At 50.3% G+C, this 1,070,798-nt stretch overlaps 295 protein-coding genes and 6 non-coding genes across 301 annotated transcripts; 141 read left to right on the top strand and 160 right to left on the bottom strand.

The window, feature by feature from the left end:
• Positions 1–2,258: 2,258 nt before the first annotated feature.
• BCR38DRAFT_311829 (uncharacterized protein) lies at positions 2,259–2,642 on the top strand (the record flags this gene model as incomplete). The annotated part of the gene is made up of 2 exons (XM_040854662.1): positions 2,259–2,396; positions 2,475–2,642. Coding segments are annotated over 2 exons (306 nt in total), but the record flags the coding sequence as incomplete, so codon positions are not given.
• Positions 2,643–7,986: 5,344 nt separating this feature from the next.
• Positions 7,987–9,980, bottom strand: BCR38DRAFT_57541 (major facilitator superfamily domain-containing protein). The gene is made up of 3 exons (XM_040865488.1): positions 9,443–9,980; positions 9,110–9,356; positions 7,987–9,052 (listed from the first exon to the last, which is right to left on the bottom strand). Exons 1-3 carry the CDS (start codon positions 9,765–9,767, stop codon positions 8,065–8,067), a joined length of 1,560 nt encoding a protein of 519 aa, XP_040712032.1. The 5' UTR covers positions 9,768–9,980; the 3' UTR covers positions 7,987–8,064.
• A 2,386-nt stretch (positions 9,981–12,366) lies between these two features.
• Positions 12,367–14,061, bottom strand: BCR38DRAFT_488484 (uncharacterized protein; the record flags this gene model as incomplete). Its single annotated transcript, XM_040864277.1, has 3 exons — positions 12,367–12,934; positions 13,040–13,307; positions 14,055–14,061. 3 exons carry the CDS (start codon positions 14,059–14,061, stop codon positions 12,367–12,369), a joined length of 843 nt encoding a protein of 280 aa, XP_040712033.1.
• A 398-nt stretch (positions 14,062–14,459) lies between these two features.
• BCR38DRAFT_351318 (DNA replication licensing factor mcm3) lies at positions 14,460–17,250 on the bottom strand (the record flags this gene model as incomplete). Its single annotated transcript, XM_040856632.1, has 3 exons — positions 14,460–14,493; positions 14,554–17,134; positions 17,190–17,250. 3 exons carry the CDS (start codon positions 17,248–17,250, stop codon positions 14,460–14,462), a joined length of 2,676 nt encoding a protein of 891 aa, XP_040712034.1.
• A 667-nt stretch (positions 17,251–17,917) lies between these two features.
• BCR38DRAFT_460193 (Sec7 domain-containing protein) lies at positions 17,918–23,081 on the bottom strand (the record flags this gene model as incomplete). Its single annotated transcript, XM_040862383.1, has 8 exons — positions 17,918–18,190; positions 18,249–18,631; positions 18,683–18,789; positions 18,844–19,238; positions 19,293–19,641; positions 19,691–19,980; positions 20,029–22,547; positions 22,607–23,081. The coding sequence occupies 8 exons, from the start codon at positions 23,079–23,081 to the stop codon at positions 17,918–17,920; spliced, it is 4,791 nt and encodes a 1,596-aa protein (XP_040712035.1).
• A 1,131-nt stretch (positions 23,082–24,212) lies between these two features.
• On the bottom strand, positions 24,213–25,977 carry BCR38DRAFT_460194 (Anp1-domain-containing protein; the record flags this gene model as incomplete). Its single annotated transcript, XM_040862384.1, has 5 exons — positions 24,213–24,557; positions 24,609–24,704; positions 24,758–25,077; positions 25,134–25,816; positions 25,901–25,977. The coding sequence occupies 5 exons, from the start codon at positions 25,975–25,977 to the stop codon at positions 24,213–24,215; spliced, it is 1,521 nt and encodes a 506-aa protein (XP_040712036.1).
• A 554-nt stretch (positions 25,978–26,531) lies between these two features.
• BCR38DRAFT_444583 (uncharacterized protein) lies at positions 26,532–28,372 on the bottom strand. Its single transcript, XM_040860948.1, has 2 exons — positions 27,439–28,372; positions 26,532–27,383 (listed from the first exon to the last, which is right to left on the bottom strand). Exons 1-2 carry the CDS (start codon positions 28,124–28,126, stop codon positions 27,022–27,024), a joined length of 1,050 nt encoding a protein of 349 aa, XP_040712037.1. The 5' UTR covers positions 28,127–28,372; the 3' UTR covers positions 26,532–27,021.
• A 5,211-nt stretch (positions 28,373–33,583) lies between these two features.
• Positions 33,584–34,254, top strand: BCR38DRAFT_488489 (uncharacterized protein; the record flags this gene model as incomplete). The annotated part of the gene is made up of 2 exons (XM_040864278.1): positions 33,584–33,627; positions 33,687–34,254. The coding sequence occupies 2 exons, from the start codon at positions 33,584–33,586 to the stop codon at positions 34,252–34,254; spliced, it is 612 nt and encodes a 203-aa protein (XP_040712038.1).
• Positions 34,255–45,432: 11,178 nt separating this feature from the next.
• On the top strand, positions 45,433–47,199 carry BCR38DRAFT_488493 (uncharacterized protein; the record flags this gene model as incomplete). Its single annotated transcript, XM_040864279.1, has 4 exons — positions 45,433–45,625; positions 45,691–46,433; positions 46,485–46,791; positions 46,850–47,199. 4 exons carry the CDS (start codon positions 45,433–45,435, stop codon positions 47,197–47,199), a joined length of 1,593 nt encoding a protein of 530 aa, XP_040712039.1.
• Positions 47,200–51,607: 4,408 nt separating this feature from the next.
• BCR38DRAFT_351035 (fungal-specific transcription factor domain-containing protein) lies at positions 51,608–54,023 on the top strand (the record flags this gene model as incomplete). Its single annotated transcript, XM_040856619.1, has 3 exons — positions 51,608–51,656; positions 51,717–51,840; positions 51,893–54,023. The coding sequence occupies 3 exons, from the start codon at positions 51,608–51,610 to the stop codon at positions 54,021–54,023; spliced, it is 2,304 nt and encodes a 767-aa protein (XP_040712040.1).
• A 232-nt stretch (positions 54,024–54,255) lies between these two features.
• Positions 54,256–55,071, top strand: BCR38DRAFT_444608 (uncharacterized protein). Its single transcript, XM_040860949.1, has 2 exons — positions 54,256–54,414; positions 54,469–55,071. Exon 2 carries the CDS (start codon positions 54,728–54,730, stop codon positions 55,034–55,036), a length of 309 nt encoding a protein of 102 aa, XP_040712041.1. The 5' UTR covers positions 54,256–54,414; positions 54,469–54,727; the 3' UTR covers positions 55,037–55,071.
• Positions 55,072–62,201: 7,130 nt separating this feature from the next.
• On the top strand, positions 62,202–62,759 carry BCR38DRAFT_412485 (uncharacterized protein; the record flags this gene model as incomplete). Its single annotated transcript, XM_040858699.1, has 1 exon — positions 62,202–62,759. One exon carries the CDS (start codon positions 62,202–62,204, stop codon positions 62,757–62,759), a length of 558 nt encoding a protein of 185 aa, XP_040712042.1.
• A 1,083-nt stretch (positions 62,760–63,842) lies between these two features.
• On the top strand, positions 63,843–64,645 carry BCR38DRAFT_303365 (uncharacterized protein; the record flags this gene model as incomplete). Its single annotated transcript, XM_040854579.1, has 4 exons — positions 63,843–63,919; positions 63,985–64,230; positions 64,287–64,408; positions 64,461–64,645. Coding segments are annotated over 4 exons (630 nt in total), but the record flags the coding sequence as incomplete, so codon positions are not given.
• A 5,739-nt stretch (positions 64,646–70,384) lies between these two features.
• Positions 70,385–72,475, top strand: BCR38DRAFT_350823 (GDA1/CD39 family protein; the record flags this gene model as incomplete). Its single annotated transcript, XM_040856601.1, has 1 exon — positions 70,385–72,475. One exon carries the CDS (start codon positions 70,385–70,387, stop codon positions 72,473–72,475), a length of 2,091 nt encoding a protein of 696 aa, XP_040712044.1.
• Positions 72,476–73,080: 605 nt separating this feature from the next.
• Positions 73,081–73,716, bottom strand: BCR38DRAFT_488499 (uncharacterized protein; the record flags this gene model as incomplete). Its single annotated transcript, XM_040864280.1, has 1 exon — positions 73,081–73,716. One exon carries the CDS (start codon positions 73,714–73,716, stop codon positions 73,081–73,083), a length of 636 nt encoding a protein of 211 aa, XP_040712045.1.
• Positions 73,717–74,377: 661 nt separating this feature from the next.
• On the top strand, positions 74,378–75,443 carry BCR38DRAFT_460201 (NUDIX hydrolase domain-like protein; the record flags this gene model as incomplete). The annotated part of the gene is made up of 2 exons (XM_040862385.1): positions 74,378–74,421; positions 74,483–75,443. 2 exons carry the CDS (start codon positions 74,378–74,380, stop codon positions 75,441–75,443), a joined length of 1,005 nt encoding a protein of 334 aa, XP_040712046.1.
• A 248-nt stretch (positions 75,444–75,691) lies between these two features.
• BCR38DRAFT_350803 (DNA-directed RNA polymerases I) lies at positions 75,692–76,233 on the bottom strand (the record flags this gene model as incomplete). The annotated part of the gene is made up of 2 exons (XM_040856597.1): positions 75,692–75,797; positions 75,896–76,233. 2 exons carry the CDS (start codon positions 76,231–76,233, stop codon positions 75,692–75,694), a joined length of 444 nt encoding a protein of 147 aa, XP_040712047.1.
• An 805-nt stretch (positions 76,234–77,038) lies between these two features.
• BCR38DRAFT_412491 (Elongator complex protein 4) lies at positions 77,039–78,260 on the top strand (the record flags this gene model as incomplete). The annotated part of the gene is made up of 2 exons (XM_040858700.1): positions 77,039–77,474; positions 77,527–78,260. The coding sequence occupies 2 exons, from the start codon at positions 77,039–77,041 to the stop codon at positions 78,258–78,260; spliced, it is 1,170 nt and encodes a 389-aa protein (XP_040712048.1).
• Positions 78,261–78,405: 145 nt separating this feature from the next.
• BCR38DRAFT_444625 (uncharacterized protein) lies at positions 78,406–79,643 on the top strand. The gene has a single exon (XM_040860950.1). The coding sequence runs from the start codon at positions 78,629–78,631 to the stop codon at positions 79,598–79,600; it is 972 nt and encodes a 323-aa protein (XP_040712049.1). The 5' UTR covers positions 78,406–78,628; the 3' UTR covers positions 79,601–79,643.
• On the bottom strand, positions 79,644–83,379 carry BCR38DRAFT_444626 (uncharacterized protein). Its single transcript, XM_040860951.1, has one exon. It carries the CDS (start codon positions 82,898–82,900, stop codon positions 79,982–79,984), a length of 2,919 nt encoding a protein of 972 aa, XP_040712050.1. The 5' UTR covers positions 82,901–83,379; the 3' UTR covers positions 79,644–79,981.
• A 619-nt stretch (positions 83,380–83,998) lies between these two features.
• Positions 83,999–84,888, bottom strand: BCR38DRAFT_311763 (exoribonuclease; the record flags this gene model as incomplete). The annotated part of the gene is made up of 2 exons (XM_040854661.1): positions 83,999–84,714; positions 84,774–84,888. Coding segments are annotated over 2 exons (831 nt in total), but the record flags the coding sequence as incomplete, so codon positions are not given.
• A 1,414-nt stretch (positions 84,889–86,302) lies between these two features.
• On the bottom strand, positions 86,303–87,320 carry BCR38DRAFT_460206 (uncharacterized protein; the record flags this gene model as incomplete). The annotated part of the gene is made up of 4 exons (XM_040862386.1): positions 86,303–86,444; positions 86,493–86,548; positions 86,599–86,908; positions 87,016–87,320. 4 exons carry the CDS (start codon positions 87,318–87,320, stop codon positions 86,303–86,305), a joined length of 813 nt encoding a protein of 270 aa, XP_040712052.1.
• An 822-nt stretch (positions 87,321–88,142) lies between these two features.
• On the top strand, positions 88,143–88,228 carry BCR38DRAFT_t290. Its single transcript has one exon. It is a non-coding gene; the product is annotated as a tRNA-Gln (tRNA).
• A 7,567-nt stretch (positions 88,229–95,795) lies between these two features.
• Positions 95,796–97,148, top strand: BCR38DRAFT_460207 (uncharacterized protein; the record flags this gene model as incomplete). Its single annotated transcript, XM_040862387.1, has 3 exons — positions 95,796–95,903; positions 96,000–96,198; positions 96,229–97,148. The coding sequence occupies 3 exons, from the start codon at positions 95,796–95,798 to the stop codon at positions 97,146–97,148; spliced, it is 1,227 nt and encodes a 408-aa protein (XP_040712053.1).
• Positions 97,149–103,093: 5,945 nt separating this feature from the next.
• On the top strand, positions 103,094–104,796 carry BCR38DRAFT_412497 (amino acid/polyamine transporter I; the record flags this gene model as incomplete). Its single annotated transcript, XM_040858701.1, has 3 exons — positions 103,094–103,380; positions 103,445–104,483; positions 104,542–104,796. 3 exons carry the CDS (start codon positions 103,094–103,096, stop codon positions 104,794–104,796), a joined length of 1,581 nt encoding a protein of 526 aa, XP_040712054.1.
• Positions 104,797–107,084: 2,288 nt separating this feature from the next.
• On the top strand, positions 107,085–108,326 carry BCR38DRAFT_57949 (uncharacterized protein). Its single transcript, XM_040865490.1, has 3 exons — positions 107,085–107,336; positions 107,417–107,730; positions 107,807–108,326. Exons 1-3 carry the CDS (start codon positions 107,311–107,313, stop codon positions 108,202–108,204), a joined length of 738 nt encoding a protein of 245 aa, XP_040712055.1. The 5' UTR covers positions 107,085–107,310; the 3' UTR covers positions 108,205–108,326.
• A 9,128-nt stretch (positions 108,327–117,454) lies between these two features.
• Positions 117,455–119,950, bottom strand: BCR38DRAFT_351372 (uncharacterized protein; the record flags this gene model as incomplete). Its single annotated transcript, XM_040856635.1, has 2 exons — positions 117,455–119,704; positions 119,759–119,950. 2 exons carry the CDS (start codon positions 119,948–119,950, stop codon positions 117,455–117,457), a joined length of 2,442 nt encoding a protein of 813 aa, XP_040712056.1.
• A 469-nt stretch (positions 119,951–120,419) lies between these two features.
• Positions 120,420–122,118, top strand: BCR38DRAFT_398600 (ATP synthase subunit D-domain-containing protein). Its single transcript, XM_040857694.1, has 6 exons — positions 120,420–120,674; positions 120,739–120,851; positions 120,916–120,926; positions 120,980–121,364; positions 121,413–121,453; positions 121,506–122,118. The coding sequence occupies exons 1-6, from the start codon at positions 120,660–120,662 to the stop codon at positions 121,721–121,723; spliced, it is 783 nt and encodes a 260-aa protein (XP_040712057.1). The 5' UTR covers positions 120,420–120,659; the 3' UTR covers positions 121,724–122,118.
• A 1,059-nt stretch (positions 122,119–123,177) lies between these two features.
• Positions 123,178–124,683, bottom strand: BCR38DRAFT_58040 (uncharacterized protein). The gene is made up of 3 exons (XM_040865491.1): positions 124,327–124,683; positions 124,029–124,235; positions 123,178–123,855 (listed from the first exon to the last, which is right to left on the bottom strand). The coding sequence occupies exons 1-3, from the start codon at positions 124,340–124,342 to the stop codon at positions 123,635–123,637; spliced, it is 444 nt and encodes a 147-aa protein (XP_040712058.1). The 5' UTR covers positions 124,343–124,683; the 3' UTR covers positions 123,178–123,634.
• A 2,521-nt stretch (positions 124,684–127,204) lies between these two features.
• On the bottom strand, positions 127,205–128,067 carry BCR38DRAFT_460212 (uncharacterized protein; the record flags this gene model as incomplete). The annotated part of the gene is made up of 3 exons (XM_040862388.1): positions 127,205–127,350; positions 127,403–127,894; positions 127,959–128,067. 3 exons carry the CDS (start codon positions 128,065–128,067, stop codon positions 127,205–127,207), a joined length of 747 nt encoding a protein of 248 aa, XP_040712059.1.
• Positions 128,068–130,413: 2,346 nt separating this feature from the next.
• Positions 130,414–132,038, top strand: BCR38DRAFT_488520 (uncharacterized protein; the record flags this gene model as incomplete). The annotated part of the gene is made up of 2 exons (XM_040864281.1): positions 130,414–131,173; positions 131,233–132,038. The coding sequence occupies 2 exons, from the start codon at positions 130,414–130,416 to the stop codon at positions 132,036–132,038; spliced, it is 1,566 nt and encodes a 521-aa protein (XP_040712060.1).
• Positions 132,039–134,179: 2,141 nt separating this feature from the next.
• Positions 134,180–134,860, bottom strand: BCR38DRAFT_444669 (uncharacterized protein). The gene is made up of 2 exons (XM_040860952.1): positions 134,686–134,860; positions 134,180–134,605 (listed from the first exon to the last, which is right to left on the bottom strand). Exons 1-2 carry the CDS (start codon positions 134,695–134,697, stop codon positions 134,372–134,374), a joined length of 246 nt encoding a protein of 81 aa, XP_040712061.1. The 5' UTR covers positions 134,698–134,860; the 3' UTR covers positions 134,180–134,371.
• On the bottom strand, positions 134,861–137,174 carry BCR38DRAFT_444670 (uncharacterized protein). The gene has a single exon (XM_040860953.1). The coding sequence runs from the start codon at positions 136,710–136,712 to the stop codon at positions 135,147–135,149; it is 1,566 nt and encodes a 521-aa protein (XP_040712062.1). The 5' UTR covers positions 136,713–137,174; the 3' UTR covers positions 134,861–135,146.
• Positions 137,175–137,562: 388 nt separating this feature from the next.
• Positions 137,563–137,665, top strand: BCR38DRAFT_t291. Its single transcript has one exon. It is a non-coding gene; the product is annotated as a tRNA-Thr (tRNA).
• A 747-nt stretch (positions 137,666–138,412) lies between these two features.
• On the top strand, positions 138,413–139,480 carry BCR38DRAFT_444672 (uncharacterized protein). The gene is made up of 3 exons (XM_040860954.1): positions 138,413–138,864; positions 138,923–139,260; positions 139,463–139,480. Exons 1-2 carry the CDS (start codon positions 138,653–138,655, stop codon positions 139,047–139,049), a joined length of 339 nt encoding a protein of 112 aa, XP_040712063.1. The 5' UTR covers positions 138,413–138,652; the 3' UTR covers positions 139,050–139,260; positions 139,463–139,480.
• Positions 139,481–139,513: 33 nt separating this feature from the next.
• BCR38DRAFT_351477 (aldo/keto reductase) lies at positions 139,514–140,631 on the bottom strand (the record flags this gene model as incomplete). Its single annotated transcript, XM_040856643.1, has 3 exons — positions 139,514–140,313; positions 140,364–140,430; positions 140,479–140,631. The coding sequence occupies 3 exons, from the start codon at positions 140,629–140,631 to the stop codon at positions 139,514–139,516; spliced, it is 1,020 nt and encodes a 339-aa protein (XP_040712064.1).
• An 857-nt stretch (positions 140,632–141,488) lies between these two features.
• Positions 141,489–143,296, bottom strand: BCR38DRAFT_498149 (permease for cytosine/purines, uracil, thiamine, allantoin-domain-containing protein). Its single transcript, XM_040864781.1, has 4 exons — positions 143,020–143,296; positions 142,709–142,963; positions 142,270–142,646; positions 141,489–142,009 (listed from the first exon to the last, which is right to left on the bottom strand). Exons 2-4 carry the CDS (start codon positions 142,794–142,796, stop codon positions 141,761–141,763), a joined length of 714 nt encoding a protein of 237 aa, XP_040712065.1. The 5' UTR covers positions 142,797–142,963; positions 143,020–143,296; the 3' UTR covers positions 141,489–141,760.
• Positions 143,297–143,734: 438 nt separating this feature from the next.
• BCR38DRAFT_488524 (uncharacterized protein) lies at positions 143,735–144,846 on the top strand (the record flags this gene model as incomplete). Its single annotated transcript, XM_040864282.1, has 2 exons — positions 143,735–144,082; positions 144,142–144,846. 2 exons carry the CDS (start codon positions 143,735–143,737, stop codon positions 144,844–144,846), a joined length of 1,053 nt encoding a protein of 350 aa, XP_040712066.1.
• Positions 144,847–145,404: 558 nt separating this feature from the next.
• On the bottom strand, positions 145,405–145,905 carry BCR38DRAFT_488525 (uncharacterized protein; the record flags this gene model as incomplete). Its single annotated transcript, XM_040864283.1, has 1 exon — positions 145,405–145,905. One exon carries the CDS (start codon positions 145,903–145,905, stop codon positions 145,405–145,407), a length of 501 nt encoding a protein of 166 aa, XP_040712067.1.
• Positions 145,906–147,358: 1,453 nt separating this feature from the next.
• BCR38DRAFT_412509 (tryptophan RNA-binding attenuator protein-like domain-containing protein) lies at positions 147,359–148,766 on the top strand (the record flags this gene model as incomplete). The annotated part of the gene is made up of 4 exons (XM_040858702.1): positions 147,359–147,374; positions 147,424–147,450; positions 147,506–148,638; positions 148,722–148,766. 4 exons carry the CDS (start codon positions 147,359–147,361, stop codon positions 148,764–148,766), a joined length of 1,221 nt encoding a protein of 406 aa, XP_040712068.1.
• Positions 148,767–149,444: 678 nt separating this feature from the next.
• On the bottom strand, positions 149,445–152,353 carry BCR38DRAFT_412510 (mediator of RNA polymerase II transcription subunit 1-domain-containing protein; the record flags this gene model as incomplete). The annotated part of the gene is made up of 4 exons (XM_040858703.1): positions 149,445–151,609; positions 151,843–151,990; positions 152,084–152,103; positions 152,158–152,353. The coding sequence occupies 4 exons, from the start codon at positions 152,351–152,353 to the stop codon at positions 149,445–149,447; spliced, it is 2,529 nt and encodes an 842-aa protein (XP_040712069.1).
• A 1,883-nt stretch (positions 152,354–154,236) lies between these two features.
• BCR38DRAFT_444683 (uncharacterized protein) lies at positions 154,237–155,112 on the top strand. The gene has a single exon (XM_040860955.1). It carries the CDS (start codon positions 154,253–154,255, stop codon positions 154,838–154,840), a length of 588 nt encoding a protein of 195 aa, XP_040712070.1. The 5' UTR covers positions 154,237–154,252; the 3' UTR covers positions 154,841–155,112.
• Positions 155,113–157,984: 2,872 nt separating this feature from the next.
• On the top strand, positions 157,985–158,983 carry BCR38DRAFT_412512 (RmlC-like cupin domain-containing protein; the record flags this gene model as incomplete). Its single annotated transcript, XM_040858704.1, has 4 exons — positions 157,985–158,200; positions 158,231–158,459; positions 158,513–158,572; positions 158,712–158,983. The coding sequence occupies 4 exons, from the start codon at positions 157,985–157,987 to the stop codon at positions 158,981–158,983; spliced, it is 777 nt and encodes a 258-aa protein (XP_040712071.1).
• Positions 158,984–162,842: 3,859 nt separating this feature from the next.
• Positions 162,843–166,509, top strand: BCR38DRAFT_351277 (uncharacterized protein; the record flags this gene model as incomplete). Its single annotated transcript, XM_040856630.1, has 3 exons — positions 162,843–164,772; positions 165,064–165,704; positions 165,766–166,509. The coding sequence occupies 3 exons, from the start codon at positions 162,843–162,845 to the stop codon at positions 166,507–166,509; spliced, it is 3,315 nt and encodes a 1,104-aa protein (XP_040712072.1).
• A 2,064-nt stretch (positions 166,510–168,573) lies between these two features.
• BCR38DRAFT_350804 (uncharacterized protein) lies at positions 168,574–170,089 on the bottom strand (the record flags this gene model as incomplete). Its single annotated transcript, XM_040856598.1, has 3 exons — positions 168,574–168,891; positions 168,963–169,314; positions 169,368–170,089. 3 exons carry the CDS (start codon positions 170,087–170,089, stop codon positions 168,574–168,576), a joined length of 1,392 nt encoding a protein of 463 aa, XP_040712073.1.
• Positions 170,090–170,999: 910 nt separating this feature from the next.
• On the bottom strand, positions 171,000–171,570 carry BCR38DRAFT_412515 (uncharacterized protein; the record flags this gene model as incomplete). The annotated part of the gene is made up of 2 exons (XM_040858705.1): positions 171,000–171,191; positions 171,307–171,570. 2 exons carry the CDS (start codon positions 171,568–171,570, stop codon positions 171,000–171,002), a joined length of 456 nt encoding a protein of 151 aa, XP_040712074.1.
• Positions 171,571–173,656: 2,086 nt separating this feature from the next.
• On the top strand, positions 173,657–175,970 carry BCR38DRAFT_58439 (uncharacterized protein). Its single transcript, XM_040865493.1, has 4 exons — positions 173,657–174,142; positions 174,200–174,874; positions 174,932–174,988; positions 175,064–175,970. The coding sequence occupies exons 1-4, from the start codon at positions 173,768–173,770 to the stop codon at positions 175,670–175,672; spliced, it is 1,716 nt and encodes a 571-aa protein (XP_040712075.1). The 5' UTR covers positions 173,657–173,767; the 3' UTR covers positions 175,673–175,970.
• Positions 175,971–182,183: 6,213 nt separating this feature from the next.
• On the bottom strand, positions 182,184–184,190 carry BCR38DRAFT_58470 (uncharacterized protein). The gene has a single exon (XM_040865494.1). It carries the CDS (start codon positions 184,042–184,044, stop codon positions 182,533–182,535), a length of 1,512 nt encoding a protein of 503 aa, XP_040712076.1. The 5' UTR covers positions 184,045–184,190; the 3' UTR covers positions 182,184–182,532.
• An 899-nt stretch (positions 184,191–185,089) lies between these two features.
• On the bottom strand, positions 185,090–185,566 carry BCR38DRAFT_308462 (uncharacterized protein; the record flags this gene model as incomplete). Its single annotated transcript, XM_040854633.1, has 1 exon — positions 185,090–185,566. A coding segment is annotated over one exon (477 nt), but the record flags the coding sequence as incomplete, so codon positions are not given.
• Positions 185,567–188,401: 2,835 nt separating this feature from the next.
• Positions 188,402–189,652, bottom strand: BCR38DRAFT_412519 (uncharacterized protein; the record flags this gene model as incomplete). The annotated part of the gene is made up of 1 exon (XM_040858706.1): positions 188,402–189,652. The coding sequence occupies one exon, from the start codon at positions 189,650–189,652 to the stop codon at positions 188,402–188,404; it is 1,251 nt and encodes a 416-aa protein (XP_040712078.1).
• A 2,389-nt stretch (positions 189,653–192,041) lies between these two features.
• BCR38DRAFT_412520 (uncharacterized protein) lies at positions 192,042–195,346 on the top strand (the record flags this gene model as incomplete). Its single annotated transcript, XM_040858707.1, has 7 exons — positions 192,042–192,576; positions 192,630–193,092; positions 193,186–193,320; positions 193,458–194,018; positions 194,393–194,469; positions 194,550–194,639; positions 194,766–195,346. 7 exons carry the CDS (start codon positions 192,042–192,044, stop codon positions 195,344–195,346), a joined length of 2,442 nt encoding a protein of 813 aa, XP_040712079.1.
• Positions 195,347–195,528: 182 nt separating this feature from the next.
• Positions 195,529–196,464, bottom strand: BCR38DRAFT_444723 (uncharacterized protein). The gene is made up of 2 exons (XM_040860956.1): positions 195,994–196,464; positions 195,529–195,912 (listed from the first exon to the last, which is right to left on the bottom strand). Exons 1-2 carry the CDS (start codon positions 196,260–196,262, stop codon positions 195,699–195,701), a joined length of 483 nt encoding a protein of 160 aa, XP_040712080.1. The 5' UTR covers positions 196,263–196,464; the 3' UTR covers positions 195,529–195,698.
• Positions 196,465–198,803: 2,339 nt separating this feature from the next.
• Positions 198,804–199,584, top strand: BCR38DRAFT_488538 (actin cortical patch SUR7/pH-response regulator pali; the record flags this gene model as incomplete). Its single annotated transcript, XM_040864284.1, has 2 exons — positions 198,804–199,003; positions 199,074–199,584. The coding sequence occupies 2 exons, from the start codon at positions 198,804–198,806 to the stop codon at positions 199,582–199,584; spliced, it is 711 nt and encodes a 236-aa protein (XP_040712081.1).
• A 929-nt stretch (positions 199,585–200,513) lies between these two features.
• On the bottom strand, positions 200,514–203,778 carry BCR38DRAFT_488539 (FACT complex subunit spt-16; the record flags this gene model as incomplete). Its single annotated transcript, XM_040864285.1, has 4 exons — positions 200,514–201,622; positions 201,676–203,403; positions 203,462–203,546; positions 203,602–203,778. 4 exons carry the CDS (start codon positions 203,776–203,778, stop codon positions 200,514–200,516), a joined length of 3,099 nt encoding a protein of 1,032 aa, XP_040712082.1.
• A 1,888-nt stretch (positions 203,779–205,666) lies between these two features.
• BCR38DRAFT_350752 (NAD-P-binding protein) lies at positions 205,667–206,539 on the top strand (the record flags this gene model as incomplete). The annotated part of the gene is made up of 1 exon (XM_040856595.1): positions 205,667–206,539. The coding sequence occupies one exon, from the start codon at positions 205,667–205,669 to the stop codon at positions 206,537–206,539; it is 873 nt and encodes a 290-aa protein (XP_040712083.1).
• A 115-nt stretch (positions 206,540–206,654) lies between these two features.
• BCR38DRAFT_58631 (S-2-hydroxy-acid oxidase) lies at positions 206,655–208,226 on the bottom strand. The gene is made up of 2 exons (XM_040865495.1): positions 208,171–208,226; positions 206,655–208,099 (listed from the first exon to the last, which is right to left on the bottom strand). Exon 2 carries the CDS (start codon positions 207,916–207,918, stop codon positions 206,770–206,772), a length of 1,149 nt encoding a protein of 382 aa, XP_040712084.1. The 5' UTR covers positions 207,919–208,099; positions 208,171–208,226; the 3' UTR covers positions 206,655–206,769.
• A 6,794-nt stretch (positions 208,227–215,020) lies between these two features.
• Positions 215,021–219,096, top strand: BCR38DRAFT_58656 (uncharacterized protein). Its single transcript, XM_040865496.1, has 2 exons — positions 215,021–218,115; positions 218,169–219,096. The coding sequence occupies exons 1-2, from the start codon at positions 215,384–215,386 to the stop codon at positions 218,977–218,979; spliced, it is 3,543 nt and encodes a 1,180-aa protein (XP_040712085.1). The 5' UTR covers positions 215,021–215,383; the 3' UTR covers positions 218,980–219,096.
• Positions 219,097–221,352: 2,256 nt separating this feature from the next.
• On the bottom strand, positions 221,353–222,002 carry BCR38DRAFT_460229 (AhpD-like protein; the record flags this gene model as incomplete). Its single annotated transcript, XM_040862389.1, has 2 exons — positions 221,353–221,393; positions 221,459–222,002. The coding sequence occupies 2 exons, from the start codon at positions 222,000–222,002 to the stop codon at positions 221,353–221,355; spliced, it is 585 nt and encodes a 194-aa protein (XP_040712086.1).
• Positions 222,003–223,351: 1,349 nt separating this feature from the next.
• On the bottom strand, positions 223,352–224,005 carry BCR38DRAFT_307268 (uncharacterized protein; the record flags this gene model as incomplete). The annotated part of the gene is made up of 1 exon (XM_040854626.1): positions 223,352–224,005. A coding segment is annotated over one exon (654 nt), but the record flags the coding sequence as incomplete, so codon positions are not given.
• Positions 224,006–224,742: 737 nt separating this feature from the next.
• On the top strand, positions 224,743–225,914 carry BCR38DRAFT_444740 (Serine/threonine-protein kinase BUD32). The gene has a single exon (XM_040860957.1). The coding sequence runs from the start codon at positions 225,021–225,023 to the stop codon at positions 225,882–225,884; it is 864 nt and encodes a 287-aa protein (XP_040712088.1). The 5' UTR covers positions 224,743–225,020; the 3' UTR covers positions 225,885–225,914.
• Positions 225,915–226,044: 130 nt separating this feature from the next.
• On the bottom strand, positions 226,045–227,066 carry BCR38DRAFT_460232 (glutamate-cysteine ligase modifier subunit; the record flags this gene model as incomplete). The annotated part of the gene is made up of 2 exons (XM_040862390.1): positions 226,045–226,987; positions 227,041–227,066. The coding sequence occupies 2 exons, from the start codon at positions 227,064–227,066 to the stop codon at positions 226,045–226,047; spliced, it is 969 nt and encodes a 322-aa protein (XP_040712089.1).
• A 1,324-nt stretch (positions 227,067–228,390) lies between these two features.
• BCR38DRAFT_351084 (AP complex, mu/sigma subunit) lies at positions 228,391–229,062 on the top strand (the record flags this gene model as incomplete). Its single annotated transcript, XM_040856621.1, has 4 exons — positions 228,391–228,426; positions 228,485–228,602; positions 228,667–228,941; positions 229,033–229,062. Coding segments are annotated over 4 exons (459 nt in total), but the record flags the coding sequence as incomplete, so codon positions are not given.
• Positions 229,063–230,142: 1,080 nt separating this feature from the next.
• Positions 230,143–231,782, top strand: BCR38DRAFT_58745 (Maf1 regulator-domain-containing protein). Its single transcript, XM_040865497.1, has 2 exons — positions 230,143–230,316; positions 230,407–231,782. Exons 1-2 carry the CDS (start codon positions 230,311–230,313, stop codon positions 231,499–231,501), a joined length of 1,101 nt encoding a protein of 366 aa, XP_040712091.1. The 5' UTR covers positions 230,143–230,310; the 3' UTR covers positions 231,502–231,782.
• A 258-nt stretch (positions 231,783–232,040) lies between these two features.
• On the bottom strand, positions 232,041–233,126 carry BCR38DRAFT_444747 (AAA domain-containing protein). Its single transcript, XM_040860958.1, has one exon. It carries the CDS (start codon positions 232,944–232,946, stop codon positions 232,251–232,253), a length of 696 nt encoding a protein of 231 aa, XP_040712092.1. The 5' UTR covers positions 232,947–233,126; the 3' UTR covers positions 232,041–232,250.
• A 1,448-nt stretch (positions 233,127–234,574) lies between these two features.
• BCR38DRAFT_488550 (uncharacterized protein) lies at positions 234,575–235,020 on the top strand (the record flags this gene model as incomplete). Its single annotated transcript, XM_040864286.1, has 2 exons — positions 234,575–234,779; positions 234,857–235,020. 2 exons carry the CDS (start codon positions 234,575–234,577, stop codon positions 235,018–235,020), a joined length of 369 nt encoding a protein of 122 aa, XP_040712093.1.
• A 236-nt stretch (positions 235,021–235,256) lies between these two features.
• Positions 235,257–238,368, bottom strand: BCR38DRAFT_58785 (uncharacterized protein). Its single transcript, XM_040865498.1, has 3 exons — positions 237,666–238,368; positions 237,253–237,606; positions 235,257–237,104 (listed from the first exon to the last, which is right to left on the bottom strand). The coding sequence occupies exons 1-3, from the start codon at positions 238,231–238,233 to the stop codon at positions 235,291–235,293; spliced, it is 2,736 nt and encodes a 911-aa protein (XP_040712094.1). The 5' UTR covers positions 238,234–238,368; the 3' UTR covers positions 235,257–235,290.
• Positions 238,369–239,503: 1,135 nt separating this feature from the next.
• On the top strand, positions 239,504–241,572 carry BCR38DRAFT_477162 (Alpha/Beta hydrolase protein; the record flags this gene model as incomplete). The annotated part of the gene is made up of 5 exons (XM_040863064.1): positions 239,504–240,074; positions 240,137–240,644; positions 240,689–240,836; positions 240,896–241,235; positions 241,548–241,572. The coding sequence occupies exons 1-5, from the start codon at positions 239,590–239,592 to the stop codon at positions 241,570–241,572; spliced, it is 1,506 nt and encodes a 501-aa protein (XP_040712095.1). The 5' UTR covers positions 239,504–239,589.
• A 1,017-nt stretch (positions 241,573–242,589) lies between these two features.
• Positions 242,590–243,604, bottom strand: BCR38DRAFT_412536 (Gas2, regulated by Bmp1 MAP kinase cascade; the record flags this gene model as incomplete). The annotated part of the gene is made up of 4 exons (XM_040858708.1): positions 242,590–242,775; positions 242,825–243,076; positions 243,128–243,318; positions 243,370–243,604. The coding sequence occupies 4 exons, from the start codon at positions 243,602–243,604 to the stop codon at positions 242,590–242,592; spliced, it is 864 nt and encodes a 287-aa protein (XP_040712096.1).
• Positions 243,605–249,531: 5,927 nt separating this feature from the next.
• Positions 249,532–251,767, top strand: BCR38DRAFT_488555 (uncharacterized protein; the record flags this gene model as incomplete). Its single annotated transcript, XM_040864287.1, has 7 exons — positions 249,532–249,819; positions 249,934–250,079; positions 250,269–250,461; positions 250,512–250,559; positions 250,614–251,146; positions 251,204–251,612; positions 251,681–251,767. 7 exons carry the CDS (start codon positions 249,532–249,534, stop codon positions 251,765–251,767), a joined length of 1,704 nt encoding a protein of 567 aa, XP_040712097.1.
• Positions 251,768–256,492: 4,725 nt separating this feature from the next.
• BCR38DRAFT_350767 (uncharacterized protein) lies at positions 256,493–257,496 on the top strand (the record flags this gene model as incomplete). Its single annotated transcript, XM_040856596.1, has 3 exons — positions 256,493–256,577; positions 256,626–257,273; positions 257,336–257,496. 3 exons carry the CDS (start codon positions 256,493–256,495, stop codon positions 257,494–257,496), a joined length of 894 nt encoding a protein of 297 aa, XP_040712098.1.
• Positions 257,497–263,255: 5,759 nt separating this feature from the next.
• On the bottom strand, positions 263,256–264,382 carry BCR38DRAFT_444774 (uncharacterized protein). Its single transcript, XM_040860959.1, has 3 exons — positions 264,183–264,382; positions 263,498–264,115; positions 263,256–263,431 (listed from the first exon to the last, which is right to left on the bottom strand). The coding sequence occupies exons 1-3, from the start codon at positions 264,327–264,329 to the stop codon at positions 263,324–263,326; spliced, it is 873 nt and encodes a 290-aa protein (XP_040712099.1). The 5' UTR covers positions 264,330–264,382; the 3' UTR covers positions 263,256–263,323.
• A 140-nt stretch (positions 264,383–264,522) lies between these two features.
• On the top strand, positions 264,523–265,763 carry BCR38DRAFT_398678 (HAD-like domain-containing protein). The gene is made up of 2 exons (XM_040857696.1): positions 264,523–264,671; positions 264,723–265,763. The coding sequence occupies exons 1-2, from the start codon at positions 264,655–264,657 to the stop codon at positions 265,645–265,647; spliced, it is 942 nt and encodes a 313-aa protein (XP_040712100.1). The 5' UTR covers positions 264,523–264,654; the 3' UTR covers positions 265,648–265,763.
• Positions 265,764–267,591: 1,828 nt separating this feature from the next.
• BCR38DRAFT_58865 (uncharacterized protein) lies at positions 267,592–270,279 on the bottom strand. Its single transcript, XM_040865500.1, has 3 exons — positions 269,758–270,279; positions 268,320–269,682; positions 267,592–268,261 (listed from the first exon to the last, which is right to left on the bottom strand). Exons 1-3 carry the CDS (start codon positions 269,969–269,971, stop codon positions 267,640–267,642), a joined length of 2,199 nt encoding a protein of 732 aa, XP_040712101.1. The 5' UTR covers positions 269,972–270,279; the 3' UTR covers positions 267,592–267,639.
• A 3,076-nt stretch (positions 270,280–273,355) lies between these two features.
• Positions 273,356–275,276, top strand: BCR38DRAFT_444783 (WD40-repeat-containing domain protein). The gene is made up of 3 exons (XM_040860960.1): positions 273,356–273,811; positions 273,877–274,111; positions 274,167–275,276. Exons 1-3 carry the CDS (start codon positions 273,555–273,557, stop codon positions 275,013–275,015), a joined length of 1,341 nt encoding a protein of 446 aa, XP_040712102.1. The 5' UTR covers positions 273,356–273,554; the 3' UTR covers positions 275,016–275,276.
• Positions 275,277–275,985: 709 nt separating this feature from the next.
• On the bottom strand, positions 275,986–278,109 carry BCR38DRAFT_412543 (Cupredoxin; the record flags this gene model as incomplete). Its single annotated transcript, XM_040858709.1, has 5 exons — positions 275,986–276,008; positions 276,075–276,215; positions 276,287–277,708; positions 277,759–278,028; positions 278,079–278,109. The coding sequence occupies 5 exons, from the start codon at positions 278,107–278,109 to the stop codon at positions 275,986–275,988; spliced, it is 1,887 nt and encodes a 628-aa protein (XP_040712103.1).
• Positions 278,110–279,875: 1,766 nt separating this feature from the next.
• On the bottom strand, positions 279,876–280,865 carry BCR38DRAFT_412544 (uncharacterized protein; the record flags this gene model as incomplete). Its single annotated transcript, XM_040858710.1, has 1 exon — positions 279,876–280,865. The coding sequence occupies one exon, from the start codon at positions 280,863–280,865 to the stop codon at positions 279,876–279,878; it is 990 nt and encodes a 329-aa protein (XP_040712104.1).
• Positions 280,866–282,002: 1,137 nt separating this feature from the next.
• BCR38DRAFT_412545 (uncharacterized protein) lies at positions 282,003–282,644 on the top strand (the record flags this gene model as incomplete). Its single annotated transcript, XM_040858711.1, has 1 exon — positions 282,003–282,644. One exon carries the CDS (start codon positions 282,003–282,005, stop codon positions 282,642–282,644), a length of 642 nt encoding a protein of 213 aa, XP_040712105.1.
• A 10,014-nt stretch (positions 282,645–292,658) lies between these two features.
• BCR38DRAFT_350856 (uncharacterized protein) lies at positions 292,659–293,321 on the top strand (the record flags this gene model as incomplete). Its single annotated transcript, XM_040856604.1, has 2 exons — positions 292,659–292,829; positions 292,884–293,321. Coding segments are annotated over 2 exons (609 nt in total), but the record flags the coding sequence as incomplete, so codon positions are not given.
• Positions 293,322–293,515: 194 nt separating this feature from the next.
• On the top strand, positions 293,516–293,909 carry BCR38DRAFT_58913 (uncharacterized protein). Its single transcript, XM_040865501.1, has one exon. It carries the CDS (start codon positions 293,584–293,586, stop codon positions 293,800–293,802), a length of 219 nt encoding a protein of 72 aa, XP_040712107.1. The 5' UTR covers positions 293,516–293,583; the 3' UTR covers positions 293,803–293,909.
• Positions 293,910–294,096: 187 nt separating this feature from the next.
• On the top strand, positions 294,097–295,171 carry BCR38DRAFT_444806 (uncharacterized protein). The gene is made up of 2 exons (XM_040860961.1): positions 294,097–294,642; positions 294,727–295,171. The coding sequence occupies exons 1-2, from the start codon at positions 294,332–294,334 to the stop codon at positions 295,064–295,066; spliced, it is 651 nt and encodes a 216-aa protein (XP_040712108.1). The 5' UTR covers positions 294,097–294,331; the 3' UTR covers positions 295,067–295,171.
• On the bottom strand, positions 295,172–297,474 carry BCR38DRAFT_526858 (uncharacterized protein). The gene is made up of 5 exons (XM_040865370.1): positions 297,353–297,474; positions 297,257–297,273; positions 296,561–297,193; positions 296,375–296,509; positions 295,172–296,324 (listed from the first exon to the last, which is right to left on the bottom strand). The coding sequence occupies exons 1-5, from the start codon at positions 297,390–297,392 to the stop codon at positions 295,308–295,310; spliced, it is 1,842 nt and encodes a 613-aa protein (XP_040712109.1). The 5' UTR covers positions 297,393–297,474; the 3' UTR covers positions 295,172–295,307.
• A 3,592-nt stretch (positions 297,475–301,066) lies between these two features.
• On the bottom strand, positions 301,067–301,969 carry BCR38DRAFT_398690 (uncharacterized protein). The gene is made up of 3 exons (XM_040857697.1): positions 301,730–301,969; positions 301,518–301,678; positions 301,067–301,456 (listed from the first exon to the last, which is right to left on the bottom strand). The coding sequence occupies exons 1-3, from the start codon at positions 301,826–301,828 to the stop codon at positions 301,315–301,317; spliced, it is 402 nt and encodes a 133-aa protein (XP_040712110.1). The 5' UTR covers positions 301,829–301,969; the 3' UTR covers positions 301,067–301,314.
• Positions 301,970–308,849: 6,880 nt separating this feature from the next.
• On the bottom strand, positions 308,850–309,263 carry BCR38DRAFT_444835 (uncharacterized protein). Its single transcript, XM_040860962.1, has one exon. It carries the CDS (start codon positions 309,238–309,240, stop codon positions 309,046–309,048), a length of 195 nt encoding a protein of 64 aa, XP_040712111.1. The 5' UTR covers positions 309,241–309,263; the 3' UTR covers positions 308,850–309,045.
• An 11,149-nt stretch (positions 309,264–320,412) lies between these two features.
• Positions 320,413–321,481, bottom strand: BCR38DRAFT_488569 (retinol dehydrogenase 12; the record flags this gene model as incomplete). Its single annotated transcript, XM_040864288.1, has 2 exons — positions 320,413–320,524; positions 320,580–321,481. The coding sequence occupies 2 exons, from the start codon at positions 321,479–321,481 to the stop codon at positions 320,413–320,415; spliced, it is 1,014 nt and encodes a 337-aa protein (XP_040712112.1).
• A 237-nt stretch (positions 321,482–321,718) lies between these two features.
• On the top strand, positions 321,719–322,775 carry BCR38DRAFT_477173 (uncharacterized protein). The gene has a single exon (XM_040863065.1). It carries the CDS (start codon positions 321,982–321,984, stop codon positions 322,495–322,497), a length of 516 nt encoding a protein of 171 aa, XP_040712113.1. The 5' UTR covers positions 321,719–321,981; the 3' UTR covers positions 322,498–322,775.
• Positions 322,776–322,877: 102 nt separating this feature from the next.
• Positions 322,878–325,363, bottom strand: BCR38DRAFT_375636 (cytochrome P450). Its single transcript, XM_040857337.1, has 6 exons — positions 324,774–325,363; positions 324,475–324,717; positions 324,383–324,418; positions 324,149–324,307; positions 323,721–324,094; positions 322,878–323,623 (listed from the first exon to the last, which is right to left on the bottom strand). The coding sequence occupies exons 1-6, from the start codon at positions 325,137–325,139 to the stop codon at positions 323,164–323,166; spliced, it is 1,638 nt and encodes a 545-aa protein (XP_040712114.1). The 5' UTR covers positions 325,140–325,363; the 3' UTR covers positions 322,878–323,163.
• A 775-nt stretch (positions 325,364–326,138) lies between these two features.
• On the top strand, positions 326,139–327,283 carry BCR38DRAFT_460248 (uncharacterized protein; the record flags this gene model as incomplete). The annotated part of the gene is made up of 4 exons (XM_040862391.1): positions 326,139–326,239; positions 326,331–326,485; positions 326,543–326,640; positions 326,681–327,283. 4 exons carry the CDS (start codon positions 326,139–326,141, stop codon positions 327,281–327,283), a joined length of 957 nt encoding a protein of 318 aa, XP_040712115.1.
• A 967-nt stretch (positions 327,284–328,250) lies between these two features.
• BCR38DRAFT_444849 (uncharacterized protein) lies at positions 328,251–329,098 on the bottom strand. Its single transcript, XM_040860963.1, has 2 exons — positions 328,662–329,098; positions 328,251–328,583 (listed from the first exon to the last, which is right to left on the bottom strand). The coding sequence occupies exons 1-2, from the start codon at positions 328,727–328,729 to the stop codon at positions 328,493–328,495; spliced, it is 159 nt and encodes a 52-aa protein (XP_040712116.1). The 5' UTR covers positions 328,730–329,098; the 3' UTR covers positions 328,251–328,492.
• Positions 329,099–329,412: 314 nt separating this feature from the next.
• BCR38DRAFT_526865 (uncharacterized protein) lies at positions 329,413–330,229 on the bottom strand (the record flags this gene model as incomplete). The annotated part of the gene is made up of 2 exons (XM_040865371.1): positions 329,413–329,929; positions 329,983–330,229. The coding sequence occupies 2 exons, from the start codon at positions 330,227–330,229 to the stop codon at positions 329,457–329,459; spliced, it is 720 nt and encodes a 239-aa protein (XP_040712117.1). The 3' UTR covers positions 329,413–329,456.
• Positions 330,230–331,207: 978 nt separating this feature from the next.
• On the bottom strand, positions 331,208–332,730 carry BCR38DRAFT_412555 (uncharacterized protein; the record flags this gene model as incomplete). Its single annotated transcript, XM_040858712.1, has 2 exons — positions 331,208–332,458; positions 332,506–332,730. 2 exons carry the CDS (start codon positions 332,728–332,730, stop codon positions 331,208–331,210), a joined length of 1,476 nt encoding a protein of 491 aa, XP_040712118.1.
• Positions 332,731–333,473: 743 nt separating this feature from the next.
• Positions 333,474–336,058, bottom strand: BCR38DRAFT_460251 (acyltransferase-domain-containing protein; the record flags this gene model as incomplete). The annotated part of the gene is made up of 3 exons (XM_040862392.1): positions 333,474–333,935; positions 333,993–335,467; positions 335,518–336,058. The coding sequence occupies 3 exons, from the start codon at positions 336,056–336,058 to the stop codon at positions 333,474–333,476; spliced, it is 2,478 nt and encodes an 825-aa protein (XP_040712119.1).
• Positions 336,059–336,550: 492 nt separating this feature from the next.
• BCR38DRAFT_59061 (ribonuclease P protein subunit p29) lies at positions 336,551–337,562 on the top strand. Its single transcript, XM_040865502.1, has one exon. It carries the CDS (start codon positions 336,677–336,679, stop codon positions 337,379–337,381), a length of 705 nt encoding a protein of 234 aa, XP_040712120.1. The 5' UTR covers positions 336,551–336,676; the 3' UTR covers positions 337,382–337,562.
• A 3,913-nt stretch (positions 337,563–341,475) lies between these two features.
• BCR38DRAFT_412558 (uncharacterized protein) lies at positions 341,476–342,381 on the bottom strand (the record flags this gene model as incomplete). The annotated part of the gene is made up of 1 exon (XM_040858713.1): positions 341,476–342,381. The coding sequence occupies one exon, from the start codon at positions 342,379–342,381 to the stop codon at positions 341,476–341,478; it is 906 nt and encodes a 301-aa protein (XP_040712121.1).
• A 596-nt stretch (positions 342,382–342,977) lies between these two features.
• On the bottom strand, positions 342,978–344,296 carry BCR38DRAFT_488578 (uncharacterized protein; the record flags this gene model as incomplete). Its single annotated transcript, XM_040864289.1, has 2 exons — positions 342,978–344,144; positions 344,231–344,296. The coding sequence occupies 2 exons, from the start codon at positions 344,294–344,296 to the stop codon at positions 342,978–342,980; spliced, it is 1,233 nt and encodes a 410-aa protein (XP_040712122.1).
• Positions 344,297–344,507: 211 nt separating this feature from the next.
• Positions 344,508–345,718, bottom strand: BCR38DRAFT_59088 (uncharacterized protein). Its single transcript, XM_040865503.1, has 2 exons — positions 344,712–345,718; positions 344,508–344,527 (listed from the first exon to the last, which is right to left on the bottom strand). The coding sequence occupies exon 1, from the start codon at positions 345,451–345,453 to the stop codon at positions 344,959–344,961; it is 495 nt and encodes a 164-aa protein (XP_040712123.1). The 5' UTR covers positions 345,454–345,718; the 3' UTR covers positions 344,508–344,527; positions 344,712–344,958.
• A 532-nt stretch (positions 345,719–346,250) lies between these two features.
• Positions 346,251–349,122, top strand: BCR38DRAFT_444864 (uncharacterized protein). Its single transcript, XM_040860964.1, has one exon. The coding sequence runs from the start codon at positions 346,651–346,653 to the stop codon at positions 348,961–348,963; it is 2,313 nt and encodes a 770-aa protein (XP_040712124.1). The 5' UTR covers positions 346,251–346,650; the 3' UTR covers positions 348,964–349,122.
• A 737-nt stretch (positions 349,123–349,859) lies between these two features.
• BCR38DRAFT_412562 (uncharacterized protein) lies at positions 349,860–352,387 on the bottom strand (the record flags this gene model as incomplete). Its single annotated transcript, XM_040858714.1, has 4 exons — positions 349,860–351,411; positions 351,612–351,764; positions 352,016–352,256; positions 352,315–352,387. 4 exons carry the CDS (start codon positions 352,385–352,387, stop codon positions 349,860–349,862), a joined length of 2,019 nt encoding a protein of 672 aa, XP_040712125.1.
• A 1,307-nt stretch (positions 352,388–353,694) lies between these two features.
• Positions 353,695–354,717, top strand: BCR38DRAFT_59156 (uncharacterized protein). The gene has a single exon (XM_040865505.1). It carries the CDS (start codon positions 353,817–353,819, stop codon positions 354,504–354,506), a length of 690 nt encoding a protein of 229 aa, XP_040712126.1. The 5' UTR covers positions 353,695–353,816; the 3' UTR covers positions 354,507–354,717.
• BCR38DRAFT_59134 (uncharacterized protein) lies at positions 354,718–355,451 on the bottom strand. Its single transcript, XM_040865504.1, has one exon. The coding sequence runs from the start codon at positions 355,286–355,288 to the stop codon at positions 354,929–354,931; it is 360 nt and encodes a 119-aa protein (XP_040712127.1). The 5' UTR covers positions 355,289–355,451; the 3' UTR covers positions 354,718–354,928.
• Positions 355,452–356,565: 1,114 nt separating this feature from the next.
• Positions 356,566–356,973, bottom strand: BCR38DRAFT_412564 (uncharacterized protein; the record flags this gene model as incomplete). The annotated part of the gene is made up of 1 exon (XM_040858715.1): positions 356,566–356,973. One exon carries the CDS (start codon positions 356,971–356,973, stop codon positions 356,566–356,568), a length of 408 nt encoding a protein of 135 aa, XP_040712128.1.
• Positions 356,974–359,781: 2,808 nt separating this feature from the next.
• Positions 359,782–360,201, bottom strand: BCR38DRAFT_498288 (uncharacterized protein; the record flags this gene model as incomplete). Its single annotated transcript, XM_040864782.1, has 2 exons — positions 359,782–359,906; positions 359,982–360,201. Coding segments are annotated over 2 exons (345 nt in total), but the record flags the coding sequence as incomplete, so codon positions are not given.
• A 1,387-nt stretch (positions 360,202–361,588) lies between these two features.
• Positions 361,589–362,483, bottom strand: BCR38DRAFT_412565 (uncharacterized protein; the record flags this gene model as incomplete). Its single annotated transcript, XM_040858716.1, has 3 exons — positions 361,589–361,791; positions 362,001–362,189; positions 362,288–362,483. 3 exons carry the CDS (start codon positions 362,481–362,483, stop codon positions 361,589–361,591), a joined length of 588 nt encoding a protein of 195 aa, XP_040712130.1.
• A 1,405-nt stretch (positions 362,484–363,888) lies between these two features.
• On the bottom strand, positions 363,889–364,840 carry BCR38DRAFT_444876 (uncharacterized protein). Its single transcript, XM_040860965.1, has one exon. It carries the CDS (start codon positions 364,732–364,734, stop codon positions 364,288–364,290), a length of 447 nt encoding a protein of 148 aa, XP_040712131.1. The 5' UTR covers positions 364,735–364,840; the 3' UTR covers positions 363,889–364,287.
• Positions 364,841–367,663: 2,823 nt separating this feature from the next.
• Positions 367,664–367,766, bottom strand: BCR38DRAFT_t296. Its single transcript has one exon. It is a non-coding gene; the product is annotated as a tRNA-Thr (tRNA).
• Positions 367,767–368,995: 1,229 nt separating this feature from the next.
• Positions 368,996–370,583, bottom strand: BCR38DRAFT_350874 (kinase-like domain-containing protein; the record flags this gene model as incomplete). Its single annotated transcript, XM_040856608.1, has 3 exons — positions 368,996–369,985; positions 370,037–370,327; positions 370,455–370,583. 3 exons carry the CDS (start codon positions 370,581–370,583, stop codon positions 368,996–368,998), a joined length of 1,410 nt encoding a protein of 469 aa, XP_040712132.1.
• Positions 370,584–374,388: 3,805 nt separating this feature from the next.
• BCR38DRAFT_59232 (uncharacterized protein) lies at positions 374,389–375,581 on the top strand. The gene is made up of 2 exons (XM_040865506.1): positions 374,389–375,066; positions 375,117–375,581. The coding sequence occupies exons 1-2, from the start codon at positions 374,717–374,719 to the stop codon at positions 375,412–375,414; spliced, it is 648 nt and encodes a 215-aa protein (XP_040712133.1). The 5' UTR covers positions 374,389–374,716; the 3' UTR covers positions 375,415–375,581.
• An 804-nt stretch (positions 375,582–376,385) lies between these two features.
• Positions 376,386–376,488, top strand: BCR38DRAFT_t292. Its single transcript has one exon. It is a non-coding gene; the product is annotated as a tRNA-Thr (tRNA).
• Positions 376,489–379,170: 2,682 nt separating this feature from the next.
• On the bottom strand, positions 379,171–379,996 carry BCR38DRAFT_350836 (emp24/gp25L/p24 family/GOLD; the record flags this gene model as incomplete). The annotated part of the gene is made up of 3 exons (XM_040856602.1): positions 379,171–379,320; positions 379,386–379,691; positions 379,793–379,996. The coding sequence occupies 3 exons, from the start codon at positions 379,994–379,996 to the stop codon at positions 379,171–379,173; spliced, it is 660 nt and encodes a 219-aa protein (XP_040712134.1).
• Positions 379,997–380,734: 738 nt separating this feature from the next.
• On the top strand, positions 380,735–382,530 carry BCR38DRAFT_444892 (uncharacterized protein). The gene has a single exon (XM_040860966.1). The coding sequence runs from the start codon at positions 380,789–380,791 to the stop codon at positions 382,478–382,480; it is 1,692 nt and encodes a 563-aa protein (XP_040712135.1). The 5' UTR covers positions 380,735–380,788; the 3' UTR covers positions 382,481–382,530.
• A 934-nt stretch (positions 382,531–383,464) lies between these two features.
• On the bottom strand, positions 383,465–385,470 carry BCR38DRAFT_488588 (fungal-specific transcription factor domain-containing protein; the record flags this gene model as incomplete). The annotated part of the gene is made up of 3 exons (XM_040864290.1): positions 383,465–383,509; positions 383,570–383,924; positions 383,978–385,470. 3 exons carry the CDS (start codon positions 385,468–385,470, stop codon positions 383,465–383,467), a joined length of 1,893 nt encoding a protein of 630 aa, XP_040712136.1.
• A 335-nt stretch (positions 385,471–385,805) lies between these two features.
• On the bottom strand, positions 385,806–386,462 carry BCR38DRAFT_444899 (uncharacterized protein). Its single transcript, XM_040860967.1, has 2 exons — positions 386,082–386,462; positions 385,806–386,034 (listed from the first exon to the last, which is right to left on the bottom strand). Exons 1-2 carry the CDS (start codon positions 386,211–386,213, stop codon positions 385,813–385,815), a joined length of 354 nt encoding a protein of 117 aa, XP_040712137.1. The 5' UTR covers positions 386,214–386,462; the 3' UTR covers positions 385,806–385,812.
• Positions 386,463–387,763: 1,301 nt separating this feature from the next.
• BCR38DRAFT_59325 (uncharacterized protein) lies at positions 387,764–390,306 on the bottom strand. Its single transcript, XM_040865507.1, has 2 exons — positions 389,347–390,306; positions 387,764–389,289 (listed from the first exon to the last, which is right to left on the bottom strand). The coding sequence occupies exons 1-2, from the start codon at positions 390,131–390,133 to the stop codon at positions 388,016–388,018; spliced, it is 2,061 nt and encodes a 686-aa protein (XP_040712138.1). The 5' UTR covers positions 390,134–390,306; the 3' UTR covers positions 387,764–388,015.
• Positions 390,307–400,750: 10,444 nt separating this feature from the next.
• BCR38DRAFT_351128 (uncharacterized protein) lies at positions 400,751–402,814 on the bottom strand (the record flags this gene model as incomplete). The annotated part of the gene is made up of 1 exon (XM_040856622.1): positions 400,751–402,814. The coding sequence occupies one exon, from the start codon at positions 402,812–402,814 to the stop codon at positions 400,751–400,753; it is 2,064 nt and encodes a 687-aa protein (XP_040712139.1).
• Positions 402,815–403,692: 878 nt separating this feature from the next.
• On the top strand, positions 403,693–404,886 carry BCR38DRAFT_444914 (cwf18 pre-mRNA splicing factor-domain-containing protein). Its single transcript, XM_040860968.1, has 2 exons — positions 403,693–404,548; positions 404,599–404,886. Exon 1 carries the CDS (start codon positions 403,822–403,824, stop codon positions 404,434–404,436), a length of 615 nt encoding a protein of 204 aa, XP_040712140.1. The 5' UTR covers positions 403,693–403,821; the 3' UTR covers positions 404,437–404,548; positions 404,599–404,886.
• Positions 404,887–414,453: 9,567 nt separating this feature from the next.
• Positions 414,454–415,946, top strand: BCR38DRAFT_351183 (glycoside hydrolase; the record flags this gene model as incomplete). Its single annotated transcript, XM_040856626.1, has 3 exons — positions 414,454–414,627; positions 414,701–415,264; positions 415,365–415,946. Coding segments are annotated over 3 exons (1,320 nt in total), but the record flags the coding sequence as incomplete, so codon positions are not given.
• Positions 415,947–422,398: 6,452 nt separating this feature from the next.
• BCR38DRAFT_59418 (zinc knuckle-domain-containing protein) lies at positions 422,399–423,564 on the bottom strand. Its single transcript, XM_040865508.1, has 3 exons — positions 423,408–423,564; positions 423,213–423,348; positions 422,399–423,162 (listed from the first exon to the last, which is right to left on the bottom strand). The coding sequence occupies exons 1-3, from the start codon at positions 423,472–423,474 to the stop codon at positions 422,490–422,492; spliced, it is 876 nt and encodes a 291-aa protein (XP_040712142.1). The 5' UTR covers positions 423,475–423,564; the 3' UTR covers positions 422,399–422,489.
• Positions 423,565–424,810: 1,246 nt separating this feature from the next.
• On the top strand, positions 424,811–427,631 carry BCR38DRAFT_488595 (uncharacterized protein; the record flags this gene model as incomplete). Its single annotated transcript, XM_040864291.1, has 6 exons — positions 424,811–424,861; positions 424,930–425,810; positions 425,876–426,208; positions 426,263–426,351; positions 426,403–426,728; positions 426,786–427,631. 6 exons carry the CDS (start codon positions 424,811–424,813, stop codon positions 427,629–427,631), a joined length of 2,526 nt encoding a protein of 841 aa, XP_040712143.1.
• A 1,275-nt stretch (positions 427,632–428,906) lies between these two features.
• On the bottom strand, positions 428,907–430,114 carry BCR38DRAFT_488596 (uncharacterized protein; the record flags this gene model as incomplete). The annotated part of the gene is made up of 2 exons (XM_040864292.1): positions 428,907–429,908; positions 430,007–430,114. 2 exons carry the CDS (start codon positions 430,112–430,114, stop codon positions 428,907–428,909), a joined length of 1,110 nt encoding a protein of 369 aa, XP_040712144.1.
• Positions 430,115–430,503: 389 nt separating this feature from the next.
• On the top strand, positions 430,504–432,695 carry BCR38DRAFT_488597 (putative nucleolus protein required for cell viability; the record flags this gene model as incomplete). Its single annotated transcript, XM_040864293.1, has 2 exons — positions 430,504–430,640; positions 430,703–432,695. The coding sequence occupies 2 exons, from the start codon at positions 430,504–430,506 to the stop codon at positions 432,693–432,695; spliced, it is 2,130 nt and encodes a 709-aa protein (XP_040712145.1).
• A 136-nt stretch (positions 432,696–432,831) lies between these two features.
• On the bottom strand, positions 432,832–433,720 carry BCR38DRAFT_488598 (ribosomal protein L17; the record flags this gene model as incomplete). The annotated part of the gene is made up of 2 exons (XM_040864294.1): positions 432,832–433,335; positions 433,505–433,720. 2 exons carry the CDS (start codon positions 433,718–433,720, stop codon positions 432,832–432,834), a joined length of 720 nt encoding a protein of 239 aa, XP_040712146.1.
• Positions 433,721–435,504: 1,784 nt separating this feature from the next.
• Positions 435,505–436,109, bottom strand: BCR38DRAFT_412581 (uncharacterized protein; the record flags this gene model as incomplete). Its single annotated transcript, XM_040858717.1, has 3 exons — positions 435,505–435,629; positions 435,724–435,797; positions 435,844–436,109. The coding sequence occupies 3 exons, from the start codon at positions 436,107–436,109 to the stop codon at positions 435,505–435,507; spliced, it is 465 nt and encodes a 154-aa protein (XP_040712147.1).
• Positions 436,110–438,771: 2,662 nt separating this feature from the next.
• On the top strand, positions 438,772–440,175 carry BCR38DRAFT_444946 (uncharacterized protein). The gene is made up of 3 exons (XM_040860969.1): positions 438,772–439,186; positions 439,237–439,439; positions 440,099–440,175. Exons 1-3 carry the CDS (start codon positions 438,869–438,871, stop codon positions 440,100–440,102), a joined length of 525 nt encoding a protein of 174 aa, XP_040712148.1. The 5' UTR covers positions 438,772–438,868; the 3' UTR covers positions 440,103–440,175.
• A 679-nt stretch (positions 440,176–440,854) lies between these two features.
• On the top strand, positions 440,855–441,763 carry BCR38DRAFT_351245 (uncharacterized protein; the record flags this gene model as incomplete). Its single annotated transcript, XM_040856628.1, has 2 exons — positions 440,855–440,875; positions 440,945–441,763. The coding sequence occupies 2 exons, from the start codon at positions 440,855–440,857 to the stop codon at positions 441,761–441,763; spliced, it is 840 nt and encodes a 279-aa protein (XP_040712149.1).
• Positions 441,764–447,112: 5,349 nt separating this feature from the next.
• On the bottom strand, positions 447,113–447,454 carry BCR38DRAFT_327253 (uncharacterized protein; the record flags this gene model as incomplete). Its single annotated transcript, XM_040854824.1, has 1 exon — positions 447,113–447,454. A coding segment is annotated over one exon (342 nt), but the record flags the coding sequence as incomplete, so codon positions are not given.
• Positions 447,455–450,645: 3,191 nt separating this feature from the next.
• BCR38DRAFT_350979 (ORMDL family-domain-containing protein) lies at positions 450,646–451,464 on the top strand (the record flags this gene model as incomplete). The annotated part of the gene is made up of 3 exons (XM_040856614.1): positions 450,646–450,784; positions 450,986–451,344; positions 451,411–451,464. 3 exons carry the CDS (start codon positions 450,646–450,648, stop codon positions 451,462–451,464), a joined length of 552 nt encoding a protein of 183 aa, XP_040712151.1.
• Positions 451,465–452,324: 860 nt separating this feature from the next.
• Positions 452,325–454,010, top strand: BCR38DRAFT_526892 (uncharacterized protein; the record flags this gene model as incomplete). The annotated part of the gene is made up of 1 exon (XM_040865373.1): positions 452,325–454,010. One exon carries the CDS (start codon positions 452,325–452,327, stop codon positions 453,639–453,641), a length of 1,317 nt encoding a protein of 438 aa, XP_040712152.1. The 3' UTR covers positions 453,642–454,010.
• Positions 454,011–454,474: 464 nt separating this feature from the next.
• On the top strand, positions 454,475–456,443 carry BCR38DRAFT_498334 (uncharacterized protein; the record flags this gene model as incomplete). The annotated part of the gene is made up of 4 exons (XM_040864783.1): positions 454,475–455,177; positions 455,481–455,549; positions 455,716–455,726; positions 455,783–456,443. The coding sequence occupies exons 1-4, from the start codon at positions 454,908–454,910 to the stop codon at positions 456,441–456,443; spliced, it is 1,011 nt and encodes a 336-aa protein (XP_040712153.1). The 5' UTR covers positions 454,475–454,907.
• Positions 456,444–462,620: 6,177 nt separating this feature from the next.
• Positions 462,621–466,628, top strand: BCR38DRAFT_350863 (uncharacterized protein; the record flags this gene model as incomplete). The annotated part of the gene is made up of 2 exons (XM_040856606.1): positions 462,621–465,146; positions 465,270–466,628. The coding sequence occupies 2 exons, from the start codon at positions 462,621–462,623 to the stop codon at positions 466,626–466,628; spliced, it is 3,885 nt and encodes a 1,294-aa protein (XP_040712154.1).
• A 1,297-nt stretch (positions 466,629–467,925) lies between these two features.
• Positions 467,926–468,214, top strand: BCR38DRAFT_444965 (uncharacterized protein). The gene has a single exon (XM_040860970.1). The coding sequence runs from the start codon at positions 467,933–467,935 to the stop codon at positions 468,092–468,094; it is 162 nt and encodes a 53-aa protein (XP_040712155.1). The 5' UTR covers positions 467,926–467,932; the 3' UTR covers positions 468,095–468,214.
• A 3,260-nt stretch (positions 468,215–471,474) lies between these two features.
• On the bottom strand, positions 471,475–473,091 carry BCR38DRAFT_59707 (uncharacterized protein). Its single transcript, XM_040865510.1, has 4 exons — positions 472,738–473,091; positions 472,520–472,681; positions 472,180–472,465; positions 471,475–472,115 (listed from the first exon to the last, which is right to left on the bottom strand). The coding sequence occupies exons 1-4, from the start codon at positions 473,050–473,052 to the stop codon at positions 471,643–471,645; spliced, it is 1,236 nt and encodes a 411-aa protein (XP_040712156.1). The 5' UTR covers positions 473,053–473,091; the 3' UTR covers positions 471,475–471,642.
• A 1,355-nt stretch (positions 473,092–474,446) lies between these two features.
• On the top strand, positions 474,447–476,225 carry BCR38DRAFT_460271 (vitamin H transporter 1/biotin symporter vht1; the record flags this gene model as incomplete). Its single annotated transcript, XM_040862393.1, has 4 exons — positions 474,447–474,600; positions 474,662–474,947; positions 474,998–475,589; positions 475,641–476,225. 4 exons carry the CDS (start codon positions 474,447–474,449, stop codon positions 476,223–476,225), a joined length of 1,617 nt encoding a protein of 538 aa, XP_040712157.1.
• Positions 476,226–477,954: 1,729 nt separating this feature from the next.
• BCR38DRAFT_444968 (uncharacterized protein) lies at positions 477,955–478,762 on the top strand. The gene is made up of 2 exons (XM_040860971.1): positions 477,955–478,575; positions 478,628–478,762. Exon 1 carries the CDS (start codon positions 478,129–478,131, stop codon positions 478,534–478,536), a length of 408 nt encoding a protein of 135 aa, XP_040712158.1. The 5' UTR covers positions 477,955–478,128; the 3' UTR covers positions 478,537–478,575; positions 478,628–478,762.
• On the bottom strand, positions 478,604–482,364 carry BCR38DRAFT_59736 (phosphatidylserine decarboxylase-domain-containing protein). Its single transcript, XM_040865511.1, has 4 exons — positions 481,966–482,364; positions 481,859–481,903; positions 479,543–481,796; positions 478,604–479,491 (listed from the first exon to the last, which is right to left on the bottom strand). The coding sequence occupies exons 1-4, from the start codon at positions 482,122–482,124 to the stop codon at positions 478,671–478,673; spliced, it is 3,279 nt and encodes a 1,092-aa protein (XP_040712159.1). The 5' UTR covers positions 482,125–482,364; the 3' UTR covers positions 478,604–478,670.
• Positions 482,365–484,022: 1,658 nt separating this feature from the next.
• Positions 484,023–485,929, bottom strand: BCR38DRAFT_498350 (HAD-like domain-containing protein; the record flags this gene model as incomplete). The annotated part of the gene is made up of 3 exons (XM_040864784.1): positions 485,671–485,929; positions 484,972–485,025; positions 484,023–484,918 (listed from the first exon to the last, which is right to left on the bottom strand). Exons 1-3 carry the CDS (start codon positions 485,789–485,791, stop codon positions 484,023–484,025), a joined length of 1,071 nt encoding a protein of 356 aa, XP_040712160.1. The 5' UTR covers positions 485,792–485,929.
• Positions 485,930–487,088: 1,159 nt separating this feature from the next.
• Positions 487,089–488,164, bottom strand: BCR38DRAFT_488609 (coatomer epsilon subunit; the record flags this gene model as incomplete). The annotated part of the gene is made up of 4 exons (XM_040864295.1): positions 487,089–487,197; positions 487,272–487,510; positions 487,565–487,707; positions 487,771–488,164. The coding sequence occupies 4 exons, from the start codon at positions 488,162–488,164 to the stop codon at positions 487,089–487,091; spliced, it is 885 nt and encodes a 294-aa protein (XP_040712161.1).
• Positions 488,165–489,436: 1,272 nt separating this feature from the next.
• BCR38DRAFT_444976 (uncharacterized protein) lies at positions 489,437–490,068 on the top strand. Its single transcript, XM_040860972.1, has one exon. The coding sequence runs from the start codon at positions 489,445–489,447 to the stop codon at positions 489,988–489,990; it is 546 nt and encodes a 181-aa protein (XP_040712162.1). The 5' UTR covers positions 489,437–489,444; the 3' UTR covers positions 489,991–490,068.
• A 1,801-nt stretch (positions 490,069–491,869) lies between these two features.
• Positions 491,870–493,006, top strand: BCR38DRAFT_488612 (kinase-like domain-containing protein; the record flags this gene model as incomplete). The annotated part of the gene is made up of 1 exon (XM_040864296.1): positions 491,870–493,006. One exon carries the CDS (start codon positions 491,870–491,872, stop codon positions 493,004–493,006), a length of 1,137 nt encoding a protein of 378 aa, XP_040712163.1.
• A 749-nt stretch (positions 493,007–493,755) lies between these two features.
• On the bottom strand, positions 493,756–496,062 carry BCR38DRAFT_412597 (uncharacterized protein; the record flags this gene model as incomplete). The annotated part of the gene is made up of 1 exon (XM_040858718.1): positions 493,756–496,062. The coding sequence occupies one exon, from the start codon at positions 496,060–496,062 to the stop codon at positions 493,756–493,758; it is 2,307 nt and encodes a 768-aa protein (XP_040712164.1).
• Positions 496,063–497,290: 1,228 nt separating this feature from the next.
• On the bottom strand, positions 497,291–498,370 carry BCR38DRAFT_488614 (uncharacterized protein; the record flags this gene model as incomplete). The annotated part of the gene is made up of 3 exons (XM_040864297.1): positions 497,291–497,611; positions 497,967–498,082; positions 498,139–498,370. The coding sequence occupies 3 exons, from the start codon at positions 498,368–498,370 to the stop codon at positions 497,291–497,293; spliced, it is 669 nt and encodes a 222-aa protein (XP_040712165.1).
• A 3,167-nt stretch (positions 498,371–501,537) lies between these two features.
• On the top strand, positions 501,538–502,425 carry BCR38DRAFT_488615 (SGNH hydrolase-type esterase domain-containing protein; the record flags this gene model as incomplete). The annotated part of the gene is made up of 2 exons (XM_040864298.1): positions 501,538–501,604; positions 501,656–502,425. 2 exons carry the CDS (start codon positions 501,538–501,540, stop codon positions 502,423–502,425), a joined length of 837 nt encoding a protein of 278 aa, XP_040712166.1.
• A 2,925-nt stretch (positions 502,426–505,350) lies between these two features.
• Positions 505,351–507,820, bottom strand: BCR38DRAFT_460276 (peptide N-acetyl-beta-D-glucosaminyl asparaginase amidase A-domain-containing protein; the record flags this gene model as incomplete). The annotated part of the gene is made up of 6 exons (XM_040862394.1): positions 505,351–505,497; positions 505,543–506,897; positions 506,943–507,084; positions 507,185–507,297; positions 507,361–507,594; positions 507,679–507,820. 6 exons carry the CDS (start codon positions 507,818–507,820, stop codon positions 505,351–505,353), a joined length of 2,133 nt encoding a protein of 710 aa, XP_040712167.1.
• Positions 507,821–508,743: 923 nt separating this feature from the next.
• On the bottom strand, positions 508,744–509,040 carry BCR38DRAFT_350895 (uncharacterized protein; the record flags this gene model as incomplete). Its single annotated transcript, XM_040856610.1, has 1 exon — positions 508,744–509,040. The coding sequence occupies one exon, from the start codon at positions 509,038–509,040 to the stop codon at positions 508,744–508,746; it is 297 nt and encodes a 98-aa protein (XP_040712168.1).
• A 3,607-nt stretch (positions 509,041–512,647) lies between these two features.
• On the bottom strand, positions 512,648–513,394 carry BCR38DRAFT_351286 (uncharacterized protein; the record flags this gene model as incomplete). The annotated part of the gene is made up of 3 exons (XM_040856631.1): positions 512,648–512,805; positions 512,859–513,053; positions 513,106–513,394. 3 exons carry the CDS (start codon positions 513,392–513,394, stop codon positions 512,648–512,650), a joined length of 642 nt encoding a protein of 213 aa, XP_040712169.1.
• Positions 513,395–516,932: 3,538 nt separating this feature from the next.
• On the top strand, positions 516,933–517,506 carry BCR38DRAFT_412601 (marvel domain-containing protein; the record flags this gene model as incomplete). Its single annotated transcript, XM_040858719.1, has 2 exons — positions 516,933–517,241; positions 517,309–517,506. 2 exons carry the CDS (start codon positions 516,933–516,935, stop codon positions 517,504–517,506), a joined length of 507 nt encoding a protein of 168 aa, XP_040712170.1.
• A 2,216-nt stretch (positions 517,507–519,722) lies between these two features.
• On the bottom strand, positions 519,723–520,500 carry BCR38DRAFT_488620 (ubiquinone biosynthesis protein CAT5; the record flags this gene model as incomplete). The annotated part of the gene is made up of 2 exons (XM_040864299.1): positions 519,723–520,256; positions 520,312–520,500. The coding sequence occupies 2 exons, from the start codon at positions 520,498–520,500 to the stop codon at positions 519,723–519,725; spliced, it is 723 nt and encodes a 240-aa protein (XP_040712171.1).
• A 596-nt stretch (positions 520,501–521,096) lies between these two features.
• Positions 521,097–523,311, top strand: BCR38DRAFT_59954 (uncharacterized protein). Its single transcript, XM_040865512.1, has 4 exons — positions 521,097–521,253; positions 521,459–522,228; positions 522,288–522,427; positions 522,486–523,311. The coding sequence occupies exons 2-4, from the start codon at positions 521,499–521,501 to the stop codon at positions 523,257–523,259; spliced, it is 1,644 nt and encodes a 547-aa protein (XP_040712172.1). The 5' UTR covers positions 521,097–521,253; positions 521,459–521,498; the 3' UTR covers positions 523,260–523,311.
• Positions 523,312–526,404: 3,093 nt separating this feature from the next.
• Positions 526,405–527,916, bottom strand: BCR38DRAFT_460282 (MATE efflux family protein; the record flags this gene model as incomplete). The annotated part of the gene is made up of 1 exon (XM_040862395.1): positions 526,405–527,916. One exon carries the CDS (start codon positions 527,914–527,916, stop codon positions 526,405–526,407), a length of 1,512 nt encoding a protein of 503 aa, XP_040712173.1.
• A 2,009-nt stretch (positions 527,917–529,925) lies between these two features.
• Positions 529,926–530,078, top strand: BCR38DRAFT_311666 (uncharacterized protein; the record flags this gene model as incomplete). Its single annotated transcript, XM_040854659.1, has 1 exon — positions 529,926–530,078. A coding segment is annotated over one exon (153 nt), but the record flags the coding sequence as incomplete, so codon positions are not given.
• Positions 530,079–532,820: 2,742 nt separating this feature from the next.
• BCR38DRAFT_375734 (beta-lactamase) lies at positions 532,821–534,627 on the top strand. The gene is made up of 3 exons (XM_040857338.1): positions 532,821–533,198; positions 533,255–534,219; positions 534,274–534,627. The coding sequence occupies exons 1-3, from the start codon at positions 533,114–533,116 to the stop codon at positions 534,409–534,411; spliced, it is 1,188 nt and encodes a 395-aa protein (XP_040712175.1). The 5' UTR covers positions 532,821–533,113; the 3' UTR covers positions 534,412–534,627.
• A 553-nt stretch (positions 534,628–535,180) lies between these two features.
• On the bottom strand, positions 535,181–537,510 carry BCR38DRAFT_60043 (uncharacterized protein). The gene is made up of 3 exons (XM_040865513.1): positions 537,115–537,510; positions 536,055–537,064; positions 535,181–535,999 (listed from the first exon to the last, which is right to left on the bottom strand). Exons 1-3 carry the CDS (start codon positions 537,303–537,305, stop codon positions 535,245–535,247), a joined length of 1,956 nt encoding a protein of 651 aa, XP_040712176.1. The 5' UTR covers positions 537,306–537,510; the 3' UTR covers positions 535,181–535,244.
• Positions 537,511–540,823: 3,313 nt separating this feature from the next.
• BCR38DRAFT_445020 (uncharacterized protein) lies at positions 540,824–541,621 on the top strand. Its single transcript, XM_040860973.1, has one exon. The coding sequence runs from the start codon at positions 540,936–540,938 to the stop codon at positions 541,548–541,550; it is 615 nt and encodes a 204-aa protein (XP_040712177.1). The 5' UTR covers positions 540,824–540,935; the 3' UTR covers positions 541,551–541,621.
• A 3,665-nt stretch (positions 541,622–545,286) lies between these two features.
• Positions 545,287–546,497, bottom strand: BCR38DRAFT_477222 (uncharacterized protein; the record flags this gene model as incomplete). Its single annotated transcript, XM_040863066.1, has 2 exons — positions 545,287–545,572; positions 545,769–546,497. The coding sequence occupies 2 exons, from the start codon at positions 546,495–546,497 to the stop codon at positions 545,435–545,437; spliced, it is 867 nt and encodes a 288-aa protein (XP_040712178.1). The 3' UTR covers positions 545,287–545,434.
• An 857-nt stretch (positions 546,498–547,354) lies between these two features.
• Positions 547,355–550,018, top strand: BCR38DRAFT_445023 (uncharacterized protein). The gene has a single exon (XM_040860974.1). The coding sequence runs from the start codon at positions 547,459–547,461 to the stop codon at positions 549,691–549,693; it is 2,235 nt and encodes a 744-aa protein (XP_040712179.1). The 5' UTR covers positions 547,355–547,458; the 3' UTR covers positions 549,694–550,018.
• A 590-nt stretch (positions 550,019–550,608) lies between these two features.
• On the top strand, positions 550,609–551,046 carry BCR38DRAFT_60080 (uncharacterized protein). Its single transcript, XM_040865514.1, has one exon. It carries the CDS (start codon positions 550,691–550,693, stop codon positions 550,958–550,960), a length of 270 nt encoding a protein of 89 aa, XP_040712180.1. The 5' UTR covers positions 550,609–550,690; the 3' UTR covers positions 550,961–551,046.
• A 2,423-nt stretch (positions 551,047–553,469) lies between these two features.
• BCR38DRAFT_445027 (phosphatidylethanolamine-binding protein) lies at positions 553,470–554,542 on the top strand. Its single transcript, XM_040860975.1, has 2 exons — positions 553,470–553,959; positions 554,021–554,542. The coding sequence occupies exons 1-2, from the start codon at positions 553,794–553,796 to the stop codon at positions 554,356–554,358; spliced, it is 504 nt and encodes a 167-aa protein (XP_040712181.1). The 5' UTR covers positions 553,470–553,793; the 3' UTR covers positions 554,359–554,542.
• A 3,087-nt stretch (positions 554,543–557,629) lies between these two features.
• BCR38DRAFT_445030 (Afadin and alpha-actinin-binding-domain-containing protein) lies at positions 557,630–560,961 on the top strand. The gene is made up of 2 exons (XM_040860976.1): positions 557,630–558,283; positions 558,357–560,961. Exons 1-2 carry the CDS (start codon positions 558,101–558,103, stop codon positions 560,670–560,672), a joined length of 2,499 nt encoding a protein of 832 aa, XP_040712182.1. The 5' UTR covers positions 557,630–558,100; the 3' UTR covers positions 560,673–560,961.
• A 299-nt stretch (positions 560,962–561,260) lies between these two features.
• BCR38DRAFT_445032 (uncharacterized protein) lies at positions 561,261–564,263 on the bottom strand. Its single transcript, XM_040860977.1, has 4 exons — positions 563,715–564,263; positions 563,268–563,654; positions 563,098–563,216; positions 561,261–563,038 (listed from the first exon to the last, which is right to left on the bottom strand). The coding sequence occupies exons 1-4, from the start codon at positions 563,808–563,810 to the stop codon at positions 561,556–561,558; spliced, it is 2,085 nt and encodes a 694-aa protein (XP_040712183.1). The 5' UTR covers positions 563,811–564,263; the 3' UTR covers positions 561,261–561,555.
• A 2,721-nt stretch (positions 564,264–566,984) lies between these two features.
• BCR38DRAFT_60121 (uncharacterized protein) lies at positions 566,985–567,702 on the bottom strand. The gene has a single exon (XM_040865515.1). It carries the CDS (start codon positions 567,492–567,494, stop codon positions 567,096–567,098), a length of 399 nt encoding a protein of 132 aa, XP_040712184.1. The 5' UTR covers positions 567,495–567,702; the 3' UTR covers positions 566,985–567,095.
• Positions 567,703–567,930: 228 nt separating this feature from the next.
• Positions 567,931–568,176, bottom strand: BCR38DRAFT_350894 (uncharacterized protein; the record flags this gene model as incomplete). Its single annotated transcript, XM_040856609.1, has 1 exon — positions 567,931–568,176. One exon carries the CDS (start codon positions 568,174–568,176, stop codon positions 567,931–567,933), a length of 246 nt encoding a protein of 81 aa, XP_040712185.1.
• A 5,421-nt stretch (positions 568,177–573,597) lies between these two features.
• BCR38DRAFT_398814 (uncharacterized protein) lies at positions 573,598–574,262 on the top strand. Its single transcript, XM_040857698.1, has one exon. It carries the CDS (start codon positions 573,695–573,697, stop codon positions 573,893–573,895), a length of 201 nt encoding a protein of 66 aa, XP_040712186.1. The 5' UTR covers positions 573,598–573,694; the 3' UTR covers positions 573,896–574,262.
• A 1,315-nt stretch (positions 574,263–575,577) lies between these two features.
• On the bottom strand, positions 575,578–579,805 carry BCR38DRAFT_460287 (uncharacterized protein; the record flags this gene model as incomplete). The annotated part of the gene is made up of 2 exons (XM_040862396.1): positions 575,578–576,687; positions 576,743–579,805. The coding sequence occupies 2 exons, from the start codon at positions 579,803–579,805 to the stop codon at positions 575,578–575,580; spliced, it is 4,173 nt and encodes a 1,390-aa protein (XP_040712187.1).
• Positions 579,806–582,833: 3,028 nt separating this feature from the next.
• Positions 582,834–583,238, bottom strand: BCR38DRAFT_351323 (uncharacterized protein; the record flags this gene model as incomplete). Its single annotated transcript, XM_040856633.1, has 2 exons — positions 582,834–583,015; positions 583,130–583,238. The coding sequence occupies 2 exons, from the start codon at positions 583,236–583,238 to the stop codon at positions 582,834–582,836; spliced, it is 291 nt and encodes a 96-aa protein (XP_040712188.1).
• A 226-nt stretch (positions 583,239–583,464) lies between these two features.
• Positions 583,465–585,821, bottom strand: BCR38DRAFT_445050 (U3 small nucleolar ribonucleoprotein complex, subunit Mpp10). The gene has a single exon (XM_040860978.1). It carries the CDS (start codon positions 585,758–585,760, stop codon positions 583,553–583,555), a length of 2,208 nt encoding a protein of 735 aa, XP_040712189.1. The 5' UTR covers positions 585,761–585,821; the 3' UTR covers positions 583,465–583,552.
• A 270-nt stretch (positions 585,822–586,091) lies between these two features.
• Positions 586,092–590,060, top strand: BCR38DRAFT_460290 (Adaptor complexes medium subunit family-domain-containing protein; the record flags this gene model as incomplete). Its single annotated transcript, XM_040862397.1, has 4 exons — positions 586,092–586,138; positions 586,198–587,732; positions 588,728–588,886; positions 588,967–590,060. The coding sequence occupies 4 exons, from the start codon at positions 586,092–586,094 to the stop codon at positions 590,058–590,060; spliced, it is 2,835 nt and encodes a 944-aa protein (XP_040712190.1).
• A 391-nt stretch (positions 590,061–590,451) lies between these two features.
• Positions 590,452–591,101, top strand: BCR38DRAFT_351466 (Sedlin; the record flags this gene model as incomplete). Its single annotated transcript, XM_040856642.1, has 2 exons — positions 590,452–590,502; positions 590,562–591,101. The coding sequence occupies 2 exons, from the start codon at positions 590,452–590,454 to the stop codon at positions 591,099–591,101; spliced, it is 591 nt and encodes a 196-aa protein (XP_040712191.1).
• BCR38DRAFT_526921 (AFG1-like ATPase-domain-containing protein) lies at positions 590,886–593,730 on the bottom strand. Its single transcript, XM_040865374.1, has one exon. The coding sequence runs from the start codon at positions 593,325–593,327 to the stop codon at positions 591,303–591,305; it is 2,025 nt and encodes a 674-aa protein (XP_040712192.1). The 5' UTR covers positions 593,328–593,730; the 3' UTR covers positions 590,886–591,302.
• Positions 593,731–593,877: 147 nt separating this feature from the next.
• On the top strand, positions 593,878–598,957 carry BCR38DRAFT_375769 (Nup133 N terminal like-domain-containing protein). Its single transcript, XM_040857339.1, has 4 exons — positions 593,878–594,505; positions 594,578–594,647; positions 594,699–598,088; positions 598,146–598,957. Exons 1-4 carry the CDS (start codon positions 594,173–594,175, stop codon positions 598,478–598,480), a joined length of 4,128 nt encoding a protein of 1,375 aa, XP_040712193.1. The 5' UTR covers positions 593,878–594,172; the 3' UTR covers positions 598,481–598,957.
• An 874-nt stretch (positions 598,958–599,831) lies between these two features.
• Positions 599,832–601,585, bottom strand: BCR38DRAFT_412621 (myo-inositol-1-phosphate synthase; the record flags this gene model as incomplete). Its single annotated transcript, XM_040858720.1, has 3 exons — positions 599,832–600,132; positions 600,203–600,805; positions 600,858–601,585. 3 exons carry the CDS (start codon positions 601,583–601,585, stop codon positions 599,832–599,834), a joined length of 1,632 nt encoding a protein of 543 aa, XP_040712194.1.
• Positions 601,586–601,822: 237 nt separating this feature from the next.
• On the bottom strand, positions 601,823–602,607 carry BCR38DRAFT_60229 (uncharacterized protein). Its single transcript, XM_040865516.1, has one exon. It carries the CDS (start codon positions 602,473–602,475, stop codon positions 602,065–602,067), a length of 411 nt encoding a protein of 136 aa, XP_040712195.1. The 5' UTR covers positions 602,476–602,607; the 3' UTR covers positions 601,823–602,064.
• Positions 602,608–605,565: 2,958 nt separating this feature from the next.
• BCR38DRAFT_460295 (uncharacterized protein) lies at positions 605,566–607,737 on the top strand (the record flags this gene model as incomplete). Its single annotated transcript, XM_040862398.1, has 3 exons — positions 605,566–605,689; positions 605,746–605,859; positions 605,918–607,737. The coding sequence occupies 3 exons, from the start codon at positions 605,566–605,568 to the stop codon at positions 607,735–607,737; spliced, it is 2,058 nt and encodes a 685-aa protein (XP_040712196.1).
• Positions 607,738–610,813: 3,076 nt separating this feature from the next.
• BCR38DRAFT_351067 (uncharacterized protein) lies at positions 610,814–613,032 on the top strand (the record flags this gene model as incomplete). The annotated part of the gene is made up of 2 exons (XM_040856620.1): positions 610,814–611,100; positions 611,166–613,032. The coding sequence occupies 2 exons, from the start codon at positions 610,814–610,816 to the stop codon at positions 613,030–613,032; spliced, it is 2,154 nt and encodes a 717-aa protein (XP_040712197.1).
• Positions 613,033–613,087: 55 nt separating this feature from the next.
• On the bottom strand, positions 613,088–613,732 carry BCR38DRAFT_60275 (uncharacterized protein). The gene has a single exon (XM_040865517.1). It carries the CDS (start codon positions 613,466–613,468, stop codon positions 613,142–613,144), a length of 327 nt encoding a protein of 108 aa, XP_040712198.1. The 5' UTR covers positions 613,469–613,732; the 3' UTR covers positions 613,088–613,141.
• An 836-nt stretch (positions 613,733–614,568) lies between these two features.
• BCR38DRAFT_488642 (DUF895 domain protein) lies at positions 614,569–616,580 on the top strand (the record flags this gene model as incomplete). Its single annotated transcript, XM_040864301.1, has 9 exons — positions 614,569–614,608; positions 614,693–614,783; positions 614,857–614,947; positions 615,015–615,147; positions 615,203–615,445; positions 615,517–615,631; positions 615,701–615,726; positions 615,785–616,102; positions 616,171–616,580. The coding sequence occupies 9 exons, from the start codon at positions 614,569–614,571 to the stop codon at positions 616,578–616,580; spliced, it is 1,467 nt and encodes a 488-aa protein (XP_040712199.1).
• Positions 616,581–619,459: 2,879 nt separating this feature from the next.
• On the bottom strand, positions 619,460–620,317 carry BCR38DRAFT_412625 (uncharacterized protein; the record flags this gene model as incomplete). Its single annotated transcript, XM_040858721.1, has 1 exon — positions 619,460–620,317. The coding sequence occupies one exon, from the start codon at positions 620,315–620,317 to the stop codon at positions 619,460–619,462; it is 858 nt and encodes a 285-aa protein (XP_040712200.1).
• A 661-nt stretch (positions 620,318–620,978) lies between these two features.
• Positions 620,979–622,237, bottom strand: BCR38DRAFT_445069 (uncharacterized protein). Its single transcript, XM_040860979.1, has 2 exons — positions 621,543–622,237; positions 620,979–621,489 (listed from the first exon to the last, which is right to left on the bottom strand). Exons 1-2 carry the CDS (start codon positions 622,175–622,177, stop codon positions 621,108–621,110), a joined length of 1,017 nt encoding a protein of 338 aa, XP_040712201.1. The 5' UTR covers positions 622,178–622,237; the 3' UTR covers positions 620,979–621,107.
• Positions 622,238–623,753: 1,516 nt separating this feature from the next.
• On the bottom strand, positions 623,754–627,723 carry BCR38DRAFT_498377 (pentatricopeptide repeat domain-containing protein; the record flags this gene model as incomplete). The annotated part of the gene is made up of 2 exons (XM_040864785.1): positions 623,754–627,100; positions 627,137–627,723. The coding sequence occupies 2 exons, from the start codon at positions 627,721–627,723 to the stop codon at positions 624,163–624,165; spliced, it is 3,525 nt and encodes a 1,174-aa protein (XP_040712202.1). The 3' UTR covers positions 623,754–624,162.
• Positions 627,724–631,489: 3,766 nt separating this feature from the next.
• On the bottom strand, positions 631,490–632,629 carry BCR38DRAFT_488646 (uncharacterized protein; the record flags this gene model as incomplete). The annotated part of the gene is made up of 1 exon (XM_040864302.1): positions 631,490–632,629. The coding sequence occupies one exon, from the start codon at positions 632,627–632,629 to the stop codon at positions 631,490–631,492; it is 1,140 nt and encodes a 379-aa protein (XP_040712203.1).
• A 214-nt stretch (positions 632,630–632,843) lies between these two features.
• On the top strand, positions 632,844–634,851 carry BCR38DRAFT_477243 (DNA polymerase subunit Cdc27). The gene is made up of 5 exons (XM_040863067.1): positions 632,844–633,193; positions 633,244–633,299; positions 633,353–633,558; positions 633,612–634,424; positions 634,479–634,851. The coding sequence occupies exons 1-5, from the start codon at positions 633,140–633,142 to the stop codon at positions 634,646–634,648; spliced, it is 1,299 nt and encodes a 432-aa protein (XP_040712204.1). The 5' UTR covers positions 632,844–633,139; the 3' UTR covers positions 634,649–634,851.
• A 372-nt stretch (positions 634,852–635,223) lies between these two features.
• Positions 635,224–636,987, top strand: BCR38DRAFT_445076 (Snf7-domain-containing protein). Its single transcript, XM_040860980.1, has 2 exons — positions 635,224–635,483; positions 635,536–636,987. The coding sequence occupies exons 1-2, from the start codon at positions 635,434–635,436 to the stop codon at positions 636,929–636,931; spliced, it is 1,446 nt and encodes a 481-aa protein (XP_040712205.1). The 5' UTR covers positions 635,224–635,433; the 3' UTR covers positions 636,932–636,987.
• Positions 636,988–639,511: 2,524 nt separating this feature from the next.
• BCR38DRAFT_445078 (P-loop containing nucleoside triphosphate hydrolase protein) lies at positions 639,512–642,083 on the bottom strand. The gene has a single exon (XM_040860981.1). The coding sequence runs from the start codon at positions 642,026–642,028 to the stop codon at positions 639,641–639,643; it is 2,388 nt and encodes a 795-aa protein (XP_040712206.1). The 5' UTR covers positions 642,029–642,083; the 3' UTR covers positions 639,512–639,640.
• A 636-nt stretch (positions 642,084–642,719) lies between these two features.
• Positions 642,720–645,062, top strand: BCR38DRAFT_412632 (ER-golgi trafficking TRAPP I complex 85 kDa subunit-domain-containing protein; the record flags this gene model as incomplete). The annotated part of the gene is made up of 1 exon (XM_040858722.1): positions 642,720–645,062. The coding sequence occupies one exon, from the start codon at positions 642,720–642,722 to the stop codon at positions 645,060–645,062; it is 2,343 nt and encodes a 780-aa protein (XP_040712207.1).
• Positions 645,063–647,643: 2,581 nt separating this feature from the next.
• BCR38DRAFT_445082 (uncharacterized protein) lies at positions 647,644–648,421 on the top strand. Its single transcript, XM_040860982.1, has one exon. The coding sequence runs from the start codon at positions 647,660–647,662 to the stop codon at positions 647,990–647,992; it is 333 nt and encodes a 110-aa protein (XP_040712208.1). The 5' UTR covers positions 647,644–647,659; the 3' UTR covers positions 647,993–648,421.
• A 445-nt stretch (positions 648,422–648,866) lies between these two features.
• BCR38DRAFT_445083 (polysaccharide deacetylase) lies at positions 648,867–650,172 on the top strand. Its single transcript, XM_040860983.1, has one exon. It carries the CDS (start codon positions 648,917–648,919, stop codon positions 649,970–649,972), a length of 1,056 nt encoding a protein of 351 aa, XP_040712209.1. The 5' UTR covers positions 648,867–648,916; the 3' UTR covers positions 649,973–650,172.
• A 363-nt stretch (positions 650,173–650,535) lies between these two features.
• On the top strand, positions 650,536–651,730 carry BCR38DRAFT_375804 (catalase-like domain-containing protein). Its single transcript, XM_040857340.1, has 2 exons — positions 650,536–650,746; positions 650,805–651,730. Exons 1-2 carry the CDS (start codon positions 650,650–650,652, stop codon positions 651,632–651,634), a joined length of 927 nt encoding a protein of 308 aa, XP_040712210.1. The 5' UTR covers positions 650,536–650,649; the 3' UTR covers positions 651,635–651,730.
• A 676-nt stretch (positions 651,731–652,406) lies between these two features.
• Positions 652,407–653,720, bottom strand: BCR38DRAFT_477249 (uncharacterized protein; the record flags this gene model as incomplete). The annotated part of the gene is made up of 1 exon (XM_040863068.1): positions 652,407–653,720. The coding sequence occupies exon 1, from the start codon at positions 653,700–653,702 to the stop codon at positions 652,407–652,409; it is 1,296 nt and encodes a 431-aa protein (XP_040712211.1). The 5' UTR covers positions 653,703–653,720.
• Positions 653,721–653,865: 145 nt separating this feature from the next.
• Positions 653,866–656,187, bottom strand: BCR38DRAFT_445086 (aldehyde dehydrogenase). The gene is made up of 2 exons (XM_040860984.1): positions 655,806–656,187; positions 653,866–655,746 (listed from the first exon to the last, which is right to left on the bottom strand). Exons 1-2 carry the CDS (start codon positions 656,093–656,095, stop codon positions 654,366–654,368), a joined length of 1,671 nt encoding a protein of 556 aa, XP_040712212.1. The 5' UTR covers positions 656,096–656,187; the 3' UTR covers positions 653,866–654,365.
• Positions 656,188–659,637: 3,450 nt separating this feature from the next.
• Positions 659,638–660,893, top strand: BCR38DRAFT_460309 (uncharacterized protein; the record flags this gene model as incomplete). The annotated part of the gene is made up of 4 exons (XM_040862399.1): positions 659,638–659,659; positions 659,715–659,800; positions 659,892–660,043; positions 660,116–660,893. 4 exons carry the CDS (start codon positions 659,638–659,640, stop codon positions 660,891–660,893), a joined length of 1,038 nt encoding a protein of 345 aa, XP_040712213.1.
• A 1,562-nt stretch (positions 660,894–662,455) lies between these two features.
• On the bottom strand, positions 662,456–664,183 carry BCR38DRAFT_468262 (polygalacturonase; the record flags this gene model as incomplete). The annotated part of the gene is made up of 5 exons (XM_040862770.1): positions 662,456–663,048; positions 663,126–663,210; positions 663,268–663,397; positions 663,450–663,872; positions 663,932–664,183. The coding sequence occupies 5 exons, from the start codon at positions 664,181–664,183 to the stop codon at positions 662,790–662,792; spliced, it is 1,149 nt and encodes a 382-aa protein (XP_040712214.1). The 3' UTR covers positions 662,456–662,789.
• Positions 664,184–669,637: 5,454 nt separating this feature from the next.
• On the top strand, positions 669,638–674,148 carry BCR38DRAFT_445097 (uncharacterized protein). Its single transcript, XM_040860985.1, has 3 exons — positions 669,638–670,147; positions 670,295–673,362; positions 673,421–674,148. Exons 1-3 carry the CDS (start codon positions 669,791–669,793, stop codon positions 673,962–673,964), a joined length of 3,969 nt encoding a protein of 1,322 aa, XP_040712215.1. The 5' UTR covers positions 669,638–669,790; the 3' UTR covers positions 673,965–674,148.
• Positions 674,149–674,205: 57 nt separating this feature from the next.
• On the top strand, positions 674,206–676,429 carry BCR38DRAFT_445099 (uncharacterized protein). The gene is made up of 4 exons (XM_040860986.1): positions 674,206–674,758; positions 674,810–674,827; positions 674,924–675,206; positions 675,410–676,429. Exons 1-4 carry the CDS (start codon positions 674,581–674,583, stop codon positions 676,323–676,325), a joined length of 1,395 nt encoding a protein of 464 aa, XP_040712216.1. The 5' UTR covers positions 674,206–674,580; the 3' UTR covers positions 676,326–676,429.
• A 1,135-nt stretch (positions 676,430–677,564) lies between these two features.
• On the bottom strand, positions 677,565–679,123 carry BCR38DRAFT_412641 (pyridoxal phosphate-dependent transferase; the record flags this gene model as incomplete). Its single annotated transcript, XM_040858723.1, has 2 exons — positions 677,565–678,925; positions 678,982–679,123. 2 exons carry the CDS (start codon positions 679,121–679,123, stop codon positions 677,565–677,567), a joined length of 1,503 nt encoding a protein of 500 aa, XP_040712217.1.
• An 8,670-nt stretch (positions 679,124–687,793) lies between these two features.
• Positions 687,794–689,195, top strand: BCR38DRAFT_303745 (uncharacterized protein; the record flags this gene model as incomplete). Its single annotated transcript, XM_040854587.1, has 2 exons — positions 687,794–688,111; positions 688,182–689,195. Coding segments are annotated over 2 exons (1,332 nt in total), but the record flags the coding sequence as incomplete, so codon positions are not given.
• Positions 689,196–690,505: 1,310 nt separating this feature from the next.
• On the top strand, positions 690,506–691,219 carry BCR38DRAFT_488663 (uncharacterized protein; the record flags this gene model as incomplete). Its single annotated transcript, XM_040864303.1, has 1 exon — positions 690,506–691,219. One exon carries the CDS (start codon positions 690,506–690,508, stop codon positions 691,217–691,219), a length of 714 nt encoding a protein of 237 aa, XP_040712219.1.
• Positions 691,220–692,863: 1,644 nt separating this feature from the next.
• On the bottom strand, positions 692,864–693,184 carry BCR38DRAFT_488664 (uncharacterized protein; the record flags this gene model as incomplete). The annotated part of the gene is made up of 1 exon (XM_040864304.1): positions 692,864–693,184. One exon carries the CDS (start codon positions 693,182–693,184, stop codon positions 692,864–692,866), a length of 321 nt encoding a protein of 106 aa, XP_040712220.1.
• A 669-nt stretch (positions 693,185–693,853) lies between these two features.
• Positions 693,854–696,288, top strand: BCR38DRAFT_488665 (glycoside hydrolase superfamily; the record flags this gene model as incomplete). Its single annotated transcript, XM_040864305.1, has 2 exons — positions 693,854–695,637; positions 696,027–696,288. 2 exons carry the CDS (start codon positions 693,854–693,856, stop codon positions 696,286–696,288), a joined length of 2,046 nt encoding a protein of 681 aa, XP_040712221.1.
• On the top strand, positions 695,974–696,773 carry BCR38DRAFT_445128 (uncharacterized protein). Its single transcript, XM_040860987.1, has one exon. It carries the CDS (start codon positions 696,424–696,426, stop codon positions 696,625–696,627), a length of 204 nt encoding a protein of 67 aa, XP_040712222.1. The 5' UTR covers positions 695,974–696,423; the 3' UTR covers positions 696,628–696,773.
• Positions 696,774–698,911: 2,138 nt separating this feature from the next.
• BCR38DRAFT_350843 (amino acid permease/ SLC12A domain-containing protein) lies at positions 698,912–700,580 on the bottom strand (the record flags this gene model as incomplete). Its single annotated transcript, XM_040856603.1, has 2 exons — positions 698,912–700,391; positions 700,450–700,580. The coding sequence occupies 2 exons, from the start codon at positions 700,578–700,580 to the stop codon at positions 698,912–698,914; spliced, it is 1,611 nt and encodes a 536-aa protein (XP_040712223.1).
• A 2,800-nt stretch (positions 700,581–703,380) lies between these two features.
• BCR38DRAFT_350866 (beta-glucosidase 1) lies at positions 703,381–705,673 on the bottom strand (the record flags this gene model as incomplete). Its single annotated transcript, XM_040856607.1, has 3 exons — positions 703,381–703,787; positions 703,850–704,426; positions 704,492–705,673. 3 exons carry the CDS (start codon positions 705,671–705,673, stop codon positions 703,381–703,383), a joined length of 2,166 nt encoding a protein of 721 aa, XP_040712224.1.
• Positions 705,674–707,599: 1,926 nt separating this feature from the next.
• BCR38DRAFT_t295 lies at positions 707,600–707,702 on the bottom strand. Its single transcript has one exon. It is a non-coding gene; the product is annotated as a tRNA-Thr (tRNA).
• A 2,723-nt stretch (positions 707,703–710,425) lies between these two features.
• Positions 710,426–711,964, top strand: BCR38DRAFT_445132 (Mss4-like protein). The gene has a single exon (XM_040860988.1). It carries the CDS (start codon positions 710,866–710,868, stop codon positions 711,919–711,921), a length of 1,056 nt encoding a protein of 351 aa, XP_040712225.1. The 5' UTR covers positions 710,426–710,865; the 3' UTR covers positions 711,922–711,964.
• On the bottom strand, positions 711,965–713,169 carry BCR38DRAFT_445136 (uncharacterized protein). Its single transcript, XM_040860989.1, has 6 exons — positions 712,925–713,169; positions 712,849–712,865; positions 712,603–712,677; positions 712,361–712,546; positions 712,117–712,303; positions 711,965–712,059 (listed from the first exon to the last, which is right to left on the bottom strand). The coding sequence occupies exons 1-6, from the start codon at positions 713,031–713,033 to the stop codon at positions 711,995–711,997; spliced, it is 639 nt and encodes a 212-aa protein (XP_040712226.1). The 5' UTR covers positions 713,034–713,169; the 3' UTR covers positions 711,965–711,994.
• Positions 713,170–713,881: 712 nt separating this feature from the next.
• BCR38DRAFT_412650 (uncharacterized protein) lies at positions 713,882–714,469 on the bottom strand (the record flags this gene model as incomplete). The annotated part of the gene is made up of 1 exon (XM_040858724.1): positions 713,882–714,469. The coding sequence occupies one exon, from the start codon at positions 714,467–714,469 to the stop codon at positions 713,882–713,884; it is 588 nt and encodes a 195-aa protein (XP_040712227.1).
• Positions 714,470–717,694: 3,225 nt separating this feature from the next.
• BCR38DRAFT_398905 (putative MFS quinate transporter) lies at positions 717,695–720,335 on the bottom strand. The gene is made up of 4 exons (XM_040857699.1): positions 719,562–720,335; positions 719,418–719,499; positions 718,073–719,254; positions 717,695–717,999 (listed from the first exon to the last, which is right to left on the bottom strand). The coding sequence occupies exons 1-4, from the start codon at positions 719,834–719,836 to the stop codon at positions 717,871–717,873; spliced, it is 1,668 nt and encodes a 555-aa protein (XP_040712228.1). The 5' UTR covers positions 719,837–720,335; the 3' UTR covers positions 717,695–717,870.
• Positions 720,336–726,616: 6,281 nt separating this feature from the next.
• BCR38DRAFT_488672 (uncharacterized protein) lies at positions 726,617–727,534 on the bottom strand (the record flags this gene model as incomplete). The annotated part of the gene is made up of 1 exon (XM_040864306.1): positions 726,617–727,534. One exon carries the CDS (start codon positions 727,532–727,534, stop codon positions 726,617–726,619), a length of 918 nt encoding a protein of 305 aa, XP_040712229.1.
• Positions 727,535–728,150: 616 nt separating this feature from the next.
• BCR38DRAFT_351401 (uncharacterized protein) lies at positions 728,151–728,906 on the bottom strand (the record flags this gene model as incomplete). Its single annotated transcript, XM_040856639.1, has 2 exons — positions 728,151–728,443; positions 728,507–728,906. 2 exons carry the CDS (start codon positions 728,904–728,906, stop codon positions 728,151–728,153), a joined length of 693 nt encoding a protein of 230 aa, XP_040712230.1.
• Positions 728,907–734,461: 5,555 nt separating this feature from the next.
• On the bottom strand, positions 734,462–738,433 carry BCR38DRAFT_445163 (glycosyltransferase family 2 protein). The gene is made up of 3 exons (XM_040860990.1): positions 738,032–738,433; positions 735,942–737,626; positions 734,462–735,886 (listed from the first exon to the last, which is right to left on the bottom strand). Exons 1-3 carry the CDS (start codon positions 738,175–738,177, stop codon positions 734,706–734,708), a joined length of 3,012 nt encoding a protein of 1,003 aa, XP_040712231.1. The 5' UTR covers positions 738,178–738,433; the 3' UTR covers positions 734,462–734,705.
• Positions 738,434–748,471: 10,038 nt separating this feature from the next.
• BCR38DRAFT_350912 (uncharacterized protein) lies at positions 748,472–749,024 on the bottom strand (the record flags this gene model as incomplete). Its single annotated transcript, XM_040856611.1, has 2 exons — positions 748,472–748,917; positions 748,973–749,024. Coding segments are annotated over 2 exons (498 nt in total), but the record flags the coding sequence as incomplete, so codon positions are not given.
• A 780-nt stretch (positions 749,025–749,804) lies between these two features.
• BCR38DRAFT_460326 (major facilitator superfamily transporter) lies at positions 749,805–751,642 on the bottom strand (the record flags this gene model as incomplete). Its single annotated transcript, XM_040862400.1, has 4 exons — positions 749,805–750,584; positions 750,635–751,070; positions 751,142–751,455; positions 751,511–751,642. 4 exons carry the CDS (start codon positions 751,640–751,642, stop codon positions 749,805–749,807), a joined length of 1,662 nt encoding a protein of 553 aa, XP_040712233.1.
• A 7,772-nt stretch (positions 751,643–759,414) lies between these two features.
• Positions 759,415–761,332, top strand: BCR38DRAFT_351025 (multicopper oxidase; the record flags this gene model as incomplete). The annotated part of the gene is made up of 5 exons (XM_040856618.1): positions 759,415–759,524; positions 759,591–759,816; positions 759,877–759,930; positions 759,987–760,957; positions 761,086–761,332. 5 exons carry the CDS (start codon positions 759,415–759,417, stop codon positions 761,330–761,332), a joined length of 1,608 nt encoding a protein of 535 aa, XP_040712234.1.
• A 503-nt stretch (positions 761,333–761,835) lies between these two features.
• BCR38DRAFT_412660 (glycolipid transfer protein domain-containing protein) lies at positions 761,836–762,517 on the bottom strand (the record flags this gene model as incomplete). The annotated part of the gene is made up of 2 exons (XM_040858725.1): positions 761,836–762,127; positions 762,201–762,517. The coding sequence occupies 2 exons, from the start codon at positions 762,515–762,517 to the stop codon at positions 761,836–761,838; spliced, it is 609 nt and encodes a 202-aa protein (XP_040712235.1).
• A 2,096-nt stretch (positions 762,518–764,613) lies between these two features.
• On the top strand, positions 764,614–767,536 carry BCR38DRAFT_488681 (uncharacterized protein; the record flags this gene model as incomplete). The annotated part of the gene is made up of 5 exons (XM_040864307.1): positions 764,614–764,751; positions 764,884–765,010; positions 765,078–765,089; positions 765,239–767,272; positions 767,322–767,536. The coding sequence occupies 5 exons, from the start codon at positions 764,614–764,616 to the stop codon at positions 767,534–767,536; spliced, it is 2,526 nt and encodes an 841-aa protein (XP_040712236.1).
• A 470-nt stretch (positions 767,537–768,006) lies between these two features.
• Positions 768,007–770,150, top strand: BCR38DRAFT_526961 (uncharacterized protein; the record flags this gene model as incomplete). The annotated part of the gene is made up of 6 exons (XM_040865375.1): positions 768,007–768,256; positions 768,307–768,368; positions 768,473–768,623; positions 768,675–769,102; positions 769,193–769,672; positions 769,785–770,150. Exons 1-6 carry the CDS (start codon positions 768,175–768,177, stop codon positions 770,148–770,150), a joined length of 1,569 nt encoding a protein of 522 aa, XP_040712237.1. The 5' UTR covers positions 768,007–768,174.
• Positions 770,151–770,208: 58 nt separating this feature from the next.
• Positions 770,209–773,148, bottom strand: BCR38DRAFT_350913 (SacI homology domain-containing protein; the record flags this gene model as incomplete). The annotated part of the gene is made up of 1 exon (XM_040856612.1): positions 770,209–773,148. One exon carries the CDS (start codon positions 773,146–773,148, stop codon positions 770,209–770,211), a length of 2,940 nt encoding a protein of 979 aa, XP_040712238.1.
• A 3,466-nt stretch (positions 773,149–776,614) lies between these two features.
• Positions 776,615–777,290, bottom strand: BCR38DRAFT_488684 (uncharacterized protein; the record flags this gene model as incomplete). Its single annotated transcript, XM_040864308.1, has 3 exons — positions 776,615–776,687; positions 776,744–777,105; positions 777,162–777,290. 3 exons carry the CDS (start codon positions 777,288–777,290, stop codon positions 776,615–776,617), a joined length of 564 nt encoding a protein of 187 aa, XP_040712239.1.
• Positions 777,291–777,558: 268 nt separating this feature from the next.
• Positions 777,559–781,001, top strand: BCR38DRAFT_445183 (adaptin N terminal region-domain-containing protein). Its single transcript, XM_040860991.1, has 5 exons — positions 777,559–778,098; positions 778,466–778,650; positions 778,731–778,806; positions 778,870–779,234; positions 779,286–781,001. Exons 1-5 carry the CDS (start codon positions 778,054–778,056, stop codon positions 780,790–780,792), a joined length of 2,178 nt encoding a protein of 725 aa, XP_040712240.1. The 5' UTR covers positions 777,559–778,053; the 3' UTR covers positions 780,793–781,001.
• A 47-nt stretch (positions 781,002–781,048) lies between these two features.
• Positions 781,049–782,673, bottom strand: BCR38DRAFT_498435 (uncharacterized protein). Its single transcript, XM_040864786.1, has one exon. The coding sequence runs from the start codon at positions 782,494–782,496 to the stop codon at positions 781,228–781,230; it is 1,269 nt and encodes a 422-aa protein (XP_040712241.1). The 5' UTR covers positions 782,497–782,673; the 3' UTR covers positions 781,049–781,227.
• Positions 782,674–785,663: 2,990 nt separating this feature from the next.
• Positions 785,664–786,750, top strand: BCR38DRAFT_351360 (uncharacterized protein; the record flags this gene model as incomplete). Its single annotated transcript, XM_040856634.1, has 2 exons — positions 785,664–786,074; positions 786,124–786,750. 2 exons carry the CDS (start codon positions 785,664–785,666, stop codon positions 786,748–786,750), a joined length of 1,038 nt encoding a protein of 345 aa, XP_040712242.1.
• Positions 786,751–788,774: 2,024 nt separating this feature from the next.
• BCR38DRAFT_445187 (pyridoxine biosynthesis protein) lies at positions 788,775–790,422 on the bottom strand. The gene has a single exon (XM_040860992.1). The coding sequence runs from the start codon at positions 790,044–790,046 to the stop codon at positions 789,096–789,098; it is 951 nt and encodes a 316-aa protein (XP_040712243.1). The 5' UTR covers positions 790,047–790,422; the 3' UTR covers positions 788,775–789,095.
• A 203-nt stretch (positions 790,423–790,625) lies between these two features.
• BCR38DRAFT_412669 (class I glutamine amidotransferase-like protein) lies at positions 790,626–791,487 on the top strand (the record flags this gene model as incomplete). Its single annotated transcript, XM_040858726.1, has 2 exons — positions 790,626–790,855; positions 790,914–791,487. The coding sequence occupies 2 exons, from the start codon at positions 790,626–790,628 to the stop codon at positions 791,485–791,487; spliced, it is 804 nt and encodes a 267-aa protein (XP_040712244.1).
• Positions 791,488–791,776: 289 nt separating this feature from the next.
• Positions 791,777–793,468, top strand: BCR38DRAFT_61083 (polysaccharide deacetylase family protein). The gene is made up of 7 exons (XM_040865519.1): positions 791,777–792,106; positions 792,167–792,246; positions 792,306–792,461; positions 792,514–792,913; positions 792,968–793,093; positions 793,142–793,196; positions 793,245–793,468. The coding sequence occupies exons 1-7, from the start codon at positions 792,066–792,068 to the stop codon at positions 793,290–793,292; spliced, it is 906 nt and encodes a 301-aa protein (XP_040712245.1). The 5' UTR covers positions 791,777–792,065; the 3' UTR covers positions 793,293–793,468.
• On the bottom strand, positions 793,243–795,584 carry BCR38DRAFT_61066 (amidase signature domain-containing protein). The gene is made up of 7 exons (XM_040865518.1): positions 795,400–795,584; positions 795,319–795,340; positions 795,241–795,248; positions 794,928–795,192; positions 794,682–794,876; positions 794,266–794,625; positions 793,243–794,207 (listed from the first exon to the last, which is right to left on the bottom strand). Exons 1-7 carry the CDS (start codon positions 795,489–795,491, stop codon positions 793,668–793,670), a joined length of 1,482 nt encoding a protein of 493 aa, XP_040712246.1. The 5' UTR covers positions 795,492–795,584; the 3' UTR covers positions 793,243–793,667.
• Positions 795,585–796,465: 881 nt separating this feature from the next.
• On the top strand, positions 796,466–798,531 carry BCR38DRAFT_351395 (FAD binding domain-containing protein; the record flags this gene model as incomplete). The annotated part of the gene is made up of 4 exons (XM_040856638.1): positions 796,466–796,581; positions 796,647–797,098; positions 797,148–798,179; positions 798,236–798,531. The coding sequence occupies 4 exons, from the start codon at positions 796,466–796,468 to the stop codon at positions 798,529–798,531; spliced, it is 1,896 nt and encodes a 631-aa protein (XP_040712247.1).
• Positions 798,532–800,395: 1,864 nt separating this feature from the next.
• BCR38DRAFT_375879 (fungal-specific transcription factor domain-containing protein) lies at positions 800,396–803,633 on the bottom strand. The gene is made up of 4 exons (XM_040857341.1): positions 803,203–803,633; positions 801,946–803,151; positions 801,707–801,890; positions 800,396–801,637 (listed from the first exon to the last, which is right to left on the bottom strand). Exons 1-4 carry the CDS (start codon positions 803,387–803,389, stop codon positions 800,563–800,565), a joined length of 2,652 nt encoding a protein of 883 aa, XP_040712248.1. The 5' UTR covers positions 803,390–803,633; the 3' UTR covers positions 800,396–800,562.
• A 160-nt stretch (positions 803,634–803,793) lies between these two features.
• On the top strand, positions 803,794–805,735 carry BCR38DRAFT_375884 (uncharacterized protein). The gene is made up of 2 exons (XM_040857342.1): positions 803,794–804,181; positions 804,233–805,735. The coding sequence occupies exons 1-2, from the start codon at positions 804,116–804,118 to the stop codon at positions 805,568–805,570; spliced, it is 1,404 nt and encodes a 467-aa protein (XP_040712249.1). The 5' UTR covers positions 803,794–804,115; the 3' UTR covers positions 805,571–805,735.
• BCR38DRAFT_445199 (12-oxophytodienoate reductase 1) lies at positions 805,715–807,518 on the bottom strand. The gene is made up of 4 exons (XM_040860993.1): positions 807,130–807,518; positions 806,580–807,048; positions 806,241–806,514; positions 805,715–806,189 (listed from the first exon to the last, which is right to left on the bottom strand). The coding sequence occupies exons 1-4, from the start codon at positions 807,226–807,228 to the stop codon at positions 805,835–805,837; spliced, it is 1,197 nt and encodes a 398-aa protein (XP_040712250.1). The 5' UTR covers positions 807,229–807,518; the 3' UTR covers positions 805,715–805,834.
• A 592-nt stretch (positions 807,519–808,110) lies between these two features.
• Positions 808,111–812,846, top strand: BCR38DRAFT_350807 (molybdopterin binding aldehyde oxidase/xanthine dehydrogenase; the record flags this gene model as incomplete). Its single annotated transcript, XM_040856599.1, has 8 exons — positions 808,111–808,535; positions 808,598–808,742; positions 808,793–809,287; positions 809,341–810,100; positions 810,160–811,246; positions 811,297–812,213; positions 812,299–812,454; positions 812,518–812,846. The coding sequence occupies 8 exons, from the start codon at positions 808,111–808,113 to the stop codon at positions 812,844–812,846; spliced, it is 4,314 nt and encodes a 1,437-aa protein (XP_040712251.1).
• Positions 812,847–813,230: 384 nt separating this feature from the next.
• BCR38DRAFT_445202 (uncharacterized protein) lies at positions 813,231–815,265 on the bottom strand. The gene is made up of 2 exons (XM_040860994.1): positions 815,066–815,265; positions 813,231–814,876 (listed from the first exon to the last, which is right to left on the bottom strand). Exons 1-2 carry the CDS (start codon positions 815,134–815,136, stop codon positions 813,514–813,516), a joined length of 1,434 nt encoding a protein of 477 aa, XP_040712252.1. The 5' UTR covers positions 815,137–815,265; the 3' UTR covers positions 813,231–813,513.
• A 290-nt stretch (positions 815,266–815,555) lies between these two features.
• On the top strand, positions 815,556–816,648 carry BCR38DRAFT_460344 (Fip1 motif-domain-containing protein; the record flags this gene model as incomplete). The annotated part of the gene is made up of 3 exons (XM_040862401.1): positions 815,556–815,729; positions 815,827–816,088; positions 816,155–816,648. 3 exons carry the CDS (start codon positions 815,556–815,558, stop codon positions 816,646–816,648), a joined length of 930 nt encoding a protein of 309 aa, XP_040712253.1.
• A 1,136-nt stretch (positions 816,649–817,784) lies between these two features.
• Positions 817,785–818,327, top strand: BCR38DRAFT_488698 (L-Aspartase-like protein; the record flags this gene model as incomplete). Its single annotated transcript, XM_040864309.1, has 1 exon — positions 817,785–818,327. The coding sequence occupies one exon, from the start codon at positions 817,785–817,787 to the stop codon at positions 818,325–818,327; it is 543 nt and encodes a 180-aa protein (XP_040712254.1).
• A 9,816-nt stretch (positions 818,328–828,143) lies between these two features.
• BCR38DRAFT_351451 (uncharacterized protein) lies at positions 828,144–829,244 on the bottom strand (the record flags this gene model as incomplete). Its single annotated transcript, XM_040856641.1, has 1 exon — positions 828,144–829,244. The coding sequence occupies one exon, from the start codon at positions 829,242–829,244 to the stop codon at positions 828,144–828,146; it is 1,101 nt and encodes a 366-aa protein (XP_040712255.1).
• Positions 829,245–830,223: 979 nt separating this feature from the next.
• On the top strand, positions 830,224–831,388 carry BCR38DRAFT_460346 (XAP5, circadian clock regulator-domain-containing protein; the record flags this gene model as incomplete). The annotated part of the gene is made up of 2 exons (XM_040862402.1): positions 830,224–830,955; positions 831,047–831,388. 2 exons carry the CDS (start codon positions 830,224–830,226, stop codon positions 831,386–831,388), a joined length of 1,074 nt encoding a protein of 357 aa, XP_040712256.1.
• Positions 831,389–831,666: 278 nt separating this feature from the next.
• BCR38DRAFT_488702 (uncharacterized protein) lies at positions 831,667–832,204 on the bottom strand (the record flags this gene model as incomplete). The annotated part of the gene is made up of 2 exons (XM_040864310.1): positions 831,667–831,745; positions 831,816–832,204. 2 exons carry the CDS (start codon positions 832,202–832,204, stop codon positions 831,667–831,669), a joined length of 468 nt encoding a protein of 155 aa, XP_040712257.1.
• A 404-nt stretch (positions 832,205–832,608) lies between these two features.
• On the bottom strand, positions 832,609–835,816 carry BCR38DRAFT_498470 (uncharacterized protein; the record flags this gene model as incomplete). Its single annotated transcript, XM_040864787.1, has 5 exons — positions 832,609–834,456; positions 834,519–834,602; positions 834,663–834,809; positions 834,861–835,651; positions 835,699–835,816. 5 exons carry the CDS (start codon positions 835,814–835,816, stop codon positions 832,999–833,001), a joined length of 2,598 nt encoding a protein of 865 aa, XP_040712258.1. The 3' UTR covers positions 832,609–832,998.
• A 5,343-nt stretch (positions 835,817–841,159) lies between these two features.
• BCR38DRAFT_412683 (uncharacterized protein) lies at positions 841,160–842,221 on the bottom strand (the record flags this gene model as incomplete). The annotated part of the gene is made up of 3 exons (XM_040858727.1): positions 841,160–841,750; positions 841,805–841,986; positions 842,032–842,221. The coding sequence occupies 3 exons, from the start codon at positions 842,219–842,221 to the stop codon at positions 841,160–841,162; spliced, it is 963 nt and encodes a 320-aa protein (XP_040712259.1).
• A 1,148-nt stretch (positions 842,222–843,369) lies between these two features.
• Positions 843,370–845,367, top strand: BCR38DRAFT_488705 (uncharacterized protein; the record flags this gene model as incomplete). The annotated part of the gene is made up of 5 exons (XM_040864311.1): positions 843,370–843,492; positions 843,680–843,862; positions 843,913–844,255; positions 844,309–845,260; positions 845,322–845,367. The coding sequence occupies 5 exons, from the start codon at positions 843,370–843,372 to the stop codon at positions 845,365–845,367; spliced, it is 1,647 nt and encodes a 548-aa protein (XP_040712260.1).
• A 2,089-nt stretch (positions 845,368–847,456) lies between these two features.
• BCR38DRAFT_445238 (uncharacterized protein) lies at positions 847,457–847,761 on the bottom strand (the record flags this gene model as incomplete). The annotated part of the gene is made up of 1 exon (XM_040860995.1): positions 847,457–847,761. Exon 1 carries the CDS (start codon positions 847,673–847,675, stop codon positions 847,460–847,462), a length of 216 nt encoding a protein of 71 aa, XP_040712261.1. The 5' UTR covers positions 847,676–847,761.
• A 441-nt stretch (positions 847,762–848,202) lies between these two features.
• Positions 848,203–851,048, top strand: BCR38DRAFT_498474 (uncharacterized protein; the record flags this gene model as incomplete). The annotated part of the gene is made up of 3 exons (XM_040864788.1): positions 848,203–848,270; positions 848,337–848,862; positions 848,919–851,048. The coding sequence occupies 3 exons, from the start codon at positions 848,203–848,205 to the stop codon at positions 850,644–850,646; spliced, it is 2,322 nt and encodes a 773-aa protein (XP_040712262.1). The 3' UTR covers positions 850,647–851,048.
• A 550-nt stretch (positions 851,049–851,598) lies between these two features.
• BCR38DRAFT_412686 (uncharacterized protein) lies at positions 851,599–852,109 on the top strand (the record flags this gene model as incomplete). Its single annotated transcript, XM_040858728.1, has 2 exons — positions 851,599–852,040; positions 852,087–852,109. 2 exons carry the CDS (start codon positions 851,599–851,601, stop codon positions 852,107–852,109), a joined length of 465 nt encoding a protein of 154 aa, XP_040712263.1.
• An 8,948-nt stretch (positions 852,110–861,057) lies between these two features.
• On the top strand, positions 861,058–861,982 carry BCR38DRAFT_398975 (hydrophobic surface binding protein A-domain-containing protein; the record flags this gene model as incomplete). The annotated part of the gene is made up of 2 exons (XM_040857700.1): positions 861,058–861,149; positions 861,252–861,982. The coding sequence occupies exon 2, from the start codon at positions 861,257–861,259 to the stop codon at positions 861,980–861,982; it is 726 nt and encodes a 241-aa protein (XP_040712264.1). The 5' UTR covers positions 861,058–861,149; positions 861,252–861,256.
• Positions 861,983–864,150: 2,168 nt separating this feature from the next.
• Positions 864,151–865,507, top strand: BCR38DRAFT_477294 (uncharacterized protein). Its single transcript, XM_040863069.1, has 2 exons — positions 864,151–864,261; positions 864,314–865,507. The coding sequence occupies exons 1-2, from the start codon at positions 864,187–864,189 to the stop codon at positions 865,412–865,414; spliced, it is 1,176 nt and encodes a 391-aa protein (XP_040712265.1). The 5' UTR covers positions 864,151–864,186; the 3' UTR covers positions 865,415–865,507.
• Positions 865,508–871,510: 6,003 nt separating this feature from the next.
• BCR38DRAFT_460351 (ubiquitin-related domain-containing protein) lies at positions 871,511–872,472 on the top strand (the record flags this gene model as incomplete). The annotated part of the gene is made up of 3 exons (XM_040862403.1): positions 871,511–871,664; positions 871,866–872,249; positions 872,330–872,472. 3 exons carry the CDS (start codon positions 871,511–871,513, stop codon positions 872,470–872,472), a joined length of 681 nt encoding a protein of 226 aa, XP_040712266.1.
• Positions 872,473–872,963: 491 nt separating this feature from the next.
• Positions 872,964–873,907, bottom strand: BCR38DRAFT_445252 (proteasome maturation factor UMP1). Its single transcript, XM_040860996.1, has 2 exons — positions 873,674–873,907; positions 872,964–873,611 (listed from the first exon to the last, which is right to left on the bottom strand). Exons 1-2 carry the CDS (start codon positions 873,674–873,676, stop codon positions 873,171–873,173), a joined length of 444 nt encoding a protein of 147 aa, XP_040712267.1. The 5' UTR covers positions 873,677–873,907; the 3' UTR covers positions 872,964–873,170.
• A 102-nt stretch (positions 873,908–874,009) lies between these two features.
• Positions 874,010–876,282, top strand: BCR38DRAFT_445253 (ABC transporter). The gene has a single exon (XM_040860997.1). It carries the CDS (start codon positions 874,134–874,136, stop codon positions 876,114–876,116), a length of 1,983 nt encoding a protein of 660 aa, XP_040712268.1. The 5' UTR covers positions 874,010–874,133; the 3' UTR covers positions 876,117–876,282.
• A 465-nt stretch (positions 876,283–876,747) lies between these two features.
• On the bottom strand, positions 876,748–878,879 carry BCR38DRAFT_412691 (uncharacterized protein; the record flags this gene model as incomplete). The annotated part of the gene is made up of 2 exons (XM_040858729.1): positions 876,748–876,764; positions 876,821–878,879. The coding sequence occupies 2 exons, from the start codon at positions 878,877–878,879 to the stop codon at positions 876,748–876,750; spliced, it is 2,076 nt and encodes a 691-aa protein (XP_040712269.1).
• A 741-nt stretch (positions 878,880–879,620) lies between these two features.
• BCR38DRAFT_351270 (ribosome biogenesis protein Nop53/GLTSCR2) lies at positions 879,621–880,992 on the bottom strand (the record flags this gene model as incomplete). Its single annotated transcript, XM_040856629.1, has 2 exons — positions 879,621–880,779; positions 880,841–880,992. The coding sequence occupies 2 exons, from the start codon at positions 880,990–880,992 to the stop codon at positions 879,621–879,623; spliced, it is 1,311 nt and encodes a 436-aa protein (XP_040712270.1).
• An 820-nt stretch (positions 880,993–881,812) lies between these two features.
• BCR38DRAFT_460356 (ras family protein) lies at positions 881,813–882,768 on the top strand (the record flags this gene model as incomplete). The annotated part of the gene is made up of 6 exons (XM_040862404.1): positions 881,813–881,862; positions 881,924–881,949; positions 882,021–882,109; positions 882,182–882,311; positions 882,376–882,654; positions 882,713–882,768. 6 exons carry the CDS (start codon positions 881,813–881,815, stop codon positions 882,766–882,768), a joined length of 630 nt encoding a protein of 209 aa, XP_040712271.1.
• Positions 882,769–883,212: 444 nt separating this feature from the next.
• BCR38DRAFT_460358 (ribose 5-phosphate isomerase A) lies at positions 883,213–884,141 on the bottom strand (the record flags this gene model as incomplete). The annotated part of the gene is made up of 2 exons (XM_040862405.1): positions 883,213–883,640; positions 883,706–884,141. 2 exons carry the CDS (start codon positions 884,139–884,141, stop codon positions 883,213–883,215), a joined length of 864 nt encoding a protein of 287 aa, XP_040712272.1.
• Positions 884,142–889,831: 5,690 nt separating this feature from the next.
• On the bottom strand, positions 889,832–892,207 carry BCR38DRAFT_468304 (amino acid/polyamine transporter I). The gene is made up of 7 exons (XM_040862771.1): positions 891,618–892,207; positions 891,516–891,564; positions 891,309–891,458; positions 890,940–891,256; positions 890,806–890,879; positions 890,002–890,750; positions 889,832–889,928 (listed from the first exon to the last, which is right to left on the bottom strand). The coding sequence occupies exons 1-7, from the start codon at positions 891,804–891,806 to the stop codon at positions 889,885–889,887; spliced, it is 1,572 nt and encodes a 523-aa protein (XP_040712273.1). The 5' UTR covers positions 891,807–892,207; the 3' UTR covers positions 889,832–889,884.
• A 318-nt stretch (positions 892,208–892,525) lies between these two features.
• Positions 892,526–893,158, top strand: BCR38DRAFT_445265 (RmlC-like cupin domain-containing protein). The gene has a single exon (XM_040860998.1). It carries the CDS (start codon positions 892,650–892,652, stop codon positions 893,073–893,075), a length of 426 nt encoding a protein of 141 aa, XP_040712274.1. The 5' UTR covers positions 892,526–892,649; the 3' UTR covers positions 893,076–893,158.
• A 455-nt stretch (positions 893,159–893,613) lies between these two features.
• On the bottom strand, positions 893,614–894,858 carry BCR38DRAFT_351017 (uncharacterized protein; the record flags this gene model as incomplete). Its single annotated transcript, XM_040856617.1, has 1 exon — positions 893,614–894,858. The coding sequence occupies one exon, from the start codon at positions 894,856–894,858 to the stop codon at positions 893,614–893,616; it is 1,245 nt and encodes a 414-aa protein (XP_040712275.1).
• Positions 894,859–895,617: 759 nt separating this feature from the next.
• Positions 895,618–898,088, top strand: BCR38DRAFT_526992 (fungal-specific transcription factor domain-containing protein; the record flags this gene model as incomplete). The annotated part of the gene is made up of 2 exons (XM_040865376.1): positions 895,618–895,749; positions 895,809–898,088. The coding sequence occupies 2 exons, from the start codon at positions 895,618–895,620 to the stop codon at positions 897,819–897,821; spliced, it is 2,145 nt and encodes a 714-aa protein (XP_040712276.1). The 3' UTR covers positions 897,822–898,088.
• A 1,185-nt stretch (positions 898,089–899,273) lies between these two features.
• On the bottom strand, positions 899,274–899,828 carry BCR38DRAFT_445268 (uncharacterized protein; the record flags this gene model as incomplete). The annotated part of the gene is made up of 3 exons (XM_040860999.1): positions 899,274–899,528; positions 899,572–899,667; positions 899,757–899,828. Coding segments are annotated over 3 exons (375 nt in total), but the record flags the coding sequence as incomplete, so codon positions are not given.
• A 1,976-nt stretch (positions 899,829–901,804) lies between these two features.
• On the top strand, positions 901,805–903,766 carry BCR38DRAFT_460363 (peptidase family M20/M25/M40; the record flags this gene model as incomplete). The annotated part of the gene is made up of 2 exons (XM_040862406.1): positions 901,805–901,911; positions 902,188–903,766. The coding sequence occupies 2 exons, from the start codon at positions 901,805–901,807 to the stop codon at positions 903,764–903,766; spliced, it is 1,686 nt and encodes a 561-aa protein (XP_040712278.1).
• Positions 903,767–905,454: 1,688 nt separating this feature from the next.
• Positions 905,455–906,524, bottom strand: BCR38DRAFT_445271 (uncharacterized protein). Its single transcript, XM_040861000.1, has one exon. The coding sequence runs from the start codon at positions 906,301–906,303 to the stop codon at positions 905,701–905,703; it is 603 nt and encodes a 200-aa protein (XP_040712279.1). The 5' UTR covers positions 906,304–906,524; the 3' UTR covers positions 905,455–905,700.
• A 687-nt stretch (positions 906,525–907,211) lies between these two features.
• On the bottom strand, positions 907,212–909,325 carry BCR38DRAFT_351538 (polysaccharide lyase family 4 protein; the record flags this gene model as incomplete). Its single annotated transcript, XM_040856644.1, has 2 exons — positions 907,212–907,428; positions 907,485–909,325. 2 exons carry the CDS (start codon positions 909,323–909,325, stop codon positions 907,212–907,214), a joined length of 2,058 nt encoding a protein of 685 aa, XP_040712280.1.
• A 1,401-nt stretch (positions 909,326–910,726) lies between these two features.
• On the bottom strand, positions 910,727–912,001 carry BCR38DRAFT_488725 (uncharacterized protein; the record flags this gene model as incomplete). Its single annotated transcript, XM_040864312.1, has 1 exon — positions 910,727–912,001. One exon carries the CDS (start codon positions 911,999–912,001, stop codon positions 910,727–910,729), a length of 1,275 nt encoding a protein of 424 aa, XP_040712281.1.
• Positions 912,002–914,479: 2,478 nt separating this feature from the next.
• Positions 914,480–916,172, top strand: BCR38DRAFT_351006 (general substrate transporter; the record flags this gene model as incomplete). The annotated part of the gene is made up of 3 exons (XM_040856616.1): positions 914,480–914,684; positions 914,746–915,733; positions 915,785–916,172. 3 exons carry the CDS (start codon positions 914,480–914,482, stop codon positions 916,170–916,172), a joined length of 1,581 nt encoding a protein of 526 aa, XP_040712282.1.
• A 991-nt stretch (positions 916,173–917,163) lies between these two features.
• On the bottom strand, positions 917,164–917,897 carry BCR38DRAFT_412704 (uncharacterized protein; the record flags this gene model as incomplete). Its single annotated transcript, XM_040858730.1, has 2 exons — positions 917,164–917,583; positions 917,646–917,897. 2 exons carry the CDS (start codon positions 917,895–917,897, stop codon positions 917,164–917,166), a joined length of 672 nt encoding a protein of 223 aa, XP_040712283.1.
• A 5,329-nt stretch (positions 917,898–923,226) lies between these two features.
• Positions 923,227–924,845, bottom strand: BCR38DRAFT_498531 (uncharacterized protein; the record flags this gene model as incomplete). The annotated part of the gene is made up of 5 exons (XM_040864789.1): positions 923,227–923,910; positions 923,964–924,031; positions 924,090–924,478; positions 924,533–924,637; positions 924,702–924,845. The coding sequence occupies 5 exons, from the start codon at positions 924,843–924,845 to the stop codon at positions 923,420–923,422; spliced, it is 1,197 nt and encodes a 398-aa protein (XP_040712284.1). The 3' UTR covers positions 923,227–923,419.
• Positions 924,846–925,719: 874 nt separating this feature from the next.
• BCR38DRAFT_445286 (RNA exonuclease 4) lies at positions 925,720–927,158 on the bottom strand. The gene has a single exon (XM_040861001.1). It carries the CDS (start codon positions 927,044–927,046, stop codon positions 926,048–926,050), a length of 999 nt encoding a protein of 332 aa, XP_040712285.1. The 5' UTR covers positions 927,047–927,158; the 3' UTR covers positions 925,720–926,047.
• A 3,161-nt stretch (positions 927,159–930,319) lies between these two features.
• Positions 930,320–932,472, bottom strand: BCR38DRAFT_445293 (major facilitator superfamily transporter). The gene is made up of 3 exons (XM_040861002.1): positions 932,260–932,472; positions 932,125–932,180; positions 930,320–932,060 (listed from the first exon to the last, which is right to left on the bottom strand). The coding sequence occupies exons 1-3, from the start codon at positions 932,392–932,394 to the stop codon at positions 930,743–930,745; spliced, it is 1,509 nt and encodes a 502-aa protein (XP_040712286.1). The 5' UTR covers positions 932,395–932,472; the 3' UTR covers positions 930,320–930,742.
• Positions 932,473–937,672: 5,200 nt separating this feature from the next.
• BCR38DRAFT_412708 (major facilitator superfamily domain-containing protein) lies at positions 937,673–939,443 on the top strand (the record flags this gene model as incomplete). The annotated part of the gene is made up of 5 exons (XM_040858731.1): positions 937,673–937,741; positions 937,807–938,587; positions 938,639–938,686; positions 938,744–938,882; positions 938,939–939,443. The coding sequence occupies 5 exons, from the start codon at positions 937,673–937,675 to the stop codon at positions 939,441–939,443; spliced, it is 1,542 nt and encodes a 513-aa protein (XP_040712287.1).
• A 2,159-nt stretch (positions 939,444–941,602) lies between these two features.
• On the top strand, positions 941,603–941,674 carry BCR38DRAFT_t293. The gene has a single exon. It is a non-coding gene; the product is annotated as a tRNA-Trp (tRNA).
• Positions 941,675–941,992: 318 nt separating this feature from the next.
• BCR38DRAFT_445306 (uridine kinase) lies at positions 941,993–944,608 on the bottom strand. Its single transcript, XM_040861003.1, has 11 exons — positions 944,088–944,608; positions 943,960–944,037; positions 943,850–943,899; positions 943,625–943,769; positions 943,524–943,566; positions 943,382–943,467; positions 943,299–943,326; positions 943,159–943,200; positions 942,878–943,109; positions 942,077–942,789; positions 941,993–942,022 (listed from the first exon to the last, which is right to left on the bottom strand). The coding sequence occupies exons 1-10, from the start codon at positions 944,289–944,291 to the stop codon at positions 942,306–942,308; spliced, it is 1,392 nt and encodes a 463-aa protein (XP_040712288.1). The 5' UTR covers positions 944,292–944,608; the 3' UTR covers positions 941,993–942,022; positions 942,077–942,305.
• A 144-nt stretch (positions 944,609–944,752) lies between these two features.
• On the top strand, positions 944,753–946,670 carry BCR38DRAFT_445310 (CTLH/CRA C-terminal to lish motif domain-containing protein). Its single transcript, XM_040861004.1, has 4 exons — positions 944,753–944,983; positions 945,046–945,122; positions 945,329–945,524; positions 945,715–946,670. Exons 1-4 carry the CDS (start codon positions 944,900–944,902, stop codon positions 946,186–946,188), a joined length of 831 nt encoding a protein of 276 aa, XP_040712289.1. The 5' UTR covers positions 944,753–944,899; the 3' UTR covers positions 946,189–946,670.
• Positions 946,671–947,612, bottom strand: BCR38DRAFT_445313 (ETC complex I subunit conserved region-domain-containing protein). Its single transcript, XM_040861005.1, has 3 exons — positions 947,314–947,612; positions 947,144–947,254; positions 946,671–947,085 (listed from the first exon to the last, which is right to left on the bottom strand). The coding sequence occupies exons 1-3, from the start codon at positions 947,520–947,522 to the stop codon at positions 946,776–946,778; spliced, it is 630 nt and encodes a 209-aa protein (XP_040712290.1). The 5' UTR covers positions 947,523–947,612; the 3' UTR covers positions 946,671–946,775.
• Positions 947,613–947,947: 335 nt separating this feature from the next.
• BCR38DRAFT_488735 (mitochondrial F1-F0 ATP synthase subunit F of fungi-domain-containing protein) lies at positions 947,948–948,594 on the top strand (the record flags this gene model as incomplete). Its single annotated transcript, XM_040864313.1, has 5 exons — positions 947,948–947,995; positions 948,057–948,071; positions 948,222–948,375; positions 948,447–948,512; positions 948,569–948,594. 5 exons carry the CDS (start codon positions 947,948–947,950, stop codon positions 948,592–948,594), a joined length of 309 nt encoding a protein of 102 aa, XP_040712291.1.
• A 2,025-nt stretch (positions 948,595–950,619) lies between these two features.
• BCR38DRAFT_412713 (uncharacterized protein) lies at positions 950,620–954,569 on the bottom strand (the record flags this gene model as incomplete). Its single annotated transcript, XM_040858732.1, has 3 exons — positions 950,620–953,900; positions 953,977–954,418; positions 954,510–954,569. 3 exons carry the CDS (start codon positions 954,567–954,569, stop codon positions 950,620–950,622), a joined length of 3,783 nt encoding a protein of 1,260 aa, XP_040712292.1.
• Positions 954,570–956,981: 2,412 nt separating this feature from the next.
• On the bottom strand, positions 956,982–960,310 carry BCR38DRAFT_375969 (MCM2/3/5 family protein). Its single transcript, XM_040857343.1, has 3 exons — positions 959,917–960,310; positions 957,383–959,855; positions 956,982–957,324 (listed from the first exon to the last, which is right to left on the bottom strand). Exons 1-3 carry the CDS (start codon positions 960,186–960,188, stop codon positions 957,196–957,198), a joined length of 2,874 nt encoding a protein of 957 aa, XP_040712293.1. The 5' UTR covers positions 960,189–960,310; the 3' UTR covers positions 956,982–957,195.
• A 536-nt stretch (positions 960,311–960,846) lies between these two features.
• BCR38DRAFT_412715 (uncharacterized protein) lies at positions 960,847–963,573 on the bottom strand (the record flags this gene model as incomplete). Its single annotated transcript, XM_040858733.1, has 1 exon — positions 960,847–963,573. One exon carries the CDS (start codon positions 963,571–963,573, stop codon positions 960,847–960,849), a length of 2,727 nt encoding a protein of 908 aa, XP_040712294.1.
• An 11,264-nt stretch (positions 963,574–974,837) lies between these two features.
• BCR38DRAFT_399037 (polyamine transporter 3) lies at positions 974,838–976,863 on the bottom strand. Its single transcript, XM_040857701.1, has 4 exons — positions 976,417–976,863; positions 975,909–976,365; positions 975,272–975,850; positions 974,838–975,200 (listed from the first exon to the last, which is right to left on the bottom strand). The coding sequence occupies exons 1-4, from the start codon at positions 976,716–976,718 to the stop codon at positions 974,952–974,954; spliced, it is 1,587 nt and encodes a 528-aa protein (XP_040712295.1). The 5' UTR covers positions 976,719–976,863; the 3' UTR covers positions 974,838–974,951.
• A 2,177-nt stretch (positions 976,864–979,040) lies between these two features.
• Positions 979,041–980,643, bottom strand: BCR38DRAFT_460379 (cyclopropane-fatty-acyl-phospholipid synthase; the record flags this gene model as incomplete). Its single annotated transcript, XM_040862407.1, has 4 exons — positions 979,041–979,151; positions 979,220–979,475; positions 979,530–980,194; positions 980,248–980,643. 4 exons carry the CDS (start codon positions 980,641–980,643, stop codon positions 979,041–979,043), a joined length of 1,428 nt encoding a protein of 475 aa, XP_040712296.1.
• Positions 980,644–982,251: 1,608 nt separating this feature from the next.
• Positions 982,252–983,205, top strand: BCR38DRAFT_477320 (ribonuclease H2 non-catalytic subunit-domain-containing protein). The gene is made up of 3 exons (XM_040863071.1): positions 982,252–982,478; positions 982,533–982,828; positions 982,879–983,205. Exons 1-3 carry the CDS (start codon positions 982,340–982,342, stop codon positions 982,936–982,938), a joined length of 495 nt encoding a protein of 164 aa, XP_040712297.1. The 5' UTR covers positions 982,252–982,339; the 3' UTR covers positions 982,939–983,205.
• A 232-nt stretch (positions 983,206–983,437) lies between these two features.
• On the top strand, positions 983,438–984,928 carry BCR38DRAFT_351215 (acyl-CoA N-acyltransferase; the record flags this gene model as incomplete). Its single annotated transcript, XM_040856627.1, has 1 exon — positions 983,438–984,928. The coding sequence occupies one exon, from the start codon at positions 983,438–983,440 to the stop codon at positions 984,926–984,928; it is 1,491 nt and encodes a 496-aa protein (XP_040712298.1).
• A 2,816-nt stretch (positions 984,929–987,744) lies between these two features.
• On the bottom strand, positions 987,745–992,688 carry BCR38DRAFT_445344 (uncharacterized protein). The gene is made up of 10 exons (XM_040861006.1): positions 992,447–992,688; positions 992,084–992,343; positions 990,913–992,001; positions 990,218–990,848; positions 990,059–990,166; positions 989,660–989,997; positions 989,538–989,598; positions 988,740–989,476; positions 988,296–988,646; positions 987,745–988,231 (listed from the first exon to the last, which is right to left on the bottom strand). Exons 1-10 carry the CDS (start codon positions 992,596–992,598, stop codon positions 988,053–988,055), a joined length of 3,906 nt encoding a protein of 1,301 aa, XP_040712299.1. The 5' UTR covers positions 992,599–992,688; the 3' UTR covers positions 987,745–988,052.
• A 1,165-nt stretch (positions 992,689–993,853) lies between these two features.
• Positions 993,854–995,869, bottom strand: BCR38DRAFT_445346 (uncharacterized protein). Its single transcript, XM_040861007.1, has 2 exons — positions 995,657–995,869; positions 993,854–995,602 (listed from the first exon to the last, which is right to left on the bottom strand). The coding sequence occupies exons 1-2, from the start codon at positions 995,746–995,748 to the stop codon at positions 993,928–993,930; spliced, it is 1,767 nt and encodes a 588-aa protein (XP_040712300.1). The 5' UTR covers positions 995,749–995,869; the 3' UTR covers positions 993,854–993,927.
• A 684-nt stretch (positions 995,870–996,553) lies between these two features.
• On the top strand, positions 996,554–998,035 carry BCR38DRAFT_488744 (pyridoxal phosphate-dependent transferase; the record flags this gene model as incomplete). Its single annotated transcript, XM_040864314.1, has 1 exon — positions 996,554–998,035. The coding sequence occupies one exon, from the start codon at positions 996,554–996,556 to the stop codon at positions 998,033–998,035; it is 1,482 nt and encodes a 493-aa protein (XP_040712301.1).
• A 390-nt stretch (positions 998,036–998,425) lies between these two features.
• BCR38DRAFT_326985 (uncharacterized protein) lies at positions 998,426–1,001,574 on the bottom strand (the record flags this gene model as incomplete). The annotated part of the gene is made up of 3 exons (XM_040854819.1): positions 998,426–1,000,692; positions 1,000,746–1,000,938; positions 1,000,999–1,001,574. Coding segments are annotated over 3 exons (3,036 nt in total), but the record flags the coding sequence as incomplete, so codon positions are not given.
• A 153-nt stretch (positions 1,001,575–1,001,727) lies between these two features.
• BCR38DRAFT_62222 (uncharacterized protein) lies at positions 1,001,728–1,002,634 on the top strand. The gene has a single exon (XM_040865522.1). The coding sequence runs from the start codon at positions 1,001,874–1,001,876 to the stop codon at positions 1,002,327–1,002,329; it is 456 nt and encodes a 151-aa protein (XP_040712303.1). The 5' UTR covers positions 1,001,728–1,001,873; the 3' UTR covers positions 1,002,330–1,002,634.
• Positions 1,002,635–1,008,992: 6,358 nt separating this feature from the next.
• Positions 1,008,993–1,011,143, bottom strand: BCR38DRAFT_498577 (uncharacterized protein; the record flags this gene model as incomplete). Its single annotated transcript, XM_040864790.1, has 6 exons — positions 1,008,993–1,009,328; positions 1,009,382–1,009,564; positions 1,009,620–1,010,546; positions 1,010,598–1,010,718; positions 1,010,775–1,010,931; positions 1,010,998–1,011,143. The coding sequence occupies 6 exons, from the start codon at positions 1,011,141–1,011,143 to the stop codon at positions 1,009,237–1,009,239; spliced, it is 1,626 nt and encodes a 541-aa protein (XP_040712304.1). The 3' UTR covers positions 1,008,993–1,009,236.
• A 907-nt stretch (positions 1,011,144–1,012,050) lies between these two features.
• BCR38DRAFT_350985 (pantoate-beta-alanine ligase-like protein) lies at positions 1,012,051–1,013,163 on the top strand (the record flags this gene model as incomplete). Its single annotated transcript, XM_040856615.1, has 1 exon — positions 1,012,051–1,013,163. The coding sequence occupies one exon, from the start codon at positions 1,012,051–1,012,053 to the stop codon at positions 1,013,161–1,013,163; it is 1,113 nt and encodes a 370-aa protein (XP_040712305.1).
• Positions 1,013,164–1,015,790: 2,627 nt separating this feature from the next.
• On the top strand, positions 1,015,791–1,017,439 carry BCR38DRAFT_488748 (uncharacterized protein; the record flags this gene model as incomplete). Its single annotated transcript, XM_040864315.1, has 3 exons — positions 1,015,791–1,015,951; positions 1,016,011–1,016,160; positions 1,016,212–1,017,439. The coding sequence occupies 3 exons, from the start codon at positions 1,015,791–1,015,793 to the stop codon at positions 1,017,437–1,017,439; spliced, it is 1,539 nt and encodes a 512-aa protein (XP_040712306.1).
• Positions 1,017,440–1,017,819: 380 nt separating this feature from the next.
• BCR38DRAFT_399067 (phosphomevalonate kinase) lies at positions 1,017,820–1,019,578 on the top strand (the record flags this gene model as incomplete). Its single annotated transcript, XM_040857702.1, has 2 exons — positions 1,017,820–1,018,288; positions 1,018,495–1,019,578. The coding sequence occupies exons 1-2, from the start codon at positions 1,018,020–1,018,022 to the stop codon at positions 1,019,576–1,019,578; spliced, it is 1,353 nt and encodes a 450-aa protein (XP_040712307.1). The 5' UTR covers positions 1,017,820–1,018,019.
• Positions 1,019,579–1,020,317: 739 nt separating this feature from the next.
• On the bottom strand, positions 1,020,318–1,020,939 carry BCR38DRAFT_412728 (uncharacterized protein; the record flags this gene model as incomplete). Its single annotated transcript, XM_040858734.1, has 3 exons — positions 1,020,318–1,020,564; positions 1,020,653–1,020,711; positions 1,020,847–1,020,939. The coding sequence occupies 3 exons, from the start codon at positions 1,020,937–1,020,939 to the stop codon at positions 1,020,318–1,020,320; spliced, it is 399 nt and encodes a 132-aa protein (XP_040712308.1).
• Positions 1,020,940–1,022,888: 1,949 nt separating this feature from the next.
• Positions 1,022,889–1,024,487, bottom strand: BCR38DRAFT_350814 (Aldehyde/histidinol dehydrogenase; the record flags this gene model as incomplete). Its single annotated transcript, XM_040856600.1, has 3 exons — positions 1,022,889–1,023,002; positions 1,023,138–1,024,022; positions 1,024,083–1,024,487. The coding sequence occupies 3 exons, from the start codon at positions 1,024,485–1,024,487 to the stop codon at positions 1,022,889–1,022,891; spliced, it is 1,404 nt and encodes a 467-aa protein (XP_040712309.1).
• A 295-nt stretch (positions 1,024,488–1,024,782) lies between these two features.
• Positions 1,024,783–1,026,021, top strand: BCR38DRAFT_445362 (uncharacterized protein). The gene has a single exon (XM_040861008.1). The coding sequence runs from the start codon at positions 1,024,888–1,024,890 to the stop codon at positions 1,025,824–1,025,826; it is 939 nt and encodes a 312-aa protein (XP_040712310.1). The 5' UTR covers positions 1,024,783–1,024,887; the 3' UTR covers positions 1,025,827–1,026,021.
• Positions 1,026,022–1,028,096: 2,075 nt separating this feature from the next.
• BCR38DRAFT_376010 (nonsense-mediated mRNA decay protein 3) lies at positions 1,028,097–1,030,186 on the bottom strand. Its single transcript, XM_040857344.1, has 2 exons — positions 1,030,003–1,030,186; positions 1,028,097–1,029,937 (listed from the first exon to the last, which is right to left on the bottom strand). The coding sequence occupies exons 1-2, from the start codon at positions 1,030,068–1,030,070 to the stop codon at positions 1,028,467–1,028,469; spliced, it is 1,539 nt and encodes a 512-aa protein (XP_040712311.1). The 5' UTR covers positions 1,030,071–1,030,186; the 3' UTR covers positions 1,028,097–1,028,466.
• A 5,065-nt stretch (positions 1,030,187–1,035,251) lies between these two features.
• On the top strand, positions 1,035,252–1,037,425 carry BCR38DRAFT_399079 (histidine phosphatase superfamily). Its single transcript, XM_040857703.1, has 2 exons — positions 1,035,252–1,035,492; positions 1,035,555–1,037,425. The coding sequence occupies exons 1-2, from the start codon at positions 1,035,423–1,035,425 to the stop codon at positions 1,036,976–1,036,978; spliced, it is 1,494 nt and encodes a 497-aa protein (XP_040712312.1). The 5' UTR covers positions 1,035,252–1,035,422; the 3' UTR covers positions 1,036,979–1,037,425.
• A 1,171-nt stretch (positions 1,037,426–1,038,596) lies between these two features.
• Positions 1,038,597–1,039,349, top strand: BCR38DRAFT_488756 (uncharacterized protein; the record flags this gene model as incomplete). The annotated part of the gene is made up of 1 exon (XM_040864316.1): positions 1,038,597–1,039,349. One exon carries the CDS (start codon positions 1,038,597–1,038,599, stop codon positions 1,039,347–1,039,349), a length of 753 nt encoding a protein of 250 aa, XP_040712313.1.
• A 2,287-nt stretch (positions 1,039,350–1,041,636) lies between these two features.
• On the top strand, positions 1,041,637–1,042,990 carry BCR38DRAFT_412735 (uncharacterized protein; the record flags this gene model as incomplete). The annotated part of the gene is made up of 4 exons (XM_040858735.1): positions 1,041,637–1,042,176; positions 1,042,245–1,042,357; positions 1,042,408–1,042,730; positions 1,042,968–1,042,990. 4 exons carry the CDS (start codon positions 1,041,637–1,041,639, stop codon positions 1,042,988–1,042,990), a joined length of 999 nt encoding a protein of 332 aa, XP_040712314.1.
• Positions 1,042,991–1,043,761: 771 nt separating this feature from the next.
• Positions 1,043,762–1,043,986, bottom strand: BCR38DRAFT_350860 (uncharacterized protein; the record flags this gene model as incomplete). Its single annotated transcript, XM_040856605.1, has 1 exon — positions 1,043,762–1,043,986. A coding segment is annotated over one exon (225 nt), but the record flags the coding sequence as incomplete, so codon positions are not given.
• Positions 1,043,987–1,045,674: 1,688 nt separating this feature from the next.
• On the top strand, positions 1,045,675–1,046,859 carry BCR38DRAFT_488758 (uncharacterized protein; the record flags this gene model as incomplete). The annotated part of the gene is made up of 2 exons (XM_040864317.1): positions 1,045,675–1,045,830; positions 1,045,885–1,046,859. 2 exons carry the CDS (start codon positions 1,045,675–1,045,677, stop codon positions 1,046,857–1,046,859), a joined length of 1,131 nt encoding a protein of 376 aa, XP_040712316.1.
• On the bottom strand, positions 1,046,731–1,048,428 carry BCR38DRAFT_62477 (uncharacterized protein). The gene is made up of 3 exons (XM_040865523.1): positions 1,047,942–1,048,428; positions 1,047,833–1,047,878; positions 1,046,731–1,047,778 (listed from the first exon to the last, which is right to left on the bottom strand). Exons 1-3 carry the CDS (start codon positions 1,048,129–1,048,131, stop codon positions 1,046,884–1,046,886), a joined length of 1,131 nt encoding a protein of 376 aa, XP_040712317.1. The 5' UTR covers positions 1,048,132–1,048,428; the 3' UTR covers positions 1,046,731–1,046,883.
• A 1,428-nt stretch (positions 1,048,429–1,049,856) lies between these two features.
• On the bottom strand, positions 1,049,857–1,052,492 carry BCR38DRAFT_445386 (major facilitator superfamily domain-containing protein). Its single transcript, XM_040861009.1, has 2 exons — positions 1,050,237–1,052,492; positions 1,049,857–1,050,182 (listed from the first exon to the last, which is right to left on the bottom strand). Exons 1-2 carry the CDS (start codon positions 1,052,077–1,052,079, stop codon positions 1,050,139–1,050,141), a joined length of 1,887 nt encoding a protein of 628 aa, XP_040712318.1. The 5' UTR covers positions 1,052,080–1,052,492; the 3' UTR covers positions 1,049,857–1,050,138.
• Positions 1,052,493–1,052,603: 111 nt separating this feature from the next.
• BCR38DRAFT_399092 (snare-complex protein syntaxin-18 N-terminus-domain-containing protein) lies at positions 1,052,604–1,054,320 on the top strand. Its single transcript, XM_040857704.1, has 2 exons — positions 1,052,604–1,053,535; positions 1,053,592–1,054,320. Exons 1-2 carry the CDS (start codon positions 1,052,724–1,052,726, stop codon positions 1,053,830–1,053,832), a joined length of 1,053 nt encoding a protein of 350 aa, XP_040712319.1. The 5' UTR covers positions 1,052,604–1,052,723; the 3' UTR covers positions 1,053,833–1,054,320.
• Positions 1,054,321–1,054,345: 25 nt separating this feature from the next.
• BCR38DRAFT_445389 (aspartate aminotransferase) lies at positions 1,054,346–1,056,384 on the top strand. Its single transcript, XM_040861010.1, has 3 exons — positions 1,054,346–1,054,900; positions 1,054,955–1,055,014; positions 1,055,128–1,056,384. Exons 1-3 carry the CDS (start codon positions 1,054,718–1,054,720, stop codon positions 1,056,205–1,056,207), a joined length of 1,323 nt encoding a protein of 440 aa, XP_040712320.1. The 5' UTR covers positions 1,054,346–1,054,717; the 3' UTR covers positions 1,056,208–1,056,384.
• Positions 1,056,385–1,057,312: 928 nt separating this feature from the next.
• On the top strand, positions 1,057,313–1,057,628 carry BCR38DRAFT_488763 (uncharacterized protein; the record flags this gene model as incomplete). Its single annotated transcript, XM_040864318.1, has 2 exons — positions 1,057,313–1,057,329; positions 1,057,418–1,057,628. 2 exons carry the CDS (start codon positions 1,057,313–1,057,315, stop codon positions 1,057,626–1,057,628), a joined length of 228 nt encoding a protein of 75 aa, XP_040712321.1.
• Positions 1,057,629–1,065,175: 7,547 nt separating this feature from the next.
• On the bottom strand, positions 1,065,176–1,065,661 carry BCR38DRAFT_412741 (uncharacterized protein; the record flags this gene model as incomplete). Its single annotated transcript, XM_040858736.1, has 1 exon — positions 1,065,176–1,065,661. One exon carries the CDS (start codon positions 1,065,659–1,065,661, stop codon positions 1,065,176–1,065,178), a length of 486 nt encoding a protein of 161 aa, XP_040712322.1.
• An 809-nt stretch (positions 1,065,662–1,066,470) lies between these two features.
• On the bottom strand, positions 1,066,471–1,068,115 carry BCR38DRAFT_351409 (major facilitator superfamily transporter; the record flags this gene model as incomplete). The annotated part of the gene is made up of 2 exons (XM_040856640.1): positions 1,066,471–1,067,757; positions 1,067,807–1,068,115. 2 exons carry the CDS (start codon positions 1,068,113–1,068,115, stop codon positions 1,066,471–1,066,473), a joined length of 1,596 nt encoding a protein of 531 aa, XP_040712323.1.
• A 684-nt stretch (positions 1,068,116–1,068,799) lies between these two features.
• On the top strand, positions 1,068,800–1,069,552 carry BCR38DRAFT_351148 (transporter BOS1; the record flags this gene model as incomplete). The annotated part of the gene is made up of 1 exon (XM_040856624.1): positions 1,068,800–1,069,552. One exon carries the CDS (start codon positions 1,068,800–1,068,802, stop codon positions 1,069,550–1,069,552), a length of 753 nt encoding a protein of 250 aa, XP_040712324.1.
• Positions 1,069,553–1,069,782: 230 nt separating this feature from the next.
• On the bottom strand, positions 1,069,783–1,070,792 carry BCR38DRAFT_460399 (thiamine pyrophosphokinase; the record flags this gene model as incomplete). Its single annotated transcript, XM_040862408.1, has 3 exons — positions 1,069,783–1,070,427; positions 1,070,479–1,070,582; positions 1,070,636–1,070,792. 3 exons carry the CDS (start codon positions 1,070,790–1,070,792, stop codon positions 1,069,783–1,069,785), a joined length of 906 nt encoding a protein of 301 aa, XP_040712325.1.
• Between the last annotated feature and the right edge of the window lie 6 nt (positions 1,070,793–1,070,798).

Here is a 1,070,798-nt window from a genome sequence, read left to right on the forward strand (position 1 = left end):
CTAAAAGCAAAGTCAAAAACATGACATGGCACCAATTCAATGGTGTGGCTGCTTACGTGAAGCTAGTTGGGCGCCGGTCAATCTCTACGGCGCACTTACACAGCATAGTAAGTGATGTCTGTAGAGACTCTCTAGTACCCACTCACCCAACCCGGGCTGGCGTTTGTTGTCCAACTCAAAGTGTCCTTGGGGATTTCGAACTGCAGCTTGCATCGTCGAGGGTTCAAACTACGAATGAGAAGGACTCGTCGACGACTCGTCGGAGTTTACAGCCGAGTGGCGTTGGCATGTGCTCTCGTGCACCCAAAACGCTTCGGCCGATACAAATAAGTGTCCAGAACCTCCAATCTTGGGGAGGGATGGGGGGCTGCAAAAACCGGCGGCGATCGTGCAAGATCTTGGCAGTGGCTCTTTGCCATGTGCGCGGGTCAACGGCTGCTGCACACACTTTGTGGCTAGATTCCTAGGCCACATACGGGGTTTATATTGAGTTTATTTTTCGGTGTTGCTGCCACAGGAAAATAATCCTGTGCAGCTAGACCGACCTGCTGTTATGCTTGGTGCAATACATAATAACAAACCCCAGATGGTTTGTAAGTCCGCGGGGTAAGACTACCCCGAGATAAGAGGACCTGTTACCGCGATGCATCGTCTCTCAAGCGCAGGATCCCCGATAATGCATGAAGTATTTGTTTAGGAACACTTTCTCCTTTTGAATAAAACGGATCCATCCTTCTCTTGCTTGTGGGGATCCAACCAGCATGACCGGTATTCTTCCAGGACCGTTCGTCTGACACCCACACCGTCTTCCATAACCTGAAATCTTGGCGCATCCCAAGATTGGCTTGCGTGCTTACCTACGCCAGTACAGATGCTTTCAAACGTATCATGACGCCGAGTAGACAACTCGGCGTGCCCAAGCGATGGCGGGTGTGAAGGATTCCGGATCCCGAATTATAGCGTCGCCTCATCAGCATCTCTATCTTCTCAAATACCGAGGTCTGCGATGAAAAGCGGACCAGAATCGGAAATATGACGTTGAACGAAGAAACCGATCGAAGAGGACGGTCATCATGTTGTGGGAATAGATCATTGGCCTACCCAATACTCCCTTGATACCGGAGGCGCACTCGGGACCCTACGAAGAGGCCCCGTCGATGCAAATAAGAAATCTGGTTGCTACCTTGTAGGAAACTCCGATGCCTATGCCGACCACCAACCTACAGAGAGACAAGGACCCTGCCAAAAAAAAAAAAAAAACCACACCCGCCATGCCGCGCCCACCCCGCGATAGACCGCCGCTGGCTTGTCAGCTGTGGGAACAATGCCACGCCAAGTATTCTAATTCTAGTGAGGAGTCTACACGCCGTAATGGACAAAGTGGCCTTGCTAATTTGGTAAGTCAGTGCTTCAGCATCTAATGCGGGTAGTGGGTGATGAGGCTGGATGCTGGGTACTGGTAAGCGAGCGAGCGAGGCCCTTCCTGGATACCTACCGCCTCCTCCCGATCCAAAGTCAATGTCAAAATGTCGAATAGTCGATCCCTGTCAGCTGGAAACCTGAGCCACGATTCTGCATGTGGTCAGTCACCCCGTAAAAGCACGACGGGGTTGTTTAGGATGGTGGGCAAGGGTCTATGCGCTGGGACAGGTACTTGCAGATACTTCGCTGCAAGACGAACAGACGTCTCGGCACTAAGAAGGATGCCCATTGCCTGCTAGATTTAGGTACTGCCAAGCAAGGGTCCCCGTCCATGCAACTGTGAGAGAGCAGCATACCAGAAAAGCTTAGTTTCCCATTGGGTCCTCCAACATGCGCATATGAATAGATATAATCTCAAGCTGGTCCTTCTCTTCACCTCTCTGCCCTGCGGAAGAAGGGGAGAGCAAACAACCCGGATTCCGAAATATGTATTTGCCACTTAATCTTCTTGAACTAAAATAAATTTACCTGAATCACATTGAAGGCTCTCCCCGTCACGGTATAAGCACTCAAACCCTTGGTTGGGGGCTTGTCCTGAAAGCGCAACAATACTTGAACCAAGCGTTCGACCTCGCAAGGCTGCAATGGAGGATTTCAACGTCCTTCTTGACCTGCCCTCTCCTTCCAACTCCAACTCATGCATGTACCAAGACCCAGAACCATATCTCGAGTCTCCATCAACTTCAGCATCTACAAGTCCAATGGATTCACCGGTATGCATGTCAACACACGGCATGTGGGGTCACTGTCTGACCAAAGACAAACAGTACGACCTCTACTCGCACGGCGTATACGCCAGCCCGGAGCACACAGACGGCTCTGCAGAGGCTGCCTCGCAACAAGGGCAAGCAAAGCCGGCCGTGAAGCGAAAACGCGAGAACCGGTATAAGAATGCGCCGCCATCAGTCCTATCTGTGAGTATTTGCGTCTCATTGAACTCGACGGGCAACCGAAGGCTCTTGGGTTAACATTCCACTAACACGACTTCGCAGCGTCGCCGAGCTCAGAACCGCGCCTCGCAACGAGCATATCGCGAGCGCAAGGACCAACGCATTAAGGACCTCGAGATGCTGCTCAGCGAAGCACAGCAGAAGAACGACGTTTTGAGCCAGGCGTACACGCAGCTTCAGGCCGAGTACCTCAAGTTGAAGAGCGAGCAGGAGACGACGGTGCACTTCCAGCAGGCTGGGCTGAGTTTTGACCCCACCATTGGTACCACCACCGGTGATATGGATCATTTGTTCCAGATGTACCACGACACGTCAGGGTACGGTATGTGATAGCGTCTGAGGTGGACCGGCGGGATCGAAGACCCTCGACAGGCTGCCCGCAGTTGCTCCCTCCCAAGGAGGTGGACGGTCACGTTGAGAAGGCTTGCCTAATAAAGCGAAGCGATACACGGGCGTCTGCGAATAGGGAATAATAGGGATTGCAGACTAGAAGAATGGTGGATAGGCAACATGTCTGGTGGTTATTGGGCGAATTGAATGTGGCATCCTTGTAGTTCTGCACTTGGGCTTGGGATCGGACTCGCAGCAGCTTGCTGCCATCTTGTTGGGTATGGATATATATCCGCGACTATGCCGTTGCGGCTCGGTTGGCCGAGTCGCCAACGACCTTCTCCGCAGTGGGATACTAGAAAATCAAAAGCCTGACCTCATGAATATTCCACAGTCGATGGGAACTGGCAATCATGGCTTCCAACCTGCACGTCTCGTCTTGTCTCTGTATGCACTGCAGAAGCGTGCGGCCACCACACGTAACGTTTGATGGCAGAGTAGCCTGGACATAAAGGACTGAGGACGAAACCGAGCGACGCAATGAAACGGTCTACAAACCGCCTGGCCATTGCGTGATTGTAGTGACCGTCAGCAAAGCAGCGCCATTCCAGTTCAAGGTCACCCACCAAACGTGAAGCTGCTAACTGCTGGGATGCGGGCAGGGCTTAACTCCGATGGAATCGGGCAAGCTCGCAAGCGGCTGAGGGGCGAGGACATGGTCACGGCACCGCCGAAATTGTCGTGTGTCTCGGTGTCGTGTATCTCGGTATCATGTCATCTTCCTGATTAATCGCACGTTACCAAAGCATGGCAAAGCAGCGCAATCCCCGCCATAGCAGAATCCATCGTCGAATATGCAGGTGCTTCCAAATCATGCGTTATAATATTAGACGGGGCTGAAGGGCGAGACGTTCCAGGATTGATACGTTGCTAATTCAGCAAACAATTCGTTGAGAGTATCGGTAGCGCCAAAGTCAATCGTGACCGAGTCCGTTCAGAACGTTAGGAAGACTCATACAGGTTTCCAACGTAGCAGACCAGACTGAGTTTGCGACATGGTTGCTCCTGTTCGGGTGAAGGCTGATGGCCTGTGGCTTCCCTAGTGTCTCTCATCCGCTCGCTACCTGACTCTGACGACTCCAACGTTGTCAAGTCGCCTGCCTTATTCCCATGGTGGTTAAACAATGGCGGAAGTTGGGGTTAGACTGGTTCGGAAGTTCCGACAGCAGAAAAGGCTCTCTGTCGGTCTCGCTGAGTTCGCTGAGCACGAGCTATCCATTTTCTTGGCTGACGATTTCAAAGACGTTTTAGCGACGTCCGACGCCAAGACTCGTCCCAACTGCCATCAATTGCCATGTGTGGCAAACCACTCTTTGCCATCAGCAAACGACAATTCCCATGTTGCCATTCTCGAGCGACTTGACGATACTTGTGGTAGTTGCGATGCCAAGGCTCCGTCGGTTGTCTGCTGCCGTTCCCACGGGCTTGTCATAGCACCACAGCCACACCTTCCAGCTTCGTGGTCTACTCAAGCCCAGGCCTCTATTATTCATCACGGTTCATTTGATGTTTGATCTGACATCGATCTAGCTCAGCTCTTGTTTCTGATATTTCCCCGTGGGGTGATGCGGCCACCAAGCAAGTCGTCTTGATCCGGTGAGCCGAACCGCTACCCTCGCCACCTTCCCAAGACTTCTGGACCCTCGAGCTTTGCTTTGTGAGGCCTCGCAAGGTTGCCTGTCGCCAAGCATATTCACTTATTTCAAGCCAAGTCTCTGGCAACATCTCGGCCATGCATGATATTCTGGATTTGGTTTGCAGTTGCCCACTCCGGACTCTCAGGAGCCCAGCATCTCCTGCTTGAATACCCACCCACCCAAGCATGCTACCTTCATAACTGGAGGAACCAGGATTAGCGGGATCTAAGGAACACAGCTAGCACTGTCTGCAACCAATTTGAAAACACACCAGTTGCGTGGCCGGTCCAGACCATTTGGAGCACGTGTGAGCGGACGACTACCATGGGCCTGACAACTTTGCCCTGTTCATCCGAACAAGCTCATATATGCGACCACCGGTCCCTCAGGATACGAAAAATCCCAAATACCCTCACATCTTCATTCTTGGGTTGCCTCCTTTCACAAATCGCGACCGAGATCGTCGCCATCGCATTCGGGTCCTGCGTTCGTTTCGGTTGCTGCGAGTAGACGTCTTTAAACTTGGCTTTGTTGCTTCAATTCTTTGTATGTCATTGGAATCCTAATTGAGTCTGACTACTTGGCGGGCGCCTCTGTGAAACGGTAAACACGCGACCAAGCAGCCACCTCCACCATTGACGGCTTGGTACAGCCTCGGCGAAGCTGGGCAGGCACCTTTGCCTAGGGGCCTTCAAACCTTTCTCCTCCAGCGTTTCCAAATCGCCCATTTTAGATACACTTCTACTTCTGTCTCCGGGTTCACGGTATCATGAGAGCCTTTTCGGACGCTTCAGCTTCCTCACACCAGACACAAGCTGGGGCCGACCAAGATAATAGGGGCGGGCTACTCTACACCTTGTCCGCCTACTCCGCTTACATCATCTAATATATCAATCACTCTGCTGCTCACAGACTTATGGTCTTAGTCATCCGCGTTCTTGATACCTTTGACTTGAGGTATACAGCTCGTCGTATTTCAGACTGCTGCGCAGTGAAGTAGTAATATAGTGGCGACTGCGAGATCTCGCCATGTTTCAAGTCTGGCTAGCAAATTGCAGACTTCGGCTCGCCGTAGTTGGCGCGGACCATCCTGAGGAGAACCATACTCGGCAGCTCTCCGGGATGACTCAGCCCGTGATCTTTCAGAACACTTGCACATGGAACCAATCCACCCATCTTGGATTCGTTTCATGGCCGTCTTCTCGAGATTATCACCCACTCTCACAGGGCGATCGCTTGGGCCTGTTCATAGTCTCTTCTTTGCGAGCGATCACTTCTCTCGGTCAACGTGAGACAGTACACACTGCCTCAAAGCAAGAGCTGTGATCCTCAGACCTCTGAGTCTGCAACGGCTGTATTGGACCGGGACCTGCTAGGTACCGAGGTTTTTGTGAGTACCTGAGGTCAGCCATCTTATGTGGTGTGCTCTTCGGGAAACCTGGTGAACGCATCCCTACTGGAGGGATGTGTTGATGCCGACACCAAGTGGGGGCTCGACTATGTGATATGTTGCTATTCCTCTAACGGCGAAGATTGCGTGGTATGTTGGATGCCTTGCACCAACACCGGCGTCTCAGACTGCCACGAACGCAAAAGTTGGCACCAAAGGTGTCGGTCAAATTCCACGCTAAATCACCGCGGGCTCGAGGGTAGCCATGGAACCGAAAGGGGTCATCGATGAAGACGTATGCACAGAGCAACAAAATAATGGGAAATTGGGGTCATGTGGGGACTTAAGCTTCCGTCAAACAGATACGGTACGCACTATCCGACCTCGACCGAGATGACATACCGGCTATGTCAGTCGGAAGCACTCTCGAGCTACACCGGAGATATGAACTTGAAGCCTCTATCTCACTCTACTGACAGCCAGCCGCCTCCGCAAATCCCCCATGACGTCCTCCAATTATTGCTTGGGACGAAAATCTAAATATTCCCATGTCTGTCTGTCGCGGTCGTTTCCTTCCGCATTCTGGCAGTAGAAGGTTTACCCGCGTCTGTACATCCGTTAAACATACGAGGCGCAGCATGCGATTGGCGGCGATTCCGTCAGCGTATATACAAGTCGCTATTTCTAGGCTAGGCGAGTGTGTTTCACCACCTGTCAGTCTGCCATCTTGGGCTGTCCGTTCGTGCGGACTAGTTCGAACTTACGGATACAGCAGTAGTAGCACCTAGTCTAGCAAATGGCTAGGAAATGAGGCCCATGCAAACTGTACGTAGGGTGGTCCAATCACGGTGAAGCGTTAACAAGAACCAAGGCATCGAGAACAAAATTTCTTGTAAGCCAAGGATATTTGTATGTTCTGTTGCGGTAGCCGTGTGTTCTTCTCGGTCGCTTTTGATCGTGGGAGACGGTAGAACAAGCAGCAATTTGATTTCTACATCCCTAATTACAAATCAGATCAAGGCCATGCTCGAAGCCCGGCCCCGTTCTACCTCGCATAGGGTGTAGCGGGGAGACATCTGGTTTTGCCCCACAGCGCGGGTTCTTACTCAGCCCCTCCCGTTGCTCACAAGCAGTTATGCCGACCCAGATTTTCGGGACGAGGCTCAACCGTGGGTTAGGCCATCTTCATCCTGGACTTGGGAAGTTGGGCTAGAGCACGTGTATTTGTGTCAACATGATTGAAGCGCACGTGACGAAGACACTGTTGAGCGCAGAGCGGCCTGGGTTCCATATGGGGACCAAAAGGTTGAGTTCAAGAAACACTCCTTATTTCGACTGCTGGCTATTCGACGTGGGAGGCCGAAAGACGCATTGTTGGAACGGAACAGGTCGTGTCGAATGAAACTGTAGACTCAGGGACCTGGGGGGAATGGCCTGTACCATGCCCTTCCTTTTCCGAGTCCTGAAAACTTCTAATCAATGGGAATTCGGAGGCATTGCTACGGAAAGTTCAAGGAACGATTTGTGCGGCCCGACTTCTGGGACGGCGGAGTTCTTTTTAATGGCAAGTGAAGGCCGTAGATGCTAAATTGAAGGAATCCAACCATGGGTCCTCGTGGCCTGGACTTCACTTCATCAGCTACCCTGCTTACGAAGTGAGTCTCAGGAAAATTATCGCAGGTGTCAGAATACAGTCACTTTGATATATGAAAAAAGGAGCCTCGAGTGCAGGTTCCTAACCTTTCCCAGTTTCAAGCTGATGTCTTCATGGTCGGTTAATCCCAGAGACGACGAGATGGTATACACTCTTGGTACTTCATTGAAACACTGGAGAAAGATGGATGCATATTCATAAACACCGTGGCAACTGTTCGATTTCACATCGTACGCTACCTACCAAAGATCTTCCAGTATCACATTCTGTGTCTACGGTAACCGATTACAGGCAAAAGCTAGCCTGTACTTCCACAAGGCGTCCTCCGGGTCGCATGCCTTTGCTTGCCATTCAGCCAAAAGACGAACGACTCACTGCGTTCAGTGTTTGTTAGACACTTGAAATTACTTCGAATGAAAGGAGGGGAGGAGTTTTAGTGGTTATATCACAGCATGTGTATTCCAGAACAGTGCATTGCACCAGGCAAAGATCAAATACAATACACGCTTGGTCTTTGACCAACCCACACCATACGCCGGCCTCTCCTTGTCAAGCTTTTGCTCAGCCTACGCATATATAGCGTTCCCCTCCATCACGCACGGCTCTGTCAGACAGACGACTAACCGGGTCTTCTTCCAAGCTCGACATTTCTACGTCCCCATTTTCCTTTAGGGGCTCCGGTCGCGCAATCCAGAGACACATAGCCACAATGACGAACAAGGCACCCGCGACGTAAAAGGGTAAGCCGAGCCATGGTCCTCCGCCGTTCCGCAGGCCGGTGCTGTACAGCCCGCCCATAGACAAACCCACGACGAGGAACCCAGTCTGCTCCAGGATAGACAGTAGACCAAAGAATCTCCCGAGATGTTCCTTCTCGACCATCTGTGCCAGCATCGAGCGTGCCAATCCTGGTACAGGCGATCCAGTGCTGAATATGAAGCTTCCAACGATGGCGCCGCTCAGTGCCGGCGAAGCTGCGATGATAAACATGCCGACGACCAGGGGTAATGAAGAGAATTTGACTAGCGTGTAGTCTCTTCTGAACGGTGATATTCTCTGCCAGAAGTAGGATATGAGGGGCACGCAGATGATGAGAACGGCAACTGTGGTTGCAGCTCGGACGGCAACGAGGGTCGTCGACTCTAGGAATGTCTCCGTGTATCGGTACGGTATCATGAGCGTTAGTGTTGTTAGGGCTGTGGTGGCCAAAGGAAGGGTGGAGGCTGCAGCGGGGACAAGCAGGGCAATATTTTGGTTTTGCATGCAGGAAGCGGCCGTTTTGCTCGACCTTAAAACGTCTCGTAACATGGACTTCATATCGTTCTTTTTGACGGGTTGGGATGACTGTCTCAAAGTCGAGTTGTTATTCGAGTGCTGCATGTGGAGAGTCTCGGGAAGAACAAATGCCATAAAGAGGCCGGCTGTCACTAAGCCGAGCCCAAGATAAAGGGGCGGCCATGGCGTGGTGGCCATCATGGCTCGTGCCGTCACAGATCCAACGATCTCAGCGATCAGAACACTGCAGATGACGATCTGAAAGTAGGTGGTCCTGGTTATTCTATAATCAGTCGCTACAAGCTTGGAAGCGGGTACAGAAAGTGTTTACCGCCATTTCTCGTGCGAAATGTCTGATATCATGGTGAATACCATAGCTTCGGAAATACTGATTCCACCACCGATGAGAACGGCCAAACCTGCCGACGATATGGTCTCTATGGGAACCCGAGGGGCGCTCTTCGCGATCCCCAGGGACCATACCTGAGAAAGGAGCAAGCCGAAGATACTAAGGAGAAAGACCTTCTTCCGTCCCCAGCTGTCGGACAAGGTACCGTATAGCAGTGCTGTCAAGATGGCTAGACCCCGTTAGCAAATGTGCCCAGCAGACAGTTCAGGACGTTGTTTGTTTGTTTGTTTTAGAACCTCATGTGGGATCACCTACCAGAAACAGCGGTAACAGCGAGGGAAACCATGGATATAGTGTTTAACCGGTTGAAGACTCGTTCATCGTCGCATTCTTGCGGCGACAATAACGCCGGGTCAGCATTGCCGTAGTAGCGACTGCAAATGTAGCCCTGGACGGCGACCTGAGATGGGATATCGCTGACGGTCAAGCCATACTGGACCAGGAAAACGATGATTGCAAGCGTTGCGACCACCAGTGGCGGAATCCAGTGCTGTCTTCTTGGCCTCTGCGAGGAGTAGACGGGCTCGCTTGGGTGCAGTAGTCGCGGTACTTTACGAAAGGGCTGCATCGAGATAGACATTCTTGAGTAAGCAAAGAAAAGGGAAGCGACAAAAACGGGTCAAAATAATCGCAGCATGGGTTGCGCGTTTTGGATGACCAGGTTGATGGCGAAGAAGTCATCAGCCTTTTCTGAACCGGATTTTGCAGTAACTTTGATATTTGGACCTCATGCATCATTGGAAACTTCCGGATGCCTCAAACTTCACTCAGTCGGAGTCGTCAAGACATGAGGAAAATTTGCGTGTCACAAAACCATCAGTGAACGATACCGCGCAAACAACAATAACATAGACAACATGCCATGGTGGTCATTTGCTGACGAGCATGTCAGTTGCGAAAATTGCCAAAACTAAAAAAATTTGAGTCTGATGGACTTTGATGACTCTCTTGGAGTGAGTATACGCGCAGACACCATGGCTTCGTATTGAAGATAGAGGCCGTTTCAATGCCTGGGTTATGTTTGTTGGATGGTGAATGTTCAACTGTTGGTGAGGAAGTTCGCGTTTTTTTTTTCGTTTTTTCTTTTGGAAACCTGCGGGCAGGCGCGCTGGCCATCACGCTGAGATGCAGAAGCCCATTGCCTGCAAAACCCAAATCCCCTGTAACATCCCTTCTGTTTGAGAATACATCCAGTCATCCACATTCTCCCACAGGACCTGCTTCTATCTGCAGTCATCGTCTTGTCATGATTTGGTCTCGAGTGCCGGGAGACATGTCGAGTCGCATCGACTTTGGCATCTGAAGACAAGCGGGCAGACGATTGCCAATTCAACACTGAGACCAAACACCATTCGATGCAATATTTCCCGACTGCAGATCGTAGATGAGGCACAAAATATTCCACTAATTTGATACGACAATGCGATGGGCGAAGCGATGCAATATCCACCCAAGCTCGGCGCAGTCTAGGTGCGCGTCGTAGGAGTATATACAACTAACAAGCTTCCAAATGATGTTCGACATGACTGCCGGATTGGACAGAGGAAACGTGCGAGAACCCCAGCATCGCTTGAGATTGTGGAGTCGTGCATTAAGGCGCTGATCTTTGACGCTGGATGGCCTATGCAGATCTGTTCTAGGCCTGAAGGAGGTCCAACGTCTCGGACCTCACCTCTAGCCTTCGGTTTACTTACAGATTCATGGTTTTCGAAACCCGCAGCGGTCATGGCTCCCGCATGCAGCCATCGCAATAAGACACGCTGATGATCTCACCATCCTCAAAAAGTATTCACCATTCGAATGGAGCGCGAGCGACCCTTCGTTGACCGAGAAGTAAGAAGGAAAATCGCCGTGTGTCAGTCAATGCTGGCCCATTGGACCATCAGCTTTATGATCCCAAGCCGCCAGGGTTCAGGGTAGGGTTCAACCTGCAGGGACGGGTGTGAACTATTGGAACCATTCATCGCTCAGCTTACCCTAGCAACAGCAATGTCGAGCCCCTGCTCCTTCGACAACGTCCTGGCCGGAATACTGGACCCTGGTCAAAATCATCCCATCCATAGCACCCATATCAACGGTGCCTAGCTCAACTTGACCCGTCAAGCGCCCTCGAAGGCGTTGACCAATCCATGTGGTATTCTTATGAACATGATGCCAGAAAACCGTGATTTACGCATTGAAGATTTTGCTACGTCGCTAACGGCAGATGTGAACTTCGGGGTCTTAATCCAGTCTGGGTCTTGCATAACACCATCACAAGGGATCCAAACCCCTGTTGAAAGGTCAAGAACATATTTGCATGTGTCAAACGAATACACCTAATACTCTCCTGCAATAAGTGGACGAACATCAGAGCAATACGCCAAGTTGAACTGCTACGGATTGACCAGCTGCCCCTTTCCCGATTCTCAAGTATATCTGGATAGACCTGAAATATTGTTTACTTCAGTAGGGAGTTTTTCCACATAACTACGAAGATATATCCATAATGGTCCTAATAGATCAGTGCTGATGAAACTATACCTCCGAACGTCACAGCGTCGGTGTCATGATGTAATTTTCAGACCCAATCCTCATCGTCCCGTCAAAACGACTTCCAATGCTTGTATTCGTAGCAGGAAATGGTCTTCGCGTTAGTTGTGCTTTATAGTCTAGCTGTGTCAATTTCTGACCTGTAGATTGGCTTCACGACAATCTTGGGCTGCTGAGAAGATTCCCAGCGTCTCTGCATATGGCCAACGGTGGTTGCGAATAGAAGAAATATTGCGGCGAAACAGCAGAGTGTGGCCGCCAGGGATATTATGATATTGGTTCTGCTGGAGATAGGCATATTCATTTTGTGCAAGCTATCGGGCGTAATATATGATAGTATATATGTTCAAAGATTGGGGGAAATAGTGGTAGAAAAGTGTTTGAAATACCTAGCTTTCAGTTTGTGATTGAATAACCATATCACGGCTGTAGGTGGATCCTCCTATTTGCCGTAGTGACAGGCAGAATATGGATATCATGATTGACTTGAGACGATTCATACATTTACAACTTCTCGAAACTGACGTTAAGACCACCTTCGAGGATTACTATTGTATAGTTACTATTAAAACGCCAAACAGATTATAAACAACCCTGGGCATAACATCACATTAAAGGCTTAATATCTAATAACAAACCCTTATAACTTACAATATGGCAACAGCCAAAACACCCACAACACCAGCAGCCATCTCCAGGCGCCTCCCCACTTTCTCTGCAGCCGCAGAAACGATCTGCGTCCCCGTCGTCTTGCTCGGCACCACCCCCGTCCCATACGCCGTAGTTGCCGCCGCCGTAGTCTGCTGATAAGTCACAGTCGCACCATAAGAAGCAGAATAAGTAAACGAAGCCACTGGGCCAAGCGTGCTACCGAGCGTAATGCAAGTCGTGCCAGTAGGAATAACCGTGGTTATCACCTGGCCCACAGCGCAAGATGACAACGCAGCGCAGGCGGTAATGGTGTACGCCTTGGTGCTGTAGAAGATGGAGATGGAAGTAAATGGGTAAGGAGGAGAAGGGTGGGTGCTGGGCTTCGAGGAAGAGACGGGACAGACCGTCGTGGTGACGGGGATGATTTCTGTTGTGCTGTAGGGGGTTGAGGTGGGGGGGGGGAGGGGGCAGTTGGGCACGGTTGAGGTACAGGAGGTGACAGTGTAGATTGTGGCGGAGTAGATGATGCTGGTAGTGTATTCGGTGGTGGTGGTGGTGATGCTGCTATATGAGGAATCGGCATAGCTGCTTGAGGGCACATATGGGGAAGATGATGGGTAGCCGGTGCTAGTAGGATAACCCGACGAAGTGCTGGTAGGATACTCTTACGAGATGCTATTGATGGAATAGCTACTACCCGTGCTCTGTGGCGTGATCCCAGGGTACGAGCTGGAAGTCTCGACAGGGGAAGAGCTGAAGCTCAAGGTCAATGCAGTCTGCGTGTATGTGTAAGTGATACATGACCAAGCCGATGAGGCAGCAGCGATGTTGTTTTCACAGTTGGCGTAGTCGGTGTGGATGGCCACGTAATCAGTCGTGGTGCTGGCTAGGAAACCGAGGCAGAATCCTGGGGATTCGTCCTGGAAGCACTCGTCGACTAGGTTACGGTAGCAGTTGTCCTGCTCGCAGTCGGGGTATGTCTTGAGTGTATAAAGTTGCAGTAAGTGAGTGTAGGTGGTTTGCTATAACGAACGACTGACAAGTGGAGCATGAGGCAATGAAATGAGTGAATAGGCCGATCTTACGATGTAGAACCACTTCTTAATTGGAGTCAGGAGTAGCGAAACCTGGAGTGATTATGTATTCGCTCATGTATCCTACTCACATACCACTTACACACAACTTCCAGTCACGCGTAGCAAACCATCCCAGTACTCACCTTTCCCACAACCCCTCAACCACCATTCGAAACGGCAACAATAAACAGGGGTTGACCCAAGTACTGCAAATCGGCATGCAGTAGTACATCACGAGCATCGCACGATACTGGTCTGCCCTATGAGAGCAGATGTCCAGGATATTTGACCATTCCTGGTAGTAAGCACCAACATTCGGCGCTTCTCGACCATCTCATGCTGGGGACACCGACATCTATGGTTGGCTTACTTGGGTGTATTCACTTTTAGACTTAAGCTTGAATTCCCTAGCTACCTATTTCAGTTATCCGTAATTTCACCCTAGTTGCTACGAACCCCGGATTTTCTCGTGCTTGCGTAGGAACTAACCGATTTTCCTAAGAATGCGATTGATAGATGCGAGCACCCCTGTAGCCTTCACATAACTCTTTCGAGGACTTTTTCTTCTAACCGGGTCACTAACCTCTAGAGGGCCATCCCCGCCTTACCGCGCATGAAATGATGGGTTGACGGGTTTGATTGGACTTTTTGGTTAAACGCAGACTGGTGGTGGGGGTTCTCCTAGAATGACTTTTCAAGGGGCATGAAAATGAGACAAGCCGAGGCAAGCTGGGCAACTTGATTTGGAGCGAAAGCATTGGGCAATTCTTGATTTGACATAATCCCTCCTTGTTGGTCGTTCTCATAGACAGAAACCTGCCCAGGCTTGAGAACCGAGGCTGGACTCGACAAAATACATATTGATCATCTCATTATCTCGTATCATGGATCATTGCATACTCATCTGAGCGACCACAAAACTGATGAACAAACCATCACAGAAAATCTCTGCCAGGACGCCTTTGCGCAATAAGCCGTAATAACATAACACAATACTCTATCCCATTTCCTCGTTAGATCTTGTAAACGAGGTCTCCATCCGTGTACCTGCAAAAACGTTAGCTTCCCATTTCCCCCAATGTCAACGGGATCAGTAGCAGTACGCACATAATCTGGTTCGCTTCGTCCATCTTCTTCAGAGCCTTCAGAGCTTCCTCCCGGCTAAAAACCCCCCCACTCCTACTACCCAGGCGCCCATTCACCGCCTCGATCACCTGACTCACGTTCGCCGAGTCAGCATCGAACAAGTCCGTGTTAAGGAGCTGTCCGAGCGCTGTGCGGAACGTGGTCAGTCTCGCCGGCGTGATGGGACCATCGATGCTGAGAGCAGCTGTATCAGACGCAAGATCTGCGTCCTCTTGTGTAGTATCCTCTTGAGACTCCAACTGCGATGCTGGCACAGACGACGCGAAGGAAGTCTGTGATTGCGAAGGTTCCACTACGCTCGAAGTAGCAGCGGCACTGCGAGTGGGTCGTCGGGGCGTGGCGTCGTAATTGTCTTCCTCCTCCTCCTCCTCTGCCTCAGCTGGGGGTGGTGTTGTACCCTTTTGACCATTTCTTCCATTAGGCGCACCCCGGCGCCCGTTGGCTTGACTCCGGGCACTCGCACGAGCAGACCGAGAAGCGCTGGCGCGGCCAGTCGAGGTTCTCGATGTTCCATCGCCGTCATCGTCATCGTCCGAGCTCTCACCGCTAGACGAGTCAGATTCGACGACCTTTGTTCTCCTTCGCTTCTTCCTTGAGTCGTCTTCCACGAGCTCTTTGAATAAGGCGAATCGCAGAATACCCTCGGCTGCCGACGCATCCCGCTCATCGACTCGATTTGAAAGACGAGCCTTGGCATGCGCGGTAGCTAGGCGGATCAGAGTTTCGAGCGTACGGACAGTAAGAGGGGATGTTCGCCTCTGGTTGCCCTCCATTTCATCATTGCGAAGACCGACGTAGATGTCGGCAATCCGGTCGGATGCGGCTTGAGTAAGAACGGGCTTCACTCTCTGCTTGGCATACTGAATGTACTTCTTCATGAACGGAATGCTGAGCACCTCGTGGCGCTTATTGGCTCCGCGGCCGGTGGTGACGGTAACACCTGCGTGAAGCATTGAATCGAACTTCTCGAAGACCTCAGTTGGCCCCTGAATGTCGTTCTGGCTTTGCAGAGCAACTCCCAAAGCCTGCGCGCCATTCTCACGGACCGGGGCGCCTTCGTCAGTGCCAGGTTGGCGGTATCGGTGCATGCGTAAAACGTGCTCTGAGATTTGTCGATCCCGCGTGTCCTCAATATCATCTGTGACGACAAACAGAAGATCGAAACGGGACAACAACGAGTCAGGCAATGCGATGTTCTTGTGGGGGTCCTTGTGTGTGTCATATTGGCCGAAAATGGGGTTGGCAGCAGCAATGACACTGCAACGAGCATTCAGTGAAGTATGAATACCGGCTTTGGCAATGGTGACGGTCTGCTGTTCCATGACCTCGTGAATCGCGACTCTATCAATGTCTGACATCTTGTCGAACTCATCAATGCACACAACACCTCGATCTGCCATAACCATAGCACCGGCTTCCAGTCTCCTTTCGCCTGTTTCCTTATCCGAGGTGACTGCTGCTGTCAAACCGACACCTGAAGAGCCTCGACCTGTGGTGGCAATGGCTAACGGGGCAGTGTTGAGCACGAAGCGCAGAAGCTGGGATTTTGCCGTCGAGGGATCACCAACCATTAGAATGTTGATGTCTCCCCTCAAATGTGTGCCATTCTCCAGATTCTTCTCCATACCCCCAAGGAGCATGAGCAAGATGGCCTTCTTGATATAGTCATGTCCGTAGATACTGGGTGCTAGAGACTGAGACAAGAGCTCAAAAAGATTTTTTTTCTTTGCGATCTTGTTGATATTTCGGATGTCGAGATCGGTGATTATCGCGGATGCCACGCCACCACCTGACTTGGACGAGAGGAGAACAATGTTGTTTGCTAGGATGACTGTCTTGAATAAGGCACTGTTGTTGTTGGTATTTCGGTTGCCGAGCGTTCTGAAAATACCCACGAGCTGGACTCTGTCACCGGGCTTGACCTTGTCGACAAGATCGTCATCAAGGATGACATCGACGCCACGAGGAAGTTGACCGGCGGGGGCCCGTTCGGGCATTTCCTGGATGGAAATGGTTTGGTGATCTCGGTAGGTGCAAAATCCGTACTCGGTGATGATGGGGTTGCCCTCATCGTCCTCTTGGGGGTAAACGCTAGACGTTGTTGTGCCATTGGTCATGGTCTGGTCCCGATATTCTCGGAAGTGGAATATGTTTTTCTTCTCGTTGTAGTGCACACTCTTGACGACCTTGGGTCTGATCAAGGAAGTTCTCGTCACAATGCCTTCAATGGAAACCATGTTATTGAGGTGATGAGACGACAAAGTCCTCGGATTGCAAGCGTGCAGACCGAAACTACCCGCCCATGCGCAGTAATACAGGACTTCGTTGTCTGTCTGATCGACCCGTGCCTGTTTTATGGTCTTGACGATCTCCTTAAGGGCATGGTTGAAGGCGAGTGTGTGTTCGAAGGGGTCGAGGAGGAGGCCTTCTGCCAGCTCCGGGCTGTGATCGCGCACATGGTCGAGGTTTACAACCAGCCGGCGTTGGTTCTTTTGAAGCATCAAGATAATGTCTGGTCGGTAGCTTCGAGCATGTTGGTCGTCTGCATCTCGGATCAGTATTTCCTCCACAAGTGCTCAAAGTTGGAAGCAACCTACGGGGATCAAGAAACTCCTCCGCCAGGCGAACGCGCTCTTTCGTAGCTTCATTCTGAAGCATAAGGTAGTCCATGATGCCTGGGCTTGTGTTGTCCTGGTTCTATTGCGGGCGTGACGGGCAATGGGAGGAGGATTTGTCGCAATAGATCATGAAGGGGTAGGGATAATGGAGCGTAGATGCGGGTCAGGAGAACCTTGGAAGCGCGACACGTCTTGACAATTTTTAGAAGGAGAGCGCGTCCGACGCGACCACGCTAATGCAGCCACTTTACCATATTTGAGCCAATGAGATGCACCGATACTTGAGTACGGAGTACGTACAATGTACCGTACTTCGAACCTGTAATTATTAGCAACTTGCACGAATACCAGTAGTTGCTCCCCAAACCACACAAAATGATAGCTGCTCTACACCTCCAAGTTCTAGGTTAGGTTGACCCCGTGGTAAATAGTGTCAGATTAAGAGGTTTCACCATTACTATTTTTCCTAAAAATAGTCCATAGCACTCGATATCTGCAAATGCAACTATTTCTAAACCCCGCTCTATTTCGGACTGACGCTCTAATCAGTTCGTACTATACAACAGAAATCTAATGTTCAAGCGGGCCGAACACCTTGATTAAACCCTGTGTTTCTCTTTCTCTTTCTCTGTGTGAGGGATGCGTCAATGCGGTTTCGAGTCTCGGCCTCCAGATTCGTTCTCAAGCAAGCATTGGGCTCGTATCCATCATGCCGGTGCGACCTTCTCAGGGTCCTTCTCAGACGCTTCCTGGGGCCCTTCTAGCGTACTAAGTCGTTCAACCGGCGGTCCCTCTTTTGTATTGGCCTCTGGCGTATCCAGTGCCAGCTCATTTCTGAGATCAGGTAGAAATCTATCGATTCGTTTCCACGTTTCCACCCATAACTTCTCGTGTGTTGGGTCACTGCTAGGTGCTACTAGAAGTCCCGTGCTCGACATGAAGAGCAGGACATTCTTCAAGTTTTCTGGCACTGCTTCCTCCTGCTTTGAGTCAGTAAATTTATAACAGAAGGGTTCTCGGGACACGGTGTAAGCTTACCAAACTGTCGCCTTGGCCGCTGTTCATCAATCGGTCCATGATATCAATGATTTTCAACCAAAGATCGAGCATGCCCTCCCACTTAGACAGGTCGAGCAAGTACTGAAGGAAGACCTTGCACAACAACGATGCAGTTTGCACCCTTGTTTCACTCATTCCATCCCGGTCCGAGGAGAACACCTCAGGCTTGAGCAGCTTCAAGATGAGTGGAAACAGGACTTCGCCAAAGATAGCAGTCCACTCTTCGTGGTCGCTGCATGTCAGCTCCGGAGATAGTAATGACCGTTGTAGTGAAGAGAAAGCCAAGTGGCGCACTTCGCGACAGGGATTTGTACATTGCGTTGTGAGTGCTTGGAAGATGGGTAGCCAGTATGCAGACCACGCTGTCAAGTTGTCAGCACGTGAGTACCCTTGATACGACCATTTCAACTTGCCTTCGTTGCTCTCTAAGTGAGACTGTTTCATGAGATGGGGGATCCGAGAAGTCATGCTGTAAATGATGTTTACAGCTTTGACGCCTCTTGAGACGATGGCATTTTCACTGCGATTTGAACATTAACCACTGTTTCCAAGTTATGCAGCGGGGATTTCATACCTTGGTGTCTCCTTCTTAGGTGGCCGGGCACTGCGTGGCCGCCTGGCGCCTGGTTTAGTCTTCTGCTCCGCTGCACCGACCTTAGCGGCCGTGGCAAACTCGTTCAGCAGTAATATCGCTGCTTCATAGTTATCAGCTATAATAGCCGACGGAGTTCCCGACACGCCGCCCTCGAGGATTTCAAAGACAACCGGTGACGACTCTGCGTTGCCAGCAAGTGTTCGCAACAGAACCCAGAAGTCCGGCGACGTCATAATCTCGCTTCGAAGGGGTCCGGGTTGATTAATGCATACTTTGAGACCCTGGAGAACTAGTTGCGATGTTCTCGTCAGTGTATCCTTGGGGAAACTAGATATCGTGTGCAATAATACTGGCGCCCGTACGAAATCATGTTCCTGCTCAGCCGTATTAGAGGACGCCTCCGATGCGCGACAGAAATCACTACTCACATAGCTAGCCTTGAGAATGTTGAACTGGTAAAACGAAGCCCTGGATACGAGAATGGGATGGTATCGACTGGAGTCACGCAGAACAGCTTGGAGTGCTTCAGTAACCACTTTACCGAGAAGATCAACCGTTTCGCTATCCCTCAGCGCCAAAATTGTGCAGAATTCGAGGATGTAGACTACAGAAGGGTCGTATGCGGGCTTCTTGGCTATCTGTTTGGACACGGTAGTTGGGGAAGAGGGTATGTCCTCAGGTTTCACGGTTATAACGGGCACCGTCGAGATGTCATCTTCTGGAAGTTGGTCTAGTAGAGCTTCCACGAGGTGTTGCAGGGAGCTGGCGGGGAGGTTGCTGCCAATTGATAAGCATGGGTTTCCAACGTTTAACGAGGGCATCTTACGTTAAATTGGCAAAAACGTCGCCCATATGACATGCGTTCACACAGTCTACAGTGCTCAGAGTGCTTTCAACTTCCTCGGTGGAAGGCTCCGGCGGGTCGTCAGCAGCGTAGCTAGATATGTAAGATGACAATGCGGAGAACAAGCCAGTGTCGGTAGTCTTAGCTGCTCTGTCAATGACCTGCGAAGGAGTGTGAAGGGGTATCGTGGGAAGGTCAAGGCTGCCAGCATCACTGGCAAAGAATGGCGGGATAAGCGAGTTGACGAAGAGGTTTAGCCATATGCGTATGATCTATGCTCATATTAGTGCAGCTTAAAACGAAGCGTTCGAAAAACTTACATGTTGCCAGCCATCACGTATGACCCCCTCACTTCCGGTTACGACGCGAAATAGAACGAGAGTTGCAAGTTGAGCCTTGAAGTCCCTGCCAAGCTTAACGGCAAGTTCACTAACCATGACACTGGTACCGTCGTCAGACACCTTCATCTCCGTATTCAGAGAGGTATTGGACGTGCTGTCTGTAGCCAATGTCGTCATGTAGCTGAGGCAGTAGATGATACGATCAAGCGCTTCGGTAATGCCATACTTAGAGGCTATTTGCGCGCATTGATCAAATCCAGAGACCACACGAGCGAAGACTGCGTCGTCCGTCGCTGACATGAAAACGTATGACAGGGTGGAAACTATTGGTCTCCACGTCGTCGCAAACATATCTGCGTCATAGATGTTGGTGTTGCAGAGAACCAACGGATCGGTCGACTCCACCTTCAAGAGCAATTCTTTCCAAGCGTAATCGAACGCATGCTTATTGTTGTGTTCGTCTGGAAGGATGATCTCGTTCGTCTTGATGGACTCAAAGATTGCTTGAAGATACTCTGGGGCAAAATCTTCCCCGGCATTGACGCCGCGAAGGTTTCGCGCAAAGTCTGGCATGGCCATGCGCTTCGAAGCCATGAGGGTAGGGTTGTGCTGGTCCGTGTTCAGCATAATGATCGCATATGTCAAGACGAAGACGGCATCTTCGCTTGCAACATCTTGTGGAACATCGCTAGAGATGTACTTCTTCGCAAAGGTCGTCACTATCCGCTCGATGAGTGCCGACTCTCCGGGAAGCCGGAAACTTTCCAAGAGCAATCGAAGCGCCTCGTCCACACGCTTCCCAGAAAATTCGAAGAGGTTGATGAACTCGGTGAGAAGCTCGTCATTACCTCTCTTCGAGAGGTATTCGCCGAGCACCTTTTTGGACACTCTGCTGGAGGAACCCTTGAGAAATCTTGCCACAGATACAGGATCTTTCACATCCTTTATGATGCCTTGGGATTGCAGGTAGACCAGCCCCTTTTCCGGTTTCTCGTTGAACTTGCTCGTGCCCTTGATGATATGCCTCTTCCGCCGCCTCTGCTCTCTCAGTCGTTCCTGGTCGGGGTACCCTTCCACGGCTGGTTCGTCGTCTAGCCGGTCAGCTATGAACTGGATGTGACCCAGCAAAGCATCCAAGCAGAGAGGCGGGACGCTGGTTGTGCTCCAGGTGGCAGAGTCAGGCAAGGCGTTCCTAGACAGAAGACCGATCATGTCTTCACACATGTCCATCCGGTTCGTATCGCAGTCGTAGTTTACAAATAGTTCGACCATAAAACCAGGCATCCGGGCCAATGCCCCCACACTTTCTACCATGGCCTGGCGAGCGTCAGGCTTCCGAGCCCCGCCCTCCATGCCTAGTTTCTGGCGATCCTTGACGGGCACGGGGGTTGATCTCCCACTGCTTGATTGGGACGGTGGAGGCTTGACTAGCTTTGGGGCTTGCGGGATGCCATCATAGAGGGATGGGTCAATACCAGGTTCCCGTGGTATTTCGATAGGTGGGTGTAAGCATGCTACTAGATAGGACAAGAACAACTCCTGCTGTAGCTTCAGGACCCCTCGACATGTCTCTACCAGCGTACCGGCCACAATCAGGGATTCTTGCAGAATAGCCATGTTGTCTGACCTGACAAGCTGGAACAAAAAGCGGCATAACTTGTCTTCGGCGATATTTGCTAATGCTGGATGCCTGGCAATCGAAGGTCCTGCAACTTCCAGGGCCACATGAATGATGCGCAGCGCCATGACTCTCATGGTGTCGCCTTGCGTCCTGTCATGCGGATCTAAGAGATCCACAAGGACTCGGAACAACTCCTTCATTGACGGGAGAGAGTATGGCTTGATGTCCAGCTCATCCGTCTCAGTGTCCAAACTTTCCTCGGTAGATTTACTAACCTTGTCCGAACTCGAAGAGGGCCGCGGTTCGCTCATGGGATCGCTCACTGGCGCATCAGAAGATGCTATGACATGGTGTCCATTCGTCGCAGGTACCATCTTAACAGCGTCCATGTCACCGTTGGTCTGCTCGTCAAGTGCCGCAATATCGTCACCAGCCTGGACTTCCAAATGCTTCAGGTGCTCAAAGATGATCTGACACATCTTGACCATTGCCGATTCTGCGGTTCGTCTGAGAAGCTCGGATAGTCTCGACTGACAGCACATGGTCAAGCCGCACTCCATCATCTCGCACACACTCTCGTCACTTAGCAGTGCGCCCCCAGGGCCAGACAGCATATCCTCCATCAACTGCAAGATCATTAGCAGAACGACCTCATCTTGCGCCGAATCACTCGCTTCGAATCTGCAATGTGTTATCGCTGTCGAGAGAGATTGCATGGCGAGAGGAAACCGTGGCGAGTCGGGGCTGAAGAAGCCGTAGGAAAGGAACTTCTTGATTGCCTTTAGCGCCTGGGTAGTGATGGGCGCTGAGGTCGATGAGGCTTGAACGACTTGGAGGAATGGATTAAGTAAAGCTGGAGCGTCAAACTCGTGGATATCTAAGACAAGTCCTGTCAGTATGCGCGATGCTGTCACCGCAGCTGAAGACAAGACGGACCTTTGCAAGTAGACAGCTCGTGTCGAAGTCGCCCAAACCCTGCCATCAAAGGATTATCTTGCATGCTCTTCCCCTTCTTGCCGCGCAATCCCCAACGATTTGCGACGCCAATATCTTGAGCAACGTCGCCACCGACATTTGTGCTGGACCCTCGACTACCCGGCCTCAGCAAAGGACTTGGGGGGCCCAGCTGGACTGGGTTCGGATTTCCGCCCAGAATCGAAGACACGGACGAACCTGCCCACCGGGCATGCTTGCGCATAGCAGAAGTGACGGATATGCATTCTGATATAACCAAAGAGACGGGATCGACGGCGACAGCCACATGGCGGCTTCGGTACTGCGCGCTTGGTGCTTGGCTTATGTTGATGACCATGTTTGTGTTGATAGCTGGCCGCGAGGGTAATTCGGAGGTCACTGGCTCGGTCGCAAGCGGTGCTGCCACTAACTGGTCGGTTTGCGCATCTCGACTCATTCTCGATCTTGCGTTCGTGGCTCCAGGTACCGTGTCTTTGTACTTGTGAAAGCTGGCACGAGCTAACGGGATTATTAAAGCTCTCGTTCAGTTGGGCGGGCGAAATTGAGATTAGATAATGACAATAGCCCTGGCGCCGGAGAGTTGAGCCACTGCTCCAAAGAGGACAACTGGTGAAAAGGGGATGAGGCCCTAAAGTGGTAACTTGAGATATTGATGAACTCGTGAAGCTACGCTTTGGACAGCTGGTTAGACCACTTTACCCCATGGTGTCGCTGTAGCTTAGAAATTCAATGCATTGCATCACACGTGATGGGCTGACGGGCGCTCCAAGTCTTAGGAGGTCTCGTGCTTGGCGTTTTTCCGAAAGACGCCATTTTCCAGCTTCAAGGGTGGCATTATTTGACGTTGCAAAAGTCCAACTCGGTACTTGTTTAGTGAACATTAGAGAATCAATTGACTTTTTGAACTTGGATTCAATTTCGGATCACTCCATGTTTATGTGACTGTTAAAAGTTTACGAGTATACAGCGGATATTTGTGGATTGCTGCAAGGTAGGTGCGTTAAGTTGAAGAGTCATAGAGTGCAACTGGTTATTATTGTTGTGGACTATGATAGTGTATGTGTAGGTGTGTATACCAAGTCTATCTAGAGGGAAATTGGGCGTTTACTTGAGGATACTTTTATTAATACCAAATTCGTGGCTTTTCTTCATCTTTAACAGGATACTTTTCTTCTGTTTTCGGGGGAAATCCTTTATTATCCTATAATGACAACTCCTCCAGTCTCGAGAACTGCGAAAATGACTGCAAAAACTGCTATGTACAATCCAGCGGCAGCCGTTGCCTTACTTGTAATCCCATGCATCGTGCCCGGTTCTTCAACGCTACCATAAACTCCGATACCATGATCTGTTCCCAGCCACACTGTTATACACGGAACTTTTGGCTTTGCTTCAATGTTGCTTTTGTCTTTCCCTTCATGCTAAACACCAAAATGGCCAATGCCTAGTAATGACAACCGCAGACAGGGATCCGATAACCCCTAAAACATGCCGGGCCATTGACAACTGGTATGTTGCCTTGAAATGACGAAAGATATGAAAGGGGAAGAAGAGGCCATCATCGTCCTCAACTTTCCACCTTCTTTGCCTGGTCTTTGGCCGGTTTTTCAGACACCTTGTCTGAATCGTCCTTGGATTTCGATTTCGACTCTGTGTTCGAATCGTCCTCGGCGCCTTCTCCCGTGGTCTTCTTGTCCTCGGAGGTAGATCCCTTTTTGGCATCAGCTTTCGCTTCTTTCTTGGTGTCTTGCTTGCCCTCCTTCTTCGGCTCTTGTTTGGCAAGGTTCTGTATCTCCGTCTTGTCCTTCTCCCACTGGCTACTAGCGTCACTAAATTGCTCCTTGATCTTCTTCTCCTTTTCGGTTTTCTGCTTTTCTTCTTGCTCCTTTGCTTTACGTTCTTGTTCCATTTCCTGAATTCAAAGTCAGCTGCGATATAACTCTTGTGTAAAATAAATGCGTACCTCCATATGTTTTATATCGTCCACACTTGGCTCATACAAATGCCAGATCGTGTAATGGGGAAGCCCAACAACGGAATATTGCATCCGCTTTGCCATCTGTGATACGTTGTTAGCCTCCTGTTTCCTGTGGCGGGAAGGGATGAGACTACCTTTCCAAATCCTTCAGTCTCTGCATGCTTTTCAAAGCTGAAGGCGGGAAAATGAACGCCAGATCTAAACACCTTTGCCTTCGCAAGGATACTCACACCGCCAACACCGTCAATCTCCATTTCCATGTCCGGGTCGCCGTAAGGGTCCCGAAGATAGGCCAGGTGGGGGCGCCAAGTAGCATACTCGGCATAGCCTTCCACAATCACAGCATCCTCATCAAGGGTGTCAGCCAACGCGAGGGCTGTCTCGGACTCCTGCCATGAATTAAGGTCGTAAGGTTGTTCGCCGCCGAGCCAATCAGGTAAAGGTCGCCAGACATCTGGTATCACGTTAACGATGTCTTCGACATGGCTAAATGAGTGTTATGGGACTTACTGGGCACAATGACATCCTTGTTATGACGCATCAAATCCTCCAAAATGGTGAACGGGGCCGTTTCCACGTCGACATCTCGCCAGTATACCCAAGAATGGTAAGGCCGTAAAGCGGCACTTAGCAGCCAGTTTCTGGCTTGGGCCATCAACTTCCTCCTACTAGCCTGGGCCGCAAATCCATGGCGACTTTCGACATCCTGCTCGACCTTTTGACCAAAGTCTTTTTCAATGATGGAGATTTCTCCGTACGGTTGCTTCGGGTCTTCGTCGGCCTGCAGCGCCTCCAGCCTGTCTACCAGCACTTCAAGTGTTCGGTCTTTGGAATCGGACACAAGAAAGGCCAAATCGATAAGATGGTGGGGATACGTAAAGTTGTGAAGATGTGAGAACATCATGGCTAAATGAGGCTCGGCATCTCTTAGCGGCACGCACAGTAGAATGCGCTCTTCCCTCTCCCACCCGCGTGCAGTCCCTTGCACGTTTGAGAGATCATAGTATCGGACCGTATCCATCACGACATCATTGTTCGCACTGACGAGCCCCAGCGAGAATATTGACACAATTGTATTTGATCCGGGCCACACAAACAAACCGAACAGGATTGCCAAGGTCGCAAAGATTCCGAGGCGTATCAGCAGTTTCCGTCTTCGGCGCGTAGCTGGTGTGGAGGCACGAGGCTGGAATCTAGTCATTGAAGTGTGATGTGTTAGCCAGTGGACACTATAGATGGCAATGACCTGTGCGAGCTTGACGGGGCTGGGGCCTAACCTGTGCGGCGAGATCTCAAAGGTTTTGGCTCGAGGGTAGCCATTCGCATAGGCCCCCGAGTGATGCCGGGACATCATCCTGGAACCGGTCGAAGATGCATATGATGGCAACATTCAATTGGGTGTCGGCACACAGCCGACAAAGGATCGTGGATAACTAAGTTGGCGAGAGGTTCCTTGCTTGGTGATAGGGACACGGTCAAGTTGAATGGGCGTGCTACGAAATCATGGATGACTGGAGTAATCATGCAGATTGTGAAGTTGAATGGAAACAGGTCGAAGAGGCCAGGCCTTTGATAGCTGCGTCGTGTCGTTGGTAAAGCGTTGTTGTTGCACAACCTGCAAATGAGATAGGTGTCGCTTCGAATAGCCTTCAATCACAATTTCTTGGAAGACCCTGTCTGAAAGGTTAAGGGTGCTCACCTCACTTTCGACCGGGGTGCCTTACCTGCAGAAAGCCAGATGACAGGGGAGCCAGAGCTGTGGAAGTTCCCCCCAGCCTGTGAACTTTTCTGGGACCCACTCGTATCTCTAGTGCACGAGCCATAGTTATCTTACCAACTGTACGACATAGGGCCCTTCTAGGTACTTACCTAACTTCGTACCTTTGTTGTTGTTCTATCATGACCACTAACCTGCAAAGAAGGATAGGCGAACGTCTTCAACAACAGAAACCTTGAAGGTATTCAACGAATTTGGTCTACAACAGTTTAAACACAGTCGATATCTTTGGTTGTTTACTCATAGATTCTCGTCGTCACTTAAGTCTATCTGTCACCAGCAACTGGCAGGCAAGTCCTACCAATGCTTGATTTCAAACCAGCCATAGGATATTCCTGAATCCCAGACCAGGACAACTCAAAACTTGGAAGTACTAGAACCTGGCATAGCAAACATGAACTTCTCGCAATGTACCAAGAACACAACACCACGAGATACCCGTGACTGCGTCGTTCCAGCATGGACAGGCTTCTTAATCAACTTGATCCATTGCTACTCGATCCTTATTTTCATCCTGGGGCTCAATGCTCCAACAGCCCAAAGCACAATCTTCAAGGATGACCAATCAGAAATCTTGAGAGTTAGCTTCCTGAGTTTTGGTTAATGGTCACTAGATGTCTTTCATGTCGGCGATTTTACAATTTTCCTCCTCTCCTTCTCCTCCCTAACATGCCCGCTTAGGATTTCCTGTACGGAAGGTCGGTTTCGACTCCATGTCCCCAAACTCAAAACGATGGCGACACCAGCAACAACCGCGCAAACGCGCATATCCTCACTGAAGGCATCAGAATAGGCCTTCCTGATTGAGTCGAGCTGGATCTGGCTGAAGTCGTCGGGATGGCTCTCAAGTGAGGCTAGCTGGTCGGGGTTCACGATGCCTCTAAGTTGGGTTCGGAGCGTCACCCCTAGAATGGCGGCAGAAGCTGCGATACCGATTGATCCCCCGAGTATCCGAACCTGGGCGATGATACCTTGCGATGGAGCTAGCGTGACTGTTAGCAATTTCGCCTGTGGACTGTTCATTCTATTCTGGCTCACCGTGGTCTCGAATGGAGGCCTTCAGATTCGCAACCATGGTACATCCTGCGGCAGACATGCCAAAACCAAAACCAACAAAGACAAGAAAGCCAAGCCCTTTTGCTTCGACATTGATAGAACTTGATAAGGTGGATAGGAGCCCACACCCTAGCGTTACGAAGCAGCTGGAAGCCGCAAGGGTCTCGAAGACTCGGTCTTTCTTGCCATTAATAACGCCAGCAACGACGGACCCTGTTGCACTTGCGCCAAGCATGGGAAGCAGCATGACGCCTGCCAGCAGAGCGCCTTTCCCGTTGACAATCTGGACTCGGAGAGGAAACGCGTACACAAGCATTATGAAGGGAAACCCGAGGAATATCGTGTTCACGACCGTTGCGCCGTATACGTGATTGCGCATGAGCCGCATTGGGAATCCGGCCGCGATTCGATCACCCCAGCGGCGGTCCGCCCAGATCTCCCATACGATCAAGCCTACCCAGCCAAGGACGCCAGCAATCAAGGGAGCAAGAAACCTAGCCTGTTTCCAAACGTCCGTTGAAGCACCGCCAGCATTCTGGAACGCGAATACCACAAGAACTGACGACACTACGAGCAGTGCTGAGCCTAGATAATCAAGTTCTCTCCAAGTCCTGCGTTCAAGGTCGGGCAGATATTCGGCTTTCGGCCAGGTCAAGTAAAAGAGTACCATGGAAACGGCACCGATGGGACCACTGCACACCACCGTCAGAGCGACCTAGCGCAGAGGTTTCCAAACAGACGTACTTAATCCAGAATATCCATCTCCAAGTCGAATAATGGGTGAGGACGCCTCCTAGTATTGGACCAAGAACCCCACCGATTGCTATTACTAGGCCGACCACGCTCCCCAAGAACTGCTTCAGTCTGTCAGGACTGACTTCCGGGAAAATGATCATTGTGATGGAGTAAAGGCCTGCTTTCGTCAGTGTTCCGATGTCATACTGCCTAGAGCCGGGGGGGGATCGCTGGTGTCGTTACCTGAGCCCCCGAGTCCCTGGAACGCCCGGCATGCGATCAACTGGTCCAAATTTCGAGCAAAGCCGCATCCGATAGAAAAGCCGAAAAAGATGACGAAGGCCGCGATGAAGGCGTCTCGTCGACCAATGATGTCCGAAATACGAGCGAAAAGAACGGCGCAACCGAGGTAGGACAAGGTGTAGCTCAGCGCCACCCAGTTTACTCTCGCCAAGTCGTCGAATTCGGTTCCTATCGAAACTAGACTCGTCGCTACTATAGATGAGTCGATAAATGACAAAAACAATCCAAGACAGAGGCTTGATTCTTCAGTCAGACAGGAATATTCATGCTGGGGACTATGCTTACCCGAGAGCTAGAAGCCAAAATCGCAGAGGTGGCAGTTCTGGCCTTGGAATATCATCTTCAGCATTTGAGGAACTCGAGCCCACGGCAGTGTCCTCGGGTCTCTTCTCCGTCTCGACACCTGCTGTTGACGATATCTCCGCCATGAATTTATGTTATGTCATTCAAGTTTGTCTAAGTGGAGGATACGTGGGGATTAAGCCACAAAAGAGACGAGGTTACGCAGCTGTTCGATCCGTGATGCGATGTCTAACACAAGATGTCAACAGTTACACCGCGATATATATGTCGATACCTATACAACCCGACTCTCCTGGAGCCGCATGCGAGCAGACTAATCATAAAGACTGAGCTCCGCTACAGTCGGACCACGTTGCAGCTGGAGACACATGGTTGTTCCATCGTCAAGATCCGTCAGCACAAGGTCCGGCCTAGACCACTAAGATGCGCGCAAGCCCGGTAGATGCAATGGATAGGTGCCAAGACTGCTGTCAGCATCTCAAATCGTCAAGGCCTTCCCCCGTCTAATCTCTTCTCATTTCAGCGAAAGCCATGGACATGGCCCAAACATCCGACGATTACGTTGCGGGCAGACCTGTAATCGGCAAGGCTTGCAGGTGCAGACGCCCTTCGGTTGGTGCTCCCTCTACCCTATGCGAGGACGCTCGCATTCGCTTGACACATTCCGTCTAAAACGGCCCCACCTCGTAGACAAAGACTCGGACGCCTGTCTCGACCGGCCGTAAGAATTTTGAGGCAAATGGGCCCCAAAATTATGTTTCAGCCAGACACATGAATACTCATTGAGATGCAGCCGGCCGTTACCGTGCGACCCCCTTGTTGCAAAAGCGCCTAATGAGGTTTTGCCTGTGCAATTTTGGCTAGAAAGGGATCACAGACGAGATCGAGTTGGTAGGACTGCAGCTCCACTAGTTCGTTCACCCGAGCCCCTGACGGCTCCGGGGGAAGTCACCGAGGCTTCAAGGCAACGCATCCAATGCGGGAAGTTTCTTGGCGGCACTCAACTGATCTTTTTATGGTCGTCGCGGCATGGTTCGCAATGCGCATGCAATTTCGCTACTACCTTGGGACGGGCATATCGTACCATATAGTGTGGACAATTGCAAACGTCCTCACACTCGATGAACCTATTAAACATGACATGATACCGCTTGGGACAAGGCCGATCACCGGTTGTCGGGCAGCAATCACCGCGGATATAATCACATCGCCCTCCCTCTTCTCCTAGCGCTCGTTTGGTTACCGAACTGCCACTGTCCATCTGCGATGTGGAGTCTCTGGTACTCAACCTACTGCCGATGAGCTCGTTTCCTGGTCATCTGTCTATCATTGGCATTGATGGAAACCCAAGTGGTCAAACACTGCGTCGCTCTGTGCAAACGACACCGGTTCAGCGACCACGATGTTCACAATCCAATGAGAAATGACACGGAGGTCCCTGAGTTGTCGATGATCAACGAATGGAATCTCGGTTAGTTACATTTCCATATTTTACAGGTGAGTGGTTGGCCAACTTGCTGTGTCTTCAGCGGCGGGCACTCGACCGAAAGTAGCAGCGGTGAACTCCATATAACACGCCGGCACCGCTCTATCTCGGGTCGATGCGGGAATGAGATGCCTTCCCCGAAGAATCTTGTGGCGTCGATCCACAATACTGCGGTTCGGTGGCCGCTGTCCATGCAAACCGAACAAACCTCCCGTTGTTCCAAACTTGTGCACGTCACGGTTGACCACACAACGCAGTCAATTATTTACATATCCACTTGGGTTGGTGACGAGTCGCGGGTTCGAATCCCGCAGCTGACACACAAGGGGGTTTAGTCAACCCTTACGGCGCGCTGCCCACCTTGTTGACTTCGCCTACCTAGCGATAATAGGGAGATTGGTGCAGTTTAGGATTACGAGCATCCTAGCCAGTCGACCGTCAAGCACTACGTCGGCGGAATATAACTCGACAGCCGGTCCAGAATTCGAATCGTTAATCCGACCCCTTATCGGACCTCGCCTATCCGATAACGCTCGTCGGCGAACCCGTCCCCTCACGATAGAAGGCGCGCAGCACGCCCCCTCGCCGCGATTCTTGCGAGCGTCTAGACCACGTTACGGTCTATCCACTTGAGCGTATGGTTGAGATGTATACGCTCGACGAGAACCCCAATTAGCAGATACTACGACTTGTCGCGACAAAAAAAATAGTCGAGCATCTTCTGCACATCAGCAGCATCCCACCCCTGAGGACGAATTTAAGTGCCACATTACCACGCTTATCGGTAGTTCAGGCAGGGGTTGTAGCACAGACTTAGGGAGGGACAGGAGGTTTAGTAGTCGTTTGGCTACAAGTTTACCTGTATAACCGCCCGACGCGGCTTAAGGGCCCGCTATATCATCTATAGCCCCTTAAGGGAGTACTTGTAGAGGTACCGAGGGTTAACACCTACGGCGTATTTAATATTAATATTATTATTTATTTACATATAAATCATGCTTTTCTCCGGAAGTAAACGATGACAAGGAAATACTGGTTCCCATGAGGTTCCCATGAGGTTCCCATGAAAAGACTAACCAGCGAATTGGTTCATGATTGCCCAGTGTGGCCATCGAAACCGGTCAGTTCATGCAGAAATCCCTCCTTCGAGCGGTTCGCTCTGTGCCCTACCCTACCGCTTTTCATTTCTGATTCATTGCAGCAATACCTATGAGCTGTTACTCCGCTTGCTATACCCTATATTCGTGGATCTCCATGCCACCCTGCAGCCAACTTACATACTTGCGTCTATGATTAGGCAGAACCTAGCACAAGACCTTCCGACTATCAGAGGCAGCTACTCCTTTTCTACGTGAGCGAGCATATCGACGGCCATGAAACAAGTCGTTTTCTGGGACTAAACAGGATCCTTCTACAGTCCCATCTGGGTTTCCTTTTGGTAATTCGAACTTTTGCCGGTCGAACTGGCCAGTTCTAACAGATGCACGCGCCCAGGCGAGCGCACACTCAAATTTCTTCTACATTCCTTCTTGATTGTCAGCAAGTTCTGAACTAATGCATTTGATGCATATGAACAGAAGGCTGGATTATTCTTGGAGGCCTTCTGTGTTCCTGCGTGCCAATTGCCCGAGGAAGTCCTTGGGAAACCGCCGAGAAGAAGCCACCGTCAGACGCACGCTGTTTTATTGGACCCCAAAATATGTGGCCCGACGAAGTTTGAGTAGGAAAGAGACTAAGATGATGCGAAATTCTTTTTTTGCTCCTCTATGGTCCAGGTTGCACACGCAAACTCTGCCAGGCTTAGTTGGAGATTTGCAGGTTTTGGGGGCCAAATCTAGCCAATGACGAGGAGCTGGGAACCTGCAGCAACTGCAGGGACTGCCTTTAGCAACAGCTGCCGGCAACTCCGATCATTTGTTTTCCTCACCGAGACTTCCTTTCTTCACCCCTTCCTTGCAGTCTGCGAAGTCACAGATGACTAATTGACTACAGAAACATACAATGGCTGTTCGCTATCAAATGGTCATATCGGACGATTCGTGCCTCGCTCTAAGTTTCAGACCTATTACAACCCGTGCTTGCGGCTGATAACGGGAAAGGGACATGCCATAAGCACTACCGGTTGGTTATGAAGGGTCAACATGTCGGTTGCTGCCACCGCTGGTCCTGTGTGTACTACCTCGCAGCCTGTTCGCCTTGAAAACTTCATCAGCTTGCGCCAATGAGGCGTCGGCCGGCCTCTAAGGTCTCAGTCCTTGTTTCTAAGGCATCTTCGAATCCCTCATCATATTATTATGGATTGTCATTTTCGAGCACCAAGTGTATTCGTGGTCTGCCGCAGGCACAGCCTCGATCCTTTTCTACAGGTACGTGAGGGCTGATTAGTGCGCCCCCCCCTCCGGGCGGCTAGTCAGACACATCTTGCAGAAGCAGCCACTCCGTAGGCACACCTCGTTATACTCGCGTTGGCCTCTACCTGGGGGCCAAGGAGACATCCTCGGCATGATGATGCATTTCGACTCGCCGAGGACCCTTCTTTTACATATGGACGATATAGCACGAGTGGAAAGATGGAGATGAATCTACAGAACATGGGTTTGTTTTGGGGGCTAGTTCCCTCGGACTGGGGCAATGCGCCGGGCTGTGGAGGCCACAAGACGTTGGATTCCTAGTTGAATATGGTTCGCAGACATGAACACCAAGAAACTTCTGTTTACGGTAGTGCGTTCCACATGAACCCGTACCCACGTGTCACTGAGAAGGTGGCATTGGCAATGACAATTATGTGTTGTCCCCGCGGTGGGTTCATGTCAAGTTGCAATTACGGCGGCCCTCTCTGATATTCGGGGCCATATATTTACGTCAGGATCACATAGATTTCGGTAGCCGGTCTATAAATCATGCTTTCCCCGAACTCTCATAAGGCACCCAGTTTTATCTTCTCCCTGGATGGCATACTCAACATTGCTCTCTTTTCTTTCAATTCCTGTATTACTCTTCTCTGCAGGCGCACTTCTAGATCTCAGTTCTATGTTTCAGTGACACCACAATCTTCAGACCAGAACTTGAGCCACCACAGCTACCGCCAATCTCCATACTAGTTGTTTATCATTATTCGAAGCTGGTTGATGGGTTGATCCCAAGCACCGCCACGTTCGATTGTCACCTGGATATTATCTATCTTTAAGGGCTTAATGCAAGCCTCCTGTGACATTAGTGCCCTTCTTCACATCATTCTGTTTCATATCACTTGCACTTTTCCAAAGCTACCCAGGTCACACGAAGATAATGGATTCAGTCATGTCAGCATCTGGGTGGGCGACCTGGGGTTCCCACCAATCTGAGTAAGCATCCTATTTGTCCCCCTTGACCTCGGGATTTGATGGACTGACATTTTTCACAGCCAACAATCCTTTCCCCACGATGACAGAAATGACATCGATAATTCCTCAGGACATCTCTCGGGTCTGGCACCTGAGAGTTACAACCCCATTCTCTACGTTTCCGGCTTCGAGCCGGGTGACGGCAGTCAACAGCCAGCCTCTGGTCAATACCACCAGCCTTGCACGCACCAACAGGGCCCCCAATGGTGTTTCACGCACTCAGAGTCTCATTTATACTCGCACATGCCTCAACCCAACAACTCCTACGGTATATCGACTCCTGGTGAGACCCAGCAAGGGGCGGGCTCCCCTCCTGGTATCAACATGGACGAAAGAGGATTGCAGTCGCTGCCGCCGTCTGTCGATCGGTATATACAGGATTCCCAACAGCATGAGTTGGTTGCTTGTTCTATGGTCTCGCGGCACGTCCGCAAGAGCGAGAAGCGGCATAGGACGAGCGCTCAACGCCGGGTGGAAGAGGCGGATTTGGGTGTATATGGCAGACACCATTCTCTGGACCTCCGCCTCAGTTTGCAGGACTTCACTTCGAACCTCGAGTCACAGCGGGTTTCATCACGTCGAATTTGATGGTCTTACTTCGCTTCTTCTTGTTTTGCACTGGCGCGGGTCGCTGGCTGTTCAATATTTAATTATGAACGATATTTGGTTGTTTCAACGTGTATAATATATGTCGGGTTACATTGGGTTACATTGGATTACAGGAGGAGACGCCAAAATAGACTGGACATTCAGGAGATGAAGCTGGGTTCGGTTTGATGTGGATGCGGAACTTGGTACAAGAGAAACAGGAAGTGAGCAGAGGTGTGGAAGGCTAGACTGGATCCTGAGCTCCCTTGGGGTGAAATTGTCTTCTTCTAATGTATTACTAGATATCTTCTCTTTCTCTTCCTCAATGTATTACTAAACATCTCGAGTATCAAAATAATAGAACATGATGCTCATCTTGCCATAATGACCGCAATGTGGGCTGCTCGTGTTCGAGGGCATATAACAAAGTGGCTACCAGAGTACCGACTTCTCAGTGGCCTACGATTGTATGATACAATACCAGCTATCCTAGCCCTTAGAAGCTTAGATCGGTCAGATTCATCTATGTACTTGATCTGTGTTATCTTTGTTTCCGTAGATAATCGGACGTGTTATAGCATGGATACGAAGCACTGCATTCATATCACAGGGGAGTGATTGTTATTGAGATGAGCTCGAGCTCGGGATTCCCCTATTACCATTTATTGTTCACAGAGCTCTATGATAGCCCAATTGAAGTTGTTATAATCCACTAGCAAACGTTTCTTATCTAAATCTACTTTAAGGTTCATAGTATGAAGTAATATTCATATGCGATACTTGACTTTGCTAGGAAAGCGATGCGTAGCGAAATACGTGGGCAGCATGACATCATAACATTACTTAAAGAATCTCTCATCTTGGGGGGAACTAGAGGCATGGTTGGTTCTTATATAGTCGTGGCAGACGAAAGTAAGAGCACCGTGTACTTCATGTATAGCCAACTCTTGAAACAACCCATTATTAACAACAAACATTATTTTGAGGTTTGCCCAGAAAAGCTCCCGCGGGTTCTATTTAGTTGGTCAATGAGACTAGTTGGGGATGCGAGAAGACATCAATATGCCCTTATTGGCTTGTACGGAGCATATATATTTCTGGTCTAGATATCAGTCGGGACTTTCTTATAAATCAGAAGATGATACGTCCAATAAAGCCAAAAGGTTCTCAAGCTATTGCCCATCTCCGAATGCTAATAGAGCGAAATCTCTGTCAGTATCCTCACAGACCTACTAGTCTTAAAGATAGAGGCTATAGTCATAGTAGTAATGTAACGAATCGTTGGTTCTAACAAACCCGTTGGCGGGCCAGAAAGCCCGCGAAAGATGTTAATAGGAAACCGGAGAAAAATTAGCTAAAGGGTCTGTCACGAGGGAGGACCAAACCTCTAGGCCAATATACCAGAAGATCTTGAATGTCAGTGCATTACTAACATTTGGTCCGGCTGACCGCTATATACAGCACGCTGTGGCACTATCATCGCCGAGTACTATGATAATTACAACCCCTTCTAAGACACTCGGCCTCCAGAATCTATCGAAGATTTGGCACCTACTTTTGATGTTATCCGATTAAATCCTCGCTAGGACTATACGAGCATCCTGGACCCGTCTGGGCGATCCGGGCTCACGGGAACAACCCAAACTTCCAGTACAGGTACATGGTATCAGTCATTAAGACTTCTAACTACAGCCAGCATACACACATAGCAGACCAACGGTTATGTGTGTATACCCTGCAGTTGTCAGCATACCGCAGGAGGTAGTTACCGCTGTCGCGCACGGTCACCTACTAGGCCATATTTCTCGCATGTCCCCGGGCCAATTTGTTTCGCATATAGCTCATCACAACCACGATTCGAACCCTGTTGTATACGTGGACCGAGGGCCGACACCCGCACAACGTGATCCACTGACACAATTGTCACAAGGGAGGAACAAGCCCCTAGGGAAATAGACCAAAGGATCTTGAATATCAGTGGATCACTGACAGTTGGTCCGGATGACAGCTATATACAGTACTCTGTGACCCTACCATCGCCCGGTACTATGACAAGTATGTATTGCCTAATACATTTTACCTCGAGGTATCAACAGCTTTTACCAGAGATTGACGGTTGAATAAAGAATATAAACTAGGAAATATAACGTTATTTCTTATACTTTATTTCCGACTGTTAGGGAGACTAGGAGTAACTATCACCTATTACTATACTAGCGACTAACCGAAGGACTTGATTTGTAACTATATTAAGTCTTTTCACACTATAAGTTATATAATATAAAACTCATCAAGGCTAACATGTTCCCAAGAATAGAGCGTAATATTCCTAACATAGAGAGTGTAACAACAGATACAGATTTGGGAGAGGCCAGGCACAATCATCAATTCCTAAGGCCAGTAGTAATTAGATACAAAGAAGTAAACTTGCTCCGCCAAGTTTCTACGGTGTCTTGAGCAGACATGGTTTCGCCCGCCTATCCGGGGTAACCCCACGTCGAGTCCCTATTGTTGTCATACCCTGACTGTGACACTTTTATTCCGTATGAGGTCGAACTATTCCTAAATCTTCTTAGAACCTTCGTATAAGGCCCTGTAGTAGTCTTATAGACGATTCGAGCGCATCCAGAGCTCTAGCCACCGTTATACGAAGTTTAAAGCCTAGTACTTACTGAAGCGTCTCGCGCTACGTGTCACAAGGGAGGACCAAGCCCCTAGGCCAATAGACCAAAAGATCTAGAATGCCAGTGGATCACTGACACTTGGTCCCATTAACTGCTATGTACAGCACTCTATGGCTCTGTAATCGCCAGTGCTGTGACACTACGCTCCGTAAGTAGGAGATTAACTGTCACGGGGCTAGGGCCGTGCACCGCATGTATATTGGTACTGCATGAGCTGGCTGATGTTCCATTCTTCGTGCTACAACAATAAACTACTGGTACCCCCATACACGATCCTGACAGTTTGTAGCACCAAAACACTCGCGCACAACATAATCTCGACGATTTGTTGTTCGACTCCTACGACTTCGATTGTACAGGAAGACGATTTACGATACGACGGGACGGGCAACGCAATACTACAAAGCACCGAACGACGACGACGACGACAACGACGACATTAATAAAACCATGGACACGGGCGGCAACCCTGTCACCTTGGACGGCGTGCTCCTTACTGAGTACCCGGCCACTCATGACGTATTTGCAACAACGCGGCAAACGCCGAGCTATTTCAGATCCTCACGGAGGTCTACTATAGCACCAAGCAACCCGAGGTGCGCTCCAAGTTAGTCACCCTCTTATTTTCCTTCCTTGAGAATGGCATTTCCCACAGCAATTTCCTCTCCAGCGAGGTGGCAATGCACAAAGCGCGTGCCGACAATCTCCAAACGAACTTCAACAAACTGACAGCTCAGTTCATGGAGGCGTCCGCTGAGGCCAGTGCCGCCAGAGCTGCCAGACCAGCAGGCCCTGGTAAGAAGAAGGCCCAGGACCACATTGAGAAGTTCAGCGGAGATCAGGACGTCCAGAGCGGCGAACGACAGCGTGCCTTCCGAGCATGGAAGAATAGTCTGATCTACCAGTTAGACGAGGACACCGATGACTACCCTACGGAAGAATCAAAAATCAAGTACACGGCCTCCCGAACCAATGGATCTGCGGCTGATATGGTGTCTGGAATCCCTCTCGCTGTTGCCGACCGAATCCCTTTCCACCAGTGGCAGTGGCAGTCTCTCGACGATATGCTGAAAGCTCTCGGCGCGATATATGACGTCACCAATCCCGTCAAAGACGCTGAAGACGCTTTGAGTACTCTCCGTATGGGAGGACTCTCTTGGCCCGAATTTTACGGAAAGTTCTGCCAGTACCACGCTCTTCTCAAGTACGACAATTCAAGCAAGGTTACTCAACTCTCCCACAAGGTTAGTGATGACCTCGCAAACGCTGTCGCGCTGCAAGTCTCTACACCCGCCCCTGATGACGTTACTGCCTGGGTACATCTGTATTCTACCCTCTTCGATAATCAGCAGCGCCTCAAGACTCGTAACGCTGGCGGCAACGACAGAGAAGGCAATAGAGGGAACACGTAGAACCAAACTCCAAAAGACCCCGACGCTATGGAAATCGACAAGATCAACAGCATCATTCAGAAGGCCGGCGGACGCGGCATAAACCGCAAAATGTATAACTACCGCAAGAACAACAGCCTCTGCCATGGCTGCGGCGACAGAACCCATTACTGGCGCAGCTGTCCTCTTCGAGGCTACGACGGTAACCAGCAGAGGGGCCGCGGTCGAGGCCAGGGAAGAGGCAGAGGCGAATATGGTGGATGGAACGCCTATAACGCTTACAATAACGGAGGCTTCAACGGAGGCGGCTGGGGTCCTTGGCAAGGTGGCACCAATGTGAATCGGGGTGATCGTGGCGGCGGCCACCGAAACCGCGGAGCCCATTCTGGCGCCAGTGCTGGAGGAGGTTTCACAGTCAACCATATGGACTTCAGTTTCGGACCCGTTGCCTTCAACCCCTACACAGGCCAGCGAATCGGAGGAGAGCAGGACCGCCCGGAAGAAAGCAGCGGCATCGAGGAAGCGGGAAACGAGTAGCTTCTGCTCAATGCCGCGAGCAGAAGCATAAATGTCCTTCTTCACATGAAATAGCTAAGCCATTACACTTGACACAGATGGGAGAAAAAAGCCTCTCATTACTCTCTTTGATACACGTAGGTTTTCGGCGACAACTTACTACATCAATGATAGACTCTGGATGTTCTAGCAAAGCTTTCAGTGACTTAGAACATGCGCAACGGATGGGACTTGACTTGATCCCTCTTGAAAAACCACGACAGCTCTTGATGGCCGACGACTCTTCGAGCTCATCAGGTCACGTTACACACAAAGTCCAGGTTTGGCTGTAAATTGGCACCCACATCGAGCCCTTGGAGATGTTCGTCACTAAACTCAACGTCGACGTCATCCTCGGCCTCCCCTGGCTTCAATATCATAACCCAACCATTGACTGGCAGACGAACACAGTTTTCTTTGATAAAACCGCTTGCGTGCTTGAATGCCTTTACCGACGCGAGACCACGGCCGTCCAAGGAGTCGTCGTTAACCGCTCCCCACCGCCGGCAGTTGACGAGACTACTTACTGTAAAAGGGCTGCTGACCGAGTCTCCGACGACCAGCAACAATTAATCCGCGAGCCCCTCGCCATAGGCGACGCTTACGAAGGGGACCCGGAGTTCATTGACGATGAATACGATATACCGATTACAGGGGGGCCCGCAGCGGCAGGGTTTAGACATATTCCAGATGCGTGGGCTGTACGTCTTACGGGAGGGCCACCCCTACGTAAGGGCGGCCATCGGCAACCACGGAAAATACGCTTCAAACAGTTAGACAAACCACCGCCCATCGAGTTATCTAGCGGGGGTGACAGCTCTCTTCAGCTCAGAATACTGCAAGCCACCTCAATGGCTACGTTCTGCCGGCAGAAAGGAGTGACAGCACACTGGACCACGCTACAGGATCTCCTCCGAAACAGTGACACGCCAGATATCAATTGGAACGACATCCCAGACGACTTATGCCGTGACGTCCTCCAGGGCAACATCACACCTACCGAGGCCAAAGAACGCCTACCATCAGAATTGCACGAGTTCGCCGACGATTACCTCGACCAAATCGTGCTAAATCGAATCACGCAGAATGATACCGACCGGTTTATCGAAAAACAGAACAAGACTCCATATACACTCGACCAGCTCAAGCAACGGATACCGCATCAATACCACCACCAGGTTGACGCCTTCTTGAAACAGAAGGCAGACGAACTGCCACCACACAGGGCGTCCGATACGAAGATTCATCTTAAAGAGGGAACGACCCCACCGTACCATAAGTCTAGACCGTTTAGTGCCGATGAGAACAAAGTCATCAAGGCCTGGCTAGACGAGCAGCTAGACAAGGGCTTCATACGACGATCTACATCCTCTGGAGCGGCACCGATCCTCCTGGCAAGGAAACCCGGTGGCGGAGTGCGTATTTGCCAGGACTACCGTGGCCTCAATGAGATCACAATCCGCAATCGCTTCCCATTGCCACTGGTACACGACACGCTCGATCGTATACGGCAAGCTAAGTGGTTTACAAAGTTGGATGTTGTTGCGGCATTCAACAAAATACGCATTGCCGAAGGAGACGAATGTAAAACAGCGTTTATTACACGTTACGGGTTGTTCGAGTGCCTGGTAACGCCCTTCGGATTGTGTAACGATCCCGCTTATTTCCAAGATTACATTAATCAATCCCTTCATGATATTCTCGATCAATACTGCTCCGCGTACCTCGACGACGTTCTTATCTTCTCTGAGTCTTTGAACGAACACGTCAAGCAAGTTGATGAAGTTATCAAGAGGCTTTCCGAAGCAGGCCTCCAACTTGATATTGATAAATGCGAATTTCACGTTCAGAAGACCAAGTACCTAGGGTTAATCATCGGCGCCGACGGCATCTCAATGGACCCTGACAAGGTCCGCACCGTGCTCGAATGGCGATCCCCTGATACGGTAGAGCGTGGCCGGCTCAAAGAATTGCAAAGATTTCTAGGCTTCGCTAACTACTACCGCCGATTCATCAAGGGATACTCGAAGATCGCTAGACCCCTGACATCCCTTACGGCGGCCAAGGACTGGTGCTGGACTCCTGAGTGCCAAACAGCCTTTACCAGCCTCAAACACGCCTTTACCGTTGCGCCAGTCCTAGCATATTTCGACCCATCTCGGAAGAGCATACTGGAAACAGATGCTTCTGATTGGGCTTCGGGGGGCATATTATCTCAGATCGGCGACGATGGACAGGTGCGCCCAGTGGCATACTATTCCTCGAAGCATACTGCTCAAGAATGTAACTACGAAATTTACGACAAAGAACTTCTCGCCATCATCAAGTGTCTGGAAGAGTGGCGCCCTGAGCTTCAAGGATCGACACACTTCGACATATTTACCGATCACAAGAACTTACAATACTTCATGACAACGAAACAGCTAAACCAACGACAAGCGCGATGGGCGGAGTTTCTGGCACAATTCAATTTCACCATCGTTTACCGATCAGGGGCTCGCTCCGAGAAACCAGACGCATTGAGTCGCATGCCGGGAACCACCCCAGACTCTGCTGACGACCAACGCCTTGATTATAGAAAGCAGCAACTGCTACCAGATGCTAAGCTGGAGCAGGGCGTCAAGTTCCACTTAACTGCCCTCGATTGCATCGAATCTGATGACGAACGTATCGACGAGCTGCGACTGTACATGCGGGTGCTCGACTCTGACGATATCCCGATTGATGACTTGATTGAACAAGCATATGATACATCCGCAGATATTACTCTGATGAAACAGGCCTTACAGAACTCGAAGCGCAATTGGCCTAAACCAATCAGAGCACAGCTCCAGCGCATTCCTATCAAGGACTGTAAGGTCATTAGGGACCGTATCTACTGTGATGGCAGATTGTTCATCCCTGATGACGACGACTTGATTCTCCAAGTTATTCGACGCTCCCATACGGCTCCAACAGCCGGCCACCCGGGTCGTACCAAAACAGCAGAGCTGGTTCGGCGCACCTACATATGGATCAACATGCACAAGGACATTGCACAGTTCGTGAGGAACTGTCACCAGTGCCTGCGGTCAAAGCCCTCTATGTCAGCCAAGTTGGGACTCCTTCAACCACTTCCCGTGTCCGAACACTCATGGGAGGATATCTCTATTGATTATGTCGTAGACCTACCGGAATGCCACTACAGGGGCGTCAAGTATTGCAATATACTCGTCGCCGTCGACCGCCTGACGAAGATGAGACACTTTGTTCCGGTGAAATCGCTTGAAGTGCTGGACCTGGTAGATGGATTCGTCGACAGAGTCTGGAGCCTCCACGGTACACCTCTGACAATCGTTAGCGATAGGGGTGCTCAATTCCTCTCACTGTTCTGGCGTCAACTCTCTAGACGACTCGGCACTGAATTGAGGCCGTCTTCAGCTCATCACCCTGAAACAGATGGTCAAACGGAGAACGCCAATGCAGGAATGGAAGCCTACATTAGAAGCTATACATCTGATCTCCAAGACGACTGGGCCCGGTGGCTCCCCCTAGCGGAATTCCAATCAACAACGCAACGTCCGAGAGCACCGGCATCTCGCCGTTCTACGCAAATTACTTCTTCCATCCCCGGCTAGGAAGTGCACCTACCGGCCCCCGACCTCCCAAGATGACCAAAAAGCAGAGGGAAGATTATTTCGAGGCTAACGCCATGGCGGATAGATTTGAGGCCATGACCAACTACTTGCGCACGGCTATGGCGGACGCCCAGGAAACGCAAGCACGCTACGCCAACGCCTCACGTAAAGCAGCCCATTTCGAAGAGGGCGATATAATGTTTTTGGACACAAGAGACATTAAGACAACTCGGCCGTCGAAGAAGTTCGACTCCAAGCGGGAGGGGCCATATGAGGTTGAAAAAGCATACAAGTCTGCATGTAGGCTAAAGCTTCCGGAAGGCTCCAAAATCCACCCAGTCTTTCACCACAGCAAGTTGACTAAGGCCCTCGACGACCCTTTGCCCGGCCAATATCGCCTCAACGAAAGACCGGTCCAGAAATCGGTTTTGGTGCACCATGACGACTTGGAGGAAGACCGAGTGGAGTTCGAGTTTACTGAGATACTAGCACAACGCGGTAGAGTAAATATCAGCTACCTGGTTCAATGGAGCGAGGCTCGTGCCGACTGGCAAGAAGCTGAAAACTTGAGGGGCTGCTGGGATCAACTCGCTGAGTTTTATGCTAAGCATCCCAATAAACCACGACCTCGCATGTACATTGAATACCTTGAGGAACAGGCGAAGCAAAAAGGAAACAGGCGACAGCGCGAGCGCCGATTTTACAATGTTTCATAAATACGAAAAGGGGGAATACGTGTCTACATATATCTTGTAGGAGGAATTGGTCTTATATTCAACGCCGAGACGACGTTGTTTAGAGGGGGGCATCTGTCACGGGGCTAGGGCCGTGCACCGCATGTATATTGGTACTGCACGAGCTGGCTGATGTTCCATTCTTCGTGCTACAACAATAAAGTACTGGTACCCCCATACACGACCCTGACATTAACTATATCTTCTATATCCTTAACCGTAGGCGAAACCCCTTTTAAGTCTCTATCTAAAATATACTTAATAGCCTCTTCTTCTACTTCTATTATTTTCATCGAATTAGCGCGGCTATCGCGTCGTATAGTCCAGCCGCTTATCCTATCACGTAATATTAATTCTGTGACGCCGGTCACGATGCCTGGCCCCTAGGCCCCTGAACGAACAGGGACACCCTAGTATAGGTGTCCCACCTGTACGCACTGCCCTTTTCCTTATAATGTAGGAAAGGGCACTTGCACTTAGATCTCTTTCTCTCTCTTCTTGTCAGAGCCACAAGTGTCATCCGAGGCGGGCCGGCTTCTACCAGGTAGGAAGCCGTTTGTGGCGGCTAGAGAGCCGCTTGTGGTGAATGAGAGCCGTTGAAGCCGTTTGCAGCGGATAGGGAATCGCTTGTTTGCAGATAAGGAGCCGCTATCCGAGATATTGGCCGAAGTCGGAGGAACACAGGCATACGGAGGCAAACATCCAGAATCCAAGAGAGAACCTCGGCTGGCTATAAGTAAGGAGTCGAGACGGAGGAAGATAGAGAGGGCAGAGATCAATGAACTACTGTGGACACCCCTACCTGCCATCACCAAGTGACCACCAGGGGGACACGCCTATTTCTCCCCTTCACTCTGTACTATCGCCTTCGGTCCAGGCCGTAACCTGACACTTCTTCAGTTTAGTATTCGTCAACAGAGATAGACTGATGTCGCAACCCTGATTCGAACTTACAGTGCCTCTGCCGTGTCACAAATTCTCGTATGTTATAGATAGTTATAGATAGTTATAGCCTTACAACAACATAATTTTAAGTCTCATTAGTAGTGAAACGGGTTCAGGCGGTCAGTAGAATATACCCACCACCTAACACACTGAAAAGATGGCTACAGTAGCCTAGACAGCTAAGTTTCAACTTGGCGTCTTTTAAATTAGGTTCTGTAATTAGTCGTAGAGAGATAGGTTATAAAAGTTAAGGGAGCGTGTTTTAGGGAAAAGTGCGCGACTCGCTTGTGAATCACGTTATAGGGTTCGTACTTAGCTACTAACTGTTTCTCGAGACCTTCTAACAGCCCTAAACTTAGTTTAAAATGTAGAACATGATAGAGACACTAAATCACGGAGACGGAAGTGGGTTGTTTGTTACAGGCTGTAGCCTGCATGGAGGTTATCGTTAATTCTCTTAAACCTTTACTATACGATCTCCAAAGTCAACCTTACCTGATAAAAAGGTTGTTGCAAGGTTTCACGGACACGTGGGTATATTCAATCCGCTAATTTGGGAGGACAGATATTTGTTTTCTTTTCCCTTCTTCAAGTTTGAGATACTCGTCAATAGGACAATCAACTGAACAGTCAATTATGTGACGGTTGTCACGTGATTGATCCACACTGGTCTGAACAGATTGATAAGTGGTTGCAGATACCACAGTCAGGGACTTTGGTATTGGTCTCTTTTGGTGAAGACATCTGGTACGGTGGCGTAGTGGCAAGGATTGCAACCCCTGGCGCGGCGTGACAAATTAGAACTTATATTGATCACGCCTCACATCTTGAAACCGTACCGGTGGGCTGCCGCGGCCTGGCTGTATTCCTGACGGAGAAGCTTTGTAGCGCGCTCGATTCACTGCTTGAATCATTATTTTTCCCCCTGGATTAGCCATTTTGTGTGTGGTTATAGAATTGTGTGAAGTGAACGAGAGACGCGTTGATGCTTGGTTTGCAAAAAGGTGGTCTATGCGGTTAGCCCACAATTGATAATCGATAACATATCGATAAGAGCTTCAGCCACAGGCCGAACGTCACTGCCTGACACTATTTGGATTCAACCAGACATTTCTGAAATCATATATGTCATTGTTCGTACTGAAGAAACTTGGCTCAATATCGTCTGACAACTAAAATCTTGGATGGTCGCAAACACTACTGTCCCTGCGAATCATCTGGCTGCAACTTGTGGAATATCGTCATCGCCACAATGACCGAGATCGTGACGAGCCAAACCCCTCCGATCCTCCACGGACCATCGGAAAAGGAGAAGAAGTACGACCGGCAGCTCAGACTATGGGCCGCAAGCGGCCAAGCAGCCCTCGAGTCAGCAAATATTTTGTTGGTCAATTCCGGCGCTGGTACTGTTGGTGTCGAGACCCTGAAGAACTTGGTGCTGCCGGGTAAGACCACTTCAACCTGATTACTACCGTCGTGTAGGCGATCAGCAATGCTAAACTTGCGGCAGGCATTGGTAAATTTACCATTGTTGACGACGCTATTGTGAGCGAGACGGATCTGGGAGTCAACTTTTTCCTCGATGAGAGTTGCTTGGGAAAACTCCGCTCACAATGCTGTGCCGAACTGTTGCAAGAATTGAATCCCGATGCTCAGGGTGACTGGTATCCGAAGGAGAAGGCTTCTGTGAACCTGGGCCAAATTCTGGACAGCATGCCGATGTATACTCTCATCATGTACACTCTGCCCATCAGACCGGAGGACTTGGCTGCTATCAAGACTTATGGGCGCAAACACCAGACCCCTCTGATCTCGATCCATTCGGCGGGCTTCTATTCATATTTCCAAATCAATCTACCTGGAGCGTTCCCCATCGTAGACACTCATCCGGAAGTCGAGAAGACGGTGGACCTGCGTCTCCTGCACCCATGGCCAGAACTGGTCAAGTTCTCGCAGGAGATGACGAAGGATATCGACAGTGCCAGTGACCACGACCATGGTCATTTGCCCTATGTCGTCATACTACTTCATTATCTGGAGAAGTGGAAGGAAGGAAACGGTGGCGAATATCCCACCGAGTACAAGGCCAAGATGGCCTTCCGGAAGATGGTCTCGGAAATGGCAAGAACAAACAACCCCGAGGGTGGAGAGGAGAACTTTCAGGAGGCAGTGAGTGCTGTGAATCGAAACGTCAAGAAGCCCCAGCTTGAACAATCACTTGAGGAAGTCTTCGACCACAAACTCTCTAATGAGGTGAGTGTTGAGATATTGTCCCATCGCGATGAATCAAGCTGATATTACCAGGTCGAGATGAGCTCATCATTCTGGATGATCGCAAGAGCAATGAAGAAGTTCTACCAGAAAAACGGCTGCTTGCCCTTACCTGGTGGCCTACCCGACATGAAAGCCCAATCAAGCGTCTATGTCAAGTTGCAGAGTATCTACAAGGCTAAAGCTCGGAAAGACGCCCTCGAAGTACTGGAGACAGTCAGGTCTAGTCCAGGTGGCAAAGATGTCGATCCTGCGGAGGTGGACATGTTTTGCAAGAACGCTTCATTTGTGAAGCTAGTCAATGCAACAGCAGAAGGCCGAGACTTCAAGCAAATACTACGTGAGTACCTTGGCCTTCCACAAATTGGTGGGCGGCAGCACTGACAGATTCGATTCAGAGCAGGAGAAGCAGAACGACGAGCTCGCCGAGGCCATCGGGACGCCATTGTCCCTGCTGCCCATCTATCTCGCACTTTCGGCAACCTCTCATAAGCCTCTAGCTTCTGCTGACGAGATCAAGGCAGATATTGTTGGGATCTGGCCAGATGTAGCCGATGATATGCGCGTCATGCAATCTTCTGAGGAGGTTGCTCGAGCCGGTGGCGGCGAACTTCACAATATATCCGCCTTGACAGGAGGGATGGTGGCGCAAGAAGCAATCAAGATCATTACGAAGCAGTACATACCCATCGACAATACTTGTATATTCGACGGTATCAGCAGCCGGTGCCAGGTACTTCGCTTATAGATGTGGGCCCTCGAAGCAGCGAAGAGCATAGCGTTGGTGTGTGGCCCCGTGGATAGACGGCCGGCGTTCCTCTTGCCGATCCGGGTTAATCATGAGCTATTTGGAGATTGCGGAGACATTTGAGGATCCTTAGCCCTTGGCGATGCTTTACAATACCACCTTGGTACACCACTTGTCATGGCGGATGTCGTGGGCTGGAAGTTTCATCGGACCGCAGGGCCTCATAGTAACCCTGCAACTTACGAATCATGCATCCGGGCGAGGGCGTCTGGAGCCAAGCAGAAAATTTTGGGGGCGTTTTGTAGATCGCCATTGGACATGCCACTAGCGGGTGGAACAGACCTAGAGTGACGACGAAAATCTGGGGTACATGAGCTTGTGGCACATCAATCCGATCTGCAACTACAGTGTTTGGCTTGACGAATATCCATTATGAGAATAGAGCACGGTAGAGGAAGGGCGGCTCACGTCTGCACTTGCATATCTGGATTCTTGAATGAGCATTTTTACGTCCTTGACTGCCTCCGCGGCACAGTACAAAATCACCTTTCTCCCAACTTGCCCTTTCCTCTGGTTGACATGCTTGCAATGCACCCTTGGTACCGCTGAAGCACGACATTTCTCCATTTTGCAGAAGCGTTGTGGTTGGCCAGTGAAACAAGCCAAATGCGTTGTCCAGAGATACTGCAACCTCGTTAAGGTACCGGTCCCTTGACAAGGAGGAAATAGGTACCCTTAGTCTCTGTAACCCAAGTAACTCCAACTGCGGGTAGCACGTTCTGAAGGCCATCCGAGTGGATGATCAGCGTTGAGATCACGGCTAGGGAAGGGGGGTGGGGGGAGTGGGCGCAAGTTCTGGGGATTTTCCACGACTACTGAATGGTTAATCCGCCGGCGGACAGATGCCAGATGTCAAGCCATGATGTTTGGGTTTCTCTGAGCAAAGTGAGCACGTACCGTATCTCTCTTGGCGACCATTTACAAGTCACCGCAGGATATTACGCACAAATTCTGATGGTCAGGTGGGTTATCTCTCTATGTAGGTGCACACATTTTCTTTCCAACTTATAATGGGGCCGGGCTCTGATAGGACAGGTTGGTCAATGGAGGCAGGAGGGGGAAATGTATTGCGGTTCTTTCGGGAAATCAATGCGAACCCATGAGGAAGGAATTTCAAGACTGCAATTGGAGCCAGCAGTCGATGTGGAAGAGTGCCATGAGGCCATGACATGACTACCCATTTGGAACCTTGGGGGGATGGCACATGGACAACGCAAATCGACCAAGCGAGAGAGACGCAAATTAAATGGACGGCAAAATTTAATATCCACGTCTATGTGGCCATTTCTACTCGACAGCTCAGATCTGAGTGGGGTTGGGCTTTTCCGGCCGGCCTGCCTGGAGACTTGAAACGCTTTCGTTTATTTAAGATAATTTTAGTTTTGTCTTGCGAGTTTAGTTTCTGGAAGAGCACCTCATGATTGTCGAGTAGTCGATCCGGGACGGGCTGAGCACGTGGAGCCGTCGACGAAAAAGTTGGAACTAGTCAATTCATACTGGTCTGCTTCTGTACAATCGCTTCGGCACAATGATGTGGCTTTTGGCCACTTTCTATACGCTGTACGTCGCGACGGCATGGGTATGTACCGTGGGACCTCTGCGCCACAATCGACACTCGCTTCATCAGTGGACAGCATCCAAGACACGAGACCAAGACAGCGAAGCGTTAGGGCTTTCTACGCTTGCCGGGATGGCCATGTTCCTCTGAGCAAGCGCCGGGAGTTACCTGTCTATTGCCTTGAGGTATCCATGAGCTCCTCAGCTATAGGTGGCATTAATGCTCCCTCGGCACAACGGGTGATCCATTCCTTCATTTTCGCGCTACCGGCATAAGCAGACGGAAAAGAAGCATAACCGCCGTCAGGGCGTCCACGCTGGTTCCTCTTGACGCTGCACAAGAGGACCACACTTTATGCACCCCTTTCGAAGTGCTTGTGGGTGCATGCTGTGTGTATGTGTACTTTCAGGTGACGCTTGGGCACTTGCTGGCGGTTCCAGAAACAAGCCAACTCTGGATTGTGGGGAGCGTAATAACGGACATCTTTGGACCACCTACTCAAGTACCACAGGCAAGGAGATGGCGGCGTTCAACGTCGTTGGGTACGAAATCGTTCGTTGCCGAGAGCTGAGCAGCGCCAAAACCGTGCCCGGCCTCTGCTGCATGCAAGTCGGCTTTGGCGAGGCTATCGTCATGTCACCTGTTCAGACTGCACTCCACTTTCACTCTCCATCAAATGGACATTGGACATGCAGGGTGGTTCTAGCCGAGGGGCAATGTGGGGTAGAGGCAGCAGTTCCGTATTTTCAGGAGGGGATAGGTGGGATAGGTGGGAGGGTTTCGAATAGACGACCGATTCGGAGTCAGAAGCATGGTTCTCCGGGATATCTCCAGTCCACTTGTATCAGTGTTGGTGCATGGGTATTGGCAGGTGTGCAAGAAAAAGAAAAGGGAAAAAATTAAAAGGAAAGAAACGCTTTACACATCCCACATCTGTCGTGGGCGGCACATCTTGCACTCCACGCGTCTAGCTTGTTCTTAAGATCGCTGCGCGCAAGATCGGCGGCATGCATGAGGATTGCCTGATCTGTCCATTCCATACGCAGGGCAAGGACCGTTGGGGCAGTCGTGAAGCTGCGTGTCATTTGACGTGAGCTGCTGTTGCATCGGAAAAACAAACCTGGACCAGCCGAACCGAAGGGACTTTCATCATGAGATTCTTCCAATTGGGCGATTGGGCGATTTTGCCCACCACTGCATTCGGTAGCTTTGAGAATCTACCCAGCCAGCTTTCGGCGACTGTCTCCAGGGCTACAACCGCAACCAATGTCGAGAAGAACTCAGTCATGAAGGCGCCTAGGCGGCTTGAGAAAAGGCGACTGCTTGCTGCTCGGTTAGTCGGCTTGATCCACGGGTATCAGAGACATTCATGCCTCACATTGCTCGCCAGCTGTTTCCTCATTGTCTATTTGGAAAGCGAGTGGTCACACGCGGGACTTAGGCGGCTTCGGCCTCATATACTTTTTCTTCGCGTGGCTGATGACGGGCTGACTGGCAGGCCCGTTTGTACCGGCTCACGGGCTGGCTCTGTGACGACTTACATTGATGGCTAGGGACTAGCTTGGTAACTGGGCTCTTCGACATGCTTATTGCAACCCCCTTTTTGCAAGTCTGGCCGAATGATCAGTAGACATCCTCATCAATGTTTCTCCCATGTGGAGGATCGCGGGGTTCGATTCTTTAATTGTCAGGGCCCGTGGCTGGCAGGGATCTGTCCAGAGAGCGTCCAGATTAACCAATGATTCTTAAGGCTTCCCCACAACTATAATTTACAATCCCAGGAACATGCACGGCAACAGCAGCTCTCTTGCCGGCCGTTGACGAACGCCTGACTTACCCCATACGCATCGCGTGCATGTCACTCGACGTGGCTCGGCATTTTGGGCTAGTCTATTTGAGGTAGATTGAGGGGCTGCCGCTACCGGCCAAATTTAACATGTCAAAAATCAACTACCTCATTCACCTCCACCATCAGACGCTCCCACCATCTCCCGCTGCGAGCACCCGCATCAATTCAACACCGTCATGTCCGACATCTTGCTTGCCGTCATGTACTTGCGCGGCATAGACGAGTCCCTTGTATGAAACGACGCCACTGCTCTTATCTCCCGTCGGGCCTATAGCCATTGTCTCCAGACTCCCAGCCCAACTCTTCTGACCTTTCACGCCTCCCAGAGTGCTCCTCGCTTCGCTGGACAAATGAAGCTACCCGTATACCAGTCTAGACCAGGCAAGGCGCAGTATCCAAACCCCTGCCTGCACACACACACACATATGGACTATATATCAATCACGTCTTGTCTCCCTACCGTGGCTACACGTCAATTGGCTGTAGACACGGCATTGATGTCCCACCCGTACCTTGGGATACCATGGTACTCAGTGCCTTGCCGGAGTCCCAGTCGAACGCTGCGGTTACTTAGGTCGCAGTATCAGGTATATCCGTACCCGCTATGGGATCGCGTTTCTCCCTCCCTCTGGTTCCTGGGGGTGACAGGGGTATTTTGGGCAACCAAATCCACGCACTAACCTGCCATCCCTTTCATCTTCCAGAGTCTCCCTGTCTCCACATTGCGAGAGGGCTGCAAGGCAATGTAGATATATATATAAGTCTTCATCATCATCCGGCTTGCGGTCATCGGTCAAACCCATTCTTCCATAAGTCGACTGGCTACCGCTACACTACGCATACACAAAATTCCTTGTAAAACTTCAAGTCATCCATCGTCATACTTTGACTCAACTGCGTGCCCCATCCTGCAACTGTGGTGGAGTCGGTCGGCCGAAGCCATGGCACCTTCTATCCCAATTCCCACCCAAGGTGGCATGTTTCATACTTGTAAGCCGAGCATTATTGGTAATTGTAACCTACGGGCTCTGTCTAATGGGCTGGCCTTAGTTCAAGGAGTCACACCTCGGAAGCAGTCAACAGACTCTACTGAGAGTGCCAAATCAGGCGGCAACGGCACTTCGAAGCGCATCACCACACCCCATGCCTGCGCAGAATGCAAACGCCGTAAGATGTAAGTATCGTATGCCATCTTGGAAAAATATACTGGACTCATACGGCCTTAGCCGATGTGACGGCCAACAGCCATGTGGCCAATGCCTGTCAAGCCGAGCACCAAAGCGGTGTTTCTATGACAAGCATCGTCAACGTGTGATACCGTCAAGAAAGACACTCGAGGCTCTGTCCCAATCTTTAGAGGAATGCCGGTCCATCCTCAAAAGGTTATATCCCAACCACGAAGTCCAAGCACTACTGCCATTGTCACGTCATGAGTTGCTCAGCCTTTTGGACCGCCCAACCCTAGATACCATCAATGCGTTACCATCACCGCCCCTTCATACTTCACCGCTTTCGGCGGATATGAGCTCACCACGACTCTCGGCAACCGAACAGGGCATCGCCAGCCTCGAACAAATCCCGACCAGAGATACCGAGTGGGACGAAGAACGCCGAGGCCGTGACCACCTCCCCATCGAGTCGGACGACGTCAATGCCCTATCTCTATCCGTGGACCGACAAGCATCATACCTGGGTGCATCCTCAATCAAGGCAGCGTTGATGGTCATGCTCAAGGTCCAGCCGGGCCTCCGGAACTCCCTCACACCCCCACTGAACAGCGTCGAGATGGCACACAACCTGCCAACTATGAAGCAAAAGGTGACAAACACAAAAGAGCCGCAGCGAGTTCCTTGGTCTTGGAAAGGCCAGACCTTGATCGATGCCTATTTCAAGCGCCTTCACGTCTTCGTTCCTATGCTCGACGAGGCATCCTTCAGAGCCGACTACCTGGAGGGGCAGAGATTCGACGCCTCTTGGCTCGCACTTCTCAATATGGTTTTTGCCATGGGCAGCATTGTGGCGATGAAATCGGATGACTACAACCACTTCAACTACTACAACAAAGCGATGGAGTATCTGCCCATGGACGCGTTTGGCAGCAGCCACATCGAGACGGTACAAGCACTGGCTCTCATTGGTGGATATTATCTCCACTACATCAACCGCCCCAACATGGCAAACTCGGTGCTCGGCGCTGCTATCAGAATGGCCAGCGCTCTTGGGCTTCACAGGGAAAGTCTGGCCCAAGGTACGGCTGGCAGCAATAATGAGATTGCTGCCGCCGAGACGAGAAGACGCACTTGGTGGGGCCTCTTCTGTCTGGATACCTGGGCTACTACAACAATGGGCCGCCCATCGTTTGGTCGATGGGGCCCTGCCATCAACATTCGCCCCCCTGAAACTGGTATCAGCTCTGGCCGCGACTCAGCCCAGCACGCTGGCATTCTTCCCTTAATCGAGAACATCAAGTTCTGCAAAATTGCCACGGGCATTCAAGACATGTTGGCGATCACGCCCCTTCTTCGCACGGAAGACCGCTGCAACCTGGATGGTCAGCTGGTCAACTGGTACAGCAACTTGCCATGGCTGCTTCGTACCAGTGACCCTTGCGCCGAGCCTCTCTATATTGCACGCTGCATTATGAAGTGGCGATACCAGAACCTGCGCATGCTTCTGCACAGACCAGTACTTCTACATCTCGCGAGCAGTGGCGCTTCTCACGCGGCCGAACACGACATTGCCGCTATTGAAGCATGCCACGATCTTGCTAAGCAGACCATCGAGGACATTGCTCGCGAGTGGACCCGTAATCAGATGTCGGGCTGGAACGCCGTTTGGTTCCTCTACCAGGCAGCCATGATCCCCTTGGTCAGTATATTCTGGCAATGGGACAGCCCGAGGGTGCCGGACTGGCAGAAGCAGGTTGAGACCATTTTGGAGCTCATGGAGGCCATGGAAGACTGGTCTCTGGCCGCGCGCAGAAGCCGCGAGGTGGTCTGGCGCATGTACGAAGCCTCGAGGCAACTGGAACCGGGTTTGCGGGCCCATAGTCCCGGCCCTTTGCACCGACTGGTGACTACTGACCACGGCGGCATCATCATGGCGGATGGTTCCGAAATACATATGTCACCAATCGGGCTAGAGCCCGAGGGCCTGGGGATGATGGGGGTGCTGGACCAGCACGGGCTATGGGATCTCGATGGCATGCTCTGGGGTGGTATGACTGCCGACGAAATGGAGTATGCAGCACACTTAGGTCACGTTCACGACAGCATGATGCACATGGATTACGGTATGATGGGGGTTCATCCTACGGCCGCCGGCATGGACGGCGCTGCATTTACGTTCGTTCACTGAGATATATATATATCCAATAAGGCTGCTCGGCAACCTCTTGTTACGAGGTATGAAGATCTGTTTTCGGTTGTTTTCTGGTGGGTGCAAGAGGACCAATATACCTCCGCGGCTGGGTATCCGGGTCAAAAGGGGTAAACATGACAGCGCTGCGGAAGTAAGCAGCCAATGATATGGGCATTCACGAGTGATGGAAAAGAGAAAATGCATCGTCAGCATGTATATATGTGTATTCCCTTCATTCCTGCATATTTTTACTCTACCGTGACCAATGTGTATTAAATTTTACAACCCTGCAATAGAAAATTCATGGTTTTCTATGCTGCTGCAACGCCACCAAGGGGATCATGAAGGCCCTGACATCAGATTTTCGCAGCTACCCCGAAGAAGACACCTGGGGTATAGCGTCAGCCCGTTCACACGCACCCCCAAGCCCAACTCCACTCACACAAGTCAAGGTAGACATGCACGCAGGCGCCCTGGGCAAATTTACGCATAGTAAAAAGCTTATTGAATGAGCGGGAAACAGTGGGTATCGCCGGCTCCTTGACGCGGCCGTGATGATGGATCATGATCCTCGTCATCGTCCGTCCATCTGATTTACGGATGAGATACAAATAGGAAATGTGCAGAGAAAAGGGTGTGCATGTTTAGGCTTTGGCTTGAACCAGTACCTAAGTACCTACATACATACACATTTACACACTATGGATGTATGTAAGGTAGGTCTATGTCTTACACCACAAAAGGACCACTTACCCACGACGTCGATTGAAGCGAACAGGAGCGAAATTTTTCCGACAAATCGGGGCTTGGGTTATTCCACTAGAGGGAAAGGAAGATTAATGACTCGCATGTACAAGGAGATAGAAGTTAAGTGGAGTGGAGTGAAGGGGGTTAGGGTCACGAGTTGGGGGATGCACGGGCAGACAAAGATGGGAAAGCTGGGGAAGGAGATGGCGGCGCATGGTGACTGGGCAAAATTGCTGGGCGCCGAAGGCGAACTGCGACAGTAATATGGACTTTCGGCCCGTAGCGAACGTGGCTGACCCAATTATGTTTAGTATCTATGTGCTGGCCGGGGTTGTTTGGGGACACTAGGATGCAAGTAGCCGATACTAAATATATGGTAGCGGCCAGCTATATTATAGGGTCGAGCCGAAGTCAATCAGGTATTGATACCGGAGGCCGCTGGAATGGGCCCCCTGTAGAGGTTAATTAGAGTACCACTGCGTGCGGGGAAACCGACTAGGGTCGTTGGAAGTTCCTCACAAGTGACAGAACTCTTGCAATTGATGAAGGGTCCTTGTGATCAGAAAGGCCGTACACAAGGAACGAGGAATGAGTTGGCATGCCTGCTGGGTTTGGTAGAGAAAGTAACGAGTCTAAAAGTCAGGAGGGTCGAGGAGCATTGTGATGGGCCATGCTCGATTGCCATGGAGCGAAGATCAAGAAGAAGCATTTGTCTTGGACTGAATGCGGGGTAAGGGTTTTTTTTTCTTTTTTCTGTTTTCTCCATGCGCAGATCTACTCGATCTCCAACTTGGATGGAAAGGTCAGTCGGTGGCTTGTTCAGGGAGGGAGAGGCAAACAGCTTGAACAGGTAACAGAAGGCTGTTCCCCTGCCCCTGTCACCTGTTTTCGGTCGAAACATCGTCTGCTGTGACACGTCGCGGTGCAGCGGCAGTCAAAGCCCATCAATGTGAATATACATGGCGGCTGTAGTTGTAGGAACACAAGACCTTCCGGGAGCAAGATGGCATTCCCATCAGCTGAACTCCACCGAGTTAGACTCGACTGTTCTTTCTCCTTATCTGCCAGCTTCTCCTCACTCTCGCGTCAGTCACCACAAGTGACGGCCCACTATCAACAATCGCGTCAGGAGTTTATCGTTTTGCTCCCACTTTAATTCTCTTATTCTCATGCCGTCACCCGTCATGTTGAATAATCGACCTGGACCCGACGGCCCTAGACATATACCCGGAAAGCAACACCTATAATAAGACAACTCTAGGTTCCTCCCTTGCCGTAACCGCTCCATCGAGATAAGGCTCCTCGGGAGTCTGGCCGGTCGCTTGCGATAGATCAAAATAAGAAAATCTTAATCTACAATCCATGTCTCAGGTGAGCTGGACCAGAGTTGTTGAGTGTTTGGTACGGTTTGCCAACATTTTTCGCTCGAAAATCTTGTCCTGTTTTTTCCCGCCCCCGTCACCCCTCTTTACTATACACCAGATTTTTATTGTTGCACTTTGCATTCTGCCTTTTCGGTACTCAAGCCCGGCACCCAGGGATAATGGCGCCTTCGTCACTATCACCGTCACCGTCGCTCTGGGATCTACAAGGAGCTAGCTAGCCACTCTCGCTAGCACTTGTTTTGGGTCTGTCATGTTTACTTGGAAGCGCCACCTTGACGCATTCGAGAAATATGATAAGCGAAGTCTGGATGGATTAGCGTCATTGATGCCCCGTTCTTGTGGTTTATCCTCGCTACTATGCCCCATTCCAGCAGACATATGTTGTGCCTACCACATGGCTGTGTGTTATCGTTATGGTGGTGGTCGGCTATTATGCATTTGTGTCACCGTGCCGCTGCTGCAGACGGGGAGCCGCTGGTTGGTCATCCATACTCACCGTACAAGTTGGTGGTCGATCGGGATTGGTCATGCGTTTTGGCGGGTGTCAGTAATAGTCTTCATGCTATACGAGGGGTGACGTCGGTGACGGTGAAGATAAGTGCATAATATTTTATTTGGTTTGAGGCTATTTGGAGTTAAGTTCGACTCAACCCTTTACCGGTTGCTGCACTTCGTGGCTTCGTACATCTTGTCCGATATGTCAAGGTCTGCCCTGCTTGGAGAGATAGATGAGCCCAGCTTCTGAACCAACTTTGGTTGGAAAGTACTGAGTTGTAGTTGGTTTGATTTCCAAACAAGTTGTCGTCATGTAAGGCACGTTATGTTATGGACAGGGCTGATTGGCTACCCTGTATGCTCAGAACAGGTTATTCCTCTATGGGGATCCATGCATGCAGGTGGACAATATTGATACTTCCAGGAGTTGGTCAACCACCAAGATGAAAACCAGAGGCGTCTGGTTGTTGGCAACCAAAATATTCACATATCTTCCGCATGAGACTTTCCTTTATCAGATTCGCCTGAAAGACCGGTTCATTTTGGTCTCCGCGAACCTGCAGAGAAGTCATACGATACTTAGCATTATTTGTTGACCTAGCTGGGCGGTTCATCTTTTAGACTATTAGGTATTCTATATAAGTGATCTGTATGAAACAAATATTTTACATCGCAATTATGGTTTCTGATTGGGTCTCTGTACACGTAATGATTGAGAGATATTGGTGGATGACGCACTAGTGGCTGTTATTCCCAGTGTTTGCCTGCAATGTGCGATCAATGTGTGTGATAGCATCCACTGTTGGCGGTTGTGGTAGCCGATTTCTTAAGATGCACGAGGCAAAGTGTCGTACCCAAACTCGTTCAATTGTTGAATGTACTTGCAGTATCAGCAAGATGAATGTACTTGGCCGCCTTTGAATACTTCTGTTTACACCGGGTAGGGCACATTTCGAATGCAGATTAGAAGAAAAAGGCAATAGGAAGTTCCTCAAAGCCTGGCTGAGCGAGAAGAACGCCTGAACGGCTATTCTTAGTTATTTAATACATTCCAAAGGAGGTTTCAACCCTATACAGTGGTTGCATGTTCAGAGTCTCTGATGACTATTATAATTAACATGGACGCTTTTGGCCAAGATCTAGGGATTGTATAATTGGATCACTCTCATGTGAGGATGGATAATCTCGATAGATGGAGGGTAAATTCGTTACCAAAAAGTCGATTGCTTCTTACGTCCATATTGTCTATTATGATATCTTAGACTCGTTGTCCATCACCCACCAGATCGTGCTTACATGTCATTTCGACATCGGGTTTGTTATTATTAATGATTTCTGACGTAATTTCATCTATGAATTGCCCAAGTTATATTTAACATCCCCGATACTGTTTATATTATACATTTCAACGCTGTACGAGGAGCTAGCGGAGAAGCATCCACTACTTTTAGTAGTCGGGTTCGCGGACGACACGAACCTGCTAAGCGTCGGCACCGATCCAGACACGACCTGCCGCCGGTTGGAGAGCGCATGGGCTACGTGTCAGCGGTGGGCAGTGAGGCACGGGATGGAGTTCGCTCCTGACAAGAGTGAGCTAATGCACTTTACTAGGGCCCGAGAGCCCTTGCCGCAAAGTATTCGCCTTGGGGACGCCACAGTGTCGCCGGTAGTCTCAGCGAGGTTCCTAGGAGTCTGGTTCGACCGCAAACTGACGTGGCACGCCCATGTTGAGCGTGTTAAAACAAAAATGGCAACTCAAAAGCTAGCCCTGACAAAGCTAGTCAATATGTCGTGGGGCTGCGATCTTATACGGGCGAGGCTGTTATATACGGTGGTTATCCGTAGCGCGATCGCCTTCGGGGCGACTGCGTGGCATACTATAAGTGAGGAACCGGCAGGGCCAGCTAAGAGCCTGATGGGGATACAGAACGAGTGCCTCCGGGTAGTCTGTGGCGCCCACAAAGCGACGCCGGTTCGCCACCTGGAAGCAGAAGCAGCAATCCCGCCACTAGACCTCTATCTTAGTGCCCGGGCTGCTAAGTTTGAAGAACGGCTACGACTTAGCGGGAAGAGAAATCTGCTTCGCAGCGCGAGCGCTAAAGCGTCACATATACTCCGGCAGGATAGGCCGGCGAAGAGGAAGCAGGCGTCGCAGCTACTCCGACCGGCAGGGTACACTATGGAGAAGGAGGCCCGGGGCTCCGAGTGGATGAGTGAGGAAAAGGAGGTCCCGGCTGCCCTCCTCGACCACTGGAGGAAGAGATGGCTCACCGGAGCAGAGCATCACGATCGCCAGCGACGCGCTATCGCTGAGGAACCGGAGGGCCCTTCGATGCAGATACCGAAAGGGGGCAAGTATTTAGGCCTGAACCGACTGGAGGCGTCTACGCTGTGCCAGATCAGGACGGAAAAAATAGGACTAGCAGCCTTCTTATTCAAGACAGGGGCTTTTGGCGTGTACTCGCCGCTATGCCGCTGTGGCGATGCCCCTGAGACGGCAGAGCACGTAATCCTCTTTTGCGGGCTGTTGGAAGGACCGAGGGAACGATTACGGGCCGCCATCGCACCACGGCCACTATACTCTCGCAGAGACCTCGCAACGGCAACAGGAGAACCAGTAGTTAGTGGGACTATTGTAAGATGGCTGCTAGGGACGGGTCGGACAGCTTCAAGGCCCAGATAGCATCGATCTTCTCAGGGGGGACTTTGTTGGTAGGTTGAGAACCCACGTAGTATGGTAGTGAACGCAACGCAGTCGCCAATAGGGCGAACCGACGACGCAGCGTATGTATTTAGTCCAGCCATTAGGGCACGGTTTGACATACGGGAGTACTAGTAGAGGTACCGGGGGCTTCGAGCCTACGGCGTATTTAATAATAATAATATATTTAACAATAAACAAACCAAATGTTCTCCTCTTATAGCAATTCACCCAATGATAATGACTTGTAGCTGCTATTTTTCAAGCTCTCAATAACTAGCAACATGTAACGTCTGTAAAACCTTGATCAGACACTTTCCTCATCACCACACTAATACTTCACTTATACATAACTCTACAGCATTTATACAGTAGAGGTAGCGGAAGTTAATAGTAGTGACTACTGTGGCCGGTAACTATAAGTAATCTGGTATTATCTATACCCTCTAGCGTATTCTATGGTAAATATACCTGTTAACTATTTAGTTACAGCTATAATAGATTATATAAACTAAGCAAGTAATAACCTTTATAAACTAGTTGAGTGTAATAGTGTTAGAAGTCCAGTTGTTTTCACTGCGTGTAGAGTGCCTATTACCCTTATTAATAACACGACATATATAACGTAGTAAACCGTACAGTTTACTAGCCGGAATATAGCCCAGGGTTACTTTTCTTTAAATCATTTTCAAACTACTCGTTTAGATCTTATTACATTTCGAAATAACGCACAGCTTGAAGGCTTTGCTAGCAGCTGTAACATACTCGAGAAATAATACCTAAGAGCGCGAATTATTCGACTTCAATTTAGCCCCTTCATCGTTATAAATGTCCATTAAAATACGTCGGCTCTATACATTTGAGGTCGCCTTTTTTTTATACAGGGGGATAAATATACTATTTTCCTTCTGTATTGCCACTCTCGTTAGTATTACCTGTAACTTTGGTTTGATCTGGTAAAAGTAAAGCCAGATTATTATGAAATTTATTCATATCATCCATAGCATATTTGACACGCTTAAATTCCAGTTTTCTATCGACTATGGTCTTCATAGCGGCTTTCGAGTAAAGAACCACTTTGTCCAGCTTTGTCCAAGCATGCCTTTATAGCTTAGCACTTGGCCAACCACAGATCGCACATTTATATGGCTCTGATACGTTAGCATGTGGGATGCGAATAGTTGTGACGGTTGTCACGTGATTGTCCCACACTGGTCTGAACAGATTGATAAGTGGTTGCAGATATCAAAGTCAGGGAGGTGGTGCCCAGGACACGTAGGCATCCCCGGAAACGAAGAAGCAGATGTCCAGGCCAAAGCGGCCTGTGAGCAACTACCCAAGACACAACACCCGGCCTCATTCGCACATATAAAGAGAATCGCGAGATCCTACACTTGGAAGAGTTTCAACGATCGATGGGCCACTACCTGCCCTCAACAGTATCGAGATCTAGGGATCGCTATCCACCCGCGACCCCCCGAACTTGGCCTGCCCCGGCAACACCTAGGCAGATTACTCGCAGCGAGGTCGCACCACGGGGATTTCGTGACCTACCACGAGAGACTCCAGCATCGCGACGCACTGCTCAACTGCGGGTGTGGAAAGACAAAGACACCAGTCCACTTCTACTTTTGCAAGCGCGGCCGCAAGGCCACGCCCGGTCATCTAAAAGCGCATATGGCCAAGAATAGTATAGATTCCCTCCTAGGCACGGCCAAGGGAGCTCGTTTGTTTTGTCAATGGGCGGAGGAGACCAATTTCTTTACTGAGATCTGCCCATCGCACTGAACAGGAATGTTAGATGAAGACAGTCCCCTGTAACATAGATTCGACTAGCATAGACCATGCCGGCACTGCGCCCGGCACGTCTCACGTGATGAGACGTTAAATTTCAATCAATCAATCAATCAAAGTCAGGGACTTTGGTATTGGTCTCTTTTGGTGAAGACATCTGGTACGGTGGCGCAGTGGCAAGGATTGCAACCCCTGGCACGGCGTGACAATAGTTGTCTTGTGAAAGCTTGGTAAGCTAGCTATCTAGCTGGCCGAAGGCCCGCCTATCTATAGCTATAGGGCAACCCCCCTTGAGGTCACGCATCAGTCTCGGAGCATAGCTAAGTGGGTTTTAGCGTATTATCAAAGTATAAATAGCCTTTTAATGCTATGGCGATAGTTTCTTTTTTCCTGGTGAACTTTATAGCATGATTTACCGCCACGTTGCTAGAAATGTAATGTTGACTTCGAAATCCCGCCCAGTTGGGCCGCTTTTCGCAGGGCCATACCCCCTAGCATAGCAGAGAACGTGTTCTGGACATCTTCTTCGGTATATACCGCTCCAGGCTGGCTTGTGATAGCAATATGGCTTCTGGTAGACTATACAGTAGTGAGGATGGGCTGGAGCGACCCCTATTCTACTACTATATCTACATCAACTGGATAAGGGGCCGTTTATCAGAAACACTAGAAAAACTCAAATTATCGGCGATTGGGTGAAGTTAACAAAATTCTAAATTTAGAAAAAAATCATATAATTGTAAATGACAGGTGTTAATCCTCCTGTTCGAGGCCTATGTGCATCGTCAATATTTCCTTCAGCTGTTAGGAAGATATCTGCTGAGAGTAGGAATGGGTTTCTTTGAAGATTTCACGATATTGACTTGGTGGCAGTCAAATAAGCATTATTCAACCCACACCACTTAATTGCGGCGAGCCTTTGTGATGTGAGACGAATGCATCGCGACAAAGAGGAAATGACCGGCTATGAAACAAGCCTCCTTTATATTTATGACATCCTCAACTTTGTTATTTATATGAGATGCACATCACTCTTTGCTGCAAGTGAACCCAATGCATAATAGCAGTCAATATAACACTGCCATATTCCCGTCCAGTCAGGATTCCCTCAACTACTACTCCAACCACCCACAAAGAACAGAACGCGTCGCTTTAGAGCCTTCAAATACCACAGTTCTGAAGTACAAAATCATGGATAAGCTATTTTCGGTATTCAAGGCGACTCCTAAAACCGGCACAATCGCGGACTTCATAAAGCTGCACCCATACGTAGAGAGACTGGCCAACCACATGTACGGCAAGACCAATATCACAAAGATGGCCTACGGCAAGGTCAGTGACACGGCATATATCATTATTATGTTGGATCATGCGCCGATTGGCGCCGAAGGATCGGTCCAGGAATCATTTCTGCGTCTCAACGCAAACTTCTACGAGGTGCTCAAGGACCAGTTTGACCATGAGACTTACAAGATACTCATCAAAAGGGGCCATTGGGTAGCTCCCGTCGGAATCCACGAAGAATTTGATGTTTTCGTCAATCACCCTATTAGCGGGAGGCTCATTGTGGCACCTATCGATAAGCAGAAGCAGTATATGAGGTCGATGTAGATTGAAGAAAAGGGACGATCCAAGACAGTGGGCATGATGTGCTTAGAAGCTTATTCTAAAGCAAACTACGTAAAATAATTAAGTCGATTGATCTGTAATTATAACCAAACTCCTTATGTAACGTTTGTCAAGGTCCACATTGACAGCTAGCCTGCCTCGAAGACGGGGGTTCATATTGGAGAAAACTCTAGTAGTAACCAGTATGAACTGGAAAACATCACGTATGGAGTGATTAGTACTTGATACCGTGGCAACTTAGTGATCACAACATAATAGTATCCTGATAGTTATCTTGCCTTCTCCAAGTGTTACTGAATGCAACATCTTGATTCCACATAGACGTCTAATAAGCAAAACGGTTCATTATTTCCTACCACTTTTATGACGTACCTCAGGAAAGTATCTATTATTCCGTTTTCAAATCCTTAATAAGAAAAGCCTATCGAGCAGGACGCAGGACATAATGCTCCGACCCCAGGTACGCCTTCCTCAGGTAGCAGAGGATGAGACCACCGTGCTGCAAGAGAGGGTACGAGCTGGCCGATAACGAAATGAGCTATAGCGGGCGACGGAGAACGCACTTATCGACAGATACAGAACATGGTCTTGGCGAGTGTCTGATATGAGCTGGCAGAAAAGGTCGGAGGACTCTTAGATAAATTATTGGGTTGCCTGGTGATTACCCCTATTGAGAACAGACCTGCCTCTAAGCAATGCTAGAATAGAATTCACGTACGAAACACCAGGTTTCCTGGGATTCAACCTTAGAAACCTTGAAGTCAAGGATGGTTTGATTTACTTGAGAGTTTGTACTTATATATCGTTTCATTATCTTCTGCAGTCGGTTGTGGTAGGCACGACGTGGTTGCGACTTCCCATTCTACACACCTTGTGAAACTCGCGGTTGCCTTCTCATTTTGAATCTACATGATAGACTGGACCTGGAGCTATTAAAGTCCGGCTCCACTGCGTCTCGATAGTACTGAACCGATGTATCTGTTCATCGAAAGTTCAATGAACGATATCAACCATCATACTGCTCGCAACACTTGTTCCGGTGTCTGATCACCCATATCCGCCGCCATGGAACACATACTTAGATGCAATGCACTGAAGTGTAGGAAGGAATTGGGTGATCGAGCTCTGGTAACCACTTGCAGGTACCTCGAGCATGATTCATAACCTATTAAGGGTTTGCCAGCTGACTTGATATCGTCGCGCGCAGCCACATCTTTTGTACAGACTGCGCATCCCGCTTGGGTCTGACGAACCCCAGTGGGAGTCACGAACACAGGAATTCGTGCCTGGCTTGCGGATCCCACTTGACAAACCCGGACGATGCGGTCGTTACGAACCTCAATCCCAGCGAAGACTACAAGACCAGTGTGCTCAGCGGACTTAGCCCGAACGTCATTATTGAGTGCGCCAGCCGTGCCTTGAGCTTCTGGGCCTACCAAACGACGCAAGAAATGTTGGTTCCTTCGCCCACTGAAGTTAGGCTACTGTGCTGACAGATGTATCTCTCAGCGTGTATCAGGAGTACTTGGGCAAAACCCTCACGGAAAAGTACTCGAACTTGAGCGTACATCTCGACAAGGTCATCAACGAGGCGAACTCTCAGATATCGACCTTGCAGAATAAGATTGCAAGTGTGTTTGACAATAAAATGTCAGTGCGAAACATTGTTATTGACGAGCACAGATCTGAATGTCGACCAGGAGAACCTGGGCCGAAAGAATGATGAACTTGCCCAAGCCTTCAAAGAGAAGAACCGAAAGTTATTGCAGACCCAGGAACTGTACGACAAATTGAAACGCAAGGCCATGATGGGCCAGATGCAGGATGCTGCTGAAAATGCGGTAGACTCAACCCTCAATGCCACGACCGGGTTAGGAGGCGATGGACCAGGGCTCAGTGGCAGTAGTATGAACTCTGCCACATATCAGGGGTTAGCCTCACCTTATCGTCAACATAACGAGGTCTCGCGACCTGCCAACATGTATTCAGCTCAGGGTCATCATCCAACCCATGGCGCTCCTTGGCCCAAGACCATTGGAGCACAGTGTGAGTGGTACAATAAGCCAGGCGTTGACCACAACTAATCTGTAACTAAATTAGCCGACGTGCCTATCACACCATCTACACACCGTCAGCGCCTTGAAGATACTACCGGGATTGGTCTATCAACAGTTTCAGGCTTAGTCACGGGTCCCATACGCTCACCACACCACGCCATGAACACACGAGTGCCTCTTAGGGACGCAACCAGCAACCCCAGGAGCTCCGGCCATGTTCCCGGGGTCGGTTTGAGATCCGGCATGAAAGTGAGTCACGGAGGTTTTAATGACTTTGCCGTGCCTACAACAAGGCCACAGCGTAAGTCGTCTCACTAGGATGTAGGGTTTGTTCTAGGTTGATAGACTTATACTGGACAGCAATCCAACGACCAGCAGCAGTCGCGTCCACAGGCAGACATCGAGAGCCTAGTCATCAAGCCGAGTCTATCATTGGCAATATACGTAGCCAATCGATTGCCGGAAACATGCGCAGCGGCTTTACGTCTCGTTGACCCCGTCAATGGAAGAAGGATGGGCTAGAAGGACTTGGGAGATCATGATGACATATGAAAAATAGAGAGGAGAATCGGGACCGCAATCCATAATCTAGGTTAGTTGATAATAGGCAGGACTGAGAACTCGCAATGTCGATCTTATTAAGTCCCTAGGGGCATTTGTCCTTTGTTTCCTTGCGGTGGGGAGATAATGAACAACATATAGAGCAAGCGCATTCATTGTGTATGTGGGATAAAACTATGAACAAGTCAATCGATCTCTTTGAGCTGGATTAAGGCAGGCACTAATCCTTTGGAGTCATAAGGCGACCGAGCGTCGCCTTCAATCTGTACTTTCACCATCCCCTCCCATAGCAGACCCCCGGCATTTATAACGGAAGCACCCAGAGGGAAGCACGGTTCTCCCAGCGGTGGAAGGGTGGGAAATTCGGGTGGGGGCTCGAAGGAGTCGTTTTGGGAGAGGGCTGGTTTGTCGTTCTTTAAGTGTGAGTACCGGGATAGGGGGACGAAGTGGAGGAAGCAGCAGGGCGGTGAGGAGAGGCCTCGGCATCTCGGAGTCTCGCCGAGAAGGGGTTGTTCCCGATGGCGAAAAGCTATCGGCCGCCATCGCAGGATCTGAGGCCTGCACTCCCGCTGCCGCCGTCACCGTTGCTGCCTAGGCATGAGCCAGTGGTGAGAAACGGTCGGGTTAAGCCGCGTGCCTAGGCGAGCAAGCTCAGGTCAGTTAGGCGCTTGCGGCAGCTGTGCAGCAGCAGAAGGCGGCTTCCAAGACTGTGCAGGCTACTCCTCGCAGTGGCCCTGCGAAGTTGAGTAAGGCGAGTGAGGCTTTTGGGTCGCACCCTGTATAGAAGGCAGAAAAGCAGGTACCGCAGCCAGCGTTTGTTCTCCCTGCAGACCCTGATTCGTAGGATCGTATACGGGAAAATACCGCATGGCGGCGCATGGAGCGTGACTCATGATGCTCGGTCATGGTTAACTTTGCGTTGATGGCCAGACCATCAGAAGCCTCCGAGGAGGAGCTGTTGCCGTCTAAGATGGAACAGAAGGATCAGTGGCGAAAGAGGCAGGCTGTGGTGTTCCTCAAACCGCCCTTTTCGGACATATATGAGTCAGAGCGAGAGCCCGGGTGAGAAGGACGCTGTAGAGGTAGTGCCTGAGGTGCTGATGGTCGAGGCTCTGCCAGAGGTCATCTTTAAGAAGGCCAAGCCGAGGCCCGGCTTCAACGTGCCCACGGTGGTTGTCTTGGACATCGACCGCGACCCCATATGGATTAATGGCGCCCTGAACGTAGGCCGTGTCCTCAAAAATGAGGCGGAAAATGAGCGCAGGAAGGCTAGCTGCCACGAGCGGGATTTCTATATTCTCGTGGAGGTCATGGCACCTCTGATAGACGCCATCGAGAACCTAAAGGAGACAGAGTCCAAGGGGTACCGTCCATATACAGGTTGCTAGGCTTCCTCCCCCCTGATCAGAGGAGGAGGCTGTCGTAGGGGCCGCCTGGCGAGCGGTGTAGGGAGGTGAGTTTACTGCAAATTGGATTTAGCATTACAGACCTCCACAAGCATAGAGCTATGTACTGCTTATCACTTCTCAAGTTCATATTCTCTCTGATAACACTCACACGCTGTCATTTAGACATACGCGCTGTCCATATTCTCATATGTCACACTCACATCTCCCTACAACATCTACATATATATATAGATAATCTGGTTTTCAGTCCTTCATGAGCTAGAACAGTATCCAGCCGACGGACGCACCAGCTTGCCTACAAGACTGCCTTCCGGACGATTCTTAATCTCGATCTCTATCCGCGTCAATAGCTGGCCATTTCACCCTCATAAAGCAAGAGGATCTAAGAAACAGTTTTGAGCAACTCCTCGATGGCATACCACGTAAAAACCAAGCCCATCACCTCGGACTGACAGGCTTTGGCTAGTCTGTCGACGAGGATAACGAGATCCAAAGGATCTCAACCCTGCATCATTTCATCTTATGTACCGATGATCTGGGTCCACGGCATCGCCGAACCTATCGACGGGCCGCATCCACCCGGTATAACAAACCATCGAATGTACCGATGGATCTCATACTACCCACCCATCGTTTCGTTGCAAGTACTGATGGTTGGAAGTCTCGGGTTCGTCGAAACCGACGATTATACCCATCCACCTGGGATAATAATCCACCGAATGCATCGATGGATCCCATCGGTATACACACCAACTTGCGACGACAGGCCGCAGACGGTCGTTTCGAGGACCCATGATTGCATTGACAGTATCGATAATCGATTTTAACTCATAGAAGCTATTCTTTCCCTCGAAAGTAAGGCGTCTAGCCCTTCGTCAAGTATAAACAAAATCAAAGTGGTACAAACCCCAGGTGTCGTTCAAGTATCGATGATTACCGCCTACCTACCCCAATTCCCTGGCATGGACAGCCTTCAACAGCCTACCAACGAGCTCAACACATACATATATCACTTGACCTGAGCTTATACACGACATCATCAATATAACCGATGCAACAGTACACACCTGACCCACCACCACCTCCTCCTCTGATCAGCCTACAAGACGAAGATACAAGCTCGGATACGCACACAGACATCCAGATACAGAGTATGAATGGTGAAAACTGAGGTAGTCATCTCATCTCGAAGGCTAACCAGAAAGGGTTCTTTGGAGCATTGGGATGGAGTTCACTGAGTTACGTGAGGACTATTGCCAAGAGTAGAACGTGGCCAGCCGCCGCCCGCTAGACCTTCTTCCGTTTTCTTTTTGCATTTAGGCGCGCACAGCTGTTGTGTATTAGTGTTCGATGCATAGCAGTGACTTACTATGACCTTGTATGACTTTGTATGACTTTGAGCATGGAAATTGGTTTAATGTAGTGGAAATACAACAGATCCACGGTTTCGGCGGCTGGCAGCAATCGTCTTATTGGATTGGTGTCTGGTAGTATGCAGGGTGATACGCCTGATCTCACCAGGAACAGGAACTGGAGTATCGTCTGCTGGTTCGGAGTTTGATAGAGGGAAATTCATCTCATCTCGACTAAGACCGGCATAATCACTTGCTGTTTTTAACGGACTTAGCCTGTGCGTTGTCGGGGCTAGATGAAGCCTGCCGGCGATCCTTAAAAGAGCAGCCAGGATTGTGAATGTGTTTCATGTAGGAACTTCAAAACAGACAGACTGTCTAGGTTTTCCGCCAGTGTGGTTCTCGAATCAATCGACTCGAGCAAGGTCAGAAAACCCAAGACGTATTGCGTCACTCAACGGCGGTATTCACGTCAATAGATTTGGCCGAATGGTTCTGCTGGGCATCCTGTGACAAGTTTGGAGTCGTCCGAAGTGGCCTCGGGCCTGGGCTGAACCAAATTGGCCCAAGTTTCCTCATCGTGGGAGTTAAGCGGGTTTCATTGGATTCTTTCCTTCTTTCTTTGGCTGCCCCGAACGAGGAGTTGAAGACGAGTCAACCACTCGGCAGCTCGTGTTCAATGATGCGCTACTGCTGGCGAACCTAGTGCATGGCGCTTCTTATCTGAAGAAACCTTGCCCGAACAGGTGTAGGCAAGGAAGGGCGTCGAAGCATCTTCTACGTTTTCGGCCCTACCCAATTATACAATTGCAATGCGCTGCGGGCAGAGAATGGCCGCCAAGACACTGCTCAACTTGATACAAACACAAACCGCCTAAAGACATGGCAGTAATTGGAGAATTCCAATTGGAGGGGAAACCGACATGTCGCACCAAGAGACATCTGTCCGGGTTGGTTGCCGGTCGAGTGAGGATGTGTGGTTTGAGGATCAGCCCAGGGAACGGGGATGGGTAACGTGCAACAACATCATTGTGCGGAGTCGCATCGGACGGGATTCGAGCCTTTTCGTCCTTTCTAGGAGCGATGGCGACCGATCCATCCGTAGCTCGTGTAGAAGTATGTGACAAGACAACGAAGACGGCATGAACAATGGCTGTGGGGAGATTACGTATGTTCTCACCCTTGCTGAGCCCCGATCTGCCAGTCGGACGGGCCTGGAACCATGCGACCCATCTTGGAGACCGTGTCAATTGTGTCGCTTGAACTGGCTTTCAGCCATCGGACCAGCGAGTCCTACAGGCCATTTCCCGCAGATGAGATGAGATGGTAACACGTTCAAGTGCCCCAGTTCAGTTTCTCTGAGAAAACTCGGCGTCATCCGAGTAAACACAAAATTTACTTTTCGCTTTCACATGCGACTGCGAGATTGCCGATCACATCATGCTGGCTGATGTGGTGAATTGCACCCGGCTAGAACGTGTTATCTGGCCACCTGCAGGTCTCGTCACGTTTGGCTGCCTCGTCGTGATGTGATGCTTTACAGAACAGGAAGTACCCACTCCATACAGTTCAGGGTAACACGGAGTGGCTGTTAACGTTGGGTCCGTCCCGTTCCTTCCCCAATCCAAAAAAGCAAGTCCAATTGTCTGTCCAGTATTTTCCCTCAGCTCGCTCCACTTTATCGCCAGCCAGTTTGTCGCTGCCAATTCGTCGTCAGCTTGTGTTGAATCAATCTCCTGCGCATGTCTCTCGTTCCACGTCTGTCAATCCGACCATTATTATCGGTCTTTGTCTTTGTTTATTGTTGACCGGACGAACTTCTCTCTCGCGCACTCTCGAGAGCTCTTCATTCGATTTCTCGCCTTCGCTAAGTAACTAAGACGTTGACCCTTTTTAATTTGATCCCTTATCTTCGCGAACTCCATACGCGCAATCTCCCGACCTTTCGCCCAAGTGAACCACATCGAAACCAAACCCATCACTGCCATCATTTCCGTGCAAAATCCATAACTTTGCGAACTACATAATAGGGGACGGGTGACATGCTGCGGAGTTGAACTGGGTCGAGTTCCCTCTCCATCGTATTATTTGCGCACATTCTCGAATCCTCCCTACAAACATACGTTGCTGTAAATACTCGCCGCGCGGAGCAACTTTACACAGTACAGATGGGGAAATCCAAATGTATTTACCACCTGTGGTCAACTTTGAGAAATATGTTCGCTAATATGAGCTTTCACGCAGGGCGATGGGGTGTCATTTTGGACGCTGGGTCGTCTGGAACCCGCCTACATATTTACCGATGGGAAGATCCTGCAAAGGTCATCAAGGACGCAGACTACGAAGAGTTGCATAGCCTACCTAAGATAAAGACCAAGAAGAAGTGGACCAAGAAGCTTCGTCCTGGGGTTTCGACCTTCGGCGACCACCCCGAGGACGTCGGCACGGAACACCTACAGCCACTGATCAGTCATGCTCTCGACGTTATCCCGGAAAGCAAACATGCCGATACTCCCATCTTTTTGATGGCCACAGCTGGGATGCGGTTACTGCCAGACCTGCAAAGAGAAGCCGTGCTCAACCAAATTTGCTCCTACTTCCGCGAGAACACCCAGTTTGCCCTCCCCGACTGCAATCTGCATATCCAGGTCATCAAGGGCGAGACCGAAGGGTTGTACGGATGGATCGCCGCGAACTACCTTCTGGGAGGGTTCGATGATCCTCAAGGACACAGCCACGGCAAGAACCACCACACCTACGGCTTTCTCGATATGGGAGGCGCATCAGCACAGATAGCATTTGCGCCGAATGCTACCGAAGCCGAGAAACACCAAGACGACCTAAAGTTAGTCCGGATGCGCACCATGAATGGCGAACCTACCGAGTATCGAGTATTCACCAAGACCTGGCTCAGATATGGAGTAAACCAGGCTCGGGAGCGCTACGTGCTGGACCTCATCGACTCGTATCTGGTTGCCGGCGAGCACGAAGTCCCCGATCCTTGTATGCCGCTCGGACTGCGGACAACGGAGATGGGTGAAGTTGTGCACGGAAAATCGAGCGAGCTGCAGCTGGTCGGCACTGGCGATTTCCAGGAGTGCCTCAGGCGAACAAAGCCAATTCTCGGAGACGAAAAGCCGTGCGAAACGGAATCTTGCTTGCTAAACGGTCACCACTATCCTGAGATCGATTTTGACGTTAATCATTTTGTCGGAGTGTCGGAATACTGGCATACAACCCACGGTGTATTTGCCGACAAGGGCGAGAAGGTGTATGATTATAATACGTACCAGAAGAAGGTGGAAGGATTTTGCAGCCAGAATTGGCGCGACATCGAATCTACCATCGAAAGCCGGAAAAAGGATCACGCGAAAGATGCGCAAGAGGCATGCTTCAAAGCCTCTTGGTTTATCAGCATGCTACACGACGGTATAGGAATTCCGCGAGTAGGCATTGAACAAACCCTTACACCCGATATCAACATTACCAAGGGAATTGGCGAAGCCGCAAAGGAGAAGGGGTTCCTTGAGCCGTTCCAGGCCGTTGATAAGATCGACGACATCGAGGTGAGCTGGACTCTGGGGAAGATGTTGCTATACGCGGCTGGTCAGGTTCCACCACAACAAAATGCGGAACATCTACCGGTTGGGTTCGGGAGCAATGTCAAGGGTGTCCCCGGCGACTTCCAGCATGCTGGATCCAACTGGACCAACATTCCATACGACGGCGACTACGACGACTGGGCGGAAGATCTCACCGAAGACCTGGTGGACCACGTCAAATCCAAATCGGGTTCAGGATTTGCCCTTTTTATCCTCATACTTCTCTTCGTTGCATATATATTTCGAAAGCGGGACAGGAGGATGCGTCTGTACACAAAAGTTAATAGCATCTTCCGTCACCACCACCACCGCCGGCCTGGAGGCTCGCGGAAAGGAGGCCGCGGGCTGTCATTGCTCACCAGCAAGTTCTTCGGCCGTGGCTCCCATCAGTACGAACGGGTATTGGAAGCAGGAGACGCTGCTCAGTTCGAGTTGGGTGACGTGGATTCAGATGAGGGCGATTACTCGGACAGCAGCGGCGGCTCTCGGGTTGGACGGACTTCCGGTTTGGCCACGCCCAAACTCAATATCGAATCATTCGACGACCTGACGAAATCTGCACACCCTGGCAGCGCCATCGATCGCAGCGGGCTGGTGGTGAGGACAGAGAGTCGAGAGAGACTTGTGCCGCAAATGCTGAGTGCTGGCAAGAGGAGTCGAGCAGGCAGCCCAACAAGGATGAAGAGTCCATTAATGAGTCCTCTCAGTGAGGATTGAAAAGAATTATGTCCTACTCCCGCATTGTGGAGATTGCACTTCAATTACGACTGTTCAGACATCAAACGCTTCTAGACACACTGGATCGGAGTCATGGATAATGGTTTACATGGCGTTGTGAGGGATTATTGACCTCGACACTCCCTGGACGGGCTGGAGTCTGGGAAACCCATTTTGGATTAGAGGGAATAGGCCCTCTTCTGTTAAATGCAGAATAAGAGGCATTTTCGTGGAGTTCAGCTGTTGTCGGTGGATAGCCAGCTAGCTAACTTGAACCACGTTAGCCTAACATAGCTCAATATGATATGTCCAAAACTATCTCAACGTGGCAACGACTCCTATGACCATGGCGCATTTATTGGTTTTCCTATGTCTCTGGCCATATGCAGCCCTGCTTGACTTCAATGTGGCAGTTTCGGATGGTGCTCAAGACTTAGTCTCATTCTCAACTCCTACGTTGAATGTGTGTGAGTAACCTGGGAGCTCTTGTGACGCGGTCAGTACAGACGCCTTCCTTCCTCTTGGCTTCCTTGCCTAGCCCCGGGCATCTCGCATCCCGGTGTTTCGATCTAGCTTCCGCTCCTATATCACCCCCCTTCCATCGCTCACTCCTCCTGAGCTCTCTCCAAGAAAGTTGGATCACTCCTCAATCTCCCCTCAAACTTCTTCCACCATTCCTCAAACGCCTTCAGCGGCACGACCTCGACCTGCCCGGCCTGCCCACTAAAGCTCGCGAGGAAATTGAACGCGTTCTTGATAATCCTTTGCGCCAACACCAACGTCGATGGCGGGTCCGTCGTTCCTGCTTTCACTATTTGTCCGCTGTTATTACTGTACCCATTTCCACTGCCATGTACCTCCTCTATCCTCCTCCCCACGCTAGCCCCCTCCTCAATACTGATGCCTATCACCACCCCTTCTCCGCCTCCTCCAAGCTTGAACACAGCGCTCTCCTTACCCGGTCCCACGCCGCCCAGAAAGCGGAAATTGGGCTCTTCGGTGCCGGCGGCGAGGGCGGCGGGGTTTGTGGCTACGTAGATGGCGGCGGCGGTGTCGGCGGGTAGGACCACGCCGGGGAGGAGGAAAACGGCGAGGTGGGAGAAGGGTTTGGGGTTTGCGGGCGTGGCGGAGGGGATCGCGTAGAGGAAAGAGGTTGGTGTTGGGGTTGAGGAAGGGGTCGTTATGAGGGGGTGGCCGGCGGGGAGGAGGCCGAAGGGAGGTTCTGGGGTGGGTGCCGCCATTGGGAGGGGAGAGTTTGTATAAGTAGTGGTTTTATTGATGTGACGTCGGTCGGTGATGTATTGTGGAATGTGTCTCCGCGCTGAGGGATTGGCTTAAGGGTAGCTTCGCGCGCCGTACGTCACAGGTTACAGGACGTTGCTTCAAAAACCACTCCAGTTGGGTCTGTGAGAAGTTATCCCTGGGATTGGCTGTGAATTGTTTCTACCCTGGGTCGCGATGCCGCAATATTTGTTATAGCGTCGGGAGTTGTTCGATTCGAAATAGCAGCCGCCTGTAGTAGCTCGAAGCTTCCATAAGCTGAAGCTGTTCTGGCCGGGGGAATGTTGCGCGACTCGGACGTCACACCACAGCAGCCAAGAATGCCCCGCATGCAGGCACCACCCCACTTGCTGTAAGGATGGAGGGGTTTGCTGCTGTGTCTGGGAAATCGCGTAACTTGAGCACAGGGAGTCAGGAAAAATGCACATTAGTTACAAATAGCTTCAAAGAACGTTGGGCACTAGCTTGAGTAAAAGAACAACCCGTAGGATAAATAACTACCGATACCCATATTATTTCGGAGTTTTAAGTTGTCACTCCCTTCAGTTCTCTTCCAGTCGCAACGAAAGCTCAGGACATCGAAGTCACACTCACTCGCAACTGTGTCCACAGACATTTGCCATGCCACAACTAAGCAATTTGGACCTCATGAAGCTGGCGGATAGGTCAGTCAAGCCACCGGCTTGCTCACTTAACCCCATATTCATTACTAATAGCACAATCCAGCTTCCCCTACCCAGACACCGAACCCGAAGGCTATGCCAAGTTCTTCGACAAATCGAGCGCAACCAAAATCTACAGCCTCCTCCACCCGACACCAGATGGCCCTAAAACGATAGGCTACATACTCAAATCCATGGTTGAAAACCTCCAGTCGATCCCCGAATCCATCTGCGGACCCATCACAGTCGACGAAGATGCCCTCACCATCCAGGCTTTCGAGCTCCCCACCGAGGCCGAGCGGACAGCTGCTGTACAAGCCGTAATGAAGTACTGGCGAGACAACAAGACGTGGGAAATCACCGATGGCTGGCGTAATGAGCTATGGCCTGTATACGGTAGCAACGACGAAGTGCTTTACGAGGTCGAGCGGTCATGTACGGGACTTCTGGGAGCCATGCGCTACGGGGTTCACATGACTGCGTATGTGAAGGATGAGGCTAGTAGTCACGGCATGAAGATTTGGGTCCCTCGAAGGTCAGCCACCAAGAGCACATACCCCAGCATGCTCGATAACTCAGTAGCGGGCGGGTTGACAACCCGGGAAGACCCATTTGAGGCTATGATCCGGGAGGGCGACGAAGAGGCGAGTCTGCCCGAGGCGTTGATGCGGGAGCGCTGCAAGCAGACGGGCACTGTCACCTACATCAACATCACGGACAAGCATCAGGGACAGAAAGGGCTGATATATCCCGAGGCGCAATGGGTATATGACATTGAGCTACCCGCCGACGTGAAGCTCGAGCCGAAGGACGGCGAGGCCGAGGAGTTCTACCTGTGGACTGTGGACGAGGTGCAGGAGGCCATGGCTCGGGGCGAGTTCAAGACGAACTGCGCGCTGATATTGCTGGAGTTCTTTGTGCGCCATGGCATCTTGACGCCCCAGAACGAGCCCGATTATGACGAGATCGTGCGCAGGATGCATAGGAAACTGCTGTTCCCTGGTCCACATCAAAAATTCGCATAGAGATGGACTTTTGTTGGATTCCACACCCCAAAACAGCAGTGGCGCGAGCCTACGCCTCCCATGCGTCTGTCCGTCTATACGCCCGCCTGCTGAATATGCCGTTCCCACAAATTTTGGTCTCCGGCGCCTTGATACCCAAACATCGCTTTCATTATCATAATTGTGGCTTGCTCCCAGTCCCTAGGTGCTCGTCGTGCTATTTGCTGAGAGGGTACATGGGCGTAGCTGGATCCAAAAGAACCAATTGATCATTTTTTGACCAGTAGGTAAGTGTTGTCGACCCGTAGAGGCGTGAGCTTCTTGTAGGGACCCTCGAGCATCATGAGCAGTCCGCCGAACGAGACGTAAGCCTTGCTGTAAAAGAGTTGGTCAGCCCATTGTCTATTGATCCGGCCCCTTCGCATCCCGAAAGGCCGCGCAACTATGGCAACTAGCTTCTCAGAGTCACTTACATAGTCTGCCCATCCTTGCCATCCTCAAACTTGTAAATCTTACCGTGGCACACGTAATCGTACATGTCAGCGAGGCTGCTCTCGCCCTTGACGTCGCGCCAGCCCTTCTCCTCCTCGCCCTTGCTGCCGTCGAGGCTCAGCGACGACGCCAGCACCACCGTCAGCGTCTCGTCCACGGCGCAGGGAAACAGCTCGATGTTGATGTCGAGCGTCATCTGCGTCTGGTTGTCATTGCTGTTGGCGGTGATGCGCGCCACGCGGGCGTACTTGCTCTGGTCGTAGGCGGTTACCACGAAGTTCTCTTCGAAGAGCTGCGCGTCGCCGGCGAGATTGGCCATTTTGCGAGAGGAATAGGTAGTTCTCGTACAATGGATGAAAGGCGATTCGGGTTCGTGCGTGAGAACGTGCGGTTTCGTGGTTAGTAGGCAGTGGCGGCTGTGGTGATTGCTTTGCTGGACTTTGGGAGTTGGAGGTGAAGCTCAAAAAAGAGAATTCGAGACTCGGCCGGATGCGGGGCGGTGGATTTTGGCAGTTGCGTTCCGCAGGGCGGAATACAACGGAATACAAGTGTTGTTAGTGAGAAATACGCTAATGGCGCAGTATCCTCAGGCCCTGTAACTCACCCCATGGTGAAGAACTATCTACCCCGGAAGCCCCTCAAACTGAAATCTAATTGACTGTATTCTACCAAGTTTGTATTGATCAAGTTGGCTAAAGAGCTCAGTCTAGTGCCATCATGGAAAAGGTAGTTATGAGTGGACGCATTTACTATTTACCTGTCCAACACAATCATGGATGCGGATTATGTAGAACATGACGACGTACTTCGCATGAAAGACGAAGGAGTTTACAAGAATCAACTGTGTATCAATACTATCAAACACTTGCTGTATATAGTAGATTATGTTACTTGTCCCTGAGAGTTCACGTTGAAATATCATAACTCCCGAATTTACTGCACGAATAGTGTTCATATTTTAAGTGGGAAGGAGCCGGCAAATATTTGTGCTTGCTTCTCCACGTTGATGAGTCTAATCCGTGGCTTTTGACTCAACTTCAACTGAAATGATCCAGTGACAATTGAACAGTGGCATCTTTTCGTCTGATCGGGCTCTTCTCTTTCTTGATTCCTTTCCCCCCAACATGTCTTTCAGAAAGAGAAATACGGTGATCAACCGCCCAACGAGCTCTGCACAGTCGGTTGTAGCAAAACCTGAGGCTGCTCCAGTTCCTGGAGTGCGACCGTCACCCCTCGATGGACGCCTGACCACGTCAACTGGAACCGCCTCGCTCGACAGTCTACTCGCTGGTCATTCTGGATTCCCACTCGGCACTTCTCTGCTTATCGAAGAGCACGGGACAACCGACTTTGCTGGAGTCCTTACCCGCTATTATGCCGCCGAGGGGCTCGTCCAGGGTCATCAAGTTCATGTCCTCGGCTTGCATGAGGGATGGCGATCAGAGCTGCCTGGCATCTCGACAGATGCAAAGTCATCTAGCAAGGCTGATGCCACACCGGGGGATAAAATGAAGATTGCTTGGAGATACGAAACCCTGGGCAATGCTGGAGCTGCAAGAGGTCTGTAAGTCTCCCTGATATGGCAATACCATAGCACTAACAAACTCCGTAGACAGAGATGGTCCACAGAGAGTGGGGAGCTCAAGCCCTGGATCAAGTGACATCTTCTGTCACTCGTTTGATCTTAGCAAGAAGCTTTCTGCTGGCGAAATCAAGGGTCAGATTAGCTTCCAACCCTCGATGGCGATGCCAGGCCTGGCAATTCAAGCCAAGGAGGTCGCATCTCCTTTTAAGCTCTTCATCAAGGACCTGAAAGCGAAGCTTGCAAACTCGCCACCATCATGGGCACATCGAGTCATGGTTCCCAGTCTGTTATCGCCAACTCTCTACTCAAGTGCGCTATGTTGTCCAGACGAGGTCCTGCAGTTTATACATGCCCTGAGGGCGCTACTCAGACAGTATCCCACCAAACTCACAGCAATGATAACCCTTCCCATATCACTTTACCCTCGGAGCTCTGGACTCACTCGATGGATGGAGCTGTTATGCGATGGAGTTATGGAACTTGTTCCACTGCAACTCAACGCTGTTCATGAACCTCCGCCCAGTGGAAAGTCGGACTCCAAGTCGGAGGAGCAGACACAGGGGTTGGTGAGAGTACACAGTCTACCGATATATCATGAGAAAGGTGGTGGTGGGTCGGATGGCCATGCTCGCGAGGATTTATCCTTCAGTTTGAGCCGATCTAAGGGTCTGATCATCAAGCCTTTCAGTCTGCCTCCAATGCTGGAGGATGAAAATGAGAAGAAACCGGGAGAATCTGATAAGGCGAGCATTGACTTCTAAAGCAGCCTGTTCCTCAGTTGTCATGTGTCTGAAAGGAGACAAGTGTGGAATTTGACCCCGCAGAATTCGTGCACCGCACCAAACGCCAATCGCCTACCTCTAAAAAATTCTCATTCCTCCAATCCGTCTCAATTCCACTGATTCTCAGCATCAGCATTCAACAACAGGTACGTTCAAACAATTTCTCTTGCATAATAACTCGACATGATTACACAAATTTATCTGTCAATCCCCTGAATATTACATGTTGACAAAAATTTCAATCCATAAAATATGATCGTCCTTATCCTATATTCAGCGTTCTTGCCCAATTCTGTGTACAACCTAGACTGACTCACGGCAAGCAGGAAAGCTGCCTCTGTTGCACGATGGCGACGACTGCTACTTCGCGTCCGCCGGTAAGGATCTCCAAGGTTGCCAACAGGTACCTACTCTTCGACATTGACGATGTGATATACCTCCGCCGCAATCACAACATTGGCTCCGTCTACATCGGATTGATACCCCAAAACCCCCAGCAGAACGTCTTTAATGGCTTGCCCGTCGAGTTGATGCCGGAAGAGGCCCAAGTCCTTGTAAAAAAGAAGGCGGCCTACGTCGTCGATGATGCTGTATTCCATCTTTGTAGGCTGACTTCACTGGACTACTTGTCGCGAAGAGCCTACGAACAGTCCCTCCAGGCTGAGGGCAGGCAGGCACAGTTGATGAGTCTGGAATACAAGCTACAGAACACCCCTGATGAATTCAGGAACAAGCAGAAAAAGACCAAGACCAAGTTACAGCAGACTTCATCTGAAGCCAACGTTGCAGGAAGCCTTGCCACGGTCAGGGCAGCACATCGAGAAGAAGAACCCAACCTCTTCGATGCCAGTCCACCGACTTCTAGACGTCAGTCCCAAGCACCGAAGGAATCGTCCAAGGGATGGCCCGTGACGCCTACCACAAGCGGTATCCTTCTCACCCCACCACCAGAACTAGACACTCCATCAGTTCCGGTTGACACCCCCCCCTCCTACCCACTGTTCGCTCATTTGCAGCATAAAGGATACTTCACTATGCCTGGCATTCGGTTTGGGTGCGACTACAATGTGTATCCTGGTGACCCTCTGCGGTTTCACAGCCACTTCCAGGCTACGAGCTACGGCTGGGAAGAGCAGATTAACCTGATAGACATTGTTGCCTGTGGACGCCTGGGGACCAATGTTAAGAAAAGCTACTTGATCGGGGGTGAAGTATCTGGAGTGAGCAAAGCTGGGGTGTCCGAAAAGGAACAGAAGGAGGTAGAGGAAGGCGTTCCGCCGCCCGTTAGGTGCTTCAGCATCGAATGGGCAGTCATGTAGTTGAGACAAAACTAAGAGACAAGAAGCATACATGCAACACAAATTTTCCATGTCCCCCATTCCTCTGTCGTTTGATATGTACCATACTCAAAAGTACGTGTTGGTGTATGTGTCAAGACCAACCCGAAACTCCCAGCGACCATCCATCGGCCATCAAACACAAGGCCGAGGCCGTCCTGTGTCTGTCCGTCCGCCTGAAATGCGGGTTCTCTTCGTATGAACCCATTGAGAAGTGTATCAAATCAAGCCTCGAACAGGCAACCAAATCAACGCCATGCATCCATCTCCACGGTATGTATCTACTCCATGCAAAGTTGGCCAACCAATCCTTTCTCACAACGACCCCTGGCTGGTAATTTCCTAGCTCTTCCGCGTTGAGTCTCAAGGCACGTAAATCCTCGAAAAGGAAATCACCTCCCTGCGGCAACACACACACTTATCAAAATTGTTCATTGCCAGCGTGACACGGCACTCGTCGCACAGACTCAGACAACGACAGGGCCAGACGATAATGGTTCGTGGCGAGCTGTGACAGACAACACACTGAGGACCACTCTCGCCAAGTCCGCCCGCCCAGGACCCCGTGTTGGAGTCGCTGTTCGGCAAAAGCTGGTTCTGCGACCGTTGTTGCGTCGTGGCTCGTCGGGACAGAATGAGCTGCTCCAGTAATTCGGCTTCTTCGTCGGAGGACAGTTTCTGGTTGGGCGGTCGGCGCTGAGATGAGGTGAGGAGGCGGCCACGCTGCACAGCTTGCAGGTGCGCGTATGCTGATCGAGTCATGATGCGGTCGCTGGCCAGATGGGCAGCGAGGGCATGGGCTTCTTGCCGGTCCTCGGGGCTAGTCGGGTGAAGGAGGCGGGCGAGGTCGGTCATGGCTATTGGCGAATCGAAGGGGGTGCTTTCCCTGGAGGCAAAGGGAGAACTTTGTGTGGGTGTGCATTGCCCATCGTCAAGATCGTCCTCACCGATCCGGGGATCTTGGTCGTCGTCATTGCTAACGTCACTACCGGCAACACTGCAGATCATGCTTGTCGTGTCCCAGTCGTTTTCATTTTCATCTGGCAACCAGTCCTCGCTATTGTCCACAGAGCCCCAAAGGCCGCCGAATTTCCAGGTCTTGTAGAGAAACGTGTCCAAATCCGCTTCCGGCATGTTGGCCGTCTCTATATTTCCCTTGAGACGACGGCGTAAGTCAGTCTCGACGTCGGCATCCTCATCGTTATAGAGTCTCTGCCCGTCCCGACCGCTTACGTATAAACGACTCCTGCCGCTAGATTGTCGCTCCCCCTTCTTGTCCTTCTTGGGTCGACTCGAGAGCCAGAGCAACAAGCGCGGTTGACTGCTAACGCCAATTCGGGCCAGACCCTTAAGCATGATGAGTGCTCCCCACCGCAGAATGAGGCGATTAATATTCATGATGAATTCCAGTGCAAGCAGCCACCGTGAGCTCCGCTCGGCTGCACCAACGCCATCTCTTGCCCCCTTATCTCCTATACGTGACTTGGGTACCTTTTGCGCAGCTCGCTCTCGTGCGTATCCACTCGACGCAGATAGTTGGTTATCCTTGACCGGGACGAGACCAATGGTCCCCACAGAATCGTACCGCGACCCTCCCAGACCGGAGCCCGCCCATTGCATCCGGAGTGATTCAATTTCCCGGTATCGCTCCTCCTCGAGCCAGGTGTGCCGCTTCAAGTTCACATTCCGGTCTTCATTAAGATAAACCGCCTCACTGGCCATCGTTATAACCCCGAAGCCTGTCCTTAGCAGTGCAGTGTAGAAATCCATCTCCCAGGATATCCGAATGTCAGACAAGGAAATATTTGCCTGCATGTTCTCATGCGCCTGGGCTAGACGTTGCCTGAAAGACAGTTGTGGACCACGTTCCAACCCATCCGGGGGCGCAAGGGCTGAGAGTGCAAGCGCAATAACGTATATTACGAAGCAAACAAAGATGCCGGCGAACACCATGACGTGTGGGATGAACCCAATAATGCAAACCGTTGGGAACCTGAAGAGCCCCATGCTAGAGGGGTCGTCTAGGGAAAAAGTGAATGCCTTCAACACTATGCTCCCCATAAAACATAATGCCCAGAAGCCGGTGCTGATCAGCCGGAACTTGCTCTGAAGATTGAATATGCCCAGTATATGGCTAGTGACGTGGCTCATGGCCGACAGAAATGCAACCAGAAGGACTTCGGGTGGCGTATTGACTCGCTTCATGATCATGGATCTGGATATGGCAACGCTAGTCCCAGAGCCTTGCTGGAACGTGACATTGGAGCTACCCTGACCGGAGAACAGTCCCCATCCCAACTGATTGCTGATGGCCGCATCGGCCTCTGCAAACGCGAGCGAGTGTTCGAACAATGTCATGCCCGTCTCGACAGCCACCGGGCGACCTTGTACTGCGCAGGACACTGTTTCGAGGAATTGGCTCAAACAGAATGTCCCGAACAAGGGCCATAGAAGAGATAGCGAGCCTTGCAATTCAGCCGGATAAACCATGTCACTCGGCGGGACCATATTGACAGCACGACAGGAGTCGAAGTCATCTGCGCCTAGCAGCAGTGCCGAACTCATCCCATGTAGATATCCTCCGGCCTGGGCAAACATCAAATCTGAAGTTTTGCTAGCGTTGCCCCAGCGCATCTCGGCAAAGTCCGGCGACGTCTGGCATTGTATGGAATGCAGGAGGTCGCGCGCCTGGTAGAGGAATAGGATGATCGGGAGGAAGCGGAGGAGTAGTCGGACGGGCCACTGTAGCCGGAGCCTTCGGCGGCTTGCGGCGAAGATCTGGGTTCGGTTGAGGATGATGGCCATAGCCACGCAGCACAGCGCCCACTTGCTTGTCGCATAACTGAAGACGCTACCCAAGCCCTTCGCCCCTTCGACGGAGAACTTGGACACCATGGCAGCGGGGTCTTGATCGTCGAGCACTGCCGCGGCAGTAGCAGCAGTAACAGAGGCATCAGCAGCCATTTCGGACGTAGTAGTTTCGATGGCGTCCGTGAGGACTTGAAAGAAGTCAGAGCCGGTGCCGGTCGCGTCGGGAATGACTCGTTGGCCAAAGCTGTCGATTGCGTCGGGGTGGAAGGAGATGATGGAGCCCAGCTTGGTCAGCTTGGTCAGCATCCTAGGGCCGGCCAGAATAAGGTCCTCTAGCGAGGGCGTATATCGCGTCATATTCACTGAGTACTTGAGGTGCTGGGCGATCCACGAACTGAAGTTGTGCCACATGCTCGCGTTATTGTATAAGGCTGTCGACGCAGGCACGACTGCGGCGGCCGGTGATGCCATATTGCACCTGTGTCGACGGCACCTACTGATTCAGAGGGCCGAGCTTTACCGCGCGAGGACGACGGCAGTCAGTCTGAACTAGGAATGCTGCAACAGTGGATAATTTGGACCACGCATGGCCGATCCGAGCCGGCGATGGCGGTTGTGGATATTAAAGTACAAGGCAATGTAGAGTTAGACGTAAAGTAGAATTGGAAGGTAAGACACGTGAAGGAAAGTCGGATCCGAGATGGAGGTGCTGTAGTTGAATGGCCGGGAAGGTGGAGGTTGCAGCACCGTATGGCCCGATAGATATGCGCCTTATCTCCAGTTTGAGCTTAAGAGCTGCCTTAAAGTGACGAGTCCGGCTTCGATCGGAATAGGTGGCATGACAATGGTAACTTCAATGGAAGCAATACTACCTGCATAGCATATAACAAGTTTTGACAGCAAATCGATGGGCATCATAGGGGGGATTCTGTCATGGCGAAAAGTGTATTAGACCGACGGGTATGAAAGGACCCCGCCAGCCCACTTACAGCTACAACATAATGGAGAAATGCTATTCGCGCAGTACTCATGCACTTGCTAGTTTCTAATACCCTAGATTGACATTCGGAGCTGCTGATACTTGTACGTCATCTGCTGCAAAAGAATCCAGTGACAGGGATACGAATATTGCAGCGTTTGTATTCATTCATTTTTCTCTTTGCTGTCAAAGTAGCTTAGCATTGTCCTTGCTCTCCAAACAGTAACCGATCCTTGCGGCAGGGCACACTTAGATTTATCCATACAGTGCTAATCTGGGTATCATCGTTTAGGAATCCTCATCCTGTTTGTTTCATGGTTTGTCTGTGTCTTCAACACGATCGATCCTCTGTCTCCCCAAAGGGGTGCAGCACCAAGCTCTCTGCTCCTTCGGGCTGAGGATGGAGCTTTAGAAGCCGAGAGACATCCCAGCTTCCAGCTGGTCAGTAACTAATGTGCGGCCCGTGATCTGTTATGACTTACGGCAACAGTGTCAATCTGACTCCACAGTCCATAGGGTGGCTTCTTTCGTCTGATTGTCACGCAAGTAGCCTTTCATGATGGTTCTTGCCTGTGCCGAACCGTCTCATTTAATGCCTGAATGACCACTTGATTCGCGCTCCGGCAAGCCACTAGACTCCTCTCCATCATCTTGTTGTAAATCATCGTATCTGCCCCAGGAAGTTGACCCTTGAACCACACATTCGTGATCTCGTCTCTGACTGGCAGGTAGGCAACACAGCATGCTGCAATAATCTTCTGGTAGTTTGCAATGGATGGGTCGAGGACGATTTCGGCTGGGGTGTTATCACTCTTCATCGCCAAAGCTGCGACACCGCCGGCGACAGTGTCAACGCAGTCAATGCCTGCGTCAGCAATCGCAGCTGAAGCAATGGTGATACAACCGCTCAGCACGTTCATCATGTCCCATCCCTCGTTGTTCTGGCTGTCTGTGCTGTCGCGGTCTTGATCTCCCTCGATGATGGTGACAATAATGTCTACACCGCTCTTGGGCCACCGGTCGGCAATGATTGCGCCTCGCAAGGCCGTCTCAAGATGTACGCCAAGATCGCGCTCGCTCGAGTCGCGAAGATAGCCTCGTCGCTCTCTTGTTGCGAAGGGTGCATATTTGACATGGGTCGTTAGGATGATATGGGGGGAGAAGGGCGCGGATCGAGGAAGAGCTCGTGGACCGTGGACAGTGCAGGTAAGCTTCAAACTGGTACTGTTGGGACCCTTCGAATTTAGGTCCTCGAGCTCCAGGTAGGCAGAGCCCGAGGCGGAGGGTGTTACACCAGTCTTCAGAACTATGAGGACGTCAGATTAGCATGCTGTTATCCAGAACGTCGAGAGCCCCACCACGTACATATCTTGCGGATTGCATTCTCATCCCTTGACATATTCCGAGCTAATGGTTCTCTGTCGTACACAGGAGGTGTGGTGGTCCCAATTGGTCCGTTTATTCGTCTTCGGTCGGCCATCTTGTCGTCAAGACCGTGTCGTTTTGTGTTTGCGTTCCTTTGGCAGCCTTGATTCCAGTGCGCAGAATGTCGGCAACTTCGAAAATTCCGACAGAGAAGCCGCGCCCCACCAATAGCCATTATCAAGCTTGTGCACGGACCATGGCTTGCGACTATCTCTTGAAATTTTGGTCGCCAAATTTTCCGACTTAATTCCTCTCTTCACCATCACACACAGAGCTCAGCTCTGGAAGTCGAAGTGCTCAATGGTCCTCAACAGCATGAGGGAAAGCTCTGGTAGGGCTGCTTTGATACCATGATAGGTTCTCAGCAGCACGCCTGCGTTGTTGAGCGCCTGCTTTGGCGTTACCTTCACCCATGGACGCGGTTTCTTCTGTCTGAGAAGTAGCAGGCGTCCGTGGGATGCTATATTCACACTAAGTAAGTATCTTCATTCCCTCACCCGCTCAGGATCACTTCCAGCCCTCCCCCACTCGCTATTGATGATTTTTTACCACTGTTCCCGCGATCTTCATGAGCGAACTGAACAACATGCACTACCATCTGAAGCGTCCCTCAAGCCAAGGCTTATACGAGTAACTCCGCTGGCAATGTAACTAACTTGCTTCGTAGGAATTCATACTGAAGACTACTAGCTGGTGCCGCCCAATCGAATTCAACAACCGCAATAGGTAAGCCACTTGGAAGATTTGTTTTTGCTCTTTTTCGCACCTTGTATATGATGAAAATCTATATTTCAGTTCTGCTTCTGAGTAAGATGAAGATACCCCAATACCAAAGTTACATTCACTGAACATACAATACACTTTTCACTTCCATGTCACAAAAGTTGGCTCAGAGCACGTTAGCTAACCATTATACAGTGTCCATGACTAGCACATGCCGACATCCACTTGTAACTCGACTCTGATGGTAAGGCCGACCTCATCTCCATCCTGACCCTTCCTCCGCCCGCCTTATTATGATGAAAATAGTTTATCCATTCAACTATCTCACATGGAGCCGAGCCAACCCTCCCGCACCGTAGCTGCCCCTTGGGGCTAGTGATGATTGGTTGTGGAGTTGTCCTCATTAGATGTTATGTTGTCTTCAGTGCGTTCTAACTTGGTACTCCGTCTTGGAGTGCCATGGTAGAAGGCCGGCCCCTGTGAATGAGTAAACTGGTTTACCTGACACCAATTGGACAACACTCATGATACACCTACACTGGTTTCGATGCAATGAGCTGACCAAATATATAGATGCATTCAATGGTCTAGTATTCTATTTAACTTCTGACAGTCCGGATATAGTCTCGCGGATATGGATAGTCAGGTGTCTGCCTGCAATGCCGATGTATGACAAGCCCTTTGTGCTCATCATTTTGCTACACTCCATAAATCAATATACAAAGTTGTCTGATATCCACAAATCACTATAACTTCCTGTGCATCGTGCCTGCGCCAGCTTGGTGACTGGGAAACACCAAAGTATCAGCAACGACAACGTTTTCCCTTCTTCCGGCAACGAAGACAATAACTTCCGCGATGTCGTCGGGGGTCAGAGGTTCGCAACCGCTGGGTATGGTTAGCAAAAGCAAGTCATCAGGTTCCAGTTCTACTCACGCGTAGACGGCGTCCGCCTTGGCCTTGTCCCCGTAGAAACGAACAACTGAAAACTCCTGCAGCTTGTTAGACTTGTGTTTGTCCTTGAGGGAAAGAGTAGTCCCACCGTCTCGACCTGGCCAGGATCAACGACCATGACTCTGATTCTGGAGGCAATAGTTTCTTTCCTTAAGCTTTCGCTGAAACTTCTAATGGCGGCCTTGGTAGCGCAATAGATACCGCCTCCCGGGTATGGCTCCCGGCCAGCGATACTGCCGATGTTGATAATGTCTCCGGCTCCTCCGTCGGGTCTCTTGAGGAAGATGGGCATGATTGCCTGGGTCATGTTGATTAAGCCGGTAACGTTTGTGGCGAACATGATATTCATGTCTTCCTTGGCGATTTCGGGTGCCTTGGCGACTCCTTTGACCAGACCACTGCCGGTTGTCAGCTGTCTTGTCTTGATTTGTTCTACATCTCTATGAGTGTAGTCGACAGCCAATTGGGTACGAAATCCCTCACGTAAAACGCCAATACTACTTACGCATTGTTCACCAGCACATTGATGTCGCGAAACTCCTCTGGCAAGTTCTGAACGAAGCCGCGCACCTCCTCAGGTTTGCTAACATCCAGCTGCACGGGCAGCACCTTGACGCCATCGCCGACCTCCTTGGTGATCTCGGTGGCGATCTCCTTGAGTGTGTCGATGCGCCGCGCCGTCAGGATTAGCTTGAGATTCTTGGGCGCCGTACGCGCGAATTCGAAAGCGGTGCTGCGGCCGATGCCCGACGAGGCGCCCGTCACGACGATGGTCTTGCCTTCGAGACGTTTGGCAATGGCGGAAGACATGGTGCGGCAGGGTATTATTTGTTGGTTGAAGGTTTTGAACAAGGGCTTACTGCTATTCAGACTGGGACTGGTGTTGTTGGTATAGAGGAGGTTTGGACGCAGTCGTAAGTGTAGACGTGATAACTGGCTCAATGTAGACAAGGCTAATATTCGTGCGGAATTGGACTTCATATAGACAAGCTGCAAGCCCGAAACTCGCACAAGGGAGGGAGGGGAAGTGGATCGGGCAACGCAGGTTTATACTCGGCAAGTACTCGACGATAGGATAAGTAGGTAAGTAAGCCTGGAGACAAAAATCGATCGATCACTGCTTGTCGTCGGCCAGTCCTTCGGGATGATGCCATCGGCTTCTGATGCGCGAGGACCTCCCACGAACCCCACCATGCCCCTCCATTGCTATCGGAAAAGCACCATTGCGGCCGCGGAGGAGACATCGGATAAAGGTGCTCGGTAACCACTCTGCCGATCATAGGAAACCCCGTTCGTTGTGATGATTTGCGAATGGCAAGTTCGTCAGGTCTGACCCTCCAGGTGAAGTTTGTAACGTCTAACCACCTGGGTTAGATAATAGTGTTGTTTAGTATTGAGCAGTAATTCCCACTTGCTTTCAAGAGCTGGCATTGACTCGCACGTCTTGACTGCTATATCTTCATAGAAAAGTGCTAAATGCCTGCTGGGAGAACTTAACATATCCTACAGTTAAGCACCATGTGCATAGAGGGTCGAGTTCGGAGCTCGGAGCTCGGTTCTATCCGCGAATGGGGCAACAAATGAAAATCCTAATCCTTGGTAACACCAAAAACTTTCATCCTTCGACCAGATGGTCGTATAGTGTAGTGGTTAGCACGTGGGATTTTGATATCACGTCAAATCTTCCCGAGTCCCGAGTTCGAGTCTCGGTATGACCTTAGTTTTTGTTCTTACACATGAAGAAACGTCACGAATTTCGTAGTATACAATACTTTTTATCTCTTGAAAACATTCATCCTCCCTTCACTTACCCGTGCCACGCCCCACTTATTTCGGATTCGCTTGATACTTCCAAATTCAACCTATCCTATATTCATTAATTCATCAGCTTTTTCTAATCGCAATGGACTTACAGCTACAGGGAGGGAGCCGTCCTCTACATGTAAGAGTTTCCCCAAGCCAAAGTTGCTAAGATTGCGCGAGAAAGCGGCGTAAAACGCGAGACCCTCCGATACCGCGTTAAGCAAGCTAGGAAGACTAAAAACCTAACGCCAGTAGCAATTAGATACAAAGAAGGAAACTTGCCCCTGCAAGCTTTTTTAGTGCCTTGAGCACTGTTTGAGGGGCCCAGAAGGTTTTGTTGAAACGCTGTCAGGTCGTCATGATTTCGCCCGCCTATCTCTTCCGCTTTAGCCTTGATAACTACGAGGAATTGTGAATTGCTCAGAGCAATTCAACGCCAGTGGCAGCCTTACTTCAACTCTCGGAGTCAAGAGTCCTATTCTGAGAATCACCCCTTCGCTGAACACAAGGGAGTACGTCCGACCAACTTGCGCCCAAGGCTTGTAGAAGTTTCGCTCCAGCGTCCATCGCCATGATCTTCGTCTGATCAGGCCAACAGATGGGATCTGTTGGTACTGGAGCCGCTTTGCCAGTGTGTTAGGTAGTGGGTACATCCTACCGACCACCTGAGCCCGTTTCAGTAGCTTACGTACTTCGAATAATACTCTAAGAAAACGTAGAAAGGTCGAAAACGACTATTAATCTTCGATAGCCACGGTAGCTACTATATGAAGTAGTTTATCTAATATTATAATAACCACGATATTATATCCTTCGGCTTACCCTCCTATCTTACTTATCTATAGCTACTAGATATAGTTGTGATGCGAGTGCACATGGGGTGTGAATTGTTATATTGGGAAAGGATGGCCAGGTCAGCTATTCTGGCCTGGCAGAGCTTTATAACCCTTATCTGATCTTATCTATCTTATATATAGTGAAACGGGGTCAGGCGGTCAGTAGGATATACCTACCACCTAACACACTGAACAGACGGCTCCAGTACCAACAGATGGGATCTGTTGGTCTGATCAGACGAAGATCGTGGTACTGGTTGCAAGAGCGAAGCTCTTACACGTCTGGTGCGTGAGTTAGTCGGATATGCCTCTGATACTCGTATCGTAATAGTAGGATCTCGAACGTAAAGATAAGCTGAATAACTAAAATAACTAAATAACTGACTGAAAAGCGAAGGTGAAGATGTAGAGAAGAAGGAGATGATGATATGAGGATGAGGATGATGATGCGTGAAGATGGGGGACTCGTGTCCTACTCTGCCTCTGTGCCTCTTAAAGAAGAGAAAATATTATTATTATTATTATTAAATACGCCGTAGGCTCGAAGCCCCCGGTACCTCTACTAGTACTCCCGTATGTCAAACCGTGCCCTAATGGCTGGACTAAATACATACGCTGCGTCGTCGGTTCGCCCTATTGGCGACTGCGTTACGTCCACTACCATACTACGTTGGTTCTCAACCTACCAACAAAGTCCCCCCTGAGAAGATCGATGCTATCTGGGCCTTGAAGCTGTCCGACCCGTCCCTAGCAGCCACCTTACAATAGTCCCACTAACTACTGGTTCTCCTGTTGCCGTTGCGAGGTCTCTGCGAGAGTATAGTGGCCGTGGTGCGATGGCGGCCCGTAATCGTTCCCTCGGTCCTTCCAACAGCCCGCAAAAGAGGATTACGTGCTCTGCCGTCTCAGGGGCATCGCCACAGCGGCATAGCGGCGAGTACACGCCAAAAGCCCCTGTCTTGAATAAGAAGGCTGCTAGTCCTATTTTTTCCGTCCTGATCTGGCACAGCGTAGACGCTTCCAGTCGGTTCAGGCCGAAATACTTGCCCCCTTTCGGTATCTGCATCGAAGGGCCCTCCGGTTCCTCAGCGATAGCGCGTCGCTGGCGATCGTGATGCTCTGCTCCGGTGAGCCATCTCTTCCTCCAGTGGCCGAGGAGGGCAGCCGGGACCTCCTTTTCCTCACTCATCCACTCGGAGCCCCGGGCCTCCTTCTCCATAGTGTACCCTGCCGGTCGGAGTAGCTGCGACGCCTGCTTCCTCTTCGCCGGCCTATCCTGCCGGAGTATATGTGACGCTTTAGCGCTCGCGCTGCGAAGTAGATTTCTCTTCCCGCTAAGCCGTAGCCGTTCTTCAAACTTAGCAGCCCGGGCACTAAGATAGAGGTCTAGTGGCGGGATTGCTGCTTCTGCTTCCAGGTGGCGAACCGGCGTCGCTTTGTGGGCGCCACAGACTACCCGGAGGCACTCGTTCTGTATCCCCATCAGGCTCTTAGCTGGCCCTGTCGGTTCCTCACTTATAGTATGCCACGCAGTCGCCCCGAAGGCGATCGCGCTACGGATAACCACCGTATATAACAGCCTCGCCCGTATAAGATCGCAGCCCCACGACATATTGACTAGCTTTGTCAGGGCTAGCTTTTGAGTTGCCATTTTTGTTTTAACACGCTCAACATGGGCGTGCCACGTCAGTTTGCGGTCGAACCAGACTCCTAGGAACCTCGCTGAGACTACCGGCGACACTGTGGCGTCCCCAAGGCGAATACTTTGCGGCAAGGGCTCTCGGGCCCTAGTAAAGTGCATTAGCTCACTCTTGTCAGGAGCGAACTCCATCCCGTGCCTCACTGCCCACCGCTGACACGTAGCCCATGCGCTCTCCAACCAAGAGAAAATAAACTTTCTCCTAGCCCCGTAACCTATTTCCCTGATGTCCGGCCTTACCCCGTTACATTACACGTCTGGTGCGCGAGTTGGTCGGATGTGCCTCTGAGACTCTCGTCGGAATGATTCTCAGAACAAGGCATCTGGCTCTGGAAGTCGAATTGAAGCTCTCACTAGCACTATATTGCTCTGATCAGAGCAAGATACAATCCTCTGTCAGTGTCAAGGCTAGGATGAGGGCAGAATAATAGGATTTCGAAAGTAGTGTCTAAGTGCACGTAGGAATGAACCGCATAATTGAAGGGCTAGCTAACTAGAATAGAAAACAAAAGTCAAGTTGATTGAATAAGATGATGAAAAGAGATGACGATTTGTTGAAAGTCGTCTGTCATCTCCGTGTCCCTTAAGAAGTGTGGAAGACAGGGGAGTCCTCCCTGACCCCCGTCACCTACTTTCCTGACGTCCGGCCTGGCCCCACTACAATAGCTACAGGGTAACCCCCCATGGGGTCACGTATCACCCCGATAGGAACACTCGAATTCTAAGGACTCGGTATTAACGGGATAGGACTCTAATGGAGTTAAAGAAGTAGAGTATTATATAGTAGCGCGCTATGCTTAATTTAGTATAAATCGGTCAGTTATATTGCTAGTAATTATAGAGTGACGTTGTGTGATAGGACCGAAGTTGGCGATTTTGACTTCACGGCTCATGCTTGGTTATAGTTAGAGATAAGCTCGCCGTTTACATGTAGTTTTATAGTGGAGTTTTTCGGGCTAAACAACACAGGCGCAGTGAGTTCCCTCGGTGGAAGAAAGTGTGACATCGGCAAATCAATACATATATGGTAGTCTTTCCTAACACAACAGGATGTTGCTATCCTGATCGCGTCGAAGCAATGATCTGTATGTTCAGCAGAGACAATAGGGGCCCCTTACCGTTGTGGTCCATGATATTCTTGTCCGGCCATTCCACGCCCCCTTTCATTATCTTGATAGTGATCCCAGTTGTAGAAATGTGACTGCCAAAGTGATTTCCGTCGTGCGTGAGCGGTTGACAGATGAAAAGACACTTGGAAAGACTTACGAGACAGAGGAGACGATGAAAGACTCCGAACTGGATGACACAACCACCTGCATACTTCGGTAAGACCTTGTGCATTGGAGAAAGCGGGTCATCATCAGTTCTGTTCATCTGTCTCAAGTCTTTCTCGGTCACAGGATATAATTCACCCCGTTGCTGATAACCATACACATTGCATAAATCTCGTCTTTGTTCACGACGGGTGGGCCTCGCTGTTTGTGGGTCTGGAAAATGTCAGCCTCGTAGGGCTTGGGGTCCATGTATTACACGACGCTGTTCACTTGAGCTGTTTGGTGGTTCATCAATGTGTCTGATCGAAAGGCGCCATAAGATTTTACAATATGTAGAGTCGATTCGAGTGGTTATTGAGGCTTCTGTTTCTTGGTCTCGGTAAGCTTCGACACCAAAAACACTGAGAGGACCAAAGTCAGGGCACTAGCGAGGTACTGAGATCCGAATCGCCCTCGGGGTTTCAAAATGGATTCTCCTGGCTGTCACAGCGCCTCATACTTAGTGTTTTCACTTCGGCCAAACATTGCGAAATAGTTCACGTTGTGTGTTCATTCGTTACAGTATCGTCATTAAACACAGATGTCGAACCTGAAGAGAAAAGACACGAGTCACCTTATCATTTAGATGAAGGAGAAAATAGCCATGAACGAGGGAGATATCGATGCTGGAAGACATCGGATGGGCGCTTACTCGACGTTATAATACCGATGATTCTAGTTGTCACTAAATACCAGGGCCTTGAAAAGCCATCTAGGTACAGCTGCAAACAAGTGCATAGCCAATTTTAGGAAAGATGACCGTGCCATCAAGGTGCAGCATGCGAGGAATCGGTTGTAGGTGTGTCTGGCTGTAGCGGCGACTGATGACTACAAGATCGTATCCCATCTCTCGCATTCCACATGACGGTGGCATTACGGCGGACTGGTCAGTCCCGCGCTAGATACAGTACCTTTATTATATGAACTTCACCAATTTACTTCTTAAGCTCTTGGCACATACCTTAACATCACGTAATATAAAGGGAAGCAAACCAAATTCACAAAATATAAGTATATATATCCGCTTTCTATCAAGGAACTCGAGCAAAGATGACCTCTGATTAGTGATCTGTAGATCTGAATGCAGCTCCATACGCGGAACCAAATGTTTGATGAATACAGATAGGGACTATTGTGCTTTATAAATAGAAGCTGGCTTCACGGTGACGTGACACCTTGCGGTGCTAAACTGCCTTACAATACCCAGGTGTATTGCCGAGTGTCCATAATGAAGTCGTAGTTATAAAGAGGGAGGGCCACCTAGTGTGTCACGTCTCTCCTTGGACTGGAAATCCTAGTGGAACTCAAATAAACACTTAGTCCGGGACTGGAAACGCTTCTGAATCCAATTACACTTCTTGTGATCCTTGGCCCAGATGATATCGGTTATGTATAAGTCTCCCTCTAGGATTCGCCAAAGCCATGGATTGCACCTCTCCAGAGCGTAAACATCTTTGCGTTCTTCCAAACAAGACTTCGCAGCCATCCAAAATATGTAGTTGTCAAATTTATAGCTCTCTATTTCAGTGTGATAAGTTCGGGTTCATGTTTTCACCCAGCGGCAGTTGCCTTAATACGGTACTTTTGCGAGCGAGTGACAGAAAATATGTTTCGAAGGCATTTAAATTATATTTCTTCGCAGCGCGAGCGCTAAAGCGTCACATATACTCCGGCAGGATAGGCCGGCGAAGAGGAAGCAGGCGTCGCAGCTACTCCGACCGGCAGGGTACACTATGGAGAAGGAGGCCCGGGGCTCCGAGTGGATGAGTGAGGAAAAGGAGGTCCCGGCTGCCCTCCTCGGCCACTGGAGGAAGAGATGGCTCACCGGAGCAGAGGATCACGATCGCCAGCGACGCACCATCGCTGAGGAACCGGAGGGCCCTTCGATGCAGATACCGAAAGGGGGCAAGTATTTCGGCCTGAACCGACTGGAAGCGTCTACGCTGTGCCAGATCAGGACGGAAAAAATAGGACTAGCAGCCTTCTTATTCAAGACAGGGGCTTTTGGCGTGTACTCGCCGCTATGCCGCTGTGGCGACGCCCCTGAGACGGCAGAGCACGTAATCCTCTTTTGCGGGCTGTTGGAAGGACCGAGGGAATGATTACGGGCCGCTATCGCACCACGGCCACTATACTCTCGTAGAGACCTCGCAACGGCAACAGGAGAACCAGTAGTTAGTGGGACTATTGTAAGGTGGCTGCTAGGGACGGGTCGGACAGCTTCAAGGCCCAGATAGCATCGATCTTCTCAGGGGGGACTTTGTTGGTAGGTTGAGAACCAACGTAGTATGGTAGTGAACGCAACGCAGTCGCCAATAGGGCGAACGGACGACGCAGCGTATGTATTTAGTCCAGCCATTAGGGCACGGTTTGACATACGGGAGTACTAGCAGAGGTACCGGGGGCTTCGAGCCTACGGCGTATTTATTAATAATAATAAATTATATTACTGGTATGGTTCGATGTTAAAAAACGGTGTCAGGACCTTTCCGTCTTCGAAGTAACATGGCAAAAATCGGATCTGAGGCAAAGATGCTGATTCTGGTACCTCGAAATACAAAGATTCCGAATCCACCCCGTCTCATCCTCAACACTCTCAAATATTTACTTGTTACGCGAGACCTGTCTTTTGTAGTGTGAGGTGGCCTTCCCTGATGCAATCGTATCGTGTAATTGAGTTTTGGAGTGAGAGTGCGTCGTACAGTCAAAAACTGAAAAATGCACGAGGTCTGCTTTTCCTGATAGCAGAGAGTATCTGAAATTATCACCTAATACTGTAATTTGTGTACTCCACGTATACTAAGGCAAAGTTCGCGAGGTATTCATGGACTAAACTCTACTTGCCATAGAGATCGAACACGTCACATTGCGTGACATGCAAATTGCAATGGAATGGCATACATGGTCTAATGCCTCAGGCTGAACCTCTACTGCTAAGCACATAAACCCATAAAATGAAGCAAGTCTGCGAATTCATCATACATGGCATTGTTCCCCATGGGCACATTGTGGGATACAGTTTCATTAGCAGTTTTCGTGGTGGGCAGTTTAGTCTGGGCACCCGCATGCCAATTCAGCTGCCATGATTTCGCTCGGGGCAGAGGGTTGGGGAAATAACCCTTCATCGAACGGAGCGCCAGATATGATTTTAAGGATCCTCCCTCCAATGGTGATGATGGATACACTGTCCAGTATTTAGGCGCCCAATATAACCAATCCTACGTCAGAAATTGGCTAATTGCTGGGTCTCACAAATCTCCCCCTTGGGACTGCTACGCTGGACGACCGGTCCCATAATGCTAGATTTCTAAGCCGGCAATTCATGGGATATTGGCGGGAATTGATGAAAAGTGTGCCTCCCTGGGTACGATTATTCAGCCGGAGCGCTAGTCCAATCATCATATCTATAGCTACAGGGTAACCCGTTGGGGTCACATATTAGCATCTGCGCCTGCACCTGCATCTTGCTATCAACCACTGTCGAATGTGTAGAACAAGTCTAATATTGGAAAGGTGGGTTTTGCATATTTGAGAAATCATATTTCGATTCATTTTTCTTCTTGAACCATTTCCGCGTTTGGGTCTAAAGTAACAGGGCGCCTTTTGCTCTTTGGGCCGGAGGTGCCATTATAAAATGTCGTCACGCTACTCCGGCCGCGATGCCGACCCTACGCCCCTTGGACAGCCATTGTCATTTCATTTCTCGACTAGTGTGGCTCTCAATCGCCTGATGAAGGCCGCTGTACGTCAAGTTTCATTCCTCAACTCTGAACTATTGACAGCGAAGAAGCAAGTGTGAAACTTGTTGGAGTTGTAATACTGAACCAACTGCCATCAGATGACCGAGCAGATGTGCTCCTGGGACGAAAATTTTGCAAAGCGAGGTATTCCTTCGGAAGAACTGATCAATCTGTATCGAAAATGGAGTGGTGGGGGTTGGGGAATGGTGGTGACGGGCAACATCCTCATTCATCCAGACCATCTCGAAGCTAAGGAAAACCTTATCGTCCCGCTCGATGCACCTTTTTCGGGGCACCGTTTCGAGTAGTACAAGAAACTGGCAGAAGTGGGTAGAGCAGGCGGTACACTTCTCCTGGGTCAGCCCAACCATCCGGGCCGGCAGATAAGAGATGAACTCCAACCAAATCCAGTAGGCGCATCTGATATTCAGCTGGTCAAGGGCTACTACGGTGTCAAGTTTGGCAAACCCCACGCCGCCTCTATCGAAGAAATCCACGAGATAAGGGACAGTTTTATCCACTGCGCTGTCTACCTGGATAAGGCCGGCTTCGACGGGATCCAGCTGCACGGTGCTCATGGATACCTCATCGCTCAGTTTCTGTCTCTAACTACCAACAACCGAGAGGACATGTACGGAGGCTCTCTAGAAAATCGAGCACGCCTTGTCACGGAAATCGCTGATGGTATTCGGGCACAAACAAGCCCGAGCTTTGTCCTGGGCATCAAAATCAATAGCGTCGAATTCCAGAACTCAGGTTTCTCTACGGCGGAGGCTGCAGAACTGTGCGAGATCCTCGAGGCCCATACCTTCGATTTCGTCGAGCTGAGCGGTGGCACATACGAGGAGGACGCCTGGTATCACCGAAAAGATAGCACTCGGGCGCGCGAGGCCTTCTTCATCGAATTTGCCGAAATGATCGTGCCGCACATGAAGAAGACGAAAGCCTTCATCACTGGAGGAATTCGCACCGTGGGCGGCATGGTGGATATTCTGAAAACGGGGTTAGATGGTATCGGTCTTGCCCGGCCGGCGTCGACGGAGCCGGAACTGCCAAATGACATTTTTACCAAAGGGGTAAAGGGCTGTGTCAAGCCCCTGCTGGATGAGCAGAATTTCGGTAATGGGTTGGCGTTGTCACTGGCACAGATGCACCAAATAGGTAGAGATGAGCAGCCGATGGACCCGACAGATGAGAAGGCCATTGCGGACCTTGTGAAGAATATCGCCGCGAGAAGGGTTAAGTGAGAAAGATGAGAAACGCTTTGCCTGATGACTGAATTTCATGTAGGTAGTGATTTCACTTTTGCCGTAAACTGACACATGGCCAAACAGCCATGGCAGAGGACTGACTGTTTCTTTTCCTGCTAGGAACCCAGAGTTTCTGAATCGATTTTTCGACGGGTGAACTTTGTGCGACCCGCTTCCTCCTCTTTCATATCTACTGCTTCTATTTTCAAAAACCTCTATTTGGACTTTTGCATTTCTCGGTGTGCAGGCGAAGGCAGTCATTGCATTCGCATGTCGGCTTCTCAGATGGCATCTTCCGGCTTGGTTAGGGAGGTAGTAGGGTGCCTAGAGCAACTGCCTTGTTCGGAAGTGGTTATAGGATCAAGTGGAGTAATAGTGAAGATTTTAGCATATCAAGATGACTCTTAACGAGTAAGGCATGAGAAGTTAGCTTGGCCGAATTGGATCTTCAATGTTGACACTTGAATGTATGACTGGCCGTGCTTCTAGCAGCACAAAGAAACGTATCGCAATGTTGGAAGGCTAGTTGAGAACTTTGTGCATTCTGTTAGGTTGAAATCACTGCACAGTGAGCTGTGGATTATGCTGTAGTAGCATGGTTTCTTTGTTCTGTCAATGGTGATGTTAGGAGTGAAAGGTGAATTTCTATGAATAGTGGTCATCTGAATTGCGACTAAATAGATGTGGCCGAATTAGTCACATGGATCCTATGAGATATATAGATTTTGAGAGAAAAACCGTAAGCATGTTCACATGACCATAAATGGTGCACTGAAACAACTGCATGATTGCTGTGAGTGCATGGCTGTCTCTGCTCAATATTAATCTTCAAGCGAGGAATTTGCTTCAATATCTTCTTGAGTTGCATATCACCAAAATGCTGTAGCTAGCGCGCCATAGCGAACATAAAAAAAGAACTTGGAGACTTTATCCCTAAGAAGTATTTCAACCAGGCTACAGGCCAGCAAACTGGAGCATCAGGCACCCCTGGATACTTTCCTTCCTACACAGTTACTTTGGGGAAATGCTTTGTAGTCAAACCACCACTTCCATCTATCTATTAAACGATGATATACCAACATACCGTAGCCGATGTTACAGAGACAAAACTCCACCTTGACATGACCTCTCATCCTGCGGTTTAGCTGCCCCAAGCACCCAGTTCACCACATATATAGGCCAGTAATCAATAAAGAGGTACAGTAGTAGCTAGCAGGCATCGGAACCTACACCAACCTTGTTCAAGAACCCGTCAAATCATATTCAGTATATCCGGCCTAGGTGGTGGCTGCCCCCACCATGTCGTTCGCCTCGGCTCCTGGCCACAGCATGCAGAACGGCGCTCTGGTCGTGACTACAGAGCCCACCGTTGCCAAATCCTTTGTGTTGATTGGTCCGTGTAGTACCTGGCTCGGTGCGCCAGGACTAGTTGCGGCCTTGATGGCTGTTATAGAGTTCGTGAATAATTAATCAGCTACACAGGCAATTCACAGTGTGATAGATCAGCTTTGGCACTTTTTTGTCTCTGAGATTCTACAAAGTACTCGGGTCCTGACCGCAACAGTCAGTTGACCGGATGTTGGACCCTGTACATCAAATCCTCAGCGTACCAGCCGCTGTTATTGTCAGACGTGATCAGCACTCTAAAAATGTACAGCCAAGAGACATGTTTTTCTGGACTTCAGGCCCACATATCTTCACTCTTTGGCTTGGAAGGAACAGAGATATATTCAATCATATGCATTATTATAGCTTGCAGTAAGTCCTATAGGTACTTTCAACAATTATAGTACAACTAACAGATATAAAAATGTTTTGGTACACGAAATCTGTTAGTTATTTTGGCGTGGATAAGTATAGCGCTTTAGACGTGGAAGAAGCTGTCGTTGGAGTGGACGCGTGTTACAATGGTATGATGAAAGTGATTGCGTTGTTCACTAAGGAGAAGCACTCTGGGAAGATGGTGCGATGCAACGGGGAGATTTAGAACTGGTAAAAAATGTATACGCGATGAACCCGATCAATCACTGAAGGTGGAAATGGATTTGGGCTGATCAACATCACCAAATGTCTTAAAACGGACTGTATAAGACAAATAATATCCAAATTTATGCCAAACGACGAAATCAAAAGCAGTTATATCATGCGAGCTGATAGATTGCATATGATAGGTGGGAAGGTACGGCCAAGTACAGGGCTACAAAACCCCGCCCCAAAACCAGAAGTAACCATCATAGAAGAAGAAAAAAACATCCTTTTTTGGCCTTCATATAAATCTATGACGTGTAGAAATTAGCCTATTAGCTAGAGTTGCAAAAGCTGCGGAAGCGAACATATTGCCCCAGGCTGACTGTGATCCTCAATTCTACGCACTGTAAGGCGAACGATGCAATTTTGGAAACTTTGGCATAAAAGGAAAAAAAAGGGAAAAGCGGAAACTAATGGATAGAAACTTTATCGTGTATAGACAAGTCAAAATGCTACGAGAAACTAGTATAACGGACTGCTATAGACCGTATATATGGAACCAAGCCCAGTCTGTCGAGGGGTTGAGGGAGGGGCGAGATGTGTCGTTCATTATTCCTAGCTTTCCTAAAAATAAAACAGAAAAATTACCTATGCCCTTGCAGAAATGTTGCATTGGGAGTCAGACGATTCGTATGCTCTTGTTTTTCGTGCGCTCTGGGAGTACTTCTGGCACAGGCCCCTTTTCGTACACCCGAAGACCAGCTACCGGATGACTTGAGATGAACGACAAAGCGGAAATGGTCCAATTAAGCACCATTGCAGCAGCATAATCCACTCTTCTGAGGAAGGTTGATGCCTGGCCATGAGTTCAAACATCCATAGATAGCATCAATTCCTGCGCACGGTTAACTGACTAGAGTGTTTCCTGCCGCAGTCATACCCCAGGGGGTAACCCACTGCGTTAGCTGTGGGTCAACGAAATCTATCTGTCATTTTTGACCAATATTTCCGAACTTCACCAATTCACAGCAAATTCGAAAGTATCTCTCAAAAGTATGAGTATAACGCTTATAAGCATGTAAGGACGAAGCTAAAGTCGGCTTCGCAGCCACCACAGCCAGCGCCAGAATTTGAAGAGGATAACGGAATGAAGACCCTTTGTCAATTATACTTATTATATTCGAATTTGAGCGAGAATAATGTGTTCACGATGACGTACAAACCCTATAGTACTTACAAAGTGGCCCGCACTTCCAACCTAACATATAGGATTATAGCGAATTGAGGTACGCGCCTTTGCTCTTCTATACAGTGTACACATTTACTAGGGAGGTACTGGCAGTTTGGTGCAGATTACTAGTATTCGGAAGTACCCTCAATAATGACATAGCTGGAAAATGACAGATAGACATCCTTGACTCACTGCTAACGCAGTGGGTTAAACCGCCGTTTTTAGCTTGACGAGAAGTGGAACAGATACGGCCGATGTTTTCCTGCACATACAAATTGCCCTAATTATAGCTGAGGTGCGTTTCTTCGAGGATTCGGCTAGTAATTTCTTCATTAAGTATCTAATCTAGAAACACCTCTTAATTAGGGGATAGTTATTACTTAGTTTAGTAGGCTCAGCAGCGTTCTTACGTACTACAGAGGCGGTTTATAGGGTAGAAGGAGTAACGCCGTACGATCTGGCCGCTTTTCGTATATAAGTACTGTAACGGGGTAAGGCCGGACATCAGGGAAATAGGTTACGGGGCTAGGAGAAAGTTTATTTTCTCTTCTTGAAGAGGCACAGAGGCAGAGTAGGACACGAGTCCCCCATCTTCACGCATCTCTATCCTCATCTTTATCTTCTTTATTTTCACCTTCGCTTTTCAGTCAGTTATTTAGTTATTCAGTTATTCAGCTGTCATCTTGCTCTGATCAGATTAATCCAGTACTAGAGAGAGCTTCAATTCGACTCCTAGAGCCAGACGTCTTGTTCTGAAAATTACCCCGTCACAAGTCTCCAAGGCATATCCGACCAACTCACGCACCAGACGTGTAATGTAACGGGGTAAGGCCGGACATCAGGGAAATAGGTTACGGGGCTAGGGGAAAGTTTATTTTCTCTTCTTTAAAGGGCACAGAGGCAGAGTAGGACACGAGTCCTCCATCTTCACGCATCATCACCCTCATCTTCACGCATCATCATCCTCATCTTCATATCATCATCTCCTTCTTATCTATATCTTCACCTTCGCTTTCCAGTCAGTTATTTAGTTATTTTAGTTATTCAGCTTATCTTTACGTTCGAGATCCTATTATCACGATACGAGTCTCAGAGGCACATCCGACCAACTCGCGCACCAGACGTGTAAGAGCTTCACTCTTATAACCAGTACCACGATCTTCGTCTGATAAGACCAACAGATGGGATCTGTTGGTACTGGAGCCGTCTGTTCAGTGTGTTAGGTGGTAGGTATATCCTACTGACCGCCTGACCCCTTTTCAGTAAGAGCGAAGCTCTTACAACCAGTACGACGTTCTTCGTCTGATCAGACCAACAGATGGGATCTGTTGGCACTAGAGCCGTCTGTTCAGTGTGTTAGGCGGTAGGTATATCCTACTGACCGCCTGACCCCGTTTCAGTACCTGATCCTAGTACTTCCCTCATCTACTATACGAAAAGCCGAATACGAATGGCTTTAAACGTGACAAATGCGATTCGTTGGCGTAGCGTAGGTTGCGATTTGAAGGTGCGATTTGGAGGTGGGGATTCGAAAGTGGGGCTGTCCCACTACCCAGGGTGTCTGACTTTCGCAGGAAGCACTCTATAGGAGTGTCTCGCCTGCTTTTCTTAGGGGGCTCTCAATGGACGGGTCTCATATATCCTTCTTACTATATTCTAGATTGACACCGGCTGCGTATATGCTTTAATCTGTGATGTTGGAAATCAGATATGCCGGATCGAGTCGAGTGGAGGACTAAATGTGCAAGAACAGATATTCTGCATCGTACGATTAACACGCGGCTCCAATGAGCGAGATCATCCATCTATATGTCCTACGCTTATCTAGTCTGACTGGCCAAACTAGTAATCTCTAAGCAACTGATTGCACCCATTTATCTGTGTTATGGCATTGGCCTAGATGGCCCTAAGGTTAGATATGCAATCTGTTTCAAAGCAATGAGCTCTATACTCCCACTACCCCCTTCGAGACCCCTCCCCGGATCGGTGACTACTCAAGTTAGTACATAATATTACTCCTCTGAAAAGTAGATATTTTGGGGATTTTAGCTGTCGGCACCAATAGCCTGGAAAATATCAAGTAATAAGTCGGCAGGACTTACCTAATCAGGCTAGGCCACATTAATTATCGCCCTGACCAGCACTTTGTGTTTGTTCTCCAAGATTATAACTTTCAATCAGCCGGTATCAACTGTAATCGGCCTCTTGAATTTTTTCCCAATCCCAGCCCAACCGATTCTGCAGTCTCTTTGCTGTCGTCAGCTTACAGATGTCGATGCAAGTCGAGCATCAGAAAGATGTTATTCCTCGGCACCGCCGCTCGGCATCGCCGGCATCGCCGAGCGAAGCGGGAGAGGAACGGGTACCGTCTTGGCAGGGATGGATGCGCGGCTCTTGGGCAGTGTCTTGAGTCACATTATCAACCCCACGATGTCATCAATATGCGGGTCTGCGGGTTCTTGGTAGCCACAGGCCCCTGGGAGTAAGCATGACGTCGCATCTTGGCGAAGCTTGTTACGCGAACCGATTTGAATGCCAATGCCTCTCCATGATAACGTTGCCGGCGTCGAGAGGAGCTTATTTGGCGCGTCTTAAAGTCAGGATCCGCTATGATAGCCGTCGCGGCCCTTAAAAGAAGGGCGACTCATGCTCTCTCAACATTTTAGGCTCGTTCTTTTGTATTCCTCCTCACGTCCCACACGAGCCGATTTTGTTGGCCGCATGCAAAAGAATCTCGACCGAAATGGAGGAACCACAAGAACTTCGTCGCCACAGCAATGTCGACGACTTGGTGACTCTGGAGGCGATGGGACATAAACAGGAGTTACAGCGGAATTTCTCCAAAATCTCCATGTTGGGTCTGGCTTTCGCCATTCTAAACACTTGGACCGCTCTTTCGGCTTCTATCACCCTAGCCCTGCCTTCAGGTGGGCCCAGCTCCGTAATATGGGGGTTGATTGTGGCTGGCTTGTGCAACCTGTGTCTGGCAGCGAGTTTGGCTGAATTTCTCAGTTCCTATCCAACGGCAGGGTGAGTGGTTCCTTGGTCCGCTTTGTTTACTTCTTGTTGCTTCTCACTAACAGGCAAATGGCAGCGGGCAATATCACTGGGCTGCCATTGTCAGCTCGAGTCGCTGGTCCCGTGGTATCAGTTATGTCACAGGCTGGATCAACGTGTCGGGCTGGGTGGCTTTGACGGCCACAGGACCCTTGCTTGGCTCAAGTTTCGTCATCGACATCATCACGTTCCTGAACCCCAGTTACGAGTCGGCAACCTGGCACGAGTTCCTCATTTACATCGCCTTCACGGCTATTGCCTTAATTATCAACACCTTCGCCACACGACTGCTTCCCATGTTTAACCAGGCTGCCTTCTTGTGGTCAATCGCTGGATTCATCATTATCAGCATCACCATTCTCTCGTGTGCGGCCCCGAATTACCAAAGCGGCTCGTTCGTTTACGGCGAGTTCATCAACGAAGTTGGCTGGCCTGATGGAGTGGCGTGGATGCTTGGATTACTTCAAGGAGCATTCGCGTTAACCGGGTTCGATGCGACAGCGCACATGATCGAAGAGATTCCTAATGCTCAGATCGAAGGGCCGAAGATCATGTTGTATTGCATCGGAATCGGCATGTTCTCTGGCTTCATCTTCCTCAGCTGTTTGCTGTTTGTTCTCAAGGACATTGATAACGTCATCGAATCAGCCGCCGGCCCTCTCCTCCAGATCTTCTTTGACGCCACGGGGAACTCGGCCGGGAGTGTTTGCTTGCTCATCTTCCCTCTCATCTGCATGGTCTTCACCTCGACTGCATTGATGACGACGAGCGCGCGTATGACGTATGCCTTTGCTCGGGATCGAGGACTACCCTTTAGCCGCGTATGGGCCAAGGTCCACCCCACACTGGACGTGCCCCTGAATGCGCTTCTGTGGACTACCGGATGGGTTATCATCTTTGGTCTGATCTTGCTGGGATCCAGCAGTACCTTTAATGCGATCACAGCAGCATCTGTCGTCGCTCTTGGGGTTACTTACGCGATCCCGCCTGCCATTAACTTGCTCCGCGGTGGAAACATGTTGCCTGAAACTCGGTCTTTCAAGCTCTCTACCCCAATGAGATGGTTCTGCAGTTTGGTAAGTTTGCATACTTCCCAAGTACTGAAACTCTTGAATGCTAATCAAATACTTCCAGGTCGGCATTGCTTGGTCCATTCTGACTACCGTCTTGTTCGTGTTCCCGCCGGAACTGCCAGTCACCCCTGGCAATATGAATTACTGTATTGCGGCATTTGGGATTATCCTGTTTATTGCCGTAAGCACTTGGATTGTCGACGGCAGGAAAAATTACCGCGGCCCGCATGTGGATATTGACGCTCTGGTCAAGGGCGCGGACAGTGCATCCGTGGATGAGACGAATCCTACTTTTAAGGAGGCAATGAAGAATTAGATCGTGTTATCGGTATCAAGAATTGGACTCTCGTGTGCTTGTTGCTAGAATAACCGCCAGATCACGATACTGGTCCTTGATCGCACTTGGACTTTTTGAGACTTGCCTCGGATCCGTTGCACTGAGGGAAGCTTGGCCACAGGCATATCGGAATGCTAATGCGTAAGCAACGTTCAAGGTCCGATGTTCGCTTCGTTCAAATGGACGAAGACCAGGGCATAATTCAAAGTATCATGACAGTGACAGAAATGAAACAATCACCCCACATGAGACACAGCCCAGTTGCCAGTTACAACAGTTGAAATCTTAGTGTTAGATTGTTACCTATGCATGGAGCTTTGAAGTGGTGCATTTGAATACTTTGAAGGGTAGGCCAGAGCAACTTCCAATATTGTATACTCAGTTGCTGTTGAAACCTACCGAGGCTGCTTCTCAATGATAATCGCATGTTTCAGGAGTAAAGACCCAAGCCAGACAGGTGAACATCTCGTGAAACATCGGGTCTGTATAGTCCTTATGTCCAATCCATTAGTCGTCAATGGAGTGATACTGCTGTCGTTCAAATATTCTTTTGTCACCTTCTGTCTCCCAGAGTATTTCCACTAGTTGAGAAAAACCAAGGAGATCTACACAAGTAGCACCTCAAGGACCTGAACGAATGTCGCAAAGAAACGTAAAAACAACGACTGATTCGTCAATCCCTTAACTCCATCACGAGGTCATGTTTCGGACACAAATAAACCCAACCCCGTCCAATGATTCAGTCGACTGCGGATCGCCCCATCTCTCAAGAACAACAAAAATACACCCCAAGTCGCAGCAGGATATGCCGTTGGGAAACCCGGTGCCGGCGAATACGGGTTTGAAGTCTCTTTCGCCAGCCTCAAGCGATTCCATCGCTTTGCGTCGGGGGTCAATGATAGTGCCTAGTCAATTCTCCTCCGAGTTGTCTCCCTTCATGGGCAAGAAACCAACTTCTGTGGCTTCTGCCTTCATCTCACGCCTAATGATGGAGGAATAAAGTATCAGCACACCTACTGCACCACAGACGGGCCCCTCTGGGACTTTGTCGCTGTAGCACAGATACCAACTTCCTGACTGACATGCTTGGACATGAACTTTACATATTACTCCGTTAAAGTCATCCAATTCTGGACCCACGGGCCGTTCTGGGAAGGATTGTGCAAGTTTCTAGTACCTGCCCGACCCCTAATTGTGTCATGTGCGGTGCGTCATTGGGTTACAAAGTCTGGCGGCCCACACCTGGTTCCCAGTCCTGCCGTGAGATTCACTCAAGAATCTTATACAGCGTTGATGATCCATTACCAGGAGGAGACCGATTGCAAACAAGCACATTGCAAAATATTTATTTTTGGGGCCTCCCAAGAACCAAGCACCTCAGGTAATGCAGACCTGACGCATAATGATGTTGACGCAAACTTCGAGCATCGCGATGCTGAAGATGGTGAAGATTTAAATGAGGCTACCGATGCTTGCACCGATGAAGCATCCGACAAGGGATCTGACATCAATACCAAACAAAGAATTAACGCTGAATATTATGGTGACTTCGATGGTGATCATGGTAGTTCTCCTAGGGCATCGAACTAGCGGGATTGAACTGTTCTACCTCGGACAACATTGAGGTCACTTCACCACCGTTTACAATGCCACACGGCCGTTGAGACCTCGCTCTCTCACTAGAGTATCGAGATTATCAACAAAAATTCGGCTTCAAAAGCAAGTCTGAAAAGCCGAAACCATTCACGAAATTAGTATCAGTTCAGACGTGAGTAACTATAGGAGGCCTATGCTTTCTTGAAGCGCTATGTTTTGGTCCTGATATTTAAGAGCCTGGTAGCGTATCGACCAGGAGCGCATTGATTTCAGCAATGAATGTTCCAATCAAATGATTATCGTCAATCACTTTTCCTTTAACGTCTCACGTATCATAGTTTCTTGAACATGGCATATGAGCGAACCCCAACACCAGCCACGACAGCAAATAAGAGTCGTATGTTGGTAGATTGATCGCATGGCAAGTATGAAAGCTATGCCCTTGTCTGAAATCAAATGAAGAGCTGCCCCAAATTTGTAGGTACGCCAACTGCAACGATCTTGAAATTTGGTGAAGGTTGAAGGGTAGGGGAAGCTCGCCCTTTACTATTAAGACGTTAAGGGTGTACACATACTAGGCACATGATTCGATCGAGGTAACCAGGATAATAAAGATAAGTAAATCGGTCTGCATTTCGCAACTGCAATTGAAGTTAACATTTTGCAATTTAAGCATACATCATCTGGTTGCCTTGACATTGGGAAGACCCCGCTAGCTGGATGATACTTCAGATAAACACATATACCTTATGCAAGCCGGTGCTCCACTTTTAATGATCGCAAGGCTGATTTCAATCCAACTTCGCGACTTTCTCATTTCAAGCCTTCTTTGACCACACCAAGGTACTTACTGTAAAGTGGTTTTGAGGTCAACCCTGCAAAAGCAGCTCTATCACCATGGCTACCGGCCCATCCATCGCCACGTATGTGTCATTGCACTCCGACACATACATCCCTGGCTTTGTTTGTGTCCCTATTGCTAACCACTGCATTCCGTGAATAGCGTTTACGTCCGTAATCTCGAGGAGCGCGTCAAGCCCGAGCCGCTCAAAGAGGCACTGAGGACCGTCTTCTCCGACTATGGCAGCATCATCGACATCGTTGCCAAGACGAATCTAAAGGCGAAGGGCCAGGCGTTCATCGTCTTCGAAAACCCCGACGCCGCCATGCAGGCCATCGAGGAGGTCCAGGGCTTCGAGCTCTTCGACAAGCCGATGCAACTTGCACTTGCGAGAACTCGCAGCGACGCAACCGTTATGAGCACCGGCAACGAAGAGGAGTTCGAGTACCACAAGCGGCGGAGATTGGCAGAGAAAGGTGCGTTCTACGAATGGATCTACACCCGATTGGCACTGTTGGATCTACAGAGAAGACGTTGGCTGACATTTACTAGACAAGAAGAAGGCTGCCGAGGCAGCAGAAGAGCAGAAGCGGCTCAAGCGGGTAGGCGCTGCACCGCCCGCCGACTTGGCGAACCTTCCAGCGAAGGCCGCTCGTGGCACGGGTCTCAAGGCTACTGGACCAGCTGCCAACACCGTCGTGCCAGACGAGTATCTACCGCCGAACAAGATTCTGTTCGTGCAGAACCTTCCAGACGATTACGATGTCGAGGCTTTGACGGCGATATTTGGGCGGTTCGAGGGTTTCCGCGAGGTGCGTCTAGTGCCTGGCAGACGTGGTATCGCTTTCGTCGAGTATGATGCCGAGGCAGGCGCCATTACGGCGAAGGAAAACACGGCGGGTATGCAACTCGGGGACAAGATGATGAAGGTCACCTACCAGAGACAGTAAAGGTGTGCGCAAGCCATTTTAGATACCCAGAGCACAGCAGAATACTTGTTTTCGCCTTCACGAGGTTTGCCGCAATCGCCAATTTTAGACAAGTTCTATCGTCGTAGTGCTATGAGGCGTTGAGATTTCAGAAAACGGTTAACTGGCTCGATGTTTTGAGGCCGCTCCAAACATAACATAAAGGCACCGTACTTGTAGGACCCTTCAAGTCGCCGTTACCTGGATATCCACGAGGGCTCATCACAATCTTGTGACCCAATGCCTTGTGGTAGGCATCTAACGCAGGGGTCTATCACGGTGCTGCAAAATGAAGTCGCAACCTGGCCATTGAGGCGGATTTACCATGTTTCGTGCGATGACTTCTGAAGCTGCCAACTCATCCAACAACAATATCTGGGCAGTTTTGCTTCTTCTTGTGTCTCCCAGTATCGCCTTTTCATGTCCTTCGTCGACCGACTATTGACAACCAACAATTACACTTCTGCATCTAACTGGGCCTGCGGGCAGGAGGGCGATGATACCGATTATGATGGGATTGAATGCCACCAAGATGGACGCCTTCACAATGCCAGTCAGCATCGCCAGCTTGGCCAGCCTGGCAATCGAACTGATCAAGCGGACGAAGCATCACACGGACGGAATCGGAAATGCTGTTCAGCAGCAGGTCGAGGAGGACCCGAATGACACCCGAATGTGCAATTACATGCCTTAAGCACAGTCTTGGGCCGGCTCGAAGACGGCATGCGATCTAACGATATTGGAGATACCTGCCCTTCACTCAGCAGTGAGTTTATCCCGCCGGGAGTACACATGGCCAACTTTCTGACACATACCCCATAGGGTTCTCCTACCGCTGCGATCTCTAAGCCTCGGACAGTCGCAGCGCGCCGTACCCACCGAAATTGGCGAGAAGGACTTTGACGATAAAGCTCTGCCACTGCCGACACTTATTTATTCGTCTTGGCATTTTGGTGATTGATCCGAAGACCTAGCGCATGGTTTCGTTCACTTCTCACTAGAGAAATATTTCAACAAAACGGAACGGCAATCTAAAGCATTAGAGAAATATCGTCATCTTTTACTGTCACCAGGCGCAACCGCCGGATTATCGAGTCGTTACTTTACCATCCGCAATGCCCTATCGTTAGGGTCGTTTATGCACGATACAGCCGTGGTTGCAGGAAAATTTCCCCAATTGTCGACAAAATGTTTTGCTAACAATTCAAATATAACGTAGTCCACGGTCCAATTGCACACTTCGGCAGATTTTCGTACGCTGCCACTTTGACCTGCGGTTTTTCACCACATAACTATGGTTGGTTCTTGGAATGAAAGTGATATGATTCTAGCATTACATGCGCTTCAATCTGATCCAAAATTAAGTGTACGTCGCGCTGGTCAGATCTATAACGTACCTTTTAGAACCCTTGCGTATCGACGCGACGGTAAAGCCGCTCGAGCGATTACGCGATCGCCAACGCAAAAGTTGACTCCCTCCGAAGAAGAGGCAATCGTACGACATATAACTGACCTAGATTCGCGAGCATTTCTTCCCCGATTGAGTGGTGTTGAAGATATGGCCAACCGATTACTTCGAAGTCGCGACGCGGGACGCGTCGGCGCAACTGGGCCTCGAGCTTCGTAAGACGACAACCAGATCTCCGGACGCGTTTAAATCGAAGGATCGACTATCAGAGAGTCCTCTGCGAAGACCCCGACGCGTATCGCGCGTGGTTTGACCTGGTACGGAATACAATTGCGAAATACGCGATCCAGGAGGAGGATATCTACAACTTCGACGAGACCGGTTTTGTGATGGGCCAAATCTCGTCCGAAATGGTCGTGACGACTTCTGATCGGCGCGGAAGGCCTAGAGCAGCCCAGCAAGGAAATCGGGAATGGGTTACAGTTATTCAAGGCGTTGGGTCGTCCGGTTATGCCCTCCCTCCGTACATCATTTTCGCCGGGAAAACCCACCTCTCGTCATGGTACGAAAACAGCCCATTACCGCCTGATTGGGTTATCGCAGTTACTAAAAATGGCTGGACTACGAACGAGAGAGGCGAAGATTGGATAAAACACTTCGATCATCACACCAAGTCTCGTACGAAAGGTACTCATCGCCTATTGATCCTCGACGGTCACGAAAGCCATCACTCGACCGATTTCGAGGTATATTGCAAAGCTAACAATATCGTCACGCTTTGTATGCCTCCTCATTCGTCGCATAAGCTCCAGCCTCTTGATGTTGGTTGTTTTCGCGGGTTAAAAAGAGCGTACGGAAAAGAAATCGAAGATCTCATGCGAGCACATATAAGTCATATCTCGAAAGAAGACTTTTTACCGGCGTTTTTAAACGCGTACAACGCAACTTTCACGGTTTCAAATATGCAAGGGTGGTTTCTGAGGGGTAGGAATAGTTCCGTACGATGCAGATTATGTCATATCACAGCTCGATGTGAAATTACATACGCCAACACCTCCGGGTAGCTCGGCTGGTCTCCCCGTCCCTTGGGAATCAAAGACTCCGAAAAACCCAACCGAAGCCCAATCACAAAGCGATTATGTGAAAAATAGGATTGTACGACATCAAAATAGCTCACCAACGTCAATTTTTGCTGGAATAGATCAGATTGCGCGAGGTACAACGAAGGTTTTGCATCGGCTTGCCCTTTTAGAAGGCGAGGTCGAATGACTTCGAAAGGCAAATGAGACCTTAAGTCGACGTCGCCGTGCGAAGAAAAAACAGCTACAGAGTGGAGGGTCACTTCGTATACAAGCTGGACAGGACCTACAGTCTCAACGAGAGGTTGATGGGCAGTTACATGACGAATTTCGTCAAATTGGTGGTCGTACGAGGCGGCGAATTGCGCGTGTACGGCGCTGTAGAATCTGCGGCGAGCCCGGACATAATGCGCGCACTTGTGGAAACGATGTAGAGACGTCTGAAGATAACGATTCTGAGTAGTTTCAGTTGATGATAGGCGTTGTGGTTGAATTAACTTATACATTGTCGTATAAGGTCTGCCAAAGTGTGCAATTGGACCGTGGACTACGTTACATGCAAGGTTTGGCATTGGCCCTTGAGGATTTTCTTCTCTGAAGCTACCCATAGAGAAATATAGTCTCGAATTCACTCAGGGGCACGTCAAATTCGATACTTATCAGTCGATGTTTCGAATGTACAACTACTTCGTAGCTGGTTTTAAGAACAAGAGATAGTGAATGAGGAACATGAGTAAATGAACAGAGTACCAGGACCTGTCAAACCAGATAATTCCTGTCATGAATACAAATTTATTTAACCCAAACGGAGAAGTGGTCATTTAAGCAGTAACGTCCCACACCTGCATCCGGGACACCCCCACATGTGGGACGCCCTAAAAATGACACTGTATATTATAACCATTAACTTCAACCTTTTTGTACACTTATTCTAATGCGACTACAATACAGCTTTCACCGTCACTAGGGTTTTCAGACTCACTAGACTCATCTGTACTATCCTCAATTTCACCAGCCTCGATTTGAGCCTTCCGAATAGCCTTGATATTAGTAAACTTCGAATTTGGGCTCATCTTGATCTTCCTCCGCTTTCTAGCCCTACTAGCCTCAAGCTCTGCCTCTATTGCCTCAATCTTTCGCTGTGCGACAGCTAATTGGTAGTCCTTCTCATCAAAGTCCTTTTGGAGCTCATCTCTCCTCTTAGGCGTTGACCAGGCTACTGCTGATGTCTCTAACGCCCAGTCCTGACTACCCTTACTATCAGAGTACCCTTTGCAAGTCTGACTAGGCTGTCTGATTGGTGCTGACGTATTCTCAAGGAGCAGGGGGCTCATAAGGGGTCTAGCTATGCTCGAAGGCCAGAGACCAGTATATTTCCATCCACTGATTATGTTCTTAGCGGTCAATGCTGCTAGACGTGCCTTTCTATAGCAGAGGAGAAAGTTTCTCTTCCCTACGACAGTAGTAGTATCCCATAGGTCAAGGTAACCAAGCTCCTTCTTATAGGCTGCCTTGAGGGGTCCAAAGACTGGCTGATCGAGAGGCTGGAGAACGTGGGATGTGTGTGGCGGCAAGAAAAGCAAGTGTATCTTGTTTATGAAGCAGAGGTACATAAACTCTGTCGTTTCGTGGCTACTATGCCCATCTAGGGTAAGTAACCTAGTCTCTTCAGGGTCCTCTGGTTGAGTCAAAGGAATAAAGATCTTTTGTAGCCACTCAATAGCCGTAGAGTCTGACGTCCATCGATTCTCTGTTGCTGTAAACCTCCAGGCTTCGTATGGAGTCAAGTCCAGAGGAAACCACTGCTGCTGGACAGACTTCCCCTTGTATATCACAAGTGGGGGTAGTGCAGTACCAGTCGCAGAGATACACTCTATAAGAGATGTCCAAGCTCGAGATCCAGGCTGTTTCTTCCGTATAGAACGAGTCTCAGATGATCCTAGAACAAGACCATTTGATCCTCTACCTTCTAGAATACCTGTCTCATCCATATTGTATCGATTCGAGGCCTTAATAGCTTTGATCTCAGGGATAGCGAGGTATTTGAACCATTGCCTGATCACATTAGCTGAGGCTCCATTAATACGCTGGGAATCGATAGCTCTGCTTCTCTGGACCTTGACTGAAGGGTTCCTCTTGATAAAAGCCTGGACCCAGTTCTTTCCAAGTGGTTCGGTGTCTCCGTGGATCTGTAGGATACGCTCGGCGAAGTCTTTGAGCTGTTGATAGGTTGGTGGGAGGCCTAGGGCAGCCTGGATTTGAACCCATTCAGCCAGATGAGATTCCTGGGCTGGGGAGAGCCTCTGGTAGTCAGCGAAGGCTATATCTCTTGACTGGGCTCCCTGAATCCGTCGTGAAAGAGTAGACCTTGGGACACCATGCTCATATGCTGCTTTTCGGAGGCTTTGACCGGTCGCTATTGCTTGAAGAGCTCGATAAATATCATCTTCGGTATATTGACTCATATTAGTGTAAAGAAGACGTACATAAAATTTCGTAACGATTGAATCGATATTGGTAAAGAAAAAAGAGGTTGAAGTTAGAGGCTAGCGGTGTTGATGAGGCATTTCTGGGTGTCCCACATGTGGGGGTGTCCCGGATGTGGGTGTGGGACGTTATATCTATTTTTACTATCATTTCCTCTCAACGACCTGCCGCCGGTTGGAGGGCGCATGGGCTACGTGTCAGCGGTGGGCAGTGAGGCACGGGATGGAGTTCGCCCCTGACAAGAGTGAGCTAATGCACTTTACTAGGGCCCGAGAGCCCTTGCCGCAAAGTATTCGCCTTGGGGACGCCACAGTGTCGCCGGTAGTCTCAGCGAGGTTCCTAGGAGTCTGGTTCGACCGCAAACTGACGTGGCACGCCCATGTTGAGCGTGTTAAAACAAAAATGGCAACTCAAAAGCTAGCCCTGACAAAGCTAGTCAATATGTCGTGGGGCTGCGATCTTATACGGGCGAGGCTGTTATATACGGTGGTTATCCGTAGCGCGATCGCCTTCGGGGCGACTGCGTGGCATACTATAAGTGAGGAACCGACAGGGCCAGCTAAGAGCCTGATGGGGATACAGAACGAGTGCCTCCGGGTAGTCTGTGGCGCCCACAAAGCGACGCCGGTTCGCCACCTGGAAGCAGAAGCAGCAATCCCGCCACTAGACCTCTATCTTAGTGCCCGGGCTGCTAAGTTTGAAGAACGGCTACGGCTTAGCGGGAAGAGAAATCTGCTTCGCAGCGCGAGCGCTAAAGCGTCACATATACTCCGGCAGGATAGGCCGGCGAAGAGGAAGCAGGCGTCGCAGCTACTCCGACCGGCAGGGTACACTATGGAGAAGGAGGCCCGGGGCTTCGAGTGGATGAGTGAAGAAAAGGAGGCCCGGGGCTTCGAGTGGATGAGTGAAGAAAAGGAGGCCCCGGCTGCCCTCCTCGGCCACTGGAGGAAGAGATGGCTCACCGGAGCAGAGCATCACGATCGCCAGCGACGCGCTATCGCTGAGGAACCGGAGGGTCCTTCGATGCAGATACCGAAGGGGGGCAAGTATTTCGGCCTGAACCGACCGGAGGCGTCTACGCTGTGCCAGATCAGGACGGAAAAAATAGGACTAGCAGCCTTCTTATTCAAGACAGGGGCTTTTGGCGTGTACTCGCCGCTATGCCGCTGTGGCGACGCCCCTGAGACGGCAGAGCACGTAATCCTCTTTTGCAGGCTGTTGGAAGGGCCGAGGGAACGATTACGGGCCGCTATCGCACCACGGCCACTATACTCTCGCAGAGACCTCGCAACGGCAACAGGAGAACCAGTAGTTAGTGGGACTATTGTAAGGTGGCTGCTAGGGACGGGTCGGACAGCTTCAAGGCCCAGATAGCATCGATCTTCTCAGGGGGGACTTTGTTGGTAGGTTGAGAACCAACGTAGTATGGTAGTGAACGCAACGCAGTCGCCAATAGGGCGAACCGACGACGCAGCGTATGTATTTAGTCCAGCCATTAGGGCACGGTTTGACATATGGGAGTACTAGTAGAGGTACCGGGGGCTTCGAGCCTACGGCGTATTTAATAATAATAATAATTTCCTCTCAGCTTTCCACGAAACCCATCAAATAGAAGCTCTCTGGATTTCCTCGATTTAACCAACCCCGGAGGTGTTATATGATTTTACGCAGCTGGAATCCCAGTCGCAGGGGTAGCCGCTCCTGCAGCACCCGTGGTATTTTTCCCTGCTGCTCCTCCCAGAGGAGCCCCTATACTGCCTAGCCCGGCATTGTTTCCACCCTGTTTTCCTCCCGCGCCGCCTGTTAGCCCTTCAAGGAGGCCGGAAAGTCCACCACTCGCTGCTGCTCCGTTGGCTGCTCCCGTTGCAGGGCCTCCAGGTGCCCCGGCGCCGCCCGCGGGCTGCTTGCAGTTACTTTTGGCCCGTTAGTAATGAAGAGCGTTGACTAAAAGAAGGACAGTTGTGAGTAGAGTTACCCAGTGAGTTGACCTTGGGACTTGGTGCAAGTTCCACCTCCCTGTTTTTGTTTTCGTCAGTCCAATTTCATGTGATTTTCTGCATAGAGTAGGCTGTTAGGAGTAATTGACATACCGAGAGGATACAGTCACCATCGTCAAAGCAAGTGGCGCCCTGCTGTGGTTGGGCCTGGGCCGATACGGTTGCAGCGCACATGGCTGAAGCAAGGGCCAATATTGTAAGACGCATGCTGTCTGATGTCTGGCTATAAATGTTGAGTTGACGATGACTTTGAAGAAATATTTCAAAACTGTAGTTATGAATGAAATCAGAAGACGCGTTTTCGATACGCAATGAGGATTTGATCTCTTATCTATCCATGAAGAGTGCTGCTGACTGATATCCCCCATCGCTACCCAGGCTTTCATGGCCTCTAACACGGGGTTGTAGTCAACTGATTAGAGAGTAGACTTAGGTTTGTGGCGGAATATGTCTATAGTTTCATGGGAGCGTGTTATTAAGCGCCGGAGTTCATCCTTGGACGGACATCAGTTGTAAACCTATTTATTCAACGTGATTACCTAACGTAAGGTTGAACTAACATGAGATTTTGCAAGCCTGGGGGGGTTTATCCCCATCAGCAAATGAAATTATCTATTTGTGTTCGTATTGAAGGTTTGAACGACCTTCGTCCCAACCGCTGAGCCCCAACATATCCACGGCAGACAGAGGGATAAACTCGCCCCTTGCATCGGTGTCTCGTATTACCCAACGCAGGTTACAACAGGGGAAGGGATCGTCAGGTTTCAAAGGTCAGCATGGGCCGTTGACAGGATATCTCACCATGATCAGATGAAGGAAATAAAGTGGCAGGTGCCAGGCCGTGAATCTTCCGACCATAGCGCTCGCGTGTCGAGACGAACTGTTGACTAGCTATGGTCCCACGGATGAACATAACACTACAAGAGAGAGTGATGGTTATAAACCCACCGAAATGAAGATAACAGCCGTTATTCAGGCCTAGCCTACCTCTGATGCGACTATTGCTTATGAGATTGGGGCGGACACTCGGCATAAGGCAGGTCTACTGTGAACATGACCAGTAGGTGAAAGGCTTTAGGGGCCTGGAAGAGATCTAGTGTAGGAAATGCTAAATCTGTGGCTTGGTGGACACTTAATATTGACATAAAAAAGCACCCTCTTTGAGCTATAGCTGTCATGAGGGATTGTAAAATGCCGTTGCTTGGGCTAGCTACCCAGGTGCATTGCTGCTTTCCTTCCAAATTTAGCAAGTCAAGTTTGCAGTCACCAGATGCCATCGAAAGCTCAAGCCTAAACACCCAGAAGACATAATTCTGCAGTGAGAAACTTGGCCCCGGTGATGATGAGACACTGCAACACTTCCACAATCCATTCCATATCAACACCACAACTCATCCACAATGGCTTCACGAAACCGGAGACGGCGACCTCCGCCTTAAACGCAGCATCCACGAGCTACGCCCCTGGAAAACATACCCCACAGCCCCCAAGGGCGAAACTTAGGATCATGGAATCCATCTCGGGCAATTTACTCGGCCTTGAGCACGACCGCCACTGCCGTCGGCTCGATTCAACAGACTGCGATGCCGAGATCAAAAGGGGGGAGGGGATTCCTGGCTTCGAGAATTGGTAGCTGTCATACAGGATGAAGGCGCGCAGAGCGTGGAGTTCGTGTTATGTCGTTGTCGTGAAGCAGGGCAACACAGACATGAGCATGATTTGGGTGTATAGTTGATGGAACACGACGGCCGGATGTGTTGATATCACTAAAGATAATCTGGGGTTATTGGCATTATGCTGGTACGACATGGCCAGGGGCGATATGCACGTCGTTGTTAAAACAGAGGGACACGTTCTCTTCGACCTTGAAGGAATCCAAGTGTTGCCACTGTCTGCGCATAGTTCGCTGCAAGGTGCACGAATGACCCTCGTCGCGCGGCAAGCATGCTAACACCCTCCTCTTCGCGTGTCCTATATCCTTTGGACTAATGGCCATGACCCGGCAATGGCTTGGGCAACGACTTGAAGAACCCACCAGCGCAGGCGAGCGGAAACTCAATTCAATTAGTCACACTTGTTCAATGGAACGCAGGTGTCACCGGATGAACAAGGGTTATTTAGTATCCAAGGATGTTCCTTGCCTTTGGCTCTGTTTTAAGATGCTCGCTATCGATCTCCTCGTTGGCCATCGCAGTATTAGTTGAAATATGGAATGCCAAGCCAACCACATCATGAAGTAAGATTCAAATCAAATCGTTCGTTCACTCGTCATCCATGCCGTCGATATCGATCGCGTCCGGATTCGACGCCACCACTGGCTGTTCCTCCTGTATCAATGTCCCCGCAATTCCTTCAGTCGACGCCACAAAGCCCACAGGCGCACGTGCTTGTCGTTCCAGTTGCTCCATGGCATCAGTGACCTCAGAGTCAACCTCTCCATTCGCGGCAATTGCGTGGCTACGCGCGAGGGCCTGCGAGGCGATGAAGTTGACATCGGTGTTGTATTGTGCCTGGACACTACGCTTGATGCGCAGCATCTCCCTGTAGGTATCTTCATTGCCATGCTGGACTTCGAATTGCTCCCACTTGGTCCAGAAGGCAGGGTTGGTACGTGGATCACAAAACTGCGAGGCGTGGCCGTAGATGGCGCGGGCGCGATCGATCTCACCGAGGCGCTTCTCCATGTCGGCAAACTTGAGACACATATCTCGAGCTTCTTCATCAGGGAGTGCGGCGATGGCACGTTCGTAGATGCCCCTAGTTGAGGGAAGACCGAAGTTGGAAGCCGACTTGGTGATGTAGAAATTGAACATGTCGGCTCGGTCTTCGTCGGAAACCGCCTGTGTTGCTCGGTCGTAGATTCGCATGGCATGCCGCGCAAGTCCCCTCTCTTCTTCCAAATTGCCGTACATTAGGTACAAGACCTTGGCAAATTTTGGCGGGCAATCCTCGACGGCCTGCTCAAAGAGATCTCTAAGTCGTTCGATGCCAATCTTCCGGTCAACCGCCTTGGTGAGGTACAAGTTCCAGAGCTCGAAAGCCACTGGGTAACTGAAGAGGTCTAAACCCCTTTCGTAGATCTTGAACGACTCCTCGTAGTATTTGTGGTCCTCCATCAACTGGGCGTAGTTGACAACCGTCTGTGGGGTGGCAATTCGTAGCTCAAATGTCCTTTCGTACACCTTCTTCGTTTCGTCGAGGGAGCTCACACTTTCCACAAGATCCACGTAGAAGCTCCATAGCTTCCAACTCTTGTGCACTCTTTGCTGCGGAGATAGTGTCTCGTCAAAGTAGTCGACGTTAGACCGCTTCGGTGCCTGGACGGCCTTCGCCATGATTTTGACCGCTTCGTCGAAGTTCTCGTTACGCAGTTCCATTTCGGCCCATTCAATCCACATATCAGCCAGCTCGGCTACCGACTTGAACGGAACCTTGACTGCTTTCTCCATAATGACCCGCGCGTTCCGGATGTCACCCCCCTTTTCGTAGAACTTGGCGTAATTTGCCCAGAGCTGGTGGAATGGCCCGACAGCTTTCTTCGGTTGAATGGCAGCGATTGCGTTCGTGTAAGTTTGGACAACTTCTTGTTTGTTGTCTCCCCACAAGGCCACGCGCTTCTCCCATTCGGCTACAGTGTTGGGGTTCTGACGCAGCAGAACATCGTTCAGCAGGAACGGGCGACGGTCCATTAACTGTTCAAAGCGCATCATGCGTATATCGAGATCGAAATCGGCGTCTTCGTCCTCGATATCCTGATCAGTCCGCTTCGAAGCTAGTTCCATTAATGCGCCGATGATGGACTCCTCGAATTCCACATACGTGTCGAAGATGAGAGTAAAGTCGCGAACGGTCATGACAGTTGTGATACCCTCCTCAAAGATATCCCTAGCCCTCTCGAAGCTCCCCCTCCGGACCCAGTATGTTGCAAGACCACAATAGAGTTTCCCCCTTTGGTCGGCGAAGCGATCGATGCCACTGCGGATGATGCGCTCGACGTCGATACCCGACTCGTGGCCAGTCTCAATATCGTTTGCGTGTTCAACAAGCAAATCAATCATTTCGCCCCATAGTTCGTAATGCCCCTTCCCTTGCTTGCTGTTGAAGCGGGCGTTGTTCAGAATATCCATGTACTTCTTCACGGCCTCCGTGTATAGCCCCACTTGAGTCAGGAGCTCAATGAAGTCCTCGGCATCTTCGGGATGGACTTGCATGTAACGGCGCCAGATCTTGACAGCAGTCTCTCCTGCGGCAGAGTTGGCGAATGGTCGATATAGAGCCCATATCCTGTTGTGTTGGGTGATGGGCAGTGCTCGAAGGGCTCGGTCGAAAGTGTGCCGCGTAAGGGTTACCAGTGGTTGCTGTAAGAGGAACTTCAGATACATTTCCCATATTCGAGGCATCTTGTTCAACAGAATTAGGGCCCTCTCAAAGAGCGCATTGACTTTGCGGTATTCGGAGGCGAAGATCGCAGCATTAAGCTTCGAGACATGTTTCGTACGGAATCGGAGATACTGATAGGTGTTACTACTTCGCAACTCGAATGGGACAAAGAAGGGCGACCATACCATTTTCCAGAGCTTGTATGAGCGCGGGAGTTGTATGCATGCTCGTTCAAGAACGAAGGCTTGCTCGAGGACGGTGCCGTGCTGAAGCTTGAACTCGATGTAGGCCAGCCATGGTTTCGTGTTTCCCGGGTCCCTCACGATGTCCTGCTCGTACACGGCGTCTTCGTCGGTCTGCACAGGCAAGTTAGTCATCGGAGACATAATCGTAGGGCTCGGTAGGTGCCATACGACAAGGTAGAGGTCTGATTTCCTGGCGGAGCTCGAACCATTTGACACTCCGTTGGGCGCCATGTCGGCTGTCCTTCTGAGGTCTCGTCGCTACGGTCTCGTTCTCGGAGACAAACTCGGTGGAATTGCGGCGACAGGATTCATCAGTGCATCTTGGGCCCAGAGGATGCTGGCAGTCGCAAGTAAGTGTGGTGAAGTGGGCGTGAAAGTCGCGACTGGACACTAGACTCGATATTTTATTTCAATGCGCTGCCCTGTCGTTTTCTGGGTCGTAGCACCGGCGCGCTGCATCGAAGGATTCAGGTTTTATGACCCAGTCATAAATGGGATACAATTGCTGCATAAAGCCTGCACATATGGTCCGTGTGCCAACGGGATTAGCCGCTTCAGTTGCTCTGGGTCTGCCAAGAGCTTAACAGTGATGCAACTGCAATGGAGCTGCGCAACTTCAAGTCGACTCTGAATTAACCCCGTCACCTTGAAAGCTTTGCGGCGAGCTCTCTTCAACAAACCCTATCAACCGACAAAAAACCCTTGAAGCGTTTCCGACGATTCGACGACATATTCTTACACCTCGAACCACCCTGTCACGCCATTTACCTCTCTAGCCATTAGCTAGCCACTCACTAAACAGTTACCAACGTAGCTGCATTTAGGTGGAGAGCTATTGAAGATGTCTGGAGCTGCGGTGAGTTCCCACACGAGCTGGGCAAGACGGTTTTGAAATGTGTTGGATCTGATGCTTTTTACAGGATCGCGAGGCGGTCTTTCCCACGCGGCAGTCGCTGGGTTTAATGAAGGCCAAGCTCAAGGGAGCTGAGACCGGCCACAACTTGCTAAAGCGCAAGAGTGAGGCTCTGACCAAGTATGTTATCGCAGTCTAATTGCTGCAGCTATACTCAAGATGACTGACATGTGTACTTACCCAGGCGCTTTCGAGGTACGGCATTGCCCTGGTTAGAAAGACTGTCCAGCAACTAACTGCGACCACAGACATCACACGCCGAATCGACGAGGCAAAGCGCAAGATGGGACGAGTCATGTCGATTGCCGCCTTCTCTCTAGCCGAGGTCACATACGCTGTAGGGGGTGACATTGGCTATCAAGTACAAGAGTCCGCCCGGCAAGCGCGCTTCCGCATCCGTACTAAGCAAGAAAACGTCTCCGGTGTCCTGCTCCCCACATTCGAGAGCTATCAGATGGAGGGCAACAATGATTTTGGTCTCACTGGATTGGGAAAGGGTGGTCAGCAGGTCCAACGCTGCAGAGAGACGTATGCCAGAGCTGTTGAGGCCCTGGTTGAGCTTGCAAGTCTGCAAACAGCCTTCGTTATCCTAGACGAGGTTATCAAGGTTGTTAACCGCAGAGTAAACGCCATGTAAAGCCCCCATGACACCGCGAATAACGATCCCTACTAACATCGCAGTGAACATGTCATTATCCCAAGAACAGAAAACACCATCAAGTGTAAGTAGGAGTCTAAGCAACATCAAGCATACAGGACTAATTGTGCCACCAGATATCAACTCGGAACTTGACGAGCTCGATAGAGAAGAATTCTACCGGCTGAAGAAGGTTGCCAACAAGAAGCAGCGAGATACTGCTGCTGCCGATGCAGAGATGAAGGCCAAGAGGGAGGCACTGGCAAAGGACCGAGACCAGGAGAATATCGAACCCGACGAGACTGGCCCAGCCGACATGCTGGCAGCAGGGGAGGAGGAGGATGTCATCTTTTGAGCCAGGGCTCGCCTCTAAGATTGCATGTCTATACTTTAGGGCAGTCACAGCGAAGCGTGTTTTAAGTTGTCGAAGAAAGTACGGCCTTAACCACTGCTTTTGTATACGCGCTCAAGTAGGGACCTAATGAAATTGCTTGAAACCTTGTGAGATACCATCCGTATCTTGTTGGCCCAGACGGGGTGGAATTCATGGCTACCCCTTTTTGTTCCATCTCTCATCAAGCAGCAAGCGAAAAGCCCTCAGTCACAGCGAGCCGAGGCGAAAGTTGTGACTGAGTACAAGGTTCTTGAGTGGGCACTGCTTTCACTGAACCACTATCAGCCGAAACCATAATAGTTGCCTAGGAACGGTAACAGGTTCTTTGTTTCAAGACATCAGTCCAAAAACGCCTGCTATTCTCGCAGCTGGTTCATGCGTAATTAAATCTTGTACCGGCTGCTTCTAAGTTGGCCGAGTTGGTCGAGCTGCGGAGTAGTGTCTTCCAGCGCCGCAAACGGTACATAAAGGGAGAAGAGGGACTACTGAACTCCAAGATCAGCAGTGGACGTCCATGTTGTTTTTGCTATTTTTACTTTTTCACACATCATCGCGTATTGCCTGCAGTTTCGGGGGTGGTGGTGGGGAGAGAGGGAGAGTGCGGGGGTGCTTGGTTTTATTTTTCGCCTCGTTGGTTCGTATTTCGCTAATTTCTCCCGAGAATAGCTTCTATTCCCCCTTTTTGCGGGGGGTGGTACTAGATCTGGAATGATCAGGCCCTACTATGAGACAGGTGTGTGACTACCCTGCTTTGGGACGATGTTGAATATATATCGATTCGTATAAGATACAGCTGCATGCGCCATTTGGAAGCTGCTGGACCCTGCTTGTCATGGCAGTTAAGACTTAAGATCCATTATGAGCAGGGGCATTGAAACCTGCTGTAATGAACGACAGCCAAGTATTCCAAACCATGAGCCCTGGTGAGATGAAAGTTCATCCAATATGAAGGAACGGTCAAGGTCTGATGGTCGATACGTCCAAGAATAACTCAAATTACTTAGCACAGAACAATAAATCGCTGAGAACATCACATTCTATCGGAGTATGGTTCGTTCTTGTGGTTCCAGCTGACATAAAATCATGATACGACGCAGTGTTTAGGCGCTTAGAAGGAGGGAATCAGAGTCGAGTGCCTCAAAGCAACTACACTGTACACGACACTATTTGTGCCAGTCGACTAGCTAATGCCTGAGATTGCGACTTGAAGGCCATGTGGAAGTTTCTAGTTACTCTCGGACTAAGATTTGACCAATTCCAACTGAGGGTTGCCTGGGGAACATCACAAAGGAGGCCTAGACCAATTTTGTGATAATCGTAATTCTTTTTCAGTACATGCAGCATCACATTCTCATATCTCAGCAGTAGGTTACATATTATATCATGATACCCTGACTCATAAAAGTTGAAGACATGGTCGTTGTAGCATATGGGGCATCCTGAGACCAAATGAACAGGAACTGGAGACTCGATTTTCATAGCGGTAGAATTATCCGATCAAAAACGCCTGTGAAGAACGAACCAGAAATGTAGTGAGTCTTCATTCTCTTGCATAGACCTCTCTGTCATCTCCAAGGTCCGAGCAGTCCTCCAACTCAAAATGAGATCCCAGAGCCGCTGTAGCTGCCCTGTGGCCGTCTGATGTATGCCAGTGCCTCACAATACTAAAATCATGTCCTCCCACTCTCCATTTGGTGTGTCCATTAGGCCCAATGGGATAAAACAAACACGTCGCAGAAAAAAAACATCACCTTATGTGTACACTCCAACAGGATGACACCGAACACACGAACTCTGGCCCCAGCACATGCGCTTTCCTGAACTCTCCCAACGACAAGAACCATAGAGCCGCGCACAATTACACCAAACAATTCAGACTGACCCCTGAGAGTCTTTACTTCCCTTGCGCTTGTGGCCTTCAACAGCACCTACGACCTTGTCCTTTGCCTTTCCCAGAAATTTCTTAGCATGCTTCTGATGGAATTCGGCGTCGGCGTCGCGGTTCTTCTGTACGTGGCCGTCTCGCGATGGCGGTGTGGAGTAGATGGAACCCTTGCGCTTTTGGAATCGACTGGGCGGCACTTTGCTGGCATCTATGGTAGAGGTCAGATGGGGCTATTCATAGTGGATTGCAGAATGGGCACATGGTAGGAGGGTAGGGCGAGGACAAGAAACGAGAAATGCGAAGATGTTAGTGCAATGCTACTACCAACAGAGATAATACGGGGAACCGATCTGTGTCTGCGACAAACGAATGAGTACGCACCCCACTCTTCTGTGGCCGAGTAGTCGCGAGAACCGGTTCGTACTCTGGGTGGGTGGACGGCGTCGGTCTCGCTGCCAGGCACGCGGGTTGAGCCCTCGGAGTCAAAGCTATTGGCGAACTTCACGCCTGTCTCGGCGGGAGGATTTTGGGTGAGAGGGCTTGTGTGTTCATTGTTAACGGTCTCGCCTTCTTGCAGATGGAATGGTTCTGGATCTCGTTAGTTCCCTCTAGTAATTCCATCAGAGTAGACAATCGATGTTGTGATGACGTGCTGGATCCAGATATGGTGAAGACGTACCAGTCTGGCCTTCCATGGCGACTCGTTGATTCTCCTTGGGTGTTATCTTGAAGGACGAAGGTCGATTGGATAACTGTTGGTTTAGTTTAGTTTGATCGAGTAGAAAGATGGGAATTCGGGGTTTGGTTAGTGATCAAGCAAAGATAGATGGGGCGATGACCTTTAGGTTGATGTATGTGAGGACAGAGAATTGAGTTCACTGGTAAACTGCCAACGTGTGATATATAGTACGTCTGGACCGTTGGGTGCCTTCCTCTTATGTGGCCCAAAACTGCCATCATGCTTTCCTAGGTGTATGATTGCCTCCAATCCAAGGAGGGCATTGCTCGCGTCCTCCCAGGCTCCTGGCTCAACCGCTCACACCTGATGGACTTGGCCAGCCAGTAGAATATCTTCTCTGGCCGTTGGTCATTTGCTTAATTTCGGGACTTAGCACGACCAAGGCAGTCATTGCATTCTCCATCCGCATGGTTTCGGTTTACCAATCCCCTTCCCCTCCTTGACCCTCCACTACGGAAATCAAGGCCTTGCGACACAACCATATCGTCGCGCTTTCCGCTGAGAGGGATCTGATGCCAAGATATTGCCAAGATCAGTCTGGTGGCACTGGGATGAATAGCAAGAACAGGGCTGTGCTATCTCCGCAGGCCATATGATATCCGATTGAATCTGTATCATCATCTCTCGCCAGAATGCGCGATGATGCTAGTGATGCACAGCACGCCTATCCATAACTTCTCCGCACGGCTGACGTCACGCTGTGCAATTCGCACGCTAACCGATATTGAGGGAAGCAGCGAGGCCAATCCCGCTCCCACACAAGGAAGGAAAACGTGGATGATTATCATCGCCATCTACGCAACGCAAAGGTTAGGGGGGGATGGTGAGCTCCGAGTTAGGTCTTTTGTAGATAATGTTGTAATCCCCCCAGGCGACAATGTGCAAAGCAAGAAGCTGTCGAACCTGCAGCTCGATCAGTACCTGTGGGGAAGCTGTACTATGGTATCATGGATAAGTTTTCTATTGCGTGTTTGTACCGTGCCCCACCTAGGCACGCGCCAACTCTTCGCTACCTGGCTTGAAGGGACCTTCATAGCTGTCTGAATATGATTAAGAGAAAACGTTGTAGTAGTGTGAATTTCGGCTTTCGATTTACCACCGTCGAAATATAGGGTTCGAATTCGTTGGCGATCCGCTTCTGTAAGGTGTTTAGTCCCCATTGTAGTTGCTGAATACGCGATAATTAGGACGCGTTAACAGCAAGTTGGAATCAGAGGTGGAAGTACCTTTTCGTTACCATGAGTAGGCTAGGCAAGAATCAGTATAGCGTTACCTTGACAGTGGTCCACTGGTACTTGTCAAGGGGGTGAAAACTTTGGCCTGATACCGTAGTATGTTCATTTCGGAAAGCATTTGCAGTTGCCACTAGGATGTTCGCATGATGACTGCCGTTAGCAGATTGTGAGTCGTTGCGACGTTCCACCACATGACGAGATACGACGCCGTGACTAGATGCAAACCGCTAGCAGAGTCTGGACCCGAAAGTACAGCGGGGGTGGGTCTGGGGTAGCCGTTGAACGCAGCAACTACCACTCTGCGATCAGTGACGTAAACCTTCTTCCCACCAACGTTGAGCGCTCATGGGTCCTGACTTCACAACAGTCCTTGGCACCTGCTGTCCGCCAGTGTCTGGGGTAGCCGGGGATTTTAGAATCGCAATCGGGTTTACACTTCACTTGTTTTGAAGCCTTCGAATGGAAGAGAACGACCTGGGCAGGAGACACAACAGTAGCAGCAACTGCAACTTGAGATGGAACGCGAGAGAGGGAGGCCGCTAGGGACAGCGCCAAAACACGCGCATTACATCAGCAGTGACGAACTATAATATACTGCAACCCAAAAGAACGGAACTGCCAAGCAAGAATGCCTCCCGACTGCTCTCGGACCTGACAACTTCATACGGTATGAGTGGCTTTGGCTTCCCACTCTTCACCCTCCACATTCATCAGTATCGCTATCGGAATTCCACTCCCTATCACTGTTTGGAACCAACCTGGGGCCCGTGTCGAGATGAACCGGTGCCTATGTAAGTCAGGCTTGGGACGCCTTCGTGGTGTGTAAGAGGACTTCACACACCGCTGGAACCTGGTGTGACCCGTAATACGCCAAGAGATACTTTCATCAAGTTCGTTGTTAGCCTACTTGGCGTTTCCATTTCATTGTTGGGTTCAGCTTAGCGTTACGAGGATCTACTGACTATTGACTGCTCACATGAGCTTGGCTGCGCCACAGAATGATCCCACGATTAATGAATTGCCTTCCGTCTCTGATCGACCATTCTCCCGTCAAGTGAGTAACTGACGGGCAGTTGTGATCATTGCATGACTGGATTAATCACATCCGGGAAAACAGTTTGGCAATTATCCAACGATGAGCAGAACCTCATTCTCAGCCATGAAGCGCAGAGCGTGCAAATTTATTGTATTATCCGTATTGACCATTATGATCTTGATGTCTCATCTGGGAATCAATTGAAGACACGCGTGACTGGTAGACGCTTAATGTTTCCCGTGTTTTATTAGTCCAGCTCGGGGCCAAGGCCTCATATCGCTAATTTGGCACATCTACGAACATGCACATTCACATTGCATTGCTAAACCCAAGAGTTTGGTAAGGAAAGTGTTTGTATATTATCTAAGAGCCCCGAACCCGGCCAAGTTCCCCAGATAACATACAGTTTGAAGACAGCGGATTTTTTAAGTATTAGGCATCAGCATCAAGAATCATTCACAGCTCTTCTGCTCACGGCTCTTAACTTGGCTCTCACGACAGAGGGTCCAAGGAGCCCCCGGTTGACTCGCAGCGACAGAGAGGGAATTTACTCCTCCTCCTCCTCCTCCTCGTCCGCCTCATCCTCCACAACAGTGGCGGCGCGCTTCTTCATTGCGGAGAGCTCCTCTTCGCTGCGCTTGAGAGCGAGCATGAGACCCCGGCGAGCCGCAGCAGGCGTAGTAGTGCCAGCAACTGAGAAACAGAGTTAGATATATGGAAGTGGAGGCTGTCAGGGACTGCTCACTTTGCATTGGCACAGCACCACCGAATGGTCCGGCGCGAGCGGCGTTCTGGCAACGGACCACGCAGACGTTCTCTTGCCCGGCGACAGTACCGGTACAGCTGGTATCAGCGGGGATCGCTGCCTTCAGAGGGAAGTCGGTCTTGGCGCCGGCCCGATTGCGGGAGTTCTGGCCGGGAGGAGTCTGTGTTACTTGGATGTCGGTCCACTGAGCACCGGTGGCATCGGTATTCATCATGCAGGTGTAGGGACCACCTCCGTCACCGTTGACCTGGTGCAGAGTCATGGTGAGCTCGCCACCGGCCTTAACCTGGGGAAGCATATCGCCAGTCTCAGCCATGATGGCCTTCGTGCCCGCCTCTATGTCGTTATCACCAGCACCGACGGTCTCACCGAAGGTATCAGCGGTGTTGCCCTTAAAGCGGGTCGAATCCTGCTGGAATGGGTTGCGTCGAGTTCCATCACGGGGAGTTGAGGTGTCAACACCAAGAGCCACTACAGCGGTTGTTAAGGTCATGACCAGGGAGAACGTGTTTGTGTGGAAGGGGTGCCAACTCACTTCCGGAGCCACCGGCATCACCGACAGCCTTGATGATGGCACCGTGGCCAGCGACAAGCTGGGCGGTAGCGAAGAGCCCGAGGGCGATGACGGCTTTGTAGGAAGACATGTTGTTATGAAAGAAGGAATTAAAAACTATGAAGACCTGACCGGCAGGAGAAGAAGAAGTGAAAGTGGAAGGTTTGAAGGGAAGGCTGGGAAAGCTGAGAAGGCTGGAAAGACTGATGCTCTGAATCTGTTGATGCGATGACGGAAACAAAGGGATTGGATGAGCGAAGCCTCACTTCTTATAGACATTTCGTCTGGTGAGTTTCCTAGCAAGATCAGATGCCACAACCGAAGATATCGCGATACTTCCGGTCTAGCTGATGCATCTTGCTTCATTGCTATGTCCGATACTGCCAAGCCAAACACGTTTCCGAGTTTGAGGCCGTTGGGAGCAGCATGCTAGATGCGATGGCGTGGTTGTGTGAAGATGGCGAAGTGTACAGTTAACGGAGACGAGCCTCACAATTTTTGAGATGAAGTCTAAAGGTTTCTGTGCGGAAGAGGCTGTCATAAGGACTAGTGGGCCAAGAAAACATAGTAAGCTGAAGACAATGGGGCATTGCAAGCCGTTGCTGGTGTTCAGGGTGCTTCATGGGTGAGCCGCAGACCAAGACGTGACACTTACATGTACGACCAATCGCATCAAACAAAGACTAGAACTAAGCTTTTGATCCGCACGCAGATCCGCGCGAAGACCCGCATTTGTTTGGCAATGCTAATACGGAGAATGCTTGGATAGTTGAGTCTCGTCGAATGTGCATCTGGGGAGTTGTTTGGGGGGCGACATCAGGAGTGGCGCTGACTAGGCAGGTGTGGTGGTTGGTGGAATGCTTCTGTCACAAGAGGAGGCTTCGGGTTGAGGCTCCAGGATGACGCCTGTTGGGGGGTAGAACCAGGCTGTGCGCGAACAGGTCAATGCTATAAACCTGTATTGTCAAGCCTATAGGGACCAATCAGCTTAGAGAATGGAATGCAAATATTGAACGAAACCTCGGGTGACAATGCTTCCAACGCAGCTTGGCAGTTTCACGGAGTGTAACTCCGTGTCGTTTCCGGCCTCTAGGTCCAAGCTTGCATCTGTAGATCGCCTCAGCCAAGGATTCGTCGACACGCTTATGTTAGATGTTCTGCGTTTGAGTGTCCACAGTCCTCGTATTGTTTGGAGGTCGAGTTTGATCGCGTTGTCCAAGCAATGTTTTAATGACGTTGGTAGCTCCATCAAGTTCTTCGGGAAGACCCGACCGAAGCACCCACTGGCACGGCGGATAGACGTGCGCAAGTGAAGCTCGTGAGATGCTATTCATCACTTGTTGGCTCGACTGCTAAGAGCAACGGCAAGAAACGGTACCGAGGTCGCTCAAGTAATGAAAAACACGTAAATAAGTATGATGGGGGCTACAGGCGGCTAGCGAAGTCTTCGTATCTGTGTTGCTTCACCATCAGTGGCCCCAGGAACGGGGCAGGATGCTAATGCATTGTCGTCTGTGCCGCGGTATCCTCAGCATCTGCAAGATTACTCACTTTGGAAGAAGTCTTATGCGAGGCCACGGCAGGTACTGACACAATGGTGCGCTCGCACTTCAAATGCAGAGTGAGCACCAAGCAGATGCAGCCCTGAAGTAATTGAAGATTTACAGGCTGGGCAACAATGGCTCTGGCGCTGCAGGTCGCTGAATTAAAGACTGGCGCTAGAGAAGAATTCCCCGAATGCTAATCTTGGCGCAGATCTAAGCGCCTTATCGTGCCACACGCGAAAGCCACTGGCTAAAAGTTCCGCAGCCAGGTCTGTATGCGATATCTTGAGCATCATGAGAAGATATCAGACTAATAATTGTTTGTACACCAGACTAGAGCATCTGCAAATTTCGAGTTAATATCAATAAGAAATAGGCATTATTTCGTATCTTTCCAAAGTTGGTGCGTCTTCACCAACTGACCTACCACGCCTGCAACGGCCAACATGCACAGACCACGCGGGTCCACATCAAACAGAGGAATTTGTCTTGACGTGCGAAGCTACGACCAACCAGAGTAAACTGAATATTTGAGGCACTCAAAGCCTCTAGAAGGACGAATCACGCACTCATTGCCGAGATTGACGATTTCGAACGTTTAGATCAGCGTCGCCATTAGTGCCCGACGACTGATAATACTCTCTGCCAGATGTGATCAACCTTCAGAGTTACGACCACTGGACGGAGACCTGAGCTGAGTCACTTCAACAGGTCAATCGATGAGTCGTTTGCTGCTCGGCTCGCCACTCCACCGACTCCTTGTCTCGACCAGGCTTGGACCAGAGCTAGTCATTCGCGGCATCCGTTCGCGATCGTTTATTCTCATGTCAAAGAGGAAATCTGATGTTTTGGACGACGCATTAGCGCCTCAAAGGCCATCCCAAATCCGCAAAATGGACACTGTTCTTGCCACTACAATCATTGAACTGACCCCAAAAGAATCGCAATTGAAAAGTTTACTTCTCGATGCTGCTAAATATGTCGACGCGTCACAGAACATGGATGAGCCTGTCGTGCTGCGATGGGCCGGGGGATGGGTCAGGGACAAACTGCTCGGCATCCAATCCCACGATATCGACACAGCCATCAATATCATGACTGGCGTGTCCTTCAGCATGGCCATCATTGAAATGTGCGAACAGCCTGATATTGCAGAGAGGCACAATCTCACTCCGACGGATATCGGGAATCTGCATCAGATCGCAGCAAACCCAGACAAGTCGAAGCATCTCGAGACTGCCACCATCAGGCTTTTGGGCTATGATGTCGATTTTGTTAATCTTCGCAAAGAGACATACACTGAGGACAGCCGAAATCCTCAGATGGAGTTCGGCACCGCCGAAGAAGATGCATTGCGTCGAGATGCGACCGTCAACGCTTTGTTCTACAACCTCAACTCTGGAGAACTCGAAGATTTCACTGGTGGCTTGGCAGACATGCGATCCAGGCTCATACGGACGCCCCTGGAGCCGTTCCAGACTTTCATGGATGACCCTCTACGCGTATTGAGACTGGTCCGCTTCGCAAGTCGACTCGAGTTTACCATAGACCCTGCCGCTGAAGAGGTAATAGGCAATCGCCAAGTGCTTGATGCTTTGCGTCTCAAAATTAGTCGCGAGAGAGTTGGTGTAGAAGTCGAGAAAATGCTGAAAGGTGAGAAGTTCGGTTTGGCAGGTTTCAAGAGCAACAGACATCCTGACTAATCATGACAGGCAACCATCCAAAGAATGCCCTGCAGCTTATCCATAATCTCGGGCTTTACCATACAATATTTACAGACCCTGACAACGCCAAGATATCCCAACCAAACATAGCCAAATGGGAAATAGTCTATGAATGTCTTGACACCCTGCGGCGGAATAAAACACCCGGCTCTATCTACGACGTGTTTGTCAGGTCAGATGAAGCGGCCTACTTTGCCTGGGTCCTCGCTGCCCTTTGTCCTTGGCAATTAGTCGAGCAACCTCCGCATACTGGCAAAGGAAAACGACCCCCGCCTCTCGCCACCCTGGCTGGTCGCGAAGGCATCAAGGCACCCAATAAACTTTGCGATGTTATCACGGCGTCTCATAAGCACAAGGGCGATATCATGGCTCTGAAGACGGCTGTTGTTCAGAAACACCCAAGCATCCACGAGCGGCATCGATTCGGCATGGCCATTAGAAAATGGGAGGCGAATGGTGGGCACTGGAGGCTGCAGGTCCTTTCTGCCCTTCTGGTTGAAGCGATTGGCCTCGAACCTAACGAGAAGCAAAGGGTTGACGAAAAGTTTCTGGATGAGTGGCAATCCTTCCTGTATCATATGCAAGAGCTCGACGTTATGGATGCCCCGTCTTTGAAGCGCTTGATCGACGGTACACAACTTGCCAAAGCTTTGGACGTGCGGCCAGGGAGGTGGATGACCGCGGCTTTAGATGTATGTGTGGCTTGGCAGCTGCAGAATCCTAACGCAACGGAAGCTAGTGGCGCAATCGAGGAAGTACGCCGGAGGAGAGACGAGCTCGGCATACCGCAGTAAAATAGCACGAAGGCCTTGCCAGTGGTGGCATAAAATCGGGACAGAATTATCTTGCCAACTCTCATGCTTGACTCATCTCCATGACTCCTTTCCAGTTTGCTGTCAACATTGTATGATTGCACATCTCCGCTTGAAGTTTCTTCCTGCCGAGAAGAAGCTTCTACACCCTAAGACCTGAGTTACTCAATATCGGTTTCGTGCCACGCAACGCCAAGATCCGTGGTCATCTTGTCTTTAAACATGCGAAGGACCCTAAACAGCCTTGAATGTTTCCACTCCTGTGCTTAAATGACGTTCCGGGAAAGTACTGGATTCATGCCGCTCTCATTGCGCCTTAGTCGTGTTCACCAGGCCCTTGAAACCGCTTACTGCGAGGATCTTGCTATAGGCTTTCGGTCTCATTCATTCCGCAATCTTGAAAAAGTGGAGCGGGAGGCCAGCGTTGCCGTAGAAGGTAGTGGAATCTTTGAACAGGAGCTTGGTGCGTGTGCTTGAAAAATAGCAATGCCTCTTGGAAGAGTTGAGGCGACCTCGGAGTTCACTGGCCGGGTACGGTGTGTTTGTCCTGGGTACTCGAGCTGGTCTAGCTTCTCCTATCGAGGCCGAACAGTTTCACCGGACGAAGACCGTATGCCCGGCGGTCGAGCACTTTCCATCCCGGTGGAATCTCAAATCAGGGTTTGTCAGTCTCTGCCTCATACTTGGCTTTCGTCGAACTTTTTGGTGCTTCAGCAGGTTTTTCTTCCTCATCCACGGTCTGCGATGGCTGTTTCCATGAGACAGTGCATACCCATCGATCACAGACAACTTCGCTGATGACGGCCCTCGCCGAACTTCGTGGCGCACTTTTGGTTTGGTTTACAGTGGCCGATGCCTCTTCCGTCCTTATCTGTACTGGCGAGTTTTATGCCTTGCTGCTGTTGGACCTTCAAGGCTATTACACCAAACTACCAGTCTTGGCAGGATATATGGCCACTTACCGTACGTTATGGGCCAATGTGACCACCACCCATCGAGCCACACAAGTCCTGCCTGTGGGACAGGCATCGTTCATTCCTGTCTATATAAGGCCCTTATTGCCGCTATTCACTTCTTTCAGGACTCTCCAGAGATCATGACATCTGCAATACAAGACCATTTGTCCGCAATCCAATAGCTGTCACAGATGGATCGTTGCAACGCTCGATTCAGATTTAAGAATCCCTTCGTCCGCTACGATAATGCCGCGATAAAATTAGTTTTCCACTAGGATACGTACGAATTAGATGGTTCTGAGAAACTTGCGAATAGTATTGGCATCAGTATGGGGTTACGACCGTAAATGCTTCTAAAAGGTGGATATTTGCATATCAATGCCTCTTGCATCACACTGGAGACCCTCCGTAGATAATCATGATTCCTCAATGTGAATAACGCACCACCCTCTACTCTGATATCGAAGTTGGGAAAAAAGAGATATAGTTGCCGTGAAGTAAACGTCCAGGGGTATACTCACGCCCCAGGCAAATTGATACACTGCACAGCATATGGAGCAGAATGGTTTCCTCAATACTGACTGTCGAATCCAGCATAGTCCACAAGCCTGTATTGAGCTTGCCTGTCTTATTTTCCTTGCGTTCAACACAATTATGATTCAGATTTATCTCAGCAGATAAGGAACAGTCTACCAGACATCGAGCTGACCACGGATCAGGACTACCTAGTCATCTAATTCAGCACAAATTCTCTGTAGTGTTTAAAGGAATATCCATGTGTTTGGACTGGCGAAGGAATATGGCAGATGCTTCATGTATACAAGATCATTGCTATATGTAGTACGCCTACATCTATATAAGCCGCGTTCACGAGGTCTTGCATGCAGATACACATGAAAGGGAATTCTCCACGTTTGAGGCCAATTGTAGCATATTGAGAGTCTACAATGTATCTTGACGACCTTTTTCTAATTAAGTTACACAGGAAATACGGGAATATTTGGTATGATAGCAGTAATCACTGGGAAACTTACTGGAATGAATTAGGGGAAGAGGTGAAAAGTTTGGACTACACCACGGAGCCATTCTTGCAGAAATTATTAATAATTAGCAGGTCACAACATATTCACAGAAATACTAGACCCAAAGCTCTGGTAAACCGAATAGCTAGGACCTATCATGCAGTGATAGACTGCTTAATAAAAGTTCTATACCGTCTAGTTAGATTAAATTACATAGTCAGACCAAGTCTCAACTCCCCCAAGCTTCACCGTTAATCTTCACAGAAAAATCGCAATCATATAATCTTATAGCCACCACTATCTCAAGAGTTGTACCACGTGTTTCTTCAATAAATCCCTAGCCCCCATCACAGCAACAGCAGCACAAGCAAGCGAGACACTCCAGATCGCAGCATCCGCCCCACTTCCCCTTCTTATGTTTCTTCTCGCTGCTCTTCTCACGTGCAACGTAACCCATTTGCTGTTGTGCGTTCATGTGCACGTTTGGCGTATAGCCATCTTGTTGGGTATAGTTGGGCTGGTAGGATGTGGGCGGTGCTTGGGCATATGAAGGTTGTACTGGGTAATGTGTCTGCCCACCTGTTAGTGATTTATGTCCTAGAAAGAGGTTCGAGGAGACTGTAAGTTTATTGAGCAAGATGTGGAACTTACGGAGTGAGACATTGTTTTGGATGGTGTGATCAGGTCTGGTGTAAGTACTTAGATGGCAACGTTATAGTTTGGTCTGAGTTGTGTAAACTCTCCTTGCATAGCTTGAAAGATTGAATAGCTTCATATAATTGTTCAGATACCTCCAGTACCCGTACGTCATGCTGAATAACTTTCATTGGATGCGGCATCTTCAGTTCGATGACCAAAGCACAGCTTCTAAATAAAGGCACGGTGCGGGGCATTCGGCCGCTAGTGGATCGATCCCCGTCTCTGAAGGACTACCACCATGATGCAGCTGACGTCTTCCTGTAATATCTCAGGACTATTCATGCTGTGCCTTACTTATCTAGTCACTTGATTGGATGGATGACGATAGGGGCTTTGGATGCTGAACGCAATAGAAGAAAGGTTAGCTACGCCACATGAAATGGCGCAACCATATGACCATTATGAGGTAATGGTTATACAACTACATTCAAGAGCGCGTTTCGAAGCATGCCATAGAAGCTCTCAAAGAGCCCATAATCTGTCCCTTGCAACCACCGCACCACCACTTCAACCTTATCCTGGATCGCTTGTCCTTTCTCAGTCCGGATGGAAATCGCGAAACCAAAGGCACACTCAGCAACCGTTTTATTCGCACCCCGGCCGACTGAGTCCTCTCGCTTCACCGAATGCCTCTCCTTGCTCCTGCGATAAGCTCTGCTCCAGACATTGCCATTTGCGAAACCGACCACCCTCAGCCTATCTTCGTCCATGTTCCAGGACACGAGATCAAGTCCATCCGTCACATCTTCAAGCTGGGTCCAGAAAACATTCTCCAGCTGCTCCCTGCCCCCTTTTCTCGTCATTTTCGTGGCGACCGAGAATTCCGTCGGGGGAGGCAGCAGTTTCTTTCCCGCGGCCGGCTCGAACCCCCGACATGCCTCGAGACACGACCTCCTGTTGCCGAAGCTCCATCCGATGGCCCACCGCCGAGTCTTGTTGCCTGGAAAGAACTCCGTCACAGCGTAATTCTCAATGCCTTTCTCCTTCAATAGGCCCACGACCACTTCGAGGCTGGACTGTTTCCCAAGCATGGAAGTGTACCACTGGATTCGCTCTCTGAGTACGAGGGACTCATCCAGGATGCGTTTGATGAAGCCAACCTCGCCTCCATCACAGACCATCTCGTTGAGGGCGCCGGTGCACACGCTATTGGGAGGCTGAGACTTCTGTTTCGCCAGCTCGAGGAGTTCAGACTCCGAAGTATAGAAGGGGGGATTGGTCATGACGAAATCTAGTTCTTTTAACTTCAGCTCGTCCAGTGGGATCAGCAGATCCTCGACAGGGCGCTCAAAAACCTGGATCTGGGACTGAAGATGATTCATTTCGACGTTCTTCCGAGCATAGCAGAGAGATTCGTCGTCGATATCAGTAGCGATGAAATTCCACGGCCGTTGGATGCCACCAAGTAGGGGATAGATGGCGCTTGCCCCAGTGCCAATGTCTAGGCCCGTCACCTGCCGACCTGGCTCGTAGATGTCTGAATATGATGATGAAGTGCTGTCGATGAGGTTCTTCAGCCATAAAATGTAGTTGTGCCGATTTGGAACCGGAGGACACAAGCGATCTGAAGGCAGGTCGACCTGGAGGCCAAAATCGAGCTTCAGCAATGTCTTGGTAAGCTGCATCACCGACGCGGGGTCCGTAAAGTCAAGATGTCGTCCATCTTTCAAACAGGCCAAGAAATCTGCATCTTTCTCGCCTAGGGACCGAAAGTCCGGCTCGGTCTCGTAGAGCTTCCGGTAATATGCATCATCGCGGCCGTCTTCTGCTGAGCTTTGCAATTCTTCAGTGTCACTTGCAGCGTTGTTCGCGGGATCGTCCTTTGAAAGCTCCCAAGCCGCTTCCTCAGCGAGTCTTGCGGCGTTCTCCACCCGACGGGCGGCCGCTAAACGTTGGAAAGGTGTGAGTCTGACCTCGTCACCAGAGTGTTTCCGCTTCATGCCTCGGCGCGCCGCGACTTCACCATCCAGCGGTGCCATGGAAAGATCTTCGTAGCATACACTTTAACGTGATACAGAGAAGGTCAGCGCGTTTCGACTCGCAGCGTGTTCAGTCTGGCCGCGATGCTTAGAGTATTGCTGGGTCAAGACAACACTGCTGCCTCACGAGCAGATATCTCCGCCAAATTCCCGAATGGCACGTGACCTGGAGTCTACGTTCACTGTGGACTTGATGTGATCATCATATATTTAATTTTTGGACCATGGCCGTGAACTCTTTTGTTTTTTAGCATCCAGTGACGAGTAGTGACCTGCTCAGGATGGAAGGGATGCATCGAACACTTAACCGCACAGCGATAGCACGGCGTTGCCGTCTCTGTTTTCCGGATATCGGCATAACAAAGCAAACCAAGGTAACTTAGGCTATTGGAATCCTGCCAGGTCCCCAGTGTGTCCCATATCTAACACTCTACTTATGGTCACCATGCATCATTGCATGACAATGATGGGTTGCTTGCTTGTCATATCTCCGAGGTTTCTCCCCTTGATACAGCGTAGTGCCATTAAACCGAAAACGTGCAGCTGGGGCCGGCGCTCGGGCCAACCAGACGCGTGGGTGAGCAGCGCCGCCTTTGAGCGCGCGAGGCTGAGCGACGCTGCGGGGCCCTACAAGCGAGATACTTTAGTGTCCTGCGGCTCGGACCCCCCCACCTATACTTCCCTTCTTCACCTTCGTATGTAGCCGGAATGCCAGTACCAGTGCGATCCCACAGTACCGATATAACTTGGAGGGATAGACGGAATGTCGGCTAGGGGTTTATCCGTTAATAATTCTTACGTACCTAGAGAGAAGCTTTAACCTATACATAGCGACTAATTACCCCTAGTTGTCGGCTGGTGTAGTTGGTCACTTCGCTGGTAGATAAGTCCCGATTTGAGCCTCGCCCACTTGGGTCGGTGACGAGTCGCGGGTTCGAATCCCGCAGCTGACACACAAGGGGGTTTAGTCAACCCTTACGGCGCGCTGCCCACCTTGTTGACTTCGCCTACCTAGCGATAATAGGGAGATTGGTGCAGTTTAGGATTACGAGCATCCTAGCCAGTCGACCGTCAAGCACTACGTCGGCGGAATATAACTCGACAGCCGGTCCAGAATTCGAATCGTTAATCCGACCCCTTATCGGAGCCCCTCTCGCCGCGATTCTTGCGAGCGTCTAGACCACGTTACGGTCTATCCACTTGAGCGTATGGTTGAGGTGTATACGCTCGACGAGAACCCCAATTAGCAGATACTACGACTTGTCGCGACAAAAAATAGTCGAGCATCTTCTGCACATCAGTAGCATCCCACCCCTGAGGACGCATTTAAGTGCCACATTACCACACTTATCGGTAGTTCAGGCAGGGGTTGTAGCACAGACTTAGGGAGGGACAGGAGGTTTAGTAGTCGTTTGGCTACAAGTTTACCTGTATAACCGCCCGACGCGGCTTAAGGGCCCGCTATATCATCTATAGCCCCTTAAGGGAGTACTTGTAGAGGTACCGAGGGTTAACACCTACGGCGTATTTAATATTTTTTATATAAGCCCAGATCCAATCGCAAATTTTCCACGATCTCACGCGTACTTACCACCAGCTCGTCCAGTCAAATCCCCTGGATTCTCCGGGAATTTCTGCGAAAGGCCACCAATGCGGCTTCTTCGCCGATGACGAGACATTGCGTAATCAGTTCAAGAGCACTGAAGTTAGCATAAAAAACGAGACCCCCGCACTTACGGGCAAAGTCCTGATATGGTAGAATGATCATTAGCATATGTGAAGTTGGCTGACATGTACTAGTCCTACCTGGCCTGAGTGGAGTTTATACAAGACAAAATCCCTAGCGGGTCTACACGAGATATTTGTTCCTGCGATCGCTGCTCACTTAGAAACTCCACAAGCCAACAATACCTATCCCCAAAGAGGTTATCGAAATTATTATGATACATCGCTGCATCCTCCTGGGCCTCTTGCCCTTAGTCAGCCTTGTGGCGGCAGGACCATCGTCACCATTCCTCAATCGACGCGCAATAACATGTCTCAAAGTCGGCGCCACCGCAACAGCAAGCTGGACGAACAATGCCGGACAAGCTTGCACGTTCACCGGGATGGTGGGGAGTAACTACGGCACGAATAGTGTCAACGGCGGGGAGTGCGTCTCAGCCGGACACGTCACGAGTATTCCCGAGATACTGATATCTGCTATCTAGTTACTCCTGCAATGGCCGCTGTGGAGCTGGGTGCAACGGTGTGGCAGTTGGCAACGTGTACACCCAAGATTGTTTCTCGCATGATATATGCTCGTGGTTTAATAATGCTAGTGGTGGGGCGAGGTGAATATGAGGCTGTCCTTACGCCGAAGGAATGCAATGACTGATGATTACGAGCGACGTAAATTGCGGTGCGGCGTACAGTGCTGCTGTGGACGACACAGTAGGGGGAGGGGCCCTCGCGGGTTGCTCGCAGACGAATCCGACAAATGTCGCGGTCAAGCCGGTTGGAACACCTTGCAAGTGAGTATTGATGGAACTCGATTCTAGGATCACAAGTAAGTTTGATTAATTTTCTACATTCCCTTGAGCAGCATTTAGTTGTGCTTGCGCCGATGGCGATACTGAAGGCTACTGAGCTGTGCAAACCATTCGCCTACCATCTAGACGAGCGGATTCTCTTTTAGCATTGGTGTCGTATTTATCCGCCAGCACGTACCGTTATTCCTGCCTTGAACAAACATTAACATTTCGTATAAGGATGTTTGTGCTTTTCCACCTATATGCAGTATCATTCACAGCATCTTCTTCTTATAGCTCGACAGCTTTAGTTTCTCCATCCAACATCGTAGGATCATCCAAGTCATGGAATAGCGGCACCCCCCACTTCTTCCCCGGGTTACTTAGTCTCACCTTCTTATCTGCCTTCGCGATGTCCTCCATTTCTCTCTTCGTAAACTCAATCTCCAGCGCGCGCAAATTCTGTGCGATGTGGCTTTCCTTCACACTCCGCGGAATCACCATCGTACCCCTTTGAATTCCCCACGCTAGCACCGCTTGTGCAGCCGTGACATTCTTCTTCTCCGCCAATCCGGTCCAAAGCGGGTCTTCCAGAATGCCGTATGGCAACCCCCTGTTGTAAACCGGGTTCGTATTTGCAAGTGGCGAGTATGCAATCACCTTGAGTCCAATCTCACGATGATAATCCACAAATTCTTGCTGTTGCAAGTATGGGTGCGTCTCAAATTCATGCGCGTAGGGGCAGATGGTGCACATTTCCAAAATGGCCTCAACATCAACCTTGGCAAAGTTGGAGATGCCGATATGACGCGTGTAATTGGCGCGGACGAGCCCCTCCATCGTGCGCCAGGTGTCAAGGATGGTAACAGATTTGTCGAGCTGGTTGCCGTCAGAATTGGGGATGAAGGACACCGGCCAATGCATCAGGTAAAGATCTAGATAGCCGACGCCTAGGTTAGAGATAGACTCCTTGACCGCGCGTTCGGCTTCTGCGGGGCGGTGGTGGGAATTCCAGAGTTTGCTGGTTACCCAGATGTCCTTGCGATGAAGTTTCGAGGCGGCAATGCCCTTGCCTGTTTGGTCTTCATTTCCTGTGATGTGTTAGCGTTTTTGGTTCGCGACTAAAGAGGGTTACACGTACGGTAGATCCAAGCGGCGTCGATGTGGTGATAACCTAAGTCGAGGGCATACTCAGTGGCATGGGCGACCTGCAGACTGTCAGCACAGCTGATGGACACGCTGGTATCATCTCTCACTTTTCCCTTGTCAGAGAGCCATGTTCCAAGTCCGATTGATGGGATACCCTTGATGCCCGCGCCGGGTTGCTGTTCTACAGCGACGGCAGGTTCCGAGAATTGAGAGTTGCAGGGAAAGAAGAGAAACAAGAGCACGCTGAATATGACCGTCATTCCGACGGCTCGCATGAAAACGCCCATTTCGAATTCACCAGTCTTGAAGTTGTTGGATAATAGATGAAGTTGGTAACAGTAGCGACTTCACGTTGCGAGGTCTATTTAAAGATCTCAATTAAGGTATGGTGTCGGTGGTAATGGACATCCCCGCACCCGTGTTGTTATCATCGTTGCAGTCATATCGTCCATGCATTACATCATTTTACTCCATCGTTGATACAAGTCTGGCAAGGTTCTTGTATAAAATATCTCGGGATGTTTTAGTTCAAATATGGGATGAACTCTTTCTTTAGTTTGCACTCGGATGGCCTGCCTGATGGGGGTGACGTGAAGGAACTCGATGGCCAGCAACTCAACAAGCAGAAAACGACTCATGACGCGTCCGCTATGACTACTTTATAATCGGAAAGCAGTCACATGGTATATCGTTCGAGCGATTGTGGTGCCCCACGACCTCGGCTCTCAATTGATGCAAGCTGCTCATCGTAACTCTCGGGAGCTGATAAGCTCTAATTTCCGGGTTCATGTTACTGCTGAAAAACTCACATCTTGGCCTAGCAAACCCAAGTCCACTATTGCTATCCGTGCCCTTGACACTAGGCATCTCGGCATGCATCTTCAACCCAAACGAAGAACTCCCCCGTTGTCTCTCGGCCGGAAAGGTCATATACAGCAGCGCGTACATGGTCAATAACACGAAAAAGCCGTAAAAATACGAAATCTGGTAAAGATGGTCCCAACCGTTTCCATTCGACACCCCCTGTATAGCGCGAATGAAGCCAGCTGGATATGATTAGTAATGTTCAAATAACACGAGGACGACGAAGGAAGTCTGACTCACGCAACAAAGGAGCCATTCCCAGAATCCACGTTACGAGCCCCCTAAAACTGAATCCTGCCGTGTACCAATACGCACTTCTCGCATCACCCAGATACAGATCCCCAATATGATACTCGCCCCTCCGCAACAGGAAGTAGTCACTAACGATAATCGCCGTCATGGGGCTCAAAAACACGCTCCAGCCGCTCAGGACCGTGATAAACGTGCCAGGGTTTTAACGTAGTTCGAAGGGCAGATAGCAATAGCACCGACAGTCAGTATATAGCAACCCCGACGGATGTTAATTCACTTAGGACACAGCGCCAGCTGATCCGTCAGGAATCCCAAGCCGGCGAAGAAAGTACCGGCTCGAGCAGCCGGGGAAAGGGAGTGCTCCTGGACTCGGAGGAGAAGCTCGAACGGATTCCATATGTACTCCCCGTACATAGTCGCCGCGGCGCTGGTGATCAAAATCCCGCAGACGGAGGTGACAATAACGAAGAGGGGAGCGGTGAATAATTGCCCGAATAAGGCCGCGTTAGGTGTCCGCGCGTACTCGCGTTTAGGCCGAAGCGCTGTAGGGCCCTGTGAGGAGCTTGTAACAGCTTAAAATCTAAAAGAGATACTTACGATATAAGTTGCTCTAAACCCACGATTGTGTCTTGGCACACTGTGCTGGGCACTTGAACCACAGCTTCTGCTCTTGGTCAGAAGCTTCGTGCGGAGCTTCTGGCCGAAGTTACGGACTGGCAGAGGGCACTCGTGCGCCCACCAACATCTGAAGGCTGGGTAGATCATGTTATAAAGCCTAAAACTGAATGGTACCGCGTCCAGTCGGGCTGGCCCAGACACGCAGCCGCCTGCGAGCCAACGAGGGACTGGAGGCCAAAAACAGCGCCCCAGCTAAATGCCGAACCGGATGTGGTTGTTGGACTGTGCATAAGGGCGCCAGGACCGCCGGCTGCGTGGACCGCCCAGCCGAGCATGCCGAACATAGTTGCCGTGATCATAACGAAGGTGATGCGGAAGGGCAGCTGAAGCTTCTCGGGCGGGATCATGGGAAGGGGGAGGGAAATTATGATGAAGACGAAGGATATGATACTTGCGGTATCAGTGTTGGAAGATGCCGGCAGCGTGTTCCGGAGGTTAACAAAACACGCTCCGGTGGGGGATCGGAGGATGATCTTCACGGCTGTTGCTTCCGGTTGGTGAGTAGATATCGTAGGATGCGCTTTTACGTAGTTGAGATTCGACAGACCTTGCCCCCCCCAATAAGCTTTATCCCCATCCAGATACACCCCGTCACAATACGGTTGAGTACCGGCCAGAAACCACCGCGCATGCCCGACACAAGACCGTAAAGCCTTGGTATGTGTGAGAACCTGGCCAGCCGGCGAGAATAGCGAGTAGGGCTGTGATTATAGCAACTCCAACGCAGCTATTGCTTGAGGCACACTTAGACCGGGGGATAGCAGAGAGGCGCTAGCCGTCCACGCTGTGGTGTTGATTCTAGGCCAGGAGTTGGTACTTAGGTATATAGATACTTCGTGGTCTTATCGACTTACCCGCATACAACCCAGTATCCAGCGAAGCCTTGCCAGGTCCAACTCCTGCGATCTTCCGAAACAGGGATCAAATCTCGATTGCGCCATGATGTGTTCCGGTAATTGGCGTTTTCGTCAACTGGACATTCCAGCCTCCTTGCCCAGTAAAGGGTTCGACGTTTGATTCTTCCAAATGAACTCATGATGGTTAAGAGTCGAATAGCTGCGGTGTTTGTGGCCTGGAGCGCCACTTCAACGACGAATTTGATGTCATTGATTCCATATTTATGGCGCGGACGGGGAAGTACGACACCGTCGGAATCTGTGGTGTATTGATTAATTTAAGGCTATCGAGTACACGATGGTGTCAGTGTTGCGTTCGTAGTGCTGATCTTATAGTCTAAGTTTGCCGATCAATGCTGAAAACTGCGGTAATGCCCTCTTTGGACGATAGAGCAGATCGGTTCTGACAAACACTAGCAGGCTAGTGAATGGCATCGGTAATCTCCAGGGGTAACGACTCCCCATCAACACCAAACTGGACAGCAAGTTCAGCAGCGGGGTCGTGCATCGGGTAACTCGTATATCCGGCTTGGACCATATCATCGCTTCATCACCTCGTGGTATCGGTTAAGACGCACTCACCACCAAGTATCCCCTCTATTCAAGGAAGATATTTCCCTGCGAATATTTTAACACGCCCAGCCATCAGGTTTCATTTCGTGACACGTCAGTCATGTCATCTGAAATACCAGTCGTAGACTTCAGCGCCTGGCCCTCCGGCTCACCAGGAGATAAAAGACGCCTCGCCCAAGAACTAACAGAGGCATGTCGGCGGGTGGGCTTCGTATACGTGGTGAACCACGGGGTACCAGATGATCTCCTGGAAGAGGCATTCAATTGGTCTAAGAAACTCTTCGATCTACCCCACGACAAGAAGATGCTGGCTCCTCACCCACCAGGACCTAACGTACACCGAGGGTACTCATGGCCTGGTCTGGAGAAAGTCTCCCAGTACATCCACAAGGAGGGCGAGGACTTAAATGCAGAAGATGAGGAGCTGCGCAAAGTGGTGGACTGCAAGGTGAGTCTCTACTTGGGGAGTCCACGACCTGATAAAGAAAAGGCTACAACTCAGCATAGGAAAGCTACGAAATCGGCAGCGAATCCCTCCACCAGCAACCCAACCAATGGCTCCCCGAGGAAATCCTGCCGGGCTTCCGCACCTTCATGACCGATTTCTACTGGCACTGTTTCTCAACAGCAAAAGACATGCTGCGTGCGCTCGCCATCGGCATCAGGCTAGACGAGGAAGATTATTTCCTCCGATTTCACAGCGGCCTCAACAACCAACTGCGCCTGCTACACTACCCGCCCGTAGAACCGGAGAAGCTATCTAGCAACACCGTGGCTCGTATGCCCGCTCATTCGGATTGGGGGACCATCACGATGCTATTCCAGGACGAATGCGGCGGGTTGCAAGTCGACGACCCGAATAAGCCGGGGAGCTTCGTCAATGCGACGCCGATGAGGAATGCGTTCGTGATGAATGTGGGGGACTTGCTGATGCGGTGGAGTAACGATTACCTCAAGTCGACGCTTCATCGTGTGACATTGCCTCCAATGCAAGAAGGCCAGGATGCGGGAGCAGGGCACATGACGCCGGCTCGATACTCCATTCCATATTTCGTGAGCCCGGATCCCATGGCGAGGATCGAGTATTTGCCGCAATGTGCCGATGAGAAGAATCCGGCTAAATATGAACCGGTCGTGCAGGAGGATTACCAAAAAATGAGAGCGAGACTTCAGTATCCTGACCAGTCAGCTGTTCCGGTTGCGGTAGCTTGAAGCCTGCTGTGACGCGGCTTGCCAGTGTCCAAATCGGGTTGTCGCCTGTCTTAAACAAACATGTCAGAGAGACTGCGATCGAAATTGAAAACATTGGAGGATTCAGGATGGCCATCAAATGCTTCAATCAGCCGTGAATTCCTCGGCTTTGGTGTCTTATTCATGTTCCATCCGTGAATAAGCTGCGATACTGGGGACAATGGCTGGAGCATTAAGGAGGTATGCAGGCTGACGCTTGGTGACAATGTGATCTGCCACCTCTAGCTGTATTCCCTCCAATAATCATCAACGGATTGCTGGCGCCCACTGCTTAACTCTACCAGTTTCCAAACTTCACAAATGATAGTCGTTCACGACCGTTGAATAACAAACCTCGGAAGCTGACAACGGCCCGTTACATTCATGCTCCTTGTACCCTTCGCAGTCACCTATTCAGACACACCTTGCCATCCAAAATGCGCAAACAACATCACCTCACAATCAAAATTCTCATTCCCTCCTTCCTCCCCCAGGAACCGTGCTCGATGCCTTGCAGCGCTACTCGCCCGTGATCCGACATCAAGCGTTAGTCACACGGTTCCAGCAGACGCGGGTTAGCCTCGAGGACGTGCTCGAAGATCTCTTCTTCAAAGAAAACGGCACACATATCGTGTGCTTCACCATCTTCGAGAGAATTACCATCGTACCGGGCGTCTCCTCGAAAGAGATTAGTTTTCCCGTGGTATTCCAGCGGTTTGGAGACGGGATTCGCTTTCGGGCGCTGGCCCGGGCCGCGTTACACTTTGGAGGGACTATACGATTCGGAGTAAGGCCCTTGCCGATGGTGTTGATGGTGAATGGTTTGAAGTGGTGGAGGAGATCACGGTCGAGTGTAACTCGATGATGATGCCGTTTGTCAAGGGCCAGATGGAACATGCCCATCGTGATATTTGCGAGAACATCATTCGCGAGACAATTGAGCAACGGAATGCTGGCCATGGGCAATATCATGGAGGACATGCACATTTTGGAGTCCCAGGACAGGTTCGTTCTCAGCCGCGATATGTCTCTGAGGGCCATTACGGAGCCCCGACGCAAAACTTCACTCTGTCGCCTTCCGGCTCACAATCACATCGTGGTTGATTAATTATCAAGTGGAATTAACAGACGACGGCCCCTCCAGGAGTCAATGAGGCAACGGATCGCCAGATTTGCTCTTTATTCCCAAAGCTGAGAAGCTCCCTCGCTGAGTTCGACCTGACCCAAGGCAGTGGACAGCCACAATTGTGGTGTGGGCCGGCACCAAGGCCCTAATTGCGAACCAGGAGCAGCTGGCCTTCGCACCCTGCATCTTTGGGGAATCGTGGAAGAAAGGCCTCGTGATCCGCGCGATGAAGAGCACTATGTTGCTACGCTCATCCACGGCAGGCGCCGAGGCGAAGGCAACCCTGTGTCGGAGAATCAAAGCAAGGCCTTGGCCCTTCGAACCATAATCATATAGATTGTTGGATCAGCCGGTGGCCGTGCCTTGAATTTTACTGAGAAGTTACCGCCTAGAGTAACAAATCAGTACGAAATCAAATGGTTTCGAGGTTCTGCTTGAGTCCTTCTTCCGACCCCTGCCTTTCTCAACATAGGGAACGCAGAGCTACCTTCCTCGGAACAGAGTGGATACATGCATGGACTCACTGCAGTATCTGAGCGTTATTCGATCATGCGGGTGACCCCATCAAAATGTTACTCAACTTTGATTCATCATGAGAGCAGTGTGTCTCCACGGTGAGAAGCGAGTGTGAATACCAGACATCTCCAGGTTACATTCCTGTAATACAGATGCTGGCTGCCTTCCAGTCACTTGTTGCTGATGTCAATTCTTGGCGCCAACGTTACGGAGCAGTCCAAATAAACCAATGATCAAACAAGGCGCTCGGCCTTCCTTGCCGAGCGCCTTCTAAGCGCCCAATATTTCTGGGCGCGTTGGACCCCAGCGATTCTCCCAGGCACTTGAGTCGATCAGCTCGCCAGAATGTGGCAAATTGGCCAGCTCCAGCAGTGATTGGGCACATCAATAGCCCCCAAGGACGGTTGGTGCACGAGTGGGACTTGTGTAGCTGGATTTAGCACCTATGTCCTTGCGACCCTTCCCAGTGGGAGAGACGTGCAGCTGCGGATGCTTCGCGGCCTGAAAAGCAGCCGCCCACCTGTGATGCGCCATGACGAGCTCCAATCTCGAAGCAAGGCTGTCCAAGTAGGTTGTCTGTCTCTCTTTTACTGTTGTGGACTTCTTGACAAAACGCGTTTTCGCAATCAAAGCTGTACGCAGCTTCAGCTTATTCTCGATTGTCGTCGTCTTGCGACTTGACCATCAGCGGCCTGCCTGCCAAGCTACTGCATGTAAGTGCGGGGCACTGCTCGTGGGACATTTTCCACCACTTCAACCAGATGCTGACTGCGATGACAGACTTATTTCGATCACACCGTTCTCCTTGGCTTGATTCTACTCTCAGTCGTGTGAAGACTGTCTCCAGCAGCCATGTCCTACTATCCCCGTAAGTTCTGCGCTCTCAACAAGAGATGTCGCATGCTGACATCAAATAGCTCCTCCCGGTGCAGTAGGGTCACCAGGTATGCGCCTTCGTGCACCTCAGCTTCCTCAGTCCAAACCATTGACAGGTTATAGCCCAGCAAAAGAACTACCCTCCGCCGCCGCAGTCTCCTCCCGCGAACCAAACCAAGTTCTACCCCCCGCCTCTCGGTACCCCGAGCTTCGCCCCCCCGCAAGGCCAGTCGTACCCAGCGCCGCCGCAAATCCAACATCAACAGAACTACCCCCCTCCTCCCCAGCAAAGCACATCTTCTCCTCCTCCGAAGACGGGAACACCCGTCCCATACCCGCCCCCATCACAGGCCGCACAGCATATGAACCTGCCGCTCCGGAACTCGACCCCATCCATCAACTCGCCGTCCCCAGCCCCACCAGGCTATGAAACGGCGCCCCCGGGACCCGGCGAGGGCTACCCACAGGAGAAGATCGGCGGACACTCACAACAGGGATCCGTCGATCTCACACGCCGCGCCTCGGGCATGAGCCAGCAACCCAGCATGCACTCAGTCGCCCAGGGCGGGGGTCAACTTGAAGGCCAAGGCGGCCAATTCTCTGGGGCGCATAGCGCCACGGCCGACGACGTAGGCACCTTCAACGGCGGCTCATACCGCATCTCGCACCGCGACTGCAACACTATCATCACGATCCAGCTAGCCATGGGGTGCCCCATAGACGCCAAGCCTGGTGTCCTCATAGCCATGAGCCCGACCATCACCCTCAAGGGCGAGTACAAGTTCAGCATGAAGAAGATGATTGCCGGCGGCGAGGTGGGCCACTCCACCTTCGTTGGCCCAGGCGAGCTGCTCCTCGCCCCGAGCATGCTGGGCGACATCACCACCATCCGGCTCACGGGCAACGAGGCCTGGTCCGTCTCCAAGGACGCCTACGTCTGCAGCACCCAGGGCGTCAACCGCGATTACAAGCGCCAAGGGCTGGGGAAAGCCATGTTCAGCGGGGAGGGACTGTGGGTGCATAAGGTTAAAGGTATTGGATTGATGTGGATCACTAGTTTTGGCGCTATTATTCGCAAGAATTTGCAGGATGGGGAGAAGTATATCGTGGACAATGGGCATTTGGTCGCGTGGAATGTCAAGTATATCATGGAGCGTGTGGCGTCCGGTGGTATCATGGCCGGGTTTGCGAGTGGAGAGGGGCTGGTGTGCAAGTTTACAGGGCCCGGGACGGTGTTTTTGCAGACGAGGAACCCGGTAAGTGTGCATGTCCTGATCCTTGAGTCAGGTTTCGTTTGTGGCTTGTAGGTTAGGCTGGTGCTAATGAATTATGTCTACAGAGAGCCTTCAGCGCTTACATGACGGGCAATGCTGCGCCGCCATAAACAGCACGAGGAAATTAGGACACGAAGGCATCACCTACCCGATAGCGCAATCAAGGATGAGGGTGTTGCAGACGAAATAGGTCGATATACGTCTTTGAACGAAAGGGAAAGATGGTTCATAAGCGAGCACAGTGACGATAGGCTTCTTTCTGGTGGACGCCTAACCTTCTATTTTTTTAGTGGAGAATCATATTGAGGGGGTTCTTCCTGATTACGGAGATATGTATCAATTTCCAGAATACTTTGAATTAACAGTCACAATGACCAAGCGTAATGTGCTTGGTGGCCTGAGGTCATGGTGAGGTATACCTGAGTTCCATCGGATAAGCTGCTTCCCTGACACGTGTAGCTGATTTCGCGCAGTAAGCAATATATCAGGGGACACTTTATAGTCAGGGGTTAACATGATGTAAAATCGACTCGTCTTAATATACGGTATTTCAACGAAAATTGTCTGCTTTATTGTCAGTAAATTTAGGAAAGTCTCTAATTTAGCTAATGCACTTTTTCAATACCTGCTATGCAACCTGCTATGCAGCTATGCAGCACTCTTTCCTATGCAAGTAAATATGCGTGGCACTCTTAAAATGAAAAAGAACGGGTATCGTTTTTAGTATCCAATACGCATCTCTCTCGCCACGCAATTCATCTTCCCTTTCTCATGCCGGAGTGCCGCGGTTATTCCAATTTATGCTTGATGTACTCGCACCATACGCCTAAATCCTCCGTAAGTTCGAGCATACTCGCCCACTGGGCTGGGCTATACCATTTTCCCTTAACCTTGCTGCCACCTGCCGAATCCATCCCCCCCACCTGCTCGTCGCTGCCCCCCGAGTCGAAGACGTTATCCGAGACAATATGGACCTTGCCGCCCAGATGGATCTCGAGCATGATGTTTGCTGTTCGGGATCTAAAGGGGAAGACGACCTGTAGGCGCGGCACGGGGTGTGCTGCTAGGGTGATATCTACCTCTAGAGCTGGAGGAGACGGCGGTTGAGTGGTAGTACCATTCGCGCCTCTGTGCACCTCCCCAGACTCGCCTGTGGACTGCGATGCAAAACTCTTAAAGTCGTCAATTGCCGTCGTCTCGGAGTTTGCTTTCGGCTTTTCGTCGGCGATTTCGACAAAGCCGGGCTTCGGCTTGAAGCTCTTGGCCAGTAGCGTGGATAAGAACGCGTACTGCCGTAGCGACGGTAGCATTTCGACTAGCTGTCGGGGGTGGTGGAAAGGCACTTTGGTCAACATCTGTCCGTAAACTCCCTTGTAAATAAATAGCGTGTTCTTGTGCACCCTTATATCCTTCTCGGTCTTCCCTGGGAAAGTCGATACGGGCTGTAGACGCGTTATGGAGCGAGGCTCACTCGGATCGTAAATACTTCCCGGCGTAATCGGGAATATCAGGGCATCGAACGTCGCCATAGCGGGGTGTTCTGGCGCAGGTGCTCCGGATAGACTGTAGATTTGCTGAGCTACCGGAAAAGTCACCGTAACTGGCGGGTCAAATGTGGCCATGAAGATGACGTCGGGTAGCTTTGGGCCCGGCGTAAGAGACGGATCGGCCTGCATGCTTGTGTCGACCTTAGCTTCATCGCTATGCAAAAAGGTGCTACCGGGCTCTTGCCAGTCTAGGACAGGTCCATTCGCTGCAAGGATCTCGTCGTTGTTCAAATTTGTTTTCTCCACAGCGTCCGAGATCCAGCTGTCTGATACTCGTATGGGGAAGTACACAAGATCTTCTTTGGGTGCACAGTCCACAAGCATGCTCCAGGTCTTGATATCCTCTTTGTCGACGGTGGTAGAAGGGATCCTTCTCCGTTCTTTCCAATAGTCGAAGCTCAATCCAATCCGGTCTCGAGCATGCATCTGTGGGTATCCATGTTGAGTACACAGAGCAGCGATCTTGAGAGCTTCATCCGTCTTCCCTCGCATGGCAGGATCCTCGCGCAGCTTTTGCATATCCCAATTATGCAGTTTCAGCAAACTTTCGTATATGCCCGCGACTGCGTCACAGCAGTTAAGCGCAGGGAGAACACTCAGCTTATCTAATGTAGCTAGGCGTTCAAGATTCGGCTGGAATTGCTCAAGCGTCTTCGTTAGGGGACTTTGGTTCGGGCCGAGCTTGAGACCCCTTAGCAGCATGTCTGCAGCCTTTCCTGTATGGTGTTGGATGCTTATCGTCGACTCAGGTAGGGTTAAAGAAACGTTTTGAACGACGTGATTCGTGATGACGATCTCGAGTGCCAATCCAGTCCCAGCAAGGACGAGCGTTTTGGAGAGCGGGCCGCCGGCTGGGTTGTCCTCCCAAAGAGACTCGAGACCAATACTCCGAGCAAGCCTCTCGAGACCTTCATTGCTGACCCTGCCCTTTCCCGCAGCCTTCAACATGTGCACCAGGGCATCCATTCTTTTTTTACGATCATCTTCATCAGCCCTGCCGAGTCCCAATGCGCCCATGCTAATTGCATCCAGATTCAGATCCATCCCATGGATCCCGAGTGCACCTAACGCTGCCGTCCCGGACGGACTGTCGAAGTTGACGGCTGTCGAGCTGTCCGGCATACCCTTGAGCGTAGCTGACGTCGCAGGCGACTTCTTAACTTGCTGTGGCGACGTACGGGAGCCTTGAGGAGGCGAGAAGGCCGCTTGGGTTTGCGAATTAGAGAATGGCGTCGACACGGGGGGAGTTGGTGCGGCGCCTGCGAGTTGCGAGGGCGTTCTCCCCTGCTGGGAAAGCCCATGGCGCATGGGGGTCGACATCATGAAGGGCTTCGCAGGTTTGATCTCGAGTAAGGAATGTGGGAGGGATGTATTGCAACAGACGCCCGAGCCCTCGCTGAGGAAAGCTTGCGAGGATAGCAGAATGTGGTCCCGTCAAAAGTTGCAACCAAAAAGCAGACTATCCAGGAATGCAATCCGCTCAAAGGGATGCGCGAGCTCTGGCATCAAAGTGTTAAGATTGGATTGACCGAGACGTTGAAGGCGGTGTCATCGCATTTCATTGACCGTTGACTAGAGGGACTCAGGTTGTGATTGCTGTAAAATGTAAGTGCTTGCAGCCCCTCCAAAGCTTCAATACCTTTGCCAATTTCACTTTCAAGTCTAATGAAGCTGTCGCAAGCCACTGAAGACTGTCCTGGGTCAATGCAATACAACCTAGTAAAGAGCTTCGCCATAGTGGGGGCAGCATTGAACTGCGACGCGACGACACGGAGCTCAAGAATGAACTGAGGTCATCATAGTAAGAACTGCACCTTGGGCAAGCGAACTCGCACGGTGTTATCTAGCTGCAGCACAAAATTGATCTGCCACGGACGCACAAAGTACTCAGCATTCTCAACTTAAACCAACTCATCTTGCAACTCAATGTCCTTGTAGCCTCGATTTTTCTTACATTGGGTGATTGGATATTTGTCCATAATCTTTCCCTTTGACCAGACAGATTTCACCACTGCAACATACAGGTGCCTTTTAGTAACCAAGTCAATGTCGTGACAGCTACCGCGGGTCGTTTCTATCCGGCTAGAGCTGTCAAAGAAGTACGACACAAGCTTTCTGTCCTTCTGTAAGACCGATTGCTTCCTCTCCATGTCCAAAAAAACCCTCCACACAAGTTCCAACACCTGGCAATGGTCATAGTCAAATGCGCCTGCCTCTCATAATCATCACTCTCAGCGATTGGGAGCTGATCGCACTAATTGGGTATGAAAACTGGGCATCAATATTGCTGCTATCAATGCGATCCTATAATGTGGCTCGAGGATATGGCCAAGCGAGCGTCTCCTCGACCAAACATGCTATGCATCGAATCCAGGATCCGGCTGTATAAGCAACATCTTAAGAGCAAAGAGGTAGATGTCTACCATGAAAAGGCCTGAAAGTCGAGCTGAAGCCCTGCTGTGGCTTCATTTCAGGCTTACTCACATCATAAATCATATCCGCTTTTGGGGTGGCAGTCATTGCCCGCCGTCATTCATCGTCCTCATGTACCAAATGTTTTTGTTGCCAGTCGTTCTTTTCGTCTCCTCATATCTCATAATATCCACGCTGAACTGTGCCCAAGCCTCCAACCACTTCGTCAATGCTCTTTCGCAGGGCAATCAAGTGCTTTATGCTAAATAGTCTGAGCAAGACCCTAATCTTGAGCCTTCGTAGACTCCTTCTCCGTGGCGGGAGACCTACTGATCTTCTCTCCTATGGACGGTACCATTTCAATCGATGACAAAAGAGCCTTACTCGACTGTTGTGCCGATCTCTGGCGTTGAGCTCGCTTGTCCTGGCGCTCTTTGCATTTCTTGGCGTACTCGACATCGGTAGCGCGGCGGTATTCAAGATATGCCTCGTACTCCTGTTGCTGCTTGGCCTGGATTGGATCGCCGGGGCGGAAAGGGCCCTTGGGTTTCGGCACGGGCTTCGGGCCGAATGCATAGGCAATAGAAGGTACCATTCTAGAACCGTGGCCTTGGGTTGGCATGAAGTTGGCTGGCATTGGCTGCGGAGGTCGAAGAGGCTGGTTCGGTAGAGCCAAGCCCGGTGGCATGCTCGGACGGCCATTGATGACTGCTGCACCTAAAATGCCTTGGCTATTCATCATGTTAATGCCTATAGCGTTCTGGAAGAAGCCGGGAGGCATCGAAGCAGCAGTGGCGCCATTCTGCGGCAAATCCGGTGGAGGAGAACCGACAGCATTGTTGGGCATGGGAGGAGCGGCAACTGTGGTAGGCGCCAACCCTCTGGTTGCCAGACTACCATAGAGCTCGTGCGGCGGCATCATAGGGCCTTGAGTTGGGAAACCTTCAAACCCATAATGTGAATTCAGCTGCTGCAACAGCTTCATCTTCTCCATCTTAATTGAATGCAGCTGTGCCTCAGTAAGTTGGTTGATCTGGGTCTCTATCCCTTGCAGACGTTCAACAATAGCAAGGTAGTCTTGCAGCGACGGATTTGATGTCAAAGCTGCCGGACGAGTAGCAGCTGGCATTGCATGGCCTGGTAGCGAAGCCTCCGGCATTAAAATTCTTGGCATGAAGGACCCTGAAGTTGAGGAGCCCGTCATCAGGGATCCGTTCGTCGAAGAACCTGACATCGAAGATCCCACCGTCGAAGCTGCCGACATCGCAGTATCCGGCATGAAAGGACCAGGCAAGGAAAGCCCAGGAATCGAATCTTCCGTCGTGGAAGGAACAGACACCGAAGGGGGAACCGAAGCAGCCGACATTATAGGACCTGTAGTGGGTGCATCGAACAGTGCTCCTGTCAAGGGAGGTCGAGTGAACTTCGAAGGACTGATATCGTTCACGGTTGACGGCTTCTGCTTCTGATTGCTAAAGCCGGAGAACTCGGTAGCCTTAGGGTTCAGCGTGCTGGATTTTGAGGGGCTCTTGACACTGATACCACTGACACCCGAATCGGTCGTAGGGCGGCGTTGAATGGGCTCATGACGGTCAGTCTTAGCTTCGCCTTCAGTTTTGGATGAAGGTCCCGGCTTGATGTCGAGGATGGCCGGGTCACGGAATCTGATGTTGTGTTCATTTGAGGTCTTCTGCAACTTGGCCAGGATGATTTTCTCAAATTTTCGCTTCTTCTCCTCGTCTATCCTCTCAGGTGAAGACATTGCGCTGCGCTGTCGGCCACCGATCTTCATGCTACGAATCGCAGGATCGCCCATAACCACTTTTGCAGCGTCATCCTGGAGTTTTGGGAAGTTCTTGAGGATCTCTTGGAGCTCGACTCCCTCCCAGTTCTTGGTTCGGAGTCTGCTGCCCTTCTTGATTGCACGGATTTCAGCGTTAGGCAAGTCGACGTGGACAACACCGCCATCCGATTCGTTGCTCGGTGTAATTAGGGTCACTCTGCTGATCCCAGTCGACCAAGAGTCCGTGGGAGACGAGCCCATGGAAGTGACATCTTCAGATGACAGATTTTGGCTTTGGGAAAGTCGTCGAACTAGCTCCTCGTGGCTCATGCTGGTAGCCGGAGTGAGCGAGTTGAGACGAACAGGCATGTTTGGGCCAAGTGAGATCCTGCACGAGTCGGGCGAATTGAGATTAGCGCCCTCAACCAGGTACTCGTTGTAAGTGTCATCATCATTGTGACCCACGCCATAATACTCTTTCTTCGTGGAGGGAGCCGAGTTGATGAAGTCAATATCAAGGGGTGTGTCTCTCTCATCTCGGTATCGTCGAGGGGCATCCAAGTTGGCTAAAGAGGTATCTATCCGGAGTTGCTTCTTCTGCTTCGGGAACATTGTCTCTTGCTCAGTGAACTTGTCCTTGCGCGGAGGGGCAGTTTTGAGGGCGTCAACCGAGTCCTTTCGCCATTTGTGTCTCCAATCGTCATTGAGTAGCGCCTCGCTCTTCTCGCGCTTGGCGGGTTGCTCTACGCGGCCGACCTCTGGCTTGTTGATGAAGTGCGGAAACGGCTCAATGCTCTTGATCTGGTGGGCATCATGCGGGAGATTGGTCTTGATGCTCAGACCCCTGGGCCTAGCGCCTATACCAGCTTTGGCAGTTGCCATAGATGCCATTTCAGCTTGTCCGGGTGACAATCAGGTTTATGTTGCTTGATGAGAGTTTTTCAGGATGACAAGGACAGACCTGAAGATCCCAGCAAGGCAGAGAAGGTGGAAGCTGAAAGTCTGTGGATCAAAAAGTCAGCCAAGTGAAGTCAGTAGTTGCGGGGTTTTGATAACGCAGGGCAGTTGGTGTGAGTTCTTAGAATCGGGACCGGCAGGGTGTTTTTATGCCTCGTTGGAGAGCTCATTCAGAGGACCCTTTATGATGCACAAGTGAATTTGGTGATTTTCCAATATTGCAGCGAATGCTCACCCCGCGCTCACAACGTAAATGTTGACCTTTGCAAAGTCTCAGAACATGATCACAACTCACCAGTAGCTGTTGTTTATGTAACCTCAAAGCTGAAATACAAGGCGGTAGTATGGGAGATGGCGATGTGGGCGGTTTGGGGGTTTGAAGAAGATGAGTATTTAGTTGAAAGTGTAACTTACAGTCTGGTTTCAATGGAGCAGTACTAGTAAGTAACGCTGATATGGTGACCTGTCGATCGGAGAAAATTAGCACTTATAATCTTAAGAGCAGCCCGAGGGCTCATGGTGCTGACGCGTGAAAGATCTACAGAATAGAAATTTCTCGGGAGGGACCTACGAGCTGGGTGTCGCTTCTTGTTTGGTAGAGTTCCACGTTGATGTAAAGTATCTGGAGGAGGACAGCCTTGAATATGTGTCAGAAAGGCAATTCTTATCGCCATTGCCGCGGATTTAGGGAAAGGGCAAGATCGGAGGCTCACCAACACAAGTATGCGTTTGAGAGTCGGACGTCAAAAGTTGCAGCCGGGATGTTTTTGATGCACGCTGGTGATAGAGCAGTTGGGAAAGAACTTGAATGAATCCAAGGAGAAAGTGAAGAAGTTGAGAGGAGGTTCTATCAATCCAGGTGGAAGCTATTCGCTCGGAGGAAGACGACGAAGGAGAGCTGGGTACGCAGGCCACAGCCGGGTCGACCGACTGAGTTGATTGTTCAACGAGCTCGAGGAACAATCAAAGAAATGTCGTAATTGCTACCGAGCCAAAAATCAATCGAATTTCAAAACTGACAAAATCGGACAATCCAAAAATCGAGTAGGATTACTTTATGGATGGGCGCTGTGGTTGAAGATCGAAGAGGGACGAGGTGAGGTCAAGTTGAATCGGTGGTGAGGACAGTCGATCAATGGGATCTACTTGGTACCCTCGAATCTATTGCCCAACTTCAAGGCAGGAGCTTCATGCCCTTTACCGGTCGTTCCTTGGCGTATAACTCTTATTCAAGACCTGTTGCTACATCATTAGCGATGAGATCGCTCCTTCAGTATTTAACTTGTCAGTCGCACCTTCAACTTCGATAAATGAGTAAGTGCTCAATCCATCACTACAAGTAGCTTGCCTTCGTTCCTTCCATTCAAGTAGCATCTACATACTAAAGTATCCGCTCAAAGATTCCTTTCAATCTCATAATGCTAGGTAGCCTCAGGCGTCTGCTCCCAATTACCAAAGCTATTCTGTTTGTCTCTATTGTTCACTCTTCCCTCGATATTTATATCAAGTTGTTCCATTATTTGCTTTGAAATAACTCTATGTCGGCAGTGCTGCAGTAACCGCCATGGCAAGTCAAAATCGAATTCATTGGATGGAAAGGCATTCCTATGTTGAAGGTAAAAATTGAATCCGCCATCGTCGAATAATTTGAAGCACCCACATCACCTGCAGCTCAAAACATGCCAAATTCATTATAGGCAATGAAACAAGTGCCTGATGGAAAGTTCTAGGTTGATATTTACCAGGCAAAGAGTATACTTAGGGCTTTCATGTCTTGAGCAGTTCCCTCTGATATCATGGTGCTTATTCTAGCAAGCAAACGTCTCTGATCAAACTCCTCGGGTATACTAGGGGGTTGTTTTAGGGTAGCGTCCGCCGACAATTTCAAGAAAATGGTCAACATCAAACTTAAAGTACCGAGAGTCACATTGCACTGATTGATAATTCAAGAAAAATGTATTTATTTCAGCCATGAAAATTATTTAGATAGATCATCAAATTGCTAACCACCTACTCTCCTTGATGATTTTGAGCCTCATCAGATCTTGAGGTGAATGTCACCTACTTCGTTTATATGCAATTTCGACCATGACGTTCACAGTCAATCTGACCACACCAACTTCTGTTTCATATCAATTCACTTCGGCAGTGGGAGTGTAAGCCGCTACGGCTCAACACTTTGTCAACCATGATTTAGTATATTCCGTGACTTTGAGCTCAGTTCAAAATATCCACTCTGCAGTGGCTACCGCATCAAGAGATCAATCTGCCTGGATATACCGAGCGCTTATGGGTGTCTTCAATTGAGGGTTGAGGTCAAGGTATGACATATTAACGATACTGATCACTTGTCAACTAATCTTAGTCAGCTTATATTCCCTCCCATCCGACGCTGACGTCAATGAATCAATCATGACGATGCCGGGAAGCTTAGTGCAACTATCATGCCGATCATCTGCAAGATCCCGCAGGCTGATTCAACTTCAGATGAACCTCTGCATTGCTCTCGTTAATTTCAGATGATATCTTTATTTTCATACTATGCTTCCGGAACACACTGAAACTCTCTTTTCGCGAATGGTCTGAAATCGGCACTTGTCATCCTTGGACATTGAAATATCGAACCAACATGTTGCGTAGCATCCTGCTTTTGAGGGTTTTAGCTCTCATTCCAAACATGATCACAAACGCGGTCCCTGCAAACGCGAAAAATGACGACCCAATCCCCATCGACAAACGCACAGCAGAAGAAATCATCTCTCAGCTCAATCTAACCGCCAACGTTGAGAAGGGCTACTACATCCAAACCTTTCAGGATCCAGACGTCAACTCCAATAATCGCTCCGTCAGCACATAGATATACTATCTCCTGGAGGGCTCAGCGGGATCTTCGACGTGGCACCGTGTTGACGCAGCTGAAGTGTGGCACTACTACGCTGGGGCACCACTGACATTGTCATTATCATACAACAATAGTAAGCCGGCGCGGGAGAAGGTTCTGGGCCTGGACGTGTTCAATGGCCAGCAGCCGCAAGTTGTGGTGTCAAAATTTGAGTGGCAGCGTGCTAGAAATTTAGGGGATTGGACGTTGTGTGGGACTACTGGTAAGTTCGGCCTCGGATTAGAAGAAGCAGAAGATTTGGCTCATGAAACACAGTTGCGCCTGGGTTTGTCGAGAGCGGATTTGAGATGCCAGGGGCGTATTGGAAACCTGAAGGTGTTTGACGATTTTTCATTCATGTATCAGAGCTGTGAGGGCTGAAGAGCAGATCAGAGGTTACTCTGGGTCGATTCCAATGATCAAAGGCGGATTGATGATTGCGTTTACTACTTCAAATATGGAAATATATTGTTAGATTCAAGTACACAGAAATGGAACTCGTCATATTGCCCAATTACCAAGCGGCGCCACATCGATATCCATTCTGAGACAGGAGAAATAGACATGAATCAAGGAAAGCAATGGCTCGGCACCAATGACGAAGAAAAAAAATTCGCCAAAATACAAGCTTATAACTACGCCAATTTGACTTCATGGATACATGACAGTCCTCTCTATGATGCCGATATCTTCTGGGCAGATCGCCATCTACTTGTACGGAGTCTGCATATATCCTCTGTAAAATGACATGAAGCAGGACTTGCCCAATATAAGATGATGGTGTAACGTAGTGCATTGCACCCGACGTATGGCCCATACAAACAGGGACATTCATCTAGTTCCAGTCATCTATTGAATCATAACAACTTGCACATCATGGCAACCTTGTAAGCCGAAACTGAGTTATCAATAGAAGAAAGAACGCACTAAAGCTTGACGAAATATGCCATGGTATGTCATTTCAATGTTGAAGTCCCATGACCACCGAGAAACTGTCTTGCCAGGCCCTTCGAGGTAGTGTGTGAAGGTTCAAACCGGATTCAACGTATCCTCGATTCACACTCGTGCAACTTGGCAATCTTTTTTTAAGAAGACAGAGCTGGTTCTCCCGTGCGATTGCCCTTGGGAGTATCATCAAAGAAGTCCAATGACAGTACCTTTCCGCACTGAGCGTCTTATTTAACAAATTAGAGTCAACAGGAATGACAGTTGCCGCAAGCACCGAGATCCTTGTGAAGGCGGCAAACAACGACCTCATAGTTGATCATGAATGGAAACAATGGGGAAAGTCATCATGAAAACAAACAGGGAAACGTACCTCCGTGATGATGAAGTAGATGATCAGCATCCACTGATGCAACTACAATGTGGAGTTTGGGAGTTTTGGCTTCGTAGTTGGACAGATTGGCCGAGAACCCGGGTAAATCCCTGAATGACCCACAAAATCTATGCGACGGCTATCAGACACAATGCCATTGTCTCACTGATACAGACAACAGTTGGTTAACCGTGCCGGCCTCTGTATATACAGTCCGCAACACTGCGAATGTCAAAACTCATGGCAGCAGTGGCCACCTTGGTGGTATGGGCAGATGACGAAAGCCAGAGACCACTTTGCTCACGTTGGGAGAATCGATCACCAGAGTGACGAATGAGTTTTACTAACATACGTCACGCAAGTAATACCGTGCGGCAGGTCTGAACTTCCCGAGCTCAACTTGTTGTCAGACCAGGACGATCCCAGGTGCTATGATACCAGTCTTGCGAGAGAGCACGGTGATCTTCAGGCCGGCCAAGCATCCGTCAATCGAGACAGCTGAGAGCTCTCAAGACAAGATACTGGAGTATTGAGCTGCCCACCAGGACCCTTGCACGGTGTCCATTATGTGCAAATGTGGATAGTGAGTCGGTCTGGTTACATCGAGCCAGATCAAGTCCAGGGGATCTCACGTGGCTGTGGATTGATTGCCAGCATGTGTAATCTCAATTGTCAGATGCTTTCTTCATGGCTACGAGATTGTTGGCCAGTACATATGGATGACGGACAAGGGAAAAGCGAATGGACTCATCGAGATTGTTGTACAATTCCTGATCTAAGCATTAACCTCGACTTTCTCTGGTTGAGACACGAACCCCGTAAAACTCACCTATTGGGACGTCGTTAGCTGTCAAACCTGCCGCAGTTCCTGACATGAAGGCTATTTGGAAGCAAGCACCTCCTCACCTGGGAGCTTCAGCGGTATCAACAAATGTTAGGGGTGCCAACCTTTGTTTATGTTGAAGCAAGTGGGCGAAGCAAACCTTATGGAAAGGGTCGTTCTGGAACGCGGACGTCGGCCAAGGCGGGCCTCCTGAACCCTGAAGACATATAAACTCAACAGAGACCCGCGCGGCCCGTGATGGAGTCTGATGCGAGACAGGCACCTTTGGTCCGTCGGCGTAGTGGTTCCGCTGCGCTGCGAGCAATCTGCGCAATCTATCTGCTATCTGCGCAATTGGTCATGGAGATTTCAGCCATGAGAGGGTCCAAGCGGCGGTATCCTCGCATAAATTTCGTGAGATCAACTTATGGGGTGTTAATTAGCGGGTCGTATAAGAATTGTGGCGTCGTTTGTTTTGATTTCCATCACTAACTCTATCTGCCCGATCATGTGCGCCTCGGGTTGACAAGGAAAAGCCGAAGACGAAGGTTTGATGAAGCGCTTCAGTTGAACTCTCGTAAGGTTGCAGGGGCGCGTTGGGGGCGACGCCGTCTGTTCTTTGGACCCCAAGAACAGATGAACAGTGTCATAAGCTAGCTCAGAGCAACTCACCAGCTCACCAAGCAGTCGGAACTGTCTCACTAATAAATAATCGAGGCCTGGGCATGGCGCAGATCTGCCGAGTGAATTTTCTGGGGCGCTGTGGATGCCCTGTGGCGTTTCGGCCTGGTGTTGTTGATTTATGAGTCGGCGCGGATGACTCTATGAACAGGTGGTGATCTTACGGCCCAGATGGCGGCCGTTGATTGGCTGAGCCCGATGTGGAGAATAACAACGCGGGTACGGGGTCATGGTCCATGACACAGATGGTCCATCTCTGTATTGGCCCACCGCCAGGCAAGATGGACAAATGGAGTACTCCATGCTATAGAGCAGTGAAGGACCTAGCTGCCTAGGTTTGAAGTAGATTGGTATTTCAGAGTCATCTAGGTTATGGATGGTTGTGGTATGGGATTTGAAATTGAACCAACATCGTCCGGAACTTGGGACCGCATGACATGACGTTGGGCTGGTGGGAGATCGGCAAAACAACATGTGAGATCGACGTGCATAAAAGAAATAGAGGCCAAGCGCTGTAAATGCAGCTAGGTAGCAGCTGGGTTGAGGCTGACAAGTGACCACCACCTCGTATGCGCATCAACCCGAGCGTCTTGGTAAGGTAAAGTACCCCGTACTGGGCACCACGGCGAGGCTTGTACACACAATGGACACCCACACATCGACACTTTCAAAATAGAGCCCAAAGTTGCTCAACAATGCCATTCAATGCAGGGCAGAACCAACAGCGCATCGGATGCCAGCCTGTCCCTCCAGAAACTCATTCCGGAGCCAGAACAATACATGGTGAAACGCCATAGTGGCCACAACATCAAATCGGATTTGTGAACAAGTTGGAAATTACTGAAATGATTCGTAAAGGAACATTCAATGTGAAGCTAATACCTCAACACGGGCCTGGAGGGGTGGTATTCTGCACAGTGGTGGAATTGATAGGCAAGTGGGATGTCAACTCTAGGCCCCCACTCTTTGGTTGGATGGATATGGGCTGGATCTGGGAACATCCTTGACCTTCCCCCCCCCAAGTTTGACGCGTTGGACGCGCCTGCCAGTAAACAATGAAAACAGTGCGTCCTGCAGCTGCGATCTGACCGGGATTATCCACTCCACACGGCGTATTTTCCAAAACTCTTCTGGTCCCTGACTCCCTGAACGAGTTGTCAATCCCGCGTGGTCCCTTTGTTGGTCCAATTTGTGCCAGTCCCCTCAAGTGCTTCTATGTCCTCCGCCCTCCCCCTCCCACACAGCTTACAGTCAGTCAGAATCTAGCCAGCCAAGTTGTTCCCCATCTTTTGCCACAGTCCAGGAAAAAAACAACTTGCCTTGTTGATGTGATCGACTGACTACATTGTGCCGCCTTTAAAGCGATCGCGGCGGAGTTCGGAGTCCTGGCGGCTTGGTCGCAACGTCCATCCGACTTGATGATGACTATGATGTTGTGGTGGTAGCACCTTCCTATCCATCCATCCATCTGTCTCGAACATAACCCTCCTTCCCAGACCTAACAACCACAACCGCAACCGCTACCAACCGAAGTGGACAGCATTCCAACCCTCGTTCCCACCAAAAATCCATTCCTCGGATACACGATACACACAACCTGAATGTCCAAAAGTCAACAACATCGAACAGCCCAGAATTGGATTACCCATTAATTCTGACCCGTGCCCGACTCGGTTCCTCGACATCGTTGTCCTGAACATCCATCTATCCATTTATTCCTTTGTGTTCGCTTCTTCCCGAATACTCTCTCTATCGACAAAGGTCTATTGCATTTCACCTCAACAATGTCATTCGGCAATAGTGGAGGCGGCACTTTAACGCTACCGAGCCCAACCCACCCTTCTCATATCGATGTACAGGCCACAGTGCGATCACTGAGGCGCTCGATATCGCGCTCCCCTTCCAAGTTCAATCTGTCGCGCACTGCTTCGCAAAGCTCGGATGCATCTGCCAGCTCGACCAATACGCCAAATTCACCATCGCCCGCATCACCTTCCTTGCGCCGAATGGCCTCGCAGCAATTTGGCAACACTTCACCGCGTAACATCCACGCGCCTACATCAAGTTCACTTCTTGCGCAAGCACCACTCGCGACACCCTTCCGACCCAGTGTTAAATTGTCTTTGCGCTCCACTAAATCTACGTCGCGAATCGGCGTGTCGCCGGGAGCCGTCGCACCCAAATCCGCATCCCGAAGTCGCACATCACCCAAGAGCCCACCAAAGCGCGCGCTGAGCAGCGCGTCTTCGTCGTCAGGAAACTCGGTCGCCTCGCCAAATGGTTCGGAAGGGTCTGGCCAAGAGAACCTAAACGTGTTTCGCGCCCGCAGCCCAGTACGCCGAAGGAGCTTCGAGAAAGCCAAAAGTCGACACAGCATGCACCTCGACATGTCTGGCGCATCGCTGCAGGCTATGTCCCGGCTGACTGATACCCCCGCTTTGAACCCAACCGCGAGCCCGCTTAAGCGGAGTGATGCAACAATGAATCTGGACCGGAGGACGAGTCTCGGAAGTCCAAAGGCGAAGCGTAGGAGTTATGGACCTTCTAGTTTTGGGACCGAATTTAGCGTATTCGACAACGGGATGACACCAAGCTTCGACATTCATGATGAGGCCAATCGAGAGTACGACTGGATGGGCTCCGGCATACAGAACATAAATGAGCCGCTTTCATCGCCCACACCGTCAGTGATGCCAAGAAGAGCAGGCTCACTAAGAAAGTCTACTCTGCAACAACGACATTCGGGGGAGCGCACCTCTTGGGGGCGACGCCACGCAGCTCAACAATTATCGCAGATGTCTAATGATGTGTCGACGCCGGTAAAGAATCGACCGCGACTATCGCTGGATCACTACATGCCCCCGCCGCAACGAGACAGCCCGTTCGGTCACCAGGGTCCACTGTTGAATGCATCGGCCCATCCAGTCAACCAACTGGCTCATCAGCCGCATCCGTTGTCGCGGACCATGACGACGTCATCCTCCAACTCCAGCATCCCCGATGAATCGCCCACGCACTTCCCCGTCATCAGTGAAAAGCCTAGAGCCCCGATGAATTGGTCAAAGAGCTTGCCTATCGGTGCAGTGCGACCAACCGCTGAAAACCCGGGCCACAGCATTGGAAGTGTTTCCACACCGGATTATAAGGCAGCAAAGCCGTTTCTGGGCGCATTTGCTTCGACTGGTTTGGTGTCCAAGATGAATCGCAACCCAGAATTGGAGCCAACTGTTCGTGGTGGAGTGGCCGTCCCAGATACGCCGTGCAAGAAGCAAGTAAATGGCTTCGCCACTTATCCACCGCTCCCCGGCAGCGGTGGAAAAGGATCTCGAGGAAGACACAACGTTATCAGGCATACTTTTGGCGCTCCATCAACTCCCTTCAATCCCATGGCTGGTCATGACGTCCAGAACACCTTCGGGGAACATGCAAGCAGGCCGGGGCTTTTTAGTGGATTTGGGTCAAAACATGGTCGTAAGGGTAGCCTCTTGAGCCTGTACAGTGATGATGGCAGAAACTTGGTCGACACCACCGGCGACAGCCTCATGACTTCAGAGGGAGACGCACCGCCGACACCAACGAAACAACAGATCCTCGACCAGGGTTCGGTGAACCTGGAGCATCTTACAAATGACAGCCCTACGGCCAACCGCCACATGCCCGCGCCAATATCAGCGATTGGCGCTAGGTCTTGGCAGAAAGATGCAGCACCAAGCTGTAAGTACACCCCATTTAAGGGGTCCTGCAATGATGGTTCGGGTGAAGATGTCGTTTCTATCGACGTTACTTCAAACTCGCCTACACCTATCGTTCGGGGTCCTGCCCCTCCTATATCCATCTCCCTGCCGTCATTTAGTCGAACGCGGGCTAAGCGTGGTTCCTTCTCCACGCCTACGCCTTTAGCGACGAAGACTATGATGACTATTGCGAATTTTCCCAGAAGAGTTGAGTTTACTAAGACTATGATTCCAGCAAGCCCTTTAGAACGATTGGAATTTGATGAGGTAGCGTCGCCTCACACACCTCAAGAGAGTCCGCCCGCACCTCTTGATGCAAGTCGTTTGTCTATCTCGAATCCAACCGAAATTTTTTTGTTTCCTACGAGCAGTGTGAAGAAGTCGATAAACCCGCCTGCTACACCAACTACACGACATGAAGCGTTTCCACTATTTGGTGACCGCCGTGCCATAACACCCACCAACGGCTTACTACCTCACGAAGTGGATGCGTCGCTCCTTGATAAATTTGCGAAAGTTGAGCATATCGGCCACGGGGAGTTTTCCGAAGTCTATAGAGTTGTGCAGCTGGACAAGGTTGCCCCGAAACAGCACATCTTCTTCAGCACGCCAACACACCGTACACCTCCTTCGCCACCACCGGATAAGGTTTTTGCAGTGAAGAAACTCCGAATGCCCATCAAAGGCGCAGGTGATCGAGCTCTGAGATTACGCGAGGTCGCTGCGTTGGACGCTCTCCGAGGTTCCGAGCACATAGTGCAGCTCATCGATAGCTGGGAAGTCGAAAATAGTCTCTACATACAGACAGAGTACTGCGAAGAAGGGAGCCTGGATGTTTTCCTGTCGGCCGTTGGAGTGAAAGGCAGACTGGACGACTTCAGAATCTGGAAGGTCATGCTCGAGGTCAGCCAGGTGAGTTGGGGACTTCCACAAACTGATTGCTCATATACAAATGGACTAACCGATTGAACAGGGGTTGCAATATATTCATACCGCAGGGTTTGCCCACCTTGACCTAAAGCCCGCCAACATTTTTATCAACTTCGAAGGCACGTTAAAGATCGGAGACTTCGGTATGGCCACAGCATTGCCTGCCGACAAGGGTCCCGACTTTGAAGGCGACCGGGAGTACTTGGCTCCTGAAGTTATTCGTGGAGAAATTGACAGGCCAGCTGACGTCTTTTCTTTGGGGCTCATCATGCTGGAGATTGCAGCCAACGTCAAGCTACCTGAGAACGGAGCGACTTGGACAGCTTTGCGGGAGGGTGATTTCAGAGAGGTGCCCATTTTAACACAGGACGCGGACACAGTTTTGCGGGATGCTACGGGCATGCCGGTTGAAGAGACTGAGCGGAGTGTTGGTGTCATGTCAGACGATGGAGCGTCCAACAAGCACAGTCGCCGCACCTACCCGTTGCGTGGGGCTAATAGACCATCCGGGGACATTTTCGGACTTGCCAGAAAGAGTGAGCTGCTACAGCCTCCCGACTTCATGACAGATGCTGCGAACTCGAATTCCCTCGATACCGTTGTGAAGTGGATGCTTACAGCTGAGACGGTGTATCGGCCAACTATAGCCCAACTTTTGGCACTTGATTCTTTGCACTGGGTCGCTTCGCGTCAACGTGCCGGGGCCACCGTCTTCGAAGGCAACTGGGGACCTTCTGATGAGCAGCTGGAGCCCATCTCGCTCGACACGGAGATGACGGACGTCTAAGCCTTCAGATATGTTGCTCGATCTTGTTGGAACACTGGATATTGCCTAGATGGTTGTGTTTCGCGTTGGTTCTGCGTCGCTGCCAGCCTGGCTGGATATCTGCGGATGCTGGCTGCACGTTCCTGGCCTTCGACACATAACTGGTGATAAATTCTTCATAGGTGGTGGCCCTTCACGTCACCTTTTTCTGGCTGATCATCAACACTGGCATGGTCTCCATTTACCCTAATCATGACTCCCTCCCGCTGCTGCTTGGGTTCACAGCAGGAGTCGCCACCTAACCCCACACACTATTACCTCTCCCCTGGTCTTACCAAGGACTCTTTGGACTGGAAGTCACAGCCATAATGAAGGCGGCTCGTGACGCAGTGGTAGAATATCGACAGCTAAAACATCGCTTGCTTAGTTGGCAGCATAATGGCTTTTGCCCCCGAAGAAAGAAAAAGGTGAAGAGAAAAGAGATCACTGGAAGTATAGGGATTTATCGTCATTGTACAAGAGAAACGAAACATGTAGATATATAGATGATGGACTATAAAACGGCAAAGGAGTTGACCGGTGGACGGCACGGATAGGTAGCCTACTTTGCGGGGGCTCAGACGCAAGAGGTCTACGGCATCTACGTTTTACGAACGTCCCGAGGACGCATGAATGACGATATGATATGAATTTTGTCAAAAGCATATCAAGCCTTCTCAATCTAATGACAGTGAAACGTGTTTGAAGTGATAGACTCTTAGCCGAATGTCAGAACGGGCCGATGTTGTCTCAGAACCACGGGATACACAAGTATACAGTATCCTTTCGCCACGCACAAATCCATCAGACCGGGCCAACAGGACATCTTATGCATTTACGTGCTCTGCAATAATGTCGTCGAGTACCTGGCCCAGGCGTGGTCGATATGGTTAGATTGCCGCCTTCGTCGCCTTCTCCGCGTCAATTTTCCACCTCTCCTTTACCATGCTTGCCACTTGACTGAAAAAATTTACGTGTCCCTCGGTATTGATACATTCCGCTACGGGACTCCATTTCAAGTGATGATGTAACGGAAAGCCAGGTACGGTCGCAAAAGGATGGATGGAACGAGGCAGTTTATGTCATGCCGTTGCCTGGCGCCGTATCGTACGTATGCCAGGGCCTTATTCTCTTTGGGCCTATTAGTCCTGGTACTACGTACTGTTCATTAACGAGCACCACCGCCCAGCGTGAGTTAGATGTTCTTGGGAACAGCGGGCTGCTATGTATTCTCATGCACTCTGGATATTAAACAGGCAGCCAACAGTTATCTATGGGGCTCAGTTCAAATATCCTTTGCTACAGCTCGGATGACAAGGCTGATAGTTCAGGCACTTATTGCGGCCTGGCTAATACTGCAAGAGACCAGATGAAACCTTGTCAAGTTGCTACGCTTGTTCGTTGGAGTTTGGCATCATCTGCCAGAGGCAGCAGGACTAACCGTGAGACGAAGTGGCCATCGTTCCCCGAGAATCACCAGCAACACAGCATTGGGTACGCCCAGGGGTAACAATGCTGAATGACTCGAATTATCATATGCAGCGAAAAAGCGAAGTACACTCCCCGATCAAAACCACGGGCTTCGCCTCGTCCCAGTAGCTCTTTTTGGCTCTGCACTCATCCTGGCTCAGTAGAGCAGCCTCAAGCGGACTCATAATTTTACTGTTTTCCCAAACTAACTCCGTCATCATCATGAGACTTGCCCTACCGAAGCAATGCAAATGAGCCTGTCCGATCCAAGCCAAGCCAAGCCAAGCCGGCCGAACCACTCACCACCGCTCTGATGATGCTGTTCAAAGCCATCTATAATACACATCGTGCTGAACTTCCGGATCATCGCTTCGACCTCTGGCGGTAAATATTTAGGACGCTTCCTACTGTTGCGCGAAGGTTGCATGGGTGCCTCAAGATGGGCGATGAGAAGCGGTCGGGTGATTCTTTGGAAGATGGTTTCGAGGTACCCGCTGACGTCTTCGAATTCTGGAGAATGCCGGCAACGTGAATCTCGAGTGAAGCTTCCTCAGACACAGCCTTCGTCGTGCCCGCCTAGGACTCAGCAACAGACACTGCAGCATCTTCTTCCACCTTGGTCTTCTTGCTCTGCTCGTCGCTCTTAGCTGGCTCTTCTGCTTTGCGCTTGCCGTTGGTCTCAGTGGAGGGTGCTGCATCCAGTTCTGAGTCCAGCTTCTTTTCCTTCTTGCGCACCAGGCCGCTCAAGTCTTTGGCCTTCTGCTTTGCTTCCTCCACACGCGCCTCCTTCTCGGCGGCTGATTCACCCAGTGCTGCTCCCAGGATACCAGCCATGGGGTTATCTTCACCAAGCATGCTATTCACGTCCATAGGTGGCTTCTTGAGATCATTGAGCTGCATACGAGTTAGCTTTACGTATTGCAGACTTGGAGGAGAAAACGGGGAAGGTGTGCAACACAACTCACCCGTTGCTCCATATCCGCAATAATCTCCTTGACTTCGGCAATCTGCTTGCGCGTGATTTCGTTGTCCTCGGGGGCATGAACCGTTGCCAAATCGACCTCCTTGTTCTGCAGCTTGAGTTTTGTGCTGGCAATGGCTTTCTCGAGCTCGGCAGCAGCTTCGTCGCGCATATCTTGGTCGACAGCTTTAGGAGCCTCAGGCTTGCTGTTGTCCTCGGCTGTTGTAGTGACGGATGCAAACTCGAGGGCGAGGGACAGCTTGAAATGCGCCTCTGCAATGATTTCCGACTCTTGGGGGTACAGCTCGAACTTGTACTTCAACGAGGACCGGGAGTCATTGATAGCTAGTGGGTATCTGTGAGGCGTCAGCAGGTGTAGAGTGGACAATGCAATGCGGGCCATGCTTACTTCTCGTTCTCCAACGAGATCTCGGCGAGCAGATCATGCGTGTCGGCAAGTCTTTCCTTGATGTGTCTGACGGTAGGGGCATCACCTTCGGACTTCTCCTTGCCCTTGCCTTCGACATCAGCTGCAATTGCCAGCTCCAGACTCTTCTCGAACAAAACTCGCGAGAGGTCGAGGATTTCGAAGGCGACTGCAAGATCGTCCTCCTCTTCCTCTTTTCCGTCTTCATCCTCGCCAGCATCCTCGTCCGAGTCTTCGAAATCCTCGTCTCCCATGAACTGGAAAAGCGGCTTCTTCTCATCCTCCTTGAGCCCGCTGCCACTTGCATTCATTGCGACAATGGCCACCTTCTCCTCGGCAATCTCATCGGCCTTGGTCTTCTCCTTTTCCGCAGTATATGCGCCTGTCGAAACGGGGGGTATAGTCTTTGCCACAGACTCAGCAGCACCATTGGACTTCTTCTTCTTCTTCTCCTCGCCCGTGGCTTTGCCGCCTAGGACGTCGCTCTTGCTCTGCCCGACCTTGAAGAGGCTTCGGCCATACAGGAACAGGATGTCGGCGTTCTCGGGGCTCATCTCGCCGTTGAACTCGGCCTGCGTTTCAGTAGCCTGCGAAAAGAGCTCGGCGGCTTCTTCATAATTCTTCTGCGCATAAAGTGCTGTGGCCTTTGCCGTCAGGTCGGCAAGTGAGACTTTGATGGACTTCGCGCGCTCCTCAGGATCCATGGGAGGCAATGACGCGGGCGTCGCAGCATTCGAGGCGGCTGCTGAGGGCACGGCTGATAGAGTCGGAGTGCCGGTAGGGGAGGGCTCTGCCATCTTGATGCTCGGTGATGGGACAGAAGGGGACGTGATTGGTTGCGTCGGGCGGATGCGCGCGTGATGTAGAAATGAAAATGTTGAAAATGAACCAGCAGATACAATGATTCTGACTAATCAATTGGTGCCTCTGAAAAGGACTCGATCAAGTTGGATGATGAGTTCTGGGCAGAATTTTGATGATTTAGTGCTTGCGATCGAACGATGCGACAACGAACTAGTTAACGCGAGATGGAAGCAAACGAGCCTTGGAGGTGGAACCGCGTCTTGCTGTTGCCGACTAGGGAAAACGCGGCGTCTGGGGTCGTGGAGCTTGGGCCAGCTTTTAAACCGAGGCAGCAACCTTTCACTGTATGGTGATGCTGTTGGCTAATTTTAGGTGCAACTCCAAGTCCATTGTTTGATTTTAGATGTTGGCCTGCTGGATTTTCTCATCCCCTTTGAAAGTAGTAACTTCGTTGGACTTGGAGTCAAGTTGCCATTTCGAACCACTATTTGCTACAATATTATTGAGTAAGCAACTCTGTACCTGCGCGGTGGGGACACAAATTCCGACCATGAGGATTCACGACAAATACCCTTCCGAACATAGGCCCGACTCCGTAGTGCTCATGATGCCCAGGTAGTCTCTAATTTCCGGGCTCATGTCAATTTTCTCGTGACGCTCATCGTCTTTCCTCCTATCTTCCCTGCAACTCGTGTTTCATCGGAATGTTTGCTCTTCCGTCCTGCGTCAAAAGTGCGGCGGACACCGTTGAGCCCACTGGACTTCATGCTGCTTGACCTTGCCAACTCCGCCCAGACCATGACATAGCAATTACAGACCGGCAACATCGCTCTTTACAACACTATCACTTGTGGCCTTGTCGCTTAGGCGTTGGCCACCTTTGTCGTAGAAGTCCGTGTTTGTGGCAGATACACCGGACCCCAACTCGTTAAACCCGTATGGGGTTTTCCCCCTGAATTCGAGGCCTACCTGCAATGATGACTTGACGCCGTCTTTCAACATCTACAGAGACAGAGTGAACAGAGCTATGTAGACAGCGACGATGGGAAGACTTGGTTCCGGTCGATGGTTTTCAGGGCTTGGCCTTTGTTGGCTAGTTAGCCAGTGATAGGCCGACGACTACTAGTGCTGCATCTGTATCTTTTTCCGCGACTAGAACATCCTCAGTTACTTCAAGCTTGGCCCGTAGAGGGACTACGAGCGTGGCAGCAATAACTGCACAGACTGCCTCAAGGCCAGCACTTGCATCTGTTACCATGACAGCCGTGGTAAGCTCAAGCGCTGCCATTGCTTCACCCGCCACCTCGACTCGTGTAGCTCGCTTCACCAGTTGTAAATATAGCTTTGGTTTCAGGGGTAGTAGCCCTAACAGGCTGGCCATGACGAGGTACTTTACTTTGCCGAACGGTCGATAGGTGAAAAGAGCCTACCCGGCTTACTATGTACAACACGGTTGGGCCTATCAAGTCGGTAACCTCTAGAGATGAGACGAAGTGCCATAATACAGCTTTGCACCAAGTCAGACTGTCATCATTAGGGGTCGGGCAGAGCTTGCAGTAAACCCCAGATAAAAAGCCACCAAGGAAGAGTAGCCTCAACCAAGTCAGACAATTGGATTGTGTATACTCCCTGAAACACGAATCGGACTTGATTAACCGGCCGATGCTCCAAGCCCTGTAATAAAGCCTGTAAGGAAGGAACCCTCAACTTTCGACCGTATTTTGTAGGGCTGACAACCTTCGTCGAGTCGTTGCTATTTTGGCCTTGGATGTATGGCAGTATATGGCAGTAAAACGTGTTCAGCCCCACTATCGAAGGTTTGGTTAGACGGTCTCAGTCATGGCCTGGTGCTATCGGTTGCTTTATTGAACCTCGCGTCGACTAACAACTTCGCGCCCGGCAGCCAAGCTTTCAGAAAAGTAGGAGTCCCTGGGGCTGCTTTAATCAATGCCATTCCTGTACTCGCATCCAGGTCAACAGTAATATCGTCCATAAATTTGACAACTAATCTCGACTGACCATAGGCAAGCAAGATCAGACGCCTGGCAAACTTAAATGGTGACCGTGTCAATGGGCCACCACACTACTTGTGACCCTAAACGAATAGCGAATATATCAACCCCCACAGCACGTACGTACCCTGGGGCAATTCTCAGAAAGGGCTACCATATTCCGTCAACATCAACCTAGGACACTGGAGCATATCAAGTCACATTCAACACCTCGGACACGTTGCCAAAGACAAAGGACAACTCAATCATCTTAGACAATGTCAGAGGAGGTTGTATTCGATGCAACCAATCTCGTTCGAAGCTCAGGGTTTCTGCTGCAAGATGAAAGTTTGGCCGGTACGTTCCTGGTGGTCGCCGACAACCCGGTAACGGGGGCTTTCCGGGACCTGCCACACTGCCTGAGGTGGGGATCCTAGCCACAACCAGCAACTCTATTACCCCTGTCAAACCGAAGCCTCAGGTCTTTCAGCTGATCTCAATATGGCATTCCTGGGCTTCATCACTTACCATCGTCAATTGTGCAAGGCGGCCCGGACAACAATTTATCGCGATGGTATAAGTAACCAGCGTTAGCAGCTGGTCCTTGCGTGCGCCGAATGAAATTGTTTCATCCTTCAGAACTCTGCGCCGTCAAAGGGTTTGTGTCGCGTACAGATGGCAGCATCGACCAATCTTTGGGGTTAGGGTGAGATGGCGGCAGTAGCACAGGCCGAGAACGGGGTACACATGTGTAGCGGCTGGCTTCCACTTCTGGATTTCTGTAACCTCTCAAGCTGCGACTGCTTCCCGATTGAGATTTGTCAAAGTTGTCTCAGGGTCTTGTAGCAGTCTGATCGAATTGGATCGGCCTCGACGTATCTAACGGGAAATTGATCCAGCCCCACCCTCCGTCGATCCCGCGCCCCTTGAAAGTGGAAAGAGGGGACCTTCTCAACCTGCCGGCAAATACATCATAGTGGGTCCCCCGTTTTCTTCTAGAGTGTATCTTTGCAGGGAACGGCCGGGAGGTTTAGTTGCTTGTTTTTGATTCGGGCAGGCGCTTGGCAGACGTGGCTTGCTCATTGAACGAGTGAAGAAAGAGCGACCCTACCATGTCCCAAACTGCTGTTGCTGGAGTCACCTTTTGGAGCGTCCAGCTAAAGGAGCCAACAGCCACCGGCCACAGCGTCCGCATCTGAAAGCTGGTTTTGCACATTGATCATTGATCAGCATCCTGGACAACGGCATAATAATAAAACCAGCGTCTCCTATCCACAGTGATGGTATGACACAGTTATAGTGCTTTCCCCGCAACTCTTGACAAGCTCCCCCTCCCAGTCTGCTGCGGCAAGGTTGGGTATCCATTTCATATGGACTTGGCCGAGTGGTACGGGTCGGTCTCTCGTTGAATATTCTGTGCAACTGCACGTTTCCTTTCGTTTACTCTTACTTTCGCCGTCCCTCCCTAATTTTGCTCTGTCTTTTCCTCATTGCCGTTTTTGACGCGTTTCTTTCCCCTTGGATGCCCAGCTTGCCATCGAGCTCCCAACAACGGGCTCCACGACGACAAGTTCGGCGCCTGCGGCCATGATCGTAACTCCGTACTCATCTTCGCGCCGGCTCCGGCTTTTTGGTGGCATCATCGTCCTTGCGCTGCTTGCGACGTACGTCCACATCCGCCCGTCATGGAGTCAAAGACCCTTCCGATACGCCCTCGGCTACTACGACACCGTCTCGAGCTACTTCCACTTCCCCATCATCAACAACACTTTGTACCAGCAGGGGAACGAGGGACTGGTGTCCCAGTACCACAACTTTAGCGAGCCATGCACCGGTTTTCCCGATACCGACGGCATCCTGCTCGTCATGAAGACAGGAGCAACTGAAGCCTTCGAAAGACTGCCTACCCAGCTGCTCACGACGCTGCAATGCCTGCCCGACTTCCTTCTCTTCTCCGACATGGTACGAATTCCGTCCACTCGAGCCGCGGTGGGAGTTTACAGACTAACATGAATTCAGGAGCAACAAATAGGCAAACACCATATATACGACGTGCTCGCAGACGTGGAAGAGACGGCCAAAGCGCATAACGAAGACTTTGACCTGTACCGAGAACAGAAAGAATGCCCCGTCTCCCAAAAGTCATGTGTCGACGCTCGATCCGAAGGCCACAAGGCCTGGAACCTTGATAAATACAAGTTCCTCCCCATGATGGAGAAGACGTGGCGGATGCGCCCGGGGCGCGATTGGTATATTTTCGCTGAGGCCGACACGTACGTCTTCTTCGCCAACATGGTGCAGTGGTTGCGTGAGCAGCGCCACTTTAGTCCCAAAGAGAAAATATACCTGGGCAGTCGGAGTTTTATAGGGGGCACTCCATTTGGCCACGGGGGATCGGGTTACGTCATGAGCGGCGCGCTACTATGCCATCTGATCGAAGACCACCCAGGCATCATAAAGCAGTATAACGTGAAGGGCGCGAATGAATGCTGCGGCGACTTGATGCTCGCTATGGCCATTGAAGAGTACGAGGGCATCAAGATAAACCAGGCGTGGCCTATGTTCAATGGCGAAAAGCCGAGTACGCTGCCGTTCGGGCCTGGTCACTGGTGCGAGCCGATCTTGACTATGCATCATATGAATGCCGAAGAGATCAGCAGCGTCTGGCAATTTGAGCAAACCCGGAAAACCGATGTAAGTCGTTCTCCCAATCGTTGTTCTCCGTTACAAATCAGGAACTGTTGGTTGCAGTGGATGCGACTTCCTCAATGGATCCTGCAGGATGTCATCCCTTATTTGCATGCGAGAGTGGGGAACATTCCATCGCTTACCAAAAAGCGGCTTAGACGAGGCGCAGGAACCTCATGCTAACTTCATAAACAGCGTACCTTGCTTATTAAAGACCTCTACCATGGCCTTGTCGCTCCCAAGATGCATGTTTCACGTGAAGATTGGGACAACCTGTCGGATGACGTCTGCTACATCAACCCAAACCCTGAGGTACAGCAACGTGCCGACGGCCACCTCCGAGACCGCCAGAAGAAGCCCGAGGATATGAACGAAGTCGAGAAAAATGCGTGGCGGTCGCCTGCGCATTGCTCGAAAGTATGCCAGAATGAAGATGTCCCGGACGAGGACGAGTATGAGCGCCTCCAGCATGTAGTGCCACGGAAGGATGACCTCCAGGACTCGGCTAGCGCGGATGACACGGAGAAGGCCGAAGACACAGGTCCAAGTGACGAGGCGGCGCGCGATGCTTGGCATAAGAACATGCGAGAACGCAAGAGAAACCGGACATGCTTCCAGTACCGATGGCACGATGAACAGTGCTGCACCGCAAGAAGCTTCAAACTCGGCGCACCTAAGACGCGACCTACTGATGGAAACACCAGCGCTAAATGGGCCAGCGGGTGGGATCTTAAGGGCATAAAAGACTGGATTGACGCAACGGGCGAATGCACAGAACCAGCGTGGAAGAAGGACTTCAGTTGAGTCCCCGTGCATTTACAGCGAGCGGTTAGATCGTGAGACCTAGACACTGGAAAGAAACACAAGGTATGGCGTCGAAGCGGTAGGATGGACGTGGAAAACGTCGGGTATGACAAACCAGCTAACAGGTTGATTTCGGCATTCAGCTGTGTGTATTCTAATCTGTGGGCATTATAATGACGGAACATAGCATGGCGTTTCGGTGTCAGATAGTTTAGGCGTCACTACCACTTAAACGCGATGTAAAGAGCTGAAAAATAAAATACTACTTCTTCCGCAGACCATAACTCACCATTCAACGCTGAAAATTACAAGACACAGCGCAGAACTCCCATATCACAATACTTTCCTATATTCACTGAAGCAACCCTCTTGATCCTTCAGGGTGATCAAATGACGCGTACATGGGCTCTGAACTCAAGAAAGGTGTCCCGAGTCCTTAGATCATCCCAGTCTAGCCATGAACTTGTACATGCAAGAGCAACCGAAGGGAGCCGTGTTTATCTGCCAGCATAATTGTTTGCTGCCATTGACATTAATTCCTAGACGCCGTTAAGAAATCTACGATAGCTACTAGTATTCCTGAAGCGCAGGGTAGATTCTATTATCGACCTTACCTTTTAGAGATTACGCAACTCCTAAGGTTATCTAGCTTTCTAGAGCATATCCTGAATTGTTCGTTCGTTCGTGATATCTCGTCCTAGAGTCGTAACCTATCCTTCTTTTTCGAGTTATCGTTTGGTCTGTACTTAGGCGTATAGATTCTTGTCTAATAGTCGCGTAAGCTCCTGATATTGTAGGACTCCGTATTATCGTGCTATCTTAGCTCTTTATCCTTGGATACGCTTTCGTCGCTGTCCTTAAAGCTAGTAGGTACCTAGATCGTAGGTATAAGCAAATAATCCGTTACTCTAGCTATATAACGTAGTCCACGGTCCAATTGCACACTTCGGCAGATTTTCGTACGCTACCACTTTGACCTGCGGTTTTTCACCACATAACTATGGTTGGTTCTTGGAACGAAAGTGATATAATTCTAGCATTACATGCGCTTCAATCTGATTCAAAATTAAGTGTACGTCGCGCTGGTCAGATCTATAACGTACCTTTTAGAACCCTTGCGTATCGACGCGACGGTAAAACCGCTCGAGCGATTACGCGATCGCCAACGCAAAAGTTGACTCCTTCCGAAGAAGAGGCAATCGTACGACATATAACCGACCTAGATTCGCGAGCATTTCCTCCCCGATTGAGTGGTGTTGAAGATATGGCCAACCGATTACTTCGAAGTCGTGACGCGGGACGCGTCGGCGTCAACTGGGCCTCGAGCTTCGTAAGACGACAACCAGACCTCCGGACGCGTTTAAATCGAAGGATCGACTATCAGAGAGTCCTCTGCGAAGACCCCGACGCGTATCGCGCGTGGTTTGACCTGGTACGGAATACAATTGCGAAATACGCGATCCAGGAGGAGGATATCTACAACTTCGACGAGACCGGTTTTGTGATGGGCCAAATCTCGTCCGAAATGGTCGTGACGACTTCTGATCGGCGCGGAAGGCCTAGAGCAGCCCAGCAAGAAAATCGAGAATGGGATACAGTTATTCAAGGCGTTGGGTCGTCCGGTTATGCCCTCCCTCCGTACATCATTTTCGCCGGCAAAACCCACCTCTCGTCATGGTACGAAAACAGCCCATTACCGCCTGATTGGGTTATCGCAGTTACTAAAAATGGCTGGACTACGAACGAGAGAGGCGAAGATTGGATAAAACACTTCGATCATCACACCAAGTCTCGTACGAAAGGTACTCATCGCCTATTGATCCTCGACGGTCACGAAAGCCATCACTCGACCGATTTCGAGGTATATTGCAAAGCTAACAATATCGTCACGCTTTGTATCCCTCCTCATTCGTCGCATAAGCTCCAGCCTCTTGATGTTGGTTGTTTTCGCGGGTTAAAAAGAGTGTACGGAAAAGAAATCGAAGATCTCATGCGAGCACATATAAGTCATATCTCGAAAGAAGACTTTTTACCGGCGTTTTTAAACGCGTACAACGCAACTTTCACGGTTTCAAATATGCAAGGAGGTTTCAGAGGGGTAGGAATAGTTCCGTACGATGCAGATTATGTCATATCACAGCTCGATGTGAAATTACATACGCCAACACCTCCGGGTAGCTCGGCTGGTCTCCCCGTCCCTTGGGAATCAAAGACTCCGAACAACCCAACCGAAGCCCAATCACAAAGCGATTATGTGAAAAATAGGATTGTACGACATCAAAATAGCTCACCAACGTCAATTTTTGCTGGAATAGATCAGATTGCGCGAGGTACAACGAAGGTTATGCATCGGCTTGCCCTTTTAGAAGGCGAGGTCGAATGACTTCGAAAGGCAAATGAGACCTTAAGTCGACGTCGCCGTGCGAAGAAAAAACAGCTACAGAGTGGAGGGTCACTTCGTATACAAGCTGGACAGGACCTACAGTCTCAACGAGAGGTTGATGGGCAGTTACATGACGAATTTCGTCAAATTGGTGGTCGTACGAGGCGGCGAATTGCGCGTGTACGGCGCTGTAGAATCTGCGGCGAGCCCGGACATAATGCGCGCACTTGTGGAAATGATGTAGAGACGTCTGAAGATAACGATTCTGAGTAGTTTCAATTGATGATAGGCGTTGTGGTTGAATTAACTTATACATTGTCGTATAAGGTCTGCCAAAGTGTGCAATTGGACCGTGGACTACGTTACTCAACTAATTATAATACGCTAGTACTCGGCCGCCTCTTCCCTTCCGGGCTTCTTCACAGTTTCTTCTCTGTTTCCGTTTACTGAAACTTCTATAAAAGTATACTATAAACGCGTATATTTTAGAGACGGTTACTACTCGGTTTCTTATAATAGCTATCCTCCGTACCCGACTTATTCTCAATTTTCTTTTATAATTCGCTATAGAAGTAGAAAGAGAGTTAGCCTTAGTTCGTTATAGTTCCTTACTCTTTAAGGAGGTAATGTAAGTATAAACATCTCTAGGATATTATTTCTTACGTTATCTACTATTATATAGAATCACTATAACGTAGTCCACAAGCGAACGGGTCACCCAACCGAACGGGTCACGCCAACTAGCAAAACATGGAATTCAACACGATTTCGCAAACACAACGCCGTAAATCAATTAAAACTACTCAGAATACTCTTGCCCAGATGATTCTATCTCTACCTGACAGGTTCGCGCATTATGCCCGGTCTTCCCGCATACGCCACAGCGCCGTTGCCGTGGCTGGCCACGATTTGATCCAGCGCTATTTCCACGCATTTCCTGCTGTACTTGCTGCGCAACGTCCTTTTGATCTTGAAGATCTTGTACGTCTTGTGAATTAAGTGATCCTCCAAGCCGTACTCGTGTTTTTTGGCCCTGCGCCGCTTGCTAATTAGAGCATTTGCCTCTCGAAGTTCGGCGACCTCAGCTTGGAGTAAAGCCATCTTATGCATAATACTCCGCGCTCCTTTCGAAAACTGATCGATAGCATCGTAAATTGACGTCGGGGAGCTATTTTCATGCCTGGAAATTCGAGATTTAATAAATTCGGATTGCGAAGTAGCCTCGGTTAGGTTGTTTGGCGTCGGAGAAGCCCAAGGAAGGGTTTCCCGCGTAGGGGGCCAGGACGTTGGAGTCTGTAATTTCACATCCAGCTTCTCAATAACAATATCTAGGCTTAAAGGCAGAAGCCCATCCCCTTGAAAGCCTGCACGAATATTGCTTTCGGTCAGACTCTTCTTGAACGCGTCGCAAAATGCCGGAAGAAAGTCCTCCTTTGTGATATGCGAAATCCGGGCTCGGACGAGCTTCTCAATTTGCGAGCCGTAGGCCTTTTTTAACGGCACAAAACATGCCACATCTAGTGGCTGGAGGATATGAGAAGAGTAGGCAGGCATACAAAGTGTAATAATCTTGTTCTCTTTGCAATATTGCTCAAAGGCGTCGGAATGGTGGCTTTCGTGGCCGTCCAGGATAAGAAGGCGATATACACCCGATTCCCGGCCTTTGGTGTATTTGTCAAAGTGTTTTAGCCAATCTGCGGTCAATTTGTTCGTAGTCCAACCATTTGGGCTCACGGCGATCCTCCAGTCCTTCGGCAACGCGTCGTTTTCGTACCAGGAAGAGAGGTGGTATTGGCCCTTGACAATGATGTATGGCGGGACCGTCCAGCCTTGGGAATTGACGCCCTGGATCACCGTAGCCCATTCCCGATTGCCAGGCTGGGCTAGCTTAGGCTTGCCTTTCCTTTCAGAGCTCGTAACAACTATCGATGCGGTAATCTGACCTATCATAAAGCCGGTTTCGTCGAAATTGTAGATGTCGGCATCGGCGATCCCATATTTCGCAATTGTATTGCGCACAAGGTCAAACCAGCCTTGAATAAGCTCTGGATCTTCGCATAAGGCCCGAGAATAGTCGTATTTACGGCTGAATACCGTCTTGAGCTGTGGTTGTCGCTTAACGAAGTTGGAGGCCTAGTTCTTGCCGACGCGTAACGCGTCGCGGTCGCGTAGTAGTCGGTTTGCCATATCTTCAACAGCATTTAGCCGGGGAGGAAATGCTTGCCAATCTAGCTCAATTATCCTTTGAATAATCGTATTTTCTTCTAGTTTTGTTAAATTCCGACCGTTGGCTTCGATATTGCGATGTGATTGACGTTTTTGAAGACGCGCCTGGAGAGTAGTATTCGAGACTTTGTAGATTGTTGCAGCACGTCGAATACTAAGTGTTGAGTCATTTATGATAGCCTGAGTTGCAAGGAGTAATTGAGATTCTTTTTGAGCAGAATCCATCGAGAATTAGTTGCGTGGTAGTTAGGAAGTTTAGTTCTATTTTTTGCTATGGGCGTGACCCGTTCGCTTGTGGACTACGTTAATACTAGCTTCAATAATACCGAGAGTTTTTGATGCGAGTGTATATGTTTTGAAGTTGTATGAACTGGGAAGGGTTAGATCGCTTTAATATCACTATACTCGAGTAATGTCGTATTGCTACTACTATAAGAATAAACTTAGACAAGAATAGTGTTCGTAGCCGGGTATTCCCGGCAGATGAGATTCATACTCTATTTCTCTACAGAAGCTATATTCTCCATACTACTCCTTATTGAAAGGCGTCTAAAGAGGTTAGCGGATATAACCAAGGGGTAGTTATCGATATCTCGCTAATAATCACACATTATATAGCGCTGATAAGCTCCATAAGGACCCCGAGACGTCGAGAGATCTTAGAGGTCATGTTGTAGGTGTGAAAACTTGGCAGGCAAGGTCCTGTGTCTTGTATACCTATCAAGCATGAATACTATAAGTGTTTGTTCGAAGGCATACCACCCTAGTGATATAAATAACTTGAATTCGATTTCTCTATCTATAAACAAATGCACTTTCAGAGTCTTTGTGTCTTTCATTACAACTATAACTCCTACTCAACACTTTCGTGTGGTGAGTGCTCTCGGGATCGTATACACCACCTCAAAAACGGCGAGGCTCTCGTTCAGGGGAAGGACGCCGCTCTCGATCTTCCCACAACAGCTGAGTCTGTCTTTCGCATCAGCATTAAATTTCATGCTTCCATTTTAATAGGGATACTGCGATTTTCTTACGGTAGAGTGGCTCAAATATTACGTTTCTGCCGGCTTTGATGCTCAAGTCATATATCAGGTCAGATATCAAGTGCCAGTTGTGATGCTTTGGAGACAAAGCTGTTCATTTTCGTCAACACCACAGCATCTAGATCAGCCCTTAAACCGCCAGGGTAGTAATAAACTTTGCCGTTATTTTCTCTATTGCTTTCACGTTTGTTTCTTTCTTCGAAAGTCCGGAAGATGTGTTCTAGATTTTGCAGATATCATCTGTGTTGCGATCGTAAGCTCTTCATTCTGAAAAAGTTGGGTACAAACAGGATGAGTGAATTTTGGGCCAACTTTTTGTGTAAGAAGTTGTTAGTGCGGGAACAAGCCTGGATATTTTCTGTGAGGCCGAAGGTTTCCTTTTTCCTTTTGTCCTCTTTGCATCACATGCCAGCGTACCATTTCTTTGTGCTCCATAGCCTATATCGTATGAGTATTTGTGACCATTCCGAGTTGATGCTCTACGGGCTTTTCATCTCCTGAGAAGTTTCTTATCCCATTCCTGTTGTAGTGGAGTGACGTGCTTTGGTGTAACATGATTGACTATTGAAATTTAAATGAAAGTAATCTTATAATTGGGGCAATGAGGTTGTCGGTAATATGAATAATGCCTATGAAGAGTAGAAGTGATTTATTGATGACAACTCGAGTTACAATAACCCGCGTTCTACCAGTGTCGGGTAATAGCTCTTGTTTCCGTTTCATAAGTTCCCCTCTCCTGCTGATTCACCGACCCACGCTATCTGGTCGATATCTCAGCACTTTCTCTTCTCTCTTCCTATATATAGCCAAGCACACCGGACAGGGGTGATAGAGGTGGAGATTCCAGGTCCTATAAGAGAAAGCAATGTTAGATGGTCATGCTTGTATACTTAAAACAAGGATATGTTAAAGTAGTCTAGAGAAGCGAGTCGAGCTCAAATAATTCAAACTATACTGCGATCCTCTGCATTCAGTGTCTTGCCAAGCCAAAGAACTCTACGAACGACAAACTTTGCCACATCAGGCCATGGGCTAACACCACTCCTCTGAAGGAAGTCACTCGTCACAATGGTAGATTTCTTGAATAAGGATAATTGTAAACTTACGCTGATTAGTGTTATTAGCCATCGCTATCATCCAAAGCTCAGCCTTCCCGCGGCGACGTGGGTGATATATTCACAGTGTCGACTCGATTAGGACCCTTGATCTCAGGGATAAATACTAAAAACATGCATCATGATTAGTTGCAGACAGGCATAGCACGTTGCTTTTGGGAGAACAAACTCACCTCGCTGAGCAAATACCCCCTCCGCCAAACTCCCACCTAAATAGGGCCTCAAAACCTCCACCCTTGCCGAAGGCGGCTGTCCGGTCTCAACAAACAATGCCTTAGGAATCTCCGTCTCCGCCCTCCTCAACTGCATCTCGCTCTCCCTCCGAAAAGCATCCTGTGCCTTAACATGCTCCAGCCGAGCCGAGTACCACCACGATCCGAGCACAATAATGGTAAGCAGTACTGTGACGACCCAGTACAGCCAGACCCAACTCGACACATGATCTCCCCCTGAGGGCTGGAAGTTGAAAAACGACGCCGAGAAGAAGGTGGCGGTAAAGGTGGCAGGCAGGAAAATGAGCGTCACGGCGGCAATGATGCGCATATCGATGCTGTCTTTCCGCGACATGGCGGCCAGCTTTTGCGTCGCCTCGGCGAGAACAAAGTGGCTTCGGCTGTCGCGCTGGCTTATGAGGGTGTAGATGGTCTGAACCTGGCCTTGTGCCGAGGATTTTGTGTAGATGATCTTGGACTCAACGCCGTGAAGGACGCTGCGGAAGAAACTCAGGCGCTGTTGGACATGCCGGCTAGGGTGTTGGGAGTTGTCAGGATCCCACTGGTCCTTGAAAGAGGAGATGGCATCAATGAAGTTGGCCTGCATCTGGCAAACGGCAGATATGCCGGCGCAGGCGTCGGACAGTCCAGTGAGCTTTTGCATGAGGACATCGAGATCCAAGTCGTTCCGGTCGTCCCACTGGCCTTTGAAACTTGCGCGCTGGAACCCGTGTAGCCCGGTTTCATAACATATCTGAAGCAAGCTCTTCCGCCGCCCTTCGGCGTCTTGGCAGAGGGAATCTAGAGCTATGTCCATGAAAATGCACGGCAGCATGGCCGGGCATTCCAACAGCCTTGCAGCTTTTCGGATGGAAAGCAGCACTTCCTCGGCTTCGCTGGAACGCAGCCCAATCACAATGCCCGTGGTTGACTTTGTTTTGGGATCATGGACCATGGCAAGCGCATATTGCCAAGTCCAGCTCAAGTTGGTGCGAAGAACCATCCCGTACCTGCCCGTATCGTCGAGGCTGTCGAACGGGGTCGCAACGGGAACGTGACGGCAGACAGCCCTTGGGAATAGCGAAGGGACCCCGAGGAGATGGAGCACATCCTGCAAGGTATCACTTGCTAGAGGAATCGGCCAGATATTCTGGTCGAGCGTCCTGGGGCTGCATACCAATAATCGAAACCATGGTGGCGGTGTCGATGTCTCCATCCTGGGGCTTTGCCCGTTACGCAGCCATGAGGAGATTTGTCTCTCCGACAGCACCCTCTCCTTGAACTGGGACCCTTCATCGCCGACTGCGTGATACATCTCAAATGCGCGATGGCCGTCAGCCGGCGCAAATAGTGTCCGATCTCGGAGTAAGTCAGCATACACAACTTCGTCCATTTTGACGCATCGAATGTAATCAGAATTAATCGCTTGGATGCCTCTCGCTTGAAGAAGGATACATTGTTGAGCCGAAAGATTCGAGGTCAGCAGATGTGCCTCGATCAGGAGTCAGCCTCATCGGCCTCGGCCTCTTTTCCCGATTGAGCGACGAGCTGAGTATGAGCGCATATATGTCTTTGGGCTGCTAGTAAAGAGACCAATGAGAATTCGTAAAAAAGACGTAAGAAATCCACCAACCAACTAACCAATCGTGCACTTATATCGTCCTATTGGTTTTAATCACATGTACCACCACTTAGTCTTACGGAGTCAGCCGTCCTGCGTCTACTACAGTAACGTATCTATCTGAGTGCAACCCTGGCAGAATACTTGTTTAATGACGCCGTGTAATCGGAAGAGCATGCCATACCGCTCCGAAAGAGGTTGTTATTTCACGATAGCAAGACTCCTCTCCTTTGTCGCCTTGTCAATTCTCGACGGCAAGCTCGTTGATGGGGACGAAATCTTTGTAGAGTCAGGAAAGTGTATTAAAGCTCAAGGCTCAGGTGGCTAGAAAGAAACGTCCAGAGCCTGGCTCGCTCGGCCGCATACCAGAGAATTCCCGAAGCCAACGCAAGAACCTCGGATGGAGTTGCTTCACTCGGCGCTAATCGCCGTGACACTGTAGACTTATTCCCTGACGATACAGCAAAGAGGTTGAGAAGGCCGGAGGATAGTTATGGTGGATGCGCAGCCTGCCTTGAAGGTCGGTGTGCTTCACAGGTTGAGCCTAGTTGGGACTTCTAGGTTAGATGGTTGATGAGGTTCTCCCCCTCATAGGTCAGCGACTCTGACAAACAACAAAACATCGCGTTATACATACATTGGTCCCAAGACTTGAATACGAATAACTGTCGGAAATCCAAGTATTAGGGGCTGTATTGGTACTATGAAGGTGCGTGAGGGACCAATCCCAAGTTGGCCCTGAAGGGTCTCTAAATACTCCAACGCGCGCCTTTCGATGGGTCTTTCTTAGTACCGGCGTTGTGATAACAGCATCGTTCGAAGCCAAAGACATTTGCTCCATAGACTCGGAGATGGTGCTGTTAGCCTCTGCCAGGTTCGTGTGGCTCTCAAATGTTATTGTTTCCTGTAGGCCAAGTCTGCTTCGCGTAGGTAGTTGGTTGTATACCTGCCCAACCAGCCTCCGTGCCATATTTTCGACAGTCTTGTGCTCAAAATGACGGAGCCCCATCTCGCTACTGATTGGCGTGATGTAGCGCTTGACATAACTCAACTCGGTAGAAGACGGAGGTACGGCATTGGAAGGGAAATCGCTGTCAATCAAGAGCTTGTCCCATATTTCGTTTTGATCCCTGGTAAAGTCTTCCCATTGGAGGATTCGTTGAGGATAAACCCGGCCCGTCGGGTTGGTTGTAGAACCTTGTGTGGTCAACGAGCAGTCAGTCACCACCTCGAGCGCAAGATTGAGCGGGTGGCAGGCTTCGCAATATTGTTCAAGGCTTTGTAGTTGTGATGCTTATGAAATATCTTCAGCCTGTTTGCGTCGGCGTTGCTCATCCAATACACGTGCCTCGTCTGCTTCAATCGGCGCTGCTCTTCTTCAATTTAGGGGGTCTCGTTCCAGAAGTTGCCGTCTTAACTGTGCGATTTCTTCCTCCATTGTAGGTCAGTGAAGTAGCAGGATGTGGCCGTCCTCTAAATCTCTAGTATCTCGGACTGCAGCTTCTCTCTTATTACAGGTCTTTAATACGGCTCGTCGTCTACTCCGTTCTAACTGTAGAAGAACGCTATCGTCGAACTTCTGACACTTATTTTAGTAATCACTTCCGACGACTTAGGCTTTAACCGCGTTAGACTGCTTTTAGATATAGTCCTTACTAACAAACCCGACCAAGCGATCTAGGATCAAGCCTATAATACTATCGCCGAAACCACCCTACCTCCCTGACCAGTCGCTCCTTTCGTCTAACAAACACCCTAGCTTTATATTATTAGCAGTTTTATAAATCCCTCTAAATACCGCAAATCCATAGATCGTGCATTAAGTATGAACTTGGCGTTATATACATTGATATTTCTCGGAGGCTTAGTAGAGCTTAAGATAGCATCCAAGGCCATTTTAAATAGGTATACCGGAGGAGCTAGTCCACTTTTATGTAAAGGGTAGGACAGATAGTTAGAAGATACAAATAAGAAGAGCTTTCTAAGCTAGTTCGCAGAAGTTACCGAGAAGCTAGGTATATTCGTGGCGGAATATAAATTAAACCCAATATTTTAACGAAGACTATTAATATAGCGAAATGAGCCGATTTAGGATTCTATAGCGCAGCGTAAACTGGACTTGAGCTTCGTGAACAACCCTAAAGCTAGAAAGGACTCTAGATACTACTAGTTGTAGATCCTTATACCTAGAGAGCTTAAGAATAGCCTACTAGCTGAAGATACCGGTCGATTGATTCTAGGTTGCACGGTTTGTGGATCTATGATACAGATGTAGGAATCTAACCGACTATGGGGAGCTGTATCGGAACCCTTTAATATTAACAAATATAGCGGGCAGTTTGTCTCTACGGTCTTTAGCTTTCTCTAGAGAAACGAGGAGGAGCTCGCTTTCAACCGTAGATCGAGGTAGCAGATAACTGGCTCTTTATCGAGATTAAAAGGGACGGCCGGAAAGAACGTTTTGTCCTTAACAAGTTAATGATAGGGCAAGGTGTATATTAGGTCGGGTAACGACAATTTAAAACGCCCACCTCGAGGGAGAACAGGTGATAAGTCGCGAAAGGGTTGCAGTAGCAGAAATACTAGCCAGAAGCAGCTATCCAGCCAAATACTATTCAGCATCTCCTACCAAACTAGACAATCATTCACTCCCGAATCGGGTACGTCGCCGCGTCATGTTTCGCGAATATAGCGAGCCTATCTTCCAGGCAAGCTCCCGAGCAGCTCTACTTACCGCTCAGAGGGCTATATTACAGGACATAAATCTCTTCACAGAGTCGGCTTTCTCCACCGAGATATCTTAATTAACAATCTTATGATTAATGAAACGAGGCAAATCCTTCTTAGCCTTCGTTCTTAACCGACTTGGATCTTGCTATTAAAGTGCAGCGAGACGGCGCCTCGAGAGTAATAGGGGTAACTAGCATGAGGGCATTTATAGCCATTAGGGCGCTTCTAGGCGAGCTGCATTATTTTTTTTTACATAACCTCGAATCCCTCTAGGTTCTCTTCTGGACCTGTGTCCATACCACAGGCCAAACAAGAGCAGAGTCGTTCAGCGGTCTGAGAAGGAGAATTACATGGATACGGAGGAAGCAGAAGAGAAATGCGATGAGTTCAAGGGAGCAAGACGCAAGCTATGAAGCTCAATCACTGGGGATCTGAGGTAGTTAATGGCCAGGGTGACGGCACTGCTCTCGAGAAGAAGGCAGACCGTGATAATACTACAAGTGCTGAAAAGAGTCATGTACGTATTAAGCCATGGCTCCAAGTCAAAATAATAGGCAATATACGAGTAGAGCCAGGGCTTCAAACGGTACTTCTAACTGCCGACTCATACTATATGCCCCCGTCCAACATTTTCCCAGGCACGTCCAAAGGTAGATACTGTATTAGGGCTCATATCCATCAGAGTCAATCGCAGCCACAAAGTAACCTCAGTAGACATGATTGGTCCGGTCTGGCATTATGGCTCTTTTAACAGTGGCCAATCATGATCAACATATCAACTCCGGCTACCGACTCAAATGTCCATCCGAGCAATCTCATCCGCCAATTGCACTCTCTGAGCAGGCGCATGGTTGCTCCCACCCACAGCGGCTCCACACTCTAGGCATCTTACCATCTATATCAGCGTTCCACATTCGCCAACCGTGAGAGGATGATCATTCTCACAGGTGTACTAATAGCCAGTTCCAGAGCATTCGCGCGACAGGGCCTAATAGACCGACGCGTATATGAACCACTTTATGTAGGTTCTGTCTGAATACGACGAATATTTTAATTCAGCGATTATAACTATTATATATACGGTTAATATCAACTCTAATACTCATATTCGGTACGTAAGTTAATATATTATACGCCAGTACCTTACTTACTGGCTGCGTTACCAAAGTAGGTATGTGTCTGTATTATTAGAAGCGGCCTAGCTACCGTGCTTTTCGAAGTTATGAAGTCACTCTATTACCATTGCACCGTATCGTATCGTTTTCTTTGATAAGTAACCATGAAAAACAATTTAACCGCGGTATCCCTCCGAATTCCTTTATGGTTATCCGTCCACAGTGCTTCTGCCATACCAGCAGCGTAGCGCCAATAGCTCCAGGATATAATTGCCCAATCTCGATCACGAACACTGGACAATCCAAGCCCCAACACCATCTTTGAACTGTGCATCCGGACAAATGCCCGCTTGCATGAACTTCAATCCGAAATTCCGGACACTACCCACCAGCCAGCTGATCTTGCGGTCTCCAGCACCTGAAGTTACATCAGTGCCGCACTCAAAGGTGCCAAAAGTCACCATTTCACCAGGGTAGACCTGATGCAACTCCGTGTCGTTCCAAGACATGAATCCGTCGTCTTCGAGCAGGGCAAGGTTCATGCCGGAGTTGCTACCCATTTCCTGTTCGCTCCCGCTGAAGGAGAAACAGGGATAGCCAGGCTCAAGTGTGCTGCAGAAGGGCAAGCGGAATTGCAGGCCACAGAGTTGCTGGCCCTTTGTAGCAAAGGTTTTGGGAACTGAATATTCGAAAATAGTGCTGTCTGTAGGTGTAATCGAAACGTTTGGTGACGTGGCATGAAGGCCGTCTGGTGCCCCTTGCTCGGGATACCCGACCTTCGTGGGCGCAATAGATGGTGAGGAGGGCGAGACAGAACAACTTTGAGAAGCAGTGACAGCTTGACGAAGTTCTCGTGGCTTCTGCGTGGGTGGGTCAGTAGGGGAAGGCAAATATCGAGTGGAAAAGCTAGCAGGAGGCTCCCTCAAATTCAATGCTTGATCATCTTGGGGTGGAAGAATTTCCTGATCCGACTTTGAAACTGGATCCCATAAGGTTGAATTCAAGTCCACATCATCGAAGGCTGGTGATGGAGCATCTAGAAGAGTCGGCTGCGTGCTGGAAGTAGAGCATTCTTCGTCGGCGATCATGATCTCCGTCTCATAGCATTCTGTATTATTCTCCTTCGATATCGAGAAGATTGTAGAGAACTCTTTGCCACCCCATGTGTCGGTGCAAGCAAGGTATTTTGTTTTGTTGTCTTGGTCGTGGGTGAGGAGCTTCGTTCCGTCTCCTTTTGGTGCAATCCGAAAGATTGTCGGAGGGTCGGGTACAGTCAATTGGCATGCCAGCTGTTGATCTTCGGGCTGTATGCTGCATTGATGCCCTTGATAGTCGGTAAAGCCTTTCACTCCTATCCAATAGCGATGAAACGTGACACCGCCACCAATGAGCTGGGCCCTTCCTCGAAAGCCCGTCATCAAATGCTCATGGTTCGGGCCGCTTACTCGCAGGCCGAAGGTGCAGGAGCTTTCCTGGCGGGTAGGCAAAGCCGCGTGGGCCCCGACAGCAAACAGGAAGGCTAGTGATGACTTCATTTTGGGCTGGATGTCTGTTGCCTGTGTCACATTAATGGCTGTCGACGGCTGGGCGAATTCAGGTTGCTATTCTACCTGATAATATTGTTTGATATGGACGATACCCAAGAGTTGATGGTGCAAAGTCGAGAAAATCGAATTTGCGGATCCAAGAGGGTTGATAAAGTGAGTGAACTGCAGATATGACGACAAGGCTAGCCAAGTTCCAGAATATGTCTTAAGTTGTCGTCAGCCTAAGATAGAATGTTGGGAAGTGAGACAAGGCGAGACGGTTGGCCGTTTGACGAGATATATTATCAGCCCACACAGGATAACGCAGACGGTGGTGCCTGGCCCAAGTGTTTCACGGTAAATACGATTAAGCACCAGGGAGAGAGCATCTACTTTGCCGAAAACGACAAACAGTAGCGAGCTGGGGCCTGACTATACATTCTGGCAAGGAAGTTGCTGTGGTCGAGTTTTGCCCAACACACGGTGTGCACTTTCTCATGTTAAGGGAATGACGAGCTGAGCAGACACAACACTCATCAGAAAAGGGCAACGGCAACTGCAGACGAAATACAACACCAAGTGATTCCTGGCACTTGCCTTTTGTCTCTCAAGACCAAGCCTGACCCGGGACTCAAAAAGCCCGACGACATACCCACGACATCGCGTAAATTCATAAGTTGATGCACACTGGCGCAAAGGTAAGTATTTTCTTCTTGGAAAGTACTGTGCTGGCCAACTTGCAGCTCGCCGCCCTGGTGCTAAGAAGGGCAAAAGTGACTGCCGAAGTAACTGGGTGAATTACGATCCCCTACCACCTTTTCTCCCAGGTAAAATCGCCCGGTAGTTTCAAACCTGAAAATCTATAATTAACGAAAAAATCCGCTGTCGATGTATAGACGTCCAATTGCCGGCACAGATGACGATGACGCTTCCTGTGGTTGGGAAACGGTAACACGACACAGCTCGGTTCGGCTGGTTGCAGGATCGACCTGTAGGCACGTCCTGACTGGAACCCTTTGAAAGTTGTACCTGAACAGAATAAGGAAACTGCGACTATCAGGTGGCCAGGTTGATAACAAGGTTCCCCGTTTCCTCTCGTGTGGTAGTAGCACGTGTCGTTTGTTTCGCAAGACCTCTCCCGCCTGCGATGCCCTTGTTACTTTTAAGCTGATGGTTGGCGTACGGATCCGCTTCAGGGTAGTCTTGCTGACTATAGCATACAGAATTTAATTGTAAGGTATTCTTTGCATCCGCCAATTCTCTGTGTGTTGATTGAGTTATTTATCATTGAATTAGATCATCATCGTTAATCAGAATGTGATGACATGGCTCGATGGCGGGCTGTCGTGTTCGAAATACTCGAACTTGAAAAGCTCCACCCATTCCACTGGAAAACTTCCAAACCAACCGAGCAACTTGATTTAGTTAATGTTGCTGTATTTCGGTGGAATATTTATCGCAGGACGGTTCTAGACAGCAACTAACTCCCATACCTGACCAAGACGTCCTCCTATGGGCCCATTACTGGCAATAGAACAAGTCGGTTTGGTCTAGATCTACGAGTTTTTTTGGTCTTCGAACATATGTGAATAATTGATAAGATCAGTTGAGCTAAAAATGTATCCTAAACATCGGTCGTAGTCGTTCTGATTAAATACTGTTCTTCACTATTGTATGAATCGTCTGCTTCAATGAATAAGTTCCTTTAGGCAAATAGGTGCGTCAGGCCTTCGTCAAGCTTCTACTGCTGAGGTTGACTGGAGATAGGCTCAAGCAAGGAGGATGTTGTATTTCATTCGGGGGTTTTGGACCTTTCTGCTCAATCGGGTCAGGCGGGCGGTGCTTTTCCGGTGGTACCTCCCAGCTACTGGTGGTTGATTGCCATCGCGCGTAACTTCAAAATCGCCCGGAGCTCAGAACTCGAACATCTATTTTCTACATTGACGCCAAGTTCCCGACCTACGTCATGAGTCGTCACTCCAATGGAAGGCCGATCGGTTTCATCGTTTCCAAATTCTTCAAGCGGATTTAGGAGCTTTGCCTCCCACTGTTCCCGCGAAAGAGAAGCTCAGCCACTTACGGAATATGCTAGCCGTGCAGGCTTGTCAACGTCTGGCCCCCGAACCGAACCAATGGCATCTTTTCATTTACAACTTGTTCCATCTGCGCCGCATTCCAGAACTCGAAATGGAGCTTCAAGATGGTGATCGCGGCTGTCAGCGACAGGGTCACACAGTAGGCGAGGAGCTGAATAATTGAAAGGGGCTGCGGTACAGCAAAATTGGTGTCTGTTATCATTTATCTTCTTATGTCGCGTGCCTTGCTTCGATGTCGAAATATAGACGCGACCACTCTGAGGAGCTTGAAGCTCAACTCAAACAAGACGACAAAAGACATAATGGACATCAATCGTTTCAATTTGCTATTCAGTAACTTAAGCGGCTGGAAACAGGCCGCCAATGTGAACAGCACCGTTCTTATTGTCATGTCACTGACGCTGCTGGCCTGCCTCATCACGTCAGTATCGCAAACCGGCGGGCTTGCCAAGGCCTTCATGTTCTACGAGGGAACATGTAATGGCGGCAGCGCATCAAGAGTCAACGTCGCGCTGCACTTGCTGCTCAACATTGTCTCTACGGCGATTTTGGCCTCTTCCAATTTTTTCATGCAGGTCCTGAACTCGCCTTCGAGAGAGGAAGTCGACGAGGCGCATCGAACCGGGTCTTGGCTGGGCATCGGCGTTCCGAGTGTTCGAAATGCCTTCAAAGTTGCGCCATTCAAGACATGGTGCTGGATTGCCTTACTGCTAAGCTCAATTCCTATTCATTTGCTGTTTAACAGTACTATCTTTCAGACGGACACTCGTATGGCCGATTACCATATGACCATTGCCTCGGAGGGTTTCGTGAATGGAGCTGACTTCTATGCGCCTGGTGAGTCGTCTTGGAGCCATGCCTTGGGATTCCTAGTCTCCTTTGAATTCGAGCCTCGGAGAATCGAAAAGAGCCAATATTAACATTTGATCACAGTGCCAGCTTAACCCCCACCGGCTTCTATGACTGGAATTATTATTACGACAGCGGCGAAGATTCAGACGGCTACTTAACATACTTATGGCGAAGTGATACGAAATACATACTTGACCAACCTAAAAATGGATATGGTTTAATGATAAATATGTCGGATTATGCCGATGCCACTTTGGAGATAAACAGAAACATCACCGCGGCAGCCGCCAACGCAGCGAGATGGGAGAAACTGACTGCTACCGAGTGTTACAACAACTATCAGAAATGTAATGGACTGACAGAATACCGCGATGTGGTCGTCATTGTTGATCAACCCGATGGTTGGGTCCGGGACGATGTCTGGCATTTCGCCAACGACACAAACAACGCCATCTGGGACCCTTTAGTTCCGGCGAACGAATCCAACTCTCTGTGGTACTCGTAAGTCAGTTGGTTCCCATTTCGCCGCTCATAAATTTTCCCTTGCGTATTCAATAACATAAGGTGAGGAGTGACAGCTGACGACTTCCACAGAGCCCAATGTGCCATGGTTGCATCTCACTGGCACGATAATCCTACAATGTGCTACCCTCTGTGCAATGAGGCTTTGGGCCAAAGCTTCTCCTCTGAGACCGGACTTGACCCCTCGGATATTAATAAGGCCAACTGGTGAGTAAATCTCACAGCCCTTGATTGCCTTCTTGTATCCTGGGAGCGTTGAGCTCTGCAGACGGCGGTCTCTCCACCCAAACATGAACTTGACCCTTGAAGACAAATTTCAAGTAGTAATAACTAACACCAGAGAGGACCTTCAATTTCTTCTCATCAGAACAGAGCATATGGTGGGTCAACGGGACACATGACAATGAAGACTATGTATTCTTTTCCGCCCTGGATGTGAGTAACCTCACATCTGGACTCCAACCAGGGGCGGCCGATTTGACAGTAAGCTACTGTCTCGCCGAGCCTGCAGATCGTGTGTGTCACGTCGGGCTATCGAACACGTTACTCTTGGCCGTCATGCTGTGCGTCTTCATCAAGACGGGAACTGCCGTACTTGTCACCGTTGTTCTCGGTCGTCGCAACCAGGCCCCATTAGTCACGCTCGGCGATGCTATAGCCTCTTTTATCCGGCAACCAGATCCGAATACAGCCGGCATGTGCATATTGAGCCAGGAGGAGACTAGGAGAGCATACAGGTCACGTCGTGCATATGTCCTTGCTGCACCGCGGCAGTGGCATACCGTGCAGAAGCGGCGCTGGTCTGTCGTCCCGAAGACAGTCTGGTGGACGACTTACACGTTATTTCTCCTCGGAATCTCGATTGTAACCTATTTCTTTACGATGACTCATTCTCCGCGAGGCTTGTAAGTTTTCATGATATTGGACTTCCCCTCTAGAGATATTCTAACAGTTGGTCAGCTGGGGAAAGTTTACGGAAAGCGACTCCAACGGCTTCATTACAGCCCCTATCACGTTCACTCAGGGCGTGCTCACTGCTAACAGCCCTCAACTCTTACTCTCATTTTGCTATCTGGCTTATAACAACATGTTCACATGACTACAGATGGCGCGGGAGTGGGCTCAGTTCAGTGACGGGTACTACCCTTTGCGAGTAACGGATCCCAAGTAAGCAGAACGATAACCAGAAGGCGATATATCTTGGCAAACATTACTAAGTTAACGCGCACAGAGGATCACAATTCTCAACGTACAGGCTGCAACTGCCGTACAAATACAGTATACCACTCATCATAGTCAGCGTCTTCTTGCACTGGCTGCTTTCAAATACGATCTATCTATTCATATCCGAGGGTGGTAGGTGATGGATGACCTTCATGCTACTCAATCCTCGTACCTATCACGAGAATACTTTGGTTGACGGATGTTCATTTCAGGCTACTATGGGACGAGCGAGTTCACATCATCGTTCCAAAAAGATGACACCCTGCCGGACAATACCGCTGTGGTTTTAGGTTATAGCATCTGTACGAAGTTCCCGTGTCACTTCTTCCCCCTTCTAGGCTGTCTCAGGAGTTTCTGCTCTCAAGATATGACCTAGGACCCCTGAACTACTGTTTACTCGCCCTTGAGATGGAAAATGCTAATCCCAGTTTTTGAAGGGGCGCTCTTTGTGATGATGATGGTCTCGCTGTTCCTCATCACCGTTCCCATCTTCCTGTCGTTCCAGAAACTACCCCGGAATATGGTAAATGTGGGTAGCAACTCGCTTGCCATATCTGCCGCTTGCCATGCTTCTACCATTAGCCTTGCGGCTGCTCAACCATCCATCAGCCCCGACATGTCGAGGTCTCGGTTCGAGATGCCACCGCCACCATACTCGGCTTACATGCCGTTGAGAGATGACCTCGACGACGAGGCAGATGGGTCAAGGGGGAACACGACCAGAGTCAGCAGCCACGGCAGCGGGGCAATCAAAATGCAGACGCTGCCAGGGCGCAATTCCCAAGTTACCCCGATAGGAAGAAATAGCAGTGATGAACAGATACCAGGGAGGAAAGATAGGGAACAGCGGTTGGAGAAATTGTCACAGGTCAAGCTGAAATGGGGCGTCATAAAGATGCCGCCAGAGTGGTACGAGGAGTTCAGCGTCGAGGAACCTGTGGAACACATCAGTTTCGGGGCCGAGGAGGACAAGGTTGAGCTCCCTCTTTCGGGACGCTGGTATGCATGATTTGGCTGTAATCATATTGGTGCTGGGAGTTCGGATAAATCGCGATACCATATACAAATAAGAAGAGAAGAGAAAGAAGAGAAGAGAAGAGACAATATGTACCGATTTGCATGACAAGGCCGTGAATACGTCTCTTGAACTTAGTGGGCTTTGTTGGATTTGGCTTGCGCTAGAAGCCGAACCCTGCAAGTTGTTGTGGTGGGGCGCCGACTTGAAGGACCCGTTGCAAGGAAGGTTCTGAAGTTTGGTCAAAGCTCCATCGCGCCCACGCACCTTCTTGCTCAGGATTGGGGTCCTTTTCTGGCAAAGTACTTCATCTCTCCGAGATCAATTGACTACGTCCAATGTCAATCTACGAGGCATTTGACATGCCGTAGGGGTCACACAGGGCTAAGATGTCCACGACGAACTCCGCTTCGGCGCTGGCCAGAGCCTTGCCCTCATCTCTGAGCTCCCGGACACTCTTTATCAAATGTGACCCCCCACCAGTGAATCTGGCAGAGCGCCGCGCCGTGCTCAAGACCTTGACTTCCATGGTGGAGATCGAGACATTCAAGAGGCTGAAGGTAATGATGAAGCTCACATGTCATAATATTCTGTTTCTTAGGCTTTGTTGGTGACTGACTCTGGCCTCTCGAAAAATCCAGGACAGTTCCTCCTTCATCGCCGTAACGAGCAAACCCGAAATGGCAGAAAATGTCATCCAAAATACCCCCATGAAGCGCACGCTCCTCATCCAAAACTCTACTGCCACAGCCTCCTTCTCAACTACATCCTGGGGCACCGCCTTCCGCCGCACGATCACCGACCCCATCAACCCGCTGCCCCCTGGCGCCACCCATTCCTCCGCCTGCTCCGATGACGACACGAACAGCAGCAGCTCCGAACCGAGCCTCCCCTCCAGATCTTTTGTCATCAGCGCTTTTCCCGCCAACTTCGGCTACAAGCATAAGCGCATCATCGGGATCGACGTGCTACACGGACCGTGGCCCAAAGGCGCCGGCGAGCGCCAGACCTTCATCTCGGCCGCGCTACGGAAGACTGTCCCTTCAGGGCCCATGGCGGGCGGATTACGCGACTGGGAGACGGGGCGTCAGGGTTTGGGGGGTTCTTCGAGGGGGTTTGAGAGGGGCTCTGCGGAGGAGCTGGTACGGCACATTCCGCAAGGGTCGGCGTTTATTGAGGAAAGGAAGTGGAAAAGGGAGATGCAGGAGAAGACGCCGGCCATTATGAAGGGTCTGTATGCTATTGCCCAGGAGCAGCGTGAGAGGGCTGTAGTGCCTTTTGGACGAGTGTTAAGGGCACTTGAGGCGGATAAGCCGGAGGAAGCACAACGGACGGTGGTTTCAAAGGTGGCAGTTCAACAGAGACTGGTCGAAACGGCGCCAGCCCAGGAGATCGCTGTCCAATCGTCGAAAGAGACGAAACCAGAAGTAGCGACACAAGAGAAAACAACAAAAGACGACCCTACGATCGAATCAGCTACAGTCCAAGAAGCTGCGGAAACAGGGCCCATGGCTCAAGCGACTGCGCAAGACGCCACAACTGAATATGCGGGAAGGAATGCCCCAACAGAGGCAAAACCCCGTTCCAAGGGCAACAAGGGCGAGGATGCCAGTCTTGATATGACATCGGCATCGGTTTCCAACCACTCGTTCTTCCAGCAGACGACCAAAGGAGTTACAGACCAAATGATTACGAGAAAGGAGCAGTCAGCTCAAGAGACTACTCAAGACGCTACAAACGATGAATTTTGGATTGCTCCACCGGGGGCAATCAAGCCCAAGGGGAAGAAGGGCAAGAGAGGGAAAAAGGGCAAGGATGCTGATCTAGGTATGCCCTCAGCATCGGATTTCTACGACTCTTTCTTCAACAAGTGATGGCGAAGCGTCTGGCAAGGCCTGGGCTGCCAGCCAAATAAATACATACAGCTACACTACAACAAAAATTGTGCTAGTGGCATACTCAAGTATCGACGAGTCAAAACATCGTAGGCCAGTCTTAACGTATGATTGCCGCGCCCGCGCCATTTACGGCGGAGCCTGGCTGTTACCCAAGACGTTAAAGACAAGCGGATGCTGCGAAGTCTTGAATTCGGTCCCGGCATCGCAACACTTCCCCGGCCGTTCGTCCTGCAGCCGCGGAACACGCTATCGCGGGCTTGTTGAGACAGCTTGGAGCCGCGGCGAATATCCCTGCGTACCGTGCGACACTCGAAGTTTGTGCCAAACACAAGCCTACTTGAGGAAAATCGCATGTGTTGTCTTTGGCTGGAGGCTCCGCACTAGGAACCTTCATGCCCACAGCCCATCCAACACTACTACAATATTAAGCGGCTAGCAAGTCCAGACGAATGATGCAAGCATATCAGAAACCTTGCAAAGTCCCGTCAGATGGCCAAGTCAGCGACGGAAAGAACATGAATGCACAGCCGACCGCCATGGCTGGCAAGGCTGGGTGGAATGTTAACGGTTTCGCAGCCCTGGTCCAGACTTATAGTCAAGAAGTTCGGGAATGCGTGCCAAGCCTCAAACCATGCTTAATCCAGCCCTTTGACACAACGCGTCTAAGTCTACTACGTATGCGACCCGGGCAGACCAGCCACACTTCATCTGATACATATGAGCTAGCATTCCAAATTGACGATAGGTGTGCCCTCCATCGGAACGTCATAGGAAATTAGCGACTGGAAATTTCCATTTCATCCCTCCAATGAGGGCCAATGACAGACTGGTTCGCGTCATGGCCATCTGTGTCGTTAAATCAAGACTCGCGAACCCCGGCAAGTGCCTTTTCTTGGTTCCGTCATCCCGCACGCCAAAATCAAGGAACGGGGCCCCCCACATCAGTGCCATGCAGGGGTGTCAAAAGGCAATTCGGCTCGCAAACTCATACGTCACAGCCAGCCTGACTCAAATGCATCTCTCTCATTCGCGGGCAGGTCAGAAGAATCTGGTGTCGATTTTCTCGTACTAGCGTTGAGCATGTCAGGAGGGCGGCAGCGGCTGGCCAGCCGAACTAACCCATTGAGCTCGGTCGTTCGAACCAGGATATGACGTGTGGGTGTTCCAGCCTGGGTGAGGAACTGAACTGGATGCATCCCTTGGATCGGATGACCCAGTTTGATGTGACGAAAAACCCCAGACCGTCACGTTTCCTGTTTGTGCTTCGCGAGGAACTACAGAATTACAGGGCCCTGGGCAAGGAAAATCCCATCCCATATTGCCGGATCGTTGAACTGAGGACGTATACGCTATGTGTGTTATAATAACTGGTTGCTCTCTCAATCTTAGACTCTACTTTTTCTTGGGGTCTTGATATCGAGCTGGTGTAACTTGAACACCAACGTAGACTTAAACACGGAGTAAAGCTCCCTCGTATTATACTCCTCTCCTCTCCTCTCCTGTTCCCACACCCTTCGCCCATCGAAGACCTGCTTACACGCCAATCCGCCAAAATGGGCCAAACTGGCTTCTTCCACCACATCGGGAGCTTCCTGCTCCTGGTCGCGACGATACTCCTTATTGTTACGTGTATTTCGGCGCCCGTCGTCAATGACCTCTCTATGCTGAAGGTCATGCTCAAGAATGGTGCCGATTCGAAACACCCCTCAATCACATTTGGTACTTTTGGCTACTGCGTCAAAAACCAGCTTGCGTAAGTCTCAGCCCAACTCCATCCTAGATCTCAGGGGTAGAGAACAGATATAGCTAACACGGAACAACAGCTCTGGCGACTCATGCACCCGCAGCGCAATCGGCTACGACGCCTCCCACGCGCTCACCGAGGCTGCTGGTGGCAGCGGCTTCGAGCTCAGCGACTACGCCTCTAAGACCTCCAACGCGCTCACCAAAGTCATGATCCTACACCCCATCGCGTGCGGCATGTCCTTCATCGCCTTCCTTCTTGCGCTTGGCGCGGGAGTCGTCGGTTCCTTCCTCGCCGCCATGGTGGCCGCCCTAACGTTCCTCGTCACACTCGTCGTGCTCATTACGGACTTCGTGTCGTTCAGTATTCTCAAGAGCGCGGTGAACAACAGCGATACGGGCGCGTATGCTGAGTTTGGCGCGGCGAGTTGGACCATTCTGGTCAGTGCCGTTTGCAATTTGTTGGCGACGATTGTGGTGTTTGTTACGTGCTGTTCCGCCAGGATGCACAAGAGGAAGAGACGTAGTGCCAAGGCCGATTCGTGGGAAAACCCGCCTGCGGGGGTCCCGGGAAGGAGAAGGTGGTTCTAAGCGCACTTGATGTTCGTCTTTTATTTCCAAAGGTATCGAACGCGGCGATACTGATGTTTTTTCGGGTGGAGGAGAGGAGCGGCGGCTTTGATTTGAAGAAGCAAAGCATGTGAGAATCATGATACATGACGATTGGTCATTTATAGTTTGTTTGTACCACTAGTGAGGCGTGGAGCTGGAATACCGAGTTCGGGATGAGAATTGTCTCGTTACATATATCCACCGGACACGACGGCATGTCTAGATCGTGTGACTAACACACGCTCACAGTCCATGCATGCGGGCCATGTACCGTATCTATCACATAATGAAATTTCAAACCATGTCAACTGGTACCATGCTCATATTGAAGCAGTCAATCCGATTCATTGTCTATGCCTCGAAAGCTACGACACGACGTCATCTCCAATATGAACCTCCAATATGAAACAATCTGAATGGAGCTGTTCGTAGTGAGAAATCAAGTACTCCTTTCATTAACCTACACACTGCTGCTACTACATATCATAAGAACTGCCTGAGTGTTGTCAATCCGACTGAGATTATGAAAGTCAGGTAAAAGCTCGAACTAGGCGGCCGCCGCATCTTCTGCCTACATATAACATACAAACTACCAAAAGCCAACGCAATGCTCATCTTTGATCATCGCAACCTATTTCAAAGAGACCAGAGGCTCGTGCAACATAGGGCCAATTAGAGCCCGAAAAGCTTCAGTCGGACCAAATGTGGGACCGAGCTTCAGTTCTGGGGCTGTTTCCAATCACCTACTTTCCATCTAGGGGAATGCAAGTCATATAGCTACTTGCCCTTATCAGGAGGAAGATGAGGCTCGTAGCCAACAGCACGTAGCCCTCGGAGTGCAAGAGGCTTCTCCCCAGCCTCGTATTTCCACAAGGTGTACGTCAGCTTCCCCGAACGGCACTCCACACCTAATGTCGTCTCTTCTTAGTGTTGCGACCACGATCTTCGTCATCGAGGCCACCCTCGCGATCCTTTCGCTTCGCCTTCTTCTCCAGCTCGTCCCAGTCTTCGCCTTCTTCCTCGTCGTCGTCCGAGCCCTCTTCGCTCGCTTCGGCAGACGCATTGCTATCAAAGTCGGAATCTTCTTCAGATGACTCGCTAGCATCTTCAAGATCATCCTCAGATATTTCAAAGGCCGACTCTTCGTCTTCATCGTCTTGATCCTCGTCGTCGCTGTCGTTGGCGAGGAACGACCAGCCGCCGTCAACGAAGAACTGGTGGGTGTCGGCTGTTACCGTCTTCATGATGGTCGGCCAGTTGAGATTGAGTGGACCCTCGGCGAAAGGGATGTCGGAAGAATCAAGCCACTCCTTCACGTCTTCGAGCGACTCGACCGGAATGGTGTTGATATGATATGGCGCACGAGTGAAGTCTTTGAAAACGAACACGAGATCAAAGTTCTTCAGCCCGAATTGAACACGTTCCAGATGAGCAATCTCAATATCGTCCAGTGTGATGACCATAAAAGGCGGCTCTGTGACCTGGATCAGACAATCCGTCGTGGGCTGGATATAGACGTTGCTGCGGAACGGAACGCCATTGAAACCGAGTTCTCGGAGAGGCATGTCAACTTCAAGTGACTCATTCTTGCCTGCTTCGGCAATCTTGGTGGCGAAGTTCTGGAAGAGGCGATCCAACTCAGCACGACGCCGACGCTCCTCCTGCTCAGCTTCGAATTCATCCTCGTCGCCATAGCGGTACTTCCGCTTGCGGTTACCCGTCTCGTCGAACTGGATATCAGTTGCTTCTCTATAGAATTGTACATCCTTAGTCTTCTTCTTGTTGCCGATGAGTATGGGATCCTTCAGGTGAATATGAATAACCACGATTAGTTCGTGTGCGCAGGGTTGGAAGAAGAGGTGGCGAATGTTAGAGAACAACACGTCAACTCTTTGCTGACTGCTGAGTGGTGATTGGTACCGAATACCATTTTGGTGGATTTCGACCTTGCCAGGAACGCGCTTGCCTTCCATAGCAGGACGAATGAAGACATTGTCCAGAACGGCAGGACGGCGATCTATCAAGGGTTAGGACAGGCTTACTAAAGGGGGGGGGACAAGGACCACTCACTCCGTATCTCGACCAGCTTCTCCTGCTCAATAACGTCCTCCATGTCCTTTTTGGCCTGCTCCTTCTTGGTAGCCTCCTTCTTCATGTTGGAGATTTGAGTTGCAATCTCATCGTACCGATCACCATCCAAGGATCGGAAAGTTAAGCTTCTAACGAATTGAGCGGAGGCGTCTTCAAAGGGTTGGTCATCCTTCCGCCCGACTCCTTGACCCGGAGACAGGAAGTTGATACGCAGGAAAGACCACTCTCCCTCGTCGTTTTTGCTTGCATTCTTGATGGTGTTGATGTGGAATGGAACCGGTCTACCCATGACGGGCAGTATCACTGTCATATTCTTCTGGTCGACAATAATCTCCAAGTTTCGAACCTTGGGAGGAAACTGATTTTCCCTCTTGTAAGATTCGAATTTCTTGAACTTCTTGACCTCAGTGCCATTCTGGCCACTAGTAGACTCAGCAAAGCGAGCTAAGCCTTCTTTCTGCTTTTTAGCGGCAAGCTCCTTCTGATGCTCCCGACGCTTCTTCTCCTGGTCATCATCCACCTGGGCCGAACGTTCCGACCGGAGCCTTGTGTTAGTGATGTTTTTAGTAGCAACAGCACCCACGCGAGCATCCTTCTTCTCCTTTTTGGGAGTCGGTTGCTGCTCTTCTTCGTCTTTGAAGAAGAACGACGTAGCGTCGAGGTCTGTGGGCGCATCACCGGTAAATACGACAGCCTCACTGTTAGTGACTCGAATGGTGTCGGTGATGGTCAGGGAGTAGTTCTTGCTGAGCTTGTCTTGAGGCTGAGGGTTCTCGATATCTTGGAATCCCGTCGTGACACATAAAGTCATGCCGTCCTTGAGCGTTCGGGAGTTCTTCGCGTTCAAAACCAGGGTAGGATCCTTGCTCTCTATGCCAATTCCAGAGCCGACGTTTTTGAGGAAATGCTTCTCCAACTCTGGCTTCTTGGACTTGATCAAGCTGATGGCCTTCTTGTAAACGTCACTGGCGGTGACGCCGTCTCTGATCTCCTTCAGGACCTGATTGTGTACTGCATAGAGAAGTTTGTAATTGCTCTCTTGGACCTTGTTAGGGTCAACCAGGAAAGTTCTGGCAATGGTCGAACTGTACGACCTGTATCGCAGTCCCATGCCCGCAATGATTATGCCGGCATGCAGGTTATCATTGGTGGGCTCGGCATGGAGCTTCAAGTCGTATTTTCCGCCACTCTGAACTGCGGGACCAAGATACCAGTCAAGCTGCGAGGAGTCGAAGTCCGAAGGCAGCTTTTGCTTGTTCGGCAATTGAACCGTTTTCCACCAAGCCGCATCATCGAGCTTTCGGTCCACCTTCTCGGCTAGCGCGCTATGCTTGACCTTTTTTTCCTGATCCAGGATGTTGGTTATTTGGTCGAGGAAATACGGGTTCATGAGGGCAACGCAGGCTTTCGATGCGGTTCGCATGGCTCGCAACTCGGTCTCATCCTTGATTGAGAAGGCAGCGGTCGACAGAGCTACCGCGATGTCCGTCTCTTCAGCATCCTTGCATTTGTCTGCAAAGATCTTCTTCCACTCGTCGACAAAAGGTCCCTTAGATGTATCCTTGGTGAGTAGACCGACTTTCTTGCCCGCGGAATTGATGCTGTCGGCGATTTTGAGGAACAGCTTCTCGTTCTCGCTCGCGTCTTTTCCTCTGACCAGTACTTCAATAGGGAACCTCCCGCCCTTCAGCTGTTCGAGGTGTTTTGCTGTACAAGAAAGTCAGTCCAGACCTCCCATGTGTGAGCCTTGTGATATTTTCCGTACCCTTCTTTGCCGTGGTTACAACGTAGAGGCAGTCAAGCGTGAACAGCATGAGTGTGGTCGGGAACTCGTAGCCAAGAAGCCAGAACTAGGTTTGTCAGTATTCGGACTAAATATGAGAATGCGCGCCGTCTGTGACATACGTGCATGGAATTATTCTTGTGGAACTCTGGATTCTCCTCGACCTTGCCCATCATGATCAGGATGGAAGACACGCCGCCGAAGATCTGGTCGCCGGCGCGCTTGTCATTCTTCCAGGCATTGATGAAATGGTTTATGCGCTCCTGGAAGAGCTTGCCATCAATCTTTATGTCGCCCATCTTGAATGATGCGGTATTCGCAATGGCGATGATGGCCGACAAGATGTGAGATGGGAAAAAGATGCGGAAGGTTGCGACAACAAGGAGCTCGTCAACCAAAACGTGCTCCTTGGCTTTAGTGTCGAGCACTTTTTGGGTGACGCGAAAGAGTGGGGCTTGCTCTCGGGACGTGCTTGGTCGCGTCGGGTTTAATGGATTTTGTATGAGCGCGACTTTGGGGTAGTCGTAAATGCTCTCTCACCAATTTGCGACACTGGAGATGAAAGTGACCATGGAAGGAAATAATCAGCAGAGGCCTATTCACTGCCAGCCAGCCGGTTTGCATAAAACCGCACACCGACGAAAATCCTTCGCTTCAAGACGTTCAATGATGGGAATCCGAGGTGGAGGTGGAAGGGCCAAACTTGGGAGAGGAATCTGAAGTTTGAGGAAGCGCGATTTCTACTTCAGGCAGCAAACCCTCTGGCAGATGATGAACTTCGGTGGATCGAACAACCACAGGTTGTGCTTTACGCAGACTGTGAGATCGTGAGTGCGATTCACGCCTTCTGTCGATTAGGGTATGCCAGCGCTCATTGAAGATGCCATACGGGCTTATTTGAGTTTAAAGAGGACGCATATGGTACCTCTTTCAACTTGTCTACCTCACTTTAGAACCAACCAGCACCGAAGCGCGAAGAGACCCGTCACAGCAAATCTCCATTCGCGTTTGACGGGACAAGCCGGTGAAATGTATTGGTTTCGATGTTCTTGGATGTATGCGGTCGGCCAGGACAGTATTGCTCCTGCCATTTCCTTGTTACTAGCCGGTAACTGCGTTCTCAACTTCATGGATCTTCATGCGATCAAATTCACCCGCTGCTTGGTCGAACGTAAATGCTGCTTGTTCATGCCATGCCAGAGCTGCTGCAGAAACCATAAGGGAGGAAGAATAAGTTACAGATCAACTTGAACTACCAACATGTAACTCATCCGTCATCACCGAATACATTGGTGATGAAGAAATAGTGCAGCCCAGGGCAAGGCTATTTGATAGGCTCCTACTTGAATCACTCCGATATAGGCCAACATGGTCACTCTCACTATCAATGACAACAGGACAAGCTACCAACAGTTTAGGGAGTTGCCATAGAGGCCCTTATCACACGTCCCTGAGCTTCAAAAACGTGACCGATCCATGAAATGTGAGTGCAGTATCCCCACTCCCACAAGCTTACTAACTATTGAGGGCATCTTACTGATCCAGAGGTTCCGAGGGGTATGTGAAAAAGCAGCCTCAATACTCTCCAAGCTTGTGATGGTATGCTTGGATACAGCCACTGTTGTCTGAACTAGATCTCAAATAAACAGCTGGTCAAGCATATTGATTGGAATGTCCTTACAACGCTATTGTTCCGTAGTAGAGCTAATAACAGAAAAAGCAAAGAAAAAAAAAGAAAGGCAATTATCATACAACATGGCTTCACAGTTAATGTGCTGCTTGTTTCGCTCCCGTCTTATACTTCTTGGGAAAGTCAGACAGCAACTGCTATACTGCATTCTGAGAACCGGGGGACCGAATGGCGCTATGGCATCTGGTAACTCAGCGCATATAGACCATTTCCGCAACCCCAACTTCGACAGCTGCACAAAGAGTGGACCCGGCGAAGCAAGACATTAGCCTAATATCCCCAAGTACATCGTTTGTCCTTAAAATTGACGTCAGGTAGCATCAAAGGCGAACTTCCCTCCGTGATAAAGCATACAAGTACCCCGCGGTCTGGCAGGCCTCGGTTTACTTCCACTTTGCTTCTCCTTCTCCGTTTCTCTTTTCTATGCACTAACTTCGAAAATCGCTGAATACATGACCATGTCTAAGATAATCAACCTCACCAATTATGAGGATGTAATGGCCTTCACTCCCACTCAGCGCAAGGACACCTACCCTTACATTTCGTTGGACAAAGCAGATTTTTCTGGGAAGTCTGTTTTGATAACCGGAGCATCCAGGGGCATAGGCAAAGCCACCGCCATTGCCTTTGGCACAGCGGGCTGCTCCAAGATCGCTGTTGGAGCTCGATCCGATCTATCCGCAACTGCAGCCGCCGTCATCTCTGCCGCGACTGCAGCTGGGAAACCAAAGCCACAAGTCGTCATGTTACAGCTAGACATTTCATCTCCCGAGTCCGTCAAAGCCGCAACCGCCAAATTGTCGCTTGAATTCGACGGAAAACTCGATATCCTCTGTAACAATGCCGCATACCTCGAAACATGGGGCATGGTCATGGACTCGGAGCCAGCGGACTGGTGGCAGACTTGGGAAGTCAACGTGAAGGGCACCTATCTCTGCGCGCGGCACTTCCTCCCGCTGATCTTGCGATCCGACTCGAAAACCATTGTCAACGTAACCAGTTCCGGCGCTAATGTGGTTGCTCGAGGCTGCTCAGCTTACGAGACTTCAAAAGTGGCCGTCACGCGGTTCACCGAATTCCTGGTGGAGGAGTATGGGAGTCAGGGTCTCGTGGCGCATGCTTTCGATCCAGGGTCAGTTGACACAGATATGGCCAGAAAGTTGCACGAGGATATGTACACCTTTTTGAAAATGGACGCGGTTGATCTGCCGGCGGATACTACGGTGTGGCTGGTACGGGAAAGGAGAGAGTGGCTTACTGGGAGGTTTGTAAGCTGTAGCTGGGATATGGAGGAATTAGAGGAGAGGAAAGAGGAGATTGTGGAGAAGGAATTGCTGAAGTTTAGGATTGCGATTAAAGCAAAGATGTAAGTAAATGCGGTCCAGACTCGGAGGATTGCACGCTGGAAATTTCCGGTTATGACTGGCGGAGATATTGAGCACTTACGCTTGGAAGAACAAAGGAGAATGAACGATATCCAATTCATGAATAGTCTTTCCAGCAAAGGCTACCCGCAAGCGATAACTGACCAGAATGTGGCAAAAGGAGCTGCGGGACTTGGACGAAACATGACAGCAGCAGCAGACTTTATGGCAACATATCACAACTTACAGCGAACAAGTAAACCGTCAGCAGTCATCCTTGCCAGACAATCCCTCGTAATCTCCTCAACACCCCGACACCCACACAAAGCCATGCACCTTCGAAAATCCTCGTACAACACCTGCAATACCTTCTCAACCCCCTCCTGCCCTTTATACGCTAACCCCCAGATTACCGGTCTCCCCACCCAAACACATTCAGCCCCCAGCGCAAGCGCAACAAAAATATCCGATCCCCTCCGTATCCCACCATCCATGTGCACTGGTATCCTGCCTCTGGCGGCTTCCACACACTCCAGCAGCGCATCCAATGTTGCCGGAGCCCCGTCCAACTGCCTCCCGCCATGGTTACTCACAATGATCCCATCACACCCATGCCGAATAGCAAGATTCGTGTCCTCGGCTGTCAAAATCCCCTTGATCCAGATCTGCATCTTTGTCTTCCCCCTTAACCACGCAATGTCCCGGGCCCAGCTGTGCGAGTCGTCGTTATACTGCATAAACCCCGAATCATGCGTCGTCTCGCGGATCACTTCGCTCGTTCTCTCCAGGTTAGGGAACGAGAGGCCTTCAGGAGTGCGGAAGTCGTTGCGCCACTCGTTGTACCGTACACCCAGCACGGGGGAGTCACCTGTCAGCAGTATAGCCTTACATCCCGCGGCTTCGGCTCGTTGGATGATACGTTCTTGCAACTGACGGTTTCTCATTGGATAGAGCTGCATGGCATATGAAATTCCGTGCCCACCAGCGGCGGTAATGTCACCAGTGGAGTAGTTGGCGTACGAGGAAATACCCATATTGACGCCGAAGGAGGAGCACGCCCGCGCTGTGGCAAGTTCGCCGTCGGGGTGGGCCATGGCTTGGAGTCCGGCAGGGGCGATGCACAGGGGGAATTTAATGGGCTGGCCGAGACAGGTTGTGGATGTGTTGAGGCTGGAGACGTCGACTAATACCCGCGAGCGCAGGCGGTATTTGTCGAAAGCGGCTGAGTTCTCCGCGATCGTAGTTTGGTAGGTTGAACCTGAGTTAAAGAATTCCCTGGCTGTGACGGGCAAGTTCTTGGAGGCGGTCTTTTTGATGTCGTCAATGTTGAGTATGACGATGTCTTCGCCCTTCACCGGGACCGGTAGCGGGGCACCTCCAGACATCGTTCGGAGCCGCTGAAGGAAGTCGTTGCTGAAATTTCCAGAGAGATTTGAGTTCGAACCCAGCGTTAAAAAAGCAACGACTTCAAAAGAACTAGCAAACGTTTATCGTATTGTTTGAATCGAGCTGGAGGTTTTGACTTGATACTCAACCAAGCTACGTGAACACCGATTAGAGTCCGAACTAATGCATACATGCTTATCAGTGGACAAGTCGTTCCAAGCGAAACGACTTATCTTAAGTGGGAATTTTACCGCTATGCTATACTCGAATTTGAAGAGGTCATCATAGGCCTAATCTTCAAGTTTCAATAGATGCCCAGCTAAATATGCTGCACAGAGACAGAAAATTTGAATTAAAGGCAGAAAAAAAAGGATAATGAACTCGAATTCCGCCCGTCCGCCCGCTTCTCCACTCCGGACCTACCGAGTCTCAATCCCGATCCGAAGCCCGGCGCTACTCCTAACCTGACTCATTGAAGCTATTCTCGAAGGAACACATGCCTCGAATTTTAAGGTATCCCGTCTGATTAGCCTTTTGAACCTCAACTGTTCTGAACTAAATTCCCAATTAACAACCATAACCCCATCAAAATGACGGCGTCCTCCAACCCCTCGCCGTACATGTCCACGCCACAGGCCAACCCCATCAAGATCGTTACGGCCCTAAATTATCCTCATGTGCCTTACACAATATCTATGTAGTACTTCGGCTTCGAATCCGATATGGACGTCGATGGTGCCGCATTCCTAAAAGCCAACGAGAATAGTCGCGTGCCCACGCTCGAAGACCTTAATACGGCGCGTCGTGAGCTGGGAGTCTGGGACCATTATGAACTACGTCCGACGATTATAGTATACGGATAAGAGCATCCTTGGACCACGGGGCACGAGCGAGCAGTAAATGGTAAGATTCGAGAAGTGGGAGTACTTCCTTATGACGACGTTGGGGCCGATGATGGGGCGGATGAATTGGTATAGGTAAGTGAGGAAAGGAAAGGGTCATGTTATGTGCTTAGCTTGGTTCATAAGAATAGGTATTATAACGCGATAAAGAATGAGGATGTGGGGGATATGTATTCTAAGCCGACTAAACGGTGCTACGAGGTTCTGGAAGGTCAGCTGAAGAAGACTGGATGCAAAAGCATTCTTCCCGGCGGAGTGACGGCAGTGGCCTCGCATTTTAAACCATGGGTAAGAAAGCAGCGGTGAACCCCTATGGGAGATCCTAGCGGATCTGGCAACAGCTAGCTTTAGGCTGGGGTACTACCCGGAGCGCTTCCGCTCAGCGAGGGTGGTTGTTATCCCTAAGCCTAATAAAACGACAGCTCAGAAGCAGACCCCTGGCGGCTGGTGCCCCATTGCCCTGCTTAGCACGGTAGGGAAGGTAATAGAGACGGCGATGAGCCAGCGTATCACCAAAGTAGCTGAGGCGGCCGGCCTACTACCAAAGGCCAAATGGGTAACCGCGCTGGGAGGTCCACCGAACTGGCAATGCGTATAGTTGAGGACGTGGTCTATACGGCGTGGAGACGCGGGGGCATCGCCTCGCTGCTACAGCTAGACATCAAGGGGGCATTCGATACGGTCAATTACAGACGGCTGATTTCCATATTAGCCCGGAAAGGCTACCCGGAGTGGGTTCAGGAGTGGGTACGCAGCTTCGTGGAGGATAGGACGGTACGCCTCCGGTTCGATGGTAAAGAGTCAGAGCCAATCCCCCTACGAGCTGGCGTCCCCCAGGGGTCACCGCTATCCCCGATACTGTTTATATTATACATTTCAACGCTGTACGAGGAGCTAGCGGAGCAGCACCCACTACTTTTAGTAGTCGAGTTCGCGGACGACACGAACCTGCTAAGCGTCGGCACCGATCCAGACACGACCTGCCGCCGGTTGGAGGGCGCATGGGCTACGTGTCAGCGGTGGGCAGTGAGGCACGGGATGAAGTTCGCCCCTGACAAGAGTGAGCTAATGCACTTTACTAGGACCCGAGAGCCCTTGCCGCAAAGTATTCGGCTTGGGGACGCCACAGTGTCGCCGGTAGTCTCAGCGAGGTTCCTAGGAGTCTGGTTCGACCGCAAACTGACGTGGCACGCCCATGTTGAGCGTGTTAAAACAAAAATGGCAACTAAAAAGCTAGCCCTGACAAAGCTAGTCAATATGTCGTGGGGCTGCGATCTTATACGGGCGAGGCTGTTATATACGGTGGTTATCCGTAGCGCGATCGCCTTCGGGGCGACTGCGTGGCATACTATAAGTGAGGAACCGGCAGGGACAGCTAAGAGCCTGATGGGGATACAGAACGAGTGCCTCCGGGTAGTCTGTGGCGCCCACAAAGCGACGCCGGTTCGCCACCTGGAAGCAGAAGCAGCAATCCCGCCACTAGACCTCTATCTTAGTGCCCGGGCTGCTAAGTTTGAAGAACGGCTACGGCTTAGCGGGAAGAGAAATCTGCTTCGCAGCGCGAGCGCTAAAGCGTCACATATACTCCGGCAGGATAGGCCGGCGAAGAGGAAGCAGGCGTCGCAGCTACTCCGACCGGCAGGGTACACTATGGAGAAGGAGGCCCGGGGCTCCGAGTGGATGAGTGAGGAAAAGGAGGTTCCGGCTGCCCTCCTCGGCCACTGGAGGAAGAGATGGCTCACCGGAGCAGAGCATCACGATCGCCAGCGACGCGCCATCGCTGAGGAACCGGAGGGCCCTTCGATGCAGATACCGAAAGGGGGCAAGTATTTCGGCCTGAACCGACCGGAGGCGTCTACGCTGTGCCAGATCAGGACGGAAAAAATAGGACTAGCAGCCTTCTTATTCAAGACAGGGGCTTTTGGCGTGTACTCGCCGCTATGCCGCTGTGGCGACGCCCCTGAGACGGCAGAGCACGTAATCCTCTTTTGCGGGCTGTTGGAAGGACCGAGGGAACGATTACGGGCCGCCATCGCACCACGGCCACTATACTCTCGCAGAGACCTCGCAACGGCAACATGAGAACCAGTAGTTAGTGGGACTATTGTAAGGTGGCTGCTAGGGACGGGTCGGACAGCTTCAAGGCCCAGATAGCATCGATCTTCTCAGGGGGGACTTTGTTGGTAGGTTGAGAACCAACGTAGTATGGTAGTGAACGCAACGCAGTCGCCAATAGGGCGAACCGACGACGCAGCGTATGTATTTAGTCCAGCCATTAGGGCACGGTTTGACATACGGGAGTACTAGTAGAGGTACCGGGGGCTTCGAGCCTACGGCGTATTTAATAATAAAATAAGAAAGCATGCATTTGCGAAACTCAGCCTGGATCCCTAGCCTACGGTGAGGAAGTGATTGGGCAAGATAACGGCGACGAAGCAAATTCAATAGGCGTACCAGAAGATCAAAGACGCTCCGCAGCCTTGAGTCTGAGAGGAGATGTTGGTTGCATCGAGTTTATTGCCGCTATACTCTACTATTAATCGCCTGTTATATCATCCTAGATCTTGCCTTCTACACGTACAACCTTCTACACGTACATCTACCAAATGCTTGTTAGTGGGGTCGTTGAGGTATCTATATTCATACGCACCTGATAGCAGTATTTCCAACCAGCCACACATCAGAATGGATACTTTCAAGTAGACTTCTTCTCGATACCCGAATCCACCTCTGAAACTGAGGAGAGTCGTTGTGGAAACCCATCAGCCTTCTTGATAAGCCGGAGCAATTCCGAAATCTGACCAACCTTGTTCATAAGTGTGTCAATTTGCGAGTTTTGCTTCTTTATCAGCACATCAATTCCGTGACCAGGTTGACCACTTCTTTGGTCCATATCAGCTTCGTATCATTATCAAAGACCTCTCCCATCCTCGGATTGAGTACATCGGACAGCGAGCGAGCTTTGTTCCCAAGAAAGGTAATTTGTGAGACTTGTTACCGTTTCAGCTTGTGGATATTTTCGGGCACCTGGGCCAGCTCGTTCATCAACGTCGGGATATTGCCATTGTTGAAACCAGTGTCGAGCTTTTCCAACAACCCAACCGCCTTGTTCACGAAACTTATCAATTTGAGAACTTTTATTTCGTCTCAGAGCACGAATTTGTCGCAGCGGTTCCAAATGCCCTTAATCAGTATATCAGCCTTCTCGTTGGCTGGTTCCGGAACGTCTTTCGGTTCAGCTTCAGCGTTCGTCTTGCCAGAGCGCGGCCCAGCCTTTTCCACTGCGAATTTCCCGGATGGTCCTGATTGTACGGAACGTTTGATTTCGACTCAGCGGTTCAAGCAATATCGAGCGTAACGAACTATCGTAGGTAGCTATCGTAGCTAGCATACATTAGCGTGGAAGACTCAAAGATAGGGGAGTCACGCATTAGGAGTGTAGAGGGGCTCACCACCGCCACCATCGTCATCGGAGGACTCGCTCGAATCGATTTCGTTCATTGCTAAAAGTCCTTCTTCCGACTTCCCCAAGCCAAGTTTGAGCGCATCAGAATCGGATTGGGTGTGGCGAGGATGAAGCGGTAGTGGTTGAAGTTCACGAAACGATTGGTACCTGTCAAAAGTCGTCTCCTGGGCAACATCAGTCCAGGTCCCAGTGGACGCGACCCAAACTATCGGGCTTAGATGCTTGATCTTCACAAGTAGCCATTGTCATATTTAAGATGCCTAGTGAGTATACAGAGGTGAAAACGGCAGGTACTTGGATCGAATAGGTTTGGATATTTGAAAACGAAGATTTGGGAGACGAATGCTCGTAGCACCGGGTAGCTGGATTTGACAAGAGCATGTTCATACATCCAGTGTGACTTCCTGCATTGGAATCATAGCGTACCAGCCTGACTTTTTGAGGTTGCCAGACTGCAATAGAGGAAAGCGCTATGGAAACCATGTTGCCATGAATTCCAACCCAAGCAGGCAAGCACAATCGATGGTGCTCGTGTGAATACCACACACAAGACGTACGCTTTACAAGTATTGCAAACTTTTAGTTGTTCACTTGAATGGCCAACTTATTCACATGACACCTTGTGTGTTTAGTCTGCCACAGTTCACCACGCACGTAGTAGTCGCACGATATCGGTCTGTACTTCTCTCTCAGCGGCGAGTGCATCATTATGAGAACTTTCCTGGAGTCCCTACGTCCTTGATGCTCATTTGCCATGCCTTGGAGACAGGCTGACGTGGCGGAACCTAACCTTATTTACAGCGTGGTCCAGAGATCAGTGGGCCCATGCCCGTGGCCTTCTTATCGCCGTAACTACCATTTGAGGAACGGCAACTTCTTCAAGCAGACATTGCGCTCTGTATATTCGACTGAGCTAGACGCCACGAGCGGAACTCCTTTTACTCGCAATTCATAACAACAACTAGAATCACTGGCTCACGCAATCACCCCCACCGCTCCGTATCTGCGAAGACGATCATCGGATGACAGGCCAGGAGACAACGTGCTTTTAAATTTCTTCGAGAGACGTACTCAAGATAAATTTCAGTCTCAGATACGTGTTTAATGTTTCGGTGCCATGCCGTGCCATCCGCTTTACAGTTGGTAGCGATACAAACACCAACCTACAACTCATGAAAAAAGACTTATCGAATGAGCCCGCAAACCCAGTGGCTGCAAGACTGATCCAAGGCTACAGTAAAGGCCAATTCGGTGGTTGTTCGCACAAACGCGACCCCCGAATGCTGCTGGGAGCCCCCTGCGAGATATTTCAAGGACTACCACGTACGGCAGCATCCACTTCGTAGCGTAGAACGGCCCGTTCAAGGCGGAGTCACGAAGCTGATCAACCTCGGCTTTTGAAATTTCATTTGGAGCCGCTTCGCCACAGCGACTCGGCTGAAGACTGGTTTGAGAATGCGATGTCTCTTGGCGAAATTGGGTGTAAACCAACACTTGAACACTGCTCGTTCAGCTCCAAAGCTGGCATGATAGAAGGCGCACACAGGTGGAATAATCAGGTTGCATCCACTTTAGAAATGTGGATAATGGGCAATCTCACATTATTCCACCAGGGTGCATGATGGCGGCGCAGATGGCGGTAGGGTCATCGATAATGCAAAAAGCTGATGTCGATTAGCTGAAGTTTGCACAATGTGGTTTGTCGACAACTTCATTGCGCAAGTGGCTTTGTTTCGCTCGTCAACTGTCGGGTCTCCACCTTGAAGACGAGGTTCATCATCGTCGTTGTTCGTTCTTCGTCAACAAGAACTTGGTATGTCAAATGATCATAAGGAAAAGGCCGACCCGTCATGGTAAAGTAACTTTTCGCATCTCGATTTGCCATGCACTCGCACTCGCTGGGAACGCTGGGGAACGCTGGGAACGGGGCGAGACACAGGGATTGTCGCAGTGCTATATTCCTGTATCCCTACCCTTGCCCATATTATGGTCTAGACCTGGATCAGGTCATAACTAGATCTTTGGACCAGATACCTTAAACAGCGTAGGTTCACTCCAAGCATCCCTGTCTCGTGGGCCCGCTCCCCAAATGGCAAATGATCAGGTCCCTGCAAGCAATATCCCCCAGAAGACCGACGACAATGGACGAATTCAAGGCTTTTGTTGGTCACTAGCCATGCTTCGTATCCGCGTCGCCCGTGTTCCATACGGCATAATTCCATCTCTATTTCCAATGTCTTGCTTAAGCTATGGCCAAGTGCCTTCTCCTTCTGTGTCCTGTGCATTTGTAGCTTGGGAGGAAGACGCAACTTCAGAACGGTAGGTAGCACCCGTTGGAAGCATTTTCCTCCCATTCGGTTGTTCCTCATTTTAGCGGGTCGGCAGGTTGTTCAATCCTGTCCTGCGGTTGTTCCCCCTTCTAGAGCCCGCTGTCGATCTGAACCGTAGTGCAGAGCCGCAAGGTCGCTCATTCATCTAGACCTGTCAAGTTGTCAATTTGTCAAGAAAAGTGCGAGACTGTCTATGCTGGAATCGATACTATCCAGCTCTAGAACACGCGATACCTCGATCAAGTATTTGTTTGGGCGCGACTTGTCGGCTTCGCACTGACGCCCGGTGGCCAGCTCTGAACTTTACTCGTTCCGATCACTCCACGTTCAGCTCTGCGTTGATCCCCGATCTGCCCAGGAAGCTGCGGCATCCTGCGACATCCACCTGACGAACCTCACGATTTCGACCCGCTCTGCATCCACCCTCATCGGCCATTGTATCCATCAACATTTCGATTTCCTTGCGGACCCCCCGCGTGTAGTTGTGCATCTGGTCGTTGGATCTGCAGGTGGGCGCGCTTTTTCGGCCAAGCCATTCGACGCTTTGAGGGGGAAGCTGAACGATCCTGCTGCACCTCGCGACTGCCATCATCTTGAGCAAGATCTTAGGTCGGCAGTCGGGACCGGGTTTTCACCATTGCCATCTTGACGACTCAATACCGGCGTACGAATTGGGACATTGGGGAATCGACAAAGTTCAAAAGAATGCGTTGGACGACACGGCTTCCACGTTCGCAATCGTCGACTTCGACCTGAGTCTAGAGCCATGAGGGTCGCGATACGGGAGCAGCTGGCAGCTCTGGTGCTTGTCGCAGTACTCGTCGCCCTTGCAATTCTCTCGATACCAACATGGATCTACGTCAACAATTTCGTCGTTAAGGTGGAGAGCGGTGGCCTGGCTTTGACGGCGTCGTTAAAAGCAGCCCAGATATCCTCACAGATCGAGTTGATACAAACGACATCCAAGTCCATAGCGACTCGACTGCTGATCCAGGCCTCTTTAAGATCCTATTACGAAGGCAATGGAACCGGCGCAAATTGGACTGAAGCCGCAAACGATCTCAGAAGTGCACTCAACGCGGGCAACGCCGGTAGTAGTTCAGCCAACCTATTACAAACACGATTGTACTCGCGAAATGAGACTGGTGCATCTGATGGAGGACTTCTCAACGTGACTGGTTCTGGCATCCGCGAAGAGAATATCCTGCTGCCGTACGTTGCGCCGAATGGCTCCGAAGTTTTCCTTTCAGATACGGACTTCGGATACCCGCCTTCCCTCTACCCGAACATCACATATGTTCCCTCGTCGGATCCAGACCCGTTGGACGGAAACATCACGATTCCGATTCCTCGACCATTCCCGGATATCAGAATCGACAGTTCCGTGGGAGGGCTGATATTGGGCCCCCTGGTCATCAACGCAAGCTATGCTTTGATGTCTTTGACCGTTCCCATCCGTGACAACGGTAACACACTTGCAGTTCTTGGTTTTATGACCCTAGTGACCGAGGCTACCTCTTTGCTGCATATTACGAACTCTAGAGAAGGACTTGGTAACACGGGTATTGTGCTACTTATAGGCCCAGACACGGATTGGAATCGGTTCAGCAAGTATAACTCAGCGGCGAACACAACTCATAATGCGGCGAACAACTTCTCCGCGGTTCGGGTCAAGTACGTGCTCCCACCTCAGCCTGCTCCTGGCTATCCCAGCAGACACAAACGGCATGACTACAATTCGGGGAACTACGACGAACCATTCAGCGTCAGCGATTACCCTGCGGCATACAAAGTCCTCACTCATAGGAATCCCGCCATCAATAATGCAAGCAGCATGTTATCCTCGACAAACGAAGAAGGGGTCTATGTTGCCGTTGGCTATGCCCGCCCACAGACGACCCTGGTCAACTGGACACTCATCGTGGAGCAAGACCGGAACGAAGCGTATACGCCCATCACAACGCTTCGCAACATTATTCTGGGTTGTGTCTTTGGAACTGTAGGGTTGGTTCTCATCATGATCTTACCCTGCGCACATCTCAGTGTTATGCCCATTCGCCGGCTCAAAGCAGCCACCGAAAAGTCGGTTGCGCCGCCTGGTTATGACTATATGGACGAGCTCGAGAATTTTGAAGAGGATCACGAAAACCCTGCTTCGACCGGCGTCTCGAGCAGATCCGAGAAGATAATGCTAGGTCTGCGGTTCGCTTCCTTGAAGAAAAAGTTGCGACGCAGGCGGAAACCTCCTCCATCAGAAAACGATAGCGATCCCAGAAGGCGCGTGTTTAAGATTCCAGGAAGAGTGAGGGACAAAAGGCACTTCGTGACCGATGAGCTCACGGAATTGACACAAGTTTTCAACGATATGGGTGATGAATTGCTCAAGCAATACACGTCGCTTGACCAAAAAGTCGCCGAGAGGACGAATGAGCTCGAAACCAGCAAGAAGGCTGCAGAAGCAGCCAACGAGAGCAAGACTTTGTTTATTGCCAATATTTCCCACGAGCTCAAGACTCCATTGAACGGCATTCTGGGGATGTGTGCCGTATGTATGGAAGAGGACGACATACTGCGGATCAAGCAGTCACTGAAGACTTTGTACAAGTCGGGGGACCTACTGTTGCACCTTTTGGAGGATTTATTGAGCTTTTCCAAGAATCAAATCGGGCAACAACTAAGTCTCGAGGAGAAAGAGTTCCGGCTGGGCGACATTCGATCACAGGTGCTAACCATTTTCGATAAGCAAGTGCGTGAAGGGAAGATCAACTTCGCTGTTCATTTCCTCAGCACTGATCATGACCCGGGCCGGAGTCTTGAGCGGCACAGCACAGAGATTATTGACCCGAAGCTCCCTGCCATGGGCCCGTATGGAGCCGGCCGGCTGAAGGATATGTGCCTTTGGGGTGACCAGCATAGGATTCTGCAAGTCATCATCAACCTTGTCAGTAATAGTTTAAAATTCACCCCGCCGGGTGGGAAGGTGTCTGTACGGATACGGTGCGTCGGCGAGATAGAGCAGGCGGTCGATGAGAGCAGAACTTCTTCGTTCTCTAAAACCTCAAATCGTCCGGGTCGGGGTCGCCATAGGGTGGGATCTGGCTCCAACCAATCGACAAGCTCGAAAGGACAGGCAACTCCTCAGCATTACAAAGGGGGGACGGCTCTATCCATTAACCCCATGGATCCCAAAGCAACACCTCACGTCCAGGTGCGCGAAAGATCGCCGACTCCGCCTCCGGCGCATGCAAAGTCGTATATGTTCGAATTCGACGTAGAGGACACTGGCCCCGGCATTCCAGAACACATGCAACAGCGCGTTTTCGAACCTTTCGTGCAGGGTGACCTGGGACTAAGCAAGAAGTTCGGAGGAACAGGTCTCGGTTTGAGCATCTGTCAACAACTTGCTAACTTAATGGGTGGTTCTATTGACCTCAAGAGTACAGTAGGTGTTGGTACAACTTTCACAATGCACATACCTTTGAAGTACACGAAGGACAGGTAAGGTCATCCCTCTTCTGACCTTTGCGGCAGCCACTGATGCCATTTTCCAGGACCTCAAGTACAGCCTCAAGTAGCATGAAGTCTAGGCCACCAAGTGTGACCTCCGAACATGCCGAAACCCAGCGCAACTCGATGGCAAGTACGAGCGCGGAAGCCAAGGCCACGGTTCTAGATCAGCAACCCCGCCTTGTTGGGCTAAGCCAACCTTTTTTCGCCGCGAATCCGCAGCCGGGGGCCAAACCTACCCCCGCAGACCAAATGAAGGCAATAGACCGCGCACTTTCGAACAAGGACGATGGAAAACTTCGAGTGCTTGTAGCTGACGATAATTCGACCAATATCGAGGTTGTGAGTAGAATGCTGAAACTGGAGGACGTCTACGATGTGACCATCGCGAAAGACGGACAAGAAGCCTACGATCTGGTGAAGGCGAATATGGACAAGGGCTTCCGCTTCGACGTCATTTTTATGGACATTCAAATGCCCAACTTGGATGGTCTGCAGAGCACCCGGTTGATCCGCAAAATGGGTTACTCGGCGCCTATTGTGGCTTTGACAGCATTTGCGGAAGAGAGCAATATGAAGGAGTGTATAGAGTCTGGCATGGATGAATTCTTGGCGAAACCAATCCGCAGACCAGCTCTGAAAAAGGTCCTTAAGCGGTTCGCCACCATCCCAGAAGAGCCCGACACAACATCGCTCTGTCGGAAGACGAGTCCCAATGGAAATACCAGTCCCTCTACCGAGTCTAATGCATCCAGTAACGGCACCGCACTACCCGCACAAGAGCCGGAGGGTAAACCGACGATGAATGGGATGTACACCCCAGCAAAAGTTGCAACAATTGCCACTTCGTCATGACGTCTCACCATCAAATGCCCAATGACATCGTGGACAATGAGACATACTACCAACCCCAGGTCGGCATGCAATATCATCTTCATTTCCCCTTTGTTAGATATAAAGAATGAATCATGTGGCTCATCTTTCTCGATTTGAGAGCGAAGTCAGATAGATCATCACTAGGGCGGCTCGCATTCGGAACTTCCAAAAAGGGGCGGTTTTTATCTTTTCTCATAAGCGAGGCTAGGCGCAATGGTGTTTGCCCCAAACAAGCAACAGGAAGGCAGGAATTTGTTTTGGGGTTTCTTTCAAGTACATGTAATCGAGCGATTTCCTCACAGGAGGAAATCGTTTTGCCATTTCTGCCACTGGGCACCGCGGCCCTTCAGGATTGGACACAAGCTTTTGTTTGTCCACGGAAAGATAGGAGAAAGCGATAGAGCGACAGAGCTCAGAGACGGGTCTACTGGGAAGTACACGGCACCACATCCGTCACTGTATGCTGCATTCAGGGAGAGCAGAGGAGAGAAAGAATTGCTGCTGATATATACTAACGTAATGTTAAGCTGAAATGGAGAGGGGTCGCGACTATGGATGGCATGATGTGTTGGTATTTGCTATACCCTTGAAATACTTTCCTCTTATTTACCTGTTGCGACTATGGTGAGACTCGTGGCCTGGGAACTGTCCAAACCCTTGAAAACAGTGGTCCTGGATGGAGGCTATTGAGTACTTAAGAAGATAGGGGTTGGTGCGCGACAACCCAAGTGACGCAGATTGACTCCCCGTCCGCCATAAATATACGCGTATTGAGTAGAGGCCGCCTCCTTATTGATAACCGTTCGATCAACCCTAGCCATGGTGCCTGATACTTAACGCCAACCCTTGCCATAGCCATATATCTCGAGCGACAAGAGCATTGTCGGGCTATTAGCCAGAGTAACTAGACAACTGGTAGCACTCCGCCCGGGTACTTAACTTTTTTGATCCAGAACTTATCGATATATGGGATAATTAGTACTGCCCACGTATTCCTCAAGCCAGGTTTCGTAGTCATGTGGAGTAGATCTGGCAGAAGTGGAATTATTTTAGCCATCTATTACAGGTTCGTAGAGAGGTGGGAGCACCAAGTATACACACTTAAAGTAGACTTCAATTCTAGAATTAAATGCGTCTGCAGACGGATGGTTATTGAGTTCAAAATCCGCTTCTACTCCTAGCCCTATATGGATTGTAAGATGTAGGTACCGTTTCTCACACATATGTTCCTTCAGCCCCATTTCGAGATCTAATCTGTGGCTTAGTGTAATGATACTTGGGGGCCGAACTATGCGTGGTTATATGCTAACCGAATTCATGTGACACAGCGGCACCATGGCCATGACAGAAACCGGAGCCGATATCATACAATTCTTCAGTACATCACAGGTGGCAACAACCTCCACGGTATCTCGAACCATTTGCGGATCAGCAACCCGAATGACCTGCTACGTCCACATGGCGTTATCCTATATCTAGCTCGACTGTCCCTGAGACTTTGTCACCAATCCTATTTAAAATATCGAGTGCCCCTCCGGGGCTGTTATCGAGTGGATTAGCAATAACGTCACTGCTCAACACTGCGCCCGAAGGGTAAAACCCCCTCTACGCTTCGATAAACATTAGGCCATATATCTCTAACTGTCGTTGAACATTACACGGATTATCCTGCCGCAACCAGTCAGAGCCTTCCTCCCGACCCTTCGTACTCACCGTAGGATTGTAACGCTGCATCGTACCCATCGCAGTCTATCCTTCCACCTCACAATCCACTCCAAGAGAGCACCGACGGAGCGGTGAAAACAGGACCTCGGTGAGTTCCAGTAGTAAAACGCAGAAGGGAAGGGCAGTCGAGACTCTGACAGACGGGTGAAGTCTGCAATTAACAGTCTCGGTGACGACCATTACGCGATTCCGGCTATAACATGCTTTTGGGTCGCCTATATTTCTGGGCGGGAACCTATCGACTCACATCTATCATTAGCACTAAGCCATGCGGTGGATATTTTCATTGCCGGGGCGGCGTTCAGGTGGGCAATTAATGATCCTTTTCCTTTTCCTTGGAGGGCTTGGGAGGTTGATTTCATTCGAAAGGGGAAGAACGGGATGTAGGGCGGCGTTAGATTTCCACTTCATAACTAAAAAATATGACAAGTCAGGCATATTTCCTGTAGCTTCTGCACCGATTTATTCCTCCACTGCTTTATCTTTACTATTGTTTGGTTAAGTCTGAACATGCCAGCCAACTCCAACTTTTGCCAGGTATGGGGGCCGGGCATGGCAGAATGACCGGCTAGCCCCCATCGATCTGCTCTTGTGGCCTTGGAAGTCCCGGTGCCTTTAACCATTGACCTAGTGTCCAGCATCCGGACCCGTCCCGTTCCTCTCCCCGACTATATCACGTCAGCTTAACTCTCTTACTCTCTCTCACGCAGACCAGCGAAAGGCTTCAACTTACCATCAAGCGCCACCAAAAACCTCGAAACACAATTATACGCCGCAACCGTTGCCACCACCTCCACGACCTGCCTCTCCCCAAACCACTTCTTCAGCTCCTCGAACGTCTCCTCCTTAATTTCCACATTCCGCGTCATCTCATCCGCCACCCTCACCACCACCCACTCCCTCTCCCCTAGGCCAGCCTTCTCCCTCTCCTCATCCTTGACACCCCCCAAGTCCGTGCGCTTCAACAGCTCCATAGCTTCTTCCTTGACGCCAGCCTGCACCGCCAGCGGCGCGTGGTGGCCCCACTCGTACCAGGCACGATTGCAGACGGCGACGCGTGAGATAGCGAGCTCGCGCACATCGTCGGGGAGAGTGGTTTTGGTGCGCACCGCGCCGAGGAAGGAGTTCCAGCCGTCGGCGACCGGGGGTGAGTGTAGGAGAGCTAGGTCGAGGGATTGGAGGGGCCGTGGGGAGCGCCGGTCTTGGATACGTTTTATGATTGCTTGCTCGTCCGGATCGGTGGTGATGGGTGGGTTGGGGACGTATGGGATGCGCATTTTGAGTAATGGTGTAGTGGAGAAGGGAAGCGGTTTTGGTATAGAACACTTTGGTTTTGGTGGAGGATGGATGAAGCTGATTGATACTGATTGGATCGCTGATGGTCGGTGGTGGGTTAATTGACTAAGTCTAGTCCTATATAATCGCGCCAGTGAAGAAGAAGGAAGGGTGGCGGACGACATTTATGTAGATGGATACTTTCGATGAGGGGGTTTATATTCACCGCGGCTAGCGGGATCACGCCGTAACCTCGGGCTTGGTGGGACTCCACTTCCCGAATATCGGAGCCGGTGGAGGAACACTTCCCCCGCGTGAATGCTTTGCCGGGGTGGAGTGCCGCCGGAAGTGAATATTGTCTGTTTGAAGATCCATCACAGGAGCGCAAATGTTGTGGGCCTGTCGAGAAGTGTTTACTATTCTTCTAGCTCATGGATGATCAAGTGACGCCGAGGAGTTTAGCAACCAAACTTGTTTCCAGCATTGGTCGGGAGAGCAAGACTACAGTAAAATGTGGAAACTACTCGTTCAGGCCGTGTGAGCATCTAAGTTAACTTGAGAAGTCTATAGCATCAACTACCTCTTTAGTTCTTCTTTTTTCTCTTCTCTTCATTCGTATGTCACAGTTTCTGATCTTTGCACGAAGTCTAATCTCACCCGCAACCTGATTAAGTTCGAAGAGGCCGCTGCCGTGTCGGGCTGAAATTATCTGGTAAGACATTCATATTGTACCTAGCGGTCTTTAAACATGCCCATCCCACACGCCATTTGCCAACTGCTAAAAACCCCATGCACCATATTATAGCAGTACTTGCAGGCAGTGGCAGTTTCCATCGATAAATCAAAAGAAGCAATACTACATCAGCGGTCAAAAAACCATAAGTGACGTGACATGGAGTCGGATAAGGGTGTAAGGATGAAGTATCAGCATAGAAAGGGAGTAGCCGAAGCCGGGGGCGAATAAAAGGAGTCGAAATGAAATAGGGGTATCTGGTTTTTAGTGAAGTGATCGTAAATAACGCCGGGTCATGTTTTTCAGGCAGGCGTGTAAATGAATCCAATGCGCTGGTGTCATGCTATTTCGTGTGGTATCGTAATCTGTCGTAAAAATTGGTCGTCTTCTGTTCGACATTCGTTGTAGTCATCATGTGCGCTGTTGAAGTCCTTCAGGCGCCTCCCTCATCGACATTGTCCTGCCCATAAGACTGGGGCCCAGGCTCGAAGGTGAAAGCGGCAGAGACCGCATTGCCATCGATGCCGTCTTGCCGATGGGACTGGGACTAGGGCTGCTCAATGGTGAAAGCGGAGGAGACAAAAGCGGAGGAGACGAAAGCAGTGGAGACTGCACTGTCATTGACGACTCGACAGAAGCACGTCTCTTGTGCATCAATGGCGACCGCTGCAGTTCGGCAACAACGCCCATCCATCCTATCCGATGTGGAGGCTCCGTCTTCTCTGAGTGCCCTATCGCTTGTGTAGTCAACCTTCTCGTAGGCGGCTTATGTCGCGACAAACTCCTAAGGAATCCCGGCCGCGGCGCATCTCTGTGGAGGACCATCTTCTCTGCGTCGGTGGGCGTTGCCTTCTCATTATGGCTTTCACGCTCGGTCGTGGCCACGATGCCCATGTATACGACGAGGAAACGCATGCGCAGCAAGTCTAGTCTGCGTACCCTTTCCCCGAGTTCTTTCCGATGAGCAGCCCACAAGATCCGTGTACTAGTCTGCAACGATGTCCCGCCTTGACTGATCATCAACCGATTTAGATTTTCGCGCAAGTCATCGCTGCCCTTCTGTATCTCGCGAAGCAGACGCCCAAGACGAACCTTGTCCTCCAGTCGTGGCACACTGGAGACATCGCGGTCGTAACTCTCGTTTTCCTCGATGGAAAAGTCGACAGCGTCGATAAAAGCGGTGATCTCGCGCGGCGCCGCCATGTACGCACTCGTGTAAGAGGCGATGACCTGCGATGTAGGAAGGGCGGTAACGAGGAGCATCAAGGCCCAGAGGAGAGCGGTCGATGGTGGGTCCGCCATTGTGCGCAACTGGTCATGGAATGACGCATGCGATAGTATACTAAGTAGTATAGTCTTGCTTACCGTTTCATGACCACCGCAAAAATATTCCAGGTGTGAAAGAGTGAGTTGCAGTATTCAATATGAGGAGGAGGCGAGAAGGATGACGTTTGTTTCCGTCGCCTTTCTCTTTGCCGTTCGGTTACATCCTATATGGTGTGTGCCGGGAATGAGAGGGCTGGGGTTTGCGCTTGTTTGCGCTGCTCGCTCCCTCCTGGCTCCTAGCTCCTGGCTGTACTGGCAGCATGTGGGCAGCGAGTAAATGGTGCCCCACGGATAGGGCGGATATGCCGATAAAATCGCCTCGGCTCACATACGATCTCAACTTACCCAGCGGACCCAGATGATCCCACTGGCGTCTCGATGTAATCTGGAAAACCCGCCATTTTGCATACGGACTGGCGTGCTGTCCAATCCTTTCGCGCGATGTTGGCGACCTGCCGGTTGGTCGGGCCTGGCTGTCGGTATGCCCCTGCAGGATATGCAGCAGGCGTCACATGAATGATCGATTACAGTTTGGCGCATTGGTTTCTTGGGACTGAATTTTTCAAGTCGGGATGGCCGCGAGTTTCGCAAAATTCAAGATACACAAGCATGAGGATGGGTTTGCGGCGTTAATAAATAGAAGGCGAGGTTGAGTAGAAACCGTGACCAGGTGTTGTTCATGCAGTTTTATTTATGAGTTGGTCATTTGCTGGAATTTGTCCCTGACGTCGAAGGGCGTGCGACTGGGCTCGAGCCCAATTTGGGGACACTCAGATTGAGGAACCCGCGGGGCAATCCCAGCTGCCGCCATGACTGGCCCATTTTCACTCCGCTGCAAACACGCAGCATTAGTCTGCGCAAACCGGCGTCGTATCACCAAAATTATGGCTCTAGTTGCAACTATTTCCGCAAACTTACCGTCCAGTCGCAAGACTTGAAGCAGCAACATTGTCAAAGCAACATGACAACCTTACTCCCACTCCCGGTTCCGGCCACCCCTGCCGACGAAGTTGAAGCTGGCGCACAGTCACACCAGTTTCCCCTCCCGCAAACCCTCAACTACCCCACCACGACCCCGCCAACCCTGATAACCCAAGGCGCCGAAGGACGACTCTATAAGACAACCTATCTGCTCCCCTCCATCCCCTGCGCGCTCAAACACCGACCCAGCAAGCCGTATCGCCACCCGATCCTCGATCAGCGCCTGACGCGACACCGCATCCTCTCTGAAGCGCGGATCCTGCAAAAATGCCGACGTGAAGGCGTACCCGTGCCCGCGCTGTACGCTGTGGACGAGGGTACGGGCGTGCTGATCATGGAGTGGATTGCCGGTGCGCCAGTACGGGTCCCCGTGAACGAGTACCTGCGGAAGCGCAAGGCGGACGGGCTGCGCGAAGCTGCTACGAAAGAGGATGGGGAGGAGCTGGTTGGGCTCATGAGGAGGATTGGAAGAGCCGTGGGGAGGCTGCATAAGGTGGGTATTGTGCATGGGGATCTCACGACGAGTAATATGATGTTGAGGCCGTGGGATAAGGGCAAGGCGCCCGTGAATGGGCATAAGGCGGATGGGGAGGGGAATGGGCTGCTGGATGGCGAGATTGTCATTATTGACTTTGGGTTGGCGAGCCAGGGAACACAGGATGAAGATCGTGCGGTTGATCTGTATGTGCTGGAGCGCGCATTTGGGAGCACCCACCCGAGAGCCGAAGGACTGTTCGAGGTGGTGCTAGATGCATACAGGGGAGAGTTCAAGACCGCGAACATAGTGTTAAAGAAACTAGAGGACGTGAGGATGAGAGGAAGGAAGAGAAGTATGCTGGGATAGACAGAATACACCCCATTCGACAGATGACACACTGCCGTTTGCGACTTTGCTGATGCTCATCGTGTATAACCTGAAATTATGCCATTCTATGCGATATTTGCTATCAAATGCCATCCGACTCCGAGTATACGACACCGAGATAATGTTCGGTTGGGGACTATCAGTGCTCGACCAGCTCTGCTCCGGCGAAGTAGCCCTTGTTCTCAATGACACCCCGGTCCTTTACAAATGCTGTATACTTGACCACCCACTCGGGAATCAAATTGCCCCTAAGCCCACCACCAGTACTCTCACCATCGGCGAGAACACCAGCGCCTTGGAGTCCCTGGCCAAGCAGTTCCCGCAGTGTGCCACTAGGGAGGATATCTGTGCAATCCCCATGGGTCAGAAGCTCAATGCGCTCCTCCTTGGCTAGTTTCGTCAACGGCGGCGGTACGTTGCAACAGTTCTTGACGTTGATCTGGTTAACCGCCGGACGGGTCTTGACCTGCTTAATAAATCGTGCCAGCTTCTCGGTGCCGAACTCGGCGATGCCCAGTTTGCGGATCTTGCCTTCGCTTTGCAATGCCTCCAATTCGCGCCACGTCGTGAGCTCCTCTTCGTCGTTGCCCATATTTGCGTTCAATTTGTCTGCCTCCCACTCGCAGTCGCCCTCGAATGATACCCCGGGGAAAGATGCGATCAGGAGGTCTACACTTCTAACGCCAAGTTCTTTTGTGACCAGTTGCAGCGCCGTTTTGATATATGCCGCTCGCTCGTTTGCCGGCGCAGTGGGCAGGAAGAATAGCTTCAGCGTGATCTCATACTGTTCTCTGTCTTCTTGCAAACTTCCGCTCGACCAATCGACACGGGGGACGTATAATGTGGATGTTGCGGTGTCCATCTCGGTCCACACCTCTGTCGCGGGTCGACTGCCGTTCGGTTGCGCATATTGGTCATGGTAGCCGCTCACGCCGTTGCCATTCCCATTCCCGTTTTGCAGCTCTGCTGCGTAGTCTTGTTGCGCAGCCAGAAAATTGCTGCGCAGACTGTTCGTGAACTCGAGGTTTGATCGGTACGTGCCCGGTTTGCGAATGATGGAGGGGCCGCCCGAGATGATATTCCTGATCACGACATTAGTAATACGAATTTTGGGTGTTGCGGCAGCGTCACGTACCCCGTTGATAGGACTATCCGCGTCATGTCGTCCAAAGTCTGACGGAACCAAGGTGTCAAATATGCGCACAAGTGATTTAAATGCTCTATGATGGCTGCAAAGCACTTCCTGATGCTGGTGATATATAATACGGGTCATTGGCGCTCTAGGACTGAGGGGCTAAAATTACATGTAGCAAGTGTATTATGAAGCTTTCTCCGGGCCAAGTGGGGTTATCATGATATGGCGATGTCGGGGAGAGCGAAAGAGTCCTAGTGTCTGAGTGTCTGAGTGTCTGAGTCGAGGAGCAAGACAGGCTACGATAGGAATTCAGGGTTGAAGGCCATGGTTAAGTAGATGTAGAGAAGCTGTTGGTATGGAAATGTTTGCAGGCTAAGGGAAGTTGGGTGAATGGGACCGATCTCTTCACAAACTGGCCATCTTGTAATTCAGAGGTCAAGACTTGCCCTCTCTCACCCATTGTCTCAGGGAATTGGCTCACGACCCCCGCGTCAAAACCATAGTGCCCTTCTATAAATGTCCTGGATTTGCACCTCGTCGATGTGGACCCAAGCTAATAATGGGGGGATATATGCTGCTATGGACCCGTGGTTTGCCATGTTTCTGGACGTCGTGGGGTGAAGGTATGATATCTGATGATCCATCGTTCGTTCTCCTGCCGTTTTTGTCTAGACGCCAGAGGCTGCTCATGGCCAAGTTGAGCGGATGCTAGTGGAGTGGCCAAGCGGAAGTAGAGATTGACTTTCCTATCGCGTACACTTGCAGCATCGAGGGCCATTGGGAAGCCTAGGAGATAATCCTAAATGCATCCCATCCTACCTGCATGGCGTGTTGGAGATTTGGAGACAGCGATGAAGAGACGCAGTTTTGTCTGCAATGACCACATTCAAAAAACGAAACCAGCGGGGTTTCCCAATCTTTCAGTGAGGAAGAGGCCCGATAGACTCTTAGTTTCAAGATGGGCAAGTAAGTTTATTGGTCTGTCCATTATTTCAAGGTTTGCATTCATATTGAAGTTGTGAAATCTGCAACGTCAATATGGCAACATTCCAATAAAGGAAGTGACATGCGTATGTTTTTGGTGACTTTCCCATCGGCGAAAGCTTAGTGCCGGCCGGACCGGACCCTTTCATCCTGGCAATCCCGATTTACCTGCTCGTCGTGACCAACCCAAGTGGCAGAACAACTGAACTTCGATTGCAGTGCAGCCACCAACTTTTTTGCAACCTGTTTCCCCCTTGAGGCGACTTTCAGATTCTTTATTCTCCTGGTGATGTGAAAGCATCATCATGGCTATCAAGTATGGCATTCCATCGTGCCCCACAGCTTGGCAATTAACTGAAAGATGACAGCTACCTGATCTTGCTCTCCAGGCAGGGCAAAGTGGTGCGCTGAAGCAAATCCTCAACTTTAGATAAAAGCTTCGCAAACTAACAGTCCTCAGCGTCTTGCAAAATGGTTCACGACCTTGTCTCCCAGGGACAAGGCGAAGATTGTCAAGGATGTCTCTCAACTAGTCCTTGCCAGGCGAACTCGGATGTGCAACTTCCTTGAATACAAAGGTTGGTTCTCCAACATGTCACTGGAAATCAATCTGGACCTTCCTGACCATTGCCTCTGCAACAGATACCAAGATTGTGTACCGTCGTTATGCATCGCTGTTCTTTATCGCCGGCTGCGACTCAGACGACAACGAGTTGATCACCCTTGAGATCATTCACCGATACGTCGAGCAGATGGACAAGTACTATGGCAGTGTCTGCGAGCTCGACATCATCTTCTCCTTCACCAAGGCATACTACATTCTCGACGAGATACTGTTGGCGGGAGAATTACAGGAAAGCAGCAAGAAGGCCGTACTGCGGTGCATTGGGCAGCAAGACTCGCTTGAGGACACGGAGGTAAGCTGATGCTACAGACTTTACTCATTCAACACAGCTTTCCTGTCTCGGAGGGTCTCGGTAATCGCTGACACTCTTTTCTCTCACTCAGATCGAGGACGAGGTCACGAAAATCATGTAGCGAGTCACATTGTATATGGTACAAGGAACTGGGGCTGTGGGTTGGTGTCTAGGAGCTGGCGTTCGACACAAGATAAAGGAACATTGAGTTTGCTAATAAACATATATGATGGTGGCCACAGATTTCCGAAGAGTTCAAAGCGGCATTGAAAAAGAACGGACTGCTGTGACAAGGGATCTGGCTTTAGACAAACGTCGGATGCCATGGTTTGGCTACTCTCAACTGCAGCTGCGGTCTTACGACAAGGTCCCGTAATCAGAGTATGTGCCAAGAGCGGCGAAAACAAACCATTTCGTTCTCGAAACCTCATCAAGTTGGACATATCGAAAAACAATTCTGGCGGGGCACCTGAATCACGACACAAAGAAAGAGACAGCGATGAAGTGACGCATATCGTTGGGAAGTTTGAACAGGCGTTGAAGTGTCAAGGTGACTGCTGACAAAAGAACGACGAAAGCATATCATCCTTATCACCAAATGCACAAATGATCAGGAGGGTTTTGTCACTGGCAATGATGTTTGTGTCAAGTTACGGTCATCTCATTCGTTTAACGTTATTCATCGCCGGCCTTCCTGGGGTGGTCTCTTTGGGGTGGTCTCCTAGAGTGGAGGCTGCCGCCCACCCGACTCCAATTGGATCAACCCCCGCGACCCGGGTACCAAGGTCCAAGCCGGAAGGAGCGAGGGAGTTGGCAACAGCAGCAAGGCAAGGCATTGCCATCCCCCCTCCCCCTACGAAACACCCCATGCTTGTCAGACAATACCACCACCACGGCCGATTGCCAACATTCGTCCGGCGTACTTCTCTCCACCTTCACTACATTCCGCCAATATTGTCTATCGCCAAACATCAAACAGCCGATTCTCCAACATATTTACTTCGATTTCGCGTGATGTCTTCTTCCTGCTAGACGGTTACCGTCTAGCCTATCTTATTTGAACTGATCGGCAGGGTCCGACATAGGTGCATTTGCCTACATTGTACGAGAGGCCACGCCGCTTGCCAACCCGACATCAACATTACAAATATTGATATTCGCATTTCGATTTCTCCATTGGATCTGTTTCTGACCCAGTACTTTACTGCTATATCGACCTCAATCTCTTAACGTACAATTCACCTGGTCGTACGCATCGATTGCGAACTTGCAGACGTCATCACCGCCCTGAAGCATAACATCTGCATCACACGATCATTCGCAGCCTTGAATTATCATCGGAGATTGCAAAACAATCCCCATCATCAAGATGAAGGTCCGTCACCTGCCGTTCAGATCCGGCAACCCGACATCAAGCCCGCATCGTAAGGAAATGGTGACGTTGCGCTGACCTGCTTATCTCTAGTTCCTTCCGCTTCGCGATTTCGACATCGTTACATCGGCGCTCAATTTCACAACGCCTGATTGTCGCGTGACTGGTGGCTGCGATTTGTATGCGACCAAAGCTGCAGGATCCGATAAGAAGCTATACAAGAATATCGACCGCTCTCTCGAATCCCAACATGCTGCACTACTCAAGTTCGGCGCCTCTTTGTCGCCTCCCCAACGCGAGAAGATGGAAGCATCGCTCAACTTGTCGCGCTCAAGTCCTTTTGGATCCCTCTCCGATACGTCAAGTCGTCGCACCTTTGCCTACCTGATCGCGACCCTCAACGCGAGTCATCCAGATTACGACTTCTCACACGTATTGCGACCCAACGATTTCCGTAAGGAGTGGAATCTGCCTCGAGTCATGGCATCAATCGACAGTACTCTGAACAATGTGCGCCCTCACGCGGCCACTCACCTATCGCCTAACATAACCTCGGCGTACAACCCGGCGCATTCGGCCACTGTCGCCGCTCCAAATGGCGGTCACGCCATCAGCAGCCCGGCATGGGGTCCACAAATGTGGTCCATGATGGATAAAGAGATGAAGCTTAAAGACTGCACGTGTTTCTCTTATCAGCCCGCCGATGATCCATTTGATGGCGAGGAATCCGCCATCTGGCGAATGCATTATTTTTTCTTCAACAAGGCGCTGAAGCGTGTGGCCTACCTGTATGTCAGGGGCGTACCTGCCATCGTGCATTCACCTGCACTAGGTCCACATGGCATGCGTCGCGGAAGTAGCTCTGTGGCTAAGCGCCAGGCTACCGCTACGCTCTCGTCAGGCGCAAATAAGCGTGCTAAGTTTTGGCTGGGTGATCGCTATGCGGACACCATCATTACTGTTGAAGATGATGATGACGACTACGATGATAATGAGGCGAACGCAATCATGTGGGATCCAGATGAGGATGTGGATATTGACCCGCTCAATGCACCCAGTAGTCCCGAGGCCAGCGACGATGAGTACTTCCAGGAGGATAGTGAGGATGAGAGCGACGAAGCAAGCATCGCGCGAAGTCCGGTAAGAGGCGTCAGTGAGGATATTGCATCCAGGATGGACATCGAGTAAGATGATGAGTGGAGGGTTTGGGTGTTATATAAATGACCCGTTTGTGGTAACTAGGAGCTATGACGTTTCGGAAGCTTTTGTGTCTGATGATGCCATTGGATGGGATTCAACACCAGCATTGGACTCTGACCAGCCTTGATTTGTTTGACGGGGATTGAGGTTCAGAAGTAACCTTGATCTTGACCGGGAAGGAGGCGTACCACTCGGTCAAGGCCAGGGTTGCACAGGCTTGGATGGAAGCTCATGATGACAATTTCCTTTGAAGTCTTTGCGTTGCGTTGCGTTGCACATGAGGCAATTTGGCGTATCGGAAGCAGCTCTGGATAGGCTATCAGAGCGCGTGATGAGGCGCTCTAGATACCCCCAGGTTTATTTTGCTCTTTGCCTTTCGAATGGGATGGGTAGTTGATGATTGGATGATGCACTTGGACGTTCGAGGAATGGGACATGGCGATATTTAGTTGGCGGTGCGTTTCCGCCAAATTACGCCTACTGTATGGTGACATAATTTTAAATGGATTGAAATGAATTTCCCCTCATAGCGTTTCTGCTCTCGCATGATATGAGGTTCGAAAACTGCCGGCTTTTCCTGTTTGTCTCGCTGATCCAGCTTAATGTTCTTGTGACAGGGTCCTCATACTGTGTCGAATGCGAAGAGGTGTCTAAACTAACATCTTCGATCTTGCGGCAAGCCCAACAATCCCCACGTCACACCAGACACGAGCCAATGTAGCAGATACTTTTCTGTTCTATGCAGCTGCTAACTTAGCCAGTGTCTTTTCTTGTGTTGTCAGCAGTCTTTCCCACTTTGATAAAACAAATTTAACCCGTTCATCCATTATCCCTATCCGCCATGGCAGAATCTCATACTTCAGCCCAGCACTTTTAAGCACCTGGCAAAAATCCCGATGCGTCTCCATCCACTCCTCACCCGAGGGCATCAACCTCACCCCGTCATCCACCAACCAATTCGCCCCAGCCTCACAGACAATGACCAAAGACCTAGCCATGAGGGCTCTCATCTCTTTCCACTCATTCGAGGCGGACAATTCCTGCGCGGCGTCCTCGCTGACGTACCGAAGGGCGTAGACGATTGGGTCTATGGCGGAGCGGTCTGAGATGAACCATGGTGAAGAACAACTGTCCTCGGCGTTGTCTTCTGCGGTGGCCAGATGGAGCCGCTCGGCACGAAACTGGGCTTCTAGGATAAGAGTCTGCAGGGCGAGGGCGCGTGATGGGGAGGTCCGGATGTCGTGTGCGGCGAAGTTGTGGGTTTTAAGGACGGTGCGTGCTACTTCTTCGATGAAACTTGGAGCAGGATAGCTAGGTTTGGTGGGAACGCTGTTCTTGTGGTGTTGGTGGGTGAAGTAGGCCTCCAGCGCGTTGACAAGGGTGGTTTTGCCGGTGCATTGGGCACCGATTATGTAGATGTTTGGTAAGTTCATTGCGGGATAACCCCTGGAAGATTCTGAGTTTGGTAATAATGGAAACCCAACTCAATATTCCGATAGGTATGTGTGATGATATGTAGGTGAGCTCATCAGCCTTTATACTGTGAGTCATATCGTATGTTGGTAACTAGAGCCCCGCGCTGCAACACGTGGGGGTTGGCTGCTGGGTAACAGTGGCTGACATTGCGCTGTCCTGGTCAATCTAAAACAGTAAATCGTTGTTTTCGATGATAACGACTGTTTGGGTGCAAATAAGAGCATGATTACATTGTCCTATCTTGTGAAGATGCTGACAGGGAACCCCCAATCTTATGAGCACATCCCGAGAGTGCCTGTCACACTGGATGATCGTGAGTGGGCGCGCCAGGCCCTGAACCTGCCCAAGCTGCAGAAACTCAACGGGAAGGGCCTGGTAAAGACCATATGCTTCCAAATTTTGAGAGGCTCAATTCAATAAATCATACAGCAGCTGGGAGGCATGGAGCTCAAGCCATGCTCCTCAGGGCTATACTCTTAGTAACTCCATCCTCATGTCCTTTGCCGGCCTCCGCCCTTGTTGTGATCCCAAACCGGCGACGGCGTGATTACGCCCTCGACTCCAAAGTAATGCATCGACTACATATTCTGTGTCCTGGGGGTGGGCGTCCCGCGGCAGTGAGTTCAGTATAACCTCTACGGGCAAAACAACCGCCAACTCCAGTCTCGGACGTGCTTCCGCATGGCCTGCCCCAAAGATGAAATTTCCAAGAAAATAAAACCACTGAGTGATTTCACCAAGACGGAGACCGTGGCGAAGAACGCAAAGTGTATCGGACTCCTCTTCACCGTGGCTTGGGGACAAGTTTGTAGTCCCTGTCCCTGGTCGTTATGAAAAGATTCCCGATACTGAGACGAACGACTTGTGTTTTTACGGAGGGATGCGGCTTGATAGCTCCTTTGTTCGTATAGAAATTAATTTAGAGACTGGGTCTGACTTTTACTTTTCGCAACGCTCACTATAACCCTTCAATTTTCTAGATTACGTATCAGGGCTACAGAGGCGTAGTGACTTTAGATCCAGCTATGAGGAAAGGTGCAACGGTATTGCGGTTGCAAACGTCGACGAAGAAGCTTGTGTGAGGGGAGGGGCTCAAGGAACTGTCTTTATCTGTGGTGGAATACTCCAAGGTGAGCTGACTACTTATCACAACGCTAAAATACCATGTCGAAGGCTGCGCTGCTGGCCTAGCCATACGCGTCGGACCGCCTGAATGACGAAATCGTTCTACTACCCTAGTCCCTCGGCATCCCAGCATCCATCCTACTGAAGAAACCGCAAGAGCATCTTGAATTCCTTGCCCCAGCACCTCGAGATGATCGCGCGGCATTTCGGTTCCTCTGCTACATCAACGTACTCGACCTCGCAGAGAAAGTACTGGTGGGATCCTTGGAAGCCGTGCAGCGGAAAGTAGCCAAGCTAGTGTAAGTCGACCAAGATGCGTAACAAGCGCGTCGAGCAGAGGTACCATATTCTCATATTCACTCAAGGCTAATGTGTAGTGTCTGCAATACCTGCGGTGTCTTAAAGGAAGGGGAGTGTGTGGTGAAAGTTACCATGTCATATGACGGGCGGTCTTGCCATCATGGACGATGATCCCCTAGTCTACTTTTCAAGAACACCAGCGCATCCTTGGGTGAGGGTGGCCGGACCGATGAACCCTCCGTGCCAGGGACGCAACCGGCTTTTCTCGCCGTGTGTTTACGTGAATTGGATCAAGGTACCCGCCAAAATCGGCAGAACGCCCCAGCCAACTAAAGATGCGGCGCCTTTCATCCTCGACCGGCTTCGTGCGGAAGCGAGCCGTTTCATAGTAGCGAATAAGTCATCCACAGCATGAGTTTGGGCGGATACGACTTTGATGCAGTAGAACTACTAGCCGGCCGGAACGACATAGGGGTATCCGAGTTTGAGTTAATCAACTTGGTTTCCCAGTGGCGGAGGAGTAACGACAGATACCGTGAGGACTCTCTGCACTTCTTCGCCTTGAACGTTCTTACGGCCGAGGAGAAGGCCTGGACAGTGGGGTAGATTCCTCTGTTACCCGGCTATGAGTGCACGGATTAGAAATCAAGTCGGTGACTTTGGCTTTGGATGTACATTTTCGCCTGTGGTAACCAGAATGGTTTTGTCGATTCCTACACGAAGTGCTCTGTCCTTTACCCATTTTACACCCCGTATTGACCCGGGTATAACACCAGTTTTGAATAACGCCGGTGCCATGTTTTATTGACGCGTACAATATTAAATGGGACTCCCCCGTCCCCCACAGACGGCCGTAGTCACAACCATCTCATCCCGTTACAGCCAAGTGCGGCTCGAACTCAGCCTCTTGTAACTGCTGCGATAACTCCCATCAGCAAGCAACTCCGTCCCGCTGTTCATCGCAGACTGGTTGCTGAACCGTCCCCTCCACGGCCGATCGTTCGCCTCCTCAAAGTAGTAATGGTTCGCACTCTCCGCGTATCCCACCCGCCATGGCACGACGAGGTCTCGCTTTTGAGGACCGCCGCCACAGCTCCCCTGCAATTGTTGACTAGGAGGTGAGTTGACCGCGAGCGCGAACAAATTCTGCGGTTCCGTGAAATCCGTGACCATGCCCCGGCGCGATATCAAGTACAACAGGCTGATGACATTGATGAAAAAGACCAGGCCCAGCACAAAGTAGAATATAACCTGCCAGTCGGCAACATGGCCCGAAGTGTACTGCTGCATTTTCAACGTCGCGTTGAACACCTCGTACACGCCGGGGTCTAGCTCGTGGATCTCTCTATCCCAATAGTGCTTGTACGTCGACTGTAGAGACCCCACCACGAGCGTCGAGCTTGCGAGCACGGCTAAGGCCTCGGCCATCGAAGGCATCGTGGGTGAGAGTCGTGGTTGTTGAAGAATCAGATCGCCCATGATCCTAGCGTTGGAGGCATTGCTGTTGTAGACGCCACCGTTGAGATCCATGCTTAGGCGCCATTGGTCGGCGAAATTTCTCCAGTCGGATTTAGTTTCCGTCAGTTCGACCGGACCAGGAACCGAGTTCAGGTACGAGTTTTTGTCGTCGGGGTCTTCACAGTAAGCCTTCATCTGGGCGCCTGATATGCCGCTGATGTTGAACTGTGTGCTGCACTTGGGCGAAAGCCAAGATCGAAGCTCGCAAAGGTTGTAGTTGACAGCATAGGTATGGTTGGATTTCGCGAGAATGTAGATCGCATCCGACTCGATGACACTCGTATTGGTAATCATGTTGTAGTCGATAGGAAATAGCTGAAAGACGGGCGGACGCCGACCGTATTGCTCCCCCCAGCGAAAAATGTCGTCCACGACAGTCTTATTGAGCCATTCCTTGGCGCTAAACACAGGCACCTCGTCTAACCAGGCTTCGTGTCCTTTCAAGTGACCAGGGACATCCGTCGAGTTATTGATTGCATGTGGCCAACTTGTGTAAATTAACGGATCTAGTTCCTCCCGCGCCATATTCACACACATCACGTTGACAGTTGGTGCCACGACGCTGGCTCGAACTTGGTATTCTCCGACTCCTGAGAGGTCGCTCGGTTGGAGAACCTCGTTAACGGGGTCGGTAGCAGCTGTATATACTCCCGGATGAGGCATGGCCAAAGTCACGTTATTGATAATCCGATGGTGCTTCTTGAAGCTCTCGGCAGGATCACCGAATTCGCTTTCGATCCATGACGATGTCAAAGTGGTGTTATCAAAGAGAAGAGCAGTGCCCGTTGGTCTGTTCTGCAGTTTGTCGTCCACCGCAGAGCTTTGGTTGCCTTCAGTGTCTTGCCATGTCTTCATGAACGCAAGCAGGTTCCTAAATGACTGGCCAGAATATTGGACATCAAGGCATGAAGACAGCGCGTTGACGTCAAAGGTAAGGTTGATGGGTGTAGTGCACGTTTCTTGGGCGAATATGGGGTTGGCGTATGATGATCGCACGAGTCCGCTGAGCTCCTTGTTCTGCCAGTCTCCGAATTTCAGCTTTGGGGTCACCATGGCATCGCTTGCCGTGGTGTAGAAAGTGCTGCTGAGGGTTGCTAATAAAGTCAAGACCCCCATCACTGTACGCGCAGCATAAGGGATACCTTTCCAATGGGTGAAAAGTGACCCTGGCTCTATTCAACTCTCGGCGTTAGCAATTACTCCTTGTATCATGGATTAGGAAGACGAAGACTTTTCTCAGGAGGCAAGATTGCTGGTGCAGATCCTGTCACTCCCGAGACACGACATAGAAGGGAAATAAGGACTCCGAGAGTTACTCACGGATAACCCAGTTCCGCATCGTCATTTCAGCAAGGGTTATACCCGTCGATCTTTTGATGAAGGAGCGGCGTGTGAGCACTTGACCCAGACAGCCTACGAAGACCGTAACAAATGACAGTTCGATTGTCTTGGCAAACAACGCGGCCAAGGTCGATGCCGTTGCAGGCGCCAGAGCGTTGGCCCCGTTGCCTGATGAGATGCCTCGGCCGTATCTCGGCTGGTATATCGATACCACGAACCACAAACCACTAAGCAGTGTCGAGTAAATGCTCAGCGTGACCAACGTCACATACAGCCAACTCCAAGGACGGATGTGGACGTCCTGTTTCGAGTGACAGTCTACCGGCGCTTGGGCTGGTGGGTTGGCATTAGCTCGATATATCCCGGGCTAAGACGGACAGGAAAGAACGCACTATACTTGAGTGAAAGGTTGTCGGTGTCGTCGCGACTTTCCTGACTGTAGTATTCGGTAATGGGATGAAGGTGGTTCGGGTCCCTTGGCGTGCCAGATGGGTTCACTGGGGACGTTTCTGCGGAGCTGTTCTCGCCGTCAGTACCTGAAGGCGTTGTACCCTTTTCCAAAGGTGATGAAACAGAGCTCCGAAGCATCTCGGTGAACCGTGTCCTCCGTGGCGCCTTCCGTGAGGCCGGTGCGGACGCGGACGTAGCAATATCTACCGTATCTGATTCTGGATCAAGTGGTGGCGAGGCGGCACGGCCTGTTAGAGGAGGAAAGTTTTGATCAGATGCATCCATTATCAACGGCGAGACGGGTTGGATCTCAGGTGGTTGAGACTGCCTCTTGGACGGCATGTCCATGGAGCGCATTGGTTCCGATGTTGGCTTGAATTCAGCGAGATCGATCTCTGAATCAGAATCCATCCGTTGGTAATTCGGTTGTCGAGAGAACGCAGAGAAGACGACACTCGATATTGATCTCTGCTCGGGGAGAGCTTCATCTTGTCGACGGTCCGCGGCCATGGCAACAACAGCCTCACTGGGTAAGATGGAGTTGCAGTGAGATGCTGTTCAAGGTCAAGGACCCAAACACTCAAAATCGAAAAACGAAAGGACCTGGACCTGGATATGCCCGACGGACAATCGTGTTTGAAACGGGAATGCTAATTGCTACAAGCCGGGTCAGAGTAAGGCTGGCAGGTAAGGCTAGAATCGTCGAGGTTGTCGTGGATGGTGAAATTCTAGCGCAGCCACCGCGTTATGCGTCTTGGCACGACTCTCTCGACGACTCTCTCAACTGCGGCCGCAATCAATTCCACTGGCAAGATAGCAACAAAGAAGAAGAAAAGCCAAAAAAATTGTTAATTTGTGGAGAGCTAGGAGGTGGTGTTTGCTCCTAGGACCCAAATTCGGCAGATTGGCCAATACTTGTTTGCAAACACGAAGACAACTATTGGTGCACACACTACCTGCACCGCCCGTTTTGCTGGCGAAATCGAACTGTGCGACACCCTCTTCTAAAAAAAGAAAACGTTAGTCGACATCAGCCTGAGCTATGCTTATTTTTGAACAAGTCAACTGGTCGTTTGTGCATCCAGTGGTGATGGTGTCTTCAAAAGAAGTAATGCATGGTTGGATTGACTGCTCAGGTTTGGGACCAACGAAGGGGAGACAGACACATTTATTGACTACGAATTATTCTGGAAGCTCCAGCCCAGGTTTAGGGTAGCAATCAATCTTCCATTGATCCTTTGCGACGACATGCTAATTTGACTGCCAACCAGAGAGATTGATACTTGAAGTCAGAGGCTCCAAGGAAGTTAGACTGTATTGGGGGTGGACTCCAGAGGATCGATCCATTACCAAGGTTTAGCGCGACACCTTCCGTCCACACCGAGTCCTCACTCGCCAATCCACTTCTCCAAGTGATGATGGACGCCCCCAGAATGGCGCTGCATTCCGCTTGTGTCCCGCAATTTCCCCAGACGCGGCGGAGTTCGGCAACGGCGTCAACGCCAACCCACCGGGTTCCTGTCCTGCAGGCTGCCGCATTGTCACAGCCACAGTAACCCAGAATGGAACAACTGCTTCAGAATGATAGTCTTATCTGTCTGTTGGGGGTCAACATTCCGACATGGCTCCTAATCAACCAACTATCACTCCATCGCCAATCGCTAGTTGATTGCTGCGCATCTCCGGCAGTACTTGCCTATCTCAGAGTCGCTATCACTCGTGCCTCATTTTTGCAGGAACCTTGAGCAAGGGTTGACCATCTTATCGGACCTGCAGCTCTGTATATATAATTGGGCGATTCTGGCATTGTCAAACTGGCTGGAACGGGGGCTACAGGTCAGGTCTGGTAGTCTGGCACTTCAAAACATGTCCAGCATCACCCCAAACAAGCTCTTGGTCGATTACTTGACCGTGGACTCTTCCTTTGGTCCTGTGAAGGGCTTTATCCACAAGGATTACCCCCACGTCGCCCAGTTCCTCGGCATCCCGTTCGCTGAAGCCCCAGTCGGCTCTCGAAGATGGCTTCCTCCGGTGCCGAAAGCTTCAGTGGAGGAAGAGTTCAATGCTACCGAGTTTGGCCCATCCTGTCCCCAGTGGTATAAACCCGGTCCGCCATCCGTGTACAACTCGCTTGTGACTGAACTGCAGATCCGAGATGAAATGTCGGAGGATAACTGCTTGTCTGTGAGTATATGGATGCCAGCAAAGGCCGCCAAGGACCCCACAGCAAAGCTTCCGGTTATAGTCTGGATCACGGGTGGTGCGTTCTTGGTAGGCGGGTCATCGATCCCGTATCAGAATCCTACACCCTGGGTTGAGAACAGTCAAAGACATATGGTGGCGTGTATCAAGTATGACGCAGCTCTACAACCCAAGTTGGATTTCTTGGACTGCCCCTTTAATATCAGAACAGTTACCGCCTAACCATTTTTGGCTTCCCCAATGCTGCGGCCCTCGCCCCTGACGAGCGCAACCTTGGCCTACTTGACCAACGTCTAGGTCTCGAATGGGTGCACAAGCACATTGCATCCTTTGGCGGCGACCCGTCGCGCCTCACGCACTTTGGACAGTCGGCCGGTGGGCGGAGCATCGATATGCATGCCTTCCAGTACAAGGACAATCCCCTTGTGCGCGGACTAATCATCAATTCGGGAACGGCTCTCCCGCATATGAATGCCGTATCTGACCCCGAGCACAAGCAGTTCAGCTTCGTGGCCCAGATCTTAGGGTTCAAGGGCGGCAGCCCAGCGGAAGAGCTCCGGTTCATGAGACAGCAATCGGCGGAGAAGTTGTTAAAGACCATCGAGGCCCATTCCTACACGAAGCAGGCACCTTTCCTAAATTTCAGGCCCATCGTAGATAAGGTGACCATGTTTGACGACTATGAGGAGCTGGCTAAAGCGGGAGAGTTCAGCAAACTGGTAATTTGTGAGTAATACGATTGAACATACTGTACTAACTCAAGGACAATGGCCTGCCATCATTGGCACCACCAGCGACGAGGGAAACGGGTTGGTGCCGTATAGTCCCGACGGAATGGGTCCTGCATCTGCTGCAACAGCAGAGGGGCTCACAAAGAATTTCTTCTTACGACCGTCGGTGGCAATGGCAAAGTGAGTGACTGCTTTAGTCCTATCCTTGTGATAACTGATCATTTAACCCAACGAAAGAGCGCGATCTGCCCACGCCCTGACATTCAGATATCTCTACAAGGACTTTGCGCCATCAGGGACTTCGTCGTTCCCAAACTTATCCCCCCGCCCTTGGCTACGCGCATACCACAGCTCCGATATGCCTCTGATCTTCGGTGGGCATTCTTGGTTTAGGGGCCCCTCGACGGAGCTCGAGGAGAGGGTTTCCCGGGCTTGGCAGGAGCTGTACATCACGTTTGCTGAGGATGGGCCCCGGGGGTTGAGGAAGCTTGGCTGGAAGGACTTGAGTGAGGGCGAGGGGATTGTTATTGGATGTGGGGAGAAGATGTGGGAGAGTGTCAGCCTTGAGGATATCGATACGTAAGTCTATAGATCTGGGCAATTTGGCCCTCTGTGACGTGCATGAGGGTAGCATATGATCGGCCTTTATTAAACACGTCGAGGAACAGTGGTATATTGAGTATAGGATGAATGTTCGAATGGCGTTCCAATGCTACTTCTTACGGCCTCATAAGTTCTACCACTTCTTTCCTGTCTATGACATCCAGCGTAGACTAGATCAAAGAAGCCGCTCACATTTATACGCAAAATTGAACTGAACAGGGAGTAAGGCATACTTGCATAAGCTAGTATATACTGTTCAATGTAACATCCTACTGTAACATGTCGTAGTCTATCTTTTCCCTCTATGGGATAGCTACCTGATACCCAGGGCTTCGGAAAGTGAATAGACTTACACGCTCGTTGCCTAGAAGATATTACCCTAATCTAAAACCATGCTATTCATGCGACTAATTGTCTGACCAAGTCCTCTGGGGCCACGCTCAAATTGGAGAGTAGTAGCTCTGCCTATGGATTCCAAATCGCTTCTTTGGAAAGTCTCTGCACCACTTGTATTAAACTTTTCACAATCCACAGAGCTTTATCAATCTGACATCGGCTTCAGGCATTACGGTATTAGAAAGAGCTGAGAGATCCCAGACAGACATACTAGGCACAAGCCAGGAGTCAAAGCAGGGTTGATGGTCAACTAGCTACCGATTCACGGGAAACTCTTAGATCCAAATCTCCGAAACTCTATCTGTACCCTTTCACCGTTTCAAGCGCGTCAGGGAGATCGGCCGAAACGGGCGGAACAATTCCAATCGAAGACGGAAACAACTGTGCGCTCGGATATATGGCAGAAAACCCAGATCTGGGGATGGGACCGGAAATACTAGGAACTCCAAGACATGGCACGAAATTTAAGCTTTACAGCTTTTCTTGGCCGCTTGGCACCTTGACAACATATCACTGGATCGGGAAATTTGGTGAGAACCGGAGACGAGATTGGGAACCCACCAAATGGTTGTATAAGTTTCCAGGTTCGAAACGTGTATCGCATAGCGTAGTGGAATCAGCTAACATCGATAACTATCGTGTAGAGTTAACAATTTCATAGACACATTCTAAGAAACAAGCATAAGAAATGTGTAAGCATCATCATTCCACACGAAGTGTGTCTGTGTACAACCATCACTCAGTGATGGATAACGCTGAGAACGTGAAGAGGAAATCTGAAATCCCCCTCCCAAGATTGCCTCAACCCGCTGAGTCGCAATCAAACTATGTACAGGATATCAACCATCGCCGCCATCTATATATACCGACCACCCGCGAAAGACTGCGGATCCCGGGGCCTAACCCTAGAAAGCTAGCTGTCGGACAAGACCATTTACTGACTCTGCTCGAATCCGCGAGCGAAGCGCTTCTTGGCCAGGTTGTACTCGATGGCGCGCTTCTTGGCCGCGGGACTCTGGGTGAAGGCAGCGGATCCGCCGAAAGGTCCAGCCAAAGCCGAGTTCTGCAGGCGGGCAACGCAGACGTTGCTAGCGCCTCCAACCTGACCCTGACATGTCATCTGGCATTAAGTTAGCGACGGCCCAGAAAAGATAGTCACGAGTACATACACCAGCAGGCATCTGTACAGCCACAGGGAAGTCCATCACAGAGGCGCCGGAGAGACCGCCAAAGCCAAGGCCGGGAACGTTTTGGGTAACCTCGGCCTGCTTAAAGGCGCTGGGGTCAGTTCCGCCTGAGGTGGCATCAATCGCCGCCGTGAGAGGCCCAGCCCCATCCTGGTTAACCTGGTGAAAGGTCATGGTGATCGTGCCGTCGTCGGCAGTTGTGGGGATGCCCTGGGCCGCGCCCTGACCGGTAGCCTGTTACGAGGTTAGCCGTTCTGATTGCTGCAAGTGATCATATGGACTTACAGCCTTAACACCAGTCTCGGTGGTGCCCTTGGGGGTCTTGGTTCCGCCGTTGCCGGCACGAACGGCAAGCTTCGCGTAGCGGGCCATGTTGGCAGCGTGGAGGTCGCGAGCCGCGGCGGCGGCGGTGGTGTTCCCGCCCTGGGCATCCATGAAGACGGCCATCATCTTGGCAGCGTCAACGGGACCGTCGCCTGTTAAACCGTCAGTAAGAGCGTCTTGCTTGAAACTTGGTGGGTACGAACCCTGAGTTCGGCCAAGGGCTGAGGCCCTGTTGGTGCCTATCTCGTTCTGGCGGATGATGGATGTATCGGCCTCAGATCCGCAGCGCGGGCTGGCACAATCACGGGGAGTTCCATCAGCGACTGATAGGCCGGGCATAGTTACACCGTTCGCACCAGTCACAGCGGTAATGACACCATGGGCGGCGACGTTGGTGGCAGCGAAAGCTGCAATAAGAATGCTGCTGGAGTATCTCATCTTCACTGATTAAAAAGATTGGCTGGAGTTCTTGTTAGGAGAAGGAACAGGAATGTGGAATTGATTAAAGAAGGAGCTGGTAATTAAGGTAGTAAACTAGCTGAGCACCGGGCTCTGAACAAAGGAAGATGATGAATTGAAGATAGAAGTGAATGATGCTTGATGATGATGGTGGGATATGTATTGAATGGGAATGATGGATTATCTTATAGCTTTTTCTCTTGGCTGGCGAGTCTTGGTAAATCTTGGTCTCCTTTGGTCCCATCCTCACATGTAGTGGCATTCCTCCCTGACGGATACGACGCTGTTTGACGCTGCCTGATCAGAGGCATCTCGAATTCGCAACTGAGTCGCAAAGAGATCAGGTGAAGCAGCTATCTGACCACTGCAAGATGGCGAGGCTGTGTACAAGGTCATGATGTGGACCAGCTATCGCGAGGTCGGAGCAGTAGGCCCGGCCTGTATGAACGAAGATCAATCGATGCGATTGGTTACGGAGATTGCGAGCCGTGGATCACTATAGGTCGAGGTGGTAAGAAGCTTGCTTTCCGTCAATGCATGAATTCCGGACGGGAACTCGGAGAGAAGTTGTGGTGGGTCTGTAGATCATAGAACAAATATCCACCTTGGTATCGTCTGTGGGTCCGGGAGGCAATGTTGTTTCTGCAAGTTTGAAGCCCACGTGTGATGTATAGCGTTTAGGTATGAAGCTGTGCAGTAATGGGCTCATCAAAACGTGATAGGGTGGAGTGAGCGCAAGCTACTACTCGTCACAAGGAGCATCCTTCGAAGGTCGACAGAGTTCTACTCGAACCTAAAACGTGATATGTCACAAATTCAAGGAAACGACGTAACAAAATATCGCATCTTTCTCTCTATTCGTTGGATTGCTGACAAAAATAAACCAGAGGAAAGGTGTTGCGCAAGGGTATTGGGAAAGGGGCTTTCTCCATAACGTCCATCGTGGTTAACCTCACGATTCATCAGACTCTCTCTGGATCCTGGGTGAAACATACGAGGCGCCCAAACCATCTGGTCTTTGCTTGTCAACGACAAAACCTCGAGCTGACGAACAGTGATATGGCCGAAGTTTCCGTAGAAGCCCATCTACGTTGAATCTGATTTGACAGAAATGAAAAAAATCTCGCATGTCGGGTATTTGAAATCGTGAAGTCAGTTAATTGGATCATCCGGAGGAGGAGAACTTAGGATGATGTTAGACCAGATCGCGAACTTTACTCCTAATTTGCGGGTTGTCATTTTACCGAGTCTGAGCGACCAAAATACGAACCTCGGAATGCTAGCCGAGTGACGAGATCGTCATGAAACCGCACAGGTTCATCTTACCTTATGCTAGGGGCGCAGCACCGAGAAGTGTGAAAAGCTTAAGCTCTTGATTGCGAGAGTGGCTGATACCCGAACTTTTGGTTTGTTCATCTATACACTCCGCCTGGCGTCCGTTTATGTCAGTAGATGCAAATAAAGTACTTATTGTCATAGATAAAAATAGTCCAGCTGGCCACATATTCCCCATATGTAGGGTTATATCGCATTATATATACCTGTACAGGCAATTTCTACATATGAATTGATATAAATAAGTATATATTCGGTCTATCGAAAGAAAAACTCGTGATATCCTTAAGCCGTAGTTATACCTATCTATAGTTATACAATATGTGGGTGTGGGATCGCACTGCTACTAGCATTCTGGCCACATACGCAGGTGCAGAAGGGAAGTACAGGTGAGGGGGTCCAAGCCGCACAAGAGCACTAAAGTATCTCAGGCAAACACTTCCCAAACAATATATTAACGTGGCTTTTGTGGATTTGGTGGCGTGAGATCACGTGAGGCACGCGCGAGATACTTTAGTGCCCTTGTAACCCTAGTATCTCTCGTTCGGGAGTGCTAGTGTTTCTAAAGGCTTATCGAAGTCGCCGTCGCGATAATTATTCGACCGTTCCTTCAATTAATTCGATAATCGTACGGCGGACTGTATATCTAATCGAGCCGTTCTAGGCGACAGGTGTTACGAACCGTTGGCCCTAGACCAACATTACAGGCCCGTTGGCAGGCCAGGTGGATACAAGCATTAGGATCACGGGACCCCGCATCGGAGAAAGGAAAGAACCGACCCGGTCACGTGACTTACAAGGGTGGATATGTTGGTCAACTACATATCCAACCAACAGGATATGTTGGCACAGAACATATCCAAGTGGGGATCAGTGAAGGAGAGATGGGTATATAAGGGACAGGACTCCCAGGCATTTCATAGATAGACAGTCTCTACTTCAGTGATCAATCTAAGCATCAATGTAACCTATTGGTGTGGCAAACTGCCTTAACGACTCTATACCCCGTTACCCTACTTGAATACTTCAGTTACCCAGAGCACTATACTCCATACGTCGTTCCCCGATATTATTGCTAAAGGACTCCGCAGCAGGACTTACTTACTAGCACAAACCCTTACAGACTCTTTAGTGGTTTACGCAGCTAGACTATTAGAGGTTTCGTTACACTGATCTAACCACCTATTTGCGATAACTTTATTACACCAGCCCTTACTCGTCGCGGTGTATTCCCACTCAGGGATATTTTGGTCTGGGAACCACTGTGCTTGGACTCTCTTGCCGGAAAATACGCAGACAGGTGTACCCCGTTGGGTATGCGAAATGTACTCTAACCAGGAGCACCACGAAGCGTCCGACTTTGATACGCGTACCCGGCGTGAATTAGACGTCCCAATAACCGTACCATGCCCAGATTCCCCCTCTTGGACACCTGTCTCATCCATATTATACTCGTTGTCGGGTTTGATACGATACTTCGTACGTAAGCGTTCGAGGAGGGTGTAGAAGTCTCGGATCTTGTTCGAATCGGATGCTCTAACTCGGCTAGCATCTACGACGCGCCCAATTTTGGTACGTATCTGCGGATGGCGGCTAACGAAGTGATCCACCCAGTGTTGGCCGAGTGTATTGTTATCCCCTTGAGCAAGGAGGATTTCGGCAGCGAAGTCGGCCACATAACGCTTGCTAGGAGCCCGTCCACACACTTCTTCGTATAGGATCCAGTTCACGATAACCTCCTCTTGCTCTGGAGTCAACTTTTGTTGCCTGGAGGCCGCGTCGCGATGCGAATTACCGTGACGAATACGGTAGGACAGTGTAGTCCCCTTGATACCGTACCGATGAGCTGCTACGGCCTGGGAAGAGCCCTGACGGACAAGCTCTTTAGCGCGTTCGATTCGCTGCTCAAAATCGTCCAGACTATTCTCCACTGGATTAGCCATTTTGTACGTAGATAGGGAGCAATTGCGAGGTAAATTGAGAGACGTCGTGTTGTTGAGGCGTAGAAATTCCCTGCAAAATGGGGGTGCATGCAAAAAGGTGGTCAATGCGGTTAGTCAACTAAAATCCAGCGGTTTCAAAATACGCTCAACTTGGTTGAACGGATCGCTGCCAGCACATGACCACAAGGTCGTGAAACATTGTTGGAATAGTGGAATGAGAACACATCTACGGCCAAGTTTGATGATGAAGTAGAAAGCGACCGCAGCAATTGCGAGGCTAGCCATGCGACCGGCCACTCAGTACGACTTGGAATCAGCTGATGGCTGTGGACTGCCATTGAGTCTCGCGAGAATGCCGATGTCGGCATTTTTCAAATGGCAGTCGATGTCCATTCCAGAAGCCATTTGTTCACTCACAGCAGCAAATTACCTCCATGTAATGCAGACGATCTGCCGCGAGCCGTATTTCGCGATGACGCACCAGCGTGAACTCGCTAGGCCACGGGTGCTTGTTGCAACCGCCCCATGACCTTGAACAAGATGCACAAGTCACCAGTTGTAGCCCTTGAATATCGCTACTGTGGGACGAGGCTCTCGCCTCACCTCGCCTATCCTTGTTCCCACGTTGTAGAGCGTATCACAGGGCCAAACATATGCTGCGGCCATTGTCGAACGCTGCGGAAGGGTTCTCCCGAAGTACAATCTGAGACGGCTGATGAGCTTTGTCTCTTACCCGCTGCTAACTAGTCTTCCAAACAATGTTGAGAAGGCTTTCGTCAATGTTCATAGTTGGCGAAGCACAGCGGGTTGAATGACAAGTTTCTGCACCACATGCTGAAACGTGGGGAATGCGCAAGGTGTTGGGCGGCGTGAATCGACTAAAACCCTTCAAGGTGTATAAGTGCTGGAAGTCAAAGTGTGTCGGCGCCGTTTTGGCGAACCTCGCCTGAATAGTCGCGACTGGTGTTGGATTGGGAAATCCTGGGAGAGTCAGGCTCAGCGAATGCTCAGAATCGATTCAACAAGGCACATCAAGACTATCCAACGGCTAGTGCTCTAGCGGCATCCTTGGGCAAGTATCCATGTCAGGTGACACCCACTGTAGGACGCCTCATTAGTAATCAAATACTATGTACATGTACCGGCTGTGAGTGATCAGCCAACAATACCATCCACACACTTGACCATAGATGACCATCCGGTAGCTTGGCACGACCATTCTGCAATAGAAATTGCATGTAGACATGTAGATACCAGTCTGAAAGCATTGGGTTTGGTGTCTTGAAGCAAGCTTTGTCAGAACAGAGAGATTGCCTTGCTCCAACGGTGCAAAGTTTCCGCTGCGTCGATCCGTTAGCGCGGTGTCGTGCACATCTTCGAGGCTCACAAAATTGACACTGTCTGAGCCATCTTGGTGTATTGGTATGGCGCGGCACGCCGCAAAGTGGGCAAGCACGACTCATCCACCACTTAGCGGACAAACTTGGCAACTTGAGAGTCCAAGAGGGATTTATGGCGGTGTGCTATTGGATGACCCAGTCTGTCATCATAAAGATAAGAAGCCTCCATTCTGATGATTGAGGAATCTGATATGAGATGCTGACAACTAAATCCTCATAGTGTCGTCACTGGCACAATCTCTGATGGCACGGTAGCCAAGCCTCTTCTGGAAAATGGTGGGTCATCCCGCGCTACCCCAATATTTGCGGTACTTTGTATGGCCCTCGGGATTCCTCTGCGCCTATAATGAGGCAGGGACATACACCAATGTCGTTCGCCAGTACAGTGAATTACACTTCGGTAGCGTAGTGCAGTGCATCTGCGCCGACGAGGTTAGTGATAGGTGCTGGTATGTAAGATTCAGAGGTACTTCGACTACTAGCCAATATCGCCAAAGTCGGGTATCTCCATATTACCAGAAAGGGCTTAGCCACAGTGCCAGTATAAGTTTCGGTCACCGGAAGCATAGAATGGAACGAGCCCCGGATTTTTGGGGTCTTCTCCAGAATTTAGATGGCAGCCCCGTTAAACAATGCCGATGGTAATAGGACCTGCCTGGGTAGCATTAGTTTCAGACGTTAGCCTATGCCCATTCCGGGGTGTAGCCTCGGCTTGCTAGTCACGTCAAGCTTTTCTCCGCATTTTCTTGCTGCCGTTCTACTTGTAAATCCACTTTCCCCTTCGTCACTATCTTATTCATTTGGCTATGCAGCCAATTACAGAGCTCCAGTATCGAGGGGGGTTTCGATGGACCCTGCTCCCTCGGTCCATCGGAGGTGGACCAGAGCTCCAGATCCCAGACGGAGTGCGTACCACCTCCCATACCCTAAGCACCGAAGCTGATGCTCTCTTTCCCTCATAGACGTTTTTGTTCTGAGAAAGCACTCATATCAGTCTACCTTCTCATATCTCTCAGCTTCACCTGGGCTTAAATATTCCTCGTCCCAGATGACTGAATATCGAGCCCGTTCTTCATCCTGTGGTCCTTGAACCAACTTGAACCAATCCTGCTCACTAACGAAGTTTCGGATTTGAGGCAACTTGAGTCAAACCTAAGCTTCGTATCCAACATTGGAGGCGCACTTCCCTGCCGGCTTCGTCCTAGACCACTTCATTACCTCTCTTACAATGACTATCCACAGTCGCTGGACCAAGCTCGTACCGGAGACTCCATTGCAAACATGGGTGTTTGGATCCTCCTTCGAACGGCTATCAGACAAGCCCCAATTCATCGACCCGGAGCAACCTGACCATTCTCTTAGTGTGGCAGAATACCGGCTTTGGTCCAAGAGGTTTGCCATGGGACTTCAGGCGGCCGGCCTGAAACCGGGCGATCGAGTTTTACTTTTTTCTGGTAATAATCTGTTCTTCCCAGTGGTCTTCATGGGAATCCTCATGGCTGGAGGAATATTTACGGTCTGTCCTCTTTTCTCTCTCTGTTTATCTCCAATTGCAGGAACTGCTGCCAAGCAAGAAAAGGGGTCATGGTTGCCGTGGCCACAATGGCGAATACCGGCTGATCTCTAGTAGGGCGCCAATCCGAGCTTCGTGGCACGGGAGGTGGCTTATCAGTTGAAAGACAGCGGCGCCACCTTTCTTATAGCTGCAGACGTGAGCTTGAATATCGCTCTTGAGGCGGCAGTCCAGGCTGGACTGCCCAAGAACCGTGTCTACAGGTAAGTACCGAGAACGACTTTATCATTGCGCAATCAAATTTATGCTCCTTGAGCTACCTTTGAAGGGGGAAAGTGAGGGTGAAATACGCCTTGAATGCCACCTGGTAACAGGATCATTCAATTCCACATCCCATTCTCTCATGCGACTTCCCTAAAGAGCAAACAGGAAATTGACATGGCTCAAATCAGTTTCGATGCCACAGCTCTAGATCCAACACCCGGCAAGGCTGAACTTGGCACGAAACACTGGACCGAGCTATTGGCCCCCGTGGAAAAGGCCGAGAAGTTCGACTGGGTAGAACCTGAAGACCCTAAAAGCGCCACTTGCTGCTTAAACTATAGTAGTGGGACTACAGGAGTACCAAAGGGTGTAGAAATATCGGTGAGCCGGTGCGTTATCGCTTTTGAGCATATTATGTCTAATTGAAGCAGCATTACTCGTACGTTGCCAATGGAGTAGGTGTTGTTGGGGTAGCGTCGGTAAGGGTACCTAGTACTTGAGATCCTTAGGCATACCGAGTCTAACACAACCAGCTGAACCCTGAATTTTCCGAAGTTAACAAGCGGGCGAGGCAGCTCTGCTTCCTGCCTATGTATCACGCATTCGGTCAAACGTATTATACGTGCATCTTCCCCAAACTGGAAGTCCCTGTATACATTATGCCGAAGTTTGACTTTGTGAAAATGCTCGAGTACACTCAGAAGTACCGGATTACCAGCCTGACCTGCGTACCACCCATTATCGTCGCTTTGGCGAAACATCCCCTCACGAAGAAATACGATTTGAGCAGCGTCGAAAGTATTGGCTCTGGTGCCGCACCGTTGAGTCTGGAATCGTCTGATGAGGTGGCCAGGCTGTGGCCGACGGGCGTCATCAACGTCAGGAACGGGTGGGGAATGACAGAGGTAACGTGCACAAGCACCGGCTGGGACCCGAACATCAATAAGCGCAGTAATGCGGTGGGTGAAATGATGCCTAATTGTGCCGCCAAGCTCTTGAAGTTGGATGGTTCCGGTGAGATCACCCAGGCAAACGAGCCGGGGGAGCTCTGGGTTTCTGGTCCAACGTACACACCACTCAATGCAAAGGGGCAGCAACGAAGAAAATGCTGACCACATCACAGGCTTATGAAGGGCTATTGGAACAAGCCAGATGCAACGGCTGAAACCATCAAGGTCGATGCTGATGGCACAAAATGGCTGAGAACCGGCGACATTGCTTACGTTGAGAAATACGAACCTGGTGGGCTGTGGCACGTAATCGACCGCCTGAAAGAGCTCATCAAGGTCAAAGGAAATCAAGTCGCACCGGCTGAATTGGAGGATGTGTTGCTAGGCAACAAGGCGGTGGCAGATGTTGCGGTGGTCGGTGTTACAATCAACGGAGAGGAAGTACCTCGAGCTTACATTGTACCGAACCCAGCGGTCAAAACCACGGAGAAGGATGTCGCAAAATGGATGGAAAGCAAAGTCACCCGGTACAAGTGGCTGAAAGGCGGTGTGGTCTTTGTTGATGAAGTCCCGAAGAATCCTGTAAGTTTTATAATTGGCCGCATATCATTAAATAGCCTTCGGGCGTCAAAGCTAACATGAGGTGATAGTCCGGCAAGATTCTGCGCAAGGTTTTGAGGGACAAGGCAGCTCGGGAAGTGGGTGACCGGAAACCCACTACATCGAAGTTGGCTTAACTTAAACAGGCCTAAGTCGGCCTCCATACGTACACCCTTGAACAGGACTACCGGACGGCCGAATTCGTAGCGATATGCATATGAACCATTCGAGGTGAACGATCACCAAGCAACTGCTGGACTAGGTATATACGGGAGTGCCCGTGCACATTATCACAATATCTCCTCTTGTGTATCATACACTTACTTGAGAGCGGTTTGAAGTTTGTGTGCATTTGGCTCATGAGATGACTTAGGCCGGGAAATGGTAACAAGTGGTTTTGACTCACTAATCAACTGTGAAATTAAGCTGAGCCTGGAGAAACCCGAGAAAATCCTGAACTTCCCAGTTGGTGATGAAACAACAGCACAACCTATCTCATATGTATGACGAAGCATGTCGCATTCCAGGTCGCTGTATCGTATCTGTATGTGTAAACGCGGATCTCATGTTCCACTCGTGCGCTTCTGAGATGATAATAATGTGGTCCGTCAGCTCCTCCAGGGCTTCTCAATGGTATGATAGGCACACAATCGTGTTCCAAGAACAGTCGGTTGGAATCCGGCGGCGGTTATAGGGACCATGTATGCCCACTGCGAAAGTGATGGGGATATAGTTTAGTAGAGTTAGACATCCTACTAAAGAATTCACAACCCTACACCGATATTAGAATTAACCTCCGGGTTAGATTCAGAAAGATTATAGTGCCAGGGAAAAAAGGTTGCGGAGGATACAAATTCGCAATACAGGGCCACACTTGTATGTAGGACTGGATAATTTACCCGCTATACTTCGAGTCTTTTGACCTAATTTCTTCATAAGCCGTCCGATCGACACCTAGCGGTGTATTAACGCGCTTTTTCAATGTAACGAACGAGACCGATCTTAAATAGGGTTTGGAGAAATGACAAAAGACTTTCTCCTATTGATTGCCTACAGCAAGGGTGAGTGGTCAACAGTGAATTACCGTAATAATATATCATTAAAAGCAACTGAGATGTACGTATTTTGAAGAAAATCTTCAACCCCGCACTCCGCATCAACGTCATCTGGAATCAAATTGAAGATCTAGACCTTAAATCAGGATAGATGACAGCATTATTTGAAATTTTGAGGCCTCAAAAGGTCCCGATTGAAGGTTCAAGGGTGGCGTTTAGGGAATGCAATCCATTCCGTATTTTCCACTCTGGATCCGCCCACCAAATCCGCCAACAGATACTGTGGCACTTCAAACCCTTATAAATACTACCACGGTCGACCCAAAGCAGTGTTAAGCTATCCAGACCATCGAGCCACTGCCTGGGGCCAATGCCGGCAGTGGACTTGCTGGAATATCACTGGGGAAGCCGCTAGCAGCCAGCGAAGAGAGGCATTCCATATCGTCACAGAAGGATTATAATGAACAAAATTGAGCGCCGTGCAAACCCATCAGGCTGTGTAGAAGAGGTGGTGCGGGAGGATGATTGATGATTGAAATTTAACGTCTCATCACGTGAGACGTGCCGGGCGCAGTGCCGGCATGGTCTATGCTAGTCGAATCTATGTTACAGGGGACTGTCTTCATCTAACATTCCTGTTCAGTGCGATGGGCAGATCTCAGTAAAGAAATTGGTCTCCTCCGCCCATTGGCAAAACAAACAAGCTCCCTTGGCCGTGCCTAGGAGGGAATCTATACTATTCTTGGCCATATGCGCTTTTAGATGACCGGGCGTGGCCTTGCGGCTGCGCTTGCAAAAGTAGAAGTGGACTGGTGTCTTTGTCTTTCCACACCTGCAGTTGAGCAGTGCGTCGCGATGCTGGAGTCTCTCGTGGTAGGTCACGAAATCCCCGTGGTGCGACCTCGCTGCGAGTAATCTGCCTAGGTGTTGCCGGGGCAGGCCAAGTTCGGGGGGTCGCGGGTGGATAGCGATCCCTAGATCTCGATCCTGTTGAGGGCAGGTAGTGGCCCATCGATCGTTGAAACTCTTCCAAGTGTAGGATCTCGCGATTCTCTTTATATGTGCGAATGAGGCCGGGTGTTGTGAAGGTCAACCCTCGCAGACTCACTACAACCAGGTGACGTACAGCTGGAACACCTGCCATGGCAGTGCCAGGTGGGAAGCCAATCATAACCCCTGCAGGAGCCCCGCCAAGCGTGGACGACTTAGTCGCGCCCCCTCAAACCTAAGTTGTCATCTTCTTTCCTTCGCTCCTTAGAGTAGAATCTTCGTCGATAGCACCTAATCCAGGTCTCTACCAATGCGATGCAACCCAGGTCGTGACAGGTGTTGTGTCTTGGGTGGTTGCTCACAGGCCGCTTTGGCCTGGACATCTGCTTCTTCGTTTCCGGGGATGCCTACGTGTCCTGGGCACCACCAGATATACACTTATTAATATCACGTGATGCGATAAGCGGCTAACCTATATTACACGATAGCCGCGCTAATTCGATAAAATTAACTAAATTAGAAGAAGCTATTCTTGCGTATATATTAGATATAGATTCGAAAGGGTATTCGCCCGCGGTTAAGAATATGGAAGATGTCTCACGACCTGGGTTGCATCGCATTGGTAGAGACCTGGATTAGGTGCTATCGACGAAGATTCTACTCTAAGGAGCGAAGGAAAGAAGATGACAACTTAGGTTTGAGGGGGCGCGACTAAGTCGTCCACGCTTGGCGGGGCTCCTGCAGGGGTTATGATTGGCTTCCCACCTGGCACTGCCATGGCAGGTGTTCCAGCTGTACGTCACCTGGTTGTAGTGAGTCTGCGAGGGTTGACCTTCACAACACCCGGCCTCATTCGCACATATAAAGAGAATCGCGAGATCCTACACTTGGAAGAGTTTCAACGATCGATGGGCCACTACCTGCCCTCAACAGGATCGAGATCTAGGGATCGCTATCCACCCGCGACCCCCCGAACTTGGCCTGCCCCGGCAACACCTAGGCAGATTACTCGCAGCGAGGTCGCACCACGGGGATTTCGTGACCTACCACGAGAGACTCCAGCATCGCGACGCACTGCTCAACTGCAGGTGTGGAAAGACAAAGACACCAGTCCACTTCTACTTTTGCAAGCGCAGCCGCAAGGCCACGCCCGGTCATCTAAAAGCGCATATGGCCAAGAATAGTATAGATTCCCTCCTAGGCACGGCCAAGGGAGCTCGTTTGTTTTTCCAATGGGCGGAGGAGACCAATTTCTTTACTGAGATCTGCCCATCGCACTGAACAGGAATGTTAGATGAAGACAGTCCCCTGTAACATAGATTCGACTAGCATAGACCATGCCGGCACTGCGCCCGGCACGTCTCACGTGATGAGACGTTAAACTTTCAATCAATCAATCAACCAAGTGGGGATCAGTGAAGGAGAGATGGGTATATAAAGGACAGGACTCCCAGGCATTTCATAGATAGACAGTCTCTACTTCAGTGATCAATCTAAGCATCAATGTAACCTATTGGTGTGGCAAACTGCCTTAACGACTCTATTCCCAGTTACCCTACTTGAATACTTCAGTTACCCAGAGCCCTATACTCCATACGTCAGACCCCGATATTATTGCTAAAGGACTCCGCAGCAGGACTTACTTACTAGCACAAACCCTTACAGACTCTTTAGTGGTTTACGCAGCTAGACTATTAGAGGTTTCGTTACATGAACCCTTCTCCCTTTTATCCTTCTGTCCTCCCGTCTCGTCATTTCAGGAATCTTCGAGAAGTGAAGCTATTCGGAGATTTCTGTGGGTCCAAGTGCTGTTGAGAATCTTCTGTGGGTCTTTCTGGCCGAAGGCGTCGCAGAGGCCACATACCGGTCATAGACCGTGACACCTATAACGAGTATTAGGGGTACAATTATACCTATTAACTGTCACAGCTCTGGCGATTACAGAGCCACATAGTGCTGTATATACAGTTAGTGGGACCAAATGTCAGTAACACTGACATTTCAGATCTTTTGGTCTATTGGCCTAGGGGATTGGTCCTCCCCTTGTGACATCAACGTAGTGAAGTTAATAAGGTCTAGCCTAGTAACCGAGAATAGGCTACGGTAATCTAATGGGTTTATATAGACGGCTAGTATATCCCGCTGTTTATCGTAGTAAAGGGGGCCTAGAACCTTAACTATCAGTACCGGAGTGCGGCCTTCTATAAGATTAGTGTCACAAAAGTCAGTGGTATGACGACAAGAGGGACTCGAAGTAGAGTTACCCTGGGTAAGCGGGCGGGATCATGACGGTCCATCGACATTTCGAAAACACTTCCAGCCCTTAAATGGTGCTCGAGGCACCTAAAGGACTTTGGGGGCAAGTTTTCTTATCTCGAGATTTTGTCACAGGACGGGATACCTGACGTTGCCTATGCCGTTTTAACTATTGATCCCTTGTTATACCTTGCGATCCAAACAGCCTCAGTGCGAGTCGGAGCAACTTGGATAAAGTATTCTAGACCACGGTGGGTACGGGCCAAGGTGAACACGTAGTCGACACAATATTATGGGTCTGCCTCGGCAAGCCGATCACAAAGTGGTCCTCGGAATGAAAATACATTCAGCGCGAGTGAGTCATATTCTCTGGATAGTCGCGACCCACGCGAGACGCGAGATGGGCGCCATTCTGACGGGATGCGGCGAAATAGTAGTAGGCTTTATATATCTGGTGTCTCTCTCTGAGCTCAAAGGAGTATCAATCGATTACATAACCACCGACGATATTCAATAAACTCTACAAAAAGTGAGCAAAATAACTATCTTCAGACCAATGCAATGCTTTCATCATGGAGCCCACCCCCTGGTTATGATGAGAGGCCAGTTGCAGTACTTGGAGGTGGCGTTTTGGGACGTCGCATAGGTTGGTGTTAGCTCTCACACTGTCAGGATATTTCTTACAAGCGAATAGCGTGTATCTGGGCATCGGGTGGGTACAATGTTCGAATCCGAGAGCCGGACCAGAAACAGCACCAACCTTGCCTCGACTACATCGGAGATAATGCTGCAAAGTACCCTGCTGCCGAAGGAGGAAAACGCACCGGGAAAGTCAGCATTTTCCAGGACCTAGCAGACGCGGTTCAAGAAGCGTGGCTCGTCATCGAAGCAGTACCAGAGAAGCTCGAAATAAAAATCGACACCTTCGCGGAGCTGGAGGCCAAGGCACCCATGGATGCAATTCTAGCCAGCAACTCATCGTCTTACAAGACATCAGAAATGCTCGGAAAAGTCAAAGAGGAGACGAAAGCTCGCATACTAAATACGCATTATTATATGCCACCGACAAACATGATGGTCGAGCTTATGACTGATGGATTCACGCACGAGGCCATCTTCCCATTCTTGGTGGAGAGGCAAAGGGAGGTCAACACCCTGCCATTTGTCTCGAGGAAAGAGTCCACTGGATTTATTTTTAACCGTCTTTGGGCTGCTGTGAAGAGAGAAGCTCTGACTATTCTGGCTGAGGGCGTATCCACCCCAGAGGAAATTGACGACATGTGGAAAATCATGTGGACTAGTACACTGCGAGAGGGCAAAGGGCCTTGCAGGATAATGGATGGTAAAGATGCCTTGCCCTTTTTACCCCATTTTACGGAAGTAATACTAATTGGTTGTCCAAAGACGTTGGCCTCGACACCGTAGCTTTCATTGAGCAGCATTATATCAAAGAGCGGAATCTGTCTCCGGAAAAGACGGTGGACTTCCTACACAGCCAGTACCTGGACCAGGGAAAGCTGGGTACAAAATCTTCAGGGGGCGGTCTTTACACTGCGACTCAATGAACCTAATATAACAGTTGATATTGGAATATGACTCGCTTTATGAATAGCAGGGAGCTCAGAATCACAAACTAAATAAAATTATAGCAATCTAGACCATCATTGCGTAAAGTATACGCAAAGTCCATCAGGACCAATGTCGATATGTAAGAAACACATGCGGGCTGCGATGCCTCATAGAAGATAATCACTTTGAGACTAGAGATTTTCTTTACGAAGCCCATCATACCGCTTATTCTTGTAATAACTTCTCATTTGGTATCTGATTCATTATTACAGGGTTTTCTATTCACTGAAAATGAATAATACGTAGATTAAGTTAACTAACCTATCTAGGGCTACTCTACTTCACGGCCTACCCTAAAATCACCAACTCCACGATACTTTAATACAGAGTTACTCTGTATTTACAAACTATATAACCAATCGACTTCTACTAAATTAAGTATAACGTATTAATATATAATCCTCTACTTCGCTAACTCCGTTAGATTCTAATTCAGTTCATTCCGAGTGCTTAGATTAAAATCTGGCTATTCCTATAGGGGTGTATCCATGTAACGAGGATACCACACGTCTCACAATATAATAACAGAGGACTAGTGGCACACAGTCCACTGGCGGAGCCCTAGTTACTCCGTAACAATGTACACTAGTTAGATAGGTAACATTCTACCGTTACACCTGACGGAGGTTAACTTAGCTCAATCAAGATCACAATCCTCCATGATATAATAGTCAGGTAGTGCAAAGGGTAGCTAGAAGTAGGCCAGTGTATGGGTGCGTATATTGCAAGACTGATTCTTGAAGAACCCAAACTAGGTGCGAGCGTCTCGAGTTCTCCTCTTAAGCTGGGCGGTTCCGGGGTTCTACCGGATCGGGGCGAATCCCTCCCGACTCAGCTTGTCAGTTGAGACCGGCCCGCCACAACGGCTCTTTCCTTACAATCCAGCGACTTAAATACGTGCCTGGTCTACTCGAATCGCTAGAATATTAATAAGTCGTTGTTAGGATCCGGAAGTACTATTGGATTGTGGGAAAATAGTCTTGTATTGAAGAAGTCATGATCTCTGGAGACTCCCGGAAGTGAACAGCGGCCATAAGGGCCATATATAGACAGAAATGAACGATGCCTATCTCACAGGCAGCAATTATGTGGTACGATGGGTAGTGGTCATATTAGCTCATAACGTACGGTACGTGACCATATGTACTTCCAAGACTGGTAGTTTTGGTGTAATAGCCTGAAGGCCCAGCAAGTACTCTTCAGAGCTTTTAAGGCCTTTCTTCCTATAACTTAGTAGCTAGGACTTTGTTCAAGTGCTCTATCGATCTTCCGGAATAATAGCCGCTGTGACGGTTGTCACGTGATTGACCTACACTGGTCTGAACAGATTGATAAGTGGTTGCAGATATCAAAGTCAGGGACTTTGGTATTGGTCTCTTTTGGTGAAGACATCTGGTAAGGTGGCGTAGTGGCAAGGATTGCAACCCCTAGCACGGCGTGACAGCCGCGCTGTATCTATACCGAGGGCTACTTTAATAAAGCTAATTACCCCTTAATAATAGCTAAATCCCTAGAGCTCTTAGGGGTTCTAACGGCTATAGCGCTTGTTTCGGCTCTGAAATCTAGCCTAGCTAGTATATTAGAGCCTTCCGTAGGGGTCTCAGGCTGGATTTAGTAAGTGGTGTCACGTTAAGAGGGATCTCGTCTGCAAGAAGAAATGGCAGGGGTTTTCCAAGCTGGCGATGGTTACATCTCGGTGTCGCTGTCGGTCGGCGGCAACTTCTTGCCATATCGTACCATTAGCGATCGTTACTGTAGCAGCTGATATGGGATTTGTGGGCGAGTGGTCGGAACCTTTGAGTTGTCAAGTTGAAAACCCCAGGATCGCTGGAATTCTCCAAGAAAACACACACAGTTTTGGTTAGAATTTGACGACCCAGAAGAAAGGACCAGCCTACAGATGCTTCTTAGCATGAGCAATGGTATGTTCGCACGGCATTCCTTACTACCATCAATCGGCTTAAAGCTACGTTCATACATCATATGAAATAGCGAAATTGTGTAAATGTTTCCCTGTTGCCTGATCGGGTCATCCGGATTCCAACTTTGAAAACTGGGGTTTCACAACGCGGACCTTCGTAACATGCAGATTCTGACATTGTATGAATTGCATTACTATGCTGTCGCCCGGAACCGTTGGAGCTACTCGTCAAGCACAGTAACTGTCAAAGACGTCAGTGCTCACGCCAGGCATAACATTTCAACCGAAGTACCGATTCTATACATCCTGCATACAAAAAGTAAATCTCCTTGATTTCTCCAGGAAATCTTCCGTCACTGTATACCATGCAGCTAACAGTGCGTGATATAGTTACTCCTTACTCAAGGACTGTAAATCTTACGTCTTCTCAGGCCAGTCCTTCATCCAAGCTCATACATGCTCTATAGAGTTCAAATTAGGGCTTGAAGGTGGCTACTCCATTTCATCGATCCTGAAACCGTCCATATTGAGGCTCTTAAATGGTAAAAAAAAAAAGGGTCTAATAGCTTCAAAAACAAGTTAACAACGGACTGGTTGACGTTATCAGCTTTATTCAGGTGTATATTTGTAGCTAGTGGTTTAGTGATGAAATAATGCGGATCAAAACAAGCTAATAAGCTGAAAATAGACTCCTATATTTGTACGCTAAGATATTTAAGAAACGCCGGCGACACGCTTACGGCACGTACACATGATGAGAAGGCAAAATTACTAGCTGAGAGGTTCTTCCCAGACCCGTGTATAGATCTATCGGACCTCGATCGCGGCCTATTACAGACGAGAGCTGAACGTCCCTAGGGAGGTGACCACAATGGATATCGAGTCTATTATCAAAGGAACGGCTGCTTGGAAGGCTCCCGGCGACGACCTGATCCCCACTGGCCTGCTAAAGGCCTGCGGTGAACCCCTATGGGAGATCCTAGCGGATCTGGCAACAGCTAGCTTTAGGCTGGGGTACTACCCGGAGCGCTTCCGCTCAGCGAGGGTGGTTGTTATCCCTAAGCCTAATAAAACGACAGCTCAGAAGCAGACCCCTGGCGGCTGGCGCCCCATTGCCCTACTTAGCACGGTAGGGAAGGTAATAGAGACGGCGATGAGCCAGCGTATCACCAAAGTAGCTGAGGCGGCCGGCCTACTACCAAACGGCCAAATGGGGAACCGCGCTGGGAGGTCCACCGAACTGGCAATACGTATAGTTGAGGACGTGGTCTATACGGCGTGGAGACGCGGGGGCATCGCCTCGCTGCTACAGCTAGACATCAAGGGGGCATTCGATACGGTCAATTACAGACGGCTGATTTCCATATTAGCCCGGAAAGGCTACCCGGAGTGGGTTCAGGAGTGGGTACGCAGCTTCGTGGAGGATAGGACGGTACGCCTCCGGTTCGATGGTAAAGAGTCAGAGCCAATCCCCCTACGAGCTGGCGTCCCCCAGGGGTCACCGCTATCCCCGATACTGTTTATATTATACATTTCAACGCTGTACGAGGAGCTAGCGGAGCAGCACCCACTACTTTTAGTAGTCGAGTTCGCGGACGACACGAACCTGCTAAGCGTCGGCACCGATCCAGACACGACCTGCCGCCGGTTGGAGGGCGCATGGGCTACGTGTCAGCGGTGGGCAGTGAGGCACGGGATGAAGTTCGCCCCTGACAAGAGTGAGCTAATGCACTTTACTAGGACCCGAGAGCCCTTGCCGCAAAGTATTCGCCTTGGGGACGCCACAGTGTCGCCGGTAGTCTCAGCGAGGTTCCGAGGAGTCTGGTTCAACCGCAAACTGACGTGGCACGCCCATGTTGAGCGTGTTAAAACAAAAATGGCAACTCAAAAGCTAGCCCTGACAAAGCTAGTCAATATGTCGTGGGGCTGCGATCTTATACGGGCGAGGCTGTTATATACGGTGGTTATCCGTAGCGCGATCGCCTTCGGGGCGACTGCGTGGCATACTATAAGTGAGGAACCGGCAGGGCCAGCTAAGAGCCTGATGGGGATACAGAACGAGTGCCTCCGGGTAGTCTGTGGCGCCCACAAAGCGACGCCGGTTCGCCACCTGGAAGCAGAAGCAGCAATCCCGCCACTAGACCTCTATCTTAGTGCCCGGGCTGCTAAGTTTGAAGAACGGCTACGGCTTAGCGGGAAGAGAAATCTGCTTCGCAGCGCGAGCGCTAAAGCGTCACATATACTCCGACAGGATAGGCCGGCGAAGAGGAAGCAGGCGTCGCAGCTACTCCGACCGGCAGGGTACACTATGGAGAAGGAGGCCCGGGGCTCCGAATGGATGAGTGAGGAAAAGGAGGTCCCGGCTGCCCTCCTCGGCCACTGGAGGAAGAGATGGCTCACCGGAGCAGAGCATCACGATCGCCAGCGACGCGCCATCGCTGAGGAACCGGAGGGCCCTTCGATGCAGATACCGAAAGGGGGCAAGTATTTCGGCCTGAACCGACTGGAAGCGTCTACGCTGTGCCAGGTCAGGACGGAAAAAATAGGACTAGCAGCCTTCTTATTCAAGACAGGGGCTTTTGGCGTGTACTCGCCGCTATGCCGTTGTGGCGACGCCCCTGAGACGGCAGAGCACGTAATCCTCTTTTGCGGGCTGTTGGAAGGACCGAGGGAACGATTACGGGCCGCTATCGCACCGCGGCCACTATACTCTCGCAGAGACCTCGCAACGGCAACATGAGAACCAGTAGTTAGTGGGACTATTGTAAGGTGGCTGCTAGGGACGGGTCGGACAGCTTCAAGGCCCAGATAGCATCGATCTTCTCAGGGGGGACTTTGTTGGTAGGTTGAGAACCAACGTAGTATGGTAGTGAACGCAACGCAGTCGCCAATAGGGCGAACCGACGACGCAGCGTATGTATTTAGTCCAGCCATTAGGGCACGGTTTGACATACGGGAGTACTAGTAGAGGTACCGGGGGCTTCGAGCCTACGGCGTATTTAATAATAATAATAATAATATTATTATTTTTATTAATTATTATTATATAAGTATTGAAACAGGGTCGGGCGGTCAGTAGGATATACCCACCACCTAACACACTGGTAAGATGGCTCCAATACTAACGAGTTCCATATGTATTGGATGAATCGAAACTAAGTGATTTATTAAGAAAAGAATATCATAATCGATGAAAAAGGCCTAGTAACGCTTATTAGTCTCCTATCTAGTAGCATAACCGGCGAGACGATAACGCAGGATAGTACGTAGAAGGTAGGCCCGGTCTTCTCTCGACCCCTTACGTTTTCAAATCTACGCAGCAGCGTAATGCGTTAACAAGTTTACAATGCCGCGTTAACAATCAGAGGGACCAAGAATGGAAAAGGGACAGGAAAAGCGAAATGAGCGACCAACTCCCCAGCGACGACAAAACCATCGGCGTAAGATAGACCTGCATAACCAGCTGCGGAAAGGGCTGCTGACACACAGCAGAAGCCTGGTTCATCAAATGATGGTGCTGGAAGTGAAAAGGCAGCTCAGGCATAACCCACAATGGTACAACGGCCTGCACAAGCGTCAGGCGTTCGAGTTCTGCACGAGCGGCACAGGAGCCTGGACCCGAGAGGATTGGCAAGTGCTGCTTGGCAATTATACGTGGTATTTCAAGGATTAGAACCGGCTGTGAGACTTTTGGTATAAGCGCCTTGTTGGGGAGCTGAGGGAGGGGGAATCCTAGAAAGGGGGGTTGGGGAGGAAGGGATGATATTATGAGGAGAGGAGTGTAGGTTAGATTGTAGACTTTTTGTTATTAAATTGGTGATTTGTCATCTGCATGTCTGATATCACTCCCCCTGCTTGAAGTTCATGCTGTACCCACCCGTCTTTTCATCTTTCACCATCTGGAAATTCTCCGTACTGAGGCCGAAAGGCTTCAGTATGCCGTTTCCAAGCTGTTGAAAAAATTAGCAGGGGCTTACAGCATCACTCAACGCGACCTTTGCAGTTGCAGTACTCACGTCCTTCAGCTTCCCCCACATCTCACCCATCTCCTTCTCCTGCGCCTCCTTGGCCCGCGGCGGTATTATACGTAACTGCGACATAACAATCTTCCTGTCCGCCGGGCTGAGATTCGCCATAGTCGCCAAGATCTTGTAGTCCTCCTCTGCACCCGAAAGATTCGACCACCCACCCAGCTCGCTCCTCGCCCTGGCACGTCGCATCAAAGCCTTCGCCCGGATCCTCAGGATGTCCTCTTTCCGCTTGCGCTTGACTTTCTCGGCGTCGCTCTCGGCCTTTGCGGTAGCAGGTCCGCTTTTCTGCGCGCCTGAACTGACAATTTCCTCCTCTACGTCGTCTTCATCCTGTTCAGAGCCTTTTTCCTCGCTCGCCTCAGCCTTCTCCAGTCGTTCGAGACCTTCGATTGCACCCGATGCACTGCTTATGGCGTCCTTCCATTGTTCCAACTTGAGGTGGCATGCGGCAATGTTGGATTTCAGTACGGCTAGTTCGTAGTCGAGGTAATGAGGGCATACGGCGGCTGCCTCTTCATATTTATTGATGGCGTTCTCGTACTTGGCCGACGAGAACAGCGTGTTGGCTTCGGACTTTTTGTCATTTGACTCGCCTAGTAGGTTCTGTATGCGAAAGTTGGGTGTTAGACAGGCATCCTAGGATTAGACAGGGAAGGCCTTGTTTACATGCCGCTTCTTCCTCTGGCGGGAACCTTGCGGGAGGTTCTACATCTTCCTCAACGTCTCGACCATCATCTTGCTCGCTGGCTTGTTCCTTGGCCTTTTTGTCAAGATGTTCCTGGATCCGGCTTTTGGGGCTATCCGGTCGGGAAGCCATTGCGGTGTCGTGGAATTCGAAGGTGAAGATTGAGTTGGTTGCCAACCTAAAATTAACTGCCAGCTATGACTTAATCCCGCGGAATTGGGGCCGCTAGCTACCCCTGACGAGGGTTGCAGGGTAGGTTAGCAGGGGTATTGATGGCAACTCAACTACCCCGCCCCCGCCCCAAAATTTCCATTGCAAGACTGCAGTTGACGATGTCCGAGAAACGGACAAACGTTTTTCGATTGTAAAGTGGCAGATAATCTAGTCGTCGTAACTAACTCCCAGTCACGCTATACAATAAGAACCCAACACCACCCAAATACCTAAAATCATTATCATGGCGACCAATAAAGAGTAAGGGCACCCGCAATTCACATCGCAAAATGACTCGACTGACACCTCCAGCTTCCCGCCAATCCGCGCCTGCCTCTTCGATATGGACGGCCTCCTCCTTGACACCGAAGACCTCTACACCCTCTGCATAAATCTCGTACTCGAGAAATACAACCGGCCCAACCTTCCCTGGACCATCAAAGCGAAACTCCAAGGCCGCCCCGGCCCGCAAGCAAATGAGATATTCCACCAGTGGGCCAAACTGCCCATCCCTGAGGACCAATACCTCGCTGAATTTACCGCCCTACAACGCCAGCACTTCCCTTCCGCGAAGCCGCTCCCAGGTGTCGAAAAGCTCCTCGGTGATCTGGGAAGGACGCGATACTGGGATTTGAAGAGCGCAAAGGTCGACGAGAAGGCGGAGAAGAAACCGCATCGAGTCCACATCGCGCTGGCGACGAGCTCACATGCGGGGAACTTTGCGATCAAGACGAAGCACCTGACGGAGCTGTTTTCAGTATTTGAGACGGATCGTCGGGTGTTGGGGGATGACAAGCGCATACAGCCTGGTCGGGGAAAGCCGTTGCCGGATATTTATGTCTTAGCGCTGAAGACGATCAACGATGGGCTGCCGGCCGGAGAGAAGCCTATTGTTCCTGCGGAGTGCCTGGTATTTGAGGACAGTGTAGCCGGTGTAGAGAGTGGGAGACGGGCGGGCATGCGCGTGGCGTGGGTGCCGCATCCGGAGTTGAAGAAAGTCTATGCAGGTCGGGAAGAGGAGATCTTGGCAGGGCGCATGGGAGAGGCGGGCGACGTCGATGTGCATCAGTTGGGTGAGATTGGTGATGGCTGGGCGGACTACATGGTGGACTTGGTTAATTTCCCATATGAGAAGTATGGTATTGTAGTCCCGCCGGCTGAGGTGGAGCTTGAGCCTGAGATGAAGGAGAATGTGGGTGAAGGATTGGTGGCTGAGGACTCAAAGGGCACATTATAGACTGGACGTAAGACGTCGATGGGGTTCACGAAAGATATATTCTGATGGCTGAAATAGACGTTTAGAGTAGAGCATTGCATGAAACTAGAGTGGGTTAATGCTATGCTTACACTTTTATTTGATTTCCATTCTGGGACTATAATGGGATGTATGCGTAATTGTTTTGAATGATAATAGAAATCATCTGGCCGCTAAGATAAGGGAGGTAAGTTATTGGTGTCAGATCTCTACTAAGCACCAATTGATATTGCGGAAGTAGTGATGTCCTTGAACTAGATGTATCATTGATTGCAAGACTAATATGTCTAACTATTGGAAGACAGGAGTCACGTCTTATATTTCGAGACATCTGTAGAACATATTTAGATGTCTGGCTCTCTAAATTAGCGTGGTATCGTCGTTAATTGCCCATTCACATTCGGAGTTGCTGCACCCTTTCATAGATTGTGTGGTGGATGATGAAAATAACAACTTCACAAGTCGGGTTAGTTGTCAAAGCGGGACTCTGGTTTGAAACGGATTGTGAAGATGGAGACCATGAGAAGGACACGATACGAGAATAAGTTGGGAAGAATACAAGCAACCAAGAAAGCGGGGTTTCAAAGGCTGTTACCCGGCTAAGCACTTATACCTGGGCCACGAGCAAATAATGCATCGCATTTTAGATATTTAGGCACCCAGGTAAAGATGGTCTACTTAACCTGGAATGTACTTTGTGAATATAGAGATCTTCACAAAACTTATTCTGCTTATTGTTGAAAGTTACCGCAGATGTCTTCAAATATACTTATGGTTTTAAGGTAATGAAGTGCGCCAACTTCCTGTTACGGTGGTAAGCACCGTTATTATGCTAAATTTGAGTATAATCGGCATATAGGCTTCATACATGTTCTCGGCGAATGCATTTACCAACATAGATGGAGGTATAAACAATCGATATCTGGTATAGTAGCACTAGGTATGTCTTATTCGGAAATATTACCGTACCAGAGTATTCACCAAGAAATCTCCTGTGAAACGCATTCCCAGTATGTTTATAGCCTGGACTGTATACAATGGTATGGATATTACACCTTTAGTGCTTTGTAAATAACTCAATGATCAGTTTATTTGTTTGAATTTACTCAGATTATAGTCTAGGAAGTCGTCTGTGGTGATGAGTATCTCATTACCACCTGGTGGGACAATGGTACAATTTTCGATATTCAGGGCAACAGGCGTGAGAACTAATTCTCAAGTCGACAGTAAATCAGTTGTAAAGCGGCTGATAAATACGACAGCCTGCCCAAGTGCCCTAATTCTACACAACGTTCTTCATGTCCGTTTCTCAATGTACACACCAGACGCCATTTCTTCCCGCAGACTCCCCGTTGTGCTTATGCTTATGCTTACGCCTCGACTTGATAGTCTTAACCAAGGGAATTACCCTATGAACCGCCCTTACCCTCTTTCCCAGCCTCATAACATCCCACAACTCATCCCCATGTGCCACAAGACTTCGTGGCCACCTTTCTGACTGCGTCCCGCGTATCCAATCCCCATTCCACCCAACCTACCACCTGCTCCGCCAACCTGGCCGGCAAACCGCAAACCTCCCCATCCAGCCAGTCCAGACCAACCCGGCAAGGGGCGCTAGTGTTTGCAGGGATTCGAGCCATGTTGGTTAATGTTCATGAGGGCAAGTCATCCTGTAGTCCCAAAAGGGGTATCGTTTACATCCATTTCACTTAGACTATGTAAAGTATGTCCTATCTTCGTCCTAGACTATGCTATTCCTATATCCTCACCAGTCACTATATACTATAAGCCAAAAACCTCAAAGCTGTTTTACGTTGCATCTAGTCCTCTAGATGTAGACCATCAATTATACATGCAAAAAAGTATGATACAAGTATGAATCACCTGTAGTCCATAGTATCATCACCCCTCCCTTGCTACCACAAGGGAAGTATACAAGGCACAACCCTTCGCAAATTCATTCTTCCAGGCCTCTTAGGTAAACCCCTGTGACGACCGACTGGGTGGCTCGTACCAATTTTGATACGGATGATTCGGCAAGCTGAAATCCGCAAAACTGAGAGGATTCACATTGCGCATCGGCCTTGGCGCTACCACTGTCTGTGCCTGTCCATGTCCATGCATCTGCGCCTTGGCAAAACCAGGCCTCATATGGCCGGGCGGAGTCGCCGCCGTCGTCTGGCTATCCGTATGACCTTGCCCCTGTGCCTGTCTCGAGCCCTGCGGCGGCAAAAAGTGCGCCGCCAACCCCGTGCCGCTCGTCTTCTCCCACCCCCACTTCACCTTGAGACCTTTAATGACACTGGCGAGCTTCCATCCCGTCTCCTTGTCGATGTTCTTGAGGATGGCAACGACCTCGTGCTGCTCGCGGCGTTCCGTCAGGACCTCGGCGACGATGGCTAGCGACCTTATCGAAACCGATGCTACGCCGCGGTCCTGGGCATGCGCCACAATACCGCACACCTGGTGCGCGTGGTGCTGCTGCACCGCGTGGGCTTCGTCCGAGTCTTGGGGTAGGATGGGGTTGATTTGTGCGAGGAGGCATTGCGCCGTGTGGTAAAATAGGCGACCTACTACCGCTGCGCGCTTGATGAGCCTGGGAGTGATTAGTAAATGGCAATTATTAGCGCGTTGGATTTCCGGGGTAAACTTACCAGACGTGGGGGAACAGCGACTTGGAGCCGTTGCCACCATTCTGCGACTGCAAAGGGTATAGATAGCCAAAGGGATGCATAGGCCGCGGACACGAGTTATTCCAGTCATCGCACATGTTCTTCAAACGTTGCCATTCGGTATACCGAGCCTGGAGCCGGATCTGCTCTTCGTGTGGGCGGGGTTCCTGGAACTTGGGGATACTAGCCCGAAAGTTACAGATCTTAGCCACAATATGGAAGATGCGATGGACCCAGATCTCCTCTTGGCCGTGCTCTTTCTCCGTCGTGAAGTCCATGTCTACACCCCACTGGTCCGGGTCCCATGCCGTCTGCCAGTTGAATGCCAGACAGCTGAGTAGCTCCATGCCAACATTTAGCCAGAAACATGCCGCGCCGAGCCCGGTTGCTTTCGCGTTCCACCCGCATTCACGGATCAAGGCCCTGGCGCCGGCAATGTGGCTCATGCGCTGGGTGGGCTTCTCGCTCATGATCTCATACACGTTGAGCACCACGGCGGTTGCGGCGCACTCAGCCGTGTTGCGGTCGGGGTTCTGTAAGCTCCGAAGAAGTTGAGTGGTCGCTGTATCGTAGTAAAACAAGGCCTTATCGTCGTTGTACTGTTGTGTGAGTGTGAGGTGCTTCACCCCACATGCAAGTAAAGCATTGAGCAACATGGGACATTTCAACGCGTGATAGGGTACCTGACGAGAGAAGTGTTTCTCCTTATCGAGACTGTCCATCCAGATGCCCACTTCTGAGACGAAGACTTGCATGAAATGAAGTTCCTCAGGCGAGTTGAGATATTCGCGCTCCCCGTTCTTGTCGTTTGGTGGTGTCATCATGCCGGTGTCCACGCCAGCTATCGGAGTATTGCCGCCGATCGGTCCGTCCTTGTAATTTGAAGGTGGCCCGGCTCCAGTTACGCCTGCAATGGATGCTGCTGTCGACACGTCGCTGTCCTTGTATGTACTGTGCAAGAGGTTGCGGTTGCCTTCGTCCTTTATCGTAGCAAAGGAGTCTGACGCCAGGTGAAGATATCCACCAGTGTGCGATAGGGCTGGAGGTGCCATGAAGGACGCATCACTACCTTTTCGCGAATGCATTCCATCCGAGTAGGGATCTGGCTGCAACTGTCCCCTGTCGGGATAGTACATGGACTGGGGAGTTGACATAGTCGCCGGCGTCCTGGGGTCTGCCGGAACCTGCATTTCCTGCATGGCAGCAGCAAGCGACGACCGCCGCAATGTTGATTCCAGGTCCGCATCTTGCGGTGGTGTGACAATTTGCTGCTCCAGTTTGGGATACCTTCCTAATCCGCCTTGATATTCAGATGCGATTAACCGTGACTCATCCTGGAATTGCACTGAGAAGAGTTAGTCAAATTTGTCTTGTTTGCAAGAGTTCCAACTAGGCCGAACTCGAATACGGTGCCACGTACCTGACCATTCCACGGGTGGAGGGATATACGGCGGTTCCTTGCAAGTCAAATCGATGAAGTTCAAGCGCACACCACGCTTGCATTCCCTGTTGCTCTTGCGGCAGTTGACACAGTCCGGCATGGCCTCGTCGCACTTGAGATGCCGCTCACGACATGTTAAGCAGCCCGTTCTCACCCTTCTACTCTTTGCAGGCACTGGGTCCGAGGCGGCCATGTCGTTTCTCGACGCCGCCTTGCCCGGCTTGGAGGGGTTTTGCTTTGGCCCCGGCTTGGGCGAAGAGCCTGACAGCTTCTGCCGCTTCGCCGGCGGGACGTCAAACTTATGATTCGGAAAGCCGCTACTGACGGTGTACGGCGGCGATGGCTGCTCCGCATAATGTTGCGTCGGCGGCGCGGGTGCGCCGAGTCCGAAACCCGGTACCAAGACGCCTGGCGCCGTGTCGAATGTCGCCAGTGCTATGATGACCAGCGTTCCCGGAAGGGGAACGATGGATCGGCAGATCGACAGGAGGGTAAGCTGAGGTCGGCTGTTCGCCTTCAGCGGCTGTCGCAGGCCGTCTAAGTCTCGACAGCGGGAGCAGCTGCAGACGGGACGGGCGTCGGTTACTGGGGAACCGCGAATACAGTTCGCCTGTTGTTTGCTTGCTGTAGTTGACTTCTTGGTGTCTAGAGCGGCGAATGGCGTATAAAGGGCAAGAATTGTCGAATTGCCCAAAAAAACGTGGGAAAGAAAAGGGCGACCGGCAGGTGTCTTGAAAATCTCGCACTTTCTGTTGCAATCCGCTTTCCCACTCAGATCCAACTCGACGTGCCCAGGCCAATATCTCGGGCTACACCCAATGTCTTGGATTTCGAATGAGCGAAACCAGCTGATTGGAAGACTGCAATCGGCAGACTGTGGCGGGCCGTCCTGTGTGAAAGCCCAAAACGACAGGCTTCAATACTTGGTTCGCTGGTAATTCTCTTCTCTTCTGATCGATCAAGCACGTCGCAGCGCCTGCATATGTACTAAAAGCTGCCCGGGTTGCAACACAAGATGCGGAGCTGAGAAAGTCTCGATCCGCTGACGCCAACTGGCAGCAATGACGACGACGAGCTTTTGAGATACCTTCACTTAGCGCCCAACACCCCGGCATATATAAAGAAAGGAGCCAGCAATAAGAGACTGAGGCGCACCGAAATTTCGGTCAAAGCTCTTATAGTCAAAGCCACTGACTCTCAACATACAATGTCGCTGATTTGCCATTAAAAGAACGCGGAACTTGAGGAAATCAGAACATGGCAGCGAGAGGTCGTGCTGGAAAGAACGAAGCTTGGACGGATCACCTGTTAGCGTCGTAGCTGCTCAATTAAACATGGACTTCAGAGGTTCTGGTTTAACCCCTTTCACCATAGCTTTTGCAGATCAATTGATGCCAACCATCAGATAGAACCTGCTTCTACACACCATGCTTTTTCGAAATGTTCCATGCCCTGGGTGAAGGCTAGGTCCCGGCCCCGTAAGCAATGGCGCTTGTTAGAGAAGTGCGTCGGCTTGACTTGCTCCAGAAGATGCCGAGAAGACAACCTGGGAAATTTGACCAGACGAAAGCGTGTGCGTGGGGTATGCTGGGGTAGCCTCAAATGCAGCAGCGCAATGGTACCTGCCAAGGCCTGGGAACTGTAATGAACCTGCGTTCTGCCCCGGCTCCGCGAAGGTACCATCGCCCTCTTGTCAACGAACGGACGGACGGCAATGCTTCCAAGGATGCGGAGCCATAGGATGTCGCTTGGCAGGTTATATTCGATGGCGACATGTACCGGCCGCCACCTGTAACCACAAGCCCGTTTGGTACCGTTTCTGTTCTCATGGCATCATTGGTTCGGCCTTACTGAAGCCTGGTCAAATGTCTCTGATACTGCCAAATCTTCTGTGACCGATTCGTCGAGGCTGTGCAAATGACTAGTCTTCGGCATGGTTTGATCGTCTTTACAATTCAGTCGGCGGACGGCCAACACATGGCCCCACTTGCCTCATCAACCGTCATCCCCATGAACTTGCTCTTGGGGGTTTGCATTTGGCCCCTATTACCTAAGCTGCGAACAGCATCAAAAGAGGCATGCCAACACTGTCGAGAGAGGAAGGTGACTTCAAAAGACCAACCCCGCCTTCCAGGTCGCGGCCACGAGCATAAGCACCCAAATGATTCGTTACTTGACTATGGCCCTTCTTAGGTACATTGCGAACAGGGTAGCTCCTGTGTTTCGTTTCGCCGATTTTTGATTGGAAAGTCTTCGCGTCGACATTTATCTATTCTGTGATGGCGAGGAGGTTCTCGGCACGCCAGCAGGTACCTGCTTCGTCGGGTGTTAGAGGTTCAGAACTTGAGCGGATCAAGCCGGCATCTCAGGGAACCGAGAGTTAAACACAACAGGGGTTCCGGGCATCGCCATTTTCATCTCGACTTCAAAGACGAACCTTCTCGCTGATTTCAAATCGACAAGAGGGTCGAGGCTGCTAGATCTAGATTAAGATTAGTAGAGGCTGGATTGGATGACATTTGAAATGAAGCGCAGCACTGCTGTGAATCGATTGACGCATGTGACAATACTATGGTATTTTGAGACTGGGTTGATGGGAAGACTGGGGTTCCCCCATGCCCCTTTACAAGATCTTGTCGATCCCTTTTCCGGGTGTGCAGGGGTGCATTTCTCTCCGAGCATGGAAACCCATCGTCGGTGCTCAGCTGAGTTTAAGTGGTGTTGCGTGGCCAGGTGGTGACCTTCAAGACATTTTTCATTTACTTATCCTGTTGCGCAGGAGCTTGATACTCCAGCAATGCATGATCTAGACAGCAGGAGGACGAAGGCGTGATCGAAGTAACTTCAAGTTGAGAGGGTGGGTAGGACCGATAGCCTGAACGCGGAGCTGAAGCAGGGATATGGTGATATTTCGGCTGACCATTGCAAAGGCTGAATAAGATACCAAGACCGTGAAATGAATGGCACGGATCCCATGCCTGTACAGGTACGTGTCTTTTCGAGTTGAGCAGAGGACAGACTACACTGGTCGTTATCCTATGCCGGTATCATGCCCGCACAAATGGTGCACGTCGACTTGGAAAAGAGCAAGGAGTCTCGCAAAGGCCATAATGCTGGGAAGTGCAGGACAGCCCTCTGACAGGTGCCACATGGCAACGTTTGGCCCCGGGCGACTGCGCGGATCTAGCATCGTACAACCACAAATACTTCGGGCATCTATGTATTACAGGTCTTAGACGGCATCCACGGCGCTGAGTATTCGCAAGAGACATGGAAGTTAGCCCAGAGCCCACGAGGCGTTGAATGATCGGCAGCGCATGGTCCCGCCTGGCCATGCTGAGGTGTCTGCTACGAGTGATGAGCCGAATCACTCCATTGCTGTTTAATCGCACAACGGAACGTCGGAATCATGTAGAAACAAGAATCGAAGTGATGTCACCAGACGTTTGAAGGCAAATGAATGTTTTGGATGGAATTGCTCGGTGAGCAAGCTCGGAGAAATTCCCAAGTGGGCCATTCTTCCGATTTCATTCGAGCCCCCCAATTCCGGCAGGCGCTCAACTGCCAGGCACCGATCGTAACAAGGCAACTTTTGGCGATTTTCAAGCAACCTTAACGTTGCAAAAATAGTCCGCATGCGGCTCAACATCAATCTGCCTTAAATCCGACGACCATTCTAGAAGCCGGCGGTCTCCACCCACAGCAACATTCTTTGGTAGCATCGTGCAGGCTTCCTGGTCTTATAGGCTTTTCACCATAGGTCGCAGCAATCTGTCATGGTGGAAGCCACGGATGCCACGATGGCATCGCCATCGCAACTTCCGTCTGCACAGCCCAGGTCAATCCTCAGAGGCCATCAGGCTCAGGTGCATGCTGCGGCCTTCGTCAGAGGCAATCAACGCCTCGCCTCTGGTGACGCCGAAGGATATGTCGTGCTATGGGACTTGACCATTATGCGCCCGCGTGCCGTGTGGCGAGCTCACACAAATGCCATTTTGGGTATCGCCTCGTGGGGTATGGACAAAATCATCACGTAGGTTGCAACCGGGCTACTTCCCCGCGGATTGTGGTAGATTGTAGCTGAGTGGTTCGTCCCAGGCATGGTCGCGACAACCAGTTGATCGTATGGAAAGTCTCCGCGGATGACGAGGCTGCTTTAAGCACCACACTCCCACTGGATCCATCACTACTACCTAGACCCCAGCCGTGGATACTTCACATCCTTGAAGTCAACACTATGAACTTCTGCTCGTTTAGTATCTGTCCTGTGGGCTCAAATGAGTCAAATGAGGAACTTCTTGTTGCTGTACCAAACACCCTGGTATCTGAGGCAGTACGCATACTCATCATCCAACACGTTTGTGCGATTAACCAGCGTTCATCTTTAGGTCGATGTATATCAACTTCCCAGCCAGAACCGGTTGCATACAATTCATCCCACCGACAAAGCTGAGGAGAACGGCATGGTGATGTCGTTAGCCTTGTTTCACCTGGATGCCTCGCTTGCTCTCGTCACTGCATATGAAAATGGAATCACAACCGTTCTCCAACTAGACGGAAACGGCGAGTGGGTGGTCCTTTACAGGGCACAAAGTCACAGCCAACCGGTTTTATCACTGAGCATATCTCCAAGCTGTGAATACTTCATCACATCTGGCGCTGATGCTCTTGTAGTCAAACATCCCATTCCGAGGCAGAGTCTAGAGCAGTCTGCAAGTGAGCAACCTCTTCAACAGAGATTCGGTGATTCTCAGCAAGCTAGACCTGTCAACGGGAAATCTTTGCTGTCGGCTGCTTTGTCAGTAGAGCCCAACCCTGCGCAGCCATCCCTGAAGAAGGCAATTCAAGTAAGGACTAAGCCTCTGAAAGTCCTCAATAGTAAACACTCCGGCCAGCAGAGCTTGCGTATCCGCTCAGATGGCAAAATATTTGCAACAGCAGGTTGGGATTCAAAGGTTCGCGTCTATTCAGCTCAGACGATGCGGGAGCTTGCAGTTCTCAAATGGCATCAAGCTGGATGCTATGCAGTGGCCTTCACCACATTGAACTGTTCCACACCTGAAGCCCCGGTACATGAAGAGAGCACAGAGAGTACCGCGAATGCAGAAGCTGTCGCCACTACCTCAAAAATGGTAAACTTAAACGTCAAAGATAGACGCATTAAGCAAGCGAGGCAGGCTCATTGGTTGGCAGCTGGAAGTAAGGATGGCAAGATAAGTCTGTGGGATATATACTAAGGATTTGATACCCGAATATAGAGAAATGACGTCGTAAAGCTCCAGAGAAGGAAGAAGGCTACCATCTATTTAGCGTCGAGAAAGAGACGAACAGGTTTTCATGCAGGGAGGATATGCGACGGGCCCTTGCGCTACTGCGTTATATTTCCACTGCGTCGTGGCGTGCATTCGACGTAAATGGTTCTCTATTCTATTGACACTCTCCCAACTCGCCCAGTCTCCCATAACTGGTCATTGTTAAATTTAGAGTGTCCTAGTGGCCCAGGGCGTGATCTTTTGCATCAGTTTCCAAACGAGTCATTACTTGAAATCATCAAGCAATGTCCTGACTTGTCGTCTCTCTCGTGTCTGATCCTCATGTCTCCGGTGCTGTCAATCTTCAACGCCAGCGCCAGCTAGACGGTCGAGGTTGTGATGAAGATAGCCGTACCGACCAAACTCCGATCCGTCATACGGGAAGTGGTTCAGTCTTCGACTTCGAACATTCCAATGTGATGAACGGCATCCGACCAACCAATCCTACTAGGCCACCTCTATCAAGTCCGGGTCCATACGCCAAAATACCTCACCTGCCTTCCCACGAAATTTACTCGCACCAGCACATAAGATTCATCTTCTAGCCGATTCTTGCTTTGGCCGTTGTGTCGAAAGATGCATGTCTATAAACCCATGTCGTCGGACCAGGAAGTTGATATCGCCGCCCTAAATGGCACATCAATATCTATCGTAAATCCTTGGCAGGTGGAACTAGTCGCCCCCGATGCCAAACTTCTTCCGGCTCTCGAGCATTTGAAACATAACTAAGGATTGGTGGAACATGATTGCCTGTCGAGATTTAGCGGTCGGATACAAAACTTTGGAAAGTTGGTATTGTCTATCTACTGATCCCAGAATTCGTAGAAAATATTAGTATTACATACACCCCTAGACTTCCATGAATAATATGTCTAGTTAACCATTCAATGTACACCTAAATGCCGTCGCCGATTTGGTCTATAATATCTCGCGTCAGCAACGAGAAATAGGCAAAGTGCACGCTGGGTGGTGATGATCACTTACCGACCACGTGATTATTTGTCCACTCCATCCACACTTGACACTGATCTTCCATTACATCCGGAATAGGCAGTTTCTTGATGGCCTCCGGGTTCTCTAGGACCATCCATAGGAAGCCACCGGACAAGTGCCAGGCAATGTGACCTAAACAAGGATCGTCAGCCATATGTAAAAAACAATACGTGGTTACTACTTGCAGTGCAGCGGCCAGATACCCGGGTTATCCTGATTCCACTGAAGGACAACATAGGAATTCGGCAATAACATATGCACATCACGCCGCTGGGGATTCTGCGAATTGACAATCGAGCCATCCCAGCAATGTCCCTTCTCCACAGTCGGAGTATCTTTTCCGCCTTTCTTGCCTGTCAACAAGTCTTTAAGTTTGTCCAATAAACCCAGGGTCGGCTCGCGACTCTCCAACTCCTTGTCGTCAGAGCTTCGAACGGTATTCCTCGGCGCTCCTGGCCCATCGGCACCAGTCGGCAGCCCACGTGCCGAGACATCGCCCGCGAGATAATCAGGATCAAACTTGCTGGCATCGCAAGCACCCTGTTGGAGAATCCATATGTTATGGCCATGTAAATGAATAGGGTGCGGTTGAGCGCCTGGGTTTTCGATTATAAAACGGATCGACGAGTTAGTGCCGTAGTTATGCACGTTTTGGATATAGTCGAAGTTCAAATCTCCCTTCTTGGCATCTAGCAGTTCGGGCTCATTGTAGTCCACCCGGGCGGTGCGGTTCTGCAAGTACCACAGGTCCGCAGTGCCGTTAGACCGGAATACAATAGGAACGACTTCCGTATAACCTGGCTGCCCTGGGGCAATGGGGAACAGTGGTACCGTCTTCGTCAGCTCGTCGTTGCCACAGTACTTGTTGTACGCATTTACACCTGCTTGGCTATTTGGCTGCTGCGTACGGTCAGCTTTCTCGTAAAAGATGGCTGCTTTGGCCTCAAGCGAATTGGGTTGGCTGGGTGAACAGTTAGGGCTCTTGTAAGCACGCAGCCAGTACGTGCCCTTGGGGTCTTTAAGCCCCTGAATGACGACGTCAGTGCGTTGACCCGGCGCGAGCGTCACGACGTCGGTCTGATATGGCTGCACGGGGACAAAATCATTGGCGATGACAGTCATTTGGTGTCCATCGATTGACACCTTTTCCACAGCTACTACGGACGGGTTGATGAGGCGCAGACGAATCTTCTTGTTGGTGGTGAAGTTGAAGGACGCCAGAGGTGCGTTATTGCCGTTGAAGGAGTTCTTGCCGTTGATTAGATTGTTGTCGGAACGCGTGGGTCTGGCTGGGTTAGCCATGACCCCCACCTCGATGGTCTCATAATATGTGTGGTAATGATCGTGGACCATGACCGGACCGACGTCAATGTCGTAATCGTAGTGTTGGGGACCGTAGATTACCATGGGACCAATCAAACCACTGGCAAGTTGAGACTCGTAGTGGGCGTGGTACCATGACGAACCGTAAATGTCTGGCTTGAACTTGTAAGTGAAAGTAGACCTGGGAGCAATTGGGCACTGCGTCACGCCCGGTACGCCGTCCATCCATTGAGTCTCTTGCTGGAGATTGCCATGCCAGTGAAAAGCAGTTCCTTCATCGGAAATATTATTATGGACGGTAACTGTAGAGCATTGTCAGCAGCAAAACACGTTATATTAGATAATACCATACCCTCGATCCAATCGCCCCAATTAGCCTCGATTATTGGGCCTGGGAATTGTCCATTGATGAGGAGCATGTCAATCGAGACTCCATCGGGCGCAGCCTTGGCTTTGCTGACAGTCCAATCATAGTGGCGAACGACTCCTGTTTCCGGTCGATCGAGATATGGATTCGTCTTTTGCGCGGTTCTTGTGCCCCAGGGAAACCCATTCGGCAGGGGATTATTGTTCAGAAACTTGGGAAGAAAATGAGCGAAAGGGGTGCCGAGTGTCGACAGTGCTTCAGTTACGATTAGTATAGGCAGTCTTCAGCAGAATGCAGGTACTCACAGCCCATGCCGGCGAAAGCACCGACAGGCATTTTTCCTAGTGGTGAGCAGCGAAAGTGACTGATTTGCTATTACGGAGTAACTGTGTAACGAGTGGACGGCTCTGGCATCGAGTGTGAATCCAGGCGATTGGTGATGGCTGCGGTGCAGACAGTGGAAAAGAATGAGGGTCCCGAATAGTGAAGCAAATGCAGCCAAGTTCGAGTCGTCGTCTTCCCAAAGCCTTGCAACTACGGTGAGGCGATCACTGACTGAAGGCTGCCCCTGTCTGACTGAAATACAGGAGCAGATATGGTCATTATAACATGTTTCTCTAATTTCCAAGAACGCAGATCCCCAACCCTCCCCGAAGTCAGTAAACAGGACCTTCTGGCCGTTTTCCCGGAAGCAGAAGAAAAGCGAAGTGGCTGGCGGGCAAAGCGCAAGCCGCATTACTGACTCCCAGGTCCAAAGTCTGTGCCATGAATTATCTGTGGGACGAAAGGTGGCTTTTTAAGCGTGAAGCAAGTAATGCCTCCGCCGTTAAATTATAACAAGATGGAAATTTGGATCCTCTCCAAAGCTACTTATGCAATAGACTGGTTAGTAAGAAGTTGCCATGCATGTAGGGCCTGGCGTGCATGTTGTTATGAAGATCGACGAAAGTATCACAGACTACATCGTTCTGTTGAAGACCTTCATGCAGTCCAGAATAGTTTTCCAGTCAGTCATCGGATTAAGTGATCATCCCAAACCCCAACCATTTCTATTCTCAGCAGAGTTTAGAAAAAGACGATGCCAAGCAAAAGTTCGGACCGTCTGAGGCAACGAAGGAGTTACTTGGATGCGTGGAAATATTAGGGTTGATCTAGTGGAAGATTAGTTTTTCGCCAACGTAAGACATCACGTGGTAGTCCGAATATAGTGCCCTCTTAACCAAGTTGAGATGCTCGCGTCCGCCGACAAGACAACAGGGGGCCAGTTTGTTCACCATTTTCCTGTTGTCACTCGGGCAATGCGAAACTGCCCTGTCTACGGTGCCCTACCCGTTCTTGGCAAACTCTCTGCGAACGGCACCATTAGCCTCTCTTGATTGCGGGATCTCAAGAACTCGTATAGAATATGTCCGTGTCTCATCCTAGACCCCACAGTCTAGTAAAACGACCAACCACCCAGAAAATGACTAGAATATGAAGTGTGGGATACTTGAAAGATAAGATTTCATGACAGCCTAGCTTACGCGGACGGTCTAAATATATCAAAGCACAACGGCGTAGGACGCCGTTCTATGGTTTGGGTGACTCCAAATCTCGCAGCCCCGAGCTCAGAGCGCACCACGAAAATAACGTGGCTTATTTTGTTGCGAGAACAAAGGATTTGTTATGACGACGTTGCCCTTGACAGTTAAATCATGGCACATCATGACGTAACCTTTTCACCAGTGTCAAATCTTGTTGACCCACGTTGGGGGAATATATCGCCTCTATGTCACTCAAATTCAATACATACGAGCTCCATTGCTTCGTCCCAAGTCTGTATCAACTGCCACTTAAAGTGGCAAACCCAAAACAACTTCGCGCAACACAAATTTCCAGGATGTCTCCCTCTGTCGTAATGCGTCTAATCAATGCTTTCAATTCGTTCTAGACTTTGACTTCCGACATTCATCCCATCAAACCCTCGCACCTTGCAGCGAACGGCTCTTTGTCCAACCTATCACCCCAACCCCCTGGTGCCATCGACTAAACCATATCCCTCTTCAACCTGCTAGAGATCAGTTGCTCAATATTCGACTGATCCGCTTCTGGTTCTTCGCTTTCTATGATAGTTCGTCTTGCGCGCGATCAAGCTCGGGATTGCGCGCCGGCACGCTATCTCCAAGCCCGTCGAACACTTCATTTAGAGAAATTTTGCTGTTCCAATTTGGACCTAACAATTCAGATAGGATGGGCGTGACGACATTAGGACAAGGTTCTTTTCTGCGAAGGTCCTCGACCCACTCGGAGTATCGAAGCCAGTACTCGTCGTCGCCGCTCTCTTCGTCAAGAGGCCTCACCTGCTCCTGACCCTGAGGTTCGGGGGTAATGAGAAGGTACGAGGCATCGTAGTCAGAATCGATGTCTGAGCCGACATCTGAGCCGACATATGAATCGTCAATTGAGTAGGCGTCTGAATCATCTTCTGAGCCGTAGCCTGCATCATCGTCTGTATCGTCATCGACATTGAAATCACTGCCGTATAAATCGGCGCCAGTACCTGAACCATCAACGTCCCAAATTGCGTCCGCTGTGACGTAATTATCTTCGTTCCAATAAGCCGTACTTCTCGTCCTCCCTTGCATCCTGCGCTTATCGGTCTCATCCAGCTCAATAGATTTCAGATACTGATCCATTTCATTTCGACAAGAGACAAATTCGTGCAAATTGGTAAACGTGTCGAATAGGTTGCACCTTGAAGTATTGCAGAATCCCTTCAGCAGCCCTTGCTTGATTATGGCTCCGGGAACGAGATCAGCGCCGGAAATGGCGTGGCTGCATGTGTGCTTGAGGCTGTGGCGACACACGGGGCAGTCCTTGTTTTTGCTTGTGTCCAGCCAACGATCTATGCACGCCGCATGCATCTTGTGATGGCATGGCATTGTGACAAAATCGGATGGGGGGGACTCTCCCCAGCAGACGGGGCAGCTCGCAAATGCTGACGTCGAATCTAGAATTCCGGACCCCTGGTAGTCGTTTTTGTGATTATAGTCGGATGGCTGTATGGTATCCATGGATACGCTGGAGTCCTCAGTTGAAATATTGTTTGACATATCGAATGGGTTCAAGTGGAATGCAGTTGACTGGTATAGGATCCGATTGATAGAGTGACCAGCTAGTCGTACATGTGATGCGATCAATGTTTTTTCAGCGTGAAGAAGAGAATAATGTTGAAACTCACTCGATACTGCTATGGAAAATTTTTTATATATACGTATACTTGGGCGGGTTTCTTAATGTTTCTCCGGTACGTAGGCTTTTTAAGTTTGGGATACCCGAGTATATATGCTTCGCGTAAGTTATAGCTCACTCGAACCGAAGGCGCTGGACTCTAATGTAGAACCGGCATTATCGACCAAGGGGAACTAATTGAAATTGATTGATTCCTCATTGAAATACAAGCAGCGGAGTGCCATTTTGTAAGGGAATTTGATAGCGTCAGGCTGTGACATCGCTGTCTACTAAATCACGTGCCGAGTATTACGATGCCTATACTAGTGGGAAAATAGAAGACTAATGGTTTAAGGAGCATTCATTCTGCGACACAATTCATTTCCTCTTACTGAGCATAGAAGGTTCAGATAGACACCGACGAAGTGAGTCGTGGAAAGTGTGTGCTAATCGCGACATCCAACATGAATTGCAGCTTTGTGATGACTATAGGCATGTCCATGATTCAATCTCAATTCCAATGGGAACGACTTGGTTGAATTGTGAGTCAAACTGCAAATGTCTTGTCAAGCCTACTTGCTAATATAGCCCATAATGTCACCATTCCAAACCCTTTATGCTAATGGCTCGACCACGTTCGTTTTGAGGACTAGACGTAAATCATTTCAAAATAAGTCTGTAAATTACTCATCAAATTTATGTAAAATTGTCTCTCAGCTGCAAGCGCGATCGATCCCGTGTGCCTGGTTTCTGGATCGCGTTGCTTCAAGCCACACGCCACTCAAACCCAATCTGTAAATCCGGTTGCATCAAATTTTGGCGCTGATCCAAAGGGAGAGCATACTGTAGCTTCATTGGGGGACCTCTGCCACGAAGTTCCTGAAGATCAGGGACTAAGACTTGATAGGCCAACCATGAATGCTTCATAGGCCTACCATAAGTCATTTGAATTTTCTGTAATAAAAACACAATAGCATGCTTACTCTATATGTCACAACTTATTGACTAGTAAGAACCCCATGGCACGAACGAGAGGCACCAAAAGTACTGCCAGTGAAACCCACGTCCTCAACTTCTTCGACTATGACGACGGCTGTGCACTAACAACAATTTTGAAGAACTTCCGTTTTCATGTCGTCGCCGGCAGGAAATGTTTATGTTTTAACGATGTAAATGGACAATCGATCTTGGACCAATACGAGGAGTTGATTGGTGCAGTACGAGATCGGACCGAGAGGGAAGAGAAGCATGAAAAGGAAAGGCAGAAGGGAAATATTGACGTACAGGGTGCATACCGACCAAAGGGAGGACAGAAAAGTATTGCAATATCCAACAGTCTGGAGAAAGACAATGATAGTGATGTGGATATCACTGAGTCGCCGAAGAAACGTTTTGCTGCAGAGGGAGAAACCGACGACGTCAGAGTGGAATTCACAAGACAGAATGATCAGGATCCTGAAAATGATCTCGCCCAGTGGATGCTGGCACCTTTTTCTGAAGGTTTAGGCCCCTCCCGAACTGTCAAACCGCGAGAGACAGAGTGTTCAAAAATGGTATCCGAGACGTACATACTTTTACAATCTGGAAACCCAAAACTGCAAATTAGCCGAAATCTTCGACAGAATTGGAGAAGTGAATGGAGAGGAGAATTTCAGATCTAATTCCGCGAATCCTAATACCAAGTACATTTGGGAACTTTATATCCCGTGGGTCCCGTCGAAAGATGCCCCTGTCGTCTCCGCAAGTGTCCAACCTGCATCATGCCATCCAGCTCGGGTACACGTCGTAGATGCAATCTATGTCTTCAAAGTTATCGACTCAACACAACCACAGCCAACAAAGCAGGAACTGTCGATTATGAAAGAAATCATCAAAGGTCTACAAAAACAAATCCGCGTGCCACTGTTCACGGGTCTAGTTGGCTAAGAGGATTCCAAAGCGTAGATTATGGGCTTCTTGCAAACTAATATCGAAGCCCCGCTCACTAATACCATCCCCCACCACCCCACCGGTAACGTTAATTGAGCACAATACTGCAAAAACACTACATTTTTGCTTACACATAATTCCGTACATATTGAAGCTATTTGTACCGTAGTTATACCATTATGTAGCTATTGTTATGGAGTTTAAGAATATCGTCACCTCTTGACTGTACAACCACTTAGTGTGACTACAGCGGCCGGCAAATCATCGGCCGTAGCCTCTGATTCTGATGAATCAACCCCTTCATCCTCAACTTCCACAACTTTCCCATTATTGGCTGGTTCTTGACGGTTATTAGGGGGTATAGGCTCCCCTGTAGCCAGTGCTTCTGATACTGTTATAAAACGGCGATTCGGATTTGGCAGTGACTTGCGCTTTTTACCCCTTTTCAAGCGGTCTAGTTCCTCCTGTAATGCCGTAGCCTTAGTGCGTTCGGCTACCAACTCTGCCTCTAAGGCTTCAACCCCCTTGGCAACCTTCTGTAGCCTATAGCGGCTATATGGGCTTGACTTGTTCGCAAAGTTGCGGATTTGACGGCTCGTACGGGGTGTAGAATCACTGTCAAGTCCAGGGGCTTGTGGCGGCGGTGGAATGCCCCTTTTATCAACATCTACCTGGATTTCTGGATGCCGTAATGCCTTGGCCCTTGAAATTGGCCAATTTCCAGTAGTTCTCCAGCCAGATTTAATGACCTTATCGGTTATAGCCTTGCGTGCAGTGCTATAACACCGGATAAAGTTGACTTTATCAACTGGCGCCGCATCCGTCATTCTATCCAATTTACTGACTTCTGCCCTATAGGCCGACTTCAATACGTTAAAGGGGCCATTTTAATTTGGCTGTAAGCCATGGGAAGTGTGTGCCGGTAAGTAACAACAGTATACATTGTACATAAAGCACGTAGTCATCCACTCATTCTATATAGCCCAGTTAGTACAGTTATACTGCAATAACTAGAAGACTTACAGAGGCGTGAGATCCATGGCCATCTAGTATAATTGGCCTAGCATCAGAGGGGTCTGCTGGCTGCGTCTGAGGCAAGTATACGTCAATAAGCTACTGATGGCCTATATGGTTGTCTGTCCAGCCATTTGGTGACGTTATATAGCGCCAGTGGGGACAGATCTCTCAGAATTGGTCAATGAACCACTGTTTTTGGAGCTATTTGCCCTTAAACACTATACCTGGCTCTATAAGGCGGCCATCGGCTGTAGTGGCTTCAATAAAGGTAGTCCAACTACGGCCCTGTGAGCTCTTAATTATAGCCTTCTGTTGGGCGTCAGAACTCCCCAATACGAGCCCGTCAAGGCCTATAGTATAGTAATTATCATAGATAATTGCCTAAGAGACTAATAGATAGTTACCAAAGCCAGCCATTATGCCTCCCTTATCGACATTAACTGTATTTTCTGGCTTAATCCAGCCGTATTCTCTCTCACGGATATCAAAGTACCAATGTACGGCTTTTGGTGTAAACGAGTTGAATCGAGCTGTCTCCTGCTTTCTACCCATCTTGGTACAAATTTCTGGATGTCTAGAGACAAATCGGTTGAGGCAATTCTTCCCTAATTCGTTGGTATCCCCCTGTTGAGCCAGAAGTGTAGAAACGCAAGCGCGTACGTGATTGTGCGTAGGGGCATATCCCAAGGACTCTTGTCTGATGATCCAGTCGACTATACGGCTTTCTTGGGCTATATAAACCCGCTTGCTGGTCGGTATAGGGTTGTCTGCCCACCCTTTGCCTTTGATTCTGTCGGAAAGGGTCTGCTGCGGCACTCCATGCTTCTGGGCGGATTTGTACTGCGACAGGCCATTATCGGTAACATCTAGAATAGCCTCGGATATCTGGTCCTCTGTCCAGCTACGGCGCGGCATTTTGGTGTACTGAAGCGTAGTACTTATAGAATAATAGTCAAAGGGGCATCGTGGCCTCAAAAGTAGTAGAATCAGAATTTTACGGCTGCCGGAACTCCGTAGTACCGATGTGGAGTATCGTGTAACCTTTCTAAAAATGCTAAATTGAAAACTCTATTCAATTCGCTATTTATTTGTGCAATCGGCTTGTAAATAGCTTCAATTTCTATTAAGATCCGTATAATTGAAGTTGAAGTAATTATAGTGTAGGTGCTGCTAATTTGGTTACCGGTGGGGGATGGTACATGTTGGTCTCTGGTGGAAGAGTACGGATGGATGGGTGGATTCAGACCTAATACAGACAGAGGAGAATGATGCTATGGGCATTGGAAAGGTTGTGAATATGCTTATAGATCATGAGGATCATATAACGTACCCCACCAGCAAGTTGGCCACTTTTTCTTGGCACCGTACGAACAACCTTTTAATTAACATCTTTACACATACCAAGATGGGATCGAATTGGAAAGAAAGCGGCATGATTCTAGCGTGTCAGGCGCTTCAATCGAAACCCGAATTAAGCATCCGACGCGCTGCCCAACTCTACAATGTCCCTCGTACAACTCTAGCTAACCGAAAACGCGGACTACTATCTCGACGCGATACTCGACAATCTACTCATAAGCTTACGGAATCAGAAGAGTTAGCGGTCGTACAATATATACTTAACCTAGATTCGCGATCATTTCCTCCCCGGCTCCATGGTGTTGAAGCTATGGCTAACCGACTGCTCCGTGACCGTGGCGCTGGACGCGTCGGCGTCAACTGGGCCTCGAACTTCGTACGACGACAACCAGACCTTCGGACGCGTTTTAATCGAAGAATCGACTACCAACGAGCCTATTGCGAAGATCCTGACGCGTATCGCGCGTGGTTTACGCTCGTACGAAATACAATTGCGAAATATGGTATCCAAGAGACGGATATCTATAACTTCGACGAGACAGGGTTCGCGATGGGCTTAATCTCATCCGAGATGGTATTTACAAGTTCCGAACGACGCGGAAGGCCTCGTACAGTCCAACAAGGCAATCGATAATGGGCTACAGTAATCCAGGGTATTAATTCGTCCGGCTGGGCTATCCCGCCGTATATTATTGTCGCGGGTCAAAACCACCTCTTATCCTGGTACGAGAATAGCCCATTCCCATCCGATTGGGTAATCGCTGTAACCAAAAACAGTTGGACAACAAATGAGCGAGGCGTAGACTGGATTCAGCACTTTGATCGCTATACGAAGGATCGTACGAAGGGTGTTTATCGTCTTCTTATCCTCGACGGGCATGAGAGCCACCACTCGACTGACTTCGAGCTATATTGCAAAAAGCATACTATTATTACACTTGGTATGCCTGCTCATTCGTTACATAAGCTCCAGCCTCTCGATGTAGGCTGTTTTAGGGCTTTGAAAAGGTCGTACGGCAAAGAAATTGAAGACCTAATACGGGCGCATATAACCTATATCTCGAAGGAGGATTTCTTTTCAGCATTCTATAGGGCGTATCGTACGACTATAACTAAGTCGAATATTGTAACGGGGTAAGGCCGGATATCAGGGAAATAGGTTACGGGGGCTAGGGAGGACTCCCCTGTCTTCCTTACTTCAAAAAGGGACACGGAGATAACAGGCGACTTTCAACAACTCGTCATCTCTTTCATCATCTTATTCAATCAACTTGACTTTTGTTTTCTATTCTAGTTAGCTAGCCCTTCAATCATGCGGTTCTTTTCTATATGCATTTAGACACTACTTTCGAAATCCTATTATTTTGCCCTCATCCTAGCCTTGATAATGACAGAGGATTATATTGTAACGGGGTAAGGCCGGACATCAGGGAAATAGGTTACGGGGCTAGGAGAAAGTTTATTTTCTCTTCTTTAAGAGGCACAGAGGCAGAGTAGGACATGAGTCCCTCATCTTCACGCTTCATCATCCTCATCTTCATATCATCATCTCCTTCTCATCTATATCTTCACCTTCGCTTTTCAGTCAGTTATTTAGCTATTTTAGTTCTGATGGGGATACAGAACGAGTGCCTCCGGGTAGTCTGTGGCGCCCACAAAGCGACGCCGGTTCGCCACCTGGAAGCAGAAGCAGCAATCCCGCCACTAGACCTCTATCTTAGTGCCCGGGCTGCTAAGTTTGAAGAACGGCTACGGCTTAGCGGGAAGAGAAATCTGCTTCGCAGCGCGAGCGCTAAAGCGTCACATATACTCCGACAGGATAGGCCGGCGAAGAGGAAGCAGGCGTCGCAGCTACTCCGACCGGCAGGGTACACTATGGAGAAGGAGGCCCGGGGCTCCGAATGGATGAGTGAGGAAAAGGAGGTCCCGGCTGCCCTCCTCGGCCACTGGAGGAAGAGATGGCTCACCGGAGCAGAGCATCACGATCGCCAGCGACGCGCTATCGCTGAGGAACCGGAGGGCCCTTCGATGCAGATACCGAAAGGGGGCAGGTATTTCGGCCTGAACCGACTGGAGGCGTCTACGCTGTGCCAGATCAGGACGGAAAAAATAGGACTAGCAGCCTTCTTATTCAAGACAGGGGCTTTTGGCGTGTACTCGCCGCTATGCCGCTGTGGCGACGCCCCTGAGACGGCAGAGCACGTAATCCTCTTTTGCGGGCTGTTGGAAGGACCGAGGGAACGATTACGGGCCGCCATCGCACCACGGCCACTATACTCTCGCAGAGACCTCGCAACGGCAACATGAGAACCAGTAGTTAGTGGGACTATTGTAAGGTGGCTGCTAGGGACGGGTCGGACAGCTTCAAGGCCCAGATAGCATCGATCTTCTCAGGGGGGACTTTGTTGGTAGGTTGAGAACCAACGTAGTATGGTAGTGAACGTAACGCAGTCGCCAATAGGGCGAACCGACGACGCAGCGTATGTATTTAGTCCAGCCATTAGGGCACGGTTTGACATACGGGAGTACTAGTAGAGGTACCGGGGGCTTCGAGCCTACGGCGTATTTAATAATAATAATAATAATATTTTAGTTATTCAGCTTATCTTTACGTTCGAGATCCTATTATCACGATACGAGTATCAGAGGCACATCCGACCAACTCGTGCACCAGACGTATAGGAGCTTCACTCTTATAACCAGTACCACGATCTTCGTCTGATAAGACCACCAGATGGGATCTGTTGGTACTGGAGCCGTCTGTTCAGTGTGTTAGGTGGTAGGTATATCCTACTGACCGCCTGACCCCGTTTCACTACCTAACACACTGAGCAGACGGTACCAACAGATCACATCTGTTGGTCTGATCAGACGAATGTGACGAGGCAGAGGCACTGCAAGTTCGAATCAGGGTTGCGACATCAGTCTATCTCTGTTGACGAATACTAAACTGAAGAAGAGAGAAAGAGATCTAAGTGCAAGTGCCCTTTCCTACATGATAAGGAAAAGGGCAGCGCGTACAGGTGGGACACCCATACTAAGGTGGGACACCCATACTAGGGTGTCCCTGTGTTCGTCCAGGGGCCCAGAGGCCAGGCATCGTGACCGGCGTCACAAAGAAGATCGTGGTACTAGTTATAAGAGCGAAGGTCTTGCAAGTCTTGTGCGTAAGTTGGTCGGATGTGCCTCTGAGACTCGTATCGAGATAATTCTCAGATTAAGACGTGTGGCTTTAGGAGTCGAATCGAAGCTGTCACTAGTACTAGATTGCTCTGATCAGGATAAGATAAAAGTAAAATAATAGAATCTCGAACGTAAAGATAAACTAACTAACTAATAATAATATTAAATACGCCGTAGGTGTTAACCCTCGGTACCTCTACAAGTACTCCCTTAAGGGGCTATAGATGATATAGCGGGCCCTTAAGCCGCGTCGGGCGGTTATACAGGTAAACTTGTAACCAAACGACTACTAAACCTCCTGTCCCTCCCTAAGTCTGTGCTACAACCCCTGCCTGAACTACCGATAAGTGTGGTAATGTGGCACTTAAATTCGTCCTCAGGGGTGGGATGCTGCTTGTTAGGCAACCTTGGTGGGCTTTGCCAAGACCACCAAGGTTACCACGTGACTTAGCCCTTCGGGACTAAGTCCAACCTTCGTGCTCCATAGGACTAGATAGAATGTCATGCTTTTACAACTTCACAATCTTTGACCACCTTTGCGTGTAACACTGCTGATGTGCAGAAGATGCTCGACTATTTTTTTTGTCGCGACAAGTCGTAGTATCTGCTAATTGGGGTTCTCGTCGAGCGTATACATCTCAACCATACGCTCAAGTGGATAGACCGTAACGTGGTCTAGACGCTCGCAAGAATCGCGGCGAGAGGGCGTGCTGCGCGCCTTCTATCGTGAGGGGACGGGTTCGCCGACGAGCGTTATCGGATAGGCGAGGTCCGATAAGGGGCCGGATTAACGATTCGAATTCTGGACCGGCTGTCGAGTTATATTCCGTCGACGTAGTGCTTGACGGTCGACTGGCTAGGATGCTCGTAATCCTAAACTGCACCAATCTCCCTATTATCGCTAGGTAGGCGAAGTCAACAAGGTGGGCAGCGCGCCATAAGGGTTGACTAAACCCCCTTGTGTGTCAGCTGCAGGATTCGAACCCGCGACTCGTCACCGACCCAAGTGGGTGAGGCTCAAATCGGGACTTATCTACCAGCGAAGTGACCAACTACACCAGCCGACGACTAACTAACTAACTGAAAAGCGAAGGTGAAGATAATTAAAGAAGGTGAAAAAAGATAATAAAAGGATAACGTAGTCCACGGTCCAATTGCACACTTTGGCAGACCTTATACGACAATGTATAAGTTAATTCAACCACAACGCCTATCATCAATTGAAACTACTCAGAATCATTATCTTCAGACGTCTCTACATCATTTCCACAAGTGCGCGCATTATGTCCGGGCTCGCCGCAGATTCTACAGCGCCGTAGCGCAACTCGCCGCCTCGTACGACCACCAATTTGACGAAATTCGTCATGTAACTGCCCATCAACCTCTCGTTGAGACTGTAGGTCCTCTCCAGCTTGTATACGAAGTGACCCTCCACTCTGTAGCTGTTTTTTCTTCGCACGGCGACGTCGACTTAAGGTCTCATTTGCCTTTCGAAGTCATTCGACCTCGCCTTCTAAAAGGGCAAGCCGAATAACCTTCGTTGTACTTCGCGCAATCTGATCTATTCCAGCAAAAATTGACGTTGGTGAGCTATTTTGATGTCGTACAATCCTATTTTTCACATAATCGCTTTGTGATTGGGCTTCGGTTGGGTTGTTCGGAGTCTTTGATTCCCAAGGGACGGGGAGACCAGCCGAGCTACTGTCAGAGAACAGAATGTCATAGGCACCAATGGGTGTCAGGACACTGAACGCAGGACACCGGCGGGCCGCCGGAGGGGTGTTTCGGACAAAAGACTCCCGAGTCATGATTACAATCTATGTGAAGCTTTGGGATGACGAGAGTCAAGATCCTTGGCATCGCCGACCCTGCTGTTATGCCGGGTCCAAGCGGCGGCCTAGCTATCTATATAAGGACCATCTCGAAGTAGGATAGGGAAGGAGTTGTCAGAGCCACAAGTGTCATCCGAGGCGGGCCGGCTTCCACCAGGTAGGAAGCCGTTTGTGGCGGCTAGAGAGCCGCTTGTGGCGAATGAGAGCCGTTGAAGCCGTTTGCAACGGATAGGGAATCGCTTGGTTGCAGATAAGGAGCCGCTGTCCAAGATATTGGCCGAAGTCGGAGGAACACAGACATACGGAAGCAAACATCCAGAATCCGAGAGAGAACCTCGGCTGGCTATAAGTAAGGAGTCGAGACGAAGGAAGATAGAGAGGGCAGAGATCAATGCATCACCGTGGGCACCCCAACCTGAGACCGCCAGTGACCACCCGGTATTACGTAGGAGGGACGCCCGTTACTCCCCATCACTCTGTACTATTGCCTTCGGCCTAGCCGTACCCTGACAGCTACCCGGAGGTGTTGGCGTATGTAATTTCACATCGAGCTGTGATATGACATAATCTGCATCGTACGGAACTATTCCTACCCCTCAGAAACCACCCTTGCATATTTGAAACCGTGAAAGTTGCGTTGTAAGCTTTAAAAACGCCGGTAAAAAGTCTTCTTTCGAGATATGACTTATATGTGCTCGCATGAGATCTTCGATTTCTTTTCCGTACGTTCTTTTTAACCCGCGAAAACAACCAACATCAAGAGGCTGGAGCTTATGCGACGAATGAGGAGGCATACAAAGCGTGACGATATTGTTAGCTTTGCAATATACCTCGAAATCGGTCGAGTGATGGCTTTCGTGACCGTCGAGGATCAATAGGCGATGAGTACCTTTCGTACGAGACTTGGTGTGATGATCGAAGTGTTTTATCCAATCTTCGCCTCTCTCGTTCCCAACGCCTTGAATAACTGTAACCCATTCCCGATTTCCTTGCTGGGCTGATCTAGGCCTTCCGCGCCGATCAGAAGTCGTCACGACCATTTCGGACGAGATTTGGCCCATCACAAAACCGGTCTCGTCGAAGTTGTAGATATCCTCCTGGATCGCGTATTTCGCAATTGTATTCCGTACCAGGTCAAACCACGCGCGATACGCGTCGGGTCTTCGCAGAGGACTCTCTGATAGTCGATCCTTCGATTTAAACGCGTTCGGAGGTCTGGTTGTCGTCTTACGAAGCTCGAGGCCCAGTTGACGCCGACGCGTCCCGCGTCGCGACTTCGAAGTAATCGGTTGGCCATATCTTCAACTACTCAATCGGGGAGGAAATGCTTGCGAATCTAGGTCGGTTATATGTCGTACGATTGCCTCTTCTTCGGAAGGAGTCAACTTTTGCGTTAGCGATCGCGTAATCGCTCGAGCGGTTTTACCGTCGCGTCGATACGCAAGAGTTCTAAAAGGTACGTTATAGATCTGACCAGCGCGACGTACACTTAATTTTGGATCAGATTGAAGCGCATGTAATGCTAGAACCATATCACTTTCATTTCAAGAACTAACTATAGTTATGTGGTGAAAAACCGCAGGTCAAAGTGGTAGCGTACGAAAATCTGCCGAAGTGTGCAATTGGACCGTGGACTACGTTAATTGAAGGTTAAGAAGAGGATTCGTGTCCTGCTCCGTCTCTGTGCTTCTTAAAGAAGAGAAAATAAACTTTCTCCTAGCTCCGTAACCTATTTCCCCCAATGTCCGGCCTTACCCCGTTACAGTAGTTATCCCATCGGTGGCGTACTTGACAAATATCCCCACGTACTGTCCCCAGAGGCCTTTGAGATCTTGTTTGACGAACACGGCCTTCTGCAGTTTGTCAGCCCCCACAGGGGCAAAGAAGGCACACTCAGAACTGGCTACCGTAAGTCGAAAGACACATGGCCGTTGGTTTCTCCAACGAATGTATTACCAGACCTGGTGGAATGCGGCTAACTTCTGGATGGAAGACATTTCTAACACGTAGACACTCATTAGACTGTAGTGTAGCTGCATTGGTCATATATGGCTGCTGACGATGATAAAAGGGTCAGTGGTCAGAAGGCCTAGAATATCTGATGGTTGGAAAGCTGTTGCACGAACCACATGTAAATTTTCGAGTACGGCCTGACCAGACGTTCTTGGCTTGCGACGAGACTGTTTCTCTGAAGATAACCTGAAACCGTTGAGAAGACCCCGTGAATGTAGACTTAACCTATGAAGGCGGAGCTTGACTGTATATCTCTGGGCTGCGGAAATAACTCAGTGACTGGTTTTATGGACGGAAACCCCGTTTGCAGGATGAAAATTCTGAGTTGGTGGTCCCATCCAGCAGAAGTTCATTATTGATGATTTTGGCTGGGGCCTTGATGGTCGTCCCTTTCCCGAATTCGATGCTATCCACGTTGTTCGCGTTGCTGGCTGGAACCACGCAAATGCAAAAGCCGAGGCAAATTCGGGATTCACCTGGACGGGCATTTCTTCTGGAAACCCGATTGATTGGGTCAGACTTCACTCTAGCATGTGACGTGTCGAATGAAATTGACTCTGCGTACAGGCTATGAAACGCTTCAATCTTATGGGCTTCAACATAACTCAGCGTTCTGCTATCATCTATGACCACGAAGCGGAATACTTCACAGGTACCACGCTGGAGGGCATTGGTCAATCTGTCGTCGGAGTGCTACAACACCCGGAGGAAACGATCAATCGCTTCGTCAAGGTTATGTCCATCAAGACTTGCAAGAACGAACTATTGGAAGCTTGCCAGAGCGCCACGGGTAAACAGTGGAATGTCCAGCCGTCACCCACGAAAACACTGCTTGATAGCAGGCGCAGGAAGCATGAAGAGGGTGACCGAGGCTGGGTCTTAGAGTTTGCAGTGTCCCAGCTGTTCGATGAGGGGAGTCGTGCTCTGATTTGTTGGGCGTGGTTGCAGAGACGCCGCAAGAGGTTGTGGCAAAGCTCCTGTAAAAATAATAGTGGACGGATATAGATGCATCATCGTTTGGATCTCATGTTGGAAGGGTCATCTACAGGAAAATTCTCTACTCCACGAGACTTAGAGTTTGATCATAACCTTAACCTCAATCTTGATTCCACTTCTAAATGCTAGCAAGTTCCGATCTCACTGTGCATTTTTCCTTCTTTTTCTTCTTTTTTTCTTTTAGCTTAGTTGTCTGCTACGATGGCAGTGGAAAATATGCGTATGATATCGAAGATGGAACGACCTGGCAGCTCTCAATGCCACGGAGACCATGGGCCCACTGCTGTTTCTCTTTATAGAAAGCCTATGGATCCATTCTCTCCAGAGGATTACCTGTCTTCTGTCACTGGACTCCAGCGAGAATTTCGAGTCTTTCACCATGCTCATATCAAGTGATATTGCTACTTTTACAGTGGCTGTTTATGCTGGGCCCGCACGGCGCGGAATTCCCCTTCGAAGGCGTACTTGGATTGTGCTGCGTTGCCTGTGAAGGGGCCGATTGACGATAGATTGGCGATAGTATGACGAGATGTCGAGACCGTGGTCCCAGAAACTTACCAAACTTATTATTGGCATTTGGTAATGTTAGATGCCATTTCTCTGTTCATGCTATGTACGGTCAATAATGCCGAAATTTTCGATACTAGAAGCAAAATATTGTCAGTTAGTGATTTCTATACCACGACTGTGTTATCATATACCCAATCAAACCCCTAGATCGGGCGTCCAATCCCTGACGGCGATCCCCCACACAACCGTATGGACGGACTGGCTGATGCTTACCCCGCCTTGCAGTCACCTCGGCATGCTCTCGCAGCATTCCATGATGAATTCTCAACGTTGTGCCTTTTACTCTGAACGCCTCGCTACGCTACAGAGACGCAACACTAGTCACACCATCCCAGACCCATCAGTGCAACGCCGGAGCTTTCAGAAGCACCTCCCCTCACGCGGCCCGGCCCGCCAACTTTGACAGCTCACCTCTATTTCTCTAAGCGCTTACGTTATACGTCATCATTATGGAGCTTCAGCCCGCATGTACTCCGTCTTTCCCAGCACCGCCAGACCCGCGGCTAGATCTACCAGTTTCCAAAGCTCAAGAGCTAGGCACCGGCCTCGGTTCTATCAAGGCCGCATGCGAGTTCTCGCTACGCGAATATTTCACACTGCAGAACAATCGCCACTACGACGACGCCGTGGCCGAGGAACGCTTCCGTACGCAGCGCAGTATCGTGCTGGCGGATTTGCGGATGCTGCGGAAGGATGTTGGTGCTGTTGTCAAGGGGTCGGAGTCTCATCGATGGAGGAGGTGGATTTTGGGAGGTGTCGTGTAAGTTTATTAGACGTTTCTTCGATTTTTCACCTAAAAGGCTGCTCGATGTGTACTATACAGACACGTCTAATACGGTCACAGCGTATCCTTAATCCCCGCAGTCCGCAAGATCTTTCGGCGGTCAGCGGATGATACCGAGTCCTCCAACGACACCGAATACGCTTTCAAACGGAGCAAGTCGTTGATAGAACGCATTTTGGACTCAGTGAACGGAAAAGGTACATTTGCGTCTGTGGCCTTCTTCGTCCTTGCCATCATGTACGTTTTCCAGAGCGAAGTTTCGTTGCGCGTGGCGAGGACGGTACAGAAGCGGCTGAAGAGGCTCTCTGCTAGAATTGAGGCGGGCGATGGGATGCTTGGCGAGGCAGATATGGACGTATTTAGGGGGTGGCGCTGGAGAGTTTTGATGTGGACGGAGTGAGTCATGAGACCAGTTTTGTGCTTCGGACGAGTCTCTAAATTGCAACATGTAAGTCCTTGCATACAGTTCTTAGAGCAGAGAATTGATGACCTACCATTCTGAATTAACTACAACGTGACGTGGGTTCCTCTTCTGTTGTGTAGTCGCATAATAACGCTTCTGCTCCGTTAACGAACACGGTAGATGGCAGTTATGTTCACACGCTGGCTCAAACGACGACTTGGCTGCATTGAATCCTCTGCTACTTCCAAAAGTGCATCCCGGATGACTTTCGTTGATCCAACGAAAACTTCCGAAGCCCTTCAGCTATCCGTAGACCGAAGTTGTTGGCGACACATGTAAACATGCAACAAATATACCCAAACTCCTCTTCAGTGATGAACTCACTGGTAGCAGCCGCACCCATGGGGAACAAAATGGAGCAAGCTTGAAAGCTTGCCGCAACAATAGGCTCTTTTGAGTGCTGTGAAGAGTGGACAGAAGCAGTACTTACATGATCCTCTGAATGGTCCAATGCAGCCGGAGCATCTGTAATAGAAGACAAGGAGTGTGTATTTGCTGCCTTGCCTCCCTTACTTATGGATGCGTGACCAACCAGACCACAGAAGTATGGGATACTTCCGATCAAATCACTCACCTCCCTCCTACCAATCAGGATTGCCTCCTTGTACTCGTCCGAATCTTGGATATGGAGGTTGGCGGCGCACCTTGCCATCGCGTTGCAAGTAAATACCCTAGCTACACATCCGGCCACGTGGAGATTCGCAGCTGCAAGGCTTTTGTATAAATGGACTTTGCCAGCCGGTAGAAGATGTCCGCAAGGCTTGTGTAGGCTGCAGTCGGATAGGAGTTTTGTAGATTCAATGTGTTCTGAAGCTTCAGCGAGATGGTATCGGGAGCCAGCTTGGATCACGGCCTTGGTCTCTTGAAATATCTTGACCAGGTCTGGGTTGCCACCTGCGGTAGCTAATTTGCTGGTCGACCCATTCAAACCAATGGGACGTGAGGGTAGATGGGGTATGACAAAGGTGCCCGTTCGCCCAGTTACGGCTGTGTTGATTGCAGCATCCCCGCGCGTGTTTGTCGCTTCGTCCATATCGATGGTGTCCTGTGTTGGTACAGTCTCTGACTGGTCGTTGTCTTCATCTTTGGATGGATCTGGTGCAATGTATAGCAGATATCGGGGATCGTTCAACCACTGCAGCCATGCTTCAGTGCCGGCGTGTGGTGTGGACAGTCCCATGAGTTTGAGGATGACCTGCATGCATTTAGTCGATAATGCAGATGCTCATCCGGGTTAGCTCTTACCGCATTGTTACAAACTACCCCAAATAGCGCTTGTCCAAGTTTATCTCGAAATGGTCTTTTTCCTCGTGCGCCAATCATAGCGGCTGCGCCATATGCGTGGCTTGAGAAGCCATCAAAATTATCTGAGCAGATGATCTTAACCATGTTAACCAGCGGGCTTCAAAGTTAATGTGGTGGGTAGCTCACCTCAAAGAGTACCAACACAACAATAGAAGCAAGTAGCTCATCGTCATGACAAGAGCCCGGCACCTGAACTGCATTATTTATCAACTTGAGAGCCTTGGAGTACGCAGCCCTTGCGCGCAGAATGGCCATTCTTGAGTTCTTCCTAGTGGAGTACACTGCCAGAGATGTTGCAGAAAGAGAAGTGGCAAGGCAATGGCTCATGTTCTTCCTCCGTTTGAGGAGTTTCAGGACAGGTATATAACCAGGATCCAGTAGTTGAGATGGTGCTTGGGCATATCGGCTGAGTAGGTAATGTAATGCTTGATCCTCTACCGGCGGTAAGAGGACATGCGCTGTTGGCAGCGTTGACGGCCACCTAGTTACATTCTTTGTATCTTTGTCGCTTATGTTTGGGTCATCGCGATTCTCACGGCCTTCGGAGTGGGCTCGGTGCCGGCCGCGATTGGACGTATGGGCCTGATTGTGACTCGGATCCTCGCTTTTTGACGCATAGCTAGCATCTTTTAGGGTCTCCCACTTGTTGATAGTAGCCGAAGTCATGTCCTGAATAATAATGCCGGAGTCATCGCGGTAACCATTGCATTCTCGGCCCGAACGTCGACATTTCAGGCAATGTGGCCGCATCTCATCACACTGTGCAGATGTTGATCAGCAATCATTAGTTGTGTGAGATGGAGCTCGCAGTTAAGGCCTTACCTTGACTCGTCTGATACCTACAGTAGTTCGTGTTAGGTGTTGTTTAATGTTCACGTTGAAACATACCAGTCTATATTTTAGGTAGCGTTAACTTACGACAAGTGTGACAAGAGGTTGATTTGCCAGTATAAACCATATTGGATTTGGGATGGTTGTATCAGGCCCCCTGCGGTATGATAACTGTTATCGTTGTGGAGTGTACGTATGGCTCGTCCAAGTGAACACCGCCGACATGCAAGGTGCGGAGAAGCTATATTCATAATAGCATAGGGCCAGTGCAAGAAAACTGTGCCGCACAGGATGAGAGCATGCTTACGCCCAGGGATGTTTGGGCACCTGCTATTCTCCGGCCTAGCGTAAACCTTGTCCCCCACAACCCGGTTCGTTTCTGAGCTGCCTTACAAGGCTGCTGCCTGTCACTTCCCAACAAAAGTATGTCTGGTCGCACATCGTGCCCACCAGGCGCAGACCTCCGATGCCAAGCCTCCAATGCCAGGCCTCAGATAGGCTTGGCATCCGATCCACTTAGCACTTCGTCTATCTCTCGGAGAGTTTTGAGCCTATAGAAGTACCCCAGAGGAACGATCTCCATTCTATCAGTAGTCATGCTATGCAGCCGGTCCACTAGTAGTATCAAGGATATAACTTCCCGACGAGTTAGAACCTATAGAAACGTTCCATTGGAACGATCTCCATTCTAGCAGTAGTCATGTTATGCAGCCGGTCCACTAGTATTATCAAGGATATAACTTGCCGACGAGTTAGAACCTATTGAAACATTCCATAGGAACGATCTCCATTCTAGACGTAGTCATGCTATGCAGCCGGTCCACTAGTAGTATCAAGCATATAACTTCCCGACAAAGTAGAATAAAAGATGAATAGCGAGTTAAACGACTTTACTTACTAACGTACCCCACGGTCCAATTGAACACTTTCGCGCATTTCCGTACAACCTAGGTTTTATCCCTTATTTTCCACCTTCTACAATGGCACGTAATTCGGAAGAAAGCGATATTCAATTAGCGCTTCAAGCGCTTCAAAATAACCCCAAACTAAGCGTACGATCCGTAGCACGGATCTATAATATCCCTCATACAACCCTACGTCACCGATATCGCGGCGGTACTTCACGACAGGATATACGATCACCAACGCAAAAACTTACCTATTCCGAAGAAGACGCGATTGTACGCTACATAGTCGACCTAGATTCACGATCATTTCCTCCTCGAATAAGTGGTGTTGAAGATATGGCGAATCGACTACTCCACCAACGCGACGCAGGACGCGTCGGTATTAACTGGGCTTCGAGCTTCGTACGACGACAACCAGACCTCCGGACGCGTTTTAATCGAAGAATTGACTACCAGAGAGTCCTCTGCGAAGATCCCGACGCGTACCGCGCGTGGTTTTATCTCGTACGGAATACAATTAATAAGTATGGAATTCAAGAGGAGGATATCTATAACTTTGATGAGACTGGGTTTCTTATGGGTCAAATCTCATCCGAGATAGTTGTAACGACCTCTCATCGACGTGGAAGACCTAGAGCAGTACAGCAAGGGAATAGGGAATGGGTTACAGTTATCCAGGGAGTCGGATCGGACGGCTATACTATCCCTCCGTATATCATCTTTGCTGGTAAAACTCACCTATCTTCGTGGTACGAAAATAGCCTACTGTTACGAACCGTTGGCCCTAGACCAACATTACAGGCCCGTTGGCAGGCCAGGTGGATACAGACGCTAGGATCACGGGACCCCGCATCGGAGAAAGGAAAAGACCGACAGGTCACGTGACCTACAGTGGTGGATATGTTGGTCAACTACATATCCAACCAACAGGATATGTTGGCAGAGAACATATCCAAGTGGGGATCAGTGAAGGAGAGATGGGTATATAATGGATAGGACTCCCAGGCATTTCACAGATAGACAGTCTCTACTTCAGTGATCAATCTAAGCATCAATCTAACCCATTGGTGAGGCAAACTGCCTCGACGACTCTATGCCCAGTTACCCTACTTGAATACTTCAGTTACCCAGAGCCCTATACTCCATACGTCAGACCCCGATATTATTGCTAAAGGACTCGGCAGCAGGACTTACTTACTAGCACAAACCCTTACAGACTCTTTAGTGGTTTACGCAGCTAGACTATTAGAGGTTTCGTTACACCTACTACCAAAGGATTGGGTTATCGCGGTTACGAAAAATGGCTGGACTACTGAAACGGGGTCAGGCGGTCAGTAGGATATACCTACCACCTAACACACTGAACAGACGGCTCCAGTACCAACAGATCCCATCTGTTGGTCTTATCAGACGAAGATCGTGGTACTGGTTATAAGAGTGAAGCTCTTACACGTCTGGTGTCAGGGTACGGCTAGGCCGAAGGCGATAGTACAGAGTGATGGGGAGTAACGGGCGTCCCTCCTACGTAATACCGGGTGGTCACTGGCGGTCTCAGGTAGGGGTGCCCACGGTGATGCATTGATCTCTACTCTCCCTCTATCTTCTTCCCGGGCCTCCGCCCCTTACATAGATAGCTAGAACCCGACGTCGGAGCCGCGGAGCACTAGTTTCCCCGATTGTTCCGCAAACCAAGACTTCCATATCGTCATGACTCGCACATTCCTACACCGGAGCCCCACCGGTGTCCCACCGGTGCCTATGGCATTCTGTTCTCTGACATCTGGTGCGCGAGTTGGTCGGATGTGCCTCTGAGACTCGTATCATGATAATAGGATCTCGAACGTAAAGATAATCTGAATAACTAAAATAACTAAATACCTGACTGAAAAGCGAAGGTGAAGATATAGATAAGAAGGAGATGATGATATGAAGATGAGGATGATGATGCGCGAACATGAGGGACTCGTGTCCTACTCTGCCTCTGTGCCTCTTAAAGAAGAGAAAATAAACTTTCCTCTAGCCCCGTAACCTATTTCCCTGATGTCCGGCCTTACCCCGTTACACTACAAATGAAAGAGGCGAGGACTGGATTCGACACTTCGATCAACATACAAAGCTTCGTACGAAAGGTGTTTATCGCCTCTTAATTCTCGACGGCCACGAGAGCCACCACTCGACCGCTTTCGAGCTCTACTGTAAAGAGAACTCTATTATCACACTCTGTATGCCTGCTCATTCGTCGCATAAGCTCCAATGTAAGGAAAGAGCCGTTGTGGCGGGCCGGTCTCAGCTGACAAGCTGAGTCGGGAGGGATTCGCCCCGATCCGGTACAACCCCGGAACCACCCAGCTTAAGAGGAGAACTCGAGACGCTCGCACCTAGTTTAGATTCTTCAAGAATCAGTCTTACAATATACGCACCCATACACTGGCCTACTTCTAGCTACCCTTTGCACTACCTGACTATTATATTGTGAGACGTGTGGTATCCTCGTTACAAAGGCGGGCAAGGCCCTTATACTCTAGGTCACCGAGAATACTAAATTACGTATTGAAAACGAGTAAATATACAAAGAACTCGATAAACACGCTCTAGATATACGCTATCCCGTCGAGCCAGACCGGAATAAAGTATTCGTTAACTTATTAGCGATCCGAACAGCCTAGGATAAGCGAAATAAGCGAATACGGCCTATTTTACCGGATAAGTAGTTAGAAATTAATACTTTTCTCGAAGGAAGGATCTCTCCTAAAAAGAGGGCTCGAAAGAATATATCTAAGTCTTTGAACGCTTAAATTAAGTATATTCCATATATAATCATTAAGGACAAAGTATTTAGGTTAATTCAGTTCAACCCTGCAAAATAGGGGTGTATGGAAAAAGGGTGGTTAATGCGGTTAACTCTTTTGATTATGTTCCAAGATGCTAACGTAATCTACACCCCGCGTCGATTTTCGGGCATACTATACTCTCTATTGCGATTAACCCAACATCTACATTCGATTCATTACCTCTGCTAATTCCTTCATTGCCTCAGTTTATACAGGGTGACACTTATTATAAGTAGATGTGGTGATCTGCCTTGTTCTTTGTTTACATCCTTCTACCTATTCCAATCCCACCGAGAACCGTGTTGCTTTGTCAACAATCGGTACAAGTAACGCATGAAATATACTCGGCGGAGTGCCCAGCATCAATCCCAGCAGCCGACGTGAACAGATCCGAGTCTCCCGGATACTCTAATATGGATAACCCAGAACCTGTACAGCCACTATGGGCAGAGCTAAATCTGCTATCAGCACCTATCCCACTCAATGCAAAGAGAGATGAATGAGAGATCTTACTCGTACAGTCGGCAGAGGGCGCCATGGTCTGGCACAGCAGAACCGATTGAATGAATAAACGCGTCTGGAAGTTCTTGACAATTGGCAGTCCAATTGCTGCCGAGTCCTCCGAAAATATCCAGGCATGTTCCCTGAAAATTTATGTCTGTGCAGATGTGGATCTAGAAGCTTGTTAGGCTACCTATTTAATACATAAAGCGGAGAAGACTCACATTGCCAGCGTCCCTCACGTGTAAGTCCTCTTCAAAAGCAGGAGCTGCAAAAGCGAAGGAAGGGACTAGGGCAACGGCAATGATGTAGAGCCACTGCATCTTGTCTGTTATTCAATGTAGATGATGTGGGGTGGATCTATGTTAGAAATGTGTGCTGATAGATATGTCGAACGTTTTAGTGGTGGAGTTTTGGTGATGGAATATCATATGTTTTCGCATCTGGGAAAGCGGGCCCATTTATGCTCCTCCTTGTAAACCTTTTAGCCAGTCCCCCAGCATGCTCATATGATGTTCGACCCCGGACGCACCACGTCATGAACTTGCTGAGTGCTCCGGCGATCGAAGGTGAAGCGAAGTTCACAACTGGACACTCAGTCGGCAATGAGGCGATTGAACATAGTCTGACTCTAGACCGGCTTGCTGCGCGACTTTACGGGAATCCATGCATATCGTCGCACGCGGAGCCTCTTCTTTAGGATACGATAGGTTGCACAACGTGGGCAGTGTCGGCTGTGCGCTGTGAAGCCACATTTACGAGTGCATGCACAGAAATGAACTCGAAAACTGTGATCTACTTATAGCAATTCGGTTGGGCTGTGTAGTGGGGAGTCTAACGAGACTAGAATACAATTAGACTTGCACCAATGGGCAACGATCGAGACGGCCGGTCCGTTAGTTGGTAGCAAACTCGTCAGCACGCAGCATCTGAAATAGCACAAGCACTGCATTGACCTTGGAAATGGGCTTTTGCCACTCCGTTTGACACTATCCTCGCCTTCTGTTTGATGTCACCACATTACATACATCTGTTCGTGTGCTCGCCTGCTTACCCCCTCGCAAACTCAGGATTTCCCAGTTCGTTGGTTTACTGTCCTTTGTTTCTACCTCCGCCACTGCGTCAGTCTGAGTTTTCGGCCACTGATGGGTGCTGATGACGTCGAGTAGCTCGCTTACACGGCAACGCCGAGCACCGCTAGAGCACCTAGTGAAGCGCCGAAAACGACCTCAGCTTTGGCTCATGTGGATATCCCAGACCACGCACGACCAGATTTGGATGAACACAAAGTTGTAGCTGAACTGTTGTCGTGGAACTTGGAAGGCAGATTGCTAAATCCTACGTACCATCGCCCCAGGTGTGAACTTGGACAAGACTTCCACCGCTCATCTAGGGTATCCAAAGTTGACTACTGAGAAACTCGGACGTTATTCCGAATTATCCATTTGGATCGTCGGCTAAGGGCCACACGGTCTCAGGCTGACGTATTCAAGAGCCAAGCCATACTCAGACTCCGAAATCCACCTCAAGCGCCCGTCAGATCCGATGTAGAATGTGTGACTCTTGCTTCCATCATGGGTGGCCGATGATGCGTTCACCAGTGCGTAAGGCACTGTGGCTGCAACATGTGAGAAATGAAATCTCAAATGGTTTCGTGGCACGAATGACATGTATTTCAATGTTAGCCAGGATATAGCGTCTCAATCTCTCTATGGAGATTATCTCCGCGAGTGACCACAGGCGTCATTGTCACATCAACGTATTGAGGGCCAATGGCATGTCCGGAAACAACGTGTCTTAATACTGAACCCGGGTGATACCAGCCTCCCCTTTTCACGTAGGCCAATATTTGAAACATATACATCTGCATAGAAGAAGGTGGCCGCTTCGTTTTCTGGGTTGATCGTGAATGTAGATGCATAAATCTCCTCTCTTTTCTTTGCTGAATGCGGCAATCTGGTATATTCGTAAGTTATACCACTTTAATAGAATTAAATAGTTTGATCCATGCCATGAATAGCCAGTGGCAGTAATTGCAGTCCCTCTCCTGGGAAATAATCTAGTCATATCGAATACACTCGAGTCATCGATGGAAGAAAGAGGGATTGTGCCAATGTCGTTGCAAAGACTGTAAGTGATACTGCCAGTTGCATAAGCGTACATGATGGTTTGAGGAGGCCCGATTTCAGCTTCTAGGAGACTATAGGCTCTGAGCTGGCGGTGCTAGTCAGGAGCACCATTATCATCGAGTTTGTTGTCAAGTTGAATTTCTAAAAAGGGGACCAAAAGGAGCTCTTGGCCAACATTGCGGACAAGCCTCGACTCGACTCAATATGAACCAACCATGACCTCTTGGTGGGTTGGTGGCCAAATTAGTAAGCATAATAAGTAGTATGCTGATGGATCGGGTATTCATGGAGCATGCTTGTGGAGTCGAGGGTATTTTGGTGGATATTGTTAGTACATAGAAATTTTATCGTCAACCTCGTCTTCATTCCCACTGTAATTGCCCAACGGGGATACTACACGTCTCAAGAATGACAGTCAGATAGTGCAAAGAGCCGCTGATGATATGCTAATAATACGGCTGCGTATATTGCAATTCTGATTCTTAAGGAATTCAAGTTATGTGAGAGGGTCCAAAATCTCCTCTTTGGCTGGGGTACATCCGGAGTTCTACCGGATCGGGAGCGAAACCCTCCGACGCAGCTTGCCAGCTGGGACCGACCGGCCATGACGACTCTTCCTCACATTTATGTAGCTAGACTAGTAAAGGTTCTTTACTCTTGTCACAGCAATAGCGATAACGTAGCCACGGAGTGCTGTATACAGTAATTATTTGGACCAAGTGTCAGTGATCCACTGGCATTCAAGATCTTTTATTCTATTGGCCGAGTGGCTCAGTCATCCCTTTCATAATCGTAAAGTGTCGAATATCACGTGTGTCCAATCGAGTAGTCAGCAGTGCGTAAGATTGTATATAAATGAGGTGTGTTCTTGTCTGTCTGTCTTCTTGTCAGGGTACGGCCTGGACCGAAGGCGATAGTACAGAGTGAAGGGGAGAAATAGGCGTGTCCCCCTGGTGGTCACCTGGTGTTCACTGGTGGTCACTTGGTGATGGCAGGTAGGGGTATCCACAGTAGTTCATTCATCTCTCCCCTCTCTATCTTCCTCCGTCTCGACTCCTTACTTATAGCCAGCCGAGGTTCTCTGTTGGATTCTGGATGTTTGCTTCCGCATGTCTGTGTTCCTTCGACTTCGGCCAACATCTTGGATAGCGGCTCTTTATCTGCAACCAAGCGATTCCCTATCCGCTGCAAACGGCTTCAACAGCTCTCATTCGCCACAAGCGGCTCTCTAGCCGCCACAAACGACTTCCTTCCTGGTGGAAGCCGGCCCGCCTCGGATGACACTTGTGGCTCTGACACTTCTGTTCTCGCGAACTCCCGTTGCTCTGCCTTTTATAGATGCTTTAGAACATGTCGGTAACTTTGGTGTTACTTTTGAGAAGAGGGGTTCCTTTCGCCTTCTGAACTTCAAGTGACAATAGTCTTCTCTAGTGCCATATTATTTCTGAACCTAGGAACCAGGTGCCCTATCTGACACGACTAAGTCATCCACGCTTGGCGGGGCTCCTACAAGGGTTATGATTGGCTTCCCATCTCACACTGCCACGGCAGGTGTTCCAGCTGTAAGTCACCTGGTTGTAGTGAGTCTGCGAGGGTTGACCGTCACATATTATATACCTTCGTAGTACTATACTTCTTTAATGATTACCCTTACCGTTATAATCTAAGTAAGCTAATAATCCATAATCATAGTACTATTTCAACCGCTAAGTCTATATATAGCCGTACACTACTATCCTCGTTAGATTACGAATTCGCTTATACTTTAGGTTGTCCTCGAAACAGTCCCGGAGTAGCTATAGCCTACTCTAATATAGCGTATATATATGGCTATAATGAGGCTCTTCTCCTTATAATATATCGGTAGTATAATCTATGGCTTTATTCCTAGGTACTCCTTCTTCCTTTTCGTAGAAGAACATTTCCTAGGACATAGGGATGCATCAGCAGAAGGCTTTCTGCACGAACCCTTTCGATCCTTGGGCAAAGGGCTCAAGCCAGGTACGCAGCGCTCAACTTCTCCGTTCGTCGATGGCCTCTTGGCTCTCCGTGTTGTCGACCTTGTCGACCATAGCGGCCGTCTTTGATATCATGATGTCGAGGATTCGCTTGCCCACATCGGAGGACGATCCATTCCGCAGGACATGGTGCCAGAAATGTGTCGCGGCCCGGGACGTGATCCGAGTATATCGCAGCACGTCGTGTGTACCTGCCTTCTACGGTGCGGCGCTGGTTATCAGGCCAACTGTCGAAAGCGTGTCGGAGGGCACCGCGTGGACACATGCCAAGGCGTACAGGCCTCCACCCGAGCCGCCAAGGACAGCAAAACGCTGCAAGCCAAGATGCCGAGCCAGGAATTTGACGTTGGCGGGCTAGTGAATAATGCGGCACCTCGGCTTGAAAGCAGAGAGATCGTAGTTTGGGCAGTTGATCACAATAATGCGAATGTTGTGGTGGCGGCCGAGGCTCTCGAAGCCTCGGGCTTCAAGATGCGACGAGGGGAAGCTACGGAAGAAGAGAGAGAGCCGGCGAGTGAGTCGGCCTCAGCGAAGCCCAGCTTACGGCCATCGGGAAGCGAAATGGTCTAGTCAGACGAGCCGCGCTTGTGGTGCTGGAATGCCTGCATGCTTCAATGAAGACGAGAGGGCGGTAGCGGATTGGTTCCGAAAATCGGACACATAATGGGGACAGTCTGGAGGCCCGCATTTCGAATGGGTTTGTGAGAGTCAATGAACTTCAGAATCGGATTCCGAGTGTTGTCGTGGAGGCTAGCAAGAGAGTCCCAACGTATGTTTTTCACTCACAAACAATCAGTCAGTTTTGGGTGCGCGATCGGCTGATTCCTCCACCGAATACGGACGCATGAGATGTAGTTATTTGTTCTCATCCCTGATAGGGCGATGCCGGGATGCTCAATATAAACGTCCTAATAGATGTAGGAGCCATGGGACTTATGTTATGAGTGTAAGTCATACGTTTCAATCGGCGGCTGCATCAATATTGTGTTACACAAGAGTGTCTTAGCAAAGCAGGGCCGGTTACGGTATTGTGAAACTCTAGGTTGAAGGCTGATGCAGGCTTGCAGCCTATAATGCAGCAAGGGAAGGAGATTGGAGGTGCATATCGTGGCAACGGACCTGATTATGCACTTTTTCCGCGCGTGCCGGCATTCCGCGTAATATCTGATGTGTTACATCGGCTATGGGGATGCAGTAAGTAGCTACTTGATTCTGTGTGCTAAGCAACGTTCGTATTCCTTACAACTTACTGCGTCAGAAAAATAATGAAGAGTTCTAATTTGATACCAAGTAAATGTAACATCACCATCAACGGCATAATGTTATTGTTAATTAAAGCGGGTTACGACAAACTCGAAATGCTTGCACGTATGGCCTGGTAGCCAGATATAGCCCTTTGGACAAATTTGGCTGTGAATTTGCCGTATATCATGCTCAAAAGTACTAACGTCACCCACAGGTCATTGCCCCACACGGGTCTTTGCCCAACTTTTCAAGAAATCTTGACTTTCCATCTTTACTTATACAATTCTTCCCTTCCACAACATGGCACGCAAATCTAGTGAGGCTAATCTTCAATTAGTCATCCAAACTAAACGACGCGATCCTCACCTAAGTTGGAACAAGCTTGGTAAAATCTTCAAAGTCGACCATAAGACATTGAAGCGCCGTTACGAAGGCGTACAACCATTACACATTACTAACATGTCCAAACGGAAAATGACCGAAACCGAAGAGAATACGATTACCCGACGCGTAATTGAGCTAGATTCGCGAACTTTTCCTCCCCGGCTTCGATACGTTGAAGAAATGGCGAATATCCTCCGACGCGACCGCACCCGTCGGCAAGAACTGGGCCTCGAGCTTCGTACGGCGACAACCAGACCTCCGGACGCGTTTAAATCGTCGAATAGGTTACCAGCGGGCATTCTGCGAAGATCCTGTCGCGTATCGCGGTTATTTTAAGCGTGTTGCGGACACAATAGCGAAGCACGGCATCCAGCCGGAGGATATCTACAACTTTGACGAGACGGGCTTTTTAATGGGCATAACCTCAACCGGCATGGTCGTTACGAGTACCGAAAGACGTGGAAGGCCTAGGCAAGCCCAGCAAGGCAATAGGGAATGGGTTACTGTCATTCAGGCGGCCAATTCCCAAGGCTGGGCGGTGCCGCCGTACATCATCTTCGCGGCCAAAGTTCACCTCGCTTCGTGGTATCGCGACACCACATTACCGGGCAATTGGGTCGTTGATCTATCCCACAACGGATGGACAACAAATGATATTGGTCTCAGCTGGGCAGCTCACTTCGATCTGCACACACGCGATCGTACGAAGGGTGTCAAACGCCTCCTGATCCTTGATGGTCACGAAAGCCATCACTCGATGGATTTCGAACAATACTGCAAGGACCATGGCATCATTACCTTTCCTATGCCTGCCCATTCGTCCCATAAGCTCCAGCCTCTCGACTTGGTACCTTTTAGTGTTTTGAAACGGGCGTACGGTGTGTTTGTTGAGGGTTTGATGCGACGGCATCATACCCACGTTGCGAAGGAGGATTTCCTTGTCGGTTTTTTGGAGGCGTTTGGCGCTGCTTTTACTGAACAAAACATCAGATCTGGTTTCGAAGCAGCTGGAATTGTCCCTTTTGACCCCGACAGGGTTATATCTGCCCTGGATGTCGCAGAAGTCGCGCGTACACCCTCTGCCGACCCAGAACTCCTACCTCCTATTTGGACTTCTAAGACACCTACTACCACCCTTGAAGCCGAATCGCAGTCAACGTTGATTAAGAATAGCGTTCAGAGGCATCAAGACAGCTCTCCGACGCATATTCTTCATTCAATTGACTCGATTGCAAAGGCTACGCATGCAATGATGCAAGAGAATGTTATCTTGCGTCGCGAGAACGAAGAGCTTCGTGAGACTAACCATGTGCTAAGCGAACGTCGCAGAACCAAAAACAAGCAAATCCAGTATGGTGGGCCACTTAATATAGAAGATGCACAAGTTATACGGGCTATTAGGGGTGATACGGGCTTGGAAAGTGAGGAAGAGGGTGAAAGTAGTCGTCCTACAAGGAGGAGGGCAACGGGTGCTAGGCGCTGTGGCATTTGCAGAGGAACTGGACATAATGCGCGAACTTGTCAGGCAGATGTAGAAACAGATAATGAAAAGAATACTGATTAATTTTTTGGATGAATACGGGTTGTTGTTGATCTATCTAAGATTAAAGGTTGGGAGGTCGTGAAAAGTTGGGCAAAGACCCGTGTGGGGCATTGACCTGTGGGTGACGTTATGGAAATCGTAACAGACAGAAACAGTAATCTAATGCTCCAATCGATTGGAACCGCGTTCCTGCCTCTTCGTGAAAGGGTCTCGATATGCAATTACAGAGTGAAATCCCCATTGCTCAAGTGATGTTCGTAATCGTAATAGAGTTGAAATTCGGCATAGCAGTAGTCCGTGTCTGCCTCTATATCGAAGTTTTTGCAAGCCTGCTCGTCGTTGACCAGGGCCTTTTCTGTAAGAGTGTGATTGAGAGATATCCAAATATTATGGGACAGAACTTGGAAGAGATGCATGACTTGAGCTGCAAGATATTTTCGATGGCATTACGATTGGTGATATGGAAATCTTTCAATCCCGGCTGTTAACACCAACCTTGCAAATAGATTTGTAAGCAACTATAACTTTACCTACTGAGAATCCCATTGTGCCGCTCGAGGAACACAGGAAAGGCTGTATGACAAGCCCCTTGGCCTTCTGACCACTGAAGAGCTGGCAGTTGATCCACCTTTCTCCCTTGTTAATGAATTGGTTCACTTTTTCAAGGTCTTTTGGTGCCTGCATACACTTTGCAGCCTTCACAGGGACATCGAGAACATATATGTGGCTACGTGAAATTCCCGCCAGTGTAGCGGTTTCGAGAGCTACGGCAGAGATGCCCAATACAGACTAGCTGGCCCTCTCTTCGCCCATGCTGCCCATTCTACTTCTGTAATCTCGTAGGCGCCGGTGTGTTCGACTTCTTCAATTGCATCCGCGTGATTACCGAATAATAGTGCCTTGGTAGCTACGTTAACAGTGCGGTCGAAGCAGCGACCGCGCCGACGCCGTCCATCGAAACCGAGACCGGCTTGGCGCGTTCAGAGCAGAACCAGCAGCGGAAGCAACTAAATAGGTACTCTTTGGGGTCCTAAGGCACTGGTGCAGCCGAAGAAGAAGACTGGCGTGACGATACTATCGGGGTTAACGCTGTAGTGGTTGTTTGGGACTCCATAGTATTAGGGAAGCAACTTGGGTGCCAGAGGACCGCCGAGATGACAGCGAAAGTTCCTACAGGAATAGTAGGGGCCTCTAGAACGTGCAAATTACTAAAAATAGTGAACCTTTAGCTTGGCAAACACTTGGAAACCAAGTCACCAAGTCTAAATTGATATAGCTTGGCAGCCAAAATCTGGAGAATTGATGGGTTGGGTTGGCTGGTTGACGTCAACCCTTGGCAACCAGGTTGAAGTAGTTGGGTTGTCTCGAGGCTTGAGTAAGAAACTGAGGGATTCAACCCTCAGATGATGACTCTGTACAGATCCTGTATTGGTTACGATGCTCGATGCGCAGTGTGATGTGTGTATTGACTGCTTGGAGTGCTATGTAAGAAGTTACATCTAAGGTAGGTAGGCAGGTGCCGGCCTTTTTATCTACACAAGCGATTTCACTGCCTTAGGCACCACCTCAGGCACCACCTCAGGCACACATATGGCGCTCAATCCCACACGCCCTCTCGCCACTATGGGTTCTAGGGCCTAGTTTTCGTAAATACGACCTTTCCATCGTCCAATCGCAGTGTGTTTCTGCCGTGAATCACCGCCCTCGTCACATACATGGTGTCCCTTTTTCCAATCGCTCCATCCCCAACAGTTCAACGAATCGATCGAACTTGGCTTTATCCAGAGGCTTGGTGACTACGTCGGCTGGATTCTGGTCGCTCGGCACCCAACGCAGCTTGACGTTGCCGGATCCCACCTCCTGACGGCCGTAATGGTAACCAACTCTTATGTGGCGTTTCTGTCTGTTCATGGCGGGGTCCTCTGACCACTTTACCGCACCAGAGTTGTCCTCGAGGATCACGATAGGGCCTTCCGGCATGTGTCCCAGTTCTGTAAGGAAGTTTCGGATCCAGGCGGCGTCGCCGGCGGCTTCGCTGAACGCGATGTATTCGCTTTCTGTGGAGCTCTTCGCGACAACACTTTGTAACTTGGAGTGCCACAGTACTGGACAGCCGGCTATCATGAAGACGTAGCCAGTGACAGATTTGCCTCCGTCCGCATCGGATGCGAAGCTGGCGTCTACTGCTCCATAGAGTCCCAGTGCATTGTATTGAGTGGCTCTATGCTCTTTCTTGTACTTCAGTGCTAGTTGATTCTTCGCGACGTAGCGTGGTACCCTCATTAGTCCGATCGATTGTGTCGAAGATGAATTTGACATGTACCTGGCCCAGGTCGAGGTTGAGTGCGCCGTGTCGGGTCTCGAGAGGCATGAGGAGTAGTTGAATTGGCCAACTACGGTAGCGAAGTGATGTATCTCATCAGTACTGGCTTTTCCAGTATTCTTCGTCAAGTTAGCGGCCATGCCGGCTTCGAACGGCGTTCCGACTCCTCCGAGCTCGTTGAATCCTAATGCTTCTAATGCCTTGTCGATGTATTGGTCTTGGTCAAGTCTAACATCGCCGGTTTCGCCAGTTCGTAAGATGCGCATGCCTAGGAACCAATCGGCGGGGCCCAAATCGTTGAGTGGTACTTCCTTCGACACGTCCGCTGCCAAAGCCTTTAAGCGTTCCAGATCTGGTCCGAATAGCAAGAAATCGTCTACGTGCGATGCAATGATGTCCCTTGTCTTCCCGTTGATGTATACTGCATCGTCCGATAACAAGGCTCGAATCCACGCTTCTTTAGGATTCTCTTGGCCTCACGTTGCCACGTTGCCCCGGCTTGCTTCAAGCCATAGAGCGGCAGCATTAACTCGATAATGCTCTCTGGGGAGTAGCCGTACTTTGCTACTTCGTCGGGGTATGCTTCGAAGTATTCCTTGAGCATTGGGAATTGCTTCATGAAGATCTTCTCATCAAGCTTGCCGTTAAGGTACGCGGCTACGAAATCGATCTGTAAGATGTGCCAGCCTAGCACTGCCGAGAGGGCCATCAGGATCCTCCATGATGCTGCTCTGGCTGTTGACGCTGCTGTCTCGTTGTAGTCAATGCCGTACCGCTGGGTAAAGCCTCTGGCGCAAATCCTCGACTTCAGCTTGTCCAATTCACCTGTAGAGAGAAACTTCTCTCGCAGTACCCACTTGGCGTCAATGATATGGCCGTGCATGGCTTCAGACTTATCGCAGAAGCGGAATGTGCCTCTTTCCAGGCCTTGCCTGATCTCGGCGAAAATAGACTGCATCCACTCGCTGCCCTTAGGACCGTTGAGTGCCTCCCGTAATGTCGGCTCTGTAGGGTGTTTTACCTGTAGCAGGCGGTAGGTTTCCGACTCTCCCAACATCGTGGCTACATTGAGTAGCGGCTCGAACAGAATTCCGTCTCGTTCTTGTCGCAGCAATTCGAATAGCATAGACTTGATGTACTTGTGGTCTGATTCACGATGTGAGTCGCCAGTGCCTCCATAGAAATCGTCAAAATCCTCGTCTTTCTGCTCAACGTCACTGGCAGACACGCCCTCTTGGATGTAGGCTTTTGAGCGTGCCAGTTGGTTCATCAGTTCATCATCATCGGGGGGGGGGGGGGGGGCTCTACTACGTATGCTTGCAGGTTCGGTTTGGCCTTGCGGGGGCGCCCTCTGCGCGGTTTTACTGCGTTTGCTTCGTCGTCTGTGACATTTTCGTCAACCTTGTTGAGATCTTTGGACTTGACCTTCGTCTGGGTCGTCTTTCGGTGACGGAGTCGCTTCTGGATGTGTTGGGGAAGCGATCGAACAATGTCTCGTGTATCGGGTGCCTCGTCTCGTGCGGTGTTGCCGAGGTCTTCGTGAAATATCGCATGCGGTGTATCTAAGTATCTACCTCCATCGATTAGCCAGAACCGGTAGTTGTGTTCTCCGACATAGTCAAGAAAAATGGCCTTGACCGCTCTGGGTTCGAGCTTCTCTGCTGTAGTTCTCAGCTTGACGTCTACGTGTACCAGTGCCAGCGATCCTGGGATTCGTAGATTGGCCATATCTGGTACCCATGCGCCCTCTGGCGCCAGTTCTTGGTGAAAACATTCGTGTGGCGTCACACCCTCCAAGGTTGATGTGCCGGTACGATTCGTAATGTATGTTGTGCAACTAAGCACATCGTTCCAGAAACAACTAGGGATTCTTCCCTGAATGCTGATGGCCCTGGCAGCGTTTTGGATTACTCCAATCCAACGCTCTGCTGTCCCATTTTGATACTGATTGTATGGGGTTGATATCAGCAGATCGATGCCTTCTTCGTCGCATAAGGTGTTGAGTGTTGCCAAATCGAAGTCCTGGGATCCATCGATTTTGATTACCTTGCATCGGCGGGGAGGACTCTGTGTCATCAAACCCGCCTGTACCCTAGTTACGTAGCGTTTGAATCCGCCAGCCACTTCGCTCTTGTGCTTATATGCGTCGAATGTGCGGTGACGGCTCTTGCCATCCGTCTTGAGATCGAAGTATCTCATGCCTTCGACTGATTCGGGCTTTAGTTCTCCCAGATCGCAGTGAATGACTTCTCCGACGTACTGCGGTTGGTACTGGGGGTCATGAGAGGGAATCTTCGTGCTCTTGGCTTGATCGCATGCCACGCAAGGGAGTGACTCGATGAGTGAGACATCGATGTCTATACCAGTTGAATGCTCTACGGTCGATGCCAGTCTCTGTGGGCTCGGATGGGCCAGGCGACGATGCCAAAGGGTTAACTGCCCTGCCAGGTCGTCCGTCATCTCCATGATCCCTGTACTGACCATCGTGTCGTGAATGACTCGCTTCATATTGCCAATCTCTTCCGTCGAGAAACCGAACAATCCTAGGGCGCCCTCTGACCCTGGATCCCTTAAGTAGTCTGTGTGTTTCTTTCGCTTTCTCTTGGGTTCGCTCCTGCCGAATTGCCATAAGAACCAGCCTCTTTTCTCGGCATCTATTGTCGTAATTACTGTGCCGGTGCGGTTGGCGACCAAGTAGTTGCGTTGACCTTCTGGACCCCTCAAGATCCACTTGACTGAGCCAGCCCTCTGGGCATGTACGACGCCTCCGCCTGTGACGATAGGGTACTAATTCTTCTTCAAGTCGACCACCGTGCCCTGTTCAAAGTCATTTTCATCATTCGTGGCGTGAATATTTGCTGCGGTGTCGAATATCAACAGCTCAGAATCGGTTGGTCTAGCCTCTGACGTGTAGGTTTGTGCAATAAGGACTTGGGCTTGGTTCCGAGCGATGGCCTGTTCGTACTCGTCAATGAGGTCTTGGTAATCGAACCCTGCCTTTGCTCCGTAGAATTGGTCGCCAAGTGCTTCCTGGAGTCCAGGTGGTGCCGCGGTCTTCTGCTCTTGCCCTTTTGCGGCATGCGCGTTGGCACCTTCCTTGGGAGGAGATCGGCAGTCTCGCTTGAAATGGCCTTTCTTGCCGCAGTTGTGACACTTGTCATCCTTGTTGGCCTGTCGACCCTTTTTGCTATTGCTGTTCTTGTTATTCTTTCCTCTGCCAGACGCCTGAGCGTTATTGGAGCTGTTTCCTCTATTGCTCCTTCCGTTGTTCTGGTTACCGTTGTTCTTTCGTTCTAGTTTGTGGTGGAACGCGTTGGCGAATTCTTCCATGAGTTCTGCCGGTGTCATGTCGTTGCGACGAAGGAACTGGTCTTGCTGTCGAGTCCAGCCTGAAGCCTTGTCTTCAGCAGCTGTAAGGAACATGGTGATCTGTTGCTCACCCTTAATCTCGAGTCCTGCATCTTGACATTCAGACACGGCCTTGCGGAACTTTGTATTAAATGTAACAGGGCAATTGCCGTCGTATCGTAGTGCGTTGAGATCCTTCCAAAGTGCCCTCAGCCTTTGTTTGGCAGATTGATCGAAATCGGCCTCAAGCGATTCCAACATCTTGGTCCCCTCCGTGAGGTTGTCGATGAGTCCTTTTGCTAAGCCGTCCGACGTCATCAAGATCGCCTTAGCCAGTCTCGTCTCGTCGTAGGCTGTCAGCTTCTTCTTTGGTTTCCACACAACGGAATGCAGCGATAAGTCAATGACTTTGCGCCATGCTTTGTATGAGTCGGGGCCTCGAACCCACTGCGACTTGTCTGGTTTGCAGTCCCAGTACTTCCACTCAAGGTTGAACTTGCCATGTTTCTTCTTATGCTTGCGACGCCGGTTCCTATCACCAGATAGATCCGACTCGCTGTCCGATTCGGAGTCTGAATTGTCGGAATCATCTGAGCCACAGCTCGATGAACTGGAGGGATCGTTACTAGGGTCGTAACGGCTGCGGGTGGACTTCTTCTTGTCCTTGTCCTTTTCCTCGTACTCGTCCTCATCCTTGTACTTGTTCTTGTCCTTGGTAAGGGACGCGTTGTCTTCGCTGTCTGAGTCGATTTCAAATGCGAAACCCTGAGGCGGCATCCGATGCGGCATCCGCGGCGGTGGTGGCGGCGTCTCCGGCCGGCCCCTTGCGCTGGAAAATTCGGCATCATGGTACGATTTGTGTGAATTTGGCTAAGACTTGCCTCTGAAGCTTGGGTCTCTTTGCTCACTGATGAGCATGTCAATCTTATCTTCCAGCCGCTTTATTTCGGCTTGGTGGAGTGCCTTCATGTCGGCTTCCCTCAGGTTCATGTTGGCTTCCTTTTGTTCCATGATCTGGTCAAGATCAGTTTTGGTAGATACCTTGGGGTCCTGCGAGTCAGAGCCCGTGGATGGCGCTGTTGACCGCGGGGAAGGTGCCGCTGCCATGTTGCGCGGCCGAAGGCTGTACCTTCGTATGGTGCTAAGCAATCCAGGCTCCTCGAAGGCGCCTGTGGGGTTCATGTGAGCCTCGGAGCTGCTTCAGTTGCTGTGGTGTCCTATTGGTGTATGGCCGCTCTGTCAATCCCGTTGCCCGATCAACCGCTTCTCACGCCAGCGACACTGTGGTCTGTTAAGTTACGCCTCACGTACTGCCAGACCGTGACCTGCGCGTGAAGAGCGCATGTGATTCTGCGATGGGTGATGTGGAGTGGTCTACCTGACTGTCCTGATGTCGGATCAGTCGCCTCTCACGCCAGCGACACTGCCGTCTGCTGAGCTACGCCTTGCGTGCTGCCAGACCGTGTCCTGCTCGTGAAGGTCTCGTGATGCTGTGGGAATCCTGGTGCCAAATCAATCGCCTCTTATGCCAGCGACACTGCCGTCTGTTGAGCTACGCCTTGCGTGCTGTCAGACCGTGACCTGCGCGTGAAGAGCGCGGTTGATGTTGCGAAGTAGGATCCAACAGAGTAATCAAGTGATCGTTCAGTAACGATTAGATGCTACCATGAGGGATTCAACCCTCAGATGATGACTCTGTATAGATCCTGTATTGGTTACGATGCTCGATGCGCAGTGTGATGTGTGTATTGACCGCTCGGAGTGCCATGTAAGAAGTTACATCTAAGGTAGGTAGGCAGGTGCCGACCTTTTTATCTACACAAGCGATTTCACTGCCTTAGGCACCACCTCAGGCACACATATGGCGCTCAATCCCACAGAAACAGGTGAAATATGATGTACCGTCTACAAAATTCCTACAGTGGCTGATGACAAGCAGATATCCGACATGCAACATCATAAGTTCATGCGGTACTAGAAATATTTGAAAGTCTCGAAACTGTACGAGGCAGATAGCAGGAACAGAGGTCGCGGCATCAAAACGGTAACCTGCACTGTCCAAATTTAGCAATACTGTCTCATTGATGCGAGTGCATATGGCATATGGGGTGTGGATTGTTGTATTGGGAAAGGATGTCAGGTCAGCTATTCTGGCCTGGCAGAGCTCTTTTATAGCTCTTATCTATCTTATATATAGCTATAGGGTAACACCCCATGGGGTCACGTATCACTCATGTAATACACATGACGTGCCCACAAACACGATTTCCCGCTGCTGGATGGTACTTGATTGTTCCATGTAAGCCAGATCAAGTATCGCTTACGGTGAGTCAGACCTCAACACCTAATTCATGTTTTGATCTATGCGCTCCGATTCATATACCGTATCTACTTTCATCACCGAGGCGCCGATACTGTCATATTCCCGTGCAGTCCTAGGTCTAGCTACATCACTGGCTGCGGTCTCGTTGTTGACGGTGGTACCACTCTGGGTGCATTGAGATAGTCTTGGACTTCTAGGTGTCAGGAGTGCTTAAAACCCCGTAGATGCCCATTAATTGTCATGTAAATGTGAAGATTTTGAAGCTTTCTGTCAGCGTCGCCTTCCAAAACTTCGTTACTCGCTTCTCCAGATATGACCATTGTAACTTCGAAATTACTGTTATGATTCCGCATTAGCCATATGCAAGCATCTCGCAACTTTATTGCCGTGGCACTCGAGACTCGATAAAATGGAGCTATTTAAGTGTAAGCTATACCATTTATATTATATACCAAGTCAGTGAACTGCAAGTGGGATATAACGGAGCCCTGGAGCCAGAGGCTTGCAGGTTGCACCCACGCGCAGTTGACAAGAACATCAAGACACCCGCCTGTTAATTCCTGCACCGTCGCCTTCAGATCGACGACGGACTGCTCAATGGTGATATCAAGGGGAAAGAAGTTAATGCCAGCCTTGGACAGATGACGATCGCGCGACTCGGGGGAAGCACACTAGTAATGGCATGGATACCACGAGGAGCGTATTCTGTCACAAGGGCTTCCCGTACTCCACCACGGTGACACCTGTACGACTTGAGCAGATGGCTTCATTCGACGACATTGCAATATAATATTGTATTACTTCTCTAGTGACGAGTGCGAATTTCTGTTCTCGAGTCGTGGCGATCAGTAAAAATGTGACAGGCTTTGAATCATTGTGTAGTCGACTTCTTGTGACCTCGGGTTCGTAGTCTTTGGCAGGCGTCTATGTCTATGGTGCTTTGATAGTAACGTAGTCCACGGTCCAATTGCACAGTTTGGCAGACCTTATACGACAATGTATAAGTTAATTCAACCACAACGCCTATCATCAATTGAAACTACTCAGAATCGTTATCTTCAGACGTCTCTACATCGTTTCCACAAGTGCGCGCATTATGTCGAGGCTCGCCGCAGATTCTACAGCGCCGTAGCGCAATTCGCCGCCTCGTACGACCACCAATTTGACGAAATTCGTCATGTAACTGCCCATCAACCTCTCGTTGAGACTGTAGGTCCTGTCCAGCTTGTATACGAAGTGACCCTCCACTCTGTAGCTGTTTTTTCTTCGCACGGCGACGTCGACTTAAGGTCTCATTTGCCTTTCGAAGTCATTCGACCTCGCCTTCTAAAAGGGCAAGCCGATGCAAAACCTTCGTTGTACCTCGCGCAATCTGATCTATTCCAGCAAAAATTGACGTTGGTGAGCTATTTTGATGTCGTACAATCCTATTTTTCACATAATCGCTTTGTGATTGGGCTTCGGTTGGGTTTTTCGGAGTCTTTGATTCCCAAGGGACGGGGAGACCAGCCGAGCTACCCGGAGGTGTTGGCGTATGTAATTTCACATCGAGCTGTGATATGACATAATCTGCATCGTACGGAACTATTCCTACCCCTCAGAAACCACCCTTGCATATTTGAAACCGTGAAAGTTGCGTTGTACGCGTTTAAAAACGCCGGTAAAAAGTCTTCTTTCGAGATATGACTTATATGTGCTCGCATGAGATCTTCGATTTCTTTTCCGTACGCTCTTTTTAACCCGCGAAAACAACCAACATCAAGAGGCTGGAGCTTATGCGACGAATGAGGAGGCATACAAAGCGTGACGATATTGTTAGCTTTGCAATATACCTCGAAATCGGTCGAGTGATGGCTTTCGTGACCGTCGAAGATCAATAGGCGATGAGTACCTTTCGTACGAGACTTGGTGTGATTATCGAAGTGTTTTATCCAATCTTCGCCTCTCATTCGTATTCCAGCCATTTTCAGTAACTGCGATAACCCAATCAGGCGGTAATGGGCTGTTTTCGTACCATGACGAGAGGTGGGTTTTGCCGGCGAAAATGATGTACGGAGGGAGGGCATAACCGGACGACCCAACGCCTTGAATAACTGTAACCCATTCCCTATTTCCTTGCTGGGCTGCTCTAGGCCTTCCGCGCCGATCAGAAGTCGTCACGACCATTTCGGACGAGATTTGGTCCATCACAAAACCGGTCTCGTCGAAGTTGTAGATATCCTCCTCCTGGATCGCGTATTTCGCAATTGTATTCCGTACCAGGTCAAACCACGCGCGATACGCGTCGGGGTCTTCGCAGAGGACTCTCTAATAGTGGATCCTTCGATTTAAACGCGCCCGGAGGTCTGGTTGTCGTCTTACGAAGCTCGAGGCCCAGTTGACGCCGACGCGTCCCGTGTCGCGACTTCGAAGTAATCGGTTGGCCATATCTTCAACACCACTCAATCGGGGAGGAAATGCTCGCGAATCTAGGTCGGTTATATGTCGTACAATTGCCTCTTCTTAGGAAGGAGTCAACTTTTGCGTTAGCGATCGCGTAATCGCTCGAGCGGTTTTACCGTCGCGTCGATACGCAAGGGTTCTAAAAGGTACGTTATAGATCTGACCAGCGCGACGTACACTTAATTTTGGATCAGATTGAAGCGCATGTAATGCTAGAATCATATCACTTTCATTCCAAGAACCAACCATAGTTATGTGGTGAAAAACCGCAGGTCAAAGTGGTAGCGTACGAAAATCTGCCGAAGTGTGCAATTGGACCGTGGACTACGTTAGATGATTTCACCGATTTGCAGCTGTATTAGAAAATGGGGGAATGAGTTAGGTATAGGTGGTCCGATATGCAGCTACCGGCTGGAAGACGTTCCCCTTGTTCTCAAGTGCACTGCATTCATATCAAGATCTCAAGATTCTCCGAGACTAGAGGAGTGAGACAGCGATATTCCTGTTCCAAGGCGGGTCAACTGATGTACCAAGAACATGACACGGTGAGTGTGGTAACTCCGGTCTGCAACTTCATCATGCAGGTGAGACCTGGATGCACACCGGGGGTGATTATACCCGCAGCTCGACAGTTTATTTAGATGGAACTACTCCGTTATCCGTAAGACTTCCGAACAGAGCTTTTGCAAGTGGAGCTGCCAGTTCGAAGGATTACCAACCCGGCCTGCATTCCAATATATTAGATCCTTCCACCAAGCTCAGCCACGTCTGCCATAAGTTACCGGGGACCGGGGTACACTTGCATATCGTCCCACTTGCAACTGGTAGTGTCGATTCAGCCTTGGAGTTTTTCAACAGGAGGAAGCAAAATCATGTGCCTAGCAAGATGAATAAGTAGGCCCCGGTTCATCATGGAAATTTGCCTTCTCTTCGAATTTCCGACATTTCGACGAACTAAATGAGGCATAATGCCAAACAGTGTGCGTGTATGTGCGAGATGTCTTGTTCCTCGAAAATAAAGTCATCAACCTTTATTAGAAGGTAGTCAAGATGATATGACTTAATAGATGTTATTTGTGTCAATTCGTTAAAATGCGCTTTCTATCATTATGCGTACATAGATGATCAAAACTTCAATGTTCTCCATGCTTTCTACGCTATCTGAGGCAGTGAGACGCCGGCGAGCTTGAATTCCTCCATAGTCTCATCCAGCAGTCTTGCTCCAAGCTCTTGACCTTCTTCCGTATACCAAATCGCTGGATACCTGCGTCTGTGAGAAAAAACGTCTGAGAAACTCGGTGCCTCGAGATTTCACTTACGGTTTAATGGCCCAATCACTGATGTAACTCCCATGGCTCTCATCGCCTCGAGTCAAAGCTGCGTCGAGATATATAGAGGCACTGATTTCCGCCGATCTTGCTAAGAAAAACTGAGCGATACCCAGTAACTTCATAGCGAGCACGGGGTTCTCATGACCCAAGGATGTTCCTTTGGTCATGCCAGGATTAGCCATGTTTATCAGGACATCATCTGGTTTGACGAGTTCGGCGAGCTTGGCGACGAGAAACATGAGCAGCAGCTTCGCATTTGAATACGAGGGAATCTGGCTGAAGCTTTTTGGGTTGTCGAACTGCGGCAGCACTGGGCCCTTCGTCTTCAAGTTGGCCGAGTACATCAGGTCGGATCCCACGATGCTGAGCACCGGCGGTCTAGGGGCGCCAGCAATCTTCTTGGACTTGAGGACAGGAAGGAGCAACATGGACAAAAGCGCCGTCGATAGATAGTCGACTTGCATCGTTAGCTCGTGACCCGTGGCCGCGGCGGTTTTATAAGAAGGCTGCATTACAGCGGCGTTGAGGATCGCAACGTCAATGCGCGGTAGAGACGCACACTGCTCTACGAACTTGTGGATTGAGTCGTAAGATTCCATGTCGAGGATCCAGACGGATATGACCGAATCTGGGAATTCCTGGCGTAGTTGAGTTGCTGCTGCGTCGCCTTTGACTTGTGAGCGTACACCCATGACCAAATGGGAGAGCCCGAGCTTCAGCAGCTGCTGGGATGCTGCCAAGCCAATTCCTACATTACTACCTGTGACGATGGCGGTTTGACCTGTGAGCCGTATGTTGACTGGTAATGGCGTGGGTGCTGTGCGTTGCCGGCGCAAAAAGGCTCTAAATGTGGCCTCGAATGAAGCCTGGGCTTGTAGGCTGGACGACATGGCTTCTGGTGTGAATGAGATTGCAGGTGGCAAGGATCCAAACCTGTCAAATACAAAGGTTCACAGCAAGCACAGCAACTCTCAAGTGGGAACTTGGTTGAATTTATGGTATCGGTGCACTATTCACCCGAGCCTAGTCTAATTCGCCAACGCCCTTGTAGAACCAGACACGCTAAAAATTGGTACCCCGAAATATTGTACCACCGAGGTCTGATGATATGTACTCTGCCCTTGTCGCAGTCGTGATGCGTGTGAGACGTGGCCTACGTGCTTAGGTAACCCCACACTTTCTGTCCATCAACACAACATGCTCCGAAGCAGGACCAATACAACGCAGTACAAAGAAAGCTAGAGAACATATAAAGCATTTATATATTGGTCAACGGTTAACGGACGGTTATCTACCGGAATCCTTCTTGTTTGGGCCCTCGTCTTCAGCGTCCTCGGCGTATTCTTCCACCAGGTCTCCCACATTAAACTCGAGGGCTTTGCCGTTCACAATGATGGGCTTCACTTCCAGCAAGAATGCGTACAGGCTTCACGTTGGAGGTGTTCCGCCACTTTTTCATGGCACCACGATTGATAGATCTATCTCCGGGGCGAAGAATCCGCTTCTCGCCACTTCTCAAGCTCAGCTCAATTTCACCTTCGCAGACCGTCCCGATGCTAAGAGTCAAGGCACGATGCATGCCGGACGCGGCGCCAGGGGTAAATTCGATCATTCGCGCGACACATCCCTCGGGAATATCAATAGAGGGTTACACAGATGCAGAGAAGATGGATCAGCCCACAGGATACAGATACCTATAAAACACTTAGGAAGCTTTAGACCAACGGTCTATTTAGGAAACTCGGTCGAGGAGCACATCATGCAGCGTGGCGACATTGCCGTCCAACGGTACACTGCCCACAGGTGGATTAACATTACCGGAAACGGGTTCTTGGCTGCGTGCATCCTGTTCGTCCTGCTTGAGGTCAAAGATGTGCATGTATCCGGTGGAAGGATATCTCGGTGACCTTGGGAAGGACTAAGTTGGGTGGCCTGGTCATAGTAAGTCCGAGATCCTAATGTCGGACCTTCAAGGCTACTCCGTCAAGACTGCTAAGTCAAAGGAGAAACGTAAAGCCGCAAACCGTACGAAGTATGGGTCAATATGACCTCTACCCATTGAACCACACAAGTCCTGGCTGTGGGGCAGGCATCAGTCATTTCTACCTATATAAGGCCCCTATGGCCGCCCTTCACTTCTCTCAGGACTCTCCAGAGATCATGACACTTTCAATACAAGACCATTTGCCCACAATCCAATACCTAAATAAAACATAAACTATTTACATGAAAAAGTCTTGGCTTTCGGTACACCCTTTATGTACACAATCTCTTTAATGCAGGTGCGGTAGATGTAGCGTCTCCCTCAAGTGGTTGCGGCAGCCCAAGGGCTGCTCAAAATAGGCCACCAACTTCCCGGTGTTGTCTGGCGGCCTACCCTGACACGGTGTCGTGGCATATGTACATACTTGCGGAGAGACGTAAATACCAAAAATGCCGGAGCCACCTTCTCAGTTAAATCATGCTATAATGTAAGTGAAAGAGAGTAGAGCGCTGGCTAGACGAGGGGAGAGATTTCCACGGTGGAATTGCTGTAGTCTATTCCATATGCATCTCGAAGGCCCTGCTCTAATCAATCGACATGCTGCTCATCCTTCCAAATCAAACCCTCAGGAACCAGCTTCCACTGTCTCTGTCCATCAAGCAGTTTTTCTATTTGCGCCCATTCTTGTCTCACACATGCGGCCGTGTACGCACTTCTAGGTTGTATCTTGGTCGCAAACGGCTTCGGAAACATCATCACGCCCTCCGCCCAATCATCCATATCCGGGATGGTTTGCTGACCGGTTTCTTTGTCCACGGCTCTCTGGAAGTCAAATCCCCAGAGCAGACGTGAAATGGCCAGAAACAATGATCGATCTGCAATGTGCATGCCCTGACACTTGCGTCTGCCTGCGCCGAAGACGAAATGATCTCGTTGGGTGGCGTCAGGATTGTTGGCCGCGTCGATGGACGTTTGGTGGTCGTCTATGTACCGCATAGGCTCGAACTGCCGTGGGTTCGGATGTCTTTTGGGATCATTGTGTACAGCCCTGTACCGAGAAGAAATAAATGATCAGCAGAAGATCTCCCCAAGTGTAGCGAAGATAGGTCTTTCAGAGACAAGACAATTGGACAAAAAGTACGCACCAGACATTCATAATTACAATCGAGCCTTCGGGGATGTGATAACCCATGTACGTGTCATCTTGAGTGACAGCGTGCGGAATGCCCAACATGAATCCGGGCATCCATCGGAGACTTTCCTTGGCACACGCCCGGATGTACGGTAGGTTGTGAACGTCATTTAGATCCGGCATACGGTTACCGCAGACGCGGTCCAGCTCCATCTGCGCTGTCTTTGCAACTTCGGGGAAAATAACCATTGCTTGAATAAAACCGACCAGAATACTTGCCGTCGTTTCAGACCCAGCTTGTAATAACGAGCTACTTAGATATGCGGCAAGCTCATCGGAGAAGTCCTCCTCTTTTTGCAGCTTGACGAGGTCGACGCAAAAGCATGGCTATATAATTCGTTATCAACGTTGCCTTCCAGTTGGGTTGGGTCGCTCCCGTACCTTGGCTGTGCCATCCTGTAGCCCTTGTTTAGCCTGAAGAAAAAGACGTCGAAAAAGGCTCAACTCCCGTTTGTGTATTTTCTTTCCTTCTCTTTTTATGGGCAGGATAGAGTCAGGCAAATACCTCAATACCGGCACCAGGTCCAGGAGCGCGGCCATCTGAATGTGAGGGGGATCAGTCCTGGTTGTTGGAAGATCCCTCGGGTACATCTATGAAGTATTTTCTGTACTCACCCGTGACCCAATCATCTCGGAACTCCGATCGAAGAGCTGGAAACCGTGTCAGAACCTACTGTCTTTCAAGTATGCTTGCTTGACCCACATACGTCAAATGCTTCCTTGAATACCGGGTCATATATGCTGGTAATCCGATAGCCAAAGGTCATCTGAGTGGTCAACGATGCTGTGTATCGACGAAGGTGATTGATAAAGTCACCTGGACTTTCTAGAAATCCAAGTAGCATTGCTTTGTTTTCAAGGTCTTGGTAAGGTACGTATGTTCGTGCAGCAGCTATGTTCAAAATACGGTGAGCTAACTTCCGGGCTATTTTCCAAACTTCGTGATTCGGCTGGGGCCGGTTGGTTAGTCGAGAATGTAATGGAACTGGGTAAAAATACTAAGTACCATAAAAAGAACCCTTAGCCCACCGCTTAGGATATCCTGGCCGATGTACGCCTCTGGCCTGGAGGAATAAATAGCACCTCGATTATCTACCAGGTCCTTGATGGCCAAATCCGAGTTAAGGACAATCATGACTTTGGTGCCCAGCATGAGTGAGTAGATTGGTCCGTACTCTCTAGCCCATTTTTCGAATTGCAGATGTCGCTTCTCTTGGGGAATCTGGTGCAGATTACCGATGAGAGGCAGCGTAGGTGGTCCTGGCGGATAGTTTCTTGGTCTGCGGCCAATCTTGTTCAGCTGCCAGGAAATAGCTGAAATAAGGATCACAAGACCAGCATAAAAGACACCTCTGGCTTCGTAGAGAGACATAGTGTTGATTACAAACTGGTAAAAAATCGAGCTTCAGACTTTGAGAGCCAGGGGAACGGGGCAAAGGAAGATTGAACTCCCAGTACGAGTGCAGTATGTTTTTCTTTCTTTGACGTTCACAGAGGATACCTTTTGACAATATACTCAACTAGTATGTAGGCAGACATACGAACGGAATACATTGATCATTTCCCCCATGGTACAGATAATGCAGGTACCTATGCAGTCTATCAGCAAGCCAATAAAAATTGGATGCTCATAGGTAAACAGATAAGGCCCCGACTACGCGGAGTTTCATCGTCCCGATAACTGTGGTATCAGGTAAGCACTACGGGTAATGTCTGACAAACATGCTAGAACACCGAAATACCCCGATCTTTAGGGTCGGCTCCCAGAGGGATCGACAACCCTGCAAGAATAACATGCATCCCCGGCTCGACATGATGCATCCACTCAAGGGCTACCATATTGGGCTGGCCGAGCCATTCAGGAGGTGTAAATCCATGTTTGTACCTACGACGCAGGGTGAGACTGCCCCTTAACTTCGGTTAAAATGAGCTCGAGATGAGCCTTCTAGAGGAGGTTCATTATTCAGTGCAGACTGCGCCTTCTGGTGAGCCTGACATGAGCGTTGGATGGGCCGCCGAAAGGAAGGATCAATACTCATAGCAGATTGCACCTTCAGCTGAAATGATCTCGGGATGGGCACATATAATGGAAAGATCGTTGAATTTTCCATCAAATATTCCTCGACTCTACAATAGCACTAAACAACCACTTGCAGCCAAGATCATCTTCTCCGATACTCTGCGCCACGGCTGCTTCGAAATGGATCAGGCTACCTCTCTGAATCTCACTCTGTGACAACGGGTTACATGCTGCTGCACTTGTTCAACGCGTTGATCTCAAGTCCCTCCTCTCCCATCCTGATCGAAAATGGTTGGCCCAGACAATTGTCTCGTTCCCGGATTCTCCAACGTTCGACTATGCCACTGAGCGATGGACCGTTTTGAACCTCCAACTTATACTGCCGCCACTAGGCCAGGAATAGAAGAGGACATCATCAAAATTTTAGGTGCAAGTGGATCAGGATACAAGAAGTATGTTATGAGGTAAACACAACTAATTACGAGCCAGGTAAACCTCGCGACATCCAACAACGTCATTCTTTGCGACGGGAGGGCGTCTCAGTTACGTCACTACCCTTGGAGATATCCATGATGGTCTAGCTATTGACTTGAGCCAATTCAATTCAATTGACACAACTGCCGAGACCGTCGCGGTTGGAGCCGGGGTGAAAATAGACGATATCATCGGCCACATATACAGCGCCGGCATCCTGCTCCGTAAGTCTTAATAATGCTACACCAAATCAGCCGTTCCCCATTTCTAAAATGTGTCAGAAACCGGAAACGCTTTTGGCCCAGGGGTGATTGGTGTGACGCTAGGCGGTGGCGTTGGTCGATTAACGGGTGTCTATGGCTTGATGATCGACGACCTGGTTTCAGCGCATCGTCTCAGCCAACGGAACACTGGTTGAGGCTTCGCAAGATTCCAGCTCGAATTTTCTTGGGAAATCCGTCGCGCGCGCCAACTTCGGCATCATCACCTCGGCTCCGTGTAACCTTCATCCGCTATCCAACGATGGGAATATCTTTACGGCCGACTTAATATTCCCGGCGAATATGACCTCTGACTTTTTCAAGACTGTGGAATCACTGAACGGCAACATGCCCGCCGAAATGTCCGGCATTGCAACAATTATATACGACAATTCCACCAACCAGACGCAACTAATGACGAATTGGGTATATGTGGGAACCGAAGGTGGCGCACGCACAGCCCTGGCACCAATATTTGACTTTGACCCTCCCTACTCCTCAGTCAGTGTCATCCCTTGGAACCTACTCATCAACAGTACATTTAACGGCTTCGGCACCACCGTCTGCCAAGAAGGCTTCATTCGGGATATGTACAGCGCCAACTTGAAGAATTACAATGCGTCAACGTTTGACACTATTATCGACAAGATGTCTGGTTTCTTCGATGAGTACCCTGGCGGACGCAGTAACGCACTTCAGTATGAAATATATCCGAACCAAGCCATGGCGGTTGTTTCCGCGGACGAGACGGCCTGGCCGTGAAGAGATGCCAGGGGATATTTTTGAGTGTATCCTCATTTATCAGATTTCGCTCATATTTGTCTCCAACTATTTAATTGGTACCAGGGACCGCTAACGTACTCTCGTTCTCGTAGTCAAACTTCTATGCCATGGGACGAAGGCGTCGATAGAACCGCGAATGCTGCCATGGTTCTGGCACGGGAGCTCCGCGACAATGTGGTATTCACGTCTGGATATTATGACCTATCAATTTTTGTCCATTACGCCCGTGGAAATGAAACATTAGAACATATCTACAGCAGTGACAAGCTGCCCCGTATAGCAGATCTGAAGAAGATGTGAGATCTCACATTGCTAGTTATGACTGTTCGCTGAAATCCATCGAAAACTGTTACTATTTATATGATGGCTTATGTGCGAGGGCTTTAGGCTACGTACTATATAGTACTACGTAGATAAACCTAGCGATTTGATAGGAGGATATAGTGTGCCTAGGGAACTTTAGGGAGCCTGAGAACTTAGGATACTCTCGCCGGAATACCAATATTATAGTAAAGCTCACAGAAATTACCTGTCTAGGATGACTATAGCGTCGAGCCCAAAGTTAAAGCACGAGCGAATACAAGCGAATATAAAGGCAAACTCGCATTACTAAAGTAGAGATTGAAACATAGCCAAAGGCAGTACGAGATTAATACTGGATTTGTATATAGTACTTTTATACTAATGCCTAATGATTGGAGGGCGTTGCCTTGGCCAAACAAAGGTGTGGCAGGGCTTACTGATACCTATATTTAATGTTGGCCATAGCGGCCTCGCAGACGGCTGTCCCACGATATTGAACAAGGATTTCAAGGTTCTCGCACTTTGATAAATCAAGTTTTTATCATACATCTTACTCCAGTGTTTCAAGCATTCCTCACGTCGAAACCTTGAGAGAGTCATGTCAAGACGTCTTGCAAAAATTGAGAATGGTCAGTGATACAAGGATGGAATTAACAGGATCATTATATCAAACCTAGGCTCTTCCATGAAGAGGATGTCTCCAGCTCATAATGATGCTGTATTGCACGTGCTGGCGTTACCAGCAAAAGAAGCGAGCGAATTCAGTCCCAAGAAAGCCATGTGAAGTATTCATTGCATGCCCAGCAGTATTTATAGTATATTTTCGCTGCAGTCTGTGCTTGGTAATCTTTTTAGAATGATGTTCGCCTAGTCTGCCCCCATCCCTCAGCTTTGGGTCCCCTTAGCAGGTTCCGTCTGAGTAGACTTGTCCTTGGCAGCCTTGGTGTGCATGGCTCTGTCTTTAGCCATCTGCTGCCTGTTATGCTATCAGCTATGTAAATTTAGGGAGACAGCACAACTATATGACACGATGGAGATTACGGGGGGGACGTACTCCTTCTTCTTGATGTATTCGTTCTCCAAAGCCTTCTCACGATCCGCGAGGGGATTGTTAGGGTCCATTGTGTAAAATCCGATGATGAATTGCTGAAAGAACTGTTAGGCTGTGCTGTACAGACTTATCGCTACTTCGGCGATTCGTGTTTGATGATATGAAGTCTTAAGAGCTTCGCAATTGCTCCTCGATGGTGGGGACGCGGAAGCAAGATGACTCAGATGTCACAAGTGCCAGATGACGTCATCGGTGATTCTTTAGAAGCTGCTTGCCGGTGATGTTAATCTCATCTATAGCATTTCAAAAAAATCTTATTGCAACCAGTACATCCATTTTATTTTACGAATAATGAGACCAGTAGGTCAAGAGCGAAGCTGAGGTTATTGTTAGGGTAGAGTAAGGGCTAGGGTTAGGACTCAAGTGAGGGGGTAGAACAGGCTACAGCTGTGACCGGGCCGAGTCACTATAACCCTAATTGTGATTTACCCATCGTTGGAAACTTCTTAAGAATTCACTGAATAGAAGAATCATACAACTTAATGTCAACTCCTATTACCACATCTTTCCGGTCGTTGTGCCCAGGCCATATTCAGAACGCAGCCTCCCATATACTTATTTTGTCTTCAGCATAGTATGACGGCATCACATTTCAGGCAATTGCAGAATATTTAGCGTCAGGTATAAATTTCAACATCAAACGGTATGGGAATCTCTATATAAAGTCTACATGGATACTGTAACAAGGCAGGCACTAACTTCTCTTTTTCTCAATCCTGTCATCATGTCCCAACGGCTTCAAGGGCCATACTTTGTCCAGTCGATCGCCCGAACATCTGGATAGCACTTGACATTGGCAGCAAACTGGTGGCTGGCAATAGCCGGAACAGGAAGCTGGGGCAGTACATCGCATTGAGGAATTAAGTTGATAGCCACACATCCCTGAGGGATGTCATGCTCGAATTGAGAGGTAAGTGGGTTGATGATGTCGTAAGCATAGCGAATGGTGATGAAGTTCTGCTTGTAGTAGGGAACGAACTGATCGCACGCTACAAAAGTGCCGCGGGCGATAAAGGTAAGTATGGTGTAAGGGACCGGGAACAAAGCGAGAGATACGCCCTTGGTGCCCGCGCCGCCATTGATGGCGACTTCGTGCTTGCCATCGGCGTCGGTTGTGTCTTTGTTCTGAACGTCGATGCCGCTAGGGAAGGGTGGGTTGCCGCCGTCGGTCAAGATGTTGCCTTGGTTGTAGCGGATCTCGTCGGCAGTGCCTGGAATAATTCAGTATTGATGGTATATGCGAAGCATGTTTTCGTGTACACACCATTTTGGTAGAATATCCTGCCATCGACCTGCAGAACTGCATCATTGAGGCCAGCGCCAGTGTGTATGGCTTGTAAGAATAGGCCGTTGACGGAAGGAGAAAGATCATGTGCCGGGTCGGTAACATTGACGACTAGCTTGAAGCCTGTGGAAGAGGACGATGGAGGGTAGTTGGGCAGTTGACGCGAAGTCAGTGGCACTGCGGAGGCTAGACCGAAAAGGCCGAGGGAGATAATAGAGTTAAACATAACGATGCAAAATATTGTATCAAGATAGGAATTCGTGTTGTTGTAAAGAGGAGTTGGATATGTGACTGTTCCAGTGATGGAGCTGATGACCGAACAAATTAAAGGAACAGAGAAATAGTGACGATCTTTATATCCAATTACCCTTGCCGAGGTCCCCCATATAGACCGTATTTCGGAGTTGTCTTATGGACGCTTGACCATTTGAAAATTGCTCAAGCTGACATGGATGCCACTGCACCAAGCTAGAAATCGTGAACTGAATATCACGGCAGAAGACAAACTTAGGCTAGAGACTCGGCCAATCGAACCACCTCCGATCGAGCCTTCACGCCGTCATGGACGGCGGTCTTCTCAGCCACACACGTAAACGATAGTCTAGATGAAGCTAAATGAGGTGCCAAGCATCTGTTTCAGCAGCTCAATAATGACTCGGGGTTAGGCGACATTAGAGCCTCAAATAGTATACCCCACATATTGGCAATGCCGTAGTGCCCTACGGCTTACATACTAGAGCTCATTCTAGGAGTTTTAGACGCAGTGCATGAGAAGGCGCCCTGCTAGCGTATGTTCCTGCTGCATATGCAACTAATGGCTTGTTAAAAGTTGACTGTCGACGCACTGGGTGATCACAACACAAAGCATGGCATAGGGCATCACAACATGATATCCGCCACAGCCAGCATAGGTAGTTGAGTATAAGAATGACGGTGATGGCTTTCTGTAGAAGGTGATATATCCATCGACATTTACTTGGTGTCATTTGACTCTTCGGCAGAACCCCTAGCCACAATCCCAGCTACAAAGACTTTTTCAAATCTGAAAACTAGACTATAGAAATCATTTGTCCTGATTTTTAGTGTCTCATCGGAATGTTTTATCTTAATCAGCTCATGTTGTCCCGTAGTTAACCACAGGTCTACACTAATTCCAGACCTTGAGTATTCTAACATCAACATATTCTGGATTGCTTGTTCACTTTCAGTCTTCAGCCTTGCTGAGTGACTGCTCAATTCCAGCCCAGAGTCCCTTTCTCAACGTCCCAGACAGCCAAAAGTTACCATCGAGGTCTTTACCCATTATGGTAACCCCATTCAGCAATTCCAGGCTGAAGCAGCCACAGACTTGAGTATAAGATGGCGTGCCCTGCTTTTCTGAATGTGGAAATTTTGATCCAATTGCGGGAACAATCGCGCTCGAGAAATCAGTCTCGAAGATCCGACCTTTAGTCCAGTTCGAGCAATTAATCAGGTGCATGGATGCATCTCCGAATATGGGGTAATGTCCCGTCTTTGGGAATGTGTCGCGGACGGTAGCTGCCATTGCTTCGACCTGCTCCCGTGTGCCGAGTTCCCTGATGGAACGGCGAATGGCAGATGCCACGAAGCTGAGTGGTTTGCCGGCGATGTCCTTTACAGACAAGAGTACTGGTAGTGCTGTACACGCGTTGGCGAGGTAAACTTTGTCTGCTGGTAGCATCTCCTTTGCCATTATACCGCGGAGATCGTACGTGTTGGAGACTGTGACTGTGGTGCCAGAGGGAGGAAGGTGTGATACTGCTAGCCGTGTCCACCAGGCACACAGAATATCGCTTTCACTCAAGAAAGTTTGCTCGTTACCTTCGCTCATCTCGGCCTTGAGCTCTTGTATTGCGGCCTCTCGTAGTTTTCTGATGAAAACGCCGGGTACGCAGACCATACGGGTTTCCACGCCGTGCCAGAGCACATCGAGAACGTACCGGGATCCGAAAGACATCATGCCCCATTGCCCAAGTTGTCGGTCCGCAACCTTGCACGGTTCAGTGGCATTCCTTCCCAGCTCCGCCAGAGGATCGCTTTCGATGCTGTGCGTGGGGAGCACTTCGTCAGGTCTTCCTCGAAGAACCAGTGACCACGCGTCCAGAAGTCCCTTCAAACCGCCCGCATCAAAGAGAGTGTGGGGCCAGGATATGGATACCAAAGTAGCGTCGTCGAAAGACACGATGTGAACCCCTAATTGCGGTTCGTCCGAATTCAAATAGTCAGCAAGCTTCTTTGGTCCATCTGGCCGTCGCATCAAGTCGTGAAAGCGATAGGGGTCTGCCGTAACTGATGGCTCTTGCGTTGGCAGTGGTAGGTGGCTTGCAATGGGGTGTTCGGCGATATGCATGTCATGTTTCTCGTGTGTAAAAGAAAATGCTGAGCGACTCTCGTTGAATGTCTCGGGCACGTGGTATTCGAGTATTTGTTGGTCCTGACTTTTGGTCAGCTAGCCTGCCTGATGATGAATGAATTTCTTACGTTGAGCCTCAACCTGGCTCCAAGTTTCCGCCAGCCATTTCTCTGAAGCAGTTCCTCAAGTGATGTTTTGAGCTTGTCGGGGTCAAGTTTGTCGTCGAACTTGAGCATAACACTGAGAAGCATCCCCCGAAGATCCGCATTGTCGTCAAAGTAGCAAAGAGGGATCACTTGATCGGATGGCACTGCAGCAAGTGCTGCCGGCTTGCTCTTCAGCATATTCCACATATTTGTACGATTATCTCTCGAATTACACGTCAAGATTGACCTCGACAGTAATAATTCGCTAAAATCAAGTGTGACAAAACTAGAGAATGCATTGCAGAATGGATAGTTGCTATATATCTCTAATAAATACCATTTCATCCAGTACTCATTAAGATTGATTACGCAACCCTACTAATACGACCATTCAGTGAAGTCTAAACCACGCGTACACAGAACCGTAGCACCTTTATGCTTCTCCGGTCTTGGCATGAGGTCAATGCAAAGGAGGATTAACCCGTATGACGATGAAGTGCCAGTGGTCAAAGACAGATAGTCTTCAGGTACGCCCAAGTTTCTAGTTATGAAAACTGCCCATTAAAGACTACAGCAGTCTTGCCGATCCTGGAATTGTTGTGGCTGTGAAGCGCGGGCAGACATGAATCCCGCTACGTCAACCACGGGCTGTATCATGACCTTTGCTTCCAGGTGAGCCGTGTTTGTTATTGTAACAGTTGAGTAGAACTAGGATGCAATCCCTAGATAAAGAACCCATCCACTATTAAGCCCCTTTACTACGATTTACTTGTCATTGGAAGACCTATAAACTTCCGTAATACGAGGAGAAGGGACCATGTGGCAAATGAGTCCAGTTGATGCCACTATCTTACACCGGTAGGACAATGGTTCCCAAACTCATACAATATTCGTGAGTAGTTGGTCCCAAACAGTCTCTATTGACTTCCGAGGGTTTGAATTGGGTTCAATCACAAATTTGCCCTTCCCTCAAGTTTCCTCCTCATTCTCACCTCCCTAAGCTCTCTCTTAACCCTCGCCGCCTCTTCAGCAGTCAATTGAGCACTGTCTTGGCTAGCCCCACTGCTGACGGCCTCATCAAACAGCTTGCGTCCTAGCAAGTCTGTCAGAGCCAATACTCTGGTACTGACCGTCGCCCCATCACGGCGGTTCTTGCCTTCCCTACGAGAACTTGCGATGCGCTCGGTGAAATCCCACAATCGACCCTTCGCAACCAGCGCGCCAGTCGACGGATCCCGCGAGGGCAGCCACTCGGATGCTATCCGAAGGCGTGGCGGAACCTTGGTGTCTTTAGATTTGACGGCATAAATAATACCCTCTTCCTCGAACCGCTGATATGCGTTCTTCAGGGTCTCTTTGTTCACTGCTTCGAAGTATGAGAGGTCACCTTGATGGTATAGTGTCTTGCCCAGCTGTAGAGTATCAGTTTCTGAACCCAGTCTTGTGGTCGAGGGGTTGTAGTGACTTACAAGTTGTGCACTGTTCTGGGCCTTGGTGACCTCGATCCAGATATCCTCTTTTTGCGCCTCATGTGGCGGTGTCAGTCCCATCAGTGAGATCGCCGCCAGCCAGCTTGCCTCGATGAACGGCCAGATTAGGAAACAGTAAAAGTCATAGTTTTCTCGGCCAGCCACGCGCTCCTCCTCTGAGAGTCCAATGCTCAGAGGGGCACCGTTATCGTCACGTTTGAGGTGAATAATGCCGTCGCTCTCGAGACCCATCAATGTCTTCTCTAGATTCGAAGCCAGACCGTCGCTGGGGAAGATGAACTCCCCGCGGAACAGTGATGACAGAAATAGGACCTGGGTGCGAAGCGAATCGTACCCGATTTCTTGGTGCGCAGGCCCACCACCCTGTTTTACCCGAGTGTACATGCTTGCGCTCACAAGTGCTTCAGAGATGAACAAGTGTATCGTCATATTGCGGTAGAATGACAGCTGGAACCGGTCAACCGCATAATATGTGGGCTCAGCGAGGCCCTGGACGACGCCAACAAGGTCCTTCCCCAACACTTCCAAGCCGCGTTCTATCACATCCGACAACGGCGCATTGCCAAAGTGGGCCACTCTGCCACCCTTGGCTCGCACACGGGCAATCAGCCACTCGATGCGACGGATCAGTTCCGATTTCCCCACGCCACGACCACGAAGAGTGAGCACCACTGTCCCGATCAGAGCCGTCGGCATCACTACCGACACGTCGTTGATATCCGACAAGACCTTGTAGCCCATCGTTCGCAACAGCTTTTGACGGACAGCTGTGACTTCTGGAGACTTGGCTGTCAAGTCTTCGGGTATTTTGGGGAGTTTCGCCAGTTGCTCGTTGACGTAGCCCCTCAAACTCCATGGTTCATGGAAACGAACATCGACGCGACCCAGGCGCAATGACAACACGGACGACCCGCCACTGAGGAAATCCGCAAGATTTTCTTTCTTTTTGGGCACTCCTAGGAGCTCCGTCACGTAACCTTCGGTTTCGATGACCTTGTCGTATTGTGTGCTCACGGGGCATATGATGGCGTCTTCCACACGGCCGGACAGAACGCTGTCCATAATAAAACTGAGAATTCCAAACTTGGGTGACAAGAGCTTTCCTGTTCTTGACCGGCCACCCTCGATGAAACATTCGAAGTTGTATCCGCCTTGAAGTAACGTGTCAATATAGGCCTGAACCAGAGTGGTGTACATCGAGTCGTTTCCGAACTGTCGTCGGATCCACATTGCTCCCGCGTGTTGCAAGAAACTCCCCACGACGGGGAAATTGAGGTTGTCACCGGCGACTACGACTGGGAGAGCAAGCCCCAGACGGTAGCATATCAATTGCATTGAGACATAGTCAACATGGGATCGGTGTGACGGCAGGAAGATGATGCTCTGCTTTTTGGTAGCGGCAAGTTCAGCCACCTTGCGCAACCTCAGTACTTCTTCGCTAGAGACATGAATACCTGCCTTCAGTTAGCCCATTGACGCAGAATCATGTCGCATCTCGACTTGCCTTGATGGTACGCCCTCGTCAACAGCTGGGTCACTAGATAATATGCGCCTCTTATAAATGTCTTGCTCTCAAATTTGCAAATCATATCATTCGTCAACTTGTCGGCCACCTCTTGCAGTCCCTGCTCAATTACGGCACGTCTAGCAGACCTCTTAAAAGCAAAGTTCTTTTCATCTTTCTTGAGCCAGCCTTCCTTCTCCTCAACCTCAAGCCTCATGTCGGCCAATTGGGATATGCGAGTCTGTAATAGGGGCGCCGACACGACCGAGTTCTTCATTTGCTCCGAAAACCCCGAGTAGAAGATGGGCTGCCCGATGACCTTATCGTAGGCGCGCCATCCGGTGCCCGAGACGTACAGCGAGACCTCACGAAGGAATTGGAGTGGCTCGGAGCGGAACCGAGCCATGTGCTGCATCAACGCTTCCTCTTTCTCGCCATCTTGAGTCGACTCGATATAGCTTCGCGGTTGGAGGGTGATTTGGTCGCCGAGGATCTGGAGGTCCGGCGCCGAGTTGCGTGTCGGGTCATCGTCTTGCGACATGTTCTTTTTTGTCCGGTTTCTAACTCTTAAATATACAACGAATCGATCCGTATCGTAACTGTACACTCGAACGTGTTCGTTGTATCAAAATCTCAACAGGCGCGGGGCCTTCTCGTCCGGTCGAGGTGGCCGCAGTGGGAGAACGAAGTGTTTACGAGCCTTGGAAGTGCAATCCAAATTCCTCATGGCCGGACTTCGGAAAGCTAACACAAAGTGGAAGCAATCGACTTCGAAGTGTCACAACTTGATTGACTTTGATCTCATTGGTAGCCCGAAAGCCATGCCTTTCGGAGATATGGCGCATTGGTCTCCAACCCGTTGGATCATGGGTCGATCTGCGCTGTCATGCAGTTAAGCCGAGGTGGTTCTAGGCATGTGAACACTGATGTTTCGCCGCCGGCAATGCACTATCTCTAGCAGCGAGAGCCGGTTGGTGGCGCTTACCCCACCAAATCCCAGCTGGTAGCCTTGAACTCAGCTCTAGCAACCCCAATTTTTCGGAGCTTCTACAACTTGCAGTCCGTATCCATCCCAAACTTCCAATAGCGGCCTCCAACATACCCTATCAGGGACGAGGAGGGCGACGACGAGCGGCCCTGCCGTACGACGTCCTCACCTATGGCATCCCAACCTCCCTTCGAGGGATCGCTGACCCAAGAGCTGCTCTCCCGCGCACACAGCCCCAGCAACACTTCACGCATTTACAACGAGAAAATCAAACATCGATCTCTCCTCCTACGACCGAGTTCCCCCCCGCCGTCAGCAAATTCTCGCGAAGCACGTCGAAAAGCACTGCAGCACAAAGAGAAACGCGCAAATGCGCTGAAGCCGAAACCCTTATCCTCGCGAGAGCGCCGGAAACTTGGTCTACATAATATACCCAAGGAGGGGCAAAAGTACGAAATCTTTGCGCCGCTGAACAGACTATGGGTAGGATATATCCGCGAGATACTCGGCAGCGAGCTGTACATGGGGGTCCAGGTCGCGGGGGCGAAGCTGAGCGCGGCTGATTTTCACGGTGCTGAAGTCGAGGTGTCTCGGAGTGGGTGTCCGAGCCGTGTGGGGATCAAGGGGATTGTGGTCAAGGACTCCAAGTTTGCCTTTCAGGTTATAACGGAAACGAACGAGATCAAGCTCGTGCCGAAAGAGGCGACCTTGTTTCGAGTTAAAGTGCCGACGGAAGATGCGAACGACAAGCGGGATCGGCTAGAGCCTGAGCAGAAGAAAATGTTTATATTTGAGATCCATGGCGACCAGTTCCAACATCGATCAGCGGACCGCTCGAACAAGAAGTTCAGGGCGCATTTCTCGAAGAAGCTATGATGAATGAATGACCAGACAACATGAGACCCTGTGACGGTTACGGCGATTGCGATTCTTAGCTCGAGGTCGGCAAACCCCAAGTTGAGCTGATGGCACACTCAAAAATCCGCTGGGGTATACGAACAAGCTCACTTTGCCGGGGAGAAAGGCCTTTTCTATGTCGTTTTCTTCTCTCGCACGTTCCTGGGCTAGCCGGGAGCTAATCATGTATGTACATAGCCACAGTGGCACCAGGCCAAGGGTCATTACTTTGAGTTTGAGAGATTGCGGAAACCTTGTCGGACAGAGATATATGAATTCAATCCTTTCTTTGGCCGGGATTGAGAAGCAGGGGGCGTCGAGATTCAATCAACTGCGGGGTCTAGGCTATTTGTGATGTGAATACCAGGTCTATATCTGGCGGGTTGAGTTGAAATGCCGTGATTAATTGCACTCGCTGGACTACCAAGCAATGCAGGTCACCACGATTATGCTGCAGGATGATTGAACCGCATTCGTTATACTCAGGACCACTCAGGAAGCTGATGTGGGGTTCTATCCGACGGCCAAGCAAGGCAGTGCAATCAACATCTCAAAATCATACAATTCCGCCGGATGGAGAACTTCACCATACTTGATCTGTATAACGTACCCCACAAGCAAGTTGGCCACTTTTTCTTGGCACCGTATGAATAACTTCAATAACTTAACTAAACTAAAAAATAATAATTCAAACTAATCGGAATCCTCTTCCTCGTACGTATCTTTATCATTCTCACAAGTACGAGCATTATGTCCGGGCTCTCCGCAGATCCTACAGCGCCTCGTACGACGACGACTTACACGTATATCATCCTGTAGCTGCTGTTCAATATCCCGTTGAGACTGTAAGTCCTGAGCGTCTCGTAAACTAAGAGATCCTCCATCTTGTAGCTGTCGACTTTTAGTCCTTCGACGACGGCTTAGCTCTTGATTGGCCTTCCGAAGTGTAGTAACCTCATCCTCAAGTAAAACTAACCGATGCATAACAGCCGTCGCACCACGTGAAAATTGGTCAATAGCCGTAAGTATTGTCGTCGGGGAGCTATTCTGATGCTGTATGGTTCTGTTTTTAACGTATTCAGACTGGGATTGCGCCTCGGTTGGGTTATTTGGAGTCTTTGATTCCCAGATTAAGGGGGCGCCAGACGAGCTCCCAGGAGGTATAGGCGTATGTAGCTTAATATCCAGCTGTGAAACCACATATTTCGGGTCGTACGGAATAATTCCCGTCCCCCTGAAACCTGCCTGGGTATTCGACTTAGTTGCAGTCGTACGATACGCCCTAGAGAATGCCGAAAAGAAATCCTCCTTCGAGATATGGGTTATATGCGCCCGTATTAGGTCTTCAATTTCTTTGCCGTACGACCTTTTCAAAGCCCTAAAACAGCCTACATCGAGAGGCTGGAGCTTATGTGACGAATGAGCAGGCATACTAAGTGTAATGATAGTATGCTCTTTGCAATATAGCTCGAAGTCAGTCGATTGGTGGCTCTCATGCCCGTCGAGGATAAGAAGACGATAAACACCCTTCTTACGATCCTTCGTATAGCGATCAAAGTGCTGAATCCAGTCTGCGCCTCGCTCATTTGTTGTCCAACCGTTTTTGGTTACAGCGATTACCCAATCGGACGGGAATGGGCTATTCTCGTACCAGGATAAGAGGTGGTTTTGACCCGCGACAATAATATACGGCGGGATAGCCCAGCCGGACGAATTAATACCCTGGATTACTGTAGCCCATTCTCGATTGCCTTGTTGGACTGTACGAGGCCTTCCGCGTCGTTCGGCACTTGTAACTACCATCTCGGATGAGATTAAGCCCATCGCGAACCCTGTCTCGTCGAAGTTATAGATATCCGCCTCTTGGATACCATATTTCGCAATTGTATATCGTACGAGCGTAAACCACGCGCGATACGCGTCAGGATCTTCGCAATAGGCTCGTTGGTAGTCGATTCTTCGATTAAAACGCGTCCGAAGGTCTGGTTGTCGTCGTACGAAGTTCGAGGCCCAGTTGACGCCGACGCGTCCAGCGCCACGGTCACGGAGCAGTCGGTTAGCCATAGCTTCAACACCATGGAGCCGGGGAGGAAATGATCGCGAATCTAGGTTAAGTATATATTGTACGACCGCTAACTCTTCTGATTCCGTAAGCTTATGACTAGATTGTCGAGTATCGCGTCGAGATAGTAGTCCGCGTTTTCGGTTAGCTAGAGTTGTACGAGGGACATTGTAGAGTTGGGCAGCGCGTCGGATGCTTAATTCGGGTTTCGATTGAAGCGCCTGACACGCTAGAATCATGTCGCTTTCTTTCCAATTCGATCCCATCTTGGTATGTGTAAAGATGTTAATTAAAAGGTTGTTCGTACGGTGCCAAGAAAAAGTGGCCAACTTGCTTGTGGGTTACGTTAGTAGTAGAGTTGGACAATATGGGCCCTGTGGGCCATGTGGGTCCTATACTTGCCACTATCGCCACCTAGAACGGCGACCATCCCCACATACCTCTATTACGAGAAATGTGGCAAGGATAGAACATTCCCTACTTATCTATATGCTTCTACAACTTGTCTGAATTAATCAGCAAGTCTACCATTCATTGACTATATAAGAACCCTTTTGTTTCCATACATAGACCCTCGAAGAGAGGACCAGAGTTAGCTACAATACAGACAGGTTAGGCATATGTGCCCTCCTTTTGCTCCTTCAACGGGAACATCAAATCCAAGTAGTAGTACTACTAACGTAACTCTCTAAATCCAAACGCCCGTTCCGGGCCTCGATACTAGTAAGGTCTGTACTATACAGAACTGATACGAAAAGTTAGGGGGACCCACTGGTTAGGTGAATCCCATTCAATTAGATACTATAACGTTGCGCACTGCTGCATTATAGCATCCTCCCCCCTAGGTGCACGCATCAAGAATTCAAGCACGTTAAGGATTACGTCTAGCTGAAGCTAGATACCGAGTACGACACTAAAATCTATAAGGTGCTCTAGGGTCCTAGAGGCCAGCGGTGTTATTTGCCTAGATACACCAACAGGCCCGGTTGATATTGGAGCCGAACGGTAGATTCATACGACCACTACTACCACATTTGAGATAGACAGATCAGTTCATACTATCTCTCTCTCTCTCTCTGTCTCTCTTTCTGCTTTTAATTGTGATTTTACCTGTGTTGCGTTCACTTAGGCGGTTAAGCTGCGATTTATAGTAGGTCAGTATTCACAGGTCTGGCAAGGAGCTATACCCGCGTCATCCTCCTCTTCCTCAGCCAAAAGTTACGGCTCCTCATCTGCTACGGTACCATCGAAGAAATGAGACTGTATAGGCGGCGGGCTGACTGACCGACGTGCTCGTGTAGTGTACGATGTTTCGGCTGAAAGAGAAGACTTGGCTGGATTCGGGCAGCTTTTGTCAGGAACGATTAGGCTGCAAGGCAATAATAGTACAGAGTGAACGGCAGAAACAGGCGTTCCAACTCCCACTACCAACCAAAGAGCTTATATGAGAAAGTGTCTGTAGAACTCTCCACACCCAACAGCCACACCGGAGTAATTTTTCATCCATATAACCAAGTCATAACAAGGCCACGGCCAGATTACGGTCAGATCAAATAGACACATCAATCATTCACGTCAGCCTTATTGGTCAGATACGTGTAATTCAACATATACGTAGTGAAAACTTCGACAGAACGACTTGTTCATGGGTTGCAGTAATTGAACTCAACGTGGTTGCGGTTGCTAGGTAGTGACGGAGATGCCTCAAATTATTATATCTGGCAGGCTTTCTCTTGTTCCTTGCTGACCAAGTGGCATTTTATTGGCCAATCTAAATGCCCTGCTGAGAACTGGCGAAGGTAGTGCCTAACCAGGGCCTTCACCAGCGCCCTAATCTTAACCAGTGAGCGCCCCCGCTGCTTACAAAAGGTACCACTGTGCAAGGTCGCTCCGAAGTTACCTGAATCTACAGCATCATTAATTGAAACCCTAATTTATGAAGTAACCTCGATTCCCATTACATAATGTCCACCTGCAAGCCTCACCGAAACTCACAATCATAACCCGACCCTCAAACAAAACACATATCCTTCATGGCCCTCGCAAAAGCCTGACAAACCACCGACTTCGGCTGCGCCGTAGCACATTTATTGATCTCGCCAACCAACATCGGCTTCAACGAATCCGGGATCTGCCCCCACAGCGTACGCAAGGTCTCCATATGCCTCGGGGTGCTAGGCTGGAAGACCCGTGCATACGCAAACAGAATCTCCCTGATATACGTCGGCTGGACCTGATTATCCACCATCTCCATTAATCCCACAACAAAATCGTCAATCTGGACCAGCAACTCATCGCTACATCCCAGCCCGCATTCCTTGTCGAGCGCATTGCACACACCAATGTAGAACCGCGCCGCCTCGGCGAACCCGTACCGCCCGTCTTTCGCTTTGTCGAGAATGCTGTCGGCGCGCTCGAACAGCTCGAAGGGCTGACCCGTGTTGCGGTAGTTTTCCAGGCCGCGGAAGATGTGCCGGAGGGCGTCAAGGGTCGAGGCCGCGCGGTTGGGGGTCGCGATGAAGTTCTTGGGGAAGAAGTGGCGGCCCAGTGAGTGGTATCGCGCGTTGGGTAGGTGATATAGAATGTCATCGCGGCTGCAGTGGAAGACGCCACCATCGGTGACCACTTCAACGGGCCGGTCGCGGCGGGGGGCGTTCGTGGGGGGTGGTGAGGTTGGTTGGATACCGGCTTGGTAAAATACGCCGCCGGCGTAGCCACCAGTTGGTGGGCCACCGTAGAGGGGAGGCGGCGGTGGAGGCACAAAAAAGGGGCCCTGGGGCGGGATGGACCATCCAGGAAGGGTGCTACTCCCGAACCGTGCGCCTCTGGGCAGCATTGCCGTACCGGATGGTGGTAGCTGGATCAGATATCTATTCCTCGCACCACCTCCTCCCGAGTGGTGGGCGATAGCGTTCATTGTTGTCAATACTTTATCTATCACGAGCAAATTCGGTGGGATTATGGTAGAAATGGGCAGGCGCTGGTTTTCGCTCATTAGAAGCGGTAGGAGTATTTATCCATTGGGGCAACTGACGAGAGTGTGCTACTTTAGCCCACGTAGGGCTGACACCGCATGTTTGCTGCTATGAAGTGAGTGACTTGTCGCGTAATACCACAGCCTTGATTGTGCGGCGAGAGACACTGTAAGAATCAGCCTGAAACCGACAATCCGCTTCATGACGAGCTTGCGGGTGAAGTTTTCCGTCGACATGGCTATCTGCCAAACTGAATCAAGCTTGCCCTGACGGCAAACGCGACGGCGGTGAATGAGTTGGATTTAGTATAAAGACACTTCAAACACCAGGCCCATGTTTGCTCAACGGAAGTAGCGTCTTTTCCTTTAAGCGGCGCGGGAGTGCTGGATTGGTAGCATGCTTGATCACTTCGTAAATAGTGTTTGCTTGGTTGAAAAACATTAGTTGCGGAGCGAAACAGGCGGCTCAAAGAGGGTCGGGCGGTGGGCGTTGCCCCCAATGTCCAAACGTAGGTATCGCAACCTGGCTGAAATGGACATCACGAGTCATCATTGACCACCTTGTTTGGCCAAGCAAGCCACGGAGTCCACTGTGAGCCTAAGAACTTGGTGATTAGTCGAACAATATGTCGTCCCGCGCTGCCCACCATCCACAAATCACGACAATAGTGAAGCATGGCAGCATAGTAGGCGAGAATGATGAGCGCCACAGGCCTTCGCTGGTAGAGCAGCTCGGTGAAGGCCTCGGAAATCAAAAGTGGCCAGGAAAAGGCCATATGAACCCGACGACCTAATTGCTGCTGTGGCCCACTGCCGTCAAACACGAACTGGAGATGTTCGATGGCTCCGTGGCTTGCGTTGATGTCGTCCTCCGAGAGGTCACTTGCTTCAGATATCAGCTGACGGACGGCGTCGCACTCGTGACCTTCACCCTTTTCGCCGGCCATCTTGACACCCCACGCCAGGACTGGTTCTAGCTCCGACTGGATGAGCAGGTTGTAGCAGTTGCTTGAGATGGCTCGTACACCACGATGGAGGCGTAGGTAGTTCAGAAACCGTGTCAAAAAGGGATCCAGCTCAGAGTCTCTGAAGGCTATCGTGTCTGACATGAGATGCATGCCAATGAGGGTGGAGAACAGGAACATGCCAACACAGTTCGGCCCATCTGGCACCGGCGCGACCGAGTTGAACATGTTGATAGCGCGGCTTTGCAATTTGGTGGCCTGGTCTGAGTAGAACTGGCACTTTTCCGGGCCAGCCTCAACGCTCAATTGACGTGCCGAGAACGCGAGAATCTCGTACATCAAGTAAGGTGTTTGAAATGCTGCTTTGATGGTGACTTGTACCTGGCATCGCGGCATATCATTGTCTTCATCGCCGAACAGGAGATGATAATGATTCGTAAAGTGATTGAATAGCTCCAAGTGCGAAAAGTTGATGCTGCAATTGCCATCGGAGTGGATGAGGTCGCCGTTATCCGCGAAAAGGTCGACCGGCTGGGTGAAGTGCGTTTGCGGCGAAGTGATGGAACTAGTCGGTGTCCCGACTGCGGTGTCTACGGCCGGACTGTTGGAGCCAGTAGAAGAGGGGACTGATGCCAAAGCAGGTACCGGCGTGGTTGGCTGGACTCCCGTTTGCGTGTCGGGGTATGTGCAAACCCGATCAGCTCGCAGACAGGCAATGCATTGGGGGTGCTGCTCATCACACTACGGCGCCTGTCAGCTCAGAAGAGGTGGGAGTACGGGCGGGACTCATTAGGCTGATTTCAGCGGTGGTGGGAGACACGACTTACCCTGATGTGTCGCCTCTTGCATTCGAAACAACCTTTCCGGCTCTTTCTATGCGACCTCCGCATCATGTTACCGGTGGTGTGGAATCGGTGCGACAGTTTTATGGTCTGTTCTCAAGTAATACGCGGACAGAAAGCCTGTTGAACACCTGTTTTGAGATCAAGTTTTCCCTGACCCCATGCGTTCTGGCGGGTTGTCAATCTAGCAGATATCGACCTTTCATACCCGTTCGAACGCGCTCTTCTTCTGTGAAACGTATGGCTGAGAGCGTGGAGCGCCGTTTAGGTGTGTTTTTCTGCCTTGTGATAAGTTTAGCGAGGCGTTCAACGAGGCTTGGACCTGAGATACGCGCGTCTCTATTCACTAATGCCCCTTGAATCCGACCGCAGGCAGCCTAAGCAAGTGAACCATTGAGACAGGGTGAATTTCTCATTTCAAAATTGCTGGTATCGTAGGCCTCTTGGCGTAATGCAGTGCACTAACCTAGTGTGGTTATCTAAATACGCGTAATCGGCATTTCCCGACGCTATGGATCAGATTGGCGGATTTATCTGTTCACGGTTGCTGGCATGAAGAACAGTCTCAGCGTGCAGTTTGCGGGTAGGTAATCGACGTCTCGTGAGAACTAACTTCAAGAGATCCAAGCATCTGTTCATACTGATGTACTATAAAGTATGGAAGCCCCTGCTCGCATTATCCTTGTGGGAAGAAACAATGCCCCGAACGATTCTTATTTTCCCGCATCCCGTTCCGCCATAATCTTCTTCCGAGTTTCATCCGAAATAACAATGTACTCTTCCACCGACACACTATCCTCAAAAGGAACCCTCAACCACTCATCGGCCTTCGTGACCAGCCCATTTTGGACTTCCAAGTCTACAACTCCTGAGTACTGGAATGGCATTCCAGTGGCTTTTCGACGCGGGAGGTCGTTCACGAAGACGCCCTTGTTCACAGTCCGGAAACTGCACTTCGCGTTCCCCTTCGCTTCGTCGACGTCGATCCAGTACACAGGGAAGGCCGGGTCGACGTACACCTCGAAGTCTTTGTGGGCTCCGCGCCAATTGCGGTGGTGTCCCTCTATGAATGGACGAGGAACACGAATTTGGGCACCGTGGTCGGTGAATAGGCAGTCGTCAGAGACGAGGTTGAGTAATGCTTTGGGGTCCTCCTCGGCCCAGGCAGTGGAGTAGCGCTCTGGGAGGGTTTTGAGGTCTTTCGCCATTTTTTCCGAATTGCAGATTTTCAGCTTTGCAGCTCTGCGGTTGTGTTACGATGCCAACGCGGATTTCCCACATGCTACTAGGGGAAGTTGTCTTCTTATATGCGTAGTCCTGACTGCTACGGCGAATGCCAAAACCTCCGACCAGGGTTGTCGATTCGTTCTAACCAAGGTCACCGAACCTCAAATCTCCATGGTTTCCCAGATGGGGAAGGTGATGGGCCAAGCTTGAGATACTTCATCCTATATTCTTCGTCTCGTTCAGATAACTCATCCACGGTGGCGATGTCTGCTTTGAACCGGCACCGTGGCTCAGCTGGCACCCTCGTTTAAATATTACCCCGCAGGCAAACCGGGCCATCCGATTTCTTAGAAGACACTGGTAAGCAAGCAGCGGTGCCAATTTTGTGCTGCTAACAAGCAAATCTGACCGCGGTGGCGGCTAGCGGAGGGCGGTTTGGCATCGTGGAGAATTGGTGGCCATGTTTTGGAGATCCCATTGGGTCTCCTGTTCTACACACCTTAGCTAACCCAATAGTGTTGGAAGGAGATTCTCCAACGAGACTCAAAAGCAACGAACAAAACCATAAGTGACACCGGCCCGACTTCTCTCACATCTCATTCGAAAGAAGAACATGTGATGGGTGTTGTTAAGGTCTAAATGCCTGTCCCAAATTAGGCAGTCGATCAACGGGCTTTGCGGCCAATCATAGTGGCGATTGTTTAACTCCATAGCTGCCTGTTTCTGATATATTTTGGCGTTTTCGCTGGCGTATCTACAAGAATTGAAACTCGCTGAAGAACGCGATTTCCATCAGGACATAGCTCGCGGGATCTTCAAGGACACTTGAATCAAAACTTATTCGCATCCCCAAAGCCACTACTTTGGTAAAGTCCCATGGTGGCAACTGATTTTTGCTAGTAAGAGCTCAAACAAAGTCAATTGACTGCCTGCAGCTGAAGGCGACAGCACCTGAGGAAGCTACTTCATACCTGAATCCTACCGTTGTGAAAGAAGCTAATAATCATATAAGCACACAACTATTGGCTCTCTTCGCTGTGACGGTGCTTCCTTTTCTTTCTTCTCCCCTCAACACCAAAAGCACCGTTTGCTTCACGCGTCTGACCTGATACACAATCACGAAGACAACGATCAGAGGTGCCCGAAATCAATCGCGTCCAACATCCCCAACCCTCAGCATGGACGATGTACCCAAGCAGAAATACCACGTTCGCGACTTGGGAACTCGGTCAGTGAACTTGTTTCCCACCCGAGCTGAGGTCTTTCGTGACATCAAGGATGTTCAATTGAAGTCGGGTCCGAACCAGATCATTCTGGTCGGTTTGTCGCCCACAGTCGATGAGCAGTCCATCAAAGTTGAAGGAACTGGGCCAGCCATCATTACGGACATCGCCGTTCAGCTTCTTCCCAACCGCGACATTTTTCAGGACATATACCCCGACTCGGATGACGAGGAGTCGGACAGCGATTCCGGATCAGACGAAGACTATGGTGATCACGAGGATAGTGGGGAGCTCAAAGCATTGCGCGAGCAAATATGCCTCTTGCGCGACGAGGAAAAGAGTGCCAAGGAGATCGTGGCGAGCGCTGAGACTCGCCTGAAGATCCTCGACGATTATAGCCGCATGTTGACGACGTACCGCAAGGATCAGGCCGCTCCATCTATCGAGGAAGGCGTTGAGACTTACCGAACAGAAAGAGTGAAAGTATTTCGCGATCATATGAACGGCATGATCAAAAGTCGCGAGATCTCCAAGAAGATGGACGGACTGACCAAGGAGGAGAATCGCCTGATTAAGCAGGCTGATAAGGAGAAAGCCAAGGCGCTCAAGATGAAGGCCAAACGACTCAGAGAAAAGGCTATGGTGATCGAGAAGGGAACCAGAAGAAAGAGGGAGATGCTCCAGGAAAGGCTTAGAATCCGCAAGGAGCGCGAATCCTTCTGGCCAAGGAATGTTGACACGGTCAAAATCAGCCTGGACGTTACCAACTTCACCCCGATAACATCGCGTCATAACTCCATGGCCAGCGACACGGTCGAGGCTGTTCCAGACAAGGCATCCGAACAAGGCGAATCTGACGCGTCCACCATCTCTTGTGATCTCTCTGTTAGCTACGTTACCACCCACGCTTACTGGGCACCCAGCTACGACCTGGCCTTATCGACCACGTCCAACTCGGGCCATCTGTGTTTCGATTCCCGGCTGACCAACATGACTTCGGAAACATGGAGCAACTGCAAGGTAATCCTGTCCACGTCCCAGACTGACTTCTCTAGGTTGAACGACACCATCCCCACCCTCGTCCCTTGGCGAGTCCGGCTTGCAGGCAAGGGGAGTTCTGGTGCATATACGGACATCATGTACTCTCGGGATGAACAGTCACACAAGGCCGGTTGGAATGAGCAGACTTTTCGCCATTCGCAGAAACCGCGCTCGGATATGTTCGGTGTTGATGGTCCCTACACCACAGGCAGTCTCTTCGGCCAGCTTCCTGCAAATAACCGCGGCACAGAAGGTCTCCAGCGTGTCCAGACCAATAATCAACCTCAATCTACTGGTTTTGGCGTTGCCAACATCCAGTCCAGTGCTGGTGCCCTATTCGGATTCGGTACTACGGCTAGACCCGCCCCTCCACCTGCTGCGCCGGTTTCTCGTCGTAGCGACGTGTATAGTCTAGAGATACCCGAGACCGAAGTCAACTGCGACGAAGACGAAGGATACTCCGCCTCTTTCATAGAACCCCAACCTGAGCTCGCATTTCAGGATTCCACATTCGAGGAGACTGGTTTCACAAGCACCTACGACCTTCCCGGCCTCAAGACTCTTGCTCCATCTTCTACAGTCTCCAAGCAACGCGTCGCTCGGGTCACGTTTACCAGTGTCTCCTTCAGCCACACGGTCGTCGCCAAGTACAAGCCTGTAGCATTCCTCAAGGCGAAACTGAGAAATGGCAGCAACCTGACTCTACTCAAGGGCCAGACAGGATTGACTCTCGATGTCACCTTCATGGGTCGTACTACACTGCCTCGATGCAGCCCGGGTGACACCTTCACTCTTAGCCTTGGAGTCGACCCAGCAATCCAAGTCGCCTACCCCAAGCCCCAGGTTAAGCGCAGCCAGTCCGGCTTGTTCTCCAAAGAAGACGGTGTTCACTACACACGAGCCATTACTCTGTCCAATACCCGATCCGGCTCCAAGGGCAAGCCCGTGCAGCTGACAGTCTTGGGCCAGATTCCCGTCAGCGAGGATGAGCGCCTACGCATCGATATCCTCCACCCTAGAGGTCTGGTGGTCGGTAGTGTTGGTGTTGGTGCTGGCGTTCCCGGTAGAGAAGGCAAAGAGGAAAAAGACTGGGGTAAGGCGGTGGCTCAACTCAAGAAGGATGGCGAGGTTTCCTGGGATGTCACCCTCAATGCGGGACGCATGGTCAAGTTGGACTTGGAGTATGAATGTGCTTTCCCAGCAGGAGACCATGTCGTCAACGTCTAGTGGGCCGTGAAGGAAATCTTCCGGAAGCTGGGGATGGGTGGAGGACACTGCATCGTTCAGAAACGACAACGAATTAGGATGTCATAGGATGGGACGCCGCGTGATGAGTTAGGATACCGTAGGATCCGCAGAGTGAGTACAGAACGAATGACAAAAGCCACATGAAACAGAATGGAAACCTGCACAAGTGCCCGAGTTGATTGAAAATACCATTTCTTTGGTTCCGATGAAGGAATCGTAGTAAGTCCGTCCACAACAACTGCGCGGGACAGGACGAAGAACCAATAAAGCATTGAACACCATGATAAAATGGGACAGACAGACATTGAAAACCATTCCGAAATCATAACTCACCCATTTCACTCAAGGAACGAAACAATCATAGCATAGTGTGATTCATTATGAAACTAAATGACCGGACTCGCGGGTCCCTACCTCGAAATTGGGTAGAACTGCAAACCAACGCAATGGTATGAATTATGCCAATGTAATAGCATAGTAGTAGTGAAACAACGGATCAAAGGCAATATACGCCATATAGTACATTTCCCCCTCTAACGCCTCATACTGACATGGTCGTTGCAAGCTGCAATCGAGATCCCTCTAGCCGTAGCAAGAATAGGAAATCCACTTATGCACCCACCAATCTGCCCCTCCAAATGTAGCAGCTTGTGTAAGGAAATGAATGCATGGTTGCACAGTAGCCGCAAGCGAGCAACGGGAGCCATGAGCCTGTATTCATTATGATGCCCTAACGCCAACGTGGAACGGTAGATCAGAAATCGTCCTGCGGTGAAACTGCTGATGCTGATGGAACTCGTCACGCCCCTAATACTAGTCGTTGGTGAGCGAACACGGAGAGGCAACGAAAAATGAATCGCATCGCAAGGGGGAGATCATACACCACCACCCATGAAAGCCGCCAGATCGTCCAGCTCCAACAGCTGGTGCTCAAACGCCCCGCATAGTTCGGCAGCGGTCATATCGGTACCCGAAGTTGGGGCGGGAGGTTCAGATGGCTGACCTCCTCCGGCTGAAGATGGAGCATTGGGCGACCCGACCTTGCCTTGGGCTGGTGGCGGGCTTGCTGTCGTTGGTGTCGACGCCCCCGCGGATCCTCCATTGATCGTGGTAAAGCCCGTTCTTCGGGGAGGCTCGCTTCCTCTGCCGTCATTTGGTTGGTCATGGGGCTGTGCAGATGCCGGTCGGTCGTAATCCATTGGCTCTGGATTATTGTCGGGCTGGCTAGCTGTGTCATCCTTGATCGAAGACGGTGCTGGCTCTGGCTTGATTTGGGTGGCAGCGTTGTCACCATTGCTCAAGACCTTGGCCATGACAGATAGATGACGGAACCACGGAATTGCCAGCGTCCATGCTTCTGCACCGTCCTGGAGGTAGCGCATGGCGTCGCGCACAAGTGCCTCTGCGGTTTCATCGACGTTGGAGGGTGTCAATCCCTTGAGACTGAACCACGCAACCGTCGAGCCCGCGGTGAAGCAGGCGAACAGCATGACAAGTGGGAAACAGACGGTGGAGTCCTTGTCCACGTTGGCCTCGAGCGCAATCAACAGCGAGATAATGCTATGGGCAGCAGCGAAGACTCTATCTACCGTTTGCAAGTGCGAATGAGGCACCATCCGCCATGTCTCGTGGTTAAAACCTTCGGTGGTAACAACTTGCAGTAGTCTGCGACGGTTGACCATGATAGTGGCGCAATGAAGAAGTGAATGCAGCATGGCGTACGTGTATCCACTTCCCATGGTAATGTGCAGGTTGATGTGGCCAGGCTTGTCCATGAAATGCATCGGCAAGGCTTGACGGACACTCTCAATTTCTGTTTCCAGACTTTGGCACTGCTGCTCTGAGAAGGTCTCCACAGTGACGGTAGTAAGCATCTCGATCACGTTGCGCCATGCTTGAGTTGCCATGACGATGTGGCCAAACTCGCCAACTTCAGCCAAAGGAGTCGTGGGATCCGGGACACCGCGTGGTGGGGCACCGCTCAGCGTGCGGACGAAGACGGGGGTGCCGAAGTTGAAGCTCATGTCTGGACACGGCAGGGCTACATCCTTGATGTCATGCGCCGACAGAGCCGGATGACGACCGGGGCTGCTGGTCAAGAAGCAGTCGAGGATGTAGATCAGCCACAAGGTGCGTCGGAAGGATTCGTCTTTGATGAATTGATCAGCCTCCGGGCGACTGGCATGTTGGGAGATGATGCGGTACATCTGAGCCATACGCGCAGCTTGGCCCAGGTAGATGTACGCGCGGACCGCATTCCGAGATCCCCATTCATGAATTGTGAGAAGGCATAGAGCCTGGATATCATGTAGGGTCGGGTTGTCCATATTTTGCATGAGGGTGGTGAGGCACTTGACACCAAAGTGGTCGGCCGCCATCATCGCACCACCTTGGCCGCCATATCGGCGAATTAGAGGCTGGGAACTTCTGTAGATGGAGTTAGCACTGGAAATTAATCATGTGGCTAAAACAGCCCAACGAGGACGGGATGACATCTGGGGCCTCGGCAGGATTTGCCCGCTCGATTGAGCCATTGCTGAGTGTGCAACATTGGCCGGCATGTGTCAGGGTAGGTCAGGAGGTGAATGAAAACATGAATGAAAACGCTCGAGAATTAGTTTGCTTACCTGGCAGCCAGACACAGAAGGCCATTGATCATGCTGGAATCAAGGGTACCATTCTTTAGTTTCTGCAAGAAGGATGGCTTATGGAAGGCCACACAAGACGGAAGTGTCTTGTTAATAACTCGCTCGCACTCCTGCATCAACTCGGGCGTGAGTCTGAACAGCTGTTAGTAACTGGTGGTGGCAATTTTGGAACACGGAGAAATCGAAAAGCACCGGCACGTCCTGTTGCAGCGACAATTTCGTCAGGGCGTTTGCCTGAAACCCCACGGACGTGACGTGCAGCGAAGCAGGGCATCAGGAAATGGTGGTAAGACAGCGACAGAAAAATGAGGAAAACAGCAGGTGCTAGGTATAGACAAACAATGGTGCAAATGCAGAAGCCGTGGAGGTAAACATGGACTTACTTCTCGCTACTGGACTGTACGGAACGCGACCCGATAGTCTGACTGGGCGCAGGCTGTCGCTCGGCAGCGGATGACACGCTGCGTTCTCCAGGCAGGCTCTCACGGGGACGAGATCCTGTCGTGCGTGCAGGCGACTGTCCATGGTGATGGGCGAGGCTTTCCGATGGCAGATAGCATTCATGCAGACCCTTGGCGCAGTTCTTGCACGGCGCGCGACCGTTCTCATAGACACATTTCGTCTCTGAACGAGGTTAGTGACTGAGACAATCGCGACGCTCAAAAGACAGGCGAGTACTTACTGCCTTTGCGACAGCGAACACACGCTCCGCCAGCGCGCAGCGACGTGCCGCGAATGTTTGCAGCGCTGGCCATTGGTGTTGAGGGTGGGCAGACGATACAGCGTTGAGAGGATGAATTGAAGCCTTCTGCCGACGCGACAGGGTTTCCGGGAAACACGGAAACTGCCAGCGATAGGCTATAGAGTATCCTCGGAACAAAATGAAACTGCTCCGGGGGCAGGTCCGGTTGAAGTTGACTGACTTGTTGAACGGCACAATGAGAGGTCCGCGAATATGGAGTTTTTCTGCTGTGAGTCGGTCGGCGAAGTGGGGAGAGGGTTTTTGAGGAGGTGAGAGGAAAAAGACGCGAGTGCCTGGATTGGGCGGCCCCAGGCAGGCGGCACGGCTTTCACGGCTTGACAGCTTTTGCCACGGGTCGGCTATGGTGGATCCAGGGCTCGCTGCACGGGGACTAGAAAAGGGATTTCGTCCTAACGTTAGGAATCTGACTGGTGCTCAAGTTAGAAGGAGTGGTCTAGGAAGTCAACCGAAGACTGGGCAGGGTGGGAGGAGCACCTGCGAGGTGCCGAAGAGAAGGCCGGGGGAAAAAAGAGGAAGGGATGGGTCTGGATCTCAGGCTGACGGACGGCGTCTCGGAATTACGGTGGGCGGGGCAGGAGCAGCCCGTAACTTCACACATCGTAAACTTGGAAGCAAGCCCTCACTTAAGTTCTGCCGACTAGGCCACTGTTCGAGTTGGAAGACTGAATTTAATTACCCTGAGGTACAGAAGCGATGCGATAATCCTAGAGGTAACTGCTCTTCCTAGCTTCTGCTAATTATTTTCAAACTGCGCATGGCTGGCTACCTCAGTCGCTTCCGCCATCGCTGAGGCCGGGACAGACCCCACCAGCATCTCAAGCAAAGCCACTCTACTGGCTACCTTGCGAGGCCGATCAAGACCCAAGCGGCCGACCGCCATACAGCCCTCCCCCCCCGGTCCTCCAGCTTGCAACCATCCAAATGACCATTAACCAGCTCTTCAGGCTTCATTCATTCATCAGTCATCGACTACTCGTATGTACCTAGGCCTGCCATAGCCTCTATAATCCCCATACGACTTACACCAACTTTGGGACTTTCTCAAACGGACAGTTGGAAAGTGCGCCCAACGACTTGCAACGGGCGCCAATCCGCAGCAGCAGGCTGGTTGAAGCACGCCAGGTAGTATTTACAGCTCTCGTCTTCGTCTCCTTCTTTAACCAGTCGACATATGTCATTCCCCTTCTTTTTATTTTATTTTTTATTTTTCTTAAAGGTCCTACGGACTGTCAACCTTTGCGCTCCATGTACCCGAGTGCGCCTGGCGGCAAAATCGCGTGGCCGCATTTTGCAATTTCCTCCGCTTTAACTAGAATACGACACTCGTTCTTGCCAACGAGGAGAGGGTTTCAACATTCGACGAAACCAGACCTAACTTAACTGCCTGGTGCTCATGCGATTGGGTGAATGACCGGGCTTGGATGGATCAGTCGTTGCATTGTGCGACGACTTTGGACCCCTCGCCCGGACCCAGAGGTACCTCGTTCCAACTCGGAGCCTGCACGCTTCTGCCGAATATTCATCAACACCCGCAAGCAAGCAAGCAGCTATGTAGTACACGCCATGACACTTCCACCCCACGTGTCTGTCGCCTGACGAACACTAAGGTGGGGAGGGGGAAGGGGGGTTGCCCCTTGTGCCAGAAAAAGTTCGAGAACTCCATTAATAACGTCCGAAGTGCAAAAAGTGTATTTCCTAAATGGTGGGTCAAGAATGTCCTCGCCGCTCCGAAGCATGGAGCATTGAGATCTTACGCAGCTGGCCTCCGGCTTGGGGGTGGTCATGCAATTGCGCTATCATCCCTCGGGCCCCCTTGCTTCGATTCTTCCCGATGCCGTCGTCGCAAACGGAAACGTCAACGGCAAATTCGATCTGGTTCTACCAAGGTTTCTTTAGGTAACATGGCCATTTGGCTAAATCTATGGATGGGCCATCGCTCCTTTTTCTTGACACCATTTATTCAACCCTCTGGCCAACAATCTCGTTGCATTGACGGAGAAGACTGGCGAGATCTGCCTGGCTGCGTTGTGGGGTGGCCCGGCTGCCCGGGACCAATGGAGATGGCTGGCACTTTCCGCTGGCCGTGTCGCGCTTTTCTTGCTCTCACATAGTGGTGTGTGCACCTCACTCGAAATCAACGGGGCATCGAATTCGCCCGGCGCGTTTGCACTGCACTCGCAGGTCGTGCCGTCAAGCCGCCTCAAACAAGCGATGGTTTTCAATTAAATAACGCCTGGCCAAGCGAGCTGGTTATGATCGCAGACTCCAGGGCGGAATTTAGGGTGTCCTGAGATCGATGATGGTTCGTTTGTGCGCAAAAGGTCTGAACCCGTGCCATCACCCGATGATGACAAGGGGGAAACACGCCTGCGCCCGCGCCCGCTTCCCCTTGCCCTGCTCCGAGAGGCGCACTTGGGAAAGCAGCGACACGAATCAAAGATCAGCCACTCCTGCTAACCGTCTGCGCCGTGCGGAAGTGTGTGCCGCCCAGGCCGATCTTTCATCTGCAACGATGCACCACCCCTTTTTTTCGTTATGCCTCGGGCCAAGCCAGCGCCAATTTCCAATAGTTTGCTCCGAGGTTGGATCGTGATACTCCGGCGCCAAGGTTGAGCGCCCAAGTACACTTCCGGGTCGCGAGGAGAAAATGTCGCCGTTGCGCTGGTTCCATCAGACAGGCCTCTACTGCAACACTCGTGCAAACGAAACCCCCCAATGTGGGATGCACCTCGCAGATGATGATACGGCCTCGTGCGACCGGACGCAGGATGGCAGCACCGCCAACGTCGGTCGACGGACGCATCGAGGCAACCTGCTGGACTGCGAACCAACGCGTTCCGTCGGACTCAGCGCCAGAGCAGAGGACAAGACCAAAAATAAAAACCAGCGCCATTTGTATTTACGAAGTGCCGTGTTTTTATCGTCACTGCTACCGAAAATACATCCATCGCAGTGGGCCTTTGTCTCGGTGTGGTAAACGCTGACACAAATCGATTCCACCGCGAATTACCGGACATTCGACCCTCGGAGCCTTTCCCCTTGTGTTCGCCCCGTCTGACTTGGGCCATCGGTCTCCGGCTTGCTTGTCAGTACTCCACGCTCCGCAGTGCTTATCTTCTCACTGGACATGACTATTTACAGATTTCTTTTTTTTCATCTCCCAAGTGTTTTCTTATATAATTACAGACGTTATTCCACTATTCTATTTCAGCAACGTGATGAGATGTAAATCGTCGTACCAGACACAATCACGGAGGAGGGGGGCGCAGCGCCGCGGGATCTCGGGTGTGAAAACAGCTCGAGGACCCCACTTTCGTGTCAGGTCACCAACAGCCGAAACATCCAGCAGGAGCGCTCCGGGGAAGCCCAGCAATCCAGATGAGCCCGTACCACTGCCAAGCCGTCCAGGTGCCTTCGCTTCCGAGCGAGAAATAAAGCAGATAGGATTTTTACGATTCAGAGTTTGTAGAGTACTTATGTACAAACTCTGACCGGCACCTGTCACCCACACTCGAAAAACTCGGAGTCGCCAAGTCCTCCGGTTTTTGGTGGGTTCATCATCAGTTTAACGTGACGACTGCAAAGCTCCAGCCCCACGAGATCACGTCCATCCTTCATGTCGCGCAGAGATTGTGTGGCGAGATACTAGCTAGGCTACTTCACTGCCGTCATAAGCCGTAGGCTTTTATAGGGAGTATAACACACGAGAGTTACAAAGAAGTATGATTTCACAGATAACGGCGTCTTATTACAGCAATTATAAACTCAATGTCGTCTGAAATAATAACTGGTTCTTCGTGGATAGGACTAAGATTGCCGCGTCTTGCCTCATACGATAGAGAAAGGGTCTCAAATGCAACAACCAGCTGTCAATCTCAGGGCATACATACGATTGAAGACGGCACGAGACAGTTTTATGAGTATGACTTGTACTCACATCCCAGGGAGACGTTCGTGCATGATATTCTGGGTCACTGAACATAGATTAAACATTATCAATAGTTCTCGAGCTTTCGTTTCTCGACTTGACTCATTCCTAACACCCGGTATGACGACTGTCTATCCTGTCGCAAGCCTCGTCATCATCGGTCTTGCTGCGGTACATCAACGCCCGTTTCGATGTCCGCTCAGCCTAAACAGCCTTGTAAACGTCATAGCTCAGCCAACCCATCACCAGTGTGCTGCACGAAAATGGCCGCCCCGTTGTTTGTCTTGATGAAATACCCCGAGGCCGTCGATTGAAGGATTTCCGATACCGCTTATAACGGCGCCTGGAGGTTTCTGCCCATAGAAAGAAGCAAACCAACGAGGGGGTAGAAGAGAACCGTTGACTCGGCCGAATGTGAGAACTGTCATGTTGCCCGTTGGCGTTGCTCCTATGGGCGTGGCGGGTGAGATGGTCAAGTTGGCGGTGAATAGGTACGCTAGGCCTGGTTTGGGTGGCATATTTGCTGGCTGGCCTGGCTCTCCTATACCTCGCCCTAGCGGGTGAGCTAATGCGAAAAAAGCAATCGTGTTTTCATTTTGGCGAAGCGAGGATTCGAGTGTGATTAGGGTAGCGTAGCGTGTTGGACTCATGATGGCGAAGGTTGAGTCGTCCAGGCCTACTTAAGTAATTATTCTTATTCTTGGACCTTTGACTCAGCTCATCTTTTGTCTTGACAAAACTTGGCGCTTTCGCAACGGTTAATTACTTATGTAAGGTTGGATCGGCATTATACTCACAGATATTACCAAATTGATCTAGATATCGCTGAGACGTGAACGAGGGATAAGTTTACCGCAGCGAGGGATGCAGTCAATGTTGAAGAACACCGGCTGATCCATTTCTCAAGATTTTCCATTTGGGATGATTCGCCAGCTGGTTGATTCCTTAAGCATGCATCTATCAGATTGAGGTCCAGCACTTCCTTCATGCTAGCACTCGTTCGTTGGTGAAGTAGGTTCGCCATCATTTTAAAACAAGATCTATATTGAAAATCTCGAGTAAACTTGAGATAAATGATTATTATTATTAAATACGCCGTAGGCTCGAAGCCCCCGGTACCTCTACAAGTGCTCCCTATGTCAAACCGTGCCCTAATGGCTGGACTAAATACATACGCTGCTACGTAGGTTCGCTCTATTAGCGACTGCGTTACGTCCACCACAATACTATGTTAGTTCTCACCCTACTAACAAAGTCCCCCTGAGAAGATCGATATTATCCGGGCCTAAGCGCTATCCGGCCAGTTCTGAGTAGCCACCTTGTGATAGTCCCGCTGACAGATAAATAAACTCGATGCATATTATACACTGGTGGCTGTCATATGAGAAAGTATGACAGGGTTGTGCAGTTGAGAGTGTTGTTCGACTTCCAACACCAGCCCAGGAATACAACCCCTAAATGTTAATAAGATCATAGCAGGCTACTTCTTGTAATGAATATTCCGGCATGTGTCGATCGTATTCACTTTTGGGCGGATAGACGTCAGCCTATCCAGCTCTTGACTGGACAACTCGCGCCTCTTTTCGGCCGCGAGTGCGAAATCTCCGCTTCTCCTCGAGCCAGCAGCACCTATGAAAAGATCAAGTATGAGCTACAGCGCGTTTTCCGGGGCTTCAATCACATCGTAAACAGTCAATGCGATGCCTGCAAGAGTTCCCAGCGTCCTGATATGGTGGCAAGCGAGGTCAGCAGAGCTGCGTGGAGGACCGCTTCGACGCCAGAGATGAGCATCAGAGCGCTCATGATGAAGTCAAAAATCATCTCCCGGCGTTGTTCTGCCGTGATCTCATCGGCCGTCTCGACAACCTTGCTCCGTGAGGAGTACCGAGATTGAGGCAGTGTCCACCAAGTCCCCGTCGTGGCTTCTACTTGGATTTGATGTTCCCGTTGAAGGAGCAAAAGGAGGGCACATATGCCTAACCTGTCTGTATTGTAGCTAACTCTGGTCCTCTCTTCGAGGGTCTATGTATGGAAACAAAAGGGTTCTTATATAGTCAATGAATGGTAGACTTGCTGATTAATTCAGACAAGTTGTAGAAGCATATAGATAAGTAGGGAATGTTCTATCCTTGCCACATTTCTCGTAATAGAGGTATGTGGGGATGGTCGCCGTTCTAGGTGGCGATAGTGGCAAGTATAGGACCCACATGGCCCACAGGGCCCATATTGTCCAACTCTTCTTGAAAAGCCAATTCGGAAAAGAAAAGCTGTGAGCCGAGATTTGACGAGAGAGCCTTGCTGTTGTCTAACGTGGGCGCCATCAAGTCCTTGGGGTCTCTGATGTCGATGGTTCTGCTCAAGGGGAAGCCCGACCAGAATGTGTTGTGCTTCTTTTCGCACTCCAACATATCTTTACCTGCATATGCACACCCTATGTAAATAGTCACGGTCAAGTCGCCGAACACAACCCAGGACTTGTTTATCCCGTACCGGTCCATCATCTCATCGAAAAACCCGTTTTCATCAGTCAATATATACGTAATGACGGGCTGCGCGCTTGACCCGTAAGGAATCCAGTCAGGACAATCAGTCGCCTCGGTGCGCTTGCCAGATTTGCAACCTTGGGAATTGTCGCAGATTGAGCATCCCCCAAAACCACGACTGCAATATCTGCAGCACAGTACGATGTCAGTCTTCGTACAACTGAAGAATCCCGATTCTTGTGCGCCTGCCATCCATGTTTTTGAGTTGTTGGGGGACAAGGCGCTTGACTTGGTCTGCATAGGTTTGGAAGTTTTCAATGTATCCATCGTTGATTGTGTCAGTGTATGTGCAGAGCCTTGTCGAGCATTTTGACTTCAGCTCCGACAATGTACTGGTCCATGCAATGGTAAGGGATATTGGTCTGGGCAGCGGCGATGTCTTCAATGGTGCTGAATTTTGCAGCGCATGGCGCTGGCTCTTCCTAGACAGAATCGTCTTCGTCGTCGGAACTTGCAGCAGCTGACAGGAGCCAGGCATTTATGACTGAGGTGAAGGGATGTGACGGCATATTAGTATTGTTCTTGGCCGTTATCGGGTAGGCTCCTCGCGCGTTAAGCATCTCAACTGTACCAATGGTGTAGAGGTTAAAGAACCAAATCGCAGCGCTGCCAATATTAAACACCCGCTGTTGGCAGTCTTGACTATCAACGCAGGGTTCAATATAAGCCTGAAACCAGTTATAAAGCCCAACTTCAAGATGTAGATGTTGTTAGAGCCGATAATTCTCAAACTCCAAGCGGATTTTCAGTGTTCGTGAAGTCATTCCAGTCTCCAAAAGTCGGGTCGCCGTTGAATAAGTCCAAGGCATCGGTGAAAGGCTCAGGCGCTTGCAGATTCGGGAGGTAGTAAGGACTCTCGGTTTGTATTTTAAGTATGGCATGAAGATTAGTGGTCAGAAAATTGACTTCAGGAAATTACAATTGGCATACAATTCCAATAAGAATGCCTTTGAAGTTGAACAGCTGGTACTGGTACAGAATACAATGTTCAGAAGCTCTTCCGTATAGCCATATTGCGCTCGTACTTTCAATCAGGATACCTGCCTTCCCAAATTAGCAAACGTTGCACAGCAGTCGAGACATAACAGGATTTGAAGCCAGTGTTGGTTATTTACCACCTGCGATGTAAGTATCGATCTGAGTCTCTGCGACATTGCTATCAAGGTCATGATCTGCAACCCAAGCCCAGATATTTTCAAGACAGCCTGTTGAATAGATGTCATGAAGAAGCATGAAGCCAGCGATACAATCTGGATCCACAGCTCCCGTCAACTTCGGACAATCGCCCACCTGCAAGTCAGTGCCCTTTGCTCCGCCGATTCGAAAATGACTCTCTGTGTGCAATATTTATCAGTCACTGTGAAGTCTGCAAATAATTCTCTTTTGGACCTGGTGGACTTACCTCACATTGCTGCTGATCCCTTGCTTGTTTCGGTGACGTTCCATTACATCAGCACGACGCCAGCGGTCGAGCCAATGGTGAACATCAGGTCCTGGATTTCAACGACTTCGGCATCTCCAGCCTCTCCAACTTGTACCATCACTCGTGCATTTTCCATGTCTCCAAACTTATCTCCTTTTGAAACGATCCGAGCCCAGCACTCGCCGACAAGTCTGGTTCCCACGCCCATAAATATCGTATCTGTGACAACGTATGACCCTGCAAGTATGTACACAACGATATTGGCAGCACGTGCAACTTCGAACAACAGTTGATATGCTGGCGAGGAAAATAAGGGCGTGGAAGTTCTCTTTTTGTTGGTCCTGGTAATTTGATGTCTGGGCCCGTGGCAGAACTTTTTTACTGGGCTTAGAGAAACCTTGTTTAAGACTTTCCGCGGTTGCCCGTAGCTTTGAAAGTCGAGTTTGCGATGAGTATTTCAGCTTTTCCCGAGTCCATTTATACACTATACTGTCGATGAGCTAGGACATATCACCTTGCTGTACTATGCCTATTCTAAGATATGTTAGTAAAAGTAAGCATAGACAGATTTGTAACTAAATTCAAAATTTCCTGATACATTAGACCGAATCACGAACGGGAGATTAGATGAACCTCTTTCGTCGAGGCTGACCCCCTGTGGGGAATGGCCATCGAAGTTTCGAGTCTGATGATGCAAAGAAGATTGTTTGGGGTCGGCTCATTTGGTAAAGATCGACACAATAACAATGAGCGTGAGGAAAGAAAAGTCCAAGATAGAGCAGGCATCCTCTTACACACAACATGGTGATTGAGATAACAGGTGGTTGCCGCAGGCATTGTAAAGTGGAGAGAAAAGAATGGGAGAGCAACTCGCTTCATTCTCCTACTATCTCAAACGGACTACATATTTCATTGGTCTTATTGAAGCACCTGAGAAAGGTGCTATCGAACGAATGCATACAATATTCACCACAATATAAAATATATATTTCCCTTTCCCTCTAGAGAGTAGGCTTTGGTCCGGGATCTATACATACATTAATTATGATGGGGAAGGCATCATCTATGTAATGACAACTTGAAATTGAAATAAAGAAAACCCAGAAGGGGATTGGTTAACTCGACAGACCAGAAATTTGCATTGTCATGGCACAACATACTTTTATAGTGATATTATATAACTCCTACTCTGTTCTGCCCCTCGCCCGGGGGCGTGTTGTCACAGTCTTCGACTTATCTATTCTCTTCTCGTCGCGTGGGTATCCATCTATCCCTTTTCTATGCCCAACCACTCCACTTCTAAAACTTCTCATTACCTGCGTTGAGACTCCTGTCCTCAGAGGGTGTGCAAATGAACCCGTTTAACGCCTCTCTCTCAGAAGCGAGCTCGTCGCTCTCTTCCCCAAGAATCTGAATACGAGACATTGGTCGGGCGTCTCCCGAGCTGTAGGCGCCTGGACCTGAAACTCGGCCCACGTCCGTATCGCGGTCTTTTTCGTCCTCTATGGACAGTAAAACATCTAGCCTGGACATCACCTCGTTCTACGGATTGGTGCTAGACGGGGTTTTATCTCCATTTCCTGCTTCCGGCCTCCTGACCATCCTCGCCGATGAATGCTTCGCTACTCTCTACCTCATCGATAGTCCCATCTCCTGTGGCATCTAGCGGATAAGGACCCTTCCTACTTCTCGGTAGCTAGGCCTTTTTTACCTTCTATTGACAATGGATCGGCGTTCTCTGTCGTCTTCTCCCCTTCCTCTGATTCGGTAGCCTTCTCATTATCAAACGCAGGGACATGTCTGCCATCCAGCGAGTTTTCCTTTGTGAATTTCTCGCCCTGTCTGTCATTGTCTTCCCGGTGTATAACTACCTTAATAGTCTCTAGGTGTACCGATACACCTGCCTTACGCTTAAGCTCCGTATACGTTATTCTAGGATACCGGCGGCATAAAACGACCAGATGTCTCTCATATCTAGCGCTTAACTTTAGTAGGTACCTATCCGCTTCTTCGTAGCTGTGGCTTTCGTCATTTTAGCGCGTCCGGCGATATCAGTGATAGTTTGGGGCCTTGACGTGCCGAACGCGTCTACTACCTCCTTCCGACTTATACCACTTGCCCTGACGGCTACAATGGCGGCTCTAGCTTCTAGGCTGAATTCGAAATTTGCGCCGCGATTATCGCTTATTTCCATAGCAAAAGCCGGAAAATATATTGCAAATTAGGGTTGTAATAGCTAGTTGAAATCAATACACTAATATTGTTGTTTTGTTAACCAAATTGGGGTGTGTGTGGAGTATCCGGGGACTTTTTCGTGATTAGTGTACCACGTCTCATGTTTTCTTTTTCAGGAGCTGAGCTTTCATACATCAATCTGGTCAACAATCTCCTTGTGCTATTAGGTCACAGCTTCGCATTCTCGGCGAATCCAAAATGACTCCAGAGCCCGCAATTGTTCTGCATCTTGTATCCAGGGTTAGCCATCGATCGTATCGCTGGCATTTTGACCCACTCTCGCTCGCTGACCAGCGAGCGGCCTTAAGGACGCTCATCGAGCGTTGACGTATCGCTAGGTGGGTCGCTCGGCGAGAGGATCGGCGAGCTCGGCGAGAATGGTGATAGTTTTTGGTGTTTTGGTATTACTACATAACCTCGTCGTCCAGCCCTGAGAGGCCAGCTGCTCTTACAACAAGCCGCCAATCATTGTTATCCACCAAATGGAGGGGAATTTGTGGTGTGTACACGCCATTCAGACTCCAAGACCGTATGCTCTGGGCCTGTGATACGATCCATCGGCTTAGGCGATTCCTCAACGGACTCAACATACGCCCTGCGCTGTTGAATTGACGCTCAGTCTCGCATGTTGACGGAGGTATAGTAAGGTAATCTATAGCCATATAGCTAAGCCGAGGAAAACGTCGCTGACCAACATCCCTCCACCATCGTATTGGGTTATCCTTGTATACTGCGATGCCGCAGACTGGCTCGGCGAGGTATAGATCGAGCTCATCTTCGATTGGCGGCAGCGGTTGGGTAACTTGGGCCGGACGCTTCGCCCTAGACTTGTATATCTTCGTCCTTCTTGTCGCCTGGGTATTCTGTATGCTTTGCGTACCGGGGTCGGGTATCGTGGAGTTGTTACTACGTTGCCTAAAGAATAGACGTCTTTGAGCAAAGCTCATCGAGGCCACGCTCTGCTCAGTTGGACGCTCGCTGGTAATTACGTCCCTATGGCACATCTCTAATTAGTCATTATCGCACAAGAGCACGCTAACTTACTTGGTACTATAGTTATTAACCCACTCCATCCTTAGCTTGCCCATTACGTCAGCCCTCCACGTATCTTGCTGCCGACAAGGTATCGACGACCAGGCGTCGTCGAGATGCTTCATCTTTCGGCAAGGATGGAAGATTACGGCAGCATAGTACGCGAGCCCCGTCATCTTGGTATAGAACTCGTCGAGCTTTTTCCAACGAAGACGCAAAAAAACCTGGAGTGTGCGGCGCGTTTTAAGGTCAAGTCCTGTAAAGAAATCGCGTATTAGTACTAGCTAAGGGAAAAGTTAAGCGCCATACCTTCAAAGATTGGGATATCTTCACCATTTAGCTGACCATTGTGAGACCTCTTTTCTATATAGACAACGCCCTCATTGGCAGAGCGCTCGAGATGGTCAAGCAAGATCTCGAATGAAGGGAAGTAATCCCACATGCCGCCGGCCTTGCCCTCCTCGTCATCGGTGGCAACAGCGCGCGATTGCAGGCTTTTTGAGATAACTGCGAAGTCCCTTAATACGAGCTGAATAGCCCGGATCACGCGCCAATCATTGGTAGTAAGGCCATACTTGAGGATCTCAGGCTTGGGTTGATTGACGTCGCACTCCCTATCGACAGTATTAAGGAACTGGTCGAATGTCTTTTCACCGATTTCAAGGGCTCGGCTAGCCATAGCCTCGTCGGATTCTCATCGCGTCTTGACGCTGTGAACAAAACAGAGTTTTTTACCCAGTACTGCGAGGACTGCGCTCGAAGGTTAAGGTAAGTTGACTGCTTCTTGAAAGACAGACCCCAAAACAATGGAGTTTGCCAAATGGGCCATCCTTGCGGTACTGATCAAGGGACTTGGCATTGAGATGTTCAGGTGCTTTGACGACATCATAGCCAATACGAGAATCGACGTTTTCGGTATCCTTATCGTTATCGCCATCGTCAGCGTCTAGGTTGATGTTGTCCCATCCTGGGCGAGTCGCAAGTTCATCAACCAAGCCCTGGATCAACTTATCGTCATCCTCTGCGTCACTATTAAGTTCGCCTTCATCAAGACCATTCAATAGCGCTGTAAAGTCGTCGGTCCTCGAGCCGTATATCAGGGACTTCGTAGAGAGATTGATGGTATGGGGGGCCACATCGGGGAGACGCCTCTCTTTAGGGTCAAAGCTATAAACCATACCGAGCACATCTAAGCATGTATCGTTGTTGGTGGCATTATCAAGAGTAAAGAACCCGATACGCTCAGCTGTAATACCGAAGCCATTGAAGATAGCCTGATGCGAGTGCATATGGGGTGTGAAATTGTTGTATTGGAAAAGGATCGCCAGGTCAGCTATTCTGGCCTGGCAGAGCTCTTTTATAGCTCTTATCTATCTTATCTCTAGCTATAGGGCAACCCCCCATGGGGTCACGTATCATAGCCACAATCTCGTCGGCGATGGCCTTACCGGTATGCCTACCTTGCAGAGGTGGCATACCGAGCTGGAAGCACCAGTACTTCCAGTCAAGGTCAAGAAAATAGACAGTTACGCCGAGAAACGAGGTATGAGTCCTTGAAGTCCATCCATCGAACGAGAAATGGATCTTACCCCTAGCTGTCTTGAGTAACGCGATAACTGACTCCATCGCCCTTATATACTCTTTCTGCAATAATCGTACTAATGTCTGACTCGATGGGATCTTTACCGTCGGATTCATCGCTTCCATGACCTTAAGGAACCTCGTGGAGTTAATGGTAGTAAAAGCGAGGTTATCGCTAACTAGCCAGTCGAGCAAGAGTAACCTTACGACACGGCTTTGATGAAGGGAGTTGAATTTGTTAACAAGAGCTTGTTCGTAGGGGTTGTGACGGTCGATTCCGAGATGGTCAGTAGCGTCAGTTACCTTGCGCTTCCTGCTTGAAGACGGTTCCTATTATTGTAAGTATGATCCAAGTCGATAGGTAGGTACCTACAAAGATCTCGTGTTTCTTTAGATGACTAGTAATACTAGCTGAGGTTGAAGCGATAAAACAGTACTCCTTTTTTTGCTTAGGATGATCCATCAAAACACACTTTGAACACACCCATAGCCGCTTCAACTGTGGTGTCTTCATGCGGTAGCCAAAACGCCAATGCCACGCTTTGAAGGTATTTGGGTCCGGATCAGCCACGCAGCCTGGAAACCGTGCCCAGATAGCAGCGGTAAGTTGGCTATAGTCAGGATATGGGGGCTGCGATAATAGCTCATCGTTGGCTATTTCAGAAGGAGGTTGCGATAATGGAAGGACTGATGGTGACGATAGCCGTTGCTGTGAAATCAGGCTAACATTGTCATCGAAGAACAGGTCAACGTCATCCTGTAAATCGGTCGGAATTGGAGATTGCGAGGCATTGGCTTTATTGGCAATTAGTTAGGGGACTCTAACGGTCCTAAACACCAAAATAGGGTCACGATACCACTCTAGCTCCACTTTCTTAGCTTCAACCCCTGTCAACAGGGCCCGACCCCTAGTAACTTCCAGGGGCACCCTACTCTCGCCGAGACTTAGCGAGCGATCCAGGTCAAGACCTCTCGCCGCGAGAATTTGCAAAGCCATTATCACTCGTCGAGATCTTGAGTATGCCAGACCCACTCGGCGAGCGCTCGATCGATGGCTAACCCTGCTGCGAAACTATACAGCTCAATGTCACGACCTGGGTTGCATCGCATTGGTAGAAACCTCGATTAGGTGCTATCTGTGAAGGTCAACCCTCGCAGACTCACTACAACCAGGTGACTTACAGCTGGAACACCTGCCGTGGCAGTGTCAGATGGGAAGCCAATCATAACCCTTGTAGGAGCCCCGCCAAGCGTGGATGACTTAGTCGCGCTCCCTCAAACCTAAGTTGTCATCTTCTTTCCTTCGCTCCTTAGAGTAGAATCTTCGTCGATAGTATCACGACCTGGGTTGCATCGCATTGGTAGAGACCTCGATTAGGTGCTATCGACGAAGATTCTACTCTAAGGAGCGAAGGAAAGAAGATGACAACTTAGGTTTGAGGGAGCGCGACTAAGTCATCCACGCTTGGCGGGGCTCCTACAAGGGTTATGATTGGCTTCCCATCTGACACTGCCACGGCAGGTGTCCCAGCTGTAAGTCACCTGGTTGTAGTGAGTCTGCGAGGGTTGACCTTCACACTCAACATGGCCAAATACTGTTAATTATCTAACTGAGGAGGAAAGTAAAATAAACGAGTTTTCCGAGAACACAAACTATGTTTTTATATGCCCTCGATGGTTCCTTTGTTGGATCCGGACGCAAGGTTCTTGCAGCTCCGGATCCCATTTCAGGCACTGTGACGGTTGTCACGTGATTGACCTACATTGGTCTGAACAGATTGATAAGTGGTTGCAGATATCAAAGTCAGGGACTTTGGTATTGTTCTCTTTTGGTGAAGACATCTGGTACGGTGGCGTAGTGGCAAGGATTGCAACCCCTAGCACGGCGTGACAGGCACAGCCTGTCACAATCCCAGATCTAAACTAGGGGTAATAATAATAATAATATTAAATACGCCGTAGGTGTTAACCCTCGGTACCTCTACAAGTACTCCCTTAAGGGGCTATAGATGATATAGCGGGCCCTTAAGCCGCGTCGGGCGGTTATACAGGTAAACTTGTAGCCAAACGACTACTAAACCTCCTGTCCCTCCCTAAGTCTGTGCTACAACCCCTGCCTGAACTACCGATAAGTGTGGTAATGTGGCACTTAAATGCGTCCTCAGGGGTGGGATGCTACTGATGTGCAGAAGATGCTCGACTATTTTTTGTCGCGACAAGTCGTAGTATCTGCTAATTGGGGTTCTCGTCGAGCGTATACACCTCAACCATACGCTCAAGTGGATAGACCGTAACGTGGTCTAGACGCTCGCAAGAATCGCGGCGAGAGGGGCTCCGATAAGGGGTCGGATTAACGATTCGAATTCTGGACCGGCTGTCGAGTTATATTCCGCCGACGTAGTGCTTGACGGTCGACTGGCTAGGATGCTCGTAATCCTAAACTGCACCAATCTCCCTATTATCGCTAGGTAGGCGAAGTCAACAAGGTGGGCAGCGCGCCGTAAGGGTTGACTAAACCCCCTTGTGTGTCAGCTGCGGGATTCGAACCCGCGACTCGTCACCGACCCAAGTGGGCGAGGCTCAAATCGGGACTTATCTACCAGCGAAGTGACCAACTACACCAGCCGACTGTACTATTTGGGAGTAGATTGTGTTGTTGATAACTCAATGAAGAGAATCACCAACTATACTACTCAACAAGTCAATTTGAGGTTGATAACCAATCAGAACCTCCCTGAATTGGTGCTTGTTATGGCGTAGATAGAACATCACGTATGTACATGCTATTAGCTATTAATGAGAAGGACCTCCAGTTCCATACTCAGCATCTCCCCTGGCCCAGTTGGAGACACCGAGATATCAGCCGCCCCTCCCCATCCTTATCTAGCTTGTCTCCAAGTGCCAGAGATTGGTGAGCGAGTGCCGTCTCCACAAAGTATTGGTCCTGGCAGCAGCTCTGCGGCATGTCATGTTTGGACCCAGGCGAGAATACGGTCGCTAGTTGTACTATCAAGATTTCGTGGCATTGTACTCTTTTCTATCGACGCAGAAGCTCAATGTCCATGCGTGCCGTGGCCCTGTACGTGAGATGCTCTCATTTCTCCTCTCGAATTTCCTTCTTCCTTCCCCCTCGACTACTCTCGACTCCTCAATCCACCCCTCCACTTTCCAACCAAGCCGTCACTCTCTCCCTCGGCGGCTGTACACCAGCATTCGCCAGCTCCATTATGAACAGTATGATTTGGGGGGAGTGGGAACGAGATAAGAAAATAAAATAAAATAAAAAGCGTAGAGAACCCCGATGCCCAATGCTGCCTGTGTGGTACTAAAAGTCAAACGACGCTGAGACCCACCGGCGCCGTTACTGCTTTACTCGCTGCGTCGCTCTAGTTGATTAATAGCCCTGTTCTGGTTCTATCTCTCATCACAAAACGAGGGTCACGAACGAGAGAAAAAAGGTGTGTTTTGGTTTGTTCCATTTCCGAACTCCGCCGAGTTGAGATACCAAGATCCACGTCCAACTAACACGGGATTCCGGCAGGATCCTGCTTTGCGCAAGCAGAAGATAGTCTCGGTTGACCACTTGCAATGCCGATGTTTCGTGAAGAATACAGAGGACGTTGGGGAAAGTTGATGATACTGGGAAATTTCGTCGTAGATGCGTGAAGCGGTTGTATCAAACAGTTATGCCGAGGATGGGTGCGGCCCCAAAGAGTATTAAAAGGTCTTACTAAGTAAGAGAAAGCGTTGATCCGTGCCAATGCTCTCTATAGTCTATATGGAATCGCAATCATGACATATCCGTTTAACCTGCATTCGGTTAGTTCCACACGTTCTGCCTGATCCTGTGTTTGTGGGTCACTCACCACAGCAGAGCACCTTCATGAACTTCTGGAAGCCCGTCGGTTCGGGTTCGGTTGGACGACCGCCATTTGGCATGTTGGAAGGACCCATGTTGGCAGGTGGTGCCATTCTCGATGGCAGATTCTGGTTGCTATTTTGAAACTGGGCTTGGGTTGAGCCAGTTGGCGTAGCCATGTCCCGGAGACCCCCCACCCCGCTAACTCGCTGTGCGTTAAGCGCGCCGGGTGCGTTTGGCCGGCGCTTGTCCGTCGCCTTCGCTGGAGACGGAGGTGGGGGCTGCGCGGCGTTTAAACGGTCGCGGGTGAGATGAGGAGTGCTGGCACCATTGCGGGAGGCGCCATGGAGTTCCATCTGCGACGGGCCGGGCCTTTGGTTTGGGTTGTGGTACGCTCCGTGCTTGTGCATGGCGTCCCAACCCTTGCCAGAGTCCTTATTAATCTTCATCCAGTCGTACTCGCCGTCCTCGACCTCGCCCGTGTTCTTCAGCGCCTGCGTGAACAGCTCCCGGAGATAGTCATAGTCGGGAGTGTCCTCGAACCCGAGGTTACGCACATAGGTCAAGTACTTGCTGAATTCATCGGGGAATCCTTCGCAAAGATCCTTAATCTGGGTAGTTTGCTTCTTCTCACCAATCTTCTCGTACTTCTGCTTGTTGGTCGCAGCCTTCAGGCCCTGCCACGGCAATCCGCCACGCAAGAAGTACATGAAGACGTGACCCAGGGCCTCGAGGTCATCACGACGCGATTGTTCACGACCCAAATGGGTGTTAATACTCATGTATCGAGCAGTTCCTGATAGCGACTTTCGCTCGCGGTAGGGAATGTGCTGCTTGGACTTGGGGTCCCGGTACTGCTTGGCCATACCAAAATCCACAACATGGATCACATTCGCTGCCTTGGTTCCAGGGCGTCCAATAAGGAAGTTGTCGGGCTTGATGTCTCGGTAGATCAGATTCTTCTCGTGGATGGTCTGGACACGGGAGAGCTGTATGGGATGTCAGTACAGGCACGTGGGACATTGGAGTGGTTCAAATACCATTTGCTTGGCGACCATGACGACCGTCTTAATCGAGAATCTCCTGTTGCAGTGGTCGAAAAGGTCCTCCAACGAAGGTCCTAGCAGATCTATGACTAGAATGTTGTGTAGTCCTTCCTGGCCGAAGTAGTATACGTTGGGGATACCCGCTATTGGCGATTCCGTCAGCTGGGGTTTCATCCGGTGTGGCCTCCGAGGATCATTAGCATTGAAATACTTACGGCAACCAACGAGAATTTTGTATGTCCGATATTCATCGCGGAGTTGGGGGGCATCACTCTTCCGGGGTTCCTAAATACCATAGTCAGTCAATTGTACAGGGCGAGATGAAGGCGCGCGATGAGAAGCCGATGAGCACAAAACGGAACAGGATGTGTTTGGCATCCGATGAACGGCATCATCATCAATTGATACTCACAAATTTGATGGCAACTTGTTGGTTGTTCAACAGGTTAGTTCCCTCGAAGATGACACCGAAGGAACCCTCTCCGATCTTTTTGCCGACTCGGTAATGTACACCGACGACGTTTGACGAGGAGGAAGCCATTGCGAGGAGCGACGAGGTTCGTCAGGGAGTGCGGCTACACAACACGATGGGGAGAAAAAGACGGTCGGGAGCAGATTTGCGTGGTAAGCAAAAGCGGTGGGCGAGCGGTAGATGACCCGAGGCGGTGGCTGCCCGACGCGGCAAGTAAATAGAGTATCTAAGATACGCAGACGCTCAATATTGTGGGTGGCTCATCTCTCGAGTGTATTAATGTATTGACGGGGCACTCGAAGAAATGGCGAAGAGACGGGACGGATCCTCGCCAAGGGATGGTTGCGTCGTGCCGTTGTTGTGAGGTTGACCTGATTGAGAGTGAAGATCAAAAAGGGAGAAAATCGAGCGAGACTGGACGCTGCTTGGGTTTGTTGGCCTGGTCTAGTCGCGGTGGAGTGGATGCGAGTGGATGATGGGAAGGCACTGCCCCGTGCGGAAAGTGGCCTAGAGTCCAGGTGCACAATGAGTCCACTCCAAAATGGGCTAGTCCCAACGAGGCAAGAAGCGAGCTGGGGTACGGTTCGGCAAACTCCTTTGCCCATTCTAAAAGTAGCTTTAGACCCAAGCAGAAGCCCCCTTCCGGCAAAAATCTACAATTTGAAGAATGCTTGAATATCAAAATACTGTCGACAGGCAGATTGATTAGCCATTGACCGGTGAAGAAACGGGTTATGAGAAGTTTGGCATAAGGTTCTGTAACAGTACAGTGCAGTGTTTTGTGAAATTGATGGAGACTTCCACGTCAACGGCTCATTTCTCGCATTGCGACAGCCGCAGAATGCCATGACTTGCCTTTGCACGCCCGGGCTTCAGGTCGCCTGAACAATCTCCCGTTACTCGATTCCAGACAATGTTTGAAAAAACAAAGTCGTCATCCAAAATAGTTCCCATCGCTGCTTACTCAAGGAAGTACTCTCCTGATTGCATTTTGTTGTCCGACGACCAACATCAACAGTGTGCAAGTCGAAGGCCGTGCCGCTTCCAAATCAAACCAAAGCCATGCACACCCTCCTTGAAGACGGATAGGGGCCAAAGAACAGAATCATATGCTATGCCACAAAGTCTCGTGGTCCACCAGCCGGAGAGGCCAACTACAAAAAGCCAAGCTTCTGCTGGTGAGACAAACTTGGGCGAGCCTCTAGTCGGCCCGGGCACGCAGATCGCACGTACAAGAAAGGGCCTCGAAGAACATTGATTGACGAGACTCGGAAGCGAATTTTGGCCATTTCAACAAACTGGCTCGTCACCAATCATTTCCCAAGATTTTTTTAACTTACCTACAAGTTACCATTACGGCGGGCGCTCCGGTCGCTGTGGAAATATTGATTCTGACCAGCAAGATTGAATCCTAGGACAATACCTTCAACTCCCATGGGGCCGACGATTTGATAGCTTCTGAGCTGATGATATGACTCTCCAATAGCACCCCAGAAATTACGTCGATCGGGGATTTACGGCAGTCAACAGCTTGCGTCCGAAACCTGGCAGGCTAGAATCTTACTCGGAGCCAAAGAGCTGAAATGAGCCAGTCAAAATTGGCAGTCGTTAACGATTGACCCCATCCCTGCAGCCTGCATTTCGAAACAGCCACAGATATTCAAGAGATGCTATTCTTATGAACTTTCAAGGGGGATGCAATTTATGCCCGTGTTTCTCGAGTCAACCCGGTCCAGTCACCGTTGTAGCCACACAAGAAGAAATAGCCATCCCAAACTCCCGAAAACCTTCTATTCGTATTTCCCATCGCTTGCCACGGCCTCAGCAGATTACCAATACAGACTGACAGGATATTGATGCTTGACCGATCGAGGCTCAACATTCCAGCTGTGCCACAGCTGTTGCAGTGATTGTCGAAAATTGTCGAAACTGGAACACCGGACCATCATGTCTGCCTCTCCATGGCATCTAGCTGGCTCTGCAGATCTAAGGCAAGCCCTAGCGCTATTCTTGCAAGAAATGAAACAAGCATTGGTCGCCCAGCTCAGTTGCGAACCATGGTTCGCTGCAAGTGCGCGGGGAATGGAGTTTGAGTCGCATTTATGTAGCATATCACGATCCATCGTTCACGACAGTCCAGCGCTTATGGCGCCTTTCCCCACGTGACGTCTGATTCTACGCCATGTGTGTGTGTGGAATTGACGCGCATCGTCGGCTTACACTCTTTCTCGACTTCACGAGTCTAACAGGTCTCAATTTCTAACTGATGTCAGGGTCAATTTCAACTCCACCACGCTAGCTACCCCAGCTTCGAGGCCCTAACCCATCAGTCTTGACCGCTTTTGGCAGTTTTAGGATCTGCTTGTCATGTTACGACTCGGTCTACCCGGGAGCCACTGTAGTTTCCCACATATCCACTTGCATTATGGGATGTTGTTCCAAGCGCGGCGGCACCTGAGACGAAATCTTTAGATTCAACCCAGAACGAATGCGGCGTGATTCGTGATAGTTCTAACTATTGCGTTCGTGAATGTCTGAGCGCAGCAGACTTAAGATCTTGAGGCTTGGCGACCCGAAAGCCGGCCGGCCGACCGACTTGGAGTGGCCCAAATGCGGTGCTTGCTCAACATGCCATTATAAACCCCGGGAGATATGTTGGAATTATCATCGGACTTGGCTCGTTGAAGGCGAGCGGCAGAGCTACTCTTTCTTATGTTAACTCTACTTGTACGACACGCTATATAGCCAGGTGGAGTGTTTCCGTCTAACTGCCACACGACATTCCCAACCGTTGCGATGCCGCAACCTCTGGAGCTGACATGGCCGGAGTGTTTAGTGTTTGCAGTTTGGCTTTCCGTTGGACTCGATGACTTATAAATATTTCTAGCAAAACAGCCTGTGAACTGCATGACTAGCCACCATAGTCGTCCAGTGCTTGGACTCCCTCTAGGATATCATACCTGAACTGATCAGAAAATATTGAGCATGGGTTGACCAGTAACTTAACAGACCTAGCTGCCGTGCTGAAAGCAGCCCCTTCAGTTTGTTTTGGCAATGGCAACTCTGTCGTTTCGAGGCCGCCCCGATTTCCTACTTTATGAGGTCAAGTTATAGGCAGTTGGAATCGGAAGCGGCATGTCTTTCTCTCATATATATGGGAGACCAACTCGGTCATGACGTCGGAAGTCTCCTAGTTCACTGTGTTTAGCAAGGCCCGGATCACCAGCTCGCTGTAGGAACCGACGAGAGACATCGGCATGCAGAGCCAGCCAGTTGCCAAGCACAGTACGCTCGGCAACGGTCATTTGCCTGGATACTCAACCGTCGGAAACTTGGAAGCTGCGCAGTCCGACCTACTGAGAGAAAGGAATTTTTATGGATGTTGGCGTTTCGTGCATGAGAATGACCTGGCCCGACATAGCCTCGTTGAATCTCTCACGATAGACCTGAAGCTAGACGAGTAATATCTGGGGAGCTCCTTGATCCACAGTCGCTGGACTGGGAGGCACTTGTCAACAGCATCTTACAATCACTTCCTCCGTCTTCTTTTGGATGTGTACCAATCCGATTCTATGGGTACTTCATTCCCGCCCGTGCTAGCTGCGACAACAATCACAATGCCCAAACCGGTACAGAGACCGTAGCATTCGAAGTTCCTCCTTGAGCAAGGCTCCCTGATCATACCAGACGATCTACGCCCCAAGAAAAACAACAGAGAAGTGATATTACATACTAGTGATATGTTTTGCGACAGTATCTTGAATTCATTGAACTTGTTTCTAGCACGAGTGGACCCGACAGAATTAGCATGTACATACTTGCTCAGCTTGCGTGCTTCAGCGGTCAACTCATGATTCGACTTTCAGACTGTTTGCACAGATACAAACGGACTTCAGGTCTTCTGTCTACCTGCACATAAACGAGAATGAAAGATTGATAACGCTGCAATACTCCATCGCCGACAAGCTCGGCAATCGGCAAATTCCGTCCACCAGTAGGTTACTCGTCAAGACCCCAAAGTCCCGCGCCGTCTCAAACATTGCTAAGTCTCCTCCGTGAACAAACTCCAGCAATGGCCTTGGGTGGACTTCGTGAAGCAATCAATCTCGTCTGGATAATAATACCGACGCTGGGGCCTATTCCGTTTTATCTCGGACTTCCAACGATCCTCAACAGGTGATGGTGACCTACCATGGTTTCCAATGGTGGCAAGCACCTATCTTGTTGATTGCGACTCACCCCGGATAAAGAATAGCGGAGGAAGCTCGACACCCACCGATTCATCTCAGGATACCGGTTCAAGTGAGCGCGAACACTGTGGAAACAACGCTCAGAAAGACGACCCAAGAAGAAATAACCGTGCTGCTGGAGAATCTCGTGATCACGAGGATGATGATTCACAACCAGAAGATGGCTCGAGCGGTGGATACCAGCAGCTGGATACCAACCCAAGGGTTGAGTTGTCCCTTCCACAAGCGCAATCCATTTGGGTTCAATGCCATCCAGTACCCTCGTTGCGCGACAAATCGATGGATGACGATGGATTTCCGAAGTAAGCTGCTATCATCTGTGTCATTTGGAAAGCTGCCTAACCACAAGTAGACGACACGTCAAGTCTGAAAACCGCAGTAAAGAACCGGGCCGGCCCGTGGCTCACATGCGTCAGCGATGTCGGGCAGGGTTCGATTCGAAGGAAATTTGTACAGTTCAAGTGCAAAAACACCTACACTGTGGCTACAAGACGCCGAACCCACCAAACTTGGATCCGGAGCATGGGATCGCTGCGAGCATAGAAGTGAAGCTGATTTCATCTCGATGGTCAAAGAATCAAAATCGATACGTGGGACGCGTTGTGGCCGACTTTCCCCCCACAAGACGAGAATGTTCCCTGCTCAGGTGAGAGCTTGATGCACTTGGGCGCGCTCCCTTTCATATCTCCGTCTCCATAACGGCATATATGCTTTGGAATTATATGACTGTGAATGCTAATTAGACCGTCCAAACCCAGACCCAGAAACCCGTCAGCATTGCCCAGACCTGAAGATCGTTTACATGCCACCCAACATCTGATGTCTGCACTCGACCCGTTGAGTTAACACAACCCTCGACGATTGTGCACAGGCTATCTCTCATGCTCATCAACTAAAAGAGCACGCCGCTTAGCTAATACCAGCAAACCAGGCGAGGAATTCACCGAGGAGCGTCGCCGTGCTTGCGACACAGGATTAAACCATTCACTGCAGCCGATAGTCCCGAATCCAGCATATTCTTCTATGTTTCAGCCTTGTGGTGTGAACTCTACACACAAGGAGGTCAATGACCGGCCTGGCGACTTCAACATTCCAAGTCACGACCATAGAACTCCAGTACACTGCCGGGCCACCCAGCAGGGCAACCTCACATGGCAGGAAGAGGTATGGATAGGGTTCAATATGAGAACGGGTTAGTCGGCAACGACGAATAATCATGATTTTAATCCTCATCGATTACCCAAATAAAGTAAAATAAAACATGTATGAAAGTCGCCGACTGCTCATTGCACTCCTAAATAATAATCAGTCGCTAAATCCAGTTCCTCATTAACTATAATGAAGGGCACCTTGGATAGGGGCAGCTCCATGTGTAGCATCTGTTGTTGCTGAGGGCAGGTGGTCGAAGCGGGCGCGATTGCTGCTACTATCTATCACAGCCAAACAGAGGCATGTATACTGTACGCCATTGACTGAGATTGCAAGTTGGCACAGCAAGGGAAATTTATCAGCTAGGCTCGGGAGTTCAGCGTTCGGTGTTGTCCATCAAGTTAGTCGCTTAGATCTATATACCAAGATCGCATATCAACCCGCTCGAACTCGCGTGGATATATATAAGCCCGTCGGCTGGTGTAGTTGGTCACTTCGCTGGTAGATAAGTCCCGATTTGAGCCTCGCCCACTTAGGTCGGTGACGAGTCGCGGGTTCGAATCCCGCAGCTGACACACAAGGGGGTTTAGTCAACCCTTACGGCGCGCTGCCCACCTTGTTGACTTCGCCTACCTAGCGATAATAGGGAGATTGGTGCAGTTTAGGATTACGAGCATCCTAGCCAGTCGACCGTCAAGCACTACGTCGGCGGAATATAACTCGACAGCCGGTCCAGAATTCGAATCGTTAATCCGACCCCTTATCGGAGCCCCTCTCGCCGCGATTCTTGCGAGCGTCTAGACCACGTTACGGTCTATCCACTTGAGCGTATGGTTGAGGTGTATACGCTCGACGAGAACCCCAATTAGCAGATACTACGACTTGTCGCGACAAAAAATAGTCGAGCATCTTCTGCACATCAGTAGCATCCCACCCCTGAGGACGCATTTAAGTGCCACATTACCACACTTATCGGTAGTTCAGGCAGGGGTTGTAGCACAGACTTAGGGAGGGACAGGAGGTTTAGTAGTCGTTTGGCTACAAGTTTACCTGTATAACCGCCCGACGCGGCTTAAGGGCCCGCTATATCATCTATAGCCCCTTAAGGGAGTACTTGTAGAGGTACCGAGGGTTAACACCTACGGCGTATTTAATATTATTTTATCTACGCCATCGAGTGCCGCAGCGTAACTAATAGCTATCATGTGGAGGATGACCAACTGAAAATGCCAATGTGTAACGGCTGATGGACCGGACGTGGCTCTGTCAGTCGTGGATTGCATCACGTAAGGCGAACTTGACATACAGAGGATTGGGGATTGAATGTCCTCGCCATTAACAGCGCGTACGGTGGTTCATGTTCGTATCGATGGCTTGTGATTAATGGAGTTGCGTAAGTGATTAGCCAGGTTTCCGTAATGTATGGAAGTACACAAAGCTAAACTGTTTACCAAACTGGATCACAAGTTTATTGGGTATAGAACTTGATCCACTTGTTAACTGTTCTCCAGGAGCTCGAAACTCTGCTTCTATTTACGTCTAAAGGGCAATAAAAAACTATTGAGGGGAGTAAGTTAAGTACGTCAAGATATCGACAAACGATCGTCGCCCAGCTTCGCTCTTGATCTCCCGTTAGTATAACGTCTCCCTTGTAAAACGCAGAGCCTGGACTCCTCTTAGGTACAAGTTTGACGAGCATGCTAGAGTATAGCACTCGCTGCTCTGTGAAAGGTTGTTTGCGACTCGGCCATGAAGATCGTTATGCCTGCAGATATGCCGTTTTTAAAGAGGCAGAAAATCTCAATGAAGAGCGGGTGCCGGGATATGATTGACGACGTATTTGGAGACCACGAGCCAGTACTTCACAGTCAGTTATTTTTGAACAAGTTTACCAAAGTGGGACAAAGGACTGTTATGTTTCTCCTCCCCGGAGGCCTTGGTAAACATGCAAGAGCTGGCCGACTGCGTCTGGTGGAGTGCCCTCCTTTCTTATTACCCTCATGGAAGAACCCAGTCAGAAGTGAGAAGTGAAAGGTCCTGTTTTAAGACGTCGGAATTTTGCAAACCCCCAACTGTTTTACTAGACCTTCCGCAGCTGTTTGCATCAACCAGGAAAAGATCCCGAAGCTCCTTCCATTTCCCGTACCCAGCAGGCGCGAGCGAGTATGTGGGAATGGACCATGGTACGGCGTCGAGGCAAGAATCGCTCGGGCAATTCGAATCTACCCTCCTTGTATAAGCCTCGCAAAGTTGAGCTTCTGGACTCGAAGTCCTGGAGTCCACTAATTCAATTACCCAAATCCAAATATTTGCACCAAGCATCCTTCATCACTCGCGTTTATCATCATGTCCACAAACCACGTTCAGCCGATCCACAGGGTCACTGAACACATGGACAAGCATTACGAGCTCAGAAAGAATATAATTAAGATCTGGATGGAAATCGAGCTTGGCGCCGTGGAGTTGTACGAGGTTCGTGACTTCTTGGCCCCCGTATTTCCCATGAAACCGCCTACTCATTACAGGTTCTTCCTGGACTCCCTGAGAAAGTCCAATAGCCCAACAATATACCGAGAGAGATGCTGATGTCATGTTGCCACGTATAGAAAAAGGACAAAGATGAGATCAAGACAAGGCTGCGTGACAACATAAAGGAGGCTGCCAGACTCGCTGCAGGCCTGGCGGACCGGCACATATACAAGGCCAAGGTGCAGCTGGCGTCCTCGCTCAATGCGAAATTGAACGATCCCCATGACGAAAATATCGGGCCGGCGGAAGAGCAGAAGCGAAGGCTTCGCAAGTTGATCGCGGAGATGATGGAAGACAAGACGAAGCTCAGGATTGGGCTCGAGAGCATTGGGTTCTTGGACTTTTGCTGAGCGCGACTGTCAACCATATATGGTAAGTACACGTTATACTGATACCGGGTGGGGATTCTGATAGGGAAATGTTAGGGATAATATGGCTAGCTGTCGACACAAGATATTTCTAGTGTCAAGCAGAGCATTACTTCCTACCGACTCAAGATAGTTCAATTCGCAATATCCGGTTTTGCACTACCAACACCCTCATGCAAACCTGCTTCAGAAAGACCGCGGGACGCTCATACTCTAGTAGAATGCTCATGTGCCAGTTCTTATTCATTTCCACAATGTATCATTACAAGGAGCTGCCCGTCCAGGAGGAGACTCCGTAAGTTCCAGCATGCTGTGCTTCCTACTTTACAGCCTTCTCGTATAAGCGTTCATGGAGGCAGCTTAGGTAAGCTTCTGCTTGATGAAGAAAGACCGAAGATGCGATAGCTGCCACACGCAAGTAATTCCGAGGACCAAGACTTGGATAAACATCCACCGCACGACGCGCGAGTTTGTGGACTCGGACTGATCTCTAAACTCGGCTTCTCGTTCCTGTCGAAGTAGAAATCGTCAGCCTGGTTACCTTGGCACAGCAGTGGATGCGGCCGTCCACTTACCCGCTGGAAAACCTGCTCTCGCCTGATATCCTGCAACCTGCTGTTCAAGTCCTTGACGCGCTGCGAAATGTCCTCCAACTTGCTCTTGTCGGTGCTCTCAATCTCGCTCGTCTCGCCAATGGCCATGTCGAGGCTGAGCTTGATGCCGCCGTTGGGCGTCAGCACGCTCAGCCAGTTCTGCCTGCCCGAGTTGGACGACGGCGTGAAGCAGATCTTGTGGTCGCCTCCCGCCGCCGCTGTGAAGGTGAAGCGTCCGCTGGCCGAGCCCTTCTGGTTGACTACGCGGTGGTCATTGTCGAAGGTTTCCTGTTGCGCGGAGAATGCAGTGTTAGAAGTAGGTTTTTGGACGCGGACTGGGTTTATCAAGGACAGGTAGGAAGGGGGGGGGAGGAGGGGGGCTGACGAACATCGACTGAGATGTAGATGCTGATGCCGTCGTGTCTTGCCCATTTTCCGATATTATTGTCCCACTCTTGCGCCTCGTAGTGGCCGACTACCAGCGTGTCCTTGGGCAGGTCCTCGTAGAAGCATTTCGGGTTGGAGCCATCAATGTAGAAGTATAGCGCTTGAGCGACGGAGCTCAGCGACAAGAGGGGAAGAATCGCCCTCATGCTTGCTTTGAAATGGTTTACGTCTCCCAACTGTAGTCCGAGCTTTGTATCCAAGCTGCTGTGAATTCGCAAGGGGCGCGTGGAGGGCGAGCTGTTGAGACTCGTGGAATGAAGCTTCGTTGCTTGAGCTAGAGCCCAGGATGCAGCTGTATCGACGGGCGTGTCGATCTGGTTTCTAGAGTAGCCACGTTCAAAAAATCAATGGAGCCAGGGGGCCTGTATCTGTATGCACTATGTGGCCCGAGCTCTAGCCTCAGTTCTTCACATGTAGATATTGCAGTATTAATTCTTAGACCCATCAAACTCGTTGAGACGCAAATAATACATCAACAACGCAACGTGGAGATAGTACCCCCAAAAAACTTATTAAAAACTTCGGAATACTCGAGCTTCGTTGTTGTCTGTGTATCTAATCATCCTATTGAGGTATGTGGTTTATGTGGGCATCGATGATTGCACCCAGAACCCCTCGATACTGGGTAAGTAATCCACTAGCAATTACTATCATCGATGCTGTTTAAGTGCCTGTGATATTCAAGAACAACATGAACTTTGGATCCATTTCCATTTCCATTACCTCCAGTTTCTTTTGAGAAGAAGACTGCTGTGTTTCTCGGTTGCAAATATTGATGAACAATGTCGTCAGCTCCCTCTGCCGAGTTCCGTAGACTTTAAATGCATGGTCCGTGCGCATCGCGTCTCCAAGCCTCAGGTTCTCCAATTCGATGCCGATTCTTGGATCATTTTTCACTTACCTGAACCAGCATTTCTTTTATCGAACACATCGCCAAAATGTCATCAGATGTACGCGACGTCCTGAACTTGTCTGTTGAGGATCGACCGCGACCTGCGAAGAGGCAGAAGACGGCTGCTTCGAGGCCCAACTTAAAGGGCCTCGCACGCGAAGTCCAGAACCTCGGAGGCGACAATCCCATCGCCATCGTCCCCGAAATCTCGAGCTTCAAAAAACGTCGACTCGGAAGCCGCAAACCTGCTGCGCGATGGAAGTTGGCACCGTTCCGAAATTCGGCCCGCGGCGACGGACTGCTTTTGAAACACTGGAAACGAGAGGCAGACAAATCGTCAGGCCAGGATGGACCGGCCAACGAGCACGAAGCAACAGCAGAGAAGCAGTCGGAGGAGATTGAAGATTCGGAATTTGCAAAATTCAACGTCTCGGTCAATGTTCCGCAGTACAGCGACGATCAGTACAATGCAACACTGACCAACAAAGATTGGACCAAGGACGAGACCGATTATCTCATGGAGACTTGCAAGAAATTCGATCTGAGATGGCCGCTGGTATGGGACCGCTATGACTATGCGCTAAAGATGCTTGTACCTTCAGGCCAAGGTTCAGGCGAAGGGGAGAGTGACGCAGATCCTAATTCGGCTGTTGTGCCAACGCCCAAGATCCGAACTATGGAGGACCTGAAGGCACGATACTACGAAGTCGCAGCCAAGATGATGGCAGTTCAGAGACCAGTTCAGTACATGAACGCGGCCGAGTTCAGCCTGCACGAGACCATGGTCAACTTCAGACCAGGTGATGAGACCAAACGCAAGGCGTATGCTCAGAGCCTGCTGGGTCGCTCTAAGGAGGAGATCAAGGAGGAAGAGTCTCTGCTCATCGAAGTCAGGCGCATACTGGCCCGCACAGAGAAGTTCAACCAAGAGCGCCGCGAGCTGTACAATCGCCTGGATTATCCTCAGTCTGAGACAACGCAAGATCTCAGCTCGTTCAAGACCAGCATGGGCCTGCAGAACCTCCTTCAAACGCTCATGAATGTCGACAAGTCGAAGAAGAGGAAATCGTTGGCAGGCACCGAGGTGAACACGCCCGCCTCGGCAGGTCCATCTGCGCATCCAGGCTCCACCCCTATCTCGGATCATCGTCGTGAGAGCATTGCCGCATCCACGCACCGCGATTCTATTGGAGAGTCGTCTCGTCCTGAACGGCCGGCCAAGAAAGGGCCCCAGCAGCCCGAACGCAGGAAGCTCACAGAGCAGGAAGAGCAGATATATGGCGTATCCAATCATGATCGTTTGTCTAGTGGACCTACGTTCCGATTCGAGCGCATCAACAAGATACTTACCACCAAGTCGAACGCTCAGCATCAGCGCATCATCAACACTCTGGCGGAACTGGACGTTCCGGCGAGGTTGAACATGCCGACCAAAGCCGTTGTGGACCAAATGGAGAAACTGCTCAATCAAATTGTCATCCTTTTGGACCTTAAGAAAGTTGGCGACAAGCTTGATGCCGACATCAAGGTCGAGCAGGTCAAGAAGGCGGACAGGGAGAAGCGGAATGCACCGGCGGAACCTGAGAAAAAGGGGGGCGCAGATGAGGCGGCGAAGGCTGGCGCACCAGCAACAGAGAGTGCCAAGGCAGATGCAGCTGACGGTGCGCAGCAGGCAGGGCAGAATGGAGATGCTGGCGTCAAGCAAGAAGTTGCGGAGGACAAGATGGATACAACTTGAGCCTGCCCACATTTATAGTCATGAATTATACGTTTAGCCATGTGCCCTTTGATGCATGATTGTGCCTCACCTACCTCACCGACTACAACCAAGCTGCTTCGTCTAGACACGACAGGAGAATCGGCCTCATGTAGCACCTTAACGTTTCAGCCAAGACAGGATATGTTGCTCCTGTTCTTTTTCTTGGTAGTGTACCGTCTCGATGCCTAAGGCTCATGATTTCAAGTATCGAGGGACTTTTCCCACGAGTATGTATGTTCTGGAAGGTCCTCCGCTTACGCCACGTGATTAATAGCAGTGCCATGACGACATTTGGCCATTCCAGAAGACCAGGACAACGGATGCGAGGAATTTCCCAGGGGATTCTTGTCCAGCAGAAACGAGCATGGGCTGAAACGACCTCGTATTAGTAGATGTACCCGTGTCAATCAAGCACTGGGATCGGTGCTTTCACGACGTCCTTGATAGGGGCCACTCATGGGGAGTACTTGCATTATATTCAAATGGTGCAAAAACGGCGTCATGGCGAAGGGTCCATGTACAAGGTATGGAAACGCTCCTTTGAACACATCAGTCTCGAGATATAGTTGACATTTTTCTAGGCACCATGTAACCCGATCCAGAACACGAGCATACAGTCTCGTGGATGGTCGCCCCAACGGAAATGGATGACTACGGTGCCAGTACGGCTCAACCGCCGCATTTACTAAGTGTACGAAAATAATGGCTTTCTTGTCACATTGACGCTCCGCAGGTTATATCGAGAGCAGGCCCACCTTTGCTTTTCCGAATGTACCACACGCATGTGATACGTCCAAAACACGCCTCCCACTGCACATGGGATCGGTCAAAGTCTATGCCCCTGATCGGACTCTTACTCCATTTTGGGGTTTTCATCTCACGGGGAAGAAAAACGCTGTCGACAAGAAGTTTCCCATCTCCAATGGCCCCATTCAAGGCGCACTTGCAATCCACAAGTTCCACCTAGGGAACCCCAGGGCCACTGAGCAGGTATTGATCAATCACGTTCTGCGAAATCACCATTAGCCTTGTTTTTCCCACAGCTGTGGACACTTTTATCATTCTTACCCAGTCATATTGGCTCGGATCGCTCATTACACTATCCAATGGTATCGAGTCCAGGCCATCAAGCGAAAAATCCATGGCAGATATCAATTGCGACTGATCGACTATCGGGGTACTCATCATTGGAGGTGGCTGGGTATCGTTGTTGAGCAAACTTGCCAACGAGCCGTCTCGCACTTCGGGTTGTGGAGGTCGCGGTGGTGCGGCAGGCGTCTTTGCCTCTTGCATGGACACTCTCCGGAGGATGGCACCCATTACTCGCGTGGCATGGGCCGCGTCGTGGGAGATGTGCTTCTTTTCAGACCAGATCTTATACGATGTCCCCAACGCCTTCAGTTTTCTCGAGCGGTCCGCATGGCTGGATCGAGGTTAGAGATCATCATATTTGAAGCGTACGAAAAAGCGGCTTACCTGGGTGCAACAGTTTCTGTCAGGTCGAGGCACAGAATCATGGATGCTAGCAAGAAGTCGTGCAGGCTCAGACTTGAGAGCATGTGCTTGTCGTCGTACAGCCTGCCCCCTGGGCGGCTTTCCTCCTCGTATTCAGCATGCAGGTCCAGAATCCGCAGTGCGGCATCAACGCAAGTACTCCGCGACAGGTTGTACCTCGGATTGTCATTTTCGCTGTTGAGGTATTTTCTATGCAGTACACATAGACTTTTCAAATACATTAACTCCAGCATCAGCCGATGTAGGATGTCAAAGCTCTGGTCCGTGAAACTGTACGACCGAACAGGCCTTATTCTCAGGTTCGACGGGATTTGGTCGTGATATTGGTGGATCTCGTTGTTAAGCTTGAGAATTTCTTCATAGGGTGGTGGTTGGATGAGAAGGGCGTAGCGTATGGCGCGCCGGAGTTTTCGGCATAGCTTCGACTTGTAGCTGAGGTAAAGCGTTGAAGTTGTCTCCGTGAGCGGGCGTGGCGGCGGGAGTGCCATGGCGTTCTCGTCAAAGTCCAAATCAATCAAATTGCCCGGCGACTCGGTGTCACACTCATCGTCACGCACAATTGGTGGCATCCCAAGCTGGAAAGAGAAGAGGCAGTCAAAGACCTCAATGAAGAACCACGCACGGCGGCGAAGTTCGCCTTCAAAGGGTGTCACCTTCGGGAGATACTTGGGATCTCTATGGTACCCCATGCGCTGGGCTAGGCGTACGAGGAGTCCAAACTTGGCCCACAAGCTTGAGTCGCACTCTCGCCTCCTTTGAAGCTCCGTGTAACCTTGGAGCAACAAAGCCTCAATCGAATAAGGCTTTGCAGAAAGGTAGTCCCCAGCGACCAAGCAGTCCTTGGCGAGGTCTGCCAATCTGTCTGGGTGTGCCGCGTCTGTCTCCTTGGTAATGTCTTCGCCCTTCACGATGGAGATGGAAGATGCTACGAATAATATCGATGCGAGAATGCTCACCCAGAGGAGACTGACTGATGATGGATCGCGCCAGAATCCATCATATTCTCTTTGGAATTTGGACGTGTGTATGTACGGGGCAGCTGTGAACCTCGATCCAAAGTAAAGAAAGACCAGCCTATCGGTCCAGTTCTTGGGAGGCAGTCGAGCGACTGCCTGTTCCATGGTCACGGGAGCGCAAGGCCCAAATGTAATGTCGTTGTTCGAGGTATGCATGTGCGAGGGAGGCTCAGGGGTTGGGTGATCCTCCACCTCGGTGTCAATGAGTCCTCGGATATCATGGATACTTTCGAGAATGGAAGCCCAGTGGGTAGGACCGACGTAGCTGTCGCTTCCTTGAGTCGTGAGTGGACCTCCGGCCGCGGACGTTGGAGTTGCCCCCAACGTGCTAGGAGGCGGGCTTAGGTCGGAGCGCTCTCCGTCGTTCAGTGGATCTGAGCTTGACGGAGTATCCGATGCGGTTGGAGCATGCGTGCTGTATACAAGTCCACTAACCATATCTTCCAGTTTTTGAAGCCGAATCTGGAGTACCGGTCTGGTTGGTACGAAGTCAGTCACAGTTACGGTTAAGAGGAGGAGAACAATACGTTGGTGTCAGATTATGATCAAGCCCGCTCAGAAGAATACTCTTGATCCCGGATGTGAGGGGCTGCGCCGTACGCAGTTCGTAAAAGGAAAGCGACGTCTCCGAAAACTCACCTAGACAATGCCTCATGTCTAGGACGGACGTCAGGCTGTCCAGCCGGCCGACTTTCTGCCCGAGGCTTTCGAGCAGCCCGAGGAGTATACTCGCAAAAAGCAGCCTCACCGCTTTTGACGCATCTCTCACATGGCTGCTGTCTATCGCATTTTACCTGAAGCCGATGTTAGCAATTTGTGTCCAAGACCGATCTGAGCGACCAAAAATAGAATGAGCGCGACATGACGACCTGGGATATGGCAGCGGATGTAAATTTCCTCCTTACACTGGAGAACTAATCCCATGACTAGTTCGTTCCAGTTGTCCGGGGCCGATGAGACGCAGTAGATATGTCTCGGGGGCAGGTCCAGATGCGTCAGCGGCTTTTATTTTAGCCGTGCTGCGGGTCGCCAGTCCTGATGGCACTCACCTTTCTAGTCCGACAAAGAGAACAAGACACAGGTGGACGATTCCTGCGTTGAATTTTGCGCTCGTGATTCTCACTTGGCTGCGCGCGAAAGACGCTGGTCTGGTAGCCGCCGGCAGGTCGACCACCGTCCATCTCGGAGGCTACGGCGATAACCTCAAGTTTGCAATGAGGGGGACACGCATACGCAATTGCGCAGTGAAGGCGTTATCCGCTGCGCTCCAAGTCAGCTGGCGGGAAGCCCGTCGCCAATTGTTCCCGGCGAGGAAGCGACGCAACAGAAATTGCTTCCGGCCGGATGCTCGCAGGGTTGGTGGTGGTTCTGATGGGTTGTTCAAGTCATCGGTCTTGCTCGGTATCGTCGTGGTCCATATGTCCGTAGACTGAAAACGCGGGTCCTCCAACTCCGTTGGGTGAGACGACGTGTTGGGGGCTGAATGTCGCGTTCGGCAAACTGGGGCTGAGCATTTCGACGAAGTCGCGGATGTACCTAAAGGTGGGGCTAAGCCTAAACAATGCAAACGGCAGAGCAAAATGTTTCGATAGCCTTTCCAAAAGCGCCCTTTTCATTGGCCAACTGGGCAGTCTGTGGGGTATGTTGGCCAACAATACCCGGCAGTACTTACAACAAGAGCACGAAAGCCATACAAAAGGCAGATCCGACGGGAGATAAGATCGTATTTCCGGACCTTTGGGGTTTCCGAATGGAGCCTCACCTTCGCACTCACGGCGTCTCAAGCTTGTTCTCTGCTGACTTGGCTTACCATCGAATTCTCGAATTGCAGATATTGACCATCTACCTAGTGAGGAACGCAACGTGCATGCTTCGTCAAACTCAATGCGAAGCGGTGTATTGATGAAGAACGTGATCGGCTATCCTCCCGGATCCACAGCCCCCCAGAACAGGATGCGAATGACCGGGTTACCTTGCACAGAGACCTCGCAAACTCACAGCCAAGATCGGGAGGTGGTTGTTGCCCAGTGCTTCAGTCGTCTCCAAAATGGAACACAACACGGGGAGCGGTAACCCACCATGATGCCACTCCACGTCCGTGGTCAATACCTATCTATACCAGTTCGGTCGGGGATTCCTCGCCTTACCTTGTACTATATGCTTCATGCAGTTTTAACGCCAAATTCCACGGCTTGAAGATTACTGAAGAGGAATCAAACCAAAGTCGTCTGTAAGAATATGTCGTATCCATTTGTTACTATCGCATCCCTCTTCACAAACTGAAGTACGCTATCGTCACTACATATGTATGCTAGGAGGCATTGACCGTCGTATAATCGCGAATAAAAAAGCCGTGGTCTCGTCAAGTCGCACACGCCCGAGCCAAATAATCTCGGGCGACTAGGCAGGCGGGCTTCAGAAACATGAAAATGGCAAACACAAAGGGGTATGAAAGAAAAGGCAGCAGGTGCAAGATCCATTGTGATCGTATAATCGTGATCAGATCCGATCCTTCATCATCCAGACCCATATGTAATTAGCTTCCAGAGCTGTTTGTCCCTATAATCATGCCCCCCTCATGCACATAGGGTATATAGGCCACGCCGACCCCTCCAAAATATATATATATACGTGTGTGTGTGTGTGTGTGTCCTCCATGTATAATTGTGTCCCTTCTGTATAATTTCCAATTGCCGAATTTTAATTCCTCCGCGAAAAGAAACAATGGAAATGACATGATCTAGCCCCGCTACCGCTGATGAAAAAAGACAAAAAAGATCGGCCCCCGCGCTTTATATGAGTAAAACGCCCGAAAAATGATGAGGAAAAGACACGACTTGGAAAAAAGCGGTATTTATACAGGCAACAACGACGATCATGGGTATCACAACTGATCACAAACAAACGTGAGAAACGACTATGAGACAGAAGGGATGTTGTCCTTCTCAAAGCTCTTACGATTACCCCGTGGCAACACCTCGCATCACGCGAGCAGGGTTGCCGCCCACGATGGTAAAGGGTGGGACGTCCTAAAAATCTGGTTAGCGGGCATGTTTCCGAAGGAAAAGTCATGAAAACTTACGCGAGTAACGATCGACCCAGCGGCGACAGTAGCACCCTTGCCCACTCTGCGGCCCGGGAGAATAATGACACCGCCACCAATCCATGCGTCGTCATCGATGAAAATGGTGCTGCCCATTTGGAGACTCTTGCTACCCATACGCTTGCTCGGATCCGTTTGAAGGGTGGCAGCAAAGAGGCTGACATTGGGGCCGATGTAGACATTGTTGCCTATCTTGATCGGACAGGGATCGACGATGGTGCAATTTCGGCCGATGAAGACGTTCTGGCCGATGGTGATGTTGTAGCCATAGTCGCAAGTGAAAGGGGATTCCACCACGCACTCCCCGCCAATACGGCCGATGTTCGACACGGGCGACTGCTGGGACGGTGAAAGGTTGATTGGGTCCTTTGGCATCAAGATCTCACGGAAAAGCCGCCCTCGCTCGGCACTCGAAACGCCCGTATTCGGATTGGTCGAGTTGTTGAATCTCCAGCAGGCGCCACTGCACCGCTCGCGCTCGAGAACGAGCTCCTTGTCAAAAGATCTGTACATCTGTCCCTGAAGCATCAACTCCTTTTGCGTTGGTTGCCTGGCGGGAGGGAAATGACTATGAGATAGGGCGAGCTGGGCGGCAACCTGAGCGCTGGTCGTCTGAGGTTGAGTTACCGGGCTGCTTGTCCGAGTCGGGTGGAGGATGTTGATTTGTGGTAATGTGCTCCCGGGATGCGGTGTTTCTGGTTCATTGCGGCCCGCATCGTGCAGAGGAGGTATTCTTTGGTAGTCCTTCTGCAGTCCCCGCTGCTCTCCAAAGTTGGTCGTTGCGGAGCTGATGGCACTGATGGGGGTCGGAAACACGTTTGCGGCGTTGGCATAGGCGGACATGGCGGAAAGCTTGTTGTCTGGACTTGCCACCGAGGCCGTAGGGATGGTCGACGCCGTTGCTCGATCATCGTCGGTCAGGACTGGCCGGCCCTGTGGTGGGTCTATACGCAGAGGTTGGCCCCGGTATGGAGGCGCTGGCGGTTGATTTGGGTACGGTGCCTGAGACTGGGGCATTCCATAAGCACCGGGAGGAATATAGCTAGGATCCTTCGACTCCAGAGGCACCGCGGACGACTTGTTTTCCATCTTTTGGTAACCCCGTTGATTGGGGTATCCTTGGCAGATGAAGCCCCCACGCAAGCAGTTGTTACCTGTGGGCTTAAGTCAATTCTCACGTGCAGAGTAAGATGCGGGTGGGAAGAACTCACATTCGGGCTTGGTTTCGTCACACTTCTTCTTCCTCTTGCGACACGTCAGACAACCGGTCTTGGTTCTGTTGCTGAAGTTGCGCTTTCGCTTTTTCGGATCCGACTGAATTATCGAGCCATCCCTCCGATGCTCGGGAGTGTATGAGCCTCCGTAGTAATCATCACCGTCAGGGCTCGTTGGTGAGTAAGCCTCACCAGTGGCTCTCCGCAGAGCATCCCCGATCTGCTCGTCGGTCTGTGATGGCATCGACCCTGCAGAGTTTTGCTGGTCGTAGGCATTCCGGTCCTCTCTCTGCTGCTGCGAGTACCACGACTCGCTCTGCTCCCGAATTTCATCACCATACGGCCGGTAGTCGCGGTCTCTTTGCGGAGTCCCATACGCATCACGTGATTCCGGTTGAGACTGGTGGCCAGCAGCCCGTTCTTCCGGCGCGTTGGGGGCTTCCCTTCGGGGCTCGGCCGAATCGGAGCGTTTGCGCTTGTGGGTACCATCGACCTCGGGATACCCGGCAGACTGGTAGGGCGGTCTCTCAGATGCGGGCACTGACCAGTGCTCGCGCTGGTTGGAAGAGACCTCGTTGGAAATCTTGGGTTCTGGGCCTGAGGGCGCTGGACCACTAGGTCTTTCTTCTGATCCTGAGCGCCTGGTGGGGCTGCCAGTTGGGTTCCCCAATGGCTTCTGCTCTCCTCCATTCAACGCCGTGAAGGTCGTCATGGCGCGTTGACCGTATTGGGTTGCGAGCGAAGGTTGCCCGGCAGAATCGGTCCAGTCAGCCTGGGATTTCATAAAGCCGTGATGCGCGCCGGAATCACAATTGGGCTAGAGCGAAAATCCTCGATGTGGTTTCGCGAATGGCATCCCTGCCGCGCGTTTGCGCGTTGTTGCCTTGGGCCTCAATTCCGCTGGCTGGCTAGGTGTGAAACAGAGCCAGATGCGGCCAGTCAACTGCCGGGTCGAGTCGCGAGACTCGAAAGTTGGCGAAATTCCGCTGGCCTCGCTGTCCAAGTAAATTGGAGGTTGGCGTAGCTAGGATGAGCAGGAAGCGCGTTGCGGAATAGCAGGATGCGCGCGAACCGATTGCGAGCTTCAAATTTATGGGCTGGGTTGTGCTGTTGAAACGAGCGGGGATGGGATGTGCGGGAGCGAGCCGCTTTTGTGTCTACGTGAGACTTGGAGCGGCTGTGCGGCCGTGATCGATTTCCAGTGCGTTCGTTGCCCCAATAACGATATTTCTAGCTCGCTCTCTCTCTCTCTCTCTCTTTTTCGTTACCAGCGGTTCAGGAAACCGTACACGAATGCTGTTCAATGGTCGTAAGATCCGGCCCACGACTTATTAATCCTCGAGTCACCGCCTCGCGATTGACCCTCTCTGCTACCTGATGGTGGTGGTCGTCGTTGTTATTGTTGTTGTTGCTTCCAAAGTTCCAACTCCGCCCCGGGAGTTGTGCGAAAAGCGGGCGCTTGGGGAATTAACGCGCGATTATGCTGCGGCTGTTGTAATCTCAAAAGAACGATTTGGGCTGCCTCCTTGGGATGACGATCTCGAAGGGCAAACAAAAACACAAAAGTTCTAGCAGGTCGCAAGGTCGTTTTGCTTCTTCTTCTTCACCTCATGCCTCAGCGCCTGGAAGTCAGAATTGGGTGGTGAGAGAATCGTGACTTGGACGGGGTCGGTGAGTTTGGGTGTGATCCTCCCCGATGTAAGGGCCTGTCCTGTCTGTCTGGCAGAGGTAGTGAAGCGCACTCTCAACGCACGTCCGAGGTAGTCAGGCAAGCAATAAATTGCAAGACGACTTAATGCATGTGTGCCTCGACGGGTGCCTCGATAGTTTTGTACCAGATCGATCGCTAAACCCTGGATGTAGCCCCAATATTGGCGGCATGGCGCTTCGCAGACCCTCGCAGGCCCAGTGAGTACTGAACGCAGATGTACCTCGAGAATTGCGGACACGCTGTACTGGGTGGAGGGGCACGACCGGGGTTAGGCACAGGACGTCGACGAGGAGCAGGGGTCGCTGCATCCTCTTCGACCCGCCCAGTGAGAGCCAAGGTACCTCGTCGTCCACAGACAGCCGACGGAATATTTGACCCTTCGCAGCTTGCGTTGACACAAATTTTTATTTATTTTTTGAGGTTTTTGTCCATGTTCCCATTCGCGCCCAAAACTTTCGCGCCGTGGCGGCGGGATGCTACTGGGCGGGCGGCACTGCACCGCATTGCTAGATATGGTTGCCGCGATGAATTACGTGGAGTGCACTGTGGCCAAGGCGAACAACATGCGACAACTGCTTGCTTACCTTAGCTTGCTTGACATCAGCCGCCGGGATTATACTTCACATCTCTCACCAACAAAGCAACGCCGACCAGGGCATTAGATGATTAGATGTTGGGGGCCGTTAATACCGTGATAGTCTAACCTCATCGCTCCAAAATAGTCTGGACTTTTGGACGGGCAAGAGAGCGTCGATCTGCTGGCCGACCTCCGCAGGCGCATCAATACCACCTTTGCCAGCCCCTCTAATAACGTAGCACCGGCGACGTCTCGCCGTGGTTTGATTATGACCGATGCCCATTTGCTGCTTGCGCTTGTTCCGCACCCGCATTGTGATAGGCGCAAAACCTTTCGGCCCGTCATGCGTACCTGGGTACTGCACGCACGAGGCCATCAGTTTTAGTTTTAACGTCCAACTGTGACTATACACCCCAGACGCGATGGAAGTTCGTTGACCGGTGTTGCCGTCTCCTTCCCAGCCAGACTAACCCCATGGGGACTATCCTACCATGAATGGAGTCGACTATAAAGAGCCCAACCGCCAACAATCATCAGCCTAGATTAGAACAGCAATTCGATTGAGCCCTGGCCCAGCGTAAGCATACATTCAATATCATCTGCGGTTGGTACGGCTGAGCGCTGCCCGAAGGGTATTTAGGAGAACGCGGTGAAGCGCCTCAGCGGCACGGCTGTTGCGAAATGATGCCCGCTCGATATGTTGTCATCGTCCAGGCAGGCCCTCTCGCAAGGTACTGCAGCCGATCCCTTCCTCCAACCAGACAGCCCAGCAGATTGAGCATTGCCGGCGGGTCGAGTGACGGAGCAAGTGAGCGAGGTGTCTTTTCCGCCGCGGCCAATGAGAGCTGCCCACAGGGGTACGATGCAGAGCAATTTGGCGCGACCGTGTGATGTTTAACTGCCCTTCAGAACTTCGAAGCACGGCGAGCGCCTGCGCCTAACGGAGCAAGTCGTCGCTTTCTAGCTAGCGTAATGTATACGACGACGTCGTCGTCACAAATTGTCTGTCTCGTATTACCCGCACCCACGCACCGACCTCCAAACCGGGGCAAAACATAGCCGCTCCTGAGCTCGGCTGCTCTCAGAGGCGGAGCGGCTGTGCGATTGGGTAGAAGCATTGAACAACATTTTCACAATTGGAGTCGTACTAGTAATCCACGCGTCCGCCAAAGTGAGCCTGCACACAATAAACGCTTCATCTTGATGCCAATCTTGAAGTAGAAAAACAGCCTTGCTTTTTTCCCGGATGTGCCGCCAACAAACTTCGTACATGATCCGCAAATGCGGTTGCCGCGATGGAGGGTGGTGGTTGCGGTGGTTGGTTCCTCCACCCTTCCGAAGAGTGCCCCTGCCTTGGAAGACGATCCATGTTGCAAGTCTTGTGCCGTTTGGGCAACCGTTTTTCTGTCTAACGTATTTGCGTATCTAGTCCGGAGGTTTCGGAAATTTTGGTGACGGTCAGTAGGTATCGCACACCTCTGCGACTGGCTGATAGGTCACCTAGCGGAAGGCGTAGCCCGTTGCACTGAAACGAACTGATCTTGTTGGATTTGGCTTCACTGGAACCGATGTCAGCGATGTGCGACATAGACCCAGGCTGGTGCCCATATGGTGGTAGTGACTGCACATAATCGTCAAGCTCGCAGTATAGTGGAGCCATTATCACCAAGCAAGGATATATTTAGCAATCGAACCCTGGGCCAAGTCTTTCTGTCTCGTGGTGTCAGGGTCTCCACGCTCATCAGATTTTATCATCCTTGGCGTCGCTCGCCTTCGAGTGCTTCTGAACTTATTTTCGAGCCTTGAACCTGGGCTTGTGTGGGCGAACGCATAGCGCTTGTCGCAAGTTGTCGAGCCGTCAACAAATCCTTTTTGTCGCCCGGCTCGCACCCCCTTACCGCCACAACACTATCGTCTTGCGAATAAGCGGATTGCTGCCCTTCATTGGCCATGCGACGCATGTAGCCGGCCTATGACATGGCCAAAATGGGCGAGCCGGTACGTCTTGATGCGCCTACGCGTGAAGGTCTTTATTTAGAATCAATCACGAGATACGGCACACCGACTGCCTGTGACGGAGTTGCATTAGAGATAAAATCATGCGGGCGGGCGAATTGTAGTCATTCATTGTGCACACGTCTCTTCCGACCTGTGTGCTCTCTCTGCATTGAGGGCATGGCTCGGCTCCGGTTGCCCTGCCCTGTCTGCCCCTCGTGAGAGAAGGACCATGGAAGAGAACGTTGCGTCAGGCTGATAGAAGTTGGGAGGGTCGCAAGCGCACCATTGCTGCCGGCAATGGGCCGAAACTTGCGAGATTCCTGCACGCTCTGGTCCCAAATCAATAGGAGCCGCTTCCAAAGCATTAGGTACGGAATTGGCCTTTTGGTCCGCGGCAAGACAGCGCATCACTGGCTCCTGAATCCTGACACACCCGCATAAGGCAGCTGTACCGTTTCTGGTCAACACCACCGTCCTAATGTATCCGTGGCGAGTATTTCTCGTCGGAAGAAGCTGCACAGCTCGTATGTGAAATCATGGAATTGAAGCCTTCGCCGTGGAGACCACGCCCAGACGAGTGAAATCATCGAATTGAAGCCTTCACCATGGAGACCACGCCCAGACGAGATACTCCGTAAAGGCGGGTTGACAGACCGCAACCGTGCGTGCAGAAGCGGCACCGCACTCAGGTCTCTGCCCTGACCAGGGTCGGCCTTCTTAGTGTGATCTGCGGGGAAGCAGCGCGACACACGCGAAGGATCGCCCTGCGGCAGACACCGAAAACCTGCATGTACGAATGACTAGTTCAGGATCAAGCGCCAAGACCCGACGACTCCGTGTGCTGAATTGCTGGCGTCAACCACTGAATCTGAATTAGCAGATTTGAAAACCCACATCTTGAAGTCGACAGTGCATCGCAAAGAGCTGCGAACACAAATAATTGCATGCACGAAAAGGTCGAAACGGTGGACATTAATGAACCAACATCACCAACTGCATCAACCGAACCAACTGGACCAAAAATAAAAAGTAATAATGCGAGACTCCAGTCACCGACAGCACGGCGCTGGATCCCGGGAAGCGAACCAGTCTCCCGGATCAAGCCAAAATCCAAAATAAGAACGCCGGGTCCCATGGAAGCCAATACTTGCGATCAAGACATCCAACAGTCATGATACATTGATCGCTTGATCAAGGCTACACCGAACTGAGCCCAGGTTCTGGACCTAGATCCTTTCGTTCATTCCTTTGTCATGTGTTCGTGGGATTGTGGCTTTCGGAGATACTGATTCAGGCACCATTGAAGCAATTGAAGCACAAAAGCACAAGTGTGACGAACGGCGACCGGTGCTGGTTGCGCGGATTGAAGCAGTTCTGAGCTGATGTATCGCGTCAAGGTACTTCGTACTCCCTGAAACTGAGTACGCTCAAGTTGCACTATGGGTACGTAGTACGGTGCCTACCGGCTCGGGAACCTCACGCGCTAAGCTCGATTGTGTCGAAGCGCACCCGACCGCGCGCTCGATCACATTGTCGAACATTTCATCTCGACCAAACCTCATCTCCGTTTGAGCATGAGCATGAAGAGGCCAAACAACGAACCCCCATGTCTTGTTTTCCGGGATTTTGGCTGGTCAGGTATCAGTCAGGTATAAAAATAGGCTGTGCTCTTCACTCGCTGGGAACTGCTTTTGGGAACTGCTTTGGGAAGCTTGTCCCAGGTCCTCCAGCCAATGGATGCAACTTGGATAGCCGCCCACCACGCCGGTAAGCGCCAACTCCATCGCTAGGTACGGCTCACCCGAGAACCATTTCCATGTCTTTCTTCCAGAAGATTTCCCTCTTGAGCTAGCCGACCGAATATGAACGACATCGCTAGCAGCAAGACGTCTGCGTGGCCGGCGTCTAGGTGTATTTTCGTCCGCGTCCCGCTCTCTCGAGGTCATCCTGGCGCTTCTGCACGGAACCAACACCCTGGAATGGTGGGTGAGATCTGAGGGAGATTAATCGAGCGCTACGGTGCCACGCGCCCATCTGGTATCTTGAAAGGCCTGGGCAGGCAGTTAGTGTGATGGCTGTTACGCCCGCCGGCTACCTTGGCTTCTAGAAGCGCTGGTGAGCCCCTAAAGGCAACGTCATTGGCGAATAGCCTCTTGCTGAGATCATGAAAGGGTACATTATTCGCACCAGGTGTTCGCCCTGTGATGTATCCCGGCGCCAGTCTTCCGCGGGACGGGTGTGCCATGCACGTGTCCTTGTCGTCGTCACTTTTCTCCCATTGGTGTACCTGATCGAAGAGCCGCGAGGGTAAAAGGGTATCCTAGCTTCTGGGCCCCTCGACGATCTCCCGGTTATGACCCCAGGACCCAGGCCGCGATGCCGTACATGACGTACTGTCAGGGACCACGACCATGGGGAAGGATCTGGGTCTGTTTATTTTTAGGAGTCTAAATTAAGAACGTAGCCTCAACTGCAGTCCCTGGGGGGCCTGCAGAGTGCTTATTGAAACGTCAGGTCCCGAATAACTCATAATGTTTCCCTCTTTCAACACTTGCTCTTGCTGTGAAAAAAAAACTCTTTCACCATCTGTCGAATCTGTAAGTTGTTTTTAAGCGCTCATGAAGTGTAATTCTTTTCTTTCTCTTGGGACAACTGGAAATACTTCCATTCCTTGCTAGTTCCAGATCCAATGAGATCATCCCATTCTCCACCATCATCTCCATTTCTCCATCTATTTTGGGATCCTATTCGGCATGGTGACGTTGTCCGCTGCATTGTTGCCGCTCGTGTTTCTTTACTTGTCTCCAATCGACACAGATTCAGGAACATGCAAGCGGCTGCGGACTAGTTGACGTGGAGTTCGTCACGGTTCCATCACATGCGTACCTGCCGCCGGGCGTGTGCGCACTTCACCGCGTTTCAAGTGAGATAAACGAGGCCATTGTACCATCGAGGATAGTTACTTTCGTATCTGGTGCTCCTTGTTACAGGTAAGGGTGGTTGGGTGCCAACACGATCATGCTTACGACCAAGTCTCCATGTATTCCAACAAGAACTCTAATCGGCCAAGCAACTCATATAGGCAACCTTGGTCTGACAACCATCAAGAGTGCTGATATCACGATGGTGTTCTAGCGCGCACAGAATCCCTGTTAACTCAATATGGCGAGGCTCGTGGTTCCGCGTTGATAGATTCCGGAAGTGTCGAGCGTAAGACAGCCTTACGCTGAGATTGACAGCAGACGAGGCTAGGGATTTGCTAATTCACATTGCAGTGCCATATCGGGAGTCTCTGTTTCTGCAAACCGGATCTATCATTCCCACCAGATCCCCATGGACTTGCAGAAACTTCAGGGAACGATCGTGGAGCTCAACTGGAGAGAGCGGATTTGAATGTGCAAGGCACTGCACATCGATCCCAGTCCTGGCAACTTTACAAAATGGAGAGAGTTTCCACACTTCACTATGCGTACGGACCTGCCATTGTTAAGTGAGGGTAAAACCAGCGTATGTACAATGCGTTGGGCCTCCCATCCTACAAATCTGGTCCTTCTGGAGAGAGTAACAGGATAATCTTAACACATATTGGAAGGCGTCCCGAGAAAAGAAACAGAGAAGGAAAAAAGGGCTGCTCAGCGCGAAGCATCGTGAGCCAGGTATAGTTGATGCACTTGGTCACTTTGTGTCGTGCCATTTCTGCATCACCATATTATGCGTATACTTATTCCGCGAGCTGAAGGACAGTCACACAAACATCCAAGTCGCTCCACCTACGGCTTATGCAACTCCATGTGCTTCGTGTACTTGGATGAGGATAACCAGCAACACCGATCACCACGGTGTACACTTATATTCATCTCCTTCATACTCCTATATCATCTAGATACTCCGAGGAAAAAGAGCTTTTGTCATGTCTTGAAGCTCGTGAATGACTTATTATGCCTTAGTGGAGGCGCTAATGCTTCATGACTTCTCTGATGTGTTTAGTCAACTGGGATGAGAAGGGTAAAAAGCTGGAACTTGTATGCGTAGGACCTGACGATCAGGTCAGGCCAAGGCGAGGTTATTCCCAAATTTGTCTTGAAATTTGGTTCGGTAGGACTAATAACTGCTCAACCTTGATCTACAATGTTCCTCTGCCTTCAGCTGCTCGGGTTCCCTTTGTAACCCCTATTACGTACCTGGTGTCAATTGTTTCTGGGTATGATAGAATACCAAAGAAGCTGTCTAGAATGACGACTGAGTTGTTTCTGGATACGGTAGAAGAAACAGTGATGCCGCCTGAAGAAACGGTTGTTGCTATTTAGAAATCACCTAGTAAAGGATTTCTCGGGGAGGAATCAAGGAACACCTTACTTGCAGCTCCAGCAGCAGCCCAGCAGCAGCGCCCTGCGAGAAAGGAACACAGCATCTGATGGAGGATCGAATCGCATCCACTGTAAATATAGAGTCTTGACTTTGACCACGACCATACAAGTACATCTGCAGAAGTCTAGAAGTGACTCCAATAATTCCATCCGTACTAAGCCTATCAATGAGGCATCTAGAAGCGAAAATGACTGCGTCAAAACATAAGTTCCATATTCAGGTACAGTTGAGCTCCGTGGTCCCTTTTACATCTTCGAGTCCATGTAACATGTTCTTGCCTGACTCTGAAAACTTTTGGAAATGCTTTTGTTTTCCAGATCAACACCAGCTGCAGGTGAGAGCTCTCTCTCACCTGCACCACTCGCGCTCCACGAGAAGATGTACAGTCGGCCGCTTGAGGGCAAATTTGAGGGCCTGTTATCTTTCATCAATCACCAAATGACTCCCACGACCTGCAAATGAAACGGGGAGGTCGCGTAGATAGGATGACTAGTCGCGTTAGAATTACATTGCGATGCCCTTCCCAGTCTTGTGGCGCATTCAAGTTTATCCCAATTCGAGAGACACAAGAGTGTTGCACTTCCTTGGTTGAATATGGTCGTTTTGCACACATTGCGAGTGTGCTGGTGCAGTGGTGGACGTTTGCCAAAGCTCAATCGTGCGCGATGGACCTGAAACTCTGCCGACTGTCTTTCCCAAACCACCACGATGCCAGTCAGAGATGGGAAGGCATATATTATGGATGTACGCCAGATAGGCCGGCGTGCTGGATCCTGGAACGGCCAACTCCTACGGCAGATTGAGCTCAGCTCCCTGTCGGCCTAGCCTCGTGCTCCGCCCCCGTCTTTTTACACCAGATCGACACAACATCTCTTTGAAGAACGGCATAACATGAGTATTATGCCAAGGTGGCTATGTGCATTAACTCAGAGCGCACCGCAATGTCGTTGCCTTGCCAAACCCAGCATCTACGTTTGGGCAGAAGGGAGCTTCTGTATTACCTTCCGGTAACCCAACGTTGGGAGGACTGCTGGTGGGCTGTCGGTTGGGACGTAGACTATGATGTTGTCAGGAGATTGGGCTCACTGTCACAAGAAGCTTGCTTGCTCTACGCTGTTGTTGCAAAACATCAGGTCTTACCATATCTCCAATTCTTGTTCGTCATAATGAGAGTCACGCCCGTTGCCTACTATCGCCATCGCGTTTTTTTCCTGGAGTATGCGAGGATCGACACCGGCTAAGTTCTTCTCGGATATGTGGGATGCTGGTTCAGTGTCCGTCATGCTGCTGATTATCCTTCAACGTTTTCCAGTCGCTTTGCTTCGTGCTGAACTCCCATGCTCCACTTGGAGTGTTCATTTGTGGCCCCCTTGTCATTTTCCCTTGTATTTTACCCTTTACCCTATCCTACCTATGGAGTACCCTCCTCTTCGTCGGGGAAACCTTCGAGGATAGAAGCAATCAACTTGTCTCGGGAGACGGTTGGTAGGTTCATGGTTGATACACCCAATAACAACGGAATCTCAGAAAAAGGAAGGAGAATGTGGCCACACTGAGCTCGCTTAGTACACATCTTCCAGCCCTCACAAACCCAACACGGGCGATGGAGTACGAGGGAGCTCGTGCCGAGTGGGAAGGACCAAGGTCGAAAAACAGGTAGTCTGGTAACGCACCCATCCTCTGGAGGGTGAGGTAACAGCTCATGGTGGTGGGGACCATGGGGAACACGAGGCCATGGATTTTCATCGGGGAGCTGGTCGGGAAAGTGGTCAGGATATTGGACTCCTTGACATACAAAAGCAGACGCATTTAATCCCGACTTGCCGTACAATATAGTTTCACTTGCTGCGGAGCCGCAGTGGTTCTGGTGGTATCGGCCCGATGTCACGCACGCTCCTGGCGCTTCGTCTTCGACATAAGAACGCGTCTGACAACTGGTACTCCATTGCTATCTTCCTCTATTGGGCAGGAAGACACCGCATATCGGACATGTCGACTCACTAGTTGCAACCAGACTAAATGGACGAGAGCAGCTTTTAAGGTCCATACTCTAGATATGTGGTGAAGTCGAGGTGTTGGTGCAGCAGTCGTGTTGCAGCTGTTCCATACAGATGGGGGAAGACCCTGTCTACATTTTTGTTGGGTCGGCATTAATCTACGTAACTGCGATGACATAAACGCAATGCTGTCAGGTTTCTTTCTTTGCTTTGGCGTGAAAAGTGGCTTGGGCCAATTGCTAGATTAACCCCCAAGCATGTATGCTCTTCATCTCGAAAGGGATCAAGTGGTGACAGCGGAGTTCTGCGTTCTTATTTACTTACTTCTGGTATTTTGATGCTGAGTACTGAATTTCGAAGATTTTTAACATGTGAGTAGGTAGTACGTAGTACGATCTGAGCCTTGACACATGGCAGCATGGCTACATGTCAGGCAGTGTCGAAGCCATCGTGAGAACCCGAGGCACCCGATGCCGAAGTCGATCGGTAAGCTCAGTTGAGGGGCAACGTCTTTGGTGAAAATGCGACTAATGTTTGCCCCGCGCAGAGTCATGCGCCGGAATCAAACCTCAGGAGAACTTGGGCCGCTGATTTTGCGCACTAATAAAGGACCGGAACCAGCTGTAGCTGGATGCCCCGTTTGGCAACAATGCAGGATAGGGAAGAAAGCGAACAGGAAAAAGTAGAGCAACCGAGGTTGGCACAGCAGAAGGTGTCGGGTGGTATATACAAATGATATTCGTCTTGATCTCATGATTCTATGTCTTCCGCGCTATATGCAGCCTCGCGATCTAGTTTTAAATGTCTTGCCGCGTGAGTCCGCGGTGGTGGTTTGGGATAAACTCCCGCTTCCCCAAGGGGTAAGTTGTCATTAAGCCCCAGTTTGCGAATCCTAGGATTAAACTGGAGTCGTCTCGACAAATCTCGTTGAGTCGTTTCTCTGTCCCATTCCGCAAGCTGCTGTGCTTCGCCTAGCGGAGGCAACTTTGTAATGGGTCGATCCGTTTCAAATTGAGGCTGCTTGCGAAAGCCTAGTTTCTTCTCCTCTGGGTCCTGTTTGGCGCTCAAAGACAACTGCAACAACAATTTGTCAGGCTCGACGGGCTCCTTCCTCGAAGCTTCCAAAAGCGCCACCGCATGTTGCCTGGCTCGCCTTCGCAGATGCCCAAAGGCGTCAAGAGTGTGTTGATCTGGCTGCAAGCCGGAAGCTTCCAGGTAACGCATGGCCTTGACGGCGCCTCTGGCATTTCCAGCTCTCGCAAAGGCGGCAATAAGTGCATTCCACGTATGTAAATTTGGCTGCATGCCGTGAGTCATCATCAGCCGGATCATGGACACTGCACCATGGGGCAGCTTGTGGTTTTTGAAGCCATTCACCATGATAGTCCAGGTATGAACTGACGGGGGTGGGTGTCGAATTATCTTGCCGTGTTCTAGATGTTCATCTTTGGACAACTGCAGCATACGTTTGACAAGTCGAACGGCAGGATCAAGGCATTTTCGAAACTGAAGCAAGCCTCTTAAAAATATGTCGTAGACGAGGGTGCCGTGTCTCTCAATGAGTTGCAGGGCAAGCGGGTCCCTAGCATCGAGCATATTCAAGAATCGGTTATACGTGCGGAGCATTGCGTCTGGCTGATCCAAAGATCGTATGTTGGCTGCCAACATGAGTGTCAGTGTAATAGTATCCGGCTCTATCAACAAATGGTCTGGTTGTGGCATCAAGGCAGCCGCCAACTCGGTAATCGGTGTCGCAAACTTCTGGCCAGGTTCTGCGCCCATCCAGCTCAGTCTGTCCTCGAGGGGAAAGGGCCAAAATTTCTGCAAAGGGGCCAGTCGGAAAAACTTGGCATAGACCTGTAACATTGGTCGAAATGCGTTATTCGTTTTGCGTTGCCGTCTACCAAAGGGGAAGATGCCTTCGCTGTTGGGTTCAGCCATACGTTCCTTGTGCATGTAGAGAATGTCGAGGAAGTCGTTTAGTATGATTGGACTCCACAATTTTTTGGAGTGAACTGTGGACATGATCAGTCGGATGGATGAAATATCGAGTTCCTTTTTGGATGCCTTGAGCAGGATCGAATAGACATGTGCATCTGGCTCGATTCCACGTTCAAGTAGAAGGTCAAAGATGGTCCACGCTGTCTTGAGATGGCCGCGAACGCAGAAGTTCCTCATCAAGGCTGTCATAGTGAAGAGATTGGGTTGGAAGCCAGCCTCTAAGAGAATCTTGAACAGCTCATCTGGTGCAGCCGCACCATCGGGAAACGGATGTCCCTTCTCTATGGTGAGCAAAGAGGTACAGACGCTCGCAGCAGAAGGAGAATTGATATCGAAATCTCGGTGTCTCGCCGCATAACATAAGTTCTCCGCAGCGATGACTTTGTGTTCATTGCTCTTGGCAAAGCGGCTGGCAAATTGCAGGAGTGTTTGTGAATTAAAGCGGTAATCGTGCGTCTCGAGATAGTTGAACAGATCCGTAGCTCTGTCAATAGTCGATAAGGATACGATCCTGCCTATGATATCTTGCTCTAGCGCCAAATTTTTGGGTGGAACAAGCTGGAGCAGGAACACGGCAGTGTCCACCAGTTCTTGCTTCTCAGCTGCTTGCTCAGCTGAACCGAAAAGCCTGACTCGAAGCATGATCAGGCGCACAATATCTTCCACGACATATATCGGAGACCATGAAGGATCGTAGGTGGCTTGCACAAAGGCCGAGAAGACGGCTGAGCTGGAATCCAAGGCTGCCAGCATCATCCGCGGCCATAGTTTCTGGCGCAGTACCTCGTCTAGCTGTAGCCAAGCGGTTCTCATGATTTCGACAGATGGAGTTTCACTGCTGTCAAAGTCTGCCCAGCCAGCGTTTTCGAATAGGTCTGATGGGATAGTCCTTTCGCTTGGATCTTTGCTCATCTCTCGTCTTATCAGGGCATATTCCACTTTCCAAGCGTGAAACTCATCCAGTAATTCCCCTGCCTCCTGCCGTGAACGACGCCAGAACAATCTCTTAAGTTGATTGACAGCTTGACGGCCGGCGGGGGTCGGAAGTCCATACACTGCCATAATGGCTGGCTGCACATAGTCAAGACTTCCATCTATACTCAGAATCATCGACCTGAGCTGTGCAGACGGCCCGCTGCCTCGCAGTCTTGCCTTAGATCTGTTTCCCCCGAAGTGCTTGCGAAAAGTAACAGCCGATCCAACATTCGGGACTTGGGAATCGAGCTCTGTTGTGGGAGAGGCGTGGGTGGAGAAATCGAACTCGTTAGACCCCGAGTTAGACAAATCTAGCCATCGTCCCGTCGTAAGTGGCGTATTCTCCTGGACTGCCTGGGTGTGAACTCGGGCGCGGAAGCCTCGTGGGGTTTGTGACAACGATCCGGCAAGGCGAGACAGACATTGTCTGCATATGAAAGGAGTTTGCATGACTCCAATTCTCAGGGAGGTTGTAGATGCTGCTGCTGCCAAGCTATATAATACATCGCAACATGAGGGCTAAATTACGGGCATAAAGCCGCTGGTGAAATCATGGTCGAGCGGATCTTGAACCTACGCAACGAATCGCGACATCGCAGGCTGGAAATTTCACGAAGTCGCGAAGCTGGGGTGCCTTATCTGCTTATCGTCTTGCAGGGGTGGAGACAATAAGCAGGGAAGCTCCGACTTGAAGATCAATTAATTCCAAACCAAACCAAACCAATCCTCCACTTCAAGCACTCTGTTTGGAGGTAATATCGAGCTACAAAGACGATAAATACTACAGCTAAAGAGACTTTAGTTACTCGTAAATCGATAAACGCATTTCCGACACGCACAGTAAGATGTCATCGAAGGCATCTCTCAGCGCTGCGGCAGATGACCGCAAAGCACGCCTGGCCAAGCTCAAAAACTTGAAGCGCAAGCAACCCGACGACGAAGTGGTCGCGCCAGAATCGACTCGATCACCATCACCCCCCACAGAACCCGACGTCGCCAAACTGCACTTGTCAGGCCGCAACTATGACGTCGAATCCAAGGGTCCCAAGCTGGGATTCGAGGCGCCGCCGACGCTGAACATGGAGGGTCCAACACTAGAAGAACAGGCAGCAGAAGTGGAGGCGGAAGTGCGGCGGAAGGCAGCAGAGGAGGCGGCTGAGGGGAACAACGGCATCGACCTGTTCAAGTTGCAGCCAAAGAAGCCAAATTGGGACTTGAAGCGAGATCTGGAGAAGAAGCTGGAGGTGCTGAATGTGAGGACGGATAATGCTATTGCGAGGCTTGTCAGGGAACGGATTGCAAATGCGAAGACAGCACAACATAAGACTGTGGAGACTGCTGATGGCGAGGCAGAGGCTGTGGGTATGGATGGTATTGCGTTGGTGGAGGGTCTGAGAGTACGGGAACGGGAAGAGGTGGAGGAAGAGAGAAGAGAACATGAGGATGAAGATCTGCCATAGGTGACTTATACGGTTGAGGGGATCTCATCGAAATTACACGGTGTTTGGATACCGGTGTAGGGAGTTGGTCACATTAGGGCTGTCAAGACTGGAGGTCAGAGTTGAGTTGAATGCATGATACCCGTTATTATTGACTCGTATTATCATGCTAATACATTCCAGGCATACGGTATCGTTCTGTGACGTGTGAAAATACGGCCTGACAAACCCCGTAATGATACGGTACCTCAGTACAGGGTGGATGCAAATAGTTGCTGAGGAGATGCTCATTCGCATGTTCTCCATCCCCACTGTACACTCATGAAAAGGCAAAACACGCGAGGCATCCAAATACTACAGACTATTGTCCCTACAAAGTTTACTCTAACTAGCAGCACTACCACGAAGCGTCCGACTTTAATATACGCACCTAGCATAAATTAGATATGGTAATAATAATACCCCTCCTAGATACCTATCTCGTCTATATTATACTCGTTATAGGGTTTAATACGATGCTGTGAGAAGCTGTGGCCTCAGGTATGGAGGTGTACGAGGCAGGCAGGCGCGGATTGTAGTATTTAGGGTCCTCTTGGGCCAACTTAGGATTGGGGCCTCACGAACCTTCGTAGTACCAATACAGCCCGCGGTGGCTGAAATCCGACAGGCACTGTATTTAGACGCATTCGAGGAGGGGCTATGAGTATCGGATCATATTCGAATCTAGCTAGCGTCTACCATGTATTTAATTTTAGTACGTATCTACGGATAGCGGCTAACGAAGGAATCCACCTAGTCTTAGCTGAGTATATCCCATTGGGCGAGGAGAATCTCAACGGTAAAGTCGGCTATATAACGCTTACTACGAGCCTATCCGTAGAGTGCTTCGTGCATAATCTAGTTGAAAATAACTTCCTCTTACTCCGGAGTTAACTTTTATAACCCGGTGGCTGCGTTACGGTGTGAGTCGCCGTTACGAATACGGTCGGGTAATGTGGTCTCTGTCGGAATCCAAGTACTATATTCTGTACTTCTGCGAGCTACGTGTCGGATAATACCCCGGCACAATACGGAGGACTAGATAAGATATGGATGCCTGCGCGCCTGCGAAAGTGTGAACGTATACGATAGATCTTAGCCCAGTTATGCCTCGGAAGCACTAATGAAACTTGTATGACACTACAGCAATTCATACCATTGGCAAGACAGAGTCTTCAAGAGATGTTGAGGGACACACAATAGAAGTGATGTATTGTGGTGAGGAAAGAAAGCTAGGCTAGTGTTGTTGGTCTGGAAATAAGTAGTGGTCGCTGCGCAGGTACCACTTCTGACACACCCCCCCCAGGCCAATAGAGCTAGTCATCTAAAAAGAGCTACGTACACGTACAGAATAATCCGTTTTTCATCAACTTGACTTCCAATTTTATATGCGTTTCTGCCACCTGACACCGCCTCAATCAGAATCACCAAGGACACGGCGTCAGACGGAGTTGACGGACGAATTTCAGATGATTCTCTTTCGTTAACGGCTTCGTGAGACCGTCTGCAATCATCTCTCCTGTTCTGGCGTATTGAATATCGAAATCTCCTCGTTGGACGCGATCTATGATCCACTTGTACCTTGTGTCAATATGTCTGGTTCTGGCTGCATTGTTTGGGTTAAGTACGATTGACTTGGCATTGAGACTGTCAGTCATGAGAAGAGTTGGAGTGTCTTGGGGAAACCCAAGTTGTTGTAGTAAGCGTAAGATCCAAACAGCGGATAAACCAGCTGGTGTGAGATTGATGAATTCAGCTTCGGTGCTTGAAATGACCACGAGGGTCTGCTTCTTGGACTTCCAATATATCGGACCACCGCAGAGGAATACAACATGAGCTCCTGTTGACGCTCGAGTAGCCAGGTCATCAGCGTGTGCCGCATCAGCCCAGACATTGAGTTTCAGATCATGAATGGGATACTTTCCGCCGAGAACAATACCGAGATTAGGCTGTCCTTTGAGATATCTCCAGAGATGTTGAAGCAAGTCCATATGAACCTTGGTTGGCTTGCTTTGCGCCTCAGAGAGTGCCTTGTTGGTGTTGGTCATATCTGGTCTGCTGCCAATACTGAGATAGTTGAGCGAGGCCGTCTGTTTGAGGTAGTTTGATTGGTCATCCAGCTGAATCTTAGGCCATACAGCTGGTATTTTGATATCTGATGGCCAGGGCACAGCAGAAGGTTTGAGGTCTAATTTGCCGAATTTGGTGAGAATCTTCATCGCATACTTCTCTTGTGAGATAAAAACCTTGTTTTCATCTTGATTTCTTGAAATATGCATGCCGAGAAACTCTCGCACATCTCCCAGCTCCTTGAGGCGGAAATAAGCAGCGAGTTTCTGCTTAGCGATCGTAATGTCTGACTTGTGATGACCCGCAAGCAGAAGATCATCTACATAGACAAGTACCATAACTCCAGTCTTATCATTCTTGAAAAGACAGAGGTCGGCTTCAACAGGTTCATATCCAATCTCCTTCATTGCGGTAACGAGGGTATTGAACCACCAGATTGGTGCTCGCTTGAGACCGTAGAGAGCGGCTTTCAGGCGCCAAACGCGTCCACTGCCGTCATCATATCCTTCTGGTTGGCGAACATAGATGTCTGGAGTGTCCTGAGGCTTCTTAGCATTTAAGAAGGCTGTTACTACATCACAGTGCTCGGCGTGTAGACCTAGAGTGGCCATAAGAGCGAGAAGCACTTTGAGAGATGTAAGGCTAGCGACTGCAGCATACATTTCTTCGACCGAAAAGCTGCTTGAGTCTTCGAAGTTCCCCATAGCTACAAGCCTCGCTCTGTTTCTCAAATGTTGATTGGTAACTGGATGGAACTTCTGGTCCGTTACCCACTTCGTCGGCAAGGCCTTCGCTCCAGGAGGGAGATCTGAAAGCTCAAAGACTTTACGAGATACTAGTTCGTTTATCTGATCGTCGAAAGCTGACTTCCAAGTCGGCCATTTCTCTTGCTTTCGAGCATCCTTGTATGACTTGGCTGAAGGGAAGTCTGATGCGGTTTTGGATTGATTCAAGAGTTTTTCAACCTTGATTGCAGACAGACATAGATGTGTGGAATCACTAATCTTGGCGTCGAGCTCAAGATAGCGAGTTTTGTTGATAGATTTGGAGAAATTGACCGAAAATAATGACAAATGGTCTGCCTTTCTCTTGTTGTATGTGCGTATGCCAGCGAGATGTCGATAATCTGCAACTGATCTGGCCGAAGCACGACGAGGGCGTGAATTTGAGGTTGTCGATGATTCAGGATTCGGTTCGGGATTCGGCTCAGGATTCGGCTCAGGACTCTGGGGACCTAAGGGATGTTCGGCATCAATGTCATCTAAATCAGTATCATCGGAATCGAAGCTTAATTCTTCGCGTGTTCGAGTCAATGGCGCTGGACTGGCCATCTGCTCAGGCCCAGGTGTGGGATAGAGTGGATCATTTTCAACTTCGCGCTGCATATTTCCTTTTGTCTCTTGATTTTCCCTATCATCGGCCGGTTGAGAGGATGGAAAAGTAGATGGTTGGGTTATTGTGTGCGTGACGACTCCGTAGTCAACGGGGTTAGCTATCAGATCAGAAAATTCAACGTCAGCATTCTCATCTTCGAATTCAACGATGAAGTCAGCGTCAGCGTCGTGATCTTGTTGCGTATCATCCAAAGTCTCCGCAAAACGAACGTCACGCACTCGCATCATGCGGTGCTTCTCGGGAACCCAGATCTTGTAGAGTTTGGTACGAAGGTCAGCATAGCCGACGAGCTTGCCCTTCCATGCCCTGTGCTCCACCTTGTCAGCTTTGGCAAGATCAGCTGGTGTTTTCTTGTGGACATAAGCTATAGCTCCGTATTTGATGAGATTGGAAATATTGCCATTAATGACCTGTGCTGTCATGTTGAGATAGAATCCAAGACGCTGGCGAGGTGACAGGCTGTCTTTTCCATTTGGTAGGAGATTATGTATCGTATCCGCTGTCTCTTCAGCCCACGGCCAGAGAAACTTGGGCAAGTTACCGCCGATGATGCCGCTACGAGCTGGTGTGATGAGAGTCTGGACTGAGCGCTCTGCTCTTCCATTTGGTTCGTGAGTGTTAGCAGGAGATCGATGCCATTGAATGCCCTTCTTGGTGACGAATGTGTCCATTTGCTTTGCATCGCCAAGAAATTCCTTGCCATTATCCGAGTGGAATATTTGGACTTTCAGACCAGTTTGAAGCTCGACCTGAGTAACGAAGGCAATGATCTCCGCATGTATATCACCCAATTTGCGAGTGAAGCGAGTCCACTGCATGTCAGTAAACCCATCTGTAAAGTGAACGCTGTAACGCCAGCCAGTAAGGCCTAGCGGTTGATGATGAATAGTGTCGAAATAGATGATCTCAAGTGGTCTACTCGGTTGAATAGCCGGATCTCTGTGGATGATTTGTTTTGCTTTCGAGAGCATACAAGTCTCGCAGGGTTTGATTGGTTTTGTGACTTTTAGACCAGCGGCTTCGCAGGCCTTTTTGACTGTCTTGTAGTTCGCATGCATAAGTCGCTCGTGCATCAATTGTATATCAATTGTTGCTGAGAAGAGTGGAAGGTGCTCTGCGGGAGCTGTTGGCTTGCAGACGAGAGGAATAACCTTCACGTTTTTGAGCCAGTTGATCTTACCAAGTTCAACATTCGATTCCCGAATGCGAAGAGTTGATGTATGTCCATCTTCAATGATGCCATCTTCCCTCAGTAAGCCAGGGCTGATGATGTTAACTGGGGAAGATTCGTTATAGAGAACACTACCGATAGTCCAATTAACCTGTTTACTATCAGTTCTTTGAGGATGAATCTTAATGGTGCCAACAGCTGTGGCAGTAGCAACGCCACCATTAGCTGTGTCCATGTAGATTGGTTCAGGAAGTTGACGTAGTGAGGTAAACCACTTCAAATCATTGACTACGTGTCCTCCAGCACCAGAGTCATTGATGAAGCTGTCACGAGTCAGGTAATCTGTTCCATCACCATCAGTTGAGATTGTGTTGGCTGGCAAACACATTAGATTGCCGAAGAGATCCAGATTGGTTGGACGCTTCGCTACTGAATCTGGTTGAAGACAAAGTTGGCCAAGATTCGTATTGACATCAAGTGCGTCTTTTGAGGCATTTTCATTCGATGAAGGCTTCCAGTCTGGCATATTACGTTTGCGCCATTGTTCAGATGCCTTTTCTGGGAATTGTCGAAAACAGTCGCCGGTGTGGTGCAACTTGCAATAGTTACAGAGAGGCCAAGTGGTTGGATGTTTGCGTTTGCAAGTATTGCAGTGTTCTGTCTTGCATTTCTTGTCTTGGTTGTCGTTTGTCTTTTCCTTCTCTTTATTTGCCTGTGAGCCTAGAGTTGAATTACCTTGGTTATTTTTGATCTGTAACATGATCTCGGGGTTGTGTGCTTCTTCATTTGCCTTGCGAGTGATCTCTTCTTGCATTTTCTTCCACGTCAAATTACCCTCTTCGAAAGATCTGGTAAGAAAACCATGAACCAAGGGATAACGTTGTTGAAATGCTTTGAGCGCGATCAGTGTCAGAGCTTTGTCGGACATGCCACATTGTAGGGCAGTGAGACGATTGATAAGATAGTTGAGTCGAGATGACCATTTCTCGAGCTTCTGGCCTTCAGGACTTTTCATAAGGCCGACGAGCTCATAGAAAATTGCTGGTACATTGTTCTCGGACTCTTTGGGAATGGTTCTGAGAATCAAACTGTAGAGAACAGAGGGATCTTTTTCAGTAAGCATGTCCCATCCTGCTGATTCCAGCTTTTCATGAACCTTGACGATGCTTGAAGTAAGCAATGACATAGCGTGGATCTGCTTTTGCTTGTATCTGAGTTTCTCTTCAGAAGGCGCGCTTTCATGTGGTGCTGTTGATGTGCCATCGAGGAAGGCTTCGAGGCCAAAGTATTCGGCATGTTGAGTTACTTGCACTTGCCAGAGTTTGAGGTTCTTCTCGCCTTCCAGCTGAAGAATTGGCGCCAGCCGTACAGATGCTTCGGTCGCCATGATGCGATCGTGAAGTCACTGCGTTATCAGATGGACGCAATTTTGTGTGATGTTAAGTAGTGTTGAAGCTTGAGGCAGGCACGAAGTTTTTTTCGTGACCCACTTCAAGGTAATGACGTCGGATACGCGTTCCTTCCAACAAAGTGGAAAAACTGCAGAAATCAACGAATCCGAGGAAAGTGTGTAGTGATGAGCTGCAAGGCCAGAATCAATGATTTAGGCTCGTGCAGTCACTATTCTCAATGCTGTTGTTGTGATCAAGCCGTGAAGTTGGAGAGTGACCGCGCTGCTGCAGGTTGCAGCAGATTCGTGCACCTACCGGAGCGGACCTTCGAAGGCCAACTTCGCGAAATAAAGGTCGAATCAGATGCCGAAAATTGTGCAAATGATCGAAATGATGATGATGATGACGAATAATGCTTCAGAAATGCAATTATTCGTGATGCGCGTGAGCGTGAGGGCTCATAACCTGTTGAGGGACACACAATAGAAGTGATGTATTGTGGTGAGGAAAGAAAGCTAGGCTAGTGTTGTTGGTCTGGAAATAAGTAGTGGTGGCTGCGTAGGTATTACCTCTGACAAGAGATTTCTAATCCCTAACTATGTCATATAATTATAGACACGGTTACCCACTAGTATAGCTAATCGATAAGCTATTAGAAATGAATGAATGAATGACAGCTTAATTGATTCTACGATATGGACTACCTATGGTTAGACAGACTGTACATGCGACCTTGAGGACCAAATTATTATGGAGTGGTCGTATAGGCCATCTAACAAGCCATTACGAACCTAATCACTTGTTGAGGCCTTCAGGCCGATTGCGAAGGCTTGGCCCCATAACCATAGCCTTGACATAAGCCCCTTTCTGTCTCCAGTATCCATACTTTGTGTTGCGTGCCCTAGACATACCGCCTGTGTGCTGAGTGCAGCACTTGGGTCAATTGCCCATAGATAGCCCTTCCGTAGCTGCAGCCTTCGAGACTTAGTCCGATCATCGTCACCAATACAACCCTCGTGCCTATATTGTCAACACTTTTGGTTATTCCCAAGTATCCGGCTTGAAATCGCTAGCGTAAATCTCACAATTCTACTACTTTATCCTTCTAAGTCCTAGAAATAGCTTTGCTATAGCTGTGCGTATGTAGAAAGAGATATAGTAAGGACAGGCGCAGTAGTTTAGCTAGAGTAAGGCATATAAAAGAAAGTATTGCCTCGAGTCAGAGAAATTACAGAAACTCAGATATTAACGGTCCAACCTAATTACCTACTCTATGCACCTGATTTATTGGCCATATCGCATCAAGTCATGGTGTCCGGGAGTGCTTTCTTTACCAGGAAAAAAACTCGCGTTGAAATATTTAGGGAGTGTTTCCTAATCCTGAGAACCCTGGTTTCTGCCCCCTCCTTCGTTAGAACGAGTGTTGGTCATTTCCTCTGCCTATTCGTGAGAGGTCCTGACATCGGCGCCTTTATGCATTTCATATCGCTCACGTGCCCCCCTGTCCGTTCCCTCTCCGAAAATCCACAAGATATGCCTGTGCCAGACCAATTTTCCATATTGGAAGTCCCGTGATTTAGAAATTTCATATAACCGTCAATAGGGCTACAAGGCAGTCCAGAAGTGCAGCACGTATACCACACGGGCTGCCTAGAGGCATGTCAAACAGCCACAACCATGATTCTCGATACACACGCCGCTGCAGCAATCGCGACGATTCCATCACTCATCTGATCAGTAGTCATGTTATTCATATTATTTCCTCACCAAAGGATACAAAAATGACGTACTTCCGCGAGCAATGCATCTCGGCTCAAGCATGGCCAACAACGGGTCATCACCGGAAGGGACCGCGAGAGCGACGGCGCAGAAGGTGTTGAGGAGTGTGAGGGTGAAGCGCATATTAACAACTGGGATTTTGGCAGAGGTTTGTTGGAGTTTGATGCTAGTAATACCAAAGCTAGTCTGAGATATCTGTCTGATACTAGATAGATAAGTGTAAGATAGACTCCGAAAAACTAAGTATATAAGGTAGAAGAGATGGGGGTTTTATATCTCTTGGATAATTTTTCTCAGGGAGCTGCATTTTTTACTCGAATTTGGTGTTCTGAGGTACAGCTCCTGGCTCCGGCGATGAGATTCTCGAAGAACGACATGTCCAGTCTATCTGCAATGCGCGTACTTGTCCGAGATACGTATTACCTGCTTGGTTTATCTTGTGTTCGGAAGGAATTCCAATATTTTTGATCAATTTCTGTACTCATTTCCGGAAGATGCCTTCAGTCCTTCGCAGGAGAGAGCATAGCGATTTGTCGATAAGTGTAACGGGTTGCGAAATACGTTTTGCGTTCGTTTTCTTGTTGTGTCTCAATAAGCCATTATAGCTTGGTTTATCCTTGTCGTACATCTTTATCATTGGTCTTGTCCATTTTATGATACAAGTCTTTTTTCTTGGTCTACTAGACCGCCACTGAACCTATCACCTCAAAAGCCTGATTATACCGCATTACTTAAACGCCTTGGGTATGCTTACATGGCCCAGCCAGCACCTCGTGGACACAAGTGAATGAGGCCACAAAACACACAATTTGCAAAAAGTAGTATCTTGCAGAGATTCGACATGCGGCTTAGAAGCCGCGAGGTTCAGTGTCTACTCGAATTTGGAATTATTGCCACTACGAGGAAATATTGGCGGATTTCTCTTGATCTATACTTGCGGTTGCGATAGGTGGGATCATTGGAAACACCTTGAGGAGAGTCACTGCTTGAGGGAAAGAGTAGCAGTCACCGCCGTTGTATAATGAAGTCATATTCATGTTCGACTTGCACACAGCTCATGTGGTCGATAGGGTATACCCTTCGGCGGAAGACACTTGACCCCATAGAAATGCAATACGTCAGCAAGTAATGAAGATATTTTACTGCCATTGCAAATTCCAGTCTCTGATGCCTCGAGGTTTTGATTCCTGTGTGCCCGCCGAAGCCTATTTAGGCTCATGAGGATCTGGGTATACAATCCTTCTGCTGTGCCAAGCCCTTTAACCCAAGTTTTCGTAACACAGATAGAGGCGCAGCAAAGCGCGTCTTATTAGTAAGTGCCTGCTTAAGATATACGAGGCAAACAATACGGGAGAGGCTCGCTCACATGCTGGGCTTGAACAGGGTGTTGGAGTGTCCGGGATAACGGCTCGGCGTTTGCCAACTCGTTATCTAGGTATGGAAAAGGGACCCAGGATGCAGAGACCGTTACTATTAACAGTGCATCGAATTGCATTGCTTGTCGTGAAGCAGACCTACCCAAAATTGGCGCGTGTCACCCTTTTCTGACACCAAGCTGACGGGCTACCTGCAGATCGTTCTACAACGGCAGTCCCAACCGCATGCGAAGCATCCCGTCCGCGCCTTCCAAAAGCTGTGCCGCATCAGACACGAGCAATAGACGAGACACCTGCACCTGTAAATGCCAGTTTGCCAACAGATTTGCTGACAGACTGATTGATTTAGTCAGCTTGTCTCCATCATTAGACTTGTCCCCTTTCCTAACGCGAATTTTCATCTCGCCTGTTTTTACGTTACTGTCGCACTTGGTCTGTTTCATTCTAGGTTGTGTCTGCTCAATTGCCCTACCGTCATTACCGCCCTTTTGCCCCTGCGAAGAGCATTCTTCTCATCAAAAAACTACCGGAGAGTCGGTCAGCTGTTGGATTCTGAGTTGTTCAGCCATAATTGCCGAGCCCGATTCTGATCATTCGGGGTCAAGATTGTTTTGAAAGCGGCAGCAGGAATTCTTCTTGTCGTACTGCACCTCTTTCCACCCACTTTTGCGTGCCGTCAAACCGCATCATATGCGATGGAGCGGCTCCTACTACTGCTTATCCTCATGATCAGCACGGTGTTGGGACGACTCGAGGTCGACTTAGATGACAAAGGTGCATACCATCATGACTTCTTCAAGCCCATAATTAACTAAATACCACAGCCTCTATCAAGCAAGCAGCCTCTCAGGTGGCCGAGGACTTGCTCACATTCTACCATGGGGACGAACCCGGCAACGTACCCGGCATTCTCCCCGGCCCACCACCTGACGGGCCCTACTACTGGTGGATCGGAGGTGCCCTTTGGGGGACCCTTCTCGACTATCGTCTGGTAAGCAGCGGCATCACTGTTTGCAGAGCTTGGATTATGACATCAAAGGAGACTAATAATCCTGCCATGATAGTATACAGGTGACACGAAATACGATGACATTATCATGGAGGCCATGACACACCAAGTAGGCGATGACAAGGACTTCATGCCATTAAATTGGACCGCGTCCATGGGTAACGACGACCAGGCCTTCTGGGCTTTCGCCGCCCTCATAGCTGTCGAGTCGCGCTTCACCAACCCGCCGGAGGATTCGGGGCTCGACTGGCTGGCCTTGGCGCAAGCTGTGTTCAACGAGCAGACCCTTCCGGAGCGGCGTGTCGCTACAGAAAACTGTAAAGACGGACTGCGGTGGCAAGTGTTCAGTTTCAATACTGGCTGGGATTATGTAAACACCATCGCCAACGCCGCGTACTTCAACATTGGAGCCCGCCTGGCCCGCTACACTGACAACGGAACCTACGCTGAGGTGGCTGGAGATACGTGGGACTGGTTGACAAGTCATGGGTACATCGATGACCAAGGGAATGTCTATGACGGTGCTCATGAGCCCAAGGACTGTAGAGACATCAACCAGTTTCAGTTCTCGTACAATGCTGCTGTACTCATTCAGGGCGCCGCATTTTTGTACAACATGGTAAGTCCTTCCCCCCCACCCCCCGCTGGGGCCAAACGCATTTTTTACAGTGAATCTGCTTGAGAAGTCAGTTTAACCATCAAGACTAACCCCCCGATAGACCGAAGGCTCGGCACAAGAACTCTGGAAATCCCGCATCGACCTCCTACTCAACCGCACCCTTACAGCCTTCTTCCCCAACGGAACAGCCGTCGAATTCGACTGCGAGCGCGGTAAATCGTGTACGGTCGACATGAAGTCCTTCAAGGGCTACCTGCATCGCTGGCTCGCCTCGACCACCATCCTGGCCACCTACACGGCCCCCAAGATCCTCCCCGTGCTGCGCACCTCAACCGAGGCCGCCGTCGCCCAGTGCACAGGAGGTAACAACCAGCGTCAATGCGGCTTCAGGTGGGAGACAGGTGTCTTTGACCCCGACGGTTTCGACCAAGCAGGGGCTGTGCAGCAGATGGATGTGCTTGGCGCGCTCCTGAGCTTGCTCGTCACGCCCGATGCAGTGCCCGTTACGAATAGTACAGGCGGCACGAGTAAGGGGGATTCGGGCGCTGGATCGAGTCTGCCGCAACGTACGCAATATAGAGATATCACAGCGGCGGATCGGGCCGGGGCAGCCATTCTAACGGTGGTGTTGTTGATTTCGGTGGCGGTCGTATTTGGTTGGATGAGTTTTTGGCGAGACTAACTAGCTAAAGATTTGTAGAACTGAGCCAGTGTACATATGATGTTCATTTAGAAACCAATGGAGACATATTGGTTGTTTTTGTGAATCGCATATACGTCTTATACAGTGATATCTGTTCTAACAACCTCACCTAGAGAAAAAATGAACAAAAGCGAATTAAGACAAGTCTTCGAGATAAAGATATGTAAATATGTGTGACGCTGTAACCTATGGTATAAGAAGGGCAGGGAGAGGGGAGAGGGGAGGAAGACCCGGGGGGAGGTTATTCAAAAAATCTCGCTTATCATTCTGCCTTATAGATGCCTACGGCTTGTTAAGGCAGTGAGCTCCTATATCTTATAACTAGTAGATAATAGGCCCTTTGGTATCCTTAAGCGTGCGTACTATACCTAAGTTAAAATTCAAGTACTTATCCGATTCGGCCCCTGTAGATAAAACTAATTTTATCAGAGTCTATTCTGAAGTATGTAAGGCTACCACTAAAGAGATTATAAAATCCGGTCAGAATACGACCGGTAATTAGCCTGTTTTACGTTGTTTAAGCCCTTTCACACCTAGCAATCTAGTAGGATAAGGCTATATAGCCGGGCACAACCTCTGACCTAAAGTGCAAGGGAATGCACATAATAAAAGACTGGATAAGCCCAGATTCGAGCGCGAAGTGCTCAAATTGTTAGATCTTTTGGTATATATGGGGCAGTTGGTTACGGGCAGCCATTCCTAACGTAGAGGCCCTAATAGCACACCTACCATAAGTCGTCAAATCCGTAATATGGCTAGAAACCAGAGTCTAACATTAAAGCCCTTATTTTAAATGCCGCTAATGGTATAGAGAATAAGGAGATCGAATCAGCCGCTGAAAAGCAAAGAATACCTCCTTGCTGGAGGAAATAGCCCGGCTAAAAAGGGGTACGAAGCGTAAGGTCATCCCGAACCCGAATAGGCGGCTTACGGACATTGGAGAAGCAGTGGCGGCTGTATAGCCAATCCCTGAGAATATAATATAAATCCCTGAAGCTCAAGGGCTAGTGTTGTGGTTGTTGAAGAAGAAGATAGTGAGGTCAGCAGTAATGAAGGGTAGACAGTGAGCCGGAATCACTCCGCAAGAATACAAGATCGGGGTGCGTAATGAAGACACCAAGATGTATTTAGAAAATTTAGCTTCTGAGCTTCAGTGCATATTTATCTTGGTTTTATACCTACTGGTTGTCTAGTTGTATATAAATGAAGTACTAACGTACCCCACGGTCCAATTGAACACTTTCGCGCATTTCCGTACAACCTAGGTTTTATCCCTTATTTTCCACCTTCTACAATGGCACGTAATTGGGAAGAAAGCGATATTCAATTAGCGCTTCAAGCGCTTCAAAATAACCCCAAACTAAGCGTACGATCCGTAGCACGGATCTATAATGTCCCTCATACAACCTTACGTCACCGATATCGCGGCGGTACTTCACGACAGGATATACGATCACCAACGCAAAAGCTTACCTATTCCGAAGAAGACGCGATCGTACACTACATAGTCGACCTAGATTCACGATCATTTCCTCCTCGAATAAGTGGTGTTGAAGATATGGCAAATCGACTACTCCACCAACGCGACGCAGGACGCGTCGGTATTAACTGGGCTTCGAGCTTCGTACGACGACAACCAGACCTCCGGACGCGTTTTAATCGAAAAATCGACTACCAGAGAGTCCTCTTCGAAGATCCCGACGCGTACCGCGCGTGGTTTTATCTCGTATGGAATACAATTAATAAGTATGGAATTCAAGAGGAGGATATCTATAATTTTGACGAGACTGGGTTTCTTATGGGTCAAATCTCATCCGAGATAGTTGTAACGACCTCTGGTCGACGTGGAAGACCTAGAGCAGTACAGCAAGGGAATAGGGAATGGGTTACAGTTATCCAGGGCGTCGGATCGGACGGCTATACTATCCCTCCGTATATCATCTTTGCTGGTAAAACTCACCTATCTTCGTGGTACGAAAATAGCCTACTACCAAAGGATTGGGTTATCGCGGTTACGAAAAATGGCTGGACTACAAATGAAAGCGGCGAGGACTGGATTCGACATTTCGACCAACATACAAAGCTTCGTACGAAAGGTGTTTATCGCCTCTTAATTCTCGACGGCCACGAGAGCCACCACTCGACCGCTTTCGAGCTCTACTGTAAAGAGAACTCTATTATCACACTCTGTATGCCTGCTCATTCGTCGCATAAGCTCCAACCTCTCGATATCGGCTGTTTTCGTGCACTGAAAAGAGCGTACGGTAAAGAAATTGAGGATCTTATGCGGGCACATATTACCCATATCTCGAAGGAGGACTTCCTCTCCGCGTTCTTAAAAGCGTTTCAGGCAACTTTTACGATATCAAATATCCAAGGAGGTTTCCGAGGGGCAGGACTCGTACCGTACGATCCGGAATATGTGATTTCACAGTTAGATGTGAAGTTACATACTCCAACACCTCCGGGTACCTCGTCTGGCCTTCCTATTATCTGGGAGTCGAAGACCCCAAATAACCCAATTGAGGCACAATCCCAGACCAAATACGTGAAAAACCGAGTTATACGGCATCAAAATAGCTCTCCGACAGCTACACTTACTGCACTTGACCAGTTTGCGAAGGGTACGACGCAGGTTATGCACCGGCTTGCTCTTTTAGAGGGTGAGAACGCCGCGCTTCGAAAGGCAAATGAGATACTTAGCCGGCGGCGTTATACGAGAAAAAAACGTTTACAGTATGGAGGATCACTTCGTATACAAGCTGGAGAAGATTTACAGTCTCAGAAGCTAGTTAACGGAGAGTTAGATAATAAATCGCGCTGGAGTCGTAGTCGTACGAGGAGGCCAGAGATACTTCAGCAACGCTGTAGGACGTGCGGAGAGCCCGGTCATAATATGCGTACTTGTCAGAATAGTAAAGAGATATCTGAAGAAGATAGTTCCGAGTAGTTTTAATTATTTTTTTACGTTATAGTTGAATTGACTTATGTCTTATTGTACGAGGTCTTAAGAAGTGTTCAATTGGACCGTGGGGTACGTTAGCATTTTTTTACGAATTCATCGATGACAGCCACATCAAATCGAGATGAAAACCATGCTATTCAGGTAGCTGAGAACTTTAGGTTGTACAGCCAGATCTGTGGTTATTCTCTAGAGTTCTAGGTTTCGTGTATTCTTGTGTCATTAGTATCGCTGGAGTTAGGGTAACAAAGAATATTTAAGGGCCAAGCCAAGTATTATCTCTAGTCTACAACGCATTTTCGAAGAACACATAGCTGCCAGGAAATATTCAACTGCAATAAAAACTAAGTACTCAGGATATTCGCATGAACATTTCCGAGAAGTAAGCACCCCTGGGGCGGCGGGTTGTTATGCAAATTATAGGGGAGTTTTTAGAGTTCCATTTCTGGCTAGTAGTACTCGTGGAAGAAGACGAATCGGCCCACGTCGAAGCTCTCCTAGTTGAAGAATTTGTCAACCGTAAAATGTAGGGCCGTGATGGGATTGGAGGTATTAGATCAGAGGATGGGCTTAGGTCCTGCCAATAGTGCTACCGAATTCCTGGACGACCTTGGTACAATGCCCCTTACGCATTTAAGTAACGGAATGCAGCTCCTTGAGTGTTTCTCATGGTACATCCCACAACTTCTTTTGCCTGTAAACGACCTTTTTAAATAAAGGTTGACGCGTTGGAGTTCGCACGTTTAAGCTTAATCTTCTGCCAGTGTGAGTTGATTGAAAAAAAAAAGTAAAGTACAGAAGCCTAGGAAAGTGAAGACCCAGTGAGAAGTTATTCAAGCACACCGGCCATCGTCCATTCAATACCCTGGAGGAAAAGAGGCTCTTTGGGCTGGTTATCCGTATAGGCTGTCAAGCAACTGATTATGACGGTGTTGAACCAAAAAGCGAACATGGTACTACAGTCGCCCCACATCGTCAAGACATGGATGGTTGTATCTGTACGACTTTTATATTGCAAGCCTAATGTCGCTTCTGTACCCTGGCCTGTGATGTATGTCTTATCTTGCCCATATCGTTGATTGGTGGTTGTGCGAGATGACCCGCAGGAGGTTGTTTTCCATACAGAGTACCATTAATTTCGACTCGGCTCTGGTCATTTGAATATTATCCGTTTATTGCACTGTTGACATGTTTGAGGTCAGATACCCAACGGAAGATGCAGCTGTCTGCGATGGGCGAACTATAGAGAACGTTTGCGAGTGCTGCTATCAATCGTTATTCGATTTTATCTTGGAGTACGTACCTTTCCTGGATTGGTCGGTTCTCAGGCCGTCAAGTAACATGTCATCTGTGACTTTTTGTTGAATCCAGAAACGAACATCTTGAAGGTATTCTCTGCCGAGTCTTCAAAATTTCCGAGGAACTGGATTACCAGTGGCTTCTGAGCTTGGGCCGACAGCTGACTGTTTGACAGCTTATGCAGGGCGGTAGTTGCGTGCATTCGGCTTTGGTGACTCGCTGGTTATTGTAAGACGCATGCTCTGGCACATTACCTGTGGCCCAAATGGGGGAAACCTGTGCATTAACTGTATACGCAAGCTTGCAACCAGAAAGTTTCCCACAGGCTTGGTTATGTTTATATTGCGGGCCGTCCCTCCGCAAGTCGTGGTGATCAGTACATCCCTGTGTTCTCCAATTTCGAAAGTTCTGAGATTCTCGTACTTCGAGGCCGAAGTTAGGTTAACTTCGTATTTGTTTCACATGATGGCCTGAGTTCCCAGACTGGTCTATGCTTGACACAAGCTCGTAACTGCTCGCAGATCTTGGGACCGTCCAAGCCAGTCTAGTAGGTATGTCATGTGTCTGAGCCTTCTTGCTTCATTTCACTGTTTTAGTTAAAAGTTCCGTACAATAGCAAGTGAACATATAAAGTAGGTTATGTAATGCCGGCTTAGCATGGATTATGCTCTCGCAATAGCTGACCACGCAGAGTAACAGAACAGACGAAGTTTTCCGGTAACTCGAATGGAGCAGGCTCTCCTTGACTCTCAGGCTGTATAGGGAAGGATACCGCTGCTGTCAGTATAGAAACCTACCCGCAAATCAATCCAAGCCGAAGACCCCAGGAGGCACCACAAAGCTGACAGGGCTCAACTGCAACAGCAAAAAAACCGATACCAAGGCTTGGAGGCCAACTGCAACAACCCCGGCATACCTCTTCCAATGATAGCCTGCACAGTACAACACCCGGAGTAATACTGATCTGACAAGTGCCACTTGACTCCAACGACATGGCACTGAGGTCCAACAACCCAATAGTCCAAGATAGGAATGGCTTATGCCACACCTCGCTCATGACCATTGTGACAAGATCTAAAGAAAATACCCGAAACTCTTCTCTATATCTACATATTTCCGTGCCATTTTCGCTTTCCTTTACGGCCAGTACCGACCCATATATTCCAAACCCACGACAAGCGCAGATAGAGAAAGCATGATTGCCCATGGAAGTAAACCCTATGCGCTTATTGTGCGTTTGGAATATATGTGTTAGGGGCCGTAAAGAAAGCCGAAAAAGGTGTGAAAATGGGTGGATGGGGACAAGGGGGCTATTCGCGGTCCAGAATTTCGCAAGGCGCTGCGTGTTATCTGTTTCACATCTGGTTTTCCAAGTCGTCAGTTTGGTTAGTTTAGGAACATCTTAGAGCACAAAGCTTTTTAAGGCAAGGCTGTACTTGTGTTCATTTTGTTCTAAGGGTGCGGCGGAACTGTTAGTTTGGAGAGGGATTCTTATAATGATAATGTACTTATGAGATCAGGTCTGACCATCAGCATTGTGATTAGTGTGATGCTTTCTAAGATTAAACCAGTCTGACTACAATTGCCAAACATTTTGTGTTAAGCTGAAGTATAGGCAAGAAAATATGTCTATGGTACTGAGCTGAAAAGAGCTCCCTGGAAAGTATGGGGTTCTTGAGTGAGTAATGTTGGGCATTAGAGGAGTGATAGCTAAGAGTCCTGAATAATACCTTCAGGCTCCATGACAGCTATCAAACTTGAGGAATTGGACCCCCAAGTGTCTTTCACTGATGGGCCACGGGCATCGGCTTCCATAAGATAACAAAGACATTGTACTTTTATGCTTAGATAAGAGTTAACGAGATATGTAGTGTTACTGTATTTCTGAGGTACGCCGGCCACATCGGCGATATCGTAGCCAACCATGTTCTGTAGTTGTTTGTTGGCTTTGCAAATGTTGCCTCCGAACCACTGATGCTGTGCACGCGCCCCAGAGGTGTCATGAGCATAGGGTCTGTTCAAAATCATAGAGTGTGTCAAGGTACAGAACGAATGTCCTCACACTCGGAACGAGCCTAGTTGGCATTGGTTGCTATGCACCTGCAAAGTACATGTTTATGTTATAGTTCTTAGCTAGGAAATTTGACTAAGCTGGTTATTATTATCCTGATTTTCTTGGCCACCTGCACTTGAGGTGGTGCAACACAAGGCCAAGGGCACCCAGAAAACGCTGTGTGACTGGGCTCAATCTCAAAATCCAACTACCGGCCTGTGTTCATCGCTTGTGTCAACGCTAAGCGCCTGGAGAATGGACTGAGGCTGCGTTCACGTGGCTCCCGCCTTGGGGGTGGTGCACTTGGTTTGTTGTCTTCGATATCGCGACCTCGTGATCCTCTGGCCGATACTCTTGGGCTTGGGCTTCTGGGTGGTTGGCGATGACCACGTGATGATCTAGAGCGGAATCGTCGCTGTTGCCTTCGCGGAAGTGATCTGCTTGGAGAGTCCCTTCTGGAAAGCCTGGGGCGATCTTCTTGTCTTGCAGGTGAGAAATCATCAGAAAGTGATCTAGACCTGGAACGACGATTTATTGGCGGGCTCAACTGGCGCGGCTTCGAGGATTGAGGCCGAGTCGGCCGCTCATCGTCATTGACTGAATCGTACGACTCTGCTCGCCCCAGCGGTGGCGGGCTGCGCGATTCACTCCTCCGGGAGGGTAACGGCGAGCTGCTAGGAGCTTTCCGAGCTGGAGGCGGTGAAGGTGATCTGCCTGTGGAAATGGTGGACACAGAGTCGAAAGACGCCGCTCTACGCCTCTTAAGAACCTGCCGCGCTGGAGCCTTTCCATCGTCGGAGTCCTCGTCAGCGCGCTCCAACTCGCGCTTTCTGGCCCTCTCAGCCTCAAGTTTAGCTAGCTCCTCATCGGCAACACCCTTTCTGTTTGCAGGTCAGTGACTGCGGTTGCAAATCTGGGCGAGTCAACTTACTTGCTCGACAGAGCATCAGGTGTGTCGCTTGCTAACTTCGGTATAAGCTTTGGATTGAGAAGTTGTTGAGTCCGAGATGGTCTCGGGATATATGGTCTTTCCTGAGCGCTGGCTTTGCACTCATATGAGTAGTGTCGTGCTGAGTGAGTTAGCCCGGGAAGTTTTATATTGGGAGCAAGCCCAACGGTGACTTATCTCGTTTGAGGCATTTTTGGCATTGTACGTTTGCCGGCGTAGCCTTAGAAGGACCTCGACGATACATGGTGATGTGATAAATCGACTTACGATGAAGGCGATGAAGCTGTTTAGCAAGAGTTGAGGTTGACTTGAGGCTTGGATGATGATCCGCAAAGTTCGGTTAGTAGTAAGTATGCGACTAAACGGTATTAAACAAACACTAGGCTCGGCTCTTAAAACCTTTGTTACCTGAGCTTCCAGACATCATGGGGCACAATGCAAACAATTTGATTTTGCTTCAAGAGCTGAGCCCCACTTCTCTCCCAGCTCTCGTCAACCTCCTCCAACAGCCCACCGACTCGGCTCCTGCCGGCAGACAAGCACAGGTGGTTGCGGCGCTAAATTACTTTACTAACGCCCCCTCTAGAAGTGCTAGGCGTTTCTATGCCTGGCCTGGCAGTTGACCGTGCTGAGACTGGTCGCAAGCGAGAAATCTGACTTGAAAGCCTTGGAACCCTTGAACCTTTTTTTTGGATCGATTTCGACTCCGTACTGTACGTCAATCCATCCAAGTCTTTCAGTTCTCACATCTTATGCCGCAAAAGTGCATTGCACGGCGTACCGCATCTCCTCTTGTCTTGATCCCGCTCGCACGCATTTGTCACCAAGCCTCGTCATTGTTGCGAATAGGGTATCTCGGGACGAGCATGGCACTTCTCTGACCGTTACTCGACCTAGGCTACGCTACCCTCACCCAATCCCCGAACTCAATCCGAAGCTCACCTTGCCTGCCTCACTTCACCCGCCTCACCTCACCTGCACCTCGAACCTCGTCGCCAGATCAGCCTTTCCCTACGCCGCACAGCGACAGTGTGCGCCTGACAAAGTCGGCGGCTGCAATATTCGTATCACCGATAGCCGCGCATCCAGCAAATTCGACACCGACATTGCGGACGTTTGATTTGCGACGGTGTTAAGAGTCCTCGTGCGACGTCGACTTCCTCGCCCCCCTTCCACAGACTTACTTCTTTCAACGACACCAGTTCTCGGTGCTGCTTCGTCCACAGTCACTCGCCACATTCGGACCTCAAATCTTTTAGTGTTAGGCATTGGGGGACTTTCAACAGCGGGACGGACCAGGAGACAACCGAGAATATTACGACGCCAACGACTAACTGAGATACCCTTACGACAATGATTAACCGCATTTCGTCTTTCTTGAGGGCCGCGTTGATCCATTTTTCTTTCTGAGGTTTGGTCCTTTGCGCCGTTGCAGCTTCCTATTTGGAGGGAAGGGTACTATAACAGCTTCTCGTTCATTCAATCCTACGAGAACCGTTGCCCTACCACCTTTACGCCTGTCGTTACCGACGGACAGCCTACCTGATTCTTTACACTCGGTTCAGACTTGACTGCTAATGATGACTGCCGTGCCTATGGCGTCTGCTCCTAAGAAGATGTCTTTTGCCAAGGTGAGCCGACCATCTCGTTAAGAGCTATTCCCCTGCCTCCTCTAGTTGTAGCTGACCCAGTTACACAGGTCGTAGCATCCGGTCCCAAAGAGAACATATCCCCAACTCAGGCTTCTCGAGTGGCTGTTCCTGCCATGGAGCACCACCGCATGCACTCCAATACTGTTGCGACTCCTGCCGCAACATTCAAAGACACCCCATCGATCGCCGTCAAGCCGGTGAGCCCAACTGTGGTTGGGAAAGCACCTTTTCATAATAGTTCCGCCAACGAGGGTTCCAGCCGGTCCATCGACACCAAGATCGCCCAGAGCATGAAGGATCTTGCCCTATCTCCGGGTGCTGCGAACGTAGCATCTACACCGAGCCTCGTGGTCAACGGCTCCTCGCCATCTGTCGGAGAACCACAGGGCAAGGCTGAAAATGGGATAGCCGTGTCTGACGATGTCTCGCAGAGAGCTGACTCTAGTTCCGAGATTGGTACTAAGGCGCCCAGCCTCGACGGGAAAAGCATCACCTCTGGCACAACCTTCGCCTTGGATGAGAAGGAATCTCTCCGGCCAGACGACAGTGCCAGCGTGAAAGCAGCGGGCGAGGATGACGAACCCTTTTCAGTACGAGGCTCGCAGATGGCCAACTCAAGAATCGGCTCCGAGGTTGCTCGTGTACACCGGCTGCGTCTTGGTGACATGCCCGAGCGGCGAATTATCCAGCTTCTGCCTGAGTCTCAAGATCAAGGAGTAGTGACTCCCCAGAGTGGATCCTCCGGACCGCCCCCTCCTGTAGAGGCTCCGCAGATATTGGCAACTGTCGCTGGCACCCCTGATGCATTTAGTTCTATGTATGCTCAGAACCCCGATGAGAAGCTCATTGAAGCCATGTCATCGCCAAAAGACCGTCTATTCTTGCTTCGACTAGAGCACGATGTCATCAACTTCGTTCAGTCATCGACGTAAGTTCAAGAACCCCCCCTCCCCAATACCAGCTTCCTTGCGACACAAACTCATGTGAATACAGAGAGCCGTATATGGATCTGCCTCCAAACAACTCATTCTGCCGGATGTTGACCCATAAACTTGCCGACTACTATCACATGACACATTCTTTTGAAGCTGTCCAAGGCGCTGTGCGCATCTACCGAACCCCTTTCTGCAGGGTACCACCTTCTTTGGCTAGTTTAGTGGGTAACAAAGCTGAGAGCAATACCGAGACCACTCCTCCTGTCCTGCTGCCCAAGAAGATCATGCGTCGTGGCGAAGAAAACGGATCGGGCAATGCAAGTGGCACCTCCAAGGGCACTTCTGAAGACGGCAGTGACGGGAAGGACAAGGCTGGGCAATCCAAAGAAAAGTAAGTAACAGCTTTTACCATGACGGCATATGTACTTCGCTAATATCTCTCAAGATTGTCTCGTGAGCAACGCGAAGAGGCATACAACAAGGCAAGAGAACGGATTTTCGGTAGCTCGGAAAAGACGGGAGAATCAACACCAGGTATGGAAGCAGAGGGCCCTATTGGCCATTCCAGCCGCTCACACTCTGTAGATAACGAAGAAGGCGTATCTCGTGCCAGTTCTGTTTCGGCCAGGGAGAAGTCAAACCTTGGTAAGAGAGGCAAGACTGGCAAGCAGCGCAGGGACGACTCGGAGAGCTTCGATTCTCGTTCTCAATATCAGGCGTACTACAACCCTGGACAACCTGGGTGGACGCCACATTACATTCCTGTCGGAAACCCACAGTACAATGGACAACTCCAGCAGCCTTACCCAAACCCCATGGCTCAGGCTTATCCCCAGCCGGTACCTACTTATCCTCAGATGATGCCCCAGGTGCCCATGAATGGATATCCTCAGTATGGACCAATGCCGACAGTAAGTTTTATTCACGCTTCTTCCCACTTGCTTCGCCGGCTGATATTGTTTTCGCAGTACCCCCAACAGTCTCCCCAGCCTGCTCAGCCTCCCCAGCAACGATATCCTCCTGCGAGCGGGCCAGTGACAGGTTATGGATCTCCACTGCAGAACATGCAGGCTGTACCGGCCCAGCAAGGCTGGCAGCAGCCTGTCTACAACCAGGCGCCATCTCCAGTCCCTGTTCCTGCCGCGTTTCAGCAGCCAGCTCGTGCTCCCTCGTCCCAGCCTCAAGGCAACTCAGGACAGTCTGGCATTCCATATGCATTTGGACAACTCCCCGCCAACGCCAACCCAAACGATCCCAAGAGTCAACATCCAATTCCTGGTAGCTATAACCGCCATGCATTCAACCCCAAGACTCAATCATTCGTTCCCGGCAGTGGCATGAGCCCCGTTCAACCACCTATGGCACCCTTCAATATGAATGTTCCGCATGGTAGTCCCCAAATTGGATCCCCGCATATGGGCTATAGCGGATACAGTTCCCCTGCTCCGCCGCAGCCTTACATGGGAGGCCCGCCAAGTTATGGGATGAGCCGCCAGAGCTCCAATAATTCGCTGCCGCCTTATCACTCGCATGCCACGCCCCCTCAACATCTACCTCAGCATCCTGGCCAGCATCTCTCCCAGATGCCCTCCCAGATGGCACCCCCGATGGGTAGCCAAATGACTCATATGGCCCCCATGCCCCCAATGGCTCAGCCTGTGGGCCACCAAATGCAAAACAAGAATATGCAAGGTCCCGGGCCAGGGCCCCAACCAATGCATTCCGGTCACCCTACTGGTCCGCAGACCTTCTCCTCACTCCCGAACTACGGCAATCCGGCTACACTGCCCCAGAAACCCCCTACTGGTATCTAGATGACGGTAATATATAAGCCGGTGCATGTGGATCATCTGAACGGTGTTTTTCGGTGACCAATTTCCATGGTGGTGGGTGGTCTGTTTGGAATGCTAGACGGATTGGCAGCAACGGAACGGCAGCATTATGGCGAGAACCACAAGAGTAAAGCTACAGATCACGAACAGCGTATAGGAGTTTTCTCCTTTCTAGGCATGGTATGAGGCGTTCGAGGCGAGATGATAAGGGACGCTTTTGCATTGCAAACAAGCTCAGCGTAAAATGGTACGTACGGCTGGTGGTATTGACGGCGAGCAGGAGCTAGGATCAAATTGGCATTAGGTCCAAAATCCATCCCAATATCATTATAGTTAGATACGTCAGAAGGTTCTTTGCTGATTGCGATGCTTACACTAATGCCCGTAATGAATTTGTAGGTGCTGCCCAAACTGCTATATTTTGGGCAGTCACTTGGTTTAGATAGGCCACAACCTAATTCCGATTGTTTGATGTGTTTATGATTTCTTGCCGAATATGATGTCATCGTCTGGTCCGCTTTGCTGGACATGCTTGAGCGATGGTGTATCGCTTAAACTCAGGTAGACTGCATGGTCCCTTTCCCGCAGATATAGATACCTCACTTTGGACCGCACAGATCACGGTTTGCGTCTGGTGATACTTTTAAGCAGATTTTTGGTATCTGACTGAAGGCGCGACAAACTTCTTATTGTTATTGATGATCAACAATACGTTTCTTTAGCCCCTATTTTGTAGGACGGTACAACCAATACAGCGGAAACAATGCCAGGCTGAGTCGTTGCGATAGCTTTAGCAGCTGCATAGTACATCCCAAAGTGACTGGTAGTATCAGCACGTTTAGTGGCATAAGACCAACCTTCAAGTAAAGGTACTCGTCTTAGGACAACTGAATTCTGTGTTGACACAACTAGTACACCCAGCCAAGGCTACATCACAAATCACCAGGCAGACCACGCATCAGGAATGATGTTTAATCAAATCAATTCCAGTGTTCTAGAAGCCCACTTTTCGACCGGACAAGAACGCCTAGTATATCTCAGGTTCTTTTCTCTTGCCCAACCTCGCCATGCATAATCATCCAGCAGTTTGAAGCATAGCCCTGCCAATCACCGTCCTTCAGGGCGGCAGTGCTTCTAGAATGCTTCTCTCGTGCTCTTCCAACGATGGCTGGTCCGAAAATAGACTGCCGGTGCTGGTTGTGTGACGTGCAGCTCCTGGGATCCTATTACAAGTTCCTTCCTGTTGCCCTTTTGTACTTATTCGTCCTTGGGCTCGCGGGGCTCTCTCGGTTCCCGGGGTTCCCTATTCTCCCGGCCTCCTCTATTGCCACCACGACCTCCACGACCTCCTCGGCCGCCACCGCGTCCTCCACGTTCTCCGCGATCGCCCCTCTCACCCTTAGCATCACCATCCTTATCAGCCTTCTCGTCACTCAGCGCTGCCAGAGCTAATCGCTGGCTCAGGTCGATTTGTGTGCGGATGCTGTTGGCCAAGTAACTGACCATCAGCACGTCTTGGATATGGTTGTTGAAGTCGTGCTCGATTGATTCCGCGTCCACCTTGGGTGTCAACGACAGTGCCGACATCAAGTACTGACCTAGAGCATTGTTGGGCTCACGCTCCTCGTCCAGAATCTCGCCCACGTAGCCTGATACACGATCCAGCAGGTCGATGGTCTGTTCTAGAGAACGGGCAAGGCCTTCCACGTCAGACGTCACACCAGTGCTTCTAGACTCGGTGTCTTTCGCAGACGAGATCAGCTCGAGGGCGCTGCGCTCGGCGTCGCTGTATGATACGCGGTGCGGGACCTGGATGAAGAGACAGCTCTCAGCTGCGCGCTCGGCGTTGACCGCGACAGGAGCACTGATGTAAGCCTTCAACTGGACATCGGCACCGGGGTCCGTGCTGACGGTCAGATGGACAGCCGGATGTGGGAAAGTACCGGTCTCGGGGCTGGCGAAGAAGTTCTGGATCAGGGCGCTAAAGCTGTTCAGCTCATGGCTCGTCGTGTACCAGCCCAGCAGCGTCTCGCGCGGCGAGGCCTTCAGGTGCAGGGACAGCATAGTCTTCTGGTATTCGACGTCCACCTCGACTTGGTCCTCGGTCTCGGTGTGGGGGATCGCAAAGGCGGAGCTAACGTTGGCTTCGGCGCCATCTTCGGTGCGTGTTCCGATCAGGGCGCCGATGACGCGGGAGGAGGTTGTGGGTGTGGCGGGGTTGTCGCGGCGGACGGCGTGGTCGAGGATGGAGAGTATTGCCTAAAGGGACAAGTGAGGTCAGTCATATGCCTTGAAGTTGCTCTATACATCGGCCACATTTGAGGGCATCGCGGGGCGCAACTATAGGTACAACGAACTTGGGGTTGAATGTTGACGGAGAGCGGGGCAATGCTGCTAGACAGGTTGATGGCCGTCGGCGCAAGGGGCCGCGCCAGGTGAAGGAAAGATTCAGAATCCACGGCCATGATGGGCGCCAGTGAGGTGTTTGGAGGTAGACTGGCTATCGTTTGAGGTGTGGCTCGGTTTGGTGGAGGAGGATCTGGCAAAATGAGTGTGTATGGGTTCGTTCGTCACTCGATTCCTTGGGACCCGGTTTTCGCTCCCAAACTTGCGCCAGTTCGAAAATTCCTACGAATTTTTTCACTCTAGGAAAGTGCAGGTCGAGGGATCCAGGTTGTGCGCGCTAAGATAAGGCAGTGGAAGACGCTAAGATAAGCATTTTTGTGGCATGAGGCTGCGTTTTGATGGCAGTAAGTCATTGTGGCTGAGTAGGAACTTTTTCTCCAAGTCTACTGTCATATCTCGGAATCTGCTGCGACTACTTACATTGTCTTGTATCAAAGCGGAAATAAATATGCCTCTGAAAGGACTTGGAAGGCAAGGAGGCGTGAAACGGCGCCAGCCGCCTGGAAAAGCTGGAAAAGGTGGCCCAGTACCTAAGAAGAGAGGGTTTGGCCCAAGATTCGTGAACCAAAGAGTTGCAGATATCGAGTAAGTTTATATCCCTTGCCACAACATTTGTTCCATTCGCATATCTCTGACACCTTTTCCAGGGAATCAGATACTGATGCATCAGAAGATGTACCTCCCTCAGATGAAGAATCTGAGAGCAATATTAGCGATTCAGAGGAGGAGCAGCCGGCATCAAATGCCTACGCTGCTCTGATGCAAAGCTTCGCAAAGGAATCCGCCCCTCAAGCTAAACGGCGAAAACTGGGTCACACCGCTGAAGATGGTCAAACGACAAATCTCCATGAGCCAGAGAGCGAGCCAGAAGAGGATCGAGATGTAGACCTGGTGGAGGAACCTGAAGAAGGGCCTGAGGATGAAGTAGAGATTGACAGTGACGATGATGACGTCCCTGATACCTCAGATCCCTTCGAGACGCACTTCTCCATGCCCGACCAGACGGAACTTACGAACAGACTCAAGGCAATCAAAGCCAATGACTACTCGTCGCACCAGTATGAGCTCAACAAGTGGAGGCTTGTGAGAAGTTTACCTGGTAAAGAAGCCGCACAGTCAACTCGAGCATTCCCGAAAATGTCAGGGCCAGCCGACCTCAAGCTGAAGCAGAAGTTGGCGGAAACCGCAATGGAGAAATTGCCTGCTTTCAACCCCTTGGAACAAGTGTTATATCCTGCGACCTTCGGCTACAGCGATCTGCTGTTCTGTGGCCGAACAACCAAGAACGCTGATAGTTTGCGTCAAATGGTTGTCTTACATGCCGTCAACCACATTTTCAAGACTCGTGATCGAGTCATCAAAAACAACGCTAAGCTGGCCAAAGAAAGCGACAACACGGAATTCGAACCCAGAGATCAGGGATTCACTAGACCAAAGGTGTTGATGCTCCTGCCAACAAGACAATCTGCCGTCAACATGGTCAACACGATATGTTCAATTTACCCTCCAGACCAGCAAGAGAACAGGAAGCGATTCGACGATTCGTATCTCGACAAGGATGCAAAGTTCTCGGCGGATCGACCCGAAGACTTCAGGGAACTGTTTGAGGGAAATGATGATGACATGTTTCGTCTTGGCGTGAAATTCACCAGAAAGACGATCAAGTACTTCTCCCAGTTCTACAACTCAGACATCTTGATAGCGAGTCCCTTGGGTCTGCGCATGGCGATTGGGTCAGAGGAGGACAAGAAGAAACTGGACTATGATTTCCTCAGCTCCATTGAGATGGTCATTGTTGATCAAGCAGACGCTCTTCTCATGCAAAACTGGGAACATTTCGAGTTCATCTTCGAGCATCTCAACCTTCAACCCCGCGAAGCCCACGGATGCGAATTCACTCGGGTGCGTGAATGGTACCTTGAGAAGCAAGCTGAGAATTTCCGTCAGACTATGATCTTCTCGGCCTTCAATACGCCTGAGCTTTCAGAACTGCATCGGCAGTGTCAAAATTGGGCCGGAAGGGTCCGCGTACAACCCGAGTATCCAGGCACCATCCAGGAGATCGGAGTGAAAGCTAAGCAGACGTTCTCGCGCTTAGAGGCTACTTCGATTGCAGCTGAGCCAGATGCACGGTTTGCGTACTTCACAGGGGCCATCGTGCCAGCTTTGGTGAAGCGAGCAAGAGACATGAGTGGTACACTCATTTTCGTGCCGTCATATCTCGATTACGTGCGTGTGCGGAATTATTTCGCCACTTCACCCGCCGTGGCCAACTTGACTTTTGGTACCATCTCCGAGTACGCAGACGTCCCTGAGGCTTCTCGGGCAAGATCGCATTTCCTGAATGGACGGCACAAGGTCCTGCTTTACACCGAAAGGGCCCACCATTTCCGCCGCTACATGCTCAACGGTGTCCAGAGAGTCATCATGTATGGTCTGCCAGACAACCCGATCTTTTACAAGGAGATCGCGGGCGGTTATCTGGCCAAGAGTGAGCGCGATTCCAGAATCGAGCCGGGTACTGGCGCGGTGAGAGTCCTGTTCTCCAAATATGATCTTTTGAAGCTGGAACGCATCGTGGGCTCGAAACGGGTAGGAAAAATGATACGGGAGCGAGGCGATACCTTTGACTTCATATAGATAGATTGATAAACACAGTTCTAAGGTCGTAGGGCCACTGTAGACCTGTCAATTGTACATATATCTCGTACAGAATGCTGCAAGACCGACCGTCCCAATGCGTCAGATATGTCCATACAATACAGCCATTTCATCCTCATGTAACATCCGCATTCTTAGCCCTCCTACCGCAAGACTGATACCTTTTTCTTCCCATACTTACCCTCAACTTTAGCTCCTGACCTATCCTCCTGCACCACCTCCCCAACCCCCCCTCATCATACTCTTCCTCCTCTTCTCCCTTCGATTCCTCGACCCCTTCCTCCCTCGTCTCCGGGTCATCCAACCTCGCCGCTCTCATCTGCTCAACCATCTTGGCGAACTCGCCCTCGCCGTTGGCACGGTAACGCGTCACCTTCGCCTTGTTGAACAACGTCAGTTGTGTGGGGGGACGCCCCAGCTTCTCGTCTCGCGCGATCGCTGCTGCTGTCATGTGAAACCGCATATCCTTGGGCCCGTCAACTAGTTCGAGGATTGCTGAGTCGCCCTGGTCGTACGTCGACTTGGGTTCGGTGCGCAGGACGCGCGTGTACCCGCCCGGGCGGTCGGCGTACCGCAGACGGAGCTCGTTGAAAAGTTTGGGGAGGAGGTCGTGGGGTTTCTGTCGTTGAGAAGGAAGGCCAGAGGTAAGCGTTCATTTCTTCTCAAACAAAAGTAGCCATTGGCGCGGTCATCGCGTGGTTGCTAGTGCTATCATGCAACAACTGCCTAGCCAGCAGCTCCCCTTCGTCCAAGGAACGGTCAGAACTAGGAACCATGGGGCCACATACGAATAGTATACCCGTCGCCTTCCTCCTCGCCGTCTCATTATTGCGCTTTGCCAGCGTGATGAGCTTGTCAGCCATGCGCTGCGTCTCCTTGGCCTTGGCCCATGATGTGCGGATCGACTCGTGCTTGACGAGGGATGTGACGAGATTGCGTAGGAGTGCCTGTCGGTGGGCCGAGTTTCGCGACAAATGTCGGTATTTCACTGTGCCGCCTGCCATTTTTCACAATTAGACCACCCCAATTGGCAGGAGCTGAGTGGATGGGATGTCGTCGACTCTGAAGATAGATAGGACTGAGTGCTGGTTGCTGCAGGTGCGGGAGAAGCCGAATCGTCAACTTTTTTGGTCTTGGCAAAGATGAGGGAAGCTACGCTACCTGGAAGCGCGGGTCTGGCTCAAAAGCGAACGGCATTTATCATGGTCTGATCAATACCTCATTGTTAGAGCAACCTGGAGGTCATCTTATACATGTAGTCAATTGTATTTATCGTTCCGAGGATTATTCTTGTCTTGCATTTTCAGAACTGGATTATTTCCCTCTCGATATAATGCCGGACACCCCCAATTGGCTGTATGTATGCCTTCTCTCCACCTCGTTTGTACCTAATGGAGGCCGTTCCGCCTGAACAACAACACACTAATGTTCATCATGCAACGAAACACTTGAGAGTGTGATCAGGACAAATATATCGAATACTGGGCAGTTATTGAGGAACTTTGTTCGTGGCAGTATCGTTGGATTGTAATGAACAACCTCGGGAACCAATCATGCACCTGGGCATGCTGTGGCATGGTATTTCACCACGCTGCAACTTGGGATTGACTAGTACAGGGGGAGACTGCAATATGACAGCATGCTATTATTTATGTAAGACTACATCTTCCCAGTATTTCCACTTGTCATCTCAATTGTCTGCAAATCCCCTGGCTGAAGATTGTCCTAACTTCCCCAACCCTGACTACTGCAGTTGTCAAATGGTTGACTTCAGCCGTAGTACCTGGCAATTCACAATGTCTTTGTTTATTCAACTACCACGAAAGACCTAAACCTCCTTCCCTGCCAAGGCGAGAAGAGGACTTTGTCTTAGTCTGATGAGGGAGGGGGACCACCAATACTCCAGTCTCTCGGTTGGAAACTTGGGAGTGCATCGCAAAGTAAGGATCTGCAACTCCTGGCTGAAGGTCCACGTGATGCTAACAACGCAATCGGTAAATCAGACAGGGCTCCTTGTGGATCTCAAAAATCCACTGATGGTGGTACTTATCCGGTAGACGCCCTAATGGCTCAAGTCAGGGACCAAATAGATACCATATCACAAGTGGCATAACAAAATGACTATCTCTTCGAACCTACGAGAAACATTTGTCACGATAGTGGTCAGAATCAGCCCCAACCAAGTACTAGAGTCTTGCAAAGGCGAGAAACTCGACTTCTTTTTTGGACTGAGACATGCGTCTCGAGGATATGGTCGGCATCATGAAGGGCAAAGAGGTCGAGGCGACGTAAATACAAAAACCCCCTCACAAATAACTCGTATCAAAAACTCTTCCAGCCCTAAGATGTACAAAACAAAGCTCAGGAAATGGGGGTTTTTCAGAATAATCGAGAGGCCGATGTCGTCATTATTTTGAAGTTCCAACACCGGCGAACAGCAATGAGAAGGGAAGCGAGGTTTTGAAGACAGTGGAAACCCTTTAATGTGACGACACACTTGAAGAGGAAGGGCCACAACGACGAAAGCTCCGTCGCTACGACCACCTCCGGGTCTGCCATCTCACATCCGATGTTTGACCCCAACCGTCTGGTCCGGCGTATATGCGGTCGCCCGGAGTTCTTCGATACAAAGAAACTCTTGGTTCATGGTTCTTCAGTGAGAAGCAACGCCACCGAGGTACGGGTTGCTTGGCTTCTTCTGGCATTCGCAATTACGAACGCAGCCTGATACACAGCGCCATAGGAGTATACCACGATGCGTCCCAATACCTTCACAAGATTGGCCGCACTACTCGGTCTTCAAGCTGCTCGGTATGAGGATATTACGACCGAATGACGGCTTGCATGAGCAACTTAGTATCTCGCCGCTTTTTCCAAGATTCGCTTTGGAGACGACTACGTTCTCCACCAACTCTTGAGTCAATTGGCATAAATCTTTTCCTACGATCATAAGGAATACCCCGAGTTCATCTAATCCAGCTTGGCAAACATCATGGGAGCCACTCACGATGACGCTGAGTACCACGTCGTTCTAGGTCTGGGAACTTTGAACCCCTTTTCTCAGCAGAAACGGAAGAATCGCTACTACATGCATCATGGACGATAAAATGTTGTCTAAATTGCAAACCCACAGTTCTCTACCGCGAATAAAATACCGGACCCTAACTCCTTTCGCTCCCTCATATTGCTTGATTCGGACAGCAGCATGACTGGCGGAGCGAAGATATATACACTGCAGCCACGGTCCTTATCGACGCCAACGACGCAAGGAAGAGTATATCTGCCTACTTGGAGTAGCACTGCTTGTACGCCAACTCGGGATACCACCGAGCCCGGTGCGAAGGGGAAGTCGAATCGACGAGTCCTCGTCCTCGCCACGAACTCGCGAGACATTATTTGCTGCGGGCTATTGATCTTGGAGGAAACCACTGGCAGACGACAACAATTTATTGCGGAAGCCTGGATTTGCTAGAACAACAGTGCCAGAAAATAGAGGACTGTGTCTTTCTTGGGGAGGTCGAGCTGAGGAAACGGGACCGCCTCGACAGGCTTCTTGGAACTTGGAAGGAGTGATGTCTCTACGCAGACCATTGTCTCCAACGCAATTACAGTTGAGGACACATGCGCGATTTGGATAACTTCACGACTTCATGGAATCTCGACACTAACGTTTTAACAAGATGCGCAATATTTGATTCTTCATATGCTACGTACGGAAGACCACTATTTTTTTAAATTGTTTGTGGAATTACGTTATACATTACCTTTCATAACTAGAAATTAAATATCACCTTAGGTTTTTAGAGCTATTTTAGCTTAAATAAAGATAAACCTAGTTAGAATTTGTCAGGGTACGGCTAGGCCGAAGGCAATAGTACAGAGTGATGGGGAGTAATGGGCGTCCCTCCTACGTGTCAGGGTACGGCTAGGCCGAAGGCAATAGTACAGAGTGATGGGGAGTAACGGGCGTCCCTCCTACGTAGCACCGGGTGGTCACTGGCGGTCTCAGGTAGGGGTGCCCACGGTGATGCATTGATCTCTGCCCTCTCTATCTTCCTCCGTCTCGACTCCTTACTTATAGCCAGCCGAGGTTCTCTCTTGGATTCTGGATGTTTGCTTCCGTATGTCTGTGTTCCTCCGACTTCGGCCAATATCTTGGACAGCGGCTCCTTATCTGCAACCAAGCGATTCCCTATCCGCTGCAAACGGCTTCAACGGCTCTCATTCGCCACAAGCGGCTCTCTAGCCGCCACAAACGGCTTCCTACCTGGTGGAAGCCGGCCCGCCTCGGATGACACTTGTGGCTCTGACAACTCCTTCCCTATCCTACTTCGAGATGGTCCTTATATAGATAGCTAGGCCGCCGCTTGGACCCGGCATAACAGCAGGGTCGGCGATGCCAAGGATCTTGACTCTCGTCATCCCAAAGCTTCACATAGATTGTAATCATGATTCGGGAGTCTTTTGTCCGAAACACCCCTCCGGCGGCCCGCCGGTGTCCTGCGTTCAGTGTCCTGACACCCACTGGTGCCTATGGCATTCTGTTCTCTGACAGTCGGAGACTAAGTTTTTGGTCATTTTTGAGAGCTTGAAGGGCTAGTGTAACGGGGTAAGGCCGGACATCAGGGAAATAGGTTACGGGGCTAGGAGAAAGTTTATTTTCTCTTCTTTAAGAGGCACAGAGGCAGAGTAGGACACGAGTCCCCCATCTTCACGCATCATCATCTCCTTCTTATCTATATCTTCACCTTCGCTTTTCAGTCAGTTATTTAGTTATTTTAGTTATTCAGCTTATCTTTACGTTCGAGATCCTATTATCATGATACGAGTATCAGAGGCACATCCGACCAACTCGCGCACCAGACGTATAAGAGCTTCACTCTTATAACCAGTACCACGATCTTCGTCTGATAAGACCACCAGGTGGGATCTGTTGGTACTGGAGCCGTCTGTTCAGTGTGTTAGGTGGTAGGTATATCCTACTGACCGCCTGATCCCGTTTCACTAGCATTAAGTCTGCTTCGTTGTATGACTTTGCCATTATTGGTTGTTGAGAAAATCAAAGATTAAGTTGGCCGGTCGCGTTGGCGCATGAAAGTGGCCAGCTCGGTGTCATGGCCAGCTCGGTGTACATTCACGTTATAGCAATTAATATATTATCTATCTAGAGTTTTTAATAGACGGCTAATTCCCTTATATGTTATGTGACGGGCTCACTGCGAAACTATACAGCTCAACATGGCCAAATACTGTTAATTATCTAACTGAGGAGGAAAGTAAAATATGCGAGTTGTCCCGGGAACACGGACTATGTTTTGTGTGCCCTCGATGGTTCCTTTGGTGGATCCGGACGCACGGTCCTTGCAGCTCCGGATCCCATATCAGGCACAGCCTGTCACATGTTATGTAATTAGTAGCCTAAGGTTATAGCAAGGTATACCTGTAACGGATGCAGTACAATGTAACGAGCCTGTTGTACTACCCTGATGTATCTATCATACTATGCAGAGGGAAGGAGGAAGGGAAGGAATGGCGGTGGGGTAGGGTAGCGCTGATTTGTATGCTCTCTTAGGTAGTTGATCTGTGCTCCCCAGAGCCAGATTCCTGCGCACAGGCCAAGCCTGTCACATGACCCCCTTTGTAGGTTGTTAGTCTGAATACTTCCATGGCGGCTGCTCCCTGGCCGACAGCTCGTGCCTGTCGGTTATCTGTGCGTCAGGCAGCAGGCGCGTCCGTTTGCAAAACAACCATCATTCTGCTCCTCCCAAACGTCGCCCAGCCTCGACTTTGTGTACACTTTTTGCTCCCATTTTTCACCCATCATCCTCAGCACATCTACTCTCTCTTGACATATTCTCATATCCTGCTCCCGCTCTCTCGGTCACGGTATAGATATTATGCAGTTGTAACATAGGTGCGCCTGCTAATCGTGCTGTGACAGGCTTGGCCTGTGCGCAGGAGTCTGGCTCTGGGAAGCACAGATCAAACGCCCCACTACCTAAGAGAGCATACAAATCAGCGCTACCCTACCTCACCGCCATTCCTTCCCTTCCTCCTTCCCTTCTTCCTTCCCTCTGCATAGTATGATAGATACATCAGGGTAGTACAACAGGCTCGTTACATTGTACTGCATCCGTTACACGTGCGAGCAGATGTTGCCCCGTTTCAGCTCCTCCAGCGACAGTTCGTCCTCCGGGAGCGATTATGATGAGGAGATTGTCAACACCCCATCCTTCATGAGAATATCGGGCCCATCACGCTTTACCAGAAGGGCTGCTCCTGCTCCCGCCTCCACGGATGATGACGACGACGATGACCATGACGGTCTGCGCCCAGCTCCCATAGAGCATGAGTTATCTGCAGCGAAGGGCAAGCGCAAGGTGACCTTGCGCACACCCGTCGCCTCCGCCCCTACTGCCAAGAAGCCCAAGATAAGAGGAGCGCGTCGTATGGCCCGTTCCACTGCCCGAGTCTGTATCTCCCTATATTCGGCCTAGAGTTATTGCTAACCCCCTCTTAGACCCCTATCCGCAGATCTGCTCCCGCGACTACTACCAAAGGTAGTAGCAAGAAGGTGCCCGTGCGTGGTGCTGCGCGAGATTATACGTGTGACTCCTGTGTCGGTCGGTTGGGAAAGTCCGCCGCTGCCTGTTTCGACCAATTGGGCGTTGATTCCGGCCGTTGCTTCGCCTGTGCGGTGGGTAACCACAAGTGCGCTCCCCTGTAAGTGCTTCTATTTTCTACTTATCTGGCTTCTTCGTTCTCTAATAGCTCCCATTTCCCTCTAGTGAGGGAAAAGCTCTGAGGGCTTCAAAGAAGTTGGCGGCCGCCGCGGCTCGGGGCGCCGACTTTGCTGCTCTTGCGAGTCTGCGCGCTGGTGTTCGGGCCGCTAAGCGGGCGAGCAACGCTCCCGTCGTCTTGTCGAGTAGCGATGGCGAGGATGAAGAGGAGGAGGCGGAAGCGCTCTCCCAGTCGGAGACTCTGCGCGCTCTTCTAGTAGAAGTGCGTGGCTTCCGGGCCGACTTTGCTGCTCTGGCCGCTCGGCTTCGCTGAGCCTAGAAGCCCTTCTGCCCTGTGCTCTTCGAGGTTCCTGGTTCTCTGCGCCCTGGGGGCGTTCGCTTTCTGTTTGAGTAGTGGTCAGGCGGTCAGTAGGATATACCTACCACCTAACACACTGAACAGACGGCTCCAGTACCAACAGATCCCATCTGTTGGTCTTATCAGACGAAGATCGTGGTACTGGTTATAAGAGTGAAGCTCTTACACGTCTGGTGCGTGAGTTAGTCGGATATGCCTCTGGTACTCGTATCGTAATAGTAGGATCTTGAACGTAAAGATAAGCTAAATAACTAGATAACTAAATAACTGACTGAAAAGCGAAGGTGAAGATATAGATAAGAAGGAGATGATGATGCGTGAAGATGGGGGACTCGTGTCCTACTCTGCCTCTGTGCCTCTTAAAGAAGAGAAAATAAACTTTCTCCTAGCCCCGTAACCTATTTCCCTGATGTCCGGCCTTACCCCGTTACAGTATCTATCATACTATGCAGAGGGAAAGAGGAAGGGAAGGAATGGCGGTGGGGTAGGGTAGCGCTGATTTGTATGCTCTCTTAGGTAGTGGGGCGTTTGATCTGTGCTCCCCAGAGCCAGATTCCTGCGCACAGGCCAAGCCTGTCACAATACCTAAGATATTTTCAAGGTCTTTATATAGCTTAGACGTTTCTATTTTACTTACTTTCTTTACCTATGTATATATAGTTAAAATGTTAGTACTAGTGCAATCCTACCAAAAAAAAATCTTATTCAAGTTTACCTTTGAGTTTAGGAAAATGGGTGTTTTGGTGTAAAATTGGGCATTAGTGATTTTAGGCTCCCACGATCCATAGGCCACCGGGTTAGGGTCCTGGCTGGGGCTAGAGTTGGGGTTGAAGCAGGGGCCATCAATTATTGGAGTATGGAAGCGCGACTTTCGTCATTCTTGAATTCCCACGTCACCGCTCCGGCCACAGATATCAACCCCAATTGACACGGCCGCTACGCTTTTGCAGCTCAGATCCAGAACTTCGATCATTTGCCCAATCCTAATAGTTGGCAGCTCATTAGTACCCGCGCCAAGTGCGCAATACCCTCTACACAAAATGGGGTTCACCACCGGCTTCGTAGGCACCCCCCAACAATAATGATATCCATACTACCTTGCTGTTCCCAACTAACTCTAAACGCGACAGACAGGAGGCATAACCGTCACCCTCTCTCTAGCCTATCTCACAGTTCTCGCACACCAACGCAACCGCGATCGGCAATCCGCCGTCCTACGCCAACAAATAACGCTCATATCTGGGCTGACCGACCCGCTTCCACCTGTGCACCCGCCCACGCGCGCCGAGATCGTCGCCATACAGCGCGCCAACCTCGTCGAGTCAGCCAAAGACCGCTGGAACGCGGAGGTCGAGGGAGCTGTGAAATGGGTACAGAAAACGGATTGGGATGCGACACGCGAGGGGCTTGAGATCGCTGTCGGACGGTTATGGGCGCACGCTTTTGGAAAAGCGTCACAGGAGGCTGAGAAAGGGGAGCACAAGGTCGAGGCTGAGTTTGCAAAAGCAAAATATCTTGCGGGGGTGGAAGTGAGGGGTGCGGAGAAGAGAGTTAAGGGCATCGCGGAGGAAGCAAAGAGTGCTGCGGGCGAGAAGGCAAGAAGTGTGGCCGCCTCGGCGAAGAGCGCCTATGCTGATGCGAAGACACGGGGACTCGAGGCCGTGAGCAAGGGTGAGCAGAAGGCCGAAGAGACTAAGGGCTCGGTGTTCGGGGTCATTGGTCAGGGTATTCAGAAGGGCAAGGAGGCACTGGGTATTGTGCAGGTGAAGGTTGTTGGGGCGGAGGAGGAGGTCGATGCGAAAATTGACGAGAAGCTGGGTCTGGTTGAAAGGACGCTACAGCAACGGTATGAGAGGCCGGGCAAAGTGAACAAGAGTGTTGAGCAAGCGCTGGCGGAGAGGTATGAGCCCGTGAGTAAGAAGGAGAATGCAGTGTTGAGGGGCGTATAGACTTGTAAGTTTGCGCGCTTGCTTCAAGGACCGTGGCCGGAATTTCTCATCAGATACAGGGCGTGTATAACGACGATCCTCACAAACCTCTTGTACTACCTGCATAGAGAACTCGACTACAAACAATCTCATCAGGCTCAGCCATGATGTGAGTCAGACCCAACAGTGTTTCGGGCTGATGGTCTGGTAGTGTTTGGCTACTCACTGAAACTGAGATACACTCTTGTGTAACATTATAACCGCAACTTCCCAACTTCAAAACATACATATATGCCAGCATTCTTCCATACCTCATTTAAAAGACTCTATGACACGTTTGAAACCCGAATACGCTATCATTACTTTGTGCAATTATCCACACGTCCAAATCGTAATTGTATTTTACCCAACTTGTGGCTCACAACTGTCTACAAAATAAGTGAGTTTTGATGATCCTTAGCGGCATGTTCCCAAGGAGTTACAGACAGGATCACCGAAGCCGAAGTGGAAGCCCAAATCCACCATCACGGCGGAGCTACGATAGTTTTCTGGAATTGACACCTCCTCCGAGTGTTCGACAGTCCCGCCAGCATAATGAGCAAGTCCACAGATCTCACCATATCGATCACAGGAGTTATCGGTCCTCACGAAATCAGGAGACCAAGACCTCTATGAGAGAGGCCCACAAACAAGCACCATCTATGGAGCAACCAGATCAAGCAGCCTCAGTGGGAGACCTAGACGCATGGCCAGATCTAGAAACCACTGACCGACCAGGACGAAGTTTCCCAACAAACGACCGTGTTCTAATCTGGTTGGAGATGAATCGGCAGGGCTTCACCACACAGCACGCCACCGATTCTCTGGTGCGACAGGGGCTGATTCCATCGCCTCCACCGGATGCAAACCGGCACACGGGAATCCAGTGGCAAGCCGCAAACAATATACCGACGTACTTCCACCGCCCCCCGGCTGTGCCAAAATGTAAGGCGAGCGTTTTGCAGGTAAAGGCAACCAAAAGGGGCATGATCAGGAAGACTTTACATTCAAGCCAGTATGGCAGGAGTAAATGCGAGAGAGCAACTCGTCCTGGCCGGAGCCGGGCTCCCAGCTCTACGGATAACGGCGTACCGCCGTGTCGGGATACTATCCAGGCGTCCGGTGCGGCTCGTGCAGGAAAGTCGCGGCGCACGTCCACAGCTCAAGAAGGAGATCAACCATCTGCTCTGAACCGTGACCTGGGAGACAATACACGGACTGTGCTCTTGGGGGGGGATTCGCCTCCACGGAGTTCTAGTCCTGGGGCGGCGGCTGCTGCTACGTCGCAGAAATCATCTTCCTCAACTACATCAGCCTTGAAACGAGGAATAGGAGATAATACGCGGACAGCTTTTTTCCAAGCACAGCCGCCTGCTTTGAACCCCAGCCCTCCTGCAACACCTGCATATGCATCCCCGTCGCTGCCTTCTCCATCGTCTCCAGTCCAGAAACCCGGGATCGGAGCTAATCCGAAGACTATGTTCCATCAGGGACATATACCTCACGCCCATTTGCCTCGTGTGGATTCAACTCCGACAGCGCCATCAGTACCAGCAGATACCATCCCATTAGCCACGGCCTTGCCACCCGATACTTTGTTTAACCGTGGGTTGGGGGACAACACACGGACTTTAATACAGCATGCAGGTACGCCATCTGCAGCACCATATCAAGGGAACACGGCCAAGGATGCACCAGCACCTTCTCAGAGGCAAGCGTATGTGGTTTCCCAGAATATAGGACGCCAGAACGCACCTGCATTCCGATCCAAGTCTGTCGCGCAACCCACTGTTTCCCAGCTTAACCTTATTTCCCAACCCCAGGCATCCTCTGGGTTAGAGAAATCGCCTCTGTCGAAAAGGTCCTCCAGCCCACAGCCAACACCTCAAAATAGAACTCCTTCGTCTCCGCCGAAACTTAGTTCGAGCGCTCCATTCCCACCGAACCCTAGTTCTCAGCCTTCAGTTTCTGTTCAACTGGCTTCTCCTGAACGATCCAGATCTGCTTCTCGGTTCATACCTCCTACTCAGCATAAGACACCTAGTCAGTCATCATTAGTTGCTAAGCTGCGGTCCTCTTCCCAAACGAGGTCTTCAGCTCAGCCCAAGTCTCCGTCTAGTCACAGATCTTCTTCTAAGCATAAGTCTACTCGAGCTCAGTCCCCTTCCAATCACATATCTTGCACTCGACGAACATCATCTCGAGATAAGTCCTCTACTCAACCCAAACCTCCTTCCAATCACAAATCTTCTTCTCAACACACGTCCTCCACTCACAACACACATTCGTCTGAACCAAAGTCGTTTTCTCAACACAATTCCTCGCACAAGGCATCTTCTCAAGCTAGATCCGCCACACAAGCCGCTCCAGCATCCCAACCCGCTACTCAACCCACCTCCGCAGCTCAGCCCCCGCCCCAACCCACTCCCGCAAATCCTACAACCCCAAGCCGTCCCCTCCCCGCCGTTACATTTCCCCGACCCATCGCGTCGCGCCGCCCGGCGACGACGTACTACACGCCCAGTGCGAGGACGTGCAGTCCCGATCCATGGACACAACGAGTTGAGCATGGAGCACGACGGAGGAAGCAGAGGGAACCGGGTTGCTGGGTGTGGCTATGTGGACCGCCGGTGTCTAAGAGGCCACATCGAAGGGGGCGCCGGAGGGATTGTTCTACTGAGTATCCGGGCTCGATGCGGCGCTTGTGGGTGGGTGGAGACGAGAGGATGGGTGCAGGGCCGAAGCCGGGGAATAGGGGTTGGTAGAACGAGCCGAATTTTGGAAGACGCCTCAGAACTGGCTGGGAAAGTAACATTAAGATTGAATTGTAAGATACATGGAGAAAGAGAAGGAAAGGGGGCGGGGTTGGGTGTGTATTTGCTTTTTGGAGTGTGAAAGTTTGGTAAGGTTGATAAGAGGTTGTGGTGAGTTGGAATAGAAGCTTCAGATTTAATACACTATCTAGATTTCCACGGCTTGCATTTATTGTGTTTTGGAATATAGCATATGATATGTAATAGGTACAGAGATTTCGTCTGTCTTGCCCAACATGAACCGAATTTCGACACCCACCAACATGCGCATTCGCATTTACATTCGCAGCAGCGGCAATTCACTGCCATCAGCTTAACTCTAGCTGATGGACGCGCAAACCACAATTGGGACTTCCAAATCATGGCTTATATTTTATCCCTGGAAGTGGCAGGTACTAACTAACTAACCTTGGCTGCTGCAGTGGTAGGCTACTGCGGCAACGATGACCTGGATGGACATGGCAGAATCCTGCAGCTTTATACGCATCTACTCCGCCATCTCGACCCTTCCGGGCATGACGGAAATTGACTCGAAGAAGAAGATGAAGAAGAAGAATAGGAAGAAGGAGAAAGTACAAGAAGCACGATGCCGAGTTCGACGCCAAGTTCTGGGTCGCTTTTGACGGTTGCGGCCACCGCATCATGATCCCCCCTCCATTTCCCTATCTCATTCGCGGCTTGGCTGCGGACACGGATCACTTGTACCTGTAGTTCTTGTGGACACTGGATGAGGTCAAGCCCGTAAGTACGTTTTATCTAGTATTTGCCCTTTCCCACATCTTCTCTTTTCCCAGGGGTCTCTTTATCGAAAGTAATTCCATAATCGACAAGCACGGCGTTCGGCACGAATTATTCATCACCAAATATCAAGCCAACAACAAGTTGAGACCCGCCAGCTGCCACATTGGCGGCTGGGTTTTGGCCGACGCCCTGTCCCCGAAATGAACCCCGTCCTAAATATCTTCTTCCCCTTCGCATGTGGTGAAAACTGGAGCAGCACAGCGTTTTCTTCCTCTGACGGACCCGTCATCAACCTCAAAATCGCCCTGGCGCTAGGTTACCCCATTGTGCAGGATGGTTTGGCGGCCGAGGATAGGTACCAGGTTTCGTACTTGGATCACGCGGGGGGAGGGAGGCTGCCATTGTCTCGGAAACGGGGAGAGTGCGGGCTTAGAGAATGGCACGGCAGGGCCACAGTCACTGGTGACGAGGGATTATGTAAGTGAAAAGACAGAAGGAGAAAAAGCTAGTTGGTGGTTGCTTCGGCTTATTGTGGCCGTTGATGATAAAGAAATAGGGAATAGCTGGATGAAGATGCCCTTTCGAAATCAACGTCGCAAATTTATTTTGCCATGTTGGTTAATAAACGTAGCTTGCAGGCATAATGAGATGATCTTGCGGCCAAGAGCAGACTTAACAGTCACAGCTACAACGTAAGTACAACGAGTAATTGTGAGCATTCTGACACCTTTAATATTAGTCAGTCGAGGATGAGCATGTCATACATATCCACAAGTTGGACCACTCCCCGCTTTTGTATATGCTGTCATCAACGTCAGGACATCCTCATATGCGTCCATATCTATCCACAGGAGCTTGCAGTATCCTAACAGCCATGCTCATCAATATCTGCTAACCAGAGTCGTTTACTAGAAGTAAAAAGAGGCAAAAGTAGTCCGGGCAGCGATGATATGAAGCCTCGGTGGCAATTCGATGGACATTATGTCTGGTTCCTCTACCAAACCATCTCTACCACCACAGGGCGATACCGGTCGGCTCATACATCACAGCCCGGCCATATCTGGTCTTGGCGACCGAGTGCGCATGGCAAAACCCGCAATATACAGATGCAATCTTAGTTGCCTCGTCCTCGTTTACCCCCACGTCCCCTATCACGAGCCCTATTTCGACCTCTCTTGCTACTCGGTGGCGGTGCTCGGACATCGCCGCCGTTCAAGAGCGTGTCCGGTCGATGAGGTAGTGTTCCGGGGGGCGGAGGATGGAGAGGAGCACCGCCGTAGCCGGACCAGCCACCGGCTGGCACAAGTGGAGGTGGAGGACCCGGGGGCAAGGGGGGTTGAAACACTGGAGCCCCGTTGCCTTGTTTACATGTGGGCGCGTCAACAAATTGGTGCGGTGGAGGTGGCGGCGGAGGAGGGCTGGGTTTTGATGCCCCTTGACGTCTATGGCTGCTGCGGGATGGTCGACCTCGTTCTGATGGTTTGGAATTGTTGACAATCGACGAAGCGACCTTGATCTTTTTCCGTTTCTCTGATTTCTTGACCGGGGCGTGGATGAACTGTTCATCAGAGTCGTCACTAGAGACGAAGTGGATGTGGGTCTGCCTTGTTGCGTTGCCCCGAATATGGAAGTTCGACTGGCCTCGTATCGTGCCCGTGTCCACACCTACCCAAGCGACAGCAACATCAGGACTTTTTGAATCGACATAGAGGTTACGATTTGCCTGCGACCAGCAGGTCGGGCCAGAGACAAGCCCGTTGTTTCTCCCTGGCAACCCACACTCGGGCCCATAGTGGCCTTCGGCGCCGCAGATGAAGCAGAATGCTGGGATCGAGTTGACTGTCTTCCTTGTGGCAGTGAGGGGATTGAAACTCCTCCAAATCTCGCTGCACTCTTCCTCCGTGTGACCAAACCCGCAGAAAGCACACGGGTCCTGCTCGCTCTTCGGCAACTTGAGCTTTTCCTGGCAGGACTCTTTCGTGTGACCAACTTGGCGGCATTGGGGGCATCTTTGCTTGGTGGGACAGCCAAATCGCGTGTGGTCCCTGCTGCCGCAGAATTGACATACCAGCTGAGGGCAATCTTGGCTTTCGTGAGTTGTCACGACGCAGTAAATGCAGATGGAAGATTCTTCGGCGGAAGGGAAGTATAGTCTCTGTTGTCGGTATACCTCGTCCCGGTCTACTGATTTGGCATCCGTATCAAACTCTACCGGTTGGGACACAGCTTCTGTATTGGCATCTACGAGGGAAGAGCCTGGAAATTCTGCAGTGTCATGTTGTTCATGAGTGTCTGTCGACATTGGCTCCGTGTCAGGAACTGCGGATGAACCCGTGTTCTTTGTGGTATCCTCAAGCTGCTTGAATTTTCTCGTAATTTCTGGGTCCTCACTTGAACTCTGAGCACGAGCGCGGGCTCGTGCGAATATGTCATCGAAAGTACCCGCTTCCATGTCACGAAGTGCTTGTTTGGATACCCGTCTGGCAGTCGTTTGCAAGCCTTTTGGGCCCTGGAAAATGCGAGCGGTAGCACTAGATATATGACCCCACACCTCTGATATCGTTTCTCGCGTGATCTCACGCTTTTTGCGGTTTGCCCTGAGCAATACCGCGATGAATTTCTCAAGTTCAGTGGCAAAGTATTCGAGCCAGAACGCATGCTCGCGGGTTTTGCGATTCATTTCAATTTCTGGGAAGCTCGTCACGCCCCTTGAATACAACGTGTGACCCTTGTGAAATAAGTGGATTGCTGCCGGCGCATTTGGATCCCATAGCGTAGGATTCGGAACTTGTGAGGATGTCGATACGCGTGCTTCAGGAGAGTTATTGCTTTCTTGACTCTCGTCATCAAGTGACTCATCGGAAACACGGTTATTGATGTGCTCATCTTGAGAAGCGGCTGTCCTTGGTGCTGGTGGCTCTACCGCAGTGGAATCGCTGGCCGACAAGCGGTGGGCAGACTTCGGCTGTGAGATCTTGAGCCCGAACGAGGTCCGGATACCCAGTCCCATCTTGACCCCACGATTCCAACCACCAGGCACGAGTGGCGCGGAATCCGCTCCAATTCCAGTTTGAGCAACTCCATCTCGTTGCACAGACGAAGGATCCTCGGTATTTCCATGTGGGTGGGAAGCACTGGTAGGCTGTGGCTCGGCCTGTTGAGCAGCAACGGCATCCTGCAGGGCAGTATCGGGATCAGGGCTGGACTCAACGATCTCGCCATCATCCAGACTATCCGCTTTTTCGCTACTATCGAATTGCTCGCCATTGTCAACGTGAACTGCCTTAATTTTCTTCCGTGACGGCGACGATCTAGTGACCGAGTCACCCTTGCGTTCCGATGCCAAGCCGTCCGACACCTCACCATCCTCACGTGGTCGCTTCTGGCCTGATGGGCTGCCAAGCCGGGGTGCACTGCCAAGGCCGTTTTGTGCAGCCATATCAGCTGTTGTTTCCGGGGGTGGCGACGGTGAAGATGCGTGTTCCGAATGGCTCTCGTCTTCCGGTGTCAGAACCTTCAACACCGCACCGCCGTCGCGGGGTGCTTGCTTTGGTGGGTTGCTGCTCGCACCAGGCTGAGCTGGATCTTCGACCAGAGCGACATCCTCATTGAGGTGATCCATTACCATCAAACTGTCTCAATGGACTGTGCAGCATGGAAATTACTAAATGGCGAGACTGACACGAGACTGGAAATGAGATGTCTGACTGGTGTTGCGCAGGTCAGGCTCCCAATCGTAAATTTGATATTTTGGATGGAGAGCATGCCCGTGACTTCTTCCAGCTTTGGCAATGCTGGTAACGAATGTGCTGTTCCAGACAGCGCTGTATCCAGAGGAAAAGGTGTCGCACACGTAATATCAGGCCGTGAAGAGTCTAGAGTCCCGAAGTCGAACGGTTCTAGTTGAGCAATCTCAAATCTGAAGATTCACGATACCCCGTCAAAAAGGAAGTTGCGCCGGAGAATCCACGGCAAATTAAAGAATTCAGGGTCCATGACGCAACTTGGATCCCTGAGGCGACAGGTAGTGTACGTGCTTTGGAAGCTGTGCAAGGTGTCAAATACGAAAGCCTGGAACTACACCGTCGATTGCCGTGCGTCCAGAGAATTCTCGAATGCAAGGATCGGAAAATATCTATAAGAACCGAAGGACGGAGGAAGCGAAGCAAGGACTTCCCCAGACTCACATGAGTCTAGAAAACTTCCATAGCCGCGACCGTCCATCAAATATAACCTTACACCCACGGAAGCGAACCAAGGAAACCAACGAGTGATATGATGGATGGAGATTCGGACCAGGCCCGGATTACGCAGATTGAGGCTGTACAGTCCGAGTCATCATCTCTCAATCTCAAACAAAACTTATCCGGCAGGGTAGCTCGGGAGATGCCGACAAGACACATCTCACACTCGGATGATCGCAGGTGGGAACATGAATGGTTCCATTGAATTTCCAGCTCATAATCAGTTGTAGCTTCAAAGCGGACCAGCAGGCGGACGCAAAATAAATCACAGATGAGCAGTGCTGTCCAGACCGGTCCGTCGGTACCTGTTTAGACCAAACGGCCGCGTCCTGCCAAAGCGGGATCTCATTCTGGGAAGCGCGGGTCCCGAATGCTCCAATTGCTCCAATGCGGTCCACGCCAATTCGCAGCCTGCAGCGTAGCATTCCCCCCCACCCCCTGTAACTTGACTGTGGGTGTTCGTGTCTCCCAGCATCATCAATCCCCCCTGGACGGCCCGGCCCCAATACTCCAAACTGCATCAGCTCAACACGACATCAAAAGTTCCACGTAACGTTCATTATCGGTAAATTCTACTCTACTCTTCGACCAACAAAACTTGACCACGTCAACATCGTCGCTGCACCATCGTTGCCGTTTGCAAAACTCTCCCATTGCGCGGCAGCATCTCTACGTACTTTAACAATTCCTCCCACCTGTTTGCTGCATTCCTTGAACTGCCCAATATCAGTGATCCTACCCCCCTAATGCGGTTGCTGCCCCCAAGCCAGATCCAGCTTTTTGAACCTACGCGCAGCTGAGCTCAGCACGGCAGACACTGTGACATCACGCTGCTCCGATTTGCTGCGTACACGCACACGCACACGCCAGCCTCGACCCAACCATTGAGAGTCCACGAAGGCCCGTATCGGCTGCGTGGATGGATCACCGTCAGATCGGTATAGCGAACCTCAACCCCGACGACCCTCTGAACACCGCCAAACTGTCTTCCCCAATCGTCCTCCCCCGGACCGTCACCTACGACGCGGGCACAAATCCTCCCCGGGGAGGCAACCAGTTCCTCACAATGGGGGATGCCAAGTCGACGCGGAGGCGGAGGTCGAGTAGTATTCTGCAGATCTACCAGGAGCCTCAGGAGCCTATAGATCAATTGAGCGACCAGTCAGCTCTGCCGAACCTGAATGCGAATTGGGTCAACTCAAAAGGTGCGTCTGTTATGCTCTGGTTATTCAAAGTCAAGCTCTGGCCAGATAAGAAGCTCCCGCATCACGCCCAACCCCATAGGTAGTTGCGCCGTCAGAGTTCTCAGGTTGAGGCTGCTGGAGCTTACACTTGAAATCACTGTGCCGACTCCTTAAGGCGAGACAAAATACGAGACAATACTGACTCTTCTATACTTAACTCAGGTGCTTGGACCATTCATATCGTCCTCATCGCGGGCCTAAAGATTCTCTACGACGTGCTCCCCGGCGTCTCCCAGGAGACATCATGGACTCTAACCAACATCTCGTACATGTTCGGCTCGTATCTCATGTTCCATTATGTTCGTGGAACACCATTTGAGTTCAACAGCGGGGCCTACGACAACCTGAATATGTGGGAACAAATCGACGATGGAGCGCAATACACGCCGGCCAAGAAGTTCCTCCTCAGCGTGCCCATTATGCTCTTTCTCCTGAGTACCCACTATACACACTACGACCTGACATATTTCACCATCAATTTCCTGGCTACTCTGGCCGTGGTAATACCGAAACTGCCATTTGTGCGTCTAGTCCTCCAGAAGCCCCCCGGTGTTGGCCGAGAAACTGACATTTTCCCCTCCCTGCAGAGTCATCGCATGAGAGTGGGTCTGTTCTCAGGTGTCCCCGAAGATGCAAATTGAATCGAGAGAGCACGCGTGGTGGTCGACTATAATAATGGGCAATTGCATTGGCGTTTGGGGCTGGGACTGCAGGTTTGACACAAGCAATCGGAGTCGTCAGAGGGGGCGTGTAAGACCGGCAATGGCAACGGCGCAGCAGCATGGTGCGAATCACCGAGTCGAAGATGGACGATAGAGGTACAGACAGTCAGGAAACGTGCAAAGTTATTCAGGCTTCAATAATGACTTGTTGAAGTCTCGACTCCTTCCCTGGGCGCCGCTCAGCTTGTGATGACGCAACACAACGCAGTCTCAACTCCACCCATGGGGCTCCAGCCTTTTGCTGTGGCTTGGTTGCTCTGGTGTCGAGTCCGAGCTCGACTTCTCATCCTGTGTGTGAATCGACTATTTTTGGCAACAAACATGAGGTTATCTTCAGAAAGAAGTGGTACGTTGACGCCTCCGAATATCTTAACCCGCTGAGAAAGTTCTTATTGGGTCTTGTTGACAGTTGTATCCTTTTTATGCACGATTGCTATTTGCCAAGCGCGGGTTTAAGCAACGTTGACAGAAGTGAATTAGTCTCTGGCCCTGCAGGAATGCGCTCTAACACTTTGTTGGCCGGCAGCCTGGCATGGGACACTGGCAGGGGAAAGGAGGGTTGAGGAAAGTGGTTATCAAGGTGGTTGCAAAGTCGAGCAACTTGTTGTATAAAGTGATGGTCAACCACTGGACCGAACTGGACTTCATTCCTCCATCATTGCATTCCCTTCAAGACTCTCACTGCGACAGCTTTGTACAGCTTCGAGATCGAGTTTTATTCTGAGATCACAGTCAATCGTTTCACCTCAACTCTCGTTTGCGCCCCCAGTTGAGCAACAATGAAGTTCACCGCTGTCACCTTCGCTGCTCTCATCGGCGTGTCCTCCTCGGCCGCCATCAGCAAGGGCGATTCCATCTCGTTCGGGTTCGATTACCCAGTCACGGCCTCGGAACCCTTTTCCAGCAAGTGGCGGTCGGTCCCCTGCACCACGTCTACCTTGTGGACGTCGACCCCCTGCACCACGTCTACCTTGTGGACGTCGACCCCCTGCGCCAGCAGCAAGTGGTCATCAACCTCGTGCGTCAGCAGCAAGTGGTCATCGATCCCCTGCGTCAGCAGCAAGTGGACATCGACCTCGTGCGTCAGCAGCAAGTGGACATCGACCTCGTGCGTCAGCAGCAAGTGGACGTCGACCCCGTGCTCGACCAGCACTCCTTGCACTACCAGCACTCCGTGCACTACCAGCACCCCGTGCACCAGCTCCTGCACAACTACCACCAAGTGCACCAGCACCCCCCTGCCGCCTCCTCCGCCAATCACGACTCCGTGCACGAGCAGCCTCCCTCCTCCCCCGCCTCCGCCTCCGACTACCACCCCATGCACGAGCAGCTCGGCGCCGCCCCCGCCTCCCCCGCCGCCGACCACAACGCCTTGCACCTCGGCCGTCCCTCCTCCTCCTCCTCCCCCCCCGCCTCCGGCTACTACCCCTTACACCTCTTCTGCTCCGCCACCTCCGCCGCCTCCTCCGGCTACCACTCCTTGCACCTCTTCTGCTCCACCGCCTCCACCGCCTCCTCCGGTTACCACTCCTTGCACCTCTTCTGCTCCACCGCCACCACCGCCTCCTCCGGCTACCACTCCTTACACCTCTTCTGCTCCGCCACCACCTCCGCCGCCTCCTCCGGCTACCACTCCTTACACCTCTTCTGCTCCGCCGCCACCTCCGCCACCTCCTCCGGCTACCACTCCTTACACCTCTTCTGCTCCACCGCCACCTCCGCCACCTCCGGCTACCACTCCTTACACCTCTTCTGCTCCGCCGCCACCTCCGCCACCTCCTCCGGCTACCACTCCTTGCACCTCTTCTGCTCCGCCGCCACCTCCGCCACCTCCTCCGGCTACCACTCCTTACACCTCTTCTGCTCCGCCGCCGCCTCCTCCCCCTCCGCCTCCGGCCAGCACGACCTCTTCTGCTCCACATGCTCCTCCCCCTCCGCCTCCGGCCAACACGACCTCTTCTGCTCCGCCTCCTCCTCCGCCTGCGGCCAGCACGCCTTGCACCTCCAAGCCTGTCACTGTCCCCACTGCCGGCGCTGTCGCCATCGGTATCCACGGTGGTCTGGCTGTCGCCGCTGCCGCTTTGGCTCTGCTTTAAGCAGCTACGATGGGATCTTGAGGTATGCTCTGAAGTTTTCGGTTGGAAAGGGGGGGCATGATCGGTCCCTCGTCAAGGAAGGACCTAGTTTACGGTTTCGCATGGGATGGCATGTCCACGCGTCTACTCTCATTACCAGTGTCTTGGATGTTATCAAAGGTGGAAGAAACAATTTGATTAGGTAGTTTGGGGTTCCGGTAGATTGGTTTGGAAAAAGAAAATGAAGGAGATTACAACGACATTAGGATATAGATAATTTCGCTAATACTCGGGTAGATGGTTCTTTGTAGGCTTCGGGTCTGGTCGCAAGGTCGGACGGGAGTTCTTGTTAGTTAGCTATCATTCCTCAAATGTATCGGATTCCTTCAATTGATCGCGGCTCTCTTCACAGGCTGTGGTTGTGTGGTTATGTGGTAATGATTTGATGCTATCAATGCTATAGTTTTCCAGGGTGCCATTAGATTGGGACACCAAATAGAGCCCACGGTTAATTTGCAGCTCCAAACAAGGGACTCGATACTGCGTATAACTTGGGAGAAAGATGATGTAGGTAGCCCAACCGGTTGTTCATCGGGCAGTGGGGTCCAAAACAACCGGGAGAACAATGTGAATTGTAATTGGCGGATCGAGTGATGTCGTCGACTCCAGAGGTGTAGGCACCGTAGGTAGTTCTTGTTGATGCTGCAAACGGCGAGTCGATCTCTAGGATTCAGGAACTGGCGACGATAAGTCATGGACTAAATCCAGTGCTATCCTTCCTGTAAATACAGTTACTTGCAGATGTCGACTGCGAGGGAAGTATGGACTGTCCGTTATCACTGGTGTTTAACTTTCTAATTGATGTTACTGACAGGTTACGCTATGGGTCTGGGATGTGATCAACTTGCACACTTATACTTCGTCTAGATCCAAAACATCAACTTAAGACGTGCAACCAGATAGTTTATAAAAAAGTACCCACAACCATCACATCCCTGGCCTCTAACCCAACGACACAATCGCCGCTAAGATAACCGACTACCCCAACTCTCACTTCCTCATCTACTACCAAAACCCTTCCAGGCTACTATGAGAGTCCTCTAAGCAAGCCTTTGCCGATCACGGCATCATCAACATCGAGGTCGTCGTCGGCGATAGCCTGACCACTCTACCTTCTCTCCACCCCGAGGAGCCATAGGATGTGATGTTTCTCGACACCCGAAAGACGGTGCGTCCGCAGTACCTGGCGACGATCCTGGAGCAGTCGCTGCCGGGGAGTAAGGAGGGATGGTTGCTGCGGAAGCGGGGGAAGGGAAGGGAGGAGTCATTATGGAGGATCATGTGCTGTGGTGGAGGTTGGTTGCGGATGATAGTCGGGGGAACCCGTATCGGAAGGGGAAGGTGAATGGGGGAAATGCTGTGAATGGGTATGGGGGTGTCGATGGGGACTATGAGAGGAAGGACGAGACGGAGAAACTGAGGGAGTTCAACGAAATTATGCATCAGAATGAGCGGCTTTATATTTTCATGATGCCGCTTTGGGATGGGGTTGGGTTGGTTAGGTTGCTTGAAGGGGGTTGATGGGTGAGTGGAGAGCATACGGGTTTAATCGCTTGAGGTACATCCATTACTTGGGCTGGTGTATACTGGTGGGAGTGGAGTTCTTCTCAGGTTATCGAAGTCATGGTTTTTGCTAGTAATGTCGCATAGCCTCAACAAATTCCATGTTTTATGGGGTTTGAAATGTGATTTTATGTTAAGGTATCCAAACTACCTAAGCTGGGAGTCTTCTTTTTGCGATCATGCCCGCTGTGAACAAGTTCGTCCGCGCAGCTGGAAAAGCCTGTGATGACTTTGAAGGCTCCTCAGAAGGCTCCTCAGAAGACCCTCGGACAACCTAGATCGTTAAAGCACACGGGAGATCAGGTGGTAAGTAACCTGCCTCAACGAGCTTCCTCAGATGAGGCCACTATCGCAATGGCTTGACTGGATGGTGATTTCTACATCTTTTCAATATGGAAATGGCATTTCTCCGCTACCACGTGTCAAACTTTTGATTTTTTCTTATGACTGACAGCGCTAACGAATGTACCAGGACGACTCTTGGTCTGACGACGACGTACCCCTGAGTTAACAACAACGACTGATGGGATGGACTCAAGGTACAAACCTGCCCTCGGCCAATGCATCCCAGGCTTCAGCTATCCCATCCAAAGTGTGGGGAACGAAGAATGCTACATTCAACGACACCCAATCACCGGCAACTTCATACAGGTCGTCTGCATCCAGGAATGCTCCAGTCGGGTTGCCTGGGTCTCTCTCTATTCAAGCCCGGCAAGGTTTGGCCCTTACGCCTTCTCCTTATCCCGCGATGATCTTAGCCTTGATGATTCTACAGGATCAAGTGCGTACGCTGGAATGCCCATTAGAGGGTTAAACCCCTCAAACCCAGCTGCCATGCCGGCTATCCAAGGTATTTCTGCAGCCATGGAGTCTTCGCTGACCAGCCTTCGCCCCAGTCTTGCCGAATCAAGAACCTCGAATCAAGCTCACACCGGGCCCACCTCGGGTTGTCCTACAACCCCCCATTGCCAGCGCAGGAGCGACTTCCCGCAGCACCACCGACAGTACCCACCAGTAACGGCAGCAGTTCATAGTTCCACGAGCTTTGTACAAGCATCAAGTAGAAGAAGGCTATACACATGCCATAGATGGAACGTTCTTCCCCATCTGATGCGGCCCCGATGGGGACTAGGCACGGTTCCAGGCCGACGTGGTCCACAACAACGAGATCCTCAACTAGTTGCGGGCAAAAGACGATGAAGGTTAGGAGACGGATCCATGGAGTGGTTCCTAACACAGCTCATATCCGCGGGTAGATTACTGTTGATTAACATATTCATTTGCTAGAAAGAAAACGTGCTGACATGGTGTGAATTTGAAGCCCTCGATGCGACACCTAAATGGGCTACAGCACGCAACCGCGCGTTGCTTAGGTCGGGATAAAGGGCGCTTCTATATGACCGAATCTTCGGAATATATTGATTTATTCCAGCGAAGACGGGTTCTATGTCATATCGAGACCAGGATGTTGACCCAGATACGCAGTGGTTGTGCTAGCCCCCCGGCTAGTTTTGCCTTGACAAGACTATTCACGGACCGAATATGATGCTTATTGGGTAAAAGAAACAGAAGGCAGCTTCTTACCTTATATTAGATAAGTCACACGTCAGAAAGTGCATCGAGCCTTGTTTTATGTAGGCAGGAGGATATAGATGCCTACTGTGGATCGGCTTGAGGAAGATGGTCCTTGAGGCACATTTATGGGTTTAATAAGAATCCCAAGCTGGAAAACATGATGTTCATGTGGTTCGGCAATCTCGACTAGGATCCATTGTCACGTGAAAGGATGTAGAACCACACCTGAACACAGTACTTATGTGCCTATAGGTAAGACTCAGATCTGAGGTCCCGTAGGTAAAACACAGCATGTAAGAAGGCTTCAACAGGTAACATATGTTGGGTTCTGTTTTCAGAGATTGATTCAGTCCTGTACCGTAACGGCGGGCAAGCGCCAAATCGAGTTACCCGAACGAAGAATGATAATACATTGGAGGTATCGGCGTGACAAACCGATATCAGCCGCGCGATTTGAAACATATTTCTCAAATTTTGCTATTCACATGATACTCTCAACCACGCCAAAAGAGAGAGTCTGATCAAGCTAAGCATACACATGAATAGACAGGTAATATCGTTGCATTTGGCATTGACCTCTCGTTGCTGCAGGACACCGACCCCCGTCGGCGATCAACCGCGCAAAACTCAATCTAGCATGGTAGCGGCCCCCGCCCGCCCATCATCCGTGGATAACTAGAAAAGCAAGCTGGGAGGAGGGTTTTGCAGGCTAGCCGGAGGTAGGTAACACGCCACACCGTCCGGTCTTTTCTCTGCACGGCGGCTACTAGCATTCCTGCCGTCTAACGAAACCTAGTAACTAGCGGGATGGAACTAGGGAGCTTGCAGCGTGCAGCACCCGCCACATGGGCACTTGGGTCATGAGGCCACACAGTTGTCGCCATGGGCACCCGGATGGAAGGCCTCAATAGTTTTTCATGGACCTATGAGTCGGCACTGACGTTCTCTTCGTGTCACCGCCGTTGGTTGACTAGCGACGGCAGAGCGGATCTGAATAAGGAAAGCTACCAGTGGAGGAGGTTGGGGATAGGTGGCACGAACGTCCGTGACACTCCAACGTCGTCATTCTTTTGCAGATGTTCGTGGGTGTGCTTGGGCACAACGACGCGGGGGACATTGCGAAGAAAAGTAGGCGGTAGAATCTGTCGTCAAGATGTAGTCTACTCCATTGGACCGTTACTTTCGTATTCCAGGAGATTGTCAATGAAGCGAGCCATTTGTTTGATCTACTAGTTGCTCAGCCGGTCCATATTGAAGTATTAATGAATTCGCCATGCTTGGCCTCTGCGATATAGTTACAGTTAGAACTTTGACCAGGAACAGGTGATTAATAAGAGTGTCCCAATCATATGGGGCGGCGTAGACCATAGTCTAGCTACTATAGTACTCGATCGTGCCAATGCGGCGGCTTCACCTGGGCAGTGTCCAATCCAATATATGCGCTTCGTAGAAGTCGTAGGGGACACAAGCAGACAGTATTGAGAGAAGATCTCAATGTGCCACCGCTATTGTGTCACCGCCGATGTTATGCCAATCAATACGATAGTCGAAGTGCTGAATATCTCGAATGAGTCGTTGGCTCAAGCCGGCGGCTGAGGTCGACAATGGAACTGTTGGTAAAAGCAACTCGACTTCTGGCCATCGGCTTCGGACAAGTTCCGAGGGCATGTTGCGTGCAACTGCGTAAAAAGTTGCCAGGACCGCATCTGATAGTCAACGGACCTTGTCCTGCAACAGAGGATATATGGCCCGTGTGACGCTGCTCTTCTTTAGGGCAGGCACACTGGCTTGCGTGAGTAATGATGTTGAATTCTTGAATGGTGATTGGGCGGTGGTGGTCCAAGCCGGTCCAAGCCGAGGCTCTAGAGCTGAGAGCCTTGTCTCAGCCCAGCGGCTGCTCACCTGCCACCTTAGCGGATGGCGCGAGCTGTGAGATCTCCATGTGGAGAATAGAGTTGGTGAAGATTGCTTCTTGAGCTGGGGCACAATGTTGGATTTGGAGCCGCTGAAGGTCTGCATTGCATAATGACCAGCCGCGTTAACGAAGCACATTGATGTCGCGTTTATCAAAACCTAATTTGTCTCTCGTCGACATCCGTGACGACCAATATTTTTCTAGTCATAGTTGACGTTGGTCAAATCAGTTCTGCTTGTGATGAGCTCGTGGCAGCATAGATCGATCTGGTAGCCAGATCTTGAGTGAGTCGCCAACCCGCGTTATCTCTCTTTGATTAGTTCACTACTGCTAGCGGACCCATCGCTCATCAGCTCATGGAAGAGAAGGGCCAAGTGGGTCTTAGAACGACAGTCTAGTGACTAGTTGCTAGGCGGCGCTTCCAAGATGTGACGCCGCCATATGAGCCGGCCGCCGGACTGCAGTGAAGACCTGCGGGTAGATGCAGGAACCACACGTTTGATCCACTGCGGAACGGCCAAAGGCTAAGGAATGACGCCAAAATCGTGTGCCGCGTTAGTCACGAATCATGGCTCGCTCGGCTTTGATGAAAGCAGAGATGCGCATAAAGGAATCGTCCGGCGAAGTTTGAACAAGCTCAATACCTATTTATCCGGCAGTTTCCTCAAATGGGAGATGTCCACTGGCATGTATACCCTGTGGCTTGATTTCCCGGCCTTGCGTGATCGTCATCGCATCATCCAAAGAATGTACTATGTTCACGATTGGGAGGCCTGATTCCTGTAATAGTATGATAGTACGTATTCGCTTTGCGGAGAAATTGTTGATACATTGCTATTGTCCGTCTCAAAATCAAATCAGTTCAAACCTGCCTCGACCTGGAATTCCCATGTGGGGTCGAGATGCCACGCACAGCTTCTTGAACGAGCTGGACGATTGCTCTTCCCATTTTATTTTGAATGTAAACCTCGGTACCAAATGGTTGTCCCCATAACCTCAAACAAGTAACTTATAATAAGCAACACTCTCATATATGACCATTACTGTCTACAGTTCCATGATAGAGTTTGAATGCATCACACAGGAACAGCTCTTAATCTCACCCGATCCATCCCCAATGCTGCCGTAGCCTGCACGGCCCCTGAGCTTAGTCCACATTAGATAAGATATTGCTCGGGATTGGAAACGTGATTAAAGGCTAGTGGAGTGGCCATTACGAGAAGTTCGATGAACAACATCACCAATATATATACACAGATACGGTTGTCAATTGCTGGTAGAGATAGAAGTTTGCTATGAAGTGATCCGCATTTGCAAGATGCCCTCGATACCGGTATTTCAGAACAAACGACCGATTTACGGGAACCGTCTTACATAAATATTAATAAGAAGACAATGACCGGTCTATTAAAGTTGGGCAAGTCTGCTCATATGACATTGGAGCCCCCTTGCGTCGTTCATTGCCGTCAGCGCAATGCAGAAGGTCGAAAAGAGTAGGCACCAGAACAGCCGCAGTCCCATGTTGTCAGTCGATGCTATCTTTAACTGATCTCCGCATGAGCGTCAGCAACTGGCAGCTGTGTGTTACACAGTCTCTAAGAGGTTGACCAGAATATCCCTTCGCCCCATTCCCCATCAATGGAGAGTCAGGCGATGGGGGCAATCAATATCGACATCAGTGATGAGTCCGCGCCGTCGCTGCAGCCATCCTCACCGCTGACAATTTTACCGCTGCTCAACGGCTGTCAGGTCGATATTAATGTGTTGGTGACGGGCGAATGCCTTCAACACATGCAGTCACGCAGGACAAGTCGGATACTCCCCATTGCCTGCTCCTGCAAGCTAACAGGACAGTGAATAGCGGAAATACTAATAAGATAGTTGCGAACATGATGCTGAAAACAGACATATTTCGCCTCCCTTTGACGATCCATCGCAACCTCGAACTTTTACCGATAGCGACGTCCATGCAGCGCTAGTCTCTAGATAGTTTGGTAGCTTTTGGCGAAGTTCCACGCTGGCAGACCCCACATTGAACTCTCCACTCTAGACTCTTTCAACCTTTAACCTTCCCAATATCTATCAGGGTTACCAGACACGGCTCCCGGATTGTGACGTTGAAATCTGGCCAGTGCCTGCTTGCGCTTTAAATTTTTTCTTTAATTTTTTTTTCTTCAATTTTTTTTATTCGGGTTGTTGCAAATTGTCGCAGGCTGTTTCTGGGGACTGTGGACTTCCGGACCCTGCCCGTGCCTTCAATCTCCCGACCCAATAGCCGTTCTTCGTGTTCCTAGGTAGTAGCACCTATCATGAGTGAGTCGTGATTATTTGCTCTGGCCCGCATCAGCTCTCTAGCTTGGCCGGGTAACTCCACCGAAATACCAAAGCGGTAGGGCCAATTCGGAGCTATACCGTAGGAGGCATCACGTAGAGTTGCACATGCTCAGGTGGAGTGGTGTACTGCTGGCCAACTTCGATTTCTCACCCAAACACCTGGACACTTCGTCCCATATCTCCTCGTACTTTCTACTTGTGACTTCTACAGCTATATGTCGGATGCCCAGCTGCTGCGCTAGAGAGCGCCTCGCAGTAAACCATGCGATTGGGTCGCATCTGAGAGCTCTTCGTCAAAGGTACATCTCTTTTGAAGGTCTGCATGCCATCCCATGCATGCATAAGACCCCGGTCCAGGGGCTCACCCAAAATTTCCTTCCAGCTAACTAGTGCATTTCGTGCCTGGTCGGCCGCTCATCCCTCTCAAAGTCGCAATTCAGTTTGTTCTGAACATTCCCTTCCCAACAACTATATTCTACTCACCGTTTGCAAACAACGTTTATCCTGCTTAGCAAAAGAGTCCTATTATTCTTCATATCACCACATCTCCGGCTATTGACGATATGGTTTACGGATGAGATTGCCACCGTCGCATTGAGAAGCTGCCTGTGCGTGCTACTTCTGTCTGCTCCTGGCGACAACAACAATAGGGTACGTACTTATGTTTGCTTTCTATCCCTGATTCTATTCTATTACTGCGAGGACTGGAGAGGCTAGGTCCTTGCTCTGGGGAATTGCATTCTTGCGCGCGTTTTTGGGAGCTGGACTGCGACTGCCACGAACGGAACGCAACTGATCTGCGGGTGATACCAGCCATCTGCAGCACAGGAGCGAGACGACTGCATCCCACAGCACCAGCAGCAGCATTGTTGCCCGAAATAGGGGGACAATGACACAAGGCCTCCCCACAGAAGAACATCACAACGAGCACAACACTGCACCACAATTTCTATTCCGCATGGTCATCTTTCTCTAACAAGAGTGGATCACATCCACGACGGTCACAAGCTTGAATGAACCCAGTGGGTTCGGCTGTTGCACATTCAACCTGCCCGTCCGCCCAGGCCCCCATCCAACTGCCCACTTGGTAGCCATGATTTCTGTCAACTCGGTGGCCCACGCAGACAAAGCAGGTATCGCATGACTCCCATGATATGAATTCTGTTGGCCGAGGAAGATCTTATGTGCATTTACATAACTTGGGCTAGCCAGGCATTCCTAGTCTCTCCACGGGGCAGGGCGTTTCAGCTCCGAATAGTCATTTGCTCGAGTCCTCGTGTAGTTTTCTTATTCCCAGCGCAGTCGTCCGTCGAACCCTCCAATATTACAGCTCAACCTCGCACAAAGCAGACTACTCACGCGCTGATAGGGTAACCCGCCGCCACTGTGACAATAGAGGTTCAGCGGCACCCCTCCAACCCACTCGTTTGCCTCGTCCGCATTATCCATTTCTGCGGCCGTCTCACCTCATCCCGGCTGGGCAATCCCACCACAGGTTGCGCCGCACGCAGCAGTCAATTTAGCCAGCAATGACCCTACCAAACGTCCAAACCATGTCCAATTCCCCCATCTCTGACGCGGGTGTCGCCAACACTCCCCGACTTGTCCGCTCCAGAACTACGAGCGTCTCCAGCGACCGACCATCGACCATTGGACAGAGTCTAATGTTGCCCCCTCTATCTGTGTCGCCAGAGGCAGCCTTCATTGCTGCCTCTGCAGCCTCGCAAATTGTTACGAATGACCACGACAGCCACTCCGAGTCGTGGTACGATCAAATGGGATTCGAGCCATCAGGGCAGACAGCATTGGTCTCGAGCGGCGCGCTACAGTTGGCCAACAATTTCATTGACCAGATTCTATTCAACATCATCTCTAAAGCAAGATCCACGACTCTCTCCGCCTTGCGACCCGCCGTCAGCGAAGTTCTCAAGCCGAAACTTGCCAAAGATGCCATTAACCAAGCAGATGAAGAGCTCCGAGAGTATCTGGGAGGAGGCGAGGTCGAAAATCTAGTCCAGTCACCCATAGTGGAGTCCTCACGAGATTGGGATCTCGAACTCGTATGGAAGCGTACCCGTCTGCGATGCATGGTGTACTCGTCCTTGGGTGATATGGAGGAGGAGGACGAAGACTATTTCATGGAACAAGAACATCTAAGTGGGGAATCTGAAGACATCTTGTCAGAAGTCGTTTCCCCGGCGGTGGCCATATTTTTGACCTCCATCCTCGAGTTCATGGGCGAACAGATCCTGGTTGTTTCTGGCCAAGCTGCTTTCAATCGACTACGTATAAAGTATGAGAAGGAGCTGAAGGAGGGCGCGCGGTCCAAGGGAGACTTTTCCGACCGCATGGTGGTCGAGGAGCTCGACATGGAGCGCGTTGCGCTGGATCGAACTCTGGGTCGACTGTGGCGATCGTGGAAAAAGCGGATACGTTCCCCGGTTGAGCCGAACTTCGGTCGTAACTTTGCGCGAGGTAGCACGCACAGCAGATGTAGCAGCTTCGCTACCGACGTCCTGCCGTCAAAGGAGACATTTTCCCAACCCCAGGACGCATTCGAGGAAGAAATAACAGAACCGGAGGAGAGGGAACCAACTCAGAAAGGAGGAGCACGCCCTTCGGCCATTCCTCTACCCATGAGCAACAACGACATTGCCGAAATAGAAGTCCCCGGTCTTGTCTCCTACAGCGACGAAGAAGATAGCGAAGAAGATGAGGAAGAGGACGATGAACCCATCAGACGGACTCCGCGACCGAGGAGCTTGATGGTCCTAACATCGAGAGTCAAGCGCAACCGGCCCACTCCCAATGTATCTGAACCACAAACTCCCACACAGCCGTCACGAAAACGAGCGAATTCGCTCCCGACCCCGGCAGCTTCTCCGTACACATCTCCCAAGGGTAAAGGGTCACATGCGGAGGCCGAACCAGTAAAGCTTGCGGATGCACAAGAAGATGATGCGAGGGCTTTGGATACTGCCAGGGCGGTGACAGTGCCAACACCGGCAAGCGTTTCGCCGCTCACAGAATTCGAATCAGACGGCACTGACAAGGCCAGTGTTAGCCAAATGAGTGCAGTTTCCAAGATTATGGCCGGGGCTACTGCGGTTGGCAATGCTGCGGTTGCGGGCGTGACGGCCATTGCCCAAGGCTCCGCGCCGCAAACCAAAATCACACCATTACCAACACCAATGGAAGAGCCAGAAAAGGAGGACTTGATCGAAGAAGCACAGATTATGACATCCTCACGGGTATCCATTAGTGGAGCTAGTACTCCATCGATTGAGCCTAGAAGGCCACTCTCTCTTATGCCTGCGCGGTCAAACAGCTTACGCTCGGTTCGCATGATTGACGTGCAGCCACGAAGCCCACTTATCAGGTCTAGGACGGGTTCGTTTGATACGGATTCCATCTTGGCCTCCCGCTCCAATGTCTCGCGTGAAGGTAGCATTTCGACGCCGCCGATCGTTGAGGAAGACGGTGAGACGCCGTTCGCCAAAGCCATGAAGTTGAACGTCGGCGTGAAGTCATCTAGTCGTGCTGGGTCGCGGGAACCAAGCCCTGCCTCCATCCAGTCCCTGAAGGCAAGCTCGTCCAGGTCGTTACCACCCACCTCGGCTCCGATGTCAATGCCCGCTTTCGCCCCAGCTCCCGCACAGGGCCCTACCAAAGTAACGATCCTGAACACGACATCAAACGGATCCTTCGGCACTAAGCCTGAGGTTTCTCCGAAACCATCGGTCAGCTCAAAACAGCCCTCGTTGCCTGCCTTGCCTGAGAGAAGCACAAGTAGAGGGGTTTACAGCCCGTCTGCGCCAATGCAAGGACCGGTGGGGATGCCCCTGACAGAGGAAAGTCATTCTGCACCGCGTGCATCACCGGAATCGCCGAAGCTAGCGCGTGTGGCGCAAACCGAATCCCCATCTTCAACAAGTTCTATGAAGCTCAAGGCGGTACGCAATTCTGAGGACAGCGGCTCTAATCGGGCCGAGGACGTAGCGCGTAACTTCGAGCAGCTCCTACAAAACGATCAAACTTTGCAGTACACGCTTACTCCAGAGAACATGCGGGACTTTGACGTTAGCCCAATTACCCCTCAACTTTCGCGGACCGGTCTCGCCGACGGGCAATCAATAAGGTCGCTACATAGTGGCAGTCCTGTGTTGGCGCCTCCTCCATCTCGGAAGAGCCAGGATACCAAGCATCTTGAACGGTCCCGGTCGTCCTCACTCAAGAGATCCATGTCGGTTTCAAAGGCAACAGGGTTGAACTCGCACCCGCCAACTGATTACCACAGCGGGAAACTGTCCGGTCCGGTGCCCCGGGCGCCTCCTGTCTCATACTCATCAAAAACTCGCTCTGGCGCTGCCTCACAAGCAAGGGACGCCCGGATTCCCCGGGAGTCGCTCCAGGACTTTGCCGAGTTCATTCGGTCGACTGGCCCATCTGGTAGTGGAAACCGAGCCCTTCCTAGTGGTGGCACTCATACACGCAACGTCAGTGTTCCCGTGCCGATGAAGTCAAGCATGGACTCCCGATCTATTGGTTCTGTCAACCGCGCTCGTCTACAGGCCCGGGATGCTGCCATTAGCTCCAACAATGAAAGCTCTGAGCTTATCGACTTCATTCGCAGGGGGCCTCCTTCGACTGGCAACAACCCCCGAATTCCTCGCAATGTAGCTCCCTTCCGCACTACGATGGACTCGGATCAGTTGCACATGTCAGGTGCCGTTGGAGGCAAAGCCGTAGACGCTACGCTTCCCGATGTCAGGAGCAGCCAGGCTTCCACAAGCGTAACGGAGAACTCGGTTCAATCCTCCATTAACTCCCAGAGTGCCCTTTTGGGCAAGACAAACAAGCCAGCTCAGCACCGCAACAATTTCGATGATGACGACATGGCACCTAAGCGGAAGCAGCGAAGAATTCGCGACCCTTACGCCATTGACTTCAGTGACGAAGAGGGTGATGATTTTGAAATGACGCCGAAACCGAAACCCAAACCGAAGAAGGAAGAAAGCCTCATCGACTTCCTCAACAACTACCCGCCTCCCCCCGACCCGACTCCACCGACTCCGGTGCCCCCCGCTTCTAAAGCGTTCTTAAAGAAGAAAGCAAGTGCACCGAATTTGCTTACACGCCTGAGATCTGCTGGTAGCAGCTCCAACCATAATAGCAACAACGGATCCGTAAGGGGGCAATCTCGTAACGGTGTTCCCGCCAATGAGTCAAGATCTCTCAGCAGTCGCGCTGGCAACGTTAGGGGCTACACCCCGATCGTTGCCAACATCCCGCCTAGTGCAGAGCGAATGCCCAACATTGGGGTTTCCAATGCTTCCAATACTCCCAGAGCCAGTTCGAGCGGTGGTCGAGTGCTGATGAGAAAGTTTGAGCCTCGCGAACCAACATCAGCGGAGACCAAAACATCTGACCTCGCCAACTTCCTACGAGATTCAGAGCCCCCACCATCTGCCATGGCAACAATGCCTCCGCCAGTGGAAGAGAAAAGCAGTGGATTCTCACGTATGTTCGAGCGGCGCCGCAAAGGATCCACAGCTTATTAACAGAACACCCTTATTTCATGTACAAACTTAACTCGGACGGAACCCAACACATATCATCTCGAGAGACTCTGGGATATCATCAGATGGACCAACATAGGAATGTCAAGAGGGACACGGGTCTTTTCTAGAATATCCGATCAGAGCGATTAGGCAAACGCGAATTATATATTGCTTATCCTGGGCCGCATTTTTATCTTCTATCTTCAGGGATGGTCAGTCAATAGTAGATAGTCTTCGCACTAACGGCGCGGAGGAAAATATTTGCGCGGATATGGTTCAGCGTATTAACTTGCCGCGTGTTGAACGGCATCTCAGTTGATACCACGTAATGTTTCTTTGCTTACTCTAGGGGAAAATGAGGAGAGACCACCAAAATTTGACATGGCACAAGGAGGGTTCAGTCACTTGCAGCACACTGTAGTGTGTGACGAAGCATGGCTCAGGAAAAGCCCATGATAGTTACGGCTGAAATGAAAAACCATATCTTGTCTCTGAATTTTCTACTCCTTGAATACAATCCATGTCATCATCCAGGAGTTCCTTCGACTTTGGTTAGTTTTATTTCTATATTCCCTGGTCTTGCACAGTCCATGGTGTCCCTTCATGCACCTATCCAACCACCTGCCTCAAACCCCCCTTTTTCTCTACCATCATGACCTCCGCCGGCGGCTTCATATCATCGTCGTCCTCCGTCCGCGTCTGCTGTAACGAGAGGTTGCCGATGTCTGCTGCAACGAGAGGTTGCTCATGTCTGTCTCGTTCCCGTTGTTGTTTCCGGTTTCATTTCCTTTCGATTCCACGGAGCCGGCTCCTGCTTCGGCTTCTGTCGGGTCTCGCAAGCGGCAGAAATGCATGATGAGCGTCGCGCTCACGAAGAAGAGGATGATGATTCCGATCACGATGCCGGCTATTCCAATTGCAGGAATCTTGAGGGGGTCGACATCTTCCCACGCCATGGTGCCGAACGTTTGTCTGGATGCTCCCCAAGACAGTCTTCGCTCTGTGCAAATGTGGAAATATGGTGTTGAGGCTTGTGATACAACTCGATGATATTCTAGATGTTCCTGCGGATATGTATCTCCAACGGCCGGCGTTTCTGTTCTCAGTGACGTATAGTTCTCAACAGTTTATGCTTGCAGCACAGGAGGTTGAGGAAGTTGGAGGAAATGGGGGGTAACGCTTTTATGCATTCGCGAGTCAAGTCAAATCGATATTGTTTCACTCATTCCGTAGAATAAGGTGTCATAGTACATAGCTACCAGAAGCGGACTCTAAGCTTTCTCGCCAAGCGATGATGCTGCGATATGATACGCAACACCCGAATCAAGGCGAGAGGTTCATATTCGTTGACAACACGGGCCATTCCAGACTTTTTCGTCGGACTTCAGTTTGGTGGTTGGTGGAGTTTCATACTGCTGCTGTTTCTCTTTACACACGTGAGTCACTGGCAATGGTGGAGTTCATAGTCAGTTAGTGACAAGGAAGAAGATGAGTACTAAGTAATGTAGCCGGTTTGTCTAAAAGATGGTGAAGCACTTGGCTGCGTCTGTCTCATCATCGTCGAGAGTGCGCGTCGTGCTATACTTAGAGTCAGTTGACAGCTAGCAAATCATCAGCTGATGGAGCTATGATATTAGATATTAATATCAATAGGATCGACCGTGTCCCCTCGCATCTGCATAGTAGATCGGATCGGTTCCCGGTTTGATGGCATCCAATCAATGATTTATCTGTAGCACCCTTTTGACGTAGACCCGGGGTTAAACTCTGGGAAACCCAAGCTCACTTGACCACTCATGACACACACGAATCTTATTCCATCGGAAACCCTTGGCAACTCACCATGGGACCCCATGACCGTGGAGTCGGTGATTGTGACTTTGCGGGTTTATCCCACGAGGCATCTGCGCAAGAGCGCAACATAAGTACTTGACATAAAACTTACGGCCGTGAACCGATCGGTACACCAAGTGCTCACATTAAAGTTCCGTGAAAGGAGAGGCCTGGATCATTACGTCCGTCCTATCGCCGGATCCGGTCCTTGCCGTCCCAGCAAGCAAGGTTGGAAGGAAGCGAGCAAACAGTTCGGATATCGTCGATCGGTTATCAATGAGTATGCAACCATGCGACCAACTGACAGGTGTCCTACGATAGTACATGTACGTCTCGTGTAGCGCAGTCTGCTATCCGTCTTCAACCAGGAAGAGACTTCGCCGACACCTCCTGGCTTACATCTGTCCCACCATCGTGTAAGAGCAACTGTCAGATCTGGAACAATCTCAATGTGCGCCATGGACATGCAGAATAGTCTGGAAACTAGGACGTTTCAAAGAATGCCGGGATCTGAGGGTCTGATTCCTGTGTTTCTGAAAGGCCTTGTTAGTCTTGGCTCTACTGCAAGTCGACGGGTAAAGCCTCGCAGGACCCAGTCTATGAAGCTTATTTTGTCTTGGATATATAAAGGTCACGCGACCTCGACAGCATGTCATTTAATTTTGGCTTGTATTGGAAAAATATGTTGTATGTAGTTTTTCCCCTGTCGAAGAGGTCTATAAAGCCTGGGAGGTTTTCGTCGGAGACGAACTGCGGTGGTGATAAGAGTCTCTTTCACCGCACCGATGCGATTCTTATCGTTGAAAGTATTACAAAAAAGCAGTGTTTAGCATAGTAAGTTATATTAATTGGCCCATTCTGGTATTATTTTAATCTGCGCAATATGGAACTATCAAGAACCCCCAAGTTGTTTCGACTTGGTAAGCCATACTGGGAGTAATCCTAGTTACAAGTTCCACTTAACCAATTTTCGTCTTCCTAAGCTCCCGAGAACTCAACCCAAGTAATTCCTGACTTTGCCATGCCGGAGGTTGTCTTCAGGGAGAGGTTCACTCTTCCGCATAGCGGTGATGACCACCCAAGGACTACTGAGCAATTCGCTGTGACATGTTCCAATTTGTTCAAATGTCCATATTTGTTCTGGAGGATCCTCGATGAATAGTCAGTCAGATGCTGAAGCCAAGATTCGTGTGGCATCACTTTGATATATCGAGGACATGTGACGTATAGTATGAATCTCTCACGACGTCAGGAAGATGATACAATAAATGGCCTATGAACACCAGAGGTCAAAGGATAACTGCTGAAACTGAGTAGATATGCACCTAGAATTTCGAGTTGTATTAACAGCCGCCTCGAGATCTGCTCAGCATGATAATATTGCTTTTTTTGTTAATTACTTCCAGTGACAATAAGGAGCACCGAAGTTCATCATTCGTTGAACGTGGCCTCGGTGTCATGAATTCAAGACTGGCAGCCGGTCCCGTTTTTTGTACTTTCTGACTTGGCCCTGAACACTTGTGGTAGGACACAGCTTCCACCTGGATAATATTATATTCCAATGATTAGCGCTGCGTCGTCCCCGAAAGCATCGTACATGACTAAGAAATTCCCGGATAGATTAAAGCTAGCTTCACCTATATGCGGAGGATGGGTTCGTCAATTTGCTTTTGATGCTTCAAAGCTGGCATCCGACTTGCAGTCAAAGGTGTTTGTGGATATGAAGCAGGGAGCCCAGGTAGCACAAGCAACTTTTATGACTAGCTTGCAATAAGCAATCAAAACTTCTTATATACTAGCTGGATTGGTTTGTTTCTTGGCTTGTTTCTATGGTCCTGATGGACTCGGATTTTCCAAGCTGAAGACTTCGCTGAATTCCCCCTTGATCTTCACGCTCGACTCTCATGGGGGTTAACTGCAGCCCTAAGGCAAACTCTGGTGTGCATGGAACTTACACTGAGTTGTTGCTGTAATATCTCTGGTGCCAATCGTTCAAAGTCGCTTGAGACGAACCAGATACCGTCGGTACAGCGAAGGTGACCAAAGGATGACCACTTCATGCTTCAAGGCGTCTATTTGAAGAGGTCAGAGAACGGTACCTAAGCTGCAACATGATGGTTCACCTTTTGAACGGTGGTTGAATATGCACCTTGCACGCAGCACGTAATCCGAAACTGTGGCATTGCAGTTGCGAAGTGAAGGAGCTTGTTTCGCTGCACCACATCTGATGCAGTCATCTTACGAAGTACCGTGGGTCACTGTTTTTCCCTTAAGAGATTTCTCTGCAAGCTCAGATGTAGCGTATGTTTCCCCAGTTTTACCACGTTCCGCACCAGGCGTCATGAGGCTGACAAGGTTGCAACGATAAAACCTGACCTCGATGGTCCTCAGCTCTTTTGACAGCCGTATACCTTTCTCCACTATCTTCCATATCAAGTCGGCAACTTCTACTGAGAAGAAAATATGAAAGTGGATTCTGCATACCCGTTTGGATACTAATGAACTTGAGCTGCTGCTCAAGCCAAAGTCCAGTCTGTTCGCATTTGAATAAACAATCACGAGAATCACGACGCTCCCTTCGTAAATCCTTTCGTAGAACTTTGTGGGTTCGACCGAGTCGGTTTTAGATCCATTCCCCGTCGATATTCACAAAGAAGTAGAGCCCTTGCTTGCGTTGACCCCAGAGTAGGCGTCGATAACGCGCAGAACAACGCAATATGTGTGGCCTCTGGGTACGAAGAAGTGGGATCACGGGGTTGCCAAGCTCAACTCCTAGGAAGGCATTCAGCCGTATTGTTCGTCGGCCCAATATCTCCTCTCCCGTAAGTAACTTAAGTATAATGTAGCCGGTGTAATTCGTAGTGTTTGCTGCTTCATCCGCTTGGACTCCGTGACAGATTAAGTTGGTTTCAGACTTACGATTGATTCCATTGACGCCAGTCCATAGCCTAGGATCCTGATGTTTCTGAGGACTTCATTTTCTCTCTGACTGCAATCAATCTTACTGCTATCCATCCGTTGCTCCCCATTGTACGAAATCAAGTTGGGGGTTTTACCATCAAAGAAAAAGGGGTGTGTAAGTCGCAAACCGAGACTACTCATGCCAGCCCCGGTAGTTGCATAATTTTATCCCGTTGAGAAACTCAACTGAAACTCATCAAGTCCAGGTCACATTCCTTTGTCAGTGGGACTTTGTCAAATGACCCGCCAGTTCCTCTCTCGCAAACTCAATAGCGTCGTGAGACACTAGAAATTGGTAATACTCCTCCACCAACTCCCGGTTCTCCTTGCCATGACTAACCTCCCGACTGACCTCGAGAACTCTTCGCACTCGTGGCTTTCGAATCTTTTCGTATAGCTGGAGACGGTCTTGAATCTGGCTGGATTCCACGTTTGCAGGCAGGAGCACGCATAGTGTGACCGCATCCTCAATCGACATGGATGCCCCCGAATAACCGTACGGGACGACTGGATGGCAGGCGTCGCCTAGCAAGACGGTATGATTGACGCTCCAACGCGGGAGTTCGTCCATGTCAAGTAGCTTCCAAACACGGAACCCATTTGGGTCGGTGAGGTCGAGTATTCGCAGCGCAAGAGGATCGAAGTCTTTGTAGATTTCTTTGACTCTTTCTAGTGAGATTTTCTGGTTGTATGCTGAAAGAGAACGAAATGGTGGTCAGTACCGGTTTTGACTGCGGAAGATGTCCGTGTCTTTTACCAATGGTGTCAGCTTGGCTGCCCTCAGACGTCTGCTGAAGAGACAGTTGCTCTGGGTGCGTGCAAGTGAAGATCCAAGATCTGTCAAAATCGACCGCGTATGCAACAATGCGTTTGTCTTGTTGATCATTCCAAGAGAGCATCTTGAAACTGTCGTCGATCATACGAGATACAATTGGATCGCTTAGTAGAGTGTATGTAGAGAGCATGAAACGTACACAGGAGTGACCAGTTGATGGTTTCGGGTAAAGTATAGAGCTGTCGACAACATGTGGACGTATGCGCGACTATGATGTAAGATGAGAATTGCTGTCGTGTCGGAACGGGAAAGGTCAACTTGCATGTACGCCGTCGGCTCCAATGATGAGATCGACAGATGTGGAAGTCTTATCATCAAAGTAAAGTGTGTTGTTAGACACATCGACCGATATCACCTTGACACCTATCTTGACTTCAACTCCACCCTCCGATGCCTTTTCAAGGAGTTGACGTTGAAGTGCAGCCTACAAGGATCAGCATTCGCCCTCCGTCTTGACACAACACTGTTATAAGGTCTTACTCTGTACGCAAAAACAGAAGTTCCTTGCTTCATCGCCTCCAGATCCTCGTTTTCTTTCCACTCGCGGGTCACCCTGCCCTCGCGGTCCATCATTCGTGCCGTATTAGCTGTGACCGCTCCCCCAGCCACCACATCTATACCCAGCCATTTCAAGCAGTGATCTGAATTTGGCGTGATGCGGAAACCATATCCTATGGCCTCGACTGCAGTGGATCGCTCGTAAATGCTGACAACGTGACCGTTTTTCGCGAGGCCAATGGCTGCGGCCGGGCCCCCGAGACCGCCTCCGACTATAGCGATATTCAGGGGAGTCATTGTTGATAAGTCGGAACGGGTTCTATTGATGGAATGTGCTGATCTTCATGATGCTTTGTAAATTAATGAAAAAATCTACATACGAGAGACGTCGTATTCGGACGATGTTGACGTCATGACATTTCGGCCGAATTGCTGATGGAGTTATCATTTCAAGCTCAACGCACCTTTCACATGGCGACCTAGGATCTCATAGCCACGACATTTGGCCTCGCCAAATTATTTCAGATGAAACCATGTGTTACGAGTTCCTGAGCGATGCCAAACTTTGAATTTACCGTGCTTGCTTAGAACTGAGTGCAGAAGACGAAGAGCTTGCAATGCAGAAACACCAACCACGCACTTCGGTATCATAACGGTTAACAGTCCAGGTAGTATACAGCCCGGCAAGGGTAAAATAAAAGGCCAGTCCCTGTTTCCAATGCAATCTTAGTATTAAATAACCAGCAAATTGTTCTACGGGTCAACTGTCTCAACGAGTTATCCCGTCTTACAATGCGCTCTCTGCTCTCTGAAGTTGTTACAGCCATAGGAATGCCGAGGCATTGTACCATTCCTTTCGAATAGCATCCGGATACTCTACACACTTCTTACGCCCTCTCAGTTTTACGACGTGTATCATGGAATTCTTGGAACGACTGATTATCGAATTTCTCACCATTCCTGCTTTTGTTGAGATTGCTCAACAAGGGGGCCACAGAAATGGCACAATAGCCAGCTCGTTGACACGATCCACTCATAATCCTGACATAGACCATTATTCTCATAGTAACTCTATTCCGTGGAGATTTCAAATGAAACAGTTATTAAACAGTGGTGGCTATTCTATCTTATCGAAGCCTCAATTGTTGGTGATCCCACTTCTTCGTCTACCTTTATTCCCCATATGAGGTATTTGCTTATATCCGAGTAATGCCCAAATGCGTCAGACGGTCATCAGTCGACCTCCACCGTGTAAATGTTGCATGGTTGACGGCGAGGAGATGAGCTAGACCAGATAACTTTCGTTGCTTATATCTTGCGTCTCTCTTATGGGAAAAGATCACACGTGGTCAGGTGGTATTGTATGAGTGAGGAAATATTCCTGAGCGATGCCGTTCTTGGCGTGGCTGCGCTAAATGCACTATTGCGGAGTCAGTCTAGACCGTTGACCTAGCCAAAATTAGAGGCAGAAAAACCGTGAGAAAGATCGTCACGGCTTTCAACGCCTTCTACAAGCCAAAACTTTCACCTTTTATTCTCCGGAGCTAGACCGCCAATATCTATGAACTGTTGGAAGGGCACACGATATCGAACTTTAAATCTCGGGCTGCCTTCTTTACTCTAATTGTCTCTCAGCGGATAACGCCTGAAAGGACTGTTAGCACCTACGTCAGTTGCTTCACGGTCGAAGTATGGCCAGCGATCAGCCGGTGGTGGTGAACGAGGATGGCAACAAACGCCCAGCCACGAGTGCTGCAGTGGAGGCTGGCCATGACGCGCACGTGGGATACGAGAATGAGCGAATCGAGCAGGTGTATCGGAAGCTCGACCGCCGCATTATCCCCGGTAAGAACGACTCCATGACATTGAGCCCAACGGGAAATGGCTCATACTGATCGGATATCAGCATTTTGGATCCTTTACTTTCTGTGCTCAGCCATCCGCTCCAATATCGGCCTGGCGCAGACGATGAACGCGGACGTCGGCCATGATCTGACGACGGTGCTAAGTCTGTCGCCCAAAGACGTCTCCACGGCTCTGGCACTCTTCTACGTCGCCTATGTTGTATTTGACTGTCCTTCCAACTTGGTCATGAGTAAATTGGGCCCGAGAGTATGGATGGCTCGGATTGTGTTCGCCGTTGGTCTCATTGGCACTTGCTTCGCCGCCGTAAAAGCCGCATGGAGTCTCAAGTGAGTAACAAAACATCCCCGTGAACTTGCCGTCTTCTGACCCACCACAGCCTGTTGCGTTTCCTTCTGGGAACGGTCATCGCCGGAATGTGGCCTGGAATGTCATACTACTTGACGTTGTTCTACCCGCCGTCCCGCACTGGTAAGAGAATAGGCCAGTACTACACCGCCGCTCAAGTGTCGGCTGCCGCGGTCGGTCTGGTCTCGGCCGGCTTTCAGCTCATGGATGGCCGCGGAGGCCTGGTAGGGTTTCAGTGGATGTTTCTCATCTACGGCCTTCTTGCCATCGTCCTTGGTTTTACTCTTCTTTGGTGGCTTCCAGACCGCCCGCTGCCTCCGGGCCAAAAGCGCGAGAACAAGGGCTTGTCTAAATGGCTGCCTTCTACCCCTGAGGCCTTGACTGGGGAGGACGCAGCCGTCCACTACGAGGAGCTCAAGCGGGTATACTACCCCAGGCCTTGGACCCTTAGAGATCTCGGTTACGTTCTCATTGATTGGCGACTTTGGCCGTTGACCATGATGTACTTTGGGGTTGTTGGCGTCGGCATTGGTACGCAGCTATACGGCACAGTCATCATCTCCGGCATCAACCCGAATTTTACGGGAGTGCAGTTGAGCTTGCTATTTGCTCCCATTTGGATAGTGAGTTGGCCATCCATCTTCCATCTGTCGCCCAGTTACTGACTTTTGCAGATGGATCTGATTGCAATTCTGCTCGTCACTCCCATCTCTGATCGTTTCCATCGTCTCCGACCCTTCTTCTTCTCGTGTGCGGTATGCATACAGATTGCCGGCCTTCTCACAACCACCTTTGCCCCTAGTTCAGTGCCTTGGGCGAGATACGGCGGTCTCCTCATGATTGGTTTCGGACTTGGCCCAACTGTGCCCATCTGCATGACTTGGACCAATGAGATTTTCCAGAAACGACACGGTGAAGTTGGTGTAGCAGCTGCAGCAGCTTTGGTGTCGGGGCTGGGCAATCTCGGCAGCATCATGACAACATATGCCTTATACACTGGTTGGCCTGAGGACGCTGTAAAGGGGCCGCGCCAATACCGCAAGAGTAACCTCGTCATGATAGGCATCCTCTGCATCAGCATTCTGAGCAGTGTCGTCATGTTTGTCGCCCTGAAGATCGCGGGAAACCAGCCAAGCCACAAGATCCGCAGCAACAGTAGTTCGAGCACCGATGCATCAGACGAGTTCGAGGACGGCGCCGCCCGACGAGAACTTGAGCAACGTGGCTTTGGCCGTATGTGGTGGAGCAAGAGGGCCTAGTCCTCCTCCCCAGTCCCACGATTGATCTTCAACGATCGATTTCCCAACCCAAGGATTGCTTGCCGCTAGCTCAACCTACCAGGCATTCTTTCTTTGGACACCCTTTACTTTCGACATGTACATATCTGAATGACCTTTCATTCGTGTACGATCTTTACCCCATGCAGCGTCTCGAGACACTTTTCATCTGAGAATCGGCACTAGCCTCGACAGCGAAGGTGCTGCTACGCCATCGCTGGGAACAGCGTTTTCGGACCGGAGACGGGCACGGCGACAATGCTGAAACGCTGTCGTATGCTTACCCTCCATTTCATGAGAACGAATATCCTTTCTGCCTCCTGGGCGGTTTTGACCGAGGATTTGGTTTTTGATTTTTGATTTTGGCGCTTTGCGTATGATACCCATTTGTGCTTTGACCACGCTGTCATCCGAGGTTTCTTTGCCAACTCGCCAGCGACAGTGCTTCTACGCCATCGCTTGGGACGGCGTGTTGCAGCCGAGGCGGGCACCGGCGACAATGCTCTTGCGCTATCGTCTTGGTCCCGCCTCATGGGCTCGCTTTCACACGTTCTTTTGAGTTTTGGAGAAATGATATGACGGGCATATATACACATATAAGATAGCTTGAGAGGACTGGGCTGTACGCTCGTTGGATGGAGGCACCCGGTACTGAATATTACTCGGCCTTTTGATCCTTCGCATTTGCTTTCCACCCCGCCCCCATCTGTGCCATACGTGAACGGAAACGAAATAGGGATATCGCAGAATGTTGATATTTACAGATACCTATAGTCCAATGCTAATCATCTGGCTTTTCTTTCATCCTTTTCTCGTTATTGCATAATTATGAACTACCAGCCCAGCATTCCGCAATTTTACCAAGCCAGTTTCCGCTGCTTCCTCACTTTCCCCTTTTCCACAGTGCCATGTCCTAGTAGGTGGGACTACAACGAGTCCTATTGAGCCAGCCAGGTCTAAATGATACGCTGGTAGGCAACGCCGCTTCTGTTTTCCCAGACTCCAAATTTCTGACTTAATCGACTAGGCTTGGGTTGAGGGAAACAAGACCCAACGGAAAATCTGCAGCCACAGTAGAGACAAGGTACTGGACGTTCGTATACGTGACGATGATATATTAACGCCGGGTGATGCTATCTTCGTTACTCAAAAGGACTCGATGCGCGAATATTGAAAGGAAGGAATGAGAGAAGTAGATGATCGCATGCGAGGAGACGGTGTTGACTCGCAATGATAATGTAGTTAATTGCAAAAAATGCGGGCTCATTCCATAATTCCCGACAGACAACGACACCCGCAATGGCCTTATTTTATGCCAAGTCAGTCCGATATTCATACTGCAAACATGGTCAGCTCCGGCTAATCAGACCTATCCTAAACTTCATTGTGTCACCACTTGACAAATGCAAGGACAACCAAACACATTTTGCTCAGATAATGATTTTTTTTTACAATTCATCTCATCGATTTGGCGAGTGTATCTTGCTGCGACACACGAAGCGCCAGACTGTTACTCCAGGCTGGTACAGCAATTCCCCAACAACTTCAAGTCATGTAACGCTCTGTTTTGCGCAGGTACTATAGAGATGAGCATCAAACATATTCCTCTCCTGGAAAGACTATGTATTGTCTATCACTCCCCACTTCCTCCTCCCAGGCTATGTATGTCGCCTACACGTCAACCGCTCGCTCTCCTTGCCTAACACATGCCCCTTTTCGGAAATCCAAAGGAGAAAAAGACGCTCTGCTATTATATACGTATATATATGTGATGAAATGCCCCAACGCATGTGTATATCTTGTCTTCATGTCGATATCTGATTTACGTGGCATATGTGGTAATTACACCCTTCCTCTCGTAATTATTGTCTAGCACTTTTCGACCATGCATCCTCGTATATCAGTTTTACGCCGTCTTTACCAGCACAGTCGTGCTAAGGACATCATTCGTTTATGTAGGTCTGCTGAAAGGTACAAACGTGACCAACCCAATCCTTGTCCTCAAGAAATGGACAAGAACCACGCCTCTAAACTCGCTATTACAAGAATAACCACAAGAACTGTTACTCCAATTTATCAATTACTAGTCACAGGCTCTACAGCCTACACGGCGTGTACAATAGTTTTTTTTCTTTCAGTTTGGTTTAACACACCTGGTTTTTTCGGTGCCTTTTACCCCTTACATGCCATCAGACCCTTCGGAATCCCCCCCACGGATGCGGCGGTGGGCCTCTACCTTATCCTGCTCAGTCACATCGGCTTGGTCTTTGCGCATGTCAGGGGTCCACTGTGATTGACTGGGACTGTGTCCGATAGACATGCCTGCGCGGATCTATCACAGCATTAGTTTGGATCTGTCTGGCTAAAGGCCTACGCATGCTTCCCGGGTTACGCGTATAAGTTGCGAGCCAATGCGATCAACAGTTTTCACTGTTGATTCTGTCGGGTGCTCCGATGGCAGCGTACATATGCTTCTTGTGGAGGGGACAGACTTACTAAAGTCTCGAGTGCACCTCTCGAGTTGTCGACCAAGTCATCGTCGAATACCATCTTACCCTCTTCGAAAAGCAGCACAATGGTGCTGCCACCAAACTTGAAATATCCGAGTTCCTCAGCCCGTTTTACCTCATCGCCGTCATTGCGAGTGATGACAGTGCTGCCGACCATCATCGCACCAACACAGACAACCATGACGCGACCGTGTTCAACTGTATCGATCGGACACAGCACCCGAATATTTTCACTGTAAACATCGAGGGCCGAGCGAATTGCCATGGGATTGACCGTATAGTACTCGCCAGCAATGAGCTTGGGTTCACGCAGGATCCCATCAACTGGGATGTGGAAGCGATGATAGTCTTGCGGTGCTAGCCGGAAGATACCTAGAGCTCCGTTGTCATAACGCTGAGCATCCTCCGGATACGCGTCACCTAAGAGTCTCTTGACGGAAAAGTCGCGGCCCTTGATCCAGATTTTCGTTGCCTGGTCGATGCGATTGAAGACAACCGACCGACAATCCGCTGGGGAAACGAAGATGTTGGGGTTGTCTGGAGCGGAGCACGGTCTGGCTCCTGGCTTTAGTGCGCGATAGAAAAACTCGTTGAAATTCTTGAACTCCTCCAGCGGGAGGAGAACTTCAGACATGTCGAGGTTGTGAAACTCGATAAACTTGGGAATGTCGCCCTTCGAGGCCGGATCATCAAACTTCTTACCCTGCTTAACACTCATACTCTTGAGCATCTTACGGACTAACATGCTGTGTCAATTTCAAACTTTGCAGGTTAGGATCATAAACTCACTTCTCTTGTTTTCCATATCCTTGGACTTCAGCCCCTTGTAAAGCAGTCTAATTCCGAGGCGAACATACACACTCATCTTCTCCTCATTGATCTGTCCGGTAATACGGTCTTGCACGAGGATGTTTGCTGAGTTAGCCCCCAGTTTGTAGCCACCATAGGAGATCTTGGTGATAACCTTGGAGTACCACTTCCTCTGGGCTTGGCTGGCCGTCACGAAACCACCCATCATAAGAGAGTTAACTTGACGCCAATCCTGGCTGGCGCAGGTCGCAATGTGAGTTATTATGTCAGTATCCTTGCGCTTGTTAAGGCGTGGCTGATGACAGATGGGACATTCTCGAATCTCGACAACATGCTCTTCGCCTCTGTCGATGTTGAGATCGTCCTTATCCAGGCTATCGCCTTCTTCCCCTGGGGTGTTCATCTCAGGGACAACAATAGTTGACGTTCCACACGGTTGGCCCTGAACTGTGGTGTCGTCAGCGCTGAGGATGAAAGGCTGTTCTTCGGCAGGCGTTTCGGCAGGCGTCGTCAGGTTGCTAGAGCTGTGACCTGGAGCGCCCAGCATAGTTTTCACCTTGTCCGCATCTGGAAGTATGCTCTTTATCTTGTCACCGAGGACCTGGCTTTGATATTTGTTCTTAGCTTGTAGTTGATCCTCCAAGCATATGACTGCCTCATCCAGGGTTAGATTGTCTTCGCCATTTGCTGCCTTGTGCGGGAAGCGTTGGAAGAAGCTATCGATGGTAGACTCGCGCAGGGTCGAACCGAGGGTATCAAGCATAGTGGTTAATTCAACCTTGCTTAGCTCGCCACTCTCATCCGTGTCGTACTGCTTGAGCATAGACCGCCAAAATTGTTGTCTCAAGGCGGAATAGGGCATATACTTGGCACGAATAGAAAGCTGTGGGTTATGCTTTGCTTCCCATTTCTCCAGGTTCTTCATCTTGAGCGGAACAGTGAAGCTGTTGAAGTCAGGATCATCGTTTCCGGCTTCACCGTTGTCCCCGTTACCCATGGAACCGCTATTAAGGTTAGGGATTTGATCGGCTTGTAGCAAGTTGGGATTGGTGGCAGACGAAGGACCACCAGCCGCCAAGCCATCAGCTTGTGACATGTTCGAGATGCTGCTAGGATTCTTCGAGATGACTGGTCGCCCTTTGTTCAAGCTGGTGGAAGAAGAAGACCTGGACATGCCAAGCTTTGCGAATCGCGACTTTTTGGTAGGCATGTCAATTCCGGGGGGATCTTTGAGATCATACAGGCCAGTTTCGGGATCAGCTTTAGGCGTCTTATCCATCAGTTCCTTGAGCGGGAAAGAGGTCGAGGCAATAAAATCATTGCCAGAGTACTTGTCGCGATCAATGACTGTGAAGGCAAAGGAGTAAGACTGCTCGTGGCTCAAGACCTGGAAGATCATCTTTTCGTTGAAAACGGGATTCAGATTGTGACGAATGACCCTCGTGCGATATGTCTTCTTGCCGAGCGATGCCACAACAAAGGGGTCCATGTCAAAGCTCGTCTTGGTAAAGTTGGACTCGGGGGGCAAGTCGGTGATGTTACAGATCTCGAGGAAGATGAGACCAACGACGTCGCTGTCGCCATTGGTGAATTCGTAAGGATTCTGTCTCTTCTTACGTTTCAGCCCTTTTATTCTCAGTCTCCTCTTGCGTTTCTCAATGGTTTCGGGCTTGCTCGGGTCATCTTCTTCGGGGGTTTCGTCATCGTCGAGCATCTCGTCGTCGTCGTCGTCGTCTTGTGAGTTGTCGGTGCCGCTCCGCATCAGCGGGGGCGACGGCGAATACGCAGATGATTTGGAACTCATCGGGCCGAGAATTGGAGTCCTTGTGGGTGTCGCGTTGCGCGAACCGCCGTATGATTCTCCTGCCAGAGTACGTATCTTCTCAAATACCTGGGCGGCCGTCGCGTCCTTGTCGGTAGAGTCGAATATGGTGAATTGGAGTAAGACCTCTCCCGAAACGACGCTGGACTTCTTGCCAGGCCGCTTGCTCTTTAGGGGGTACCATTTGGGTTCCTGTTCAAGAATTTCGTTGGCAAAAATCTCCTCGAGAGCTAAGTCGAATTCGCCCATGTAGTCCTTCTTGAATCTGTCCTTGTCCCAGCAAACGGCATCGACAAGCAGGCTCTGCACGCCCACGATGGGCATGGTGCAGACGACGTTCCATTCAGGATCCAGTGACTTCGGGACGCAGTGGGTTACGAACTTGGTTTCGCCGCACGTTAATTGGAGGTACTGTCGAGCTTGTTGTCAGCATGGATGTCTCTACACGAATGGCGGGGTTGTCCATCGCATACCGGGTCTGAGGTGCCTCCACGATCTTTCGCGGCCAAGTTCTTCGCCTGCACAGCAAACGCGTTAGTCTTCCGTCTAATTTTTGTCGTGTGGTGTTAATTGGCCTTACTCGAAGCACCACAATCTTCAGGACCAACCCTGTGTCCTTTCGCCCATTTGGGCCTACTTGTTCGATGGTGGATCGCATTGGACTGGTACTGCGACTGTTGGTTGTCGAAGTAGCAGAGCTCGTGGGTGGTTTCAACCGCGAGGGGATAAGGCGAACCATTGCGAGCTAAGAGGGGCAGCCTGCCTAAGACACTTGGCGACTCAAGTATGTAGAAACTAAGGCGGCCTTTAGTCAGTGACGTGGGTGAACAACCCCGCCCCTTGATCTTATTGGGCCTCGGCCAACTGGTCCAGTTGCGTCTTGGTGTAATGCTGCAAGTCGTTCAGCTCGAGTGCGCAACCACGTCCAAGCGCCAAATGATGTCAAAAGATGGCCTGCGTAGCTTCCGGTGCTTCAGAATACCGTCAACATAAATGTGAGGCTACACGATTTTGGAATTGCGTGTTTGGACCAGCCAGCTCAGTGCGGATATATTGATGTTTCGCAGATCGATATATCGAGGTGTCAGTGTCGGATTGGAGACAGCATCCATGAACGCCGAGAGAACTAGCGGAACTATCTCGTCATCAAACAGCAAAGTAGGCGCGCGGCGAGGATTAAGAACGGAGATACGGGATCACTGAGGAAGTTTGTAGATTAATCAGAAGAAAGCCAAGTGGTGAAAAATATAGGAAGAAGAGAGAGAAGAGCAAAGTAACGCCAAATTCCTCTCCAGAAAGGGCTGCGACGGCCTCAATGAGTTGCATGTTGCTAGTCGCGCCACAGAAGCTGGAGACACTCGTCGAACCTTTTCTTGGGGGCTGCACGACATGACGGCGGGACGGACGCTGTACATGATACCACAAGCCAGGCTGTGCCCGTTAGTGCATCGATCGACCTCCTGAGAACGAATAAGTTTGCGCGATGCAAAGATCGGCAGCAAGGAAGATGCACCTAACTTCGATGTTCCATACCGAGGTTTTTGGTACTCCGTTGCGGGCTACAATCGGTTGGTCGGTATTTTCGAGGCTTTCAGCTACCGATCGATCCCGCACACTGGGAATCTCCCGTAACTTGCCTGGCCCTACGTCGTAAAAAAAGCTTCAACGCTACGAAGTATGGAGTCCTCGTGCTGTCCCCCGGTGAGCCTGCCAGTTTTAGCCTCAAGTCTGTCTAGTGTCGGGATTCAATTTACTCCTTCTGCACCCTGCGCGGCCCAAGGCAACAAACAAGTGACTGGAATTGGCTGCGCCTCGCATGAAACGCGATCAGGATTTGCTGAGCTGACGCACAGATATTGATCATGATATGTGGTCGATCCCGCGATCTTATTGATTACGGCTGTCTCTATTGGCTGGGTATTACTTCACGGAGGTTTCTCGTCAAGGTATTCTGCTGCATGAGCCGGCTTCTCAGGAACCTCATGACGCAAAATCATCCTCTGCTGCATCTCGACTTGTATCCCTGCACGTCGAGAGTCCAGACGACAAATGCTGCAGTACCCAACACTGAGGCCACCTCGACTGACTTCGAGTGAGACCGTCCAAGGCCGCACTTCATTTCTCCATTGTTGCTAAACACTTGTGGGTGGTGGTTGTACGTATGAGTTTTTGTTACAGTTTACGAAAAGCCTGATTTCTAACATTAATGACAACTGGCGAGAAAATCACGTTGTGTCTGGCCCCAAATTGCACTTTCGAGGCCATAATTTACGTCGGCCTAAGCCTGAAGGATTAAGCACCTTCCCTACCACGGGCGGTCCTGTTTTTCCTCATCGTTTCAGGGGTATTTATATATTCAGCATCTCGAATGGACGTTGATTCCTATTTCTCGATGCACCGCATGAGAGACCAAAATAGCCAGTGCTGTTGGACACCAGCAATGCCTTCTTAATTGTAGAAGAGGCAAATGGTAACAATATTTCGATGTAAAGTCTATGCTGTCCTTTTAAAACACCGCCGAAATGATCCCAGACCTTATTTCTATCCCTGCAACGCCTACTATACCCGTTGTGCCAACCCAGCCCTTGTTATCTACACTCAAAAGCAAGAAACAACAAATGACACTTCGATCCTTTGTCATGCCTGGACCGGCGCGATAGCGGGAGCAACCTGGGTAAGCTCGACCTGTGGCTGTGGCGTCTTGAGTTCAGTGAAGACCTCTGGCCACAGGAACATCTTCTCCTCTTTGCTCGGAGACAAGACAGCAAACCTCGGCACGGCCTGCTTGCTGGACACACGACGCCACATATTGGCGCGGGGGTTGAAGCGAGCCGGCATTCCCTTGCCCTGAGTCTTCGCCTCATCCTCGTTGCGTATCTCCTCGATCTTCTTCTGGATATCGGCAAATGTGTCAAAAGCTACGAAGTCGATCTTGTTTTTGATGCAGTACTCTTCGAGCCTCAACCCCCGGCGGGCGAAAAGCACATCTGCTTCCCGCGCAGCAGCAAGGTCCGACACACCGTCGCCGATGAAGACGATCAAGGGCACGGTGCCGTCCTCACAGGTCAAAGTCGCCGCCTCGCGCGCCTCGGTGATAGACAGGGCCTTGTCATGGCCGAGCTCCGTGTCGTGGCGCCAGATGGGCTTCCAATTCGAACCATCGTCGGCGATGGTCGCATCGTTAGCCACGATGTCGATCTGCGCCGACTCTTCCTCTCCCAGGAACGTATCCAGGACTTTCCTTAAGACAGGTTTCAACCCCGCCGAGATGACGCTAAAGGAGATTTTGTGCTCGATGCAGTAGGTGTGGAATTCTTGGAATTTGGGGTCGATTTCAAGAGACTTCTCCATGACCTCGAAGCCGTCGTCGAAGGGCACGCTGAGAGATCCCCACATCTCCTCGGATACATCGCGGAAGGAGCGCTCACCCGTTTCGATTTGTTCGTTGAGGATCTTGCGCTTCATGGAGCCGCACCCGTGGGCGTCGAAGAGGATATGACCTGTATCTTGCATAAAGATTGTTCCATCGAAGTCTTGGGGTCATGTCAACGAAGTGTTTGTCATTTGGATGGAAAAGACGGCCTACCTGAGAAAATGTGAATCTTTCTCGTCTTAGTAGTCGGTTCCGGGATTGCGTTTTCTTAGCCTCGGGTGCAGCAGGGGGCGTGATGGCGATAGGCATGTTGGGTGGCTATGATGTTGAGGGGTTTCTATGGAAGCTCTAAGGAGGCTCTATGGAGGGGGAAATCTGTCTAAGTGGTTGAAGATGTTGTTTGTATCGTGCCAGAGAGGGACAAAGAATACGAAAGGATGAATATCGACGATACTTTGATTTATGGTTTATTGTAAGTCATGATCAAGGCGGGAAGGAAACTTATATACACACACGTCCTTGCCAACTTCGAGGGACACTGGGCCGGTGCTTCTCCTTGGCACTAAAGCAGAAAAACTTATTCCATTGTGATTACTGAGGCAGAAGATGGATAAGCAAAGCTGGTCATCCTCGACACCCTAGGAATATTCGTATTCCAGGTGACTAGTCAAATACGCCTGCATCAGTAGAGACCGGGGGCGAGGCGACAACCACATGCAAAAGCATAGGTTGAAGTGGAGGCTCGATAACTAGTTTACATCCATACCATGGGCAAAAGTTCTACACAATCTACATAGTATTTTCCATTGCATCGAGGGTCCAGTCAGGGGCATGTAGACCATCGGCAAGTCGGCCAACTAGAGAGAAGAGATGGTCATCAACACAAATACTGTGTATATCGCCGATGGCTACCTAGCTTCTTGCCTACCGTAAGCAGCCAGGAGGCCGCTCCCACAATGACGTCCTCGGCGTCTGGTGTGGTTGAGTCGTCTCCTATGGGGCTCAACTTATCCGCCCTGGCGTTCCAGACCATGAGCTACTATGTGTGTATGCGGGCGTCTGGACTCCTGTGGAACTCACAATCGCGGCACCCACAGTGACTGATATTCACAGAATCTGCTGCTTTCACAATCGTGGTGACGCGTACTAGAAGGCGGTCGTAGCACTGTAGTTTTCAATAGCGCATCGGCCGTCAACTTGCCAACATAAGGGCCATGACACATTGCAGTGGAAGAGAACGATGAACATTGGCTTTCGGCTTCCCCTGGCTTTGGGTGCAAGTCAGTTCACGATGCCACTGCGAGGAGCATGCAGCGAACATGTGCAAAACGGCAGGTTCAGGTAGGTAGGTTAACATCGGCCGCTGAGATGGGCCGAGTGTCCCGGATGATGTCATCAGACGCTTTCAGCAATCCTGAGCGATGTGCCCCAGATAAAGTATCTCACGACGTTGGCTCCGGAATCACCTGTGCCGGAAGCGTATAGAAGCGGTTGAGGGGTATGTACTATCCGATATCGAGCCCGCCGCTTCGCGGAGGGGCGGACTTTTCCATGGCTAGGGTTGATTGGTTCCTGGATCGTATTTGGGCTTGTTCCGATGATGCGTTGGATCACTAGAGGCGGCTTACAGTCCCTGGACAACATCGCTCCTCTCTCATTGCAGCGGTCTGAAAGGCAAGAGGTTCTGGCAAATAGTTCGAAAGTGAGGGGCAATTATGAGATCTCGCATTCCTCCCGCCATAATGACCCACCGTCTATGCCATTCCATTTCGCAACTCCCACCACATTCTCACCAAATTATTGCACTCACATCGTCATTACGCATCCGTCTAAACCCTCCTGGGCGTGACCCAGACTCGATTCTTTCCCATGAACTCACGATTTGTGCTTACCGCTCCACCACGGATTCAATGAAGTCAATTTACTGATGAGCCCAGGCTAGGGGTACCCTTGAGACCCTGACGAACTAACAATTGCACTGCCCCTACCCGTGTGACCGCAGCATCTTCAAGAACGGCATACCGTTTGAGGTCATCATGTGGTAGACAACAATGCACCCTTTCGCTTGCATTCGTATGTGCTGATATCAGTACGCCAGGCGATTCCAAGTTTCGACGTCGCAGACTCGTTGCCTGCTAGAACATTACCCCAACACGCAAGAAACTCGCAAAATGAGCTGCTTACCAGCATTCCTGTTCCAAATGTTTGTCATGTTGATGTATTTCACCAAAAGAGTACAGTGTCTTTAACCCAGACCCAATGCTTTTGTCTCTATCGTAAGTCCACTACGCCCGCCCAAATGTCAAATTCCACGATATAAACCTCCACGCCTAGGACGAGGCTTTCGCGGTGTACTTTGTCGCAGCCTTGTCAAATGCCGCGCTCTTCTCCTCCAAGTCGGTCAGGAGCGGATGCGCGGGGCTGGTCTTCTTCAGCGAACTGGGGAGAAAATGATGTTAGCATGCAATCCAAAAAAAACGGATTTGAAGTCTCCATCCCATAGGAGAACTTACGCCATGACGTCCTTCGGGTCCTTTCCTGTTACGATGTTCAGAACCACCAAGTTCGCAATGGCATCAGCGTAGTCAGGCTGCTTTCCAATCGCTTGCTTCAACGCCGTCTCGGCCTCCTCGACGCGCCCTAGGTGAAGTTCGCAAACCGCTTGGGAAACTAGTGATGTAACGGATGATGTTGACGGCGCCTGTGCGAGTTCCTCAAAGACATAGAATGCTTGCTGGTACTTCTCACCACCCTAGAACACCGTTAGAATATGGGGTGTTCCATTAGCATACTTGGGGAGACATACCAATCTCAGGCCCACCCATGACTCGGTCAAATTGACAAGCAAGCTGTCCTGTGCCCAACTTCGTGCTGCCTTGACTTCCTTGAGGGCGAGATCTATACGGTTCTGTTGAAGATAAATCTGTGTAATCAAAGCGACGGCGTCGACTGCCCAACTATCAGTACTTTCCGCATCACCCAGTTATAGGTATCCATATGGAATAAACCCACGATTTGCAGAATGCTGCGACAACAACGCCAGCGCCTCCTCGCTCTTCCCCGCCGCCTGCAGCACCGTTCCGCCCAAAACTTGCACCGTCGCGTTGTCGCCGCTCGAAGCCGCCAGCTCCTCAATCGTCTTGACCGCCTCGTCAGTGCGGCCGAGGCTCAGCGCCGCGAGCGCGCCCACAGCCGCTAATTCGGGTTTCGACTCGCCCTCGACGTCCGCGATCACATCTTCGGCCTGGCCCAGCGCGATGCGGGCGCGGTGCTGGAGCACGCGGGCGGGGAGGGCGTTCTCGGAGGACAGGGCCGATACGTCGTAGTCAACGGTTTCTTGGAATTGGCCTTGGTGGAAGTGGTTGTGGAGGTTTATGAGCTCGCCTTCGGCACTGTAAGGATCCATCTTGGGCGGTTTGAGAGAAGTGCAAAAACGGGTATGAGGTTGTCACGGTTTGCGGGTCAGAACTGGATGCCAGATAATCGAAGGTTGAGTACGGAGTACTAGAGGTTGAGCGGAAGAAGCCGCCAGGTGGCAGTTGACAATTGTGGACTTGCCCGACGAACCCTGCGGGGGTCTAATAACTCCTAAATTGATCTAGGAGACTTGAAGTCGAGCAACAGGAACAGACAATGAAAAATGTAAGTCAACATGAATAAATCCGATTGCGATTAAAAGATCTCAAATTTCCAGTCTCCTAGTGAAGAGTAAGGTATACTGGACTCAAAGTCATAGCGCACAACCCAAGTCTTGTGCGGGCTCTACTTTGATGTAATCTGTGAATTTGACCTTACCCTCCCAACCATGGTCATCACTTGCAAGTAGACTCTGACACATCTGTTTTCAGTCAAATGGTCAATTCATTTCCTATCATCATACAGCAACGGAATTTTTCCAGGTTTCCTGCTAAGCCTCAGTGCCTTTCCCGACACGTGGCTATCCACACCCAGTGCTGTTCCCTCCGGTTTTGGTTTTGGTATATCAACAAGATCAAGGCGAGCCTAGTAGGCTATAGTGGCCTTTAATTTTTTTTTTCCATCATAATGACCCTCTTCATGTCATCGGTCAAATTTCTTGCGCCTCAGTACTCTGCAATTGATGCCTCAATTCGCACCATATCTCAGTACTCTTCCAGGCTTTCTTGCTCCCCGCCTTTGTGCTCCCCGCTGTCCAGTGCTCCCCGTGCCTCAGACCCCGGTGCCCTCCTACTCTCCGAGCCACGATGCTTTCCAGGTCTCGGTACCCTTCCGGTTGCGGCGAACCTTCAAAGGCGAAAGCTCTCGAATGTCGCCGTCGGCAGCGGCAGGCCTGCCATCAGCAGGCTTGCCCTTGTCGTCAGCCGTCTTGTCATCAAGAATCTTCTCGCGGGTTAGCTCAGCCTTGGAAGGCGACGACCCTTGAGTGTACACCGAAGCCGAAGCAGCACTTTCCCAGTCGCCAACGAGGAACTTGTTGATCTCGTCCAGAGTCTGCGGCAACAGATCAAGGTAATCTTCGGCGTACGATCGGACTCTCTGCTTACCCTGCTCCGGCTCCGGCGTCTTCGCCTTCGCGTTTCTCTCCTCTGCGATCTCGAGTTGTCCCTCATCCACGAATGTATCGATATCGGAAAGCTTCTCCTCGGTGGACTTGTCCTTCTTGTGGGCAGACGACTTGACCTGCTCTTCAGCGAACTTGGTCTTCTCATGGACGGACGACTTGGCCTTGGATTTAGCCGGCTTAGTCCCACAGGACGACGAAGGCGGAAAGTCGATCTGGGGGCAGTGCTCCCCGGCGTAAATGTTGCCCTGCGCCATCTCCCAGGTGTAGTCGTCCTTGTACGGAGGCCAAACCCAGACCCAGTGCGAGTCGTGGCGGTCGTGGCGGCAGGGGCGATCCTCGATATTCAAGTCCTCCTCCTTGGGGTTTTCTCCTTGACTTCGGAGCGGCATGCCAGCCGTCAGCGTGGAGCTCCCCTGGGCTGTGTATGCGCGGAGTGCGTCCAGTTCCGCTCTCAGGCGAGCGGCTTCGGCCTCTTCCTGCTCCCTCATTCGCTTCCCTCTCTTTTCTTCCATTTCCTCATCGCTGATCCAGAGTTTGGCGCGAGCATCGTTCTAAAATGCTCGGGCTTCTTCCGGGTCGCGAAAGGGCTTCTCGGGTTCGTAAGGCTCAATAGCCGGGGCTGTGTTGTCAGCGGGGCTATCTTCGCTGACTGCCGCATTGGGTTCAGTGCTCTTCATATCGGCATCTGATCCCTCAGAATACTTCTCGTTGGGGTCTGTGTTACCAGAGTCCTTCTTATCCGAGACTGATCCCTCAGCCGGCATCGCGTCCTTGATCACAGTTCCAGTGGAACTCGATGCGGGAAGCGGCTTCTTCTCCCTTTGGAAGAACTCGCCCTCGGGCTGGTCATCGTCAAGGGAACGCATGAGGGGCCTATTGTTAAAGAACTATTCAATTTTTTGCTGTCAGTAATTACTTGCTTACTTATATGAAGGAAGGGTGGGGACATGGTGAAGAAAAAAGGCTGCTCCAGGTCGAGTATGCTCCTCTCACGACAGCCAAGCGGCAAATACAACATAAAACAAAATCAACGATAGCGGGTCATGAAAACTACCCACCTGTTGATGCTTCAGAAGCGTAAGTGAATATTCCTCGGGCACAGCAGGGTCTCTTTTATATGCAAATGAGGAGGATTTTGGCTCTTCACTGATGGGGTCCGGGATATTAGGGTTTGAGGTGATGGCAGTCGTGACGTTCTGCAGCGAAGCCTGGCTTTCCCCTTTCTTTGAATGGAAAGAATGAGCTGACAAGCTCGAGGGCAGCTTGGACCTGCCAGCGGTGGCAGTAGCAGCGGTTTCAGAAGTTTCTTTGGTATACATGACTTTGGACTGCTTGTGACTGAGTGGTGAAGGTGACGAATTCTCAGCGGGTGTGTTGTTAAGCCAATTGACAATAGCTCTCACTTTGGAACGACCGCTATCTGTAGTCTCGGTCGAGGTGCGATGTCGAGATCTGAGAGGACTGGGGCCGTCGGGGACCTTGCGGCTAATGTTGGCGGAGAAGCTGGTGAGTAGGCCTTTGGTTTCCTTTTTGCGGTCTAGCATTGGGCGAGAGCCCTTCACGTACTTCTCGAGGTAGAAAGGATCATCTTCCGAGTCTCTGCTCCTTGGGCCGGAGACATTGCTTTCTGGAGGCGACGAAACAAGCTCCTTGTCCTTAGGCTGCTTGTGAAGGTACTTCTCAAGGTAGAAGGGGTCAGATTCAGATTCAGTTTTCTTGATAGGAGATCTGGGCCGTGTTGCTGATGACAGGGCTGACGTGGAAGAAAGTGCGTGCTTCTCCGACTCGGAAGTCACTGAGCGTTTTGACTTCATCGTGAAAGTTGGTCAGGCAACAACTGCAAACCTTGGCCAAAAGTTCACCAGTGACAAGAAAGTGTACAAAAATCAGTCGGTGGTGAGTATGGTATTTGTGAACGGTGATGCAACCAACAAGCTCATGAGCAAGTTGGAACACCTTGGTGATGAGGGTGATGATGGGAATAGCAGCGGCGAGGCTCACAAAAACAAGAAAGATTGGGGAGGAAAACTTCGGCAATAGTTCTGGAGTTGGTGATTTCCGTGATGAGTTTTCCCATAACAGAAAAGTGTGAAAGGTGAATGTCAGCGATGATGTGGTGTTGTCAATGACGGTGAGGTTCACGAAATCAAGGAAAAGTGAAAGGATGCCACCGACTATGGGTGCGATTTCGGAAAAACGGCGTCGGTTGACCGGGTATGAAGCCCGGGATGTCCAGTGCCAGTTAGATACTACTGATCTTTAAAGTAGATGTGAATCTAACGTGAATGGCTTGATCCAACAATCCATATCAAAAGAGACATGAGGGTTCATCAACATGTACTTTGAACTTGCCTCAGGATGTCTCGAACCTGGTGGGATTCACATCAGATCTTGATGCCTCTTGGAACTGAGCTGACCAAGAATAATGCTAGCAATCTTATTTCTTCCAAGCCCAAAGTTGACCCCTTTCTTGTACTTATACTTAAAGAACTCGAAGTTGGCAGAACTCACCTCTCACAGGACACGGGGCTACATATATCTATGCACTTTCCCTGCTTTTGATTGATCATGAGTAGCAACAATACTGTACAGATTCAGAAAAGCGGCGTCACCCAAGTTATCCGAAGTGGCATCTCCAGGACACCATTAACCAAGCTGTATGAACGAGTTAAAGCCATCGCAGATGGAGCCAGAGGTGGAATGAACCAGGGCATCTACATTGTCCGAAAGATATCCACGGGGAAACTCTATGTCGAGAAGAGATTCAAGCCACACCCCAACGACCAGTTTACAATCAGGCTTGCCATGCTCGAGATATACCTCCTCAAACGCCTCGTCCATAACTCCATCGTGTTCTATCAGGACGCCTACGTACGAGAAAACCCATTTGATGCCGCAGTATATATGGAATACTGCGATCGAGGGTCTCTTTCCAATCTTATCCAGGTATACCAACAAAGCAAAACGACGCACCAACAACACTTCATCCCGGAGAGTTTCATCTGGCACGCCTTCGTCGGCCTCGCTGACGCCCTCTACTTTCTGAAAACAGGGGAGAGCTACATCTCGACCCCGATCCACAGCAACCAAGGTAAGAAATGGACGCCCATCATTCACAGAGACATCAAACCCGACAACATCTTCCTGCGCTCGCACGACACCCCCGGCTCCAAGAAACCACTCTACGTATTACTCTCCGACTTTGGTCTTGCCTCCCCCGACGACAAGGATCCTAGTGTTGCTCGCAAGCCTTCCGGCGTACGGGGAACCCCCGAATTCCACGCCCCCGAGCTGTGCTTCCAGCCCTTTCCCGCCACGCACCAGATGGACTACCAAGCTCAACCGCACACAGCCAAATCGGACGTCTGGGCGTTGGCGTGCATGATGTTTGCCATGTGCGAGCGGGACGAGTTCGCGCATTTAAATCGGTACTGTTTCCCCATGCGGAGTCAGAAGTGTCGGGGCCGAGACGCCATTTTGTCCATGCTGGATATCACGCAGAAGCAGGAGTACTCGGAGTATCTGGAAAGGTGCATCAAGTGGGCGGGGAATAAGGATCCGCGGGATAGGCCGGATCCGAGGGTATTGATTAGGGAGGTTAAGGGTGAGTTGGATAAGTGGGTTAAGGATCCTAATTGGACGGCGCAGGTTGCGGTTGCGGGCGAGTTGCCGGATTGGGCTACAAAGAAGTCGGATGTTAGTTAGTTAGGGTCCTTGGGTATCTAGTTGAGTAGGTAGGTATTTAGGTTTCTCGTTGCGTGTTCGTTGGTCTTTTCCAGGACAGCACTCTCTGCCGCGAGAGTTTATATGAGAGACCTTAGGTATGATTTACTTAGATCACCATCGTGGTACACAAGCTTCTTTCAGTAGGCTGTAACTGTTATTCATGCCCGCACTGCTGGTCAGACTACTTACCCAACCCAATTACAAGATACTGCTCTGCATGCATATCTGAAACGTAGCTGAAATTTGCCATTTCTGACTCCATTGAGGCCTGGTATATTCCATATCTATGAGTGCCGGGCGTTTTGCAGCAACACTGGCACAGTTGATCAAATGTGGATAGATGCCTTCGTTGCTACTGGTGACACTACAATTCTTCACTATCCCGTGGTCCAGGAAAGGCAATCATGTCTATCAACAGAACAGGAAAACATGTTATGAATGCTCAGTCAATTGTCTATCTACTTTTATAGGAAAAGTCCGAGGCTCGAAGTTGAGCAAGTCGAGGTGACGGCGCTCTTGACCTGGCATAAACAAGGCCTTGATGGCTATGTTACAAATTGTGGAAACTAATCTGTTCCACTAAAGGGGGTTTGATGTTGTGATGTGTGATGTGTGAAACAAGTATCTTATCTTCCAGCAACGAAATGCTCCGAGACATACGTTCTCAATGCATCCAAGGTGTCCAAGTGACTGTTGGTCGAGGACACAGGCTCCAGAGTTCGACAGACCTAGTAGATGACTCTCGCCTTCTCGAGAATCTCATACGTGTCATAGTTCTCCAAATTGCAGTCGCCATACATGCACAACGCTGGCGAAGCCAAAATATAGACCCCCTCGACTTCTTGGTCTTCTCTCCACTCCGTGGTAAGCCCAAACACGTCATCCTCCTTCTCGCGCGTCATGATCTCCTCGTCAATCGGAAAGCCGTAAGTTTTGTCTAGGTCGGGCTGCGCACCCCCCCACATGTCGAATTTAAACCAGGCTCGACCTTCCGTCACGCACTTGGCCAACTCGAGCGCCTTGGCAATGATGGCTTCGAACCCAGCATTCAACTCCGCCTCGTCTCCATTGGACGAGAAGCGAACGCAGTTATGCGACATGTCCTCGATGAGCTTGACCCTCGGGTTTCCTCCGACTCGGTAGTGCTCCTCATCTTTGTAGACGCGGCTGAGGAACTCGCCTGTGAGGGCGCGCCAGTAGTGGTAGTCAGCTATTAGTTCACTGTCGTCGCGCTTATTGACGCGCAGTCGTATCTGCTCGTTGGCAGCGCGAGCTCTGGGACTGTACATGGCGTAGGGGCGCTGGAGGAAGGTCTCTAGGAGCTTGAACCAGATGGCCGACTCGAACATGTACTGTTTGAATTCCACATTGATTATATCGGCCTCGAAATCCTTGGAGGTGCGATAGAAGAGATCGTGCTGTGCTTTGCGGATCATTTTGACGGCGGGTTTGCCGCTGAAGTGCTGCTTGGCGAAGGCGCTGATCTGGTCGCGCAGGTCGGTGAATAGCTTTTTCGCAGTGAGTTTGTCTTCCTCAAACGGATCCACGAAGTCAGTTTCGTTGCAAGGCTTGGTTTCCGTCCTGTTTCTAGTCTGGTTGCCAGTCGTGTTGCTAGCCTTGTCTCCAGTCGTGTTACTGTTCTTGTTGCCAGTTCTAGCATCAGTCTTACCGTCAATCTTGGATAGCAGGTCTTTGGACCTGGATGGGCCTGATCTCTGAGCCGCTTTGCGACATTGAGCTATAATCTCTTCATTCCGTCGCCCGGAGGCCGCCAGCTTTTCACTGAGAACCCGATTCTTTCTGGCCAGACTCTTCTTCTCGTTAAGAAGCCTTTGGTAATCCTGGGAGCCGTTACTATTAGGCTCCACGGAAGCCTCGAACAACGAGTGCGGATTGAAGGGGTCGTTGAACGGCATGTGCATCTGCAGATTCTGATTCTGGTTCACGAGAGATTGGGCTTCACGGCTGAGATTATCAACCTCCTCGGTCAAATACTGCACCGCCTCGGCAAGCTCGTGGTTTTCTTCCACCAGCATTTCATTCAGTCTGATGACAAGTTTGACTTCCTCCGTGTGCGGCTTGGCCTCATCTTGGACGAGGACAAGTTTCTTTAGGCGATTGAGTTCCCGTTTCAAGCGGATGACTGTCTCCTGATATTCTCCCATCGGCACCGTCTGTACGGTGCTTGCCTGATCGAGACGCGCTTGGAGGTTTGCAGCATCAAGATCCAGATTTTTAGCATTTTTTGAAGTCGCTCGAAGGATCTTCTTGAATTCAGCCGAGGAAATATTGGTCTTCGCATGGTTCAGTTTCATTGGAGTTGCTCGAACGGCTTGTTTGTCCTTAGACACGGCAAGACCAATGCTCTCATTATTCGAGTCCTCCGGAGCTGCTCGAACAACTTCTTTGCCCTTGGAATCGGAAAGATCGAGTTCTAACTGGTTTGTATTCAGCGGAGATGCATCACGTATCTCCTGATACTTGTCAGCGAAGGCAGGATCGAAGTCCTCGTTGAGTTCCATTGGAGACGCTCGAGTCACATCTCTACCTACGTCGACATAGAGGCCATTATGCGCGCTATTCTCCTTTACTGGACCATCGTAAGACTCTCCTCGACTCGCAGCATTTGGAAGGCCATGACCCTCAAGGTTCTGGGCCATCAAGTCTTGCGGCAGCCCACCCATATTCTCCCAGATAGCAGTGTCGATGATGGCATTATTTGGATTAATCCTGGGGTCTGGAGTTGCCTCTTCGCCAGTGTAGTCACCGTTTTCATCTGGAGACAATGCTTTATACTCGCAATCGATCTTCTCAGTGTCCTCTTGGGATCTGTAGGGCACATCCATCGATGTCAGGTATTGGGGGTTGAGAACATGGGTGACCGAGGAACCTAAGATGGCGGGCTGTTCGTTGAAGGAGACTCGCTTTGATCTCTTCTTGGTACCAATTGAGCCCCCGGGCTTGTCGGTCGGTCTCTTCTGCGGGACCAAGGACGATTGCGCGTCAACACCCTCGCAGTTACTGGGACCATACATCTCGGCGGATGAATTGGTTTATCTGCAGTACGATGACGAAGTCAGAAATTCCTCTGTTGCAGCCAATCTGATGATGTAAAACAGAATAAATGGACATACCTTTAAGAAATGGGCGTGGTGGCGTGATTGTGGTGCGCAGGCTCCTCCTGCCACGAACAGAACTCGAGTAAGGTAGGAAGATCGCTTGGAAGCTGCAGATACAAGCTCACAAATCTAGTAGGAAACCGTCGAGGAAAGACTTGTCATCAAATAATGATTGAAAGCACTTCCTCTCTTGATTGCAAGAAAGGTTGAATAGAGTATGAATTTCGAAGGGGTTGCGTCCAAGTTCTCGAGTTGGTCAGGTAACACTCGACAGAGTCCTGACTACCACTTGACTTGACAGCAGAATTTCAGACGGGGGTCAATAGTTGTGAGGAAGGTACAGAACTAGAAGACACACATGTTTGACGTGTTGTTTCCCGAAAAGACGTGTCAACTGTGATTATCACTGGCTCTACGTGATCAGTACTCAAACTCAAAGCATCGTGAAAACCACCCTTGCTCGGGCTGCAAGGGAACGAGTGAAGACAGTGGACTCTCAGCATGGTCATAGTTAATTCAGCTCTTTGTATTGCTTGGACGGCAGAGCCTTAGGCTTGTGAATGGTCTGCTCATGTGGAGGACACATCAGTTCAGAGCACGGTTTGCATCTATCAGTAAGAAGTGACGTCCCAGGTCAAAATTGGCATCATACTGGCAATGCCTCATCACTTATCTTCATTCCTGCTGTTTATTGTATTAGTATACAGTCCTTCACATGTTTATAACCTACTCTGCATGCTGCTATAGTGTTGCAATTACTAGATGGGGTATTCTCGGCTCATTGCCGGGTGGTCCGTGTTATGGAACGTGTATAGAGAGTGACTGAAGATACTGACGCAGCCCTTGAGCAATGTTCTGCTTTGAATTGTGGTGGAGTTGGTGGGATTTCAGCCAGGTAGAAGGCAAGACAAGACGTGACTGCCAGAAGGACGAAAACTATCGAGTATGCTCACAAAGGGCGTCTGTCGCAAGTTTGTGCGCAAGTCCTGCTTCTGCCTTTGCAGTTGAGTTTATGAAGCATCCATAACAAAGCATAAGAAATGATAATCATGTTGATATTTCTTGCGCACCAAGAAGCGTCCTCTAATCTGACAGCAGCAGGTTATGCCATACCTCATCCCGACCAAGCCGCCTCATAAGCACTTCAAACCAACCCCTTCGGCACATCCCTCCATTGTATCTCCCTGTCGAGCAATTCATCCATGTTCCCCCGCTCCTCTCTGACTATCCTTGCCTTGGGCTCACTCTTAGATGCGATTTCCCTTCCAAACAGTCTGGGCATGACGAAAATTCCTGCTGAGAGATCCCTCATGTCGGGCACAACTTCCTCCCCCGTTGCCGGATCTACTGGCATCTGAAAATCAAACGCATATAGCAGTCTCGAGATGACCAGAAATAATGACCAGTCGGGCGATGTGCAAGCCCTGACATAGCCACCTGCTGGCACCGAAGTGAAGTGATTGCGCTTCGAGACGTCAGCATTGCTAGCTGCTTCAGCGGAGGTTTAGTGGTCGTGGGCCCAGCGTGATGGGTCGAAGGTGCGGATTGGGATCGTTGTTGATTGCCCTACATCCAGTAAATATGGGCAAGTGACCAAGGATATAGAGCCTCGCAGCAACTGTACTCGCCAAATATTCCACATCACTACAGCCCCCTTAGGATCTTATACCCCATGTACTCATCATCTCGTATCACCGCATGCGGCACGCCAATACTAGCCGTCGGTATCCAGAGCAGGTAGGGTAGATCGGGGAGGTCGTTCAAGTCGGCCATCCTGTCTCCGCACACGCGACCTGGTTCCTCCTGCGCACTTTGCATACATTCGAAAAGATAAAGGGCTTGGATAAACCCACGAGTGTAGCTGCAGTGGTGTCGGAGCCGGCTTCCAGGAGTGTGCTGCCGATGTAGTCGGCGATGCCATCGGAGAAGCCTTCTTCTTGGGGGCGGACTAGGTCAACGCAAAAACAGGACTGTGACAGGCCTAGCAAATACTTTGTGGTTCATATACTTGGAGCCGACGTTCTGGGGCAACAATCATGGCGTAGTATGCCATCCAATCAGTTGAACTCTCCCGGTCAACATGCGGACAAACGAGGTAAATTTTCCTCTTCTCGTATTCTGCGCATCGTTCAGGATTCCAAATCTCGCCGCCATTCGCGCCTGGAAGAGCAACCACGCATGATTTCAAAATGGTCATAACGCTGCTGGAGGGCAGTATCCTCATTGTCGACTCCAGAGAGCAACGCGTGAGAGGAGCAGCCGAGATGAGTTCAGCAGTATCCGACCCGACATCTTACACCGCACTTGATCTGTTAAAACCTGCCAACGTGTGTATATCATGTGCATGGTACCTGTAGCCACCTTCACGGGGCTGGATGATATTCTTGTTCATACCACAGCTGCTACAGCGGTTGACTCGGTTATGGCCTGTACTGGAAAGGCTGCTTGGCTCACATCGTATTTCTGCAGTTTACTTGCGCTCTTCGCGGTGTTTGAAATATCGTCTAGAACCCTCTACGTCGCCTGCACTAGGGAGAAGGGCTCCACGCCATTCTCGATCAAGACCATCCATGAACCACAGAACATTATGAACAGTGCGCTGGCAGGGAGATCATTAAATGTCCCGTGGAACCGGGCCATACTCGCTTTGATCTGGCCGCTGTCCATACGGCACCATGTAGCAGGTCCAGAAGGAGGAGATCAATCTGAAGGCGAACAAGTTGCGCAGACTAAATCGATATGCCCCGGGTGGTAATCAACGAGAGATGACTAGCAGACGGCTTGCCCTCCGCCACGGTATTAGAGGACAACGGGCAGACCATACAGCTGTACAGGTCTTCTCTCCCGAGTAGTAGTTTCAAAAATCCGGCATACACTATCCTTCCATGACATCCACATCTACATCTTCAGCAGCCATTGTGTGATTACACCAGCTATATACGATCCAACTAAAGCCACTCTGCGCTGCAAGTTCAGGCCGACCAGGAACGCAATGAACGCATCGAATAGCACGGCAAGTGTACGCTCTTGAGAGCACGACAACCTCATGCAACCACCAATATTCAAAGCGCCCAACGGAAACCGTGATTCCTTTCAGCGCGATGAGCATCGACGTACTTGGCCCTATAGCCTCACAGCATGCGCATGAGACGTGTTTTAGATCAGATGTTGCACCGCAGGTGCTGGCTTCATACCTGCCAAGCCGGCCGATGCAACCCGTGGCACGGACGTACCCACAACGTCTCTCGTGAGATGAGATGGTATGAAGAGTGTTCAGACGAGCCAGGTTTCCTAAGTGGAGGAGCTGTTGTATCACATTGCTCGGCATCGGTGTCAAGTCACACTCTGAACTTCGGACTGTACCCCATTATCCAGGAGGAATGCTGCGCCAACTTGGCATCCCAATGATTTGAGTGACACGAAATGACCTAGACACAGCAGTGCAAACAAGGTTATTTGAGTATTGATTGGATGCTCGACGAGCTTGGTTGCTCTTACTCATGTCACCCCTAAGAACACGTTTTGTGCAGCAAACCCGAAGCAATCAACGGCCCGTGTCGCTAAAGGCAGACACAGGTAATTGTGCGAGAGCCATCGACTTATGCAACGGCACGAATTCATCGTGCTTTGAGCCCGTCGGGGTTAGTCCCGCCTAAATATCCGGTGCCCTGGAAGTTTGCCCCACATGATCCCAACAATGTAGGTTTAATTAAGCTTATGGATATTTGAAGATCAGTGCGAAGCTCAATGTCCGCCCTGGGAATGACGTAGGGAGCCGGACGACTTGAACCACGTGGATCACTTCTTGTTGAAGTCACGTAGTATCGTCGTCGTACAGCGAATTGACCGGCGCATGTATTTGTTTAATAGATGGATAGCAACGAATACGACTTGTCATCCGCAACGAGCATCGAAAGTACGGCCTCCCTTCGTATTCTTGCCACGTAGTAGCTGCAATTTAGTGAACAACAGGGCAACCCAGGCACCCAGTCGTTCTATGGAAACAGCTGCCTGCGCCGCCGTCAACTGCGCTGTAACCAGCTAGCAAAAGCCAAGTTACTAAATCGCAGGACCAGATTAATCTCGGAGTCTATCTAGATATATGTTACTGCATTGGCAGTTCCATCACTGCCCGGCCCGATCGGTCGGTCCCTAGCCACCGCGGAACTCCGTTGATAGCGCCGTTGCGCGCATCGATAGTTCGGCAATGCGTCCAGACCTGCAAGACTGACTGACCTGACACAGGCCTTCTTAAGAATCTGGACATCGTGGATGACCTAGTGCCCATGTCTCTTCAGCAGTTGTAAAACTTGAACTCAGGTGGTTCGTATGTGTCACTATGGCCTCGCCTCAACGACAGCGCAGTCGAACACCTGTCTGTTCCAGCATCCAACTCACGTCGTTGTTTGTTCAAGTTGGGAAGCATTCCGGGACTCTTCCGACTGGTAAGAACAGTTCGGCATAAGTTACGCTGGTGCCCTAAACTGCAGAGACGAATGATACACTTGGCAACACAGAAGCGAACCAAGTTTGCATCATCCTACTTGCCTGCTCTGAACATTAAACCATGTACAGATAGACGGTTAATCCTGTGATGATACTCGGAAGACGGGAAGGCCCTGCGTGTGGTGGTATGACGCAGGTCCGGAAGGCGGGGGTATGCAAGATGATGTCCACCCACAAAGTGAAATCGCGTGGCACCAATCCCAACGCCTAGATCTGCGTTTTACATCCTATCCACGTGGTAGTAACTGTTGACAGAAAGCCAGCTTGTATACCATGTGCTGCATGGAAAGGTACGGCATATGTGATTGTCGATATAACCTATGATCTGTACCCAACTACCAACTTCTGAGTATACGTGTGTATCATGTATCCCAATGACGATGAACGTCCCTTCTACATGGCTTTGCTTTTATCGATCTTTATCTGCCCTGGCAAGACAAGGCGAAGGATCGGCAAGCCTCATGAACCTGAGTATTGAGCTCATCCCGGGCCATCGCTACACCTATTTGATGCATGGTACGAAAAAGGCACAATTCAAAATTCTGTGCGTTTTTAGCCTTCTCAACTCCCGTGGAAGGTATGAAGCTTTCTTTAGCCTATGGAAGCCCACACCCCATTGCCCTCGAAGAAATGCCGGTGCACCAAAGACCAGCCGAGAAGTATGCACACGTCAACCGACGCAAGATATTATTGGTATTCTTGCGTGTGCGTGTTTCCCAACGGCGTATGCCCCTACCTCACGACCCCGGTCGTTGGACTTGTGTGTCACGAAATTCGGGCTTGTGAAATGAGCATTTAACAGCTGTGTAGACCCTCATCGAACGGACGGGGCTGGGTTTGATCCCACCTGGTCGATGTTTTTGCTTCAACCATACTGCGACCACCATGTTCGCCCGCAAACATCTTCTGTTTCTGCTGCATGCAGTGATATGTGGCCTTCACGTCGTGGCAGGTAGGTCATGAAGTCCTTGGCAGCTGTGAGCAGCATGGTCACACTGCATAGGTCTTGCGTTGCCCGCCGCAGGGGAGCAGTCCGATTTTGTCTCACACAATGAGAACCTGGAGAGACTGGCGCAATTGGAACCTCGAGCGCCATTCGCTGGCGGTATACCCTTGAGGATAATGCCTCTTGGGGCATCCATCACATTCGGCGTGGCATCCTCGGACGGGAATGGGTATCGGAAAACCCTCCGGGACGGGATTGTTGCCCAGGGAAATCAAGTCAACTTCGTCGGGAGCCATCCCAACGGCACCATGGAGGATAACGAGAACGAAGGCTGGCCTGGATATGTCATCACCCAAATCCATGACAAGTCACGCGCCTTCGTACCTCAATGCCAGCCTAATGTGTTTCTCGTGAACGCTGGGACCAACGATTGTATCCAGGACATTGACATCCCTGAAACTTCGATAAGGATAGCTAGCATGATGGAGGACATGTACAAGCAGTCTCCAAGGGCGACAGTTATCCTGTCGACGTTGCTGCCCAACGCCCAGCAGGCCACAGAGCAGCGCGTGGAAACGGTCAATAACCAGTACAGGAAATTGGTGATGGACTTGCAATTGAGAGGAAAGCGAATCGTCCTTGCCGAAATGCGAGGCTCTAATGGCGTGGTCATTGGCGATATAGGACCCGACGGTGTGCACCCCAATGATACCGGATACAAAAAGATGTCGGCGATATGGTTGGACGCGATCAGCCGGGCGGCGGCAAAGGGATACCTTCGCCGCCCAGAGGACAACGGATTGCCAGATAACGGCGCAACCGCGTAGAGATCATCGGTGTTCCGACCTGGGTGATTTAGCACGGGTCGCATGAAGTTACGGCGAATTGACATTGGTTCACAACCTCATCCTCATCTGACTGCTCCATCGCGAAATTGTAACCGAATTGCCGGCAGACTCGCACATTCCCTACGGCCAAGCAATAAACTCGCTGATGATTTAGATCGGTTCGACGCAATGGAATCTCGGAGCTACTCACTCTAGATTAGAGTGTCACTTGTAAAGCCTCATTGCACTCTCAAACTGGCAACTGCTCCCAGCTGCGCAATACTATATTATGTACCTATCTCCCTTTACTCGAGTAGCTCATTTCACCTCACTCGTCAACTGATCATCTAAATTCGCTTGCTGAAACCTTACCTCGCCTGCAACGTGGCAACATCAATCCAGCGAATGTAAACCGTACTTTACTCGATTAATGCGAGTCGGATTAAGTACCCAAGTAATGCTGGATTAGCAAACGAACAACACGCCAAGCTACCCGTTGACAAAATTCGGACACCCCAACATCGTGATATCGCCAGAAACCTTAAGAGCCCCGCCGTCTTGGTAAGCCAAAATGGGTTACCGCCGTCACGTTACATGTAAACTCTGTATGCTCGTGGCTTCAGCTGTGAACTTCGTCTACGCCCGAATATTGGCAGAACAGCAAAAGAGATGTGATTGGGCACATTTGGCTCATCGGCGATGTGTGGGGTATCATCATAAGGCACTTAGTCGTGCCTGCCATTCCATCTGCCCGAAATGCGAGTGATCCCCGGGTGGATCTGCTGGCCTCGAAATCTGTGTGTCTGTGTGCAGACGGTCACAAGACATGACCTGATTTAGCATTTCCCTGGGTCCAAGCTAAGCTGTAAAATAAGAATTCCACGTCGAACGATTCGATCCACCCAGCTGGGAAGATGAAGAATACAAAGAAGCGGTGATGCCGATAGACTTTCAACGTTTGGCACCGCCTGGAGTCTCTGGTGTGCCCGCCTTCCCCCACGGGAACTGACTTCATCCTCGCAACTCTATATCTGGTGAGTTTCGGCGGTGGGCCCAAACTGTACATTTGATAAACGGCAGAGTTTGTTACATGTCTGATTCTCAGGCTTTCCGTGGACACTAAAAAGTTGATGCGAGGCGCGACAGCAAGTCAAGGGGAAACATAGACTTTGGGTCGACTAGAGTGCAAAGCCATGGCTTGCACATGCATTCCGCTAGACAAGCAAGCTGAAGGAGAGTTCAGTACACGCCGCGCGCATAGCCGCGCGGGTGGCATGCCTCGTATAAGAACCAGTCAGAGAGTACCAGAGTGAACAGGCTCAGCACGGCACATAACCTAACTCTGTCGGATGGACTTCACGGACGTTGTTCATTTGTTGGAACTTCGGGACGGTAGGATAAACGGTAACCTTGGCGGGCTTCTCAATGGGACTCCGGACACCGCAGTTAGTAACCCTCCACCCAGTTTCGATCCCAGACAAGTCACGCTTCGCGATCCATGGTTTGCCCACACGGAAACACCGAGGTTTTCGTCATCCACGGTGAACATGATGGATTTCCGACATCATAGCCTAGTCACAACCCCATAATTCCCTTCTAGAACTCTAGAAATGTTCTAGTCATCGTCATGCCATGCTCAGAGCCATAGGGATGGTTCATCCTAGCTTCGCTGGCAAGCCAAGGCTCGTGGCAGTTGGGGTCGAATTGACACACTTTCGGGGGTTTTAGCTTGCTGAGGGTGGAAGATTGAGTTTACGCTACAACTAGCTGCAGTAGTTTCTTCTCGGTTTTTTTTGTATCCTTTTTTTAAATTTTTTTGTAAGCAATAAGGGGTCCATCCCAAGTTCGGGAGGGTCGCGTGCACACATTGACGTCTAGGTCTACTACCCCACGGACCGACGTGATAGATGTGACAGGACTGTCAAAAAGAGTTTGAGCGAGACAAGTCGATCTTCTCTATACTCGCTGCATTGAAACGAGCTATGTATAGGATTGCCAAGAACCAAAATCCAAGTCGATATAAGCTTTATGTATCCCGGGTCACAATGCAACGTCCTAGCCTAATGGATAGATCGTCTGCCGAAGTTATCCCTACCTGCCAGGTCATCCCTAGACCATAACGGATCCAGGGCTACGCTAGGTCGTGCTTGGTTTCCACGAGTCGCGCCAAGAGAATGACGCGCATTTAGGTTTGAGGCTTCGGCTTCGACTTTGAGCTGATATCCTCTTCTTTGAACCAATCACAGTGGACGTCTGACATATTCTCACTTGCGACCAATCACAGTAGGTAGTAGGTCTTCCGCCCCGTAGGACATCAAGTCACCCACGCTCGAGTCCACCACTCGCGAGTCAGAAGTAGCTGTGGGCGGGTAACAACTCGGCTGGATCTCCAGAATCGTCATCGTCTTACGAATACCCAAGCCAAGATGTACTTGGCTGGAGAGAACACGGGGACGCTCAAGTGTATCGAGTTGTATCCGCTTTACAAACTTTCCAACACTTGAGTGAACTTCTTAACATAGTGAATGGCAGCACCTTTTTAGCCTCCGTCTATTACAACAATGCGGTGTAGCCTCTGTGCCGCTCGCTAGGAGATTAAGCTTGGTAAATTAAACGCTCAGACCGTTTCACCACAAGAGCTGGAACGGCACATAGTCAATACCTTGCGAACATAAGTTGAAGATGGACAATACTAAGCTGATGGAGAAGCGGGGTCCAGTTGTGGCTGTGACCGCGTCGGAGCTTGCCCAATTCGCGCTACCAAACTACTGCGAACTCGGAACATCAGATGGCGGAAAGAATTTTCCAATCAGGCTTTACTTCACGGTCTCACTACACTAAAAGGGAACGCTGCTAACTAAGGTAGGTTACGACGGACGCCACCGGTTCAGGAAGGTTATGCCGACTGACTTAGCCACCCGTCACTCAGTCCTGCAGGAGTACCGGACGTTGACGATGCGCCGCCGCCAGAATGCTCTGCTTCGTATCTCCGTTACCCCTGTCCATGAACACGCTTGGTCCCGTTCCCGTTCCCGGCCCAGCGGCTCGTGGTGCCTCAGCCAAAAACGACTGCTGGTCACCGTCAGTAGAAGAGAACGAGCCATAATATTTTGATACACTATGTGTCCCTGCGACGATTTCGTCGTCGTTGACGATGGTGCTGTTGATAGCCGTCACATTGCGGAAGTAAAGCTCGACATCCGGTACGGTCCTCGGGGAATTCTCGCCGATAAACCCACCAAAGCGAAATACCTGATTCGTTGATCCGAAGCCGGTACTCTTCTTTCCGCGACCAGGTTGGAAAAACGACGCCGTGCCATCGCGCGATGTGCTGAGAAGACTTCCCGTGAACATTTTGTTCTCAGTTTGCGGTTTCGCGGCGAACGCCTCGAGCCCGGATGGGAAGACGGAGCTGCCTTGCACCAGGAGATCGAGCCCCTGAGTTAGGCGCGCGTGTATGGTAAGGTTGCCTCCAGCTATCGCGGAGGTGGAGTTGCAATACAATGGGTAACTGTACTGGGTCATGTAGTCGGTACTTGAGCCAGTGCTGGCTATATCAGATCCCTTAATCGAGAAGGTGTTGATCTGGTCGAACCCAAATTCAGTCACGACCGCATTGTTGGAATACGATAGAGTTTGAGACCAGGCGGCGTCCCTGGTTTCATTTTGCGAGTTTACGATCGTGGCCTTGACCGACACCGTCCTCGACACCGATACGTGGTAAGTCAACGTCTCGTTGAGGTCCCCGGCTGAGTTCAGCGTGACCGCCCGGGAAAGTTTGATGACCGGCTCGCCAAACTCTACCTCAGGCGGCGTGCCGGTTGCGATTGCGCTCTCGTCGTCATCAAGCCACAGAAAGATCTTTCCCGTGAGGATCCAGTGGTCTGGGACAGAGTTCGTTACCGTGGCGCTGGAGTTTCCGTCGTCGGCTAGCCCAGCCACCAAAATCGTAAATGTATGGTCTGACCCGTCGCAAAGTATTGTCAGAAACGGCGTGATGTCTATCTCATGCTCTCGCAAGTCGAACGCGTCGATGCCGACGATAGGTCGATGGAGGCTTGGGACGACGCCGCCCGTGAAAATTACGGGGAAAGGCCACTGCACACCGGCAATCTGGCCGTCAATGAGAACCTGGACCTCGCGAAAAGGAGACAAGCCGGGCATCTCGCCAACGGTCTGGTTAAACGTGTAAACGTCAGTTTCCAACACGTTACTCCACCAGAATTCATCTGTCGATTGAGCGTTGGCTGAGACCGAGAACACTGCGCGTTTCACGTTGTGTGGGAAGCTGATGGAATTCGTAGCATTGTCTGAAGGGAATGAAAAGGCGCTGCTTGCATTCGAGGCCCCTTGCCGTTTCGAGATGGGTATAATAAGATCAGCCGGCGGTAATGGATTGGTTTCTACTGGACTATTGAAGAACGTCGCCGTTAACGTGGTGTTGAAAGAGCCAGTGTCGGGAAGGTTGTTAGCTTCATAGGCATCCTCCCTGTGTTTAAGGGGGTTGAAATACTTACACTTGTCATCAATCAGGTTGCCGAGATCAAAGATGAGCGTCTGCGGCCACTTCCAGAGGAGCAGGAACTCCGTCATGTCTTTCACGTAAGTCCAGGTGATACCTGGATGCTGTGTGGGCTCGGCGGTGCTGGTTCTCCATACCTGGATACGGCCCAGAGTCAGCTATGGCATTGGACATGTAAGGAAATTGGAACCCATTTCGGGAACCTCATGCCTACTCTGGAGCGGATATGTCACGGACTTCTGTAGACCCAAAGTACATCAAGGCGAGACGGTCAAATTGCCGTCCTTCAGACACGGAGGTGAAATTGATGATGACTCGATTGAATTCACAGCTAGGAGGGGTATAAGAGCCTATATGAGAGGTCAGAGATCACATGCCACCCAAGACCTCATGTGACACTACTAATAACGAACCAACAAAAGGCCTGCCGTAACTCCATGCAAATGTATGCTCCATTAACACCACCCTACAAGCCTCGATCGCCGACGAGCTAGACACCCCAATCAATTCTGTAGATCCATCACGAGTTGTTGTAGACCGGTAGCTGGGACCGTACGGAGTCAAAACTGGCTGCGCGACTTGGAAACACCCCAAAACCGTTCCCGAGAGCGCGGGTGCTGAAGTTGTAGTCGTTGTGTGGTGCCTGACTAGCGCCTTGGTCGACTGAGACAAGTATGCCGCAGAATCTTGACGATCAGTACGGAGTCGCAGAAGCAAGAGCGAAAACAGACCCGCAAGAGCCACTGTGAGCAGCAGATGGAGTCGGTGCGTTTTTCTCTTAGCTTGTTGCTCTTTATTCCCAGTGCCGATGTCATATGCCGTGCGCTCAGTGGAGGCGATGAGGCTCATCTTCTCGGAATGCCGAGATGACATGGTCGTTCTCAATAGCGTCCAGTGGAGGATTATTATCCTGTCCACAAATAGTACTGAGGAGTCGTGATGGATCCAATTAGATCCTGCACGGCCCAGTCCGGGCTATCGCGATCTCGAAATAGACGAGAGTTGGGGAGGCACGAGGGGCCAGGAACACGTAAAAAGGTCGCGGAGTCCAACTCCGCCCTGAACCAACACCAAGCCAATGCCAAGTTTTAAAAGACAAAAAGAGTAAGAACGGAGGGAAAGATGATCATGTTTGTGGCAATCTCGCCAGCAAGAGAAGATTATGTGGGGGGGTGGGGGAGATGAGTGACTAGCTTGCATCCAGATGTAGGGATGTGCCGCGCGCCTTCCATTGAAGGCTTGAGTCGAGTGACTGTACACGTTGGGGAGGGGGGCCGAGTGCACTGGAAGTCGGGCGCGGCATGCGCTGTGTTGTGCTGCTCTGTGGGGAGGCGCGCCATCTCAAACACTAAAGCGCCGTGCCGGGGCCAAAAAAAGGAAACCCTGCCTTCCTTATGGGTTTAAATGGGTGCATCTAGATTGCAAAGCCGTTTTTGGGGCGTTGGAGACTGGTTGGAGCCTTCGGAGACTTGCAGTGTCGCAAGGGTGGGGTGGTTGCCAGTGGGAATAACTCGGTCTGAACAGCGGGTGGGTCGAGTCGCCTCGCGCATAACGGGATATCAGCCCCCCCCCGCCAGGGACCTCTCTGGTCCACCAAAATTGAACAATGCCGAGAGGGCGAAGCCGAGGCGTGAAGGCCGAATGCCACGATGCCGATTACCCGGACCAGGCTCGGGGGCTTGCCGTGTAAGCTTCAATTTCTAAAGTTAGGTGGCTTGACGTCCGATTGCCCGCTGCCCGCACGATGGGCCCGCCAAACACAGTATATGGAAATATGTTTCTCCATAGCACCGTGATTACTGTCCAACGGTGTTGTCCCAGTATCGTTTCCTCGCGGCTCTGGCGACCTTGTTGCCCTGGAAGCGGTGCTGGAAGTAATTGAAGACGGCAAACTCATCTCGCGTCAGGACGTATGAGTCGGGTTGCGCCATCACTCTGTCCCAAATCGAGATTAAAGCCGCCTCCAAAATGCCGGCAATGACAGGATCCTTTGCGCCGTCAGGGCTCTCTCGTGCAATCTCCAGCGCCTGTGCCACCTCGTTGAGGTCAGACGGCGGCGGGGTAGCGGGTGGATCTGGGTGAGTTGAGCCCATACTCAGTAGATTCATCATGGAAAGACTTGGCGGACTGGAGGGCATCCGGTGGTGGTTGTAGTAGTAGGAAGGGTGGTGTTGGGAGTTAACGAGCAACATGGTCATTAGAGTGATCGAAGGACGGCGATTATTGTATTGTTGGCGTAGTCGGGAGGATTGTATTGTGCGTGTGCGTGTCGATGGATGGTTGACAGATCAAGTCAGATTGCGCAGGTAGTAAACAGTAGGCTTCGACAAGGATTCCCGAATCGGTACGTTGTTTTTTCTCGAGTAGAAGAGGCAAATGTAAAGAGTTGATCGTGATGTGAAGTGTTGATTGCTTTTTGTTGGATGTAGGGTCTTACACCGTGAGGCTGATGGTTTGACAGGCGGGATGCAAGGCTTTATTAATACGCTGTAAGTGGTGGTTGAGCAGCAGAGTCGCAGACGCGGAACAGGGGTGGAGCTTTCATTCCGTTCAAATCCCGGAAGTCTCCTTAAGGGATTTGCTTTTTTGTTACGAGTGACCATGATGTGCTAAAAGGTATTGTGCCGTAAGGCGCCCACCGTCAGAGCCGTTCCAAAGTCTCTTCTGGCTGGTCCCTGAGCCTGAGGAGAGTCCCGTGGCATAGTATTGCAAGTCAGTTGGAGGCGGGACGGGGATCCTTACTAGCGGACCTACTTCCTAATTCGTGCAGGTACAAGTGACCCGACCGCCCCAGGCTGCAGGTCCACTCATACCCAGGATCCTGGTCAAATTTCCAAAACTACTTAGGCAAGTACGTACTTACACCATCTCTGCACGTCTCGGGATGCATGCATACATAGGTGCCTTGTTGCTAAAATGCGCCATGGAGGTTGGTATCGCAAACTAATTAGCCCCCCAAAGCATCGCAACTCTGCGGGCGGCGCCTAGGGGAAGCATAATATTTCTACTAGTAGCTGAAGCCATCAGGGGGTGGTGGGAGGTTTATGTTACCCAGAAACAGGCTGGGTGGCTTGTCGTAGACAACGGTAAGTCCCACGTCCCGCAACTATGCATTGTTCAGTTCAGGTGGCTTTTATTGAGTTCACCGTGTCCTGAATTTGATGTCCCGAATCTATGGTCCTTTGAAATTGCTATTACTTTGATTCAAACCAGTCACAGTCTCAGTCCCAGTTGCTCGGATGATGTCACGTAACACGAAAACCACGAGTCAGTCAGTACTATCGTCACCACTGTGCCTTGACTTTTCGTTTTGTTTCTTACTGGCCCATACCCGCTGTCCCGTCATGCGGACGGAACCGGAGGGACATCTGCCGCCCGATGAAGGATGAGCGTTGAGCCAGGTACACCTGGGTTCTTTCCGCCAGCCGCAGCCGGCGTACAACAATCAGTTCCGAGGAATTACCAGCATTGAAGTGTCATGCTGCGACAGGAGGAGGTGGTGAGGTTGACAAGGTCTAGGAAGGAGATAATTAATTGCCGGAGATTTTTGTTAAGAGGTGTGGCTTAACTCAACTTGATTAGTACCAGCTCATCAAGGTTTGACCCAAGTTGAGGTTGGCATCAACATGACAGCGTCTCGCATTTCGCATCACAGAAGCTGCGTTGCCTCCGCACCGAGGAGTGGTGCGGCACGTCAGAACGGCGTTGCCTCTTTCGAGTCATGCTTGCGGAATCGCCATTTCTGGATTGTGGTGACGGTCTTGCCTGAAAACCCATATTAGGTGAAAACTCAGAGACAGGGGTAATATAGGGCGTAGAGTTTGGCAGAATGACAGTAACAAAGTGGATGTCTATCGGCTCCAGCGCGGGTCTAATACGGGTCATATGCGTACGGTACCGATATAAGGAAAAGGTTAGTTACATTCGCCGCCACAATCAGACCGTACTGCCTTACTACGACTCAGAGTTGTTTGCAGGGTTTCATATTGAAAGGCTAAATGCACCATGTGTGGCTTCCATACCCATCAGCTTGGGCTGGACGATGTAAGAGCCGTACTGCATGGTAGGACGTCAACTGCAGCCGTAGCCTCAAGTTTGACATCGTCTTGTTTTGGAGCTGGGTATGCTGTCGCTGAAGCAGAAGTGAAATCTTGGTGCTGATACACGGTTTCAGGCGACAACACCTATAGTAGAAGCGACTTGACTTAATGGTTGATCTGCAAGTGGACATTCTGATGCGGATCTGGTGCCGCAATAGAAACGGTAGAACCTGAGATTGCTAGTCATGGGTTGGACGGATCGACAAGGCGCGCTGGTTACATCGATGACGAGGTATAAATCAGGACAAGACTACGTAATAAGCAGATAAGACAGGAGAAGCTGGGCAAAGCCTTGATTAACGGAGTAGAATACTATGCTGGTACGGTGATGATAGCTTCATTGTCGGAGTGAGGCGGACAATCAACGCACAGACAAGAAGAATATGAGCAACTCGTTGTCGTTGTCCGAAATGTAATTATGAGATGCCAGGCCCAGCGGACAGTCTACACCGCTTCTAGTTTACAGCTCCGAGGCCCATCCGTTCCAGACGGGGAACATGGCCGTTGAGTTTGTATGCAAATCTCGTGCATGGCCGCAGATGTCGCAAGCCGAATGCTAAACGCCACGCTGCGCCAGCAAAAAGAGCACCTTCGGGAGGTAGCTTCCGATCACTGAACTCTAGAAGGCCATATGGAACCGCTCTAGAAGGAAAACGGGGCGGGCGGCCGCAAAAAGGCTTGGACGAAATTTAGAGTTTTGCAACGAAGCATGAAATATGGAAAATCCGGCCAAAGTCCCATCAAAAGTCCCATCCACCCCAAATCCACTTTGCCGAAAGGTTGAAGTTGATCTTCATTGCTACTTCAGGGCATATGTCCGTTACTTGCCGCGGCTATAGCCAAGCCCCACTGCCCTGTCGGCCCTCACTTGCCAGTGTCACCCCTGTCTTTCCAAATGATCGCCTTCAATGTGAATGTGGACCAGTAAAAGGATGTTTCAAACTTTTTTTTATTTCTTTGTGGTAAACGGTAAAACGGCTATGCGCTCTCCACACTTCGATCTGCTAATTTGCAGATCTATGCGATCAGACAAGGCGACCGGTTAATATCACGATGCCGTGTTCTGTCTGCGGAAGTTTCCTGCTTCAGTAGAGACCGGCTTAGCTAGCCATCAAGCTTGACGCCGGGTTCGCGCAGAGTGGTTTTCCGATGTCTATCTCCTGGCTGTGTACACACCACTGCTCACGGACTGCTCTATTTCTGGAGTGAATGGAATTGTTGCATGTGTTGAGACACATCAAAAAACGTGGTTCTCCGAACTCTATTGCCATATTGCAATGATCCATTTCAGGGTTCGTAGCCATCTGCTATTGGCGAGGCTGCAAGCTGCCGGTCAGGGGGCCAATGCTCCCGGGAGCTACTGGCTACAGAGCTTCTTCAACTTGCATATGAGATAGGTCTGGCCCGGCTGGCTTATGCGAGATATTCATATCTGCTTGTTTTATGAGCAGAGTTTTCATATTCTTACAGTTCCCATCTTACAGCTCTAGTTTTCGATGCCGTTCCAAACGAAACCTTGACGCTGTGCCCACTAGATGACTAACCCAGGTGAGATGTACATCCGAAGCGGTCTTGCAAGTTGACTTTGCCAATGGCGGTTTCACTTCTTGCTAACCTTTGGCCTCCTCTTGCCGATATTCCAGCCCCACGAGCGGAGGACCTTTACGACTTTGGGTGTCACCGCCGCAGTTAGAGGCACACGAACGAAAATGAAACTCTTATGGATGGCATAGGCCAGCGCGAGCTGCGTACCCAGACCTGTCATTGTCAGCGTCCAAAGTTGCAGACTGCACTGGACAAGCAGAACTTACTGGCTTCAGCCTTGTTTCGCGCTTCAGCTTCCTCAACCCCCCAGCCCGCCATCTCGACATGTTCGCTCATCTCATCGTTGCCGAAGGTCTCCGTTTCTGACTGCTTTAAGGCCCTCTTGTATTCGTGCCATCTGTCCACGAGGCTCTGCGGTATCGCTTTTTTGACATTCGAGACAATAAAGTGCTCAAGTTGGCCTTGGTATGTCAATATCACTCTTTGCTTATGGCTTATATCCGCACGACATACCAATCTTTTCCGTTCCGACTATCCGAACCAACAAGAAGCAGAAGGGAAAGTCCAGAACACTCAGGCCCAAGTAGACCCCTACGGCAGACCAGCCATATTCTCTAGACAGCTTTTTTAAACGAGCACTCAGACCCTGTGGCTCTGCGGCCTTCGTATCTTTTGGTAGAGGCTCCCTCGGTACGTTCTTCGCATCACGTAACCTGGAGGTGTTATGGAAGTTGCGCGGAGTCGATCGTAGGCGGGAGGTTCGCGTTCTTTGCACTTGTGACTTCGGTATGCTTTGCCTCATGGATACTGAGCCTAGCCTCGACAGTGGAGTTTGTGAGAATGTCACGAAAGTTCGTTTCGACACGTCCCTCGAACCATTCCTCGCCGCGAGCCACAGCTGGGGTCCCTGCGTCCCCAGCATCGCATAATACCGCGTTATGGTCGCGCGCATCATCGTCGATGGTCGTTGTGATTTGTCCTCAGCAATATCCCACAGGCACCTTGATTTGTTGGGTTGATCGTTCGGATGACACGCTGGAAGAGCTACCAAACCGGATATTAAAGCCGATGGTTCCGGGAACTACTCCGGCGAGCGAGGCAGCTGTCACAATTACGCTCTATTAATCCCGGATCAGACGGCAAGAGTGTACTGCCTCGCTCCTCATTCGTATTTGATCAGCTGTTGCGTGCGCCGTTGTCGTCTTTTCCGCTTTGTAAATGGGATGTTGTCTGCAAAAAATTTGGGAGCTCAGGTGGAGCTGCACAGTGATGCAACGATAGTGCCACTTTGCAGACATTTAGCGCGCCGAGCCGGGGCTTCCCCTTCACATGTACACTCCACCCATCATTTCCCTTAATCCGTTAAGAGAAATAACGGATTAAAGTATTCCCAGGCCCGAGGTGTCGGGATTTCAGCTTCACGTAATTCCGAGGTCTATCCCTAAATCCAGCATGAATTCAGGTCGTCAGTGGTTCAATGACACCAGGTTGACAACCCCCCAACATGAGACGAACACATCAACGTCTTGATTTATCCGAACCCGTCGAGTCAAGCATATTCACCAAGTGGCATCCTTTTCACAATACTCAACAAAATGCTTGTAACTCAAAACCATCCTCCGATCACCGAAATTGAGCTCACCTATGTGCTTTTCTTAGACCATAACATAGTTTGTCAATGTCGGATATGGTCAACATGCTCAAGTTTCAATGCTGCGGAGAACACACCATATCTGACCATACCCCGCCTTGGGCCGAACGCAGCATCGTCTTGTCAGATTCAGATACCTCTGGGCATAAGCATGCCATAATGCGCTTCGGGAATTTCCAGAACGTTTATCCACGTGTCAATTTTACCCAATTTCTCCACGAACAAAGACAAGACTGTCGCGTCGTCTGAGAATAGAATCCCAGCAGATCTTGGAAACCACGTGGTGAAACCTTACTAGATTGATGATTGATATGCCGCCTGAATCCATCGCTGATTGGCCTTGTCCGTGATTTGGCGACCCCATACCACGTGGATGCCGAGGAGTTTGTTAGTGTACTATGGACAATGGAGAATCCGCGAAACCCAGCGAGGCTCCACTCTGGAGTATTGCCAAGAACCTCATGAGAGCGTTCCTCACGAGTCATCAGAGGTTGGATGACACAGTTGAAACCGACTCGGGCAAAGGCTTTTGGCATACTTCTAGAAAAAAACGGCTTGCGTCGTGTGCGTATACTGGCTCCTCCTTAAACCGTCCCGACACCAGACAGGCGAGAGTGTTACCACCGAAGCTCCTCGGAGTTTTCCAGCTTGGCTAATTTTACAACGGACCTATGATACCTGATTCTTTTCTGTGACCGACCATAAGCCGAAGTCGCGTGGATCTTGTTGAATTAAGGTTTTCGTATATTCGTCCCTTTACTGCTGTCGTACAACTCTGACGCAACCGTCGCAGAATCCCCCGAATACTTCCACCGAAACTTCAAACCCCATTTTCCACTCTAGCCTCCATCTCAGTGGAGCGTGGTAGCAAAGTTGTTCCGTTGCATCGTCAGCACATTGATCGCCGTAAGTTACCGTAGTTGACAGGCGGCCTATTGTTGCCATTACGACTCATGCCGTCCAAGTGCATTGATGGTGCCTATAACAGTGGGCTGAAGAAATTTCTAACGGACCACTCGCATTGAATATGAAGGTGAGCCTTGCGTACTATGTACCATGATAGGCGATCTTGATCGACTCCAGCTCCCAAATCCTGAGCGGTACCATCCGTGAATTCTTGGGTATAGTATCAGGTAAGCAGTCGCCGTCTTATGCGCAGAATGCCGCATGCGCAGTGTTATGCGCTCGATAGGTTCACTTCATCTGAACATTGTTGGCACACAGCGACATAATCTACAAATCCAGTTTCGCAAATCTGGCCGGCCTTCACTGGATGGGGGAAGGATGTGTGGGTTAAAATTAAACGACAAACTCAATCGTGATTCCACAGCTGACAGATGTCCCTTGCTTACTATCCGTCGAAATAATAAGCGTCGCGACCAAACTTCAATAATACTGTCTAATATTCTAAGTTCAACCTATGGAGTATAAGGGCGGACTTGCCCGAAGAGGGCATTACATCGACCACTGAAAAGTACGCGTCATGGCACAGACTATTTTCCAAACTCCGACTCATCATTGGGAATAAATCTGATTCGTCCAACGGTGGGGTTTCTTGCATTCGTTTCCTATGGATTGTTGCACAGCCTCGGCATGCAGCGTGACGGATGAGACAGTGGTGCATCCTTCTGCGAACTTTTTACGAAATCACGGCGGGAGCCGCGATTATGAGGCACAGCTCAGAGTGCCACGGGTGCGCGCGTTACAGAGAATAAACGGGTCGTCCGGTCGACTGACTCAGAAGCGCAAGAATCCATCTCCGTCGCGTCTCAGCATGCACGGGAAGCACCGAAAGTGCGCGGCTGCACGGCCATTCAGCTTGCATCTGCCAGGGCCTAACGGGTGCTGCAAGGTCTTTATGGATCCCGTTGCTGGGTCAGGACAAAGTGCTACTGGCGAATCATGGACAGAGTCGAGACCTTTCGTAGCACATCCCCCCGGATTTGGCGTTATTGGCGTCGATTGTTGACAAGGATCCGATCGCGCGTGGGCCGGTCAACCACGAGCCAACTTCAAAGTAGCTAAGACACCTTTTTTGCAAAGAGAACGACAGTTGAAGCTATGGACGTCTGTGCGAATTGTCGTAATTCCGCGGCATGCTGTGGATAAAATTGATTGATCTAATGACACTTTGACATGAAAGTTGAGATTGTAGCTGCAAGCAGTCGGCCTTTCCCGCTGGCTATCGCATGACAGACAGTTGAGTGGTAGCCGGTTGCGCTGGGAACGCCACTGTTACGTCATAGGCGTGTCGCAACTGCCGATTGCCAGGATTGGGGAGAGCAATATCATCGATTGACACGGAAACGAAGAAGTTCAGCTAACAACAAAGACGAATCAGGGTGTCACCTTTACACACAGCTATCAAATCAGAGCTGCTCCTCAGGACATTACACTATTGACTCTTGCTCATCCACCTTACAAACACACTTTCCATCTGGCTTGTCAAAGATTCTCGAGTCACTAAAGAAAGCATCGACAATTCACAATCGCATTCTGCATCAACACTAAAAGATCAACAACCCCACTAGGCAAGCCTGCTCTGGGGTCTCGATCTATAGACCCTCCCGATCGATAGATACCCCAACCTTCACCGTTGTAGAGCTTCGTCGCCTCCGACATTTGAACCTATCGCGCACTTCACCGTACCAACGAATCCCAAAGAAGTTCCAGTGACTCGACTGTCAATATGGAATTCGTCTACAACATCTTGCGCATTGTGCAAATCCTCTGGACGCTCCTCGCCACCGCCCTCATCGGCAACGTCATCGCAAGCAATGTCAACGCGCAAAGCTCGGCCGAGTCGGCCATCAACTTCACCATGTTCGTTCTTGTCGTATGCTGGATCGCGGCACTTATTGGTCTGATCTCGTCCTTCGTTAACGCGCTCGCGATCCCCATCGTTCTACTATCGCTGGATGCCTCAGCGGTGCTCTTCACTTTCATCGCTGCCATCGTTCTGTCGGCAAAGCTGACAGCTGTGAATTGCGGGAATCTGGTAAGTTGCCGTCCTTTCCCCTGTACGTTTGCATGGTGATATTTGCTAAACGATTTGGGTTTTCCAGAGTGGCAAAGCAAGTGACTACATTGCTTTCGGCTCTAACAGCGACACGAAACGCTGCCGCGAGATTCAGGCCAGTGCGGCATTCTTATGGTTTCTCCTCGTCTGCTTCGTCGGCACGCTCTTCTTCGCCTTCAAGAGATTCAGAGCCGCTGGTGGCTCAATTCGCAGCGGTCCCGGTATGTCCCAGATCGGCGTGTAGAGTCTCGGGGTCTTCATATGAGCTATTCTTGGCCGCGGTATAACTTGTATTATACCTAATGTGTACTCAACGAAGGAATGAAGGAACGAAGAGATTGTGAATATATCACATTCAAGCATGGGATCAGCGAGCGGAACGGTTTGCGTCATGCAACGCTGCACCAGTCCGCTGGATGAAGACAATGCGAGAAAGGATCGGTGTTCGGGTCGGGCGGAATTCTAGGGATACTTATGACGGTAGCCTCTGGAAAGGCACTAGGAAGGCTTTATGGTATGCAGCCTATGCGCATCTGTCTGGATTAGCCATGTATTTAAAATAATGAGGAGTAAACAGGCTTAGCCCAACGTTTATACCTAACTATAAGCCCCAGTAATGAAAGTCTTGTCGGCTTCCCCTTAAGGGAGGGGTTACTCACAGGAGCGGCGCTATTTCTTTCAGCACTGGCCCATCCAGGTAGCAAACTCTACAGGATCATATTCCATCCTCGTGTAATCAATGTCTGTCATATTTGCCGAGCGCCTACCGTTTAAACGTGGCCGCACCCGGTATTTCAAGGTCTTGAAGCAGTCCACCGTGCATAGGAGATTGCCCCTTTGTAGAAATATGGATGAACCAACGAAGAGCTATAGCTATTTAGCGTTCATGAACTTCAATATCACAAATATCAGATATAATCATATTCGGAACAGCGTGTGGGATGCATGGTCCTGACTTGAGGTAGTTTTTTACCCGCAGCACCTGTTATTTTAATATCTCATTGAAGGTCTCCAAGTCACGATGTATCACATTCAGCTTACTATTTGAATTACTACTGCCTGACTTTAAATGCCCTATTAAGGGTTAAAGCAAGACCTGCAAAAGAGACAGACATCCGATATGAACAGGAATAGACGACTAGAATGTTGCGACGATGCTCTTAACGAATGTGTCTGCTCGATATGTTTCCACTGTGTCATGATATTATGTCATCGCACATGGGAAATATGAAGATGCCTTCCATTCCGAGCCCACAGCTCTAATAAAATCTTCCAACTTCTTGTTCAAAACACGTGCTTCACCCAGACTTGGGATAGGGAACGTTCTTCCAAAGTTCCACCAAACGGCTGCGGATTACCATGCCTTGGCCGCATAGCGCTCTGCAGCAAGGCTCCTTCCTCAACCCCAAGCCTAACCTTACGTTGCCCCTTCCCCCATCATCCAACGCAAAACACCTGCGTAGTTTTCTGCCACTGCCAATCACCCACACCGCCCTTGCGTCTCCTCTGAGGTATATAAACTGTCTTCATCCTCTCCGGTCCGGGTTTCGACTCCTCTTGTCCAGGCGGCGAGCGGCGAGGGCGCAGGCAGGCGCACAACTCGACTGGGCCTCGGGTAGATCATGAACCATCTGAGGCTGCCACTTTCTAACTAGTGGCAAGATACCCCGGTGGGGTTGATCTACAGTCTAGTCTTTGGACCTCTTTGCTCAACATCAGTCAGTTGTTTTCGTTGGCTTCCTGGCCTGAAGCTGGGAGTTAAGGAAGATTGCGCGACCGAGTTGAGGTCAATGCTGGTACCTGAGCAGGCAAGATGCCGTGGGTGATCACTGCTGATTGATTACCCTTAGTTATTAATGAAACACAAATATAAGAGCTCACAGCCAGCCCATTCTCTTCTTACGCTTGACAAATGAGTAATTTCAAAGTATTTCTGAATTCTAGAGATTATTTTTCAGTTGTATTCTGTTCGAAACCGATATCTAGTTTGTTGTAAGTCTATCCTTTTGCTATAGTGAGCATTGGGGCCGCGGCGCGACGGGGATCAGAGTGGTCAACTTATGGAACGACCTCAGGTATTAGTCGACTTAAGTTGCGGCCTGGTTACCCTGGAGCTGGCTTTGCAAGTGTCCCTCGGCTGACCAGTATTTGCACTTTGATAGTCTGCAAAGTGCAGTAGTGCATACTTACAAGCACAGGGAGAGCTTTCAGCAGTGCTTGACGTTGCGGAAGAACGATCTCGGTCGAGCAATATGAGTTGTGCATCTTCTGATTATATATCGGCTTTTGTGCAAGTTAAGAAAGTTCAGAGTCGATTGTGACACAATTAAGTATACAGCCCGGCCTTTAACAAGAACTTTGCACTTTCCCACATCCACGTACCAGCGATGCAAATCAGGATACACTTACAATATATGACCATCTACCTCCAGCACTCAAAGGCTGTTTTACAAGGCTGTTTTACACTCGCTCGCTGGCCCAAATTGCACCACGGCACCCTGCCCGTATAACTCCCGTAAGAAGCCAATATGGTCGGGCTTGCTTCGCATCGTGTTCAACTGCATGATCCAGGTGCTCTAGTTCCTCGTCTCGTATGCGTCTCAGGGTATTCGTTAAGTCGCGTAAATCGTCGCCCACTTCATAGCCTTCAGCTTCCCATCGCTCAAACATCTCCAGCAATGTTCGGATCTGCTCATTGTAATGGTCACCGATCTCTGTTTCCACCGCCTCCGTGCATGCCATGGCCGCCTCCCGCCCCAGGACAGCCGTTCCCCAACCAAGAGCTGTTGCCGCCGCGGACCAAACCGGGTATAGGGCTGTTGGGCGTACGCGGTGTTTTGCTATGAGCGCGTTGAAGGTCCGTAGGTGTCCGGCTTCTTGATCGTACATATGCGACAACAACGGCCGCAGATGCGGATGTGCATTTACAAGTGGTGGCGTCTGGGCCGTGTAGATGAGGGTGGCTGCCAGCTCACCGGCTTGGTTTACTCGAAGCTGATGCTCGCGTCAGTAGCTGACAGGCGCAATGGCATCAGAGCTCAAGGCCTACTGCAGAAGAAAGGAAGTCGCGCTGCTCCTGTGTTAGGGGCTTGCGCTTGGGTTTCTGGGGTGCAGATGCATCTGCGACAGAAGCCGCGTTGGCATTGTTCCTGGATGTAGTTGATAGAAAACGCCTACTCGGTGTGACCAAGGCTGGTACAAGAAAATCATGCAATGGCGATTGGTGACTCTTGCGCATTGCGCGCGGCATACTGCGTGATAATGACGGAGACATATTTTTTAGAGACTGTTTGGTGGCAGTTGCAAATCGTATGACAACGTTGATTTTTGGGATTCTACTTCGAAAGCTGGGCTGATCAATGATGCATTTTAACTGTAAGTGACAGGGGTGATGCGCCGATAGTGGGGTGGTCGGTGAATTCCAGCTCCGCTCCGAGAGCCCCAGCAGCTATCGCGGGCCAATGAGGACGTCGACTAAGACCAAGAATTCCAATGAGGCTGTGAAGTGTTTACTGCCATTTCCAGTTCAACTCCTTTACGAGCGAACCTGTCCGTCTTGGCCTCCTCTCTTGTAATTCTTTAAGCAGCCTCCGTCGAGGGCAGCGACTTTATTTAAATCATCATCTATCCTGCTAGATCCCGTTCCGCAACATCAACCAATTCACTTACTACTGCAATATCGCAACCATTGCTCCTTACAGTAGTACTCCGATCACCAGCGCCAGCGAGCTTGCGGTAGGCGTTACAAGAACTTGAAGATTAGAAAAGATACTCCTGGGTCACAATGGCTGATGTTGACGATGAACTTTTGGCCCTTGTGGGCGGCGACGAATCTGAGGATGAGGGTTCCGAGCAGGAGATGAACATCAGTCGATCAGGGTCCGCCTCAGCTGAGCCTGACTCCAAAACACCGAAAAAGGATTCGCCGCCGGCAAAACGTTCCAAGAAAAAGGGAGACTATTCTGACGAAGAGGAGGAAGGTGAAGCGTGAGTGAGGCTCTTTCCAGCTTATGCCCCTTTAAGTTCCTGAGCTGCCCACATCTATCCTCGCCTCCAGTGGCTCCTCGGGACCAACCAAGCTCTTGGTGCCTAGACGCGTCAGTCCAGACATGCCAGTTTGGTCAGCCGGGCAACAAATCATCACTTCCTTTCACCCGCAATTTCTGCACAATGCTGATCAACGACTTTTCCACCAGGTCATCTGCGGCTTCGCCTGCCTCACAAGACTCTGCACCAATGGACGAAAGTGATTCCGACGCACCTTCCCCCCCTGGCACCAGCGGCGCCATGTTCGACGAGGACAACAAGTATCCCGTAGAGGGGCTATTCGCAAGCGAGCAAGAGAAGGAAGACATTATGGCAATGCGCGAGGTTGAGCGTGAGTCCATTCTTGCTGAACGTGTCCAAGAGATAGAGCGCCAGCGCCAAAACCGCCTGTTACGCCAACTTGTCAGCTCGCGCGACGGCGCAGACAAGAAGGAGAAGAAGCGCAAAGCAAACGACGCCGAACTCGAAGATGGGCAGCGCAAAACATCACGCCAAAGAACAAAGGTTGGCGGATCTAAGGTTGGCGAAAGAAGTGCTGGTATCGATGCTCTCCAACGCGCTCGAGCTGAAAAGAACGACCGTCAGCGACGCCTGGCCGAGGATCGTGAACGCAACAAGGACAGAAATGCCGCAACGTCTCGCGACAGCCCTGGTCGCGCTGGTGACGCCGACAGTGAAGTGGACTGGAGCGAATCGAGAGCCCGGCACTCCAAATCTCGCACCCCTGAAATTCGAGAAATACCATTCGCAGATTTGCGCGACGTAGAACGAATACGCCTCAGCCGAAGTCGTTTTGCTCAGATCTGCTTCTACCCTGGCTTTGAGTCGGCTATCACTGGGTGTTACGTTCGTATATCCATCGGTCCAGATCCGCGAGCTAACGACGGAGTGAATGTCTATCGTATTGGAGTGATTAAGAGTAGGCCGACCACCACCGTTTGTTTTGCGGCTGAACTCTTCCGCTAACGGTTCACCTAGGATTCGCTACCGGCAAACCCTATGCTATGGAGAAGGCAAATGGTCAGACCTTCGTGACCGATCAGTATGTTGTTGCTGCGCATGGAAAGTCAGAGCGAGAGTGGCCCTTCATTGCTTGCTCTGATTCACCTTTCACAGAGGTATGCTTGTCATCACTGCGGAGATATGCTAGGAAAGTCACTGACACATCACTATCAGGCTGAGTTCAACCGCTTGAAGGCAACACTCCAAGCCGACGGTCTAAATCTCCCGAAGAGGCCTGCCCTGGTTGCCAAGATTGATGATATCAACAATCTCAGAAACCGTTCCTGGACCGACGCTGAGCTGGACGAGAAGCTTCAGCGAGAGCGCACTTTGAAACAGAAGTATGCGCCCACGGAACGCAATCGTCTGCTCAGTTCAATCGAGGAAGCGAAGCGCCGTGGCGACCATACAAAGGCTTCGGAGCTTCAAGACCAACTGGACACCCTAGAGACCCCCAGACTCGCTTTTAAGACAAGCCTGACACCGGCTAAGAAAGTGGCAGGAACCGCACTCTCCCAGCAAGACCGCCTGGCGCAGCTGAACATAGAGAATCGCCGCCGCAACGCTGAGGCCGTCCGCAAGGCGCAGTTAAAGGAGAAGGCAAAGGCTCGCGATTCTGAAGCTCAAGGCCGCATTGCACGTGGCGAAGATGTTGATGCGGCTTCACAACGGGCACGCACGCAGCCCAAGTTGGTACATAATCCGAGTTCCACGCCTGAGGGTAAATCCACACCCGCCAATGATAGTGGCGCGTCGACACCGGCTTATGGCACACCAAAGCTGGGGGCAACGACTAGTAAGATCATACTCCCTCACATCGCCAAGCTACAGGAAAAGAGTCACGCAACGGGCGTTGATAAGAAGGGCATTCCACAAATCCATCGCCCGCTTATGGACGATGATATTATCGGAGCGTTGGATCTGGATATCGACGTAGAGATCGACTGAGGAAGATCGACTAGATGGACGACTGCCAGGGTCATGCTGAGAGGTCTCAAGACTGGCGGTTGAATCTGCCTGGTCACTGGTACTCGCAATTTGCCTAGAGTCTTCAATTCGAGGTATGGCAAGCGTAGCGCATAAGAGTTGTGCTTGAGACCAAACGTACCATAGCCAGATTTGCCTCATAGTTGAGGAATGACGTATAGAGCGACTGAATGCCGTCGCAGGCCACTTTGGCGTCTTTATGTAGGAAAGCACGAGCCATAAATTACCGTTTTATACTGACAATTGTACTTCCCTTGAGCTTTTATTGCCATTGAGAACGATCTTGACCTATCATAGCAACGCAAGTACCTGACTAGACATAGGAGGGTGAGGTGATAACTGGGGCGGCGCATGGTGCCCTAGGGCTGTGGATCCAGCACCGGCAAGACAGCCAGAGTAATCCCCGAAGTGGTCAGCCGTGAAGCGGAGTTCTTCGTTTAACACATGACTGGCACGGCATTGTCGGCTGATTGATGCCGAACGAGAATTCGGCTATCTGATAGTGTTCACAAAACCTGCGTGGCTTATAGTTTTGGCCTACTTGGGTGAGTTTGCTGCATGTTGATTAACGGAAGTACATGACTTGAAGCATCATGTTACTTATTAGGTGAACGGGCCGCGCAAGTCATCAGATCTCTGTACGAACCGGCCGTCGAGTCGATCATGGTCGGGTAGCCCAACTAACGTGGATGATCCTGGCATGGCAACCGATCCCGATTCCGCCTAACTGCTTCATTAACCCCCCCGCCCCCCCCCCCCCCCCCGGAAGCGCCCCTGTGTAATGCCCGGAGATTATGCAGACCGTTGTTGGTATTGTCGAAGCCGCTCTTCACCTTCGGTTCATGAAATATACTAGCTGGCTAGGTCAAGCTAAAACGGCCGTCACCATGTGATCTGTAGGACGTCCTGGGGCCGACATGGCCAGCTTTGTGGTGTGGTCAAGCCGCGAAATTTCAGAACGGATATTCGAACGGCCTCAACTGAGCGACCTAAATGTCAAACCCGAGCGACGTTTTATTCTACCCCTGATGTACCATGTCTCCGCTACGGATATGCCGCTACGCCACGTCCCAAATCTCCGATCATCGAGACCAAATGAGAAATCTATGTCCTTCCGTGGTGCCCAAGCCCCAACAACGGCCGACGGCCGCCTTCAACTGGGCCTTCATGGCGGCCATATCCGGCGCCCCTCAAGCCTCGACCCGCGGCCCCGTCCAAACCCTTTGGATTACCATCCTCTCCACCTGGTTCACACCCAAATGCTACATAATCTCCTACAAAGAATGGTCCCTCGCCGAGGCCCCAGGTGGCTAGGAGGCCGTGCGGCCGCACTTCGCGAGGTATAAAGGATAAACTGTCCGTGAGGAGGAGAATGCTTTGCGCGATTGGGATCGGGGCCAACGTCGAGGTGCGTGTCTGGGATGGAAGTAGTGCGGTCAGGCCGCTTGAGGCGAGGCATTCCTAAATAATGCAATCCGTGCCTGCCTGCCTCGTACCTTTTATGCCTGACGCCACAGCTTCCCACTGTATGTATGAAGCGCCTCTATTTGGGTCATGGCTGTTAGTTGGGGTTTATCTGTATCTATGTTCGTCTTGGCTCAATCTCTTCTACGCGACTCTCTGCAGAATTTGTGCCCAACTCTCATCGACGGATATGAACGACAGTTGCCTTAAAAAGAGTCCTGCATGCATCTTTGGTACTCATGTGAATACTGCATGCATATTGCAATGGCATAAAAACAGGACGACTGGGAGATTACGTAGCACATGCTGGAGTATTCCTAGCCACTTCAGTTCAGTCACTTTCCTATTGAAATTGGCGACGCTGGAACGAAAGTTACCACCAAGATTGGTTGCTAATAAGGCCATTGCGCCTCAGACGATGCATTTGTGGACATTGTAGTTCAGCTGAACGAAGTTGTCGAATCAGGAACCCGGGCACATCCAGATTGGGTAGTAACAGGGGTGCTACTCCCACAGCACACGTAACCGCAGGGGACATGCGTCTTCTCAATGCAATGCTTCGTGAAATCCTCATACAGGCATCATCTCGTGAAGACAGGATTTATTCACGTTAGTATGTTACTGTAAGTAAGTCTGTTTTGAAGCACCAAGACATAGTGTGCATGGAATTGGAAACAAAAACATATGTAACACATAGCACAATCGTTGAGAGCTGATAGTGGAAGAGATGATAATTGTGTTCTTCATGGTTGGAAATAATGACAAATTGTATGGGAGAACATAAAGTGCAAAATTCCTGTCCCCGCAATTTTGATGCGTAACATCGATAAAACAACCATGTTCGCTCCTAATGAGCAAGTCGCGTAAGCTACAGCATGTGAGTTGCACGTATTCAGCTGCTAATAAACAACTGGCTGTTCTAGTAAGATCAAGCTGATCTAAATGGCATACATACAGTCTGAGTGTTCTATCAATCAGGTTCACAGCGCAGAATTACGAGCTCGGAAGCACGAGAGTCACCATTACCGTATGGGAAAAACTGACGAAGACGTGTATCCCTGACTGGCACCTGCCTTAACCTAAGTAAAGGCGTAGTAATCACTGAAAACTCATCAATCAAGCCGAAAAAAGCAATGACTTGCTATCGGAAACTATCTCCTAATAGGACCCTCTCTACTTATCTATTATTCTAGTAAGTGTAAGATTCCTTGACAGTTCTCCCTTTATATTCACCCAGATCATCTCGAGGCGAACACAGTGAGTTCTCCGATAGCAGACCTGCTGGGAAGCTACGTTGAGCATGCTCCCGCCATGAGGAGAAGAAAGGTAAGGGGTTGCAGAGAAAAGCCAACCCGAAGCGTGACTAGAAGCACTGTGACTTGCCTAGGTCATCTTGGGACAAGAGCTCACATGCATTTGTAAACTGCGCATCCATCATCCTAGACTTTGCACTAAGTTGCGTTGGGCCGGCTTTCAATCGTGAACATATCATCAAACTGATCCTCATTAGTTCTATGCTCTAGCGCCATATCTTATGTTCGTCGCAAGTCGTTCTCATCATTGAACCAACCGGGCGGTTTCTTAGACCACATAATTCTCCTCTGGCAACCAACCATTCGTAAGACCGACTTCCGGTAATATGTCAGACCTCGCCTACGGCATCTTCCACGTGTGCGCCCATACCCCCATCCTCTAGCCGATCCAAAGCCCTCTTGACTTCCTTCTCCCAGTTACTAGACCCAACGATGACCCACTCCAGGGCCCCGACAAGATACAGCGCCACGCACTGCCCTATCCACAGACCAGCCAGTCCCCATCCATGAAAGGCAAGATAGATGCCCGCTGGTAAGGCACCGCCGTAGTAGCTGATTAGATTCACGAGGGCGCCAACCCATTGCCGGCCCATACCACGCAAAGCTCCACCACAGCTACCATTCAACCCATCCGCGATCTGGAACAGCGCCACGTACGGCATCACCTCCGATACCAGCTCGACCACCCTCTCATCATCGTTAAATATTCTGCCGAATACATCTTTAGTTGACATGAGCACCGTGAGGATAAGTGCCCCAAGAATCGCGGACAGAATCGCAGCGCAATGAGCCGCACGTTCAGCATCGCGCGCCCTCTTCGCCCCGAGAAGATTCCCCAGTCGAGCCGAGGCGGCAACCCCAAGACCAAAGGGAATCGTGTTGATGATCTGATCCGCAGTCATGATGACGGATTGCGCCGCGAGGGAGATAGTGCCTAGTCGACCGGCGGCAAGGGCCACGATCTCGAAGGCCCACCACTCTGTGCCGACGTGGATGAACCCCAGCAGGGCAAGCCGGGCAAAAGGCCAAATGTGGGCGCAAGCCCGGCGAAGATCCAGACCACCCCAACACGCCTTCCCTTGCACGAAGGTAGCGTACGCGGCGAGAAGCAGGAATGAGCACCAGTAGGCGATGCCAGTTGCGAGTGGTGCACCATATAGCCCCATGCCGGCTTTGTGGATGAGAAGGTAGTTGAGCAGCGCGCTCAGGGGGGAGGTTATGAGAAGTACGTATGTCCCAGGTCGGTGTATCTCTTGCGCCTGAAGATATTTCTTCATCGTCTCGAACCATACGTACCCCAATCCACCCGGAATGAGAATACGAAGAAACTTGGCGCTTTCAACACATATGAACTCCTCCTGCCCCATCGCCCGGAAGATGGGTTCTGAGAACCACCATAGGACCGCGATGATGGCGTAAAATGCCGACAAGATGATGATGCCTCTTTGAAGCAGAATCCCGAGATCGTGCTTGTTCTGTGACCCGGTGAAGCTGCTCGAGGCCAATGTGTCCAGCGCTGTTGTGCCACCGAGGGCAACGAGCCACGCCGTGGCCATGGCGAACATGTAGGAAAAGGCGGCCGTCGCTAGTGCCTCGGGCGATAACCGACCAACGATCAGGACTGATACTGTCTGCAGGCTGTTCTGGAGGGTATATGCCAAAATGACGGGTATTGAAGCTCGTGTGAGAAGCCATATTTCAGATAGCCATTGTCTATACCACGGTTCTTCTGTATCTGTCATGACCGAGGGCGGCTTTCGTAGCAAGGAAGTCGACTCATCTGGTGAAGCTTGGGGAGGTAACTTCGATGTCAGGGTTGAAAAAGACGAAGTGTCCGTCATGATGCCTCGGTTATCGTCTGAAGGGATTGCCAAGCGTTTAAATACTGGATGCTTGTGAGATGAGGCTCAACGTATCAGACCATAAAGTGCAAAGCCGCTAACCCGAGCCATTGGAAAGAAGCAAATTCCAAGAAATTCAAAGGAAGCAAAATGCTTAGAAGAGACGACAGAAGAAGCCGCACCATCGGCTCCGGGCCCCGAATAACGGCAAGGTCCCATTGCCGGGTAGATCGTGACATCGCGTGGCAACGGGTCCAGATAAGGACAGGCCATTTCCTAGACAGCATGAAAACACATCGCTATCGCTGTGTACAAGAGCAACAGCGCGCCATCCGAGGCATCTGAACGGCCCGTCCAGATCAATGTGGCGTGCATCTGCACAGGGCGACGTCGATTCGTCCATTGCCTGTACAAAGTCTGTTAGTGAGACTAGCGGAAACGCCAGCAGGGGGGGGCAGCCAAGACGTGCCGAATCTCTTCTTCCTGCCCTTGACAGAAGTGACAACAAGCGAATGGGGATTCGCGGATGAGGACTGCCAAGCATACGCCGAAAGTCGGGGTGCTCAATTAGATGGACATCCGTATCTATATGCACCGTTATCTCGAGCCAATTGAATTCGGCAATGCGAGGTATTCTTACCCATTTGGATGAGGCGAGAAGAATAGCGGGAAACAACATGGTATGTCCTTGCTCGTGGATTTCTGACATGAGGATATCGTCACACCCGAAGTCAACAAGTTCATATTGTTAGCCCAGAGGCAAATGCCGCCAGCGATTTTGGCTGTTCAGGGGTAACGCTGCTCAGCAATCAGCCCCGCGTTTTCTCGAAGGAGTGACGTCATCGAACAAAAGCAATGGAGCTGGACAAGATGTGTCATAGTCAAAGACGTAAAGAACCGCAGTCGACTGGTCTGAGACAAATTCGAGGGCGTTTTTCCTGCTTCCTCGGTTGACGGTCTATTTCTTCAGTGGTTCCGTCGATTCCTTCGCTTCTTTGAAGTGAGACAGACACTCGAGACGAGAACTGCCGCTTCCCGCTGAAGATTTGTCAACAATAGCTTATCGATTTCATACAAACTTGTTGCTCGGTATTAGGTATACTCATCCCGATCTTCTTGATACCTAGCTGGGTTTTGGCACCCTGTGCGGATCAAAGTACACCGTTTCGAGCAGGTGGCCGCCTAGAGTATCTCGATGTCACTGGTGTACCCGACCATCGACCTGTCAGAATGCAAACACGGAAGTCGTCATGCTCCTGTTTGGCATGATTGCCAGGCTCTCAGCTGGATCGAGAATAGACGCCTGCAGGCCCAAGTTCCTACACCGCACCTGTTCATACCAGAATCTGTCATAACAGTCATAGTAGACGCGGCATTTGCTCACAAGCTGTCTTCTTCCGATAAGCATACATAGTTGTTTTCAAGCCAACATGAATTCAACGATGACATACTAATAACGATGACAATAATAGTGTGTTTACTTAGGTAGACATATTGAACTCTCTTGTTCAGCTCTACTTTGGATAACGGCTTGCACGCGATAGCCATACGACGCGAGGGAATCTAAAGTCAATGTGTCTCGAGTGTCTCTCATCACTAAGACCAACCACGTAGCCTGTACAGACCGAGTGGAATATCATGTCACACACCGGTCGAAGTGGGGTTGGGCAGTTTCGTAGATGTGAGGGTGGCGGGAGCGGCGGGAGATGGGGTGACGGTTGAAAAGGCTCTCATCAACAATGTATTGGCGTCGGCTGAGGGGTTGGGTGGTGGATTTCCTGCATGGTGTGCACATCGTAACGAATATTATCAATATGCTTGCGGGGACGAAAATGGTTGGTGAAGTCTGGAGTGAGATTATGGGCATGGGTTTCGAATTCGCGGGCATCACGAGTCGGCATGTCATGGTGAATGTCGGGGCAAGTGAGAGTTCAGGTGTGACAGAGATCTTGGACCGCCCTTTCAAAAGTACCTCGTTATTCTCCCCCGAGGTCTAATTAAACATCACTTCTGACGAAAATTACGACAGTCTCGGGTTAGCCGTCGGGGCTGTTCTCACGCAGTGGAAAATAGCTCAGTTGTCTCAGGGCTCGGCAGCCATGTGGGATGCCCACTTGCGAGTCGGCGGCGCAGCAGGCACAGATCTCCCAGTCGACGACTGCCCCTGGAGCTAAACAGCCGTGAAAACCAACTGCATCGCCGCGACGACCTTATTCTACATCACTTCCCCCGCCAACGCCTACCTCGAGAATGTCTGGATCTGAACACCCGATCATGACCTGGTCAGTCTCCTTTAGCGTTCCTGGCTTCCTCGAACGCCAGTCACTTACTCTTACTACAGGACATCCAACTCAAAGCCGAATATCTGTTTACAAGGCTCGAGCTTGCCTCGTATAATCTCAACGGCCTGTACTAGTACCGCTTCTACCACACCAAGAACATATTCCGATCAACGCACCAAACTGAGACGCCGTACTACTAACCAGAACCCAAAGCGCCGCAACCTGCACAGGGGCATATGCTCTGTCTAATGACCCAACCTTCTCTTACTGCAGCACCAACTCCGCCACATGCGCCTACGCCTGGGACATGGAAGTTATCAGGTCTCCGGCCTGATGCTCTTCGGCGCCAGCCTTTACAGCTGCTGCTAGTGGTACGATTAGGCTTGTCTGGCTATCTAGGCGTACCTGGGACGCTTTGTGAGGGTCATCGATAGCGATGATATCTTTATTATCGATTTGTACACCAACGGGCTTTACTGCATGATCCAGGGATCTTAACTGTTAGGCCGCCGGTTTACACGACCATGGTTCCGGGCCAGACTGTTACCGTAACATCGCCGGCTATGGAGACACCACGTATCACGGCCTAGCCTGTAGTAGTGGTTGTGCCCATAGCCCAGAGGGTGACGCCCTTACTCGTACCCACTTCCGTTATAGACTTGCCGCCTATCATCCCCACGTTTAGCAACTTTCTAGGCAGGCCACCAGATGTCAAGCCGCCGGATGTTCCAATGCCAATTGCGGTGGGCTTCATTCCCGGCCCCGTTTTCTCGATACTTTCGACCACGGTATTAACCACTGGCCGTCTCAATAAACCGCCGATCATCATCGGAGAGGACAATACACCCCAGGTGGTGCTCCCCCGCCTTAAGATGGTGAAGATAATGAGAGTGCTGAATTCATAGGCCTGTATGCAAGGTGAGTTTCCGTCTCATATACTATCGCATCGCCCTTGCCTTCAAAGTTCTTCCATCTTTCTTCCCCCTTTCCCCATTTTCCAAGCCCCCCCATCATCCCACCAGGTTAGTCACCTCATCTTCGATTACCAGTTTCATCCTCGGAGGCCTCGGTATCTCCCCTCCTAGGCCCAGCCTGGCGGTTCGGGCACAGTAGGCGGGACATGCCAATGAAGTGGGACGATCCAGGACTTCAAAGAGACCTACAACATCGCCGTGGAAAGCGGCCAGACAAGCTTCACTGCCAGTCTGTTTGATCTCTTCGGGTTTGGCAGCAGTATTTACACCATCGACGGTGCCGCTGTCCAGGTCTAATCCATGAGCGTCACATCATCGAGCATGGCGTTTGAGCTTGCAAACTTGCCGGAGGTGTTTAGTAATCAGGTTGGGGTTGACTTTGATGTGCCGACCGCCATGATTCTATATGGGTGTAGAACTTCTCTCGCAACAGTTCTTATGATGCAGCACTTGACTTTGTTTTTCTCATAGTATCGAAGTTACTGGCAACGTACAGTCCGGTGTATCTTGCATAGACATGCACATGGAGAGTCGGGTATGTTCCACAATCTGCTCCTACGTGCTTTTGCCTTCGCCGAAAACAATGCGTTCTCTGACAACTTGCATGAACAGGCGAGCACATCATGCGGCGACATCGCTATCCAAGACTCGTCGGATTCAGGGAGTCCTGGATCAGGTGATGGCGGTGCTGTTGGCGGTGGCATGAGGATCCAATCATTCCTGCGAAGGCAGACGTGACCATCGACTGCAGCGATGATTCCACCGGCGGAAAGGTGGACAACATGTCGTATTGCCTGTTTCCATATGGAAGGTAGGCAAACCAACATCGCCCACCCCCACACCCACTCTCCTACAGGAGAAAATATAAAATAAAACAAACGCGTGGAAGAGGACGGACCAAACATGTTCTTTCATCAAAATTCAAACAGCCGCACAATGTGCATATCACATAGCGCGATCGTCCAAGCCCGGCTCCTAAGTTAAACCTCCACCATGACCACTCAAGACCACTTAGCGAATTGCATCCGCACCGGCGTGACTGAAAAATTGGTATCCACCTCAACTACTTGCGTATCGTCTACGACTTTAAGGGCTGTGCCATTATCATCTCAGACAAACACTCCAACTTCGGCAGTCCGTGTTCCGGTTTCTCCGTCATTTCGGGGCAGTTGTTTCGCAACATGGCCATCCTGGGTGCCAGCCAGTGCGCCGGCACCGACTGGACGGCCATTGCGGCGGGACGTCTCCAGCCGTTCAGCGTGGCGGTCCAGAGTCTGCGATTGGCTAGTCCGGATCATCCAGGATTTGCGACGTACATTGACGGGAGCCGAGTGTTGAAAATGGGGGATGGAGGTAGGGGAGTAGGGGAGAGACCCACAGGGCGCAGAGGCGGGCTTCAGAGGCTTTCGAACTGTTCTGTCAGCCTGATTAAGTAAACATGATATTGATAAAATGATGAAAACTTACAGGAATCGGCTACTTAACGTACTTGTATCTTGCGTTGGTTGCATAGTGGGAGCTTATCTACACTTGTCTTACGATGTTCATGACATCCCTATTGACGGCGGGCAGTTGTGCCGAGGCAATTCGAAAAACAGCCGAGATGCCCCCCCCATTTGACGTCCAATACGCATCCAACACTTGAACCCTCCACTTCGTTTCCAACCGTGCACTCACTTTTCTCGTGTGATGATTGCGATTTTTGAAACGACGTGAGACATTTCGAGGGTAAAGCTGGGCAGGCGACGTCAGTAAATTGTCTCTTACGCACCATATCTCTCTATCTGTGCGGGGAGGACATCCCTGCATTCATAAACCCCGTTTATTCGTCAGGAAGTTATAGCAGTGGTCGAGGTCTCGTGAAAAGGCGAATCCTGGCGCTCCACGTCCAACTGATGAGACTCTACAAATCAGCCCCTTGCGCAAAATCTCCGAGTCGACATGGATGACTTCGAACAGTTGGTGAATAGAGCTGTGGAGGACGAGGTGATAATGGGAGCAGTGGTAGTGGCGAAGGACCGGTCAGGTTCGTGGCCTGAACATCGCTCTTTCCTGAGCTTGAAAAGCTGATAAGAAGGCCAGGCCAGGTCGACTACCTCCAAACATTTGGTAATAGGTGTTTGAAACCCGAGGTGAAGCCAATGGAGAAACACACTGTGCTCTTGTTAGCATCCATGACGAAACTCATGACAACTATTGCCATCCTCAAGCTCGTAGAGCAAGGATTAATAAAGCTGGATGACGATGTCACAGGATTGCTCCCCGCACTCGCCAAGCAAGAAATACTCGCCGGGTTCAAGGACGATGACAGTCCTATCACCAAAAAGAGGGCGCGGCCCATTACCTTACGCCAGTTGCTGACGCACAGTTTTGGGGGCGCGTATGATTTCCACCCGGAAATCACAAAATGGAAACAAAACCAAGGGATTCCTCTGGGAAGAGGCAAGACTGTTGCAGACTTGTTCGGGACGCCACTCCTCCATGAGCCGGGAGAGGGGTGGACCTACAGTGGCGGTTTGGACTGGGCAGGTCAAATAATCGAGAAGCTCAGCGGGTCGAATTTGGAAGATTATATGAAGAAGCACATTTGGGACCCGCTTGGACTAAAAGACATGACTTTCTGGCCTGATGTGAATCCAGAGGTCGCCCAACGATTGGCGTCCATGAGCATCCGGGATAAGGCGACGGGAAAGGCCGTCCAGTCACGAAAGCCGATTCGGCTTGCGCCTGGTGTCCAGGACGCCTGCGGCGGCCAGGGAGCATTTGGTCCTGTGACTGATTATATCGAGATCCTACACTCACTTCTAAAGGATGATGAGAGGTTGCTGAAACGAGAAACGACAGCAATGATGTTCCAGCCACAGCTTTCACCAGCGTCTAGAACTGCGCTACTAGCCCATATGAAGCATCCAGACTGGATAGTGGGCCATTTCCCTGATACTGGGGAGTATGACTGGGGTCTTGGAGGAATCTTGATTGACGGAGACAAGCACCCATACCGAAAGCGGGGGACAATGATCTGGAGTGGGAATGCGAACCTCTTCTGGGTGAGTGAAGGCTGTTGATTCCATTAAATCTCATGATACTGATGAACCGAGTAGTTCATCGATCGAGCCTCTGGGTTGTGTGGCGTGTTTGGGTGTCAGCTTTTACCGCCCGCGGATGTGGAGATCGAACAACTAATTAAGGCGTTTGAGGAGGAGGTGCACCGCAGGGCGAGCTCAAAGGCTCGCTTGTGAATCTATAAAGATGAATACGCGAAAGTGGAGAGATGAGTAGACAATTGTAAACGTGGACTGCTTGAAAGTTTTGGTCAAGAAGCTACAACCGTAGGAAGGAAGGCAGGCCAAATATTACGAGGTTTTGCCCGATCAGGTACAAAACCAAAGGTCTTAGCCAAATTTCAGCAGGTACTTATTATATAAAGCGTTTCGATATTTAATATATGTTCTGAGGGATTCGGCCCTCTGTTGATAACTCTGTGGATTTCATGTTGATTGCTGTGTCTGATCTACGCGTTGTTCTGCGTTGGTTGCTGGAAGTACGCTCTTATTTCAATATACGTTCGGTATATTTCGTATAGTCAAGATCGCGCTTAGTCTATATAAGCTCTATCACGTTAACCAGCGAACCTCAAACGAAGCAACACCGATATTAAGCTTAACCTCCGCATTCGGAAAGCTGATAGTGCGAGGGAAAATTAATAGTTACGGAGGATACAAATTCGTAGTAGAGGGTTATACTTGTATGCGGGACTAGGTAGTTTAGCCCGCTATAACTCGGGTCTTCGGACCTACTATCTTCGTAACCCGTAGGCTTCCATCGGTTAGTATAATAAACGAAATTCAAAATATATAAATCAATCGGTTTCTAGCACCAACTTTATGTTAGTGAGCTTAAGCGAGTCCGAAGGAGGGCCGTTCCAAACCAATGAGGCGCGAATCTCATCTTATGCTTTGATCACAGCTGAGCTTCCCGTATGTCAATACTGCTTGGCCTAGAGTATGAGACGTCACCAACCCCTCTGCATCTTTATTTCGGCAATTCTATCTACTTCTATCGTCACTCAGCTCTATCCAACCACAATCTTCCTAGCATTTTCCAGCACTCCTTCAGGTCCCGACACAGACACGAGGGTCGTCGTCTTATCATTTTTACGCTCAGTCGTCAGATGCACTCTACATCCCAGTTTCTTGATCTCTTTGCTCCCCTCATTCTTCAGCTTCTCGGCTTCTTTCACCGTTACGACCACCTGCAATGTCCGCCACCTCCCCAGAGCAATAGACAGAGTTGGTTTTTCCCATCCATAGTGGTCAACCAGAAACCTTTCAATCATAGGCTCGAGGTCAAGACGCAGTTTCAATAACTGAGCCATGTCCTTATTCATATTGCCTTGGTACCACCCGCATGACCCTAGAAAGTGGATTTTGGATATTATTTTGTCTTTTTTGTTGGCGATGGCCGCTAATTTGAGCTGCTCCAGGAGTTTTTGGTGATTCTCAACGAAACACACGATGTGATGGAACCGACTAAAGTCGCTGGCCACAAGACCCCGAGATTTGTGCTGGCGCATTCTGTCGAGGATGATCTGCTTCTCATCGGGATCTTTCGCTTGGAAGTGCTGCTCGTCTCCGCCTATGGCTGCGATGGCTTCGTCACTAACTGTGACGCCGGGTTTACATTTCTTTTCGGACGCATCAACTTGGTTGAATGGCGTCGGGATGGCTATGCCTGCCGAGTCGACATGCTCGAAGAGCCATCGCTTTTGGGTGTTCATGGTCCAATTGCGGATGATTTCAAGGTAGGCCTGCGCCATTATCGACCGAGCTGTTTCGGGTGTCAGCTTAGGGTTCGTGCTTTAACCACAGGTATGGTCACTTACCTCCATTCGAGAAGTCGACAAATAGTATGCAAGTACGTTCTGTTTTCTTGTCGGGGGTCTGCTTGGTACCTATAGTGTTTTGCTTCGACCCGGTATTGGATAGGTTTTCAGTCGCATCGTTTGCTTTCGAATCTGGCGTCTTTAGACCATTATTCTTTGTCTCATTCTTTAGAGGCAATTGAGAGAGCTCGCCCTTGGTTCCGTTCTTCAACTTGGCGGAGTCTTTACCCGTACCGCCTTTCCCTGCTTCAAGCGCATCTTTCTTCGTGTCTTTGGCCTTCTCTTTCACGTTTGGCTTCTGGTTCCCTTTTCCATCTGTCGTCTTACTATTCGGCATTTCGGTTTGCTTCTGGTAACGCCATGATGCCGTACGACCACGTTCTTTCCTGATATTTTTGAGCAGTTCATCCACCTTTGCAGCGGCATCTTTCTGTCTCAGACCGATGCCAACCAGCTGCTTGACCAAAGCATCCCTGCTCTCAGCATCAGGATGGAGAGCTGCTTCAAGCACATCCTTTTTGTTATCCTCGGCCCACTTCGTAATCCTTGATGCCTCAAGCACAATCTTATCATGCGCCTCCTTTGCATTCTTTAGCTCCTTCTCAAGCTTCTTGATTGCATCATCTTTCTTCTTCATTTCCCTCGCGGCCTTGTTTGCCGTATCCTCTTCTTTTTTCTTTTTGTCAGCCGCCATCATTTTCTGGATCTGCTCCAGAACGGCTTTTTGATCTTTTGCGCTCTTTTCGGACTTTGCTTTGGTATCTCGTAGAAGTCTAGCCTGCTTGTCTAAGGTCGTTGTAAGGATAAACGTTGTCACTACATTTGCAATCTGACTTTGCAAGTAATTGAAGTTGGTTACAACGTCCTGAAGTTTGGGCAACCGCTGGGTAACCCAGAAGAGGTAGCTCAATGCTTCCCACCACGGGATTTGTTTACGCTCTCCCAATATCTCCTTCACAACGGAAGTGCCTGCCACAATGTCTTTCAGGCATCCTTGGATCAAGTCTTTTCTACTGAAGTTAGTTGACAGTAGTATGGAGACTAGTTTGGGTCTCCGTACATTTTAGCGTTGGCGGTAGAGAACGATGAGTTTGGATCGGCCATCATTCTCTTGATCTCCCCAATCTGGGTTTGTACTCGTTTGGTAGCCTTCTTGACATCTTTTACCACATCGGGCGCATGGCGTATTTCCCCGCACAATTCGATGGTGGCGACAAGGACAGTCCACACGGTTTCAATACTGACTGACATGGTGCCGGTTGCGTGCGGCACCGAATCTAATGAACCGAAAACAAGAACTATCTGATACGCATACTCGATTACTTTCCTGGGGGCGGGCCTTTATTGACATCGTCGGCTGCCTAGGCCTCACCGAGACACATGACGGCTGAGTGGAGATCAAGTGATGACTAAAATCGCCTTTTTGGGGCGGGATGATGCTAGAGACCGCAGTACATGCAGGAACTACTGCACTAACCGTGCTAACCGGCCTTAGAGGTGTCGGATAATATTAGATTATAGCCACTCTGCAAGCTACATACACAGCCACATCGGAGGAATAATTACCCATACATAAGGTTACACCAGCAGTTAATCGGCTGTGACAAGGATACAGACATATACATTAGTTAATCACTTCAGCCCTTATTAGTTAGATATACGTGTCCTATAATCGTTAAGAGCCTTATTCACTAAATATATCGATTAATAATAGCTACTAGCTGGTTACACGACCTCTAATCACGATAACTTTATCAAAGTCCTCTATTTTTGTTACGAACCGTTGGCCCTGAACCAACATTACAGGCCCGTCGGCAGGCCAGGTGGATACAGACGCTAGGATCACGGGACCCCGCATCGAAGGAAGGAAAAGGACCGATAGGTCACGTGACCTACAGGGGTGGATATGTTGGACAACCAACATATACAAGTGGGGATCAGTGAAGGAGAGATGGGTATATAAGGGACAGGACTCTCAGGCATTTCATAGATAGACAGTCTCTACTTCAGTGATCAATCTAAGCATCAATCTAACCCATTGGTGAGGCAAACTGCCTTGACGACTCTTGTTAGGCAACCTTGGTGGGCTTTGCCAAGACCACCAAGGTTACCACGTGACTTAGCCCTTCGGGACTAAGTCCAACCTTCGTGCTCCATAGGACTAGATAGAATGTCATGCTTTTACAACCTCACAAATCTTTGACCACCTTTGCGTGTAACAACTCTATTCCCAGTTACCCTACTTGAATACTTCAGTTCCCCAGAGCCCTATACTCCATACGTCAGACCCCGATATTATTGCTAAAGGACTCTGCAGCAGGACTTACTTACTAGCACAAACCCTTACAGACTCTTTAGTGGTTTACGCAGCTAGACTATTAGAGGTTTCGTTACAATTTTCTACGACTCGTCCAAGGACTAGGCGAAATCTTCAAGTCTAAGGCCTACGCGAAAGACCTCTAGAGATACGTCGCCCCTGCTAGTTAAGAGGAGCCACTAGGAAAGCACGAACGGCCCCGAATAAGCGATTTCCCGAAGAGAAAACAATCCGATCGACAGACGCGTATTTCCTTATTAATATCGTGTTACGAACCGTTGGTTCTAGCCGCCTAACTAACGTAATAAGCGCGATAATAAGCCTGTACCAAACCCTACTACGAAAAGGAAGAATTATATTCCAGGATTAGGGAATGGAGGTCGCGTGATAAGGATTACTAGTGTGACGGCCGGTGTCACGATGCAACGAAACCCACTAGCTGTGGACCCGTAGGAGCACTGGCCATCTGAAGGCGGGATTGAAGATCCTCAGATGTGAGCCAGCCTGTTTTAGTTTCTCTTTCTTTCCTTGTCGAGAATCGATAAGTCAATACAGTGCATTAGAGTGTTTTGACTCTTCAATTGTGCTCACCGTGACAACTAGAAGCGACGTGATCTAAGTAAACTAGCAGATATTAGTAGAGAAGAGAATGTATATTGTAGCGGGGTAAGGCCGGACGCTGTCACGACCTGGGTTGCATCGCATTGGTAGAGACCTCGATTAGGTGCTATCGACGAAGATTCTACTCTAAGGAGCGAAGGAAAGAAGATGACAACTTAGGTTTGAGGGAGCGCGACTAAGTCATCCACGCTTGGCGGGGCTCCTACAAGGGTTATGATTGGCTTCCCATCTGACACTGCCATGGCAGGTGTTCCAGCTGTAAGTCACCTGGTTGTAGTGAGTCTGCGAGGGTTGACCTTCACAAGGTTTAGAAATGTATAAATAGGCCATCGTGACCCCTCGAACTAGAGAGGGGGCAGCGATTAACTTGTCGTAATAGACCCCCTACACTAGACAGCTTGGGACATTCAGGTAACCAGTATCCGACTTCTCTCTAGTACCCTCGTCCTTTACTCTGTACTTGAATACCCGTGACAATAAGATAAGGGTTATAAATAAGCACTACTAGGCCAGAATAACTGACCTGGCGGTCTTTTCCTAATACAAGAATGCGCACCCTATATGCATTCGCATCATTCCTATAAGCTACAAACATTTACTGTCTTCATAGGCCATAGGCTTGCATAGGACAGTGTAATAAATGAAATCCAAGAAAAAGCTAATGCGCAGCCACATCGGAGGAACAATTACCTATTTATACATAAGGTCACAGCAACAGTTAATCGGCTGTGGCAGAAGAGAACTAATTCTTTAACCACTTGAACTCCCATTAGCCAGATACACTTATAATACAACAATTTGCCTGATTAGAAGGATATAAATTCATAGCTAGGTTAAGAAACGTAGTGGCAGGGTAGTCGCGTAAAGAGGACCGAACCGCGTGCACGCCTGTAAGGTAACGGCAAGCCTAAACCATTACGCCACATAGACCAAAAGATCTAGCAGTTCTGACACTTAGCTCACAATTTGCTGGACACACTTCACATTAACAATTAAACTGTGAGGCAATTGTTGCATTGGGAATGTTATCAACAGATCAATAATTATCCATTATTTTACCATCTCGAAAGCACATTCAGCACCCGGGTGGGCAGTACTCAAGACTATCACAATGTCGAAGCTACCTCGGGATATGCATTCCGCCGGGTCGAATCGACCCAAAGTTGCCGATTCGGGGGCCATAGCTTAACAACTAAAATCCAACGACAACGAAAGCAAAAGCAGCAACCATGGATCCCAGCATAGGGCTGATAGCTGGTGCACCAGCTGTCACGACGGGCGGCTCCGCATTCGTTGTGGTAGGGAGGGCTTTAGTCCCGGTCACAGCTCCAGATCCTGCAGCAACAACTCCGGAGCCGTATGAACCTGACCCGAACCCGGCGGTGGCCGAAACGGTAGGGGTCGGGTAGGGGGCGCTGTTGAAGGTCGTCGGGTGGCTAGCACCTTCACTATGAATAGTGGAGATACCCTCGTCCTGATCTTGTCCACCAGCGCTGCCAGTAACAGCTACAGTTGCTGATGTGGAAGCGTTGCTGATGATCAGAGTTTCAGTAGGCTTGACCGGCTTACTGGCACCTACTCCATCAGCCTTGTCGTCAGTATCATTGTCCGAGCCATCATCTGCGCCATCGTTATAGTCTCCGTCATCAACCTCGTCGTTGGTATCGTCAGCACCGTTGTCCGAACCATCATCTGCGCCACCATTATAATCTCCGTCATCAACCTCGTCGTTGGTACCATCAGTACCGTTGTCCGAGCCATCATCTGCGCCATCGTTATAGTCTCCGTCATCAACCTTATCGTTGGTACCGTCAGTACCGTTGTCCGAGCCATCATCTGTGCCATCGTTATAATCTCCGTTATCAACCTCGTCGTTAATACCATCAGTACCGTTGTCCGAGCCATCATCTGCGCCGTCGTTATATTCTCCGTCATCGCCCTTGATGTCACCAGTATCCTCGTCGCCTCCCTCGGAGCTGCCATTGGAGTCTACATTCGATCCTCCTCCAATGTTCACGCACTTCCCCTTACCGAAGGCATCAAAGCCAAGGTTAAAGCTGCCCCGAATGTCGGCAACAGCCGCGAGGAAACCACTGAAATCAGCATCAGCGCTGATAGGTCCAACCTCAACCTTGGCATTCGCCGAAACTCCCAAAAGTGCATCAATGATCAATCCAGCTGAGCCCTGCACCTTTAGCACCGCATCGGTGATGGGTCCGCAAACACCAATCTGGGCTATGATCTCCTTCTTAGCGATGAGGTCTCCAATGAGGGATCCACATGCGCCCTCGAATGGCGCGATGAACCCCTGCAGTGCAACGAGGTCTACGGCGGTAAGATCGCCGGCTCCCTGGATGCTGCCAGCGGCGTTCTTGAGCGCCAAGTCAAGAGAACCGAACGCATCGACGGAAACTCCGACCTCAGCACTGTCTTTGAGGCCCAGGATGGCGCCATGGCAGGCCGAGATCTGGGCGTTGCAGGAGTCGATGGCATCGGTGATTATGCCGACTCCGGCTGAGACGCCGAGGCCACCTTTGCCGAATGTGCGCTTGTCGTGAGTAGAAGCATTGGCTGTGGCCCCGAAGGCTAGGGAAAGAATGGCAAGGAATTTCATTATGAATTGTTCAATGAGTACTTTGAATGAGTGACTAATACAAGCGAATGTGTGTCTTCTGAAACAGAGAAATAAGTGAGTGGCCGAATTTGACTGTCCTCTCAAATTACTAGGAAGGAGTGACTTGGTTGACATCGATATCTTGGTTGGTCGAACGCCGGCCGGCCATCTTATACAAACTTCTTCGAGTATCAACATAGATATTATCAAACTGATCGGAACACGCTTCTCGTGTCACGAGATGGGTGGGTCCGTTCGAGATTCGTCGCTTTGACGTCAAGCTTTCATAGTCTGATTGCAGGTGTTTCGTTACGCCCAACGGCCAGTTGGACCAGACTAGCGTGGAGTCTGAAGTGCTCAAGCCCAACGGTCAATAACTTGAGGCGGCATCAAGCTTATGGGGCTCATACGGCACTTCTTCTTTTCCGGCGAGTTTCTAGAATATGAATAGAAGATCGTAATTCCTCCTTACCTTACTGGCGTGCTGAGTGGCAATCCCTGGTACGACCCCTTAGCTTCTGGTTCAGCGAACACAGCAGTCGACAGGGCTGCCATTCGGTGGAAGGCCTGTTGTACCCACGTCAGAATTTCGTAAATACGCAGCGTTGGGTTCCTGCACCAATACTTACAAGCCTTGTGACAGTGCCAGTCATTCGAGTTCTTTGACTCCTTCGTGTGCTGACATCGTGACCTCAACACGAGAATTTTTCCCACATCACCAAAGCATCTGACGGAAGCTATTTTCGGGAACCCGTCTTGCCATGTTAATTCTGGAGGTATTGAATAATCCCGATCACCGATCTAGTTCTCTGAAGCCACCTGAGATTGGGGGCGTCAATAAGCTTTACCCGCGATTACTTTTCAGGGTGCGATCCCACCACAACTCGGCCAAGGAACCTGGCTCATTGTAATTAGCTCGATTCCCGCTGTTTCAAGGGGAAAAAATCGGTAATGACCTGTTTAGTTTGCAGACATAGACCGTTGATCTTTATTCTCATGGCTCTTCCCAACACGCAGATAATTTCGAGTGCGCGTGGCGGGCTGGTCTAGTTGGAATATTGGGCGCGGTTCACTGCATGTTGTTGTTTTATTTCCTTTCAGACGTACGGTCTTGATGTTCTTAATGCTCAAGTGAATCTCAATCATGGACTATTGTCTTGACCTCTGGTGCGTTATAATTACTCCATGCATCTTCAAGGTTATTTCACCCGTTTACAGGGAGTTCAAGTATCAGGAGATTATGTCAGCTCCTTGTGCCAAGCTCTGTCAAAACATACGCAAATGGATACCAGCCGAGAGGAGTGACGATTGGGCGCCTTTTTTATCTTGCTATACTTTCGTTGACGGAATTAAATACCAACCTTGAACTCAATGCTCCAGATTTTTCAATTATTCATCAAGGCTCTTAGACTGATCTTATTACATTACTGACATTCAACAGGTGCCAATAGCTTACAGTGCAATGTGCAAATCAGCGAGGAGTAAGATGCCAGCTTTGATGATACATAATCTTACTCAACTGAACTTCTCAAATCTCAGGCTTCATCAAAGGGGCGAAAGTCCAGACATTGCTGAAAACTTTTCCCTTCAATGGAAACCATCTACCGTATAAACACATCAACTTCCGCTTCCGCCAAAATTAATTTCAATCATGAACACCCGAACACGCACAATGGACCGAAATATCTTCACCCACCCCTTCCCTTCAGCCGTAACGTAAGACCTCTCCATCCGCAATCAAACGACCATCAAGCCCCCTCTGGGATCTAAATGGACTTCTGGCCCGCATTGGCACGGAACCCACACCGAATTCCTCCAAGTTATATCCGGATCTGCGGGAATCACCCTCTCGGGAAATCTTCTAGGTGCAGTCGCACCATCAGACGGCATAGTCACCGTACCCCGCGGCTCGATTCACGAATGGCGGCGTAGCCAGACCCAGGGAGTCGAGGAGGATATCTTAATACGAGAATGGACGGATCCAAAGGATGGGCGGAAGGAACCATTCCTTAGGAATTTGAATAGGCTGGTTTTGGATGCGATTCAAGATGGTGGGGCTTGGGAGAGAATGAAGACAGAGTCCAGGGCATAAGGTAAGGTGACAGGTGATGAATAATTAAACGATCCCATCAACAACTATACACAGCAAAATGGGATGAAGGACACCAGGGGTTTCATCATCCACATTTGCCATTGCACCAAGCGTGTTATCTACTTGTTTCTTAGTCGCCTCTCGATAGTCAAAGGTGGTGGGATGGGCAAGTGGATATTAAAGCTCTTTAACGTCAGGCTTAACGCTATAACACCAGCAGATGATATGTTCCATACTATGCCCTCTATCATGTAATGGAACGTTCTATTCCAGGTTACTAAATGCTATATATCGTAAGCATGCATACGATTAAAATCCGCCGAAGTACCGAATAATCAGACCTCGACAAGTAAACGGCTGGTTCCTAGCACGTATTTATACTCCGTCGTTTAAAGTCATATAAAGTGATCTCCTATACTATGTTAGGATTAGGTAGCAAATAAATTTCTAGTAGCTTATTACTAGAACTTATAAACTCCTGATTAGGCTTTAACCTAAAATCTACAAGTTATATATCGCGACGGCTTAAGTAGCTATCTATAAGATATAGCCACATAGACCAAAAAGATCTAGCAGTTCGAGCTTCATGCTCGAACTCGGACGTATCCACGCTTATGCTCCACAATCCTTACATGGCAGTAGGAGTGAGCCAGCTGTGTTAAGACCCTCAAGGACATATATACGCGCATCGTGCTAGAACAAATCTAATGACACACCTTGATGCAGCTAGCAGCCACCGTACGTATACGCCTTGTAAGCGCGACAAAGGGGCAACTCTGGTTTAGTCTTCTTCCTCTCTCAAACTCGGAGGGTAACGCGGAAAAACATCGGTCGACCTTTCAGAGCGGGGTCTATCCACACAAACTCTTATCGCACCGGCATCGGCAATTGGGCTCAGAGGTTCTTCGACATGTCCACAATCCCGGAAGCCCATTTGGCTAGGAGTCTCATACTCCATTCGCATTGCGACTCTACGCAGCGAATCGAAAACTCAAGACAAAGACCAGAATCGAACCCAGAGCACCTGTGAAGTGCTCGAACAATGTGAGATATGGCCGCCCGTAACCAACTACCCCACATAGACCAAAAGATCCATCAGTTCGAGCACTTCATGCTCAGGTTCGAGCTTATCCACGCTTATATGCTCCACAATCCCTGACACTATCCAAGCTTTGAAAACATAAATTACGAGGACTAGATAATAGGACTAGTTTGCTAATAACTTACTGGCTATAGTAACTCTCTCTCTAAGGCCTATCCTCTACCTTCTAGCTGCCTGGTTCTTAGGAGCGAGGTTAGAGATCAATGAACTATTCTGGGCACCCTACCTGAGACCACCAGTGACCGCCCGGTGATAACCAGTGGGGACGCCTGTTACTCCCCTTCACTCTGTACTATCGCCTTGCGGCTTAACTGTTCCTGACATGTTACGCCCTAATATACGAATAATCTTCGCCGACAACGTAACCTGCGGTGTAAGTAGTAGATTTAGATATCTGGAATACCTCTATTATCTAAACGTCTTACGATCTAGCTATAGAGATTGGACGTCCAATATCTCAAAAAAAAAAAAAAGAAAAAAAACATAGGACCGTGAAGAATGTCAGCTGTAGATCTTCCCAGCCTCACGAAGCCCAATGCCTAGCAATACCCCCTAATACCCTTATATCCTCACACTGGAGACCTTCTACTTCAGAAGCTGGAGAAAGGGCCGACCTAGGATAAAGTGGCACCAATCACAAGGCGCCTCCGCGACCAACGGCGACGACCAAGCAAATGATGTCATTGGCTACCAGTGTCCCCGGCTCGGTGATAGATAGAAATAGGAAGCCTTGGGAGTGCATGAACACGCCGAGGACCACAATGATTGCAAACTGTAGAAACGTTGTTGACATTGCAAAACCAGACCCGCTTGGTTCCAACGTTAGATAATCGCCATTGTGGCTTATGGCGAAGAATAGGCCACAAAGGTCAGTACACCTGGCCAGTATTGTGACAACTGAAAGACAAACCTGTATCTATCCTGGCTTCTGGACTCGTTGCTTGCGTCGTTGCTTTCTATCGACGAACCACATTCGTGAAGCCACCAGTGTGCTGTCGACTTGTCCTCCCGACTGAGGCATCTCTCGAGCACTTCAAGCCCCTGTCCATATTCTTGACGAATTTTTTCAACATCGGCTTCCAGAGAAAGGAGACTCCGCGCGTCCAGTGGTCGATCTCCATCGCCATGGACGGGCCGAGACCACTACCGATCCACGCTCGACGTAGTTGCCTGCGCTCTTCCTCCGTCCATTGGTGTTGGCTCAAAATCCCGCAGCAGAACGACAAGTGAAGTTTCGAGGCCCACTCCATCAGGACTGGCGGGTGACGAAAACCGTCGTCAGAAATAGAATATTCCACTGAGATCTTTCTGCTCGGCGGAAAGCAACAATGATCTGGACCAAATGCAGCCCAGTTCTTCGCTAGCGGCGCCGGGCCCTCATAGTACCCTCCGAAATGAACACGCTCGCCGTTTTCGGAGAATCCACTGAAAGGGAGGAGTTCCATCGTTGATTTTCCACGCGCCCAGCAGCCGAGGAGGGAGAGGCTAGTTTCGATCATCGGCAGACCTTCACTCTGGAAGGCGTACTCTGTCGCCGCTTTGAAGGCGCGGGAGACTTGGCGGCAGTTCTTCCATGCTTCTGGAAAGTCGGTGCTGTTCACGAGACTGCCGATGACAGTGGCCCAGATTTCCAAGGGTACAAATGGGGTTGCATTCCTTTCCGAGCAATGGTCGATGTCTGCAGTTTGGCTAACCATGGTGTAGTAGCATTCGTCTCAACTGGAAAGAAACAGAAGAAATTTCAAACAGGTTGATGATCGAGAGGACAAGTCTGCGAGTAGGTCGGGCTTCAAGAATAGCCATTGGGGTACAAACCGCATGTTCTTTGTCTTTCGCCACCAAGGTACCAACCCAACATCACCGTAGGCCGGAAGTTACGAGTGCCGCCAACGTATGTCAGGAGGTTGTTTAGTACTGAATAGGGCCCAGATGATCGATTAGTTTATGTTGTTTGCATCGTAATCTGCCAGGATATTGCAAGGCGCCTACGAGGGGTGGTGAGCACTTGCTTCAGCCTGGATTTTCTGGTTTTGTTTCCAACAATTTATGACCATGTCATAGGGCCAGGTCATCAGGTCGTGTTCCCGCTCGTCCAGGTCCTGCCTCAAGGTAGAGTGGATTTGGTGCTCGTCATGAGCCTCGAATATTGGAGGACGACGAGATTTTGCGAGGACCATCCCTGCCACCTAGCCGGTTCTGGAGAATTCTCTTCATAGTAGTGAATCAGGAAGCTGTTGGCGAGACATTTTGCTAGGATTGTACATCTTCCACCTGCTCTCAGGGAGAACTTTATATAAATACCTTGGTGTGGTTAGAGCGGACAGGTATGGTGTAGCAAAGCACAGACTTGCGTCGAGACAAAATTGGTTGTCAAACAGTCAGCGAGCGACAGGAAAGAGTTCGTCTCATGACAAGTGGGGCTGCGGGGCCGGTTCACTTCACCAAAATTACTGTTTCCCAGCCAACACTAAACCTAGCCGGCACTAGCGCCGTCGCTCCTATTCCAAATGTTTGCGCAAACCAACTTGGAGCTTCTTGATCTTCAAGCTTGACGCTTAACTTGATAAACGTTTACCTCAATTTGAGGATCATGCGAAATTGCTATTGCCATTGCACTTAGAACGCTGAAAATACCAAACCCCCTCTTTCTCAGCCGCTATGGCTTCACCACTGTCACCCTCGCCCAACGGGACGCTCAATCTCGCGACGCCGCAAATAACCCGCCACCTCGACGCCGACGCGGCTCATTCCAACGATGCACCTCCAGACGAAGATGCCGACACAAGCTCTCCATTTATCTCCTCCATTCAGGATTCCAAGGTCGACAGTCCTGTAAAAGAGAACGTCTCGCTCAACAAACGGCACTCTAGAATAATGTCGGGAAACGAGATAGCTCCTCTGAAGATCCTCAGTGTCAGGGACGAAAATGTCGAGACCGAGTCACGATCGCGGTCGCCAGCAAGGCAATCGCCAATCCCTGCAAGCCCAAGAAAGGCGCCCTCGGTCGTGAAGCGCTTTCCAGTTAAGATCATGAGCACAATGCCCGAGAAGTCTCCCGAGAAGTCTCCCGAGAGGTCTCTCGAGAAATCTGCCGAGAAGCCTCCAGAGACGAACATTGTGAAGGGTCTCGAGTTCACGCTTGAAGACGCAATGCAAAAGAACGGAGGTCTTAAACATGCAATGGGAATATTCGAGGATGACGACGAGCCCACGATTGACGCGGAAGACGACGCTGATGACACATCGTCAACAGTGGGACATCATCAGCATGTAGACCCTGCCGACGAAACCGCTGCGCCAGACGAGTCAATGGTCAGCACCTTTAGCACATTTTCTGCCGTGCCAAACATGACCATGTTCGCGCGAATTGGTCACAGTCCCACGAGATACGCCAATATGGGCATGACTCCCACTTCTCGAGGGGGTCGGCCTGACCCGTCACCTAATCGGACCCCTCGACCTCCTACTATGAACGATGCTAGCAATACAACCAGTCTCATGGAATTCACCGAGCAGTTCTCAAACTTTCCGTCTCGAAATGGCCCACCGTCAGCCTCGCGGCGACCGCATATGCCCCTCACCCCAACAACCGGTGACATGCCGTCCTCTACACCACAACGACAGCAATCTAACCTCCTGGACTTCGACATACCGCCTCTGCCCACACCACGCAGCATACCAACTGTTACCCCTCGTGAACTCGAATCTCTCAAATCTTCCTTCCTCTCGGAAATCAGCAGCCTCAAAGCCTCCCTTTTGGGGAAGGAAGCTGAGGTCGGATCTCTCAAGACAGCCATTGGTGATGCTGAGAAACGCGTCGGACAGTGTATGGAGCAGCTGCGCGAAACTCAAGGACTTCAAGAGGCCCTCACTGAAGAGAAGGAAACATGGGAGAAGCGCGGCCGCGAGATGGAGGCCGTGTTGCGCCAGGTGAAAACTGAGATCGTTCACAACCAACGCGAAAAGGAGGAACTCGAGTACAAGCTTGACGAGAGCGAGAAGCGTCGCGAAGCCGCCGAGATGATGGCGCAAGATGCGGAATCGAAGATGGCGGGCATGCGCGCTGGTAAGGCCACAGCAGACATGGGCTCCCCCGGTAGCAACAAATCGCCTGATAAGGGCGGTAAGAACCCGGGCTCGCGCGAAGTTGAAATTGCCGTCGAGCGTGTGGCACGAGAGTTGCACGCCTTGTACAAAAGCAAGCATGAGACCAAGGTTATAGCGCTCAAGAAGAGCTACGAAAATCGCTGGGAGAAGAGAGTTCATGAACTGGAGAACAAGATTGAAGATCTTTTGGACGAAAACGAGAAGCTGAGACTCGGCCGCGACGCTACCATGACCAAGGTCGACCCCACCCAGGCTGCGGCCAACGAAGCGCGCAAGGAGCAGGCTGTGAAGGACTCGGCACAGATCAAGGAGTTGGGTGCCGAGATTGAAAAGCTCGAGGCGAGCATCAACAGCGTCAAGCAGGACAATCAAGAATTGATCCAGCTGCTGGAGAAGGAACGCGTCGAAAAGGGCGAGTTGGTCCAATTGGCCGAGGAGATGATGTCGATGCAGCACAGCTTCGTCCAACCACAGCCTGAGGAGCCGCCAAAACCGGTAAAACCGGCTCGACCGGTATCGATGTACGCGAAACCGCAAGAAAATGGTACCACGCAGACATTCCGGACTAGCATCGGTCGCCCAGGAGGTCCATCGGGCATTCGAACACCGGGCCGAGCACCAGGCTCGTTGCCCAAACCGCAAATGGGGAGCAGAATCGGCGGTCCTTCCCTAAAGAGTGGTGGTCCTCATGGGGGTCTGCCTCGGCCGGGCAGTGGAACGGGATCACGAAGTGGCATCATGAGCTCGATCGAGAGAATGGGCACTTACAAAGGGCGGGGTGATTAAGTTGGAGATGGGAACGATGCTTAATAAAACGAGTTATGACTTGGAGAGGATGAGGTTTGGAGTTGTGTATTTGAGCGCAGACACACACGCTGGTGGTGGTGGGTGTCTTGTACATAGTACCAGCCGATTCATGTTGAACGTCGTAATGTCGGAGTCTGGGTTTATGAGGACGAGGACTAGGAGTCTTTCTGAATTGACACGATACCTTCCTTACTTAAATACTTACTTACACCTTGATAGACTCTCAAAAATCCATTAGAACCATTGGTCTTGATCGGTGACGAAATGCTCAACATGAGATGTACGAACTCAATTCGGCTCTTCTACCGCAATTCTGGGTATCATACTTTTAAAACCAGGGGAACTCTTTGGCAATTAATTCTCTCAAGTGGCAAATGCATTGCCGTGCTGTGAGCACCACTTACCGTCCGACAAGATCCCCAATCCAGGATTCTGGATATGATCGAGCAGACTTGGCGCGCGTCATCGCACATTCCTGAACTTGGAGTGATTGCCCTCAGCGAATCAGTGACCTTACCTAGGTAGTGATTCGGTCCGAGAACTCGGGCGACCTCAGAAGGATTACAAGGATTCATTGCCGTGTCGTACATTTCAAACAAATTCTGGCATGCCTTACCATGGTATTTCAGCCAGCTTGAATTGCCCGATTTGGGATACAGTTCCTAGTTGTATCCTTAAAGCCGACTCATTCAACCCTCACCAAGTGAACTCAACCCAGTTTCTAGCGAGGTATCATCATGATATCACAGCCCGCCCTCCTCCTCAAAGCAGCCGCAGTAGCCACCGCAGTTCTAGCCCTAGGAGTCACTGACTTCGTCTGGGAGACGACCACACCCAGTCGCAAACTCGAGTACCACCCTTGCTACGATGAGCACCTCTGCACTCGTCCTGCCAGTCTAGAGGCGCTGAGGAGGGGGTTGCGGCTGGGAATGACTCGATTCTGCCTTTCTTGACTACGCCGTCGGTTGTGAGAGATATGATGGAGATCCTAGATAAAATTCATGAGCTTCGAGGTCAGACGGCTTTGCGCCGCGTCGGCAGTGATGGTTTCGAGGCTCAGAAGCCGGTAAACCACGGTGGCAGTGATGATGAGATTCCTAGGATACAGTACTGGGGACTCTCGTACGGGAGCATTCTAGGATTCGGTCGGGCATTGCGCGTTGTCAGTGCCGAGCAGTTGTATGGAGGGTATTTTGCAGGAGTATTTGGAGTTTGGTATGGAGTCCTTGAGGATGTTTTCTGTTGAGGACTACTCCTGGCCTCTGAGGTTTATATAAATTTGAAAGTTGTTGACAGTGGCGACTGTGGCCTTCCGGCCCCATGGAAAAAGGGTCTGCCTTTGAGTCCTTGAGGAAATGCCGGGGTCAATTCCTGGAATGGTGGGTTCCTTCTGGCCAGTGGCTTCATTGAAGTTTACCCAATGCTGACAAAGAACCGTCAAGGAAGCCCACGCCCTTTTCCACGGTAGACCATATCAGAATTCACGATGTATTATCCAGGGTACGAATGATACTAGCTGGTACTTTGCTTTCTGTGGATAGATTTTCACCAGGGTAACCAGAATGAGGGGCTCCTCTTAGTATCTGATATACGGAGAACGAACCAAAGCGGCGATGTTGGCCAGACTCTCCATTGCCAGGATAACGATCAGAGAGTATTTGACGCGAGGCGGTAACTGCACCTTTCGTACGATGAAATAAGGGACGATAGCACAAGCCGCATCTATCACAACAGCCACGACAGCATAAGCATAACTGAGCGGAGTCATGATGCCAAAGTCGCCGCACGTCTTCAAGGAGCTCTGAAAAAGGCGTGGAAGACATCCTCTTTAGTCTCCACTAGTTCTCATTTTCTTCGTTTATTTAACTTTAGGTGTTCATTTTTTTTCTTCATCAATACTTCATATATCTTCTTAGGTCCCTATTAGTCCTACGCATTTTTAGACATTAGAGTTGAGTGATTATATGATTTGACACCTTACGAATGTGTTTATCTGCCCCCGCTCTCTCGAGCTAAGGTTATCCAAAAATAAGTCGTACGCAACTTCCGATGTCTGAGCATCAAGAAGCCTTTCGCTATTGAGATTCCGAGTTTTGTGTTGCGTTCGGCAGATTTGTAGAGGCGTGTGCAGAAAATTACCAAATGCGTCCCGGATCTAGATAAGCTGGGATATGAGCATTTCCCTGATGCAGAGATGGCGATATTCAAGATAGTTATACGGTGTCAAGGTGAGTATGCTTGCTGAGATAGAGCACCCAATAAGAACCCGGAGATCATGTATTCAGAGCAGGTCAGGAACTCCGTTGAGCTTTTAAGCTGGAAATTATATGATTGGTTACTAGCAGTCACTGATACCTGAGCATGCATGACGATCGGCCTGCACTGGGGGACCAAAAGGAACCAACTTTATGAAACCTTGCCATCTAATCGAACAAGATGCATCCGTCGCCCAGCCTTTTGCTCTCTCGATTTGCTATGCGACATGAGAGGTAAAATAATTTCCCATACCGATAATGTGTGTTCCAATAATTGGTACGATCTCATGGATTTTATACCCAGCTATCCATCCGTAAGTAAAAATTCCGAAAGGAAGTAACAGGATAACGATTCGCTGCAAGGGAAGTCGGTATTCTGGCTTCATTCCGTCCCTAGCAACACCTGTGGTGTCCGTTACAGCGTCGGCTAAGCCGCTTTCCGCCGTATATATTCGTCAGAAGTCGCTCTAGATATAGGTACAACTCCTAGCGAACGAATGCTAAGTCCGAGAAAAGCTAAGCTAATCCAGGCTTATACTAAAGCTGTAAATACCTTTAAAACACCTATTATAGATGCGAATATAAGATAAAGACACGCACATATCACTATCATAAATAGGCTTAAGCGAAAATGTCAACACCTTCAGCAGGCGAACGATATCCCTTTAGAACTGGTCGGTAGGCGTCAGTTCGACATCCAATTCGCTTCGGAGGGTTTAGCTGCCCATCTCTTTACGAAGTCTGACTACCTTCTTCGCGAGGATGAGCAGGATGTAGGTCTCCCACCGGTTGAATTGACGATGTAAATGAAGTGGGACGCTGTCGCCAGAACCTAAAAGTTACAGCTCCAGCCTTTTGCAGCACCAATCACCAAGCAAGCCACCGGCCATAGGACTTATAATAGGACCTAGTACGAGACAGACGGCGAAGCCAGCCATTGCAGCGCCGCACTTTTCTTAAGGAACTATATCGGCTACTTATTCACCACCTATCGAACTCCATGTCAGTATTGTGACTAGGCAATTAGGAATTATCCTTACTACTAGTGACAATGCAGGACCCGAACACACCACTGAAGAGTCTAAATGCAGCCTACGGCCGTTGACTAGTACTAGGTAGAGTCCATGAAACCTACTAATGCCTAGAGATCATAATCCAAGGGCACATGGTCGATTACTAAGAGCAGGCCTCGGTATAATACAACAGAGTGGAAGGCCGACCCTTATAACACCCTTGCCATGGCCTAAATATTATTAGATTATGCAATAACAGAACTGTATGCATAACACCTGATAATATAATATTGAACTGATTGTTGATGAATGTGTTTGCTAAATGAAAGACATGTAACGTATTTGTCTTTGTACTTATGATGGTCTAGTAACACAAAAACATATTCGTTTAACTGATTAGTGTAATAATCATTATAGCAAGGAAACATTAGAAATATCCTTACTTTGGTACAGTATTTGTCATATGAATCAAATGCTCAGGGTCATTCAACGTGTATAAGAAACATCTCCAACACATGCCAAGATGTCAGAATGGGTCAATGAGTGCCACCCCGCATCCAATTGCACATCCTCTTTTCTATTTTCTAGATTCGGCAGGTTGTGACGATGAATGAGATCGATCACGGCTGACACCTTTGGTGTTTCACACATGAATGATTGTTGATGACATCAAGAGTGTGCGTCTGATCGACGACAGCTTGAGAGCTTGCAACACCAGATAGAGCTCGTATGGATGTCTTTTCCACATTTCAACGCTTTTGACCAGATGCGCAATTATTTGTCGTAATCAACAACAATCAGAGCAACCACAATGTTGTCGACATTGACCTTTGCGACTCTCGCAGCGCTGGCGCTTGCCATCCCACCGCCTGAATTTGGGTTCGTGGATAGTGGCAACCACACTGAGTTCAGTGTAGCCTACACATATAAGGGCAACACCACCGTCGTCCAAGAAGGACAGCTATTTGGAGCCAACAGTGAGTCCCTCTTTATTGTCCCATATGCTTCTCTCCCGGTCTTACACTGACAACACCTCAGTCACAAGCACCAAACCCGCCCTTGCCCTGGACCCAGCAAAATATCAATCCGTCGCCGACTACACCGGCCAATACCTCATCCTGATGGTCGACCCTGACGCCCCCACACCCTCCAACCCAACCCGCCGCTTCATCCTGCACTGGCTCGCCTCAAACATGACTCAAAACACCAGCGCCGCCACCCCCCAAACCGGCCGGGCCTTAACCAATTCGACCCCAGCCCAAGTCCCCTACCGTGGCCCGGCTCCCACCACCCACCTCCAGCGCCCACCGCTACATCCTCTACGCCTTCGCCCAACCCGACAACTTTGCCATTCCGAATGCGTACACCGGATTTAGCAACGAGAACCGGTCGAATTTCAATCTTGATGGATTCATCAAAGATTCGGGGCTGGATCGGCCGGCGGCGGGAGAGTATTTTTATGTATCAAGGCAGGAGGGTGTAGAGGGTGGTTTTATTGCGCTTCCGGGCGGGGAGTACCCTGGGGGAAATGGGGACGCGGTATTTGAGGGGGCGACGGGGACGGGGACGGGTGGTAGTGGAAGTGGGAGTGCGACGGGTACGGGCGTGGGAAATGCGGCGAGTACTGCGAGTGAGACTGCGTGGGCGGCGCGGGTTGTGGATAAGGGTGTAGCGGGGGGATTTGCGGGCGTGGTTTTACTTGCGTTGGCTGCGTTAGTATAGATTTGATGAAATATGACATGGAGTGGTTGGCTCGAATAGATATAAATCATGCTGTGTTCCAATAATAAGCCGCCTGCAAACCACCCCTATCTACATTTTCCGACTTTGAGATCAAAGTCCATCTTACAATAACTGTTACTGAGTACCAGGTATAAGTACCCCAGGGCGTCCCTTGTCATGGCTTGCTCGCCTATCAACAAATTGAGGAGGTGGTCGTTCCTACCGAAAGCAGTTTGTCTCACTTCTATAGCCTGTTCCGAGCACCTGTTGCTCCTCTCCTCATCACGACGGTCCTTGGTCAGTTTCATAAAGATAAAGCTCCCTCGCACCGTTAGACATCTGGTAGTGAGTATAGAAAATAGGCAGAATAGATACAGTATAATACAAGACGCGGCAACATGCCGATCCTGGAGTTTATTTGTATAAGGAAGCAGGCTGGTTTTAGGCTAATTCATTCTTTGGGCCTTTGTTGGTAGGTTGAGAACCAACGTAGTATGGTAGTGGACGTAACGCAGTCGCCAATAGGGCGAACCGACGACGCAGCGTATGTATTTAGTCCAGCCATTAGGGCACGGTTTGACATACGGGAGTACTAGTAGAGGTACCGGGGGCTTCGAGCCTACGGCGTATTTAATAATAATAATAATAATCATTCTTTGGTTTGGTCACTTAGATTTGGACAGATGGTCTTCGTGGTTACGGATAGAAAGGGAGAAGCTACGGCTTGCAGTGAGGTGACCAGTCCACAAACAACACGGACGGATATACCCTTAGTGGCGGTGGAAAGTCTCGTACATATGTAAGCAAATATCGCTGTTCATCATCCAATAGCCACCTCATTCCTCTCAAATCGTGCCGAAGTCTTTTCTGATTATCGAGTTTTGGTGTTTCTCCCAACTGCACCATGCGCATAGGAGCTAATCTTATCAATGCTGTTGCTACACGTGTGCTGCTATTTGACTTGCTATTGAAAATATTTTTACAAAGATTGTACCCTTTGTGACTTGCTTATTCGTCTAGAGAAACTTAAACCGCAACATGACGAAAGCTCCGCTATTGCTTGAATAGGGTCGCTGTGCATTTAAAACGAAGCAGCCTATCAAGCTTGTCCAGAGGCAAAGCCCATGTTCCTCTTAAACTCTAGTTAAGTTGAACAGCCGATCCAGGTGCCAAAGCCTTCCACCTCGACTTCATTCAAGTCGCAAACAAAGCAAATAGCCCCCAGAACTTGCACACGCGAATATCGGAGCGCAGTACTGCGCAGCACAAAGACGTGTCCAAGGAATGGATAAACGGAGCCATTTTGCTCATCGCCGGGACCAACTAGGAGAATAAAAGGAGTAAGATGCTGTACGAACTGTATAGCCTCACACGTAAGCCATTCCTCAACGCGGCGATTGGTTTGATGTGGAGCCATGCTGCTGAAGAACACGAGCATGTGCGCGAGTGTATGGCTTATCTGACCAAGGGTCGGAGAGAGTCGGCCAGAAGAATCACAGTCTGATGGGGCACGTCACAGGTCCGACGATGAAGTCAATGGCGCGAAGGACAAGCGGCCAACTCAGCTTGAGAAGTTCTACTAGGGTGAACCAGTCAACTTTGACATTTCCGCCTTCAGCACAGACGAGGAAGCCTGGGAAATCGAGAATCGCCACCCGACGCGACCCAATCTGAAGTCGAGCTTAAGCCTGGCCCACAGCCACGCCTGAAGCGTCGTCGGCGTGAGAATGCACCTTCGTTGTCGTCGTCACCCCTGAAGTAGCGACACGATGATCCGGGTCGAGACTTGCAAGCAGTAGCTGGAAAGTTATGAGGGGATTTGATCATCACATTTGATGGTGATCATACACCTGACGAGGCAAAAGGCGAAGGGGTTAGCGATGCCGAACGTTAATGTTCAGACTCGCACACTTCCTAGGTACAACGCCAAATCGCCAAGTCACTCTCTCGTCGCTGAACTTAGGAACAGCCATAGCAGCTGTCGCAGTCTTTCATTATTGGACGAACTTTGGGGATCGAGCTTGGGATTTTCGCTCTCGGTCATCTATGTAGTTGTAAGCAAGGCACCGGCACTTGGGTGTGTAGCCGACCACAGCCTTTGTTCTCCCGAGGACATGGTCAATGTCGAAGTTATCCGAGCTGATTCCAGAGATTAGTCTCAGGGGGTCGCTACAGAGATTATCGCGACTTGCTTGGACGGCAAGAGACGAATAGCATGGAGGTCTGTAAAGCAAATAGGAGATCGAGAGTGAGACCCTGGATATTGGCGTGCCAATGAGACGCTGGCCACTTCAATGAATGCCACTGTCTTCCTTCTTGGCCAAACTGACTGGACGCATCCGGATTGCAGGAGAAGCTCACGTCATCACAGGTCGACTCGAACGACTCGAGGAACTTATGGACGGGTCATTTACGGAGTGCAGAACGGTCACGTGGAACGGCAAGCAGAGGTTCGGGAAAAGCTGGGCGATTGTCTATTTTGGGCGCCGTACCTGTAGACCTGGGACTCCTTCCGGATGAGCTGGCGGTTTGTTTACAGCTGATCTAGGGGAGATTGGACGGGATCCTGAGTTCCTCACTGTGAGTGTTTGTTGTGAATGTTTGCTGCAGGTGTAGTTAGTTCAGCATGACCTTGAAATCCCGGCCTTGGCAAATGGCAACTTTCCAATGGGCAACACATAAGTTCCAGGATCATGCTTACTCAACAGCACTGCTATATATGGCACGTCATGCGTAATTATCAATATTGACGTGTAAAAGACCAAGTGTATGATGCTGACTCCAGGGGCCATGGGAGTGATGCCTGCCCCTGCAGCAAGGTGGACATCAACTCTTTGTGCGATTGTGACGGTACGATACGGGTAATTATATACTCGTTGAAACTAAACGCTTTCATGGCCGATGCTCGATCAATTGTTGTTGACAGCCCGAACTCAATGTTTTCCAGCATTGCGATGTGCTGTCATGAGTCGTTGACGAGGGCCAGATTCGAGGGCCGACAGACATCCCCGCCAAAAATAGTTAGAATTTGTTTACATGGCAACGCCGCTACGTGGAGATCAACATCAAAGCTCGAGTTAGACACAAGCATCCATCCCACTTTGATCGAACCCGTCAACCCCGACGGCTCGAACCAGACCTTGTGCCTTCCCCCAGCCCAGCAAGCCCAGGGTTTAATTGCATTGCGACCTCTCTCGCGTGCGTGTCTGACGAATTTTTATCCAGAATCGTCCGGTTGCTGCCGCCGCGAGCATCGCAAACAGTTCGACATTTTTATTATTTACTTACTTTGGAAATTTGAGCCGCGTTTCCTTTTGCGCTACCGATGCGAACCCAAGGCCGGCACGTCAAGCAACCCAAGTTTTACGTCGCCGCAGGTTAGCAGCCGTCGAGGCAATGATTGAATCGGACAACCTACGCACAGCGTCGCTGTACATCAACAACCAGCTGCTGTCGCGGGGCCTTCTGCGCGATGGGCAGAATATCGACTTCGCAGCCCCGGAGACGGATCCCGCGGGGTTGCAGGTGACCATGGGGCGTGTCATGAGTGTGGTCAACGACTTGATTCTGCGGCGTGATGTACGCTTACTGTTTTCCTTTCACTTCCGGATCACGTCATGTCCCAAACCCGTTCTAACCATCGATACAACAGCGCGATGCCGCCCAGCGCGAGTCCTTGAGCAGAAGCCTGCTCAGCCTGCGCGCCGACGCCCAGCGGCAAGCCACCGAAGCTACCCGCCGAAACGACAAGCTAGCCGAGACGCAGCGCAAGCTGGATGGCGCCGAGGCGACAGAACGAGCCCTGCGAACACAACTAAAGACCACCGAAACCACGGTCCACAAGCTCAAGGACGAGATGGCCAAGATGCGGGTGCTAGTCGCGCAGAGCCGCGCCGCATGTGCCACCGAGGTGCGCAAGCGGGATCGCCAGATCGACGGCTTGAAGAAGGCCGTGTCGGATGCCGGTAGAGTCCGGGGAGGCGGCAAGAACAGCAACGTGGTGGCGATCAGCGTCACGGGAGACAGTGGGACCGAGGGGAGCGGAGACGGCGTTGCCAGAGGCGGTACTGAGGAGGACGGTTACAGTCTGCGCTTGGAGACGAACGAGTTCCTCACCGAGCTGGCGCGAGGGTTAAGCGAGGAGAATTCGGTGCTCCTCGACTTGATGCGCCGCACCGTCGATTCATTGCGTGAGATGAGTGGGCTGGAAGCAGCGTTGGACGAAAGCGCGAGGACGAGTAAGGGTGGAGACGCTATTCTGCCGCCGCCGCAGAGGGGCGCCGAGGAACTGGCTATCGAGATGGAGGGCATCATGGAGCATCTTAGGACGATACTCACGAACCCCTCCTTCGTGCCCATCGAGGAAGTCGAAGTCCGCGAGGTTGAAATTCAACGGCTGCGAGTGGGCTGGGAACGCATGGAGGCCCGGTGGAAGGATGCTGTTCACATGATTGATGGTTGGCGCAAACGTATGGCATCGGGTGGCACCTCGGTCAATATGGAGGAATTATCAATGGGATTGCGTCTAAGTCCTGTGCGCATCAGAAATGTCGTCGAAACGATCGAGAACGAGGAATTCGCCGATGAGGAGACCCGTGACGTGCGCCGAGAGCTGTCATGCGTACCTGAGGAAGCAGAGGATGAGATTTCTCAAATGCTGCCAAGTCACACCTCGCCAGACCCCGCCGAGTCGCTGCATCTTGTACCGGCTCCTGGCTATAAGCCTGAGGAAGTAGGAGAGGAGGAGGAGGAGGAGGAGGAAGGCGGTGATTCGGATTCCAGCATCTTCCAAGACGACTTAGATGTTGAGGACCTCGACGCCGAGGAGCCCAACATTCTGATTCTCCAGGAGTCCACTGCAACCTCAGTGGGCTCACCTCCTCTTCCCATTCCCCCTCAGCTAAGTCCACTCAAGGACTCGTATTCGTCCGCCAATAGGGGATCAGCCAACAGCAACAACGGTTCATATCGCAAAAGACAAGGCGACTTCACCATTGTGGAGGAAAACATTTGGGATCTGGCTGCCGCGGCCGAGGAACCTCCTCTGCCACCTCCTCACGTCACCAAACCTCAGCAGTCACCGCAGAAGTCGGTCAAATCAGTTCCAGACCTCCAAGAGCCGTCAAGGCCCCCAACAGCATCACATGATAGCCCTCTCTTCGGGAGCTCGCTCGAGTCACCCGCTCGCTCCAATCCTTCTCGCAAGCTCTTCTCGAAGCCATCGTTACCCGAACCAGAACCTGTGGTGCAAAGCCAACCCAGGTCACACCCGATATCTGAACCTGCGCGGCCAATAACCAGGAAGAAGCCCGCCGCAAAGAACCCAACCTCCGACGCGTCCGCGTCGTTAGTCAAGCAGACAGCTAAACGTACAACGTCGGCCCCAGATCCGAAACAAACACCCTCTTCGAAACCAATCACACGATCCAAGTCCACCACGACAGACACTCGAACCCGATCCCCCGTAAAGGCCCCCGGGTCATCATCACGTCTTCCCCGCCCCAACAACCCCGGGCCCCAACAGAGCCCTCTCACGATGGCAACCATAGCCGCCAAGCTGGCCGCCTCGGAGCGCGAAGCAGACGCCGCCCGCGTACGCGCCAAGCTCAAGGCTGCTCGTGCGGGGCGGCGGCAAAGCATCATGCCCGCACAGGTGCCACTTCCCGATGACTCGGCAGCAGCAACAGCGGAGAATGTGGCGGATCCCGTCAAGAAGGACGCGGCGGCCCTAGATCAGGAGCGGGCAGTGCGGAAGTCGCAGAACGAAGACCTGAAGAAAGACATGATCATTGTTGAGGAACTGGAGAAGGAGCCCGAAGCTGAGATTGTTGCGAACCTCAAACCTGAGAAGCGCAAGCGGGAGAGGAGGACAAGCAAGGTTGTTTCGAGGAGGCGGTCCACTTTGAGTCCATGGGAACTGGAGAGTTTGATCCAGGGCAATCTCGAGGTGGAGAGTCCTGCGAGGTGAAAGTGGTGCTGGGACGTATTCGGATGAAAGTTATGTGATGAGTAGTCATGAATTGTGCAGACCTGGGCTGGCTTGCTGACAGACTGTCTGGATGGGAGGCGGGCGTGCTTGGGGAACTGAATAATGATTGGCTGTAATGAGGAGTTCATGGTTGGGGGGAACTTGATTGGATTATTAAGTATCTTTGATTATACAGGCAGCATATCATGAATCTGAATTGTGGCAATTGCTTCATCTGCATAGAAGACAGTCGACTGGTACACACATGTTGGGTGGCCGCGAATAGGGGGGTTTTCGGTGTGCAGACAGAGTCTCATGCCTCGGATGTCTTGCTTGGTAATTCCGTCAACGTGAAGCCATCGCAATCACCCAGCTAAGAAAGCCTTCTTCGACTGCTAAGATCTGTCAAGTCCAGGATTCCAAGCTTGTCATCCAACAACCCCTCTCTGGTGGACGAGATTGCATTGTCTCATATTCATCGGTATATACGCAGTAAAGAATAATACGCGTGATGACCTACGGCTTGTATGTTCCGAAAGTCGCCCAAATTCACGGCGTTTACACCGCCCAGGAAGAAAAACACGTTTGGTCAATGATCATCTATTCATAAGCCATCCTGCAATGTGTGTTGCCAAACCGGGAAGCCAGGCCACAATTGCCAACAGCATCTAGCTAGGGAAATCAACTATGAATGTTAGCTGGTCCGGGAAGGTGGATTGGACCAGATCAGCTGTTGTTTATCTTTTTCGTGTACGCCCCTCCTGTACAGTCTTCTACAATAAGTTGGTTTGCTGTGAACCAAGCTGCGTAAGCACAGTTCGCCTCTGGGCCCAAACGGAAGATGCACATCCTGCCTTTCTTCCCATACGCCACCAGAAAGTCTTCAGATAGTCCAATCGTGCAATCTGGATCGTTTTGGCTCTAGATTGCATAAGCGTTCTGGATGGTTCGAAGGCGTATCCAACACGCCGTCAATGATCATGACCTCGGCCTCAGCCTCATCTGGGCCGGATCCAGGCGATACCGCACTTCGGCTGCTGGCCGTGCGTACCTTGATTCCAGCACCCTCGAGTGCATTCTGGGCCTCGCGGTACGCCCACCCCCACTGATGGTATATTCTCCTGACTCCATTGTGCAAAATAAACTGTTTAATCGTCGAGACGGAGATGGTCTCCTTTCCAATGTCGAGGGTGTGGAGACCTTTGAATAGATCGACGAAACGCAAAATCATGTCGTCTTGCTCGTGGAAGGAGTAACTAGGATCACCCGTTAGGCCTGTCACGCTGAGAACGCGGACTGAGTCGTTCGCTAGCCACGCGAGCTCCTTCCCTGTGCGCATTAGTTCCCATGGGAAAGGATGGATGATCAGCTCCTCAAGAGTACCGCTGTGCAAGGATGGCTGGATCAGGGAGATCAGGTCGGGGCCACTCAGTGCCGTTCTTAGGCTCTTCAGACACAACCGCCGCAACATCAGCATCGGCGGATAGGGCAAAGAACCCCCGTCCATTTTATGTGATATTAAGTTGGCGGCGGTCAGAGGCGACAGTCCCGGAGGAATCATGGCGGCAGGATTGAAAGTATTCGGATCCACCTTGTATCTTTCGATGTGGTTGTTCTCCACGACCAGGTCTGTCATGTGGGATGACAAAGGTGGAAGGATGTCAATGTGGCCAAAGGTAACGTCGCCTCCAATGAAGCACTGCTCCAGGTTTTGCCAAGGTGCAGGGTTGGGTTTAGGGGAGGGATCCATCTTTGCCAGAGTGGCGTTGTCGATCCACAGATGACGAACATCAGGGCTGCTTCGCATCATGATATCGAGGTCTATCCAGCATTCCTGGTTAATGCCCTGAAGTCGTAGGGTCTTCAAATTAGGAAGCAAAGGCCAAAGGAGGGGGCTTGATAGCTGGTACGGATGATGAAAACAGAAGATTGAGAGCTCGACCAGTGTCTGGGAGGATGCGGCCAGTAATCCGGTCAAAAGCCAACCCGGCAGTGCCGCGCGACCACCGAGATATAGGCTCTTTAGACTGGGCATGGGGATCTGAAGAATGTCGCCAATCCATTCATCTTCCTTGCGCAGCACTCCTCGCAACTTGAGATGTTGCAGATGAGGACAGTGACGAAATATTGTTTCCAGTTTTCGGGATGAAAGATCAAAAGCCCGGCAATCATCGATCTCAAGCGCCGTGACCTGTCCCTGGGCCAGTTTCTTCGTATAATAGGCGATGGTTTTCTGCGAGACAGATAGGCGTGATCGAATGGGGGCGGTGGTCATATGGTGTTGAAAGTGCAGGACAGTCCATAAGGATCTGGCTGCGTCGCCTTCCAAAAAGCTCTTCCACTGCTTGGAAACTCGAAGACATCGGCTACAAGTAATTAGCGAAGGGCTTACCAGCGAGGTATATAAAAGGCTGAAGGGCCATACGCAAGGTCTCTGGTCTTGAAGGATTTAAGCGTCATCACCACAAGCTCTCTGGGGAATTCCTTGAGAGGGTCACCCTTCCAGAGGAACTTGCTGACAGCATTGGCTTGAGCACGCATTACCTGTGAAGCTGTTAATCGTGGGTTGTAGCCAGAGGCAGAGGGGGTTCCTACCGAGAGCTGCGGATGTTTGGGTTGCTTGCGCTCCACAAGCTCAGAACCCTGGTTGTACAGGGCCAACGCGGCTTCGTGCTTGTTGGCGAGTCGAAGACACTTGCCAAGGCGTAGATAGCCTAGGGGCTCGCGCGGGGCAATCAAAATCATCTTCTGAGCGTAGACTTGGGCGTCCTTGAGCTTTTTGTGACTCGAATAGATGGCAACTAGGTAGTTTAGCGCCTCCATGTGGTCCTTTTCGGAACATCTTTGGTTGGACTCGGGGTGAGAGCAAGGCTTCTTGATCTCCTCTTTCAGGGTGTCATTCTCGAGGGCCTGCAGCAGATTCTTGCAATCGCAGAGCTTATCTCCTTTGCTCGATCTGCAGACAGGGCAAGCCCTGACAGCCTTGAAGAAGAGGGTTAGCAACTAAATGAGAGTTAAGTGATGTTGAGTTTGGTGCCTTACGCGAATGAACTCACGATGAGCTTCCACCAGACTGTCTGACTTGAAGAGAGCCTTACCCTTCTGCAGATGTAGCGCAGCCTGCGTTGTACGGGCCATGGTCGCGGTGAGAAGGCTGCTTCATAAACAGACGACGGGTCGTTGCAAGCACATTGGATCGTCGGCGCAGTCGTGGATTGGGCTTGGGATCTTGATGTCATCAAGAGATAGTCCAGAGAAGGAAACGTTTTATAGTCGCCAACATGGTAATTGTGCCAGAGAAGGGGTAGGGTAAGATATCGGCAGTAGCCGTGACGAAATGTAAATAGTGAAGCAGGAGAAAGGATGGATTATCGCTAATAGCAGGCACGACGAGGTCAACCGGACGCCGCAGTATAACCGAAAGTCCTGCTCAGCCGATCATCACACCATTCGAGATGGTTGGTTGGTTGTAGATGTCCCAGATGAGCAGAGCTGGTTCTGTTTCGCCGTACTGAAATTGATGCCGTTCACCTTAAGGGCCTGCGTTGCAAGGATGTTATTATTCCCAGCGTAAACACCCGTGATCTCGCGATCAAATGGAAGACACGTTAAATGCATTAAAGCGCGTTGCGGGGTTGAACTTGGTGCGCACGGTCCACAACGCTAACTATATTAAATCTAGTGTTGGTAAAGATGTATTCTTGAATTATCTTTTAAGAATGCCGAAATCATCCTTCTAGACTTAACTGTCAATTGCAAGACAAGAAGCTCCCGGGAACTACTCATGACTTCTGTGTATGAGTCCAGTATGTTTGAAGAGACCAACTCTACAGTTGACATCGTCAGGCCGCTCAGCCATGGACCTGAATAGCCACGAGGGTGACAATGCCCGAAACAGCGGCTACTGCATTCTCGCGAGTCAAGGCGGGCGAAGCATCAGGGTACCGTTCGTGGGCTCATTAATATCCCCATCCTCAACATCGCCATGAGGGGCAGCATTCCTCCATCTTTGGGGGCCGTGGTATATTCATTGCTTCTTTGTCAGTTACGTCATGGCCACTTCCTCAAACTGCAGGTATCTTCTGAAGTTGAACAGAGTGTCGACTTCGGACTACCAGATTGGTATTCCCCAACCAAATCGTGTCTTAGTCAGCATGCATGTTCGACTCCTTATTGACGACGTCTAATCTCCAAGTAACTTAACTTTTTACACTGTTTGGGTACTGCGAGTGGGCATCTCTAAGGCAGTATAAAAAGGTGGCGCTACTGGACATTCCCAAATTCCAAGACAGGAAATATGTATCTTATCGTGAAGCCACCTGGGGACGTTGTGGATGCCTGCGGTTCCCGTGGAGGCCGTGGCCGCATTCCTTCCCGTCTGCAATACTGGGTCTCGTTGCGGGTGTCGTGTGGATAAGTGATGCCTTCGGGTATCAATATCGAGCCCTTCCGCAGCGTCGTCACGGCCTCAACTTTGCATCCTGCTAAAGTTTCATTAAGAATGCCACGCCTTCGGTAAGGCGTTTTTGGGTATATTTATGACTTTACGACTCATATCTAGATTTATTCCTCCCGTACCCGTCCCGATACTGTGGTTCAAGGGCGTCGGACCCCACAATCGATGAAGCGGATGCTCGTGAGCGACAAGGGACCGACATCGATGACTGGTATGATATCGAGACTGTGTCTTCCGGTTCCTTCGGCAAAATACCCCGAGGTTTCTCAACTTTGGAGCTAATATGGACAGCTAAATCTGTCCACGATCATCACAATCCGCTCTCATCATGATCATCGGGTGCCGCAGTCATCTCTAGACAAGTAGATACAACTCCGAATTGCCCTGTCTGGCGTATTGGCCCTTTGGTTGCAATGCATATGTATGTCGCACGTATCGATCACCACTTAAAGTCCTGAAGATCCTAATTAGGAGCGGGCAATGAAAGTTGGAGTAATACCCTGAATCTTGCTTCACCGATTTCCTAAAAGCAAGCTAAGGTGAGTAATCATCAACATTGCAGCCATTTCTTAAACCTCCAGACGCAGGTGAGACCCGTGCAGGTGGGTGAGATTCCATTTTTGGACCCCACCAAACCAACTTCGGGTTAGGGGTGGTGCGGAACCAAATTGCGGGAACCTATCATCATCTCGTACAACATGTAGTCCTGTCCTGTAGTCCTTGGCTGGCGCCTGGGCGCCTCTCCTGACGGACATGTCAGACTTGGGTGATCCGCAGGGGTAATTTGGCAATTACTCCGCGGCAAAACAGCCGAGCTGGTGCTAGCGGTGCGTTAAACAAGCGCCGGGCGTTACCGGCAGAAAGAGGGGAAAATTGGGAGGGAGGGACGAGACCTAAAAATAGGCCTGCCCCACTATCCAAAGCGCGTTAGACCCACCCACCGAGAGTCGAGATGAGACGAACCCCATCTCCAAAAATCATCTTGACTGTGCTTCTCGACCGGGCATGCGGCCGATTCTTGTTTGCTTTCTTCATGCATGATGGCTAATGCAATGTCGCCCCGTTCCTGGGACCTGCTTCTGGGGACATGTCCTTGTTTTCCTTCCCACCTTTCCGCCTTCCCACCTTTCCACACATCTTGCACACCAATCTGCCTCGTGGGCGGAAGCTCCTTCCCATACCCCCCCTCATATGCGAGGCTGGGGTCAAGGCCTCCTCCCCTCACCCCTGATCACTGGTGTGTTCGTAACACCTTGAACCAATCAGGGGCCAGGGGACAATTGTCGACTGAATGGAGGGGCTTGTAAATAGTTCAATAGTGTTTGGACTGACTGAATCTGCTCCATTTGTTTCCCCCGGTGAGAGTTTCTATTGACGCCGTGTTGGTGAGAATGACGCCATACACTATTTCCTCCTCTTTGTTTCGCGGACAAAATAATTCCTCGAAGCATATGCCTCAGCTTGACATAGCTTGTGTGGCAGGAATTTGACTTGATATACATTCCGACTCCTACAGACCACAGAATAGACATTTGTCCGTTTTGCTTTCGTGATCATCGCTCGTCATTTTGGACAAAAATAGACATGACTGCCTATAATCGCGCACGCAACAACATCTGGACTAGGTGGACTTGAGGAAAACGTTTCGGTTGGCTAAATGTATATTGTTTGCTATACTAAATATCCTCTCTATCGAGTTGGAGTCTTCTATCCCGTGTAATACTCTTGAGAGCACCTATTTCTAAGCTGGGTAAATGGGTCCCCGCCATGTCCGTAGCCAGACGAAGATTGTGGTAAAGAAAGCAGACGGCACTGCCGTATAGACAGCCCTCAGATATCCTGCGGTTGGATATGTCCGGCGAGGTAAACCTGTCACCCCTTCCAGCATTGCATCCGAATCTGGAGCTATTCGTCTCCGTTAGAAGTACATGACACTGCTACCCGAGCAGGCTTACACACGTGTGGTGTTACAAAAAAGCCGCACACCAATTTGAAGATAAGAAAGACTGAACAGGAGAAACGATGCTGGAAATAATGAGAAAATGAAACCCAAAACAAGAGATGCCGACAGTCCCTCCAAGAGCCTTCATTGGCCAGCCATTAACGCCTTGGTATAATCCTACGCCCATGCATGACCCCAACCCTTGTATGCTGCCATCCAAACAATAAAAAAAACCAGGAAAAAAAAGGAAAGGAAGGAAATACTTGTGGGGAGATCCTGTAGCCGACGCATCCTCCAATTCGAGACGGCATATGATTCGAATGCCACTACCCAAGCCGAAATGCCAATTGAATACCGAAACCCGATGCAAACCCCCCCAGGCAACGCTATGCTGAGCCAGTGTAAATAAAAATGCCAAAACCATGCGGGGAAAATTCAGGAATGTGCTGATTGGAGTCGTGACCGTGTGCGTATAACATTGAAGAGATCATAAACTATAGCTAGGGACCGGTAGACAGAGGTCGGCAGGGAGTGTTCGTCGTGTAAATTGGGCTGCTCGAATTGTTTTTGCATCCTCGATGATAACATTTGCTTGAATGGTGGTATCGTTGCATTCGTGTTGGATCGGATCAGAAGTTGGGTATCTGAACTCCAAAGAGTTCCTAGAGCACCAGGGGGGCCGATATCGACATCACACGGTCGTGGCCTACGAACAGCAGGGAGAGCTGCGATGGCCGGCGAGATGGAGACAGAGACATCGGCCTGAAACAGTAGAGATAGGAGACCCAGTTCCCAAACTCAAACATCAGTATTGGCGGATGATGCCACGCGCAGCAGCCAATTACTGAAGATAGTACATTTCATCGGTGGCGGCGAGAGCTCTTGGTAGATTGACCACTGTAGTAGCCAGAGTCAGAGTATGTCTGAGCTGATGCGTATGATCCGTAATTGCTCTGCTGCGCATGGTCCTGGCAAGCGTATCCGACCAAAATCGTTCGCCTGGTGACAGCATGTCCTGGTCGGCCGTAGTTGCCACATCGATCAACGGCGTGTTGATAGTATAAGCAGCGGCATGCCGAATAGCGCTCAACAACCTGGAGGCACATGTTGGGCAGACTTTCGAACAGGAGACGTATGTCGAACTGGGTTTGTTTTCCGATTGCGTGGGTGTGGGTATGGTTGCGACAAAAGTCGAGGGGACTCTTCTTGTAAGTGGTATAGATTTTCTTGTTGGCGTTATGTTGTTTGCTTGTCTGTTGGGATGCTCAATGTGGAACGACTGAAGCAAGGAGAAATGGCAAAGATTGACCGAGGAACTGAAATATAAAGGAAGCTGACCCAGAAGATACGAAAGAAAAGGTATTAGTGGGAGGTGTGCTGGTGATGATGAGTCGAAACCTGTGCCTGGTATGGAAGACATCTCAACCTTATAGGTTTGGAGCCTGGAACAGGTGGGATCCCTAGTCGTGGATGGTGAACCAGGGTAAGGCAGCAATGACGAAAGAATCTGACTGCCCATAGGCAGTTGAGCAGTCGCCTGCATTTCTCAGTTTGGCATGGGACTACATGCAGGTCTAGAGATGATGGGAGGAGCATGGGCTGGATGGCGCAGGAGTGAGGTGCCTCACCAGATGAGTAAAGGCGCAGTATACAGTTGCGGGACCAGCTAGTGTGAGTGGGTTGGTAGCTGCTCAGCGAAGGTGAGAAAGTGGGGTGTATTGTGGTGATGGATGGCCAGCCTGTCGGTTCGTGGATTTCTGTACGACAGCTACCCGACCCATGCATGCGGACAATTTGACAGGATACTGTCATGTGGATCGGAGAAGGAAAGACGATGGGTGAAAGGTGGTGCTTCGGACTAAGAATCATACCGTACCATTCTTGTAACGGGGAAATGGTGCACTAGGACCTTACGTGCACTTGCAGCAGGGCTGATGCAGTGCTGCGAGACCTGCAGAATGTCTTGGATGGTTGCAGTACCGAGCGATCGACGTATTCCAGAAAAAGTCCGTTGCTTTAGCCCCGGTTCGCCGTGTCACCGCACTCTCACGGTGGTCGCCGGAAAGTAGCCAATCGCGTTGCTGCCGTGCGGTAACGATGCGTCAGCAAAAGTACTCGCACATGAAAAATGCCGTTATTGTGGGTATGTAGCTCGTCTCTGAGATCGACCTGAACGGCGTGCTGACTTCTCGGGGCAGTCTTCTGCGCAAATGCAGTGAGAACCGGCCAATGTTGAGAAAGCCAGAGAGGCAGCTAGAATGCGCGGAAGTACACTTAGAAGTTCAAAGTCACACTTGTCGTCGTTTGATGATACCAGTGAGGTTGACGAATCGACCTGTGGATGCCATTGATCGACCTGCAGCCTGCAATCTGCAATTTGTGATTCTGCAAAACTCGTGGTCCTGTCCGGCTTATGCGGTCGTGAAGCAGAGATGTTGCCCCCTCTGTAGCTTGAGCAACGATACGGATAGTAGAATTGGGTGCTAGAGGCGCTGGCTATGCCGTCCAGTGCCGTGTGGCCAGCGTCGTGGACCGCAGAGGGTCTCTAGGCGGGGTGGCTTTAGGTTCAGTACGCAGGAATCGGCTTCTCGGAGGATGATGCTATCGTCACCTTGGTCAGCCCAAGCGCCTGGGAATTCGCAGCCCATGCGAATATTGCGAGTTAAGCATGTTGGAGTGACTTTACTGGCTTGCTGGATTTAGTATGCGAGCAACATAGACGGCCCTTTTCCCGGACCAGTTCTCAGCATTTTGCTGACCATTTTCCTGTAGACCAGGGTCGTAAGGCTTGGGCTGTGCAATGCATGCATCAATCGAGAGTGTGACACAGGGCGGCATGGTCGCATTATTGGTCGGCGTACGCTAACAACAAATAGGCAGCTCAAGTGCCGAGGTCAGCTTGACAGCGGCCAACTTGATGAGAAGGAGACTATCCGACCTGGGAAATCTCTCATCATTCTCACCGTCGGCAGGGGCGTGGCGTCTGTGAATGGACGAAAATACCTATTATCCTCTTTGGCCATGTGGAAAACGGACCAAGAGGCCCAGCCGTTGCTGGGATGATGATGAAATCGTAGGCTTGGGAGTCCGAATGGTGTGTATGTTATGCGGGGCCCGGTGAGGGTTTGATGGGGTCAGATGAGGCCCGCTGCAGCAGAGACGTAAGGTGATGGTCGAGAGTTTGTCCGAATACCCTCATTGACGTCGTATTGACAGATACACTCACTGGTCCCGAGATCAATTTCGACTTGGCAAGGCGAAGATAGGTCAAATCAATTCTCAATTATTCGCTTTGATTCTTTACTTAATGAGTAAGTACCTTTAGGTGGCTCTGATACCCAGAGCAAAGCTCAAAAGTATTTGTGGCAGGTGCAACCGTACCTACCGAGGTTGGCCCTTGCATAAGGTACTATGTTGGAGCGTAGGTCTTACTAGATCTTGTGCCTGTCTTGCTCCTGAGAGACACCACAATTCATACCGATTCGTGATGCCCTGATGATCTCCCACCCTACTACTTTGCGTGCCTTCGACACCGGGTCCAGATTCCCGGGTCGTCCCATCCGTCGTGCACTAGTACTCCAGACCACGTCTGTCAATGCCCAGGTGGATTCCGAAACCAGACTTGCGCAACCTTTCACCCACTGAGGAGCGGCACCTTGAGATAACCGACGCCGGCAATCGACGGCTCACGGCTGCCTGGCAGCCTGGCATCTTGGCTATCATGGGTTGGCACCTGAATCCATTTCCATCTTGTTGCGTTAAATCTTCACCATGGTATCACCATTCTAGGTGAAATGTGGATACGAAGAGGATCGCTCTAAACATATCTATCATTATGTAGCATCTGGTGGGCAATGCCCGGTAGTGGGAGTGCTGCCTCGACTGAGCCATCGCAGTGGTCTAACTACTGCTCAAGATAGCATCTTGTACCCTGAGGTTTGCCACAGGGCGCTTCTTTTTCGGACGGTTCCAAATCCAGTGCGGCTCTACATTATGACTCTGACCGAGATGTGGACCCAAAGTTCTTGAATGCTTATCTGTACAGAGGTCCAATAGGACTCGCAGACCATGTACGAAGTACCTAGGACTGCTATAGGCGTGGCTTCAAACCTCTACTGCGAAGGTAACACAGCTTCGAAACCTGATTCGAGAGCAAATGCTTTGTACAACGGGAAGTCATCGGGTCAGATGAGTCGAGTCTATTCTATCCTGAGAAATCTTCCTGCAGTGGCTTGTACAGGAACTGGAGGCCCGAAGTGTTGCCTAATCTCCGAGGCCTTCGCGATGACTTCATCCCAAGTAGACCCCACTATCATCTCACCCAAGGTCGCCTTCTCAATTCCACTAGCTGGCCGATGTTTCGTTTGATGCACAATGCCCCCAAAAATGCCATTGAACGCCGGGGATTTTTCGCATCAAGTCCAATCGCCTCAAAGCCAAACCCGGCTTGTGCCTCGGAACACCTGTCTTCTGTGGATGGCCCCCCTGCTCGACGACTGTGGATTTCCTGTTGCTGCGCCTCATCCCGTGGCTGTCTGACTGCCCCAAACGGACCTCTGGAAAGTATTGAAGATTTATTCTGATGAATCTAACCTGTCACAATGACTCGAGTAGACAAGGACCTCGACTATAAGCGCGTCTCTGACGGGGAAGAGGTCCAAAGACCCGCCGTGTCGGCGCTTATATCCGGCGCTCCACCGGCGCGGCCGGAGTCGTCGGCGGAATCCATAACAATATCAGTCATCTTGGAAAAGTAGACTCGGCAGCTTTGTTAAACCAGGAAGCATCTCGATCAAGACGTTCCAGGCAACAATATGCAGACCATATCATCTGAGCACAAATCCAAGCCCTTCGACATCATCGCTTACCTTGTCTGGTTGACATCATGTGTTCTATACGAAGGTCTGCGCCCGGCATATGGGAAAGCAAGCTCCCCAAAATGACTTCTGCCCGTCCGGATGGCGCGTCGCTATGGCTCCTGCTATTTTCGTATTGTCCCGATGATGTGAATGCAGTCATTGGAACAAATGTTTTCTGAGAGCTCGATTGCGAGTTGAACTTAGCAACAAAAACCAAAACGTTCATGGAAACTGAGCCCCCAATGGATAATTTGTTCTCGAAGAATATATCTTGAATGAGCTTAGGTTCTCATCCTTTTACCCCCATTGTGAGGCTTGGCCAGCGGCACAAGTCGCGATAGCGTCGAGTCAGATCCACCGGCCTCCAAGAGAGCCAAATTCGTCCGTTATGAGCTGTCATCCCAGCATTGAGGGAACCACGGTAAGCGCAACATGGGACGATGCAAGCTGCGAGGCTAGGGTAACACACTCAGATAGCCACGAGGGCAGACAGCGTCTACACTCTACACTGATAACACCTGAGTCAATATCGAAATAATTTCGGTAGCGTGTACTGGACAGTATCGAATCCAGACTGCAGAATGTCCTGCACGTCAGGGAGGATCCATCAGCTAGACCAGGATCTACAAAAAGCAAGCACATTTGTACTACTTTGTACTATAATGTTCTACTGTTAAGCGGCAGCTGTGACTTGCTTCTATTGAAGTTCCAGTCGCTCCAACTCTTCATAGGGCTGACTGTACGAAAGCAAGATTCTGCTGCTTTACCAACGGCCTGGCACCCGCCTCCGCGCTCACCTTCGGCATCCTACTCTGCGTCGGATGCCGTCTGTGCGTTTCGGCCGGGAAACCCCCAGCTCCGCACGTGTGGCATCATTTCCCCAGGGCTGAAGGGCTGGTTTCATGTCCTACCTGGTTTGCGGCGTAGCAAGGCCCGTTTCCAGCGATAAAAATTACGAGGCAGATTCCGGCAACTATGCAACGAAACAGGAACCTTTATAACTCGTCCATCCCACCATTGGCGGGGGCTCTTTTGGACTTAATTTTCGATGGTATGTCTCGTATCGACCCTTAGAACATACAATCAAATGCCAGCTCAGGAATAGCCTATGCACTTGCCAAATTCGACGACGAATCCCAGGTGGATCATGAGGCTGAGGCATTTTGGTGTGCGTATAGTTACGTTCGTGTAACGTCAAGAAGTTCGTCCTCGTCACGAGGTTCAACAGCTACTTCCTAAGAATCCCATAGAAAGCATCGACACGAAGGAGTCATGCAGTTTGTTCTATGGATCCAAACCGCAAACGCAACCCCCGGGGCTGCAACCTTGGTTGGTGCCTTCAGCTTCCCTAGAGTTCAACTGAAAGCGTATGTATCACACGAGCAAGCAGGCAACTTCGATCGTTAGAGTATGCTATTGATGTATATACTTGGTGGCAGAGACAGGCTAACGGCTTATTGAATAAACTGCCGTTGCACACAATCCTTCCTTCGGTGAGCCCCCAGAGCCATAATAGTCTAGGACTTTGATATCACACACACCGAACTTGGGAATCGAGGCTCCCCAGGCACACAGATGGTTCTAAGACCTCCGGGTTGCTAGCCCCTTCACGTCTGGCGGTACCATGAATGCCTCAGTCGTCCGTTTGGCAGTGACACACTGAATATACTGACTCTATGAGACGGTAGACCAAGACTTATGAGGGGTTATATGACTACTGACATGACAGAAACCCTCAGTTGATCACAGATTCTCAAGGAAACAGATGAACAATTTGCTTCCAAAACAAAGTTCTTCTCAAAAATACTCACATCAGACCACTCCCCTTTTCGTCCTTGCTCTCCTGCAGATGTCTTACCTGGTTAGGGGGTCGCTGTATTTCACACGGATCAGAGGTGGCGCCCAATCCTTGAAAAGAGCAAGCTTCATAACAAAAGGAGACGCAAGAGAAGTTGACCAAAAATAATGACTGGGAGCAAAAACGTACAACACCAGGGATTCGCTGGTCGTCACCGACCCAACTACTAATCTGGCGCTTTCTGATTTAACTATGGGAGAGCGGACGGGATCCCGTGTATTTCAGAGGCTATGATCGTACGTGTTAGGACGAGTTGTTCTTTTGTTATATATCCCGTGTTTGGTTTTCGATGTGAGCAGGCGGGAACGGTTGGCCCGCAACAACCACCTTGGGAAGGCTACGATGACTTAAACAACCAAACGAAGGAAACCCGGCTTGGGAAAATGCTATGCGGGGATCGTTATTTGGGCAATATAAGTTGATATTGAGGATAAATCAGACTTGGACTCAAATACATCTGAGATAGACGGCGCGGTAAGGTACGAAGGAGTTCTCTACAACACCTCCAGACTGCTTGCTGTGAAGTAACGCAGATATTATAAACTCCTTAAATTATTCACGAGGTGTATCGGCTATACTATTCATGCAAGTGAGGAACTGACCAAATGCGGAAGCTTAGCAGACAAAAATACTCAGGCAGCACAGTTAGCTCACCCCACACGTCAGAAGACAGCAAGGGGATAGTTACAGAAAGTGAAAATTTCGAATCTACCAGCCCAAGTTCTGATGAAAGTGGCGGTACAGCAGTGGGAAAGAACAGAAGTGACTTTGAAGGCAAAACACAACGTGCAGAAAAGCTCTTGGTTCAGAGCCTGAGACACCGAGAAAGCAAAGGATTGAGATTTCGGGAAGGAAGCAGCCCAAGGCCTTAATCTTAGAGATATTTGAAGTTAAACTCACAAGTCCTTTGCACAAATACTCGAGTTTGGGAAGCACAGCTTTAGTATGATTGGTTGGTCCCGTAGAGCCTACATCCTGTTCAATCCTGTCCACAGAACTTTGTCTCTTTGCCTTTGCATCACAGCTATCGTTCCAACCCACGCCCTCTTCCCTCATTTCATTATAGAATATTATTGTATATTTATGTACGTGAGTTTGTGCTTGTGTGCACACCATCACGACATTTGTAAGTCAGTCATAGTAACGAGTAGTAGTAGTAATACTAGTGTCATTCCCATGTGCGCCCCAGCCTGTTTGCCTTTCTGCCGAGAAGTATCATCTCGTTCCGTTCTGCCTGTTTATCAACGAGACAGAAGAAATATTCATCGAGACACCGAAGATGCCGAGAGCAATGCTCTAAGTTCCGCATCCACCGTCGCGCGACTGACTGGGTATTTCTCGGTGCGTGGGGTCTTGGGCGATATATAACAAGAGAATTGGGTAGAATAAAAAGTTGTAATAAAACAGCAGATCGTTATGCCTAGTTGAGGCTCGGCTCGACGCGACTCCCCATGCATGTTGCAAGGCATCCATCCATTCTTCCAGTCGGCAAACGATAAGCACGTCTTCCTCCTCGTTTGCGTGCCTCGGCATCCATGATATCATCCCCTCGAAAGTCAATAACCATCATTTCCCCTGCGCCCTTCGAAAAACAACAACACGGTCTATTAGTAGCCGACAATTCGCCTTTTTGCAAGCCTTTTGTGGTATGTGGTATAAGTGCTTGAAAGAGAGAGGTATACCCAAACGAACTTCATAACAACGACAATGCTAGCATGCTAGAACAATCGATTCAAATTGCAAATCGCCATTTATACAGTCCACCTAACACCCTTCTATCCCATACGAGCCTAAGCTCGTCGACTCATAGCAACATTTGCACCCGCGGATGCGAGGTCCTGTTTGCCACTAACGCTGCGACCGGCAACACGGGGCAGGTTGCTGCCTCCCACTGCAGCACCATTCGAACCACCGCTTTGACCCATACTGGTTCTCTTTGTTCCAGCTGCCGTGAAGGGGCCATTAATCGCCGATGTTCGTCTTGATACAGATACAGGGGCAGGCTTATGCGGACTGACACCGGTTGCTTCACGAGCCCGAAGAGACGGTCCAGCTTTGATAGCTGCAGGTGGATCAGGTAGCGGCCGGGGTGTCGCGATGGTGTTGGAACGTTTGACCGGGGAGGCGTCTCGCGCGACTGCTCTTACAGTCGGTACAGCAGTCTTCTGGCCGGTGATGAATTGATGACGGATAGCCTCTTCGGGCTTGATTCGACGGTCTGGATCCCATTTCAAGCACCGGCTGAGGAAATCGAGGAATGGTTCATCTTCACACTTGAGCACTTGCTGGAGAGTCTTCGACGAAGGTCGTCTTCTCCGACCCTTGGATGATACTGTCAAGCGGGGCTTGCCCATCGAGTCAAAGAACAGCTTCTTCCTCGTACTTTTCTCGATCAGGTGTTTTTCCGGCGGTCCAAACACCTCCATAATACACGCGAGTTGCTCCTGTTCGTTCTCCCCCGGGAAAATAGGTACCCCGGTGTACAGTTCTGCCAATATGCAACCCAAACTCCACATGTCGATCGGCAGGCCGTAAGTCATTCCCAGGATGACTTCAGGCGAACGGTAGAAACGCGACTGGATGTACGTGTACACCTTTTCGTTCTCGAAGCAGCTGGAGCCGAAGTCAATGACCTTGATTTCGGAATGCATTGGGTGACGCAGCAAGATGTTCTCTGGCTTGAGATCGCAGTGGATCACTTTGTGCTGTTTGAGCAAATTGAGAGAGCTGAGCATTTGTTTGGTGAATCTTCTGATCAGTTTGAGCGAGAAGCCCCGGAAGGAGTTGGACTTAATGAATTCGTAGAGATTCATGTCGAGCAATTCGGTAGAGATGCATAGATGTCCTCGGAAGTAGAAGCTGTGGGTGAAGTTGACCATGCTGTGCTTATTCTTAGGATCCTGTGAGCGTTGTTAGCAACTTGAGCTCAATAGAAGGGTCAAAGTATTGACAAACCCATTCGCGAAGTTTTTGGAGAATGTTCACTTCGACAAGAGCTTGCTGGTGGAACCTCTTCTTGTTGCGAATGATTTTCACCGCAACAAGAGCACCCGTCTTATGGTCAATGCATCTCACCACTTGACCGAAACTTCCCTTGCCTAATATGTCCACAATCTCATAGCGGTAAGAAAGGTGGTCGCCGACAATTATGGTGTAGTCTCCGCGCTCGTCGTCGTAACCAAAGTTTGGCGTGCTCGAATGCAGATCACCTTGAACCTTGGCAGCATTCTGGGTCCCGCAAAAGTAAACATCGCTGTAGTCGACGATTTCCCCTCTTTCATAGATGTTTAGTATGGCAATCCGGATGGCCTCCTGGGGCCCGACACGCTCCTTAGGACTGGCCCTCTTCCGAAGAGCATCAAGGGTCTTTGCTGCCAACTCCGTTTCTCTTCTTCTTGAAGCCATTTTCTTCATTTCCTCCTCGGCCACCATGTCGTCCTTGTCCAAGTCGGCAGTGTACGGACCTTCAACCTGTTTGATAGAGCTGACTGAAGTCCGAGGCTGCAGAATTCTTTGCACGGAAGAAGCTGCCCGAGATGATGCCAATGCTTCAACCGTTGAACTGCTGTTCCCGAGATCCGTCGGTTTCTTTGGACTGGCCCAGACGTCGTTCCGACTCTTTTCCTGTGCCATCACTGCGTTGAGACTTGATGCAGAACTCTTCCTCCTCCTTGATTCGAGGTATGAACTCGATGGCTTCGAAGTGTGGCTCGGGCTAGAAGCCTTCATCGAGCCTACTGTAGAGGAGAGAGGTAATCTGGGCGGTGGCATACTTTCCTGGCGCGCATGGCCCGAAGATTGCTCAGAGGCACCGTGGGAAATATGGTTGCTGCTCTTGGACTTGCTTCGCTTTAAAGAAAGACTCAGTTTACGTCTCAAAGAGCTCATAGAAGAAGGCGTTGGGGGCTCGTGTTGTTCGGGGCTGGATTCAGGCGGGGGTAGCTTCTCGACTGGCTTCGACTGCTTCTGGGCACGGGGACCTGTAGGCTTCTGCTGTGGTCTGGACTCAGAAAGACCAACATCGAGGGATGTCATTTTGTTCAGGCCCCCACCGGTTTTGGCCTTGGCGATGGTGCTTCCAAACTCGCTTTCATTCTTGGGAGCCGATGATGACAAGAATGGTGAAACGTTGGGTTTCCGCGCTTGTTTATTGCTCGAGCCACCCATCAGCGATTCAGAGGAACTGGTTACATCTATCCGGTCGGGACTATTCACCCGGCTGTGATTGACCGACGTGTTACTCCGCAAAGTCGATTTCTCCGGATCTCTGTCTGCCCTGCCCCTAGAGAAGAACCCGCTTTTCGAGGCGGTCAAAGGTGTTGTTGGGGTTTTGGGTAGGACCCGGCTCGGCGGCGGGCTCATATGGCCCTGATCGTTTCCTTGGTCTTTCAGGGCCGCTATTTTCGCCGTCGTTGGTGTGCTGAGCGGGCCCAAGTTGAGGGGCGGAAGCCTTAGAGGTGCTAAATTCTTTTTGGATTGATTGGCGGCGTTGGCCTGCTTCTCAATGTCTGAAGAATTTCCCCCGAATGGTTTTCTCGGTGTTTGTTTGCGGAGGCTGGTTTTGCGCACAAATACAGAAGGCTCCAAAGAAGGTGTGTTTGACACCCTCCCAGTTGAGCTGCTATTGATGCTACTCGCGTCAAACGCTTGGTTGGGTTTTCTCTGGTCAACGGAGTTGGTCTCAGCGGATGCGTCCTGTGGCGACTCATAGGCCTTAGGAATAGCGGGCACGGGTGGCACATCTTCTTCTTCCTCGGCTGGAGGGGGGTTGTTGTTATTATTGATATGCAGGGCCTTTGGAGCGGGAAGCCTCGAGCTCGATGCACTTTGGCCGATTGCGCGTTGAATGGATCCTGTTGACGTCCTGTGGGTGTTAAAGCTCGCCGTTGAGTTGACGGAGAGCCCCGAGCTGTAAGACTTTCTGTTGATATCAGGCGTCGTTCGCGAGGACGATGGTGTGGACGTCTTTCGAGGGATCATGGACGGTGAGCGAGAATGAGGCCGGGTTTCGATGGCGGGCGGGGGTGCGTTGATTACTTGGCTGAGATTCTGTGATGATTGATGCATGGACATTCGCTTCATTCGTTGAGCGTCCGTGGGAGAGATGGTTCTAGCACCTAATCCAGTGGCATGGGGAGTATTGTGCACGGGCATGACCGATGCTCGTTTTGCAGACCCTGGGGTGGAAGCCACGACGCCGGCCTTTGGAGACTTGGGAAAGAGAATCGACTTTCTGTTTCCATCTGGGGTGAGCGTAGCCGTGCTGCTGGTGCTGGTCGAGAAGTTGGCCGATATCCTCGGGGCCGGCTGTATGGACTTGGTCTTCGTCGCCCGGGGCGTTGTGAGATTTCTCGCTGTATCCTCCGACTGATCACTGTTCCCGAAAGTGTCCGTCGATGTGCGTCTCAAATCCCTATCTGAAGCGTTCGATATCAGACTAGGACGTCGCTTCTGCGACATTCGGGTTCCATAATCCGAGTCGGAAATGCCTGACCCGGTCGACTTTCTGGGCGGCCGCCCACCAGTGTTATTGCTGTTAGACACTGGAGGATAATTGCTCTGACGACGAGTTCTCGTGGCGGCAGGAGCAGTAGACGCGTCAAACACAGAGGCAGCCGATGCCAGCGATCCGATGCTAGGCTGCCTGCTAGAGACGCTCGGCCTCCTAAGTATGGAGCCAGACCTCGTAGTCCGCACCGTGGCGGGGGCATTCGGTGCCGGGTTGGGCTGGATGGCCACGCGTATTGTGCCGCCATTCTGCGTGACATTTGGATGTTGACCCGCCATCTTATCCACGAGCGGCCTATTGTCGAGGATGCTCTCTTGGCCCGTTGGCGACGGAAACTGCGTCAACTTGAACTCGGTAGAAGCAGATTCTATACTGCTCTGCAAATCATCGAAGCTGACCGAGGGTAGGAAGTCGAAAGAGCCCGTCGTAGTGTCCCCTACGTCTCTCGCAGAGCCATCCCGACCAAAGGAAAACAATGAGTGGTTGTTGGAGGACGAGGCACTCAGCATTGGACCGTGCAAGCTTGCGGGCGTATGCGTCGCTGCTGTGGCTTTGTCGATAGGATTGATGTTTTCCTTGATGCTGCAACAAAACAGTGTCAGTCTACAACGTGTATCCGAGCCTGTCTGTGTCGAAGAAAAACGACACATATCAAGGGATAGGTGGCAGATAGACGCACGATCGATTCGGCGAACGGGAGCTGGAATAAACAGCTGGTCGCGGTCCAGCAGGGACTTTATGGTCCCTGATCATAGGTGACAGGTCGCGGAGTCGATCAGGCAGACCCAGCCAGCTATTCTTCGGGGTTGCGACAGGCGACGATGCGACGGGGCGAAAGGCGCCGTGGTCAATCTCGAGAGCGACGCGTGGATCTCTAGAAGACTAGTCTAGCAACTCGCGGTGAACCATCTCAGTTGACTTGGACACTCCGGCGAGGAGTTGCTGCTTCGCCTCGGCTACCGCATTCCGTGACCGACGTGAACTCGACACGGCCGACCTGTTGCTTCAACCTGTTGCTTCTCGTGTATTGTTTTGTGTCTTGTTGTGTTGTGTTTTATGATGTTTTGTCAAGCCGTGCTATTCAGTGCTGGGGGAACGGCCAATCTGAATAAGATGGTGGCCGAGACCTAACGTCGAGATGAGGAGGGATGGGCTGGATTTAGAGTTGGGATGTTGTGTCGAGGAATTGAAAATAAGAGGTGAAGTAGAAATGCAGAGGTCCCACACCACCAACCCGCGCTACCAGTACGAAGTACAGGCAGACACAGAGTATGCCCGATGCAGGTTCGGCTGTCCCGCACGCCCGTCGCCTGCAAACTGCAAGTGCAATCAATGACAGGGAATTCAAGCCCGATAATAACTGGCTGGCATTGGCAAGACAAAAAGGAAGCAGGACCAGCCCAAAACTTTCTCTATGACTAAAGCAAAGCGAGATTGGCACCTGGGCACTGATGAGATTGCCTTTTACCAGACCGCGTCACAAGTTTGATGGACATCGGTTCGATGCCCCAGCCCCTTAGGAATCTAAATTTTGCTTGATGTTGCCCAAAAGAGACCGCCTCACAGAGCAGAACCCATTCTCGAGGCGAACCTATATTGACGAAATAGTACAACTAAAAAGCTTGTCCAGGTGACGGGTAACGACGAGAGAGAGGCTCGGTGCGGAGAGCCAGTGGAGCATCAACGCGGCTGGAAGTCTGGAGCAGAGACAAGTTCGAACCACTGCAGTGCAGTCACCACGGTATCACAAAGATCTATCGGGAATTATGATTTGTCGGCATGGGCAAACGGCTCTGAGCTGGTTCACTTTATTAATTGCTGCTTGTCCCTTGTTCCTTGCCACCGTCGAGCAGTACGACCTCTGGCCTGATACATAAGTTATTTAGCTCCATAATTGGGAATATCATCAGACGAACTAGAGCAAAATGTCTTTCTCTTCTTTCATGTGACTTTTGGGTCATGTTTATTTCATCACATATACACTTAACTGCCTAAGCATGCGATATGTGTCGAAGCTATTACGAAGTTTGCCTCTCAAGGATTCGGCTCTTGCCTGTCAGAAGCAGGTACCCACCAATCCCAGCTCATCTTGACATAAGGTAGTGGGATCTCGAATTTTAGCTTGCAGCTGGCCTCGACCGAGTTGTTCACCTTCCTGCACGTGGCTCAACTGATGGCGGCGACGACGGCCTAGTTGCCAAACGGACTGAATGCTTTTGCGCACACCTGATATAACCGTCCACCGCGTCTCCCGCCCCTCTTGGCCCCTCTTGAAACGTGGGATGTTGGTTTCCAAGCGTTTGGAACCTCACTTCACCGCGCATTGATTCCTGCAACCCCGTGGTTGCCCACTACAGCAGTGTTTATTGATGCGCATTTCTGGCCACTCAATCCGTGACCCACCTTGGGGGAGGTCGTGGGTCCTGCGCATGCAAGCGGCAGGCCAACGGCCAACAAGACCCTACCTCCTGCTGCGTTGCTTCCTCTGCATTGCCAAATGGGAGTCCTGACTGCAATGCAAATGGAGACCTTTAGTCTAGGACGAAAATACAGAAATGGAGTGGGAAGTTACCGCACGACTCAGGGGACCGAGAGTGGAACGTCGTCGACACCGCCAATCACGACGAAACTTCGGCAGTCGTTTGTTTTCTTATGGGCCTAACTACTAGAATTTCCTCAACAACATTGAGAACCTGGTGTGCTTCCAGAGCAACCATGACTCCAGACAGGAGAATCTTGCTTGTATAAATTTCGATATAACCTCGTTACGCTCCAGAAACTTTGACTTACCGCATAATCATATTCCCCTCTGAGTCTCACACCGTTGCCCCCTTCCAACAGTTGATCGGCGTCATTGACCGAGGTCGGTGATCGTCAGGGTCTTAACCGCAGCTATACTAGTTTTGGGCCCCTTCATACTCGTACTGCAGCTGACCCAACAGTCGCCCAGTTTAATTGACAAAACAGCCATAATAGCCACGCAAGGGCCGATGACTTGGCAGCTGCAACATCTGCAGTTACATTGTTATACGTACGCATCTACTTCTGGGCTATATACCATATTATGCGACTACTAAAAATTTATGTAAACGCTCTTGAATTCTGGGCCTGGATGGCTGTACTATTCGTACTTGAGCGTAAATGTCCGGCAGATGCACATCCTTGAGGCTTTGCCCTTTCTCAACCGCGCAGTCATCTCGTACAAGCACCTGGTAGACACTTCAATGCCCCGGTTGCCCTTTCTACCGCTGCTTTCTCCGTGCTCGATCGAGACTCAAGCGTAGCGTAAGTCCTTCCAAACTACCCAGGTCGGACACAGCCAGCTACGAGTGTATTATCTGCACATAGGCCCCGGCTTACATCCAGCATGCGCAGGACATCTCTGCCCAGACCACAAAGCTATTCTCGACGACTCTATGTCGTCGAAGAGCGGAGATATCCCTGATTGTTGTGCCTGCATCCCTCCCTCCCTCCAACCAGTGCGCTCATATCGTACCGCATCATATCATATAATCCTCGCTCTCTTGCTTTTGTTCATCACATGAACATCCGATAAATACCCAACCAAACTAATCCCAAACTCGTGCCCGCAATGCCGAACCGTCTGCTCCTCATGCCGAACATGCTCTTGCTAGCCAGGATCTTGGTCTGCTGCTTCTCGAGCTGCTTGTTGCCCGAGAAGTAGCTGTACGCAGCTAGTCCGATGAATGCGCCCCCACCTGGACATACACAGTCAGCCACCTAGTTTGAGTGTATTGCTATGTGCTCGCCATTTAATTTGGTGAATGGATGGGGTTTCGGGGCGCGGATGGGTAGATGAGGGCAGAACGTACCGACGACACGACACGGGACGCAATCTTCGCCCCGGTCGGCCTTAAGCAATTCTTTGTAATTTTCGGGCTTGTCGAGGTGGCCAATGTTAGGGATTTTATCGCCGGCCATCGTGCTCGAGAGTTAATCAAGACGTGAGGGCTGCGCAAGTAACGAGTTGATTTGGATGGACTGGTTTCGGCTTCGAAGGTTTCTCGAAGGTTTTGAGCTTCGGGAAGTTCCAAAAGAAGCATCAAAATATTTGCGCTAGTCCCGAAGTGAAAATCAGCTAGAACACTTCAGCCGTTGCCGAAGGTCGCGCGCAGGAAGGGAAAGTTCATCGAGTTTCAGTGTCGGAACTTCGACAATCTACAGTTGCAATCGACAAACTTCTGATTCGTACAAAATGTTGCATTGAATATATCCCTCTACATGCACCCACGGAATTACAGCTTGAAGCTCCCACTCGAGGCAGCCTTGGTCGCCTTCGCCTTGTTGCCCTCCACGTCGAGGACTTCTCCCTTCTTGTTAATGACCTTAACACCACCCTTCTTGAGGTCGGCAAATGTATCTTTCTGCAACTTAGCCTTGCCGCCCAGCTTCTTTTCTCCAATGCCGCCAGCCTTGCGAATTCTCTCCTTGGCTCTCCTACGTCTCCTCGTCTTGTCATCTCTGCTAAGCTCCTGCCTGGCAACGGGCAATCCGCTCTTCGCTACCACTTCTCCCTTCTCAACAGTGTCCTTTCCAGCCTTGTAAATTTCCTGTGGTGCGAGCGTATTATCACCGCCCCTTACGCCTTGCGCCGTAGTCGGCTGAGCGTCTTCCATGCTGATAGTTGCGACATCTGCAACAACTGTAAGAGATGGTGCTGCGGGCTTAGGTTTGTAGTGCCAGCTGCTAAGGGCATCGAGCTTGGCGCTGACTTCTTTCCACATCTGCTCAATCTCTTGCTCCTCTTTGCGGATCTTTTCGTCGGCTTGGCTGACATAGCTGTCAGGGTTTGTGCTCTTGATGTGCTCTTCCTCGTAGATTTCAGCAAGACTCTGCTTGGCTTTAGTGTCGTCCAACTCGACGAGACCTCTCCGAGTGTTTGTTTGATCCAGAGAGTCCGGACGCCTTCGCATCACCTCGTCAAACTCCTGCGCTAATATGCGACGCTTAATCATTTCTTCAATGCTCTCACTCATTTCAGGCGTGATCACGGTGACTGGCTTGCCAATATGTTCGAAATCGAGGTCTTCTTCCAAAAGAGAGTGCTTGGGCCGGTCCGCCGCTCGCGCTTCACCAGCCAGTGTCCATTTCTTCTCAGCTACGTTCTCGGCCTCGAGTCTGCGGATTTCCTCGGCCAACTTGGCTTGTCTCCTCTCGTGAGCAGATTTTCGAGACTTGGGGTCGCCGGCTGACACTTCCGATAGTGCGTCTGTGTCCGAGTCATCATGGTCGGATTCGTCGTCGAAGAGATCCCGGCGAACATCAGCCATCGCTCGTTCTATATCGTTTTCGCCTGGCCGTTGGATGCGAGACTCTTTAAACTTTCGCGGTTTCCCGTTCCTGGATCCCTTCTTCGGCGGCGGCGCGAAGAAGTCCTTATAAAATACGTCATTGGCGTTGAACTCTCCCATGCCACCCTCCATTTCCTCGTCAGCCTCCTCGTCGTCACTCTCTCCTTCCGGTGCATCCAAGTCCATATTGCCGAATGTTGGGCCACCCTCTTCTACTTCGTCTTCTATATCTGAGGGCAGCTCATCTTCAACATTGTCATGTCCATTCTTGCTCGGCTTACCGTTGATGACGGTATCTTCAGTCATAGGATCAGCGTGCCAGTTTATTTCCTCGTCTTCGCTTGCCACGTCCGTGTTGGGGTCTGCTTTGGCATCTTGATTCTCGAACCATTGCGTCTGCTTATTGAAATCGTCAATGGAGAAGAAGCCGTCATTAAGGCCATTTGGATCTTCCACCAGTTCCTCTGATGCTTCATCCGATTCCTCCTCCTCGTTATCCTCATCTTGGCCGTCAACTTCGTCGAGATCCTCGATGCCTTCCTCTGCGCCCTCAGGGTCGACCTCGTCTCCATCTTCTTCTCCCGACACCTCCTCTTCTGGCCCACTGGGGTCGTCAGTATCTTTCTCGTCCTCCTCGTTGGAGTTGGTATTGAGGCCGTCTCGGTCAAACTCAAGGGATTCGTTGTCGCCATTGACGCCGTTAACTTCGATCTCGTAGCTCTCTTCCAGAGCTTTCAACGCTTCCTTTGAGTCCTCCAAAGCACTTGAAATGATCCTCCGCGCCTGCTGCCAGACTTGACCGCTCTCGAACCCGTCGACATGAAGTTTCCGTATTTTCAAAACATCGCCTCTTCTTGACCTGTCGTCGGCGCGTTTGCGTTTCTTGTTTGCTTCAATGAGCCGTTGTTGTTGCTCGTCGCTTACTTGCCCAGCATATCCGTCAAGTGTAGCTTTTGCAAGCTGCAATGAGGCATTGGGTATTGAGGCAGTGGGTTGCAGGAGGCCATGGCGATTGCCAGACCTGATGGCGTCGAATAGGGCTAACATATCGGCTAAGCCTGGAGATGCGGATAGAAAACTTAATCCGGGAGCATGAGTGAGTGTGTGAGATGTAGAAGTCATAGAGGACGAGGTGCTGGCAGGTCCTGCCATGATTTGGTTTCAAGACCACTGCGACCGCCTGAATCGTTTGTCTAGTCGAGACACAAAGTCACCGAAAAAAAAAGTCGGTTCCTACCACAGAAGTTCGAGATAGAAGACTTAACCCCGCCAAAGCGTGATTGGTCAATAGACTAGCCTGTCTCCATAATGAACGGAGAACTCGAAGCAAAACACCGGCTGGAGCCGCTTGACGTTCAGCTCTTTCTGCTGCTGACTAGGAACCTTGGAAATTTAGCCCCTCCAGCCTCAGAGAGTACAGGTAGCGTCGTCAAACCAACGCCAGCAGTCCAGCGATGGTCCTGGTCTTTACACCACGCCCACCATGACAACAGGCGTACTAGAAGCGCTCCATATCTACGATGAGCACAAGTCAGTCTGTCGTAAGCCATTGCAATCAGAAACTCGCTGACATTTTTCGAAAACAACAGACGTGCCATTCTCTCTCATACCTACAACTCGCGACCTCTATCAGCAGCCCACCTTCTCCCCCTCTATCTTAGCGAGCCAGCACCGCGGCCAAATCTGATATATCTATCTAACACGAATCCTCCGACGCTTGTCTTCAGTCTGACCCATGCGAACCTGTTATACCTAGCTACCTCTTCTTCGGAAATCGAGCCCCTCCTCGTCCTCGAGTTCCTACACCGAGTCATCGATGCGCTCGAAGAGTTTCTAGGAGCACCTGTACTGGCGCATAAAATTGAAGCAAACTACGATGTCGTGGCTCAGCTCCTGACTGAGATGTGCGATGCCGGCACAATCAGCACCACTGAACCGAACGCCCTCCGAGATGTGGTCGAGGTGGAAGGCCTGCTGGGCAAATTCTTCGGGAGTCTCAGTCTCCCCAGCAAGCCGTCAGGACTCGGGCCAAATTTTGGCAACTCGAGCTCGCCGCCGTTGATCACACAAAATGCCCCCGCATTGCCATGGAGACGGGCGAATGTACGGCACACCTCTAACGAAATTTACGCCGATGTCGTGGAGACCCTGACGGTCACTCTGGCCCCCTCTGGCCGGCCGATTGCGGCTTTTGCGAATGGGACCATCGCATGCACTTCCAAGGTCTCTGGTGTCCCAGATATCGTCTTGAATATTACAGGTCCGTCAGGCAAACACAACATTGCCACCTTTATGGAATTGCCAGTGTTCCACCCTTGCGTGCGGTTAAATCGTTGGAGGGAGAATCCTGGAGAGCTCAGCTTCATCCCCCCAGATGGCCGCTTTATCCTTGCTGGGTATGAGGTAGATCTGCTACCTTTCACCAACGGCAAGAGCGGCAATTGGAGCTCGAATAATCTCAAACTGCCCGTCAGCATCGAGGTAAGGACTGGTCTTGGGTCGACCGGCTCCGAATTCGACATCCGACTCAATATCAACAAGACACTTGGCACTGTTGGCCCGTCAGGTTCAGCTGGCCGAGGAGGGAATTCTAAACCTGGTACCGTTTCGTCTCCATCTCTTCACGATTTGACAGTGTCCGTTCCGCTGCCTTCCGAGGTTAGAAACCTTTCCGATGTGCGGCCAAGCAAAGGCGACGCGAGTTACAATCCCGGGGACAAGTTCCTCGAATGGCATGTCCCACAAAAGGAGCTATCATCAGGGATCTCCCACTTTAGTCTTAAAGCCACGGTTCAGGGGCCGTTTACCGACGACGGTGAAGACGATGACCCGAACGGCTTTGGTTTTGGAAAAGACTACTCATATGATGAACCTTACCAGAATACTCCCGACGCCAAGGCTACGACTAAAACGCAAGGCACCGACGACGAGAAGGATGCGAAGAAGGCAGCGCAGAATAAGATTCTGATGCCCAGTTCTGCGTCCATCAGTTTCTCGGTCAAGGGGTGGGTGCCCTCTGGAGTCAAAATCGACAGCATTGTCGTTGACCCTAAGAGGAGTCGAGGACTGGGAGATGGAGTGAAGCCGTACAAGGGTGTCAAGTACTTGACCATCAGCAAGGGTGGTGTTGAAATACGATGCTGAAACTGGCCGTTGAGATATTCAATGCATGTACGGCGTTGTGGTGGTCGACTCGACATAGGTACCAAAGCTAGCAGCCGATAATACGATGCTCATTGAAACATAAAATTCAAACCCTGTCCATGCTGCCTTTGTCGTGAGTATCAAGCTTATGGCATCTGCAATTAACCAACTTACCAGCTGTTTCTCAAAGCACGACACTTGAGCATATAGAAAAGTATCTTCGTGCCTTTTTTTGTCCTTCCTATGCCAAACGTTGCCGCAGTTCTACCTCGTAGTCCAACGTTCTCTACAGGGAGCAGCCTAATGTTTATAATCATAGACGCCACGAGCGGCGCTATAAGCTGTACGATACCGATTGATATTTTTGAAAACAAAAACTGCGCTACACAGGTGCGATCAAACATGGATATTGCTACCACACGTCTGAAGAAGGCCATCTTGTACATCATTGCCTGAGTTCTCCAGAGGTCGTGTAAAGCTGCCGTGGAACGAAGTTACCCTGTGGCTACAAAAAGGGGCAAATTCCAACAGGAACCGTGATCACGACAGTCTCACCACGGTGAAATAAAACTTCAAGTTCCGACTTACCTAAACCGGATGTTGAAAGCATGTATACACGGCCAAATGGCTCTCTCGTATGATCTCCATCCCGAGGTACAGGTTCAAGAGTCCGGGGAAAGTGGGGTTTTGGCAGCCGCACGTCCGAAGCAAGTTGTTGTCCGCATTTGTGGGGCAGCACAGTTAATGGGAAGGCAGGTGGGGAGGCGTTGTCTTCCAACATTCGGTCAATTCATAGTTCCTGTTGGCAACTTTAACACTACCACGCCCCTGCATCAACGCGAAATAATGTTTTGTTGACCTGTCACTCTGACGCCCGAGTCCCCAAATTCGATGACCGTCAACTTCAACCGCCGCGGCTCAGTCATAGCTGGCGCACGGCGATGAGCGCACTCGCCTTCTCGATGCGCCGGACAGCCCGTGTAGCTCACGGCCTTGTGCCCCACACCCATGACTCGACTCTACGGGTAGCTTCAGCGACGTCACGTCTTGCTCAATTGTGCTCTGGGAGCAATGAGTGGCGACACGCCTCAACGGGCAAGAGATTGCGGCCGCGGACGGCTATCTTCTTCCCAGGTGGGTTGGTCGTTGGTTTCTACCATATCTAATGACCTAATGGTGCGGGGCAGCTTGGGCTAACAGGAGTCACTACTTAGGGCAAGGCGTCCAGCGAGTTGGCATGCTAACTCCCTGGCTCGAAGCATTTCCGCGCACAGCACAGCCTATAATGGATGAAATCGACTCATTACTTGGCTTCAAACTCTCCGACATAATACGTGATGGTCCCTCCAAAGCCCTTACTGCGACGCCGAATGCTCAACCGGCCATAATGGCAACCAGTATCCTAATTCTACGAATACTGGAACGCGAATTTGACTTCAAAGTAGCAGAGCGTATTGACGTCTCGTTGGGTCATTCTCTGGGCGAATTCGCCGCTCTGGTCGCCGCTGGTGTGCTGACGTTCGAGGACGCGCTGTACATGGTGCGGAGGCGGGCAGAAAGCATGGCCGAGGCCACACGCGGCGCTAAGGACAAGTGGGGTGGCGAGTACGGCATGGTTGCTATTATTACCGAACCGGGATACTTGGAATCGCTCATCGAAGCCATCGACGACTTCGTCGGTTACCGTAGCGCCGGGGCGCGGAGTGATCACGCCGAGCACGTGCAACCCATCGACCAGGTGCTGATTGCGAACATTAACTCGAAGAACCAGATCGTGGTGTCTGGCAACTTGGCCAAGATTAATGAGTTGATCACGCATGTTCGCCAATTTCTAGGGCATGATCCAAGGGCTGTGCCGCTGAGGAGCGACAGTCCATTTCATAGCCCCATTATGCGGCCTGCTGTTGCCGTGATGCGCGAGCTGTTAGCTGGTAAGAGCCGAGTGAAGGGTCGCGAGGATATGGATGTGGTTACAAATCTTGGGGTAGTGCCTTGTGTGAGTAATGTGACTGCGCGGCCGTTCGGTAGTAAGGAAGAAGTGAAGGATTTGCTGGCCCGACAATGTCTCGAGACGGTGAAGTGGTGGGATAGTATCAAGTATCTGGATCAAGAAGAGAAGGTTAGACGGTGGATTGGGATTGGTCCGGGCAAGGTCGGCAGGAATCTTGTGGGCAAGGAGGTGGGCATGAAAGGTATGAGCGAGGTTAAAGGCGGGGGCGTATGGGCTATTACTGATCCGTCTGAGATTGAGGAGGTGTTGAGCGGGCTTGAGAAGACGGAATCATTAACTGAAGAGGAGGAACCGTAATGGTCAAGGGTTCATTGATTATTCTGGGTGTATGTCTTATATCATGCAAGACTGAGGCAACTAGACCTCTGGAGGCGGCGTTATTTGTTAGTGTAGAGACAGCAAGTCTCATAGCATGTACCTATTTCCTCAGCGAACGGAAATTTGTCAGGGCACAACACGTACGAGAGTATTAAGCATCGTCAATCTAAACAAATGAATAATGCAGTGTTGCGTTGTAGGGCAGGAGCTTGGGAATAATCTAAAACCTGTCGAGCTTCTCGGCTGGTGGGGCAGCACGTTGAAGCTCTGAACTTCCCCAACTTCAGCTCCTTCAGCTCCAACGTCAGGGCTTTCAACTTCAGCTGTGAGCTTTGAGCTACCTCTCTGCATTCCCATCCACCTTAGCGCAATGGCGACAGCAGTCCCCTCAATAGCTTGCCTAGGCATAATAGGCCGAAATGTGCGTTCCTCAAACCTATCCCTCACCATCTAGATCAATACCGCTGACCCAATAAACAGAATAAACCCCTCCACACTACCATCATCCCAACCTCAACCGATGCGCAAACCGGCTCTCCCATACCCCTACGCACCCCCCTCCAATTCTCCCTCCTCCTCTCCAGCACCCTCGACATATTCGAATCGCGCGCCCGCCACGCAAGTTCCTCGAACACCTTACTCTCGGGCGACTTCGGCCTGCTGCACGCCGTTGACGAGCGCCTCGCCGCCTACGGCTATGAGACCAACACGGGGGTGAAATTTGTGGTTGTGGTAGATATGCGGGGACGGATGTTGGATCTATCATCCAAGACGGGGGGAGTTGGAGCTGCAGGAGGAGGTGGTGGGACGGGGGGTACCGGTGTGGGGTTGAGGGAGGGAGAGCTCAAGGTCGTATTTAGGGCTATGCAGACGGCGTATGTGAGGTTGTTACAGAACCCATTTTATGACCCGGATGAGCATGAGGGGCGAGGTGGAAAGAGGATTACGAGCCGGAAGTTTGCGCAGGAGATGAGGAGGATTGGTGAGCTTTGGGTGCCAGGGAGTGCTACTCTAGGCTAATTCATGGGGATGGCAATCACGGACAACATGGGCTGCAAAGGAAATAAAGCATGATATACATGGCACGGCGTTTTATGGTTATGGATTTTGAGTCTGGCGTTCTCTCAAGATGGTTGGTAATCATGGCATGGTCATGGTTTGTAAGGCCTCTGTATGTTATGGTCTAATATTCTGGAACATGCATTTCGACTCGCCAATGCTCTATCTATTTCCCCCCATGGCACCCTCGCTCATGGCCTCGCTCTTACCCTGGTGCTGCATCTCACCGAGGACGGACTTGCGCAGCTGTTCTACCCTGAGCCGCTGCAAGCCAGCAAGTTCATCCAGCTCCACCGACGGCCCCATAAACGCGTCACTTTTCACTCCCTCTCCTAGTCTGTTCGGAACTGGCTGGGAACTTGGACCGCGCTCCCAATGTCGAGCGTCAGGCAGAAGTGGTTGCCACCAATCACCCGTCCTAGCGTGCCATTGTGCACCGCAAAGTTCCCACAGTCTGCTGGTGGCGCGCTTGTACGCAAATCTCTCATCCTCGCCGGTGAATACACTGGCATTACTAAAGTCCAGCCGCGAATTCTGCTTCAGGCCAAAGTCCGAGTCCTGATCCGGGTCGTACGCAGCGTTGGCGGGGCCGGTATAAGTCGAGATGTTCGGCCGGAACGGTGACGTTTGGTCCTGATATACCTCGGCGATTGTCTCGGGCAGGATGGCATCCGAATCGACCCTATCCTGCCCTTGTTGACCGGTAATTTGGCCATGCGCTGGGTTCACAACAACCTTGGTCTCGGGGAAGAAGAGGTCGTCGGGTCCTACTTCGGCCCGGACGATGAGCTTACAGCGTGCTTCATACAGCGCATCGAGCAGTGTGATCAGACGCCGGGCTTCATTCTTCTTAAGAACGGTCAGGACGGGGATCTTGTCGATGATGAAGGTGTGGAAAGTGGACGCCATAGTTATGTAGTCCGCTGGGCCGTAGGATGAGACTAAATCACCAAAATCCCAGCAAACTACGCCGTTATGTTGTTTCAGGACAATAAAAGTACGCCCGTATACGGTCAAGGTTGATGATGTCCATGGTACACTTCTTTCTGTGAAGGTGGCCAGAGATTCAACTTTCGTGATCCAGGACCTGTCCTCGGTTACACCAGTCAGGAAGTAGTTCCTCGGAGTTTGGACGTCGCTGTCCACAGCCAACGCATCTCCAGCTTCAGGGGGGCCATGCAGCGCTTCTGCCGTAGCGTCCAGGGCCAAAGATGTCCCAGTCTTTTTCGATCCAGATTTCCTTGGCCCATCAGCTTCCCGACGTCGCCAGTCTTTGCCACCTTCCATCTGCCAAAATTCGCATCTCGCCTTCAAGACTTCGAGAAAATTGGCAAAGTCACTCGAAGGTCCGAAAAGCTCCCCCTTGCCTTTCTTCTTGCTTATGCCGAGCATCTGGCCAATCAGCCCTCCCATATTAGGAGCTGGGGCATAGTCGAATCCGCTGGCTTTCTCCAGCTCCTCGGGCATGCGATTTGACGAGGCAACAAGGACACCGCCGAGCTGGAAGAAAGCGGTAAAAAGATTGCTCAGAATCTTGCTCGCGGCCCGATCAGGCAGCTGGAATTCGTCCAGAAATAAAATGGGTGACTTCTCGACCATTTCCTTGGCCATCCACAGGAGCGAGTACTGCTGGTCATCGCTCCCGAGTTGCGTGTGCGTCTTCCGATAGTGCTCTAGCTGAGACAGTGTGTGCAACATGAAGGTGCTGAAATGCCATCTTCTCTTGCGACTTGTTGGCAGCCCATTGGCAAGCAGGTCTAACAACATTGATTTGCCGGTGCCTACCTCCCCCGAGAGGAACAGCCCCTGCGGAGAGTTTATCTGTATAGCGGCTTCATGGCCTGTCAGAACCCTCGTCATGGCCAGGGTATCTTTGGCCTCGGTCGTGGCGAAGAAGCGGGTGAACAGAGGATTTCTCCATATGGGATGACTTTTGATTGCCAGAGCCGCCGAGTCATCACATTTCCTCGATTTGGTACTCTCCAAGGTGTCAGAGATTGCCTTGAGTCTGGCGCGGTACTCGATAGATGGCGAGTAATCTTTGAGCCGAAAGTATATCTTTTGTAGATGGATTGCTAGCCTGTGTTGAGCTGGATCAGGGGAATAAAGCTCCGTTGCTAGTAGGCTGTGGTATTTGACAAGGGGGTCTGTAATAGTTATGGACGTCGAGGTTATAGCCCGTTTCATTTTGGTAGGGGATATAAATATAATGCGTAATAAATGCTTAAAAAATGCCTCGTTTTAGCAACTGCTTGTATGATCCTTATTGACTTAGGTAGAATCAATTGACTTGTAGGCCTGTCCTTTCAGAGGTATTCAAGCATGTGGCATCTCCTCATATGGCCACCCGGCTCAAGATCCTGAAGACGGCCCCTGAAAGAATAAATGTAAAACCAAATACCGAGTTAGAGTGAATTTGACGGATACCCAAAGATCGAGGTCAAACAAGATACCAAAACAATAGATCAGATCTGTATGCTTGGTCACCTACCCAATCCAGGGACAACCGAAAAGTAAGAAAGGCACGAGGTTTTTCCAACTTAAGACACCGGAAACGTTGAGGTCATCATCGCCGTCGCCGTTCTTCGAGAAGGACCCTTGTACGGCGATCAGCTTCGGCAGGTACCACGGGTGGGGTAGGCCGGCATATTTGGGACTAGTGCCGCTCTCAGCTTTGAGCACTGACTAGCGCCTTCTTGGCTTCATTCCATTCCATTATTTTTTGCGGCCAAGGTCAGTCAACAAGGCCAATCAGTATCATATTGCCAGCGTTGAAGGCGTCGTCATTTTTTCGGCCAATGCCTCACTTCTTCGCTTTCCACCCAACTGGCCACGCGATTAGTTCCATCTCCTCATGATGAGCACGCATCAGTCGCATCAACCGGCGCATCGATAAAATAAACTCTACGACCGTTAACGTACCCGATACATCGTAAACCATCTTCATCTTCTACACCTCAAACGTCCGGAGCAGCCGTAGCAGCCGTAGCAGCATCACATCAACATCACCACCACCACCACCACCCGCCACCATGTTCTCTCCCTCCCTCACCCAGGTCAGCGGGAATGCATCGGTCGGCGCGACGCCCAACACACGCGGCCGCAGACGTCAGCGACCCGCAAACACAGAGACTCTGGCCGAGCAACCCAGGGCTAAACGCCAACGGAAACCGCTGTCGGAACAGACCTTCGTGAACCCAGAGGCTACACTCGAGACATACGAGGTCAAGTCTGCGCGACCCTCGATCGAGTTGAAACAGGATGGCCTCGAAAACCCCCCCGAGGTGAAAAAGGAGCTCAGCTTGCGGTCGAAAAAACCAAAGACAGGGGAGCGAATACATAAGGGAGATGGCAGTGTTGTACTGGTATGTGCAAAACTTCAAACCTATGATACCTTGTGCCTTGTGGCCTCCATCGCTAATATGAGGATTTTCCAGACGAGCAACAATGCCTTCATTGTCAGCAAACTTCCTGCTCTGCCGGATAGGCTCCGAACAGACGCGACAAGTGAGACACCCGGAACCTGCATTTGACCAAGCGTTTACTGACTTCAAGTAGGCCGACAACATGGCACTATTGACCCCTTAACTGGCTATGCATTGAACCTTTCACAGACACACGCCGTCGTATGGCCCTACTCAGCACCGACACCCTCTCCCGAATCGTTCGTCTTCACATTACCATATCCCGCGAAGAACTCCACCGACCCTTTACCGCTAGGATCCCTAATCGCCCCCTCAGCGTCATCCTCCGAACCTGGCTTGGTTGTCGTGATACCGACGAGCGGGAAGATCACCTACTGGGAATCGATATCGAGTGCAACGACCCTAGACTTCATGCGCCAACAGCGCACTGGCGTTGAAGACTCAATACCTGGGATGTTTTCAGGCGAAACAGTCATTCAGATCGTCAATGCTGAGTCTGCTGCCGGCTTCATCTTGGTTTTCAGCAGCGGCCGACTGGCCCATATGAGTGTCCGGGATGCTCATGGTCGGCCAAAAATATCGGTACAATTCTTGCGTACTAGTCTTGGTCCGTCAGTTGGTGGCCTTTTTGGAAGCATTCGACAGGTCCTGTCCCATGCTGCTCAAGGCGACATCGCTGCGGTGAGATCAGACCGACCATTGAAGCAAGGAGAGCGCACTATCGTTGCGGCCACTTCCAAAGGGAAGCTGCACGCCTGGAGGATACACCGCGGTGGCCACCACGATCTTCTAACCGAGTTCGATGCCAGGGAACCCATCATCCAGGCCATACAGGACAGAGACCTTTCAGCCAGCAAATACCCAATAGAGTCATTCAAGATTATGGACTTCAGCTTTGTTCCCAGTGTTCTCGACTCCAGGTACTCGGAAATGAGCCAACTTCGCCAGGGCCCGCAGTCTGCCGATTTCCAGCATCTGCTACTCCTCACTTCCTTCACCGGCAAAAACATATGTCGATATAACCTTGTTGAGGTCCTTCTACCAAACGGGGCCTCAACGGAATCTGCGATCGTCGTCGGCATGGTTCGACCGATCTACAACTACTCGACGCCTCCAGATGTTCATGCGCTCGCGAAGCCGCGGTTATACCTACCTAGACCGTCTGTTGTCGCATTTCTGGTGTTTGACCGTGCAGCAGTCATAGCCTCAATTGCGAGAGCCCCAGATTCTCCAGACTCCCAGCTGATGGAGGACAATCACATCTTACCTCCAACGTACGAAGATGTGGTGGACCTACGGGACGATCCCACGCTTGAAATTGTTGGCTCGGGCGTGGAAGAACCTCAATTACCGGGATCTGAGGAAGCCCGAACTCACCGGATCAAAGCAAAAAATCCATCAGCAGTTTTCCTGGTGCGTGGTGCCGGTACTCTCAGGGCCACAACTACCGACGCCGAACGGTTTGCGAGTGAGAAGCCTCCGAAGATCACGGCAAAGAGCAAATTGGAGCAGGCAGTGTTCTTCGGTATCAAGGAAGGAAACCCCCTGGTCTTTGATGTCCCGCGTGAATTGCCATTCTCCGACAACGAAATTGGCGATGCTGCACTGGAACTGAGCAGCGATATTCTGACTTCTAACAGTCCTCATCTTACTGCTCTGGCTCCTCATCTTGAGAACAATATGCAGATGCGAGTTCGAGCTTTAGATAAACTCATGTCCCATTTGAGGAGTCTGAAGGTTGATCTGAGTCGCAACACGAGATGGGAATTGCTATGGAATGCAGAAAAATTACAAGCTGCGCGTTTTATTTGGCAGAAGCACGAGCATTTCATCAATAACCGCCCAGGCGACGCGAAGAAGGACCTCGTTGCGGAGGTGGTAGAGTTCATCAGAAATGAGGAAAAGGCACCGCGCGACGTGGCGAGAGGAGAGGTGGATCAGTTGAGGCACTTCTTTGTGCACGATGCGCACCGTATGAACCTTTTCCTTGCTTGGGCTTATGAGGTCGTCAAGTACAATGCCAAAGCCAACCTGGACCAAGCCTCGCTTACCCGGCTGGTCTATGAGGCGATCGAGATAAACAACGGAGCCCTCCGCGACGCAATGGCATTCCGAAAGACGCATCTGGCCCTCTACGGGTTACAGGGCGAGAAGATGGCCAACGGAATCCTTTCGGATAACTACACTGGCCTTCCGGCACCTTGGACGGCGGATCAGTATATCACCAACAATTTGAAACGTCTCGTGGAGCTTGCTTCCGAGTGGGCCAAGGAGAACTACCTGCCGAACTCCCCCAATACCCCGGAGCAAGTCTTGATTCAACGGATACGCGCTTTGCTGCCGCCAACCATCGAGGTCTACTTGACAGCCGTGCAAGAGCTGTCGCGGTGGGCTCTGGCCAGTGAAAACCCTAAGTATGTTACCATTGGCCAAACATTCCAGGCAACCTACGAAGCAGATCGTCATGACAAGGTCGTCCTACTCGCCCAAACGGCAAACTGGGATGCTGCAATCAAGATCGCAGAGGAACACAGGTCTCTCGCTGCGTTGGCGGACATCTTGACTTCGCAGATTGATTCTTATCGCAAGAAGCTCGAGGTCGGCGGCCTATCTTCTGAAGAGACCGCTCATCTTGAGGATTTGATGGAAGCCAAGGAAAGGCAGGTCCGAGACAGTTTTGACAAGTACGGCAAGGCATTCGCCTTCCCCTTCTACGAGCATCTCATCCGCGTATTCGGAATTGATGCCGTCCTCGAGTACGCCGGCGACAAGCTCTACAAGACGTCGTATCTACGCACGAAACCAGAGCTTGCCAAGGTGTCTTGGATCAACGATATCATCGGGGAAGAAGATATTCTGCATGCTGCTGAGACTCTTCTTAACATCGGCTTGGCACGTGAACAACAAGTGTGGAATAAGAAGATCGAGCTAAGTCTGGGCAAGCTTGCTCGGATGGCTGAAGCATCTCGCCCTACCAGCAAAGCATCAGCCAGTATTCAGGAAGCCACCGTCAATGAATCAGTCGCTGATGCCAGCGTCGATGCCATTGACAAAGAGCTTGCTATTATCAAGATACAAGATCAGCTCTACGGACAGATTCGCCCTGTTGTTAGTGTCGCAATCGACGAGTCAGCAGAGCTTCCCATGGCAATCGAAGAATTCCCCGTCAAAGTCCCGAAGAAGTATAAGATCCTCTCCGAGATTTTTGAGGACGGTCTGGGTCGTCTGCTCAGACACGAAGCACTCGATCCTCTTACTCTCATCGACCTGCTTACCCTGATTCAATTGAAACCTGAGCTTAAGGAGCTCATACCTGACCAGTTCTTCCTTGCCATTGAGGTCGCCAACTACGGTCTTTCTGGAAGCGAACGCGACCAAGCTGAGCGCCTCATCTGGAGAAGATGTTACCTCCGAGAAGATTGGACGCGGATCAACAACACGTCTCTCAAGGGCGACAATGACATCATGGAAGTTCTTGGCACTACTGACCTATTTCCAGTCTTTTGTGTTCTCTATGCAAACCGTAAGTTTACCTTGCCAGTGCACTGGTCTTGCAAGTGGATGCTGATGAAGACGACAGAACAAAGTGGAATAGACGGCAAGCCTTATCGACGTGTCATGCCTTCGGAAGCACTAGGCGTCTATACCGACACCCTGGACAAACGCTTCAAGAACCTTGACAAGGCTTACCGCGAGAAGCTCCTTGAGGCCATGCGTTGGGAGGATAAGAACCTCAAGACGCATATCGAGAAGCACCGGCTAGAGCAGTGGGCCAGGGACACCCGAAAACTGGCGGAGGATGCCGTGGATCACCAGTACGACCAAAAGACGGAGGAAGGCGCGGCATCGCAGTCGCCCGTGCCGTCAAGGGGATATGGTGCTTCAAATGGAATCGAGGCAAACGGTATCCATTAGAGTACACAGTCGCCTGATGAATGTTGTAATAGGTGCAGTGACTGGGGGCCGAAGATGGCGTCCGGGCTGTACAATAATGAATAAGTGTGGTGTCGGTTTATATATCCTGTTGGAAGGCGTAATGGGGTGGACAATGCGGACAGGGAGTAAGAGACAACAGACTTCGTTCGATCTGGGACTATGTGACGGATTGCTGAGAAATGGATACAGCAACAACACAAAATAGGACCGCAATGCAAATCAAAGGGAGGCTGGTCTTCTACGCTACATTCTGCATCACCTATGCGTTATTGAGCATTCGAGCGTTCTCTGTGTTTTACTTGAGATTATATTTGAGACTGGTAGATGAGATAAGCGGCATTATTATGCCAGGGTGATGTTTCATATGGTAGTTTTTTACTCTTGATAGCGCTCATTCACTTTTACTGCTCATAGAACGAGTCAACTGTGCCGTATATTACTGCTGTGAAAATTGACAACATGGCAGTTTTATCTCGGGGTTGATGACGCGATTATCACGTACTCCTGTATCTGTCTTGACTATTCTGACACGGAGACACTGAGTTAATATTATCGTACTTCTGATGTTTCCGGCGACCGTATTGATGAGAGAGAAATCAGGAGCTTGTCATAGTCCCAGGTACTATTCCTCACCGAGCCCAACAGGGCCTGGCAACAATAAATATTCTAGGCTCAAGGGCCAAACATCAGGGACACTGGATTGTGACATGTCAGGTGAAACATCCCCTGGGGTCAGATGTTGATATACGTAATCTTGTCGACGTGCTTCATGAAGTTGACTTAATGAAGCAGGTTCAGTCCCAACCACTGGGCGTATAGGTTGCACAAAGATATATCTCGTTGACTATTTTAACCTTACTTGCCAGTTCTTCAAGCGGCAAGAAACCTCGTTTCGAACAGGGTAGGCTCGGGGGTTCAACCTGATGCTACTTCGACCTCGCAGATATTCGTACATGACTTGGCAGCCCCAATATCAGATTCATGCTACAAGGACAGCCGTGGTCAAATGAAACATTATCAACAGAGCGACCTAGCACAGGCAAAAGGAGGTTAAAGTGAAAATACTTTTCAACTACATCATCTCCCTATTTCCGAGCCCCGGATGTTGAAGTCCGGGACAGACTAGTACAGGTGTTGAGCCATAAACCCCTACCTGAACAGCCAAACAGCAGTAGCAGTATGCGCCACTTGTCGGCAAGAGGGGACTTAAACAATGAATAAAGCGACGAAAGAGCGGCAGGTTATACGCGGTCGCAGGCACTCGAAGCGAACCAACTCATCACCAATTTTGTTCCGAGTCACACCTCCCAACGCCCTCATCAAGTTCCACTTAAAACAGCTTGTGCTCCAGCGTCATATCACTCTCCGGCTCCAACCCCACACAAGCCCGGAAGATATTCGTCAACGCACCCCTCTGCTTGGCCAGCGCGTTGACAACAGGTGTACCGGGCGGTGTCAAGGGGGCCTTGAGCATGTACGACAAGATACTAAGCACGCTGTGGAAGCCCTTGTAGTCTTTGTCTTCTTCGGAGCTGACGCGCCACTGGATGCGTGTCATCATCTCGGCCACGAGGACGAGGTCGATGATGAGCGGCGAGGCGAGCAGGGAGTCCTCACAGACATTGAAGATGCTTTGGTGGTTGTTGTTAGTGTGAGTTTTAACCACGATGATGAGGTATTTGTATCCGAGTGGGTACTCACGAAATTGTCTGATGCCCTCCCAAGAAAATCTCCGCATAATACTCATCCAGCGCACGCTTGTTGTCCCCAACAGCGGGCATGTACTTGATGACGACCGTATGATCCGGGTGCTCGCCTGGCTTATATAGGACCGAGTTGGCCTCGACCATGTCGTCAACCACGTTGGATTTTGAAATCTCTTTGGACCGGAACTGCTTTTGGGAACTAAGGTTCTTGCCGTCGTTGTTGCCGAGGTGGTTGTAACTCGCGATGGACGTAAGCTTGATGCCCGCGCTGATGAGGAAGTCCACCAGCGCCGACTTCATCTTGGTCTGGCCTGACTTGAAGTCGTCGCCGCCGATGAAGGAACCGTGGCGCTCGGCGAGCTCGATCGCACCCGGAACGAAGGTGTTCTGAGGCGAGCCATTGATGAAGGGCACTTTGTCCAGGATGCAGGCAACAGCGAATATGGTGGAGGGGGAGACTTCCTCGTGGCCCTCCTCGATGGCCTTAAGCAAGCCGTCGGCCGTGTCGTTGACGCCGGGGATGATGTCGGCATACCGCTCCGTATTGGCGGTCCACTGAACGATAATCTTGTCGAGATTATTCTTGGACTTGAAGTCACTGCAACTTATCAGAGACGATGGCCCCACCCAGCGAGGCCCTGAAGACTTACCTGATGTCCTTCCGGATTTGCTCCACGTGAGCCACGCAAGCCTTATTGCCCTCGACTACATTGTCTGCACGGTCCTCCTGGTTGGCCGCGATGAAATCGGGATAGTAGATACTAGGCAGGGGAACCATGCCAGCCATCTCCTTCTTGACCTGCGCCTTGAGCGTGGGCTCCAGAACGGCGGCCCGGTCCATGGCATCAGCGAGGTTCATGCGGCTGATATCCCAGCCCCCAATGACGAGATCATTGGGGTGAACCATGGGAAGCACTCCATGAAAGGGGATGCTGACCTCCTTCATGGTCTCGGGGTCGGTGCCCAGCTTCATGGTCGATCCCATGATAACCGAGCCGTAGTAGTTGGCACCGCGAGGCCCCTCGCGCGTCTCCCACACCAGCCCGCGACGGTTAGCAATGATACCGGCCGTCACCGTTGTGCCGTTGTTGCCTCCCCAGCCCACAAGCATCATCCCGACCTTGGGCACCTTGCGGTCCACCTTGAAGTCGTACATGGTCTCGCGAGGCGTGGCGACATACTTACGATCGGCATTCTTGGACACGCTGGTGGTGCGGTACGTGTACTTTGACAGGATCTCTGCATCAGTATAGACTACATTGGGAGAGCTAACGGTGAAGAGGTCGTCCTTGTTAGTGGTCGAGGTTGGCTGGTGGCCGTTGTTGGGGTGTCCATTCCCGTACGCGGAGGCCGAGTCCACCTCGGCGTGAGGCGCCATATTTGCGGGATGGCGGTAGCGTATCATTCAATGACGCATACACCCTCTATCGAGTAAAGGGCGAGTCCGCTGCGCCTCCTGGAGACGAGCAGCGGCCTCCTGCGTACGGGTGATGGACCCTATGGAGCAGTCAGGCATGTGCTATCATTTGATTGCAGCCGTTACGCATAGCTTACGAGTTGAGGAGATTGGAAAACGTCTTGACGACTTGGGTGATCGCAACCCGGGAGTGCGATCTGCTGTTGGTGCGAATTATGCGAGGTTGAAAGAGCACAAGACGGTTCAGCTCGACTGGTCAAGATGTTGCCAGAGGTGACTGCAAAAGGATGAAGGGGGGAAAAGAGGAGGAGGAAAGCTCGATAGGCTGTGATTAACTTTATATGGCGGCAGCTAGATCGGAGCAGATAGGTCGCCAACCTGCAGCCCAAGACTACGAGTTACCCAAGCCAACAAACACCTGCAGAAGCGAATCTTCAAAACTATAGACATGCAATACTGTCGAGTCGGAAGTCGTGATAGCGGCGCCGCTGCCCCACCATGGAGCGAACTTGCATGTGCAAGAAGCCGAGAGCAGCTCGAGGAGGAATCGCGGGGGTGTTCAGAGACTTGATTGGGGCGTGAATATGAGCACTTGCCGATTCAACAAGGTTGACGTTGTGGCGGTCAATAGACGGCCTCAATCGAGTTATGTGTCCTGCAAGTTGGTTTTTACACCAACACCGTGACGAGTGAACAAATGCAGCCAGTCGTAGATTGATGCTTAGGACTGGATTGACGGTATGCCAGCGTGGCCCGAGGACGAACGGCATGGTAGTGCTTGTTGGCACTGTTGCTTGTATGCACGAAGGCTGGCAATGCCATGCCCCAATGAGACAGAGTGGCTTCAGCATCAAATCCGATCACAGAAGCATGTTGATCAGTGGGAGAGCTTTGGACAAACGTTGGGTGGCTATCAAGTCAAAGTTTGTCCGTCTCTCCCTCACTCCCAATGAATCGACATCCCGGATAGGCACACAGGGCCATTCGTCGATGATGATGACAAATAAAGCACGTGGAGACTAGTACTACATCTCCTTTCCGACTCGTTTTTATTGGTGATCGAATATCAGATCCAGCTGATGTTATTGAGTTGAAAATAAGTCGTCTTCATACTGCATGATACGGTACCAAATGGTACCGACATGCATTCGCTCAGGGGTAGGTGGAAGAGAAAGTGGACCATACCATAGTATAGATATATTGAGCCACTCCGCCTCGAGACTCACAGTGACTGGTCGACTGGCTCCTGAAGATGATCACCTGGATCCTGGATTTCAATGCTCAAAGGGAAGGGGCAAAAACTAACGATGGTCTGGAGTAGCAATTCGACAGGGGGACTCTATCCAGATCTATTGCAGATCCTCATTGACACAACCTCATCATGGCCCGTGGTGTGTGTGGACCATCTCCATTGATCGCTGCGGAGAAGATTGCGCAATGTAGATAAAAAGTCGACATCCCGAACTCGAAAAGACGCATATCCAAACCTTGAGAGGCGTTGGGCACTTTGATGCGAGAAGTTGGCGGGTATTCGGGTTTGACTTGGCGCTTCAGGCCAGATAATCCATTCAGTCGGCGATGGCAGCGTCTCGTCGGCCCCTCCGTCATGACAATACAAAACGACGGACTCAAAACTCAATGCTGGTGCTAATTGTGGTCAAGCAATACCACGCTGAGAGCACACGCGATGACATGAGCTGGGCGCCTGCGAATAGTCACGGGCGCCGAGAAGTGCATGGCCTAGTGCTGAAGCAGTTCGTTTTTAGATCTTCTGGCCCGTCATTTTGTTGCCAAGACGAGAGGCTCCAACTTCCGGGGTGGAGAGTTATAATTGCCTCGCAAGTTTCGGCTGCCGACGTGCAACTGGGTCTCCAAGCATTGTGTTCGACGTCTTTCTTTCTCAGGAAAGGACAAGACTGCAGATCCTTTTGGTTCAAGTGAGTGAGCCGACTCGGCAGCTGATGTTGCCGCACCGCTGTCTTGTATGCGCATAAACACGGTGCAACGGCATCGCCCTCGCCCATCGGCGCTGTGTCAGTGTGTGGCCGAGTCATTACGTGTTCCCACTCTCGGACTGCAACAACGAACGGAAAAATCCAACACGGGGCCTGCGCGTCATATAGACAGCAGGTCATATAATTCCCATTTATATGCGTCCAGCTGAAGACGTCAGACGGCCGAGTCAGATTAGCTTTGCGACCTTAATAGCTATGCCACTGCCCGTGCTACCCCCGATTGCACCGTATCGGGTAAAGCGATGAGTGTTAAGTGGAGGATTGAAGCTAAACAGCCAAATTGTCAAATGGGAGCTGGTTCTGCGCCGAGTGAAGAAATGATGTCCGTCATACTGGTAGACTATGAGCCAGTGGATGGGCCATTAATGAGCTATTGTCTCCACGACGACGGGAGGAGGTCATTTGCGGCTGATTGCCGGCATGGACGAGCAGCAAATACAGTCGCATCGTGCCTACACCCCATCAGTGGTCCATAATGCATGGGGCACAAATCCAGAAGTATCAAATAGGAGAGCGCGTCGGACCACGTCGATGTTGGACGCCGCGAAAGGGACCGAGACGAATTCCGGTTCTGAACCTGGGAAGGCCTCAATGCAGCTATCACCCACTGTGGAAAGGTGGAGACCCCAACGTGCCAGAATGGAGCGCCAAGATGCAAGGTACCCGGCGGACGCTAGCTTTGAGAGTCGAGTTCCCTGGCCTTCCCTAGACGGCAGCCACAACGGGCTCGTTCGCCCGTAACAATCTGGCGTCCTTCACTCATTTCAAGCTGATAGCGTCGGCTTGTTCGATCTATGCATGTTGGTTGGTGGGGCTAAAGACCTCGCATATTGATGGTCGAACAAAGCGACTCTTCATAAGTTGGCCCTTCATTTGCCTGAAATCGTTCTGGTAATTCTCGGGTGACATTCAGTGCCATCCAGAGGGGCATTTCCCATATCATACTGTAGAGAGACGATGCCTTGAACGCCGCTGCGAAACATCAACGATTTGGGTTGACCAATTTGGCAGTGAGGATCTTCCGCAAGGGATCGGCGGCGACAGCAAGTTGCCCTCCACCACCACCCTCGCGGCAACTCGCCTTTTTGACACCAACGTCGTTTCCACATATCCCCAGACTCCAGCACAGGCTGTTTTGACCGTCACCCCTCATTACTTCGCTCGCCGTCCTGCCTGTGGCCTATCTACTCTGTGCCTGCGTCGACGACGACAGTTCATCCGTGTCAACAAGTCGACGCAAGGAGCAAATATAGACATCCATCGACTTGATCCATCACATACCCACTCTGCCGCCTCAAATTGAGTCGCCAGACATTACGGTACGAGAAAACAGACACCAGGACAAGGGCTCCTGGACAGGTGACCGTGCTTGCTGCAACAGGGGGTGTTGGCAGGGGCTCAGGGACACCACCCTCGAGCTTTGGACCTTTCGAGACGGAGGCTGCAACACCAAGGACCAAGAGACCTTTTCACCGACCTTCACTCTTTCGCTCTTGTTTCCTCACCACCAATTGCAATCTGTCAAGCCTGTATCCCTGGCGCTGGCGGCTCTCTCAAACATCGCGAGCTCAAAATAATACCGATTTGTTCAAGCAAGATCCTGGAGTTTTGTTTCTAAAACACATTGCTTCGGGCCGCCCGCAACTCATCATATCCCATGACGCTAGTCTCTACATGACGCTCGAGTTTGAAAATCCGTGTCTCTGGGTTACTTTCAGATAAACTTTGAACTGTCCTGTCAAAATCAAGAAGTCGAATACCGCCAACGTCATTCTAGTTCAAAGTCAAACACTTTGAAGTATAACCTCTCTCTAACCGGCAACCGACTTACACGCGCGCGAATTGCCACTTTTGTTACGAATGCGTACGTCCACTTGGATAGACTACGTCTGAGGATTGGAGAAGACAGGGGAAACCGCAGGAAACATGGCAGGACTACCGCGAGAGTCGACATTCATGCCGACGATAAAATGTTCACAATGTGGCAATGAGGTCGAGATCTCAATGATGGGCGATCATATCTGCGGTGGCGCACCCGCACTACCAGAAGGTCCGTAAGCCCCAAGTTTTCTGCGCTGCACCGCATCGCTGATTGTGATAATGCAGAAGCAACACCTCCACCAGATGTCCTGGGAGGCGCATTCGCGTCGCTCAAGTCGACAGTATTCGGCTTTGGTAGCAAGGCAACACCGCCACCTAGTGTTGATACTTCGGCAGCCAGTATGCTCATCAGTACTTGGATATTCCTCTTCTCGGTTTGGCTGCTAACGTAATCCAGACCTAGCTTTCAAGGATCAACTCACGCCAGTGAGTGCATCGACTGGGTCGAGAACCATCTCACCAAAGACACCGACTGGACGGACTAGTACAGGCCCCAGCGGCGGCGACTTCTTCGTACCAGCGATAGCGCAGTCGACTCCACCGCCGCAAGGCGGGCGACCAGGCGGCTATGGTGGATTCGGGGACCCTCAACCCTACGAAGCCGAGCCAATGTATGGGTATAGCTCGAGTCCGCAGAAAGCAGCACCCCTGGCACCTAACGTATTGCAAAGAATGAACTCGATTGCGCCGGGACCATTCGAAATAAACCGACGAGCAGGGCAAAAGGGTACGAAGAACGCATTCGCACCACCGGCGGACACGCTGACGCCAAACCTGGATGACGGGTCAAGAAATGGCTACGGCATGGAGAGGCCGGGCACTTCGTCATCCAACAGCGGCATGGCACCCCCTCGTGCACCACGGAAGAATGGGTACGGCGGGTTTGGGCCGCCCCAGAGAGAGCAGGAAACCGAGTTCGACCCGCGGCCACTCCCCGCCACACAGCGTGCAGAGACTTTCCCGAAGCAAAATCCCCGGGATTTCTCTGATGCACCCTTGCGCATTCCCTCGGAGTCAGGACTCCGACCAGAACGCCCCCAGAGAAGTAACAGCGAATACAGCATTGAGCAGCCGATCATGACGGCCGACCGTCAGCAACGGCCATCCTTCGGAATGCGAGATACATCCCGGCCTCCGCCACCGCGGAAGAGTTTAATACGGCCGCCTACCCGTGAGCAGACGTTGTCCGTAAACCTGGCAGACGAGTTTGGGATGGGAAACCCATACCACTCGCCATCCGTCTCGCAGTCGTCGAGCAAATCTGGGTACAGCCAGCTGTCGCAGCCTAGTGTGCCGAGTTCGAATACAAGTCCGGCACGGTCAACTGCGTCGAGGAGGATGCCATCCGACGCAGCAAAATTCGACGGAATTATGGACGATCTCTCATCTTCCATGGGCTCGCTGAACCCCAGAGATATTCCGCCTGCACGCCCTCAGCCACCACCCATGGATAGCAGGCCCTCTTCGCGGTCCAGTAGCCGCCATCCGCCTCCGGATAACCTTCGATTCGATCCAGCGATTCAAGGCGGGCCACCACCGCCGCGGATGAGGTCACCTCTAGCATCACCAATAGACGGGGCGTTTGCGAGTCGCAGGGATCCAGCAATCCAGGGGCCGCCTATTGACGCCGGTAGAAGCCGCTCACCAGTCGGTCGCCCGCACAACAGAAACCAGTCCGTGGGTCGGCCTCGAGGGAACTGCAAGGCGTGCAAGCTGCCTATTACCGGCAAGTCTATCAGCTCTGCCGATGGGCGTCTCACCGGACGCTATCACAAAGCATGCTTCGTGTGCACCACATGCCAGGAGCCCTTCTCCTCGTCGACATTTTATGTTCTGGACGACAAGCCGTATTGTGAGCAGCACTACCACAAGCTGAACGGCTCGTTGTGTGGCACATGTCACATCGGCATCGAAGGGCGCTTCCTCGAGGACGAGGCGAATACCAAGTACCATCTGACCTGCTTCAAGTGCGCAGACTGTGGCCGGATTCTCAGCGACGGCTATTTTGAAGTCAATGGTAGGGCATACTGCGAAAGAGACGCCTTCAGGCGCGTGCAACAGCCCATGATGAATATGCCCCCTGGACGTGGCGGGCGCGGCGGTCTAAAGCCCCCACAGAACGGGCGTCCTTTCGGTCTTCCGCAAGGAGGACGGCTTGCTCCTTCAGGGCTGAGACCGAGAATGGAAAGGAGGATGACGCGACTAGGAATGATGTGATCGACGATACCACCATAAGTTGATCTCTCATCTCTTGGATCGAACGACGAAACGCCGATTTCCTTTGTTGCCGACTTACATTCGCCCCTTCGACCAACCCGCTAGTCATTTAATCTACGACTCTTGTAATATTTCTTCACGACCCGCTCTTCGAAATTCTGGAATATTCGAAGCGTACGGGGCTTTTTGACTGGTTTGTTTCCGTGGTTCGGGCAGGGGAAACAAGCGACGCATAACTATACCCAACCTTCATTTCTTGACACTACTATGTACCCGCCGCCCCCCACCCACTTTCGATACGGTCGGTTACCATCCGTTTGTGTTATCAGGACATCATGGCGGAGGAACTCTTTTTGCAAACACACTTTTTGGAAAAACTTGCATTGGCGGGACAAACACACCTCGATATTAGCATGGCAATGCGAAGAGGTTACTGGAGCTCGGTCGACATCGACTTCGAGCCGAGATGAGGAGGGCGGAATCAAGGCGGTACGGAGATTACTGCGCGCCGCCTGCTTGTACAAGCGGTCACGAGAAGATGCCGTAGCTAGCTCCCACGAAGCGAATGGCCATGGCTGGATGTGTCGGCCGGTGGGCCAAGATGAATGAATGGAAAGAAAGATCTTGTAACCGTTGCTGTTAGGCACAGACACTATCTGTTACCAGACAGACTGAGCTTATATAATCACTCAAGAAGTTCAACCTGAGCTGTTCCCACTCGTAACATCTTAGGTGATCGCATGTATTAGTAAAGTTATTATTCACAGGCGTTGGTACATGGCGGGCCACTGCAGGCAGCTTGCGTGACGGCCTGTGTCAGGTTTGTACTGCTGCTATTACTATGATACATCCTAAACACCATACCATTGAAACGACATCTTCGGAGGACAGGCAAGTTGGACTCTGGACTTGGATGTCATTCACCACTAGTCGCTTTCATCATGCTGGTTGGCTTCATGATCCAACCTGACCTGATACCGATATTCCGAGATGATTATTTGCTATTAGTAAGGTATTTCCCGCCGCCGCTGGATGACAGGCACAGGGGAAATTACTCCAGAGTTAAAGTGCACGTAAGACAGACGCACGGCTCCATCAGGGGTGCTGATTGGTTGCATGTGTCGGTACGCTGCCGATCGTCTTACCACCATGCTGAAAAGATCTCAGGAGTTCCTGGCTCTGGTTGGTTAATGAAGCTGTTAGTCTGGCACGCAGGATTATTAGAACCAACAAGGGCGCTTTGGGGGCCAAATCGGAGGTGCAAAGCGGCGTGCCAGTGACAATGACATTGCGACTTCGATAGGAGATAAGAAGATGGCTGACAGACAGGCGCGGCGAGACAACTGTCACGGGACGAGTGATAAATGTTGGTCACCAGGGGTGTCTCATGTAACAGTTCGGAGCCTAATATAAGTGCAATCGCGAACGACATGGTGTACTGATGTTAACTACTGGACATAACTATTTATGCCATCCTCTCGACGAAGGCTTCCATCGATGATAGAATGGGTGGCCACACGCCTGACTGACCATCACCAACGCCACACATCACGCCTGTACGAAGTACCACGACTTCCTAGCACGACATCACTGCAGTGCGAAGGTTTCGGCGGCCGCCGCGGGAGCGGTACCGCAATTTCGCAGGCTGCGCAAACATCTACCCTCTACGTCCAATTGTCCAGATGAACACCATCATCCATTGAAGAAGGGTAATTTCTGCTATTCCGGACGCGTAATATGACCCGGCATCTCCAGTAGGTCATATACCCGTACACACGCTTGTCTCCGCGATCCAGAGCAGTGGAGTTCCACGACTCCGCTTGAGCTAGAGGAATAGCGGGGTGCTATCGTGACGGTAGCGTTTGACGCTAAGAAAGGGGGTAGCTCTCAGTTGACCCATATCAAATTGAAGCATGTACGTAATGTACGTCAATGGGTTCTTGAGGCCGATACGTGTTCGACAGAGATGTTGGATGTTGAATATTGGACAGAGAGGCGTTGGACTTGGAGGCTTAAGTAAGCGGAGGCAGTTACACCGGCATGGACTGCAACAGAATCTTGTACTACACTGGGCAAATTGTGAATGGTTCGGCCCAGACGTTCCTGCTTCTACGAGTTGAAAGGTGTGTAAAGCATAAGAACCTTAAGTGATTTGCCGCGACGGACGCTTTTACCTTCGATCTCCCAAAACGTTTGTTAGCACCACCATCTATGAAGACGCCTGACGGTCGTTGGTGCTCCTTCCTTCCCAAGACGGTGCAATTGATCTCCCCCAAATAGGAGAGTTCAAAGTTCGAAACGTCGAATTACTTGGGGCGCAGTTGATCAATGTGGCCAAGAACTACCACGACATCACCCTTTTCTCCAGTTTGTCTCGCACCACCTCACTTTCTCCGTATGCGTGCGTGTGTGTGTGTGTGTTGGTCTGCACCCAAGTAATTCAACCTCTAGCTGCCTTTTGCCTCCATTGTGTTCGCATTGCCTATCCTCTCCACTTTGGACGTGTCTCGTCGCCTTTGCATGCTACTTGGTACTCCACTTGTTGGGTGTGTTATGCATAAGCGACTGGCCACCTTGTCACCTCGGACGTTCATCTAGACATTGGGCTTCCAGCATTCCATCGTCGACTTTTTCGACAGAAACCGTCCCACTCCTTTCAAACTGCCAGGCCATCACGCAAACCACAAAGCAAAAGTGCGAACACGCAAGCAGACCCATGACTCCGGTTGACCCGGCCACTGATTCCCAGCGACTCGAGCAGCACCACCACGCTGTCCAACACGATGTTAACGGCCTCTGAATCGCACTAAATATCCGCGATCTCTAACCCGTCACGACCTGACACGCCCCGACACGCCCCGACCATCCGCGAAACGCTTTGTTTGTGCATATTGGTTTGGACACCATGTTGGCCCCGCGGCTTTGCACACGGCCGAAGAGCCTCCTAATCCTCGTCCTATCCGCCGCGGCAATTTACTGGTTGCTGCTGCGTACCCAAGACCCCCGACCTCGAGCTGTGGGGTTGTATAACGGCGCCGCAGAGCCGCCTAGGCCGGAAGCGCAAGTCGCAGCGCCAATGCAGGGCAACGACGTGAACCAGTCTCCGCTGAAGGGTTCCGAGGATGCCCAACCAGACCGCAAGCCGACGAGCGACTCGAAGAGCGGCTCCAAGAGCGGCTCGAAATCGTCAGCAGCAGACAGAAAGAAGAAAAAACCCCACAACCAAGGCGGCAAGTACAATTTCGAAGACGACCCGGACCTGACCGAGGAAGAGAAAGCAGAGAAACGAAGACAAGAAGAACATGATCGCATGGAGAAGGCCATACGTAACCAGTTCGAAAAAGAGGAGCGCATGATGGGCAGGTAGGTTTGGTGGCGTGCCGCCTTTGCAACCTACTCGCAACACTGGGTTCTAATCGTCTATGTAGGAAACAAGGCGCAGGCGCGATTTACGGAAACACCATGACCACACTCGTCGACAAGGCATCATCTAGAAGTGTGGCGAACGAGGCAGCGCTGAAGCCAACGAAGGAGACGGTCCAATTCACGGACGAAAAGCCCTTTATCTACGACCCGTATCCCCAGTACAATCGGAAGGAGTGGCAGACGAGTAAACGAGCCGAGTTTGTGCCCTGCGAGGGCCCGGATGGCCGACCGGTCGAGGACATCAGGGTCTTCAAAGGCGCACCCCGTGATTTCCCTCCCCCTTCTTTCGGCAGTTACGAAGTTCTAGATATTGATTCGAACTTGTGTTTCGAGCGAGAGACGCGCCTTGGCCAGTACGGCTATGCCAACAGCAGAAACACCAAGCTTTCAGGGGATTGGGACCTGATCAATTGGGGACAGCTACAGGAGCTATGCGTCAAGAAGAATAAAGCCCGATTTGACATGCGAGGAAGCCCCAACCCGTTCATCGATAGCACCTACGGACAATTTGACTACGGTTTGAGCACCGCGGACAAAACAAACAACAATGACGAGCTGAGGAGAAGAAAGAAAGAGGAGAAACCGTCGGGCCAACGATACGAAAATAGTCGGAACGTGGAGAAGGAACAGAGGACCGCCGTTTTGATACGAACTTACACGGGTCACGATTACACCGAGAATGACAAGCAGGTCATTCGTTCGATGGTATCGGAACTGTCCCTGCGAACCGGGGGGCAGTATCAAGTCTTCCTTTTCGTACATGTTAAAGACACCGACATTCTGATCTGGGACGATGAGGATACTTACCAATATATCCTCCACGCAAGCGTACCGCCCGAGTTCGCAGACATGGCCATCCTGTGGAATGACGATGCCGTTCGATCCGTATATACAAAGCTGGACGAGCACACGTCGAGTGTTCATGTCGCGCAGTGGTTATCCGTCCAGAAGTTCTCACAGGAGTTTCCGGAATTTGACTTTGTTTGGAATTGGGAGCTGGATTCAAGAGTGATCGGTCATCACTTTGATTTCCTCGAGAAGTTGGTCAAGTTTGCCAAGAAACAGCCACGTCGAGGACTGTGGGAACGCTCTGATCGATACTACATCCCTTCAATCCACGGGGATTACGACACAGATTTCCGAAAGAACGTGGAGAGTCACGCGGTGAATGGCAGCGTCTGGGGCCCCCCGGATCTCCCTTTCATCAAACCTATAGGACCCAAACCTCCGGTCAAGAAACCGGAGGATGATGATTATGAGTGGGGCGTCGGGGAGGAGGCCGACGTGATTACGCTGGCACCTATATTTAACCCGATCAACAGCTCGTGGATTGGCTGGTTTGACGTCTGGGGCTATAACGACACGTCGCATGTGAGTCTGGACGTGCCGCGGCGAGCCACCATCATTACCCAGTCCCGCGTGTCGAAGCGCCTGCTCGACATCATGCACGTCGAAAACCTGCGAGGAAACCACGTCTCGTCGGAGATGACGACGCAGACGGTGGCTCTGCTTCACGGTCTGAAGGCAGTATATGCCCCAATGCCCATATTCTTCGACCGGCCATGGGACGGCAAGAGCCTAGCCAAATGGTTCAATGGCGGGCCCAACGGCGAAAGCGGTAGCAACGGAAGCGCCATGGGCTGGGGAAGAGAGGGAAGGTTCCTGGGAAGCACTTGGTACTTTCGCGCCGTTCCGCCACAGCGTCTGTACCTAAACTGGATGGGTTATGAAGACACCAATATGGGCGGCACCATGTGGGAGAGGGAATACGGTCGTCCGTGTTTGCCGGCGATGATACTGCACCCCATCAAGGACGTCGAGGAGACGCCGGTCGGCTATGTCAGCAAATCGGAGTTGCCATACGCCTGAACATGTCGTTGAGACCTGAAGAACGCTACCACCGAGTGGAAAACGGGAGACTCGGGCTGCTTGGGGGCGGTTTTCAAGCCTCTATACCTAAGATTGTGTGGGTGGTGGGCTACAGAAAGCTCGTGAGGTCACGATATCTTGCGCAGAACGCTCTATCTATCCTTGGCGTTTCATCGCATTCGGTGTTACTTAGGGCGCAGGCATAGCCTAGCTTGCAGAGATGCCAGCAAACACCAAACAGTACTGTCTCTCGGAGAAACGGGTGAAGTTGCTGGGCAGAGTTAGACCCGTCCGACGGCGCAGTACCGACACATGTATTCTTGATTTCATAATTTGAAATTGCGGGGTGTTGGTGGTGCCCAAAGCCGGGTGAACCCTGCGGTAGGGATTGCCGTTGTACAAAGAGGGCTACACACATACCAAAGCTTATTAGCATCGCACGGGCGTTGGAGTTGGGTGTTTCCGTTGCGCCTCTGCAGAGGCCGCGTGCATTTGGCTGTTCTTTGAGAAATTATGTTGCCATATATGTAGACTATCGAGAGTGAATGCATGCTTGGGGACACGCTCGTTACATACCTAACGACTTGAAGAGATGAAAATCAAACATAGCGAAAGGATGACTGTAGCCCAGAAGTTGGTGGTTGTGTACATGGTGCCAGTAAAATAATATTATTACAACCAGGAGTCTGGAACGCTGACTTTGCTGACAGCCTGCTGCGGTACAGCATATGCGGTCAAGTCTGTTTGGTTAGTAGGATCAAACGCCATATCTACATAGCAGAGCGAGCGTCCGAGGATTTTGATAAGGGTATGCTGATGCTTTTGCGGTCGGCAGCCAGCACTGCGGTCGCTGCCGATGGCTGGCCCATGCTAGGTTGCGGGGGGGTGGGTTGGCCTGGAGTCGAGGCGATCGGCACCTGAAAGCCTGCGGGACGCAACGGAGTTTCGCGGGGCGGTTGAATCGAGCGAGTGCTAGAGGTGGCCACTGATACGAACATTGAGGGCGCCCGTAGTACCACTGCGACACGTTGTACCGGTGGATAGTGGCAGCTGGATGCGTCGCCTCATGCCACACGTGAGCAGTTGAACGACAGGTTGGTTGTGTAGGGGACGTTTCCGTTAAAACTTTGTTTGCGTGCAAGATAGACAAGGGTGCACACCCCCCATGGCTCCTCGTCCCTCCTCCCTGGCCAAAGTGCAGATAGGCGTCCCGATTCCCCACCAAATATGTAAGGTTACTCGACTGATTGACACCGTTATCAGCAGTAATGGCCAAAAATCCGGTGTCCGAGATTCTGGATGCCGGGATGTAACCACGGACGACAGAGAGCTGATTCGGTCAATCTATCTAAGACCATGGGGGCGAGAATGAATACGAACTGCGCGTGGCCCTTTTTCAGCAGCCTTTACTGGCCTGGCCTCTTGGTTATAAAGGCATAGCAATCACACCGCGTCGCGCACCCGTCGTTCGTCCCTCCGATTGTTGTGTTGCTTCGAATCTGATTGCTTTCAAGATACTTACGTTGGTTGCCCATCATGGTCAATCTTGCTGCTATCCGCGTAGGTCCTATGCGATGTAAGTAGCTAGCTACCCTTCCTCGACGATTGCGATCGAGTTCCTGGTTTTGTCCCGTTTGTGTGTTTTCTGACCGATATGCAGACAATTCGCCATGGGCCCAGGTGGTTATCCTCGGTTTTGTTACCTTTTGTTCGGTGGGCATGTTCAGCGCCATCAGCAACCTTGGAGCCGGGTGAGTGCCAGACAACCCAATCGGCCTTGTTTGCCATCGCATTCTTTCATTCAGGTGACTGACCGATTGGAAGCGGTACCCAAGATACTCAGTTAAGCGATACGGCCAATGGTATTTTGTACGGCACCTTTGCCATCATGGGCTTTTTCGCTGGGAGTGTCAACGTAAGTTCGGGGGGAAACGTTCACCGCCCATGTGTGACTGTTTACTGTGCTGACAGTTGACGTGTAGAACATCCTAGGTCCTCGTCTGACCCTCTCCATAGGCACAACTGGATATGCGCTCTACATCGGGTCGCTCTGGTGCTTTCAGGTGAACGGGACGAGGTGGTTCCTTATTCTCGCTGGTGGCATTTTGGGAATCAGTGCGTTGATCGAAATATCTCGGTCTTTAGCATCATGGCTAACGGTTTGCTTTAGCTGCCGCTCTCCTCTGGGCTGCTCATGGATCCATAATGATGGCGTACCCGCTAGAGAAGGATAAGGGTCGGTCCTTCTCCGTGTTCTGGACGTTGTTCCAGATGGGTACTCTTATCGGATCCGCCATTACCCTGGGGATCCAGTCGCACTCGACGATGCCGGGCGTGTCCACGGCGGTTTACGTTGTGTTTATGATCATCATGCTCACGGCTATTGTGACGAGTTGGCTGTTGCTTCCTCCCCGTAGGTGGACTCTCACATCCAAATCGCTATGACGCAAACAAGACAGCCGAGCTGACGGTGATGCACCACAGATTTGGTCATTCGTGGCGACGGCACCGTCGTGGAAATCGACGACGCCATTACGCCGCGCCAGGAGTTCAAGGAGTTCGGCAAACTGTTCAAGGACTGGCGCATGATTGCGCTCTTGTGAGTTACAGAACCGTACATGTGTACATGGCATGGAACGGCCGGCTAACTCTCCCTTCTTCCCACTAGTCCCATGTTCTTCAGCTCCAACTACTGTGAGTACTCTCGTCTTGCCCAGACCGTCCCCTGTTCCCCCTACTGACGTAACGATAGTCTATGCTTACCAGGGCGCCATCACTGCCGACCTTTTTAACGGTCGAACCCGTGCCTTGGTCTCTTTGCTGACGGGACTTGGCTCCATCCTGGGCTCCATCATGATTGGTCTCATCACGGACCGTCTGCCCTTCGGCCGCCGTAAGCGTGCCCTCGGAGGCTGTGCTTTTGTGCTCTTTCTCAACTGTCTCATCTGGGCGGCCGGCCTAGGTTTCCAAGTCAAATTCACCCGTGCCAGCACCGAAGTCCTGGGTAAACCCATTCCCTGGGACTGGACCGTCGGCGTCTCCGCAGGCCCGATTATACTGCTTATGGCCTGTAAGTATAGCCCCTCAAGTTGACGAGGTCATAAGCACTCTAGTTGCTGACCAGCTAACGCAACTCAGACTACATCGCCGACGCCGCCTACCAGGGCCTTGCTTACTACACCATGTCATCCATAACCAACGACCCTTTCCGTCTCGCCCGCATGGCCGGCTACTACAAAGGTGTCCAATCGGCTGGTGCTGCCATCTCCTTCGGCATGGATGCCGTCAAGACGGCATTCCTCGGCGAGATTTTGGTTTCCTGGTTGTTGCTGCTTGTCTCCCTGCCCCTCTGTGCTTGGGTCCTCTGGGGCATCCGCGATACGAACTATGACATCGAGGGCGTTACCCATGTCGGCGCCGTGCCCGAGAACAAGCTTGGTGGCGTTGCGCTGCCGCCTGGCTCCCATGCAGCTTCTGCCGTTGATGGCACGCCTGAGGTGAGGTTGGGGAGCAGCAAGAATGCGGGGCCCGAGATCACGACTGTTTAGGGATAGTGAATGATGTGTTGTGACTCTATATAAGTACTTGTACATCTGTGGGACACGTTGTAAACGATTTATGTCTGGTTGCATGGGATATGCCGGGAATTGGGGTTATGGCTTAGAGTGAAGGAACCGTATCAAGAACCGCATGGCTCGATTCAGGGTTGAGATAGACACTAATACACATTACACGAAGCGACACATATATACCTCAAGGGATCAATAGGCTGTCTCATTGGAGACGACCAGCTGCGAGCATTATTATAATTTCAATCCACAGATCATGAGTTTCCACGGACAACTCTCAACAAGTGTTTTCATTTTCAGCCTCTGTGCGTGGATGTGCATGTTGACTGTCTCACACTGAAGTTGCTCAAGCAGCTGAGTAAATAGACAAAGGGAAAATGAAAACCAACCCGCCCGGGGTCGACTGCACATATATGCCCGACCCGTAGAGAGCACCGCCTATGGGAGATGTACAACACTGCGCGGCATTGTGACTACCATCCCCCACCACCCTACCGGTAACCAAATTAGCAGCACCTACACTATAATTACTTCAACTTCAATTATACGGATCTTAATGGAAATTAAAGCTATTTACAAGCCGATTGCACGAATAAATAGCGAATTGAATAGAGTTTTCAATTTAGCATTTTTAGAAAGGTTACACGATACTCCACATCGGTACTACGGAGTTCCGGCAGCCGTAAAATTCTTGGGATATGCCCCTACGCACAATCACGTACGCGCTTGCGTTTCTACACTTCTGGCTCAACAGGGGGATACCAACGAATTAGGGAAGAATTGGCTCAACCAATTTGTCTGTAGACATCCAGAAATTCGTACCAAGATGGGTAGAAAGCAGGAGACAGCTCGATTTAACTCGTTTACACCAAAAGCCGTACATTGGTACTTTGATATCCGTGAGAGAGAATACGGCTGGATTAAGCCATAAAATACAGTTAATTTCGATTAGGGAGGCATAATGGCTGGCTTTGGTAACTATCTATTAGTCTCTTAGGCAATTATCTATGCTAATTACTATACTATAGGCCTTGACGGGCTCGTATTGGGGAGTTCTGACGCCCAACAGAAGGCTATAATTAAGAGCTCACAGGGCCGTAGTTGGACTACCTTTATTGAAGCCACTACAGCCGATGGCCGCCTTCTAGAGCCAGGTATAGTGTTTAAGGGCAAAGAGCTCCAAAAACAGTGGTTCATTGACCAATTCCGAGAGATCTGTCCCCACTGGCGCTATATAACGTCACCAAATGGCTGGACAGACAACCATATAGGCCATCAGTGGCTTATTGACGTATACTTGCCTCAGACACAGCCAGAAGACCCCTCTGATGCTAGGCTAATTATACTAGATGGCCATGGATCCCATGCCTCTGTAAGTCTTCTAGTTATTGCAGTATAACTGTACTAACTGGGCTATATAGGATGAGTGGATGACTACGTGCTTTATGTACAATGTATACTGTTGTTACTTACCGGCACACACTTCCCATGGCTTACAGCCAAATGAAAATGGCCCCTTTAACGTATTGAAGTCGGCCTATAGGGCAGAAGTCAGTAAATTGGATAGAATGACGGATGCGGCGCCAGTTGATAAAGTCAACTTTATCCGGTGTTATAGTACTGCACGCAAGGCTATAACCGATAAGGCCATTAAAGCTGGCTGGAGAACTACTGGAAATTGGCCAATTTCAAGGGCCAAGGCACTACGGCATCCAGAAATCCAGGTAGATGTTGATAAAAGGGGCACTCCACCGCCGCCACAAGCCCCTGGACTTGACAGTGATTCTACACCCCGTACGAGCCGTCAAATCCGCAACTTTGCGAACAAGTCAAGCCCACATAGCCGCTATAGGCTACAGAAGGTTGCCAAGGGGGTTGAAGCCTTAGAGGCAGAGTTGGTAGCCGAACGCACTAAGGCTACGGCATTACAGGAGGAACTAGACCGCTTGAAAAGGGGTAAAAAGCGCAAGTCACTGCCAAATCCGAATCGCCGTTTTAGAACAGTATCAGAAGCACTAGCTGCAGGGGAGCCTATACCCCCTAATAACCGTCAAGGACCAGCCAATAATGGGAAAGTTGTGGAAGTTGAGGATGAAGGGGTTGATTCATCAGAATCAGAGGCTACGGCCGATGATTTGCCGGCCGCTGTAGTCACACGAAGTGGTTGTACAGTCAAGAGGTGCCGATATTCTTAAACTCCATAACAATAGCTACATAATGGTATAACTACGGTATAAATAGCTTCAATACGTACGGAATTATGTGTAAGTAAAAATGTAGTGTTTTTGCAGTATTGTGCTCAATTAACGTTACCGGTGGGGTGGTGGGGGATGGTATGGTTACGTTAAATATGCGTGCTTTAGTCGCACAGGTGAGAGTCCAGCATCATTCCATTATAGTCGCCTGAGGATGGCTGAGAATCCATGGAATCCCAAGGATGATAGATAGTTCGCATACCTGCGGCACGCCGTGCATTTTCAACGTTATACTTGGACCATCTAAAACAGGTGGTGTGTATGTATGGTCTCACAAACATCACGACCATAGCGCCCGGGCCGCTTTGATGCATTCCCACATGGAATACAAACACTTATCGTGATGGATGCTTGCCCTTCAAGTCCAGAAATGATGTGTTGGTACCAAGTTGAACTGTTCGAAGCTAGGCTTGTAGGAAAGTCAATCAGACAATCATATCTGTCCATCTGTCTCTGTCCTCTACACCCTTTAACTGGTGAAGAGCACTATCTACCAATCAAATTTTCGTTCCAAACGACAGAAACCGAACCCTTCCGTCAAGCTCGCTCGAGACAATACCGCAACCCCCATCTCCTCTCTCATGCCCCCCGAAACCCATCAGGTCACGCCTCCTTCGCCTTCCCCGGCACCAACTTCCACAACTTGAACATCGTCGTAAATACCCAATCCATAGTCCAAGCCGGCAAAAACGTAGTAATCCACCAAATCGTCCTAGCCTTATACCCTTCCCAATAGTACAGCGGCGCCCTGCTCCCCGTAATCGCCTTGACCACGGACTTCGCATACACCTCACTCGCCATCGACCCGTCGGCCTGACTATGCATCACACGCTCCCTATACTCCTCCGCAATAGGCGCGTACACCGACCCCTTAGGCAACTCCCTCTTGATTCGGGCGATATTACTCTGCACCCCGCCCGTGACGACCGTAATCACGTCCACGCCGAACGGCTTGAGCTCCACCCGCAGGGTATTGCTGTACTGGTGCAGCGCCGCTTTGGACGCGTTGTAGACACTGCCGAAGACGTACGGGATGACGCCCGCCACGGAGCCGATCTGCACGATCCTGCCTTTGGCGGTGATGAGTAACGGGGCGAAGGCTTGGCACATGCGCATCACGGCGAAGACGTTGACTTCGAAGAGTTGGTGCACCTCGTCATGGTCGATATCGAGCGCGGGCACCGTGTAGTTGCGCCCTGCGTTGTTGACGAGGATGTCGAGGCCGCGGCCGGCTGTGAGGGCCTCAACTTGGGATTTGAGGGCGGCAATGCTCTCGGGTTTGTGCACCTCGAGGGAAAGGGTTTCAATGCAGCCGCCGTGCTTGGAGTCTTTGAGGGCGACGAGAGAAGAGGCGTCGCGGGCCGTGGCGAGGACACGATAGTTGTGCGCCGCAAACTCGAGGGCGAGGGCTTGGCCTATGCCGCTGCTGCAGCCCGTGATGAGCACCGTCTTTTGAGACATGATTAGGGAAGGCTGTGCAGGCAGTGGAGAAATAACAAATGTAGACGGCGAAACCAGACAGTATGGACTGCAGACCGACACAAGACTTCGGGTCAGGTTTTAAGCAGAGTGGAAACTGGCGTAAGGGATTTCGGATGTTCGTTATCGAAACCAAACATGCCTCGGGACGTTTGTGATGCGGGTTCCGCAATTGCAATTAATGGTGATTTGCCAACAATGTGAGGATGGCAATTGCCACATCGGCGTTCATCTCAACTTTAGCACCTCCAACAATAGATTCGATGTTTGCATTGCCTCACGAAGCTCGCACAGAGCCGTTTCCTGTTTTGGCTGCTTCCGACTGAGCAGGCACTATTTACTGGTTTCATCTCCGGCTCATGTCATCCCGTATGTTCCTCTAGGTTAATCGATGAAGAGAGAATTACCAGAAATAAAAGTTTCCGACGTATGCGACTGTTTGTAGCTTTATGTGGAGTAGATTCTGCGAACCTCTAGAGTACTTGGGTTGATTGTGAAGTCGATAAGTTCTTATGAGCATTGCGGGCATCAAGAAGTGGGCGTGGCTAGGTGAATGGAACGGGTAAGCAGCTTTGCCGACATTCTACATTCATGTTCTGGTCGATTGGCTGCTCACTGCTGCCCATCCTTTGCTGTGGGATCCCGAGAAGAGTTGGAACCGCAGCTCCTCCAACAGTAACGACATAACCCCGGGTTGCTCCATGTCCGAATTAACACTCCCTGACATCTTCGATTCTCGGAAGCTAGATCCAGTCCAGTTAAGCAGAATTCCTCACCACTCGACTCCAAGGATGCACATTCTCTCCAACGGAGGAAACCATCCGAACGTGAGCGTGACGCGAGCAAAGAGCATCCGGTCTTCGATATCTCGAAGGGAATTACTGTCGAGGGCCGTCAAGTCCTCACAAGTCTGACCGAAAAGGTTGGCTCCGGCATAATCACCGTCGTCAGTATCAGATTTCTCAGTTTTGGTCTGGGGTCCATAGAATAGCTGCGTCCACGCATCGTCACTCCATGCCAACTTGCCGGCAGCAACCGATCCACTCTCGTCAACCATATTTCCTACGACTCGGGGGTTGAGCCCAAGCTGTCGAACCGTTCCACAGGTCTTGCATATCGCGGTTGTCCTCTTGGAGTAGATCGGAACGTTGCAACTATTCCGAGAGTCAGCAAATGCAGAATGAACATGCTAGCAGTCTTTCCTCACCAGTCACAGCAGCAAATTGTGCTCCTGAACCACTGCTGAAGTAGGTTCATCTCCAATATGACAACGTTGATCTTCCCCGTGAAGTCTCGACTGGGATCTTGTCGAACTAGATCGTCGACCTCTGAAAGCGTGAACAGTTCCCTTACGGGGCCGTTGACGATCGCCTCCACATCCCAAATACCTTTAGGAAAAGGAGTGAGGACTCTCTCCTTCCTACTCATCTCTTTGACCTTCTTGCGCAGCCAGTCAGCTTCGGGGAATATGGGGTCGATATCCACCATGGAATTGTAGCCAACTCCAATGTCGGCTGACGAGCTTCCGTCGGGTCGGTCTGAAATCCTGCAAGTGGGCGTTGAGATCAGAAGTATGGTCTGATTTGGCACCCATGTTTTCGCCGAAAACACTTTGTCCCCCCACAACTTCAGGACGCATGTAGCTGTATCGTCAAAGATGCCGACCTCAATGAGATCAACCGTACCCTCACGTTTCTTGAGTTGGATTGCCTTTCGAGGCCCAACGCTTCGGACGCAGACAAGTATCTTCCCATCTCCCATGTCATAGCCAGAATTGAGAAATGATTTCAGGGTCATCAGACCTTGCAGGCCGTCATCACTGGGGCACAGGCCCAGCGGCATTCGGCATAAAGCAGACTTGTCAGACGAGGGCGGGTCTTGGTGAAAGACGATGTGAGTTGCTCCATTGCGACCAGGATAGATAGTCGCGCAGCTGGTGACGAACGGGAGATATCCAGCCTCAGCGTTGGTGGAATCAGCAATGTAAGTGACCCATATTGTAACGTACTGGCCAAACAGAAACTGGCAATCAGATGCTTTCAAACAATGCAGCTTGACCTGCTCATAAAGCTTAGTATCAGAATGCATTTCTACCCAAGTAGATCATGATGCCTACAGCGATGGCTCCCGTGCCGTCACTTATGACGAGAAATTGATACCCCTCCGAGGATCCCTGGCTTTGGCCTTTGGAACCAGATGTTGAGAAGTTCACAATCCTCCCTGTGATTCGATAATCGCGAGGACCTATCTCGATTTCGAGGATGGGGCATTCTTTATAGGCTCGAGGCGGCGTCCAGGGCATCAGGAATGGGTTTACTGCTGCATTCACCTCGGATGAGGTGAATCCATCTCGAGCATCGGCAGAGTCGGTAGAATTGCGAGCCGGGCTTGACTGGATCTCCCTCTGGTAGAAAGATTGGATGGATGGGAATGGAGTGCTCATCTTCAACCATTAGCTACCTCGAGAGTGGCACCGGAGACGAGGAGCTGTTGGTCGCTTGAGAGATGCTCGACAGTTGTTTTAGTCACTACAAGGTAGACCGACGGACTTCTTTAAACGACCAGAGGTACAGAATCTATAGAGCGCACGACTAATTGGAAGTGAACTTGTTTTGGTTTTGTTTTCAAACTTTGCTCGTGAGCTGAGAGATCAAACTCATCTGTTTGGCCAGGGTGTCCAGTGGGGAAGAGGTACTCGACGTGCGCACCTGCCAAAGATATCAACATCAATGTTGAGTGAGAAGGAACGACACCGACCCCAAGAAAATGGAGTGGATTGAAAGTCATATTTGGCTAGAACTTGTTTCATTGCCCTACGCTACATCGTACCAAATTCTATGACAACCTCGCATCGTCCTCCAGGATATATACTACGCCTCTGCTTCATTCACGAGTGCGTAGGATCAAACGCAGACCGGGATACTCAAAACTGTCATAGGACCGTACACAGGTGTTGAAACTCAGAACTTTCCAACATCAGACAATGGCTAGGAACTTCTGTGCACAGTGGGAAGATAGAGGATGTGGAATATCTCCTATTTGTGGACACTCGTGAGTGTGTGCTCTGGGCTGCTTCAGTGAAGTCAAAGGCAAGGAAGGAGCTTGTCTTCAATCAACAATTTGTTACAACAGATTCTCACCGCCGCCTACACGTCTCCGTTTTCAAAGTGGTACATTCCTACTCGACGACTTACACAGCCGCATCTTCCTGAATGTGAACACCCCTGCCAACACAACCATATCTGAGCCAGTCTCTTGCTCGACGCACACCAATATAAAAAGCTCGAGGTGTCAGGTCACAAAGTCGCTTCACAAACGAGAGATTGTGGTGCATATCAACTTGGGTCCTGAAGACCAGTCAATTATTCTTCGTCCCAACCTTCTGGTATGGGTATATCTAGAGTAGAGATTTGTCTATATCGCATGCGCGGCGGGCATGCAGCCTTGTCTTGAAACATGCGGCTCGTCTTTCGCACCCAAAAGACCTGAGCTCGACCCAGTCCGCACCTGACCGACCAACCGATCAACGGCAAAATCCTTTTTATACATACAACCGTAGAACGCCTGGCTGCCAAGTTCCAGCCACAACAGACGTGTGTGCTCTCGTCAAGATGCTGCTGTAGTCATGATATTGGAAAGATCAAAACATAACGCTTATCCTCCGCCCCTTTTCGACCGACGTCCCCCGGCCACCCTGATTCCACCTGGAATTGCAACCACCACTCTCAACAAAGCACGGGGTATCGTATTAGAAAAGCACATCATCGGAGGACAAAGGAAACTTCGACAGAATAGGAAAAGGGTCAGGGAATGGGAGTCCCCTGGGTTCAAGCCGTGGCAACCTCTTCGCTGCTGCCACCTCCGAGGAGTTCCAGCACCTTGTTGACAACGGCGCTGGGGTAGCCTCGAGTGAGCATCTCGTGGACGACGGACTTGGCGTTGTTTCGGTCCTCAACTGCGAGGTATGCACGTGTCATAGCCTCGTAGGTGCTGGGCTCACGCTTCTCACGACTAACGCTGTTGTATACAGAGTTGGCCTTCTCAATGTTTTTGTCGCCGGCCCATCCATGGATCAAAGTATTGGCGATGTAGGGAGTCAATTCAACACGGCGGCGTCGCATTTCGGCCACAATCGCTTCGGTATCCGCAACGTGGTGGTTGGCGACCATAGCTTCAAACAGCGCCTGAAATAAGCAAGGATTTGCGGGCACGCTAGGGTCGCTCATAACCGAATCGAAGATATTCTTGGCACCAGCCATGTCGTGAAGGACGCAGCCACGAGCGTGGATGAGAGACGCGTAGTGAACTGGTTCAACACGCTGACCGGAGGATCTTATCATGTCAAGAACAGCCTCAGCGGCAGTCATGTTGACAGGCTCGAGGGTGGCATGGGTATCGACGAGAAGCTTGTACGTGTGCGCAGTCGGCGCGATGCCCTTGGCTTTCATTCGCTCGTAGTAAGCCAGTACCTTGGCCTTATCACGCTTAGTTGTGAGGAAGAATTGCATCATGCTGTTGTAAGGAGCTGGGCGAGCTTTGTAGTTGGGCATGGCCTCCATCTCATCGAACAGTTCCTCAGCAAACTTCTCATCGCTGACACGACACAGAGCATTGACAATGGTTCCATAGGTAACGCTGGTGGGCTTGATACCAAGCGCACGCATCTCGGCGAAGAAGAAGAGGCAGTCATCAATGCGTCGGGCCTTGCCAAGCTTGCCAATCAGAGCGTTATACAAGAAGCTGGACGGCTCAACTCCCTCAGACTTGGCGCGGTGGAAGATTTTTACTGCCTCCGTGGCCTCGTCAAAAGTCTTGGTCGATTCCTTGAGGGTAGTGATGTAGAGACCGAAAGTGTTGGCGGACGGCGCAGATCCCATCTCGAGAAGCTCCAGATGATACTGCTCGGCCAGAGTACGATCACCCAGTGTCAGGCAAGCACCAACCATAGCATCCAAAATTGAAGACCAGCCATAGCGAACAACGGCAAATTGGGGGAGCAGGGGCACGTCGGTTCGAGCCATGACAAGGATGTCGTGGCACATATCCATCTTTCCCTCACGAGCGGCAGCCGAAATCATCTTAGCATATGTGATGTACCGCGGATGACGACCGGCTCGTCGCATGTTGCGAAAACGGGTTAGAGCCTCGTTGATTCTAGGACCCTTGCGGCCATGAGCGCCTTCAAGCTCATCGGAGATGATGGACGAACCCTTGAAGTCGGTGTTGTACGCGTAAGGGTCAAAGTTATCCTCGTAGCTTGAAACAGTAGGAGTAGATGGGTAGGGCGAGGCGGAGAAAGTCTGTTGAGTGAAGCTGACTGGCGACACATGCCGGGGGTCTATGATTCCACGTGTGGACATAAACTTCGATATGAAGTCGATGCCCTCCTGGATTTCGTCAACCAGCTGTGGCCTAGCATCGACGCCAGCTGCACGAATGCGTTGGAACATCAGTTCAGACTCAGCCAAACCCTCAGCAACCTGACCCGAGCCAATCATAGCTACAGCATACATGGCAGTGGGCTCGATGAACGCTGGTACAGCTTCGACCTCAGGATTGCTCAGAATGTGCCAGTATTGGCTGGCAGCGGCAACATCACCTGCCCGAACACTGAGTGCAAGCAGAGCCATTGCCGGTGTCGCGATGCCTTGGTAGGAGGACGGAATATTCGCAAAGGCGGCTACTGCTGAGTGCTGATCATCATTATCGGCGGCAGTGGTCGCAATGGTGGCCATGGTCGACAATCGACTTTCGTTCTCGATTCCTTGAGCCCATTGAAGTGCTTCTTGATAGATACCCCGTTCCATGAAGCCGTTGACGAATCCTCCACTGATTAGAGCATCCTCCATGTCTGCTACACGAACGCCATAGTCAGACACAATGCGCTCGTAAAATTTCATGGCTCCTTCGGGCTTATCGTTAATTACGTAGCCATTAATGACAGCTGCGTATACTTGAGAATCGAGACGGTCATTAAGTGTATATCTGCCGCTGTCGTGGGCGATAGCAAGCTCCTTGTACTCATTGTAACACTCGACTGCGCTGGCCAAATCACCCAATTTGGAGAAGGCCGTGATCATAGTGGGGAATGTGGCAGCAAACGGTACGGCTCCGCTGTGTTCCATATGATCGAAAAGTTGGAGCATATCTGTGATTCGGCCCGCTTGGGCACATGCTGAGATGAGCTGATGGTAGACTTCAGACGAGTAACTAGCCTGATGCGACACAACCGAGGACTCGAACAGCTTTAGTGCTAGGTCGAGTCGATCAAGTTCTTCTGAAAGAATAGCGTGGTCCATCTCATAGGAAGCAAACATGAATGTCCCACGCTCGTCCATTCCACCAAAACGAGTCCGCCTCACCTCAAGGTCTTTCTTCAAGCTTGAGACTTCAAGACACCGAGCGGCAAGCAGACCCAGCAAAATATTGTAGGTCTCACTGTCAGGCGTGACCTTCCGTCTCATCATATCGGAGTAGACATCCAGAGCCTTCGACACAACCTCGCTTTGCGCCATAGGAATGCGAATGGCAGCATTGAGCAGAGCATTGTACGCACTTGCAATGGGCTTGATGTTGGCAACCAACATGGCCTCAAAGACGGCCGGTATCTCAGCGAAGCGGCCATCCTCAGCGAGCTTGGTGAGGTGATCGGCGTAGCTTTGGGACTGAGAGTCTACCGGCGGTGTCGCAGTGCGTGCAATGCTGGCTGGACTAACTGACCTTGCGCTTTCAATAATCGGAGAGAGTGCTCGAGAGTGGACAACACTGGTGGGTGAAGTCTTCGGTGCTACCAAGTTGAACAGTGAGATCTCCTCCAGAGCTTCCTGTAGTTGTCGGACTTCCAGCTCGTTCTTGAGAGCCGCGTCGATGTGGGCCAATGCCGCCTCAGCAGGCACCGCGACCGGCGCATCGGATTCATCTCGGGCAGCCTCAACAGCGTTGACAGCTTGAACATCAGATTTAGATTCGCCTATGACGGTAGAAACACTTGGCTTCCACTCGATCTGCTTTGGGAATTGGAATTGGGTCCATTCTTTCTCGGCCTCAGTTTGAACCTCGCCAGTCTCCAACTCATGCTCTTGCCGGTTCTGGAGGGCCTCGAAATATGCATCTAGACCTCCATGGTTGCTAAGAAGCCGGTCATGGCGATGCTCCTGAGTAGCATTCGCCGCCGAAGCAGAGCTGTGAAATGCACCCTGACCCTGAAGCTGGAGAGTCGATAATGGGCCGATGCGCTGACTATGCCGCCGGGAAAAGGTTGGCCGGTTCTGCGCGTTGAGAGTGTGGAGGTGTGTGCCAGCTACGAGCGACTGTGCGTAGCCGTGGGTGAGAGATTTGGAAAATCCTTGCTGGATAACGCGTTGAGCCAAAGAGTTGAAGAGGGGCATTTAGATGGCGCCAGGAGGGGAGGGTAACTGCGACACACGCGGGTCAGCATTCGTCCATCTGTCTGTCTTCGTTGCGCAAAAGGGCCGGACAGTATTGGATCTGATGATGTCCGGCTGCGGGACGCGGCGGGCGGCGCACGATCGAATGTTGGTTGCGCAAGGAATTGTGGTCTGATTCGACTGGAAGCCGAGTCGATGGAACGATGAAAAGTTTATTGATGATAAAACAAGTCAACTTACAGGGAGAATGGGTAGGAGTCGCTGCAGGTTCATTTGACAGCACTGTAGCCGTCAAATAAACGCGCTTTTCTGGAGAAATCAATTGGATTTACTGTGGAAAGAAAAGAGACCAGAAGAGCAACAGTCCCAAGTGAGTGGTGGTTGCTGGAGATGATATGGGAGAACAATAAAAGTTCCCGCGATTTTGTCGATGGGACACAATCTTCGCCAAAGCTGTGCAGGCAAAGCGGGCTGGCTGGGATCTGTTTGGGGTTTACCAAAGCAAGTGCTTTTTCGACTTATTTCTGCTGGTGGTGGGGCGGGAACGAAGAGCTGCTTGCTAATCCTCTTCAGGCGAGCTGCAGGGGCAGATGACTCAAGAAACGAGGCAAAACCGCAAAGCAACGATAAATTATCGCAGCTTTGGATTAAGATGCCGTCAAGAGTTCTGGAGTGTTTGGTGTGTGGTGATCTAATCTGATCTAATTGCAAGGGAGCAAACCTCTCAAAAACCAGCAATTCACTCACTTGCAAAAAATAAAGGATTTACAAAGCGATGTGGCCAGGCAGCAATATTTGTTTAGCTGTGCTTCTTGTTCACATTGAGCTCAGTTGCAACGCCGAGCTACTGCTCCCCAGAAGAATCCCTAGCTTTGCTCCACTTGCTACATGACGCCACGCCTCTTCGGACCACCATCCTGAGATTTCCATGACGAAACGACTCAAAAGTGCATCGCCATCACCCTCGGTTTCTTGCGTGGCATCCCCGTCTGCCTGATAACTCCGAGAGGTGCAGGGAGGCACGAGGCCGCCGCGACGCCGGCAGCTTCGGACGTGTCAGCGACAAGAAACCGGGTCACTGAGACCAGGGCTGGGACCTCAGAGTGTGGGGGAAATCCTTGATTGGATCGACACCTGGCATATGGCCAATAGGAAGACTCCCAATATGCCGCCCTCAGAGACGACGGAACCATCTCGCCGGGATTAAAATCTAAGCTCATATGCATTGTTCACCATCATACACTTGTACTTGCCTGAGGCCTCAGGGAGCTAGCTGTCAAGCTGTTGAGTTGAGCCTCCGTGCCCGCCGGAGGATCTTCCCCGGAATTGTTGCTATGCCAGGACATTTTTCAATGAATGAAAATGATCAAGCTGTTGAGTCGCCTTCCGTTTGCGACAGAACGGGTACAACGCAAATTGATGACGAGCTTTCCGCTTCAGGGTTACGGACAAGCATCAGCAAATTTTTCTCGCGCAAAAAGAGCACAAATCCATATCCCCACCATCACTTTCAGCAAGGCAATATTACATATGCCATTTTGCACGGACTCGATGGCGGTCCAGGGTTTGGCTCTGCTTGTTTTGTCGCTTGGCTCAAAATACAGCCACTTGGGAAGCTTCTTGCAGTACTAAGTGGTCCCAGACGGGAAGTTGTCGCCTAACAATTATTACATAGTGCGGGTCTTGCCTACGAACCACGGACCTTTCAGTACCTGGCGCATGAACGCTTCAACGAAAATTGACCGCGAGCTAGCGAATGAATTCGGGGTTGTGGTTACTCCGGCTTACACGATGCCCCCCATCGCGGCGGTCTCAGATGTCCGAACCGAACATAATGCCCGAGATTGGTACCTGCTCAGTGTCTGTCCGGTGCCGACTCTGTCACTGAGCTGAGGCAAGGACTTTAGAAGCTCGACCCTGAATCCGTATTAATGTGTTAATTGACCAGGCGCATCTGATATTTTCTCCCATTTCGCGCTTATTCCCGTGCTTATGCCTATCTCGGGTGATGCTGTCGTTATCAATATGCGATATATTGAACTTTCCCAGAAGACCCCGATCGGACATAAGGCTATGCTCAGTGGCTTCAATCATCTGACTAAAGCACTAGCCACATCTGCTAAAGTATTTCACGCAGTGAGAGAGTGACATTGAGGATGCGCAAACAGAAAACCGATGGGCACAAGCTGGTAATGGTTTGTGCTAGGAGTGATGCGCACAATCTGACTGTACATAATTTTGTTAGGGGTAATATCCTTCTCAGCAGACCAGGTCTGTGCCCATACACAACTGAGTATTTTAAGAACATCCACCGATATACTTGTCCAATGTTTAGGGGCCGGGCTTCTTCACTGCTCATAGCAGGAGGACAGGGCTAAGCCGTGGATAACAACCATTTATCATTAGAGCTGAGAATTATTTTGCTAGTTAACAAGGACGGCAGATGAACTTCCTGACTGCAGACCTCAAAGAAGTCACATCCTGTTTCAGCAATCTGCTCCTAGGTTACATATCGATACAAAGCGGAGGTTCAATGCCTGAACGGACTTCTGACCTCATTTGACGTAGAATTTGTGACCGTATTAAATACAACGAGATCCGGATCCCGGTGCTCTAAGTAACATGCGATATTTGAAACAAAGTCATTGGATGCCATGGAAGCTCGCATGAATATGGAGGCTGGCAAAGAAAATCGGCTTAACTACTCCATATACTTCTGCCCAATGTTCCGGTGATGAAGTAATCTCCAAAAGCTGCCATAAAGCCAAACACACTCCCCTGGGCAGTACTGCTTCGTTGTCCGCATTCCAGCTGGCTCACGCCAGAAGTCGAGAATAATCAGGTTAGTCAAGCAGCAGATAACTTCCTTTCGAACACGTAACACCGTTGCATATGTCCTCTGTTCAAAAATATATCTCTTTTGATTCCCCTAAAGCTAATATTATAAAACGGTATACAAATTGTGGATAGTAGGAGGAGAGCAGCTTGAGCAAGAGCGGTGTGGTTAAGTACCTCTAGCTAAGGACACGAACACTGTGAAACGTATGACTGTATTTGGCTTGCTTCCGAACTATTTATATGCAGGTGTGCCGAGTCTAAGGTCTGCCAAGCGCTTCTCCAGAACGAGGTTTGAGGAGGTATTGCTGTGTGGCGACGCAAAGGGACTTGCGGAAACGTTGGCTACTGATCATTTTCACAAGCGATCAGCCAGCGAGGCCGTTCAAGGAACGGTGAACAGCCTTCACTCTCGACAAGCAATTTACAACTAGTCCAATATGTAGCCCTCGGACTCTAGACGTCGACAGACTTTCCAGATGAGATGACGTTCGTTCAGGGCAAAGCGACCCAGCTGGTCAAGTTTGCAGCAAATCATATGCATTTCAGGCACGACTTGCAGTGTATTTGCACGTCGATACGCTAATAGGATGTCCATAAACACCACTATCTACGAATCCAAGTGCACTTCTGGTATCATCAGAGGAATCTCCAAAAACTGACTTGAAGGCGAAAAGTAAGCACTCCAACCTGGCCGTAGCATGGAAATGAGACGGGCAATATAATATCCAGTTGTGTGGCAATGTAGTGAGTCAGCTAGCTCCCCCCCTGCCTATTAACATGCCGGTTATTCTTTAGGGGGCGATATACTCGACCACTTCTTCCTCTGAAGCGGCATATTCTGAATGCCCTCCACTTTCTGCCTAAGTCGATTCGATTCCGGCCTTCCAAGGATAGCCGTGTCATTATATCAACTCGAAGTCCGTGAGCTTCAGACACTACTACCTCGATCCTTTATACGCGGATCCTTTACAGCCTCTTCTGAAGCATTCGCCTCCATGACTTTCTGTTCTGCCTGCGCTTTATTCCTCCTTGCGCTCGCTATAAGATCCTTGAATGAAGAATCGTGATTTGCCGACCAAGCAGCCTGATCAAAATCCTTGTCTTTAATTTGCGCCCCTACATTTACCGCTCTTGAAGACGTTGGTGCACGCGTGCCTAATGTTTTCTCCCACACATCAAGATCATGTAGTAGCTCGCGTTTACTCCGTGGATGCAACGAGTCGCAATTTGCGTTCCATATAGTCATCCACTCCTTGTGGCGCTTCTCGCACATTTGCCGGGTTCCAGCATTGGATATGCCCAGCTCTAACATCTTCTTGCGGATTTGTTGGTCCTTCAGCATTGAGTAGTTTATTGCTGGCAGGCGCTCGAAGTTCCTTGACGGCATAGGCTTTGTGATCGTTTGGAAGCCATTGGGCAAGCCGTTCAGGGTCGATGGACTCGAAGCTTGTCGTCCATGTGGCTGTGGCAAACCGGTACAGGATGTATCGATATGCTTGTCGACTTGTGCTTCCTTCATTCGAGTCCAGCATATTGGACACGCGACCAGACCGTCGTCGATGGGTATCTCAGGAGTCGATTCGTCTTGTTCGGCTTCTTGACGGGCCATCTCCGTCGTGAGTTCGGCACTCCTGTTTTTACTCAACCGCGTCAACGATCTTAGCCTCTTTGACGCTCTCGAATTCTCTGCCATGTCTGAATCTAACCTCCTCTTTGGCAACTCGCCAGCACTGCTCCCGACTATGGCTCGGGGTCTTTGCGCAAATTCCATGACGTGGGTCCTCGTCTGCTTGAATGCCGCCACGACCTCTTCCATAGACCAGTTACTCCTTAGCTTCATCTCTTGTTCCGAGGCACGGCATAAAGGGCATTTGCCGTCATTATTGAGAGCACGCCGGATGCATATAGAGCAGAAGGTATGGTTGCAGGATGTGAGCATGGGTGTCTTGTAGAAATCCTTGCAGACTTGGCACCGCAGTGCTGCTTCGACGGCTGTCAGCCCTGAAAGAGGCGTCGAGAGCCAGTCGGTCGAGTCAGCGACTTCTTCGAGTTCATCCGGCTGTGGCATTGTAGACGCGAATCGCGAACGCGACGCGGATACTTGCTGGAGAGAATTGCGGTCAATCTCGAACGAGCGCGTAGGGTTGGAATTATAAATGCAGACCGAAAAGAAGCAATGGAAGAGAAACTTGAACGCTTTGATATCTTTGTTTGTCGTTGTTCAAGATCGCGCAACTAACTGCCTTAGACTTCTGAAGTCATCATCGGATTTAAAGCGAAGACGCGCCTGAGAGTGCTACCAATTAAAACAACCCTGCGGGGAAGGAAGTACCCATGGAGTGGTCGAATCAACAATCAGGCCTTCCGAAACTGACCTCCATGTAGCTACGCCATTCTCAGTGATCTATCTTTTCGGAAACCTCGTAATTAAATCAGCCATCCCCCACATGAGACCGCGACGCGCCTTGGGCCAACTCGACCTCGAGGCGAATTCTGGACGAAAAGTGCTTTCTTGCACCACGCAACTCATTTTCTCCCACTTAGCCAAGTATTGTGTCCGTTGGATCTAATTTTCAACATGGAAGACTACAGAAAGTACCTGGCTCAGCAGATCTTGACCGAAGACAAATTGGTGAGTGGTTCTCGAGGTATCCTTGGGCTCAAACTAATACAGCTGCGAAGGTCACATATCGGCTTTTGAGCCGCGCTTTGAAGGTCCATGTAAACACTGCCAAGCAGTAGGTTTTTTGACTTATATCCGTCATACTCAGAGATACTGACTACGGTATAGAATGCTATACGAGTTCCACAAATGGCAGAATGAAAAACGACCTGGAACTTTGCATGCCACCTACCTGGTTTATGGAACCAAGAGGAAAGGACTTGATAAAAATGGCGATGTTGAAATGATGGAGTTCCAGTCGGAGCCAGAAGTTCCCTTCTCCGAGGAAGTGCCAGTTCACACCCTGTACCTGGTGAAGGAGGAGCAGCTTGAGGGTGGGTGATGCCACAAGCGTTGAAGTCGATTTGCTGCTGATCACAAGAATTAGATGTTCTGAAGCAATACGAAGAAGTCACCTCGATTCACGTTTACAGCTTAGCACCGCATCCTTTGAAAGATCTCCAGCTTCTGGCCGACACAGCGCAACAGGTCTTGAAGCTCTCAGCGGAGGAAGATTCCCCTACGTCTGGCAAGACCTACGGCATGATCGCCAATCCAAATGTGCGCAAGCGAGATCGCCGCGGCGCAGTACACAAGACAGCTGCAACTGCACCTGCCGCCAAAAAGGTTGAGTCGAAACCACAGATCAAGCAGGAATCCAAGCCTGCTTCCAAAGCCGGCTCGACTGTAGCTTTCAAGGAAGAGTCCAAAGCAGCCACGAAGGAAACGAAGGCTTCGGCAAATGCTGCCAAGAAATCTTCGGCCGCGCCGCTCAAGCAACAGGCCTCTTCAGGTGGTATTGGTCAGATGTTTGCGAGGGCTGCAGCAAACCCGAAGAAACCGAAGCCCGCCGCTCAAGCCCCCGAGCCTGCGGAAGTACCTAGTCCAGCCTTGTCGGACGAAGGTGAAGATGATTCTGAGATGCCTGACGTAAAGCAAGAGGGTGATGGACGAAATGTGAGGAAAGACCGCCAAGCAGCTCTACGTCGCATGATGGAAGAAAGCGATGAGGATGAGCCCGAATCCAAGGCCGCGAGTCCGGTTGAAGAACCCATGGAGGTGGAGTCTCCACCACCAGAACCAGAATCCAAGGCTGATGAAGGCCCCGCGGAGGTGGTATCAAGCACCAGTAATGGGCGCAAGAGGGGACGCAGGCAAGTTATCAAGAAGAAGCAAGTTATGGACGAGCAAGGATATCTTGGTAAGTGAACAACTAAGGAAGGACTGCTTGAAATGGAACTAATTGCGTGTCTAGTCACAATGCAAGAAACGGGGTGGGAATCGTTCTCAGAAGACGAGGCTTCTACGCCTCCACCGCCGAAGCCAAAGCCACAGGTCGGGAAAGCAGCACCTCCTACGAAGGGCAAGACGGGCGGAAAAGGGGCTGGACAAGGGAATATCATGTCATTCTTTTCGAAGAAGTAAGCAGTGTAGATATGGTGTTGGAGCAAGTTACCATTGGGAAGTGAAGTGATACCGGGCGTATTTGCATGACATTTGTCACAACCATGTTGACGATGAGAAAGTGATTCCGTCATGGGTTCTGCGAACTGAGAATGCTGCTAGAAAGACAAAAGCACTCGCAAGCTGATGAGACACACCACCTAGAATACATAATTTCGTTTGGAACCGTTTGTGTGGAAACCATCTGAATTCTTCACTAACTTATACCAGTGCTTTCAATATGAAGTTCACAAATGTCAACTTCCTGTCCTCATGTGAGAGCATAACCCTAACCCCAACCCTGTTCATGTTCGCTGGCTGCCAGTCTAAGCCATCAGCGAGCTCTGATTGAACAAAGCCTTGAAATCTAGAATTCCACACAATCTCAAACCATTTATGGATGTCTTTGAAGCAAACATCGCAATTCGATGTCCATGGCATATTTGAACAGTAATAACCCCTAAAATTGAGCTCTCATGACGGCCCCACCGTCCGTGGGCCTTATCCTCAGTGACGTCGGGGCTGATAAGCCAACCTTATTTCCTTGTAAACAACCTTGGAAGCTACTCTGGTCGCCCAAGCCGCATTGTTCACAAAGCCTTCTGGCGTCAGCCTGCAAGTACTAACTCTAGGTCGAGGGTAGAGTATAAATCGAGACATTCCATCGAGCTTCACAAAGACCTGGGCCTGCGAGCTGTGTGCCATCCACCCACTACGCGATAGGAGCTTTCCGTCTCAACCGGAGCTCCAGCATCGAACCTAAAGCAATGAGTGAACTTCTAAACTACCTCCTAGAAAACGAGGCGGACTTTCGGAGGTGAGTACTTGATCGTATTCTGCACTATTATGTTTTGACGCCATTCTTGCAGAGCCCGCCTTCCAGCCCTCTATGCTGACTTCAATACCCTCCGAACCCTCAATCCCGATGGTTTCATCGCCAACCTGTCCGCGTGGAAACGGGGACTGGCATCTGCAGCCTTAGCCGGACACATCCCGTCTCGTTCCTCCCCGAACAGGAATCATTTCACGCTCGAGCTCGATGACTCCCTTTTCCGATCACTAGAAAGTAAACAATACGGGCTGCCGCTAGCTTTAGGGACAGTCATGCAGGACGCGCTCACCAATGGGGAGATCATGCCCTTGCAGCAGTTCCTGAAGAGCAAGGACAGTGTGTACTCCAAAGGATGGGGAGGCGTGCCATGGAGCGTGCTGTGGTGGGGTCTGCGACAAGTCGGGCTGGTTGGGGCACCGGGCGCAGACGGACGGATGCCGAAGGGTGTCTTTGTCGTGCTGGGCAATCTGGAGGAAGGCGCAAAGATATTTAGTGACAAGACGAGGAGTCGGACATCAAGATTCGAGAGGACATTTTCCAAAGCGCATTTCCGGCGGACGTTCGAGGCGACGTTGATGGGCGACCAGACGCTATCAGAAGCCGACTTCGAGGTCCTGGTCAAATTTTTGAGTAGGGACAAAGGCATTCTGGCTACGAATGGATTTATAGTCAAAATACGCAGTTCCGAGACGGAGGATGCCATGATTACCGAGGAGGATTCCGCGATTGCGAGCTTAAAGGAGTTGGTGGAGGACCTGACGAAACAGACCGAAGTCCTCAGCAAGAGGATAGAGGAGCTCAACATCAACGCGCAGGATGCCGTCAGGAAGAAGAATCGGGTCTCGGCACTGGCAGCGCTCAAGTCCAAAAAGCTGGCCGAGACGAATCTGTCGACACGCTACGTGACGCTAGGCCAGCTCGAGGAGGTGGCGGCCAAGATCGAGCAGGCGTCCGACAATGTGCAGCTTGTCAAGGTGATGCAATCCAGCACCGTGGCCCTGCGGAATATGAACGCCGAGATTGGGGGAGCAGACAGGGTTGATGAGGTCCTGGATAGCCTGCGCGAGCAGATGGGCGAGGTAGATGAGGTAGGCAACATTATTGCCGAGGTTGGACCGGGCGCCACCGTTGACGAGGCGGAGGTGGATGAAGAGTTCGAGGCCATGTTGGCTGAGGAGCGGAAGAAGGAGGAAGCAATCGAGAAGGCTCAGAGGGAAGAACAGCAGGAGAAGGAGGCAGATGAAACGCGGAAACGGTTGGCAGAGTTGGAGAAGTTGGGGCCTGTAGGAGGTAAGGAAGGGGAAGGAAAGGATGGGAAGATAAAGGACGCGAATAAGCAGAAAGAGCAGGGCGCGGCCACGTCGGTCTCTACAGCGGCTGGGAAATTGGACGGCATGTCGATAGAAGAGCCTCTGCGGGTGCCCGCAGAGTAGCGTCCCAATATACCACGTTCAAGGAGTGCATAGCAAAAATGTAACAAATCACAGAGCTCCACGATGATGCTGGTTGATGGACTGTGAACAAATAATACGGACGCCTTGAAAATCCCGTAGAAGTCCAGCTGGCCGCAAGGCAACATGTTGGCAGTCTGCATCCATCGATCTACGCGAGGAGATAAGTACCAGAATCTGCAACGACAGCCCGCCAGGCTAACGATTACCTCCGGATTGCAATGGTCAGGTCATCGTGGATCCTGTTGCTGCTGTGAGGTACTTCAGGAGTCTGTCGATATCGAGTTTGGACGAGTTTAACTCAGCAGGCCCACCAACGCCAATCTATGAGAATGATTTAAAGCACGTAATCAGTACGACATGTTGGGGAAGCGCTTGACAGATATCTTCGATGGTTCTTGTATCGACTTCCAATGAATATCTCGATTCAAGACTATGTCTGTCCTCGAGGAAACCAAGTTCTTCAAGATCGCCCGCAACATCTGACGGGAGGCAAATTCAAAACATATGGGAGGCTGCCGTGTCGCCGGCCATGTACGAAAACTAAAACCAAAGAAGAGATGGGCGGCCTGAGCTCTCAGGAAGGCATTTCCAGGCCATTAAGGCATCGTCTATGCAGTTGGCACTAACTGAGAACTGAGGTAAGTACACATGCAACCTCACAATGTCCTAGCGAGGAGATCTAGTAACCAGCCTGATGAGGCTTGGAAACGAAGGACCGATCCGAATGACGCGGGAGCATTTCACGGGTTGCGGTGCTTTTGCACGGGGGCGAGTAGATCTGCTGATATGCAGAGGACCCTACAGTTGGAATGTGTAGATCGGATTCCAATGCAGAACAAGAAAGATACGATAAGTGGACCGAGTGGCCCAGAGTGCCGGGACAAGGAGGACTGAGAAATGATTCCTTTCGAGAACCTAGCAAGTCTACTCGGTTGGAAACTGGTTTTATTTACGCGACGTCCATCATACATCAGATATTCATGGCCTGCTCGGGCTCGTATGTCTTGATACCCATGATTAATACATATTTCGCCAAGATCTTAAAGATCATATTAGCCTTGCTAATTAGAAAGGAACCACTAGTATGCTTCATTCTCAATTATTCTGTTAAGATGATAAGACAGGATCAAAGGTTACTCCTAGTATAAAACCGGAGTAGGACAAACTAAGAGGACAGTAACGCGTGGAAACCTAGACGAATACGTTAATCATATCATGATATCTCATAGAAGTAGAGAGCCTCAGTTGCTATATGTCGGAAGTAGGTTGACCTAGATCAGATTCGGAGTTAACTTAGCGGTTTACCTCCGAGTTACATTATCGAAACATTGTGATATATCACTGTACATTAGTGCACCACGTCGAAAGTTGAAAACTCAAAATTGTATAGTAAGTGCTAAGTTTGTTACTGTGTCGTAAAATATTATCCCCAAAGATCAACTGGTAGAGACTAATGATCTACCTGAATGGGAGCTTGTCGACTTGTACTTTCTCTTGCAATAGTACTCCTGATGCCACCTTAAATTCACCGCCCGAATCTGACTTCGAAGGCTCAGCACGGCTCAAGGAAAATTCCATCGTTTGCAATCTGCGTCACTTAATAGTGTTACTAGGTCCGTAAGCTGTGAGACGGGCATCGGTACCGCTTCGAGGCTGGATTAGCATCGCATACCCGCTAATGGCCGCGTTGATGTGCCAGTGAAGACATCTCAGTCTAGGTTTTACGTATCATGTGTAAGAAATCAGGATCAAAGTGAAATAATCCTCTTTGACAACTCTTAGTCTCAGCCGGTAGGGCTGTGAGGGCTGAAGATTACTGTTTGATGTCATGCCACACCAAGAACAGGGAACCATTTCCACATAAAACGCCTTTCGAAGCCGTTAAAATTTCACCTCAAAAATGACCTACTTATGTGTAGAGAAGAGCTATCAAACATCAGACCTTTTCATTATCATTATGTTCTCCAAATTCCATTACAGCTGGCCTCTCTTCCCCCTGCTGCAATAGCGGCAGGATCTAACACCACTTTCAAGCAAATCATCCAATACATGGCGTCGGCGTTCGAACCAGTTTCCAACATCAAAGTTGACTTTGCAGCTCTCGCCAATAAATTCTTGTACGATGTCTTGCGTCAGATGAAGAACCTCCAACACATAGACATCCCCGTATCATGATAATCCGCGGCAACTGGCATCTGCTTGTGGGGTAAGGAGTATCATTCGATACGCACTACGGCATCCTGCAATACACATTGGTGAAGTACACCTACGATGGATTGGATTTCGATATCGAAGACATCTACGCAGAATATCTGCATAGAACATCCCATATCTTTCGATGAGGTCATTCGGCTCATCGACTGCATCAAGAAAGACATTGGACCTAACTTTCTCAACGCCTTCGCCCCTGTGGTCGAAGCGCTTGTGAGGGCGGACATCAGTGCAAGAACAAGGATTGTATCGAGTCTGCGACTGAATGATTCGTAACCTCACAGAGCTACGCATAGAGCCGGGGAAGTAGCTACTGCTTTTCACTCTGGTACTTAAGACACTGTTACAGTTCGGAGGGGCGTCTATCTTCATCGTATGGCTACAGTCCTACTCTCCGAATATGTACGACTTCAACCTTGTTTCCGATCGCGCTTTCGCATATGGAAAAACTATGTTTTGTATATCCCTCAATCCAGACTACCCAATATTAAACTCCGAAGCCGCGCCCATCACCTCCTTGAGTTTCATCTTCATCCTCCTAGCCGCATCCTCGTCCGCTGCACCAAGGTCATCCTTATCAATTGCCATACTGCTCGGGATGTCATCGGCGCCGCCGCCTCCTCGACTCGCCCTCTTCGGCGCCGAACCACCCCTCTGCTGCTGCTGTCCGCCCTTGTGTGCCCTCCTTGATGGACCACCACCGATGTTACTGGGCGCCTCCCGCAAGCCAAAGCTCTTGGCCATGTGTCCCAACTGCAATTCTTCCATGTTGAAAAATTCACGCTCGTCCTTGACATGTGTTGCATACGCACGAATATGAGAACGGAAGGCTAGACGTGCCTCGTCCAGAAGCTTGCTGCCCGTCTTGTCTGATTCCAGAAGGCGTTGCTCAAGGTGCAGTTGCAGCGCCTCAGCACGCTTCATGGACGACTTTTCACTTTCAAGAATTGGAGCTTCGGTTTCCTTCGTGGATGACTTGGGTATTGTGATAGGGGTAATGAAACCCTTTTGAATTACGGTGTCTGCAGATTGGCCGGACATGTTTGTCTTCAGATAGGGAACGTATCCCTCTTCACATCCTGGTTGCAGGAAGAGTACAGCCTTTCCAGGACGACCGGCACGGGCTGTTCGACCGATACGATGAGTATGGTCATCAACGCTGAAGGCGGGATCGTACTCGATCACAAGATCTACGGCGGGGACATCAAGACCACGGGAGGAGATGTCAGTCGTGATAAGAACAGCTGGGTCTGTGGCTGTAGTAAATGCGTTGAGAGTTGACGTCCGGACAGGCTGAGCGAGTGATCCATGCAGTTTGAAGAGCGTGATTGTTTGATTCGCCGGTGATGTTATGTACGCTGCATTTGCGACAGTGTTGGAAGTTCGGTCATCGGTCGAAGCAGCTGAAGCAGGAGCAGATCGAAGCAGGTTGAAATGGAAGTCGGCGGAGTCGGCACATGATATAAAGACAATGGCTTTCATCACCGAGCCCTTACGTGCGAAAGTGGATTTGAGGAGTGCAAGCAAGGTTACCAACCGCAACTTCGGTGCGGTTACGATGTAGGTCTGCTTGAGCTGAGATGGAGCTTGGAAGACAGAATCGGCCCCAAGAGCTTCTGCGTCATTTCCAGCATCACCGCTCGTGGCTTTAATTTCGAGGGCATCCTTGAGAGAGATTTCTTCGCCGAGCTTGTCGATGTACTTCATGGTTGCAGAACAGAGTACAGTAATTCGTCTTTGTGGTAACGCGTCGAGTTTGACGCCTTCATCGTTTTGCGTCTTCAAACCTTCTTTCCTGATTTTGCCAATAATGGTCTTGAGGTCGTCTTCAAATCCCATCTCCATCAGTCGATCACCTTCATCGAGGACCAGCCATCGGACGGTGCCAACATCGAGGACTTGCGTGTGGTCCAAGTGATCCGTCAGACGACCCGGAGTTGCAATCAGAATGTTGACGCCTTTCCGTAGGCGGGCTTTCTCTGATTTTTTGCTTTCACCACCAATGACTGTTGTACTGACGATCCATGGTGCACAGCGTAGGAGCTTTTCCAACACCACGGCAATCTGCTTGCAGAGTTCTCTCGTTGGGGCGAGAATCATAGCAAACAAGCCTGAGTTTCGATGGATCTTGATACCGGTACTTGTTCCGTCCTCATTGTGACTGAGTGCCATAATTCGCTGCACTATGGGAAGGAGATATGCCAAGGTCTTTCCAGAACCGGTCTGAGCCTGGAGGAACGCATCGCTGTCGCCTTCGACCAATTTTGGAATCGCGTTCTTCTGAATTGATGTCGGTGCCTTCATCTCAAGCTTGCTGGACAGATGTTGCGCAATGCGCCCCGACAAACCCAGAGCGCGGAAGTTTTCTGCCTCCTCCGAGAGCGGGGCATTGGACGGCTGTGTTGGCTCGGCTTCTACGACAGGCTCTTCGAAGACGGTTTTCGGCGTCGGATTTGATGTGAATAACCTCGACGTTACTGGGCCTGACCTTGCTGTCTGATTTCCATTCCTTGGCGCCACGCTGATGCTACCTGGAGGCAGCTTGCCCGTCATATACGCCAGCAATTTTGGTGCACTGGTGTTGGGTTTGTTTGTATTTGATTCCTCTCCCCTGGCTTCGGCAGCAATTCTCTGACGCTTCGTGGGCCTCTCATTGCCAACGCGATCCGTCTCGTCGCTGTTACCACTGGGGCGACCATTCGCAAGTGGGGTTCCGTTGGCACCGTCCCACGGGTTTTCGCGATTCTTCCTTGCGCTGCGCTCAGCGTGCTTTCGGTCCCTCCAGCGACCACCTGTAAACTTAACTTGAGGTTTTATCGGCGCCTCACCGATTTCAAAATTGAGGAGCATGCCATCGTCGGCCATGGCTACGGTCGTTTGGCGGCGGTCGTTTGGCGGGTTGAAGAGAGATGTATTGAGTAAGTGGCAGAATCAGATAACTTTTTGGCGGTCAGGCAGTTTGGGACAAGGATTGAGACAGGGTGGGGCAGCCTAGGAACCAGCAAGTCTCATGCTGTCTCTCCAGCAGTTACCAGACATATGAGATTTCATAATGACACATCATTATGCCAGGAAAGAAAGGGGTCGATATGTTACGAACGAATGCACTCAATGCGACGTTCTCTTCATGTTAACCCTCAAGCTTCAGTCAAGTTCTTCAGTATGGCCTCAACCCTAACCCCAAATCTGACCCTGGTTGGATTATGGGTGAGACCGCCCCCACGTGCGGCCTCGGATATCAGCACGGCCGTCATTCCGGGCAGCTATCGATATGACATCGGACGAATTCCAATTTCCCAGATCCAACGACTGGTGACGATTGGGTTACCGCAGTTGTGTGAATTACTTCTTCGAACCGATCTTTCAATCCTACTTCTCTCACCAACAAACTTCTGCGCCGACCGACACCTTCATTCTGTTGAGCTGAGGCACGCACAAGCCACGTCACCAATCCCGCCAGATCTAACGTCTTTGTTCTGGCTTCAACCACCAGACGACGGCGAGCTGGAGGCCAAAAAAACACAGCACATAGAGACCAGATAGTCAACCCGTCTTCATGCAGTCCTTCGACCATGACGCGCCCACCGAACCCCTGCCTGCACCCCCCATGGCGGCCTCCAATATGAAAATCCAGAAGAATCGAATGTCGTCGCCGAGTGGCGGCACACCACTTGCACATTCCGAAGCTACCCTCCCGTATCGACGATCACATCCGTCTGCTGCCTCCTTATATGCGTCGACTTTCAGCCCACCAGGCTCCCGGTCCCAATCTCCCATAGCCCGCCCTGGGTCGCGAATTGCATCAGGTTCGGTCTTCGGCGCAAACTCGAATAATGCTCTTGCTCTCGTCGAAGGTGCCGGTGATGTCCCAGGCGATCCCCTCAACCTCGTTCTCAGGGCCTTCGTACCCCACATCGCAGTATACAGCTCAGATGATACCGAAGTGCTATTGAAGGACAAGGGATTTGAGCTTGGGCTCTGGGAGCTTCTACGCCCGTTCGGCGAGCGTGTACAGGGCAAGGTCATAGTCAGGGACAGCAACGGTTCTAGTCGCACATATGAGGACTACTCGGTACACTTTGTACGGTTCGGTGAGAATGTAGAAAACCCCGAACCGGCCACAGGTGGAATCAAGACAACGCCACAGCCAGCCCACGCAAACGGCACCTCAGAGAAGGGGGATGCCGCGCGAGGGGCTTCCAAACGAGGAGGCAACCTGGCAGATGTTGAGGCTGTCGTAGATCGCCATCTGACGTATGCTGAGGAGTCCTTCTTCGGCACTACTGCTGATGGGTTGTCTCCGCAGCAAGGACCGGGCGTTGACACACCATCACCATATTACGCCTTGTATCTACGGAGGCTGCTTTCGGGACTACCGATCACACCACATGAAACATTTGCTCATCCGGTAGCATGCATCATTGCAATCAGCTCGCGATGCCTTGCGCCCATTGAGACGCTGCGGCGACTGTATAACGAATCAAGCACTGGAGACAAGAGACTACCAAATTGGGTTGACTCTGAGTATTTGAGATATTACGTTTTGGTCCACGATGAAGAACAGGATGACATCACAAAGTCCATGTCGTTATTTGAACAGATGAAGCGCAATCTCGGCCTCCACTGTCATTTACTACGAATACGTGGCACACAGAGTGCAGCAACGGACGATGATAGCATACCACTTCCCAGAAGTGAATGGATGTCGGCATCAGAAGAGCTGGCTTCCATCCGGAGAAGTGAGAGCCAGGAAGCCTTCGAAGACCCGACTCGGTACATATTTGAAACCGACGCCACCGCGATACGTACATTCATCAGGGAAATGGTGACTCAATCTATAATACCCACGATGGAGCGCCATGTATCAGTATGGAACGACCAAGTTGCCTCAAGGAGGCGAGGCTTATCGGGGAGGTTCCTGGGTTTGACTCGGAAGTGGGGATTCGGCAGCACCACTAAATCCTCGGGAACTGCCTTGAGCTCTGGGGGCAACTATGATTCTCTGGGCTTCTATCGTGCAGACACACCGGAAGCTATCATGCGGAAATTGGCAGACTATGCGTTCATGCTTCGAGACTGGAAGTTAGCATACTCGACCTACGATCTCCTCAGATCCGACTTCAACAACGACAAGGCGTGGAGATACCATGCTGCCACCAACGAGATGGCCGCCATTAGCCTGCTCATCATGCCTCAGAACATCTCATCCAAAACTCGCATGGAGACGCTCGATGCCATGTTCGAGGCCGCGTTCTACTCCTACATAACCCGCTGTACTGCTCCTTACGGCGCTCTGCGCTGTCTCGCCATCGGCCTCGAGCTCCTCCGCCTGCGCGGCGGATCCAGCATCGACGACGCCGCAAGGTGGGGTATCCGCCTGCTCGAGAGCAAGGTTATGGGCCCCGTAGGCGATGCCCTCATCAAGGAGCGCGTTGCGGTCTGCTATGCGTCTAAGACGGGCATGGGATCGCAGTGTTGGGGAAGCCGAAGACGCAAGTCGGCCATGTGGAGCATACTTGGGGCCGAGACTTGGCTGACACAACAGAAGTACATACAAGCGCAGCGGTGTTTGAACGAGGCGCGGAATATGTACAGCGAACTGCCGGCGGAGCACGGCATCGATAGTTTTTCGCACGCGGGTGCCTTTATTCTGGGCATTGGGACGCAGCTGAACCACCAGTTGGACGCAGCCGATGATGGTACGGACCGTTCAGAGGATGATTCCGAGTCTGAGGTAGACGAGGAAAGCGAGGAACTGACCACGAGAGGTCGGAGGATTAGCATCGCGGGTCTTCCGGGAGCTACCACGGCTAATCTCGAGGCAGCGCCGTTAAGGAGTCAGGTTAGTGGGGAGGGCGAGGAGATAGATCCTGGGCGGCCGAAGGATGACTTTGGGTAATACGTTTCAGTGAGGATCGGGGGTGAGAAATCATGACATACGTTTTTGCTTGGAAGGCGTATTTCAAATGACTAGAGTAGGCAGAGGAATTAACTAGAGTGGCTCAGAGAGTCGACTCGATGTGCATTTGGGATGTGACCATGGACTTTAATCATCGTGTTGTTCTTCGCTGCTTGGAGCTTCCCACGGCATTGAGCCAGCTAGCCGAATCTCATGTCGCGACGTAGTTCCGATTAGTATAATGTAATAGGATCCAGGACTAACCATTGTATATTTTACCTACGGAGCACGACGGGTGCTCGACTTTAGACCTATCCTGCCATAGTAAAAATATATAAAACTTGATTTGGTAAGTGCATGTGTAATGGCATGTGGGGTCTTGCTATTGCGGCTTCAGGGTTGATTTCATGTGCGAGCGTAGTATTCGATTGTTGATATCCTAAGAACTGTCAACCATGTAGGTGAAGCCATGACCCAAACATCTCGGCATGTTCTGTGATCGTATATAGCTGCTGTTGCACTGGAAGCTACGAAAGCAGTCACATATAAACTCATAATAAAGGCAACGATGTTGGATGTGCTGCTACCTGCTGTCCTAGATGCAACGTACCATGACCCCTGAGGTTCAGTCTAGGTAACACCAAACTATATGGCGCCGTTAGTATGTTGTGGTCTCTCGAAGTTAGAGAAAAATATTTGCCATGTTATCTAATACATTCTAGCCCCTATTTGAACCCAGAAAGCATGAACTCTATCCCGTTATCCATGTCAAAAGCCCAAAATTAGAGAATTCAACATGGGTAGCTGCGCGAAAAGCACAGGCAGGATAATTATCGGAGTGTTCAATGGGCAGATTGTGGTACCTCTGAGGGTCCATCTACGATTCAGTCGCCATGATGACCTAAATCACCCATCCAAGTCGATCTCAGAACTCCCGTCGCGACTTCACGGCATTGAAATTTCATCATGGAAAGGTGTGGTTGCAAACTCTCCAGCTTCGAAAGCGAATTGTGTACCCTAGGCAAGAAGTTGCGTGATAAATGGAGCAATGAAGCCAAGAATATGGGGAACGTTGCACTCGATAGCACACTGCACATAGCACTGCCATTTACGCATATAAGACTGCTGCGGGTAGGAAATGTGACATGAGTTAGTATACAACCCTATTGGAATAAATCTGCTGGCAGGAATTGATTTATAGAAGCTGTCAGTAGCCGGCCTTGGTTGACATGCACCATTACCACCTGTTTGCATGACTGACTCTTTACCTTGAAATCCATGTTGATACTTGATAGCCTCTATGAATCGACAGCCACTAGACATACGTGTATGGTATCCAGGTTCCCCAAAAGATGACGCCACTCCGGTGGCGGTTGTTAATATAGTAGATATTCAGGAACCAAGCATCTTTCTCACTTTCGGCTATTTTGCCAAGACGGCTGATGATGCGGGATAATACATGAGTGAAGAACCTGCATGCAACACAACCAAACAAATATGTTGCGGATGAGAAATACGTGACCCCCTCGGACTGGCGCGGTTGATTTACAGTATGATGACCGAAATATCCGATTATTGCCCCAATGAGACCTCAAGAGATGATTCCTTACACACCCTGACCATAGCATGCAACCACGGTATCGGCGGCAGTGATCCTGGTGGCTTTCGCTTGGTAGGTCTTGGTTTCGATGCTGCAGGGCCTGGTTAAGACACTGTGGCTTCTTAGGTGACTCCTAAAAAAGCCAGGCATCAAGTGTGAGATCAACCCTGATTGATCTGTGTTCCTCCTTTTCCTTCGAAGCAACACTAGCTATGGTGGATAGTATCATCGAACCGGCTGAGGCGTGAGAGAGAGAAAGATCATAGAGCCAAAACCAAACGTCCCCGAGAATGGCATGCTGGCTAGTATTAAAGACAGGTCGTAAATCACATTGTGGAAAGCTGAACAGTACTTAGCATGGCAGGGTAACCTTAGATTCCGGAATGGCAGTTCCGTACCCAGCCTATTTTCTGGAAGCAACCGTGGACCAGTCCAGACAACATTGTGTGGAGAAACATGCCAGGAACCACATCGATCAAGTTTACGATGTTCATCCAAAGGGTTGAAATATCTTCAGTGTGGGGTAGCAATATGACTTTACCCTGGCCAGCCAGGTCTAGATTGACAGGTAAACCGGCAATGCCTTGAGATAGTTTTCACCATATTGTTTATATAGCAGGATCATTTTGGCTAACTGCTAAGCCAGACTCAAGCCATTGTCACCAGCAGCCAACATGCTCTCCAGTCAAGTTCTCGGTATCATCGCTCTCTTCGGCGGCGCCGCCATTGCGGTGACGGCCAAGAGACAGAGCCCTCAAGCATGCTCATCCCCATTGGTTATCGACGACTTCAGCAACTGGTCCCTTGGGGTGAATACGTTGGCAGGGATAACAAGCGGTGAGTCACAATGCCATCTTGAAGTCTTGCACCTGAGTGCCTGTGTGCTAAGTGACGATCAGACGATGGCACGATGTCACAAACCGACGTCGCAAACGGCGTTCTCACCTTCACACCCAACAGCACCGACACCTCGTATTTCTTCGAGCAGTTTACTTGCATGGCAGCTACAGGCCAGGGATACGACGCCCTGACCTTCACGATCAAGGGGCCCGAGGCCGCCTCGGTGTCTCTTGAGCTGCAGACGCAGGCCAATTGCGAGGCGAACACCACCGAATACACCAGCTCCTACTTTACTGTCGACGGGCTCACTGGCCAGACCCAGACCGTCTCGGTGCCGTTGAGTGTCTGGACGGATGCCAATCTGGATGCCGTCGTCGGGATTATTTTCTACGGCTTCTCGGCTGGATTGACAGGCACCGACAAGGTTTGGCAGATGGACAATATTATACTCCAATGCAGCACCCCAGGTAAGCGTTCAGACAGTCAATGATGGCGAGTCAGTGGATAACAAGTGATAGTTCCACCTAGCAGTACGATCACTTCGACAATTCCAGGTCCGACGATAACCACCATCGTTGTGACAAAGACGATATCGAGTACGTGGTACCCGGGATGGCCGCCGTACTACACGACGACGCGTCGTACCAGTACGATCACGCCGTACCCATGGCCTACATTTACCTGGCCACCGGGAGAAGAAGCCGAAGCTGATGGTACTGGAAAATGGGATCGACGTGACGTGCCAGCTGTCCCGGCCGTCCAAACCCCAAACCCAGCCAGCGAAGAGGCTTGCGGCCAGCTGGTAATTGACGACTGGGAGTCTCAATCTCGCCTCACATTCCTGTACTATAACGCCCTGCTTCAAGCAAGCAGTGATGACGGCACAATGAAGTCCATTGTCGTCAAGGACAACAAAGTCACCCTCACCCCGCAGAACACGGATTCGTACTTCTACTCCCAACTCGGCTGCATCGACGCCAAACAGTATGGCGGCATCGCTCTTCGAATCGCAGCACCGGAAGGATATCAATTTGATGTCCAACTCGCCTCGACCAAGGGTGCCTGTGGCGGTGACAACGAAACCGCCTCAAGCCTGACTACCAAGAAGCTCGGGTGGACCTTCGACGGCACAGAGAAGCTGTACAACATCCCATTGTCCCAGTTCTCGGGCATCGACTTGACCAAGTTCAACGAGGTGTACCTGACAAACTTGAAGAAGCCAGTGACGCTGGGTCCGATGGCCATGTACTGCGGCAACACTGTTACAGAATATGTTGCCCCTGCTCCCGTGGAACCGACTGAACCGACAGCAACTGCCGCAGCGCCGCCGAGCAAAGCAACGAACTTCGTTATTGACAAGTTCGGGAGCGCAGATGAGAACGCACTCAATCAATGGCATGGTGCGGACGACGGAATGACGGTGACATACAAAAGCAAAAAAATGACACTGAAAACAAACGATTCGGATCTCCAGTGGGCCACAACATTCGCCGAGACTTGTAAAGATATGAGACCGTACCTGGACGCCTATCTGCACATCGCCTACTCCGGAAGCAACAAGTTTAGCATCGCACTGCAGCAGCATAACGTCAAATGTGACAACGACGCCCAGCCGTGGCCAGAGACCTGGGACTCGCTCGAAGCCGCTCGATATGGGAACGAGTCCGATATTTACATCCCCATGAACCACTTCAACATCAACCACACGCGCGCCATCGGCTTCGCGCTGAAGGGATTCTACAGTACGACCCCAACCGTTTTTTCGACAATCGAAATTGTTTCCCAAGTTCCCAAGGGCTGGACGGTGGCGTCGAAGTTGCCGTCGGGGAATTTCGTGTTCGCGTGCAAGCGGCCCAACTCGTTCGCTTTTGCCATCGATGATGGGGACCCCCAGTTCGCCCAACAAGTGATGCAGACGGTCAAAGAAGAAAATATCACCGTCACCTTCTTCACTGTTGGCGCTCCGCTGCAAGACCCCTCGACGAACTTGAGCAGTGTATATCAAGAGATGGCTGCCCACGGCCACCAGATTGCTATGCACAGCTATACTCATCCGCCGCTCGAAGGGCTAGAGGACGAAGCATCGATCGACTGGGAGTACAACAACATGATCCGAGCAGTTTCTGACACGTTCAACGGGATGCACACGCCGTACTTCAGGCCTCCTTTTGGAACCGAGGGTGCTCGCATGCGACAAAGGCTTGCAGCCGTCATCGATAATCCATACATTGTGCAGTGGAGTGTCGATGTCGAGGATTGGATGTGGGCAGAGTCGAAAACCCCCGAAAAGCAGCTGGATGCTTTCAAAAGAGATGTTTCGAAAGGCGGAAGTCTTGTGGTGATGCACTACCTCTATCCTTCCACAGTCGGCTATCTGAAGCAATTTATCCAGATAGCGAAGGCTACAGGGAAGCAACTGATGCGCGTGGATCAGTGTATGATGGACCCGAACGCGCCCCCACTGCCGTAACACGAGATGGAGCCAGAGCTTCGGAGGCGGCGCCATGCATACGTAGGGGGGTGCTTCAGAAGCGAAGTGTGATAGCTTGAACACGAATTCTTTTGTGCTAATAATGATGCGCCAAAGTATTCTTGCTGGTAATAATGATCATGCCCATTGGCCCCCTTCTCCAGGCCACGATAATGGGTCGCTAAAACGGGAGTCTCCCATGTCATCTTGTCAGCGTCGTAATAAGATGGTCCTGACTGGATGATATGTCTACCGCTTACATACCATTTCTCTATCCTGGCACACTGCGACAGTCTCTCCGAACAAACCACATCCGAGCTACCCCGCTGTTGCAATATTTCGATCCTTCGCGATGTCTCGTCCGCCGGACAGGGCAGTCTGTGGCGGGGCAGTTCTTGTGTGGCTCTTCTACGCCAAGTCTGATTCCTTAGGATAGACTTGATGCACTCAGTCAGCAACATACACAACAGCCGATATAGAGGCTAACCTTTGCCCAATGACGTCTCGCACATTACTCAGTACCCAAGCAGATAGCATGCCGTGCCATGGCCCGAGGGGGTTTGGTCGAGACGGCCTTCAAGGTGATGCCAATACAAGACAAATACGCGCTGTTTCGCCTCGTACCTTGATCGCTCGGATACCAGCTTCGTAATCTCTGACCCTCTACTTCTGCGAATATGCCCCTCCCAAGTGATGCAAAAGTAGTTGAGACCAGCAATGGCCTGGTCAATACGCTCCATGAGATATTTGGGCCTCACCCTGGATTCCGACCGGGTAAGTACTTTGAGTGCATAGCTCTGGAGTGGTAGACTGGAGCTAATGCCACGGTCAGCTCACGCAAAGGGTGTCTTGCTGAAAGGGACATTCACTCCCACCGAGGATGCCAAGTCTCTCTCAACTGCTCCTCACTTTAACAACCCGTCGACGCCGGCCATTGCCCGGTTTTCCAACTCGACAGGCATTCCGGAGATACCAGATACAGATCCTAATGGCAACCCGCGCGGCTTCGCAGTGCGATTTATGCTCGCAGAGAGTCCTCGTCGAGTCCACACCGATATCATTGCTCACTCGGTAGACGGCTTCCCAGGAACGACAGGGGAAGAGGCCCTGGACTTCTTCAATGCTCTCAAGAACGGCACCATTAGTGACTACCTGGGAGCACACCCAAAAGCGCTCGCATTCGTCCAGGCTCCCAAGCCAATTCCATCGAGCTTCGGCAAGGAGAAGTACTTCGCCGTCAACGCGTTCAAGTTCATCGCCGCCGACGGCAAAGAGACATTCGTTCGGTACCGCTTCGTTCCCGAGGCAGGTGAGGATTACCTTGACGAGGCCACGCTCAAGGACAAAGCCCCGAACTTTCTCTTTCAGGGAGTCCCCGAGACGCTGAAGCAGGGTCCAATCTTGTTCAAATTGACAGCTCAAGTGGCAGAAGAGGGCGACGTGACAGATGACAACACCGTGAAGTGGCCGGAGGAGCGCAAGATTGTGGAATTGGGAACTATTAAGCTCGAGAGCGTGGCGAATGACAACGCAGCGCAGCAGAAGACCATCATCTTTGACCCGATCCCCAGGGTCGAGGGCATTGAGGCATCCGCAGATCCGCTGCTGCAGGTACGCGCTGGTGTCTACCTTATCAGCGGTAAGGAGAGAAGAGCGGATTGAAAGGTATAATACGCGGTGCAGGCCTGTATATCCAGAGAATGCGTGTTTTGGTTATGCTGAATGATGCCGGTATTCGTGCCTTTATTGAGATCCATGTCAAGTTCATAATTGATCGTTTTGAGACCTTGAGACCTATATTCTATGCTGAAAAAGGGAAATTCCCCATTGCACTTGGAATTATAGCATAATGATATCTCCTGAATTGCATTCACGGCTATCCCGTATCACAAACCTCCATCTGCAAGAGCACGTTGGAGGTGACTTCGTTGGCGGATTGACCGATGCAGGGACCTGATGGAGCGAACTGGGAGTGCCGAAGCCAGGCTTGAGAGCACTTCTGCAGGCATACGTAGAACATGGAGCATCGAGCTTGTTGTTGGAGGACTTTGGGAAATCCAGCCCAGCCCAGCCCAGCCCAACCCGATTCTGAGAAGCGTGCTTGAGTCACGGGGAACTTGGAGTATTTTACTTTCTTTTGGGGACATCTGAGCTTATTGCCGGCATTGCCTTGAGAGAAGGGTGAGCTTGTTATTGCCGACATTACAGAGAAGCTCCACAGAAGACCAATCACGCTACAAAAGTGTCGTACATATACTAGCTAGAATTCACAGAATCGATTTTATTCTTCACACAAACACTTGCTGTCATAACAAACTAAGGTCTATTTTCTATACGCTATGCTATGCCATATTTACATCGTGCATCTAGACTTATTCACCTTGAATGTTCCCAAAGTAATACAGGCCCCTGTTTCCACCAGGATGGGCTGTACCTAATAGCCACGAAGATAGCTCAGCCAACCCCGGTTCTTGGGCCGAGCTGGTTTTCTCTCTGCAGCCCGCAAATCTGAAATAATGTCTTCAGATCTGGGTTTGGGCATGCAAGATTCACCACCCAAGGAATCGCTGTCAGAAACTTCTCCATTATCATTTACAAAGGGCGTAGTGTTGGCGGACTGGGCCTCCTGAGCAGGCTGGAAGATCTCATTCCCATCCTTAGAGTTGACGAGGATCTTGCAAGTATTCTGAGAATCGCTATCATCATCGTCATTGAGAGCGTTGATGAACAAGTCACCGTCCACTAGGCCATCATATTCTGCATCGTCATCGCCGCTACTACTATCGATGAGGTCATTGTAACAGTCGAAATCAACGTCGTCGTCGTTATCGTTCTCGTAGACGGTAAAGGGTTCGTAGGTGTCAAAATAACAATCATCATACTCTTCTTCCAAAAACCTTCTGTGAAAAGGCTCCAAGGGAGCTGGAAACCCTGCGACTTGCCCTTCTCCCACAGGGTCCTCGGAAGAATCATTCTGCAAACTGTTAAAAGGCGTGTGAATCTTCGACGTGCGTTTCTCCATCTCCAATATGTCAACCCCCCCTTTCTTCTCCTTTTCCTCGAGCTCCGTCCGAAAAGCAGGCATTGCCTCCTCATCAGCAAGCGCGCTACTTCCCTGCAAACCTGGAGATGAAGTGCCAGAAGCAATAGTAGCATCAGAAGAAAACGCAGACCTCCCTTTCTTATCTCCAATAACTCCCACCTGCTTAACCACATAACTCTCATACCTAATAACCACCTCCTCTCTCCAACCACCGGTTCCTTCCGCGACGTGTGGTGGGACCACTCGCCCTAAACTCTCCGCATCCAACCCCTTTTGTCCCTTCAAGCAAAGCAGCTCACTCCCCTCATCCAATCTTTGCGCAGTGTCCTCCTCTCGGAAAAATGCCTCGCTAGCCGGATCGACGGCCGAACACACCTCGGTCCGGCATTTCAGGGATTTATTAGTGTGTTGCCATCTGCGGCGGGAGACTTGCTGGCTGTTGCAGGCGAAGGGGAGGGAGGAGATTACTAAGTCGGGCGTGGAGTGGCGGCAGTTGGGCAGGCTGCAGAAGAAGATTGGACGGGGACTGCGGCAGTTACAGGTGTGATAGTGAAAGATGGCTTGGCAACAGAAGACCTGGTTCTTGTGGTTGTTGGTGCTAGAATTGAAGACAGGAGCTTGGGCCGAGAGGTTTGGGGTGGAAGTCGAGGTCGCTGTGGCGTGGGTCGAGAAGAAAGTGCAAGGCATTGTGCTTTTGGTTTCGGTAGGTAAAGTTAGTTGAGACAATTTAGAAAGCTGGCTTGTGGTAGAATACGGAGGTTTTGTACAAGTCGTTTGGAATCCTCTCGATATTGATATTCCGAAGTAGATCGCAGACATTAGGTGATATGAGAATATAAAAGTGGGCTTGCTTCTCTGCTCACTATTTAAAATGTGATTTCCCGTTTTCTATTTCCGGCTAAGCACTGTTCAATGCTATTGTCTTATGCTGCAACAAAGTCACAACATATACCACAGCTCAAAGGCTGTCTTTGTGATAAAACTAGCTGGCGAGAACAATGCTAACACCTAAATTGAGTGCCAACGTCAAAGTATCTTGTCTCGGCATGCTTTGATCACACGGTTCCGGTTACGATTCTTCAGTTATCGATTGCTTTGTAGACTAGGAGGGTTGAGATTGCCTCGTTCGGACAGCAAAGCATCGCCGTTCTATGAGACCCTCTTTCTGCGACCAGCACTATTACAGCTGACGTAAAACATGCTTGCAAACTCCATTGGACCAAAAACTAAACATCATTCCACGTTCGCCTTGGATGCTGCTAGAGCTCCATTGTTAGTCCATTGCAATACAGTTTTCATAGAGCCACCACGCTACCAATACACAATGTTCTCATATCTCGCCTTCCCATTCTACAACCTGTTCCCCAGATTTACATGAATGGCCTTCTCCTGGGTATATGCAGCCAGACCGGCCTCACCCAATTCCCGACCAATTCCGCTCTGTTTCACCCCACCAAACGGAATTCGGAAATCCGAGTCATTGGACGAGTTGATCCAGACCATGCCGGCGTGTATTTTGGAAGCCACTCGGTGGCCCACCTCCATGTTCTGGGTAAATATGGAGGAACCCAGGCCGTAGACCGTGTCATTCGCCATGGCGATGGCCTCCTCCTCTGTCTTGAACGATGCGATAGCGACGAATGGTCCGAAAATTTCTTCGCGGTAAATCTTCATGGAGGAAGTCACGCCTGTGAAGACGGTAGGCTCAATGAAGTAGCCCTTGCCGCCGCTGACGCCCTTGAAAGGAACTCCACCACACGTTAGTGTAGCACCCTCGGACTTGGCTGTTTCGACATAGCCCAGAATCTTGTCGTATTGCGCCTTGGTGATCTGGGGACCCTGGAACGTAGCTTCATCAAAGGGATCGCCAACGACGTTGGTGGATTTGATGACATCCGTGAAGATTCCAACAAACTTGTCTTTCACGCTCTCGTGGACTAAAAGACGAGAGTTCGCAGTGCAGATTTGACCCGAGTTGCCCATGATACCTCCGTGGGCCCATTTCGCGGCCTGCTCGAGGTCGGCATCGGCGAACACCAATAGAGGAGATTTACCACCCGTCTCGAGGGTGATGTTCTTCATGTTGACACTCGCCGTCTTCATGATCATCTTTCCGGTGGCGGTCGAACCGGTAAAGGCAACTTTGTCAATGTCGAGATGGCTGGCCAGAGCATGCCCAGCCTCCCTTCCGTAACCGTTCAGAATGTTGATGACACCGGGAGGAAAGCCCGCCTCTTTGATCAAGGTTGCCAGGTACAAGATGGACAACGGTGTCTGCTCAGCGGGCTTCATGACGACAGTGTTTCCACCAGCCAGAGCGGGGCCAAGCTTCCATGCTGCCATGGCCAGCGGGTAGTTCCACGGGATAATCTGCGCGCATACTCCGATGGGTTGCTTGAGCGTGTACGCAAACTTCAGCGGAGTACTGGGAATAGTTTGGCCGAATATCTTGTCGGCCCAGCCAGCATAATATCGGAGAGTGCCGACGACCTCGGCAACATCGCCGTGTAGGGCGACCGAGTACGGCTTTCCATTGTCCCACGTCTCAATTGTGGCCAGAATCTCCTTGTTGGCCTCAACTAAGTCGGCTAGCTTATTCATCAAGGCACCCTTATCGGTTCCGGACAAATCACGCCACGACTCGTGGTTGAGTGCGGTACGGGCTGCTTTGACAGCTTTATCGACATCATCAACCGAAGCTGCTTCGACTTCACAGATATTTTCCTCATTTCTAGAAGGCCATCCTGATGAGTATGGCACCGACCCTTTTCGGGGTATGATGTAGCTTACGTGGGGTTGATGCTCGTGATCTTGTCGCCGGAGCTCGACTTAACGAACTCATTATTGATGAAGAGACCGGTAGGCAATGTGAACTTCTTGCCGTTCGGCGCCGTGAGATCAACCTTGAGATCAGCCATGTTGAAAATCTTGGTATGCTTGTGTTTGCGGATGAACAAATTTGAGCGAATTTGGGTAGAGGGCAGAAAGTAGCGCGCAGACGAAGGTGAAGTGAAAAGGGATGGTGAAAGCCGGGTACTTGGATAGAGCCGCGGCAGGCGGAGCAACGGATGTCTTGCCATTGCTTTATCGCAGTAGCCCGACGCGTAGAATGAACGGAACCGACTCCATGCCGCTTAGGTGTATGACGTTGGGAATTGTACGGGGTTGAGGGGTCGTCGTTGCCCATGACTTTGGATGGTGGGGTGTTGCTGAAATCGGTGCAGATAGCGGTTAGAACTACCATTTTCGTACTAGATCAGTTTCTGTTGAGGGGTTAAGTCGACGCTGTGCGTCACAGAAATGGCAACGGCGTTCATTGGTTAACTGATTGAGAACGACCGCAACATGAGAATCCATTTCTACCGTGGCCTGCAGGCTCAGGGCCAAATTGAATCAGCGAGCTCACTGTCATACCTCCCGCAGACTAAGGTTGGCGCTATGCAGCGTAAGCTTGCTTAGGTCTGTTCTTTCCTCCCTATGTCGCGCCCGACGTCGTTACAGTTTGACAACTTCCTTTGTGCCATGGGGCTAGGCCCATTGCGGGGTAATACCGCCCTTGGGCCATGTTCAAGCCGGCAGCTCCAACTGCGGGCACCACACTATAAGTTGCGCGCCCCCCTACATTATCCATACTATGTAGTAGGTTCGCCTCTTTTCTGTCGTAGTAATAATCTCTTACATACAGATTCGTAGCTCAACTACTAGACTAAGAGCGTTAAGATAATAAGGATGGTATTTTATTTAAAGTGATTCCTCGAGCATACTGTTGGACCTTCAAGGCTACTCCGTCAAGACTGCCAAGTCAAAAGGAGAAAAGTAAAGCCGCAAACCGTACGAAGTATGGGTCAATATGACCTCTACCCATTGAACCACACAAGTCCTGGCTGTGGGGCAGGCATCAGTCATTTCTGACTATATAAGGCCCTTATGGCCGCGCTTTGCTTCTCTCTGGACTCTCCAGAGATCATGACACTTTCAATACAAGACCATTTTCCCACAATCCAATACATACCTAGAGTATTTATCTAGCTCTACTATGAGTAAGTTATACTGTCTATCGATCCCGTAGCTATATTAAGTTTTAACGGTAATGAATATACGTTTCAACGTGGAGCAGTGTTTTCTTAGTCTCCTAAGATCCCTCTAATCATACATGGGCTCCCTGATCCGGCTCCAGCTAAGACCCAGTTGTCTGGGAGGGCTTTCAGGGATCATCGTGGGGTGGAACTCCAAGCAGCGATTTTTGATGTCATCCCAATGAATAAATTTGTCGATGAAGACCGTTGGAAACCAAGCACGCAGAACCCGCGGTAGGATGTGGTTGAGAGTTCAATGGCCCTTCGTGGCTCGAACCATCAGGTCCGACCCGGAAGACCCTACAAAGCTGTAGCTAGAACGCAAATGACGCCTATGCACGGCGTGTTCCGTTTTGCCAGAGAAACGCAGGCCCGGGACGGCACTTGGCGAAACCTCGATCGTCGAGTGGTCGAACAGCTTGCGATGCATTGGACGAAGCTCGTACTTGATAGGAAACCGATCCAACAGACGCCGTCAACAAGATGTTTACTCGTTAGGAGATATTATGCAGCTCAATCAGATTACTGAAACATTGAAAGCAATAAATCTAATCAAATGAGAAATAGTGGACGAAAGATTTCACCATATATTCTTGTTGAGGTGAACAATGAATTCTCCATTAGTTCCTATGTTCACGTTAGGTATATAACCCACACATGTAGGTATAAATATAAAATCTACAGCGGCTCGGCCCGTCGGCGTTGGCGCTATCCCCAAATCACTCATCTTTCTCTGCAGCTACCATTCGCACTCTCGCTATAGCGAGCATTATGGACGATTTGTTCGCCAGCTAATCCGCGTACATCACACCACTTCTCCTCATCAGCACGTCCTGCCAAGCCTGGCTACAGTCAGTAGTTCTACATTTGGGTTGCTAGTCCCTAAAAATGCAACGCTGTGGAGTTCATCATACAAGCCTCGAGTTAACCTAATCAACCTCATCACCCCTTTTGGAAACCTGTTTTCGCTAAAGTTTATTTGGTTAGACATGCGCATGAATTGGGCGCAGACTTACAGGCAATTGGATCTGGTACGCTATCTCCATCTCAGACGCTCTATCAAGGTGAGATTTGGATTTACCATCACTTCTCTGCAGCCACCATGCGAAGGACTTTTGGTTCTGCAAGCTGCGATATCTCAGCGACGTCTTCCAAACCATGGTGTATTGGCAAAGATCAAGCCAAGGTTGCGATGTCTCTACTGTGGTGCTATTGCGGTGCCTATCATTTATGTGTTTTTATAGCTGGTGTGTCAGTAGACCTGTTACCAATAACTGCAGTCATGTTTACTGATCGACCCGAACATTCTAGCAAGTACGAGCTGTAAGCCTCTGAACGGTCGATCACCATGCGTATACGGGAATTCATCAAAGCCCCATGGCTAAATATATGCGTCAGCAGGTTTGCACTTTCATGAATTTTACAGGCCATGGCGCCATCTTTCAACGACCGGTACAGCACATATGTAACCAAGAACTCTTGATGCAATGTGATTCAGATGCATTATCGATGACATGTTCTTGGGGTAGAATGCCCACGAAGAGTGATTCCCCAGCTGAAACAGTAGCGAGAACTCGTTACAATCGTTGATTATCACCAATACCCTCACCATTCTCCGGACTTTGGTTGCCAATGCTAACCTCACCGGACACTCTGGTTAGGCGGGAGGTCGGCTTATGGTTGCCTAGCTCACAACTAGTCAATCAAAATACTACTTGGGCGCTTATGTTCTACAGAATCGACACGGCTCGGTTTTCTCCCGCCTTGGCACTCATTATCTCCTATTTGGGTCGACAAAGAAATCATACGAATGATCATTGGCATCCCTACCCGTCAGCCACTACAGCACAGCCGACATGAACTAGGAGTCAGGAGGCATATGCAGCTTTTGTGGCTTTGGGCGTCTATAGCTCCAAGGCCCATTTCAGCATTGATTTGTCGATATTGACCCAATTCAAGATGCAGCTGTTGGGGTTTCATTCCTTCATGATGTAATGCTGTTATGCTGTGTAACTTGAAATGCATGCAAATGCAGATCATGTGACAGTTACATGGCCGACTTTTCCCAGTTGATTTACTGGCTGTTCTTTTATCCTAATCGGGTATTTGGGCTACGCGCTGTGCAATCCGTAGACATGTAAGCCGTGGCTGTTCTCGGACAACAACTTGAAATATCAATTTTGAAGCCCTGTCTGTAGTCAAAACCTCTATACTATATATGCACTCCTAAAAGCGGCAACTCAATTTCAGGCAGCAAGCAAACAACCAGCAACAACCAAAACGTCAACAACTCAATATAAAGAGCACGACGCTCAAGAACACGACACTCGAGAATACGACGCTCAAGAATCAGCTTCATCTAACGACGGGCGCCTCAATATTCGCCATTGATCTTGCATCACAATTATTCACTGCCAGAGGATCACGAAACTTTCAGTCTTCGTTGATTTCAAGCCCAACTCCCTCAACGCATCGTCCGTCACTTGTCGACAGCCATTGATTTTGCCTTAAAACCGTTCGCTGCCAGAACATTTCGACTCGCCAATATGGCAGAAACTGGAGAGGCTAGTAAGGCTTCTCTTCTTCTTGACCATTGCGATATGATTCACTGAAACCACCCTAGTTTGGGGCAGCCTGTACGTCTACGCTCCAAACAAGGGCGCACCCATCTTCTTCACAATCGCCTACGCCATCTCGGCCATCTTTCACGTTTGGCAATGCTAGTAAGTGTACCACCTATTGACTTTAAAGGTTGGAACGGAAACCATAACACTGCGCCATTAGTCGCTTCAAGGCCTAGAGGTTGACAGGACTGCACCCGTTCTGCGCAGTGCTGTTTACTATAGGTTATGCAACGCGAGAATACGGAGCCTACAATTACATATATTCTCCGACCAATGGGGTGCCCTTGGGCCTCTTCATGGTGAGCCAGATATGTGTTTTCATTGGCCCGTAAGTAAGATACGTCATCTCAACACACTACCTTGGGTTGCGGTAGACTAACTGGACTCTTCTCTGCTGTAGTCCATTCCTCGAGCTCGCCAACTACCACGTTCTCAGCCGAGTATTCTACTACATGCCGTACGCCTCGCCCCTTTCTCCCGGCCGAGTCACCACCTTTTTTGGTAGTATAATGTTTTTGGTCGAGGGGTTGAACGCTGCGGGAGTAGCCTTGTCCTCCAACGCCAAAGCAAAGGAGGCCCCAAAGAAATCCGGGCACAGCTTGGTGCTCGTCGCGCTCGCGCTCCAAGTCTTTGTCATCTTCGTCTTCGTCTACTTCTCCGTCACCTTCCATCGGCGTTGCATCAAGGCCAGGGTCCCCGGAAAAGCCAAAGCTGTCAATTCCACACTGATCACGCTCTACATGAGCATGACGCTGATCTTTGTGCGCTGCATCTACCGTCTCGTGGAGAACGCGATGGGCACAATGAACGTGGACCTCCGGAATATTGAGGCTCTGAAGAAGCTGAGCCCCTTGCTGCGGTACGTAGTGTTCTTCTACATCTTTAAGGAGAGCCTCATGCTCATCAATTCTGTGCTGTGGAACGTGCGGCACCCGGGTCCCGAACTGCCCCAAGACCATCACATATACCTGGCACCGGACGGAACCGAAGTCGAGGGCGAGGTGGACGCAAATGAACACCGGCCGCTCCTGCTCAAAGTGGCAAATGCCATGATGTTTGGCCTGCTCTTCCGCAACAATAAACCGAATTCGCACGCGCAGTCTCAGGAACTTGATGAATACCCGCATGTCAATGGCTACAAGGAATGCGGCGACCGCAACCGCGGACACGCCTCTTAGATGATGGGGATGCACTCGAGAACATTTCGGCGCTTTGCATTTGTAGTTTTCTTCTTGTCTTTAGAACGAACACGCCACATCTCGGGGGAAGAATGTGGTGGACGGGATATGTATACTGGTATAGTTAAACCCTTGTGATATGGAATACATGCTGATAAACAGTCAACACATGATGCAATTTTTGCTCCTATGTACTTATAGTAGGCCGCTGTTTTCCCATCTACGGGGATTGTGTTAGTGCACGTGGAACGTAACACGACAAATTGAACAAATAGTAGCTGATGGAGTGGAAAGAAGTGAAAACCTGTAATTTTGAGGACTACTTAGGAAGGAAACTAATTGCGCCGGTTTTCCTCTCAGCCAGTTACACTTGAACTTGAATTCTGATACCACGGCCACTATACTCTCGCAGAGACCTCGCAACGGCAACAGGAGAACCAGTAGTTAGTGGGACTATTGTAAGATGGCTGCTAGGGACGGGTCGGACAGCTTCAAGGCCCAGATAGCATCGATCTTCTCAGGGGGGACTTTGTTGGTAGGTTGAGAACCAACGTAGTATGGTAGTGAACGCAACGCAGTCGCCAATAGGGCGAACCGACGACGCAGCGTATGTATTTAGTCCAGCCATTAGGGCACGGTTTGACATACGGGAGTACTAGTAGAGGTACCGGGGGCTTCGAGCCTACGGCGTATTTAATAATAAATGAATTCTGATGGTTGTAGCTGCAAGCCGCATCGACACACCTACAATATAATTCAGGGGTACCGCCGATCCTAGTCTTTCACATACGTACATTTGATGACTGCGATTTTAGAGATACTAGTTATTAATGCGCACTTCAGTAGTCTGGATCAACACCAGACTCGGGACAAGTAGACAGAGGAAGTCAGTAATCATTGTAAGAATTTGTTAAATTCAACGGGACAAATTGGATTCTTCACTTAGCCCTAAGTTACTTGGCGAAGTATTCAACCACCCCCGAACGGCCACGTGGTCCACCTCTTAGAAAAACAACCGGGAGCAAAGCGTTTAGCAAATTTCTCGGATTTTCTGGACCCTGGGAATAGAGAGAATATTTGCGCCAATTCCCCTAACCTAGAGCCTAGGGACGGCGGTGTTTTTTTTGGCTCATGGTGGGCTCTGTCACTACGAATGAATTAGTCGGTAACTTTTATTCCGGGACGTCAAACTATACCAGTCCTATGATGCCTCCTTTCTGTTGAACAATCTTTGTTCAATGCGCGGCTCGTTTTGACTTTGCGCCCTTGTCAGGGATTCTCCTGTACTCGCAGGAAGTAGTTCCGAACTGCGGATCGGCGAATCAAGTTTCAGGGCGTCCAATTAAACGTTCCTAAGGTATCCGAGCAGCTCAGTGAGGAATTAGTTGCATGAACTGACCCGCGCTACAACCAAAGCTTCCCTATGGCTGCATGCTGTGACAGGGTAAACGAACGCGGGCCAATGAGGGAGGTTCGTTTCGAAGCACAGCCACCATAGCTGAAATGCTTTATCTCGATGATAGTCGGTTTCATGGTACCGAAATCCGACTTCAAATTGTAAGGCCGTAGTTTGTAACTTAATTTAGATCAATGCCCGCGACCATCACGGTTTACTCGTTACAGATGTCTCTCGGGGTGGAGGGTGCAAACTGGATCGGCGGGCGCCATTATACCAAGTACCCAATCTGCCTGCCTCACGGAGAGAACTGTTGATCAGGACGATTTGGGGTCAAGTTGAAGCCCCTGAATCTAGAGTGACTACGTTTCATTCAATATTGTGCTAAGTAGTGCACCTTAGCCTATCAAATCAGTTGACTCAACGTTTGTTATAGCTCCCTCCACCACTCAGTGCAAGCAACAATATAGCATAAAACATGCCGGGAACCACCTAGCCGTCTAGTCAGAGCACGAAGCAACACTAGGCACGTTAGTGCAAGACCCATAAGTCTTGCCCCCCGTGACATCGACGTCAGTCCACGTCCAGCTGGAGCAAGCCCCGCTCCCACAGGCAATGACGACGTTATATCCACTGCTGGAAACGGCGCCAACGCCCTGGATGTTGTCGATTGTCAGCTTGGTAATCGGGATGCCGCTAGACGGGGTTCCGCCGTCGAGGTCACCGCCATCGTAGTTCTGTTCAATGAGGATTCCGTAACTGTATGAACAAGGTCAGTACTGGTGGGGAATCGGGGCTTTTTTTGTTCCCGCGCGGGAAATTGAGGGGAGACGAACCCGGAGATGGCAGAAAGGGTGATCTGTGAATAGGTGACGCCAGTGATGGAGCCGGTGTCGCCTTCGGTTGCCTTGATGCGGATTCCTGTCGTGAACTGGTTAGTCGGAGTCTCTGGTAGTGGGCTGGGAATAGGGGCTGTACCGTTCACTGAGTTCTTGACTTCATTGTCGTTAAAAGTGACAGTGCTGACAGTGTTGTCATCTCGGCCACCGACGGAACCGATGGAAAGGCCGTGTCCACCGGAGCAGACACCGCCGCTGAAGGTGATGTCCTAGACAGTGTGTTAGAGTGGACACTGGAAATTGGATAAAACGTATACTTGCGGTTCCTGAGTTAATAGCAACACAGTCGTCTTGATTATACACATTGGCCCCTGTGATAGTAACACCAGTGCTGGACCCAATATCGAACCCATCCGTGTTGTGGCCACCACCAGTATCGCCAGCAGAATTGTCAATGGTCATGCTGGTTATGGTCAAGTCGGTGCAACCGTTGACGCTGACAGCTTGGACTGGGGTGTTTTGGATGTGCAGGTTAGTAATCGACGAGGAGATCAGATCATGGGCGTAGAAGAACTTGGGCTTGGTGACACCACCATTGCTGCCCTCACCATCCCACCACCTAGCACCGTCGGGGTTGAGATAAGCTCCCGAAGCACCCTCAATGGTGATCTTGTTGCCCTTGATTTGGAGAAGAGGCCCGGCCCATTCGGAGTAGCCCCATGTTGTCTCGCCCTCGAAAATGACCTGTAGGCCAAGGGTTCAATATCACAATCAGGATTATGGGGATGTCTGGTCCAACTCACGGTGGTGTCGTCTTCGAGGTCAGAAAGATCCAAGGTCACTCCGGAGGGCACAGCAACGCTAGACAGGACAATGGTGGCGCATGACTTCTGCGACTTGCTGGCCGAAGCTGCGCCACTGGCACCCGAGAAGGTACAGCTGGTTGCTCTCTTGACGAGGTCGGGCTCGGGCGCAGGAGTGATGACGGGTCCGGCAGGGGAAGCGAGTGCGGAAGCCGCGAAGGCAAACAGGAGGGTGCAAGTCAGAGAAACCATAGTGAGGGCAGTTGGTTCCCACAGAGGTAGTGAAGGGCTATTCTGGCTCTGGACAGGAATCCACTCCTTTATCCTAGGAACGTGCTGCTTTATACTTAAAGCATCCTCAAAGTATTTCGTGGAATACTGCAAACGAGGCTACCGGTGCAACCATCAGAACGGGAGCTTGAAGTCCTCCAATGATGATCGACCTGTAAAATCGGGTGGTACTGGTATGGCTACGTTGATAGTGAACGAACATCCTAGCCACGGAGTGCTTCCAGTGTTTGTGCCGCCAATCAGAGAAGGCGAGATATCAACTCAAGGTGGTGGTCTCCCCTGACTTCCTGGGAGCAATGTCACTTGCGACATTGCAAGCGACATAGTTTTCAAATATCATGCACTTTGACCGCAAGTGGCATACGTATGTAAATTAGATCAGGACAGATGCCCATCTTAGTGAAGGTTGTCCGCCTGATAGTGTCCGCTTCTCCACGATGGGTGAAAGCTGGGTGGCCGGATGCCGGGTGTCTTTCTACTATAGGAAGGAGTGGTGACCGAACCCTTATCTAGACTTCTTGTGGAATCAGCTCCTGGGCGAGTCGCATGGCGAACACAGCTAACCGATGCGGGGCACTCCGCAAACCCAGGTTATACTGCTCGAATCCCCACTGGACTAGGTTTCAACAAGGTGTGGACGTGTGCGATCACGTTGTCTCCTCCACATGCAGCTTCGGCTCTTATGTCGAGTGCTACGGTATTCTCCCCTGTCCATTCTAAATTACTTACTTGACAGCTACCAGACTTTCGTCTACATCTTAGGGTTTCTTCTTCCTTCCTTAGCAGTAATGCTCGTGACCTGAAGCCCTTCCCTTCATTGACACTATTTAAACAGATCCGAACCCTCTATCATTGAGATAGACAGTGTAAGCGGTCTTACAACTGGCAGCGGTGCTAGTTAGTGGGGTAGCGATGTACGAATGCAGGTGCGGCACGCAGTTCCGGCTGCTGGAAATCAAAGTCGCTTGATTGGTGGTAAAATCCAGGGTCGATGATCCGTTTCATTAATTATTCCATGGTGCAAATACTTGTCTCGTAGCATTTCTTTGCTTAACGAAGTTGTGTTGATGAAATCTTCGAGAGTTATCAAAGAAAAGCTAAGGATCTTGAAGAGGGTGGTCTGGTGATTTCCGCGATATCTTGGCATTCGTCACCGTCTCGCGTTCTATGGCATCTTGGCATTCGGTACTGTTGAGTGTGGCATCTTGGCGCACCTTGGCGACTTGGCATATTCAGCTTTCAATATGCTTATTTCAACATCATTCTACTCTGTTGTCTACGGTGGTCCATAGCTAGATGTCTGTCAAAGCCCCAATTCCCCAAACCAAGCACTCATCTAACTCCAAATTTTACACTGTTATTGCTATAAAGCCCAATATTTGCCGATCCTGCATATTTCCATTTGCGAGCGTATTCGGTCAAACAGGGCTATTCTCTTTTGTAAAAGAATTCGCTGTGCGTATAATAGCAAATAACTATCTAATGAAACGATTGATGACTTTTGGGACTTTGGGCTTGTGACAGACATGTAGTATGGAACGCCGTATATATCCAGATAACCGCTCAGATGTAGGGCTGGGAGACTCGAACAACCATTGTTCGTTTTATCTAATAGCATTTTCAAGAAACCGGTCTATAGCTGAGACACCACTACGACACTATATTCAAGCTGCTATCCCTCACCACCCTTATGGGCTTCTAAATCCGGAAACACCATATAAACACCCCAGATTACTTGCAAGGGTATGTAGCCGATTTGAACCCGGTTCGCATAACCACACTAATTTATAGCCTTTTAGATGGAGTTTTCAGTAATATAATTTCTCGAGGTGCGGGCCGTCTCGCCCCTTAGTGTACTAGTAAAACGCATAGTAAAATGTACACTTTTCCGCACTCCTGAAGTTAGACCCTTTCTCTATGTCGATGAGAGATCTATAGCCGTTAAGATGCCTCGCTACTAGTACAGTCAATATTATATGGGTAAAGCTATATTAGCCGATACAGGCAATGGTCTATGGCTAACGACAGTCGCGCAGAAACAAAGCATAACCAAGAGCATACTATCACGACAAGGAGGCCGGCCTTTAGAGCAGATACAGCTAGAATCACGTCTATATTTGTAGCAAGAAAATAATATTGTGCAGTGAATCTTACCGTAAGAATCTCTTAGCTTTGCATCAGCATAAAGTTATATAAAAACGGTGGTTACTAGACTATTATAACGGCAAGGGGATACTAAAATATTAGACTAGAACTAGCTCAATCGCTTTATTCAAGGCATACGAGATCAACATCAACATAGGAAGGCCTGAGGAGTCTGCTAAAATCAACGGCTTTAAAAGGTAGTCAATTAGTACTTCTACATACGAGAGCAGTATAACTATATTAAGCTAGAAACTGTCACGACCTGGGTTGCATCGCATTGGTAGAGACCTCGATTAGGTGCTATCGACGAAGATTCTACTCTAAGGAGCGAAGGAAAGAAGATGATAACTTAGGTTTGAGGGAGCGCGACTAAGTCATCCACGCTTGGCGGGGCTCCTACAAGGGTTATGATTGGCTTCCCATCTGACACTGCCACGGCAGGTGTTCCAGCTGTAAGTCACCTGGTTGTAGTGAGTCTGCGAGGGTTGACCTTCACAGAAACCAATATTAGTATCGACAAGGAGATGTATATGCTCCGAACCGTTGGCAGTCCAAATAGCCCCGCAGGAATAAGAGCCAAGGAAACGAACTGTGACAGGCTGTGCCTGAAATGGGATCCGGAGCTGCAAGGACCTTGAGTCCGGATCCACCAAAGGAACCATCGAGGGCATATAAAAACATGGTTTGTGTTCTCGGAAAACTCGCTTATTTTACTTTCCTCCTCAGTTAGATAATTAACAGTATTTGGCCATGTTGAGCTGTATAGTTTCGCAGTGAGCCCGTCACACGAACGAATCCTAAAAATTATAGTGATTCTCCTTGATCGCAGGTGACCTCTTATACGGGTCACTCTGGATTATTGCCGTTCTTCTAATCGGTTGTAAACAGTTACGCGACCTCGAGTATCTCTTCTTCCGACCTTGGGTTCCTTAGTGAGATTTCTTTAGGTCTGCTAACGGGGCTGCTGCATTGGTTAGACTTTGAGAACCAACGATTCGTAATGTTCGCTTAAAAACTGGGTAGAAGAAGCCTATAGTATATAAAAGCGCCCGGCAGACCATTATATACGCGGCGTCTAAGTCCTGGACGGGTATAGTAACTATATAGGGGTAGAATAATTAGAAAATATACTACTATTACTTACTATTATACACCTCATGTATGCGATAGCTAGCTAATAATAGGTTGTTTAACATAATGAAAGCAGCTCTAGAAAGGAACTTGCTAGGTATAATTACTTAAGCATTATAGTACCGGTGAATAGGACAACAGCAAGTTGACCGGATGTTGGATCCCTTGTGCAAAAGGTCCTCTAGTGCATTAGCCACTGTTATGCTTAGATTTGACCAGCACTCTTGAATGTGTAGTCAAAGAGGCACACTTTATGTCCTTAACGCCCTGATGGCTAACTTTACTTTTTGGCTTTTCGACTTTGGAAGGACAGAAACGCATCCGATCCAACGATTTGTTATAGCTTAAAATAAACCCGATAACCATACCGCTCACAATCCTAATTAGTCGCCAATGAATCTGTTAGGTGCGCCAGGCACACTGCCTATGCTGGGCTTGCCCGTAGATAGCCCTTGGGACTTAGTCCTATCAATCATCATCACCAGTACATCCCTCTTCCCTGTATTTCCTACATAATCGTATGTGGCGTTATATAAAGGTGTACAACCGTAGGAACACCCTAATATACACCTTCTTATGGATAATGAGGCGGACAGAGAGACGATGAAGGCTAGGACCCAGGAGGTGTGGTAGGCAGAATCCCAGGCATTTATTAATCGGCTGACCGATCAAGGTTTCCCCCAGGCCTTTTTAATCTCATCAGAATTGTAGTTTCCGAAAGTAGCTCAACGGATGATACCCGAGTGGATGGAAGCACTGGTTCCACAGAACGCTTATCCCCAACAGATACTCGGATTATCAGTGTTGATAAGAAGGTCGCTTTGGGCCATAAGATTGCAACGGTCGATTACAATAACCGTGTTGGGAAGCATCATCATCGAAAGAAAGAAGGAACCCCCCGAAGGTGAATGGCTGCAGGAATCAACAGAGACGCAGAAGCCACAGGAGAAGAGACGCGGCTCGAAACCTGAGAGGGGGAAGACAATTGGAGATACCATGGGAATCGGGTATACGAGTTTAATCTTAGCCTGGAGATGGCGAATCAAAGGTGGACGAAGGTTGGGACCTGACTCCTCGAACAGGATGTTCGTTATAATTGAAATCTGCAGGACAGCTTGGGGCCATGAAGAGACTAAATGAAGAACAAGGGTGAGTGGCAGATGCAAGGTCGTTGAGCCAAGATATTCAGATAAACACAGAAACTAAACAATTAACGAAAAGCAGTCTGAGGTGGGTAACAAGGTGGTCACTGGGCACGAAACGGTCATTGCCAAGTCTTGTTTCGCGAAGCGGTACAAGTCTCGGCAACAGAAAACATCAGAAAGTCACGAGATGATCAAAATCTTGAAGACATTCCCACAGTAGCCGGCATTGGTTTGACGGACCCTAAGACGCGATCTACCCCTGAGGTTTCACCTACTCCGCTAATCACGGTCCATGTCACTCACAGTCGGTCGACAGGCGCATTGTAAGCGACCACAAAAGATTGGCTAGTTTGCTATTGTCAGATAACTGTGGACCAGAGGAATATACAAGTCAAGTGGCACGTAGGATACAAAGCCGGCCTGGTAGAGGACCATCATATTCCTAAAATATGTGCAGAGGAGACTCTTGGGAGACAAGGACCAGCACTGGAATCTGGTATGGTTGGTGGAGGAAATCCGTATGCATCATTTTGATGACCTGCAAGTCGTGGGGTATATTGCCCAAAAAGCTTGCATACGGGCGGTTTAAAATCGAGAAATTGCGCAGTGTCCAATGACGAAGTCACAGCGAGTAGTACGGGTATTACATATGCGGAATATAATCAATAATGATGCAGAAGAGTGGGGGGTTCCAATTGTTCTGGTTACCGTAAAGTAGTTAGGGTCCTAGGCCAAGGAAACACGATTGCTGTCATGTAAACTATGCAAATAATCCAGATTACATCAAATTATAATAGTCGTTATGCCAATGAGAAAAATGGAATTTCCGTATGTCAGCTTTCATTGTGGATGTCAGATGGTGAGAAGCCTTCTCTTGTTGGCCCCAAAAGTTGTAGGCGCTCGGCCGGAATAACACGAGTTCCGTGGAATTTCCTTCTACACCACTGAAAGCCCCATCGCCACACGTCAGAGGTCCGGCTACCCGATTGGATTTGGCGCCACCCAAACTTCTGGGACCCTGGCAAAAGTACAGATATCGCGGCGCCGAAAACGAGAAGTTTCCATCTCAGGCATTTGGATACTTAATCACGTTCCTTTCTTCCCGACGTCAGGAGCAGCCGCCTTTGGGATTTATGATTCCATCACGATGGCTCCTCTTGTCGACAACAGCCAGATAAAGAGCGCCGAGCTCCTCTCGCCGCTCCCCACTTACTTTCACCTATACGTCTGGCCCTTCGCGATATTATGGCCCATCTTTGCGCGGTACTACTACTCGACCGATCTGTATGAGAAACACATCTCGTCGCAAGAGTGGACGTTCGTCTGGTGCGGCACCATCATCACCCTCCAGAGCTTAGCATGGCTGTGCACCAAATGGAGTGTCAACCTGCGAGGAAGCTTCACTGCGACAAAGGCCAAAAACGTCGAGGAGGCGCACTTAATCAAGGTCATTCCCATCGCCAATGCTGGATCTTCTGATATTTGTAAAATAGATCGAGACCAGGTATGTGACACCCCTCTATTCATTACAGCAGGTTGCCGTATTGAACCCACTCCATGCAGCCCGATAGGGGGTAATCGTCAATCATGGCCCATTTGCGAATCGGCAGACAGAATCTAAACAACACCTGGCTAATCATGTAAATTCCAGGTTGCTGGCAAAACCAGCCTGTCATTTTTGTTCCAGAAGCGCCGTTTTCTCTATGACGTAGAGAAGAAATCTTTCAGCCCGTTGTCCTACGAAATTGACGCCGAACCGAAGCCGAAACTCGAAAAATTCCAAAAGTCGAGGGGCATCACCAGTCAGGCTGACCTGACGCGCCTAGAACAATACTATGGTAGCAACACGTTTGATATACCCGTTCCAACCTTCACCGAGCTCTTCCAGGAACATGCTGTGGCTCCCTTCTTCGTCTTCCAGATCTTCTGTGTTGGGCTTTGGATGCTTGATGAATACTGGTACTACTCGCTCTTCACTCTCTTCATGCTGGTTGCCTTCGAAAGCACCGTAGTCTGGCAGAGACAGCGCACGCTGAACGAGTTCCGCGGCATGAGCATCAAGCCCTATGACGTGTGGGTATATCGACTTGGCAAATGGACTGAGATCTTAAGCGACCAACTTCTTCCTGGCGATCTGGTATCTGTCGGTCGCACTAAAGAGGATAGCGGTGTCGCTTGTGATATGCTTCTCGTTGAAGGCACTGTCATTGTCAACGAGGCTATGCTTTCCGGTGAAAGTACGCCATTGCTAAAGGATTCGGTCCAACTGCGCCCCGGTGATGCGTCAATTGATACTGAGGGCTTGGACAAAAATGCTTTTCTCTGGGGCGGCACCAAGGTTCTCCAAATCACCCATGGAAATCCCGATGAAGAGAAGCCAAAGCTTGCTTCCGGAGTCCCTGCCCCCCCTGACAAGGGAGCAATGGCGATTGTCCTGAAAACCGGCTTCGAAACATCGCAGGGCAGTCTTGTTCGAACGATGATCTACTCCACTGAACGGGTCTCAGCAAACAATGCCGAGGCATTGTTCTTCATTCTCTTCCTTCTCGTCTTCGCGATTGCAGCCTCTTGGTATGTCTGGGACGAGGGCGTCAAGAAGGACCGCAAGAGATCTAAACTGCTGCTGGACTGCGTCTTGATTGTTACCAGCGTCGTCCCCCCTGAGTTGCCCATGGAGCTTAGTCTGGCAGTAAACACTAGTCTTGCTGCTCTGGCCAAATACGCTATCTTTTGTACGGAACCGTTCCGGATTCCTTTCGCTGGTCGCATCGATGTCGCTTGCTTCGACAAGACGGGCACGCTAACAGGTGAGGATCTGGTTGTCGAAGGCATTGCAGGACTTGGTCTCGGTCATTCTGGTACAGATACTCCCAAGGAATCTGACGGCGCGCACAGCCACATGACACCCGTCAAGGAAGCTGGTATGGCCACGACGCTTGTCTTGGCCACGGCGCATGCACTTGTCAAGCTTGATGAGGGTGATATTGTCGGCGACCCGATGGAAAAGGCAACTCTCAGTGCTCTTGGATGGTCCCTCGGCAAGAACGACGTCCTATCTGCTAAGCCCACGGTCACGGCGGCTGGAGGCACATCCGGCACCGTTCAAGTCAAGCGCCGGTTCCAATTCTCGTCAGCCTTAAAGCGCCAAAGCTCAGTTGCAACTGTTCACGCTACAGACCCCAAGACCGGCGACAAGATGAAGGGTACTTTTGTTGGTGTCAAGGGTGCCCCTGAGACAATTATGAAAATGCTTGTCACGGTCCCTAAGGATTACGAAGAGACCTTCAAGTACTTCACCAGACGTGGCTCTCGTGTCTTGGCTCTTGCGTACAAGCAGCTTACCACGGATAACGAACTTGGTTCTGGCAGGATCAACGAGCTAAAGCGAGAGAAGGTCGAAGCTGATCTCACGTTTGCTGGTTTCTTGGTATTGGAATGCCCACTGAAAGATGACGCAAGGGAGGCCGTTCGCATGCTCAACGAAAGTAGCCACCGCGTCGTCATGATTACTGGAGACAACCCTCTTACTGCTGTACATGTCGCCCGCGAGGTCGAGATTGTGGATCGTGATGTCCTCATCTTGGATGCGCCAGAAAATAACGAGGGAGGCGAGAAGCTGGTGTGGCGAAGCGTGGACGACAAGGTCAGTATCGAGGTCGACGCATCGAAGCCGATTGACCCCCAAATCCTCAAGGGCAAGGATATTTGTGTTACCGGGTACGCGTTGGCTAAGTTCAACAATAATGTTTCCGCTTTTCGGTCCCTCCTGCGATACACATGGGTATATGCCCGTGTTTCCCCGAAGCAAAAGGAGGAAATTTTGCTAGGACTCAAGGATATGGGCTACTACACTCTGATGGCCGGAGACGGCACCAATGATGTCGGGGCGTTGAAGCAGGCTCACATCGGCATTGCCTTGTTGAACGGCACGCAAGAAGATCTGACTCGGATTGCTGAACATGCCAGAAATACCAAGATGAAGGAGCTTTACCAGAAGCAAGTTGATCTGATGAAGCGTTTCAACCAACCCGCACCTCCAGTCCCTGTTATGATCGCTCACCTCTACCCGCCTGGACCTACTAATCCCAACTGGCAGAAGGCAACCGAAAGGGAAGCCGGCAAGAAAGGTATCTCAGTTGAGGAGTATGCTCGGCAGAACGGTACCAATATCGAGACGGTCACATCTCCCGCTGCTCAGCAGTTGATGAACAGTGACCCGAGAGCGGCCAAACAGCAAGAAGCTGCCAAGAAAGCTGCCGGATTTGCCGACAAGCTGGCATCATCTATGATGGAAGACTTGGATGATGGTGAGCCTCCGACTCTGAAGCTCGGTGATGCGTCTGTTGCCGCCCCGTTCACCAGCAAGCTGCGGAACGTCATCGCCGTGCCCAACATCATTCGCCAAGGCCGGTGCACACTTGTCGCTACCATTCAGATGTACAAGATTCTGGCATTGAACTGCCTGATCAGCGCCTACAGTCTCAGTGTGTTGTATCTCGAGGGTATCAAGTTTGGTGACGGGCAGATCACTATCAGTGGAATGCTCATGAGTGTGTGCTTCCTTTCCATCTCGCGTGCCCGATCTGTGGAAGGGCTGTCGAAAGAGCGTCCTCAGCCGAACATTTTCAACTTCTACATTATTGGCTCCATCCTGGGACAATTTGCAGTCCACATCGTCACGCTGATCTACATCTCGCAGTACTGTGACACTATCGACAAGTAAGTTGTTGGCCCGGCATTTTGCCTCTGGACGATCACTGACCAAATCGTGCTCTAGACGCAGCGACAATGTTGATCTCGAGGCCGAGTTCGAGCCATCCCTTCTCAATAGCGCTGTTTATCTGTTGCAATTGATTCAGCAAGTGTCTACCTTTGCCGTCAATTACCAAGGCAGGCCATTCCGCGAGTCGCTGTCGGAGAACAAGGGCATGTTCTGGGGTATTGTGGGCGTGACGGGCATTGCTTTTGCTTGCTCTACCGAGTTCATCCCGGAGATCAATGAACAGATGAAGCTGGTCAAATTCACGCCTGAGTTCAAGAGCACCATGACAGCTGTCATGATTATCGACTTCCTGGGTTGTTATGTCATTGAGAAGGCTCTCAAGTTTCTCTTCAGCGACTACAAGCCTCGTGATATCGCGGATCGTAGGCCTGAACAGCTTCAGCGCGAGAAGGAGCGCAAGGCCATTGAGCAGGCAGAGAAGGACATCAAGGCGGAGAGGGAGAGGATGGCCAAGGTAGAGGAGTTTGAGAAGAAGGTTGAGGAGCGGCGACAGAAGATCCGAGAGTGGGCGCAGCCTCAGGCTCGGCCTACGAGGTAACAGGAGGGAATAAGCTCCTTAATGCATTATATCACTAGAAGCACCAGAGGAGTTGCTGTTGAGGCCAGCGACCCCACTGAGGATCATAGACTTGTTTCATCTTAGGCTATGCTCGAGTTGTAGATACATCATTCTCACCCCATCTGACTGCTCATAAAACAAAAGAACAAGTCTTCGTTTCCAGCCAAGACTTAATAGAGTGTGTCTTGGCTCAGTGTAAGCAATACGATGTACCCATGGTCTCGAAGTTGGTTGGGTGTTCATGGTCCCCTGATTCGCATGCATCAAAGCTAGGTCCATCCCGGTCAAACTTCGGGAGGACATCACGGCGTCGACTTCAAGCCGTCTTACTTCCGGAATTCATTCGTCAAGAACACGTTGCGATCACCAATAACAGCCAGGGATCTAACTTAATCAGGTCGTCGTAGTTTTGTATAAGAGCCAGTTTTCGTGTTGGAAACTCCAGCGATGTGATCCAGCCGCCGAGATCCCGCAACATCTCGTTTCGCCGGGACTGTAGAGGCTTACCGGCTTCCACCCGAAGCTTTGAGTTACCAGGCACCTTTTCCTACTACATTTCTTCGCATCAACACCGCTCGCCGTGGCGACATCCAAGATGGAGACTCCAAGACCCAAGGGTATCGTTATCTTTGGCGGAGGCACGGCGACCAACAGCTTGGTTGACATCTTCAACGAGTTGCGGGAGAGCAGGAATTGCTCGCTAAGCTACATCATCCCCATTAGTGACAACGGCGGTAGCTCTTCGGAACTCATCCGCGTTCTCGGCGGGCCTGGTATGTGGCCCAGATCTCCGTGGTTGAGACATAGATACTAATCGAATACAGGTATCGGTGATATCCGCAGTAAGCAACCCTAATCCCGCGGCCCTGCCATGGACCATCACTACTTGATTTCATGGTGCTAGGAAAATGACACTGATGCGCCGTGACACACTACAGGTCGTCTGGTCCGTCTCATCCCCAACTCGGAATCCAACGCCGATCTGGCAGCCACCAAGGCGCTGTTCAACCATCGGTTGTCTTCCGACCCGGATAAAGCGCGATCAGAGTGGCTTGATGTTGTCGAGGGGAGACATGAGCTGTGGGGTCAGATATCGAGTGATAAGCGTGAGCTAATTAGGTCGTTCTTCAATCTGGTCAATTTGGAGATAGTCAAGAGGGCTAGGCCGAGTAGTACGTTTAACTTTGGACGGGCGGCGGTGGGCAATTTGTTCTTGACGGGGTGAGTTGTCCTTTGGATTCCTTTCACCATGATATCATTCCATCCCTGGATCGGCAAGCTGGACTTCCTTGATCGACTACTTCGGGTTATTGCTATCCCTCAGGATGGCTTCTTTCTCTATTTACCTCGTACCTCAGTTGCCAATCTGTCGCTATCAAATACCAACTCACGCATTTTGACTAAACATACTGCCTGTACTGTAGGGGCCGCCTTTTCTCGGGATCACTGGAGTCTTCTATATACCTGCTTTCCCAAATTTGTGCCATTCCTCCCAGCACCGCCGTCGTCCCCGCCATCAATAGCAACTTCACGCACCACATCAGCGCCGGACTTACCAATGGCGACACCATTACGGGTCAGAACAACATTTCGCATCCCAGCGAGCCGACCGCCTTGCCTGATGATCCTACTCTCGCGGTACGAGAGACAGATGCGCACGACCAGATTGAGGACGCCAATCTGCCTGGAAGCTTACCGACACTGCGGAAACAGTATATCGAATTTAGCAAGGCGGCTGAGGAGGATCTGCCGGCCAGGATCAATAGGGTCTGGTATATCAACCCTTACGGACATGAGATCACGACACGCGCCAATCCCAAAGTCCTTCAGGCTATGCAGAATGCATCTACTGTCGTATACTCAATTGGATCTCTATATACGAGTATCATCCCGAGTTTGATCGTCAGGGGCGTCGGCGCCGCAATTTCGAACTCCCCTGGGGTCAAGCAGAAGATCCTCATCCTCAATTCTTCCAACGACAGAGAGACGGGTCCAAGCACCTCCCCCTTTACCGCGACGGACTTCATCAAGGCCATTGTGAGGGCAGGCGTCGAGAGCCAAGGGAACATCAACACTTCACTAGGAGAAATCTCAAAAAACCCAAACTCTGAGTGTTCCGAAGTAAGGAAGTACGTCACGCATCTCATCCACCTCGAGGGCCAGGGCACGCCTAAGGTAGATAAGGAAGAATTGGCTGCGCTGGGAGTTGACTCTGTCCGAGTATATGGACGGAGAGTAGATGGTGCGCTTAGGTATGATGAGGAAGGATTGAAGAGAGCGCTGGAGGCTGTTGTGGGAAGGGCGGAGATGGGGAGGAGTAGGAGGAATACGAAGCAGTAGCTGAAAAACATATAAGGTTACTTACCTAGTATACATTGATCTAAAATAGACCCATTAAAGGTAGAATCTCACCGTAGCATAATATGAGTCAAATATTATTATTATTATTAAATACGCCGTAGGCTCGAAGCCCCCGGTACCTCTACAAGTACTCCCGTATGTCAAACCCTGCCCTAATGGCTGGACTAAATACATACGCTGCTACATAGGTTCGCTCTATTAGCGACTGCGTTACGTCCGCCGTAATACTATGTTAGTTCTCACCCTACTAACAAAGTCCCCCTGAGAAGATCGATATTATCCGGGCCTAAGCGCTATCCGACCGGTCCTGAGTAGCCACCTTGTGATAGTCCCGCTGACTGCTGGTTTCCCTGTCGCCGTTGCCAGGTCTCTACGTGTGTGTAGCGGCCATGGTGCGATAGTGGCCCGTAGGAGCTCTCTCGATCCTTCCAGCAGGCCACAAAAGAGGATTACGTGCTCTGCCGTCTCGGGGGCCTCTCCACAGCGACATAGCGGCGAGTACACACCGAAGGCTCCTATCTTAAATAAGAAAGCTGATAGTCCTATTTTTCCGGTCCTGATCTGGCATAGGGTAGACGCCTCCGGTCGGTTTAGGCCTGAGTACTTGCCCTGTTTCGGCATTCGCATCGAGGGACCCTCCGGCTCCTCGGCGATAGCGCGTCGCTGGCGGTCGTGTTGTGCTGCCCCGGAGAGCCATCTCTTCTCCCAGTGGCCTAGGAGGGCGACCGGGGCTTCCTTCTCCTTGCCTATCCACTCGGAGCCCTTAGCCTCCTTCTCCATCGTGTACCCCGCTGGTCTGAGCGATTGTGACGCCCGCTTCCGTCCCGCCGGCGTATCCTGTCGGAGTATGTGTGACGCTCTCGCGCTCGCGCCCCGAAGCAGGCTCCTTTTGCCGTTATTCCGTAGCTGTTCTTCAAATTTCGCCGCCCGGGCACTGAGATAGAGGTCTAGTGGCGGGATCGCTGCCTCTATTTCCAGGTGGCGGACCGGTGTCGCTTTGTAGGCGCCGCAGACTATTTGGAGGCACTCATTCTGTATCCCGACTAGGCTCTTAGCTGGTCCCGCTGGTTCCTCGCTTATAGTGTGCCACGCAGCCGCCCCGTGAGTCAAATAACATTCATGCGAGAGACAACACTTTCATTGATGTAATAAGCCTGCGCGAAAAACCAAGCCGCCCATGTTAACGCCCCCAGCCAGTGCCCACGTTCATGAACCACTCTAATCCAAATATTCGCCTTTCGCCACCCGTTGGCAAAGCTCATGCAGTGTGTGCCCAGCCCATTCAAAGTCCTCAAGATCCAAGTAGACTTGAGCACTCAATCTGGTCCACAAACGATGTCCATGCGGGTACACGACAACGAATGTCTTGTAGTCGCGTATCAGAGTTTCTTGCATCCACTCCGTTACGCCCAACACTTCTTCTTCTGGGAGCCAGTATTCATCTGCTTCTGCACCACCTCGGAGGCTTAACTCGATCTTGATGGACTCCGATATGCTTATCTCACCTGAATTTCGAGCGTTCGATGTGCCCAAGCGCTCTCCTTTTGGTGATGCAGTTGAATCCGTCTTCGAAGCAGACGTATTTATCCGAAAGGGCAACGCCACGTTGACCATAGCACACTGCGTCAGCGTGCCCTTCCTATTCTCCATAACCTCCGTCCCGAGAATCTCCGCGACCCTTTTGCCTCCCTCCCTCGCGAGATTCTGCATGTATTCACGAATCCCCCTCTCCTCACCCAACACCTGTTCTCTCCAATCTATAGCATCCTTGACACATATGTACGGACTATTGTCAATCGTCCCCATCCACTCAAAATTTTTCACAAACGCCGACTTCCTTCCCACCGGTAGGGGATTGGCCCGCTTCGGCATCTTGGAAACATACCCGTGAGACGTAGGCACAGTCGACCGTATCAACCCCTGGTTCCTAGGGGGTACGTAGAACGCTGCACAACCGCGCGGGACGTACAGCCACTTGTGGCAGTTGCTGAGGAAGAAATCCGGGTCCAGAGTGCTTAGATCAAGCTCGATTTGCCCAACACCGTGGGCGCCATCAATGAGACTTAGGATGCCGAAATCACGGCACAACTTTGTCATCGCCTCGAAGGGGAATCGTACACCGGGGATGCTGGTTATGGTGTCGAACAGACAAATCTTGGGTCGTTTTCCCTCCTTTCGGGACGTCTCCACCGCGGCGCAGAAGAGGGATAGGATCTCGTCGTCTTCGCAGGGGTACGTTAATACGATTTCTCGAGACGAGACGAGGCCTCGGTTCGACTCGACCATGTAGTCTATGGTAGCGCCGCAGGCACCGTAAATGGTAGTGAAGGAGAGGATTTCATCTTTGCCGTCGGCGTTCCATTGCAGGTTCCGAAGGACGGTGTTCACGGCCATGGTTGCGTTGGGGACGAAGACTATTGTGTCAAGGGGCGCGTTGAGGAGGTTGGCAGCGGCGGCGCGGGATGAGTCTAAGAGGAGTGGATACTTGTAGCGGATGAAGGAGTCTGGTTTTGATTCGGCGAGGTCCTGGTAGTGCCGTAGCTTTTTCTGGATCTCGCGAGGGTAAGTGCCGTAGGAGCCTGACAGTCAGGTCAGTTGTATGCTGAGAATATGTCACAAGTCTAACACGACTTACCGTGGTTAAGGTTTCGATAGCTCAGGTCGAAGAGGAAATTCTGTAGCATCGGCTTTCCGAACTCAGGTGATGGCCTCCCATCATCGCGAGATTCTCGCTGGAGGATTATGTCCTTTGAAGGTAGTGATTTTACGTCGTCCATTGTGATATGGGTGATGAGGTAGTTCAGCGCAGGAGTGTTGTTCAATGTCTTAATATTTCAATTTATCAAGTAAAATATTCCGGCAATGAAACATCGAGGTTATTTCTGTAGATCCCGGATGACTCCACAGAGATAAATGCCCGGGCCGGTCATCGGATGTTGTCCCGTACAATCTCCGGGCCCCCCTGGCTACGGAGTGTATACATGTCGCCGAAACTTTGACTAGTCGGCAATTTGGCAATGACTGGTTCATGCATGTTAGTCGAAGGGCGCGCCTTTCAGATTAATCATGATGCATTCTACTCGATAGGAGACCATATCAAAAGCTGCCCTGTCGAGTACCCGTGGGCCGTGCTAAAAGCTAACACCATACTAGATAAGCCAAGATCGACGTATTCTTGGAGCTAGGCCTACTCTCGTCAAAGCGCCGGATGCATGGCGCCGGGAATATGGGTCCTAGAACATTGTGGGGGGTCGTGAAATATCGTGGAACCCGCGTGAAGGTCAGAGATCAATAAGCTATTCTGGACATACCCACCTGTGACCACCAGTGAACACCCGATGATCAACAGCGGTAACGCCTGTTTCTCCCCTTCACTATGGACTATTGCCCTTGCGGCCTAACGATTCCCGCCACGAGTACTCAATTTGATGTCAGGGAATTCTATTGAGTTGAATCTAGCGAAGAATAGGTATGCCATATCAATCAACTATTGTACATGCAGTACCTCGCTAGGAAACTAGTAACAAAATATTGGGAATGAGAGCAATCAAGTATCTCGTTCGGAGTGTACTCTATCGATGCAGGATATCTTTATGCCGGAGTAGATTTCTGTCCTAAGAGTATGCTCAATCACAATTTAGAGGATTCGTGCCCCATAAATATGTACATTTCTCTGCGCTCATCAGGAATGCGCTGGTCATACCACCATAACATTGTGACAAAATAACCAAAGGCATCTGTCTAGAAACATCCCATCCTTCTGTTAGTCAGTGCCCTATAGCCCGTCCAATATCCATCCGAGCCACATGGAAATCCCAATACAAATCTCCTAGCCTGCACCGACACCAATACGAATACCAAATTGTTCTGCACCCAATCCTCTGTAGCTCATTCTATCCTTTTACCAACGCAAATCTGTCTCTGGCAAGAAAATAATGTCGTGAATTGAGATTCAGCATGTCTGCCGATCTGTCATGTTCATCCGATCAAGCATGCGTCTCACTGCTTAGCAATCGTATTTTACAACACCATGCCTTTCCCATATCTTGAAATAACTAGTAGTGAGTACCAGACGTTAATGCACTCAGCGAGAAATAGTCATTGTTGTCGATCCACCACCCGAGTCTACTTACATCCCAAACATCGCTCTCTTTCTTCACCCAGGCTGCGCGGGCCCAACCCTGCGCTTCAATCTCGCATTCGCAAAGATCAAGTGATTCTTTCTTCAGTGGATATATTCAGATTGTGGGTAAGGATTCATGGCATGATTCATGGAAGCATGTTATGGCCATCTCGTCGGCTTTCTCAAGGGACTGTGCAGCGTCTAGTATGACAGGAGGTTCGGCCTTGTTACTGACGTTATCTTCCTCTGTACATGTTTATAGTGGCGTGGATTGAAGGTGTCGGGTTGGTCGGCGGGTGGTGGGTGAGCTTTCGTTGTGATGTCTTGTAGGTTTCATTCAGAAAGTTTTTGGGCAGTTCATTCCTGAGTCGGAATCATTCTCTCTGTTCTGCTTCTTTGCCTTGTTGAATTCGCAGCGTCCTTAAATTGAGATTCTTTTGGGGTTTGGAGCTGACTTCTCTCAAAGATAATGTAAGTGTTGACATGGATTCGTAGCGCTCGTTTTAAGCTTCATCGTGGAAAATAAATACGTGAAAAATAACAAGGTGGAAAGGATTCGCCCAGGTTGGGACTGTGCGTTGCTGCGTCTAATAGGACAACGTGTTTTATTTTGGGCTTGATTACATACATAGTAGCTTTCATATATATGAGCTATGTCCTCCTAGACCTTGTCTCAAAGCCGCTAGGAGAGGATTCATCATCAGAGCAGTCAACAACAGGCTCATTGTCGGTTGTAGTTCGAAGCGAGTTTCTTCCTCGTTCAATTGAGACGTTAAGTGGTCAGCACAGAAATCCCCTACGCAGGAGGAAGACTCAGTTACACCGACCTGAATCTGAGACTGCTGCGAGCTTCTGCATAAAACAATATTGTCTACATGGAGTCGTCAAATTTAGCTCACTGGTCTGTTAGGTGGCTAAATTTTGCTGGTGAGAATCCGTACTTGGCTAGAGCACCTCTGTTCACTGAGTTTTTGGCTCCTCAGATGGCTGGATATAGCCGAGAAGAACCCGTACAGTGCTAAAGCACTACTCTCAATGTCTCTCTGCAGCTTTCCCATCTCCGAGCTGATATGTTCACTTCCCCGTACCAATCCCCACAAATGGGAAGGTACGGCCAAGTGCACGGTCGAAGGCCTACAAAACCCCGCATCAAGCTAGAAGTAGCCATGATAAGAGAGCTAATGTCTCTTTTTGGCCTTCGCATCAATTCTCCCACCACCATTTCGATTAGGTAATTTAAATATTATCCGCGCAAGCCCAACTATTACACAAGCGTTGTTCGCAATCTTTGAAATTATTCACAATGTGGCTAGACATGGAGAGATAAACCCATAGTGTGTATTATTCTGCAATTGCTTTTGGAGTTGCTCGTTACCCCGCACGGTGACTAGAAGTAGCGTTGAAAATATGTGTTCTATCCACTTGACTCAAGGTGTTTCTCTTGATACGCTTCCGCATCAACCCGGCAAAATGTCTCCCTGGAACCGCTACACTATACAGAGATCCATATGATTGATTCCATCTTTGACATCACTGATGACGAAATCTCATAGCATTAAATTCTCAAAAGAAAAGATACGGCGCACCACAGGATAGCAGATCGACTTATGGTAGAGGAGCTCCGATTATGAACAAATCTAGCCAGAAGCACGCCTAACCAATAGTACAGGACGGCACATAGTTAATTGGAGCTCGAAGCAAAATCTATAAGCTATGCCCCAACTTATAGCCGCGTCAAAGCGGCTATTTCTGCCCTTCTACAGCAGTAAGGGGATGCAAAGCTTCTAGGCAGGATTGACTGGACAGTTTTATTAATTGGCATCCGGAGATAAAAAAAAGTATTGGAAGACATGGCAAGTTTCAATAGATTTACCCTAAGGCCGTTAACTGGTATGTTGATATTGGTGAAAGGCATTGTAGCTGGACCGGACCGAGAATACAGTTCATGTCGACAGGGGTGGCATAATAGCTAGCTTTAGTAACCTCTATATTCGATTCAACCAACTCAAAAATGTAGGGTTTGATTTATTTGTAATTAGCAGCGCTAATCCGAAGTAAATATATTTCTAAAGAACTCCTACTATGACCCCAAAGAGGGTCACCCTGTAGCTATACATAAGATAAGGTAGGGCGGCAACGGTGCGAGTTAGCTAGACAACCAAGCTTTCCCAATACACATAATACACACATTTTACCCCTATATGCACTCGCATCAACTCTAAAGGCCGGCAGTAAAATTCATTTATTAAGGCTATAACTATAGATAGACGTACGAGGGAAATTTTCGGGAGTCTTAGACGTTGAGAAGCAGAAAGGCGTCGATTTGGGCCGGAGCGTCTGCCCAGTGTGAGAAACCGAAGAGCAATCCTCGAGTATTAACCGAGGTGTCATCCCCTTCACGCCAGAGAGACGGGCAACGTTAGAATTCTTGATACGACAGAAAACAAGCAAGTCGTATTTCTGGGTGAATAAGTCTTAATCTGGTTGCCTGGTTCGACGGAAGGAGACGCATGTCAGTAAGCGCCATCTCCGTAATTTTCACACTGGATCAGATATATCTGTGAGCCAGCATCGGAATGAAATGACGTCAGACGAGCCATAGAGACGGAAGAAGTGGCAAAAGGTATTACATATTTATACCTAAATGTCAGATCGTGAGCATTAAGGGCTGTGTTGGTGCTACGAAGGGGCATGGGACGAACCACCACATCGGCCCCTAGGGGTTCCTAAATAGACTAGTTCGTGCCTGAGTGTCTTGTACCTCTCCATAACTGATGCCACACTTGTCCATACACTGGACGTCATGATATTCCCGACTCCAGCCATGGTTGCGATTCTTGATTTATAGATTGCATGGTATCGTAGAGAACACGCGGTGGGAACCATGCATATCTCTTTTGTCTTCCGTCCACTTCTCCTTTTCCTGTTCCTACTTCTCTCTCCTGAACCTAGTATTAATGGCTCTTCCCCTTTTCTATTTCTCTCCATTTTTATATTCCAGGGAAGCAGTCAAGGAGGGCCGCCGCAGTGTTGAAGGGTGGAACTGGGCGATGGCGGATAAGTGGCTCATCGTAGCCGAATCAAGCCAGAGATTTATGAATTATTTGCCGGTTGAGACGATAACGGAGTTGGACCAGGCTGTTGACTGGGTTATCCGGAACCTCCAAGAGATCGCCGACGTGGCGGTCCCGAGACGCACCGTTGGCCGAGGCGCTGGGGTCCCGTGGTGGTGCCCGCAGGTTAGCAAGGCTTGCGCTGAGACGAAGAGACGACGGCGGGACTACCTCCAGGCAAGGTCGCAGACCAACTGGGACGAATATACAAGAGCCGGCCAAAAACAACGGCTCGAAATCAGCGAAGCGCAGACGCGTAGCTGGCACGAGAAGCTCGAGGGGACGGCGAAGGATCACAAAAGCCTGTGGGCACTGCAGAGGTGGGCTAGGCTACGGAGCTGGGCCCCCCCTGAGGCCCACGGCTTGCCAGATCTCCGGAGGGACGCCGGCGACACGCTTACGGCACGTACACATGATGAGAAGGCAAAATTACTAGCTGAGAGGTTCTTCCCAGACCCGTATATAGATCTATCGGACCTCGATCGCGGCCTATTACAGACGAGACCAGAGCTGAACGTCCCTAGGGAGGTGACCACAATGGATATCGAGTCTATCATCAAAGGAACGGCTGCTCGGAAGGCTCCCGGCGACGACCTGATCCCCACTGGCCTGCTAAAGGCCTGCGGTGAACCCCTATGGGAGATCCTAGCGGATCTGGCAACAGCTAGCTTTAGGCTGGGGTACTACCCGGAGCGCTTCCGCTCAGCGAGGGTGGTTGTTATCCCTAAGCCTAATAAAACGACAGCCCAGAAGCAGACCCCTGGCGGCTGGCGCCCCATTGCCCTGCTTAGCACGGTAGGGAAGGTAATAGAGACGGCGATGAGCCAGCGTATCACCAAAGTAGCTGAGGCGGCCGGCCTACTACCAAACGGCCAAATGGGTAACCGCGCTGGGAGGTCCACCGAACTGGCAATACGTATAGTTGAGGACGTGGTCTATACGGCGTGGAGACGCGGGGGCATCGCCTCGCTGCTACAGCTAGACATCAAGGGGGCATTCGATACGGTCAATTACAGACGGCTGATTTCCATATTAGCCCGGAAAGGCTACCCGGAGTGGGTTCAGGAGTGGGTACGCAGCTTCGTGGAGGATAGGACGGTACGCCTCCGGTTCGATGGCAAGGAGTCAGAGCCAATCCCCCTACGAGCTGGCGTCCCCCAGGGGTCACCGCTATCCCCGATACTGTTTATATTATACATTTCAACGCTGTACGAGGAGCTAGCGGAGCAGCACTCACTACTTTTAGTAGTCGGGTTCGCGGACGACACGAACCTGCTAAGCGTCGGCACCGATCCAGACACGACCTGCCGCCGGTTGGAGAGCGCATGGGCTACGTGTCAGCGGTGGGCAGTGAGGCACGGGATGGAGTTCGCTCCTGACAAGAGTGAGCTAATGCACTTTACTAGGGCCCGAGAGCCCTTGCCGCAAAGTATTCGCCTTGGGGACGCCACAGTGTCGCCGGTAGTCTCAGCCAGGTTCCTAGGAGTCTGGTTCGACCGCAAACTGACGTGGCACGCCCATGTTGAGCGTGTTAAAACAAAAATGGCAACTCAAAAGCTAGCCCTGACAAAGCTAGTCAATATGTCGTGGGGCTGCGATCTTATACGGGCGAGGCTGTTATATACGGTGGTTATCCGTAGCGCGATTGCCTTCGGGGCGACTGCGTGGCATACTATAAGTGAGGAACCGGCAGGGCCAGCTAAGAGCCTGATGGGGATACAGAACGAGTGCCTCCGGGTAGTCTGTGGTGCCCACAAAGCGACGCCGGTTCGCCACCTGGAAGCAGAAGCAGCAATCCCGCCACTAGACCTCTATCTTAGTGCCCGGGCTGCTAAGTTTGAAGAACGGCTACGGCTTAGCGGGAAGAGAAATCTGCTTCGCAGCGCGAGCGCTAAAGCGTCACATATACTCCGGCAGGATAGGCCGGCGAAGAGGAAGCAGGCGTCGCAGCTACTCCGACCGGCAGGGTACACTATGGAGAAGGAGGCCCGGGGCTCCGAGTGGATGAGTGAGGAAAAGGAGGTCCCGGCTGCCCTCCTCGACCACTGGAGGAAGAGATGGCTCACCGGAGCAGAGCATCACGATCGCCAGCGACGCGCTATCGCTGAGGAACCGGAGGGCCCTTCGATGCAGATACCGAAATGGGGCAAGTATTTCGGCCTGAACCGACTGGAGGCGTCTACGCTGTGCCAGATCAGGACGGAAAAAATAGGACTAGCAGCCTTCTTATTCAAGACAGGGGCTTTTGGCGTGTACTCGCCGCTATGCCGCTGTGGCGATGCCCCTGAGACGGCAGAGCACGTAATCCTCTTTTGCGGGCTGTTGGAAGGACCGAGGGAACGAGTACGGGCCACCATCGCACCACGGCCACTATACTCTCGCAGAGACCTCGCAACGGCAACAGGAGAACCAGTAGTTAGTGGGACTATTGTAAGATGGCTGCTAGGGACGGGTCGGACAGCTTCAAGGCCCAGATAGCATCGATCTTCTCAGGGGGGACTTTGTTGGTAGGTTGAGAACCAACGTAGTATGGTAGTGAACACAACGCAGTCGCCAATAGGGCGAACCGACGACGCAGCGTATGTATTTAGTCCAGCCATTAGGGCACGGTTTGACATACGGGAGTACTAGTAGAGGTCCCGGGGGCTTCGAGCCTACGGCGTATTTAATAATAATAATAATAATATATTCCAGCTTTATAACACTGGGTTACGTCTCAATATACAGCCTGCAAAACAACGCGTATCGAGGGAAGGGTTGCGATTGGATCCTTGCCTAGATGATTTCCAAACCAGTCGCAACAAGTCATAGAATTAAGCCGACGATCGTTATGCTAAAATACGTAAAGGCTGTCTCGCAATGTGATGAGGTTTTGTGTAGAGGCCGTTGCAATGAAGCTGGTATGCCAGTTCTCAACGATCCAAATTTCTAACTTGGCCGGGAAAAGGCTGGAACCTGGCACTCAACGGAGACTAAATTCGCGGGCGCTTGATGATTGCTGGGAACGCGTCAGGGGAAAAATACATAATCAAAGACCCAAACTGATTGCGTTGGGAAAAAGTGGCGGCTGCTGCTGCTTGCTTGCAAACTTTGTTGTCGTCGAACATAGGTCACACGTGACTACGTGTTGGCGGGTCTTGGCGGTGTCCTGAGTCAGCAGCCCTTTTGGCTTGAAGACCACGCTATTTAGCGGTTTGCTTTTTCCCGCAGGCCGCTGTAATCGCTAGCCAGGTTGTTTGACAGGGTCCTGTGCTGTGGGTTATGGGATGGAATGGGACATCATCGTCAAATCAATGAACTCTTGCCGCGCAAGCGACAAAACCCTAGACATCCTCACAAGATGCCATCTTGTCCGTACCTTGAGGTATCGCTAGAATATTTCCAGTTTCACTGCATTCCGAATGAAGAGGAAATGAGGGCAGATAGCCATTCAATTGCGTGTTCTAGATCGACAGAAAGGAACCCTGGAACCCTGGGACGTGCTGCGGGACGCTGGGACCACGTGGTGGGATGGTAAACCCTCGGAAGCACTGCGCGAGACGACTTTTTGGGCTGTGAGCGCACCTTGCTTGGGTGCAAGTGGAGGCGTCGCGACTTGTTGACCGCGTAGACCGCAACGCACCTTCCAATTGCCCCCAGCAGGTGGGTGTTGCCAATCCAGGCTCCCGCACTTTGTACATCCCCATAAGCGGATCGCATTTGCCCTCTTCCAACCTCGTCTATTCAATGAACCCTGGGTACACGATAGCGACCATATCATGCTCAGTCGCGTCTCTACGAATACATCTCACTGTATCTATATGTGCCGGGGCTGCTGCATGTGTTGCATAATTGGCATCTGACTCGACTCCGCCAACGCGTGTCTCGCACACACAAAGGAAAACCCGCATTTAGCAGAGAGAGGAATCCTCGCATCAGGCTTTCCCGGAAAGAGCGACGCGAGACATTTTTGACCCATATTCCCATTTTCCTTGCCCTCATCAGACACGAACGCCATTAACCGGTCTCGCATCTTTGCAGACGACGCGACGGCTTCCTGCTTGAGCTCAAGCATTGCTCCTCAACCCAACCACCCCTCGGTCATGTCGTTCGTCGACGGTAACGCCTCGCAGGCAGCGACCGAAACCCCATCGCAAGAAACGGTTCCTCTTTCGCAGTCGCAGAAACCGTCCAGTAGCCAAAGCCAACGGCTCAATCACTCTAGCAATGACTCGCAAGACACGAATGCTACTAACGGACTCGATCGCGTCTTCACCCCACCAGCAAGTGACAGCGGGAGCAGCGCCGCCCATGCAAGTGGCACTGGAAATGGCTCCAGTCAAGAGTCGCAGCTCTTACAGCTGTCGCAAATCGCCGCTGCGCAGCAGAAGATGACCGACTCAACTGGGCCGTCAAGGAAGAGAATGGCGGATGGCATGGTAAAACACGCCAGGAACAGCTCGAGTATATCGCCTGTCCGTATGCCCGGTCACTCGAGGAACACAAGCACTGTTAGCGTCACTTCTACGACTGGAAGTCGTATTGGAGAGGTAATTTGGCCCATGGAACTACCACCAATTGTCTTGGGGACACAATTGGCTAATTACTATGCATCTGTAGCTCTCTGCTGAGCTGAAGACCAAGCTGTCATATGCGATGGTCAAAGTAAACCATGGTTGGCAGGGTCACTCGATTGACGAGGTCGAGTCCCTTGCTTCTCAAGCAGCTTCTCCTACGTCAAGTACCTCGACCCTGCACGGCCGACACGGAGCATCTGCAAGTCCGAGTATGCCCATGACTGGAGCACTTCAAGGGACTGCCAGTGCGGGTGTCAGTCCTATCACCCAACAGCCACCTCAGGGGCGTACCTACGAATCTTTTTGGCGAGAGGGCAACGGCGGCGTGCCTCATAAACCCGCCTCGCCTCCTGCTTCCCATGTACCTACATTAGCTCCACCAGCCGCGATACAACCCCGACAGCAAGGGCAACTCAACGCACGCCGCAACTCTAACCCTAGATATGCACCAGTGTACCTCTCAAATTCGCCTCACACGCCGGCCCAGCCGAGTCCTCTGCAGAGCACACCAGGAACAAGAACTGCGCGAACGCCAAACATGGATCCTATACTCTTCTCACCACATCAAAACGTCCGAGAACAAGAGGCTTTGGAAACTCTCATGTTCATGAGCAGTCCCAACAATTCGGGGAATCTGAAGCACAGTTTCCCGTCATCACAACCCAGAAATGGGATAAGTAGCCAGAGGACCGCGCTGCCGACGTCGAGACTGAACCCGAGTACAGAGGGGCGCAAAGCCTTGCCTGCCGGGCGGGGGCAGACTCAGGCATCACACAGCAAACGCGTGGGGTTCGAGAAGTCTCCCAGTACCATGGGTGATACGGAAGTAGATGATCCGTACGCCTCTCCACAAACCAGAGGCACGCCCCGCCGCAGAACAAACGGCAGCGGGCCGAGACCACCACTTTCTATGCCAGCGGGCTTGAGCGGTATGTCGCGAAGGAGATCCACCCTCCGGGACGATGATATAGATCGCATGCTCGACCGGGTGGCTGCAGATGACAGCTCAGATTCCGAAGGGGAGATCACTCTCCCACGCGATAGAAGGCGGGAGGGTTCCGGGTTTGTGGGGGCCGCGTAAACTCATTCATATGTCTGCTTTGCATTGCATATATATATCCCCCATATACTTCCTTCATGGGAGACACTGGCGCTGGTTGAACATGTCTTATGATCATGATGCATTATCATTCACACGTTCCGGATTTTGGGGTCATATTTCGGCGCTGGGAATTGAACGAATAGTCTGAGGCTATCTATGGCATCATGATGAGTTGGGTCTTGGGTTGTACGTAGCTGAAATCGAGTTTGGTACATTTGGTTGACTCATTCAGCAGGCCGTTCCGGTTGTTCCAATCATGCCGGTGTCATCGCGCTGAGCTTCTTCGAGGCTATGGTCACCCCAGGCGGTGCCTTTCAGCACAGGTAAGGCTGTCGTCTACCAGGGAGTGTGACTGCAGCAGATATCTCCGTGGTGAAGGATTGTTGACCCAGGCCTTGGAGAACCGAGTGTGGGATATCCACCCCTTTCGTACCGAGATTTGGTAAAGAAAGTACGACGACGATAATCCATCATGACCAAGCCACCATCAGTTCAATCAACTGGGTTGATGCTTGAAGAACGTCGTCTTGATCCCTCGGCCGGTCAAAAATGCCAACGGACAACGACTCCCCCACATGTTCATCCACACTCTCTGTCTGGCCAATGATCACGCAGACCGATGAAAGCCCCAAATGCTGCGGCTTGGCGACTACGGAACCTCCGAGCCACGCTAGCCCGGATCCCGTAATCGGATAGAACAAGTGAATGGACAAAGAACTTGGACAACGAGGCTTGGCTTGCCTCGCCACAGCCTTCAAGCCTCATGACCGCGACAACGAGATGCCACAAACCATTCCATGCTGGCATCAGGCTGACACTCTGGATTCGCCGCGCGTGATTTGCATATTCGCTCCTCATTTCACCCGCGGGTCTGACTCCGCCCCCCACCCCACATCCATTGTCAACCATACAGGTGTTGCGTAATGCTGCGGCCTTCTTGAGCTGCGGTAACCTTGACGTCGTGATGAACTCTACGGCATTCGGCACCGGTCAGATTTGGTTTGTAATGTACAAGCCAAGATGGTGGTTTTGTACTTAAGGGTTTCTTAGTCTCGCTTTCTCGATCGCGGACTTTGTCTTAATAATCTCATTCTTACAGTCGAAACTGCCGCTGATACCCTTCTCCCCGTTACATCACCACGTATTGCATCATCTGAAACAGCGCGAGCTTGATCTACTGTTGCGAACAACTCTATTTTGGTATCGCCGCCTCCCATCTCCTTGGTGGTTCTGTCAGCATCAATAAGTTTCACATAAGCGACATCATGTCTGCAGCAGAGTATTACGGATCGGGGCCCGGCTCACCCTACGCCCCTCCCGGACCTCCTGCACCCCACCATCACCGACCACCTCCATCTTCTCCGCGACACCATCATCACGGTCCTCCCGCACCCCGCCGTCACCACCACAACGTTCCACCCCCACCACCCGACAACGGCCTCCTAGTGCCCTATGCGCTGCATCGGCCAGGCTCCGCTCACTCCGATCGACCCCCGCGCTACGATGAACGCGGCTCGAGCCCGTACCCCCGACCCCACAGCGCAGATCCCTCCGCCAGCGGGCGTGAACGGGGTCGGGAAGAGCACGAGGAAGATGGGGAGCGTGGTCTAAGGGCGACGCTTCTGGGTGGAGGCGCGGGTGGGTTTGTAGGCCACAGGCTTGGGAAGGGAAAGGTTGGGACGATGCTGGGCGGTATGGTTGGCGCTGTTGCTGCGAATGCAGTAGAGCACAAACTCCAGGGCAAGCACGGACATGGGCACGGTCATCATCATTCACAGAGCCCATATGGACATCATGGCAACGGGCATCACTCTGGTGGCCTGTTAGGAGGCGCAAGCCGCTTGCTCGGTGGGGGAAATAGTCACGGTTCTCATAGCCACCACCACTCAGTCCCACATTACTACGGCCATCACGGTCATCACGGGCATCATGCGCACGGCCACCATAAGTACCACGGTGGTCCTCCTTCTGGCTGGTAAAAAAGTATCGAAGGGAATGGCAACTGTTCGGGTGCTTGGGTGTGTATGTTGGGTTTCTGGCGCCGTGGGAAAAACGCCAACACGTTATATCGTGTAATATATTCAACGGGTCTCACGAAATATGTCTAGCTTATGGCGCAGTAGTGCTGCTAAGCGGACAATGATGAAAATAACCTAATTACATTCTTGTTTCAATGAAGTGATCAGTAGATGGACACGATTATCTCGTGAGCCAGGTGGGATTAATCGCAGGGTACTTGTTGAGCTCATTAGTCTTATCGGGATATTTCACAGCTTGTGTGTATCCAGTATCTATTGCTTCAGATGCAATTATTATTATTAAGTCTTGATATTTTGAGTATGGAATATTGAGATGGGGACATTACTCGATGCGCCACGGGAGCTAGTATACTACGTGCTTCATTGGAATGCTCAAGGCTGTATGTAAGATCATTCAAATTGACATCGTCCCAGAACGAGCCCTAGACCGAAAATCTCCTATTTCGGATTGGGCTACGAGGGAAGCTGGAATTCCATTCATGAATGCAGATGCTTCATGCATCATGCATCATGTGGTATAGCCATAACTCATAACATCATTCAAGATATGAGATAGGTGATGTATGGTTAGCCTCAACATCAAGCGGCGATATCGTCAAACAGTACACGCAGCCAACACTTAATCTGTCTACAAGTAGTGGCGCAATAACCCAGGAGCGTAGTAAGGCAAAAGTAAGACGGAAGTGCAACATTCTCAAGCGCTGTACCCAGCACACAGGTGGTGTGCCTGGGGCACCCAACAGAACCTAATGTAATAATATTAGGTTGCAACATGCCGACTCTATATGTTCACCTGCATTAGAGTGCACTTGACAGAGCATATACCCTGTTTCTTTTCAAAACATGGAGCAGTTAATATTTCAGAGCAAACGGATAACAGCATATGTCGCGCAAATATTTGACTATACGGAAAATTTACATTTTGAAGCCCTTCGACATCTTGATAATGATGGCCAACGGCAAGTCTAGTTCCGTTCTATTTATGCATATTTCTACTTGTACTCTATTTTATTACCTTCCGATTTAAGTGGTACCGAGAGACCCGGTAACGTATATGCGACACGAACCTGTGTCAAACAACTGCAAGTGCAGCTCAGGCATGTTCTGGCCTGGGGGCCTGGGTGCTGGACAATCATAAGCCCGTCGTGCGCTCCTAGTGGTGAGGTTTGCGTCCATAGGCGCCGACCCTGTCAACAAACATTTAGCAGTGTCATCAAAACGAGGCACCAACCTCACCGCAGACAAGACTCACACCGTTCCATACCAATGTATCTTTCATACCAGCGTATTCGCTTGCAACTTTGATATTGGTTCCTCAATTTCCTCCACCATCAAGCCGAGACCATGACGCAAGATCTTCAGGGAGAGCCCCCCCACCCAAACTTGGCCATGTCTTCCCCGCGAACTGGCCGATGATTTTGTGTCTTGGATCCTTGGCCCGCATTGATCAACTGTATCCACCTCTGATAATAGGCCTCCTCCAACGTATCGTCAATGCAGCTAATATTAACAGCACATCTTGATACCCGACATATCTGCCCGACCGCAGGTTATCGTAAATATTCCTCATACCCCTTACGTTCATTAAAGTAAGTGATAATCAGACGTAGATGAATGTAATTGGACGCCGTCTGCAGGACCAGTCATCTCGATATCCTCCCTCGCAAACGAGGGATTCGACAACGCCGCGTGCACGTGCTGAACTTGGCTCAGATCGGTCCCAATGACTTTGGAACTAGGGTGTTCTTCCGCAAACTCCACGGCCCATATCCTCGTCCCCGTGCCGATGGCGAGCACGTGTTCCGGTTCCTCCACCGGGGCCATCTGAGGGGGTCCACGGTTAGCCGTTGAATTTCGCAGGTCAACGTCCCTATGCTCGGTTCGATTCCGGCCATCATGGAGCATATTTGAATACATTATCGCCGCCCAGGCCACGCACCAGGGTTCGTCAGCTCCGCTACGTCACATTTACTTTTTCAAGCACGCCGCAGGTGAATATGCGGGTAAAGTAGCCTGTTGAAGGGATTTCGGGGACGTGATGGATGACTCGGTTGTAGACGGTGAGGTCATGAACAAACGGTGAAAACCAATAGAAGCAAGAGTCTTGGGGAGGCCGAAGGGGCCATGCATTAAGGCACCGTTCTTGCGGCACAAATATCGAACTGATTGAATGCCATTGGCGGGGCAATATAAATGCCCGGTTTTTGGGAAGTGCCGCAAGCCCGAAGAGCCCCAAGGTTACAGCAATCAATGGTGTAACAGGCAAGGTGAAAACTCTCCAGTCCTCAAAGCTTTCTTCATGCACTCGCGTAGAAAGGGAATGCGGTGGCAGGTCGCTATCAGTCTTTAACACAATCATTTCCATGGCGCGCAAAGAGCAGGCACGACGCCAAGACCGCCACAGATTCCCACACCGACGTCACCGACGTTGGGTGGCGGGGGTTCACCAAAGTGCCGGACGGTATTAATCTCGGAGAATTCCAATGGAGCTGGATCGTGGGGGTTTCTCGTCCCAACAACTGGACGACCCCGTACATTTCCTTGTCGATTTTCATCGTGAAATCCGAAGTCATCATGTCGTCTCCAGTCCACCAAAACTCTTCCTTCTCTACCCCGCAATGGTGGAAGGAAGCCGTGGTATATCAGATTTACCCATCCTCGTTTCAGTCGCACTCGGGCGCAACCACGGGATGGGGCTCGATTCAGGGCATCGCTTCTCGGCTCGACTACCTCAAGTCGCTCGGAGTGGACGTAGTCTGGTCGTCGCCCATCTGCAAGTCGCCCCAAGCTGACATGGGCTACGACATTGCCGACTACAAGCAGATTTACCACAGGTACGGCACGCTGCAAGATGTAGATAATCTCATCGCTGAGCTGACCAAGCGCGGCATGAAGCTGATGATGGACTTGGTCGTCAACCACACCAGCAACGAGCACGCTTGGTTCTTGGAGAGCCGCAGCAGCAAGGACAGTCCCAAGCGAGACTGGTACATCTGGAAGAAGCCCAAGTCCGTCAGTGCTGATGGGGTGCCAGAACCGCCCAGTAACTGGGCGCAGATTCTGGGCGAGGCCAATTCAGCCTGGACGTACGATGAGAAGACGGGCGAATACTACCTCAGCCTCTTCACGCCCGAGCAGCCCGATCTGAATTGGGAGAACCCCGAGGTGCGCGCTGCTGTCTGGGACGTGATGCACTTCTGGCTCCAGCGCGGCGCGGCTGGTTTCAGGATGGACGTCATCAACCTGATCTCCAAGGTGCCAGGGTATCCAGATGCGGAGGTGGTCCTCGGCGCTGGATGCAAGTTCCAGCCGGCGTTCAAGTACTTCGTCAACGGGCCCAAGATGCACGACTACCTGCAAGAGATGCACCGGGAGGTGCTCAGCAAGTACGACACCATCACGGTGGGTGAGATGCCGGGCATCAGCGACGACGATGAAGTATTGAGAACTGTCGGCGCCAAGGCGGGCGAGCTTCGCATGATCTTCATCTTCGACCTGGTCGACATCGACAAGCCGCACGTGCGGATGGCGCTCAAGCCCTGGGACGTTAAGGAGATGAAGTCCATCATAAGCCGATGGCAGCGTGTCATGATCGAGAAGGACGGTTGGAACTCCGTCTTCATCGAGAATCACGACAACCCAAGATCCGTGTCGCGGTACGTCGATGATAGCGATGAGTGGCGACACATCGGGGCCAAGCTCATCGCGCTCATGCAGACGACTCTTGGAGGTACCCTGTTCATATACCAGGGCGAGGAGATCGGTCTTCGCAATATTTCGAAGTCGTGGGACATTGAGGAGTTCAAAGATATCGAAACCATCAACTACTGGGCGAAGGTCAACGACCTGTACGCCGATAACCCGGAGGAACTAGCTTACGGCCGCAAAATCATTGACATGAAGGCCCGAGACCATTCCAGGACACCCATGCATTGGAACGCCGAAGAGAATGCAGGCTTCTGTGATGCTGGGGCGAAGCCGTGGATGCGAATCATGGATGACTACAAGACCGTCAACGTCGACGCCCAGATGAAGGCTGATTTAGGTGACGACCTTTCGGTCTGGCAGTTTTGGCAGCGCGGCTTGAAGGACAGAAAGGAGCACGCCGACGTGTTCGTGTACGGCGACTTTGAGGAATTGTCCGTCGAACATCCCAACGTGTTCGCCTACGTAAGAACGAGCATCAAGGGCGAGAAGTGGTTGGTCGTGCTCAATTACTCAGGCCAGGAGCTCGAGTGGTTGATGCCTGACAACCTCAGCGTGCAGTTTTGGGCGTGCAGCAATTATGTCAAGGGTCGGGCGGAGAAGCCATTGAAGAAGACTATTCCCTTGAAGCCTTGGGAGGGTATATTGGGTCGGTGTGTCTAGAATGTTTTGGGGAGGCGCTCATCGGGGGTTTGGGGATAGAAACTCGCAGAGGTCGGCTTGGAGCGGTTGCGGCTGCATTAGATCGGCATCGCTAGATGGCTGGCATCTACACAACGGGGCATAGACTATCGGAGGTTGTAGGAACAAAGTGTAATTTAGACTACTTCAGTAGAATAACCACTAAGTTCAGAAATTTTACGCTTACTATAGAATTGGTGACATGAGGTCATGGTAAGGTAAGGTACACCTGAGATATTTTGGTACCCTTTTCTTGACTGCAACAGTACCATGCGAGCAAAAAAAATCTTGTAATGATAAATAGTGGACTTGGATGTTATTCTCGGATTGTACCCGTAGCCGCTGCAGTGACCGGCCATAGAGGTGTTGAATGTGTCGAGTACGACGATGCCAAGTTCGCCAAAGCCGATTCCTTCGGTTATGATAAGCTCAGCAAGCCCCAAAGTCGCCCTACGACTGAGATCAGCGACGTCAAATTCTGGCTTGTGACTGGCGATGTCAAGCCTCCACTCAAGGAGATCAAATACGAGGCTCCGTCACAGTCCTGGGGCGTTGGATCGCCGGTCTACTTCTTGTTGATTCGCGAAGGGGACCTCAAAAGGTGCAAGAAGGACTTCCAATGAGTGTAGTAGGGCTATCAATTTCATCAGTAATAAGATTCTCCGACTTCAGTGGTTAGATGAGTTTTGCACCGATGAAGCCGACTCGGAAAAGTGGCAGTCACTTTTGATGCTTATGCAGAGGCAGTGGATTTACCGATGATGGGTCAGGAGATTGCTTTGACCAAAAATGCCGTCATATTCTATGGCCCAGACGAAATCAGCTGGTGGGTCCTCTCTGTTGCGGTTGAACTGTTTGTGAAGGTCGAGATAGCAACACATCGCCTCTTAGAAATTATTAAGGACCCTTTGAATTTGTCTCGGCACTCGGTGCGAGTATGCTTATTCAGGCCACAGGTATGATTTCGGATACTACAAATCTGACAGAAGCTCAGATGACACGAAGATCGAAAATAAAGCAACGGGATCAAACAAATACAGAAGCCCCGCGAAAACGAGACCACCCAGGCGTTCGTGTATGTTAAATGGTATTGAAGTTGGAAGCTTTGGCGCGAGCCACTTGGAAGATGAGAGCAAAAGCTACAGATGAAGTGTCCACAGATAAGGAGGACTGTGGCGCAGGAGATAAGATGGAAAAATGGCTAGAAAGGAGCAGGAACAAGTCGAGGGAGATCAAAGGCGCCTTCTCCGAACAGAATATGCAGTGGAATAGCAAGTAAGGAAGTCTAGCCCGGCGACCTTGTATGTATCTTGTACAACCGCAATATGCGTGTGATCCCAAGAAAAGGGGAGAAATAATCTTGGCAACTCGGAGATGAAAAACAGGCTGACGAATTCGAAGCAGCCGAAGAGTATCCCGGCATCTCACGGCAATTGGGGCAGCCGTCCAAAGAATGAAAAACAAACAGGCCAGTATCCCCCAAGCCGCAACCAGGACAAAAGGGCAATTAGTTGTGAAAACCCCCTCACGGACATGCCAAGAAATCGACGAAGCCGAACACGGTTCAACAGAATCATCTGTGGAGGAAGACTAAGAAGCAGGATCAATAGTACGAATTTATGGTGAGTGCTACATCAATGGCACGATGGATGGGTTGGCAATCCGGAGAAAGAGCAGAAGCGACGACAAAGTGGCGGATAAGTGGTCGAAAATAACGATATAGCGGTCGAATAGCTTAGCTAATATATAAGTTTCGAGAGCAGCGCCGGCGAGGCTAACGATAACCTCATTCCTCATTTCTTGCTATTTATAGCAAACACCTTAGTTCCCAGTCAACCCAACCCAAAGTGGATAGCCGGTTGATCAACCCAACGGTTATTTTGCTTACTAATTTGATCGTCAACCTAACGGAAGGGGATGGTGAGCTTGGTTAGGTTGCGTCAAGGCTTGGGTACTTAAAACGGCGGTTATACTAGTAGCTAATAGGGCTAAGATGTTCCGGCCCTTGCTTATAGTCACTAGCACACTAAATAGCGTATTAGCGAAATAGTGATACTATTTAGGACTCTAGTATTGTGAAGGTCAACCCTCGCACTCACTACAACCAGGTGACTTACAGCTGGAACACCTGCCATGGCAGTGCCAGATGGGAAGCCAATCATAACCCTTGTAGGAGCCCCGCCAAGCGTGGACGACTTAGTCGCGCTCCCTCAAACCTAAGTTTGTGATCTTCTTTCCTTCGCTCCTTAGAGTAGAATCTTCGTCGATAGCACCTAATCGAGGTCTACCAATGCGATGCAACCCAGGTCGTGACAAGTATTAGGGAAGCACTTGAGCGCTAGAGGACCGCCGAGATAGCAGCGAAAGTTTCCACGGCTAGCAGGAGCCTCTAGTATGTGCAAACTATTAAAATTAGGGAGCCCTTACCCTTAGCAACCCCTTGGCATTAGAGTTATCGACCAAGTCTCCAAATTGATATTGCCTAGCAACCAAAATCTGGAGAATGGTGGGTCGGGTTGTTTGGTTGACTTCAACCCTTGGCAACCAGGTTGAAGTGGGTTGTCTCGAGGCTTGGCCACAGCCAAAGAGGAGACGCCACCAATCTCTACCCAGGTTCGAACGAAGAACTGGTATTAGCACATGATGTGAATTACACATCGAGAACATTTGAAGAAGAAAAGTCTCAGGAACAACTCAAAACTGTGGCTGAAATAGAGGCGGAGATTGAAGAGAAGGCGTGGGTTGAGTGGAGGTCGAAGAAGCTTGGAGGCTGTCTTTTTGATGTCGCTTTTCAGCTCCGGTGAGGAGTGCATGATCGGGCGTCGTACGTGGTACATTTGTTTTTGGCACGGGGTTATCCTTACTGTTAGCGGGTATCCTCATAATAGCAATCTCACGGAAGTGTATACTTGTGATAAGCCTCCTAAAGCCGATCAAGTTAGAGGCTAAAAGCTAACACATCGTAAAGGGAGTTCCGAGTGCGCTTGGAGAGATGGGGCAGAGCCGCTGTGCTATTACTTGACAAACCAGTAGTGGCTACTCTATTGAGACGTCACAAGGACGTCATTATTGGAGTTGACGGCACCGGGGCTTGAAGGTAAACTCTACACGATATTCACGAAACAAATGTTGAATTGCATCGTTCTCAGAATTGATGTAAGGCGTCTGACACTTTGATTCCTCTCCAAACATGGACCGTGAGGGTTAACGCTGGTGAACGCATTTCTACCCAAGATTCTATCCCTTCTACGCAATCCAGAACCAAATCTTCTCCCACACATTCTTCGCGACCGGTATCTCATCCATTGCCTCCAGCTCGTCCATTTCCTTCACACCCGTAGTCACATCAATATCCTCCAGCCTCCTCGCCAACGGAGTACGGTGGAAAGCCTTGTGGCCCAGGTACAAGGCCAAGAAAATAGGAATAGTGATGTACGCAGCTAAAAAGTCGGAGACGCTCCACTGCGAAGGAAAGAAGACCTGGAAACCGTTTGTGAGTGTCAGAAGACTGATGAGGAACAGCACGACGTAAGTCGCGTAGGGCTGAAGCGGTGTCCGGAATGGGAGACTCGGCAGCAGTCCTCGGGAGTCCATGGCGGATCGGAATCGCAGATAAGTGGTCAACACTACGATCCAGGCGATAAATCCACTGATTGTGGAAATATTTGAGAACCAGGCGAAGACAACAGCGCCGTTGTTGCTAACGTTGAGGTAGGACAACAGTCCAATCGCCCAGGTGATGAGAACGGCACGGTAGGGAACTCCGTTCTTGGTTGTGTGGGCGAACCATGGGGGTGCCTGGCCGGACAGCGACATGCTGTACAGAACGCGAGACCCGGAGTACAGGAATGCATTGCCAGCTGACCAGGCGGAAGTCAAGATGGCGAAGTTGATGACATGGTTCAATCCGCCGATACCGGCATGTTGAATGGCAATGACCCAAGGACTGGCAGATGCATCGCTCGTCTCCGACAACAGTTGCGGGTTGGTGCTCGGAACAATGCATCCAAGCACCAGACTCGACAGACCGTAGAAAATCGCAAGACGCCACACGAACCGCCGCGCGGCCTTGGGGATGTTACGGCGGGGGGCAACGGTCTCGCCTGCGGCGAGGGCGATGAGTTCGGGGCTGGTGATGAACGCGAAACCAGCCCGCACAAAGGCCGTCCAGTATGCAAGAAAGCGACCCGTCGCCCCTGTAGTCATGTACTCATTGAAAGCCCCCGGGTTATTCCAATACCGGAAACCCAACGCCTCATGCTGTGGTCCTCCGCCGGCCATGAGCACGATGCCCAGGATAATGAGGCCGGCAATGGTGATGAGCTTGATGCTGGCAAACCAGAATTCAGCCTCTCCAAAGACCTCGACAGCGATGATGTTGAGAATCAGAATGACAACAAGAATAATCGTGATCCACGCGGCCACCGGCACTGGAGTCTCCCAGTAATCCAGCAGGATCCCCCCGGCTGTCGCCTCAGCCGCAACCAAAATAGCGTAGGCGTACCAGTAATTCCACCCCGACGCGAAGGCTAAAGACGGATCGAGGAAGCGATGCACGAAGTAGGGGATGGAAATTCCCTTCAGGGGCAGGTACGTCGCCATCTCTCCCAGGTCATTCATCACGACCCAGACAACAGCCATCATACTCAGATAACCCAGCCACAGCGGTGCAGGGCCCACGAGGGCGAGAATGGCCCCTGAGCCAACGAATAAACCGGTGCCAATGCTGTGGTGTTTGTCAGTTGGATCTCGCTGATTTTTGGGATGACATGAGAGAAACCCACGCGCCACCCAGTGCCATGAATTGAATATGACGACTCTTCAACCCTCGTTGCAGCTGGTCGTGTTCGTCCAAGAGGGTGCTTGCCCCGAAGCCCGTTGAACGGGCCGCTGCAAGGGGGGTTTGCCCACCCATCTCGGCATCGCCGTACTCCTTGTCCCCCATCCTAATTGACAACGTCGGGACGCAAAAACAAGTTGCGATGAACACTACTACTTTGCCGTACGAAGCCCAGCAATTCGATCCCTGGCGAGCCGTGGGGAGCGTGCCAGCGTTTCTTGAGAGGCGTCGTTTCGTGGATAAAAGGTCTCGAATAAAGCTTCAGCGTTTCATATTGTTGATGGGAACTCTACAAGCTGGCCGTCGTTGTTTCTCCAGATTTGAAATTTCGCAAATGCAGAGGAAGTTTAGCATTACTTGTAGAACCCAATTCTCACCCATCCCACTCAATTCCTTGCCCGCATGACTAAAAGGGTGCTCACGACCTTAAAACTCTACCTCACCCCTCGGCCAGTATCGGGCTTGCTAGCGGATCCAGCCTGCCGGTGGATGCCCACAGTCAATAAATTGCCGCTGGTTATTATTCGTTCGGCGGGACCGGCTGGATATGGTAGTGAGGGGAGCCAAGAGGCTAGGGCAGGTCCTGTTATAACATTACGTCACAACTCGCTTCTGCGACGTGAGAAACAACCGCTGTTGGGTTTGTTGAGCTATGCTTGGTATGCAATCGATAGCAACAGAGTAGATATGAGTATCAAACTCTAGATACCACGAAACCTTATGCCCTCATGTTCCTCATCTACGTAACGTTCTCTTACCGACTCTGGGTATCAACACCAGATATGAAGCACTCAAGGGTATGTTTGTGGGGTCAAGAATGTGATTCCAGGGTTGGCGTATGAATTTCAGGTCTACCTGCATTGCATGCTCCCGTTGACACATTCCTTAGCTACGGGAACCATAGCGGAGTGCTACTATATTCATCTGAATTCCTACAGATATTGACTATTATTACCACTAATACCAACGATAGTTCACGGTTATTGGCCACAAATTACAAGAGGACAGGATCTTGATAACGATGTGGCCCCACAGGGGGGGCACGCGGCATGGCGTGGCCGACCCTGCAAGAACTAGAGGAGTAGAGGAGCCTGGGAACTAGAGTTCCCCCAGACCTTTGCATAACCAACTGTCGCGTTGATATATCGGTACGCCCAAAAAGGCTCATGTCGAGGGCCTATGTCGGTGAAGATGAGTCGCAGAAATATTCATCTGCATATCTCGCTTGGCGTCGGGAAAGTGATCTCGACTACGATTCAAGTGGATGAAGCTGCAGAGCTCAAGCCCCAGCCTTGGAGTTTTGGCATGGTCAATTGGCAGTTGCCCTACGAACTTATTTCTTGTCAGTCAAAGGGTCTAAATTTGGCCAACAATCAGACATCTAATCCAGGAGTTCCTGTCATGGACACTGAGTCTGCACCTTGTGTCTTTGTTCTAGCTTTGATAGGTCCCTCCTCGGCCCTACGCGCTCCCTTTCCCATATTCCTTCGAACGTAGGCCCGAGTTGCATTTCGTACGATTCATCCCGTAAAAACTTCCCCTGGCCGCCTATGCAAGTGGAACTCCTGATAAGCATCAGCTGACTTCCATGTCTGTGACTGCTTCCGTGGTTGCATGTCCGTCTCGCACCCAACGTATCATACAAAAGGAACGGTATCAGGTACTGCATTAGATAATGCATGCGTGTTGGATTTACAACACTGTCTAATAGCCCAGTACCATATTGCTGGGACACGAATTCACTGAGCTGGCCCACAGGGCATCCATCAGTGGCCAGTGCTAGTCCAACTCAGTCCGCAGAACTCCCTCTATGGTCCGCCCATGCCTAAGGACCTCAACGTAGAGGATGCGGAAAATGGAACGTCCAACAAGTGTGTGGGATTCGATGAGCCTTCAAAGCAACTGTCTTTACACAATACCGACCTGGTTGTGTGCATTCTCCATTGAATAGTTCAATGTAAGAACGAATAGCACACGCAAAGCCACAGCTGACAAATACTGCCAATGGGCAACCCGAGCCTCTGGCTGCCCTTGACCTTCGCCGCTACACCAAATGTGTTATTTGAAGAAGCACTATAGTTGGCCAAGACATGTGCTCGTATGCTACCGATTCCAAGACTTGGGCTAGACACTGTCGACGTCTTCAGCAACTTCTACGATATCTGCAACTTCGGTTTCCACAGGCCCAGCGTAATACCTGACTCGAAACTGCATTCCATCACAATTACTGTCCTAGAAGTCACAGTCAGTCACTCAATTAGGTAATCGAAAGCATCCTCCTCTCTATACTATGGTTCCCCCATCAGCACCTTCCTCAAGGTAATCTAGAGGCGAACATAATTTATGAGGGTTGCTGTCAAGCCAAAAGAGTGTGGTCCATATATCATGCTTATAGTCCTTGTGCGTATGCGGTTCCAACTCCTGCCCTTATTCCGAACTATAATGCCCGGATTCCTCGTGTTTAACGAAATACCAAGACTTCTATAATGTTATATGGCCCGCAGGCCCCCACGGGCTGGCTCCCTACTGGTACTATGCGCTCGGCGCTCTCACAACGTCCGACGTGAACGACTGAAGAAGTCAAGTTCTTGGAGAAGGCTTTCCTTTCGAGACAGAGGAGTGGAGCATTTGATTTGATTTGATTTGTCAATGAGTTGTCTTCTTTACTTGAGATATCAATGCTTTTAGCGCTGAATTACATGTCGAGAACGCAGCTGGACGTCCACTCACAGAGCCCGAGGCTAGCGATGAATTGGGAAACGATAGATCTGGAACTGAGATATATTCGAACTGGCTCGTCGTTCAAAGGAAGCATATGTACGACGGCTTCAACTATGTGCAAAATGGGCGGGTTCTGTCCCCTTCCCAACAACTGTTATGCCACTGCCAAAGTGGCAACCTGCCGGATGTCCCGACTGCTAGCACCAACGGTAATGTTGAAATCACCGCTGGGAACAACCCAATTCTGCAGACTCGAGTCCCAGTAACTCAAATCCTTCCGTCTGAGGGTGAAGGTCGCAGTACCAGAGGCACCAGCAGCCAATGGCAGCTTCTCGAAGCCACGAAGCTGCTTGGGCGGCGCAGAAGCCGATGCTGGGTATCCAACGTAGAGCTGCGCGACCTCGGAACCAGTCACTGCGCCTGAGTTGGTAATGGTGCAAGTCACGTTGGCGATGGTTTCGAAAAGATCAGCTCGGCCGCCGGGAACCACGTCGCCTGTCGCGGGGCCGGAGGTAGGGGCCCCAGTGACTTTGATCCCGGCGTAGGTGAAGTTCGTGTAAGCTGTCATTCATTGTCAGCTTAGATCACTGAAGAAAATGGATAGATGGCGCAGCTTCACTTACACAATCCAAACCCAAACTCATACCGCGGCGCAATACTCGCCCGGTCAAAATGCTTGTAATCAATAAACAGCCCCTCACTAAAACTATCCGACCCCGCAACAGTTGCCGTCCCATAATCCGCTGCCGTCTTCGCAATCGTATACGGCAACTTTCCACTGGGAGCCGTGCTCCCATACAGCACATCGACGAGCGCGTTCCCGCTCTCCTGGGAAGGGAGACCAGCCCAAACGATGGCCTTGACCTGTGGTAAAGCGAGGATGGTCTCTAGAATGATGGGACCAACCGTATGCACGACGACGATGACGTTTTCGTTTGCCTGGGCGGCGGCTTGCACCAGGGCGTTGCCTCCGTGCCAGGGGTCCAGATTGTTGCGGTCGCCAGCGTTGCCCTCGACGGTGATGTAGCCCTCGCCGCTGTCGGCCGTGATGAAGACGATGGCCATGTCGGCACCGCTTGCGGCTGAGGCGACACCGCTGGTGCTGTCTGTCGTGGAGGTGCTGATGGTGGTGCCGTCGGATGTGGCTCTGGTTCTGATGGCGTCGGCGGGGGCGACGAAGTAGGGGTATGATGCCGTTCCCTGTGATGGTCAGTAAAGAGTTTAGACATTTTTGAGGGGCAACAGAGAAAAATGGCTGTCCTAACCGATCCCCATCCCATACCAAGAGCACCGGTGTTGCACCCCTGATCGCTGCATGCATTCATCCCCTGAGGGTTCACAACGGCCGCTGAACCTATCAGTGCCAGTTTGGCTGGCTTCTTGAACGGAAGAATTCCCCCATCATTCTTCAGGAGCACAATACCGTCTCTCCCAACAGCCCGCACATTCGTCTTATGTGTCCCCTGCACATTTGCATTGAGGTTGATGGACGGAAAGCCTGTGTCCTGCCCCGTCAAATACCACGCAGCCAAGATCCGTCGCACCATATCGTCCACCCGCGACTGCTGCACCTGCCCACTACTAACCGCACTCGACAGTGCCGACCCCCACAGCACAGTCCCTCCATTATAATCCGAACCCGGCATCGTCATATCCAACCCAGCATTTGCACTCGCTGCCGTCGAATGCTGTGCATTCCAATCCGTCATAACATACCCCTGAAATCCCAACTCCTTCTTTAGCAGCTGGTTCAGAATCCTGTCATTCTCACACGCCCATGTAGAATTCAACTTGTTATACGAACACATGACCGACGCAGCTCCCGCCTGCACCGCATCCGCAAACGTCCACAGGTACAACTCGTGCATGGTCCGGTCATCTATGTTGCTGCTTATCGTGTCGCGCTCCCGCTCCTGCTCGTTTCCGATGTAGTGTTTCGCCGAGGCCTGCACACCCGCTCCCTGCATCCCCGATATGGTCTCTGCCATGGCGATACCAGCCAGGTACGGGTCGACGCCGAAGCCTTCCCAATTGCGCCCGCCGGTGGGAATTTTACCCAGGGGCCCCGAAACGGGGCCGAGGAGCACGTGCACGCCTGTGCCTTTGGCTTCTTCGCCCATGAACTTGCCGCGCTCGTTCATGAGGGCCCGGTCCCAGGTTGAGGCGACTTGAATGCCAGGTGTGAAGGCCGTGACGCTTTTGCCGTAGCGGATCCCTAGGGGGCCATCTTGTAGGCAGAGCTGGGGGTACCCGATGGTGCTGATGGCGGGGGTGTTGCCCACACACGGGCCCTTATTCCAACCGACGCCAGTGACAATCTGGACCTTCTGGGCTGAGGACAATTTTGCGAGTGCCGCGTTGGCCTTGGTGTACGCAGAGGCCCAGTCTGTCGTTTGGCCGACGGCTAGCGAAGCGCCTGCAAGTGCTGTGAGAACTTCAACTCGCATCTTGGTCGGCGGGATTCTAAGAAAGACAGCAAGGGTTGGGCTCTAACGGGCTCTTTCAGCTTATTACTTGTCACACGATGGGTGCCCTCGCCCGTCTTATAGTTATCTACCAGCCGTCTATTTTCTTATTTGGGGTATCTACATGATAAATGACAGCTCCAAAGCATCCGGCAGATCAGCGCATCACGAAATGGCCTGAATGGCAATTCACGGAGCTGCAAGCCACGACCCAGCCATATAATTTGCCGGTTTCCGTACCTGGAACAGATTGTCCGCCGTGTCCTCCCCTTGGCTTCCGGCATGACTTCGGCATTGGGTCTGCAATCCTATTAACAGTGCATCTGACATGCTTCTTATGACGGAGCCAAGAAATAAGAAGCATGTTCGACGGCCGGCCCGCATAGCCTCTAGGCTGGTTGTAGATTAATTGCAGGGTTGATTCAACAAGGGCACGGGCAGCTGCAACATGGTCATAGGTCAGATGGGGCACCCCGCTTTCCGGTTTGGGGCATTGGGGTAACTGGTTCCGTTTCCTTCCAGATTTACAGACTGAGAAAGTGAACGTTTCATGATCGTCTCCTGAATGTTCCTTTGGACGAGCTTGGCGTAATGTAGTCGCAAACTATGTTGGCTCGTGTATGTCGTGTTTGTCTGGAGCGCCAGACTCCGAATATTGGATGGCATTCAATGTGCTGGCACCATCGCTCAAAAACTTGGCCTTGGTTCTGAGGGTGCTTCCTCGCTGACTATCAACTGTAACTCTACTCATTGCCTACTTTACAAATATTCCATACTCTTGAGGCTACTCTGAGCCCAAAATTGAGCTCAAATTTTTCATCGTCTTATGTCGAGGAAATAACATAATTGTTCAAATGCCAAAATATGAGGACCGATAATCAATTATCTACTGGAAAGCCCTGTCACTCAGTGCCTTCAGGGCGACATGAAGAAATAACCATAACTGGACATAGATGCATCGAATGTTTGTGAATGCTTGAGTGTGAAGGGGGATCATTATGGCTTCAAACATGGTGTTCAAAATTCGTATTACATAGTCAAAATGAAGCCCCGAGAACGATGATGGGCATGCGATCAGTTGCTATGCCAACGCCACCGGTTCACTGGCGTATGTCCAAATAGCCTATTGGGATATGGAGTCTTCCCGTATATAGCTTATGCTCTCAATAGTTGGCAACAGACCGGATTTTGCTGCCTTCTACAAATTTTCAAGACATGAGTTTGAAGGATGACCCCTTTCTCAGATCGGGCTGCTAAGCCGCGGAACATGCATGCAGGAATGCAAAGTCGCAACCTCGTGTCATGCATGCACAAATTTTAAAAATAATATTAAATACGCCGTAGGTGTTAACCCTCGGTACCTCTACAAGTACTCCCTTAAGGGGCTATAGATGATATAGCGGGCCCTTAAGCCGCGTCGGGCGGTTATACAGGTAAACTTGTAGCCAAACGACTACTAAACCTCCTGTCCCTCCCTAAGTCTGTGCTACAACCCCTGCCTGAACTACCGATAAGTGTGGTAATGTGGCACTTAAATGCGTCCTCAGGGGTGGGATGCTACTGATGTGCAGAAGATGCTCGACTATTTTTTGTCGCGACAAGTCGTAGTATCTGCTAATTGGGGTTCTCGTCGAGCGTATACACCTCAACCATACGCTCAAGTGGATAGACCGTAACGTGGTCTAGACGCTCGCAAGAATCGCGGCGAGAGGGGGTCCGATAAGGGGTCGGATTAACGATTCGAATTCTGGACCGGCTGTCGAGTTATATTCCGCCGACGTAGTGCTTGACGGTCGACTGGCTAGGATGCTCGTAATCCTAAACTGCACCAATCTCCCTATTATCGCTAGGTAGGCGAAGTCAACAAGGTGGGCAGCGCGCCGTAAGGGTTGACTAAACCCCCTTGTGTGTCAGCTGCGGGATTCGAACCCGCGACTCGTCACCGACCCAAGTGGGTGAGGCTCAAATCGGGACTTATCTACCAGCGAAGTGACCAACTACACCAGCCGACATCCAAGAACCGTAAGAGGGAGGCACAAATTTTAACTCAAACAAGTTTATAACTTCATAGGGGATTTCTTAGTGTGCTACCCAAATCTAGGTTTATACATCCACCAAGTGTTGCAGAGATTTCATTCGTATTGTCGAGTATTCAATGGCTGGCCCGTCGCGTGGTCCATAGACATGTGCTCCATGCTCCCCCCTCCCCCCCTCCGCTCAGACCGCCTCCTTACACTAGCCCACTTTGACTGCCTTCGCTCTGGTCCCACCACTCCGTCAACCCAAATGACGGAGAGAAACACGCTCTCCAAAGCTGCGATGGACAAGCACGCGAGACCAGAGAGCTCGAGCGTCGCGTTCATGCGCGTCAACGCAAAGAACGAGCGTTGACACGGGCAGTAGCTGAGCCGGCCGTCCCCGCACTCAAGCCTATTTAGGTAGATGCCATTATATCCAGAGCCAGAAGACTGGACACAGTTGGTTCTCATACGTACGCTCCGCGAAGAAAGTCCCAAAATGGGCACGCTGTGTCGAATATACGTGTGAACGAATAACTTCCGAAGCAAGAGTCAGGACGAAGATGGTGCGCTGAGTAGACGAGAGAACGCCGACGTTTTGGATCCCATCTAGAAGCGAGAGCGTTCAGAAGTAGACGCAGAGGTGCTCAGACGTGGAAATGAGCACACGTCGAATGTAATCGCAACTCCAGGAATGAATATTATGTATAGCCTCGCGTCAAATATAAATATGAGAAGAACCGCATTATTAGTGATCGCTGGCACAGTGATCATTCATGTCAGTACCAACTTATCACACCCGAGCCTCCGGATAATGCCAAGCCCGAGGATTAGTATATATGATCGCACCAAAGGCAGAAGAAGAGGACGCACAACCCAAACCTATCCCCGTTCCCCAGGGAAGATTCGAAAATATAGCGACGGCAAAGGACAGCCGGCCGCCCGATCGCAAGTTCGGAATCAACCATCCAAAGGAGCTCTTCATGTATATTATGCTTTCCATAATCGGCCTGACATATCTTCGCACGGATAAGCGCGGGACGCCTGGATCAATGCCGATGGCTATGTCAAAGACCTCGGACCTTTGGCGTAATGGGTAACGAAGAGCGGTCTGTCTCAATCAGTGCTGCGCTACCTTCCATTAAATACCAGACTGTCATTCGTGTAAGAGGCCAGGACGTCCTGATATGAGTGGCGAATGGCAATAGGGCACGGAATCAGTCAGCATGCCAACCATGTAATTCACACATGGATATAATAATCGGGATGATCCCGCGACGGCATCAGAATGAGACTTTATCCCATGGCACTAAGGGAAACTTGAAGGCTGGGCATTTAGGTACCGTGGACACCAGAATGTAACAGAAGGATTGAAGGAACTCGGGCTGAGGGTTTGGCTGGTCAGGAAACCTGAACCTCAGCAATGTTTAAGGAGACCATTACCTTCGTCATTTGTGCGTTATTATCCTTTACCCCTGATAAAGCGCCAGAGATTTCTAATCATTGCGAGGGCTTTGGAGCCTAGGCTTTCCGTACATGATATAGTTGTAAATAGAACGTATCAAAACTGATATATATGACGCCTTGTACTGTCCTTCTTCGACGTATTTATGAACCATGTAGAATTTGGATCTTTATATAACGAGAATTTATGTTATACCGCACCTCTTTTCATCTCAATGATCGTAAATAACAACTCAAACCAGCGCGCATGCCATGAACATAGCCCATAGCACTTCTATCCCTTCCAGGCTGAACTCCCAGGCAGCATGTTTCGAGCAACAGAAGACAATTCAACCAAGCGCGCAAGACGTCATACCTATAGCGCATGGTAGTTATCTATCATTCAGGCTGAACCCCCTGGCAGAATGTTTTGTGCCACCAGAGCGTGACTTCGAGGGAACGATGGCACCATAAAAGGTTCCCGCGCCCAGTCATTCTGCTTTCCCATTGCCAGATCTGTCCCAATATTTTACAAACATTGCATCAACAGACGCGTACACGTCCCAAACCACAAGGAATCACACCAGTCACTTCATATTCGGAGCCCCAGTTCCAAGCCCAGTGACAGCCCCAGCCCTGTGGGGAAGTACTCCACCGAGTATATTCAGGCATTAAGAGTCCAGTATGTGTGGAGAGCGTCCAAAGTTCTCTCTGGGTGACACACTAATCACACTTGGGTTACCGAGTGCTTATAGCATCAATGACGTATGATACGCACAAAGAGACGGACATTGAGTGTTGTTGAAGAGTGGTAGTATTGAAACAGATTAGCCAGTACAAAGTCTACAAGAGTACAGTTGAAGCTATCAAGGAAGCAGCCTGCGTTATGAATAGTTTATGAGTACCAAAACACGCCTGAAAATTCAGCTACTGCCTGCCGTCTTCTCAAACTCTGCGCAAAAGAGTTGTAAAATCGAGAGAAATATATAATTGCGAGGAACAGGCTATGCCCGTGTAGTATACAGTGTCCTGAAGTGAAAACTTAAGCTTAATAAATATACAAGTCAGCCAGCCTCCTCTGTTTTGAGAGCAACTCTGCGTCCACGCGCAGTTTCTGGTATCAGTGTAAGTTCATGTAGCTACAACAGTACTTCAAGTTTGAGGATGATATATTTTCAAACCCCTGAGAAACTTCACGTGTCTAAAATACATAAAAGATGGCAGATGACCCATAAAATTTCATATTCAGATTCTTCTGTAGTCATGATCATACTGTCGTTCACACCTTTTATCACCTTTTGCCTTCCTGTCAGATCCTTATGCCAACCAAAAGTTGAATGAGGCCCCGCTCAGACAATGGTGGTCATATTAGGGGAGATACTGTCGGACCAGCACTTACATGTAGAGCGGTCTCGGCACATGCGATTACTCGATTTCAACAACCCCGCAGTGGTCGTCAGACTGTCCAAACAATTTGCTCATGTTTATGCCGTGTGACCCAGAGGCGCGCCCTATTCTTGACCTAAGGTATGCAGTGCCAGGTGCGCTGATAAGCAAGTTCGCTTAAGTCATCAGCTGATTTCGTGGTCGAGTCGCGGTTTATCACTTTCTCCCGTTTATTTCCCCCTTTGTTTGCAAGTGTACTCTCGCCTTGTACACTTCATTACATCCCATGTGCCCTCATGCGCAATCCAACCCCAGGCAGACGACAAAATGACCACAAAGACTATTACGGCGCAATGCTATTGCAAATCAATCCACTACACTCTCACTCTGCCCGTGTCTGCCCTTCCAATCAGCACGCACTTGTGTCACTGTAGCCGATGCCGCTACACCCATGGTACCTTGTGCATCTTCCATGCAGAGATACCCGGGGACGTCCACCCGCGTTTCATCGCGCCCTCCAGCCTCGAGAAATTTACCACACTATACCCATCTTCCGAAGACAACAGCGGGCTCCATTTTTGTTCCACCTGCGGTTGTCATATGGGCGACTACAGCGAGCGGGAAGACAAATGGGTCGTCGCCACAGCTTTGTTCTCCAAGGACGAAAGTGTCTTCATCTTTAACGAGCACATCTTCACAAAGTCTTCGCCAGCCGGACTACAGGATTGGCTGCCCAAGATCGGAGATCGAGAGATGAAGGTCTGGAATCCAGATGATGGAAGTGCAGAGCCAACCATCCCCGAAGCTGAAGTTGGCGCGAATGGAGAAGAGCGACTGCGAGCTCAATGCCACTGCGGTGGCGTCTCATTCACTCTTCCCCGCCCAACCAAAGAGGTGCTTGATGATGATTGGATGAGCAAGTTCGTCTCGCCAGTCGACAAGGCCAAGTGGAAATGCTGCATCGATGCCTGCAATGACTGTCGCCTGATCAGCGGCGTTGAGATTAATGCCTGGCTTTTCGCTCCCCTGATGTTGTTGGAACCCAAGATCGATCTGGACTTCAAGCATGGCACTCTAAAGTTGTACGTGTCTTCTCCAGGCACCACCCGAACATTTTGTGATGTGTGTCGTGCTACGGTGTTTTTCTGGTGCGAAGAGCGGCAAACAAAGCCTGGGAACAATATCGTGGATATATCGGCTGGGTTGTTGCGAGCCCCTGAAGGGGTGAGAGCAGATAATTGGACTACGTGGCGCACATATGAAATAGGCTGGTTGGAGGCTGGATACAAGTATGACAAGGAGCTCTATGAGAGCCTGAATGAAGGTGTTCAGAAATGGGGAGCAGAGACACAGGGGCAACTGGTCGATTTCAAGATTGACTAGACGTGCGTCCAGGAAAGTTTTACCATATTCACAATTATTACTAAGGGGTAGATATACTTTTGCTAGCAACAAATTAGCTGCATTTGCCCCAAGACGGCTGACACCAATTCGCCGCTCCACAGAAATCCGTTCCGGTACCTGCGTCCTCGACTGTTAGCACAATTCTCACCATTTTCTTTTCGTGCGTCAACTTACCACAGAAATTGCTTCCACTGCAACAGAGTCCAGAAGCGCACTTCTTGTTCACGATCGGGCCGCACGTCTCGCCGGCCTGAGAGATTCCAGGGGTGCCACTCGGCTTGGGCGGCTTAGCCACACCGACGTTGCAGTTGCCGAACCCGGCTTGACAGCCTGTGCCGCAGTACAGACCTTGATCTTGGATCTAGAGCATGTGTCAATAAGTCGGGTGGGAATGCAGGTTGGATGTAACGTTACTTACGTCGTTCTTGGGTCCGCAATGTCCGGCCGAGCTGCAGCATCGGTAGAAGTAGCTGTTGATGCCGGCGCCGGGGCAGCTTACTCCACCTTGGGCGGAACCACACACATCGATATTCGGGACTTGGGAGGCAAATGCTGACTTGGTCGTGGTAACGGGTTTCGCAACTGGACTGGTAGTTGAGAGTTTCTTTGTCACTGATTAGAGCGTTTCCACACCATTTCAGGTGCAAAGATGCAACATACGGCACAGCTCGATCCCTTGCCTGAGAACTTCTGGAGGCAATTGGCGGGATCGCAATGGGCAGCATCTGAGTCACACTGCATTGCCGGTTAGTCAAGCACAGCCGAGCTGCAGCGTTCAGATACGAATCAATCGCAGCCCATTGGATATTAAACAGGTTGTGTAAGTCTAGTGCTGCTGACGTGCAATGTGAAAGATCACATGACCGTTGCAGGAGGATCATCACGGAGGAACTAGATGAATCTTACCCATCCATATTGGCTACCTGGTAGAAATCAGCAACTGAAGGATGATTCGGCGGCAGGTGCAGACATAATTACGTACAACAGTCGCCAGCGGCGCAAATCTGGTTTCCGAACTTCGGCCCACAGTTTTCAATGAGAACGGCCGATGCGGACAGCGCCAGGGCGAGTGAGGAGAAGAGGAAACGCATGATAATGGTCGGAATCTGTAATTACTTGAAGGTGACGATTGGAGAAAACGAAGCAATGAAGGATGTGGAACAGAGTGACCGTTTAAATAAAGCCTTGACAAGATCACCACAAATAATTGGATCTGACCGCTGAGGCACATACTAGATCGGCATATACGAGGATCCCTTCATGTTAGTCAATATTACAGTGGAGTCATGTGGTTGTCAAAGTCCGAGCTCCCCTAAGTAGGACTGCTAGCTACTTTAAGGCGAAATATTAGCAGAGCCCCTAGTAAGCTCAGCTGAAAACAAATGAAACGGCCATGTTCAGCCCTCAAAATACCCGACAGCCCTGAGTTGTGGCCAATGCTGCGACAGCTTGAGAACCTGACGATCAGTAACTGCCGTCAACTGGCCAACGTCAGCTCGATGGGACTACCTGGTGCATAAGGCTAATAGTATTTTCATGTCAGAATATTTGTAGACCGGCAGTGGTGCATCTTGTCATAAATCACCTTGGCTATGCTTTTGCCGAAAGGGGGCTTTCAAAACCATGAGCCAACATTAAAAACGTTGCAGGTTACTGGGCTGAGGAGTCGAATTGGAGAATACTGTCGCATGAAGAGGTGGATGGACCTGCATTTTGGCTCTACACTGGTACTACTTTCTCATTTGATAACTTGAATTGTACAAGGCCCATTGAAGCATTTGATTCAGTGGTCAGCAGCGTGAGGTGTTTGAACATTGCAAGAAACCCATGCCGTCTTAATCTTTCTGTACGTAGAGCATAGATTTGTCCCCTTTCAAAAATCAGGCACGCCTGCCACTACCCTAGAGCGGAAGAAGTCGCAGACACAAGGTGTTTTGCATCAGGTCTCGTACTCCAGATCGACCCAGCCCTCCGACGTTGCTTCGAAATACATGGCTTCACTCCCATCTTCATCGTCTTCGAGACACAAAACCCCCATAGCAGTCTCATGTATATCCTCACCGTCGCTATCTGTGTCGATATCCTCGTCAACTTGAGTCTCGGCATCCGAATCGACTGAAGTGGTGGGTGTATTGGAGAAAGACTCGGCGACAGCATCGGCAAGGTCTTTCAGGTTCGCATCAAGCTTCACTCCTGGATACTGGCGCGCCGTCTCAGCGTAAAACTTGGCAACCACGTCCAAGGGACCAGTAGGTATGTGGTGTGCTCCAGATGTTTTAGTCGCGTCAGCTGCATCAGTCTTGCCCACTCGAGTCACAGCATGTATTTCATTTTCCCTTTTCTCCGTTCGCAAGATTCCCCAAATAGCTATTGCTGAAAATATCGCACAAGCTATGAGCCCTATCGTAGTAACGGCCACAATTTTCCAGTCTGCGTAGCTATTGGCCGACTTCAGCATGGATTCGAGCTCGGCAACCCTAGCTTGTGACGCAATCAAGGCAGCGCGTGTGCATGCACCCTTGTACATGTACCTGTTGATTTTTCTGCCTATGAGATGGTAATACTGAAAGTGGTCGGGAGTTGACGAAGCCAGCAACACTGGTTCAGCGACTTGGACAGTTTTGTGGTGGCGAAGAAGGTAATCAAGACCGCTAAGGCCAGAGCAATCATTGCTTCGTTAAATATAGTGCGTGTTATAGCTTTTGCGGTCGAGTGGATTACTGTTGGAAAAACGTTGTCTGGGGTGACGAGGGAGGTTGGTCGGTAATATTTGCTGAAATGGTCTGACGAAGTTAGACGTATAAATGGGGAAGGAGAGGGTATTATACAATCAGAAAGATCCCAGTTCCTGGAGATCATATCTGAAAGACATCAATTTCAAAAGAAGTATGCTTCTCTGATTAAGAACCGAACGAATAGGGAAATTGGTTGACATTTTTGCCCGTGGTCGAGATTGACGCAAGCTGATGATGATTAGGGCAAACCAAGCCATTAGTCAGTGAAACGGAATAGCATCTGTCCACAGCTTCAAAGTCCCACACAAGCGGTATATTGATAAAGGCAAAGAATCTTTTAATATCATACATCCAGATCTGTAGAAACTTAGCATGTACTTCGTCAATGGCTGAGTCCACCAATACAAGCTGTCAAAATGCACCACTAGCTTCGCGTGATGCGATGTTCCACATAATGAACTCAATTTTGGGGATCAAAAAGCCAGAAGGCTGAGGTCTTATTCGTTTGGTGGTCGTGTGACTTTACCAATGCTCAGCCGAGTACATTATGAACAGACCTGGCGGTCCCGGATTTGATAGTCTTCTATCACAAATTACAAAATATGACCTTCATAATCCAATATTATTTAGTGTGAGCGATACAAGCAAAAGAGCTACATTGGTGATTGTGATTGAGCTAACTCAATTCGCCCATACGTCATACCGATTGTGCAGTGAATCCAAAGACGAAGTTACAAAATATTCCGAGCACTGGGTCGATTTAAATGATCCTTCGCAAATTGATAAGGAGCCCAAAGAGCGGATTTATGGTTGGGTACCACGCTGTGTCAACGTTGAAACCCCAGAAAGATATAGACCCGGTGGTCTGCACCCAGTCCACCTCGGCGAATCCCCGAGGTAATGAAAAGGGACCGTTTTATCGGCATCCCTTCCGACTAGTGATGGCGGCCATTGGCCCTAGTCTCTTCTCTCCGCTAGCGGAAACAGGCAGAGATATATTTGATCTCCTAACATATATCTTCTTCCAGGGCTCTGTTGACGTACTCATCTTCATAGGCACGGCATTTGCTACGGTGGTACGTATAGAAACACACCCAAAACGCTTCGGTTGGATATCAATTTACTGACAAGATGTAAATATGCCTCCATAGAAGGTCCTGTCAAAGTTAAACCAAGAGGGCATGAATGGGCTCCCGGGGAAAGAATTTAAGAGTTACATCCATAAACCACGCATAAGAAAACTCGAAACACCCGACGGAACCCTGATTCCTCGGCAGGGGCCTGAGTACCTCGTAGCTGCGGCTACCTGGCGCTATTGGAAAGGAAGTTCAGGACAGGCCACATTTCCATTGTCGACTTCGGACGGGCTTATATGGCCCAGAGTCCGTCCTCCTACAGTGATATCGGCCGATCGAACTTATGTCACCGCCCCTGAGAGGCAACACGCAGAGATTCATGGAGGATTGGCCAGCCATATTTTGTCTCTAGCTGCCTGTATATATGGTTAGGATTCCGAGATAGCTGCTTGAAGGGGTGAAAGACTTTGCAGCTTTAGTCTTGTGGCTATCGTGAGCTTTTGGACTTGTTCCTAGCCAATTGATCATACGAGAAAAAAGCTTTTTACCGAAACACTCGGCCATGCTCGTTACCGGAAAGTCTCATTTCCCAAATGAGAAAGGTGGCTGGACCCGGACCTGCGAGGGACGACATGCAAGCAAGGAGAGACTGGCGAGCTGCTGTGAGACATATCCGAGAATAACCGGATCATTATGGTTGGAAGGAGTTGGAACGTCTAGTGCAGAGGAAAAGCCCGAAACACCGTCGGAACGGCCCTCGCTTAAGTTTGATAGTCAACTCAGAGATCAGTCTTCACCTCCAATTAATACTGGAGATAAAAAGGTCTTTGGGCAAGAAGTTGGTGGTGGTGTGCGGAACTTCATCTTCAGTGCCTTCAGTGCCGTAGGTTCATTGCAGCGGAAACAGGCAGATATACATATGTGCCAAGATAAATAGGGGGCAACCAAGTGTTAAGTAACGTACTCCACAAGCAAGTTGGCCACTTTTTCTTGGCACCGTACGAACAACCTTTTAATTAACATCTTTACACATACCAAGATGGGATCGAATTGGAAAGAAAGCGACATGATTCTAGCGTGTCAGGCGCTTCAATCGAAACCCGAATTAAGCATCCGACGCGCTGCCCAACTCTACAATGTCCCTCGTACAACTCTAGCTAACCGAAAACGCGGACTACTATCTCGACGCGATACTCGACAATCTAGTCAAGAAATTGAAGACCTAATACGGGCGCATATAACCCATATCTCGAAGGAGGATTTCTTTTCGGTATTCTATAGGGCGTATCGTACGACTATAAATAAGTCGAATATCCAGGCAGGTTTCAGGGGGACAGGACTTATTCCGTATGACCCGGAATATGTGATTTCACAGCTGGATATTAAGCTACATACGCCTACACCTCCTGGGAGCTCGTCTGGCACCCCCTTAATCTGGGAATCAAAGACTCCAAATAACCCAACCGAGGCGCAATCCCAGTCTGAATACGTTAAAAACAGAATCGTACAGCATCAGAATAGCTCCCCGACAACAATACTTACGGCTATTGACCAATTTTCACGTGGTGCGACGGCTGTTATGCATCGGTTAGTTTTACTTGAGGATGAGGTTACTAAACTTCGGAAGGCCAATCAAGAGCTAAGCCGTCGTCGAAGGACTCAAAATCGACAGCTACAAGATGGAGGATCTCTTAGTTTACGAGACGCTCAGGACTTACAGTCTCAACGGGATATTGAACAGCAGCTACAGGATGATATATGTGTAAGTCGTCGTCGTACGAGACCGGCCGAACCACGCCGACGGCGCTGTAGGATCTGCGGAGAGCCCGGACATAATGCTCGTACTTGTGAGAATGATAAAGATACGTACGAGGAAGAGGATTCCGATTAGTTTGAATTATTATTTTTTAGTTCAGTTAAGTTATTGAAGTTATTCATACGGTGCCAAGAAAAAGTGGCCAACTTGCTTGTGGGGTACGTTAACGTAAATTCATAATATATTAATCATTGTCCAATTTAAGTAGACTTTTCGCTTTCTCTCAGCTGTGGTATCATGCCAACTCCCCTTAATGCTTTGAACTCTCTGTATATAGCACGCTATCATCAACTCAGTTCAATCATACTCGGGTATCGCCAGGAGCCCGCTTCTCCTCGCAGTGCTCGGCACCTTCTGCTATCTCCTGCTTTTCGTTCTCAGCTGTATCCATACGGTTGGCGTCGTCGTTTCCGTGCAGACCAATCTTGTACTGTTCTGGTATTAGTAATCATTACTCAAGAGGAGGGCCAGTAATACGGGACGAGAAAAGAAAAACTGCTTACCCATGGCAGTTCAAACAGCCGATTCATAGACTCAAGAGAACGACCCCCAGTTTCCGGTACAAAGAACCAGACCCAAGCACCCCCGAGAAGGGTAATAACAGCAAACGACCAGAACGTCCCCTTGGGGCTGATACCGCCTTGTCCGGCAGGCAACAGCATGTTAGGCACCGCACGGGAGTTGCCGTACTGGTTGACAAAGTGCAGCATCATGGCCATGGACGTGGAAACGGCACGAATGCGCAGGGGGAACAGCTCAGCAGTCAGCAGGTACTGCATCGAGTTCCACCCCAGCGCCCATCCGGCGCCGGACACGTAGATCATGGCAATGGCGCCACGGCTGGGGCCGAGCTCGTGCTTAGGCATAACGTAGTTCTCAACTACGCCGAGCTCGGGCACTGCGGTGAGGAAACCAGCGATGTAGAGCATGGCTATGGACTGCAGGCTAATGCCGATGAGCAGAGCGCGTTTGCGGCCGATGACATCAACCAGGAACAGGGCACAGATAATGGCGGCCACGAGCTTGACTATGCCGAAGACACCCGAGATCAGGAGAGACTCATCCTGGCCCGTGATGCCGAGCAACTTGAACAGGTCGGGCGCGTATAGGGTGATGGATCCGGCGCCGGACCATTGCGACAAGAGCTGCGTCATGAAGGCCATGTGGAGGCGGTACAGGTTGCTGGGAATGAGGAACATCTCCTTGAGGATGCCGACGGGTCCAGTGCCCTTGGTAGCTTCGAGCTCCTCATCGTGGGCCACTTGAATGGCGTTGATTTCTCTCAGAACGTAGGGATCATCAACAGTTAGATGGCGGATGTGCGCCATGTTCACGAGAGCCTCCTCATGCTGGCCTCTCTTGACGAGGTAACGAGGCGACTCGTACTGGAAAAATGAGAGGATGAAGATGATGCCAGCAAATATGATGTGCAGGCTGGTCGGCGCGAGCCAACGGACGTGAGTGTGGTCGCCCAGGGTGACTTGCGCACCGTAATTGGCGAAGTACGCCAGGACGATGCCGAGATACACAAATCCGGTGAAGATGCAGGTGCAAAGACCGCGAATCGACGCAGGGGCAATTTCGGCGATGTAGATGGGACCCACGACGGGAGTTTGGCCAACACCCATGCCGGCGATAAAGCGTCCAGCATAAACGGCACCCAGGCTGCCATTGTTCCCCATGAACTACAACTCGGGTTAGTATTTTCGATTTTAAGGGGGGATAGACGATGACTTGGGACTCCTAAGCCATGTTTTGAGAGTAAAAACTTCTAATCAAGGTCTTCTGGGCAGCTTCTGCTCCCAAGGACGGCTAGAAGGGGGAGGAAGAGACATGGGAACTTCGTACAATGGCAATACCCAGGATCCAGAGAAGACACAGCTGGCGTGTGGCCCATATCCGACCAATGCGATCGCAGATCAGGAAAGCGCTAAGAGGATAACGGTTAGTCAGGTACTCGGTATACATATGCCTGATCTGAGCGATGCTTACAAGAGTGCGCCGGCGACGGAACCAATCTGGACCATAGCCGAGACGTTGGCCTTGATGTTGGTCTGCTCAACCTTGCTGTACGAGTCGTAGCTGATGGTGTTCTTGAAGTCGGCCGAGTTGAAAGCCCCCGAAATCAACCCCTCGTCCACACCTCGGGCTGCCCCCAGCAGGGCAAAGGAAAACACAGCAAACCATAACCGCCAGTTGAAGACATTCTTGGGCTCGCCCAAGTCCTTCAGCTTGAAGATATTGACAGGTTTCTTGACGCCAGCCATTGAGACGGTGAAAGGAAGGCGAAGAAGGTATGGATGGTGCCAGACCTATTCCTCATGGTGGGAGGGCTTGAGTTGTCTTTAAATGGGAATCTGGCCTCGTGGTTCTTTGGCTTCTGCTGTGACCGCTGTCGCTTGTCGCCCGACGGGTCAGCTTCCCAATCTGGCGGGCGGACCAGATCCGTGGATGGGGGAACTAAACTGCCTCTTTTCCATTGGCACGTACGACTCGTAAAGACCAGGAAGACCTTGCAATCCTCTCTCCTTACCCCATGGCCATCTAGACGTTTTTGTGTTGTTCTCAGACGAGAGAACCGACCCACCGCGCTGTGGATTGGGGAACATCGAACAGCCAACCTCCGACTATGTCAGCGTCGAGACCCCGCAGTCCCCACTACCAAGATGGGTTGAGATTGCAAGGAATGAAGATTGACCAGTGAGCACGTTTGAATACCTAAGTCACCATTCGTCGGTTTCATCCGATACGAAAGGAATTGGAAATAAATGGCAAACCCGACCATACCATTATAAATGCCAAGCACATCAGGCGTGTTTGCACATGGGATGGCTTTCACTCCGCTTCTTGGCGTCTGAAGCCACTCACCCAACAAACATGTTGGCACCAAGACGGTCCCAGCAAGTCCAGCTACTGATGACCCGCTAGGCTTCAGGCTACAGTAGATAAGCACCAGAAGCCTTTCTGTTAAGGCACCACGCCGAATGCCTTGAGGTACGGCGAAAGTCAAGTATCACCCACATTCGCCTAGGAAAAATTGAGATGAACTACAACGTAGCCATCGAGTTTGCACAGGTCGCGAGGCCAGATTGAAGAGCTATCATAGCTGTACTCGACGGTCGCCTATGCTCCTCACGTATCTTCTGCGAAGGATGTAACTCGATTTACGGTGTGAGCTGGTGGCCCCGGGGGATCGTTGTCAAGTTGTACCACTGTGCAGAGGTGAAGGAGTCGGAAAACCCGATAACATACGAGTACTTTGTACTTCACGTTTTCTTTTTCGTCACCTGGCGGTCATTCCCCTCACCTCTCCCCACGGGGCTTTTGGGGATCCACTTCCTGTCGCCACAAAAGGCCCGGTTCCATGGATGATCACTTACCCATGGGCTCTGGCCGGCTTCAGATTGCATGCAGTATTTCTCAATAAGTCGTCGTTGGGTCGGTTTTGGTGTCATGAATTGGTTTTTGAATATGCTGTTTTGCCAGTAAATCCTTTGGTTTTGCCCTCTCGATGCGGACGGAGCACGATGCGCAATGCTCAACGAGATTGGAATCATTTTCGGGGCCGAGAAAACACCCCTACTAGACTGCCGCTAGACGCTGTGAGGCTCTTTCTACTTACCTAGCAATGAAACCCATCCCAGGTTCCTGATTCCCGTTAGTACAGAAGGATGATGAATGTTGCCACTGTCGTTTAGTGACCGAGGCATGCGACAGGGCTTCTCTTCCCAGCTGCTTTCATCGGGGGGTTTCACTCAAAGCGGTTCTAATCTCCACCAACGGCGAATTTGCAGCGACCCCAGCATTGGCATTCTCTCCAGGGGTTGGAAAGTGGGGAGTGGGTTCGCTATCGCATGCGGGGTGCGACTGACACGATGCAGTGGGTTAGATCCTGGAGCTATGCCTTATCTTTAAAGCTGTCCCAGATTCCAACATTCGGGGCAAATGAGTTGAGTAGATCATTCTTATTGAACACGTGTTTCCTACTCTTCATTCAACAGATCACAGGTAAGCCCTTGCACAGTGGGGAGAAAAACGCTGCAGATTGGCTCTGGGAATTGGCTCTGGGAATTGGCTCTGGGACATGATTCTTCGCGCATCGCAAATTGAACGCCGCTCTAGCTTTCCACTTGACCTATTAATTCCACGTAGTTGAAGCAGTCCTGTTACACACAAGCTTGGAAGCCAAGAACGACCTCAATTTAGTCACCCAACCCTCTCAGTCGTCGGGAACCAGTCTAACACTCCAGCCGCGGGCGAACATTTGATTTTCCGCGCCAAGCCGCGGCACTAAGCGATCATTTGCTCAACATTTCTGATAACAGCGAATATTGGCTAGGCACCACGTTCTTCCGGGTCCGGTTCGACCACCGGGCGAGCGGCGAGCAGGGGGCTGCGGTAGTCACTAGAGCTGTAACTGACAGATTGACTCCGAACTTGTGGCCGACCCATTTACGCCAAGGGGCACATGGGCTGATATTTTAGACAATCGTCCAACTTCCAAGCCTTGGTATCGACGACTACCTTGGCGAAAGGCGTCAGACGCTCTGTCAATTGGGCAATCTGCCCTGCAACAAAGGCTAAAGTTTCGGTGCCGCTTCTCGGCTACTTAGAACGCGACTGAAAGGAAACACGTTCGGCAGATGGACGGACATAAGCTGTTTGTGTAGCTATTCATGCTCCAGTAGCTGCGAATCAAAGGTCGTGGATGTGAGACAACGCGGAGGGGGCTGCCGGAAGATTAAATGTGAAAAGCTCAGATTTATAACTCGTTTAACTCTGGGTGTATAGTAAGCAGGTCTGGTTCTGAAACATTAAGAAAGCTATGAACTATTTGTTATTGCGCGTAGATGCTCAGTGGTCTTTTAGGGCTATTCTAGCACTAAGGTTCTAGCCTACAGAGGAAAGGGAGACTCGGAATCAGGAACTGAAAAGCATACGTTTTCACTTAAATTACGGGGTTACAGAAGCGACGTTGAAAAATGCAGTACCCAATTATTCAGTCAATCAAATATCTAAAATACCAAGTATGATCAAAAACAGGTTATTATGGACTGAATGAGCTTACGCGAAAGCTGAAGTGTTTTCACTGGCTTGTACCCGACCCCGGCGCGTTTCCAATGGCCGGCGACCCAGCAGGGCAAGGTTGTTCTCCAGGTTCCCAGTTTTCAAACTGTTAATCATAGTCCAGACTATTGAACTAGTTATGCCCGTCTTGGAACAAAGCACCGGTTCTTCGTCAGCTGTCCAAACCTCACTAGGTACATCGGCTTTCCCGGAGTGATCTTTTGCGGTGAATTTTAGCCGATTAATAGAAACCAGCTCAGCATTTGCAAAAACCTCGAGGCCGACCCGCCGTTTGATGCTTTATCGAAGAGCCGAAGAGCAAAAGTCTAAGAGAGCAGGGCTTATTTATACCGTAGCCTTTCTCTAGATGCTAGCGTCTGATGAGGTATTAGGCCTACATAAGGGACCAGTGCTTGTTGTCGTCGTTGGACTTGCTACCCCCTGCCAGACATCTTCGACATCTGTGGGATGGCACATTCTATGGTTTAGGGTTCACTCATTTGTAAATATTGAGTTGCAGAACCAGAAGGGTTGTATAGCGCGACGGCTAATTGTATCCCACTTCGGCAAGCCATGCCGCGCCAGTAACCATGGGGTTCGTGACACTAACATCTAGCCCTACCCATACAGCCTCCACCACATGGTCCTCAGTATCATTAACCACGACGAACTCTCTTGACCAGCCCAGAATAACGCGTTGCAATCGTCAAGCGATTATAGCCACAAACGCTTCCAGCGTTTTTATAACATCGACTAGGGCAATAGCGAGGCTGACGCCCTCCGCAACGTTGCCACCAATAGCACGGAAAACTGCATAGATCCCTACGCCGCCGAAACTGCCTGTGAGGGTTTTGTATAGGGAGACTCAGGCGAGGGCGGCGAAGAGCGCGCTTACTATTTAAAGACAAATTTAACTAAGTCGCAAACCGCCGATACTGTCTGCTCATTTGGTAGATTATTGGATTTCCACGGCTGCAGATGATAGTCTTATTAAGTCGTGATAGCGCTAGGCCGGATTAGAAGACATGAAAAGTCCGTGGTGAAATATTTTGACCCGCTGAACAGTTCATACTATGTGTTCCTGGTAGCTATAACCAAATGAAAGCATAAACTTGATCCCTGACAACTTTATCACCATAGCACAATGGCGAAATCGAGAATAATTATCACAGATTACTTCATTAGTGTCAGGGTACGGCTAGGCCGAAGGCAATAGTACAGAGTGATGGGGAGTAACGGGCGTCCCTCCTACGTAGCACCGGGTGGTCACTGGCGGTCTCAGGTAGGGGTGCCCACGGTGATGCATTGATCTCTGCCCTCTCTATCTTCCTCCGTCTCGACTCCTTACTTATAGCCAGCCGAGGTTCTCTCTTGGATTCTGGATGTTTGCTTCCGTATGTCTGTGTTCCTCCGACTTCGGCCAATATCTTGGACAGCGGCTCCTTATCTGCAACCAAGCGATTCCCTATCCGCTGCAAACGGCTTCAACGGCTCTCATTCGCCACAAGCGGCTCTCTAGCCGCCACAAACGGCTTCCTACCTGGTGGAAGCCGGCCCGCCTCGGATGACACTTGTGGCTCTGACAACTCCTTCCCTATCCTACTTCGAGATGGTCCTTATATAGATAGCTAGGCCGCCGCTTGAACCCGGCATAACAGCAGGGTCGGCGATGCCAAGGATCTTGACTCTCGTCATCCCAAAGCTTCACATAGATTGTAATCATGACTCGGGAGTCTTTTGTCCGAAACACCCCTCCAGCGGCCCGCCGGTGTCCTGCGTTCAGTGTCCTGACACCCACTGGTGCCTATGGCATTCTGTTCTCTGACAACAATGAAGGTTAACCGAGATGTTAAAATGCGGGCAGATCCAATAGTACGTATACGGTTTTGCAGGGCCTCCATCGCACCTTATAAAGGTCTTTAGTGTCATTCAGGTAGCATGCTGAGATAGATGTTTACTAACAAATGATGATAGAGATGTCTATTTTAGGAGATACAGCTAAATTTCCTCTTAGTTATCACATAATATGCGTAACTAGTTACTTTCGTAGTTAAATAATCGCCCACGTAAATTAACCTGTCTTACTATCTAGTTTATAAGACACGGTATTCATTAATCATATAATACTTGTATAGTACCTTCTATTAATTTCCTTCACTAGCAGCCTTCTTATTCAAGACAGGGGCTTTTGGCGTGTACTCGCCGCTATGCCGCTGTGGCGACGCCCCTGAGACGGCAGAGCACGTAATCCTCTTTTGCGGGCTGTTGGAAGGACCGAGGGAACGATTACGGGCCGCTATCGCACCACGGCCACTATACTCTCGCAGAGACCTCGCAACGGCAACAGGAGAACCAGTAGTTAGTGGGACTATTGTAAGGTGGCTGTTAGGGACGGGTCGGACAGCTTCAAGGCCCAGATAGCATCGATCTTCTCAGCGGGGACTTTGTTGGTAGGTTGAGAACCAACGTAGTATGGTAGTGAACACAACGCAGTCGCCAATAGGGCGAACCGACGACGCAGCGTATGTATTTAGTCCAGCCATTAGGGCACGGTTTGACATACGGGAGTACTAGCAGAGGTACCGGGGGCTTCGAGCCTACGGCGTATTTAATAATAATAATAATATATTATCATCCATGGATTCAAATCAGGACTTTATGTGCACATACATACATCCGAGGGTGCTTGAACATTCTTTTACCATTCCAATCAAATGCCACAAGGTGCTTCATCCTAATGAGGGCGGTACAATTGATGTAAAGCAACTGCTAATTTTTGGGCTTTGGTAGCTCATTGAATTGGACTGTTTCAACCTTATAGATTACAGCAGCACTTATCTACTTGACTAAAATCAAAACTGGCTACGTAAGGTCGAACCCTTCCTGATGCTCGAAGAGGGCGCCCTCTACGATACAGAGTCTACGTTACAGCAACGGGCTTTTATAAGCAAGGTACTCTCAGCAGAGAAAGTCGTGGCAGTCCACACACGACTTGAATACGGCATTGGATAGAGTTGATCCACACACTGGTCTAGACTTTGCCGTCCCTGACTATCATGTGATCATTTTTGTAAAGTCTTCCTGAAGGCCATGGTAGTGTCTTGGGCGCTGTACATCTGTTTGATGAGCAGAAATACCACATATTCACCGTAATTCGCGCCCATTAAGGTGACCCTTACCAGCCCCCAAGAGAACCCCCTTTCGTGGATTGGGTTCTACTTCATCATTTTCGGCGACGTAGATCCTGAATATCGAGACTTGCTGGATAATATTCGTGTTTCAAAGTAGATTTCCTGCGATGGCGACAGAGTTGTCTATGGCAGGCACTGCATGGATTGTGACCAAGGTTTGGATCATTTGACACGTAAGCCTGTCTTCTACTCCTCTTTAATATCAAAGTTGGGGAGGGTTTTGTTGGACCTTCAAGGCTACTCCATCAAGACTGTCAAGTCAAGGAGAAAAGTAAAGCCGCAAACCGTACGAAGTATGGGTCAATATGACCTCTACCCATTGAACCACACAAGTCCTGGCTGTGGGGCAGGCATCAGTCATTTCTATCTATATAAGGCCCCTATGGCCGCCGTTCACTTCTCTCAGGACTCTCCAGAGATCATAACACTTTCAATACAAGACCATTTGCCCATAATCCAATAGGTTTTGTCCGCGGGTACTACTTACGGCGGACCCTGCAAATCTACAAATGGCACTGAGCATTCATTCAAGATTTCTATTGGGTTCCTAACGCCAGTTGATGAGCCGGCTCAGAGCCAAGGAAATTTGACGTTGATTGAAGTGGAGCGGTCCAAGATCAGTGTTAAAAAAAGCCAGGCATCGTTTCACTCCAGTTATCATTCTTAATCATCAATTGACTATCTTAAAAATCATGATTCAGACCGCACCAAGTTGCAGCACAATCTTTTATTCCGAACCCTCCTATCCAAATGCCCGTGTCATCACTCAGGAAACCTCAGCTCAGCTTTCTACCTAGCATCAATAGAAGATACCGTCCCACTACTGGTCGAGATATACAAAGTCCCCTTATCCCCCGCCCCCCTGCCAAACGCACAAGAAGACGGCGAAGAAGTCGAAACAACCCTACTTGACTTCCCATCCGGCGTTACCTTGATCACACCTGCACTTAGCGTCGCCATGAACGCCGACCCATCCGCGCCAAGCACGAAGTCTTCTGGATTCGTAACCGACGCTAAGACGGGCGTAACGGAACTTGTACTCTTTCCCGTCGTGGGGTCGATGGCGACTTTGTAGAACCCGTTCCCGAACGTGTTAGTAAAGTACACGGTTCCGTTGGAGTACTTGATCCCGTGGATGCCTTCTGCGATGGGGGCGTTCGAGGCGGCTTTCATAGTGGCGTCTGAGAGAACGACGCTGTATGCGCCAGTGGAGATGCTCAGTTGGTACAGCGACCCTTTTCCCGCGTCCGCGACGAGGACGGTATCGTTGTTGAAAGGAGTCACACCGATGAGGAAGCCGGCCTCGGGAATCTGCTTCACGAATGTGGTTTTGGGGTCCGAGCTGGTCAGGTCCACCTTCCAGACTCCCCATGTTCCCGGCGTGTAGCTAATGGACCCCTTTACGGTCATGTTTCCGGAGACGACGGCAAAGACATCTGGCGAGATTTCGGTGATGCCAGTCAGTCCGAGAGCATTAGGGAAGCCGGCGAGCTTGGAGGTCTGCTTGGCCGAGGGGTCAAGGGTCCATAGCTCGGGAGTGTCGAGGCGGCTCAGCAGTAGTTGGCCATTTGATCGAGCGAATATACTTTCGATCCACGCGTCATTGGGCAAAGTTGCTATCGTGGTTCCAGATTGTCTTCCAATTAGGGCTGCTGAAGCAGATGAGGCAAACAGAACGATTGCTCTTACTCCAACCACGAGATGCATGTTGAATCAGGTGATGTTTACCTAGACGTGATGGATTTGATCTTAGGAATAGGGGATTGGATAAGATGACATCAGACAGTCTGACTGGAGAGGAAAGCGTATTTAAGCTTAGCTTTCCCTCTGATTTCCCGTCGACGGAATTTTACCCGGAATTTCGTAATGCATCTTGTGATACAGAAACGATGCAACTTTCGTATCATAGCCAGGCCTTTGCTCGAATAAGCAATTTGCAACGGCGTTGAACAACCCCAAACTCATGCTCCCCGCACCCTTCGATATTGAGCTCATTTGGACTCAATATACAGACCACGTCTTGGCTAAATGTTATATTGCTCTATTTAATCTTGAAGTACATTTAGCCATCAGCGAACCTGACATAAATACCAAAACCTGGCATGCATTACTGAAGACCGTAACGATGTCCACACATTTCCAAGCACACATTTTCAAGCAATGACTTTTGCAACTGTAACAACGATATTCAGCCAAAAACAGATCATATAATACATATAATCCTCCCAATCCAATTCTTAGTGTTACAAGTGTAAGGAATTACAGATTCCACAAATTCCACCGCTTAGACATAAGTCCACGGCCCCCGGATGAAATGTCAAAACTAGAACGCGAATGCCGCGAGAACCACAGCCAAGGCGCCAGATGAAACTCCCAAGAAAGAAGAACCAGCGGTGACAACAGGGTGTGAAACACCAGTCTGAGTGGCATTCCCAGTGGAATTGCTGTGGGAACCGGTAAGAACTGTCGTAATCTTGCAAGTAGCTGAAATGCACTTCGACAGTTTCTCCTCCATATCGTTGAAGATCTTGGTGAAATGTTCAATCTCCTTGCCGCCCTTGCCCCCCTGGGGGAATTTGGTCGAGACAGTGTTCATGAGAGTGATGACGTGGTCACCTGATTTTTCGAAGTCAGTTCATGTTCGCTGTGGGAGTGGAAGGAAGAGGATAAATCACGTACCAACAACTGTAACCAGCTCAAAAACCGGCTCGCAAACACAGGCCTTGGAGAACAAGTCATTCTTCCCATTAAGATCTGCAAGAAGCTTGTCGCCAGCGACATTGAGCTTGTCCGACAGGGGCTGGAAGCCCTGGGCCTCCTCAACGCTCAGATTGGTCATATTGCTGGCGGCAAGGGTGGCCGTCTTGATAATGCCGACCATAGTTCCCGAAGCACCCTGGAGCTGGCTCACCTGCGGGCCACCGTTGTAGTTGATGATGGCAGCGTCAAAGTTGAGGATGCCGTGCAGGACCTGGGTCATGATGTTGGTGACTTCAACCAGGTTGCGCTTGGGGGTGGTGGTGTCAACCTGGCTGGCGCTGACGGCCGCGGTAATGGCGATAAGGCTGAGGAACTGCATTTTGATAGTGCAAATGGAAAATTGGTAGTAGAAATAGGAGTGGTCTTGAGAAACTGGGAGATGATTTCTGGAGTAACTATTGTTGATAGGGCGAGTTAAGCTATGAAAGGCTGAGGACTGATGAGCGAGTGAAGTTTTTTATTGATGAGGATGCTGATGCTGATGCTGAGGATATTTTGCAAGTTGTGGACAGAAGATGTCGATTCTTATAATTCGACATCTCGCTCAACGAGCGGTATATCGTCAGCTGTTAAGACTCCGCCTGCATCTGCGCGATCACATACACTTCTCCGTAGCGCTGGTATGAAAAGAGGAAAGAGTCCCCCACAGACCAGGCCAAGAAAGGTTGGATCTGCGCTGGATGACAGGATCTGGATTGTTCTGTTTCATTGAAGCCTCCGAATGTCTGTGGAAATCTCGATGTGTGCTTGGACTTGAGCTGTAGAGAAAACCTCGTTGGTGGATTGCCTCAAGGTAACTACATTGCCAGTAGTAGCACCAACTAAGTTGGGCGCTAGTATGGTATAGCGCGCGGGATCTGCCAGTGTACTATGTACGCCGCAATGACATCGTGGTGATGGTAAGGTAACTTAAAGGCTACAAAGTCTGAGACCACCAATTGTCTAAGCGAAAGTGTGAGCATGGCTGAAAGGCTGAGGTACTCTGTGCCACTGCCAAAGTTCAACTTTTGGGTCCTTATCATGAGGCTAATAGCCTTGATTCCACTTGGCAGAAAACCAGCTGGTGACTTTTAAAGATTTTTTGCACAAGTTTCGGGAAGCCTATTACCATCATCTGATAAACCACCTTTCCGAAGCAACCTTTTGGGCCTGGCCTTGGTTCCTTTTCTTCCGGCCTGCTACAGCATCTGGGCAACGTTAAGGATACTTCCGTTCGAGCATTAGCAACCGGAAATCGCGACTTTCCGTCCAAGGATAAGGATTTAACTTTGTTGTCCAACACCTCAGCTTCGACGATAAATCCCCGAAGTCCGCCGTTAAGATACAAGTAGGTAGCTGGGAGAGGATTGCGGGTTGTCCACCCCTTATCCGAAACGCAATCTGCCTATATACGAACCAATTGGCACCGCGACGGGACAAAACCTGAATGTAATGAGATGCTATTACGGATAACGCCGCCAAAAATTGTCATGATGGCGGTATACGAAACGATTTTCATTGGAAAACTGACTTTGAACACATCAAAGCAGTGTATATAGTATGTGAACTCTGGTCGTGTTCCCCACCCTTACATTCCACATCATCTACTTACCAAAGTCCACATCAGCAGGTTCAGTCATCGACTACTCTACCTGACTTGAAATCCTGCTCCAGCCTATGAATTCATATGAGTGCATTTGAGATTCAATATGGGTATTTGATTTCACCAATAGACCGACCACGCCTAGATGCAGCAAGGTCAAACCATTCCTTCGCTTTGTTCGCATACCTGCGATGGGAAGGTATGGCTAAGTGCAAGACTGGAGGCCTATAAAACCCCGCATCAATCCATAAGTAGCCATCAGACACGAGAAATACAACATTGTTTTTTGGCCTTCGCACCAAATCTACCTGCAGTAGTAATGAACCTGTGTATCTTGAGCCGCTTTGAACGCATACCCACAAACGTCATTCTCCTTCTCTTTGGGAATTATCTTCTCGAGCCTCTCGGCATTAAGTCGTTGCGGTTGAAAGTATACGTCACTGGACAAGCAAGACTCCTTCGAGGTACCTTAATAAGCTCGACGCAGAGTACAACGCCAGAATCTTCGCGATGATCTATTCTGCACAGAAAGGCGCCCGGACTCCTCCTTCGATGAAACCATCGGGAAAAGTTTTGATCAACTGTTTTATAACACTGGTCATGAAAGCCAAGTCTGGACCGCGTCCGCTTCCTTTCCTTTTCAAGGGTTGTCTGCGTGTAAGAGTTTCGGCAGCTCAAAAAGAAAAATGAAAATAGCCATTTGGTGAATTTGATCTTGGTCTGGTTTAGACATGAGTGGTCAAGACGTCCATAAGTACCGCATCAGCGTCTTGTATACCAATCAGCCTTTCTTGTGAATCCATTAAATCTTGGATACGATCGAATGCTTTGCATAAGATCTTGCAGTTTAGAACACATTAGGCTTGATTATCCAATTCTGCCATAAACCTACTTCTAAAGTTGTTTCTCGAAATATCTTAGAATATCCCCCTCATCACTCTTCTAGAGCACCTATACATATCCACTCCCAGCGAAGGATCTGTGCTCGTCGTGATTTTCGTGCACAGCTCTCAGCTCTTTGGAAATTTTAGTCACTTTGCAGTAAATATATCATGGCCTGGTTTAGTTTTGTATCGCAAATTGTCAAATAAGTGCGGCTAAGGACTTATAGGCGCTTGAAATCCCCTCAAAGGGAAGCCAACCGGACATGAACCAACCAACATCTACCGGAAGCGGCAATCATTCTATAAATACGATTTCATACATAGCTCCACAATTGTCCCTTCTCCAGTTTATCATTGGTTTTTGTAGTGCTATGCGTATCTCCGTAATGCGTCTGTTGGACAGCTCTTCGAATAATGGAGATCAAGTCTGTCTGACTGGTTAAGTACTTGTCATTAAGCCAGGCTTTTGTCTAGTTTTAATTTCGTCTGACGCTATATGAGGAACTAGCGGAGAAACACCCCCTACTCTTAGTCGTAGGGTTCGCGGACGATACGAACCTACTCAGCGTGAGCACAGACACGGGCACGACCTGCCGCCGACTAGAGGACGCTTGGGCTACGTGCCAACGGTGGGCCGCCAGGCACGAGATGGAGTTCGCTCCGGACAAGAGTGAGCTGATGCACTTCACTAGAACCCGAGACCCCTCCCCGCAGAGTATCCGTCTTGGAAACGCTACAGTAACGCCGAAGGTCTCGGCAAGGTTCCTAGGGGTCTGGTTTGACCGCAAATTAACGTGGCACGCCCATACCGAACGGGTTAAATCAAAAATGGCGACTCAGAAGCTAGCCCTAACAAAGCTAGTGAACATGGCGTGGGGCTGCGATCTCATACGGGCGAGACTACTGTACACGTCGGTTATTCGCAGCGCGATCGCCTTCGGGGGGGCTGCGTGGCACACTATAAGCGAGGAACCAGCGGGACCAGCTAAGAGCCTAGTCGGGATACAGAATGAGTGCCTCCGAATAGTCTGTGGCGCCTACAAAGCGACACCGGTCCGACACCTAGAAATAGAGGCAGCTATCCCGTCACTAGACCTATATCTCAGTGCCCGTGCGGCGAAATTTGAAGAACGGCTACGGAATAACGGCAAAAGGAGCCTGCTTCGGAGCGCGAGCGCGAGAGCGTCACACATACTCCGACAGGACACGCCGGCGAGACGGAAGCGGGCGTCACAATCGCTCAGATCAGCGGGGTACACGATAGAGAAGGAGGCTAGGGGCTCCGAGTGGATAGGCAAGGCGAAGGAAGTCCCGGCCGCCCTCCTAGACCACTGGGAAAAGAGATGGCTCTCCGGGGCAGCACAACACGACCGCCAGCGACGCGCTATCGCCGAGGAACAGGAGGGCCCCTCGATGCGAATGCCGAAACAGGGCAAGTACTCAGACCTAAACCGACCGGAGGCGTCTACCCTATGCCAGATCAGGACCGGAAAAATAGGACTATCAGCTTTCTTATTTAAGATAGGAGCCTTCGGTGTGTACTCGCCGTTATGCCGCTGTGGAGAGGCCCCCGAGACGGCAGAGCACGTAATCCTCTTTTGCGGCCTGCTGGAAGAATCGAGAGAGCGCCTACGGGCCACTATCGCACCATGGCCGCTGCATACACGTAGAGACCTGGCAACAGCGACGGGGAAACCAGTAGTCAGCGGGACTATCACAAGGTGGCTACTCAGGACTGGCCGGATAGCGCTTAGGCCCGGATAATATCGATCTTCTCAGGGGGACTTTGTTAGTAGGGTGAGAACTAACATAGTATTGTGGTGGACGTAACGCAGTCGCTAATAGAGCGAACCTACGTAGCAGCGTATGTATTTAGTCCAGCCATTAGGGCACGGTTTGACATACGGGAGCACTTGTAGAGGTACCGGGGGCTTCGAGCCTACGGCGTATTTAATAATAATAATAATTTCGTCTTTAAGAATGATTCAAGAGATTATTTAGAATTAGGACGGATAATGTGGCCCGCACACAAAGTCCCTTATTAATGACCAACAACGTGCCATTCTACATCGCTGGTCAAACAGTTGCAGCCCAGCACCGGTCCAGGCTCCCCTCCGTTACCTCTCGTGATATAGAGTGCTAGACCACTATAAATTAGCTGTATTCTTTGGATAACCCGCTCCCCAGAACCTTCACAAGTTGGTCTGCCAGATTCTTGAAGTAGACAAAGGTAAAGTTTACTGAACACTCGGACCAAACTTTAGATCTTTTAAACGACCATTCATGTGCTCTGATCCAACAAGTTCGCCTGGATTTGGCCAATCCTTCGTAATATGCGAATTTGCACTGTTTCCCCTATCGTTGTATGCGAAGCTTTCATCGGAGCCGAGCGCCATTGTGAAAGCTCTTGATGTTGTGCAGCGTTTAATGACATGGAGTGTACACCTATTGAGGTCACTGGCCTTGCCTTCTCGTCTGTGCCAACCAGTAAGTCCGCCCTGTCAACTATGGCGACCTATCCTGGGCCGACGATCCTACAGATATTTCTGAGGAGCTGGAGACTGCACACCGCAAGGATCGTCGCCATACTTAATTTTCTTTTCCACTAGTCCTTTATAGGCTCAGTGTCGCTGGTTTCGAAATTTGGGGTAAGCATGACTTCTAGTTTTTGGATGAGCGTAAATAGTAATAAAGTGATCTCGAGTTCGCATTACCGTTGATCACTTTATTGGTGTACTCGTTGTTTTCAGCTACGGTCGCATCCCAGAAGAAGATCAGACCTGTCTGTTGTACTATTTAGTACACATGCGAGTGCAGAGGAAGTAGGATGTATTTGTGATTTGGACTGCTTTCCAAGAAATCGAGAATCTGATGTCGCATTTCGGCCCTTCCTGTTGAATCCATGTCTGCATCTGCTCGCAGACCGTTTTAGGTAAATATATACTCAATAAAAAAGTCGAGGTGACTCTTATGTTGGTATGTGGCTGTTGTCGGCTCGAATTAAAATAGCGAAGTTGCGAGATGTCTCTTTCCTGGCTGCGTCACTCAACGTTTAGGGTACAGTACCTACGTTTACATTCGTACAACATTACACCATGACGGAGTGGACGACTTGAAATATTGCACATACGCAGCTACCAGGAAAAATGAAGCGCAAAGGTTCCGGGAATTATCGTTAGTACCATAGCTAGCGTCAGGTGGGAGGAAGTTCGATTCATATATGCAGTGTGAATCGGTGGACAAGAAACTGCAATGCGTTGCTTGACGTGTCGGTAGGTTGTCAACAGCTTCTCAAGCAGGCAAAAGGAATGGCGGCACATGACACGCGAGAGGGCCAACGTACCAAAACACCATGCGATGAACCAACTAAATAAGAGAGCTCAAGCACCAAAATCTCAAAAGAAAGAACAGGTATCATTTTTCATCACAAGACCCAACCGTATCACAGATCTTGGCCTCATGCAGACTATTTACGTATACACATCCGTCTCTCACTTCGCATTACATATCCCGCATCTGCATATGAGATGAACCAACTCCAATAACATTCCAAAACCATTGACTTACACAGGCATCAGGGGTCATCGCGTCATCTTATCTCGCCAAACAAGACACCCGGAACCCACTGCCCATCATCATCGTCATCATATCATCATCTGCTGACCCGACTTCCCACACTACTCATGGCCTCGCTCATCTTATCGCTGACCTTGCTCCCCAAACCACCCATCCACTGCGGCACCTTGAGACTCATCCGGACTCTACCCTCTACCACCATATTAATCACATTGGTCAACGCGAAAGCGCTACTCCCCAACGCTCGGAACAGTGCCAACGTCGCCACGGACCACATGATGAACCGGAGGTAATAGTTGTCCCCAAGGCCGCTGCTGCCGTACGCCTCGCTGACGGCCATGGCTAGCACAGCGTTGGCCATCATCCAGACGACCACCATGTACGTTCGCACGCTCTTGTAGTAGTCCTCTTGCATCTGTGACTCACTGATGGCGGGCTCGGGCACCTCTACACGATCTCGCAGGTTGCGCAACGCCTCGTCGTAGCCCGAATCGATATCAAGTTGTTCCGAGGGCATCTCCAGCTCAACGACACCGTTCTTGCCCATCGCACCTCCGAGATCCGTCTTCATCACGTTGTCGCCCTTGGTACCCCATGTGACATCGTGCGTGTTGCAAAAGGCGTAGACCTGAAGGGTGCAGATGTAGCTGGGCAACAACATGAAGTATTGCGCCGAACTGGTAAACATGTGCCAGGGCTCCAGGTAGAGAAACGACATGAGGAAGTACAGACCAGTGGTCGAGCCGACGGAAACTGTCAAGTTCGTGAACACGTTGCTCCCGAGCGTAAGCGTGCCGTCTTCTCGTGTCTTCACCTGTCGGACAATGATGTAAATGCATGCGAATACCGTGTACATCATGATAATACCGTAGATGATCATGCTAGCGAGGTAGAGGCGCTTAGCACCCTGTGGTCGATTGCCGAGCGAAATGATGAATTGCATGCTGATGAGCAGAACACAAGTATACCGCAATATCGTAAAGATGTACACCCCAACGTGGTGACCGAAGGGGTCTGCCGATGGGTCGGCGATACCTCCAGCGATGAAGAAGAATGTCAGGTAGAAATTGGCGAGGGAGAAGTAGGTGAACATGAGCTGCAAGAACTGGTACACGAACTCGATGTGAAGTAAAATCTTGCGCGCTAACGTGTGATCCGTTGCCCAGAGCTGTTTGAAGTGGACGATGGAATAGACGGCGGCAAAGAAAGCGCCATTCAACCAACGGCGTCGCTGTGAGATGAATTCAGGGACACTATCTGTGATATGTGTTGGTTGTGCAATCAGAACAACGACAAAAATATAACCACTTACCAGGAACATCAGTCTCGCCAGTGCAGCCTTTGACGTACTTCAACACCCATCTCTCATTTCGCTTTGCAACGAGCTCCCAGCAAAGAATACGATCCTCGGCCAGGTACATGTTGGCAGTGAATACGTCGGCGTCCTGGCCGTGTAGCGTCTCCCCCTTGAAATACTGGCTAAGCGGCCCATGGCCCGTCTCATCGTTTTGTAGCGCATGGTAGCGGTAGGCGCTCAGAGCACCCGGTAACACGGTGATATAGCCAAAAACAGATTCGAGGGGCTTGTCCAAAATATTAGACATCTTGTACTCGAAGTTTTGCGATGCCACAAGAGGATTCAGGAGCGATAGTCCCCACTTGCCCTTCATTGCCTTGATCTCACCGCAAGCACCGGCAACGTTAGAGTCTGTGTCGAAAGCTTTCCAAAGGTGATACAGAGAGTTGGTTCCAGGCTTGGTCCCTACGTCGAGCAAGATGCAGACGTTGGGATTGAGAGCCTTCCCAAAAGCATTGAAGAACCATCGATGCGAGTTCAGCTTCTTCTGGTTCTTTTCCTTGAGGCAGAAGATCATTTGGCACGGGACGATTCCCTTCTCTGCACCCTTGAACTTGAGATCGGCGTCAAGCGAAACTTGCGTGGTGTATTCGTACACATGGGCTTGCACCGCTTTCTGGTTGACGTAGTTCTTCGCAATACCGTGCTGGTACACTCCCATGGCGGCCAATGCGTCCAAAGTTCGAGGGTGGATCTTCTCTCTACCATCGGACACGATGCAAACCACAATTTTGTGCCACCCTAGCTCGCCCCAGGTCCGGGACTTGTTGCGACCACAGAAATGGCTGATATTCTTCATGACGGCGTGCATCGTCCGCGTGAAGCCAATCTCATCCTCGTTATACATGGTCACGCAGATGAAGAGCTCTGTCTCCCGAGCTGTTCTTCCAATATTCTGTCGCAACTTGTAGCCCTTTTCGACATAGTCATCTGGATCGCAGGTCACAGCTGTGTAACGCATGTGGGTAAATTCAACCTCATCGCGCCGGGGAAGGAAACTGTACAAGATGGTGGGGATCTTGCACTCAAGGATCAGCTCGCCATTGATGAGCTGCACCTCCTTTTTCGCTGTTTGGGGTGCGCGGACTCCGCGACGCTGTTGGCTCCCGTCGGGTGCTGGGCCGTAGAATTCCTCCTTGTTGTCAAAGGGTGTCCCGGGCTCCTCGCTAAGGGTGGTTTGAGATTGCCGTGTATACGTCTCCCGATGACCACGTGAATAACCAAGATCGGATTCGGGCCCGAAAACGTCATCATCGTCGGGATCGAGTGGAATATTGACAGTGGCATCATCCACCGTGAAGGTCGACTCCTGAGCAGCTCCGTTAGTATACAGGGGCGCTTGTGGTAATGGTCGTCGAGGGCTTCCGCCGTATCTGGAGGATGGTGTGCCCGGTCGCGGGCTGCCATTGATATCCGAGGGTTCGTACTGCGCGGTGGACGGAGGCACACGTCCGTATTCAGAGCTATTGGTGGACATCCTCGATGGAGACCAGGATCGTGTGGGCGACTCGGTATCTCTAGGTTGGAAGTACGACGACTCTGGAGGGGGGATGTACGGAGGGTCGACAATAGACGAAGTTCTCGAGTGGGTTGAGTATACTGATGGTTGGTATGAACGGCGTGGTGTCGGGCGGATACTGCTAGTGTTCTTCTGTGAGCTTGTGCTGTTGGGCGTGTTGCCTTGACTAGGCAACAGACTATGCCCGTTAGGAGGTGTGCTGAGAAGCGAACTTCTTCTCAGCGATGGTCCTTCAGGAATTGTGGGCAGATTTTGGACAATCTCTGCATCCGACACTCGCGTTGGCTTCTTCTTCTTCTTCTGCAGCTTTACAGTTGAAGTGCGCATTGCTTTGCGCTGCGGTGAGCCTCCCACTTGGGGTGGAGGATCTGCAAACCGAATAGAGGGGGGTGAGACGGCTTCCTCTTGCATCTTAAGCTTCTTGAGGTGCTCGGGGGTTGTAACGTGGGTAGAGTCCTTCTTCACAACAGCCAGGGGAGGAGGCACAAGAGTTGGAGAAAGTAATGCGGAGTCGGGTTTTACATACGGTCGCGACTCTGGTAACGGTTCTTCCATAGATGTCAACAGCCTCACAGCGGCCGAGTTTCCTCCCGTCGGGTTGTGGTCATGCTCGTCGTCGTACGGAGGAAGCATGTACTCGGGAGGCCGAATTGGGGGGGTCTGACCGGCCATAGCGGTCTTGTGGTGTCAGCGATTGAACGCCGACCAGATTGTATGTGAGACACCCTTTTCCCGTTGCTGTAGAAGGAATGCGACGACGGCGGAAGTGTAGGCTGCGTTTCGGCGGGGGTTGCTTGCGCGCAACGGCGAGTATTTGGATATCGTGAGTTTGACACTGAACGAATGGTACCTATTATCTGGCAGGTAACAATGAAGCCAAGCCAAGCAATACCAAGTGAAGTTGGGTATCTCAATGCGGTGCAATGCCACCGCGGGAGCTCCAACATTGACCTTCGCAATTCGAGCCGAAAGTTATTTGCGACCAAGCTGAGCGGCAGGGTTGGCCAGACAACGGCGGTGGTAAGCCGCGATCTGCGCCGCTGCACAGGCCAATGCGGGCAGTCGCCAGCTAAAACGGCCGCTACTGCTGCAACACGAGACGGACTAGATTCAAACAGGCAAGCCAGTCACTGCATCTCCATCGAACACTCCATTCAGCGCGTTCGATGCACGACTTCGATTAGTTTAGGGCTGCAGCATCGATATTTATTTGTGGATGCTGAAGCCGCCGATGTGTCGAGTACCGAAGTTATTGGACAAGCTAAGCTGTTCGACTGACTTAAGTACCTCGATGTGAAGACAAGGATTGACGAAAACCATCAAACTTCGAAATGGTGCCCGCATAGGCCTCAAAGTTGCCTCGTAACTTAGTAGCAACAGGGTGACACTACTGATGGGTAACACGACCCCGGGACCGAATTTTCTCTTTCGGCAAGGTCATACATCTGGTCACGACAACATGGAGGCCCCGGATGTCTCGCAGCCGTAGTTACAGGATCATAGCCATTTGACAACAAATCTTTTGTAAAAAAAAACATCATCAGCATCCAGGGATGCATTTGTTGGTATCATACTGCTCGATCGATACTTCTAGGTGACTTGAACCCACGCCATACTCTTGTGAAATTTGCTGTGTTCTCACTCGTCTGTCGATACAACTGCATCCATCCCTTGACTGCTAAAGTTCTTTGCCGCGACCCAGACGATCGCAGCAGTCAAGACGAACAACAAAGGCACACCAATGCCAACGCCAATTCCCATGGTCTTCTTTCACTTGCTGGCTTCGTCCTGAGTTGCCTTGTCTGCCATAGCCTTGCCAAATTAGGCCGCTGTTGATCTCTCGACTCAGAACTGCTAAGAAATATATTTCCACCGAACCTGCTGCATGCCCATTTCCGTCGGCTTCGCCGGTTGCGAAATAGTGATCAAGTTCCAAATGTCTGTGGTCTGCCAGCTTGCAGCAACCGCGCTAATGCCCGGCGAGAAGTGTCGGTGAGGAACGACGTAGGATCTTGCCTGGGTTGAAGCCGCCGGTCACGTCTGCCAGCTGATCAGCGAGATGGTCATTGAACATGAAATAATTGCACATACTTATGGCCCGTCGGGTCGGTACCCCCGGGAAATTGTCGTCGTCGCCAGAAAAACGCCACTCACCCAGAACCGGGTAGATGCGATGGTGGTGAGCCCAAGTGGGTTGGTACTCGGCCGAGTCGAGATGCATCACGGGGTTGAGGCCGTCTTTTTATTGTAGTTGGAATATGCGTTGTCGGGGTAGGAAAAATCGCGCAAACCACTACCATTGCACCACTGGAAGAAGTGAGGCAAATGGTATCGCAATTTGGAACATCGACTGCCTATGTCGATAGCAACAATAGCTTCCTTGTATGCCACGGAGACTATGGACAACATGCCTGACTTTGGCAATAACATTGGGCAGATGGTAATTTGCGGAAAAGAGACAGATGATTGATGGATGGGGTAAACTTGAATGGAGGCTCGATTGGGTATGCCTGCAGTCAGATACAGACATGAATTTGGATGTGTGCCGCAGATTGAGGTGCGAAAAATTGGAAGCCATACTCACAGGGTGAAGACATGGCATGTCTACAAGTGAACTTTTACGTAACAAAACTCGCTCATTCTTAAATTTTCCAGCTACCTGATCTGATCGTGGAGACGTGAAGCTGTCTCAATGTCAGTTGAACGGTAAAGACAGTTAATATGGATTTAAAGATTCGATGCGCCGACTCGTTTGAAGAATGTCTATGCAGTGGCTGCCGAATAACTGCTCGGCATTTGCTAAGTAGACTAACCCGCAACAACCAGGACGTGGCCAACTTTACCGCCACGGAGTCTCACCAGTCTTTGACTTATTGAAGATAGCACTGCCTTGGGTTTGACCACGACTTTGAGGATTTTTCATGTTGATTCAGAGTGGCTTCGCAGCTCATTCGTGGCTCACAAAAGCAAGAGGGGACTGGTACATAACACGATGGCGTCGATGTGAAATAAAAGGACAACTGCCGCCATACAGTAAGCTTGATGGGGTCTCGTATCATGTTGTCCATACCGAGGGCATCCCAGCTGAATACGTATTGGTGCCGGTCATTATGATCATCGATAACGAGCGCCTGTGAATACAAAGCTGCTCGCTGGTTCAGTGGACACTCAAGCAACAGAAGCGATGAAGCATTTCCAAAGTTCGACGCAAATCACTGCTTGTGATGATGTAGAAGCTGGATTGCGAGTGGATGGCGAACTAGAAGTCCTCGGGACGAGTGACGCACGATGTAGGCTTTGAAGGCGGCTTGGACGAAGCCATTATTGACAGATGAAATGGTTTCTTCTAACACTTTGACGTCCGGATGCGAGGTTTGGATGATCTCCGACTTTGTCGGAGTCTTGGATAAGGCTACCGATGAGAATATCCCGAGACATCGTGCGAACCTCAGAATGAAACGGGAGAGCCCCGTACTCACCGACTTTGATGGTGATGGGCATTTTTGGTGAGTGGAATTACAACGCACATCAACCTTTGTCCAACGTTATGTTGAAATGTGTTGAGCTTCTGAGCTTGCTGTGCTGTAACCAAAGCAAAGAGCGATTGGAATTCGCCCGTTTCTTGCGTCCCAAGGTGTTGGGTTCGGATATACAGTTATGGCAGATCATCTACGAATGTCAAATTATCCATCTTCCTGGTTGACATTCTCTATCCAATTTACCGCCATAAGCCAATCAATATTGTAGTGGGGCCAGGCCGGACGTCAGGGAAAATAGGTGACAGGAGCAGGAGGACGTGGATTTCTCTCTTGTTAAAAGGCGCAGAGACAGAGCAGGACATCCTTTTCTCAAAAATCCCCATTATCCATCCTTTTCATTATCTTCTCCACCTTCGCTTTTCCAGCCTGTCAGTTAGTTTTTTCAGTTATCCAGTTTATCTTTATGTGCATTCAGACACAACTTTCGAGAATCCAGTGCCAGTGACAGCTTCAATTCGACTCCCAGAGCCAGGCGTCCTGTTCTGTGAATTGTCCTATCGCCAGTTACAGAGACACATCCGACCAACTTGCACACGAGACCTGCAAGTGCGAAGTTCTCGCAACTAGCAACACGAGTCTGGTCTGATCAGATCAACAGATTCCATCTGCTGGTACTGGGGCCGTCTTTTCAGTGTGTTGAAAAGGGAATGGAGACGGCACATGGATCCATTGCGATGAGACTAAAGACAAGCTGTTCCACCTCACACACACAGAAGACCCATGGACGCTATGGCAACAGCTCGAACAGAAGTGCAGATACAAGTCCACAACTACACAATTCATGCCATACCCGAGTTCATGAAGCTGCGCTACGAGCGCTTATCGTCAACCGAAGAATTCGAGGCCAAAGCTTGAGTGATCAAGGCGAAGCTTGAGTTGAGCGGAGCAGAGTTGCCCTCCTCGCTTCTATCGGCGTGTTTTTTAAAACTGGAACAAGGCCGGTTTCCCCGAATTGGACAAGGACATCATGAGGCTTGCTCATGAAGCTCCGTCATTGGATATGATGGTAGTGCTGTGCATCAGGGAAGCTTTGGCCACTGTGCTCAGACAGACGTGGAGCAGTCTATTGATGAGCAAGGCGATGGTGAAAGGGGTTCCAAGGATCCACGATTGCCGGGACTCCGGCATGCCCGCGACGAAGACTGGCAAACAGGACCATACGACGTATAGCACATTCAGGGCTGCTGTAGGCTAAGTGGAACTAAGTCAATTTTGGTATTTCGGACACCATTCTAAGCTGGTACTAATACTATTGGTCATTATTAAGGATAAAACGATCTAGAAACGAGCAAAAGTTTTATGTTGATCGACAGCATATTCTCATCACGATCTTGAACGACATAAAATCCAGCACCGCGAAATTTTCTATCGGTTCTCTCCAAGGCTGGAAGCCACGTAAACTCTTATATTCCTCCCTTTCTCCAAGCTTCTTTTGTTGGGATTGTTTTTTGACTGGCCTTTCAAAAAGTCTTAAGGACACCTACTATCGCCACCCCAGCTATAATTACAGAGACGTAAAGTTTGACCCCACCAGCATCTGACTCTGCAGTGGTGGTGGTTGAACTTTCACTGGTAGTCGAGTTGGTTTGGGAGTAGTCGTGGTCGTCTCCATCGCCGTGGCGCCTGACTAACTCCGTCCGCGCTCCTAAGCTTTGTGTTATGGTTGCTATAGAAGCTGTCGCGGCTTTCAAGTCAAGGATAATGAGTTTGGTCTTCATTGCGGGATTTCGAGATCAAAAGGAGCTTATTGATGCTTTATCAGTTGTGAGTTGGAATCAAACAACAAGTCATTCGTAATTATGAGGGCCAGTTCCGGCTGGCTAGAAGTTCCTTTACCTGTATTTCAATATGAATTGGATGTATGATCATCATATTAAGCTCTGCCAATGGGGCGCGCTCACAGAAGGCCGCTTTTATATGTCTATACACGTTTGGTGGCTGTGTTTTTGACTCGCGATGCCTCACCCTTACATAAAATGGCTCGCCTAGAGAAGACATTGATTGCCTCAGATTTCTTTCCCATAAATGCCATATATCGGATGTGGTTAAAATCAAGTGCTGCAACACCAAACCTATGAGCCAAGAGATCTTTAGGGTCGCATGGATCTCACTCAACTAAACGGACATGACCTGCAAAGCTGTTTTATGGGGCGGTAAATGTGACTTGCAAGTTCAGATGAAACCGACATGGTAAGGAGATTCCTTTAAAAGGACTATCGTATCTAGCAATCTGTACTTCTTCCGATAATTCAGCTTTAGTAGTGAACACAACCTGATAACATTTTGACTACCTTATTCAACACGAACATGACACATGTTAAGTCATTTCACAGACATAGCTTCTCTTCCACGCCGTATCTGTCACGAAATCCAACTAAAGCAATATGAAACTCGTATCGTTTCCCGTCCATACCTGTTCATCGCGTCCTACAAACTCTCGTGACTCAACTAATTCACCACAGTTTTGAGAAGCATCACATCAGGATGAAACTTATTGTTGTCGGCGTACACTCTGTCAATTATGGAAGCTCTCCTGTTTTCGCTCCTGGATTTTAGGGCACTTCTTTTAGTCCTGAATGTCCTGTCTTTCCTGCCGCTCTAGCTTGACCCCGGTTTCAAAATCGCGGTTGCCCGTATACGGGTTTCTTATCATCGCCGTGTTTTGCTCTGTTTTCTCTGTCGGTCCGCCTCGGCTTCTTTTCTCCGCACGCAGCAGATGAAGAGAGTCATCCCGATGTAGATTAGCTGAAGTATGAACATGAAGATGATCGCGATCGCGATCGCGTCGTATCTTACATCGCCAGGCGTTTCATACCAATCAAGATAATTCCGGAGGAGGTATATATCCTTGACTAAGCGGCAGAACGACTTGTCAGTAGTGAGACCTAGGCAATTAGTCAACCAAGACCACATGTCAAGAAAGGAAGCAGATGCCAGCCATCCTCTAGCCAAGAAAATTAAGGTAACCAGACAGTTTAATACAATAGCAGGATGTGATAACATGAATCAACCAAAGAAGCTGGTACTAGGCATTGAACCAAATTCTATCGTGGGGTTGATCGCGAAGCCTTTGGAATGGGTTCCATTTTCCTACGTCAGAAAGGTGACATTATAACCTGGTGCGTACGGGCAACGGAGGTCTGCGTTCCTGCGCGTGAGAAACACCATCGGCATAATCACCTCCGAGAAACGTTGGGTGACTTAATCGATGCCCTCAATCTTCACACAGTAGCCATCAGTGCCAAAGTAAACATTGAGGCTTCTGCCGCTAACCTCCACGTTCGGGTTGCAAGCCTGCAGCAGGGATACTGCGGAAAACTATCCTGTTCCAACAACCTATCCCAGGTCAGCGTGATGTGAAGGAACTAAGCAGTAGCTTGCTCGACTAGATATGGGTAATCGCTTCTTAACGGGATTTAAATGTTTCTATCTGGAATTCACCGTACAATGAAGGGTTCAAGAGCTTTTCTAATGCTTCCTCAACGAATGATAGATTCGTTATATTTTCAAGAGGTACCATGCAGGACATATACCATCATCTGCTTGGCCGGAGGAAGTAGGTATATCTTGTTCTCATATGCCTCAGCTAGGCAAGGTCGGCTTAACCCAATTCGTGTCCACCTAGTGCGCACCAACCACTTCCACCACCCACCAAATCCCCGTATTTTGCTATGGAGACAACATCAACCCGGACCTGGTGGGTTGTGGTGGGTTGATTTGGCGGGGGCCCTACGCTATTAGTATTTGGTACCTACCAGCTGGACGTTGCCAGCCCTGCTAGACCCACACAAGGACACGCACGCTTAAAAATCACTTTTAGTTAAGTGGTTGTTTTATTTCTATCCTCCTGTCGGTCCCATAAAGCTAACCCGTTTTTATGGAGCAGAATTCGGCCAACCCCCTTCCCCCCTATGTTCTATTTTACTGGCTGCTTCAGATGCCTACGTAAACGGAGACTCCCTCAGAAAAAGAAAACCCTTCGTGCAGGTTCTTCATACGCTGCATATAATGTGAACACCGTATTATTGTATATGCTGTTCATTGGAATAGTTTCCGTATTCACGGATGCCTTATCATATGAGATCGTGTACGAATGGGACCTACAGACATTTAATCCCTGAGCAGGGCTGGGAAATGAGTTATTCGGGGTGCTTCGCAAAGGATGGGCCAAATGCAGTTGGTGTCAGCATTTATGCAAGACAGAAAATCGTGGCGACTTCCCGGGATTCAGCTGAAGAAAGAAGATACAGGCGTGGCTTATGTTATGCAAAAGGTTCAGGCTCATATCGGTTGCTAATACGACTGCCCTCGCACAAAGGAAGATGTAGAGGTTCTATAACTTTCGTATCAGTACTTATTTTCTTTTTGTTTGGAAAGAGAACGTAATACATAAGACTTTCCTGCAATGTAGCGATTACAGGCCTAGATAAAAAGAAACATAATGTATAAGCATCTTGCTCTTCCGCAACACTAACTACATTAACAATCAGATTATAGTACACGTAACCTCTGCTTGTAGAGCCAAGCCGGGCTGTCCGGCATTTGAAACTATGGCCCCTATGACGGGGCTCGATATGTGGAATCATCAACAAGCAATTTGCTAGTCCCAGGTGGCTGTCATCCTCATAGACGTACACACTCGAGAAAATACCAAACGAGCACAAATACTCGGTAACCCTCATAAGCGCGCATTTGAACGTAATTATCGTGAAGTTCCTCCCTGCAAGATCGAACAAAAAGCTCGGCAGGTAGTGAAACATACCAGTCTACATAGCACTTGAGGTCGGCCCACTTAGGTAGAGACTTACGGATCTGAGCCGCCAGCGACCCTGGCAGAGCCATATACCAGTTTTCCGTGAACACGGCGATGATGGGTGAGCTGAAGAGGTGCTAGATAGGCTCCTTCCGGTTGTCCCACATCAGCGACTAAGCATTAACTATCTAGACTCTAAAGTCACGCTGAAAGGTGTCTAGTCCAGGTCAAAGCCTAGAACGGGTCATAATATAGAGTATTCGGCAGACAGGGCTCATCAATGGCGAAGACATTCGCATCGAGGACGCCTTGGTCGGCCATGACGGACCACGGCGATGGCAGTATAAACGGCGTGTCGCAGCGCGGTCTTAGGCCCAACACAACATCGAAGCCCATCTAGCGACTGATGAGCGATAATGGGTGGGCCATTTCGGTGGCAATATAATAATATTGGGGCTCTGTCTCGACGCCGTCTGAGAAGTAAGTACCGCATTCCTCGACAATGCCGCGGCCTGCCGGGCCAGGAGCGAACGTAGACGACTCATTACAGTAGTAGCGGAGGATATCGACGGGATTAACATGGCGGGTTGCCCAGACCCGAGGGGACGGAGGGACGGGGGAAGGGAGGGACTATCACCCCTATAGGACCGTAGCTGTATCATAGTTCAGTTCCTTGTTTAAAAGGCTAGTTTGTTAGTATATCCTGCCTTGGCTGTGAATAAACACTGTTCTGTCGCTAGCCGCCGGAGAGTCTCTCCCTATATTGTGGTTTGCTATTGTTTATACCCGTGCTCGAGCCCGTGGCAATGAAGATAGTGAACAGTTCCAGAGGGTATACAATGATCGTGATCTGTAGTCCCCAGGGGCTCAGTACTTTTAGTTCTGCATGTTTAAGACTAAGGGCCGGAGGAGATAATCTGGATCGCTTGGAAGGGTTAGGTGTTATCGGGTTTTTCTGGATCACTGCGACGATAATTAGCCTGAAAGGCTGTTATGAATCAGGTGCTATGGTCCCCGAGCTGCTTGTCTAGTCTTGTTTTGGCAGTTCTTGCCTAGTGTTTGCTAGCCCTGTGCCCGACTTTCTTAACACTTTCGTTTGAGTCAAAATACCTAGGACACAACAGCACAGTCGAGTTGCTTGGACATAGCAGATGGGTATTATACAGTGAAAACGATCTAATGAGGCAGGGAAGTGGAAGAGGAAGAAAACCGAACCTATTAGATATCCATATGGTTCCCATGATCTAGCAAACACTATCGAATCGAACCTGAGGGGTAGAATTGATCACACGACAACATCAGTTACTTTTGTTGGAAATACTAGCTCCGTTCAGCCAGACTGTTATATGATGATGCATGATTTGATGAGTGCACTTTCAATCGGCCTATCTCTGTCTGATCACGTACCTGGCTACGAGTCCCAAGACCAACAGGAAGTCGCCTGGGAGCCTTATCCCAGGCATGTGCGACTTGTTTACCCCTTCAAGGTGTATCACCACTCAAAGTTCTGTGATAGCAATTTGTATTTTGGCTTCTCTGTTTCGTGGGTAACACAAGTAACCGAAATGGTCTCGAAGGTAACATCATAGCCATAACCCCTATTTGAAAACTACTGCAAAGATGAACGATCTTCCCACAAGTTGGTCCCGCATGTCTCCTCATCTTATATGGCCGCCAACGAGTTTGTGGATGTTCTCAGAGTCGGAGCCCCCCTTTACCTATTGAAGATATCGCAGTAAATCTAGTGCATACAATAGCAGCCGTTAACAAATACCATCATCACGTCGCTTTCTATTTCAATACCTGTCAGAGCTCCAGTCCGTCCTCATGGCGTACTGTCCCTATCACCACCCTGGGCCAACCCAGTAAGTGAAACCAGCCACAAGACAGTTGGCGAGAAATACGACAACAGCTTAGCTAGACAAGAGCTTAGCACTCAGTACACCTTCAGCGGATTTTGCTATGGAACTTCGCAACCCAGCGCCAAACCGCAGGCTCGTAATTCCGGCTAGTCCCACATAAGGATTGAGTCATTGAGTCGGCTTGAGGGTAACGGTGGGTGCGGACGTTGTACTCAACTTACGTGTGCCAGTAACTCACCGCCACGCATGTTCTTCAGCGGGGCCCAATCCATAGCACAGTGGATCGCCAACACATCCGTTCATCTTGACCCGCTTCGGACTATTTTAGAACGTCTGGACGTAGTGGGTCAGTCAAAGATCCCACTCAGATATATAGATTCGCGAATCGGATGCCCCATGCACGTTATAAAATTGGAGCAGAGCAGGCCAGCGAAATGGTCGTCGAAGTAGATAGCTTTCAATGGCGAAATGTATGTTCATGCCGAAACGAAACTATGACACTTGACAGTGCAGCTGATAAAAGAGTAGAGACTCCTTACAGGGCTCGCAATCCAAAGATCACGCACTCTAAGTGATGAACGCATAGGGAAAAAACATTACACCCTCATCTCCCCGCACCAGTGAAATAGCCCAGGGTCGCTCTCAACTTTCTGGGCCTCAATCCAGTTGGGTGCAGCCTTGGCATCCCTGGGCACAACTAAGGCAGCTACCTACGACTGCTTCTTCTTGCCCTTTTGGAGGTATCTGTAGATAGAATAGTCAGCATCCAATTTCCGTTCAAAGCAGTCGAGGCTCTAGATAACAGGCCCTGCTTACTGTGCAAGAGTTCCCTCAAACACTCCAACAACACCTAGTACACCCAATCCGATACCAGCGTGCTTCCAGCCCAATCTTCCTCGCTCGTACAGACCATAAGCCTTGTAGCTCAAGAAACCACTAAGACCGACCAGGGCGGCGAAGTTGCTAACCACCAGTGCGGTGCTCGCATCGTTGCTCAAGTTTCCAAAGAATTTGGTCAGGAAGTTGTCTGCCTTGCGCACCTTGCCAGCGGCCTTTTTCTTGGCCAGATCGGCCTCGGCGCGTGCCATCTCCTCAGCTTCTTCTTCACGGTCCTTGCGGGCCTGTTGTGTGTCGGTCTGGACGTCTTGCTCCATGAAGTCGGATGGGACGGTGCGCACAGAGGTTGTGTCGACATCAACGAGGGATGAGGTGCTGGCGGACTCGGTGGACTCGATCTCGGGGGTTGGGGTGCAGCGGCCTGCAGCTAGAGTTAGAGGCGGGGGGTAAAGGCAGCTGCTGATCAGGATAATTACATACCTCCGCAGGAGTCTGCGAGGGTCCCGACGCGGCGACTTGAGCATATGAAGACACTATTTGGACATTTAGCTTCTCTATCGGACATGGTGATAAAGATGGTGCTGGAAGATGCGACACAACTCACTGTCGAGAGGAGATGTATATGCTGATTAGAGAGTATCAGCTGTTTAGAGCTGTATCAAGATTGGCGAGAATGATAACAGCAATGGCAGAGCAACAACGATGTTTGTAGTTGATCGTCAAATGAATGGGGGACACAAGACATCAGACGGGTCAAGAGGGAAAAACCGGACACTCCAATGCAGGTGCGGCGGTTACCTTAGCCTTGGAAAGCTCACCCCGGCCATTCACGATGCAATGACGTATGCGGCTCGTGCTTTCCCCATTGGACCGGACAGCTTCGAAATTTTACATCACCTGGATATAAGCAAAACATGTTGCACATTCCCAAATTCATTTACATCAGTTCTCTGTCCTGTTGCACTTGTCACTTGATCGTTCTGAGACGTGAATCCGCATCGAGGTACGTGCCATCGAAGACTGAAGGCAGCGTGGGTTAGGACACATTTGAGGGCAAACCCAGCCGGATCTGTTTGTAAAGGTTATAATGACTGTCCCAACATGGGAGAAGCTATTATATGCGCATGGTTACTCCGGAAGCTAAGTTAAGGGATCTGGCTTCTATGTCTATGATGGTATCCTACACAAGAAATTATCTGCGTCCTAATAGTTCTGATCGGCCTGGAGAAACGCATTTCATTCTGATGCTCTTTTCTCAGAATAGTTTCTATCCACGCTTACATCTCAATTCGCGTCGAACGCTTCGTTTCACGGACCACAGCTTCGTCTCTCCGCCATGTTCGAATCGCTGAGGCGCTCCGGGCTCGGCGGCGTTCCGGACGATCTGCCGTCGAACAGCCGCGACACCCGGGTCTCTTGCAACTTATGCTCCGTATCAATGACCTTGTTCATGTCGTGATGCTTAATGAATAAACTGATGAAGAACGCAATGCCTGCAATAGCTACGTAGACGCCATATACGCCTCGGAAACCACTGACGTAGGCATCGAGGATGGCCTTCTTCTCAGTACTATCATCTGACAAGGTCACTAAGATCGGAACAAAAGCCTCCGAGTTGTGTGCAATGCTTTTTGGCAGACCTTCCGAGCTGAGTTTCGTTGCCATGACGTTCTGGAAAGTAGATCCACCGATGCCAACACCAAGGGCCGTGCCGAACTGTCGTACGAAGCCGTACATCGCTGCCGCCGATCCCTCCTCCCCCGGCCGACACATAGCCTGCGCGGCGAAGTTTTGAGCATTCAAAATTGCGCCGTGGCCGAAACCAAGAATGATCATGGTGATGGCCCATTGGGCGGTGGGCGTATCCACGTCCCAGAGAATCATCAAACCAGAGGCGATTGCCGTCAAAGTCCAGCCGATCCAGATTGCCCAACGGTAGTTGTTGCACCTCGTCACAATGGCGCCAGTCACGATAGACCCAGGTACCAAGGTGAACATCACCGGGAAAAGGGCAATTCCAGTGTGAACTGGCCTGAATCCTTTGACCGAGAGGAAATAGAAAGGCCCATAGTAGAGCTGGCCATAAATCTGAAAATTGTCAGCGTATGAACGTTATGCATTAAGTGGAGTTCTCCCACAACTAGGCCCTGCATGGAACCGCAGAAGTACGTGGCGGTTGAGCTGAGTCTCCAGAAGAGACTACGGCGAAGGAACGGCTGCTTTGCGACACAAGCCTCGTACACAAACGCTGCTGCCAAGCCGGCCACACCAAGACACAGGGGCACTAGAGTTGCGGCGCTGTTCCAATCGAATTGACTTCCGCCCCATGAGATGGCGATGAGAAAGGAGGTTGCTGATGAGATAAAGAGGAGACCACCGAGCCAATCAACCCGAGCTAACTTCTCACCCAGGGTCGCAGTGCGAGGTTGAAGTGTCAAGAGGCATGGGATGCTGATAAGCCCGAATGCACAAAACGGGAACATAATATAAAAGATCCATCTCCACGTGGTATGCTCGACAATCACTCCGCCCAGAATGGGTCCGAGACAGTTTCCCAAGGCCCACGCTCCGAGACTGAGCAAACGAGGTGTGTCAGCGTCGATATCTGATGTTGCGCACTGGAATTTGAACTGCTCAAGACTTACACTGTTCCATACCATTTTGGTCGGACTCTCAACGGAACGATATCCGTGAAAATGACCAGACTCAGGACAATGATGCCACCACCTCCTACACCCTGGAGAGATCTTCCAGCCAAGAGAATTCCGATGCTATGCGCAAGACAGCACAGCAATGTGCCAATCGTAAAGCAGATCAAAGATGCGATGAGGCAGATGGGACGGCCAAAAATATCGCTGATGGCTGCAATGAAGGGCATCATAACGGCGTTCGCAAGGAGGTAGGAAGTCCCCACCCAGAACCCTTGCGTTGTGTTTCCGTTCATATCGATCACGATGGCCTATATTTGAAAGTCAGGGTGCGGGAAAAGTCCGAGTGCGAGAGGTCTGGCTTACACTCAAAGAAGTCACGATGATACAGGCATCGAGAGCAACCATCAGCGAAATGATCGATAGCGTGATCATGATCAGTAATTGGTGGTTTGTGGGACTCCAGTCTGTCATCTGGGTAGATGCGCCCGCTTCCATGTCACTCTTCTCAGGCTCCGGCGTGCTCCCAACCGTGAAGGTACTGCCGCTGAGGTTGCCCGGCGTTGATGATGCGCCTGCTTCAACGTCGGCTTTGCCAGCAGCGGGTGCTGTCTCCAGACGCTGAGCTCTCGAGAGACCGTTGGCGGAGTGGGAACGACGCATCTCGACGATGTGATCACCCACGTACACTGCGGTGTCCTTGCTGCGAATTGAAGAGGTATCGTCGGCGAAGGTCTCATTGTTGTAGGCTAAGACTGCTTCGACATCTGAGGATGCTACTAAGTCTATTTCCGAATTAACTGGCGCGTCTCGTTCTGTCTCGACCCTAATATCCGATTTTGCACTGTCCTGGGTCGGGGTCTGAGTCTCCGTTTCGATCGCTTGGATTCCTTTATTCGTAGCCAAGCCACTTGCATCCTCCATTGCAGCTTTCGGGGTTCTGAGATCTGTCTCAAAATCCGGTGCTGTCATGAAATGCGGGGCTGCGCCAGCATTTTTCTCTTCATTCTTCAGCGTCACCTCGGCAGCGTTGCCCGTACTGATACTTGAGGCGTCAGTCAAGAGGTTGTCCTCAGATAGTGAGTTGGTTGTGCACGTTTCTGAAGTTGAAGTCATCTCAACTGATCCTTGAACTGTCTCAGGCCAGGCCAATTTAAAACGAATGGTATTAGATTCGTGGAATCAGAGTCCTTCTCAGCCAAGACTACGGGCCGTGCGAGGGAAGTCGTGCCAAATTATACCATGAATATAACCTTGCATCAGACCTCCCGGGAAGGTCACTGTTCGTTCCAAAGTCTAACAAGGAAACTCAACATTTTCAATAGTTTGCACGTGCTTGTTTCTCTTTGAAGAGAGTCTATCATATCCTTCTCATGATTCTCATGGGCCTGGCCGGTGCGGGCGAAGCTAGTTTTGAGTTCCATTACCGTGTCCACCAGATCTAGGCTTCCAGTCATCCAGTTTACACCTTATCGTATAGATACCACCTCCTCGGGATGGACAGCGAGGTTTCGATATTGGCGCTTCACCAAACAGGGCAGTTGCTATCTGCACTCTAGAGCGATGTCCGGGCGCCACTTTCCGTTTGTGGATGTCACGTTGGCGCTTATTTGGCAAGCGCTGGTTCACGAAGTCCGTGGCCGACTAACCGATGAGCGTTAGTTAAATGCTTGTTTACAGCCCGGGAAATCCAAATGTTGTTTCCAGAAAGCCGGTTCCAAATTGGCCTTCTAGTACCAGTGATAATATTGATGAGGTCGACCTTGATAACCGCGCCAGCCATCGAGGAGATGCTGTGATTGGATCTGGCATGAATTCATGCAAGGGTAGAAATAAAAACTGAATCTGAATTGTATTTGACAGCATGAGCTTGTTGGTATGTTCAAGCTGAAGCAAAGCACAAACATATCGGAACGGACAACTTATTGAATCCGATCCATATAATAGAACGTGAAAATCTGAGGCACGTGACATAGATGTTTCGTGGGATATAGAAGTTGCACACACGTGAACTCGAGTGGTCCAGATCGTGAGCGGCCCAGCATCTAAAGCACACTCAACTGAAACGAAGGCATTGGAATGAGGATGATTCGCCTGCTCCGGACATCACGGGGAACAACAACCATTCTCTGTATTTCACATGAATTTCAAATTTACAGAAACCCTCAACATCCTTTAAGCGACTACTCGTTATAGATGATCGAGTTCTATAAGTTTAACATAACGCATTCCTATATACACTTGGTTACGTCACCGATAACTTGCCTTCAGAAGAAAATGAGCAGACTCTATGTATCTCACACACACTTAATGTCATCACCGAGAGACTGAACGCACTCCTGCACGCACTAATCCTCACCAAATTCGACAACTTTACAGTTTATGAATAGCCGACTTTTGTAAGGTTACATTGCGAAATCCCATTCAGTCGGGCCCGAAATACCAGAACCGGATCAAAGTTCGTTTGCTCAAGTGTGCGTCCATCATCGGACCCCTGCTGACATGCATTTTGGGACGAAAATATCGGACCTGGCGGTATACCCCTACCTCGGCGATCGGACCAGTCAACCTCGGCCCGGTGTATACTGGTATCGAGGTAAGACCCGAAAACTACCGGATGAATATCTTGTCTGGACCTGGTTTTTGCGTGCTGTTGAGATCTGGCGTCGTTCATGGTCTATATCGCTCCCGAAGTTTCTAGCTTGAAGCAAGTCTGTTTACTTAAGTACCAAGGAGGAGGTCTCAGCGACTAATTGGAAATTTGAAAGGGATTATTAGTGTTTGTATTTTACATATGAGGTACGCACCGGGCATGGGAATTGGAGAACTAGCAAGAGTGGGGCGTGAAGGAGTACCATCGATGTGTTGGGTTTTCGGGATATGAAATGCAAGAAATAAGCGCAACAGACCCGCACACAAAAGCTTGTCTGGACAACAGCTGTTCACTTACGTACTATTGTATTCCATAAGTGAACATTGGCGCTTAGAAATACATGATCGGAGAGAGCACGGTGACGTATAATTGGTCCAACGTTCGCCGTCCGTCCGATTCCTGTCACTAGGTTATCCGCTCTGCAGCTCAAAATTGAAAAGCAAGTTGTTCGTCTTTCAAAACTGTGTTTCCTCGAAGCAAATGTCAACATGTTGCTGTCAAAATATGAGAAGTGAAAACATGGTTTATTCGGCGGGACAATTGAATTCCATGACGTTAGCCCGTGCAGCGAAGTTGATCAAGTACAAAACATGATATACAAGGCCGCATACACCGCCGTGATGTGCGAGCGTTGAATAAGTTAACTCTAAAATTTCTTCAACTATGCTCTGCAAAAAGCCTTCCACTTTTACATCACGCTGAAATGACTTTAGATACCTACGAGACTGACTGAGACTGACTTGGACTGACTGAAACTTCAAGGTCACAGCAAACCAAGGTGGCGTTGTCCACCAACGCCTGAATATCATCCAACATCCCGGCAAACGACCAAATATGGAGCAAACCCGTGATCCAAACCTCAGACTACGAAGTTGAAATCTACCAACAGGGTGTACAATATCAGCGTCCCCCGTTCACCTTCAAAACGGCCAACTGGAAACACCTCGCCAACCGCAAAATCCGGGAAGCCTTCAAAAAAAATGGTTCATCCTGCCGCAACGACTTCTTAGAAGATATTCGATCCCGAAGGTGAGATGGGTTTCGATTCCCAATAGAGCGGAGAAAAGCGGGATTTTCTGCCTTGTCTGTTACGCCCGATGTGTATATTCTGGGATGGAGACTACCAGAAGATGGTTTGGGTGGCTTCTTGCTGATGCTGCATAGGTACAACCTCTTCCTTGGATCAGACAAAGTGGGCGTCGAAGAAGTCTAACCGACCCTGTCTTTCGCGCTGACTAACAACTATGGTTGGAAATTCGAAGCAAACGCGGGAGTGGCCACTGCTAAATATCCTGGTACTGTCTTCTCAGGGCAGAACCACGACTGGGAATGCATCAAATTCCTCAGGAGCACTGGAAAGGCCCGATTGTCTTCAACAGCATCCAGAGTGTGGCAGATGCAAATAAGCCCATTGGGGTAGCAGGTAGAAGGAGATGTCAGCATGCTGGGGTCTACGTCTCGTATTGTCGATGCGGTTGACGACATGCGGGACATATTCTTTCGATTCTGGGGTTCAGTGAGTCGTCAATCCTGCTAAGGCGCTTGCGGTTGCTGCGAAGACGTGCCTCCTTGGTTGGCCTTATGTGCATAGACTAGTTCTTGGTGGACAGGAAGGAGGACCGCACGTTCGGAAGTCGATGCTGGGTGATGGAAGCTGCATCTTTTCTGTATAGCTTCATCATCGCATGAATACCTTAATCAGGATCAGGGAAGATTACTCGTTGAGTGTGATGCTGTAATATTAAGTCTCGTATCTTCCCGAATCCCACCTATACTCCAACTTTTGTTTTGGGTGATTTAAAGTTGGTATTCAACAAGTCGGGTCTTGCATTCATCCTCCTAGCCTTATTCATTCGGCGAATGAAGGTGAAGAGTATGACGAATAAATAATGCGACGGTGCGAAGAAACTAGTCGAGAATCATCAAAATGATGGCGGTTGCTATATACACAGCGAACATGCACCCGGTTGCGCTTACCATAGAAAAGAAATTTTCAGATGTGATGAGGAAGCTCACTAAATTCATCTGTGACGCCGACTGCTGTACTTACGCCGTGAAACTTGACCAAGTCTCAAAATATTTCTTCACGTGTATTGTAACAAGTTACCAATATGTCCAGGCGTCAACGATGATCTGGGTTCCCAGAGGCACACTCAAACAGAATTTCTTCCCGATCGGTAACAATGGTTTCCAATTTGACGAGTTCTAGCCTGGTACATCTTCCAGAGGTGGGTAGGATGGCAGCGTGCGGGATAACGCTTGCCACAGGGTGTTGTTGTCTCTGCTGCCGGGCAGAATTATCTGGCCCGCAGGGAAGTGGTAGACTTGGAAGAAGCAGTGGAGGCACACGACGAATGTGCGAAAGGTTCCGCTCTAGTATCTCACTTGTGGGTAGCTTGCATCGGCCTTCTAGTCCACCACCCACTCGGTTATGTCTTTGCGTCGTGATCTGGTTGGAGAATATTTGGAATGTTGACCTGCAGCGAGCTTAACATTCATGGCCGCCATGCTCGTCATACCGAGGCAGATTGGTTTGACAATGCCGACCTCAGAAGTTGGATGGCATGTAGGGATTGAATGAGGTATGGGGACACCATTAGCACCGCTTATTCATCTCCTCTCTAGTATGATCGCTAGCGAGGTAGTAGTGTAGGTACTACGCGGCATATAGTGAATTCTAGATAACTAGCGCTATACCCTTCTATTAAGTACGCCAATAAAAATATGCCGTGATACCTGTAGTAGTAGGAGAGTGTAGGGTGGCGTCGTCTCGTGGAGTGGGCCGTTAAATGGGTGGCCACAGATGGGTGGTGGACTTAATGCTTACCTCAGCAGTGTAGTCGTTCGTTGATCCCTGTTTGTATTAGTCGACGGTCAGCCCCTGACTGTCTGGGGAAGACAGGCAATGTTGGCTTTTTCCATCAACGATGGTGGGCGGTGAACGCAGCGCAACAAATAACTTCACCAATATTAACAGCTTGTATGCGATAGAAATACAACCATGTCCACCACAACTCAATTTGATCATTTATATTCTTTTCAACTCACCTCGGCCCGACTTTTAGTGGACCAGTTCTCAGCTGCCATTCGATCTGCTATACGATCTGTTCACCCCAAGCCAGCTAAATAACTACAATACACCGTGCAAGACTGCGTGACGCTCTTCCGGGCGAGGGTTGGGAGCTTCAGGTTTGATATGTAAGGATCGGTTCAATTTATCTAAACATATTACAGCCATCTTGTGGGTTGATAATACACAATATATACTTGGTTGCTTTCCTGTCTGTGTTGATATGCTTACTGAAATTTCCTTGAATTGGTTCGTGCATACAAATAGCTTGGTTATTAGCCTTGTTCTCGTCTATGTGTTGAAACACGTTGTCCTGACCTTACATTCGCGATATGTGCTGCTGCTAATAGTCCAATACTTGATTCTATAGGAAAGCAATATGAGCTGGGTTCTTATGGATTGTTGGAAGGCTTTTGGGAGACAATGATAGGGTACTATCTCACGATGATTGCGATGTGCGGAAGCCGGTTGCCAGAATTTGATCTCAAGATGAAATAAGTTGGATACAATGCTTTTTCACAATGGTAGTGATAATTGGAATATGTTCTCGGCCGCAGTGGGCGGAAGAGGTGGAATGATTCTTATTCCCTCACTGCCGTTTGCGAAACGACCATGCCAATTGGTCAGATCCAAACAAGGATTAATAAATCCTAAATGAACCAAATTTTCTCATGCCATAGGGTGTGGCTCACCGAATTGACGTGTCTCGGTGGGCTATAACCAATGGTTTCGTTGAGGCCGATGAACACAATACTCCGTTCCATAAACCTATACTTGTTTCACAGCCTTGGGCATGATTGGCCACTTACTCTTGGCTGGAAATGCCCTCAGGTTTACGAGTACTTAGCAGACCGGCCAGGGCAAGCAGAGAGATCGATGACCTTGTGGAATATTGCCTCAAGTTCGCTAAACAAATTGCATCCTTCGGCTGCTCCTACATTGGTTACTTGGAACCGATAGCTGAACCACCTTTTTTGGACTCTCTCCATTTTCACGCGCGACTTCCAGCAAGTCCGTTCCGCGTCCCTCCATCTCCTACATCCAACATCGATTTCTCATGATTTTCATCTGTGCAACAATACCCGTATTTTCAGCTGATCCACTATCTTCCACACCGCACCCAACGACGATTTGGTTCTCAATCTACCTGTAGCGGCTTTCATCTACATACCTACTAGCATCTCGTCCACATTCTTAGTTGCCCGCCATGCTTAGACAGACTGCCATGTATAAGACAAAGATTACCTCGAATTCATGCATGACTCCCAGCACCTACACATCCACCACACACTCCCATGGGAGAGTCAAGAAGTTGAAACTCAGGAAAGAGGAGAGCGCAGAGTTCTTATCAAAACCGTGGATAAAGGCTTGGAGGCGCCTGCGAGGAAGAATATTGATGATCCGGAAGAATTTGGCGAGAAAAATGAGCCGAAATCGAATACTGGAGCTTCCTACACGGTCACGCTTCCTATCCGGAATGAGAAGTAGTATAGTTCATATCTCACCAAATGCATATCTTACGCACACATCATTCTGTTTTTAGTATTTGTCAGTGCCGAATGCCGAAGACCGAACTTTGGCGGAAGGATTGCAGCTCCATGGCGTCAGAAAGAAAGTATGTTGCTGTCGCCTTAGTACAAGCTATATTGATGTGCTTACAGAATAAGACTTGGGGTTGTTTACTAATACTGACCCAAGATATCGGATGGGTCCACATTATTCATCTTGGCCGCAGTCACTCCTCACACATGTGGTGTAGCGCCAAGCAACCCCCTTACCCTGTCATTGAGTTGGAGCGTCGTCAGCTGTCAGCGCAGAATGCTTGAGTACACTTATTTTCAATAAAATCACGGAATACATACGTAGTCTTCGGCTTCGACCCTAGGTTTCGCCCTTGAGAATCCGTTTTCTTTTGTTGCTACCGATTTGAGTGTCGCTTCCGGAATGGACAGCTAATGCGACGCCTTGGTATCTAGTCGAGAGGCACTACTCAAGAATACTCTCATTTTGCTGCGAACCGCTGCAGGGTACGTTGAATCCGACGGCTTCCATGTTGCTGACAGAAGGCGAGTTGTGCCGGCACTAGATCCTGCGCGACTTTGAATTATGGGGATGCGAACGTCGGCAGTCGAACGCCACTCGGAACACCGTCACTACTTCATTCAAATATTGGACAATGGTTTGCTATAACATCATCGCCGCAACTATGCCGGCAACATAAAGGGAGCAGAGTAGGAGAAGTGTAGAGTCGCTGATCTAGTGTGTGCTGTGGCTTCGGTTGGGACGTCGTCTACGTCCACATTCACAAACGCGTCAACCATTGTTGGCGTTCGATCGGTGGTCAAGTTTATTCTGGGAAGCGGCTAAGGAGCTTTCTCATTGAATCAGAAAGTTAGGTCCGCGGGGTATCGTGATACCTGAAGTCGAACATCGTCAACAGGGAGAAATCAACCGACACTCGAGACTCTGGGTTGGCTCCTGTTTTCTCTCCTCATACCGACAATGGCAACAGCAAAAGTCGGCCATCTGGCCGCGCTCCTGTCACTCATGCAAGCAGGGTCGCTAGCCCACAGAGACAATAGAGAGTGGGCGGGACTTCCGTACACATGGCTGTATCAGTATCCACTGCCGATACCATCAGTGAAGGAGCCCAAGATGTAAGTTTTGTCTTTGAAAAGGTGCCTTACGAATAAGAGATGAAATCAAAACTGACCTACGAACAGGTGGATCAACAGCAACGTCACCGGAGAACTGATCGACTACTACGAGGTCAGCATTCAGAGTCTCCAGCAGCAAATATATCCAAACAATCAGCCTACACACTTGATTGGATATGACGGTTTAGCGGTCGGGGAAACATTCATTATTGAAAGGGACAGAGAGACGGTAGTGCGCATCACCAATAATAGCCCCAATGTTGCCGCCACGCATCTTCATGGGAGCCCTACCGTAAGTCATATCCCATTTAGAAAAAAAGCATTTCAGTATTAATCTAATTTACATAATTAGAGAGCGCCATGGGACGGCTGGGCTAAGGATATTATTGAAACCGGCCAGTACAAGGTTCATGTTCATCGACCTCCACAGTCCCTGACCTGCATCATGCTGACGTATACCAGGATTACTATTACGGCAATCATCAAAGCGCCCGCACATTTTGGTATCATGACCATGCCGAAGGACAAACTGCAGTGAACGTCTACTTCGGTCAAGCGGGAATGTACATCATCCACGACCCCGATGAAGATGCCCTGGGCCTACCCGATATTTACGGCAGTAACGACATACCCATTATCATTACCTCAAAGCAGTACAATCAAGACGCCTCTCTGGATTCACCCGCAGATGAGAGGGAAAGCCTTTGGGGCGACATAATCCAAGTCAATGGCCAACCATGGCCCTTTTTCAACGTCGAACCACGCAAATACCGTCTTCGCCTCCTCAACGCAGCCGTCTCGCGCACTTTCGCGCTCTATTTCTCCGATGATCAATCTTCCAGCAACAAAATTCCCTTTCAGGTCATTGCCTCCGATTCCGGCCTGCTGTCTTCCCCAGCAACATCAGACCAAGTAGCCCTCTCCATGGCCGAGCGCTGGGACGTCGTCATCGACTTCAGCATCTTCAAGGGTCACAATATTACACTTCGCAATGACGAGTTAATGGGTGATGGTGAGGCCTACAAATACACGGACCAGGTGATGCGGTTCGTGGTATCTGAACAGTCCGTCGCGGATAATACGACGGTGCCAGAGCAGCTGCGCGATATTCCTGCGCTTCCTGACCATAGCCAGATCGATCAGCAGTTTGCGTTTTTCAGACAGAACGAGTGGGTCATCAATGGAGTCGTGTTCAGCGATGTGGCTCATCGGGTGCTGGCTAGGCCTCCCCGGGGCACGATCGAGGTCTGGGAGTTGGCGAATCATGGCATTGATGCTACTCATCCTGTTCATGTCCACTTGGTTGACTTTAAGATTTTGAGTCGACAGGGTGGGAGACGAGGGGTGCAGAATTACGAAGCGCTTGGGCTGAAGGACACGGTTTGGCTCGATAGGGGTGAGGTTGTGACGGTCGAGGCGCAGTATGGACCCTGGTGAGTAACCCTAGTAGTCCTTTCCCCATTTGGTCGACATGCTTTAGGGATAGATACTGAGATATCTTGACTCGTCTCACTTGTGAGACGCGATTCAATCATCAGAGCAGTTGCTGACAAAATGACAGGGATGGCTTGTACATGTTCCACTGTCATAACTTGGTACACGAGGATCACGAGATGATGGCGGTGTTCAATGTGACGGTGCTGGCCGATCTGGGGTATAATGAGACAAGTTTCGAAGATCCCATGGAGCCTAGGTGGAGAGCGAAGACGGTGAGAGCCGAGGACTATACGCCAGACGCTGTTGAGGCCAAGGTTCAGTTCATGGCTTCTTTGAAACCATACAGCAACATCGACGAGTCAACGAGATGAATCATAAGCTTTACGATATCGGTAGAGGGTACGACGAGGGCGAGGGCAGCAGAACTACAAGCAACCTGAGATGGAGGAATATGTAATTTTAAGAAGATTAGAAGGTAGATTTCTTGCCTAGATTGTGCTAATGTTTGCGTACCATATGTAATTCATGGTGAAGGGGTCGAGGAAACATGGTATAATAGAGCAATGTTAGATTTGAGTTCTTTTTTATTGATTTTGTGCCTCACTACCTACTATGTTGGCAACTTGGGGTGGGCGATATGCGTAACTTGTATCTCAAAATCTTCAGCATTTGATCTGTTACGAGATGAACATCCCAATGGTACAACGTATACCGTTGTATGCCCTTGTGTATTTCTCATCAGACCTTGGCAGTGTACCATTGTGGAATAAACCTGTAATAACCACTCGAGGTTACTCGAGCGTTCCTACAGATTCCTCATGTGTACCTCCAATGCAGTGGGTCACATCATTTTCTTCTTACACAATTTTAACACCTACTTGGTGTACTTGGTGGGTAGGAATCCCTTGACGAGGGAGACTATCTTCTCCAACGACGCCAGGTACGGTCGGAGCTCGTTTTGCACCTTGTCCGTGTCATCTCCCAGCTTCTCGTAGAACACCTTCCGGTATGGGCAGGCGCTCATGGCTAAAGAAAAGACTGGCTTGACGAGCATGCCGTGGTAGGGCTTGAGGGTTTGCCCGTAGGCCTCGCGGAAGGAATCGGACAGCTCCTCGTTGGCGTTGGCGACGTTCTTGCTCAATGCCTTGCATGTGAAGTCAAGGCCACTGAATACAGATATGAATTAGATCGGGCTCAGAGATCGGATGAGGAACATTGACCAAAAAGCAGACGTCTTACCGGTTCAACCACGCAAGCGCTTCGACGGCGTTGCCCTTGGAGTCGTTCTTGACGAGATCTTGGAGTGTCGCCGAGTCGGCGGGGGCCTCCAATAGACGGTCACGGATTTTCTTGACGTTGCCGAGCATGTCCGACTTGACGGGGGAGAAGGCAGTCGAGCCCAGGGCGTCGAAGATGGTAGTCAGGGACTCGGCGGCCTCAAGGAATTCGGTGGTCGAGATGGCATTGTCCTTGTTGGCGTCCACGGGCACGTCGATGAAGGACTTCTTGAAGGTGTCGAGAAGAGTACCTCCCGGGGGGAATGATGGGGCAGACATGGCGGTGGTGATGTGTTGAGGTTTTGGATGGATTGAGGTGGAAATGGGAGATAGCCAAGAAGTATGGGAGAGAGTCTAAGAAGATCCGATCAAGGAAACCTAGTTATTGAGCAAAAGGAAAGGAAATAGCTTGAGCTTGGAGATGGCGGTCAATAGGGGTCTACGTGGTCTAGCTCCCTTGAGGGGCATCATGCCTTCCGAGTGCGTGTCCCGCGCGAATCGAGGGGTCAAAGTCGGTGGAGTAAGGATAGTCCGCTAGCCACATGGTTGTTTCACTGTGTTCCAGCCAGTTGAGAATAAGACGTGGTGGGATCATTCACTGGAATAACACAATATTTTTCACCTGGTGAAGGATATTAAAACACGTATAAATTAATTACATACCCGAAACTCTTTTATTCAAAGCATTACCTCGCGAAATATGTTTGTCCAATTGACAAATACAATTCGGAAGTTTGCCACAAATCCTGGAAGAGTTGAATCTGGTCAGCCACTGTGGCGTGCTCGTCGTGTAGTGGGGAGACCTCTAGTTTAACACGTTGCGGATCATCATGTCACTCACTATGGATATCCTTTGGGTTCTGGAGTTCAATCATCAAACGCAACAGACGTCAGACACAGTATTTCGATCTCTCACCCTTAGAACGCGAAACAGTATTCTCCGTTAGTCATCGATTGTCTCTCTTCATGGTTTCCATTCAGTTTCCCGTCTTGTTCATATCACAAGATGCTACATACCGCAAAGGTGAACACCCTAGGCCCAGGTAAGCCACGCTGATGGATGCAGCACCCTAGCTTCAATTTGGAGAGCGGAGACTGGATGTCCAGCAGATGGGCACTCGTACACTAGTGAACAATGTGTGTGCTAAGGCTGCTGTTGTAACGTCCATCTAGCCCAGAAAGCACTTCGAAGCCCAAAGCGGCCCGGGGATACGGCATTTTCGGAAGAAATGCAGGACTGAGAGTCCATTTTGTGATTCTGATCCCTACTGATAAGAAAGCACGAGGTCAATTACCAGGAACGGATCTCGGCAAGGTCGCCTATTCATAGAATATCGCGCCATCAATCTATCATTCCTGGTGTCAATCAGGTTTTCCTAAGCTTAATCGATTCTGGGCCGTCCTCGATCACCATCGAGTTAAATTCGGCGCTAAAGCTCTGTGATGTCACCGAATCACCCCGCGCCGAGCTGGAGCTGGACCAACGAACGAGGGCCCAAGCTGCAGTCGCAGCACCCAGTTCAGCAACATCACCAGCAATGGCACGACACGAATGTTCTTCATAAGGCTGGGATTTCTCCCCTGTCAATTCATCTTAGGTCACGGCCAACGGCTCGACATAGAGATAACAGCGAGTGATATTCAGGCACGAGAAGTTGTCCACCAATCTGGGATAGCAGGGGGGCCCCACAGTCACATTTGGAGCAAATGGAGGGGTAAAAACTGAGCTCGAGTCCAAGCTCTCAATGTGATAAACCACAAGCTTCTCGCCTCGGCTGAACTACTTAATTAAAATAAGCCATGGTCGATTCCACCCTCGTTCAAGGGCATGTTGCATGTGCATACACTGAGTAAATCATTCATCGCAGCTGGTGAGACGTAGACCAATACCCGGCAAGCGTAGGAACCAATGGGCTGGGAGGTCGACGTTATTTCTCGTCGTTTCAGACACCTGGAGTCAGCCCCAGTTCGGGATACGGCACATGGCCCTGTGTTCTCGTTGCCTTCACGCCTTGGAACTTTGCAAGTATCTTACCCAAGTACTCACCGAGGCCTGCTTGACTTCAAAGTTCACTTCCCGACCCCGGGCCAGCCTAGAACCTGCTTTCATTGCTCCCGGTGACCTATGACGACGTTGGTTGACCAACGTCCCGCAACCTAACTTTACAACTACGCGTGCTGGAGCTTTGTTTATTACCCCCGCTGTTTTCGTACAGCAACATCGAAATCTCTATGTTATTTAGCTTTTCTCTCTTGCTACTAACCCATCTTATATTGCGCTCGAGGCTGACCGACCTCGTCCGCCGACGTTCGCCTCTGCATTCTCAGCCTGGTATCTGACTACTGAGCCAACCATCAGCCACGTACGTCTCAACATGTCTGGCTCCTACAAAGAGCAGAATGGCGAGCAGAGCTTCTCCGACAAGCTTAGGCATCCCTTCCATGAGCTGAAGGAAAAGTTGAAGGGCACTCATCTACACGATGCCAAAGTCAGCCTCATTCACAAGAAGTGCGTCCGCCAGCGTGGTTCGTAGTGACCAGACACCTAATCTCAGCATTCATTAGGCACCAAATTGGCAAATTCGGCAACCTCGCAAGTCTCTATTAATGCCAAGAACCCACCAATTTGTGCTAACCCCACTCAGATCAACCCTCAACATCGCCATGATGAAGAGCATGAGAAGCTTACCGACGAGAAGCGCGCCAAAATTGGCAAACAACACCGATTTCAGTCATACTTCCCGGAGCGCGACGGGAATATGATCAAGTGGTGTATGGAATACCTGTCCAGCCTTAATTTCGCCTTTGCTGCAGTATGCTGACTATTTCTTTCACTTAGATGTCGATGGACGTAAGTAAATATATTGAGTATTCCAATTTTATGCAATGCGGCTTTGCGACATAAACCCTTCCATCGAAGCTTGGCTGCGAGCTTGACTTCTAGGCCATTACTACACTCTCTCAGTAGTCAAAATTGTCATAGCTGACGCGCAATTCCAGGTGACTACTTCTGGGCGGTATCAGTCGCCCTGGAGCAGGCTAAAGAGACCATCTACATCGCTGACTGGTGGCTTTCGCCCGAGCTGTTCTTGCGTCGTCCACCTTACTACAACCAGGAATGGCGACTGGACCAGATATTAAAGCGCCGTGCTGAGGCCGGAGTCAAGATCTTTGTTTCCGTCTACCGTGAAGTCGAAGCAGCTATAACTTGCAATTCGGCACACACGAAGCATGCCTTACAGTCACTATGTCCTGAAGGCACTCCTGGTTATGGAAACATCAAGATCATGCGCCACCCCGACCACAACGTCCTTGAAAATGCCGCCGATATGACGTTCTACTGGGCTCATCACGAAAAGTTCATCGTCATTGACTATGCTATGGCATTCATCGGAGGCCTCGATCTCTGCTTTGGCCGCTGGGACAACCATCAACATATTCTTGCCGACGTCCACCCTGAAGGAGTTGCTAATGAAATCTGGCCGGGACAGGACTTCAATAATAACCGCGTCATGGATTTCCAGAAAGTACAGGACTGGAAACAGAATGAGTTGAGCAAGGCCGAGTATGGCCGGATGCCCTGGCATGATGTTGCCATGGGTCTAATCGGACCTTGTGTGTACGACATTGCGGAGCACTTTGTTCTACGCTGGAACTTTGTCAAGCGAGATAAGTATAAACGCGACGATAGATTCGACTGGCTCATGCTCCGCGGGCGAGAGGGAGAAGATGAGGACCTGGTTGGAGTCCAGAGGCCAAAACACCCCGTTGGAGACTATATTCTTCATCCATTGACACCCTTGGATGGCAAGAACTTGGATAATCGCGGAACCGTGCATGCACAGATCATTCGGTCGAGTGCAGATTGGTCGAGTGGGATTCTTACAGACCATTCAATTCAAAACGCGTACTCTGAGGTCATTTCCAAGGCCGAGCATTTCGTTTACATCGAGAACCAATTTTTCATCACGGCGACCGGAGATCAGCAAGCACCCATTCACAACACCATTGGTAGATCGATCGTGGAAGCTTGCGTGAGAGCTGGCAAAGAGGGTCGGAAGTTCCGTGTCATTATTGTCATCCCGGCCATTCCTGGATTTGCAGGAGATCTGCGTGACGATGCCGCTCTAGGAACACGCGCCATCATGGATTACCAGTTTAAATCCATCTGCCGAGGCGAGCACTCCATTTTTGAGCAGATTCGCGCCCAGGGCGTGGATCCGACTCAGCACATATTCATCTTCAACCTGCGCACATATGATCGGTTGAACAAAACCCCGGCGATCAAGAAACAAGAAGAGCAGACGGGAATCAAATACCAGGACGTTCAGCGTGCCGAAGCCGAGGAGACTATGAGAAGTGGCATTCACGGCTCCAAGGACGTTGAAGGAAATCGCGACAAGCACATGGATTTTGGTAATGAGGATCCCGAAAAGATGATTGATGCAAAACGGCAATTCGAGGCGGCCAAAGGTGATCACACGGGCAGTAATAACACGTCTTCCAGCGTTGCCCATCACGCCATGGCTGAACCTGGCAAGCTGTCGGATGAAACCTGGGAAGGTGATCCGGTAGATGAGGTTGAAAATTGGATTCAAGAGGAATTGTACATCCACGCGAAGCTTTTAATTGTCGATGACCGCATTGTCATTTGCGGCTCCAGCAACCTGAACGACCGTAGCCAAATGGGCACCCACGATAGCGAGCTCTCGATTGTCATGGAGGACACAGACAAGATCCCAAGCATTATGGATGGGCAGTCATTTGAGGCAGGAAGACATGCAGCAACACTCAGGCGATATCTATGGCGCGAACATCTTGGCCTACTGCCGTCGCAGCCAATGGACGCGAAAAACGACCCCAACGCGCAACCGCCAGGAGATGACTCCCCGAACGATCCTTGGGGTAGAGACGAGACTTACAAGTTCGTCGAGGATCCCATGAACGAGGATTTATGGAATATGTGGAAGAAAAATGCTTCAAAGAATACGGAGATTTTCAGACATTTGTTTCATGCGGATCCCGATGACCACGGTTAGCTCCTTGTCAGCATGTCAGATTGTAATCGACTAACACGATGTAGTAAAAAATTTTGACGACTACAATGCTTATCTCCCACCAAAGGGCATCAAAGCAGGCCACATCTTCGACAGATTCTTGCCGCCTGAAGACATCCGCAAAAAACTTGACCAGATCAAGGGTCATCTAGTGTGGATGCCGCTGGATTTCTTGAAGGATGCGCCAATGGCAGAGAAGGGTTTGCAGGTTAATCAGTTTACCGAATCCGTTTATACTTGAAGGGTGAACATCGGGAAAGCTGGCTGGGGAGGCAGGTGTTTGGGTGCATTAGTTTTCGTCCTGGAAATGACGCAGCTATATCCTCATCGTGGGTTTGGAATCGTTGACGAAGCCTGGTCATAATGTGTAGTCTTCAAGTTCCTGAATAATTCTTCGCCAAATTGGATCCTCTGATGGAGGAAACATCGGATTGTTCCCCGTAGAAGGTGCATATCGCTCAACAGAGAAACTGCCAAAGCAACGGTCAACACGACCTAGGTTAGATCAGTCCCAAGTGTACCCAACGACTTCCACCATTCTTCCACACAATCTCTCTACTATTATCCCGGAACCTATGAGTCTTACCGGATTGAGCTCTTGAGGTGACATGCGGAGCGTCGTTAATTGATGGTGTAATTAAGTATCAATTTAAAGCCGAAACGCATTGTACTTCATTGAAGCCCAGGTGGCGATCTCGGGTCGCTCCGCCCGTTGGTTCTAGTTGGAAAACTGCCCCACCGAAATTCGATCTCAGTTTCCAGTCACCCAGCATCATTCATCAACGACGACCTTCATATCTCAAAAGCACCTTCCTCAAAACAGACTCGTGAAAGTGTTGAGTCGACTGAGTAGAGGGAAAATATAGCCGCTAATTCGTGATGTTCGATGAGCTGCTCAAGATTTCCCGTCATATCGGGCAAGACAGCTCGCCGTCGGATATACCTCGAGAAATCACAAGCCGTGAGTCTGTCTATTTTACCTACCTAACGCAACGCTAACAAACGATACAGTGTTGCCGTCTAGTTTCACATTAGAAGATGTTAGCAATATGCTTATAGGCTCAAAATTATCTGTAAGCCCGTTTTGAAATGTAGTTTGCGGGCTTGTTACCACACCTCGGATCGCATCTGCACTAGTCCAGTAAGAGTCGGTGACAGTCGCTCACACCGAGGCTAGGGCGACATTAGCTCGTTGAGGGCTATTCAAGCATGTCTAGGAAGCGAGAAGCTTACTTCAAGTGACGGCGAGGACCCAGATGCTCTGCAGAAGGTCGCGAAGTACGTTGCTCGCAGCATCTTGCCAGTGTCAGATGCATCACTTAGCGATGGTCAGTTGCCGAGCCCCTTAGTAGAGATGGACCTCTCTTATATAGCTACAGGATTCAAGATATGGAAGAACCACGCGCTCAAGGCCGAAGTAGGACTGGACGTCCTTCACTCAATCGACCACAGCAAAGCCATCGAGCTGGATGACCCAGTTTTCGTGTCCATCACAGCTTTCACCAGTGTGAAGGACTCATGGACAACCGAGACATCCTCTTCTCTAGCACACGGAATTCTCAAGGCGCACCTGCAGGTGGGAAAAGCACAACAGAAATTCATCGTCGAAACGGTCCTCAACGGATTCCTCCGCCCTCTATTCTCCAAATCGCGCCCCGCCACGGTAACAGCATCTGGCCGTAAGGCCGAGTTCGTCGAGGCGTCACGTTATGCAGGTCTAGATGCGCAGTCCGAGGCGTTTAAACAATGGAAGCATAGTCAGCGATACGCCATCACGGTGTTTGAGTGGGCCGTGGTACAGGCTGATGTGCGTACTTTACATTTGAGCCTTCCTCCTCCTCCTCATTACAGCAGGGCACTTACTTGGGCGAAACAATTTTGATTAATGATTCAATAGGAAGAGCTACTGAGAAAGCACTGGCACATGTTCACCCCGGTCCTGCTGACTTTACTCGACGAGTCTGAGACAGAGATCAAGATCCGCGCTATTACGATCTTCACCGACTTCTGGGCACGTTGCCCGGCAGGCCTGATGAGAAAGGTCGGACTAGCCGAGGTCTTCGAACAGGCTATCTTTCCCGCAGTCTTGTACCTTCCGAGTCTCACGCCCGAAGATGAGTCGGTCAGGATCCTCAACACGGCATACCCTGCGCTGTTCCAGCTGGCCGGCCTGCCGTATCCGGAGAAGATCGACGAGCCGTGCACTTACCCGGAGTTCTCAAAAGCAGAAAAGCAGTTGCTGGATAAGATCATTCGAGAGGGCATCCTGGTCGGACATAATCACGCGAGCGAGTATGTCAGGCTTACCGAGTTATTTCTTCTGAAAGCGCGATACATTGTCAACGGAATGGGTATTCTGGCTGTGAAACACTTGAAAGTCCGTCCGGTCCCCTTAATTACCCACTCCTTATTATGTTCCCCTTTCGTAACACCATACCATGCTGATACACCCAAACGCCATATACATAATGCTAACTTCGGCGATGCAGGATTTCATTCCCATGGTATCTCAAGTCATGATCGACCCATTCGGCACCAAATACCCGCCAGTACTACACGCTGGCGCTCGGCTCTTACAAGTCATCATGCGGTGCTGCTGGCCGCGGATGCCAGGCTACTGTGATGAAGTCGTAAAAGTTTTGACGGTATGCGCGCTCAACATCGAAGACGAAGACGCCTTCCCCGAGGGAGCTGCAGGTAAAGAAAAACTCAAGTCGGAATTGATGAGAACAGCGGATATGCTCTCGGCCGTTATCAAAGCCGAAGGCATCGACCTCTCCAAACGAGTAATACCGCTCATTGAGAAGGAGCCCTCATTAGCCCAGCTATTCACAGAAAAGCCTAAACAGAATTAAGACGGTGGGCAGCCCCCTCCTCAAAAATGTCACTCTCCAGCGTCTGCATAGCCGAATCCTAATCGACCGGCTGCTGCTTGAAAAGCGACTTACCCCTGAGCCACTTGCGATACGCCTTGTACCTCTTTTTTGGCAAATCTTCATCCGTAACCGTCAGAGGATTCTCGCCCACGCGTAACAAATCCCAGTATGCCGAGATATCCCCCTCGGCCACGTTAGGAGCGAGGCCGTCCATCTGCCAGTTGCCATTCAAATAGTCCTGGTACTCGGACGCGTCGACATCGATCGGCGCCTCATTGGAGACGACAAGCGGCAGGCTCTGTGGGTGGCTAATGTATCGCGTGTAGTCCTCCGTCTCCTGCGCGCTAACCGAGGGGTTCAGCGACTCGTGCACTACCTTGGTGAAGGTCCACTGCGCGGCTTTAGACTTCTCCTGCGGCGTCTGCTTACGAGGCGCGTCGGGGGGTCGGTCGACCGTTTCCTTCATAATGCCGTGGGGGATCGTTGGGACCTTTTCCGGCTGCATAGGTTGCAGCCAGCGTTGGATGGAGATGCCGCGGGTTGCCCCCGTCTTCTCCGTCAGGATGGAGTCAGCGTCATCGTCGAGGCTTTTGGCAGAATCGTGTGGGTCTACGATGGTCACGCCCTTCTTGGCTGCTGTAGCAGCGGCGGCGGCTGCTGCCGTCTTCTTCTTATGCTCGTGCGTCTCTTGATCTCCCTCGTTACGCACGCGGAATGGACTTAGGTCATATCGACCTTCTTGCGTGGACTTGAACGGGATGTACTTAATGGTGGAGTTCATCTTGTAAGGAAACATCTTCAGGAAAGAAGAGAGGGTGGACGGCCTGTAGTACTCGAGCCAGTAATCGTCAAAGAAGCCTACTGGCTTGTGGCCTGCATCGCCCTTGGGCTGCACATAGGGAGGCAGAAAGCGTTTCTCGAGATGTTGCGGGTTGAACCAGTGGATATAATCATGTTTCACCGTCTGCAACCATGTCCGCGGATCTGCATGATGCAGGTAGTAGTCCGTTGACAAGTCCCACAGCATCGGCTGGCCCTGCGAGAAGATGTAGTTGCCGAGGAACAAGTTGTAAGCTTCCTGTCGCTGGCTGTCCATAAATGAGTTATTATAATACCGCTTGAAGCTTTCAATCATGTCACGCGAGTGGCTGGTCCATTGATTAATCTTGCGGTATGTCTCCATGGTGTTCACAAGCTGCGAACCACCGTACTGCACGGCGATAGTGTCACCATGGTCGTGGTACATGTGGGTAAAGAGGTTCACCGCATCAGTATCATATTCAATAAGGGTGTTCTCGAGAATGCCCAGCGCATAGAGCTGGTGGCCTAGAGCGCGCTTGCCGATGACAAACTGCGCGGCGTTGGTACGATCCAGGCAGTCGATACAGTTCGTTCTTGCCACTCCGTTTTGAACTCGAGTCGGAGAAATCTCCCCGTCGCCATTCTGAAAGAAGCCGGTCGTAGTAACAACGGATTCGGCGATGCTTTCCAGCGTCCCAATGACGTCTTGATCGCGACTTTTGGCTGCCCGACTCATATCCCAGGCCTTGTGGATGATTTTGTGTCCTTCTGGCAGGAACTGGTTGAGATATGTGACAGCTTTCGTGTACTCGTCGAGCAGCTTGGACTCGCGCGGGGTTCGCTCCCTCGCTTTGACAAGGTTGAGGGCGTAGATGGGCGATCCGTACCTCTCAAAGAGGTTGTCGAAATGCAGAGCTGCGGCGGTGTAAAAGGGGTCAACCAGATTCAACTCGATGGGTGGTTTCGGCGTCACGCCGATGTTGTCTTGTGACCAGTACAGCGGTATGCTTCCTCTGTGCTGGACGTACGAAGTGTACTGAGGACTTGCAAACAGCTTTGGTCCGGGAGAATGAAATGAGGTGGTCAGAGACTCGGACACAATCTGTTCTGTCTCGACATCGTTCGCGACGTAGCCTAAGTCGTTGGCGCCTCTCTTCAGAAAACGGGCGCCAGCGAAGTAGCGAGACCGTCGAGCAATAATAGTAATATGTGCGGTCCGCCCGTATATGGATACAGCAGCTTGGTCGATATATCCATGTATGATGGGACGGCACCAGTCAAAGGGCTCGTGAAGAGCCTCGTTTGCTGGCTGGAGTAGATGACTGTTCCACACGAACATGGAATTGTATTCCTCGTAAGTCTTCCCTGGCAGCCCTTCCGACAAGGCAATGCGTTCCCTGGTAAGATTGTGCTGGAGCGTCCGAGTTATGTCGTATGAATAGCTGTAGTAGAAGGACCTTGTGAGATCAAGATTGTTCAGAATGCCGAGAAAACGGGATTCCTCGGTATTTCGGACGTCTGGCTTGTACTTTGCTGGTGTCAGAGGTATGAGCTCGGTGCCATCAACCTGGTAGATGTAATGGCCTCCCACCATAGCAACGGTGCTCTTTTTGGTAATGAGCAGCATGTAGTAGGGCCCGGTAAACTTGATGAAACCTAGAAGTCCCCAGGTGGTACAGCGTTGCTTGATGCCTCCAGTCCTCTTGTTCCCATCGTCGATAGTGTCGAGTAGCGAGTTCATCTCTTTCTGGTTGTATATGATCTTGTCATCTGTGATACTGAGATCCGAGTCGTGGGTGTTCCGGTCGATCTTCAGTATGCGGTAGCGCTTCTCGGTGACATCTCCGCCGACGATGTAGTACCAGCTCGCTGTCTCGTAGAGGGTGAATTTATGCATTTTGTAGAAGAGGCGAGCGGGCGCTCGTTCGTCTTCAGCCTGGTTGTCCTCTTTGGAGGTTGAGTCGGGGCTGCGGGTGCGTACGAAGGGCTGGGCAATAGGTTCATCGTCGGTATCCTCCTCGACGCTACCCTTGTTGCCCTTCTGTGCCTGGACATTCTGCATCAGAGTCTCGCTACTGGCGTTGTTCTGCAGCAGAGGGAATGCCGGCAGCTGTGGCCCTTCGACGGGGGTGTCTCCTCTTGATCCATCACTACCACCGTTTCGGGGGGTCGACATTGCTTGCTGTGTGCCATTCCTAATGCTGTTGGCCTTGGAGCCGTTCGCCTCGATCGCGTCGGCCATGTCGGGTTGAATGACGCTAGCTCGTGTCTTCGGATGTCTCTATGGCCACGACAGTTCGGGAGCACAGGGTTCGGTTACTCTGCAGAACGCCCGCAGGACATTCTAAGCGTAGCCCGTTGGCAAGAAAGAGAAGCATAGCTAACTTCTCTTACGGTGGGTGCTAAATGCAGCAGTCGTCGCGAGATTCCTTGTAACGCAAATGAGGTCATAATCGGATAGTTGCATATTATATTCAACTTCCACTGGAATCAATGTTGTGGGGAACCCGGTTTAGAACGCCCATTTTCATATAGTGCCAAATGGTGGTTCAGTTTACGTTCCATCTGTCTGACGCATCCCCAATCCAATCAATTTCCACATTCCTAGAGTAAGTTTTCTGTTTGGACTATGGCTCCAACAACCTTCAAGCCACCCGAGAGGTCATCGCGAGCAGGCGCAGAATAAGCAAGCGAACCCCCTCCCAGAGGTTCACTTATCTGTCGGGAACCCATCCAATCGCCGTATCTCGCTACGGTGCGATGAATCCAGAAGGGCAATCAGACGGAGAATGCATTTCTGCGGCCGCCTTCATTGCCGCCAAATATATGTGAGCTCTGTGTCGTCGCATGACCAGTGCGCCTGGCAAGAGTCAAGAGTTGCTTACTTGCTTGCCAGCCTTGTCTGATTTGGGCCCCAGGTGCATATGCTCCAGTCTCAACTCGCCTGTGGACATCCATGAAGCACCTTATTTACGCTGCCGCTGGGTCAAAACAGGACACTGCAGCAAATATCTATCCTCAGACCAGACCGGATAGCATCCTTACATTTACTGCCGCCATGGGGTCGATGAGGTTCTAACACGAATTGGCAAAGTCGCCATCGATTCACACGTATGTCAATGTCCAGAATGGTGTACAACGCAAGTGCTTGCAAGGAAATCTGTATGCACCTGTTCGAAATACTTGAAACCACTGCCCCCAACGACACCCTGAACGACTGCGATATAATCTTCAAGAATGATATTAGACGCACACCGGCGTTCTTATCGGCCCAGGTACTCGGGATGGACGATGACGAAGTTATGCATTGGCATGCTGCCGGCTGATTCCCCGGTTCCAGCTTCAGACACCTGCCCAAATCCTGCTGCCACGGCAACCCGTCATCAGTTGGCCGAAGAATAAATGCGTTTGCAAATACGCGGCGCTATATGGTCAGAATCGAGCTGGGTGTGAGGGATGGGTGCCAGTGACGTGTTCGTATTTGGGTTTATTCTCATTGTCAACCGAGGGTGTGAGGAGCTTCCACACAGCTTACATGTCTGTTCAAACAGATTTGCAGCTCATATGTTAGCTTGGCTTATTTTCGACTCCCACCTCGTCATGTCTACGTTTATTTGGTGGCAAAAGGCACTTGTGGTTGGTCAGATACGTGGTCTCGCGATTCCGAGTCTCAACTGTCCCGGTCAATTTTCATCCGGGCAGCGCATGCTTGAGATCTTCATCGACAGAACAACGTCACCCTATGGTGCATCTATAACTCTAGGGCATCATCAAGAAACCTAGAAGTCTTTCTGATGATGTATAACCCTCGTGTAGGTGGTATTGCAGCGCCGGCATCTTCACTGAATATACCGGAGGCTTCAGCGGCCAATCCCTGATAGAAATACGTGGAAGCTTCACGAATGCATAGGACGTGGCGATTACTATTTGGGACCACATACAACGGCATCAAACCCTGGTGCGTCCAACCTATGATGCTTGACTCTTTACGGAAATTTCGTACCGTGTATTGCCACACTTGACTGATCACGGCAATCAAGTCCTCAATTTCCAATCCGGAGAAATCTCGCCATTGCATGACAGACCAGATACGTTAGTCACACCCCGTCAAGAAGGCATGCCACAGCCGGCCATACCAGTTCGAAGCGTCCGGCAAAGAAGCCAGAGACCTTTCAATAAGTCATGGGCAACTGGATGATCAACATTACGGTGACCTCAAGTTCGGGGCGAACTCAATGGTAGTCAGATGTGGATTAACCTCAGCAATTGGGTCTTGCATATCTTCACCAGATGGCAGTCGCAAGGGGTCCCTTCCACCGGCTTAATAACTGGCTTCGCGGCCTGATAGCCTCACTTCTGAAGATATATTAAAACCCCCAAATTTTGCCACATTCAAAGTTCACGAGAATTGAGCACTCTAACGGAAATTCATGATCGACCAAAACAAGACTCCACACAATGGTGCATTACTGTACAACATTATCTTTCTGCCTAAATCTCCTCTGTTCGATGCCTCGGTTCTTGACCGCAAATATAGTTCCCCCTCGGCATCACAGGGAGGTTCATCGCATTGGCTGCCAACTGGTAATATATCCTTATCACACAATACCCCAGGCCAAATTATCCAACGCTGTGGCGTATCGTACACCACTCTTGCATAATACCATCGGGTTCTGGAAGATATGACACACATAGTTGAAATGTGCAACTGGTAATGTCGCGTTCATCGGCACTTCGGACAAAAATGATTTGACGGTTTGAACTGGCTGTATACTAGCTTCGGGATGTACATATGAGTCCAACGTTCCCGGTCTTCCTCGTTGCTTCTGTATACAGACCGCTGAAGTCTATAAATACCTTACCAGCACCTTATAGCAAGTAATAGGAAAAAGGAAGTAATATCACAATCATACCTTGATGTCTTTTGCGAGGAACAGATCAGACACCAGATCCGCAAATCAATATATCCAAGAACACGGCCACACTAAATTACGTGTCTGCAACACGACATGGATGGCCAAGACGTGTGTGCTGCCCATGATACAAGACAGCGGACGAAACACTAATGCATCATCCAAGTTGCCCTGCGATCCTGAGCTACATGCATCTCAAAAGAGCCCTCGCGTGCGGCCCAGGAATCCACGTCCAGTCCTGATCACCCAAAAGCTCCTCCAGCACCCACAGTCGCACCCTCGGTGACGCAAGGCTCGGGTAGTCTTGCTCCTGCCGAGGCGCAAGTGGCTTCTAGCAAAACAGTTGCTGACGACCGCTGGGTCCAACACAATCGTCCCTGGCCTAGAAACCCTTACGGGCAGGCGGTAGACACTTGTCCTCGCGACCCTCGCGACCCACTTCAGAGATATGTTAACCAACCGCGGCGAGATGACCACTACCACGACGTAGAATTTGTCCGTAATGACTCCAAAGATACTCAACCGCCAAAAACTTGCATAGGCGGACAAGGAGAAACTCACCTTCAGAATAGCGACACCGGGGCTACGGCTGGATCGAGCCCCAGGACATAAAGGGGGGCAGGGGGGCGCGAGCTTGGAGAGCGGAGATTGTCGTTGCGTACTCGGAAATGGTTCGAAGGCGAGGCAAACGGAATGATAAAAGCCCAACTTCAGTCATTTCTGGTAGATCTATAGAGCTGATACGGCATGTTCTGAAAACTCTCGTTGCTCTTCCCAAGCCAGCCAATCTGATCTCGTTGTCCTGCAAATGCTGTTAGCCATTTCCTCCTCACGTCACATCCAGATATTAATACGCACGGCAACAGCCCCATCGCATTGATCTTCCAAATGCCCAGCGCCAACGCCACCACTTGCATAGCCACGTATGCCAACTTGACCTGGAGCATCTTGCCCTTGTTGCTGTCGCTCTCAAACTTCTCAAAGGCGACGTTGGTGCCTACGATGCCCATGATGGGGTTCTTGAAGGCCATAAACACCATCATGATGCTGAAGATCTGCAGCGAGTTGCCCGACATATACATCATGATGGCCGTCATGGGCAGGTTCTTGACGGGTGCCAGGGCCACCTCCCACGCCTTCTTGAGCTTCAGCGTGTCCATCTCCTCGGTGGTCGGCTGTTTCCGTTGTTGGAGGGCTTTCGATTCTTTGGATGTTTGTTTCTGCGGAAATGTCAAAGAGAGGTTCAGAGCACAGTAGATGCGCTGGATGGACGGACCTTGGAGCTGCCTGTCAGTTGCGATCCTCCCGTGTACCCCGGTGGATCTGGGATACTGGCATTCTTGGCCTTCGCTGGTGGTGGTGACTCCAAATCAGCCACCCATTTTGGTACGTTTGACTTCGACATGTTGCTTGCTGATTTAGGGTGTCTATCGCAAGGGTATTGATGAAGTAGGTGGTAGTTGATTCGATGACAATGCGAGGCTGCATCATGGAGATGGCCGCCGCGAATGCTGTTTTGCGTTGGGGCAAATATGTGAGCCGTGCGCTATCAAGCTCAGGAAACACCAAGATTTAGCGTTAGTTGCAGGGGTGGTGGCCCCAATTTCTCGGGAACTTGACGGGCGTGGAGAACCCGAAGACCGACCGAATTCTGACGACGACGACTCCTGAGAGTTTAGTGTTCAACATTTCCCAAGGCTACTTCGACCTGCCCGTTTAGACGATTACTATTCCGGCCCGACAACGATCATCATTAGCGATTCGAACGCCCACCGAATTGGGACGAACGGCAGTGCGCAAGAGACACTATTAGCTGGCTCCTCCAGCTCGAATCCCCCAACAGCTCGCCTCCACCGCATCGCCTGTCGCATCCCGCTATGATCTAGATTTATTGCCATTGGACCGTCGCACACATCGCAACGCAAGCAACCTTGGGCTTATCACCTCGGCGTGAGGGGTCTGGCATACGCCTTGATAGCCAACACCAAAGTTCCCCGGCTATCTCACACTACCTTTGTCGTGCTCTTGCAGGCCGGTTCGGTTGCGTTTGGTGCCATCTTGAGTGAGGGGCCCATTGAACCATCACGCTCGTCCAGCCAGCCAACCAAGCCCAGCCGAGACATCTAGCTATCGCACAATTACAGTGAGGACAACTGCATACAGACACCATGTCGAGCTCCCAGGGTGGAGGGGACTCCAAGCTATTCGCTCGAGTAAGCACATTGCCATTTCATTTCCATATCCCGAGACATACGAGGCGTCTTTAATAACTTCACGACATATTTGCCCTTTTCCTTCGACTATGCCACAGATTCCTTACTGTCAACATTCACTTCCCATGCCTTAATATTTAATCCCAACCACCAACTTCATACCTGGCCCTCCACCGACACGAGACACCCCAAATCCCTCTATTGTGGCAACTGCTTCAACGAAGCGCAATCGCCCTGTCTAGCCCTGTTCCAGCTGCATCAGGAGAAATCACACTATGACCGATTCCTGTGCCCCTTGCGCGCCATGGCTATGTTCCTTGCATATCTTCCTCCGCCGCACTATTACTCACGACCCTTGACTATACAGGGCAAAGTCGCCGAGCTACGGCTTGAGTTGAACGCGGGCGGTAAGAAAGACAAGAACTTCGTACAGAAGAAGATCGCCCTCAAGAAGATCGTCGCCAACATGACCATGAGCAATAACGAAATGGTCGCCCTGTTCCCCGATATCATACAATGCATGCAGATACAGAGTCTAGAGGTCAAGAAGATGTACGTTTGCGCTAGGCGAAGGACGGTCTTGTCCAGTGTTGTTGAGTACGAGAACGGACGGGCTGATAGAATAAATCCAGGAGCTTCCTGTTTCTCGTCAATTACTCGAGGATGCGGCCCGAGACCGCGATCAAGGCAATTCCGGTTCTACAACATGTAAGCGATGCGAAGATATTGATAATGCTTAAGGCAACATTGGGAATGCTGACCTCTAGGCAGGACATGGAAGATCCGAACCCGTTAGTCAGAGCGCTCGCTCTCCGAACAATGTCCTATGTCCACGTCAAAGAATTTGTTGAAGCGACGGTACCGCTCGTCAAACACCTGCTCCGAGACGCTGACCCCTACGTGCGCAAAACAGCCGCGTTTTGTGTCGCCAAACTTTACGACCATGACAGGCACATGGTGGAGAACTCAGATTTGATAGAACGGCTGAACTCGTTACTGAGAGACGACAACCCGACGGTAGTTGCCAGTGCGCTGGCTGGGCTGATGGACATCTGGGAGAGGAGCGATGCCATCAAGCTTACAATTGATTATAGTAACGCTTCAAAGATGGTGGCTATCCTGCCAGACTGCTCTGAGTCGGTCTTTGCCCTGCCCCTTGTTGGGACCCGATACTGACAAATTTCAAGGTGGGGTCAGACGTACATACTCGAGGCGCTCATGTCGTATGTGCCACAAGAATCAGGAGAAGCCACCTTGCTTGCCGAAAGGATAGCACCGCGGTTATCACATTCAAACTCGGCAGTCGTTTTAACGTGTGTACGTGTCATCTTGTATCTCATGAACTACATCGCCGAGGAGAAGCAAATTTCTGCTCTGTGCCGGAAGCTGTCACCACCTCTAGTGACGCTGCTAGCAAAGGGGCCCGAGGTGCAATACCTAGCGCTGAGGAATGCGTTGCTAATCCTCCAGAGAAGGCCTGATGTCCTGCGAAATGATATCCGTGTCTTCTTCTGCAAATACAATGACCCGATCTACGTCAAGGTCACGAAGCTGGAACTCATCTTCATGCTTGCAAATGAGAAGAACATCGACGAGGTCTTGACTGAGCTTCGTGAATACGCCACCGAAGTAGACGTCCATTTCGTCCGCAAGGCAGTCCGTGCCATCGGCAAGTTGGCGATCAAGATTGAGTCAGCGGCTCGACGATGTATCAACCTGCTTCTTGAGCTCGTCGCGACGAAAGTCCCATACATCGTCCAAGAGGCCACTGTTGTCATTCGCAATATCTTCCGCAAATATCCCAATCAATATGAATCCATCATTGGCACGCTCTGCGAGCATCTGGACTCGCTTGACGAGCCCGAGGCCAAAGCGGCCATGGTTTGGGTCATCGGGCAGTATGCTGCTCGCATCGAGAACTCAGATGCCCTACTCGAGGACTTCTTGTACTCGTTTGCCGAGGAACCAGTCGAGGTGCAGCTCGCTCTGCTCACAGCAACTGTTAAACTCTTCATCCAGCGCCCAACCAAAGGCCAAGACCTCGTGCCCAAGGTCCTCAAGTGGGCCACCGAGGAAACAGATAACCCCGATCTCCGCGATCGGGCGTACATGTACTGGCGTTTGCTATCGACCGATATGAATCTTGCAAAGCAGATCGTCATGGGCGAGAAACCGCCCATCACCGCCGAGTCGGAGAAGCTCGACCCCCAGACTCTGGAGGAAATGTGTCTGAACGTGGGCACATTAGCTACCATCTACCTCAAACCGGTCCAGACAGTCTTCCGATCAGCGCGACCCCGGAAGCTACAAGATTCGCCTGCCTTGCAGAAACACACACTACCCACTTCTCAGAATCTGCCTACCTTCGATAACCAGAAGAACCTCTCCATGCTCGGGATGGGGGGCCAGCCTGCCGTTGTCCGGCGCAATCAAAATGGTGGACTCGCAGGCGTCGACAATGAAAACGAGGACGGACATGGGCAGATGACGCAAGCCATGAACGACGCAGACGCATATTTTGCCGGTATAGGGAGCCAGCAGATGGCGGCTATGGACATTAACGATGGCGGCGATCAGTTCGGAGGTGGTGGCGGCGGCTCTGAGGCGGGCTATGTGGTTAACCAATATGCGCCGCAACAAGTTTTCCGGCCTGCTCAGGGCGGTGGGAGTAATGGTGATTTGTTGATGCTGTAGAGTATGCTGTCTGTGTGTACCGTGGAACAAGCAGACGGTGCGGGGGGTTGATAGAACATAATCGTTTGTATGTACAGAGCACTAAGAGCAAGCGCGCCATTGTGTAGGATTACAGTCACTTGCAATAATGATATTAGGCATATTTAGTACGTTGCATCCGCGTGGTCTCACTCGAAAGCTGGAAAGTCGCTTAGTTGATTTTGTGCATGAACTCAATTCGTATCCTCATCTCGAGTCCCGTCAACGGAGATCATGCGGGATTATGTAACTTAGGTATATGACCACACAACCAAGGCGCAGGCAATGTCAAAAGAACATCTCCAGTTTTCCGATTCTACTTTTCCCTGAATTATCAGCATGAACCGAAGTATGGTGCTTGCTGCTTGGTAATCTAAATCAACAGCAGACTTGCAGACGGATGGATCAATGACGTGTTTAAAACACCATAGCCATAGCTGCAGCCACGGCCATCAAAAGAGCCAGGGTACTCTGGTCTGTGCCTTGGGAGCCGGCTCCCTCGGTGCCGGAGCTCGTAGATGCGGGCGCAGACTCGGTGTTGGAGGGTGTCGTGGGCACGGTTGTGGTCGTAGGTAGGGTTTCAGAGCCGGTGGGCTGGGAGGTCTGACTCGATTCAGACGCAGCCGTCAACGACGGGGGCTGACCATACGGAGTAGCCGTGAGAACCATCGTCGTCTCAGACGTGCGAACAGGTCCAGGCCCGTACATAGAAGTCATCAGAGTCGCTGCGTCAGATGTCGAGACAGGTCCAGGCGCGGTAGTCGGAGGTGTCTCATCGGCGACGTCAGTAGCGGTTACGGTGGCGGCTCCCCGCGTCATCGTTGTGGTGTCTTCGACTGTGGTCCAGGAGTTGACCTCGATGGAGCCCGTGTACGTTTGCGTGGTCAGACCATTTGACTCGAAAGTTTTAGTCACGGTCACGGTGCCGAAGGTGGTGTACTTGGTTGTTAGCGTTACCTGGATCACTTGGCCGTCGCGCTTGTCATGACTGATGGCTGCAGTCGACATGGACGTGGACGTGGACTTGGATTGCGGGCCGGGGTGCCACCAGGGGTAGGACTTGGTAGGGTAGGACTGGAGGCTGCCAGTACCATAAGGGTGAGGGTGGTGCTGGGTAGTGGAGTTTACGTAGGGCACCGTTGATTGTCCGCCTTGAGCACTGGCTTCACCGGTTCCCGTGGGCTTGGGGTACCCATCACTCTGCGCAATGCTGCTGCCGTAGGGAGCAACAGTAAAGCTGTCTGGAGCACTGGAAGCGCCTGTTCTCGAGATGACAGTGGAGTAAGCGTGAGCACTGTGGTTTCCATAGCCGTAAGGATGAATGGTGCGCTCAGCAGGGCCCCTATGGGTGGCAGACGTAGTGATTGAGGTTGTAGTGTATTGATACGGACCAGTCGTGTAGGCTAGACCAGAAGCATCAGTGCCGGATTGAGTACTGATGCTGACAATCGAGGTGCTGATAGCTACCTTGCTGAGCTCTCCAGTCGGCTTGCCACGCTTGAGAAGCTCGATCTGGTGGGGGGGCGTGGTGGCGTCTGGGATGGCCAGGACGGGGATGCTCATCGTTGAGGAGGTGGGGAGCTGGATGTTGGTCGCGCTCACATCGGCAAGAACAGCGCTGCAAATTACCGGGCTGAATGCCATGATGCCGGTGGCCGCAACGGCGATTACCTTGAACGACTTCATCTTGCCTATCGTGGTGGTTGGAATTAGCGAATGAGCGGGGCGAGCGACACGATCATTTGATGGAATTCCCGGAAATTTCGATGCGTAATTGGCGACCAAATTAAGAAACAAATATTCAATCGTATGGTCTGCCAAATTTAAAGATGGACTTTCAGGTCAAAGGTCGCCAGATGAAGCGTGTCAGGAAGAGGGTTGACGCAGGTTTAGGAAAGCGGGTGCAAGATTCGTGCCAGGGACAAGAACAATCAAAATGAGAAACGTACCTCAATTCTCCAGTTTAATCAATAGATTTATATTGCTTGAGATGACTGTTCTTCGGCTGATGCACGATGCGTTCTCAACAGCTCAATGATGTTCCTTGCAAGTGGGAAGCGAGCGCAGGCGTTTGTTGACTTGGGCCACTTCAACGTGACAAACGGAAGTGACGCGTTCTAGTTGAAGCTAGGTAGGGGGTACAGCAACGAGAATCACCTGGCAAATTTTGCAAATAGACTTGGAGCACCGGTACTTCGTCTAATATTGCTTGTATCGAAGGTCATTTATAGATTCTGTGAGTTCGATGAACTTGATACCACTGTATTCTAGTGACATTCCTTCAGACTCCTGCATTGGAATACACTCATTACCCAAGAATATTGGACATTTTTCCCTCGCACGACTTTTTCAGTGTATCTATTGTGCCAAGTGACTCTAGCTCTGGCATATCAAACCCAAATATCCTGTGGATCGCTTCGGAGGGCAACTGCATGCCGAGCTTCAGTCAGTACGGGCTGGCAAGGTTGAAAACTCAATGGCTATCTTATAAATTATCGAGTACGCTCATTTACGGCTGGATTTGTAATGTCTTTAGATACCGCTTCGGATTTTCGAGCATAGATGTTACAGCTTGAGATCTATCGGCTCGGATAAATTTCTATTTAAGCATGTGGTTCAAGCTAAAATTCGTAGAGTTGGGCCGAAATACTATACGAGACTACCTGCTATACGGGCTATAGCAGATATCTATAATCGCGGAAAGATGTTCATAATCTGTAATAGGAAGTATATTAGAGTACAAAGGCCGTGGAAAGAGTATTTAAATATATCTAGTAAGCTAAGACAGCGATACACAGAAACTTAATAGGAGCATTAATAAGTATGCGAAGCAAATTAACGAAGATATTGAGGGATAGGGGGAGCGGGGTGTTTTATCAAGGCTTGAGGCGAAACCGATCGGTTACGGTCAAGATTTAATACTCACCGTAAGCCTAATAGTACTGTAGAGACAATTTTAAGCTATTAGGGTTTGACTTAAGGAGAAAATCGACTATAGAAGGGTTCTTAATTAGTTACGTATATCATCTATAGCCCCTTAAGGGAGTACTTGTAGAGGTACCGAGGGTTAACACCTACGGCGTATTTAATATTATTTATATTATTTTTAATTAGTTACATAAGTTAAGGTGGTTAGGTTTGTCGCTATCCTAGGGATCAGCGAGCTATAATCGGAGCGTTTCAAGTGGGCAAGGACTTGGGTTCCTATATAACGATATTTTCATGGTAAGTAACAGGGTGTATTAGAAATAGGCGGATGCAGGAGAAACAATTTAAGAGCGGGCAATGAAGCTTACATTGTGTCCTTGTGAAGCTAGAGCTAATAATAATATGTTTTGACTTTGTTTCCACTAGCTGTAAGTCTGCTAAATTGTGTTGATCATTGGTATATTTGAGCTCAGTATGGGTTGAGAGCAGGTCCTCATGATGCAAGTCTCCAAGGGCTTTGATTTGGAAACTTATATAAATGAATCAGACAGCTTCAAATCATAGTGCAACCAGGGTAGCCGACGTGTGTATCATCCGAAACACTTTCTCGTACTTCTTCTTTTTGTACTGGCCGATTCGCGGCTCAACTGTGTATTTCAGCATGCCTTTTCCAGCTCAATCTGGAAGACCTCCACGCTAACTTGCCCTCATAGCTGGAATCACTATATCCTTTGAGCTGAAACTATTTATGATTCTCTGTTCTGGGGCCGATGAAGCTGCTCATATACTAGCGCTTCCGTCACCCCTGAAAGTCCAACAGCAAAATTAGTGGAGTCTCGATCTTCAGATTCAGTGCATGCTCAGTTCCTATATCCTGATTCTCAAATAATTTTTAGACGTGCTTGGCATCGTAAAATAGACTTTTGCCACGTGGGAAACTGCTATTTGGATTGAAGTGCTGAGGCCCCATAACTGTTGCAGGGCTCCAAGACCTCGGAATACGGCCTAATATATCCATAGAATTCATGAGGTGGATTTTTTCCCCCAAACACTACAGTTGTAGGCACGGGCATATTCAGCCACAGCCACAACTACAGTCTCTGTTCATTCTGTCTTGAGAATTCGCGCTGTAGCGTTTGAGTTTCTTCTCTTAATGGATACGAGGAGACCAGTGAGCTACCATGCTTCGACAGAAACGATGAGATTTGGTTAGCACGTGGGTACTGTACCAACCAAAGTGCAGTAAGGTAAACCACGTACAGACAGGAAGATATCATGGATTTGCCAAAACATCAATGGAAGTAATTCAGTAACCACCAAAGAGATCATGATACTGACCTGAGAGCGTTGCCCAGGGAGAAAATTGGCATCTGTTCTGTAACTTATTTTAAATATGGGATACGATCGCCGCAGAGCTGGTCACAACATCATGCAAATCCAATAAATATATTTGACTTTTGCATGCCAAAGCCGACACGTCCTTAAGACCGTGGCATATCATAATTTAAGCACTGATAGATCTCCAAAGAATGATTTTTACACACCGGAGTAAGGTCCTGCAAGTACCCAGCACAAGACGAATACCTCGCCTTCGTTCGGCTTCACTCAACAACACCGTGTTGAAATTTATCACAGTACTCCCAAAGCGCCGAACTCGTGTTGAATATAAGGTTACACCCTTCGTCGCAATTATCAGCTACGGCAAAGATAATATCAGACAACAGGGTCCCTTTAAACCTACAATGCGCCGTGTAGATGATTCACATCCGGACATTGGACGAATTCTAGGTGTCCGCGAATTTGCCTAGAACGTCTTACTGATCACCATCAGACTGTTCCGTCCAGTGAGTACTTATTAGTTCTCTCGCCCAATTAAATGAGAACGCAATTTGCACGGTAAAGAGATTTCCTCTATGGATTCCAACATGACTGCGACCACACACGGCGGTCTGTCGAACGGCGGCGCGCTGCTTCACAATCTTTTCCAGCGCTCGAAGATATCCGACTTGGAAAATACGTACCTATCGCAAATTTTGGCCTGGTCCTCGCCACTAATTTGTCTCTTCATGATCATCTACAACGTCATCGTCTACAACTGGGAAAAATGGCTTTTACGACTTCTCTATCCCATAGTATACGACCACGTTAGCAGCTTCGCCAAAACCACGGGAACCGACCGGAAACGCAAGAGCTTCACCTACCATCATCTCGCTTGTACTGTCAAAGTCGTCCTCATATGCAGCGTCTGCTACAGTGTTTTAATGGTGCTCATCGGACCACATGACTTTACCACTTCCATCGTCAGTGGGAGTGTAGCTACCCACGGTGACTTCTTGGTCGTTGCCATGCAGGTATGCTTAAACCGGACGCTGGATTAATCCTAAGCTAACCAGTGTGCATATGTACTGCGGATATTACGCGTGGGAGCTTAGCTACCGTTCCAGCCAGGCCAGCCCCAGCAACATGTTGCACCACTTTGGTCTCATCGTAATAGGCCAAATCGCGGCGGCTCGGTGTGCAAACCCCGAGGCGCATCAGGACACCCTGCTCGAGTTCTATATGTGCCTGGTTTGGGGTGCCTTCGACCTGGTCTCCGAGTTGCCGGTTCACGTGGCCATGATTCTGCACCGAGTGAAATCTGACAGCCACCGCATGCTATATTACCTTCTCTTCTTCTGCGTCGGTTGGTGCATATCTTGCACGATGACTGAGATCGCCTTCACCATCTACCTCCTTTACGACTCGTGGGACCGCTGGGAGTCAGCGTGGCACTATGTGACCCCTATTGTGTTCTCCATTTGGTGTTTTGCACAGCTTTATTCTACAAAGCAGCTATACGGCATCACAATATCGGAGAAAATAAAGTGGCACCAAAGCCTCGAGGAGGCAAAGAAGGCGGATGTCGAAAGTGGGAATGAGAGTGGTTCGAATTCGCCGAGACTTATTTTATGTTCGATCGAAAGCGAGCAAGGAGCAAGCGCGGATAAACTTTCGATTGAACCTCTGTATTAGGACCAGTTCTCGTCTTATTTACTGTCAGCATGCAATGGAAAACCGCAAGGGGCGTATATATAGGTGATATTTTTCGCTGGCGTGTGTCGGGAGTTTATAGGGGATGTTCATGTTGGGCTCTTTAAAGATTGTCAAGTGTTTTAAATGGCGCAGTTTAGTACCACCAGCTCATAGACCGAAGATATTTCCATCAACAGAGGTTGTTTTCCATCTGAACGCCGGAATCCAAGTAGTAGGGGCTGTCTTGGTACTGTGAAGCCGCATGAGGACCAATCCCAAGTTAGCCCCGAGGAGTCCCTAAATACTACAACGCGTGCCTACCTGCCTCATACCCCTCCATACCTGAGGCCACAGCTTCCCACACTAATCACATTAATTACCTTTTTGTATGCACCCCGCATTGTGTAGGGTTCGATGAAACTGACACTGTCACGACCTAGGTTGCATCGCATTGGTAGAGACCTCGATTAGGTGCTATCGACGAAGATTCTACTCTAAGGAGCGAAGGAAAGAAGATGACAACTTAGGTTTGAGGGAGCGCGACTAAGTCGTCCACGCTTGGCGGGGCTCCTGCAGGGGTTATGATTGGCTTCCCACCTGGCACTGCCATGGCAGGTGTTCCAGCTGTACGTCACCTGGCTGTAGTGAGTCTGCGAGGGTTGACCTTCACAGGCCGGACGTCAGGGAAGTGGGTGACGGGGGCCAGGGAGGACTCCCCTGTCTTCCACACTTCTTAAGGGACACGGAGATGACAGACGACTTTCAACAACTCGTCATCTCTTTTCATCATCTAATTCAATCAACTTGACTTTTGTTTTCTATTCTAGTTAGCTAGCCCTTCAATCATGCGGTTCATTCCTACGTGCACTTAGACACTACTTTCGAAATCCTATTATTCTGCCCTCATCCTAGCCTTGACAATGACAGAGGATTATATCTTGCTCTGATCAGAGCAATCTAGTGCTAGTGAGAGCTTCAATTCGACTTCCAGAGCCAGACGTCTTGTTCTGAGAATCATTCCGACGAGAGTCTCAGAGGCACATCCGACCAACTCGCGCACCAGACATGTAAGAGCTTCGCTCTTACAACCAGTACCATGATCTTCGTCTGATCAGACCAAAAGATGGGACCTGTTGGTACTGGAGCCGTCTGTTCAGTGTGTTGGGTGATAGGTATATCCTACTGACCGCCTGACCCCGTTTCACTACTTAAAGTATAATAGCATTACTGTAACGGAACCTTTACTAGTCTAGGGAAATAAAGTCCTTCTATCGGCGTCTTTATTAATAACGAGGTACGTGTAGTACAACTAGGAATGGAGTTATTAAGATAGTATACTTACATTAATTACTGTAAGGTTTGATCTCACAGTGACGAATTGAGGTATCGAAGAGAGTTGATTCTCATTCTCTGCACGACCCGCCTTGGTGAAACTGACTAGAAAGAACCCAACTCGCCCTGCTGGTTTAACCTAAGATGGAACATTACCACTGGTTTTGGAGCGAACAACCCATTTTCTGACTTCGTGCCAGGCAGCGCGGGCAGATCACCATCGGCGACCTTAACTGCAGCGACAACTGGCGGCTTAACGACTGGCGCGCAAGCTGGAATCGGAGTAGTAGTTGTAACTGCTGAGGTTGCGCACTCGTGGTCATTATCATGATGTGTCGATGGAATAAGAAGAAAAATAAAATCGCTAACACTTACTCTGCGCCGCCGCAATGCTATACTAACCAGGGTCTGACTACCAGCATGGTCAAGCGGCATATGGATACCACCAAAGCTAGGCGCTCCTAGGGACTTCAAGTACGGGGCAATACAGCTAGCACACCAGATGGCGCACACATAATATACGGGTTAGACGACGTGGGGACAGGAAGATGTGGCAAGATTCAAGCTTTCGCGGCTGCTGATATGGTAAGAAAAAACAAACCCTGCCGGCCTACGGACTCGAGCCTTCTCAATGCAACCATTCCAGGAGCCCCGTCGGGTGAACGTGAATTCTTTGAGGTTATAAACCAGGCGGGGCTCGTGAGGAACGACCGGCTGCGAAGCCGAAGAGTCATGATGTCGTGGATATTACCCGACTACATTCATCCACATCAACAGGCCGAGGCTCTTTGCTTAATATGCTCTAATACTGCGATCGAATGGTATGGGCTACCAGTAGTGGCTCGGTAGGCATGATCTCTCTCACCGCTGTTGGACCTTGGACCGCATCGAAAATAGTTCGCCGGTGGGTTGAATAAGCACCATAAACTCAAGCTCAATTAGCTAATGACTACTGTGTGTCGAGGACACCTCACGCACTTTCAACCAACCACGCAGATCCGTTAAATTCGTCATCACCATCCTCTGCCCGACATCTTTTGCTCGGGCCGCATGCTATTCACCGAAATGCCCACCATGGCCTCGCCCAACCCCTCGCTACACTCGGCAAGCACATTGGCGTCTCGGAAATGAGTAGTGGCCCTGACAATAGCTTTCGCCCGCTTGGCCGCATCACCGGACTTGAAGATGCCGCTTCCCACAAATACACCATCGCAACCAAGTTGCATCATCAACGCAGCGTCGGCAGGGGTAGCCACTCCACCTGCAGCGAAGTTGACCACAGGTAGACGACCCATCTCGGCAGTCTGCTTCAGAAGCGCAGCGTCGCACTCAAACTCTCTGGCCAAAGCCCTGATGGCCAAGTCACCACCCTCCTGCAGCGCCACCTTGGCTCGTGCGATGTCGTGGTTGACCTGTCGCATGTGTTTCACAGCCTCCACCACATCGCCAGTACCTGCCTCGCCCTTGGTTCGAATCATGGCAGCACCCTCTGCAATGCGTCGAAGCGCCTCAGGCAAGTTGCGGCACCCACAGACAAACGGTACCTCGAAGTTGGACTTCTCGACATGGTAAGCGTCGTCAGCAGGCGTGAGGACTTCGCTCTCGTCAATGTAGTCAACACCCAACGCCTCCAGGATCTGGCACTCGACAAAATGACCAATACGAGCCTTAGCCATGACGGGGATGGTGACGGCCTCCTGGATTCCCTTGATCATGCCGGGGTCCGACATGCGCGCCACTCCACCCTCGGCGCGGATGTCAGCCGGCACACGTTCTAGAGCCATGACGGCACAGGCTCCGGCTTCCTCAGCAATACGGGCTTGTGAAGCATCCGTGACGTCCATAATGACGCCACCCTTGAGCATCTGTGCCAGACCAGCTTTCACGGTAAACGAGGCCTTTGAGCCTGTCCCATTACTCGTGGCGGGAGCAGCGAGGCTGGCCTGACTTTCGTTATGGGTCATGGTTGCTTTGGGTTTTCCGGGGTGCAGGGTTGTGGAAAAGTCTGGGAAGTTAAGCAGGTTGATGCGGAGAAGAGAGGAGACAGTGCAGTACTGAGTGTTGGGAAGGTCTCTATCAAACCTGCAGCCGTTTCTCGTTGGTAGAAATCCCGCAACATTCAAGAGTTTTTACTGCGAGTGGAAGTCCCTGCAGAAAATATGCTTTCTGTCCAATTTCAGTAGAACTGAAGTCGTGAGTCAATTCCGTCTAACAGGAGTACCCGCGACCAATCGCCCGTAGGGCGTAAATTCATGCAAAGTTAGTTTCTCAAAGTTGCCGCAATAGGCATGTACTCGCTCGCTACCTTCAAGTCATGACGCATGAATTGGCAGCCGATGTCGGGAAACCGACGGTGTCGGTTCTTAGGCTTTAATCGACCGCAACTGATCGCTGTCACACCGCAGAACGCCATAGAACGGATTAATTTCTTCGGGTAGGTCACCTCTTTCGACTCAGAGGTGGCCGATGAAGAGAGTAATCCCTGTGCTCATTGATGACCGTCGTGAATATTTTCAACACCACGTTTCTTTTCCGGAATGACGATGGCTCTGACCGTTGGCGTCCTCGCGCTCCAGGGAGGCTTTGCAGAACATCTCAGCTGCCTCAGAAAAGCAGCAGCTCATCTCGAGGTTAAATTCAACATGGTGGAAGTCCGAACCCCAGAGCAGCTCGCAACCTGTCATGCCTTGGTCATTCCGGGTGGAGAGAGCACAACACTTTCACTTCTCGCAACGCAGTCGGGGCTGCTGGGGCCGCTGCGAGACTTTGTCAAGTATGTGAGACCGTGGCCGGTCGACTTTTAACTGCCGTTGACTGACCAACTCCTTCAGAGTAAAGAGGAAACCTACCTGGGGCACCTGTGCCGGGCTCATCATGCTGTCGGAAGAAGCGAGCTCCGCCAAGAGAGGTGGCCAAGAGCTCATTGGCGGGCTCGATGTGAGAGTTCATCGCAACCATTTTGGGAGGCAAAAAGAGAGCTTCGTGACTGATTTAAATTTGGCGTTCCTGGCAGAGTCTTTGACTGACGCGATGAGGGCACCTCCTTTTCCGTGTGTGTTCATTCGAGCTCCGGTGGTGGACAAGCTGTTAGCGGACAACGTTGAGGAAACGTCTCCTGAAAACGGTGCCGATTTCCAGAGTCTGCCATCTCCCGCGACAAATAACCAAACACTGGCTCAAGGGTCAAAGATCGAGGTCTTGGGAATTCTGCTGGGGCGTCACGCTTCGAATAAGGCAGCAGCAGCTGCTGAGACGGCTAGGTCAGTCTCTACCAAAGGCGATGGCGACATTGTTGCTTTGCGACAAGGCAATGTCTTTGGGACCAGCTTCCACCCAGAACTGACAGAGGATATTCGGATACATCTATGGTGGTTGGAGCAAGTAGTACATGCTTCTATGAAGTAATACTGTCAGATGTTTCGCTTCAAAGATACCCCAACATTAGACCGTCGGTCGGCTTCGTGAGTTTCTGTAAACTCATAATCTATTTAGATGCAAATACTGCCGCCTAAGTGACAATATCGGGGGTGGCTGTTCAGCGAAACCTGATAGAATGCGGGGGCAGGCATTCATCACCTTAGACTGCAGCTTCGGTGTTCCCCACCACGATGCACGTTCCCGATCCAAGAATGGGGGGCAGACCCCTTATCCGAAGAACTCTGGGATTGGCCGTGCTTATCATACTCTTGAGCTGTGATTCACAAGCCCCTCAATGTGTTCAGCGGATGCTGGAGCTTCCTGAAAGACCAATCTAGACCAAGGTGTGTCACCGAGCTTGGAAAGCTGTTTCCTCTACCTTAGTTGGTGAGGAAGTTGTCTTTAGTAAGCAAGTTTGGTAGCAACCAGGAAGACATCGTGAAGCTATCTGGTGATTTCCCGGAATTCGAACCCTTTCTCGTGTCTATTTACGCACTCTTCAATATAGAAGAGAGGATCTATAATCTCCCCGTGCACTGCGATTACTACATCCCACGACACCACTCATGACACCACGCACGATGGCCAAAAAGAAAGTTCTAGTCTGGTGAGTACTCCAGGGCTATTCGATGTCCAAGTATGACTTTAGAGGCTTATTTTACTGTAGCTATGGCGTCGACATTGATGCCGTCGCTGGCTGGCTTGGATCTTATGGCGGGGAGGATAGCACCAGCGATATCAGTCGAGGTTTGATCCAGCACTTCCTAAGCTCAGGCATTGACAACTGATATTCTACTCCTCGTCAGGTCTCTGGGCAGGTACCGTGGGTACCAGACGTCTACTGAAACTCTTCGAGAAATACAACATCAAGGCATCATGGTTCATCCCGGGACATTCCCTTGAAACCTTTCCAGAAGAGTGCGCTATGGTTAGAGATGCGGGTCACGAGATTGGACTGCATGGTAAGAGATACCTACATTGTCACATGGCCCGGAGGCCTGACTGTGCTTGTAGGATACAGCCACGAAAACCCCGTTGACATGTCTTTTGAACAGCAACGCGATGTCCTCGACAAGACATTCCGCATGCTGACCGACTTCTGTGGCAAGCCGCCACGTGGAAGCGTCGCTCCTTGGTGGGAAGTTAGCAGGGAGGGAACGGAACTCATGCTGAGCTATGGCATCGAGTACGACCATTCGATGTCTCACGAGGATTGCCAGATGTACTGGCTTCGAACCGGCGACTCCTGGACCAAGATCGACTACACCAAGAAAGCTGAGGAGTGGATGAAGCCCCTTGTCAAGGGTACGCCAACGGGAATGGTTGAGATTCCCGGATCGTGGTACATTGATGATCTCCCACCCATGATGTTCATAAAGAACTCGGCCAATTCCCATGGCTGGGTCAACCCAAGGTTTGTGATCTGTGGAGACTTGAGGCCACATGCGGAGGCTGACCCAGTTTTCAGGGATGTGGAGGATATCTGGCGAGATCATTTCGACTACTTCTACCGTGAATATGATGAGTTCATCTTCCCAATGACAATTCACCCTGACGTGTCTGGGAGACCTCACGTTCTGCTGATGCATGAGAGGTAAGCAGTGTGATGCGGCCCTGTCACATGTAACTGACATGGATGTAGAATCATTGAGCATATCAACAAGCATGAAGGTGTTGAGTGGGTTACAATGGCAGAGGTAAGCATTTCATAGGAAGGTCTGGGTCGTTTGGCTAACGTCTGTTAGATGTGTGATTACTTCAAGAGCAAGAATAACCCCCCGAGGGTGCGATGATGCCTGCACCCCCTGGTGAGATCTTGAAGAAGAGCACAGTGTAATTAATTACACCAAAGAGGACAACAAATGAAGCTGCACTATATTTGACTTGATCCCTACGCGGGAGACTTACTCAACACAAATGAAGACGTCATTTCAGACCTATCAAATAAGAATTCCCCTAAGAACAAATAATGAAATGTGTTCGACATTGTCTGTGAGATGAAGCATGCGAATCCTTACGCTCCAATCGATTCTTTGATAAATTCGATGTCTCTGAGTGACGAGCCATGTCGAAATATATGAGAAGTATGGAGCACATGACAATTCAACCCCTATTCGAACCCCTCTATCAATCTCATATCCAGACGCTTAGTCGGTATAATACAAATATCACCTCAATATACCATCAACCACAGCTCCGATAGCTAACACCTTTTCTTCCTCAAGTTTTCTCCCAATAAGCTGGATACCCACCGGCAGAGCCAGCTCCGCCATTTGAGCCCCATCGTTCTTCCAAACCGCCGCGTTCCAATCATCAAGCTCGTTCCTCGAATCAAAATTCCACTGCGCTTCTGTATCCTCAGACATCACCTTTCCAGCAGGGAGGACTAATGCCGAGTAATCCAGCACATTCCAAACCTTGGTGTACCCAACCCAGCGACAAGACCTGTGAGGGACGGCTGGATGAGGCATGGCGGGCATAAGTATGACATCAACCGGCCTTCCTGTAGTGGGGGACTTGATCGATTTCCACTTATTGAGGTAGGCTTGTTGCAGGGCGAATTTTCGCTTGTTTATCTGCCAATACTGGTAGACAGAGATGGCTTTGCCTTTATTGACCAGCGCCTCCACGTGAGGGATGAAGGGCTCGCCTCCCGCTGTAACGTCTATTCGGATATCTTCTCCGCCGTCGGCAGTGTAGAAGTCGTCCTATAAATATGTCAACCTGCTGTATCTTTGCAGTTCGATCCTCAAAGATGTTGCTTACCAGAACTTGAATGCATTCGGGATGAAGATCCGCATTCCATTCCACAATGTCATGACCAGCTTGCTTCAGTTTCTCTACCACAGCCATGAGCACTCGGGTAATTGGTGGATGCGGTCGAACAACACCGTCATCAACCAGTAGACCGACAGTCAAGTGCTTGGCTCGGAACTCCTGGTAGACGTCTTCTCGCCAAGGTATAGGGGCGCACCGCGCGTCAAATTCCCACGGTCTTGAGAGTATCAGTTCTTTCATTACCAGACGTATGGATGAGAGATTGCGGGCCAGTGGACCGACAGACGATGGGACATGTTCCTGGCCCTCTGTTGAAACCGGTACCCCCCAATACGGGAGGCGGGCACTCTACACCGTCTTGTGCTTAGCTAGGGGGCAGCTCCAGTGCACGAAAGGCAACTCACACTTGGTTTGAGGCCGTACAAGCCCATCATATGTGTGGGGATCCTGATACTGCCTCCTATATCTGTTCCCCAGCCGATAATGCTCCCGCGTAAGCTCAACAGTGCCGATTCACCTCCGGTGCTGCCTCCAGGGGTATAATCCTGACTCGTCGGGTTGGTCGTCAAGCCCCAAAGCGGGTTTTCAGTTTCGCACCACTAATTTTATTTTAGTTTGTTGTAGTACGCGAAATTTTCAGGACCGCTGACCATGATACTCTGCGGAAGATTTGTCTTCGCCAGCACCACCGCACCCAGGCGTTTTAGCATGTCCACCAACGCGGCATCCTCAGCTGCGGGTTGAAAAGTGCGGCCAACGTAGCCCATGGTCGTATCGTAGCCTTTGATATTGAACTGATCCTTGAAAGTCATGGGCACACCATGTAACGGACCCATCACCCGGCCATGCTGGACTTGGTAAGCATCCAGCTCGCGTGCCTGTTTCAGAGCATCTTCAAACAAGACTTCGGTGAGGCTAATATTTTGTTAAGCTTTGAACAAACAGGATTTTCAGGGGACCTACCAGTTTGTCTAGAAAGATGAGTGGTGAGTCTATCAAGATTTTACATTGTGTATGGGGACTCGTTCAGGGGTACTATACAAGACGCTGCGCTGCAATTGCACTAAGATAGAGTCAACATTTGATGATTCATATTTTCTGACCAACTTGGACAATGTTTACTTGTGGATATACGCCCTCGTCACAACCTCAGAATTCAACTCCCCTGACGCAATCCGCTGGGCAAGTGCCGCAATGTCGCCATTTTCTGTCATTGTTAAAGCATCGACAGGAATCTAGCACAACTACTATTCAGTTTGTTGCTGATACCGCCCATAGATTTTTCTCCGGATGAGGAACATACATCGTCATTCTCGAAGACCGTCAAAGCCTTCTCCCGCCTTTGTCGTTTCACGAGCACCTTATCCTGCCATGTCTTCGGTTCTTCCACAGCACTCATAATGATCTCTGGGTCTCTAGCCAGCTCAATAACGATGAAATATTGTTTTGATTATGGCGTGGAACAACGAATTCTGATCTGTTCCAGTTTCAGCGCGATAGTTCACACTCAAGCCCCGAGGCATTCCGTGATGCTCCGGAGCAAGATCCAACGGCGGAACTGCATCGGAACCGCATCGGAACCGCTGAGAGATAGCGCGATAGACGGACGTGCGACAACGTATCAGATATCAGACCCAGGATTCCCGTACAGCGGGTCGTGATACTGCCTATTGCATGCATAATCTGTTAACCTAGGGTTTGTTAGAGGTGCACTTGTAGAGGTGGGGAAGAAAGTCGGAAATGGGGGTTGACGAGGTTCAAGAATGGGGGCGGGGTGCGGCCATCGCCAACTTCTAGGTTGCAGCTTCCCATCGGAGAATTGTCGGACTTTTCATAAAAGGCAGATTGTATGACTTGCGTCTGAATAATACTGCACGACTGCATAATTGATGCGCGACCGGGGTGCTCAACAGCTGCGTCAATTTCCTTATGAGTGGTGAGTTAGAGCCACTGGCAACATACGATCGTCTCAAGCTGTTGCAAGCTTCGACTCCCTCATGGTCTATGGTAGCTTACCAAGAATACCCTGCACACTCATCGATTCATTGCACTTTCCCCATCAAACAATTATTGAGATAGTTGGACTTCATAACAGCGTGGTTAAAAGAGCTGCCTTTCCGCATCATGTCCAGTGCTTGCCTATTTGGGACATTTTCCCTCAATTAGACCAGTTACACCCAGTTATTTAATGGCTTCCAGCGCAGCAGCAGACGATACAGTGGGAGTCGATGGCAGTACCAACGGTCACGAGGACGTCATCGATGTTTGCATCGTTGGTGCCGGCCCAGCTGGCCTGATGCTCGCGTGCGTTCCCCCGATCCTCGTATGATTAGTATTTTGAATGCAGCTGACACATATTGATGAAATAGAGTCCTGTTGAGTCGATATGGTATCAACATAGATGTTTTGGACGAGCGCCCCAGTCAGACTTCAGCAGGTCGTGCTGATGGTCTGCAACCAAAGTCCATCGAAACCCTACGGATGTTGCAACTAGCCGACCCCCTATTGCAAAAAGGGGTTCGCATACACGGTATCTGCTTCTGGAAATCAACCAAGGTTGACTCTTTGAAGCGCATAGGTCGCGAGGTTCATTATTCTGCCGACGTGGTAGATCTCCAGGATGACTTCATACTCCTGGTACATCAGGGCATGGTTGAGGACGTGTTCCTCGACGACTTGTGGAAACGTGGTATAAATGTCAAAAGAAGGCACCATTTCGAGTCGTTCAACATGAAGAACACGGATGACCCCATGGTAGTTCACTACTCAGTTGGTAATGATGGAGAAAAGGGGTCGAGATTGACCCGATATGTCGTTGGATGTAAGCCGAAAGTTTTGGCGCTATCCAGGTACGCTGCTGACTGCTACAGGCGATGGCGCGCGTTCAAAAGTGCGAGGCTGCATTCCAGACACTCACTCGGTAGGGAAGTCCCATGAGTCGGTCTGGGGCGTTCTGGACGGCGAGCTCGTGACGGACTTTCCAGATATATGGTGCAAGTCCGTTGTCTACAGTGAGGAGCATGGTTCGATCCTCATTATTCCGCGAGAGCGGAACATGACACGATTTTATATCGAGATCAAAGTCGGGAATGAGACAGGAGAGCTTCGTGAACTAGGGCAAGAGTTTGTGATGCAACGAGCCAAGCATATTCTTGCCCCGTATTCCGTCGAATGGCGCACTGTCGAGTGGTTCGGTAACTACCAAGTCGGCCAACGAGTAGCTGCTCGATTCTGCGATCCCCTCCAAAGAGCGTTCATCGCAGGAGACGCGAGTCACACACATTCTCCTAAGGCAGCCCAGGGTATGAACACAAGTATGCACGATAGCTGGAATTTGGCGTGGAAGTTGAACTTCGCTCTTAGGGGCTTAGCTAAGCCTATTCTCCTGGAATCATACGAGCTCGAACGCCGTAAGATTGCCCACGATCTCATCAACTTCGACTACGAACATGCGAATCAGATTGCCGGAGGTGATGCGAAAGCTCTAGCTGAGAACTTCCGCACAAATGTGCGATTTATTTCCGGGGTTGGAGTTGAATATGACCAGAACGTGCTTAACCACCCTGTGATAGCAAGGAGAGGTACACTGATGGAAGGATGTTTGGTCCCTCCGGCCAAAGTCACTCGCTACATCGACGCGAATCCCGTTGACATACAACTTGCTATTCCGATGCTAGGCCAGTTCAGGATTTATCTGTTCGTGTCAGATGTAATTGAGAGCAAAAGTTTCCTGGAGTCGTGTTGCGCGACAATTTCGAAGGAACATTCTTTTATCAGCCGTCTTAGTGTGGCAGCGGCTGCAAGCTACAAGAGATCCCCGCGTCGTTCAGCCCCCGACGATATCTATTTGCAGACTCATCGGTATACGTCTGTGAGCGAGCTGATGACGTTCTCACTTGTCAGTAAGTACTCGGGAAACACATCACTCTCAGAGTAAAGATACTGACAGTCATCCCAGCGACGATGGAAAAGTCCAGAGTCGAGATAAAGGATCTACCTCAACTGCTTGCTCAGAGCGCTTGGACATTCTATCTTGACGACGTTCCGCACTTGGACACACGTAAAATGACATGCACTTCGAAATGGGTTGGTGGACTAACGCCAGGCGAGGTAGCAATAGTGAACGTTCGACCTGATGGGTACGTGGGCTCCATTGGAAGATTTAACTCGCTCGATGAAGGGGCTGGCGATGATGCTGCGAAATGGCTTAATGTTTATTACGAAGGCTTCCTGCAAGTGCCGAATGGTATATAAGATGATGTAGCATATACGCCTCGTAAATCGGTAACTTACTTGCTCAAGTGGTCTGACCCAACTCTTCACTCATGTCCTTCCCGGAGACGTAACTTAACCCTGTTCCCCCTCGTGTGTGTATAAATCCGCACGGCAAGCTTCTCTTATATGTTTATGTTAAAACTTAAACAGTAGGATTGAAGTTATACATGAGAAAGTCGCAATGGTCTTAACACCACACCACTTGAAACAGGAATCGAATCGGAGGCGTGGACTTAAAGATTGTCTCGTGTGACGAGCACTAATAGGACACTTTTATATATATATATATATCATCTCATGAACCCGACTCTCTGTCTATATATCTTTTTATGAATATTTTCTAACGACTAACTTGCTGGATGTCCTATATGAGACTCAAGTGCTGCATGGGCAGATGTCCCATTGACTCTTCAGCTTTCGTCCGTGAGATGAGATATGCGTGAAATGGTTCGAAAACTTTATTTTACACAGTTTCATGTTACGTCTAGTACTGGGCACACTGCCTGGACTGATGCTCCGCGGGGCACAATGGCACTTTTGCAGAATTTCGCCCACAATATGATTGGCTTATTGGTTCTGTGACTGTTTCTGGTGTTGGTCTCAATATTCCAACTGAAGAATAACCCGCTGATCGACGCAAGGAGTGCTTTCGAAGTCTGCTTCTCTGCCGGCACCGTCTTTTGCTGGACCTTGCTCTCTGAGTTACACTTTTATCAACGGCAAAATCAGCTTATAGAAACCGTAATTGTTAACCAAAATCTCTGATTGGCAGACACAAAAGTGACGAGCTTGGCTTCCGTATTGCGTGCGCTCTACTTCGGCTCTGCCCTCCTGGCCAGCGCCTTCAGCGGCCTCAGCTCCTCCAATGTTTTATAAATATTTTACAAATCCACCCGAGTTAATCAGCGGCTGACAATTCGTCTTCCTGATCGAAGGTGCCTTGATCGTACTTATCGCCTGCATAGGCTTCTTCTGGCTCCCCGCCACCGCGCCCTGCGCAATAACTCCGGGCAAATTGACGTCGCCCTCTTGCTGCAGGAGTGCTTCCCAACCTGGAGATCCTGGAGGTTTTCCCCATTTTGCGTCATCTCTTTCACGCACTCAGTTGCTTTTGCGATGTGTGCCAATCTCCTGCATATAGTGCTACAGGACCTGGAGTACTCGACCAGCGTCGCCAACCTGCTGATAGTGCGAACCAACCCCGCGGAAATACTGGTGTTTTGGCCGGTGACCTATTCGAGTGACCTGCTGACGGATCGCACGTGGCAAATTGTGCTTTCGCCGGGGTTGGGTGTTATAGGGTTGTTTGTTCTCGCCACCATTGATGCGGTTCCCCCCAGGGGCGCTGAATACTTGCGTGTTTTCTCGTTGCGGAAGTAGCTTACATTCCGGGTTATTTGGTGCGATCGTGACATAAGAGCAATAGCCTGAATGAGAACTCGAGGGCCGCTACCACGGAGCTGCTCGTGGTATTGGTTGATCTGGGAGGTATTCTGTTGAAATCTACATCCAGGACGAAGAACGCACCGATTAGTGCACCCTGTTTGATTGCTACAGCTTGCTGCAATGCCGTCTACATTTGTTTCACACTGTGGCTTGGATATTGGATAAAGAGACATAATCGGCGAATAAACGCGGAGCAAATGTTATCTTGGCTTGTTCTCTCGGGTCGAAGCGTCTCAGGAAATTGCGATGACAGGCCGGTGACAGAAAGCACCAGATAGGGGTACCTCCAGGGTAATCCCGCCCAGACAGCCCTTGACGTGTTTCAAATGGCATGCAACAAGACAACTCGAATCAGGACAAATTTTACAAATTTATATGCAAACCCAAGTATAACGCAAGCTTGCATGCAATCATTCTGTGCCATATAGTTATTTGGTCACCGCAATCTCGAAGAAGACTTTCGCACTGGTGTTGATGTTAATGCGGTCGAGGGTATCTCCACAAGGAGGAGCGTTGAAAGGTGGACAAAATGCCTTGTAGAGATCTTGGCATTCAATATAGGCCTTAGAATCCTCCAATAAGCCTGCCAGGGACTAGACCTTTGAGTACGGCCACCCCAGCATGTACAATGCCCCATCTTACCTTGCTCAATGCGCCAGCCACGACACACACAAGACCTCCTGTCTGCTTCGATCCCTGCGTCGCTAGCAATTGTCTAGGTGTCATATCCGTCATTGTCTTGACGAGGGTATTCATTTCGGCCTGAGCATCCCAGACTATCTCGCCATGATCGGGGCCAAAACCAGACGCCCGCAACCCCACGTAATGGAAAGCCCATATTGTAAGGGTCGCGAGATATAAGCACCAAGGTACATGGAACAGGCCCATCGAATCATAATCAATAAAGTTCTGGGAAGCGGCCTGCAGGAGATGTGCAGCATGCCAAGCAGCTGTCGCAGCATCTGAACCCTCGGTCTCCCTTGTTTGGCGCTCGCTGGAGCTACCCCAGCGCCTGACAACTCTTTCCGAGCGATTATAGTCGACTCTCTGTACTTGATTTCCTAGGATATGCCTGGCGCCTGCGAATATCTGTATGTCGAGAAATTCGGACCGCAGCAAAACTTGAGCTGCATGGTAGACGGTAACATAAGCGGCTTGCCACGCTTCAATCTCGACCTTGGCAATTCCATCGACACTACCTTTCCTGATCTTGACTTCTGTGGCAGCAGACAGCTCACTACAATAGCTGTCAAATTCGACTTTCCAATTTTGATAGGCTTTTTCCAGGCGACTCTGCCAACTGCTGGACTGCGAAGAGATAACGCCTAGACTTGTCTGATCCCGGCGTTTCATGTCCCAAAATATGGACATCAAACCGTGGAACAGGATGATACGGGAAAGTCCGTTCAGCTTCAGAGGCCGCTGCGCATCTGAAGTCAGGTATGACTTTAGAGCTAGGAGATACATAGGTTCCGGTGGACATAAACGTGTATGATGGGACCATTCGGCCGCAGACGATGCCTCCCACAGGGTTTGATCACAGGGCAGAGCAACACGCAGTTCGAATGCTGACATGCACAGACTCTGGCAAAAGAGCACGGCATGTTGAGTGTCCCACATGAAACACAGTAGCGCTAACCTGAGTTACGCACATGTTAGCTTTGATTTTTCCAATGCTCAGAATAACGATAGAGACTGGGCCTTTCACCTCTTCTTCTCTTCGGCTTCAGCCCATTGCCTCCAGCTAGTCTCCTGACTACTAGGTCTCCAGTCTGGGTCACTGAACCTAGATGGCCTCACAGATTGGCAATCAGATCGGCGGATAAGATTGATGAGCATGCCATGGAACAAGTGGCTCATGTCATGTTGCTTTTGACCGGCTCTTGATTTACCTGAGTGGTGTTAGTATAGAATACGGTATTTCCACCAATGACAGGTAGTACTTGCCAAAACACTCAACCAACAGAATTGTCTGCAGCATCCAGAGCTCTGGCTTGGGACTAAACCCCGCGTGCGCAAATATCTGTGGCCGGATCACATCATGAATACACACGGCTAACTTAAGGGTGTCTTTGTTGCAATAGGTGGCGCCAAGTAGGATGATCGACAACAGGAGAAGTGGTTCGAATTGACCTTTGTCAAATGTCGCTTGGTGGATGAGAGGGTACACGGTATTGAACTTGGTGAAGAACAAATCACTGTACGTCTGCAATGACGTAAGGGATAGCAGCGCCTGTCTGACATCTAGAAAATCGCCATCCGGTCCTGGTGGCCTTGCCGCCTCAATTATCTGGAGTAATTGCGTGTATGTATCCTCATCAATAGAGGGCAGACCTTCTGGCTTTCTGAGAAATGATAATGGTCGCTCGAATTGTACTTTATCGGGACTGAATTTCTCATTTGAAGACGACTGTGTTGCCGGTAAAGAGCTTTCCGAACGATTTGAACCCATCTGCTCCGTGTTTTCGCGCGTGAATCGCAGCTGCGACGAAGAAAGAGACTCAGGGCTTGGCCTACATACGACATTGTGATCTCGATAGGGAGGATATGACGTGACAGTCGTCTGTGTGGACTTCGCAGTGGGATGCTGTTCTGGTACATTGAAAATTTGGTCTTGCATATTGGGCTGTTGTAACATGGGGGTCGAGCATGTAATGGGATCCGGCTCATCATAGCCGCTATTCGATTTGAATAGCCAATCGTAGTTGACTTGAGTTGTGTATGGCATGTTGAAAGAACTCGCAGTGTCTGGCTGGAAGACATCGTCGTAATTTATGTCAAGCTGACAGCCAATTGGAGCACCGGGCTGCTGCGACGACATCCAGAACGCATCACAACCATGGTTGCTGTATGGCCCAGATGGTATATGAAACTCAGGTACAAGGGAATTATCTGTAAATAGAGCTTCGTGTACCGCCCCATGGTCACTGGTTAAGTCGGGGTTTTCTGATGAACCTGGCGGTGATATTGGGTTTTCAGGCTGCTGTGCGTATGTCCCAAAGGTGCTGATGTGTTCAGAGCTCGTCTCCTTTGGCCTCTTCTGGACAATGCGACCGTCGAGGTCTTTCCACATTCGCTTGCGAGTGTTTAACTGGCCGTGTCCCTCGCCCCCAGCCTCGTCGTCTTTCTGCCGGTGCCGGTTCAGATGTCGGTCTGCGGCGTTAGTATGCCGTCCTATTTGGCGATGGTAGCCAGGAAACTCACCCAGCAGGTCCTTGCGCTTGAAGTGAGCGCGGCATCGTGGGCAGGTTGCCTGACCGTCGGTGTGATTTAACGAATGTCGATGCAGGTGCTCTGATCTGGTGAAACTTCGATCACAGCCATCAAAGGTGCATGGGAACATGCGCTTCGCGGAGTGGGCAACGCGCGAGCTGCTTCTTGGTCGATCCATTGGGATACGATATTGTAATAGATTCACCACCCGCAAACTTGGTCAATGTGGAGTCTCGTCCTGCCGACTTACATGGAGAGACGCTTTTCACCCCATTCTCAACTACGAACTTCGAGACTGGAAGCCTGTCGCAAGATAACGCAGCTAGACATGTTGGTCAGATCAAGCCCCCGAAAAGCCGCAAGACCGAACGCCGCCCGATGATTTTGGGGCCATATCATCAAGCATACCTTATCGTACATCGGGCGGTCCGCCAGCTTTTCCATTAGGCTTGTGTAAATTAGTGAGTTGGGGAAGTTGCAGTGGTGCAACATTAGTGTTGTGCCGCCCCACTCTTATCTTGCCGCAAGAATGGGGGTTGCTCCCGAGATTTGAGATAACCACTTGCAACTGCCTTCTAACGACACATGATGTACACCACTGCACTAGCGTCGGATAACGGTACTTGCAAGCGGCTTGACGATTGCGATGCAACCTGATACACCCATCAGGGTTGGCAGCCGCCCGTGACACCCTCTGCCATTCTTCGCCATCTAGGGTGGTGAATAAGGCAAAGCGCGACCTCCTGAAGAGGTCTAAAAATCATGAGGAATGCCTGATTTGTAGAGAGGCCCAAATTGAACCAGTTGAATTCATGTTGGCAGATGGGCAGTAATATCCATATTCGTTTTTCTCAAGTTCTCTTCGACCGAGACTTATTCAAATATATCTTAACAGTCATCGAGAATGTCTCCGCGAGCCCCGCCTGAAGTCCGCCAGAAGACGGAAAGAGATCCCGCCAACCGGCTCGATGCAAGTCTCGCCGTAAAAGCCATGCCTCTCATATGCTGACGTTTGATCAAGGTCATTGTTGTCGGAGCTGGTTTAGGAGGACTCGGGGCTGCTATCTCCATTCTCCTGGCCGGGCACAATGTGACAGTGCTTGAAAGCGCCAGTGAGATTGGAGAAATAGGTGCTGGTATCCAGGCACTACCCAACTCGACAAGAATCCTCATCTCGTGGGGTATAGAGGAGAAACTCAAGAACAATGCCACACAACCACGATATGTCAACATGATTGGCTGGAAAGGCAACCACCTGAGTCGGATGGACTTACATGCCTATGCGAAAGCCATAGGCACGCCATTCTGGGATTTTCATCGTGCAAACTTGCACAAGTGTCTGTTAGACCGTGCCGTCGAGCTAGGTGCTAAAGTCATCGTCAACTCGCGAGTTGTCGCGGTCGACTGCGCCGAGGACGGACTGTCATCGACAGTGACGCTGAGCAATGGCACTTCCATGGCTGCGAATCTTATTGTTGGCGCCGACGGAATTTCCTCTAGCCTGCGCGAGATACTTCTCGGCAGACCAGATCCACCAAAACCTACTGGAGACCTAGCCTACCGACTTCTTATCAATACCGAGGACATGTTGCCGTATCCCGAGCTCCGGGGTTTCATTGAAGACCCTCAAGTCAACTATTGGCTAGGACCGGATATTCACGCTGTGAACTATGTCTTGAGGGGCGGAAAGCTTTTCAACATGGTCCTACTGGTTCCAGATGATATTCAAGGGACAGAAATGAAAGTGGAGGGTTCTGTTGAGAAAATGCAGGCCCTGTACGAGGGCTGGGACCCTCAAATCCCTAAGCTGCTAAAGCTCTGCAAGTCGACAGAGAAATGGAGGCTGTGCATTCGTCCAACCCTCGAGCAATGGACACACTCGTCTGGAGCATTCACTCTCCTGGGAGACGCAGTCCACGCCACCTTACCTTACCTAGCTTCAGGTTTCGGAATGGCCCTGGAGGACGCGTCCGTATTGGGTCTTTGTCTAGAGAGGATCAGCCACAATTCACGAGAACAGAAGCTTTTGGCGTTAGACGTGTACGAACAATGCCGTCGCGAACGGACCGAGAAGGTCGTCGCGCGCGGGAATTATCAGCAGCACTTGTATCATATCCATGACGGCGAAGAGCAGAGGGAAAGAGATAAGAAGTTCAAGCACTTTGAAGAGCTAGATCGACAGTGGATCGCACAGGCGGGCTCTCAGCTAGAAGAGCGCTTTGAATCTGGCGATGATCCCTTGCCGTGGAGGTACAATGGTGTCGGATGCTGGCTCTTAACGTACGATGCCGACGAGGATGTAGAGAGGAGGTGGCCGAAGGCTTCAACTGGCGGTGGAGAAATGAGCACGATGTTGTGAGATGCTTATGTGTAAAGATGCTAGTAAATCATGCAATTGATCGACTGTTTTCGAGCTGCAGATTCCAATGGGCTTGGCCATCTCTCTCTCCCACTTCGACATGCGAATAGCAGCTTTGATAACATTGGTACTACGCAAGATATACTGTTACATAGCACATGTCCCAACATTTAGCCATTATCAGCATCAGGGAAACTTTGTGAATCTTTCCTCTAGTCTATCGGTCTATTTCCGTGACTACTACCTCTAATCACAACTACGAGCTCAAGCATCTCTCATCGCCTCCGCTACGGGGTAATCCACGTAACCCTTCTCAGGGGTAACGGCGCCATAAAATGTGGTTCTGTCATAATCATTCAACGGCAAGCCCTCCTCTAACCTGAACGGTAGATCCGGATTGGCAATGAACCAGCGACCAAAACCGATTATGTCTGCCAAGCCAGATTCCACCTTTGGTAAGGTATCAGCTCGACCAAACCCTCCCGCACTAATGAATGCAATGCCGGCAGGTTGCAGAATCTCTCGGAAAGGCTTCAAGGAAGGGATGGTATTTTGTTCAGCTGTCAAAGAGGCGATTTTTACATCCTCTTCGAGCTCCTCGTCGACACGGGGTTCGACCCTGTTCGTTCTATCAGTGGCAACCCTTAGTTATGATAGAAAAGGGTCTTACATGTGCACGTAAGCCGGTTTCTGCGACGTTGGTAGAGAAGCGAGCTCTGAACAGAGGTATGACCAGTGTCCCAATCTGTTGCTATCCTTGGTGGTTTGAAAGTAATTCCAGGGGCTGAGGCGAATGCCAACCCGGTCAGAACCAATGGCATCGCAGACGGCCTTAACCACATTGAGAAGGAATCTACACCGGTTCTCGACGGAGCCGCCGAACTCATCAGTGCGATTATTAATATTATCATGCAGGAATTGTTCGAGCAGGTAACCATTTGCCCCTAGTTAAATCTAATCAGCATGTTTTCCTTACAGATTCAAAGGACTCTGGAGTATAGATGCTTACCATGGATCTCAACACCATCGAAACCAGCCTCTACAGCTCTCTTCGCAGCCTCAACAAAGTCCTTGGTTGTGGCATGGATCTCCTCTGCAGTCATCGGCACCGGTGGGTGCTCAGAGCACTGGGTACCATCCAGCCATTTCCCGTCCATTGGCACGTTGCTGGCCGACGGCGGTGCCATTCCATCCCTGCATGACGAAGGCGAAGCTCGACCGGTATGCCATATCTGAAGGAATATGATGCCTCCCTTCTTGTGCACAGAGTCTGTAACACGCTGCCACCCGGCTATCTGAGAGGCAGAGAATATTCCAGGCACGCCAGGATATCCCGATGCGTAGTGGCTAATGTCTGTGGCCTCTGTGATCTGTAAACCACCCTTGGATGCGCGCTGACTGTAGTACTTGACCATCAGGTCGCCGGGAACATAGATGCCGTCGCTCTCCTTGACGCCTCTCATGCGTGTGCATGGCGCCTAACAGAAGAATCAGCCCGTGTTCCATATGGTTTGTTCCTTTTTCTTCCTTTTTAAAGTGTCAAGCGGGGGGGGACTTACCTGGGCAATACGATGGCAGAGGTCGTACTTTCCCAGCTTGAACGACGAGAAGAGCTTCGTGCCCTTGAGCGGTGTAAGAGATTCTGCCTGAGAACCCATTCTGTTGTCCGAACTCTCCTATGTCGTTAGGGTTGAGAGTTATTAGAAAGGATTGGAATATTTAGTCAACGATCTCATGGAGTGGTTTAAGCAAAGAAATTCATCATGTCTGCAACAGAACCCTTTTATTCCAGGATGACAACGGAACATTCTAGAACAGCTGAAGCTGCAATCCTCCTGCAGCTGCCGAGGTCTATTCTTGTCGATAATTATGCAATGACAGGCTTTCATCATTGACCAAAGAGACGCCTGATAGGTCCCTCCTGTGACAGAATCGCTGACGGTCATTCACTTAGGGAGGAGTGGGATACTACAGCAGCTAGGGTGGGTTCATGCCGCGTGTGTAAGTGGGGGTGGGGGCTGCAGCTTCCATAATCATCCCTAAGCCCAATGCAGCTGCCACGGAGTTTTTCAGGCATGGACGGCTTATGCGAGCAACGCGAGCATCTCATAGCTATCTATTGACTCTATTATCAAATAACAGAGAACCACAACTAGCGTAAAACAAACGGATCACGATTGGCGAATGGATCCATTGCCGTTGTCTCCACTCAAACTATCCTGAGATCTGCTTCTGTCGAGGGTTGGGTTATTATTGGCGTCGTATCTCACCGAAATCCCACTGCGATGAGAAGCGGCTTTGCTGTCAGAGTCCAGCTTCTTTCCCTGAGGCCTTTCAATTGCGGACTGTTGACGTTCCCAACGATTTCAGCATCACCCCAAACTCTATCCCGCACATACACTCTTGTGGGCGAATCTAGGTTTCCAACTTTCATTTCGAGACTCTAAAGAATTGGTAGAATTAATCAGAAAAGCATCCCATGCAATTTCGAAAATCCGATCCTCGAAGCCTTAGAAGGTGACAAACTTGGGCTTTTCGGAATGGCATCAGCTGACGTGCTTCCAAAACCGCCCGTCGCAGCGGCGCGGCTTGGTGATGCAGCCCCGCTGACGGTGGCTGAAGCCCTTTCCCCGTTGATACAGTCGACTTATAAGACTTCGGAACTCCGTTTCTACGTCAATGGACGGAAAATCTCTGTTACGAATCCAAATCCTGACTGGGTACTTCTTGACTGGATTCGCGCTCAAGACAATCTTAAGGGAACCAAGCTGGGTTGTGGCGAAGGAGGATGTGGTGCCTGCACAGTTGTGCTGCAGATGGTGGAACATGGACGATTGAGACATATGGCAGTCAATGCATGTCTTTTCCCGCTCGTGGGTGTTGATGGGAAGGCGCTCATAACCATTGAAGGGTTGGGGACGACCGAACGCCCACACCCATTGCAAGAGAGGATAGCCAAACTTCAGTAAGTTTTCAAGCTTCAACCAAAGTGCCGTGTGACAGATTGCTGAAATGTTTTATCTACAGCGGCTCACAGTGTGGCTTTTGTACTCCGGGCATAGTGATGAGCCTGTATGCTCTCATCAGAAACTCATATCAGGATGGTAAATTCCGTCTTACAAGTTCTGATGTGGAGTTACAAGGCCATCTTGATGGAAACTTGTGTAGATGTGTAAGTCAATTGGGTCAAAGAGAGGATATTTGAAGCTCACATGTTGTCAGACTGGATACAAGCCAATTCTAGAAGCAGCAAAGACGTTCATTATCGAAGACCTCCGCGGAATAATTGAGGAGGATTCCAGCAGTGAGATTGGTGAGAGTATCAGCCTTTTGCAGGATAATATAACAGAAGTGCCTATGAATAGTGGTTGTGGCATACAGAAAGGTTCATGTGGACGTCCTGGTGGCTGTTGTCGCGATGCATCATCTTCGGTAAAGAGTAGCTGCGACAAAGACTCCTCTTCTCAAGGATCCACAGAAACCCGAGCAACCTCGGTCAATTCACTCGACAAGCCCCAGGGGGTAGGTGACTTCCTGCCATACGATCCGACAGCAGAGCTCATATTCCCACCTTCATTATGGAAGTTCCGGAAAGAGCCCATCATGTACGGAGATGAAAGGAAAATATGGTTCAAACCTATTACGCTACAACAGCTTGTCGCCCTGAAAAGTGCTTGGCCCGCAGCCAAGATAGTGGGGGGTGCAAGTGAAACTCAGGTATGCCGAGCTGCTTTCGATATCACCACTCCTTTTACTGACTACTCGTTCAGATTGAGGTACGATTCAAGAAGTTCGAGTTCCGAGTGTCTGTTTACGCTTCAGATATCGAGGAACTCAGCACCTATACACTGCCAAAAACAGACACAGAGATCAAGGCTTTGACAGAACTAACTATACCCGGTAACCTGTCGCTTACCAAGGTGGAAGAACTATGTATGGCTCTGTACCAGAAACTAGGCCGACGAGCTATGGCTCTCGAAGCGCTTCGAAAGCAACTCCGGTACTTTGCAGGACGACAGATACGAAATGTGGCTAGTTTGGCCGGCAACTTAGCAACCGCGAGCCCAATCTCTGATTCAGCTCCCGTGTTGCTTGCTTCCGGTGCAAGGGTCACTGTCATGACTCAAAAACAGGGGTCTTGGGACGTACCCCTTTCTTCATTCTTCGTCAGATACAGAAAAACAACGTTACCCGAGGACGGCACAATAACCAAGATAATTATTCCGCTTGCAGATGAAGACTCGCAAGAGATAACAAAGGCGTACAAGCAGGCCAAGAGGAAAGATGATGACATCGCTATTGTCACTACGGGGTTCCAAGTGCGACTCGATAAGGACGGACTTGTCAAGCGTGTAATCCTTGCATTCGGGGGGATGGCACCGACTACCGTGCTGGCAACCAAGACACAAGATGTGATCCTTGGAAAGCGGTTCGTGGATGGAACGACACTCGAGTCTGCTCTCGATGCTCTTATGGAGGACTTTGACCTCCCTTTCGGAGCACCTGGAGGAATGGCTCATTACCGAAAAGGTGAGGCGGACAGACATATCTTGATCTCTATTCCATAAATTTTGCTAACAAATCCGTAGCTCTGACTTTATCCATGTTCTTCCGGTTCTGGCATGAAGTAGTGACGGACCTAGGCCTTGCCAAGGTGGATCCCGAAATTATCCGGGAGATACATAGAGAGATTTCAACTGGAAGCCGTGGCCACTTCGAGCGCTCTGGGACGAAAGTAGTAGGGAAAGAAATACCCCATCTTTCAGCACTCAAACACTGCACTGGAGAGGCCGAATATGTTGATGATATTCCACGACAGCACAATGAACTCTTCGGCGCATTGGTACTCTCAAAGATGGCCCATGCTAAGATTCTCCGTGTCAACTGGGCGGAAGCCATGGGTATGCCGGGGGTGGTGGGGTATCTTGACAGGAATAGTGTGCCAGAAGGGAGTAATAATTGGGGTCCAATTCGGGTCGACGAGCCCCTATTTGCCGGAGAAGAAGTACATTCCCACGGACAGACCATCGGGATGGTCTACGCAGAGACGGCTCTACAAGCCCAGGCCGCCGCAGCGAAAGTCCACGTATCATATGAAGTCTTGCCCGCAATATTGACTATCGAAGAAGCCATAAAAGCCAAAAGCTTCTTCGAACACGGCAGGCAATTAAAAAAGGGTGCAGCTGTTAATGGGCTCTTGGATGACGTTTTCGCGGATTGTGCGCATGTTTTTGAGGGAACGACCAAATTAGGTGGCCAGGAACACTTTTACCTCGAAACCAACGCAGCTCTAGCCATACCACACGTCGAGGATGGGTCTATGGAGGTGTACAGCTCTTCGCAGAACCTGATGGAGAATCAAGTTTTCGTCGCCCAGGTTTTGGGGGTTCCCATGAGCCGAGTCAACATGAGAGTGCGCCGACTTGGTGGTGCGTATGGTGGGAAGGAGAGTCGAAGTACCCCAATCGCGTGCTTAGTAGCCATCGCTGCAAAGAAGGAGCGTAGGCCTATACGCATTATGCTCAATCGCGACGAAGATATTGCAACAAGTGGACAGAGACATCCGATGCAGTGTCGGTGGAAGGTTGGTACTGACGACCAAGGAAGGCTGAAGTGCCTTGATGCAGATCTGTACAACAATGGCGGATACTCACTAGACATGAGTAGTGCAGTGATGTAAAAATCCCCCTCATTTGTGTTGCATCATAAGTACTGATATTAAACAGGGATCGAGCTTGTACTCACGTCGACAACTGCTACAACATTCCCAATGCATGGATTCGGGGTTGGGTATGTAAGACTAACACAGTAACCAACACCGCATTTCGTGGATTCGGCGGTCCCCAAGGCATGTACTTCACAGAGTCAATCATGAGCACCATTGCCGAAGATCTCAACATCGACATCGACGAGCTACGTCTTCGAAACCTTTATAATGTCGGAGATAGAACTCCATTCCTGCAAGAGATCACCGACGACTTCCATATCAAAACTATGATGGAGCAGTTATCTAACAACTCAGAATATGAGCTTAGGAAGGCTGCCGTCAACGCATTCAATGCCAAGAGCCAGTACAAAAAAAGGGGAATCTGCAAGGTTCCCAGCAAGTTCGGGCTGAGCTTCGCCACTGCTCTGCATCTCAACCAAGCTGGGGCGTATGTGAAAATCTACGAAGACGGCTCGGTACTTCTTCACCATGGCGGCACCGAAATGGGACAGGGACTATATACCAAGATGTGTCAAGTCGCAGCGGAGGAACTCGGCGTCGATGTTGATGATATATACAACAAGGAATCGCAGACGGATCAAGTGGCCAATCCCTCTCCCACAGCTGCATCCTCTGGGAGCGACCTGAACGGCATGGCTATCAAGAATGCGTGCGACCAGCTCAACGAGCGCCTAAAACCATATCGAGAGAAATATGGCGCAGATACCCCTTTGTCCGTCATTGCGCATGCTGCGTACAGAGATCGAGTTAACCTTGCAGCTAATGGGTTTTGGAAAATGCCGCGGGTGGGGTTTCAATGGGGTAACTACAAGGATCCTTTGCCCATGTATTATTACTGGACTCAGGGGGTGGGTATCACTGAGGTCGAGCTTGATCTTTTGACTGGAGATCATACGGTTTTGAGAACTGATATCAGTAAGTGATCATTGGATACCGTAACCCTCCTCCTCGTCGTTTAGCTTCCTGAAAGTGGTATATATATTGATTCTTATTGCTCTAGTGATGGATGTTGGTCGCTCGATCAATCCAGCCATTGACTATGGTCAGATCGAAGGAGCTTTTGTCCAGGGCCAAGGGCTTTTCACCATGGAGGAGTCATTATGGACGAGGACCGGCCAGCTCTTCACTCTTGGACCAGGAACTTACAAGATACCAGGTGGGCCGTCTCTTCCAAACCTCTTTCCATTATCTGCATGGAAAAGCTAACAAATGTGACTAGGCTTCTCAGATATCCCACAAATATTCAATGTCTCGATGCTTAAACATGACTCGGAGGGCAAACCGATCAGCTGGAAGAACCTCCGATCCATCCAAAGTAGCAAGGGCATCGGCGAGCCACCGCTTTTCTTAGGCTCGACGGTCTTCTTTGCACTGAGAGAAGCCGTCAGAGCTGCAAGAGGTATGAATTGCGTGGCAGAGCCATTAGTGCTGAATGCACCGGCCACCCCTGAGAAGCTGAGGCTGGCGGTGGGGGACGACTTGCTGCGCCGGGCGGCAGTGATCCCAAAGGATGGTGAGACGAACTTCTTTGTGCGGATTGAGGAGTAGTGGAAGTCAGTTTTCTTCTGGTTACTTCTAATGTATTTCCAGTGAGGAATGTGTCCATTTGAAGTTGAATGAAGTGTCATTTGAGCCACGAGTTATTTAAATAACTAGAGCTCCGGTAGTACCCCTGAGCTGTCTTGAGCATGCAACATTGCTGCCTCCGGTATTGGTCCACTGTTTCGAATTTATCACAGTATTCACATAGACAGCTAGCTCTGTGGGGTAGTCTATAATAATGAGACTGCTAAGCTGAATCATGGCCCTTTGCGATTGCAGACTACACATCGAAGACTGGGTGCCATCCCGGTGCTAGGAGGCTTTAGACATGTTCCAGATCCAGGACACTCTGATAGTAATCCGCAATGAGAAGGGTACCTACAGATCCGAGCTACAAGAACCAGATCGAACCTGATGATGAGCTCCTCACGGATGACTCAGATGCCAACGGGGAGGAAAATGGATTCAGCATAGCCAAAGTGTGACAAGCATGTGAGTCTACCATCGAGATAGCAATATCAATGCCGTCGTAAATACCAGTTCATTACACAATTGTAAATCTACTCTACCTGGGCAAATCCACCATGACCAACCTTTTCCTACCGGGTATCAACGCCATTACCAAGATCGAGGAGATAGAGCATAGGCCCTTGTGCATACAGTTTCTCGTCTATCAAAACAAGCCATTGCGATCGGCGCCATTGTTGATGAATTCGCCGAGCTGGAGACGCGCCATACCTTCTCTGGCACCACCGACCTCATGCGCTACCTGCAAGATGCTTCGCTCGAAGTCCCTGAGAACTGCCCCCAGTTCTGCCAGCTTCTGGTCAGTCCCAGATGCTCCGCCGTTCTTCGCAGCCATCATCTTCTGCATTTCCCCCACCAGACCATCCTGGACACCATGCATGTGCGATTCAATATCGGACAGGTTCTTCTGGTAGCGCTTGAGCTGCTCATCCATCTCGTCGCTTGTTTTAGAGAAGAAAGACACGAGGTCCTGGCCATCGGTCTCGGTGTTCGCCGTGCTTGATGCTCCTTGTCGCGAGGACCACAGGCCTGTAGTGTGATACTGCTGCGGAAGACGGAGGTTGTCAATGGCGCGGAAGGAGAGGCGGGCATTGTTCGCATCCTGTTTAACGAGTCCATTTACGACTTCAATGGCCTCGGCATCTGATCGGAGAGCGTTTTCGACACCGCCGTATTTGCGTTCGACGAACTTGACGTCATTGGGGATGTTGCTTAACATTTCGCCGTGAGCGGGTATGAAAGCGTCCAGCTCGCTCTTCTGCGACATGTAGCCCTGAATTATTGTGTCCAGTTGCAGAATCTCCTTCTGTAGCATTTCTTGAAGATCGTTGAAACGAGTGGTACCACGGAGGTTTGTCACGTCGATCCGAATACCTGGCACTGTTTGTTGGTTTGTAGATTGACCCATGGTGAGCCCGGGGCCAAGAACGGACTGTCCGGGGTTCATCTGACTCTGGCCACTGTCTCTGTTAGTATTAAGTTGATCCAGAGTTGGATGTAGTCGATCTTCGACGTACAAGAGACCACCGGCCTTCGGCTGTGTGGATTGGCCAAAGAGCGTACTAGTATTGGTCGCTTGTTGAGGTTTGCTGAGCAGACTGCCACCAAACAATCCGCCACCCTGTGTTTGGCTTTGATTCTGAGTGGCACCTCCAAACATACCACTGGTCGTTTGTTGTTGCGCGGGTTGTGCGGCATTGTTATTCGCTGAACCAAAGAGACCTCCGCTTGTCTGCTGCTGGGGTTGGGAAGATGCAGCAGACCCAAAGAGCCCACCGCCGCCACCCGCAACAGTGGTGCCGGCAGAACCAAAAATCCCACTGGTACCTGTGGACTGAGGTTGTGCCGCCGCTGTCGTGCCGGTATTTCCAAAGAGACCGCCAGTCTTGGGTGTTGTCGATGCGGCATTACCAAACAGGCTAGTACCTGCAGCAGGCTGTGTAGTCTGAGTTTGCGAGGCTGATCCGAACAACCCTCCTGCTGCTGGGGCTTGACTACTGCTTGTTCCGCTGATAAACGTACTGGTTAGCAAAGAATCCCCCAATCTATTCGGTCGTGGTTCCGGGCTCGCATTGGCTTCAACTCCTTCCAGAGCGTCCTTCTCCCGCCTAAGCCCAGCCTGTTGGAAATTATACTGAGGATAATAACTTGAAATATATGGAAATTGAAAGTGGGTGATAATTCCTGTAGATACTCACAAGAGGGTATTGGCGGACGAGGTGTTGATACTTAGTCCTCCAGGACCACTTGCTGATCGAGCAAGGGCCATGCTGGGCAGGGCGATTCCTATCAAAATGCGATTGGTGGCGTTGGAATGGTGAGTCTCGTCAAAGTAAAGTTGTGTCTAAGATAGCTGATGATCTCTCGGTATGGTCGCTATTCACTATATGACACTTCGTTAAATTTTTAAGTATGACCGCGTTCGAGGCGCGGCTGTTGACAGCACGGGAGGAGACGCAGAAGCTCGGGCCATCCGTGCTGATCTTACCAATTATAGCCAAGTCTGTGGCACGAGCTCTCCGCTTTTCCCCTATCAAGCCACTGCTACAGGGATCTTGATTCGACCCGATATATCAGGACCCTCCATCCCTCCATTTCAGCCAGCCTTGCGATCCACCATCGCTGAACATCACAGCCTTCTACATACTTCGTCAGTTTCCACTTCACGCCTCGACGTTGACAGCCACGATGGATATCGACGATGACGATGATTTTTACGCTCCGGATGAACCAGCGACCACCCAATCACCAGCCCAACACGAACCTGCAAGCACAAATCCGCCCGCCGCCCAACATGACGAGGATCTTGAAGAGGGCGAGGAGGAAGACGAAGGTGCCGAGATGGATGAAGATGAAGATTCAGTATGAACCCCCACGAGCCCAATCGCCCGTCATAATCTTCGCAGCCCGCGTCATGATCACTTCACTTTGTAGATCACACCACTGACCTGCCCACCAGGACGTAGACATCATCACAGAACGAAAGGACGGCACAAAGGCACCTCCCCCAACAACTGCTAGATATAGTGATATCAGGAATATTCCTCAGCGCACAGCATCAAGTGATGCGATCACCAGGCCAGCCATTAAGAAGGAGGAATCTGCGAAGCCATCCGCGGGTGCAGAGCTCCCCGCCGTGTCCACCTCCAAGGTGGATGTGAATGCGATACCAATTCACAAAGGCACAGGCAAGCCTATTACCCAGGTAAATATTGATGAAGGTCAGTCGGCCACCAACCCCAACTCAAGTTATGTTGAATTTGTGCCGTCGGCTAACTTGGGACAAGACCTTCCCGACAACAACAAGCCATGGCGCAAACCTGGTACTGATCTGAGCGATTACTTCAACTATGGCTTCGACGAGTTCACATGGGCCCTCTATGCCGCCAAACAGGACACTGTGCGTGGCGAGTACAGTCAGGACGCGATAGCCCAAAACAATAAGAAAATGATGGAAGATATGCAGATGATGATGATGGGAGGAATGCCGCCATCGATGCCAGGTATGGACGGAATGACCCCCGAGATGCAGCAAATGATGCAGCAAATGATGGCATCAGGGATGGACCCTAGCCAGATGGATCCATCGACCATGGCAGCCATGATGAGTGGTAACGCTGCTGGCGGTCAAGGCGGACAGAACCAAAATTTTGGAGGCCCGGGGCAGGGCTTCGGAAACAACCAAGGCCAGGGGTTTAACAACTATGATCAGGGCATGGGCCGTGGAGGTGGCGGTGGTGGCTTCGGCGGGCGAGGACGCCGGGGTCGCGGTGGTTGGTAGACAAGATTATCTTGCCTTAGTACCCCGCGGGGGTGGCGGGATAAGTGTATGAATACGCAAAGCTCTTCCCGTACTAGACGAAACTTTGGTATACACTCATCGGGTGGGAACCAACAGTATTCTTAAGTGTCAGATCTGATCCGATTAATGTTCAGGTGGGAAGTGGATCACGTATTCTCAGGGCTTCTATGTGCATCTCTGGTGGCAATTGTTGCACACGCGTCAGAGCCTCGGTGCGAGTAAGTGTAAGCATTAGCAAATGTCGGCAAATTTGTCGACGAGCAACCTTTCCGTTGGGCAGCCTGTTGCGCCGAGAGGATGAAAGGACACCAGTGGTAGAGCCGGCGAAACGTTCGACGCCCATCTCGTCCGAGACGTTCCGAACCATGTGACTCATCAGTATATCGTCAGAGCGCTCGCTGAAATGTTTTGACGATGGCCCTTGGGAGACACTCAACCTCGACGAATAATAAGACAGCCGCATGGGCAATTCGGAGTGTTCTTGCTGCAGCCTCGCGGTGGTCTGCCGTTCAGCCCACAAAGCTCTTTTCAGGTAGGCATTCTCAGCTTGCAGTTGTCTGATGTCATGTTCGGTCGGCGCCCAAAATATGCGGACCTTGGTCTCTGTCCGCAACTTTGCCGTTACTACGCAGAAACCCCGGTACCTACGCACTCCCGGCACTGTGGCCCTGTTAGAGAATAGCAAGCCCGAGTTCAACTTACAGCCGGCTTGAAACCGTCACACTTCTCCTATTTCTTGTGTGCATTCATTACAGCTTGGTATCGAAGGACGAAAACTCAAAATGTATAGTCGGCATGGGTCAGTCAAAGCCAAAATTTTCCCCACATTCGGGACTTACCAAGCTTGTCCCAAACTGGATCCCGGCTCACTGGTGCCCGGAGACAACGGCCTAATGGGCCCAGATTACTACACTTCCATATTTTCTCCGGACCATTGCCCAGCTTCTGAGAACACGCGTATAATGATGACTGTGTCCAGTACCTCTGCTACTCTAGGGATGATGGGTGGTACTCTGGTGACGCGGGTGACGAAATGACGGCGGGCTCGTGCCGGATCAAGCTATGCGGCGGAATGCAAAGGGCCCGAAGCTAGTCCCGGCCCAGCGACTTACAAGATGGGCGGTACTGCAGTCTGCCTACGATTAGCCAAGTTACAGCTTGGCCTGTTGTTGATATTGTTGTCTTCTGCCGCCTGTCACAACAAGCTACGGACCATATCCGCGCTTCAAGTTTATACCAGTGTGAGTATGTGTGCGTTGGATTCCCATGTTCTGAACTTCCTCGCGCTTTTAGGTGGCTCGCTGGGGAAAATCGCCCTCGACGTCATCGTCATGTCGTCCAACGAGCTGGGCGAGGTCTCAGAGCCATCTGTGCCCCTGCGCGGTGCGTCGTCCACCATGCCGCAGAAACGCAAACCCATCTCGAGCAAAGTCATCCTCACCCCGTCCAAGCTGCTGCGTGCCCATGCCAGCCTGGGACTCGATGTCATGGTTGTCGATTTTGAGCGTGCGTTGGGGCCGTGGCACCGCGAGTGGGTGGCCATACCCGAGGCTTTCGTGCTTGCCGTTGGCGCCCTGTACCAGGCCAGCTTCGCCCTGGGCAGCCTAATGGTCAATACCGATGCTTTATTCGCAATCTATGCCCTACGCGATGTCTAATTGTAGGTGAGGCTGTTTTGATGAGAATGGCATCCTTCATTGGGCGGCATTATCTACAGGCGCTGCAAAGAGTCCATTGAAACTCACAATCCCTTACTCAATATACTGCTAAGCCACAAAGGGTCCCCAACAAGGTGGACGAGGATAAGTTAAGTAATTTGTGGGATCCGACCAATTACTTTAGTGCGAGGCAGTTGATGGTTGAAAATATGCTCAACGTGTCAAATAGCCAGACAAACGGCGGCTAATTATCACTGCACAATAATAAAATAAAAAAGGGTCGTTTCTCAGGGTAATGGGAGCATCATAGTCCAGGGGACACTGGTGTGTTACCAGAAATTCCTGGATGCTCCCCATCTTCATGCTGCACGACCTCGTTCAGTTTTCCTGTCGAGTCCTGCGGAGAGACCTTTGGCCGCATCAGAAGAAGAATGTAAAGCCAGCCTGTGGCACCGATGCTATAGTTTTGTCCAGCAGAAACGTCTTCTCTCTTGAGACATGTCGATTCCCTAGTATTGACTGGTAGTGGCAACGTTGTCAAGTTTATTGGAGGTCACAAGAGACGGGATGGCCACGAATTCGTCCACATATCTGAGGAAGACGTCCGACATCTGTCTCCGGCGTCTCTTCTGCATCACACGACTTTCTTAGTCCCATGCTGACTTCCGAGCCTCCACTAGCTAGCAAGCAAACGCCGCAACGTGGTGGACCGGGATATCGTTCAGTCCATTGAGCCGACTAACATCCTTTTGACCTTGCCCCACAACACAGTAGAATTTAGAGGGGATTATTGCAGCAGACCAAGGTACGCTCACGGCGTCCCACATGGTGTAGAGAAGCATGAATAGCCGCCCGTCTAGGATGCTGTGGCGCCCATTTCTATGTTTTGTCGCACTTAATTTATACTCATACGAAATATAATTACGAAGTATAGTATCTAAGAGATGACGACTCTAAATAACCTAAATAAGGCGTAATCCTAGTCTAAATACGTTAAAACTAGAGTCTTATATTATTAGAATAGCTCTATAAAAATAACTCTTACGGATATCAACTAGTTTTCACATAGTACGACGGCTATTATACACCGGTTGGTTTATTTAAAGGTAAGGTTACAATACTTCGGAAGGCTAACAAAGAGCTAAGCTATTGTCGAAAGACTAAAATCGATAGCCATAAGATAGAGGATTCCAATTAGTTTGAATTGATTTTTTTTCGTTACAGTCAAGTTATTGAAGTTATTCGTACGGTGACAAGACAAAGTGGCCAACTTGCTTGTGGGGTACGTCACACGTAATATGCTTCTTCTCAACTGGGCTGGCATGTGTGGCATGGGATTTAGACGTGATGAGAAATGCAACAAGCATGGAGTTTGTTTGGTGGTAAATACTCCAACACTGTATTATCTGAAGGGCTCTTTGAGAATCATAAACCATCACGCTAGTAAGCCAGTGACCATCCCTCCTAGCCAGGCACGCCATCAAATTTTAATACTCTCTTCAGTCGCGATGAACGGGAACATAGCGAGGAAACCCACCGCGCGACGCAGATCCGGAAGCTTCATGTCCTCGCCCTCCTCCCACATCGCGCATGTAATCGTAATCGCTCCCGGCGGCAGCGACTCATCCTACTCGCCCTCTTGTCCCTCTATTCAACGTGAAACTACAACCGAGCCTTTCCAGTAGTCTTCAAACTTTCCATCCGTAATCTTAAGGAAGCTCTTATGTATATTCTAGCTCTTGTAGACCTCGCGACGGGTGAACAACAAGCTGTGAACGAGAATAAATCACAACGGAAGCTGACAGCGCGCTCAGTCATCTTATCTTCGGAATCATCCAGCAACGACGTGACTTCAGTGTATTTCTTGCAGTACATGGCCAAGAAGCCGGGTCTCTTCTCATTGCCCCAGGCGCCGAGGGTCCTGTTAATTCAGACGAGCTTGGGTGATAAGATGGCTAACTTATGGAACTTGAGTGACGGACGCGGCTTGATACCAGGGAAAAGCTTGAAGCCTCGGCAGAGAGTCTGATTTAAGGGCCACTCGACTGTTGGCAGGCCTTAAAGAACTAAGTGCTGGATCCGCAGCTGCCGCAGAATCGGGGATTGGTGGCGTAACACATAAGACATTTCGGGGCCCGGACGATGTCTACCTGCTTCTTCCATTCGCTCAAGAGACAGATCAATAAGATTCTGATCTCGAATTTATCATTCGATAACCTACTTGAAGTTGGCCATGTTGGCCATATTTACCAGGGCCGGGTTGGTGTGCGGCTGGACTTGCTTGAGGCTGACTGGATGATGGACCAAAGCTAAAGAATCTGGGACCTTGCAAAAGATTCCAAGAGCCTTTGGGGATGCACGAGTTTTGAAGGCATTGCTTCCACGATCGCTAAGGTAAGAGGGCTGCTAGTGAGCATGGCCGCCGATCTAGCAACCAGGCCAAACCACGAAGCAATTTGACGAGTCCAGGAAGATCCTGACACTTTAAAATATTTTATTTAAGTTGGCGGCGGTGGGTGATGGTGATGTGGATAACAGAAATAGCTATATAGTGTCGCATAAAATGTGATGATAAACGTTCCGCAATCAAAAGAAGGGAAGTGCCTGTTGGGTTGTGATGGAGAGCTCGAAAATCCAGAGGGAGGAAAGACTTCCTTAAATACTTGTGAGGGAGCGATTGGGTGAAGTGGATGTGACTATCCGCCAAATTTTTTCAATGGTGAGATGGACGTAAGATTGTTTTGGTTTCTGTGCTCCGGACGAAGCCTTGGAGTTTAGATTCACCAATACCTGTTAGGTCTCAGTCGGCATTTACACAGTAATAGGACCGTCTGACAAACTTCTACAACACAAGCTCCCAATCAGGATGTCAGGACTCTCACACCGAACCCTTTTAATAACACCGGTCTACACTTTGGAATAGGTTACGCCTGGACAACTTGGTCATGTAAAATCTCATCAAAGCTAATATCACTCCACCTATCGCCACTCAGCCTATGAAGGCGTCCTGTTCTTCCGCCGGTGAGCCTAGCTCATGTCGGGATACGTAATCCCAGCGGAGGAGATCAAATCCTTGTTTCAATACTCCAGATTTTCTTTCCTGTCGGGAATGGCTAGGCCGCGAGGCAACAGCCAAGAGCGAAGCGGAGAAACAGGCGTTCCCGCTATTTATCACCGGATGGTCGCAGGTATTTATGCCTAGAATAGTTTATTGATCTCTAACCTTTCCTTCTTCCTCCTCTAAAATAACCCCCTTAAAAAGATAGCCAACCCCTATTCGGAATTACAATACCCGATTCCTCGGGTTCCGAGATATTCCAAGACCTCCCACAATGTTCTATGACCCACAGCCCCCCTGGGGGTTCCCCACCGGTGCCAATGCACCCGGCGCTGACATTCCCCCAGCCTTCGGTAAGCCGCGAACACTGATGTGACAGATAAAACCCCAAGGGAAACTTCTAAAGGTGGCCTCGATGCTGAGCCAACTTCGGCGATTGCAATACTTTCGTCATTAATGACCGCACTCGGACTGCATCACTCTCGCGATCCATACCAATGAACCTTTGATTCATCCATTGGTGTACCTGTGCCGTTCATATCATGACCTTGGCTAAAAATATTTAACACCTAAAGTTCAAGGCAACGACCAGATAGTCTAATTGTAGAGCATGAGTCCCATCGACCTAGGACTCGCAGGTATGACCCGGAGACGCGGCAATATTCTGTTTACTATGCGGGCGAGCATCGTTGGGGGCTCACTGTCTTGTTTATATGAAGGAGCGTTGAGTACCAGTTACCCAAAGATATCTCGAGGACACCCTCAGGTAAGGGCCAGCTGTGTGCCTGCCTTGTAACCCTCCAGACATAAGGCATTACTTGCTCGTGATCCTCTTATCCAAGGGACGGGTCTAATTTTCCAGATAGCAGGAATGTTCTAGGGGATGAAGGGATTTGACTTGATTACCCCCGTAGCAATGTGGCTTTCGGTTCTTCTGCTTCATCCTTCTATTCTCCACATAGCTAGGTTGGTTTGTTTTAGGGGCACACTGTCGATCCTTCAATCTTCAACTCAGATGCTAGTCCCCAGCTATAGAGGGGTGGCACATTGTCAACCATTAGTCTCCCATATTGACAAATGGCTGTAAGCGTGGCTACACTTTGCGAAACGAACCAGAGGAACTGAACGTCTCCCCTGAAAAGCCGGAAAGACCTGAATCCAGCCAACAGCCGAAAACCGACAAACTTTATAACAGTCTAATAGAGTGGAGGAACATTAACATCATAAGCGAGTGTGGCCTCAGATCTGGAGGGGTACAAGGCAGGTGCACAGGTGGCCCCTATTTGAGGGCGTCCCCGTGATGTTTCTGGGTAATTGGTCCCCAACGCACTTAAGTAGTACCAATACAGTCAACCCACCCACAAACCCCTAAAATAAAATATCCCCGAGTTCTTCCAGAATCGTAATTTTTTTTTCAAACCGCCGTCTCTATTTGCTGGTGTCCAGATCACGACGCGCCTCAAGTCAAATTCAACTGCAAATCAGGTAGGGATTAGCGACCGACACCGACATTACATATATGTTCCGATATAAGGTATACTATGGTATTCGCGGTCCCGCTGACTCGGGATGACTTTGGCTGACGCCCGGGCCCCCGACACACATACGGGGATATCCACGTCGTCCCCCTAGTTAGGGGAACGTGGATATTCGTTTATCTCCTTCCACCATACATGGCGGCTGACGGCCCCGCTGGCGACCGCCTAGCTTATTGGCTACAGGCCCCCTTCCCCCTGAACCGCTAGGCCTCTACAAGGCCAAGTGCCGCTGACTGGCGCCCTAAGACCCCTCCGACCCCACCCCCCCCCTCCCCCTCCCCCCTCCCCTCTCCCCTGGCCGGCTGCGATACAGCGCTTCGTCCAGTGTTTAGAGCCGCTGGAACGATAGGCCTAATACTGCTAACCTGACCGAATACAAATACAGGGGCGGCACAAGACGATGTACGATGTAAGTTGCCCCGCGCTCTCCCCTTTCCCTCCTCTCCCCCCGGCGCCTCACCGCTCTCCTACCGGCTATCCGGCCTCGCTACTTATTTGTCTGTCTGTCTGTCTGTCTGTCTGTATATGGCGAGGACGAAGGAGACGGGGCGCGTTGCGCGTCTCGGAACCGATGCCGTTAATAGAGCTGAGTTACGGGCTAACACACAGAGGATGTCAGAGAACAGAATGCCATAGGCACCAGTGGGTGTCAGGACACTGAACGCAGGACACCGGCGGGCCGCCGGAGGGGTGTTTCGGACAAAAGACTCCCGAATCATGATTACAATCTATGTGAAGCTTTGGGATGACGAGAGTCAAGATCCTTGGCATCGCCGACCCTGCTGTTATGCCGGGTCCAAGCGGCGGCCTAGCTATCTATATAAGGACCATCTCGAAGTAGGATAGGGAAGGAGTTGTCAGAGCCACAAGTGTCATCCGAGGCGGGCCGGCTTCCACCAGGTAGGAAGCCGTTTGTGGCGGCTAGAGAGCCGCTTGTGGCAAATGAGAGCCGTTGAAGCCGTTTGCAGCGGATAGGGAATCGCTTGGTTGCAGATAAGGAGCCGCTGTCCAAGATATTGGCCGAAGTCGGAGGAACACAGACATACGGAAGCAAACATCCAGAATCCAAGAGAGAAACTCGGCTGGCTATAAGTAAGGAGTCGAGACGGAGGAAGATAGAGAGGGCAGAGATCAATGCATCACCGTGGGCACCCCTACCTGAGACCGCCAGTGACCACCCGGTGCTACGTAGGAGGGACGCCCGTTACTCCCCATCACTCTGTACTATTGCCTTCGGCCTAGCCGTACCCTGACAGAGGATCCTATCGCTTATCGACCAGTCCAGGCCGAAGAACACTGTTATAGCGTACAAGCCGAAGCAGAAGGAGTTCCAGGTATGTTGTTCGCTTACCTATCGGCCCCGTAGGTTGCCCGGTACGTAGCTAACGTCTTTATATATAGGAGTTCTGCCGGCGGAAGCAGTATGAGGATGCCGATACGGTTACGGAGGACAAGCTCCTCCTCTTTCTTGTTGAGGTCGTTACCGACCGGCCCCTGAGAGCCTGGAGCCGGAAGGCCGACCAGGGCGTCCCGCAGGAGGAGACGCGGCTCGGATGGCGCTCCGTACGGAGCTATATTACAGCTATTACCGACCTCTATCGGACCCAGAGGACTTTAGGGATGAACACGCACCCCTCCCCGCGGGAAGACCACGTACGTGAGTACGTCCGGTCTCTCCAGCGGCGGGATGCGCAACGGGAGAAGGATCTATACGCGGATAAGGGCCGGGAGACCATCTTGGACGGCTATACCGAGGAGCAGTTCGAGCGGATCTGCTACGAGCTTTGGGCACATAGCAGCTCCTCGCCCGAATGTCACTTTCGGACACTCGTTGACCTCCTTCTCGGCCATTATATGCTTACTCGTGGCGGCGATCGGAGGGCGGCCGAAATCTCGGACCTGTTTACGTTTGAGCTGCAGGGCGAGGGCTCGACCCCTTGTATGCCGGTTATCCTAACTACCCGTGCGGGGAAGCAAAATCAGCATGGACGACTTGAGACCGCAGGGGCACTCCGCAATAGAAAACCGCTTATCTGTATGCTAGGTGGCCTTGCTTTTTACCTGCTGTACCGCTGGGATCTAACCGACGAGCCCTTCCCGGACCTGAGCCGGCGGTCGGCCTGGTACGATATCCGGCTGATCAAGGGGAGCGGGGCGGATCGTACAACAGCCTTCTCGTATAACGCGCAGCGGGACTGGGTTACTAAGGCCTTCCAGTACGCCGGGGTAACGTCACAGAAGAAAACGCATATCGGCCGCAGCGCTGGGGCTAAAACAGCTGAGTTGAAAGGCGTAAGCGAGGAACAGATACGACGAGCGGGCCGGTGGAACCAGGAGCAGATGGTCGGGTGTTATCTCAGCTCGTTACCCCGGAAGTTTATGCGTGTAATGGCCGGGCATCCGCCGCAGATGGGATGCTTCGAGGTCCGGCGGGCTACTATCACGCCCCCGGAGGCCCTGCTTAGGGAGATCTGGCCTGAGCTTGACAGCTGGAGGGATAGGTTCGGCCCTAGCCAGGACCAAGTTAGTGACCTAGCAGCTATGGGTCTAGTCGAATTACTCTTCCACCTCCGGAAGGTTATCCTACAGGACTCGGCCCTGCTACAGGAACAGTTCCCTAATAGCCCTATATGGGATCACCGGGTCTTTCAGCATAAGGCTTACGCGCTATTCGCCCGGCAGGTCCGAACTACAGCCCAGGAGGAGGAGCGCCCTAGCCAGCTAGCTCTCCTGACTCAGGCTATGCCGACGCTAGCTGACTACCTGAGGTCAATCGACGTACGCCACGAGGCAAGGATAGCTGAGCTTCAGCAGCAGACGGCGAAGCTTCAGCAGTCTCTCGATCAGCTCGTACACTCAGACCGTACCCAGTCTACGCAGCTCCAGAAACTCACGGCCGGCGGCCTTACCTTTCGCCTTGAGGCTACTCCAGTAACAACACCTGTACCTTTACCTACAGAGGTAACAGTAGTAACAACAGTACCGACAACAGCATTAGCACCGGCCATAGCAGAGGGGCAGATACCAGTATTACGTAGTAATCCCTCTAACCGATCGAACCTAGCACCTACCGGGCGACCTACTGAGCGTAGTTCCCTAAGTCCGCAGCCGTGTATCTGGGCAGGAAATCCAGCGCCCCCGAAGCACAGTATGTGCCGTACGACGCGTACAGTGGAGGGGCTATGGAGGGAGTGGACGATCGGGATCCATGGCCAGCCGTCGGTTACCGAGTTAGACAGGCGTTGGGGCAGCCGGTGGAGATCTGGCCGCCGGAGCGAGGTACAGTGGTACTCTTTACGGAGCGAGGTTATCGTTGAGATTAGGAGGCAAGCACAAGCAAGGCGATGTAGCGAGGAGTCGGCGATGTGGATACTTAATTTGCAACAGCAGCAGATAGGCTGTTCTATAGACCAGCTATGTAAACGGTTACGGGCCGGGAGGAAGGCTCGCCTAGTATAGTAGGACCTACCCTAGCGGCCGGCCTTAGCCTACCAATAATACGTATATATTACGGGTACGAAACGGGAATCGACGCCTTACCTAGCTTTGTATTATATCTTTTACCCCCCGGAGCATCTCTCCTACCTGCTAGTTTGGTATCCGGACGTCGCCGAGCGGCCGGCCGTTAGGCCGGCCATCCGATGTGGTGATATTTGGGATATTCTCACCTGCTGACTGCACGGACGGTGTTTCGCCCTAGTGTGGCGCTCAGCCGCTGAATCCGCCCGCCAAACACCCCTGAAACGCCACCGTGGATATCCTATTGGTATCATGGGTAAGTTTTCTATTGCGTGCTTGTACCGTGCCCCACCTAGGCACGTGCCAACTCTTCGCTACCTGGCTTGAAGGGACCTTCATAGCTGTCTGAATATGATTAAAAGAAAACGTTGTAGTAGTGTGAATTTCGGCTTTCGATTTACCACCGTCGAAACATAGGGTTCGAATTCGTTGGCGATCCGCTTCTGTAAGGTGTTTAGTCCCCATTGTAGTTGCTGATACGCGATAATTAGGACGCGTTAACAGCAAGTTGGAATCAGAGGTGGAAGTACCTTTTCGTTACCATGAGTAGGCTAGGCAAGAATCAGTATAGCGTTACCTTGACAGTGGTCCACTGGTACTTGTCATGGGGGTGAAAACTTTGGCCTGATACCGTAGTAGTTGAAACGCTAATATAATGCCTCCTCCGTCGTTATGTTCAAAAGAACCCAGCAGTATTGCATCACAGAATATACAGAGAGTGAGGGTATGGGTAGGTCACATGACCCCAATCGCAACCGCCATGGCAGGCCTTGACATGCGCCTTGCGCCGCACACTTATCGTGAGCTCCATTTTCATACTAGTGTGTGTAATATCCGATATTCCGGTCGCAAAATAGGTTAGTTGACCTTGGGTGAACAGGGAGAATTCACTCTGGTGCTTAAGGGGTCTGTCAGAGTTGATGCCATGGATGTGGACAGTTGCAGCTTCATTGACGACGTGACAGCCGGTGAAGTCGGGTGAAAGCAGGCTTCTGAACCTTCATTTATTTACTGTTGTTTATTGTGTCAAGGTCGCAAGCGTACACTAGGATTTGATGAGTCTTCCCCAAGGGAATTTCACACAGCTTGCAGGGTATGGATGAAGGCAGGGAGTTCCTGCTTGTCTTCTACGACAGAGATTTCTCCAAGGACGAAAATTTCCTGGTATCTGAAGTCATCTTGCGGAATCCTGTCTAAGTCATCATCTATGTGACGCCCAGCTGGGATAATCAGGCTATACCCACTTACTGCACTGGAATATCAGACTATCCTACATTATCCTACCCTTGGTATCCCATTTATGCCCTCGCCCACTCATGGTATGCCCCTACAGGCATGGCGACCATGGTTACAAGCACCGTGCACAACTCATTCACTAAACCTATCAATATAACCACAGTGCCTCTTTTCATCTCCCTTGCCGCGATCGTATGCAAATTCTGCGCTTCAAGCTCGGGGATGGGAGGGGAGGGTGTATGACATAGGCCTCGATGTAACGTCCAGGTCACGTATTTACATGCCTGAGTATGCTTGCTTGCTTCTACTGCATCCTATTTTCACAACTAGGACCGGGGCTCGGACATGGGACATAAGCTCAGTCGTCAGAGAGTAGTTGTGTTGATAGACAGACTTCAAGGTCAGTCGAGCTAGATTGAAGTTTCCAATCGAGAATGGAAACTGTAGAGCATGATCGATGCCTGTTCATTCCGCTGCTAAGGTGTCCAGCCAATCTTCGGGTAGACTGCGTGGGTCTTCATCCTGCACAAGTGCTTCATTTTGACGCATATTTTGATACCTATAAGCAGCAGCCTGTTTCAACTGAGCTTCAGTCCCTCTCCATGTCCGGCCTTGCAGATGTCGTAAGCACAACCGCGTACCATCATCGGGGTAGTAAAGCCAGCAAGCCCATTTCGACCACAAGCCCTCCTTCATTTGTGTTCTCGCTCGCTGGCCAACCTTGTCTTCGATAAAGTCCCCACGATTCATTGCCAGACGTGTTGGAAAGGCTCGAGTCAGGTAATGCTCAGTCGACACGATGTGGGGTTTGTCGTGCCAAAAGAATAGGGGCGTCAGCGGTATCTTGACGCCGGGTTGAGATTTCGACGCAAAATCACGCTTGAGTGACGAAGTCAACTCCCGCAGCATTTTAAAATTGGTAACGTATGCAGATGTAGCGTAAGATAGCATGCGGACTGCGGCTAAGCACACGTACTTGACGGGTGCGTTCTCGTCACCTTCGGAAGCTGTCATGATCTCTAATAGTGGGTCTATTGGGATGTCGGCGACCAGAGCCCAGTCGTGCTGCTGTATCCAGACATGAGGCGTTTCCGTCATCCTCAGTGCCGAGCGCACCGCAAGACCGAATCCGAGGCGTCTTGATGGCTCAATGAAAGTCACTCGCTTGTCCTCGGTTTGCGTGGCTGTGAAATCGACAAAGTTGGAGGCAACAGCCGGCGAACCGTACTCTGCAACCCCTTTGATTTCAGTAAAGACGTATTCCAGCTTGCCGTCGTGAAAACGACGCAGGATTAGTTCCTTGACATTGGTCTTATACAGTTGGTAGTCCCGAGCTAGCTCTGCAGTGACCTGCCCCTTCTTCAAACGAGCCTGGGGTGCCATCTGATCATAAGCATCAAAGATCACGATGACGCTACAACCCAGTAGAATTGGGCAGTGTTTTTGGAAGGAATCCAAGATTGTGGATATCAACTCGGTCGAAGGCGCAGAAGGGGTAGGGGATGTGGCGATGATGACGGTTAATAGGTTGGCAACGGGCTGAGCTGCCTCTGCTGCCGAACACATGGTGCCCTGCACTTTGGGACCTGCAGCCAGTACTCTCGAGCCAGACCTCAGTGTCCAAGTGTTCCTCTCTCTATAACCTCTATCATTGAAGTCGAACTGTGGGCATTGGGCGTGGTGGATGCTTTGCTCCAACTTTTGCAAGGCCTTGATTCAATCTTGAATGCTCAAGCAGTCGCAGTGTTCAGGTTGGAAGATCAAAAAGAGTTGTCCCCACAATATTGATATTTCGTGGCTTCTAAGACCTGGTTGCAGTCGCCTTGGCCAAATATTGCAACTCCCAGGTTTACAGGTCGAAAAAGCAGTGACAGGTACTTCGTACTTATGATGCTAAAATGGGTGCGCCCCACTGCGGCCCGAAGCACGACCGCCATGCTCCGAACGAGGTTACCAAGACGCGTCTTCTCCAATGCCAAATATGCAAACCAGACTTGGAACGAAGGGAACTATAACTAGATGAGGTCTTCATCAATTAGACTGAAATTCGCATCTACCCGCCAGTTTAGAGGGCCATTGTCAATACGAGAGGTAACTTGACACGAAATGAAAATTGCAACTTCACATTCCTTTCAATATGGCCAAGACGGTTATGGTGCCTTTCCCAGTCATCGGATTGCTGTCGAGAGACACACAAAACGAACATAATTTTGAGCAGTAGTCCAATCGATATTGCCAGCTTTCTGAGCCCAGCCAATCCAAATATAAATAATGCGTATATTCAAGTTTCGGACATGAAGTCACTTGCATATTTCATTAATACTTGCAGTCAACCAGTTCCAGTCCTTGGCGGCCTGGCGATACCGAGAGAATCACACTGGAATGCCCATACCATCCATCCATGAGCAGCCCCACTAAAGCTCTATCTAACCTTAATATTTACTTTGAATGGAGCCTACACTGTATTTATTCACAACTAACAACTGAATTGCCAGCGCTGTGGCACATCTCGACCAGCCCGCTATCCACGACCATCACCACCACCATGTCCAACCCCGATTCTCGCTTCGCTTCAACAAACCAAACGACGCAGGAGCGGCTTACCACTAATACCGTCGGCCTGGTCGCACTCTCTGATTTTCGCAAGCGGCGTGCCGAGGTCATTGAGCAGCAAGAACGAGAATTGCGCGAAGCTGCAGCAACAGGAACCAATGGGAGTGCTGTCGCAACACCAGATCGCTCGCAGACCGGAACACCCGACCCAAATGCTAGCGAGACATCGAACCCTGCGCGAAAGAAGGTCAAGAGACGCAAGGCCGGCGCTGCGAAGCTGTCATTTGGCGACGACGAAAACAATGTCGAAGAAACCGAGGACAAGAGTGATGGAGGCGTAGCGGGGAAGACAACTACAACAGGGGAGAAGAAGATAAAGTTCAAGGCAAACTCGTCTGTCTCGGTCATTCCACGCGCCATGACGAAGTCAGCATTACGGCGCGAGGCAGAAGAGAGGGAGGTGCTGAGAAAAGAGTTCTTGGCGAAGCAAGAGGCCGTCAAGGCCACCGACATCGCCGTCCCGTTTGTTTTCTACGATGGTACCAACATACCGGGAGGTACGGTGCGCGTCAAGAAAGGCGACTACATCTGGGTGTTCCTCGACAAAAGTAGGAAGGTAGGTGCAGAGCTGGGAGTGGGCGAGAAGGCAAACGCAAGGAGGGAGTGGGCTCGAGTTGGTGTGGACGACTTGATGCTGGTCAGAGGCAATGTCATTATTCCTCATGTAAGATTTCTTCTGCCTAACCCTCCTAATTATCCCGGACCAAATAAAAAAAGTGTTGCTTCGTGGTGGATACAAGCTGATATTTTGGTAGCATTACGAGTTTCTCTTCTTCATCATGAATAAGTCCAAGGGCCCCGGCGGCAGACTTCTCTTCGACTACAGCATCCAGCCCGCTTCGCAACAAAACACAGAAGCCATTACAGTCGATCCTCTATCTACGGCAGCAAGCAGGGCTGCCAAGTCTTTGGTTGACGTCAGCACCCTTGAGGGAGCATCCGACGAGGCTGCTTTCACCAAGGTTGTTGACAGGCGATGGTATGAGCGCAATAAACATATATATCCTGCTAGCGTGTGGCAAGAGTTCGACCCGGAAAAAAACTACCAGATCGAGGTCCGTCGCGATCTCGGCGGAAACACCTTTTTCTACTCCTGAAGAAGTTGCTCAAGATGCAAAGCATTCGTTATATTCCGACCGTTCCCTGTGTCAACGTAGTGACTGGATTGGATTGTCTCATCACCTAAGCTTGTTAGTATTCTCCGAGTAAATTATTTGAAAGTCCATCTAACGACTTACTGATTCGTCTGAAGACTGCCAATGAATATCTCCCTAACACACCAACGACTCCTGATCATTGCCTCACCCTGTCCAGAACAATGTTTACCCATTCTTGGGGAGTGGAGCGAGTACTCATGAATTCTCCCTGGTCCGGTTCAGAGCCTTGCACCGGTCACGGATGCTGTTACCAGTAAACTCCAAGCGGCGAAAATCGCAATACCCAAAAGCCACCATCTACATGAATTGACGTCAGTACTCATGCTCAACGTAACGGCGCCTGAAGCAAAGCGGTAGGTTTGCTTACCCAGGCCAAAACAACATCAGGCAGAGGACGTTGCCACAGCCCAGCGCAAATGTGAAGAACTCGTGTTCCATCTTCTTTCTCCATCGTCTCACCGCCTTGGTGTTCCAAGCCGCCAACCCTGCGTTCTTCGACAATGCCACGATGTTGGCAAGGACGCACTTGGTCTCGCACAGGGATTGTGCAGCAACGATTCTGCTGACGCGCAGTAGGTCTGATGCGATGGCGCAGGTCCGGACAAAGACGGACAGCGAACCGTTGCTGAGCAACTGCTGAAACTGAAGAGCAAACGCGATGGTCGGTTCAAGAATCGAGAAGATATCGAAGCTCTGCCGGCTCAGCACGTGCGGAGCGACTTCACGCGACTTGGTCTGCGCAGAGATGAGAGCCATCTTGGACATTTCCATGATGGTGAAATGAAGCAAGCCTCTGAGTAGTGAGACGGTAATTGCGAACAAAGAAGCTTATCCTCAGCTCAGCTCAACTCTTCTGTAAAGAAGGCCGCGCGGAACCCACGGTCCCAAACTTTGTAAGATTAATGAGATCATGTGTTATTGGTACTAGAAACCCCCTACTTAAGTGCTTTGGGCGGTATGGCTTCGAAACATTGGAAGCGGAGCCCAGTACCGCCCAAGAATGGAAGCCCCACACTCCAGAACCGACTAACCGCATTGACCACCTTTTTGCATGCACCCCCATTTTGCAGGGTCTAACTGAATCAACCCCTCCTTGGCGACATAATATAGGTAGCCCGAAACGCCGAACTCCTCGCTTGCTGCCGAAGTCCACGCAATTAATCCTCTATAGTACCCGGCTCCGCCGATATGCTCCTTCCTCACGCTGAAATTCTCCGCCTTGCCCGTATCAATGCACTGTCGTCTCGCTGTAGGTAGCAACCACCTTGGTTGACCTATTGTTGACAAATGTTGATATAGGAGATGACGCTGTTACCTTCAACCGAGGCAGATCTTTTGGTTCTTTTGGGATATATCTGGGAATCAAAATGACTCCCACGCTGTTTCGCAAAATGCAAGGCAATTCATACAAAGAACGAGAAGGAGATGTAAATGAGGTCATGTCTGCCCCATTTGTCGATGAATGATGAAGAGTTTGGTGCTGCTGACTGTGCTGAACGACAGATTGAGTCAGCAGCGCGTTTAGTAAGTCGACTCTTTACTAGAAGTCCCTACTGAAAGTCTGCAGTCTCCTGGATCCAGCGGTTGAGTTTCTCCATGGCGTCCGCGTTGGCCTGGAATTCGTCAGAGGAACTGAAATCCATCATATCGTTACCTTGAAAGTCCAAGACCATGTTATCGTAAGAAGGCAGGTCCCAGTTGAGAGCATGCGTGTTTTTTTCGGCACTGTTACCTTGTTGACCTGAGTTCGCAGAGTCGTTGGCATGGTTTGTCCCAGACTCAGGCCGTTCTGTCTGGGCAGGGGGGGAACTCGGTGCCGTAACGAACTTCGAAGCGAGTGTTGTTGTCGTGGAGGTATTAACAGACAGGTTAGCGGGTGATGTCAAGTTTAAGGCCGGATCAACTGGCGATTTCAGATCCAAGGCCGGATCAACAGATGATGTCAAGTTCAGCGCTGGGTCAACAGGTATGACCATATTAGCAAGCCCGGAGTTGAACCAATCGTCGGGAGACATGATGGAGAACTCTTTCTGAGCGGTCGCGTCAGAAATAGTACCCACAGAGGCATCTCGGACAAGGTTCACAGACTGCTTTTGAGTCTGATTCGCAGTATTGGTCGAAGCAACCTCCGAATCCGCGAACAAGAGCACGTACTGGCTCCGATCTTGAGTCGGAGCATTGGTGGAAGCGAAACCAGATGTTCCGAACAAGGGCACGTTCTGGGTCGTGTCTTGGTTGAGATTGAGACCTTGAGCGTGAGATTTGGCCATGATGCAGCCTAGAGAGGGAAACTGTAATTTATGTGTGCTGGTTGGGTTGTTCATAGCACTCAAGGCATTCGGGCCAAAGTCCGTTTGAGGATTAGGAGGCTGGTTTGTTCGGAAGCCGGGAGGGGCCATACCGGGAAGCAGCTGAAGCTTGTCGGCTTGAGGGGTTTGCCCGGCTGGGTTCGCAGCCTTGGCATCTGTCACAAGCCGTCCGTTAGGTGTATTCAGGTAGGCTTCGTTTTGAGGAATACTTGTTTTACTGTTACTCGGCTTCTTAGCCATGGTTGCCCCACGAAGACGTGCAGCACGCGATTTCGGCATTGCATTCTCCCTCCTAGGCCTCTTTCTACTAGTTCCTGGAAGGTGGTATTCAGCATCGTCATCCTCCTTATCGTCTTGATTGGATTCTCCTTCGTTGACATGTTCATCAGTGCTCTCAGGGGCAGGTGTCCCCTCCTCAATGGCCTTCAGGCGCTGCTGGCGGCGGAGATCAATTCCGGCCCTTCTTGCAAATTTGGCCCGCTCGCTGCTAGTTGATCGAGTGGGCCTCTCTATGAGTGCCGTTTTGAGGCGTGTACTCATCTGCTTATAGGGGTCAGGAATGACGATGTTGCCTTGCTCGTCAACATAATCTCCGTCCTGGTTCTTCTGTACCTTGAGTTGCCCATGGTCCAGCAGGGCATTTCCAGCCTTCACTTGGAGGTCGCGCGTCTGGTTGATCAGCTTGTTGCCGATCTTCAGCTGCAAAGCCATCAGCAAAGTTCAAACGCAGTTCAGGGGCTAACCGGTGAAAGAAAGCTTACGTCAAGCTCGCCCCAGGGATCCCAAGCAATGCGATGAATCCAATTGGTCCCGTCAAACAGTGACTTGCACATTCCCTTGTGATACTTGGACAAATCAGTAACTGTGGCAAGAAGCAGTCAAAGTCGACCAGTATTATTACTTACCATCAAAACCTCAATTAGGGCATCGAACCGACTCATGAAGGTGGAGAATGTCCTGGACACCGCTTCAACCCTCTGCGGTTTCAGACCTGATTTTCCAGGCCAATTCTCGATGGAATTGACCCCCTTCTGGGCATCGCGTGTGGCATACTGTTAATGTGTCAGCAACTTTACCCCTAACGTTATGTCCGCACAACTCACCAGCAACTCCCACATGGCCGTCTCGACCACGATATCAGGCAGATCAATGATAGGTCCCGTATTTCCGTCATCTCTGGGCCTGCGCCCCTTGCCCTTGCCCTTAGTTTGGTTCTGCTCTTCCTGCTGCTTCTTCAAGGTTCTGACCGTGGCACACATACCCTCAAAGGTATCTTTTGTGTTGTACACAGCTTCACAAAGGCGTCGTACTAAATCCTGTAACTCTTGTACATTGTCGTCGGGGAAATCGTCGACGCGATTAAGAATGACTGGAGCACTCAGGAGGCCTTTGAACAGCTGATGGACCCGCTTTGCTTGTGTGCGGTCGGCAAGGAAGTTTCGGTATGATCTCGTGTTAGAACACAGCATATTGGATAGCGATACTCCATTGATGATGGCGTCCGGTTGTGGAGGGTGCGCACGGTCAGTCTTGTTGGTCATGGCTAGGTCGCCCACTTGTTGGCCGACGGAGCCGACAACCACGTCGTCTTGTCGGGTTATAGCATGTGCAACAGCAGGTTGCTTGTTGACAACTTTTTGATCGGCGCCGGCGCTGAACTGCTCCCATTTAAGTAGGTCTGCAGGGAAGAATCTCAATCGATGTTCTTCAAGGAGAGACAGCTCCTGTAGCAGATTGCCCGACGTCGTGGCCGCAATAAACCATTCCAGAACGGTCGAAATAAAGGGTGCTTCGAGTACAAAGTCGTGGCCAAAGGATTCTTTACCGTCTTTGCAGATGGTCCTTATATTGAGGCCACCGGGTACAATGCCGTTCTTTCGCCGAAACATGGCCCCTATTTGCATTAGCCTACCGGCATTTTGTGAGAGAATAGTGTCTTACGGAGGATGAAGACTAGCTGCTTTGTCTGGGCAGTGTCGGAGTTCTGGTTCATGTATTCACGCATTTTAACAGCACTGAGCTGCTGCTGTTCAGTGACTTGTCCACCGTTGGCTTCCATCTTTGCGTCCTCGTCCTCTTATGATGTAGCGAATTTTTTTAGCTAAAATATTCATCAGTCAACGTCTATTGCCTTCCATCACATCTCAACATATTTTTCATAAATCTTTTTACAAATAAACAACCCATTCCATGCTTCTAACGCGGGAGACTGCGGGGCTTGCACCGGCAACAACAGACTCTACCACGGAAGAAGTGTTCAGAGTCAACGTCCATGGTGGCATCTCAACTAAAATCTTGGACAAGACCTGCTAGTATGCACGGGGTTTGAATACTGACAACTGGGTAAAGTGCTGGAACTCTGAGTGACAGTCTCCAGAACTCTAGGACAAATTAGAGTGAAGTAACCGATCCAATCGTAGCTGCATCAGCAACAAGTGTGGGAGATCGTGGAAAGGATTGGGGTATTGACGCAATAAACGAAGCCTTTCCAGTACTCAAAGAGAACAAGAAGCTTACCTAGGTGTAAGAACTCTGCCCCGGTGCCAAGTGAATAATGCAAGTCCTGATGAGAGCACTGGAAGTGGTGGAGAAGTCGAGACAGCGTTGACCAAATATCAGGTGGCAAATTCCAGGGCGACGTGTGGTATAACACAACACTGGTACTGGTCTTCCCAATGACCAGATGATGGCAACGATGGTGAACTCAAGCTGCAGTCGCAATGTTTCCCAGGAACAGCAACTAATAGCGCCAGCAAGTGGTCAGGGCCGAGTCTTTGTGTACTTATCGCATTTATCAGCAGTGTGGATAAGCCGTCGTTGCCAGTTTTGTTGCCAATGGAATAAATCCGTGGTTGCCAGTTTTCTTGGGGCCTTGTGAAATAATTGTTGTTGCCAGTCTTATGGCAGTGGAATCTGCTCCGGGTTGCCGGATCTAGTTGCCTCGTAAAGATGTATGTGCTCATGTATCTGAATGTTCAGTTATCAGCGATCTCGAAGATATGGATGCTGTCGTGATGGAAGGGGAATCAATAGGTAAAGATATTTGTTGTTGTCAGAGGTAGGAACAATATGATTCTCAAAATCATAAGTGATCTCAGATCCAAATGGGACTCTGATGGCAACAACGACGAATAAAGCTGAGGTGATTGCCGTTGTCACATATACGGACAGTGACCTGGATGATCTCAGTGTGGTTGTGCTGGCAATTGGGGGGTTAATACGGTGAAGGCATTCGTCGTTGATAAATAGGATAATACTAGGACTCTTCTTGGCTGTTTTTGCGTGGCCTGCACGGCGTCAAGGGAATTGCGGCAAGAGGAGTCAATGGGGTGAATGTGTTGTTTGCTGCCAGAGCTGTTGATGATGTGGATTAGCTGTGAAGTTGCCACCCGATGCCGGACAGATTTCGGGTTGTGGTGTGAATTAGTCGTGAATTGAGACCTTTGCTAGTGGTATCGGTACGAATTAGGAGGGCGCTGCAAGCTGTTGCCAAAGTTGATGATGATGTGACTTAGCTTGTCACTGCCAACGCCATTGATGTGGGTTAGGTGTGGATCACAAGCTGAGTTCAGAGTTGTTGACGGTGTGAGCCAACTTGTTGCTCTCAGTTGGTATCAGAGCTATCGACAATGAGAATTAGCTTGTCGCTGCCAATTGGTGTCAAGAAAGAAGATGCTTTAGTCTAGGTGTTACCTGGGTTGGTTGTGTTGTCAATTGCAGAGTTTACTAGAAATCCGAGGACACGGTTTGGGATTAAGTAGACATAGAAAATCAAGAGGGGCCAAGCCGAAAATTCACATAGATAGAGTGCTGGCGAAGTTATCCCATTGTAATGAATTCAATTGTCTCTGGCATGGAAGAATGGGTCCTACCCTATTGTTCAACGGTATGATAGTGCCCAACAGAATACAATCAAGATCTGTTGGGGCTATAATTCGGATGATCTTGATTGTCTATATGTGCGGGTCAATCCAATCCCAGGCAGTAGTTGAGATGAAATCCTTATCAAGAAAAGACTTGACGTTCAGGAAAGTCGCTCTTATCGACTATGAAGAAAGTGATAAGAGATGGAGAAGCAAAAGAAGGCGGTGTACGAAGCGGAGAGAAGAAGTGAAAGTGAATTTTATCAAATATTCCTGTCTCTTTGGCAGACTTACTCAAACTACCTGAGTATTACACTTCGAGAAAATAAGGTGGTTGAACATCTTTTTTGGAATGCAGCTTCTAGTTATTTTCCCAGCCAAATTGTAATTCAGGATGCGGGCAGCCTCTGAAGGGCTCGAACCAGCCCACCTTTGATGTGAGTGACATGACGAGGAATAACCAGTGTGGTTACACTTGGCTGTTTCCCATAGCCTCCTATTCCATCGCAAATGGATGCGCGGTTTCCCAAGGTGTTCCTGCTTAGCATATCAGCTTACACCATCCTATGCTCACGGAGTTGTAGGTTACCTAGTTTGACCTCACGAACTTAGCCATGGTGTCCTCCATTGACACCCATCCCAATGAGGGATGAATCACCAATCAATCAATTAACAAATTAGGTATGTTCAATGCTGGCATTATGTTGGGGCACAAAGAGGGAAATAGAAGTATGATGTATTCAGGTAAGCTAGGCTAGTGCTGGTGGGCTGAAACTAAGTAGTAGTGGTGGTCATGCACGAACCACCTCTGACACATTGGTATATGTTGGTGGATGGACGAGAGACACTAGATTGGTGGTCGTATGTAGACAATAAATCGGGTCCCAGTTATAAAGGCCCACATGGCGTACACACAGATATGTGTTGACCATTGATAGTCAGACAAATAGACACGTTCGCCTCATAAAGTAGCAGCCCCATTGGAGCATTTTTCCCTGACAATACAGGACCGTAAAATGCAGCGATTTGAGGGTAGGAGTGGAACTTGGATAACATGCCCGAAGGACAGCTGTGGAGCAGGGAGGCAGAACCTTGGTATGAGGCCGTAGTTATGACTGAGCTCGAGTCGGGGGTAAGTTAGTGGACAACAGAAAGTCCCTGGGCTACGCGACGTAGAGCACTTATTTTAAAGAGCTTGCTTAAGTGCTGACGAGGCACTAAGAGCAGGAGGAAATTCGACTCCAATAGCATGGGAGAGTAAGGATAATTGATATAGTTAAAGGTAAAATCCTGAATAAGTATGGGATCTCCGATTAGAGCACGTGAGTGCGTAAGAAAGATGAAAACTCGGCAATTCTAGTAGGCACACACGTATTTGTGTGCCTACCAGGTACGTTCTATGCTGCGCCTGCCCAAGTCTGGGTCTTAGCTATAAAACAGCTAAGACATCGAGAGGATTAACGCAAAAGGAAACCGGCTCCTCTGTAGTTGAAACTACCCGTTTTCATATAAAAGTGGCGGAGGAAGGTTCTCCAATGATGAGACGGACGTAGATGGATGTGGACGGTTTTCGGTCCAATTCGGTTCTCCGTCGTCTTCTAAATCCATGGGAATGAATCTGTCCCCGGCTCCCCCCTCCTCCCCTGGCTTACGAGAAACATCGGCATTGTGTAAATGACAGCCCCGGTGGTCGCCTTCTCCAAAGTGAAAGTGTGGTGCCACGATTTTCTTGCCCCTTTGATGCGAGTGCATATGGGGTGTGAATTGTTGTATTGGGAAAGGATGGCCAGGTCAGCTATTCTGGCCTGGCAGAGCTCTTTTATAGCTCTTATCTATCTTATCTATAGCTATAGGGTAACCCCCCATGGGGTCACGTATCACCCTTTAATGTTGTCTCTGCTGACGTCGGGGAGCGTGAGGATCCCAGGGGGGCGTTTATATCTTGGCTTGCCGTTGGTTTGTCATTTTGGACTTTGTGTCATAACATGGCTTTTTGGATTTGAGCTTGGGCATAACCGAGGAGACGAAAGGGGTTTGTAGAATCAGAGGTCCTGGGAGCGATGCTGAATGCCCCTACCTCGAATATGAAGTGGTCATGTCGTGTTCGAAAATCCCTGCTAGAATAATTAAGATAAGAATAGGGCAAGACCTCCAGTGGGCATTGCACTTCAATCTGTAAATATCATCGCAAACTTGCGTTAGAAATGTACTTTGGGCCTTCGTAAAAACTATAGTATTGAAAACTTTGGCCAAGTTAGCGTCGATCTCCATTTCCATTAACGCTCAATATGTGTGCAAGTGGCTGATGACAGCATGATATCATTAATAAGCTCACGTAGAAGGTAGTATCGGTCTAAAATCCAGATCGCTCTCCAGTCTTTTCTCTTCGTCCCTAATCCTAGAATTTGACTTTCGAATCGCAGAAGGCGCTTAAACTAGGCTCTCTGGGCAAGGTAAGTCAGACCAAGCGACACAGGACCTATGGACTACGCAAGTATGCAGCTTCTAGTAGGCAAGGCAATCCACGGCTGCCGCTGAAGAGATCATCCCGAAAGAAAACTACAAGAATGCGGTTCACAATATTGTCGATTCATCAATAGGTTGCCCGATCTGTACGGACAGGACACTCTAGAACCCAGGGGTCCAAGCCACGTTGATGTGATGACACGGCTGCGGGGTTTTGAATTACAGGAAGATAGACTCTTGGTCTTTGATAATATCCAGGACGCGTAAGTGATGAGCGCAGGTGGATCTAGAAACTCGGGATAAGGGGAGCTGTTATTGAATGTAGGTAAATCAATAATTTTACAAGTTAGAGGAAAGATTAGTAGATGGATAATACAAGGTGCTTATAGGGACCAGCGACGCGTGCGTCAAGTAACCTCGGCTGAAAGAGCCCACGATGGACTTCAAACAGGGTATTAAATCCATTCAGGTTTGTGGTTTCTCGTGGCGTACACTGAGATATAACCTGTTCTTTCGTTAGTTAACACAATCGAGAGCAGTGGAAGGCGGTAGGGCATTAGGACTCGTCAAGCACGTATGAATCGCAACCTCGAGTCAGTTAGTAGAGCGTTGGTTTTCACCCCCTTCATGAGCCTCTCATTCATAGCAGCGGCCGCTGGCATCTATCACCTTGAAGTACACAAATGGTGGAAGTAAAGGTGGCACTAGTGTTGAAATGGGCGACTATAGAGGGAACACATAAGCCACCAACTAGGGATGATGAGTCCCGGGCTATGTCTGCATCAACTAACATTGCCCAGAACTGGAAATCCAGACTAGCAATCCCATGTAACATCCATGAATGATGTCCCAAGTTGTGGGGAACAGCTACAAGGTCCATCGGATCTCCGGAGCCTAGCGTAGTTCAAACTCGACAAGAACCAGCATTCACACTTTGCCGATTTATTTGCTCCAAAGACGCAGCGGAAGATGCGCTACAGCCTCCGAGCCGCCCAGAGCCTCAGCTGGCGAAAACGCTGTCCCCGTCAGTATTGACCAGAAGTTCTACCACCGAACCCGTATCAGCCCTAAGTTCATGGTAACTGATGACTCGAGAAGAATTGGACCAAGTGCGGACTCGTGAAGTTGAAGTTAGCCGTCTGGTTGGGTGCGCCCGCTAGGTCTAATCCCGAAGTGGTGGGCCACGAATGGCCGAGTCCCTCTATTGTCAAGCCCCTGACTTCAGCCCCGGGACAATCCCAAATTTCTCCCCAGGTACCGTCATAAAGCTCACGCACAAACGGCTCGGCCCACTCGCCGTCGTAGCGTCCCTTGCAGCCATTTCTCTCGGCCCACATCCTCCTCCACAGTCTCACATCTGGTTCGGGGCCAAAGGAGCCTTCCTCAGGGCTGCGGCCACGGAAGGGCGTAATAGTGTCCTCCACCCCATGGGCATGTAAAATAGGTACAGGACGCGAGGGCGTGCAGTTGTGGAATGCGTACGTTCCCTGATATAGTGCCGGCGACACAGGAGCGAAAGCGGCGATCAAGGCCGATGTATCGGGTCGGCAGGCGAGAAGTGCCGTGAAGCCCCCACCGTTGGACTTGCCGCAAGCGTATATGCGACTAGACTCAATGTTGTATGTGGTGGATATGACTGATACCATGTCGTAAACGTAGGCAATCTAGAAAGGTTAGTGTATCAAGTGGAGAGCGAGAGAAAGCGGACATTAGAATACATCATCGACAGTGGTGTTTTCGTGTGGGGCTCCTTTCCAGATGTGCGTCATATTCCAGTCGGTGTTGTTGACACCTTGGCCATAGGCTGTGAGAAATGGCATTCCTGCGATACGAAGCGACGACTCCGAGAGTTCAGTTATGCGCTGCTGTTTCTCGCTGAAGCCGCTGGCTGAGACAAGACCTGGATGAGCACTGCAGCGCTAGACGGGAGAACTGCTGAACTAACCGCCATGGAACGAGAGCACCAGTGGGTGAGCATCCTCATGTGCGTAGGCCGAGGGTACGTTGAGGAGAAATGTGCGTTCGGTAGGAAGCTTATAGGCGACATTGCCAGTCTTGGGGCCTGCCTTGGACGACAGAACACTTTGCGATGCAAGTGCACCGGTTGCGTAGAGGACGTGTTTGACCAGTAGCATTGCAACTAACGTAGACCTGAGACGGGACGCATAAAAAAGGGTGAGAGTTTGAAGAAACGATGCTATATTGACGATCCGACCTTCTGTGTCCCGATGATGGAGCGAAATGCGGGGATCACCTTATCGCGCCATAATGGCGAATGCATTGGGAGCGGATCCGATGTTCACTTGAGATTGCCTGTGATAAAGCTGGAGCATGCGTCAAGGGCATAATACGGCGACGGTTTCTTCCACGGACATGATTGCAGCTGTGTCATCTCTGATGACATGACTGAAACCCACGGTCTACCAGTGATGCCGTCGCGACAGTGTGAACCGGCAGACATCAAGACCATGTGAGGCCTCTGCAGCACCAACTACGAAACTAGGCGCAATTTGCAGGCAGGCTCGGTTAAACAGAACAACATGTAGCCTCTTTCTGCTTGGCCTCATGATGCTGGAACCCACCTCAGTAAGGAGAAGTGAGGTCGGCTCTGCGGCTCGAGGCGAGGTTGCGGCTTGCCAAAACAGAGTCCCTCCTGGCAATATCAGAAACAACGAATGACATATATTTGCAAATTTGGCTCGAAGTGGTCGCCTAATCCTACAGGAAGGTAAGGGCATATCTTGATAATTCATGTTTTTATCTTGCTCTGTAGAAGGCTCAGGCTGATTGCAGCATCTCAAAGGTCCGAGTCGGGAAAGCATGCGGGAAACGGTTTCGACCTTTCGACCCCACCTTGCCCGACTGAAAATGCTCAGCTCACTCTCTTAATGGGCTCATACACCAGGCAGACTTGGTGCGACATCTTCATTGGCCAGAATCTTTGCTGCCCGGCGGGTCTTGTTGAGCTTGTTGAGCTTACCCCAGAAACACTCAAAGCGTGGTCCGTTTGCCGCCTTGCCCAAAAAGGACATCGCTGAGGGTTCCCCACTTGGATTCTTTCCGAATCTTCCCTGGCCTCACCTTCATTCAATTCAATATCTCATGTGCATGCTGGGGGCAGCATCACTCTAGCACTCCTAACGCCTTCACCCATCTTTTCATCTTACATCACAACTCCCTGGTACAAGAACTCGCTGCAACCAATGCCAAATCCCACAAGCTCTGGTGGATGACTGGGTAGACATTTTGCCAGCAGCATCCCTACTTTATATCAACTCACAACATGGATGGGATGGCAGACCATGCCAACCACCTCGAAGCCGCCACCAACCACATCCTCGTTAATGCAAGGGATTGGATGGACGACTTCATCAAAGCAGACGGCGAGAAGAACCGGCTGATCCACGTGAGTCTACCCAAGAAATCCTCATGCCGCCATCGTCGCTCGTTTGTCTATCACGTGATGGTTCTGGCGCTGGCTCAGCCAGCCTTCACGGCCATCTTGGTTATGTCTTTCCACCCTCTGGTGCCATCATGAGCTTGAATTGCAAGCACAACCTTCTTGGCTACTGGAGTACTGACCGGCTGTTCAGGCTTTGCTCGACGAGCGCAACACTTATGCGGCATTGATCGAGCAAAACGAGGACCAGAGGCGCGAGATCGAACGGCTCAATGTTGAAATTATCAACCTGAGTATGAATCTCGAGTCGGAGATGGAGTCGAGGAGATCATATCAGTTGAAGCTCAAGAGTGCCCGGGAGCTTGAGCAGAATATTGTAAGAGTTTGGTGCTTCAACTAAGCTGGGCCTTGCTAACCCTGTTCTAGAACAATGATTCATTTATCGCAGTGCTTGTGGACGGTGATGGAGCCAAATTTGCTGATCACTTTATTCTTGACGCGAGCGACGGCGCTCCCAGGGCTGGCCGGGCACTGATGCAAGCTGTGCGAGACTATATTGGCGAAAATGATCAGGAGCTTCACAGAATCCCTATAGTCGCTCGTGCGTATGCCAACCTCAGCGGGCTGGCTAAAGCATTGCGCATGTCCAGTGTCATCGATCACGATGATGACATGATTCGTTTCGCTGAGCAGTTCACCAGCAACCACGGTGACTTTGACTTTATTAACGTCGGTCGGGGCACGGAGAATACCGATTCCAAAATCAGAGGTGAGTTTTTATTGATATTATCTCCATCTGGGCTTGACTTATGACCGTCCCAGACATGCTCAGCCATTACTTTAACATTGCTGAGTGCAAGAAAATCTTCATCGCCTGCTGTCACGACAATGGCTATTCGCATGACTTGCGAAAATACATCAATCACGAGCATCGCGACAAGATCGTACTTGTAGAAACTACGCCAGCAGATCCCGACTTTCAAAGGCTTGGTTTCCCCATCACTCATTTCAACCAAGTCTTTAGGTCGAGCCCCTTGGCCTACGAGACAAAGCGTATGTCCATGGTTTCACCCGTCACCACTCGATTGCCATCACTGCCTTCCCATGGGCCCATAATGAATTCGCCAGCTACCATTAGCTCACTTCTGCCTGAGCCGCAACAGCAGTCTCCGCAGCCCCAGAGGTTCGTGCCCACACCGCCTGCGAGCACCAATACGCCATCACCAACCCTGATTACGTCGGTGACTGAGGCGGTGCCTCATATATCTCGCACCTCCAGCATTGTAACTTCTGGCAAGGGGGGCGTCTCGATCAGTTATGCAACGGCTGGTGGGCCTAAGGAACACCAAAACATTACGGTCAAGCCCGAAAAGAAGCAACCACCAAAGACTATTGTGTACAACTGTGATGGCTGCCGAATTGATCCCCCGATTTCCCACCCATCAAACACCCCGGCTCAGGCCACTTATCAGGAAAAGCTCCTCAAAGTCAGCCCTAATGCCTTCTGCAATGACCACTATCTCATCGGCCGGTGCAACCGACGAAACTGTGAGAGGATTCACGATGTTTCCTTAACAGCGGCAGAAGTTAGCATACATCGGTACAAAGCACGCACATCTGTGTGCCCCAGAGGCCCTGAGTGCGATGATTACAGTTGCTACCTCAGCCACCACTGCCTGAAGGATCCGAGGTGTCAGCGAGGCAGTAATTGCAAGTTCAGTAATTCTGATTATGGCAATTTACACTTGAACAGTGACGAGAAGCTCAAGCCTTCGTAAGTTTTACATTGTTCTCCCTCACTATGTTTACAGTCGTCGCTGACACAATGGTGGCAGCCTAAAATGGATTGAGGGCACAGATTTCCCCGTGAAGTGCCAGTAAATCAAGGTTATAAAAACGACGCGTTGGGCTACCGAGCGTGTCAACAAATTGAGACCGTTCGTGGGCATACCATGTGGATCTCAATTGCCTAAAGTTATTTGCGCTGATCCCTGCTTCGCAACTGGCCTGTGTAGTCAAATGTAGGCTGGTCAAGCACCACAGCCATGTTTCGTCATGGGAAACTTCAGTTCAACACTTTGTTGTATTTTCCCTCGCATTGTTTGTGACCGTCATGGGAAACTTCAGTTCAACACTTTGTTGTATTTTTCCTCGCATTGTTTGTGACAAACTCTCTCCCTTCCTTAAAGGTATTCACTATTCTAGTAACTCCAAACCAAGATACAATATGTCTTGATGAACCATGTTATTTTTGCTTACCATGTGCATTTCCGCCCAATTGTATAATCGCCTCACTTCCACGCTCAAAAGCACCAGGCTTAGGGGTTGGGGATTACAGACTGCATTGGCACAAGTCAGATAAAAGTGATCAGCTCATTGCTATTCATTTCCATCAAAGGACGTCTGGTCCAAACCTGCTTCCTACCTACTTGTGTACTTCCCTGTCTCAATTAGCCGATTTAGCTAGATCTTGTGGGATCGCACTGGTACTGGCATTCCGGCTACATACGAAGGTGAAGAAGGGAAGTACAGGTGAGGGGGTCCAAGCCACACAAAGGCATTTAAGTATCTTGCCGTATCCCACGTGACCGTAGGCCACCAATCCCACAGATCTATATTAACCCTTTTATAATATAAGCGGTGACCTACATATTTTGTCCATTAGAATGAGTATCTCTAGGTTTGTTTCCCACACGGAGTAATCGTTGATTTCACGAACCCTTCATCTCTTCATACATATCAATGTACCTTAGTTATTGCCATCCCGTTATGCGAAGTAATTTAGTCGGTCGTCTTATTAAGTAATTTGGTCTACCTATATAGTGCTAGGATGTCTAGTTGCCGAGGTTTATAGAAGAAAACTGCATTATAATGTGAACTATGCACTACGGAATTATGGTTCAAATTGTAGAATGCTGTATACCACTTCTGGATTTCGCGATTCAGCTAAGAAGCTTGGATACTCTTCGACTTCAGAGATTGACTGCTCTTCATATTGTTGACACGGTGGTTACACTCTATCGTCTAACTGTTTATGAATCCTACATTTCGTGCTATATGTTGTCGGTGAATGTTGAGGATCATATTTCATAGGTCCTGCCCGTATATTCAGCCTTATCTGAGTGGCGTGGTTTCCAAACCTAAATCTCGCCCCTGAGGGCGAATGGTAATAGCATTACTGGAAGTCATCGGAATCAAGCCGAGATCGGATGGTTAGGTTTGGAAGCTCTTAACGAGCTATATAACATATCCAATGTGCAGCTAAATGCCTTTACCCGTTGCAGTGCAATATCGCCCTCCTCGAAAGGGCTATCCCCCGACCTGTCCGGCGTCCCTTCTTCAATGACTTCCGATCGGCAACACCGCAGCTAGGATTAATACGTAGCCCATACCTAAAATAGAACATGACCCACTTACGGATCAAATCTAAAATGCTCCGATATCCTAGTCAAGTTAAGGATCGAATATTACTAAAAGACCTCGGCCCCTGACCTAATAGGAAGAGACTCGACGGTCTAGAAGGCTACAGGGACTGCTACGTAGCTATCCCTAGAAGTCAAATAGTTCGATTATAGAGAGTAACTTACTAGCTTCCTTACCAATTTGGAACGCTCTTTGTTCCTTTTTTTTAAAAAAAAAACCTTACCGATATTGACGGCGGGCAATAGATGCCCGCAGGTTCAAGGTGTGATGATGGCAACGCACAACAAGATCCTCAACAAGACCTTATTATCCAGGAGGTGGATAGAATAACAAAATCAAGAGCCTTCTTGCTCCGATCGGAATAACAAGAATACCTCAGTAGGTGAACAATGAAACAATGGCCTCAACAGGTCATCAGAACAACTGGTGCCTCAACAGGCGAAAGGAATGAAATCAATTACTACTGGCTTGGCCGCTTACTTTTTTTCTTCAAGAGAGAGTAACTACCTGCACAAGTTCTTAAATACCTTCGAGGACACGCTTACAAAATTCATCTGAAAACCGCAAAACAACAACCGACGGTGGAGAAGAGCACGCCCGCTAACCCAGCAGTAACCAGCCAAGCTCGTGTTCCGCCCTTGGGGTATTTTGACAGCATCTTTTCTTTATATGTGAGACATATTCTGCATCTTGGTTGGTAATGACCGATTCTTATTTTTTTTCTGAATGCAGTGTTGGAGGGTGAGGGTGGGTCAGCGGGAGCCATCTTTATGTAAGAGATCTTAATCTCAAAGTAGTATAGGAGTGCATGTACTGTGGCTAATGACAACCGCTCCCTTGGGCAGATGCGGGATGAACCTCTGGTGTAGCAGAGTTAATGATATTAATGTACCTCTTCCAGTCAACTTTGGATATATATACTCGGAAAACTCATGTCCCAAGACATGCGGCGACAATAAGTTGGACGCGGTGACCAACTCGGCCTCGGTCTCGGACGTAGCGAATGCACGCTCATGTCGGGGATTCTCGCCAACTGTCCAATGACAATCAGTCAGAATCGGGAATTGGCGGGCGGAATAGACCACTTGCGTAGGCTGACAGGGTTGGCACGGCGAATGGCCCCTCATCACTTCATCTCTCATTGCCTCAAGTACTGCCGAAGTCAACACACGTTTTCTCTCTTTTCACCCGTAATTCAGATGCCCAGGCCGAACTTAACATTTGGCTGTCTGGTGTCTTCCATTTTGGTTATTTTTTCGGATTCGGCGCTACTTGAAAGTACGTACTTTGAGCATGACGGAGCCGCCATCTCGGCCGCTGGCTGATGCAGCGCCTGAACGACGGAGAAGACGACCAGCCGTGTACGTGAAGCGCGGATAACTTGGCACAGAGATCCCGACATGACGAGATACTAAAACTTTGGAAAGGAGTTGCACGGTATGCCGTAGGCGTAAGATCAAATGTAATCGGGAAACCCCGTGTAGCAACTGTCTTCGCTCTAGAAACAAGACGTGCGTCTACGATACACGGCCCGATCCGCAATCTCAGGCTCCAGCTGGCTCTTCCACGCAGCAGGGCCAACGGAGCCAGCAGAGCATCCCTCCTCCACCTTCACTAGCCCACCATGAGCGGCTCTCGCCCCCGTCCGAAGGGCGTGCACTTTCGTCCTGTACTCCGTCGTCTCCCTCGAGTCAGACCCAGATCTCCACCTCGACTCTGGATTCTATGCGGACCCGAATCAAGGAACTCGAGCAGCAACTCTCTGAGGCAATCAATCGGGCTCCGCTCACCACCACACCTCAACATCCTAACAAGCCAGGCCAACCATCCAACGTGACGGACAGGGAGACACTAACTAGCTACTGGACCGGCGAGATTTTTACAGTGGACCACAGTACTTTTTCCAAGACGAGGATGTTTGGCCAAAGCCATTGGATGAATGGTGCCATCCTGGTGAGTCTCTCTTACTAGCCACTTACGCTTCCGCTACCTTTACTTACCGAACCCAGCTCAAGGGCCTCCTTGAAATATTTGCCAAGCAAGCAACTGAAAAGACCTCGAATGCCTACATTTTGTTAGACAAGTGCAAATCCGTAGCGCGGAATATCAAGCTACAACGAAGTGTTCGGTTTGGTCCCCTCCTTTCCACTGGCCCTGGCTCCAGCATACCTTCCAGGGAGGTAGCCGACAAGCTTTTCCATGGCTATCTCCACACCACTGAGTCCGTTTTCCGTATTCTGCATATCCCATCTTTCACAAGAGATTACGAAACATTTTTCTGCTCCCCGGAGCATGTCAACGATACCTTTCTAATCCAGTTGAAGTTGGTCATGGCCATTGGTAGTGCCACGTACGACGACCGCTTTTCTTTGAAGGCTTCCGCTATCCGATGGGTCCACGAGGCGCAAGCCTGGGCCTCGGATTCCAAACCACGGCTGAATATAGGCTCTCTACAAGCCATGATGCTCCTATGCTTGGCTCGTCAGACTACAGGCGTAGGCGCTGATCTCGTGTGGATAACCGCCGGCGCCTTGCTGCGATCGGCCATTTATATGGGTCTGCATAGAGACCCTTCGCGCCTGCCCCGTATGACGCATTTCATGGCTGAGATGCGACGGAGATTATGGAATACCATATTGGAAATTACTCTGCAGACGAGCATCGATTCCGGAGGCCCGCCCATGATCTCCTTGACCGATTTCGACTGTCAACCCCCTGGCAATTTTGACGACCATCAACTCGAAGAGATCCCCGACTCGGACCCAGTTCCGAAACCTTGGGGCGTCTTCTCCCAGTCGTCCGTTGCAGTCGCGCTCCGTACCTCATTTCCAGTCCGCCTCACAGTCGCCAAATTCTTGAACGATCTGGGGCCCAGTGCATCTTACTCGGACACTCTGCGGCTCGACGCCGACTTAAAGGCTACGTACAAGCATCTTTGCCGAATGCTGTCGTCGTACCCCACAGCTGGGCCCGCACCGTCGTCGTTCGAATTGCGCTTCGTGGATTTCCTCGTCCGTCGCTATTTTCTGTGTCTCCATATCGTACATGTTGGCCCAGCAATACGCGAGAGCGAGAGCGCGTGTGCTTTCTCTCGGAAGGCTGCTGTCGATACGTCGTTGAAGCTCTGGTCCTTAGCACACCCTGGCGGCTCTGCATTGAGAAAACCCGCCACGTCGGAGAAGACCGGCGAGGACCACTTGGCTCGACTCACAATATGCGCCGCTGGCTTTTACCGCAGCGTCCTCTTCCAAGCCTGCCTCATCATTGTGCTGGAGCTTACAACTCAACTGTACGAGGAAGACCATATCGGACCAATCACTTTGCGGCCTGATTGTCTCGCCCTGGTCGAAGACGCGAAGCTATGGGCACTACGACGGATCGAGTCCGGTGAAACAAATATCAAAGGTTATGTATTCCATTCGGTCGTTATTGTACAGATTGAGGGTCTAGTGAAGCGTTTGCCACACGAGGACATCGTGCCGATTGTCTTCAAAACTGTTGAAGAAGCCGAGCTGCTATGCCTGTCCATACTTGAAGAAAATCTTCTGGAAATTCAATGCGCAATGGGTGGCAATATCGATGCTCAACCCGTTCCTGACGCCATGGCCGGAGTGGGGGCCGAATGGGAAACTTACGACGCAGATTTCGAAGATGGCTGGAATTCTGGCAATGGAGAGCCCTTCTTTGGCTCCGACTGGGGATTCACCAAGACCCCTCCAGATCTAACACTATGGTGATTCGGAGCCAAACATAGAAGCTACGTTTCGTGGTTGTTGCCTACAGTCTACGGTGGGACTAGAAAGTGCCGTCCATCTCAATATTCTTTTCATACTTAAGCCGCCTAGTTGTTCGTCGGGGAAACTACAGCCAGCCTACCAGCTTTTAGAACCCAATCCAGGCGACTGCAGTATACAAACTAGGATCAGATAGCACTGTTACAAAAGAAAATTGTGTTTCCTTGGCAGGTTAGTTTCCCGTGATATCCGCAGATTGAAAAGGGGTTGTTGATCGGAATGGTGCAGTAGTAGAGAATCTCCTTGGTTTTCTAAATTTATACCTTCAGCCGGAAGCGTGGATGCTCAAATTTATCCAAACCAATCAAATTAAATACTAGGAAATCCCAACCATGATCATATTCGAAGACCGATAGATTGGCCCATTTTTCCAAATTAGCTCCCATAGGGGTTGACACGTCCAATTGGACATCATGAGCTGATATTAATGAAGCAAGTCAGCCGACTTAGACTTGGCGTGAGACGTGGGGGCCGATATCCTTATTTCATATTGGCACTTCTGCATGGAGTTAAAGCCGCAAGGAAAGCCTACATGGTTGGTCACATGGAGCAAGTCAACTTGGGCATCCAGTTTAATAACTGGTAACCCCTGTCTACCCAAGGACATACCTAGAACCTGGGACTTGGGTATACTTATTAGATTTGGAGTCCAATGGACTAGAATATTGGCATGTGCTAATGCAGCCTGGCGCGGAACAGCACACTCCTCGCAACAACTTGAAAAAGCTCCAGCGCACTACTTACCTTAAAACTCCCGAGACCTTGTAACTAAAGAAGCTAGCCTTGTTCAAACGACAGCACTACATCGCTGTCCATCACGATCGCAAGGGCCAACGCATCATACTTGTTGTAAAAAGCAGTGCCTATGAGACGTTGGCCGTTCATTCTCGCCGCAATGCTTGGGCGCACTGTTTGTGGCCCAGCTCCCGATAGTATCGGTGACGGATTGTCAATACCACCAAACCCACGAGAGCTTCCCGTTAGTGTAACAGATCATGTGCTACAGCGACAAACACTTACGCCTTCGTCTGCAAACACTGGAGGGAATCTACCATTTCACTATGGGCATGTTTCGACACATTTGATTCCAAGTATGACGCCACCTCCTGCCGACGCCATTTCTCGCAAGAGCCCAATGTCTACAGACAGGAAGAGAGCCACGATAGCAAACCAAGCCCGAGCATGCATAACGACGCATACTATTATCCCGCCGCAGAAAGCGGGGCCTACTTCGACAGTTTACCAGTACACCGTCACAAGAATAACGCGCCTGGATTGTGCTGGGTGTACGCTGATGATTTCAACCCAAGTGCAAGGATTCGGACCACCTCCTGCATGTCAGTATTCGCAATTATTTATGTTTCCTCTCTGAATAAGTTAAAGGGCAGGGAACTCCCAATATATGACTTATACCCCTATAAATTGCCTCCTCGTCTTAAGAGACTGCTTACTAAGTTGCAAATGTTAAAAGACACTAGCACAACGATAGTGGCGACAACAACGGCAACATCCTTTGTCTGTGCCTAGGTCTGCAGATCAGAATTTTTCTACGTCGAATCGGAGATATCATTGAGACGGTATTGAAGCACCAAACGATTCGCAGCTATTCCAACATTTCGTTAGCTTACCTATGCTTGAGCAATGCGACAGGCGTCGTTGGACGTAGCAATATTTCCCTCCGTTAGTCCAGCCGCACAGAGTGTATTATCTTGACCGCAGTTACTTAAATATACTCCGTATATCCAATCCTATTTCTGTCCATCCAGCATATCTAATGAAAATCGAAGCTATTTGGACACATGCACTACGACTGTAAGTTGATCAAAGCCATCGCAATTTCTTGCGTCGAACAAGACGGATATCAACTACGGAAACTTATCGAATCCCGCAGCCGTCAAAAGCAATATGGGATTATAGGGTGAATGTAATTCCGCATCTCGAAGTATACGACAAATACTCCTGAACTGAGCTCACGCCATTCAGTTCCACAACTTTATAATCACTTCATCGTCCAGCTCGATAGAATTCTCGGCCAGCTGCTTCTCACTGCTCTCACGCCATTTATCGGCGGCTCCGGCCTCGTCCAAGTGCCGTCATCTTTGAGGTTTACTGTCAGAGAACAGAATGCCATAGGCACTGGTGGGACGCCGGTGGGGCTCTGGTGTAGGGACGTGCGAGTCATGACATGATATGGAAGTCTTGGTTTGCGGAACAATCGGAGAAACTAGTGCTCCGCGGCTCCGACGCCGGGTTCTAGCTATCTATGTAAGGGGCGGAGGCCCGGGAAGAAGATAGAGAGAGTAGAGATCAATGCATCATCGTGGGCACCCCTACCTGAGACCTCCAGTGACCACCCGGTGCTACGTAGGAGGGATGCCCATTACTCCCCATCACTCTGTACTATTGCCTTCGGCCTAGCCGTACCCTGACATTTACAACGGTGCTGCAAGGACCCAAACTTCCAGTGGTGGGTCTTCGTTCTGGTGATGAATGACATTTCGGCTCGTGGAAGATGCAGCATATTCAACAGAAGAGCCCGATACGTATAAAGTCATTCCCAGAAACATGGCGGGTTGAACGACTGGATCGCGTTGGCGATGGCTGATGGCACTCGCTGCATCAACCAACCCTTCCTCCGTCGATCACGGGTACGTATGCTAGAACAATGACAGAAACATCAGATCTAAGGATTCCAAACCTAGATTAAAGCCTAACTCCGCGACTACGAGACTACGATAGTCTGTAAGCCTAGAAATTACCTCAAGCTATAGGATTCTTAATATACGAAGCCCTATTATAGTTCGAACCTAGACTATATACGTATAAATTATTATACTAGGTAAATAAGTACTTATATAGGTAAGTAGGAACAGAGTCGTTAAGGTAGTTACGAACCGATGGTTCTAACTAACACACAAGGCCCGTTGGCAGGCCCAGTGGAGATCAGGAGCTAGGACCACTGAACACCGATAGGTCACGTGACCTATGGCGCTGAAGACAGACGTGAACCCGGGCAAACAAAGGAATATATAAGGGTATATCACGACACTTGCTAGAAGAGGACTTTCAGAAAAACGTACTGCATGGAAGGAATCATAAACTTCAACCTCAATAACAATGAGCTCGAGGACTCAGTGGCCTCGCGGCTATCGAGGCGACCCCGGAGACTCACCGCTAAAGCCCGCGAAAATTTGGAAGACGTGGCTCGAGATATCGCAAAGGACGTGATCCACGAAGCCACCAAGAAGTTCGCTCGGCTTGCAAAAGAGCTACAACAAAAGGACGCCGACAGACAAAAGACTCTCGAGGCATACAAGGCCAAAATAGAATCCCTCGAACAGGAGGTGAAAAGGATGCGCGAGGATCGTGGGCAACCAGACTGCCGCACCTCACAACTCGCACAATCTCGACATGCCACTCGAACAACCCAAGACACAACTGCTAGAAAGCCTCTCGGAACCCCAATAGAGGTCGACCCGACAGTACAATCAACACCAGCCCGCACATACGCAGCGGTTGCAAAGCAACTGAGTAGCACGCCGGCCCACAGCCTAAATGTCACCGCGACGCCACCAAAGAAACTGCCCACGAAAGACCTACGGATTTTCGCCCGGATGCATGAAGATAATCATTTCCGCAGGGAGAGAGCCTACGATATATGCGCTTTTCTCCGTGAAAAGCTGCCAGGAAATGCCCGCACTGCACTAAAGGGAGTCGACCACGTCCGAACAGGACTAGCCCTCTGCCCATCCTCAGTAGAAGGCGCTAAGATCCTGCTAAATAACAGAGAACAGATAGCCACCCTACTGCAAGCGCATAGCGTCGAGCAGAGAGATACCTGGGTTCGAGCATATATCCCCAATGTCCCGTACACTCGTCACTGCCTGATTACCGACGCGGAATTGGAAATCACAAACGGGGAGCTAGAGGAGGAAATCCGACTTGCCACGAAACGGCGCCCGGAAAAGGCCTAATTTTCCAAAAAGGACGAGATGGAAAGACTAGGCACGGTAACGGCCTGGTTCAAGGTAGACGCGGCAAAGCAGATACCGCTCCGCACTAGGCTTCTAGGAGCCAACGTATATATCAATCTACGTCTCCCCAAGGAGAAGAAATCAATTGAATGCCACCGCTGCGGTGGCTTCCACAATGCACGCACATGCACCCGGAAGAGAAGGTGCATGAAGTGCAGCTCCGCAACTCACAACCGACGAGCACCGGGCCCCTTGCGGAGGCACGGAAGGCCTCAACGGATGTGACTGCCCCCTCAAATGCCCAACTTGCAACGGCCCGCACGCGGCTCACGACCCTGTCTGCCCCGCCAGACCCAAAGTGATCCATGGTACGCTCCAGAGAAGGGATCAAGCGCAGCTCCGCGCTATTCGAGCGGAAGGAGAAAGAGCCTGGAAAGCGGCATCCAGCCTCTCGCATCTCCAAGCCAACAGCGAAAACAACGACTGCATCATAGCAAATGCCTAATAGAACCACGCAGCAAATACCCAAAAAGTTACAGATCATGCAAGCCAACGTAGGCAGGAAGGCGAGTGCACACGAGACGGCACTTAACCTAGCCTACGAAGGCCATATCGACATTATACTGATACAGGAGCCTTTCGTCCGATCACAGGAAAGAAGACTCACCCGAACTCACCCAGCCTACGAGACCTTTGCACCAATAGATGACTGGATTGAAAGCAGACCGAGGGTGATAACCTACATACGCAAAGGGACTGGACTTAGAGGGGAGCAATGCCGACCACTATCTGCCCCATCTACAGACCTACTATTCCTTCAGGTCCTATGTGACCGCCACTACCTACTAACAATCATTAACATATACAACGCGCCCCAAGCAGCTTCCCAAGGCGGCAAGGCCATTCAAGATATCCTAGGCCAGTACCACCTTGCTCCGCCAAACCGATATATACTAGCAGGGGACTTCAACCTACATCATCCGAACTGGCAACCAACGACGACGTACACCTCCCCAAAGGCCCAGGACTTGGTCGACTGGGCAGAATCTTTCGATCTCGTACTTACATCGCCAATCGGTGAACCGACACATAGGGCAGGTAACGTCCTAGACCTTTCCTGGGCTTCAGCCTCGTTGCCAGGAGTCTCTACAAGCATCGAAACCTCCCTTAACACAACCTCGGACCACGAAACCTTGCTTACCTGGGTTCCACTCCCAGCGCTGGACAAGTCCAAGCCGACCTTAGGCAAATTTCGGCTGGATACGATGGACGAAGAGCTTTTTCTCAGCACCCTACAACGGAACATACAACCAATAAGAGGGACAGTGAGAACGGCAGACGACGCCGAGTCACTGGACCGCGTAGCGCAACAACTGACAAACGCCCTCATCGAAAGCCTTACAGCCTCCACAAAACGATCCAAAGGACTCCGACAAGGACGTGCATACTGGAACGAAGAATGCAAGCGAAAACATCAAGAATTTACTAACAAAAAGAGGGACACAAGAAGGCTTCAAGCTCTAGGGATAACCCGCTCAGAACACCTGGAGGAAATTGAAGCGCTACGGCAGGACTTCGTCCGGAAACTTCACAAGGCGAAGGACAAATATTGGAAAGATAGAATCGCTGCAGCCTCGACCAGTAAAGAAATTTTTGAAATGGCGGGCTGGCATAAAAGTACGGGAAACTTTTATACCCCGCCATTACGCGACCCCGAAAACTCGGACCGATTCATCTCCAAGCCAGACGAAAAGCGAGAATTATTCGCCCGCGTACTCCTCCGAAACACGGACAAGGCCGGCGATATACCCAGCGAGCTGCGAGCACCGGGACCCGATCCGAAGCTCCCTTTCCCCCGTGTCACCGCAAAGGAAGTCCAAAGGGCTATCCTCCAGGCCGGCAACACCAGTCCCGGATCCGATGGCATTACAACTGCAGCCCTAACAACTGCTTGGCCAGTTATCAAAGAAGTAGTCGTTGCGCTCTTCCGAGCCTGCGTCGAAGTTGGATGGCATCCTACATGTTTCAAAGAGGCAACGCTCGTTATTCTGGCCAAGCCAGGCAAAAAGGATAAAACGGCAGTACGCTCATATCGACCTATTGCCCTCCTATCCGTACTTGGGAAAGGCCTTGAAAGACTTATTGCAAAACGCCTCTCCTGGGTCGCAGTAAAGCACCGAGTCCTGCATAGCCAACAATTCGGAGCGCTCCCACAACGATCGTGTAGCGATCTGATTTCAGCTGTAATCCATGATATAGAAACCGCTTGGCAACAAGGAAAATTTACCTCTATGCTGACGATGGACATCAGAGGTGCATTCGACTCCGTCCTACCAGGCAGACTGGCACAGCGCCTCCACCGACAAGGCTGGCCGGAAAACCTGGTACGCTGGGTTTATAGCTTTGCCACGCACCGAAAGGGGAGAATACGGCTAGACGGGGAAACCGGAGACACCTTTGACCTCGAATGTGGACTTCCGCAAGGATCGCCCGTCTCGCCGATCCTCCTCCTTCTATATATCGAGCCCCTATTTAAGCTGGGCACCTGCAGACCTGGACGCAAGCGCTCGCGATTCGGCTACGTGGACGACATAGCTATACTGTCAAGCTCTAGTTCCCTAGAAGAAAATTGCACTACACTGGCCGAAGAGTGGAAAGCAGCACTCGACTGGAGCATGTCTGAGGGTATCACGTTCGACCCCGACAAGACGGAGCTAATACACTTCACAAGAAGAGGGAGAGATGCAAACCCACCCATTACCACTACGCAACAGAATGGAACGATCCACACTGTTCAACCCATCAAAATCGGTGCTGCACTCAGGTGGTTAGGCGTCTACTTCGATAGAAAGCTTAGCTTTAAGGCCCATGTCAAATTCGTCTCAGCTAAAGCTCTACAGGTTGCTAACGGACTCCGGTCGTTAGGAAACACAATCAGAGGGGCCCCAACACGACTACTCCGTCAAGCTGTAATCGCGTGCGTGCTCCCCGTGCAATTCTACGCCTCGGAAGCATGGTGGCCGTCTGCCAGACAGAACAAGAATGGACGCATTATCTCAAACCGGGTCCAATCCCTAGCTGACCAAATGGATCGAACGCAGAATACCGCAATGAGAGCCATGCTCCCTGTATACAGGACCACGCCAATACCGATCCTGCAACGGGAAGCGGCACTACCGCCAGCAGAAATCGCACTCGACGCAAAACTCTATGCGGCTTCTGTTAGATTACACAAACTGGATAGCCGCCATCCCTTACGCAGGAGGCTCAGACATCCTACAGGCCCCGATTCGAGGTTAAGGCGTATGGCGAGCCTAACCCCAGATACTGCAGAATATATAGATCCTCTGCAAATACCGCCCTGGGAGCAGGCTGGCGAATGGTCCATCACCCTCGCCAAGATCGGTTATATCCCAGGACAGTCAAAGGAGGAGGCTGCCCGCTCGTTTCTACAAAGCATAAACGAGTTTTCAAAGCGCGATATAATAATCTATACAGACGGCTCGCTGGCTACCCATAGCGACAGGACTTTAGCTGGAGCAGGCTGGGCTGGTTATCAGGCCGGTAAAAGACTACTCTGCGGGTCCGAACTACTGGGCTCTCAGATAGAGGTATACGATGCGGAAGCCCACGCAGCACTACGGGGGCTTCAGGAGGCTGTAAAGCTTCCGTCCAACAGCATGGCAGATAACGTCCACATCTGCCTCGATAATCTCGCGGTTGCGGGTAGGCTCATCTGTCCAAGTCCCGGAAGCAGTCAAGCAAAATTCACCGCCTTCCAAGAGCTGTCCAAAACCTGGTCACAGAGAGAGCGAAAACCCTGGACATCCCCGGGACAAGTGTATATCTGGTGGTGCCCAGGACACGTAGGCATCCCCGGAAACGAAGAAGCAGATGTCCAGGCCAAAGCGGCCTGTGAGCAACCACCCAAGACACAACACCCGGCCTCATTCGCACATATAAAGAGAATCGCGAGATCCTACACTTGGAAGAGTTTCAACGATCGATGGGCCACTACCTGCCCTCAACAGTATCGAGATCTAGGGATCGCTATCCACCCGCGACCCCCCGAACTTGGCCTGCCCCGGCAACACCTAGGCAGATTACTCGCAGCGAGGTCGCACCACGGGGATTTCGTGACCTACCACGAGAGACTCCAGCATCGCGACGCACTGCTCAACTGCGGGTGTGGAAAGACAAAGACACCAGTCCACTTCTACTTTTGCAAGCGCGGCCGCAAGGCCACGCCCGGTCATCTAAAAGCGCATATGGCCAAGAATAGTATAGATTCCCTCCTAGGCACGGCCAAGGGAGCTCGTTTGTTTTGCCAATGGGCGGAGGAGACCAATTTCTTCACTGAGATCTGCCCATCGCACTGAACAGGAATGTTAGATGAAGACAGTCCCCTGTAACATAGATTCGACTAGCATTGACCATGCCGGCACTGCGCCCGGCACGTCTCACGTGATGAGACGTTAAATTTCAATCAATCAATCATATAAGGGTATATGTTAGTTAAAATAAGAGAATAGGCGGTAAAAAGAATTGGAGATCATACTAAGGGAAATAGCGGTATTCGTCGTCCTATTAGAGCTATTACTGTCTTTTAGGGGGTCCTTGTAACGAAACCTCTAATAGTCTAGCTGCGTAAACCACTAAAGAGTCTGTTGTAACGAGGCAGAGGCACATAGGTACGAATCAAGGTTGCATATCAGTGCATCTCTATTGTTGAATACTAAACTAGGGAAGAAAGAGAAGGAAAGGGTTACAAGTATGTCTGGCCGTTCTCCTATTATAAGGGGAACGCGCTCGTCCAGATCAGGGCAGGCCATGTCAGGATGTCCCTGCTTATCGTCCATGTGTCAGTCGTCACATCTGTAAGGGTTTGTGCTAGTAGTAAGTCCTGCTGCGGAGTCCTCAAGCAATAATATCGGGGTCTGACGTATGGAGTATAGTGCTTTGGGGTAACTGAAGTATTCAAGTAGGGTAACTGGGATTAGAGTCGTCAAGGCAGTTTGCCTCACCAATGGGTTAGATTGATGCTTAGACTGATCACTGAAGTAGAGACTGTCTATCTATTACATGCCTGGGAGTCCTGTCCCTTATATGCCCATCTCTCCTCCACTGATCCCCACTTGGATATGTTGGTTGTTCAACATATCCAACATATCCACCCCTGTTATTTCTTCTGGATCATTTGGTTTGATTGATTGATTGAAATTTTAACGTCTCATCACGTGAGACGTGCCGGGCGCAGTGCTCTGGATCATTTGGATATCTTGGACAACCAACATATCCAACATATCCACCCCTGTATGTCACGTGATCTGTCGGTCCTTTCCTTCCTCCGATGCGGGGTCCCGTGATCCTAGCGTCTGTATCCACCTGGCCTGCCGACGGGCCTGTAATGTTGGTTCAGGGCCAACGGTTCGTAACAGTCCTGATTAGAGCTTTCTTGAGCTTATTCCGCTAAGGTGGGACTAGCCCATTACAAGCATATTTGCGAAGAGCTTAAATTTCGATCCGTTCATCGTGCGCGAGTTCGGTATACAAGACTTTGTTAGAGTTGAAGGTTTAACTGCTAATAGATATACCTTGCGGGGCACGAACACGAATAAGATCCAAAGTCATTATCTAAGTTGCTGTAGTGCTGTCATACTATAGTACTAAGGTGCCAATTTGTATTAGAGATTCCTTTCCATAGAAATTACTAGAAAAGTGACTTCTGCCGAAAAGGGTTAAGTGCACTGGCCAGGACCCTGGTAAGTCACTGCACTAACAATTATAATCCCTGGGAAGGTGTAGATCTGCTTCGGTTGCATAATGTTAGCAACAGGCTGTCTGGCTTAGTTGCAAGGTCCTTCCTGTGGGCATGACTAACACATTGGGTGATTTGTTTTATATACTGTTTTGCTCGTTCGTGGCTTAGGCATCAGAAAACTAGAGAACAAGGTAGTCTGTCTCGTCAATGTAATCATTTCTACATTCGCAGCGGATCTAGGTAGAGTGATTTGATCTTAAGCATTGCACAATGTGAATGTTAATAACTAAGGGTGGGTTGAGTGAATTGGCCGTCATCTCGCTCGAGCTCATCCGATCAATTCCCCTATGAAACAGCTGAAGCTAGTCAGCATCGTCACAAGCAGCGATTGGTGGCTCGTAGTTCAGGTGATACTTTGAATGTCCAGAATTTTAACCGCTTGGAACGTTCGTACCTGCTGCCAGCTCTTGGGAATACTCAGCTTACTGACCTTCTTCACAGACGTTTATTGGTGCTGTGTACGATAAAACGTCATAGCTCGTTCGATCTAGCACCGCATAGGGTACTCGATGCGTGGTCGAACTTCATACCCGAACTCAACTACACACGGCAAGTTTCACCTCATCCAACTCGAGTAGACATGTCGTGAGACTGACACAGTAGATAAATGGTGTTTGCCACCCCTTTGAAAGTTTTCAGTGTAGCTTAAATGTAGTGAACCCACACTATTAATTCAAAGTCATCTTGTTCATTCAAATCTTCTAAGTCACTTGAATCGTCACCGCTTTCCGCTGACTAAAACTCGTCAAATAGCAACCATGAAACTCTCAACGACACTTTCCATTACGGCCTTCGCGGTCTCTGCCAAGTCTCAGTCATTGCTCGACTATGTCCGACGAGATGTGGCTACCATATCGAACGTCATCAAAACGGTCGGAGACTCGCTCATGAAACTCGACGGAACCGTCCAGGCATTCAACGGTCAAGATTTCACAGCACTGGGAGGCGACGCTGCGACGCTCATCACAACACTCAAGACCGCCACCGAACAAATCAAAGCGACCACGCCTATTACCCTACAAGAAGCCCTCACGCTTCAGTCATCACTGGGTCCAATTCAAGACGTAGGCACCAAACTTGTCACTCACATCGTGGACAAGAAGCCGCAATTCCAACAGGCCGGGCTCTGCGAGGTTCTTTTCACCCAGAGCCAGGACCTGGGTGCTCAGGGCAAGAACCTAATTGATGCCACCGTGTCGAAGGTGCCCCAACAGGTTCAGGAAGTGGCCGGTCAGGTCACCGCCGGCTTCACTGATACCTTGAACCAAGTCGCGGGCGCCTTTGCTCCTGGTAATTGCACCAACGGTGCCGCCGCTGGGGGTACGGCTGCGGCTGCGGGTAGTGTGGCGGCTAGCAATTCCACCACAAATGCTGGTAGCAGACCCCAGGGCAGTACTACACCAAATGCCAGCGCTGCCGTTCATGTCGCTGCCTCGTTCCTGCTGACCGGTGGAGCCTTCGCCGTGGCGCTGGCGATGTTGTGAGGAGGCACAGAATGTTGCTTGCAGCTGGACGTAATACTATTGGCTCGGGCTGTGGATTCTGCCGGGAATATACTCAGTAACTTCAGCAAGTTTTACCTATCATTCATAGCCACGCGGTTGTTCGGCTGGACACAGAACCCCGTCATACCTTCGCTTTCCTCGTATATTGTTCTGTCGGTTCTCCTGTACATATTCGCAGACAATTAAGGGTCGAACTTCGTTTAACAGACAATATGAGCAATCAAGAATCGTTTCCAATCTCAAGCCATAGATTGTGATCTAGTATACCGTTGTGTTGTTCGTTTTCTATACCTTCAGGCCGTTCCTCACCATCTTACTCCCGTCGGACTCGAAGATACATGTTACCATACCATGGTAATCAAAATAAAGCTTGTAAATCTTTGATGCTCTGTAGGTTGCCAGAAGTTAGTAACCCCGTGCGAAGTGATTTATGGGACTTGTATACTAGGCCTATCTACACGCTTCCTTGGATGCGACGACCTTCGGAAAAGGTATCTTACACCTAAATACAAACTACTATTCCTATTTGACCGTCTTCGGAATGGGTTGTCCGTAACTAACGCTTCGTCACAGCGGAGTGCTTCTGCTAGAGTCTGCAAATTTTATCCGACAAGACATACATGATAAAGTCCTGCTCATCATGCCACCACAACTGGGCAACCAAACCTATTCTCCATATTATCGAAAAAACCCCAACCATGAGCTGTAGTCCACCCGCGACCGTGATGGTCAACAAACACCCTCTGCCGTCGTTGCGGGGAAGGAGGTCAAAGCATACGTATCAGCCCCGAAGAGATACAAGGCTATGATGTTTAGTTGGAAGGACTCCCGTACTCTGTACTGGCCCGTAGAGAGTAAGTTCCCACTTACTGCCAGTCGCGCCGTGAACGAACGTTGTGATTGCCATTTAAGGCCTCGATGTACAATATACGAGTTGGATACGACCTCTAGTCTCCAGTAGAGCCAGATCCAGCGCATGGTGGCCCGTTCCAGGTGTCTTCCATCGCGACAAGCAGAACAGTAGGGTATATAAACTTCATCTTCGCTAATAGACAAATCCCACTTGTACCGTTCCCCCTCTGAGATGTCGTCAGCTCACGCAACCTGGCTTACCAACAGGATAAGAATTAACTTTTGAAGTCAATTATACTGGCCTTACCAGTACGCTAACGGCTGAGAGGCGCACATCAAATATCGGAATCCACAACTACCCTTCGTTTTCAGATCGAGGCATGTAGTTGAAATGCGGGTCTTACCTGCGGGATGTTGCTATCACTTGGTGGCTCAAGCGTTTCTAGCGGGCTACCTCTTAACAGAGGAGGTAGGAAGGTACGGCCAAGTACAGGGCTACAAAACCCCGCCTCAAACCAGAAGTAACCATCATAGAGAAAGAAAAAAAAATCTTTTTTTTTTGGCCTTTATGTAAATCTAGAGGTGGGGGGCCAGGTTAACAGCTTATCTATTCGTTAATTTATTATAGAAAAATCAAGCCACAGGGATGCCTCTGTTCTAAAGTATTTCTCCCACCTCTGTTAGAAGCGCTTGAGTCACCAAGTAGGAAAAATCATTACATGCTACAAAATAAGAATATTTTTCGGTCACCAGCCTGATCGTAGCTCGTAGGGGCCTGTCGGCCACCACTCGGGGGTTTAATCTAAAAATTTCTCCACCGTCGCCCGAGTCATTTAAATACCATTTGTATCCGGGTTGACTCGTTCTAATGTTAATACAATACAAATAGAGGCAAAACCTATGTATTTCCAAGTGACCTGTAGCCCGCGAAGGAACTGTATAGTCGCGATTGTATGTTGTTGGTTCACAGTCGCTCGACTACCTATAGGCAGCTAAGAACTATGCTTGGAGCTTGTACAAAGTATGCCGAGGTGTCGGCTCAAGTCGTGTAGTGGGGCCTTTTGCGTTATGAATTCGCCAACATAGATCGCCAAGATCGTCTTTATGGGTTGCCAAGCAAGATGAACACCTTGGCGGTGTTTCTGTAAGTTTGATTCAGGTGGTGTCTATGATTGTGAGATATACTCAATCAATGCGCTCGAGATTGCGATGTCTGTGTCGTGCAGGGTCCACAGCTTCGGTCAATTGTATTTAAAAGGTAGGGCATAGAGGCCTCTATCGTCTGCATCAAGTCGCTCCTCATTGCCCAACGTGCAGACGACAGTTTGCGAATGGCCTCTTACGTAATCACCGGCTTGGTCCTGGTGCCGCTGCTGGTCACCGCTCAGGGGCTGAATGGAATTTTGGTAGGTTCGATCTGTTGAAGTCGCGCAGTGCGCAATAACTAAAGAGCCAAAGCCTATTTCGCCAGTTGATGTCGCTATCAACAATGTCACCATCATCGCTTCTACGCAAGTGGCAACAAGTCCATTTCAGGTCTACTCGGAACCTTTCTTGACAATTCTCGGCGCCAGCCCAAGCCTGACAGTCGTATACAATGCGACGTTCCCAGCGTTCCACGAAGCTGGCATAGTCACTTCGCTGGAACCGCTGACCTTCTACAGCTCGTCCAATCAGTTTGATACTGCCTCTCTGTCGCCGGCTTCCAACAACAAGACGGTGGTGGTGTCCCGGACAACATTTTCCAATACCACAGGATGGGCCTCGGAGATCATCAACAACAACACAGCGCCGCTAACACTGGCCAATGGCGGATTCCAGTTCCAAGATGGCATTCTCTGGGCAGCCCAGGGCAACCTATCGAGCCCGGCCGGTGCAGCCTTGGTGTATCTGCCAACCAATCCTCCACCAAGCAATACCACAGCAGCAACCTTGATTCTGAACAACTACATGGGTTCCCCGTTGAACTCACCCAACGATATTTTTGTCACACGGAAAGGCGCCGTCTACTTCACAGATCCGCAGATAGGCTTCATCCAGAATGTCCGTCCCATTCCCACGATGCCCAGCTTAGTCTATGGCTTCGTCCCGGGCAGCACCGACATCCGTGTCGTCGCAGATGATATTGAGTTACCTAACGGAGTCACCTTCTCTCCCGACGAAAATACTGTATACATCACGGAAGCAGGGGCCGCTGTGTCATCCGATATTCTGCCCGCCGGCAAGTCCATCTACGCCTTTGACGTTCGGTACAACTCGCCGAATGACACCATCGCGTCATTCGTAAATCGTCGCATATTTGCCGTTCCTTCGGCAGGAATTGGCGATGGCATCCACTGCGATACTAACGGCAACGTGTGGGTAGGAACGGGTGACGGAGTCGATGTCTATGGTGCTTCAGGCCGATTACTGGGAAAGGTGCTTGTCGAGGGCGGGGTGGCTAATTTCGGATTTGCAAGTAATGGACAAGTATTACTCATGGCCGAGAATCTCCTCTATTCGTTGCAGGTCGACGCCAGTGTACAGCCAGCTGTGGCGGTAGGGGAGAGGAGAGGGTAGGGGCACTGGGTCAAGGTTCTCCAGATATTAGTTTCAGTGTAAACATTGAGTAGTATATTTTAATTTGTAACTTACACAGCCTGCATTCACAGTAAATAGCAATCGATTATAATCTTCAACAGGTAAGAATAAATATACTACGGCTATGTGGCACAGGAACACTTATAGCCATGGAACATGGTTGCCTAGTCCATATTTCCAAGCTTTAATATGGATAGGATACAGGACACATCTGACCTATTGCCATTGGTACACCCAAAATGGAATGCATAGTACATTGGGAGGTGAATCCAGCTGCACCTGCGATCCTGCGGTCGGTTAGAAGATACGCATCGGCTTCGTCGGTTCTGTGTAGCGCACGAGAATTGATCGGTCTCGACCAACTAGTCTATTCACTCATCTATGTCCTTTGCATTTCTCCAGCATTACATAGTCCTTTCTGCAATCATAAGTATCTTCTAAATCCTCCGTAACCCCAATGTCATTGCTACTAAAACACATGCATGTCTGTGATACAGAGACCTGCCGGGAACTCAGACCGTCCATGCATCTCTTCACACTTCTGGCCTTTAAGTCTGGACCCTCTGTTATCCCTGCCTCCACACCAAGTAGAGCAGGGCATTCACTCATGTTCGATACACGCTTGCTTTGTCCCACTTGCTCCCGGCTCTGATCAGCTCCCGATATACATAAAATACAGAAGGCACAGGTATCAACAGACAGGCAAATCCTGCGAAAATTCTCGATCCCGGCCCCACACCGAGGTTGCGGTAAAGGGGCGAGACAACGAGGGGAAATGGCAGGGCGAAAGCGCTCCTCAAGAATATGTTTATGCCCACGGCCGAGGCGGCGTACATCTGGAAGGTATCGACAAGGTAGTTCGACGCTGGGTTCTGCCGTCCAGGCCGTGATGAACTGGCCTCCTTCGAATAGGATAGATCCGAGCATCAGGGGGTGGAGCCGTTTCTCGGGAATTGCGTAATACTGAGCGGTGTGGCATGCCTTGTTGTAGTTGAGCTGGTTGAGGATGTTGATGACGGTTTCCATTATGGCACCCAGGCTGCATGTAAAAGATGCCATAACAGAAACTGTTGTAGATTGCAATGAGAAAATAGATGGGAGTGCACAGCAGCTCCAGATGGCCGGAACAGGAACTTCCTGACAATCTCGACGATGCTGACATTCCACTCTTCAAACTTTGTGTGCAGTGCCGAGTTTCCCGTGTCTTGACAAAGAAGACGGGCCTGAAAATGAATAGGATAGGTAGGCGGATACGACTCGTCGATTAAGACGACAGCGGAAAATAAGGCGAAGGCCTGCAGTTTGCCCGCGAGGTACTCAGTCCAACGCCAGCCCAGAGACGGCTGTATGACAACGGAGGCCTATAAGATGGGCCCAACCATCTGTCCACCAACCAGTGCCATTGCATATCCTTCCATGGCTATGCCTCGATGGGCATGCGAGAAGAGATCGCCTAAGACGCCGCTAGTGTTGGTGACGGGTGCCGAGGCGAAGAAGGCGCCCCAAAACCGAGTCAACATCAACGTCTGGAGGTCATTTGCCGTGGCCGAGCGAAGTAAAAACATATCGCCATGATCATAGGCATTAGAACAGCCGCTCTGCGGTCATATACTTCGGATAGTGGCGCGCAAAGCAGCGGACCTAGTCCAAAGCCTGCTAGGTAGAGTGAGGTGCCCAGAATGCCACTTGCTCGCTCATACCAAATTGCTGCGCAACCTGCTTTGTGCCTGCCGGATACGACGAAGAAGCCCGGGTTGCCGTCATGGTGACGAAGCCGTAGAGGAGCGTCGTGCTGACTTTATTGTGCGTCGGCTAGTTCAAAGGCCGGTCCGTCCAAGTCGACGATGCACACTTCCGTCGTCTTTTCTCGACCAGCGGGTGACTGAACTGCGTATCCGCGAGACTATGCTTTATTGCCGCGCGATGGTGCGTGAAAACCCAGTTATCGTCATGTTGGCGCTGCTCGCACCCACAACCGTACTGGTGCGGTGACGATGAGACCGCCTGGTTTCCAGATCGCATAGCCGGCTTCTATCATGACAGTGGTTGTCCTTCTCATCGTGCGCCTCATCTAAGCTGGATGCCGAGTTTTTGCCTTCGGAGGTTGTGTATGAAAGCTGGCTTGACCGTGGTCTCCGTTATCTTTCCGCTGGCTGCGATACTTCTTGCTTTCAACTCCTGAAGTCGCATTATTGATACTTGATGTAAAAGAGTGCATTGTCACCGTCACCGTCATATGAAAAAGAGGTACAGAGGTTCTCCTATCCGTCCCACTATCCACTGCGCACTGCAAGCTGGTAGTGGGAGTTGAGATTTAAGTACTATGCAGTTTCCACATTGATGTTTTGTCCATCAACCAATCGGAGAATTTCAATGTCGGATATATCCGAAGGCTTCGTCGATGCTGGGTATTTCAGTCTTTTGTTTCTTTTTATCTCTTCGTGCTTAGACGACAGCAGAGGACTCCTACATAGGACGTATCCGAAGGCCCCATCGATGCCAGGCATATACGGTTTCTTTGTGTTTAGACTTAGACGACAGCAGGTATCCGATGTAGGAAGTATATGAGGGACCCGCCAATAGCGAAACCCACGGAACTTCCTGCCTAGGCTGATAGACATGAATTGCTGCCGCTGTAATTGGGCTTCTCATTGACATCCGGACACATGCGCCAGGGACGACAGAGTTGTTTATTTGTCGTATAGAGAGGGCCAGCCGGTGACTCTAAAAGCTGATAGTATTTCTCCTACACCTTGTAAAAACATTAAAGAAACATAGTATAGCTAGGCTTGGGAGCATTCATTGCAGAGCAGGGTTTTTCCTGGCCACATTGCCCCGAGCCACGCGTTGCTAGCGATTTTGTGGCTCCTTACCGAAAGCTGGATCAATATACACTTATTCAGAAAGCTATGAGTATGTCAGCGAGATATACTTGACCATAACCTCTGGTCTGGCACATGCGTGTGCTTCTGTTATAACTAGTATGCACATGGCCCCATCCAATTATCCGGGAGCAAGACATCAGGGGGTTTAGATACAACTCCACACAGGGATTCATATTGAGTAACCAACCATCAGTCGCCAGGGTTAAAGAAAGCCTGAAGCGCCGGTAGAAGAGGGGGCCTGGAAAGTAGATAAGTGGGCCTCGAAGTGAACGTGGCACCAAAGCGAGTTTCCTGGTGATAACGACGGAGGAGCGCGCAGATTATGACGAGCACCCTGACACGCGGATTTGTCGGCTCAATGATCAGGGCATAATGGAGCAGTCGAAACTCGACATATTTCACTCTATCAAGTATCGTGTCTACTTCGTTTTGGTACTCGAATCCAATATGTAGTTTCTTCTCGAATAAGCATTGACTGATATATTACGAGTAGGCAGAAGTGCGCGTTGGTTCGATGGGAGAAAACTCGTCAGACAATACTGTAACCCGCTTCAATACGTTCTTGCGCGATGACAATGATTTTATTCCTGTTGTGTACCCTGGACTGCCCATGGCCAGAATAAATGAGAAAATATACAGTTAGTGAATGGCGTCACTGCGCGAGGAGGTAAAACTGCTGCCGAATTCTATCCGCGTGTATATCAGCTTCCGGGGCTCTTTGTTACTGCCGCGTATTACACGGGTACTCGAGCCCAGAATTCTAGATGAGAACTTCATGACTGTGAAAGGTGACCAAAATTTGCCGGTGGATTGGGTCTACCACCTGGGGGCCTGGGAGTATTTGTTACTGGTTATCGCTCACAGACCACAGGACACGTGGGTTAGGTGCTCGTGGACTGCCGTGTTGATATTGTAGTCTTAACAACCTGGTCCGTAATGCTGTGAGTGAAATATGTCAGATTGCATACGCGCACTCTGGTGGCGACCGCAGCCAATTTAGAGATTGTTACATGCATATCGCACTGAAAGCATAGTGGTACAGATACGGCGGACATGATTTGGGCTTTCTGCATCAGCGGTTGATTCGTAGTTGATACCATATTGCAAATATGCTAATACGATCGCCTGCAAGTTCCAATTCCCACTTCCATCCGCACTCGTTGACAATGTCAAGCGTAGCTAGGTCATTTTTACAACCGCCTGCCACAGGTTGTAGAAAACTCGGATCGGCCAACAGACCATGCCAGACCTCGGTACGTCAAATGGGGTTCTCTCTGTTTGGGGGTATGTCATTTCACGGGCAGCTTTTGAGCCATATGGGACTTCTTGGCTCGTCCTCTTCTCGCACCGTTGTTTCCGGGTCCGAGGTTGTGGAAGCAAAGCTAGAAAGAGCAGACTTGAACCTAACTACTAGCTCGATATCCGAACACGAACACGTGGGGCGGCATGTGGAAATATGGAATTCAGAGTCTGTCTGGATCCAGAACTCTGGATCAGCATTTTTGGTAGTTGAGAGGCTGAACTCTTTGATCAAAGATGGGGAGTGCCCTTGTGATGTGAACTTTTTGAATGGCATGTGGCAGTTGTAGCCTCGAGACAGCTTAAAATACCATGCGATGGTTGGCTAGTAATAACGAATCCGACGACTCTGCTACTTTGAATGGACTTGAGGCTCGTTCGACTCCTCGGCGGCCAAAGTGAACTACCTACTTGATGAGTCTGTCTAGACCCAACGCTATGTGGGATGATCCGTGGAGCGTACACAGTACATACCCCGCATCTAGATTTTATGTTGTAGCCTCTCAATTTGGAAGCTAGAGCGAGTTTGGGGGAGTTAGCGGGAACTACATTTAGCACCAAGTCGGGGCGAGGATCGAAAGGAATTTGAAATCACCCCAATCACTCTCATAGGCCGACATGTCCGAAATGCATATCTTGCTTGGGGTGGCACTAGGCAAATTCTGTCCACAGCCGGGTGACACAGGACCGATCCTCGACTTGATTTTTTGTCATCCGTTCCCGCTCCCGCGGTGTAGAGGAGGCAACCTATGCTCCGCTACCAAGGAATTTTGTCCGGCTTTCCATCCTGTATATTATTAAATGATGATGCCATGATGATTGTGACTGGACGAGAGCCATTGACTATCGCCTGATTGATCACTGATCAGTGTGTGCTGAGTTGAGTCTATGAAAGCCTACATCCCCTGCGTCTCTAGCTGAGTTAGCTCCACGGAAAAGGTATCATTGACAAAGGATTGAAGAAATCAATAAAGGGTCGAATTGATGTGTTGTTCAATATTCAATGTTCAATGTTGTTGATGTAAAAGAGCCAGCCCTTGGTCACTGCTTGTGCCGACTCCCTTCTCTCCCCAATATCAAATGAAATCTTCGTTTGTTCCCCAGTCCAAAAAGTCTTGGTCTGCAGACTCTGTCACCTATGAAAGCGAAACGGGACCCATAACTTTAAAAATCTCCAGCCCAGCAGGAACCCAAAAAGAAGCTGGGGCTGGGGGCTTGCTACTGGGGGTTCTTCAACTGAGCTTGGGCTTTTTTGGTTGCAACTGCTGCTACAGCAGCCTGCCAGTGTAGGCCGTCCTTGCACTCTTGCATGTACTGATCCCATCCACCTGACTTCTTCATTGCTGGTTGACCCAATTCCCAGTTCCAATTTCCGCTCGTTAATAATAGACCTTCCAACCATCAGCATCATCATCCATTTATAACCTGTTCAAGGACATTTTACCACGGGCCCAACAGCCCAGTTGCACCGAGTAAACACCTCACCCGAAAAAGAAGTAACAGAACGGTCGGGTGGATTTGGGGTCCCTCACAATCTGGTGATCCGCCGTTGCTCGTGTCGCATTGGTTTCCTGCGTGCATGCGCGCAAGGACTGCCTCCTGCTGTCTTTAACCTTCAATCGTGCAATCATTGGCAATTGTCAAAAGTCGGAGGCAACATAGACAAATACTGTACTTGTATATGTCGGGAATTTTCTATGTAACATTGCCTGCCGCTCTACGAAGTAGCAATCACGGAACAGCCTCCCTTCGCCCCCAACTGTTCCCGATCCCCGAACGACCCCATACAAACAATTCTCGCCGTCTGCCAGTTTGTTCATTCTGGGCCCATCAATTGCCAGCCAGCCAACACCTAGCCCCGATTTGAATTTGCTCCATATCAGAAATCGTGATGGCAGAGATGAGTCGGTCGACGGGTGGAGACGTGGGTTTACGGGACGCCGAAGAGCCCCAGGTTTCAGCAGCAGCAGCAGCAGCATCGTCACCACAACAACAATTACAGACACTTTCCGATGCGGTTGAGCTGGACGAACTGTCGCCAGATAGTAAAGTGATAGCTACATCGACGTCCGCTGAAGGCGCTGCCACTGCCACCACAGCAATCGAGACCAACAAAGCAGGTTCAGAGGCAATTGGGGCTGACCCTTACCAAATACCGCGCCTCGACACAGACGCCAACACCCCCCTCCACTCTCACTTGCCTACATTCGAGCCACAGTCCGACGCTGTCACCGGCAGCACTGAAGGGCCGTCGTCCAAGGCGCTGGGCAAAGCACCGGCCATCTCTGCCACGATGCCCGCGCAGGACTCGTTGACGATCGACCTGGCGGACCCGGACCTAGAAGCGGCCGTCGACGGGGACCCGGTTGTGAATATCTTGTTGCTGCAGACGTCGTCTAGTTCCCGACATCCCTTCCGCATCGACGAAAAGTACCTGGCCAAACGCAATGTCAACATCACTGGCAAGACGGACGATGGCAAGGCGGATCCGTTCAGCATCACGGTCTATACACTGAAGGAGCTGATATTGCGAGATTGGCGGAAGGAATGGGATACACCGCCGAGGGAACCTGTCAGCATACGATTGATATATTTTGGAAAGATGCTGGAGGATCGACAGACACTGACTAGTACGTACCTCCCCGTTTTCTAGTGTTGGGGGTTCATTTTTGGCGGTTTACTGGAAATACTGGCTAACATATACTTGCAGATTACAACTTTAGCAAAACCTCCAAGAATGTAGTGCACATGACGGTCAAACCGCAAGAGATTGTCGACGAAGAAGAGGCTACTAAGAGGGTTAAGGATTCTAGCCACCACTCTGGTAGGGGCGGATGTTGCATCATCTTATGATCGAATAGATAATAGAAGCGATGGTGAGAAGAAAGAGAAATACAGCGGGAGAGACGAGGCTTACTATTTTGTTTTCTTTTTCTTTTATGAATTCAGTTTGGGCATGGGCGGCGTGATGGACTTCGTTTTCGGTTCTTTTGTTCTTGAACGACACGAAGATGCATGGGTGCTACAAGTGAATGCGAAGGCGCATTTTCTTGTTGAGTCATTGCTTGGGACAGTATACAAGCAAGCATCCGAATTTCTAGCAGAGGTTGTGATACTGGCGGTCGGGGCGGGGGGAAGCTGGATGGACATGACAGGCCAGCATCTGGATTCCATGGTCCCTTAATAGCTGGACACGGGGGGACCAAATCATCGGCTGCGTCATGGGGCGTATTTATGTCTGATATTCCTACTCTCTCTCACGGTCAATCCTTCGAAGGAAAAACAGGTTATGGTGGATCTGTGTATAGCTGGGTATGGATAGAATTGCAGACTTTCAACTGCCAACTTGCTCATATCCGCATTTCACGTTTTGACGTTTGTTGCTGCGAGAAAATGACACCTTCAGTCGGCCGTCTATTCCCATGTCTCGTCATATCATACAGATGCCAACCGTGCCGCGAACGCTGATGGAGCTCGCCTCATTCATGTTGAAATGCCGCCATGCCTCATCATGCCATGCCCAAGTCAAGTCCACCCCAGTCTCCTCAAGCTCAAATCTTCAGCTTCCGCTCCATCTCATCATGCATACCAACGGCACTCCTCTGCTCCTCGCCGGTAAAGACGTCCTCCCACTCGATGACGGCCTCACGTCCTCTCAGGACATCCTCGTGTACGCTGGGGAGCCCACCGCCCAGGGCCAATGGGCGCCACTCGCCGGCGGCTGTGATCTTGAGCTCCATGCCCCTGCGGATGGGCTCCGACATGCCAAAGGTCTTGCGCAGCGACTCCATGCGGACGGCCTCTTGGGTGGCCTCCCAGGCCTTGAGGCGGGACTCGAGCGGGTGCCGGCTCGTAGGTTGGTCTGAAGATATGGAGGTGGGTCCTACGCCATGGCGGAGTGTGTCGTGCAGACCTGGGGCTGAAGGCGCGCCGGCTTTCTTGAGGTGGGTGAAGGAGGTTGTGTTGCCGGCAGCTGGGACGATGCGCATAGACTAGTTGGTTGCACCAGCGGTTAGTGAGGAAGAGTTGTGCTTGATGAGGACATGGACCCTACCATTTTGGCGGTTGTGATGAGGCTCAACTTCTCGATGTGGTAGTATTGAATCACTGTTGCGGGATCAGGACTTGATGGCTCAAGAATGGAGTGCAGCGAGTGTTGGTTGCGGGTATCGATGTAGATGTTGATCTGGAGATGGCGAGGCCCATGGAGCTTGTAGCGTAGGTAGGCCCCGAGCAGTCGCGTTTCCCGGGAGCCTTGCAGGTACCTGGTCTCTGCGCCAACTCTCTTAACTAATCAGTATTACTGCATAAGTGCATATCGCCGTAGTGATACGGAGTACTTCGTACTACAAGCGATCCCAGACAGGTCCTGCAGTAAATCCGATATTTCCGGCAACTTCTGTAGGTCTGCAGCAGATCTCTTGACATGGCACCCATCTCGACTCTTTGGTGAACTCAAGTCGATGTATATTTCAGCAAGCATGTCTTGCGCTTGAGGTGTTCCAATTGCCATCATGCGACCTTCTGCAGCCCTTCCCCCGGTCATCCGTATCATCGATGGCACGTTTTACCGTCATCACCCGTCATCAGCCAGCACTGCTGGGCAAGCAAACCCGCCTTTGTTCAACAACCTCAAGTTCACACTTCCTTCCGCAACAGACCCGCCTAATCACTGGTATGTATTAGGCCCTTCTCTGAGTGGGAAGACCACCTTCTTGCAGCTTCTGCGCGGCGAGCATCTCTGTTTTGGTCCCGAAGCGAGGAGCTTTCCCTACCTCTCCACCGACGCGGTGCCTCGCAAGTTGCGGGTGCCCGGCAAGGCCATCCAATATGTTGGTTTCGACAATAATGGGTTCTCCGCCAGTGCCATCAAGCCGGCGCATTTGTCTGCACGTTACGAGTCGAAGCGCGTGGACACGGATTTCTCCCTGCAAGATTTCTTGTTGGGTAACACCGAGTTGAATGCCCTGAAGTCGGATGAGGATAAGCCCAACCCGGTCCTTGTAGACCGAGTTGTGAGGGATCTCAGACTTGCCCATTTGTTGGATTTACCCGTTTCATTCCTGAGCAATGGGCAAGGACGAAGGGCAAGGATCGCAAGGGCTCTTCTAAGGGTTCCCGAAGTGCTACTTCTCGACGAGCCCTTCATGGGCCTCGATCCACCTACCGTCGCTGGGCTCAGTCCACTTCTGCATAGCATGGCCAGGAAGGCTAGCCCGAGGCTGGTGATGAGTGCTAGACCACAAGATCCCATACCAGACTGGATCACACATCTAGTCTATCTCAGGGGCGATTGCCAGGTCGGCGCTATGGGTGAAAAAGAAGTCGTATTGGAGGGCCTGAGGAAATACGTCAGGGGAGTGTGGAATGGGACGCGCAAGGAGGATAAGGAGATGGCGGTGCACAACATCGAACATATGGGCAAAATCCTAACCGCCAAGGGTATCCAAGGAGATCCACTTGGGGGCGAAGAAGGCCAGGCAGAAGACGAAATTCCTCTCGCTGCGGATGACCAGCTGAGCAAACCTCTGGGGGAGCCTGTTGTTGAGATGGACGGCTGTGTAGTACAGTACCGAGGCAAAGTTGCTCTTGGCAGCTGGAAACAACAGATACAAGGCGAAGAGAAGCACGGTCTCCTCTGGACTGTTCGGAGAGGTGAGCGCTGGGGCATATTCGGACCCAACGGCTCTGGAAAGACCACAATCTTGTCTCTCATCTGTTCCGATCACCCCCAAACTTACTCACTTCCCATCAAGCTCTTTGGCAAGACCAGAATCCCCGAACCAGAGTCAGCGACACTGCCGCTTACGATCTGGGATATCCAAGCCCGTATCGGACATTCAAGCCCTGAGATTCATCAGTTGATGCCACGCAATTTGACGGTGCGGCAGGTCATTGAGAATTCGTGGGCAGACACTTTTCGGACCAAAGCAAAGATGGATAGCGAAAGAAAAGGAAAAGTAGACGCTGTCCTTGGCTGGTTCCAGGCAGAGCTTAATCCTGCCTACCTTCCATCGTCCAGCAGCCCGACCCTGACCGCTACTGAGACATATTTGCAATGGGCTGATCACTACATGTTTGGCGAGCTATCTTTTTCCGCTCAGCGCGTGCTCTTGTTCCTACGCGCCATAATTAAAAACCCTGACATTGTTGTTCTAGACGAGGCGTTTGGTGGAATGGATGATGTCGTGCGGAACCGTTGCCTCTTGTTCCTTGAGCACGGGGACAGCAAAATGTATGCTACCAATGAAGACGGATCCGAGACCATCGTCGATCGCGAGGCTTCCAAAGCTGGCAACGTCAAAGTTCGAGGGTTGACGGATGATCAAGCCTTAATATGCATTAGCCACGTGAGGGAGGAGATACCCGGGTGTATCCGAGAGTGGATTTGTCTTCCCGAGGCCAACTCGGGTGAAGCAGCAAGGTTTGGGAAATCGAGAGGTCCCCTGGGCAAAGATGAGAAGAGCTGGAGGGATATTTGGGGAATGAGTAGATGATGTCCTTCCTAGAGAGAAAAGATAGTGGGCTCAGAAACGCCTGGGCTGGGCTGAATGAGTAATATCAGCAGAGCCGACTTTCCCCCATGGTCTTGAACATCTTTGAGAGATTTCTTAATAAGTCATCTCATCCACACTATTGTTTTCCTCGAGGTGAAAATACCGTCATTTGATACGTAATTCTATTCTTAAATCGTACAAAAAGTTCTACGTACTATTGCTGCCGATTTTGCCATCTGTAGAGAATACGCAGAGAAGCCCTTTCTTCGCATATCGGAGCCAAGTGGGCGCACCAAGCCCTTAGCATGCGGGCAGTCGACGGAACTTAGCGCCCTGTCAGCTGGAACAAGCCGAGGTTATGGTGGTGCATCGGGGTTTGCTGCGAATTACCTTGCCTCGCACTGAACTGCGTGCATAAGCCTGAAGCAATCTCTATGTATAGCTTGTGTAGCCCGGTCCTGACAAGCCGACTCCTTGGCTTCAATTTATCAATAACCCTCACGGTTTGTGGTATTAGGAAGACGGATTATCTCGTCTCAAGATTGTAGCCACGCGGTATGAGCCGGTTGACGACAGCTTTGAACCACCACCATCGACTATATCCTCTCTGACAGATGATGATGGATGGTTTCTAAAAACTCATGAGATCTACATATTGTTAGCATAACTCCTGCGTTCGGCATCATGGATTTTTACTTTCATACCTCGTCCGAATAATCCACGCTTCAACCAGTCCATAGCCATAAGTACCCTTGTCCTTACACCAACACTCTGCGCAAAGTACACACTCCTCCACGCGTACACGGCCCACAACCCGCCCGTGAGGCTCCGTCCATTACCCAGATCAAACACGGCGGAATTGCCAACATAGGCCAAACTGCCCAAATGAGTGTACTCAAAGGCCTTGTAACACGCTTCGTCGAGATCGCCATCGCGAATATCGTTTGCCCTGAGTCCCGGTGCCGCATGCGCCAACTTGTTCAGCTTCTTCGCCAGATACACGCCCTGCTGGTTGGCACGTTGGGCCGTCGCGGGAAGGGAGGTCAGCTTGCTGTCAATCTGCTTCAGTAGCTCACGCAGCTCGCCAAAGTCGAGAGTTCCAGATTGATCCTTGTCGAACTGGGAGAACAGTTTGTCGAGGCGTTTGAGATGGGCGACGGCTTGCGGGAAGCGCCGTTTCACGTCGGCGGCAACGTCGCGCCAGTCGCTGAAGTGAAGTTCGAGGGTTTCGGGATCCTTGCCATGCTTGAATGCTAGACCACGTACAAAGGTGATGATGTGATCCGCAACGTTGTTTTGCACCGTGCTGCAGTCACCAATGGCGTAAACATCGCCAAGCGGCGTGCCGTTCAAACGTAGGTGTGTGTCTGTCTCCAATGCGTGCTGGTTGCTTTGTATGGGACCTAGCTTGGCGGCAATACGCTGGCAGACTTCAGCTTGCGAGACGCCTGTTGACCAGAGACAGAAGCCGGATGGTAATTCCTTTGTGAGCGACTCGCCGTTTTCACCGCGTTGGGTGAAGATGATTTTGTCGGGCTTTACTTCTTTGACACGGGAATTCGTCAAGACCTCAATCTGGTCGCGAGCAAACCTGTCTTCAGCGTATTTAGAGAGGGTTTCGTCATACGTATTCAGGATGTGACCTCGACTTTGAATCAAGTGGACAGAGATCTCATTACGGAGCAGTTTGGGAAATCGTTTGGTCAGGTCTTCGTTGAGCAAATCGAACAACTCGGCAGCAAACTCGACGCCGGTAGGCCCACCGCCGGAGACAACAAAGGATAGCAGTCTTTTCCTCTCCGTGTCAGAGGTAGTAGGCAAGCAGGCGAGTTCTAGATTTTTCATGACCTGATTTCGAATTTTCCGGGCGTCATTAATATCTTTCAGGAAGTGGCAGTTTTCCAGGCCTTTGACACCGTGAGGGTTTGTCACCGAACCCACAGCGATGACCAGCTTGTCGTACGGGACGTAGAATCGGACCTGGTTGCCATTGGCGTCAGCTTGCGAAACTTCAACCAGCTTGTGTGAGAACTCGACGTCCTCGGCTTGCGCCCGCAAGAAGTGACCGTTCACTTTGGAGAGGATTCGGCGTATCGGTTCAACTAAGCTTCGCATTTCAAGCGTGCCTACAGTCGCGGAGGGTAACATAGGAGTAAACAGGAAGTAGTTCTTGTCACTGATAACGGTAACATGGTAGTCGTCAGGGTTTAGCTGTTTGAGCATTGCGACACTGCCCCAACCACTACCGAGAATCACCAGTTTCGGCTTCGACTTTTGGTGGCGCTTTTCCTCGGTGTCTTCATCGTCGATAAGAACTTCGGCAATGGGTAAATTCTTTGGTCCTCCTCGTCGTGGCGACAATGCGTATTCAGATACCTGGCACTCTCCAAAGTTGACCGATTCCTTGTAGGTTGTTGCGTCATAGGCAAAGAAAGCCAACACCAGTATTCCCACGAATCCGACACCAGTACCGAGCACAGCGGCAGTGCGGTAAGCGAAGTTGAGGACAGGGGATCGTCGTTGAGGCAAGGGGGCTCCTGAGAGAGCTCTCGCTGACTTCTTCGTGGGGAAGAGCGAGCTGGTGGGTTTAGTGGTAGTGATTTGGCTTGAAGATGGGGGGCGTGTGAAGAGTCGGAACTGGCGCGTCTGGCTGGCATTGTGTGGTGCTTGGAAAATTGAAGCTGTCAAGCGATAACTAGGCGTCGGTTTTTGTTGTAGGCACACCCGGATGGCGCTGGCCGGGACTGCCGGTTTTAGAGGCATGTTGACCTTCTTCAGAAGTTGGTATGCGTCGGCGAGCTACTACACGGATAAGAGTTGCATGTCGAAGTCGCAGGGAATCTGCCTTGCAAAGGTCGAAAAGTTGAAGAATTGGTCGTGACGTTGCATGGGCAGTTCAAGATCAACTTACAAAATAGTCAAGCTCCAGTCTCCCGGCGCTCGTTGCTGTTCCTGGTCGATCTGCTGTCTGTAGTGCGTCATAATAACCCAGCTAATCGGCCCTGAGCATGACTTGGCTCCTAATGTGGCCCACTTGACGGCAGGGAGCAGGGAAGGACCTGAGGATCTCAGGGCAGCTCTGTCAATTATCGGCGATCATATCAGATGCCAATTGCAACACTTTTGTAAAATGAACGATACAATTCCTATTTTCATTTCAATCATTGAGTACACAAGTATTTGTGCTCGCTTACTAAAGTTTGAGAGTGATAGCAATGATTTGATTGACGCCACAAGACATTCCCCCATATGGCTTAAGAGTTGCCATTGGCTGCAGTTATTGAGCTCAAGTCCACTTCTTGCCTCCTGAAAATTTCAATCCTCCAGTGTCACCGGCATCGCTCTCCAGATCAAGCTGCCTTGTGCACATCAACTCCGAACTCGCCGAGGACAAAAACCTTGACATGGTCAAAGCCATGTGCACCCCTGGATTCACCATGAATACGTAGGCCTTTTGCGGAACAATAGGCAAGGAAGTAGAAATATGCAAATATACCACAATTTCTATATACGAAAGTCCTTGTAGGACCATTTCTCGGTCGACTTCATCTTGGCTTGCTTCCTGAAGGGTATCCTTCTTGTGATCTCGACCTTGCCGTTCACCAACAGATTTCGATACCTGTCCTTAAGCAGATTCCCTTCCGGCTTCAGACGTCGCAACGAGTCCTCCAGCTCGTCCGGCAGAACAAGCTCAAGATCCTTCTCGGGCAGCTTGCGTCTGCCCAATTGCTTTCGTCGAAGCTCCTCGTCGTTCCCTTCAGCAGTGCTGTCACTCTCTTCGGCTCGTGCCAATGCCAAAGCCTCCTCTCTCTCGGCGAGGGCTTTCGCAATTTGCTTGATCTGCTCGGCTTGGGCCTTCTTTAACTTGGTTTTGCTCTCGTGCTTCAAACGGCGCTCCTCTTCCTTGCGTCTCTTGATCCTGTTTCTTTGAGCAGGCGTCTTCCGCTGCGGTTGTTTGGCAGACACCTTCAACTCCTCGCCGTCACTCTGAAAGCCTTCCCACTCCGAGTCCTCCTCCCATTCTGAAAGTTGGGCTCGTGCTTCGGCTGCTTCAGCCTCGGCGGCTGATCTGGCTGCCGCCTCCGCCTTCATGCGTTCTGCTTCCTCCTCTGCCAGGCGCCTCTGCTCAGCCTCAATGGCTTTTTTAGACTCTGCCGTCAGACGGGCTTCGTAGTCATCGAATGCCGGATTGTAGCTGTATCCTCCTGACGGCCTGGCTACGGCCGGTATAGGCTTGCCGTTTGCTGCTAGTGAAATGGGCTTTTTGGCAAAAGATTTCGGAGCCTTCGTCTGGTCATTTCTGAAGTCGTATACGGCTTCTGGGTCCTTCGGTGTATCGGCTGCTGCCGTCCATGGGTCGAACACAGTGTCCGAAATCTCAACAGTCATTTCCTGTTGACCATCTGCTACCCTGCGCAGGTGAGCAAGCTCTTTCTGGGTAACATATCCGGTCCGTTGCCGTTTTGCAGGAATAATGCCATCACTGGTCTTGATGCCGGGACGCTTTCGGGAGTCAACGGCGGGGACGAGAGAACGAGCGGCGATGATCTCTTCGGACTTCAGAGGCTTAGATGTATGCTTTGGGAACTTTTTCGGGATGGACGCATCGCCGAATGTGTCGAAGGTGAAAAGCTGCTCAGATGGTCGCTCAGCAATGACACCACTGTGAGATAAATAAGTCAGCCGGTGATAGATACATTGAACAACGACGCGATATTACGAACCCCTTGATAATTTCCTCATTCAACTCCACCAGACCTTGTTGCACCTCGGTGACATCGACGTTCTTCCTCCATGCCTTCTTGCCTTTTCTCGAAGGCTGTTTGTAAGTGGCGGGCGCATCGGCTGAGCCTCTCAACGGCTCCAGGACAGGCATCTTCGTATCCAGATAGTTGAGTATTTCTTTGGAGAATTTCTTTGGAGAAGTGCACTCTAGATTGATCGTGACACAAGAGAGGTTTACTGTCTTGAATCCACCGACTCGGTTCTGGCGGGGACGCTTGCTTTCTGAAAATTTCCAACTTTGTACCTCGCTCAAATGCGACGATAACTTATCTGTCTTGGCGTCTGGTCCACTTTGGCAGCCACAGTTGCCCATTCCCACCTGGTGGCAGCAAATGCAGCTGGCATCTGCACCCTGCATTGGAAGTGACTTGTTTGCGAAGGCCAAAACGCCACAGATACGCCCACCTGTCGTCCACCATAAGGCAGGCCCGGCCGCCCCAACTAAGCAATATTGAAGCATTGCTGGTGATTAACGAAGAAAAATATTTGAAGCATTGAGAGATCATTGCAACTGCACAATTGCAGCATTTCTTCCTCTGCACCATTGACTACTTCGTACTGCGGCTCTTCTTCATCTGCTTTCAGAACAACTTAAGTTACTTGCCATTGAAGCCAGCCGCTTGCTGTACATGACCTCCAAACATTCTAGCTCACTTTTTGGTCTTTGAACACTCGTCTTGTCTGATTGATCCACTTGCGGCCAAAGGAGTCCACTGGCCCCTTTCTATGCTACGGTACTTCATAACACGATCTGAATTAAAGCTTACCCTGCCCTCCATTGCTCAAGGTACTTGAACAACTGTCCAAAGCGCTTCCGGCACTCTACCCTAGGCATCTGGATTCAACGCTCAACGGGCTACAGCAAAAGACATACCGATCCGACACCGAAGCACCAAAACGATAACGCAAAGATGGCTCAGTCTGGGTCCGGGTCGTACAACAACCCATTGAAGAAATTCAAGTAACCGCGCCCCGATATACCTCTGCATTCCGGAGTCTACACAATGCTAACCCCTCTAAAGACTGGTGTTTCTTGGCGAACAAAGCGGTATGCACTTACGATGGTCCCTCTCGCAGGAAATGAACGCGGGGGCTAATTCGGACATGCGTGGCACGCAGTGGGCAAGACGTCACTGATAACGCGCTTCATGTACGACTCCTTCGATAACATGTACCAAGCCACCATTGGCATCGACTTCCTCTCCAAGGCAAGCATTGAAACCCCGACGGGCCAGCAGCAAGAAGAAGCTCGGCTTGGCTGACAGACTTTCCGACTACAGACCATGTACCTTGAAGACAGGACCGTACGATTACAACTCTGGGACACGGCAGGGCAAGAACGATTCCGAAGTCTAATCCCCTCGTACATTCGAGACTCGAGCGTGGCCGTGGTGGTCTACGATATATCTAGTACGATGACGTCTTTCTTCCCGAACGAGCCGGTATGGTCAACCAGGCTAACACACGTGTTCAGATGCGAAATCGTTTCAAAACACCAAGAAGTGGATAGATGATGTGAGAGCTGAGCGAGGTAACGACGTCATCATCGTCTTGGTCGGCAACAAAACGGATTTGAACGACAAGCGTGAGGTGACGACACAGCAAGGCGAGGACGAGGCCAAGAAGAATAACCTCATGTTTGTTGAGACGAGCGCGAAGCTGGGACACAACGTCAAGACGCTCTTTAGGAGGATAGCACAGGCACTGCCCGGTATGGAGGGAACCGATGCTGCCGCCCAAGCGTCGTCACAGAGTACGCGTACATACCAAGTTTGGTCAAGAAGTGGGAGCACGTGGCTAACACAGAATAGTGATCGACGTCAAGACCAACACCCAGAACGCGCAGCAAGATGGATGTGCTTGCTAGACATTGTCAAGTACACAAGAGTGCAAGAGCATTCCCGAACCGAAGAGAACGACGATACGACGATGCCGGCGGACGTGATGGCAGAATATTTTAGCATAGCGGATTGATCCTCGTTAAGTTTGGCATTGTATAGTACGACGTCCCTTAGCGGCGGCAGTAAAAGCGGAAGCCGCAGAGAATCACAGGCCAATTGCGAAGCCGTCTGCACCACACACTACTTTACCGGTATGACTTAAGTTTATATGTAATGTTTCTACCAGCTCCTAATTCAGCGGACACGGGTATACGCTATCATGGCAAGCTTGTGGTTGGAGTATCTGCCCATGCTTAAAAAGTCACAAAGATACGGAGTCTCATCAAGTACGTAAGGGTCCTATCGAGATGTCCTAGGATCCAGTTACCTATTGCTTGACCAGACGGGACGACTTTTACGGGATATTTGCTCTATTGCATCGTCTGAACCGTTCCATCGGCCATACCAAAGTAAACCATAACTGGCTTCTCGCCACCCTTGCCTTTGTTCTCCTCCAACGCCTTAGGCCCGTTCAACCCTGAGAAGAGACCTACGGCAAGCACACCTTCTATACTCTTCAGTCTTGCGTTTAGCATATCGACTGACCATATTCCTTTATTTGCGTCGGCCTTGTGGGCCTCGCTGTTGAGCAATAATGGCGGGAATGGCGCATCAATGACATGGTTACCGTTGTCGGTGACAACGTGGCCGGCCTTACCGGGCAGTCCCGACCTTATGAAGGGCTTGCGACTTCCAATGCTGATGAGTTCACGGCGCACTCTCTCCGTGGCTAGCGGCTGGACCTCGATTGGCACGCCCACCCAGTTTGTGAGCAGACGGTCAACTCTCTTGCGGTAATCTGGTTCCGATGCCAGTCAGTGGCTTGTCTATATGTCAGAATACAAGGCTAGGGTCCGGACGTACCAGCAACGCAGATGAACTTCTTGCTCGACAGTGCAACCAACTTTTCCTGGTAGTGACAAGCGCCACCACCCTTAATGCAGTTCATCTCCGGGTCTACCTCATCCGCACCGTCGAAGGACACGTCCAAGTACTGCTGCACCTGGTTGTACTCCTTCTCCAATATGAGGTCCTCGATGGCAAGCAGAGGCAACTTAGCGGTTCGGATCAGGTCGCGAGACTGGATCCCGGTAGGCACGAACTTCATCTTGGATAAGACGTCGTGGGGTAGCTCCGCAATTGCCTCGACGACATATTTGATGGTGGAACCTGACCCGATTCCAATGTGTGTGTAGGACGGCAGGAGGTGTTCTTCGACGGCCTTGCGGCCTGCGGCTCGCTTGGCGGCTTCGACGAGGTCGCCGGCGGTCGTTACGGGTGGTGGGGGGGGAGGTTCCATTCTTGAGGCTGTCGTTGAGAAGAGACGGGTTCGATGTACGATTCCGGTTCGGAACAGAAGTTTAGTGGGGGTGGGGGAGGAGAGAGAATATCGTGAGAGCTGAGGTGTGACTTTGTGGGACCTATAACTCCTCAAATACTAATGTTAGAAGCTTGAAGGTTGGTTGATTATTGGCTGAACGGCAATTACGATAAGGCTCACTTACCAGGGCAAATTTCTTCGTGTAAGTGCTGCAGGAAGCTGCGGGCTTAGAGCAGTATGGCTTCTCCGGAGATGTGCAATGCTTAAACTCATCAGCGGAAGTCGGAGGCGCGGAATGGATCAATATGCGGCGAGCCGTAAACCCGATTTCGTAAAGGAGCGATTCCAATTGCTTTGTTGAGCGGTCCTAGTACTCTTCAATTGTTAGATTGGAATTGGAACGGGAATAGCTTGGAACGATCGTCTCGGACTATAGCCCCCCGATGTTGACTCGTGTGGAAGGCCGATAGCGCAGCAGGCTCGATAGCGCAGCATGGAAGGGTCTTTCTTCTTTTCTCTTCCGAAAAGTTCATTGGTTAGTGATATTTAGCTAGAGGACGTGGTTGTGGCTGAAACAGCCACAACCACAATATTTGATATTCAACAGACACCATCGAGATGGGTTATAACAGGCACGCGGGGCACGTATGAGAAGTCTTCCATGGTTTTTAAAAGTAAAGTGCTTGTGAAGACCTCTGTTTCTCATACTTCAATTTCTTGGGGTCTCATTATTATTACATAGTGTGCCGCGGCGTTGACAACGAGTAGGGACAACGGTACTAGCTAATTAATAGCACGCACTTCAACCAAGGGTTTTTTGTTTCTCAAAGATCAGTCAGATTCATACAGAGCATTTTTCAATAGATTTTAAGGGCGAATTTGTGTTACTATGAAGTTGGTTCTATATTATAGTACTGGGCTTCATTTCCAAGATGCTTCGGCTGTAAGGACTTCATTTTAGCACAAGAGCTATATAAGGCTACTACAGAGATAATTGTAGTTCGATATCGAGAGTATATATAGTCTGTTATCTTCGTTTTACATATCAGATAGTACTTGCAGTTCGTAATAACTCTCAATAATTCACCCCTGCTTACTTAGTATATATCAGCTTGCTGACCATTTATGTCTCTAAGACACTGCTTCTATGACCGACCTATATGCATACAAGGGTCAGAACAACCTCACCATTCCAACGTGGTGAGCTAGGGTTGACGTGGATTATTTCTAGTACCCTCATCATTCTCCGGACTTTGGTTGGTAAGGCTGAAATAGCTAATTTGCCCGTGCTAGAGGTCCCTGATAGCCTATTTTTTGGGTAATTTGAAGGCGGAGGAAGACAGGACCCCAGAATCTACCATATCTCTACCAATTTGCAACCCATTCATAGGGCTTGAAATTTGGATGTTCATGATATTGTTTATTATGGTATACTAATTCCCAACCATAAAGGCACCACGGTTGAGCTTTTTAACACAGGTTTTGAGGTTTGAGGTGTCAGACAATAAATTCCACCCATGCTGATTCAAATACCGGCAAACTCTAATTCATACAGATGAGTTGATATTCCAAGACCTCTGTTCTTCTGTGCACCTACACCTGAACTTTACATTAAACCATATGTGCTATTCCGAGGAAACGCGCTGCGTACGAACAACTCCACCGTAGCCAACCTTTCTTGGGATTTGTTCATTTTCCTTCGAGACAAAGTAGCTCCCAATTCGAGCATGGTATTTTCAATGGTAATGCTCAGTCCCTTTCATGGTTATGGACGCTCTGAGCTAAATCTTCCGTTGCCGGAGACCCAGTGGCATTGATGTCATCGGAGCAGTAACTGCCCATCCGAGATTCGTAAAGTTGCTGGCGCTCAGATAGAGTGCTTGGGCCGCCGGACTTCTGCGTCGCAGTTCTACATCAGCTTTAGAATGGTTAGCAACGAACTATATTGAAATGATGGCATTGACTGTACCCATCTTTAGAACCACTGTGGCCTTGATTAATAAGGAGGATTGATCCAGCATATTGCTTCAGTACACTTTTATGCATGGAGTTGCTTCCAAATCTCATTTACACATTTCACATGGTCAGTACGGGGTTATCTCATAAGACTTTTACGCAATTTGGTTATACTAAAGTTATCTTCAATCGAGAACCCTTTGATTTCGAAATTAAGGGCATATCAGTGTTCTGACACATAGATGCTATACATACTCAATACAGGTATGCACAACGTGCAGGCAGTGTAGCTATGTGACGACAATCATTGGTCAAATCATCTTGCATGTGCAGGTGATGAGGCAGCCATCGTTTTTCTAGATGCCTTACTCCTGCCATCCTAGCACCAATTCTCAACGCACTCCTCGATTGAAGGACGGTCGCCTTCTTCTGCCCATGTTGCTGTTACGCCATTGGCGGAGAAATCTTCGTCAGCTTTTCCTTTCAACTCTAGAAGCACCCAAGCAACCAGAAATACACCTGACCATCCTTGTGAGGATCATACGGCTGGGAGTTTGACAGCTGCTTACGGAGAGCCCAGAAGTGCGCCAATCTTTAGAAATGCCTATGCTGGATCAGAAGAAGAGTTCTCCCACCATATTAAGCTGACATTGCCTTCTTCTCCTGTCAACCATGGACTCGCTGAGCCCAAAATTTCCCTTGTCGACCATGAACTCGCTAAATCCGAAGCTTCCCGTTTCAAATCACCACCACAGCCACGAGACACAACTAAGCAACGCAATCCAGCCAGCTCAACTTCGTCGAAACTGAAGTCAAGTGACAGACAGAAAATAACAGCGCATATTGGCCATGAAAGTAGCTCTGGTAAAAGGAAATCCTCATCTAAAATTAGACCACAACCAGAGCACGACGACCCCAACCAACGGAGACACTGCCTCCTGATGCGCCAAGTAAAGAGCCTAACAGAAAGGAGCAAGTGGCAACAGTATATAAATACCTTCCGATCACTCTTTGCAGTACTGAACTCCTCCCGAAGAGCTGTTTGTAGTTCTAAGACGCATTTTTTGATTCATCATGGATCCTTATCGTCTATCTTGGCTATGACCGGGGAACTCTAGATGCTCTTGACCCAGCTGACCAGGAAGGCTCCACGTTCGGATTGCGGTCTACCATATAATAGACAGAACCCGCGCGACATTCGTCACGTCCAACGAGCGACTCACTGACAGATTTCGATTCTTCCCTCTAAATCCCAAGTCAAAGAAGTTTCCGCGCTAGGCGCAATATCCTTTCCAATTGTATTAAACAAACCAATATCCAGGAAGCCTTCAATACAAAGAAACCCATTCAACCCGCGACGAGCGACCAAACATGCCCAGACCAGAAGGAAGTTAAGCACAGCGACTCGGAGCTCGAGCTGAACTCAGAATTTTCTGATGAGGAGAAGCTTGATTCGGGGCCTCCATTTCTTCTGTAACTACCCGAAACAGTTCGAATAGGTCCTGAAATTTACGCCAGATGGAAAGCCTATCAAAAAGAAGACTCCGAATGCTTGGCGACAAGTCCCTGCAACTCTAGCGGCCTTCCAAATTAATCCGACACGGGAAAGCAGCTTAGGAGACGTACGGATGAGGATAACAGTGGCAATGATAGCAGAGAGCACAGTCTCCACAGCAAGAAGCAAAGATATCCACCAAACACGGTATCACGTATGGGACAACTTCTTCGTTGACGTGTCCCTACTACAAGAACAACAAGTTCCAGCGATAAGAGTGCCTTCTTTTCCGCTTGAATCGAACCAAGGACGTTAAGCAGCATCTATCCCGTAAGCATAGACAACCACAGTATTGCCCCGTGTGCGGACAATAATTCGAGACCCAGCGTGCGCAATGGGAGCATACTCGTGCATGACTTTACAGATCCCGAGGGCTTCATTGAGGACCAGAAAGGGTTTCAACTCGAGTCGACAGAACTTTGAGTACAGAGCAGCAATGCTTCATTGTCTGGACATACTCTTTCCTGACGTCGAGAGACCTTCATCCCCGTATACTGAAACCCCAATCCATGAGATTATAAATTTCCACAAATTCTGCGATGAGCAGGGACCAACAATCATCCTCGAACAGCTTCAGTCACATGGGGCAGAGATCCCATATAAAATACCGTGAGAACAAGGGATCTGGGTGTGCTTTAGTCAACTCTAGTGAGGGAAATCATGAATCTGCTCTTTGATAGGATTGCAGAGAGCTACTCCCGGGCTACGAGTGAAAAACACACTGGCAACTCAACGCTGGAAGTCAACGAGAATAATGCTACTCGTACTACATTGTCTACATGTATTGATACGGCATCCTCCGAACCTAGAGAAAGCCAGATGCCGCAGGTAAATATTTTACAGGATCCTCTGGAAGCAGCCGATACTTTAGCACTTGACCACAATGCCGAAGCCGGTCATTTGATCTTGAACCGCCGATGTTTTTCGATGATGACGTATCAAGGGCTGCACTAGGATTTCCTGATAGGAACGATGAAGACTTATTTGATGGTCTCTTTGATACAATTAAAAACCATCATGCCACCCTTATCGGCATCCACGGTATTCTCTGGCTTAATCTGTCCGTACTTCTTCCTGATATTAAGTACTAATTAACGTCCTTTGGCGCGAAGCCGTTGAATCTGACAATTTATTAGCGTCTTCTAATCTTGGATTAATCTCAGGGTGCCGCGAAATAGATCTATCCAGCCAATTCCCCCCTAACGGCCGTTGATATCCCTACTGCTACCGTAGTGTCGAATAGCGGCTTTCACTTGGCCATGTGACGGGGCGCAACTTATGTATTCTTGCGCCAGAGTCCACTCAAAAAGTATACACTCCGCAAATACTGATAGGCGTGGATCTGGCTATATCTACGCATATTGTGGTCTGTATATACCGGTAAGACGATCTGCTAGGGTCCTCTGCGGTGCTCCGATTTTCTGGACCAATATATTTGTGATATGCCATTATCTATAACATCAAAGATAGCATCGACCATGCATGCCTCTATACAGGTATATAGGCTGCGAGAGGGCATAGTGACGGCTTTGATATGTTAATATAGGGGACATCTTCCAGGAAGTGTTAAAACAGAATATCACACATATAATGTTGCTTCACAACGGAACACCAGCATTGCACCTCCAAAAATTGCGGGATCGCCTACTTCTAATATTTCTTTTCCCCTATTTCTAAATTATGATGTGAACAGCTTCGTAAACGACTTCAATCAATTACACGGAAGTTGCTGACTTGGTGTGATATTTCTTCAACTTGGGCTAGCGAAAGGGTAGAGTCCCATTGGACTGAAGGGTTACATGTGCATGAAGTTTTGCCGCAGCATCTGGACTTCGTGGGGAATTGTATCGGAACAAGACTGATATCGGCTGGTTGTGCTACGTTACTGATGTGGGAGTGTTGATATCCATAGCCAACTTTGGGACTTTCAAAGAGCGAGCCGTGCGCAATCTGATAGTCTTCGATCCGCGGCAGTAGAACATTGGGTATTTTGTCTGACTGAGGGTTCACGGGCCATTCTACATCTATCTAGAAAGAGACGGAGATATATGTGACGTCAAGGATATCGTTTGTTAACATGTATGGGCACTTCATGACCCCAGCAACGTAAGCAACAGCGGTCGATTTGATCCTAAGTATCAACTAAAGGATCTAACCTAGGGGTAACTTCCATGGTCATTCCACCTATGCCAGATTACTATTCTGTTTGTATTATGAAACCCTTAGTCCATCCGATGCAGGCGGTCCCTTGTATACTAACAAGGAATTAGTGTGTTAGTAATTGATTGGATGCAGCATGATCAGAGAATAGGGGATATGGAAGCTCACCTTTACGAGCATGCACACCATACCAAATGGCACTCAGAGCCATGAAACCAACGAACACAACGATGGCGTAGTTCATGCTCACCGCCGTGACGGGAATGGCAGTAGGCATCGAAAAGAGAACGACCTCAAAGGCGATCCAGGCCACCGCAATCACGTTAACAATCCAGCCGATAGTGGGTCCCATCGTCCACCGAGCTCCATTGACCCCTTGGCGACCGTAAATCATGGACAAGGTGATGGGGATGCCATAAGATACGGCAAGGGCAATTACACCGACAGCAACGAAAGCATTGAAGGCTGACGAAGAGCCGAGGTTAATAAGTCCTAGGAGCATCTGCACTCCGGTAGTGAGAACGAGGGCCCAAATAGGGGTACCGTGGCGCTTGTCGATGCGGGACCAGAGATGCGAAGCCGGTACAGCGTGGTCGCGGGAAAAGGCCCAGGTGCAGCGAGATGCGGCCACTGTGATGGATATGCTGCAGAATAGAGTGATCACTAGGATGAGAACCGTCAAGGCACATGCCCCGGCAGGAGATCCCATCACTCGAAGATAGATATAGGGCAGAGCTTGTCCGACTGGGGCTTCGAGGATGTCTGCAAGAGCTGGCATGGTCGCGCAGATGGGGATAATGAAGAACAGTCCCGCGATACCTCCAACGGGCACGCAGAGAGCCAGAGCCTTGGGCAGCTTAATGGTCGGGTCACCACACTCTTCGGCCATAGAAGAGATCATTCCGATGGCAGAGAAACTTTGAAGTGTCAGCCGTACAAGATCAGATCATGTTTGATGGGTTCATTGCGTACGTATACGCAGATGGCAGAGTTCCAATCAAGAAAGAAAAGCTGCCCCAGCCAGACAGGGTAGTATCATAATGCCCCTGAAATCACGAGTTATTCCTCATGCCCCTTACAATGCATATAGCAGGACTGTAACATACCAGTGTTTCGCTCGGCGAGTTTCTCCCGGACTCGGCTTTTGCTGAGAGACATATCAGGGTGATGAAGATGGTGAGGGCAGTAAACACAGCGCAGAAGGTGTCCACAGAGGGCAAAAACTTGTTTCCAAAAGCGACAATGACGAAAGTAATGAGGCAAATGGCGTAGAATATCAGCAACAGATGCCACGACTGCCACTCGAAGTCGGGGTAGTATAGAGCCACTGTTGCTGCCACCAAAGATGCGAAACCGAAGTTGACCGACAGTGTGATGGTCCAGTTTCCGACGAGCCAAGTCCAGCCAGTGACGAATGATAGCACTGTGCATACGTCAGTGGGTTTAATACCTTGCGATTTATCAAAGATTCATACCAGTGCGAATGCGAGGACTTGCGACTTGGAAGGACCAGTAATACGGGCCGGCAGACGTGGGGTACCTTGAAGCGAGCTCTCCTAGGCTTATGGCCACGCATTCGTCGACGATCAAGACCATAACCCATCCAAGGAACATAGCCAGTTGGCCTAATACGAACGCGTTAGTTTAAGCAGCTTTTACAAGAACGCGTTACCTTCACTTACCTCCACCATATATAGCGCTAATAAGAGGTGCGCCGAAACCGTAGGGAATCTGTAACGGTCAGCTTGCCGACTATCCCATCCTGAAGTCAAGACATCACGCACAGCAGCTATAGCCAGAGACTGGAAAAGCAGTGTAAACATGGAGCGGTTGCGGCATAGCTCGGGTTTGTACCCAAGCGCACTCAGGTCATGTCCTTCGTGCGACGACGAAGGATCCTCGATCGTCCCATGCTGGATGTCGCTAGGAGCCACAGTCCGTGGCGCCGAAGTCTTCTTCTCGAGTGACCCCATTCTGATTGAGTTTTGGAATCAAAATGGTAGAAACTGGAGAAACGCACAGCTCATCAGATACGGGAAGAGGAAGATCAGGTCAGATGTGATGCTGAGGAATGAACCATGGGAATCCCCGGTGACGACGCCCGCCCACTTGCCGGTTTATGGTTGCTCTTATCTTCAATTCCTATTGGCAGATTACAAGGCTCCTTGGAGCTCAAATTTCGAAATTCCAGCCCCCAGCCACTGGGCACACAATGCGACACAGCATGTTAGGATGATACGGCTCGCACTCCATGTCAATCATTGGGTTACGTGGGTTACTGTGCCACCTATTTTCGGTTTGGCCCGCTGCAGATGTAGCTGACGGAGAGATATGCATGGATGATGCGTGATAGACTGATAGGAGATGATAAGAGGCCTTGAGAGGGGTTGTATTGGGGTGGTCCGACTAACAAGCTGGGGGGTTAAGATAAGCTTCTGGGGTCAACCATACCCTATCGGGAAAAAATATCCCGACCAACCATAACGGCCAAACATTACTTTATACTCGGGACTGTAGGGGTTGTATTATCCAAATGAGGAGCTGTCAGTATATTATAGTCAACCACTCAACTTCGTCTACCAATCGGGTCCGACGAGATGGCCTATACCGGCAAGAACGATTGCGATGACGTCAGCGAAGGTTCTAGGCGGAACCTATCCTAGTAAACAAGAAGGTTGGCCGACGCTGGGCTCTCAACTATGTAAAGATGTCACCTCGCACGATACTTCTACTCTCATTCTCTATTATCATCTGAAGTTCAATCATCCGTGCCCATTACAAACTCAGAAGTCACCACCTGCCACCTCCACCAAATTATGCTCACTGCACTGGTTAACTTCTTCCAATCCCTCATCAAATCACCTCAAAAATCTAAAATGGCTTCACCAGTAGCATTCAACTACCATGCCAAGGCACAGTCAACATTCAAGATTCCCCTACTCGCCGGCGACAATGCCTACCTTGGGGATCTCTTCTCATCAGACAAAGTCAATCCGGACAAGCCTATGTCCGCCGGCCTGTACCGGCTAGAGAAGGGCGAGCCCCTAAAGTACACCTACACCTACGACGAAATGAAGATTATTCTCGAGGGGGACTACACCATCTCGGATGAGACGGGACAGGAGGTCAAGGCGACCCCGGGCGATGTTTTCTTCTTCCCCAAGGGTGCTACCATCACTTTCACCACGACGAATTATGGCTTGGCGTTTTACTGCGGACAGAGGAAGGAGAGCGCTTTCTAAGTGTGGGAGTTGAGAAATAGGAAATGGACTAGGTCATATGGGTAGCTGAGCCCGTGAAAAGGAATATCGAGATAGACAGGAAGTGTTACATTATGAATTCATGGTTCTATGACTCGACCGTTAATCTATTTGCGCGTGTCGTAGTAACTGAAGTTGAGTGAGAATTAGTTGTAAAGAGCTCCCAATCATACTTACACAAGTCGTGTTTGTGTGTCCAGTCTACTACAACTTGCACCTAGACTTGGTCTATAAATATGCCGTGCCCCTGTCTATCTGGCTATATATATGTACTCTATATAGGTAACGAGAACTAATGTGTGCCTGGAAATTATGTTACTGGAATGAAATACACTGCATTGGATACTCCGGCGTTCTCAAGAGCCATCCAATGAGAAAAGACGGATGCATTATTTTACATGATTATGGAAATAAGTGTGTAAGTGCGGCTGAGAGAACAACTCCGTATGGACTCCTGTATTGGTGTTTCCAGGCGAACCCACCAGACATCTAAAGATGCGTATGCTTTCTTGTCAAGTTATTACCATGGGTATTGCCTCACGTCATCTTCCTTTTCCATATCCAATCCCCGCTCGACTTGTTTCTGATGCTCTTTGTCCAAATACTCTAGCAAGACATCTTCGTATCTCTCCTTTCCCTTGTAGCGGCTCACATCTGGCCCCCAACTTCGAATAGCACTAGCGAGTCTGCCCGGTACATAGTCTTCCTGAGCAATCTCCGTGATGGGATGGAAGTAAGTGCGAATGGTGAAGACAACGGCGCCGGTCCTGGGCAGACGCCTCAGACTTTGTCGCTCAGACCGGAAGAAGTGATGCTCAATTGCCTTGTTTTTCTCGGCCGTCGACCAACTGACTTCATTGCTATCCTCGTCTCCTATACTCCAGCTCCACGGTAGCGAATCGTCAACTTGGATAAAATAGTTGTTGCGGGTGTAGAGATCCTCGCAGTTCAGACGTGTGAAAAACTTTTTCATGCCGGACTCTAGCTTCTCTTTGAATTGGGGAACGTCGCCAGAAGTGTGAATCTCCGACAGGGGCATGCCCAACTTGTCTTCCAACCTCCAGAAGCCAGCGAGAAGTATTGCGCCAGAGAGCAGATAGTACTGCCCGTCTGGCTTTTCCATCATCAGTGCGAGATCGTCCTGGGTCAAACGAGCACAAATGGCAATGGGGTCTTCCTTCAGGGGGTGCTCTATGATGTTGAACGACTCTCCCGACCACAAATTGTCGATACCAACGGGAGTCCGTCTGAAAAGGGTTGGGTACCGAGCCGGCAGATAGTCAGTCAGTTCCTGCAACAATTCCATTGCTGCTGGATAAGCCTCAGGTGCAGTGTGGCAGCACTTTTCAGCTCGTTCTGCGATGCGACGGGCCTTGTCGTTGTGAAATTTGGGGAAGTGGCTGTCAAGTTGAATCCAGTCTTCGTGCCGGACGGAGCGCAGACCCATGGTGACGTTGTATTTGGGACCATAGCGGAATGCCCGGTAGGGAAGTGGCTTTGTAGACCCAAGATACCATTCCGGGTATGGCGGTGGCTTGGGAAACTTGAAACTGCTCGGGGTCCATTGACCAGCAACTCGACCCTGATTATCGGCTTTCCGCTTCTCGAATCTCGGAACATCGGTCGGAGCACTTATACTCCTCCGCCGCTGTGACCTGGCTTGTTGAACGCCAAGGGCGAGGACGGTCGAAAGGAGGGCGAGTAAAAGCAAAGTGGCGGGAAGCACATAATCCCGACTGGACAACAGTGATGATAAGTAACCCATCTCGGCCTGTGTGATCTGGATCGGATCCGTGACAAGTCAACTCCGGATGCCAAAAAAATACTAGAACTCAACTGCGCGACACAGTTGACAGTGCGACTTATAATCAAATACGTCGAACAGCTAAACCGGTCCAAGAATACTCTTCCATCCGTACCGAACTAGACCAAATGTTATGTGCAGTGATCTCACCCCCCTTGTTATCTTCCACACATCTTCTGCCAGCACGCTATCACGGCGTCTAATTGCCCCATTGGGGAATAAAGTTGGCGTGGCTCCCTCCCCCACACTTGGAAGTGAACGACAAGGTGGATGATTGGATAATCATCGGCTTGGCAGAGATAGCGTCGGCAGCCCCAGCCAGCGACGATTGCTGATTACGTACGATAAGAACACGGTGATGCTGATTGGCATATGACGATCGGAATTCTGAAGTTGGGCAACGCCTCACGGCGAGACAGTTGGGCATCACAGCCGGTATCGCCGTGGTAGGGTTACCTATCCATCGGGTTATCAATCTTAAAACATTGAGCGAAGCAGCAAAGTTATCCCTCCAGCACAGCACAGCACAGTTCCGCGACTCCCTCACCATCTCCCGAGTGTTCCATCTCGAAGGAGCGTGCGGGGGGATCAAAGTCTATCGCCTCTGGCCCTTCTGCCCCAAGCGCGGTTATTTCTTCCGAAGTTGGACTACTCACCTCGTCCCGTGTCAGAGCCCACTATATACCGGTTACCGCTTATAGCATCGAAACATTCAACGACATGCCACAGTCACCGGCCGAGAATGGCAATAATCAGCAGCAGCAGCGCGGCCAGGTGCAGGCTAGCTTCAAGGTCAATGCCAAGCCCAAGACTAGGTCCCGCAACGGTTGCCCGACATGCAAGGCTAAACGGGTAAGTGACAGGAATATTCAGGAGAGGGCCGTACTGTGGGTGCTAATGCATACGAATAGCTGAAGTGTGACGAAAACAAGCCATTCTGCAATCAGTGCATCAGAAATGGACGCAAATGCCCCGGATATAACCAAGCGTTCAGGTGGTCGACGAAGCATGAGAAGGCCTTGATCGCCAAAGCCAGGGGTCCGTCCAATCTCAAGGATCTCGTCACTGCCACTTCTAACACCATTACTCCACATGAAGCGCTGGCAGGGGACACGTCTAACATCAATCAAGGGCAACCCATCGAGGTCGACCCAGCCGGGGCTAACGAACAGGGGCAAGGAGGCTGTGCAGACCTCAATGGCTTGCCAGACGGTGGTGGCATGTTGACCCCGATGCTTGACAACATCATGATGCCCGAATTTGAGTACGGCATCGAGGACCTGCTTCAGGATATATGGGAGGAACAGCCAGTGGCATGTGGACCTTCACCGCCAGCGGATGACGTGGGGCATGATGCCCCTTTCATAGACCAGTCGCTGCCACTGGAGTCTTCGTTGAGTCCCAAATCACCCTTTTCCTTCTGGAGTGCAGGCTTTTCCTTCAGTCCATCCGACCAGCCCATGTTCCCGCAGATCCCACGCACCATCACTGATCGCTCCTCACTTCTTGTTGAGGAGTGGTTCAAGCATGTATGCTCCATGTGGTCCAGCTACGACTCTGAGGTCAACTTGAATCGGAAACTTGCATCGGATACATGGACAAGGTCAGAGGCCGTCATGAACTGCCTGCAGAGTATGTCCGCGACATGTCTAAGCTCGCAGATGCCCCAAATGAGGCAGGTGGCCATATCCTATCTGAAGGGTGCGATAAGGGCGATACAGCGGGATCTCAAAGCGGCGGGGCAGGGCCCAACCCTGGGGGCATTTCCTACCGATCTACTTCTTGCTCTCTGTTGCGTTGGCACGGCGGCCTGCTGGATTAACACCAAGGAGATTGGCGGGCAGTTCTTAAGGGAGGCAAAGACACTGCTCAAACGAATCAATCAAGAATCCGACCGACTTTCGGCCCAAGACCGCCAGACCTTGTCTTTCTTTAACAACAGTCTTATCTACTGGAACATGCTCGTAGCCGTCGTATCCGACGAACCAGATGATTTAGGCACCCCGAGGCTGAAGGAGCCCCAGGATAGCCAGGTCTCGGGGCCGATAATACCACACCCTTGGACCGGTGTCTCGGCCACGGCACAGCGCTTGTTTGCGCAGGCCATCAAGCTCTGTCGTAGGTTTAGGCGCCATCTCAAGAAGGACTCCATTTCCACTATGAGAAGTCTGCAGACTGCTCTCAGAGACATCAAAGAGGCACAGGAGATCGAGGAGGAACTACTCGGACTCGAACACTATAGTGTTCATGAAATCTCGGACACTGGAGATAGGATGACTCCCAGATCTCACTTTGTCGATGTTGCCGAGGGATATCGTCTGGCGTCATTGTTGCAGCTCTACCAGACATTCCCCGACTTGGTGGCACGGCGACTACCGGAAGACACAACAGAGTCCTCCGTCGTGCCGTGGGACCGGTGGATCGTACCTCTCAGTCTTCGGCTGGTCAACACGCTGAAGAAGATCCCGCCCAGCTCCGGGACTCGATGCATTCAGCCCCTGCTGTACTTGTCCGCCAGCACCGGGCTGAGGTTCGACGTGGAGACGCTGATACAGCAACAGCAGCTGCAAGAGAAGCAACCAAATCAACCGAGAGACCATTCTCCTATCCAAGATACGTTCAATGAGACCAATGGCATGCCTTCCACTCTGGAGATGGAAATGAGTGCGTTCATGGATCTAGAACCCAAGGAAGACCCTCCCATCTCGCTGACGAGAATGTCGATCGAGGTCAGCCATGCGCGGCGCTTCATCATGGAGCGTCTGAGTGCGTTGGAGCACAATTTGCCACCTGCGCCAGTTCTGGTTGCCAAGGACCTGGTCAAGGCGATCTGGGCTGGTTATGACTCGGAGCAGCCTGGAACAAACTACACCCACTGGATTGATGTCATGGAGGCATCGAATCTGCGGACAATCTTTGGTTAAGATCCGAACGCAGGGACGTGGGCAGCTGGGTTTATGTAGTGAGTGGTATAATTCACTTGCTGATGATTTGACGACATGGTGTGGAACGGTATTGGGATAAGGTCGGGTCGGGTATGGAGCGGGATCACTCGGGGGTAACTGGACGGGCAAGGCGCAGATTGAATCTGCCTGTATACTTGTTTATATCGAATTGGATAGGTCATGGGGCTAGGAGGTAGTCGGTTTTCGATAACGCGGTAGATTGGTGATAGCTCTACCAAAAAATGGTCTAGTTTGTTCATTGTCACTGTGTCAACTTGCTGGCTTTTGTCCAGAGATCATGGAAATGAGCAGAATCACTTCCTCAACAAGACGTGCCTGAGGCACTTCTAAGACTTCTAAGGGGTAGACAGTCACAAGACAAAAGCTGCGCCCATTATGAGAATCTCATCATAAAGACTGCAGTTAGGTGCCTAAGCTAGTGCCGCTGTCTCACATGTTTATTACCGCCTTTCTCACGGTCGTCGCTTCAGTCCATTACCATCTTAAATATACCCGGTGACTAGTTCCAAGTATCATCCAACCGCAGCAGACCTTAAATGTCACAAGAGGAGGACCAAGCCCCTAGGCCAATAGACCAAAAGATCTAGAAATGTCAGTGTTGCTGACGTTTGGTCCCACTAACTGCTATATACAGCACTATGTGGCTCTGTAATCGCCAGCGCTGTGACATTAAATCAACGACAACATTGACTGGATTGACAAGATCAGGCATTAGAAGCAGGACTCTTTTACTCTTGGCGCCATGGCATTCTAGCCAAGAGCTGTCGAGCACGACCGCGTCGTTTGTTTGCATGCTCAGTCAGCCATGTTGATTGAGACTTTGGTGTCACTGGAAGGAAGGGAACCTACTCAGCTTAACCTTGGACTGCATAAGAGTTGTGCGGTCATACTTGGCGTACTCACAGGCGAGACTAGCGTCCTTGTTGTTGAGCTTGCACGAATCTCGGTGGCACGACCTGATATACTTGCCCTCAGCATCGGCGACAAAGGCGACAAGCTTGCTATCTAGATTCCTGAAGCAGCTATGAATGGCTATGGTAAGCTTTGTCTGACTGCTTGTGCTTGGTGCTGGGTGCGGATCGAATCCGGTGTCTGTCTACTTACCTACCGAGATTGAGGATCTAGCATCTATTTCCAAATTCGCTACCCAGAGACTGGTCACTGTCAAACTGGTAGAATATACAGCCAGCCTCACCGTGGGGTGTGGGAGACTTGGGGGTTTGCAACACCAGGAGACTGGGCGCAAGGCCCAAGGTTCAGTGGGGAATGGTACTGCTGGCAGGCTCCATCTTGGTGACTATGGCACAGCTAACCGCCATCTCTGAGGTTAAGATGGCGAGGAGAAAACAAAGAAGCATCACGAGAAGTATTTTTCTCTACACTAATCACGAAAAAGTCTCCGGACACCCCACACCCTAATTTAGCAATCGAAATAACAACAATATCAGCCTATTAATTTCAACTAGCTATTACAATATAATTTGTAATGGATTTTCGAGCTTTTGCTATGGAAATAAGCGGTAATCGCGGCGCGAATTGCGAATTTAGCCTAGAAGCTAGAGCCGCTATTGTAGCCGCCAGGGCAAGTGGTATAAGTCGGAAGGAGGTAGTAGACGCGTTCGGCACGTTAAGGCCCCAAACTATCACTAATATCGCCGGATGCGCCTAAAATAACGAAAACTATAGCTACGATGAAGCGGATAGGTACCCCTAGAAATTTAAGTGCTAGAGATAAGAGATATCTAGTCGTTTTATACCGCCGGGATCCTAGAATAACGTTGATACGAAAAGGTAGGGGGACCCACTGGTTAGGTGAATCCCTTCAATTAGATACTATAACGTTGCGCACTGCTGCATTATAGCATCCTCCCCCCCTAGGTGCACGCATCAAACGTATACGGAGCTTAAACGTAAGGTAGGTGTATCGGTACACCTAGACGCTATTAAGTTAGTTCTACACCGGTACTACCTAAAGAAATAGCGTACGGTAAAGCGAATTGTCTTAATAGCCGAAGATACGAAGGAGCGCCTTAAATTCTGCCGCTAGTACCGTATATCGGCCTAGATCTAGCAGCTTATACGGATACTCTTCTCGGACGAGTGTACGATCTAGCATTCGTCGGACTCTCTAGGCTAATAGGTCTTCCGCTATGCGAACGAGAGGTATAGAGAGGATCTCGTGAACCCATAGAGCTATAGGCGGCCACGTATTTCGATTATAGTATGGGGAATAATCTAGTTAAGGGATAATGAAGGGGGGGTATCGAAGTTAGTCTTCTACGACGGCGATCCGGACTCTCCGCGCTACGGAGTAGCCTTATAGTCTTATTACGATGTCCTAGAGTAAGGGCTACTTCTATTCTATGAGCTAGGGGATCCCTTTATATAGGATAACGCGAAAATATATTGACATGGGGTTAGGGTTTTTTTGGGCGTTATTTTTTTTTTCGTTTTTCTTTTTCGATATTCAGACGAATTATGTAAGCGTGTTCTTAACGGGTATTTAAGACCTTATGTACTGTCAGGACACTGAACGCAGGACACCGGTGGGCCGCCGGAGGGGTGTTTCGGACAAAAGACTCCCGAGTCATGATTACAATCTATGTGAAGCTTTGGGATGACGAGAGTCAAGATCCTCGGCATCGCCGACCCTGCTGTTATGCCGAGTCCAAGCGGCGGCCTAGCTATCTATATAAGGACCATCTCGAAGTAGGATAGGGAAGGAGTAGAGATCAATGCATCATCGTGGGCACCCCTACCTGAGACCGCCAGTGACCACCCGGTGCTACGTAGGAGGGACGCCCGTTACTCCCCATCACTCTGTACTATTGCCTTCGGCCTAGCCGTACCCTGACATGTACATAGTCACTCTCTTGAGAAAAAGGATAGGAATTCAAGCGGCCTTTTCCACAGTAATATGAACCAATTTCTCTTTACTTGGACAGGCATTCAATGTCTGACGTACCTGTTGAGGTACTTTCTGTTCCCCTATAGATCTGATTGTGCCTGTTGAGGTGACTGTTCAAGGGCCTGTTGAGGTTCCTTTTCTTCCCTAGCCTGCTGAGGCTCTAGTTGTTCGTACCTGTTGAGGTACTTGTTGTTCTGATCAGAGCTAGAAGAGCTCTTGATCTTGTTATTTCTTTCCACTCCCGGATAGTAAGGTCTTGTTGAGGATCTTGCTGTCCGTTGCCATCATCTTACACCTTAAACCTGCGGGTGGTTTCACTGCCCGTCGTCAATATATATTAAGCTATACGTAGAGGCAGCTAGAGGATCACTGTCACAAGCTAGAATTAGGATTGGCTAGACGGTCGCGATCGGGCCCGCCTGGAGAAGCGGGTAAGATCATGACGATCCGATGGCGTTTCAACAAAACCTTCTAGGACATTCAAATAGTGCTCAAGGCACTATGGAGACTTGGAGGGGCAAGTTTCCTTCTTTGTATCTAACTGCTACTGGCGCTAGGAATTGACGATTGTGCCTGGCCTCTACTTACACCGCATCTAATGTTACAATCACGGTATCTGGACGATCAAGTAGCCCTGATACGTGACCCCATGGGGGGTTACCCTATAGCTATAGATAAGATAGATAAGAGCTCTGCCAGGCCAGAATAGCTGACCTGGCATCCTTTCCCAATACAACAATTCACACCCCATATGCACTCGCATCAGTTAACTTGCAACAAAGGTCACAAGATAATGTTTGATGGGCGCAATTTCCTGAATCATCTACCAATTGGTCGGGTCCACGCTTTTGAATGTTACACTTGTGCTTGTATAGGACCTTGTCTATGGCATTGATGCCATGTATGACCTAGCTCATCAGGCAACTAAAGACAAGATTTCAACCTACATTGAAATACATCGATACATTATCTTTGCCTTCTGGAGTATATTGATCATAGCATCTCTTCATGCTGCTAAGAGGTCCAACTTGGAATGGCTGTGAAGGTTCGACCTTCCCGTTGTAGCTTAACCCGAGTGTGCGGTTTAGCCGAGGTCGGCTGCTCAGGAGCCGACATGGGGAAGCGGACCCGCCTTATCAGGTACGAGAGAGTAGAGGGGGCCGATCACCTCATTACCAGTCATTTATCATTGACAACTCTTCCCTGAACTTGTTCCCTTCTTTGCGCTTTAACTGGCAAAAGGCGATATTTTCGTTGACGTCTTTACCCAATTGATCTAAGAAGCATGTCGACCTACGGCAAGCTGCCCCTCGTGCAGCCAGGAACGCTACCTCAACCCCAACGAAGCTCCAGAGGCCGCGGTCTAAGATGGGGCGCTTTGTCCCTCAGCACGCTGGCTCTCATATGGCTCTACAGGCCATATAACCTCACTGGTGGCAATAACGCATCTTCCGGGAAGCATGCACTGGCGCAATGCGCACAGGTCGAGCCACTCTTCCCTACCCATAAGACTGAGGCTCTCTCAAAGATGGACGGCTTTCTTGACTCGGTCAAATTCCGCAATGAGACAATTGGCCGCATGGCAGGGGCTATTCAGGTCCCTAGCCAGTCTTACGATGACCTGGGTCCTGTCGGTGAAGATAAGAGATGGGATACCATGTACGACTTTGCAGCATACCTGGAGAAAACATTCCCTCTCATTCACAGCAAGTTGGGCTTGGAACATGTCAACACGCACGGTCTGCTGTACACGTGGCAGGGATCCGACGAGAGCCTCAAACCGACGGTCTTGATGGCTCATCAGGATGTTGTTCCTGTTGCTGAGTCCACGGTGGAACAGTGGACGTATCCACCATTCAGCGGGCACTACGATGGCCGCTATGTCTGGGGCCGAGGTGCCTCGGACTGTAAGAATAATCTTATCGGCATCATGGAGAGTGTCGAGCTGCTCCTTGACGCGGGCTTCGAGCCAAAGAGGACTTTGATTATGTCGTTTGGTTTCGATGAGGAAAGCTCCGGCCGCGAAGGTGCTGGCCATCTGGCGCCCTTTCTCCTCGAGAGATATGGCAAAAACGGTGTGGCGGCTATCGTGGATGAGGGTGCCGGTGTTGTAGATGCCTTTGGCTCCGTGTTCGCCACACCAGGTGTTGGAGAGAAGGGTTACATTGACGTTGAGGTCATCGTTCGGATGCCGGGTGGACACTCGTCTATCCCACCGCCGCACAACGGAATCGGAGTCATGTCCGAGTTTATCACCACTGTAGAAGCCAATCGTTACGAACCGTATTTCTATGACGAGAACCCCTTTCTCGGGCTGCTCGAATGTGGAGCCGTACACGCCCCGGAATTCCCTCCCACATGGAAGAAATTATTGCAGTCTAACAAGATCGACAAGCTAGCGACCGAGGTGGCCAAGTCCTCGGATGCTTTCAAGTACCTCTTCACCACCTCTGTGGCTGTCGACATCATCGGCGGTGGTGTCAAGGTCAATGCGCTTCCCGAACGCACCACGGCCATCATTAACCACCGCGTCAACGTCGGCGACCACCCATCTACCGTGAAGGCCAAGCTAACAAAGCTCGCTTCTTCCATTGCGGATAAGTACAACCTGACGCTGCACGCCTTCACTGACGAGGAAGAGATTCCGCGATCCATCACGCTCCGCACCGAGCATGACCTCGACTCTGCCCCAGTGACACCGACTAATGTCGACACCATCACTCCGTACTCCATTCTCTCTGGCACCACACGCGGTCTGTATGGTGACGCAATGATTATGGCGCCCGGCATCATGACAGGAAACACCGACACGAGGTACTACTGGGACCTGACCACCCATATTTTCCGATACGTGCCTGGCTGGGACAAGGATGATGCGGTCGGTCTAGGTAACATTCATACGGTTGATGAGAGAGTCAGCGTTGTTGGTCATATCAATAATGTAAAGTGGTACAGCGCATTTGTGCGAAATATGGATGAGGCCGAATTGGCATGAAAAAGGGGAATTCTGGGGCGCTCGGCCTACTTCTATAAATAGCGAGATGGAGGTCGGAAGCGCATCTGAAGTTAAATTGCAGCAAATTATTTGCAACAAAAGGCCCACAAAACAATTGTCCTCATTTGAATGAAAGGCGCATGTGCAAATATTGAGCCGAATGTATGCTATGCTACCGTGCGGACGTACAGAACTGTCTGCAAGGGAGGCTGAAGTTGAAGGCTACACTTGTGCGACAGGAGCCGACCAAAACCTGGAAGCTACACCGCATTAAAACTGATGATACCACTTTCGTTCACAGGCGTACTTGACTTATCACTGACTGTCTGAAGTCATCTTCAAACTACATCTAGCCGAGTGCATCAATACGGAGTGCTCGAGCACCCACAGTCAATGGAATGACAGGTGTTGGTCATAACAGTTCTGTCTCCGAGGATTGACCTGACCAATTCCTTTGACTAATGTATCGACGAAGCCCCTTTTGACACCACCAAATTTCCCAAAATAACGACCAAAGACCATCATCTTCAGACAGCAAAGACCATGGCTGACCAAACAAATTACACACAAGGCTACAGCTCCTTAAAATTATCCAGCCATACCCCACGCAATGCCACCTCGGATGCCGCCTTCCTGCTCAAGCCGGAGGAGGGATCATGGCTACCCGCAATGAGGCGGCGCAGCATATATTCCCGAAGGGGCTGAGGGACTGATTGGGAGTTTGAGGAAGTAGGAGGCGGTTAGGTGGGGTTGTGGGGGGGCTGGGGTAGGAAACGAGGAGATTGAGTTGTGTATTGCGAGGTTAGGGGAGTGGGCTGGGATGTCGGATGCGTGATATGAGATTCTTTCGAGGGAGGTTCTCGCTCGGTAGAAATTTAGTTTGTTAGGTTCTGAAGTCAGCTATGTTGGTTCTTAGACCTTGTGTTCTGACGGCAAGATTCCATACCCGAAACCCCAATACTGGTTGGCATAGTGACGTGTATAAACAGATGAACAATGGAACAATAGACATAGTCTCAGTCGCACCATAATTGGTGGTTTCTATTAATGGATTATCCTGGTCTCGTGCGAGCAGCGCAACTCCAGATTCCCCGATCCCATTGTTACTCGGGCTCTTAACGTGCAAACAGAACTGTAGAAACTTGAGAGTAGCCCTGTTGCTAGTGCTGAAGCCGACTTTTGACTCCATAGGCAGGCCATAATCCACGCTGCTGGTTTTTATTTTTGTGATTAGTGGCTTTTGGAGATTATTTCGGTACATTGGTCTACACAGCAACTGATTTGTACATCCCTTTCTGCTTTCGGTATGTGCCGCGATGATTCCGGAAAATGTTGCGGCCCATCGTCGAGCCCCCAGGCGAATCAAGTGTAAATTTGCAGATGAGTGGCTATACTACTGGCTGTCGAAGACGATTTACTACAAAAAAATTGACTACCGTCGTCTCATCTGTTGTCCTGAGTGAGAACTCATGGTATCTTTAGAAAGTAGACGGTTCCGGGGAGAGTTCTACTGGAAGCATTGTATATGGGATCATTTAGCTGCGGGATTCAACCACCCCTGACTGAAAAGAAAACTCGCAGGGAGTGATGAATTTTTTTATAAAAACGGCAGCACAGAAAAGCGTTCTGCGAGGCCGCAGCTCAACTAGGGACCAGCATGGCGGTTGTTTCTATCAGATTTATACGAAGGCCAAAAGAAAATGTTATTTTTTCTTCTTCTAAAGCTATGTAAGAGTGAATAAGAATAGCTTCAGATAAACAGCAAAGAAGTTAATCATTACACGTGAGTTCGTCTATCCACCCGAAAGTGCTTGGTTGGTGAATGTGCCAGAATCAAGTGACAGCAACGCTAAACGTAGCGTCCATGATCCAATGACTCGAGTGAACTTCGACGCTCTGTGCGCTCTGCTCCCCTTCGAGTCCAGCTCCAGGTCTCACAGTTTGCCCAGATTCAACTCCCCAAACATGTCCTGCAGCCCATCCCTGCCCAGATTCAACTCTCGAAATATGTCCAGCAGCCCATCCTCATCCCAATCAGGCAAGTTCTCCGCCTCCCACTCCGCCTGCAAATGCCGTAAAACCATACAAACCTGCCAAAACTCCAAATCGCTCTCCCCATCCGAATCCGGGTCCCAATCCCCATGACTCCAAGCCCCCTCATGACTCCAACTGTACCGCAGAACTTGCACCACAAATCTGGCGGCGTGGTCGAGCGCAGTCCAGCCCAACTTGTCGGGCACGTTGCGGCAGCTGGTGTACTGCTTGGCGGTGAAGACCTTCTTCTTCTTACACCATGTCTGCAGGCTCTGCAGGTTGATGTCTTCTATCTCCTCGGCTTCCATCAGGTAGTCGCGCGTATATTCGTCGAAGAAGGGGCGGATATAGGAGCTTTGCAGCATGTGCTGGACTAGGCCTTGTGAGCCTGTGTCAAAGTCGCTGCCTAGGTTGAGGTACTGGCATAGTAGTACAAAGTTTCTCTGGATGGCCTGGGTACGACAGGGGATGAGGTTGGCAGTGGTTTCGGCCATGGGTATCATATCATGTGGTTGATAAGGATGCTTTTATTCTTAGGGCTGGATGAGTCTCAAATATCCGTTCTAGCAAGGGGCTCTTTTTGCAGCGTTTGAAGGTATGCTTTTGTGTCTAAGCTGATAGTATCAAAATAGCCGAAGGAGACACGGCTGAAAAACAAGTAAAGCTTCTATGGATGAGAAACCGTGTGTTCATGAAAGTCTTTGGAATGGGGCCAAGAATTCACTGCACCTTTGTCATAGGGCCCATTTCCAACAATGGAGGGGTTCGACCCTGAATTATGCTGAGGAGGCCACAAGGCAACGAGGGTGCCCAATGACGATCCTGGTTTATATGCAGGCCAGCGGCTAGTTGCACCAACATCCCCGGCACCGTAGAGGGAGATTCCATAACATTCTTGGTGGGGTCAGTGAAGTTATTATGTCTGTTTCGGTGTCTCCATTGTGCACACAGATAACTAACTGATTGTTAGAATCATGCAACATGTAGACGCAGCATTGTCATGTGCACGTCAAATCAATCCTCGAGATAACAGGGCAACAACAGGTCACAGACCAAGCATACTTCCCCTGAAACCATCGGTCAATCACGTTCATTGGGGCCCCAACAAGTATTTACCCATCGCATGATTATTCTGAGTGGTACACTAGATATTACTGGTACCTATTGTCGGAACCCTATGTTAGCTAAAAGTTGAATGAGGCCGCACTTAGACAATCGTGGTCATATTGGGGTATATGCGACCCAACTATTCACCACTCAGTGCGCATATCTGGACATTGTATTGGTGTTTGGTTATCACATCTCAACATTCTTGAAGTATAAAGACATCCAGGATGATGGAATTGTAATTATGTACCAGCTGCCGAGTAAGTATTCAACTGCGTCCATTGTACTCTTATGCCACCAGTATCTATCGGACCTCCAGCCGTAGTGCATCATACTGTACATACACACTCCTCGGCAAAACAGCCGACTCGTAGTCCGTTGCGTTATACGGGAGACTCAAGATGATCTCGTTTGTTGTATTCGATCCACTCTTCAAATAGTTGGTAGGGAACGTAAACTTCTTAGCAACCTGGTAGCACGTTATGCCACTACGAACAGCACAAGACGAAGAGTGGTAGTATCTTTGGTGAAACATGTTAGCATATTTCAACGCCAGTCTGCTTCTTCGACAACTTACGGAATGACCCAAGGTTCCAACTCCTTTCCATTCACAACAACCACAAACGGCAAGTCGTTATATAGTTGCGTAGCATTGAAAACATCCGTGTTCCCCGCCGCCGTCTTGGCTCCAGCTAACTGAACCGTAAATGTAGCCTCAGTCGTTTTCTCGATATCCTTAGCTGCGACATCAAATGTGACGGTCCAGTTGTTGATCTCTCCGTGGCCTTCCACTTGGTCAGGTCGCCAAAGGTTGGCAAAGCCGCCAAAGACTGACCAATGGATGTAGTTGAAGTCGCCAGTATCGCTAGTGCCAACGTGGAAGTTGACTCCATCCGGAAAATCGGTGATATAGTCGTAAGCACCAAAATAGATGCGGTACTCGGGTGGCTGGAGGGCTGAAGTTGTATCTTTAGAAACCCCGTGTTTCCATTCTCCTGCAGCTTTATCAGGGGTACCGATACGCCATAGTTCCTTTCCAGCTGATTCAGGGGTCCAGACCAGGCTTTCACTGTCTGTCATTTGTCCTGCCGTGACGACAATATTATCCTGGATAAAGTCGCCGAAGATGCCATCAGCATATATCGTCAAGCGATAGATACCAGCTTTGACCCGATCGATCTGCACTGTGCCATCATGCGACCCGATATCTGCCCAGTACTGATAGGCCGAAGGGTCGATAACATTGTCCTGGAAGTCAACACTGTTTTGGGCCAGGACCGCAATAGCATTGTTAGCCCCCTCTGGCAGCTCGACTCTGGCTTTCCACGAGCCACGGCCTGACGTGGGGACGTAGTTGGGCACGTATTGGGCAATAGTATCATAGAAGTCGGCGTTCCAGTCTGGGGATGCATATTCAACCGCCTCATCTCTCAACTCCCTCCAGGATCCTCCTACGGCACCCTTGTTGAAGTGATAATATTGAGGCCCGAAAGTTCGGTCGAACCCGTCGGTGACGTTGGGAGTGCCGTCGCCGTGGTGGTTCGAGACAAGGTAATTGTAAACAATCCCATCCACCACGAGGTCGGAATGAATTGGCCCACCAAAGTAAGTGTCCTTGGTGTTCATGACGAGCCATGCGCCAAAAGTCGAGTGGTCCTCGCTAGCCGATCCATCTGCGAACATACCGTGGACCGTCTGGTCCCGCCACACAGCCGCAAAGGTGTACTTGGTGTAATAGTCAGAAAACTGCTCAGCATAGGGGTCGTTGGTCGTCCGGTTGCCAATATACCACGTAGCATCTTGCACCGTGGTTGCGTTCGTGATATTACCTGACGCAGGGTTTGGCACCGGCAAAGGAGCGTACAAGCTATCATCCGTGATGATGTCCGTCCAGAGGTCGGTGTTGGGGCGAAAGAGGGTTCTGAACTCCTGTAGGTTCCGTAAAAAGGGGGTGGTCTTATTATAATAAGCTATACGGCTGAAGGTATGGAGTCCGGTCTCGCCATCTCGTAAGAACCAGTACTGCTCGAGTATCTGGCCAGTAGGAGGATAAACCTCGCTCATGACTATGCCACCATAAGAGACATTGGTTGAGTCAACGCCCTTGAACAGCTTGTAAGTTGAATTGAGGAATCCCGGCGTGTAAGAACCCGAAGGTATACAGTAGCAGTCGAGATACGGCCCAATACCATACTGGCCATTGCCGGAGGAACCCCCAGGGGTAACGGGAATGTAACCGGTAGACCCAAGGAGGTCTTGCCCGTCGAGGGTGAGAAGGTCGACCGCACCTATAGTCTTGTTGACGGCAGTTACCAACCTGTCATTGGCGAGAAACAGGACCTCGGAAGATTCATTCGCAATCAAAGACCCGGAAGCTAAACTCCAAGAAGAAGAGAGCAAGAGCAAGGTTCTTGACATCGATTCGCGATGCATCGTGAACAAGGTTCCCTTTGCGAACAGGCAACGGGCTGAGATTCAACGAGGAAGTCCCCAGTCATTCTCACCGGTGGCCCACCAGGCCTACTTATGCGCCTACATTTGGATGTGTTCTGCAAGGAACGAACCTGCCCGTCTGCTAGGAATCTCGCTTAGTATTCCTCCGAGTTACATTGCACCATTGTGGGAGTTGAGAGAACATACATTGCTCGGTCAAATTGGGCCCTGAATAGGAAAGAAGTTCAGACACGCCATGATGATCGTCGACTATCGCCGTCGTGGGGTTGCGGGGAAGCCTGTACATACCCTGGCATCGCATTATCTACGCTGACGGTGTTCCACATTTAACCCAAGCCTTGAGCAAACTTGCCTCTGAAGAAAACCATTATGTATCTTGTTTCAGTGGAGATCAAACCAACTGTGGTATCTTATTCTCCAGGGTTATTCAGTCGTTAACGATGAGCTCTGGTGTATGCTCGCAGTCTCCGAATTGTTCACATAGCAAATTATTGCAGAATCCTAAAGCAGCACTCCTTAAGGAAAATCACATGAACATGCTCTTACACGACCAGTTCCACGTCTGCTTCGTACGTTCGAAGAAGACGTGCATCAGTGACCAACAAGACGAGTGAAATCATGCGTTGATTGCAATTTAAACACTGAGGTCACCGACCGCAAGTTCATGTGGGGAGTGCGGGAGAAAGACACATTAGATTAGAGCCCAGTGGTACCTGGGCTCGGCTTATTGTTATCGCGAAACAGAGAGAGCATGTAGAAGTTTCCTGGCCCCATGCTAAACCCCTGTTCTGTTTGCCTCTACATAAGGAACAGTCGTAATGGTACAGGATATGTTTGCACAAATACTTGACAGAGGGACGAGGCATCGGACTGTTGTTGAAGAACCGAGTGGCCGCTGAGTTCCGGGCACTGAGGTGCTTGAAAACTTACGCTACGATCGATACTAGCTGCGTCAACCTCGCCAAGACTTCAACCGACCAGCAATGAGCCGCCATTCCGGTTTTACGCAACCCAAGTCAAACATGCAGGGATCTGGCCAAGGATCTGGGTGCTGGCAGGCAACTCCCGGTCGTTGATCGTGCAGTGCGTAATGAGCCAAAAACCGACCAGGCATCCCCGAGTAATGAAATCATTGACCTTCGCCGTCCGCATTGACGCTTCCCCCACACTTGGTAGAATCTGCAAACAGTGCCCTGGATGTTAGTACGCAGAGGATTTATGTTGGAATTGCGTACACAGTTCATGCCTCTTACTTGTTGATTAGATTACAATTATAAACACCACCCCGTAATAACAGTGGTGGACTTATCGTCACCAGTGCCAGCCGTTAAGTTATAGATAAGTAGCATTGGCTCCGGCACTTGCCTATGCTCTCCGAGACCCCTTGCGACTCAACGACTTGTACTCGGTCTCTTCGTATGTCCCTGGTACCTTGTCAGGCCTCTCCGGTTTGACGTATTCCTGTATCCGTTTGGTTACGCTCGATTTCCGCTGTAGATCACGATTTGTTCCTTCGGATACCCCAGTCACTGTCGCTGTGTCTCCACCGTAGATAAATGATCGACGGTGTTCATCGACGGATTGGCGGCGACTGACATGACTGGCCCTTTTCCACGAATTACTAAGCCTCTTGGATGTCCGCTTTTCCCTTTCCTTGTCGCCGAATGTGCCCGAGCGCTGCAGCGAACACACGTTCATGTTCACATCAGGATGATCGATAACCATTGGCGTTCGCCTTGACCGTTGCGATATTGTACGCCAAAGTTCCTCGCGCTCGTGGCGCTCGTCGTCCATTGCTTTCTGCATAAAAAGTTGATAATCGGACGATTCGTGGTCTTTTTCTGGGACTTTGCGTGGATCGGCGGCAATTTTGAAGGAGTGGCGCTTCTGATGTGAATGACGCTTGGCTTCCAATCTCAAGGACGATGGTGGGGGTTGCAGAAATGTCTTGTCCAGAGCCTCGCCCGTGCTCACTCGGTCAAGTCCTTCGTCGTTCGGGACCATTGTGTCAATCGTCGCAACAGTGGGACGCCGTGCATCACGCAACAGTTCCGACTCGTCCCTAGTCTGACCTATGCTTGTGCTTGTGCTTGTGCTTGTGCTTGAACGCGGCAACTGGGGCGGAGGCGGCGAAAGTGTCAATCGCCGCTCTTCATCCAAGGAGCTGTAGCGTGCCGTGATGTCGCGCGGGGAGATGGGCATACGCGAAAAATCGGCAGCAGCATGTTTTGGGATGTAAACCTGCAGAGGCCGCTTGATCCCGGGTGCTTCCGTCGTCGGAGGCGGGTCCGAATAGAAGCGTGAACGTGAAGCTGTTGTCTTGTGCCTGGAGCTCGTTTTCCTGGTTAGGACCTCCGTCTGCTCTTCCTGGCAGTTGATCTCTGCCTCAACTCGCTTGTTATTATCCGGAATTGTGGTAGATTCTCTGGCGCTGTGAGAAGACGATTTAGGCCTCAAATTTTTCTTGCTTTGCGCCCGCCGCAGTAAGCGACTGATGAAACCCGGTTGCGCCGAGTTTGCAGCAGCCGTCTCCACGGAGCCTTCGGTTTGCGGGGAATGAGGCGATCGAGGCGATCGAGGCCGGGAGTCTTCGGAAACTTCCTGTTTGGGCCGATTTGACCGGGATCGGAAAGCGTGCATCGGAACCAGACTTTTTCGTTGGTGAGACAGATGATTCCGGGGCCTCGATTTTGGTGCAGGGCGTTGAGGTTTGACTCTTATCCGCATACGATGGAAAACTGTTCGAAAGCCTCGACCATTTCGTCCATGCTGCGGTGGGGAAGTTCGGGGTCGCCCATCGTTGTCGGGGTGGCCGGTTTTTGCAGGTTCAGCGGTGCGCTCGGTGGCGGCCATGCTCTGTAAATGTAGCCAAGTAGCGAAAATCAAGCTTCTTGGTGGTGCTGAGAAAATCGAATGACGCGGCACCACCGACGTGGTAGGGGTCGGTTCGCGATGTAATTTGCTCCGCCGGTCATGCAAGGCAGATCAAGAGTCAGGTCTCCCTGGCGAATGGGCCGCCTGGAGAGAAATGAACTTACAAAAGAGAAGAATTGGAGAGTGGAAAGCGGAAGGGAAAGACGAAGAGAGCGCCAACTTATGGCTTGCATGTCAAGATCGAGATCTGGCCAGCTACTGGCCTACGGCGAGTCGGATGAAGCCATCGCCTAGCGTGACAGCCGTGCGTGAAGTTTAGTGCTTGGTGTTGCGAGCGAGCTCAATTCAAAGCAAACAGAAGAATCCTGGAGGTCCAAGGAGTCCGTCCTGAGCCGCTAGCTCCCCGAGGTGATTCATTTCAGGGCCCGCGGAAAACTGGGGTAGATTGTGAGAGACACGGCGCTGTGCACAAGAGGAAATGAATTCGTTGAGGAGCCGCCGGACTCGCCGTTTGCAACATGCACAGAAGCGAATTCAAGCGCGAGCTGTTCATAACTTTGGAGGTGGCAGGACATACATTCGGCGTAGCGTCTAATCACAGGCCTTGAAGCCTTGAAGCCTTCAAGCTTGGCTTGGCTGGACTCGAATGTCGGGCACAGTTAAGCCGCCGCTTTGTGCGCTGGCGGCCCTTGATGGCGCTCGTAGAGCTGCAGGTTGAGCTTCGGTTCTATATCCTGGTCCATAGAACAATCATGTCGTGGGTGTTAGAAGGAGATGGTGCAGCAGCCCATCAGCTGGCTGGAGTGAGATGACATCGTTAGGCCGCTCAATTGAGCTTGCCATTCTCTGTCAGTCCTTGGCCGCTAGTAGGTAGGAAAAGATGGCGGAACAGGCCAGTAATTGGCGAGTTTCGCCTTTAGCCCTTTGGAAGTGGTGTGGTGCATCGTCGTGGCAGTATAGCTACGGGGGAAGCTGAAAAGAGAAGAAACTTTTCGTTCCTGTCATTGGGGTCAGCTTTAGAACTCGACATGTGCTCGGTCCCGGGCAATGCCACCAGCCAGCCAGATTGCCGACGGACGGGTGCTTGGAAGAGTAATGATGGGTTTGTTGCAGGAGCAAAAGACGTTGAATTGATGGTGACGGCCAGCTGTTTGGCTCTTTTGACGACTTTAGTGTTCTAAGCTCGATGGGTTAGGTGGGTGTGATGCTGGAGCCCCAGACCTGAGCAAACAGAGGACAAACTAAAATGACATGGTTTAAGTTAGGGGTTTCGAGCTGCATTTGTAACTTCCAGGTGGATTTAAGGGAAACCTCAGTATAATGACAACTTCAAATCCGTGACAATAAACTGTCGATCGAGAACTTGAAGGCCCTTGTTGCTAATTGAAGCCAGCATTGGCGTAGCCGCAACCCCATTACAGTGCGAGCAGGCTTGGGATCGCCAACATGCATTTGTCCTGGACGTTTTAGTTTCAACCCCAACGTAACCCTGAAGGGCCCTAAAACCATCACACCAACATTGAATTGCTCCCGCATTTAGGAAAACGGAACACGCTTTCTCATTACCTCCCTCGTATGTTTTACATATTACCATGGTTCACAGCTACAACAAGAGGCTAGTCCGTTCGCTGCCCTGTGACTACTTGAACCCAAGCTATCATGTTCGATTCAACAGGAGCGTTGGTGTTGTATTGCGAGGTCAACACCAACTATCATTCATCAACGGAATCCCGGTCATGTCTTTCTGAGTGTCCCCGTCTCTCCGTCTTTCCGGCTTCCCCAGACTCTTGGCATCCCCGCATCTTACTGGCCCAGACCAATTAGTTGTTCAAGTACAATCATAGCCCGGTTCCAGATCGCGAGTTACGAATGCCCTGTTGAGGGTCTGGCGGGATGAGACAGCGGTAGGAAGCTGTTGACTAACTCCAACACGGATATTCAAATCCCCGTTCGGAGCTCCTCACCTCAAACCAGTCAAATTCAGTGATATGGAGGGGATGACGATCGGCAATATAGCCGGCAGCTCTTGGCAGGCTGGAGAGTTGCACTGGGAGTGTAATCCTTCAATGGGGGTTAAATACAGTTGTGTACGACCTCCCGTCGTTATAAAATCAGTCTTTTCGCTCGAGTTACAACTGTGTGGATTGGAGGAGAGTCCACAGCGTCGACGACTTTTGTGTGGCTTTTGACACAAACTCCGGGTTTCAAGTTCGAAGACGCAGTTTGCGCCTCAACTACAGCAACATGGCTATCATCGGAGGCCGCGAGGAGCTCGGCGACGCTCGCTTAACGAGGATCGCACAAGGGGATGATCGGAAATGGTACACCAAGAAGAATCTAAGGACTTTGTACCTGATTCTGGTGCCGTGCAGTCTTGGTGTTGAGTGGACTTCTGGCTTCGATTCATCAATGATGAACTCGCTTCAAGCGGTTCAATCCTGGGTTGATTGTAAGAAGAACACGACTATTACTTTCAGTGGCTGGCTCAAAGAAGCTGATCTCACAAATAGACTTTGACAATCCCACAGAAGGACGACTTGGTCTCCTGAATGCCATGTACTCGCTGGGGGCCCTTATGGCCATCCCCTTTGTCCCATCTGTTTCGCAGTTACTCGGTCGCCGCTGGACCATCTTGATGGCTTCTTTGATCATGTGCCTCGGTGCTGGTTTACAAGCAGGCGCTATCAACGTCGATATGTTTCTCGCCTCGCGCTGGGTCCTCGGTTTCGGCATTCCCTTTGCCATCGTCAACGCATCCTCTCTGATTGGCGAGCTGGCATATGCTAAAGAGCGGCCGATTATGACATCGATCTTCAACGCCTCATGGTTCGTCGGCGCTATCGTCGCGGCTGGTGTAACGTACGGCACGTTTCAGATGAGTAGCACATGGGCATGGCGACTGCCCTCCATGTTACAATTCGTCCCGAGTCTCTGCCAGATCGTCTTCCTGCCCTTCTGTCCGGAAAGCCCCCGCTGGCTCATCTCCAAAGACCGTGGCGAAGAGGCTTTCGCCGTCCTACAAAAGTATCACAGCGAAGGCGAGCACGGCGACGAATTCGTTCGGCTTGAATACGCCCAGATCCAGAGCACCATCGCCCAGGAACAGGAAGTGGCCAAGGCCTTCCTTTGGGCCGACGTCTTCCGTGACCCGCCCATGCGACGTCGTTTCCTGCTGGCAGCTATTGTGGGCTTCTTCAGTCAGTGGAGTGGAAATGGGATCATCTCCTTCTACATGAAGAAGGTTCTCAACCTTGTTGGCATCAAGGACAACCTAACTATTCAGAAGATAATCTTGGGAAATACCTGCTGGGGCTTCATCAATGCTGTGCCTCTTGCCTTGATCGCTCCTAGATTCCGCCGTCGTCGCATGTTCCTGACTTGCACAATTGGTACCGCCTCTGTGTATACCGTCTGGACGATTGCTTCGGCGCGGTTTGCCATTGAGAACTCCGCAAGGGCTGCGATTCCTGTTCTGATATTCATCTTCGTGTACTCGCCGTAAGTTTTCCCTACTCATGATAATCGTGGGACATGACTTACAGCGTAAAGCTTCTACAACCTTGGCTGGAATGCGCTGGCATACACATACATGGTCGAAATATTCCCCTACTCCCAACGATCACAGGGCATCGCCGTTGAGCAACTGACGGTCCGATTTGCCGTATTCTTCAACACGTACGTCAATCCGATCGCACTTGACAACATTGGCTGGAAGTACTATATTGTGTACTGTATATGGATCCTGGTTGAGATTGCCACGGTTTACCTGCTATTTCCAGAGACTTATAACCGAACCTTGGAGGAGTTGAGCTTCATGTTTGAGGGCAAGGATGTCCAGGACAAGGTGCAGCATAATGTCGACAAGCAGTTGGAGATGGAACCTGTGAACAGAGTCAAAAAAGCACCCGACGGGAGAACGGAGCAGTCGAAGGCTTGAGGCGTATAGGACGAGATAAGGTCGGGGTGGCACCTCATTGGACGTCTTCTAGTGTTTTACAAAATTTGGAAGCCTTCTTAATGACTGATGATACAGATTTCTTTTCAGTTCCCATTTATTACACTGTCCTAAGCAAGCCTACGGCTGATGAAGACAGTGATCTAATAGGCCTTCGATCTATAAATTACAACCCTTAACACCTGCACTCCTTTGTCACAAGAGAGGACCAAGCCCCTAGGACAATAGACCAAAGGATCTAGAATGCCAGTGGATCACTGACATTTGGTCCCACTAACTGCTATATACAGCACTCTGTGGCTATGTAATCGCCAGCGCTGTGACATCCTTTCTAAGTAATTACCTGATAGACAAAGCCCTTAACCCGTATAACGTACTCCACAAGCAAGTTGGCCACTTTGTCTTAGCACCATACGAATAACGTCAATAACTTCACTATAACGAAAAAAATCAATTCAAACTAATCGGAATCCTCTTCCCTGTGGTTTGGCAGCAAGATGTTGCGGTCGGGTACACGAATAGCTTCGGCTTCCAGGATATTATAGCTTGGAACAAGCGAACTCGTACTTTACGGATACACCCTCGAGCAGCTCATCTGTGGGCAGAAGTCTCTCTTTCGGATTTCAAAAGCTGGCAGAGTGTATTACCCGACCGAGGAGCAGCATGAGGTCTTGTCGTGGACCGTGAACGTCACGGCGTGGCGGCGTCTGATTAGTAGTAAATGGGGAAGGACTGGATTAGCCCTGCTGCAGCAATATCTGGGGATAGTATCGTTGTGATCTCTGGGTTCGACGTGCCCATGGTTCTGAAGATATTGGGGACGGCTGAGTGGTTACAGGTGAGTGCTATTTGGATAGGAAAATGGATGGGGAAACTTTGAAGAGCAAGGGTGCTGGAATGGAAGACATAATGATATTATAGAAATATCGTCAGTCTCCTTATTAACTTGTCTGAATGTACACATTCTATCAGCTCAAGTAACAATCTTCAAAAACCCCGTGAAGTCCTCCTCGGCCGGTGGATAATGATCATGGTTCGGACCCAACAGTCTCAAGAGATAGTAGTCACCCATGACGCCCGCCCAATTGTACTTGAATTGCCAAGTCGTAGAATTCTGCCCCCCAAGAAACACCCCCGGCTGTTTCACATCGTCGACATAGTGCTCATATGGTTCGATGGCTATGCCAGGATATGAGGCGCCGGGGAACGCGAAGCCAATGGATTCTTGCCAATTCGGGTTCCCAGCAATTAACAGGTCTTGCCATTTGACGCCACGATCAGGCTCCAAATTCACTTGCGCTTGTAGGATGTTGTGTGCGCAGCGCATGGATATGTCTCCAGGCAGCGTGATGTTAGTGCTGGGAAACGTGCTGTTGCCGCCGGGGATGGTGATCTATATGTACATCATATCAGCTGTTGGTATGTGTTACCTCCTCGTGTGTGGTATTTACTTACGAAGCCGTATGGATGAAGATCGATAGTGTCTCTAAACATTGCCACACTGGCTTTGGTTCCGTCGACTGTATGTCCAGATGAGTCGGCGATGACAAGCCAGGGCCCTGCCACGTTCGTCAAGATATCGTATCTCGGATATGACGAACAGCGGTTAGCCAAAGGTACTGCGGTTGTATTTAAGATGGCCGAAGCAACAACTCTTAGTGACAAGGTGGCCATCGCCGCTGCTTGGAGGAAAGTGGTCTGCCCCATCGTCTTAGACTGTTGTCGGCATCACAGGCTCAACGAGGACAACGATTTGGGCACATTTACTGCAGACGTAGTTTCGTCAGGACATAAAAGGGGTCTTCTGTAGCTTTTTATTTGAGAACTTGTTTCATTTAATATGCGTATTGGCCCATGCCTGAATAGTTGCATGGCATAGAAATTGTACATGTGTCGGCTAATCTGATGACAGAGCTGTGATTTGATGAAGACGCCCTCAATCAAAGATCTGATATAGGACGATAAGAAACATGCGAAAATTTACAGCGGTTCAGATATTACAGGATATTATGTTCGGTAGTCAGTGCCAAGGTACTTCAGTGACTTGCAAGATCCAGGCTCGTCCTGGGTAGAGTAGGTTCGTGTAGCGCCAATTTTGACAGCGCCCTAATTGATCATCATTCAAAGCAGTGTTAAATATATATTTTTTTATTATTAAATACGCCGTAGGCTCGAAGCCCCCGGTACCTCTACTAGTACTCCCGTATGTCAAACCGTGCCCTAATGGCTGGACTAAATACATACGCTGCGTCGTCGGTTCGCCCTATTGGCGACTGCGTTGCGTTCACTACCATACTACGTTGGTTCTCAACCTACCAACAAAGTCCCCCCTGAGAAGATCGATGCTATCTGGGCCTTGAAGCTGTCCGACCCGTCCCTAGCAGCCATCTTACAATAGTCCCACTAACTACTGGTTCTCCTGTTGCCGTTGCGAGGTCTCTGCGAGAGTATAGTGGCCGTGGTGCGATGGCGGCCCGTAATCGTTCCCTCGGTCCTTCCAACAGCCCGCAAAAGAGGATTACGTGCTCTGCCGTCTCAGGGGCATCGCCACAGCGGCATAGCGGCGAGTACACGCCAAAAGCCCCTGTCTTGAATAAGAAGGCTGCTAGTCCTATTTTTTCCGTCCTGATCTGGCACAGCGTAGACGCCTCCAGTCGGTTCAGGCCGAAATACTTGCCCCCTTTCGGTATCTGCATCGAAGGGCCCTCCGGTTCCTCAGCGATAGCGCGTCGCTGGCGATCGTGATGCTCTGCTCCGGTGAGCCATCTCTTCCTCCAGTGGTCGAGGAGGGCAGCCGGGACCTCCTTTTCCTCACTCATCCACTCGGAGCCCCGGGCCTCCTTCTCCATAGTGTACCCTGCCGGTCGGAGTAGCTGCGACGCCTGCTTCCTCTTCGCCGGCCTATCCTGCCGGAGTATATGTGACGCTTTAGCGCTCGCGCTGCGAAGCAGATTTCTCTTCCCGCTAAGCCGTAGCCGTTCTTCAAACTTAGCAGCCCGGGCACTAAGATAGAGGTCTAGTGGCGGGATTGCTGCTTCTGCTTCCAGGTGGCGAACCGGCGTCGCTTTGTGGGCACCACAGACTACCCGGAGGCACTCGTTCTGTATCCCCATCAGGCTCTTAGCTGGCCCTGCCGGTTCCTCACTTATAGTATGCCACGCAGTCGCCCCGAAGGCAATCGCGCTACGGATAACCACCGTATATAACAGCCTCGCCCGTATAAGATCGCAGCCCCACGACATATTGACTAGCTTTGTCAGGGCTAGCTTTTGAGTTGCCATTTTTGTTTTAACACGCTCAACATGGGCGTGCCACGTCAGTTTGCGGTCGAACCAGACTCCTAGGAACCTGGCTGAGACTACCGGCGACACTGTGGCGTCCCCAAGGCGAATACTTTGCGGCAAGGGCTCTCGGGCCCTAGTAAAGTGCATTAGCTCACTCTTGTCAGGAGCGAACTCCATCCCGTGCCTCACTGCCCACCGCTGACACGTAGCCCATGCGCTCTCCAACCGGCGGCAGGTCGTGTCTGGATCGGTGCCGACGCTTAGCAGGTTCGTGTCGTCCGCGAACCCGACTACTAAAAGTAGTGGATGCTGCTCCGCTAGCTCCTCGTACAGCGTTGAAATGTATAATATAAACAGTATCGGGGATAGCGGTGACCCCTGGGGGACGCCAGCTCGTAGGGGGATTGGCTCTGACTCCTTGCCATCGAACCGGAGGCGTACCGTTCTATCCTCCACGAAGCTGCGTACCCACTCCTGAACCCACTCCGGGTAGCCTTTCCGGGCTAATATGGAAATCAGCCGTCTGTAATTGACCGTATCGAATGCCCCCTTGATGTCTAGCTGTAGCAGCGAGGCGATGCCCCCGCGTCTCCACGCCGTATAGACCACGTCCTCAACTATACGTATTGCCAGTTCGGTGGACCTCCCAGCGCGGTTACCCATTTGGCCGTTTGGTAGTAGGCCGGCCGCCTCAGCTACTTTGGTGATACGCTGGCTCATCGCCGTCTCTATTACCTTCCCTACCGTGCTAAGCAGGGCAATGGGGCGCCAGCCGCCAGGGGTCTGCTTCTGAGCTGTCGTTTTATTAGGCTTAGGGATAATAACCACCCTCGCTGAGCGGAAGCGCTCCGGGTAGTACCCCAGCCTAAAGCTAGCTGTTGCCAGATCCGCTAGGATCTCCCATAGGGGTTCACCGCAGGCCTTTAGCAGGCCAGTGGGGATCAGGTCGTCGCCGGGAGCCTTCCGAGCAGCCGTTCCTTTGATGATAGACTCGATATCCATTGTGGTCACCTCCCTAGGGACGTTCAGCTCTGGTCTCGTCTGTAATAGGCCGCGATCGAGGTCCGATAGATCTATATACGGGTCTGGGAAGAACCTCTCAGCTAGTAATTTTGCCTTCTCATCATGTGTACGTGCTGTAAGCGTGTCGCCGGCGTCCCTCCGGAGATCTGGCAAGCCGTGGGCCTCAGGGGGGGCCCAGCTCCGTAGCCTAGCCCACCTCTGCAGTGCCCACAGGCTTTTGTGATCCTTCGCCGTCCCCTCGAGCTTCTCGTGCCAGCTACGCGTCTGCGCTTCGCTGATTTCGAGCCGTTGTTTTTGGCCGGCTCTTGTATATTCGTCCCAGTTGGTCTGCGACCTTGCCTGGAGGTAGTCCCGCCGTCGTCTCTTCGTCTCAGCGCAAGCCTTGCTAACCTGCGGGCACCACCACGGGACCCCAGCGCCTCGGCCAACGGTGCGTCTCGGGACCGCCACGTCGGCGATCTCTTGGAGGTTCCGGATAACCCAGTCAACAGCCTGGTCCAACTCCGTTATCGTCTCAACCGGCAAATAATTCATAAATCTCTGGCTTGATTCGGCTACGATGAGCCACTTATCCGCCATCGCCCAGTTCCACCCTTCGACACTGCGGCGGCCCTCCTTGACTGCTTCCCCGTTGGATATTACCCTAATCACTTGCGCTCTGTGGTCTGAGCCCTCTAGGCCCGGGTCCCCATCGTAATCAATCCTAGCCCCTTTCGTCACCCAGGCTAGGTCGATAGTTGAGTCTCGTTGTTTGTGCCTTTGCCGTGTGATTTCCCCGAACGGCGTAACGAGCTCTAATCGCCAGCGTCGCGCAAACTCCACTACGTTGTCGCTGCCCCGTGACGACCGTCCGTGGACGTCCCACAGCGGGTGATGTGTATTGAAGTCCCCTACGAGGACCTGTGTCCCCTCCGGCGCCCCATTAGGGAGGTCTTGGAGCGGGCTGACCCAGCGGCTCCCGGTTTGGTTTGGTGAATAGATAGACCAGATTGTAAGGGCGTCCGGGCCTGCCCCGAACGTAATACTGCTCCAGTCCATCCCGGTACGGGGTCGCAACGTAGCCACGTCGTATCGTTTATGGACGTATAGCGCAGCTCTGCCGCTGCTGTACACTACTTCGTACCTGGACGACTTCGGGCAATAAATCGCCTTCGTCCGCCGGTTGATCCATGGCTCTTGAACCGCTATTATATCATAGTCACCCCCCTTATCCAGCGCTAGCGTTGCGTTCGCCTTTGAATCTGCGATATTCCAGTAGAGAATAGAGACTACCATTAAGCTGTCGATGGTATATCTTCGTTCGTACGTCCCTTAGTGAGGAAGCTACGCATTGCTGACGCAGACCGTTCGGTTCGCTCCTGCTCCACTCGCGCGAACTATTATAATAACTCTATTAGCTCATATAGTAATATATAGAACGTGTTCCATTTATTTAAAATATTAATAGATAAATTTCAGAAAATTTAGATAATGTGGTTTAACACCGAGTCGCGCATATCTGTAACGAGGATACCACACGTCTCACAATATAATAGTCAGGTAGTGCAAAGGGTAGCTAGAAGTAGGCCAGTGTATGGGTGCGTATATTGCAAGACTGATTCTTGAAGAATCCAAACTAGGTGCGAGCGTCTCGAGTTCTTCTCTTAAGCTGGGCGGTTCCGGGGTTCTACCGGATCGGGGCGAATCCCTCCCGACTCAGCTTGTCAGCTGAGACCGGCCCGCCACAACGGCTCTTTCCTTACAACGACCCCTTTGGTGTCGTAGACTAACGCTGCCCTCTACTAATTAATACACTATATGTGGGATCGCACTGGTACTGGCATTCCGGCTACATACGAAGGTGAAGAAGGGAAGTACAGGTGGTGGGGGGGGGGGGGGGGGGGGTCCAAGCCGCACAAAGGCACTTAAGTATCTTGCCCGTATCCCACGTGACCCTAGGCCATCAATTCCACACTATAGTCGCTAGGGATTAATGATAGCCTCGTTATGTACTAATAATATCCACCAAAATACCCTTAAATCCACGGGCATGCTCCGTTGGTACCCCATTCACCAGCCATTTTGCTTACTAATTTGACCACAATTTGACCATCAACCATCTAGAGGTTATAGTGGGTTGACATTGAATTGGGCCGATGGTTACTTGAAACTGAGTCGCAACATTCATATTGAATGATTTGCTGGAAGCAAAGCTCTGCCCCTGAATTGTCTCAAATCCATCTCATCCTTTGTGACTGAGGATCGATGAATTAACCAAGTGGACATCCTCTCATAGGAGCCTTGACTATGCAGTCACTATCATACTTATCAAATCTTTTTCCTTTTGTCACACACTTGGACTGACCAGTTTCAGGTTGGCGATAAGACCCAATGTGGCCAGCTCTTTGCAAAGGAGCTACGGATGACAGACCAGACACAGTGACTGATAGAGGATTCACTTGAGCTGGAAAACACATTAGAAGCTGTGTCAACGTCGTCTTTCGAGATCCTTCAACGGGTCCTTTAGGCTACCCCTATTTGAGCTGCACCCTGGCACGGAATTCTTGCCATCTGTGTGTATGCTCATCCCATACCAGTATATGCACACGTTAGAACCAGAGGTGTGTCTTGCATAGAGTGAGCCCCCGTTAGGATACAGGGACGAAACTGCTTTTCATACACTCTTGGTGTGAGCTTAAGCTGTTCTCAGTTCCCGGGGGGGGACGTTCTGGGTAGTAATTTTCCATATTCGTCTCGAGACCTAGTCAGAGACAATATGCCATATTGCATCGCTTGTGGACGACATGTGTCGTCACTCTTCAGATGAGGATTTAGACAGTTGCTGGTTCGCGCTGCACGCGGCAAAGAGAGAAGGGAACTGGGGTAAGGGAGGCAGACTTGGGGAGCGACCGCGTTCCGGTATATCGGATCCCTGACAACCGGTTAGCTAGAATTCATGGTAATTGATTTAAAGAAACTGACCAAGAACCCGTTCTGCAGAACTGGTAGACGCTCTAGCACTGAATCTCTCGTGCGACTGCTATCGTGACCATGCTGTCTTACGAGGTCAGAGTCGAAGGGTTCAGCTTTATCCTGGGATGAGGTCTGAGTCCAAGGCGTGATTTCTGTATGCGCACCAGATGTAACTATATGCGTCGTGGAAGATGGCCTTGACGCCAGGGACGCATTCGTGGCGTACTCTACTCGAAGTCTCCTCACCCGCTCTCCGTCCTCTGCTACATTCCTGAGGTGACTTGCGCGCTGTGCGTTCACTTGATTGCGAGCGACCCACGCTCGATTATTTGGTCCCCTAGCGGAGAGACCAAGCCAGAATAGAAAATATCTCCACAGTGGCTTTGAGGCTGCAATGGAGAGAGCTGCAATCCCAATGCCCGGTTCGACAGTGCTCCATATTGCCAAATCGGTTGTCTCATCTGTAAACAGTCAGTGAGACGCGTTGGGTCGTGAGACACGATCAATCCCTTACAGAGAAAATCGTTCCCCTCAAGGACCTTGTACACATAGAACATGCGGACTATGGTTGCTGTGCTGCCACTATAATGCGGTGAGCTATTGTTTACAGGCATACTGGGATCTGTGGGTATGGACATACATTGCTGCAAAACCCAAGATACAGGCGACCAACACCTTCTGGCGCGTGGGCATATTCATTGAGTAAACCATACACATGGGTAGGGTTACAAATGTCCAATCTGTGAGGCAATTGACTGCCGATGCCATAAAAGTCAACGAAAGAACAATTTTATCGTTCCAACACTTTCCAGGGGCGCGAGGGGAAACTTCCCAGAACGTTTTCGGTGGTTGACATTGGAAAACGACCATAAAGAAGTACGCGGTGCCGAATAGGGCCGTGCCGAAGGTGAGGACACGCAGGAACCACATGTGACTTTCCTCGGTGGCCAACCGCATCAGGAATAATCCAAGCGAGATCTTCAGCAAACATGTAGAAATGATGTATAGCAGCTCGCATATAAACCACCACTTTAAAGAGTGTCAGCAGACCGCGGAAGATCTGACGAACACCGTGTCACTGACCAACATAGCTTGCCTATAGTCCGCTGGTGATAAGGCAGATCTATGCTTTCCTGTCCCGTACTTCCACCCAAGGATCTGGGTTGTCAAGTACATACTAAAGATGCACTGTAGTCCAAGTTAGTAAAATGAGTAAGGAGGTATAGGTTGGCTACGAGTTCAGGGGCATTACTTGGAGAACGAGAGCAATAGTGTCATCTTTTCTGAACGACCGAAGCACCCAAGCGCGACAATATACGCGGAATCCCACAGTGACCCACGTTACGACGATGGATATAATCGCGATTGTCAGTACTTGTGAGCTTCGATCATCCATTTCGCGGAACGACGGATATCAAAAACCAATATTTTGACGATATAAACTGTAGCGATAATTTTGCCGCAACAGTGGACTTCACTGCTAGATCATGTAGAATAGAGTAGAATTTTCCAGTCTCCACTACACCATGATATCGTCCGCCGTCCCTGACCGAAGGCTACATAGCACCAGAAGCTTAGCTTGAGACTAGGACAGAAGTTTCTTGCGTTTCAGTGGCGTCTCTAATCTACTAGAGGATGAAGTCTCGGGATGCCAAGTATGTCGACGGACGCCTCAAGCGATACTCAAAAACCTTGGCGCATGCCTCCAATTGTAAGACCTAAAACGTGACCCTTACTTTTAGGTTCGCATTGCCGGTCATCCATCCGCAAGGGCAAGTGTGATTGTGACAATGCGACACTCAGCTCGTCGATCACCTCACACATCGAACGAATAATCGATTCGGCGCATCAAAACCGGTTCCCCACGCTTCCCACCGCCTGTTCGAGATAGCACTCCGGATGTTACAGAGAGACGCTTGGTAGAGTTGTTGTATAGCATGTTCCTGGGGCGGTGGAATCTTGAATTCCACACCTTCAATTACTTAGGTTTACCACTAAGGTCAACACTAATTAAAAAGAGGCAGTCGTCTCATATGGTGTTGGGCTGGTTCCGGCACTGTTGTCGACAAGCCAGATGTATACGTGGCTTTATGTTTTCCCAGCTTGATCGGCTTCGACCCAGCACGAGCACACAATACTCGACCGTCCGATGGTATCATCCAAGGGCCCATTCCACGTAGCATAGACGCATGAGTTGTCGCAGTTTAAAATGGCCAGAATCAATTTGTCGAACTTGTTGCATGCTGTAAGAAGCATAGAATCAATCATATCTTCAATGTAACATACTTGATGCGAGTAAAGGTGGCCATAAGGGCTTTAAGTACAGAAAAGTGTGATTTTGGGCTGCACACCTAGTAGGTCGTTGATACACCGGAGGTTTCGCTCCTGAAATTCTAACAGTTAGCTGTTGCCAAGGGTTTGATGCTCAGGGTCCATCCATCATCAGTCAACTCGCTGTCGTATAGTAAAAGAGGGGGGGGAAAAGTCGTTGAAAGTTGAAGGCTGGTGCGGTCCGACACAATTGATGCCAAGCCGGACTCAATTGCATCATTATGTTCGTCGACGCATTGACCATTCTTGCATGATATTGGGCTAGTCTCAATGCTTATGTTTCTTGCTATGCTGAGGCTTCCTCTTTGCCTTAGTCGATGTTCCCGGAGGCTTCTCATACTTGTTCGCATGTTCCATATCGAATTCCGACTTCTTCTTCCGAAACAACAGCATGGCTACCTTCGCGTCTTCAATACTGGAATGATGACCCATCTGAATCTCCAAATCCAATAACTCTTTCGCCAGGGTCCTCAAGGCCGGTTTCGGTCCATTCCCGTACTGCTTGAATCCTGAGAAACGGGCTGTGTCGCGGATGTAGGTAACGGGGTGGGTGAGTATCAGCGCTGCCAGATCGTGCCGTATGTCGTGACCTACCACGATGCGACCCTTCAACAGATCCGCTACTTCCTTCTGTACCGTGTCGAAATCACGGGCTGAGGCCATGTGCTTGGGCGTGATGCCGGTGATCTTGGTCCGCCAATCGGTGACGCGCTCCTTTGGGCGCACATACGAGTCGTAGACTTGCCGCCCATGGAAGTCCACCAAGCTGACACGGGCCAAAGCCGAGTCGTACCCGTCGGGTCCAATACCAACCATCTCACAGTCGATAGCGACGTACTTGCCCAAGTTTAGATTTGGCGCAAGACCTTCGTTGATGCGTGGCTTTTCTCCATTGAGAAGGACGTTATTCCTGACGCCAAGTCCGTACGCCTCCGCTAGAGACTCGGCGGAGATGTCATTGTCGTCCGCCCAAAGGGCCAGCGACGGCGCTATTGTCGATGATGAGCCTCTGGAGACGGCTGACGACTGAGCTATGCCCATCGGCTTTGGCCTTGATTTTGAGCCTCGGCTGTCCGCCTTAGAAAATGCTGTGTCTTGTCTTGGTGTTTGCCTCTGCAGCTTTGGCCGCTTTGTTTGCCGCTTCGACTGTGACTCGGATGCCTCATCAGGCTTCCTCTTGGTTGCTGGTTTGGAAGCCGCAGTGGTGGATTCCGCCTTGATCTTTGCCTGCAATTTCTTCCAGTTTGATGAGAGTTCCTGCGCCATTGTTGCTGCTACCGTGCACTCATGCTTATATTACTTAGTCATTTTGAATTCTGCTGGGAATCGGGATGTGCAGCTTTACTTTGGTTATGAGCGTACAGAGACAACGACATTGGATGAACGGAAAAAGTGAAATTTTGAGAAGTGGGGCCACTGCTGTAAGTCAATATGTGTATAAATGCATACGTGGGTCGAGTGCCCCTTCACCTGCATAGCTAACAATCGAACGCGACTTCCGCTCTTTTCAGTTACGCCGTAAATTAGATCGGTGCAAATTAGAAAGCAAGTGACATAATCAAAGCGTGTTAGGCGCTTTAATTGCAACCCGAATTAAGCATCTGACGCGCTACGTGACTCTATAATGTCCCTCGTACAACTATAGCTAACTGTCAGAGTGCCGAGTGCAAGGTACCGGTTGGGTGCCGGTGGAGCATCTGTATAGGGACCTGCGAGTCGGGAACTAATATGGAAGTCTTGGTATACTGAGGAACCGGAGAAACTAGTGCTCTGCCGCTCCGATATACGGGCTCTGGTTATCTATGTAAGGGAGGTATCTTGAAGATAGGAAGAAAGTTAGAGATTGATACGTGACCCCACGGGGGGTTACCCTATAGCTATAGATAAGATAGATTAGAGCTCTAAAAGATGTGAAGGTCAACCCTCGCAGACTCACTACAACCAGGTGACTTACAGCTGGAACACCTGCCATGGCAGTGTCAGATGGGAAGCCAATCATAACCCTTGTAGGAGCCCCGCCAAGCGTGGATGACTTAGTCGCGCTCCCTCAAACCTAAGTTGTCATCTTCTTTCCTTCGCTCCTTAGAGTAGAATCTTCGTCGATAGCTGTCAGATAGGACACCTGGTTCCTAGGTTCAGAAATAATATGGCACTAGAGAAGACTAGTGTCACTTGAAGTTCAGACGGCGAAATGAACCCCTCTTCCCGAAAGTAACTCCGAAGTTCGGGGTCAGACACCTGAACAATGCACCTCCGACATTTCCGAAAGAATCTATAAAGGGCAGAGCAACGGGAGTTCGCGAGAATAGAACACAGAGAACAATACACCTCATTCATAATACAATCTTATGCACTTCTGACTACTCGATTGGACACACGTGATATTCGACAATAGCACCTAATCGAGGTCTCTACCAATGCGATGCAACCCAGGTCGTGACAATAGGTAAGGCATAACTCTAAGGGGGTAAAGTCCGAGGAGATATATCTATCCTCTATACTAGAGGAGTTAAAGTCGTTTCAAGTCCTGGCGGCGGTATTACTAATTTCTAAATCTATGGAATTCAACCGAAGGCGAGGCACCGGACATACTAGAGAATAGCTCTTTCGAAGAGGACGGTATTGTACTAAAGCAGATATATGCGCGTCGCTGAAAGTTAAATATAATATAAATCTCGTTAAGATCTTGTCAACGGTGTAAGCATGTCCGATTTGGGCTGGATGTCGCTGAGTTCTGATATAGAGAGGGAAAAGAAATTTCTTTTTCTCCTTTGATATAACGTAGTCCACGGTCCAATTGCACACTTCGGCAGATTTTCGTACGCTACCACTTTGACCTGCGGTTTTTCACCACATAGCTATGGTTGGTTCTTGGAATGGAAGTGATATGATTCTAGCATTACATGCGCTTCAATCTGATCCAAAATTAAGTGTACGTCGCGCTGGTCAGATCTATAACGTACCTTTTAGAACCCTTGCGTATCGACGCGACGGTAAAACCGCTTGAGCGATTACGCGATCGCCAACGCAAAAGTTGACTCCTTCTGAAGAAGAGGCAATCGTACGACATATAACCGACCTAGATCCGCGAGCATTTCCTCCCCGATTGAGTGGTGTTGAAGATATGGTCAACCGATTACTTCGAAGTCGCGACGCGGGACGCGTCGGCGTCAACTGTGCCTCGAGCTTCGTAAGACGACAACCAGACCTCCAGACGCGTTTAAATCCAAGGATCGACTATCAGAGAGCCCTCTGCGAAGACCCTGACGCGTATCGCGCGTGGTTTGACCTGGTACGGAATACAATTGCGAAATACGCGATCCAGGAGGAGGATATCTACAACTTCGACGAGACCGGTTTTGTGATGGGCCAAATCTCGTCCGAAATGTTCGTAACGACTTCTGATCGGCGCGGAAGGCCTAGAGAAGCCCAGCAAGGAAATTGGGAATGGGTTACAGTTATTCAAGGCGTTGGGTCGTCCGGTTATGCCCTCCCTCCGTATATCATTTTCGCCGGCAAACCCCACCTCTCGTCATGGTACGAAAACAGCCCATTACCGCCTGATTGGGTTATCGCAGTTACTAAAAATAGCTGGAATACGAAAGAGAGAGGCGAATATTAGATAAAACACTTCGATCATCACACTAAGTCTCGTACGAAAGGTACTCATCGCCTATTGATCTTCGACGGTCACGAAAGCCATCACTCGACCAATTTCGAGGTATATTGCAAAGCTAACAATATCGTCACGCTTTGTATGCCTCCTTATTCGTCGCATAAGCTCCAGCCTCTTGATGTTGGCTGTTTTAGCGGGTTAAAAAGAGCGTACGGAAAAGAAATCGAAGATCTCATGCGAGCACATATAAGTCATATCTCGAAAGAAGACTTTTTACCGGCGTTTTTAAACGCGTACAACGCAACTTTCACGGTTTCAAATATCCAAGGAGGTTTCCGAGGGGTAGGAATAGTTCCGTACGATGCAGATTATGTCATATCACAGCTCGATGTGAAATTACATACGCCAACACCTCCGGGTAGCTCGGCTGGTCTCTCCGTCCCTTGGGAATCAAAGACTCGGAACAACCCAACCGAAGCCCAATCACAAACCGATTATGTGAAAAATAGGATTGTACGACATCAAAATAGCTCACCAACGTCAATTTTTGCTGGAATAGATCAGATTGCGCGAGGTACAACGAAGGTTATGCATCGACCTGCCCTTTTAGAAGGCGAGGTCGAATCACTTCGAAAGGCAAATGAGACCTTAAGTCGACGTCGCCGTGCGAAGAAAAAACAGCTACAGAGTGGAGGGTAACTTCGTATACAAGCTGGACAGGACCTACAGTCTCAACGAGAGGTTGATGGGCAGTTACATGACGAATTTCGTCAAATTGGTGGTCGTACGAGGCGGCGAATTGCGCGTGTACGGCGCTGTAGAATCTGCGGCGAGCCCGGACATAATGCGCGCACTTGTGGAAATGATGTAGAGACGTCTGAAGATAACGATTCTGAGTAGTTTCAATTGATGATAGGCATTGTGGTTGAATTAACTTATACATTGTCGTATAAGGTCTGCCAAAGTATGCAATTGGACCGTGTGTGCAATTGGACCGTGGACTACGTTAATCAAGTGGCTTAAATAGCATCGACCCAGGTGAAAACGAGCAAGTAGATAGTGGATGCAGCAGCTATATTTACAACATCGTCTTCTGCCATCTGATTTGTTGGCCCCATGCTTCTTTTCCACCTCTTCCATCTGATCCAAGTTCTAGAATATTATCGGGGTGCATATAGCGCGTCTCGATAAGCGTCCTACTGTCATAACCCGTCCCATCTAAAACCCGTTCTCATTCATCCAAGTTTATCGCCAAAGAACAATTAATCAAAAGGGGTATCAACACCACCAAATACAAACAGAGGATCCCGCCTAAAGGTTTCTCGGACCCCAAACTCCCTCACACTTCACAGCGTATAAAGGAAATCCGGCCGATTATCCCCCTTAATAAGCTTCTCCTCCTCCGTAAGCCCCTCAAGCATATTATCACGCTTGCCTGTCCTTCTCTTATTATTCTCCCTCTTGAGACCAAAATGCATGAACAGCGATCCACCGAGCAGGAACAAAACCTGGTACGACAGGACGACGGCGTGGCCTGTCCAATACCGGGGCTTCTGACTCGTAATGTAGATGTTGGACGAGACGACGCCGTTGAGGTTGCCCCAACCGGCAATCATGCCGTGGGCGAAGGCGCGCTTGAGCGCGCCTTCGGTGTTGTTGGTCGCCCACGATAAAGTATTGGACACGCTTGGGTAGATGCCCACGGCGCCTAGGAAAGTGCCCGCATATTGCACTTTGGGGTTTTCGGTCGCGAGCAGCATAACGAAGCCCAGGGCGCCGATGGCCGTGGTGCTGATGTTAGTCCAGCCGCGCATCATGGTGTAGTCACTGAAGAAGCCGGCGATGACAGTGACGACGGCGCCGCAGGCGTAGGGCGGGACGGTCAGGAGTTGTGCCATTGTGCCGTTGTAGCCCATCCCGGCGACGATGGTGGGCAGGAACAGCGAGAAGGCGTAGAGTGGTGTGAGACAACCCATGTAGATGACCATGTACCCATACGTCTTCCAATCCTTGATGGCCTCGTAGATGTGGCGCTTGTCGAAGCCCTCAGCGGTGTTGTTCTGCTTGCTGAGGATGATACGGCGTTGCACGCGGATTCGCTCGTCGGGAGTCAGGAACCCGGCCGTGTCGGGCCAGTCGTAGACCATCCACCAGCAAAAGGCACCAGCCAACACGGTCGCGAGACCTTCCAAGATGAAAATCCATGCCCATCCGGCCAACCCCGCGACGCCGTCCATGAGTGCGATGGCAGCAGCCAATAAGCCCCCGAAAGAGCCTGCGAGTGCAGCTGCTGAGAAGAACATGGCGCTTCGGAGACCGATTTCGTGGCCGGTGTACCAGCACGAGAGGTAGAAGTTGACGCCGGGAAATAGGCCTGCCTCAGCAGCACCCAGGAAGAATCGAGCAACGAGAAGACCAGCGTAGTTGGTGCACAGCCCCGTCAGGGTCATTATGGTGCCCCAGGTGAGAATAATGGCTGTGAAGAAGATGCGCGGGGTGAGACGCTTGAGGAGGGCGTTGGTGAGAGGCTCGCACACGGCGTAGGCGATGAAGAAGACGGTCAGCGTCATGTTGTAATCAGTCCCGTGCATGCCGAGACCCTCCTCCATGCCAGCCAGTCTGGCATTTCCAATGTTGGTTCTGTCCAGAAAGGACAGTAGGTACCTATTGTTAGGGTCAAAATCATGTTTTCTTCATTGCAAGTCTCAGTGCTTGGATGGCAACTTACAGTAAAGACAGCCATGGTACAAGTTGGATATCTAGTTTTCTAACCAGTTTCCTGTCCTGTGGGGCGCTGTTAGCATGCATGCATACTCAATAAATGGGCCAGACTCTGGGGTTCTGGGGTCCGGTGATGCCTTACAATTGCTGTCTTCTCCTCCTGTGACTTGCCCACGTCGGGATCTGGCAAGCTAGCCAGGAGTTTTTCGACATCGGTGGACAAAGGTCGTTTTGACTCTTCGTCAGATATACTATGTCTATCTGCTCGTGCGGACATGTGTAGGTGAAGTAATAGAGATTACGAGTAAATCGAAGTCGTCTAGTAGCTAAGTATGTAGTCTATGGTTATGTGCAAGCCAGACAGGACTACAAGAGGCCATTGTAGCGTCTCTTATATATGCTATTTCGTTTTGCAACTTGGCAATCTTTCCAAGAGCAAATTGTACGTTAGTCATCAACTGGTACCGTTGAGTCCCGTTGGGGCGCATGTCGACGAGCGGACAACGCCGTGAGGCCCTGTGAAGTTGTCGGGCGGTGTGCGATGCCTCCCGAGGGGAAATGCTCATAAGCGAAGATCCAGCAGCAGGCGGTGGCGTGATTTTTGGTCGTGTGGGCTGGTGCCAAGCATTTCGCGGCCCAGAAACAGGTCGGGAACAGAATCTGGACCGCCTGCAGGATTGGACCATACTTAGGTTATGCTGTTTTAGAAGGTGACAAGTGACAGGTAACATGGTCGGAGTTATCGGGACAATGCCAATATCTTGGATGTAGATCTTCCCATGTCTTGTCTCCCATGGTGGCTCTTGGCTGGTTCTTCGTCCCGACGGGCAAAACTTCTCCAACCTGAGAATTCAGTCGTCCCGTCATCACTAACATAGCACTCTTCTTGTCGTGTTCGCAGCTAAATGGGCTGATGCAGCCAGGATTCGCGCAACAGCTTGTATTCGCGAGATGGAAGAACCATCTGGACACCTTAGCTCACCAACTACCAAGATTCCTAGGTTGGCATAAAATCGAAGATCTTCGAGTTCAGGAGTACCTGGTAAACCTCGCAAGGTATTCGCCGTGCCCGGACCGGACCGGACGTGACTTCGGCGTCAAGCCTGCTGTCGCCGATAGTATTGTGGGTCCCTGCTCAGAACGGCCAAGATGATCGTCAACGGAGTTGCAGAATCAGTCGCTGGGAAGCATCCCACATTGCCATGGATCATATGCACCAATACATTCTAAAGCTGTTCCCGGTGGGCAAACCGGCATGATTGGTTTGCTTGGTACTATTACAAATCATGATGCTGCCCCCATGTGAGTTCGAGTTTTGTTGGAAATGAAGGAATGTGTGACTGTTTGATTCGTTCCGCGAAGGGCACTGCCTATGGTTAAATAGACTGCAAATGTAACCTGGAGTTGAGAGCCAAATCATCATGGCGTGATCATATATACCGTCCAACAGGCCATTCAACAAACCTAACAACTTGTTGAGGCTTTGAGGCGGATTGCGGCGATTTGGCCCTATAAACATAACCTTGACAATTTTCCATATTGTTTATCTTTTCTTTGACCATAAGCAGGTCCGTGTTCGTGTGAGTCCTTGGACAGTCCCCCTTGTTCGTGGTCCAGTCCGTCTCTGTACGTCTGTTTATCGCGATGAACATCCGACTCGAACGACCACGAATTCGCCCTTGGTCAGCGCTAGGGCCCTACACTCCGTTCGTCGCTTTCGTTTTGGGAGCTCTCTCGCCATTTTAAGTCATCTCCGCAACCCTTGGTCACTATTGCAGTCATCGTTTCAATCGGCCCGGCTTACGCATGTTGGACTGGGGGTCTCCAGTGTGTACTATGTAAGCTTAAGTGCTGGCGGGTACGGCCTATGGGGTGCATGTGATGCAGGCTCGTGGAGGAGACCGCACGAAAAGCATGATTGGAGTATTTGCAACTCGCAAGTCAGCTGATTCAGAGAAGGAGATACATCTACAGACCGCAAGAAGGCTACCCAATAATTTACTACCTGCTAGAATAAAAGACACAACATCTGGTCAACCGGAAATTCCAAACTATCTTCCCAGCAGTCAAGTACGTAGTCCACTCGGTGTACTCACTCGTTCTCCTCGTGCATAGCTTACAGAGCCCGGAATCAGACTTTGAACGATGTCAATACGACTGTCCCCGTTATGAATCAGGATTTTGCACCAACGATCATCTGAGCCATTCTCAACCGTCCAAGGCCCCCCGAACCATCTCCTTGAACCATTGACAAATTCAGCTTCTCTTCGGCATGCAATATTTCTCCCCCAGCTTCGGCCCAGAATCCGCCCAACGCCACCCGAAGAACCCACCTCGCAAGCCTCCTAACATCCTACATGGGCCGTGTACTCGGGTACTCGCCTCAGCGATAACCTGCGGCGAATGCAAATCGATTTGCGGCATCACGTCCTCCTAGTCAATAACAAGGGAACCTCGGGCGTCCACGTGTTGCGCTGGATATCAAAATCGGGTGACATTATTTAATTGGAAAGCACTTGGATATGCCAGCTGTCATTTTTCGACACCTATGGGAGTTGTATGAGACTTTGATTTCCTCCTATCGAGATCAATTTTCTGATGGCGAAAATAAAGAATCGAGGCTCCTTGGAAACAAGCCGAGGAAACCCACCGGAATACCCATGGCCAAGACACAGAAGCAAGCAATACAACCAAATATGACGGTGCTACGTTGTATTCCAAGCCCTGCGCCCAGCGCCTCTCATCTACTTCCAATATACAGGAGTGGTCTGCTCTTTATCTCTTGGATTGGTACATGCAAGACCTTGTTAATAATGGTGCTCCTTTACCTTCCTCTTCTCCTGTGGTCGTCTGAATTGTTCCCGAAAACACTAGCTCTATTCTACTTCAGATACTTCTCCTTTCACTCACCTTATCCAATGCGTAGAGCACTCCCTAAACGCTTAAGCTTGCGCTTTAGCGAGCTACGCGGTTGATCCTATGATGCTGAGCACTCGTATCGGCACGATCTCTTTAAGCGTTCCAAGTGTTCCAAGTGTTTCCCGAAATATGCCTTCAGTCAAGTCTACCTTGTCGAGTACCATGTCCAAGACGAGACTATAGGCTACCCAAATATGAATTCCTGTTGTTCTTATACATTTTGGGTCCAAAGATTTCTAGTACGTCTGAGCAAATGCCTGTACACGTTGTACTCAGATAAAAATTCCGCTATAATACTGTATGACCCAAAGTGTTGGACCAAATTGACCGTCAAAAGAAGAGGGACCCACTCGCTCTAGAATGAGGTATTTTTGGTTGTTATAAGGTCTGACACAAAGTTCGAAAGGATTGCATTTCGTAGAGCTGTAAAACCCTGCGTTAGCTATTGTGTGGTTGGGCTTTTTGGGTTGTCGATAGCTCCCCATTTGACCCCCATGATTTCGGTACTGCATTAACACGAAGGCCAATGGAACTTCGCCGTCAGCAACCTACATGATTTTCCTATTGGCAATCAAACACGCCCATTTAGAAAAGTGTCACCCAATCGAAGGAAGGTGTAGTACTATTAATGCTAAAATGCTAAACATGAGCTTTTCCTAGGCCCCGTAGCCCCCGTCTCGTGTTTGAAAAACTAGCTGCCTATGAGTATTCTATTTATATCTAGACCCTGACTTTAAACAGGTCTTAATTAGCTCTCTGGATAAAGAAGTCGCGTCGAAATGATAAAATAACAGCGGGTTCCAACTGCACTCACTAATGACAAGGTTTCTGAGACAACGTAGTGTATTATTTCAAGCTAATACGGTCGAGGATCTGTTGTGGTATTCCATGCCTCTATCAGCTCAAGAGTTACGTGTATGATCTCCACCCTTATGACTATATAAGGTTCATGGCCTTTGGGTTTAGCTTGATGAGACCAGTCCCATAGAGTTTTAAATAACAGTTAGGTAAAGGCACAGTATCCGTGCCTGTTTCCCCCGAAATCTATTCTCTTATCTTCGGTGCATGCTTTAGTACAACTCCAGCCAAGCCGGCTGCCTATGGTAGCTACCCGTGCCACACCCCACTTATTTCGGATTCGCTTGAGCTCACCAACCTAAGTTGGTGCTCACCACCAACTTGGCCAGTTTTTCGACACTTTCAACTTCAACCTATCCTATCTTCGTCAATTCATTAGCTTTTTCCAATCGCAATGGACTCACAGCTACAGGAAGCTGTCCTCTATATGCAAGAGCATTCTCAAGCCAAAATTGCCAAGATTGCGCGAGAAAGCGGCGTAAAACGCGAGACCCTCCGATACCGCGTCAAGCAAGCTGGGAAGACTAAGAACCACGGAGGACTCAACAAACTACTATCTGAAGCCGAAGAAAAGGCCCTCTGTAATTGCATCGACCGCCTTGATAGGATCAATCTTGTGGTTCGCGTATAATTCATTACCGATGCTGCAAATACGACATTACGTGAGAGAGTCAAGGTTCTACCAAATCAGCCACTACCAACAGTCGGATCAAACTGGACTACACGTTTCCTCAAGCGCCATAGCTACTTCCACGCTTCCCAGCGGAAGCTCCATTCAAACCGCCAGACTGCTGAAAACCTCGACACTATACGAGAGTATTTTACACGGCTTGAGAGAGCCCTCCGGGAAGAAGGAATCGATCCCTCTGATCTCTGGAATACGGACGAGACTGGCTTCCGGATTGGTGTTGGTAAGGATCAACTTATCATCACTAAGCGCAAGAGGGCCCATTACTTCGGCCTACCAGGAAATAGAGAGACAGCGACAGCTATTGAAGCTATCTCTGCTGCTGGCGACGTAATACCAGCTTTCCTCATACTCACGGGGACTATCCACTCGGCTCAGTGGTACGCGCAAGACCTTCATTTGGGATGGATGTACCAATATAACCAAGCTAGAGTTCCTCTCAATTATCGAAAATGTACGCAAAAAGACCTTCAAAGCGAGTACTATCCAGTCAGCCTTCAAGAAAACCGGTATATATCCATTTTACCCTCATCCAATACTACAAGAGATTGAAGAACGTATACCAAAGACGCCATCACCACCACCAGCCCCTTCATCTTCGTCATATGAAGGCACACCTACTACTTTTCGACAAATTAATAAAGTAGCTAGCAAGATTACGAACTGTCTTACTGATCCAGAGCTTGGTATTAGTCCAGATCTAGCCTATCGACTTAGTCGCTTTGTTAAAGGGTCCCTCGTTAATGCGACCGAGCTTATACAGACTAAGCGCGATCTTAGCCGTACAAAGTACGCCGAACGTATATCAAAACAACGGCGTGCTACGAAGAACTATCATCTTCAATCTGGTGGAGTTTTATCCGTTGCAAGTTGGTGAGCTCAAGCGAATCCGAAATAAGTGGGGTGTGGCACGGGTACGGAAGTGGTCCGCTTTCAGGGCTCCGGTGGGACCGAGTTGTGGATCTGGTGCCGATACCGTCCGATAGTCGGTGTAAGCCACTTCTTTATCCATTGAAGTTTTTTCTAATGTCAGAAAACCTGCGAGAGCTCAATAAGACTCTGCAAACGTCAAATACTCCTTGGCACCACGATGGCGCCTCCCAGTCAGGTTCAGTGGATGGCCCCTGATGATCAGAGGAACCCAACCAACTTCTCGAAGGTAAGTTCGTACTAGATCATGTTTCCTGGGCGATTTGAGAATAGCACATAATAATGATGTGACAGTATCGAAAATTGTTCATTGTATTCGCAGGCATCATCTGCACCGTCAACAGCGGGTTAGGTTCCTCCCTCCCATCCGGAGGAACCAAATACATAGGAGAGCACTTCAACATCACGAGCCACAATATGCTCGTCCTTCTCAACTCCGTCTACATGGTCGGCTTCACAGCAGGGCCCCTTATTTTCGGCCCCATGAGCGAGAACTTAGGTCGTCGTCCTGTTCTTGTGGGCACATATCTCGCCTACACCTTCTTCACCATGGCCTGCGCTCTAGCACCATCATACGCCGCCCTGCTCATTTTCCGGCTACTCGCCGGAATCAACGCTTCAGCTCCGATGTCTATCATTAGCGGGGTGTATTCGGACATTTACGCCGACACAACAATTCGGGGACAGGCGATGGGTCTGTTTTTATACATCACGACCCTAGGTCCACAAGCTGGTCCAATGTTGTCCGGGTGGCTCTCTCCGATTTCGTGGCGTTGGCCGTTCTGGGCTGGTTTCATCATCGCTGGGGTGGGAGCGCCTATGGTCATTATGCTGCCGGAGACTTACGTGCCAGTTCTCGTACAGAGGCGACAGAAGAAAGCCAAGACTGTTGACGATGATGATGACGGTGCAGACTCGCCGCCAAGGCCTGCGCGGACTAGACTGCGGGACATTTACGGTCGACCATTTGCCATGCTCATCGAGGAGCCCATCGTTTTATCGACTTCGTTGTATTGTGCCTTGATTTACGGGACGATGTACTTGTTCTTCCAAGCTTATCCTATCATATTTCAAGGTAAGTCTATCAACCCGTTTTTAGTGACCACATAACTAAGTGTGACAATAGACTTATACGGCATGTCGACCGGCGAGTCAAGTCTTGCATATATCGCTGGTAAGTTATCCCCCTGTAAAAGCTGTGTTCATGACTGGACTGACTTATTAAAATTAGTTATCCTTGGAGCCACTGCATCCTACGGTGGCTTTCTTTGGTATAGCCCCTATCACGCCAAAGCTGAGGCCAACGGCGAACCATGGGCCAAGATCGAAGAGTATCGCCGCCTACCTCTGGCGTGTGCTGGAGCCCCATTGTGAGCATTAATTCCATTGCGTTCGACCCGGATTGCAATTAACCGCTCGTCTGCAGAATCACCATCGGCTTGTTCTGGATAGCCTGGACATCCTACAAGTCCCTGAACCCGATCCTCGCCATGGTCGGCGGTTTTTGGTTCGGCTTCGGTTATCTGTTGATCTTCTTATCCATGCTCAACTACCTCACCGATGTCTATAAACAATTCTCGGCATCGGCCCAAGCCGCAGCGAGCACAACGCGGTCAATCTTTGCGGTGACCTTGCCACTGGCCACATCGTCCATGTATGGCAATCTAGGGGTCCATTGGGCAACCTCGTTGCTTGGTTTCTTGACGCTCATCATGGCTGTTATCCCTTTTGCCTTTATCCGCTACAGAGACTTCATCAGGGGCAGGAGTCCGTTCTGTCAGAGACTTGGGCAAGGTGACATAGCCTTTTATGCCGAGCCGGTGAACGCTCGTGAAGCATTGACGGAGAAGAAAGTTGAAACTGACCCCAACCGTGATGGTGCGGTCACTGTACCACCGAGCCGGCTCGAAAGTAATTCTGAACATGTTTGAAGCACACCTAAGTACAAGGTTATCTGGTCCAAGGGTAGGATGCCTATTAGCAGTTCCAAATTGACGGGAAAAACAACAAGAGGGATCCATAGATGATATGTGCAAAAGCAAGCACAAATATGGTGATTTGAGGTCAAATGAGCTCCCAATTTTGTCTCGATGCGCGAGTAACTTAAAAGAAGCGCGAAGATGGTACTTTACGAATAAGGGAGTCGATAATATTGCACCGTAGCAAGGCAGTACAATAGACAGAACTAGCATCACGTCAATCCTGCGAATTTCTCATATAATAATACAAAAATGTGTCTTTGCTGACAATCCATTTATGTCCCGGGTGTGGCTAACAGTGATCATCGTTCTTGTGGTAGATGACACACTAACCTCTCGGAGGTGAATTGAAATTCTCCCTGAGTTAAAATCCAACAAACGTTCAAGGCGGAGCTGTTGTAAAATGATGCTGCTGGTTGGTAAATACATACTAGCACATGCCAGAATCCGACCTGGTTTCCAAAGTTAGAGCGAAGAGTAGGCCATAGCTGTTACTTCTCCCTTATATGTGTATCGTTTCCTTCAAGTAGTTAATCGGAGAAAGGTTCGTCTCATTTATCTTCGTCTGAGTTGACATCACCATTCGCTTCAATCCACCTAAACCAGTCTCAAATTTTATCTAGCTTCTCATTTCTGAACACCATACATAGACTATATCATCACAACTCGAACTCGCTCTCATGTCTTTTGATGCATACAGCAAATGCCCCTCAACACAATGCATTGAGCTGCCAGGAGACTTCACTCGCGCTACACGACGCCAAATAGAAGCCTCTCCATTTGCCGAATTGGTCGAGTGTTTCCAGTAGTCCAACAATGCTAGCCACTACATCGCCAACTTTGTGGCTCTCTAACTAAAGTATATACAAAAAACCCTCACCCAGCCCGAAATCTAACAGTTCATAGAGCTGTTAGAAAATATCGTCTTCTTAGGCACTTTAATCAATAGGGCGACGTGCCTCTCATGCACCTAGAGTTCGTCTCCCGTGATTCATACACCTGGCAGTACGGCTGGAGCCCCACATACAAGAGGCATCTGAGTTGGAATCAACCGTCTATCGGCTCAATACGGCGATGACCGTACTATTTAGAGGCAAGGGCCTCTTCAAAACTCAATAGCTCAACGTCGTTATCCATGAAATGATTCATCCTTTATGAACCTGTTCTGGGATCATTATGCCGATGATTGGTTTCTGGCTCAGGGCGACGCAGATGACTGGGCATGGAGATATCTTCTGGCTGTTGTTTAATCGGACAAGGGCAAATATTATCGAGTGGCATGCGGCGCTCTTGGGATTCCGTAGCCAGCCTCTCAATTTTGAACCGCCAAGATACTGGACTAATATGTCATGTCGATTTGGGAGACTGGCGAAGAGGTTGCAGCGCTACAACGACAAGGTCACGGATGAGTTGGAGGATCGATGACTCGGTGCAATGCAAGGTACGTAAAATACTATATTCTTGTGGGCGATGAACGGGACCACATCTGTCGCACGGCATGTTGACTACTATACTGATCGTGTAGACTGTAGCATTGGATCCTCTAGTCTCGGGCTGCGTAGATAGAGAGGGCTGATCTCCGACACGGAGGCAACAATAACAATCCTAAAGACTAGAGTATGAATGAATGAATAAAACAGTCTTCTTGTGCAACTTCTTCCGTATGGATCGCACTGGAAAAGAAGAACGCTGTCCAAGGAGAGAGGCACATATGCTGCAATTCTGCGATTATCTTGCACCCCTTGAGTACTTCGGAGTAGTGTTAGTGACAGAAGCATCGTCTCTTTTTCTCAAGCGTAGCTCGTTGGATATACAGCTGTCGCGAGGTTTCTCGGTGCACCCAACATGTCTCACCACTTGAGAATCTCGACGAGGTCTGTAGTAGGATCCACATGCCAACAGAAGCGTGCCATACGCCTGCACCACAGCACTCGCAGTGAATAAGATTCGAGCCAACTCCGAGCCAAAACTTTGCATAAACTACACGAAGAACGGACATCACGCAAAAGACCCACTTGCGCCTGTCTGAACTGGATGTGCGGAGATGCGGTATCGCAGTTGCGCACAATACAGAGGACGTAATAACAACACGATTTTCATCAAGCAAAAGCGGCCGGTTGGCGCAACGGTAGCGCGTTCGACTCCAGATCGAAAGGTTATCTGTTCAAATCAGGTATCGGTCACGATACAATGTACCCGCATGTTCTTTCTTTTTTCCAGTTCTGCCTCAGCTGTGGCTGGAGGAAGTGAGACTGTTGGGAATATCTGGAAGGTTGGAAGACATGAAGCACAGGTGGTTAAATTGGAATGGCGATAGCTTTGGTGGGGGTGGAAGGGGGAGAATCGAAAGAACCGGAAATGTGCTTGCTCCAAATTTCAATTTTGCAAGCCAAAAAAAACCTCCCATGCGAATCAAAGGGGAAGAGGCAAAAAAATGTTTACTTAGTACGGTATACTATCGTGGAGAGGCTGGGAATCGAACCCAGAACCTTTTCCATGCTTGAAGCATGCTAAGGAAACGTCATACCACTCTATAGACAGGTTAGAATAATGGTTGATAACGAATTTGTGTCCATATTACATACAGACCACATCCCCCAGGAATTTGTTGATGGGAAGATACGTCTTGTTCTCGGCTATGTTATCTCATATTGTGGAGCTAACAACTTAGTATGAGACCTCCGTTCCGGACGGGGCAAAATTCTTATCGAGAGGACCCGTGTGGGCAATTGTGGTTTGGAACGAGTAGTTGTGGTGATGGTTTATCGTTTTTGCCCTACACTACCGAGTCATATATGTGGGGCCAACATGAACTTAGCACCTGAAATACCTCTTCTCCACCCATCTCTCCTCGAAGTCGGCTACCATATTGCCTACGACGACGGTGATTTCGGGGAAGACTTTAGTCAACCTGTGTACACCTACACGTCCTGCGGAATATGTCGCAAAGACGATCTTATCCTGTGGTACACCGTGGTCAACCAGAACCTGCACGGCCATGAGTGCCGAACCTCCGCTCGGCATCTGCGCATCGAGGAGAAGGACGCTCTCATGTTTGCTGATATCTTTCGGAAGCTTCAGATAATGCAGCTCTGGCTCACCGGTCCGAACATTGGACTGAATTAGTAGACGACCTGTCCTGCAATCGGGAATGACACGATGCAAACCCGTCTCAAACGTTGCACCACCACGAAGGACGATGACGGCGCTGACTTCGCCCTTAGCGGTCAAGCCTTGATATCTGTAGCCTTGCGGTGTCTGAATGACCTGTTCCTTGAAATGGACGTTGTTGAGAGCTCTAGGATGGGTTAGCATGAGGCCATGTGGGAATAGAGCGTGAGCTTTAAGTGTTGATGAGAAACACTGATGGGAATGGTTGCACTGACTGTTCGATGATCAAGCACGACAACCGGTCAAAGTAGAAAATAAAGTCTTCACTGGTCGTGTCAATGTCTTGAATGATAGTGCCCATGCCTCGGAGTTGTGTGGTCTGTTGGAGAACAATGACTCTTTCGGACAAGGGTTCACTTTCGAAGCCACTCTCGAGGCTCTTCAGTGCTGCTCGATGGTGCGTAGACTTCTCGAGAAGTTTTCTCTCGATGTACTGTGTTACCATACCTAGGTTCATTAGCAATAAGCCTATGGGGTTAGGTAACGACGGACATACTCATGGCCACCCTATTTTCCACGCCTCGTGGTACGATTATGTCTACCAGTCGCATTAGAGACCAAACATTGTGCTGTACAATGACGCCAATAGCGGCCTCATTGGCTTCAACGGCGGTTTTCATGTTGCAGAGAACTTACCCGCAACACCTCTCTGCGGTTGGACATACTGATTCTAGTGGTTAGCAACATGACCAACTCAAAATATGCAGGGCCGAACGAACTTTCTCAAAGTTTGGCTTGACGAAACCGAACCACTGCTTGATGCAGCCCTCAACATCTCGACCTCGATCTCGGACATCTCGTAAAACTGAAGTTGGCCAAGTCAATAAGGCCAGTTAAGCCAGGGCAAGTCTGGCTCCTTACTTCTTCTTGAGAGACATGTGTCGGCGTCGGCTTCACAGTATATCTGGATGCAGGTCAATACTTGGTTCACGCAAACGGTCAGGCGTGCATCTACTACATGCCTTCATGTCCAACAAACCCTGTATCCTCTCATCATGAAGAGCAAATATGCCTTCAAGGATGAGAACGTGAGGGGAGTATACCGTCGTAGTCTTCTCTAAACGCTGATGCTTTTCGAAGGAATAAACTGGGATTTGGGCGCGTTTTCTACGATCTATGAGTATGATATCTCCCACAGATCTGCCACAAATGTGGAAGAAACTCATCAGAGAGTGAATGGAACCTACCCGGCCTTAAGCTCGCTCAAGCAATGCAACAACTCATCGAAGTCGATTGCCTAGCACCATACCCGTTAGCAGCTAGGTTGGGTCGACCGACTTGAAAGAGCCAAACCTACCTCAGGTGAGTCAAAATCATACTCGTTTTTGAATGCCAACTTGGAAGACGCCGCGTCAAGAGGTTTATAGAACGAGTCCTTCACTGTGTAAGCGAAACCGTAGTGGTAGGTGACAGCGGACTGCTTACCATGGACAAAATGACGACCCAAGGGAGGTTCAAGTTGCTCACAATGGCATGGGAAAGGGTCGATTTCCCAGAACCCGAACTGCCAGCAACGCCAATGATGCTCAAATCTGCCCATGGTGGGCTATAATGGGCTCTTTTGGCGACCGAATCTCTCTGCTGTCGGTGATCTGCTACCACTGGCGGCGTTCCAATACCGATGTTCATCTTGGGAGCTCGATCGAACAAACTGGCGTAGCCAATAAAAGGCAAAGTAGTTACCAGTTATAAGTACAGGAATGTCACGATGGAGGAAGTCGCGTGACTGCTCGTTGTTCCAGATCCACGAGACGCTTTTCTCCAGAATTGGGACTGGAGATCGGAGCAGGGAAACCGAAATGAAGATCAAGGTGATACTTGGAGACTTGACAAATTGTTCACCGGAAGAAAATATCGATATATATATTCATCACCGATCGAAGAAGATGAGAAGCTCACTAGACTTCAAGACGCGTGCTCTCAATTGGACAAAAAGAGTAGCACTGACAGGGAGTTAGCAATTGTAGATGTCCGTCGACCCTGTCGGCCCATAGAAACTTCGAAAGCTATGGCCACCCAGAGCCCCACTACCAGCAGCTAGCCGCCACAAGCAAGTTTCCTCGCCTTTCATTGTTCACGCCCGCCGCAACCTCTCATCAATCCTTCCCTTCTCATCTTGTTTTTTTCAGCCTCGGGGGACGACGGACTTCATCACCTCTCGTCCCGTCCCGTCCAGCTTAGTATTCTCTACCTTCCTTCCTTCTACCTATCTTCGTTGCTAGGAGACTAACAAATGCATGTCCTCGTCAACTGTGCGCGAGTTCGAGGCACAGCTGCGACGAGCGAGGGATCTGTCGGAAGCTTTGCTGCACCCTAAAATGGTATGTCGAGCAAACTTGTCTGGCTTGCATATCCCACCGAGGCTGACGATGTTCCTGTCCAGACTTCGTCGACGTCCACCGCCACGCCCATGAAGCACGCCTTCATGCGGCAAGTTGATGAGGTCAAGTCTCCCAAGAGGTAAGCACCCACTTCCAATTTCTTGTCGGAAAACTTTTCCATCGGTCCATGAGACGGACCTATACTACATGATGCAACAAATAATCAATGGGAATCTCTCTGAGCAAAACGCATGCGGAGAAACGATTTTAATTACTTTCTGATTCACGTCCCTCTACGTTGTCTATATATCATTGCCTCGTTCAACAAACTGACATGTGTCGCAGCGACATCAACGCCTTGATCCTCGACTACCTCACTATGGCTGGCTATCCCAATGCGGCTGCCCGCTTCTCTGCCGAGGCCAACCTCCAGCCTCAACAAGATGACGCCTCTATCGTCGCTAGACAGCAGATCCAGAACTCAATACACAAGGGAGACATCCAAGTTGCGATAAATGCCCTGAATGACATGGACCCTGAGGTATGTAACAAGACTTTGGCTGCTTCCCACCTCAATCCACCTGCTATGATTAGAAACCAAGTTTTACATGCACCACTCTTATAGTCTTCGGATTAGTGATGAGACACAACCACTTTTGCATGAGCATTATTTGCACCCTTACTTCATTACTGCCCCGATGTTGCCTTCACTGTGCTGACTACAAGTCAAGATCCTGGATACGGATGCCCCTCTGCACTTTGCTCTGCTTCGGCTTCAACTTGTGGAGCTGATCCGGCAGTGTACGTCGAGTCCGGGAGGGGATATCACTCCTGCTTTGGACTTCGCTACGGAACAGCTCGGCCCGCGTGCTCCCACCAATAGTCAATTCCTTGAAGACCTCGAGAAGACCATGACCCTCCTCGTTTTTCGCGATACGGTTGACCCCCCAGTTGCGGAACTTTTGAAGCCTGATCTGCGGAGAGACGTCGCAGATAAGGTGAATAAAGCCATCCTGCAACGTCAGCAACAACGTAGGGATGCTGCGATCCGGCATCTCGTCCAGATGCGGGCGTGGGGCGAAGAAGCCGTTCGCAAGGAGACCAAGAAGGACTTGCCTGCCAGAATTGAGCTGGGTCTCAATGGCGACGAGTCTGACAAGGACGGGCTCCAAGAGAATGGGCACGAACCCATGATAGTGACATAGGGTCTTCCCATGGATTTGTTCGGAGCTTAAGTTGCAATATCTGCACTTAGAATTAACAAAGCTACGAAGGAGATGGGAGACTGTTGGTCATGGCATCAACTCTAATCTAGAAACAACCACGGATGAACCCATTGACGAGGATCGCGACGACGAGGACGACGAAGAAATGCCTGCTTTGCGTCCGGCATGATTTGATTTCAGCTGCTTTTTCTGCGAGGCGTTTAGGGGACTCAGGGCTACGGCACCAGTACGAGGCAATTATTGGCGTTATATTCTTTCGCCAGGACGTGGGCGTATTGAAACGATGGGGCATGGGGCATGACGACGGCGCTCGCAGCAATGACAAAGCCCCATATAGGATAGGTCATGGCGTTAGCTTCGGAAACAGCACGGCATTGTACCAGCACTTGCTTCTGGACAGCTCTGGCACGGGCCAAAAACACAATTAACTAGAGGTGTGCTCGCAAAGAAGACCATTGGTGTCATGTTTTTAACATATATACAATTGACCAACCCCTAATGGCTCGTGCCGCTTTAAAGACTTGATTGACTTGAGCCACTGCACCTGACTATTTCGACTCTCTAGTTTACTTTGTGCGGACGTGCTTTAGCTTCCCCGGGGTGTACAAGAAGTTGTTGGCGTAGGCCTTGGGCGTAAACGATCGTTTGTTGGGTTGCTGAACGAAGTACTCGTAGCCCTGCTTCTCGGCGAAGGCAATGGCGTCCTCCTTGCTCTTGAAGTTGAGATGTGTGCCTTGCATGATATCACCCGAGGATTGCCAGCCCATCAGCGGGTTCTCCCATCGGTGACCCTTAGGAAGCACGTCCCAATCCATACGCCAGTGGTGCGCACCCCAGTTTCCGGACTGAGTTGCTGGTTTGCTCGGTTGGAAGATGCTAACGCATGTCAGCACATATTTGCGTGGGATTCGGGTTGGGAATTGAGGCTATATACCGGACGGTGCGAGCTTGCAGCTCCATAGGCGCACCGGAGAGCACCGCGGCGGGTAGGACCTCGCCTTCCTCGCTGCCGTCCATTACTCGCTTTGGGACAGGTGTGAAGGTCCTGCAGTCCTTCGTCAGTATCATCCTGAGTTCATACAGGTCCTCCAAGGTAAGACATACGATGTCGCCTTGTCGATGTGCACACCATAATCGGGCGAGTTGGCAGGCCTTGCGGCAGGAGTAATACCCGCACCCGCTGGCGTCGTCTCGGTCAGGGCTTTGGCATCGTCGGTTTTAAATCGTCGCTGTACCGCTGCGTACGCGGGCCTCGATATTGATGTTGCGGAGCGGAGCAGCTTAGCTGTGGTCTGGGTTCGTAGGGACGCCATGGTAAGTAGTTGTTCGGCGTCGAATGCGTGCTGCAATTGACGTCGATTCTTCGTGTATGACCTCGCTCCAAGCGTTAAAACCACTCAGTGCTGCGTAAAGTTGAATTCCAGCAGCGTCAATTGGAGGTTCAAGCTTCGACTGTGGCGAGTATCCTCTTTGTGGCTGAGTACATTACTTGATTGGCTGCTGGCAATCGGAGTCCGCGCTAAGCAGGTTCGGGAAACCGGCGAGGTCTTTTCGTGATTTGGGGATTGATGACTGCGACCCTCAAATGTCAAGCTTCGAAATTACCGAACCCGCCCGTCCCCCATTACAACGAACAACCCCTCAGACCCTCAACTGTCCGGAAACACGGCCAATTGATCACTGCGGCTACGACTCTCCCTTCTTTCGTTCATAGCCCGACCACCGGACATCTACCAAAATGAGCTTCGTTACTCGACGGGCGCTGTCGACCCTCATCCCTCCTAAGGTGCGTCTTGGACCTTCTAAGACCTGTTATTGAAGATATTCACTGACTCTTGGATATATAGGTCGCTTCTCCAAATGTACGTACACTCTCCCCTCTCCACAAGAACCGCCCGCTTGCTCGCGCCGATGATGCTTGGAGATGGAAGACCAGGACTAAGATGACTGAACAACCATGATGCTGGAGAAAGGAATGATAGAATGATAGAATGCTGACGGACTTCAAACAGGCCATTGGCGCTGCCCCCGATGCCCTACGCATGAAGCGTGTCGTCAGCTTCTACGAGAAACTCCCCCGCGGCCCGGCTCCCAAGGTCGAGGCCAAGGGTCTCCTCGGCCGATACCAGGCCAAGCATTTTGCTGGCGAGAACGCCTCCGCCAAGCGTACGTTATTCTGCGGCTGATCCATACCCAAGTTCTCATGGGTTTTTATAACTAACCCATGCCCATTATAGCCATCATCCACGCCATCGGCCTCATTCTCGTCATTGGGTATCCCATGACCTACTACTTCCACTTGCGTGAGTCAATCAATCCGTCCTATAGTTCTGGACAACGATATACTGATAATGTGTAGGCCACCACAAGAACAACGCCCACTAGATTGATCATTTATGTGGGAAGCGCAAGGTAATTAGGATGTGTACATGACTTAGAGAAGGGGCAAGCTTTGGACCTTGCTTGGGATAAGGAATTATTCCAGTGTTACAATTAGTCGAGCAGCCAATCATCAGAGACAAGCGAAGATACTTTTGTTCGCGGCTTATATCAATGTTGTCAATATCCGCGACGCCGTACTTCGAAGTCTATATCCACGATGCCCAAAGTCTTGAATCCTGTCCATCCCATTCAATCACGGTAATTCCAGCACTCTGAAGTCGCTGAGCCACATGCTCATGATATCAAGATGTTCGAGTTGAAGTGCTAACAGCAGAGCAATAGAAATGGCAGCACGCACATGCGGGTCAGCCTTTTATCAGAGGATACCCCTGGCTAGCCCTGACCAGCCCTGACAACTTGTAGTATTACAGTACTATTATGTATTCTGTCTGTGAGAAGCACCAGTTAACGACAATCAAAATGAGGAGAAGAGGGTACCTATGATTGAATCAAAGTAAGTATGGATTCTTCAAGTGGCCTGCGAGGTCCCAATTCGAAGTTACATCAGTGGTGGCCAGTGCCGTCTTTGGATTCTGCGATGAAATACATATAGAGAGGCCTAAATTGAAAAGGTTGACGCATGAAACCCGGGCCAACACCTTCGCGAAGCTGCAGGCAATGTCGGTTGTATCAAGATAATCGGCGCGATCAATGGAGGACAGGGCGTGCGTTGTCCGCCCCAAACTCGAATCCTACCCGGCCATGGAAGTCTTTCGTCGCAGACAGTGACTTGACCAAGGACCTATTGCTGCTCATCTCGGTCACTGTTGATAATGACAGCCTTCGACTTCATGATGTAGGTGGGTCCACGCTGATATCCTGAAGCCAAACACATTTGACACGAGGCACAAGGCAGAAGGTTTGTATTACTACATGTTATCTCGCCGGCAACGTTGGAGCTTTGACTTCGTATTCAAACTTTTGTCTTGCACCAGGGTCTCTACTGCGAACAAGATCAGGTAGTACAGCAGACTGCGCTACAACTCCGGTGCAAACCACGACCTTCAAGACTTTGCTGGTCAGTTGTCGTGCGGTTCTTTCCTCTTACCCTGGGCTTCATGTACTGATTGATACTTATGCCGATCGGCAGTTTTCTAACGACACATGTCTTGATTTTTCACTCATCCTTGGCAAATGAAGAAGGCTCTTGCCTCTGCATAACCTTGGTAGTTAGTTGACGCAACGAAGTGAACCGCTGCGGGAGGCGATTAATGAGAGGTCCTCGTTCTGGGAATTCCTTTGCCTTCCGGCTCCTATGCCCGCCAAGTGACTTGTTCACCATTACCGTATCTCACTTGTCTTTCTGTTGCTGAAGGTGCCGCCGATGTTGGTAAAAGCGAATAACTCTCAAATCTGCATTGTCTCAGTTGTTATTTCATCTGAGGACCTACGTATCTGAAACATCGGATAGCTTACTTCTTTAGCCAATGCTCAAGTCAGTCACATCTCACGAGACGTTACATTACAGAGCCTATCGCATTATGAATATTGTTCTTTATTGATCATGGCCAAGCTCAAGTAGGTATCAGGGCCATTCATCACCAACTGCGACAGTCGCTGTTTTTGTCCCTGCCTCCCCGATATTCATATCGTATTGCCCTTTGAATTCTCGATCTCTTTTCTCAAGTCAAAGATCAACTCGTTCCTTCAGATCGTAAAAGACGGAGCTGGCAATACGATCAAAAGTCATACCAGCCACTGAGACACTGCCAGTCATCGAATCTCGTCGCTGTTGCTAATTGTACAAATGCTGTCATCGTGGGAAAGGGCCCTATGCATGGGCCAATACCCACCATCACAGTAAAAAGGTGTGGTAAGTGGGTGAACATGCAACGTCATGTTACAAGTCAGATTGTGTATACAGAGGTGGGGTCGGAGATTTGGCATCTGTGGCAAACAAGGAGGTGTCGACCTGGGTTGGGCACAAAGCTGCACATTGAATCGCATAGTTTGACAGATGCATGTCGCTTATGTCTGGGCTGTCTGAGCAGTAGAGTTGTGTCTACTCCAGTTTTCGGAACGGCCGCGGAAGCTGCCACGCCCCCTGGTAGACGAGAGCCTGTCGGAACGCTCAGGGCGTTCGGAAGAGGGAGCGAGGCTATGATCTCCAGAAAAGTTGGAAGACTCTCTTCCACCACGCTGGCCACCTCTAGAAACATGTCGCGCGCCTCGAGACGGTTGCCGTCGGGAAGAGTTGCTCTTCACTCGAGGAGGGAAAGGTGCCGGTACTGTTTTCGAATCACCCATGCCCGGTACGGAGATGCGGATCACAGACTTATTGTTCACCGACTCATAGGGAAATCGATGCGTCTCAGATGCTGTGGCATCAACCCGTAGTCGTGAGACGAGTGGGCCCCAGTTAGGTTCGACGGCATGCCACAAGGCGTCCGGTGCATCGTTTGGCAGACGGACCTGCGGCAGAGAACCCATCTCTTGTTCGCCAAAGCACTCCTCGGCCATTTCTCTGCTAGTGAACGAGCTATAGTCGCTACTGGTTGAACTCGCCGAGGACAGACTAGGCAACGAAACAGTCGCTGACACGTAGGAATGAGCGTAGTCGAATGCAGACTTGCTGGCTGAATCGACGGACATGGGCTTAGCAGGAGATACTCGGGTTCGGCCCATAAGACTGTTAATCTTCTCTTGCCAACTTTCCTGCGTCGTGATTTCATGCGGTCTCTGGTGAAGTGAACCATGGCTAGGCGGACGGCCTGTTGTAGATTGAGAAGCTGATCTGGGAGGACCTGCTGCGACGGCGGCGGCAAACGAGGCTGGTCGCCGAGGGGGTGCAATTGGTGCAGGCGCTGCAGCTGCAGAAGCAGACGGCAGTCTCACCGCAGCAGGTGGCAGTTTCACGACGGGTCGCGTGGGAGGGAGTGATACATGGGGACGGGCGGCATCACCGTCGTATGCTGGGTGGTCGTCCATTGTAGGTGGAGGTGGCGTAGGCGATTTGGATCTTGACTGAACTGATGTCTCGTCCGAGCGAATATCCCTTGGGCCAGGTTGAGGGAAGAAACGAGAGCCAGCCCGAGACTGGGGCATATGTCCCGACGTAGCATCTCCTGCAGGGGGCATGGGCGGTCGTCTCCCATAGTCATGGCGCATGCCGTTGGGACCAGGTTGCTGGCGGTAGTCTTGAGAGATAGGGGGTGCCATAGCTTCATGTCGATCAACTCTGTGAGGCGCGTTGGAGGCCGTAGATGTATTCCACGAAGCATTGGGTGCGCCTTTCGGTTCGCCGTGGACAGACGTTGTAGTTGCAACCTTTGTGCGCTTGCCGTCGTCGTTAATATTAACCGACCGCCAAGTGTCTCTCACTGAAGCCTGAGCGTCGTCCAAAGTCGCACCCTGGCCAGCCAGGCCTTTCATTTGCTCTTCCATACGCTTCTGGCTCTCGAGTCTGATGACGCGATCGTCAGCAGCAATATCTGCATTCACCCAAGGGTTTCGCGATGCCGGTCGTTGAGCACCTGGGACTTGACTGCGGCTAGGTGGAGCTATGGGAGCTATGCGACCAGGGCCAGTATCTGGGCGCTGCTGATTCTGTGACGTTGCACGCGGAGGCGCAATTGGCGCTGGGCGGGAAACCATGGTGGAGGGTTCAGCAGGTTGCGAGTCGGCCAGGTTGCCGAGGTCAGCGTTGAAGGTCCCATTGCCGAGTGAACGATCGTTTCCGGGTGCGGCCCAAACGTTTCTAGAAGTTGTCTGTATGCTACTGCTCCATGAGGCTAAACGTTCAGAAGGCTGGTGCTTTTCGGGCCATGTGGCTGTAGTCTGCGACCCTGGTGCTGATGCTGGGAGAGACGGGTCGGCTTGGTGCTTGTCTGCTGAATTGATAGCTGCACCATTGACCTGTGATTCCAGCTTGCTATCAGAATCAGACTTCACAACAGATTGCTTAGCCTCTGCAAGCGTTACCTGTCTCTCGGCAAGTTCAGCCTTGGACATCAGGGCTGCCGGAATGGTGTCACGCTGTTGTATTTGAGTAGGGGCGTTGGCCTCGTCCTTCTTATTGCTCTTCCGCTCTGGCGGTGGGCCCATGGCCTCAAGCTTGAGGCGAATGCGCTCCTTTCGTGCGGCTTCCTCGCGGGCTTCCTCCTCCATTCTGCGCTTTATGGCCAACTCTCGACGTTCGCGCATCAACTTTTTCTGCAGTTCGAGTTCTTCTTCAACGGAGGGTTGAGATACAGGCGTCATCTCGGGCGCGCTGTAAGCCGGTACGGAGTGAACTTGGCCAGGAGACCGTCGCGGCTGCCACGGCTGAGCAGCATGTGTACGAGGGGTGGGATGTGTGACAGCCGGCGAGAATGATCCAGACACTGGACTACCTGCACCTCCTGTCTGGTGTAGTTCAGGAGCAGCAATTTCTTGAGGTTTCCCTAGACGTCCAGCAAGACTGCCACTACCACCACTCACATTAGAAGAACCACGACGTCGACCGTACGTTAAAGGATCCTGCCCACTCGTGCGGCTTGTCTGAAAGGCTGCTGAAGGCTCAGCCGCACCTCCTTGATCATGTGGGTGAGGACGTTGGAGCAAAGCTGGGTGGCCTCGCGGATCATGTCGCGACCCTCTGCGGTCATTGACAGGTTCATATCTGCCAGACTGGGAGTTAAACAGCTCTCGGTTGCCGCCTGCCTGGCCCTCTCTCCACGAAGAACGGCTGAAGTCGTCCGCCGCAATCTCTTTAGCCGGAGGCGGTGTCATGCTCTTGACCATTGGCGCATCACGAGGAGGATAACCGCGGTGCCCGGCCTGCTGCTGGTGTTGATTCGGTACATCCACAGGAATGGGTGCCCTCTCGATAGGACCTACACTGGCCCAAGGCGATTTCACCGGAGTAGAAAGCGCGGGGATCTTAGCAACAAGAGTCGGCTTCTCGGGTGCGCCTTTGAGTACGAGGCCCTTTCCAGATGTCAGAACACCAGGCTTGACAGATGGCGATGCTCTCGCATTGGGAGAGGCGCTCGGTGCCGGTGACTTTGGCTTTTCGGTCTGGCTATCCTTCGCGAGGACCGCAGGCGCTGCTGAAGGCGTGGGGGGATTCTCCTCAACCTGCGGCAACGTGATCTTGGTTCCATCGGTCCAGGTTATGGTATCCGGTGCCCATTCCTCGTCATCGTCAATGTCGGCCCAGTTCGATTGGCCGCGATCGTCCTCGGGACGTAGTCGATCAGCCATGTGGATGCCATACTTGCTCATAAGTTCCTCGTCAGACAGTTTCTTCGGCTCCGGTTGAGGCACGGCTAAAGAAAGGGTAGTTAGAGTCGGCGCAAACACCGAGAAAGTGCAGACGCAATCAGGAGCACCGGGATTGCTTACGTCGGTTCTTGTTCCAAACAGTATTCGGGTCGGGAGCCGAAGTGGTCTTTCCATTAGACGCCAGTGTCTTAGTAGAGCCGCCCAAGCTGGTATTCGACTTTGCGACCAGCTTCAATTTGGAGCCGGAGGATGCCACGGGTGTGGGGGTGGTAGTCGACGTAGCCGATCCGGTAGACTCGGGTCGCGACGTGGGATTCACGGCGCCCTTGGACGCCAGGAAGCTCCGGTTGACGGAGACCGATTTGAAGCTCTGCGGCTTCTTGATGGTAGACGAAGTGCGTCCATGGCCTTTCTTATCGCTAGACTTCACCTTGGATGCTTCGGTATCTGAGCCCCCACTCACGCTGGTTTCTGCCGAATTTACGAGCTCGTCAACAATCTCGGCGATTTGCTTGTTCTGGATTTCGTCGACATTCTGGGAGTCGGGTTCGGTAGCCTGAGTCTGCATTGAGGGCAAAATGAGTCAGCGAAATGATCTTGCGACGATGCGAAAGATGCGAGGCCAGCAAATGGACTGGGGTTCAAAGACTCACCAGCACGGGTTCAGTTACAGAGGCATCGACCGGCTTGTCAGCTGTGGCCTCAGGAGCCATCATCCACGGGTCGAAATTCGTCAGAGGTGTGTTGATTGAAGACGCAACGGCCTGAGGAGAGTGTTGGTGAGGATATGCCGGATGTAATCACTATGAAGACGGGGAGATGGGGATGTCTTCTCTCCTTTGCTGCGGCTGGCAAAAGATTGAATGTCGCTTTGATGACTGCTGTCCGAGCTGGAAGGTACAGGTCTTGGTGTCCAAATCGGGTCAAGCGTAGAAAAGTGGAGTTGATTTATTCGAGAAGGCAGGAACCCAGCCTTGCGTTAGAAGATCTGCATAAATCAACACCGATAAAAATGGGTCATCAGGCTGAACCTCGAATGTTCGCCTGGGATTCACGGGCAAATCACGCCTTGATTATTCAACCCAGAATGACAATAGAATAACAGATTATTCAGGTTTATTACAGTGTATTTTCAGCGTGGTAACTTGGTATAAGCAGTGATGCCCACCTGTTCCACCAAGAGATGATGGAATGACGAACGTGCTTTCCAATATCTTTTCTATGGTATGACCGGACACGACCAGACCTACATGGCATGGATCTTCCAATGGGATTATGGACCCTGTAAAATACTCAGCTGATTTTAAGGTCAAGTTAAGAGCTATCTCGCTTTCTTATTCCTATGTTGATGGCATCGAACCCTCCCCTACCAAAAGGAGATAATCGGCTTTAAGAATTGCACTTAGATGGGGCAACTGTTCAAGCCTCAGATTCAATGTACCAAGATTAGCTGAACCTCTTGTTCTTACCTGGGTAAGCATTGCAGTACAGTTCATGCAGCAGTACTCTTCCACGAGAGTTATAGTGACTTTCTTAAGATCATCGATGCTCAAGAGGACTTTTAATAGATCCATAAAACCATCGGTGACTCCTATTTTGAAGTATGCCACACACGCAGATGGGCTCGCCCAAATACAACGTCGAAGGGAGATCAACATCAAGGAAGGTCACTTCGAGCGCGTCCCCTCCAGCCTTCCAGCATGAATCATGGTTGGGAGGCAGATGGGACGTGGAAGGCTACTTGGATCTCATGGTTATTACAAGTTGTAACTAGTCCTAGGTCCAAGCAATTGGGCGCTGATGCCTCTTATTCCACAGAGCTGGTGCTGCGTGTGAGTGCTATAAAGCTGATATTTTACGGCTTACAAGCCCGAGAGACTACCAGGTGCTTCATGGTGAGCTCTATATTGTTCGTTTCTCCATGCGTTAGTATGCTGCTAGGTTACGTCTTAGAGAATCTCTATCAGTATCACATCCATGGCAATTGGCCAAAAGCCCTAAATACTCTATCCTTAACGCATTATGTGATTAAACAGTATACTCATCAGGGGGCCCGGATTTCTCAAGCCTGGCCTCAGTCGGCTGCGAATTGGCCCGCATCTTGATTATCTCCCAATCCAACCCAGACAGGACATCCATGACGCTCGTGACATTCATGAACTTTCGAAAGGACAGGCTCTCTTTTCCGAAGGATAACATCTCACTTCGACCGACGTCGTTTTTGCCCCATTGTCTGGGGGCAACCCGAGCCTCGTTTGATTCCAGGCGCTCCTGGTCGGGTTCAAAGAGGTGCTAATGACGTAAGAGGAGGCGATGCGTTTGCTTTTGAGCTCTTTGGGGGTGGACAGAAAGTGGAAACCTAGTGGAGTTCACCTGCCTTTGCGTTGCGCTCCATCTTGTCAAATTCCCATTTGGCAAGCCCCTTTGTCCTCCACATCATGTACATATGTTCCAGGAGAAGTAGGCCGTACCCAAACCATGAGTTGAGGATTTGGTAGGTCTTGTGCGTTTCGCGGTACTCGACTTGCTAAGTATGTGCAGATTGACGCGACGTCGGTGGGGAGCCATTGCGTACGACGGGATATGGCAGGATCGAAATAGTCGGTGTCTCTGTCGATAAACGAGTAAATATGCGCGCTGATCAAGTTAACGAAAGCGCTTGAACGATATTTGAAGGTTGTAGATGCTGGATACTGAAAAGAGCGTCCAGGTTGTTTATACGGAAGTCAGAAGCTGTAGATGGGACATGCATTCTTGTCATCTGTAAGTTTTTCCTGTACCGGGACTATCGAAGAAGGGAGAGTCAGGCTTGCTGCTCACTTACAACCCCTTCCTCTACTATGATTCCCACGTCTTGAGCTCCACTTGACTAACAATAGGAAGGACAATGCCATATATTTCCACCGATAGAATGAGACTGATATGGGGAACTCGCATCACGGTTATGCGTGCTATTTGAAATGCAGGGAGAGTTTCCTAGACCGGGGGTAGATGCGAGTACAGCTATCCTGTTTGTGAAGGCGCCTTTCCCGGACGGAATGCGGACTGACCACAGAAGATGATGCATTGGGTTCATGCACAACCAGCGAAAGAGCTTTCAAAGGCAGGGCAATTTCTGCGCATGTGCAGTCTTCAAAGTGGTACTGATTCATACCTACAGTCGTTCATATTCTAAATAACCACATCACCCTTATCATCCATCCATCGCAAGTGGGCAAAACTCCAGGCGCCCCTATTCATATCGGAGGGATGCCTCAAATACATCTTCTCATATCTCCATTCCAATACTCTAGACCGGACCCTCGGACTACAATGGTATCCACACATTATCTACGCAAACTAAACTTCTTCAATTGCACAGTTCGGATGCAGCACATAGACGACCTTCTGCGCAGCTGAACCTTGCGCAGCGTTGCCGTCGTCATCAGCAGCGAGACCATCGCCACGGACAGTCATCAGGATGTTGTCCTATGATTTTTCATTAGCAATTGATCACCGCTGTGAAAAAAAGTGTTAGAAAACATACCTTGACCATCTTCTTCAATACCATCTTCGTGACATTCATCTCCTCATTATACGCCACTTCATCCTCGAGCTCTTCCTCCTTCTGCTCGAGGTACCACTGAGTCAGCTCCTCAGCCTCAACACCTTCGCCCGCGCCAGCGGATTCGTCATCGTTGACTCGTGAGACAATCAAGTTCACCATCTGGATGTACTTGTCGTACGTGATGGCTGTCTTCTTCTTCTCTGGCTGAGGTGCTTCGCCGTCTGCGTTCTCGGCCATGGGTGAGTCCTCTTCCTCATCCTCCTCTTGAGGCTGGCCAGAGGCCGCGTCTGCAGCAGCGATGAGATCAGCAGAGTCTTCAGATGTGTCTTCCTCGTCGTCCATCTCGACGTCATCGTGTTCTACACTGATAATACTTTGTCTAAGTAGACTGAATGCCTCATCAACAAAATCCTCTGAAATCTCTTCCACACAGTTGGCCTTGGCGATGGCCTCGCTCAGTCTGATCAAACTTTCGAGCTGTCGCACTGTGATACGGTAACTATTGCGTCCGACACCACCCTGCGCGTCATCGGATCGCAGCTCCTTGTACCGCACGACAAGGCGTTCTTTGGCCTCGGGGGTGAATTCAGGTCGAAATGTTCGCGCAAATCGGATATATCGCTGCAAACATTCAGTGCTGAATTCAGGCTCAACAGCGCTGTCACGCAATTGGTGGATGCCGACGATGTGTTCGGCAAGATGGCGGTCGACGGCTTCATTGCATTCGTCTAAGACGACGAAGAAGAGATCAAAACGCGACATAATTGGTGCGGACATGTTGATGTTTGCTCGCAGCGTAGTCTTGCGGTTATATCGACCGCCGACGGGGTTTGCTGCGGCCAGGATACTTGTCCGGGCGTTTAGAGTAGCTTGGATGCCTGCTTTGGCAATGGAAATGGTCTGCTGTTCCATAGCTTCGTGAATGGCAACCTGATCTGCGATGTCCATCTTGTCAAACTCGTCGATAGCACAGATACCGTTGTCTGCCAGCATGAGTGCACCGGCTTCGATGGTGAACTCGCCTGTTTCCTCGTCCTTGATCACAGCTGCTGTGAGACCAGCAGCTGAAGAGGCTTTGCCGCTGGTATAGACGGCACGTGGCGCGAAAGAGCATACATACTTCAAGAATTGCGACTTGGAGGTCGATGGGTCACCCACGACGCAGATATTGATGTCTCCACGCAGTTCCATGCCCTCTGCTGTTGTCTTGTGCACACCCGACATCAGTTGGAGAAGGAGGCCCTTCTTAACGATTTCATGACCATACACCATCGGTGCCAGGGACTGTACAAGTCGGCTGTAGATGTGACCACTATGGACCATCTCACGCAACTCGTCAATCTCGGAAGGTGTCATGGAGTTTAAGACTGCAGTTTGCGCCTGCTCAACAGTATCGGCACTATCAGCATTGGCTTGCGTAAGCGAACTGATGATGTCGTGAACTTGGTGGGTAGCTGATTGGCCCGGCGTGGAAGCATCGGGTGTCGTCATGCAGGCTAGGAAGGCAAGCCGGTAGGTCAGGTCGCGCACACCCAGGGATTTGAGACCAGATACACCGCTACCCCCGGCATCGTTACCGCGAGGGCCTCGGTCATCTCGGATAGCCGTGGGACGCACACCTGGGAGGCCGAGCTGAGAAACATCGGGCACGACAATTAATGCTCCAGTGAAGATGCACTTCTCGCCTGCCTTGGCACGATCAACGATCTCACCACGAAGAATCACATCCATAGTCCGTGGCATGCTGCCTGTCGGGATCTCAGAGCTGTTTTCCTGAATGCGTACTTTCTGCCAGTCCACGAATGTGCTTTGGCGAATGTCGAGTTGCCATGCTAGTCGGTTGTTGCATTGCAAGTTGGGACATTGTGTGGGTTCCGTGTATCTGAAGGTTTGTTCTACGTTTGGCACCACCGCTCTGCATGCCTCGCAGACAAATGTCGCCATGGAAAGTTCGGGCCGCACTTCAGAGGTTCGGGTGACTGTACCCGAGATGGATAGCAGCTGGCCGATATTTTTGGCCCGTAGACTGCGCACCCGCGAGACCAGGGGTAGGTTGTAAAAAGCAATGGCGAAAAGCTTGTCCGTCTGCTGGTTGGCCGTCTTGCCACCCTGAGAGTCAGACTGGCTTGCCGAACCCGAACCAGCATTGCTTGCGCCTGACGTGGTCTGGTTGCTGGACGTGGTGGCTTGACGGTGCTCGCGGAAGTATTGTGGCTCGTACTTTGCGATCATGTTGTGTAGAGCATTGGTGAGGAAAGGGAGGAAACGGTAGTATTGGTTGTTGATGGCATTGGCCAAGGCACCGTTCTGATAAGCGGCGACATGATCGTAGTTCACGTAGAAAGTCGACAGCTGGTAAATACGCATCCCATGGATCTGAGCAACGTAGTATTTGTCCGTCGTTACGGCGCTGGAAGTGGGTGCTGCGGAAGATGCAGGATCTTCGATGAATCTGCGTTGCTCGTCAGTTTGGATCGCGGCAAAGCTTCATCGCATCTCCTGGGTTGTCTGACTCTTCAATGAAGTGCTCGAAATGCTCTTGCACGGTGATACCGATCCTGTCCTCGACCCGGGGAATGTCTGCTGCGCCGGCACGCCTTGCGCGATTCGGGATTTGGTCGTCTGCGAAACCCTCGCCTTCATCGTCGCTTGGGGCTGCCAGACTTTCGGAGGGAGGCGCTCGAGGTCGTGCGGAAGAGCTGCTGTGGACTTGTCTCTGCTTTGGGGTCACTGCCGCTCTAGATACATCCGACATCAACAGGCCGGAATCGCTAGGTGTCGCCATTGTGAGTGAGGAATGGTGGGTTTCGTGATGACAATCCCGACGATATTATCTCTGTGAAGTCCAAGGCTTGAATGGGAATTGGTTATCTCTGCGATTTTAGAGGGGTGCTTGAAATCGCGTTCAAAATCTCTAAGGAGAAACGCGTCAAAACACGGTCGGGAAGTCGCAGCTTTAATTGATTGCATGACGCTAGGCTGAAATAAGAATAGGCGACGCCTCCTGTAGGGGATTCCCAGCGAACATGGGATCCTTGGGAACGACCTCGTTCGCATCTGTCCTTGGAATCAATTATCAAGCCGTCAAAGGTTGCCAAAACAGTGTTCAATTCATACGATGTACCGTCTTCTGATTCCCTGATTGATTCACTCCCTACTACTCAAGCACCCCAGCTAAGTTGGTTCTCATAATGCCCCTTAGTTCTGAAACGCACACTTTCAGCGAAACATAGCGCTGAAGATGCCTTACAAATTTCATCATGTATTTCTAATGTTTGATACCAAAGTGTTGGTTTCCTTTGGTCAACTTATTTCATAGACCTACGAGACAGGCCTTGGCGATCAAGGCTTACCTGACAAGCAAACTCCATCAACTGTGACAAACGCGATGCTCATAACAAAGGTGTGGTGACTCGTCGATTAACTCAGAACCCACCCAACGCTTACACGGCAGCTGGGACAGCAGGAGCAGGAGCAGGAGCAGCCTGTTGCTCCAACCTCCTCAAACCCCTTGCTAGTGTGCTACCCATGACCTGAGTTGGCAACACCGCACCCGCTCCCCTGAAATAGCACCCTTCTCGATGAGCGTCAGATCGGATCTCCCCGGTGGCCGCATTGAAGATGGCAGTCCAGTCCGCTAGGCACTCCCAGCAAAACTCGAACCGACACTGAGAACACGTCATATGAAAACAGCCTTCGCCTTTGACCACGAGAACGCCGCATCCTTGCCCGGGACATGGCTTGGTGTTGCTCTCAATCCATTCCTGCGTCCTGGAGTAGTTAGGATCACCGTGGGCCTGAAGCGACGCGTGCTGCGCACAGTCGAGGCCGGTATGCCACGGTATCTGACAAGCGAAACACATGTTGAATTTGCATTCGCTACACATGATACGATTTGGCTCTTTGAAAAGTGGTTTAACCGATTCATCCGGCTGGGATGGATCGTCGTATAAGCCACCCGAGGTGCAGCCTTCACCTAGGCACCAGCGGAAATTGGGCTGATTCGAAAGAGAGTTGAGGACCGCATAGCGGTCGTACATAGCGAAGGTCTCGGGCATGGCGAGGATGCGGATTTCCGAGTGTGTATATGTGTGGTGGCATTCAGGGGTCGGGCAGTTGATGTTGTCCACGGCGCCGTAGCCCTGAAGTTCTAGCTGCGTGATTATGTGTCTGTTCAGACACGTTCGACATATGTCGAAATCATGCTGGCAGTCGGGCAGGAGCTCAGCAACCGGGAATGAGAGTATGCGCCAGGTCCATTCGCCCTCGAAACCCTTCGTCGCTTTGGCCCAGCGTAGCGGACCACCGTAGTTGAATTCCTGATGAGTGTCGGCACAGACGATGCAGTCCCGTGGCTCTCGTGAGCGGAACAGATGGGTGAATATCGGTATCTTCGATGTCCCTTGCCTGTTCGCTGTGTCGAGTGGCATCAGTTCAACCTTGACTGTGGTATCGACAGAGGTATCGCCACCTGGCGGAATGTCGTCCAGCAGTGGCCACATCTTCTCGTACTTTACAAGCCTGTTGTGCAGGGCCATGCTTTGGCGCATCTCTTCCCTCGTTGGCATCATGTCAATTGCCTGGAGCGCGCAGCGAAGTTGGTTGGCGTGGTTAAACTGTTTAATGTATTTGGGCACATCGTCCACACACAATGCCTCGAGGACGCCCATGACATCGGCGCCGTCCTGAAGGGGAAGACTGTGCCTGCAACAAGGCACAGGGCATTTGATCCAGGCCGACTCACGGTTCGCCAAGTCATGCCACCAATGGGTTGCTATACCTGCGATAATGCCTGCACTCAGGCAAGTTTTGCACACATATTTCCGGCAGCAGCGTGATAATCCCAAGGCGGGGTGGAAGTCTTCGAAGGTAACCGGCAACGTCGGACACTGAGCCAAGACTTCGGAAATATAGGATTGTTGGTTCAGTCCCCTAGCCTCCTTGAACTTTGGCAAATGACACACTGCGCAAAGAGCAATAGGCTGTTTCAAGTTTCGCCCCTCAATTATCACATCGTTCATTATTCGACTGAATTCCTGGATCTGCGCCCTTGTTAGGGGAGTGTCAAGGGTGACTGCCGCACCCTTCTGATCATTTTCCGGCCGGTTAGGTCTGCGAATCATGACATTCGGTGCGAATATTCTCTTGAGGACCAGATCTCGCAATGTCGTAGTCTCGAAGAGTGTCATGTCTTGCCGCCTCTTGGACTTCGGCCTTCTAATTCGACGTGGCGAGGATACCGGAAGTCGAGTTGGCTCGTAGAAACCAGCTTCACCAGCTTCTGTGTCGGCTTGTGTGGGGACTCGTGCTTCATCTTGAGTGTTGATTTGTGTCTCGACTATCGTTTCGGTCGAACGTCGTCTGCTATTTTTGGAGAGTGTATCTCGAAGCTCTTGTAGCTCCGCTTTCAGCCGATTGTTCTCTGCCATAAGGGTTTCTCGTTCGCCCTCCTCGTGCATGATTTTGTTTAGTCCCGCCCAAGGATTGACCGCACTTGTCCAGTCAGGTCGGCGTTCGACAGCCTTCCCTTTTTCAAGCGTCAGTTCATCTCCGTCCTTGCTCTCCTGTGGCTTGCTTTCATGGTCGTTAGGCAGCGACAAGGCAGGTCTGACAGAAGCGTCCCCTTCCCACAGACGCCTTAACCGGTCAAAGTTGGAAGGGTTGGGGGGTACTTGAGGGCTGACTTTTGTGCCAAATTGAATTGGAAATGTTTCCAAAGAGCTCTGAACATCCCTAAGCCGGTCTCGAGTCCCCCCGTCGTCCAGGCTGTAGGATGAACCACCGTCCCCGGATTGCGGATATGAGAAGGGGTTGGACACAGCTTGTGACGGTCCAGCTATCGAACATTCTGCCTCCGACATTGCGTCAACCACTAGAACTGGATCGGGGAGGTTCTGGGTGTCTATCGGAAGCTCGAAGTTGGAGTGGGCGTCCGAATACTGGCTTGTGTCTGAATCCCCATCTCCATCGGCATCAGCGATATAAACACGCCCATTTACACGTCCGTGCAGACGCTCAGGGCTTTTATTAGAAGCCTTGATATCATCGTCGTTTGCTGCATTTTGCCGTCCCCATTGTCCCACCCGTCGTACAAGTACGAATGGCCGCAGGGCATCACGCTGATACTGTTCAGCCTTCTTCCTCTTGACGGGCGCAGAGCGGGGCTCCATTGCTCCAACTCTTGTAGACGCCAGAAATGAGAAGCTGATATGTTGGAATAGCCGATCCCAAGGTCGCAACAGCGGTCTTACGACCCGAGGTGATCGAAGCAAGAAACGGAAAATGCGACACTGCGTATGCGGTACAATCGCTGCAAACAACAATAGCCAAGCACTTTTCCTTTACATGCTTATTTTAAGGCGAAATGATTGAGTCGTACAGGTGTACAGGCTACCCGCGGTGTGCCAGTTGTCGAATGCCATCCGAATCCACCTTGAAACCAAACAGTGGCAAACATCATCCATTTATGAGGGGCATCTGACACACACGTAGCCAACTAGCGTGGGTGTTATGTTGGAGCTGGTCAATGAGAAATGTCATACACAAGAAGTTTCTCCATCGTGATAAGGTGCCATGACGAACGCCAGTGCAGTAACGCCAATGGGATGGATGGCACGCGCGGGGAGCAGTTTGAGGTGACTGACTAACTTGTTCAACGTTGTCCAAATTTGACGTTACGGTGTCGCCGGGCGTTTGTTAGCATTGACCACAAGGAATTTCATTTTTTCAGAGATGATCTGTGGGCGGGCATGAAACCTCACGGTCACAGAGTTAATGCAGAGCAAATTGAACAACTCACCTGATATTTGAGGATACTTGTATATCCAGGATGTTTCCAAAGCCGAATGACCGTGTTTGTGGTTCTCCAACGGTCTAACATGGGTAGCCCAGTTGGAGCTGGCCATACATGACGCTAAATTTAGCGAGAGGTTGCTCTCCGCAGCTTCCTAATTCGGATATGGAATTGCCGTTCAGTTCCGATCTTCAAACATTTTTTCAGGATGCTCGGAGTCACTTGCTGCTAAACTTATCTAGTATGTCTTACTGTTGTGGGCAATCTGATCAACCAGTAAGCTACAGGGTTTCGTGGCATCTCACTGAGCTAAATAACTCCCCAAATATTCCATTGTCGCTATTGACACAGTCCCGATCAACATGAATGACTCGGCCGAGACAGAAGTGACATCCGCCTCAAACATTAAACGCATGGGGCGGCGTTGCTGAAATAAGCGTATGCTGACTCGTTTTACGTCGTCAATAACCTACCCAAGATCTGGACTTGGGATCACACGAGTCTTCAGCTGTTCACGTACTCAGTCGTTTAGACTTCAGCCAGCATCAGTATGCGACTCGTCGCACACTGTGGTGAGACAAGTTCGATTTCGGCCATGACAACGGTATTCCGCCATCGCACCGGGGCGAGAATCATTTGCATCACTTCAGTATACACACGGCGCAAAGCTCCGGTCCTTCCAAGTAAATTATAGCTAGGTCTAACTTTCTGTAACAGGTGCAACGCGGTGACACTATTAAGTAATCATTTTATAGGTTTAGGGCAACTTTGACAATATGGAGACTCTTGAAGTTACAAATGAGAGGCTGTGGGCAATTGGAGATGACGTCATACCATATTTAAGTACATTTTGTGAAGGGAGGGTAAAGTTCTTAGTCGACGATGAGAGAGATGTGTGTTTCATTCGATGGCCGACAGCAGAACTCACCTTGCGATGCTGCATGATGTGTCATCTATAAGAATTTCCAAATACGTTCTTGATCCTCATGTTATAAGTAGTCGTTGAGGTGGTTTATCCTGTCTTGGTACCAATAGAGTAGAATTTACTAATGACAATATAAGGGGTAGCACTAACGCAGAGAAAGCCGAAGATACTAACACGGATCACATGTGTTCGTATACAGAAATCTGCCATATACTGAAGTAGATCCAGTTTTACACCTGTTTTCTAGTCCTTGATACAGCACTCTTTGACAAACCTAAATATGTTCATACTAAAAGCTATATGATCTTCAAAAGAAAATGTTAAAGACACCTGTGCCGAGTTGTATTGGATCTCGGGTTACTTTAGATCATCAGTATGTAAGTGAAAATGTGGTCAACCTGATTCTTCTTCGCACCTATACCAGTATAAATGTATAGTCAAGCTGGGTATTTATGAATGGATGCTTTCAAAATACTGAAAGCCAGTTCTGTAATCAGTTCACGCTAAGCATTAATACCTGCTCCTGGTTTGTACACATCCTGGTAGTAGCGAGAGTTATGGAGAGCTTTTGAGAGCTTATAAGCACTTCTAAAGTAAGCGCCTCACCTTCACAAAACATTTTTCTTCCTTTATAATCAACGTTGTGTACTAACCCGTCACTGGGCGACATGGCAAGCATGTCACAAAATATTGAACTGCCCTTTGCCTTTTTCGGTTGATAAACAGCTATAACGCACCCCGCAAGCTAACAACTCTTTGCAGTTGTGAACAGACAATTTCTACCGAAAATATCAAGCCTTACGTGATTATGGCTTACAAATACCACTCCTTATGTGGCGACGAAATACGCATCAATGTGGCAGGTCTTCATACGGCTCGGTCCAGGGGCGGACGACTCTCAGCTGACCATCACAACATTGTGTTGGCTTGTGGCATAAAATCGGACTACTCTTCACTTGAGGAAGCCTATCGCAAAAGTAACAAGATCGATGCTCGCCCTTTTATTATCTGAGAGACATACCAAAGTTCTGACGAAGGAAATGTACAATGCCTTGTTCCACTTCCTATACCGTCCGTATTGGCGACATAACACGACGTGAAGATGCTCCCGCGGTCTGCGGTAGCAACTGCTTGTCATGGAGAGATGTCTACGATACAGCTGTGCCAATTGAAAGTGATGAAGCGAGCTTCGGGCGGGAAGTCATAGAAAGTATTTACCCCAGGATGATGAAGAGCTGGCCATTTGAGTTCTGCCGGGACAGGATCCCCGTGGAGAGGGAGCTTTTATCGGAAATGATGTGGAAGCTGCTTGTTGAGTTGATGGGCCTCCACACAGCCAGAAGCGCACTACGCACTCAGTGCCAATCGACCTACTTCGCATGCTTCTCATCGCGCGAGATGCCAGCATCACAGACGAAAAGGACCGTGCGTACAAGATTCTGGGATTCAAGGCAGTGGCAGATAGCGTAAGTATAGTGCCCGACTATTCGCTTTCTTTCTCGCAGATATGCCAAGACTTCGCTGAAAAGCTTCTCTTGAAGGGGCTTGACTATTCTCGCTCTACTTTCGGGAAATACGAGACGCATAAATGCTGGCTGGACCCAAGGGACGGACTCACCTCACCAAGCTAACCTGGTGAGCCAGGATTAGCGTGGATTATCACCAATACCCTCACCAGAGGAGGCCCTGGTTAGGCAACCTGGTTAGCTTATGGTTGCCAAGGCTCAAGTCGCTATTTGGACCGTGCTGGGCGGCCCTATCAGCTCTATTTTAGAATAATTCGAACGTCTTAGAGGTCCCTGCTAGCCCTGTAGGACTCCCTATAAGACTTGTTTGCTTAAAAAACTCTGCAAAATGGCTGGTACTTTGAAGTTTGCTGTCATCTTAGTATTCCTCTAGCGCTTAGGCCGCTGCCCTTGTATTATGGAGTCTAATTGCCCCTGCAACGCCGACTCCGGCATTATCGCTATCTCGCCAGACCTTGGCTGAGGCCACTCCTATGCCTCCGGAGGTTCAATGGCCCCTTTTTCAGTTTTTCCGTGGCTTTACCTTCTCCAAGCGCGGTAGGTCCGTCTCACCGTGGGAATGGGCCTGTGGCCATGATATCCAGAAGGATATGAATGTGAGCGGTTATTTCCATCTGCCGGTAGAATGGTCACTTCGGACGCCAAGCCTTGACGCCGGTATTATAGGCATGTGCCAGACACTACGAATTTGTTACAGGGCCGGCTTAACAGGCTAGCTGGATACTCTGCTTGGGGCTCTGACGGCCGATACGAATATAGAACATAACTGGCTAAATGAACCGGACGAGGCTACAGACAAGGCCATAGCTAACTCCGCCAGCGTGTTCCAAGGAGACGGCGTCGGAGAGATTAGCGATAGCTTCATTTCTTGGCAGTAATTCTAACCATAAAGCCACCAACCTCACCTAACCTTACCAAGCTCACTGGTGAGGTTGGTGAGATTAGTCCGACCCTTGGCTGGACCACAGCGGATATCCCACCCGCACTCCCCTCATTACGTTCAAGATCAAACTCAGACAGCCTGTCATTGGCCTGCCTTGTTGTGATCCGCTTCCCTCCTGGACTATGTGCTGGAGCTGCAAGCCTGCTCCGGTCGTACACACCTGGGGCTTGTATCACGCAGCAGGAAAGAGACCTCCTTCAAATCCTACTTTACTACCATAATTGATCCTCATGATTAAGGATATCATAGTATGTTGATTTTTCTCACTGTCTGCATTCAATGCGGACGAAGTAGATATTCTATACTTTTAACGCCGTTCCGCAACGCACGTCGGGAGACCTCACCGGTCGCTAATTAAGCCAAATCATTAATGTTATACTGCAGGATGATAATGTTATTATAATAGCCAGTGAGTTTTTTTCTCGTTCCATGGGCTTGAGGCGTAGGTGAGGATCATTCGCAGTGTGCCCTGTATTGAGGTAGACACTGGGGTCTGATCAACTTCACGAGACAAGGTATCCCAACATTGCGAAAAACAGATCATACATTCTAAGAGGAAAGAAGTGGCATAGGTGATTCCATTATGTATGTTTGGGCGCGTGCGCTCGATAGAATTAAGCAGAACTGTAGCTTGAGAGCTGGCGTAAGCTTGGGCTAACATGGTCGAAAATACTAATAGCGTGGAAAGTGGCAACGAACACACTCATAACTAACCTAAGAATCGAAATAATGAGTCATATCAGACCGCCTGGACCTGTAGCTTATATATTTAACAAATAATAATCATGGGAAGAGATTTCTGACTTTCATCGATAACTTCTTCGAACAGCGTCAAATCATCAAACCGATTGCGGCATTCGATTCCTAACGACCGTTTACGTCGGACAGTGACCTCGCATCGCACGCGAAGCGAGGACGCAAGCGATGGCGGCGCCGATGGTGATCGACGGGGGACGGGCGGGACTCGAACAGAGTTTTCACCACCCCCACGCCAACGAAAGTGCCCACGCACCGAACGTGGAGCGCACCAGCAGAAAGAACGCAGAGAGGGAAGGGATCGGAAGAGAACTACAAAAGGTAGAACAAGAGATTGCCGACTTGGTCCCACGTGAGAAGATTGAGGTCATGGGGGGTTTGATGGAGCGTTGGCTGGGGTTGAAACTAGCCGGCAGGACGCTGGAGGAGGGGGGCGACAGACCCGCCACACATGCCGACGTACTGGCAGTGACTCTGGCCCTTGCCGAAATTCCTGCGGCGATCCAGACGATGGTTGAGAAGACCATGCAGGATACGATGAAGAACGTGGCCTTGCCTACAACTCGATCCTGGGCCTCAATCGCCTCAGGATCGGCCCAGGGACGGGGACCCGGTGAAGCCCCAGTGTGGCAGCAGCGGGTTGTAGTGCCCCAGCGAAGGGAGAGAGGTAGTGATCCGGGGGACAGAGGACCCTAATATGAAGAACAGATCGGCGGCTGAGGTCGTAAAAGCGGTGAACAGTGCACGCGGCAGCACCGATGCAGTGGCGGCCCGCAGGCTGCGCAGTGGCGATACCGTAGTGACGTTTAAGCAGTCGGCCTCAGCGGCGACCACGGACAGCAGGTGGGTGCGTAGTGCCTTCGGCGATAAGGCACTTCTCAACCGCAGAGAAGTTGCAGTGATCGCGAAGGGGCTGCCTGCGAAACGGCTGCGAGAGGTCCACGACGAGAGCCAGCTACTTAAAGACCTGAAGCGGGACAATACAAAGCACCTCTCTAAGGCTAAAAGAAACCTCCCCCGGGCGCCGCAAGCACCGTATGCGGCCCTGATACTACACGTGGATAGCGTGGAGGCGGCGATGGAACTATGCTCCGAAGGGCTTATTTGGGAGGCCCAGATATTCGATTGCGAGCCGTACGACGGCAATCTTCGGGTTCGGCAGTGCTACCAGTGCTACGAATACGGCCATATCGCGAAACACTGCAAGAAGACGGCGCGTTGCGGCGTCTGCGCTGCAACGGCACACCCAGGGGGTGAAAAAGACTGCCCCGAGAAGGCACCTAGCGGCAAAAAACGTTGTGTGAACTGCAAAGGGAAGCACACGGCGTGGGACAGGGACTGCCCTACGGCAGAACAGCAGCGGCTACGCGTACGCGAGGCGTACGCTCACCGCCCCCGACAATTTGAGGTCCGCAGCTACTCGGACGGGTTATCTAGTGAGGGCAGGCTCACACCACCTAGCTCATTGACCAGCGACGGGTTTACAGTTGTACGACCCCGGGGCCGCCGGATCGCGAGTGGAGCAGGAGCGAACCGAACGGTCTGCGTCAGCAATGCGTAGCTTCCTCACTAAGGGACGTACGAACGAAGATATACCATCGACAGCTTAATGGTAGTCTCTATTCTCTACTGGAATATCGCAGATTCAAAGGCGAACGCAACGCTAGCGCTGGATAAGGGGGGTGACTATGATATAATAGCGGTTCAAGAGCCATGGATCAACCGGCGGACGAAGGCGATTTATTGCCCGAAGTCGTCCAGGTACGAAGTAGTGTACAGCAGCGGCAGAGCTGCGCTATACGTCCATAAACGATACGACGTGGCTACGTTGCGACCCCGTACCGGGATGGACTGGAGCAGTATTACGTTCGGGGCAGGCCCGGACGCCCTTACAATCTGGTCTATCTATTCACCAAACCAAACCGGGAGCCGCTGGGTCAGCCCGCTCCAAGACCTCCCTAATGGGGCGCCGGAGGGGACACAGGTCCTCGTAGGGGACTTCAATACACATCACCCGCTGTGGGACGTCCACGGACGGTCGTCACGGGGCAGCGACAACGTAGTGGAGTTTGCGCGACGCTGGCGATTAGAGCTCGTTACGCCGTTCGGGGAAATCACACGGCAAAGGCACAAACAACGAGACTCAACTATCGACCTAGCCTGGGTGACGAAAGGGGCTAGGATTGATTACGATGGGGACCCGGGCCTAGAGGGCTCAGACCACAGAGCGCAAGTGATTAGGGTAATATCCAACGGGGAAGCAGTCAAGGAGGGCCGCCGCAGTGTCGAAGGGTGGAACTGGGCGATGGCGGATAAGTGGCTCATCGTAGCCGAATCAAGCCAGAGATTTATGAATTATTTGCCGGTTGAGACGATAACGGAGTTGGACCAGGCTGTTGACTGGGTTATCCGGAACCTCCAAGAGATCGCCGACGTGGCGGTCCCGAGACGCACCGTTGGCCGAGGCGCTGGGGTCCCGTGGTGGTGCCCGCAGGTTAGCAAGGCTTGCGCTGAGACGAAGAGACGACGGCGGGACTACCTCCAGGCAAGGTCGCAGACCAACTGGGACGAATATACAAGAGCCGGCCAAAAACAACGGCTCGAAATCAGCGAAGCGCAGACGCGTAGCTGGCACGAGAAGCTCGAGGGGACGGCGAAGGATCACAAAAGCCTGTGGGCACTGCAGAGGTGGGCTAGGCTACGGAGCTGGGCCCCCCCTGAGGCCCACGGCTTGCCAGATCTCCGGAGGGACGCCGGCGACACGCTTACAGCACGTACACATGATGAGAAGGCAAAATTACTAGCTGAGAGGTTCTTCCCAGACCCGTATATAGATCTATCGGACCTCGATCGCGGCCTATTACAGACGAGACCAGAGCTGAACGTCCCTAGGGAGGTGACCACAATGGATATCGAGTCTATCATCAAAGGAACGGCTGCTCGGAAGGCTCCCGGCGACGACCTGATCCCCACTGGCCTGCTAAAGGCCTGCGGTGAACCCCTATGGGAGATCCTAGCGGATCTGGCAACAGCTAGCTTTAGGCTGGGGTACTACCCGGAGCGCTTCCGCTCAGCGAGGGTGGTTATTATCCCTAAGCCTAATAAAACGACAGCTCAGAAGCAGACCCCTGGCGGCTGGCGCCCCATTGCCCTGCTTAGCACGGTAGGGAAGGTAATAGAGACGGCGATGAGCCAGCGTATCACCAAAGTAGCTGAGGCGGCCGGCCTACTACCAAACGGCCAAATGGGTAACCGCGCTGGGAGGTCCACCGAACTGGCAATACGTATAGTTGAGGACGTGGTCTATACGGCGTGGAGACGCGGGGGCATCGCCTCGCTGCTACAGCTAGACATCAAGGGGGCATTCGATACGGTCAATTACAGACGGCTGATTTCCATATTAGCCCGGAAAGGCTACCCGGAGTGGGTTCAGGAGTGGGTACGCAGCTTCGTGGAGGATAGAACGGTACGCCTCCGGTTCGATGGCAAGGAGTCAGAGCCAATCCCCCTACGAGCTGGCGTCCCCCAGGGGTCACCGCTATCCCCGATACTGTTTATATTATACATTTCAACGCTGTACGAGGAGCTAGCGGAGCAGCATCCACTACTTTTAGTAGTCGGGTTCGCGGACGACACGAACCTGCTAAGCGTCGGCACCGATCCAGACACGACCTGCCGCCGGTTGGAGAGCGCATGGGCTACGTGTCAGCGGTGGGCAGTGAGGCACGGGATGGAGTTCGCTCCTGACAAGAGTGAGCTAATGCACTTTACTAGGGCCCGAGAGCCCTTGCCGCAAAGTATTCGCCTTGGGGACGCCACAGTGTCGCCGGTAGTCTCAGCCAGGTTCCTAGGAGTCTGGTTCGACCGCAAACTGACGTGGCACGCCCATGTTGAGCGTGTTAAAACAAAAATGGCAACTCAAAAGCTAGCCCTGACAAAGCTAGTCAATATGTCGTGGGGCTGCGATCTTATACGGGCGAGGCTGTTATATACGGTGGTTATCCGTAGCGCGATTGCCTTCGGGGCGACTGCGTGGCATACTATAAGTGAGGAACCGGCAGGGCCAGCTAAGAGCCTGATGGGGATACAGAACGAGTGCCTCCGGGTAGTCTGTGGTGCCCACAAAGCGACGCCGGTTCGCCACCTGGAAGCAGAAGCAGCAATCCCGCCACTAGACCTCTATCTTAGTGCCCGGGCTGCTAAGTTTGAAGAACGGCTACGGCTTAGCGGGAAGAGAAATCTGCTTCGCAGCGCGAGCGCTAAAGCGTCACATATACTCCGGCAGGATAGGCCGGCGAAGAGGAAGCAGGCGTCGCAGCTACTCCGACCGGCAGGGTACACTATGGAGAAGGAGGCCCGGGGCTCCGAGTGGATGAGTGAGGAAAAGGAGGTCCCGGCTGCCCTCCTCGACCACTGGAGGAAGAGATGGCTCACCGGAGCAGAGCATCACGATCGCCAGCGACGCGCTATCGCTGAGGAACCGGAGGGCCCTTCGATGCAGATACCGAAAGGGGGCAAGTATTTCGGCCTGAACCGACTGGAGGCGTCTACGCTGTGCCAGATCAGGACGGAAAAAATAGGACTAGCAGCCTTCTTATTCAAGACAGGGGCTTTTGGCGTGTACTCGCCGCTATGCCGCTGTGGCGATGCCCCTGAGACGGCAGAGCACGTAATCCTCTTTTGCGGGCTGTTGGAAGGACCGAGGGAACGATTACGGGCCGCCATCGCACCACGGCCACTATACTCTCGCAGAGACCTCGCAACGGCAACAGGAGAACCAGTAGTTAGTGGGACTATTGTAAGATGGCTGCTAGGGACGGGTCGGACAGCTTCAAGGCCCAGATAGCATCGATCTTCTCAGGGGGGACTTTGTTGGTAGGTTGAGAACCAACGTAGTATGGTAGTGAACGCAACGCAGTCGCCAATAGGGCGAACCGACGACGCAGCGTATGTATTTAGTCCAGCCATTAGGGCACGGTTTGACATACGGGAGTACTAGTAGAGGTACCGGGGGCTTCGAGCCTACGGCGTATTTAATAATAATAATAATAGTTCTAGATCTAGTTTTCTCCTTTAAGAGTATATATTGCTATTTGAAAGTGTCACAAGCTAGAATTCGAATGGGCTAGAAGGTCGCGATCGGACCCGCCTGGAGAAGCGGGCGAGATCATGACGATCCGATGGCGTTTCAACAAAACCTTCTAGGACACTCAAATAGTGCTCGAAGCACCAAGGGCTCTTGGACGGGCAAGTTTCCTTCTTTGTACCTAATTGATATTGGCGTTAGGAATTGACGATTGTGCCTGGCCTCTACTCACACCTCACTTATTGTTACAGAAAGTATATAATAATCCTCTTAATTCTATCTAACCCGCTTGGCTGGTGCATATGCGTCTGTACACAAACTGATATCTAGGTCAGCAACGAGCACAGTCGGTTCGAATCCGGCAGCGGATTATAGGGACCACGCATCCCCACTGCGATAGTGATGGGGAAAGAATTTAGTAGAGTCAGGCGTCCTACTAAGGATCCACAGCCCTACACTGATATTGAACTTAACCCCCGTATTAAGTTCACGAAGCCGATAGTGCGAGGGAACCATAAGCTACGGAGGATACAAATGCGCAATACAAGGACTGGGTAATTTAGCCCGCTATACCTCTGGTCTTGGCACCTACTGTCTTCACAAGCCGTAGGCTTCCATATGACAGTATAATAAACAATATTAAAAATAAAAAAAAGGTCACTGTTGGATTGCAGCCACTCTACAAGCCACACACAGCCACATTGGAGGAATAATTACCCATCCATGAACAAGGTCATACCGGCAGTTAATCGACTGTGACAGAAGACAACCATTTACACCAATCAATTACTTGAACCCCATTATTGGTCAGATGCACGCGTAATCCAACAGGCAGCTTAAGGCATGTTTTCGAGGTGTGACCAATAGGCCACGGCACCTACAAAAGATGGACACGCACTTGTCATGCAACATTGAGATTGCGTTGCCTTACAATGCAACACGAGGGTTACCGAAGCAGCTAGACTGGACGGTATAGCCAGAAGGAAGGCCGTATCTTGTTTAATAGTAAAAAGTGTGAGAGAGACACACAAACACACACACTGAGAGAGAGAGAGAGAGACAGAGAGACAGAGAGACAGAGAGACAGAGAGAGTTGAGCGCGATAGGAGTGAGGTCCACAAGAGATGAAAATCCGCAGATCGGCCAGGGCTGGTCCAGACCATAGTAGCGGTCTGATAACTGATATACCCCCCTGTAGAATATTTCCCAAATATCCATCGATGTCAATCCGCCAAGGCTCCTTGGTGGTGGGAACCGACCCACAGCAAAATCAGAAGAGTGGATATTCTGTGAAGTTGAGCCGGCTTGGTTTTGAGCGTCTTCGTACTTCAGATGGAACAATCCATGTCATGTTAACATTTCACGGCTTCGCGTTGTGCTTCTGTCAAAAAAAAAAAAAACACAGTGGTAGGTAAAAATTATGTCTCTAATAATGTACGGTGTCGCATCTATGCTCTGTCTATGCTCTGTCTACACCCCATGTCATTCTGCGTAGAATTTCCCAATATCTCAGACAAAATTACAATTTAGGGTTGAATTTGCCCCTGATACGCTCGCCAAAGATATAGAAGACGACGGGTATCGGCACAAGTCCCAATGCGATGAATGCAAGCAGACTGTTGCCCCATCCAAGGCCTAGCGCATTGTACATCTCAAGACCTCCTAATGGGATAAGGGCTCCCAGGAGCGACCTCATCACCGTCATCGCCGCAGTGACGGAGGCTGCATAATTGGGGTACGTGTCTAGCAGGTAGTTTTGGACACACATCTATGATTGAAAGTTAGTTTCAGCACATCGCAAAAGCCGACATTAACGGCGAGAAGCAGAGCAGAACTTACCATAATGCCCATCAGCCCGGCACTGAAGAGGACGACGCCGATCATGGGTACGATCCAGTGAACACCATACTCTGTCGTCCAACCGTAGATGAAGAGGCCAACGGGCAGAGCCAAGCCATTCGGGATGGTCAACGTGGGCAAGAGCCGCACTTCGGGCTGGTGAGTGACGCCCTTGGCCATGTTCCGTTTAACCATGTAGTCGCTGAGCTGTCCGAAGCCTGCGACGCCGATCATCATGCCGATGCCCGCAGGTAAGAACGTCAGGCCGTTGGTGCCTTCATCGAAGCCGTAGTGTTCGGTGAAGACGAAGGAGAAGGTGGTGATCAGAAGGTAGAGTATGCCGTAGGTGATGGCGATGTATAGAGCCATCAGGGTGACGATGGGGGTTATGAGGAGAAGCTTCAAGGGTCGGATGAAGGCGGTTTTGAACTGCTCTTTGGGGTTGACGTAATCGGCGAGCTTACTTCGCAGGTCCGGGTTGCCTGTGGACTTTCGGAGTGCTTTTGCCTTGTTTTCCAGTAGGATGGGAGCGAAGGTTTCACGGAGGAGGAACCAGGAGAAGGGGATGAAGATGCCGGACTGTGCGAAGGAGTCAGTGCCAGACCTTCGTGAGTTTACTAGGGAGCAAAAGTTTTACCATTATGACAACCAACCAATACACCCATCTCCATCCAGCCGCCTGGATCAAATATCCCCCAGCCACAGGCCCAACGCAAGGTCCGAGAAGGGGACCCATAGCCCACGCCGACATAGCCCTCCCGCGTTTCTCAATGGGCATGATGTCAGCAATACTGCCGCTGCCAATCGTTATCGGCACAGAGCCGGCAAGACCCATGAGCAGTCGAAAGGCCATCATCATGCCGATGCTGTTGCTCAGTGCCGTGCCGGCGGAGAAGATGGCAAACAACACATTCCCCCAAAAGTAGAGCGGTCTCCGGCCCAACACTTCGCTCAGGGGCGCGACGAAGAGGGGCCCAAATGCGAAACCGAGGACGTAAATGGAGACGAGGAACGTTGCTGTCGTTGCTGAGGAGCTGTGGAACTCAACCATGATGCCGGGGATGCCAGGCGCGAACATAGAAGATCCCAGAGGGCTAAGATTCATGTTAGCCGCGACAAGGTGGTACAATCGTGGGCAGACTCACGTCACGAGGGTCAATGTCGACAGCACCGCGATATTAGTCCATTTTCTCGAGTCCGGCCAATTCTTGGGGTTTTCGGGGTCGTCTGGTCCTTCCCAGTCTACGATGTTGGGGTCTGTCTCGCTTGCCGGGTCATCGTTGCTGGTCCCGGCCTCGACGTCGACGTCGGTAGTGCCTTCTGTCTTTGGTTGCGCATCGTCGGTGGCGGACGCACGATCTGATGATGTGTGGATGGGCTCTTTCTCGAAGCTTGCCGAGTCCGGACTTGTTCTCCCCTGCTGCTCTTCTTTTGAAGCTTCTGTCATTGCTAGCCTGGGTGTTCGCGTGTTGGTGGAAGATCGAAACGCGCTGCTGCCGTGATGAGATACTGGGAAGATGACCGTAAGGGCTGATGATTTGACGGACAGATAAAGACATTCTAAACGCTGGGGATCGAGGGAATGTCATGGTAATTATATTGATCTGGTTGTGCAGGTTATCATTCGGATTCGCGACGCCGCATTTGCGGCGCAACCAATCACAGGCTCAACCGAAGTAGCCCAGCTGGTGGCTTGCAGGGTGCGGGGCCAGACACTTGGGTCTGGGGGATTGCCGTTTGCCAACCGGATCTCACTACTCCGTATGTTCTAGCTAACCCGGCCACGGGACCGCGTGAATGGTCGGTTCCTTTAAGCTTTCGGAGCATAACTTTTTATGCAGACCGCCTGCCGCCCTGTTGCGGCTATCCAACAACCCGGAGAAAGCAATGAGCAATCGTCTTTACACGTATGCATGGGAAGCTCGTATTTCGGGACCCCAAGCCTCCCAAGGCCGGCAGTGCTTCCCCACGCACCTTCGGAATACTAATACAGCCATACTCTGATTCCAACATAGAGTAAATAATAGGGTTGCTTTTACACTTACACGTAAAGCTGCAACAAAACTCGGGCCGATAGCTAACTTTCCTGTAGTGTCGTGAGTCGCACTTCTAGTTCTGCTGTGCTGGACTTGTAAACCGTTAGTTATGCCACCGACGGCAGAGTCAATCATGCCGAGGTCACGTCGGCTTCTGACTAGTTTGGCGTCCGCACTGTAGCTATGCTCCAGCTACTATACTATTTCCTGGCTTGTTCTTGTGACATTGCCTGGACTCAATAAGACTTGATGCTATCAATAGATTTTGTAATTGCCATGCACCTCCATCTGCATTGAATTTCCATGCGTAATCGAGATTTCTTCGTGTTCGGTTACACTGCGTAAATACGCGTACATAGCCTGGGCAGTTCCACCTGCTCATATATGAGCTTGGTATCCTTAATATTCTAACCCCACTAGTTCCCGCAAGCTGTTACCACGGGATGAAACCTTGAGTTGTAATGTTCTAGTGAAGAACACTTCTCGAAAGGCACTAAGATTAGATGGTGCCTAGATGCCTTGTACCCCTCTACTCGTCAAGCCTTAAAACCGCGGGTTGAGTCACTGTGTGAGGATGGTTTTTTGACCTTTTTCAGCTACTTTTTTTTCTTCTCGGTACTTCCAACTACGAGTAATCTGCGGCAAATTGCTAGTACCTCCCCCGTAAACCTGTACAATTGCTAAGCGTTCAGGGCCCTGTCCTAGCAATATGCCCAGCTGTTGTCAGCGCCGTTATTCGCCAATTGACCATTCAAACACTGCCACATCGTCACTGTTGGCCGCCTAGTCTTCATCCCCGTTATCCTCTTCAGGCACTGACCGTGGCTACGAAGGCGCCTCTGGCTTTTTTGTTGAATGCTCCATATTTGAATTTCGAGAGACACTTCCAAATTTGGCGATGAATTGGTGAAGTTCGGAGGTATCGATCAAACATGACATAAAGCTGAAACATATCAAATAGACATTCTCACTAGTCGCTCAAACCGCCGGTTTTAGGCTTGACGGATATATCTGGGGTTGTACTTGTCCATACTAGATACCGTGTTTTGTTAAGAAAGATCGACTGTATTACAAAACATCATGCATGTCACCCAATACAGCTGTAGTCTGTTTGAGTATAGGCAGTGCAAAGTGTGACCAACCGATCACCAGTGAACATGTTCAGCCCTGATTATGTTTTTTTCAAAAGATTAGGTACATGTATATTTGTATACACGTTGGCGACTGCCGTCGCGTATTGGGTAGCACTTCAGTATCCCCTGGTGCGTCTGGAATATAGACTTACTAGCCATACTCACATAACTTCCTGGCCAAATGGTATAAGGAGAATTTAGCTAATTATTCAGTTCTGTCAGAGCAACATCTCGATTGTTGGTGTCTCCTAAGTCGCTACGAAACTAATTCTGTACTAGATCTCTATGGTATGTGTATTTCGATGGCACGTTTTTGGCCTGTCACGTTGCAACTGTTCGAGTCCCCTGAGGACTGCGAGCTGTACGTCTGATATATCGGGAGTGCTAGATACCGACTATATAGACTATACAATACCTCAACCAGAAGTCGGTCTCATGGTTAAGAAAGTATTTACTCCCGACTTTATGCCAAGTCTGATTCTATTCCACTCTAGTTACACGCTACGCTATGCTATCCAAAGAAGTGGAGCTTCGCATGGCTGTCCCAACATGAAGAGAATAGAACACATAGAATCTACGCCGAACGGGCACAGACGGAAATCAAACAGGGATATCTTCCATCAACTCCATGGCGCCTTCACGCCCCACGGTGATTATCACATCGCCCAAGGTCTTGGTCAGAAAACCCGCTTCGCAATAGGTAAAGTAGTACTATTACTAGTCGTCAGTAATGTGTTTGCGCTTAGTGCTTTGAGAAAGGGGCTCGGAGTGTCACCGACCTCCCACTTTCTCCGAAATACTTCAATCTCCTCAGACGTCATGTTTTGGTGTTCGCTTTTCAGCGCTGGGCGAATCTTGTAATCAAAATTGGCCATGAACGCCTCCTTCCATAACCGCAGTGTTTTTGCGTAGTGCCCGCCAATGTTTTCGATGCGCTCCACAATCAAGGTACCGTGGGATTCAATATTGATATGGTTGAGCAGCTGCGTAACACAGGGCAAGTGACCACCGGGGAAAATGTGCTTATTAATGAAGCTGCAGGTTGGTTAGTAGCAGTGCGGAGACTGTTTGGGTACGTGGCTTGCTTACTCCTCACTCTTTGAATATGCCTCGTATCGACCTTCTGGCATGGTGATGCACTGGAACACGGCGATTCCGCCCTTCTTTTTAAGTAAGCGATCAATGTGTGAGAAATAAGTCGCCAAAAACTCCTTTCCTACTGCTTCCAACATCTCGATCGACACGATTTTGTCGTATGGCGAATTTGGGATCGGCAAGTTCCTGTAGTCCATCAGCTTGACTTCAATTCGATCCGCAAACCCCGCCTTTCTGATCCTTTCTTCTGCGAGTATCTTTTGCTCCTTCGATAGCGTCAGGCTCGTGACTCGACACCCTCTCTGTCTCACCGCCTCGATCGCAAAAGAGCCCCATCCCGTTCCTATTTCCAAGACGTGATCCGACTGCTTTATATGGGCGCCATCGATGAACCGTTGCAATTTCGACATTTGTGCTTCTTGCAAAGTTTCTTCCGGTTCAGAGTCGGCGGTGCGAGGTTTCCATATGGGACAAGAGTAAGTCATGTCTTCAGACAAGAAGGCGGCGAACATGTCATTGCTAATATCGTAATGTGCCGAGATGTTAAGCAGCGCATTCGATAGCGTGTTGGTCGTGCGGGCGATACTTGTGATTGCGCCTGAGATGGAAGAGAATAAGGTGGTTCCATTACTCATCTGATCTCTATTCGCAATGAATAACTATGGCTGTGTCAGTCAGGGGTCATTTGTGTCGCAAGGATGGAGGCACTGACTTGGAAGAACGCCGTCAAGTCTGCACACTCGAATTCGCCCAGCATGTAAGATTCCGCGAACCCCATGTCGGCGAAGAGGAATAATCGCATCCAGAAAGCTTCATTCTTGACTACAACCTCGACGCGCGGGATTGTGTCCGCCCTTCTGACGGTGCTGTCTCCATTCGTGAGTTGATTGGTTTTGGACCTAAGCTTCTGGCCGTATACCAATCGCGTCCCAGCAGGTTCATCCACCAAGAGCAGAGTCCCAACGTCTATACTGGAAAACACCGCGAGTATCGCTGACTTGGCTATCACTAATGCCGGCCCCCACGTCAAGCTTCCAAGAGAACCGCGTGCAAAATCGGCGCCGTACAACAGCGGGCGTTTAACGAAGGATGGGATCGAGGGTACCATTTTCCCCTTGTCAATTGGACAAAATGTTAAGGTGGCAATGAGAGGTTGTTGCGCAGCAAAGTAATAACGACCGTGAGTTTCGAGCTGGCAGGGACTGATCGAATGTACTTGAAATGCCCCTGTTGGTGAAGTTTGAACGAGATGACGCCGACAGTTGCGAACGACCCTATGGACGTGATGAGCCGCCGTGGCTACAAATACAAGGGAAAGATATCGCAATTAGACGAATGTGACGAGTGCGACCAAAAGAGAGGAGCAAGCAAGACCAGCAGAGCAAGCGGCCATCAAGGGGAAACAAAACATTTAAGCTCAAGCTTCTGTAAGTCCCAGCCCCGCTTGATGAAGTCGTTAACACTACAGGTTGCGCACTGGCGCAGCCCCATGGCTCTCTACTGTCCATATTGCCGGCACTGATAACACAAGAAGTGCGTGAAGAGTGGAGAATACGGCATTTTGCAGGCGCTCGATATGCGGTCTGAGGGCTTGGACAGGGATGCTGAGAACGGGTGAAGCAGGGACCGACCCGAATTGTCTCGGGCTGGGTACTTGCGACGCTACGAGAGTGGAGGTCTTGCACCTTGTAAAACCACAGTCAAAGGCGAGCCAATACACTGAGATCGGATAGCCCACAATGTCCTTGGAGGATCACAGATCTCGGTGGCGGGGCAGGTCGGTGACGGCGTTACAGGCCCATGAGCCCCCTTGACATGGCCATGTGCTAGTGACTGCTTGTAGGGGTTGAACTTGAGTTTGAGAAGCTTGACATTCTCGACACCACAATTTTAGAATAACCAAACATGAGATCTTTAAGATAGTGGCCAAGAATAGTGCCATGAGCGGGACCGTTCAGCAGAACAGCTGAAAAGCAGATAAGGCCTTGCGTACAAGTATTTGATTCACGAGCAAGTACATGCGAGAAGGCTGCATGAACTATACCGTTTTAGGGTTGACCGCCGCAGCTGTTCTGAAAATTTGACAGCCTTGCTTCTGTGATATCCAGAGCGCATCCTTTCTCCCCCTTGATAGCTTATATCGATCCGCGAGCCTGCTGGATCAGTGAGATTGCCACATGGAATGAGTTGGCTACTATCAGGAATTATCTGTATCGCTCCAAGGGCTGATGAGCCATCGGCAGAGCCGGGACGCGTGGCTGAAGCCCTTCATGGTCCAGTGCGAAAAAGGGAACGGTGCTGAAGTGGAGCGGCGTCAATGACATCAACACTTTCAAGGAAATTTTTGGCCTCTTGTCTAGGTCGCATCACACTGCCGCACGGCATGAAAAGATGTCCGAGATCCGGCGTAATTCAAGGATCGTATGAAGAATCTGGTTTTGGACAATCAAATTTGTCAATCAAGGATGTGAAATGCTACTGTCGTCACTCGGAAGCTGGTTAGCCGGAGACAGCATCGTCTGGTCGAACTGAGGTCGTTAAGAACATTCAGATGCCAAGCACGTGCGTCGGCAACGTCCATCAGAACTGCGAAAGCTTAAATTAGATTGGCGGGGCAGCAGCGATTCTTTGATGCCGATAAGCTTATCGCACATGGCTGGCAATTAACGCGTCTAACCTAGACCCTGCAGCCAAGTCGCGCTTTACCATTCGGAACGCGTCTTTAGACACGGTCAGTACGAAGTAACAATAAGACACCTCACTCTGTTTGTCACCCAGCGCCATTATTCCCAGATCTCGTCAAGATGTCGCAACCAATACTTACTGTCTCGGGTGACCCAGCAAACCCGAATAAATCCCAATTGCATCTGCTGCCGTGTCGGATACATCACGATGGCCATGTTGACCCCGTGGACCCATACTGGTCCCCAAGTGAGAGTAAAGGTGAGTTGTGATCGGAGACTGCACTAGTACATGGCGGCTACTTATAAGCATTAGGTGGCATGAAGATTGCATACTTGAGGGGGAGGAAACTCCACGGCAAGGAGATGAAATTGCCTAAAGGCTATTATGGCTCCGTGGTTGAGAAGGGGCCGACGAAGGCCGAAATTCCGAAGGAAGAGATGGACGAAGAGGCGGATGTGCAGGAACTGCCAGAAGCGGTCGAAACTGCTCTTATGAAGGGAAAGGCCCAATTCGACAACGTTGTCGTCTGGGGACATGAGTCTCTGGCCGAGTCGAGTGCAGATCCTTTCGTTAGGGGCATTGAGGAATGGGTGTCTTTTGCTGAACAGGTAAGGATGCAGGTTCTTGTGCTTTGGCCTGTGACTAACACTGAGATCAGATACACTCGTATCCTTCGCAGGATGTTGGACCGACGAAAGGAAGAACTGGGGCCTGTTGATTTATATGTTTATATTTAAGAGCGGCGTTATGGAGTATAATTTCGCGATTGGAGTCCTCGTTGTACAGTAACCTTTATCCAGTTGCAGCCATCAAAGTAGGGAAACCTGTTCGATGACATCAAAGTACCCTCGTACCATGTACTTCCTGAGGTTGCAGAAGTAATAAAGAACACGTAAAGCATGAGCCCGGCCTCAGTGGAGTGATAGTTCGTCCAATTTCAGATTCGATGATCCTCTCAGACAAACCCAAGTCGCCATTCTCATCCCGATGATGGGTGATGATGTCGGGTTGGCGCAACTTTATGCAGTTTATGCTAGCTTGACCCTGTCAGTAATCGCTCAATGATTGGCCAAAGCTGCTAGGCTGAAAACGCCAGGATCCATTCTTTTGACAGCCTTGCCCCTCCAGCTCGACTGCCCATTTCCAGTTGCGACCGTCAAGTCGAATTCAACTCTTCATTTCCATCAAACAACACCGCGGGATCATCGATATCCATCATGAGTCCCGGAATACTAGAGGCCACCGTCGGGTCCGATGGACCCCGACAAAAGAACAAGGCCACCCCTGACACGCTGCGAGTCGGCTGCATTGCTATGGTCGAGAAAGACGGACAAGCTCGTCGCGCTGAAATTTTAAGCATTAAAGACACCAAAAGCGGGCGCCAATTCTACTGCAACTTCGACAACTTCAACAAGCGACTTGATGAATGGGTACCGGTCAAAAGAATCAACTTTGAGCAAGATGTCGAGTGGCCGAATCCTGACAAGGACAAACCGAAAGATGGGAAAAACAAGCAAGGCGCAACGGCCCAAAAGAAGAACTTGTCCAAAAAAATCCAGAAGCGTCCGGGGAAGCGGGAACAGTCTGTCACATCCGAAGCAGCCACCCCAAACCATCCGTGGTCCGAATTCGTCGATTCTCAGCCCCAGTCGAAGGCACCGTCCACGCCGAGAGACTTAGAATCGAAGGCGGGACAGACGCCTGCAGCTGCAGGTGATGAAATGGATCTGGATGAGGATGAGAACACGCCCGACATCAAGAAAGAGGATGACGGGTTCAGCCGAGAAGCCGAGATCGAGAAGCTGCGAACCGGTGGTTCGATGACACAAAACCCGACCGAACTTTCGCGAATTCGAAACATTTCAAAGGTGCAATTTGGGAAATACGATCTTTTCCCATGGTACTTCTCGCCATACCCGGAGTCTTTCACACAAGAGGATGCTATATCTGTCTGCGAGTTTTGCCTAAGCTACTACGCCGACCTCAAGTCCTTTGCCAGGCACCGACAAAAGTGCACACTACAACACCCTCCTGGAAATGAGATCTATCGCGACGACTACGTTTCATTTTTCGAGATCGACGGTCGGAGGCAGCGCACATGGTGTCGTAATCTGTGCCTCCTTTCCAAGATGTTTCTGGACCATAAGACCTTATACTACGATGTGGATCCGTTCTTGTTCTATGTCATGACACAAAAGACTGAGAAGGGGCAACACCTGGTGGGGTATTTTTCCAAGGAAAAGGAATGCGCCGATGGGTACAACGTTGCTTGTATCCTGACCATGCCTCAGTACCAAAGAAAGGGGTTCGGTCGGTTGCTGATCCAGTTCTCGTACGAACTGTCCAAGATTGAGGGCAAGCTGGGATCTCCGGAGAAGCCACTGTCTGATCTGGGTCTTCTCAGTTACCGACAATATTGGTCCGAAAACATCATTGACCTGTTGGTCGAGTACAACGAACGCGACGAGAGATGCACCATCGAGTCAATATCCACAGCCTTGGCTATGACGACCCAGGATGTGGAGCACACTCTTCAGGCGCTTAAGATGCAGGTGTATCACAAGGGAGAACACAAGGTGGTATTGCCGGAGAAGATGATACAGGCGAGAGAGAAGGCGAGGTCGAAGCAAAAGAGGTACATTGCGCCGGAACGCATACAGTGGAAGCCCCCGGTTTTTACTGCTTCGTCACGTACCTGGGGTTGGTAGTAGCAACCCGTGTATGGATAATTTCATCATCGCACCAACTTCATCCTACGGGCACCTCTTTTCGATAACGACGTCACGCCACACCCTCATCGCACCGGAAATTCCTCGCTAGAGTACGAGTCACCGTTAGGGCACTCGCTGAACATTTGCTGGTGGCTTTGGATCAGAATCAAACACTAGAGGTGCATCTGTAATCTTCTTCGCAGTCCAAAAATGGATCTTGTGAATAAATCAACAATGCGGGGGATCCGTGGATAATCCGGCGGTAGAGCGTGGTAAAGCTCTTGGGTCTCAGTAAGGGAATCTGGGATGAAAAACGACAAACTGTCATTAACGGGTCAATCGGCATTAGGTCCAGTCAAAATAGATACCCAATTCCCAATGCTTCAACCGCATTCTTCTAGGTAGACGAACATTGTACTGTTACTTCGTCGTTCTCATGCTAGACCTAGTAGGATTGCTTCTACGAAAATTGGGGTGCCCTGTCATGGACCATTGGTAATTTCATCATCCATTGATTGAAGAGGTTATAGATAATCATGTATACTGATCATAACTACTTCAGGCACTACAAACTGTAGTACTGTAATTCTAATACACTAAATTATGTTAAGACCAAGGCCATAAGTAGCCTAATCGATTACCTGGATACTGTGCTTCAAGCTACTGTGGAGCACTACATAAATATAAACGCTTTTAAAGAATATAAGCAGACGTTGGCGAATTACTAGTATCGTGATGCGAGTGCATATGGGGTGTGAATTGTTGTATTGGAAAAGGATGCCAGGTCAGCTATTCTGGCCTGGCAGAGCTCTTTTATAGCTCTTATCTATCTTATCTCTAGCTATAGGGCAACCCCCCATGGGGTCACGTATCACCTTGATAATCACAGGAGCTGTCCTCTTGTCCTGATCAGACCAATCTAGTGCTAGTGAGAGCTTTAATTTGTTTCCTAGAGCTAGACGTCTTATTCTGTGAATTGTCTCGTCGCTAGTCGCAGAGGCACATCCGACCATCTTACGCACAAGACTTGAAAGAGCTTCGCTCTTGCAACCAGTACCACGATCTTCGTCTGATCTGTTGAAACTAGAGCCGTCTGTTCAGTGTGTTAGGTGGTAGGTATATCCTACTGACCGCCTGACCCCGTTTCAATAGTTAGTGAAAAGAAATTGTAGCTATAAGCCCCTTAAAGAAAAGTAAAAGATCCGCCCCGCTCCGTCATCTATTTTCCTAACGTCTGGCCTTACCCCACTACACTATTTAAAAATGAAAGATCTTAAATCGCTCCCGAGCGTCGACTTCTGTTAATATAATATACTCTACACAGCATTACTTTTCGAGGCATTAGCGCTATAAATTAGCTTAACCGTCTTATACATAGCCGGGAGGTCTGCTTTCTTCACGAGCTTAATATAGATATCCCAGGGATGTTTTCTGGCCGAAAAAGTAGATAGCGGTCATCTCCAGGCGTTGTTTTAAGTTTATCTCTCCTTCGATTTATAATTTTCGTGGTATTAGCTATTTTAGCGCCTTTTATAATCTTAGCTACTATTAAGCGGTACTCGGATCTAAAGTCCTTGATACCGCACGTAGCGGCTGTAGTTACCGCTAGTCTCGCTTCGGGTAAGAACTCCCTTTTTGATAGATGGTTGCGCTTAATTAGGTTCTGCTGTATGTAATCTGCCTATGGTTTAGGTGCATCGTCGTGCTTTCTAGTTATATTGTGGTTATGTTGATGCTTCAGAGTTAGTGGGGAAGACGCAGCGCGTTTTTAGAGCTAGATAAAAGTCCATTTGCTCTACGTATCTGACCGGTCTCTGCTGCATGATGCAGGGCGCTCCTTTTGTTTTGACTCACTTGAGCCACTTTTGCGTATACGGGGCCTCGATACGTCGCGAGAGGTTGCAACAGAAACGATGGCATTCATAGCGGTGAAGTCCCCTCTGGAAGCCTCTTCAGCGCTGACTGCAGGCTCTTCCATTGTTTTCGCAGGATGAGAAGTGAGGAAGTGGTAGTTGATGCGAATTCAAGGTGTTGAATATTCAGGTTAGCCTGAAGCTGATCGCCAGTTTCGTGTGCGTTTGTAACTGGATCGAAAATGCATAACACATGCAAGTCAAGTGAAGCACTGGGCTGCGTGGGCTGCGTTGACACCATTTGTATTAGTTTTCTTGAGTGCTTAAATGTTACCAGTGACAAACTGACATCTGAGAACGCTAATCAAAGCCTCGTGACTATATGAAGGTAAATATGAATTCTGGTGGTCACTTTAACTTCACAGTACGGTCTCCTTGTCATAAACTCCAATCTTGCTTAGCTGGTACATGTTGGACCGCACCAGCCCTCTTTTTCTAGCTCTTTCGTGCTCGACGCTGATTTAGAGTCTCTTACTTGTTCTGATGTAAGCAGCCAAGAGGCTCACTTTTCTGTACTCGAGGCGCTTATGTACACCTTCACTCTTTTGGACTTGGGGATATCAGAGACACCTGTAATCATATGCTTTTTTATAGCTTTCAATAAGTCCGATAGTACATAGGTTTCCAAATAGTCTACGTATGAGTCTACAAATGAAGATATCTTAGGTATCTTATTATGAGCCAATATTTTGACATGTGGATGATATAATTGATAAAATGATTAATTTGAAAATATCAATAAGCAAACCACAATAGGTGGCTCCTGTTATATCATTTATACAGTCTATAGGATATGTTAGCATTACACTCGGGGGAATCCTGATATATAGCTGCGATGTTGCATGGCATACTAATGGGGGGTTTTCAGAGATGCTTCCAGCATCGTTTTAACGAAGAGTAATCGACTTCACAATGTACGGAATTACGAGATGCTTTCCTGGGTGTTAAGCAGGATAGGCAAGGTGACAATTATGGCGCACAGAATTTGTATAGCGCTTTTGGCGTGGATCAACTTTGTGTTTGATCTACTAGGCGGATCTGAAGAAACAAAACACGAGTGCATGTGAAATCTTGTTCTCTAATAGAAATGCACCTGTCAGATGTGGATAGCGACGCCATGTACAACTTGATAACTTCTTGGGAATTGTAATCTCATCACTTCCCAATAGCTGTGGGCTCTGACTCGGTGACGTCTCCCTCGTTTACTGTCAGTGGCCCGGAAGCTCAGCAGGAGGCACTGAATTTCCAGGCAACTCAGCCATGAAATCCGAGTCTCTCCGCAGGGAAAGTTTCCCAAAAGAGCCAAGACTAGATGCGGGACTGACGACTGGCTCTGGTGATATAGCACCAGGCCTCTTCTCAATAACCGAATGCGTCTGCGAAGGAACTGTACACACTCAAGTCAATTTTTTAAGTCAAGTTCACAAATTATAAAAGGGGGCAACACATACCCGCCAAAACAATCCCATCCCCACCCATCAATAGCCTCGGAAACCCACTAATCGGTAGCACCGTACTCCCCGAAGAATACGTCGTCGCCGTTTGCAGACAAAGCGAGATGCGCGTCTCGGAATTCTCGTACGAGGCATCGATGCGCACCGTGTCGAGGGCGAAATGGCCATACAGGTGCATATACTGGAGCACAGCGTTGGTAAGAACGACCTGGTGGGCGGGCTGGCGCGGGTCACCGGTTGCTTCGAGGAGGAAGAAGGGGGCGAATTCGCCGACGAGGCAAGAGATCAAGAACCAGCCTAGGGCTTTGAGTTCGGGGGAAGAGTTACGGAAGCGGCAGAGGATGGAGCCTGGATCCATTTATCAGTCACTGATTTTCCAAAGACTTGCTGAGGTTATGGGGGTCAGGGGTAAGGTGGCAGGTGGAAAGGGGTAGTTGGTACCAGTGCACGTAAACCCCGAAGCCGTTTGCTTTACCGAACCAGCATCCTTGTCAAAGAAAAACGTGCTCGCAATCAACCTATGCACCGCCTCGTATATTTGGCCAGCATCTCGTCGGATAATATGCTCCGTCTCCCGCTCCAGACTATCCATATCCCTCAGGCTATCCAACTTGGGCAATTTCTCAAACCTCTCGGGATTAATCCTCATGTACCGAGCCCGATTCTCCTTGTGCACCGCATTCCCGCTCATAAACTTGTTCCACGTCTTATCACACCTTCGATGCGTCAGATCATTCAGCCGATCCGCACCAGCAGTCGGGTTATTAAATGATACCAGCAACGGCGTATTCGGATCTCGGATAAAATACCCTGTTCCCGTGGTCCTCTGCCCCGCTGGCCCAGAACTCGCCGTCGTCGAGGTGTTCTGGCGCACATAATTCCCCGCGCCGCCGCGGCCTTGGCGGATTACGCCCGTGGGGTTGCTGCTGTTGAGCGACGAAGAAGAGTGACCCGCCATGGCGGAGTCTCTGGTGTTGTCGCCGACGTTATGGCCTGTGCCGAGGGATAACAGAATGTCTGGGGGCCTGTCGGCAAGGTCGCGCCAGATGGATTTGGCTTCATGGTGGGCGACGCGGATCGGACAGGCGTGGTGCAAGCTGCCGCCGACATACTCATTTTGCGTTTCGGGCTTGAGGAAGGGTTTGAAGAATGGGGGTGTGGCTGAGGTTGCGCGGGCGCTGGTTTGATGTAAGTAGGTAAGTGGGGATAGCTGTCATGGAGGTGGAAGTTGGGACGTACGCTTCCCACATGTGCATCTCTTTTGATGGTACGTCTGAGCGAGTGAACTGGTAGGGCGCATCTGAAGCTATTAGTATAGCTTCACTTCATAATGCAAAGCGGTGGGTTATCTGTCCGCTTACCTGGAGGATCTGGACGATTGTAATTCGCAAACACAACAGCCCGCTGATCCATTGCCGTAGTAGCAGTAACGGCAACCTTGATCGACGTGGTATATTTGGAGGCATGCGTAGCTCCTCCAAAAAAGGGCTGGTCCGAGAAGTACCTCTTCAGAGCCTTGGTAAAAGGCTGAGTCTTGTACAGACTGCCGTGATAAAGACTAGATAGGGCGCCAAATATCGGCACGCTCGTCATTTCACGTGGAGTGAAGGCTTCCTTGCAGATGTCCTTAAGCTTATCCATGGTTGCGTTGACCGTCCATTTCTTAACGCCCAAGCCAATGGCGACGATGCCTCCAGTGCTTCATCTGGTTAGTCAACTGATGTATTTCATCGAACGATGGACTGATGGTATTTTCTTACTCAGTGCCCACAATGAGATCGAAGAAAAGCTGGATGGGTAAATCTGGACCCAGTATCTTCTCCATCTGATTTAGTACTTGAAGCTGCACAATGCCTCGTATGCCGCCACTAGAATTAAATAGTCAGTGTCCGTTGACCATTAATACACAAAGTGCATACCCGTCAAGACAAAGAACGCGAGCACCAGCGTGCAGTGGCTTGGTCACGATGACCCAAGGCGGACTGGCGATGACGTCCCGTACATGCAAGGGGCACCGGGTAATCTCAATGGTGGTCCTCGATGTCCTGTTCCCATAGACCTGGATGCACGGAAGGCACAGCACATGTCCGCATGGTAGTGTACATTCTGGCAGTTCTCGCAAACAGCACAGACACGCCGAATAACTGACATAGTCAGTTGCAGTGCCCAGGATATTCGAGTATAGCTCATTGAGACGCTCTCGATGGAGAAGCGAAGAAATCTGGAGCTCAGTCTTGTTCGGGAGCTCTTGACTCAATCTGAAGGACGAAGCCTGGAGTTGCGCCAAACTGGCCCTTATCAGCTGGCCCCAAACGGGACCAAACTCGGCGGCGTTCAGGTCCGACTCGTAGTCACCGTTGCCGATGATCTTCCCTTGCTTGTTCTGGTGGCCTTTGGGGTTATGGCCGGATCTGACGTTGCAGCAGCGGCCGAGTTCGTCTCCATGCGCCGGGTTGTAGAAGCTGCAGGGCCAGTACATGTCTGCGAAGCTCTGGAGGGCACCGTTGCAGGGCTCGGCGTATCTGTCGTCCAGAAGGCGTGCTGCCGTGCCTGTCGCACTGAATTAGCCAAGCTACACCATACAACAGACGAGTCAAGTAGTATGTAGCTTTACCGAGCAAATTCTGCCGCACAGCATCAAACATAACGTACGACGCAATCATGGGCCCAATCGCCCTGAATATCTGCTCCGCATTCCCCCTCAGATCGATATTACTCGACTTCTCCTTAATCGACAACGCCAAATTCAGTGTGTTCCCCTCAAAATTCCTCGACACGGGGCTATGCCTCAGCGCCTCCTTGACAAAATCAAATGGCGTGTCCAAATCCTTGGCAAAGTGGTCATACGCCGCCTGCAGGTAAAACTGCAACTTCTCCGTATTAGCCAACATGCGGACCCTCTTCTTCCGTCGGTGTGACGCCGCGCACCTCTCCTTGATCAGGTCCGATAGCTTGCCCGCCTGCTCGTTCATCAGCATGTACGACCCCCTGTATGGGATCCGGATAATGGTGATAGAGGCGTAGTAGCATTCGAGCAGCTCCTTGGTGCTGTTGATATGGCGACCTCGACGGCGCCAGGTTTGCACGTGTTCCTGTAGCGAGGGCTCGCGCATGATGGCACCATGGATGTCGGAGAGGAGCATTTCGGTCGCTGTGGTAACGTCCCATTCTTTGTCGTCGACGTTGCTTTCCGTTGCATTGAGCACAATGATGGCATGTGGGAGCACAGGTTGGTTCAGGGACTTGTCGATGGAGGCTGCGCCCCAGCGGAGGAGCTTGTCTAGGACGGTGGATTCAAAGGCCCGTGGGTTGCGGAGGACGAAGACTACCACGTCGGAGAAGGTGTAGAGGATCCGGGGGTATAGCTGCGAGACGGCGAACTCGCGTTTTCGTGTCTGTGGATTGTCTGCCCAGGCAAGCTGACGCGGCGAGCTGAGGCGCCTATAGTCTTTTTCGAGGTCCTGGGAGCGGTGTCGAAGCTGTTTTGGCATGGCCTCGCCTCCGCTGAGACCTTCACAGTCAACTAGGAGCAACGGCGTGCTGGTTGTCAGCGTTGATGGATCCGCGTATAGATGAATATCCCCTGTGGTAGGAATGCGGTCATAATTGGATGATGTAACGGGGGCATAATATCTGGAACCCTCCTGGGAAGCCAAGTCCTGTCGATCGATCAGAAGCTTGATCAGAGTGCTCTTCCCGGCGCCTGTAGCATGGTTAGTAGAGAGTCTGGACTTGACAAAACCTCATTGGTCCAATTGAGAATTTGTGTTATAGTCTTTACATACCAGTTTCTCCAATGAACGATGCAAGCTGAGGGAATCGCTCGGGCGTTTCCTCCGAGAACGTCTCACCCATGATAGCGGCGAACCGGCCATAGTCGTGAAATGTCGGATGACCCGAAGCATCGCGACCGAAACCGAACCACGTCGTGTCTTCATCATCGAGGAGCTCCGTCTCATGTTGCGCCTCGGTGCGGCTTGGTTCTAGAACCTGGCGAAGCCGGTGGACCACGACTGGATCCGCCTTTTCGTGCGGCTTTCCGTCCCTGAGCCCCCACAGAAATGGTTAGCCTGCGTCTCTCCATTTGTACTCACAGCAGTTGATCCACCGACTCGTAAGGGAATATTCAAGGGCTTTAATATACTGACCATCCCACCGCACCGGGTATGTGTAGTATCCACTTGGGCCAGCACCTCTCGCAAAACGCAAGATTGTTGCACTGAATACAGGTAAACGTCTTGTCCACCGTCGTCCCGCACGTCTGGCAAGGTTGCGGTGTTGGCAGTGTACCTGCCATCATGTTGTCGACAATATAAAACCTTAGCAAACAGCGGACACTAGTCGATGCTAGTACGTAATCTTGGAGTAAAAGGAATCTGTATTTTGGGACCTCAGACGTGAGGGGGCGGTCCGTCAGCTTCACCCCCGCAGAGGCAAGCACGGCTGGCATGCGCTCGTACAACGCCAGTATGTAGGTCTGGCAGGGTTGAATTCGCGACGACAGGGGGGCTGGGATCCCACTCAGCCGATTCGCTGATTGTATGCATGGCGTCGATAGTGTAGAGAGAGGCATGCGGGATGGCCATGTGGGTTCGGTTAACCGAGCCAATCCAAGGTAACGCCCCTACATCATTTGGCACAGAAACAGAGGAATGGCACCATGCTGGAAAGGTTTTGGTCTTCTGTAGAATGCCGTTTAACCGCAGTTAGAGTGGACTATCCTTCCAGGGGATAAATATCTACTTATAATACCTTGTTAGCTCTCCATGTCGGTAAATAGAAAAGTACCAAAGGCGACGATAGTTAGACGTAAGTTGATAATTATCTTGATTAGTGAGATATATTAACCCAAAGATGAACGTCAGGAGACCGAGAATATCGAAGATAAGAGTGCAACGCGTGTCAAGGTATACAGTGTCTGCGTCATAGTTATGTTTTCCAAGGTTGGACCATCCATAGGAGTACAACAAGCCCAGCTTTGCGTGATTCTGATATGTCGCAGTGGATTGACTGCAGAACTCTTCCAGATACCAAGATCGTAAGTGATGCAGCAACTGCTTCAATACGTCAACAATTAAATCATGTCCACCTTGCCTACCAACTCAACCATAGGACTGATTGTCCCATGTCTTAAATGGAGGCGACGACCGTCGAACTTCGAGTGTTACTGAATCAAGGAATATGTCTCTGGTTTTGTTGAATGCGACCCCACTACATGTTGTGTAGCCCTATGGCAAACCGGTGTTGGCCTGCAGCTTGCTCTTGTGGCGTTACCAGGTGACGGTTCATCTAGGCAAGCTGCAATGACGGCAACGATATCCAGAGAGTTCTTGTGGGAGCATGCCTTTTTTTCGTCAATAGGAGGTACTTGTAGATATCTCGCACCATAGCAGTTCAGTTGAGGCTCAATTGTTGTGCAAGGTGCGTCCCGTTATGCCAAACAGCAATCTAATAGGCATTAAACTGTCGGGTGAATCGTAAAGATAGAAAGTGTCGCAGGTAAGTCATTTACCGTAAGTGTACATGATACAGCCAGATAGATTAAGAGGGATACTGGATATCAATTATCAATTCAATTGGGGTGCAACCTTGGGCACGTAGCTGGCATGTACAGTTTTCCTGGCTATCACTAAACCCCTCGTCCTTTCATCCAAGACTGAGAGACAACTTCGAATTCCCGCACCAAGGTCTCAAAGCTGCCGTCATACCGCCTGCGCCTACACTTCAACACCACATTTTCCATCGGGTCATCAGGCAGGACTACTTGGACATCCTGTATCCTGTAAACCTCGGGTATTGTCGGCATCGACAAGTGCTCCTCCCCCGGCGTACTGCTGAGTGGGAAATCATCATGGAACATATTGGGATCATCGTAGACGTCCTCCTCCTCTAACTGCATGACCTGGCGTGCAATCCTCGCAGCCAGCATCGCATCCCATATCCCTTCCCGATGCGGAGAGTTCTCGAGCAACCTGATGGCGTGTAGCCTGACCCTATGCACTCGACACTTGATAGCCGTGTAGTACAACGGCGGGATGCAGCCCAACTCAGAAGTATACGGAGACCTACTGCCTTGGGTGCTATCCGGTGGGGGGTCAAGCATAGACGCAGATCCTGTAGATCTTGAAGAAAGAAATTGGAAGAAATCTATGGTCCGGGCTATGATGACGGCAAAGTCGGTGTTGTGGGCGTCGAATCGAGATTCCCCGCTGGCCTGTGGGAGGCAAGTCGCCGCCATGATTTGGATCAAGGTGTAATGGATGAGCAGAAGCCGGTAGGCGTATGCGTCTGCGGAGGTCGGGTCAAGCTGCAGGCGGGCATGAGATGCTTTGTACGTCTCGAGCCAGACTCGCAGCTCGTCTTTGATGCGAATCTGGACTTTGACAAGTTCAGGCGGACATATCGTTGTTGCTGCTTCTTCTTGGCGGTTGGTAGTTGGACAGAATTGCTCCGATAGATGTGTGACGCCATTCAGCACTTGTTGGAGTTGCAACTTGGCCTGCTGGGTGGAGAGGAATGTGAGGCCCAGGGGTTTGGACACCGTAGTATCCAGGAAGGCGGCAACTCGGGGTAAACTCTGCTCCAGCATCTTGGCCTGGGTGTAAAGTCTTGAAAAGGTCTCGAGGAGGCATTCATCGACGGAGTCAAGACGGGGGCTGCCGGAAGATGCATCATGGGAAGGCGAGCTGGCGGTGTAGAACTGCAATTCTCTGAGGAGCTTCAGTCCATTGAGAAGGTGGATATGACCAGTCCTGTAATGTCCGCGGATGTACTCGAGGCAGATGAAAATGGCGCAGGTGATGAGAGCCACGCGGACGGAAGCCTTATTGTTGGCCAGAAAGGGGGCCTGGAGGCGGGTGATGGCCTTGCTGTATTGTCGCAATGCGAACGTCTCATCCCCATCCGAGGAGCTCTTTTCTTTCCCGTGGCCGAGAATCCCCACCACCTCCTTCTTGTGCGTGGCACTCAAGGCTAGGGCGGCGTGCAGCACTGCAGGCTCGCTTGAACTTGCCTGCAGTACTAAGGTGTCCCAAAAGGCCGAGACGAAGGCACCGGGAAGTTTCAAGGCAGTTCGGTACCTGAACCACTCGAAATAGCCTTGGTCATCATCAACCAGCACAGTTGGACTGATTGTGACGGCCAACTTGGGTGGTGGATCGGTATTGGAGTCTTTCGGACCAGTACGACGTTGTCCATACCCGTTGCCTCCGCCGCCCCATATGCCGTAGCCGTCGCAGATGCGCCCAGTGCCGATGCATCTCTTACAGCATGGACGGCCTTCATCACACTTGACCTTTCGAATCCTGCTCGTAGATGAGTCCAAGTTTCTGGGACAAGCGTAATGCTGGAGGACTCACTTGCAGGTGCTGCAGCCAGATTTGACCTTAACTCTGCCTCTGGGGCCTTTCGCCTTTGACTGGCTGGACTGAGCACACCGACCGGACATCATTTCAACGTTCACCTTGCGTTGCGGGAAATGACGACGTAGTGAAAAGCAGATATTACTGGAATGAAGTCAATCTGACATTGATCTGGTCATTCGTCTACTTGCAAGATATGGCATGCAATTGGTCGGAGAGGTAGACAAGGATACATACTAATTCCGATTCGTTCGTTCGGATTGTCTAGGCGCTGATTGGGCAAAGTCCTGTTTAAGTACTTCCGCTTCGTACATGTAGACGGATTCTTTATTCCCGTGCCGCAGATGTACACCTTCATCCTCAGACCCATTTCAGTGCACGAATACTTCCATTTTGGCTGCGGAGACTGACGACCTCTTTGCGCCTCTTTCTGATCGTTTGGTCTATCGAGACTTGGCACGTATTTTGTGACTTGATTATAATATACTCTGCACGTATTCCCGGCCAATTGGATGCCTTAGCCGTGTCTAATTGATCACAGTTGAAGCAGCCCGACTACGCCGTGCTGGATACTCACAGGCCCATTCTGCGGAATCAATGACGCGGCATTTCCAACCACTGCAAAATGTATAAAATCTACATGTCTTTTTCCCTGGTGGACTGACAAATTGTGGGGTATTCGCCTCCGAGAGACCTCCGCAGACGGTGTTCATAGCGATTTCGGCCCCACTCGTCAGACGTCATGCGAATCCTCCATCAACCTTCATCACCAATGAACAAGCAACCCCCACAACCATCTAACCAAATCAATTGGGCATGCTCAAAGGGCTTCTTACTCGACCGCAACTTCAGATTACTCGCTTGTTGTCCATGACGCGCCTCAAGCCGCAGAAAATGTCGTCTGTGGTATTTCCAACCCCCGCATCCTCATCGTCCTCATCAACGCCCAAAAAGCCCATTAACCTCCTGCGCGGATGGCCCGCGAAATCCCTTCTCCCGGCCTCCTCCATAGCTCGGGCGTCGCAAACAGCCCTCGCTGACCCTGAAATTGCGTATCCCGCTCTGTTGTACGGACCAGACCCTGGCTACCAGCCCTTGCGCGAGGAGTTGGCCCAATGGCTGAACCGCTTCTACAAGCCATGGACGCCGGCGCAGCCGGAACCGGATCGCATCACTATCAGCGGTGGCGCCAGCCAAAGCATTGCGTGCGTGCTGCAGAGCTACACAGATCCGGTCTACACGCGGAGCGTGTGGATGGTAGCGCCGTGCTATTTCCTTGCCTGTCCTATCTTTTTAGATTCCGGATTTGAGGGTAGACTTAAAGCGGTGCCGGAGGATGACGAGGGTATTGACCTCGCGTGGCTCGAGGCAGGGTTGAAGTCCATGGAGGAGGAGGACGAGGGGAAGAACTCTCGGGATAAGCCAGTGTACAAGGATCCCAAGCCCTACCGGAAGATCTACAAGCACCTCATCTACTGCGTACCGTCCTTCTCGAACCCCTCAGGCAAAACGATGAGTTTACGCCGACGGGATGGCCTAGTTAAGTTGGCGCGCAAGTACGACGCCCTGGTTGTCTGTGACGATGTGTACGACATGCTCCAATGGCCCACCGCCACCCCCTCGACTCTCTCCTCATTCCCACCATCTGATTTGACCACCGCCATCCTCCCCCGTCTGGCCGATATAGACTTTTCACTCGGTTGCTCAGCCCACGATCCGCCCAGCAAACACTTCGGCCACGCCATCAGCAACGCTTCCTTCAGCAAGCTCTCCGGCCCCGGCATGCGGACAGGCTGGACTTTCTCCACACCCGATTTTGCCTTCGGTCTTTCGCAGACGGGATCCACGAGGTCGGGCGGTGCACCTAGTCAGCTTAACGCCGCTGTGTTGTGCGAGATGCTGCGCGCGGGGGATTTGGAGGCGCATATTGAGGGTCTGCTTAAGCCGGCTTATCAGAAAAGACATGCGTTGCTTTTGGAAGCGGTCGGGAGAGTTCTGGTCCCTCTGGGGGCGGTAGTCAACGAGAGTAGCCTCGAGGGCTCCGAAATAGACGAAAGTAAGAAGAGCGTGTTTGGCGGGTATTTCCTTTGGATGAAGTTCCCTGACGGGCCTGCGGCTAAGGCGATTGCGGAGATGTGTCAGCTGGAGGAGGAGTTGATTGTCGGGTTTGGTGACATGTTCGAAGTACATGGGGATGAGGAAGCGGTGCGGTTTGGTAACGGTATACGACTTTGCTTTGCTTGGGAGGATGAGGGGGATTTGGTGGAGGGGGTGGAGAGGTTGGGTAGGGTTATCAGTAGGATGAGGAATGAGCCAGGGCGTAAACTGGTAGAAGGTAGTCGAGCATCTGGGAAGGGGATGGATGAGTTTAAATAAGCGATGGTTAAATGCGTCCGACACAGCAAACAAGTACCTAGGGACAAGTCGGGTTCCGTGAGAAATCATGCAACCGCGTACTTCAACGAGTTCTCGATCCCGCCATCCTTCCCATGTCCCTTTCACGAACCCCGTTCTTCAGCACCGACATACTTTAACCATAGGAGAGACATGAGTGAGTAGTACCTACCACCCCGAGGTAAAACCTGGCTAACCATTCTCAAACTAATGTATCATAAATTCTATCCAATCCTGCTAGCTCGCGTGCTCTAATGCCGTCATGAAAGGTCCCCTTCTAGAAGCCAAAAAGAAGGAACGTCAATCCTAACTATCCAACTGAAACGTACCACTTCTCCTATGCGCCCCATACGTCATGCTTCCCCTGACCCCCATAAGGACCTCCAACTCGGCCAGCTCAACCGCATACTCGGGCTCCCCCTCCAGCGTCTCCCTTACAAACTCCAACGCTGGCTTCATCCTCGACTCTTCGCCTGCACTTTCAACAAGCGCATGCGCATCCGCTCCATGCACCAGCATCGCCTTCACAGCAGCCACCCACCGCTGCCGATTTTGCATCAGCCCTGAATTGGTACTACTCTGCATCAAATATGAAACGGCCACGCTCTGCCTCGTGAAGAACAGCTTTCCTGCCCTGAGCGCATCTACCCACACACTACCCTGCGTTGCGTCGGCCCCGTGCTGAAATAACACATCGAGGATTCTAGGATCCGGCATGTCGCTGTGGAAATCGGCGTAATCCCCACTCAACGAGACGCACGCCGACATCCCCTCGGCCGTGGGGCCGGTCGCGTAACCCAGGAGTTCTTGCGCCTTGTCTCGTCTTGCCGAGGCAGGCTCAATATTTGCTAAGCGCGAGGAGACGTACGTCACCAAATTCGCTTGAACGGCCAGCGATGAAAAATTGTTCCTCTTGGGCGGTCGACCCGAAGCCATAGGTTCGTATCCCGTCCAGTGCTGTCTACAGAGAGCCGGACAACGCAGATCAGACCACTCGGCATCGTCAAATAGGGGTTGATGGCGCTGCAGCGAGACGACCCATGCCTGCTGTGTCGCGCGGTCCAACTCATCCAGTAAATCGCAGTACGCTACCTTATTGATGGGGCCTTCGCCGTCGATGCGCCCCGCGTAGCGCACGGCGTTGGCGATAAGGAGCCAGGTTTCCGGGTTGAAGCCTACGCTGGGGAGTATGCATATGGGTCTCACGGTCTCGATGGATTTCAGGTGGCGGACACAGCCGCTGAGGAGACAGAAGTCGACCTCTACCGGATTGGGGCGAGGATTACCCGGGATTTTGTCCCAGACGTCCTTGCGGGCGGCGAATTCTTTGGCTGTTTGGTGCATGAAGATGACGCGCTGGGATATCTCGAGCGGGCTGGATTCGGCTTCAAGGAGGCCGGCGCAGCATTGGGCGAAACGATGTTTCATGTAGCTACACATCTTCGCTAGGCCTTCGGCGTTATGGCCTTGGGGTTCGTCCTGTAAGACTCGGAGTTGGCCCGTGGCTGGGTCTAGGTATCCCTGCTCGGCCAAGGCAAGGGTGACGAGATGAGGTGGCTGGTGGGCCCGCAGCACAAGCTGAAAGATGTTGTAGGCGTGGCGCTGGTACTCGGGCTTGAGGTTCTCTATCATGCTCATATACAACCCATCTGCACCGCCGAGTCGACTGGGGAGCGCGTCTAACCGTGCCACTAGGGTGCGTAACGAGCCCTCGAGGAGCATATTCACGGCCAGACGAGCCCAGAGTACGTCCCCGCCTGATCTCACGGCCAGCTGCTCGCATAGATCCGTCATGACGTCTGACAAACCCGGCGCCTCCTTTTCCAGGCGATACGCACAGTACCGCGCGACGGCCTTGCCCGAGAGCTCGTGCACGCGGAGACGGGGATAACCGGCAAAGGCCTCCTCGAAGACCTTCAGCTCACGGCTTGTAACGCACACCTTGACCTTATCCGTAGCCCCCATATCGGTAATCAACCTTGCGATGTCGGCATGGGCATCTGTGATCCATTGACTCGATCCGAGCCCCGCATCCCCCTCTTCCTCGTCGTACACCAGGGCAAAGTCCTTTTCCGTGTAGTAATCCCGCCTGTCCATCATGCGATACTCGTCCAGACCGTCCACAAAGAAGCATATCTTGAGCGTTTCCGACGTGTGCGCGAACAGCGAGTAAAACGCTTGGGTAAGGTTCATAACGGTGTTGAACGGCGTAGGGGGCGGCCACGCGCAGCCGAAAAAACTCGGGAACGCAATCGACATTAGATCGGGTCGGGTGCTGAAGATTTGATACAGTGCACTGCGGAGGATGCCCTCGCGCGACTTTTGGATTTGGCTCCCGGCTTCGAAGAGGAACATCGACGTCATTACGACATCGCTGTTTCCGGCCCATTCTTTCAGTAGCCTTTTCGTCTCTTCGCTGTGGAAGGCGTATTTCATCAGTGTTGACTTACCCGACCCGGCCTTGCCACTGATCCAGAAGATGGAGCTGCTGCTGGATCGTAGCCAGGACTGGAATGAAGAGGCCGTCTCGCCGTCTGCTTTAGCTGAGAGAATCCATGAGCACGTCTCTCCTGAGACACAGTCGATTCGCTCCTCTCTCTCGCCCATGCTGTCATAGTAGAGTGCGTCGAGGATTTCTGCTGGGGCGATTAGGGATGTAGCATGTCGAAAAGATGCTGGAATGGTTGCTTACCCTGATTACGAACAGCTCTGGCCTTGAGCTCCTGCGGTGAAGCACCCTTTGCCAGCCTGTTAATGTGGTTGACTAGTTTCTGGTACCCGATATCCGTCCTGCTATCAAACTTGGCCATGTTGATGTGGTCGGCCTGTATCTCGTCGAGTTGGACTTTGAAGCCTTGATATATTGCCGATTCCCTGGGTATCATCTACCATATGTTTCAGTAAAAGGAACACATAAAAATGTTGGCCTTGTGCCATTGACTCACCGTCCCCATGGGTGTTTTGAGCAACTCCCTCACACACACGATCTGGATATCCCTCGACACCAGAATAAAAGAGTCCCGTTGACTTTCAAACACGTCGGTGCTATCCCTCAACACCCTCACGAGCTGTAAGCTCGGCGGACGAAAGGAAAGCTGCGCAGCCGTAGCAACTACATCTCCAAGACTCTGTTTTCCACTGTTCGTATGCGGCGTCCCCAGAAACAAGACCCCGACGGTCCTCGGATACACATTTCCAAGCTCGTTATGGCTGCCAAAAACACGAGACATGGCCGCGGTAACCAGCGCCTCCTTGATGATCAAGCCACCGATACCGTGCCCGACAAAGATGATGGGCCGCGAAGTGCCGATGCGGGCTCGGGCTATATCGCCTAACAGCCGCTCCGCCAAGTCAGCAAAGGCATTGGTGTCGGCCACAGGGCTAGCGTAGCCCCACGTAATGATTCTCGCGTTGGGTACGTCTTGCGCGAGGAGATCCCGAGGCCAACACACGCCCTGCTTGGTCCAATTATAGATGCGGTGCCCGTTGAGCCCGTGGACGAAGACGATGTCGACGCCTTCCTGTCCATCTTGAATCAGGTCGTGTAGCACCAACGGGCCGCTCCCTTCCAGGCTCGGCGATGATGCCTTGTCGCCGCTATCGTCGCTGGCTCGACTCGCTCGGCTGGTAGTATGCGACATGCTATTACGTATGGAACCCGCATCCCCTCGAGTTGCGCGAGCGATTCTGCTCAGTGCATCCTTGATGCTCTGCATGACGACGACGACGGCGATGGTGACTATTGCCGTGTTTGATCCATCACCGTATAATAAATCCCACTGATATCGAGGAGGTTCGTCAGAGCCTCGACGTCAAACGAATGCGACGCGAGCATTTTGTCCATCTGGCACCAGCGGCAATTCGCATCGGGGAACTCTTCCGAGCCCTGCCAGATAGTGGGCTGGAACGTAACAGTAAGTGCAACACTTCAACCTGTTATCTGTGGATAGACATGGTATCTTCCTCAGGGACCCAGCGAAAGTTTTACGCGAAACCCGCTGTCCTCGAACGAGTCTTTTGCCTAGTCCATTTAGTGATCCCAGCAATGCTACATAGACTGTGCCGCAGAGGCAGCGGGGCTACATGTCAGGACCCGCGCCGCTGGGTCTTGGGATCATTTGTAGAATATTATTGTGGCGACTCCTTCGTTGTTTGGAACATGAAGCGCAGTGAGCGATGCCAGCACAACGATAAAATGAATAAAATAAAAATAAAACAAAAAAAGGATCGGCCGACATTCGGCAAGAGACACGACCACATTTGTCTACATTCGTAGGCCAATCGATCGGAAAGGAGGTTCCCCAGACCCTGGTGGAAAATAGATGAAAAGGGAACAGCCCCGTGCCAACTACCGGGCCGTTATGCTGATCCATGCCCGAAGACATTACCTGGTTCGACTACTACGTAGTTCACTTGCAGGGCTCGATTGGTCCCTGCCCCTACGTGGTGTAGATGTAGATCATACCAGATGGAAACTAAATTTAGCGAAACGAGTGATCCTCGGCTGTTACCTACCTACACTGCCCGTGCCACACCCACTTACTTCGGACTGGTGTTGGACACCAATTTTCAATATTAGACAAAATTCTTCGTAACAACGGCAACATATGACCAGTTTCGATAACTTCTGCTAGCGCTAATCGGCCTACTAATCGATGTCTTCAGCTTCTTTTACGGTGTTGAAAAACGACTTAGGATAGTATTTCCTACGTTAGTGTGGGATTGGTAGCCTACGGTCACGTGGGATACGGGCAAGATACTTAAGTGTCTTTGTGCGGCTTGGACCCCCCTGCCTGTACTTCCCTTCTTCACCTTCGTAGCCGGAATGCCAGTACCAGTGCGATCCCACAGTTAGTAACGAACTCGACGCGAACCTTAAGTTAATCATATTAAGCCGGTTAACATAGTTACAGAGGGCCTTTTCTTTAGCTTTAGTAAGTAGCTTAATCAAGCTATCCTCGAAGTTTAAAAGTAACGGCTGACTAGATGCGGTATCGTAAGGTCTGACGTAGGATACGGGATTTACGCGTAACTTACGCGAGGCTTTCCTCACGGTTCGTCTACGTATGGCGTATAGCGTCCTATATGTTTAAATCCATCACAATTTCAAAATACTTCAATTTAGTAAAGATATGGTGGACCCTCACGGGCTTTACTTTGTACATGTTCAGCGTGCCGGACCATTAGTAATCGATCGAAGACGGGGCGATCGGCGATCAGTTGCTCTCTTTTCCAAGAAAATTGTGAATTTGGGAGAAGTCCGTGTGTCGCATCTAGATTATTCTCGGCAGATCAGGCATCCTGTTCGCCGTGTCTGTCTGTCTGTCTCGTCGTTGTCCTCATCGTCATGGGTCCGTCATTAGGATCTCAGAATACGTCGCGACGCTCAAAGGTCAGAAGCTTCGGTCTCCGAACGCCCGTCTGTTACGAACCGTTGGCACTGAACCAACATTACAGGCCCGTCGGCAGGCCAGGTGGATACAGACACTAGGATCACGGGACCCCGCATCGGAGGAAGGAAAGGACTGATAGGTCACGTGACCTACAGGGGTGGATATGTTGGATATGTTGGATATGTTGGACAACCAACGTATCCAACAGTCCCCTGTAACATAGATTCGACTAGCATTGACCCTGCCGGCACTGCGCCCGGCACGTCTCACGTGATGAGACGTTAAATTTCAATCAATCATTCAACCAACGTATCCAAGTGGGGATCAGTGAAGGAGAGATGGGTATATAAGGGACAGGACTCCCAGGCATTTCATAGATAGACAGTCTCTACTTCAGTGATCAATCTAAGCATCAATCTAACCCATTGGTGAGGCAAACTGCCTTGACGACTCTATTCCCAGTTACCCTACTTGAATACTTCAGTTACCCCAAAGCACTATACTCCATACGTCAGACCCCGATATTATTGCTAAAGGACTCCGCAGCAGGACTTACTTACTAGCACAAACCCTTACAGAATCTTTAGTGGTTTACGCAGCTATACTATTAGAGGTTTCGTTACACCGTCAAGGACTGGCCAACGGGTTGCAGTCACCACTTAGAAATTCTATTAGAAATTCTAAGACAAGTTCAACACCTGGACCTGCATAAGTAAGCCGCCCCGGATTTTGAACTGAGAAAGTAGTACCTGGCGGACAATCCGCCGTCCGGTAACCCCAGCCACGCGCGCCCCGTGCCGACGAAGCGGCCGCGTTTAGGATGACGAGCGGGCAAAGGCTGAGGCTCTTGGATGAACTCTTAAGGTATATGGGAGTGTGCGAGGTAAAGAAGTACTCGGAGTTGAGCGGCGAGGCGCCAACTATAGACAAGTATCTGCCGTGTCGGATGGGCACGAGTGTTGTAGGGGTCTTGGCGGCGTGCTAAAGTTCTTTGATCTTTCTTTACAAAAGAATTACAAGTTAACTCTAGTTACATGGTTGGCAGCGATGATATCCAGGATGATGCAGATATTCAACCCATTTTCCATCAGACCGTTGTCCTCACTGCAGTAAGGCCATCCGGCAGCTGCTGCCTTATCCAATCAAAGCTATCATGATTGTGCGGGGCAAGAAAACGATACTTGCTAATACTGGTCTGGGGCAGATCATGAACGACATGTTATCCCCTCCCTGCGGAGGGAGCTCAAATATACATTTTACAACACTGCCGTCGTGGGCAGCGCCGCCAAGCTCTCGAGGCCGCGACCGATCAGTTGCTAGATCGATTCCAGGACCGTCGTCAAGATTTGAAGACCTACATCGACGGAATGAAATACGGTTACTGGGAATATGGCTTGGAGTATGTATATCCAGCGGTATAGCCTTGGTGTAGGGGCTTCACGGTACGACCGAGATCACAATTTAGCGGGCTTGGGTTTGTTATAGCCTGCCTGGTTAATCGCTCTACATATGAGGATAAGACTGGATTTTGGCCTTTGGGAAAGTGTAGTTTGGCATTAGCCCTGTATGCTTTTGCTTTCAAGTCATAAGAGTCAGTTAAATAGTGCATTTAGAGAGACATATGTTGTTTGGGTTCTATCCGGTTTATTTGCGGGATTACTTCTGCCATAGACTTTTTGAACTCCTAAGTCCGATATCACAGTCTCGTTGACAGACAACCATACTTCAAGGATATGTTAAATTAATATAGAAACGAACCCAGATATAGTAGGCTGTGTACGTGGTAATCGATCCATCATGCCCCCGACGACGGGTAATTACCATTAGATTCAGTTAAACATTTTGTGTTTAGTAGCTTGTATTATTTCATGTTTGGGGAGTGCACTGGTCACCCAACCTCTGCAAACTAAATCCGCCTCATGTATGTACATTGGCTAACACTATGAAAGGACAGAAAAGGAAAGATTTTGGCAGTGAGGCAACCGCCATTTTTCCTATTTCCCCTTTTGGCTTTCGAGGATTTGACAAATGCTGTATGTAAGCTCTGTCCACTCATCGCTGGTATCGCTGCCGACATCCAAATCCCTCAACCTTGCACTCAAAGAATCTCTAAACGGACTGATGCTATGTCCGAACTCCTCGGCGCTACACATAGGTACGTTGCCTCCCAACACCAACAACCCCCCGATCACCTCCCGGAATCAGCAACTGTCCCAGAGAAGTGGGATCTCTTATGGGTGTCGTAGTTCTGCATATACGCCAGCAGCTGCGAGGGATTCGTACCGGTTGAAACTCCTGATGTCGAAATTTCCATAACCGTCGCTAAATACGAAATCGTATCAGCATCGATCGACCATCACGTTCCCTTCCTTTGACTGTTGATAGATCCGGCGATGTGCTGCTATCTCGACGATGATGAGTAACGCCCGGCCTCCTTGTTGTACATCTTCAAACGGGCTTGTCGGACTTCCAAAATCGCCACCTTGCCGCGCCCATATATTTTGGGCTATCTCTGGAAGGAGTTGATTTTCCAGCCGTCCTGTTATTCAACGGTTAGCTGGAAAGGAAGGCAACTAACGCACAATCTACATTTACTTACCCTGACCTCCATTCTCTATACTATAGCTCTCAAAGCGAGAGTCGCCGGGCTTTCCCTGTGTTCTTCCGCCGTTCTCAATTGGAAGTATTGCAGAAGCTGATAGAACCACTCGGTTACCCACCCTGAACAAGCGTTGTGTCGTGCAAGGGGACCACAAGTGCAGAGGTTTCTCTACCTAAGTCTGACACCGTCCTGGCTTGTGGTACTTGATCGAAGCTTTCGCTTCATCCTCGTTGGCTAGTACGTGAGGAACATAACCTTTGTCTTGATTTCCTGAGAGTTCAGGTAGGGCAGGGCGTCGGGGTCCCTCGTTGGAAAGCCCAACCTGGGCCACCCAGCTATTGCTGGAAGAGGTCCGTGTGCTAACCCTATTATAAATAGCTGTTCTTCAACCCCCTGAGCACCGCTTGAGGTCGACTTGAGGGGTATGCACATGGAAATCCATCGTAATTCCCGATAGTAAGAAGTGAATATTGACGAATCCTTCCTCGGTTTTATGCTGTTTGAACGAAACGTCAATGGCACGGATTCTAGCGTTTTCCCTGCAGCCGTTGACGATATAAAAGCTCTGTCATCTCCTCAGGCTCAGGAACTGAGAAAAGTCCCCAACTCCGTCGGGGCGTTTTAGGAAGCCTGGGTTGTTGACTAGGTATGCCCTTATACTTTCCCTAAACCCGGGGAGATACGCCACTGCTGGGAAGCTCGCTGTTGATAGGCCCACATCATTAGTATCAAGAATTTCTCCCACCAACGTGTTCAAAGCCAGTTTGCCTATAGTTTTAGGTCCTTTTTGGGTTTTTCTTTTGGCTCTTCTGGTGATGGTTCTACCGGGTTGCGAACGGCGTCATCACGCCTAGCCCAGCAGGCCATCGACCACAAATGTCGAAGAGCCTCGATGGATACCAGGTTATAGCCGCTCAAACCCGCGGGATATACTTCTTCGGGAGAATATTATTCTACCATCAGTAATGTGCTGTACACTTTAAAGCTACTGATGCAATCTTTATTCTCTACCGGAGAATAGGTTGATGATTGGGCAAGATCATTTGCTCGACGGAGGAGGCAGTTCTGTGGGTTGTCGAGCTCCGAGAAAGCAATAAAAGTGCATCTATCCTGATTATCATAGTAACAGTTTGTCTCGGATAACTCTAGGACGATTTCATGCAGCAGATCATGGCCTACATCTCCCCTGTTGCGTGGACTTCAAAGGGTCTGCATGGTCCGATAGTAGGGCTCGCTCAGGTTAAGCTTATCTTCCATAACATGCACAGAAGCTCAGGGAGACAATCTTCATCAATGGAGGCAATAACAAAGTAACAGTGCATGACAACATCGGGACTCTAAGGCGACCATGTCTGATTGGTAATCCAAAACTAAATGAGGAAGCTGAGTCAATTACCTGGATTTCGGAGGCCATAGAAACCCACATAGTGACATTTATTGAATATAAGCTTACTCCAGTGTTTCGAGAATCTAAAAGTTTCGCGTAAATGTTTGAATAAGCTAAGCCTTTCTGACGTTCTGCTCATAACAGGTTGACGCTGTCAGCTGGACAAAGGGACAATGCCTAGTGGCAGAACAAGGAAGAAACTAAGATAGCACGCGATCCTTGATGCTTCCGTATTAAATTACAGCCACCTTGTATTTAGAGAAAAGAGGAAAGCCATTAACATTTCAACTTATTTTGTTGTCCGTGAAATTCTACGCGAGATGCTGCAACGCATTGGTTATAATATTATGGACATTCAAGCCCCTGACGTGGATTTAGAATCTTTGAAGTGAATTGAATAAACGTGAAGGAGTCACGCTTGAACAGTCGAAATGAATAGTAGAGCTGTAGCCTTAGGTATCGGAATTATCGCAAGCCACAAAAAACATAGAATTTATTGTGGCCACAAAGGCTTTGAGTACAGAAAAAGGTGTCTTTTGGCTGTACACTTGAGTCAGTTACTGATACACCAAAGGTTTCGTTCCTGAAGTTCTAACAGTTGGCCGTTGCCAAGGGTTTAGAACAGGGTCCATCCATCATCAGTTGACTAGCAATAATTGCATCAACCACAACTTCAAAACAACAAAAACAAAGAAAATTCAACAGAAACAGGAAGGATGCCCCACAGTGTGCGACTTCGCAGTGTGGGCAGGTCTCAAAAGACGTTGATACCGCTCAAAACCTGACCCTTGGTCGGTTACCCCTTAAACGTCAATATACCACACCGCCTGAGAAACGCATTGTAATTTCAATTTCTTAATATATTGAAATGAGAATAGCAACAGAGGAACAGTCTAGTACACCCCTATAATCAACTTTTGTTGGCAAGGACAGCGGCCAGCTCATTGGTTGAAGAGGGGGGTTTCGATGGATTCAGAAATACCCCAGCTTCTAAGGACTATGGCCTGAGCTCAAAATTGAGCCTCTGAAGCTGTTGTTACTTAGCAAGCGCTTCTTGCGTGATTGTTTCCATGATGGGGCTGCGAACAATGAGCGGATGGGTGAAAAGGGACAGGATTATGATCGAGAGGGTTCCAAGACATATAGGCGTGCGGTAGAAATCAGCAGGTCTTTTAAATGGAATAGGTCGAAAGAGCAGTGAAGGAATATCGAGGTTAAATAGCCAAAGCCACAACAGATATACCTGAGACGAAGATTTCCGGTCCCGAACCGCCGTCCGAACGAACATGAATATGCCATCCGCAACCCAACTACCGAATTGCGAATTCCTTCAGGAGATTTGGCCGCCTGGGCGATTTGTGCAATATTGTGTGACCCCATGCCAGCTGCTAAAATCGCTTCTTTGTTCATATAAAGGCAATTGAACAAGGTTCATGGACAAAGAAAACAAGCAGTTGATCCACTTAGAAGGCATTATTACACGCTGTTAAACGCACATTTGCACATTACCAACGACTGTCACGCTGCCCGATCAGACGCGAAAACAATCACGAAAGTGTGACGATTACCATGTCAGTAGCAGCCCGCAGCAAGTGAGATCCAAAATGAAGAAATTCGCATGTCTATCATTCAGGTTGATTCTTCGGCATCCAGTAGAGCCGGGCCTGCCCTTGCCTCAATACAGTATATATACAATGCTGATTGACGCATGACCGCAGAGCGAGTTGCCTAGTTCATATACTTCTCTGTCCAGGCCTCATAGTAAAACCACCCCAGCTTCCCCATGCATACCTCATGCACGCTATATCTCGTATGGCTTGTCATCCTTGAATATCAACTCCGGCTTTCTCCGCGCAACGTCGAGGATCGTCTCGGCGAACACACCGTTTGCCCCTAAGAGGTTGATTAGCTCGAGGACTTGTCCGTTCGAAAACGGGGTGACTTACATGCGAACCAGCTCCGGGTGTAGGAGCCGAGGGAGTTTACGTCCACACTCTCATGTACTAGGCCGAGCTTGCTGGACTTCAGAACAAGATCAATGCAGTCGAGTATTTCGGCGTCGTTGTCTGATGTTTGAGCTTGAATGAGCAAGCTCATTGGCCAGGCGTTGGACAGTCCGATGTGTGGTCCTAAGTATGCATTGTCAATTCCAATCCATGGCCTACAGCTGACCGCACGACTTACCTCCAATACCGTGGAATTCTCGCCCTGACAAATAATAAGGATTGGCTTGCTTCGAGAGAAGCATCTTCCGCGTATTCTTGTACACGTGATCATCCCGATCCACGAAGCCCATCAACGGTAATGCGAGAAGAGATGGGTAGTTTGCATCATCCATGAGGATGGACGACCCGTACCCGTCGACTTCGTACGCAAATACATCGCCAAAGTGCTTGTGGCGCACTACGCCATGCTCCCAGATACCGTCGGTAATGGTCTGGCTCCACTTCTCTACAGTCTGAGCAAGAACATGCTGCTTTGCTGCCCTGAGCATTTTGCTGGTTCGCCTGAGCTCGACAGCCATCATGGCGTTTGCGGGGATAAAAAAGGGAAGGATGGTAGCATCGTCACTTGGCCTGAAAGCAGACCGTACGAGACCCGTGCCGTTATTCAGCGGGTTCCCAATGCCTTGCAGATTTAGCGTTTCCGTGCCAATGTTGGTGTGGCGGCTGAAAGTGTACTCGTTCCTCCGATAACGTCCAGTGTCAGGATCAAAAGTTGACTGTGACTGCTGCTCGAGGACGTTGAGCAGAGTCTCCAGTGCCATGTACCATCTCGGAGTGAGATGGTCCGTCGAGCCGGTGTGGTCGTTGAAATCGTTACCCAGTGCAAGGAAATGCGCCAAAGAGTCAAGCTCGTACTTGCATTCGAATACAAAAGATGGCTCGTACGTCGGATGGACTGCATCGTCCTGGCCATTGTAGCTTATTGGCAGTCCACTTATGGGCGGCGGTTGGAAAGCGTTGCAGTACGGCGACTCAATGACATATTCCGACTGCGTGTTGATTGCTCCCAGGATCAGCTGGTGGATTGCTGGGTCTTTCTTGGCTAGAGATTGATACGGAGAAAGCTGATTCGTTGAGTCACGAAGCCATTCTGCAATAATATCTCCTGCTTCTGGTCAGTCGGAGTTCGCGAACGCGCCTTGCCAAAGGGCCATACCGGTGATGACGAAAGAATGCGGGCCCTCCCATTTGCCCTCGTTGTACGTGCTTCTCTTATCCTTTATGCTCTTATACTTGGCACCTCCGGTGTGAAACTTAATTGTAGTATCGGTTGTGGACTATATCAAGACCATTAACGTCCATCTCCCGGGTGCCTATGCTCAGGACGACTGACAGGAAACGCATTCTCAAATAACCGCGCAAGATCTGGATCTTTCATACGCGATGTCAAATCGTCTATCACTTTCTCGATAGCGTCCGAGTGGAAGGTTCGACATCGAGGGTCGGGCCGTTGGTAAGGCAGCGCAAGAGGCCCCTCGCTCAAAGGACGACTGTGGCGATAGTAAATTAGCTTCACAGCTCCTTTGGCTCGGCGTTGAGCACGCAAAAGAACTCACTGTGGATACGCGGAGTACTGAACATAATCAGGACAGGCTTCTGTGTAGTCGAATTTGTCGTCGCTGAGCGGCTGTTGATCTCCGCCGGGATTCTGAGCGAGTGCGAATGCAGCTAGCATGAAGGTAAGTACCGGTAGCCGAGCCATTTTGTTGAATAAAGTTAGAAAATAAAGAGCTTCAAAGCCCGAGTCTGTCACCGAGAGAGAAGGGCATATAAAGGCATTTCAATGAGGTGGAGGATGCGAATGTTTGCGACTTGCCAAACTCGTTGGTTGTTGGTCGATTGAAATAGAGCCACCCTTGCAGCCGCATCAGCAGTTCTCTTATGAGGAGACAGGCAAGGGTATCGCGGGTCACACAGCAGTCAAGATCCTAGAGACAGCCAATCGAGGGCACATTTGACTGGTCGAAAGGCGGTTAGAAGCTGGTAAACCAGCCAACACGTCAAACGCCCCCCGCAGTACGAGATCGACGCTATCTCTTGAAGTGGTCAGCCGCGTGTTCAAGGGGGATCAACGGCTTGGCGTTGCTTGATGGCCTCGTCCTACCAGAAGCGTCGAATCTTCAAACCATTACTGGACTACAAGTGTCTCAGTTCACATGCGTGCCGTTGACCATCGGCACAATATTGCCGTAACATGTCTTTGGTTCTTGTTAGCAAAGCTCGAGATCGGATTCCAGGCTTAGAAGCTTCATGAGCAAGCTTTCGGTGGTTGGCAGTGTTGCACTTGCCCTGCCACCCTGCATGTCAACCAACGGTCCATGCATTCAATTGTGTTTCTAAAATCGGCCGAGATGCAGTGGAGGGGCTGACGAGGGCACGTGCACCATACTAGAGCAAGCTCCTGTCAAAGTGCCGCCCAAAAACATCAAATCAAGCATGGGAGATGCTCAAATGTCCGCAGCAGATGCCATCACAGCTGCTGCATCTGAAATTTAGTCACCGCGATGGCTCTGACCGTCTCTCAAAACTCGAAAGATTGTTTGTGCTCTGTTGTCGTACCCTCCCCTTAATCTCCAACTGTATTGCCGCCAACCATGTTGGCCAACACAATGCGCAGCGTGGCAGCGGCGCGTGCCTCGAACCACCCACCACTCGTCCGAACCCTCGCGTCGGCTTGCCGAACCTCGTTCCGGAGGGAAACTATCCCATCAAGCTCCATCCGCATCCTGCGCACCGTCGACGCTGTCAGAACATGGAGGCGCCCTCACATGCTCGACCATCGCCTCGTAGGCCTCGTGCCGACCATGGGAGCTCTGCATCAAGGACACCTGTCGCTGATCCGCGAGGCGGCGCGGGAGAACCATCATGTCGTGGTCAGCATATATGTGAACCCGGCTCAGTTTGGTATTAGCGAGGACCTGGCATCGTACCCGGTGACATGGGACAGTGATTGCAAGATCTTGGCGGGGCTGGACAGGGACCTCGCAGACGATGGAGGCAACTTGGGCCGCATTAGTGCTGTATTTGCGCCAACGACGAGTGAGATGTACCCTTCGGGATTTCCAGGGCAAGAAGTAGACTCCAAAGGGAGCTTTGTGAGCTTGACGCCAGTGAGCGAGGTGCTTGAGGGCGCGACCCGGTCCACCTTTTTCAGGGGCGTGGCTACCGTGTGCATGAAGTTGTTCAATATCGTGCAGCCTGAGAAGGTGTACTTTGGCCAGAAGGATGTGCAGCAGACCGTGGTTATCAAAAAGATGGTCAAGGATTTCATGTTGCCCATGGATGTCGAAATTGGCGCCACCATTAGAGAGCCTGACGGATTGGCACTGAGCTCGCGTAACGTCTACCTCGGGGCGCGGAGAAGACAGGCCGCGACAGTCCTGAGCCGAGCACTCCGAGCTGCCGAGAAGCAGTATTTGGACGGTGCTTTCGACCGTGAGTCGATACTGGGAGCTGCAACCGCAGTCACCACTGATACTCTCAGTGAGCAGATGACTCTCTCCCCTGAGAAGAGGGTCAAGTTCGAGGTTGATTACATATCTCTGGCGGACCCGGAGACGATGGAGGAGCTTACCGAAGTTGACCCCAAGAATGGTGGTATTTTGAGTGGCGCGCTCAAGATGCTGCCCGTCGAGTCGCCCCAAGAAGGTGAGGATCTTGGGCACAGCGGAGGTCCTGCTGTCCGACTTATTGACAACATTGTGTTGAAGCCATCTGTCTGAACATTGGCATACACATATAGACTAGGCTTTGCACATACCCACATGATTGATGTCCTAAGCATTCACGTGTACCATCATTAGAACACCAAGTGGACTCCATCTCATAACACGAATACTTCTGTCACCAGGCGAAGATTCTCCGGAGAAAATCCCTCACAGCCCTCTCCTCAACTCTAGTCCTATCCTAGTCATCATCGTCAGCTCCCTTACCCACTTTTGAAATTCACCCGCGTATGTTTATATTGCTCCCTCTCAGCGAACACCCTTCCACCGTCGACCTCGGCACCGCCTCCTCAAATACAACCCCCGTTTTGTGTTCGCATTATCCCCGGCACCTCCTCCGTCGTCTTCCCATGCAATTCCTTAGTACCTAATATCGTCCTTGCAAATGCCCCCGCCGCATTCCACACTGCATCCCCTCTACATCGCCAAAGCAGTCATCTCAGCGCCTTCCTCCACGGTCGGGACGGCGAAGAATTGACCGTCAAACTGCGCCGCTCCCAGCTTCTCGGACGCCCCTTCCCGACTTTCAGTTCCGGAGATGATGTCTAGGCCGTGAAGAGGTGCGTATTGAACCGCGAGCTGCAATGGCTCGTGGCTAGGGAGATGAGCCTTTGTAGCCAAGAGTTGAAGGATTGGATTCTGGAGGGGAAGACGAAGGTCAATTCGTCGCATTGCATCTAGGCTACGCTGGCACTGGGGAAGAAGGATAGAAGGTTGACGCTAGTGGAGAGCATGGCGGCGTGGATGTGTTCGTCGAAGGGCCGGTTGAAGTGAGAGGTGAAGCAGGAGAAGTTGTGGTCGTCTAGATGCAGGAGCATAGGGCTGGACAAGGGGTGATTTTGTAGGCGAATTCGTACTGTTTCATGCGGTCGCCTGCACTGAAGGGTGGGGGATTTGGGGCTGTGGATTCACCTGTTGTGGTTTGTTCCTGGAAGAGAAGTGCGTGATGAGAGGAGCATAGTTTGTTGAAAGTATGGCAAGGGGCGTGATGGTGGTTCGCAGACAGGATGCGTCCTGGCGAATCGATTTCCGTGTTGTCCGAGTGGGTATAAGTATGATGGTAATGTCTGAGAATGAGAGATATGCTCGATGGCCGGATGTACTTGAAGATGTTGTTTTTCCACCGGACTTTAAAGAAAACAGCACATTTATATAAAAGGTTGATTGCGTGTGGCTCTGAGACGTGAAGTCACCAACTGGTATCTCATCAGACTGAGTCACATGATAAGTCCTGCCTTGATTCTTACTCCCTCGCATGTGCACTTTCTCATGAAGGAGTCCTTGCTATATTTCAGAATCCTGAGGTCTCGACTTTTGATCGGGCCAATTCAATCGGAATAGGAATATCTACATGAAACTCGGTCACAGAGCTTCGCGCATGAGAGTGAATATCGTAAGCTCTTGTTAGGAACGAACACAAATTAATACCCATGGGTGGTTAATGAAAAAGATAAATGGCGACACGACTCTTGACATTAGCTCGCATTTAACATGAAGACGTCCCTTTGTATCGCGATTTTTAGTTTCCAGGTGCTCCGCGGGTTTGAGGCCAAGATACAGCTACAGCCTCCGATACATGTCGAGTATGAGAGAATTTTGCCATATTTAACGTGAAGGTGTGCAACTATTCCGCCTTTTCTTTTGTAGTTGACGCAAGATATATATCTACGTCAGGAATCCGGGGAGGCGCTTTCGGCTTGAGTTTAAGGCTTGGCACGTTCGGTAAGCGCTTCCCCGAGCGCGATCATGCTCGGAGCTCGCTCCAATTTCTCGTTCTCAATCCCAACTTCAAGCGAGCTTCTCGCGCGCACCGACAGTTATCCAAACCATGTCAACCACGGTTATCTCGATGGATCTCCGCCTACTACCATAGTATGAAGCAACCCCGAACCGGCACTCTCCCCAAATTTCCCCGCACTCGACCTTGTAGATGCGAGGCCTAGGATGTCCGCTACGGTCCGGTCCGGATCACTATTTCCAGGAGGCGAGCTGTGGCTGGCTAGTTTCCACGAACAATTACCAGATAGAAATGGGCGTATTGGAGCTAGTCGTCTACTCAATTCAACGGTTCAAAGTTGATTGGATTGTCGGTACGTAAACAATCCTGATATGGATATTTTGCGACTTAGGGCTAGACATCAGCTGTTCAGTCTTCGGCTTTGGCACCATGCTCTACGTAATGTACAATTTCCAGGTTTTTTGGATACCACCGGAACCATTGGGTTGCAGCTAGGATGCAACGTACCGGCCGGCATACGACGATGAGCCCAATGGTCCATGGTCTCGAGGTCGGAGAGACTCCGTGGACGGTGAGGAGTAACCTTGCCTTCAAAATGATGACAAGTGCCATATGTGTGCTGGTGTTCTGCGTCCTCTCGAGCTACTGCTTCTCATGCCCAAAATTGGAGGAGAGCTAGAGGTCATTAGCCAGCATGGGTTTCTCATCCTCAGCAATAGCCGGACTGGCTCTATGCCTAACCGCGGCGACACCAATCATTCCACGCAATACTTCACGTTTGTCAACAGGTACTTTACCAAGCGAACCAAACACCGTCACGTGTTGTATAAGAACTCAGCACTGAAATTGGTGTGTAATAGCTGCCCAGAGCCTTTTCGATTATTCCATGCAAGTGTCAGACTCGCGATATGATCGCTCTTACAACTATATATGGTACCAGGACAAGGGACAGTGGTCGACTCGATTCACAGCATGGTATGTTCCTGGACTGCTCTACCGGGCAGAAGGAGACGACGTGGAGTGTGGTATTGCTGCAATCGAGAGTGTGTAAGTCAGCCGACAAGTCCATTTTAGTCTTGTTACAGTTTCAGCTGACCCAGCGACAGACTCGCCACTCAAATGACCATTGACTTCGATGCTGCTTGGTATGGTACTTTCAAAGTATCACCAGATGCGCCGGATCCAACACCCGACGGTACACTGTACCCACCCGATATATACAACACTTACGATCCAAATTGGAGAGAGTTCGTTGGGTGCGTGATCAATGTTCAATTCATCAGAAGTAGAGCTGACTATTAGTACAGTACGCAACTTGTTCAAATCGTGGAAGAGTTCTCCCATCTTCTCACTGATGATTTAATAAGTCAGATAGAAGACGCCCTAGAGATTGGGGCGGTTGGGGAGATGCGACGAAATGGGAGCTACCCCGAGGACGACAACCTCATTCTGGCTTATACCAACCCTGCACTGATGCGAGCGCTGACGGTAGGCTGGATTGGGAAGCGGAGGAACAACCAGACCATGATTGACTATGCCTGGAAGCAAGGCGAAGATTTGCTGGCATTATATCAACGCAACGGATCCGACACATTGGGGGAGTACAATGCACCCAACTATTACGGCATGGACATATGGGCACTCGCGGCCAACATTGCATATGGGCCCTCAGATGCGCCTATGACCAAGAACTCCAAGATTATTTTGTCCGACCTGTGGAAAGATATCGCGGCGCATTACAATCCCTACCTAGGAAACTTGGTAGGGCCTTATGACCGCGCTTACAGTCGCGACGCAACGACACACTCTCAGATTCTCACCTTGTTCTTGTGGGGAATATTTGGCCGTGAAAACAGTCCACAGCCTCCCAAAGGTGAAGGCGACTTCCTCTTCGATGTGGCCCAAGGAGCTGCACTAGCTCTGATCATGGATGTGGTTGGCCAACATATCGATGACGACTCAGCGGCGACATTGACAGCACAGGGCTGGTGGGAAGGTGGTCGCTTCTTGAATAACACGATCTGGGACGACTTAACCGCGGACAAAAAGCGGACCGCAACCTCGTGGATCAGCGCTGGCCTCATGATCGGAGGCGAGACTGTTGCCGAGGCGGAAAATCGCGGCGATCAATTTGTGCCCGCCATTGTTCACTGGGCATCGGATCCCAAGCACACGCCGCGACCATACAATGGGTTCTTTTCGCTGTACCCAAGCGCATCGACAGTCACCGCAGTAGCAGGCCCTAATACTCTCACGGTTTCTTACCCGAATACGACACAAGAAGGGACGAATATTTTCACCTTTGCACTTACTGGCATCCCGCCTTCCTGGACGCTCAAGAACCGGCATATAGTCACAGGGTTCGACGACCTTCCGTGTTTGGACGTCAATGTGTCTGCCCCGGGGCTTAAACCGTTGGATGTTGCATACGGCGCAACCCTCCGTGACCACTGGATCTACAATATCTCGTACGCTGTACCGGCAAACTTTTCGGGAACGCCGCAGGTTCATTTTGAACTGGAGTATACGTGTTAAGGTCTCAACCGTTGGAAACATGCGGCTTCAACCTCAATTGGAGGCTGTCTGAGAGTTGCGACGAACATCACGGCTTAGTTTCAGGCACAGATCAAATATATTACCTGCTGGGGCCAGGTGCCTGAGAGTAGAAGCGCTGAGACAGCAGCCTCATATGTATGCATTATCGATGCAATTGACCTGGTTCCATTAGGCCCGCCCGCTTGTGACAATGACATATCGGCCCCGTCATCATGCATGAAAATGAAGCATCGTCGGTCTGCGGCCGCCTGCACCGTACGTACCGTGAGGAACATCCGCTCCGCTCCTCAACGGCACTATCCGAGCTTTCCCCGCAATTCGTACCCTATGGTCCCAATCCTTCTTTTATGCTCCTCACCACCCCAAGCAAGCATCCCATCAAGTTTTCCCCTGGCCCTAATTCTGGATTCTGAAGACCGAATAGATCTTCTCTCCGGCTGTACCATCAATTCGGCGCGCGCACGTGGACTAAATTTCTTCCTCCCCGCCTGCGCCGATCCCCACAACAACGCCAGCTAGAGGTTAGCAAGCAGGAAGACGGACAGACAGAGACGGAAAAATGCCGAACTCTTCAACCCCAACCGCCATCTCCGCACCGGGCAAGGTGCTCCTCGCGGGCGGCTACCTCGTGCTGGACCGGAACTACACGGCGCTTGTGTTCGGGCTGAGTGCGCGCATCAACGTCATTGCTCAGAAGATCGAGACTAGCGAGGGCGTTCAGCTGTCGGAGATTGTCGTTATCAGCCCTCAGTTCCTGGAGAGCCAGTGGCGGTACGGGTATCATTTGGCGGCTGCCGAGGGCGGGTTCAAGGTTACACAATTGCACGTGTAAGTTCGGTTACTTTTCGTCAATTTCATGAGGCAAGGGACGCAGGGGGATGATGAGGAATGAGATGGGTGTCCTGAGTGATGACAATGTTTCGGCTTCTCTCATCTCTGGTCATGACATATCTCGTTCATATTTCTCATTTCATCACTTTCCATTTAATACGCGACACAGTGCCCCTTCGCATTCATAACTAACATCCTCACAGTGGCCAAACGATAAACCAAAACCCCTTCGTTGAGACCGCCCTCTCCTACGCCCTAACCTACATCTCATACTCAGCGCACCACCTCCCCACCCACACCATCACCGCCTCTCAGCTCACTATCCTAGCGGACAACGACTACTACTCCCAGTCGGATTCCTCTCAACCCGGCGACAAGAAAATCCCCAATCGCTTCGCCAAATTCCCCACCAACCTCAAGGACGCCCACAAAACCGGCCTCGGTTCCTCCGCTGCTCTGGTGACAGCCCTCACCGCCGCGCTGCTTTCGCACTACTTACCACCAACCGTCTTCGACATAAACACCCTCCACGGAAAACGCACCCTGCACAACCTCGCCCAAGCCGCCCACTGCGCCGCCCAGGGTAAAATCGGCTCTGGCTTCGACGTCGCGGCCGCTGTCTACGGGAGCTGTCGGTACCGGCGTTTTAGCCCCTCGATTCTTGTATCTCTGCCCGAGCCGGGTGCCCCAGGTTTCGCGCCCGCGCTGTTGAAGCTCGTGGATGATAAGGAAGGTAAAATATGGGACGTCGAGATCGAAAAGGAGGGAGTACGGCTGCCTCCTGGAGTGACGCTGAGGATGTGCGATGTGGATTGCGGGACGCAGACGGTGGGCATGGTGAAGCAAGCCCTCGCGTGGCGGGCGGCGCAGCCGGAGAAGGCGGGGAAATTGTGGGATTCACTGCAGGAGAGGAACGTGGCGCTAGGCAATGTCCTGGCCGAAGGAAACACAGAGCAAATTGTAAGTGCGGTGAGTGCGATTAGGGAGTTAATCCGGGCCATGGGCACGGAGAGCGGGACGCCCATTGAGCCCGAGGCGCAGACGGCGTTGTTGGATGCGTTGGCTGAGGTGGAGGGCGTGTATAATGGGGTTGTTCCCGGGGCGGGCGGATTCGACGCCGTGGCATTGTTGGTGAAGGATGACGAGGGGACGGAGGGGAGGGTGAAGGAGTGTGTGAGGAATTGGGGAGAGGAGAGAGGGGGAAGGGTCAGGTTGTTGGGGGTTAAGGGGGAGATGGAGGGGGTTAGGCGGGAGGAGTTGGGGAGTTATGAGGGTTGGTTGGCATGAGCGAAAGCAATTGGATTGCTACATGACAAAGCGCAAAGGTATGACTGTGTTTATGCAGACTGATGAGAAACGAGATGGAATGAACACGTTCAACACGACCACATACTTCGAAGTGACGATATCCTTGAGGGCGAGGTTGAGTGGAAGGGAGAGGAGTGCAGTCAGATTGAATCGCTGGGTACAAAAGCCTGTACGAGCTTACGTAGACTAGGGCGAGGATGAGGCAGCAGTGAAGCACCAGCAGAGTACATTAGACCGCGTACCATATTGTTGTGTATCACGAGACCCTCATCCGGGGTCTGCCTGTATTGTTCGGATCTATGCCTAGTCCATATCGCACAACCTTTCCCTGTGCGCTACAAATCAGCAGGTGTGGCTTTTCGTCATGCATCAACCTCTCAAATACCAAAGTCTGACTGTCTCATGATGTCGGGGAAAAATCAAATACACGCAAATCCATGCTCGCTGACATGCCTTGCCATTATCATCCAGAGACTGAACTCAGTCGCATCCCATGCCAGATCAGGCAATTTCACCCAGAACACAACGCCGTGGAATCCCTTCCATTTTTGGCCGAACATGACCTGACCCTTCAACTCCAAATCTCATGTGCAATTACAAAACAAGGGCGCACATGCATGCTGATGAAATCAAATGAAGCCAATGTGCTTGGGCTGGGTGGTGACAATGACCACAACAAGATGAAATGTAGTGAAATGACAAGAAAATCAGGTCGCGTTCAAATCATGTTGTTGGCATCGGCCACAGAAGGCGAGATGGGCGTGTTCGGGGTGATGTGCACGGACGGTGTGATGGTGGTGCGAACGGGGGAAGGCGGGGCGGGGCGTGTGGGACGGCCGCCGGGGCTGGTACCACCGGGGATGCGCAGGGATGCCGACGGGGCGGCAGTGGCGGCACCTCCGTCGGCTGCTCCGTCCGCGACGCCAAGGCGGCTGGCGGCAGCTTTCTCCTTCAAGATTGTGATCCTGTAAGAGAATTATTGTCAGATTTTGCATTTTTGTCTCAAGTTGGGAACCAATTCCAATGGAAAAGGCGACAAGGCAGGCAACTTACTCATCCTCCGAGATACCGGGCAGGTTGGCCGACTCATGCTTGAAGTTGTATGGTGCAGACTAACAAATATGGAAGTGTCAGTAGTGTAACGACGCAAGGTAGGCACGTGGACGCAAATGGGAAGTGAACACCCGGTGGTATTCGCATGTCATCATTTTGGTAGCAGTGAAGAAAGAGAAGATAACATAACTTACGATTGTGATGGATCGTCGCTTGGCCTTGGGCTTGCGACCCATGAAGTGCTGCAGGCGGGTTGCGAATTCCTTGAAGCCGATGCATAACGGCATGTTGCTGATGGGCATACTCGAGTCGAATCCGGTAGGTGCTGGTTCCAATGATTGTTTGCGTTTGTTTGCGCGAGAATATAAATTCAAATGCAGCTCTTACTCCCAAAACTTTTACTTCTGGTCGGAGAAAAGACTTTCGAAATGTCTCTCGAAAAGCGAAAAGTGCGTAAGGCGGGTTAGTGGTGTCGCGCAAGTGGATTATTGTGTTTGACTTGGGGGCAGTAGCCACAGACAGCGGGTGGAGAGATAGAGCTGGTGGTGTGTCGAAAAGGCTGAGGTTTCCGTGATGGTGACAACGACCAAGTTTCAAACAAAAAAAAAACTCTGCGGCTAGCCTCCTGGGACAAAAGGGCTAGCTGTGTGACTGACCGAGTGCTGAAAAGCGCAAAATTTGCCAAATCTCGGAGCTTGCGAGTGATGTGCAAAGGCTCTGGAATTTAACACAATTTTTGGGGGCAGATGCAGATGCTGGGTAACGATACGGGAGCACCGTTCCTGGAAGGTGTTGGTTCCTGGTCCAGCCACGGCAGGGTCCAAAGGGTGAATGCGGTCGTTGGTACTCACCAAACGAATGCACAGTGAGCTTGCAGGTTCACCCCAGGATGGCTAAATGTTGTATGCGCCGATGCCACGATAGGCTCAAATTGCTGTGACTCTTGTCGCTGGGGGCGACTTGTTTGAATAACGACTCGCACTCGTGGCGAGTCGCCGCCACCAAAGAAAAAAGGCTGCTAGTAGCCGTACGTAGTTGGGGCGGGTAGACTCTCTGTAGGAATTGTAGAAAGTCGTCTGGGAAAGAGGTGGGTAGCTACCGAGATTGATTGACCAATAAACAAAAGATCAGGATAGTTACTAAGGCAGTGAATGAGAGCATGCAATTAATCACGAGACGTCCAAGAGAAAGGCTTCCCTCTACTGGGGATCTAAGTCGCCCTTTTGGATATACAAAAAGACCCCAAAGCCGACGCAAATGATGGCACCGACTGGACAAGGCCGTTTCGAAATGAACAAGACGGAAGAACTGGCCAGGGTCCCGGGGAGGAGGGGAGGAGGGGTGAGGCAGCGAGCGCAATAAAGGAGTGATGATGGCTGAGCCTCAATCAAACTGAAAGGAGCGCTATCGAAATGAATCAAGTCCGAGGAGACTAGGCTGCCAAGTGGGTTAAGATCGCAATGCAACGCACATATCACAAAGAAAGCAGATGATGATATTGAGCTGGGTTGGGTCTTTTAAGAAAAGGGGAACAACTTGAACGGAAGCGGAATGCTGTCGCAACCTGTCCTCCAATCATTTTGGCCAGGCACCCGAATCATCAGGAATGGGGCCGTTGTTTCCGTTCAGCAACGCGTTTGAAAGGTCTGAAGGTGATTTCATCGGGGTTGTATTGGAATGGTAGAGGAATGTTTCAGAAGGCCATTTACGAGACGCAACTCTTCGGACGCTTGCGCTTGACCCGAGCTTTATTTCTGCATATGGTCTCCGACGCGAATCTGTCGCATGCCAAGCTACTGAAGTCAAGTAAATAGCCAAGCTACACTCAACACCATAGTACTACGCAGACCTGTATAATTCCTCATCTGATTCAGTTTCAAAACGGGAATGGTCCCGGCTAGCCTCAGGACTGTGGGCTTCCGAAATGCAGCCCTTTCCTCCACGCCTCGAAGCTTTTCTTAGGATATTTAGGTGCTGAAGCCCACCAAGATTTCCAGCTGTTGTTTCTTGATTTCAGCCGAGCAGTGTGTTGGAATATTGGCGTTGCTGCCCACCAAGCTCTCCAGGAGGTGAACCTTTGGTGAGAGCAGCGTTGTGTCGGGGCATTTAGGAACATATTAACTCGGGTGTTCATCTTCTCTCTATCGGCTTCTACTTTCTTCCAGCGTCTGCGTCTTCTCAATGCGAAGATTGAATATCTTTCGAAGAACCATTGCTGCCGGCTATCCTCCATACCCTAGTTAGGATAGTCCTTCAAATGGAAACTCTTCAACTTGAGGAACTGGTCAAATCCGAATTTGCTAAGAGTGACGCCCTTGCCCGAATTCTTCCAGCCAGTCCAAGCCAAATCCTGAATGTATTGTTAGCAAGTTATAGATCAAGAAGAGCAACCAATAGAAGGAAACGAAGTGGGATATTGTCAGTTACAAGCTGTCAACAGTTGGATAGATTTAAAAAAGAAAAATATGAATGGCGTAGAACTTACTGGAGCTGGGTAGTCTGCGCGGTTGACAAAGACCGTTCCGGCCTCGACTTCTTCGGCGAGCTCATGTCCCTTGGCCGTGTCTTTGGTCCAGATGCTGGCAGTAAGTCCAAACTCGCTGTCGTTCATCAGGCTGACTGCCTCATCGTCACCCTTGACCTTCATGACTGCAATTACTGGGCCGAACGTTTCCTCGGTCATGACGGTCATGCTGTGGTTGACGTCGACCAGGAGCGTGGGTTTCACGAAGTTGCCCTTCACTGGGAGATCCTTGAATGTCACATTGTCTGGGGTGGCGTCTTTGGCGCCTTTGCTAAGTGCATCCTGGATATGTGCTTCAATTGTCTCCTTAGACCTGGCAGAGATGACGGGTCCAATCTGTGTCTCCTTGTCTGAAGGGTCGCCGACCTTGTAACCCTCGAGGACCTTTTGGGCCGCCTTGATGAATTCGTCGTAAACTTTCTCATCGACGTAAACCCTCTCGATCGCACAGCAGCTTTGACCAGAATTGAAAATTGAGCCGTCGACAATTTCTTCAGCAGCCCAGTCAAGTTTAACATCGCTTCTGACGTAGGCGGGATCCTTGCCACCAAGCTCGAGGCCAACGTTGACAATTCGATCGGATGCTGCCTTTTGAACTGCAAGGCCGCCAGCCACTGACCCAGTGAAGCAGACCAGAGCGACCTTCGGGTTTCTGACGATCGACTCAATCATCACTGGAGAGCCAGAGTGGAAGTACTGCAGGACGCCAGCGGGCAGTCCAGCCTCGGCAAAAACCTTGGCGACTTGCTCGACGATTGTCGGGGTTTGTGGTGATGGCTTCAGAATGACCGAGTTTCCGGAGAGCAATGCCGGAATCAGAGAGTTGACAAGGATTAAGTAAGGGTACTATCAGAGTAAGCTTAGCATCCGATGCAAGACATGCCACATGGAACACGCATATCTTACATTCCATGCGAAGATGATCAGAACCGGGCCAACAGGGATCTTTCGAATATACCGCTTGAATCCCTTCTCAGCCTCGCCTTCAGTGTCCTTGAGGGCCTCTTCGCTGATTTTGAGAAGGTAATCGCCACGTTTGACAGCAGTCGTGACCTCAACACCAGTGTATCGGATGGGCCTGCCCATCTGAACTGTGATTTCTTGCGCCAGCTCATCCTTCTTGTCACTAAGAAGCTTCAGGGCCTTCTTGACAATGATCTGACGGTCATTGAATGGCGTCTTGCGCCAGCTCTGAAATGCCTTCTCGGCAGTCTTGGGAATTTCCTCCAGCTCCGCGGCACTGACGCCATTCCTTGTTATGATAGGCTCATTGGTAGTGGGGGAGATGGTGGTAAGAACCTCGACAGACATATTTATTGGTCTGTAGGATTTGAGTGAAATAAAGTCGGAGGAAGTAGGGTATGAATGTTTTACTTATAATATTGGTTGTAGTGTGCCGAAATAAGTGAGTAAAAAGATGCAAGTGGTACAGCTCGATGACGTTTAATGGAGGGGCACCTGTTTTGAGGTAAGAGCTACCCCCGAGCTCGGAAGTGCGATAAGTCTCGATAAGAGTGATTAGAGCCACTGCATTGCACATTACATCGCCATGCAAGTAAGCGGTGGGGCACTTCTCCACTGTAATTTTTTGTAGCAAGCCAGGGTCGATAGAGAGCTTCCCTCTACAACGTGCACTTCTACAGTCGGCAACGCCCTAGCACTGAGTACAAACCCGCCTATTGCTACATCCTACCCAACCATTCCAACTATCATGCCTGCCGAAAAGCGCAACGCCTTCCTCGACGTGGACGATAGCGAAGACGACAATGGTAGCTATGAATCTGAAACGGAACTGCAGAAGGGCGGCCGCAGCTCGAAACGGCAACGGCTAGAGCAAGACGATATCAGCGACGGCGATGGTTTCGAGGATCTCAGTGAAGAGGAGGAGGACTCGAAGGAAGCGGATACTGAGATTGAGGAGAAGGTGAAGCCAAAAAACGGAAATCCAAACGACAAATCTTCGGTAGAAGATGCACCAACCGAGCTGCCAGGAGTATCGAAGCCGTTGACCAAGAAGAATTTGGTCGCCACAGAAGCGGCAGTGAAGAAGTCCGGAGTTGTGTACCTCAGCCGTATACCACCCTTCATGAAACCTCAGAAACTGCGATCATTACTAGAGCCATACGGGACCATCAACCGCATCTTCTTGACCCCAGAGGACCCCAAAGCGCATTCGCAGCGAGTTCACAATGGAGGAAACAAGAAGCGTTCATACACGGACGGCTGGGTAGAGTTTGTCAACAAGCGAGATGCCAAAAAGGCGGTTGACCTCCTCAACGCGCGGACAATCGGCGGCAAGAAAGGGACTTTCTACCGCGACGACATTTGGAATCTGCTCTACCTAAAGGGCTTCAAATGGAACGACTTAACGGCACAAATATCTGCAGAGGCAGCCGAGAAGATGAGTAGGATGAGAGCTGAAATCAGCAAGACCAACAAGGAGAACAAGGACTTCGTGCGGAACGTCGAGAAGGCCAAGATGTTGGATGGCATTCAGTCCAAAGCAGCGGCGAAGAAGAAGAATAAAGGTGGCAATGTTTCAAGCCAGACAAAGAGCTTGCGACAATTCGAGCAGTCTGCGGTGGCCAAAAAGGGGATTGAGCAATTGCCTGAAGATGCTGAGCGCGTCTCACGCATGTTGTTTGCCTAAATAAGTTTTCCAACGTAATGATACCCGAATTCAACGAAGACATTGGCAGAACTCCCGCATAAATACATGACAAGCAGGCTGCATACAAGACCTAGAGCATCTGGTAATCTTTCAAGGATAGAATTATGATGAATGGGCATGTACAAGTGGCCAACAAGGAATCGCCTCCTGGATCAAGGAGAATTTATCGATCGGAATCTTAAGCTGCTGTTCTCAGTGGTCGCCTTGATGAAAGAGTTGTAGAATACCTCTACTATCATGCGTATCCTTAACCCCCCTTAGCTCATACATATAAGGAGAGCCTGTCCCCAATTCTCAAATAGGCGACACATCATCGACAAGTCAACACAACCATACGTAATCAGAAATCTCAATATGAAACAGCAGCCAAAAGGTATGCCGCCGAAATTCTCTGAATCACTCACAGGACCCATCTGCCCATCATGTCTGTTTCCGAGGAATTCGAAGACACGGCCGAACTCTTCGAAAATGCACACCAAGACAAGATTAATAATTATTCCTCACTCTTCAACCAGTGCTGAAATATTGAGATACAGATGCTAAACGTGAGCCTCTTCACTGCGTTCATGATTCTCGACGACAACCACTGGCTTGATGGTGACCTCGAGAGATTCCAAAGCTTTATCGAGCTGCACTATCCCACGAGTGAGGAAAAGGCCGAGGGCACTGACCAGATGATGCAAAGGACCTCATGTTCGCCGGTGTGATTTTGAAGGAATTGGACTCGATGGAGGTTAGAGAAGAGGATATTATTGCACTATGGGACTACTATGCTATCGTGGTTTGTACTCGCCATGTCTATCGGTGTGCCTCAAATCTTCTAGGGTATTTTGAGGAGGAGGCGGGTTCTAGTTCAACGGCGAGGATGCGTCTCAAGTTGAGAGAAAATCTGTGCAAGAGCCCCTGGAGATACTGGCTAACGAAGCTCATTCCTACGAGTTGTGTTACTGCCATTTAATTTTCGACCTTTCTATCAACTAATCGTTCAGATTTCTCTTGTTTCGACTGTAAAGAACGATTCGACGCTAAAATGTGACTCGAGGCACGAACCGGCATTAGAATACGAAATTTGAGAGGGTTTTACCTGGAAAACTGTCAGCATGGACATGTCAATGGGGCAGACTCAATATCTGAGATGTTTAAAGACTCTGAGGACAATCAAGATGGGCATGCGCAGGAGGTTGACGATGATGAACATGGAGATGAGAATGAGGAGGGCGAACAAGAGGATGCTGACCAAATGGACGATAAGACCAAATGGCGAGTTGGAAAATAATGGGCCAGAAGGCAAAGAGAAGGGAGGGTATGGTAAAGAGGACGTTGAGCAGGATGCCTACTGTCGAATGGACCTGGACGATCCCAAAGCCGATGCAAACGACAACAAAGACAATGATGACCTCTTCAAGCACCGCGGCATGGCCCAGTTGATCGCAAATCGAATCCTCAGAGGACCTCCGAAAGACAATGGACAACTAATTCACCAGGCACGGCAACTCCGATGACAAGGCCCACCAGGAACGATTGGGAGAGGTTATGCAATCGCACCATGACGCCTTCAAATACTGCGAGAACTTGAAGAAGTTGCTGGAGAAGCGACCAGAAGCCGAGAGGGAAAAGTGGGATAATGCCAGCCCTGCCTACTCATAGATGAATGTTTCTCCCCCTGAAGTCAAACCGCCAGAGCCAGACTGGTCCACCACGCCCTTGAAATCCATGAGCACCATCACCAAAGCCTAAGCAGTCGCCTCGCCCCAAAAGATTATCCAAGTCCTCGGTGAAAAGGAGGAGTTGATCGACGAGCGTCCGCGCTCGGAGGCTTCGAACTCGGATGTCAAGGCTGGACAAAGCAAGAAGCAGAAGTGTGGCGTGTGGCAAAGCTGCTGAGGGTCGCACTTCAACTTCTGCCACTGGCCGCCAACTCAAGGTGAAGGAGAACTAGAAGCCTGTTCAGGGATGACTATTGGTCCAGTGGTGAAGAGGATGCTTGATTGTGAGATTTGGCCTTGTGACAAGGAATGCGGAATGCATACTTGTGCTGCTGCATGGAGTATTGGTACGATTCGGATACGACGAAATATCAACAAGTCATGGCGGAATTATTGGAAATTTTGCAGTATTTGATGTTGCTGGACAGGCATATGGGAATGACAATTTAGATTCAGAGAAAGAGCCAGAATGAGATAGTTGATTGACCCTATCCCGCCTACAACTTTTGTGTTATCATACTCTGGGCCCGCATTTCATTCACAGCGGTCTGCATGAGATGGAACTATCGCTCTTCAATCTTCGAAGTACCCGAGGTACACATGGGGGACTGTTGCTCCCTGCACGATGAGTACTTGCAACTCAATGCGAACGACAGGCCAATGGAGCTGCTATCGAATATCGTGTTTTCATTCCCGTGTCTAAGCCACCCAGGCACTCATAAATTTTCCCTGCCTTGACGCCAGACTTTCATCGAATGCAACAACTATGAATCATGAATCTAATCCATCCCGACGACGCCCATATCACCCGTACTTGATTTCGCATGGAAAGAACGAATAACCACTGAGCTTGGGTGAGCATACCATGGCGATCAGTCATCTGGCACGAAACTCCAAATCCACCTTCCAAGCTCTAATGCTCCTCCATAGTAAGCTCGTCAAAGTCATCGAGTAACTCATTCATATCAACACCAGGCAAAGTATCCTCATCGTCCATTTCAGAATCAGCCACACTCATCTCATCCGCCTTCTTCGGCTGCTTGTAGAGCGCAACTCCGCTCCTAAACTCCTCGTCCTCCTCAATGTCTTGCAAGAATCGCTCATACTCGGCATCCATTCGCTCCTGGTCAGCCTTCTTGGGCAGCAAGTCGCCCTCATCCTTATTCATGCGCTTCAGCTTCCAGTTGCGCTTGCGATTGCGGCGACGGTTCGGGTAGTGTTTCTTGACGAGCACGACGTCGGGTATTGTGGATGAGTAGGCGTGGGATTCCTCAATGGCCTCAAGTTGTTGGTTGTTGAAGTTAGTGCCTGTCAGCATGTAACCCATAACAGAATCGCCCGGGTGGAGCAAGCCGCCTAGATGCGTGCGCGCAAAGTAGGTCTTGCTGAGGTCGTTTTCTCGTGCGACTTCGACTTCTGCCAACACCCACTTGTTCTTGGTTGGACCCATGGGTTGAATATCCATAACCATAAACTCGACTAAATCCTGTGCATCCGCTAAGGACAGGAAAGGTGCTCGCCAGTAGATTGGTGAACTAACTTCCGCGGTCTGGAGGGTGTTCGGATCCAAGAAGCTTACGGATGTACCGATTTTGTGACATAAAACTAGTGGTGAGATATTGCCGATTTGCTTCGCCAACTTGATAGGCAGCGCCACTAGATCGTCTTTGCAGATGGGTATCAACTCGACAGAGAAAGAAAACTTGTATGACTTCTTGGCCGTGTGGGAATCCTGGGAAATAAGCTCCTGGGAGTTCTTGGAAGTCACAGGCACCACCGACTTGAGAAAGTCGACAAATTTCTCGGCCTGATTCCGTGCTGCAAAGTAGAAGTCTATGCCGTCCTTCGCCTCCTTGATATTTATGGTATCTTTGTGCGCCCCATGCTTCAGGATAAGTTGCTCGAGGAATAGGAAGGTGCGCTTGTGCAACACCTTTTGGCGAACTTGCACACAAGCTCTCCACACGTTGGCCGTGTAAGACTTGGCACACTCGGGGCACTGCTGCCAGGCAACGACAAACACCACCTCGAAGCTCTGCTGCAGAATCACTCCGTCTTCCACTGAATCCTGGACGGTAATTTGGAGTTTGATTCTTCGCGAATGCGGTTCGGTCCATAAAAATCTGGCATCCACCACTCGAACTTTGGACTGTAAACCCCGCACCTTCTTCAGACACAACCCCAACAACTCTCGCGACTCGAGCGGCGCCGATATCCAGCGTTGAGGCGGGTCTAGCCATCTGTCGCAGTCTCGGCAGAAGTGAACGGTGGATTCGCGCTGGATTCCTTGCGATATATCGATTGTGAGCTTGATGCAGTCATAGCACAAGGCATTTGTTGAGGTCGTTCCATCGATAGGTGCGCCGCAGTTGCAGCAGAAGATGCTGTTGATCAAGATCCAACGTCAGTATCGAGCACTTGGGTTTACTATCATAAAGGGCAGACCTACGTAGCACCCGTTCGAGGCGCCTCTGACGACGGTGCGATCGAGATCGGAGCGTCCATATCCACATCCATCTTGACGAGATTTCTTCCAATGTTCCCAAGTTTGATTCCTGGTGGTTTTCGAAATCCTTTCACAAACGTGGATGCCTCTAGCGTCCAAGTGATTATCGAACTGGAATGGCGGGGCTCGTCACTTTCGAATGTCGACTCGGAAAAAAAAGGTTGCCCCTCGATTGATAAGCAACAAATGTGGCTAGACACGCACTGCCACTCCTTATCGCACTTACAGCCGCCTAAACCTAAACGCTTGGCAGCCTTTTTAACGTCAAATGGTCCTTCTTGCGCAGATCATATCTAGTAAAAGTATTATAGGTATATTTATAGAGCACGCCTAGCATTATTGGTAGTAAATCATTGAGCATTATTTCTGGTCGTAATTATAGTAACCTAATATATAGCTAGATCTTAGGATATCTACGCCTACTTGTGAAGGTCAACCCTCGCAGACTCACTACAACCAGGTGACTTACAGCTGGACACCTGCCATGGCAGTGCCAGATGGGAAGCCAATCATAACCCCTGTAGGAGCCCCGCCGAGCGTGGACGACTTAGTCGCGCTCCCTCAAACCTAAGTTGTGATCTTCTTTCCATCGCTCCTTAGAGTAGAATCTTCGTCGATAGCACCTAATCGAGGTCTCTACCAATGCGATGCAACCCAGGTCGTGACACTACTCACGAGTTCATTCTCTGTACTTAAAAAGAAGCTAGGATTGTTCTAGAGAAAGCGACACCGGTCTTACCTATCCTCATCCCTGCACAAATCTCGAAAGAAGTCGATCTATACCTCCTTCGTTTCTGTCGAATATGACGTGTGTCCAATCGAGTAGTCAGAAGTGCGTAAGTGTCACGGGGTTAGGCCCGTGCACCGCATGTATATTGGTACTGCACGAGCTGGCTGATGTTCCATTCTTCGTGCTACAACAATAAACTACTGGTACCCCCATACACGACCCTGACAGTAAGATTGTATATGAATGAGGTGTATTGTTCCCTGTGTTCTCTGTTCTCGCGAACTCCCGTTGCTCTGCCTTTTATAGATTCTTTAGAACATGTCGGAGGTACATTGTTCAGGTATCTGAACCCTAAGTGGACAGTAACTTTGGTGTTACTTTTGGGAAAAGGGGTCCTTTCGCCTTCTGAACTTTAAGTGACAATAGTCTTCTCTAGTGCCATATTATTTCTGAACCTAGGAACCAGGTGCCCTATCTGACAGTTTCTCTCTATTATCTCGAGCTCGAAAGCATTCTCCAAGTCCTCGAGCGAATGGAGGGCAACAAACACAGTGATGCAAAAATCGCCGGAGGACCTTGGAGCTGGATTTGGGGAGCTGTGAGTTACTGCTTTCACGGTTCGACCACGGGAATATACCAGTATGTCGCGTATCAGGTGATGCCTGGGCAGCTCCTCTACAAGCCGTCCGTGCATCCACGACATTCGAGGAACCATACCCTACCTCTTGTACCAAATTCTCTATCGTATTGTTACGAACCATTAAACCTGGACCAACAAAGAAGGCCTATTGGCAGGCCAGAGTGGACACGCTCGCTAGGATCACGGGACCCCGCATCGGAAGAACGACGGAACTAAGGTCACGTGACTAAGTACCTCGGTACCTGGATATATTGGATCGAGATAGATCCAGTTCGAGCCAGGCTCGAGAGGATCATGGATCGATCCAAATGATCCAACAGGATCAGTGAAGGAGAGATGGATATATAAGGGACAGGACTCCCAGGCATTTCATAGATAGACAGTCTCTACTTCAGTGATCAATCTAAGCATCAATCTAACCCATTGGTGAGGCAAACTGCCTTAACGACTCTATTCCCGATTACCCTACTTGAATACTTCAGTTACCCAAAGCACTCTACTCCATACGTCAGACCCCGATATTATTGCTTGAGGACTCCGCAGCAGGACTTACTTACTAGCACAAACCCTTACATACTCTTTAGTGGTTTACGCAGCTAGACTATTAGAGGTTTCGTTAAACCTTCAGTCAAGGTCCAGAGAAGCAGAGCTATCGATTCCCAGCGTATTAATGGAGCCTCAGCTAATGTGATCAGGCAATGGTTCAAATACCTCGCTATCCCTGAGATCAAAGCTATTAAGGCCTCGAATCGATACAATATGGATGAGACAATATGGATGAGACAGGTATTCTAGAAGGTAGAGGATCAAATGGTCTTGTTCTAGGATCATCTGAGACTCGTTCTATACGGAAGAAACAGCCTGGATCTCGAGCTTGGACATCTCTTATAGAGTGTATCTCTGCGACTGGTACTGCACTACCCCCACTTGTGATATACAAGGGGAAGTCTGTCCAGCAGCAGTGGTTTCCTCTGGACTTGACTCCATACGAAGCCTGGAGGTTTACAGCAACAGAGAATGGGTGGACGTCAGACTCTACGGCTATTGAGTGGCTACGAAAGATCTTTATTCCTTTGATTCAACCAGAGGACCCTGAAGAGACTAGGTTACTTATCCTAGATGGGCATAGTAGCCACGAAACGACAGAGTTTATGTACCTCTGCTTCATAAACAAGATACACTTGCTTTTCTTGCCGCCACACACATCCCACGTTCTCCAGCCTCTCGATCAGTCAGTCTTTGGACCCCTCAAGGCAGCCTATAAGAAGGAGCTTGGTTACCTTGACCGATGGGATACTACTACTATCGTAGGGAAGAGAAACTTTCTCCTCTGCTATAGAAAGACACGTATAGCAGCATTGACCGCTAAGAACATTATAAGTGGATGGAAATATACTGGTCTCTGGCCTTCGAGCATAGCTAGACCCCTTATGAGCCCCCTGCTCCTTGAGAATACGTCAGCACCAATCAGACAGCCTAGTCAGACTTGCAAAGGGTACTCTGATAGTAAGGGTAGTCAGGACTGGGCGTTAGAGACATCAGCAGTAGCCTGGTCAACGCCTAAGAGGAGAGATGAGCTCCAAGATCAACTCAGCTTATTCAGCAAGCTTGATAGTGATCCAAATACCCAGCGGCTACTCTTTCGGAAAGTTCAAAAGGGCTTTGATGAGAAGGACTACCAATTAGCTGTCGAGAAGTACTACCAATTAGCTGTCGCACAGCGAAAGATTGAGGTAATAGAGGCAGAGCTTGAGGCTAGTAGGGCTAGGAAGCGGAGGAAGGTCAAGATGAGCCCAAATTCGAAGTTTACTAATATCTGTCGAATATCACGTGTGTCCAATCGAGTAGTCAGCAGTGCGTAAGATTGTATATAAATGAGGTGTGTTCTTGTCTGTCTGTCTTCTTGTCAGGGTACGGCCTGGACCGAAGGCGATAGTACAGAGTGAAGGGGAGAAATAGGCGTGTTCCCCTGGTGGTCACTTGATGATGGCAGGTAGGGGTGTCCACAGTAGTTTATTGATCTCTGCCCTCTCTATCTTCCTCCGTCTCGACTCCTTACTTATAGCCAGCCGAGGTTCTCTGTTGGATTCTGGATGTTTGCTTCCGCATGTCTGTGTTCCTCCGACTTCGGCCAACATCTTGGATAGCGGCTCTTTATCTGCAACCAAGCGATTCCCTATCCGCTGCAAACGGCTTCAACAGCTCTCATTCGCCACAAGCGGCTCTCTAGCCGCCACAAACGGCCTCCCGGCTCCTCATTCGCCATCTGAACTTTAAGTGACAATAGTCTTCTCTAGTGCCATATTATTTCTGAACCTAGGAACCAGGTGCCCTATCTGACAATATCAAGGCTATTCGGAAGGCTCAAATCGAGGCTGGTGAAATTGAGGATAGTACAGATGAGTCTAACGAGTCTGAAAACCCTAGTGACGGTGAAAACTGTATTGTAGTCGCATTAGAATAAGTGTAAAAAAAGGTTGAAGTTAATGGTTATAATATACAGTGTCATTTTTAGGGCGTCCCACATGTGGGGGTGTCCCGGATGTAGGTGTGGGACGTTAGGTAAGCGTGTTCTTGACGGTATTTAAGGACCTGTGTATGTAGTCACTCTCTTGAAAAGAAAAAGAGAGAATCAAGCGGCCTATTCCATAGCAATTTGATTCAATTCTTTGCCTATGGAGGCTTTTGTTGTTTTTATGACCTGCTTACTTCTCTTCGAATCAAATTATATCATTATTTCAGCTTAACTCACTAACGTAGTCCACAAGCGAACGGGTCACCCAACCAAACGGGTCACGCCCATAGCAAAAAATAGAACTAAACTTCCTAACTTTACCACGCAACTAATTCTCGATGGATTCTGCTCAAAAAGAATCTCAATTACTCCTTGCAACTCAGGCTATCAGAAATGACTCAACACTTAGTATCCGACGTGCTGCAACAATCTACAAAGTCTCGAATACTACTCTCCAGGCGCGTCTTCAAAAACGTCAATCACGTCGCAATATCGAAGCCAACGGTCGGAATCTAACAAAACTAGAAGAAAATACGATTATTCAAAGGATAATTGAGCTAGATTCGCAAGCATTTCCTCCCCGGATAAGTGCTGTTGAAGATATGGCAAACCGACTGCTACGCGACTCGCATATCACAAAGGAGGACTTTCTTCCGGCATTTTGCGACGCGTTCAAGACGAGCCTGACCGAAAGCAATATTCGTGCAGGATTTCAAGGGGCTGGGCTTGTGGCTTTAAGCCCAGATATTGTTATTGAGAAGCTGGATGTGAAATTACAGACTCCAACGTCCTCCTGGCCCCCTACGCGGGAAACCCTTCCTTAGGCTTCTCGGACGCCAAACAACCCAACCGAGGCTACTTCGCAATCCGAATTTATTAGATCTCGAATTTCTAGGCATCAGAATAGCTCCCCGATGTCAATTTACGATGCTATCGATCAGTTTTCGAAAGGAGCGCGGAGTATTATGCATAAGATGGCTTTACTCCAAGCTGAGGTCGCCGAACTTCGAGAGGCAAATGCTCTAATTAGCAAGCGGCGCAGGGCCAAAAAAACACGAGTACGGCTTGGAGGATCACTTAATTCACAAGACGTACAAGATCTTCAAGATCAAAAGGACGTTGCGCAGCAAGTACAGCAGGAAATGCGTGGAAATAGCGCTGGATCAAATCGTTGTGGTTGCGAAATCGTGTTGAATTCCATGTTTTGCTAGTTGGCGTGACCCGTTCGGTTGGGTGACCCGTTCGGTTGGGTGACCCGTTCGGTTGGGTGACCCGTTCGGTTGGGTGACCCGTTCGCTTGTGGACTACGTTATCTGAGAAGTCTAGAGTTCGCATAGTTCAAGCGTCAGTGTGGAGTTGCGTCACGTCGGCAATCGCTCAACTCCCAACCACCCCAAAATGGCTCCTTGGTAATCGAGTGGTCACAATCATCCGCGACAGCCGTCTTATCTCCAAATCATCTCAATCTATCATCCAATATGCCCCCCAAGGAGCCGATACCCGGTCGCGATGAGAAGCTCGCGCGCGACCTCTTGCCAGATGAGGAAGGTCCGTCGGTGACCGCCGCCAATCCCTCCACTTTCGCCTAAGCAGCTAACCGGCCCTTGCAGATCCATTGTTCCTGGGTTCCAGCAGGTACAAAGCTGGGTCAAGCCGCCGCCATACAACATGGCGATACGGTGTGCTCATATTGGTCGCGATTATGGTGTCGGGACTCTTTCAGATGGCCTTCTGGCTGATGCCAATCCTCGGTTTCCCCGCTGCCGTGACGTCCAGTCCAACACCGAACGCGTCTGAGAAATTCGACCTCTATAAGCACCTGGGAAACTTGTCACCGTATTTCGTGCCCACGAATACCCCAGAGTCTTTGAAAAGCGGTACGCCACCCGGATGTACGGTTGAGAAGGCATTCCTGGTGCACCGACATGGCAGCCGCAACCCGCTCTCAGACGAGCTGGGCGTCATCCAGAACTTGTCCTACTACATGAACAACCACACGGACCAATTCTCACAGCCCCGTGCCAAGCTCCCTGCCGCCTTCTCTTTTTTCACCACTGGCTGGAACACCACCCTCAAGACCAACGATCTCTCCGCTCCTGGCCGACAGCAGCTCTTCGACCACGGCGTAGCGCTCAGACTAGCCTACCCAAACCTCTACACCACCTCCGTCCTAGCTGGGGACCAAGACCGCGTCATCGAGTCGGCGCAGTGGTTCATGGACGGGTACTACGGCCGCACGGTCAATGAGACCGCGACCCTGGAACTCATCGCCGAGGACGAGGAGACTGTCTCATGGATCACGCCCATGGACACGTGCGCCGGCTGGGAGTACGCTTACGGCAGCGCCCCTGTCGCGGAATGGGGCGCTGTGTACCTCGCTCCCATCGCGAAGCGCATTAATGCCCTGCTGGCAAAACCGTACCCGGAGGTGAACTTCACTGCTGCGCATGTGCACGGCATGCTCTACGGCTGCGCATACGAAACGGCCGTGTACGGCGTGGGTGCATCGCCATGGTGCGATGTCTTTCAGCCCGAGGAGATCCTAAAACACGAGTATGAGTACGACCTGCTCATGCGCGGGGCGTTCGGGTACGGACTTCCTGGTGATATGGGACCCGTTGTAGGGAGCCTGCTCGTGAGCAATGTCACGGCGTTCATGCAGCAAAGCGAGGTCAACTTGTCGCTGAACTTCGGACATGATACCACAATTGACATGGGGTTGACGGCTTTGGGACTTGCTAGTGACACGAACTATCCGGCGGAGGGGCCGGTGGATCCGAACCGGGCGTGGAGGACGGCGAGACAGGTGCCGTTTGCGGCGCAGATGTTGTGGAAGGGTTTGGACTGTGCAGGTAGGGAGGAGAGGATTCAATTGGTGCTAAATGAGGCGAATTTTGACCTGGCGCCAACGGGGTGTAAGAGTGATCAGTATGGAACTTGTAGTTTGAAGAGTTTTATGAGTGCCAGTATGGTAAAGACTGCGCTCAATGTTACACATGGTGATGCGAGGTGGGAAGCCGCATGCGCCGTTTAGTCCTGTATATAATGTATAATGGCCATTTTGGTTGGATTGGAAGCGATTTTGTAGGCCAGACCGACCCCAAAAACACCGAGACGTACAGAAAAGCTCTCCGGCTTCACGGGGGGGGCAAGGCTGGCAATTCGAGCCTCTCAGGTGACTGGCAAGGTGATGTGTTGGCAATGGAGCGGAAGGCAGGCTGCGATTTGGTAGCTTCTGCAACTCGCTGGTATTTGGTGCCTACGTATGCTATCACTGAGCACACTAAAGTTCTCCAATCGACGCTATAAATGGTCTCAGCCTCCGCGGATTATTCTCGTAACCTCCAAAGCAGCCGGTGTCCATTTAATGATTGTATTGTATCCTGCGAGAAAGATGAGATCACTGCACAATGAATGGACACCCGAGAATGAGACTCACCTCCGCATTTTACAAGAACTTTTCTGACCACGCGGCTGCCCATCTGGAACCAAATCGTCGGCAATGCGATGAATCAGCGTTATACGCAGAGACTTATATTTACTCAACATTGACAGAAGACAATATTTAGTGTCCCAATTATCGGTCAACTTCCTCCCGAACCACCTTCGCACATATGGTAGACGCGAGACTCCCTCAGGCATAGCAAAAGCCATAAACGCATCTTCCATATTCGTGAAAGGGGCGCACATGATCAACCCGACAAACGGAGGCGGTACCTCTTTCTGAATCCGCTTGCACTTCTTCCAAAGTCTTGAAAAAAATGGCTGCTAGGAGGGGATTCCTATTGTTCCCTATACTCATACTTCTGTGTTGGTCAGTGTATTCCGGTTGATTTATTGCAGGCCACTCCATAACAACCGTCAGGTCTCATCCTGCCCCTTGCTCGCCTCTTGTGTGAACTCAAGAAGTTGGGATTGCTTTCATTATTTGGTCTTACTTGCCTGAGATGATAAGGTTGCCAGAGGCCATTAAGAATTTCCACCCATGTCCAAGATTTGGTCACTTTGCCTTGTGTTTCCTGATCGGTAGCGTCCGCATGAGCCAAGTAATGGCCAAAAAAGAACCCAAAACGTAACAAGTCAACCAGTCATCGGTCGTACACTTCGCCGCATAAGGCCAAATTTGCAAAAGGTTTGCAACGAGAATTCATTGTTCTCAGACCATTCGATTGGTATATAAGCCTCAACAATCGCTGATCAAGAACGTACAACCCATGTGTCATGTGTTAGAGGCTAGTATCCTTAGTCATCTCACGGAGCTTGCCGTACTCGATTTTCATCCCCTATAAGCTATACGTCAAACTTCGCACTCAACAGTTATGTAAGATAGATTAAACTCAAGTGGAGCGTGGCACTTTGACAGCTGCCAAACGGTAATTTTCCTGCCGATCCTGCGCCCTGCCGTAATTGCGGTTGATCAATTTGAAACGAAACAGCCCCATCAACACCCCAGTCATATAAGTGAATTGCACGATGCCTTCATTCAAAATAGCTCAACATTCCTGAGAACGTCTCGCGTAATTTTCTTGTTGTGCACTCTTTATCTCTGTAAACACAATTCGGTCGTTCGAAGAAAAGCTGAGCAGTAACCAACTGTCTTGTACACTTATTCGTCCACATAATACCTAAGTTCGACGACCCGCAACGACACGATGTACCCCTCAACAACCCGCCTCGCCCTCCTCTCAGCCGCCATGGTTGGCGTCCAGGCCAGCGACTGGAGCGGCTCGTACAAGTTCGGCAACATGTTCTACAGCGGCCCCACCAGCAACGGCGTCCACATCACCAAAGCCACCTATTCTTTGATCGCACCCTCAACCCCCTGCGGCTACGCCACCAGCGGCGGCAACGAGGAACTCGCCTTGTGGATCGGAATTCAAGACGACCCGACAGGCCAGGACGTCCTTCAGGAGAACTTCGTCCAGCCCCTGCTCAACTGGGCCCCGGACCAGCAGCTCACCGGTTGCGACACCGATGCCAGCCACTGGTGCGTCGCGGCTAGCACGTACACGCCTGAGGGCCAGAGCGTGAAGCCGTATGTACCCGTTGCCCCGGGCATCACGCTGGATTTCCAGCTTACTGTTGGTGATGCCGTCACGCAGACGGTGTGGGCGGATGGAGAGATGATTTCGAATCAGACCGATAGCGCGGGCATGAAGCCCGCTGTGTTTTATGGCGCCAATGAATGCTACTTGCAGACATGTGGTACGCTGGGTGCATACTCGTGGAGCAACATTACTGTGCATCTGTCGGCGGCTGATGAGAACTATGGCAGCACGTTGTCGTTGACCGATGCTACGAGTGATGGGTTTAGCACCACAGATGGTGGAAAGACCTGGACGAATGCTGGGATCACAATTAAGAAGGATTACCTATACACGGATAACGGCGTCCATGAGTGCTAAGAAGCACACGGTGGTAGAATGTTATGTTCTGGCTTCCAGGTCTTGTGGCTTTTCACTTCTTATGTATATATCTACTTTCTGTATAATGCCCTGATCAATGACGACTACATTGGAGCAGTTGCGTACAAGCGTTCCCTCGATATTTGCCTCAAAGTATCGGGTTTTGTGGAGTCAAATCTATGTTTTACGATACGGCGTTTTTACTGCTCCGCAATAATTTATAGAGAGTATGAGATATTTCCTACCAGCAGATTGGCCTGACTATGAGGCCAAACGGTCAAAAATCTCGTACTGTTTTGGTATTGACAGCGTCACAACATACCTCTAGATTTCTTTGTTCAGTATTTTTCGCACTATATAACCCCGAGCTATTAACGAGGTCTAGACTTTATCCACCGTTAATCCTGGGACTATTTTATGTGCAGATTTGAGCCTGCATTCAGCCCTTGCTTGCTCTCCCACCCTTGGGGCAAAGGATTCGACAGCCACACATAATCTGTGGCAGAAATAGCTCGGTAGACACAGCAAATTAATTCAGTGTTATTCAATATCCTTTCTGCCTGAGAGAGGAGGTTGCGTATTGAATCCCAGATAAGCTGGTTGTCAAGAAAATTACCCACGGATAGCTTTGACGTAGCCGCACGTTCTGCAATGGCTGCCTTCCGTTCGACTTAGCAAGATCTCGAGTATTGCGATGGCCTGAAAAACGCGGACGAGAAAGCTACAAAGAAGACCAATCCGTCACTATCAGCGGAACCAAGATGGTCATCGAGGGAAGAAATTGCGTCATCTCGACTGTCTCTAGCAAAAGATTCAGCTCAGCGACTGCGACAAGCGATTCGTCTTGCAACCGTCCCACAGTCAGCTTCCGGCCACACCTGAGTCTATTGCTGCACATCGCCACAATCCCATAACGTCCGATCCTTTGCCGAAGGGCTATTTTGTAGTCTGCGAGGACTCAGACTGACAGGCTCAAGCCAAGAGACACATCCTACCCATGTTATGGTTGAACAACAGTCTGGGCGGTGGGTTTCGTTAACAACGTGGTTGCGTTCAATGTGATGCCGGATGAGACCTTCAAGGGGCTTTAGCATGTGGATAATCAGATTGTGTGGAAGCATCTAGTTCGATTGCTTCGTATGGCACAAGATGAGGTGATTCGGCAGAAAATGAAGCTAGGACAGGCACGGTTTTTCCTGCGCCATGACAATATTGATATGGGATTGTTGTACTTATCGGGGATGAGGATGATGTGGGCGGTGTACTGATATGGTGTCGGGACGATGGGCTGAGATGATAATGCCCTGGATCACTGGATGAATTTGTTTCAGCCATAGATATGTCTCAACAGGTCGGACAGGAAATCAAGAATGTATCTTTTGTTGACTATATAGATGTGAAAAGATTTGTTTTCATGAACCTCGCTGTGATAGGATTGTTACATAAGAACGTGATGTGATTTTGATGTTGTCAAGGCTTATGTAGCAAAGGCTGGATATCTCGGGTTTGAGCCCCGCCCACCTCAATCTATTTCCATTCTAGTCTGTTTTTTTCAATTTCTTTTATCTTTCTTTCCGGTTGCGTTGTGTACACGAACAAGCCCTAAAAATGCTTGAAATCGAGATTTTAATATGTCGTTCCAGTTTAATACAGCTGTGCGTGATTACTACTTCAAGGCGTGTTGTCTTGTCGAAGGCAGTGGAGGTAGACAGATCTGCCACAAGCTCAAGGTCGAGGATTTTCTACTCTTTCTTCTTCTATGACTGAACAGTTCAATCGCCACTTAGTTGCCGGATCGTATCCATGGCATAAGCTTCGGGGGCAACCGTATTGTGTTGGCTGTATCAATACTAGAAAACACAAACGTGCGTGAGGAGAGGATATCATCGTAGGATTGGTTGCCTCCTCGTTAAAGATATTGAGAGTCGGGACTCTCGGGCCTTGGTAGCGTGGAACACGCCAGTGCCAATCCGACGAAATCAGTTCTTCACAAGGACGGAGATACATTACAGAAAAAAATAGGATTCAAGTCCAATTTGTTACGGTATCCTGTTGCGTCACCTTGATCTGAGCGGATGTCTGGAAATTTTAGTTAGTTATAGTACAGGGCGGCCTCTCGACTAGCATCCGACAGGGATCTGCCCGCAATGGTTCAACACGCATCTTATGCATGAACCAACGACTTCAGGCGTCCAATTACGACGCCCCATTTGCCGGAAACAGCAAGTATCTAGGTTAGATGAGATGATCACGAAATCGCCAACCGGTTAGTTCGCCGGGCTGGGTCATGTCCGGCCCACGGAATCGCAAGATTGGAAGAAAGGGGTATGCAAAGATTAGACGGTATTGTTTGGAACCATACCTTCGATCCATATTCGCCCCTGAAGCCCCCATCAGAAAGTCCGTCGCCCCAATCATGGTATTTCTACGACCTGACTACTCTAGGGATCAGCAGCGCAGATACGACATTGAAAATCACGATAGTGAGCCTTCATCATCGAAAGGCCAGAAGAAACCATTGCCGTCGAAGCCAAATTCGCCTAGCATACCGAAGTCTAGTTACACAAGCCATACCTGGAGGCCGTTACCAGAGACGCCGGGCCCGGGCCAAAGACAGAAGCTTGTGTCTCAACCGACCGCGAAAAGTCGCAAGATGTCGACAATCAACAAGAAGAATGTTTGGAGTAGCGTTGCAGTTGACAAAGACAGGTCGCATATCTCAGCGATGACAATGAAAGAGTTCGGCATACGGATCGCGCAAGGAACACTCGCGATACTGTTCTTGGTGTTGACGTCTTTCTCCGCCTTCACGCTAAATGCTGGCAATGTAAGTCTGATTGAAGCTTTGCGCAAATTATGTAGGACGCGAGGTAACACGGGAGTCGACCATTCTAGTTATCCGGATTCAGCCTATCATTCTTCGTCTTCTCTCTAACAGTTACCTACTTCGTCCTTTACGGCGTCGCCGTCCTCGCGTATCCCATAATCTACCACTGGATCGCACAAATGTGAGTCCAGACGTTCTCTTTGTTGTTCAGTATCTAATGTTCTGTCACAGAGTATTTGAAGCATTTCTGGTAGTGTTCTGGCTTGCCGCCTGGGCAACACTCGCCAGCTACGCCTCGGCCTTGAACCTGGGTGGCGCAGGGCGTACATCCAGAGCAAGTCTCGGCACCATGCCTGCCTCTGGGCTCGGTCGCAGGGGAGGACAGGAGTCACTAAGAGAAGCTATCATGATGGCAATATCAGACATGAATCCTGCGTCGACGCTAGAACAGGTATCAACTTCGTCAGTAGAGGCAGCAGAAACAATTATTGGCATTTCAGCGGCTCTTGGAGCGGTGATATGGGTGCTGTTCATAATAACGATGATCATGACCGGTGAGTGGGCATTTGTTTTTCTTGATATTGAGACATATAGCTAACACAGGGGACGTAGTTGTAGGTATCGTCAAGCTTGTAAGGCAGACATCTTAAGGCAGTAGAGATGAGACGAGTGCCACTACCGCTTAAGGCAAATCTAGCAGTCTGTTCCAGCTGTATTGTTCGATTCAGAGTATAGCAAGGCGGCGTTATTGCAACTAGTGTAGATTGCCTACTGTGCTGAGATTAATGAAGATAATATCCATATGCAAGAATGAAGGAATTCTATTTGAGCACTACAAATATCTCATACTATCTATATGACTTAACATACATAAAATAACCAGCAGCAGTAATTTACACAAGTAATTACCTTTTTTTTAGATGCAAAAGGCTTGACCTTCTCCTGGAAACTGGCATAACAAACCCTTGAGGTGCGTTGAATAGTGATTTGGTATTAAGTAAGGCTAATATGTAGTTCCTTAGTAAAGATGCGACTAAAGCTGGCTTTCCCAAAAACCATGGACTTCTCAACTGAAATCTGCGGCATTGGTTTCAGGACGAGTTCCTGTCATCCCCCGCTAACGGCAAAATCCATGGGAACCCGTTGATACGAAACTCACTCTGCCTTCCCAAGCGGATTCCACCAGCCCTACTAAATGTCCTTCTTCACCTTATTAACTACATCAGGCGGCGCCTCAGTAAATTGGTTAACCTCCTCAAGCCACACTTTCTCCTCCTGTAATTTCCAGCCGTCTTATACCATTATTATAGGGATACCCAAACCTGTCAATAATACGCCTGTGGATATCAATCAACTTCATAATCCACCAAAACTAGCTCGCCAGCGTGATCTCGTTACCCTGGGGTAGTCCCTCCCTTATCATACGTAGGAAGGCGTAGACGTCCGAAAGTATGTACTCTTGGATGGCGCGGTTGGAATCAGTTTCGCCGATGAATTGCTCAATTATCATCCGTATTTCTTCTTGGAACTCTATCGATCGCTTTTGGCTTTCAATGGTGCCGTAGTGAACTTACAGACCGCTGAACTAGAGGCGGCTTTGGACCCAGTAGTTCAGATATGCGGAATTCTTTCCCCACGCCCAGGTGCCTGGGAGCTGAGCGTCAGGAAGAAAAACCCATGTCATCGCGAATTTGAGGGATATGGATTCAAAGTACGAAGTAATCCACCGGCAATTGATCGTAGCGGCATTGCAGAGTCTCTGGGGTGCCCAGTCCAGCAGTAATTGTAGACCTAGACATTGGGCTGGGAAATCCGAGCGCAGAACAAGAGCCGACCCGGAAATATTTTCACGTTTTCGAGGATTACTACTACAAAGAATATGATGTCATACTCAAGGGTAAGACCGTGACGGGGACGAGGGTGAGGACAATGGAGAAGGCGACAAGTATTTGTCCGTTGAGGTTCCAGGCTTAGAGCCGCTGACCGATGGTAAGTTTGCGATACGACTTTCACCTAACAGTGACTGGCTGGGAAGACATTTGCTAACAAAATTATATAGATAGAGGTAAGTGCTATAATAAGGCAAGAGAAAACTCCGTCTATATACGGCTTATACCTCACTATCTTGCAATGAATAATATTTAGTTGCTTTGTTTACGCTCTGAAGGAACAAAGCCATATAAGAAAAAATATGTTTCCCCTACACAGTCTTCTCACTCTCCAATATATCCCCAGAAGTCTGCGAGTCCATCACCGTATCTCTCAGATGTGGGCTCCCCAAACTTCATCTTCTTATACTCGTCCAGGACCTCCTGTCGCTCTGGGCGTTCAATCTGGTTCGGAAAGCTCTAAACCACCACAATGCGTGTAAAATTCCGCTTTCCTTTTCAGGCTCAGCGTCTTTGAAGACCGCCCAGTTCAAAGTGACTGTATTAAAAACTAGCAAGTCTAGCGTCGTCGGTCGTGTCGAGAAGGATAGGCTTCTTGTTCTTGCGCTTGTCGCTATTCCATCGCACCGGGAGACGAGTGAAGAAAAACCGGGTTTTGCTGCGGTGATATAAGTTGTCCAACAGGAGTGAGTATATCATATAGATTTCGGGAGAAAAGAGGATTGCTACATTTCTGAAGGTTGCTTTTTGATCAATGACACTGGGCTCAGAGACACGGTCTAAAGAGAACGTTGGAGCTGGCTAACCTATAATAGTTGATACAACCATCATGCTAAGGAACACAAATTGCGAAACAGCACAAGATGGTTGAAGGGAACGCTCTGGATGAAATAATCTGCTCTCACTTGGTGCATGAACGCATTAAAGTAGGGCTAACTATCAGTAGTGTTATGCACATAACCAAATTCCCCCTAATCAACCAGAACACCCGCAGGGACAATCTAACTACACGTCGCTGACGACGTACTATATCTAAACCTATACCAATGCATACTCGGAATCTACGGCTACCGAGATCCGGCCCCTCTCATTACCAAGCCCTCACGTATGAGTAGAGTGGCGACACTACCGAAACCCCCCAATCTCCAATGACGTGATCCCAAAGCTTGATAGCAACATCGTTATCGGCATCATCATCCCACACCACGTAATGAGGGGGTGGAGTCGATCCCATCCACCCATAATCCACCGGATCGGATACCATGGTATAGACCCTATCTGAGAGGAGGATCAGAGAAAGCCAGCAAGTTTGTTACGTATGTCGCCCTTGCCGAGAAGTTGCACGAAATCCTGGCCCCCGATTGGGCTGAGGTCTGGTTGCGCAATAGCACATCACCGACTGACTGCTGGAACATGTGAATCGTGCGATAACGGCTGTGCGTATTTGGCGTGCATAAATACCTTCCGTAGAAGAACGCAGTAATATTCTTGCTTTTCCATGTCTCGATCCTGAACTTGTTTTGGCATTTTATAAAGAGAGCCGTGATCTCCTCCAAGTGTAGAATACCCTGAATTGATATCCTGTATACCTCAAAAGGTTTGAATCATCATGGCTCCTTCAGCAACCACCACCTTGACCGAGACGGAGGCGGTCCCGCAAGCCCTGAAGACACCAAAGTATTTTGGTCTATACAAGGAGCTCAACCGATATGAGATTCAGAAAGAAGTCGAACTAGAAGGAAAGGACGGATTTGAAGCTGCCAAAGTAAGCACCATGTACCAACCCAAGGTTTATATGTCGATCTAACCCACGTCGAAGTACCCCCACTACCTCCCCACTTGGAACCCGGAGCAAAGATACGGACCTCTGCAACCTTTCGAGCACTACGAGCACGGGAAGGACGCAGACACATCATACCCTGAGCTTCTTCCCGAAGCAGCCGCAGTTACCCACCTGACCCCCACCATCGGGACCGAGGTCAGAGGAGTGCAGCTCAGCTCTCTAAGCAATGCCGGCAAAGACCAACTCGCGCGCTTCGTAGCCGAGCGCAAGGTCGTCGCATTCCGCGGCCAGGATTTTGCCGACCTTTCCATCCAAAGGGCTTTGGACTTCGGAGCATACTTCGGCCGTCACCACATCCATCCGACATCGGGCTCGCCAGAAGGATACCCCGAGATTCATCTCGTGCATCGGGGCGCGGGGGACAAGTCGGGCGCCCAGTTCTTCGCGACGCGAACTAGCTCGGTGGCGTGGCACTCAGACGTGTCGTACGAAAAGCAGCCGCCGGGCACGACTTTTCTCTACATTCTCGATAAGCCTGAGACTGGTGGTGACACCTTGTTCGTCAATGGGGTCGAGGCCTACAACAGACTCAGCCCTCTGTTCCAAGAGCGGTTGCATGGTTTGAAGGCGACGCACTCGGGTATTGAGCAAGTGGCCGCGGCTGTTGCGAGGGGAAGCATCAACCGCCGAGATCCGGTAGTGAGCGAGCACCCGATTGTTCGCACGCATCCTGCGACGGGGGAGAAGGCGCTATATGTGAACCCTCAGTTCACCAGAGATATTGTCGGGATGAAGAAAGAGGAGTCTGACGCTCTTCTCAAATTCCTGTACGACCACCTCGCATACGGAGCTGATTTCCAAGCACGGGTCAAGTGGGAAGAGGGGACAGTTGTTGTTTGGGATAATCGGGTTACCCAGCATTCAGCGCTGGTCGACTGGAAGGACGGGGGACGGAGACATTTGGCCCGAATCACACCACAGGCTGAGCGACCGTATGAGACGGCATTCTGATGATATAATCAAATGTATGCATAGTCAAAATCCAGGGATGAAATCATTCGCTGGCGTTGTTGTGCTGGTCTTGCTGGTGAATTTTGCCCGCCGCTCGCGGGCTCTACGCTGTAGCACTCTGTTTTTAACATTGAATATGTCTCCATCCGAGTCGTCAGATGGCTCTGGTTCCTGAAAAGTGACGGCGGTTTCCGCAGGCTTTGCTGGAGAGGTAGTCGGTAGGGGAGCTGGGAGCTTGGTCCATGCTTTGACAGCGACCGGCCGTGTCGCAGATGAAGTCGCTACAGGAGCTGGGAGCTCAGTCGATCGAGGGACTGAGACTGGTGGCCTTGTCGTGCGTGGTGTAGTTGAGATGGTTCTTCGTACCGATGCATCCATGTCGTCATCGTCATCATCTACATCAAAGATGTGGTATTTGTGCGCGGTCTTGGCTGGACCGCTGGTGGAGCGGGCATCTAAGACTGATCGATACTGCGCTTGTGAACTTCGACTACGAGAGGCTGGCCTACCAAAGCCAGCTGCGGCGCGTGTCGTGGTAGATATCGCCGTGATATCGTCAAGCAGGCGCGTTGCTTGCTTGCGCGGGCTTTCCATCAATCCAAACAAGGCAGTACTGTGGAGGCGGCTGTTCCCTTCATCACTGCTGTCGTGAGCTTTCCGCTTGGCCTCTCTCGTGGCTTTTCTCTGCTTTTCCAGGAGCGATTTCCGCTCTTGCTTTCGTCGGACGAGGTCGGTCATTCCCATGGTGACAGGCCGCAATATGTCTCTGATGGTGGCGGCATTACTAGACTTAGCAGCCTCTTTGAGCCTCTGATACTCGGCAGCATGCAAGTGCGCCGTGAATCTCTGAGCCGTTGCGAAGAACTCATCTTCAACCATGCGATACTGATCATCTTCGTCGAAACCTTCAATCATGAAACTAGGATAGTCAGCGATGAACGAGTTGGCATATGTGGCAGTCAGCTGCACTTACCTCTCTTGTAGGGGTTCTGGTGGCGGGGATGTGGATGCGGAGCGATCTAGCGGGTCAGTTGGAGTGAGCAGTTGATGAACCCAGCTCACTGAGAAATAAGGGTACTCACGAAGAGATCTTCTGAACGGCTTCTTGATCGCAGCAGCTGACGATAGGGATTCTTTACTCTCTCGCCCAGACTTGACTTCGTCCTTTGGTCGTCGGTTCGCGGCGGGTGTCAGACTCAGCCGGGCAGAGCTCGAGGTTGATGGGGACGCGACGAAAGCACCATCTCGCTTCCACGGCAGTTTGCGCGTCATGGCGTCACCAGCGATCCTGTAGCAAAATAATTCGATACATGCATTATCTTTAGATAACTTATGAAGACAGCAAGGGGTAGATTGGCGAAGGCAAATTGGTTGGGAAGCATTGCAAAGCTTGAAAGGACTTGTTTGAAAGCCTTAGAGTTGCACCTCAGATGCCCCAGACTTTCGGGTCGTCCGTGCGCATACAAAGGATTAAAGCTGCGAAAGATGCCGCTGGTCTCGGCTTGGGTACTTCATTAGGGCTGAAGGCAACATCATATCAAGCACCAGCTGGAGATTGATGCACGTCGTGATGTGCTGTGTGGCCAGGGAAGGTGGCTGCATTGATTATGCCCAGCACTTTGGGTCCTATAGAATGGCCCGAGCCTTAACCGCTCCCTAACCGTCCTCCCCTTCCCGCCCGCCATCTAGCAGCCCCAAAGCAAATCCTCCGTAGTTCCTTCCCCAACATTACCTCGACAACAGGGCCCGATCCAAACTGCCAACAGAAAACCCCTGAGAACAACCAGAAGCGTGTAGCGCGTTCTTATGTAAGTGCTTTCTACTGTCTTGCCGCCAAATCCCGCGAGCTACCGGGCACATCTCCAGAAATTGGAAATCGGACTGATGCATATCTAGTAAGCACATTATTTGATAGAAACAACCCACCAATTGGAATCGCACGGCTCAGAAGATGAACGCGTCCATTTTTGCATATCGACCTCGATCGTTGAGATCCATCCCCAGCGAATGGCAAGTCAACTAGAGAGAAGTCTTTGCTAGGCAAGAGAGGTGTCTTTTCATTGGAAGGTAAACGTTTATAGTGCAGTGGTTCTGTGCTGAATGTGCGAAATAGTCTAGTAAGAAGGCTTTTTGTGTGTGCGAATCCTAAGCGTTTAGAGACGAGAGAACGACGAAGAGGAAAGGAGAGTAGCGAAGGAGGATGGGAGAAAGAACATGCATCTATAGTATTAGGAGAAATCACCTGAGCGGGGCCTTCACTATTCGTGAATTTCTTGATACTTGACAACTTTTTTCGGTCAGCACGAGTGAACTGTATACCAGCTCTATCAACTATGGACCCTCTTACTGAAATACTTGACTAAGGGTAATGTGGCTTTATTAACTTTTTTTTCGCCTTGATACTGACCAAGCCATTATGCCAATAAAGGGTTCTGTTCGATGGAAGGACAGAAGATGGTATTTACTTGCAACATAGCTGAGTGATGGCAGCTGGATTTTTTTCAGTCCTGGATCTTTTGTAAGTGCACAAATTTCCCCTAAGCGTTCAATATTTTGACTGGCCCACGTGCTCATATTTTGGTGAAGATCAAACACTAGGCGTAAGGATTGACCTAACCCATGTCTCTGACATTTGACGTTGAAATCAAGACCGTTGGAACGAGTGATGCAGGCATATGCGGTTTTCTTGTTATTACCTTCAAGACCCGCCTACCCAGGTACCAGCTCAGTGAAAGCGTCTATAAAATAATAATTTTACTACAGAACCAGTGGAATTGTGCCATCTTTGATTGACTGTACACCGGCCTCCGGCGGCTGGACAGCGCTTGGCCATATGCATCAGAGTTTGAGTTTTGAACGCCAGTTTATCAGATGAAATTCTAGGCGCCGAGGTAGATCAGAACACAAGAAAATACTAGTTAAAATCCAGGCAGTGAGGGCAATTTTGAATCCACTAGCTGGTGTAGATAACTGTTACGTCAGATCCTGTCTGAACGTGGTCACTGTAGGCCAAGAGAAAGTGATCACAGAGATGTGAGTTATGCAACATTTCGAGCATGCCATAAATAACGACGGCGATGCCGGCTGATGTGGGACTGCGAGTGAGTACCATGCTATTGTGAATTCATTCTTAATCAAGGCCAAGTCGTAAATTGCCTTGAAGATTTAGTATTATGAAACCCAAATGGTATATGCCCAGTCCCTAAATAACCAACCAATGGCAGAATGTATCAAGAGAGGGCATTTGCTCTCATTGGTCGCACAGCCAGAGATGTCAGGTCAGAACACACCTTCCCTGCCCTGCCCTTTCCAAGCCGGTGGTTCTAAAATCATCCGCGTCAGCTACTGAGTAACATCGCCAGCCACTACCCTCTCACCAGCTTTCTCTCTGTCCCTCGTCTCCTTCTTCTCCGCTTCCCTAATCATCTTCAGCCGACTATCCTCCCGCCACTTCGGCCCATGCCTCTGAATAACCCAAAGACTCGGCGAGAAGACCGCAAAAAACAACGCAATTAACGTGTAGGCCCACCCCCGTCCAATAGCCTGGATAATATCCTCAATGACAGTCGTAGCCACGGCCCCAAACAGACACCGCACCAAATTATTCGCAGCCGTAGCCGTCGCCGGCGCATGAGGGTACAAGTCCACAATGAGCGTATTTAACACCTGAAAACTACCCGTAATAGTAAGCCCAATGAAGAGCGTCATCGCCAGCGGGATAGCAACGTGGACTTCCTGGTCCAGCGCCCAACCAAAGCCGATGTATGCGACAGTGCCGACGGCGACGAGTGGGTAGATGAGCTGGATGCGGACGCGCTCAATGGGGAAGCCCTCGAGGTTGTCGCCTCTCTTGCGGTCGATCTTAAAACCGATCTTTTTGGCGATGCGGCGGTAGTTCCAGTCGAGGATGAAGCCCTGTGTCACAGAGGAGATCATGCAGGCGATGCCCATGGGGAGGTAGCATAGGCCGAGTTGTAGGTCGTTGTAATGGTAGATGTCTTTGAACTGCGAGGACATGGTAGCGGTGACGATCATGAACCCGATGTAGAGCATTGCATTGTACAGTAGTACTACGGCCATGCCCTTGTTCATTAGAACCGCGAGCGTTTTTAAGGGATTAGGAATGGGGAATTTCTGTTTCGGCCGCGCCACTGATCGATTCTGAGATTGGTTGCGGAACCTGATGTAGTCTAGTAGGGTCGTGTTCCAGCCCTGCGGGGGGGTTGAACCATTCCCAACGACCTGGCGCCCTGTCTCCGGGACGGCCAGGATATACGGGACCATCCACAAGGCTGTGACGATAGTGAGAAACCAGAATATCGACGCCCAACCGAGGTACTGCGTCAGCAGTCCACCGATCGTTGGACCTAACGCTGGACCGATCGTAATTCCCCCTCCAACTATTCCCATCCATTTGCCCCTCTCCGAACTCGGGGCAATGTCAGCAACGACCGCATAGACGAGCGCAATCGTACCACTACTTCCACCGCTCTGCAAGGCGCGCAGGACCAGCAACGCGGCAAAGTTCCTCTGAAGTGCCAGTCCGATGTTGGCTCCCAGGTATATCGTGAAAGCAATGATGAAAGCTGGCCGCCTGCCCGCGACATCGCCCAAGTCCCCGAAAATTGTAGGTGCTAACCCTTGAAACACCATGTAGGTCGTTAACGAAAGGTTTATCTTGTTAGTGGAAATCCCAAGGTCTGTGGCCATCGCTGGCATGGCCGGGAAGTAGATGTTGGCCGTCATGGGTGACATGAAAGCCGACCAGAAGTTCATGGCCACAATCCACCAGATCATGTGCCTGGAGAAGACGGTGTACGCCGGCCCACTGGAGACACGGGAGACCGTCGCCTCCAACTCCCGTGGTTCGCGGCCGCCGATTTCATCTTGTTCACTCCCATTGTCATCATGTCCGAGGCCGTCGGGATGGTGGCTAGACGATCCGCTGGATCTGGTGGGGCTTAGATTCGGGCTTAAACCCGGGGGGCTTGAAGACGGCGAGGGTTCAGCAACTGCTTTGCCTTCGTAGCCATTTACAAGGCCAATTTTCCTCTCGCTGTCATACATCGAGATGTAAAAGCAGGGGCGAGAAAGCCATTGGAGGTAAAAAGAGAAAAACAGACGAAAGAGTCGGTGATAAGAAGCTCCATGATATTGGTCTAGTGGGAACGAGATCGGACCTGGTGCTATGGTAAGAGAGAAGTCGACCATTGAAGACATGCTGATTTGGCGTTATTCCCGGTAGTCGAGACCCACTGCGAGCGGGTATATCGGCTTTGTTCCCATCGTCGGTTCATCATCTGCCACGTCGGGCACGGCTACTAATCACCTAACCTAGAAACTGCAATATGCATGCTGTATGATGTGCTAAGCGAGGGACAGCCATTGAAACTGTTTTTAGTGATAAGTTTGTTCCGTAAAGCTCCTTGAGGGCTACACATATGTACACACCAGACATAGGACGGTGACTCAACTTCGAAGTTGCGTTCCTGGATGGAACACAAGGTAGGTGTCATTTAGCAGGACATAAGGATGGATCGTTTCAAATGAAAGATCTAAATGACAGCATGTGAGGATAAAATGAGTGAGAATCTTAAGGGAAATAGTAAGGTATTTAAGACCGTGTTGATGAGTTCGCGATGAAGTTAACGTGATATCGAAGCTGGGAATGACTAAGGAAGACACAAGCCACATGTGGCTGCACAGACGTCAGTGTGCAACTTGCTGTCCTTGTTGCCAGCAAGCTCCATAGAAGCCAAGAGTTTGTTGACAGCTTCGCTTGATGCCACACTGGACTCGGCACCAACGACCAATTTTATTTCTGCCTGCTGTGATCAACATGCGTTTTTGACACCCTAAACATAATGACGGACATCACGCCCTTATTTAATGGCTTCCTCAAGCAGCACGAAACCCCTGCCACCAAACAGAGCTTCAGCGTGGACAGCCTGGACGACTTCCTCAAGGAGGCATACAGGATAAACGCCCACATATCCTCGCTCCACCTCGAGCTGCGCAATATCCGCCAATCCTATCTGTCCACCGCGCAACCCCGAAGAAACTTCATCCGCCCAGCCCAACATGACCGGCAGCGACCCCTCACCGACCAAGAGCGCGAGGAAATCGACGCGAACTCGAAGCAAATGCTGCGCGAGCTCAACGCAAGCATTCGTACCCTCTCAGATGCCGAGTCGCTGCGTCGCGAGACGGAAACGACCCTGACCAGGAAGAAGTTCGCTGGCGGTCTGGGAGCCCTGGGGTCTTGGGCAGCTGGTGGAGGTGCGATTAGCAAGAGTGCGGAACAGTCTGCAGCTGAGGACCGGGCGAACACAATTAATACACATAGAGAGAGCGTGCTATGGACACTGAGGCAGCGGCTGCAGGAGTGCGTTGGGACGCAGCAGAACATGATGGAGGTCCGGCTGAAGCGGGAGATGGAGAAGAACCAGAGTGTTTTGGCCAAGGCTAGGGGTGCGGAGGCAGCATCTCTGGGCTCGCTGCAGGAGCCTGGTAGCCCTTCTAGTTCCTCCAAGAGGAAGGCTTCCGAGTCCCTTCCGCCATGGGAGAGTCAGACGTATAATCCTGCGGACGATTTGACGGAGGAGCAGGTGCAGATTTTTATGAAGGAGAACAACGACATGTTGAAGCACTACGAAAGCACATTGGATCAAGTCAGGTATGCTCAGCCGTGCCGTGTTTTATTATTAAACATGCAGCTGATGTATTTCACAGGACCGCAGAGAAGTCACTCATTGAAATTTCCGAGCTCCAAACCCAGCTGGTCAACAATCTGGCAACTCAATCGGCTCACATAGAGCAGCTCGTTGCGGACTCTTTCAAGACGACTGAAAACGTAGAAGGGGGAAACAAGCAGTTGAAGCAGGCCACCAAGAAGACAAGCACGGCCAAACTGACGTTTTATGCCACTTGTGGGGTATGCAGCTTCTTGATACTGTGGGACTTGGTAATATGAATGCCCGAAGTGGATGTCGTCTACTTTGGTTTGAAGATCACTTGCACATACGAATTAGGAGACCTTGACATGTGAATTATTGTCTGATTCAATCCAGCCTGCCATCACATGCTACACTTCTGTGTTTTGCAGTCGACTTACAAAATTCTTTACTATGTAAAATAGCTCATTGTGTAGGGCATGTTACGTTATCTATAGGAAATGCCAAAGCGACGCGAGCGAACTGTATGATAAGGTAGATGGGTCATTGAGTGGTCTCATAGGGTTTGTGCACAACTTAGTTATATTATTGTCCATTCATGCTCAGTTGCCCTGGAAAGCTGGGGAATAGAGAAAATAATGCCGTTGAGGTGGGAATCCGGGGTAGCGCTCGGCAAACTCCTCCAACAACCTCGGCCCAGAGATCATCGACGGTTCAGCGGCTCAGCGGAAGAAAGGCCCCTACCTCATGATGCATAACGACATTTAAGGCCCATACAAATTCGCTGCTTCAGGTTTCAGTCGCAGTTATCTCTCTGTTCTTTCCCCCTACGATGAAACCGTATCCACAACGGCTATATCCTCATCAGCCCATTGTTTGTCACCAATCCGCAGCAATCAAGAGCACGCCTTATCAAGTTAGTTACCTTGATTAGATAGTAACACCTGCACAAATCCAAGTACCTTTACCCCGCCATTAGCTAGATCACATACCCCTGCTGTTTGCCTGCGCCCCCCCCCGACGTGCCCCGCCAACCCACCGCTCCTTCCTGACCTATCGTATTGAAGGGGATTCGTGAAATCACATCCACCTGCCGCTTTCCTGCAGTCCGCCAGCCCAGCCAAGCCGTGACGGACGTAACGATTCGCAATTTGTTGGGAGGTTCTCCTTTTGGAAAAAACAACATGCCATTCGACCCTTCCTACCACGCAGATTCAGTACGCAGAGTCAAAAGCATAGCCAGACAGATGTCGCCTCCAGCAGCAACCAGCTTCACGGCCGAGCTCGTGCCCCAGGCCCCTGAGGATGCTCTCTTCGGCTTGGCAAGAGCTTACAGAGCGGATGAGGATCCGAACAAGGTCGATCTGGTGAGCTGACCTTGGATTCAGTCTCGTGCGACACATTTACTGACTGAAGTCTAGGGCATTGGAGCGTACCGCGACGATAGCGCGAAGCCTTGGGTATTGCCCGTGGTCAAGAAGGTATAATTGATATTCACTGGCTAGTCGCATTCTATCTGCTACACTCTTGAAGCATCCCCATCGCCATTGTGTAAGTTTGATGGCTCGGTTTGCTCACCACTTCTTGCACACAGGCAGACGAGATCCTCCGCAACGACCCCGAGCTCAATCACGAATATGCGCCCATTGCCGGCATCGCGTCTTTCACTAGCAAGGCCGCTGAGCTGATTCTCGGCGGTCCTGACTCGCCTGCCATCAAGGAGAAGCGAGTTACATCGATGCAGACTATCTCCGGCACAGGAGCTGTACACCTGGGGGCCCTTTTCCTGGCCAAATTCTTTCCCGGCACCAAGAAGGTCTATCTCTCGAATCCGACCTGGGCCAACCACAACCAGATCTTCAGCAATGTCAGCCTGCCCATTGCTCAATATCCCTACTTCTCCAAGGAGACCAAGGGCCTGGACTTCGAGGGCATGAAGGCCGCCATTCACGGGGCCCCCGACCGCTCTATCATTCTCCTCCACGCCTGCGCGCACAACCCAACCGGTGTCGATCCCACATTGGAGCAATGGAAGGAGATCGCCGCTGCCATGCGCGCCAAGGATCACTTTCCCTTCTTCGACTGCGCATACCAGGGCTTCGCATCCGGTGACCTAATGAAGGATAACGCAGCGGTGCGATACTTCGTCGAGCAGGGCTTCGAGCTAGTCATCGCTCAAAGCTTCGCCAAAAACTTCGGCCTCTATGGTGAGCGAGCCGGCTGCTTCCACGTGGTCACCGGCCCTGCGCCTGATGCCCAGGCGACAATCTCCCGCATCGCGTCTCAACTTGCCATTCTCCAGCGGTCAGAGATCTCAAACCCCCCGCTGTACGGTGCCCGTATTGCAAGCACCGTGCTCAATGACCCCAAGCTGTTCGCCGAGTGGGAGGAGAACCTGCGCACCATGTCAGGCCGCATCATCAGCATGCGCACGGCGCTGCGGTCGAAGCTGGAGGAGCTGGGCACCCCGGGATCCTGGAACCACATCACGGATCAGATCGGTATGTTCAGCTTTACGGGCTTAACCGAAGCGCAGGTGATGAAGCTGCGTGAGGATGCGCACGTTTACATGACGAAGAATGGGCGCATCAGCATGGCTGGACTTAATACCCGGAATGTCGAGTACTTTGCCAAGGCGGTTGATAAGGTTGTTCGGGAGGCGCAAGGCGTTTAATTATCTCTGTACACCAGGATTTCAACATGGGATAGTAGCTGGCTGACGCAACAGAGAAGCTTAGACTGGCTGGATTAAACATTTTCTCTCGTAGTCACGAGGGTCAAATCATGCTGCACATGTAATTAGATGAATGGAAAACGAGACGATTGTGTGAATCGAGACTGCATCTTGGAGTGCGTGCTTCGTAATAATGACCGAAAAGACACTGTTCGGTGTGCTACTCAGATCCTGCCGACACTTAAGGCTTCTGACTATACGACACCATATGTTGGCTCATATTTTATGGACTATGCTGGTTTATACGTAAGGTGTTGACTCTTTTTGGCCTCAATTCTACAACTCATCATTCCACCCAACTCCAGGACAATGCCAACTTATCCGTTCATTGTTGCCACTTTTTCATCCATAGTCGTACATCTTCTGACAGGAAGGCAGATTTGTTTGAGCCATGATGATCTTCCCTTCCTCTAATTGAGCCTTCGCAAAGGCGGTAGCACCAGCCAGCATTAACCTGGTAGCATCCGGAAGAGTCAAAAGGATGATAAAATGAACTGCATCAAACTGTAGAACAGTGTGAGAAGCTTTCTCTGAGTTGACCAATCTACCTTGTGCACATTTTCGCATTTTCGACCGCGCTGTCAGAGAACAGAATGCCATAGGCACCGGTGGGACACCGGTGGGACACCGGTGGGGCTCTGGTGTAGGGACGTGCGAGTCATGACACGATATGGAAGTCTTGGTTTGCGGAACAATCGGAGAAACTAGTGCTCCGCGGCTCCGACACCGGGTTCTAGCTATCTATGTAAGGGGCGGAGGCCCGGGAAGAAGATAGAGAAAGTAGAGATCAATGCATCATCGTGGGCACCCCTACCTGAGACCGCCAGTGACCACCCGGTGCTACGTAGGAGGGACGCCCGTTACTCCCCATCACTCTGTACTATTGCCTTCGGCCTAGCCGTACCCTGACACGCGCCTTTTCCAACCCGCATTCTCGACACGCCCGCCATCTTTCAGCTTCGGCCCTTTTACATATTGTGCCACTGCCCATAGTCAACTGTATCCTACCTATAAACAACGACAATGGAGTAATCCTCTGCGCGTAATGGATGACTGGAAAAGGTAAGAAGGCTCCATTTCCCAGGAGCAATGGCTCGAAGAGCTTGTGTCTACCTTTACATGATAATCGATATTAAGTTCATGCCAACAGCGTCTTCCAGTCGAAGACATTCACATTAATCGTCAGCCCCGAGAAGCAGGAGTTCGTGGTTCACTCTGAATCCATCACTAAGCTCTCACCGTACTTCAACACCCTGATCAATGGGGAAATGGCAGAAGCGAGGAAGGGCGAGGTGGTTGGGGATGATACGGACATGATGACCTTCGGTTGCCTCATTAAAGTCGCGTATTATGGCGATTAAAACCTCAAGACTATTCAGACAGCCGAGCTTGAGCATGACAGCGAGGTCCAATTTGACGAAGACCCATATGGCAACGACACTACGAGTGAAGGGGAATGTGAAGATGAGACAAAGGTTGCCACAAATGGATTTTATACTGAGATCAAATATCGCATTGGATCCATATCGACTCTCTCGCTATATGAAGACGCCAAGGCAATGGAAGACAATATGTAGACTGAAGTAGTCAACTTTCAAACTCTACTGCACTTCATCGAAGACTACGATGAGTTATCAGCTGGGAAAAACTTCGCCCCCACAACAGAGGAGATCACCAAAGAGTTTCTATAGTCACCTCCGAGTTTATGTTGTAGCTGATAAATACTGCATTGATTCCCTCAAGACGTTCGCCTTGTGCAAGCTGCAACGATCACTTCCCCGCATGAACTTCACATTTCATGGAGCGGGCTGGATGGCGGAGATCATACGGGCGGCATATGAGAGCACGATGGCGAATGACCCTTTGTGCAGACTTCTGGAATGCTACGCGGCCTGCGTGTACCCCGCCTGCCTCCATCACCCAGATTTCGCCCAAGTCCTGGAAGACCATGGCGAGCTTTCAGTGGGTGTCCTGAGACAGTTGACACACCCCTTCTAGAACGAACCAAACAAGACTCGGGAAGAATCAAAGAAGTGACGAGCGTTTTCCATGAGGCCTGTCGGAGGATATTTGCAAATGAGGACGAATCATTGACGCATTAGACGTATGTTCGCCTCGTTTTGTCTCATCGACTTCACCACGGCGGGGATATAAAAGCATCAAAATAGCTCTATGAACGATACTGACTTTTGATGACAACTGGCGCGGATCGCTCGCACTTGTTTATAGTTCTTTAATGTCAAAAATGATCGAAACGCTCGTTTTCCTCCATCAAATTTACCTGCCTAAGCCCTAGGCTTAAGGATAACTCTCCAGTGCTCAGGAAAGAATTGCATCGCGATGTGCTGCCTCATCAGATCTCGAAAGGAGATTTGCGGCCAACATCCTCATCTCAGCCCAAGCAAAGCTTCAGAAAACGTGTTACTACCGACGTTTTGGTCAGAATTTTGGTTGGAGGTCCTTACTTGATGCTATGCACGAATTCTTGCCTTCATTGAAGGGGGTGGGGGTAATATGCATTCATACTATTCTTAGTCAGCCATATCATCATCCACATCAAGTCAGCATCACTTACTTCATAGTAGGCGCCATCTCCCTCTTCGCCTTAGATAGCAAGTCAAACTTGATGTCCTAGCCTATTAATCTGAAGAAAATCTTGACGTAGACGGTCAGGTTGCTTGTTGAGTCCATCAAAGATGGAGCCCGGGACGAAGTCTAAACTTTCTCATCTACGCCTTCTGCAAAAGAGCTGTTCGGGTTGGTCTATCCAAGCCCTTTGCCAAATGAGGATTATTCTATGTTATGGCATTGCGTGTTCATTGAGGATACAAAACGATATTCAGGGTAACTCGCGTATCAAGTGCAACATTGTGGAAGTCATCTATCAAGCTTGCCTCGATTCCATTCTCGCAAGCGGAAATAGGATCGAGTGGTATCTGATTCTGGTACTTGTTGAGCAAGTTTTGCACGGTGCCCTTGAAAAATGCCTCCATATCGTCGACGTAAGCAATGGTGAAAGCAGGAGACATGAATATCTTTAGACGTTTGTGCCGCTCATTTCGACTTCGTGAAGCAAAATAAAATGTTCGCTCATTTAAAACCTCTTAAGTTAGCCCGACACCGAGAAAGAGGGAGTGAACGTACATCTCACCAAACAAACCCTGGCTGATAAATTCAGCATACATAGCCACCTTGGGCAAGTCGGTTGGACCAAAATCTTCTTCATCGCCTCCTTATCGGCTCCCCAGACCTGGCGGAGTCCCGGCCGGAAATGGGGCCATGTTCCCTTTTGCTATTATCTACCAGTTTCCAGATTATGCCGGTTATAAAAAGTCACTGCAGATGCATCGTTGTCCAAGGAGGGTGCGATGGCTCCAGGAACTTTTCGAAGGGGTGATCTGAGGGCTGTTATTTTTGTGCTGGACTTATTTGGCGATGAGTAACAAGACCACGGCACATGCCACAACGAATTGAAAATTGGCGGCTGAAAACAGAGGAGCGCGCTCCTGAACCCCGTCTATTGAGTATTCTCTGAAATAAAGATAATAAGATGGAATGAGAGAGTGTGGTGATATTCTAGTGCAGAATGGTATTTGTATCTCTCAATAAAAGATACAAGTGAGATAAGAAAGAAGCTGCAGAACAGCTGTGTTGTTTCGATAGTGCGTTGTGAGGTATGCTAACAAGTGAGGAGTCACGAGGGTTATACAGTTATGATCAGCAATCTAAGCATCCTGTTGGACCAAATTGACCGTCAAAAGACGAGGGATCCACTCGCTGTAGAATGAGGTATTTTTGGTAGTTATAAGGTCTGACACATCCCGTAGGTCACAGCCAGGTGAATATTGTATGCAGATATGACCACAGGCCACTCGTTGGGCCGTGATCATAAATTACTATACTCAATCGCTCAGACTTCCCTCTCGGTGAGCTTTGAGCTTGCACGCAGACGTAAGCGCACGTGTTTGAGAAATTACTTTTCGATCGTGATTTGCGCTGGTGGAGGCCCACATATTGTATGATACAATGCCTGTATTTTAGGTTCTTCACTGGCCTGGTCTCAAGATTAGTTGAGTCATGTCGTGGCGATCGTCGTTCGTGTTGTTCAGGCCGGAGCACTGGGGCTCAGGCTTAAGTAGGTGGGGCGGGCTTTTGAACGTTGGACATATTTATGGACTGCATGGACTGCTGAGTCGAAATCTCTGTGTCTATACGAAGTATTCCCAGATAGGGTTTATGAATAGAATTCAAATCAGATTGGTATGCATCTGATGGCTCCAGAATAATGTTTTAGGGAGTTCTCATCTGGTGTATTTTTCTCGCTTAGGCATAGCCATGGTCTACCCTATAAAGGGCCTCCACTCCCCATGGACCCCGTTATTCAATCCCTTCACCGCCTATATTGTGACTGGATTATACCCACAATATATAAACTAGAAACTGGCTTCTGTTGCTAATCCTATGATACGCTGAGGGCACGCATTATAAGCAAGTCGTTTCGTGCCAACGCTTGCGACTCTAATTGTGGCCACTTTCCAAGTGAATAGATACGACGATACAAGAAAGGAGAAGGAAGGTGCTGAGTTGTCATTTTTTTCCATTGTTTTAATTACCTTGCAAGGCCCTTGTCGGGGGGAGAGAAGCAGAGCAAGAGAGGGGTAGCAGATAATTTCACAAGCCAATAACGAAGACGTTCACACATTCTGCTCGCCGAAGCCATGGTGTTGTCAAATGTTGCAAGCATTAGTAGAGCCAAAAGAATATACGGATTGTGACATGATTACACTCTTTTTGTGTCTACCTTGGGTACGTGAAATAAATTTGTACTTTGCCAGGTAGAAGCCGGAGTTCTGAGAATAAACAGAGATGTGATTCTTGTCAAGTGGACCGGTAGACGACTCACGATGCTCTCCCAGATAAGGACATCCAATGTGGATTGCCCGTATGGACGTCCATGTGGCAGGTTAAAGCAGGATTCTACTCAAACACAAAACAGCGTGGCAGGTCTTTGAAACCCAGCGAGAAGAGCGAATACCACTCGTTGGGTTGGAATCCGCCGTAAAGTAGCTATAAAAAAGACCTGAACTGTGTCATATTATCGTTCATCCCATCAGGCAGACTGGGTGGGAAGAAACCCGCTGAAGAATGGGAGCTCAAATAGCAGCTTGCCATATGGGGTTCTTTTATTTGGTCCATACTCTTCTCTTCTTAGTCCTGGAGACGTCCTGCTGTTTACTACTGACCTTTAAACAGACCAAACAACCATCATCTGATTAGTCTCACGTGCGAACTTAATAGACGGGTTGTACCCATGCCTCTGGAACCGCGCCAAGTACCCAAGGGGGGGGAAGCAACCCAAACCATAACCCATTCTCGAACGGTTCTTCTTGTAATCATGTGCATCCGACGAAATGTAAATAAAAAAAGGCGATGAGTGCACTTCGACGAGAGTTCCACAATGTTAATCTTGCTCAAGATGAAGCCGTCTTCAAGGTGTCATTTTAGTCATACAGCAGCATTGAATCTCATGACTTCAACACCTCACATTCTGCATACACCTTGTAAACCACGAGTATTGTAAAACCTCTTCCCAAATTACCACCAGGGAGACGTCAGACCCCTGTGGCTTGGTAGAGTTTCATTTCAAGATCTGCCCATAATGAATCACGAATCATTTTGCGACGCCAATATATGTTTTACCAACCGAGTCATACTTTGAAGTATATGGATGGCATCATATTCAGGACAACAGGTGAGCAGAACCGATGTAGACGTACAAGCTAAAAGCTGACGCGACACGTAGACACTACATCACACCCCAATTACAATTTGACGAGCTGAAAGCCGTACAAATTTACTGGCAGAATGTTTAAAATGAAGTGGCGTCTTTGCAGGAGATCAAACCGCAAACTTCTTTTACGTCGGTAGTCTATACGGAAGCTTCCTACTCAGGAGTGAGCTAGCGTGGTCCGGATTTATCTTTCGTGGTCTCGCACGTTCGCCCAGATAAGGCACCGTCTTTTTCAACTAATGATTCAGTGAAGCACTCATTGATTTGTACAATTAACAATTCGATGTTCCCTAATTTGTTCCATGTTCTACTTAAAACCAGACCTATGCGCAAACAGCTGTCTCATGTTTAGATCCGGGTTATGTTTCCTCAGCAACGCGAGTGTCTCCTCGAATATATTCTGCTGCGCCTTCTTGCCTTCCGCGGGAAGCACAAGCGGCGAAAGACTTGACGTGTCAGCCTTTATCCTGCCTCACGTTGATCAGGATGAAAGATTCGACGCGTTCCCTGACCTCTTCACAGTCTGTTAGCTGATGTATGAACCGGTTCCCGTGTCAATGTTCTGGACTATTGCATCAGTGAGGCAATGGCCACCCTGGGTGGCCGTCCACGCGAAAAGCTTGTTCGTCTTTATGCTGCTGCTGGCATCTGAGCGATACAGCTCGCTTGCGCATAGTCCCAGGTTCACAACGTTGATATGACTTCATCGCTCCCACTAGTCTTGGTGCGTGCTCAGCTCCCGTAGCCACAGCAGGTTAAGCAGCTTGCGTCTGTCGTACCGCTCTATTTGTGTCCCAAACGAGTCGGACCCGTCCGTGCGTGACTGTATGCTGGGTCTCTTGCGCTCGTCGAACTTTATCCTAAAGTGAATTCCAGAAGCTTAGCAGCTAACTTGGAATAGATTGGTCTACGGACATTACCTGTTGTGCGATTCTGAAGGTCGCCATATATGAATTGGACTCTGCCAAGAAAACCCTGGACCCTCTTCGCTCGCAGACCAAGAAATTGCTTTAGCATTTAACTACTATAAACAACTGAAAATAGAGAAAGTACGATCCCAGCTTAAATTGTGTGAGTATAAGGAGCTGAAGCACCGCATTTTCAGCGTCGCCTCTAAAATATCCTCCAACAGGGCAAGAAAAGGAAAGAAGCTGAGGGGTTTGGTAGCACTAACGTTGTACTGACGAGGTTTCCATCAGCTGTTCCAACTCGTATTTGGGCAGTGGGAGACCTCGACACTCTTCACAAGCACTACTGGAAGCATACTATTGAGAACTGCGAGGTTTGAACGGTAGGGTTAGTTAGAGATGAGGACTGCCAATATCAACTTCTACCTATAATCAGTTAGATATCGTCCTGCTGCTATTCTATTTCTGTAGCCTTTGGGTGATTAGATCTATATACGCTCTAATTCTTTGCAAAACCCTACTTATGCGACAAGATACACATTTAATCGCGGCTAGACAGTACAACACCTTCGTCGAGAACGATATATCCTCTGAGCTTAGTGGCCTCCACTGCTGGTGCGGTCCCCAGGAAACTTATGCAAATCGTTGAGATTTGTGGTCCACGGGTTTTGACCTGAATGAACTTACCTAGATCAGGGGCTCGCAGATAAATTGCATGATGTAAATAGAGAGATGGTACATAGTAATGATCTCCATACTATTAGTTTTGTCCAAGTGTGTGAGGACCTCCTTCACCTACTTCGCGCAGAACTTCCATTCGTGGTCATATCGAGCCTTTTGGATCATAACAGAAACCATAGCAGTGGCCTGGTTATTGAAATCTGTGATCTTTGAGTGAGTTTCAAGTATTATTCCCGCCAGTTTTTGTGTATGTGAGTAAAAAGATGCGAGTTGATGGGCAGGGGAATACCTGCTACCTACTATTACCAAAAAGCCAATAGTTTATTTTTCTTAGAGGACGATTGCTGCTTTTATCAGTCTGAACAATGTGGTTGTTAAGTATTGAGTCGTTGTTCTATTTTGGTATATTGGCGGGATTGCATCACCCCGATGGCAAAACACAATTCGCATTGTTGAACACAAACCTCTAGTACCATTTTTGTGCTGCAAGCAATGAATTTGTTCAGCTAACTCGTCATTGAAGGTCCGGAGCGACTCGACGCATGACTATGAAATACAAATTCTCGCTAGTACCCTTTCGGTCTGATCCGGATACATACCATTGTTGTCCTACCATCTAGATTTTACTAGTCTGAGCAGACGTTGATCCCTTTCGATTTTCCAAGTTAGGAAATCAGCGTCTATTTCCATATGTAGATTGCAAGCATACTTATGGAGAGTCATGCGACTATTCGGGTTGTCGGCCACAGCTACATGTTGACTAGTTAATGTGGAATTGAACGCCACGGTTATGCCCTAGGCCGAAAGCTATGTAGTTCCTGGTGTAAACAGAGGGTCTGACCCTTCCGTCTACATAGAGAGCAAGAGAACCTTAAAAGTTCTATCAACACTAACCTATGCAGCACAACGCGTAGAGCAAGCATAGCGATTAATACAACATCCAGCCAGAGTCATCGACAGAGGGCTGATCCCTCACAACATATGGAATGCAATACTGTCCGCGACAGTTAGCTCGTCCAAGATGACTTAATCACCGACCCCACCTGCCTGTTGATGTGGTAGTAACCGCCTAAGACTTGAAATGGGTGATGAGTCAGCTGTGTAGGTGCTCCGATATAACATTGGTAGTTTCAAACTAGACAGTACCAAGTCATAAGTCAACATGGTACGCCAAGGCGACGAGCCCGCACCATGTCAGTGCCAAGAAACGAAACGGCCAGTACACAGATGATGTAAAGGTGCACAATATGGGAAAGGTGATTTCGCTAATGACTGTAGTAGTGCTGGTATGCATCTTTAAGGTTGAGACTCAATTGAGCACTTAGAACAGCATCGCGCACGGTGAAAGTGACGGAAATAGCTTACACGGTCTATTGTGGTATGTTTCGAAACTATATTTGGTCTGAAGTTGGAGGCGTTTTGCAATTCACTGTAAACACAGGACAAAATTGCTCAGTCGTATTCCCATACATACCACCTGAACATACTATTCGGCCAGGAACGCCTGTTGCTTCTCAACTCCCTCTGCTTATTCAGTTATACTCTCGTTTCCCCTGGTATCCCTAATCCGAAACCCCTCCGGCACCTCCATCCCCATTAAAATCTTCATAACCACCATCGCCGCTGTCCGACTCTTCAACTTTGGCATTCCCTCAATCTCTCCTCTAACCAATCTCCCCCGATGCGCCGACAACTCTGGCGTCAGCCGGGGCGTAACCTCATCTTTCTTCCCCTTAACTAGACAAGCACACCTCCCCCCGTGGTTAATACGGAACTCGGCGGTTTTGTCCAGCTTCACGAAGAATAATCCCCGACATCCTGACTCCAAGTCCGGAAGTATGAACTGCGGGCTGTTGTTGGGGACTTGGCCGTCTTCGAGGATAACGACACCTACTTCGAGGAGCTGTTGGAGTTTGGGGTCGAGAAATGCCGCTTTGGGAGTAAAAGGGGAAGAGTGGAAGGCGGTCGAAACACGACGGGATGCTGGGCTTTGGGGCTGCGGTCGGATCTGCATTTAGGAAGATTAGGATTATTGCTGGGACTTACCTGAGATTTGGAGAGTTGGATGCGATGGTGTGGCATGTGATGATTGGGTTCTAGTTCTGATATATAGACGCTTGGGAATGTTTGTGGCTGATGAGGGAGAACTGCCGATGTACCAAAACGAAAGTTGGTGATCGCGAACAAGCCTACATGTAACGCTCGTGGCAAATCTAAGCTCTTTATGATAAAGCTTGGACAGAGAGGTCTTTTACAACACTAGATTAAGGGCATTGTTACTTGACAACAATGGGTTTAGTCATGTCAATGCGTTGTGCGCCAAAAACGGACATCTTTGTGGTTAGTACGAAGACAAAAGGAACAGAACAATTAACACCGGGCCTGAGTACAGTACTTAACTTGGCTATCTCCAGGGAAGATTATTATCAACTAACAGCAGTGTTATAATGACTGGACTGAGTGGCCAAGCAGTGCCACAACTGCGCATTGCTATATCTCTCCCCCAAGCTATGAATGGTCATATATCGGCAGATTATATGTATCCGGCGACTGTTTGATTTGGCTACATAGACTGCATAAAGCAGCTGTATTCAAATTTTGGTATTGATCCGTGTGGGTTGTTTCTGTGGTTCTGATTCAAAAATACTTGTAGCAGACACGGATATTACTGTCATTATTAAACCACATAACCCAAGCAATAGAGACGTGCTCGGTTCTGAAGACCCGCGTGAAGATTTTAAACCATTACTTCTCTGCCCTAGTTGCCTTGTCAATGTTATTCGAGTTCCCTTGATGATCCTCACTTGTCACGACGGCATTGCGCTACTTCTTAGCCCGTCTCCTGTCCTCCTTCTCCTTCCGCCACCTCACTCCGTTATGCATAATAATCCACAATACTGGCATACCAGAAAGATAGAGCACGCCGAAGATGATAAATGACCATCCGCTTCCAATGCCCTTGATCATGGGCGCGATGACCGCACTGGCCGCGGCGCCGACGAGACAGCGGGCGAGGTTATTGCTCGCAATGGCAGCCCCCGCATGTCCCGGGTTAAGATCAACGATGAGCGTAGTTGCCATGTTGCTGAGTCCTATCATTCCAAAACCTAGTAGAAACAACAGCACGCATAGCACTGCCACATGGGCATGGTACTGGATCGCCCAACCCCAGGGAAGGATAATTAGAATAGAGAAAGCCAGGAACATAATACCGAATTCCAATCTAGCCTTCTCGATGGGAAAGCCTGTCATGTTTTGCTGCTTGCTTCGATCAAAGGGGACGCCCAGTTTCTTGCAGTGCCGGCGGTAGTTCCAACTCATAAGCTTCCCCACAACTACGGCGGCAACCACGGCCCCGCCACTTAGAGGCAAATACATCAATCCAATTGTGAGTTCATCGTAGCCGTATCCGTCGGCAAGCTGTGCGGGCATGGCAGTCGCTATTGCGTAGAAACCCGCAAATATGATGCTGCCATAGCCCAGAAGCAGGAACATTTCGAGCTCGAAAAGAATTTGAAGACTGCGAAGGGGGTTGGGCGGGCGAAGGCGAAGGCGATGCTTCGTGGACACCTGAGAAGTTGCAGGATGGAGAGCCAAATCGGTAGGGTTCTTCCTGGCGCGTCTCACTCGCAGGCCATCTTTTGTAAGCTGCCAAAAGGAGCGGTAAAACGGATGTGGTCGAATAGACCCATTGCCCACAATATTTCGGCAGGTTTCCGGCATGAAGAAGGCGTAGAGAATACATACGACACCCGCCAAAATGGTGAGTAGCCAGAATATCCAACGCCATCCTAGAAACTGTGAGATCAGGCCGCCGACGACTGGACCCAGGGCGGGGGCAAGGATAATAGGCACTGCGGTGAAACCGACATAATTTCCACGTTCAGCTGACGTGATAGTATCCCCAACCACGGCTTGACAGAGGGCAACTGTTGTGCTGGAACCAGCAGATTGCACCATTCGCAGGATTAATAGGGCAACGTAGTTTGGTGCTAATGCGCAGCCGATGTTGGCTGCGATGTAAATAATAAAGCATATCAGATAGGCCGGCCGTCGTCCAGTGCTGTCGGCGAAGGATCCAATAAACATAGGTGTAATACCTTGGAATATCTGACAACAATCAGAACTGCTTCCGCTAGTCTTGGAAACTGGGGTTTACCATGTAAGTTGTGACTGTCAAGTTGATCTGTGTTATGGACACATTAAAGTCAGTGGCCAGTAGATTCAGGGCCGGAAAGTAAATCTGGGCCGTCAACGGCGAGAAGAATGCGCCAGCAGCGGCGCCCATTACTATGCCGCGTTTCTCCCATTTTGTGAAGACTGTGTAGTTCGGTTGGTCATCCACTACGGCCGGCGCCTCCAAGTTGGCCGAAGAATCAGCAACGGGTGGCCTGTCGTATCCGATCTCATCGCTCTTGCGCTCTCGGGCGGATAAGTAGTTATGGTCATCGCGAGAGAAGTCCGACATGTTGGATGAAGTATTAGGTCAAGCCAACCTGCATGCAAACAGACAAGAAATAATTCAAGATCGAGCATTTTCATTCTTTATATTTTTCTCGGGTATGAGTTCATAGGCACGGCTTCAGGTCCATCATGCAAGTGAAAGAGGTCGGTACTTTGCTTTTGGTAGGTTTCCCAGCGTAGGTCGTGTATCCTTCATAGCGCATATCGGGGCCGAGAACGGCTGTGGCTATTGCCGAAGCGTGCAGCTGCCTTGTCGTCTTCATGCTGAGCCGAACAGGGCGACGCTGATACATGAGTCCCGGGAAAGAAAAAAAAAGGTGCTTACAACTAGTGAAAATGGGTCACATGAGTTCCAAATCATTTCAGAATGTACTACGCAGTACGCAGTAAGCATATGGCATTAGGAGCTAAACCCAAAATTATCCGTCAGTATCGGAACCAAAGATTGTCCGACACGCTCCATTGTTCTAAAGTCGCTGTAGGACAGGGGTGACCTTGATAGAAGGGTATCGACTTGAGCCAGATTGACAGCTGACAGCCCAAAAGGACAGCAGTATCTTGATTCAATTCTCCCTGTAGATACACGAACATTGAAATAACCTTCCCAGGATCCTAGTCCAGGGAATGTCCCCGTCAATTATTCCTTCTCCCACCGAGTCAAACCTCCAAACCATAGGGGACCGGCAAAATGAACACAGCATTCAACAGCGCTCTCAAGCAATCAAACGCCATCCGACGCGATCTCTCGCAAATCCCCTCGCCTCCCACGCCCGCCGCCCTCGGCTCGCTCTCCGCCTCCCTCACGGCGTTCTCGCGCACGATAGAGGACTACAACAACCTAGCCAAGCAAGAACTCGTCGAGGACAAGCAACAAAAAGCGTACGACCGGCTCAAAAACTTCCGCAACGAGCTCGCTGAGTACCGCGAAAGCTACGCCTCGCTCAAGACGCAGCGCGAAGATGCACAACACACGCAGAACCGCGCCGAACTTTTAGGTCGCCGCCCCTTTGCTACTAGCACCCCAGAGAACCCCTATGCCAACTACGGCGCCGGCGTCGACACAGGTGGCGACCCGGACGTCGTGCCCACGAATCGGTATGGCAGTGGGGGTATAGTAGGAGGGGGGCAGATGTCGATGGGTACGGGGGACTACACGAGGGAGAACCACGCGATGCGGGAGCAGAACTTCTTTGCGTCTACCAACAATGCGCTTGATGAGTATATTGCCCGCGGCCAGGCGGTGCTGGGCGACTTGGGAAGCCAGCGCGAGATGATGAAGCATACGCAGAAGAGGTTGTACAGCGTGGCGAATACGTTGGGTATCAGCGGTGATACAATACGTATGGTTGAGCGGAGGGCTAAGGAGGATAAGTGGATTTTCGGGGGTGGAGTGGTGGTATTCTTTTTGTTTTGTTGGGCGTGCATACACTACCTCAGGTAGCCAGTCTGGAGAAGGGCAACGAGGAAATGTTGCGTAAGGAGAGCAAAACAAACACCAAAAACCAAAAAGAAAACGGTGGGCGCACTGCATCTGATACGGACCACGGAAAGAAGTGCGACGGATATATCTCACGATCATAGCGAGGCGTTGGGGACTTGCTTGAATTTAACACCAATTTCTACTGGCCACTTGCACGCTTGCCGGAGCTTATTTTAGTATATCATCTCATGTCATCTCCCCAAAGGGGTATTGGACAAAGGAAGTTTCTCCTCAGCCTCCGCCTTCTCCTTTAGCGAGATCGTGAACAGTACATCCGCTGTCGTCTTCACCTCCACCACCTCTGTCTCGGGCAGAACATGATTACTCGTGCTAACCTGCCGACCCATCTCCGTCGGCCAATCCTCCACATCCCATTCCAGACCCTTGGTACTAATCACGCTCGGCTCCTTGACCGGGATGATACCGACGTATTGCCCAAAGACTTCCTCCGCCTCCCTCCTTCCGCCATCAGCATGCCCAATATCGCGCTCGCGGACGTGTATCCGATGACTCCCCGCCTTGAGCAAGAACGTCAAACTAGCCCCGCTGACGAGGAACAATCTGCCCTCTGCGTACGAAGGCGACGTCTGGAATGCGTACAGGTGGTGCAGTTGGCTCAGTCCCTGGTCCACGCGGCCGCCTAGCCCGCCCATAGCGACGATGTCGATGCTTCTGCCGACATGGGAGTTGCGGATGTGCTGCACGGCCTTGCCGAAGTCAGTCGAGTACTGGTCTGGGTCGTGAATGATTTGCAGCTCGGGACTAGCTTGGGTGAAGTACCGCCTTGCGGTGTCGGAGAGCGAGTCTAGGTCGCCTATGATTACGTCTAGATTGTCCTGGGTTATTGTCAGTGGGAGGAGCAGTGTTCGCAAGTACAGTGGGCTTACGAGGGCGTCGGTCCCTTGGACGTAGCGCTCGCCGGTGCTGTGCAGACGCCGATTTGAATCATAGAGGCGATTTGCGCCGCCGTCTGCAGCGACGCGGTAAGATGCTGTACATAGATTAGCAGTGTCACTCGGATAATCTGATCGGAGTCATACACACCATTCCACCACAGTCGCTTCAATGTATGCAGATCCTTGAGCGCCTGGTTGAGGATGATGAGGGCAAAGCCATGACCTGAGTGGCTCGGAGCCGGTGATGCCGATTTGGCTTGCAGGTTGAGTGCCGGATGCCACACGATTGGCGCATTAGATGACATTGTGAT

The sequence above is a fragment of the Pseudomassariella vexata genome (genome assembly GCF_002105095.1).
Source record: "Pseudomassariella vexata strain CBS 129021 chromosome Unknown BCR38scaffold_13, whole genome shotgun sequence".
NCBI classification, from domain to species: domain Eukaryota; kingdom Fungi; phylum Ascomycota; class Sordariomycetes; order Amphisphaeriales; family Pseudomassariaceae; genus Pseudomassariella; species Pseudomassariella vexata.

Excerpts from the sequence above, each read along its gene's own strand:
- BCR38DRAFT_444914 (XM_040860968.1), top strand. The coding sequence starts at position 403,822 with ATGTCATCGAAGGCATCTCTCAGCGCTGCGGCAGATGACCGCAAAGCA.
- BCR38DRAFT_445069 (XM_040860979.1), bottom strand. The coding sequence starts at position 622,177 with ATGCCGCTGGGCCTGTGCCCCAGTGATGACGGCCTGCAAGGTCTGATG. Across the intron at positions 621,490-621,542 it reads ACAATTTGCTGCTGTGACTG|TTGCAACGTTCCGATCTACT; the intron begins GTGAGGAAAGAC and ends CTCTCGGAATAG.
- BCR38DRAFT_398600 (XM_040857694.1), top strand. Across the intron at positions 121,365-121,412 it reads AACCGCAGAGTAAACGCCAT|TGAACATGTCATTATCCCAA; the intron begins GTAAAGCCCCCA and ends CTAACATCGCAG. Across the intron at positions 121,454-121,505 it reads AACAGAAAACACCATCAAGT|ATATCAACTCGGAACTTGAC; the intron begins GTAAGTAGGAGT and ends TTGTGCCACCAG.
- BCR38DRAFT_444849 (XM_040860963.1), bottom strand. The coding sequence starts at position 328,729 with ATGGACCCTAACAATCCCCTCGCGGATCGTGAGAAGGCTTTGGAGAAC. Across the intron at positions 328,584-328,661 it reads GAATACATCAAGAAGAAGGA|GCAGCAGATGGCTAAAGACA; the intron begins GTACGTCCCCCC and ends ATAGCATAACAG.
- BCR38DRAFT_444723 (XM_040860956.1), bottom strand. The coding sequence starts at position 196,262 with ATGACAAAAGATCTGGAGGGGAGGCTCGGTTCGGAGCTGCTGCTGTTC. Across the intron at positions 195,913-195,993 it reads GCGATGAAGGAGGAACTGTC|CTTCAGCCTCTTGAATGTCT; the intron begins CTGGATTTTTCG and ends CTTCATCATTAC.
- BCR38DRAFT_445199 (XM_040860993.1), bottom strand. The coding sequence starts at position 807,228 with ATGGGTTCTCAGGCAGAATCTCTTACACCGCTCAAGGGCACGAAGCTC. Across the intron at positions 807,049-807,129 it reads TCTGCCATCGTATTGCCCAG|GCGCCATGCACACGCATGAG; the intron begins GTAAGTCCCCCC and ends TTCTTCTGTTAG. Across the intron at positions 806,515-806,579 it reads CGATGGTGTTGAGATCCATG|GGGCAAATGGTTACCTGCTC; the intron begins GTAAGCATCTAT and ends AGATTTAACTAG.
- BCR38DRAFT_375879 (XM_040857341.1), bottom strand. The coding sequence starts at position 803,389 with ATGGATCGACCAAGAAGCAGCTCGCGCGTTGCCCACTCCGCGAAGCGC. Across the intron at positions 803,152-803,202 it reads CAAGCGCAAGGACCTGCTGG|ACCGACATCTGAACCGGCAC; the intron begins GTGAGTTTCCTG and ends CTAACGCCGCAG. Across the intron at positions 801,638-801,706 it reads GAAGCCGAAGAGAAGAAGAG|GTTAGCGCTACTGTGTTTCA; the intron begins GTGAAAGGCCCA and ends TGCGTAACTCAG.
- BCR38DRAFT_399079 (XM_040857703.1), top strand. The coding sequence starts at position 1,035,423 with ATGCCCCCCAAGGAGCCGATACCCGGTCGCGATGAGAAGCTCGCGCGC. Across the intron at positions 1,035,493-1,035,554 it reads CCTCTTGCCAGATGAGGAAG|ATCCATTGTTCCTGGGTTCC; the intron begins GTCCGTCGGTGA and ends CGGCCCTTGCAG.
- BCR38DRAFT_445097 (XM_040860985.1), top strand. The coding sequence starts at position 669,791 with ATGGCTCCTCTTGTCGACAACAGCCAGATAAAGAGCGCCGAGCTCCTC. Across the intron at positions 670,148-670,294 it reads GTAAAATAGATCGAGACCAG|GTTGCTGGCAAAACCAGCCT; the intron begins GTATGTGACACC and ends TGTAAATTCCAG. Across the intron at positions 673,363-673,420 it reads TACTGTGACACTATCGACAA|ACGCAGCGACAATGTTGATC; the intron begins GTAAGTTGTTGG and ends ATCGTGCTCTAG.
- BCR38DRAFT_58040 (XM_040865491.1), bottom strand. Across the intron at positions 123,856-124,028 it reads CTCGGCCACAGAAGAGTGGG|ATGCCAGCAAAGTGCCGCCC; the intron begins GTGCGTACTCAT and ends CCTCTACCATAG.
- BCR38DRAFT_445389 (XM_040861010.1), top strand. The coding sequence starts at position 1,054,718 with ATGCCATTCGACCCTTCCTACCACGCAGATTCAGTACGCAGAGTCAAA. Across the intron at positions 1,054,901-1,054,954 it reads ATCCGAACAAGGTCGATCTG|GGCATTGGAGCGTACCGCGA; the intron begins GTGAGCTGACCT and ends ACTGAAGTCTAG. Across the intron at positions 1,055,015-1,055,127 it reads TATTGCCCGTGGTCAAGAAG|GCAGACGAGATCCTCCGCAA; the intron begins GTATAATTGATA and ends TCTTGCACACAG.
- BCR38DRAFT_444783 (XM_040860960.1), top strand. The coding sequence starts at position 273,555 with ATGGTGGAAGCCACGGATGCCACGATGGCATCGCCATCGCAACTTCCG. Across the intron at positions 273,812-273,876 it reads GGTATGGACAAAATCATCAC|GCATGGTCGCGACAACCAGT; the intron begins GTAGGTTGCAAC and ends GGTTCGTCCCAG. Across the intron at positions 274,112-274,166 it reads ACACCCTGGTATCTGAGGCA|GTCGATGTATATCAACTTCC; the intron begins GTACGCATACTC and ends GTTCATCTTTAG.
- BCR38DRAFT_60275 (XM_040865517.1), bottom strand. The coding sequence starts at position 613,468 with ATGCTAATAAGCTTTGGTATGTGTGTAGCCCTCTTTGTACAACGGCAA.
- BCR38DRAFT_445187 (XM_040860992.1), bottom strand. The coding sequence starts at position 790,046 with ATGACCCATAACGAAAGTCAGGCCAGCCTCGCTGCTCCCGCCACGAGT.
- BCR38DRAFT_444976 (XM_040860972.1), top strand. The coding sequence starts at position 489,445 with ATGGACGGACGACTTGGCCTTGGATTTAGCCGGCTTAGTCCCACAGGA.
- BCR38DRAFT_444747 (XM_040860958.1), bottom strand. The coding sequence starts at position 232,946 with ATGAACTTACCAAACATCTACATAATCGGTGCCCAATGCACCGGCAAA.
- BCR38DRAFT_444864 (XM_040860964.1), top strand. The coding sequence starts at position 346,651 with ATGGACGATGTACCCAAGCAGAAATACCACGTTCGCGACTTGGGAACT.
- BCR38DRAFT_445293 (XM_040861002.1), bottom strand. The coding sequence starts at position 932,394 with ATGTCCGCACGAGCAGATAGACATAGTATATCTGACGAAGAGTCAAAA. Across the intron at positions 932,181-932,259 it reads AGGAGGAGAAGACAGCAATT|GACAGGAAACTGGTTAGAAA; the intron begins GTAAGGCATCAC and ends AGCGCCCCACAG. Across the intron at positions 932,061-932,124 it reads GTACCATGGCTGTCTTTACT|GTACCTACTGTCCTTTCTGG; the intron begins GTAAGTTGCCAT and ends CCCTAACAATAG.
- BCR38DRAFT_445346 (XM_040861007.1), bottom strand. The coding sequence starts at position 995,748 with ATGATGTCCGGTCGGTGTGCTCAGTCCAGCCAGTCAAAGGCGAAAGGC. Across the intron at positions 995,603-995,656 it reads TCTGGCTGCAGCACCTGCAA|GATTCGAAAGGTCAAGTGTG; the intron begins GTGAGTCCTCCA and ends ATCTACGAGCAG.
- BCR38DRAFT_58913 (XM_040865501.1), top strand. The coding sequence starts at position 293,584 with ATGGGCCCACTGCTGTTTCTCTTTATAGAAAGCCTATGGATCCATTCT.
- BCR38DRAFT_58439 (XM_040865493.1), top strand. The coding sequence starts at position 173,768 with ATGATCGTAACTCCGTACTCATCTTCGCGCCGGCTCCGGCTTTTTGGT. Across the intron at positions 174,143-174,199 it reads TCCTTCTCTTCTCCGACATG|GAGCAACAAATAGGCAAACA; the intron begins GTACGAATTCCG and ends ACATGAATTCAG. Across the intron at positions 174,875-174,931 it reads AGCAAACCCGGAAAACCGAT|TGGATGCGACTTCCTCAATG; the intron begins GTAAGTCGTTCT and ends TGTTGGTTGCAG.
- BCR38DRAFT_445362 (XM_040861008.1), top strand. The coding sequence starts at position 1,024,888 with ATGCCTGCCGAAAAGCGCAACGCCTTCCTCGACGTGGACGATAGCGAA.
- BCR38DRAFT_444608 (XM_040860949.1), top strand. The coding sequence starts at position 54,728 with ATGGATGTATGTAAGGTAGGTCTATGTCTTACACCACAAAAGGACCAC.
- BCR38DRAFT_444899 (XM_040860967.1), bottom strand. The coding sequence starts at position 386,213 with ATGGACGGTGGTCGACCTGCCGGCGGCTACCAGACCAGCGTCTTTCGC. Across the intron at positions 386,035-386,081 it reads CTCTTTGTCGGACTAGAAAG|CCGCTGACGCATCTGGACCT; the intron begins GTGAGTGCCATC and ends CTAAAATAAAAG.
- BCR38DRAFT_445078 (XM_040860981.1), bottom strand. The coding sequence starts at position 642,028 with ATGGCCGACGATGGCATGCTCCTCAATTTTGAAATCGGTGAGGCGCCG.
- BCR38DRAFT_59707 (XM_040865510.1), bottom strand. The coding sequence starts at position 473,052 with ATGACTCCCCTGAATATCGCTATAGTCGGAGGCGGTCTCGGGGGCCCG. Across the intron at positions 472,682-472,737 it reads CTTCTGTTTTTGCGTACAGA|GCTGCACTTCAACGTCAACT; the intron begins GTAAGACCTTAT and ends TGATCCTTGTAG. Across the intron at positions 472,116-472,179 it reads CAGCCAAGCTGACACCATTG|CATACAACCAGAAAATCTCA; the intron begins GTAAAAGACACG and ends GTTCTCTTTCAG.
- BCR38DRAFT_445030 (XM_040860976.1), top strand. The coding sequence starts at position 558,101 with ATGATTGAATCGGACAACCTACGCACAGCGTCGCTGTACATCAACAAC. Across the intron at positions 558,284-558,356 it reads ACTTGATTCTGCGGCGTGAT|CGCGATGCCGCCCAGCGCGA; the intron begins GTACGCTTACTG and ends TCGATACAACAG.
- BCR38DRAFT_60043 (XM_040865513.1), bottom strand. The coding sequence starts at position 537,305 with ATGTCAGTCAGTATTGAAACCGTGTGGACTGTCCTTGTCGCCACCATC. Across the intron at positions 537,065-537,114 it reads TCTACCGCCAACGCTAAAAT|AAAAGACTTGATCCAAGGAT; the intron begins GTACGGAGACCC and ends TAACTTCAGTAG. Across the intron at positions 536,000-536,054 it reads TGTCGACTTCTCGAATGGAG|CTCGGTCGATAATGGCGCAG; the intron begins GTAAGTGACCAT and ends CACCCGAAACAG.
- BCR38DRAFT_444670 (XM_040860953.1), bottom strand. The coding sequence starts at position 136,712 with ATGGCACCGCTGGATGGTGAAGTCGCGGCGCGCCGAGGCATGAAGCGG.
- BCR38DRAFT_375636 (XM_040857337.1), bottom strand. The coding sequence starts at position 325,139 with ATGTCTCTCTACGAAGCCAGAGGTGTCTTTTATGCTGGTCTTGTGATC. Across the intron at positions 324,308-324,382 it reads CCGAGATGATTGGGTCACGG|ATGGCCGCGCTCCTGGACCT; the intron begins GTGAGTACAGAA and ends CCTCACATTCAG. Across the intron at positions 323,624-323,720 it reads ATTGTAATTATGAATGTCTG|GGCTGTACACAATGATCCCA; the intron begins GTGCGTACTTTT and ends TTCTCGGTACAG.
- BCR38DRAFT_498435 (XM_040864786.1), bottom strand. The coding sequence starts at position 782,496 with ATGAAGTCGTTCAAGGTAATCGCCGTTGCGGCCACCGGCATCATGGCA.
- BCR38DRAFT_444965 (XM_040860970.1), top strand. The coding sequence starts at position 467,933 with ATGATACGCAACACCCGAATCAAGGCGAGAGGTTCATATTCGTTGACA.
- BCR38DRAFT_445032 (XM_040860977.1), bottom strand. The coding sequence starts at position 563,810 with ATGGCCCGTACAACGCAGGCTGCGCTACATCTGCAGAAGGGTAAGGCT. Across the intron at positions 563,217-563,267 it reads CCAAACATCCGCAGCTCTCG|GTAATGCGTGCTCAAGCCAA; the intron begins GTAGGAACCCCC and ends ACAGCTTCACAG. Across the intron at positions 563,039-563,097 it reads TTCAAGACCAGAGACCTTGC|CCGATGTCTTCGAGTTTCCA; the intron begins GTATGGCCCTTC and ends AATTACTTGTAG.
- BCR38DRAFT_375734 (XM_040857338.1), top strand. The coding sequence starts at position 533,114 with ATGGATGACTTCGAACAGTTGGTGAATAGAGCTGTGGAGGACGAGGTG. Across the intron at positions 533,199-533,254 it reads AGTGGCGAAGGACCGGTCAG|GCCAGGTCGACTACCTCCAA; the intron begins GTTCGTGGCCTG and ends TAAGAAGGCCAG. Across the intron at positions 534,220-534,273 it reads GGAATGCGAACCTCTTCTGG|TTCATCGATCGAGCCTCTGG; the intron begins GTGAGTGAAGGC and ends TGAACCGAGTAG.
- BCR38DRAFT_375769 (XM_040857339.1), top strand. The coding sequence starts at position 594,173 with ATGTTCTCTCCCTCCCTCACCCAGGTCAGCGGGAATGCATCGGTCGGC. Across the intron at positions 594,506-594,577 it reads GAGATGGCAGTGTTGTACTG|ACGAGCAACAATGCCTTCAT; the intron begins GTATGTGCAAAA and ends AGGATTTTCCAG. Across the intron at positions 598,089-598,145 it reads TTGTGTTCTCTATGCAAACC|AACAAAGTGGAATAGACGGC; the intron begins GTAAGTTTACCT and ends TGAAGACGACAG.
- BCR38DRAFT_444625 (XM_040860950.1), top strand. The coding sequence starts at position 78,629 with ATGGCGACGACTGCTACTTCGCGTCCGCCGGTAAGGATCTCCAAGGTT.
- BCR38DRAFT_60121 (XM_040865515.1), bottom strand. The coding sequence starts at position 567,494 with ATGGTTTTGGCATTTTTATTTACACTGGCTCAGCATAGCGTTGCCTGG.
- BCR38DRAFT_444583 (XM_040860948.1), bottom strand. The coding sequence starts at position 28,126 with ATGGTACTCTTTTACTTGACCTGGCCGAAAGCCGAATATCTGCCCGAC. Across the intron at positions 27,384-27,438 it reads GGCCTCCATTCGAGACCACG|CTCCATCGCAAGGTATCATC; the intron begins GTGAGCCAGAAT and ends CAGTCACGCTAG.
- BCR38DRAFT_445023 (XM_040860974.1), top strand. The coding sequence starts at position 547,459 with ATGGCTTCACCACTGTCACCCTCGCCCAACGGGACGCTCAATCTCGCG.
- BCR38DRAFT_445310 (XM_040861004.1), top strand. The coding sequence starts at position 944,900 with ATGTCCTCGTCAACTGTGCGCGAGTTCGAGGCACAGCTGCGACGAGCG. Across the intron at positions 944,984-945,045 it reads CTTTGCTGCACCCTAAAATG|ACTTCGTCGACGTCCACCGC; the intron begins GTATGTCGAGCA and ends GTTCCTGTCCAG. Across the intron at positions 945,525-945,714 it reads TGAATGACATGGACCCTGAG|ATCCTGGATACGGATGCCCC; the intron begins GTATGTAACAAG and ends CTACAAGTCAAG.
- BCR38DRAFT_60080 (XM_040865514.1), top strand. The coding sequence starts at position 550,691 with ATGATGGAGATCCTAGATAAAATTCATGAGCTTCGAGGTCAGACGGCT.
- BCR38DRAFT_445020 (XM_040860973.1), top strand. The coding sequence starts at position 540,936 with ATGTCACCAGTATCCTCGTCGCCTCCCTCGGAGCTGCCATTGGAGTCT.
- BCR38DRAFT_58865 (XM_040865500.1), bottom strand. The coding sequence starts at position 269,971 with ATGGCCGCCTCGGACCCAGTGCCTGCAAAGAGTAGAAGGGTGAGAACG. Across the intron at positions 269,683-269,757 it reads TCCACCCGTGGAATGGTCAG|TGCAATTCCAGGATGAGTCA; the intron begins GTACGTGGCACC and ends AACTCTTCTCAG. Across the intron at positions 268,262-268,319 it reads TCGCTGTTCCCCCACGTCTG|GCTCATCAAGCGCGCAGCGG; the intron begins GTAAGTTTACCC and ends AATCACTCCCAG.
- BCR38DRAFT_444892 (XM_040860966.1), top strand. The coding sequence starts at position 380,789 with ATGTCATCAGATGTACGCGACGTCCTGAACTTGTCTGTTGAGGATCGA.
- BCR38DRAFT_444683 (XM_040860955.1), top strand. The coding sequence starts at position 154,253 with ATGTCGAGGATGGCCGGGTCACGGAATCTGATGTTGTGTTCATTTGAG.
- BCR38DRAFT_445271 (XM_040861000.1), bottom strand. The coding sequence starts at position 906,303 with ATGATACCCATGGCCGAAACCACTGCCAACCTCATCCCCTGTCGTACC.
- BCR38DRAFT_444672 (XM_040860954.1), top strand. The coding sequence starts at position 138,653 with ATGATACATCGCTGCATCCTCCTGGGCCTCTTGCCCTTAGTCAGCCTT. Across the intron at positions 138,865-138,922 it reads AATAGTGTCAACGGCGGGGA|TTACTCCTGCAATGGCCGCT; the intron begins GTGCGTCTCAGC and ends TCTGCTATCTAG.
- BCR38DRAFT_526921 (XM_040865374.1), bottom strand. The coding sequence starts at position 593,327 with ATGAAACGGGCTATAACCTCGACGTCCATAACTATTACAGACCCCCTT.
- BCR38DRAFT_445183 (XM_040860991.1), top strand. The coding sequence starts at position 778,054 with ATGTCGAGCTCCCAGGGTGGAGGGGACTCCAAGCTATTCGCTCGA. Across the intron at positions 778,651-778,730 it reads AGTCTAGAGGTCAAGAAGAT|GAGCTTCCTGTTTCTCGTCA; the intron begins GTACGTTTGCGC and ends GAATAAATCCAG. Across the intron at positions 778,807-778,869 it reads CAATTCCGGTTCTACAACAT|GACATGGAAGATCCGAACCC; the intron begins GTAAGCGATGCG and ends ACCTCTAGGCAG.
- BCR38DRAFT_445202 (XM_040860994.1), bottom strand. The coding sequence starts at position 815,136 with ATGGCCCTTGCTCGATCAGCAAGTGGTCCTGGAGGACTAAGTATCAAC. Across the intron at positions 814,877-815,065 it reads TCGTCCGCCAATACCCTCTT|CGGAACAAGCAGTAGTCAAG; the intron begins GTGAGTATCTAC and ends TACGTTTATCAG.
- BCR38DRAFT_445099 (XM_040860986.1), top strand. The coding sequence starts at position 674,581 with ATGGAGACTCCAAGACCCAAGGGTATCGTTATCTTTGGCGGAGGCACG. Across the intron at positions 675,207-675,409 it reads GGCAATTTGTTCTTGACGGG|GGGCCGCCTTTTCTCGGGAT; the intron begins GTGAGTTGTCCT and ends CCTGTACTGTAG.
- BCR38DRAFT_445132 (XM_040860988.1), top strand. The coding sequence starts at position 710,866 with ATGACCACAAAGACTATTACGGCGCAATGCTATTGCAAATCAATCCAC.
- BCR38DRAFT_445306 (XM_040861003.1), bottom strand. The coding sequence starts at position 944,291 with ATGAACATCGGTATTGGAACGCCGCCAGTGGTAGCAGATCACCGACAG. Across the intron at positions 944,038-944,087 it reads GGGTCGTCATTTTGTCCATG|GACTCGTTCTATAAACCTCT; the intron begins GTAAGCAGTCCG and ends TACACAGTGAAG. Across the intron at positions 942,790-942,877 it reads TCGTGCTTGATCATCGAACA|AGCTCTCAACAACGTCCATT; the intron begins GTCAGTGCAACC and ends AACCCATCCTAG.
- BCR38DRAFT_445050 (XM_040860978.1), bottom strand. The coding sequence starts at position 585,760 with ATGGCAGGACCTGCCAGCACCTCGTCCTCTATGACTTCTACATCTCAC.
- BCR38DRAFT_444774 (XM_040860959.1), bottom strand. The coding sequence starts at position 264,329 with ATGGCTTCCCGACCGGATAGCCCCAAAAGCCGGATCCAGGAACATCTT. Across the intron at positions 264,116-264,182 it reads TCCCGCCAGAGGAAGAAGCG|AACCTACTAGGCGAGTCAAA; the intron begins GCATGTAAACAA and ends TTTCGCATACAG. Across the intron at positions 263,432-263,497 it reads TGTGGGGGAAGCTGAAGGAC|CTTGGAAACGGCATACTGAA; the intron begins GTGAGTACTGCA and ends TTTTTTCAACAG.
- BCR38DRAFT_526858 (XM_040865370.1), bottom strand. The coding sequence starts at position 297,392 with ATGGTTTATACTGGCAAATCAACCTCTTGTCACACTTGTC. Across the intron at positions 296,510-296,560 it reads TTGTGTTGGTACTCTTTGAG|ATCATCTGCTCAGATAATTT; the intron begins GTGAGCTACCCA and ends AACATGGTTAAG. Across the intron at positions 296,325-296,374 it reads GGGTAGTTTGTAACAATGCG|GTCATCCTCAAACTCATGGG; the intron begins GTAAGAGCTAAC and ends AAATGCATGCAG.
- BCR38DRAFT_498149 (XM_040864781.1), bottom strand. The coding sequence starts at position 142,796 with ATGCGCGGTGGTTTCTGGCCGGTACTCAACCGTATTGTGACGGGGTGT. Across the intron at positions 142,647-142,708 it reads TATTGGGGGGGGCAAGGTCT|CCGTGAAGATCATCCTCCGA; the intron begins GTCGAATCTCAA and ends CGGAAGCAACAG. Across the intron at positions 142,010-142,269 it reads ACTGGACGCGGTACCATTCA|TACGCGCGGACACCTAACGC; the intron begins GTTTTAGGCTTT and ends CCTAAACGCGAG.
- BCR38DRAFT_477173 (XM_040863065.1), top strand. The coding sequence starts at position 321,982 with ATGATGGGCTTCACTTCCAGCAAGAATGCGTACAGGCTTCACGTTGGA.
- BCR38DRAFT_444876 (XM_040860965.1), bottom strand. The coding sequence starts at position 364,734 with ATGGTTTATAGCTTTGACCCTAAAGAGAGGCGTCTCCCCGATGTGGCC.
- BCR38DRAFT_477243 (XM_040863067.1), top strand. The coding sequence starts at position 633,140 with ATGGAAGACTACAGAAAGTACCTGGCTCAGCAGATCTTGACCGAAGAC. Across the intron at positions 633,300-633,352 it reads CATGTAAACACTGCCAAGCA|AATGCTATACGAGTTCCACA; the intron begins GTAGGTTTTTTG and ends ACTACGGTATAG. Across the intron at positions 634,425-634,478 it reads GGACGAGCAAGGATATCTTG|TCACAATGCAAGAAACGGGG; the intron begins GTAAGTGAACAA and ends TTGCGTGTCTAG.
- BCR38DRAFT_445027 (XM_040860975.1), top strand. The coding sequence starts at position 553,794 with ATGTTGTCGACATTGACCTTTGCGACTCTCGCAGCGCTGGCGCTTGCC. Across the intron at positions 553,960-554,020 it reads ACAGCTATTTGGAGCCAACA|TCACAAGCACCAAACCCGCC; the intron begins GTGAGTCCCTCT and ends ACAACACCTCAG.
- BCR38DRAFT_445128 (XM_040860987.1), top strand. The coding sequence starts at position 696,424 with ATGATGGGTCAGGAGATTGCTTTGACCAAAAATGCCGTCATATTCTAT.
- BCR38DRAFT_444946 (XM_040860969.1), top strand. The coding sequence starts at position 438,869 with ATGTTGCCCCGTTTCAGCTCCTCCAGCGACAGTTCGTCCTCCGGGAGC. Across the intron at positions 439,187-439,236 it reads TGGCCCGTTCCACTGCCCGA|ACCCCTATCCGCAGATCTGC; the intron begins GTCTGTATCTCC and ends ACCCCCTCTTAG.
- BCR38DRAFT_398814 (XM_040857698.1), top strand. The coding sequence starts at position 573,695 with ATGAACAATTTGCTTCCAAAACAAAGTTCTTCTCAAAAATACTCACAT.
- BCR38DRAFT_444806 (XM_040860961.1), top strand. The coding sequence starts at position 294,332 with ATGGAGCTTCAGCCCGCATGTACTCCGTCTTTCCCAGCACCGCCAGAC. Across the intron at positions 294,643-294,726 it reads TGGATTTTGGGAGGTGTCGT|CGTATCCTTAATCCCCGCAG; the intron begins GTAAGTTTATTA and ends ATACGGTCACAG.
- BCR38DRAFT_477294 (XM_040863069.1), top strand. The coding sequence starts at position 864,187 with ATGGCCTCTTACGTAATCACCGGCTTGGTCCTGGTGCCGCTGCTGGTC. Across the intron at positions 864,262-864,313 it reads AGGGGCTGAATGGAATTTTG|CCTATTTCGCCAGTTGATGT; the intron begins GTAGGTTCGATC and ends AAAGAGCCAAAG.
- BCR38DRAFT_375804 (XM_040857340.1), top strand. The coding sequence starts at position 650,650 with ATGCCCCTCCCAAGTGATGCAAAAGTAGTTGAGACCAGCAATGGCCTG. Across the intron at positions 650,747-650,804 it reads TCACCCTGGATTCCGACCGG|CTCACGCAAAGGGTGTCTTG; the intron begins GTAAGTACTTTG and ends TGCCACGGTCAG.
- BCR38DRAFT_59061 (XM_040865502.1), top strand. The coding sequence starts at position 336,677 with ATGGCATCCCAACCTCCCTTCGAGGGATCGCTGACCCAAGAGCTGCTC.
- BCR38DRAFT_59954 (XM_040865512.1), top strand. The coding sequence starts at position 521,499 with ATGGACGAAAGTGATTCCGACGCACCTTCCCCCCCTGGCACCAGCGGC. Across the intron at positions 522,229-522,287 it reads TCGTATTGGAGTGATTAAGA|GATTCGCTACCGGCAAACCC; the intron begins GTAGGCCGACCA and ends CGGTTCACCTAG. Across the intron at positions 522,428-522,485 it reads CTGATTCACCTTTCACAGAG|GCTGAGTTCAACCGCTTGAA; the intron begins GTATGCTTGTCA and ends CATCACTATCAG.
- BCR38DRAFT_59232 (XM_040865506.1), top strand. The coding sequence starts at position 374,717 with ATGGTGGCAAGCACCTATCTTGTTGATTGCGACTCACCCCGGATAAAG. Across the intron at positions 375,067-375,116 it reads GATGACGATGGATTTCCGAA|ACGACACGTCAAGTCTGAAA; the intron begins GTAAGCTGCTAT and ends AACCACAAGTAG.
- BCR38DRAFT_59156 (XM_040865505.1), top strand. The coding sequence starts at position 353,817 with ATGGATCAGTCGTTGCATTGTGCGACGACTTTGGACCCCTCGCCCGGA.
- BCR38DRAFT_445313 (XM_040861005.1), bottom strand. The coding sequence starts at position 947,522 with ATGGCGTCCCTACGAACCCAGACCACAGCTAAGCTGCTCCGCTCCGCA. Across the intron at positions 947,255-947,313 it reads CACATCGACAAGGCGACATC|GACCTTCACACCTGTCCCAA; the intron begins GTATGTCTTACC and ends GAAGGACTGCAG. Across the intron at positions 947,086-947,143 it reads CTGCAAGCTCGCACCGTCCG|CATCTTCCAACCGAGCAAAC; the intron begins GTATATAGCCTC and ends GACATGCGTTAG.
- BCR38DRAFT_61083 (XM_040865519.1), top strand. The coding sequence starts at position 792,066 with ATGACACCACGCACGATGGCCAAAAAGAAAGTTCTAGTCTG. Across the intron at positions 792,107-792,166 it reads AAAAAGAAAGTTCTAGTCTG|CTATGGCGTCGACATTGATG; the intron begins GTGAGTACTCCA and ends ATTTTACTGTAG. Across the intron at positions 792,914-792,967 it reads CATGGCTGGGTCAACCCAAG|GGATGTGGAGGATATCTGGC; the intron begins GTTTGTGATCTG and ends CCCAGTTTTCAG.
- BCR38DRAFT_445076 (XM_040860980.1), top strand. The coding sequence starts at position 635,434 with ATGAGTGAACTTCTAAACTACCTCCTAGAAAACGAGGCGGACTTTCGG. Across the intron at positions 635,484-635,535 it reads AACGAGGCGGACTTTCGGAG|AGCCCGCCTTCCAGCCCTCT; the intron begins GTGAGTACTTGA and ends CCATTCTTGCAG.
- BCR38DRAFT_444740 (XM_040860957.1), top strand. The coding sequence starts at position 225,021 with ATGACAACCTTACTCCCACTCCCGGTTCCGGCCACCCCTGCCGACGAA.
- BCR38DRAFT_468304 (XM_040862771.1), bottom strand. The coding sequence starts at position 891,806 with ATGGGGTCACTCGAGAAGAAGACTTCGGCGCCACGGACTGTGGCTCCT. Across the intron at positions 891,257-891,308 it reads AAGTCCTCGCATTCGCACTG|TGCTATCATTCGTCACTGGC; the intron begins GTATGAATCTTT and ends ACGTATGCACAG. Across the intron at positions 889,929-890,001 it reads TGGTGTGCATGCTCGTAAAG|TATACAAGGGACCGCCTGCA; the intron begins GTGAGCTTCCAT and ends ATTCCTTGTTAG.
- BCR38DRAFT_398690 (XM_040857697.1), bottom strand. The coding sequence starts at position 301,828 with ATGCAGTGGCTCTACATCATTGCCGTTGCCCTAGTCCCTTCCTTCGCT. Across the intron at positions 301,679-301,729 it reads ACGTGAGGGACGCTGGCAAT|ATCCACATCTGCACAGACAT; the intron begins GTGAGTCTTCTC and ends ACAAGCTTCTAG. Across the intron at positions 301,457-301,517 it reads GCCCTCTGCCGACTGTACGA|CTCTGCCCATAGTGGCTGTA; the intron begins GTAAGATCTCTC and ends TAGCAGATTTAG.
- BCR38DRAFT_375969 (XM_040857343.1), bottom strand. The coding sequence starts at position 960,188 with ATGGCGACACCTAGCGATTCCGGCCTGTTGATGTCGGATGTATCTAGA. Across the intron at positions 959,856-959,916 it reads TTCGAGCACTTCATTGAAGA|ATTCATCGAAGATCCTGCAT; the intron begins GTCAGACAACCC and ends CGAGCAACGCAG. Across the intron at positions 957,325-957,382 it reads TATTGAAGAAGATGGTCAAG|GACAACATCCTGATGACTGT; the intron begins GTATGTTTTCTA and ends GAAAAATCATAG.
- BCR38DRAFT_60229 (XM_040865516.1), bottom strand. The coding sequence starts at position 602,475 with ATGCTGAAGCCACTCTGTCTCATTGGGGCATGGCATTGCCAGCCTTCG.
- BCR38DRAFT_445265 (XM_040860998.1), top strand. The coding sequence starts at position 892,650 with ATGCTCACTGCACTGGTTAACTTCTTCCAATCCCTCATCAAATCACCT.
- BCR38DRAFT_62477 (XM_040865523.1), bottom strand. The coding sequence starts at position 1,048,131 with ATGACGCGCAAACTGCCGTGGAAGCGAGATGGTGCTTTCGTCGCGTCC. Across the intron at positions 1,047,879-1,047,941 it reads GCCGTTCAGAAGATCTCTTC|ATCGCTCCGCATCCACATCC; the intron begins GTGAGTACCCTT and ends CTGACCCGCTAG. Across the intron at positions 1,047,779-1,047,832 it reads CCAGAACCCCTACAAGAGAG|TTTCATGATTGAAGGTTTCG; the intron begins GTAAGTGCAGCT and ends TGACTATCCTAG.
- BCR38DRAFT_445163 (XM_040860990.1), bottom strand. The coding sequence starts at position 738,177 with ATGGCCGGTCAGACCCCCCCAATTCGGCCTCCCGAGTACATGCTTCCT. Across the intron at positions 737,627-738,031 it reads CCGTTACCAGAGTCGCGACC|CAGTATCCGCCCGACACCAC; the intron begins GTATGTAAAACC and ends GAAGAACACTAG. Across the intron at positions 735,887-735,941 it reads TGGCGAGACTGATGTTCCTG|ATAGTGTCCCTGAATTCATC; the intron begins GTAAGTGGTTAT and ends CACATATCACAG.
- BCR38DRAFT_58656 (XM_040865496.1), top strand. The coding sequence starts at position 215,384 with ATGAGGGTCGCGATACGGGAGCAGCTGGCAGCTCTGGTGCTTGTCGCA. Across the intron at positions 218,116-218,168 it reads TTGAAGTACACGAAGGACAG|GACCTCAAGTACAGCCTCAA; the intron begins GTAAGGTCATCC and ends GCCATTTTCCAG.
- BCR38DRAFT_444835 (XM_040860962.1), bottom strand. The coding sequence starts at position 309,240 with ATGCATCTCTTCCAAGTTCTGTCCCATAATATTTGGATATCTCTCAAT.
- BCR38DRAFT_445082 (XM_040860982.1), top strand. The coding sequence starts at position 647,660 with ATGGCAGCTACAGGCCAGGGATACGACGCCCTGACCTTCACGATCAAG.
- BCR38DRAFT_59418 (XM_040865508.1), bottom strand. The coding sequence starts at position 423,474 with ATGTATCGTCGAGGTCCTTCTAAGGCTACGCCGGCAAACGTACAATGC. Across the intron at positions 423,349-423,407 it reads CCAAAAATGCCTCAAACGAG|GACACTACTCATATGAGTGC; the intron begins ATAAGTCACCGT and ends CTCACTCAGCAC. Across the intron at positions 423,163-423,212 it reads CCTGATGCTCTGTCGAGCAA|AAAGGGTGTTGCCGATGAGG; the intron begins GTAAGTTGACTC and ends ACCTGCAAACAG.
- BCR38DRAFT_445086 (XM_040860984.1), bottom strand. The coding sequence starts at position 656,095 with ATGGCAAGACATCCGTTGCTCCGCCTGCCGCGGCTCTATCCAAGTACC. Across the intron at positions 655,747-655,805 it reads ATCACGAGCATCAACCCCAC|AAATGAGGAAAATATCTGTG; the intron begins GTAAGCTACATC and ends ATGGCCTTCTAG.
- BCR38DRAFT_59088 (XM_040865503.1), bottom strand. The coding sequence starts at position 345,453 with ATGGCGAAAGACCTCAAAACCCTCCCAGAGCGCTACTCCACTGCCTGG.
- BCR38DRAFT_445136 (XM_040860989.1), bottom strand. The coding sequence starts at position 713,033 with ATGCGTTTCCTCTTCTCCTCACTCGCCCTGGCGCTGTCCGCATCGGCC. Across the intron at positions 712,304-712,360 it reads ATTGCGGACCCAAGAACGAC|ATCCAAGATCAAGGTCTGTA; the intron begins GTAAGTAACGTT and ends CACATGCTCTAG. Across the intron at positions 712,060-712,116 it reads CAGTGGAAGCAATTTCTGTG|GTACCGGAACGGATTTCTGT; the intron begins GTAAGTTGACGC and ends TCGAGGACGCAG.
- BCR38DRAFT_398905 (XM_040857699.1), bottom strand. The coding sequence starts at position 719,836 with ATGGCTGGCGTCAAGAAACCTGTCAATATCTTCAAGCTGAAGGACTTG. Across the intron at positions 719,255-719,417 it reads GGATCCTGGGTATTGCCATT|TTCATGGGGAACAATGGCAG; the intron begins GTACGAAGTTCC and ends CCCGAGTTGTAG. Across the intron at positions 718,000-718,072 it reads GGCTGTTTGAACTGCCATGG|TACAAGATTGGTCTGCACGG; the intron begins GTAAGCAGTTTT and ends ATACCAGAACAG.
- BCR38DRAFT_59134 (XM_040865504.1), bottom strand. The coding sequence starts at position 355,288 with ATGGCGCTGGTTTTTATTTTTGGTCTTGTCCTCTGCTCTGGCGCTGAG.
- BCR38DRAFT_62222 (XM_040865522.1), top strand. The coding sequence starts at position 1,001,874 with ATGCGACGCGAGCATTTTGTCCATCTGGCACCAGCGGCAATTCGCATC.
- BCR38DRAFT_58785 (XM_040865498.1), bottom strand. The coding sequence starts at position 238,233 with ATGGCCGCGGACCGTCGACAAGATGAAGCTCTCCCCGAGCAGAGATCA. Across the intron at positions 237,607-237,665 it reads CAACCTTTCACTCAAGTATA|CCCAAGCGCCGGTAGACTGT; the intron begins GTGCGTTCTTTC and ends CCAACCCACCAG. Across the intron at positions 237,105-237,252 it reads GATGCGGAACTGGGTTATCC|AGCCAGGGTCACTTTTCACC; the intron begins GTGAGTAACTCT and ends AGAGTTGAATAG.
- BCR38DRAFT_445083 (XM_040860983.1), top strand. The coding sequence starts at position 648,917 with ATGACGGTGACATACAAAAGCAAAAAAATGACACTGAAAACAAACGAT.
- BCR38DRAFT_376010 (XM_040857344.1), bottom strand. The coding sequence starts at position 1,030,070 with ATGGATGTGGATATGGACGCTCCGATCTCGATCGCACCGTCGTCAGAG. Across the intron at positions 1,029,938-1,030,002 it reads GCGCCTCGAACGGGTGCTAC|CATCTTCTGCTGCAACTGCG; the intron begins GTAGGTCTGCCC and ends CTTGATCAACAG.
- BCR38DRAFT_399092 (XM_040857704.1), top strand. The coding sequence starts at position 1,052,724 with ATGACGGACATCACGCCCTTATTTAATGGCTTCCTCAAGCAGCACGAA. Across the intron at positions 1,053,536-1,053,591 it reads AGCACATTGGATCAAGTCAG|GACCGCAGAGAAGTCACTCA; the intron begins GTATGCTCAGCC and ends TGTATTTCACAG.
- BCR38DRAFT_445253 (XM_040860997.1), top strand. The coding sequence starts at position 874,134 with ATGCGACCTTCTGCAGCCCTTCCCCCGGTCATCCGTATCATCGATGGC.
- BCR38DRAFT_58470 (XM_040865494.1), bottom strand. The coding sequence starts at position 184,044 with ATGGACGAAGTTGTGTATGCTGACTTACTCCGAGATCGGACACTATTT.
- BCR38DRAFT_59325 (XM_040865507.1), bottom strand. The coding sequence starts at position 390,133 with ATGAAATCCCAGGCTGACTGGACCGATTCTGCCGGGCAACCTTCGCTC. Across the intron at positions 389,290-389,346 it reads TGACGAAACCAAGCCCGAAT|GTAACAACTGCTTGCGTGGG; the intron begins GTGAGTTCTTCC and ends TTAAGCCCACAG.
- BCR38DRAFT_445386 (XM_040861009.1), bottom strand. The coding sequence starts at position 1,052,079 with ATGTCTTCAATGGTCGACTTCTCTCTTACCATAGCACCAGGTCCGATC. Across the intron at positions 1,050,183-1,050,236 it reads GAGGGACAGAGAGAAAGCTG|AACCACCGGCTTGGAAAGGG; the intron begins GTGAGAGGGTAG and ends GGATGATTTTAG.
- BCR38DRAFT_444968 (XM_040860971.1), top strand. The coding sequence starts at position 478,129 with ATGCATCCTCGTATATCAGTTTTACGCCGTCTTTACCAGCACAGTCGT.
- BCR38DRAFT_444626 (XM_040860951.1), bottom strand. The coding sequence starts at position 82,900 with ATGGCATCACCGGCCGCCGCAGTCGTGCCTGCGTCGACAGCCTTATAC.
- BCR38DRAFT_477320 (XM_040863071.1), top strand. The coding sequence starts at position 982,340 with ATGTCGCAACCAATACTTACTGTCTCGGGTGACCCAGCAAACCCGAAT. Across the intron at positions 982,479-982,532 it reads GTCCCCAAGTGAGAGTAAAG|GTGGCATGAAGATTGCATAC; the intron begins GTGAGTTGTGAT and ends TATAAGCATTAG. Across the intron at positions 982,829-982,878 it reads GGGTGTCTTTTGCTGAACAG|ATACACTCGTATCCTTCGCA; the intron begins GTAAGGATGCAG and ends CACTGAGATCAG.
- BCR38DRAFT_445344 (XM_040861006.1), bottom strand. The coding sequence starts at position 992,598 with ATGATGGCAGGTACACTGCCAACACCGCAACCTTGCCAGACGTGCGGG. Across the intron at positions 992,002-992,083 it reads ATCGTTCATTGGAGAAACTG|GCGCCGGGAAGAGCACTCTG; the intron begins GTATGTAAAGAC and ends ACCATGCTACAG. Across the intron at positions 989,599-989,659 it reads CAATCGTCCAGATCCTCCAG|ATGCGCCCTACCAGTTCACT; the intron begins GTAAGCGGACAG and ends TAATAGCTTCAG.
- BCR38DRAFT_58631 (XM_040865495.1), bottom strand. The coding sequence starts at position 207,918 with ATGTCTGGAGGTGCCCCGCTACCGGTCCCGGTGAAGGGCGAAGACATC.
- BCR38DRAFT_57949 (XM_040865490.1), top strand. The coding sequence starts at position 107,311 with ATGGCTACCGGCCCATCCATCGCCAC. Across the intron at positions 107,337-107,416 it reads ACCGGCCCATCCATCGCCAC|CGTTTACGTCCGTAATCTCG; the intron begins GTATGTGTCATT and ends TTCCGTGAATAG. Across the intron at positions 107,731-107,806 it reads GCGGAGATTGGCAGAGAAAG|ACAAGAAGAAGGCTGCCGAG; the intron begins GTGCGTTCTACG and ends GACATTTACTAG.
- BCR38DRAFT_375884 (XM_040857342.1), top strand. The coding sequence starts at position 804,116 with ATGTCTCCGCGAGCCCCGCCTGAAGTCCGCCAGAAGACGGAAAGAGAT. Across the intron at positions 804,182-804,232 it reads ATCCCGCCAACCGGCTCGAT|GTCATTGTTGTCGGAGCTGG; the intron begins GCAAGTCTCGCC and ends CGTTTGATCAAG.
- BCR38DRAFT_399037 (XM_040857701.1), bottom strand. The coding sequence starts at position 976,718 with ATGACAGAAGCTTCAAAAGAAGAGCAGCAGGGGAGAACAAGTCCGGAC. Across the intron at positions 975,851-975,908 it reads ATTGGTTGGTTGTCATAATG|TCCGGCATCTTCATCCCCTT; the intron begins GTAAAACTTTTG and ends TCCTTCGCACAG. Across the intron at positions 975,201-975,271 it reads CCGGGCTGATGGGCATTATG|ATGTGTGTCCAAAACTACCT; the intron begins GTAAGTTCTGCT and ends TTTCAATCATAG.
- BCR38DRAFT_61066 (XM_040865518.1), bottom strand. The coding sequence starts at position 795,491 with ATGACAGAAAATGGCGACATTGCGGCACTTGCCCAGCGGATTGCGTCA. Across the intron at positions 794,626-794,681 it reads TGTACGGCCTCAAACCAAGT|AGTGCCCGCCTCCCGTATTG; the intron begins GTGAGTTGCCTT and ends AAGACGGTGTAG. Across the intron at positions 794,208-794,265 it reads CCGAATGCATTCAAGTTCTG|GACGACTTCTACACTGCCGA; the intron begins GTAAGCAACATC and ends ACATATTTATAG.
- BCR38DRAFT_59736 (XM_040865511.1), bottom strand. The coding sequence starts at position 482,124 with ATGGTTCGCCTTATCCCCTCGCGGTTGAAACCACCCACGAGCTCTGCT. Across the intron at positions 481,797-481,858 it reads GTGGAGGCACCTCAGACCCG|TACCTCCAATTAACGTGCGG; the intron begins GTATGCGATGGA and ends CAAGCTCGACAG. Across the intron at positions 479,492-479,542 it reads GGATATGGAAAACAAGAGAA|TCCGTAAGATGCTCAAGAGT; the intron begins GTGAGTTTATGA and ends ACAGCATGTTAG.
- BCR38DRAFT_445286 (XM_040861001.1), bottom strand. The coding sequence starts at position 927,046 with ATGGCGCAGGAACTCTCATCAAACTGGAAGAAATTGCAGGCAAAGATC.
- BCR38DRAFT_57541 (XM_040865488.1), bottom strand. The coding sequence starts at position 9,767 with ATGTCTATCTCGATGCAGCCCTTTCGTAAAGTACCGCGACTACTGCAC. Across the intron at positions 9,357-9,442 it reads CGCTGTTACCGCTGTTTCTG|CCATCTTGACAGCACTGCTA; the intron begins GTAGGTGATCCC and ends AACGGGGTCTAG. Across the intron at positions 9,053-9,109 it reads ATTTCGCACGAGAAATGGCG|GACCACCTACTTTCAGATCG; the intron begins GTAAACACTTTC and ends TAGAATAACCAG.